At 40.1% G+C, this 1,153,433-nt stretch overlaps 9 protein-coding genes, 1 long non-coding RNA gene and 2 pseudogenes across 16 annotated transcripts; 2 read left to right on the top strand and 10 right to left on the bottom strand.

Moving 5' to 3' along the window:
• Window positions 1-45,122: 45,122 nt before the first annotated feature.
• Mbip (MAP3K12 binding inhibitory protein 1) lies at window positions 45,123-58,602 on the bottom strand. Of its 3 annotated transcripts, none has more exons than XM_057782878.1 (9): window positions 58,417-58,602; window positions 54,809-54,928; window positions 52,872-53,090; window positions 52,687-52,783; window positions 50,283-50,348; window positions 49,918-50,070; window positions 48,387-48,484; window positions 46,996-47,034; window positions 45,123-45,740 (listed from the first exon to the last, which is right to left on the bottom strand). In XM_057782878.1, the coding sequence occupies exons 1-9, from the start codon at window positions 58,543-58,545 to the stop codon at window positions 45,633-45,635; spliced, it is 1,029 nt and encodes a 342-aa protein (XP_057638861.1). In that variant the 5' UTR covers window positions 58,546-58,602; the 3' UTR covers window positions 45,123-45,632. The 3 variants fall into 3 exon arrangements, with proteins under 3 accessions (XP_057638861.1, XP_057638862.1, XP_057638864.1); XM_057782879.1 differs by having other exon boundaries at window positions 45,123-45,737; XM_057782881.1 differs by lacking the exon at window positions 48,387-48,484.
• A 145,223-nt stretch (window positions 58,603-203,825) lies between these two features.
• On the bottom strand, window positions 203,826-221,603 carry LOC130882785 (uncharacterized). 2 transcript variants are annotated; one of them, XR_009057848.1, is made up of 5 exons: window positions 220,924-221,603; window positions 208,667-208,926; window positions 206,000-206,029; window positions 204,118-204,238; window positions 203,826-204,034 (listed from the first exon to the last, which is right to left on the bottom strand). It is a non-coding gene; the product is annotated as an uncharacterized LOC130882785 (long non-coding RNA). The 2 variants fall into 2 exon arrangements; XR_009057847.1 differs by lacking the exon at window positions 206,000-206,029.
• Window positions 221,604-224,040: 2,437 nt separating this feature from the next.
• Nkx2-1 (NK2 homeobox 1) lies at window positions 224,041-228,737 on the bottom strand. 4 transcript variants are annotated; one of them, XM_057782097.1, is made up of 3 exons: window positions 228,382-228,737; window positions 226,784-227,169; window positions 224,041-225,894 (listed from the first exon to the last, which is right to left on the bottom strand). In XM_057782097.1, exons 2-3 carry the CDS (start codon window positions 227,154-227,156, stop codon window positions 225,149-225,151), a joined length of 1,119 nt encoding a protein of 372 aa, XP_057638080.1. In that variant the 5' UTR covers window positions 227,157-227,169; window positions 228,382-228,737; the 3' UTR covers window positions 224,041-225,148. The 4 variants fall into 4 exon arrangements, with proteins under 4 accessions (XP_057638080.1, XP_057638081.1, XP_057638079.1 ...); XM_057782098.1 differs by lacking the exon at window positions 228,382-228,737 and adding an exon at window positions 228,120-228,167; XM_057782096.1 differs by lacking the exon at window positions 228,382-228,737 and adding an exon at window positions 227,878-228,101.
• Window positions 228,738-278,677: 49,940 nt separating this feature from the next.
• Nkx2-8 (NK2 homeobox 8) lies at window positions 278,678-279,956 on the bottom strand. The gene is made up of 3 exons (XM_057783410.1): window positions 279,815-279,956; window positions 279,729-279,734; window positions 278,678-279,234 (listed from the first exon to the last, which is right to left on the bottom strand). The coding sequence occupies exons 1-3, from the start codon at window positions 279,954-279,956 to the stop codon at window positions 278,678-278,680; spliced, it is 705 nt and encodes a 234-aa protein (XP_057639393.1).
• A 74,825-nt stretch (window positions 279,957-354,781) lies between these two features.
• Window positions 354,782-372,056, top strand: Pax9 (paired box 9). Its single transcript, XM_057782178.1, has 4 exons — window positions 354,782-354,953; window positions 358,548-359,381; window positions 362,103-362,245; window positions 371,802-372,056. The coding sequence occupies exons 1-4, from the start codon at window positions 354,782-354,784 to the stop codon at window positions 372,054-372,056; spliced, it is 1,404 nt and encodes a 467-aa protein (XP_057638161.1).
• Window positions 372,057-377,572: 5,516 nt separating this feature from the next.
• Slc25a21 (solute carrier family 25 member 21) lies at window positions 377,573-865,357 on the bottom strand. The gene is made up of 10 exons (XM_057782797.1): window positions 865,322-865,357; window positions 577,487-577,535; window positions 509,049-509,132; window positions 427,374-427,440; window positions 421,589-421,648; window positions 417,540-417,647; window positions 402,438-402,602; window positions 381,815-381,996; window positions 380,914-380,966; window positions 377,573-377,634 (listed from the first exon to the last, which is right to left on the bottom strand). The coding sequence occupies exons 2-10, from the start codon at window positions 577,513-577,515 to the stop codon at window positions 377,573-377,575; spliced, it is 810 nt and encodes a 269-aa protein (XP_057638780.1). The 5' UTR covers window positions 577,516-577,535; window positions 865,322-865,357.
• Window positions 463,202-464,259, bottom strand: LOC130882566 (S-formylglutathione hydrolase-like). Its single transcript, XM_057782795.1, has one exon. The coding sequence runs from the start codon at window positions 464,191-464,193 to the stop codon at window positions 463,345-463,347; it is 849 nt and encodes a 282-aa protein (XP_057638778.1). The 5' UTR covers window positions 464,194-464,259; the 3' UTR covers window positions 463,202-463,344.
• Window positions 849,774-869,728, bottom strand: LOC130882283 (motile sperm domain-containing protein 3-like; annotated as a pseudogene).
• On the top strand, window positions 869,538-1,103,310 carry Mipol1 (mirror-image polydactyly 1). Its single transcript, XM_057782609.1, has 11 exons — window positions 869,538-869,620; window positions 929,617-929,821; window positions 931,264-931,396; window positions 932,602-932,707; window positions 949,132-949,261; window positions 955,256-955,289; window positions 955,549-955,719; window positions 986,302-986,409; window positions 1,028,452-1,028,546; window positions 1,070,686-1,070,916; window positions 1,102,640-1,103,310. Exons 2-11 carry the CDS (start codon window positions 929,688-929,690, stop codon window positions 1,102,704-1,102,706), a joined length of 1,209 nt encoding a protein of 402 aa, XP_057638592.1. The 5' UTR covers window positions 869,538-869,620; window positions 929,617-929,687; the 3' UTR covers window positions 1,102,707-1,103,310.
• LOC130882479 (40S ribosomal protein S19-like) lies at window positions 1,011,216-1,011,704 on the bottom strand. Its single transcript, XM_057782610.1, has one exon. The coding sequence runs from the start codon at window positions 1,011,684-1,011,686 to the stop codon at window positions 1,011,249-1,011,251; it is 438 nt and encodes a 145-aa protein (XP_057638593.1). The 5' UTR covers window positions 1,011,687-1,011,704; the 3' UTR covers window positions 1,011,216-1,011,248.
• An 18,674-nt stretch (window positions 1,103,311-1,121,984) lies between the features above and the next one.
• Window positions 1,121,985-1,123,197, bottom strand: LOC130882282 (TAR DNA-binding protein 43-like; annotated as a pseudogene).
• A 20,570-nt stretch (window positions 1,123,198-1,143,767) lies between these two features.
• Window positions 1,143,768-1,148,426, bottom strand: Foxa1 (forkhead box A1). Its single transcript, XM_057782882.1, has 2 exons — window positions 1,148,027-1,148,426; window positions 1,143,768-1,145,749 (listed from the first exon to the last, which is right to left on the bottom strand). The coding sequence occupies exons 1-2, from the start codon at window positions 1,148,096-1,148,098 to the stop codon at window positions 1,144,418-1,144,420; spliced, it is 1,404 nt and encodes a 467-aa protein (XP_057638865.1). The 5' UTR covers window positions 1,148,099-1,148,426; the 3' UTR covers window positions 1,143,768-1,144,417.
• Window positions 1,148,427-1,153,433: the final 5,007 nt, after the last annotated feature.

The following is a 1,153,433-nucleotide window of genomic DNA, read 5'->3' as shown; positions in this document are numbered from 1 at the left end:
CCTTCAGGTTCAAGGCAGGAGGAAGGGCAGGGAGACTGCACTAACATGTCGAACAGAAAGTCTTTCCGGGTTAAGAAAGAAAGCACCCGAGGGTTGGAGATTTAGCTCAATGGTAGAGCTGTTGCCTAGCAAGTACAAGACCCTGGGTTCGGTCCTCAGCTTTGGAGGGTGGGGGCGGAGAGAAAAAAGAAAGCTCAGAGCCGGGCGGTGGTGGCGCACTTTAATCCCAGCACTCGGGAGGCAGAGGCAGGCGAATCTCTGTGAGTTCGAGGCCAGCCTGGTCTACAAGAGCTAGTTCCAGGAGAGAAACCCTGTCTCGAAAATCCAAAAGAAAAAAAAAAAAAAGAAATCTCAGAGCAGTTGTGGTATGAGCCAGCCAAAAGTATTGGGCATGGGAATTTGAAAGAGCAAAGTTTTAACTCTTTCCCCTCCTCAAAGTTTCCTTAGTCTTGGAATTCATAAAAACAATTCCTCCGACATGCTGGCAATAAGCTATTAGTTTTAGTCAGTTCAAGATGCTCTTCCCTGTCTTTAGGAGAATTGAGAGCGGATAATCAGAGTATTGGGTGTGTAAGACATTAGAGATGGAATTGCTCAGTCTGTAAACACTTGCACCCTTTTTCTCAGATGAGCATGAGAGGAGTGTGAAGCTAGCCTGCAAAATTCACATATGATGAGATTGAGAGCTCCCATCTAGAGGTTAGATGAGAAGGAGAACGATGGTCATAAGTTAGGGTACGCAGACGATGCTCAAGGATGTCTAACAATGAGTAGACACAGCACAGCAAGTCCAAGACAAGCCACTTATATTAAGTTTGATCCTACTATCTGGTTTAAAGATAAGAGGTTCCTTTAAAAATAAAAGACAGACTGTTCACAACATTTTTGTATGTTAAGAGTTTCTTTTATTTCATTGTAGATTTAATTACCCAATCCCCACCTTTCTTTAGAGTGGATGTTACATAAGAGATTTTGCCTTATTCCTTTATCTAGGAAGTACGAGCTATTTTATATACTACTTACATCCTTGAAACATATTTTTTTTTATTTCTTTTTGGTTTTTTGAGACAGGGTTTCTCTGTGGTTTTGGAGCCTGTCCTGGAACTAGCTCTTGTAGACCAGGCTGGTCTCGAACTCACAGAGATCCACCTGACTCTGCCTCCCAAGTGCTGGGATTAAAGGCGTGCGCCACCACCGCCCGGCTATCCTTGAAACATATTTACATGAATTTTTAAAATATGTAACAAGCTTTTTGAGATGAACAGTGCTAGGAATAACTATTGGTTCTAATGGTGTATTTTGTACACAATGGTTGAACTTGAAAAACAGGGAAAAAAAGCTTTCAAAAGATTAAGATCTGTAATAGGCAGCCCTTAGCTGATGACCCTGCTAGCTAACTGGCCAGGAGTCTATTGTTGTATTTTCTTAAGTAAAATGAATCTCAAAAATAAAAACTAAATTAGTTTAATTTAGAAATGAACTAAACGTAGTGGCAAAATTTGTTTGACCTGCAGGCTTTGAATGCGTAAGCATCAGTCTCTTGTCGCAGGTCACCCTCACCTTCTCTGCAGTATTCAATTCCTTCTGGCTCAATCCTCTTTTCTACCATTTTCCCATTATTTCTTACAGATTACCTCTGTTGGGTGACTGGATTATTCCTAACATATCTGTTACGAGATGTTTCAGCTAACATGCTTCCTAACATTTATGAGCTGCCTCTCTGCTTGAGATACACACTTTATTACATCTATCTTCATATTTCCCAATGAAAATGTCTCCTATGATTTCATACGTGAATGTATTTCTTTCCTAACTATAAAAACAGAAGCTATCTTCCCCTTTCTTCAGCAGTCCTACTGAAAATATATTAGCAAACATGCATGCCTTTCTGTTTACCTAAATGTGTATAAGTGAAAACACAGATTTGCTATTATTTCCAAAGTATTTTCCAACTTGGTTGGGTCTTCACTAGCATGTGAAAAAATCTGCATCATACATTTTTCTCATTTTTCCTTCACATATAGAAATCCCACAACGATTATGACTTATAAGGGCTTTAGAAGAACAATAAACTAATGTTCTCTTTAAAACACATTCCCATTTGTTCATGCTCAGAATTCTCAGAATAGGAGCATTATAAAAGGAAACAAAACAGGAACACTGACCAGAGAAGTTAAAAGATGTGTCCAGAGTTGAATGCCCTTGAGAGGACAACATAAGAACTTTGGAGAAGCTATTCTTCATGGGTGGACATAGAGAACGAGGTAAATATCTTTCAGTGGTTTGAAGCTGGGGATTGATTGTTTAATGGTCTTTTAAAATCGTGTTTTCAAATGTAAGTCCCCCTACCAGCAACCCCGACTGCTTCCCAAGCTAAGCACATCCTTTTTGAAGATAACCAAACCCCACTGCTGCCCTCAGCAACTTCCTGACTTGCTCGTGAGACCAGCACAAAGCCTGGTGAATCCGGGGAGGTCCTTCTGGGGAGGGTCACCTTGGGGGCACCCTGGACATGGTAGATGGGTGGAAGTGGAAAGTAGAAAGGAGCAAGGAAACCTCTGTAGCAGATGGAGTCCAATCACCAGATGAAGACTTAAGAACAAGATGCCTATGACTTGGTGTTAAACTCACCAGTACTCATTTCACTGCAGGGCAGTCATTGTTCGCCTGTCCCTCGTCACCCCTAACTCTGAGCTCCTCTGCCAGAGTCCACCAGTCAGGCACTAATGTGTGTTCCCCACTTCTTCTTGGACCTAGAATTCTGACTTTCTTTTTTCTGTTCAATGAATAATCCCAGGAGAGAAAAAAAAATTTCTCAGGTTTTCTTAGCTGTGTATGAAGTGCTAGGAAATCAGGATAGACAAATAAGACTTTTGGGAGGACTCCTCAAGGAAAAGGTCTTACCCTTTTCTTCCTTTACATCCATCTTTCAATCTGCTGTCTTGGATAAAGATGTAGCTGATATTTCATTAACAATCTTATACCATGAGATGTCATGGGGAGGGTAAAAGTCAAAATAGAAGAGAAAGAGAGGTTCTGGGATTCCTGGTAGTTTTTTAGAACCTCACCCCCTAAACTTCTTAACTGTGATCTTATTTTAGGGGAGAGAGTGCATATTAGTGCGTTTAAGCCAAATAGTGGTTTCTGTTACACTTCATACCTTGGTAGGCCCAGCAGCTAGCTAGCATGGTGCTTAAATTGATAATTGCTTAAAAATCCACATTAAAATTTTTATTTAATTGCTTATTCCAAAATGAATTAAAGATGTGGCCTGAACCAACTAGCTGCAAAAATGTATTATATTACTTGTATTATATTAATGTGATTATACTACTTCTAAGGAAGAGCCCACAGGCCAAATTAGGAAGAAAAAAGTAAGAACAAATGGATGGACATGGTCTCAAGATTCAAGATCACAGAAACTGCACAAGAAATGTAAAGGCAAATGCCATTCCTTTCCTAAGAAAGAAAATATGACAACATAATTTAAAAATTATTTTTAAATACGGATAACTGCAAGGAGTCTTTTTCCATAACACCATCTCCCAAATAATGACACGGAGACATCTTATTAATGATGAAAGCTTGGCCTATTGCTTAGGCTTGTTCCTAACTAGTTCTTATAACTTAAATTAACCCATTTATATTAATCTACCTCCTACCATGTGGTGTTACTTCTCTTCCATCTTGCACCTCCTGCTTCTCCAAGTTTCCTGCATGCCTCAATTCTTCCTCCTCTTCCTTTTTTTTCCCCAGAAATCTTGCCTATACCTCTTGCCGAGTTATTGGTTTTTCTGCTTTTGATTATACAAATCATAGCAATGCATTTTCACAGAGTGTACAAATATCCCATAACACGTAATGAAATCAAAATGTAGGGGCTGCAGAGATGGCTCAGTCATTAAGAGCACTTGCTGATCTTGTAGAGGACCTGGGCCCAATTCCCAGCACCCACATGGTGGTTCATAGCCATCTACCTGAAATTCAAATTCCAGGGGATCCAATGCTTCTTCTGGCCTCCAAAGGATCAGGCCTGAATGCAGTGCACAGACATACAGGCAGACAAAACATACAGACATAAAATAAAAATAAATAAATCTTTTAAGACATTAAGAAGTGAAAAAGATAAGTAACTAGCTGACTCAAAGGATGAATTATTAGAGCATTTAAAGAAAAAAAATCAAATTCAAAGTGGTAGTTGAGAATTCATCCATATGGAAGAATGGAAAAGTTGAGCTGCATCGTTGGGTTGTTTGTATTTGAAACAGTAAAAATAACTAGCAAGAGTATAATAAAATGTAAATGAGATCAGAGAATCACATGGTAAATAAATTGTGATAATTGTGACTGAACACTGGCTTAGTGGTTCTTCATTGCTAGGTACAGTTCTCAACACTTTCCAAGATGAAAGTATGGGACCACATTACACCTGATGAGGTAGTTACTGCATTATGCCCCCTTTTCGGATGTGGAACTGAAACCCAGAGAGTTCGTATACTCATGCAAAATTGCCCAGTAAATGGAAGACCAACATTTCAAGTGTTCGTTCTAAAGTGTACTTCAGAGTTAATGTAATGCAGTGCACAGTACACTGGCAGGCCAGCTTCTAGGTTTCTTTAAATTCGGAGTTTGAAAATTGTAGAGGAAGGAAAGGAATTCAAAAAAACTATCTGGAGAAAGTTGAAAAGAAAATTAATTGGATGAAAACAGAAAATAGAGAGGAAAAAGCCAAGAGCTGCATTAAACTTTGAGAAACTACAATGAATTTCAATGCGAATCAGATGAAAGAAAGAACTGGTGTGTTAGAGAAAAAGAAGGGAGTTTGTTTTACTAGTTATTTATTTAGTAGTGTTGAGGATTAACCTTGGATCCTGTGGGTGCTAGGCAAGAGCTCTTCTCCTGAGCTGTCTCCTCGTCCCTCTCTCTGCTGTTTTTTTAAAGTTCAGAGACAAGCTCTCACTACACAGATTGGCCTTGCACTCGCTCTGTAGCCCAGGCCGTATTAATATTTTGATTTTCTTGCCTCGGCCTCTTGAGCAGCTTGGCTCACACGAAAGCACCACCAGGTCATGTCCAACAAGACATTCTCTCTCTGGTCTTGATAGCCCTTAAAGGGGGAAGATGAACCAAGATGCAAAACTTAGCTCTACAGAGTTTGCAGATCATTGGCATCGATTCCTCAGCGCGCATGCGTCTGAGAATGACTCCACGTAGTTCACACAACTATTGTAAAGGTCCTGTTTACTGTCCTCTCTCGTCTCAGCCTCCAACCGCCTACTCCACTGACATTGCTCCTTAAAGTTCCACCCCTCACTCTGCCCTTCCTGAGCTCCAAAATCCTTACCTGTCCCGCACACCACTCCATTGAAGATATGTCCCACTGTGTGGTCTATTAGTTATCCATAAGCACACGCACGGCCTTAGATAAACTACAAGCTTCCTTGGCAGGAGCCAGTCAGGACGGGGCGCATGCTTGGAACGGAAGATGTGCTGAACGGAAAAACGACCACCCGACAAGCCACATACAGTATTCTGGCGGCAAAGTGTGACCCGGAGACGACAACACGGTTTTGCAATTCTTGAGACTGGGCAGTATGGTATACTGTGATGGTATACAGGTGTGGATGCTGCTAACCGGGAACGATAGTGGACGGGGAAGGCAGAGCAAGGTGCCCAGAAAGTTGTCAGGGGTGTTGCCAAATCATTTCTTTAGAAGAGCCATCTGCTGACCTTATCCTCTAAGGTTAGAGCAGGCCTTGCTGATTCTTCGACCCTTGTCCTTGGAAGGGGAAAGGAAAACATCCCCAGGATAGCATTTAAAATAGGAAAGAGGGGCAGATTGAGCCTGGCTAGCCTGGCTTCCTTAAGGTTATGTAGTAGATTTTTGGGGCCTTAGTGCTTTGGCTGTGACTTCTGTTTGCCCCAAGGTCAGGTCAGCTTTGAGTGCAGCTTACAGATTAAACTTTTTGGACCTTCCGAAAGCCCGAGCTTTAACTGGTTTCAAGAACACAGGCCCAAACCTGCATATTATTTTCTTTGGCTTTAGGGGGGATGGGGGACTTCTCTGAAACCCCAGGTTCAAAAGACAGTAGCTGGAATTTATGCTGAAGTGGAGTAACAGGCTCCAGGGCTGAGCTGCGTCCTAATGCAGGTGAAAAGCAGGTATTGATTACTTAAAGAAAGTTAAAATAAAAGCAGTTTCTCTCCCCCATTTCGGCACATTGCAGCTTTTGGCCTATCCACTCACAGCTAAAAAAGCATTCTTTCCTGATAATCAGGCTTCAGCTGTCTGAATTTCAGGCCGAGCCTCTCCTCCTGAGCTCTGCTGAAGGGCTGCTTTAATTAACCATTATACCACAGATGTTATTGATTTTTTTTTTTTTCAAATCTGGTTGAAACATCATTGTGCTGGATCATGGCCAAAACCAAGGCCTGAATTTGTGTGTGCGCGCTGCCTTACTCTTTCTGCATACCTTATTAGTCTCCGTGTCTGCTAAGTGCAATCCTTAGTATTAACTCAGAAAATATAGAATTGATTTTTTTCGCCCAGCGGCCCTGATCTAAGGGCTCGTAATTTGAAATCTGAAAACCTGGGTCTGAGGAAGTCTTTCTGCGGTGACTCTACACTTCCTTGAAGTAAGCTTTTTATTCTTTAATTTAAAAAAGAAATCTCCCTTTGCCTCTCAAATAGACGTCTGGGGGTTTCACAGGAACCTGGCTCTTTCTTTGCCTCTGAACTTTTTCAGGAAAGGCCCCCAGTGTCCTAATTTTCATCTGTCCAACATATTTGACCAGCAATATCAATGGTAGAAAAATTTGAAATTCAAGCCTCTTAAAGCTTTCTCTGTTTTGGAAGAAAAATCGAAAGGCCTTGAACAGAGTTGTGGGAGCAGGACATCAGACAAACAGGGCATCTGCATTCCTCTCGCCACCCACCTTCCCGTGATGAGCAACTCAAGGACCAAACAATCACGGTCGACTCCCCTCCGTTCTGATAAGGCCCCTGTGAGTTTAGCGATACCTTCTTTAAATGTAATTTGAAGCTTTTAAAACACTGTAATGGCGGCCCTTGACCTTTAAGACTCACGTGGAGAAAGAGATGGTGAAAAATGTTTATTTACTCTGAATTAGCGTTAAACTCCCGTTCTCCCCGAACCAGCAGTCCTTTTATAGTATGGAACTCACGCATGTCACCCCCATTCTTCCGACAGGAACCAGACAGGCCCACTTGAGCTGGAGAAACAATGGCCTGTGGCGGGTCCTATGCCTCAGTGAGAAACAACAATGCAGGCCTCTTGACGGATTCTGGCGTCGCGAGTGGGAGCTTGCAGCTCGCCATGTCTGCTGAGCAGAAGTTGGAAGAAGAAAAGATCATCTTGTAAACAATTAATTAATGTTTGTCATGAATTATCATTTTTACTTCCTTCTCGAGAGGCTCAAAGGGAATAAAAAGGCATTTTTGCAGGTGGTGGCATTCAAACTAAGGGCAATCAAAGGTTTGAGAGCCGAGGCACAGCACTCCGAGTCTCTAAGGGTGAATGGTGCTAGGATTAGAGCGCAGCGGGGGGTTGAGGGCTTCAGGTGTGAAGCTTAACGTTTGTGATCAGCAAAAAAAGTCTCGAATTTATCTAAACTGCTCTTCTGCTAACAGTACTTCTAGCACATAAATGTTCTGAAACTGACAAGTGTTCTCATTGCTCTTCTAATGCAAACATGATCTGCATTTGAAAGATGCACCCCTTTGCCTAATTTAGAATGTGTATCACAAAGAGCGCTAGAAGATGACCCCACGAAGAGATACAAAACACCCTCTCTCTCTCTCTCTCTCTCTCTCTCTCTCTCTCTCTCTCTCTCTCTCTCTCCTCCCTCCCTCCCTCCCTCCCCCCCTCCTCCCTCCCTCCCTCCCTCCCTCCCTCCCTCCCTCCCTCCCTCCCTCTCTCTCTCTCTCTCTCTCTCTCTCTCTCTCTCTCTCTCTCTCTCTCTTCTCTGCATGCTGCATGCATATGCACACATGCAAACTGTCTCCTTCTTGCATGGATCTCCTTTGAAGCACCTAGCAAGGATCTGGTGTGACTGATTCTTTTTTTCTTCCTTTCTAGATTTCTAAACCCTCCAATTAGGTGACTCTTGCCCATGAGGTCTAAATCTTCCATTTTTTTTCATTTAATATGGTTAATTGCCTAGAATTTGTTATCCTAACTTTGAATTTGACTAACTTTTTCCTGTCCACTTTCTATCGGTAGCAGTATGTTGAAAGGTATCTGACTCATTCAAAAATTTAAAATATATACCATGCCTAAGATGTTAAGATTTCCTAAAGAACTCTGAGCAATGTATGCGACTGCCTAGAACTACTGATGTAGACAGGTACTGCCAGCGCCTTTAAGGTTGCTACAGCCCACAGAAACACATCTTGTCCCAATGCCTTTAAGGTTGCTACAGCCCACAGAAACACATCTTGTCCCAATGCCTTTAAGGTTGCTACAGTCCACAGAAACACATCTTGTCCCAATGCCTTTAAGGTTGCTACAGTCCACAGAAACACATCTTGTCCCAATGCCTTTAAGGTTGCTACAGTCCACAGAAACACATCTTGTCCTTTCCAGCTCCCTCTTCAGAATTTACTACTGAGCTCTACTCCTTTTATCTCTGTATTATCAACCAACATCATCCTCTTCCTGAACCCCCAAAAGAAAAAAAATATGACGTAAAATATTGATGAGATATCACTTAATGAAATAAATCAAAATCTGATAGGAATGCATGAATCTGAGACTCAAGTTAATTTTTAATTGAACCCTCCAGAGTTCTTTTGCTCTCCTGTTGTGCCCACCCATTTTCTTTTCTGCATTCTCTCTCCCGTATATTATCCGCTGATCGTCAGCCTAATGTATTCCAGGTCTTAGGGCCTGGAAGCCCCAAGGAATCCAAAATAACGAAAGTAAATGTAGGCACACGTTTGTCCCCTCTTGCTTCATGTTCTGTGATGACAAAGCCGAGTGCCACTCTGAGGTTTGTGCTTTCCATTCTAGACCATGTCGTGGGGATTTCTCTTGAATCCAGATGTGCAATGCAAACCTGTGGGCTTTGGAAAGATCTTCCAGGAATTACCTGGGCTTAGGTAGAAGGGGCCAAACTAGAGTATTGTCAGGACAAAGACCTGAAAGGAGATTTAGAAAGTGTAGAAGAGAAAGGAGACTGTATGGAAAGAAAGCCAGCAGAGCCTCTGAGACAGAATGAGGCACACTGCAGGTCTCACAGGGAGTCTCTGTTAACTTCCAAGACTAGGTGAAAGGACTTCCCGTGAAAGTAAATTTCTTTCTTTCTTTCTTAAATGGGTCTTCAAGTCTAAGGTCTTACTCATTTAGTCCTTTCCTTTTTATTTTGTACAGCTGTCAAAATGCCAGGAAAAAACCTAATGCCAACTGCTGTAGGGAGAGAGGGGGAAGAGAGGGATGGAGAAAGGAGAAGGTAGCAGTGGTTGGAATTCAAATGACAAGGAATAACTCTTGACATCTAGCACTCAGGGGAGCGCCTAAGGCTAGTGACGAGGTTTGTTTCTAAGTCCTGGGTGGCTCCCCAGGTCGCACTGTCCCCCACAACTGCTAATCTCCCCACCCTGCTGAGGACCCTTGCTCTTCAATGACTTTGCCCACAGTGTGAGGATCAAGATGCAGAGAGGGAAGGGAAGTCCACTGTTCTTCCAGGCCTGCTGGCTGCCGCATTCCACTGCCCCTGGCTGTGACTCAGGCAGGGCTTTAGGCAGCTGGGAGGGCATCCGGTAGAGAACCAGGGAGGGGGAGCTGAAATGGCTCCCCAAACCTTAAAATTTGAGTCTGTGTGCCTCTTATTGATATTGAATCAGCTTGCCTAGATGTGAAAAAGAAAAATATTTTTGCATAGGATGAATATTTAAGAAAGAACATTTTTTCTTAAAGTAAATATCAATTCGCCATCCATAAAAAAATATAAGCAAGAAAAGTATCAGAGCTGTATGCCTCTCCTAGCAGGAAAGGAATATAGCTTTCCTATTCTCTTTGCAATGTATACAGTCAGATACCGCCCATGCCCCCACACCCTCACCACATCTATATAGCCGCTGGTTGCACTGGCCGGAGCAACACAGAACAGTTTCCAGCATTGCTCCGAATAGCTCTTTTCCCGCCTGTAGCAGGGAACCAGGGATTTGAGAATAACGCCTTCCTATAAGCTGCTAATGAATGCTCCCCCCAACCGGCCGAGAAGGAGTCGATGATGAAAGAATTAAGAACTGTTACCACTTGACTGGCTCTCCTGGTTAGATCTGTCTTTTCCAATGGGATTGACCTTTCTAGGACTTTTGCCTGCGTGAGAGGTCCCACCCCGTCACTATTTTAAGGGGATCTGTGAAAGGCTCCTTGTTTTGTGTCCCTCCCCCACCCCCATTAGGCCACCACTGTGTGCTAGTGCTTGAAATTAATCAAGGGCCCCTTCTAGGAAAGGGATTCCTCTTTGAGAGAAACGGAACTGGACACTTTGCCGCCTTCTCGCGCACATCTCTCTTTGCCCCGCCAGCCTCTGTTTCCCAAAGCTCCCTAGACAAAGCCTGGCGACTCTGGGGAAGCTGCGAGGAGCCCAGGCCGGCTCTTGCCAGACAGCTGCTGTTTGAACCCAGTTCTGACCGTAAAATCAAAAGTGGGTCCGAGGGAAGCGGTAAACACGGTGCAATGAGCCTTTCGAAGGCAGCTGATGCCTCATTTGGGGTGACATGTTGTGGCTGATGAGTGTGGATGATGTGGGGTTTTCGATAAGTGCCTCATCAGTATCCTCATCATGTTCGTATTGCTCCGCCGCGGCGTGTGCCCTGACTTGATTGTAATTGCCCGAATCTGCTCCCGCTGCTCAGGCGCGCACAGTAATATGCAATAAAACAGCAAGGAGTGAATGTTAACCGTCTGAGTTCTGACACGGTGGCTCTGTGGTTCAAGATCTCCATTAAGGACTGGGGAAAGGGGGGGTCGGGGGGCTGTAAGAAAAGAAGGCATCAGAAATTTCCCAGGGCCCGCTTGTGTGATCAAAGGGAAAGAAGAGAAATTAGGCGCCATTTAGTCTTAGACGCTCACAGGTAGACACTAACAGGTAGTTTGCTGGCATATACTTGTAATTAATTTTTTCCCATCCCCAGGTGTCCCTGTTTGGCTCATTAGCTGTAACAGTGGGCATGGCTGTCACCTCTTTTCAGATGTACATGATGGTCACTTTCTGCAGGGTTAGCCTAGCGCCTAGCGCCCAGAGTCTGCAGAAGGTTGTTCCGGGTACAGTTGCTAAGGGGTAGATTTTCAGACCACTCGGAGGCAAAGCTCAGAAACATTAACCAAATGACCACCGCCTACCCGCTCCCTTCACCTTCAGTAGCGCCCAGGGTGGCCTGCTGTCTCTCCTTTGTTCTATCATGTTCACACGTGTAGGGAAACCTCAGTGGTAAGCTTTGATATCCAACCTGCTAGTGTGGGGGAGTCAGCTCTAGAGGAGGGACGTGGTCCCTGGACTGTCACGGTGGCAACAGAACCTTTCTGGGAAAGGGGCCTGTCAGGTGGGCACGCCTTTCCTTTCTCAGGCAGGTTACTTTAAATGAGAGAGGAAGGGAAGGCTGGAGTCTGTCTTGAAAGAAATGAGATCATTTTCTTTATTAAAAAATTAATATTATATTGTGTGTATGTGTGTGAGAGAGTGTGAGTGTAGGGAATTGTATCTGAATTCAGGCCTTCAATTTTGGCAGCAAGCACCAAGCCATCTCCACAGCCCCAGTGACATCATTTTTTTTTTTTAAATCAAATTACACTTTGTAACTGGGTTCCACTCTAGGTCTTATGATAAATATAAACACTTGACAATGTACATAATTTCTGCATTATAAACTAGTTTTCTTGGTCGTAACCACCCCCATACCTTTAAAGCCTGGAATGATTCATAAATTGTTTATCTTTTGTAGGTAAAAGCTACTACTCAATGTATTGTCTACTTAGAAATATACTTAAAGCATCTCACCTAAAATATCATTATTCTTTTCAGTTTCCTGTTAGCTGAGTTTGGGGGAAGATGGCAGTCATAATTTCATAATGAACTTTTAATTACATAAACAAGCTCTGCCAGTGTTTCTTTTTTTTCTTTTCTTTCTTTCTTTCTTTCTTTCTTTCTTTCTTTCTTTCTTTTTTTTAAAGAAAATAGGGTTTGCTGAGGGGTGTCCCTTTTTTTTTTCCCCTTCCCATTTTATAGTAGTGTCTTTTCAGGACCTTACAAATGCCATTTCTTTAGACTGTGGGTTTTCTCCTTCTCTGAAGAAAAAAAAAAGCTGCACATTTGAAGCTAATGAATTCAGCCTCCACGCCTCTGTGGAAGCTCCTATACAGAGGGGGTTTCATTAACTGTTTGAATGTATCAGGAACTACTTAAGAGAGACAATTCCTGCCTGTGTGGATGATTAATGGAACAATCCCTAGAAAGACCACCTCCACAGTAACTACCTGGCCTTTGCCTAATAAGCCCTCTGATTAACTTCCCCCTACCCTCACCCGTATTTCACACCAGTAGCCCAGAGCTGCTTTTCCTGCAAGTAATGGTTTCAGCCCACTAGGTTCTGCCCAAGTCTTTGGTAACCTTCAACTTGAGCATGAGAAGAGAATGAACTTAGCCCTGTTAGCCTTGTTTGCCAGTGTCTATGTGGGAGACAGCCATTGTCATCCCAACGATAAGCCTTGCTTTGAAGATAATGGACCTATCCGTGTCTTGTTATTCCTTAAGATTTAGCCCCGCGTTTTTAGATCAAGTCCTCACTCAGAGTCGTCTATTTTGCCATGTAACATCCCTTCCGACAAAGTCTTGCCATTTTCTTTCTGCCTTAACCAGATGTACAGTGCTAATGGGTGGCACTTTGCACAGCTGGTGCTTTTGATCCGGGGATCGGTGTGTTTCAGAGGTGGGTCAGTCCTGGACAGAGCGCTGGCTCTTCCAGTCACATTGACACTCTTCCAAAGTCACCACATTAGTACATGACCCCAGGTAACTTTAGCAATAAAGCATTTTAATCTCTTAAAAACAGGTGTATTGCTGGGCGGTGGTGGCACATGCCTTTAATCTCAACACTCGGGAGGCAGAGGCAGGCAGATCTCTGTGAGTTTGAGGCCAACCTGGTTTACAAGAGCTAGCCTAGTTCCAGGGAAGGCACCAAAGCTACACTGAGAAACTCTGTCTTGAAAAAAAACAAAAAACAAAAATGAAACAAAACAAAACAAAACAAAAACAGGCATATTATAGGCTGGGCTGATGTGGGTGTGTCTTTTATCTATCTGTTGCTTTTATTGGTCAATTAATAAAGAAAACTGCTTGGCCTGATAGGGCAGAATTTAGATAGGTGGAGTAGACCAAACCGAATGCTGGAAAGAAGGGAAGTGAGGCAATTGCCATGCCTCTCCTCTCTGGGTCAGATGCTATGGAGCCAGCCACCAGGTCAGACATGCTGAATCTTTCCCAGTAAGCCACCACCTCATGGTGCTACACAGATTATTAGAAATGGGTGTGAGAGTTAGCCAATACGAGGCTAGGACTAATGGGCCAGGCAGTGTTTAAATGAATACAGTTTGTGTGTTGTTGTTTCGGTTGTAAAGCTAACCATGCGGGAGCCAGGCAGGATGAAAAGCAGGTCTGCAGCTCTGTCTACACTGGGCAGTGGTGGTGCACGCCTCTAATCCCAGCACTTGGGAGGCAGAGGCAGGTGTATCTCTGTGAGTTTGAGGCCAGCCGGGTCTACAGAGTGAGCTCTAGAACAGCTAGGGCTGTTACACAGAGAAACCCTATCTCAGAATAAAATAAAATAAGATAAAACAGGCATATTAAATGTATGCAACCTAGAGCAGTTTTTGCAAAGCAGGAAGAGCGACTGTACCAGAGAAACGAAGATGTATAAACCGCCTGTGCTGGAAGGGTGAGTGCTCTAAATCAGCGTGCTGCAGGGGAACATTCTGGAAGGGACAAGAAAATGCAACCAGGACAGCAATAAATTCCATCTAAGTAAATGATGGTAGGATTTTTTTTCTCCAGAAATTTATTATTAAGAATGTGCAAACAAATGATTTCTTTATATTGGTGTGTGTATAAGATTTCTAAGTTTCTGTTCTTAACTAAAATCATTCATTTTTATATTGGTCCAAAGAAGTAGTAAATCAAAAAGAAAAGGAAAGTTAGTAGAACTTTCTAGGTGTACATATGTGTGTTTAGGTTCCCATCCTTCAAGGATTGAATCTATACCCTCATCTAAAGTGTGTGCTTACCGTAAGTACTGCACCTATACCCCCATCTAAAGTGTGTGCTTACCGTAAGTATTGCACCTATACACCCATCTAAACTGTGTGCTTACTGTAAGTACTGCACCTATACACCCATCTAAAGTGTGCTTACCGTAAATACTGCACCTATACACCCATCTAAAGTGTGTGCTTACTGTAAGTACTGCACCTATACCCCATCTAAAGTGTGTGCTTACCGTAAGTACTGAACCTATACACCCATCTAAAGTGTGTGCTTACCGTAAGTACTGCACCTATACACCCATCTAAAGGATGGGCTCAGGGTAAGTCTGAAGTCAAGGGTTAATGGAATGGGGCCCTACAAAGAGTGTTCTACGGTAGCAATTAAGAAAAGGTGAAAGGAGAAAGTAAATTCTGAAATGCAAGAAGCTTTTGTTACATGGCAGGTTTAATCAGCAAGAACACATAAGTCAGCTTTTAGATAGAGCAGCAACCTGATTGGATCCAGGCTCAAAAGATTCAGCTGTGGATTCTGTACAAGTTGAAGGATACTCAAATCCTGCCGCATCAACAATTCATTTTAAAGAGGAAAAAAATACAAACAAAATTAACCCTGGGATAGCATTACAACATTAGTAGGGTTGCCGTGGGAACCAGAGAAATGCTTGGCCTAAGGACTACAACCTGGCCTTACCTGGAGGGATGGCCATACATAGGGCCCCACATTATCTGCTGACTTGTAGTGTCTTCTCTCCATGGAATCTTTGCAAATGCTGTGTACTGATAGTACAAGAAACTAGGTCCACTTGCTTGTGTATCTATGCTAAGTGAAGAATTGTTGGTACCCTGTAATGTAGTTCCTTGTCCAGGTAGTATAAACAGGGCTGGGAATCATTTGGTGATCCCATGTAGTTGTCCAGGTCCTGAACCTTTTTCCATATGATGCATTTTAGGGAAACAAATGGCTAGGTACCCTACAAAACCTCAGCGTTGACTCCAAGCTGCCAAGGGGACTGGAGTTTGGTAAGTTCACATGGCCTTGAGTTAAACCAGCATGAGCCAAGGAAGCATTCCCTGAAGAACCAAATTTCAAATGTGAGTTTGTTTGAGGAAATGTTTGAAGACAAGCATATCTCCCCCAAATGAGTTACCTATTCTGATAAAAACTCTAATCTCCCTGGCAGCTGGATATATCTTTAGGCCAGAAATAAAAATATTCTCAAGTTAGAACCACAGCCCTGAGATTTTGATAAGCAATTGGACTTATTATTAGTGACCGTATTCTATTCCATGGTCATGCGAAAGGAGCTTAGTAATTAATGGTCGATTTCCAGTCTGGGGTCTGTTGGCATTAGGGTCAGGGAGAGTGTACTGAAGACAAGGAAAATGGTGGCAGCAGAGAAATAAGCCTGGGTGCTGGTGTGGACAAATAAGACATCCCCATCTTTCCTAAACTTGGGACAAAAGAGATAAGCAAAGACCTGAGTTTCATGTCCCCCCTCCACCACTTTGCCAATAACGAGACCTTTAAAAGAAAAGAAACACACAGAATAAACTAGAAGTGTGTCTCAAGATGGACAAAGGAAATGCAAAATTAAACTCTCGATGTGAAAGAGAAGGCACAATGGAGCCTTCTAGATGAGATACCTTTGGAGAAAATTTCAATTTCACTGTCTCTTTTCTTTCTTGCTTGATTTTTTTTTCCCTCACAGATGTGCTCCGTGGAAAGCCTGAAAGCCTTTTCTTTATTATTTCTTTTTTTTCTTTCTCTTTTTGCTATGTGGGATACATTCACTTCTTTAAAAATGTCCCTTCGCATGTTGTTGAGACAGGTCCCTGTTCTCTCATTTAGTTTCTGATGACTGGCTGCCGTCGGCAATGCTTACATCCAATCCTCTCTTGTTTGTTCAGTTTCTTATCTTCTTCATCTCTCCTTTTTCTTCATTTCCTCCTTATCTCTTATTAACTGTTATGTTCGGGTATCTTGTGGTTTCCATAAAATGTCTTTTCCCCTTTTTTAAAAAAAACGTGTCTAACTTAAACTTTTGGACAGAAACTCAAGCTTCTATGACTTTACATAACTAAGCTAACGGGCTCAGTCTTGTTAGCAAGCTGGCAGTTTATGTTCATTTACTACCTGATGGAGGAAGGTCATTGGTTAATTAATAAAGAAACTGCTTGGCCTGATAGGTTAGAACATAGGTGGGTGGAGTAAACAGAACAGATTGCTGGGAGGAAGAGGAAGTGAGCTCAGACGCCATGCCTTTCCTCTCCAGGGCAGACATGCTGAATCTTTCCCGGTAAGCCACACAGATTATTAGAGATGGGTTAATCAAAATATGAGAATTAGCCAGTTAGAGGCTAGAGCTAGTGGGCCAAGTAGTGTTTAAATGAATACAATGTGTGTGTTGTTATTTTGGGGCATAAGCTAGCCAGGCGGACGGGAGCCAGGGTGGCAGGAACGCAGCCCGTAGCTCCCCACTACAACTACCCATGTTGTGATCCTGCCTATGTATTGAAAATGTTTGTAAATGACAAAAAAAAAATGTGTTTTCATCTGAGCATTGAATGACATCACCCATAGCATTACATTGTATAGAACTGCAAAACTTCTGGCTTTTCAAAGTCTGTAGCTCTGGATTGGGACATGACTTGCACATGACATGGTGTCTTTTGTCACCATTCCATGTGATTTTTTTTATTGAAGAGAGGTTTATCCCACCCAGGGGAATCAGGTCATGAAATCAGAGCTCTTTAGAGAGAGAAACATGGATGGGACAAACTCAAATTTGTTATATATAATTTTTCTAGATTTATTTATTTTGTGTACGAGTGTTTCCATCTGCATGTATTTATGTATACAATGTATCTGCCGTGGGGATCAGAAGAGGGTGTCTGATCCCCTGGAACTGGGGTTCTAGGTAGTTGTGAACCTGTGTGTGGGTGCTTAAGAGTGGTGTTCAGGTCCTCTGCCAGGGCAGCCAGTGCTCGTAACAGCTGAGCCATCTGCCTAGCTCGAAACAACAAAATATAAAGTTGGCAGATGACAGCCATAGCCGGAGTTTCCAGGTGCATGGCAATCTTGTGTAAGTACATTCATCGTTCTCCCCGGAAAAACCCTGGGTTGTTTCATTTGTGATGCCCGCTTTGTTCCTGAACGCGTGCTTTCTGTGATACCCACCCCCGCAACGTGTGCTTGTGTTTGATGCCATGGTACGTTCTGACACTGAGAAAACAACTGGATGATCTTGAGAACTAGGCGTGTTTGTAGATGTAGAAGAGGCAAAGTTTTCTTTAATGATATGAGTTCAAAGAAGTGGAGTTTAGTGTGTTTATTTGCCAGAGTAGGGGGCGGGGATCCTTCCTTTATATCTACCTGGAAAGGGAGGGAGGGAGGGAGGGAGGGAGGGAGGGAGGGAGGGAGGGAGGGAGGAAGGAAGGAAGGAAGGAAGGAAGGAAGGAAGGAAGGAAGGAAGGAAGGAAGGAGAGAGAGAGAAAAACAAGTGCATTGACTCGCCAGGCTTGTGTGTGTTCTACACAGAGCAAATCTCCAAACTTTTTTTATACTATTACAAAACTGTAGGTAGGGCCAAGGATTCAAAACATTTATTCATGCACCACAGAAAACTTTTTATCACTTTTAATGTCAAGTGCATGTTCTTAAAGACACGTGAGACAGGGCCTCAGCAAACGCCCTTTCTGCAGCACGGTGACTCTTTCCCAGCGAGTCCCTCTGATTTCGGTGATTCTTCCTTTACAGATGTCACCTGCACGATCAACTTTCATTTTCATCAGAAGGGCTTAACATTTTCATCTGCGCTGTGTTTAGGGGAGAGATCTTTGCATGAGTGATTGCAGAGCCTGTGGACCTCAAATACAGTTTTCCTCTTATTCACTAATGTCGAGATGTGGAACTGGAAAATAATGCGTCTAGGATTGCTGAGGGTATCAAATTCTTTTAATAGTCAACAGTCATTTTCTCTAACTGCCTTATGTCTCTCGGTGTCAGTCTAATAATTATACGCTATCAATTTTGTGTCATTTCCTCCGGGATTCCCTGTCTACTATGCAGCACTTTTAACTGTTTCTCTTTACCCAACAGACCGTCTAATTGCTGTATCAAAGGTTTACTTGAACCCATTTTAAATATTATACGTTTGGCCATAAAATCATGCATCTGCAGTTGAGTATGCATTTATATCAAACTTACAGCTTTAAATTTCACTCAAGACCAAAGCTTCATATTTAGTGTGGGTTTTGAATGCAGATTTACTATAAAATAAGTGAATACTAATGCCAGGTTATTTTGGAAAGTGTTCTTTTATGCATTTAATACAATCACAAAATGGCTGCCCACAGGTGGTCTTTTCAGAGGGTTAAGCCACAATGCTCAGAACAAAAAAGACACTAGAATCTAATGTTCTTCAGAATTTAAAAAGCTGTTCACTTGCTTTTGTTAATTTTCAGATTTAGCCAGGTCCATTATTGTCGAGCTCCCAATGCAGGACATTCTTTTGTGACATTTTGCCCTAGATAGACACTGACCGAGGCTGACTCTCCAGCTCGCTGTTTTGTCGCGCAAGCAGAAACTAGTTGCGAACAATGAGAAGCATTCTTGGCGCTTAAATGGCTAAGGAATAGACCAGTTTAGACGTGGGGCAGCTCTGGCACATTCTGGGTTAACAAAAGTGTGTTTGACAAAAGATGAATTTCTTTCCCTATATTTCCCCCAAAAGTAAGTATTTAATTATGCCTTAACACATTTTTCTCTTCTTTTTTTTTCTTTTTTTTTTTTGCCTAGAGGATTACATGCCCTAGTGACAAGCTCATTCACTTCCTGAGGTTATCATGTGACTTTAAAGACCATACCATTGAAAGCCTGCTACAAAACAGACTATTCTTTTACCAAATGATTATTCACTTAAGAGAAAAGGGTAAAGATCTATATGTGTTTTCATTGCAGGGCTAACATGACACATAGTGCTAGCTTTTTGTAAGATGAAATTGTTTACGAAGCTTACGGGAAAACTGAAAAGAGGCAATGGCTTCTTTCTAAGCTCAGGGATGGATCAGGATATATTACATATAGGAGGAAACTGTTTCAAAGGCACGTGATTCAAAAATAGAAGAAAATAAGACGACTTTTACATTAAAATATATGACTGAGAGCACCACTTAGAGCAAGTGGTGGAACTTCCCAACCATCACTGTAAGCACGAGTCTGTGCATCTGAGCCTTTATAAATGCTAACGTGCCGAAAGCATGGACCCATAGGTCTTTGTGAGAGGGGGGATAAACAATATTTTATGAAATGTATAGATTGAAGTAATGTCTATAAAATAAGTTTCTACTTGCTTTCAATACATGAATAGAGAAGTTAAAATAACTGGAGTGGGTTTTGTCTAGGGGCTATTACAGAAAGAAAACACTGATTTAGGTGTTTTATATAACACTGTAGTTTGGGAGATGTCCTGAGATGTTCCCGATTTGGTTATATCACTGTGGCCATCGGTACCAACAGCATAGCTCACAGGACAGCAACATTCAGGGTGAGGAATGGAGCCACTGGAAACTCTGGTCTTCACAATCATCAAGAGGAAAATAGGGTACATTATATATGTGGCGAGGATTTCTAAACCTCCTGCTGTTATTTTAAGTGTATCTTTGTGCCCATTGTCAATAAATGGATGTTTTACAAGTAGGCCTTTCAGTTTGTAAGACACAGAGTTTTTCAGGACAGGGCTCTCCATACATGCTTTCCTCATGATTTTTATTCGACTGCCAGTGAACTTTTGCCCTTTAAGGATTCCAAAGTTTTCTAGTCTAGAGAACTTCAGTTGAAATTACTTAAAATGTACTTTCTTTTAAAAGTTTACATGTTTCTCTATGAAAAATTGGTTTTCTCCTGCTGTGATAAAACACATGACCAAAGATATAAAAAAAGAGAGTTTAACTTGGCTTACAATTCCAGAAGGAGTAGAGTCCATCATGGCCAGTAGGTATGGCAGGAAACCATGACATGAAGCCGAGAGAGAAAACGGGAAGAAGGATGAGGCTATACAATTTCAAAGTGCACCCCCCCACACACACTGAATTACTTCCTGGGGCAAGGCTACATCACCTAAACCTTCCCAAACAATGCCACCCTCTAGAAACCAAGTATTTAAATACCTGAACCTATGGGAAGCATTCCTCATTCAAACCACCAAATGGAGGTTTTACTCAGATCCAAAAACGAAAATAATATTGATGATATTCTAACAAATCTCTGCCAAAATGATCTTTAGCAAATGCCTGATGTGCCTTTTCCCTCGATTGTTGAAGTGTGTCACCTATGAGCTGGGCTCATTTGTACAGGCATCTCCAGTGTCTTTGTGACATCATAGGCTAAATTGTTCCTTAGCACTTTGAGACTAATATTAAAACACCCTTCCAGCTTTTATGAAGCATTTGAATTGATCCTGATTTGGGAGAAACACTTCTACTTAGCTACTGACAGCACATAAAGAGTTATTTACTGCTATCTACCTAATAAGTAGTAAACCTCTTGCCTATGCGAATCATACATCTAAACATACAACAAAACATTAATTTGTATAGCAAATGCCCAGGAAAGGAATCTTAAAAATGCTTTACAGATATTGTGGGATCCCCATGATGTTGTGATCTCAAATAAGACTACAGAGCATGAGACCCAACACACGCACGACTAAAAGAGACTGTCCATTGGAAAGCATCTGAGACAATGCTAGTAGAGAAGTATCTGAGTGGATTATGTCTTTCTGGATCATCAAATTTATATATATTTATTTTTAACAGATGATTGCGCTTTTTGTTATCTAGTTTAAAAGTAGGAGAGGTAAAAGTCTGCATCACAAAACTTAATATCAAGTAGTACTGAAAATGTCTATCCTTTTATTATCCTCTTGGAGAGCTCGCATTGTATTGTGGAACTAGAAAATGAAGCCGTAATTAATTTCAGCAGCTAGTCCAGCCACACGGACAGAAGCAATTCACCTGCACTTATGAAACAAATTGGTAGTGAGAATCTATTTTGCTGCTGAAACCAAATAGATTTTTCATGATATTGTTATGCTAAGTTGAACATCACACCTTTTGTGTTCTCTCCATTTGGCCTTGAATAAACATTAGTACAATAATAATCTAAATGGTTTGCAAGTGGTCATGAGCAGTTGCCCATCTGCTTCGGACAAAATTATACAAATCAATTACATGGACATAAAAGACAAAAAATGTGGACGAATCAGCAGCATAAATAAAATGGATCAACCCTTACGCTTTTTTCACCATATATCATCCTTCCTAACCAAAGATGAGTAAATTAGACTCATTAACCTTGAAAAATTATATAATTTATGCACAATAGGTTTGAAACAATACTTTGTCTCTGAGTTCTGATGAATATTTTGTCAATGGCACTGTATAGCTTAATTGGAAGTTGACAAAGGGGATTATTTGAAAATTGTTTGTTCTTTCCTAGGGAAACTGTTTCCTGAAATTGGCTGATATTTGTTGCCACTCTAGAACTCTAAATGAAAACTCTAATTACTCCATCATGTTTAGACGGAAGTGAATGTACATTAAATTTTATGAAATTAGCACCGAATCTGTGTACAAAGGTTTGACTTGAGAGAAACCAAAGAAGCCAGGTGGTGGTGGCTCATGCCTTTAATCCTAGCACTTGAGAGGCAGAGGCAGATGGATCTCTGTGAGTTCGAGGCCAGCCTGGGCTACAAGAGTTAGTTCCAGGACAGCCAGGGCTACAAAGAAACTGTCTAAAAAAAATCTAAAAAAGAAGTCTAAAAAAGAAAGAAAGAAAGAAAGAAAGACAGACAGACAGACAGAAAGACAATGAAAAGAAAGACTGTTCACTGGACTTTTGGCCATAAAGTCTCATAAAACTATCACTATCCTCAAAAATCCACCAATCAGAGTTTGGGGTGAGGGTGGATCTGAGACATTAAGAAGAAGATTGGGGGTGAATTTGATCAAAATACATTTATAAAATTCCCAAGGAATTAATAAAAAAGTTATTTGAGACAGGGTTTCTCTGTGCAATAGCTCTGGCTGTCCTGGAATTTGCTTTGTAGACCAGGCTGGCGTAGAACTCACAGAAATCCTCCTGCCTCTGCCTCCTAAGTGGTGGGATTAAAGTCATGAGCCACCAAACCAGTCTGAATAAAAACATTTTTAAGATATCAACAAATAACATTTTCATTTGGGGAAAAGGGATTAGCTTATCCATTCTGCAAATCTACCATTGAAAATGACCACTGAGAAGTGATTTTTCTCTCCACTTGCGTCTTTTATCACTATTATTTCTTGTTTCCTGATACCTTTAGTACTTTCTCCTTGCTCGATGCTCCATTGAGAGAAATGCTCTTTCTTATTCTTCCAATACTTCTGTCTCCCCAACTCGCTTCTGAGAGTGAGATGGGAGACTGAGAAGATGGGTTAGCTGGTAAGAGTACTTGCTGAGCAATCACGAGGATCAGAGTTTGGGCATCGGCACACATATAACAAGCTGGGCATCCTGTACACATCTGTTATCCCAGTTCGGAAGGCAGTAAAGAGAGAAGGGTCACTGAGGCTTGCTGGCTTCCAGCCTAGTTAAGAGAACATGAGTCCCAGGCTCAGAGAAAGACCCTACCTCAAAGGAATATTCAGAGTGATGAAGGAGGACAATTGGCATCCTCTTCTGATGTCCACATGCACACACAGTGTGTGGCCACACATACGTGTGAGCATACACACAGACACACACAGAGATTTAATCAAATAAGTCTGAAGGTGAGATGCAATATAAACGTGTGATATTCTGAGCCTTAAGTTTGTAGTCTGTTCTGATGATGTCTGGGCAATCTTTATAATTTGTTCTTGCTGCCTTTCTCTGTGTGTGTTCTTTCTTACAGCACCTGCACACATCTTGATTCCTTAATCACTCGGGGTTGTTGCTTGCGATTGTTGTATTTTTGAAAGCTCTTCATGCGTCAGGATTAATCCAGAGGACTTAAGTTTGGCACTGGGGGAGTTAAAACACTTGAGGAGTAGTGTAAATTCTTAATTAATACAGAAAGAAGAATCACTTATAATTTATTTCAAAATATCCAGTGCTGATCCAAATAATATTTTGGAGTAAATGGGTGTGTGGTGAACAGTCTTCCATGGTTCCTCATTCACAGATTCTCCCTGCTGGTGTGAGGGCTGTTCAGAACAGCACTTCACTTTTTGGTTTATTTATTAAGATCCTGCACTCAACTCTAAGAAATTAGCCTCCTAGAGCTGAATCACTTCCTCCACTGCAAAGAAGAAACCTGTTACTATAGCGAGGAAGAAACGCTTGCATACATTCCTGAAGCAGACAATAGGGAAAAGATCCAATAGCTTTATTGTCTAGTCCATCCCGAGTGTGAAACAGGGCAGCTGGGGGTTTGAGGAATGCGCACTGACTGTCTAACAGGGTGAGCTCGTGACATCCCATTCCATTCGACAAGGGGTATACCTAGATGGGAACATGATTTTTTTTTTTTTTTGGAGAGCTTTTAAACTCAGAGTTCTTTAGTAATTTAAAAATGGAACGACTTAAAGAAAGGTGGTTTTTACCCCCATAGGACATTCTGAACGGTAATAGCATAACCGCAACAGAAGAAACACCAGGAAAGTGCCAGTCGGGACCTGGGTCTGGTACGCAAAATCACCTGCTACAAGTCAGTCAGTGCCTTCGTTATCAGCAAAGTGCTCTCTGAGGCAGTGTTGCCTCTCCTGTTTCCACTAAGTCTGCTCGTTTGCGAGGTTAGTATTTCCAGATAACTAATACCAAATAGACTTTGAGTCTCTCAGAAGAAAAACTATTTTTCACTGACAGCTACCTTGACTAAGATGTAGCTCAATGGCAGAGGACTTGTCTAGCATTGTAGAGCCCTGTGCTCTAACAGCAACTCGAAAATAATGACACCTCAGGACAAAGCTGCCTAACTTACAACTAAGCTGCCTACCTGAGCAGAGCCTTATGCAAATCTCCAAGAGGGCACACAGTTACTCGGTGCTGGTCGTGCCGGTTCCCACTCGTCCTCTCTCTTCTTCTCCTTGCTATCATAATATATAGGGAAGCACAAAAATACCCCTTCATTTTTGGAAGGTTAAAGCTCGCCTTCAGCTCACAATCCGCAAACATAACGCACAGAAAGAGAAATGTGACCTTCACTAGTACTTTGCTTAACTAAGGGACTATTTGACAGGGAAAATTTTGGCTGACAAGTATTAGTTTAGGGAAGATCCCAAGTACTACTGCTCATATATTCAACAATTATATAAGGAACATTGAGCACTGACTGTATACACAACACTGGGGTATATCAGGCATGTAGCCCCCAGCCTCTTTATTGAGATTCATATACTTCCTGCCTTCTGGGCCTCCTTGTTGAGACAGCCTGTTGGTTAGAGAAAAACCCAGAGTTTCTGGAGTTTCTGTCTCATGTCAAGAGCCATGATATGGGACAGAAAGAAATATGAGTTTAGAAAACATCTTTGCTCTTCTTCATATCTATCATACCTTTCATTGAATATATATGTCTATATGATTAATATTTAAGTTTTTCACAATGAACAATGAGTTTTTCCTGCAGTGACATTTGAAGTTTCCAGGAAGAAGATGGGGCCCCACAACAACAACTCCACCTGGTTGATATGATGTCATGATACTGATAGCGCTACTACAAGACCTGTTTTGGGTACCAGCTGCACAAGATAGTTCCAACTTGGTTAGCTGAAATGGTGCACATCTTGTACAACATCCTGGCCAGACCTGCACAAAATACTCAGAGACTATTTGCAATTTTAAAAGACATTGATCTTGAAATTTAACCATCGTTTTACTTTCACAGGATCCCCCAGAAAGAACGTTGCCCCCATGACAGCTGGAAGTAATTCTAGAGGACGACGTCCCCTCTCCCAGTAAGGTTTGCCCTTGGGTTTGGGGACATCATTTAGGGGTTGATTATAATTAGTATACAGTTGTGGGTTGGGGAGGAATTTTATAAGCTCAGGGATCATTTGAAAAAAAAAGAGGGATAATTGGATGATAGGATAATAGATTGGTACTTGTTGGTACTTGTGAGTTATTGTTTTGAGACAAATATATTGGTATCGATTCTTATATATTGATACAAAGTTAAATTAAATTGACTATTGTATGCATGCATGCTTCTACCTCTGTTTAAAATATTTTTTATGTATTGATATATACATTGTATTGATATTGTATATTTACCATATTGCAGTGTACATTTCTACCTCTGATTAAGATACTTATATATTGTTTGTGTATTGACATATATTTATCATATTGCAATGTATATTTGTACATTGTTTATATTTGGAGGTCATTGTCCTCATTTATTGCACAGTTGTTCATTGTCTTAGTCTTTAAGTTAGATAGGTATTGAGAATTATATAGATCCATAGTCATCTAAGTTTGTCATTTATAATTAGACTAATCAGGATCTTTAGATACATAGAGATTATATTCAGTATAGATAGATAATCTTCAACCTTTTTAAAGAGCTGCAGAAAATGGCCTTTAATCTAACTCAGAGTTTCGTGGTAGTGAGACGCAATTGCTCCTGGCAACACTGATCTATTCCCGAGAGAATGTTGAGCACCAAAGACACTCCACCTGGAGCCTTTCTTTTTGGCAGAATTGGCCTTTGGGCAAAGAAACGCCCATGCCTCAACCACTGACAGAGATAAAGAGTATCCGTACATGGATAAAACAGGACTATCTTATTCCTGCCAAGACAGGGTAAGATAGTTTTGAAAAGTTTCTTGCCTTTGAAAATGGTATGTCAGTTATGTTAGGCCTTAGCCAAAGTTGGTTGCTTCAACGCTGCAAACGTGACCTTGGGTGATTGCCCAGGTAGCTAGTTGTCTCTGTGATTTGTTGCATAACATTATTTCCCTTCTCAGATCTTCGATGGGGTTGATGACTTGGCCAAGTTATTTATTATACAAGACTTAAGCTAGTTAGAATAGAATATTTGTACTTATTGTATATAATTTCATAGTAGGTTTAGAACTCTCTTACTTAAACAAAAGGGGGAGGTGTTGCGGGAGCTCCTTCCGCTCCTTCAGCCAATAGCCACTGAGATACCAGCCCACTGGGGCATGGTCTCTCTCCCTTTAAAAAACAACCACTTCCCTCTGCTCTCACTCTGGCTTCCGGCTCCTCTTCCGGTGACTAGGCTCCCTTCCTGATTGAGCAGAGGGCTGTTGTCTGGGACAGTGATCTGTAAGTTTTTCCTTTTTAAATAAATAGCTTCTCTATTGGTCATAATTCCAAACTGGTGTGGGATTGTTTGTGACTTATGTCTTCACACTGTAAATGTATTTTTCTCTCCATGTAGAGGCAAGGATACTGACCTGAGAGATGACAAAGTCGGGCAAAGTCATCCTGCCTTTAGAGCTCCTCCCCCTTAGGTCTGAAGGCTGTTCTCTGCAAACAGGGATAACACAGATACCGTAACCTCTTTGCTTATTGTAGGCACACATCTGACGAGGAAATGCACAAGAATTCCACCAGAGCTTGTATGCAAAACTATTAGTTCCACCCTTGTCTTTTATTGTTGGGAGCAGTGAGACCCCAGATCCTGAATTTCTTGTAATCCCCTGATCTCAGTGCCTACAGCTGCTCTGAGCATGAGACCTTCAGGAGTTCCTGATGGCAGGAGAGTGGTTTCTGGTGGGTTTGGCTGGGGCATGGCTATCTCTATATAATCTGCCCCTGAACACAATAAAGGGGGCATTCTTGGGGAATTCAAGGATGACCCGTGTTGCTGTCTCTCTGTCTGTGTGTGTCTGTATATTTTAACCTCCAGCCCTCTTGCCCGAAGCTCGTGAACTGGGTGCCAGAGCACGGAGCACAGACACGGGGACGTGGTGCGCGGCATTTTATTCCTATTTTCTATTTTTTAAAATCATTTATCCATTATAAAAATTCGGAATTAGCCAGGTGGTGGTGGTGCATGCCTTTAATCTTAGCACTCGAGGGCTGGAGAGATGGCTCAGAGGTTAAGAGCACTGACTGCTCTTCCAGAGGTCCTGAGTTCAATTCCCAGCAACCACATGATGGCTCACAACCATCTGTAATGAGATCTGGCGCCCTCTTCTGGTGTGTGGGAAGCAGAATGTTGTACACATAATAAATAAATTAAAAAAAAATCTTAGCACTCGAAAGGCAGACACAGGCAGATCCCTGTGAGTTTGAGGTCAGCCTGGTCTAGTTTCAGGACAGCTAGGACTTTAGATAGAGAAACCCTGTCTGGAAAAACAAAACAAAACAAAAAACCTCAGAATTAAATAAAATTTTACATTTTCAGCCTAGCTACTCTTAAAACTGCATTTAAGTAGATTACGAGAAGGCATTCATTGCAGTTTCTTCAAAAGGATCTTTTTTTTTTTCTGAAACTCTCTGACACTTGGCGGTTAAAGGTTAAGATCCTTTCTGTCATAACCACTTCCTAATTAAATTCATGTACCAAAGCATCTCCATCAGTTAGTTCCCTGTAAGAGTAAGCAGGAGAAAAATATACAAGTGCTCCTATTTCCCCAGATATTTTTCTATACAACTTTCTAACTCTTGAAAACAGTAGAAAAGATATATTCTGAGTAAGGAGACTCCTTAACCACAAGCTAAATCTTGCTTTTGTGCTGGAAACGCTGTGAGGGAGATAGGTAATAAACATGGCGTGGAGGTCAGCTGAGCTCTGTAGATGGTGCCTGACTGGCCTCTGACTCCATCCCCCACCGTCTTGGGGAGCTGAGTTTCACTCCCTTGAAAAAGGACTGACTGTCCCAGATGGGCTTATTGTAACATGTCCATGTGAGTCAGGAGGGTCAAGGAAGATTGGGGGTGGGGAAGTACGCTCATTTATGCAATTAGGGGGAGCCCTTTCCTTGCTGAATAAATGCTTTCGAGATGCAGGTTTCTGGGAGAGTATCACCCACATTCCTGTAAGTATCTATGATGGTTTGAACAGGTATGGCCCCCATAGACTCGTGTGTTTGAATGTTTGGGCCATAAGGAGTGACACTATTAGCAGCTGTGGCCTTGTTGGAGGGAGTGTGCCACTGTGGGGGGGAGGGGTGGGCTTTGGGGTCTCATATGCTCAAGTTATGCCCAGTGTGGAATACAGTTGCTTCCAGCAGGGAAATAGGGTCTTACCCATGGTCCTATGTGAGAGACCATGGTAATTAAAGAATATTCAACACTGGAATTGCTGGAATTGGAAAAAACATTTAAACAAGCTATGAGAGATTCCTCACATCTGGCTTGTGAGTAAGCTGTAGGATGTGGAGGCCTACATCAGTACATGTAGTGTGGGAGCCGAGAAACTGAACAATATAAACACACATGGGTCCTTATGACATAAGCTGCTTTGGTGTAGAAGGTCCTTCTGTTTATGTGTTGCTTTCATTGGTTAATGAATAAAGAAGCTGCCTTGGCCCTTTGATAGGTCAGAACTTAGGTAGGCAGAGAAGACAGAACTGAATTCTGGGAGGAAGAAAGCAGAGTAGGAGAGAAGCCACGGATCTTCCACCTGAGATGGATGCCAGTTAGAATCTCCAGTAAACCACTGCCATGTGGCAATACACAGATTAATGGAAATGGGTTAAACTAATATGTAAGAGTTAGCCAATAAGAAGCTAGAGCTAATGGCCAAGCAGTGTTTTAATGAATACAACTTTTGTGTGATTATTTTGGGGCTAAGCTAGTCAGGCAGCTGGGACGAACAGCAGGCCTCTCCTTGCAGCACTGCTTAACTTGAAGTAGGTCAAGAGGAGTTGGTTTGTGATGCACTGGCTCATATGAGCCGTTAGAGATGCTTAGTCCTCACCAGTGCAGGTCACCATATATATGAGGGACTGTAGTGCAATAGAGGAAGGACAGGTTCTACTGAGAGAGTGAGGTCTTGGGGAAGCGGTATGTGGTACCCGGATTACAGGGCCTGAGAAGATTTAACAAGGAACTGGATCCTTTAAGGACCTCGAGACTGCTGTGGAGCATTTGCAACTTTGCTGAGTCTTCGGTGGGACAGGGTGTTGTTTATTAGGCTTTGAAGGACCTAAGCGGCATAGACCAGCATGCAAAGAGTATCTGGAAGGAGGGAGAGCAACCTGAAGGAAATGAGAGAGAGGCAAAGCAGAGTAAGGAGGTCTGTCTGGGTTACTGAAAAACAAATGTGGCAAATACATGTGGCAAAAAAAAAACATGACAAGAAGCCCAATTCTATGCTAGGGAACTTCTGGAAGGCTTTAAAGCCCGAGGATCAGGCATCCCTGATGAAACAATTTAGGCACAGAAAATCAAGGTATCCCAGGGTGGGCAGTTCCCTCCGTCTAAGCAGAGCATTCTTCTCTCCTGTTAGAGTATGTTAGGGGCAGAGATGGTTTGCCTAGTCTGGGCCTCCCACAGCAGCCAGGTACAAAGAGGCCACAGTAGCAGTGATAGCCCCAGTGCCTGCCCAGAGCCTCTGACCTAGGGAGCTGGCCTGAGAGCAGCGCAGCAGGGAGGAGAAGTGCCTCGTGTCTCCCTTAGCCCTGGGCAAAGCTAAGCAGCACAGGACAGTCCTGCCATGCTCATCAGGGGTGGGGAAATACAAAGAGGCATATAAAAGAGCTCTGGAGTGTTGAAAGTGGAGAAGCTCAGAGAGAGAGAGAGAATGACCGGAGGGTTGGGGAAAGCTAAGGTAGTGTCTTCTATCTGTGCGACTGTATCCAACATGGGCCACGGAGGAAACAGTTGACACTAATGGACAAAATCTTCCAGTGCTGTTAGACGCTGCTTCTATTAGACATTAGCATCTCCTTAGTTGTGACCTTGTACAATCATCAGTCACGTGGCTTGAAGCAGATGACAACAGACTTTCAAAGTGCTTCATCAAGATTATGGCCCCAGTTCCACCCTTCTTTACGAGACGACGAGGGAACTTTGGGCTTGGGGACTTTGCATCATTGCTCTGCCCTGCCCATCCTTGGTATAACTGTTTTGCTATGTATCTGTATAAACTGAGCGTTTGGGCACCAGATGTATAAACTGAGGACATGACCACTCCAAGGGCTGGTTGAGGGGAAGGTTTTATTGTAGATAGGAGGGAGAAAACAGTCAGAGGCATCTGGAAGAGTCCAGAGCAGGGAGAGAAAGGAATAGACTGACTGGACCTGGGCCATGAGAGGGGAGTGGGAGTGGCTACAGAGTGGGACAGAAAGAGTACAAAGGAGACGAGAGAGAGAGAGAGAGAGAGACAGAGAGAGAGAGAGACAAAGAGACAGAGAGAGAGACAGAGAGAGAGACAGAGAGACAGACAGAGAGAGAGAGACAGAGAGAGAGACAGAGAGACAGAGAGAGAGACAGAGAGAGAGGGAGACAGAGAGAGACAGAGACAGAGACAGAGAGAGAGAGGGAGAGAGAGACAGAGAGAGACAGAGACAGAGAGACAGAGAGAGACAGAGAGAGAGGGAGAGAGAGACAGAGACAGAGAGACAGAGAGGGAGACAGAGAAGAGAGACAGAGAAGAGAGAGAGACAGAGAGAGACAGAAAGAGACAGAGAGAGACAGAGAGAGACAGAGACAGAGAGAGAGACAGAGACAGAGAGAGACAGAGAGACAGAGAGAGACAGAGAGAGACAGAGACAGAGAGAGAGACAGAGAGAGACAGAGAGAGACAGAGAGAGACAGAGAGAGACAGAGACAGAGAGAGACAGAGAGAGACAGAGACAGAGAGAGAGACAGAGACAGAGACAGAGACAGAGAGACAGAGACAGAGAGAGACAGAGCCAGAGACAGAGAGAGAGAGAGACAGAGAAAACGAGGGCCAAGAGAGAGGGGATCAAGAGAGGATGAGAAAAGACAGAGATTATAGTAGGGTTATAAGAGAATGAGAAGCTGGGGGTGGGGAAACCCGTGAACTGGGGAAGTTTAGGGTAGGGAACACTGTGAAGGTAGCCACAGGTATCTGTGACCCTGTGGAAACCCAGAGGCCAGCATGTGCTCCGGTATGTTTAGACACCACAAATAGCCACTTGTCCCCACTTTCTTTTGGACCTGACAATATGGATAGCATAACTCTAACCTATGAGTGTTTTGCAGACTTCGAGGTATGTGAGTATATCTATAGAAGCAAGCATTGGGAAGTTAACTCACAACGGGAGCAAAGGCCAGCTGTTAGTGTGAGAATTCTTGAGAGCTTTATGGTTGGGTAAGGCACAAGTGATACCTGCCAAGGGAACTGGGGAAAGTTTGCAAAAGTCTGGGTCTCTAAACATTAAAAAGTACTTAAAAGTTTAAAAACAGATGCTTCTAAAAGCCATAAGGTGCATACTTTGGAATTTCAGAGCTAGGTGTAGGTAACCTTCTTAGGAGTTGTTAGCCAGAGCCCTAGAGGTGCCTAAAACAGTGAAGGCCGTTGCCACTTTCTGGGTTGCATTCCAGAACTGAATGGTAAGACATTATTGTTGAAGAGGTCACATGCTTGGCTTCTGGATTTGGAGAAATAAAGACAGGACTCCGCCAGCCCTAATGTCCCCTCCATGCAGGCTAGCTCCTATAGTACAAGAAGCTGCTACTGAGCACTTCGGGGAGAAGTAAGAAGCACGCTGTGGATCCTGTTTCAGAATGGAACCTTTTTCAGAATCGATCCTGTTTCAGCACGGAACCTGTTTCAGAATCGATCCTATTTCAGAATGGAACCTTTTTCAGAATCGATCCTGTTTCAGCACGGAAGTGCCAGGTCAGATGTGCCAGGCAGTGACTTGAGTGGTTACGGATAGAACCGACTGTCCTCTGACCCGACATAAGGACCACCTCACAGAGGCCATTCCCATCTGGATGGGGGAACATAGACAAAAGCATGTTACCATAGGCTCTGGATTTGAGTTCACAGTCAGTTTACCACTGCACTCCATGTCTGGAGGGACAGTCCAGCTTCACCCCTTGCGAAAGGATTATCTCAGTTGGACTTTTGAGTGTTTCCATCCCCTCATGGAGCAGTGGAGAGGTCCCTCGGTGAGTGTCCTCACCACATGTTGTATGTAACTCTGCCCTAATCATATATGACCTAACAGAAGGGATAGGGATGTGGAGGTGAGGCAGTGGGGGTGTCTCCATCTAAACAGTTATAGGGAAGGCCTCATCCCTGCTGGGCTGGGTAAAGACTTTTTGGGTGCAGGTGCAGCCTTTGGTGGGTAAGGCAGCAGGGGTACCCACACCCCTAGGGCCTTAAGAGGAGGGGGTAGAGTTTGTCTTTCCCTGAAAAAGAATTTTCACAATAGTAGAGTGTACAGCAATTCCCAGTAGGAGAAGACAAGAGGGAAATTTGGAAAAAGACTATTTCTTCATATCTAAGGTCCCTAAATTCAGGGAGCAGAAAGCTGGGCTGACAATGGAGAAGCTAAACTTTTAAAGACAGCATCACACTTGAATTTGTTTAGTAGTGAAATTCCAAGTTTTAGGCTTTATAAACGGGCTTTTACGGCATCAAATAATCGGAGACATGACACATGTACTTTCTGTTAATCTTGTCTCATTATGGAGAATTAGCATGTTATGATGGCAACAGTATAAATAAAATTAGCTGTTTAACACAGATCTTAATTTCCCATTTATACCAATCTTTATATATCAATGAGCCATCATCTGGTTGGTGGTTGACTTTTTTTTTTTTTTCAAGCTGAAAATACAGAACATTTGGGGTCTGGAGAGATGGCTCAGTGGTCAAGAGTATTGACTGCTGTTCAGAGGACCTGAGTTTCCTCATACCAGTTCACATCTGTAACCTCCAGGGCTAAGAATTCAAGGTCTTCTTATAGCCTCCACGGGCACTGCGTATGTATGGTGCACAGACATGTATCCAGGCAAAACACACACATCAAACTGAAACACTAAAAGACGGTGCTGTGGGACAATGGTTTTACTCTGTAAAGATTTGTTTCTTGTACTTATTTAATAAAATGCTGATTGGCCAGTAGCCAGGCAGGAAGTATAGGTGGGGTGACCAGACAAAAAGTAGAGGCGGGGCAATGAGAACAGGAGAATTCTGGGAAGAGAAAGATTCAGTCTGCAGTCGTCACCCAGATGCAGAGGAAGCAAGATGAGAATGCCTTGTTGATAAAAGGTACCAAGCCACGTGGCTAACACAGACAAAAATTATGGGCTAATATAAGTTATAAGAGTTAATTAGAAGCCTGAGCTAATAGGGCAATCAGTTTTTGATTAATGTAGACCTCTTGTGTGTTTCTTTGGGACTGAATGACTGCGGGACTGGGCAGGACAGAAATCTGGGCCAACAAGATGGAAAACTTTGGACAACTCCAAACTTTCAATGAGCCAAGTTTAACTGTATAAATAGACCTCTACCTTGTTGGTCATTGGTCTACAAAAGCACATGGTGAAATTGTGGGGAGGATGTTGAAGAAAAAGACTAAAGGGGACATTGCTTTTCCCGCTGTTCTAGACTGTTTTATCTGGATGTGATCCCTGAAAGTGAGAAATCCATGTCGCCACATGAAGTAGCCTAAATGTGAGAGCAGAAACACGGGGAGAAATCAGGTCCTCACGTGACAGTGTTGCTGAACCATAGCTAGTGAAATAATCAACATGGGTTTCTCCTTATTTACAAACTTCATTGTTTAGACCAGTTCAGTAGTAATAGAAGATATATAAAACCTAATAATGTTTAGCTTTTCTCAATATTTTCATTTCTGTGTTCTCTTTGAACATGTTATCCATGCTTCTGGGAGCATGAGTAATAAAAACCAAGAGACAGATATTGGGTTTAACCTAAGGATCAGAAAAGCAAAGCAGTCAAGCCACTAGAGAGCTCTTACTCCTATAAAATCTTCAGACTGAAAGACTGAGTTCCTGTCTCATCTTGGCTTATATTCCTCTCTAGTGCTGGGATTAAAGGCATGTACCACCACTGCAGAGCCTCTGTGGCTAACTAATGTGGCTACTGGGAATAAATGTGTGTGCCACTACTACCTGGCCTGTATGGCTGACTAGTGTGACTGTTTTGCAATTCTGATTTTCAGGAAAGCTTTTTTTTTTAAATTAAAATACAAATGAAATATCACTACATTTTATAGATTAGTTTGGATTAAATGGCCATGCTATTTGATGAACTATCATCTCTTCTGATTAAGAGGTGTCTCTTATTCAAATAATATCTTTATCAATTTGATGGTATCCATAGCTTTTCTTTTTCTGTGGAAATAAAAGCAAAACTCTTCAAACATAACACATGTCCTGGTTTCCATTCTGAGGTCAGTACATTTTTAAAATATATCAGCTGATTTAATTCTGCAGTTTTTTTCTTCTATCCAGTGTCTCTTGCAGCTATTGCTACTTTCTCCATAGCACTTAGAAAATTCAAAGTTAATAAAGCATTATGTAATCTATTTCTGGGGATATTTATCATTTTTTCTGTTTATCTAATACATCCTTTAGAATTTGATCTTTCTATGACTGCCTGCCCTGTTGGGTTGTATGATATACCTATAATATGCTTTATATTATAGTAAGCAAGAAATTGTTTCATTGTCTTAGAGACATATTCTGGAGCATTGTCTGTCTGATGTGGGATTCCCCTCTGTATGCTGTGAATACCACTGGTTAATAAAGAAGCTGCTTTGGCCCTGTTGCAGTGCAAAATAGGGCAAGGTAGGAATTATAAGCATATAGAGGAGGAAAGAGTAGGTAGAGTCAAAGAGAAGTCATGTAGCCACCACAGGAAACAAATGCCAGATGCCAGAACCTTATCAGTAGGCCACAACCATGTGGTGATACACAAATTAATTTAAGATATAAGAGCTAGCTAGCAATATGCCTGATTGGCTGAGTGGTGTTTTAATTAATATAGTTTCTGTGTGATTATTCCAGGTCTGGGCAGTTGGGAATGAACAGTCTACATCTGTCTTTATTCATACAGGCATACCCATTATGGCCATAACTTCTGGTAAATGTGTTATTGCCAAAGTAGCCTTTCCTGAACTAAAAGCAGTTACCCATTGAAAACCTAAATAGGTATCAACGGTGTAGTGTATATATTTTAGTTTTCAAAATTCTACAAAATGGAATATGTCCATCTGCCAGATTTAATTCCTTTGAGTACCCTTTGGATTACTTCTTGCAGGATGTGGAATTTGGTTATATAAAGAACAAGTAGGACATTTCCTTATAACTTCCTTAGCTTGTTGCCATGTGATGGAAAACTTCTTTTAAACTTTTGCTATTGACATGATGCTTTTTTATGAAATTCTGAGGCTTTTAGTATATTTCCAATTAATAATTGATCGATTTTTGCATTACCTTGTGCTAGATAACCTGGAAGACTCATATAGGATCAGATGTGTGTTATGTATATGGGATGATTCCTTTTCCTTTTTGTATCTTGTAACTGAGTATATAATAAAGTCAGTTCTGTATCATCTGTTATAAATTCAGTAGTTTAAATATGCAAAACAACCCTTTCTGCATATTGTAAATCAGTAACTATGTTAGAGGTTCTTTAAAATCCCTTAGTACCATGAAAATAGCATATAATTGTAACTTTTGGACAGAATCATAGGGGCTTTGATCCACTCTATTTAAATTTTCTGATTTGTTACCTGCCTTTCTTGATTTATTTGCATCAGTATAGAATGTAGGGGCTCCAGTTATTGGTGTGTGTGTGGAAGGATCCAGTTAGTTCCCTTTACAAGTTGAATTCTCTTACTTTTGGGATAGTTGTTGCTAATCTCTCCCAAAAATTTACTACAAGCTCTTTACCAGGGTTTACTTTCTTCCCATAATTTAACAATTTTACCATTATGAAAAGATACTACAATTTCTGCTGGGTCTATTACTGCTAATTGATGAAGCCTCAATTTTCTTTTCATAATTAACTCAGAGACCTTTTTCACATAAGTTTTAAATTTTCTACTCAGTTTATGTGGTAAAAAGATCCATTCTAATATAATATTTTCTCTCTGCATTAAAATTAATATAGGAAAACGTTTAGAGGGTAATATGATCAAAATGCTATTAAGATTTGGATCCACACAATCCATATGTGTCTTCTGTAATTTCTCTTCAAAGTCAATTCTCTCTCAGCTTCAGCTGGTAATTCCCCGGGACTATTTAAGTCCTTGTCTATCTATCAAAGATTTTGTTTAAATTAATCAGGTCATTAGGACCTATCCCAATATTGCACCATAGATGGAAAATGTCTCCTACCAATCTTTGAAAGTCATTAAGATTCTGCACTGATCTCTCCTAATTTGTGCCTTTTAGGGTCTAATTTTTTAGTCTAAATAATTATAGAATCTCCTCTGTATTTTTTTTCAGGAGAAATTTGTAATCTCTAACAAGGGAAAATTCTCTTCTTCAGATATTCTTTTTAAAGTATCTACATTTGAATTAGATAGTAAAATGACATCCATGTAGTGGTAAACTATAGATTAGGAAAATAGCTTAAGTATCATTTCCAATGGCTGACTTACAAAATATTTGCACGGGGTGGGGCTATTTAACATTCCTGTGGGAGAATCTTCCATTGATAATTCTTAGCAGGCTGATAATTATTATAAGTAGGCACTGTAAAGGCAATTTTTTCTTTGTCTTTTTCTTGTAAAGGTATAGTGAAGAAACAATCTTTTAAATCATTAACTGTAAGAGGCCATAGAGAAGACAGAAAAATGCCAGACTGTGGAGAGCCCATTGGCTGAATCACCTTATTAACAACTCTTAGATTTGTTACCATTCTCCATTTTCCAACAAATTTAACAACATTTTAACATTTTAACAACAAATGCAGGAGAATTCCAAAGACTGGTTGATTCTTCAATATGCTGAGCATCTAATTGTTGTTCCTTTATGCTGTTCTAAAGCCTGAAGTTTCTCTATTGTTAAAGTCTATTGCTTAATCCATAAATGTTTGTTTGTCAACCATTTTAAAGGTAGGGGTGTTGGTACCTTTGGAAGATCAGCAGCTGTTGTGCCCTGTTCTTATATAACCTGAATGGTCAGTGACTATTCTTTACAATACTTTGTAATATTTTTCCCAGAAACATAGGCTATTTTTTGGTTTGTTTCAAAGATTGGGGGAATGTCGAGTATTCCACTGTTGTAACACATCATGTCCTTACAAATCTATTGCTATGTTAGCCACATATGGTTTTAATAATCCTCTCTGTTTTCTTGGCCTTATACATTCAACCCATCTTGTGCTCTGCTTTACCTGAGATAAAGTTCTGATCCCTAAAAACTGAACATTTATGTCCTGAAGAGGCCAATTTGGATGCCAGATTCTGATAAAATTATTGTTATTTCTGCACCCGTGTCTACCAGACCTTCAATGACAATGTCATTTATTCATATTTTTAACTTTGGTCTTTGTTCACTCCTGCTCAGAATTCTCCTGTTCTCACTACATCATTTCTACTTCCTGCCTGGTTTTTCCACCTATATTTCCTGCCTGGCCAATCAGCATTTATTTAAAATATGATTGACAGAATACAGACAATTCTCCTGCACCACTAGACAGTTGCCAAAATATTCACTTTATGGTTTCTTCTGAATTTTTTTTCTCTCTTCTATAGCTGTTCTATTACCCAGAGCAGTATGGTTTCTTACAATAGGCATTAGGTTTTTTAATTGCTCTGGGAAGGAGTTTCCTCTATGATGACAGGAAACAATTGAACTGGACTTGGCATAGGGGCCTGCAAGAGGCCCTCTGTGAAGTTTCCCAAAGGCAAAGGATTACCTTGAATATTCCTTGTTGATCTATAGTCATTGGTCCAATGCCTGTCTTTGCCACACCTTCTGCATAATCCAGAAGAGAGGGGTGCTCCGAGTGTATTATTCTTAGGGAAAAACAAAAAAAACAAAAACACTGTTTCTAGCAACATTCTGTCTACAATCCCTCTTAAGGTGTTTGTCACAATTATAACACTTGACATTTTGATTTTTCCTCAAACCTCTGGAAATCACTTCCCCCATCCATATATCATCATAGTCATGAGATTCAATATTAATTGTATCTCGAATCCATTCCTCCAAAGGTGCTGACCTTGCCTTTAACAGCCTAATTATCCTTTTGCATTATGCATTAGCATTTTTTAAAGTCAGAGAATCAATTATTATTTGTCTAGCTTCTGAATTTGGTATTATTCTATTTACTGCTGAAGTCAGTCTTTGTAAGAAATCTGTAAAGATTTCTTTTGGGCCCTGTATGACTTCAGCAAGTGATTCAATCTTCCTTTCTACTTCCTCAGTTCTGTCCCAAGTGTTCAAAGTTGCTGTATGGCATAAAGCCGGGATGTGACCATCATAGTGCGTTTGCCTTTCTACAGTAGCATAATTTCCTTCTCCAAGAATTGATCTTGGGAGATTTCCACACCTCTAGCTTTACTCATTGTGCAATAGTCTTAGCCTCTTCTCTGAACCAGATACTCCATTGTAAGAAGTAAACCAGGCTCTAAAACAGCTTTAACCAACTCTATCCAGTTGTTAGGGATAGTTCTATTGCAAACTAACCATGAGTTTAATATTTGCTTCACAAAAGGTGAATGCATGCCTCTTGTGACTATTGCTTCCTTGAATCTCCTTGGATCTAACATTGACACAGGACGCTCAGCTCCTACTCTATCATTTGGCAACTCCTGTAAGGTTACTGGTTATATTAAGGTTGGTTGGTTGTAGACCTTAGGCTGTTCCTCTCTATTCTTATAATGCAATGGTGACATTGGTTCTCCATTAAATTTCTCTGTATGGATTTGAATAACTTTGTGATCTGTTTTATTAGGTTTTTCTAAGGCCTGTATCTTAGCACTCAGATTAACCAACATTTTAGTAATAAGACAAAAAATGATAACGCTGGTGTTTACAGCTGACATCATATAAATCCCATATAAATTAGATATCCTCTCATTTAATCATTCCATTTTCAAACTGTCTAGCTTATCATCACACAGAATCCCAAATGGCTTTTCCCATTTTTTTAATGTGGGGAAAACTCTCTTTTAACTAATTCCTCCCTTTAAGAATTCCCAATTGTCTTACCAACTCTACTGACAATGCTGATGAACATGTGGGGCTTCTTGCTGCCACGTGGAACAGTAAAAGCCTGGCTGGATTTCAAGGCAGTTACTTAGTTTGGCAGTAGCCCAAGAAGGGGGTTCAGGGAGGCAGCAACCCATGGTGGAGAGAGAGCCAGCCAACTAAACACTGCACAGGGGATTGCTCAGAAAAAGCACATGGGGAAGAGAGCTGCCTGAAGGCAGAACCAGCCAGGCTGGGATGGGTGAGACGTGTGGCATTTGGAGCCCAGGTGCTTCTGGAGTTTGGGTGGCCAGCTAGAGACTGTTTCAGAGAGGCTACAACAGGAAAATACCCAACTTACTTAGAAGCTTGGGAAGAAAAGAAAAGAAAAGAAAGCCTAGCTGGGTAGGCCTGAGCCTGTGTAGGTGGCTAAAAAGCCATAGGCAAACGGTTTTTCGTGAAATCATATCCATGGTGGGCGTCAACTGTAGCACAAATAATAAACCCCAGAGACAGATACTGAGGTTGAACCAAAAGATTAGAAAAACAAAGCAGCCAAACCACTAGAGTTCCTACCTCTATGAAATTCTTCAGACTGAGAGAGCGAACTGCTGTCTCATCCTGCTTTATATTCTTCTCTAGTGCTGGGATTAAAGGTGTGTGCCACACCGCCTGGTCTCTGTGGCTAACTACTGTGGCTGCTGGGATTAAAGGTGTGTGCCACGACTGTGGTGTGTAGGGCTGACTAGTGTGGCTGTTTTGTGGCTGTTCTGATCTTCAGGCAAGCTTTATTTATTAAATACAAATGAAATTGCACTACACCTGGGCCTTTTCTAAAAGGTTCCAAAAGTTCTCTAAAAGGAAGCATCTGGGGCTGCTGTCAGGGATGTAAGAGACAGACACGAGTGTAGGCTCACAATGGGACATTTCACCTGCTGTCTATCAGTGTATCGTAGTCTCCCTTACCTGAAGTTTTGCTGTGACTTCAGTTTGCTGACACTCAGTCACTGTCCCAAAATGTCACGTAGAAAATTCTGGAAGTGAGTCATTGCGAAGTTTGCAGTAGCAAGATGAAATCTTGGTTTCATAGACTCCATGTGTGACACCTTTGCTCAGTTTACCCACATTCTGCACACCTCCCTCTAGACACCGCTGGGGAGGCCTTCTGGGTTTCAGCCTTCCTGCTGTGTGCTGGTGTTCCGCTGACACCTGAGAGCCTCATTCACACCTATCACCTCATCAACCTGTCATGTAGGCACAGGAAAGGTGACGGCCGTGCAGTAAGATATTCCGAGAAAGAGACCATATTCTCATAGCTTTTCTTAAAAAGAAATGTACATGCATGAGTGCTTTGCCTGCATGCATCTCTGTGCACCATTCAGGCCTAACTTTTAATTCCTCCTTTCCAGATTTTTCTTTGTAAAAGCAAACAATGATCAGAGACTAGACCTTTCAAGCATCATTTTTTTCCACTGCGGACTTATCAGCTGCCATGATAATTCCTCTACCGCTCATCTTTCTACTGAAAGTAAGACCAGGGCTCTGAGAGGAAGGGAAAAATCAGTGGGCAACATCTGTTTTTTAACTGGCTGCCCTGTGAAGCCTGGAGCTTTCCTTTAGCAGCACAGAAACTTTCAATTCCCAAGCTTTAAGGCCTACATGCTGAAATCAAGGGAGACATCTAGGAAACAGAGCCTGACTCTACTTTTCTGTCTGTCACTTGTGGGTCCCTTTATCTGTAACCAAGAACTTGTTATCCCACATCTGTTTTAAAATTACATTCTAATAAATCTCAGGGGTAGCTCGTTCTCCAAGACTGGAAGGAAGCTAAGTGCTTGAAAAGCTCCAAACTCCATGCACACACAAACCAGGAGCACAAGGCGCCACATAAAATGCTCACATAGCTTGTATGGGGTCCTGGTACAATCTTGGATGAAGGGGGGATGGGGAATCTCTATTTATATTTGACTTCTTTTGTCATTTTATTTAAGATAAAGTCTCATGTAGCCCTGGCTGGCGCAATGCAAATGCAGCAGTCAGTAGTACTTATTAAATGTGGTTGGTTTAAGATCTATTGTCTGATATAATTCTTCCTGTGCTTTTCTGTATATTTGAAGTATTTCCTATTTCAATGGATTTCAAGTTTCACACTTCTAGAATGGCAAAAATTAACTTTTTTCCTTTGTTTGGCAGAGCAAAATCCTATCAATAATCAAGTTCCCAATTCCAGATGGCTTGGAAAAAAACCATTTCCTACACACGGTCCTTCCTGGAAAGACCATTTAACTCCAGACCTGCTTACCAAAAGCTGTGAGTTTAAGAACATTTGAAGCATTTTGTCCTATAAGGAGGGATGGGTTAGTTTTTAAGTGTCCCTATTCATATTTGAGACTTTATTTAATCTGCATGGCCTCCTCCACCGCTAACCTGCTCCTGCAGGTGGTCCACAGGATACAGCCGATACTTGGTTGGAATGTCACTATCACCAAGAAGGCAGCTAGGTCACAGTAGGGCTCACTCTTGTACATCCTGTGGATTCAAACATAGTGTGCTGACGTCTATCTGCCACATTAGCATCTTAGCCTCCTGATGCCCTAAGCCCATCTATCTGCTCTGCCTACCTACCCTGGATTCTTTGGCTCCCCAACAACATGCTGTCCACTGGCCTTTGGCTTCCTGTCACGTAGTGAGAACTGTATCTGTGAGGTCTCCAGAGTCACTTATTTTACCTAGAAATATGCAATTATGTTTCTTCATCTGCTGACTGCTCTTTTCCTTTTACGGCACAGTAAAGCTCCCTTTTACACACAGAAAGCAGTTTGCCAGACACTTTAAATGCTTTCTTTAAAAGAAGTAGAAGTATGTAGATGGGTGCATTTTGCAATCTGAGAATTTTTCTCTCTTTTTTTTTTTTAAATTCATTCCTCCCAACTAAAGCTTCCTGGAGGAAGGGTGTTCAGGGGAGCAATTTCATACATATTTAAATTTCTTGGAATCACTTTTTAAAACCTATGAAAGTTATTTGCTTATATACATAGATATAATTTTAACTTTGGAACTACTTAAGAATTTAATGTTAAGCATATGAATGTTACAGAAATATTCAGATTTTCAAAATAGTTAGCTGTCAACATATCAGAAAAAATAAATATCATTTACCATCTAGTTCTAATGAATCTTAAGATTTAAATAAAGTAAATGTATTTAAAGCCATTTTCTGAGCAACTTATAGAAGCAGTGAGTTTTAAAATCCTTATTAGAAACCACTAAAAGCTCAGACATAGTAAACACAATTTTTCTTATTTTCTTGGGTTTTAAAGTGTCCATACTTGACATGAGTAATGAAGGTTAGCTAATAACTACGTGCTAATCACGTGCCACAGCAAAGGTGAAGCAAATCCATTTCAGGAAACTGAGTCGGGAGAGAGACCATCTTTAGAGCCCCTCTGAATTTACTTGATTGCATCCACAGTCATGAAAGTCCTGTTTTCTTTTAGAACTTATCATTCTACTTAAAACCACAACAACACCTTAAATGTATTCCTTGAAAGCTGTGGGTGCTGTGGGTGTGGGTGTATGCGGGAGCGAGGAGGAAGATGGTCTGTCCAGACTCAGTCTCTCTTGAACCATGCTGCACTTTGGGCTGTGTGAAAATGGGAAGATGTTACAATAGTCATCATTCATTATTCTGGTGCATTATCCTTTATTTCATTTTTAGTCTTAGCATAGTTGAGAATAACTGTTGATTAATTCCTGTGATTTAAAAAACATCAAAATGTTTCAAAAAGATGTAGGAAAAAATAAAGCATTAATTTTTCAAAATAGATCTCTCAAGAGTCCAAAGAACCTATACTGAAATAAATCCTTGTCCTTTTCTTAAGGATATCCAACTTAAGATATAAGTAATGAACTTATGTCAGTTCTTTTAAAACAAAATTTTAGACTTTTTTTTGTGTGTGTTTTAGGCATGTTTGCTGTAAGTACACATGTGTACCACCTTTGTCTGGTGCCCGCAGAGTTCTGAAGAGGGTATCAGATGACCCGGAACTGCCGTTACATGAAGCTGTGAACCAAACCCCGTTCTCTGTGACAGCAAGAGCTTTTAACCACTGCGCCAGCTGTCCAGTTCCCAAATATCAGCTTCCTTAGCTGTGACTCCTACCAAACATGTTGATGGGCTGAGAGATGCTGTCTTTATGATCATAAAATATTTTCAGTTAATGTACACTTGAGAATTTTTTCTCAGTAAACTGAAAATTTTAAAAGGCCAATCACACGATTATCAGTGTAGAACACAGGCCAGGGGGTTCCAGCCCATTTTCTTTGTGGCAACAACCTTCATTTATTCCCTAAAGGCCTGGTCACATGTAGCAATTTTTGTGTTTGGAGATCCTATTAAGCAAGACATCATTATCCTGGGGTAGACACACACACACACCCCACACACAAAGATCTCCCCCCCCTCCAGCTATTACAAGAGAAAGAACACTGGAGACCAAGTGTTCTCAGTCATAACTTCAAAGCACCCACAGAGGCCAAGTCTGCAGCAGGATCTACTTCCAGAGAGCAGATGCTTCCTACACAAGTGTTTCTTATGAGCCCACTCAAGACCTTGGGCGTCTCAAGGTCCAAAAGATTCTGGTTTGTAAATATTCAGCTGCAACAAGAAGTTAGGGAAGTGCAGCCCATTAGGAAACACTAGAAAGAGTGTAACCTGGGCTTGACTAGGAAGGTGTTTTGCTGTCCCTGGAAGCAAGTCTTTTTCTAACCATTTACCATACTCTCTTCTTCTAAGGACAACACCATTGGGAAGAAACAGATGGGACGAGGAACGGTGTCAAGTAAGAAAAAGCCCTCAAGGAATGGTCATTAGGTAGCTTGGATTAATCTTCCTCCCTAAACTCCTGGTATCACTTTTCAGTGAGCGATGCACTCAAGAAAGGACAAAGGTTGACAGTCTACTAGCCTAGAATAGTTATTGCCAGGACCTTATACTGGACGAGTTTATCTACACTAGCGGACACAGCATGGGACTAAGCCCTGGCTTTTTCAGCAGGTTCCAGACGCAGCAGTAAGCAGTGGTCCTCAGAGTTGGGATGACACTATGTACTAGAGCTAGTCAAAGACAATTAGAAGAGGTTGAGGTTGTAAAGACAGAGCTATTGTCTCAGCTCACCTGGGGAAGTAAAAGTGGACAGGCTATTTTATAACTCTTCAGGCAGAGGGGGCTGGAAAGAGCAGCCAGTAGTGAGAATATCCCGACTGCATGAATGATCTAAGTAGTAAAGGAAAAGCAAAGAGGGAGAGCAGAAAACAGCGAGTTAGGGAACAGAACAGTCAGGGCAATGAGCCAGACTGACCGCTGGAGACATTCTGAATCCACAATGTTAGCTATGCTTCCCCCAGTTAAGCTCCACACTCCTGAGTCTTTTCTAACCTCTCTTCCTTTACAAGTGATCTGAGGTGCATTTCTGATTCTTGTGTCCAAACGGTTCTCAAACAGCTACATGCAGCTGTATCTTTCACATGCTGTTTCCAGCCGTGGTAATGAAACCTCTCTGTGACGGCCTTCTTGCTGTCCAAGGAGGGATGCCTGTTAGACGCTAAGGTTTACTAGGCCACTCCTTCAGGACAGACCAGCATGGTCATGCAGTCTTCACAGTTGTCAGTCAAGTAGGTTCTCCTGTCATCCCCCTTTAGAGAGTAGCAAAGCAGGGCACAGAGATTAACTCGCTCAAGGCCACACAGTCAATAGTGATAAAGCTGATCGATTCTTTATTTATAATACAAAAGACATATAAAAATTATATACATGCATTTGTCAGGGTTTTTGTCAGTAAATTTTTGATAATCGCCCACTATGTACAAAATACTAATATAAACTAAGAAAATAACCATCCAATATTATAAATACAAACTAAGAAATTGGTTATTCAATGTTACAAATATAAAGTCCTTTTAAATACAACTATCAAAATAATAATCTCTGGTGGACCACCAAAAGTTCTTCCAAATTAAGTTTTTCAATATCCAAGATGCCTCCTTTAAAACAGAAGGAAATAGATTCGAACAGCGCGATCTTCAAGGTTCACATCATCTCCAAACACTGGAACACCTGATTATTTGCTGCAAGCCAGACTCATGTTAAAATAAACCTTGACCTCACAGAGAAGTTTATATTCATAAACACAGTGCAAATCATTAAAGACATGTAAGCTGCACGCACATGTATCCTGAAGGAAGGCGTGATGAGGCAGTTTTCACGGAAGGTGGTGAGCTGCCATGGACTCTGCTTCTCTTGATTTTCTGAGCAGGGATCGTTTGAGGGCACTAATTTTCTCGTCCAGCTCAGCCAGTGAATAGTTCTGCTGGAAACAAGACGAACACACTTAAGTTTCCTCATGCAGACAGAGTGCTAAGTGAACCATACACACCTGACTATTCAGCAGCATATTAGTGCGTGGTGACTGTAAGACTGGCAGTTCTGTATGGCGACTGTGCCATAATTTAAAGGCACAGACTAATACGGTTTCTATTTCTTCTGGGCTGTAACCATTTGCCTGACATGTGTGAGGCCCTGGATCCCATTCCGGCAACACAGAACAAATGCATATATGAACACAGTGCCATGCTGCCCTGCTTCTTCCCTAATGACAAAGCACTCGTGGAGTTTTTATGCTTTGAAAGACTGAAAAAAAAATTATAAATACAAAACAAATCCCCCGTGAAAAATAAACAGTGAAGAATTAGCTTAAAATACCCAGAACTTTCCTCCTGAGGGACTAACTACATCTGGGAAACAAAGGCTGCTCTAAGAACGAACTCAAAAATTTACAATAAATATGTAACAAGCTAATCTGAGGAATAGGGGGTAGTGAGACAGGGCCTCACTATGTAGTACAGGCTGGCCTTGAACTTCTGACCCTTCACCATCCTCCTGAGTGCTACAATTTAAAGTTTCCCCAATGTTACATCATTAAGGCTACCAAAATCATACTATTATTTCAAACTGAACTAATAAGGTACTTGGCAGAGAACTAAGCTGCAATAGCCTTTGTGTGAGGAGTCAGGAGTGTGTGTCTGTGCATACACGTGCCTGTGGAGGCCAGAGACTAACAAAGGGGTCCTCTTCAACTGTTCCCCACCTCACTTTCTGAGACAGGGTCTCTCACTGAAGTAAGCACACACCTCCCAGTGCTGAGGGAACAGACCTACAACACTATGCCTGCTTTGGATGCAGGTGCTAGGGGCTGGAACTCAGGCCTCTTGAATGTGCTATAAGTACTTTGCCCACTAAACTATGTCCCTGGTCATGAAATCACCCTCTTTTTGATTTAGATAATGCTAATTAGTAGTGCCCACAATAGGGAAAGTGGGAAGAGACTGGAGTTATTAGGGCATTTAAGTGTTTTCTAACCTAAATATTCTTCAATTAAAAACAAGCAAAGATTTTCATATTGAGTTAGCCTGTTTGAGTCATTCTACCTTCTTAAAGTAAAACTATTTCCCTAATTCAACCTAAAGTCTGCCAAAGTATGGCCTAAATGCAGCCAGAGTGGATACTTTCATTACTAAGATAGAAAGCTCATCAATCTATTCCAGAAGGAAGACACAGTAACTTACTTGAGGGGGTTGGACTTTTCTTCTTTTTCCAGAGAAGTTCTAGTTTAAAAGTAACAAAATAATCATTATTTAGAAAATTTCACCATTACTTCCTTTATAGAAGACCGAATTACACAAACAGCCTCTGGGAACCCAAAGCAGAGCTCCAAACTTCCCAAGCATTGTCTACAAAGTTACGGGGGCAGAGGAGGGCGCTGTTACTGTGCAACAGTGTAACAGGAAGCTCCTCTGCAAAGACCCCTAACCATTCCTTCCCAGCCGTTCACAAGTCCGGGAAACTAGGAAAGAGGTGCTCTTGGAATTTTCTACTTGGATTCTTTTTAAAGAATCTTCCCATTCTGGGAAACTGACCACGGGAAGCAACAGTGGATAGAGGCAAAGGGAATTTGGTATACTGCACTAAACACACACACACACACACACACATGCTTGCAAACAGACATCTTTGACCACTGAAAGTACTGTGACTGAGACAACAGCTCCTTATCCACTGTGTGACTCAGTGTCTACCTTACCCCAATGCTCTTGCTTAGAAGCTGACATGCACACGGCCCAACTGTAGCTAATGAGAAAGGATGGGGAACAAGGAGGAATTTTCTGCAAACTTCTCTTATGAGAAACAAAGAACAGTCCCTGTGGGCCACTAATGTATGTGGATAAAACACCTAACGTTTATAGCAGCCTTGCCATCTACCAAAGGAAGAAGCCAACACCAGACAGAGCTAAGAGGAGCAGGAACTCAAGTATTTCTCAACCATGACTGCCACAAGATCAGCCCTGAGGTCTGTGTCTCACTGTTTTATAATTTCCATACTGCTTGAGTTGGTTTGGATTCATATTTCTTACAGATGGGCTAAAGAGATAGCACAGTGGTGGAACACTTGCCCTGCATGATCCAATTCTTTTTATACTTTTGTCTTAGTTCATAACATCAGAAACCACTGTGTGGAAATTTGAAAAGGAACATTCTGGCAAAAATTCCTTGGCTGCTACCAAAGGGGTCAGTCAGGGAACCATGGCTGACTTTGTGTCATGAAGTCAACCTAACAGTCGAGCAGTGACTTTTTCTACAAATATTCAACAAATTAAAAAAACAAAAAAACAAAACAAAAAAAAACCAGCCACAGATGCCACCAAATTATAGAAACTTCAATGCTATATCCAGAGGCTTTTTATCTTTTCCAGGCAGGGATTTACTGAAAGCATTTAGCAGGGAAGTGACTTATGAAAACAGTATTTGCAAAGATTTATGATAGTTTAGCAATACGACATCAACCAAGAATGAAGAGACGGTGTCATGTTAGTTTAACATGATCAATTGAGTGTACTGATACATAACAAAGATTATAAACCAAAATAAGACTTTGTTTTTAAAAGACATCAGTACTTACTACAGATTGAAAGTATTCAGGAGAGATGCCCTCCAGCTCAAGGATTTTATCTTCAAGCTTCTTAATTCTCTGATAAATGTCTCTTGGTACTGGACCACCTAAATTCATGAGGGAAAAATGCCAAAATCTTAATGAATAATTCTGTTTTATCATTTTTATACTTAAAATACCATGTATACATAAGAACAAAAACACTTAAACTTAGGAAAAAGCAGAGAGGAAAGAAAATACACTGAAATCCTGAACTCGTAGTTTCGCCCTGAGTTGCAATTTCACTGAGTTCTGTGAGACAAATTATAGACTCTGCTTTCTAGATATTGCTTATGCGCCTTACAATGCTACAAGTGTTTTACAAAATTCATTTTATGAGCTGCTGAAAATAGTGTTTCTAATAGGTGTTGGTAGTTCCTTAGAAGGTAGTCACTCAGCAGTGACAAGATGACAATTCCACGTGATGCTGTGTTTATCCTATCATTTTCTGCAACTTCTACCTTGAGAAGCAATGAGAGGGGTTTTCCCATAATTCTCCACTGTACTTCTTTTGGAGGAGGGCATGGTGTATTGAAGATACTTAGACGTCAAGTTCATTATTATATTCAGATTCTTTCTGCTCCTTCAGACATCACCACTGAGACCTGCTTGGTCTAAACCCCAGTCTCTCTGGTAAGTAACTGCGTCTGCTATGCGTTTGAGAGTTACAGAGAACTATTATAGAATTTTTAGCCAGGTAGAAACAAGATGAGATACAAGCTTGAAAAACTGCAATTTGGCCACGGGGTGAAAAATAACCTAGAGGAGGGAGTTTAGTTGACAAACAAACTTTTTGTCTGTCTCTTGTCACCCCAGGACAGAGATTACAGGCGCTTCATCTACAGCAGTAGCTGTGCAGAGGGAAGCAGAAACATGTAGGAACATTTAGGAGGAGAATCATGAGCATGGTAACTAACAGGGAAGACTGTGTTTGCTTCCCCTCTGTCACGCACTCTGACATCCTGGGCAAGTTGCTTGAGCTCTCTGAACTTCAGTCTGCTGCCTTTCCCGCAGGAACAGCACACACTTCCACAGAGTACTGTGGCACAGGCAGACACTTTCACGGAGAGTGTTGTTCAATAAATATGGGTTCATTTTTCCCCTGTGCTTATTCATTTATGTTTATTGTCGGGAGTGCACCGAGGACCAGGGCCACATTTATCTATCTGTTGTACCTGGCAGGGTGGCTAAGAACAATAGAAGTGGTCAAAGAAGTTCTGAAGTTGGCCTCAGCAATGCATTACATTCACTTCCTCTTGGAACTTCAGTAACCGAGGCTGACAGTCTATTCAGAATTTGTTTCCCAGTTTAGAAAGTGGAAAGTGCAGGGAGAAAAAGCAGGAAAACAGACCTTTATAGATTCCTCACCAGTAGCAACTGTTTCATGCACCTAGACTGAGGGCTTTACAAGGAATGTTCAAGGAAAATTCGGAAGCTAAATGAATCTAATTTCCTTAAGACTTGAAAGTCACATTACAGAATGCCACCGAACTCTGCTCACCCGTCTGCAGCCGCAGGTGAGCCTCAATGTTCTGGAGCCGCTCTTCCACAGCCTGATTACCACAGTCTCGAAGCGTGCCTGGAAGCTTGTGACCTGACCCCTGAATTCCTTCTGGTCTGGTCTGTGGTCCATATGTATTCACAACTCTAGAAACTAAGTTAAGAAACTTTTAGGTCCATGTGAATTTATGTTTCAAAAACAGAAATTCTCTCTCCCTAACAGTATATTTTTTTTCCCATAACGGTCACCTAATCAAAAGCTCAGAAAGGAAGAAAGGCGATGCTTTTGTTTTAGAATAAAGTTTAGATAGAAAAAGTATTTCTATTCCACATTGTTATGAAGCTCCACGAACTTCTGCTACTTACCCTTCACGTGACTTTTAAATCCAGGATAAGGAGTAAAGACGGCATCAGTTCTTGCACAACTATTTTCTAGGGAGAATTTGGATGAATTTAGTTCAAATATATTCTTAATTACAAACCGTATGAAATTATGATAAACTTCTAATAATTCATATTTTACTCAAGAAAGAATTTAAAATAAAAATAATATAACGGCATTACTATCACATACAGACTAGTTTGGGTGATCTTTATCCTCTGAAGTGAATCACGTGATATTTTTATGTAATGTTCATATTCATATATAGAAAAACCATTAACATTAAATGTCATAACTTCTGATAGCTATTACTAAGTTCCATTGACCTTTGGAGAAAAAAAAACACATATTCTAGAGCACCATATTCTAACTCCATTATAGAAACAGAAACAAATTTACCAAATTATCTTTAAAAACTTTCAGCATTTTTGTTATTACCAAATTAGTGAACATCTTACAGAGGGATGGACTGATTGGATATTTTATACTTCTTTTTTAATCTTCAGATAAAAAAAGGACACTGAAGTCTCAAGTACAATACACATAGAAACCTCAAGTACAGCACACACTTCATCTCTGCTCCGAGATTTCCAATCTTTATTTGAAAATTCCTAGTCAGAAGGCATCACATCTCTTAATCTTACTTTTAAAAAGCTGTAATTTTAGAAAAGACATCTAAAATTTCCCCAATATTTTTACCAAAGTGAAACCTGTAATTTCTTTAATTAACAAATAACTTATATGGAAAGAAATTAGAGATACATTAACAAAATACATACTATTAAATATTAGCATAATTGTAATCTATAAACACACTATATAATACAATAATATGCTAATATTTGAAGTAACAGTAAAATTATACATTGGCAGTAAATTTTGTTAAATTCCCATCATTATTTTATAAAAAATGGGTACAAAATGATTTAAGAGTCTTATGTTATTCCATGAAATCTGATTTTTAAAAATAATATTTTTCTTAGATAGATCAACTGAAAGGTCTTTAAAATACACTAACACATGAAAATATATTTTTCTAAGCTTAAGTTTAACACATCTGTGATAAGACAAAACTAAACAAAACTGAAAACCCACTTAATATTTTATATTTAAAGACTAAACAGACTCATTTTTTTTCCCCTTGGAAACACCTCAATATATATATAAGGGGTTACACTTCTCTATTCTTTCTGTTCTTTCATTGGTCTGAGGGTATTTAAAAAAAAAAGAGCTATGATCCATCCCAGGGCTAGAGTCCAAATGCAGAGCCATCAGCGAGAAGTGCAGCCTGGTGTGGGGACAGTGAATGAGTGCTAGTCACTCTTACAGCAATTCTTGCTAGCACTGTTTGGAGCCAGGGAGGGATTGAATGGGCCACGGAGTCCTGCTGAGCATTTCAATTCTTGTCAATTTCTATCCCCTGATGGTTTATAATAATAGAGTTAGCAGGAAGCACAGAGGAATAACATTAGTGACACATGCACTTGCTCCCTCAACAAACCCTTTCTCTTGAGGTGCTGGACTGGCGCACCTGAGATTTTGCCACTGTTATACCTGTTCTAAAATGCTAAATCTAGAGAGCCACAAAAGCCAACAGTGAAAAAGTTAAGTTTAGAACCCAAAGCGAGCTTACATTATTATGTTAAGAGCATCCTGTATCAATGTGATTATGAATCATTTCCAGGTTCCACTGACAATTCCATGCTTATAATCATTAGAAAGAGATAGTAAAGGCAATAAGAAAAAATGTGGTCCAATTACAAACTCTCCTAAGATCACAAGGAAAACTGACTATGAACTATGGCAGTGCCACAGTGTATGGTGATCTGCAGGCACACTGCTAGACCTGAAACACACTGCAGCAGCATATGAAGAGGGAAAGGAGACTGAGGAAAACCAGCAAAGGTCTGCACAACAAAAAAGGAAAAACACCTAAAACTCCAGTCTTCATGGCAAGCTGGAGAGATGCATGATGAGACTCAGGAGTAAAGGGAAAACTGCCCCCTCTTGAGGAATGCTACCAGCTTTACTACATTCACTGAATTAACATAATTCCACAGGTACATTTACAGATCTGAATGTCATATTGCTCTGTACTTCCTGACAGCGAGTCTGAACACCGCCACCCAACATTCACCTTCACTTTCAGCTTCTCCCACTCGCGTTAGACATCTGTCTCTGCAGTTTACCTCCACTTGACTTTTGTGTAACCAAAATGAAAATCACCTTGACGACACTGCCCATTACTAAATAAAACTCTATTGCCTTAATTACCAACTAAAAACTTGTAAAACTGAATTTTGTTCTTAATGTTATTCATGTTTAAGACAAAATATTACAGCACTTGTCAAAATACTTAAAATCCTCTAAAAATAAACTTCTAGTTACCTTGATTACAATCAATAACATTGCAAAATTCCCTGACGTTGTTTTCATTGATTTCAGCTTGTTTTCTTTCAATAAATGCAGATATTCTCCTGTCAATCTACAAACAACAAATATTTTAACAATCAAAACACAACAGAACTCTTAAAAGTAATGTCTCCGCCCCACCCTGCACCACCCAAACTTACTTCTGCTTTCCCAGCCTTTATCTGAACTACTTCTGGATCAAAATGGATTTGTGTCTTTTTCACATCCAAATCACAATCTCTGAGCTTTCCTTCATCCTGTAGGTCCCCAGTGGGATGTTTAGCATTTAGTTCACTCTTGGTCTCCGTTTCTGTCTGTCTGAGCTCTTCAACAGCAGTTGAATTCTCTTTAATTAAAGACTGAAGTTTTGCTAAAAAAGGCTAGAAAGAACACAGTGACATCTGCTCAGGTTCAAACTACTCTAAATTTGTGATATATTTATATAAATGGGTACTGAGTAAATGACTATTACCAGTTATTAAATATAAAAAGCTGGCAGACAGGGATAAACAGGTCTGACTATACACGTATTTGCTGCTTTCTATTACTATCGCCCTTATCGTTTGCTGTACAAGTGCTTAAAAAAAAAAAAAAGAAACAGAAAGAAAACCTGAGGAAATTTAAATCTTTCTTTGAGGAAATCATTCTGTCACTCATCTTTTATTTTGTGCCAAATCAAAGCCTTTAGTCTCTGGCCTGGATGCCTCTTAATTAACATGTCACTCAGCACTAGGCTTAGCGTTCTCTCCTTAGCAGGAGAGCAGTGCTCTCTCTCACTCAGCGATGCCCTGCATTATCACAGGATCTGGAGATTCTCCACTTCAAAGTGCAGTTGGCCAAAATGAATGAGAGCATGGATATGAAGTATGTAGGTGTTACACTAAGTGAACAGTCAGCCTTTTTCTGACATAGCGAGATATCTTATTGGGTCACGAAATGAAATTTTACAAAAGAAGATGAACAATGGGAGAAGAAAGAAAAAATGAAACAAAACAAACAAAACGCGCTACAAAGACCCCTAGCTGGGAACAGCTCATTCTGACTAGAGTGGGTTTAAAATGGTTCTTCATAATGGAAATTCACTTCTGTTCTTCTAGCCATCCCCACCCCAACATGGTCCACATTTGAGTTCTACAGCTCACTGCCTGCCCTTTAAACAAACTGTTAGCTGTTATTTATTTTTTATCATGAAACACAGTTAAACATTCTCAAAAAGTCAATGAATGCAAGGTTGAAAATTAACACATTATTCCTAAACAATATCCCGATCATCTTTTCATACAATTTTGCTTCCATTGTCTGCTACACCAAACACTCTTCTGAAACCTCATGACATCTTAAACACAGCAAAGTGACCGGAAAAATGGTTCTGCTCATCCTTGGTGCTTCACACTTCACTCTGACTCAAGAGAACCTGCAACTCCATCAATTACACTTGCAGAGATGTTCAACAACAACCAGCAAGGCCACAACACTGTTCATGTCTTAAACTGAAATATTAAAAAATGTAACAATACCACTATAAATAATTCAATATTGACTTCCAATATCAAGGGTAAATTATTTCAAATTACTAAGAGGAAATAGTGACTGGCTACTCACTAAGATGAAACATTAATGTCACAGAAATTACTTTCTTTTTAAAAACTCTGCTGAAACTGTTTAATTGCAATAGACACTCCAGGATGTGTCATGCTGGGATAATGCCACTTCTTGAACCACTGAAAGCACTCCATGAGCCTCCAAACTCACCCAAGGCATGGAATCATTATCATAGCATGACTCACACCTGCCGTGTCTTATTGCTTAATTATAACCCACCATAGATGAACTGTATTGAATTTTCAGCAAAGCCTAGAATTGAATAGAACTGCATTTATTCAATTTCATACCCACATTGGCCTATTGGGCTTATATCCTATAACTATCACGATCACTGGTGAAATGGACAGACCTAGACTCAATACAGATTTACGTAACCTTCATTAATAGCGCTGTTAAGAGTGTGGAGGTAGCACTGGCAAATACTGCAGCTAATTTAACTGTAATTAATTTCTATTTTCAATACCCCAGTAAATATTTCTAATATGAAATTTACCTGTAAATACAGAACGTGCTGCTCAAGTGCAGTAAGAACCAATGCAGGCTGGGACGCTGAGAGGCTCTGCAGCCTGTTCCAATCGATTGTAATTTTCACCACATCATCTCTGAGGTTAAGCTTCAAAGGGGCAAACCAGCAACATCACAAAAATTACACGATTAAGCTGTATATCTGGGATTATCACAAAAATAAGATTTCTATGGAGTAATGCATGCCTATTTGCTTGAAGTTACTAAGTTTCAGTGACATAATAAATACTTTACCTAGCTGCCATTTTAAAAATCAAAGGGTGCAGCTCTGAAACAAATGAATAAAAACACGTGCTATTATTCTAATTCTGTTTCTATGTGTGTGTCATGGGGCCATCTTCAAGGGGAAGCCACCCACAAAAGATAAAAAGATGAACCCTTTTTTGATACTTGGGTATCTAAAATACCTTTGGAAGATGTCCAAAAACAGGTCTGCCCTAGCTGGACTCCTACTAATTCCAGCTAAGCATTCAAGAGAGGAAGCACAACCGCTTTACACAAGGTCCAGAAAGTGCACTCACTCTCTTTGTTCCACACCACACAAACACATGCCTAAAATATCCATGACTTCAAAGTCTTTTCACTTTTGTTGTTTTCAAATTTAACCAACTCAAGAAAAAAAAAAACAACTTAAAACTCAAGTAATTATTCAAATAAAAATCAAAGTGTTAGTTATGAAATTGTTCAGCTGAAAAACAAGTGCTTTTCCACTGCAGTACAACAAATGACCAGAACTGGATGTCCAATGTGTTTCCAAAGGATTTTCTAGTAAAATGTAAGTCTCATTACATGAAAATTTCTCATCAGCTAGTGATTTATTAGAACAAAACTATATCCAGAAAACTACCAAGAACCTGAATATAAAATTAATATCCCCAAATCAGTTAAAACTTTAGAGAAGCTTCCATCTGTAGTCACTTGACTTAGTATGAGGGAATCCCTATAAACTTTCTAAGGAGATGTATCACAGCACTGTATAAGGACAGACTCCATAGTGGAAGCAAATTAATTGTATCTTATTTTGCAAGAATAACTTATGGAAAATTAGCCATATTTTCCAAAGTAAAGACAAAAGTTTCATGAGTTCAAATGTAAATATAATGAGATGTATAATATAGGAATAAAAAAACAAAACAAATCACTGTCATATTAACAATATGAAACCAAAGAAATCTCAGGTTCCCAAGCTAAGCACTCTACCGTATAACAGATATAGACACTTAATGCTCAGACCAGAAGCATTAGAAGTCCCATACTTGGCAGACATAAGGAAATATGAAATTTTACATAGGCTATACTGGCAAAGATAAGCTTATAACTAAGTTAGATTTGACGTTAAGATTAATTAGTAAGACTAGTACATTCATTAATGTGCATGAAAGTAATCCATCAGCATATGTTAACAGTCCTCCAAGAGATCTATAGTTGATGATGGCAAATGTAGAAGGTTTGGGAAAAAAGCAGGCAAAGCTTAAACCAGAGCAAGGCATCACATTCTCTAGAGAAAGGAAGTGTAGAAAAGCATCTTAATGGTTGGATCATATTCTCATAGCAGTTCAGCAGAATTATGTAAGTCTTCAAAGGAAACTCAAGATACTTAGTCTTTTATGGAAACCAAACAATAATGTCATTAATTTAAAAATGACCCCCAAATACATCCAATTATTCATTCAGCAAATTCCTCATTAACAATATGAACTCTATGCATTTTTACCTCATAACTCTTGGAACAGCAACCAGACATTCAAAAATTTCTATTAATACACTATTAACATAGATTAATCAATTATGTAAGTTCAGTATAAACATTACTATTTAAAAAAACCTAAACTAACAAATCTTTAGCTTGATAACATGGGCCAAAGAAAGGAAAGAAAAAGGTTAATATTCCTATGTTTTACATTTGGAGGAAAGAAATACTTTTTTAACAATTCAGTTTTATACTTTCAATTGAAAAGTACTAATAATTCAATGATACTTCAGATGAACTTAGGCATATTACAATTTACATCTTAAAAATCCTTTTAATTTGTTGCAAAAGGACAAACTCCCCATAGGCAACTTACACGTGTATGGCTTAAATCATACATCTCAAAGTACATGATATTATTAAAATAGCACTTAATTGATTTTTAAAAAAATCTTATCTTTGACACTTGTACAAAAGCCCCTTTATTATGTTACGAAAACCTCACTTTCTCTAAACACTTTTTGGCAGGTGGCATAAGTTAAGATTAATCATTACTCCACTTGAACCATTAAATAAATTCATTAAAATTTTGAAAAATTAAATACACAAATAATTTAGATATTCAAATCTTTTATCAATGTACATTATTTTTACAACTTCTAAACATAATGAACGAGAATATTTTTTATTTTTTCTCATCTTGACAGTAGAATATGAATGAATAAGTCTTGAAGTTACAAATTCATGCCAAAAAAAGTTCTTTGACTTTTGAACTTTTAAAGATCTGGGATATTACCACTGATATGTTAATAGGGAAAGTGCTTAAGACTTTGAAACTTTTTTTTTTGGTAAAGTATTAAGCAATTGAGTTTAAAAGTTTTAATGTTTAGAAGACCACTACTATTGCCTCATAACACCAAACTGAATGTACAGCTCAAAGTAGTTTGCCAGTTAAAATAAACGTACTAATATTTTAAAATGTTTATCAAACTAATTTTTACAAGATTAATTCTTCATCCATCTAAGGGTTTTAAAATAATTCTCAGAAATCAGGCTAACGCCCTCCTGTCATAGGTCCCACTGCTCTGGACACAAACGTGCGCTGTTCCATTTCATACACTAGATCAGCCCCCAGACAAACCAGAAAACATGTCTGACAAAATATTTCTAAAAGCGGGCAATCATACTTTTGCTCCTTAGTAAAAAAATTAGCTTCATTATATCATAAACGAGTTTATCTAACAAAGTGAAAGTACCTACCTTTTAAAATCGAATTTTACTATGACATTTTTGTAAGAGCGATTGGCTAATAAATAGTTACACGACAGTGGTAATGAAGTTAGAATCGGTCATACATAACTCATCCAAAAATTTACACTAAAATTTAGGCACACTGCAAGTTATATTTTAAAAATTCTTATACACCACCCTGCCCGTTTCAAAGAGTAACAGATGCAAAAAATTATAAGAGAAACAAAACCCAGAGTAAAACACCCCCTCAAGAGTGCAGATGGCACTAGGAAAAGTTTCAGGCCATACTAACCAGTGAATTTCTGCAGTAAATACACGGGGGGCAGAAGGACCGTCAGCGCCAGGGGCCCCCTCAACCCTCATCATCTCTATGCACTGATTTTCTGCAAGCGTTCGGCGCCAGCACCCAGGTTTTCTCCAGACCTTGGTACTCACGCTCGGTCACCGCGTGTGCAGCTGGCCTCTCCCCGGCCCCAGGCCGCTGGGCCCCGGTTCCTCCCGGTCACGGCAGCCGCGGGCGGCCTCAGCATCCCAGCTGCAGGCACCGGGCCAGAGGACTCCGCGGCCCCCGCCTCCGAGAGAACTAGGGGGAGAGGACCGGGATGCTCCCCACCGCCCGCCGCACCTCCACTTACCTGTCCCGTCAGGGTGTGCAGGGAACGAAAGAGTTCGCAGAGCACCTCGCGGGTGAGGAGGGGGCTGGAGCTTCGCTCCGGAGTCCTCTCGCTGCCGCTAGAGGAACTCGGCTCCGCAGCAGCAGCCATGACACCTTCACGGGAGCCCCCAACCGCGGCGGCGAGCGCTCGCCCCCGCCCCTCCCTCGCGGGCTTCGTCGCATTGAGATGACGTAAAACTACAGCGTCTCCCTTCGCTCTGAGGGTAGGCCCCACCCTCTCCGTGTGACAGACACCCACGGGGACCAATCAAGAGCAAGATCGCCGCGCTCGGAGAGAATGTGGAGGGCTGACTATTGCGAGGCGGGACCCTCTGGTGATGTTTCTCGAGGGTCGCTGTGGCTTAGAAGTCTAGCTTAGCTCTTAGATGCTCCGTGTGAATGATGGCATATTGAGTTCCGCTATTAAAATTTAGGATGTTAACATGGCGACGTGGAGATGTCTTGGGAAAGAGTGGGTCAGCGATGGAGCGGGAACTGATAGGACATTTTCATCCCTACCGGGTGTTTGACACAAAGAATGTAAGAAAAATAAAAGGGCTTCATTATGCCTCATTTTCCTACCAGGAAACGACATAGATGACCACATCTGCAAAACAGTTTGTTTCTAACTCGCAACAGTTGCTCAGTGCGATAACTGGACCCTCAGTCCTAAAATGGTTTCAGTATAAATCCAATAGAAATGTAAACCAACTAATTTCATGTAACCACACTATTTCAAGTTAAGGTAGAAAACTAAATCGATACTCGTCAGGTATTACTAGATAGCTTTATTATAACCGAAAAGGTTATAATTTTATAAGGGAGAGTGCTATTAAAATTTTATAACAAGCTTAAGAGACAAAGAACACGCCTTTAATCTCAGCATTCTGGTGGCAGAGGCAGGCAGATCTCTGAGTTCAAGGCCAGCCTGGTCTACTGTCGTGTTCCAGGACAGTCAGGGCTACAAAGAGAAATCCTGTCACCAAAACAAAGAAGCAAACAAAACAAAAGCAATAAAAACATTAAAACCCTCATTCTGATAGTTCAGTACATTAAACATACAGAAAGTAGAGGTATAGACTTAACGTGTATTCTGTAGTTTGGGAACAGGCTGAGTGGACGAAGAAATATGGAACCGAGAAACACGGAGATAAGGACAGGAAAAAATCAAAGAACTCCTTTGATCTGTCTAACGAGTCTCTTACTCAGTTATTTCTAAAGATTTCTGGTATCATCAGACTTAACAGAATCTTGAGAAAGCTTGCCTGTTTCCTCGCTAGCAGTAAGATGTAACACACCTGATAGCACTCTTTGGTGATGGAGCCTGTGTGAGATGCGAACCCAAATCAAGCAAGCCTCTTAGTCAAGTCCCTTGTCCTTATAACTAAAAGAAATTCACAAATTTGTTGCACAGTTAGCAACATTTTTGTCTCTTATTCTCTTGTTAATGGGGGATAACTGTAATGTGGAATCTAAGAGTCCTTGCTCTGTGCCAAGTAATGAACTTCAGATTTTTTTTTCAATAAGGAACATTTTTATTACCATTTGGGAATGATTAAGGTGCTGTTCATTCTTTTCTTTGTCCTGACTGATTTTGAAATCCAATTTTTTAATTTCACAATTTTTATTTTTAATTGTGTGTGCCCAAGGAGGCAGAAGTATGGGATGTGAATTGCCCTGCATTGGGGCTGGGAATCGACCTCCAGTCCTCTGTAAGAACAACACTGGTCTCTCTCTCTCTCTCTCTCTCTCTCTCTCTCTCTCTCTCTCTCTCTCTCTCTCTCTCTCTCTCTCCCAAACTCCAAATCTTACTTGATTTCTTTTTATTGTTGTTCGGTTGTTTTTGTTTTTGAATTCAGGGTTTCTCTATGTAGCCCTAACTTTCAGAGATTCACCTGAGCTGGGTGGTGGTGACTCACCTGCCTCTGCCTCCCAAGTGCTGGTAATTAAAGTGTGCACCACCACTCCCAGGTTCTTGCTTGATTTCTTGAACCCCTAATATAAGGAGAACTAATGGTCATTTGATGTATCTATCAATTCTCTACTAATTCTGTTATTTGAAACCCAGACCTGCACTTGCACTTTATCATTGCTTACTTAGATCACTCTTAGAATTTATTTCCTCCAAGCGCTATGCCTTCTGTCATGACATCTTCTATTCCTTCCTGACGCCCACTGAGCTCATTTCAGACATTTTCCTTCTTTTGTGATAAAAGCTTCTATTTTAAGTAGAAGGCTTTATAGGACAAAAAGATGTTGATTCCCTGGGCTAACTGCAGGCAGGAATGTATAGATACCAATGTATAGCAAACGTATAATAAATATGGAAATTTAGAAAGGGAATAATTTGCCCTTTATAGAAAACTAATTACAGTTTATGAAGTGGGATCTGGAAAATGGACTGCTCAGCAGAAATGCTTCATAGTGTTGATGTTGGCAATAGCAGCGGAGTTTAGAGTACTGTCCTGCAGGCTTTTGCCAAGAAGCAATTGAGAGGATAGAATTAGAAGTGGAATCTAGGCTATCTCCCTTATCAACAAAAATGCCTCTTATAATGAGCTTTAAAGGCATGGCTGACTCTATCATAATCCATTACCCAGAAAAAATGCTCAAGCTATCATGTCTTTAAAAATATGTGATAATACAACTTTTTTTTTCTAATGCAGAAAATTAAATAAGATATTTGTTGCTTCTGACTTTACATCACCTGCGGGTCAGGACTAAGTTTCTTAGAAAGACGTGTGTCAGGTTTCTCTCACTACTGAACTGTTCCATATTGTTACAGTTTTGGCATAGAGTAGATGCTCAATACAGTCATCCCTCCTGTCTGAGGCAGGTATACAGCAAGGCTTCCAGTGGACGCCTGGAAGAGCGATCAGCACCAAACAAACCTATTTATATTACATTTAATTGCTGCCGTCGATCTCAGCAATCTCAGCACATAGAGACTCTATTCTTGCCTTTACTGAGAACGTCCATCCTTTCACTTAGAGGAAGTGTTGTCACAGCTTTGGTTTGACAAATCCAGATTGCTAGTATCGCTAGTATCATTTTGGTCATGGTATGTGACTGTTAAATTGCCATGGTACTGTGCTACCATGGCAACTCTGATAAATGAGATAGCTGAAAGTGAATAATGGGCAAATAACATATATGTCAAGTGTACACCGGACAAAGGGATCCTTCGCGCATCAGATAGAACAAACATATAGCACTGGATTATATAAACTTCATCACATTACTTGGCCTTGCCTGCAACTTTTAAGTGTGACATGCTTATTTCTGAAGTAGTGTTTGTATATTCAGATCGTAATTTGCCGAAAGTAAGTGAAACCGTGGAAAACAAAGCTATCAGTAAAAGCAGAACTACTGTATATACTCACTGAGTGCAACTCATGTGCCTACAATGGACTTGTATAATGGGGAAAAGAGAAGGTAATCTCTTGGAGGAAAACTGTAGCAGATAGTAAGAATGCTATTCAGCAGTTTCTTTTAAAATTCGTGTTGCTATTTATTTTCTTTGGGGACAGAAAACTCGAAGTGTTCAACTTTTCCTTAAATGAATAAATCTAGATAACCTTCTATGATGGCTAGTCTTATGTCAAGTTCACACACAAATCAGAGTTATCTGAAAGGAGGAAACCTTAACTGAGATAATGCCTCCATAAGATCAGGCTGTAGCAGGCAGGCCTGTACAGCATTTTCTTAATTATTCATTGATGAGGGATGTACCCAGCCCATTGTAGGTAGTGCCATCCCTGGACTGGTGGTCCTGGGTTCTATAAGAAAGCAGACTGAACAAGCCATGGGGAGCAAGCCAGTAAGCAGCACCCTTCATGGATACTGCATCAATTCCTGCATCCAGGTTCGTGCCCTGCCTGAGTCCCTGTCCACTTTGATGTGGAAGCATAAGCCAAATAAACCCTTTCCTCCTTAACTTGCATTGTGGTCATGGTGTTTCATGACAGCAATAGAAACCTAACTAGGATACTTCCATCACCATTCTTATTAAAATATATGTTCCCATCCCAAGAGGAAGGATTGGCGATATAGCGAGGAAAGACTGGACCAAATTGAGACTGAAACCCAGCAGGGTAGATGGCAAAATCCATAGCTCCTGTAGCTGCAAGTCCACTATCCCAGGCTCCAGTTTGAAAGGGCGCAGATGGCCCTGCTTCTCCAGCTTTGTTGTCTGTGTTAGAAACAGCCATAATCTTGGTGTCACACACGTGTCGCCCAACCATGCAATTCTTTTTGTAAAAAGGGTCCACCAAGGTCCAAACTGGGCTGGCAAGACACATTCGGTCAAGTTGATGTCTGTCTTTTACCCTTGACACAGATAGTGACTGCATCTTATCCATTGATGAGTGCTGGACTTCTCAAGTTGACACTAGTGGCTAATTGGTGCAAAGGGGAAGATTTAAGTTCAGTAAATGTGAGTAAATTTGATGGGATGACAAACTCTGATAGGAAAACAAACAACAAAAACAAAAATCAAAACCAACTTCAAAAGAAAAAAGCAAATAAAATTGTTTCTCACATCTACAACATCTGTCTCTTTTTTGGGCCGGTACAGCTCCCTGTGTGCATCTGTCCTCGGCAGATGTCTCACAGTTCCGGCATCTCCAGCATCCTGGGGTCTCCACTGCAGCCCAGGCTTCACCTTCATGGTTTCACACAGCGGGCCCTCAGAGCCTTCATGTTAGGAACACACTGCCTGACGTCAGTGGCTCTCTGACCCATGGAGAAAGAGTCCACTCACCCCACTTTTGCAACTTCCATGCTTCCCAAACCGGTACCACGTGGATGGCACTGCCAAGTTTGATTGCCAACCTGGGATGCTTCCTTACCCCCTGGGATCACATCTGTAGCAGAGTATATATCCTGTTTAGGAGCATAAAACCCATGGCTTTCACAAACTGGAATTTTAAATTGGGTAGGGTCTTGATCCGAGGACATTTGTTTTGTTTTGTTTTTTTCCAATGTACCTTTTCCCATGCTTAAAAGGTGGCTTTTCTTTAATGGTGCTAGTTTTAATGACTGCAGCCTCTTCTTTAGCACAAGACTCTGCTGCTATGGAAAAGCAAACTAGGACACAGACACACACAAACACACACATATATACAATTCAATAAATATTGTGAATAAAAATTTCTTTTGAAAAAGAATCTGTGTCTGACTGAGAACAAAAGACTCCTGGAAGTAGTTTCTAGTCTGCAGAGACTGGTGAACTGTTTGGAATTTCAGTGCTGTGCGGAGAGTAGAATTTGTGGATCCGAAGCTAATTATTTTATGTTGGATTAGTTACAGCCTCTGGAACAGCCTTTCCTCGCCCCACCCTGTATCTGAACCTTGTGATAATAATAATAATAATAATAAACCTCCTAGAAGCCATTAACTTAGCAGAACACTAGCTTCTGCCAATCCAAGAGCTAAGAATGTCTTCAGGTAACATCTTAGGCCTATAGAAAAGTTTATCGTCCTCTGTGGTGTACCCACCAATGTAGTTTAAAGCAGCCTTGATTTATGAGTTTTTCTCTCTCTAGAAGTATAAAATCCCAGTGAAACTGCTTTCACACTGGAACTGGGAATTTGGGGTAACCTGAATCTGTGTTCCCAGCCCATGGCCACTCAAAATGACTCAGAACAAAATAGCTCTTCTTCCCTATAAGATGAGAGCTGTGGTATTTTTTTTTTACATTGACAGAATAATACACTACATTAACAGAATAAAAGACAAAAATCATATGAACCGCTCAATAGACACAGAAAAAAATAAAATGCATTGTTCTTTTCTGATTAAAGAAACTGAACAAATTAGGTCTGAAAGGGAACTGATAAAGTAATTAAAGGAAGTTACAGAATACTAAAGCAGCATTCAAAGCCAGTAGCATTTTATACAGCTGTAATGAGGACATTGAGAAAAAATTAAAAAAAAAAAATCCCATTCACAATAGCCACAGACAAAAGTTAGAAAGAAATAAATTTACCAAGGATATGAGAGACATCTGCAAAACAAGAAAAAAATCAGTAATGATCTAAGAAATTGAAGAAGACATACATTGACATAGAAAGGCCTTTGTAGCACAATTAATAAAAACCCAGAGACAGAGATTGGGTTTCAGTCTGAAGATCAGAAAAGCAAAGCAGCCAAGCCATTAGAGACTTCTTACCTCACCAAAGCTCAGACAAACAAAGGGGCGATCCTTTCCTCACCATGACGGAGACTGCAATGCTGTCCACCAAACCTCAGACTGCAAAGAGCTCTTGTCTCCTCCTGCCTTATATGCCTCTCTCTGCCCAGTCCTGTCACTTCTGTCTTCACCTCCCTAGTGCTGGTATTAAAGATGGGTGCTCATGGGTGCTGGAATTACCTTAGTGTGAGTTCTATTTTTCTTTATAGACAGACTCAATCTCGTGTAGCCCAGGGTGACCTTGAGTCCTGGATTAAAGGTGTGTTCCACCACTCCACGGCCTCTGGTGGCTTAACTCTGCACTCTGATCTTCAGACAAGCTTTATTCATTAAAACACAAATAAAATATTACTATAGACCTTCATGAGTAAAAATATTAACAGCTGCTAGGGTGGCCAGATTAATGCCACTATTGGGGTCCCTTCATAGCTACCAGATGAAATAAACAAAAAATCAGGTTTCCCTGATTTGGATTCTTGGTCTTTTTAACAAAGGAATTTAAGAATGAAGTCAAACAGAAGCTCAAGAACAATTTCATTAGTGTTTAAAGAAAACCTCCCAGAGCTGGCAAGTTATAAACCTCAGAAGCTGCCTGGAGGAGGAGAACCGAGGAGAAAAAGGAAACCATCAAGCTGTTTAAGCAGGTGTGGGTCTTAGACATAGCAGACAAGCAGACACATGGCAGGGACAGAAGCATTGGAGAAAAGAAGTCCCAGGTGTTGGGGGACACCAAGGTTTTAAAGAAAGCAAGTCCATCAAAGAGAGAGAAGGAAAGAAGTGGTGCTTACCTGAACAATTCTGAGTAACTCAGAAAAGCAGCAGACCTAGGAATGCGTGCCCATGGCCTCCCGAACTACTGCACTAAGGGAGCACATTCTGGGGAGGAAACGTACAATATCTCGTCCTAGTTCTTTATATGACTTAAGGTCAGCTAAGTGTGGGTGGTCCCTTGCAAAACTGATTGAGCTGGCCCAGTTGTCATGTTAAGTCTTCCTTTAGGCCAGAGAGCCTATTGGCTTGATCAGAAGGCTTTAAAAAAATTTTTTTAATTGTCACTATAACACTATTCAATGCTGTCTTTACATTCAACACAAATCCTATGAAAATACCAGAACTAGGAAAAAAAAAACCAGTCTTAAAGTCAATATAGTCACATAGGGACCCCAGAGAAACAAAGCAATAGTAAACAAGAGCAAACCTGGAGACATCACAATACTTGATTTCAAGTTAGACCACAGATTGATGACAGATAAAACACTCTGGTATTAGCATTCCTCTATATCAATAGAACAGATTAGAGATCCCAGAGCCAACCCGTCACATCCATAGTCAACTAATTCTTGATGACGGTACCCAAAACGTAAGAACAGCCTATTCAACAAATGGTGCTGAAGCGGGTATATCCATATGAAGAAAACTGAAATTTGATGAATATCTTTCATCCTACGCAAAAATCAACGCAAAATAGATCAAAGACATAAATGTAAGACCACTGTAAATCTATTCAAAGAAAACATCAGGGAAATATTTCAAAACATTGGTATAGGCAATATTTTTTTTTTAGCTGTGCCAAAAGCACAAGAAAACACAAACAAAAATAGATAAATGGTATTGAAAGCTAAAGTTCTGTCCAACAAAGGAAACTACAATGGAGTAAAGAGAACAGAGAAAATATCTGCCAGCTATTCATCTGAAAACGATGACTTTCCAAAATAAAAAAAGGAATGGAAAATAGTTAAGAAAAAAATCAAATAATTAAAACATGGTTATGTATGTCTCAGGAGGCAGAGGCATTCAGATTGTGAGTTCAAGGCCAACCTGGTCTACAAAGTGAGTTTCAGGATAGTCAAGGCTACACAGAGAAACCCTTTCTTTAAAAAAAAAAAGAACAACAACGACAAAATAAAAATAAAAATGGCCAAATGATTTGAATAGATTCTCCTATAAAGAATAAATGCAAAAGACCAATAGGTTTATGAAAAGTCTCAATATTATTAGTCATCGGGGAAACAAACACTGAGCCTACAGTGATGCTGACAGTGTTTGCCTGAGGTGGAAGGATCATTTGTGCTCATGAGTTTGAGGCCAGCCAATATAATGAAATCTTGTCTCAAAAAACAAAACAAACAATGCATCACTGTATCATTTTATCTTAGTTAGAATAGCTGTTATCAAAAATTAAAAACTGACAAATGCTGAAAAGATGTGAAGAAAAAGGAGTTGTTATACACTGGAGATGATAATGCAATTTCATCAAAGCTGTTATGGAGGACATCATAAGGGTTGCTTTAAAGAAAACCCTACAGATAGATCTTCTGTATATATAATCCAGCTATTGCACTTAGCACAGATACTCAAAGGAAGTCACATCAACATAACAAAGAGATACCTGTGAACCCATGTTGATTGTGGTACTTATCAGTGGATACATGAATAATGAAGCCTGATATATTTATTATATATATATGCAATGGAATATTATTCATCATTCAGAAATGTATGGAAATGAAGGACATCGTGTTAAATAAGTCAAACACAAAAAGTATGTACTGTGTGTTCTCTTAGGTTGAAGTTTACAAAGTCAGACTGTTTGGAATGGTGAGTGCTAATAGCTGGGAAGGATGGGGAGACATAGTGAAGGGGGCTTAAATCTGAGTGTACTGAAATACTACACTGAGCCTCATCAATATGTACATATTAATTACTTAGTGTTAATATTAATGCATTTTAGTAAAAAACACAATATTTTAAAATTGAGCTTTAACTATATACAACTGAATGAAGGCCACTTTTTACATGCAGAAGGTATAGCTAAGTGGGGAAGCCTGAACTCAGTATGTATGAGACCTGGAGGATCAATTCCCAGCAATCCTTTCTCTCATACACTAGCTATCTCTCAAAAGAGACAGAAGATGTTAATAGTGGGATGGTAAGGACATACTGTGCAAACACAGAGAAAACTCAAAGTAAAATAGTTCTTTTAACATCAGATGGTGTAGGTGTAAGACTATTGAGTGATATTAAAGAGATAATTCACCAAGGAGAGTAACAATATTAAATATTTGTACATTAATATTCTAGCTTAAAAATACTTGAAGCAAAACCTAAAAGACGTGCAGGGAGAACTATACAGTTTTATAATTATATTTACTGTTTGTTTTTTGTTTATTTGTTTGTTTACATGTATACAGTGTTCAACCTGAATGTGCCCCTGCACGCCAGAAGAGGGCACCAAATCTCATTACAGATGGTTGTGAGCCACCATGTGGTTACTGGGAATTGAACTCAGGACCTCTGAAAGGGCAACCCATGCTCTTAACTGATGAGCCATCTCTCCAGAACCTAGTTACTGTTTTTAAGACCCTTTCTTAATAAATAGCTTAAAAAAAATGTAAACTGCCAATTGTAGGAGGTAATAAACCAACTGAAAGACCTCAAATTCTAAGAACAAAAACCCTTTTGAAGACTTTTATTCTTTCATTCAATTCTTGTGTTTATTTGCCTCATTTACTTCAATGAGTGCTTACTTTATATACAAATGTTTTTCTTTGAAAAATCATGAGAATCAAGTTTTATTAATCCAATATCACTTTTCTCATTTATTCCTTTTTTAATTTTAGGGGTAGTGGGGGGCGTCTTTATTTCTAATTCATCTTCATAATTCATATTCTCAAAAACCAATCTGAGAAAGATAAAGTTGACTTGAACAAAATGAATTATCACTCATATACTTAGCTACGATCTAAACATAAGCATGACGGTTTCCCCACATTGGTATGTAAATTTAATGTAATAAAACTATCAACACAGTTTTTTTTTTCTGAAATTTTACAAAGTCAATTTTAAATATGGCTGCAATCCAGAGAATAAGAAAATCTATGATAACTAATGACTACTTTAGTTTTCGTCTTTTATAATAAATTACCTGTTTGAAAAAGGTGAGACATGAAATCACTTTTGTCTGTTTGAGGGATGGTGTCTCATGTCATTCAGTCTGACTTCAAACTTGTTTTGTAGACAGGGATGTTCTTGAACTCCTGATCCTCCTGCCTCTGCTTCCTGAGTGCTGGGATTATACATAGGCACCGCTCTGTCAGACAAGACATGCATTTCCTATGAGCCGTATGCCCATCTTTCCTGCTGCTGCTAATTCACTGTGTAGATCCCTGTTTCATCTGGTGGCCCTGCTTTACACAGTGTCTGAACTCTGACCTTTCTTCTACAGTACCTACCATTTTCTTAGTTGTTCCTTTTTTGAAAGATTATCTTGCTTTTAAGCTTTTTTTTTTCATATAGTTACTGAACAAAGAAGTTCTTGCTACACTTTTACATTTCAGTGCTTCAATGATGTGCCTCCATTGTCTTTCCTCTCTGTGTGTATGTGGGTTCCCAAGCAGGGCTGCTCTTAATGTCGTTTTTACACTAGTTTCCATTAGCTCTCTTGTGCTCTGCAAGCACTATGTTTTGAATTTTTCCTAAAGTTCACTTGATAGAACTTAATTGCATTGCAACGTTGTTAAGAGGAGGGATTTTACAGAGGTGAGCTTGATTTATGCCCTATGGACGGATTCCTGCTCTTTGTTGAGGGTAGTGGCACACACATTCCATCCTAGTTGTTTGTTCATCTGTAGGAGATGAAGTTTTTGCTATGTAGCTCAGACTGACCTTGAAATCCATAGCTCAAGTTGCCTTCAAACTAGAGACCCCCCTGCCCCTGCCTCCCTCATACTGGGGTTCCAGGCATGCACCACCAAGGCTGATTTCGTGTTTATTTTTATGTCTGTTTTTATCTGGGCACCAAGAGCTTTCTTCAGTTTTATCTCCAGCTTAATTCCTTCTCCATCTGTATTTTGTTTTTATTACCCATCTTCTGAGTTTCTTTTTTAAAAAATCCTCAATGCACTTCTCCTTTATGGGCTAGATGACTGGTTATTTTGTAACTACTTTTCTGTTTAATCACCTTCTGCCTTGGCTTGTTTGTTGATTTTCTCCTTTACTTCTTTGAAACATCAAGTATTCATTTAAAAGCCATATTCACTCTATTAACTTTAGTTAGCCTGAAGTAAATTCCTCTACTTATTAAGTGCACTTCTTTCATGTGTGCTGCTGATCTAATTTTTTGAATATTAAATCATTTCTGGTTATGAAGGTATCACAATCAGAGCCCAACTCCCTTCCCGCCCCCTCCACCTCACACACCCAAAGAATTATGGGAACTCAAGGTCTCTCTTTTTAGATTTAGCAAAGTCTTCCATTGTTGAAGGTGGTTACATTGTCTCAGCCTTTGGACATGAGAATTGAGTCCCAGTGACTTTTACAGTTAGGTGGGTGCTTATCCCCGAATTTGATCTCTGATATGCATGCAGAGTGGTGTGCACCATATCCAGGCCACACTGCTAAAATTTCCCCCATGGTTCTCTCTTGCTCTTTCTCTTCTTTATCTGCTAACCAACTACAGAGAATCCAGGCCAGAGCTCTGAGCTATATAGAATTCTGGAACTCTCAGATTAGAAGTTTCTCTTTTGGAAGCCATAACTGTAATAGATGGAAACAAGGAAAGCCACAAGCCTGAATATAAAATAAAGACACATCTTTATTTCTGCCAACATTTATCTAAAATTTAGAATTCAGATCTTTGAGAGATTAAGTATTCAAAAGCACCAATATATGGCAATTTCTTACAGCACATTTAGGGAATGAATATATTAACCACATTTTTAAAGTTTATTGTTCCAGGGTCATTCTTCTGTGAGTACAGCTGGCCCTTGTGATTGTGGTTCCAAGTTACTGGCTTCAATCAACACAGACCAAAAGTATTTAGGAAAACCAACTACACCTGTGCTGAATATATTTATATTCCCCTCTTGTCATTTTTCTTCAACAATACCACGTAGCCACTGTGTGGCTAGGATTTACATTGCATGAGGTATTATAGTTAACCTGGAGATTATTTCAAGTATATGAGAGATTTGTGTTGGTTACTGTGTTGTGCTGTTTTATGTAAGGGGCTTGAATACAGAGTTTGGTACCAGGGTGGTCCTGGAACTCTCACTGGACACTGAGGCATAACTATGGATCCCTTGGTGTTTTGGTTCCCCTTCACTGGTTTTCCTAGTTTATGTCACTAGTTCAGCCATTACCAGCAGTGTAATTTTTGGGTGAGTGATCTCTATTCTTGTTTATAAGCTGTACAATGAGAATAACAACAGTCCTGTCTTATATAGTTGCTACAAGGAATGAATGTTTTAGTATACATAAAATCCTTAAATAGGATCATGGCATACAATATGCGTTCAATAAGGTTTGTGTTTATTACTTCTAATTTATTATTATTATGCCATTCAGCCCATAATGCTTTAAATACTTGCATAAAAATCACCAATAAATCAATAACTTCTTTCCCCTCTTGATTAGCTTTAAGATATGTGTGACTAATCATAATTAGGGTTAAAATTGAATAATTTTCTGTTGGAAGAGTGAAATACATTAGCAACTAGAATAATAATTACGAATACTCAGTGGCAAGAGTTACAAGATGAAGTAGTTCCTGATGAGGTTGTTTCATGGGATTAATAATATTTCTAAGTTAGATAACTAAAACAATATTTTAAAGATTTATTTGTTTTTATTCTTTTTTATGTGTATGAGTGTTTTGCCTGCATGTGTTTGTGCACCACATGTGTGCCTGGTTCCCTTGGAGGCCAGAAGAAGGTGTGGGGTTCCCTGGAGCTGGAACTCCAGGTGGCTATTGAGCCCCCAGATGGGAATGCTGAGAACTAACCCTGGATCCTCTACAATAAGAGCGGGTGCTCTTAGCCACAGAGCAATTCCTCCGGCTCTAAAACAGTGTTTCAAATGAGGTTAAACATGTATATGGACTCTGAGGAGAAACATCTAGAACAAAGGAAAACAAACAGAACCTGCTAGGCCAGACACTGTCCGTCTTCTTTTAGTTACTATTGTAACCACCTGAGACAATGAACTCATAAAGAAGAAAGGTTCATTTTTGGTCCCCAGTAGTAGAAGTTTCTGTCCATGATAGGTTGGCCACATTGCTTTGGGCTTATAGCAAGATAGCATATCATAGTCAGGGCATGGGGCAGAGCAAAACAGTTCATCTCATGGTTTGGAAATAAAATAAAAGGAGGAAGGAGCAGGAGGTCTATTGACACCTTCAGGGTTATGTCCTCAAGGACCTAAAGATCTCTAGAGGTCCTTACCTCCATCCTCTTCAATGCTATGTGTGATGGTTTGATGGGAAATACATCCACAGTCCATGTGTGTGATGCCTGCCCCCCACAGGTGGTGGCACTGTTGAGATGGTTATGGGACCTTTAGCGGTTACAGCCTTGTTGAGGGCAGTCTATCATTGAGGGTAGATTGATAGCCTGGCTCCCTTCTTGTTTTCTCTCTCCACTTCCTATATGCAGATGAAATGTAATCTCTTCTTCCTGACTCTGCCATGCCAGCCTCAAGCTCCACCCCTTTCCTGTCATGAGTGGCTAAGCCCCTGGAACTGTAGGCCTTCTTCTCCTCTAAGCTGCTTAAAAAACAAACAAACAAACAAACAAACAAACATTTATTTTGAGATTTTTGCTTTACAAGAAACCGTCTCACTGTATAGCCCTGGCTAGACTGGAACTTGGTATACACTGATCAACTCACAGGGGTCTCCCTGCCTTTGCCTCCCCAGTGCTGGGTGGGATGAAAGGTGTATACTACCATGCCTGCTCTGAGTGGCTTCTGGTCACATTATTTACTATAGCAACAGAAAAGTAGCCAACAGAGTGCTGCTCCGAGGAACAAGCCTTCCACTTATGGGTTTGGCAGACATCAAAGGCCCAAAGTATAGCAGCTATTGACATCTACCTCTGCCTATGCGACATCTCTTCATCATATATGATTATATGGAGAAATATTGTTATTCTGTCCAAACTGCTTCCCTCTTTCCTTCACCTCATTCTTCTGAAGCTATTGGCTAAGCACTAGGCTGTATGTGCAGGCTCGTGCATAGAGACAACACGGCCAATGTGGTAGTTCACCCCTGGCCAAATGCGCTTATAGATTTACACCTTTATTATACCCAGGCTGTAAGTTCCACTCCAGGTCTGGTACTTCTCTTCCTTTTCCCCCAGGTCTCTAGCTGGTTTCTGATATGAACCAATGTCAACTCAAAGTGAAGTTGTGCTAACTTTTCCTGCCGTCATGTGAGCAACTCCACATGATAGGATGCCAGCAAAGAATTAACAAAGTGCAACTTGGTGAACCATTGCGTTTACTGGGCTCACTTCCAGGGCATAGGTGGGGGCTTACTTACAGAGGTGTGCGCGTGAAACCAATACAGCTGCATTGTCACAGCTTCCCACTCTATCATAGACAGTGACCTTACGGAAGCTGCATCTCGAAGTCCCCACTTCCGGTAACTCTTCACTTCCTAGGTCCTCTAGCATCTTCCAAGGTCACCTGTACTTGCAAGAGGACCAAATAAAGTAATAGCTGGGCTCCCAGATGAGATCCTGTCACCCTCCCCTCCTCCACTTACTAGGTAACATCAATAGTTTGTTACCATTAGCGTACACACATACCTAGCTACCTTTGTATTGTTCTACTCAGTTAGTTGCCATGGCTACCTTGCCAAGATATTCTTTATTCCAAGATGGCAATCATGTTATACTTGCAGGAAAGAAAGTCATACAGTGGAGCTTGGGTCCCAGTTGCCATGTGTCTTAATCTAACACAGCACTGATCACAGAGTTATCTTCTCTGTTTAGGTACATCATATTAGCCTTCTTTTTTGAATGTAGCCTAAAAACACAGGCTAATTTATCTTTTATCCACACTCTGCCTCCCTGATTCCTGCAGCTCCCATTGGTGCTTGTCTGTGGGACAGAACATTGGCACCGAGGATCTGACTAAGCAATTAAGAGTGCATAAGTTGATTTTTCTCTAAATGGGTAGGTTATCTCTGATTTACTTTTGCATATTTGAGCCTGCAGATTATTTAAATGCATACAGTTTAATTTTTACATTTTATGCACATCCTTTTCGTGGCATGAAAATAAATCCATGTTTTAACAGAGGAATTTGAGAAAACCTTATGATGAAATGACAACTAGAAGCTGATTTTCTAGAGCACCGCTTAAGCCCTTGGATTGCTTTCTGGACATCAACCATCGTTTGTAAGTGAAGACATATTAGCGTCTGTGTTCTGGTCATGCCATCAGCGTCTTTGCTTTCTCAGCTTAACTCAGACATGCAGCCTCCAGCATTTTTGTTAGCTTACCATTGCTACAAGGGGATTTGGATTTTCTTTCCTGGGTTCTAAGGAGGGGCAGCTGTGATGCTTCCCTTTCCACTGTTACCAGGGAAATGGGATGTGAGATCCAAAGCAGATTATGAGCAATGGACATGTCCTCAATGACCTCCAAGCCTGCTAATGTCAACCTAACCACTGTCGATGCAAAATCAACAACTCTTTCCTCAAAGGGGATAAGAGATAGCTTATTCTGGAGCCAAATATGATTGACCATGTCCCAGGGACGCAAACTCAGGTTACCTCACATTCTGCGTTTCAATGAGGCAACTACTTCATCATTTTTATAGTACCAGAACAAAGAAATTCATAAGTCAGGACACATTTCAATTATGTTGGCAGAAGCACCAAGCAACCGGAAAGAGGGAAATCAGCTATAGGCTTTACATGCTATCTGACCACATTCTTAGCTTCTTGGTTGGTAGAAGCTAGTGGTCTGTTCGTAGATTCCAAATGATTTACTTAATAGTCACAGAGACATTAGGTCACACACAGAAGTTGGTAGTCAATGGCTATTAGGTAGACAAAATACATCCCAAGATGATTTGTAACTAAGCCCTGAGCCTGTAACATTCCAAACGCTCCCCCATCATTCATGTTCCAATCACCTGATGTTCTAGAAGGTGAGTCTTCTTTACAGGAAATTTTGTCCACACTTCCTTTACAACAATGCCATTTCAACCTGATCTTCAAGCACCCTTCTATATGTACATTATCTCAAGTTATATCTGCAAGTACAATCTCACCACATCCCTTAGGGTCCCTTCAGGTTCACTGCCTCTTGGCTTTGTTGCTGTGACCTGATGCCTCTCATGTTCCAATCATCTTGCCATACTTTAAACTATCTTCAAGACCACATACAAAGTAAGCTTCCCTGGGTACCAAGTGCCTTATTATCGATAGTTTTCATTGTTTTCATATAAGATGAAGAGACAAGACAGAATATAAATAACCATGTTGCATTTAGTGATCTATTTTGTTCTTGGTTTGTTTCGTTTCTAAACATTCTGTATTTGAACGTCTTCAAAGAAGCAGTTGGTGGCATTTAAGGATTTTAGAATTAGAATCCTTAATCTTGAAATAACTTCACATGAAACGTTGGGAATTTTCTTAGCCTCTCATAAGGTTATCTTGGATGGAACAATGGGGCCTGTCTCATAGAGACATTGCAAAGATTAAGATATATTTTGTTCAGTTTTAAAGGAGATACTTATTTCAGACTTCTTATTTTGAATCTTTTTAGTATTCTTGTCTTCTCAAATTGTTACATGCCGGTTTTGGCCATTTTACTTAAGTTATTTGACTGTTTGCTTTGATCCTCATTCATATCCCCATCTCTAGCTCTCTTATTTGCTGACGTCTCTTACTTTCAGGAGCAAGGGAAGGCACCCACGATTGATGCTCTGCTTTCATCTTCCAGTTGGTTTTCTCTTCTATCTTAAATGCTATCTAGAGACAGATTTTACAGCACCCTGAAGATCAGAGTGTCTTTTGGTAAATCTTCTGGTTAATTAGTTGAAGTTTTCTTTAATATTTCAAAATTGCTTAAGAGAAAGCTAAGCATACTTCCTACGTTAAGTTCCAGTTTGTTAAGGAAATCAGCCAGCTCTCTCCTCAGCTGTATACTGAGTTCTTGCTGGTAAAAACTCAGCACAGTGTTCCAGGAGCTTAAACGGTTCTCTGTGCAGTTGGCTGCTGTCATTCATAGTGTCCTTTTCATATAGAGTTCTCCTCTTCAACATTCATTTTTGCTATTTGAACTTTCAGTAGAAAAATTATAAATCAGTGAGATCTAGCCATGTATGGTAATGCATGTTTTCAACCCCAGCATTCAAGAGAGGCAGAGGGAGGTGGATCTTCGTAAATTCAGAGTCAGACAGCTCTACAGAGTGAGTTCTAGGCCATTCAGGGCTGCAATGCAACCTCATCATAAAAGAAAAGAAAAAAGAAAGATAGGAAGGAAGGAAGGAAGGAAGGAAGGAAGGAAGGAAGGAAGAAAAATGTCATGATGCTGTTTGTCATAGAATACTATGTTTTATTTATTCTTTTTTTGAGTTTGGATATAGTTTATTCAGTAAAAGAGAAGGAAAGGGAAAAGGGAGAGAGAGAGAGGACAGACAGAGACAGAGAGTACTGTGTTTTATTATCTCCAAAATGAAACAAAATAGTTAATAAAGTTATGAAAGCAATGGAAAATATGGTTAAATTTTAAAGGAAACATTTAACTTTGAAAAAAATACTAAGAATTATATTCTGTAAGTACATATTTATACCAAGATAAGAAAAACATATCTTTCATTTCTTCCTCAGGAAACATAATGAGAAGGAGGCAAAGTGTGATTATAAGGTGTCTGTCTTTAACATGGATGGGAGATGGAAGGAAATTTTTGGTATGTTTTTAAGAGACGCGAAAATAGCATATTCTCAAAAGCAATAGGATAAGCTGCATAAAGAAAACTCCTTTGAATTCCATGCTTACTTTTAGTATTTGGTAAATATAATCTTATAATTCATTCCTATGAGACTATGCCTTGATGCAAGGCCTTGAATTTGAATCCCAGAACCTCAAGGGAGAGAGAGATTGAGACAGATACAGAGCTGTAGAGAGTGGGAGAGAGCGAGAATATGAATATGATTATAAATATGAATGATCAAGAATGACAGAACTGAGCAAGTTTGGCTGTAGAATGAACCCAGTATCGGGTGGGGGGAGTTTTAAACATTAAGAGATGCAGAATATCTTTCTATTTATGATTGTTTAAAAGCTAGAAATGTCTGATGTAGCTGTTGAAGTATCTTTCGAGACAAAGAGAAAGTGCTTTTTTCAGTGGGGAAAAGGGGAGAATAGCAAACTCTTTATAGACTGTTCACTTCTACACATGAATAGCTCATAGGGGAGAAAAACAAAAGGAACTTCATGCAAGAGTTAACTATGGTTGCTTTAGAGTGATCTTTTCCTATGTGGGTCTCTGTATTTAAATTTTTTTTATCATGATTAGTAATTGCCTCAATAATGAAAGAAATAGAAAAAAGTCAATGGTTTAATGTTAGCTGCATAATTTTCAAATTAATCTAAACAATGTGAAAGAAATATTGTAACATATACTGAAATGGTAGGGTAAATTATTGTGATTACCAATAACTGAAAGATAACAATTCATCCTTTGAATTCTTACATGAAAAGCTCACTTTTCAGTCAATTTTATCTCATTTATTTATTGTTAATACAAATCAGATTCTAAAACACTTGGAAAATCTCCATGAATCTGATCAACTAAATCATCGGCTTTGTTGTTGTCAGGGGCTGTTTCAAAGGTGAAAATAAAATCCCCTAAGCTAGTTTTACCTCCTTATATCCAAGCAAAAGCATCATCTTCCTATAAATAAATAATAAGTAAATAAAGAAAAAAGGATTGAATTTTTATGCTGATTTTTCTCTAAAAGGTGAATTTGTTAAACCATAGAGAAAGAAAATATTAAAATTTACACGAACAAATGTATGCCTATTAAGCAACACATTAACTGCAAGTGATTTCGTATGTAAATTACCTATAATTTGAATGCAATTTTCTAAATTTTTTTAATGTGAGTAGTTCCAAAAGTTCTTTGGTGTTTAATAACACGAGCTATTATTAAGAGAGTTGCTAAATTGCAGATGTTTTGTGCAGTGCCTGACCCTTTCAACACACTGCCTACGAAAATGTTACTCAGAATGGAAGCGAGTTCTTGGGCCCCCCAGGACCCCTCCTCCTCCTCCATTGATTATGTGTCTGATGATGACAGCCTACGGGGATTTAACTGCTAATGTGTCAGCTACCTCTACCCGTGGATGTATAGAAGCTACTCACACAAGAGTTTGAGTGCTTCGGGGGTGAGCTCAGCCCTGTTCTAGGAATGTTAGAGTTCCTGTGTCAGTCAGCATTCTTCATTATAACAGAATACTTGGCAAGTAATACGTGAAGAAGAGGCTCATTCTGTTCAGTTTTTAGAGACTCACCTGTGTGGATCCAGCATGCTTGGAATGCTGCAGAAGCCATGTCTTTGGCCCCACCACATCATGGAGGGTAAGGATGTGTGCTCGAGAGTGTACATGGCTAAACAAAAAGTCAAAGAGAGAGGCCAGGATCCCCAAATCCTCTGCAAGGCAGCATGCTATGACACCTCACCTGTTAAAGGAAAGGTCTCATGGCCTTCTGCTAGCACCATCCTGGGAACCAGTGAGCCCACAGGGCACACAGGAAGTATAGCAGTCCACAAATGAAAGGGACACATATGTTTGAAGTGCTTCTGAGTTTATAGTCTCTCAAACGCTAGTTTCCTGAGGACTACGCAATCTCATTTTCCTCACCCACCCGACTTTCTCAGAGAGAAAAGGAAAAATAGCTGGACGCAGCCACCTATTCACTTAAAGTAGGCTCCATTTACAGTCAGGAAACATCAGGTGCCAGGGAATTGGCTAAAATAAAAGATACTAAATACTGACACAATGAGTTTTAATACTGTGATGTATTTAATCATATCATTTTTGAATACGGTATACCATTTTACTATATTTTCTTCTGAACATTACAAATATGCAGACAAGACAAATTTGATTCTACAATGGCAACATGAATGAAAATGGTTGCCAAGTCAGTAGATACTGTTAATTAATTCTGTATGTTTAATGCCCCCTAAAGGGGTATCATTTATCTTAAATTACAGGATACATGGAATGAGATTTTCAAAATCTCACAACAGAAAAGCAAATGCCATTCCCTCATAATTAATTTTGCAATATATTGAATTGAGATTTTTTATGATGTCATTTAGAGGAGTTTATCACAAAAGTACATACCTAAAGACATTCTGATGCAAATAAAGGAATTTTAAAACAAATTTACTAATATCACCTCTATTTCAAGTTGCACAGGAATGCCATCTGAGAAATGAATAGTTCGGAATAGGAGAACTTATTTTCTTATAGGTTAATAACCTGAGGTAAGTGTCATCTAACACCAGGTTATTTGCCTCTAGCAAAATGTGAACCTTTACTCTGTTTATTTAACCCCTCTTCACACCGAGGCAAGCCCACCTTCAGTCACATCTTACTACTATGCTTCTCTGATCCTTTGCCTACGCCACAGTGGATTTTGTTGCAACCGTATCCATGGAGAGATTCAGACGGTCATGCATATACCCTAGCCTGCTACAAAATCAATCAATCCATTTGCCTGCTGCTGGGCTCTCATTGCTGCTTGACCACCCAGGTATTGATCTCCCGTTTATCCCCCAGCACACGTTCCTGTCGCAGGTGTTCCACAGCCCTCTCTGTTCACACACGTAATTCACGACCTACCCTTTCCTTTCTCACCAGATAATAACTGTCCCCCTTTACTGAGAAATTCCCAAATAACTCGTCTGTGCTTTCTCATTTTCCCTTCTCTCTTCTCTGAAGTAACAAACTATCAACTACGTGGCAGGCAATGGTGTATTAAAAGTGCTGTAGTGGATTGGCCTTTGTACCCACCACATCCGTAGCTCCCAATACCAAATTTTCACTATTGCTTAAGGCCAGGTTTGCTGCTTCTCACACTAGGCTCTCTTGAGGGTGTTAGCACTGTTTATGCGACTCCTATGTTTCCTAACCTGTCTTCTCCCATGCAGTGGCATGGATTTTCATAGTCAGAGCTCAGTAAATGCTAGTTGAAGGAGCACTGGTAAATGGATTATCAAGTTACAGTTGGAAAACAAGTCATCTGTTTTTGATTTCTTTTTTCATTGTTTATTTGTTTTGGGGGGAGAGGATGGAACAGTATATACGTGGAAACTAGTGGGCAGCTTGCAGAAGTCAGTTCTTTCTATGGTGTGGATTCCGGATATTAAATTTGGGTGGTTGGGTTTGGCACCAAGCGCCTATTCCTGATAAGTCATCTCGCTAGCCCTAAAGTCATCTTTTAAAAATACGTTTTCTATAGTTATAGTAAAATGATTTTAAAATCTATTCCTATTTATAATTTACCATATGAACAAATAAAGCTACCAGAAATCTGGCTGGCCCTATCTTTTAGGGAGCAAAATATCTACTGACATTTTGAAATGGTGACGGTGATTTAGCCTTTGTTCCCTCCTACAGTGAGAAGAATTAGTATCTTAGTGTCATATATGTTATGAAGGCTTCAGTTTCTCTAGTGACGCTTCACAGGAATTACAAGGGATCTCTGAAAGGCTGGCTTCTTAGCTGATTCAAGAGCAGATTGCTTAAGACTATAATGAGGACTTCTGGTTTGCTTCCATCTTGGCCCGTTAATTCTCATTTTGTCAGTTTCTCAGCTTACACTGGAATTGCTCTACTCTGAGACAGTTTCCCGTTTCAGCTCAGAATGAAGAGGTTCTTGGATAAAGGACTTGCGGAAATCAGGTACAACAATAAAGTCACGGATGGTTCTTGGAATTTGTTAAAATGAATGCTACATGTAAGTGCAATTTAAGTGCGGGGTCTTAGCCATGTAAGATCATTATCATAAAGTAATCATCATGATTAAAAAATTCTAATTGAATCATTATTCTTTCCAAAGACTGGAATTCTAAGAATACTTCTCAGAAGCTCTCAAACTTAATATGGAGCAGGAAATATTGCAGAGTCCTCAAGAGTGAGAAATTGAAAAAAAAAAAACCCAGTTGTACCATTTTTCATTATGCTGTTCAATCATCTCATTATTCATAACTACACGGTGCTTGTATGTGCTGAAGATATAGGCATAAGGGTGCACGCCTGTCAGCATATTGATATATAAAAAGAAGGAAAGTAAAAATAAAGTAAGCATACTCAGTAACTGGGAGTCCGTGACTGAAACTTTAGAAACATGTTCTTTTTTTTATTAAACAAACACAAGAAAACCATTTCTCTCTCCCCACCTCCACCCCATAGCTAGGTAAAGGCAACCCTTAAATAGATTAGTAAAGTCAAACCTATGGTTTCTTACATGGATTCCCTGGATATATCAACTGAAAAAGTAGGGCTGAAATAAGCATACAATTCTGCAACTGTACCTTCAATGATGTGAGTCTCATATTAAATCTGATATCAACTTATCAGTTGAAAAATCCATCTCTAAATTTTTGATGGTTCAGATTTTAGTGAAGTCTGTAATAAGTATAAAATTGTAAAATACAGCATGAATTAGAAAAGAAGCAATGGATACTACAGAAGGGGGTGGAGATGTTTAACAATTCAGCAACACGATGACTGGAAGGCCTCTCAAGCTTCGTTTTCCACCTAACAGGCTAGCACAGCAGTTCTCAACCTGTGGGCCACGACCCCTTGGGGGCTGAATGACCCTTTCACAGGGTCACCTAAGACCAGTGGTAAACACAGATATTTACATTATGATTCATATCAGTAGCAAAATTACAGTTATAAAGTATTAATGAAAATAATTTTATGGCTAATGGGATCACCGCGGCATGAAAAGCTGCTTTAAAGGGTCACAGCATTAGGAAGTAAATGCTCTAGTAAATGAAAGGTCCCATCATTAGAATGGGGTCATTTACAAAGATGCTTAAGTTCTTGCCCCTTCCTCTGGTTTTGGTCTTCTCCTGTATTTGCATACTACAACCTATCTTGACATCAGTAGGCTATGTTATCAGTCAGGTTAGAGTTTGCTACACTACAATAATAAAACTTAGTTCCTTCCAACAAGATGAAGTCAGTTTTGTTTCTTCCTCTTCTTGGCCATCACAAGCAGATTGGGTGTCTGTTCTCCATTACTCTCAGTTAAAGACCCTGGCTGAGGAGGGGTCTCTACCTTTATTTTTTTACAATCGCCACAGCAAGGGAAAAAGGAGATGATCAGTAGCACTGGGGCTATCAGAATTTCTCCTCCAACATGCTATTCATTACTTCTGATTATGTTAGTTATATCAACCTTCTGACCATGATAATGGGAGTCAAGAAGGGCAATCATATGCCTAGGAAGGAGAAAATCCAGAGATTGTGCAATATGCATAACCGTCCAGAAAAGAAAAATGGTAACTCTTCTAATTTTTTTGTTCCAGCCTGATTTGAGTGGTGATGTCTTCCTTTTCTGATGGTAGTACTACATAAAGGTGATAGATTGGTAGATAGACCATGTCTTTCATGGTAGCAATCAGGAGGCTGAAGCAGGAGGATCATGTCTTAGAGCTTAGCATAGGCTGATGGTAAGGCTGTTGTTTACTGGTAGGATTGGAAGAGTATCAGGGAACACTGAAAGAGACTTACTTACTTGTTGGATTAGAAGAGGATCAAGGAACATTAAAAGAGATTTACCTTCGTGTTGGATTAGAAGAGTATCAAGGAACATTGAAATAATCTGATTTACTGCTTATTCTTTAATTTTTGGATTCATAGTTTGTTGTTTTTTCCACCAACAGGGTTATATTTTGGTGTAGCACATAGCCCTAGATTCCATAAAACAATTATCAACCATCAGATCAATCAGGTACATGATGATAGGACACATAGTGAAGTCATGGGGAAAAATCAAATTAAGTGAAAGATCAATGCAAAATAGAATGGGAAAAATTATTTTCTTGGGGATGACATACTATTGGATAGACATGAAATGTTAAATTCAGAAAGAAAGGGAGAAGAAGGAAGGACAGACAGAATGAAAGAAGGAAGGAGTATTTCTAGTAAGAACTGTAGTAACTAGGAGTCAATGAGAATGAACAAAAAAGGAGCAGGGATCAGCTAGAATTGCTAGAGCAAAGGGTGAAATGAAAATTGAAGTTGTACATGGTTGCAATATATTTGACTACACTGTGTAAAGTTTTGTCACTCTGACTGGTTTAATAAAGAGCTGAATGGCCAATAATTAAGCACAGGGGATGCTGGGAACAGGAAGAGCAAAGTTGCCAGAAGAGACAGAGGAAGCAGGTCATGTAGGAGATGAGGTAACAATCCGTGGGCCAAGGCAGCATATAAATTAATAGAAATGGATTTATTTAAGTTTTAAGAGCTAGTTAGAAACAAGCCTAAGCTATTAGCTCAGCTGTCATAATTAATAAGAAGTCTCTGTCATTTTTTTGTGAGCTGGTAGCCCAAAGAAAATTCTAAATACATATAGCACCCAAGATCCTGGTGTGTATTTCTACATAAGGCCCGAGAAAGCTTTAAAAAGACTCAAAACACACAACAATGAAGACAAACGTGGCTTCCTAGTTCCACAGTCTCTGATGCAGGCTACAGTACAGAGATACATTTCCCAGCTGCTGCCAAGCCATGAGCCAAGCTGCGCAGTGGTTTAAGGTTTCACTCACATTGACAGAAAAGGTTACAGATAAGCAGTAAAGCAGGTTCCAATGGAAAAAAAGCTCTAAAGACATTACAGTGTATTTAACAATGTCTATAGGCTCAAGAAAAAAAGGAAAAGGGTATAGACATTCATAACAAATAAATAAATAGCTTAAAGATAATAGAGTAACATTTTTAAAGAAAAAGAAAAAGAAAAAATAAAAAAGAATAAGCCACATTGAGATGAGAAATACACAGGGAGTCTGGATGTTATTGTGTTGTCTTTGAATTTTTTGATTGCTAATAAACAAATGATAGCTTCTGAGAGATATTGGATAATGGAAACTGCTAATTAAACCAACCTATATATTTTTAAAATGTCTTAACTTCAAAATGGATGTCAAAAATATGTTGCATTGAAGAAGATGTTATGCCTTTGTTTCCACAGAAAATGTAAGGCTATGGATTTGTTCAAGGTTAAAGAGGATCAGGTTGGATAGGGGGAGACCTCCTGAAAATCCTGGCTACAGGCATAAAGAAATAAACCTAGAAAAACTACAGAACAGGGGATGTATATATTACCTGCTCAAATATAAAACAAAAAAATCATAGGACTATAAAGGATTAAATGATAAGTGTATATAAATAAATACGTAAATAAAGCTCATGTGTTAAAGGTTTGTGTGAGAGGAGAGTGGATTATGGAGATGTTAGCTTCGTCAGTGGATTGGTAGATGGGTTAAATCCATCCATGAATTCATAGCTCACCTGGATTCCCTCCCTCCCGCTTGTCTGCTGTGATGTGAGTCACTTTGCACCATCATGTGCTCCTCTTCGCGATAATCTGGCTAACACTAGGCCTGAACGTAGTAAGGCTGAGCAATCATCGACTGAGACCTCTGTAACCCTGAGGCAGAGCAAATCTTTCCTCCTAGGTTGCTTTGCTTGAGGCTAGGGAGACAGCTTGGCAGTCAACAGCAGGGACTGCTCCTGCAGAGGGCTCCAATTCAATTCCTAGCACCAAGTCAGGCAGCTTACAATTGTTGGTAGCTCTAGCTTCTGGGGATTGGGGATTTATAGGTCAGGGATACCCTTGGACACCCACAGTCACATGCACGCACCTACACACAGCCACACAATTTTAAAAATGATAAGTCGTTTTTCCTGAATGTTTTATCACACAAAGAAATGAACTAACACAAGTGTGTAACACCCAGGCATGCTGGTAGCAATGGCAAGGATCTATACAGGCGATCACTCAATGGTCTCAAATTAAATTTTAAGAAAAGGTTTAATATATGCATATTTGTAATGTTTATAAAATTACCAGATCCTAGATACTACGTATTTATTGACTCGAGTTAACCTCATAACTTTATTTTATTAAGAAAGCCAATAAAAGAAAGAAAATAAAGTTTAAGTTAGTGAATATAGTGTTATATTATTAAAGTGGTTATGAATCTTGATTGGTTTTATTCCACTTAGCCAGGTTCTCTCTTCCTCTAAAGGCAAAGAAAGCTTTCAGTGATGCCTACTTTTCAAAACTGTTTGTGGTGAGCGCTGTACGACTCCTTAGTGCTCGACAACAGACATCGCTTATTCTCAACGGTAGCTGAAAGCCGGTGTTAAACCATAGCCCCGATTTAAACCACTGGATTGATTTTGTTGTCTACCGACAGATTTGTAGCACTTACTCTTTTATATTAAAAGTTATGGTTCTGAGGGTGTTGAGCCTTAAATCTAAGCTCGTTAAAGATTCTATCACTTCCCATGTGGTAGCAATAGTCACTTCTTCATACTTTATCAACAGTGTGGGCTCTTTAATAATATGGTAATTAAATGAATGTGGAAAAATGAGATAATTCATAGTTCACATATTCCACAATTTTAGGATGATAGCATTAAATTTTAATCTGATAATTCCATAAGGACAAAAATCAGGAAGCTTGCCTTAATGGTGTGTGTGTGTGTGTGTGTGGTATTAATATATTTGGGTAATGAGCCTTTAGATTAGTAAGTATTGGAGGACTTTTTTTCACCACAGATGTATCTGTGTGTGCGGAAAATGTCTTAGTCCGAGCAGTAATGAAGACATGAGGAGCGGTCATTACTTTCCTGACGCTTCTGTGGGGGTTCCCCACAGGTTGTCCCAGAAGAATCATGCAGACACCACCAATTTCTCACTCCTGAGCATAGGTCTTGGGATGGAGAGTATATGTGCATGTGTATGCACACTAAGAGTGGTCCAGACTCTCAGGATGTGCGCGTTGAAAACAACTGGGAAAGCGATAGGGTAAACTCTTGTGAGTTGGTTTGACTAGGTGTTTATTTCAGTCTAGCGTATGATGGTCTTTGGGAAATGCACTTGGCAGCTCACTGAGAAAAATACAAATTTTATGATTGGACAAGGCTGCAGCTATGCCACACAAATGACAAATTTGCCTCGTGAGGAGCTGCAGAGAAAGGGAGCAGGGAAAGACCCGCGACTTAATTTCTAGGTTTTATGCTCTGTTGCGCTATGATTTCTGGTTGCAACTCCAGTTTCCTTTTTCCTCTTTCTGCTTGCAGGCCCACAGCTCCGAAGACGGACGTTTGGCAAGCCATAATAGGCTGCTCCTTTCCCAGGTAGCTCCTGCTTGTTCCTTTATCTGTGAATAGGAAATGGCTTAAAGGCACCTGTGTGATGAAGGTCCCGTGCAGCTGCCTGACTAGTGAATGCCTGATTATGTGTTAACATGCTTTGTCAGATATTGGCAGAATCTGTTCTCTTCTTTTGCCTTTTCAGCAAGGGCACCATTGACAGCCTGGCTACCCATTTATAGAAATGTTGTCCATCAAACTGTGAGGAAGGACAATAGTGTTTTTCTGTGGCCAGTGACTGTGGGAAACTTTTCTTTGGCTATTCAGGCAATTTTTGTAGCTTGCTCTGAAGAGGAGAGACTGATGAGTGCAAGAAGTACAATTAAGCAAAGCCAGACTCAATTGAAGGCTGTAGTGTAGTCTGCTGTTCTCAGTTTTTTTTTTTTTTTTTTTTTTTTTTTAGAGGGGGGAAAAAAACCCTATGGGTTTTTCACGTTGCTGTGTGGCATTCAGCAGGGGGCTATTACAATCCTAAATTTTTTTTCTAGACCACCTAATTCTAAGTTAAAATTAAATGTAATGAGAGCCACTTGGAGCTCTGAATATTTTAAAGCATAATTCCCACAGAAGGGATTCGACCTAAACTGCAGTGAACATCAGTTGGCTAATTATAGCTGCATTTTATATTACAGCAGGTGTCAGATGCAGCCATCTCCATAAAGTCCACATAATACTCGGCAAAATAACAAAGACTTTTCTTTGAATGTGGGTACTAATTTCTGCTAGGTGTCATATGAGCCTTGATACTTCTTATTGGCATTAACAAGAGCACTGCCGCGCTCAGAAATGCTTTTTGCTTGGGATGAATTGATACTGTAAAGCACTTACCAGGCAGACTTGGCAGATGTCAGTAGTTAATACTAGTGCTGCAGAGGTTGGAATATAATGCGAAGAGTCTTATGTAAATACTCTTAGATGATGGGCTGGCTTTGAGAAGGCGCCCGAGCACTGCACCAACTCACTTAATGACAGCTAAACAGATAGCAGTGGGGTATCTGCATTTACCTCGGCTTCTGCTTTATTGAAAGTCCTCCAGAAGTGAAGGGCAGATGGTAAGGCAATAAACTAGGTGAACAAAATACCCGGGATGGGGATAAGGGCTTGTTATATTCACAGAGATTTCCTTGAACTCGTGTGAGTGATTCGAATGGCGGAAATGATAGCGAGTGCAGAAGCATGCCTGGAGATAAGGGCTCCTTGTCTTATTAAAGAAAAAAAAGGAGAAGAATTTAACTTAGAAAACATGCCTCCGTTGAAATACAACTGGATAATGGGGTAGGCAAGTGGATGTCACTTTAAATCACAACAATTGTTCCATACTGCTGCATTCTTCCAGGACAACGACAGTTTATGCAGTTCATTGTAGTTATATTGGATCATTGCGGACGAGATCAAAGTGAAGAATTTATTAAAGCACTATCTTATAAACTAGCATCCCTAAACCAATAAAGGGACTTCTTGAGTACATCCCACTGTGAGATCCACACTGGGGTTTGGGGTTTTGCTTTTAAATCTGTTTCCAAGTTAGCAAAATAATAGCACCGTATCCTTAGTTTTGATCTTTAGAAGCAGTGTTGGATTCTCATGTTGGCAGATTATAATTTATGTGCATCTCAGAGCAAACTCTGCAGAATGCTGGCAGCAATTAGCTCCAACATGGAGAAGCTTAACATGGATTCTCTGAGAACTTGTGGGAAGGAGGCACTGGTGGTTTTTGTTTATTTGTTTGTTTTGTTTTTCCCTGAGACAGGGTTTCTCTGTGTAGCCCTGGCTGACCTGCAACCCACTCCGTAGATCAGGCTGGCTTTGAACTCAGAGATCTGCCTGCCTCTGCCTCCCAAGTGCTGGGTTTAAAGGTGGGCACCACCACCGCCCGGCTGGAATCAGGCACTGTTAACCCAGCAGGTGGTTAGTGCCTGTCCCCAGAACGCTGACAATCTAGTCAAAACAAAATCCCTTTAGTCATGAAAGAAATCTTTGTTGAACACTTCTTTCCATCTTTGTTTTGGTTAGATATGACTATGATTCTTAAATTTTGTAAGATAAAATTATAAAATCTTGTGGAGAATCAGGGAAAAACTATCTAGCACATTCTCTTAGTGACAACACTCAAATATCTGAAATGATTCTATTATGGATAGTGATTTTTATTTATCTTTTCTTTCATAAATGTAATATTTTTAACAGAAAATTTAGTAAACATTGAACACCAGAGAAAGAAACTAATCTATATTTTTACTATGTAGGCTCAGAATACATTATTTATACTTTGGGGTAGGTCTTGTTTGTTCTTGCTCTATCAGGATGTATTCATGCATTTTAAATACTGAGAGTTATTATCTATAATCATCTTTTGAAACAAACCTTATGATGCATTTAGAATATTTTTTAAAAACACATTCCTTCTTAATATAACTTACATATATTTCATAATTTTCATAATCATAAATGTCACAATATTCCATTACAAGGAAATATACATGGACACTTTATGACACACTTTATGGCTCTCTATTCCTGTACACTTATTGCGCTTTCAGTTTTTGCTACTGTAAACCATGTTTAATGAACATGTTACAGCTAAGAACATGTATACTTCTTATCACATGTAGCCCATGTATTACCATTCCTACATCAAAAGGCAAGTGCAATTTTATTAAAGCTACAAATTTTTAATTATTTTTATTGGGGGAAGGTATGCACACACACCAGCATGGGAGCGAGAGGGTAACTGGCAGAAGAGGGTTTTCCCTTCTGCCACATGGGTGGGCTCCAAGGGTTGACCCTTATTGGTGGCAAACACCTTAATCCACTAACCAGCTCACAGCCCTAACCTATAGACTCTCAATACAATTTCCAGGAAGTATTGTAATTCTCTATTGCTTTTATTTGGAAGTGAGATTTAGTTTTAAATACTAAATTGTGAATAAGCACAGTCTCTCAGACTGACCGTGAAATTGTCAGTTTTCAAATGATCAGTAAACAGGTGGGTTTTGTTGCCGTGCAATTTTTGAGTTTAAATAGGATTTATGCAGTGAAATTCAGATATGTGGTACCTGACAGCACAGTGTGCCAAGAGGGTCACTAGGAGATGGTGCTAGGTGAGCACACACACAACATATGTGCACCGCAATGGGGACCTCACAATCTTTAGAAGCTAAAGGCAAACTTGTACCCCGCAGGAAATCTTACTGTGTTTCGTTATTTTCGTTATATTGTTCAGCAAAAACATCTACCTGCTGTTTAGGAAGCAGCACCATTTCTGCCTTCACTGGCTGCTGTAAGCAGAAAATAAGGAAGGAACAGAAAACAGTAAGAAACACCATCTTCACTTGCATTCCTTTCTCGTGACCAGAGATTGCTGCACACACCCTGTACTTCTTTGCCTCTAATCAAGTAGCTATTCATAAACAAAGAATATAAAAAGTACTGGGAAAAAAATCCTTTCAGATTTTAATTATTTCTTTTCTAAGACTGAATTTCTTTAAACATCAATTTGTATGTTGGGATTTTCTTTAAGCACTCAGGTCTCTCAGCAACTAAAATCCCAGGCCAGGAAGCTCCATTGATCTTACTGAGCCAACAAAATCACTTGACAGCCAGCAGAATCTGTATGCTGAAACATTTATAATACCTGCCATATAGTCCTGTAGAATTTCTGTAAGGATCAAGGGTAGGTCATAGGAAATAGTACAATGTTAGAGAACTGTGTCTCATGTTAGAGTCCCTCATCTCATCATCAGAGCTTCTAATAGCTTTGATTCCAAAAACCCCTGGTCCATAACTTTTTAATATGCTTCCCCCAATCCAAGATTCCTTAATCTTTCCCAAGACAATACAAGAAGACTCATAAGAAATAGAAAGGGACAAAGCCCACAATTTCTTTATTTTTGTTGGTTGAAAAACAGAAATATTTTGCTTTAATAGAAAAAAGTAGCATGCTGTGATGGGTTTTAACTCTTTTCTAGGGTGGACTTTATACCCATAGTTGTTAGACCTGAAGTGGAAGAAACTAGCTGATTTTCTTCGATCTTACATCTAACCCTCGAAGAGATGGAGACATTCCTGTGTCAGAATCCTTTTTAAGTATCTTGTCCTAGCTAGGTGGTGGTGGCACATACTTTTATTCCCAGAACTCTGGAGGCAGAGGCAGGCAGATCTCTTTGAGTTCGAGGCCAGCCTGGTCTACAGAGTGAATTCCAGGACAGCCAGAGCTACACAGAAAAACCTCGTTCTTGGGGGCGGGGGGGAAGTAACTTGTCCTATTGGAATTTTGCATTCTATTGTTTAATACAGTTATTAAATCATGTGTTTCTTTATATAATAGACACAAATTGAAACGGTTGCTTGGATTTGACAACCTATCTACAGCAGCCTATCTTTGCTACCTGTCTCCCTGATTCTCGAGCAAGGCCAGTTTCTAGTGTTACAACTAAATAATCTAATCACACTCTTTTCTTATGCACTATATAGAATTGGGGCTGAGTTGCTTTCGTACAAACTTTGTGCTAATAAACATTCTAACTTTCTGATTGTGTGTCCTCAGAGGAAGCACTAGAGTTCAAAGTGAAAAATTAGTCATGGGAACCTCTTCCCAGAGCTCTTGGCTGGGAACCAGAAAGCAATAGTAACAGAGATCACACAAGACAGCTTGTGAAGCATTTTAATTTTACCTTATTAACTGTCCATACTTTTAAGGGATTTTCATTGCATTTATTTAGGGGTAGTATGTGCACACTGATGTCAAGAGACAGCCTACATGAATCTGCTCTCTCCTTCCGCCATGTAGATTCCAGAGACTGAACTAGGTCCTCAGGCTTGGCGGCAGGTGCTTTTGCCTGCTGAGCCACCTCACCAGACCTGTAAATTATACTTAGTTCTCATGTTAGTTTGTTCCATTATCCTTTTTATAACCATTTTACTGGTGTTTTCCTATAGACAAAGGACAGTAGTAAGTGCGGTCAAGGAGTAGATGGAATAGCTTCCTCATTCTCAAGAGACACACATGGCTTGGAGCATCACGTAGCAAACATTATTTATCAAGATATTGTTCCAGGTGCTTTAGCCATTGATTCCGTTCACCGTCACCAGAACTTGTGATATAAATAAGAATCATTCTTGCCTCATCTTCTAAGTGGAGAGACTAACCTTCCCCACTGTTCCAGAACTGAGGGCATGGATGGATCTGGGGTTAGAAGTCGAGCTGTGTAATCACAGGGTTTAAGCCCTGACCATCTGCTCAGTTGCTTCTGCTAGCACTAAAGTCCCAACTTTTTAAACAGTCACTCTTGAAGGCAGTCATCATTCATATTGCATTCTTTGTATAGTAAGATTCAGATCCTTGAGACTGTATAGAACCAATCTGCAGTTCTTGTTTGTATATGGACAGACAGCCACACCTTGGAAATAAGTAACTAGTATTCATGTGTTTTCACAAAGCTTCCCACTAGCAGGGTGCAGGGTCTTCCTTATGGCTTTGTAACACCCAACCATGCTTTTCTGGCTCACTTAAAGAATACTCCTTAAATATAAAAAAAATGTGTGTGTATATATGCACATATATTGCAAATGTTTTTGTGTGTAGTACAGAACATATTTCAAATTGTTCTTAGTCCCACCATATACTTGTATCCACTGATAGTATTTATTTTATCATCCAGTTTATGGCATAAACATGTATTTTCATGTTAGGTAGAAAAGTATTTCACAGAATGTGAGAATGTCAGCTTTAATACACTGTCTTCCCTAATTTAGATTCAGAGGTGTGCTTTTCAGTATGTGACTGGTTTTCTGGTAATTTGTGCTGAGATTGGTTGGTGCCCCACCTGGTTGTTCCACCAAGAATTGCACACTCATTGTGTATGGCTGGCTTCTCTGCCACAGTGAACTTAGAGAACACTGCTGAATACCTACCTATGAGCAGGGAAAGAAAGCCAGTGTGTATCTGGGACACATAAATCAAAATCCTCTGCTTCAGAACATGATTTTCATATCAGAAAATTTGCCTGATTTCTGAAGATTTTTAAAAGATTTCACTATTAAAATATAAGCACTTTGGAATCTTAATAACCACATCTAATACTCATCAGCATCATCAGCACATTAACCGGAGTTAGTTGAATTGGTAATCTGAAAATCAAGTGTCCAAAGCAAGAGAAAAGAGAAGGAAGGGAAGTCTAGTCAAGTGGTCTGGGTTTCGTTCCCACCTCTGTAATGTCCTGCCTGTATTTAGCATCTTCATAGCTCACTTTTCACACTGGGAAAATAGAAGAAATTACTACTAATTGATTTGCTAATTATTATATTAACGATTAGCTCTAATTATTATATTAACAAAAGAGCTCCGAATGAATTAATAAATAAAAGAGCCAAGATTATTGCCGCAGTAAAAATTTTAAGACCTACTATGTACTTCATTCCTTAAGATATTAAGGATTCAAAAGTAAATACAAGATATATAATTTTATGATTATAGTATAATTGCATGATTTCCTTTTCAATCTCATGGCCTTTTACCCCCTAATTGTTGCCACACACATGCACAAACATATGCGCATGTGTATGTTCATGTGTACCGAATGTATTTTGCAGATCTCTGGCCAATAACTAAGTAATACATATAGACGACCAAGAACAGTAATGGATGTTGTGGGAGGGGAGAGTTGGTATTTGTCTCTTGCTAGGAGGGTAAAGGAGGAAGCTTAGTTTTAAAAATATCTGATATGCGTGCTCAAAGAGCACGCTACTAGTGGTTATATCAATTTTGGAGGCAGCACATTCTCCTCATCCAGGAATGTGTGGTCAGGGAGACCTAGGTAGAATTTTGATCTTAACTCTGTACAGCTTGGTCACCCTTGGAAGCTTAATTAATCTGCATGAGAAACAATTTCCTTATCTGTAATATAAAGCATTTCTCCTCTGTACAAATGTATCTCCTATGAAATTATGGACATATTTAATAGATATTGTATTTAAAAATATCAGATGACTACTAGATATTATGTGTTGAGAAGCTAGTGTATTGGTCCATGTCATATAATTTGGTATAAAACTAATATTGTAATAAGTATGCAAGAGTTAATATTAAATTTTTCCACTTTTTTCTTTGCTATTATTCTCTCTGTCCAGATCTATACTTCAATGGCTCAACCACATTTTATTTATGACTTCAAATTGTTCATGCTTATGACCTACCTCCATCTTATTTTATAACTGATTTCTGCCATATATTTGGTTTCTGCATAAAATTGTGAACTATGGTCGGGGCGTGACTTTGAGAATCCCAGCAGTCTAGATCTTTGCAATAAAAAGTGTTCAAAGTCATAACACAAACATAGAGAATAAAAGAAAAATACTCTTGAATAATCATGTGAAGGAGAAACAAATCATGCCAAGACTGTTGGAAATAGGGCATAAGCTCCGCCAACACTAAGGATTAAGAGGAGTGAGCCTTGCTAATACCAAGGGCAAGGAGATTCCAAACTGAGAAAATAAGTGGTGGGAATTTAGGAAAGGCTGAAATTATGACTAGTGCAGATGATGTCTGACACAAAGAAACTCTGAAGTGCATGTTCAGACTTGACTGTATTTATGCAAACTGTATATTGACTTCTGGGACTGGGAAGCTGGCCCATGCTTGTAGTCCTAGCCCAGGGAGCCAGAGTCAGAGGTCTGAAGATTGCTCACAAATTTCGGGCTAGTCTGGTTTGCATAATGAGTTCTGGGTCAGATAAGGCCGCATAGAGAGACTTGTCTCAAAATAGTCAATTACCGTCTGGCATCATAGAATGAAGCACTCTGGGAAAACAGGCCAAGATTTTAAAAGTAAAATGAAAAAAAAAAAAAAAACACCCAAAGAAACAGTCAAAACCTCAGGAACTGGTCCTAGATGAAAATGGCCAAATTAAGTAAGGACCTGGTTTTCATGGTTTTTTTTTCTTTTTGCATAGCCATTGATATATATATATATATATATATATATATATATATATATATATATATATGCATGTTTGCAGGATAAGCCCTTCTGTCTAATTCACTGAGGTAGAGTCTCCATTCTAGTCAAGAACACGTGGCTCTCTCTTTCTTCCGACCCCACCTGAAGGCTTTCTCTGGCGAGAAGGGTGCTTCTGAGCACCTGTCACAGACTCAAAAGTCTTGGATCAGTGGTTTGGTGCTGTGGGACAATGCTTTTACCCTGTAAAGATTCGTTTCTTGTACTTGTTTAATAAAATACTGATTGGCCAATAGCCAGGCAGGAAGTAGATGCAGGGCAATGAGAACAGGAGAATTCTGGGAAGAGAAAAGCTCAGTCTGCAGTTGTCACCCAGACACGGGGGAAGCTAGACACAGAGGAAACAAGATGAGAATGCCTTGCTAATGAGAGGTACCAAGCCATGTGGCTAACACAGACAAAAATTATGGGCGAATGTAAGTTATAAGAGTTAATAAGAAGCCTGAGCTAATAGGCCAACCAATTTATAATGAATGTAGGCCTCTGTGTGTTTCTTTGGGATTGAATGTCTGTGGGACCCGGGCAGGACAGAAACCTCAGTCAACAGGTTGGGAGTGGGGACTCTTCCCCTTAGTCCCATTTATGGGGGTTTATGTAGGCTGTACCTTGGTGTGGAACCCTGAAAGCCCTTTCTCTTCTTTCCTGAGATAGAGTGATTCCATGTAAGAGAAGTGAGCTAAGAAGCCTTGAGACTACAGGATTGTAGCAACTTAGTCACAGAAAAACATGCTGAACCACTAACTGAAATCTTCTTGGTGTCTTCGTCAAGTTATTTGCAACGTTATTCCAATACTGAATCTTTGTATTTGCAAATTTTTGAGGCAGGGTTTGACTATGTAGGTCTGCCTGGTCTGGATCTCTCCATGTAGACTAGGCTGGCCTCCAACTTACAGAGATACACTGACCTCTGCCTCCCTAGTGCTGGGATTAAAGGTGGGCACCACCATACCTGGCTTATTTTTAACCATTGTCTTTAATAGTGTCTCCATGCATTTATTTTAAAATCTAGTACTATCCAGACCTCTAATTTTAGGACTTGAGTATCTTGGTATATATCAGTCAAATTCTGTAAACAGGAAAGAGTCCATATTAGATCCAATAGAATTATTGAGGCTGATATTGCCATAGACCTGGTTATATGTAATCCAAAAAGTTGAATTTCCAGGTGTCTCATGGGAATTTAACTTTTTTTTATTAATTCCAGCTGAGAATTAATTCCAGCTGGTGCCCTGGGTTAGATTCTCTCCACTGACCACTGATCATAGCTCTGACTATGGTGAATCTTTGAGCAACTTCAGACATGGAGAGCATCCATTTCACATTTCAAAAGAAAAAAGAAAAAAGTTTTCTTCCTTTTGTTTTGTCTTGTTTTGCCCCAGAACCTTCATAAAGACATAGGAATTTATATACTGGGCCCACTTGCAAGGACAGTCTATAAACGGGAGGATTAATGCCCTCACCATATCATCACCAAGTCAATAAGAGCAGCAGACAGGTTCTCCAGTCTTTTGCCTTTTGGTGGGCAGTTCTGGGGTAGTCTGTATGCTTCCCAAAAGTCCCCTGAGGCACAGCCAGTTTTCCAACCTTTGCCCAGAAGTCACCTTGACAATAGACTTCTGTTCCCTCACACTACTCCTTTCTCCTGACTCTGAGAATCATCTCTCAGGTAAACTGTGTGTAGCCGAGTTCTCTGAGGCTTGGGACAAAACTAAGACAGAAGCATTTCCCAGAAACTAGGGAAAGCATAGTGCTCCTCACAAAACCAATATATATCTGAACATGGCAGGGGAGAGTAGAAAGCAAAAGAGGAGGGTGGGTGGGCACAATGCCCTAGTTTTGCTGCTTGTGCTATGTTGCCAAGTGGTCCATTGGCATCAGGGATTCACCAGTGCCACATGCTGGAAACTACCCAGACCACATGTCCAGTTGCTTGCCCTTGTTTTCACTGAAAGGCTGTTTCTGAGACTTTTACATGGCTGAGGAGGAAAGAGCTGCTGTTCTCAAAGCTTTGCTCTTAAGATTCGCTAGGTGATGTTTGCCTATCTCTGAAACTTGACTTTCACTTCTGGAAAGAAGGACCTAAAATAAAAGTCATTTCATTTAGTGAGCAAAAGAAGTTTATACATTGTGAAGACATCTTTTGAAATATCAGAGCTGGTGTAATTCATAGTATATTCAGTAAATTCATTGAGAGCAGGGATAAAATCATTTGAGTTTAATTTATTAGCTGTGTAACTTTAAGCAAATTGCTCTTTATGTCTTAGTCTCTTTATCTTGTCTTAGTTACTTTTCTATTGCTATGAAAAGACACCATGACCAATGAAACTTATAAACTTATTAAAGAAACCATTTAATTTGGGAGTTGCTTATAGTTTGGAGGGTGGGTCCATGACCATCATGGTGGGGAAGTGTGGAGGCAGGTAGGCAGACATGGCACTGGAGAAGTAGCTGAGAGTTTATCTATTATCTGCACGTTGGGGAGGGAGGGAGAGAGAGGGAGAAAGAGAGAGAGGTGCTGGGCCTAGTGTGGGCTCTTGAAACCTCAAGGCACATCCCCAATGACACACCTTCCCCAACAAGACCACAACTCCTAGTCCTTCCCAAAGCAATCCATCAACTCAGGACCAAGTATTCAAATATATGAAGCTATGGAGGCTATTTTCATTCAACTCACGGTATACACCATGGGGTTAATGCTAATATTTACTCCGGAGGAGTAATATTTATTCTTGAGAGACTAAAATGAGATAATACATATGAAGGCTTAAAAGGCATCAGATAAAAAGTGAACCCAAAGAAAAACATATAAGCATCCCCCTGAATATTAACCTTCATCAGGTGATAAAAGAAGACAGAGACAGAGACCAACATTGGAGCACTGGACCAAAGTCTCACGATCCAAAGGAGGAGCAGAAGGAGAGAGAGCACGAGCAAGGAACTCAGGACCGCGAGGGGTGCCCCCACACACTGAGGCAATGGGGATGTTCTATCGGGAACTCACCAAGGCCAGCTGGCCGGGGTCTGAAAAAGCATGGGACAAAACCAGTCTCGCTGAACATAACAGACAATGAGGACTACTGAGAACTGAAGAACAATGGCAATGGATTCTTGATCCTATTGCACGTAATGGCTTTGTGGGAGCCCAGGTAGTTTGGATGCTCACCTTAATAGACCTGGATGGAGGTGGGTGGTCCTTGGACCTCCCACAGGGCAGAGAAACCTGCTTGCTCTTTGGGCTGAGGAGGGAGGAATACTTGATTGGGGGAGGGGGGGAATGGGAGGTGGTGGCAGGGAAGAGGCAGAAATCTTTAATAATTAAATAAATTAATTAATAAAAAAATATATTTTATTTTAAAAAAAGTAGTTAATAAATGGTATTACTATTGTTAAATATTATACATAATTAAACAAATTACTTAATGTCTAAAATAGGCAAAGGTCTGTGCCTGAAATAATGCTGTATCAATTTGGATTAAATTGTAAGAAGCTTTAGTTATTTGCCCTGGAGAATGTACCTGTGACCTTAACCACAAATAATACCAAACGGCATGGTAAAGTCAGCTGGCAAAGGACTGGAGTTGAACAGAGCAGGCGTTAAAGGGGGCCATGTGTGTTGATGTACAAAGAGGAGGACTGGGCATTTCATTCAGCAAGGGACACAACAATCAATGTGCAGACCCAGGAATATCATGGAATTTAAGGCTAGACAATGAGGCAATGTGTCGGGTCCCTACTGTGATGAGTTTAAGATGGCAGGCCTTGGGGGTCATATCTGCCTCTAGAGAGCAAGAGGGAGGGAGCCATGGAAGACTTTTGATCACAGCGGTATGATCTGAACTTTAGGAAAGTTAATCTGATGGCAGTCAGGCAAGAGAAGAGGCCAGGTGGTGGTGGCACATGCCTTTAATCCCAGCACCCGGGAGGCAGAGGCAGGCAGATCTCTGTGAGTTCGAGGCCACCCTGGTCTACAAGAGCTAGTTCCAGGACAGCTAGAACTGTTTGTTACACAGGAAAACCATGTCTCGAAAAACCAAAAATGGGGAGGGGGGTTTAAATATTGAGAGACTGGGTGGAAGAAATATACAGTGCTAACCAAACTAGGTTAGTAGGATGAGAAAAGTCAAGGTAGCTGAAAGGATCTTATTGAACAATTAAGAGGATGGTATACTTCGTATCCTCTTCTCACAGACAAGAAATGACCCGTGGCTCACCTCCACACACAGCACCAACATGCAATAACCAGGGTCTCAAACACAAGTGCACAGAACATTCATACTTATGGCGTACCTTTCTTATGTATGTACCATACTTATGGCGTGGGGCTCCCTAAAAGACTAATTAATGCTTCATCACTCTGGAATCTTTTGAAGGTAACACTAGCAATATTAGAAAATGAATCAGTAATAGGAGGTGGCAAGAATACAGGTTTTGAGAATCAGCCCTTGTCTATACAACTGGATTGATCTTGCAAACATCACTGAGGGTGCTATAAGTATTCTTATTTTGCAGATAAGAAGATAAAGACTCAAAAATGAGAATTTTCTAACTCTTAAAAAAAAATCCTAATCTTTCCAGTCTCACCTCAAATGTCATCTCCTCTGTAAAAAAATTTTAGAATCTGAAAGCAATCTGAGCTCCCCAAAGACCTGGCGATACTCTTTCATGGTGGTAGGACTTGGATTGTGGCCATCTGTGTACATATTGCCTCATTATTAAATGAAGCTTCTGTAACACAGAAGCTATTGAACTCATATTGGTATTCTTACAGAGTTAGTCCCAGGGCATGATGTATACGAGGCTCAAAAAATGTTTGTTGGGTTGATTGGGGAGTTAACTAATAATCTCCAGTAGACTATAGGTGTGTTTATTTGCATGTGTAATTGGCGAGTTTCCCCCTGGATCCTTTGAAGAGTGTGTTGATGCCTCTGAAGTTCTGATGCATTCAATTAAATGTGTTATCATTTTTGGATTTCTTGTAGCAAACAGCAGGTTACATATTACAATGTATTCATTGTTCGGTCAACAAAAGACCTATGCATCTGTTTAAGAATTCAGTGAACAAAGACAGCAAAGATGAGAAATAACAGCAGTGCACACTATTAGCCAATTCTTGCCACCCTAAAATTGATGTTTTCAGATATTCCCTGTTCTATTTTGTATTCTTTACTCCGACACTTTTGGTCAGAAGGAATTCCTTCTTTGATAAGTCTACAAGGTTCCTTTTCCCTATTGCTTTTACTGTAAAAATTTGCTGGTTCTCTGAACTGTGGTTTTATTTATTTATTGAGAGGGCCAGTTTTAACTGAAGAGCTATTTCTGAAGGCAAACAGATAGCTACATCCTCCTGCAGCGAGGCCACCATAAGGCTCCAGACTCATAGACCTCTGCCGGGGTCTCACAGACTGCCCACTGCCAAAATTTGATAGACAGAGCTGGTTTCCTGGGAGGCAGGATGGTATTAGGGCACCATTTCTCACAGTGCTTGTCATAAAGGCTCGCCTTGGGTGCTTGTAATTTTTCCCCTGAGTCTTACCCTAGAATCTACTTCCAAAAAGCTGCAGCAGGGGGATCAGCCATCTTAACTTACCAACACCTCAGACAATAATGACCAGAAGACTTGGAACTCTCACGCAGAGGCTTGAAGTAGCCTCCGTCAGCTTTCATTTATGTGCCGTGTGAGTCTTAGACAAGCTGCAATCCCTTTCTAATTAAATTTCCTCAACTGCCAATGGAGACGATTATAGTAACTACCCGTTTTTTTTTTTTTTTTTTTTTTTCTGATTTGGGGGAAGGGTAAGGTAAATGAACATGGTTCTGGAGCACAGTAAATATTCAATAAACAACAGCTGTCATGTGAACACGCCCCCTGTTCTGTCAGTACTTACGCTTCTAGACCATGTTGGGTAGCCCTTGTGGCTTACCCAGCATATCCTTTCTGCTGAATTAGGAGAGATGTTTGGAGGATTCCCTAAGACCGTTGTGTTTTCAAACTCAAGAAGGCCTGGGGGGCTTATAATACAGTACTCTGGTGCCATTTGCTCCTTTTTGATCTATTTTCTTGTTTCCGGCTAACTCTTTCTGCCCCTGTGTGCTCCAGTTTGCCTTCCCATCTTCCTGAAGCGGGACACTGGATGGTATCTATTACAGATGGGGACCCAGAAAATGTTCAGATCTCCCTTTCCCTTCATGAAGTCATAGGGCTTACCCATCAAGCCTACGTGCCACAGGGGTCTGTCTTTCCACCAAAGTGGAGTTCCATGGTTGGTAGATCTGCATTTTGAAGTTCAATATGTTTTCCTCACTACCACGAACCTAGAAGTTAATCTTATTACATTTTTTTCTATTTGTCTAGTTCTCTGTGTACTTAAAAGAATCTAAATCAGTACTATTTTTATTAACTTTTGTATTTTTGAAAGTCATAGATTTCCATTTTCCATTGACTTATGGGGGAAGTCCACATAATAAATGCACAGAAGTAGAGAGGTGATGCTGCCCGTGGATACAATGGGGTTTTGTATCAGCAAAATTCTTCTGGTCCTGTGATGTATCTCCTCAATTTCTTCTCATTTTAAAATCAATCTAAATGCACAATTACTCTTTGTCCTCAGTATTTCTCCAATTTTCAAAACCACTTCTTTTGTGTGTGTGAACTCGTCAAGCAAAACTTTAACAAACATCTCCTGGAAATTTAGAGTACAGAATTTTGGAGCGTTCATTTGCTTTTCTTGGCATTCACTTCCTTAAAGAAGTCAAAAAATTATCGAAGCATGACTTTCATTTCAGAGACTGCATTGGCTATCCTTAATCAAGCTGTGCTTTTCTCGGTGCTCCCCATTTAATCTCCTAAAATACTTCCTAAGACTTTGCCCCCCACAATGGAATCAAAACTAAATGGTCTGTAATTTCCTCAAGTGTTCCCAGATCCTGTTGTAAATAATGACATTGTGCTGGCCACTTTCCAGTCTGAATAAAGTGACCTTGTAAAAACGTCTGCTCACTCTTCTATAATGTCCTTTTCTGCTTTCTGTAGGGCTCTTGGCTACAGCTTGGCAAACAATGCCTATTCCAAGAAAACCATTCTTCACCCTAGTTGTGCTATTTCCTTCATATAGGCACCACTGGATCCAGAGCTAAAGGACTTCTGCTGAAAAGTTAATTAATATTTTGAAATAAGGAATTATAGGTGCACTGTGGTAGAAGGCCAGACTGGATGACCTATGAATATTTGAATTGACAGAAAGAAAATCTATTGTGGTTTCGCAAAGTCTAAGAAAGTATTGAACTTCCATTCAACCATTAGATAGCTTTTATTGTAATCATGCTCAATACTTTTTCTTCTTTCTTTTTTTTTAAAGAAAAGAAACCATTTCCTACTTTGTAACACAAAAACATTTTAAATTAGTTATCCCAAGCTGGCAGTTAGAAAAGGAACATTTCACCCTGTTGGTAAAGATAGATGTTCTATTCTTTCTCAGCAATTATGTTGTATTCAAATAAGAAACGTGTGATATCCCGGTTGACATGGTACCTTCCCCCATTCCCTCCAACCCCCCAGAAAGAATTAGGATGTCTGGTAAGACCTAGAAAAGGCAGTTCAACCCACCGAAGGGACAGGGTACTTCTCACATGAAAACAGAATGAAAATACAGAAACCTATTAGCGTGAAATAACAAAAGCTGAAAAGGGAGAAATAACTAGGCTCTCCGAGTCCCTGGCTACGTGGGACCACCAGCTAGACAAGCTAATTAAAACTAGGAACTCTCATTCTTTTTCCATGGCCTACATACAAGTTTTATAAGTTATATGTTAGCACTGCAGCTAGGCTAAAGTAGGTTGGGTGGTGATTTTCATCTTGATGGTAATGCCTTTTTTGTTCTTTAAGAAAAGAAGCAAATGGTAGCAAATCTATAGCCGTATTTTGAACTTCAGAAATCAAATGGTTAAAGACATTTTAAAGGATCATCAAACTAGAAAATAGACTGTTAATTTTATTTCCCTTCCTAGAGTAAGGAAAGAACTACATTTGGGGGCTGTTTGGTTCTGATTCTGAGCAAAGCAATTGCTTCTGCTTAAGCTTTTGTGACGATAAACGTCACATGCACTTACAGGGGCCGGTGTGTATTCATTTACTTCCCCTTGGTATTGTTCATCTCTATGGAATACCTACAACACAGTACACGCCATTGTAGGGGCTGACAGCAAGGTCCTACTTAATTAACTAATTAGATGACTCATCCTAAATCTAAATTAACATTATTAGGTCTTTCATAATGATTGTTGAAGCACGGAAATTAATTTTCTTCCTAGCTATGACCATCATTCGCTGTGAGCGCAGTATTAAGAGATAATGCCACACACAGTAGGAAATCTCTATGGGCAGAAAATGAACATGGTCATCCTTGCTCACCAATTAGGAAACCTATTGTGTGGCAAAAACATCGTTTCTGCGCTGTAATACGATCAAATAACCATTAATTACCCTTGCTAGTGAGAATTACCTTCTTTGTTGGAGGAGTAGCACATTCCATAGTCTAATTCAGAAATGTCAGGCAAAACCCACAACAAAAACATCAATTTCTAAAAATAATACATGCGATCCAAATCATATTAACCTGGAACGCTACGTGTCGAGTTAAATTAGCATAAGCTTTGTTAAAGAACCTGAATAAAACAGCTTACCTCTTAGCCTTTAGAGGTATTGATTAAATAGGTCACTGTCACCTGCCTACAAATATAAATATAATCAAAGTATATAATCAAAATATAATCTCTAGAAAACCGAATTTAAAAAAACAAAACAAAACAGTAAGTACCCAATCCAGGTTCAAGGTAAATGAAAACGTGTTTACTGACCCATGCAGAGATGTGCAATAAAGGTTAAACAAGTCTCTGGATGCAATTTTGACATCTGGTGTAAGATTGTGTGTGCACATGATCACACATATGTGTGTATATGTCCATATGTGCAAATACACAACTGCCTTCAGACAGAGTCCGGGGGCTTTCCTGAGATTCTCAAGGGGATCTGTGATGGACACCCTCTCCTCCACATGCACTGCCTTCAGAGGCTTGTAAAAGTAGTGACTCTGGGATGGGTAATTTCACTGTTCAGCAGCCGAGCATGAACACGAGTCTGTTCATGAGCTGTGGAAGCCTCAGTGGACAGAAGTGCAGTGTGCCAGTCAGGAGGAGAGGCCCTGCGTCAGGTTATCAATAAACTGTGGGTTCTGTGGCTCATTGTCCTCACCCCTAGGATAGTCCCTAAAAGTTGTGTGTGTGTGTGTGTGTGTGTGTGTGTGTGTGTGCTGTGTTCTCAAGATGATCCAAATACTGGAAGCCATAAAATATTTTTTTTAAAAAAAAACCCTAATAAATTAGACTACTCAAAAATTAAATCATTGAGTTGTTATAGTGGTATTTTAAGATAATCCATCTTAGCTGGAAAGATGTGCTACAGAGAAAGGTAAGTTCATGTATGTATTGGTAATGATAAGTATTCAAACACAACAATTTATTAAAGTATTCTGTATATTTCTGTGTATGTTTTGAATTCCCTGAGTCTCCGCCCCTCCCCCAGTGTTGTCACATCCGGTATCCATTCTGGACCCCTCTTCCAGTCTCCCAGTCACCCTACCTGTGAGCAACCATCCTCACCCCTCCCTCTGGAGAGGGCACCTTCAGGCTCCTTTGGAGTGTCCTTTGCAAACTTAGCTAACATCACAGAGGGACCTGCTGACGTTCTCCACACAGTTGTGTCCAAAGGACTACTTCCATTTCCTGAGGAAATATGCAGCAACCATATAATCTCCTCATTGGCGAGAAGTGTGTCACCCTTGTGGCAAGTCCAATTGTCACGATGATCATTCAGCTTATAAAACTCCATCAAGGAGAGGGTGTGTCTCTTAGTCTGTGTTTGCCCTAGATAGAAAGGGCCCCACTACCATCAACCCCTGCTCAATATACTTAGTTTTTTCTATTATAACTGCTATCAGCTTTCCTTCCAAAAGAAAGTATTTGAGATAGTTGAAATGGTTGTTAGCTCCCATGGGGTAGGTCTTTTAATATCCCTTTTAATTGTAGCTACCTTTCCAAAGACAGCAAAATGAAAACCTTTCCAGTTCATGGAGTCACAAATTGAAATTTTTCTTTCCAATATTTAGATATGATTTGTCTTTGGGGAGTGGGATTGTGGAAGAGAATCACCCTATAAGCCCCCAGGACCATGTGACAAAGCACAAAATCCCTGAGTAAAAACTAAACTTCTGTGAGTTTTCTGAAGAATCGTTTTATATAAAAAAATGTTTTTAATTGAAAGAGAATTGCATCATTTCCTCCAGCTCTTCCCAGCTACCCTTCCTTAAACTCCTCCCATGTGCCCTACTCTCAAGTTGAAACCCTCTTTTTGATTATATCATCTATATCCATATGTGTATGCACAAATATACATAATATACATAAATACAACCTTCTGAGTCCAGGTTTGTTGGCGTGTGTGTGTGTGTGTGTGTGTGTGTGTGTGTGTCTGTGTGGTTTCAAGGCTATCCACGCTGCACTGGATAACCAATAAGGGGGGACTCATCCAAGAACCCTAGAGAAAGCCCGTGTGTATCTTTGAATGACCTCAGCAACCATATTCCGCTGAAATGGCAGACAAGACGAACTTCCTTAATGTTGTTCAGGGAACCAGAAACTGAAGCTGTAATCTGGTTGAAGAGCATGCGAAATCACATGGTGTTCCAGTGATACCCACAACGCACCCCACACCTCCTTCAAGTTGACTTTCAAAGGGAATACCCAAGGGTATCTGAGCATGTGCAAGGCCACAGATTTGTGCTGCCCTCTGCTGGCAAGAAGCCTGACTGCAGTTCTTTCCAAGGGTATACCCGGGAGAAACTGACTACTTCCTGGCCCCCTTCCCAGCATCATCAAAGAGAAATAACTCCTCTAGACGTACAAGCTGAGTTCTGCCTGGGGCTGAAGTGAGAATGAATTGGAGGAAATAAAGGGCTGAAGAAGCTGAAAGATCACCAACCAGGGAAATGTCACTATTAAAAATCCAGTATAGCCCCCAGGGTTCAATGGTCTATTTGCTTTGTGGGAGAAAATTTTCATTTGAACTCTTCTGACAGTTGAGTTACTTAATATTGAATGCATTCTGTGATGTATTCGGAAAATGCATTTCGCTAATGTTTCCCTAATTCATGGGGGCTGCTGGTTTACCAGTCACCACGATCCTTAATCAGTGGAGTTGTATAGCTTGTAGATAGTCTGTAAAAAGTGCTTAATAAAAATCATTTAATTCTAAATTACATGAGTGCACTTAGCCCTAAAGATATTAAAACTGATTGTTTGATGTATTGCCATGAGTAGGTAGAAATTCAAAAATAAAAGCTTCCTGCACTTACATCGAAGAGCAGCAAGCTCATAGCCACTTGGTACGAGCACGTGCGTCAGTGTCATGAACCTGGGCTATGATAAACTAACCCATTTTGGGCTTTTAAACTGTAAATATAAAGTACTTGAATTTGATCAGTGATGAGATACGTAAGTGAGTTTCTCTCAGAAGAGTACTGTGTGCGACCTGATAGCCTGTTAAAAGCCTGTGGAGGTCACCTGGCCCTTATTTGTGGACTTCAGTGAGGGTGGTAGTGGGGCCAGCTGCTGATGTTTGACAAGGCTAATAATAGTCTAGACGGTAACTGGAGGCCGAGCTGGTGCGAGCAAAGAGGGAAGAGCCGGTCTTCTCGCTGTGTTTTACTCTTTGCTCTCCATTTGTTCCTTACAATACCAAGCCATGCCAATAAAGGGACTTTAGTTGTTCTTGCTTAGGGATCAAAATACATTTTGGAGGGTTGTGTCTTTCAAGAGAACATCAATAATGTTCGTGTTTTAATGAGATAGCATGAATGATCTTCAGCTACAAGCAGAGGCCCCTGTGACTGTCTTTTCTCAGACTGTCATAGATCTCTGTCCCTTTTCCTTCAGGATCCTCACCTCAGCTCAGAAACTCTCTGTTTGCTTGAAGTCTAAGCGCTTGCCTGGCAAAGGAGAAGAGTTTTGTCTCTCCCTCCATGTTAGCGATGCTTTCTGCTTGACTTTTTAAGATATCTAGAAAGTTGAAACATTTGAAGTTTTTAATAAAAAATGCACACATCAGGGCAGTGATAACTACTCTATGGAGAACCATGTAAAACTGATTATCTTGCTGTGGATGCAGGTCCCATGGAAGGGAATCTATTCAATTAGGTCATCTGAGGCATAAGCAAGACTCCAGCGACTGTCTCCCACTCCTGTCCTGGCTTTTGGGACCTTACTCCTCACTGGATCACCTTGTCCAGCCCTAATACACGGGGAGGTGCTTAGTCTTACTGTAACTTGATACACCATGTTTTATTGATACTCATGGAAGACCTGCCCTTTCCTAAACAGAAGCAGAGGAGGAGTGGATTGGGATAGGGAAGAGGGGATGGGAGGAGAGGAGGGACGGGAAACTGCAGCTGGAATGTAAAATAAATGAATGAATAAATTTATTTAAGAATAAACAAAGAAACGAAAAGCCCTTAGCAAAGAAGATGCTGTCTTCCTAGACTCCAGGACCTAGAGCATATTCTTTAGCTGTTTTAATTCAATTGGAAAACACACACTCTTTGCAATTGTAAAAAAAGACACTGCATACTGTCTGCCATCGGTTTCTTTGGCAGCAGACTCTAGATTGGGCATTGCGTGCAGGAGTTAACTGGGATGCTTGCTTTGGGAAAGGATAGCGTATCCCTATCCTTGCAAGATCCAACAGAGAACATGATCCACTTGAACTGGAGCTCATCAATCCTATGGGGAGTTCTGGGTCTAGAATGATCTTTCAGAACTGTCCCCAATAGAGTTAAAGATGGAAGGTTTTGTATCCCAGTCTCAAGTGGTCATTGAATGGAGTCTGTGTAACGGAAGGAACACAACCTTGGGTGAGACTGTTCACTTTGACTAGGGAAATTTCCAGGGAAGAAATTTAACCGTCAGCAGATAACACTCCCAAGAGCCAGGGAGAATGGGTGCGCAAGCCCTGGAGGAAGGCGCCGGTTGGTGCAACCCGGGTGCTTTCTGGGACTGCTGCTTCTCACAGTCAGTTCCTTCCATGCCGAAGCAGGCTCCCAGGATTCTGGTTAGCACTGACTTCTTTTTTCTATACTCATGAAAGAAAAGAAAATAGGAGCCAGTGCTAGCTCCCTCTGCTGAATCTGGTCTCAAGGGCCACAGGTTGATAGTCGTTTTCCTCCTTCATTGCCCATTCTAGATTCCCTCCGTCCTTGCTAGCAGCCCTGCTGATCTAGGTCCTTAAACCTGCACTTTCATCCCCAAGGGCTATGAACCCCTTCAGCAGTAGTCACCATGCTGCTCTTAGACTGTGACAGATGCGCGTGTGCTTTTTCAGTCATAAATCAGGCAGTGGGTGCAAAAACACACCATGAAACTACATCCTTTTGTCTTCTGCAATTCTCCTCAAGGTATGGTCATTAACATGGGGGTGGAGAAACAGGTTCAGGGTCTTCCACTGATCTTGCTTTTGACAGTTGCCATCGTGAGGTCTCTACATCATCATCACTGTCGTACAATTAGCAGCTCTGTAATAAGCGCCCTGCCTGAGCCACAGATCACAGAAGACAGCCATTGCTGGGCTGCTCAGCAGGAATGGCTTGCAGTAGCACACTCTTTTTTACTTTAATAAACAGAGCTCTGGGCAAGTCTCCCTATTACACATTGCCTATTGGTAGCGTATTTTCATTTTATGTTATGTATTCATGATGGCATGTTCATTCACCTGTTTTGCATGTGTTCCTCCCTGTTCATCAAGGATTTCACTTTTAACCAGGGTTCTTACTTTTTCCAACCTCCCTGCATCATGTCTCCTGGGGTCCATGCTGGGAATTAAGTTTTATGTCTCAGGTTAATCTTCCTATATTGAAAAACTCTCCTTTATCCAGCCTTACATTCTGTCCCTTTGTCCTGACTCTTTGGGTCCTGGGCTACTATCTTGGCTTCTAACAATACATTTGATTCTGTCCCAAAGATGCTTAATATATATTCCATTTTCCTTATAGACTGTGCATTTCTCTGGGCTGGGTCATGTGGTAGCTTGATCCTAAACTTTGGTCTAGTTCCCAGAAAGGGAGGTATAGGTAGATCCGCAGCAGGGCTTCTGTGATCCAGCAAGCAGAGGCTGTCAGCATCTTCAGTGAGGGGCAAGAGGCACAGTCGTTAGCAAAAGGCTCATGGCCTCCTTTCTGTGGGCCTAGACATTTCAACCTAATCTGCTTTCAACATTCTTGTGAGCAGAAACCCATAGGACCCCATCTCAAGTGTCAGAACCCCACTTCCAATAAACCTTTGGTATTGTTGTAGGAAACAGTGGTGTTGAGAAGTTCTCTTTCTTTGAACTCTTCCACCCCTAAAAATGAGTCCAGATTGGTTCCCAACGTTTTTGGACTGCTAGGAAACCAGAATGACATATGGCCAAAGGAACCCACGGACTTTCACATTGTCTTTAGTTAGTGATGAGTTATCTCTTCACTTTTCATTCTCTTTTAAATGTATTAATAACATCCAACAACTAGTCAACCAGTTCCATAGTCTTTATATGTTGTTCTTTTCCTTTGCCTCTCAAATACCTGAGATTCTTAGGTTCATTCTTAGTTTCTACTATCTCAGGTCAGGGTTCCTGGGAAATAGACTCTGATACAGAAAGTTGCTATGCTTCCTGGGGAGATAGATGATAGATAGATGATAGATAGATAGATAGATAGATAGATAGATGATAGATAGATAGATGATAGATAGATAGATAGATAGGTAGATAGATAGATGATAGATAGATAGATGGTAGATAGATAGATAGATAGATAGATAGATAGATAGATAGATAGATAGATAGGGGATAAATGGAGAGAGAGAAGAGAGAGAGAGAGAGAGAGAGAGAGAGAGAGAGAGAGAGAGAGAGAGGATAGATCGATAGAAATAGATCAATCCTGGGGGAAATTATAGGTAGAGTTTATGGCTATTGACCCAATGAGGATGCAATGGAAGTGGGACTGGGTAAAATTAGGTGCTGCACTGTGAAGTGATTGCTGCACAAACCCCAGACAAACCCCATGAAATGCTGGTGCTACAAGCCATTCTCAAACTGAGGTGAGGAGCAGGATTTTGTTGTTGTTGTTGTTGTTTTAAGATCCAAACTCTGATCATTTATTTGTTGCTTTTAAAGACTCTTAATTCTGGCTGACCTCAGCTTCAGAAGTAGAAGCTCTCAGCACAGACAGCCTACATTTTGGCAGTCTGCTCCTGGCGTTTTACTTTGGCTTCCTTTCTTCTCTCAGCCAAAAGTTTGGCACATTCTGCAGCCTTCTCGTCATTTTTCTTGGTATGTTGTTTCTTTGGAGCAATATTATCATGGTTTGTATTGCAGGACACATGGAGTAACAATGCTCTCGGATGCTTTGGCCCTGGGCTTCCTACCTTCTTTGTTTAAGGATTTCTGGCAACATATTGCCTAACATCATTTTCTTTAGAGAGAGAATGAAAAGCTTCCAGATTACTCACTAGCTCTCTTGGGTTCCAAACCACCAAGGTACAGTGGTACCTGTCAGTACAGAATTATTCCCCCCCCCTCAATAACTAAGTTGAGAACACTTGGATTGTCATGTACAGTGCAGCTGAGAACACGTGTGCTTCCTCTTTCTTGTCCTCATTGCTCTGTAATGAGAACACCCTTTACTCAACAACAAGTGCACTCTGGCAGGAATCAAGTCACCTCACTTCATGGGAAAGCCTTGTTTGTGTTCCCACCCCTGAACCAGACCCCACAGCCCTTCCATTCTTCACTCAACATAGTATCACAGGTAGCATCAGCAGCTACATCTGTGACCATGTGATGCCCATAGAAAGTATGATGTGTGCACTCATTGTCCACGTCAGTGAACCTGAAAGTTGGTGACCAGGAAGGAGACATTCAGCCTCATCTTGTATGTTCAACCTCCTAGGAGTTGCCACAGAGAAGTAGGGACAGGTTTTTTAAATCATTGTTTTAGATGTAAACTAAAAACCAAAGAGCCCTAATCCAAGACTCTTCAGCAATATTTTCGATATCTTGAACTTCCTAATTGCTTACTGAAGGCAAAGGCTGTCTTCTGGGCTCTTTAGAATATTTATCATCCTATGTAACCTGTCCCAACTTAATCCCATAATTTCCTTTCTCCTTGTAATCAAAGTATCTCTGTATATTGTCAATATCTCCTATGGGTATTTTGTCTCCACCTGAGAGTATTCCAAGTTGAGGGCATGCCACAAGAAAAAATACTTGGTGTACCTCTGGTGATTTAAATGAGAATGATACCCCATTGGTTCATATGCTTGAACATTTGATCTGCCGTTGGTGAAACTGTTTGGGGAGGATTAGGAGGTGTGGTCATGTCAGAGGAGGAGTGTCACTAGGGTCAGATTTGAAGTCTCAGATGACCCATGCCACTGTCAGTTGCTACTCTGATTGTCAACATGCCTGCTCCTTGCTGCTGTACTGCTCTGCCTTGTTGGGATCTAGTCCTCAGAAACTCTAAGCCCAGTCAAATGCTTTCTTTTATAAGTTGTCCTGGTCATAGTGTTTTCTCACTATACTATGCTATAAAATAACTAATACAGCACCCTTAGTATCTCAGGAAGCTGGATAAACAGAGCCTGACTCCTGAAGGAGAATCTGGCAGTATACCGCAGTAGCCATTATGTGCTTTATGAGAGGTAAAGACAGGTAGGTATAAGGAAAAAAAATGCATCCTTATATCTAATTCTAATATGTGCAGCTTTATGCTTTAATATTTAAATTTTCAAATGATTTAAAATTGATTTTGAGTGTGATGTGAGTTAAGGTGTGCTCTTAATTTCACTATTTAAAAAATGACAGTTGTCTAATGATTTTAATTGAAATAGTTCATCATTTCCTTGTCCTTTTGAAACCTCTCTTAATGTGTCATGGTTTTCAACATGCTTGTGATTCTATCTTTGACTTTCTTATTCTGCTTTGAAGGTTTAGAGAGCCTTTTCTTCTTTCCTGATAAGACACACTCCTTAAAAATTGCTATTGATAAGATGCAAGCTTTAGAAAGACTTACTATTGATAAGACACAAGCCCTAGAAAGGTTTGTTATTGAGAAGATACAAGTTTTAGAAAGACTTCCTGCTGATAAGACACAAGCCTTTGAAAGATCTACTAATGAAAATAAGAAAAATACCCAGAGACAGTGGAATTTCAGGCAGAACCTACCACACAACTGCATTATGAAACCGAAGAGAAGCAACCCAAGCTTATTAGAAAACCAATCTTAATTTATTCAGTTACATACAAGAATGACCACCAATTCAGGATTTCAATGGGCAACTGCTTAAAAGGCTGATTCTGTAATCACACATTTGTTAAAAGTTATGGTCCATTTTGGGAATGCCTGTACAAATTAAGACTGACAATGCTCCAGTAAATGCTCTCTAGTAAAATAGAACAGTTTTTGCCTGTTATAACATAAATCATATTACAGGTATACTATACAATCTTACAGGGTAAGCAGTTATAGAAAGATCTAACCACACTTTAAAAGATATGCTTAATAAACAGAAAGGAGTAATAAAGAGCCACAGAGATAGAGTACGCAATGCCTTATTAACATTAATTTTTTGAATGCTAATGAGAAAGGAGGAACAGCTGCAGAGAGACATTGAATCATAGGAAAAACAATCACAGAACTAAATTAGCCTGTATACTTTAAGAATGTGTTGACCTCAGAATGGAAACCGGGATATGTATTATGTTGGGGAAGAGGTTTTGCTTTTGCTGCCACAGGAGAAGCTATGAATACTATCAAAATTGATAAAGATTAGATTTAAACAGGGAAGACCTCTTAATTAGGAGAGGTGATAGTTCGTCAAATAACATGGCTATTTAATCTGCCAAAAAGAGAAACCCCCCCAAAGTTAAGGTTGGGGCAGGTTGTATTTCCAGGAGAATAAAAGCTTCCAATTAAGGAATATAAAGACCAATGGACAAATGAGACATCTGAAGAAAAAAGATGAATTATCTAGAGAAAATGCCCCAAGAAAAAGGGCAAATTGGCCTAAAAGTATTGCACATTTCCAATAGGATAAAATTTCATAAATCTTCCCAAATGTTTGTCTCTACTGTTAATAGACATATAAGGCAAATTGTCTTTTTGTAGTCCCAATTCAACTAAAAATTAAAGTTGACTTTGGAGTTGAAATGTGACTCTCTCCTTCTCTAAACCCAAGCATGCTTGTTAAAGGAAACAAAAAATCTTTGTTTCATGTCAGAAGAACTACCTGGTATGAAACAGAAGAAAAAACAAATTTTGGGACTATTCTGTTGTCACTAATCTCATATACCTTTAGTTGTTTTGATTCTTTAACACTTTTCTTAAGGTATAGATATTATCTCAAAATCTATAAGATATATACACACACACATATATACATACATATTTAAACCTCTAATGACATTAATTGTCATATAGAGTGCTGATTCTAGAAATAGGCTTCATCTAGCTTCTGTATGTGATTCTGGGCTTGAGTCTGCAGCACACAACTAGGAGCTACATTTGTGTACTCTGGATGTATTTAGAAGTGTGGTCCCTTAACCTCTCCAATATCTGCTGCATAAGACATTTAAAATGTTTAAGTTTCTCACAGTGAACCATGACCATTTCTAACAGTGACCTTTAAAGTCTCCAAAGGGTGCTGTGGCCCCACAACAATGAATCCACCTGGATTGTGGTAATGCCACTAGCTGACAAACACCAACCAAAGTTAAACTACAAACTGCTCAGGACAACTTCAAAGCAGTTAGCTAAGATGATCCAGCCTCATAGGTTACTCTAGTCAGTACTTCAGATAAGCCTTCCACTCTCCCATCACACTGAGACTGGACAACAGTTAGCTCTCCCAGAACTTGATCTTTATCTCAGTTATTATAGGGTCCCTGAAAGATATGATTGCCCCCTACAGTAGGAAATAATTTTAAGGATATGACATCCACATTCCCAAGGGGGGGGGTGAGTAGTTTTTGGTCATTTGGTGAATGTTTGCCATCATTTAGGGAGTTTGGTCATAAGTCATTATTGGTCATGGTCAATAAGGAAACTAAACAAAGAAAATTAGATTCAGGGATTTCATTCTGAAAATAAAAAGGGGAATTTGGAAATATTTTCTGTTATCTTCAGATGGGAGTAAGACTACTGTAAATTGCCCATAAAGGGCCTAGGATGATGGTTCAATTAGTGAAGGTTTGCCACTCAAGCTTGAGGGCTTGGGTTTGGATCCTTAGTACCCATAGGATAAAGGGGTAGATTATTAAACCTACTTTCAAACTATAAAAGCAACAACTAGTCTCAATGTTTTATATTGGTTTGGATTTCTGTATATTGATACAAATTTAAGATTATTTTTGTTAAACTGTATTATATGTTCCTATTCCTTGTTTAAACTATTCTACCTACACAACTCATTAAATTCTAGTCCTTTTGAGCTACTTAGGATAATAAATAAATCATAGGTTAATAGTCATCTGTAACAATCAAAATTATAGTCATGTTAGTTATGTTTTCAAGGTCTACCAGAGACATATTTTAAATAGATAGATGGCCTTCAAGCACTTCAGAGACCTACAGAATATGGCATTGTAATATTTTAATAACATAAGGCTTTTCATGACAGTAAGACACATCTGTTCCTGGCAGCACCAGTTTATGTCAAAAGAGAATATCAGGCATTGAAGAACCTCTATATGGAATTTGCTTTCATTTGTGGCAAAGTTAGCCACTGGGCAAAGAAACTGCCCTTGCCTCAACTGCTGATGATATGTTCTCCAAATTTGATAAGCCAGACACAAAAGAAGGCAACTGCCAAACTTTGCCAAGACAAGGTAGGACAGCTCTTCCTGCATCACAGGAAAGTCTGTCAAATATTTCAGGCCCATAGGTCAAAGATGGATACTCCATTGTTGCAGAAGAACCCTGGGGTACCTGTCCAGACAGCTAGATGTCTCTGTTGTTTCTTAGTTTTGGAAAGTTCTTGCTCTGCACTTCCTATTTACTCAGGTAACAGTACATTCTCCTTGCATATCTTATGGGGTTAAAGATAGATCGTTATAGTTACAGTTTTCCTTAGTTATGATAGAAAGTGATTAGGTACAAAACTTTGAACTCACCACGATAAGCTAGAAAATAGAGTGTTTTCTATGAATTTGCCAAAACTAATAGATTGAACATTGTGCATGTATTTATTACTTGATAATTTTTTTTATTATATACTCTTTTACTTTGTTAGAGTTAAAATCTTTCATTTTATTTAGACAAAAAGGGGAAAATGTTGCAGAAGAATTGTTCGTATAACCATTCCAATAAAACCACCTTTAATCAAAGAACCAAGTCATCAATTGACTGACCAGAATTAGCCATAGAGCTCTTAGAGGACTGAGGAGAGGTCTGCTAGAGAGTACAAGAAGAGAGAAGAGGGAATTTCTGGGGGATTTCAAGGACTGATGGTTTGGGGAAAATGTGGAGAGAGAGTTAGCCAATCCATTCTCCCCTATCCTTGGATTTATCAAGTCTTCATCTCAATTTCTGACTCCTGAATATTTATTATACTGGCACAATTTAGATATTCATTATACTTCCTGCTTGAAAGTCAGCATCAAATACATTTACCAGTGTCTTTCCCAGGGCTTCCATAGCACTCTCCCTATTGTTCTGTGTGCAGTCTCTGCCAGAACTCATTTTGGGCTCCTGCTGGGGAAATGTGTTTATCTCCTGGACTGGAAACTCTCAGGGCATAGACTCTCAGATGGGATTCATTTCAGTGCATCAGGCCCAGGGGCTAAGAGAATCAGTGAGTATATGCTATTCACTCTAGACCATCTCTGTCGAATCATGGGGTAATATGAGCCACTAAATTGTCAAGTAGCTACATTCAAAAGAGTAAAGAGCAACAAGCGGAACCGGTTTTTTAAAGCCCAATCTATTAAGAATATGATCACTTTAATAAATGTTCACACAGGCAAGTGTTGATATTATTTACACTGTCTTTCATATTGCGTTTTCAGAATTGAACTGTGTATTTTATACTGCACAGCACATCTCAAAGCAGACTAGACACATCTCAGGTGATGAGTAGCCATATTGGGCAGTGTATTCTAGGTTAAAAGGGATGTGGTTGAGGAACACGTAAACACCTTTGTCTATGAAAACAATCACTGAGGGCATGCCCATGGTTCATACTTGGTGGTCATATGTTATTGCAGTGGTTTCCACCTTCGTCTGCAGCACAAAGCTTTAAGGGCAGGCCTGAGTATGATTTGAGAACAGCCAACAGAAAGCAGTGGAATTATGAACAGTTAACAAACCAGCTTCTCAACGAGGATTGAGATACACAAATAAGCAGCCTCTCTGGGGAACATAAAAGGCATTAGGTAAGAGCTACATTCTTTGGTGTGCAAAGCCACACCTTCAATGCCATCATCTCTGAGGTTCTACGCACCAAAAGAGAAAGCCACAGAAATGTAAATACAGTCCATTTGCAGATGCCAAGGTAGAGGTAGCTCCAGGTATCCACACCCTCTAGGGATACCATTCCATCTGAGGGAGGAGATAAAAGGAAATTTCTTAAGCAGGAAACCATTCCAATAGCTAAGCTGTTTATCTTGTTCAAACCTGTTGGCTCCATCTAACTCGGACTGAAGTGAGTGTTTGTTGGGCCCAACCTTTACTCCGTTTGGGTCAGAACAAAAAAAAAGAAGAAAGAAAGAAAGAAAGAAAGAAAGAAAGAAAGAAAGAAAGAAAGAAAGAAAGAAATCTCCATCTTTCAGTCCCAAATTACAGTGACTTCAACTGAGAAACCTAGTGCCAATTGGCACTGAACATAAGGTGGGACTGTGAGTCAACTTGGCACTCTTAGCCTGGCACCCTCTTGGTGGGCACTATCCCAAAGCTGCCTGCCATGCTCCTTCTCCTCTGGAAAAACAGGCCCTGCTTGCAATGAAAACAAGTCAGGGACCCAAATTAGCATCAGAACCAAATGGTCTCCTGGGAAACTAATGACAATTATTCCAGTTTTAAAACATTTTCTTTGCAACCCAGACAGTGAAGCTATGTCTTTCACAAGGACAAAAGCCTTGTGCCAAAGAACTCCATCTCCTATAAAGAAACGTCATTGACCAAAGACTATGGAATAGCTGAAGGATTCTATTTGAGGCTTTCAGGACTACTCTATGTATTTTCTTATTCTTTACTCCTGTATAATCTCTCCCCATTCATTCATCACTAGATTTTTTTTTTCTGACAAAAGTGGAACATTTCTCATTAGTTTCTTTTTACAATAGTCCTTCCTGCAAAAAGCTGGAGTCCTTAGAATGCAAGCGGCTTGAAGATAGGTCAGGGAGCATTGCTCTTCTCAGGTGGAGGATATTCAGGCCAGAGCTCTTCTACCATCAAATCCTCCCTTCTGGAAATCATCTGAAATAAAATCAATTTGCATTCTGGTGGTAATAGCATACAGTGGTGGAGCGACCCATAGTTTACAAAATGCCTTCACGTTTCCACAATTCAACTTTTCAACAGTTGGAGTGGGAGCAATAGGTCTTGTCTTTATGTAATATTTCTCCACACAACTGGTCAATTGGTGAGAGCCTTCCTTATTCCTGGCCTTAAGGAATGTGTTGGGAAACTGTCACCAAGACACAGCACCTTCTGGAAGGAGCTGAGTCCTAAGGGAGTAAATAGGAAACAATGAGAACTCATAGAAACTGATAGAAGTACCAGCATGCTATAAGAACATGGAAGGGGCCTTCAGTGCAGTATTTGAGTATTGAGTAAATCCTTAGTCTGAAGACATTAAGCTCCTTGGTGACAGAATTCCTGGTATCCTAGAAATTCAATAAGAAATGTGTAGGTAGAGAAGCCTCAAGTGACTCTAAGTCACACTGAGAGACAGCATCTTATCTGAAGGCTGTAATTATGATGTATATAAAATAGACACTCATTGTTTATAGGCCCAGACAATATGATTCTAAAGGATGTGAACAGTGATGACCCTAGGTAGATCTCCAACAGGCTCATTTTTTTCATGAAATATTAGAATCCATGTGCTTTCCAACCGAGTATTAGACTTTAGTATAGAACTACTTCTAAATGTAAGCATGGCTTAAAACATTTTAATAATACTTTTTTCTCTTTTTTTGATATTTTTCAGAATATATTGGTAGTCTTCCCTGTCCCTTTTTACCCTTGTTTTATAACCACAAAAGAGTGTGTATATTCAAGGCAACAATAGGATGTCCAAGCGGAGTCACAGTGAGTGTCTAGCTTCAAGGGTGTAGCAGAAGCCAGGGGCCTTGAATCAGACCAATGACTCATTGCAGTGAACACTTGAAAGTAAAGATGTGTGAGTTAAAGTGTGTACTGTGTGACTCACTGTGTCACACTACAGCTTCTACACAGAGACTTTGGTTTGCATGTTTGTTTGTTTAGGGGTTTTGTTTTTTAGTTTTTCAGTTTTTCTTTTAAATTTTATTTTATTTGGGTGGGGAAGGTTGCAAAAACAGAGGACGGACATGAAGGGATGGGGAGATGAATGGAATCAGGATGCATGATGTGAAATCCACAAATAATGAATAAAAAATACTCTAAGAAAGGGTACGTGTACTAACCATTTATTATCATATGACATACAATTTAAAAATTTTTGTAATCAATGCCCCCCAGGGACTATTAGAAGTTTTAGATATTTGATTCCAAGGTTTTAAGTTGTTTTCTATGTCATCTTCAGACAGGAGTAAGACTGCTGTAAATCACCCGTAAAGGGCCTAGGACGATGGCTCAATTAGTACAGGTTTGCCACTCAAGCTTGAGAGCTTGGGTTTGGATACCTCATATCCAAGCAAAAAGTCACGTGTAGCAAGTCACTCCTCAATCTAGTGATGAGAAAATGACGTTCGAAATATCTTTCCATGTCTGTAAAAATAGAGCATCCTTTTAAATGCAGTCATGGGCATGCAATGTATAAATGGGCTATAAACTATTTTTGAAACCCTTAATAATTCTGGGCGGTTTCTATAAATTTTCAGTCTTGTGAACAATATGGTAAAGTCTTTATTCTGAATAACACTGGTTTGCGTATTTCTAGAAATTTCCAGGAGTTGCCAGCAGATTCTTTGCAGATTCCCAATGGCATCAAGGCTTCGACATTTAAAGACTGAAAGTGCTTTTGGGTGGTAATGAAGCTTGCCAGTCAGTGGTGGCAGCGGAAATGTTTTTGAGTAGCTACTGTGTGGCAGTCAAGTGCCGGACGCTTGTGTCACCTCACGACTCCTGGAAATGCAGACAAGAGCCGGCAACTTGTTCTCTTTTACTATGAGCGATGAGTGTATTGAGACGCAGGGAAGCCATGCTCCTCTTCCAAAGGCACAGAGCTGGCAAATGGCAGAGCCACGCTGGGCCTTTTGAATTCTTTATAGTTCAATGGGCTTCTTAGTCAAATAAAGGCATGTTTGCGGTTCTTGGCTAGAACTCCCAACTATTGAGCCAGGCCGCATGGTACAAACTTTTCATCCCAGCTACTTGGGAGGCTGAGGCAGGAGAATCACGAGGTCAAGGTCTGTCTGTGTTATAGATTGAGTTCATCCCTGCCTCGGCAACTTAGTGAGGTCCTGTTTCGAAGGAAATGGGAAAATGGAGCTGAGGCTGTAGCCTGGTGGAAACCAGAGGAAAGAGGGCTTACCTGGCATGTGAGAAACTCTAAACCCAATCTCCAGTGTCTCAAAAAGCAAACAAAGATCTTCCAACAGTCTCTAAAGAAAACTTGAAAATGTTTTGATGAGTTTAGAAAATGCCAAAATAAACCAGTAATTTTCAAAACATATATCAAGGACAGACTTCACCTGAAATATATAAACTTCACTGTTCTAAATGTCTCATTGTCTTAGTCAACTCATTCCTTTATTCACACTGAACAATAATGCTATCTTAAAATGGTGTACCCCCAAATACATATATTTGTTTATTCTGAAGTTTTCTTTCGTCTCTGGGTTTGCAGCAATTCTGTTAATGGCACAGTAGAGAAGCAAGTTTATTAGAAAGTCAGTTTGGCTTCAAACATCACTGTACTTGTGTAGAGCTAATTTCTTATTCAAGACACTCTTCCTTTCCTACTCATGAACTGTCTCTTTCTTTTTAGTCTTTTTCTGGAAAACTTACTTGTTGTAGAGTATTTTTTCCTAGGACTTCTCTCTGGGGAGCAGAATCCTATAGAAATAAACTATTTGTGCAGACATCGTGAGGTGAAATGGGGGGCGGAATAGAAAATGATCGTGCCTTGACCACTTCCATTTTGATTGTGAAACTAATGCTTCCCACAAGCTGCCTACTCCCGTGGAATGTGTTTGTCTGTGGTTTCTCCTGTGTTTCCCTGGGTGCTCCTACAGCACTGTTTGTGTGTCCCCATCATATCACTTGTCACTTTGTCCCTCATTAGGCTAAGAGTAGACCATGCCTCTGTGTTAGCTCCCGAGTTTACAGCATGGCATCCAGCTGTTGAATGACAAGCCTCGGAAACATTCCTTCCATTACAGCTCCTACTTGATGCACCTTTGCTAGAGAAAAAAGCATTAAATGAACACCCAACCTCCAAAGGCAATCTGACTTAGGGATGAGCGTGCAGCCATACCATGAGAAATGAGCGTCAGGAGATTTTATGGAATGTTCCCCATATGCAGTTCCACCTTTCCCAATATTAACCCAGAGCCCAATTGTCTTTACACTTGTCCATGAAAGATTTATTTGCAGAGCAAGCATTAATGAACAGCCATGACTTCTCTGAGGAATTTGGAGGATCTGTTTCCCAATGTGTTTTTCCCCTGTATATGCTTCCCTTCGCCTGTCTCCTCTCTCTAGTAGACAAAACACTTTCATCCTGCCCAAGCCTTTTTCCCTAGACTTGCATCGCCACACCCATCAGAGATCTCACTAGACACATGCCTTTAGCGGTGCGTGAATATGTTGAAACAATATGCTTTCTCTATTACATCGTCCTTTGCAGTTGTTAGTTCTTGCATTGGATTTTTTTTTCAAACACCTTCAAGCAATCTAATGTAAGCAGAAGCCATGCCTCTCTTCAAGGCATACCATGCTTAGAGTTACACTCTCCAGTTCAAGAAGGAGTCAGTCATTTCTTGCTAGTGATGGTCATCTCATGGGCCAAGCAGGAGCCTCCTTTCTATTTGACTTTGGTCATTCCATGTTGTGTTCTAGTTTGCTTCCTAGTATGTGATGAAGCACTGACAAAAAAAAAAAATCTGAAGGGGAGGAAAGGTTTATTTCAACTTATATGTCCAGTGGCTTTCTGTCACTGAGGAAAGTCAAGGTAGGAACGCAAGCAGAAACCATGGAGGAATGTCGTTTACTGGTGTGGTTGCTAGCCATGGTCAGCTACCTTTCTTATCCAGCCTAGGTCTAACTGCTTAGGGGATGGTGCTGCCCACAGTGGATTGGACCCTCACACATAGATCATCAGTCAAAACAATCTGTAACAGATAGGCCCACAGGCCCATCTGATTGAGGGAATTCAATTGAGGGCCCCTTTCCCGGGCGACTCTAGGTTGCAGCAGAGTGATGATAATACCTAGTCAGGACACAGTGACTCAAGAGAGGGGCAGCTTTCTCATGCAGGACAGTAGGCCACCATTCCAGCTCCTATTAATCTATATAAGGTATCTCCTTTCTGATCTTCAGAAAAATCTTATTAACCTAATAATTAGAGGAGAACTGAAACTACTCATCTGTTACTTCATGTCTTCACTAAAACTTTTAACATTACCTCACTTAATCTCTAAGGCAACCCCATCATCATCCTCCTCCTCCTCCTCATCATCGTTTCCATTTTACAGATTAAAAAATAGGTTAAGAGAAATGCAACAGTATACTTAACAGTATTAATTTATCTAGAGCTTGCCCACAGCTGTGATCACAGAGCATGGAAACCCTAGTCTTTCTGTTCTTAAATTTTTTTTAGTTGGCACATAGAAGTTGCGTGTAGTAATTGTTCACATGTTTTGAACTCTGTACATATTGTGGGAAGCCTGAATCTGTCAGAATTAACATATGCATTACCTCATAGATTTTTTTGTGATGAGACTACTTAAATAAAATCCCTTTGAGATTTTCCAGGAATATTGCACGTTATTATTCTCCGTGTTATAGATCAGCTCTCTTGAACTTATTTCTTTGGTCTAACTAAAATTTTAGGTCCTTGCTCAATGTCAAAGGGGGATGTCAAACATCATATTTTCAGCCTTATTTTAGAAATTTGGGAGTGGCTGAGTGCTATAGAAATAACGGGTGTGGAAAGCTAGTACCAAGAGTTAGAAACAATATCTAATGGTGGAGTGAGTCAGGTTGTTCTAGATTAACGTTGCACAGGAGACTGGCATTACCTGGCTGGGTCCTTTCATTCCTGGAGTCTAAATCTGAGACAGTGAAATATCTCATCACCACACTGCATTTTAATGCCTACTTTATAATGTATGGATGGAAATATGAAATAAATTTTATAAATCTATATCAGGTTATATGCAGTTTATTTGGCAAGGAAGACAAAAGAGAAACCAAGTTCCAGTTCAGTTAGCATTAGAGATCCCAGGAGCTTTGAACCTGGGATTCCCCTTCAGAGCTTTCTAAAATGAGAGGAGAGGGTGAGCACTAACTTCTGCATAGAATGATCACCGATCACTGATAGAGGCTGCCATGGGAGCGGTGTATGTCTGTGTCCAGCAGCTCTTCTGGGAGGAGGACAATTCCTGAAGAGGATCTCAGCTATGGTTCCTCAGCAGGCAACATCCCTGAGAGCTAAGGGAAGGAGTCCTGGGTCCTAAAGGAGATCGGAGCAATTCACAAAAGCATAGTTTAAACATCAGTATGGTTACCATACAGATGAACTAGGGACTGGAAGCAGCATCCAGTTAACCCAGAGCACACAGCAGTGTAGAATTAGAGCCGTGGCCTTCATGGAGATGTTTGGGAAGTTCTCAGAGCCATAATTGTCTATGTATGCTTACTTTCTGCCTCTGAAGCTGCCAGGTCATTGAGCAAAAGAAGCCAGATTTAAATCCTATCTATTCGAAGACTTCAGGGACAGGGCCTTTTGGGGCCAATTCAAAAGGAGCATCCTTGGTGCAGCCCCCCATAGCCTTTTCCATTTCTGTCTATCCCATGAGCAGGTGGCCACTACCTGTGGCTGATAATTACAGGCTTTATGTATGCTGGCCCTGAAAGGATCTTGTCTGTGGTCCGGGCTGACAGGGAAGCATGTGACATATGTTTGACCCCATACAAGGAGGGAAATTCTCCTTTTGTAATGGGCCATAGGGTTTTCAAGGCTGCTATCCGTGGAAAATGCTTCCCATGTTCAAGGGCCAAAGGCCACACACACAATCTTTTAAGAGCCTGTCAGCACCAAGCCCATTCACTGAAAGCCTTAGCTGTGCCCTGCAATTGGCAGGTAAAGTCCTATTATGTGGCCCCTCTTTATAAAAGGCAACATTTCTATAGCAACCATCCCTGAAAATGTTTAATATTATGCCTTTAAATTTCAATAATATGATGATAAAGAAAATGTTTCTGCGTGTGCACTGTGTGGGCACAAATAGAGATTGTGATCTCTGGCGAGACCTTTCCTTTTGAGGAACGGAGTGAGGCACACATTCTGACAATGCCCAAGTGAATGACACAAAAGTCCTGGACAGGAAGCTTACAAAAACCTCCGCGCGGAAGCTGCAAGAACAATTGGAACAAAGAAATGGCCTCGACGGGTGCAATTATGTCTCCCATCTCACATCATTCCCATTCCACCGCTAACTACTCAACCAGTGCTTGCTTAATTATGAAAGGTGTTGAATGAGATTGTATCATTGTATTAGTATTATTAGAATGCTTTATTTAAGAGTAGGATGCTAAATTACGTCGAAGTGGGCACACAGAGTGTGTCCCCACTCTGACTGCCATTCACCTGTTCTCTCTCTTTTCCAAAATGAGTGCTTGAGAACATGATGAGAAATCGCACCTTATTTGTACAGCCACAAGAATATTGGTAGATTTAAGACAAATTTGTGAAATTGTAGAATCAGAAGATGCCTTGGGCTTACCGCGATAGCCCATCTTCAGCAACTGAAGAAAGAAAGGTTGGATTGGTCGTAGTCCAACATTCAGGACAACAAGCTAGTTCCTCCTGGCAGTCTTTTGTCCACTGGCAAAAACATGCCTGCTTACTAAATATCATGTGTTTGTGTTGCTAGAAATCTTTTATTGAATAAGAGAAAAGGGAAGCCTAGAAGCCTCTTGACTAGACCAGGTTTGCTATTGTTTTTCTGTTCCAGGGAAAACTTGATTTGAGACAGTGTGGACCCCACCTCGACCTGAACTTCAGACACAGGCGATGGGTTAGCCTTGACTCTGAGGAAGGGGCTTGTTAATACATGATCATACAGTCTGGGAGTTCCAGCGTTTCGAGCCCTGTTCTTGGAGTCCTTGCAGAATTTTGAGAGTGGTCACAGCAGCGGAACTGGAGAGACTTCTGACATTCCTAGCTGATTCCAACATGTTTGTGAATTCTAGTGTCTCCTTTGGGTTATATTCATCAACAATGGCTGCTATTGACAAAGTGACAATGTGGGCACATACTTCTACCAAGACTATCCCATACTTCTTTATTATACCCTGCTAAGGCTAGCTCTTCAGGTCTGGCTTTATATATCCCAATATCCTGCATCAGGGGAAATGACAGTGGTGGGGATAGAAGCCTCTTGTAGGACAAACCTCCCATCTTTGAGGTGCTTTTTCATTTTTTAGAGGGAGGCTTATATTATGCAGGCTTGTTACTGTGTTGCCTGTTATTGCATCAGTCCTCGGCTCAAATGATCTTCACTCCTTTCCTAGGAGCTAGGATTACAGGCACGTACCAGTCCCCATTTTGAAAATGTAGCATTGTGAGTGTTATTAAGACCTTCAAAATAAGTGCTAAACTTAAGAGCACAATTCCAGGAGCAAAGCACTTGATAAGGTCTTGGACTTAGTCCATAGCACCACATACAGCACAAAATCCAGTTTAGGAAATGCATATGAGCATGAGGACTAGGCGGGGCCTCTGCCTCTCCTTATTATCAAGGATTTTGCTATGTTCTGTTTTGTGTCTCTCTTCCTTTCTTGCTTGCTTCAGCGTTTCTGATATATGAAAAATGGGTCCCTGGGAGGGCCTTGTGACTCGCAATTATAAACTCTAGCCTGGACTCTTTCATACATACCCAATCAAGTATAGGGATGGGATCTTGATATTGGGATTTACACTAGTTTCTGAGTAGAACTGGAGAAAAAGAAAAAAGAAAAAAAAAACCTCATGAGGTGACTTTACAAATTGAAATGCACTGTTTCACAGTTCTGGGGATTAGAAATGTAAAACCAAGGTGTTGACAAGGTTGGTCCCATCTGAAAACTGCAAGGGAAAGATGGCTGCCTGCCTCTCTCTTAGCTTCTGGAGTTTGCTGGCAATCTTTGGCATCCCTTCGCCTATAGCTGCATCATTCCAGGCTCTGGGTTTATCCTCATGTGCACTCTCCTTGCACAAGTGTCTGTCTCTGTACTCAAATTTCCCTTGTTGTAATGACAGAGTCATTTTGATTGTCCTTCCCTCCTTTAATAGCTCGTTTATGTTTGAGCGTATGCTAAAACTCTATTTTCAAATTAGGTCACATTTATTGGTTATTTATTGGAATTAAGGTTAGGACTCCAACATCTCAAAAGGAACTCTTTTTACCCATATTGGGGCTTCACCTATGAATCCAGTGAAAACAGCAGGGGCTGTTGGACTGACAGGAAAAGCCTTAATCTCTGCCTCCCTCGGCCCCCACCAAGTATTTCCTCTTTTTCTAGACCTGCCCAGCCATATCAGGGAACAGCTTCCTTTGGAGTTAGGATCAGGATCCTAAGACCTTAGGTAGAGGAAAGCATCCTTGTCAATACTGAGACTTAGGGCCAATGCCGTATTCCGTGACTGGGTCCCGATTCTCCTAGTACTGTGTTTTCCTTGGATTCTGACTCCTGGTGGTGCAGAGGAATTACTAGATTTACACAAGAGACAGTATAACAAAGACAGTATAACAAAGACTTAAGTAATACCTAGGCATTATAGCTGGACTCTCCGTTCTCAAATTTCTTAGTTACATGGTGGTGGCAACATAAGCTTTGTCCTATTCTTTCCTCTGCAAACTCATTACCTCTAATGCTTACAAAAATGAAAATGAAAAATAATTCCTGCAAAGCAGCTAGCATAGCACCTGGGGCTCAGGAAACATTCACTGAGGTTGGCTGATGTTAGTTAACACGGGTGGGGAAAACATGACAGCCGGTGTCAGAGCAGAGCGGGGTCCCCAGTACTGGCAATGACAGAAATAAGTCACTGTGGAACACACATCTACAGAGAGGATGAAAGGAAACCAGATGTCAGGACTCAGTAAGAAAGGAGCAGATCGAGGGCAGCAGGATCCCAGCCCACAGAGGTAGCCAAGTCAACAGCCCAGGTAGACCATTTAGGACTCCTTGCTTATTTCCTCCCTGGAAACACTATGATCAAAATCTTATTCTGAACAACTTTAAGTCTCAGCAGGCATACATGGAGGAAGACCAATAATATGTGTGTGTGTGTGTATGTGTATTTATGAATGTGTGTGACTGTGTTCTGTATATTGTGGCATATTCAGAAGCTACCAGGAAATTCTTTGCCCCATTGCCCTGCTACCTGAAGTAGCATCCTATATTCTGTACATAGGTTCGGGACAACTTTAGGGACGTGCTCAAACTTTGGGCTTTCTCTCCACTCAAGTCTGTGACTTTCGTCCAGCATAGCTGCCAGCCCGGCAGCTGCTGCCAAGGTAGATATTTTCCTTGCAAAACTCTCTGTTTGGTTGTAACTGTTTGGCTATTGCCCCAGGGCAAAGGAACAGCTCAACAAATGAGTTTAAACTATTCCCTTTTCAAATATTAGGTTAAGGCTATCTAAAGTTTGATCAAGATATGGCAGATAAGAAATCACTGCCCCTCCTAAAAATTTAGGTTATGACTCAAGTGCTCTTTCAAGAAGCGTTTCTGAATGTTGACTGTACGCATTGTCCCAGTGCCAAGCAACCACAGCCCAGCTACATCTCGTCAGCCTTTTATGACAAGAGATGCAGGCTGGTGAAACATTTGGTCATTCAGAAAAGCGCTAACCCTCTCCTGATCCTGCTACTTCCTTAAGGGCCACCCTGGCTCCCTCTTTCTGGGGTACCACCCTAGCTCCCCTTTCCTTCTTCTCCACTTGTTAAGAAGCTTGTTCCTGCTTGCTGTTTCCATTGCCTCGGGACCCACAGTTACCAGAGGTTATAGAACCTTAACTCCTTGCATTCTCGCTACTCAGTTAGCTCTGCTCTCGGGAGACTGCCATCACCTGTGGCGTCTCCAAATTGACCAAATGCGTTCAATGTTTAGTCTTCCCAGTTTCTCTGCAACACTGAATGCCTACAAAACTCTCTTCTTCCCTAGGACTCTGAACTTCTGTGGGCTTCCTGTGTTCCAATGGCTCTTCCACTGGGTCCTGACTTAACTAGATTTTTCCTTTTCTTACTAAATTTCTGTTGAAATAAACATGTCCTCTTGCTCTTGTAGTTGCTGCCTCTGCTATTGTTTTCTTTTCCTCCTCTTCTCTTTCCTCCTCCTCCCCCTGTCTATTTTTATCTCTTTCTTCTATCTCTCCACCTCTCTCCATTGAATAACATAATAAGGCCCTCAGACCCAAAACAGTTGAGAGCCCAGGTTATCCAAGACCAAGTATATTTAGCTATGAGACTTGGCAGAATCTTCTATCAGTAAATGAGACTGGATGTTGATTCAAACCCAGAACAGGAGGAACCAATATCAGTGTAGCACCTGGACATGATGGATGCAGCATAGGTTGGGTACCAGTGCTTTGACTGTGAGATAAAAAAGGAATACAATATAGTCAGTCTGCTAGTTTGCTTGAAGCTGATTTCTGGTGGTTGTACATATCAGCCTTTACAGTGTGTTCTAGTCTTAGCAAAGGAATTTGCTATTTTTTTTTTACTTTTCCATATTCTTATACTGGATATAATATATTGCATATCCACTAAATTGTCTCTATTTTTACTGGTCAGTGAAGACATTGTAGCTTTTTCATGATTATACTTCCAATATCTGCATAAGTGTTTGGCTCATAGAAGGAGCCAAGTAAATATTTGTGTCCTGAGACATATGAATTTCCCTTATAATGTGCCCTAAGCAAAGAGTTTCTGGTCAAGAACATTTGAGAAATAGTGCCTACTAAGAACCTTCTCTTTGGAAAGCTGTAAAGACATTAGCATATACTAAAAGTTCCAGAAACCCTTTGAGTAAAGAAACTTTTGTTTAATAATCAACTCTTTTGAAAATAGTACCTCTTTGCATTGCAGGAGATTGTGTGAATATATTTTGTTCCCCAAATGTTCATGTACTAGAAGCTTAGTCCTGGATGTGGGGGTCAGTGGTGAGATTGTGGAGCTTGAGGGAGGGAATATTGAGAGTAGATTTACACAGGGATAGAAATGGGGGAACTGGGAAGAGGAACGGCAGTGAGCTGATCAAAACTGAGATTACAACCTATGGAAGCACACAGCTTTATAAGTGAATTAAAAAGTATATTTTAAAAAAAAGTTTGGATAGACATAAATAAAAAAACTCATAAATCAAAAAAGTGGCAGATATGGGTTACCTCCCTACTAGTAACTGGTCAAGGAGGTCCCAGACAACTCCCAAACAACATAAATTATCTCTGTTGTTCTTGGTCCCTGAACAGAAATCCCATGGTAAGACACTATTGCTGAAAACACAACACACTCCGGTTGCAGTACATAGAGAAACCAAGCAGGAACCGACATGAGAACTTCTTCCCTCTGGCTGGACTTCAGAGTGCCTGAAGGTGCTAGGCAGACCCGGAAGCAGAAAAGCATCAATGACATCATCGAACTCTGAATCCTGCATGGCACAAAGCCAGCTTACCAGACACATGTTCTAGTTGGGCTTCTGCTGCTGTGACGAAAGCTCTGACCAAAACCAACTTGGAGACTAAAGTGTTCATTTGCCTTAAAGGTTCCAGTCCATCATCAGCAGAGCCAGAGAAGGAGCTTAAGGCAGGAACCTGGAGGCAAGAACTGAACCAGAGGCGTGGAGGAGTCCAGATTACTGGCTTGCTCCCAGGCACACAGGACTCAGAGATGGTATTGCCCTCAGGGGCTGGATCCTCCTACATTAATTACCAAAGAAAAAGCCCCCCCAGGAGTGCCCACAGACTAATCCAGTGGAGGCAGTTTCCCTATTGAGGGCCCCTCTACCCAGGTGTGCCAGGTTGACAATGAGGCTATGACATCCTCTAGGTAAACTGTTTTTGGGACTGGAGAGATGGCCGTTAAAGGCTCACAACCAAAACTATAAGAAAACATTTCTGTTTCTGAACACCGTGAGATTTCTAAAAATATTCTCTGATTTTATTTAGCGTGTCTTTAGGATCCACAAAGACAAAGCGTCATGGGCTGAGGAGATGACTCTGTTGGTTAAGCACTTGCTATGCAAAGTGGCATTCACTTGTAATCCTTTCTGCCCCAGGAGAGGCAAGACAGGCATTTCTCTGAGGCTCACTGGCCGAGCATACTAACCTAGTCAGCAAACTCAGGCCAATGAGAGACCCTGTCTCAAGAAAATACAGTGGATATCACCTAAGCAACCACACTTGCGGATGACCTCTGTCCTCCACATGTACACACCCCCACGCACAAACGCATGCTTGCACACACAAGTGAATAGGCAGATAGACACAAACTAAAATCAATAGATAAAGCATCACATAAAAATAATCAGAGAAGTGAGTTTAAAGCATTTTACATTTCATCTTGGAGTTCATTATATTTTTGGCAGCAAATTTATCTTGCTAATTATGTTTTACTTATGTTGAAATTAATCTTAATTGGTGTTTCCTGTGAACACACTGAGTAGGAAGCGGGAAAACCCGCCTGAGATTAAAAATTGACCTTGAATAATCCAAAATTCTCCTTGCATGCCCGTGATGCCACCTAGCCCTGATGCTCTAAGGTCCAAATTCAGATCTCTTCTCAGAACTTCTATGGAACTAGTCAGTGCCTCCCATCCCACTCTTGGGAAGCTCACCTACTTGCTGATGCTCGCTTGGGTTGTGAACTTCTTATCTTTGTAGACATTTCCCCCTGCTCCTTCTCCCAGATGTTCCTAGCCTCAGTAATTAGATCTACTTCCCAAACAACTGCCCAAGTCAAACATCTAGAAGTCACTATAGATTAGTGATTCTCAACCTCCCTAATACAGTTCTTCATGTTGTGGCGATCCCCCAACCGTAAAATTATTTTATTGTTATTTTAAACTGTAATTTTGCCACTGTTATGAATCATAATGTAAACATCTGAAATGCAGGGTATCTTATATGGGACCCCAGTGAAAGGGTTGTTTGACCCTCAAAGGAGTTGCAGCCCAAAGGTTGAGAAACACTGCTCTAGTTCATTTTTACCACCTTTCTTGAGACTAAAATCAGACTTCTTTGGGGTGACATTGAAGGGCTCCACGTTAGGTCTGTTTCCCAGAGAAGACCCCATGGCCAGTAAGGTCACACGTCTTCCTTTTGCAGAATGGGTGGTTTCATTTCTTATCTCGCTCACTATGTGCTGGAAAAAAAAAAAAAAAAAACAAAAACCCTGCACATCATGACAACCAGAAACCACACAAGATCCTTGAAGATCCTGAGGTCACTTCATAAAGGATGGACCTGGATGTGGTGGCGTTATTAACTGTCTGATACTAGGTAAGTCACATGCCAAGCAATCTCCTCTCCTCCTCTCTGAAGCACATTTTTTTTTTAAAAAAATAGAATTTGTCAGAAGTTGTCACTGCTAATGGGCAGTAAGGTGAAAGGGCAGATCTTTATCCAGGTTTTTGCAGATAATGTAGATTCCTTCTGCCGTGACTCCACCTAGTCCATGGCGGTACTGAGAGTGAAGCTTGCTTTCCCTGAGGCACAGAGAGATCTGGGAACTGAGTCTCTGATAAGCAGAGAGTGACTTCATGGGTGGGGTTAGATGTCATCTGATCTGCTTCCAAAGAGTCCCCACTCCCAATGCACAGGCACCTTTATTTGTACCATCCCAGTTCTACCGATTCCAGTCCCCGTAGAATCAGACAAGTTCTTCTGGAGCATCTTTCTTTATCTGTAAAATGATAGCTTTCTGTTACTTCAGCAAACATTTGAGATAATGTATGGAGAGAAAAATGTCTATTTCGGTTCATTGTTTTGAATGGACTTGTTAATTTGGATGGAACACTCACAGTTGGGAGCACACAGCAGAACAAAACTGTTCACTTCTGGGCTAAGGCATGAAAGAAAAGAAAAAGAAAGGGCCCAGGCTCCTACAAACCCCTTCAGGGAACATCCCCAATGACCCAAAGATGTTCTACTAGTATCACGTTGTGAAGAGTCTACCATTTCCCAGCTGCACCAAGCTGAGGACATCTTTGACATAAAGGCCTTGTAAGGAACTGTCCAACTTGAAACTATAGGGTTCCAGTATCTTTTCTATCAGAGTACTGCTCAGTGACTTATTAGCTGCCTGCTACTGGGTCAGTCCCTTGTCATAGCCAAGGACGTTTTCCGTAATTCTAAGATTGGGTCAATAAAATCCACCTCACAAAGAGGAACTAATAATTAAAATGGATACTCCATGTAGAAAAGACCTTACAAACTGATCATTGCCATATATATTTTTAAGGTGATCATTCTTGTGTTGTTTTTCTAAACATTATCAGGGTCATGGAAGATATTTCTATTGCTTTATGTAGCTAGACAACTAGGCATATTCTTTAGTACTATCTTAAAGTCTTTTCAACTCTTACAATTCGTATCATTCAAACCTTAAACTTCCTTTTGCTCTATTTTGAGACTAAAGAATTACTCGAGAGATTGCCGTCAAACAAGGAATTGCTCTACTTCTAAAACCCACTGACCATTTGCTTTGGATTGCAACATTTTGAAATCCTTTCCTAGGCTATAAATCAGTACTCTTTTCCTGCTCATTGCACTGTTGCAGTTTAATATTAATAATAGCCTTAAAGCCTCTATATGGCTGTGGAGCAATCTTTCTGAGATTGTTTATTGTATGATTTCCATTAGCAGCCATTAATAGTTCTTTTCAATTCCTTTGGAGACTCTGAAAGTCCCTGAAACCTGGAGATCCGTGGATTTTCCCCTTCCTACCATCTGATCTCACTGATATTTTGCAAATGATTCTAGAATTACTCTACTGCTGTGGTCCTAGCCCAGACTCCCAGATCTTCCATATGTGTGCTTGGAGCCAACTCTCACATCCTCCTAACTTGGTCTGTCCTGAAGATAAAGTGAACACATTTGAACACAGGCAGTGCCTATGCTTTCTAAGTGAAGGGGGATGATTGTTTAAGTCTCTCAAGAAAACTCTAGTTCTAAATTATGATGAACGTTACAAGGAAACAAGTGAAGGGTGGAAACAGAGAGTCAGATGGAAGTCATGCTGTCGTTAGGAGGTGATGGGGAAAGATATCTCTGAGAACTCAACTTTCATAGTAAGACTTTAAAATTATGGCAATGAGCCAAAGAACAGAAAAAGAAAATCAATCCTGGCAGATTGACAGGACTGAGGAAAACAGGGTGTGTGTCTAAGAGGAGATCAACATAGCTGCAGTGTTCTCCATGTCTAAGAGTAGGATCGGCACCCACCCCTACCCCAGACACACAGAATGCATGGGAAATAAGAATGTCCCCCCTCCCTACAGATGGATGTCTTTTTACAGTATAATTAAGTCACCTAAGGGTCTTCATGATGTACCATTGTTCATAAAGATGGAACGGTCTTAATTTGATTTAGAGAAACATTGACATTTAGGTTCTCATTGACTGCCCTAGCCTCATCTCATCCCATTGTCTCCCCCAAACTGGCCTTCTGGTTCCCTGAATGTACCATGCATCCATGTGTCTAGCATTTACATCCTCTGTCTGCTGAGACATCCTTTTGCCCTTACCTAATTGATTCTTCCTCACCTGTGAAGCCTCAGCTGAAACTTCTGTTTCTCTGACAAAACTTTCAAAGTATGTATGTGAAATTTGCAAGTTGTTCACACAAACCTCAAGGTACTTTTATATAATTTCAGCCATGTCTTTACTTAAGATCTCTACAAAGGAAGTTCCTGGTGCCTTATCATGACTACTGGGGTGGTCAACATACTTGTCAACTGTTCTTTGGCCAAGAATCTCAAACTACTCTATGACAGGCTCATGATTTAAAACCCCTTTCAGCATATGAATGGACTACACTGTACATTGCCATTACAATGATCAGAATGGAATCTGTATCTAAGCTCTTAATCCATGGTGGTTACAGACTTACTAATAAAATAAACTTCTTAAGTAGACCCAAAGAAAGAATAATAGCCTGACTAGAGTGCCTATTTTAGTCAAGTCAATTTCAAAACAATAGAAGGAAGATAGATTCATTTTCTGATACCAGATTTCTAAACTAAGAAAGAAAAAGAGTTTTGACATTCACCGTTTATATAATGTGGGTACTGGCAATTAAACCTTGGGCTTGCTGAGCATATGCTCAGCCTCTAAGCTACATCCCCAGCTCTTGACTTTCGCCTTTGACAGACCTTCTGCAGTCAGAATCTGAAGGATGGATAAATAGACTTAATATATTTACAATCTTTCTAGAGGCCAAGCAAGACGACTCAGTGGACTACTGAGTTAGATCCCTGAAACCCATTATGGAAGGAGAGAACTGAATCCTGAAAGTTGTCCTCCAGATTTTGCATGTGCCTACATTCACACGCATACCCCCCCCCACAAACCTCACACACACACACACACCATACACACATACATATACACACCATACACATATTCATATAACAATAGATAAAACTCAGCTAGACTAACATATAATGCTTTTTATTAATTTCCTTTCACTAGACCTTGTATGTAACCAGGCACACTTTATAGAAATTGATTTTCATTGGCTAGTTTCTGGGGCCACTAGCAGTGGAATCAGTAACCCTAGTACATGAACTGGTTTTTTGGAGCCCATTCCCTAGGGAGGGTTACCTTGCTCAGCCTAGATACAGCAGGGACCGCCTTGGTCCTGCCTCAAGTGATGTGATAGACTTTGTTGACTCCCCATGGGAGGCCTCATCCTCTCTGAGGAGAGGATGGGTGTGGAGGAAAGGTGAGGAAGCAGGAGGAGGAGAGGGAGAGGGAACTGGGATTGGCAAGACTGCAGGAACTTGAAGCATCTACTCATATTAATATCCACAGCCAAGAGCAGGGAACAATGAATACACGCAAGCATGCTAGTGCTCCGTGTATTTTCTCCACTACCTAGGGAATGGTGCCACCCAGAGGGGGCAAAGCTTCCTACCTCTTTGTAATGACCATAGTCTCTCACAGTCCAACCTAAAAGATTCCTCACTGAGACTCCCTCCCAGGAAGTCTGAGATTGTATCTAGATGACAAAAACTAACCATCACCTTCTTCCAGTTTACTAGTTCGAGCTGTCTGCTGTGAACAGGATATCAAAGTCACCCAGGGAAGGATTGGAGTCAGGGTTTATGAAAAAGTCTGAAAGTACAAAAAGCTGTTGAAACCCTTTGCTAAAAATCAATGAAGCTTGAATCTTTCATCTCCAAATTCAGAAGCGTGACAGCACCAACAAACCCATCCTGGTCTGAGGCCCACTTAATTAAGGAGCCTATGGCAGACATAAAGAAACACCTTTTCTTTCTGTCTCCAAATGTGAGGGTTGCATTTGGCTGAGTAAATAGAGGAGCTGGTGAGAGATCTTGGATATTGAGTCAGTGGATGAGAACCTCCTAGGAAATGAGACCCACAGAGTCGGAGAGGCAGAACTCCGCTACTGGCTGCTTTCCGGCCGCTGCTTCCAGTTGGTGTACTTAGTCTCAGTCTCTTTGGCAGTGGAGCAGTGGGCTCTCCATTCTCTTAGTTCCTAGTTACATCTAACACCCTTCACAAAGCTAAAAATGGTATGACTTGGGTCTCCAGTGTCTGGTACTGTATGCTGGAAAGGTTCTCAGCTCTAGTTGGGCATCCTAATCTGTGGGGGAGCTTTTAAAAAAAGGAGATCAGTTCCTTGCCAGAAAATCAGAAACTCTAAAGAGTGTGAATTTGTATTTTTATGCCATCCTTTTAGATCTCCCAGACGATGTTGGCACACCATTAGAGCTGAGTTGTGAGCCATTGGTGTAGATGGTAAAGCTAAGGTAATTTCCCAATGAAAGGTACACACAGATACACACACACTTCTAGAATAACTAGTCAGGGTTACTTAGGGTTTTTTGTTTTTGTTTTTTTTTTTTTTCAGATGGAAGTGTCTTCAGATATTCTAGGAATATTGGGCCTTCAGAATCTCTAAATTCTTCAATGCATAATAATATTCACTTTCAGGGTTTTTAAATCTTAGCATCCCTTCAATATCATACCATTCAAATATTATAACATTCTCTTTTTTGATTATTATATTTTAGTTTATTTCGTGTGTGAGTATCTGTGTACATTTTGTGGAAATCAGTTTTCTCATCCACCATGTGAGTCTTGAACTCAGATTATCAGGCTTGCTGGCAGGCACCATTACCCTACTGAGCCATCTTCCCACCCCTGTCACCATGACATTCTACAAAGACAGGATCCTAACCATGGCTGAGTCTTCATTCTTCTCCTTGTTCCTCTTTGAAGACAAACCTTCATTTACATTCTATCCTCCACCCAGCAGTATTCTCTGGAATCCATATTCTTGTTGGCTCCTCTTCCTAGAAATGAAGAAGCCAAGCTTCTGCCCAGAAGCAGCAGTGGAGGACCTCCTGAATTTCCAGAGGTGGTTGCCATAGAATCACAAAACACAATTGCGAAGCCTGGTTCAATTAGTGGTACCCTCTTTGTAGACTAAGTTTCTTGGAGTAGTTAGTTGGGGTGGGGGAACCCACATTACAAACAGAAAATATTGAGAAGACTTGCAGTCTGCCACCCAAGGGGCAATGCTGTTCACTTTTGGATTATTTATTGAACATTTTCCAATGCATTAGGCTCCTTAGGGCACAGAGCTGTGTTCACAAGATAAAGTACACAGATAAGACTCAGAGATAGGGTAGGGATAAAAATATTCTTCAAGGAAATGGTGATCTGCTGTGCAAAGGTTAAGAGCCTTAGGAGAACATTTCACATTCTAGCTTTTAAGTGAGTTGAAAGCCCAATCCCTGAAAGAAATGCATCTTGAGAGAGTAAGCAGCGAGGAGTGGGCGGCTCTTGTGAGAGCATGTTTTCGGGAGGGAGAGGCTGTTTATTCAACAGCCAACTTAGCATCTTACATGGAACGGAAGCCGGGAGATGCTGCTTGGATAGAAATTTATTTCAGTACAGTCACTCTCTGATTTGGAAAAGATTCTCAGAATCCAGGGTGAAAACATCCCAGAAGTCCCAGAGCTCACTCTGTAGAGATGGATAAGCATCTTAAGAGGCGCTGGACGCTGTTTTCCCCTCTTTTCTTGACCGTGACTCCATAACAACCTTAAAGAAACGAAAAGTCTTGGGGGAGTGTGGTTTAGAAGCCTCTAAATAAGAACTCATTTTTTTTTTTATATGGACACAAAGAGTGGAATTTAAAGGCTGCGGGAATCAAGCCAAGTGCTTTTGGGAAATTCAGAGACTCCTGCTGTTATGGCTCCTCTCCACCGTTCCCCAGGTCCTGGCCTGTGAGGTATCACAACCCTGTTAATCTGTGGCTCAGTTTAAACTAGGTCTGAACCTATTTGGCCTAAATTCTTATGTAAATTATGTGCTTTTATTTCATAGTAGTTTTCCTTTTTCTAGGGTATAAATAATGCAAAATGATATATATATCTTGATAAACTTTGATATAACTTTGGTCACTTTTCCATCACCAAAGTACAAATCCACCCATCACTTCCTCCTGTTGGTTTACATGTGTGGTTGTGTGTGTGTAGAACATTCAAAATATGATCTATTGATTTAATGTTCATAAGTCCATTCTGTTCACTATAAGTATAGAGCTATAATTTATTTATCTTGCATAGCAGAGGTCTTAACAACTTTGATGAGTTACTTAATCTCACTAAGCCACTGCATGTTTTGAGTGGGCAGAACATTCATATTGTATATCTAGACAGTGTATGAAAAAATATTTCAAGTGTGGTTAGGCGCTTAGTGTAAGTTAGTACCTTCTCCCAGGCAGGTTCGTAGATACTTAAACACAAAGGGTGCAGAGTCATGTCATAGTAGTGATGCTCTCTAGTCCTTCCTATGTAACAGCTTCTGTGTTGGCGTTTTCTATATGTGACCAATTTAATCTTCAGAGCAACCCCACGCTGTAGATAATCTTCTTATATTTCCTTTTACAAAGAGAGATTCTGAGCATAGGTAGGTATACAAATGTAGTTTAATGCCACAAATACTATACATATATATCATATATATATAGGTATAAGAATATATGTATACATCATCCATTGCATGCTTGCTATATGCCAATTCCTTCATGCATTATTTTAATCTTCACGACAACACTCTGTTATCAGAACCGTAGAAGGTAAATTAACTTGTCCACAGCCACATACTTAGTAGCGGTGTTAATATTTGTAGTAGCTTGTGGGCCTGCCCTGTAGCATGGATTCTCGGGCATTTTCTTCACACACTAGTTACTAAACTCCTGATAACACTTCTTCACCTCCAGGTCATCTTTATCCACTAACCCTGAGGTCATCTGTAGATGTCAGTTGTTTCATACTTTCTCAACTGTGGCCTCCCGGGCCACTTCTCTATGTTCACAAAAGACATCTCAGCATTTCCCTTTGCTGGGGAGAGCCTCTCCAAGTGGGCCACAGTCACAAGCCTCTTTAAACATCTGACCTCTGCCCTTCCATCGCTCTTTCCTACAGCACCACAGTGGGTCAAATCATCTCCCCTGTCCATAAACAACTCCACTTGCGCAGGAGCAATGCCTATTAAAATAGCGTTAGAGACCCCCTGTCGGGGAGCTCTAATAGACTCTGCCAGGGACATGACCATCACATCCATCTGTGTCCTCTTACCAGGGTCAGCCTCGCAGAAACAGGCTCAATAATAGCTTCAGACAAAAGCTGGGGATGATATGGAGCTGACTTTAAAGGGAGAAGCCTTTCTCATGGGGCCATCGCCTTCTTCACTGGCAGGAACAGGGCAGACAGAGGAGTAAACCTGAGATGTTTTACCCCCTTTTTTCAGAACTGATTCATATCTTGATGCTTCCTCAGGACTCCTTTCTACCCCAGCTAAGCTTTTACTCTGGACGTTGAAGCTAAAGGGTTCATCGCCAAGCATAAAGCTTGCCCCGTTCATAACCAAGTGTACGGCAGGAAATCCATTATTGCTGTCTGTCATTGAAGCAAGGCAGCCAGGGAAAGCTGAGCAGCACCAGCCGCATGGCTCACCCTCAGTTTCATCCTGTGTGTCACTGGACCAACCAGAAGCCATATTGCCCAAAGGGTTTTAAATATAGAACAACTTATTTATCCCCGAGTTTTTTTTTTTTTTTAAGATGATTTGGTTTCAGCCTCAAGTGATAAATGGTGATAAAATAGAGTCACTGCCACATCTCCATTTCCAGGGGACACATAGGCGTCCTATAAGGGCGTTTTCCACATGCATCCAGTTGCTTTCTGATGCAGTGTTTGCAGCTTTAGTTGTCTTGTGTCAAAGTTTACACTCCTGCTGCAAAGCATCTCTTCAACTTTAACAGCATCAGGGAAATCACCCCCGTGTATGGCCTCACTGGTAATATGGCTTTTAAAATATTTAAGCCCTTCTCCTTTATACCCTTGTCATTAACTGGTAAATTACTAATTTATTTCCTATTAGAATTTATATAGTTTGCAGCAATTAAGAAGAAAGACATAATTGCTGACGAACCCAGGGCACTATTTAAATCACTTCCTTGTTGACAACATATTTCTCTTTCCTCAAACTGAATGTCACTGAAATCTGATTTGTGCAGAACCCTTGTGGACGAGCGCGCTGCACCTGTCACCTGGGCGCTAGCACTCTGCTAAGGATCAATTTACATAACCTCATTTAATGGTTCATAAATCATACCCATTAAGCCCAGCTAACAGGAACCAAGGGTTCTAATTTATGCTGCCTTTCATAGCAGAAAATTGGGAGGCTGGAGCCTGTGGATAAAGAACCCAGGTCTTGCCTTTGATTGTTGATTGTGATGGTAAATGTATGGATGATGAGAACAGATTTTCACTTTATTGATTTCCTGCCAGAGCACAGCATGCTTTATTGTGAAAGGCGTCTTTTGGCAGCAATGCTGAAAGTGCCAGTTGTTTAGGAGGCCTTTGCCAAGATGAAGTCTAAGACAATACCGAGTGGTAAATACAAAAATAATATCAAGCTGAAATGCTATTCTTTAAAAGGAAAGGGAAAAAGAAAGTACCTCCAACCTTTCGGGAAATCAGTAACCTTTCTCCTCCACAGCCCCTCCCCTCCAAAGCCCAGGAAGCCAAGAATCTACAAGAAGCTTGAAAGAACTGAGACAACGTTTCCAGTCCCTGCCCCAAGTCACTTGCTGATGGTGGCTCATGCAAAATGAGGCAGATGTCTAGAACCCTTCAGATAATGATATTTCAGCCAGCTTGCTCTGCCGGGCCAAGTCTGTAGCCTCTACTCGTTCGTCTCCCTTCTGCCACGCTTGGCTTTCTGGTTGAAAACCTGCAAACACCACTTTTCTTTCTATTTCATTTTTCCCCTTTAGGTCAAGATATTGTATCCAACTCTATATAGTTTTCTGCAAAATGCAATATATAAAAGGTCATCTTCTCACAAGTGCTTGGGCCAGATTTCAAAATAGCAAAAGTGGTCCTAAGATCATTTTCCAGATGAAAAACATCTCTTAAGCATGGCTGAGGCATATTGATTCCCTTCTCCCATCTCAGCACCGCCCTGTAATGGACAATGTAGATCCTCATTTTAGGTTGTTCTCAGAATCCTGCTTAAACATGGTGATTTTTTCCAATAAAATATAGTGCCTCTCCCTCCCCCTCCATCTGTCTCCCCACGGCAGGCTTTTCAGAAACACTTCAACTTTTACTCCAGATGTAGATGCAGCCATGGATGGATTCTCAAGAATATGGACTCCTCCTCTCTGTATCTTTGAATTCTAAGCCTGCATTGTAGATTACTGGTTAGAGTCAGGTAAGAGACTCCTAACAAGCCTGTAATTCCTCTCTCCCCACTTCCTTCCTCCTGGTCTCCCCTTTCTCCCATCCTTCCCCTGCTTCCCTTCCCCTCCTCTTCCCCCCACCCCTCACTCATTGACCATTACTTCAACTTGCTTTTCCATCCAACATGAAATGTTCCCTGTGTTGTTACTTGTCTTCTTCCTGAGGGAAAATCAGCACCGATTTTCGCTGTGGATGAGTGTGTCTACATTAGTTGACTAGTGTAAAGGGACATTTGGGGTTTCAGTGAATCCGGAATACCTTCCCTTCCCTCTCCTGGTAACAGAACCCTCCTTTCCCCAAGGAAACTCATTCTTCACAAAGAAGAGGAAGTCCCTGTTCTTCAACTCTATCTAAACAAGAGGCCCATAATTAAGGCTTGATTAGTAAGAGAGTAGCCATGTCCCTAATCCCAGTGATTGGTTCAGGACTGAACGCCGGATAAGACATTCAGAATTGTCTAGAATTCTGTCAATAAGGACCAGTTCTACTCTAAAGTTGTTAATATATGTGTGCCGGATCTAAGAAGTTGAGAGAACATGACAGATCTTCAATAATGGCTTTTGAGTCACTGGCCCATAGCATAAAGCCCTGACTTCTCTGCTATAGGAATCCATTGGTACCTACTCCTTCTTTTTCACTAAGGTAGTTGGAATTGGGCTTTCATCACTAGAAATAATGAAACTTCAAAATCTTGTCCAGAGGCTCTCAGTGCACAAAGAGTGTATAAATGTGGAAAATTAAACATTTTATGGGAGAAGCAAGATGTTCTAATATTGTGGGATGTTTGTATATTGTGTGAAAATGTATTGCTGTGATAGGTGTAATAAAAAGCTGAGTGGCTGGTAGCTAGGCAAGAGGTGTGGGTGGAACTTCTGCGCAGAGAGAGAGGAAGTAGGAGAGGAATCTAGGCACATGTCAGATGCCAGTGAGACATGTCATTCTCAGACATAGAGAATGAAAGAAAGGTAAGAAGCCATAAGGCAAAACGTAGATCAACCTAAGTGAGTTAATTTAAGTTATAGGAGCTTGCAGAACAAGCGTAAGCTAGGGTCGAGTTTCATAATTAACAATAATTATGTAGTGTGGTTATTTGGGAACTGGAGGTACAGAGAAAAATTCGTTATATTCCAACAGTCCAGTTCTGACACCATTACTCATTCTTTGTGGATAACAGATATGCCATTTTAAAAATGAAAAGACGACACTGATGGATGTGCAGGACCCTTCCCAGATCTGAAGCTAGTCACTTGTTTGTCCACTCGCTCATTTGGCCAGTACTTACTGAGCGCCCATTGGCTGACACTGTTGCTAGGTATTGACAGGGAAGTGAGCAAAGTAGAAAATCATTCCTGCCCTCATAGGACTTCCATACTAGTAAAAGGGACAGATACAACTGTTGACAATGGATCTAAGCTTTGTAGCCTAAACAATTGAGAGGTTAGAACTGTCCATCACAGCATGAGCATCCCTCATGGGTAGCGAAGGAGCAGGTTTGGGTGAGGAGACTGGGAACTTCGTTCTGGGTGTGTCGCATGTGAGATGTCTAACAGTTACAGGAGTAGTGGTGCTGACGAGTCAACGGCCAGCCGTAAAGTTATTATCTACTCCAGTAGCTTTACAAAGGGTAACATTCTGTGCCAATATAATTGTTTTTTATTTTATACCTATGAATGCAGTAAGGTCCGTTACTGGCACATCTGGCTATTACAGATATCTGGGTTCATCGCCTATATGCCCATGAATCAATGCAGATAAAACTTAGGTGGCAGTTTTTCATTTACCACGCTTGTCTACTAAGTAATAATTTTTTCTTTAAAATATTTCTTGCCCATCTATTTTAGGTCTCAGTCTAATAGGGAAAGCAAAGCAAAGACTGTATTTAAGAAGTCAAGCTATGTAGTAGGGATCTGGTGAGATGGGCTGTAGCTTAGGGGTGCTCTTCAACGTCAAGAGTCTTGATAAGCGCTAGCGAGACAAGAGTGAACCAAAGAGTTTCTCATCTAAGGAGCTCATATTTAGTGGCTGCATGGGAAGAAATCACTACAGCAGTAACAAAAATATGCATTGGGAGAAGTGAGGAAGGAGACATTGACATGATCCTGACACAGTGGAAAAGACGTATAGAGAATGAACTTTCGTGTCATAGCAATTTTAGGAAAATGTCAAACTATTTTGTTTCAAAATTATTTGTAAAGCCCCCAATACCAGGTATTAGCACCTAATATTAATTATCTATGCAAAAACACCTGAGAAGCACCTCAGACTAGGTACTAGGTGCTAATACTTATGTCAAAATATGCAACACTTGTAATATCAAATAAATACCATCCCTCACATCAGCACCAATGTTATTTTCTTAACGTTGCTTTGCTTTGATCATAGGAAGTGCATTCTTCCTCCCTAGGGAAAGATTTTGAGTCAGGTGATCTAGTGGAAATGGAGAGATTAGAGAACAATGGCATCTGTTGGGGCTTGGTTTGGGTTTTGTTCTTTACCACGAACTTACACAAACTACTGTGTTTCAGAATTGGAAAGGCGCTCCAGACGAACACAGCCCATGAATCAGAACACTGATGGAGCAGTACTCGCCGATGACTGTGGACAAGGATAGGTGAGAAAACTCTGAGTATTGCAATTCTGCGGATGTCGAAAGCACATCGAAGAATTATTTTTTTTTTTTTTTTTCTTTTTTTTTTATTAATTAATTAATTTAATTATTAAAGATTTCTGCCTCTTCCCCGCCACCACCTCCCATTCCCTCCCCCTCCCCCAATCAAGTCTTCCTTCCTCCTCAGCCCAAAGAGCAAGCAGGTTTCTCTGCCCTGTGGGAGGTCCAAGGACCACCCACGTCCATCCAGGTCTATTAAGGTGAGCATCCAAACTACCTGGGCTCCCACAAAGCCATTACATGCAATAGGATCAAGAACCCATTGCCATTGTTCTTCAGTTCTCAGTAGTCCTCATTGTCCATTATGTTCAGCGAGACCGGTTTTGTCCCATGCTTTTTCAGTCCCCGGCCAGCTGGCCTTGGTGAGTTCCCGATAGATCATCCCCATTGCCTCAGTGTGTGGGTGCACCCCTCGCCGTCCTGAGTTCCTTGCTCGTGCTCACTCTCCTTCTGCTCCTCCTTTGGATCGTGAGACTTCAGTCCAGTGCTCCAATGTTGGTCTCTGTCTCTGTCTTCTTTCATCGCCTGATGAAGGTTAATATTCAGGGGGATGCTTATATGTTTTTCTTTGGGTTCACCTTCTTATTTAGCTTCTCTAGAGTCACGAATTATAGTCTCAATGTCCTTTATTTATGGCTAGAAACCAAATATGAGTGAGTACATCCCATGTTCCTCTTTTTGGGTCTGGCTTACCTCACTCAGGATAGTGTTTTCAATTTCCATCCATTTGTATGCAAAATTCAAGAAGTCATTGTTTTTTACTGCTGAGTAGTACTCTAATATGTATATATTCCATACTTTCTTCATCCATTCTTCCATTGAAGGACATCTAGGTTGTTTCCAGGTTCTGGCAATTGCAACCACTTTGGAAAGCAGTGTGGCGGTTTCTCAGGAAAGTCGGGTTCAACCTACCTCTTGACCCAGCAATACCACTATTGGGAATATACCCAAGAGATGCCCAAACATACAACAAAAGTATATGCTCAACTATGTTCATAGCAGCATTGTTTGTAATCGAAGAATTATTTTAAAAAAATGAGCTGACAAGGAATGTTGAGCTTTTCTATATACTATTACTTGAGCCATTCACCTTATTCTATTTTTTTCAAACCATTGAAAATTTAAAATGCTATAAATACTCTTCAGTATGGGATTGCAATTGGGTATGTAATAGAATATGTGTAGTTTGCTATCTGCCAATTGAAGAAGTCATTTCAATATACCGATGCGTAGAAATCACGTGACTATATTTTAGTGATGTGTATGAAAATGCACATATGTATTCAGGAAGAATATAGGCGACCATAGATAAACATTCTAATAGTAGTTGCTGCAAGGTGACGTAGTGCAGCTACTCTGTCCTAAGAAGTGTCTGTATTGTACAGAACGAGAATGTGGTGCTGGGGTACCACCTACCACTTTTTATGAGTTAGGGATTGCAATGCAGCCACTCTTCTGGGAACAGGAATTCCTGGAAAGAAGCTGTGTCTGCAAAGACTGGTTACAAGTGCAGCGATGTGGAGAGGTTGCAGTGCTGCGGGTTCAGAGGCTTGCTACACTTTGTCTTGGGCTAGCTTTAGCCATGCCCCCCCACATTTCTTGGCCGACTCTGTCACTTTGAACATCCTGTAGATCATAGGTGGAAAACGGTTGGGAATTTTATTAACTTATCAGACAGATAGCTTCCACCAACTCCACAGTCAAGGATGGATTTCATCAGATGGCATCTGGGGCTCTTGGGTGAGATTTCCCTGTCTTGCTGTGACCGCCTCTCTGTTGTTTCAAATGCCTTGATTTATGGCTTTCTTTGTTCTCCTTCTATGGAACTACTTCCTCATTAGAGCATGAAACCCGCAGTAAACTAATCCTGTGTCTTCTTGATCACTCATATTTGGCTCCAGAATTAACTATCTCTGACTCCCTTTGAGGTGAGAGCTGTTTTTTGCATTAACACTTCACACCAGTATCATAACTGACTTTCAGACAGCACAGATTTTTAACAAAAAAAACCCTGATATTTTCTCTTTTATGGATTCTCCAACTACCGTACCTGTCTTGTATCTGGGATATGTCTTGTGGCCATCTTGGGTCTGGCAACAAGCCTTTTTCTGTGAGAACAGAACCAATGGCTGGAGTTCCAAAAGTAATTCAATTTGTAAAACCTGAGGAAGACATTTCAAAACTATAAGTCATAGCTATCAAGACCCTTCTAGAATGTGCCTTTCCATACACCTGATTAAATACATCCTTGTGGTGGGGGAAGAGAGGGGGGCAAGAACTGACAGAGGCAAAGGAAGCAAAGACTCATTAATGAAAATTGTAATCGAACAACCTGGGAAATAGAATTCCTTTTTCGTGTGTTCTTAAATCATATAAACCTGTGCAACCATGAGTTGATAAGAGAGACTTTGTTATATCCGCTGATAGAACTGCTAAAAACTTTTGTTTAGGAGGTTTGTAATAATAAGAATGAAGTTCCCTCTCTCTCTGCAGTGAGAAGATTATTTTCAAATTTACACTTAATAATGGTCCTCTTTATTCATGACCTTCTTTTTCTTCTCTGATGAATCTGGAGAATATAGTTGCGGCTCCTGAGTCAAGTGGCCCAAAAGCACCTGTAGCCTGAGGAGCTGGGTGGGTTTCCCACACCTCATCCTTTCTCTCGTGGTTTTCACTTATAGCATTAGCACTGTGTTTATCCTGTCAAATAAATAACATTCTATGTCGGCGCCGGTATTATTTTATTAATGTTGATTTTCTTTGATCATGGAAAATGCATTCTTCCTCTTTAGGGAAAGATCCTGGGTCAGCTGACCTAGTGCAAGTGGAGAGGTTGGAGAACAATGGTGTCTGTGTTTCTTCTTTTAAATCGAAGTAGCCCTGGTGTCATTTAGCAACTGGATTATATGAAAAATCCCAACACAGCATAGCTCTTCTATTGAAATTAGATTGATTTCTTTAGAGACCATCTGATCTCAACAGCGGTCTGAAAAAAAGAATCCTCTGGACCTCGAAGGAAACTAAAATTAATGGCTTTTTAAAAAATCTAAGCTCTTGGTTTTTCCAAGAATGAAGACATTCTTTTTCTCAGTAATTTGCATCTAGAAACAAAAGTGAAAATGTGCGTGTCTGTACATACAAGAGTCCTGGTGCTGCCCTCTTATACTAAACTTTTTGATTTCTCTGTTTATAAAGGGAATTACCATATTTTCCAACACACTGAAATTATCTTTGAAACAATTCACCATAAACTGAAGGTTCTCTTCCTGCACGTTTTTTTTTTTTTTTAATGAAGTGCATACTTCTTCTTCTTTTTTTTTTTTTTAAAAAAAAAGGGAGTTATCAGCCTAGGCACAGGGTGGGGGGTGGGGGAGGATTGGTCCTTCCTCAACAAGGTGATGGGACAGACTTAGTTGACTTCGGGGGGGGGGGTGTCTTACCCTCTCTAAAGAGAAGATGGGGTGAAGAGGGAGAGCAGGAGGAAAGGATGAAGGGGGAGCTAGGATTGGTCTGTAAATAATAAATAAATAAATATTTTTAAAAACTAAATATTCCAAGAAAGGAAAATAAAAGGAACATTAAATTAAAATGTCATGCAATATCAAGAGCACAATTATGGATGCATCATAGGACTTAAAATTTTTTGTTTATGTGTATGAGTGTTTTTCTGGATTTGTGGGATAGTCTTTCTGTATACAATGAATATGTGTTGCTCTCATTGGTTGATAAATAAAGCTGCTTTGGCCTATGGCAAGACAGGATAGAGGAGACAGGAAATCCAAGCAGACATACAGGAGAAGAAGGGGAGAGGTTGAGAGATTCCAGCCAGCCTCTGAAGAAGCAATGCATGTCAAAAATGAGGTAACAAGACATGAACCATGTGACAAAACATGGATAAAAAATGGGTTAATTTAAATATAAGCACTAGCTAAAAATAGGCCTGAGCTATTGCTCAAGCCTATATAAGTTAAAAAAATAAGGAGTTACAGAGTATATGCTTATAATGTACAGAAACTCATCAGATATCCTTTCAAATCTACAGCAGGGTCTAACCTGCAATGTATATATCCTCTTCATGGAACGACTTGAAGGCCACCTATGGAACACTGAGTCATTTGCTACAAAGAATGATTATTTATGGTGATGATTGCAGTTCTGAAAAGGGTTGTTACTGTTAGCTTGGTTTTTTTATTTTTTAGTAGCCTTCTTTAAAAACTTTAGAGCAATTCAAGTTAAAACTTGAAAACTTCTTATAATTTTAATTTTTCAGAACTCCTGTATTTGTGTGACATGTTTCCCAGACATGTTGCATGTTGCATTTTGCCACACCTGTGTAATCATTTTCTTCCACTTTGAATGCTATGGTTTTCCTTTTTGAAAACTCCAAGTGAAACTCTAAGTCATTTTTTTGTTACTGTTTTATTAAGTTGGGATCGTCCTAAAAAGTACTGATATATCTATCAATCATTTCTGGTACAAAATAAAATGCAGTTGTAAGCATTAAAATAAATATTTCATGCATATAATCTCAAAACAAGCGGCGCATATCTCCTACTTTAGGAAATGGAATTAGCAGATGCTTCTGTATCTCCTTGACTTTTTCTAAGGGTCACTCCTTGTTTACAGGTGACGTATGTGGGTGGGTAAGCCTCATCCCACACCTTCCACTGTTGCAAAAAGAGTTGTCCTATGTCAGCAGATTTCCACAGTAAGGCCCTGCACTCTGAGATGCTAGCACTAAAGAACCACACTCCCCCAGCATGTCCCAGACAGACTCTGTACACTACTAACTAGCAGCTCCCTCCACCTGCACTTTCCCATTGTTCAGGACAGGAATTTCAGATCACCTTGATGAATGACCTATTTTCTTATGGTAGCTTTGGGTCTAAAATAAAGTTAAATTAAGTTTTTTAAAGCCCAATGAACAAACAAAAAATTCTGGATTTGGAAAGCTGGTGATGTAGCTCAGCTGTTAGAGTACTTGCCTATCGTTCACCAAGTCCTGGGGTTGATCCCCAGCGTTTCTTAAAGCTAGGCATGCTGGTGCCTCCCTTAATGCTAGCACTTGTGAGGTGGAGTCAAGAGGATCAGACGATCCAGGTCATCCTCAACTGCACAGCCAGTGTGATGCCAGCCTGGACCACATAAGACACTGTTTGAGAAAAAAAGAAAGAAAATCCTGAAGTTGATGACTTCCCCATATTTCTTTGTTCTCTGTAACTTTCCAAAAAGATCCAGCCAACTTGAAGATATGTATCAAAATCTACAAGGGAGGGTAGGGGGAAGGAGCTCATGTCTCTTGATGTAACAGTTCTTCTTCTGAGATGCTGTTCTAGGAAATAATAGAAAATCTGTGAAAAGATTAATTTAGAAGGATGATGGCCGCAGTATTGTTTATAATAACATAAGGAATGTGAGCGTAATCCATCTCAGCTCTATGAGATTGTTTAAAGCTTGAACTTACTTGAGATGGAACTTCTCAACAATCCCTTTAGAAGTTACAAGATTTGCAAAACCACTCATAGTGTAGTTAGTAAAAACCATGAAGACCGTGGAAGAAAGAGGAAGTCTCTGTGCCCATCCGCATGCTTTCCTGTGAGCCAGAAACTGTTCTAAACCGTGAAACTCCTAATGACTTAAAATAGATTATGCGAAATAAAAATAAGTAAGTACTATGTCAGTATGTTTTAGACAATCCCCAGTCATAAAACTAAAGGCTGTGCTTTTCCTTTCAGTGCAATAGTGTTGATATTCTTCTTCGGGTTTTCCTAGAATTTCCAAGTGATGCCCCCTTAAACGAGAAGGAGTGAGAAACATAGGGTTACCGGAAGAAGCCCTGGTAAGGAAGAACTACTTTTCTTTGTACTGATTTGAAAATATCGCCAGTGTGCACTGTTAAGGAAGAAAATCAAAGTACATAGCACACAGTATACTAATTTTGATTTAGTAGTGGAGGGAAAAACCAAAAAATATACATACATAATACATACATACGTGCTTACATTTGCTCAAAGAAAATTTGTAAACATACACAAGAAATTTGTAAGAAAGCAGAGCGCATGTTAGTAGTGCATGCTTCCTGTGATCTCAGTACTCTGCAAATAGAGACAGGAGGTCTTGGCTAGCCAAAACTAAGGATGTCTGAAAGCCCTATGGAAACCTACTAGTTAGTAAGTTCATTTCAAGATACAACCTTTTAAAAAAAAAATTACCCTGTATGGATGAACAATGTCACTCCCAGAACAAATGGGCAATAAAATAAAAGTCACAATACAAGGCATGGAATACAATTATTAGTCGGGAAGGCCTCAGAGCTCTCCAGAAACAACATGGTTTCTGCCATTACCCTTGGTTACCCACCATATCTTCACATTAAGACTCCATTGACTTTGGCTGCAAAACATAGAGAACCCTATCTCAAACCAACAAGGAGACACCCACCCTGATAGCTTGCTTTCATGGAGCTGGAGAATTCTCCGCAGCCCTCTGGGAAATAAAAGACAGCAACGGTTTTGCCCAGTGCTGGACCCTGCAGGCTGCAATACCAGTCTGCCACTAAAGATGTGCCCAGTGGTAATAGATGCATGGTTGTTATGGGTTAACTTACTGCTGTTTTCTGATTGGATTTGAGGCCTGCTCCATGGGAGGGGATTTCTTGCCTGGTAGTGTCACCCTGGTCAAAAATCCATGGCTAGGGAGGTCACAGGCCTTAGGGTAGAACCTTCAATTGTTGTTTTATTGAATGATCACGCTGTCAAGTACTGCCTAAATGTTCACGCTTATACTCACAGACCTGGAATGATCTCAGCCTTGATCAGGGAAGTTTCTTTTTGCAGTGTCGGCAGCCAATGGGAGATGTGCTGAGAGACCAGGTGTCAGTCCTAAACAAGAACTATATCAGTACCCCTCCCACCCCTACCAAAGCTTAAAGAACATAAAGGAAGAGGAGTAGGAAGACCTAGAGAATATGGTGGAATATTGTGGAATGCCCTTTTCTGGCCATGGCACGGCTATCACACTCAAGAACCTAATCAGCTATGATTACCTGCGCAAGACCTGTACCAGATCAAGATAACCAAATTCTAGCATAGATGGCATAGGTCATCCGTAGGCTTGACCCCTTCAGAGAAGCCATTGGCAGCTGATAGATTCTAGGAGGGGGAAATCAATCTTTTTCGAGGATGTGGCTACTGTTGGGGTTCCCATGCTATAGTGGGTGGCACATATGGGCAGCACCAATTAAACTTGTGGGTTAGACGTGGGTAATTAAGAAGGGGACATGTTTGGTAGGTTGGAGGGAGTTGGGGAGGAAGTAGGGGGAGTATATATGAATGCATTTAATAGTATATATAGATATATTAAATTCTTGAGAATAAAGAAAGTTTTAAAAATAAAGTAAGAGAGAAAAGAAATAAAACAGAGGGAAAGAAAAGAAATTACACACTTACTAAAAAGGGAGACAGGCTGCCAACTGTTGGTGGTGCACGCCTTTAATCCCAGCACTCAGGAGGCAGAGGCAGACAAATCTCTGTGTTCAAGACCAGCCTGGTCTATAGAGCAAGTTTCAGGATGGCCAGGGCTTCATAGAGAAATCTTATCTCGGAAAAACAAAAGAAAAAGGGGGTGGGATGGAGAGGGGGAGTCTGTGAGGTGGCTCATCGGAAACAGGTGTTTGCCAGGTCTGACAACCTAAGTTTCATTTTCAGAACCTACGTGGCAGAGAAAGGAACTGATGTCCTCAGGCTACCCTCTGACTTCTACATCAGTGCACTATGACATGCCCGTGTCTTTCTCCCCTCAAATAAGTAAATATAAAAAGAACAATTTTTTGAAAAGAGCAGATAGGAAACAGTGGACAGAGATAAAACTATGAGCTAGGAACAAGAAGGTGATTGTCATAAAGTTATATAATAGTGGTAAATGGAAAAATATTATTTTGTACCATTAATATGTGACACTTAAAGTCTTCTCAATTGATACATTTTATACCAGCTTTTGCTTTTTAGTTACATAACTGCATTATTTCCTAAGAATAAACAAAATTCTTCCAAAAGTCAGGCATGGTGTCTTGTCTCTAGGATTTCAGCCCTCACAAGAACTGCAAGTTCGAAGGCCACTTGAGATATATAGTAAGACTCTGTCTTTAAAAATAATAATAATAATAATAATAATCTGCAAAGTACTACAGGAAAAATAAGGAAATCATTTCTCTGAGGTTAATGACTGTGTGTGTGTGTATGTATGTGTGTGTGCGTGTGTGTGTGTGTGCATGTGTGTAACAGCCACTGGGCACAGGAGGTAGAATAATATGCATCAACGTAGCCAGCTTATTTTATCACAGGATGAAGCAACTGTCAGAGAGCTCTTTTGATGGGCAGGACCCGCCCACTTAGAACTCAAACCTATTTTGTATCTCATCAGATTCTGATTTTTATTTCCAGCCAGATATTTGGTCCCTGGGCTGCAGTATAGTGGATACAGAAGATGTCAGCTCCAGGGGTGCAAGTTAGCGACCTACAGCTCTGAGGTGCCTAGAACTATGTATAGTAAAGCTCTTAACGCTGGTCCCTGCTCAATTAAGTGGCCAAGACCTATAGCTTCCCTATAACTTGTCACGACTGCTGACATGCTTTCTTTGTTTATAGGCACGGATGGATGGAGACATGTGATGCGTATACCTATACATCTGAGTGTGATACTCATACAGACGCTATCAACCCTTGGCTACCACAAATAGGATTAGCCAGCTGCCAAGGCAGTCAGTAAAAGGGTCACACCTGAATACAGAGATTTTGGAATATGTGCACGTACAAAAGAAAAAGAAGCAGTGTACAGAGAAAGGAGAAGAAAGGGACCAACTGTGTGACCAAAATAATCTAGTAAGGGTTCTGCTCCCCTTTAATTGGCCTGGATGTGGAAACTCAAATAAGGAGCCATAAAATGTTAATGTATTTGAAGATTGTTTGAAACAGACTAGTGATTTGCTTCATTTTATAAATAAGGAAGCAGCACATAAAACAAGCATTTGGCCTGTGAGGAAACTGAATTGACAGTCTGTTTCTTTAAAATCATTACTGACTTCTCCTCAGTACTAAAAAGAGTTATGGATAGGAGGCTTCTACATTGGTTCATTTATTATGTTGAAAAAAAATTGCCAAACACTGTGGAAATGGTTTTATTTACTTCCAGATTCTTTTTTTTTTTTTTAAAAATCTAATGATGACTCAAGCCAGTAATGACTATTTTCTGTTTTCCGTTTCCATAAGTAATTGACCATTAATTACAATATCAATAGGCAGTGGTGAGGCAAGCAGACCCATGCGAGGGTTACGTTTCATTTGTGACTGTTTTGTATATATCATAAATCTGTAATATTGAGCTATTGTCACCCATGATGAATTATTGTAAGCATGTCAGCACATGGTGGAAGTCAAGTACATTCAAATACTACTCAGTCGGAATTGAATTTGGCATGATAGTCTCATAAAAGGGGGCTCAATTGAGAGTTTCCACTTGCCTGCTCTAAACTTGTCACTTGTAGGTGCTAAAGAGCTTGTTGTGTTGGTTTAATTAGTCAACAAATCGGTCCTTACTTGATTGCGTGGTCGTATCACATATGTTAACACTTCAGCGTTTGATGGATACTAACAAGTGACAAGAGTCTCTTGGTCTGTGGACTTTAAAGAAGAGAAGCTCTTCTATATTATTTCATTTGGCCCTGCCAATATTTATTAGATCATGCAGCCTGCAGGCTGCCAGTTAAAGAAAGACAACACAAACATCTTTCAGGGTTCTGCTCATCTGTATCCTAAGGAAGGGTCACGGAACAATCGATAGGAGAAGAGCCTAAGACGAGTGTTTTCCTCCACCGCTTACAAATTCATTATTTGATACAGTTTGCTACGGACCTCCTTTGAGCTTTTTTCACTTAAAGATAATTTATGACAAGAACAGAGAGGTTCTTGAAAACGCTATAGCAACTGAAGCTGAATGATACCACTCTGATGTGAGACGCACAGCCACCAGAGTCTGGTAAATAGGAAGTTTGCATTTCTATGAAGAGCTCTGTTAGCTAAGTATTCACTCATGGAGGATAAAATACTCATAATAATTGTCAGGGGGAGACGAAAGGAAAAATATCCAGCCATCAGAATGATTATTCCCAGGAGAGGGGGTAGGAGAGGAAAAGTTGGTACCCTGAAAGTTTTCCAAAGGACCAGCTATTCATTTTTTTCTAGAGTGGAACAACAAAGGGGCAGCGCTTACTTTGAAGGGCAAGTTCCATTTGTTCTGTCACTATTCGCTCATGGCTTTTATCTGTGCATTAGCAAGAATCAGGTCTCCACACCATGGGCAAGTGCTGGGGAAACATAGCCACTGCAGCCATCAGATAGATCTTGGCTAGGGCATGGCTTTGCAAAGGCATTTGAGTGGCTCCTGGCAATTCAAAAATTGTCAGTGTTGATTTGATTAGTGTATATTACAGGACCTAAAATTATGAGTCAAGAGTTTTTCCTTGAGACTCCCCAGTAGGAGCTTTTTCAAGTCCAATTTAATTTATTTATCTTCCTTAGGAAACTGCCTGAAAAATAAAAGATGTTCTTCTTGGTCTCATAAAGCATGGAACTTGCCATCCCTACCCTCGGAAGAAGGTGTTCTAGGGATTTAGCAATGTTCTATTACACAGAGGTCTCCATAATATCAGTAGGAGATCAATTTTTTTTTCTTCTTAATGATGATGTGGTGAACTCCCAGAGACTAACCTAAGTATACACTTACCAACAAACTGATAAGTGTCTTGCAGATGTGACAAACAGTCATGGGGCACACATAGATAGTTGAGATCACTGTGTCTTTTTATAAAAATTCTTTACAGACACAGTCAGGAGAACAGAAAAAGCAATAGGTTAAATTTAGAAAGAAACAAAGTTTCTTCAGATAGGTACAGCATCGTTTTATGTGTCGTTCCCTATTTGACTAAGTCCTGAGACTAGAGCATCATGGACTCCAAGACAAAGCTAGTTTTCTGTTTGTTTCTTTGGTTGGTTAATTGGTTTGGTTTGGTTTTTCTCTCAACCCCGAGACAGCGAGAAGGAGGGATGCATGCCTCCCTTCACTTCACCTCAGGTTTTCCTTTGCCTAACCTCGAAACTAAACCGCCTTCAGAAAGTGATTAAACATCCTCGCTTCCTCTTCTTAACCCCTCCCATGACCACAAATGCTTTTCATTACAGTTACAAATCTGCACTTAGAACCAGCCAATTGGGGGGAGGAGGCCTTCAGTGAATGCTCATTGATTAATTGATTTGCAGACTATGTTACATCATGAGTGTTAGGAGAAACAATAGCCACAAAATATAATTTGACAGAGTGACAGTGTTAACAGTGAGAGGTTAAAGAGGGCAAAGTAGGGTGCAGGGGGCGGGGCAGCACAGATTTATGTGAAGAATGTGGGAGCTTTGGAAAAACAGGGTCTTCTGAGGTGTAGGAGATGGGAAACGGGTTGATTGGCCTGCCAAAGATATGGGTATCCTCAATGCAAGAATTTTCCTGCACTGAGCTCTAAAGAAAAGAAGAAGAAAGGCAAGGGATACAGAGAATAAAAAGCCATTTGATGTGAGGTGAAGAGGAAGGATTAGGGGGAGGGGAACGGAGAAAAGCTGTTACAAGGGAAAGCAAAGGAAGGAAGGGACTCCGGCTCCTGTGTGACTTCATTTAAGGCTGGAACTCCTAGTGTTCCCAAGGCTTTGCTGTGACCACAATGCTGTAAAGAGCATCCCTGGACAGGCGACAGCTTTGAGGACGTTTGAAAATTACTGGGGGGAAGTGAACACATCAAATTTCTTACTTTTTAAAAATAACTCTGTGATATCGCTGTTTTGTGTAATCAAACTCTGTTGCTTTTGCAGTTAGAAAGAAACAATTCAAAAAAATGGAAGAAATTCTTGAAACGGTAGCTATCCTGGAAGAGTATCCAGCTATGAGTTTTATATACAAAACTAGTTGTGGCTATCAACTTCTGTTTCTCAGCCAGCTTAGGAACGTTGTCTCCAGTCTCAAAAATGGTTTAATCTTTTCAAGCACACCTGCTTTCTGGAGTTCACCTTCTCTGCAGTCTGTTCTTTGCTGAATGCCTCCAGCTAGGACAAAACCATCCGACCATTTTCCCCCAATCTAGTTTTTTTTTTAAACTTTATTTTGATTACTTTTCTAATCCCATACCTCCACAGGATGGCAAAGTGTTCTCCACAGTGAAGTAGGCTGATAAAAAGCAGATCCCTTGGGGGCCAAAGAGAAGGAAGTGGCTTTAGGGGGCACAGGAACTTACTAGGGTGGCAATCTGTGTGCTTACATGGCCATTCATCAAAACTCAGCCTTCTTGGCTGAAATATCCTCAACATAGATATGTCTCAGTAAAATGATTTAAATAACCTTCATAATAAAATGAACTAGAACTTTATAATAAGATGAACTACAACTTTTTTGCTGTTGATGACCATCTGGAATATTTCAAAATACTTAAAATCTTTTTAATTAAAAAAAATCCTAAAACTGAAGCCAAGTAATGTATGTGTAAGGTTTGAAGAGCTGGAAGAGCTGTAAATACCAAAATGCCAATTTTTATCTATTTGAAGCGAGCATAAAAAGAAGAAAAACATTTGAAAAGAATGCCTTTCAATAACTCCTTAACATTTTTCTTTCAATTTATGAGAGACAGGGGAAGGGAACCCTCATCCCGCTATTGATATTTTGATTAAAACAAATATCCATCCATTCATTAAAAGTTTCTCTCATATAAAGGAATTCAATTTTTTTTTTGATTGGTGTTAGACTCACAGACAGACAGAAATAAGCTGCCATTCTTCCATTTGATAGCCAGCCGCTGCCAGTTGTAGCCAAGGCAGTCATGCTGTTAAATTAGGTCTAATGAAGGAGTAATTGCTTTAGATATAGTGAACCATTTGAAAGAAAACAAGGATTCTAATTGATTTGCAATTTGTTTGGCACGTTGCATTGTCTGCGGCTATTGATTAGTCTTCTGGATTTCACACTGCATGTGTTTCCCTTTATTAAGGGAATAACAGGTTACTGATTACTTTCTTTCTGGGTTTAATGTAGCGGTTAATGTCTACTTTGTTCTTGTGTCATGTCACAGGCGAGGAAGGAATAATAGGCAAGTGGGTGGCCCTTTGCTAAGCAACTTCCCTGCCGCTCTGAGCTGTGTGCTCCTAGACGCGCTGAAAAGCCGATCGAGAAAAGGGGTTAGAATAGCCGAACTCACAAGTTAAGGTTTGAGTCAGGCTAGATCCAGCTCCAAACTTGGCTTTCCCTCCCAGTCAAAGCAGAGAGCGGAGCGCGAAGCCACCGGCGGTAGATTTGTTCTTGGGCTGTTTGAGCGTGTGTAGGCAGGGTATGCGTCTACACCCATTGTTTCGCTTAATGGGTGTGCATACTAAATGTGCGCCTGAGAAGGAATATTCGAGGTGGGGGCTTTGTGGCCCGTTTAACCCTTTGGAAAGTGACATTTTGTTGGCACCTGGGAAGCACTTGTTGCTGAGGTGTCGATATGACCATCAAAATGGCTCTTGTGTTTATACCAACTGCAGGGGAGGGAGAAAAAGTTCTCAGGGCTGCAGTCATTTCATTGCCCTCAAAGCACAGCGGGAATTATTAGCTTACCCCGGCGTGCCCCTTTGTTTTCCTAGGGCTTTGCTCCTCCAGCAGATACTCATTTGAGGCGAATCCACTGCTTTCTGAAATGTGTTTTGCAATGGTGCACAGAACAGGCACTCACTTAGCGGATCTAATCCTTTCACAGCTCAGCTTGTTAATGTAGCAAACTGCTGAAAATGGGAAATGGATTCTTTAATGAGACCAGTCCTTTCGTGGCTTTATTCCCCAGGTCCACCCCCAGGCATTCATTCAACTCCCTCCCCTCCACTCACCCTCCCAAGCCAAGACTAGGCACCCCCACTTCCCACCCAGCAAGCAGCCCATTTTCCAGCAGTCAATCCCCCATCTCTAGGCCCCTTGCCTCCCTCACCTCCTTCCCAAAGCCCTTGGAAACTCACACACAACAAAGGGGGGTGAGCAGTAAAACTCCCTTTCTCTGAGCGCAGAGACTGCATCCAATACACAGGTTTGCTGAACTACCTGCATATTTATATAGTTTTTATTTTCTTTCACATGGCTTTTGCGCTGTGCTATATTTCATAATGGTGTTGACTGCCAATGATTCAAAAATGGTGAAACAACGCAAAGTTAACTTGAGTTCTGCTCTAATTCCTTACCCTGCCCCTGCCCCCTCTGCAATTGTGTTTACTTCCACAGGCCTTCCCAAAGGTTTCAGATTCTCTGGGGAAAAAAAAAATCTAAGCAAGTAAAATTTAGGTTAAGTTATAAAGAGTAGCTTAAAGTCATAACAGGTCAGCCTTTTGTTTTCTGGATTAATTTAGGAAAGAAGACAAAGCCCAGTTTGTGTCCATTTTGTTTGGAAATGGCTCTAAAAAGTAAATTATATGTCACAAGATTAAGTCTTCTTTGGTTCAAGCTCTTTGTGTGTGTGTGCATATGTACATATGCAAACAATATGCACACACACGCATGTACGTACATGCACACATGTAGGTATACAAACAATGGAATCCTCTCACAACATGAACACTGTACACTTTTGCTGTTGTTGTTGTTGTTGCTATTATTATTATTGTTGGTTCTGGGTTTCAAAAACAGGATATTGTGCAAGCTTAATACATGTTTTTCACTCCTGAGCCAAATACCTAGCCCTCGGAATATTATCAAATACAGAAATAAAATGGTAAGGATTGCAAAGAAATCTGTTATACTGAAATAAAGTTAGCAAAATATTTTTAAAATTATGTGTTATTTATTTAGATGGCAAGATCTATGGCTGGGGGTAACAATTCCTGTCATTTGTTTTATTTGATTTTCTTAAGACAGGGTCTTCCTATGTAAACCAGACTGGCCTCAGGCTCATAGAGATCTGCCTGTCTTTCCTCCCTGGGATTAAAAGTGTGACCACCACGCCCAGTGAAGTCCTGTGAATTTTTAAGGAATTTTAAGTGATTAAATGTTGGTTATTTATTGGATCTCTGGTGCATCATTATTTTAAATCTTGACTTTCTCTGGATGTTATCACCCCAGGTACTGATAGTGTCTCCATTACCTGCATCCATGATTGAAAGAGGCTATGAAAACTTTGGAACAATTTTTACCACCCAAATGCAGAGAACTCCTAAGTTCTGTGCACAAGCATTCAGGCCAATTCCTCCTGCTCTAGCCATTATTCCAAGCCTGCACCTTGGCACAGCACTTGGCACTGTATTCCTAGCAAAAGGGAGAGTAAGAGAACTGAGCCCTAGGGTGCTTAGCTGGTGGTGCCTGTGCCTGACCTCAGTACTGAACCCTCACTGTCCTGAGAACTGTGAGCAGAAACATCCTGATGTCTCCCCTTCATCAAAGCCCGGACCTGGGGAGGGAAGAAATCTTGGAAAGAGCAAAGGAGAACACTCAGCAAACTGTCATTCTTTGCACCGTAAGAATCTGGTTACAAGATATGGACAATTTAATGAAGATAATGGTGAGATGGGAAAATATCAAAATAGCCAAAGCAAGATATACTTTGTGGCTCTCATTTAGTTAACTAGGCTCACCAGACAACAAATGAGAAGACAAATATTGCATGCTACATACTTAAGCAAAAAACTTATTTCTTGTTTATCTAAAACCCAGATTTAGCTAGTTCTATATTTTGTCTAGAAAGCCTAAACTAATATATGATACAAGACAAATAAATTCAAATATAGGCTATAATTAAGGGACAGGACAAAAATTTATTTTAGTGGTGAAATAATTTTAACTAAACTCAGAAATAACAAATCAAAATAAAAATGATTCATTTTAAAAGCAAGGGAGATTTTGATGCTCGAATGAGAGTAAGGGCGAGAATATGAGGAAGAGGAAGGGCATAGCTAGAGGCAGAGGAAAGAGCAATGGGCACAAACACAAAGCTGTCCTGACTAATTGTAGGGCAAGGCAGCTCCCGACAGAACCTAACTCTCACAGTCCCCTCTTGGTCAAATGCTCCCATTCTGCCTCCTGGGATGGGTGAAGTCAGTGTCACTTGCATTCTGCTGAAGTATCACAAGAAATGGAGGAAGCAGGGCTCCTGGAGACTGAGCCATTTGCTGAAGCTGGTAGGCCTGGAAGCTGCAGAGCTGAGATTCAAATCACAGAGCTGACACACTGGCCACATAGCTCATTACCTCTGTAATAAAGAATACTACCCATGCAATTATCCACTCAATGGCTGTCCTGTTTACCACACAGAGTTGGAACTGTTGGGAAATAGTCTCGAGAATTGTCGAATGAGGTGAGGACTGGGGAGACGGCTCAGTGGGTTAAGGCACTTGCCGCCAAGCCTGATGCTTGGAGTTTGATCCCAGAAGTACACATGGTAGAAGGAAAACTGACTCCCACAAATTGTTCTCTGACTTCGACAGGCTCTCTGTGTTTGTGTAAACACACACATGTAAATTAAGTTTGCAAATTAATGTAAAAGCTTTTTAAAAGAATTGACATGAAATTTAAACACTTCTGTGCAGCAAAGAAAGGAGTCACCAGATTGAAGACAAGCCCACAGGGTGGGCAAAGGTCTTGGTCAACTACATATCCTAGGGGAGATTAACATCTAGAATATATATAAAGAACTACAAAAATTAAGCACCCAAACTTGAAACTAATCCATCAATAAATGGGCTTATAAATGGAATAGACAGTTCTCAAAAGAAGAAAATGATCAAGCAATAAATTGTTGAGAAAGCGCTCAACATCCTTAATCATTACCAGAGATGCAAATTAAAACTGTCATGGGACTGATCCATCTCACCCTATCACAATGGCTACCACGAAGAAAGCAAACAACGAATCTTGGAAAAGAGGTATCCTATTGACTGTTGGGTAGAGTATACACTGTTGTAGCCACTGTGTAAACCAGTGCGGAGCTTCCTCTAATTTTAAAGTAATGCTGTCAAATGAGCCAACTGTTCCACTCTTGAGCACATAAGGTCAGCACACCGTAGAGGTACTTGCACATACATGCTTATTGCTGCACTATTCGCAATAGCCGAGAAATGGGATAAGCTTAGATGATAATTAATTGATGAATGGATAATGAATATGTGAAATTTTATTCAGCTGTAAAGAAATATGAAATCGGGGTGGTGAGATGGCTTAGCAGTTAAGGCCACTGGTTGCTCTTCCAGAGGACCTGAGTTCTATTCCCAGTGTGCACACAGAGGCTCATAACCATCTATAGTGGGATCTGATGCCCTCTTCTGTCTGATGCCTGTTTATGTAATGCAAATAGAGCATTCATATAAAAATCCATAAATAAATATTTTTAAAAATAAATATGAAATCATGATATTTGCAGGAAAATGAATGGAAGTGGAGATCACTGTATTATGAAAATAATCCAGACTCAAGTACCACAATTTCTTGTATCTATGTTTAGAATATGTGTGTGCAAGTGCTTGTTTGTGTGTGTGTGTGTGTGTGAGAGAGAGAGAGAAAGAGAGAGAGAGAGAGAGAGAGAGAGAGAAAGAGAGGAAACTAGAAATGGGATCATTAGAGGAGATGAGGACATATTAAGGGAAAGAGAAGAGAATAATGGAATACAAGTGATAAAAAACAGAGAGGGGCCGACTTCAGGAAGGGGTAGGGGAGGGAGAGGGAGGGGAGAACTAGACAGAAGAAAGCAGAGGACATTGGGGGAGAGGACAGTCAAGAGAAATGGATGAGAAGAAAGCATCATGAAATATTGTACACAAATTCCATAATAAACCCATTACTAAACATTACTGAAATAATTAACCCTTCCCCTCCCAAAGAAGCTGTCATGGCCAGTGGGTCTGGCCTGTGTTTCAAAACCTCTGGATTCTGTTCTCCTTGTGGATCTTCCCCTTGTCCATGAGAGAGCAATAAAATTAATCAGCTAGGGAGCCCATCTCCTGGGAAAGGAAAGGTAAGCTCAACCTAGTTCTTTATTAACAACGCCAAGCAAAGCCCCAGCATGGCCCAGCCTGTAATTTAGCCCTGGGTCCTGTGAGTTTGGATTCAGAGTTTTAAAACTGAGGAGAGTGAGTCCACTCTTAGCAGCTGTAGACCTTGATACTCTGCAACATCCCACATCTTCCTTGCCGGGACTGACTGCCTCCCAGAGATGGCTGGAGTATTATGTTCAAGGAAAAGATGCTTGAGAGTCAGGTATCTTTATTAGGATTATTCTCATCATTATTACTATTATTATTATTGTTATTATTATTATTATTTTGCTGCTTATGCCCCAAAGCCCAGAAGCAACGACAACCCCCAAATGTACTTGGGATTCTCTCTGTGAAAGACAGGAGGTGAGGATGCTGAGTTCGTCCGGGCAGAGCCCTGCTGCCTTCCAGAGGATGCACACCTGTGTCACAGGCACCAGGAGAAACAGAGTCTTTAGAGCAGACCCAACCTGCGGATTTCAGGATCCCATGCTGCTACTCAGATAGTCTCCCCCTTCGTAGAGGACTTTGCTCTTATTCTATCATAAGTGCTATCAATATGTTATTTATATTTTGAACCCCATTGAAAAGAGGATTATAGCAGGGCATTTAATTTTAGTTAAGAAAATATAGAAATTGCTCCCACGTATGAGAAGCAGTGCTCTGAAATGAAAGGAAATAGTTCACGTCTGGCTGTCACAGCAGTGGCCCTGGTAAGTACTTCTAAATTGCTCCACTTCGCTATTGTCTGAGGTCCTTGATAAGCATTCTGCAGTTTCAAGCTCTATCTCTTTCTCATCATTAGAAAGCTCATTAGTTAGTCAGCATAGTGGTACTTCCTTTATAGTTCGCAGACTCAGATTATAACCTTGTGTCCTATAAATGGTGCCACTCATTAAATCATCCACAACACTGGTATGGAGACGTTTAATGGCTAGGTTTAAAACTGGAGTTCTACATTTAGAAATATTAAAAAAATAAGAAATAAAAAAACAACCCTCAGTGCCTGGGATTATAGGCATGGACCAAGAATTCTGAAGCTCTACCTGAGCAGTTTTACACTAGAAGAAATCCATCAGTCGCCACAGAATGGTGATTCACGGTGCAAGTAGGAACCAGTGACATCACTAATAATGATAATCATGAAATGGTAAATCACAGTGCAAGTAGGGACCAATGACATCACTGATAATGATAATCACAGAATGGTGACTCACAGTGCAGGTATAAATTAACGACATCACTGATAATCACAGAATGGTAAATCACAGTGCAAGTAGCAACCAATGGCATTTCAGGTACTGATTTTTATGCAGAAAATCTCAAGATGCAAGGACTGAGAGTATTCTACAAGTTTGTAACTATTGCTTGTTTTTACATACTCTTTTTTAGAGCAATAACCTTATATGGTCAAATATCTATGTCTGTGTACATGTGTGTGTGTGTCTGCATGTGTGTGTGTGCATGTGTATGTGTGCATGTGTGTGTGTGCATGTGTGTGTGCGTGTGTGTGTGTGCACATACAGAGGCTCCAGGAGTGGATTCCAGGTGTCTGCCCTATCACTCTAGTTTTTGAAGACAAGGTGTGTCACTGAACCCAGGTCTTACTGATTTGGTAGGACTAACAGGCCATCAAGCCCTAGGGATCCTCCTGCCTCCACTTCTCCTTCTCTGAAATGACAGGCATGCTGTGCCTGACTTTCCCATGGGTCCTGGGGATACGAACTCAGGTCCTTATGCTTGGGCAGCAAACAGTTTATTGACTGAGCTATCCCTCCAGACCCTCAAATATTTTTAATTTAATTAATTAAGTTTTATAACTTAATGTACTTTGTTCCTCATAAATATTGTTTGGTTATAATATTTCCCAGGGGGATGGTAAGCAAGGTGGATAGGGCAAAGAGCTACTTGGTTCAGCAACACAACAACTGCTCTGGCCTTGACCTGTAACCTCTGATCTCTAATTCTGTCTTCTCTCATTTTTATACACATCATTATCTTGTGCTTATTCAAAAACACTTTTTCCTGGGGGAAGGGGCTATGGCATTAAGGTAATGGCAAAGTTCTGGATATCTTGTGTTGACTTTATCCATTATGAAAGGAAAATAGCAGTGTCCTTGGAAAAGTAAAAATACAAAAATAAAACAAAGAAAAACCCATTGTTCTGAATAGAACCAAGGAACAAACTCACTACTTCTGACACATGTTCTAAATAGAAATTGAGGGAACTAAGTTCCTATGAAACCTGAGACTCATCAAATAAACAACAGTTAAGACAGCAAGCCTGATGGATGAATGGATGGATGGATGGATGCATGGATGGATGGATGGATGGCTCAATGGATGGATGGATAGATGGATGGACAGATTGCCTGAGACAAGGTCTCATACACACAAGACTGGTCTCAGACTCACTGTTATCAAGGATGGCCTTGAACTTGAACTTCTGGTCATCTTGCCTCCACCTCCCTAGTGCTGAGACTACAGGAGCTCAGGCCTTTTTCTGGTTTATGTGATGCTGGGCTCAAACCCAGTGCTTCATGCATAAAAGGCAGGAATCTTACCAACTGAGCTAGACTCCTAGTCAGACCCTTGACTGTGGATGGTGTCCTCATTTTTATCCATCCACTGACCCCTGCCTATGAAAATCTTCTACAGTGCTCTTTGTTATGAGGGGTTGCATGGCTCCATGTCTCATAAAGAAATACATGTTTCCCTATTCCCAAAATGATGCCAACATTTTTCTCTTCTCACTTTCCTATCCTTCCGGCCACACAGCTCCAACATCCTCCCTGTCGCTCCCACCTGATGAGAATGTGTAGCCAAAAGGGACCAGTTTCAGAGTACAACTTAGCAATTCCCTTTTCTATCCCAAGACGTATGCCTGTATCTTGGCACCCAATCTGCAAATTAAAAATAAAACAGAAACCTAGAACACTGGTCATAGAGAGGAAACATGGCCAGCTCTCAGAACACATTCTGCATGTGTGTTTTCATGTATGTGCACATGCATGTGTATGCAGGTACCCATGACACGTGGCCTGCACACATATTGACTCTTTAATAAAGTTAAATTTTTTTCTTCTCTCTCTCTCTCTCTCTCTCTCTCTCTCTCTCTCTCTCTTTCTCTCTCTCTCAAGAAGGGGCTCTCTGTGTAGACCTGGCTGTCCTGGAACTCACTTTGTAGATCAGCCTGGCATTGAACTCATGCCTCTACCTCCAAAGTGCTGGAATTAAAGGCATGCAGGACTACACTGGTTTAAAGTTCAATTTTTTGTTGGCTATTATGCTTTTTGAAAGTTCTCTCGGTCCATTGCTGGTTGTATTTTAAATATCTAAGCAGAGTTCACTACAACAGCGGTCAAACAGCTCAGTGCTATAAAGTACCTAACATTTCTGTGTTTATAAAACAAGGCAACATTTAACACTTTTCTCTCCTTGCCATTTGGCAAGGAGCATTGAGACTATGCCATGTCATTTTCTTTAAGCTCAGTAGCTCATGGCTCTCAGGGTATTTGCTATCAGCACCCCTTCTGGGATAGGGAAGGAGCTAGAGAGAAGGCTCAGCAGTTAAGAGCACTGCCTGCTCTTCCAAAGGTCCTGAGTTCAATTCCCAGCAACCACATGGTGGCTCAAAACCATCTGTGGTGAGATCTGGTGCCCTCTTGAGGAAGAGACCTGGTCAGTCGTCCTCATCAACTTTGACCATAAAACTCAATATGGACAAGTTCAACAGAACCCCCATATACGAGCATGGCCATGCATGCTTCCACATTGCCAAGGCAGACATTTCAAACTTGCTTTTCAGACACTAGGTTCTCGGGCTACACTGGAACTTTTTGCATCATTTGCTGTTGCAGTGGACAGAAGCCCACATCACCATTTGCTCTGAACTGGTGTGCTACAGCCTGGCTCTATTATAAAGCACAGCCTACAGGCCTTCAGCTCTCAGTCCAGCCAAGCCTGCACTCTAAAAGGTTCGTTCTCATCAGGAAGGAGAGAGGCCCCCTAGATTCCAGGGCCTGGGAGACACACAATGAAGGGTACTTAGCCATGACTCTGAGTCATGAGATCCCAGCAATGTGATCTCAGCAAAGGCATAGGGGAGCCATGAGAGTAAAAATCTCTATAGAAACCATACACGTTCGTGGCTCCACCCTAACTCTCACCCACTATTTTAATATTTCAGTTCTCTGACCTCAAATGTGCAACAACTCAAGGACGCACACAAAGCTTGCTGTGTGCGTGGTTCTTTTTAAATTCAGTTTGTTTAGTAGGCAGATAATGGCCTTCCAAAATGTCCATATTCTAGTCCCTAGAATGAGTCACTGTGTAACCTTCCACAGCCAAAGACACGGTGCAAATATGATTCAATTAAAGATTCAATCCAAGCAGACCTGATAGAATCACATGGGTCTTTGAAACTGACCAGTCATTCAAGGCAAGAGGAAGCATGCTACAGAAAAAGTGGGAGAGATAAAATGGCATTGACCTTGAAGGCCCACAAGCCAAGGACTGTGGGTAGCCTCCTAAGGTCTAGAAACAGACAAGCCTCAACAGCTCAAATGACACCTTGGTTTTACCCAGGGGTCCTACTTTAGACTCTGGTCTCCATAATTGTAGGATAAATTGTCTGTACTGCTTATGCCATGAACTGTGATAGTTTGTAACCACCACAGTAAGCTAACAGATTTTGGTGGAGCAGTTGGCTAAATCTGTTGCCACAATTTATCTCCCTTGAGTACTTTAAGAGATTTCATTACATTTCTTTCTCCTGTGGGTTTTCTGGAAACAAATTACCCCTTTGCCTTTTAATCATCCCCACCCTTTTATTCCCTTTCATGTGTAGGCTGGGGCCCTATTCTATGCACTCAAAGCCCCCAGCAATGTAATCTCAGCATATAGCTCCTCACAAGAACAGTCTGCACGGATGGTACATTTTTCTCTGTCAGCAAGTAGGGTGGAGGGGCCTTGGCAGGGGCAGTGAATGCATTTACCAAAGACACTCTAGGGAAGAAGAATGAAAAGAACATGTTTTGACCAGCTTGACTGTGGCACTTCATCTTTGGAGTTGTTCCCTAGAGTCTAAATTGCTACTGACTGGGCAGTTTTCCTTCTAAAAGCTTCATGATGCCGAAGTGTGCTGTCCTGGGGGGAAGGCCCTTGGGGCGAAGACAATAACTATAAAAGAATCATAGTTCTCACCCCAACTGCTCCCCTTTCCAACAATGAAAAGTTCAGAAAAACAACCAAATGTGTGCCTCAGAAAAATGCCTAGTCAAGCAGATGCTTCGATTCTGCCTGTTGAACATTTGGGTTGCCCAACGCAAATGTTAAAGCTGTGTTCAAACCAGAAAAAATAAAAAATAATAAGCTGTCAGAGTAATTACTAAGAACATGCAAGGATTATACAAAGTAAACTGCAGCCTGCAAAAAAGAGAATTGCATGTTAGCTAATTGTTAATTTTAGCAATCGCAACGGCTAATTACCACAGCACACATTGGCGATTAGCTTGGTGCCCCCGCACCTGCTTTCTCCAATGAACAGATTTCTTCATCGCTAGCACGGGAGCAAAATGTGTAATTATTGGCCATCATTGGGGCGATTTTTCAGTGATTCTTTTGTGCAGTCTGAATAAAGCATAATGACATATTTTATTAGAGGGCAAATAGCTGTTTGTTAATGGAAATGATTTGAAATCCAAAAAAACTAGAAGCTAGGAGCATGTTTTCAGTATCAGCGTGAATTCAAATGTATTTTCTTTTAACTCTTTATAAAAGGAGCATAGAAATCAAATCTAAACTGAGTATAATATATTTAATGATATGTGCAAACACGGCATTGATTAATTACCTCAATGCTTTCAGTGGTATACCGTTTATTTTGTTTCAGTCATGTGTTAAATTTTAGTATTTCATATTTAAATTCTTATTTCTTGGTCCGCGAGTCTTGGCGAAGCTGGCCTGCGTCACACGTCACACCTCATTTGCTGAAGAACCCTCTTTTTATTGGTACATGCAGCACTTGCAACGGAGGAAAAAAAATAGCCTTGCCTTCCTGCCTTCGCTGCTTCCAGAGTTGAGCACACCAGGGCTTCCCTGAAGAGAAAAGCATGAATTAGGTTATCAACACCCAACCGTCAGCCATGGGGTGTACATTGTACATTGTAAATAAGGTGCCCTGAGGATAAGACTAGAACTCTTACAGGCTTGGAAATGATATTCTTTTCCCTTTCATGACAAAATTAATAGATCGCTGCTACAGGAGCCTATCAAAGAATAAAAGCAATGCCTGTCTGCATCTCAGGGCATAGAAATGAACAAACGTGAGTGTGTGTGTGTGTGTGATTTTATCTGGCTGGAGCACAGGCACTCTGCTTGCCAATGATGCAGCCTAGGAAACGGAGGAGCTTTTCCTTTCAACTCTGTCCCTGACCAGGTTTCTCTGCCTCCATTTTCTTCCCTAGGGCACTGTATATTTTCATAATAGAATGTACTTTGGCACTCTCAGATTTAAAACAATTGAGAATGGATTAATGAGTAATCCAAAGGGCTGGAGCAACAGTTCAATGGTAGCGCCCTTGCCTAGCACATTCAATGCCTTGGGTTCAATTCCTATCACACCAAAAGAACAACACTCAATCAACAGGTACCCATTGTTTGGCGCTGTGGTGATGGGGGACTTGGAGAATGGGTTTCCTTCTACCCAAACTTATACCTTCTTTATATTTCTAACTGAATACCCTGTGCTGAGTTCTTCTGAAACCAGTCTCAAGCAAACATGCCTCTTGTCCTCTGAGAAAAGATGAAAGGGCCTCCGTGCTGGAGCCTTGTGTTTGCTGGGCTCTCATCCCTCCTTCTACCCTGGAATAGGTTGTTATGAAAGTTGTGTATTTTCAAAGGTCGTTGAAAGGCAGCCACCTCTGGGAGTCAAGAACTTCTCCTAATTGCCGGGAACGTTGTTTTATTGCATTGTTTACAAACAGGGGGCAGTTGCCTTGAAAGGGCACTTCTCCGCTTACTGCAGGCTTCCCCAGTATTTTAAGATGTAGATAAGTTCAGTATTCAGGTTCACTGTTTGACCCATTAAACTGGTATTGAGGTATAATTTGTGTGTTTTCCCAGTACCCTTGCACATAGAATGGGGTTCATTTCCACACGTTTGAATAAATTTATCCAGTTCAGTGAACCTGTTGTGAAGCTCAGCAAAACTCAGTAGGTGGCTTTAAAGTCCTGTAATTAGCCCATTACAGAAAATCTGTACTTTAGATTTTTACACATTGGTTAATAAGCATAACATGCTTCATATATAAATAACATTACATTAAATGATGCAATACAAAGGAATTAAAGGCCAATGGAGTTTTTTTTTTTTTTAAAGATACTTGAAAGAGACCTCAAATTAGCATGTTTAATTCCAACTCAGTGCACAGGGAAAGCCTCTTGCTCTTACTGTACTGGTCCACACCAGCTCAGGGCAAGGGCGGGGACTGTGCCCAAGGTGCTCAGATGACTCCCTACGGGCCTACCTACCCGGTCTCTGGCCATCCGGCCTGAGCTGGACTTGCCATCACCTCACTTCCATCCGGATTTGAACACAGACAAGGAAAGGAGCTGACAAGATGAGAGACAGATGAAAGACTTGAGCCTGCTGTGACTCCTGGGATGACGTGTGCTTGAACCCTCCTTCCTGACCCACCAAGTGGACTGGGCTGCCAGGATCGTCTTCCTCTCTGCCATCCTCACTCCAGTCTGTCCGGCAATCACTTCAGGATGGATTGTGATGCGAACATCAAGTACATGAGAACTTGCCTTTTGAGCTTTAAACATTTTATTATAATGCAATTAGACTCTTAAACAACTCTACGTAATGTTGCCTCCCTCTGGCCTGTTTGATGACGTGTTTCCTATCTCTCCATGACGTGAAGCTATCTTTCCAATAAAATGATTCCCAAGTCCCATGTAATGAGACAGTTAAGAATGCACGCCAAAGTGAACGTGGAAAAGCCCAGGAGGTCTCAACCCTATACAAAGAAAACTATAGGCAACTGAGCAAAGCTGGGAGTGGTCTGTGGTCCTCCCCAGGGAAGAGCACACCAATCGTTTGACCAGTGCCAAATGGTCAGTCCTGAAAACATACATACAAGTAATATTATATAGACTGGCAGGCTATTTAGAAATGTGTATGTATAAAAATATAAATATATAAGCATGCAATAACAATTAGTAGAAAAGAAGGCCATGCATTTGAAGGAGAAGGGAAATTTGAGAGAGAGGAAAGGGAGGGGAGAAATATTATAATAACAAATCTTAAAAAATACGTGTTCTTTTATTTTAACTATGTCTATGTGCAATTACGTTTATAGGGCACAGGGTTGAAATAGTTAGGTGTGTTTGCATTTTGAAATGATTAACGTGTCTTGTCACCTCATATGTTTATTTTTTGTGGTAGAAACATCTACATGCTAATCTTGAAGTGAATTTGACATACACAGTATATTAGTTAGAGATGCCATGTTGTACAGCCACTGATATTTATTCCTCATGTCCTAACTGAAATTCTAAACCCTGATGGGCAGCTCCACGTGTACCATTTCTTTTTCCTCTGCCCCTCCAGCCCCAGGCGGCCATCATTCTACTCCCCGCTCTGCCATCTGAATAAACTCATAAAATATTTTAAGGCATTTTTGCTCGTCTGTTTACTTTTCTTAGACACCTTATATAGATTTCCTTCTGAATAGAGTTTGTCCAGTTCTTAATACTTACAAGCTTGTTTTCATAATTTAAAATTTTAATCCCCAAGAAAACTAAATGATCAGCCTTAGTCTATGACGCTGTTAGGTCATTATTTCTTAGTCGTTTTCTTAATTTTCCCCTACTTTGAGCGTGTTTAGTGTTTTTAGCCAACATTTCAAGTCTACTGTAGGGTTTGCTTGTGAGTGCTATGATAATGTAGGAATCACAATTGAAGTCTTAGTCTTTGCTTCATCACACAGATCCCTCCGAGCCTCCTCATTTCTTTTATACATCTCTCAACACGTTTGTCCTTTAATTTCAAATCTTTTGGTGCCTAGCGACCAGGGAAAACTATCTAAACTTCTTTTTGGAAAGTGAGAAATGAGCATTTTATCTCCAGCCACTTCTAATTTCTGTCATTTTCTAATTTTTTTCAAATTATAGTCTGTGATTAATATTCTTTGAGTCATTGCTCGGTGGCATGGTGGACTTAACTTTTGTCTCTGGCAATTAAAAAAATTTAAATTCAGCATTACACGTGGGATAAGATTGTTCCATTTGCATCAGAACTTTTCCCCATCTTTCTGAACGGCATTTATAATTTCATCCTTAATCCTCTTACATTCTTTTACCAATACTTCAAAAGGTATATTGGTTTTCATTTTATGTGTCTCATAATTTGTATCCCAAATCTCTGCATCTGTGCTGAATCTTTCAAATGACTTCATATTTAATAGGATGAATGTCAGAACTGGGGGTCCTAACCTTAAAGCTTTAGTTACTACTTTTAAAAATCCTTTCTTGAATATTAAATTCATACTCTAAAGACTAAAGCATTTTGTGACCTATAACATTAACGATTGAGTATTCTCAAAAGGACATTTTAAGGACCAAGAAAAGACCAAGTAAAAACATTAACAAACCTACTAAAATATTATAGCCAATATATTTTATTACGCAGTTTATAAATAGAAAATTAATCCATTATGGTATTAATGGTAAAGCATTCCTTGCTAAGTAAATCAGTGCCACTCAGAAAACTGGATTCAGGTGATTATTTTTAAGTCATTTAGAGTCAAATAAAACATAATCCCCCACTGAGTACACAGGACTCCTGTCCTTGGGAGCTCGTAAGTCAGAGGAAGGTATTAATGGAGGAATCACCATTGGCAAGTTGATGCCAGGAGAGCAAGTCTTGGGGGAACTGACCTCATGAGGAAGACAAAGCCTAGGGATAGAAAGCAAACCCAGGCCCAGACACAACACATACACAGGGAGTCTTCTGCTTCTGTAAGACACATGATGACTCTTTGAGCACTCCTTCACAGACAGCCTGTCTGGCTGCTGCACCGAGCCCTCAGTGCCCAGGCAGACTCTGCCTAGGAAGGCCTGCTGGGGAATGTTCATGGGGGACATATTGGAGAACCATTCAGGAATACCCACAGTCCTGCCTCAGTTTCCCTAGAAGTGTTGACTGATTATAGGAACCTTCTGGCATTATTAACCATGGCCAGCTCTCCTAAACAAGTAGCCCTGAGGAGAAATGATATTGATAGGTTCTACAGAACCTTAACTCCAAAGGCTGTGAGTTTTTGAAATGTTTCCATACCTCCAGGGTTATCTTATAGTTTGTTTCTTTGGGGAGAGACATGAGACTTTTTTGAGTGTTTTCTAAAATACTCCAAACCTATAAAGATCACCATTGTCAGGAATAAGATCTGAGCATGTGTATTTTAACAACTTCCCTGATTATTTTGTACCCTGAATTCAAGAACCATTAGTGATAATGCAAAATCAATAAGACTTGAAGGTAACATGTAACTGGCACCCCAGCTGGTGTTTGACTGGATTCCTCAGAGCACTGTTAGCTTTTGCCATCTTCCATACACTGGCAGTTTTGTGTAAGGGTAGAGACATTACTGTTCATTTCTTCCCTCCACAAATCCTAATGCTCAAGTTCACTCCAGAAGTCACATTCGGAACTGTAATGGGTCAGCAGGGACTCACTTTGCACGTATCTGTTTGGGGTATACTAGACCTCAGGAAACCACAATCTTAGGTGGGCTCAGGTCATCTCGTTCATGCCTGGGCCCATCTCCCAGACACAAGCCCACTTCCTACTCCTCTATTTGTGTGCTCTCCCTCGGGGGAAGAGAAGTTGCAGGGTCTTCATCTTTCTTCATTGTAGAAGCATTACCCATCACAGTCCAGCTTCCTTCGGTTCTCTAATGCGCTTTTCACACAGCTAATGCCAAACGGAATTAAGTAGACGGGATTTTGAAAAGAGAATAGTTTGTTGGTCACCTCACATCTTGGTTTCTTTCCATAAGTCATTCTCATAAAGCTGTAGAAACATCCGCTCATTTGAAATATTATACAGAAGGTTCATGGGCGAGCGGGATGAGAAGTCTGTGACACCGAAGCTCGGAAGACTGAGATTCAGAACAGATTCTGATTGAAATAGACCTTCCCATTATCTTTTGATAGCAGTCGAGGAGCTTGCGGCCCTCACCTCATGCATGGCAGTTGTCACCTGCCTGTCGAGGACTGTCATAGGGACCGAAAGAGATGATGCTGAAGAAGGTCTCGCTGCAGATCTTGTGATAAGACTCTCAAGAATGTTAGTTAGATTTTACCATTTTGAAAAGTAAACCAGCTTTATCTGCTAGATGACAAGAAGGTAAATAAAAGAGTTGAGGCGATACTTGTTATGGTTTATGAGCTCATGATGAGACAGGGACCCATGAGAAGCTCCAAGATATCACCTGATAGCAGCACTAACATTTTTGCTCAATGAGGAGGAATTGGTGTTAGAACCTGGTCATGTCTCGAGGAATAAGGTGTAACAGAAACATGTTAGCCCAGCTTCTTTAGAGGAATAGAACTGGTAGAATGAACACACACACACATACATATATGTATAAATGAGTGTGTGTGTGTGTGTGTGTGTGTATGTGTGTATGTGTAGGAAATTTACTAGAGTGGCTTACAGGCTGTGTTCTGGCTGGTCCAACAAGGGTTGTCTCCTGTCAGAAAAGCCAACAACCTGCTATCTGTTCAGTCCACAAGGCAGAATGTCTCAGCTGGTTTTCAGTATAAGTTTGAATCCTGAAGAAGTGGGCTCTGAAACCAGCAGAGGAATAACACAGCATCAGGATAGATGATCTTGCCATTGAGGGTGAGGGCAAGCAGGCAAAAAGCAAAAGCGTCCTTCCATGTCCTTGGATACTCATGGCCACCAGAAGGTGTGGCACAGATTTAGGGTGGGTCTTCCTGCCTCAAAACATCTGATCAAGAAAAATCCCTCACAAGCATGCCCAGATGTTTTGGGTTTTGGTAATTCCAGACAGCCATAGCGGGAAGCTGGGTTGTAGAGTTGTGGGTCACTTGAAGTTTTCAGACTTCAAACAAGGTGAAAAGTGAGGCTCAAGAGTGCATCAGGAAAAACTTAACCAAATATTCAAATTGATGCTATGGTTATTCAATACTTGGGATGGTTAATGTCTAAAATATTAATAGAAGGAGACAATCAAGTGTATAAACTGTTCCAAAACAGCTCAAGGCCTGGAATATTAATTCAAATGGGGAGATCACCTGAGACTTCTCTACCCACCTCTGTAGCATTCATTCTCAAATGATATCTTTCCAAGAAAGTGTCACAGAGAGAGGGAGGGAGGAAGGGGAGGATGGAGAGAGGGAGGGAGAGAGAGAGAAGGAAGAAGGGAGGGAGGGAGGGAGGGAGGGAAGAAGGGGAGAATGGAGAGAGGAGTTACCATTGTCCCCATTAGGACAAGGAGGTGGAAAGCTCAGAAGTCGGCAGACTGTTTTCTATCTTGGAAAGACACAATCCTCAGTGATAAATATACTCAAGTTGTTTGATAAGTGTTTATTAAATAGTCATGCTAATACTGCCCCATGTAAGAGAAGACAGCGTTCCATAACCTCCCATTAAGCGGAGACTGAAGTGAGAGATTCCACTTCCTGATTGCATCTAGGTGGACTCCCACTTCGGTGTGCACATGTGTATGAAGTCCTAAAAGTTGCCTGTAATAAGGAAACCTAAGAGGACACTAGAAAAGCTGGATGTTCCAGAGAATAGAATGTTTACTCCCTTAGTTCTTCACTTTACATAATAGATCAATATGAAATCTGATGCGATTTTTTTAGCAAAGATGATTTTTTTAATTGTTTATTTATTTATTAAAGATTTCTGCCTTCTCCCCGCCACCACCTCCCATTTCCCTCCCCCTCCCCCATCAAGTCCCCCTCCCTCATCAAGCCGAAGAGTAATCCAGGTTCCCTGCCCTGTGGGAAGTCCAAGGACCACACACCTCCATCCAGGTCTAGTAAGGTGAGCATCCAAACTGCCTAGGCTCCCACAAAGCCAGTACGTGCAGTAGGATCAAAAACCCATTGCCATTGTTCTTGAGTTCTCAGTAGTCAGATGATTTTAATGAATAAATTTTACCAATTTATTCACTCATTGTCTTAGTTGGGGGTCTCTATTTCTGCAATAAAACAACTTGGGAAGGAAAGGGTTTCTATCATTTTCCGGTTTGTAGTCCATTTTCCAGGGAAATCAGGACAGGAACTCAGGGAAGAAAGATGGAGGCAGGAGATACAGAAGTCAGGGAGGGGTGCTGCTCCCTAACTTCTCCTGCTGGAATGTTCGGTTTGCTTTCCTGTTGCACCAGGACCATCACCTCAAGGGTGATACAACCCGCCTTGAACTGGACTTTCCCACATCAATCCTTAATTAAGAAAATGAACCACGGACTTGCCCACAATCCAGCCTAGAGGGGCCATTTTCTCAATTGAGGCTCCTTCTACCAAAATGACTCTTGCTTCTGGCAAGTTGACATTAAGATGATCAACACACTCATTAAGTGGATAAAATTGATTTATTCAGGAAGTGTCTATTATGTGCTTGAAATGTGTAAGGCACCAGAATCATCCAAACTTAGATCCTACTCACAAGAAGCCTACAAACAGTAATATAAGATATACAAACATCAGGAAGAAGCAAAGCAAATTATTCTTCTGACTTAGAAGAAGGATAGATTCCTTCCAACCAAGAGAGCAGAAAAAAAACCTTCATGGAGAGGGGGGCATTTGGCACAGACCTTGAAAGAAGAAACAGCCTTGGACAGAGATGGGAGGCAGAAGTCTTCCCGAGAGACCAACACTGAGGAAGGTGGTGGATCAGAGGAAGCTCAGAGCCCGTATCATCGCGCACCTGACAAAGATGAGGCATGTGATCGTCTATAGGCCTTTGAGCACGACCCCGGTGCATCAGCAAGGGCATCCTCAACGCCCGCCCTGCAGTCACGGGTGCATCCTGAACGTAGACAGCCATTTCTAGTGTTCTCTATGCGGTGTGTGTGTGTGGGGGGGGGATCAGAGCGGGGCACATGACATGACAGGGCACACTAGGAGTTTGTGCAGTTCTCAAGCAAAAATCCAGCCACATATGCAAACGACACCCGCAGTTTTCTGCCTCCCAGAGATCTTGCCCTGGGATTTTGCCTATGCTGCGCTGCCTTGAAGACAGAAGAAACTGTGAAAGCAAGATGGAGGCGGGCAAGGACAGAGAGGGAAGGTGGAATGAACTCTAATTTGAGTAAACTACATGAAGCTCCACTGAGAGTTCTCTTGGGACAGAAAAGAAAGGTTTTTGTTGTGAAATAGACACTCAGAACAAGAATCATCGCCCACACAGGTTTTCTACTCCATTTTTGAAGTGAGAAGATTGCACATTGGTGAGTATTCCAGATGAGAATATTGTGGCAGATTCGTGACAATGACAAGCAGCTCACAACGTTGCTGGGAACTATCGCTGCACCGGTAACAGAACATTGCTGCTCTGTCACCTCTTTTACATAAACTATCCTTGGAGCTGTCTGCCAATCAGAATGTGATGAAGATTTGTTACGTAATTACAATGACCTGAAAGAGTACTGTGAAGAGAATTATCTAAGATATTGCACCTGGGGCATCATTTACCAATGCAACTATTTAGAGGGTCCTTACAAGCCTCCAACAAAGACTTTGAAGATAGTCGGCCTGTAGTCCCCTGCACTGACCAACTCTGGGACATTTCAGGAGAACTATTTCAGAAAGGAATTATTATTAATAGAAATGAAAATGTTATAACTCATATTCTTTCATTGCCTATATGTAATTTAAAAATATTTATTTTATTTTATGTGAATGGGTGTTTTGCCTTTATCTATATTAGTGCACCGTGTGTGTGCAGTTCCCTCAGAGGCCAGAGGAGTTGGATCTCATCAAACTGGAGTTACAGACATGGTTGGAAGCCATCTGGGTGCTGGGAATCAAAAGCCAGTTACCTGGAAAAGCAGTCGATGATCTTAACAGTTAGCAATCTCTCCTGCCCCCTCAGCTATAGAGTTTTTAAAATTAACTTTGCTCTTGCCCTCCTAGATCTACTCTAAGCCATCTTGAATACTAAAGCTAAATTATTGTGCTTTGCTCTTTACTCCATTGAGAGAAAAAGCACGAGGAACCAGGATGGGACAGGAAATATGCTTGATTCTTTCTGGCCGGTGACTATGCAATTTGCTAAATATGTTGAGCAGACAAAGCTATTGATGTAATGGCCCAGCACGGAGCCCGGGCCCTGTGGTGAAGCCTTATTTGTGAAGCAGGGGAGGACTGACATTGCTGGCTCTGCGAGAACATCACTACTGAAATGACTAATTGGGGGTAATTCCGTTTCACAGCAGCACAGGTCGTGAAACGGAACGACGAGCCACATTATTTGAGACAGGTACCTTCATTACAGCATTTGGCAGAGGAATTCTTGGCATGACTCAATAGGAGAAAGAAAAGGAGTCTGAATGAAATAGGTGTAGACACACAGGCCTTAGGTAAAATGAAAATTCTGTTGAACTTCTTTAATTGTGGGTAGAAATAATCCCAAACGCACAATTTTAAAAACCAAAAAGAAAATTCTTGAGACAGAAAAATCTCAAGATATCTACATACAGATATATGTGTAATTAAGAGATAAAAGTAGCTGGGCAGTGGTGGTGCACGGCTTTAATCTCTGGAGGCAGGGGCAGGTGAATCTCTCTGAGTTCAAGGCCAGTCCAGTCTACAGAGTGAGTTCCAGGACAGTCAGAGCTACACAGAAACCCTGTCTCAGGAAAAAAAAAATATACATACATATATATATATATATATATATATATATATATATATATATATATATATATATATGTAAGCAATGGGCTAAATAGATGTTTCAGTGGTAAAGAGCATGGGCTCATCTTCCAAAAGACAGGCTCAGTTCCCAGCACACACACAATGGCTTATCACATCTGCAACTCCAGTTCTAGGGGATCCCACACCTTCTTCTGGCTTCTATAGGCATCAGGCATACATGACATGGTGCACAGACATACATGCAGTCAAAACACCTGTTACATAAAATAATAATAATCGTTTTGAGATGTGTATGTACAATGTGTAAAGAAATAGAATAAAGGACTTTAGGATTTGTTTATTTTTCAGTTAGGGGTGGGGCATATGCATGTGAGGGCAAGTACCCATGGAGGTTAAGAGGTGTCAGAATCCCCCAGGAGCTGAAGTTACAGACAATTGTGAATTGTGAGCTGCCTGGCATGCATGCTGGAAACTGAACTCGGGTCCTCTGCAAGAGCAGAATACACTCTTAACCACTGAGCCATCTGGACATTCCCCAAAAGGACTTCACCATGTGGAAAGAGAAGAAACTGGCCAAAGAAACCCACAAGAGATAGGCTAGAATGGTGTCATCTGCTGGGAGAACTAGGTAGGTCATGGTAGTCAAAGGATAAAAGAGCCATTTTTAAAATTGAATAATCTTGAAATGACCGTATATTGTTTAGAAACATTTTTAAATGAAAAGGTAACACTTTAAGATATTTGCCAAATGTTCTTAATATTTTTCCTGTTTATTATCTTATTCATGTGGTGCTTGTCTCAGTATGGCCTTTGGAAGTCGTTGGATTACGAATAAATGGATAAACAAATAAATCCGTAAGCCTGTGAGGAAGCTTCTGGGGGGCTGGGCTACGGAGAGTTTTAAAAAGTATTTCTTCACTCTGACTTTTTCCCCCCATCTCTTTTTTTTTTTTTTTTTGTATTCCACATTCTAAACCTCATGGAATCTCTCTGCAGATTTCATAATTTCAGTTTTACCCAGCTCATCCACCTTATAATTATGAATATATGGACATAATTAACTGAATCACTTGGAGAGAGAGGAAAAAATGCCCTACTTAAGGCTAATTAGATGAATCATGAATGCCTGGAAGGATGCATTTCAATAAGGTGAAAAACTTCAGATAAAAATTTAATGAAGTTTTCAGTGCATTTGACCACGGAGAACATCGATAAGCATTCACTCCACATAGATTATTACATTGTATTGATTTGGGATCCCGAACGCTAAATACTGCCACTGTTTCCACAGCAGACCTGATTGCACTTCCATGTCACATTCATAAAAAACATGGTGCACTAATTGGGAGTCTCCCACCATCTGCACACTTGCTTCTAGGAGCACAAGAAATGATCAATGGGAAGCAGGGTCAATCCAGGCAGCCTGTGAGTGAAATTAAAATAATAAAATGTCTAAACATTTAGCTGCAAATAGGAAATCTTTCTCCCCACCCACCCCCTATTCTGTAGCATAAAGATAAGGCGCAATTATTCATATACCTCAAGTAATTTGCAGGCTCCATACAAAATCTCATTTAAAATAAGAAATTGCTATTTCTGCACATTTATTCTACCAAATGCCAGCTAATTGCTGCAATGGCCATTATAAAGAATAATTTTCGCTTAGTGAAAAAAAAAAAGGAATGAAGAGAACATTTTCTGGTTTTGTTCCACGGCGAAGGCTCTATTCAGTGCATCCTGAATGCACAGCGTTTTGCTGCTGCATTTACTATGCTGAGAGGTCAAGTATTACACAGCATCTTGTATTACGCTTTGCATGCTAAGTATTTCACTTCACAAATTGACCCTCCGGTGTACTTACTACATAATGCTTTAAAAACCCAGCTAAAACGCAGGACAATTAGCAATACTTTCACTCCCCGTTAACAATGGGAACACCAATGTAGGTGATTGCATTTACAGTGTAGCTTTCTTCACCAAACATTTTTGACACATTAAGGTACTTCGGAACTGTGCAGTACCAGTCCTCTCTTGTGAATGGCTTTCCAGCGTTTGCAGAGAGAAACAGTTACTGTATGTTAGCGCTTAATTGAAAAGAATTCAGCCACGGCCCATGAAGCACCAATTAGGGTGATATTATATCATAAAAAGCTGTAATATCCATTTTCAGACTTGTGCATTAGCCAATACAAAGTAGGACACAATTAAAAAGGTATACAGTTTAAACTCTTGAAACTGTTACATTTAATTAGGAGTTCAGTATGAGGGCGAAAAGTGGGTGAGTGGGGGGCTGTGGCAGAGAAAAGGAAGTTCTCTTTAGGGCTGGGAAACCAGCGGGCACTAGCAGCCTACAAGGACCACGGAAGTTGTTCATTCTTTCAACTACCTGTACCTAGAGTAGGCGGGAGACATTCGCTTTGCCTGGGGACTGGTTTCTGAGGTCGGATGAGTATTCATGCTAGTCACGAACTGCTGCTTTCCAGTAATTCTGGAGCCTCCTGACGAGAGAGGACCGTGGACCAGGGAGGATGGAGCTTGGTATCCGTGTTCCCTAGCCCACACAGTTCAAACACAATTAGAAGGGAGTTAACTGTGCCGCTTCTTACAAAGACAGACACAGATAATTGTGAAATAAAATGGACAGGGCCAGATCTACGGTATGAGTGTCTTTGCAGGCTTGGCTCTGAACGTCATATTTAAATACTGGAACCTGCATGAAATCCCACTTTGAGGTGACAGCCGGCAGGTAATTATGAGTAAAACAACATTATCAAAGTTCTCCTGCATAGCGTGTTTGCCTGGCTGGAGAGCTTCTCCTTCTAAATCCCGCTAATATCCGTCTCAATCTGCTTTAATATGTTCACAAGTTGGGGCTTATTTTGAATCCCACTGGGTGAATGAGGACAGCACACTTTGAATTTGCATACTATACACATTTCTTTCATTTGTAAAAGGTTCTGGTATTTTTTTTTTTTTTAAAAAGAAAACTAGCCCAGAATAAGAGAAAAGCTTTCTCTACTACTAGAATCAAAATGGGAAAAGGAGATCATTTCTATTTATAGATCTATGACAATGATCTTTACTATATTTGAAGAAAAGTTATCTTAATTTATCACTGATGATGCAGTTTTCTAAAAGCATAAAATAAAGTGGAAAAAGTGCAGGTGGGAAGTCTTCATTTCTGACTCGAGAAGCGTTTTCTTCAAAGGTCCTCTTTTTCAATCTAACTTTCTTGACCTCTAAAACATCAGCAAACAGGAAGAGACAGCTCGGTGGAGACCGAGTGTGCCCCATTCTCAAGCCTTTCCTCAAGGCCAGGCCATTCATATGACACGTTGCTGCTCCAGCTCTGTCTCATTCCCCCTTGCCTCCCGGGCCCTGGATTAAATTAGGACGTTAATAAAATAGAGATGAAGATTGAGCATGGCTGTGTGCCTGTAATCCCAGCACTTGAGAGCTTGAGGTAGCTGGATTGTAGGTTCCAGGATAGCCTGCCTCAAAAAATAAGCAAAATAGCATCAATGACCCAAAATAGCGGTAAGGTACCATGCAAATCTGAAGTTAGATTACATTACAAAGGTTGCCTCGCTAGTTTGACATGCAACAAGAGTCATGTTTTTATTGGAAAACCCTGCCTTTGAAAACTAGGTCAGTTAGGCCCCATTCTACTAAACCCTAAGGTGCTAGGAGAATGAAGGTGTTTTGCTGCTGGAAGGTTACAGCTAATACATGCCCGCCTACTGGGGCGTGGCCTCATGGACTATTTACCCTGATGCAGAAGTCTGGGGGGGGGGTCTTCCTTCCTCTCTCTGTTTGCTCCTGGTCCCCATTTTGGCTGTTCGCTCTGATTTTGGATCTGATCTTCGTCCATCGTTCAAGCCGAACATCCTGACCTTGTAAGTCTACCCCTTAAAAAACATCTATCTGTTTTCTTAGTTCTGAGCTAGTGTGAGATTCCTTTTCTGCTAAGCTTCCGATCATTTCCTCCTTCAGTGTTTTAACTTTTCAAGAAATCAAAGTCAAAATGATGAATGAAATTAAGTAAGAGGAATTTCCAGAGGCATAAAGGTAAATGGTTTTCGGTGAGGCTCCAGCAAGTGCCTGGATATTCTACACTGAGCTATCTAGATCCTAGACATGGCTGCCCAACCCCTTTTCTGTTATGGTCTCCATCCTGAATGATCAAGATGGAGGAGGTCCTGGTTGCAGGTTTTAATAAGAACTGGGAGCTTGTTGTCTTAAGATTCTTCCTAGGAGACAAGAGAATTTTGCAAATGTTTTCTTGAATTCTTTTTTTTTTTTTCTGGCTAAAGATATTTCTGGAATCCTTACCCTATGAGGGGGCTGAGAGAATTAATTAGTCTGTGTGGTCTGTAACTGATTTGATGATGAAAATTGCTGCTGAGGTATCAAAGATCTATTTTTATTGTTTTCTGCAGGAAGAGAATTGTCTTTTCCTCCACAAGCTGATTCTCTAACAAAGATACCACGTGGCCTAGCCTTGGTGCTCCTCCACCACAGTGCTTTATCATTCTTGCATCTAGAGTTCATGATACCCTATTGCTGAAGGAGTAGTAAAGCTTTCACTCACTATGGAAACGTATGTATTCTTATGCAGCCTTAGACCAATGGAAAATGTACTTAGGCCTGTAAACCAGGCCTAAATAAGGGATGGATGGTGGAGGCCTGGTAGTACTTTGGTGATCTCCCTATGCAGTCACAGCTCCAGAGATTTGGCTCATGGGGAAATGGAGTTTAGAGTGGTAGAATTTTAAGTTTTTCAAGAGAAGCCAGAAGCAAGTGTAAGCACGAAAGACTCCCTGATTTTTCTAATGCTGTGATCAAAGCGAAACACAACTGTGGCCCAGGTTTGGCCACAGATCATCATCCTGGGACTGGTGAGACTGATCAGTAGGTAAAGACACCCGTCACCAAGTTTGACCACCCAAGTTTGAGCCTAGGAGAGCCAGTTTCCAAGCACACATATACCACGGCACTCACATGTGAACAGACAGACAAGCCTACACACACGCATTCACATACACCCCCCCCACACACTAAAATACAATTTTCAAAAATATTTATGCCCAGAAGGTGATGCACACCTTTAATGCCAGCCCTTGGGAAGCAGAGGCTAAAGAATCATGAGTTTGAAGCTGGCCTTGGCTACACAGCACACCCCTCCCCAAATCCCTTTCCTTGTTTTTTTGGGCTCTCCTCAGTGTGAAATGATTGCATTTTTTTTTTTTTTACAAGCATTGATACTTTTAAATATAGTACAGTGTCCTGATGAGCAGGCAGGGTAGATATATCTTCTAGAAGCCCTGTCTTCTCAGTCACATAAAATGAAACTATATAACGAGAAGTATTCTCTATCTTAGGAGGTGTCACTTCACTACAGTGACTCACTAATGTTTTAGTGACCTTGGCTAGCAGAATCCTGACTCTGGCCCTTGTTTGTACCTGAATTATGTGCCTCAAGTCTCCCAATAGTCAATGAGCTAGATGATACCAATGTCACAAATCATCCCACAACTTCTGTGACTTAACACCCGCAGTTAACACAAATATGAGTTATTGGGGTAGCTCTGCTGAGCGTTAGCACTAACCAAAGCCCACAGAAGTAGCTGCCCACAAGGGGCTTCTGCCATTCTTAACACAGGAAAAAGGAAGTTGGTCACACACTGGCTCCTTGCATACTTCCATCCCCATACTTCTGTTTCACTCAAGCAACTTAACCTCAAAAACTTGGCAAAATCATTTTTTGAAAAAAAAAAAAAAGCTAGGAAGGACACCCTCTAGACAAACATCAGAAGATATCCCAAAGATTCTAATATCCAATCAGGCATCTGCAGAAGAGTGGATATCAAATCAATTGAAGCAGGATGTAGAACCAGAAATACACACCAGTATCTGTGAGAATTTAACATGTGATAAAGATGAGAGTTCAATTCAGTGGGTGATAATAGGGAACTTGGTTTGTTGGTGGTACCTCTTTTTCAGTGCCGGAGATGAAACACAGGGCCTGTGTATTCTAAACAAGCTCTCTACCACTAAGCTACATTGGCAGCCTTGTGCATATAAAAGGATAGAAAATCAAGTTAAGTGTATATGCCAAAATAACTTCAGGGGCTTAACATACAGAAACAAAGTAATTGGCTCAGTGGTAGATGATGCCCTCAGTAAGTGTCAGGCTCTGGAAAGACATGCATCTATGTCTATACTAGTTTAGACATATGTCTATGCTATTTAGTAGTAGACATATAGACATCCTTCAAAAGTGTGAGGAAGAGGAACTCTGTAATTTAGTCAATAAACCTAGAAGGTATAAAGCATATAATACACATATGTATTACAGTATGCATGCTTCAAATAACTAAGACAGGAGAAATTGAGAAAAGTGATAACAAATCAACATATGAGTTCTTTCAAAATATAAACAACACACACACACACAATTTATTCAATTAGGGGCAAAATCAGAAGCCCTAAAAATTTGTGAGAAGACATTTAAACTCACTAGCCAATTGCTCAGAAAATATGGTACCAATGAGGTTTAAGTAACTCAGCCAAACACCATTGGGACAGAGGAAGGATGTCTTCATTTTTACTGATTGAAACAACAATTTTACAGTCCTTTTTGGAAAAGAACTAGAAATATTTATTAAAAATTAAAAATTCACATGCTTTTGACTTAGAACACACACATTTGGAATCTACTTACAAAAATAAAAACCCCACAAAGATACTTACCCAAGGTCAACCACAGCATTGTTTAATATGTCAGAAAACTGAAAACTAAGTCATGGTACACATACCGTGGGAGAAATAGAAAACAAAGCAGCCTTACAGCACTTACTTTGAGGAGGTGCTTATTCTTCTGAAGTATTTGGTAGCAAAAACAAAAAGAAATGAAAAGATAGTATATTTGTATAATAATAATCTCCAAAAACTTCTGCATAGGGGTGTATGTGTGTGCATACTTATCCAGAAGTAGGTGTAGATGGATTGAACAGTCTCACAAAGACATGTTTGCTAATGGGCGTAGAAGAAGCAAGAAAGGAGATAAGGATGAGACATAAAAAGGGAAGGAGAAAAATAAGCTATACAAAGAAATGAGACATCAGTGGAAATATTTATATAGTGTGCATGTGTATAAATACTTCCTAAATATAATAAGATGTAAACCTGTGTATTTAAAAAGAAATGAAACCACTGCAAACTGGTGTTGACCGTGACCTAGGCTTTGTTCTCAGTCATTTTCCACGAATGGGCCGCGACTCCCTTGCTAAACCTCTCTCATTTACATTATAGTTCATAAAAGTAGCAAAATTACTGTTATGAAGTAGCAATGAAAATAATTTTATGGTTAGTGATCACCACAACGTGAGGAACGGTATTCAAAGGTCTCAGTGTTGATAAGGTTGAGAACCACTGCTCTAGATTAAAAGTACCAACACATGGTACCTGGATCATACTCAAGCGCAATAAAAATGTATGGTTTTAATGAATGAATACATAAAATGAGGAAAAGGAGCTCAATTATCTCATATGCTCCACAGTATTTGAGACTCTAGATGCAAGCGGCTTTGATTTTTAAAATTTGGAGATAATTCTGTCCCTCTGCTCAAATATCATGTAGTAGATTCAGTGCCTAAGTGAAAAGGGTGTGTGTGTGTGTGTGTGTGTGCATGTGCACTGGAGAAACAGCTCAGAGGTTAAGAGCACTGGCTGTTCTTCCAGAGGACTAGGGTTCAGTTCCCAGCAACCGCATGGTGGCTCACAACCATCTGTAGTTCCAGTTTCAGGGGACCCAGTGCCCTCTTCTGGCCTCCAACAACAATGCATACATGTGGTGCACAGACATAAATGCAAGCAAAATACCAATATGCATAAAATAAAATAAGTAATTTATAAAAAGAAAGAAAAACGAACCTCTTAGCCTTAGTCCTGCATATAAGCCTTAGTCGTTGCCCCCTTTGCCTGTCTAGCACCCCCATAGTGTCCACTACACCATTGAAACTAGTAATCTTTAAATAAGCCAGACGACTACTTCCTTTCAAAAAACAAATACAAAGTTTAATTCTTGACCATTCCTTCCTATCCTACTTTAATATTGCAACTTCATCCTGCCAGAATAAAACCCTTCTCTTTGTTTTCTGCTAATAGATCTCCTGTACATCCTTCTCCCATCATAATCTTTCCGAAGCCAGATTATCTTAATTCACTCGTCTCTTCTTAGAGTGAAATTGACATGCTTTTATGTGCTTGCGTGGTTTTATTTCAACAAAATAACTCTTGGAAATACAAAATGTTGTAAGTGCTGATTTTTCAGCCACAAGACATAGGAATTTTAATTGAATGAAAGAGGATTGACCTTTCTGATGACATGTCCGTACTTTATTCACAGTATTATAAGGGAATGTGTGAACTAGAAGGTGGCATCATCGCATACTATCAATGAAACAAAGAGCTCATCTCAGTGGCGAGGGTGAAGACACAGTTGGTGACCTAAGGCAAGGCTATGCGTACCAAAGAGCGGGGCGATGCTATTGATCCGAAACTGGCATGGTGACAGATTGCTGCGCGATTCTCCCTCTTCCCAATTAAGGTGTCTCTCTTGAACTGATTGAAAGCTGTTTGATAAGTATACTTTCTTCAAGATGGTTGTACTCAGCTGGGGGTCTTTTTATTAAACTGAAATTTCATCATTAGCTGTGACTGGCACCAGCTGCTGTATAAATTCCATGTTGATATGGATCTCCAATGGTATTCCAAATATTGCAGGTGAATCTCTGACTCCAAATCCTTAATCATGGTGTATGAATAATTAGCATCTGATAAGCGCAGAGTTGAAAGGACTCTCATTAGAAGACACGGTACTGGAGACACAAATCCACTGCAGCTCCTCGAACACTGAACCAAACAGGACTCAAAAAATAATTTTTTTTCTAAATCTCTCCAATTCCTGTTTTTTTCCCTACACTTGATTATAATAGGAAAGTGAGGTCATGGATCAAACTCATGAGTAAGAGTAAAACAAAAGGTCATTCACCACTGTGGAAGTCAGATCGTGACAAAATTCAGAAACAGCTAGGCAGGAGAGGAAGGCAGAAGGTTTCTGAGATAGGTTAGGAATTGTGCGTGGTGGGGGTGCTAGTGTGTTTAATGACATAGTTTATCAGGTAGAAAAATCTCTCAAGATCCCCATTGCTCAAGGTTTTGAATGCACACAACTTAAAGTGATTTGAACTGTTCTATTCTATTTCTTGTTTTATTGCAAGGCTAAAAATCCCTTCAGAAGTCAAGACATTTGTTGAAAGACACTGCCACTTAAGGTTACAGTTCACCATGTCTGGAAAGCTCTCTGTGCTTGGCACAAAATGGAGGACTCCCTTCCCTTAGTAGGAGTTTTATATTCTCTGGATGAGCTTATTTGGAACCTGTCCCTGAGCTTGGTAGAGCTTGGGCTTCTTATTAACTAGCTCTTACATCTTAAATCAACCCATTTCTATTATTCTATGGATTGCCACAAGGCTCATGGTTTACCGGTAAGATTCCAGCATCTTCTTAGGCAGCTACTTGGCATCTCTCTGACTCCACCTTCTTTTCTCCTCTATCTCTGCTTGGAATTCCCTCCTTACTCTATTCTGCACTGCCATGGGCCAAAACAGATTCTTTATTAACCAATGTTTAAAAAAAATATACATTCACAATATACAGAGGGGAATCACCATGTATATAATAAGAACCAGAAAGTTTCCTTACAAATACTGTGGGATTTAGAAAAACTCTCACTTATGTTCAATGTATGCCAAGTAGAAATTTTCTTAACTGTATTTGTGTCTCAGAAAATGTATCTTAAACTAAACTTAAATTGAAACAATTAAATGTATTGAAACAAATCACGCTGTAAAGGATAAAAAAGACAGAGTTTGTTTTCTAAGTCTCGATTTCTTCATCTGTAAAGTGCAGAGAGCACTTTGCTAAGTTCCTGGGGTACTTCAAGCCCTCCACCAGTGCATATACGGCAAATAGTATGCTTATCGAACTGAGTGTTTGTTTTCCAGTTCTGAAAAACAAATGATCACTTCCTAGTGGTTTAACACAACCTTTACTACCTCATAGTCTTCATAAGGTCAGGGTGTGGCCCAGACAAGGCTTCTGCTTCAGGCAGAAGTTGGAGGCCATGTGTCTTTGTCTCTCCAACTGTTCTCATTTGCAGGTTTGACTGGCAGAATCATTTTTTTTTTCCAAAATAGCTCAGGATCTTTGCAGAATTCATGTTCTGTGGCTCTAAGAGCAGGGACCCAGTCGTTCTACCAGGGGATAGCTGAGTCTGCTGAGCTGCTCACTGCGAGCACTTCCATGGCGTTCTTGCTTACCAAGGCAGCAAGCCAGTCTGGCAGAAAGACTCTTCCATTGGGTAACACAATCACAGGTGGACCCTGCCACCTTTATCCTATGCAGGCCTGACAACCCGAGTTCCAAGTTTGTGCCCTGGAGCCCACATAAGGATGGAAAGAGAGAACAAACTCCACAGAGCTGTCCTCTGACCCCCACGTGCTGACCAGGGCATGTCACCCTCATACATACAGCATGTACATGCACACACACATACACATAAATAATAAATATTATAGACTAAATACAATCTAATATATATAAAATAGGTCAAAAGTCTTACAAAAATTAAGCACTGATCCATAGTTTTTGCTAGCTAATTCCTGTGAGTAATTAAACAGTAAAATAAGTTACATTAGGGCTATTCACTAAACACCTGGCATAGCTCACCCTGGGCAGAGAGGTGTTTGATGATAATTAACTCTCAGTCAGTGTCGGGGGAGCTGTAATCAATAACTTCCATTGCCAGATAGCCAGAAGATGTCTCCTGAGATCACAGGATCAGGGCAAAATGAAGTTAACGGGGGGGGGAGGGGGGGAAGCTGCCTGGAATTCTTTCAGGTTGACTTGTACTGGTCCAGGGGTGGAAGGCAGCAAAACAGAGACAGATGGCCATACTCAGGAAGGACAGGAAACTGGGCACTGAGGTGGACGTTCTGCCCAAGAATGAAGTCCACACTCTATTTTCTTAAAAAGAAATATTCTTGTAGCAGCTGCTCCTTTTGTAGCAGAGGGCGAACCTCACCTCCGATATCCCCGGTCCACCTTCATCCTCCACCCCACACAAAGATGATGGCAGGGTTCTGTTCTTCCCCCTGCGTCCAGCCTGTGCAGGATAGACCGAAGATTAGTTTGTGTCAGCGGCAGAAATGGAAAGGTTAAGAAGTAAAACATTTGCTGCTGCCATTAAAGTTATCTTTCCCTTCAGTGGGAATAAAACAGACAGAGATGGAGATACTGCTGGATTCTAGATGGGCTTTCTTATGGGGTTGGAGAGAGTAGACCCCTGGGAGGCAGCTGCAGCGTGGAGAGATAGCTGGAGACTTGGAGACTCGGTGGGTGCTGCGTACCAACAGGTGACAGGTAGGTTTCCAAGAGGTCTGTCATGGACGGAGCCTGTTGGTTCACAACACAACTCCAAGCTTACTGGCTATGAGAGACTCAGTAAGTTCTTCAAACCAGCGTGGGTCACCACCCACCACCCTCTATGATGAAGGGCAAGGCTAGTCTGGGACCCGAGGCAGGACTAGGGGACAGGAAGGAGTCTTAGCAAAGGTAAGTAAGTCCCTCTCTGAGGAGTGGATGGGGGGCAGGGGTATGGTGGGGAAAGGTGAAGGGAGTGGGAGTGGGGAGGGCGTAGAATAAATAAATAAAACAAAATTTTTCTTAAAAAAAAAAAAGGTACCTCACTGAGAGCTGCCCCTTGCTCCAACGATCTGGAAGAGAGAAGAAATACAACACAGGCCTTCACGAGCATGAACAGACCACAGTTTGCTCACTACATTTGGTCTCAGTAAAGACTACAAGTCCTGCTTGGTCCCCACTAGTCTGCCCCCCTTCTATGCCTGTATGAAAATATACTATGGTCTTCAGCCTTTCAGCGTAGTTACCCAGGTGGTTCGTCCACGGGGTAGATTGAATAATCCTCGTCTGTATTTCATGAATCCTCAACATGGATGCCTTCCTTGGACTAAATTTTGAAGCACAGAAATTTGATCTGTTGCTCAGTTAACATATAAATACAATAAACAGTCACCAGGTCGGTGTTTTCAGGAAAAAAGAGACAATATTAATAAACTATAAAAAGTCAGTGAAATTCATTTTAGCCCATTCTTTTCATTATATTATCAATGGGACTTGAAAAGTTAATCTGTTGGTGGGAAAAAAATAGCAAGTACCACATCACAACTTCTAATACTTAATGAGAAACTCGCTTCCTTATTTCTCTTTAAAATGTTTACAATGATCCCATTGTTACAAAGTGAGTATAGCAAAACAACCACCAAGGAGAACAAAGAAGCGCAAACACCAAGTGCCTGGATACAGAAAAATGGTCCCATAAAATGTGCAGTACCAATAAAGTGGAGCATATAGGCATTATCAAAAAAATGATGGTTACAGCCTTGCATGGTGGTGCACACCTTTAATCTCAGCACTTGGAATGCAGAGACAGGAGGATTTCTGTGAGTTTGACATAGCATACAAGTTCCAGGAAATAGCAAGTCTACAATAGCAAGTTTCAGGGCAGCCAGGACCACACGGAGAGACTCTGTCTCAAGCAAAACAAAAAGTTAATGAGGGCGCAAAGGTAGCACAGTGGTTAAGCACTTGCCGTTCTTGCTGAGGATCCAGGGTCAGTTCCTGGTACCTGCGTCAGGCTGCTCACAAATGCCTGCAAATCCAGTTCCAGGAATTACGACACTCTCGTCCAGTGTTCAAAGACACCTGTGGGGTTAAGAGCACTGACTTCTCTTCCAGATGACCCACGTTCAATTATTAGGACCCACGTGGCAGCTCACAACTGTCTGTCACTCCAGTTCCAGGGAATCTGACACACTCACCCAGACATGCATGCAAGCAAAACACCAATATACATTAAATAGAAATGCTTTTTTTTTTTTTTTTTTTTGGATTTTCGAGACAGGGTTTCTCTGTAGCTTTGGGTTCCTGTCCTGGAACTAGCTCTTATAGACCAGGCTGGCCTCGAACTCACAGAGATCCGCCTGCCTCTGCCTCCTGAGTGCTGGGATTAAAGGCGTGTGCAACCACCGCACAGTTTAGAAATACATTTTTTTAAAAAACTAAGAAGATTCTATTCTGAGATAAACTTTCAGAAGATAATCTTTTGTTCCAATTATTTTTAATTTATATTTACTCTATTATTTTATGTGCATGAGTGTTTTCCTATGTATGTCTGTACACTATGTGTGTGCCTGGTGCCCAAGAAGGTCAAAGGAAAACAACACATGCCCTGGGAATGGAGTTACAGAAAGTGTTAAGATATCACCTGGGTGCTGGAATTGATCCCAGATCCTCTGCAAGAGCAAAAGGTGCTTATAACCACTGAGCAACTCTCCAGCCTTTTCTTTGCACCAGTTTAAAGAATATAAATTATTCTGCAAATATAAATTATGGCTCTAGTGTGTACCAAAAAGATGACCCCAGACTTCAATTTTTGGATATAAACTTAGAGAAAACATCTTAGCCTTGTACCGTTTATACTTAATTTTTATTGAAATAGAAATTCATTTAATATTCAACTAGTCATTAAAAGTTATTTGTTCAGTTGTATTTAGTACATCCATAATATTGTGTAGCTACCATCTCTCTCTAGTTCCCAAATGGTTTCATTACTCTTAGAAGAATGCTCTGTGACCTTTAAGTAATCACTCCCTATTCCTTCTCCTCATCACCTGGAAACCCCAAACCTGTTTTAAGTTCAAACGGAGCATATTAGACATGTAGATGGCATGGGAACTGTATTCTTTAGTGTAAACTACCGGTCCAGCTCCAGTTGAATGAGTGAGCATTTAATATCCTTGGAGCTCTGATCTATAATCACTTCTTAATCTTCCTTTCCCCCATTCCCCAGGTCACACTGCAAGCTCAAATTGGAGCTGTTCGTCACTGGGTATGCTGCATGTGTTACAGTGAATGGCATGTAATGTACTCCATATTTGTGAAATTCATTTAGAATTAATTCATCCAAGTAATCTAGCTAAGAGCATACAACTCATAAATTATGAGTCACAATCCAAGTTTCAATTTACCCCTTCAATTTACAAGAGCTTGTTTGGGACGTACGGCACTGTTTAATCTTGCTAACAACCCTATGTGATAAAGGCTTTTATTAGATCATAAAATTGGGGTGGGGAGTGGAGAAGATTAAATGCAATCCAAGTTAACACAAGATGCGGTCTCGGAGTCCAGTAGTCATTTAGGCAAAGTATTGAAAAATGCCATCATTTTGTTGCATTAGTTATAACTGTTAGGAAGAGGAGGCAGAAGAGTGTGAGACCAGAGAGTGTGGAAGAAAACGAGAGGCCGAGAAGTCAAGGCCTCTGCATCAATCTGAGCAAAGCTAACTGAAGCTGCAGGGACTGAAGCAGCTTGCACAGGTCCTGCCGTGGTCTGCACCAGGTCCTCAGTGTGTGCCTGATAGCTCCTATGTTTAGTATTTTTATGGAATTCCTGAGTGTGCATACGAGTGCATCTCTGATTCTTATGCCTCCTCTTGGGCTCCTTTCCGTCTGTTGGTTTATCTTGTGCAACTTTGATGTGGTGGTTTTTGTTTTACATTACTATATTTTATTTTATTATATTTTTAAGTAAATAAAGGTGAGTCTTTCCTATGAAAATATTTCTAAAATATGTGGAATTGGCTAGTCATAATGGAATACACCTGCAGTTTCACTTCAAAGTTGAGGGCAGGAGGATCAGGAATTCAAGGTTATCCTCATTTGTGTAGAGTTTGAGGTCACAAACTCGTTAGTTTGAACTACGAGAGACCCTGTCTTAAACAAGTGAATGAATGGGTAAAATAAATGCAGTTGAGTTTGTTTTCAATACCTTTATTTTCTCAGTAACAATAATCGCTCGTGTATAGTTCTCATGAATTGAGTAGGTAGTATACAGAGACCAGCAAGATGTCTCAGTGAGTAAGAGCTCTTGCTATCAAACCTGATTACCTAAGTTTGATGCCCTAGTTCCACAAGATATGAGGAAAGCTGTAGTCCTATATGATAGAAGAAGAGAATGAACTCCAGTAAGTTATCTTCTGAGCTCCCAAATACACAATCACGCACACACACTAAATAAATAGAAATAGAAAAAAACTGTAAACTCTCTCTTGGGGATTGTATATGCAGCTCAATAGCAGAGCATTTTCTTAGTTGGATGAGGCCAGAAATTCAATTCCTAGCATTTCAGGATATAATAACAGATACATAAATAAATTACCTGTAATTCTTTCGTCTTGACCACGATCTCCTTTGTCATCATTAACAACCACTACTAACATCTAGATAGGACTTGAAGTTTATAAATTATTTCAACATGTACTTTCTTGCTGTATAGATATTGTAATATCCCTGTTTGTTTGGTTCTTTGTTTGTTTGGTTGTTTTTTTGAGGCATGGTTTCTCTGTGTAGCCTTGGCTGTCCCAGAACTCACTCTGTAGACCAGGCTGGCCTCAGACTCACAAAGATCTGCCTGCCTCTGCTTCCCCGAGTGCTGGAAATTAATATGTGTGCCACCTACCCGCCCCCCAGCAACATCCCCGTTTCATATCCCCGTTTCATTGAAAAGAAAACCAGGGGCTGGAGAGATGGCTCAGAGGTTAAGAGCACTGCCTGCTCTACCAAAGGTCCTGAGTTCAATTCCCAGCAACCACATGGTGGCTCACAACCATCTGTAATGGGGTCTGGTGCCCTCTTCTGGCCAGCAGGCACACAGACAGAATATTGTATACATAATAAATAAGTTTAGAAAAAAAAAAAGAAAGAAAGAAAACCAGGCATCATGAAGGCTAAATGATCTGTGTGGGATCTCACAGTTAGTTAAATTAACTCACTCTCAAATCTGCCAGTTCTACATATTTTATTTTTTAGTCTACCATGTTGATATTTCATTTCTTTGGTTGCTGCATACCTTTAATACTATCAGCTAGCCCAACTTAGAAAATATTAAATCAAACCTTTGAGCAGACACCTTCACCAAAGCTCCAAAAGACCAATCCATAAGTGTAAACTCAAGAGTGAGAAGAGCTCTCTTAACCTATTTCACACTGTGTGCTCTTTGAGAAGCGGCACCAAACGTTCAGAACATGCTTTCAAAGAATTAATATTAGCATTCAAATTCAAGGAGACAGAGCAAGAAAGACAAAGAAAAATGTCTTCTTAGCACTACAACTAGTGACATGGCAGCTTCTTTCCATTTGCTAACATTCAAATTTTTATTTGAAAACATGAACAAAATTCTCAAGAGGAAGCAAGCATAAGTAGACGGGAGTGGAGGAATGTATTACCTTCTATTTTGTTAACTCTGACTAAGTATCCAATGCTGGGTACTTTATAAAGAGAAGAGGTTTATTTAGCTCATCGTTCTAGAGACTGCAGCGCCTAATGAGCACCTCTGCAGTCAGCTCCCATCTTAGAGGGATGCTCATGAGGGCAATAAGATGTTCTAAGGGAAGACGAAACACGTCATCTTGCAAGGAAGCTCATTACGCTCAGGAAGTAAATAATTCAAAGGCTCCAGGAAACCCCTAAAAGTGACCAGATTCACCGGATTCCTCCCTCCACCAAACACATATCTGCTGAGAGACACCCTCGGAGAAGCTGGGATGTCTGGAAGAAGAGAGTCCAGCTAAGCTGGACGGACGAGGTTCAGACCAATTGACCTCCCCATGAATAACTCTTTCCAGCCTCCAATCTCACAACTGTCTGAGATTGTGCAGCATCCTCCAGGATTCCATCCTTCAGTCATGCTGGGGTAGACTTTGGTGATGCAGCCATCTTTGAGTTATTTCTGCTCCTGTAAGTAAGCCCAATAAAACACCCTGGTTCACCAACTGGACTTTGATGATATCCTTACGTTGGCCTGTATCTTCCCTCTCTGGGAGGGAGTAGAGGCTTGCTCACTTCTCCCCATGGTCGCTCACACCATGGGCCTAGTTTCAGTTCAGCTCCAGTGAGGTCACTTTGGAAGTCAATCCAAAAATACCAAGACCACTTCTAGGGAAAGGAGGTGACATCCCAAGATAGGAAATTACAGAGCAATTTAGTAACTCAGAGGTCAGCCTTGCTCTTACAATAACCCACTCTCACTAGAACTAACCCAGGATCCATAAGAACTGTCATAATCCCATTCAAGGACAACGCCTTCAATGATCTAACACCCTCTCATGAGGTCCTGCTTCTTAAAGACCCACCACCTCTCCCAGGGAAGGCTAGGCTTCCAACACATGATCCTTGAGAATCAAACTACAAGCAAAACACAGCAAGCAGTATATAGGTCAGATCACCATGCCTGACTGAAGTTTGGATTTGGGGGTTTTCAATCTTCCAGGCATTATCCTTTGAAGAGTGAGAACATATATGCTCAAGAGAGTGTATGCATGATTGAGAGACCTCAAGCTAAGCTATGGAAGTCAGGGAAGGAGACACATAGGGACTCTGAGAACCCTTAGGGTAGAGTGGCCATGTCTAGAAAAAAATAATAGTACAAGGTATTCAATGATAGTTGATTTTCTAATAACCACTTTTTTGGGGGGGGGTATAGCATGTTGTATTCAAAGACTGTAATATAATTTTATATGAAAAATATTCATTGTTGATCTGAAATTAAACTAAACGAGGCAATCTTGTACTTTGGCCAATCACCCTAAGCATAGTCCTGTGTCAAGCTCCAGGGATACTTATTAGGCGATAAAAACTAGAACGGAGCTACCGTGAACAGGTCTGAGTTAAGTCCTTGGGTGCACCCATACATCTTTTTAACATGTTTCATCATCTGCTTGAGCCTTTTGTCTTTGATTGAAAGTCGCTGTAAACTATGCTTGAACACCACAGCGTTAATCATAAGCCTCTTGAAGTATTTTCATATTGTGTATAATAAATGCCCATATACTTAGGATTTAAATAAGAACTACTTACCACAATATTTAGTTAAAATTACAAAGTGAGTACAAATTAAGCCATCATTTTGTTAAGGTTTACGTTATAAGTCTGATTTAATTTCCTCATGTTTTTCTATGTGTGTTTGTATAACTGTTGTGTCAAGACTTTCACTGATAAAGTATTTCAAATTAGCTGCGAGAAGAAATGCATTCAAGGAGTTACAACTGATGTGCGTTGGGACTAAACACCTACAATCAGAGTTGTTTCTCACCTGAGTCCCTCTTACTGATGTTATGTAACAAATGGTCCTGATTGCTGGCAATAACTCACTTAATAGGCTCGCATTTGCAGGGTACGCTCATAAAAATAAAATAATGAACCGCTAGCTTTCCTGAAAAGAAAACAACACGAGATGTGAGCCTCAGAAGCTGTATGGCTGTTTTATTCCATCTGAAACCCTCCTAGCCCTGGGAAACAAGTGTTCATGAGAGGTGGTGGTGAAACGGGGTGGAGCGAGGAACAAGGAAAGACAGGAGCCACCATCTCTCTGGTCGCCGACCTCCAGACCTCCAGCCATTTGACCCCAGTGTCCTAGGACACCAAGCCTGTCTGTTAGGTATAGTGTTGGGGCAGGGGAGGATGACTGAAGGCAGCCAAAGGGACAGGGTAGTAGCCGTGAGGAGACACAATGCAGAGGTAGACAGGGACCTGAAGTTTTCTTCATTTATGCCCTTGGGTGACTTGTGCGAGGATTTTAAAATGTCACATTCATTTGACAAAATCGTCCGCCATCGTGAAATCATCTGCATCTTTTTCTCATGTTTTTCAATTCTCTACTATCTTCTTGTAAAACATCCTAGTTTCAGTTCATGGAAGAGTCCAAAGAATTCTCCAGATTCAATTTCATCCCAACATCTCTCCCCCAATCACCTTAATGTGACGTTCTGGGAAATGTGTGGAGCACATTGTTACTAAAGAACAGCAGCATCTTGGTGCTTAAGGCAGCTAATTCTTCTTTGCAACTCAGCACGAAGCACAAGGCTTTTATCTAAAGCTTGAAGAAGAGAACCTTCACATTGGTCATCATGGGAGCTTCCGCGGGTTGGTTCAAGGCATGGGCATCATGCCCTGTTGACCAAGTTCACGTGGGAAACCTCAGGGAGCCGCTTAGAATGTCCTTGTCAACAGGCTGAAGGCTGAGCTCTCCTCCTAACACTGTCCTCCTGTCTTAACATGTGCCCTGCGCATGAGAAATCACAGTTTTGAGAAGTTCGTATAGCATCTTTCCCCAGATTTGCCCACAAGAGACAGTGGGTTTACAGATAGGTAACAAAACCCAGGGCTAGTCTGTCTTCATCTCAGCGCTTCCTCATCCAGGAAAATTCTTTACCCCATGTTAATGTAGCCAAGTACCTCCAAACGCCTCAGGAAACAGTCTGTGAAGGAGAGATTTGGTTTTAAAATTTAAAAGTATTTTATAGGATTTTTTTTTTTATAGATAACATTCAAGTGGTTGAAAAACTAAAATGGCCCACCCCTCCCTGAGGATTCATAAGCAACTAACCGTTTCTAGGAGGGAGAAGGCTTCTAAGGCCTTACCTGAAAGATTCACAAAGCAGTTGCTGGTTTCTGAACCAGGCAGGGGAGACAATTTCTTCAATGGTGAAGTTGTTCGTGTTCCCTTCACCCATGCTCCTGTTAGCAATCTGAATGAAACATATGGGGGTTGGGGAAGAGAAGAGGGGGTACAGGCTAGCTAAGGCAGAGAAAGGCAGTCCGTAGAAATGGGAGAGGGGACGAAAGAGATTGAATATAGCAAACATGCAAACACATTAGTGAAATGCCTTAATGAAACCCATATATTATGTGTAGTTAGTATATAATAATAAAAATGTGTACTTATAAGAAGAGGAAAAGAATAAAAATAACACAAAGATATAGAGGTTGAGAAGTTATATTTAACCCCTGACACTAATGTCCACTATAGGCTACCTCTTCCATGTTTTGGGGGGAGCATGAGGCAGGGTCTTCCAATGATTTTATATCTAGTCACGTGCCATTTAATGATAGAGATTATTTCTGAGAAATGTATCACTAAGCAATTTTGCCGCTGAGTGAACCACATAAAGTGTACTTGCTCAGGCTAACTTGACAAGTCCCCTTGATGCAGGCAGAAAATGAGATGAACCTGAAAGCCACTTCTGGCATGAAACGGAATCCTGTTTTACAGCACACTCTTTCTTACTAAGAAGAAAAGAGTCGAACATAGCAAATACATAATCATTATCATTGATATGCAGGACTAAACACTGTATAGCTATACAGCTGGTAGCACAGTAGGTCATTGGCCCCAACGTGATTACAAGCGTGTGAACTACAATGCTATGATGGAGGCCACTAGGCTGTAGGAAGTTTCCAAGTCCATGGTGATCTGTGGGACTGCCACCATATCTTTCTATATACACCCATCATAACCTTCAGCACATGCCTATATATACGAAGAGGCATTAATGCATATTATTTCACAGGCTTTTCTACAACCATAATTATATATGTTCCATTGTTTGCTTTGCTCTTTTTGTTTTGGTTTTGTTTCGAGACGGGGTTTCTCTGTCTCGAAACCCTGTCTTAGCTGTCCTGGAACTCGCTCTGCAGACCAGACTGGTGTCAAATCACAGGGTTTGACGTGCCTCGGACTCTGAATGCTGGGATGAAAGGTGTGTGCCACCGCAACCAGATTCATTGTTTGTTTTATCATGTGAAATTTATCCTGGGTCACTCAATGTTATTCCATAGAGAGTATCTCCTAATTGACGGATTGTCCTTGTCAATAATCAGAAGGTCCCTCAACTCTTACTATACATACAATGCTGTACTGAGCAATTTGCCTTTTGTTCATACACAGGTATAACTGTAGACAACTTCCAGAGTTGAGAAGTCATAGAATTTTAATTTGAATATTTTTGACACTAAAGAGTAGCCTACATTTGGTTATTTGGTTACTGCTGTCTGTCTCCTTGTGATTATATAAACTTCTAGAATAGTGGTTCTCAGCCTTCCTATGGCTGCGACCCTGTAATACAGTTCCTCATGTTGTGGTGACCCCAACAATAAACTTATTTTTGTTGCTACTTCATAACTGTAATTTTGCTAGTTATGAATGCTAATGTAAATATCTGTGTTTTCTGAGGGTCTTAGGCGAACCCTGTGAAAGGGTCGTTTGACTCCCCAAAGGGGTAGTGACCCACAGTTCCCATATGCTTAGCATGTTAATGCTGAATACAAACTAGATGTCCTACTGTAAATAAAAATTTGATAACACTGGCATAATAACCCTTAAACTTAGGGACTGAGTTCAGGTGCAGACTGAGGCATTTCTGAGTTTGTACTTCAAGATGAAAATGGGACTGATAAAGATAAAAGTACCGAATAAGGAGTGGCGGTTTCAAGGATAAGGCCGACTCTTCAATCCAGGGGCTGGGTCAATAACAGGTGAGTCTCCAGGTTAATTACATAGAGGCTGAATGACAAAGTGGAGCAGAAGCCCAGAGAGTTCCTTCCTGATGAAGCCATGGAGACTGAGAATAGCACAGACTTAGAATTCAAGGCAAGAAATGGGGAAAGGCAAGTGTCCTCTTAAAGTACAGCCTGTACAGAGATAGACAAAGGAGAAAGGAAAGAGGAGGGGGCAGGCAGCGTGGTTCTAGTGGGGCTTCTCACACAGATGCTCATGGGAGTCCCTGTTTTGCTCTGCAGCTCCCACATTTAGGGAAGCGGCTAGTGACTGCCCAGGCAAGACAGACCTAGCTGCTACGCCCCACCCCACCCTGCAGCTCTTGAGGTTCAGCCTTAGCAAGGAGATGCTGCTGAATGCTTCTCTTTTCACAAGGTCATCATTAGTCGTCACAGAAGCAAATGAACTATGGTTAGCCAACTTGGAAAAAATAGAAAGACAGACAGAAGCAACTCTCAGCTCATCTCTTGCTAAAATCCTTCAGACACTGCCAGAGAAAGGTGAATTGGTACAACTTCTTTGGTTGTATCAATAAGGTAGTGATAACATTTAAAAACTGCAAACGTGTTTTTATCTAGGGATTCTGCTTCGAGGAATTAATTCTATTGGCACACTTAGAAAAGTGCACATAATGTACATGTTTACTGAAGCCTCATTTTGAGAGGCAGAAATGAAACAAAAATAACTTCCCATCAATATGTTAATGGCTTTTTTTATTCATAATGCTGTCTTATATAACATCCTCCACAGCTGTTGGAAGAATGAGGTAAACCTCATTGTATAGAATGGGGAGCAATGGTCAACAGCATTGCTAGGTGAATAAAAGTCAATCACTAGGCCAGGCAATGGTGGTATGTATCTTTAATCCCAGCACTTGGGGAGGCAAAGGCAGGTGAATCTTTGTGAGTTTGAAGCCAACCTGGTCTACAAAGCGAGTTCCAGGACAGCCAGGGCTGTTACTCAGAGAAACCCTGTCTCAAAAAAACAAAACAACAACAAAAACAAAAGTCAATCAACTTGAAACAGCCAGTGTAGTGTACAATTTTGTATTTAAAAGAAAACATGCTATATTTGAATAAAAATGTCTGTTAAAAATATGAGAGCCTGAACCGGGCGGTGGTGGCGCACGCCTTTAATCCCAGCACTCAGGAGGCAGAGGCAGGCGGATCTCTGTGAGTTCGAGACCAGCCTGGTCTACAAGAGCTAGTTCCAGGACAGGCTCCAAAACCACAGAAAAACCCTGTCTCGAAAAACCAAAAAAAAAAAAAAAAAAAAAAAAGAGAGAGAGCCTGATGGTCACCGTTGAGGAGTGGGACCGAGGGAACAGGGCAACAGCTGGGACAGTTCTTTCAGGTGCTTTTTAATTTTTTTTTTGCAGTTGCAAAGTTTACTTACACGGGCTATCATTCCTTGAGTTCCTTTGGTGTCTAAGTTATGTGGTGTTTGTGATCATGTTTGACTGAAAATAATCATCACTTCCAAAACTCTGTTTAACAGGAGTTCATTATGGCTGGGTAAACAGCTATGGTTGACCTTACCTGAGTTTCACAGAACTGACTTCAACTTTGTGTGTATATTGTCATGGCCTGGCACATGCAGAAAACTTAGTAAAATGTCATGTGGTTACAAGACTCAACGTGTTGAGTCTTCACACTCTTTACCAGAGCGTGTAACTTTAGTACCACACCTGAGTTCCCATATACTTTTAGTTGTTATTTACCGGGGCATATCCTTTTTTGTTTGTGTTTTTGTTTTGGTGTTTTGGTTTGTTTTGGTTTGTATTTTCGAGACAGGGTTTCTCTGTCTTGCTCTGGCTGTCCTCAAACTCAAAGAGACTCACCTGCCTCTTACCTCCTGAGTGCTGGGATTAAAGAAAGGTGTGTGCCACCCTACCCAACCCATGAGGGAACATCTTTTAAGAATAAGTTTTAGTTCCTCTGTTGTTTCCTGAAAAGTCTCCAGAGCAATGTACTTAATGGAAGAAATGTGTCATATTTTGCAAGGTCAGGGAGACGTGACCAAGAAAAGACAACCCGCCTTATTCAAATACCTGCTTTGCTAAAGAAGAGAATGCCCCAGAAAGACTGATTCTGAGGTAGACATTCTTGTCCTGATAATCAGAGCCATTCAGTTCATCTCTGTCCTGTATCTTGAAGATAGCCTGAGACAAAGTTGGGGGGGGGGAGATAAAAAGAGAGGATGGAGAGGGAAAGGGGAAAAGAGAGAGAGGGGAGATGAGAAAATGGCAAGGCAAGAAAAACCACTTGGCCAGTACAATGGACAATAGACTCAGCATATGTTCTCTAGGGGGCAAGACTTTAATACAAATCCTCAAATGGAGCAGAATATTGCTTGGGACATCAAGTACAGGTTACCTACCTGTTGCTATGATGATGATGATGTCTTTGACTATATTTTAATAAAAATTTCAAAGGTGAAGAATTTACTTCCTGCAGAATAAAAATCATAGTGGAGAGCGCAGCATTTATTTAATTGCCTTGGTGGATTATGACTTTTCCACGTGGATGAATATTTTGTGCTGATAAAGGCAGAGATGCCTGCATTTCTTTTATAGAAAGCTAGTGTCTGCATTAAAAGATAACTGATTAAAAGTGGTGTACACTTTTAATCCCAGCACTTGGAAGGCAGAGGCAGGTGTATCTATGAGTTCGAGGCCAGCCTCATACTGGTCGACAGAGTGAATTCTAGCACAGTCAGGGCTACACAGAGAAATCCTGTTTCAAAAAAGAAAAACAAACAGACAAAAAGACATAGGCATATCAAGCAAATAACAATTTCTTTCACTGTAGTTATAGCCAGGCCTAGCTTATGGATGTAAACCTAGCCTACAATTCATAAATTACCTTAAATGTTTCACAGTGAGCTTGGGAGATCATTGCTGCAACCTTAGAGAGTTTCTACTTTATAACCGAATGTTCATGCGAAGGGGGCTAAGAGATCAGCAAATCAAGAAGAACAGGAACTAAAGCAAAACAAAGAAACACAGTAAAAAACCTAGTTTCTCTAGTTCATTTAATATCCAAATATTCATGATCTGCAGTTTAAAGAAAAAAAAACAAAACAAAAAGAAATGCAGTTTTCAAAGAAAAGTTGATTCTTCTAAATGAATAAGTTGTAAGCTTGCTTGGCCATTCAATTTCAAATGTATGTGTTGGTGAGAATTTGAGTTTGAAAACACTCTCCCCCAGTATTTAGATTTGAATTCTTAGAAATAAATGACCTTAAGCCCTACCAGAGAGTCCAGAGGCACACTGGCACTGACAGTTGGAATCGTGTAGGGGTGAGAATACATATTTTACTTTACTCTCTTCTCCAGGAAGCTTGCACATATATATATGAAACCAAGCCCACAGCATTGAGGAAGCTCCTCAGATTTATTTTAGTGCAGACTGTTTTCTTCTTTGAACCACTAATCAACTTTATTAGGCGCCATTTCTACGGCTCAAATCTATTTGTCCCAGAGTCTTAGCATCCTCCTCTCCTCTCATCAGAGTCCTGGTTGGGCTCCCTAGTGTGAGTCATTTATCCAGTGGCTTGCCTGATTATTCACATGTTTTTGAGATTTGTGAAATGTGGCAGATAAACAGGTTTATGCTGTGTGCAACTTGGAGGGCAGCCAATGCCTGCCTGTCTATACAGCGTGTTTACTCTCCTTCCCCGAGTCTCTCTCCCATACAGAGACGCCGTATTTCAAGACTAAAATCAGTGTAGAATGCAATCCAGTAATGTCACTGCAGAAAGCAGCAGGTGCCCATCCACTCATTTGCAGTGATTCTTGCAGTGAAGAAAGTGAATCAATGATTCACCCAACAAAGAAACGTTGCAGCGAACGTGTGGGAAGAAAATCAAATGCAGGGAAAGTAACACTTTCCTCGAGAGGTGTGCCCTGATTTTCAACAGCAAAACCCTCTCGGGAGAAAATTGGGAATGTTTTCAAAGTGTTCTTGCTGCACCTCGGAAAGCAACGGCACGCTCCCTCTCTCCCTGCGTCTGCTGTTTTATTGCTTTTGTGTTGTACTTCTAAAATAAATATCAATAAATCATTGCAGTTAGATACCCTAATATAGACAGAAATGTACTCGACTCCCTACAGTCACTACAATTGGAGGGGACTCTGATTAGGGCGCTTTACTTAATTAAGTGATATCGTCTAAAGAGAGTTCTTCCCTCCATTTTCTGTTTAACAGTCTTGTAAAACACCAACAGAGGAAATTCATTCTGTTGTTTGCTTTCCTTATTGTAAACGGTTTCTTCTCATTCATATTTTACAGATGTGGTGTTAATGAAATGGCTAATAAGCCAAAGACTGCTACTCAGCTGCAGCCTTGCTGCGCTCAGTCCAGGCTACACAGACGAGAATACATTTTCTCTTCTGTTCCAGAAGTGTTTTTTTGTTTTTTTTTGGCAGCATGTGTAAACTGCAATTAAATTGATTTAAAATAAAAATTTCCAAAATAACCAGACTCCATCTAGTTTATCTGTGTAGTTCAGCAGAGACCTTTAAAATCTCTTTCTTTTGGAAAACAGAAAAAAAAATGGGCAAAGAATGAGCAACCCTTATGCATTGGATGTTATTTGTAAAGCACTTTGTCTTTACTGAAAGACGTCATTAAATTTGGATTGCCAATACAAATATGATTATATATGTTTTCTAAATAAAATGTTGTTATGTTGCAACTGAACTCATCCATTTATTGTTTGTTTACCTAAAGCTCAAACTGCATGTTTTATTCATAGATGTCTGGGAGAAAAAAATTTTGCTTAATAATCACACCAAGCATATTTAACAAAAGCGATTCTCCTTTTATTGGTGAGCAGGTTTAAGCAGAATGATTTCATTTTTTTCCCCATTTTGTTAATTCAGACTCGCAGGATCCTTGGCATGGAGCTTTTGTTTCTCTCCCTGCTGCCTTTTATACCTTTAATGTATGCATGCCTATCCACTGATGGGAAAATATCATCTCCTGAAACTCCTCCTTGTTCCTTCTTGGCCATTCTCTCTGTGGATTTCTCATCTTGCTTAGTGCTCGCAAGTTAATTTTGCCAACTTGCTTTATGTACAAGATAGACCAACTGAGGGCCAGTGAGGAATGCCTGGTCCTGTTGAGGGCTTTGAATTTCCTTTCAGGGGAGAAAATTTGGATCCTAAGTACACTTATTTACTTGTCCCTTTAAAATAATACACAGTTATGCTTCTAAAGAGATTAAAAAGTGTGTCAGATACAGTAGTGAAGAAAGTGAACATTTACCAGTGCGGTGGTATTGCTTTTAATACTGAGTTGTTTTAATAAAAATGTTTGCAACTTTAGCTAACTAACAATGGCTTTGCACATCAACCAGTGTTATTAAGAGCAGTGTTCAACGTCAAAACTTTGTTAAAATGAATTCGACTAGCTAGCCACAGACGAACTTCACCTTAATAACAATATGCAGCCAAAAACTTTGCTGATCTGTAAAATCTGAATGCGTATAGGTCTCAAGATATACGACTAAATATTAATGAATTACATGCAAGGGCTTTTAAAACTAATTGCTGAAGTATTTAAATAATATTCTGCGATTTTGCTAAGAATCTGCATTGTTTAATATTCATTCCATATGGGTTGGTTATTTACCAATCAAACAACAGTAATCATAACAACATAGTTGCTAATTCGTCTGATTAGAAGCTTTTGTTTTCGTGGATTACCATCTACACAGGACCACTGCCTGAAGACAATCGAAAAAGTATATAATTTTTCCTAATTCCCTAAGTTAAGAAAGCCAAAGAAATACAATAAAGTAATGTGCTCCTGGACTTGTGAGTCCCAGAAGTTCTTTGTAATAGCTTTACTATTTTTCCAAGGGGGGCATTATACTAAAGATCAGTGTCACATGAGTTCTAAAGTCATGAAACTTTGGGGTCTTTCTAATATTGTCTTCTGGATCATTTTTTATGGCTCAGTTAACCTACCATCTGTGAAGCAAACATCTTTTTAATCTCTGCGGTAAAACGGTGCTCTTATCCTGCTGCGAAGTGTAGGACATTCCTGCCCTTGAGAAAAATTTTGGCGGCAGAATCCCATAAAGTCAATCTGATAGAGATTTTAATCCACCCACCCCCACGTTTGTTTACCTCTTTAAAATTATTTTTAAACCAATGCACTGCCCCCACCCCAGGACTGGAAGCTGAATAAGAACTGTGTCTAATGAATACCACTGAGGTTAGAGTCGTCACTGGGTCATTATCTGGCCGAAGAATGCCAGCCCTGTTTCAGCCGAACCAATTATTTTTATCAAATGACTTTTCTACTTAAATTGTTTGCTTTAAGAAATGCTGATTTTTGGAGATAAGCAGAGGTTTTGTAATGCACATTTTAGATCACAATTACCCCAATTTCTACAAACCAGTGTGGGCAACAGAGCAGACTTCGGGCTGATGCTGAGAGAAACTGCTGCCTGGGGAAGCAGCTAACTCCAGTCTGTCCTGAAAGACAAGTGCGGAGCCTTGAGTCAGACACAAGAGCTGCTCTGTCTGCATCAGGACAAGGAAATCATGTCCCAACATACCTTTTGATTATTGTTCGTGAAATGATTATCCAAACTAACGTATTTGTCCTGAGGCTGGTGGTTTGAAGGGGGCTTTGCTAAGGGTCACAGTTGCACCCTCTTGCCGAGCTGGAAGGGAAGTCTGCAGAGAGGAGAAAGAAACAGTTTAGTGCTAAGGAGGGGCTGGGTCTCAAAACTCGTTTTCTTTCTGCAAGGATATGAGTTTTCTAAGAAGGGAATATTTAGCAAAGGACTTTTCTTTTCCTTATTTATTTTTTGAGAGGGGGTTGTCGAAGACGAGGGAAAAAGCCACATCTTGTATGAATGAAGTAGGAGGAGACAATGTGCAGACCAGAAAAAGTAAACAAAAGCTGGACAGCTTAACTTTCCTCCACAGTGTTTCCCTCCGCCAGGAGATGGCTGCAGAGTCTGAGGGGCAGCTCATTTGCAATGACAAACTCTGCTTTCTCCACCCTGGAGACTGGACCATGGACTCCTAACTAAGACATCCCACTTTCGCAACAGCACCAGTTTTGTGGCTAGTTTTGCCTCCAAAAGAGGGATCTGCTAGCCCTTCACAAATTAGCTTTTTAAGGGGGGCAAAACTTGATAACAAACTATTGTTCAAACGTGAATATTTTTTCACAGGTCAATATCCTGCCTTTCATATTGTATGGCTAACAACAACAAACCACTAGATTTTTTTTTAATGTAAGCTACAGAAATTTAAATACTGCTTACAACAAACACACTGTAAACTTCTCAAAAATAGGATAAAAGCAGTGTTCTTCCCTAGTATTGTTTCTCCTGCTGATAAGAAATCAACCTGAAGCTAAAGGTTTTCTGAGTAGAAACAAGCACTGACTGAGTTGTGAAAGCAGGGTAGCGCTGAGCCCTGTCTGTTCCCTTAAGAGACACAGTGTCGAGATGCAGCCCACTTAGTTCAGTGCTGTGCTAATATGAGAAGAGATGTACTGTGGTTATTTGCAACATATTGATCATTCATAATATCCCTGAATTCAGTGGCTCAGGAAAGGCTCAGTTCTTTCTCCCAACGACAATAGTCATACAAAAAGTATATAAGAATTCAAATTCATGTTCTAATCTTTAATTTCTAAAATCAGTATTTTTCTCTTGCTCAAATGCATATAAAATGAAAACAAAAATCTGAGTCGGGTTATCCTAAAAGCACACATAAAACAACATTTGAGAATTTGTCTTTCAAGATCTTGTTTTCGAAACAGCTACCTAAAAAGAACCAAAAGGAAGAGGGACTAAAATGTGTCACAGAGTGTAATGAGTCAAATATTTCCTTCCCTTCCCCTTTGCAACCCAACTGTGGGAAATGAGGACCACGGAGATCAGATGCTGCACTGATGTGAAAGGTGTTGCAAAACGTCCTGTTGATTGGTTCTAATTAACTGTGATGCTCTTGTGTTCTCAGTTTTAGCCGGGACACACTACACAATGCCTTTTATTTGGCTTTCAATGGATTTTTACTTAATAACAGCTGATTGCTATATCTGCAGCCCTTGGGTTTTTTTTTTTATTTCCTTGGACTTTTTTTTTTCATTTTGAAAGATATGTTTGAAGATATTTCTACACCATAAAAAGAAATAAATGTTAACAATATTCATGTGGTCTTTCACATGCCTTTTGCATATTTACATTTGGTGACTACCCTCCCAAGACACATTTCAATTTCTCTTTAAAAGTTGTGTATCTGGTCAATGTTGTAAGCAAGAAGTTCTGGAAGACAAATGTGAACTGGCAGTTAGTTTTCTTTTACTTTTTAATCAGACTGCTAAACAGAGCAGAGCCAAAACATGGAACTTGCAAGAATTCCTTGAAATGGGAAGGATTCCAGGATTTTAAAATATTAAATGAAATTCTTTGCACTCACCTTTCTCCGATGACTTAAGCTGAAACAGCCCTGATGGAGAGAAGTCATGAATTTTCATCAACTTCACACATGTCATACAGTTAAAAACATTTTGATTTGCCCTGGGACCCCTGCATGTCTCTGGAACATACTAATGGCTCTGCTGCAATGTTTTGGAGGTACAACCCCCCACAAAGCTCCAGGAGCACAGGGAGATACTTGGCTAAAGTAAACAGCCTTTAAGTGGGAGGGGAAAAAGCATTAAGTAACAGGAAGTTCCCAAAGAAATACACAAGTTAAAAGAAGGAGCTATTATTAGAAGCAGCACACTCTCGGTCATTTTAAGGACTACAATTTTATACAATACTACTCTTCCTGAGACGATGCAATTATTTGACCTGAATCAAACAGAATCATTTTGGACAGGAAAATCCATAGCCGAAATATTGGAGCTTAAATTGTCCATTTAGCTGAGCAGACCTAGAAAGTGATTAAACAGTGCTCCTCTTTTTGTTCATCTGAAGATGCAGTGTGATTCCTGTGAGCATTAAGTCCACTGCTTCAAAACAGCCAGCATCCTCACCACTGCCTGGAAGAAGGCTAAGTGAAGTTAAGCGTGAAGCAAACGAAATTGTACCTAATGACACCCTGAGTGAGGGGCTGTCTCTGAAACGCTTCTATCCCTCAAAAAAAATTTTTTTTTTTTAGTTTTAAATAAGTAAATAAAAATTACTAAGACGAAGTAAGAAGTAAACATTAGGAGCCATCAGGGAGTAGAAAGTGGGGAGCCCCAGAGTCCTTTGCGCCGTGCTCTCCACCTTACAAAGGGGGACAGGATAGGTGTCAGGGGGAGATACAGCAACGTTCCTAAAGTCTTTCAAAGACTGAAACATGAGTTGGGTTGGCAAGCCAGTTGGCTTCTGGTAGCATTCTTCCTACAGACATCCAGTCTTCCACTAAAGCAATGGGAACGTCCACTCAGCTAGCTGCCTGTGAATCCTATAAGGGCAACAACACATGCATTTAAAAGGTAGGCGTGGGTCCCACCAAGTTAGCAACTGCTGCACAGTGTGAGCAGTCATTTTCTTCAAAAGATATTTCTTTAGAAAATATCTTTATCCTTCTGTGATTGCCATGCTTCTCGGGCATAGGTCTATTTAATGAAGTGAGTTTCTCTTTGGCATCTGACACTGCACCAGCAGCTGGGGAAACCACTGTCACACACTGGTTCCGACTTTCAACCTGCATTCTTTATTCTTTGGACAGCTTTGCCTTCCTAGAATGTACTTCTATATTCAGATCTTCGCAATGGCTTTATGGTTGGGTACACAGGGTAGAATATTAACTTTTGCGGCTAGTATTCTAAAATCCTAAGATCTTTAACTTTTAGCCCACTCCTCTGTTTTGTTTCCAACATTATCTTTATTATTCAGGCTGAGTTATACAAAACAGGTATGATTCTCTGACAATGGCTGACTTCCCCATCCCCTCTGGACCTTGGTACATTCTGTTTCCTCTACCTAGAAGACCTTTTACCTCCTTTAGGAGTGAGCTTGAATATCGCCTTTCCTCCTGCTGCCAATTCCAGACACATCTTCCCCTGAGGTACTACTGGTTACACAGACTTTGCATGACTCCTTCTTGCACCGAACTGTAATTATTTGTCTAAAAAAATTATCTTCTCTCACACAATGTCTTTGAGATCAAAGATGTACCTTTTCCTCCATGGCTAATACTTTGCCTGGGGTGAGCATTCAATGAATATTTGCTGACTGACTGAATGAATCAATAGACTACCGTGTTTTCTTGTCTCAGCATCTTTGTCTTGGGATGATATCTCTAGTTTTTCCATTATAATCTCTAAACTGGATGTATGTTGACAACAGGACATCTGAAACAACTTGGTTTGAGCTTCTATCAACCATTTCTCCCAAGTCAAATTTTTCATTCATTCTCTCATGGTAGCAAATTGACTTTGATATCAGGTTGAAAATATCGACTCCTTCCTTCATGTGGATGGAGAGTGATTCTTGAGTTAAAAAAGAGTCCCTTGTTGTTCTAGACATTGGTAAAGAGATTTCCTTTATTTTTTTTAAAATTATTTGTTTGGTTTTAGACAGGGCTTTGAATTCATTATGTAGCTGAGGTAGACCTTGAACTCCCAACCCTCCTTTCTCAGCCTCCCAAATGCCAAGACTACAGAAACGCACCACCATTTCCATTTCTTACTAGGAAGACAACTTGAAAGACCACTTGAAATCCATGAAGCCTGGAAACACACATGTAGATATAAACATCACCTTCACACTGTGACTCTTTCCAGTCTTGCCCATCCTGATGAGTAAGAACTGCCTAGATACAAATGTCTGCTATGAGAGATTGCCCAGAGAATCTGAGGATGTCCTTAGTACATAAACACATTTTCCACTTGAAATGATGCTCTCATATTCATCAATAAATGGTGACATGAAATGATACCCCCATATCCACCCTTCAAAACTATAATAATCTTGAGTCAGGCCCTCAGGTAAATAAAGAGACCCACCAGTAGCCCACTGGGCTAAGAGAAGGCAGGGTATCTCAAGCTTGAGATCATTTGTATACTCAGGATCCCACCCACCACCCCCATTCACTCCACTGACTCTGTTGTACCCCCAAAGTACATATTAAAATGTGGGCAGTACTCACTTAAGGATGGAGGTTCGGAACACAGTTCAATGGTCACTGGGCCAGCTTCCTACAAAGAGTCCTAGGTGAGATTGTGATTAACAATTAACACTAGTTTTTTAATTCTTTTCTGGTCCACAAGGCCATGCCAATCAGTTTCCAAATCTATCACCTAAGGAGGAATTGTGTTTGTGAGTTAAAGTCCATCATCAGTTCAGAAGAAGATCCTTCTTCAGGATGGCAAAGTCTTTGGTGATGGATGTTCTGTAGTTGGTTTACATCTGAAATGCAATAAAAGATTAATCTTTTTAAAGTTGTTTCTTCTTTAAATTTATTTTGTGCTGCATCTGAGATTTCACGCTTGTTTCCACCAAAATAGCATCACAACATATAGTCATAATTTGAATAGGAAAACACTACTATTCTTTCTTAGCAATTGGCAAGGAATGAACCTTTTTTCTTGTCAATTATTTGTTTGTTATCAAAAACACCTAGAATTTTATTTGTTTCATTATCATTAAAAGATATCATAGGCAAGTATAGTGATTCATGCCTTTAGTCCCAGCAGAGGCAGAGGCAGGAGGATCTCTGTGAGTTTGAGGTGCTCTTGGCCTACATAGTGAGCTCCAGGACAGCCAGAACTGAATAGTGAGACTGTCTCAAAGGAAAAAGAAGAGGAGGAAGGTGGAAGAGGAAGAAGATATCAGTAAGAATTGCAAGGCAAATAGTGAGGCTATTTCACAAGTTCAGTTAGAAGAGTGTTTGTTCAGAAAACACTATGTACAGGTCCACTATACAAAGTATACACAGCAGGCACATAACAAAGAGAAAATCTGGCTGTTTTATCACTGTGAAGTTATAGACATAGAATGTGACCGCCTAAGCCACACAGGCTTAGAGTTTCCTGCTTGCCTTCTGTTCTCTGTCATCTTGAAAGAAAACCTTGCCTGGCAGAAAGGGTTAAGTCAAGCTGGAGAATGTTCTTGAGCAAAAATTTCAACTTTATAACTTAGAAAGCAAGGAAAAAATGTCTTCAACTTGGGTGGGGGCCATTTGAAAGTTCCTCACAAAGGTACAAAGGGACTTGAGCCTCAGCCCCACTAAGACTCTAAAATGAATTCATTGTATTAAAATGACTCTTGGAGCAAGAGCCAGTAATGATTTGTATTATCAGCTAATAAAATGGGGTTAGGCATATTTGTTCAATAAAAGTCCCCTTTATTCACTTTTACAGACATTCTTCTTTCTGCTTAATGAACATGGAAGACCGTTCATCATTCAGTATTGTTTAACTTAAAAAGCACAAATCTGTCATCTGGTTTTAAAATATTTTCCTCCATTGGTAATGTAGATGACTAGTGTCTATCTCTGTTCTTTAAGAATATACTAATACGATAATATAATTTTAGAAAATTAAATTTGGAGTTTTTTTACATTTTACATCCAGAGACCCCTTAGAATATTAGAAAATATCCTTTATAGAGGAAGTTTTGCTAGCTCTCCTGAATGCTTACACGTCAATGGATTGTACCTTTCTTTTCTGTTCACAACTGTTACAAGCCCTCTCATCCAGGCAAGTTCCCTGAAAATTTTTCAGTGAAGCCCAGGGCATTTTCTTGGTACCTACTAGCAAGTTATGGCTTTACCCTTGGTGATCATAGCTAATTTTAGGTCCCCAAACTGCTTCTAAAAGGAGACTATGAGGAAGGGGGTCTATGCTCCCAACCAAGAGGACCCTCTCAGCCTTATTTCACCCACAGACCTCCTCCTTCATGCCGGAGCCTCACATACAGAACACTGATATTTGAGAGAAATGTAGTTTGATTTTACAATGCCCCTAGCGTGCCAAATAGTTGCATGTTCAGCCTGAGGTAGGAAGAAAACTTTTGCTCTAATCCCTATTTTCACATTTCTCTGAAAGTTCAGAGCCTAGTCTCTAATGGATTTAGTAAGGGTGGGGGGAAACCTTTATTAAAGCAAATGCTATAGTCAGAAATTTGTTCAACTGACACGAAATAGCACTACTCCAAATTTCATTGACAGCACTTGATTTTCTCTGCAGTCCTCACCACTGTCTCGCGAGGGGGATTCCTGGGTTTTGCCCTTAGTAATAAGGATCCGACTTTTGTGGTACTTTTCAAAACTGAGGCTGTCTAATAGGACACAGCTTACTTTCTCAAGGAACTGTTTGAGAATTTCCTTATCTAAGTCTCTTCTTGTCTTTCTCCTTCTGACTCTTTCCAGGAATTCCCCCCAGGGGTCTGTTCCAAATCTAAGGTGGAAATGTGGAAAGGGGGGCAACGGTGAACCTGCAAACCGCACTGAAATTCCTGGTACGTTCTAGATGCTACTTCAGGATTACAGGAGTGATTCACTCCTCTTTCTGTCTCCTGGCAGCTAAATGGGACTATTGGAGAGCTGCCAGAAGGGTAGGTAGCCAACCTGCTTGCCCTTGATTGTGCCTGCCAGCTTTTTAATAACAGAAGTAGGGTCAAGTAAGCGAAATCACAAACCGAGGAGAGTATTCTGAGAATGCAGAGGCAGTTAATGTCCTTCCAAACCTCAGATGGCTGGCAACCCTTGGCAGAGTAATCTATGATTTGTGGCACCTGACCCTTTCACTGTGGCTGTTATCTCTGCATTCACTAGAAACATATTTACAGAATCTCTCCATTAGCAAAGATGCCTTGTGTGTGATTACCCAATTGTCATGGTCACACTAGGGTTTTGATACAGATCCTATTCACAAATGAAAGGGTGCACTAAACTACACACAGAATGGGGTAGGGCTAGGATCCTCACTCAGTAGTCCATCAAGACTTCTCTTGGGAGTTCTCAGAGAGCTTATTGCTCAAGTCTTGCCCCCTTCATCTCTTCCCCACTGTATTTTGTCCCCTACATTCAAGCTCAGAAAAGAATTTTTCTAGGTTGTTGTTTGGGTGCTTAAAAATTAATGGTGTTCATAGTAACTAGGAATAACAAGTATCTTAAAGATATGGCCTATTTTATACATATCTGAGAAAGCATTGTTTTCCTCAACCAGTTAATACTGCTCTAGACTTAGTACTTGGTACTTAGTATCAGTAAAATTCTTTGTCCTCACTTAAAGGAATTCACTCACAATTACAGACAGCTTGCAGGCTGTCTTTCTTCCTTTTGGTGGACTCAAAAACAAAGGAAAAATTAAAATTTCCACCCTGGATCAAATGATTGTGTAAGAACTATTTAAAAGTTAGAGTGTGGCTTTGCAGGCGCCAAGGTCCTCTTTCGGATGGCATTGAAGCCCTCGCTGTGGGAAGTCCTCCACCTGTTTAAGTTCTGTTTTGGCTGTCTTTAGTATTAGCTGGAAAGGTAATTTGGGGAAGAGAATCAAATGAATTAAGAACAGTAAGTCATGAATCAAAATGAAAGAAACAGTAACTCCTTGCTATGTCCCAAATTAAAAAAAAAAAAAAGACCCCAGCAGATCAAAGTGACAGTAGATTAAACAATGAAGGTAACACACTCTCCACAGATCCCTGTTTCTGCTGACTTGACAACTACAGGCTGCTCCCCGGAGCTGCCTATGGACTAAATGGCCGAGATTTGGAAGGGTTGTGTGACCAGCCCAACCTGGTTGGAGACACCACCCAGATAGGCCTGACTTTGGACCTCTGGAACCTGGCGATCAGAACCAAGAGCTCCCACACCCCCATAGTGCTCAGTTCTGAAGGGTCACTGACTTTAGGGAAGCGGAGTTACAGACACCAGCCTGGCCGGTACCAGCACAGAAGAGGACCTGGCTAAGAGAAGATCGCTGCTCATCTCTCTGCGCGGGTCATCTCTGCATAGTAGGGACTTAGGCCCTAAACTATGTCCAAATCCCAACAAGAGAGGATGCTCCCCTGGGGCGGAGGGAGGGGGCTGCGGGGTTAGCCAGACGGCAGTATCCCACCAGGCTCCCGGATAGTGAGAACCGGGTCTCCACGGTTCGATGCAACACGGACCTTGCCCTGATCCACCGTAAGAGGACGGACGCGATGCCAGGTGGGTGCACACTGCCCGGAACCTAGGCAGGCAGCAGGGCTAGCACTGGCGGGGAAGCTCCAAGTGGAGCCGGGTGTAAGCGCCCTGGTGAGGACTCCCCCTCCTTGCATCCCGCACCCCCTCCCCCGTGCTCTCCGGGCAAGGGCGCCTCTCTCTGCTGGGAGCCTCTCGATACCGTCCGTCGCGACCCGAATTCAACCCCCAGGAAGATGATCACAGAGAAGGAGAGCAACAGGAGAAGAATAATTTAAATGGGGGAGGGGACTGGCAAGAGGGCCAGGAAGAAAGCTCACAAGAAAATCCCCTTCGCCACCAGAACCGTTTCTAAGAAGTCCTGAGGTTTTATTCCTGAAGATTTCACTTTAAAAGCTGAAAAAAAAAATTATTCCACTGCTTTTAATTGAAGTAAACAAAGTGCAACAAATCCTAACTCAAATATGATTGCCGTGAGATTAGGGTCTAATTGCTTAGGGTTCAGGTGGAATCTGCAGGCTAAATCCTACAGGGCCAATCTGAATTTCTCAATCCTTCTGTCAAAAGGAGAGCGCTGAGAGCCCACACGCTTCCTAACAAGTCATTTTTAACAGTTACAAGCTTCGCACAAAGACCACACAGGGCGTCTAAGAGATGCAAATCTAATCCCTGGTCGTTCTACAGGCCTTCAACAAAGATGTGCTAAACCCTAATAGAAAAGAAATCAGTTCTCTGTCACCCGTCCCTGGTAAAATCTATTAGAGAATGGACCGAGCGGCATCTACAGCAGTTGCTGCAAAGGTTAAGGACAACTACAAATAAGAGAGACCCAAGTTTTGTTTTCCGTGTGAAATATCGGGAGACGCTAACCCCAAATGAGTGACAGGATTCGATCCGTGGCTTCGCATTCATTTGTACGCTAGAAAATAAATAAATAAACACACACACATTAAGACTTTCGAAGACTCCGTTTCTAAATTTAGGAACGATGAAACAAATTCCTCGGAAATCTTTGCCTCCAAAATTATCAGAGAATAAGGACCGAGGAAGCAAGGGCGAGCCGCGAGTTGAGGAAGGACTCAGGCGTCAGCCTCGGAGCCCGGGTCTTCTACGGAAAAAGCCTGACGGTGGAGCGGCCCCAGCCGGTGCTCCGGACACGCACAACTTCTGGTCTGTTGAGCTGAGCAACGGACGGCTAGCAGCCTGGACCGCCTCCCTCCATCCCAGACCTGCGGGCAGCGCCGCGGTCCCTCCGGGAGACCTCACCCTGCTGGCCCAGCTGGTGCACAGCGAGTCTGTGCTTCACAGCCGCCCAAGCGTCTCAAATTGGGCACTTCGGCCGGTCACCACCCAAATGAGGCCCTTATTCAGGCTGGCAGTGTCATGCTGGGGTATTTAAAAGGTTGTGGTGCAGCTAAAATGCTTCACAGCGTGTGTGACCCTTAAAATAGAAAGAGTCCGGGTGCCCCGGTGCTGCAGAGATGCCCCCTAAGGGAGCCAAAGCGGGGTGGGGACTTCCTTGTAGCTGCATAGAGCCGCTCCAGTAGGCCGGAGCAGTCTCTGGGCTCCGAGGCTATGAGCGTCCGGCAGATACAGCTACCCTAGCCAATTGTTTCTGTTGGTGCTGGTTGGTTAGCTGTGTTTCGTTTGTTTGTTTGCTTGCTTGCTTGCTCTGTTTCGTTTTTAAGAGGGCCGGCCTTTGCCAAAAACACAGGCCCAGAGAATCGAGGTCTTCCTTTCATCCTTGGAAGCTTAGGACTCCAGAGTGGGGACAATGAGCTGGGATCCTGTTCCTAGGCACCTGCATCACCCTGATGACCCCGCCTAGCCAAGCTTGCAGGGACTACGGGGGTTCTAGTCAGTTCAAAAGCGAGTCTCCCAACTTGGGAAGGCTGTAGTGGGAAAGTTTTGTCTGCTTCCATGGAAGTTTCCGGAATCCATTTTCTTTTCTTTCATTCTTTCTTTAACTTAATTTTTTTTTTTAAGAAAGAAACTGCTTTCTCTCCCCACAACTGTATCTTTTGCTTCCAGTTCCCCTCGAATTTGTACTTCTTCGGGGCACAGAGCCCAGAGTTGCCAAGTGGGAATAAAAAGATGAACTAGAGAAGGTGGGCTTGGGACTGAAACCAGGGGCTCTTTAATTTGTCCTGGCAAGGTGCCTCCCATTCCTGAGCCCTGGCAGTATCTTGTAGAATTGCCCCTTCCCTCCAAGACTATTCCAGACAGATGTGCCCCTCCTCCACTTGGGGGGGGGGCTATGCTGACACAGCAAGATGTAGGTAGGAGCCCTGTCCCCCCCCCCCCGTGCCCTCCCTTACTGGCATTAATTGAATTTCTTTAGAGAGAGGGTTCTCTTCCCTTCCTCTGTCACGCTTCTATCATGGCCCCTGACAGGCAGACCCTGGCCATTCTTTTGGTCTTCCTACTCCCCAAATGGCCTCCCATGAAGACCTCACTGGCTTTTATTCTTTACAGTTTAGCCATCCACTTTATCTGCTTTTCGTTTTAGTACTGGCATTAAGAAAATGACACTGAATTGCCTACAAAATAAGACAGCGGCTCTGAATCTGGAATTGGATAAGAAAGCAGGGAAAACAGGCATTGAACTGGAGAGATAGAAAATAAGGGGAAGAAAGGGGGAACAAACGAACTGATGATAAAGTCGCTTCAGGCTATGAATACAAGAATTAAGATGCCCCTGCAGGTGGTCCTTGGGACTTAGCAGAAGGCGACCAAGGAGGCCTCCTGGGGAAGGCAGACCAAGGTTTCCTCTCCTGGGGTCTACATCTAAAGACTTGGTCTAGAAATCCTGATCCTGGTACCTTTGGCCCAACAGAGTATGAAGGGATAATCACTAATCAGCCTCCGCTTGTGGAGCTGCAGCTGTTTGCTGTAACCTTGTGAGGGTATTAGGAAGCTGTCCTGAGAGTCCCCCTGGCTCTCTGTACTTCTAGAAAACAGTGTTCCTAAGTCTTACTAAGACTCACCCAGCAAAGCCCAGTCTCCAACCGGCCCCAGGTTCATACTCACCTCCTCCCAGCTGTAGGCTCTTTGTTCCCCCCCACAACACCCCAAAGTTTGCAGAATTGGGGAGTCTGAACCCTTTCTGCTGAGCAGGGCTTTCTTCTACCCCATCCCTCCTCTCAAGGTGGATGGTTCCCCTAGAGGACCATAGCTTATTCTCAGGATAGGTTCTAGGAAGAAAACAGAGAGAGCTTTGGGGATGAGGATGCTGTGTTTAGATCTTTGTGGTGCCTGTTAAAGAGAATACTGGGGTGATTTTTTTAATTTTGATTTTAGGGTAACTTTGCAGAAGATTGAGAAAAACTGGGAGCCGAAACCCTCCCCCATCCCTAATCTGTCAATTAGTTCTCCAGAGGTCCTCCCAGGGAGGAGACAATTTACCAAGAATTCTAAAACTATACTTGCTTGGGAGACACGAATCCAAGGTTCACAAATTATTCCCCATTTGAGATAAAAAATGAAGGACACAAGAGACACATTTCATTATTAGAGTTGCAGTCTACTGGAAAGTGAGGCATTGGTAACTGAAAAGCCACTGAATAGTTTTTTTTTTTCCTCCTCTGCCCCCATCAAACAGCCGTGACTTGCTTTGGTTTTCTTCTATTTTGCTTTTTTAATTTTTAGTGGTTTATTTATTTTTATTTTATGTGCATTGGTATTTTGCCTGTATCTATGTCTGTGTGAGGGTGTTGGATCTCCTGAAACTGGAGTGGCAGACAGTTGTGAGTTGCCATGTGGGTGCTGGGAATTAAACCTGGGGTCCTCTGGAAAGGCAATTAGTGTTCTTAACTGCTGAGCCATCTCTCCAGCCCCCCTGGTTTGAGTTTTTTTTAAAGTGTTATTGTTGTTATTGTTGTTGTTATGGTGTTGTTGTTGTTGTGGTGGTGGTTGCTGTTGTTGCTTCATCCTTCCAAGTAAACTCTTGCGTTAGTATCCTGACCTAATGAACTAATATTCATAAGCTCTGGGGTTGAGAATTAATCAGAGCTTCTGCTCTTGAGCATGCCAGGGCTACGTGTGTGGTTTCCAGGAGGTTTAAGGTGCAGTCGGCAGGTGGGGCGCAACAAAAATTGTTTCTTCTGAAAACTCACAACCGGGATGGAGAGTCACCCGCTGGGCATGGGCAGGGTAGTGGGCAACATGAGCTGGATGGAAGTCGGGAAAGAGAAGCTAGACAAGGCTGCTGCTGCTGCATGAACTTGGGTGGGCAGGAGTTGGAGGGAGAGTGGAATGGGGGGGTGCCAGCAGGAAGTCAGAGGCTGCAGGCAGCTGCTTGTCTTGGTTTTGAAGGAGAGACCATAAAACAGCTCCCAGATTTCAAGAGGCTCAATGAAAGGGCTCCGTACTTTTCATTGAGACCCCTGACAACCAATTTGGAGCCACCAGGCCGCAGAGGGCCCCCATGTCTTGAGCTGTGGAATTGCAAGAGGGGTCCCAGTGCTTTCTTTCAGCCCCTGCACCTCTGCCCCAAGCCTCGGGGTAGTTAGCATCCTTCATAAAAGACAGGGATGCAGGGCTCAAGTGCATGAACTTCTAGGCAACACCTTTTTATTTTATTTTATTTTTTTTCATGACTAGTAAGCAGCACAGAGGAACACAATTAACATGGCATCTTTTAGGCGGTTTCCCCTTTCCTGATCCTAGAGTGTCTGATTTTAAGCATATAAGTTATATATCCGGCAGAGCTATTCCATTCATGGTACGCTGGGACTAAGGACACACAGGTGATTCTCTGGGACTAGAGACACACAAGATGTACAGGTCTAAGGCTAGAAGAAAATATTTAGTGCTTGCCTCCAGATTCTGTCACCCATCATCTGCTCTTAATGCGTTCAGTATCTTTCAGCGTGTCCAGCTCTTATGATTGTAAATGGCCCTGTTTTCAAATGGAAATAAGACTTGCAAACTGATTGTGTGTGTTGAATCAGAATCACTCACTAGATCCTCTTGTTTAAAATGTATTGAAGAAAGGCTGATGGCTGCAGGCCTCCGTAACCAGCGCCCTCCTTTCTCGGGAAGATCTATCTGTTTTGCAACTTCTTGCCATCTGAACACGTTGCAGCCAGATAATTACATGACCATTGTGTGATGGGCTAAAGCTCACACACCATACCAGGTGCTCCTCCCAGTCATCTCCAGACCAGCCCAACCACCATTAACCCTTAAACCGCATACACCCAACCCAGCACTGGGGAGTCATCACATTTTGACCCACTGCACCTTGCCCCTCTCAGAAGTCACAACGAGGGAAGGAAGCCCACGTTTTCAGAAGACACAGGTGTTCTTACCTTTCCTCTGCTCCCCTTCTTTCCAGCTCCCTCTCCTCTTTTTCCATTTTGCCAGAAGGCAAAACCAAATACCAATAAGTTCCCAACTTTCAGAGTCACACAACCGGAAGAATCTGAATCCTAAGCCGTGGCAAGATTTTTTTTTAACAACTAACTTTGTGTTGCTAGGGCATTTCCATTGTTAGAAAGGGTTCCTACTGAAAGGTTAATGTTTACAGTGTTTGGATACGACCCCGAATCTCAGTGTTTTCTTCTTTCTCCCCATCTAGTGCTACATGTTAGGCTATTGCGGAATGAGCTGCTGTTTGTCAAGTATTTCCAACATATTTTTTCCATTTAGCTTTAGTATGAGGGAGATAGACTCTAGGGTTCTCCAGGAAGACCCAAGCGTTGCCTGTTCTGTCAAATGTGAGTATACTACAATGCAGCACTTTCAAAATTGACTGCACCCATACTAGCCCCAGCATGGTAGCCAGGGAGCAGCAACTGAGGGAAAAGTAATGCTGCAGACTGATAGCAGTGCTAACCAGCCCTAACTTCTGGCTGGCTGTCCAGAGTTAGGGATGTTTGCACGCTTTTGATTCAGGGTCGCAATTGTGAGGCACAAAGTCATGGGATGGAATAAGCTGCCCTATTCAGCCCTCCTACCTCCTATATTCCCCACACAGGCCTGCGGACCTCGAGGCACCAAGGAGTAGCCAGGTCTGGAGAAACAATTAATCTCCTGAAGCCGCCTGTCTCTGCAAGCCTGTTTAGAAACAGCTCTCACAGAAACAGCCATGGGACTCTAACTTTCTGGGCTAGGCAGGAGAGTCAGTTCAGTAAATATGTCTGGATCTCCTGAATTAGGGCACAATAAGCCAGCAGCTCAGAGGGACCTTCCCTGGATCATTAAGGGATGCCTCAGGTTTACACTCTGTGCACACATTATGCAGCATATATACTAGGGAGGTTAGGTAAGTCAGTAGCATGCAGCCCAAAAAAACATGTTTCTCTAGCACTTTGGAAACCTCAAGCAACATTGTTAGGAGTTAGAAACTGAAGGAAGGTGGTGCTTCTGGGTGATTTCCTACAGAATCATTTCAGTACACAGTAGGTTGCGGGGGGGGGGGGAGGGCCCCCAAGTATTGCTTCTCATTATATGGGGGATAATCTCTCACACTTTGGAAATAAATTTCAACAGCAATCATGGGAAGGCCTAGAAATACTATCTTACCACTCCACCAACAGCCTTTGCCACTGTAAGAGAGAGGCAGCTATCAAAGACAAGATTTCCTAGATTGTGGGAGGCAAGGCTAGGGCAGACTTTGCCAACAGCAAGCAGACAGTCTCTCTCTTGGTTTCGCTAGCTGGATGGTAGTATTCTTACCAGCTCATCTTTGAGTAGACATTGCCAGCCCAGTAAGAGAATACAACTTTTATTGTAGATTGCCACAAGATGTCTTGTACACAGATATGTCTCACACAACTTGAAAACAAACGGTGATACCTCTCCATGCAAAAGTCATCTTTTAGAGTTTTACATCACAAGAAAAATATATAAGGACATTTTTATTTATCTTTAAGGGAAATTCAATTTCATTTGATTTCTTAATTGAGGTAATAAATTCATTAAACTTTCTTTAATGCAAGTAATATGTTCTGTAACACCCAGTTCTATAGTTGAATTTTTCTCTTAGAAAATCTTTTGAAAAGGTACATAAAATCAACACATGTGTGGAAGATATATGCATATATGTCTATGTATACATACATAAGCATCTGTACACACATCTGTACTTACACACAGAGTAGCTAGAACAGATATGACTCCTTCTGCTGGAGGAAAGAGCTCACTTGCTAAGTTCTAGCATTGACAATATTTGTGTTTAGGTTTGTATTTATCTTTCAGGCTTGACCCAGCAGTGACGAACTTAGACTGAAATGTCCTACTAACAACCAAAAGAAATTAAATACGAAAATGTACTGAAATCGTATCTAAAATTCTTCAAGAAGTCTTAACAAGGATGAGAATATAATTTCTAGGAAGCAGAAATAAAACGGTAACTTATCAAAAAGAGAGAAGATCGGGAGCGCACTTAGATATAGATATCCTTCAAGCCGGCATTAGGTCACTGTGGAAAAGAAATACAGACACCGTTTCAACTACCCTTTCAGATGAGGCAAAGGCTGTGCTGTCTCACTGAGCCAGCTCTTCCTCCATTCCATCAAGACACCAGCAAAGAAAGTTCAGAAATGCAAATATGTGGGGTGAGGGTGAGGGTCCATGCAATCTTTGACCCACCCCTTCAATAAAATACACACTTTACTTTCAACCATACCAATTTCTTGAGACATCGGGGTGGCTGCAAAGAGGCCACACCTTCCGACAGCCACTCACTTCAAGAGGCACCAGAAAACTTTTTGTTGAGGTAGGTTTTCATACTGGGTTGCCACCGAAGGTGAGCTGAAGCCCCAGGAACACAACCGTACAGTGAAGCACACACCAGTCAGTAAGATAGAGAGGGCTGGGTGAAGGTGATTTCAGGCATTTCGGAACAGGCTCAGCAAGAAAAAAGTCCCCAATCCTTTCCAATACCCATAGGCCACTTTGTTTTGGAAACAAGCTAGCAAACAGCGGCGGAAGAATCATGTTATCTCAGATCCACATTTCCCAATGGGCTTCCTATTCACCACTAATAAAACTGTCTGCTCACCCAGCTTCACACTAATAACTGGGGAGGGATGGTGAGGAGGCGGGGAAGCAACGCCCAGAGAGACTGGAGACTTCGGATCGGGATTCAAGGCGGGCGTCCCCCAACTCACTCGTTTATAGAAATGAATGTCTGCCTGGCTTACTTAAGCTCGGGAAAGGGGTCAGCCTATATCAGCACGGTTCACACAGATTGTGGATTTCTTTTTCCTTCCCTTATCTTAAATTGACCTGCTTTTAAGATAAAGACATAATAGAGAAAGCATTGACCTTACCTGGTCCCTAATGAGTTGGAAGTCAGAAACCTCTTTCTCATTTTCTCTTATCTGGGATCGCCTGAGAAGAGATTCACGCAGCCGCTCCAGAGCGCTCACCGCCGCCCAGACTCCCGGCAGCGTGAAGGGCGTGCGGCCTCTTAAAGTCTGCGAATCTTCCTGGCCTTTTAAAACCAAAGACTATGAAGCCACATCCAAGAATCGTCACTGGAACTCCCAGGTCCAGACTCATTTAAAAGCTCTTGGAAGACTCCCAAGCAAGTCTTTCCCTATAAAAGGCCAAGTCCTGAGCAGTGGCAGGAAGCGCTGTCTCCTCGAGGCCCTGATCGCCCGAAGAAGTGGACGCTGTCTTGATGCTAGCTAAATGGACCCGGATCCAGCTTACCTTGTTCTCGCCGGTCCCAAGCTATTTCCACCGTGTTGCCCCCTACCCATAGTATATGCCCGTGAGCTGGGACATTTCTGTCCCCCTGGCCATGAGGACCCCAATTGTATCCAATGCCACAGCATTCCAGAATCCCTTCCTCCTTTACTCAGGGCATCTCTGTCCTGTTGTTTTCTCTTCTTCTCTGAGCCCAGCACAGTCCACTGCCCGCCAGCTGAGAGAACTGCTTCCCCTACTCCTCGGCGGCGGCCCCACAGCTCGGGGTTCCCAGGCTGGGGCGGGGGTGGGGAGCCGCTTTGGGATGCTAAACATCAAACAAGCCAAGCCTGGGGTTTCAGGCCCCGACGCCACTAGAGCGGCTCTCCAGGGCTCTCGAGAAAGTCCTCGTGTTTACATGGCAGGGTTGGGGTGGGGTGGGGGAGAGGAGCAATGCTGAGGATGCTGTCTGCAAAATACCCCCACTGCCTGAATCATCAAGGCCTGGAATTGGGTAAGGTACTTGTCAGGGGATAGTTTCTAGGACAGTCGTCCTATAGGCTCACTGGTGAAGTTTTTCGTCTTCTAACATCTCAGTGCCAGGGGCATCTCCGGAATACTTATTTCTTCTCCTGGGAGGCCAGAACCGACTTGAGCCTGAGTTATTGAAAGCCTAAAATAAACGAGTGCCCCTTCCAGATGCTGACCGGCTAGCAGGTTTGTGGGAGTAGGGTGTCCCCAAGCTGTGGGGAGCTCTCACCTTGAACCCGGCACCTAGTTTACTAAAGAGACGCATCAGTCTGCCTCCCCAGATTGCGTCAGCAGCTGCTACAAGTCCCCTAGGCAGGAGTTGGAGGAATCAGAGAGATTGATGATAAGAAAGGGCCAAAGCCCTATTTGTTGGGTCTCATTCCCAGCCCCCTCTGAATTCACCTATTCCAGGAACAAGTAAACAGGCTTCTAACTAAGCCGACTGGAGAAGAATGTATTTGTTAGATACTCCAACTAGCATAAAGAAGATAAGACAGAGAGTGCTACAGTAGGCTCCAGTTGTTACTCTGCTAGAATGTAGGCAGGCAGGGCAGTGTGGTGTCCGAAGCCGGCTAGGCTCTGCCTGGCCCTATGCTGGCCAGTGGAACTGGTTGAGTTAAAATCATCCCCCCATGCCCCCACTTAGGAGCAGAACAGCAGCTGCCAACACCTGCCTTTCCTGGACAGTCACCGCTGCTGCCCTTGTCCCGGAATCTCAGATGCCTATCCGAACAGAAATGATTAGACTTTCCTGGTTTTGTTTTTGCAATATTTAAAGTCTGCTGAGAGGACCCTCTCCCCATGTAGACTCTCAGCAGATTCAACCAATTATTTTTTCAGAATATCAGATATCAAGAAGCCATATTCCAGTAGCCAGGATTAGTTTTCTAAGAAAGAAAGCTACTCCTAGCTCCCATTCCTAAGGCACTGTAAAACAGAAATCCCCTAGACATCAGTGAGAAAGACTGCTGGATTCAAGTTTATACTATTATTTTTCTAAAACCAAGATCCTGGGAGAAGGATGGAGGGGAGAACCAGGAAAAGTTGTTAGAGGCTATGACAGGGAGAAGAGGAAGAAAGGAGGGAAGAAGGGAGGCGAGAAAGGGGGGGGAGTAGTTGAACACCTGAGTAAAAAAAAAAATGAACAGAACACGTGCCAAAAGTCAACCAGTCACCACCACAACCCGTTGCAAGCACCAGGGGCACCCAGGGCTGGGTAGGGTTGCCTATGGACAGCTCATGGACTGCCTTGTCTGCACAGGTTTGTCAGGGGTAACTCATAAAAAAACAACAGTTCATCCAAAGAGCTGTAGTTTCTGTCCGGAACCACTCTTTTACCACTATCGCCCACATCTGTCACAACCTGACTTGTTTCTCTGAGCACACTATCTGATAAAGGAAAGAAGAAAACAATCATAGTGGGGGGGGGGAGTTTAAGATTATCTTGGTTCTGTTTGGGGGGAAATGATAAAAAGTTAGGGGTAGGAGAGGGATTCGTTGCTGCAAAGGTTCAAGACCCCAGATGTTGAAAGCACTGAGATACAAGAGTGAAATGGCAGGTCCCAATGTCCTACTAGACGGATCCCTAAATTGGCCACCAAGTCCACACCGCCATAAGACAGAGGATCCACCGCCATGGGATGGGGAGAGTGTAGCGGGGAGGGATCCTGTTTTAGACTGTCCAAATTAACCCAGAACCACTTCACCCTTGGAAACAGGCACCACACAGATTCTAAGTGTGAGACTGGGTGAGAGCTACAACTACAGGTTTGGCATTCAAATGTACAGAAGTAATTCATTCACTAAGAATGATAACTCCTTCAGGCTTCTTTCAAATAACTAACCTGGTCCACTATTTTAAAAATTAGGTCAGATGTGTAAGACCAGCTTCTGAGGCTCTTAAAAACAGAAGGTTGACTCTTAAAAAAAAAAAGCCATTGTTTTTTTTTCCTCCTTTTCTCCCTCTACCCCCCGCCCTTCTACAGGGCTAGTTTACTTTGCATTCTCTCTAACAGTCCCAAGACTGCTCAGGATTTTATTCCACTGAAGTTCAAAGCTGAACAAAATCCCCTCTTTGGTGGGATAGAAACTCCGGAATTGGCTTTCTTACCTGGGTCAGAATCCCTGAGCTCAAACCCAATAATTGGGATCCCATCATGCTTAGTGGTGAGCCTCTACCCCCATCCCCAGTCCATGCACAGCCAAATCAAAACCAAACAAAAAGAAAGGGTTTTAATCAGAAAAGGCGTCTTTTTAATTCATATAATTTATTAGAAGCTTCTTAGGAACTATATTTAAGCCAAATATCTACATAAGTTACAACAGAAAAAAACTGATGCTGCAAGTACCAAACTGCCAAATAATATACACAGGTTTGTCAATGCCCTTTTTAAAAAAGTGAGGGGCTGGGGACCGGGACTGGGTTTCTTTTTACAACATAATGTACAGATTACTAAAAACTAGGCATTTAGTCCAACTTTTGACAGCATTTTACAGCTACATGTTCACATCAAACCTAAAACAATTTCTGAGGGACCAGCCTGGCCTGGACTGAACCTATAGGGCCAGAGGGCGGCCAGGGAGGGGGCACTTCCTTTGTGTCAGGTACAAGTGGGTTATGCAGAAGAATCTTTCCCCTAGCCAGCTCCTGTCCATTTTCTTCCTTCTGGGGGAAAAATTCTGGTATTTACAAACAAGTCCGCTTTGTTGGCAGAGTGCATCCAGAGGGAAGTTTGCCGTCTTTAGAGTCCAGGGCCGTGGTAGCATAGAGCAGGCTCCAAAACTGTGCCATGCCCAAGCTTGGGAACCCATTTGAACCACCAGAAAGACTTCTCGTGTTTGTTCTACGTCCTTCTCTGTTTAAAAAATCCGTATGGGGTTGAGTTTGCTTGGGTGTTTCTATTTTCTTTTTATGTTAAAAAATAAGCCACAAGTTTTAGGTAGAAAAAAGAAAAGGAAGGAGGGAGGAGGGAGGAAGAGTAGGAGAGGAGAAAGAGGAAAAGAAGAAAAGGAGGAAGGAGGAGAAGACGAATGAGAAGGAAGAAGATGAAGAAGATGAAGAGAAGAAAGAAGAAAGGAAGAAGAAGAAGAAGAAAGGAAGAAGAAGAAGAAGAAGAAGAAGAAGAAGAAGAAGAAGAAGAAGAAGAAGAAGAAGAAGAAGAAGAAGAAGAAGAAGGCGTCCAGCAGTTTGGTCTTTGTGTACTTTTTCCTTGGTCTAAACACAAACAGGTTCTTAAGAAAAGTCGAAGCACGTGGAGCATTGGGCGAAAGGTGGTCTGCGGCGGGCAGAGGTGAAGGTGTGAGGCCGCGCGGGGCTCTGGCGGGTCCCACGTCTCACCAGGTCCGACCGTAAAGCAAGGTAGAGCAGGACATGGCGCCATAGTCCGAGCTCGAGGAGTTCAGATGGGATAGGCTGGAGACCTGGCCCTGCAACGCTGCGGGGCTGGCTGCATGGTGCGCCAGGTCCGGGGACTGGCCTGCGCTGCCCGGCTGGTGGCCTGGGTGTGCGCCTAGACCCGCGCCACCGCTGCCCACCGAGATGGCCGCGGCAGCCGCCTGAGCCGCCTGTGCCTGCTGCTGAGCTTGCTGCTGCGCGTGGCCTTGCAGGCTGGCAGCGCCCGGCGCAGAGGCTCCTGCTTGGCAGGGTTTGCCGTCTTTGACTAGAACCGGCACGGCCACCCGGCGCGGCGACTGCTGCTGAGCTTGCTGCTGTTGTGGGCAACCCGCGCCCCCTCCGCCTCCGCCTCCGCCGCCGCTGTCCTGCTGCAGTTGCTGCTGCGCTGCCTTGTCCTTGGCCTGGCGCTTCATCTTGTAGCGATGGTTCTGGAACCAGATCTTGACCTGCGTGGGTGTCAGGTGGATCATGCTGGCCAGGTGCTCGCGCTCCGGAGCTGACAGGTACTTTTGTTGCTTGAAGCGTCGCTCGAGCTCGTACACCTGCGCCTGGGAGAAGAGCACCCGGCGCTTCCGGCGGGGCGCGCTAGGCAGCGGGGCCATGTTCTTGCTCACGTCCCCCAGCGAGCCCAGGCCGCCCATGCCGCTCATATTCATGCCGCTCGCCGGACCCATGAAGCGGGAGACTGTAAGCGACAAACGCACAGCGTCGGCTGGGGCCGGGGCCGGGCCAAGCCTGCTTTCCTTGCTCTTGGCCCGCCGGCCCCAACCTTCGATGGCATCCTCACCTTGGCCCATCTAGCTGGGGAGAGGCTAGTGCCTTCCCCGGGCCGGGCCGTCGAAGAGCTTAAGGGTTTCAAGCCTAACTACTCTTCGTCGGTGTTAGTGTCTCTTTAGAACCAGAATGTACAGTGGGGGGGGGGAAGGTTGCTTCTGCTCCTTTCGTGCCCAAGCCGGGTGGGAAGCCCGGGGTGGGGGGCGCAGAGAGCTGGGAACGGGCGGTAGACCCCAACTTCAGGGGGGTAGCAAAAGGGAGTTTTCCCTTTCTAAAGCCCCAGCTTCCAGACGCTTGGCCTCAAGTCTTCTCTCTCGTGAGCTCTGGGTGAGGACACCTGCTCGCTCAGCCCATTTAGCTGAGCTGTGCGCCCTCCCAACCCGCCCAGAGACTTCTAGAAAGCTAGGCAACCAGGCTGGCACTGGGATGCATCCCAGCAGTGCGGCCTCTCTCTTGACCGGGCCAGCTTTCCTCCAACTCGGCTGACCCGAGCTCTCAGCTCAGGGTGGGCCTCCCACGGCACCCTAAAGTCTTCCGCGCCAAGTCAATAGTTGCCACTTGCGGTTGCTGAGTGCCAGCACCTGTCCGCAGGACCCCAGCTCTACCAGAAACCTCTTTTGAAACCCTAGCCCAGCGGGGGGAAGAAGGTCCAGCTCCCGCACCCCACTCCTAGACGATGCTGCCCGGCTGCCCACCCCGATGCCTAGCATAACCGGCGGCGAATGCCGCATCTCGCGGGCCGCAGTGACCGCGCCTCCTGTGCTCAGCCCGCGGCCCCGCGGCGGGGCGGCCTCACTTACTGGCCGGGAAGCGCGGGTCTGGGTTGGCGCCGTACCATCCGGGGCCCGAAGCGCTGTTCCGCATGGTGTCCTGGTAAGGAGGCAGCTCGCTCATGTTGCCCAGGTTGCCGTTGCAGTAGCCCCCAACAGCGGAGTGCGAGAGCTGGGGCACCCCCGCCGCCGTCATGTGGTAGGCGGCTGTGACGGTGCCGTGGTGCCCCACGGCGTGCTGCTGCATGGCCGCGGCCGGTGGGGCCGCCTGGCCCTGTCTGTAAGCTGCGAGCGGAGCCCCGAGGCCGCCGCTCTCCATGCCCACTTTCTTGTAGCTTTCCTCCAGGGGACTCAAGATGTCAGACACTGAGAACGGAGTCGTGTGCTTTGGACTCATCGACATGATTCGGCGTCGGCTGGAGGAGGAAGGAAGAGGAGGAAAAAAAAGGGAGAGGGGGAAGGCGAAGCCTCGCTACTTTTTTTTTTCTCCCTTTGCCAAATATTCTGGTGTTACCTTAACGCCGATCTTGTTGGATGTACACGTAACGGAGTGGACCGAGTCCGCCTTAATTGGCTTGAGTGGAGGCTCGGGGGCTGCCTCGCGTTTGTTTTAGCCCGGCGCCAGGTTTTAGGCAGCCACCAGAGGCGGGGCATAAGCGCTAAAGCAACAAGACAATAGAAGCCTACATCTTGCCCGAGATAATTAGCTTACATGCTGATGACAAGGTAAACACCTTTAAGCTTCACTTGTCAGGATTTTTATGTCTCAAAGAGAGAAAGGAGAGAGAGAGAGAGAGAGAGAGAGAGAGAGAGAGAGAGAGAGAGACCCAAAGCATTACTTCCCCCCCTTGGACCCCCCACCCCCATTTTTGTGGGGTGCCTGTGGCGCGCGAAGAAAAGGCGGGGGAGGGAAAGGAGGAGGGAACCGAGAGCGGGAGGGCCAGAGGTGGGGTAGAGAGTAACCTAAGAGGAGGGATGGAAAGGAGGAAGGAAGGTGAATGCTGCTTTGCAACCAACTTGAGGAGTTACAAAGTGGAACCCGTGGTCCAGTTCGGTCGGGGTTCCCGGGTCAGGGGCTGTTCTTTGGGGGAGAGGAAGCTGAGGTACGGGGAGCGGGGTTTCACCTGAGCCTGACGGGGCTGCTCCTCCCTCCCGCTGCGGCCTCCCAGCCCCGCGCCTTCCCACCGCCTCCGGACCACATCGGGCTTCACGGCGCTGAGCCCCAGTCACCACCAAAAGAGTGTGCGAGTCTGGGGGGGGGGGATGAACCCGGGGCTGCACTGTTGGTCTATAAGTCTGTCAGTCTGTCCGCCTCTTCTGCCGCTGTCAGAGGGACACCTCTGCTCCCCGCCCCCTTTCCCCTTACCCGAGAGAATCCCAGCGGGCGGAGGGGGAGCTGAGTAAGGGAACGACTGCCTCCGGGAGGCTGTCACCGATCCCCGCGCCCCCCCCCAAGCTCCTGGCTTCTTAGCGGACCAGCCCCCCAGCCCACCCCACCCCACCGCTCCCTTTCTCCACCCCTTTTGCCGGCCCAGGCAAGAACACCGCTGGCCTTCTGAGCTGGGAGGACAAGGGTGCTGGCATTAACGTGAGAGTCCACCACTGAAGTTGTCCCATCTCGAACAAACCTGGTGCCCCTGACCCTTGCCCATGGCCTGGATACTCCGGCTTCTGAGGCTGGTGCTGACTTTTCGAGACCATGACAGTCCCAGCACTCCAGCCCAGATCTCCGTTGCGTTCCCTTCTGGTGCTTCAGGGAGAGCCCGGGCAGGGAGCCGAGCGAGTGCCCGCGGGTCCGTTGTGGAGTGGAACTGAGTCTGAACCCGGGTGGAACTCACTGTCCGGGAGGAGGCGAATATCTCGACGCCCGCATCCCAGCGGGCGGGAGGCTGGGCTGAGGCTCGCCTCCTCCCGGAGCTCAGCCATGCAAAAGTGCACTCGCTTCCCCAGGAATAACCAAATATCTTTGTCTAAAGTGGCGGCGTAAATGGCCGGTCGCTTTGTGGCCACGCTGGATATTAGTAGATGAGGATCATTCTGCTTCAATTGGGCGCCTCTCATCCGGCTAGCAAGAAACTGCTTAGGAGGAAGTGGGTTTCCTGTCTGAGCGTTCCCAGGCTTCAAGTGTGAGCCCCGCGCCTTGAGGGTCCTTGGGCGCCTGGCAAGGGGGAGCTGTGGGCTGTGCTCCCTAGCGGGGCCGGGGGCGTCAGCCTCATTGCTGTTACCAGGCTCGGATCAGCAGCTGAGTGGGCTACCCAGCCAAGCCCTGCGTGACACGGATTTGGAAACCACCTCCGATTTTCTCCTTGGAAATTAAGCGTTTTCGTTGTTGTTTGTTTTTGTTTTTGCTTTGCTTGTCTGCTGTTTGAGCTTCCTTGGCGTGCTAGAGGCTGGGAGGGCGGAGCGCTTCCTGGCCCGGCAGGTGCCTCCTAGACACTTCGGCGGCCAGTCAAGGAGGCTTCTTGATTTTGGTTTTTGTTTTCACATTTTCTTTCCCCTCCTTGTAGTGAGGGAGTTCCCAATAATGAAGAAGCAGTTTTGAACTACTTAATTCAGCGTAGGCTCCTTTTCATTAATAGCAATTATAGTATGGAAAGTTGTTTTATTTGCTTTTTAAGATCTTAACCCTCTCCTTGAAGAGAGCTCTCTAGTCCCTCAGCACAAAGCCAACGACTCTACTAACATTAGCTTTCCTCACCACCTACCTCCGTCGCGAAGGTTCTGAGCACCCGCGGGCCTCCCATCTGGGCCAGCATTTTTCCGAACGGCCCCCACGGTGGCTTTGGAGCAGACAACCCTGACTTTAAGCGGGCAGGTGCTCTGTGTCTTGTGTAGCTAAAGGCAAGTGGAAAGCTGAGCTCTGGGCTCTCCTTTCTCAGGGACTTCTCTGGGGGGCGCTCTCAATATGAGCTCAGACCCCTTGACAGTACTTTGGTCTAAGGTGTCTAGAGTGCAGGGAGGGGAGGCTATGCCCGGTTCAAGTGAACCGCGGGAGGAAAGCAGACCTTGTCTCAAGGCATGACCCAGCCCTGCCAGTGTTAGGAAAGAGGTCTAAGTAGAAAATCATTGGCAGCCTGTGTCCCTTTATCTCCTCTATTTTTATAATTGTTGGTCGTCATAAGAAGCACCAAGTGTAGTGTCTCTCTCCGTTTCAATGCCACTTACAGAAGGAGATCATTCACAAAAGGTTATTTTTATTTATTTATTTATTTTAGAGTTAAGCTAAATCGGGCGCTTCAAAACACGCCCAAAGCTTTGAGGGAAAAAAAAAAATTAAGCGCGCACTGCCAAGGTCGATATTTCAGCTTCTGCAGGTATTATCAAATCTCTTGCGTTTTTAGGGGCCTGCCAGATTGGAGTGAAAGGTTTGTTTCCCTCTTCCACAGTCTCTAGGTCACACAGCCTAGGCCTTCAGGAACACCAGCTGGTGACTAGTTAGGGAAAGTGTGAAGAGCTTGGGTTTAGCTCTACCACCACTGGGGACCCCATTTCCAACTAGACAGCAAGGGGTGGGAGTTGGAGCTGGAGGGGTGAAGGGATCTGGCAGCCGCTCTGGCTTTACCCTTGGGGGGAGGGGAACTGGGCTGAGCTCCAACCTTCCCAAGCTTGCACCACCAGTTCCTATCAGGACACCTCTCCCTCTCTCTCTCTCTCTCTCTCTCTCTCTCTCTCTCTCTCTCTCTCCCTCTCTCAGGGGGTGGGTGGGTAAGATGGGGTTCTGCAGCATCCTGTGGCCCAAACCTCACGATCCTGGTCTCTTCCTAAATACCCACCTCTCTGCATTATTTTCCCTAAGCACTGGCACCGATAAGAGCAAAACTGAATACACAGGAGCCTCATGGCACAAAAAGGCCCCGTATTTATTTCTGAGCTCGTCTCTGCAAAAGGCCTTGGGAGTCTCTCCCTCCAGTCCCAACATCTCTTTCTGAGGAAAAAGCATGCTGCCTCTCTGACTCATCTTGAGTAGGGCCCATGTAGGTTAAACCAGAGGGTTTCCCCTGTAGCTGTGGATTAATATCCACAAATCTAGTCTTCTTCCCATGACCTCTTCTGCACTGTAACTAACGTGCTGTCAGTGGGCTGAGCCCAGTGACTGGTAGTACATAGGCCAGCCCTCGTGAAGCTTTCCTTGGTTCAGCCTCAAAGGACCACGTTAATCCCACTGGTTAGAAATCAAAGAGCTGTGGAGGCTCAAGCCCGGGCTCAACCCCAGAGGAGCAGAGGAGCCTCTAGTCTTTGTAGCAGCGTGGCAGAGAGAAACTCCCTTCTTTTCCTCCACTATCTTTGAAAGACCTGGAGGGAGTGCTAACTGGGCAAGTTACGTGAAAATCTCAAATTTTGGAGCATGGCAAGCTAGGACATAAGGGAGATGATTCCCAAACCAGAACCACGGACACCTAGGTACTCCTCAGCTTGCTTGTTTCCTACTCACGAAGCCCTTCACATCTCCCTAGGGCACTAAGTCTGCTCCTTCTAACATTACACAGTTCCAGGTCTCATTGCCATTTATGATTCATTTCACAGCTACTCGTTGGAACCCATGCTATATCAGATGCTAGATGGGCTAAGTCAGAATATTCAGCTCCTGAGGGTCTATATATGCCCCTCCCCACCTGATGTTTCCATATTAGCACTAAAGCATTCCAGAAATGAACAGTCACTCTGTAACAGACCCTGAGAAAGAGGGGATCCCAGGAAAGTTTTGTACCCCCGTTTAGTTAACATTTCTCTTACCTTTCAGAGCAGAAGGAGCCCTTGAATACAGCTCAGAAACCTGGGAGTTTGTGACCTAGTTTTACCACTTTCAGGATGTGTGATGGAGCAAATCCCTTCACACACACACACACACACACACACACACACACGAGAGAGAGAGAGAGAGAGAGAGAGAGAGAGAGAGAGAGAGAGAGGAAGCCTGCCTCATATAACTGCCTACTTTGCTGTGTCAGCAACTTAAATCGTCCATAATGAGGTGATGTGACAGTTTGATCATCTTTAAAGTCCTCAGCACACAGAAATTATTTTGATTTAGTGTTTTGGACTTAAAGAAACTTGGGGACCAAGCCTCTGGTGCTATGTAAAAAAAACCAACATTCAATATTCTGATGTCCACCGCAGGTGTAAGATCTCTGCTGTTCTGGGCTGTGCTGTGTGGTGCTGGGCTCTGCTGTGCTGTGTCGTGTGGTGTTGTGCTGTGCTGTGTTGTGTGGTGTTGGGCTGTGCTGTGTCATGTGGTGTTGTGCTGTGCTGTGTTGTGTGGTGTTGGGCTGTGTTGGGTTGTGCTGTGTTGTGTGGTGTTGGGCTGTGCTGTGTTGTGTGGTGTTGGGCTGTGCTGTATGGTGTTGGGCTGTGCTGTGTTGTGTGGTGCTGCCTGCTGTGCTGTGCAGGGTTGAACTGGGCTGAGCTGGCCTGGGCTCAAGAGAACTCAAAGGACCTGGGCGATGTCTTAGAGGTTAAGAGCACTTGCGGAGGACCTGGATTCTGTTGCCAGCACTCACATTATGGCTCATAACCGTCTATAATTCCCTTTCCAAAGGATCTGGTGTCATTTTCTGGCCTCTGCAGGCACCAGGTGTATACATACATACATGCAGGAAACACACATGATTTTTTTTTTTTGAGTGAGGAGGAGGCAAGCTGGCTTGGGAACAACAGAAACGGGGTTGGGGATGGGTGGCGGTTACTACTCTCCAACCCAGAGATCCAAGGAGTGCCTTCCAAATACGACATCTGTCATCTGGTCTCTGAAAAGTTTAACCAGGATCTCTCCTGTGCTTTCTCTAGCTTTGAAAGATTCCTTGGGGTCCTCATAAGGTAAGGTGATCGTCAGGGCAGCTTTGGAGTATTCCAACGAAGAGATCCTTCTGCTGCCCAGCTTGATTTTCTAGAACCACTGAGATATTTTTCTTAAGTCGTGACTTATGGGGATAGACTGCAGGAAGGGGAGGGTCATCGTGTAGGCTGCTGCTCCTTCCTCTCCTGTGAGTCGCTCTTGTGAAGACTAGGTTCTGCCAGAAGAGGACCCCAGTCTTCGATGGGGGAAGAGGGGCTCTTCGCTTGCTCTTCCCTCTGATCAAGCCCTCTTAGAGGTTATGGTCTTGAAATCTTTACCCAAGTTGTAACCAAAACCTTCACTCTCTCCAAAGTTCCAGGGACGCCCCCTGGCGGGACAGGGTTTGAGACAGGAGTGAATCTCGAGAGTAGGTTACAAAGCCAAGTGAAATGGGAACCGAGCGCTAAAACGTCCTTTGAAAAGAGGGGACACAGACGTGGCAGACCGGATGCTCACTTGATGCAGCGAGCAGGCAGCGCCAGGCGCACTCTGAGCTTGCTGAGAGCCGCCCTCGTCTCTGTACCCATTTTTCTTCTGAGTGGACGGTGGGGAATGGGAACGTCAGCCAGTGAGCACTACTCCAAAGAATGCTTCAGACACTGCAGTCCTCCGACCTACCTGCTGAGCTGTAGGAAGGAAAGCTCTGGGAAGGGGAAACAGATAAGATCTCCTGAGTAAATTGGAAGAGGGAGGGGAGAGAGAGGTGAAGGGGAGCGGGGAGGAGAACGTACGGGAAAGAATGGTCGAGTTGGGGGAGGGAGAGAGGGAGAGAGCAAGAAAAGAGATTATCTTGATCGAGGCAGCCATTATGGGGTTAGGGAGAAACCTGGTGCTAGGGAAACTCCCAGGAATCCACAAGGATGACCCCAGCTAAGACTCCTAGCAATAGTGGAGACGGTGCCTTAACTGTCCTTCCCCTGTAATCAGATTGGTGACCACCCTAATTGTCATCATAGACCCTTCATTCTGTAAGTGATGGAAGCAGATGCAGAGATCCACAGCTAAGCACTGGGCTGAACCCCTGGAGTCCAGTCGAAGAGAGGGAGGAGAGATTATATGAGCAAAGTGGTCAAGATCATGATGGGGAAACCCACAGAGACACCTGGTCCGAGCTAATGGGAGCTCACTGGCTCTGGACTGATAGGGGGGGGGGGACGGGGGGGGACGGGACGACACGGACCTGCATAGGAACTAACTAGGCCCTCTGAATGTGGGTGACAGTTCTGTGGCTTGGGCAGTCTGTGGGGCCACTGGCAGTGGATTGAGATTTATCCCCAGTGCATCAACTAGTTTTTGGTATCTTTGGAGGGATAGCTTGCTCAGCCTAGATACAGGGGGGAGAGTCTTGCTTCAACTTGATATACCAGACTTTGTAGACTCCCCATGGGAGATCTTACCCTTTCTGAGGAGTGGAATGGAGCTTGGGTGTGGGGAAGATGGAAGGGGAGCAGGAGGAGGGGAGGGAGGGGGAACTGTGGTTGGTATGTAAAATTAAAAAAGTTTAAGTAAAAAACTGTAAAAGAATAATTTAGAGGCAGCGAATGCTACAAAGGTTCTCGGAAGGGCGCAGTCGCTTTGCTCCGGACCTGGTCACCCTCATTTAGCTTTTATGCTGTGTATTCTATTTCTATTATTTGGTGCTGGGGTTGGAACTGTGGGCCTCTTGCATGCTAGGAGAGCGCTTTGCACCTGAGCTACATTCCAGCACCTCTCATTCAGCTCTAAGTGATCGAAGCTCCTTCTTTCTGCCTTCTATCACCTATCATATTTGTGTTGCCTATAGTATGTTTGCATTATTTCCTAGGAAGTTGCTTCAAGTCCTGTGACAGTCCGGTTCTCGTTTCCAGTGTCTTTCTCTTCTATGACATTTGTCTTTTCTCGCTCCTCCTTTCCATACCTTGTCCCCAGGAAAAGTTTCTGATGGCTAGGGTAATGTCGGGGGGGGAGGGGGGGCCTCTTTGATAATCTCCGCCTGACATTCTGATTCCTCTCGCAGGCTGAGGCGATTCGCGTCGCCCTCTGGTGGTCATGAGTAGAAGTGCAACTCTACGGTGTCGCTGGGGAAAGCTCTGCTACTAATTGGGTAAACCTGGTAAGTTGGACGAGACTGGTAGTAATTAATCTACCAGGCAGTCTTTGAACTTAACTATTCATCATAATACTCATTCGTTCAACATGTCAGGATTTTTATAGGTCTCCTCATAGTTTGTGGTTGACTTAGAATTACCATGGCACCTACTTGAAAGAGTCCTTGTATAAATTAGGACTGTAGAAGCCACAGCAATATCTAAACTCCTCATCTAATTAGACTTTAACTTGTAATTGTGTTACAGGAATTGAATTCGCTCTTCAAGTCTGAGGGCAAGTGGACATGAGTTTGGTGGTGAAGTGGTTTTTCCTTTCTGCACTTCTGAAGCCTGGAGAAATGAGAGGTACTTGCTGGGTGGCCTGACAGTAGGGGTTCTGCTGTGTGTCTAGGAAGTAATAGAAAAGCTTCCAAAGTTCTGGGGTTCAGAAGCTTTCTGGAACTATCTTCACTGAAGACCCAGACCACCTACCCAGGAGCGGCACTACACACAGACCTGTCCACAGGCTAATCCCATGGACTAAGGAAATTTTAAGATAGTTATGTCATGCAGGCTGGAACACAGTTATTACTGCTCGAGTTTAACCAGTTAACACTGAAACCCAGGAGCAAGAAGTAACACAGAAATACATTTAAAGGGGGGGGGTAGTTGGCGTAGGAAAAGAACAGATTTTAGGTGGACAGAGTAGAGAATGTGACAGTCGTGGTTGAACAATGAAAGGAAAACCACACATTTTGCACTGGGGCAGTAGTGAGGTCACGCCTACCAGGTGAGGTCTCCAGGATATAAACACACAAAGCCACTGGAGAAACTTGTGCTTAAAGAAGAGAGCTCTGTGGTGTGCTAGAAAAGGGCCCTTTTGGAAAATGGTTCCCTAGTTTGAGGCACAGGTGAATGCACTCAGAGGTCATTGCAGCAGTGGGAAAGGGGCCTGGTTTCTTCTCAGGCTGGTAACAGAACTCAGCACCATTTGCAAACATAATGAATGCGCGGGGCTCAAGACCACAGAGGCTGGCCGGGTTCCAGAGGGGGAAAGGCTGCTGAGGCCAGATAATGTATGCAGGCAGCTCCCTGGAATTGGGCTGGGAGGGATCCCTAAGTTGTGATGGAGCCTCCATGTCAGAGAAGCCAGGGCTGTGCACATCAAGGAAGCTGGAGGCATTGCAGAGAACTGTCCCAAAAGAGGCTACACGCAGGCTGTAAACCAAAAGGCATATGGGTAGGTTTGCCCAGCCCTATAGGAATTTACATCATGCTACTAGCCCATACCCTAGATGCTGGCCATCAAGCAATAGGATGTTTGTCTTGTTGGGGTTCCCTTTTGCTTTGTTTTGGTCTTCTATTCCTATGCCTGTGTTTCTCTCTTTTGGAAAGAAATGTCTACTTTGTGCCTTTGTATATTGAAAGTATGTAACTTAATAGAAACATTTTACAGGGGCTTACAAGTAAGGATTTACTTTGAACCTATGTAGAGACTTTGGTCTTTCAAAGTCACCACTCCATCATAGCTCCTTTTTTTTTGTCTCTTGACATTTCAGAATCCAATGTTGAACTCCTGTCGTGTATATTTATCCCCATGGCTCATAAATCATCACCTATTTCTGAAAGTTCTGAAATTCGCATTTTTAACCAACCTCTCTCTCTCATACTCCTGAATTACCTTCTAATCTGTTTTATCTTGTATATGCCCCTTACGCTTGACATATTCCAGTATAAACTTATGAAGGCTGTCTCATGATTTTTTTTTTTGTTTCTGCTCTTTTTTTTTTTTTTGGTTTTTCGAGACAGGGTTTCTCTGTGGCTTTGGAGCCTGTCCTGGAACTAGCTCTTGTAGACCAGGCTGGTCTCGAACTCACAGAGATCCGCCTGCCTCTGCCTCCCGAGTGCTGGGATTAAAGGCGTGCGCCACCACCGCCCGGCTTTTGTTTCTGCTCTTAATGTAGTAACATCATGAGTATATCCCTATAGTCTTTGCTCCAACTACCTGACTCCTCCAATAAACTCTCCTAATAGTCAGTTTAAGCTACTGTAACTAAAGGTCAGACTGGGTGACTTACACAACTGAAATGTTTTTTTTAGAAATTTATCTATATATTATTGCATATGTATATATTATATGTATATGTATAGGTTTTGCTTGCGTGTCTATATGTGCACCACATGTGCGCAGTGGCCAAAGAGGAAGAAGTCATGCATTCTAGAACTGGAGTTCAATTACATATGATTGATTGTAAATCCCCTGGGACTGGAGTGACAGATGGGTGTGAGCTGTTACGTGGGTTCTGGGGACAGAACCCAGGTCCACTAGCAGAATAGCTCATGCTCTTAGTGGGTGAACCATTGCTACAACTCTGAGAGACATACATTTTTATAAGACCATGACTTTATTTTGATAGGGTTCCATGCTTGTGACTTGACTTCATTTTACTTCCTGCTGCAATTTGAAAGTGTCCCTTCTAAAATCCAAATATCATCAATATGTTAGGATTAAGAGACGGTGCCTTTAAGAGCCTATGTGGCTATGATGGCTTCTTCCTGATTAATGGTTTTTAGCCTCTCAAAAAACAGACTTCATGCGTCACCTGGCAGCTTGTCCCTGCTCTCTTCTGCCGTGTTAATCCATAGCATTCCTCTCTTCCAGAGGATGCAGCAAGGTCTCCATCATATTTGGTCTGTTAGATCTTAGACTTTATGTCTCCCCTAGAACTGAGAGAAATAATTTGTGTTTTTTAAAAATAATCATCTCCATGTATGCAGTTATAGTAGCATATAGATTAACGCACTCCCTAAAGGTCTTGTTTCTAAACACAGTAGCTCCAGGTTAGGACTGCAGCATACACATTTTAGTGGTACACAGCTCAGCTCACAGCAGCTCCCTAGCCAGACAGCCCTCCTCCTCTTCATTCTCTGTCTCCATCTCTCCTAAATCCAGCCCCGGATCTTTATAAGTACTTCTCTCCTCCCACTCTCTTGGCCATGGCCACCCGTCCCTAGCTGCCTCATTGTTGGCTCTAGCCATTGGGCTAACCTAGATTTACTCTAGCTTACCCCACGACCCTTTCCACAGTCCACAGTGCAAACCATGACCCCAAACAAACCCCCACCTCCATCTTGCCTGTTTCCAACCTGTTCTGCAACTACGCTAAGCTGTTCACATTTTGTCCCATTTTGTGCAGTTTTACTGGAATATATTGATGCACATTAAGCTGCCTTCACCTTCTGTATAAGAGTTAAGTTTTGACCTTTGTGTATATCAATGAAAATATGACCACAAGTAAGATAATGACTATCTAATACCCAGAACTCTGTATGCCCCCTCATAATTCCTATACCCTGTTCTTCTGCATACAGATCCCTAACACTGGGTGATTAATGCTGTGTCCTTGGTCACTGTATATTACAGTGTGTAGCTTTTTAGACTTTTCCATAAGTTAAATCAAACCAACTATTTTGTTTTTTATTAACTTCTTATAATTACTGAGGTTCAGCAATACTTTTGGATTCCAATTTTGATGCTTAAAGAGCCTTTCTTTCTTCATTTTTCATGAATACCATACCAGTTTATATTTAAATTTTATTTTATGCATGTGGGTGTTTTGCCTGTATGTTTTTTTCTGTGTACCTTGTGCATGCTAGTTGCATGTAGAGGTCAGAAGAGAATGTCAGGTGTCTTGGAACAGGAGTTTCAGATAGCTGTGAACTGCCACATGAATGCTGAGAACTGAACCTGGGTCCTCCAGAAGAGAAGCTAGTGCTTGTCACTGTTGAGCCATCTCTCTAGGGCCAGCATTCCAGTTTTAGAGCTATACCAAAATGTGTTTGCTCGTTTCCGAGTGGGAGGTAAGGTAACTCACCTGAGATGATAGTGGTTTTCTGCGGCTGCAGTAAGAAATTACATCCAACTCGAAGCGCTAGAACGGAATTCAGCTTCTCCCAGTTCCGGGAGCCAGAAGTCTGAAGAGACTGTGTCAGCAGGCTGACAGGCTCCTCGCAGGTGCTGTGCTGTTTGTTCCCTTTGCTGGCCCTTCTTGCTTTCTACAGCCTCTGGCTTGTGACTGCATTTCTTCAATCTGCCTCCCGATTTTACATGATCTCTTCCATGTGTTTCTGTGATTGTCTCTTACAAAGATGCTTTTGGTGGTATTGAGAGGGCCCACTGGAAATTAGAGAGATCTCAACTCAAGATCCTTCCTCTTCTCGGTAAAAGTCCTTTTTCTAACCACTCTTTTTCCGGGGCTACCCCCCAACCCCCTCCGCTTTGTGGACGGGGCAGGAGGGCTCTCTCTCTCTCTCTCTCTCTCTCTGGTTTTTCTTTTTCTTTTTTTTTTTTTTTTTTTTGTTTTTTGAGACAGGGTTTCTCTGTGGCTTTGGATCTCTCTCTGGTTTTTCGAGACAGGGTTTTTCTGTAGCTTTGGATCCTGTCCTGGAACTAGCTCTTGTAGACCAGGCTGGCCTCAAACTCCCAGAGATCCACCCGTCTCTGCCTCCCGAGTGTTGGGATTAAAGGCGTGCGCCACCACTGCCCGGCATTTTCTAACTACTCCTAAGACAACATGTATAGGTTCTGGTGATTGGCTTGGATCTTTTTGTTTGTTTTTTCGAGACAGTGTTTCTCTGTAGCTTTGGACCTAGCTCTGTACACCAGGCTGGCCTTGAATACACAGAGATCTGCCTGTCTCTGGTTCCCGAATGCTGGGTTTAAAGGTGTGTACCACCACCTCCTGACTGATAGGATCTTTCTTGAGGTCACAAGTGACCCCACTAAGGAACCTTTTCCCTAGTCTTCCTTTTCCTCCTTCAAGACAGAATCTCACTAAGTAGCCATTGCTGTCTTCAAACCTGAGATCCTCCCACCCTCCTCTGTAGGGTTGCAGGTGTGTGTAATCACATGAGGTTTTCATCTCTTCTGTACAGGCAGCAGGTGGTACAACTTTCCCTCTGAGCACAGCTTTAGCTGCATCCCACATTTTTTTTTTTTTTTTTTGGTTTTTCGAGACAGGGTTTCTCTGTGGCTTTGGAGCCTGTCCTGGAACTAGCTCTGTAGACCAGGCTGGTCTCGAACTCACAGAGATCCGCCTGCCTCTGCCTCCCAAGTGCCGGGATTAAAGGCGTGCGCCACCACTGCCCGGCCCATCCCACATATTTTTAAATGTTGTCTTTCTCTACCAGTTTCAAAAAATAAATTAAAAAGAACTTTAGTCTTGAGAAATGTCTTTCTTTTTTGTTTGTTTGTTTGTTTTTTGAGACAGGGTTTCTCTGTAACTTTGGAGAGAAATGTCTTTCAAAACTGTCTCTCATTCTGTAAGTCTGCACAAAAATTGATACTCAGAACACTTGGAGTGTTCAGAAGGTACTTGAGCAAACAAATGAGCACATGGATGAATGAATGAATGAATGAATGCGTAAATGAATTAATCCACAATCATTCAGTATAGGATAACTTGGAGGGGAGGGGGGAGGGGGAATTGATCAAAGCACATTGCATACATTTATTAAGCTCTTAAGCAATAAATAAAAATATTAAAAAACAATTACCTTGAAAAGTCTTTATGCTTTAGACTTCTAATATTCCCGTTGTTACAAAACTAAAAATCCCTGGGACCGTTTCCATTTTTTTCACAACATAATACTTTATTTGGGAATTTCACATCACACACAAACCTATCATATTCACTTCTGAGTCATCCCAGGCCCATCCCCCACCTTAGTGGCCTCTCCTACAAATAGAAGGAGGAGGAGGAGGAGGAGACGGAGAAGGAGGAGGAGGAGAGGAAGAAGAAGAAGAAGAAGAAGAAGAAGAAGAAGAAGAAGAAGAAGAAGAAGAAGAAGAAGAAGAAGAAGAAGAAGAAGAAGACGACGACGACAACAACAAAATGATTTCAATTTCTGTTGCCCATATACTCCCAGTGGGCATTCCCTTAAAGAACACTGAGTCCTACACCTCACCGGAAGTCGTCAGCTGTGAAAGCTGCACTTCAGCACAATTTTTAAGAGTTGTCTTTAATGGCTTTTTGTCTAGACTGTTACTCTCTTGGGGCATTGGGTGGGATGGTATTGGTTATCACAGAAACCTTCTACATCCTTCTTTCTCTACTGTGCATCTTGCTGTCTTTGATATCACTGCTCCTTACGCTCAGTGGGAGCGTGAATCATGGATTTCCACATAGTTTCGGGCAACAGCACAGCCCATAGACATCCAATGGTCTCTGATATTAGCATGTTCCATGGACCTCAACTTGGTCTCTGGTGGCAGTGCAGACCACAGACATCAACATGACCTTCTGCCGCAGCACAGCCCCTGGACACCATCATGGTGCTTAGTGGCTGCACAGGCCAAGGACATCATAATGACTTCAGTTGGCTTCACAGGTCACTCACATCAACATGGCCCCCTACAGTAGCATGGCCCACAGACATCCGGTGGCAGCAAAACCATGGACCCACGGACATCCACATGAGGGAGGGGGAAATTGGAAGGAAGGAAAAGAAAGAAAGAAAGAAAGAAAGGAAGAAAGGAAAGAAGGAAGGAATAGAAAAAGAAAAGAAAAGAAAAAAAAGAAAGAAAGAAGGAAAGAAAGGCAAACCTTTTCATATTCTGTAACAGACTGAGCTATATGCTGGCCTTGAACATGGGTGTTCCTTTCTTAGTTTCCAGATACTGGGATTCAGTTACTCTGATGTCTCTTTGGCATAAGTTATATTATTTAGCCTCCTTAATTTATAAACATCTGTGGACTTTCCAGATCATTAGTTTGATTTTATTGTGACCAGAATATTTTTTTTTTTTTTTTTTTTGTCTGATGGGCATCTTCAAAGTTACAGAGATTCAGTCCATGTCCCAGAATACAGCTTATCTTGGTAACTGTGTCCATACATCTGAACAGCACATTTATGCGTCTGTGGTGGAGCGGAGCGTTCTATAACTGTCATTTGGGTCAACTTGCTTCGTAGTGTTATTCAAGACTCTCAGACACTCGCTGTAATTCTGCCCACTTGTTTCATCGGGTATTGAGAGAGATGTAGAAATCTTCAGCTGTAATTGTGAGTTTCTCTGTTCTCGTAGTTCCAACCACATTTGCTTTATCTAATTTGTACTTCTTTCATGAGTTTTATAAACATTTAGGATTGCCAGGGCCTCTTGAATTCAGGGTTGTATTGCTATGCAATGATCTTGCTTTTGTCTCTGCTGGTATTCCACTTTCCGAAGTCTTTTTTAAAAATAGAAATATAGATTTGCTTTTATTAGTAAAGTGGATATCTATCTTCCTCCTTCTATTTTTAGACCATTCATGTATAATCAGCATGGATTCTTATGAGTAGCATATAGCTGAATATTGTTTTTATTTATTTATTTTGTCTCCTTGACAATCTTCTCTTGTATATCTGTAATTGGAATGCTTTGACCAGTTTCGTTTATGTGACAAGGCTTATTGATTTGTGCGTTCAGAGGGGGAGGATGGGTACTTAACCTAGGGCTTTGAATGTGCTAGGCAAGGGCTCTACCACTGGACAACACCCTCAGCACTGATATTGTTGGGTTGAAATCTGTCATCTTGCTGTCAGTATTCTGTCTGAGACATTGGATATTTTCTCTTCTCTTTTCTTTTCACCTTCATGTAGATCGAGTGTTTCCTGCAGTTCTCTTTAATGCCTGTTAAAAATCTTAGCCCAATATGGTGGCAACATACAATTTATATATTCTTTCGTAAGTATACATTTATAAGTCTTCATGTCCTTGATTCGATCTCGAAATTAGTGTTATCTTAACAAAATATACAGCTGAGAGTGATGGTGTGTGACTATAATCTCAGTATTTGGGCCTTAGGCAGGAAGACGGCAAGTTGTAGGCCAACTTGGGCTACATGATTAAGACCCTATATCCAAAATAAATAAAAAACTCTGTGTGTGTGTGTGTGTGTGTGTGTGTGTGTGTGTGATGGAGCTTGGCACCTAATCTCAAATCTTTATTTTATTAATTTTTATTTATTCATTGAGAATTTCTAATATATATACAATTATTTTGATCATATCCATCCCTGTCTCTCCCCTCCCACTCCCTCTTCCCACCAGAAACATCTCCTTGCAACTTTCATATTCTCCTTTGGTTTTTGAGACAGAGTAACCCTCAGTAGCCATGTCCCACCTCCAATTAGCTATGCAGACCAGGTTGTCCTTTAAATCATAGAACTCTGCCAGCCTCTGCCTCCAAAGTGCCAGGATTAAAGGTGTGCACCACTTCTTAAAAATTCATAACCTACTGAGTCCAATTGGTGCTGGTCATACGCACACAGGTGTGGGGACATCCACTAACATGGCAACCCACCTACGGCTCAGCTCCAAAGACAACTGACTCTCCCTTCCAAGCAGCCAGCAGCTTCTTCACGTGGGTGGGGGAGTAAGCAGGAGTGAAACATTTTGTTCAAGGCAGATGGGATGGTGATGACATCTTTTAGGTTTTGCATGTCTAAAAAAATGTTTTTATTTCATCTTTAGTTTTTGAAGACCTGTTCATTCGGTATAGGGCTATAGGTGACAGTATTGTCTTCCTCTCAGTACTTTAAAGCTTGTTCCATTGTATTCTGAGTTCCACTGTCTCCAGGGATGTGTAAAATCAGGGAGCATTGTTAGAAATTCGCTCTTGTCTCCACAAACTCTATCTAGACTTTAATATAGAAAGTTTATTTTATTATTTTATTTCTCTCTCTCTCTCTCTCTCTGTGTGTGTGTGTGTGTGTGTGTGTCTGTCCGTCTGTCAGTCTGTCTGCCTGTCTTTGGAAATGTGCTACTACATCTGGCTTTTTACATGGATTCAAGCAATCAGCGTGAGATCACATGGGCTCCAGCTATCAATGTGAGATCACCAGGCATCTTTACTCAGTTAGCATCTTTACTCATGGGCCATCTCCCCAACACCTTTGTTTTGTGTTTCTAGACAATTTCTCACATCACTGCCAACCTCAAACTCTTCTGTCTCAAGCTAGTGAGTACTAAGACTACAAATCCACATCACCATGCCTGACTGGAAAGTTTGTTTCTAAATATTAAAAGGGGTGTGTGTGTGTGTGTGTGTGTGTGTGTGTGTGTGTGTGAATGCTGACCACAGAAGCCAGGAGAGGGCATTGAATCTTCTGAAATTAGAACTGTAGGCTGTTATGAGTACCTGGATGCAGTGCTGGGAACCAAACTCAGGTTCTCTGCAAAACCAGAACATGAGAACATGCTCTGAACCGCTGAGTTACTCATCACTGCCCCATTTTTCTCAGATTTTATAGATGAAACTAAGACTCAGAAAATTTAAGTAGATTGATGAATATTGCATAGCTAATAAGTATCAGAGCAAGTTTTTATTGTGAACATGAATTCTAAAATACAAGTCATAACCTAGTCAAAGAGGGACTTTAAAGAACTCTCAGCTGTTTAAACATAAAGCAAAGAGTACAAGCCCACAAACAATAATCCCAGAGAACCTAGACAGCAACGAGGACCCTAAGAGAGACTTACATAGATCTAATCTACATAGGAAGTAGAAAAAGACAAGATCTCCTGAATAAATTGAGAGCATGGGAACCTTGGGAGATGGTTGAAGGAGAGAAGCAGTGAGGAGAGCAGAGAAAAATGTAGAGCTCAATAAAAATCAATTAAAAAAAGAACTCTCAGCTGAGTATGGCTTGTAATCCCTGAAGTCTGGAAAAAGAAACAGGAAGGTTGATAGCCTTAATTATATAGGAAGATCATGTCTTAAAAACAAAACCAAACAAGCAAAGAGCAACCTCTACGTAGCCACCACTCATTTCTTTGAACATTAGAGTTATTTGACAGAGAGAGAATTTGAAATCCACTCACTATCCAGAGACTTTCTTTGTATTACTCCCAATTATTTTGACCCAGTTGCTAAACTTTAATGTGTATAAAAATTACTCTATCAAGCTGGGCGGTGGTGGCTAATGCCTTTAATCCCAGTACTCAGGAGATTAATCCCAGTACTCACAGGCAGATCCCTGTGAGTTCGAGGCCAGCCTGGTCTACAAGAACTAGTTCCAGACAGGCTTCTTATTTATTTATTTATTTATTTATTTATTTATTTATTTATTTATTTATTTATTTATTTATTTATACAGTATCCTGCCTGTAGGCCAGAAGAGGGCATCAGATCTCACTATAGGTGGTCGTGAGCCACCATGTGGTTGCTGGGAATTGAACTCAGGACCTCTGGAAGAGCAGTCAGCGTTCTTAACCACTGTGCCATCTCTCCAGCCCAAAACCCTGTCTTGAAAAAACAAAAAAAAAAAAATTACTCTATCAAATTAAATACAAGTATTTGCTTTCATTTAAAGGAGTCATTGGGGTGTTTTTGTTGCTGGATTTCTACCTGAAGCTTTATCACGTCTAAAGCCAAGGTACTATGGGATAGCACTACTATTTCCTCTTTGTTACAACGTTTGCCTGAGTTTCAACTAACAATTTCTAGTCACTTAGTGGAGAGAGCAGTGAAGAAACACACAGTGTGGGGAACATTGCCCCAGGCTTATAGGACTTTCTCCCAGTTTTACAGACGTGTGACTAATGTACCTGAAGGGCTTAGCATCTTCTTTGGAGAAAGGAAAATAATGTCTCGGAAGACACAGTTAAACAAAGAAGTTTGTCTAAGACAGCTGCTCTCAAGCTTCGGAGTGCACGAGAAGCACCCAAAGACACTTGTTTTGAGTGTGTGTTTCTGAGTGGGTGCTCTGATTACAGTTATAGAAAGTACCTGTTTCCAGCTAGGCCCTTCCAAGATAATAGTTACATAGCCCTAGGAAACACACACGCACACACAATTGTTGGAAGGTGCCAGAAAGTTGCAAAAAGCAGGCATAACATTAAGTGGAAGTAATAACTAGGTGACAATTACCTCCACACACTGCCCCATGGGTGGGACAGAGCATAGGACAAATATGGAAGATAAGCCAAAAAGGCCCAGTGCATTTATGTGAAATATCAAATGCTAAAGTTGGAGGGAAAAAAAACTATCTAAAATCCTAGAATAGATGAATCCAGACATCCTAAAATATATTACTTATAATGGGTATGTTGTAATAAAAATCACTAGGGGTACAAAACATTTGAAGTAATTCCCAACAAAATGCACTTAATCAAAATATACCTCAAGATGACCAAGGTTTGGAAATAGCAGAAACTAGTCTCTCCTCTTCTTTTTTTTCTTCCTTCTGATTGCCTCCCCTTCACATACATTTATATCCAAAGCCAAAATATTTCAACAGTACGGAGCAAATAGGGCAATAGAGTAAATAGAACTTGTTTTAAAAATCAAATGGAAGTTTGGGAACTGGAGAGCTGTGGCATCTTACATGGAAAAGATAAATCGCTGTATGAGATGAAGAGAAAATTGAAACAGCAAAAGAGACAGCTTGAAAACCGATCAATAGAAAGCATCCAATCTGAGAAGCAGCATGAGAAAGAATAAAACAGACAACAAGCTGCAGTAGCATGTGGGACATCAAATACATGACCAGAAGCATATGGCAGGCATTCGGTTTTATGTTCTCTTATTATTAGGCACCCAGAAGTGAATTTTCCACTTACAATTTGCCTTCAGTACTCAGTCAAGATTGTTACTGTTGTTGGCATAAATATCTTAAATACTACTCTTAAATAAAGCTAATTCTTAGCCCAAGAATCATTGTGGAACTGGGTGGTGGTGGCATACACCTTTAATCCCTGCACTCACGAGGCAGAGACAGATGGATCTCTGTGAGTTCAAGACCAGCCTGGTCTACAGAGCAAGTTCCAGAGTTCCAGTATAGCCAGGGCTACACAGAGAAACAAACAAACAAACAAACAAAAGATTCATTATAGCATACAAGATATTTGATCTTGACAAGGTGTGGTGGTGGACAATTGTAACTGCATCACTTGAGAGACTGGAGTAGGAGAATTGCAGATCCTAGGTTAGCTCGAGATACCTACAGGGACTCTTGTCGCCAAACACATGCAACCACCAAGCACACACACACACATACATACACACACACACACATACATACACACACACACACACACACACACACACACACACACGGCGAACCAACATTTTCAACTCTATTGAGACTGGAGACTATCGGACAGAAGCTAAACAAGTTCCATTAGGGATTTGCCTGACCACTAGGCATGGTCCTGGAGTTTCTCTCCTGCATTAACAGAATACTCAACACTTAACTGAGCTCATGGGTCCCTTCTTTGTTGTTGCTAATATGCTTGAATGCAAGGGTTTTTCTCAGTGTCTGTTCTTATATTCACCTTTTTTAAAAAAAAAAATATTTATTTATTTATTTATGTATACAATATTCTGTCTGTGTGTATGCCTGCAGGCCAGAAGAGGGCACCAGACCCCATTACAGATGGTTGTGAGCCACCATGTGGTTGCTGGGAATTGAACTCAGGACCTTTGGAAGAGCAGGCAATGCTCTTAACCTCTGAGCCATCTCTCCAGCCCTTATATTCACCTTTTCACTTCTGATTTTGTTAATTTTGATATTTTCTCTGTCTTTTAGGTTGTTTGGATAAGGGTTTGTCTATTTTGTTGATTTTCTCAAAGAACCAACTCTTCGTTTCATTTATCTTTTTTTTTAAGATTTTTTCCATTTATTGAAAATAGATTCTTTTCTCATATAATATATGCTGATTACAGTGTCCCCACCTCTACTTCTCCCAGTTTCTCCTCACCTCTCCACATCCACAACCTTTCTTTCTGTCTTTTATCAGAAAAGGACAGGCTTCTAAGAGATAACAACCAAACATGACAAAGAGATTTGTTATATTTCTCAGATTCTCAACATCTGCAGAACAAAAGAAAATGTAAAGTACAAAATTTCATGAGCAATCCTTTCCACCACAATTTCTGAAACAGAAGTTCTAACGATGAGACATTTTTATGGCAAAATTAAATTAATGGGCAGACTTAAGAGTTGGGGAAATTGGCAAGTCGGGGAAAAATGATGTCTAAGTACTCAAAACTTGGACTGACAGCTACATCACCCTATTTATATTCTGTAACTTATTTTTGCGTTTCCTATAAATTATAACATTTTATATTCATGGTTTAGAATCTCTCACTACATCTGCTAGGCATGCATGATAACATAACATTGACCTATACCCCTATGTTTTAAAGCTTTTGAAAATAATAATCATAATAATCTGATCTTATCTATACTGTCCTTTTGATCAAACCTAAAATCCTAACTGATTCCTATAATGTTTGTCTTACTAGTCCCTCAGATAAAATATTTTTTTTTTTGGTTTCATTATCCATTCCTTACATCATTGCCATTCAATTCTTTTAATATTTTGGACAGATTTTGAAAATGCAGCCTAGGCTGGATACTATCTTGTACAGTTGAAATTTCATCTGTGAATCTGTCCTGTGTCTCTGTTCAGAATAGTGGTTGGCAGTTACCTCCATCAAGCTATTCTCAAGACAGTTTTTTAAGTCTGACCTTAATTATTAATATTAATAATCAGGCACAGTGGGAACTGATTTTGAGCATAATTATTTATCTTTTGTATTGTTTTCTTTGTTTGTACTTTATTGATTTCAGCTCTGAGTTTGATTATTTCCTGGCATCTACTCCTCGGGGGTAAGTCTGCTTTTTGTTCTAAAACTTTCAGGTGTGATGTTAAGGCACTAGTACGAGGATTTCTCCACATTCTTTATGCGGGCACTTAGTGCTGTAAACTTTCTTTTTAGGACAGCTTTTCTAGTATTCCATAAGTTTGGGTACATTGTTCTTTCTTTTTCATTGAATTCTAGGAAGTCTTTGATTTCTTCCTTGACTCAGTGATGATTCAGTTGAGCATTATTCAATTCCCATGAGTTTGTGGGCTTTCTGCCATTAGTGTTGTTGTTAAATTCTAACTTTAAGCCATAGTGAGCCAATAAGGTACAGGGGGTTATTCCAATTTTTTTTTTTTGTATCTGTTGAGATTTGCTTTGTTACTGAGTATGCGGTCAAGTTTAGAGAAGGTTCCTTGAAGTTCAGAGAAGGTGTATTCTTTTGTGTTTTGGGTGCAATGTTCTATAGATGTTCACTTGAGTCATAACATTTTAGTTTTTTATTTCTCTGTTATTTTTCTGTCAGTCAGACCTGTCCAGTGGGGGAGAGTGAGATGTTGAATTCTCCCACTATTAGTGTGTGGGGTTTGATGTGTGATTTAAGCTCTAGTAATGCTTCTTTTACAAATGTGGGTGCCCTTGTCTTTGTGGCATAGATATTCAGAATTGAGACTTCATTTTGATGAATTTTCCCTAAGATGTGTATGAAATGTTCTTCTTCATCTTTTTTGATTAATTTTGGTTTGAAGTCTATTTTGTTATATATTAGGATAGCTACACCTATAGCTACACCTTGTTTCTTATGTACATTTGATTGGAAAATCTTTCTCAACTTATTGCTATGAGGTAATGTCTGTCTTTGATGTTGAGGTGTTTCTTGTATGCAGCAGAAAAATGGGTCCTGTTTTTGTATCCATTCTGTTAGTCTGTATCTTTTTATAGTCAATTTGAGTTCATTGATATTAAGAGATATCAATGACCAGCGATTGTTAATTCCTGTTATATTTGGTTTTGCTCGGTGATAGTGTTTATGTGCTTTGCTTCTTTGGAGTTTGCTGGTGTTATCTGTGGTCTATGTTTTTTTTGTGTGTGTGTGGCTAACTTCCACATGGTGCAGCAGGGACCATTGTGAACTCTTGGGGAGACTTTGTGTGTTTGCCTGCAGTTCCCATGGAGGCCAGAAGATGGTGTTGGATACTCTGGAACAGGAGTCACCAGCCTGGGTCCTCTGAAAGAGGACATATAAGAATATCTGTCCTAGCAAAGTTGTAGGAGACTTATTCTGTGGCTAACTTAATTTCACTGCTAAGGTATGACATCTTTGCAATCTGTGCTGAACGCAAGCTGAACAACACAGGTTCTTTACTAGATCTTATTAGAATGAAATGACTACCTACTAAAAAAAAAATTCCTAGTGAATTTTTCAAGCCAAGAACTAAAGTTACTATAGTCATATTTATATAATTCTCAAACAGATAAATTTGGATTTGGGTTTTAATTATTTTCCTCCCAGAAAATACCTGGAGAAAATGGTTACAAAAGCCCAATAGCTAAATGCATTGTGGTTAACCATTATTTCTAGCTCATTTGGATAAATTCATGTGCCAAAAAGTAAAGACATTAAAGAAAAAAAAACCCTATGAGAAATAAGGTAACTAAAAAATTACCTTATGAAACACTAATATTCTCAAACTTTGAGATGAAATAGCAGGAAGAAAAGTGAGTCATTATCATATGGAAATTTTTAAATCAAAATTTAACAATAAACATAGAATATAAAGGTATAAATAAAATAGATAATAAATAGGTAGGCTAAAAATGTGGTAAATAAATAGATGACAGAAAGTGGGTAGACAGATGGGTGATAGGTCAATTGAGATATATACTCCAAATATCAAATTGTTTACATTACATACATCACATGTTTATTCCTTTATCTGGAGCTTTCAGCATTTCTGTATCTTTCTCTTGCACCCTATTATTCTGGCTAACTGAAATTTGTAGTAGCCTCAAAGTCAGCTCAAGATACCCCAAGACCAGGTTCTCAGCACAAAAGAGATTTATTTGCCCCAGAAAGACAAAGGACAGAGAATAAGAGACCAAGGGAGGGGGTAAAGGAAGAGGGGGAGGGGAAGGGAACAAGGAAGGGGGAGAAAGGGGCAAAGGAGAGGAGGAAGGGGTGTTTGTCTCAGAGGGACAAAGAACTGCCTCTGGATAGAGAGGACACAGACACAGCCCATAGGAAAAAAACATTTTATAAAGGTAAAGGGGGAAACCCTGTGTGAGGATGGGACATTTAATTTTAATTGGGCATGTTAATTAGATGAACCAATGGGGGTTTTTGATTGCTAGACTTCAATACTTTGGTAGTTGGACCTCAGTAGTCGGGCTCAGGAGGAGGAAGGGGCCAAATAAGGGAATAGATCTTATTGCTAGCTTTAGAATTGTAGTCTAACAGTTTTTAGCAAGGTAGAGAGAATGGGAGAGAAGGGCAAGGAGAGAAGAGCCATGCTTGCCATGCTTAGTTGGCTAGAGTCCCTTCAAAATTTATGATATAGAGTACATATATTATACACACAGCACTGTATAAAGCAGGGCTTTTACATCAATTGAAAATCTGGTCTAAAAGTTTCTGTACGGTTATTAATTTCACTTTGTATTAGAGTTTGAGGTTCCTAGTATGACCCATTGAGGAAATAAGACATGTAAAAAGTGCAGGAGAGAAAGGGCAAGTTGGCCAATATAGCAGCATGAACTGAAATTTGTGTCATTTCCACTAAGTCTTGATGGCATTGGTATCCTGCAGGAGAAACTGGTATCCTCAGTCATGGAGCTAAACACATCTCTCCTGGGAGCTAAAGAAGCTGAAGACAATTCAGAAGACAGATCCAGCAAACCAGGGTGAGCCGGAGGTGACTGACAATGTGTATGCGACTTTTAAAAGTGGCTAGAGCTTCATTTTTGCCACTTAAATCTCCTACAAGGATGTCTGTGTGGCTGACTCAAAATGCAAACATAAAGGAGAGAGGATTCTGGAAATTGAGTTCAGCATAGCCAGTTGAAACAAAGCCATCAGAAAAATGGTTGTTTCCATGGAACCCACTTGGGTTCCATTTCACCAGCGCAAATAAACATTTATTAAAAGGAATGGCCCTTGGAAAGCTCTAAGAACAGGGTAGTCAAGTGGCAGGGCCCTGAGACCCATAGAGCTGCAGTGGTATCAAGGAGACTTAGCAAAACCCTTGCATTTCACATGAAGAACTGGCCAAAGAAGAACAGAAAGCTCTCGGCTTCCAATACAGTAGCTTCATTAGTCACAGAGAAGTTACAATGGAGGAGGGGCTGCTCTTCCCAAAACTCTCAGGATACTGTATCCTTCTCTTGCATCCTGGCATTCTGGCTAACTGAAATTTATACTGACTGCAATTGGATCGAAATAGAAAGTCTAACCCAGGTGACAGTGAGGGAAACATGTACACTAACAGTGTTTGTGAGGGGAACCAGACCTGTACCTTCTGGGGCAATCCACAGAAAGAGGGAAAACTAACGGGATAGTGAAGGATGCCGGAAATGCAAAATGGAAAGTCAAGATAGTAAAGAAGAACAGACACTGGAAAAAGACTCCATACAAGGGTGGTGTATTAGTTTAGGGGGATAAAAAGAAAATGTTAAACCTTCTCTGAAATAGTAGGAGACAGGTGGAAAGGGAGGTTATTGAGAGGCAGATATGTTAATGTTGGGCAGTGTTGTGGAATATTCCTTTACACTGTGTGAAGATAAGCCACTGTGATTGGCTTTGTAAAAAGCTAAATGGCCAATAATAGCTTGGCAGGATTGCTGGGGCAGAGAGAATGCTAGGAAGCCAGACAGACATGGACCTAGTCAGATACACAAAGTGGGATAGAGAAAAAAGCCATGTGGTAGAACATAGATTAACAAAAAATATGGGTTAACTTAAGTTATAAGAGCTAGTTAGGAACAAGCCTAAATTATTGGATAAGCTTTCTTAATTAATAAAAAGTCTCTGTGTGGTTTTTTGGGAGTTGGCAGGCAGGAGAGAAAATCTCCCCCACATAACACATGGAACATGGAGTCAGCCATGTAGGCTTAGATAGGGTAGGATTCAGTTAAGAATAGATGTCTCTGAATGCACTTCTGTTGGGTTACCTAATCACAGTTAGCCTTGATATATGTGCACATAAAATGGGAATAATAGCATCCTGTTGAGAGAGAACAATGGGATAATATGTGTGAGACTTCCCAGCTCCTCCCAGTACTATAACAGTGATTCTGTGAAGTATTGGTTTCCCTTTTCCCCTTTATCCAGGCTTAAACTTTGATGCTAAGGTAAGGGGACCAGTACCTCCAAGGGCATGAGAGACCTTTCAAAAGAGGAAGCCATTACTGAGTGACTTCAACCCTCACCCTCAAGGCGTGCAGCCCACTAGCATGACTAGTCTTCAGCATCACCTTTGTAGGGAACGTGACTCACAACTTCCTCAACCTGGTTGCTATGCCTAACTCTCCTTAATAAGGAACAAAAGCAACACCAGGCTAGTCTCATGACCCAAATAAAGTCACTTAGTTTTGTGTGTGTGTGTGTGTGTGTAAATGTATTCGTGCATAATTGTGTAGGCAAGTGAGCATGCCATGCCATGCAAGTGAAGGCCAGAGGACAAGTTTGTGGAGGCTGATCCCCTCCTCTGTCTTTATCTGGGTTCCAGTGATTAAACTCAAGTTGTCAGGCTTGTGAAGCAATCCCCTTTACCATCTGAGCCATCTTCTAAGCCCCATTTAATCTTCTCACAGACAGTTAAGTGCGATCCTTGTAGTGCAGAGTTACGTTGTTATCAAAGCGTATCCATGTAAAACCTCCACCAGAAAGATGACTTAGTGCGGTTTTGTTACTTCCTAAACTCTCCCATGAGTGTGTGTGACTGCGTGTGTGTTAGTGGTGTATGCATGAAGATACACACACCCAGACCTGATGTTAATGTCTGTTGTCTTCCTCTATGGTTTTCCATCTTGTTATTTTGAGACAGGGTTTCTTGCTGATCCTGGAACTTGTCATTTTGGCTGGACTGAGTGGATATCTGTCCCCCATGATTTGCCTGTTCCTACTGTATCCTCCCAATTCTGTGATTACAGACATACATGGCTGTGCCTGGCCTTTTATATGTGTACTGAGGATGTGAACTCAAGTCTCCTTGTTTGAGTAAATGCACTTTATCCACTGACTATCTCCTCAGTCCAGTGATTATCCTTTCTTTTCCTTCCTATCCCCCTAGGAACCACAAGTCTATCTTGATAGTTACCTTGCATTTTCTGGAATCATAGAAACAGAACTGTACAGTACATACCCTTTGAATACAATGACCTTCACTTAGTATAAGCATTTGACTTCGTCAGTGTCAATGCATACATCAGTAGTCAATTCCTTTCAATTGCTGAAGAGTATTTCACTGTGTGAAAATACCTGAGTTTGTTTATATGCATCTGAAGTATATTTGGGTTATTTAAAGATTTTTTTATAATTACCAATAAAGTTCTGCCTGGTGTGGTGGCTCATACCTTTAATTCTATCACTTAGAGACAGAAGCAGGCGGATCTCTGAGTTCGAGATCAGCCTGGTTTCTATAGTAAGTTCTAGGCTAGCCAGTTCAACACAATAGAATCTTGTTTCTAGTAAAAGGTTCTTATATATGTGCATGTGCACATGCACATTTTTATGTAAACATTGTGTTCATTTCATTTGGAACACTGATGTCTGTAGGCATTGACTTGCATGTGGGATCATATACCAAGATCATAGACTGTGGACTTCTGTGCACAGTGTCAACAGTGCCTGGCATCCCACTTGCTGCCAGCCTTGCCAGCAAGTCTAACTCTGCAGTGGGAACAATAAAACAGAGAAAAGTATCTAAAAGCAGTAACATTGATGTAGTTAAAATGTGCTTTCAGAACTATAAAAATGCTATGGAATTTATATAAAAATATAGAGCTATTTTCCAGGTAAGGACTTGGGTAAACAGGTTTTGGAAGCCTTGAACTCCCAGACAATATGAGTTGCTTTCCTATAGTCACAGATAGACCCGTATATTGGCAATCGATTTCTGTGGTTTTTCTTATTTGAACAATTACACTTACTCACAATGTTGAAAGGAATGAGCAGAAGACAAAATCCTCTATACCACAAAATTCAATTACTTTTAGCAATTTAGATTTTTTAAAAGTCTTTTAGCCTTAAGTATGTTTTCTTTGGTAATAAGTATAGTTTATGTAATTATTATACATTTCCTTGCATTTCATATTAAATTATAAGCATATTACACATTATTCTATTTTAAAAACAAAATTACCTAACAGTTCCTGTTTGGATTATTCTATAATCATTCCCTCATTTCTTTGTTATAATCAATATTGTAATAGTCATGTCCATGAGTATAATTTTTATCATTATCCCTTTATAACATAATTTAGAATTGAGAGTACTGGACTGAAATAATTCAGACTTTTACAGATCTGAATGAGTCACTGCAAAATCCTTTATCATTTTAGATTCCTCCTAACAGGCGTACCTTAATAGCTTGGCAATTACTGCATGTTATTTCAAAAATCTTTCAATGTAAAAGGTTAAATGGAACTTTCTTTTTTATTTTTAATCTGAGCAGCGGCATTTATCTCTCTGTCCTAATTGCAGGTGTGGTGACTCATGCTCCTGCTGCATGCTTTCCCCACTGTGACAGACATGCTCCTGATGCATGCTTTCCCCACTGTGGTAGACTGTGCTCCTGAACTGTGAGCCAAAGGAACTCCTTTTGTCTTTACGTTGCTTTTGGCAGGTATTTTTTTCACAGCAAGGGTAACAATAACCAATAAAAAAATATGAGAGAACTTTTTGTTTGTTTATTGGGACAGTGTTTCACTCTGTAGCTCTGGTTGTCCTGGAACTCATTCTGTAGACTAGGCTGACGTCAAACTCAAAGAGATATATCTTCCTCTACCTTCCTAATGCTGGAATTAAAGGCGTGTGCCACCATGTCTGGCATGAGAGCCCTTTATAACAACAACAACAACAACAAAATGTTCAGTGAGCCCCAAACAATTGTTACCATATGTCAGTGGCCACATCAGAAAAACAGCAAGTGGCACTTGAACTTCAGGAGTTTGGCCCACAAGAGTACAAGGCAACAATGGGTGAATCTTGGATAGGCAAAGCCCCGAGGGCTTTGGCTGTAGAATGTCTCTTGCTACTGCTGTGCCTTCACATGTTTACCACTGCTATTTTCTCTGGTATCTGGCTTGGTGCGAATGGGTGTGGGGGAAATCCCCACTGGCCTTAATGTGGTGTGATTGTCTCAAGGAAATATCCTGTTCTACTGGGCATTTTAGCCTACTGATTATTATGAAGATGATTTTATCTTAAACTGTGCTGTTTAACTGAAGCAATGATGTTATGCAATAATAGTGTTATTTTAAATAGAATTTTGATGAGTAAGGGTTTTTGACAAATATAATAAGGGATTGTGATAGAGGTGAGTTTAGAGATAGAATCAATATAGGTAAAGGTGGGAAGTGTTGCCCCTGCCCGAAAGAGTGCGGGCTGCAGAGGATAGAAAATAGGAACACGGAAGTGTCACAAAGCTAGGACTTATGAGTTTCTCTTGAGAAGCCAGATAGACTGTGGTTTGGGCTAATAAATAAGGGAAACAACCAAGTCCCAGGACTTAGCTCAACTTCTTCTTACTATTGGGAAACTAGAAAACAAAGAATTGGATAGCTCGTTAAGATAATTGGACAGAAGTCTAAAATACTAAAGTAAAATTAGTAGCCTGCTTTTCTAGCAATTATAAAAACTGCTGCCCATGTAAACAGTTATGGCTGAAAGGCTCCTGATCTATGAGAAGTCAAAAAGATGAATGCTTAACTGTGTATGGATTCTTGAGAATAATTTGTTTTTCATCTGTAATACGTAAGATGTTTAATTATGTAAGAGAAATAGGAACCAAGTTGGGTTTTTCACTTTTATTCATTGTAATCATTCACATAGAATGTAGCCACACTGTAATTTTTATGTTGCTTGAAAGATTCTGCTGGGGTGTAAGCTGCAAGAGAAAGAATAAAGAATGGACAGAAGACATCAGCAAGTCGTGAGAAGGAAGTCATCAGAAAAGACACAGGAGGGAAACATCAGGGCAGAAGAACAGAATAGAAAAAGGATAGAGTAGAATAAGCAACAGAAAGAATAGTGAAAGGAAGTGAAGCTTTTATCCCTCAGTAAAGGAGTCTGTGTGGTTTTCAAACAAACTCTGCACCTGGGCCCCTGTCTCTCTGACCTCCAGGAGGTCGAACTCTCTGTAACCACACAACTGTGATTTCCCTGAGTCTGATGCCAATTTGAATGAATCTCTTCTTTATTCCTGGGCTACTTACGAAAGGACTGAGACAAATCCTATTCTATCTTAATAAATCAGGTAGAAAGTACATGGGCACTTGACTGTGTCCATGACTTAACTTAAAATTCTGAGTTTTCTATTTAGGGTTTATTGCATTATTTCCTGAGTGATAAGAGTTCTGTGACATATATTCTAGGGCCCTCATCTCAGCTCGACTCAGTAGAGTTTGTTACTGGGTTCAGTTTTGGAGTTATAAACTCTGCTGGTTTGAGTGAATGACAATCTTTCTTCAAGTCATATTCATAAATCCAGAAGTTTATTTTATTCATTGATTTTACTTACATTTTTTATAATAACATTTAAGTTAATTAATGTACATGCGACTTGTTTTTGATTTAATTACAGAGCCAAAATAACACCTATAATTATAAATGTAACAGGTAGTCTGTTCTCTACCCAGTCAGCCTCTCCCCCATAATCGCCTATGAGCCTTCTCGTTCAGCTATTGAGCCAGTACTGACAAAGTATCAAAACATCAACTCCTAAGAGACCGGGCTTTTGTGCCCAGCCCACCCCTTGCTCCTCATTCATGTCAGTGTTAGTGTGATGCCATTTAACACAGATCAGGAAATTTCATAAAAATCAGCCTTTTGGGAAGAACCTTTGATCAAAGATGGACAAAATCTCAGCACTCCAGGGGTTGTCTGGAAATGAGAGTGATAAAACATGTTTCCTTTTGTCACGAGTTAAATCTCCAAGGTCCATTTTATGCCCTAGAGAAAGAGATCCTCCTGTCTGAGAACAGAACAAACAAAGATAAAAAGGCAACAGCCCCATCATTGATAAGACTGGTCTCAGTTCTATACTGTGCAACGAGAAAGTGCCAGAACAGAACATCTATTCATGCCCGTTTTCTCAGACTCAGTCTGCAGATGTAACTTTTCAAGGTTTTCCCCTTTTCTAAAGTATAGGGTATGATACACACACACACACACATGCACACACACACGCATACACTGCATCTATGATATAAATAATTTTACTACACTTGTAAGGGCTTGGGCAAGTTATTTAACTTCTATGAGATTCAGTTTCTTCCTGCTCTTCCCATAGACCTTAAAGCCCATAGTATTAACTGAATGACTGTGTAGCGCAATGAAGCTCCTGATGCACAGGAGTAAGGATGGCAACTGAGAACCCATCTACGTGCAACCTTCCACCATGGCCTGTTTTCAAACTCTCCAATTCCATCAGCAAGACGAATATGTACTAAAGTTGTGGGTGTTGGACACACCTTATTCCTGAGGACACCGGGAGCTCTAGTTTTGCTGACCTTGGCAGCCCTATTTGGCTAGCTTTTTTCTCTAGCCATGCTATATTTTCAATGTGCCTGACAAAGTTAATGTACTAAAAACAGTGTGGAGAGGTGGAACCTTCTGTAGATGCTTGGATGACGCCCTTATGGATGGAGCACTGCCACTGTCTCTCAGAGTGGGCTTGGGGGCTTGTTAGCTATCACAGATTAGTATCGAATGAAAGGATGAGTTTGGCACCTTTGTGCTCACCTCTCTCTCTCTCTCTCTCTCTCTCTCTCTCTCTCTCTCTCTCTCTGCATTGCTCACTCTTGATCTCTTTTCTGTCCTACATGAGATCAATTGCATGATATGAAGACCCTAACTAGATATGAACCTTCTTACCTTGGTAATAAAAAAATCTCTTTTTCTTACAATTATTCAGTCTTAGGTATTATGTGAAAACATCACAAATTAACTAAGACATTCTGCTTGGATTTTTTTCATGAATTTTTTTCTCATACACAGAGACTTACAATTTACTAGGAATATTATTATGCTAAAGAAATTAAGAAAGAGCCGGGCGATGGTGGCTCACGCCTTTAATCCCAGCACTCGGGAGGCAGAGGCAGGTGGATCTCTGTGAGTTCGAGACCAGCCTGGTCTACAAGAGCTAGTTCCAGGACAGGCTCCAAAGGCACAGAGAAACCCTGTCTCGAAAAACCAAAAAAAAAAAAAAAAAAAAAAAAAGAAATTAAGAAAGAGTCCATAAAACTATCCAATTTAATAATCATCATCATTGTGTTTTTTATGTACTGTCAAAACAAAACTTTTAATATTATTGGTTCCAAAGTGACCATGTGAACTTTAAAATCCTCCCTAGAAGAGTTTTAGAAGTGACCAAAAGGAAGAAAAGTGAGAAACGAAGAAGGATGTTGGACTTGAACATGTGTGACAACTGACTACTTAAACCACTGCATTGATCTTTAATGTACACACCTTTTCTCATTACAAATACATAATTCAGTAGCCTTGGTATATTTTTAGTGCTGTGCAGTTAGCTATCATAACAGACCAATTTTTAGAACATCTATATCATTTCAAACAAAAACAAAAACAAACCACAAAAACCCAAATATCCATTAGAGTTTAATCTCCATTTCCAACTCTCAGACCTAATCAAGTGTTAATTTAATTTTTCTCTATAAATCTTGGCACTTCATAAAAATTGAATTATGCAATATGTGGGTTTTATTTCATCACATGGATGGCCATCCAAACAAAAAAGATATTTCGATGTTCAATTATAGGTACACAGCATAGGATATATGAAATGTAGTTCTTTGGGGGAAACAAATACAATTTACTTTGCTTGTATTTACTTAATCTATGATAGTATAAAAAATCGGGGGTCTGGGTATTTCTGAACTTAAAACAACACTGAAGCCAGTGTGTTTGCTTGTGTCTTTATGCATCCTGAAGACAAATTGTCCAGGGTCCTTAACTACTCCAGAATTGTTCTGCTATATTATAAATCCAAGCCCTGGCAACCAGCAAAGATTCCCAAACCAACCATATATAGGATTTTCTTACTCCAGAGAAAACAAGTAGCACACGGCAGAGTCAGGACACCAAGTGAGAAGCACTGAGAAGTGCTCCCTAGAGCTGGTGATGGCGTGAGGCTGGCACAGGGTCCTGCTCACCAGCACAGACTTCAAGAGCTTGCCACCAGCATGGACTCACAGCCCCTGCTCAGGGCTCCACATTTAGAATTTGGTGTTCTGAAGCCTTGTCTTAACATCACATTTTAAAGTATTTGTTTGTTTATTTATTTATTTAATGTATATGAGTGGTTTGCTTGCATGTATGTCTGGGCAATACCTGGTGCCAATGGAGGCCATAAGACGATGTGAGAGTCCCCTGTGTATGTGATGAACATCGTTTCTGTGTCATTATTCAGGTAGGGGTAGCTGGGAAATGAACAAGCAGTCTCCGCCTACAGTAAGAGGGCCTTGGATTGCGTGGAACCTCTCAATTTCAGTGTTTTTCTTTTAATGTATAGATTGTATAATTTGAATCCTTTATATAGACAGTGTAATAAATCCGTGCAATAAAGATACAGACAACCATGCTAAGTCAATGAAAAGTATATGAGTCTTTTATTAGCCAGTGATCAGGAGCAGGCTCTTCTCTCCAAGTATCTTGGCTCACCTTACTAGACCTGCATGGAGGTGGGTGGTCCTTGAACTTCCCACAGGGCAGGGAACCCAGATTACTCTTAGGGATGATGAGGGAGGGGGACTTGATGGGGGAGGGGGAGGGAAATGGGAGGTGGTGGCAGGGAGAAGGCAGAAATCTTTAATAAATAAAAAAAAAAAGGCAAAAACACTGAGTATGGAGGTGCACATCTTTAATTCCAGCACTGGGAGCACAGAGAGAGGCAGAGTTCCAGGCCAGCCTGGTCTGCACAGTGAGTCCCAGGACAGGCAGGCCTATATGTAGAGACCCTGTCTTAAAAACAGCAATAGCAGTAATAATAATAACAATAATAAATAAAGGCAAAACTCACAATAACGCCAATGTCAGATGAGGGTCAGGGTAACCTTGCTACATTTGTTTTGACAGAGCATAGTGGTTATTTGAGACACCTGACGATTAGGCTTGACTTCAGTTATTTTAGTTGAAGTTTGCATAAACGTTAATTAGTTTGGTAATACATGGTCCGGATCATGAAAATCCTCAACTGTGTTGTCAAGGCAGATGTGATTGTTTCGGACAACAAGGCTGAGAAGTGTCTATGCAGTCCAAATGGAGTCAGGACAAGGTAGCACTATCTTAGTTGCTTCAACGGGACATAAGGTGACTAGTGCAAACTCCATCTCTTCCAGAAAGATGTAGATATATGATGGATAGTGATTTCTCATATCAAGAAGAAAATTAAACCATCTTATTTAAAGAGCATGGAACTAGGGGCATAGCTGAATGGGTAGAGTGCTTGCCTAGCATACGCGATCCCTGACCCCTAATAAAATCTGGTGTGCTAGCATTACACCTGGAATCTCAGCCCTTCCAGGGCCTGAGAAGGAGGACTGCAAACTCATGATCAGCCAGAACTACAAACGAAATCTTTCTCTCTCTCAAAATAAAATTCAAAGGACTGGGAATGTAGCTCCTGAGATCCCAGCTAGAGAAAAAACAGGAGCCCTCACACTCCCTAGAGAGTGCGTGTGTAAGGACTGTGTTTTGAACAATTGTGGTTTTGATAGTAAAAGAAAGCAATGAGTTATGTGGGAGGTGACTGTCAGAAATACAAATTCATCAGCAAGAGTCACTTAAGGTTGCTCTTAGGGATGACGAGGGAGGGGGACTTGATCGGGAGAGGGGGAGGGAAATGGGAGGCAGTGGCGGGGAGAAGGCAGAAATCTTTAATAAATAATAATAATAAAAAAAGAGTCACTTAAGGGAACACAATGTACGAGCAGTAAGAGGGCCGCATCTCATTGCTTTAACTCAGCACAAGAATTCAAAGGTACTGTAAATTCAGAGAGGCAACTGTATAAACAAACAGCTTTGGCACACTTTCTAGCTGGATGACCAAACAGCCTATGACCTGAATTCAGCAGAGACTTCAGTCAGCCTACACTCTCATTTCTTAGTTTGGTAGGACACGTGCGGAGACTATCTCCAGACCCGAAGAATGATCCATTTATCTGTCTTGAGAATTCCTGTATTCTACTGTTCATGTGAAGATCAAAATGCAACAATTTTTAGTCAGTTGTTCTTTCCCGTGTCCTGCTAATAGCCCGGGAAGAACTTGGTATCACCCAAAGACCGCCAACCAGAACAGCTAGTCTTGACATTCTTCAGCACTTCATCCCTTGTTATATAGAGAATTTTCACGGCACATCCTAAGTGGTGTCAGCGTTAAAATATGTAAGCAATTTAGAGAAGACTGTGTCTTTAAAATCAGTCACTCACCTTTTCTAAGCTGTACTCTGTGTCTTGTAGGTGACACTCCCATCCACCAGAGGTCTCTAGCTCACTGATAACTGATTCTCTTCTACAGAATATGTTAAATCTGTGCCATCCCATAGCATAGCCACTGCCTACATTTTATTGAAATCAAATGAAATAAAATTTCAGTCCCTCAATTGCCTGTTGCCTTACTACATTTTAAGCGCTCAGTAGCCTCATGTGGCTACTGGACCCCACGCTGGACAGTACACACATTTACTACTTCTATCCCGGCAAAAAGAGAGTGTGCTTCGCTGAGGGCTGTGCACTTAAGTCATAGATGTGGAAATAGATCGGGAGCACAGTGTTAGGAAAGAAAACTGGGTCCCTAGCATTGTGTTCGAGTCACCCATTTATCTGCACGGTATCCTGGTCAGGAGATGCAAATGGTCTCCACGTTGTATCCAACTTACTAAGTCTCAGAATCAGCATGTTGTGTTATTTTGTTCCAATAACTCATAGCTATCATCCTTTTTGAGACAAGGTCCCAGTGTATAGTTCTCACTGGCCTGGAAATTGCTATGTAGGCGAGGCTGACCTCGAACTCTCAGAGTTCTACTTGCCTCTGCTTTGCACGTGCTGGAATCAAAGGCATGGGCCACCAAACCTAGTCCTCCTCTTAATTTATTGAGAGAACCAAGAGTGGAAAATTTTCAAGAATGAAAATGTAGCCAAAAGAGAAAAAGGTGCTAAAAGGTCTTGATATTGTGCTCAGCTGTGCTCCTGAGCAGGATGGTAGCTGGAGAAAGTTGCTAAATTCTCTGGGCCTGAACCTCCTTCTGGGTAAAATAAGTGTGGGTCCAGATGTCCTCTAAGACCTAAGATGCTGAGACCCGAACCCCAAGTGCAGAGACATAGTGCAAACCCCTCACTAGCAAAACCTACGTAATAGGTTCCTGCGCACCTGGATCACTACAGCAGTGCCTGCCGAACGTCAGGTGAACTTCAAAGTCACAGGAAACCTCAGCTTCAGAGAGGCTGTGGTGGAACAGAAAAGTTTAATTCTTTAGAAGGCCATGTTAGAAGACAATGGCTAGTTTTAATGTAAACATAATTTTCTATTTTATTTGGTTGGGCCCTTTAAGGATGATACCAACCTTATTCTAAATTGTTAATGAGCAACAGCTAGTTGCTTCCTTCAATTAGAATATTTCAAACAGCACCATGACTTCATTTCAAGCTTTGTGGCTATGAAAATACAAATAATCGCTTCTCCCTGTAAGACGCCCTTCCTCGACAGGGACGCCACTCTTCTTACCTCTGTTCTAGAACGCAAAAATTGAAGAACTGGAACTTTTAAACTATTATTATTAAAGAAAAAGAGGCTAAGTTTTTTTCATATGGCTGCCTTTCTCAAATTCTAGATAAGAATTTTGTGAGCCTGGAGTTTCTCTTGCAGGCAGGCTTCAATTTTCAGCCAGTGGCCAGGCCACCATCTCTTTCAGAGCTTACTGTTATTCGTAGTGAGCTGGATATGTGAGAAATCAGTCAGGACTGAGCTTCAGAAGGGAAGTGTGGAGGGAGGGAAGCAGATGAAAATGCACACTGTGGTCAGAGGTGTCAGTTGTTGTCCCAGGTGCTTTGTTAGCAGGAGGGGGAAAAAACTTTATACAACCCCACCTGAATTCTTTCAACCACAATGATGCCAAGAAAATACACGCTAATTATGAGCAGGAACATTATCTATTAATATGTTAATGAAGCAGGTTTGCTAATGGTGAGAGACCTGAATTTTAATAAAATTTTAAGAGCTTCTTGATTACGTGTTTGTTAGTCGATCTGATCATTTAAAATTATCTCTAGGTGGCTTTACGTGGAATAAGACCTACATTAGAACTGTATTCTAAACAGGCCTTAATGAAGCAGGTGAGGGAACCATCTGTGACATAAACACTGGCAGCCAGAAATTCACTTCTAAAGACATGGAAACTAGTTAGCAGGAAACATGTTATCATACCTGCCAGTAACGGCTTTCAATGTCAGTAATTTATTTATGCATTGGCTTGCTAATTTTTCAAACATATTTGCTTATGAAAATAATGTTCGATTGAATTAATGGATACTGTCTTTCAATATTGGAAGGGTTGTTTTTCATTAAAAAAAAATCCCTCTAGTGTCCTGTTTGACAACATCCCATATATAAGTAAGAGCTCTTTTATCTCAAACAATCCTAGACATCTTTTGAGAATGAGAAGGAGTCACGAGATATCCAAGTCAACCAGAGTTGCTGTGGGGGACTTCAAAGGTGTGGCTCTGAATAGCTGAAATCGCGTTCTGTTTTCTCCAAGATGCTCTTGGCATCAAAGAACCTAGTAATCCCCATCTGCATTTCTAGGAGGCAGGGGTGGGGAGGGGGAGCACTTGGCAACCTTTTTCATTTTGCATATATAGAATCACAGGCTGTGACTGGTGGAGGAGCCTAGACTGCCACCCTGAAGGTCCTGGAGAGCAGAACTCTGATGTGAGCCGTATGTATCCATGTGAGCCCAGGCAGTGCAGGGGTGGGTGGGTCTGGAAGCCTGTGTGCCAGAGCTTTCCTGTGATCTGACCGCGGCTAAGGTCTCTGTCTGCTGTGTTCGGCGTGAACGGGTTACGACTGGGTTCAGTGAAGAAAGTGACATTACCCTTAGAAACAATGAAACAATGATGATCGCAAACGCAGGGGACGTCACACGCCCACACCAACATAAGCCAAGAATAAAATGAAGGAAGTAGCTCGGATAAAAGGAGGAAGAGCGGGGCCTCTATTCCTGGTCCAAAAGTCTAGAGAGATGAGATCACAACTGGAAGTCACTTTTGAAGAAGGAACCGGGTCGAGAAATCACGTACTGACTTCCTTCCTGGAGGTAGCCATCCATATTCGTCAGATTTCTTTATTTCCCAGGCTATTCATCGGATCGGCTCAAAATAACCTAATACTTAATAATCTTTAGATAGCTAATGATTGTTTAAATGTTGGTAGCGTATCTTATTGGGATTTTTCACACCCTCATCACCACTCCACCCCCTTTTCCTAAGAAACAACTTCAGGCAACTGGTCAGTTAAAGGGATTCTAATTGGGCCTCAGGTGAGTTTCTTTGATAGCATGCTGCCCTCTAGAGGTTGAAGCAAACAGCGGCGCAGAAGTCAAGGAGGGACGGAGTGCTGTCCAGGACGTCTGATTTTTCATCAACAGTCTTCATCAAACTGCATTTTGGCGCTAGAAAAAAAATCAAAGGAGACCCTGGATACCACCTCCAGTGCTTCAAAATAAAATAAATGACACATTAAAAAAGATAAATAAAGATCTGCCACAGGGAAGAGAGTGAGAAAAATGTACATACATTTAAAAGCCTACTAGTTAGGACAACCTCTTCACCTTCTCTAATTAGTACAACTTGCATGTACCACCATGTTTAACTCTCGGCTCACTTCTATGATCTTAAAAGCCACGGGAAAAGACTGCAAAGCCTTTGCCTGAACCCAGTTTTCCTTGTTTCAGAACTGGTTTCCTAGAGTTTTCTCTAGGAAAAGGGATTGGCTAGCACTTAGCACTTAAGTGACTGTTTGTGTCCTTCTGTTCATATACAATAGTCATGATTAGTTTTTAATTTTGGTAAAAGAAAGGGTTTATGGACCTAAAAGAATGACAACCATAAATCTTGCCATTGACAACACATTTACCTAAACCCTCAATTAGGTTAACGTAGTCAAGACAGAAGTTCAAACATGAAAAGTGTGTATTGCCACATAGGCAATGGGCCAGGAAGAAAGTCAAATCCTAAAATCTGTGGGTGAAAGACACAGTGTTACAAGACCAAGCACTGGAGACATGTGGCATTCAAAGTGAACTGACGACCCTGGGCAGTAAAGTGCTCCCTACACAAGGACCTGAGTTCAGATCCCAGTAGCCAATACAAGCCAGGGAGTTGGCCACCTGTGTAATCCCAGTGGTGGGGCAGGATGATCTCAGAGGCTTCGTAGCCAGATCTACGGCTCAGGGTTCACTGAGAGACCCTGTCTCAAAATCTACCGTGGAGAGTGATATACCTGCTCCACGCCGACCTTTGTTCTTCACAAGCACACACACACACACACACGCACGCACGCACGCACATGCACACGCACACGCACGGGCATGTACTCATGCATACACCACACACACACTCAAGTGAGACGACGATCTCTTGCCTTCTCATGCTGCCTGCACAAGAGGCCCTTTGAGAGTCCTGGGCCCTTCACACAGGGCATGCGCCGCCTGGTGGGTGCTCAGCTGAGACACGCCCCTTTTCACAGCATCCTCATCCCCATCTCATGCTCCTTGAACTATATGGAAACCAAACTGTCAGGGTGGGCGGTCAAGCCCCTTTGTTGCTACAGATGCTGTGTTAATGGGGAGAAGGGAGGGTGGGAGGTCACGGACCAGAGAATCCTCAGAGTTATAAACCATGGCCACCGGTACTTTACATGTACGATGCCCCACAGGTAATGTCACAGGTATCTGTGACACAGATAGTCTCACAGAATCTTAGATGTGAGAGGAACTTTGCAAACTTCTTTTGTAATCTGTTGAAGATGCAGAAACCCTTGCCTTGCCTATATTACATTACTGGAATCTGCCCTTGTCTTGACATCCATCCAGGCTCCCTCAGGCAGGTGTTGGAGATTTGAGGGCAGATAATTACAGTTCTATGAGATTTCCCTAAATTCTGTTTTCATTAGGGAAGAACACTATGCCCACCCTCCTCTCAGTACTGACCGTGTCCCCCACCCCCCACACACATTGTTCCTAATACATCCCTAGAGGGCGGGCATGCCAGTGGGACAATTTTGGGGATAATCTAGTGTTATTACTAGTGAATTTCATTATTTCTGAAATGTCTTCTGGTCATTAAAAATTAAAAAAAAACCCACAGTACTGAGAAAGCTGTAAAAAAAAAGAGAAATTTTTAGAAGTGTGGGATCTCCTTCTTATATAAAAGGAACCACAAGAAGGGGCTAAAAATCTGCCATTTTTAGCCAGACTTGCCTGGGAGACTGACAGTAGCTGGTGAATAGGAAACTGCCTTTAAATAAACATGATATAAAGTGACCTGGTGGTGTGTGCTTATGTATAAAAGAGAGCTGGGGAAAGGAAGAGAGAAAGAGACAGGAAAAGCAAAGCTTGTCTCAGTTACCACGATCACATCACCACTTTTCCTGATGGAAATATCTCCTAATATACCCTGCTGCAATTTTAGGCCAATTTTCTGGACCAGTACTCCATCACAATGTGCTGAAGGGTTTGGGATATGACTCAGTTGGTAAAGCATTTGCATGGCAAGCATAAGAGCCTGGATTTGGATTCCCATAATTCATATAAAAATGCCAGGCGGGATGGTACATACCTGCACTCCCAGGGACGGAAAGTGAGAGACAGAGACAAGTGCATCCTTCTAGGCGCATGGTCAGCTAGCCTGGCTTCTGTAATAGAGATCTGGGCTGAAGAGAGATTCTTTCTCAAACAGAAAGTGGAGGGCACCTGAAGAGTGACACCTGCATAGATTGTACACACACATGCACACAGACACACGCAGGCAGGCACACACACCCACATTAATACATACATGCACACAGGCACACACACATACATGCAGGCAAAACACACTGCACACAGGTACACACACAGGCACACACACATGCACGCAGGCACACACACATGCTCACAGGCACACACTCACACACACATGCACAGAGACACACACACATGCATGTAGGTACACACACTCACACACACATGCACACAGACACACACAGACACAAACGTGCATGCAGGTACACACACACACTCACACATGCACACAGATATACACACAGACACACACACGTGCATGCAGGTACATACACACACTCACACACACATGCACACAGACACACACACAGACACACACACGTGCATGCAGGTACACGCACCATGACCAGGATCCCACACAAAGTGCACTGTAAGTCCATAGGACCTCCAACTCCCACCCCGTCTCCTTCCCTTGCAGATGTTTGAGGAACTTCCTTTTCTGCACCAATGTTTCTTTAGCCATTGGAGATTCCTTTCTCAACTCCTGTGTAATACATTTCATCCTTTTTCTCTGGAAAAGAAGAGAATCAGCTGAAAATAAAAAGAGAACTGTGTAAGTGTTCTTTGCAACACATTAGAAGTTCTGCTGCTCCTTGACAGCGCTGGGTCTCTCGTGACTGGTTTCCTCTCAGACACAGTCATCCATCTTTACTGTAAGACCACTGGAGAGTGAGAGCATCGCGAGCGCCAATGGCTGGATTGACTTGTCTGGGCAAAACGAGCGAAAGAGCCAGAGCGAACTTTTCGAGATGACGTTTCCCGTGAAAATGCAGTGTTTCCTTTCTTGCCCTGGAGAACAGTTTGTCTCTCCTTCGAGGTGAAGAGGGAGTCTGTTCACCTCCCCAAGTCCACCCTCGCTGTGGTGTCACATCCCCAGGTCCACTCACTCCAGCCATGCCAGCCAGAGAGTGTCAGTCGGGAGTGAAGCAATTCTGAAAGTTGGATCATAAAACTAGACAGAGACCAATTAAAATGTGTATTATAAATTAAAATATATGCTGATGGACCATCCATTTTTAAAAACAATACATGCATAGTTTATAATACAAAGGTGGAAATAAAATCATCAGTGAAATGCATATAAAAATACAATAAGATAGTAAGTACTTCTTATCCCTAGGATGACTGCACAAGATAACAAGTGATGGTCAGAAAGGAAAAAACAGAACTTGTGTTCACTGTTGGTAAGAGTGGTAGCTGGTAGACATGACTTCCAGTGTGAAGTGCCTCAAAACCTTAATACACAGCTGAAGAAAATGAAGCCGCAAGCCAGGCACGGTAGCACACATCTGCAATCCCAGCATTGGAGAGTTAGAATCAGGTAGATGCAAAGTTTGAGAAAAACCACAGTAAAAAAATCTTGCAAGTTCTGGATAGCCTAGGATAAGAGTGAGGTCATATCTTGAGAGACAAAGGCATGGAAAGACTATGAGATACCTGAACCTTAATGATCATTGGTAGCATTATTCAAAATAGACAAAAATATTCAAGCAACTATACTGGAGAGTTTAATATAAAAATATGAACGAATTCTTAGCTGGGTGGTGGTGGTGCACATCTTTAATCCCAGCACTCAGGAGGTAGAGACAAGTGGATCTCTATGAGTTCGAGGCCAGCCTGATCTATAGAGAGAGTTCCAGAACAGCCAAGATTACACAAAGAAACACTATCTCAAGGGGTAAAAAAAAGAATTCTTCTCAAGTTAGGCTGTAAACTCCAAGTAATTGCGACCCAAACCCTTAAATGGACAAGGTGATAAACTAATTGGGGATGGTACTTTGTAAGCAGAGCATCCAGGGTACAATTCTAGAAAACAAAGTTTTATGATTTTCACTTCCCGATTCTGTATCTTTCTGTAAAGCCAAAGCAGCCAGAAAAGTGTGATTTGGTGGAAGTACAGGCAGTCATGCCAATCACAGGAGCAGAGCAAGGCTCTAGTAATACATCTACATGGATACACAGTTCATGTTTAACAAAAGCACAGGATATCAAAGTGGGGTCGTTTTTAACAAAGGGATGCTCTCCATGGCAACAGCTGGGAACACAAAGGATAGCAAGACATGCTGATATGGTAACTGGGTTTGTCAAGAGAAAGAAATTAATCTCAAGTCTTGTTTCCCAACAAAAATTAATTGAATGAATTATAGACCTAAATATAAGATATAAACATATAAAGCTTCCAGAAAAAAAGCTCTTTATGACCCTGGGTTAATAAAGATTTCTTAGCATACAAGAAGCTCAAATAAAAAAGGGGGTTATCAATCCAGTGGACTTCATCAAAATTAAAATTTCATGTTATTTGAAAGATGTCACAAAGAAAATAAAAATCAAGTGACTGAGGGAAGTAATTGCAAAACTCGCATCTCGTAGAAGAGAGGGCTTCTGAGCAGAATATATAAAGCACTATTCATCGGATCATAAAAAAGGGAACTGCTTTTCAGTGGGCAAAGGATCAGAAGAGTCGTTACACTCCGTGACATTAACTTTTAAGTGAATGTAAACTAATTGCTTTATCAGGAACCTCTGCACCCCACAAGCATGACTGAAAAGTTTAGAGTTTGCAACCTCATTGCTCCTGGGGGTGTGAATCAGTTAAGTCCACTGTTCTAGCTTTCATCTGTCTTTGAGGATAGCAGAAGTGCCCGGCATGGTGCATGTGCCTCAGGAGAGGGCAAGGTCTTCCTCGGCCACATAATGGGTTTGAGGGTGGCCTAGACAACCTGGGACCCTACTGCATCAAGAGAGGGGTGGGGAGAACTTCGGGGTGACTGAGAAAAGAGCTTAGAAGTTTCTTTTACTTTTTTACTCTATGTGACATGTGTGCAGTGTCTGGAGAGGTCTAACAGAGTGTCAGATCCTTTGGAACTTGAGTTAGTGGTCACAAATCTACAGTGAGACTAGTCAATGTAATTGCCTATTTTTCTCCAGTTATGCACCACTGCCTGAGGCCAGGGACAGAGAGACGGGAAAGCTAAATTTAATTGGTGTTTTAATGCGATAGTAATCCCAAAGGAGTAGGGAGTGTGATAAGGTCAAGGGTATAGACAGGGAAGTTCAAACAATTTGTTGTGGAACTTGAGTTGGGTAAGAAGGAAAGTGGAGGTATCAGAGGTCTGGGGAACAATTAAAGGCAGGAGAACCAGTGAGTTGGAACAAAGGATGTGGGGGATGTTCTTCAGCCAGCAATCCATATTTAAGAGCATTTCCTAGAGATCCGTAGGTGGAGGCAGACACCACCGCAAAGAATATCATTTAAATATTCAATAGAACAGATATATTGTATCGTCCATAATAAACTTCACCAGAGGAGGCTTGGTGAAACAAATCATGGCTCTAAATTAAAAAGCAGACTTTGGGTTTGTGTGTCGCACGCTGCATAATATGTGAACATATTGGATTTGTCTCAGAACTAGACTGGCAAGCTCACATTTCTCAGTATTTCACATTATTGTTATTTGCCCTTGAATTGTCCTAATTCTCGTATTCTAAACTTTTAAGAATAAGTTTAAAATAATACAGTTTTATTCTAGGCAGGACTTCTTCAATATATGTTAAATGTGTGTGCATTTGCCTGTATGTGTGCATGTATGTGTACGTGTGTGTGTGTGTGTGTGTGTATGTGTGAGATCTTATGCTCTTATGCACAGTACAGTGTAGGTACAGGGGGCAGAAGACAGCTCACAGGAGTCTGTCTTTACTTTCTACCATGTGAAACCCAGGGAACAAACTCAGACTGTCAGGCTTGAAAAGCACCCACAAAGCATCCCTCTGCCTCCCCTTCTCTTTTTGATAAATAGACACCCTAATAAGCATAGGTTAATATTTTATTGTGATTTTGATTTGCATTTCTCTGATGCTAGTAATGTTGAGTACCTTTTCACGCAGTGGTTGAACATCTGTGTTTGCTTTGGAATGGCAATTCAAATCCTTTTGTTATATGGGTTTATTGTTGTTATTGTATTACTGTTGCTCAGCTATTGAGATGTATGAGCTTCTCACATATCTAGGATAGCACACACACACACCCCTTATGCTTCCTTCTATTCTGTAAGTTGTCTTTGCATTTTGTTGATGGCCTCCTTTACTGTACAAATGATTTCCTCAGCTGGGAATGAGACATCTTAAATGAGGCCAGTCATGTAGTTGGTGTGGGGTTGTATGAGAACAGAGTGCTTTCACAGAATAAAGCAGCTCCTGTAGCCTCCACCGCCTCCAAGTAGTTGCTGAGGAGATGGGATGATGGGGTACTCTTCCTTCCTCAGAGTCCAGAGACCTGTGTCCCAGCAACTTTCCTGTTCTCACTCTGCGGTCTACAAACCAAGTGGCTGCAGCACCCTGTGATGGCAATTATGGAAAGAAGTTAAAGCGGCATCAACTGCAGCTTACCCCCCACCGGAGATCTTTAAAGTAACAGAAAACATTCTAGGCTCAGTTTCAAATTCATCATATGCTAAGACTTCAGGGCTGTGGGTTTTCGGCTGTGTAACCTTCAGAAATGCAATTGTTTCACACCTATTGCGTCTCCCCAGAAACCGTGAAGTCTCCTTCAAACTCTTGCCAAGGAGGAGCAAGCAGCTGCTTCTCTCTACATTCTTGTCCTTAGGCTCCTGGTTTGGTTTTTACCTTGTTAAGGACAGAGACAACCCCAGCACATGACTCTTGAGCCTACAGAGAAGAGCAAACTGAGAAATAAAAGGGAACCCTTCTTTCCAAGTCACCATGGCCCCAGTCTTTTCTCTTGGTGATTGTAGTTTACAGTGAGACAGATGAGATCTCCCCTCTACACTTCAGCACCTTACTTGAGTCTCTGATTCATGTACCATCAATGAGAAACCAAATGCCATTGTTAGAGACTCCCAGACTTAGGAACACAGCCTGTGTGTACATTTCTGTGCTCCCTGTCTTAACGTAGGTTAAAAACACTCCCAAAGTCTCCATACCCATTCACAATGCATCATATTCATTTCTAAAATGTATTATTAAGTTGAAATCGTCCTGTTGCTAGGCATATATAAATTATCTGTGAATATATTTACTTTTTTTTTTTTAATCAACAGGTTCAACGAAGAGGTGAAAGGTATTTGTAGTTTCTTCTGGAAAAAAATCTAGGATATTTATTATGTTTTGTTAATACTCTCTGCCATACACAGCCCCAAATTAATAAGATGATAGGTCTTATTTAATTTTTCACTCATATGTGAAGAATAAGAAAAGCTATATTACCTGTTACTTAAATATGGAGTGTTCCTGGCAGGGAACTAACTGGCAGTGTGTTATATTCAGACAGTTCTCTGAGTCTATCTCCATGATTAGGCAGTAAAACAGTTCCCTCCAAAAGCAGCAGGTTCTTTGCTCACCGTCTCATTTTTTTCTCATCTTTTCATGTCTCATATTCTACATCTGAATTTTGTTGTATCTGTGTGGATGCTTATGTGATTGCATCAGATCCCGAGAGCTTAGGGTGATTTGGGGTTGCCTCTGGTAGAGACTTTACCTCCCAAGAGGTCATTTAAACCTAAGCTGATGACTTCTTTAGAGCTGGAGGAATTGCTGCTTAATGCACTGTCCTTCAGCAAGGCTGCGGAGGAGGACGCAGCAGAAAGACGGCATCTTAGGTGAGAGTCAAGGGCCCTTTGAATGGATTTTCTTGGCACTTTGTCACAGTTTAATTTGCAAACAGCCTACATTCTTCTTCCTAGAAAATTCTTCCAAATATTCTATCCAATCCCCAGGCTAGAGAAAGAGGAACAGAAGAAAGAAGAAAAAGAAGAAGAAGAATGGCAGGGAGAGAGAGAGCCCAATTCAGAGCTTTCAGCTGAAGAAAAGCATCTGAAAACCTGTTACTCATAGAGGACCACCCAGTCAGAATACAGGAGGAAGTTAAGCATGACCAGTCCCTCAGATGTCCCTTCGGCCACACCCTACCCACTGAAGTGTTGTGGGGCTGCAGCAGCTTTTGAAATTACACAACCTCGAAAAAGACCTACAGGGTTTTTGGTGGTGGTGGTCCATAAGGCAGGTTATTAATGAGAAGACTGCTTTCTACTTCTAATTTGTAATGATTTCTTTTCCTGAATAAGCATATGTACTGGACATATACTGAAAAACCCGAGAACCCTTAAACTTGAACGTGCAGATTGGAGCTGGGATAGAAAGAGCGTATGCATGTTCAGTGGTCTCCCTGTAAGACCAAATCATCGCTACATAGTTTAGCATCGAAGGGACCATTGTTCAGTTCTCCAGTGAATTTACAGACTGAGCAATAGGTGTGGTAAGAGGAAAGGAGAATGTTAAATACCTTTTGGTTCTTGTGCACGTGCCCAGTGGGATCAAAGGGGGGAGGGGGTGAACAATTACAGAACTGGAATTCTGAAAACAATCAAGGAGGCATTCAGAAGTCTCTACCTCCAGAATGGCTTGGAATACAAGTAGTCCTGCGGGATGCAGTTTCTCGGGCAGATTCTGAAGGCTAAACGAGATAGTCACATCTGCAGAAATTGCTGTGCCTGGAGGTAGTAGCCCTATTTCCTCTAAAAGCAACTTTGACTGCTTGTTATTCATACCCACTGCCAACTTGCATATGCTGGTTTGCTAAAACATCCGTGGCAGACAGACAGTTAACAAAATATTCAATCTACAAGTCTATAGCCACGTGTTTGTGTATCTTATTCACAAGGCAAAATGTTTTAGTGTGTGTGTGTGTGTGTGTGTTTGCATGTGTGGAGAGAAAGAGAGACACACTCACAAAGAGGGGCTAGGAAGAGAGACAGAAAGGCTAATGAATTGTATCAGCTAAAGAAAAAGAATCACAAACATTAAAAGTCCATTGTTAAAAGGGAAGGTGTAGGTTAACCTGGACTCAAATAACTTCCTTCTAACCCTTCAGCAGCACATTACCTAAGATACTAAAGTGCTAAATTGGCCAGACAAGAGATGTGCTGAGATGTAAGATCTCCTGAACAACAAGGAGAGAAAATTGAAGTGAAAATTGCAATCTCCACCAGGAAGAGATTTAAGTGAGATGAAGTGAAAATGTTTACAGTGGAACGACAGCGAGGAAACGTGAAGAGGATGATATTTAATAATAAAGATTAAATTGGAGACCTAGAAAAGGGCTAAGAAAGTCAGAGACACACAGCTCCACAGGGATCCTGCATGGGGGTTGGGAACCACTGAAGGAGAAGGAGGCTTCTCCGAGTCAGCAACAACTCCACTGAACACTGAGTATACAATTGGTGTCAAGGCAGCAGCAACAGATGTTTTGCTGGAAGAAGAATGGTGCAATGATAGTCACGGTAAGAAGAATGGTGGAATGATACTGTGACCTGCACAAGAGCTGTGTGTCACTGACAGCGAGACAAGAATGAACACTGACAGGCCCAGGGGAAACACAGAGACTGGAGGTTTGGAAGATGGGGTTGGGTGGGCACAAAACAGAGAGGCAGAAAGATGCTGAAGAATATATCTTTAGCTGGGGGGGGGCACACAACTTTAGTCCCAGTACTTGGGAGACAAAGATAGGCGAATTTCTGAGTTCTAGGTCAATCTAGCCTATAGAGCGAGTTCCAGGACAGTCAGGGCTACACAGAGAAATACTGTCTCGAAAAACCAAAGAAAGAAAGAAAAAATGAAAGGAAGGAAGGAAGGAAGAACACGTGTTTAAGAAAACACCTGTGAGAAAGGTAAACTAGACTGTTGAATGAAAATCATAAAACAACTCCCTTTTGTATTATTTTAGTAAAAAAATTTAATAAAAGGTGTGAAAAAAGAAAATCATAAAACAAAAAAGATTGAGACTGCAAACTAATTACTATCACGTGATTAAAAGTGCAATATCTAGAGGCAAGGGCTGGGGAGATGCTTCAACCTTTAAAGCTGCTTGTTATGGATGAGTGATTACGGGGAGATTCCTGGGGTTTCTTGTCACCAAATCTAGTTGAATCAGGGAGTCCCATGTTCAGTGAGAGACTCTATCTCATAAAGCTAGGTAGAAACAATTGAAGATGACACTCAACATCAACCCCTGGCCTCTGCACACACAAACACTGAACATCCTCATACCTACATGTACACATTTATATAATACACACACACTCCCCAAGATCTAAAGGTCTCAGCCTACCGCTTACCCCTAGACTAACTACTTTGACCTTAAGATTCCACATTTGGAAGTGGGGCTGGCAGTATTATCTCTTGAGGATTGAATGTGTTATATGCAAAAAACCTTGGTCTATCCACTGGCATACAAGGGATAATAATATGTGTTAGCAAGTTGCTGGACTTCAAGCAGCTTCTAGAGTGACCCTGGTGCTTCCAGCTTGCTCTTGCAGTCTGTTCATATGTATGGCAGCTCCATGATATATACAAGGTGACAATTGTCCTCTGAAGGGAAGCTTGGAGGGTGGCTAAATATGAGTTAAGCTAAAGACAATAGTAGAGCCTTTCAGGTTTGTAATTACTTTGTGCTGGTGTCTTATCTATAACACAACGTTTTGCCCCTTCCTCAACCTGGTCTGTGTTAGTGTGTGCGTGCATGTGTGTGTGTGTGTGTGTCTAAGGTTTCTGTGAGATTAGCTGTGAATGTACCTGGAAACACAGCAAGTTTCCCTACAGGTTCTCTGGGTGTAAATCTGCCTAGCGATGGCGGTGGTGAGTGGCAGGATTGAAACACTTAGCTCTGGAGAGGGAGCCCCTGACTGTTTTCACAGCTGTTGGCAGACACAGGACTCCAATTTGGCTTTTGTCGGAACCGAGGAGGATTGACCTTTTGGGTCACAAGGGAAACTGGACAGTTTGCCATCTTATAGTAGATACGGACAGCATAACATAGATGCTAACCTGAGTTTCTACAATGAGTCGGTGTGATGAGAGTGTATTTTGCGCTTTCCCCATGAGGTCTTTTATTTCTAAAGGAAGGCCTTTCCAGTCACCAGTAAAAGAATGCAGAGCTAAAACTAACCGTGTGTGCCTTAGCTGCTGACACCACTGTCCCCTTCCAGCTCAGAGCACAATTGGCTCACACTGGGAGCATCCTGCTGTGACCCTAACCATCTTGCTGTGACTCTAATTTGGCTCATCCTGTAGGACCATGATGAATTTGGTTGTAAATACACTTTCCCCCAAAACCTCCCTGGTTAAACAGTCTCCCCACAGACACAACCACATTGTTCTGGAGACCTCACGTTTATAGGCCCTCTCCACTTCACACATTCGGCTCAGCAGGGGGCGTTTTCTTCTTAACTTTCTCCTGAGGACATTAAGGAGCTTGTCCTAGGCACCAACTAGTGAACCAAAGCCATTGATTTTTTTCCTCCACCAATTCATGAAGGAAGAGCATAGAAGAGCCGAGTGCACAGCCAGCTGACCACAGCTACCAATCCCAACTCAGACCATCCTCAGAAATCCCTTCATCTTTTCCTTTCACATCTGCTCTGCCAACTCTAGCAGGGAAGCTCCTGCTAGGTCCCAATGTATGTCTTACAATGTTGGGGCTCTTTCCCTACTAATCATTTGTTAGAAAGGGGTTTTATGATACAAATTTGATAATCTCCCACGCACATTGGCAATGCTCTAATTGAAGTTGTAAGCCCATAAAATTCGAGCCCTTTGTCTTCCTGAAGGCCACAAGGTTTAAAAAGATGCTATTGTCTGGCCTAACACCCACTACATTGTTTCCAGAAACTGATTAAACAGAGATCTGAATTGAGACAGTGCGGATTTTGTCTAGGTCCTTTTTAGGCCTGACAATGCCTTTTTCAACATCCAACACAAAAGAAGGTTTAAGGATGGAGATTCTTCTAAGATAGCCGCATCCATATGGAAGACAAGGTGGCAGGCAGCTGAGACCCAAACATACTGTCCACCCCCCATCCCAGGTGACAACATTCTCTCTTCCTCCTCTTCCTTTTTGGACAAGAAAGCTAGCACCCCTAACAAGCCCAATGCCTGTTCTTTAGACCTCAACAGGGTCCTCGTCCATGTTCCTGGGGGACGGCTCTTTCTGAAGTGGGTACCCAGAAATAAGGTCACTGCTGCTTGCTGCTTCCGGGAAAGCGACTCCCTGCGCTGGAGGCCCCTCCCTCTTTAACTCTCAGGCTAAGAGCAGGTGCAAACCGAGGATTTGGAAAAGAGGTGATCCCTCAGTGTGGGCACTGCTGAGGGACTCCTACCAGCCGACGCCCCCAACATGAGATTGCTAAATCTCCCATGCCTTCCTCTTTTCCCAGGGTCGCTCGGAAGCAGCGCCCAGCACCAGTCAGGGCGTTGATTTTTATTTCTTCACTACTCTTCCTATCCTGTCCCATCACTGCCAGGTGTCATTTGGTTGAGAAGGCAAGAAATGACAGCACATTGAAGACCATGAGCTTGACTGTAGGTTCCAAGTTGGTGCTCCACAGTCCCCATGCTCCCTTATCCTGCTGGGCTAGAAAGAGCGGTGAGCATGGAACCCTGCCTAGAGGGCGGGATTCACATTGAACTGGAGCCTAAAGAATCACCAGCTTCTCTCTTGGGCAGAGATGCCACTCCCCAGATTTGTCTCAGACCAAGTCCATTTCCTTTCCTTCCCAAAGCCTTATTGGAATTTCAGTCTGACATACAACATAGCGGTGGTGAACCTCAGGGTAAAGGGCTAGGAGCCCGCGGGTTCTCCCAACCCCAGTCAAGGAAAACCAATCCCCATTCCTTTTAGTGGCAGGAGCGCCAGGGACCCAAACCACCACATTCCATTCTAGCACCCACAAATCAAGGGGAAAATACTCTATTTCTTTTAAAAAATAACTTGCTTCATACAAATCGCTATTTAAAAATATACAAATAAGGCTCAAGAAACAAAATCTAGTTTTGGAGTTCACGGTGCGAGAACAACAGTGATTCTTGGCGAACAACAGTGAGTCTTGGCGAAAGTCTGCTGTGTGTGTGTGTGTGTGTGTGTGTGTGTGTGTGTGTTTGCGACTGCTCATTGGGACCTGCCAGGGATCCAGGACTCAGGAAGAGCTTGCTCCCTCAAGGCCAATCTGCTCACTTTCAGGCATTGGCTGTAGCTTTACTGAGACCTGCTGAACAGCAGTGTCCCAAGTCCAGGGTGACTCCAGTCAGTCTCACCAGTTCCAGGAGACCAGAGTTGGGGGTGCTAAGTGCTGGTAGGCAGGGAAGAGGCCCAGCGCCGAGCCTGGCCCGAAGGCAGCATAGCCAGGCATTGAGCATGCGGTGGCCTGGTGTGCGCTGCACTTGTCCTGGGCCACCGCAGCGGTCCCCGCACCCCTGCCGCTGCAGGGTGGCCCGTCGTGCACTAGTACCGGCACCATCACGCGGTGCAGTAGGCTGGGAGCGGCGTGCGGATCAGCTAGTGCTGCCAGATCCGACGACTCTGTGGCCCCTGGCGCTCGCCCACGCTTCAGCTTGTAGCGATGGTTCTGGAACCAGATCTTGACCTGCGTGGGCGTGAGGCGCAGGAGTCGAGCCAGCTGTTCTCGCTCCGGCGCCGACAGGTAGCGCTGCTGTCGGAAGCGTCGCTCCAATTCCAAGGTCTGGGCCTTGGAGAACAGAACCCTCCGTTTCCTCCTCTTCTCCGTGTCAGAGCCTGGAGATGCCTGCCGGAAGGAAGCCAGCTGCGACGGCTCTGCAAGGCTTGTCTCCAGGCCGCTCTCATCTGAGGCTAGGAACCACAAAACAGACACGGCTTGGTACCTCCCACCCGCGACTCCAGCTGGAGCCCCAGCTCCCTTGCACGGGGATTTGAGAGCATTTCTTTTTGCTGGGTTCACATCTGGGTACCCACATCTCCTACTCCTACGACCTCACCCATACTACAAATAGTAATTACCAAGCCTGAGACGATGTCCCAGAGAAACCACCTTGGGGTCCTTCTAAACAACTGCAACGGTAGCCGAGTTGGCAGACCAATTTCCCATAAGCCGGGTTATCAACTCTGGGCACCTCTGTTTTCCCAAGGTTTGCAAAACCCTGGGACACAGAGGAAGGTGCATTAAATATTCTGACCCTTAGGAATCTCCAGACACCAGACACCCCATCTCCACAGCAGTCTAGGTGCAGGGCTATACTCTCAGGATGCACGGATGCACTACCTGGCGGTTTGAGGACCACAGAGCCCCCTGCTTGTTCTAAGGCTAAAGAAACTTGACTCTGGGCTGGGATCTCCATTCCGGGTCCCTGAACCGGCCAGAGGCTTAGTTGGGTTCTCCCTCCGTCCCCCACCACAGTCCTGGCTCACTCACAGTGGCTGTGCTCCGACTCCAGCCAGGCAGCGGCTTGAGAAACGCACGTCTGAGGTTCGCTCCTCACCCGGGGTTGCGCGTCCTGCTCCGGTAAATTCAGGAGGCTGCGCACCGTGAAGCCGAGGCGTCCTGAGGTGGCCATGGCCCGGAAGGAGAAGAAAGCGGGGGACAGGGCAGGCTAGGAACCCAGGGGCAGCTGGGGACGCAGCTCCTACGGGTGGAAGTGAGAGACGCTCGCCATGCGCTGGCTTCAGAGATGCCAGCGCCTCTACGGAGGAATCCCTGTTTATATAAACGGCTCTCACCACTCGGTGGGCTTTGAAAGACGAAGTCCGGGTGTCCAGGGTGTTAAGTACCTGAATGAGTGCTGAAGCCGGGACAAGTCCGGAAGGTGCCATCTCCGCCCCCGTCCCGCCCCGCCCGCCCCCGCCCCTTTGCGCGGGTTACGTCCCAGAGGCCGCAGGAAGCAGCCCTTGGCATTAGCGATTGTCTGATTAGACCAAAGTAGGGGCAGATAATGGGGATTGTTACCAGTGAATAACATCTTGGGTGGCGAACAGTGACCATGGTCCTCGCGACTGAGCCCCAACTTCCTCCTCTTCCCGAGTTGACGTGGGGCCTGGTCCGGGTGATAACGCTGGAAATGGGAGACGACTTATTATTCTTTGTTTGTTTTATTCCGGAGCTTGTTAGCTGGAATGGAAAGTTATTTACAACACTTCTGAGCTCACACGCTCCCCCCATCCCTTTGGTAGCACCCCTTAGAGAGCTGAGGCTAGCCTGTGGTCTGGTCTTTCTAGCTATCTTGCGCAAGGTTTTATAGCTCATAGGAGTCTCCTCACACATCTCACGGTGCCCCCCACACCGTCGGAAAGGGCTGGGAGCCTGCGGGAGCACCCAGGACCTATGCTTGTCTCTCCAGGCCAAAAAACAGACAGCAAAAATCCAGGCCGCGCTGTTTCAGCCTGTTCCGCGAATCTAGAACTAGGTCCATTCGAGGACCCACGAGTAGTAGTGTTTCCTAGGGTGGCCTACTGTAAACTTTCAGGCTTCCTTGGCATCGCCACTCTGACATCGTCTCTGCATCTCAGCCCCATGTCCTCCAAGTCAGTTGCACTTTCCGAGCTAGCAGCATATGTAGGGGAAGTGTGAGCAGCAAGTGTAACAGACCACAGCACAGCTGCCAGATCTGGCATCAGAATGGGTGGATAGGCAGAATTAGCACCAGGACTGCCCAAAACAAAATGTGCCCAGGTTCCTCCCAGATCCTCTAGTCTCTAAGCTGCACGGAGAAAATGATCCACGTGAAAGGCACGTGGAGCTGCCAAGAACTGGCCCATTTTGTTGGCCCCTGGCCTTGCTCTGGCTTAAGTCTATCGCTCAGTTGCGGTCTCAGAGGCTTCTTTCCCTCCAGATAGTGCTTTGGGTATCTAGTTTCTAAATTTTAGGGATGAGAGATGCTTACAGCCACAAATCTGACTCTGCTGGGGCTGAATTCGAACCTGACAGGACACGGTGCCCTGGGCTCCACCCAGCCTGTCCGCCCTCCCCAGAGCAGTCCTACCAAGCGTGCCTGAGGTTCCCCTGGGCTGCGAGGCGCGCTGGGTGGTCGGGTGGAGGCTAGCCCACTACAGGCCAACTGCTAGGCCTCAAACAAAGGGGAAAATGGAGCTGGGACACCCGGACCTGTTGGAAGCATTTGTTCCAGCAAAGATTTTGCATTTGTTCAGTCCAGAATAATGTGTGATTGACGGCTGCTCACAATGCGCTTTAGCTCTCCTGGATAAATCGGAGCTTGTCCGCTGTTGTCATGGTTTTCAATGGGATTCAATGGGATTGGGAGATCGATCGACTCTGCTGGCCGTCTTTCTACGGCCCTGGCAATAGATTTATTAGTTATATCTTTTTAAATAAGATTAAATTGAAATGACTGGGCTGACCCCTCTGCAGTCAATACCCAAGCAGGAGCCAGAGATTGGCAGGAGGCGGTCGAGTCCTAGAGAACCGTTGGTATAGATTCCAAGATTCCCCTGAACTTGGAGGTTATGCCAGGTGAGGCCACGCAGGACTGGGACCGGTGTGCATCCTACCTCTAGCTACCTATTGTCTCTCTTGTCTCTCTTGAGATTCTCTCCCTCTCTTCCTTCACCCTTTCACCGTCTCCTCCTCCCTCCCAAAATGAATAGATTTGGTAATTTCCGACACTATCCATTTTAGAATCTCACTCCCTTGCAGTTTCACAGCGTTGGTCCATCCATGCGGTGGTGTATCGCCAGTGGATTCTGATTCCACCTTCTACAGGACTTCCTAGGAGTGGGTGTGTCGGCCTTCAAGTTTGTGAAGGACCCCCAGAGGCCTGGGGCAGGGCATTTAACAATTTTAGGAAGAAGCCAGCGAGGAAAAGTCCAAGCGTCTTCCTTGGAATGGCTGACCTCCTTAGCCTTTTAATCTATTTAACATCCTAAGACCACACTGATGTGCAGAAATAAGCAGAGGACACTCTTCAGCTCTGGAGAGCTCTTTGCCATCAAATATTTGCTTTTACTCTTAGCGTATGGCTCCCAAGCAGAAGAGCTGCATCCCCTCTGCATCAGTTGTGTTCCGAGAGAGCTTGGATTGGGGGTGAGCTTCTTATATCACTCCTCAGTTCATATTCCTTGGCCTGAAAGCAGTGTTTCCGGGGTCTTGCGTGCATGTGTTTGTCCTGGGAACCCCACACCTCTTGGTCACACAAAGCTCAGTCATCATTCTGAAACATGTCCTGAACCCTTCTTCCCAGCCAGAGTCAGCACCCAAGGACCCCCAAGGAGGTTGTTCCGTGTAAACTATGCTGTCTGAAAAAATGGAGAAGAAACAGTCCTTAGTGCAAGGGGTTCTCTTCACCACCTCTTCACCCCAGAGACCCAAAGACTTGAGAGTACGAAACTGTTTGGATACCGGGCCAGCAGGAGAGAAGTGGAGATAGCCGTGACTTTTTGCACAGTGGAGATGCGTGTGTATGTATCCCTGCCCAACCCTGTACACAAGGAATAGGTTAACATCTCTCTAAAGGGGCATTCTTGCCCAATTTTCAAATGTTTATTAGTGTTTCAGTCTGCAATGCAGCATAGTTTGTTAGTATTATTATTTAATTGGTGGGGGTGCGGGGAGGATTTGTTTCCCTGCAGTTGGGTCCAGGCCATCCCAATTGGAGTAAGTTTGAAATTTGGGGGTGGTGCAGTCTGATATGGGGACTGTATTTAAGCCATCCTCACCGGTCGTCCTTCCAAGTCTTACCCAGAGGTTCTCATCACCGCTTGATGCTTAAGAACTTCAGACTAGGAAGTGCCACAGTAAAACCAGTGTGTCCTGAGCTTCTGGGGGACATTGTGTCTATAGTTCACATTCTGTTTTTAAACCCTTCTGATTTTTTGCTGTTTCTCAGATTTTTGCAACTCTATACAGTGCTGGAGACAGGCAATACTGCAGAGACCTCTTGATAGATGGAGAGCCCTTTTCTACCAGGGCATTTTTCCTCATAGCAAGTGCTCCCCCCTCTTCCTCGGGAGTCTGGTTAAAATAGCAGAAGGAAAATAAAAATGGGTCTTTGGCACCTCCAAGAAGTGTCAGAGGGCAATCTCGGTCAGTTGTTAGACAGAAAGGAAAGGACGTTAAGAATCAGATCTCTACTTTTCATTCTGAAAGCTAGTTGCCGTGAAAAACCAAACATCTCTCTTTTAATGACTAATAATCAATTACTTGGTGATGTACCCAGCCTGGCTTCAATTCTTTCCTGGCTGTGATACACACACAGGAAGAAAAGGGGCAGCAGCTACTTATAGGCTGGGAATTTGGTCCTTCTTTAAAACTGGCTTTTGCAGCGAGTGACAAGATCTGAGCCACTCTACATTAAATCTCTTAAAATAAGACTTCTTCATCGATGTTGCTGTTGTTTCTGGTCTCAGGAAATTTTATTTTTTATGTTCAATTAGTGTATTAAGCAGACAATGTGTGTGTGTATCTGTGTGTGTGTGTGTGTGTGTGTATGTGTGTGTGTGTATGGGGTAAAATGATTCCATGAATTTAAAACTACATTTAATTAAACACCCCTAGACTCTATTTCCTAAAAAATCAACAAGTAGCTTTGGATTTTAAAGACTCATTTTATTTATTTATTTATTGCTTATTTAATCTTTCTCATGCCTTCCAGTGCTATAAAAACATCAATGCTGACATGGTTTGTAAGTTGTCAGAATCAAAATAACTACATAACATAGAGAAGCAACACAGCAAGTGTTGTCTAGTTCTAAAATTCTTATTTTCGTTTCATTTTTGTTGTTGTTGTTAAAGGTACGTTGTTAAAGACATACATATAATTTGCCTGGCATAAATATGATTGTAAACTAGAGAGGTTTTTTGTTTTTTGTTTTTTTTACTGAGTTTTACATAATAAAATCTAAGGCCCGGATAGGCCTTAGATCACACTCGGTGTTATGTACAGACTGTGTAGTGTTATTGTGGCTGACTCCAGGACTACGTTTTATCACTAGGACCTTGCACGGTCTAACTTACCGTGCGTGCTGGAAAAGCACTTCCATTGAAGCCATTTAAGAAAAGAAAAGAAAAACCTACTCATACAATATAAAAACATTATAACGAGGCTCTTAAAAATAGCTTTACCTTGTTTTGAGATCAACTTCAAAACTTTCCTGTACAGAATTAAAGTGAGATATCATTTCTTCTTATTGGCAACAGTTTAAACTACACACCAAACCAGTCATTTTAGATAAGGGCTTCTTGATATTTGTTAAGGCAAATTCTCAAGGACTAAAGATTTAAATATTCGGTTTTGACAGCATCCATAAGAATGTCACTCCAGGTTTCGAACACTGGAGACTGTCCCACTGTGTCTCACAGCTGCATTTTATCTCGAGTCAGGGTAGATTATCCGGAAGAACTGGAGTTTTAAGGAGAGCCATGAAGATGAACAGACAGCCCCAGAACTGAAGAAGAAATTACTTGAAGGATAAAGAAGACCTAAAGAAAAGAGGGCCTCTTTAATGGACAGTATTTGAAAAAATGAGCTATAAGCTTAAATGGGAGTAAATATTCACTTAAAGCTACAGGCTCATCTGATGAACTCAGAGGGAAAAAGTGTGAATGGAATATTCCAGATGATCGCGGTCACCCCCCCCAACCCAGTTTTTATGTTTCTAAATATCAACTCCAGTAGATAAAGTTTGGTTTTCAAACTCTCTCAAGTTGTGCTATTTAGTTGACTCTTAAATTGGCCATTGGGAAAAAAAAAATCTTTTTCTTCACCCAAGGGGAGATGGAAAAGTGTCCAACAGGAGCCCAAAATGACAGCCTGGAGAAATGTCCTGAAACAAAATTAAAAAAAAAAAAATTAAAAAAGCGCTCTCTCTCTCTCTCTCTCTCTCTCTCTCTCTCTCTTTCTCTCTCTCTCTCTCTCTCTCTGCCCTGTGACTCTGGGAACCCCTTGCCCGGCGAAGGTGGCTGCCTTTGTGTTCTTGATTAAATGGGTGTTTACACTGCAGTCACACAGCACACAAAGGAAACAACACAAAATAAAAATGTCCTCCGTGTTCTGTTTTTCAATCATTGTGTGAAGGAGGCTCTTGGCCTTTATCAGTGTCAGTGAAAAGTTGCTCGTTGGAAGAGACATTCCGCTCACCCTGCTTCTGTGCACGGGGAGCTTGCCATGGAAACTAGAAACTGCCTCCGGACCCCACAGGCAAATACATCAACGGCAAGGCAGCACACTGGACATGGTAGGCTTAGCTTTACCAAGACAGCAGTGAAGAAAGGGGTTTAGAACTTCTTGAGAAATGCATTGTGTCTGTTGGCCTTTTCTTGAACAAATAAATAAATAAATAAAATTTAAAAATAAAATACAACAAAAACAAACAAAAATCTCACCATCAATAACAACAAAACCAACCCAAGACAACTGTAAACTGGATTTATTCCAGTTACTCAGAAATTACTTGAGCTAATCATATTCTCCCAAATCTTAAAATATATGGACTATGAGTTTACATAATTTTTATGTTGGGAAAAACAGTAGTTCTTACAGATGCCTTTTTTAAAATGACAGTTAATTATCTCTAAGATAATAAATTTATCATTTATACATATTTGTATTCCCTGAATTGATTAATGCTTTAATTGAGTTTAACAACATAAAAATCCCGGAATTCCCTATCCCGCTCATGTTTCTGGTGTAGCAGCTCCCTCCTTATATACAACTGGTTATCCTTAAAATATCACACTTGGAACCTGAGGAAATGAGAAAGCCCTCAAGATTTTCATATTTTTTTTTCTATTTCATCTTCTTGCCAAGCTCTCATTTAACTTAAAACCAATGCCAGGTTTCTCCCCCAGGGTTTCCTCATTCTCCTTTCAGGTCTTCTCTGTCATGGTCCACATGAACTGAGGGCAATAAGATCAGTGACGGACACGTCCACCCTTGAGCAGCATGTCTCGATTGCTCATTTGCACCACCAGCTCATCTCCCTGTGGCGGTGTGCTCACAGTGGACTGGGTAGTCCTAAGTGAGTACAGCATCAACACACACACATTCTGGCTCTGTAATCCACACGCAACTGCTCTGTTGGTCGATGGAAATGGGTGTGTGTTTGCGTGATTTGCATTATAGTTGCTTCTTTGGTTTTGTTGCTTGAAAATAAAATCAAACGCTTATTTTTTTAAAATGCGAACACCACAAAGAAGGCAACAGTGTGATTACACAGAGAAAAGAAGGGCTAGCAAACTCACCGATTGCCCTGAAAGTGATGCTCAGCTATGCAGATGTCATCAGAAGGTGCAGACAAGGTCTCTCGGTAGGGTTACCCTATTACATTCTGTTTAAACAGAGTACTTTCTCTTGCTGAAAAGCAGCTGTCTCTCATCTCAACCATTTCTAATTTCTGGGGTTAGTGTTCCTGTCAGAGCTCAGGCAACTTAGAGAGTGAAGGAGACAAAGAATACGAATGTAGTATATTTTTGCTTTAGGGTCAGATAGTTTATTTGGTGACTGATATTTAAATACTTTGAAAATCTGTGTTTCTATAACTACTCCCTTTCAATCCTGGTGTCATTAATGAGGACTTTTTGAGCCACAGAAAAGTGTGAGTCAGAGATTGTTTCCGGGTGTGTTGTGCTTGGCTGAACTACTTAGGCATAGTGCAGAGTGATTATGAAAAATCAAACATTTCTTTTAATAAATTTACCCTCTACCCTGGATGGCTGTTCCCGTTAAGCCAGAGGACTGACTCAAAACAATTTTAGAAAGAGAAAATAAAAATACAATGTGAGTTTAAAGTTAAGCATTCTGTCTCTTTGCAGTATAAAATGATCTTACATCATTGAACCTTGCAGAACTCCAGGAGTTACACAGTATTGTCAGAAAGCCCTTCTTGTAAAATCTGCCCTTCTGGTTTCTTCTTTAATGATAAAATAAACACTACTTTGATTCCAGGAATTCAATCATTTATTTTCTAGACCAATAATAAAAACACTCAATTTTCTCTTTCCAAGATTCGGGGTTTTTGTTTTGTTTTGTTTTGCTTGTTATTGAGTTTTTTCCCCTATTATTCAAATCCTGTTCTCCCCATCAGTTGACTGATCACAAGGACATCTCTAAGGGCAGCCTGGGATGGGGAGTGGCACCTGCTAGGGCTAATGTGCATAATCAACGTGAGGTAGTTTTGCGAACGGAGGTGCAGGTGACTGAAGGAGAGTGAGCACTGCCTATAGTAGTCTGGTGATCTTGAAAAGCAAGACTGGCCTGGCCTTCCCAGTTGGAAGATAGGAAAGGAAAGACAGTGCAGAATCAGGTTGGACATTTATGGACCACAATACTCACCAGGAAGCAAAGAGATGCCTTTGTGGTTTTGTTCAGATATCAGCTTAGGGGTCTGGGGCCTGCGTATTTTAAAAGTCGATGTAGGACACAGCAGCTAATATCTAGGGATTCTGTTGCAGTTTTGTTAGCATCTCAGTGACTAGCAAGTGATTTCATGTGATTTAAGTTGTATTTGTCTCCAAACAGCTTAGTCCCTTCCAATGCTAATTGGGTGGCACAGAAGCCCCTTTAGAAGGTGCAGTTTTGAAAGGTTAAATCTCTTTAGCAATGAACATAGATTGAAAACCAGTTAAAAGCCCCTGAGAACAAATGAGTCTTAAATCGGGCATGAAACAAAGGGAAGGTGGGGCCCATCCCCTAATGTCAATAGGCAGAAAGCCACACGTGCACAATGGGTTTGGGAGCGACCACCCAAGGTGATTTCAGTCAATTCTGGAGGCTGACAGAGACCTGGAGCCTGCGACTTGGCTAGGCCAGCCACCCAGAGTCCTACCAGGATGGATAGGAAATTGTCTCATCCCATGCTACATTGTATCCACAAACATTTTTTTCCTTCCAAGCACAACAAAAATATCAATAGGTCTGCTTGCTGGCTGCTGTGGCCAGCTGTCACATTCTTGGAGAATCCAAAGCCTATTAATGAGACTGATGAACACTAACTAGACTAGAGTCAATTGAATTGCACAAATATACAACCCCTGTGTCCTCACCACAAGGCTGCCACCCACATAGCTTTATTGTCCTTAGCATACAAGCCTCTCTTGATGCAGAGCTTTTAATTGTAATCTACAAATATATAGTATGTAACTCATGAGCACCAGGCATTGAGCTAGCACTAAGACCCACCTTGTCAAGCATAAGGAATAGCGCACACTAGGCTATCGGAGTTTGCTTTTCAATACCCGCCACATTTTGGAATCACGTGGACGGACTAGATCTAGGTTTACTATCTGGGCCACGCAATGCTGCCTGCCACAAGTTGCACAATTGCTTTCCACCGGTTTCTCTACCTCTGAGCTAGAAGTAACAATTCCCACAATTTCTTTACACCAGCTTCTCTACATCTAAACTAGAAGTGACAGTTCACACAGGTGCTCCGATCGTCACTGAGGTATTAAGGTGCCAGGCACAGTGCTTCCCCACATTTGTAAGCACTCTTTTCATTATAGCAATTATTGCTATTACACTAATGGCTTTGGAGAAGTGGGATAGATGATGAGAAATTGAGGTTTACACTCATATTGTCCTAGGTTAAGTTTAGGTTCATCAGTCGCAGAACTGAAAAGAACTTTAGCTTAGCCTCTCCTTTCCAGAAGAAAAACACCACACACACACACACTGCGGGGGTGTGGGGGGGAGACAGACAGAGAGAGATGGGGGAAGAACGAGGCAGGGAGAAACACACACACACAGTGGGGGGAAGGGAGACAGACAGACAGACATAGAGAGGGATAGAGGGAGAATGGGACAGAGAGGGGGGGGAATGACTTGAATGTGGGTGATTTGGCCAATATCTCAAGAGCCAAATTGAGAGTTCAGATTTCCTTAACTTATGACTCTTTGTACTTAAGCAACTCCTACACTGTGAGTCCAGAAGTGTTTTTCTTCTCCTAAAAGAATAAGAGAAAGAAATGTTACCTCTGGAAAAGACTTCCCAAACCTAGAAATGTCGCCCACACCCTCCGTCTTCAGGCGCTCAGCTCTAGGCCCCCTTGCTCCTCATTCAGCCAGCTGAGAACTCCACAGGTTCTTTTACCCCACACTTATGCAAGGGGAAGGACCGGAGCTCTGATGTTTTCATTTTTACGTACCTCTGCAGCTACGTCACGTTTCCCTCCCAGCATCTCTGTGTTTCAGGATGTGTGCTGCCAAGTCCTCTCCCTTTCACACATATGGAACTGTATGCAAGAACAGACTCAGGTGAATTAGAAATAACTGTGCTTGTCTAGAAAGGAACATAAGCAGATCGCTGCTGATTGCTTTAGAAAAGCAAAGGGAACTACAGTAAGGTTAAAGGGGTTCTGGGGGAAGGAACATCTTTTCCCACTAAGGACAATTAAGAATCAGAGGCTGGTGCTGCTCACACCACTTTTCCTGGAAGACATGCAAATGAGCTGGGAAGAGGAATTTTTTTTTTCTTTCTTCCCCTGTGCCTCTCCTCCAGAGTCTGGAGTGTCAGCTGCTAGACTGCCCTTAAAACCCAGACACACATACTACCCTACTCTTACTGTCCAAAGCGTTTTCCTTTTAGCTGCTCCTTGAATATTTCAAACGTGTTCATTCCCCTTCCTTACTAGATTGTAAGTCTCTTCAGACCCCTGCCCTGCACATCTCTTTAAGTCTACCCCCAAATAGTTGTTCTCTATTTTTTGAGAGGGGGTCTCTAGTACAAAAATTAGCCACTGACTGTAAGACCAATGGATTATGTTAGATGCTGAAACATTGCTTCATAAAGAATCATAGTAGGTTGTTGCTCATTGGGTGGGAATAGGAGTGACTTCATTTCCCACCCAACAGAAACAGTATAAAACCACTTCCTGCTTGAGGTGTGGACTGCCACAGGCAAGATTAGAGAGAGAGCACCCGTGCCTCTCAGAGCCAGACCAATGGGGTTTTGCCATTTGTACTCAAAAGTTCTCACCCCTTGAACTGAGCAAGACACAATAGATGATAACAGCTGATTCAGAATAGTTAACAGTCTAGGGTATAAATATGTAAACATGGGTAAGTATGTATTTAGACAATTTAAAAGTGTGTCTCATTTACCCAATTATAAACAGCTGTCTGAGAGCAATTACGATTTATCATGTAAATGCTTATTTGCATAATTCAAAATATGAATATTATTTGCTTGATAAAGACTGTAAATAAATGGCGAACTTTCTCATGCTTAGAGTTTTATGTTGTTTCTAGGGAACAGAAAGAGGAGCATTTTGTTGAAAATGATAGCTAATTTTAGCAATTCTAGAAGGTCTAAATAATCACTAATTTAATGGGAAAGGGACAAAAGTTTTAAAATAAGGGTAGCTGACTGAGAAGTAGCAGAACAGGTCACATTCCTCTGTTAGTGCCCTCAGGAAATTTCCTATACAAGGATGGTGAATTGCCTTACAGTTATTTGCACTGAGTGTAAGTCTTTAACAATAAAATTTTTTAGGATAATAAGAAATTATTTTTTATTCTGTAACTTGATAGACAGTTTCCCAATAATATCTCATTCTTAGAAAGAGTGATTACTGAGTAAGTTTATTTCTAAACTTACTGAGGAACATTTTTCTTTAAAACATACAACTATTTAGGCCATAATGGTGGCACACCCTTAATTCTAGCATTTTGGAGGCAGAGACAGGTGAATCTTTGTAAGTTTTTGGGCCAGATTGGTCTACATAGCTAGCTTCAGACCAGTCAGAATATATAATTATTCTACTTTTAGGAAAGCAAGTAATAAAATATGAACATCAAAATTTAGTGGTTTTAGGGGTCGAGGAGATGCTTCAGCAGTAAGAGTTTGCCTGATATCCTAAATTGGATCTCTGCAGCCCGAACTTATGTAAAAAGCTGGATGCATCCCAGAATTCCTGTGAGGACATAGAAAGAGGATCAGCTGGAAACTTTGGGCCAGCTAGCCTCAGGAACAAGAGAGAGCTGCCTCAACAGGTGAAAGGTAAAGACCTACTCCTGAAAGTTGATGTCCACACACACTTGCACCCTACCAATAAACTGACAAACAAAATAAAAAAAGATAAATATAAATAAATAAACAAATAAATAAATAGTTTTAAAGTTTTCAGTGGCTTTCAACAACACAAATTGATTCTCTTACAGCTCTGGGGGTGAGAAGTGTGGGATCAAGTTGTGGGCGGGGCCAGGCTTAGTGATGATCACCTTTAATCCCAGCTCGCTGGAAGCAGAGGCAGGTGGATTTCTGAGCTTTTTGAAACCAGTCTGGTCTATACAATGTATTTCTGGTCTGTTGTGGCTACGTAATGAAGCCTTATCCCAGAAATATGAGCATGGCTTTGCATCCATTACAGCCTGTAGGAAAAACATCTTTTCTGACCCTTCCCTATTCTAGTTCTTGCTGGCAATTCTTGGTGTTCTTTATCATGTAGTTGCATTTTATGCTTCCGGTCTCTGTCTTCATTGCCCCATGTCCTCCTTCCATCTACAGCTGTCCCCTCCTCCCTCCTCCTCTTCTCTTCACAGTGCTGAGAGACACCATGTAGCTGCCGAAGGAGACAGATGCTGGAACTTTACCAGGTAAACCACAGCCTTGTGATGATACACAGGTGAATAGAAATGGGTTAATTTAAGATGTAAGAGTTAGTTAATAAGAATCCTAAGCTAATAGGCCAAGCAGTGTTTTAATTAATATAGTTTCTGTGTGATTATTTCGGGTCTGGGCAGCCAGGAAACGAACGAGCAGTCTCTGCCTACAAAACCCAGGGCCTTATGCATTCTAGGTAAATTCTCCTTTATTTCTTCTGTCTTTCCTTTCATTCTTTCTTCATTTCCTTCCTTGTGAGTGTGTGTATGTACACAAGAGTGTTGCGATATGGAGACTATAGGACAACTTTCAGTAGTCAGTCTCCTATCGTGTGCATTTAAGAGCTTTCACCACTGAACTACATCCCCAGCCCCAGTTCTTTCCTCTTCTTGGGAAAATCAGTCATTTTACTTAGTACTCTAATTCAGTGAGACTTCACCTTAACTAACTACAGCTACAAAGACAGCATTAGCCTGCTTTCTGTTAGTATGAGAGGCTGAGACAATTTATAAAGAAAGTAAATGTCTCTTGGCTCACTGTTTTGGAAGCCTCTTTCTATAGTCAGTTGACTTCATTGCTTTCAGGATGGAGGCAAGGCAACTGAGTAGATAACTTTACATCATGGCTTGAAGAAAAAGAGAGAGAGAAAAGAAGAATGGACTGAGCTGTCACTATGTTTTTTCAAAGACAAGCCTCGAATGAATTGACCTCTCTACCCCGGCTTTATCTCACATTATTTATTGGATGGTGTATTTGTTACTTTTCTATTGCTGTGCATTTATTTTTATTTATTTATTTATTTATTTATTCATTTATTTATTCATTATTTATTTTGGTTGGTTGGTTTTCTTTTGCCTTCTTGTTCTGGATGGCCAGAGTCGATAATGGTGGAGAAGGCCTCTCACTCTGGCAGGAGCAGGAAGAGGGAGATAATGCTTTATCTGCATACAGAAAGCAGAGAGAAACAGGAAGCAGGGCAAGGCTACATTCACAAAGCCCAGTCCCAGTGACATACTTCCTCCAGAAAACCGTATCTGCTACAAATTCCATAGCCTCCCTCCACAGCACCACCATCCTGGGACCAAGAGTTCAAATTCATGAGCCCGTGAGGTACATTAAGAAATGCCCACTAGGACTGGAGAGATGGCTCAGAGGTTAAGAGCACTGGCTGCTCTTCCAGAGGTCCTGAGTTCAATTCCCAGTACATGGTGGCTCACAACCATCTGTACTGAGATCTGGCGCCCTCCTTTGGCGTGTGGGCATATATGTAGGCAGAATGTTGTATACATAATAAATAAATGAATAAATAAATCTTTAAAAAAAAAGAAAGAAAAGAAATGACCACTAGACACAGAGTATGTAAGACAAGCAGGAAGAGAGGTAAAAGCCATGAGCCAAATGACAGCACATAGATTAGTATAAATGGCTTAATTTAAGTTACAAGAGCTAACGGGAGCCAGGAGGTGGTGGCACGTGCCTTTAATTCCAGAACTTCGGAGGCAGAGGCAGGTGGATCTCTGTGAGTTCAAGGCCAGCCTGGTTGATAAAAGCTAGTTCCAGGACATCTAGGGCTATAACACAGAAAAACCCTGTCGAAAGAAAGAAAGAAAGAAAGAAAGAAAGAAAGAAAGAAAGAAGGAAGGAAGGAAGGAAGGAAGGAAGGAAGGAAGGAAGGAAGGAAGGAAGGAAGGAAGGAAGGAAGAAAAGAAAAGAAATACCTAGTGGGACAAGCCTAAGCTATAGGCATAGCTTTCATAATTAACAAAAAGTCTCTGTGTCATAATCTGGGGGCTGGTGGTCCAAGAAAGCCTTCTACACAACTCTTTTTGGCAGATGTCTTAGAGCTCTGGCATCTCCAACATCTTAGGGTCTCCCTCCATCACATTCAGGTTTCACCTGTCTAGATTGACACAGTGGCCTTCCAGGGCCTCCTCATTGGCACCCCAACTCTGTCACACATTGCTTAGCCTAAGTGGCTTTCTGAAATCATGAGGAGAGATCTACAACCATCTAAATCTTGTCTTGCCTCCAAATCCAATACCACATGGAAAGTTTGACTGTCAGGTCCCTTAGATCACATTGACAGCAGCTCTCTGCAGTGCCTCTCTAGGACATGAACACCTCGGCTCTTTTCCTTTACTAATTGGAGCTTTAGCTGGGTGGGTTTTTGTCCTGAAGGAAGCTTTTCTATGTTTTCAAAGCAGAGTAGGGGGATTTTCTTTCCTTTTTAAAATGGTTTTTATTGGGCTATACAATTTTTTCCACTCCCCTTCCTTCCTCCCCCTCCCCTTCTACTCTCTCCCATGCCCCCATGCTCCAAATTTACTCAGGAGATCTTGTCTTTTTCTCCTTCCTATGTAGATCCATATATGTCTCTCTTAGGGTCCTCTTTGTTGTCTAGGTTTTCTGGAGTTGTGTACTCTAGGTTGTTTTTTTTATTTTCTTTATGTCTAGAAGCCACTTATGAGTAAGTATATATTTTATATGTCTTTTGGGAATCTAGGTTACCACACTCAATATGTTTTTTTCTCAATTCATCCATTTGCATGCAAAATTCAAGATGTTTTTTTAGTGCTGTATAGTAGTCCATTGTATAAATGTACCACTTTTTTTTTTATCCATTCTTCAGTTGAGGGGCATTTAGGTTGTTTCCAGGTTCTGGCTATTGCAAATAATGGTGCTATGAACATAATTGAGCACACATCCTTGAGATAAGATTGAGCATTCTTTGGGGATATACCTAACAGCGGTATTCCTGGGTCTTGAGGTAAATTGATTCCTAATTTTCTGAAAAATTGCCATACTGATTTCCAAAGTAGCTATATAAATTTTTACTCACACCAGCAATGTAGAAGTGTTCCCCTTGCCCCAGTCCACTCCAGCATAAGTTGTTATCAGTGTTTTTGATCTTGGCCATTCTGACAGATGAAAGATGGAATCTCAGAGTTGTTTTAATTTGCATTTTTCTGATGGCTAAGGATGTTGAGCATTTCCTTAAGTATCTTTCAGCCATTTGAGATTTATCTGTTGAAAGTTCTCTGTTTAGGTCTGTACCCCGTTTTTAAAATTGGGTTATTTTTTCTATTGATGTCAAGTTTCTTGAGTTCTCTGTATATTTTGGAGATCAGTTCTCTGTCTGATGTGGGGTTGGTGAAGATCTTTGTCTCATAGTTGGGGGATTTTCATAGCGCTAATCTCAACAATCACAGCATCTTTTTTTAGCACACACCTTGACTGCAACATTCACCTTCCCAGTATTCCTTTCCTTGCCCAGATGTTCATTTTCTATTTCTTTTTCATTGCAGACCTATATAAAACAATCAGCAACTACCATTCCACAGACCAGTGCAATCCTGTCTTGAACTAATTTGATCATTACTTTTTAATTCATCCTCACATAAGTTCTCAGGACATGGCCAGAAAATGCTCAGAGTCTTTGCTTAAACATCATACAAATGGTCTCTAGCATAGGCTTAGAGTCCTCATTTTCCCTGAAACTTTATGAGCTAGGTCTTCATTGTCTGTATTACCCTCAGCTCTCCTGTCTTCCAGGCTTCTACTAGGATAGACCTTCAATATCTGTTTTCAGCATTCAACCACATTTTTAGTCTAAAGTTCCAAAGTCTTCCATATTCTCCACAAAACACATGATCAGTTTTTTTTTTTTTTTTTTTTTTTGTTTTTAGAGCAGCGTCCCCACTCTTCTGGTCTCAGTGTCTGTTAGCTGCTTTTCTGCTGCTGAGATATGATGTAAATGACATCATCGAATTCAACCTGCAGAAGAAAGAATTTATGTAGGTATATATTTCCAGAGGGCTAGAGTCCATCATGGTGGGAAACCATGGCATGCCAGCAGGAGCAGGAAGCTGAGAGATCACATGTTACCTGCGTATAGGGAGCAGAGTAAGAGAAGAGTAAACAGGAAGAGACTATGAGCCTTCAAATCCCCCCTCCTTGCCCCATACATCCCCCAGGAAGGCTGCATCTATTAAAGGTTCCATAACCCTCCAAACAGTACCACCAACTGGGGACCAAGTGTTCAGATTACAATAATTGCCTTTCTCCCAAGAGTAATGTGCATATTATATGACTTTAACATTATAGAGAGAATATCATATTTTCTAAAAAAAATAGAGAATTCATGGCATATACTATATAATTCATATGTATTACATAATTATATGGCATAGTCTATGAATATGTATTATGCTTCTACTATGTGAAAGTATCATGGCAAGAACTCTATTAACCAGACTGTGCATTTAACCAGAATGCCTTATTATTCTACTATTTTTCATATGCCAGGTTTCAAGATCTTTCCTTGATCAGTGCTTCACAAGGAGCTTCTTGTTATCTTTGTAACACTGATTGTGGAAGAATTTTCCAAGTGGACCTGATGTCTCTCTGCAGCTCTTTATTGCATTCCAGGACTAGCAGGTGCCTCTTTTAGGCCATTCTTTTCATGCGTCTGCAAAGGAATGACTTTATACCAAGTGTTTAAGATTATTTATTCACTACTATTATTTCACATGAGTACATGGCGTGTGTGTGGGAGCCGTGTGCATTGGCACAGCACGTATGAGGTCAAAAGACAACTTTGTGTGACTGGTTCTCTCTACCTTTACACGGGTTCTAAGGGTTGAACTTGGGTTTCAGGCTTTTATAAGAATAGTCTTTATCCCCTTAGCCATCTCAATGGTTTTACACCAAGGATTTTGATAGACACTTTATAAGACGTTTTATAGATGAGAAGGACTGAAACTCTACAGGACTTGTGGAAAGCCAATGGAAAAACCAACCGTCTGGTGGCTGGCTCCATGCTCTCACTTCCTGGTTTTCTAATAGTCTCAGTCTGGTCCAGGAATGCTTTCTGTGTGTGTGTGTGTGTGTGTGTGTGTGTGATGCTTCAGCTCTGCTGGTTTGACATCTTGTTCCATCTCTGCTAAGTGTCTTCTTGCCTGGGGAAAGAATATCAGTTAAGAACTTGGAGACTTGTATTGATCAGGAGGGTGCAGACGGGGTCCTTTCCTAAGAGACCTTTGTAGATGGGATCCCCCAGAAAACCAGGGCAAAAAAATATCAGGGCACCATAGTGGCTCTAAGAAGAGAATGCAAATACCAGAGGCTGAGTACAGACCCCAAACCAGCCACAGACTTTTCCGAAAAGCAAGGTAGGGAGGTGCCTGCCCCGCACCCGGAGGTGTTCACTGATACTGACCCAGGAGGAAAGAAGTACTTCATTCAGTGCTTAACTGCAGCTGTCGGAGCCTCTACCTGCTCTTCCCTCTCTGCAAGAAGGTTTTGCATCTCTGCCTGCCTCGTGCTGCTTCTCTGCTTTCTTTTCATTGTGCCTCTTCCTCCAGTTTTTAAGAACAGTGAAGTGGTTGTCATTTCTGCCTTCTGTGTGTGTCTTGTCAACACAGCCAGACAGCAGATCTGTTGAGGAAAAGGCCTTCTCCTCACGCTGACTTCCCATCTCCAGCAGTGCCCATATCTAAAATGATACCCATTCAGTCCTCGGCACTCAGGGCAGGCCATGCCTAATTAACATAAATAAGTGGAAAATTCCGACTGCTGGGCTGGGTCAGTTTTCTTACTTTATCGCATTTGTTGGTTTGGGGTGTGTGTATGTGTGTAGGTCAGAGAATAATTCAATCAGTCAACAAATTGATCAATTAACCAATATAACAAGTGTGGTTTGTTTCGCTCATTTTTACTCATTCCCAACATCTCACCTCTCCCTGAAAGCTCCCTTACCTTTTATAATTTCTATTGCAAGACTCATTTGTTATGAAATGCCTAAAGAACTGTTTTGGGGTCAATTCCAGTGTTAAGGGAAATGTACCAAATTAGTATTTAATGCTATTTTGTGAAATTCCTGATTATTTTTCTTTCCTCCTGGTTCCCTCCCTGCATCCACTTTTCCCCCATGCACGTGTGTGTTCTAGCTATCGAAAATAAAATCTGGATGGAAATCAGGCTTCTGTGGTTCTGAATAATCTGTGGTGAAAGCAAACACACTTCAATGCTTTGTTTTATGGCTACATTTTCTTCTTTCAATCAGAAAAAAAAATGAGCATTTTATGGCATGTACCAGTGAAGAAGTCAATAGATCTTGAAGGTGAAGAGTAATGTACACACTGTTATAACAAGGAACTTCATTGGCACTTACACTATCCCAAGTCTTCACTGATCCATGGTAAAACAAAACAAAACAAAAACCAAAAAAAAACAAAAAAACAAAAAACAGACAAACAAAAAAACCCAACAACAACAACAACAAATCAATTCTAAACACCAGTTAGTTCCACAATAAAATCACAAATATGCCCCAGGCTTTGACCTGTGTGTCTGCTGGCCTGTGGATTAGACACGTCCCTAATTGCAGCACCAACACAGCAAATGAGAGGCTTTCACAGTGTGCTGCTCGCAGTGTGTATTTTACTGTGCCTGTTCTGGGGATCTGAGATGAGGACGTTCCTAGTCTCAAGTTTGCCTTTGTACATGGTGGGGTGAGGGGGTGTCGAGGAGCAGAGCACCAGGTTCGGCTGACACCAGATCCGACGAGAGCAGCCTGGTCTCCAGAGGCACAGGCAGCTGCTGAGTGGTAGGGACTCCTGCTATGTCCCCAGAGTATGCAGATGTAACCGAGAAGACATTGATCTACACAGAGGGTTGCCTTGGTGCTAGCTGCAATACTCGGCTGGGTTATGTAGACCTTGAAACACCCACTTAACTTTACATTAAATTCCTAGAAAAATACTTTGAATGCAACCTACTTCACACACACACACACACACACACACTACACACTCTAAACAAACAAATGTAATAAAATAAGAAGACTCACCCAGCTCATCAACACTTTTACAATAACACAAGTGGTTAGGAAGCTGCTTGGTTTCTTAAGAAGTTCAAAGATGTCAGATCTCACGATCGGTCACCATCATCACCATCATCACGATCATCACCATCAGTCGTAGCAGCGGCGACAGCACCATCATAGGGCATGGTAGGAGCCACGGTCAGTTCAACCCATAAAGATCCTTACAGCACACTTACCTGAAAATCTCTAAGTCTGTTTGGAGTTCTAGGGTTAACTGTCTAGAGGGAAGAGGCTGAACCCATAATCTCCTCAAATTCCTTCCAGCTCTGAGAAAATTCCCACTCGAAAGCAAACAAACTCAGCCTCAATCTTGGGCACACAGCCTTAAATAACAGAACCCTTTCCATTTAACTTTAGGTCAATAACCAAAGAAAGATGTCTTCTTGTTCTCTGGAATTGTTAATGGTCAACACTCATACCCTAAGAACAATTCATTTAATAATATTAATCTTTTTACTTAGGAGTAAATGTATCAGTTGTATTTAAAAAAGAAAAATACTCCCCCAGGGCTGAGATTTAGTGGCTAAAAGCACTTGCTGCCAAGCTTAACAACCTAAATTAGTTCCCGAGACACATACAGGTGAAGGAGGTAACCTCCCACAAGCTGTCCTATGTCCTACAAACACACACACAGACACGTGCACATAGGTCTGCATGCATGCTAAATAAATGTAATAAAAAAGACCTCTAGTCAAAAACAAACAAACACACAAGCCAAAATTAAAAAAAAAAAAAAGCCTGAGAATTTCTACCTAGTAAGGGTTATTTTACTAGAAGTAAATTTTTGTCAAACTGATTTTGTCCAATAACAGTCAATCTATTAAATTTTATCTCCTTTTTCTTTTAAGTTCAAACAAATCCGTGGGAAGACAGCCATGCATCTGCAGCTGCCATCCCAACTTCCCCATCTAGGTTCATGTCCTGTTAACTAGTTGGTAGAAGTCAGCCTGGATGCTGTTCCCTGCCTCCCCATCCCTGCCTCTCTGCTTCAGTCTGTCTTTGCCCCTCCCACATACCAGCTATGTCCAGGGAAGGCAAATTTGTCTCTGGAGACATACTCCTTTTTTCTCAGGGCAGAGGGGCTGGGAGATAAGGGGGAACGCCAGAGAAGTGGAACAGCTAGCTACGCTGCTTAGCTTGTATCACTTGTTCTCATCTAATTATAATGGGTACCCTCTTTTTCCCTTGAGTGCTCTGATTGGGCAAATCTATAAGATAATATAAATAATAAATTAGCCACCCATTCAGGGAAATGTATTTATTTCCACATAAAGTTAGAAAGCTATATTTAGTAATCATAGCTTTGACTTATCTATAGATGAGACAGCAAAATGAGTCTCTCATCAGCTTGCTATGAGGAGTAGGAAGGAAATGATCGAAATCCAGCTAAAGGTGCTCCAGGAGGTGTTTCTGCATACATCAGCCCTTTGGTCATCCCAAGACCAGTCCTTTGGGTGTTTGAGGAAAGGTCATAACCTTTGGGCAGAGCCCTAGTGGGGATGATGATTCGAGCTAGGCTGAGTCTTGTCAACACTCAATGGATAGAAATGAGACAGAGGTTTGGGGAGAACACCCTAAAGTATCACAAAGCCTGTTGGTAAGTATGGGAATAGGTTGGCATTAAGTTCTTGCAATCTAACAAAATATACCAAAGACCTAGGAATGCCAATATGTTTTGACCCACTTTCCCGCTCAAAACTTTTTCCTCAAGGAAAACACAGAACTACGTAAAATAAATGCATAGATTTAATTGCAGCTTACTTAAGAGAATGGGGAAATGGGAGCAAGCTAAAATATCCAGGGTTAGACCTTGCTGGAAATACCAGCTACCATCAAGTTAACAACTAGAGACAGCTATTTATGTCATGTTTATGAAGAATTTATAATGACTCAGTAGAAGCTTAAAATAGCATGGTAAACAAACAATATCCCAGGATATAAAATTCTAGAAACAACACAATTTGGATAGTTTGTAAAAGAATGAATGAATGAAAACTAGATGGCCGTATATTAAAATGTCAAATGTGATCATCTCTAGTGATATTGCCTAAGCTTTTCTTTGTGAGTTTCTCTACTTTCCAGGTTTTATACATTGAAAACATATTACTTTAATGTTTAGGGGAAATTATTTCAATAATATTATATGAGCTATAACATGCTATAAACTAATAAAGTTGAAAAGTATAATTTCTTAATTAAATGAAAAATGTACCCTTTTGTAAACTATAAGTGAAGTTAAATACATATCATTAAAAAGAATTATAGGTAGAAACTGAATGGCTTCATCAGGGAGAAAGTAGCTTATCAAGTGTCAGAAATATTGTTATATTTTGTCTGTAATTATGCAGCCAAGAGCCATTTAACCCCTTTTTGGCTGTTTCCTTTTTTCATGATCTTCAAGCTTCCTCCTGACTTCTAATCGTTGGTGTAGCCCTTCTTTGTCTCCACTGCATAAAAATCCACTTCTGTGGGTAAGCGGGGTTCCCAGTGTGCATTCGGGAAAACCTTCGCATCAGCAGAAGTTACTGCGAGGCATCAGAGAGAACAAATGACGTGAGTATGACAGAAAAAGAATGGTGGGGCAGAGCGGGGCACTGGGAGGAGGGCAGATGGGTGGAGAGGAAGAGTCATGTTCTGACAGGATCAGCGAGCCACATGCAGGCAGTCGGTGGTCAGGGGTTGATTGATCAATGATGAGAGGCTGGTTGGCAACTCACCAAAGGAAGAGCAGGGGATGACCTTTCACCCCCAGACTCCTGGCAAAAATTCCTCTCCGAGACTCCATCTTAGCTGCCTGTGGTGTCAGATGAATGACCGAAGACAAGGTTCCCCTCAGGACCTGGCGGAAGAGAATGTTTTTGACTTGTGGTTATAAAACTAGTGAAAGACATGATTTTAAACCACCACCAAGAGCAAAAATGAAGTTTGGGGCCAGCATGTGAAAGAAGACAAGAGAGGAGAATCATGAATTAAAAGATCCCAGTGTCCTAGTCTTGGCTTTGCTGAGGGCTTGCTGGGTGGCCTGAAGCCATGCACCCCTTTGAGCTTCATTCTCCTCCCAGGGAAATGGAGAAAACCCTTCCTATTCCCATCTCAAACAGAGAGGGCACGAAGCAACACAGGTGCCACAGGAAACCGGGTGCCAAACCCACAGTCTGCTTCTCCCACCTTCTGGGCCCAGCTGAACCTAGTGATGGGGTTGGTGTGGAGAGGCGAGTGGGGGAAACAGAGACAAAGAAAGAGAGAGGTCGACATTCTCTTGTATACCCCCAAAATACAGATGTTGAGCTATGACAACCCCGTAATCCCCCCTAAATGCCACACTCTCTAAAGATTGTGAGTCAAGCGGTTGAATTACGAGGAAAACCAATGACTCTTTAGAATACCCAGATTGTTTTATCCTGTGGAAACAGGAACACGAATCTCCTCAGCCTTCATTTAGCCATTACTCACCGGTGTGCTTCACTCTGCCAGAAAAGGCTTCCTGCTTAGTGTTTTAAATACTGAAGTGTAGCGATACTTGTTTAATGTCCAGGGCAGAGGCTGTCTCCTGCTCTCCTTCTATTTGTAGAAGGACTAAAGAGAGGCTCGACTTCATGCTTTACTTAAATCCCCGGGCATCCTTCCTGTCTCTCCTAGCACTTACGTTTAGCTGTGTCTGTTTGTAAACTCCGCCTGACACGAGAGCCATTAGGCAATCACATTATGGGAGATAGTTGCGGAGGGGGATTTCTATCTATAGATGTAATGAATCTAATCCCAAAGGCTCGGAATTCTCAGTAATTCTGTGCCAGGTTACTCTCCATGGTCACTGATGGCTTGAAGACCTCTGTCAGTCACTCATGGGAGGTGGCGAGTGCTCAAGTATTGATGATGGTCAGGCCCCTTTAATCCAACCCTTTGTCAGGAGGCCTCCTTCCTTAGAGCCAAGCATAGATGAATCTCAAAGAGAAGATTTCCATAAAACTGGTTTCAAAGGAACTTCACTTTTAGGTGTGCACTGCTCACCGCCTCATAGAAAACAGTTCTAGAGAGACTTCCCGCTGCTGGTATTTGGCTGAGGGGAGTGGAGTCTCAGGAGAGGTTTAGGAGTTTAAATTCCATATTCAGCTACGCTTATATACAGTGCCTCTTGTCTGAGTGAAAAGGAGTAGGCTGTGTTGACCTCATGATTACTTTTCAAAGACCTTTTGTTTTTGCCTGTTTGGTTGTTGTTGCTGTTTCGAGACAGGGTTACTCTGTGTTGTCCTGGCTGTCCTGGAACTCACAGACCTTCCTGCTTCTTCCTCCAGAGTTGGGATTAAAGGCATGTACCACCACCACCTGGAATGAAGGAAGATCTTATATTTTAAGAATAATGATGTGTTTAATTCTTTTAGAATTTAATTCAATGTGTTTTGGTGATACTTATCTTCTTTCTTCAATTCCTTCTAGATCCTTTTCCCTCTCTCTCTCTCTCTCTCTCTCTCTCTCTCTCTCTCTCTCTCTGTGTGTGTGTGTATATATATATATATATATATATATATATACATATTAAACTCATCAAAGTAGAGTTTGTATTGATCAACAACTCCTGGGCACGAGGCCTGCTCTGGACAAAGCAGGTGTCACAACATTGAAGAAAATGACTTTCCTCCTCCCAGGAGTGAGCACATATCAATATTGCTCAGCTAGTGCTGAGGTTATGTACACACACACACACACACACACACACACACACACACAGTGGGACTCTGTCTGTCTCAAGCTTGTTCAAGTCTTGTGCACGCCACCCCCATTTCTGTCTGTTCATATGTGCACGTGATCTGTGGGTCCAGCAAACACTGCGTTCTGGAGCTGTCTATCACCCGTCCCTTTATGATCTCTCCCATCCATCTTCTCCATGGACCCCTGAGCCTGGAAAGAAGGCATGTGATGCGGACATCTCATTTAGGGTTTGTACTCTGAAGTCTTCTAAAATTTACTTCTGTCAGCATGACGGGAATAATGGGTGTTGTTGTGGCATCTCCATATATGTATATGTATAGTGCATGTTTAAAAATCATCTTTACCCTCTACATATCCTGACATAGTCCTCGGAGGCTCTCACAGATTCCCTTCTTCCTGTCCTTTCTCGACTTGGATTTCCCTCTTGAAAATCCTTTCTCTTCCTATGTCACCAAATCAGAAACGAAATGTGTGATATGCCACCCTCTATATTTCCCAACCTACAACTCCCTTTTCTTCCTTTCGGATTGGCCCCTTGTGTCGTTTAAAGCTAATACCGGGGATATGCAGTGCATGGTTGGTATAGGGCCGCCCCCTGCAACACATGGTGATGGGGGTGGAGGGGCGGGGAGTAGAGTCATACAATGTGACTGCCTGGGGAGAGAGGGGAAGAGACAGAAATGGACTCAGGAAAATGATAGGCAGCAGCCTAAAAATCAATGGAAATACTCTTCTCCCCAGATATGACCCTGCCAAACATACGCGACATGCCCGAGAGCAAACCCTGTTAAATAACAGTCATTGTCAGAGAATTGTAATGAAAATAATTATAGCATATGAGCAGCGGGCATCAAGCTCTGGTCATTAGCCTAGCTAAGGGAAAGTGATTTTAGTCCACAAAAGTCTAAAGGAACCTCAGCTGAAGGATCAGGTGTCTTTGTGGGCTCATGCGAAAGCAAACAGAGGTCCTTTGTCGCCACCTAGAGTCCAAAGCCTGGAAGTATTGGCTGAGAATAATCTGGCTCGGTGTAGAAATTCCCCTGTCCAAGTTTAATTAAGGCACATTAAAAACACCAGTCTCAGGCTGAACCGGGCCAATCAGTTCTTTTTCACTGGGCATGAGTACGTGTTTGAACTCAAATGTTCATAATGACTGAATGGTTTCAGGGTGGGAAAACATCGGTTGTCTCTAAACCTTGACTAAACGCGAGAAAGCACATGAAAAAAATGTTCGCCGAGACTCGAGAAAGCACCGAAAAGAATGTTCGCGGAGTGGGTGGGAAGATCTGAACCACCATCCGTCTGACGACCTTGGAAAATCATTTCAGCCCACAAAGTCTCCTCCTCTCATTTATAAGACTAGAGGACCGAACTAATTTGACATCAGTTTTCTAGGCCTTAAAATTACGTGTTTCTTAAAATAATTCACACTATTTAAATCTATACAGTAAGCAAACACACGCACACACACACACACACACACACACACACACACTTGGCAGAGTATGCAATAAATATTGGTAGCCTGCATTTGCGAATGTGGATTTCTTATTCAAGAACCTGGTTCTTTGCTGCCCCCTAGAGCCCATTCTGTAACCTGCAAGAATACCTTGTGAAAAACCGTCCCAAACGGGGAAATTTTCTTTTGGAGAACTTAGCTTCTCCCTGAAATTCTAGGGGCATTTCTTTTTCTTTCCTTCTCTTTTTTGAAAAATATTATTCATTCTTTCCAGCTTGGTTTTATACATATCTTCCGACACAATTCAAATCGAGTCAATTTTTTTCTTCCAGTGCCCTTCTCCCCTATCCCCACTCCATCTCTTCCAGGTCATGGCTTTGCCTGTTGGAAGTTTAAACCCCTCTGTGTGTTTGGCAGACAGGGCGACCTTTATGGAAAATTCTCCTCTCCGTCATGCGTCTTCTCTGGGGGTGGTTATCTTCTCCCAGAATCAGAGTTTATAAAATACAATCTCAGCTGCTTTTCTTGTGTCCCAAGAAATGTGTGCACCAGCCTCGCACCGCAAGAGCTGCCGAAAGGATGCTCCACAGTCCCAGGTGTTTATTGAAGGATCATTTCTGCAGGTTCGTTGAGTTAGAATCAATCTTACGCTATCTCAGTTCTAAAGTCGGTGTTTTTTTCTTTTAAATAATTTTATTGAGCTACGATTATATGTATTTATGAAGAACAGTGTGATCATTTGATACATACAATTCGTAATGCTCAAATCAGGGTTATTAGCATTTTTTTAGTTAGGCCAATCTTCTATCTTTTAACTATTTTGAGACATACAATAAAAAGTTACAAATGATAGTCACCCTACTGCCCTAGCAGACATTAGCATGGCTTACTATATATGACACCTCTTATCCAACCGGTCTCAATGTTCCATCAACCCCCCCACCGCCACCTTGGGCCTCTAGTAGTGACTATTCTACTCTTTGCCTCTGTGGAAATAACTTTAATCTTTTCCCCATGTGTGAACAGTTGATCTTCATCTCTTTGGGCCTTAACTTTTTCACTTAACATGATGTGTTCCAAGTCCATCCGTATCACCACAATTGAGAAGGTTTCTCTCTTTCCTTCTCCTTGCTCTCCCCCCCCTTTTCTCCTTCGTGCAGAGTATTTTTTTTGGTCAGTAACGCCAGCCTGGAAATAATGACGTGGAGACTTATTAATTACGACAGCTTGGCCTTGTTCCTAATTAGTTCTTATAACTTAAATTAACCCATACTTTTAAATCTATATACTTCCACATGGCTCATTACCTCGTTTCCATATTGGCCATCTTGCTTCCTCCACATCTAGCTGGGGATGCTGCCTCTCTTCTTCCTCAACTTCTCTCCCTGCCCAGAAGTCTCACTAGACTCTCCTGCCTAGCTAGTGGCCACTTAACTTTTTATTGCACCAACCCCAGCAACGTATCTTTACACAGTACACATATACACCACAACATTTCTCCCTTTTGTCTGAATAAAAACGAAAGTTTTTACTCTAACGTAGCAAAACTACACACAATAAGGTCAATTATCAGGTAAGAATTACATTTTCAATGTCCAGTCCATTTGCATTTGGCATATTCAGAGAAAATGCTCTATTACACACCCTATCTTGATGAATCTAAGGTTTTAAATCTAAACTGTTTTCTGCTATAGCTTGTACTACTATCTTAAAAATAACTTTTTAGACCTTAAAACATTTTCTTAGATAAAGAACATAAGCTTTTAAGTCTCTCAACCTTATAAACTTTACACCTCTTTAATTTAGTAGCAAGAAAAATTATAAATACAAATATCTGGTCTTCAACACATGAAAAACCCGAGAAGAACATTATCTGAGTAAACAGGAAGGGCAGAGCAAGCAGCTTCCAACACTACAGAAATGACAGAAGCGGCTGGCTGCCTGGACAGTTACCCAAGTTTCTTCCACAATGTTGGGTCATCTATCTTTGGCCCACAAGTCTAAAATATCTGACAGACTTTCATGTGAAGCAGGACCTTCTGAAACTGAGAATCTTCTGTAAAGCAAAGGACACAGTCAATAACACAAAAAGGCAGCCTACTAAATGGGAAAGCATCTCTTTGGATGTATACCTTGCTCAGCCTAGATATAGTAGGGAGGACTTTGAACCTTCCACAAAGCAATGTGCCTTACCCTCTCTGAGGATAAGATGGAGGTGGGGTGGGAGGGCATGTGGAGGGAATGGGAAGAGGGAATGGAGTGGGAACTTTAATTGGTATTTAAAAAAAAAACTAATATTTTTTTTTTTTTTAAAGAGCTGGTCTGGGCCTACTATATAGCTTGTAGCCTCCTCTCTACAATGTGGTCTCTCTATCAAACAGTGCCATCTCCTATGTTGTGATATAGCCAAAATGGTCTCCACCAGACGGGGGCTAAATAGACGGGAACACCCAATCTTGTCCTTTCAGACTCCAAAACTGTGTGTTAAATAAACTTTTTATACACATTTTTTTTTAAAAAAATGACACTAGGACAAAAAAATTGGGACAAATGGTGAAGTCCTGGAAGAGCTAGCTGTACTGTTTCTTGTGTATTCTCTTTGTGATGGGAAAGTATAGGAATTGGTTGAAGTCTTTGCCGGATAGTCCGTGAGGTTGAACCAACTCAGCTAGCAACTTTGAAGTTGATCTGGATGCAGATTTTTGAGGAAACTGCACCAGAGGGATCCTGAGAGGCTGGATCTTGTGCATGCTAGGCAAATATTGTTAGCACTGAGCTTCGCCCTCATCACCCAGAGTTTTACTTTTATGGTAGAGCTGAATTTTAATCTATCTGTTGTCCTGGTTCACCTAGAGTTTTACTTTTATGGTAGAATTGAATTTTAACCTATCTGTTGTCCTGGTTGGTAAGCAACACAGAAAAGATGGTTTAGAGAAAAGTAGAGCACTACCTTCACCAGTTGTATTTTGTTAACACTGGCAAAATCTCCTTTAAGGTGAAAATATTACACTTTGGTTAGATTAGTGGTTCATTGTAAATTCTAATACCTTGTCAGTGTCTTAAGATTCTCAGAGGTCAGACTATGGTTCTTTCAGGGGGTGCTGCTCCCGAGGAGCTCCAAGACTCTTCCTACCTGATCTGTAGTCCATTTGGGGTTCACACCTCAGGATGGTCTGAAGTCAGGTATACTGGGGACTCTACACTCTCTAGGCTCTAGGGCATCAGGAAATGAATGACGCATTAGAGATGGATTTGTGGGGCTACAAATCTTCCTCATTCTTTGTAGTCATAAGAACTTTAAGGGGCTGGAGAGGTGGCTCAGCAGTTAAGAGCACTCATTGCTCTTGCAGAGGATGGGTTTCCATTCCCAGCATCCACCTGATGACTCAAGCAATCACCCATAACTCCAGTGTCAGGGACTCCAATGCCTTCTTCTGACCTCTTTGAGCACTGCATACATGTGGCAGTGCACATAAATACACTCATACACATAAGATAAATAGTATAAAAGTTTTTTAGTAGTCAGTGGTTAATTATGATATCATTAGTGTTGTTTTGTTTCTTTTAACTGTAAGATATTTGGCCATGTGTGTGGTTTTTTTTTTCTATTCACCACATAGAAACAGCAACTGGGTTAAGATAACAATATAGCATGTTCCTTCTTTTTTTTTAGCCAAGGCACAGCACCTTTAACCCCTGTGAAACAGAGGACAGGAGAAGACCTAGTCTGGTCTCAAGGACTGTCTTTCAATGTCGGTCATATGTTCTGTAAAGCCCCAGGGCCACCCTATAACCTTGAGTCCTGCCTCCTTCTTCCCGACATGGTCAAAGGTCATCTTTCTTGCTACCCATCCAGATCACACAGACTTGCACAGGGCAGACTGAAGGAGTCATCAGAGCACAATAGTCCAGAGTAGCTTCTACCACACAGAAGGAAAGCGTAGAATTGGTGCGTGCCATTCTGCAATAGGCCCTGGAAACTTCTTCCACGTATAATGAATGTAGGTTCATAACAGAGTCAAGAAAGGAGGCAGAGGGAGAGACAACTGTTAGTCATCATCACCCTAGCTGGCTTTTTTTCCCAAATGCTCAGGCAGTCAAATTTCTCATATCTCTCAAATTTTCACAAACAATACAACCTCCCAAATTTATATTTAGCCATGTATTGAATTTTTTACTTTCTTCTAAAAATTATTTTTGCCCTAAAATCCCCCTTTAGGTGGTGTGCAGCTCCTTTTATCAGAATGGTCTCACCGGGGCTGTCAGCTCTCTTGGTCCCTTCGTCACTTATCTGTAACAATGGACTCTCTGATACCTACACATGTTATTCAAAATCTGGGTGTCACTAAACAGATTCAGTGGGTATAAAAGAGAAAACAGAGGGCACATAAAGTTGGAAGGGAAAGTTGTAGGGTTTCGGGGAGGACCTGAAGTGGGGGAGAGAATGAGGGTGGACTTGATTAAAACACATTATATACATGTGTAAATATTAAATAAAATATTTTCAATATACAATATGGCTGTGTCGGGTTTCCTTTGTTAATTTTCCTTTACCCATCTATCCCAGGGCGTGTAATGTACTACTGCATAGTTCACAGTTGTCAGCATTACTAAATGGCTTCCTAATACGCCTAGCATACATGAGGCCCGGGGTGTGATCTTGATCACCACAAAAGAATACAGAAAACCAAACATTCAAAAGTAAAGCACAGAGATGCTGTTGTAGTGGTCATGTTTGTATCCCATGTAAAACCACCCAGGAGGGTGAGACAGGGAATTGTAAATCTCAGCCCAATTTGGACTATATAACAGGATCCTGCCCACCAAATGATCAAGTAAGCAAATATTCCAGTGAGGGAAAAATGAAAGTCTCTGCGTGGTTCCCGATTACAGTGCCTTTTCTTCAGTGGAGAATATGGATCCTTTGGGACCAATTGCCAAAGGGGAGCTGACCTGGCAGGTGTCTCCTCTGGCTAAATTTGCCTTCCCTACTTTCCTTTCAGCTCCGAGTCTACTTCTCTGTCGGTCTCTTTACCTCTCTGGGTAGCCTTCTTGGGCTGATCCCCTTTCAACATGACCCAGTCCAGTTCTTCCCAAAAAGTTTTATGTTCACTAAGAGTGACTTGCTAGCTAGATGTCCCCAGAAGAAAAGATCAACTACTCTAAGCTGAAGTCATTGTCCCTGGTAATGTGTTATGGGTTTCATGTGGCTCCCATCCAACAATTCCCTACCAATAGTCAAATCACTTCAATATCTGAGCATATGATCTGCAACTAATGCATCTTGAAGTGTTTGACCAGAATCTACTCTGCTTCAAATTAGAAATCATGTATATATTTTATTGAGATTTCCTCAGTGCCTAGGGTATATGATGGCTAACATATGCTCTGAAATCCTTCCATGCCGAAATCATTGTGGCCTTATGTTATAGCTTAGAAATATGGGCCCTAGAGATCTTTTCCTTGGTGTGTCAGAGGTCCCAGGAGTGTTTCTTGGGAGTTTCTCTGGTCTTGCCCACAGTATGCCATTTTTTCCTACCTCCACGTAGTAATGGGTTTTGGTTGCAGGTCTTAATCCTGTACCTTAGCCCAGATTGTCTTTTATCTTAGTTAAAAACTCAAAATATTCACATTCAAATTCCTGCTGGAAATCACCATTTTGAACTCTTTGTTCGCCAACACTTGTCAAAGGCCATTTTCAGAGAGTAGTTATAGAGAGTCTGGCCTGAAAGGACAGAGACATTGCTATAAGACATTTTCAAGCTTTTCCTTAGATTGCACCAGGCCATATGATTTGGCAGTGATGTGGATATATGTGTTGGCCTACCCTGAAGGGTTTTATCAAACCTGCTGTTCAGTTTATCAAGGGAGGGGTATTTGGGAAGCCATTACTTCATGGTTGCTTCCTCTAGATGAGGTCTCTGGGGGTAAAGGGGAAAGCAGTCTTCTCCTCAGGACTCAGCTTGCTCGGACCAGTGAAGAGCTAAGTTGTAAATCTCAGTGTGGCTTCTTCACACCAACTACCAGCACTTTAGAATTTGCATGTTTAGGTATCAATACTGCTATTTTCTACCTGTTTTTTTCTCATGGTTTCCAACCTCCGTTTATTTTCAGCTTTTATTTATATTTATTTTTATGAGTTATTCTAAGTCCTTTGTAGAACAAGGTTGGTTATAAACAAAATCGAATTGCCATCTCAACTCCAGTTTCCCCCTCTTCTTTAACCACACACCTCACTGGGTTTCCTCAACCACTCTTTATTAAGACTCACTGGACAATTAATGAGAATGATGGGGTAATATCATTGGCTAAAATATCCTCTATGCTGAATCAGCATTTTATTAAAATACAATTGACAGGGTACAGACCATTGTCCCACAACAAAGAACTATATTGAATAGATATGGAGAGAGTGGACAACTTTGACTTGTTCCTGATTTCAGTAAAATCACTTTGAGTTTCTCTCCATTTAGTTTGATGTTGGCTTGCTGTATATTGCCTTTATCATGTTTAGGTATGTTCCTTGTACCCCTGCTCTCTCCAAGACCTTTATCATGAAGGAATGTTGTATTTTGTCAAAGGCTTTTCAGCATCTATGAGATGATCCTGTGGGGTTTTTTTTTTTTTTCAGTTTGTTTATATGGTGGATTACGCTGACAGATTTTCGTATGTTGAACCATTCCTGCATCTCTGGGATGAAGCTGACTTGATCATGGTGGATGATTTTTCTGATGTGTTCTTCAATTTGGTTTGACAATATTTTATTGAGTATTTTTGCATCAATGTTCATGAGTGAGACTGGTCTGTAATTCTCTTTTTCAGTAATGTCTTTCTGTGGTTTGGGTATCTGGGTAATTGTTTGGCAATGTTTCTTCTGTTTCTACTGTGTGGAACAATTAGAGGAGTATCGGTATTAGTTCTTGTTTGAAAATCTTGTAGTATTCTGAGCTGAAACCATTTGGTCTTGGGCTTTTTTTTGTTTGTTTGTTTGTTTTGTTTTGTTTTGTTTTGTTTGGGAGACTTGATGACTGCTTTTATTTCTTTAGCAGTTATAGGTGGTGTAGGAGGTTCTTCTGTTTATGTGTTGCTTTCATTAGTTAATCAATAAAGAAACTGCTTAGCCTGATAGGGCAGAACTTAGATAGGTGGAGAAGACAGAACTGAATTCTGAAAGGAAGAAAACAGAGTCAGAGAGCCGCCATGGCGCTGCCAGGTCAGACATACTGAATCTTTCCCAGCAAGCCACGACCTCATGGTAGTATACAGATTAATAGAAATGGGTTAAATCAAGATGTGAGAGTTAGCCAATAAGAGACTAGAGATAATGGGCCAGGCAGTGATTTAATTAGTACAGTTTCTGTGTGGTTCTTTCGGGTGTAAGCTAGCTGGGCAACCGGGACAAACAAAGGGCCACCCTCCTTGTGTAACATATAGGTCTATTTAATTTGCTTATCTGTTTTTTTTTTTTTTTTTTTTTTTTTTTTTTTTTTTTTTAGTTTTGGTAAGTGACACTTATCCAGAAAATTGTCAATTTCCTTTAAGTTTTCCAATTTTGTGGAGTATAGGTTTTCAAAATATGACCTGCTGATTCTCTGGATTTCCTCCTTGTCTATTGTTATGTCCCCATTTTTGTTTCTGATTTTTTTTTTAAATTTGGGTATTCTCTCTCTGCCTTTTGGTAAGTTTGAATAAAGGTTTGTCTATTTTGTTGATTTTCTCCAAGAACCAACACTTTGTCTCATTGATTCTTTGTATTGTTTTCTTTGTTTCTATTTTTTTATTTCAACTCTCAATTTGATTATTTCCTGCCATCTAGTCCTCCTGGGTAAGTTTGCTTCTTTTTGTTCTAGAATTTTCAGGTGTTATGTTAATTTACTAGTGTGGGATTTTTCTAGCTTATTTATGTAGGCATTTAGTGCTATGAACTTTCTTTTTAACACTGCTTTCATTGTGTCCCATAAATTTGGGTATGTTGTGTAGTCATTTTCATTGAATTTTAGGAAGTCTTTAATTTCTTCCTTTATTTCTTTCTTGACCCATTGATGATTCAGGTGAGCATTGTTTAATTTCCATGTGTTTGTGGCCTTTCTGAAATTAGTGTTGCTGTTGAATTCTAATTTTAAGCCATGGTGATCTGATAAGTTACATGGGGTTATTTCATTTTTTTGGATCTGTTGAGGTTTGTTTTGTTACCTAATATGTGGTCAATTTTTGGGAAGGTTACATGAGATGCTGAGAAGAAGGTATATTTTATGTTTGGAGGGAATATTCTATAGATGTCTGTTAAGTCCATTTGAATTATAACATCTGTTAGTTCCCTTATTTCTCTGTTAATTTTCTGTCTGACAAACCTGTCCAGTGGTGGGAATGGGAGTGTTGAAGTCTCCCACTATCAGTGTGTGGGGTTTAATGTGTGATTTAAGCTTTAGAAGTGTTTCTTTTACATTTGAGGGTATACTTGTATTTGGGGCATAGATGTTCAACATTGAGATTTCCTCTTGATGGATTTTTCCTGTGATTAATATGAAATGTCCTTCTTTGTTTCTTTTGATTGATTTTAGTTTGAAGTCTATTTTGTGAGATATTAGCATAGCTACACCAGCTTGTTTCTTAGGTTCATTTGATTGGAAATTTTTCCCCAACCCTTTACTCTGAGGCAATCTGTCTTTGAGGTTGAGGTGTCTTTCTTGTATGCAGGAGAAGGATGGATTCTGTTTTTGTATCCAATCTGTTATCCTGTGTCTTTTTATAGGTAAGTTGAATCCACTTATATTAATGGATATTAATGACCAGTGATTGCTAGCTCCTATTATTTTAGTTTTCATTGCGATGATGTCATTGTGTGTGTTTTTCCCTTCTTTGGAATTTGCTACTGTGAGATCATCTTTTGTCTGTTTTTGTGGATGTAGCAAACTTCCTTGGGTTGGAGTTTTTCTTCTAGCAGGGTTGGGTTTGTGGGTAGGTACTGATTAAATCTGGTTCTGTCATGGAATATCTTGTTTTGTCTGTCTAGGATAATTTAAAGTTTTGCTGAGTATAGTAGTCTGGGCTGGCATCTGTGGTCTCTTAATGTCTGCATAACACTTGACCAGGACCTTCTGGCTTTCATTGTTTCCATTGAGAAGTCAGGTGTAATTCTGATAGGTCTGCTGCCTTTTTTTTTTTTTTTTTTGCAGCTCTTAATATTTTTTCTTTATTCTGTATGTTTAGTGTTTTGAATAGTATGTAGCAATGGGACTTTTTTTGATCCAGTCTATTTGATGTTCTGTAAGCTTCTTCTGTCTTCATATGCATATCTTTCTTTAGTTTGGGAAGGTTTTCTTCTATGATTTTGTTGAATATATTTTCTGTGCTTTTGAATTGAACTTCTTTTTCTTCTATCCTTATTATTCTTGGGTTTGATCTTTTAATAGTATCCAATACTTTTTGGATAATTTGTGTTAAGCTTTTGTTAGCAGAGGTTGCTTGCTTGGAGCTGCTCCTGTTCTCTGGAAATGGATTACATATGATCTAGTTGTTGAACAAAGTTGTTGACCTCAAACAACCCAGGCTATTGCCAAAGCTATTGATTGCTCTCCACAAACTAATAGTGAGGCCCTATTGCTGAAAACAACACCCACACAACTCATTGAGCATGGAAAATTTGAGCTGTTGCCTAACTAGAACTCTCATTCCTAATGACTAGTTTTCACTGTATAGGAACCTGCTCTACATGATACCAAAGGAGAAAGGAAAACACAATGCTATACCACTACAAATTCTTTGGTCTACAGTGCCGATCTGCCTATAAGATGCCTAGTGCAATAGCAGCACCAACCTTGTAGGATTAACTAACCGTTATCTGATAGGCTTTAAGACCCACCTCAGAAGATGCAGCCCATCCTCAACACTGCTCAGGTAGCCCAGAATCTTAGAGTAGATAGTCCAGAGATCTAGGGAAAACTCAAACACTACTTTTGTTAAAGGAATGTAGCAATAAATTGATTCCTAACAATATTCTGTTATACTCATAGATCAGTCTTAACTCAGCCACCATTAGTGAAGCTTCCTCCTGCAGTAAACGGGAACAAACCAGAGATGATCAGCTGGTCAATAAGCCAAGGGTGAAAGACCTCAGAACACTCATTCTTAAATGGGATCTGTCCATCAAACCCCTCCCATCAAGAACCAGGGAACCCTGCAGAAGAAGAAGCAGAAAGGATCTAAGAGCCAAAGAGGATAGAGGACACCAAGGAAACAAGACCCTCGAAACACAGCAAGATGGACACATATGTGAACTCACAGAGACTGCAGCAGTGTGCACAGGCCCAGAGTGTTCCAGCACTGAGAGAAAAGTGGACACAAGCCCTGATACCTAACCCAGATGCTATCTCCAATTGATAACTGAAGACAAAAGAAAAGTTACTTCTCTCCAAAGGAGTCTCACTGGGTACAAAGCACACTTAAGGCCAGACCCCATACACAGGAATAGATGACAAACACAAAATAAACTCAATAGCATTTTTGTAGGTTCTTTGTCTAATAATGCTTTGTTTGGTCCTTTTTACTTCTTTCCTCCTTATAGGCCCTTTGTGTATTTATTATGGTTTCTGGGTTTAGGTTTTATGGGATTTCTGTGCATGAGAATGTGTGTGTCCCTGTATCTATATGTATTTCTTGTAGATTTTCTTTGGCTCTTTTCCTTCTCCTTGTGTTTTGTCCTGTTCTAGTTTTCTTAGTTTTTATTTTATCAAATTTTATTTTTTCCATGCTTGTAATCTAATGAAAGAGAGAAAGAAAGGGTGTGGATTTGGGTGGGGAAGTGGGGAGGATCTGCAAGTAGTTAGGGGGAAAGAAAACCCAATATGCTGAGTGAAAAAAAAATGTTTATCTGTCCCTTTGCACCCAATGTTTACCACGTGACCTTCCAAATTCTTTTGAGTCTTATAGTGTTCCCTTTTCTAGGGTGTAAAAATTAAATTACAAGTGTGTAGTCTTTCGTGCCTGCCCTCTTTCATTTACCACAATGTTTTTGGGATCCATCTGTTTTACATATATCCAATAGCGCCTTCATTTCTATTGCTGAATAATAAATATTCGCCGTTTAATTCACATAGGTGAATGCTTATTCACTTGCCAGTTGGTAATGCTTATTTTGTGACTCATAGACTTTTGTGTTCCCAGGAATATGATTATTGGGTTGTATGGCAACTGGAAGCTTAACATTAAAAGAAATGACTCAATTGTTTGCTAAAATGGCTACCATTTCGTATCTCCACCAGAAACAGATGTGATAGCTACTTTTACTAGAGTTTTGTATGTGCTAATAATGGTCAGCTGTTTAAATTTTAACTCTTTCTAGAAGGTATGCTGTTGTCCTCTTCTCTAATTTGTTGCTGCTGTTTAATCCCATGGCTGTCCTAATCAGCCACTGCAAGGCCACTGCTGTCAGCTGCAGTTAGGTCGCTAGGGCCACAGCCGAAGGGAATTCGGTTCCCTCAGGCACCTACTCTTTCAAAACTGAGAAGGGAGATTAACTAAACCTCTGTCCCTCTGAAGAACTCATGATTCAAGGTTTGATGTGGAATTCTGCTCTTCAGAGAGGCTAAATAACAAGTAGCTCACCTCCTTTCCCTCTTGAGTCTCGCCAGAAGCCCTCCTGCTTCTCCTTGCCATTCCTTAAAAACCCTTCTCCACCTGGCTTTTCTCTACCACTTCCTGTCAGCTAGTTACTTCAATCACCTGACTGCAGGGGAATTTTATTTACTCAAACACGTCTTTGCATCCTTAAACAAATGTTCCAGAGCATAAACAGAAGTAACACACCTTAAAATAGTATTCCACAACAGTGTACAGTAGTGTTTTGTTGTGATTTTTGATGCACATTTCCATAGGAACAGACTATCTGGGCACTTTATTGTGCATTCATCTGCCATTGATGTCTTCTCACTTGTATTCCTTTCTGCGGGAAAGCCATTGAACACTTCCAGTTTGGCGTGTGGTTTGTTACTTTTGACTTGAAAATGTTTCTTTTGATTGGTGACACAAATCCTTTAACATGAGGCATCAGCCCTGGATTATCTTTTCAGTAGGGTTTACAATTAACCCTCCCAGTTTTTGGTTTTCCTTAATAGTGTGGCTTTTAAAGGAGAATTTTCTGCTTTCATGAAGTTGTTACTACAAAGTGTTTGTTCTTTAATGTGTATATCATCCACGTTCAAGTTCAAGTTTGCATAGTTGGAGGTATATTTTCCTTCTGGTACCACTTGTCAAAGAGGCCATCTTTAACCAGGCATGGAGACCACATTGGGATTCCATCATAGAGGAAGCTGTGGCAAGAGTATCATATGTCTAAAACTTAAGATATATATATATATATATATTTATACATATTAACATATATATATATATATATATACATATGTTTCTTTTGACAGGATCTTAATACATAGCCCTAGCTAGCCTGGAATTAGTTCACTGTGCAGATCAGGTTATCTTGAAGACACAGAGATCAGCCTGCCTCGGGTTAAGGCTTGAGCCACCATGCCCGGCTCATCTTTTTCAGTTACCTGTGTTTCTCTCTAATGAATTATTTAAGCTTCATGAGTTTTTCCTTTAACTCACAAATTTTCTTACAGCAATGCTATACTTTTAAAAATACTTTTAAAAAAAGTATTGTAACTTTATATTATTCTTAAATTCAGGTAATAAGAAGACTGCCTGTTTAGTATTCTTTATTAGTTTTGTTTTATATATCTGTAATTTGAATTTCCATACAAATTTCAGAATTTGCTTGTATGATATTTTTTAAGAATGAGTTCTGGTTTGAAAAATACATATATTTCTTTTTCTCTCTCCCTGAACCATGTGTGTGTGTGTGAGAGAGAGAGACCATGTGCACATGCATGTGTGTTATGAACATGTGTATGTGTGTGTGTGCATGTGCAGAGTTCATTGGACGATTTGTAGAGACTGATTGTCTTCCCCCACATGGAGCCCTGGGACTGAGCTGAGGTTGTCAGGCTGGGCAGCAGGTGCTTTCGCCCTCTGTGTTCTCTTGCAGGCCCTTCCCCGTCTGTTCTGAAGAAGAATGCCTTCTAGGCTTCTATTAGAACTTGCTGAAACTATACATCAATTTAGGAAAAAAAATCTTATTTTCTTTTTTCTTAAATTTAGTGTATATTTAAGCAAAAGAAAATCAAAGATTTTAAAAAAAAGAATTACATACATATTTACCAGCTCTCTGAACTACACTAGGGCCTGAGATTTCCCAAAACTGATATCCTACAAATATTTAGACTTCTGATTGATAAACACGGTATATAATTTTATTTACATAGATCTCTGATTTTTTTACTCTATGTGTATATAGATGCAGCTACTTATTTTGTTAAATTTATCTCTGAGAATTTGATTTTATGTCATAAATGTTATTTTGTATTATAATTGCCTATTGTTCATTGATTGCAAAGTTTGTTTTTATTTCAGATTTTATATCCTATCACCTTGTTATTTTATTGAAAATAATTTTTCAAACAATATATTCTGATCATAGTTTTCTCTTCCTCATCTCCTCCCAGATTCTCTCCACCTCTGACTCCATGTCTTCTTTCCCTTTCTCTTTAGAAAACAAACAGGCAAATAAAACAAACAAACCAACAAAATTAAAGAGGAAAAGAAAAAAGGCACAAGAAACACATACACATGCACACACAAAAAATAAAAACACAAAATCAGAAACCATAACAGAAACAAAAGATCAGTAAGGGTTGGGAGGTGGCGGCGCATGCCTTTAATTTCAACACTTGGGAGGCGGAGGCAGGAGGTTTCTGTGAGTTCAAGGTCAGCCTGGTCTACAAAGAGAGTTTCAGGAAAGTCAGGGCTGTTGCACAGAGAAACCTTGTCTCAAAAACAAACAAACAAACAAACAAAAAGATCATTAAGGTAAAAAAGTGTCCAATGAAGTAAAATGAGACCAAAAAAAAAGGCTCCAAAAAATACCATTGAATTTGCTTTGTGCTGGGCATGGGGCCTACCCTTCAGTACACCCAGTGAGACTCAATTGCAGAAAATTAATTTTCCTTTGCAAGTGACTGTCAATTGGAAAGAGTTTTTGGTTGTGCATGGGCATTCCCACTCCCCATTCTCAGCAATGGAACTCACATGAGTCGGATCTGTGTAGGCCCTGTGCATGCTGCCACAGACTCTGTGAGTTCATATGTGCCTCAGTCCTGTTGTGTTTGAAAGACAATGTCCTTGGTGTCATCTGTCCCCCATAGCTCATCCTGTCTCTTCCATTTCATTCCCTGAACTCTGAGTGGAAGGTTTGATGAAGACGCCCCATTTAGGACCAAGTATTTCAATCTCTCTCACTCTCAACACATTGTCCATTGGTCTATCTCTATCTAACTAACAGTTCCCATCCATTTCAGGGGACAGATTTTCCCATGATGACTGAACAAGACTCTGATCTACGGATGTAGCAGAGTGATTAGAAGAATTCATTGTTACTTGGGCACCCAGGCAGCATTGGGGATGGGTTCCATCTCATGGAATAGGCTTTAAATCTAATCACATAGTACTTGGTTACTTCCACATCTTTTGGGCCTCTGTTGCCCCAGTGTTACCAGGTCATCACTGTAGATTGAAGGATTTGTAGCTGGATTGGTGGTTACTTTTCACCTCTGGTGGCATGCAGAATGCCTTCCAGTGTATGAACAGTGGTCAGTAGGGGGTTAAAGGCTCTAGCTAGGCAACAGCTTAAATTCTCCATGCTTAATGCACATGTTAGTGTTGTCTTTAGCAATGGGGCATTATCATCAGTTTGCGGGGAGCAACTAATAGACTTGGCAATAGCCTGGGTTGTTTAGGGGTTTTCACGGAGCCACTTTGGCTAACAATTCAATTAGATGTAACCCATTCCTGGAACTAGAGGTTTAACTTGGGGCAAGAGATGACTGTTTGGGGCTTTGTCTTTGCATTATTTGTGACCTCATTTAGATATTTATATGTATTTTAAGAAGCTTCTACTGTATCTGGTTCCCACATGACTTCTTACAAGGCCCCCAGTGTTAGCTGTCCAACCCAGTAATCACTCCCTTACACCCCCCATTCACTACCCCATCCATTTAATCATCCCATTCCAGTCTCCCCCTGTCTCTCCATAACTATACATTCTACTTCCCCTTCCTTGGAACAACCGTCCCCCCTCTGCCAAGTCTCTTACTCTGTACCTGACCTCTGTGGCTATAGGAATTGTAGCAAGCCTATCGAAGGTTTAAAAGCTAACATTCACGTATAAGAATACATACCATATATGTTTGTGTCTGCGTTACCTCACACAGGATGAGTTTTACTAGCTCCATCTGTTTACCTGTGAATCTCAAGATTTTATTATGTTGATAGCTGAATTTTTGATTTTGTCATTGTATCACATTTTCTTTATCTAGTCATCTGATGATGGGTATCTAGGCTGTTTCCAATTTCCCAGCTGTTATGAATAGAGAAGCAATGAATACAGATGAACAGGTATCTATGTAGCGGAGTATGGAGTCGCTTGAGTATATGCACAAGAGTCGTACAGCTGGATCTTGAGGCAGACATTCTCAGCTTCCCAAGGGACTGCCACACTGATTTCCACAGTGGCAGTACAAGTTTACAGCTCCATCAGCAATGGATGAGTTTGAAATGAACCTGAAAGAGTGCAAGGCTGGAGTACACATGAGGGTTTAGAAAGAAAAATAGAAAGAGATGGGGATTATGTAATTATTTTATAATTTCAAAAAAATATTTTAAAGAATAATAAATTAAACACAATCTATTTCTTATAGACTCCATCGATCTGTTTTTGGTGTCATCCCAAAACTTACCAGAGGCTAGGCTACTTATAGGTAGCAGAGAAGGCCTTGAGCAAATATGTATCGTTGACAAGAGACTAGCCATGAGAAGGATCCAATGCCTCAGACCCATGAGAATAGCAGAGCCTTCCTCTGGTCCAAGTTCAAATTTAGCAGTGTATGAAAATACAAATGTTTATGAATGATTGATTAGTATACGAAAAACTGACAACTTCTGCTTCCTGTTTGGAATGTTATAGCTTGAGACTGCTTGCCCACAGAGATCTCCTACTGAGACCAGCTAACCCCATGCTATACATAAGAAATGCGCTGAGATTCTGTGTTGCTGGAGTAGCTGGTGCCGTTCCACCAGAGTGAACACAGCCCAATCCATTCCAGTTTCTCTGTGCGTGTGCATGTGTGTCTGTTCTTTCTTCATTCCCTCACTGCCCCAGGCAGGGTACCAGGACCAAACCATGCAGAAACTACTGATAGCTATCAAAGATGACTGGGGAGGACTGAAGATTGAAGAAAAGGATTGTGGCTTCACACTCTTTCTCCCCCATCCTCTAGTCAACCCTAGAGGAAGGCCATATACTTGTAACTTTGTCTCTGGAGATTTACTGATTTACTGGGAATCACACAGGACCCAAGCTGAAATTCCTGTGGGAGGAAAGTGTGTTTCCAAAGAAGGCTTTTCCCTGGTTTGATAAGGGGGAAAGCAGAGGTGAGAGTTGGGTTGTATCCTTTCAAGGTGCTTCACTGGGCCACATCTTACTCTCTGAGTCACCCATATCAGCCAGTATAAGCCTTGGACTAAGGCTGTGGAAAGAATATTTGTCTGCAAATCAAAGGCTTTCTTGTACAGTCCTTTTTTAATTCATCATTCCTTTATTCATTTTACATGCCAATCACAGATTCCCCTTCTCCTCTTAGCCCTCTTTCCACCCCCTCTCCAGTTCATTCCTCCTCTGTCTCCTTCAGGTGGAGTAAGGCCTCCCATGGGAATCAACAAAACAGGGCACATCGAGGTGATGCAGGACCAAGCTCCTCCCCCTTCATCAAGACTGAACAAAGTATCCTACCATAGGAAAATAGGCTCCAAAGAGTCAGCTCATGAATTAGGGACAGGCCCTGATCCCACCACCAGGAACCCCACAAAAGACCAAGCCACACAACTGTCATCCAGATGTAGAGGGCCCATGTCAGTCGCTTGCCGGCTCCCCAGCTATCGGTCCAGAGTCTGCAAGCTCCCACAAGCGCAGGTTAGTTGTCTCTGTGGGTCTCCCTGTCATGATCCCGACCCCCTCCCACTCATACTCACCCTCCACCCTCAATGGACTCTCAGAGCTCAGCACAGTGTCTGGCCATGGGTCTCCACATCTACCTCTATCAGGCACTGGACGAAGACTTCACCATGACATTAGGACAGTCCTGATGTGGCTCTCGTTCAGTCCAGAGAAGGTGTGTCCTGAAGGAAGCAAGGGTCCCTGGGGAAAGTAGAGGCTGATTCTTGTAGAACTCTGTTTCCGTACCAAGCGAAGAGAAGTGGGAAGGTCTGGATGGTTACTGGAATCTATCTGAGCATGTAGGTCTTTGTTCTCAGTGTGGGAGATCACACAAAGAACCTGGGACATGGTGAACAAGCATTCCACAACTGAACTACATCCTCAGCTCTGAAAAGGGTCTCTTGCGTGGAGTCCAGGACATAAATACTGTCACCACCCCTCCAGTCCCTCCTTCATTTACCTAATCCAAATGTGTACCGAGTTAACCTAATCCAAATGTGTACTGCGTTTACCTAACCCAAATGTGTACTGCATTTACCTAACCCAAATGTGTACTGTGTTTACTTAACCCAAATGTGTACTGAGTTTACTTAACCCAAATGTGTACTGTGTTTACCTAATCCAAATGTGTACTGTGTTTACTTAACCCAAATGTGTACTGAGGTTACCTAATTCAAATGTGTACTGCATTTACCTAACCCAAAAGGAAGCCAAAGGACTCAGAGCAGGTTGGTGTGGTCCACATAGGTGAACTCCCCCTGGGCCCAGGATGTGGTAGGTGAGTGTGGGGACAAAGTGAAGACATCTACTGAGTAGCTGTGTGCCTCGGAACCTTTCTCACACTTCAAAAAGACAAATGCAGCTCCCTATGCTCATCTTAGTATGTATTCCTCCAAGGGAAAAGTTCTGTGTTTTTCATGGAGACTGTCTTTGGAATCTGGCTAACTAGAAAGAGGAGGAAGTCAGGCTTTGCCCTCAGGAACCAAACAAGCCTCTGGCAAAGGCTGACTGGCAGCCCCCCAGCTCATCCCCTTGAACATCCACTGGTAGCCAGAAGAAACGAAAACAGGCAGAAGTCAGGAAAGTTCCAAGCTGCTTTTACTAAAAATAAAACAAATCGCCATTTCATCCAGGATGCCCAGCCATTAATTAGCTGCAGCGCTTTTGTAGGAAGAGAGGCCCTGGGCTGCAGATTATGAATACTAAAACTGATCCCTCTCCAAAGTGGCAATTAGGGGTTTTACCCAATCATAATAAACCTTGGTCTTCCTTTCCTAAGTCGGTGCCTCATCTCGCTGCCAGAGCAAACCCATCAGCTCATTCCTGGTTTCCTTCTCCAAACAGAAGTAGCCAGGACACTCCACAGATCCAGGTTCCCCGCCCCAACTGCTCTCTTCGGGCTCCTGTGGCACCCAAGCCCCTTAACAGTATTGACTTGGGCACAGAAGTCCCCAGCTGCTTTTCGGACTCTGGCCTCAGCCCAGGATGCCTGTGACTCAGGCTTTGTAATCACAGCAAGGAAGTTTCATAGGGAGAAAAGCAAGAATTTATACTTTTCCTTCATGAGTTTTATCAAACTGACAATTCTACATGTAATAGCGACAACCACTTTTATCCCATGTCCCCACTGTCTCCTTCCCTTCGTCCTCTAAAAATATCCTGGTACTGTCTACTTGGCACACTCTGTCCCTTCCAACTTGGGCACGGTGTGGGGCACAAGCACCGAGGCTATAAAAACTCAGAAGAAGTTCTGGCAGGGACCAACAGGGCAAGCATGTAAGCGGTGAAAGGGACAGAGTGGAAGCAGTGGAGGATTGAAACCTACGGCTCCAACGAAAAGGCAAAGGGCCGAACTCACCTCAATCCCATCTACCACTACCAGGTAAGAACATAGGTTCAGTGCAACTCGATCTAACCATTTTTAAAGTCAACTCCTAAATTTGGATTTTTGTGTAAAATATTTTTGTATGCCAATGGCCCAAACCAGGACTTTGCACGCAAGTACTATACCACCACCAAGCTAAAGCACCAGATCTGTACAAACCAGATCCTGAGTTATTAGGAAGCCAAACAAAACAGCCTATGTACCACTTGTGGTCCCAGCTTACTAGTTTGTGACCATGGGTGAGGTGGCATACACTGGAAGAGGGACAAGAACGATGGAGCTGGGGTGACAGGGTCAAGAGCCAGGTCCTAAATTGAGAGGGTGAGGGAATTAGCAGCTTGCAAACGCGAGGGCAATTTGACAATAGTGGAAATCATGAGGGGGCATTCGAAAGGTGTTTGCCTCTTAGCCCTAGTTCCACTCCAGGTCATGAGCCACTTGGAGTTTGGTGGGGAAGAGAGAGAGAGAGAGAGAGAGAGAGAGAGAGAGAGAGAGAGAGAGAGAGAGAGAGAACGATTATTGTGCTGGGGGGAGACAGATCTGAAGAGGTGAGGGCAGTGAGAAACTGGAGGACATATATGTCCTGCTTGCCACCCATAGTCACTGTGATGTGATGTCTGGGCCTGGGGCTGCTGACAAGGGCCATGTCTTAATCTGCGGCCCTGATGCTGCCATGGGGGTTTGTGTTGATGTCTGTGACTCCTAATACCACTGAGGGTCCTGGGGATGCCCAGAGTGTGGGCCACCACCTGTGACCATGTCGGTGCCCGAGGGATGTGCCCCAACAAAGACATGCTGATCTAAGAGGCCTATGCTATCACTGGAGACCAGGAAGCCTATGCTGTGACAGTGGTGATGTCTGGACCTGGACTGCTGCTGGGTACCACGTCTGGGTCCATGGCCTTGCTGTGATTGGAGCTCTAGATCAATGTCTGTTGCTCCTGTTGCTATCAAGGGCTATGCAGAGGCCTGCAGTCTGGCTTAAACCCAAGGCCATGTTGGTCTTTGAAAGTGGAACTGCCACTGGGGTCATACAGATCTGGGTGGCCTGTGCTGCCACCTGAGGACCTAGTGTCATCTGAACCCGAACTATGGGGGAGGGCCATGTTTGGGTCCATGCCCACTGTAGCCAGGGTCTGTGTTGATGCCATGGTTCTTGTTACCATCAAAGGCAGAGCGGATGCCTGGGGTCTGAATTGCTATCTGGGGACATGTTTGCCTTGGAGAGTCACACTGTTAATGAGGCCATGCTTATCTAGGAGATCTGCAATTGAACTAGGGCCACATCACATCTGGGCCCAGGTTGTTGCTAAGAACCATACCTGGGACCATGGTCCTACCACAGCCTGGGTCTGTGTTGATGTCTGTGTCCTCTGTTACTGACGAAAGCAGTGAGGATAGGGCTGCACAGAGCCAGCCCCGCCCCTCACGAGCTGCAGCACTCTGGAGAGCGAGCCCTCCTGGTCAGCACAGTAGAACTGTCCCTATGGGTGGGGGTGATGGGGGTGAGCTGGCCATGAAGATGTAAAAGTGGGAGAGCTAGCCCCACTGTCCGTCACAGAGTGGCGTGGGTGAGGGGGAGATAGCCCCTCAACACCTACTGCAGGTGGGAAAAGCTGGTCCCAGGGTCACGAAAGTAGGAGGGATACCACCCCCTCTCCTACCCCTCTCCACCACTGCAGGTAGGAGAGCTGGCCCTGAGGTCATGAGAGTGGAAGAATGGGCACTGCCCCTTAGCAGCAGCAGCAGCGCTCGGGAGAGTCAGCCCTGCACCTCAGCTGGGTGGTGCATTAGAGCTGACCCTGTTGGCAGAGGCATGGGTGAGCTGGTCCTGCCGGCGTCAGAGCAGGAGAGCTGCTCCTGCCCCCTCCCGTGTATGTCATGTGGTGGCAAGGGTGAGGAAAATATGCCCCCCACTCACTCCTTGCCACCTGCAGCAGGCAGGAGATCCATCTTTAAGGGCTCGAGAACAGAAAAATTGGCCCGACCCCCTTACCAAGTGCAGCAAATGGGAGAATGGAAGAATGGGCCCTGTACCTCGCCTGGACAAAGCAGTAGAACTGGCTCTGGTGGTTTGAGTGTGGGTGAGCCAGACCTGAGGAGAACTATAGCCCCGCTGCTTGCCTCCTGCCACATTGAATGAGCTAGCCGAGGCAGTGCTGGAGAGCTTTCCCTGGTGGTGACAATGAGGGAGAGCTGGCAGGGTGACCAACGCAGCTCGCACCCACCCAGGCCCAGGACCGGGGCTGTGAATTGTCCCATCCCAACATCCATCTCACCTGTAAACTGCTGGGGCACAGGAAGCGGCCAGTCCTGTAGATCCAAACCTGCAGAGTCTCCATGACACAAGACAACAGGATATCCAAGAGGAGTCCCGATGAGGGCCCAGTACAATAGCGTAGCCGAAGCTAGGCGCCTTGAACCAGACCAGACTCATTGCAATAAACACTTAGAAGTAACGATGTATGTATGAACTAAAGGGTAAACTGTGTGACTCACTGGGCCACACTACAGCTTCCACGTTGAGATATTTTAGTCTTATGTTTTGGTTTTACTTTTAAACCTCGTTTTGTTTTGGGGGTGGTGAGGTTGCAAGGGCAGAGGGCAGAAGCAAGGGGATGGGGAGATGAGGGGGATCAGGATACATGATGTGACATTCACAAAGAATCAATAAAAAGTAAAAAAAAAAAAAAGAGAAAAAGAAAAGAAAAAAGAGAAAGAATGGGCTTCTCCAAGCTGACGAGATCTGTCTCAGTCTGTCTCAGTGTATGTACTGCGCTTGCAGAGGACTGGGATTCAGTTCCAAGCACCCATGGCAGGTGGCTCACAATCACCTGTAATTCCTGCTCCAGAGACCCAATGTGGGCACCCGCACTCACAGGCACATACCACCCCACACATACACATATGCTTAGTTAAAAATAAAATAAATCTTTGGAAAACAGAGAATGGGGTTCTTATTGGAATGCTGTCAGGGGAGACTATAGAGACGAGCCCTCGCAGGTCCTCCTTGGTGGGCAGACAGGGCATGTTGGAATTGAGCCCAGAGCATGTTGAGGTGTGTGACTGCTTGGCTTCCCGATGGATGGCTCACGTGGGTGATTATTTGATGGATTAGCCACTACAGCTAAAAGATGAAGTTGTACACCATTTCTTTTCTATTTATTTATTTATTTGTTTATTTATTATGTGTACAACATTCCTTCCATGTATGCTTGCATGCCAGAAGAGGGCATCAGACCTCATTACAGATGGCTGTGAGCCACCATGTGGTTGCTGGGAATTGAACTCAGGACCTTTGGAAGAGCAGTCAGTGCTCCTAACCTCTGAGCCAGCCCCTACACCATTTCTTAAAGGTATTCTCTGTGTTAGACCTGACCCTTTGCTCACTGAAATTTAGTATAATGTCGTTCCAATTTCCCCTGGATCACCTGATAGAATCAGGATATAGTAAGTGGAATAGGAAAAAGCTGAGAAGTCCAAGCTAACAGTGATACACTAGGCTGCTTCTGAGTCTATGGCCCACCTCCAGCAACTGTAAGAGCCCAAGAAAGACATTGTCCGCTTAGCTTCTGGCCAGCTATTCCTGAGGTCACTCAGGGGGTTGGGCTTTAATCCCCTTTCAACCTACACAGTACAGTAGCTATCTAAGATGTGGGAAAACTACCTTGAAATTCAGTTTACATTTAAAAAAATAAACAAAGGTTATTCCATTAATTTCTGATTGTCAGAAATCCTGAGGTCATTTAGCAATGACTGATAAAGTCAATAAGACAGTCAGGCCGGTAAACACCTCAGAGTATAGCTGAAGGAGGAGCCATTTCCACACTGACTTTCCTGACTGTTGCGGGACCTCAAGTCCTTGTGTGCGATTAATGAAATACGTCATTCCTTTTCATTGTCTCTGTATTCAGGCAGCTGTGAACCTCTTCGCAGGGGTACCGGGAGTCCAACTCAAGTCCTCTACAAAAGCAGTTTGCACTCTTAATTGCTGAGTCAGCTTTCCAGTCTCCATTGTTCTGGAACTTTCAATTAGCCAAGGCTGCCTGGCCAGAGCACCCTAAGAATCTGCCTGACTGTAGGCACCTTAGGCTTAGGGTCTATGGCCTATTTTCTGTAATACAGATAACATTCTAGAATAAGGGCGCCTGTGAGTGGCAGGATGTTTGAGCATTCAGTGATACATATATTCTGTATCTAGCAACTCTAAAATTTCCACTTACGAAAAAAAAAAAAACCTATGCTCTGGACATTGGTTGAGATAATATATACTGCATTAAAAATCAGATCCCAGCTGGGTGGTGGTGGTGCACACCTTTAATCCCAGCCTTGGGAGGCAGAGGCAGGCAGATCTCAATGAGTCAGAGGACAGCCTGCTCTATAAAGCTAGTTCCAAGACAGCCAGGGCAACACAGAGAAACCCTGTCACATAACTAAATAATCAACTAAGTAAAAAATTACTAACTAAAGAGATATCAGATCCCTTCACAAATGACTAGTTAACAGCAGCTGTAGGAAATCTCCAAGCTTTGTTCCATAGACTTGAAAATCAGACAAAATAAAGTCTTCCCTTCTTTTGCATTTAAAACTTCAGATTCACTCCAGCAAACCAGTAGCAGAAGTAGATGGATTCCTGTGAGTTCAAGGCCAGCCTGGTCTAAAGAGTGAGCTCCAGGATAGCCTGAGTTACAACAAAGATCCTGTCTCAAAAAGCCAAATAATGATAATTATGATTATGATAATAATAATAATGCATAAAATAACAAAGTTACAATGAGGACCTATTAGAATGAGGTTGTCTTTGAAACGTCCAACTGGAACTAGAGGTAGTTAGCATCAGATGAATGTTCAAAGGTTGACAGGGTCACCTATGAGTTGTTCTTGAAGAACATGCTTTCGTCTTGCAAACAAACTGGACTTTGGTCCATTCTGAGGGAGGCCACACCGAGAAAGGGACTGTGTGCTTAGATTTTCTCACTGGCATTGGAGGCTGCAGTTTCTCTGGTTGAAGATGGCCTGCAGACACCGCTCCTGCACAGTGCATCTTGCTGAGCAGAGTTAAGAGCCTTACGGCTTGCCTGAGGGCGGTGTTAGTTGCATTCCACAATGAATGAACATATGATACATGGAATAATTGTTCATTTCCATGTGCTGTGAAAAGGGGTTCAGGAGGATAAAGCCACCTCTCTCTCTCTCTCTCTCTCTCTCTCTCTGAACTTCTTTCCCCCTGAGAAGCTGCAGAATTTTGACCCACTTCACATCTGCCTCCTGCCTCTGGTTTTGGAATCTGCAGATTGATGGCTTGTTTGCCTGTTAGCATGAAAGGCTTGCTCTGGGTCTGTGCTTGTTAGTAAAGAACCAACAAGCAATGCGGTCCAAAGGTAATCACAGAACGGAATCACTTCCAGATGGCCAACCCCACTCCTGATGGTGAAAGCAGACTTTGCAATTGCAGTGGGCCAGGTACTCAATGGCTCCCACCCAACCTTATTAGCGTTTTGAGCATGCACATGTGTTCCTGTCCTCTTTCTCTCTCACTTCCTCTCCCTCTTTTCTCTTCTTCTGTCACCTCTTGCTTTTCTTAGCTTGGATCAGTTTCAGTCAGGAGAAGTAAAACCAAAACTGTATAAAACACAGTCTCAATTCTCCCACGAGTATCGGAGTTTCTGTTATCGGGGTCTATTAGATGATGATAGTTCTGTTAAGGTGGCAGCCACCAAGGACAGAATTAATTCTTTCTTCCAGCTACATGCTCGTGGATTTCACAGAGCTGATCTCAGACAAGCGCTGCCAAAAAGAACACTTTTCTCGGGAAAGCTTATAAAGCCGTGCCAGAGGGACCGTCCCCGAGAAATGAAGAGAAGGGTTCCTGTCCATATCATGCTCGATGAGAATGGCCATAGAAATGAGGTCAGCTGAACAGGACAGAAACCCACACTGCTAGGTTATGTGGGCCCTGCAATGGCATACAAGATGGCTACATGCTGAGGTGTGCCAGCCTTTCCCACAGGGTGTTTGAGAAAAGGATACAGAAAGGAAGAAAGCTAAGCAAAGGACACACAGCCCTGGAAAATAGAGTTCTTGAAGCACGGTTTCAAGGGCTGAGGAAGAAAGGGGCCAGGAAGATTTTCAAAGAATTCACTGTGGACACACTGATTTTTCTCTCCTCCAGTGGTGACTGTCATGGAATTAAACTTCATTCATCATCTCAGCTTAATTCTACAAGTACCTCAGTGGCAGAACGTTTTCATTCTCTCCCTGGTCGTCTCCTTCACCAGGCTCCTGTGGGCATTCATGAAGACGGGCATCTGGGGCACCTGGGTGACCTGACTACATGTAAATAGATAAAGCACAGTGCGACACTCACATTCAGTTAACAGAGGCTCTCATTTAAAAATGTTCTCATTGATTTGGCTTGTGTGCTGTTAGTATACTTATCGAGTTGTTATTTCCATTGTGGATAGTTTATTATATTTTAGCCTTACACAAGTATTTCTTCTCTGGAAAAATAGCATATAGTTTTTTTCCTATGCACCCATTTATTCCCAGATGTTTATAACCACAAGGTCCAAGAACTCTGTAAAACTTAGGAAAACAGCACATTGCAAATATCTACCCACAACCCATAAAAGAATGTGCATAATAAAAATGCTACCACGTGCCATGCCAATCCTTCCTGCAACACAAATCCTCTGTTTCAAAGAACCTCCTCAAAGGTGCAGTGGGGATAGATACTCACATCCTGTATTTTCCTGTCACAGAGGCCCAAGTTCAAGATAAAACTGAGAAGATCCATGTATTAACAGCTTTTTTTTCTATTTTCTTATTTGGTTAAAAAATATATACATTATTTTATATCAGCCTTTCAGACACTCACCTGCGTTATAGCTCGCACCAGACAAATAGCAAGTAGTTCATTCATAACTTGGTTCCTGGAGGGCAGAGAGGTATCCAAAACACAGATCAGCAAAGTGCTTAACCAGTCAGAACCATGTGTGTAGGCTCCATCTACCTCTGAGACTAGAAATAGATGAAGGAGAAACGGCAACGGTAGGAACTCATCTGAGGTGACTCACACGAGAGGAAAGTCCATAGGTGAACGTCTACAAGCTGCAACAGTTACCTAGCTAGGCACGCGAACACTCAGGAAGGTAAGAAAGATAAAGGAACTGGATCTACGTTATGGAGTAAAAACAGGAACACAAAAATTTGGAATATGAACAAATTGTATGGTAGAAACCAAAAGAATTTGTAATAAAAATCTGGGATTGTTAGACTTTTTAATCTTAATAACCATAGGGTCTTAGGTTATTCATAACTTAGGTCTAGTTTCTTTATCTATGAAATTGAGACAGTTATTCTTGATTTGATTGCTCACTGAAGAGATCAAATGATCTAAGAGGATTTGCAAGTTATAAAGTCCTGGGCATGCCTGCCCTTACAGTGCATGGAGTTGTGTAAAGAGTCAGACAGCTGATGAAAAGAAAACACCCTGGGACCTAGTCTCACTTTTATTTATGCCTAACACATGCTTGAATAATGACTTCCATCTTGTTTGCTTGTCTGTTAAATGGAGATTACAGTGTTTGTCTTCTATGGTTGTTGCACGATCAAATGAACGGCTATACACAGGAGATCTGTAAAGCCCGAGGTGCTGCTCGAGCTCAAGGCTTTGCCACACTTTGGTGAAGCATAACACATGCTCATTTATTCACTCATTCATCCCGCAGATATTCTGTGAGCATCAAGCTGTGCCAGGCTCCGCCAAGCGCTAAGACTTTTGCAGGAAGACAGACCCAAGCTTATCACTGTTGAAAGTACAATAAACCTAACTAACAAAGTTTTCACAAAACAAATTAGACACACTTTTGGAAACCACATTCCGTTATACTTCTTCTTTCACGTATCCCAAAAGGTAAGAAAATTTAGTGTAAAGGTAGCTAGATGATAAATCATAGATGATTCAATATTAGATCATAGGGGTATCACTCAAAGATATGCGTCTTTGTTGGTGTTTTCCACCAATAAGATATTTCTAATACAGGCTCTATCTTCTTCAGGGGTTGTTTCTTACAATGTCAGATAGGTACATTTGCTCTAAATTTAGTGGACTAAAAGACTACTGTAGTAGTCAATATTACAGTTGATGCTATATCTTCAGTAAGTCAAAGGCTTAAAGGAAAGAGGGGAAAGAACATTAAGACACACGAGAGAAGCAGCCACCAAATGATCTGTGTATTTTGCATTAAACATTGATTTCTGAAAGATACTTTTTAGATAATCATGGGAATTCACAACACTGCCTGAATTTTGGAAGATACCAAGAAAATTTTGGTTAGGTATCATAGCAATGTGACTTCATAACGCATGGCTCATAATTTTAACATCTGTAAGAATAAAATGATAACATCTCAGACTGCTTCAAGATAAACCAAAGAGTAAAAAAAATGGTAAATTATAAAACAAAAGAAAAAATTTGAAATCCTCAATCAAAGTATGAACCTATAGGTGTATGATGGAGGAGGGTCATCTTTCTATCTGTTGCTTTCATTGGTTAATTAATAAAAAAACTGCTTGGCCTCTGATAGGGTAGAAAATTAGGTAGGCGGAGTAGACAGAACAGAATTCTGGGAGAAAGAAGCCGAGTCAGTGAGTCGCCATGATTCTCCCACTCCAGACAGATGCAGGTTAAGGTCTTTCCTGGTAAGTCAGCTCATGGTGCTACACAGAATATTAGAAATGGGTTAAATCAATATGTAAGAGCTAGCCAATAAGAGGTTATAACTAATGGGCCAAGCAGTGTTTAAAAGAATACAGTTTCCATGTAATTATTTCGGGGTATAAAGATAGCCATGCGGGCGGCCAGGTGCCAGGAACTTAGCCCGCCGCTCTTATTACAACAGGTGTATGTTAGAGTCTCATCTTAAACAAAATGTAGCCAAAATTTTCCTCTGATACACAAAATAATTTATAAATTTTTTTTGGAGAGGAAGCAGTTTTTCTATTACATGTATTCTTTTAGCATGAAGAAAGAACATAGTAACATGAGTGCAGGGAGGAAATTTTCGTGAATGGTTCTTTAATGATGAATCTCATTAAGTTCATGGATGCTGTGCTTGAATGGGATGATTCTGGGTGCTGTGGAACAGTGGTGGCACACGCCTTTAATCCCAGCACTTGGGAGGCAGAGGCAGGCGGATTTTTGTGAACTCAATGCCAGCCTGGTTTACAAAAGTGAGTTCCAGGACAGCCAGGGCTGTTACACAGAGAAACCTTGTCTCCAAAAGCAAAACAAACAAAGAAACAAAAAAACATCTGGGTGCTGAAGGTGACACATGGTGTCTTTCGTGTGGCTGCAAAGTTAAGGTTGTGGGGATGGGTAAAGAAATTCAAACACTCAAAGACTCCACAAATGAATGAGTTGGTGTCTTCTGGGCTGCACCAGAGCAGGAGAAATAGTCTCCTAAACTGATAGATTATTTGCACTTCACTAATTGCTGCTATGCAAACCACATGTGCTATTCCTTTGTGATGTTTGTTAAATGAGCCTCATAGCTACCCATGCTTCATCCTCTTAGGACATTTATGAAGTACTTTTTCAGACCTGTCTGTGAGTGAAGTGCTGAGTAGGATTAATGACACCAGCTCAAAATCAATGCCCACAATGCAAACTTTGTTTGATAGGATAAAGCCAAGCTGCTTTCGAAATGCCCCAGTCTTCTGTTTCTATGGCTCTGGAGATCTGGAGATTCAAATGGTGAGCAGAGTAGGAACATCCCAGGCGCTGTAACCGCCCCATAAACATCTTCCCAGCAAAGCAGAGCTTCTCCCTCTGGACTTGAGGCGCTTGCTTTGAAGTCACAAGCAGAAAGGAGCTGTGCACGTGGAAGAGTCAGTCAGCTCACTGCCGTTATCATCGACTGTTGCTTCGGAGACTTTTAAGCGATCCTGGATTTATCACATTTTTCTTATAGCAAATTTTAGTTTCATCTGAAGCCTCGATCAATGAACTGTTTTGTCTTTGTAGTTGACCTGCTGCAGTAGTTCCCATATCTCTGTGCCAAGAAGCCCTTTTGGAATCAGATCAAATTGGGTGATGTGACATTTATAGTTTCAGAGATTAGAACACCTGGATCAAGGCCCAGAATTTACCAGGTCTCTTGGGGGAGCCTGTAGTACAAAAGCAAACTGGCCCTCGTTGAAGAATCCAATTCAGAGGCAGGCTTTTGCTACTGTCCCCACAGGAGGTCTATCTCAGCTAGGGCAGACCCCAGCACTGCACATTGTAAGTGCTCAGGTAACACTTTGTATTCTTTTTTGTTTATTTTTGCTTTTTAAAAAATATTTATTTTATGTGCATTGACAGTTTTGCCTGCATATATAGTTGTCACATGGGTGCTGGTAATTGAACCTGGGTCCTCTGTGGAAGAGGAATTGGTGCTTGTAACCACTAAGCCATCTCTCCAGTCTCAATAATTTGTATTCTTAATTGCTGATGAACTCAAGAGATGTTACTGCACGTGTAAAGTTTTGACATTGATGGAGGAGAAAAATAGTGATAGAACCAGCTGGAAGCCTCCATTTATGTTGCTATTTATGCCTTTGCTTTCTATCTGCACAAACACACCTACACACACATAGTACATGCTTCAGAAACAAGTATATGCTTGGCCCACAAACACACTTTCACATACATGCTTCAGAAACAAGTATATGCTTGGCCCACAAACACACCTACACACACATAGTGCATGCTTCATATGCTTGGCCCACAAACACACTTTCACATACATGCTTCAGAAACAAGTATATATATGGCCCACAAACACACCTACACACACAGTACATGCTTCAGAAACAAGTATATGCTTGGCCCACAAACACACTTGCACATACATGCTTTAAAAACAAGTATATACTCGGCCCACAAACACACCTACACACACACATTTCTTATTTTCTCTATAATTGCAAGAGAAACTATGCTTACCATTTTTTGAAGATTTGTTTTATTTGATATGTAGTTATGTTGTCTGCGTGTATATCTGCATATCAAGTATGTTCAGTGACAGTGGAGGCCAGAAGAGGGCATCAGAGCCCCTGGAATTGGATTTGCAGTGATGAGCTGCCCGGAGAGTGCTGGGAATTGAACCTGAATCTTCCGGAAAAGCACCCAGTTCTCTTAACTACTGAGCCATCTCCCCAGCCCCAAACTATGCTTATTGCAAAAGAAAAAAATAGTAAACACAAGCATTTCCTTACCTCATGGTATAGCCAGTGTTAAGATTTGGCCATAAGATCTTGCAAATAAGCAGGGCGGTGGTGGCACACGCCTTTAATCCCAGCACGCAGGAGGCAGAGGCAGGCGGATCTCTGGGAGTTCGAGGCCAGCTTGGTCTACAATAGCTAGTCCAGGACAGGCACCAAAGCTACAGAGAAACCCTGTCTCGAAAAACCAAAAAAAAAAAAAAAAAAAAAAAATCTTGCAAATAATTCTGTGTGATTCTGTGTATGCTGTTTTATATCTGTCATGTGCCAATGCCTGACATTTCTACAAACGTATACCCACTGTCTTGATCTGTGTGGTTTGGGTCTGGAAAGCTGACTGGGGTGATGTGGAAAGGACAGATATTGAAGAAATGATGGCCTCCTGGATACAGAAAAGCTGTGCTCAAGTGGGCTGTGCACACGCTGATGGAGATGCACCAATCACAGCAGCAACTCAGAACCTCAAAATGTTTATTATGCACATTTCAAGGAGAGGGACTGGCTAGGCTTTGCAGGACTGCTCTGTAGGGGAGCAATCTCAGGCTGCTCTCATCCTGCAGAAGAAAGCTGTTGTTGCGAGTTCTTGTAGAAATGGTCAACCACTCCATCTTGGTCGGTGTCCTATCACTATGGAGAGACACCAGGACCACTGCCAGTCTTATAAAAAGAAGTCTTTCATTGGGGCTTACCTACAGTTTCAAAGGTTTACTCCATCATCATAGTGGGAAGGTTGGTGGCATCTAGACAGACATGTTGCTGGAGAGTTCTGTTTCTGGATCCATAGGCAACAGGAAGCGAGAGAGACGCATTGGACCTGACTTGGGTTTTTGAAATTTCAAAGTCCACCCCCACTTCCTTCAACAAGGTAACACTTCCTAATCTTTTCAAATAGGGCCACTCCGCAGTATTTAAATACATGAACCTATGGGTGACATTGTTACTCAAACCACCACAGCTGCCCCAGTTGGACAGAGGAAATCTCTGCCTTTCAGAACCTGACTAGAGAGAGTTTTTGCTAATTCCCATGCTCCTGAGGTCTCGATCCTTGATAGAGCCTTCTCAGGTCAGACAATATACATTCACTCTGGACTTTCAAAGTTCCCTTTGAATTTATTTCTTTTTTAAATTAGTTTTCAAATCATTATCAATTTAAAAAAACAAACAAAGAAGTCAAAACTTCTTGTATCTCATATTCTGTCTATCTTGACTTTTTGTTGTTGTTGTTGGGTTACTTCAAATGGAATATTTTCTTACTGCATTCATGCATACAAACATGTCGGGTCATTATGTGTCTTGAGTGCCTCTTTTAGTCCTCATAATTAATTGAAATTTGACTAGGTAAAGACAAATAACCTCAAAATAGTTTCCCCTCATAGCTTAGAATTCACTATTGGCTGCCTTCTGGAGCTTCACGATGCTATTACCAGTCTGCTCTACCAGCATCCTTGGGGCCAGGAAGACTTCCCTCTGGCTAGAGGACTTCAATGGCTCTGCCTTCCCACATGAGCTGCTGAGAAGGCTTAGATTTATCTAAATGCTGCATTGCCTTTCTTGGCTCCCAGCTCCTCATCTGCATCCTTCCCAGAGAGATTTCCAATGTTCTTTGGAAGTCAGAAGTCACCTCAACTTTCTCTATTTCTAACTAGGAAAAGCCTCATCCACCTCAGCTGTCCTGAACATAGCTCTTTAAGCCCTGGGTTAAAGAACTGGGTTAAAATCCAGAGTGTTCTGGGGACTTCCTAGAAAGGTTAGCCTTTGCCTCTGTTGTTGGGGGCTACTGTCAATTCTGTAAGTTCTCCGTTTACCAGGTGGATTTTCTACAGTGCAGGCTTTAATTTCCAAGATTTGTCTGTCTTTATATTCTAGTTTTCATGCTGCTTTTGTGAAAAGGCATAAAACCCCCTAAAAATTCGCTTTGTAGACTCTATTTCCTCTGCCCTGAGTTTGAATTCCTTCTTCCTTTGTCACCATCTAACCCTCTTGGAAATCAATGCAAGCTCCACGTGGGGGAGGGGAGGACAGGAGGAACACGGCACAGGTGAGACATTCTACAGCTTTTTCTGTAGCCATATGATGGCTAGCTTCTCTGGACACTGTGTAAGTAAAATCATATACTTGAATGTGAAAACTCGGACATTCTAGGACATTCCAGGTTTTAAGAAAACAGAGTTCCCCCAACGGGTTTCCCTGCCCTCCATCAGTAATTTTCTCTTAGTAATACGGAGGTTACATAGATTACCTGGCTGATTCAGGGTAGTTTGTCAGACAAGTTGGAACTTTCTCGAATACACACACCAACCTTTTTTAGGTAGGCTCAGATGTCATCTACGCAACCCGTGCTCATAATTTCTCAGCCTCACCAGGACAGACGGCATATGGATGTCTGAGGTAAAGACACCACATTCACGTCTTGGATTATAACAACGCGTAAAAATTAAGATGGCGTTTAACGCCTTGTGTGCTATTGCTGGCAAATCACTGATTGAAACCTTAAGGCATCCTCTCACAGAAAATGGGACTATTCTGAAAGGCATGTGAGGCATATGAAGTGGTCTCTCGTGCTAATAGCGTGAGCAACACATGTGCAAACACACTTCCCTCTGACCCCTAAGTATTTCCAACACCAGAGACTAGGAGGCGATGCTCTCTTATACAGCCCTTTCTCAGGTATTTGCAAAGGAAATAAAGAACAAGTGTATATGTGTGACTCTTGGAAATCATTGCAAGCTCCACGTGGGGGAGGGGAGGACAGGAGGAACACGGCACAGGCGAGAAATTCTACAGCCTTCTGTGTAGCCATATGATGGCTAGCTTCTCTGAACACTGTGTAAGTAAAATCATATACTTGAACGTAAAAACACAGACATTCTAGGACATTCAAGTTTATAAGAAAATATAGATAAAAATGAAAATAGGTATTCTAGGTAGGTTTCATTTATTTATGCTTGCTTGTTTGTCTGTTTTGGGGGGTTTTGTTTGTTTGTTTGTTTTTAGAGAAAGGGTTTTTCTGTGTAGGCTATCTGTCCTGGAACTCACTCTGTAGACCAGGCTGGCCTTGAACTCAGAGATCCGCCTCCTCTGCGTGCACCTCCGCCACCACAATCAGCCATCAACATTTAAAGGATGTATTGATTAAATCCATGAGTAATTTTAAGCATTCTCATGTTCCGGGTGGATCTTCTTTTTCAGTAAGATAATTTACTGTTTCTACCCAGGAATTATGTTACTCGGAGCTCTGGTTTAGAACCTTATGTTTCTGTCACTTAATGGGGGGAAGGAAGAGTTTGATTTGGGATTTTTTTTTTAACAGGATCTCTCTCTCTACAGTCCAGGGTGGCCTGAAATTGACTATTGTAGCCAAGCTGGTTTTTAAACTCATGGCAATCAATCCACCAACCTCAGCCTCCCAAATGGTGGGATCAAAAGTGTGAGTCACTGTACTTAGCTCTAAATATTCTTTCTTAAAATCTACCTATTTGAGGAAGAAGAGAATGTTCAACCTCCTCCTTGAAAAATCAGATTGCATAGTGAATCTATTAATTATCTTAATGAACCTCAGTATTTTCTGCCTTATGAGTGACAACATGTTTTATCAGCACACACAACTCTTCCAAATTCATGTGTGTTATCGTGACTTTCCCATACATGTATAAATCATGCATCAATACTCTGTCCCCATCTCCTCCCCTCCTCCCTTCTCTTGCCCGCTCTCCTTCCCAGCCCAAGGGTCCATCTTCTACTCTTACACAATCACTTTTTAAGAGTCTTCTGCACGAGAGGAAATACGTGGCAGCCTCACTATGTCTGACTGACTTCACTCAACGAGATGCCCCCTGGTTCCATGCACTTCTGCAAATGACAGGATTGCAGTCCCCTTTCTGGCTAAGATCAAATAATATCCGGTCCACACTTTCTTACATTCCTCTTACATCCCTGTATGTCGGGTGTTCAACAGTTCACATGGAATTAGAATTCCATCCAAGAGCCAGTAAGGTCGTCTCATTTCAGTAGTAAAGACTCTTTCTGGAAGAAACAACTCTAAGGACATTAAAAGTTCCTTGTCAAACAGGTGAGCAAAAGGTTGGAATTAAAAATCTGAATCATATATCCACATTTATATCAATGTTTCTAATTAATAGTCAAATCAATTGGCTTTCATGTAACCCACCTCTACCCTTTTGCAGCTGAGTCTCTGATATGTCCTTTACAGCCCTGTTTGTTGATTCATTCCTACCACAAAAATTTGACTGCCTTTCATCAGGAAAACACTAAGGTTACTGAGTAACACAGGGGCTGGCTGTCTCAGGAGCTTGGCATCTACCAGGGAAGCATAGCAAATGGCATAGGAAGAACCTGGCTCCTTTTATCTCTAGGTTATAATTTGATGAAACCTTGCTGTATCCCTTGGGCTCTACATAGGATGAGATGTCCTCAGATATCTGAGGAGAGCAACGCCATACTATAAGTTCTGATCTCTCCAAACAAATTCCAGCTCATTAAGCATTCTTGCTCTCTAGGTTGGGATCCTTCACTCTGTGACTCCTCTTTGTACCTGTCATCCTCTCAATGGAGGAATGAGACTTATTTCCACTCTAGTGGAGGACAATAATTGCCATTATTGTTGAACCCCCTTTCTATAAGCATGAGGAAAGGGGATAACATTCCAGGCTTGTGAATCTGCATCAGCTGTAAGCCTTTTATCTATGCTACCACCCCAGGCAGGATTTTCATTCGCTGATACATTTATTTTGTATCTGAGTGTAGAATTTTACATCTATTCCTATGTTATAATGTTCTTTGTGGCCAACTATCCTGGCCTACTAGAGTATTTTTGTGCATTAAAATTATAACTATATGAATATAATAATTATCACATTCATATATAAATATATCATTATTATATTACAACTATATCAATATTGTAATATAATTATATTAATATTAATAGTATATAAATATAATTTTAAAATATTACTTCAATTTTCCAATTATTTTTTATCCATCATCATCATTATTAATTTGCTTATTTGTTTTACACGGTGTCTCCCATGTAGATTAGGGTGACCTTGAACTTGTGACAGCCTTCACACCTCTGCCTCTTGAGTGCTGGAGTTATAGGCTTGTACCACCAAGCTCAGCTCCCTTTTTCAGTTTTTTTTTTTATTTTTATTTTATCACGGTTTTCATGAATTGTGAAAGTGTGTCAATGGCTCCCATCAACCTAAGATATCTTTGGTAATCTCTTGCAGTGTAGAGTATTTTGTGTCTAAACCCATCATCTTTAAAAATTTTTAAATTTATTTATTAATTTATTAATGCATATGTGTTTTGTCAACATGTCTGTCTGTGAACCATGTGCATGGTTGGTGCCCAAAGAGGTCAGAAAAGGGTGTGGGGGTTCCCTGGTACTGGAGGTTTAGATGGTTGTGAACTGTCCTGTGGGTTCTGGAAATTGAACCTGGGTCCTCTAGGAGGGCAGCCAGTGCTCTTAGCTGCTGATTCAGTACTCTAGCCTCCAATATTACTATCTTATTGTGACTGTGTTTTGACACTTCCCAATGCTCACTCAGCTCTGAATGTTCTCAGGGCAATGGCTTACCTATCTTTGTATCTCTGGTGCTAAGCCTAGATCCTAAGGCACAGACTATGCTATAAATAAATAAATAAATAAATAAATAAATAAATAAATAAATAAACTGTTCCACTACATCACCCAGACTAAATTATGCCTAAGACTACCATTAAAAAAATTGTCAAATGTTCTATAACGTATGGGTAAATTATACCAGCTCTGTTCCCTCCCTCCCTTCCACTTTGGGTGAGTCTCTGTGATTCATAATCTCCAGACGCAGACTATTGAAATTCACCAAGTTTAGTAAAAGAAAGGATGCATGCAAATGTGCTCTAGTAGGCTGCAAAATGTGCAGACAGGATAGAAGGATTTCCTCATTCTAGCAGCCTTATCGAAAAAGGAAATTAAATTTATTGACCTTGCAAGAGCTTGTGGTTTGTGGCTTCCCCGAGGCAGGAAGTGAGGTCTCTGAGAAAGTGGCAGAGAAAGGTTATAGGGATAATGCCTGGAGCCAAACAGGCCACAGCCTCCAGCTTCTGTGGGAGGGCGCAGGAGAACTGAAAACTGTGATTCAGGGCTCTCCCTCCTGATGGCTCTTCAGCCAACAAAAGATTTATACCGTGTAAATGAGGACATTGTTCTGCAAGCAGAAGGAAGAAAAGCAGAGGGATTAGCAGAGAGTCACAATTGACTGGTCATGAATGTGCACAATGTTTGTTCTGCCTGCCACTATTTATGCACATTTTCTTGTATTTTTTTTTTTGTGTGTGTGTGAGGGGGAGTTGTATGCACACATGGCTGTGTACCACATGCAGGCAGTGCCTGGGAGGCCAGAAGAGGGAGCTGGATCCCCTGGAAATGGACTTAGGGATGATTGTCAGCCTCCCTATAGGTACTGAGAATGGAACCTGGGTCCTCTGCAAAAACAAGTGCTCTTCTTATTCAGGACACTGTCTCTCCAGTCCCTTTTGATGCTGGGAGGAAAAAAGCACACTGTGTATGCTGAGTCAGCCAAGTAGCAGCTAGTTCTGCCAACACTTGCTTCAAGAACTTTAAAGGTAGGTTTGGGTTCTGTTGGAGAACCACTTCCCTTGTGTCCCTGGCTTCCCTCTCCTTGACTTGCAAAGAGGATACTATTGTTTGTGACATTTGAGGACAGAATAGTAGAGGAGATAGCTAACCCTAAATGGAACTCCAAGTTGAAGGCAATAACTTTAATTTTATTACATTTGTTCATCTGTTCATCTCTCTATCTATATCTATCTATCTATCTATCTATCTATCTATCTATCTATCTATCTATCTATCTATCTGTGTGTGTTGTGTGTCGTGTGTGTGCCCCACAATTTGTGGGGGCTTCTCCCCTTCCACTATTTGGTTCCAGGAATTGAATTCAGGCCATCAGGCTTGATGCCTGGGCTTTGCCTACAGAGCTATCTCACCAGCTCCATGAAGGGCAATACCATATCAGCCACCTGACCCAGCTTGTTTGCGAAACCATACTTTTGTTCTTTGCCACTGTATTCTCCAGCACCCACACAGTGCCTGACACACATCAGGGTCTTCATAAAAGTATATGAACGTGTCTTTCTGCACTAATGAAAATGGGTATTTGGACCAGAGTTTTAAGCAGGCAGTCAGTTCCTTCTCTTTTTAACACATACCCCAAAGAGTCAGCTTATAAAGGGGGAGGGGAGTATTTTGTTTGCAGTTCTCCAAGGTCAACCAGCAGCAGATCTTAGTGAAGATGTCACGGTGGAGTACAGCTGTTCACCTAACAGCTAGAAAGTAAAAGAGGGTGAAGGAGGAAGACCAGGGTCTTAGAATTCTCTTCAAGGGCATCCATTCTTTCAAAGACCAGGACTTCCCAAAGCCCCGCCTCTCAAAGTTCCCACTGTTTCTCACCACTGAGAAGCTGCAGACTATACCTCCAGCACTCAGGCCTTGGGGAGTCATTTAGGATTCAAACTATAGGGGCCAGCAAGGCCTTCTCAGGTCAGGATAGAATGAAAGAATAATTTTAGCAAGAGCATAACCCGGACAAATGGACAGGAGCTAGCTCTTGCGTTCCACCTGGTGAGTGTACCTTTCCAGTCAGCTTCAGCAGATTTTAGTAACATTGGCTTGCTTATGGCCACCAGTTGTACTTAGGAAGAAATCAACTCCCATTCCGCTATTGTTCCATCCAGAAGAACAGTAATTTTTTTTTTTTTTTTTTTTTTTTTGGTTTTCCGAGACAGGGTTTCTCTGTAGCTTTGGTGCCCGTCCCGGAACTAGGTCTTCTAGATCAGGCTGGCCTCGAACTCCCAGAGATCCGCCTGCCTCTGCCTCCCGAGTGCTGGGATTAAAGGAGTGCACCACCACCACCCGGCAAGAATAGTAACCTTAAAGAGAAGCTCAACTCCTCAAAATGAGGCAACGTGGAAGCCGGGGAGGGAGGGCAACATTAGGAATGTGATGTCTGTGAGCAGAGTACGCGGGATAAACAGTAGTAGGCACTTAATCTTTCCGTGTGTCTGGGAAACTAGAGAGTTTGGTCCCCATCCCCCAATCCGTTTATTATTTAGAACATATTATTCCGAACATTGTACTAAGAAATAACAAGCCGTTTTCGCCCAAACAAACAGAGAAATCTTTCTCCTTCCCAAGCTGTGGAGACTGGGTGCCTCTCTGAGGAGGAAGCTGCCTCTATTCCAGGAACCTACCTTGGTGCACGGAGTGTGGGGGGAGTGAGCCATTCCCTTTTGTGAAGCCTTGAGAGAGAGAAGAGAATCCTGAAATTCCAGACAGTTCTTTTCTACTCCTTCATCCCTCCCAGTGTGCATTAGAGCCTGGGGCTTTGGTGGGTATGGCACCCGGGTCTGGGCGCTTTCTCTCATTCTCGACCTTCCCTTTGGTGTAGTTACCCGAGGTGATTAACTCTTAGTAAAGATGCTAAGGCTACCTGGAAGCTGAGGTGGAACAGGTTTCCTCGGGAGATGGCGCCACAGCCCGCTCTCTCTGCTAACCACTCGCAGCTCAAAGCCCAGAGCCGGGCCGGGATTCCAGCCAAGCAGCTTTGCCCGCCTCGTAGAGGCTGACGAGTGTCCGAAGCGATCTCGGAATCTTCTGAGGACAGGTCACTCTGGTGGTCCTCCACCCTGCACCTGCGCGTCCTCAGCCGCTCGTGTCCCAGGCGCCATCTGTTGGGCGCTGCTACTCTTGATATTGCCGATTCCAAGGTTCGGGAGGGACTGAGTGGTGACCTGAGGGGTAATTGCTTAGTTCCCACGGCCTGTCCTGAGCGGTCACCGAATTAAAGGACTGTCAGGGTGGAAGTGTTAAGGCGTGGGAGGTCTGAGGACATCCCTCCTGTCGCAGCACCGATCCAGGAGCACAGGGCCGAGAGAGGTTCTGATCCTCCCGGAGCTACAGGTGAGTCTTAGGGACCCTACCCTGGGCCCCAGGTCCGAGGACTCAGAAGGGGACGCTCAGTGGCCGCCTTTTTCAGAGTGCAGAAGTTTGGAAGGATCAAATTCAGGTCCAGAGGTAGAGGAGCTTCCAGCAGTCCGGGAGGGGGCGGTATTCACCACGCTCTTCAGAAGAGCAAATGCAAAGTGGGGGTAGCTAGGGATAGCGTTTGGATGCGGAAAGAAAGTTCTGAAGCAGAGGTCCTTCCAATATGGGGAAGGCTGATCTGCAGCGAGGGGTTCCCTTACTCAAACCCCAAGATGGCACAAGTGCATACCCGCCTATCTCCAGCTTCCTCTCCTCCTCTGAACACACACACACACACACACACACACACACACACACACACACACACGTACATCTCTGAAGGATACTCTCAATTCCTTAACATCATCCGTTATTCTCGATTCTTTCCTTCCATGGTGATTTGACGACAGGTAACAAACATCCATCGCTGGCTCTGGGCTTCTGACTGGAACCTGATGCTGAGGCTTTGTTCTGTGGAATCCCTATAGATTCGACCCTGACAAGTCTTTCTCAGGTGTTAGGAAGCAACTTGACAAACCAGGGCCCAAGCTAACATTCCACAGCTCCTTACCAAGGCCGTGCTCCCTGGCCTCCACCTCCTTTGGGTAAATTCAAGTGAGGAAGCAATGGGAGGCCTCCAAAACTGTTAAGGTTCTCTGATGTCTTGAAGAGCCCCAAAGGCTGTAGCTTGTCTTTGAGACCATTATCATCCTTAAGTACACGATAATTTACAGACCTCATGTATATGACTCCCCATTCAAATCCAGGTTTCCATAATAAACTATCAGCTTCCCCAAAGACTGCCATTAATTTTACTAAAATGACCCCATTTTGAAAAGTAGGCTTTGATGGCTCACACCTGTAATCCCAGTACTGGGAAGAGCAGGTGAAAGTTCAGGAGCTCTGGCAGCCCCCTACCCCATACATGGTGAGGTTAACCAGGGTTAGATGGCAAGACCCTTTCTCAAACAACCAGAAAAGTCAGTTAAAGTCTAACTTTATCAATCTCGTTATCTATTTTTGAAAAATTGCTTGTATACAACTATTTAAGCATGGTTAAATAATTTCCACAAACTTCCTGCATTGCCAACCTGATCTCATGAAGACAGCAGACCTGAAGACTTTTCAACCTTCAATAAAAAAAGAAGAGGACTTTATGGCTGGGGTGAAAAGGAGCTGGTGAGCTAAGCCAATGGGGCTGTCTGCCTTTACTATGTGCAAAAGCATTCAGACACATGGCGACCCTTTCGCAATAAAACTTTATTGATGATCGTTTGAAAGTTATAGCAACTCCAAGGTTATAAAACTTGCCATAAAATACCAAGCAGTCATTAGTTTACCTGACCTCATTTCAATATAAGCTTCCACAAAACATTTTATTTTGTTCCTTCCTATAAGTGGAGAAAGGCTCTCGAGGAGGCTAAACACAGCAGCCTTTGAGAACCCAAGATCTGCAATTTGACATCCTGACCTTCATGTCTACAAATAAACATTGAGATTTACATTCTAGTCTTCTCAGCAAATATGACTATGGGGATGCTAAGGACAGCTATGTTTCAGGTCCAACCATCCATTTGTGGAACATGGCCCAACTTCAAATTTAGATGAGTGTTGTTTCTCTTTGGAAGATCTGTGCACCATCTTTAAGAGTTGGTAAGGCCATTTGTGTTGTAAGTCTAAGGAGCAAATGGCCACATGTTGTCTTGTGACCTGAAGACTGAGTTGTTTAAAAATATAATTGGAGCATAGAGGAACTGAGAGATCAATGAACCAACTTCCACCCTCAATCATGAGTGGAGAATAAGGCAACTGCCCTGGCTGAGATGAACTCTTTGGACTCCACTGTAGAAAAAAATGCAAACTTATATACCAAAAAACCTGCAGGAGAGAAGCTAAACTTGTCAATTTGTTCCACTCACTGCAAGTGTGGACCTAAGCCACAGATCAGAGACCCTGCCAGAGAACACCCATAGCTTCTCATAGTCTTCTTTGGTCTGTTCTTGTTCTGTGAATGCTACATGAAAACTAGGCCAATTTACCTGCTTTGGGGGCAAAGGGAGGGGTGAACAAGTACAGATGGTAAGGCTGACCTTGTGCTAGCTCTGTGGTAATTTCTCTCGAACATGGAAAGGTCTGGATACACTTTTCATGGGTTGTTTAAAACATAAGCTTCAAGATAGAGCCAAGCCTATATGCATTTATAGTGGTTTAGGAATCTAAATTAAAAGAGAACTGCTTTATGACCTCACTGGAACTCATCTTGATAATGTTATGCTTAGTTTCCTGGTGCGCCTTAAAATATTTTTGGGGATTTCATGGAATTTTAACCAGAAAAGAACAACTTAAAAAGTCAAAACTTGGTGCAAAATTATACTTTCTTCCACTGAATGGTGTGTGTGCTTGTGGTTGGCAGAGGAAGCTAGCATCTCCACAGACAGGGAGAGAGGCAGCTCAGGAAAGAGGGATATATAGGAGGAAAGCTTGTAAAGAGCAAACATTTCTGGTGTCCAGTCCCCCCCCCTCCAAAGTTGGTAGGTACTTTTAAGTTGTCATGTTATAACCCATGTGCACAAGAGTTTCCTTGCATCAAGAAAATGCTATTGTGTTTCTTCAGGTCACCATCAACTTCCAGGAGTGGGGGCCGGGCGGTGGTGGCGCACGCCTTTAATCCCAGCACTCGGGAGGCAGAGGCAGGCGGATCTGTGAGTTCGAGGCCAGCCTGGTCTACAGAGCTAGTTCCAGGACAGGCTCCAAAGCTACAGAGAAACCCTGTCTCGAAAAACCAAAAAAAAAAAAAAAAAAAAAAAAAAAAAAAAAAAAAACCTTCCAGGAGTGGGGGGGGAGGAAGGCTGTGGACCTATAGCCTCAGGACTGAGTAAGGTATCTTTGTCAAGCTTAGAAACAAACCAGAAATTGGAGCTGTTGCTCAGTGATAGAGCTCTTGACTACTATGTGTGAGAGCATACATTTGATCTCTACACTGAAAAAAAAGTGCAGGCATTTTAAACTCAGGCCTTTGGAATTGGGGACATTTTGGAAAGGCTCTCACAGTGGGCAAACATCTGGGATAAGAAGACCAATTGCCCTTATAGCTGAGATGATTACATTTATTTATTGAGATCCATATGAATGCATAAACTTATTGGCAATAAGACATCCTTTAGTGATAGCAGAGAAGATTTGTGGTGGGGATGATGTAAGGGAGAAAAGGAGAAAAGCTCTTTTTTTTTTTAGGTTGTTAAAGAAAATAGATCTCTTTTCCTCCATCAGCATCCTTCTCAAGGAAGGCCATCCAGACTCCCCACACTAATGTTTTACCATGGTCATATGACTAGGTCACTAGATACCTCTAGGCAATTCTGTGTGAGCATTTTATTTTCAGGGGTTGACTTCAGGAAGGATGCAGTTGGAGTCACTTTCCTGATTGTCCCTTTGACCGGATTCTATCACTTAAGTGGACCCCTAAAGCGCTTTTCAGCTTTAAGAAGACTGTAAAGGAAAGCGAGGCACACTTTTCATCCGCTTATATTCTGTTCTGCTCAAAAGCTTTTTAAAAATGTTCATAACATCCTGTTTCTTCAAGTGTTCTCATTTGCTTTTCTGGATGACTAGTTAACTAAGGTTTAAGTAAATGATGAGGGTATGTCTCCGGATGCTTTACAATACATTTGTTTGTATTTTTTTTGGCCAGCTGGGTGATAGAGTTATGAAATTTCAGATTGTATCTCGGGTTCTGGTGACACGTGCAGACTGCATAACTTTGCCCTCACGCTTTATTGAAACTAGAAACTTTCCCAGAAGAGGGAAAGTGCGGGTTTTAAGTAGTGTCATCCACGTGTGTGTATTGCTCATGACTTCTATAGAATTCAACGTTATTAAATCTTTTTTTTGCCCTAGGGGTATATTTTCCTCAATGAGACTAATTTGGTCTAATAGAAATAATGCGGTCTCCTATGCACCTAATACCTTTATCCCCCAAACATTCATGTGCCTTGGCGGTTCCATGATGAAACACATTGATCATACGGTATGGCCAGAAGCCATGGCTCATCTTACAGGGAAACTACAAGGTTAACCCTGTGTTTTCTGTCCTTTCTCTCTTCTGACTTCCTTTCTGTCATCGAAGGAATGCCAAGCCTTAAGATGATTTTGTTTCCCAGCTAAATGTTACAAGTCAGTCTGATTCTAAAAGGCAGCTTCTTAACTACACTTGAATTGGAAGATGAGGCCAGGAGAGATTGATTTTGGAGGTCATAATCTTTAAATAATTTGGCTACACTGGAATTTCCAGAACTTTAATAAATAGCACGTCTCTCTCTACTAGAGCCTCTCCTATTGGGGAAACTGTGGATGGCAAAATGTTCTAAAACAACAACAACAACAAAAAAAAAAATCGAGAAACTGAAAAAACAAAAAAACCCCAAAACCGTATCTACTTACGTCAGTTCCCACTTGAGGACTTCATTTGTGTTAGAGTTGAGGAAATGAGTAGGACTGATTTTGAACGACCAAACTCTTTGTCTTTAGTGTCTGAGCTATCTGGGAAGTCAGCGAGCTTTTTTTTAATTGACTTTTTTTTTGTGAATTACAAGCTAATTTGCTCTCCTTAGCTTTAAACCTCTTAGCCAATACCTACCATGTGATTTTTTTTAAATCTAGCAAGCAGCGCTAAAATCTGCTGGTTTGATGCATTTACACTGCAAAAGCAACCTGCCCAGTCTAGTTGGCTGAGATGCCTTCCTTTTCAGAAGAGCAGCGGCAGTGGTAGCAGTCCTGGTTGCTGGAGTGGCTTGCTTAGAAAGACTTGTTAATTAAGCCAGGGTGATTTAACCCAACTAACAGAATCTTGATTTTTCTATTTCCTGATTTTCAGGGGGTTTACATCTTTAGCCTTAAACTGGCATTATGAACGATTTTTTTTTCCAGCATCCAGTAATGGGATCATTATTTCTCCCCCTAGTGAAAGGCTGTCTCTAAGAACAGAACCATGTGTTGGGGCAGAAGGCAATCCCAAAGGAACTGGATAGGAATCGCTCTGGCAGTAAAAACAGCTAAGGGAATTTGTGTTGTCAGCTCGCCAGAACATCAGATTCACACCTCCAGTCCTGCAAGAGGTGCTAGGGGGCTTTTAAAAAAGTCCTCTGTAGCTGCGACCTTGGCTTTCTAGCCCACGAAACAGTGGCTCACCCTTTAGCCATTGCCTTGGACTGCTGTCTTGATCCTGCAAGAAACAGAACTAGTCTTTTCCCAGTCCTCAGATCCTCTCAGAGAATCTCTGTCCAGATTGACAGTACCGGTACAGCTACAGTCTATGCTGGACACTGCGTTTTGGGTGCTAATCTCAAGTCAACAGAACCCCATCCCCTCAACCATTAAACCGTCTTCTAGACTGAATATAGAGCACACTAGAAACCACACAGCAGCACTCTGTTATCTCCTGTAAGGCAGACTTTAATAAGAATTAGGACAAAATACAAAGTGTTGCTACTATTGTCTATCAGCCCCTTTCCTAAATTCTCCCCTCAAGAAATCACCTTTTGTGTTACTTTTTGTGTTCTGTGCCCATCCTTTTCCCTTTTTAAATTGAATGCTTTGTCAAAAGGCTGCATGACTAAGATACGCCCTTAAACGCCCATGTATCTGTTTTAAAATGTACAGGTAGTTTTGCTAGATGTGTAAATTGTTTCACTATGTGAATAATCTTTTTAAAAGAAACAATTCTGCATCTGTGCAAAGGACAAAAGTCAACATTATTCTTTGGTTTTCAACTAAAATAGAATTTAGGCAAACTGGGCTCCTGATAGAATGCTTCTTGCCCAGCATGCATGAGGCCCCGAGTTCGAAGCTTAGCACTGCAAGAAAATAAAAAGATGTGAGTTAATTTATACTAACTTTATTACATTTTGTTGTTGAAAAGGCAAGTCATGTAAAGTCGGCGATCTCCCCCAACTCCACCCTTAAAAACAACCGTACCTGGTGTGGAAATTCGTTTACTCTGCAATGATATTATACTGTATTGTCCACATCTTAGTTTAGCAAAGGAAGAATTAGACGCATGGCGGGATGTTTTGTGTATTTTCCTGAAGCTTCCGTGTTTCTGTTGAAAACTGCTTGGTGTGTGTGTCCTTAGGCTATTTCCCCAGAGACCCCCTTTCGGTAGAAGAGGGGTGGGTTTACCGCTTCCTACTCGTTCAGACTTGCAGCCTGTCTCCACGGAGGAGCCTGCTTGGGGAAACAAGGTCAGCTTCTTAGCAGGCACCGACCGCTTGGATGGAATTTTTAGACAGGCATTGGCAGAGTAAGAAAGGTTTTCTCTGGTTTTTTAGAAGGGAGTTTCTTGAAGCAGTCTGCGCGTCCTACCTGCGCCTGCGCAATCTCCAGAGAGGGTCAAGGATAGGAAGAAAAGAAGACTTGGTAGCTTACTGGAACCTGGCTGGAGAAGTTTCAGGAGAGTCGACTGCATTTGAAATGCTGCTTCCAGCCTCCAGAGCTCTGGTCACCTATGCCAAGATGCGGGCTGTGACACCCCAGTCTGGAATGGAATTTCAGTTGAAAACACCAGCTTGAAATTTCCATAGTTCAGCCGTCTGGGAAGTGACTTTGCACATCCCCTCCCCCCACAAAACAAAAACAAACAAAAACAAAACGAATTCATCTTGGTCCAAAGATAAAGCAAGTCTTCCAAGCCAGTAAAGATCCAAATCTAAACTTTCTCTTCCCTTGGTTGCCATTTCTCTCAGAGCTCATTAGAGTCATTTTGTCATTAAACGTGAAACAATCCCTGTCTTAGCTGTCTTCAGGGAAATGTAAGCAGGGAAGGACCTGACCTGGCTTCCCGACGCATCTTCAGGGAAGAAAAGTGGCTACTGCAGAGGCTCTCTAGCTACCTCACCTTGTGCACTTTGGGGTCACTTGGATTCACCAACTGAGTTGATAACCTGTTTTAATTTTATTGTTCTAGGCACCTTTTGGTTTTGTTCCCACTGTAGTGATCTTTAAAGGAAACACACACAGGGATATGCCAGCACAAAACCCCAGAAAAGCCAAGGTGATTGTTTCCCTGCTTAAGTTGACAAGCTGAGAGCAAACCAAGAGTCATGCCTGTCCTGGCAGTTACAAAGCAAACTGAGCTGAAAGAGCAAAAAATTTCTTCTGGTCCATCCTTTGGCCAGGAGGCTGGGCGTGGCTGGAGGGTGACTCCCTTCTTTGCCTCCCTGCTCAGCTTACTTGGTACTAGGAAGGGCCAAGAGCTGGGGTCCAAGTTCGGTTTTCCACTCTCTTCTGGTCAACAGCAACCTATTCAGCTGGCTTTCTGTTCATGCTGAGGTGTCCTGGGAAGCAGGTCCTCTTTGACAGACTATATGTGTTGGACTTAGGAGAGGTTCTCTTTTCTAAGATGTGGGGGAGGCTGGGGAGTGTCCAATTTTCTTGTGGACACTTGCAGTAGGGAGTCTTCTCTGGGGGCCTTTAGTGCCAAGCTATTCCCAAAGGATGGGGAAATGGGAAGAGCAAGAATACTAGGGGCCTATTGGGCTTCTGACTTAACTCCCGCTTGATGCGCATTGCGACCTCCTTTAGAAGTCTTAGATGTTCACCTTTAACCGCCCCCTCCCTGCGTTTCACCTGTTGTAAAGTGGAGACAGGAGCATCGCCAGCCGCCAGCCGCCTAGGAAGGTTATTGTGTTTGACTTCCTTGGCTCTCACTAAATAGCGGGATGAACTAGCAAAGAATGGGTCCACCATTCCCCACCTTCCTGTAGCGGGGGAACTTCTTTTTAGTCTCTAGCCACGAGGCAAAGACAACAACAAATCCATGATCCAGAGGGGTCCCTGAAGGAGGTGAAAGAAAGATCATGCAAGGAAGGAGGTGTGGGAGGTAAGTGTTTCCATTAACACGAAAAGAGCAGTGCTTGGGATTTAACGCTTTGGCGCGTGATGAAGCCTAGTGTGTTATTTGGAATCCAGCAAAAAGTTAAGACTATAGGGTGAAATGAAGCCTTCGGATTTTCAAACGCCCTTCCCAGACTTGTTCGAGCGGATCCATAACCCCGCGCCTGTAGGTGGCGCTGCAATGAGGTGCCTGGTTGAAGAGAACGCCGTCTGAAGACTGAAAGACATTAAAGGGGGGAGGGGGGAATCTAAGAAAATTTCCATAGCTACCTTTCTACCTCTCCACTCCCGCCTGCTACCTTTATTTCGGGGGAATAACGGGGACAACACTGCAGGACCAAACGCTTTGGTGCTTCACGGAGGGCTGCTGCTGACAGCCCAGGGAGTGCTGGACCTAGAGGTCCAACCTCTAGATTCAGTGTCTAGGTGCGAGGCAGCATCCTGTCACCAACTGTGACTGATTCCCAGATCGCGGCATCAACGAATATGCTAGTGATTCTTCTTGCAGCCTGATTCAGAACCTTCAAATACCATACATAAATCGGGTCTAAAGCGCTTTGGCCCTAGCTGAGCAGTTCGCATCCAACCAAAGGGCTTAGGACTGCAACCGGGCCCCAAGGAGAGGAAGCTCGCTCTCCAGATCCCGCAGCCTATGAGCAATCCCGGATCACCCAATAACGCTGTGTGAAGCATAACCCTACCACCGTAACCCGCACCTCACTCCCGGGTTTAGCAAGTACTGTCCAGAAACCAGGACTAGAGGCGCGGCCTGATTCTCCCTTATCTTTTACAGAAAGCTCTAGGCCATCTCATTGCACTAGCACACGCGCCCGAAGGGAGATTCGCAAACAACTGAGCTAAAGAACCCGCATTTTTGCTCCCTCCCATCCTCGCTACCCCCTCCCAGCCACGAGCTGCAACTTTCAGCGTCGGAAGCTCAAGGTCATCGAGTGACTGTGGTCCTGCCGCTGCAGTAAATCGTTACTAAAATTGCAACCGTGGCAAAGCGAGGTCCCCTTCTGACAGCTACTGGGTCAGCCTGCTTCCCCCCCCCCACACACACACCTTCCCAGCCGCTATCCCTCTGTAGAGACCTGATTCATGGTTACACTTTCTGTCCCTCAGCCACGAGTTTTACTCCTTGAACAAAATACTTCCCTTTCATTTGAGGCTTTAATAAACAAACGCAATGGTACCGCAGGAGTCTCAGAGCCGTCCTTCTGAAAGCAATTCTACTGTTGAAAACTGAAAAATGGGTGTAATTTGCGTTCAGAAAGTGACGTTAGGGTCACAGCAATTTCCCGGGCCGTTATTTATTTTTACTTTAAAGTCTTTAGGGAAGATTTGCTTATATACTCGGAAATCTTCCAGTACGAGAACCCCAGCAATCCCGCTCTCCTTCAACGAGGGAGGGGGGCTGGAGGTGGAGAACAATTACTGAGTGACGCTAATATGGGGAAACTGAAAAGAAATGTCGATTGTTTTTATTGTAATAGAAGGAGTGAGCAAACAGAAAAACCAACCCCGGCTGATCGGAAACAGGCAGGCGGAGAATGAAAAGTGGGTTTCAGGCCGCAACAGGCCCCTCCCTCCCCTGGCCTGGGAAAGAGAGAGCCGGCGCTGAGCGCTCGCTGGACCCTACAGCCTCCAGCACGGGCTCCTCGCGACTGTCCAGTCCTGGCACACCCGGAGCATCTTCCCAGCTCTTGCACTCCCTTCTACAGCCTTACCTGCCACAGAAGAGGAAAGGGTCTCGGTGTGCTGGTTCGTCTGGCCAAAGCAAGGCGGAACAGCCAGGAAGCAAAGCTCCGAGAGTCCTGGGGCTCCGCTTGGGGTCCCCTGTAGCTCCTGGTTGCGCTGGGTCCCTGGGTCGTCAGCAGCGTCGCCCGCGAGCCAAGGCCAACAGGTCAGTGTGTGCGCGCCCCTCCCTCGCTGTCCTTCTACCCCAGGTCTGGCTGAGGACCTCTGCAGGCTGGCCCTGTCCCCAGACTTTAGTGGTTGTTTCCTTTAGCTGCCGCTGCCACCCGAGTCTCGGGACACAAATTTGTTGGGCTAGCCTCCTCGGGTAGACGTGGCCTGGCTGTGGGAGTGGGCCGCGCCGCTTGCCCCGACATTTGCCAGGAAGCTCAGTGGGTGAAGGCGCCCAGATACGAAGGAGCCTAATTGCTTTTTCTAAGTCAAGCGCAATGCAATGCCGTACTCACCCTGCGCCCGCGTGCTGTAGAGGAACTGGACTCGAGGTCCAGCCTTTGCCTTAAAGTTTCCTCCGAGCTCACTGCCTCTGAAATTCCACGTCCCGTCCCGGCGCTCGACTCCGGCTGCCTCTGGGGGCTCCCAATGATCCTCAGCAGGGCAAAGTGGCTTGGGCCTTGCTGGGTCCATTTTGCTCCTAGCAGGGTACAAGCTGCGGAGTTCGGTTCCTAAGTACTCTCCCCAACCTCCCGCGTTCATGGCTACTGAGACAGAGAAAGACTCCCTTCCCTTCCGCCGTCACCACGGACCTGCACGCGCACAGAAACTGTCCTTAAGTACTGGCTGAGATCAAATGATGGTTCCCAGAGTTGCTCTCAGCCAGGAGTGCCGCGATGCGTTGTACACGGCCTTGGGAAGAGCTGGACTCCTCAGTCTGCGCGGCCTTGGGAAGAACTGGATTCCTCTTTCTGCGCATCTCTCAGACTTCGCTATTGCCACAGGTGGCGGTCCGTGACACTGGGACCCCTGACAGATTTATAATGACTTTAGCGTCTAGCCGGGATCGTTGGGGGGCAGGGTTGAGTTCACCAGAGGAAGAGAAGCCCTAGGGCTAACGCTGCAGGCCTAGCTGCTCCTGCGTCTCTGGGTTTGACTTCCACAGGCGGCTGCCCAGTGCCGAGTGTGTAGGATTCTAGACTAACTTCTTCCTTCACACCCTCTGGTCCTCCAGCTTCCAGTCTCCTACTGAGTAAATATTTACCCAGAGAAGGGGTCGCCCCAGAGGAGGCCTTAGCGCCTAGGGAAAGGCTTTTAGCTTCTCTCTGGCCTGTGCCAGATGCAGGCCTTTCTGGCTATGTTTTGGTTTTGGTCTTAAATTTCTCCTTTTAGTAGAAATTCTCCCGATTCCTGTATGACCTCTTGGATCCAGACTTCAGTAACCAGGGACTCTGGCCCTCAGTGATCCTTGCACTTTCTTGAAATCCTGCATCCCCTTGTACACTAAGGCTCACTGGTACTAAGTATCTTCCCCCCTCTCCTTCCCACTGTGCCTTCCTTCCCCCCCCCCCCCCCCTCTCTCTCTCTCTCTCTCTCTCTCTCTCTTCCTCCTCCTCCTCCTCCTCCTCCTCCTCCTCCTCCTCCTCCTCCTCCCCACTTTTGCTACACCTCCAGGGATCACGGGCTCCTTGGTGTCCAGGGCACTCGGTGCCCACGGGAAGGAAGGTTCAGCGCTGGCCACTTCTTGGAGATGACGTGTCTCTTCTCTGTTCCTGCATCTCCAGTTCCTAAAGTCCCTAAGCCCCGAGTTTGTTTTGTCATGGGTGCTGAGTGTCCAAGATTGACTCATTCTGTGCTCTCCAGAATGCTGTTAGGAGGACCTGAGGGACACTGAGGTGAGGACTTATGTCCAGTAAAATGCTACCTGCGCATGCCCAGGGTAGGCACAGCAGCTAAGACTGTGACCCATCAACTGCCAGACCCAGCAGACAGAAAGCCTAGAGATGCCTGTGGACCTGTGTAAGAGTGAGGGAGATGTGTGACAGCTAAAGGGTTTGCAGTGACGAGAATGCTGTGTATTAAATCCCCAAGGCAGAAGGCTAGACACACAGGTCTCTCGCTCACTCTGGGTTAATGAAGTTAGTTAGAGACTCAGGCTGGACACGATGTCCCGACATACCACTTCAGAAGAGTGTGAAATCCTCAATGGGTGCCCCGAAGGGCAAAGAGCACACCTCTACTTGCACGGGTTTGCATGGGAACAAAGGTTCCTCATCCAGGTCACAACATAATCTTCCCTCTGCACAAGTCTCAGGCAAAGTTATGATCTTCACTCAGTTCCAGTGTCACAAGACATTTATACAACAGCACTGAGGGGGTGCTGCTTCTGAAGTCTGGCTCCCCGAGGCTCTCCCTGTTACACAGCATCAGACTGTGCTACACAGAAGCATTGAGCAGGGAGACAAGGGTAAATCCACAAAGTCAAACTGTGCAAAGACTTTAAACATTTGAAACTGACTAACAAAAGCTAGGAGCCATGTTCAAGTATTTCTGTTTGTGACATCTTTCAAGATTCCTGACATGGTACAAGACATTTAAAGTAATCTTTCAAACCCTTCACATCTCAGTAATTTGAATTCAGAGCACATGCTCACACATCACAGAAGCAGGCACCTGGAGATCAGCGTTTGCTTCCAAGACAGGCTAGATTTCCTGGGTCCTCGTCAGTGGGGGCCACCGGATATCTCTGTGCAGACCCGAACCCTCGGGAGAAGGGGAGCATCATCCTACATCCTGTGTGTACAAGGGGGCCAGGTGTGATAGAGACCCAGTGTTATCGTCCCCTTTCCTGTGTAAGACAAATCCCCCGACCTTTCGAAGAGCATCTCTTCCTTATTTTATTTCACTCTGCACATTCTTGGCTTCAGGAATTTCTTTACCCCAAATCGTTCTATCTTCTATGGACTTCGGGTGAATGAAAGTGAAAATCCACAGCTAGGCAGAACTGTAGAATCTCTGGTCGCTAAAATGAAGTCACGGGGAATTACATACAGACGCTATTACACATATGTGGCCTCGATGTCCACCTTCTTGGGGGAAAAATTTTTTTTCAAGGTGGCTCACTGGTATTGAGAACCCTGACACATTTTAACATCCAGGACCCTGCGTTCTGGGTGAGTGAGGCGGGAGTGTGGGGGTGGATGGCCTCTGTCACCAGCGCTCCAGGTATCAACCCTCCTTCCCGCACTGAGGTCTTGCGGCTCTCTTTAGTCTGGAGTTTTAGAATTCTCCACGCAGCACTAGGTCCCTGCCAGCACCCTCCTTGGTTTAGCCTCTCACTGCGGGTCTAGCCTTCTCAGGCAGGATACGAGAAGAGGTCTCCATGTCTTTAACCTCTCAAGCTTCTCTCCTATGGTCTCTCCGTCTCTTCGATCGATCCTGATTGGACTGAATTTGTGGGCAAGATTCTTTCTGACAGTCCCCAAAGGTCAGCATCGCAGGTAGTTCTCAGACATCCTCGCGTCTCGGAGTTCCCTTAACTGTCGTGCCCACTTGCTTGCTACCGTAGAGTCCTAACCTCCAATTTCAATTCTGAGAAGGCCATGCCTTCTCCAAGAGGTGTCTTCGGCCCCTACCCGCTTAAAGTCACCCAAATTGAGACCAAAGCTCCCATTTGCTTATTCAGCGTTTTTACCAGCTTGATTTTGCATTCTGTTTGTGGCGCCCCTGGGGGAAGATGTCAAACACTCATATTCATTGTATTTAGTCACCCAGGTGCGGAGCCGGCCTGAAATAGACAGCGGAAGGAGTTTCCCGGACTGAGCTGTCACTCACCGATCTGCACCAATTACCACGCAGATTGCCCGCGGGCCCACCTCTTTTGGGGTGTGTCACAAGTGAGTGATAGACTGAGCCGCCCGGTCCTGCTCAGCCCAGCCCACGTTGCTGCTTAGATTGAAATGCAGAACTCAAGCCTCTTTCTGCCCGGCACAGACTTCCTTTTACTCTTTCCTTTGGCACTCTCGTCGCCTCCTCCTGGGAAGAAGCCGAGACTCCCGCGGTTTGGAGCAGCGACAGGTCGGCCTAGTGAGAGCAAGAGAAAAGTTTCTTTCTGGGAGTGCGGAACTGGGGCCGGGTTGGTGTACTGCTCGGAGCAATGGGTGAGTGGCGGCCGGGGACGCTGTCAGAACCGAGGAGGGAGGGAGAGAGCAGGCGAGGGCGAGAGGGAGGGAGCTGGGGCGCACTCTATTGACTCAGACCGCGTCCCTAAGAGCTGTACGAACACGCCAAGGGTCAGCGGCAACAGGGGAGCAGTGGGAACTCCCGCTACCGGGTGGCAGTTGATGCCATTTTCTGATCTTAAGAGAAGAGGGCCGTGGCAGGGGCGAGTACCGAGCTCCAGTGCCAACCCAAGTTTTTTTTGCACACGTGTTTACACGTGCAAACAAAACAGGACAAAAACAAAACAACCTCTTAACTTTCCCTGGATTCTGTCTAACTGCGCTGGGGGAAGAGGGTAAAGCGGTGGAGGGAAACAGGGGCCGAGCGTTTTGGTGCCAAGCAGGCAAGGAGGGGCGTGCTGGCGCATCAGTACCGATCTCCCCGCCTGCTTCGGAGAGTTTTAGGTGTTCCGCTGCCCCAGCTCTCTCTACTTGTTTATAGCTGGAATGCTCCAAGTAGGAAGGAGGTCTGGCCGTAGCTTATTTGGGGCCGTTTGTCCCAGGCCGGAACCGGCTGGTTTCGGGGCAGCACCATTCCAATCAGGAGGGTTTTATAGCCCTGTCCCCGGACGCTCATTGACGCCGAGTGGCAGGCGACTGTCCCAAGCAGCGGGTGCGCGTTGTTGCGCGCTCTATGCTCCTTTTGCAGAGCCAGCCTTCGGAGAGGTGAACCAACTGGGAGGAGTGTTCGTGAACGGAAGGCCGCTGCCCAACGCCATTCGGCTTCGCATCGTGGAATTAGCCCAACTGGGCATCCGACCTTGTGACATCAGCCGCCAGCTACGGGTCTCGCACGGCTGCGTCAGCAAGATCCTGGCGCGCTACAACGAGACGGGCTCGATTTTACCCGGAGCCATCGGGGGCAGCAAACCCCGGGTCACCACTCCCACTGTGGTGAAACACATCCGGACTTACAAGCAGAGAGACCCGGGCATCTTCGCTTGGGAGATCCGGGACCGCCTGCTGGCGGACGGCGTGTGCGACAAGTACAACGTGCCCTCGGTGAGTTCCATCAGCCGGATTCTGCGCAACAAGATCGGCAACTTGGCCCAGCAGGCTCATTACGACACGTACAAGCAGCACCAGCCTGCGCCTCAGCCCGCGCTACCCTACAACCACATCTACTCGTATCCCAGTCCCATCGCGGCGGCCGCTGCTAAGGTGCCTACACCACCCGGGGTGCCGGCCATCCCCGGTTCAGTGGCCATGCCGCGCACCTGGCCCTCTTCTCACTCTGTCACCGACATCCTGGGCATCCGCTCCATCACCGACCAAGGTAAGGGGCTCAGAGGCGGGTTACTGAGCAGAATGGGTTCCTGCACGCTGTCGGGAACCCCAGACCTCGGCCTTTAGCGAGTGTCTGTCCCACCACCTGTGGGTTTTTCTTTTGGAAACCCAAGGAGTCTTCCCAGGGGGTGTCCTGATCTCATTAACTTGAAACTCTTGCCCCTCCGTTTCCTTGCCACACACACAGTCTGCAGCCTCATCTCAAACTACCAGACCCATAACATCCCCCCTTCCCCAACACATGGTTCGCATTTTCCACCCTCCCCCGCCTCTCGCACACTCGCGGCCTCAGCCCGGCTAGTCTGCTTGGAGAGCGCAGCCGGTGACTTGGGGAGCAGTGGGGGAGGCTCTAGCCGGCTAGGGCCTGCGGGCTGCAGATGCTACTGCCGGTAACTTGCTTGCCGATCAGACGCAGCAGCTAAGAGTCCCGCACGCTGTGGAAATTGTATTATTATTCTCGGATTCTGGCAATCAGGCCAAATTTGCTCAGGCAGGAAGTTCAAATGTCACCTAATTGGTTTCATTCTTATGCTTCATTTTCCTCGGAAACCGAGGTCCAAGTTCTCTCTCTCTCTCTCTTCTCTCTCTCTCTCTCTCTCTCTCTCTCTCTCTCTCTCTCTCCCTCCCTCCCTCCCTCCCTCCCTCCCTCCCTCCCTCCCTTCCTCCCTCCCTCCCTCTCTGCAGTTACAGTGACAATTGCTTGTCGGTTCGCTGTTGTCCTTTCTGCTGCTGTTGTCTCTGGGTGTCGCTCCCCGCCGGGCTGCCAGGCTCCCGTTTACCTGACAGTCCTCGGGTACTGGGAAATGCTAGTGGCGGTTGGACTCCTCGCGCAGGTTTTCAGCCTGAACCTTGCGCTGTCCTGAGTGTCTTTTCTGCCTGCTCAGAAAGATCCCCGGCACTCTGCAACCAAAGACCCGGCTTCCCCGGGAGGCTTGGGTTTGTTTTGTTTTATTGTGCTGCTAAAAATAAAATGTAAAAGACTTTAGCTTCGTTCTTGGTGTAGGGAGAAAAAGAAACTTAAAATGTTTTATTCGTTCAATTTAATGCCTATTTTTTTAGTGTAAGGTTTAAGACAGGCAGAGGAAAAATTAAGGAAAGAGGAAAATATTTCCTGTAATAATTTCTTGCTTTCTGAGTTTCCACCGCATTGGCACAATCACCTTTTAAAGTAACGAAAGCAGTGCGTGGTTTCTCCTCTTCTTGTTTTCTGACTGGGAATTGACCAGAGTTATTTGGAACTCGCTGGAACCTTAGTTGGAGATGTTGTCCTTGATTTATAGAATAAACTGACCTCACTGACATTTAAAGGAAGCCCCTGTTCGTGGGAACGTGTGCGATCAGCAGAAATGGGGGCTCACAGGGGGATCTCAGTTTCTTAAGATAATTTCAGGCTTGTGCCCACCGACTGCCTTTTGTCTGGGAAGGCAAAGGCCAACAGGCCTGAACCAGCCATGGCTTCCTGCTGCAAAGAATGAGAATACAACCTTTTTCTTTGGAGGGGGAGGCATAGTGAAACTGGGCAGATTCTTCTCTGGGGAGTCCTGCAAGGCAGACCAAATGTCAGGTAGGAAAGTATAGGATAATAGAAGGGAGTGGTGGTTCCTTGTAGACATTGCTGTCTATTTATGATGTCACTTTTAAACAACCAGGTTTCTGATAAACGTGTGCTTTTCTCCAAATGAGCACGCTTTGAAGAACCTGTATCAGACAGAAGTGTCTAAAATCAAGTTTAAACAACACCATCAAATACACAGGGCCAAGAAACAAATGTCCTTTTCTTCAATATGCATAACTGAAGATATTATGGCAATCACCTTACTATTTCTTTTTTTATGATTATATATCCTTTTAGAACAGAAAGATAGGCACATGGCTTTAGCCCTTTTCTTGACAGTGAGTTCTACTTTCATTCTCTTAATGATTTATTTCATCTTCTCTTTCTAATACTTAAAAAAACCCTTCTTTATAGTTGACCACTGACATTCACGGTACTTCCAGACTTAATTTTAAAACTACGCATATAAACTTACGAATTTAGCAGGCAGAGATTGTCGGGAAGTCCCATATACACACACGATGTGGAAATCTTTGAGTGTATGTTTTGCATGTGCATTGTGGGCATCGTTCAGTTATTTGTTTGCAAAGGACTTTGCAGCTCTTTTGTTCTGTCTTATTGACATAACTATCAGATCTCCACAGTGCAGTGAGCATTTTTCAGGCTGTCTCTGAGCAAGACACACTTAAACCAATACACCTCTATTCCTCATCTGTCAACCCCACCACCACCACCATAAGCGTCAGTCAGATCTTTGCCACTCTCCTTCAGTAAGGACAGAGGTGACGAACAAATATCCAACTTCACAGGTTTGGGTTCTTTCTTCCATTTGGAAAAATTCTCGTTCGATCCTTCCCCAGAGAGATCAAGAAGGGAGAAAGGAAATCTAACGCTGGTTTTAAACAAAACAAAATTCTGTCTGGCGTGGGTGAAACTTAATTCAGAGGCCTACTTCCAGGTCATTAAAGCTTCTCCAGGCCCTAAGCTGAAAAGCGAGGTGTCTACGCTTGGGCCCAGCGCCGGTAGGAGGCCTAGAGCAGGGGAGCTGACCCAAGGTCTCAGCCCCAGAGCCTTGTGGTTAGGGATTCAGGTCTTGTCTCAGGAGGGGGCGCACGGGTTGAGGCCGAGCCTGACAACTCTCTTCCACCTTCCTAGGAGTGAGCGACAGCTCCCCCTACCACAGCCCCAAGGTGGAGGAGTGGAGCAGCCTGGGCCGCAACAACTTCCCGGCCGCGGCCCCGCACGCAGTGAATGGACTGGAGAAGGGGGCCTTGGAGCAGGAGGCCAAGTACGGGCAGGTGAGGAGGAGAGGGCTTGGCCAGGCGGGCCTCCTGGTGCCGGGGACTGGGAGATGGGGGGGGAGGCAGAGTCTTTCTGAACCTCGACGCGGGGTTTTTTAAAACCCAAGCTGGCTACCCACGGGTGCCAGGAGTTGGATCCCGGGTTGACTAAGTCCGGGCGGAAGGCTGAGTAAAAGCCTGACCTCCCGCTGCACGTGTGACCCCCTAACCCTTCCACCACACCCAGAAGTCACAGTTAACCCAAGGCCGAGCTTCGGAATGGCCGGTTTTGGGGTTCAGAGCAGCGCCCCGCTAGCGGGATGCAGCCGGGACACCCGCAAGCCAGAGTCGCAGGACTTGTAGGAGGCAGCGGGGCCCTGTGCAAGACAGTTCCCCTTGCCTTGTCCGGCGGTAATGGAAGAGGGGCAACCAGATAAACGTAATAAAGTTACCATTTCCCGATTAAAGGTCACATCATAATTTCCCAAGGGAGGTTAGTGAGAAAACCTCAAATTATACGGACTGGCTGTGGACCGTTTAATTTTCCTTTCCCTCCCCCTGGCCCTCCCTCTACTCTCTGAAGGAAAATTTAAAACACTAGTGTTTCTTTTTATCTCCCCCCTCCACCCCGCCTTGAGAAGAAGTAAGCAGCCGCCACACTTTTGTGTGAGTCCAAATTCGTCAGTATGCTAGAATGAAGAGTTCAAAACTCAAAGGCGGACTTAAGGCAGTTTAAGGCATTTACAGAGTAGACCCCACCTCCAAAGCGACAAAGTACCTAGTCTTATCTTAAAGCCTTAAAAAGTTATTTCTCGTTAAAACCAGTTAGAATATTTATTGGAACGTATTATTCTTACCCGTCGGGGGACATCTTAACTATCATTTTCTCTAACAAAGTACATTTCTATTTCCTAGACCCTCTCAAGTGTCAGATGCATTAATAGCTAGTTATTCCCTGGCAAATAGGACTAAAAACAGCAAGGGAAGAAAGGTACTCTTATCAGTCTGCTTCCCCTGTAGAGAATGCCCATGAGGTAACATCAGCAAACTCACCATTTTCTTTCGCAAAGACCTGCCTGGAACAATGAGCTCAAAGAGGCCACGGGGTGGTAAGCAATGGTTAGAAGCCTGGTGCTTTGGTACGCTTTGGTACGGCTTCTTCTTAAGCAAGCTGTTGACCCACTTAGAGCCTCGGTTTCTTCGTTTTCAAAATAAGGAAATAATAATCCCAAAGTCAAAAGAGTCAGCAGAGTCAACAGGTTTGGCTCTTAGAAAACATTCTTTAACCTCTGTAGTTATAAATGGCAATTAGAGAGTGACTTTAAAAACAAGTGATATTCATATGCATTGTTTAGAAAATCCATAGTAAGAAACATTCCACCAAGCATTTGTGACAAACAATAGTTCAAATACACAAAGCAAGCATTTAACAGGAGCTCACTGCCTTCTGCTGCTATTGCTCTTTGGAATCACACTGTGAAGTCTAGAGTTCAGAATAAGCTCCAGTTCCCACAGGCAGTCAAGGAACACCCTTCACCAAAAAAGCAGTTTCCTCACCCAGAAACCTCCAGAGCCCTTTTCATTTCCCCCTCCCTTGAATGATGTGTCTGCCAGTGAAGCGTGTTTAGAAATGGCTAATTTATAATATGCTTTAAAACTAAACTGGCAGTTTATTTAAAATAAATAGCATTTCAAGTAATTTGTTGTTTCCCCAAAACTCTCTTACAAAGAATTTTAAATTACTAAATTATGTTCTATAAAAACAAAGACTTTAAGGATAAGGTAGCCAGATAAATGCTGTTTTAAATGTTGTAATACTAAGAGAGCAGAACCACAAATAAAAGGCTATTTCTGTCAAATTTATATTTGAAGAGCTCTTAATTGAAATGCTATCCCATACTGCCGTGTAGGCAGGTAATTCAAATGATCTACAATCACGACACAGAAAGAGTTTCTCAGCACAGCATAAATCTGTGCATAATCAATTATGATGAGGATGGAAGACGGGGTAAGGAGGCAAACAGTTCACCTTAGACATTGATTATAACAGAAACTCCTAAAAATTAATATGAGTAGGAATTGTGTATGTGTGTATTTCTCTTGCAATATTCAAAAATTAACTTTAATTTTACAAGTCTCGCTCTGCCTACAAAGTATTGTCAGCATATTCTGATAAAAATGATAACTCAGGTTCCAGTTGCACTCCTGGCCAACAAAACTTGAAAGTTCTTGACAAAGGAAAACTGAAAAAAAAGAATTGGCTGTAATTCATCTGGGCATTTGAAGTTGTAATTAATTGTTGTGCTATTTTTAAATCTAGTTTTCTTTTGGGGAGCTGGGGGCGAGGGGAAAGGGGGAACTCAGATTCAGAGCTCAGAGCATGTTTTCTTGGACTACACCTGCAAAATGACCCTAGAACAAGTTGGCAACTGAGCACGGATCCTATTGCTTACTATAATCTGGAGTTTCTAGCTTTAGCTCAAACTCCAAAGATGCCTGATTCCTAGGAATTAGAACTGTGTACACCATGTTTCAAAATTAGTTTAGAATATCCAAATTTATCTTACACATTAACGTTGTACTGTAATTCATATCGGGATTCCATTCAGAAGTCTTTGTTGACTAGGGTAGAAGAGTTTTTATGTTAGATTTTTGAACTACATTTTTCAACTCTATTGGGCAGGAAATCCTTACGCTCATCTACTTGTGAAGGGAAACAATGTTTTCTTGTTCTTCCTATTTGAATTTCTTATGTTGAAGGCACAAAATCTCGACTTAATGTGATCAAGTGAAAAAAAATGAAATAGATGAACAGAGGTGTTGACTATATTTGTCTTTTTACATGGGATTTGGTAAATTAATAATTGATTTTATTTACACAATTCATAAATAAATGCACTGTTTTTGAAAAGTTTTCTCCAAATAGGCATATTTCCTCACAACAAACCGCTCACCTGCTATTGGTTCCCAGTATCTTCATTTTGAGGTTGAGTATGTAAATGGAGCCAGTAAATTTAATATAACACTCATTAGCAATTGTGATGTCAGAAATAGAGACTAGTCTATAAATACTTGCACTAAAAATATTCAGAATTAAATGAGTTGTGAAGACAGCTGAATTTAAAGATGCAGCTTAATCTAAAATTCTTGTAAAGTATTTATTTGTGCATCATTTTAAGTGATGTCAGGATCATCTTGTATATAATTTCCTAGTGAAGTATTTTAAAAACTTTGTTTGATAATTAAAAAACTGAACCCATTTTCCTGAACATAGTATTTTCATAAAGATAGATACGAAGTTACCCTGAATTTTCTTCACAGTAAATAAAATGCTAACTTTTGTTAAATTAATTTATAATTTTATAGAGAATGAAATTTTAGGCAAATTTCAGTAGTCCTTGAAATCCATTCTGTTTTTGACATACATGGTCTAATTTGATTAATTTTCAACCAATAGTATTTTAAAACAAACTTAATAATAATTATATATATATAATTATATATATATATGTAAAATGTGTCATGTGAAATAGCAACACAAGATAATTTAAAAGACTGTAAAATCCAGATCCCTAGATGAAAGGATTCTGGATTTTTTTATTATCTTATGTTATCTGAGGTGATGAACATGCTAAATGATTTGATCATTGTACAATGAATACATGTACTGAAGCATCACACTGTACCTGACAATTCTATATAAATATTGTCGTATGCCAATTGGGTACAAAACAAAATTAAATCAGTGTAAGGCTATATCAGTTTTGATAACATTTTAGAAACATAAAATTTAGAAACGATTAAATACCATACTAGCTTCCCACTACCTCGTGACATTTGGACCTGCAGTAGGGTAACTAAAAGTAATTCTCTGCGATGAGTGTTGAGCCATGTTCATGACATGGTTTGTTTTACTAGGTCATTACATAATAAAGAACAAAAGAACAGTAGTTAGAGAGATAATCTCAGAGAAATAATTTATCAAAAATATCTGCTTATTCTCAGATGTGAAATTGCTTTTTGTCCATGAAACTGATATTGTAAATATATGTGAAGCATGATTGTTTTTATGGCCAAATATATTTTATCATAAAGCCAGAGAGAACTGGTGTTACTAGAAAGGAAAGGCCAAGTGGATTGGAGGAGTGGCTGACAGACAGACAGACCGTGGACAGTTAGACTGGTATTTGCATTTTCTTTAAGAAAGAAACTGTTGAGTAGACCATTTCCAGAATTTGAAAAAAAAAGTCTTTAACTTCTAATTTCCAGACAGTTGTCAGTTGTCATACCAGCTTTCCTTTCTTCTTCTTCTTCTTCTTCTTCTTCTTCTTCTTCTTCTTCTTCTTCTTCTTCTTCTTCTTCTTCTTCTTCTTCTTCTTCTTCTTCTTCTTCTTCTTCTCCCTCTCTCTCTCTCTCTCTCTCTCTCTCTCTCTCTCTCTCTCTCTCTCTCTCTTTCATGGTCACAAGTGTTTGGATACTAATGCATTTCCATTTTCTTAGAGTGGGAGGAATGCAAGGAACAACCATAAATCAAATAGTGAAATGGCTTGTTGGAACTTTTATTTACTTTTGCCAACAACTTTATTCATTTGACTTGCTTGAAGTAAATACTTGTTCTCCAATAAAGAGTGGGTGTGGGGGTTAGCTTTGTTTTGTTCTTAAAATAAGAGAATCACATCTTTGTGTTCACAAGTCTTCAGTAAAGTTGTTTATGAAATGGCCCTGATCTGTCCCATTTTGTGAGGATACAAAGTGGTTAGGGCAGGTCCTTGTCCTCCAACAGCCTACCAACACAGCCATGTGACCATCTAACTCAAACTCTATTACAACATCAGTATTCCTCTAGAAGATCTCTTCTAGCGTTCATGAGATAAACGCTGTCTTTTTTCCTGAGACAACTCAGCAAAAGAAACTAACTCCGCTGGGCATGCGATTTGTCTGTTTTACTTCGCATCAGTAAATCTCATTTCCAAAATGAAGTAGAAGGCCGCTGGCTGTGAGGAAGACAGGTACAGCTTTCTTCCAGAGAAAATTCTTATTGCTTTCTTGGAAGATCTGTGTGAGAAGGGGGTTAAAGGGCTGGAGTCTTATTTATGAAATATTTAGGCAAAGTAATTTTCAGAAATGAGATTTCTATTGCATTCCTATTGCAGGGTTTCATTTGGAAAATTTGTTTACTTTTCCCTTGAGATTCCATATGTTGGTTGATTTATAAATCATATTTACAATCCAATTAAACAGTGTAATTTAGCATGTTTGCTCCTACTATATTTATGGTGTACATTTGCTAGTCTGCACTCAGCCTAACGAGCTTTTCAGATTAATTACATGCCCTTCACTGCGAACATTGAGCAGATTTGGGGCGTTGAAATTTGCTCCTTTACTGGAAAGCATAAACAACCCGGTGCTACCTGTGGCTACTTTCCTTTGCTGTGGAAAATTTTACCCTTTCAGTGAGTTCTTCATAAATAGTGATCACTTTACCCAGTAGAGATTTATTACTTTTGCTAATGTCATGTTTCAAAATGAATAGTGAGAAAATGGATATTTATTGAGTCACTGGAATGAATGAACAAAGAAGGAGGCTGGGGGCAGGGGCATTTTGAAGCACATTTGTTTTTCCTTGATTATTTTCCCCCTCTCCAGTCCAATTTTGAAATCTGAACTCCCAACAGCAGAATGAAACATTAAGACAAAACTCTGCTCTTGTCCTGCTCAAGTCATAGGCATGAGGAAAAGCCGTCAAGAGTTAGTATTCTAAGGCTGAGAATTTCACCCCTTTAAGTGACCAGGTGCCTCTCTTTGTACAAGATGAAGCTACCTCTCTCATCTTGCTGCTCCCTCTTGGGTTTTTCTACAACACAGAGGGGATTGCACTCGTAAACTGACAGCCAGTAAATACCATGGTGTTTTGTGAACCTTGAAATATTCAGTATTACCACAGATGATAACAAGGCAAGTTTGGTATTTTAGGTATGAGAAGTTGGGTAGACATGGAAAATTTAATAGGCTATGTTATATTTGAATGACGATAGTTATAGAATAAATGCAGCACACGAAAGTAAGCTTAAAGCCCAATGTTTTGCCTCCCCACGAAGGGAGCGTTATCTAAGGTGAGAGTCTGAGCCAGTCTTTCTGTGGGTCATATTTAGGGGTTGGGTAATAAGTGGGCCCATGCAAGGAGATTTCAGACACAACAACAGAACAGCTTATACTGCATCAAGAATAAGGGTGTATATAGTAAATTCCTCCACCAGCATCCGGCCAAAAGGACAGGTAGGAAAAGTTTATCAGAGATGGAAAACAGAATTCAACAACAGATATTTTCTCCCAGATAGATCATTATTTTACCATGCATATTAAGTCTTTTGATATTAGGCACTTCAAAAATGTAGAGTCAAGTTTTCTATTATTTTAAAACTAATTTTAACACTTTCCTTTTGTGCTGGAGATCGAGCCCAGGGTAATATGTATGCTGAGCTAAGAATGTATTCTGCCACTGAGCTATACTACCAGACCTTAATATTCCTATTTTGTTTTTCTGGTTATACATTGGTATTAGTAGTATTAAACACTAATTAATAGTAGGCAGGGACCAAACACAGATGTGAACACTATTTCCTAATTCTACTGGAATGATTACATTCCAAACTAATTTTTAATGCATCTTGGGGAAAATAAAAGTATAAAATAATGAATAAAAGCAATAATCTCTGGAATGCTAGGCTATGCCCCATCTTCCCCTGCAACTTGATGCCTGCATAGATTTCCATTACCCAAGAGCTCTAAAGCAAGTTCTTTTGAGACATAATTAATTATTCTTTAAAAAGGGGACATAAAGTTTTTTTTTTTCATAAGGAGATGAAAGAATCTTTTGCTGTGGTTTGAGGTTGCATTACACCAACTGCCTTGTGACTGTCTAGGAAAACCACACAGAAGACCTGCAGCATCAGGCAGGAGTGATGGGCTTTAAATGCGTGCCCATTTTTCAACTTTCTAAAGAGCCTTGCGCATAAAAAGAAGATAGGCCAGGCGGTGGTGGCCCATGCTGTTAATCTCAGGACTCTGAAGGAAGACAGAGGCAGGTGGATCTCTGTGAGTTCAAGGCCAGCCTAGTCTACAAAGTGAGTTCCAGGACAGCCAGAGCTAAACCTTGTTTCTAAACCACCTCTTCCTCCTCCTCCAAACAAACAAATAAAAATAAGAGATTTTCAGTTTTATTAAACAACAATATGAAGTCACATCTTTGTTAATTGTTCTGAGTTTTTCTTTCCCCATCATTTGAGGAGCCCTTTGAAATACATTTTAATTTCATCTGGGTATCATGGCATATACCTGTGCTATCTGGTTGGAAGGCTAAGGTAAGAAGGACATGAGTTTGGGGCCAGTCTGGGTACATGGTGAGACCCTGTTTAAAAACAAAAACAAAAGCTGGGCATAGTGGTACACACATTTAATCCTAGCATTGGGAGGCAGGTGAGTCACTGTGGGCTTAAGGCAAAACTGGTCTACACAGTGAGTTCCAGGACAATCAGAGATACATAGTGCATCCTGTCTCAAAAAACAGAAAAAACACGAAACTAAAAAACAAAAATAAACAAACAAAAAACCCAAGCAAACAAAATATCCCAAAACTTAAAACAAAGCTTTAAAATTCCAATTGAATTACTATATATATATATATTATAGTATATATATACATATATATATATATAATCTTATAATTGTGATAAGTTGAACAGTTTATAAATGAGCTATTGTTTTTTGTTTTTGTTTTTAGAGACAGAATTTCTCTCTGTAACTCTAGCTGTTCTGGAACCTGATCTGTAGACCAGGCTGGCCTTGAACTCAGAGAGATCTACCTGCCTCTGCCTCCTGAGTGCTGGGATTCAAGGCGTGTACTACCACCACCTACCTGAGCTATTGTTTATTAAGCCTTACAATTTTCTAAAATATTTGGCTATTTCTAGGTGCCTAGGACATAGGAGGTACTCAAGGATCCTTTCTCTTCTCTTCCATTTTTAAAAGAATACACAACGACAAAAAGAATAATATAGGATATGCGTTCTAATAGACCAAATATTTAAGATGAGGTTTTGTCAGAAGTCTGTGGGTAATGCTAAAGCACATCTATATATATTCTACAATATGTGTGTGTATGTATGTTTAGATATTCCTTTTATACTCAGAAAATAGACTTAGATACCACTGTTATATTCTCATAGATGTGGAAGTAAAAATGATGACCAGATGAGTTAATTCAGAAAACAATTTTTGGAACTGAATGAGAAGGAATACAGTTTATTGGTGGATGGCATACTTAATATATACAAAGTTCTGGGCTCAATCTGAGTACACAAAAGAAAGCACCATTTCTGTCCTAACTTAATTGGACAAAGCATCTAATATGTGTCTGATTTACTGAACTCTAGGGACTAAATCTTGTTTTCTAATACAGTCCCAGTATTTACATTACCTTTTCAGTAGGAAACATGTTGACACATTAGTTCAGTCATGTCATTTCCAGGAAACAAGATTTAGTCTTTATCTTTACAGAGTAGAAACTGAGAGGAAAAAATGAACCACTTGAAGGGTGGGGAGTACTCACGCCAGAGAGGGATTAGAAATCAGGGTGTTTTTGGTGTTGTTAGTAGTAACGATACCAACAATGATTTATTAGATGCCAAGAAAGCACTGGTTTCTAGACAAGCTTGCTGCCAGAGCCGTTCCATTTTGTTTGAAAACAAAGATTTCACATTAAATTCATTTAAAGGGATTTATCCATATGGCTTTTAAAACAAACAAATAAAAACCCAAACTTTGCAAATGCAAAATTTCCAATTTCAAAACTACACATACTCAATTCATATTTGTGGAGAAAATTTCTTTTCTGATAAAACTGTGAAAAATATATTCCCAAACTTCATTAAGAAAACACACAAACTCCAAACCAAAACAACAGTAAGAAAACCAACATCAAAAACCCTTACAGGAAAAGTCCCAGTTTTACGTGTCCTTTATCCAAGTGGCATTTTCAACATGGAATCTTAAAATATGGCCCATGTTTTATTTAATCGAGGGTTTGCTCATTTTGAGTTTCTAACCCAGCAGCCCGCACCTTGTGCCCTTCAGTCCTGGAAATGAAAGCTAATGAAACAGGCCTGGCACAGTGCTTTAACAAAGGAGCTGAAGGAAACCCAAGTGCCAGGAAGGTTGACAAAGGCCATGGAGAGCTGCATAATCAGGGTTGACTCTTTCTTGCCCCGCCTTGCCTTCGTAGACTTTCAAATCACAAAAGTAAGAACTGAATTTTCTGGCTGTAGCTTCCTCAAAAAAAGTTTGCAGAAAGAACAGTATCTTGCTTTTCAGCACTGTGTTTGTTTAAGGAGCCAGACTGGATACTTTTAGGTCAAAGAAAGGTTAAAAGGAAGTCTAGGGGAAAAAAAAAGACAGGCCAGAAGTAGAACCGGGATACTGTGAACTCAGTCCGAGTTTCTAGTCTGTGTCTGAGGACTGGAGAGATGTGGAATACTGTAATATGATTGTCTTTCGTTTCTTCTGTCTTTCCTTGCAGGCACCAAATGGCCTCCCAGCTGTGAGCAGTTTTGTATCAGCATCCAGCATGGCTCCTTACCCTACTCCAGCTCAAGTGTCCCCTTACATGACCTACAGCGCTGCTCCTTCAGGTTATGTGGCTGGACATGGGTGGCAACATGCCGGCAGCACCCCTCTGACCCCCCACAACTGTGACATTCCCGCATCGCTGGCTTTCAAGGGAATGCAGGCAGCCAGAGAAGGTAGCCACTCTGTGGCGGCTTCTGCACTCTGATGGGAACTTCTATTTCCAGCCGCTTCACTTTGGTCTCCTCTCTCAGCAAATCAACCCCCTCTTCACACCCCACCCTCCAGTGGTCCGGCCCTCCTGCCTCGAGAGCTGGTTTTATGGATTCATAATCTCTGTGCTGATGACACTTAGATATTTCTTGTCGTAACTTCTTTCTTTTTTGCAGGAAACCTGGTGTGACTTTAGGATTTAAAAACAAAAGCAACTCTAAAGATCGAATGAGACATTTTTGTTTCCCGCCCATTGTGTTAGCAAAGTGAAGAAACCTGTACCCCTCAAAGGGCTTATGGGACTTTACAGACATACCTGTCTTTGGTAAAACCACACATGTATATTTATTCTAAATCAACCTGAACTTTTGAAACGTGCAATTGTTGAGATTTTGCAAAATCAATAAATAAAGGAAAACAGACGTAGAAAAAAATAAGCTATGTGATACCCTTTAATCAAATAATGTGACCAGATAATCCTTAATTCACCATTAGGAAACCAATCAATAACTCACTTGTGTGATCTTTCGCTTATTTTTAAGAGATGACGTATTTTGTTGAAAAATATGTATAGATCCCAAGCAATATTGGAAAATTTCCTCCTTCCATTGGTGTTTTGACTTGGTTCCTAATACAATAGTGTTTATATTCCTATTAGCTTGTAAATATGGACTGTGTTGGTGCACTGTGTCTTCACTGCACGGGCTACTCCTCCTCCAACACCACCGCCTCTATTTTCCTCTACTTTTTCTCTTTTTCGCAAAGGTGACTTTCTGGCAGTGTATTTTCTCTATTTGGTGGTGGGTCACTCGGGCTCTTGGACCTGTACTTGCCCCCAAATTGTGCGTGTGCAGTGAAGGCTTCAGCATCTCACGAAGGATACTTTCTTTCTACAGCAGAGGACTCCAAACACAGACAAAGCAAGCCACTTTCCTATTTGTATCCCAGTCAAACACACATGCAAGCATAGCACGACGAGAGGCTGGAATGGACCTGTACCACACGGCTCTGAGGGAAGTCACCTAGACACAAGTCTAATGTGAAGTGTTTTCTGCAGAGACACTTAAAATGAACTTTATGTGATGAAAGAAAAAAAAAAACACTGTGAAATGGAATTGTACTGTTATTGTTGGCTTACCTGTGTGTTCAGCAATCTCAGCCCCAAATTATCTTGTAACTTAAAAGGAAATGGAGAATTCTACTTTAATGAATGTAACAATGGCTTTCTGTGAAGTTTACATTGTGTACCGAAGCATGCTTCACACACAGGTCAATAGGTGTTGGCACAAGAAATACAAATGCTATTTAATTTTTAGCAAATTCCCGTTATTCATTTATAGAATTACAGAACAGAGATTAACTGCTAAACATTTCTAGACCGGTTTGATTTTCAGTTTCATGTCATGAATAGACTTGCAGGATCTGCATATGTGCGTGTGCCCCCATGATTATATGGTTTATTTTAGAATAATTCATTTTCTTGGACAAGATTCCACAGTTTGCACTCCTTCTGCTTAGAAGGTTTCTCTTGCTTGGAAAAATTGGGTTAAAAGTAACTTTTAGGACATTGGCACAGTTCATCTGTTGAGATATTAATGTTCTGCAAGGCATCTTGGTATTAATGTCATTCAATAACTGAACAGATACCTTCCCAGATGTGGGCGTTAAAGATGCCAGCTTGTTGGCAGATTTGGTTTCTTTGCATTTGTGCTGTGCACAGCTGACATGCTGTGCAGGTTTCTCTGCCTCTCCTAAAGCTCGGATGGCTAGATCAGCTCGTTTTTGAGTCCCTAGGATATAAACCGTAAGCAGATTTTTGACACAGAGTTATGTTCAAGGAACTGCTTTTTTTTTTTTTTTTCAAACAGCAGATGTCTCATAGAGAGCTTCGTACTGCATTTCTTTCTAAAGCAACCGGCATTCACAGCTACAAACAGGATTATAACTTCAGGAGAAGAAAAGCAGAAGGAGCTGATGAACTCTCAGGGCCATAGCATCCCTTTGATCTTGTAAAACTCCCCGTTGACGTCTGGAGTTTCCAGTGTGGTGAGAACACAGGCCATACCAGAATGGCACAAAGATTCAATCCAATGTTTTGGTGGAGACTTGCAAAACATGCAGTTGAGGAACTTGCCATCCAGAAAAACTGACTTAAGGTACAGAATTATTCTTTATCTAATGTTTTTAGGTAGCTCTTAGGAGTGTTGAAAAATATCAATTGTTTGTATGGAAATACAACTAATAATGTTATTTTCCTTATCTAAATTAAGAAAGCTTATTGTTATTTATATTTTTTCTGTTTTTGTATTTTAAGAAATTAATATTAATAGTGTCAAAGTTTTCTTTTCCACTTTCTTCTCTTCCCAGGTTTTTTATTAATTGCAGTAAATCCACATGGAGCAATTTTTAAGACAACAGAAAGCCTAAACAGAGTTAGCTACTCATAGCCACTTAGGATTTGAAGCCACTTTAAAAACTGAGAACAGGAAAACAGTGGAGCCAGGACTGCTTGGCCTTTAGAGCTGTTACTGTTGGCCAGTGTTAGTGCCCCCTCCCTGACTCTCCCAGGGTAGGCTTCTGATTGGCATGAGCACTCTTCATGATCCCCTTTCCATCCGGTGCTGTGCCTTGAATCCTTGAGTCCTCTCTCACAGGGTGCCCATAGGTAGCACCTTCAAGGACGGAAAGCAATCACACGACACAAACACATTCTGCTCCTGGCTTTCTATTTCTAATGACCCACATGTTGAATATTGGACTAAAATACAAATGAGGAAAAACAAAAGCATGCTGGAAAAGATGTGCAAGAGAAGGCTATGTATGTATATACAGTATGTCAAAAGCCTTTTATTTTTATACTTCAAATGCTCTAAATTAATAAATACAAATAATTACCATGTCATTTTTACTGTTTATTTTCAAAATGTTTTGGTGAGAATCCCCCAGAGTAGAAACACCCCACAGTGGTAGTTAAGAACAGGTGTCATCTAAAACATGCTGACATCTTTCCGTTCTTGACTTTAGCTACTGAAGTAGTCTCATTTGAGGCTGCAGACTTAAAAATCAGCTCTGGGTAGATAAAGACCAAAAAGCTGTATTTTTTTGACTGCATGTTAGTGCACGAGCGCTTGGAAATGCTAAGAATTATTTTCATTTTGAAAGATTTTCCCTTTATCATAGACATTTTAATCTCCTAGACTGTTGATATTATACTTAAAGATGCCACTTACATCCAGGAATCTGGAGAACAGTTTTATTTCCCTACATCCTTAAGGATGGCATAGGTAAGGGCTCAGGACAGAGGTGTTTGGAGGCAAATACAGGAAACAGAGAAGGGCCCAAGGAGTGCATCCAGTTTGTGACTTAACAAAACTATTTCAGTAATAAGACTTGTCTTCACAATGACTTATGTAAAGGGAATCAGTTTAATATAACACCGTGTATTCTATTTGTAATAAAAGACTTCAAATAGCATGATTTAAAAATAACCCAGTTAAACCACCATGTGAAATACAAAATAGGCTTAGAAACCAGACCCTAACTGTGTATTATTACTAAAGAAAACTGGTAGACTCACATTTTTACACAGCACTCACAAAATTAAACATTCTCAAAAGGCTGTTTTGGTGTATTTAAATTTTTTCTTTTTTCTCTTTTAAAATATGATTTATGAAAAAATAGTCCTTATAAAAAACTTTTAAAGTTTGGCTTATAACTCAGTCTTTCTTTGAATAATTCTCAGGGAATTAGCCACAGAACAATTTATTTTTAAGAATTTAAGTATTTTTTTAGGTTTTATTATTATTATTATTAAAAATTTTCACCTCCTCCCCTCCTCCCATTTCCCTCCCCTCCCCCCACTTCCCCTCCCCCTCCCTCTCCAGTCCAAAGAGCAGTCAGGGTTCCCTGCCCTGTGGGAAATCCATGGTCCTCTCCCCTCCATCCAGGTCTAGGAAGGTGAGCATCCAACAGACTAGGCTCCCACAAAGCCAGTACATGCAGTAGGATCAAAAACCCATTGCCATTGTTTTTGGCTTCTCAGTCTGCCCTCATTGTCTGCCATGTTCAGAGAGTCCGGTTTGATCACATGCTCCATCAGTCCCATTTCAGCTGGCCTTGGTGAGATCCCATTAGATCAGCCCCACCGTCTCAGTGGGTGGGTGCACCCCTCGCGGTCCTGACTTCCTTGCTCATGTTCTTCCTCCTTCTGTTCCTCATTTGGACCTTGGGAGCTGTCCAGTGCTCCAATGTGGGTCTCTGTCTCTATATCCATCCATCGCCAGATGAAGGTTCTATGGTGATATGCAAGATATTCATCAGAATGGCTATAGGATAGGGCCATTTCAGGCTCCCTCTCCTCAGCTGCCCAAGGAACTAGCTGGGGACATCTCCTTGGACACCTGGGAACTCCTCTAGAGTCAAGTCTCTTGCCAACCCTAAAATGGCTCCCTTAATTAAGATATGTACTCCCCTGCTCCCATATCCACCCTTCCTCCATCCCAATCCTCCCATTCTCCCAAGCTCTCCCCATCCTCCCCTTCTCACTTTTCTCTCCCCATCTCCCCTTACCCCCAGCCTACCCCCACTCCCAAGTCCCCGATTTTTGCCTGGCAATTTTGTCTACTTCCAATATCCAGGAGGATAACTATATGTTTTTCTTTGGGTTCACCTTATTTAGCTTCTCTAGGATCACGAATTATAGGCTCAATGTCCTTTATTTATGGCTAGAATCCACTTATGAGTGAATACATACCATATTCATCTTTTTGGGTCTGGGTTACCTCACTCAGGATAGTGTTTTCTATTTCCATCCATTTTCATGCAGAATTCAAGATGTCATTGTTTTTTACCGCTGAGTAGTACTCTAATATGTATATATTCCACACTTTCTTTATCCATTCTTCCATTGAGGGGCATCTAGGTTGTTTCCAGGTTCTGGCTATTATAATATTGCTGCTATGAATATCGCTGAACAAATGCTTTGGTAGTATGATAGGGCATCTCTTGGGTATATTCCCAAGAGTGGTATTGCTGGATCCTGAGGTAGGTTGATCCCGAATTTCCTGAGAAACCGCCACACTGATTTCCAAAATGGTTGCACAAGTTTGCATTCCCACCAGCAATGGATGAGTGTTTCCCTTACTCCTCATCCTCTCCAGCAAAGGCTATCATTGGTGTTTTTGATTTTAGCCATTCTGAAGAATTTAAGTATTTATAGACTTCTCAGAAAGATTATTAAATGAGTTTTTATTGTGAAGCAGTGTGAGTCGTATAGCTTTTATGAACTGTATCTGATCTGGACCCCACTCCTACCTAACTTACACACTCCTGTTCCTGTTCTTCTCACAGTGGGTCTATGGCCCAAAGTGCCTTGTCAGTCTGTCTAAAACTCTAAACTATCAGAATAGGTTGTCTTCCATCTTCACTGTACATCTAGCTTAGGTGGCTGTCTTCTCTTCATGGGACCGCAGATCACATGTCCGTTGTTAAGGGGAAAATTTTCTTAGCACATCACCAGTTTTCCTGTAGCCATGCATAGGTGTGTTCATACACCAACAACATCACTGCGCCACCTAGGAGAGAGAAAAGCTGCATCTCATCAGAGTTCTGAGAAAAGGCATCGACACTGCTCCCTGCTTCCACTCCATGCCACAGAGGCTCAGGAGGCCTTATCAGACTGGGGCTTTTGGAATCATCAGATCTGGAGCTCTGTGGCACAGATAGAAAACAACAACTGTGGAAAATTCTCAGAGTAAAATCAAGACCATCTTGTGTTTCCAAACGCATTTTTCCCCCTATGAGTTTCTGCGACTTTCATCATTTCTCATCAGATTCTTTTTCAGGCACTTTCAGCTTTAAAAAAAGTAAATAAATAAAGACATATTTAGTCATATAAAGGCATGTGACTTTTCTGCGAACAGAAAACTTTCAGATTCTTACATCTAGCCAAAAGATTTCTCGTATTTTAGACATAATTGGCATTGTCTTAGTTCCATTTAAGAAAGAATTCTACAAGGCTGTGCTTTGACAGGCACGTCTGACTCTTAAACTGAACTGTGCTGTTTGGAAAATACTTTCTGAATATCTAAAACACTACTTTGCAAAACTTAACAAAAGCAAGTTGGGAGCTAAGCATCATCGCACTTCTCAGCCTCAGATGGGTGCAGATGTGAACTTGAACATTTGGAAGTAGAGCTGGGTGGCACAGGACCGCCCTTTGTCTTAGATGAGAATGTTGTGTAACTGGTTGGGAAGTGGTTGCTGTCAAAGACATCAACAGGAATACAACTCAGGGAAATAAGCACAGAGCTTGCTGGACACCTGCACTCTGGGGCAAGCATTTGCCTAGCTAACACTACCTGATGTCGTGAATAGGATGTGTTTTGTGACTTAGAATGGCCTATGTGAAAAAAAAAGTTACAAAACCCAAATGTGGACAAAAACTCAGAGTATGACTTAGAACAGGCTTGGCTGCATGGGTGGAAGGTTGATCTCTTGGAAAGAAAAGGAACTTGATTTGGATCTTAGCTATTTTGCACAAACTGCCATATGATTTAAAAAAAAACCTACAGGCTGCACATGTTTGTGTAACTATAAACCAAAGATAATTATCTGCCTGTAATTTTCATTTTTAACCCATGGAGATACTCTATTAAAGTCCTGTCAGCTGGTAAAACTCTCCTTGAATTTCAAAAATGCAAACAAATGAACAAACAAGAAACCCTATGGAGGGTTGTTGTTGTGTGTGTGTATGTGTCTGTCTGTCTGTGTTATCTGTGTGTGTGCATGCTCACTGAATTTACTTTTACTAACTGTTCACAATGTAAAACATGTTCATGCATGCTCTCCACCCGCCCCCAAGACAGGGAAGAGAGAGAGAGAGAGAGAGAGAGAGAGAGAGAGAGAGAGAGAGAGAGAGAGAGAGACACTACCTTGATTTTCAGCCTAGTGAGATCTAGAGGAGAAATCTGGGACATTGTTAGCCACATCGAGCTACTAAAACATGAACAAAAATAAGATGAAATGGTTCTCTAGAATGAAGGATGAAAATTCCGGGTGCCCCGCTTGCTTTCTTTCCTTCATCTCTTCCCTCCCTCCATTCCCTCCAATCCTCTTCCTTCCCTCCTTCCTCACTTGTGATGCTCCATCAGCGATCTACCTCCAGTCCCCACTCGATGTATCTTAAGTTTAATTTTTGAATTTTATTTTAGAAAGCCCCACACCATTCCATAGGTGTGCCTGCCTCCATGCCAGGGGAGGGTTGCAGTCAGAGGGTTGCTTACTGGGTTTCTTCTCTCCTTCCACCATGCAGGCCCTGGGGGAAGCCACTCAGGTCGCCAGCGTTAGTGGGAAGCATCTTTACCCACTGAGCCATCTCTCTGGCCCCCATTTTCTTTTATGCTATTTTCTTTTCTCCTTTAAATATGCTTGGCCTTAACTCAAAACCCCACCTTTCTCCTCTAAAGTCCTCCCTTTGATGTTCCTAGGACTCAACATTTGAAATGAAGTAGAAGCCAGGTGTTTCCACTAGGTTACTGGTTCTTCACAGTTTGCTTTAGGCTGGGCAGTAACACAACAACCCTTTCCATCACACTTAACACCACAGCAACTAAACCTAACCTAACACAACCTAAAAACCTACGCAAACATTTGAAAGCCTCTAACAGAACTTGGGTCCAGATTATTTAAGAGTTTTGGTTCAAGGTTCCAGGGGATTATTACCATGTTAGCTACATTTTCCCTGGTTACTCTTTTCATCCCTACTCTTTGAGAAAACTGGCCTGGGCTGGACCTGTTATTTTCACTGGTGTTAGGTCTGTTCTTAAGTCTTTAGAGTTTGGTGAAGGAAAGGTACAGAGACGCACAGCCCTGCCAATGTTTTTTATTTCTTAGTTGGTTTTGACATGTGGGCCAGTGATTGACGGGAGGCAGGTCTAGATGGCAGCTATGAAGAAAAAGCTATGCTCAGGTGCCCACAGAGGTTGGGGTAGGAGATGGAGATTCAAATGTAAACACATGTGTGGGAATACAGGAGGACTCGGGTGTTAAAATGGGGGAACAGCAAAGGGAGGAGAGAATGTTCCAGAGAAGACAACCAGCCTGTCTAAGGAGGGGCACGAGATCTGGTTAAAAAAAAATGTCTGTGCGGTCTAGAACATATGTTCATACTTAATCATAGGGTGCCTCGTAATTCAGGGCTATCTGCCCAGGCGGCTGAGTCTCCAGCAGCTATTTTCTTATCTGTTTACAGAGAGGCAGCTGACTCTCCGTGTGGGAATGTCGGGCTTCTCTCTCTCTCTCTCTCTCTCTCTCTCTCTCTCTCTCTCTCTTCTTTTCTTTTTGTGGTCTCCTATCCCCAAGCCATACCAAACTGATGGGTTCTGGGACAAGTGAGCGCTTCACTCCACAGAAGTGATGGGGAGTGAGGTTCAGGGAACTCTTGATGCTCAGGGAAGCAAGCCCTCTTCCTTTCATCTTTTGGAAATGAAGGGGAGGCAGACACAAGATTGAGTCTGGAGCCCAAGGGAGAATTTTAGCAGATGGCTTTCTCTGTGAAATCCTCCACTCAGCCTGAAGCCACTGTGTATGACTTGGAGCTCACTCAGGCTTGGGTGGCTGTGGATCTTTTCCCACTGACAGGGCGATGATGCTCATTGGCCTCCAGCAAAGCCATAAATAGTATTTTTAAACAAAGGTAGAGTGCTTCGAATGGATGCTTTCTGTAGCTTGAACTAATAACTTTGTGTCCTAACATTTCCCCCTCCCCCAGTGTAGTAAACTTCATAGGCAACAAAAGCAGAGATGCCAGAACGGTAAAGAGGGGAGGACCTAAGTAGTCAGAGCATCATTACCTGGTCCAAGTCTCATCACCTTGGGAACCAGGCCTTTGTATAAGGCTAGAATCCTGTAACAGAAGAGAGAGAAGGGTGCAACATTCTTACTCTGGACATAGGTAGTAAGACCCCAGCTTCATTGAGAGCTTCCCTCAGCATTTGCAAAGAAACTACTTGAACTGACACTCACCCCCAACCTGACAGTATCTGGCTTGGTATTTGCTGCAGCTAACTAGATGAAGGGAAAGTAAATCAGTTCTTTATTACAGGCTGTGCTGGTCCTAGCCAATCAGAAACATGCCTTTCATCAATGAGATGCTTCTTGCTTTCAAAACAGCCATGTATATGGGCAAAAACGACGTTTGTAATTGAATTTAAAAGACTGCAGGCCCAGTCTTCACTTAGGAAATACGATGCAGTTTAGGTGGAAATAATAAAGTATCACTTGTTTACTTGAAAAACTAAAACTTAGAAAAAAGATTTAAAAAGTCAAATATTTAAAAATTTAAATATCCAGATTTTCAGAATGCTAATATTAGATCTTTTAAAAGTACAGAGTTAGACGATATTTTGATTAGCTTTTCAGGCAGAAGACAAGTATCCTGCCTGCATGCCAATAAGACATACAACATACAATAACATGATGCACGTTGACGGGTCAAGAGTTCATCTGAGCATTCTCAGGCAAACTTTTAGAGTTTTGTATAGCCATGCCTCTCGGCACGATCATGGTAGTGGGAAGACACTGTGCTAACAACATCTCATTCCTGTGTGGCCTTGCAAGGTTTGCCATAGATTCCACAGACCGACTTAGACATAAGGCCAGCCTAGGAAGGCCCACTGGCTCTCATCAAAACAGACGAGACCCGTCTCAACAATCCTTGAGCCTTGCGCATTTATTGAAGGAACTATCTGTTACCCTTCTTCCCGGTAGACTGTCGCCATTGTTTTAAAGCAGTTTCTGTACTTGATCTCTCCAGGAACCGGCTGGGGCCCTTGGATCCTACTCTTGGCAACATCAAAGGGGATGTTAAAGACAGAGCCCATTGTCCCCGAGAGAAAACCAATCCCAAATTTTCTCAAAAACTCCAAGGTTGGATCCTAAAAGAAAAGAACAAAACAACAGAAGGGGAAGTGGAAGCTCCTAAATTGGTTAAACACTGTAGAGCACAAGTCCACGGAGCAGACCATCGTCCTCCCGGCACCATCACCCTCCCGGCACCCCCCTGTTATTCCAGCCGAGCACATTAGGATTTCCTACGCTGGAACTTGTTTTCTTGACAATCCCATTGGCTATGTTTTTACACATGGTCTAAATTGCTGAAGTACACATTTCCTCACACAGGATTTATAAACACAGTTCATAAAGAAAGACTGGTATGGCATATGGGGATGATTTGTATAATTGGGCTTCACAATGTACTTAGTATTACTGTATCAAAACAGGAGAAATCCAAGCACACTATTAGCTAATTGGCCAGAATATTTTACAAATGACAGCAACTTCCACCATGAAGCCTACTAAAACGCTCATGTGTGTGGACCCCAAATGTTAAATTAAATCAAGGCTACTCTCGGTCTGCTGCTATTCCCCTCCAGGTTTTTTGCATTTATTTTCACGTGTAGCTTGATCCACTGTACTGAGAAGTGCTAGCTTCCTGTTATTAACAAACCGACTTGGGGCGGCTGCAAAACAGCCTGTGACATTCTGTGCATTAGAAACAGTAGTAAGTCACTGGGCTAATTGGCTCAAGAATTTACAACTCATTGTTCCCAAAGCTTACTCTTCCTTCATGGAACAGAAGGAAAGGAGAGAAGGATGGGGAAGAGATGGAGGGAGGAGAGAAGGAGTGAGGAGGGGACAGAACTCTCTCTCTCTCTCTCTTTTCATGTGAATGTAGGCCCGTCACATTGGTCTGACTTGACTTTCCAATCCTCCTAGCTCTCCTTTCTGACATCAAAGTATTTAATTAGGTCTTATGTGGGAGTCACTTTCCTCGGGTCTATTTCTGTGCCCAGAGAGCTTGCAGTAAGCTTTGTTATAATGAATTTGCTGGGAAGTTCTCATTATGTTTGCAGCCTCAGTGTTCGCCTGAAAAGAAGCCATATCATGTAGTAGGAGCAACTAACCCTGATGACCTCCCCACGTCACCTTCCTCTGACTCTTTTCATCAATATTTCAGAGACATTGACATCCAGAGACAACATGAGCTTGTGTGATTACACTTTTTAAAAACCTACAAGAACCAGCGTGCATTTGTCTATGTGCGTAATTGGCTAAGAAAAAGAGGGGTAGGGTGGAACAAATACATTCTTATATTGAGGTCCCAGTACTACATGATTCTAGCTACCATGGAAGAAGGAAACTCCTGGAGGCCCCTAAATTCTCCACTAAACCAGAGTCACGATCACTGAAACTCCTAAGAGGTTAAATATAAAAAGCACGAGCAAGGGATTTGGTAATAATTTTTGGATCGGGGCCATACAGGTGCCAGGGAGGTTTAAAGGGATTTAAAAATCAACGGGGTGTTTCTAGAGGAGAAACAATGCGCTGACTGCAGAATGATTGAGGTGTGTTTCAATAATTCCCCATCCTTCGTTTTTCTCTTTTACAAGGAGAGAAAAATGCCTTCATGCTGCCCTTCTGCGTTACTGCACAGAAGCAGGACCTGGGCTCCAGAGGGGGCAAATTTAGCACCTGCTCAAGTTGTCTGACCGGGGGCAAGTCATTGAACCCCTTAGAGCACAGTGTACAGAGGGTAGATTTCAACATCTACATCTTCTGTGCACTGTATTATTTTCTTAGAAGGGATGGTAGATGTAAAAGTCTTCCCAGCGCTGTATAAGACTGGCAGAAAATGGAGGGTGTTAGGATGAACCAACCAACTTTCCTTCCTGTCTTCCTTCCTTTCTTTCTTTTATTCTTTCATATTATACATTTGTTTGTGTACACGTGTGCCCACTCTGGCAAGTATGTGGAGGTCAGAGGACAATTTTCAAGAGTTAGTTCTTTCCTACCACGTGGGCTCTAGGAACGGAGCTCGGGGGGCAAGTGTTTGGGCACAAGTGTTCTCCCCCTGAACCATCATGGCAGCTCCAGGAACCATGTTTTCTGAAGACACAAAACATCCTGTAAAAAGATGCTCCCATAGTGTACCTGTGACATTGCTGAAATCCGTGTTTTTCCTCTATTCCGGGTGATGGCAAAAACGACAATCTTTATGCACAGCTGGCTGGGAAGGCCAAGGAACCTTGTTAAACATCCAGACTTTTCCTATCTTCTCATCTGTTTGCCAAGGATTGGTGTTGTATTGGAAGGTTATCTAAGACACCAGTGAAACTCTCTGTGCTTGAGACACTGTGGGAGTCTAAGACCACGGAAACCTCCAGGTCTGTAGTGTGTGCATTGGCACGAGTACATGTCAAACCCATGTTTTTGTATTTTCCCCAGCATAATAATAAGACCCACAGGAGCTCGTAAGTACAGTTGTCAAGTCTGGGTCCCACTTCAGACCCCTCTCTGTTTCTCAGATAAGCTTCCTTCCTCTTTGGAAAGAAGACTGAAAATGGTTATTATGTGGGGCTGGTGCAATGGCTCAGCAGGCAAAGGCTCTTGTACACACACAAACCTGACAACTTGGGTTTGAACTCTGGATGTCACGAGGTGTAGGGAGAGGGCTGACTCCTGGGGGTTGTTCTCTGACCTTCACATGCATGCACCCTCATAAATAAATATGAAAGTTATTAAAACCATGATGAAAACTAGTGATTTGGGGGCTCTTCATAGGCAAAATGGAGGGTCAGTCACTATCTTTGTGGGCACGAATGTTCTTCTGCTGTGGCCGAAAGACTATCCCTCATCAACTGGCTTCTGAATCCATGACTATTCTGTTCCTTTGACTTCATGACCTGCTTTGTTCTGGATCTGCTGTGGGACAATGGTCTGTACCCTGTCGATGGTATTTTAAATAAATGCTGATTGGCCAGTAGCCAGGCAGGAAGTATAGACGGGGTAACTAGGCAGGAAGTAGAGGCATGGCAATGAGAATTCTGGGAAGAGGGAGTTTCAGTCTGCAGTTATCACCCAGACACAGAGCAAGCAAGATGTGACTGCCTCCATGAAAAAAGGTACCAAGCCACGTGGCTAACACAGACAACAGTTATGTGCTAATATAAGTTATAAGAGTTAATAGGAAACCTTAGCTACTAATCGAATCAGTTTATGATTAATGTAGACCTCTGTGTGATTTCTTGGGACTTAATGACTTTGGGACTTAATGACTGCGAGAACCGAGCAGGACAGAAACCTCAGTCAGCAGGGATCCAGGCTAGGGCTGGTGGGCCACAGCCAGCCCTCTCATCTTGCCTCTGATGAATTCACTAAACTACCATGCACAAGAGCCTTCCGGATATATTCATCAGGAAGTTTTCTTTTCTATTCTCAAGACTCTGTCTTGTTCACAGCCATCACGCTTACCCACTTCATGTGCTGTTCGTTTTTGCACATCTCTGTCTTCCTCACCAGACTGTGAGCCCAAAAAGCATGCATAGAAACATGCATCACACTTCTTTGCATTGTCTGTCTCCTACGGCGGTATTGTGGCATACGCCTGTGCATGTACACAAAATGAATAAGGCCGTGTAATTAAAGAAGTATGAGGATTGTTGCAACTAGAACTCTAAAGAAACACAAGAGAAAAGGAGGAAGGGGAGAGGGAGAGAGAGAGAGAGGAACAAGTAGAATAAATGAGTCTGCATGGAGACAGGAAGCCCTGCTTGTGTTGTGGTTGTGGCCAGAGATCCACAAAAAGGCCATCCATCACATCCCAACCCTCCTTTGCATTCTGGTAAATTCTTTGTGGCTAGATTAAAGCACTTCCCTCCAAAGATTTTCTTAGGGCTATGGACACTGCCTACCCAGGGTTTTGGATGGTGTAGATAAAAATCTCCAGTACAACACTGCTGAGCCTATACAAACCACTGCAATCACAAACTCCTTGTAGTATCAAGACCTCAGAGGGTTGGGGCAAGGACAGTGATGATGAAATAGACTAAAGTTCAATCTCAGTCTTTGGATATGGAGATCCCTGTAAAATAGTTGTAAGGTAGGGCAAGTTTGCATTATATTTTGGAGTTACCTATCAGGCAAGTAGAGGCATCCTGGGGAAGACAGCCAATCATCACGTACTGTGATCACATTAAAGTGGGCTGTGAGCAGAGAAAACCATGAGGCAAGGAAAGGGAAGTTACTCCTGGAAGTTACTCCTGGAATTTGCCTACTGAAATCCCGTGACACAGCCTCTAGGTTTTGCCTCTGAAAAGCGTGGCCACTGAGAAGTCCATGAAGGCACAACGATACTACCAACCACCGTGTTTTAGATGAAAGGCTAGCCCCTTACTCTCTTACCGCTTGGATTTTCAGTTTCTACCTTTCCATTAGTTCTTTTGAAAAACTGGAGGCAGATGAAGCTGTTAAGATACAGTGTGGCAGGCATTGGGATAAGTGTGTTCTATATATTTGAGCCTCATTCCTGAGCCAGCAAGGGGTCTGAGTCTTGTCGAAGGTTCCTGAATTTCCTAAATGGATATAAATTTGAATGAGCTCAAAGTACCCAAAGGGTTCTTTCACTGAGAATTGAAAAATTCAATGTATTGATCCTTGAGACTGTCTTGGCCTTGCTAGCAATATTAGAGATACATGTGCGTGTACTTGTGTATCAGCATGTATCTAAGTAAGTCAGCATCCAAGAACATCACTTCTCAGACAAGATAAAAACTGAAGTTGAAGAAAGTAAAATTACAATATTGTGAGACTATTGGTAAATTCACAGTGCTACCTGCTTAAATCAAATACTCAGGAGAGCATCTAGATTATGTACACAAATACTCATGTGGGTGAAAAACTACCATTATTAAATTTAAGTTTCTTTTTTTGTTTCTCTGTTTTGATTTTTAGGATTTTGTTTGTTTTCTTTTTTTTTTTTGAGAGAGAGAGGAGAGAAGAGAAATTGGAGAGAACTTGAAGTTGTGTGGGTAGAGATGTGGGGGAGGATCTGGGAGGAATGAGGAGAAGGGAAATAATGTTGTCAAAATATAGCATATAAAATGTTTTGAATAAAAACATGTCTAACAGGCTTCCATGATTCATCACAAATTCGGAATTAGGAAACTTCCCCTGTACTTTTTGTTCGTTTGTTGGTTTTTTGTTTTTTTGTTTTTTTTTTGAGACAAGGTTTCTCTGTGTAGTCCTGGCTGTTCTGAAACTCACTCTGTAGGCCAGGTTGGACTCAATTAGAGACCTGTCTGCCTCTGCCTCAGGTGCTAGGATTAAAGGCCTGGGCCACCACTGCCTGTCACTTTCCCTGTACATTACAAAAATTCCTCACCCACAAACCCAAATCATTTTATTATTAATTTTTTTTTTTTTTTTGGTTTTACTAGACAGGGTTTCTCTGTAGCTTTGGAGCCTGTCCTGGAACTAGTTCTGCAGACCAGGCTGGCCTTGAACTCACAGAGATCCACCTGTCTCTGCCTCCCAAGTGCTGGGATTAAAGGCATGTGCCACCACCTCTCGACTATTATCAAATCTTTAGTCAATTGCTAGTTGCTTTCATTATTCTGACAATTTGCCACAATTTAAAAATCATCATGACAATAGTCTTTTTTCCTCATATTTAAAATAAGTCCTTTATAATATTTACTTATAAGAAGTATTATGTATTCTTCTACAGGTTTTTCTCACAAGTGTAGCATGCTGCACTGGGAGTGAGCATCTTGAAGATAAACAAGTATTACCTGTGTTAACCTTGCTCTTTCACAGCTAGCACGGCTGCAACATTAGAGAAAGGGATTCTTTTCTGCGGTGCTGGAACACAAGCCAGTGCTTCCTGAATGCTAAACAAGCGCTCTGAGCTGAATCCCCACCTTCACAGGCTACTTTTGGCATTTAATTTGCTTGTAAACACTTTAGGGGCTGAAGTTAGCCTTCCATTTCAGAGACAGTGTATGACCTGTCAGAGACACACAGCTAAACAGTCAGTATCTGTATTGAGAATTAACGCCAAGATCTTTACAAGAATCCATGAGAGTTTCTGGGGTGAGTGCAGAGCTGAAGGGGTGTCTGCCAGCTGACATTGAAATCAGTAAGTCTCTGATGAAACAGCTGACATTAGAGTCTCCATGACTTGGGAGACACTGATAAGTGCTTCCAAGGCGTTGGCAGCTGTGGTGTTCTACAACCTCTGAAGGTTCACAAAAGGAGTCAATGGAACTAAATCAAAGCAGTTAGTGATTACATATTTGTCATTAACATAACCATCTAATTCACACTGTGTAGTCAACAGCTAAAGGCGCATCAGCAGCATAAGACAACAGCACTGGAGTATTTAATATGCACAGAAGTAAAGTACCCTCGATGACAAGAGTCACCCCTCACCCTTTTACCTTCTCTGCCATGGGCTCTGATGTCCCATGCAGTAACTGGCCAGCTGGCTGCTTGCTTGATAAACAGGGAATGGCTGCCCATCTCACAGACCTTTGTGATTAGGTTCTGGCGGCTTTAAGAAGACATTCCACACAGAGTTCTGCCAGAAGGAGGGGTTCAGGAAAATGAGAGAGCACGAATTTTTTACTATTGAGGATTGGGGGTGGTGAGGGAGATAGCAGGAAGTCTGCTGCTGTGCAAAAAGTGAAGTTGAGCAAGGTATAGCAACGCGGTTTTTCATTTAAGGGACTCGGGACATCAGTCCTGAAATCTTGTCTGGAATCTTCTCACCTATGTCAGCTCATGCTATGTTTTCTCCACTCCTCACAGCTGTCCCACTTAACCTCTCTTGGTAACATATCAAGCAAAGCAGTCCTATGAGAAGTCACATGACTTCCGAGTATCACAAAGCTCTTCTTTGAAGAACTTAATTTTCTATTCAGTTTATGGCTTGCTAACTGGAAGCAATAACTGAAGGATGCTCTCATGCAGGCTTTCATTCTTTGAGGCTGGAGTAAACATACATTTCTTTCTCTTTTTTATGGTTTATCGAGACAGGGTTTCTCTGAGTTGCCTTGGCTGTCCTGGAACTAGCTCTTGTAGACCAGGCTAACCTTGAACTCACAGAGATCTGTCTACCTCTGCCTCCCAGTGCTGGGATTAAAGGCGTGCGCCACCACTTCCTGGCTGTAAACACAAATTTCTTAATTTAGTCAATTGCGCATGTTTAAGAGGAAGGCTTGATATAATCTGAAGTTGTTGATTTCCGTGAAATCACACATATGCTCTCATATCTTGATGAAAGGCAACATAGATTTCTTCCCCTCATTTTTCAGTTCATTAGCACGTTGTGTGCCACTCTGTTGTAATATGAAGCGGCGGGGCTGCATCCCCGGCACCTGGCTGTCCGCATGGCTTATGCCCCAAAATAATTACATGGAAACTGACAAAAATCCTGTTAGGAGGTATGGGCTCTCTCTTTTGAAGTTGTTGGTCAGTCAGGCTCCGTGGGAACACATCACACATTATTACCATTGTTCTTGGTTGCTCTCCAAAACTTGGCTGTAGGACCCTACTGCTGAAGAGACCTATGATCTAATTTAATCTAATTGAACTTACTTGGATCCCATAAACGAAAAGGGAGTGGCACTATTACAGGTGTGGCCTTGTTGGAGGAAGTGTGTTACTGTGGGTATGTGCTTTGAAGTCTCCTTTGCTCAAGCTACTCAGTTCACTTCCTGTTGTCTGTGGGTCAAGATGTAGAACCCTCAGCTCCTTCTCCAGCACCATGTCTGCCTGCACATCACCATGTTGCACTGTGATAATAATGGACTAAACCTCTGAAAATGTAAGCCACCCCAATTAAATGTTTTCTTTATATGAGGAACTATGGCTGTGATGTCTCTTCACAGCAATATAAACCTTAAGACCACACACTTGAGTCACAGGATATGGAGAAATCAAGATTGTACTGACCCAGATATTTCATCCCTATCGAATAACTTTCAGGATGTCAGGAGGTTCCACTGCACAACGTTACTGGAGAAAACTAATCAACAGCTTTAACTATTTACAAACCCTTCAAGCTACAATAACAACTGGCCTAGCAAGATATGTCAACATGTGGAAGTGGCATGAATGTTATGGACTTAATGAAACATTTTATAATTGGATTTAGAACCAACTGTCAAGATGCAACTCATGCCTGGGACCATTAACTGGGAAAACAAACAAAAAAAACCCCAAATCAAAACAAACAAACAAAAACATGACCATGTAAGTTAGAGGCCCTAGCAGAGAACCTAATACTATTATTCTGTGAAAGTAATAAACTTCTCCAAAAATTCCTCCTTATACCTATACATAGGTGCATCATTCAGACTTTACCAGAGGAGATGTTTTGAAAAGTAAGTGTTTACTACAAAGACCCACAACTGGTCATTGTGTGGAGAAGAAGAGATTATGACGTGTTAAGGTCTGAATGGTACATTTCTATCATATCCCCTCCCATCAAGGCTCAGGAGTGATTGTGAAAGAAGAGACAGAAAGATGATAAGAACCAGAGGCAGTGGATGACTTCAGCAAAACATATATACTGGACACGACAGTGCCATTACATATACAAACTCATAATGGTTATGACTACATGCTTGCACAAGACCTACATGGGGCAAGCCAACTAAAATTCCAGCATGGTGGAATTCTACCCCTATTGCGGAGCTAGTGTCAACTGATTGCTTCCAGAAGAGGGAGAGTTAGATTTTGTCAGGGATGTAGCTTCTGAAAGGCTACAGAGATGGTATATACCCATGAACACACAGGCAGCAATAACTGGACTCAGTGAGTTTTAAGAAATTATTCTTAACTCTCACCAAAGAAACTTCCCTTTGCAGCGGATGGAGACCATTACAGAAAATCACAACTGGTCAGAAAGCAGTGACTGTGGCTTCCCAGCCTCAATGGATACACCTCAAATATGACCTCAGGCTCAAGGAATGCCATGGAGGAGAGGCCAGAAAGATTTTAAGAACCAGGGGGCTAGGAAGTCTGCTGTAAGATTGTGCCTTCCAGAAATGGCAGGGAAGCTACACTCATGATCCCTCAACAATGTGTCTGGCTAAATAAGATCTGAAAAATGATAACGCCAATAGACACGCCAATGTTGAAGGGTGAAATCTCACAGAGTCCCATGACTAGACAAAGAACTATAGGCAATGTGTAACTTCTGAAAAGGCAGAATTAATCTTTCTCCAGGATGAATCCCTAATAGGTTATCTAATACCAAATAGTAGATCCTGAAATCATAGACACACACCAGCAACACTAAACAGATTCAATGGGTTATTATTTAATATATTTATGCCCATATAGATGTAACAGTATTAATAAAAGAAAAAGACAATCAACTTGCAAGGGAGTGAGGGGAGACATAGGAGAGGTTAGAGGCGGGATGATCTAGTAGGGGTTGGAGGGAGGGAGGAAAGGGAGGGGGAAAGAGATGTAATTGTATTTGAACAAAATTTAAAGAGAAAAAGGAGCACATGAAGTTTGGAGAAAAAAGCAGTGAGGGGGACAGGGGAGGAATTTGTGGGGAGCAAAGGAAGTCGAATTTGATTAAAAAAAGATATCATATACATGTACAAAAAATTCAAAATGAAAATAAAAAGGAAAGATATATGTTCAGGTCATATGCATTCAGAGTTGGTCATCTCAAAATTACAACAGTGTCTAACTCTGACACAGGCAACTTGGATACACCTTACAATAGGAAGAGAAGGACCAGACAGAGGACTCCACTGTTGGGAAGGTAGTTGAGAAATTACAAATATAATCTAAAGAAAGAAGACCCAAGGACTGGTGTACCCATACATTTGAAGAGGTATACAGAAAAATGGCTAATGGTATGAGCGTGGGCCTTTGATTGTCTGGATTCAAGTCTAATAGAAGTTTGTAGAAATGACACCAGACTCTTTGGGTGAGTTTTCTTTGGAAGCTTCTCAGGGAAAGGGATATGCCATGTCACATTTATCTTGGTGTATACCAGGCCTGGCACATCATAGACGGTCAATCAGTGCTTTAGCTCTCCCCTATGAAGACAGTAAACAAAGGACCATGGGCGCAGAAGCAAATCACAAGGGGGTACAGATACACACTGGCTAAGCACCTGGTCACCACAAGGCAAATAGCAGCTCTGCATTGCCTCCCCGCAGCTGGCCATGGTGACCATGAAAATGATGTGGTGTGTTGAAATCACAGCTGTCTCCTGGTAACTGAATGAGGGGCAAGCAGACTGTGTGAGTGAATTGGATTTCTTTCTTTTTCTAGAAGGATCTGTATTGTAGATATGTTTCATCCTCATGGGTTGAAGTCAACCAGGAGTAGCTTGTGCTCCACACACTTTTTCCTTCTTTTCCGCTGTGGCTCTCTTTTGTTGTTTTTGTCCACGGGCTTTGACAAAGGCATTTTTCCTCAGTGAAGGTATCTGCTATGGAAGCTTAATTAAAAAAATTCAGTTGTTTCCACTTGACAGATATCACAAGAATCTATTAGAGTGTTTGTTTTCTCTTCATGTGAGATAATTTGGGGGAAATGCTAGCTCCCTACTCCACAAAAGGTCACTAAACTAAAATGAGATGGTTTAATTGATAAGCATTCTTTAAGGAATGTGGAGTATTCCCAAGATTCTATCCTTGCAGGGCTCCGGCTTTTGGAATGAAATCAAAGTCTTGTTAAGAACTCTGCGTCTAAATGTAGCCATTCAGAAAATAGCCATGAAAATTCCTTCCCCCTGCTAAGCTATCTGCTCTTTAAAGTATTCTGAAATGTAAAATAATTTTCAAGGCCTTAGCCACTTAGCTCAAATCATAAAATGTACAAAATGTCAAAAATGATTTATGATTTAAGCATAACAGTTATCACTCGATTGTTTCATGTAAGTTTTATATACAATATGTTACTTGTAATTATGTGTTACCCATACATTTACATGGTTAGATAATACCTTCTGAGAGCCAATTAAGTCTTTGGGTATTATCATACAAAATAGAGGTTCAGTGTTTATACTTGGAAGCCAGTTGGGTTTTTATGTTTTGGCATGCTTTGTCTGCTCATTGCCTCAATGTAAACATTGGCTCCTAAGAAAACTAGCCAACCAGAAGGCCCAAAACAAAATTCTAAAGGTTGTTGTCAAGGCAGGGGCCAGACTGAGATGCTTGGATAGGCAGATGATCAAGTAGAAATCCCTGAGTTGAGCTAGGCGGTGGTGAAGCACACTTTGGACCCTAGAGCTAGAGGGAGATGGATCTCTGTGAGTTGGAGGCCAGCCTTGTCTATAGAGCAAGTTCCAGGACAGTGAGGGTGGTTACACAGAGAAATCCCATCTCAAAAGACCTGAAGTCTTTGAATTGATTCTTTCCTTGAGATCTCACCTCTATGCTTTTTTGTACATGTGAATTTCCCATACTCAGTTAGATAGCAAGTTTGATATATCCTGTAATCAAAGCATTTAAGAGGAGTAACCTATCTTAAACCTACATCTCTAAAAATGTTTCAGTCCAGTTAACTTTAGCAGTTCCCACCCCCTAATTCTCTACATACCATCTGCCCTCAAATCTTAGCCCCTCCCAGGACCCTGAGTGGCCTTCTGCTTTAGAGCTCTTGTGCAGTGTTTACTCAGTGGAGCGTGCTCTTCCTCTTCATCTCAGTCTGGCTCATCTTCATCTTCAACTCAAGTTTGCACATTGGTTGTTTTCTTTTTCTTTTCTCTCTTTTCTTTCTCTCCTTTCTTCCCCCTTCCTTCCTTCTTTCTCTTTCTTTTTTTCTTTCTTTCTTTCTTTCTTTCTTTCTTTCTTTCTTTCTTTCTTCTTTCTTTCTTTCTTCTTTCGACTCTGGAAAATATTTTATTGAATTTTGCAAAAAGTAGTACCAGACTGTTAGGCCTATCTACAAGTTCTTGACAGTAAGAATTCACTAGTACAAGGGGATCAGACAAGACAGTGTGGGTGGATGGTGGGAATCAATGCATGCCAAGGAGGTGATCAGCATGAGGATCTTCAGGTGATAGGCCTGAAGAACAGGGATTTGTTCATGAAAAATTCCACCATCTTTGCTAACAAAGATGAATATTTCGGCAGTGTGGTCTTGTGTCTAGAGGATGTGTAGTTCATTCATCATGTTCTAGAGCAAGATTTAATTCCATCAGAGCTATGTGTTTGTGTGTCACTCAAGTAACTTATAGTGGTGAAGAGGAAACTAGAAGAGAAGGAAGAACACCCTGAGCAAGTTTAATCTTTGGCCATATTCAAAGCAACAGCATATTGCTTATTATCATATTTCATAACCACAGAGTCATACCCAGCTGGCATTCTCCTTAAGCGCACACTGTTTCTTAAGTAAGGACTCCCTGTCTCTGCGCCCTAGTCCACCGTGGGCTGAGATGGGAGTCCTCCTCAGCTTCCACCACGGGCTGAGATCGGAGTTCTGGTCAGCTTCCACCACAGGCTGAGATCGGAGTCCTTGTCAACTTCCACAGCTTTGCAGCTGGCTTCATCGCACTTGGCACAACTGAAGGTTCGGCTCCTCCTAGGATAACTGGTTTCCTGCCATTTTCTTCCAGGAAACTATAAAGCCCACTAGGCCATTGGAGGTGCTCAGAGAGATGATGACGGGCGCATGGCCGATGGCGCCACTAACACTTGTGGAAGGCGCAAACAGAATGGATTCACTGAGGATCTACCTTACTTGTACTTCGTTTTCATCCACTTGGGTGGTGCCTGACTGGAAAACTTTTGCCTGACGTTTATTTAAGAAAGTGTCTGAATCCCTGCCCCTTCCTCTGCCTTTTCCTTCCCCTTTCCCCCAGTACATACACTCCAGGGAGTCTGTGAAAACTGCCAATGAAAGATACTCTTTTACCACAAAATCTTGTCACATACCCTGGAATTTCAGAGAAACTATGCATTTGTAGTCTCCCCCAAGTGGTTCATTGAAAGGAGGGCTGTTCTTAGTGAAACTTAAAGCCTCCCACCTTTCCCATTGGTAAGATTGATGATCAAGTGAGACAGAATCAGAGAAAGAAACTGTCATAAATCAAACCCCACTATGACCTAATTCTATTGAGATTCTTCCTTTCAAAATACAAACAGCTCAGTCTAAGTTTTCCACTCGAACCCAAATGTGTATTTCCCATCCAGCTCAGTGTACACCTCAGGGAAGGAAGGGGTCCTCAATCATGCAGCCAAAGACACTGTACAGTTCTATTGATAAACTGAAGGATGTCGGGCATTACCTTATAGGCTTTCTATAGGGTTTACAAAACAAAGCAGATGTAAAAACCAAGAAAAGAGTGTTTGCTTCCCTGGAAGGTAGTCTTCTATGACTATTATCTTGGAAGAAAACAAAATGTGCTTGACTTAATGCTTCCCCTAGTTAAATGACTATGGGGACCGGCCTAAATGGTTTATTAAGCAAGAAATATTGAATAGATGAAAAATTGTTCTCTCAAACTCACATATGTGATTTATCATGATAGAATTTAACACAAAAACTCTATTGTTCTTGGCATAACACCTGAAAACATCCTTAGTTGGAATGTCAACTAAAAGCATAGTTAATATTTCTGACAGCTGTTATTTTTAATGGTGATATCTACTATTATTTTACTTATGGAATGTATGAAAAGAAGTAAATATAGAGATAGAAAACAAAATTATTAGAGGCATGGAGTACTTTAATCTTACGATTCTAATTTGTGTGTCAACATAAAAAATAGTAGACTCTGAAGATCCCCAATGTGGAATGGGAATGGAAGATTTTTTTTTTTTTGCAATGAAAACTTACTCCTGTAGATGTTTGAAAAACATGTCAGTATTTAAGTTAATTAATATTTTCTTCTACAGGGCTTTACTATGAGAAGTGATGGCCTCTTCCTGGGGAGGAAGATAATTCTTCATGCTGGCATTTTGTTTCATTTCTGAATGATGTGAATGAATGCCCCATTAACTGCCTCTGTGGTCAGTTAATATTCAAAGCAGCCTTCTCTCTGTTGTAGGTATTCACTGTACAACACTAATGTTCCTCCTAAAGACAAACCTGACGGAACATAGCACAGGGCATCATGTCAAACTGGCAATGCCCTGTCTTTCGGGTTATGTATGTCTGTAGTTCTGTGTCTGGGGACTACAGAGTATGGATACGAACAAGGAGGACCAGGTTTCAGGTCCAAACGAAGAAGAATTTAGTTGTATTATCTGGACATTCTGGATACTTTACTTGCTCAAAATTTTTAGAACAACTTAAAAACTGTTACAACTGCTTTTAAAAATTTGATTTTTGGCCTGTTGCTGATGGCACATGCCTTTAGTCCCAGCACTCAGGAGGCAGAGGCAGGCAGATCTTTATGAGTCCGAGACCAGCCTGGTCTAAAGAAGCAAAAATTTGATTTTTAAAGTGTGTGTGTGTGTGTATGTGTGTGTGTGTATTCAGGGTTATGCAAGTACTCATGGAGGCCAGTGGTGACTGATCCCCTGAGACCTGGAGTTAACAGGTGGTTGTGAGTTGCCTTACATTGATGCTGGGAACTAAAGTGGGAAGAGCAGGAAGTAATATTAACCACTGAGCCAGCTTCCTAGCCTGTAAATGTTAAAAACCATTTTTAAGAGCTAATTTATGTTTAACAAAACATAAAGTAAAATGCAGAGTTAGGAGTTAGGGCATGGCAGATATAGTACAATTATAATCAGATTAATTATGTCAGCAATCTTCACCTTTGAGCCCAAATTTCCCACTTTGTTTCCTTAGCAGAAAATGAGTTACCATGATGAGAATCAGGTAAATATATAATAAAGTCTATAAAAGTGTTTTTAACAGTAAAATGGAGTTAAAAGTCAGAATAATGATATTTGAAAAGTGTATGTACCAGAGACCACCAATCTGAAGAGCTAGTTAAACAGTCTATGGCTTGGATGTCTGACCCGAATTAACTGGGTTTAGTGTCTCAAATTCCTACTTTGCCTCTGCAGACATACTTTAAAATTGATTAAAATGTTCCAAAGTGACTTGGGCAATCTGTTTTATATGTTTCTATTAAAATTTTATTGATTTATTCCTATTATAAAATTAATACGTACTAAATGTAAAAGCATTCAACAGTTCAGGGGAGTGTATAGTAAGAACTTCCTCCTCAGAACCACTTATTTCCCCATACTCAATGCGCTCTCTCTCTCTCTCTCTCTCTCTCACACACACACACACACACACACACATGTGCATGTGCACACGCCTCTCGATTTTTACTCCCAGACCTAATCATTACGAACTGTTTCTTGCAAAAGCAAATCCTTTGAAGATGGAAAAATTCTGCAAGGCATTAGAGATTAAAAAAAAAATTAAAGAAAAATCTAGAAATATCTCATGCCAGTCAGAGTTGATGAAATCTCAAATTCCTTTGGAACAAGAGATTGACCAATTGCTGGCTGAGGGAATTGAAACAATAACCCTGTAAACAAACTGTCCAGAGCGAACGGCAAGAGACAGCCTACAGCAAAGATGGGCTAATGCCTTCAAGGAGCACCACCTCTTCATCGCAGTTTATAGCCACTCGATGACGTTCCTCAACATGTTTTAATGATTATCATACCTTCCCCTTCACAAAGGATTGATTTATTATGGTTTAAATTTAAAGAACACTGGTTTCCCAGTTTTGAGTCAGGCTTAGATTACAGAGCACATAAAATCAATGACTTTGTTCTAGGCAAGGAAAACACAGTGTTCATTTAAGTGCAAAAAGAAGAGTCCTAGGGAAAAGTTGCTCACATAATTCTACATGCTAACCGCTCTCACCGCAGCCCATACCACCTCTGCTTCCCGTCGCCGTCATCGGCACTACCACACTTAACACTTTAATGCCATCTTAACATTGATAAATGACTTTGTAGATTGCTTATTTTAACTCTCAAAACAACTTTATCCAGTAGAAAGAGCAACCATAGCTTTTCAATTTGTAGATGAAAATGTCTGCAGCTCAGAGCAGTGAAGCAATTGCCTCGAGGTCGTTGAAGGAATGGATCCTCTGCTCCTGTGGAGGTTAATGGTGATACCCGGTTGTGTATCTCTGTTTCAGACCCCTCATGCCCCAGAGCCTAAGTTCAGCCAATGGCCTCCATGTCTGCATTCTGTAGCAAATGCAGTTAAACTCAGTTTCCTGACTGAGCCTATGATTTCTTCTATCAGTTGGTTTCTTTCTTGGTGTGTTTTTCCCAGTGAAGAGCATCATCACCCTTACAGCTGCCTAACCAAAAATCTCAGTGTCAATTTTATCGGCTCAACATGTGATCTCAACATACACGTATAGTCTATCGCTACATCCTGGGGAGTCCTAAGACTGCTCCTCACCCTGCCTGCTTTGCCTTGTCTTCACCGTGAGCTCTGCAGCTCCAGACACTACAGTTTCACACTGAAATAGTTTCCATGAATGCACTCTGCCTTTCTCTCACCATTACCGCTCCATTAATTTTCACACCTGAACCAAAGTGGTCAGGTAATTCTGCTCAAAATGCTCTTGTTGACAACCTAGCTAGTCAGGTTTGGATGCCTCTTCCTCATTAGAATAGATTTTACAATTAAAAAGTTAGTTTTTGATAATTTCATATAGATTTTTCTCTCTCCCGGCTCCTCCCAGATCTTTCCCAAACCCAATTTCTTTACCATTTTCTTCATTAAAATTTTTTTCATACAATATTTGGATCATGTTTTTTTCTTCCCCCAACTCCTCCCAGATTTTCTTTGCCTTTCTACCTACACAATTTTATTTTCTATTTCCTTCTGTCTTCCCGTTCTCAAAAAAAAAAAAAAACTCACAAAAATGAAATACAAAATAAGAACAAAAGAGAACAAAGTAAAACAAAAAGTTCATAGAAACCCCAAACCTTGAGTTCCTTTTGTATTGGTCAGCTACTCACTCTTAACACACACGTGTGCGCACACACACATACACACACACTAAAAAGCCACTATAAACATGGATTCCATCTGTGTTTGCTAATGCCGCCTAAGTAGGAGGCCTGTCTTGGAGTGGGGTTGATATGTCCAGTAATATATATATGTCTCATTTTGTAGTTCAGGCTAGCCTTGAACTCACTATGTAGCTCCGTTTGGTATTTTTGCAATCTCTCTGCTCAGTTTCCCAAGTGCTGGAATTTTAGATGTGAGCCACCTACCAGGAAATATTTGCTTTTAAAAATAATTATAAACTGCCTTTCAGCAGCTTCCTTATCATATGCTACCTGGGGTGGTTGTGAGAGAGTGAAGTGCACAGCTTTGGGTTTTCAGCTTGATAGGTAAGAATCATAACACAACTTAAAACGTCAGTTCCAATTCTGTTCAGGAGGTGGAAGCAGGAGGATAGTGAGTTTAAAGCTAGCCTGGCCTTGGTGGTAGGTTCAAGGCCAGAGGGGGGCTAGATAGTAAGATTGTCCTTCAAAAAAAAAAAAAACCTAAAGAACAAAATACCTCTCTAAAAGATTTTCTTAGAGATATTTTTATTTTATGTTCATGAGTGTTGTGGCTGTCCTTGTGTGCACCACACACTTGCCCACAGATGGAGTTACAGATGGTTGTGAGCTGCTATGCGGGTGCTGGGAATTGAACCTGGGTCCTCTGCAACAGCAACAAGTGTCCTTAACCTCTGAGCCATTTTACCAGCCCGTATCTTTTGTTTAAAGAGCTGGGAGAGAACTTAATATTCCTTAGGGTCCTGGCTAATACATTAAGTCCTTGTTTATTAGTCTAGTCTCAAGAAACTTTTTTGTTAAACACCTATTGACATTTCACCAACCAGATTTCCAAAAAAACAGATGGCTGTTGAATCTAGGGAGACATGGGGAGAGCAGCTCACACCACATCCTTCTCTGCTGCCCTCGGGAGCTTTGTCTGCACAGCAGTAGCTCGCCTGCACTGCTGACGTCATTAAGATTTTGGTTATTGCCAAAATGCCTGCTCTGGCAGTCTACCGAGGCAGCCTGGGGAAACTTATCTCGGCAGTGTGAAAATCTCCGTTTTCAGAAGCATTTCCAAAACCAAACATCTCACCTTCTGAATATAAAGACCCTATTGTGGTATTTTCTTTTTCTTGGGGTACTGTTTGGTTAATGTGAGACTCGCTCTAGCTCTAAGTCTTTTGACCGTAAGCATTCTCCCAGCTTCCTATACACTAACATTAATTAAGATAGTGACTCTCCCCAAATGCCAAGGTGTCCCTGAAGTGCGCAGTGAGAGGAAACACGTTTTCCAGCCATTTCTTCCTTCGCTCATGTGATCCATTAACAGAGATTTTTCTGAGGGCCTGCTCTGCACCAGGCACTGTTTGGATCTCTGAGGACACAACAGTGAAAAAAAAAAAAAATCAGGAAAAGGCCCGTCCTTACGAGCTTCCATTTTCATATGTGTTTTATCAGTGGGAGTGGGAGATGACAGCAGCGCAGACCTTGGCGTGCTGGAGGGAGAAATGTTAGAAAAACCCATTATTTTTAGACAATGGTGATTTATTACATGCTAAAAACTGAGATGGGATTTGTTTTTAGAGTAGCAGCCCAAATTTAGAAAAATGGAACCTGAGAGTTTATAAAGCATTTCTCATACATGATTGAAAGTATTATTAACTAATGACTGTCAGCACATTGCCCATCTAAATACAATAAAACATTATTTCAATATGCCTGTTCAGTGGCCTTCTTTTCGTGGCTTCTTGAGAGCCCCTTTGAGAACAGGGCACACTTTACTGAGCACTGGGCATATAGAGAAAAACACTTGACATTTGGGTTGTGAGCTTAGGCTTTAATGATTGAGCCATATCTTCAACTCAAAAGAAGTACTTCGTTAAAGTGTTTATTGAAATAAAACATTGTAATCATACTAGTAACAAAGTTGGTTTGCAAACAGGCAAGAAAACTGTCTCCTTCCATTGTTTTAGAATTGTGTGATCTTTTAAGAAAATAAAGAAACTTCCAGGTTTCTGATCTTTTTTAGTTATGCAGAACATAACTGTAATAACAACTGTAGAGTGCCTAACTCTAGAATAAAGTTTGAGTGTGTAGATATTTATTTATCTTGCCTTAAAAATTTATCTCAGGCTGGATTTTAAGTAGTGATAATGCTCCTGCCTCAGTTTCCAGAGTGATGAGATTACAGGCATGAGCCACAACTTGTGGATTTTTTAATTATTTTTGATAATTGTTTGCATATCGTCTTAGGGTTGCTATAGCTGTGAAGAGAAGCCATGACCAAGCTACTTCTTGTAAAGGAAATCATTTAATTGAGGTGGCTTACAGTTCAGAGGTTTAGTCCATTATCATCATGGCAGGACATGGTGGTATGCCAGCAGACATGGTACTAGAGAAGGAGCCGAGAGTCCTACATCTTGAGCCACATGCGATAGGAAGTGAACTGGGCTTGGTGTAGCTTGAGCATAGAAGACCTCAAACCTTCCCTTCCCCCAGTGACACACTTCTTCCAACAAGGTCACACCTCCTTCAACAAGACCACACCTCCTAACAATGCCACTCCCTTTGGGGATCATTTTCTTTCAAACCACCACATGTATAGTATGTACTGGGATTATATTCACCATTACCCTCTCTCATCTCCTCCATCTCCAACTGTTCCCCTTCCATTTAAAATATCTAGTGACATGTGACTACATGCACATCTTATTGATCTTCCTGAATTTCTTTCTTAAATATAAATGAATCCATTTTACTTTAATGACATACATTAAAATACAGTTAAAATATAATAAGATACATCTCTTCTTAGTTAGTCTAAATGATTTACATAATTAATGTATGTAGTTTCTGGCTGTCTCAAATTTTTGGAGAAATAAACACTTCTCTAGTGTTATATGAGTTGCATTTTTTTAAAAAAAAAAGTCTAAAACACACAGAATTGTCATCATGAATGTCAAGGTTCATGGAGGGCAAACACTGTGGCGTATGAGTCACAAGTACACCATAGGCTAGTTTCGTATTGTATGAGTTGGGAGACTATGGGATTCTGTAAGTTATCACTGAAAGGTGATCACAATCAGCATTGTTATATTACAACAAGAGCAAATGACTCCAGAAGAGCGGGTTTATCCCTCACCTAAATCAAGCTAAGTGATTTCGTAAGTAACAATTCCCAATTTGAAATATAGCCTGATGGGTATGAAACAGAACAACTCCACCCTTTTGAGAAAGTTATGTGAGTGTTGCAGAAATGAAATGATAGCACAGTTTGCAGAAATTTCTGCTAGGGCTGAATAGAAAGCTTCCATATCTAAATGAGACTTTCTTCACGGAGAGAACCTCATCTAGACTTGGGTTCAGGTTCAGCTTTACTGCTGATCTCCATAAACCTCAGTTTCTGGTTTTGAAAGGGAAATAACAACACTCAATACATAGTCTGACAGGGCCAAACAGATAATGGATGTGAATTTGGGGGACAGGACGAACACTCTAGAGTTGAAGCTAGCTAAGAACATCAGTAGGCTTTCCACCCAACAGATCGTAAATGCTTATATAGTTACCGTACTGGCAGGAATAATGTCTTTGACGTTGTGGTAGAAGCCAAAATAAACCATGTTGAAAATTCCATGACGTCCCAGAGTTGCCGTAAGTCCTTTGTTGAGGCCCTGGATCCCCAAGCCTTCCTTCTTAATGATTTGCCTTGCATAAGCAAAAGTGGATAGTTGCTGGTGAGAGAGAAGCCAAGCAAGAGACATCATCGTTGGGACCATGGAACACAGCAAATTACTACACCAACTTCCTTTCATGTCAGAATTACGAGGAACTGTTTCCGCAAACATGAAAAATCATGTTTATATCTGTGCTTAAAAATTAGAACTCTCTTCCCCACCCTGAAAAACCCCAGAACTTTATGCATAGCAACAGTCTTTATAAGGAATTGTTGACAAAGGAAAAAAATTCCTTTTGTGCAGTTAGTAAAACTAATGTCATGCAATAATTACCATCACTTCTAACATGTAAATGATTGTATCCAGTTCCAGATTACCTGCTCTAAAGGAGGGATTACCATATAGATACGTTACTAATCCATAACTTCATGTCATCCTAAAGGAATTTATACTTGGCTTCCCAGTTCAGAATGTTTATTTTATACATTGTTTGCTTTTTTCTGAGCTAATATTAAAATTAGTCTCAAATCCATTGCCTCAGCGACTTTTTAACCCATGCTAGTTTACAAACCAATCACGGATAACCAGCTATTGATAATACGTCTCTTCACATCGGTGGGTAATCAGTGTGTGTGTATCACTTGCTGAGATGCCTCAGCGGCACTGGGAGAAACAGGTTATCTTTAATCTTTCCCTCCACTCCGATTATTAAGGAGGTTGAAACACCTCACCTGCTGGAATCCAAAGCTGTTGCCCTTGAAAGATGCTAAACAGGGCACTCTGGTTTCCTCCGAGGTTTACAACTCATTATGCAGCGACAACCATTCCCTTGAGTTTTTAAGTGTCTGAGCGATTGTTTCCTCTCTGGAGGTACTCCACAAAGGACATCCCCCACTTTTCCTCTTAGCTTTTGACTTTTCCCTCCTGAGGCAAGCATTGACATAACATCTGCGTGGTGCTCTGCTGGAGGAGGCTGCTCGGTGGCCACAGCAGTGTGCCACACTTTCGACTCCACGTGTTCTCTTATCATTTGCAATAGAAACCATGTCAGCAGCTGAACAGAAAGGAAGAAAACCAACCAAGGCCTTTTGCTCAACTGGTAATTTATGCCATGTGATTACACAACAAAATTTAATGTGCTTATTTATATAGTAAATGCTCTAGTTTTTGCTAATAAAAATTTCAAAAATTCCAACTAGCCACAGTTCTATAATTAGCTTTATCTTTATCTTTTTCACCTAGGAGGATTAATTATACGTCACCCTAAGCAAGCCCTTCGTTGTACTGTGAAAATACCATGTGAGGCTGTACCTTGAAGCAAGGAAATACATCCTGCAAGGAAGCCCAGAGAGCTCTCTTGAGATTAGGTAACATCTAGTCTGTGCTCAACAGTGTGGGACATTTGTATGTGTGCTTTGGTGTGCCAACTAACACTCAAGTCATTCTAGTTCTCAAAAGGGATGAGAAACAGTCTACCTTGAACTCACAGATATCCACCTGCCTCTGCCTCCCAAGCACTGGGATTAAAGGTGTGTGCCCCTACTCTCAGCTTCAGCGGATATTTTTGCTCCCAAAAGGGTCTGGACAGGTTTTACTGTTTTAAAACCATAGTTTGCTAAATCATTGAGATGACTAAGTTTAAATATTAATTTGGATAGTATTATTTCCCCTCATCTTGAAAACATATCAGTAAAATATTCAAACGGTGTTTGTTGACTGAGCAGGCCATAAGATTTACTTGTATGGGTTCTGGGTGAAATATAGCTCATAGATTTTGAACTCATACTTTTCTGAGTTTGAATGGTAACTGTTAATGATTAAGTACATCAGAGGGTGACAGACTAATTAGAAACAGGAACCTAGAGTCAGACAGCTCCAGGTTTGAGCCTCAGCAACAACACTGACCAGTTTTGCTAAGTGTTTAACCCTCTCTGATTTATCTCCAGTTCACTTACTTGTACACAAGGATAACAATAGAATCCTTCTTATAGCATCGCTGTTATGGTTACTAAGTAGGCGGACTTAGTCCAGTGTAAGGCACTCACTGTATGTTTGCTTTTTATAATAACAGCAATTACTACTGGCAATAATAAGAAGTTATGATAATAAAATAATGGGTATAAATTTCTTGATAGTTGAAGCAGTGACAATGAATTGGCAGCTTTCACAGAGGACTTGGTTCAGTTTCTAGCAGCCACAGGGCACAGACATACCTACAGGCAAAGCACTCACACCCAGAAAATGGAAAGGCTTGAAGCTGGTTGGAGGGGAAGGAAGGACATGCTTCTTCCAACACCTTCTGGCTGTTCTTCCTTTTTCCAGGTTCCTGGATTCTGATGAAATCCTCTGAAAATGCACTCAGGATGTGAGACTACAGATGCACGCACTTCCTCCAAGGCCCAACCTCATGCAGGGCTTGGCTAAAGACCCCTTTAGGCAGAGCACATCCTTCAGGGCCCTCTCTCCTTTCCACAGCAGCAGATCCTGGCCTGGTGCTGGTCCCCTTGTCAGGGACTCAGTTGGTAGGCCCATGGGAAGGAAGGACTGTTGGGAGTGGAGGCTGGGAATGAGAAAGCACAAGAGCTGAACCTTTGCCGTGTGTGTGTGTGTGTGTGTGTGTGTGTGTGTGTGTTCCCAGGCACCAGAGATCACAGAGTAGGTGGTAAACTCAGAGCTTAAACAGGGACATTTGAACCTTCGACTCAGTTCTGCCATTCTAATGTGTTAGATTTTTTCTGTCACCAACCCTGTGGGGGTGCAGGTACCCTTACACTATCAGTATTTTAGTGGGAGGAGTGAGAGAATTAGTCTAGTTAAACAGTGTTCCTAAGGTTAAATGCATCTAAGTGTTTCCCCCTCCACACTCACTCTAATCTAGTTCCTACCACAGGTAGTAGATACATAACCGTATATAAGTGCTTTTTTTGTTTTTGGAAAGTTTGGAGTTCTGGATAAAAAATGATCAGGATTCCAGTCCCTACAAACATTAGACTATGATAGACTACGATTTTGCTTCATTCAGGGATCGTGTGTCACACACATGTAAGCAAATACTCAATTAGAAAGGCAAAACATGACTTCCACTGGCATGCTTAAATAGTAAAATGCAGAATCATTTTGACTAGATCTCTGTAAACACAGGAGATTTTACTAAGCTTATTTGATTACTGGGCTTCCCTTTCCAAATAAAATGGTGAGTGATTAGCATCGTCAGCCAAATGATTCCAACACTGTCCACCCCAGCCTCAGGTCAATTTCCTTGGGAAATCTAGATTCAGTCCAATTTTCATATTTAGTTACTGACTGTGGCCCAACAGCATCCTAACTCTCCTAGATGCACCTTCCCCTGACAGCTTCAGAGCTGTGTGGGTTGGGATGCTGGGACGTAGGACATGTTGTGGGATGGAGGTGATATTGATGGGCAATGAGGGAAGAGCAAGCGGGTTGGGATGCTGGGACGTAGGACATGTTGTGGGATGGAGGTGATATTGATGGGCAATGAGGGAAGAGCAAGCGGGTTGGGAAGCTGGGATGTAGGACATGATGTGGGATGGAGGCGATATCAATGGGCAAGTCTGTCTTGAGTGCTGCAACGTCAGAGGTGAGCACCTGGCTCAGTCTGCCTTAACTTTGATTTCAGTGACTGTCAAATGCTAAGAGTGAAAATTCCATGCTCTTCCATACATATGTTGAAGACCTATAGCTCCAATTGACCACACCAAAGATCTAGCATAGTGCTTTGCTCTTACTATAGAAATGAGCAATAATATTTTGTTTTAGCTTGTATTTGGAGATATATGCTTATAACTTGTGTACATATCATCAAACAGTTCCACAAATGCTATGGACCTATGAAATAAAATTATCATCAAAAAGTCCTTAAGAGGATTAATAATAATAAAAAAAGAAGAACTCCAGTGAGAGGAACTAAATCACAGAAAAATATTGCAGAGTCTCACTTTTGTTTTTAAAGAGAAGCTAGTATTGGGGTATATCTTGCCACTCAGGGGCCACATCCCCAGAAGAAAACCGTTGCTCTCTCCCTCAGTTTTCAATAGCCAATAGCTCCTTAGATTGCAGCAGGACTTCATGAACCTCTTTCCTACCCATGTAAGCAACAAAAGCAAAAATGTCAAACACACAGAGATGGAGAAGCAAACCATATTTACCAGGACAGGGGACAGGGACTGGAAGTGGGAAGATGTAGGTCTAAGAACAACAGATGAATAATCCTAAAGATTCAAGGTTCAGTATTAAGACCATCATTAAGGAGGCTGTACTTTGGGGGGAAGTTTATTAAATAAGTAGATTTTAGTTGCTCTTGTTACACAAAAAGTAACTATGTAAGATGATACGTTGATTTGCTTCAGTAATTAGTTTATTTTATTTAAGGTTTATTTTTATTTATGTGTATGTGTTCCCCCAACCCTGGAGTGTGTATGTGCACATCTGTGTGGGTGCCCACAGAGGCCAGAAGAGGGCATCGGGTACCCTGGAGCTGGAGTCATATGTAATTGTAAGCTACCCAATGTGGGTGCTTAGCAACTGAGCACTGGCCCTCTGGAAGAGCCATCTCTCCTGCTCTGGAACCATTTTATTATAAGGATCCCTAAACATTTTTTAGAAACATCAAATATATACCATGAAGTTTATTTAAATAATAAAATTTAAAAGTTCAAAGACTACACACAAGAGAGAAAAGACTCTTTTGCCTAAATCATGCTTCAAGGTAGCACCGGGGCACCGATCCCTTACTCTTCAAGAGCCCAGTACTACCAACAAATCACAAAGATCCTGTATGGCAGCCTGCACTATTTTTCCTGGAGCTGTTCCATCTAACAACTGTCCAGAGTTGGCTCTGATCAGCTTGCAAGATCCCAGAGGTTTTAGGCATTGTTCCCTGGATAAATAGCTATCAGAATGCGGCCAGTGGTACAGGCATGAGGGATATCTTGATTCCTCCATCTCTAAGGCCAAGGAAGAGCTCTAAGCACACTGTCAAAAGGTGGCACACCTGTGATCGTTAACCTGTTACAGATGGCAAGACAAACGGTGCTGCCTTTTAATGCTGAGGGGAGAGGGCTGTCACTCTGTAGCATCATGTGGCGGGGAAGAAAATGTGGTGAGGTTTGTCCAGTGGACTGAGGCTCTAGATGGACCTTGGGAGGAAGACCGCTTTGCTAAAGGGAAAGCCAGTTGCCACATCTAGGTAGGTAGACAGTCATCTACCCTTTTCATTACCCAAAGCAGGTTTTTTTTTTTTTTTTTTTTTTTTTTTGGTGCCTGTCCTGGAACTAGCTCTTGTAGACCAGGCTGGCCTCTAACTCCCAGAGATCCGCCTGCCTCTACCTCCCGAGTGCTCCCAAAGCAGGTTTTGAAGAATTTTCATAAAAAGGAAAGGAAAGCTTCCTTTCACAAAAGAATAAAATGTGGATTTGGGCTTAATAGGACCCAGTTACTTTAGTTTGGCTATTTTGTTAGTTTACTACTATTGTTTATTTTAGTAGGGCATGCCTATGAGCAAAAAAGATACCTCCAATATAACGACAGTCTGTCTTGAGTTCTTATTAGTCTCTCTCTTTTTTCTTAGGTTTATTTATATTTTATTATATATATTATATATTTACTTATATTTTATTTTATATGTATGACTATTTTGCCTACATGTATGTATCTATGTGTACTACATGCATGCCTGGTCATGAAGAGGACACTAGGTATCATGAAACTGGAGGTAAGGATGGTCATGAGCTACCATGTAGGTACTGGGAACTGAACTCAGGTCCTTTGCAAGAATAGCCCATGCTCCTAGCCACGGTTCATCTCTCCAGCCCTGAAATAGTCTCTTTAAGCACTTTGTACCTGGAGGACAATCTGACATCACAACCCCTCCCAGATGCTGATCTATATTGACACCAAGCTGCTGTCCCATAATCACTCATAAGGGACGGTGGGGGACACTATCCACGCCTGCACTGTTGGCAGAGAGAGAAGGAAGACGACAGTGCTGGGGCCACAGAGACCACTGCTGGAAGGAGGCTGGCAAAAGGAAGGAGCCCTGGCTTCACCAAAGCTTCAGAAATGCTCTCTTTGGATTTTCCTTTGTGCTTCTTGATTATCCAGGCTTCTTTGTTCCAACAGAAGAACAAGGTGGGCTACACAGGGATGCTCATGTCAATGGCCAATTCCTTAGGATTACTAACATGAGGGGTCTTATTATTTTACCTGTTTACGAAACTGAAACCTCAGCTTTACAGAGACACTGGAAGGATCTGAAATATCCGACAAGTACAGTGGAAGAGTTTACATGACGACCTGCAGGGTGAGATCAGAGAGAAGGGGTGGGAGAAGCCAGCACTTCTCCTCCTCTGTTTCTCTGTTACTTGATTGATGAAAGCAATGTGTAATGCCTTAGTGGTTTATAACCACACACAACACATTTTCAATACAAATAAAAGGGAAAACCATGTAAGTTGACTTGCAGTGTCCGGCACATAGATGTTCTATGAATGGGAGCTATTATCATTACTTCAAAGTCTTGGGTCTGAAAGCAAAAACCTAGGAGGGCTCCTGGCACAGCCGTGTGGAAGACTAAAGTCTATTTTCTGTGATTGATAATAGAGAGGCAACTTGGCTGCTCGTTTCGGCTTCAGTGAAAGACAGCTATAGGAACAAATTCGCAGGCACCGTTCTCTGCTCTGCTTGTAAGTGTCATGGACTGAGAGGAACAACGTGAGCACTGAGTAGCACTCGGTAGAAGAAGCTGAACTTGACACAACATTGCGAATGCTGGCAATGCCCCTGTCACTGAGTTCTCACACTTTGTCAACATAGTCACACACTCATTCTACATGTCACCCAGCTGGTCACAAAACACACCTACTTACGTTGACCCCAATGTTATTAAGTGACCTAATTGACCTCTGGTAGATCACTAAGCTTCTAGAATAAGGTGTGTAGAACTATATTTAGTGGTATTCTCAAAGCCACAAGCAAATCCTGAACTAATTTTTAAAAAGTTCTATCTTTAAAGATTCACCATCAATTACCCATTTGCTATCTGTTCATCAAGCCTCAAAATTCTAATTACAGAGCAAGCAGGTAGAAGCCTAGGCCCTTCTTGGATCAGACAGATTTAAAGAGTAAATAGAAGTAAGGCAGGCCTTTTCAATTTTCTAAAGGTTCAGCTTAATATTTGGGGGTGAGAATGATTATGCTCATGTGTTATGTAGACAAAAATGACAGAGGAAAAGAAAAACCTGTGTCCCAGCCACACATCAGAAGCAAAGCCTATAGACCTCAAGGGAAGGAAAATAACGCTCTAGCCAAAGAAGAACTTTGAAGTAGATTTCAAAGCAGAGAGGAAAACTGGGAAACAATTCATACAGGATTTTGCTCCTGGGGAGAAAGTCACATTTTCCGGGCTAGCAGAGAGCATGCCAAACATCCTTCACTTCAGCCCAAGTGATAGGAGGCTTCTGGTTCTTAGAGCTGCCCAGATAGAAACCAGCGCATCCAGGGAGAGGACAGAAAGGGCCATCAGGGACAAGCCACAGAGGCATACTTCTGGCGACTCCAGAGAAGCAAGCCACCTCCAACTCAGAAATCCGTGGGCAAGCTTAGTTCTAAGCCAAAGAGATTACAGATGAGGCGAACTCTTCACTCGGGTTTAGTTTGAAGGACAAGGGGAAATTTGGGTCTGTCTCGATTTTATCTGAACATGTTTTCATTCCCGCTGAACCAAACCGGAGCATGACAAAGCGCTGCTTACTCTACTCCCAACAGAAAGTCGAGCATATTTAAATTACAGACCAGTTTTCTTGCTGCAAATTTTAAGATGCTGGCCAAGGTTCTGGTGCTGTAATCGGCGGAAGTACGGCAGGGATTATAGTCTTTAAACGATATGGTGGTGATTAAGGGCCCAAAGGGAGACAAGCACACCTATTGAAATGTTTTCTCCACAAATTCTAAGGATGGGAAGGCTGTATTAGGAACCAAAGTAACCACAATTTCCTTTACATTTCTGGAATAGTTCATGGTTAAGCCGGCTGGGAAGACACATTTTGTGGGGAACATACTTTTGACTGGCTAAAGAATCTGCTAGACCACAGAGAACACAACCGGGGCTCTTGGAATCAGCTCAGTGCCTGCCCTGCCTGAGAGGGTCAGATGGGGATTAGCGCTAGGGGCCCCAGCACTGTGGCTCCTCTCACTGACCTGCCAGCATCACTAAAAAGGGAGGTTTTGCTTTCTCTCACTCAACCTGTCCTTGGACCTCAGCAAGGGGGCCTTTGCTCTGGACCCCGCGCTTCAGAGGGTCTGGTTCCTGCTCTTTGTTAGTGACTCCCCGCACCATGGCCAGAGGGCCGTCAATCCACATCCCACTCCCTTTCCTAGACCGCCTTTCCTGCCTTTCCTGCGGCAGGGACTCTGACAGTCCTTATGCCATGTCTTTAACACTCTACCCCGGCTTACAAGAAGCTAAGTGTAGTAGTAAATGGAGTGTAGACTGCTGTTTTCTTAGGCTCCCGTCCACTGCAGCCCCGAGTCCCTCACAGCTGTGGGAACTTCTTGGAAAATTTCTTCTTTCAAAGATCACGTTGATTCACCACCTCAGGCTGAGGAAATAAGAAAATTTAAAATAACCTGCGTTGGATTCCATGGCAGCTCACATCCCAGACGTGAGGGCAGCGAGGAGCGTAGACCGGATGCCTGAGAAGTTCACAGAGTTGGCAGGACAAGAGCTATCTGGCTGCAGAATGAACCTCCACGGGGAAACCCATTCTGCTTTTCTTAGAGGTGCTGAGCCAACCAGTCATTCTACATGTAGCCATGCATGCATTGCTCTGCCACAACGATTGCTGAGTGACTGGAAATGACCCCAGCTTTCTGTGAACCCATTGTCTGAAGTGCAGAGACTCCATGAAGGGGCCCTGCGTGTTTATACCAGCCAACTATTGTAGAAGAAGAATATTGTTGTAGAATATTATTTCAAGGTGTGTTACTTCTGTTTATGCTCTGGAACATTTGTTTAGTGATGCAAAGAAGTGTTTGTTGAAATAAAATTCACCTCTCAGTCAGGAGGTTGCGTCAGCAACTAGCTGACCGGAAGTGATAGGGAGGAGCCAGTTGGGGAAAGTTGGGGAAGGGCTTTTTTTTTTTTTTTGCGAGTAGAAGCACAGTTAAATATTTATTCTATGTGTGTCCACAGACGCTTTTAAGGAAGGGTGAGGAGAAGCAGAAGGGCTTCTTGGGAGACTTGAGGAAGTAAGCTAGGTGCTTGCTATTCAGCCTCTCCCAGAGCAGAATTCCACCTCAGTCTTTGAATCTTGAATTCTTGAGAGGGACAGAGTTTTCGATAAGGAGTCAGTGCCTGAGGGAACAGAATTTCCACAGGCCAAGACTCTTGTGGGGCTGAGCTGCTGGGCAGAGTTGCAGTTGCTGACTAGGATAGCCTTAGCTTAAAAGGTGGCAAGAATTAAAAAAGAAAATAACAGAATACCTTGTGGCAGAACTCCTCTTGAAGTGGCCTCAAATGTTTCCAATTTCAGCTCTAATTTCTGCTGCAATTCACAGCCAACAGATTGCTTGTTACTACTCATTACGATATTGGACCTGCACTGTAATTTAATCCTGTAAGCAGCTTAAGAGCTGGCTGCTCTTGCTGGGGTAAAGCTTTAGGTTCACCAATCCTCTTCTTTCCCATTCCCCACCTTCCCAAACTTTGTTAATGACTCCGCTACTCTCTAATTTCTATGGGTTCAACTGTTTCTAGAGTTCACATATGAGTGAGATCATATGACACTTGCCTTCCTGTGTCTAACTTATTTCACTTAACATAATGTTACCACAAAGGAGGAGATTTTCTTGTGGTTGAATAGTATTCCACTTTGCACATGTGTGGCTTGTATTTATTTCTTCACCATTTAATGGTGCAATCAACACTTAGGTTGATTACATATCCTGATTATTATGAAAAAATGCAATTGATATGGGAGTGAGGATTTGGCATACTAATTTCATATCTTTTTCTTCCTCCTCTCCCTCCCTCCCTCCTTCCCTCCCTCCTTTCCTTCCTTCCTTCCTTCCTTCCTTCCTTCCTTCCTTCCTTCCTTCCTTCCTTCCTTTTCTTCTCTTGATAGGTCCTCAATATGCAGCCATGGCTGGCCAAGAAATTGCTACCAGACCAGATTGGCCTTGAACTCAAGGAGATTCACCATCTGCCCATATCACCAAGTGGCAGCTGAGGGTGGGGCCAGATCGCCTACAGTCACATTCTCAGGGTTGGTTTGCCAGGTGAAATAGGTTAGCTCTGCTGCCCAGGCACTGTTTTTAATTTTTAAAAGAAACTTTCATGCTACAGTTAGAAGGAGTGAATTCTAGTGTACTGTTGAATCATAGGAGGTCTACGGTGAACAAAATTGTACTTAATATTTCAAAGCTTTTAAATGTTCTTATAGTAATAAATGATAAATATAAGAGATTGTGGATGGGCTATGTTAGATGGTGTGGTGATTGTGTAATAATCATCCCATCCTGATTATTATATGATGTATATACATACCTATATATACATACATAGAGAAACATTGTAGACCTAAATCAGTACAATTATATGTCTGATATAAACAAAGTAAAACGAGAATTCAGTCTGGATGAATGTGATATTTGAGAATGATGTAAAATGGACAGGAAGAAGACTGGCCAACATTAAGTAAGATGTTTTGCTCTGGTGACTGGAGGTGCTGCTCAGTATTTCATATATCACACACATTTAATAATACACATTCAAAACTGAGCCTCACTACACCATCTACATAGGAAATATGAGGGGACCAGATAGTTAATTATCTAGAAATCTCTCCAAAGTTGGGCTTCTAACCTCTACATAGAAATGCCTTGCTATGCAGGGCGGTGGTGGTGCATGCCTTTAATCCCAGCACTGGGAGGCAGAGGCAGGTGGATCTCTGTGAGTTCGAGGCCAGCCTGGTCTAGTTCCAGCTAGTTCCAGGACAGGAACCAAAAGCTACGGAGAAAGGAGAAATCCTGTCTCGAAAATCCAAAACACACACACACACACAAAAAAAAAAAAAAAAAAAAAAAGAAAAAAAGAAAAAAGAAAAAGAAATGCCTTGCTACAAGGCAGAGGGACTGACCATCACAGCATTGCCAGTAAGGGATCTGCAGGACTATGTTCAAGGCCACCCAGTTAGGAAAGAGTGCAAAGCATGCTGGGAGCTTTAATCTGTGTCTCCCAAATCAGGGACCAGCTTTGCCTTTTCTGTATCTGGCTTCCTGTTCTAGACAGCTCTGATTATATACATTCTGAAATAATTTGCTCACCAGGGTTAAACTTTGTTAAAAAATTCGGTCAGTTTCTTGAGTTCTTTATATATTTTGGAGATCAGACCTTTGTCTGATGAGGGCTTGGTGAAGATCTTCTCCCATTCAGTAGGATGCCTTGTTGTCTTAAAGACAATGTCCTTTGCTTTACAGAAGCGTCTCAGTTTCAGGAGGTCCCATTTATTCCCTGTTGCTCCTGTTGTCTGTCTCTGCCTGATTTTTGGAGATTAGGATATAAAGGTCTGAGCCATTTCTCCAGGACCATACCTGCTTGCCTGCTTGACTGCATGCCTGATGGCTGCCATGATGATAACGGACTAACCCTCTGTGGTGGTTTGAATAGGTATGGCCCCCATAGACTCCTGTGTTTGAATTCTTGGCCCACAGGGAATGGCACCATTAGGAGGTGTGGCCTTTTTGGAGTAGGTATGACCTTGTTGGAGGAAGTGTGTCACTGTGGAGTTGGTCTTTGAGGTCTCATATGCTCAAACTATGCCCATTGTGGGACACAGTCTCCTTCTGCTTCCTGTGGATCAAGTTATAGAACTCTCAGCCACTTCCCCAGCCATGTCTGCCTGCATGCTACCATGTCCTGCCATAATGATAATGGACTAAACCTCTGAAACTGTAAGCCAGCCCTGATGAGATATTTTAATTTATAAGAGTTGTCATGGTCATGGTGTCCTCTCATAGCAGTAGAAACCCTAAGATATCCTCTGAACTTATAAGCAAGTCCCCAATGAAATGCTTTTTTCCTCTAAGTTCCCTTGATCATAGCATCGCTTCAAAGCAACAGGACAAAGACACATTTTATTAAACTTTTATTTGCATCTGTATGTGCTATGATTTATGTCTGCATATGTGTGTGTGTGTGTGTGTGTGTGAATGTGCAGCCATGTGTGTGGATATACATGTGTTACAGGCCATGTGTAGAGGTCAGAGGATAAGCTCAGGTGTCACCCCGCATCTTCCACCTTGTTTGACAGGATTTCTGTTGCCCCTGCTTCACATGCCAGGCTACCCACGGCCTCTGCAGCCCACCTCATCATCACGTGCTGGGGCTACACATGTGTGACCAATGTCTGGTCCGACCTGGGTTTTGGGGATCTGAATTCAGGTCCTCACACTTGTGTGGCAATAGCTTTACCCACTGAGTCATCTCTTGGGTCTTAGTATCAGATTTTTACAGTGAACACGTGTCACAGATTAGTCTAAACATAGAATATACAACGCCAAGGGTAAACCCTATTGTAAGTCACAGACTTTGGGTGGTGATGTTTCAATATAGGTTCATCGGCTGTAATAAATGAATTATTCTGCTGGGTAATGTTGACAATAAGGAAGGTACACTGACAGAGAGGTGTCCCCCCGAATCTAAAATTCTAAAATTGATCTAAAAAGATAAATTCCTGATATACTTTGGACATATTGGGCTAAGTAAAATGTGTTATTAAATTAAATTTGCCTGATTCTCTTGACTCTTTTCATCTAGCTACTGGGGAAGCGGCTGGAGTTGTATTTCTATTGAGCTAGCACTGCCTGCCCTAGAGTCCGAATTACTTTATTAGTTTTACACACATTATATACAGAAAGATAGGCTTTTTGTGGTATTTTATAAAAAGAATTTATCATTTGTATACCAGATAGCTATAAAATTATTAGTTACAGAAAATTATACTTTATTATTTTTTAAAACAAAATGCGTTTTTGTTTTTCTTTCCCCATCTGCTCCGTGCCCTGTGTTCTCCCAGTCTCAGTAGCCTTCTTTGCAGCTTCGTGTCACATAGACCTTCTCCTTCCTCTCTTGTGGTCTCCCATCCAGTCTCAAGACTGTAGCAGTATTTACAAGTGCTAAACTTTAAGATTTCTGCATACATGGGACTTTTGTCTTTCTGAGACTGGGTCGCCTCACTTCACATGGTAATCTCTACATCCCTTCATTTGACTGAAAATCTCATAACTTTGACTCCAAGCAAGCTTCCTCCATCCCTCAGTTAAAAAAATGACTGAAATATATAAACAGTTCATACAGACTGCACTTGTGCTAAAGGAACTGGAGCGTGTTCACATGCAGCAAGACTTTGTGTTGCCTGGGCATGGTGTTTATCATGCCCTAGCAAAGCACTGGCATATGAAACGTGAGTTCTTCCTTGGGCTCTCCTCGGGAGCAGGAGAGACGTAAAGAACATCAGGAATAAACACAGCACTGTGACCACTCCTTGTTTTTATTCTAGTGAGTGTTCCTTGGTGTTTTGTCCCATTCTTGTTCCTGTAGTCGCATGTTGCCTGAACTAAGACCTGCAGCTAAAGACCTGTTTGTTCCTTGGCTCCCCACTGCTGCTCTGAGACCAGCTTCCCCGTGGCAAAATCAGGCACTGAGTAGTGATCTCCAAAATTTCTTCTTGCTGGTGGCTTTCCTGCTCTAAGAAACTAATTTTTCCTGGGAAGCTTTCATGGGAGCTGTTTTAAATGAAGCTTGATGGGAGCGTCTGAAAACCTCCTCTCTTCTGTTCCTACTCCTCACCTTCAATTCTCTTAAGCTAGAAAGACTGGGTAACAGAACATAAACAAACATCTAGCATATACAGAGATTTTCAGTTGTTTCTGATGTTCGAAACCTTTTTGCAACTGAAAAAAAACAAAAACAAAAACAAAAAAACCCAAAACCCACCTCTTTGAATCAGGTTGACTTCACCTGAGCAGATACCGTCTGTTTCAACAGTCCCACGCTTCCCCAGTCTTCCCAACTCCAGGTCTTGGCAGTGACAGGTGAGTAGGGCCCCCTTTCTCCCAATCCCCTGCCCAAGAAACTGTCAGGCAACTCATAGGCAATATCAGCAGACAGGAAGTGGGCCGGGGAATGAGGGGATCTCCACCCATTACCAGCTGCTTGAGTAGTAGGCAGGAGGATCCAGGTCAGCAGATACTCAAGACAAATTTACACCACATGCTACCCATGTTTTATAGATTTAAAACGCTAGGAAGGAAGCTGGAATGCCATTCCCCTTGTTTTCTCCAGGCCTTGTGTTTGGAATCCAAAAGAATACAGCAGAACAGTTGGATTTGGCAGTGGAAAGGGAATTAGTAGGCAAGTGGAAGGAAGTGAAGGCAGAACCAAGGGAAGCTATCTTTGTGGAGTATTGTGTATCAGTGGTTAGACGTCATGACCCATCGTTCTCCAAGAGGTGATGTGTACACAGGCATTGTAATTTGTTCATTCATATATAACACAAAGACAGCTTGGACAGATTACAGAAACTTTTGGGGAGAGTGATGGGTGGAGTGGGGAAAGGAATGAGGTAAAAAATGACTTCATCTTTCTAAAAGTACAACAATCCCATCACCTCAGTGGTTCTGCTACGGCTTCTTTTCATGTGATGTGGAAGAGAAAGTTTTGGGGGAAAACCAGCAAGTCACTGTAAGTTTCATTAGCAGTCTAAAATAAAAATGTATACTCCTATTTATCCTCTATATTTTTATGCAATTTTAACATTTTTGTGGAAGATAGTTGACTTTTTCTTATTCTGCTTTTTAAAGAATATTTGCTATGACTTTATAAGTGTATGAGGTTTGGGTTCATAATTTATGTATGGTATATACACATATAAGTTTTTATATTCTCTTAGTAGTAGGAAAATGCCAAATGGTTACCTCTGTGAATGTGTTCCGATTGACCTGCAAATCGACTTTCACCACCTCAAAAGGGTTGATCACAATGGCTTCTGTTACTCCAGTTCCAAGTCCAGCAATGGCAAATGTCTAGAAAAATAAGTCAACCAACGCTTTAAAACAACTGATCGTGCATGTTGGGTTAAACATTCTACTCATTATGCAATGCAGCCGAAGTTAAGACAAGAAAGAAGGAACCCCGCTAAGTGCACCATATACCGTTACTAAGTGCACCATATACCGTTACTAAGCAGCTTGAACTCTCGATTAGATGCTGACAATTCATGGAGAAGAAATTACAGAAGCCACAAACCACATCCCAATGTTTTCAAAATAAAACTTCAAAGCCCCATCAACAATGATGTCTCCCTTTAACAAAAGGGGAGGGTGTTTGACTGGTTAAAGGTGGATCCTAAAACACCTTCATGTATATAATGGAAGAGTTTAACTTGTAAAGGAAGAGCTCCATTTTAAAATGTCTACTTCAGTGCATTTATTGAATAGAACCACAAATAAAATGCTTATATAAGGTCACTTTCCAGGCACATAACTGGAAACATTCAATTGCATAGTCTTGTTCTTAGAACCACTGCCTAAGATTATTAACAAACAAAATTATTTTCATTCATTCTGTATTTTATTTTGTTTCTGTTCCCAATGCTGAGGATTGCAGCCTGGACCTTTTGTGTGGTAGGCAGAGCTCCACCACTGTGTCATATCCCAGCTGTCTTCTGTTTCTGACAGAGTGATTACTCTATTTTTTGTATCTAAAAGCTGAGTAATCAACCCTGTGATCAGAAATGACTGGTTGTTCTGATGAGCTCCTCTGAAATCTAGAACATTTGTCAAAGGATGAGATTGCATATCAGATTCTCTTTGTCGATGGGTTGAGTCTCAGCAATAGAAAACTAATTTCAGCCCTTGAGAGGCAGAGGAGATCTCTCTGAGTTTGAGGCCAGACTGGTTCTACATAGTGAGTTTCAGGGCAACTGGGACTACATAGAGAAACCCTGTCTTAAAAAAAGAAAAAAAGAATTTTAGCAATAGGAAGTAATATTTTTCTTCTACATAGAATCTGAAGGGTCCCTAGAAAAATGTACATTAGCAATAAGCCAGCAATAATAAGAGGACATGCATGTATACACACATGCACAGCAGAAAAGCAAAAACCTTACCGTCCAAAATCCCTTGTTGCTGAACTAGTTCTAGGGAAGACAATCTTCTATTTACTTCATCCTTTCCTTTCCATTTCTGTGACAAGGCCTTTATAGCCCAGGTTGGCCTTGAACTCTCACAGGGATCTGCCTGCCTCAGCCTTCCAAGTATTGAATTATAAGCATGTACCATTGTCCTTATTTAGTGTCTCTAATCATTTTAAAATAAGAGACAGAGAGAGAGATGGGAGTAAGAAATGTTCTGTATCCTTAAAGTAGAGGTGGGGTTGATTGAGGGCCAGGGGTATGGGGTGGTTGAAATGCAGCCCATACTCCACCTGCCAAGTGAGAGCCACAGAGAGACAGTGGTCAGGAGAGAGAGGGGACCAGCTCTCACCCAGGCTCCATCTGTGCTGCTGGGGCTGTGTGCTCATCACAGGATGATAAGGGATAAGCCAGTTCCCTCAACTGTAAAATGGAGACAGCAACATCTAGTTTTTCTACAGAGGTCAAAGTAATTCATGGATGTTCTTTTAAATCACTTCCCAAACACGACTGCTCTGGTTTCCCACGAAGAAGAGGAAGAACGGAGTTGCACACAGATCTGGGAGAGGAGGCTTACTCACGGTGCTTTCTGTTTATCCTACTTCATTACAGTTTTAAACATAATTTGTATAGGGTAACTGACCAAATATTTTCTCATTTATCTCAGACTTCCATCATGGACGCCAGTAAGTTGGGGGGGGGGGATAGCCATTTCCAAAGCCTTCTGACTGAGAAAGCTAAAATCCAGATGTTAGGGTTTTATTACTCGCTCTATGCAACCTTCCAAGTCCTTCACTTTTTTGTCTCTCTATAAAGCTCAGCTACATCTGCTGTCAGAACCAGTGTTCAGCAGTCTCTTGTCAAAAGAATTGATCAGATATCAGCAGATCACGTTACTTAGTCGGTTGCGGAGACACGCTTTGCTGTCGGGTTTCCAGTCTCCCAAGCTTTCATGTGGGCACCAGGGCATATTTAATGGCTAAATGCCTCACTGCATCCAAAAAGCAAAGGGAGTAAGTGAGTTCAAGAAAAGAAGGGGGCCGTATATGGTTTGCATGAGTTCGTTTATAGTGGATTGAATGCCAGATACTTTTCCATTTCAAATCTTGAGTCAAAAGATCTGCACTGTCTCACATGGTACCTGTGCACAGCTCTGAAACAACCAACGAGTCCTTCAGAGGCCATATTTTATTTACTCCTACTAGGAAGTCTTTAATCTTCTTTTTAAAAAGGTGTTTCCAAAGGAAGATACTATGGAAAAGTCTCTCTCTCTCTCATACATACACACACACACACACACACACAGAGAGAGAGAGAGAGAGAGAGAGAGAGAGAGAGAGAGAGAGAGAGAGAGAGAGAAAGAAAGAAAGAGAGAGAGAGGGGGATTTGAGGTAGGGTCTCACCATGTAGCTCCAATGTTCTGGAACTTACTATGTAGACTAGTTTGGTCTTGCACTCACAGAGATCCATTTTCCTGCCTCTGCCTCATGAATGCCAGGATTCAAGGCATGCACCACCACCACTTTAGGCAAGAATCTCTCGTACCTGAGATTCCTGTCACGACGTCTCCTTTATGGGAGGACATGTCTCACAGCCGCCCTGTTAGATCAGGAGGTTAGATTGGAAGTTCTATCTAAAGAGGGCCCTTCTAGAAAGTGGGCATGTGAGAATTCTGAGGGTAAAAATACCTCTTTGACAATCTGTTAGTTACAGTAAACATTCTGGAAGAAACTTTTACAAGGAAAGGTCCTTGACACACGATGTCCTAATTTATAAAATTTTCTTTATTTTTGCCTTTATGATGGTGCAAAACTGAAACCCACTTCACACTTTGCACTTTGATCTTTTCCCAGGCCAGCAGTGCCGGAAGAGCTCATGACGCTGGGTAGAACATACCACAGCTCTCAGCGGGTTGTCCCTCCAGGAAAGTAAGCAACCCATTCTTTATAGCTTATCCTGATGCTTACCTGTGATGCTCAGTGGCCTGGATGTGCCCAATGCATTTATTTATTTATTTATTTATTTATTTATTTATTTATTTATTTAGGTTTTATAATTAAAGAGCTGAAGGCAAGAGTATTGATTTTCCAGTAGAATTTTGAGGCTTTAGCAGCCAAATAGGGATTTTCCGAGAGGCTAGAAGGTACTGCCAGGCAGAGAGCAAAGATGCACGGTGCCCGTTTCCTTCTGCAGACTGGAGGAGGGAGGTTTGTGCAGTTGCTGCCTTTGGGGCTCTCCGTGCACACATATTGTCAGTATAATTTAACTTGCTTTATGAAGGGGAGCAAAGTCACCACAGCGGGAGGAATGACACAGGGCAATGACCAGTCACCAAGTGAGCTGTGTGACACACCTGAGCTGTGTCATTGTAGGATCACTGTTCTCCCCAGCTGAGTTGTTTACAGCCACTCCAGTAAAAGGCCCTTCAGTCTGCCTCTGACTGCCTGAGCAGCAGCCGGGGAACTGACCCATTAGGAAATAATCTCAGGCATATTGACTTTTGCATAAATAGATACACACAGTGTGTCTGTAAACAAATGCAGGCTTTGGTTTGTTTCCAAAGGTGAATGTAGTCTTTATTTTATATTCTTGACCATATCTCATAGAGGCCTTTCCAGACACATCATTATTATCATAAATTCTTCACTGAGAGCAATAAAATAGCCAGATTGTGAGTTATTATGAAGATGGCTTTCAACAAGTAGCTGAACGTTGAATAACTCAAATTCATATTTTAGTAGCTGGGCTTTGGGAATCAAAAGGGGTTTTGTTTCTGGATTTTGCTTTATGAAATAACATACACACTTAAGCATAATAAATCTTCTCACTTACCAGCCCTGGTGGTAGTGACACATATCCCAGCAGTTTCTTGTACTGCTCAAAGGTGGAAAACTGAAACAGAACCAAACCTGGAGAGTTATAACAATTTCCTCAGCAAACTCTCTAATTGGCTAAAAGTCCTTCAGTAAATCATGATAGTAATCAGCTTCTAAACATGATGAGCCATCTAACACAGCTTTTAATCCTGTCTGGGGCTGTTGCTGTGAGATGCCATTTTAACATTCCCATTTTTCAAATGTAGTTATAATAACTTACAGAAAATCTGATGGAATCCCTTATAGCAGTAAATGAACCATACGACTTCCATTTGCCATGACCATTTTCAGTTTCCCCAGACATCAATAGACTTCTTTCTAATGGCAGTGATTCAAAATTATAGGCTCAGAGACCCGAAATCCTTGGTCTTCTATGTTTTTACTACGAACCACTTCCCAAGAAAATGCCCCATTTTCTTACACAGTTGTAGAACACATCCACCTCTTAGCCTCGCGTGAACACTGCTTGTTCTTTTGATAGCTCCATGGCTTTTAAACATTGTGATTGCAAAGATGCCTTGATAAACCAGGGAAGGGCCCATCAAGTATATCTGGTCCACCCTCTTGCCCCAGGGAAACACTGTTCTCGGTCTTATTCACTCCTTTAGGCTCTGAAGATGACGACGGCAGTGAAGAACAGGGACCAAAAACGATGCTGCTGCCACCTTCAGAGGACTCTACTGAGTTGGGCAGACACATTTTTCTTCTGGCAAAATAAAAATAATTCTTTCATATAATATATTTCTTTTTTTTTGTTCCCTGTATTCTGTATTTTGAAAAACAACTCAGCTTGGGCAGGGTATTTTGTTTTTGAGCACTGAACTGGGTTAATGCCAGGACCAATGATAATAGGTCGTACTCTTAACACCTGCAGTGTCTGATTCTCAAGAACCAAGAAATGGGATGGTAAATCATGCTATAATGAAACAAAGCAAGGTAAAGAAAAAAAAAGAGTTTTGGGGAGTAGTTACACTCCATTGTTAGGAAAAGGTGGTTTCTTGTGTACATGGCCCTGAAGTCTTTGAGTAACCCAAGAATCATTTATCAACAGATTGACTCTTCTTATTCTTTTAAAGAACTAGATCATTGCCATGATATTTTAGATGGAGTATTGATATAGAGTTTTCTAGAACAAGAATTTGTTCCTTCAATTACTAAATAGTTATTAGATTCCTCCCCTTCTAGGCACTCAGAATACAGCAAACACAGTCAACACCCTGCTTTCCCACCCCCACATAGTAGGGACCATTGCTGTTTTGATGAGAGACACATTAGAAACCCTAGGGGTCACTCCAGAGTTTGGAATGACTAAATAAACTGGAAGTCTGAGGCATTTTTTTTGTTTGTTTCTTTGAGACAAAGATTCATTACGTGACCCACTCTAGCCTACAACTCACTATTGTAATCATTGTTTTACTTCCTAAGCCTTTAGGTGTTGAGACTCTAAGGGTGAGCTATCTGCTTGGCTCTAATGTTAGGCTTTAAAGAACATTTACTTCCTTTTTATGATTGTCACCACTGTCATTGTGTTTAGACAGTCACTTTGCCAGGATTTTGAAGTGAGCAGTATACATCTGAAGCCTGGCTATTTCACTCATCATGGAAGCAAGCATGGGAGCCTTGCTTCAACCATCTAATAGTTAACTGCAACAACCTTACCTATTAGAATTGCCATGAAATAATGTAATTTAAGTAGGATTCCCTGACACAAGACTTCGGGAAGTTTTTTTCCATTTCTTATCCTATGTTAACAGAGGAACCACTGATGCCTAAGTCATGGAAATCTACTGTGGTTTAGGAACATGCAACTTTATCACACATGACAATTTTGTCAGACAAGAGGCTAGGGTATGGACGGTAGCCATACCTCAGTAGCAGCGAGCTTTCCTATCATACACAATGCCCTGTGTTCAATCTCTGGTTTAAAAAAGGGAGGGCGAGGTTCATGTACTCATGAACCACATCACATTAGAGTCATTATATTGAGTTCCTGTCCCATGCACCACTTTGGGAACAATTCTCTATGCTGGCGTTGTGTCCTGAATGCCTTGGAAGGTGATGGGCCTCATAGAAGTCTCTACTACTTTAGTAATTTACTGTGTGAGATGCATTCATTCAATGTTTGTCTTTTTCCCTATCTGGTTTTCTGTCATTTTAGGGATTAAAGACACAACTGGGATGTGAAGGAAGAAGTCTAAGGACATGGACTCAGTCCACAACTCTATCAACTCTTGTTGACAGAGGTTTATGTCCCACCTGGTCCTGCAACTTTTCAGTCCCAAAGGAACACACAGAGGCCTACATTAATTATAAACTGGTTGGCCTATTAACTCAGGCTTCTTATTTACTAATTCTTACATCTTACATTAACCCATTATTCTTGTCTGTGTTAGCCACGTGGCTTGGTACGTTTCATCAGCGAGGCATTCTCATCTTGCTTCCTCTCTGTCTGGGTGACAACTGCAGACTGACCTTTCTTCTTCCCAGAATTCTCCTGTTCTCATTACCCTGCCTCTGCTTCCTGTCTGGTTGCCCCGCCTCTACTTCCTGCCTGGCTACTGGCCAATCAGCATTTTATTAAAAATAATACAAGTGACAGGATAAAAGGCCATTGTCCCACAGCAAACACTCATGAGGATTTTCAAGCATACACCTTGGGACAATTCTAGTCTATTCAGTTTCCTGTCTCCAGTTTTCTTTTTTTGTTTTTAGACCATGTCCATTAAACACCCCACTGAGAAATTTAACATCCTTGATGTTCTGTTTTGGGACATAATTGAGCTGTATGAGAGCATGAGCCATTCGAATCTTGTCTCTAAAAAATGGGAACTGAGAAGTGCCCCTACAGCACTCATCTCTGCTCTTATGGCACAGTCCCTCTGAGCACTCTTCTCATGCCCTTTGAAAGTGGAGCTTTCTGGATAGACTGACAAGCACAGGGGTGGTTCCTAGCCCTGTGTGCTATCAAGCTCTGATTCTCCAGTTCTCTGGAGTTGTTATTTCCTGTGAGGTAGACATTCTCTCATTGGCTCAAACTGCTGAATTCTTGAAGGGTTTCTCTGAAAACCTCTCTGCCTCTTTGTTTCTCTCCTGTCAGCACCAGTAGCCTTACTATTCCTAGAGTCTGAGATTCTTTACCCAATGATTCTTCTGGGTTCTGCCTTTATTTCTCCTCCTTACTTAGGGCCCAGAAACCCTCTCAAGTCAGTACACTCACAGGGTTCATCTTGGTTGATTCCCTCTCCCAGATGTTACTTTCCTTCATTGTGTGATGTCAGGATCTCTAAACAAACTGCTGTTTCTTATAGGTTGTTTATTGTTACTGCTCATGGTGTTGCTCATGTAGAATAGTTAATCTGGTCATTATTCCATCTCAATCAGAAGAGGGAGTCTTAGCCTTCAAGATACTTTGAATAGTGAATGTGGGAATTTGAGAACTGGAATAGATTATCTCCAAATATAAACTTTTTTCCCATAAATTTGTTTCTGTTTCATTGACTCATTTAAACATCAACTATATGTAGAGGCCACAGGAAGTGTAGGTACACAACAGTGCACAGGCAGACTGCACATGCTTATAACATAGCCTCCCATGAGTTTGGTCAGGGTAAAGAGTCTGGAAAATCTGACTATAGAATACAATTGCATTCTGGCTTTGGGAGGATGAATAGCAGACTCTGAATCCCAGAACATGCTGCCTGCCATCTCTCAGTATCTCTGCCTAAGTCTTCATTTCTGTTCATTGATTGCAGTTTGATTCTATCTTAATTTTGGAAACAGAAATATCATTTATTTACAAGTGTTATTTTAATTATAAATCTAATTTCAAACAATAAAATACAGACAAACCTAAAACTGCCTGTTTATGATTATGGTAGCAATTGTAACTAAAGTGTCCATCCCAAGGAAGACATATATACATGGTGTATGCTGAGTCCATGTACACAAGTGTGTGTGTGCACACACACATACACAGAGGAATTCCTGAATATTTTGTTCAGAGGTAAATTTCAATGACACACAATGGGATAGTTTATGAGGTATGAAATCATTACAATCAGATGGTTGCTTCCCTCCCAAATCCTTAGGTAAATATCTATAAAATGAATGTTTTCATAAATTGTGTTGAAAAACTAGTGTTATCCATCTGGCAAAGATACACTTAACTACAAGTTCTACTTAAAAAGCAAACATACTTTCCATATGTCTCAATAATTTTAAGGTAAAATCTACTTGCAACAAGATGTCTGGGACACATCCACCATATCCAGTTGCCCAGCAGTTCATCTGTTAACCATTGTTCTGGCACGGAAGCGCTGCTTTATTTTATTTTTTTAGAGACTAACTCGGTTTTGGAAAGCTCAAGTTTTTTTTTTCCTTCTTTTTTTTGCAAAGGATTGTTTAAGATTGATAAAACTTAATCCTCCTAAAGTGTAAACTGTCTCCAACATATAGCACTGAGGGAAATGACTGCAGGAAGAAGCCTAATTACAATTTACTTTATTTATACGTGGAAAACACTGAACAAATGAATATATTATTCCAGGGAGACAAAGTGACTTTCCTTTTGAACAGGAACTCTGTTCTGTTTGTTTACTTGGGCAATCTTTTATCAAGTGAAGCCGTTTCATAATTCAATTCAGCCCTTTTGTGTACTTTGGTGAACTTTTTCCAGATCCTCCACTGAGATTCAGATCCTTATAATGAAATTTGTATTGAAGCAATAATATGAAAGCACAGAAACTACAGCCACAAAGAAGAGAAAGTATGTTTTCAAGCGTTCGTTTCTGAACTTGAGACCTGAACTCAATTCTATTACATTACTATTTGACATAATGCAAAAGCTTGATGTTTGTGTATATATATGTATACATATGTATACATATATATATATGTTGGTTATTTCATCATGTTTTAAAACCCAGTCATCCTCTTCATTTACTCAGTAACAGCATGTAAGCTGCTCCTTCTTGCCTTTCAGGAATATCAGGGATAGAAATTGAGGATGTGAAAAAGCTTTATGCCATTAAAATAAATGGCATAAAGTTATAAAGGAAGTCTTTATGACTATGTTTATGTTATTTTTATAGAAAGACAAAGCCATATTGGGTGATGTCAGCAATGGTGGTTGGGGGAGGGCCATGCCAGTTAGGAGCAATTAGGACTTTAGCCTGAAAGAACACATGGGAAACAGTGTGGGGGTCATCTTTTATCCTTCGAGGGTCTGGCACACATTCATGGTCACACAATCACACCAGGAAGTTGTACGTTAACCTCCAGAGCTGTATGTTAAAGAGACAGAAACACCAGAAGAGAATTTTAGCAGAAGATATTAAAGGGAGAAATAAAGTCTTGTTAAAAAAATATGTAAGAATCATAAAGTATTATATTTCAAGAAACAGAAATGACTTCAGAAGTGGTTTTCTACTTCTTTTTCTTTAATACTCATTGCTCCAAAGGAACATTTCTGAGGCCCAAGTGATTTTGTGATTTAATTATTTGAGTTTCAGATAATGCTCTGTGAACATGTGTGTGGGTGTGTAAGTAATTTTCTCATTAGAAAGAAGCAACTTGGCCTTAAAAAACAGCTCCAAACAAACAAATACGCATATTAGAGAGACTGACCACGTCTAATTATAACCAAGATTGATATGCTACAATTTCTGCATTAAAGCTTTTAGTGCTTTACATTAAGTGATATTAGTGGTGTGCACACTTGGTGGTAAAGCATAGAGCCTTACCTTGACTGCACATTTTGGTGTTTCAGCTAAAATGGGTGGTAGAATTCCTTTGTAAAAGCCAAAAAGCCTATTAGAGAAAGAAAATATTTTTATATGAATGAGGAAATTGACATCAGATAATTTTTCTTTTGTTTATGAATAAAGAAAATGACTATCTAATCTAGCACACCAATTATGAAATTTGAGATTCTAGAGTGAAGGTGAGAACCCAGTGTCTGTCACAGTTATTTGTCTATCTGTGTCATCACAGAAGATGGCTCAGTGATTCTGAGTCTGGAACCCTGTAAGCAAACTGAGAAACGTGGCCACAAGCTCCACCTCATAGTTAAGCTTGACTCTTTTCAGTCTTAGAGATTTTTATTTTCTATGTGTTGTAGATCACTTCAAGTTATCTAAGGTCTTTTATTTCCTCAATTTTGGTAACAAAATGAGATTAGGGTTATACTCAAATGTAGCAGACTGAACCTTTTTGGAGTCAGCAAGGCTAAATATAATCTTTAACTCTGGCTTTATTAGTTAGTTCTGAGTTTGTGAACTTATCCATCCTGAGTTAGTTATGTATATTTTGAACTTCTTTAGTGGAAGAGGAAGAAGTTTGAGGTGGACCAGGATTAAGTTATGTAGACTGACAGAGGAAAAGTTGGAGTCCTTTCATGTCAACACTGAGGATACTGTGGGAACAAGAATAAATTTTGCCTGAGTGTCAAATGCTTCTGGTTAATTAAAACTCACCATTTTTCATAGTTTTTAAGACTCAAAAATTTAAACTCTACTACTAAGAAACTTAATGCACATGCCATTTCTCCCTTTCCACCTTCCCAGTATAGAAGTAGAATATTTTGTTAGATTTTCTGAAGTAATCCATCTTCTTGATAACTCCATAAAGGCTACAAAGAAAGGAAGACTCAATATGTCTCTGGTTTAGGATGTTCTGATTAATACCAAGGTTCACTCCAACTTCCTCATATTGATTCTGTTTTTCTTTATGTTTCTAGAACAAAAAGTTAAGAGCTTACTTCAGTTGACCTTGTGTTACCCGCCCAAACACAGTGACCTCCTGCTTTTACCAATTCATTGGCTTAAATGGCAAACTTAAGGAGGGAACAAAGGCGCATGTTACATTTCTCAATTGTTAGTGCCTTCAGGTTGGATTGCTTTGTGGGATCTTACCTTAGAGTCCTTTTTGAGCATAGAATAAAATCTTGTTAAGTATGATTCCTGATAGAGGTTTACTTTGCCCACTGGTTTTGATGCAATAGAGAATATGAGTATCATGATTGGAAATAAAGAAAACTCAATTTGAAGAAGTACAAGAATTTGCAAATTGCCAAATCCTATTTCATTCCTATTTTCTCTACTGATGCCTACAATTTTCACATCAACCCCTCCCACCACAACACACCTGTAAAACTTAAATACTTTTCTAATCATTTAAATTTCATTGAGGTAAATTGCTTTTCACTCTTCAGTACATGGGTACGGGCTTGGTCTTCCCATAGATACATGCGGTTTTTGTGACTGGAAGCTCTATAGCTATAATTAAAGCAGTTACTAGTGTTGTTTTCTTTCTGTAAAGATCTTTTCATATCTGAAAATTTTGGGGGAGATATGAGGGTGAAATTAAGAGGAACACATAAGCAATGTTCTAAAAATGGAATATCCAGGGTAATGGTGGATTTGATGCCCTTTATTGCAGTAGCAGAGAACAGTTAGAAAGAAAAGATGCTAACCTAGGCAACGATCTTAGGCAGGAACACAATGAACATTATGGCTCTCTGGAAAGGCAGGCATGTGGGGAAGATGCTGGAGTTCTGTTTCCGGGTGAAGGAACTGGTACCAAGAGGCAGAAGCAACAAGGAAAGCCAGCTTTCAGCCAGATGGATTTTATTAAAAGCACTTCCAAAAGGGAAAATGCAATAGAATGGCTTTTTCTGAAAAGTGGTGAGCTCTACTTTGACATTTGGTCAAACAACCTGGATGTCTACTCGTCCTGGACGCCAGAGGTGAGATGGCAATGGGTGGGATTGGCGATTCTTAAAGTTAGTCTTTCCCAATCATCAGATTCTGTAATCCCAAGAAAAGAACAAGGGAACACGTGAAACTTTGCCTTTCTTTAGACTTTTTTTGTCTCAAGTATAGCATGACTTCTCTGGAAGAGGATTGTCTCGTAAGTAACACAAGGACTTCATTTCTTAATGGAAGAAAATATTAAAAAGAGGTGTAAGGCAGGAGGGAACGGAGAGGCATCTGGGAGTAACATAAGGGTTTAATCTGCAAAGAGCCGGGAGGTCCAGAGCCCTCTGCTTCATGTTGGCGATGCTTCATTGGTGTGCCCTCCTTTCCCCCTCTCTGTTCAGCTCCTTTTATGTACAGTCACCTTACCCCACATCCTGAGCTTTAGAACAGCATATGGGAGTTTTAACTGGAAGTTCTAAAGGATTCTGGGCATCTTTGGGTGGTAGATGGAGCTTTAGAATCACCCATTTTCCTGCATTATTTTCACAGAACAGCCTTGCTCTTTTTTTTTCTTTCTTTTTTTTTTCTTTTTTTTTTTTTCGAGACAGGGTTTCTCCGTAGCTTTTGGTTCCTGTCCTGGAACTAGCTCTTTTAGACCAGGCAGGCCTCGAACTCACAGAGATCCGCCTGCCTCTGCCTCCCGAGTGCTGGGATTAAAGGCGTGCGCCACCACCGCCTGGCACAGAATAGCCTTGCAACAGAGGTCAGATACCGACAGTCATGCCAACTGCTTCTGAAACAACTGGGAGGCAGAGGCAGGGCTTGGTCAGACACCTTGTTCAAATGGACTCATCATATTCTTATTCTTCAATGCGACTCAACTAGACCTGTTTGGGTTTTTTCTTCAGGATACAGGAATTGGTACTGAGAATCACAGTCTTGTTCGTTGTGCTTAAAGCTCTAAACTATAAAACCAATATGCCAACAGCAGTCATGTTTCTGTCATTTGGAGGAGGTCAATCTGCTGTGACAAAAGAGGAAAGAAAAAAAAGGAAACCCCTACTCAGGGAGACCGGAAGCAAGAAAGGGCAGACAATCTGGCGCTGAGTATGTGACTTCACCACCAGAATTTCTTTAAACTCAGTTACATGTAGACCACTTTTTGAATATTTACCTGTGATTTTAATTCTCTGTGATGCACCATAGCATCTCCAGTAAAATTTTACCTAAATACAATTGAGCTATGTTGACTACTTAAAGCCCAGCTACTGGATCCAGAAAGTATGTCTTAAGGTCCCAATGCCCAACATGGCTTTTTCAGGCTTTCTATGCCGTATCCTATGAGGAAAAACTAAAACTATAAATTAGTTAATTAATTAAAATCTGTCAAGATTTCCCTGGGGACATTAGGAAGAGTTGCATACAAAATGTGGGAAGGAGAATGTAAGGAAGTCCCAAGCTGGTGCTGTCTGCTGCCTTTCTGGCTTCATTTGGTAGCTAGTTGAAGTTTCCTTTTGCAAAACAGGATGCACAGATGTAAAAACTTCAAGAGAGAATGACTTATTGTGTGAATGGCACTTTTCTACCCTGTCTAGAACTACGTGCACTGAGTTTAGTTTGGCGTTTCAGAACAAAATCAGGGAAGTAAAGAGATTGGTAACACCCATGTTAACAATGTCCATATCATTTACCTCCTGAGAGGCAGATAGCTCGCTGCCTTCAGCCTACACGATGAATGTGTGGCGAGTGGTGCTGCACTGTTTATGGAGCCTTGCCAACAGCTCCTCCCCTGGCAAGACAGTCAATGGGCCACTGTGCTTTTAATATTGAACTTGCACCAAGTCAAATAGAAAAATCTTTGGATGAGGCTTAAGGGTCACTATAGGACTACTTCTAAAAGTGTGCTATCAACTTTGGGGCTGGAGAGAGGGCTCAGTGGTAAAGAACTTGTTGCTGCTCTTGTAGGGGACCAGAATTTAGTTCCCAGCACCATGTTAGGAAGCTCACAGCCACCTGTGACTTCAGCTCCAAGGGCTTTGATGCTCTCTTCTGGCCAGACTGGGTGCTTGGATTCATGTGCACATACCATCATGCCGACAACCCACTCCCAGCCCTATAACCCTCCACATTTATACAATTAACTTTTTAAAATTTAGACATGTATCCCCTTCCCTACGTTCCATATTCTCGCCCACAACTCTGGCAACTTTGTCAGATACACTGAACCTGAAAGAAGAGAAGGTGGGGAATAACCTTGAATATATTGGCACAGGAGACAACTTTCTGTACAGAACATTAATTATGGCACCTCATGAAACTGAAAAGCTTCAGTAAGGCAAAGGATAAAATAGCCCACCATAGAATGAGAAAAAAATTCTCACCAACCTCACATCTGACAGAAGGCCAATTGCCAAAATATATAAAGAACTCAAGAAACTAGATAGACATCACCAAACCAAACAATCCAATTAAAAATGGGGTATAGATCTAAACAGAGAATTCTCATCAGAGGAATCTCAAATGGTTGATAAACACTTAAAAAATATTCAACATCCTTAGTCATCAGGGAAATGCAAATCAAAGTGACTCTGAGATTTCATTTTACACATGTCGACATGGATAAGATCAAAACCACAAGTGACAACTCATGCTGGTGAGGATATAGAGCAAGGGGGACACTCCTCTATTGCTGGTGGGAGTGAAAACTTATACAACCACTTTGGAAACAAATGTGGTTTCTCAGAAAATTGGGAATTGACCTACCTCAAGACCAAGCTATATCACTCCTGTATATATACCCAAAGGACACTCTACCATATCACAAGGACATTTATTCAACTATGTTCATAACAGCTTTATTTGTAGTAGCCAGAAACTGGAAACAACCTAGAGGTCCATCAACTGAAGAATGGCTAAAGAAAATGTGGTACATTTACACAATGGAGTATTACTCAGCTTTTTAAAAACAATGGCATGAGGAAATTTGAAGGCAAATGAATGGAACTAGGAAAGATCATCCTGAGTGAGGTAACCCAGACCCAGAAAGACAAACATGGAATGTACTCACTTATAGATAGATATTATCTGTAAGAGATAACAATGTTACAATCCACAGACCCAAAGAATCTAAGTTACAAGGCTCAAGGTGTGGGCAGGACCTGAATCTCACTGTGAAAGGGAAATAGAATAAGTATCATAGGTGGATGCAGGTGTGTGTCTTTATGGGCGGTGCTCATGGGAACAGAAGTATCAGGTGGTGGGGAGGATGAAGGGAGAGAGTACCGGGAAAGAACTGGAAACGGGGCATCTCTGGGATGAGTTAGAGATAGTGCAATGGAAACTCGCAGGAATCTATAAGGGTGACCTCGGCTGAGACTCCTAGAAATGGCTGATAAGGAGCCTGAACTGGCCATCTCCTGTAACCAGACAAGGCTTCTACTGGAGGGACTGGAACCCCAACCCTGGCACATAACCTTGGTCCTATCCTACACTTTGCCCTGCCTACAAGATGTGCTGGGGGAAAGGTGGTACAAACATTATAGGAGTGGCCAACCAATGACTGGTCAGCCTGAGGTCCACACCATGAGAGGGAGCCCACCCCCGAGGCTGCCAGGATGGCTAGAACCCAGAGGCTGGACCACCCAGAGATCTAGGTTAGAACTAAACAGGACTGGCAATAAAACACCAATGAAATGATTCCTGATGAAATACTCATAGATTGGTGCCTAGCCCAATTGTCAGCAGAGAGGCTTCACCTAGCCATCTGATGGAAACAGGTACAGAGACCCACAGCCAACTACTAGGCAGAGCTCAGGGAATCCTGTGGAAGATGGGGATGGAGGATTATGGGGGCCAGAGAGGTCAAGGATACCACAAGAAAAATCAACTAACTTGGCCTCAGAGAGACTGAACTGCCAACCAGAGAACCTGGATGGGACTGACTTAGGTCCTCTGCACATGTGTTATGCCGTGTAGCTTGGTCTTCTTGTGGGACTCCTAACAGAGGGAGCAGTGGCTGACGCTGACTCTTTTGCTGGCTTTTGGGACCCTATTCCTCATATTGGATCATCTCATCCAGTCTCAATAGGAGTGGAGGTGCCTAGTCTTACTGCATCTTGATATGCCATGGTTGACTGATAAACTGGGAGGCTTGTCCTTTTCTGAAGAGAAAAAAGGAGGAGTGGATTGGCGGGGGTTGATAGTGGAACTTGCAGGGAGGGACTGGGAGGAGAGAAGAGGGAGGGAGGGGAAACTGTGATCAGGCTGGAAAAATGAATTAATTAATTTAATAAAATGTAGACAAATGTATTATAAACTATATGGCATCCCTCACACTTTGTTCCTCATGCTACTTCTAATAGGTGTCAGTCCGACTTATCTTATGTAAGAAAATATGAGCTTGGATTCATAATGGCATTTCATTAAGATTGTTATCAGTAAAATGCTAAAAATTAGTTGAATATTTCCTATGCACTAGCTACTCTGTAAAAAGTAAATGCATGCATGGGCTGGGGAATGACTCAGTGGGTTGGAGTGCTTGATGTCCATGAACTTGAACTTGAATCCCCAACACTAGCGACATGTGCCTGTAACCCCAGAACCATGAGGGAGGAGCAGAGGGGAGGCTTGCTGAGGTTACAGGCACATGCCTCACTCCATATCCAGGGAGAGCCTGTATCAAGGGAACAAGCCTGAGAGTGAAAGAGCAGAATATCCCATGGCTTCCATCATGTACACCGGTGCTCACACACCACATGCACGCGTCACACACTGAAAAATACACCCAGGTATTTGTGTATATATTGCTATCTTTCAATTTCACAACAGTCTTTTAATTTTTTCTGAAAAATTTCAAACTTTAACTTCTTTTTAAGAAAATTTGTTTTATTTTTATGGCTATTTTGTCTGCATCTATTACATCTGTGAACCACATCTGTGCATAGTGCCCGAGGAGGCCAGAAGAGGGCATCAGATTCCCTGGGACTAGAGTGACAGACAGCAGTGAGCCACTACATGAGTACTGGGAATCAAACACAGGTCTTCTGGAAGATTAGTCAGTACTGCTACCCTCGTGGTAATTCTTCAGTTCTTCACTTCTTCAAACTATAATTCTTAAGCAATAATAAAGTTTTCAGAGAAAGTGACTAAGAGTCATTGCAAAAGAAATGGGTTAGGCTATTTCTTTCTGAGAACCCATGATGCATTACAGCTTTATACCCTATTAGCACGGCTGCCTGTGAGAGATCCTGAGCCCACAGTGGAGCATGGGATTACTAGAAGACCAAAGTCATGGTAACATGAGGATGGCATAACAGGTCCCCAAGGCCATTAGCTTATGGTGCTTAGTATGATACATACGAAATGAGAGCTGTCATTTGAAAACCTGGTGCACACAGGGCTACAAAATTGGGTCACATTTGTTTTTAATCGTACAATCAAAACAGGCCTTGTAGTACTTATGTACATCTATAAAGTGAAGATCAAAAACTAAATTGCACATGTTCTTCTCAAAGACACAGCTCACAATAGCTTATTTAAAACACGTTTGTGCCAAAACCATGAAGTAATTCTACCCCACATTTCTTCTTATCTTCATTTTGAAGGCACAGCACAATAGAACATATGGGTGGCTAAAAGGTCACCAAACAACCAATGAGTGGCACAAGTCACATGGAAGCTGGAGGCATGGAATTCTTAGCTTGTGTGTAGTTTGGTGGTTCATATATAGCAAAGTAAACCTTCAAGGACACCTTCCTGTTGTCGCTCATTGTGAGGGACAGTTGTAGCTTACCCTGTTTTAAAACCTAAATCTTAGGCATCAAGAGACTCAAGTCTCCAGATCGGCTTCATGTGTCTTATAACATGATTTCCATTTGGGTAAATGGAAAAGCACCCACCTGTTCTAAGTTAGCTACTGAAAACTGGAGACTGGGGAATAGCGAGTAGAAAGGGCAGGGTGTAACATTCTCAAAATCTGACTCAGGTGGAGAAACTAAGGAATGGAAAAAAAAAAAAACCATGTATCTCTCTACCCCTCCTTTTCTATGCCTGAGTCACCACCTCATGGGTTTCACTGTTGTTTTTTAAATACAGTATGTAAAAAGACTTGTTGGAAAATTATGTGTTCTATAGCATTGGACTCCTTAACAATCAGGCTAAGAAACTCCCCCAGTTGCTTTCTGCAGGTTTTGTATTAGGAACGACAGTGGGGATTATTTCCTTCTTTGCGGCTTCAAAAGAGAAAGAAAGGCAGCACAACTGCCTTGTCCCTGACCTTCCGGGGAGACAAACCACATTTATCAGAAAGGTTGTTATCAAACTCAACTGATAAGTTCATTAGAAAGCAACCACTAAGCAAGGAAATAGTGAATAAAATACATTCCAGTTCCAGGGCTGGGAGATGGCTGAATCCACAGAATGCTTGCACTGTTAGCATGAGGACCAGAGTTTGGATCCCCAGCACCCACAAGGAAGTTTGTGATTCCAGCTCTCTAGAAGAAACAGGCAGATTCCTGGAACTTGGTGGCTAGTCAGCCTAGCTGACGGAGTTCCAGGTTCAGTGAATGGTGAGAAGCCTGGGGACGTTAGTAGAGCGCCGGCATGCACAAAGTCCTGGGTTTGATCCCCATGAGGGCTTATTAATATGCATAAATGTGGTTTTGATTCATAGCACTCTGTGAACTGGGTGTGGAGGCACGATCTGTATTCACAGCCCTGGAGAAGTGGAGGCAGGAGGATCACAAATGTAAGATCACAGTGAGGTCCAGGACTACACGAAAACTGTCTCAACTCCTACCTCTTCCCTACTGAAAATGGTGGAGTGTGGCTGAGGAGGCATGAATGTACATGAATGCACACACATTCACAGGGGTACACACACACACACACACACACACACACACTTCCCCCGAAAAGAGGAAAGGACCAGTGTGCAAATCCCTTACCTGTGAAAAGAGACTTACTCTGGCATTCTTAGAGAGAAAATGTTTTTAAGATTCAGATGTGGCCAGATTCATAAGCCAAGCTCAGCAATAGTTACATGGGGAAAGGCCAGCACACAGATACACAGTTACACTCTGAGACTGAAACTCAAATACAGATTTACAAATTATTTCCAAGGAGAAAAGTCATTCTCCAAGCCACCTGCAACGCGCACGGTATGAGCGGGACACTTCCACCTGGAGCCTACTTCTTTGCCAAAAACCTGGCAGTCAAGAAGCATCCAAGGCTGCAGTAATACTCGCCAGCGAAGCAAGAAGCAGGGGAAATGACACCAGATCCCCAGTTGGGGAAATTGGAAAGCATTAACACATCTGTATACCTCACAGAGTAAAATCACTACATTTTATTTTATTTCAGCAGTCAGGACCTAAATGAACATCACCATTCAGTTCTGTTCTGGGCAGCTATCCAAGCCCATCTTTGGTACAGTTGATTTTGAAGCCGTCCAGTCAATCATATCTTGACAATTTGTTCTTCTTTCAGGCTTCAGGCATCCTTCTGATTTCCATTTCTGGTTTGGAACGCTTGAGTCATCTCTTTTGGCAACATGACCAACCCAAATCAGTCATTTTCTCCAAATTATATTGAAATAGGGATCTTGCACTAGTTTGTTGTTTTCATGCTAGTTCTTCCCTTCACATCATTTTCCTTTGAAAAAAAATCTCCTAATACAAAGCTGATTGAAGGCACACAATGCCCTCGTTCTTCTACTGTTGAACCGGGTTTCTTACTCACATGTAGTGGCTGTGCCCATCCAGTCCTGGGCTGTGAGTGCAAGGCTTCCAATCTTGGATGGATAGGGTATCTCAGGGCAGAATTTTGGCCTGACATTATATGTGAAGGTGTTATTTCGACATCATTTGCACACCACAGGTCTCAGGAGTTCACAGAACGGAAATGAAAAAAAGGAGGCTTTACTATTTGAGGCTGTGCTGTTTGAATGACCTAGACTCTGCGACCTAAAGTTAGAAAAACTGGAGGGGCAGTCGAGGCCATTTTCATGTAGTCAATAGGCTGGGAAATGGTGCATCTTTCAAAGGGAAGGAAATCACTCTGAAAGCTTAAGTAAAGTGGATTCTTCACTTAAAAAAAAAAAAAACAAACTTCAATGTAGACCAATAAAAACTTTTAGCTAAAATCTAACACTCCCTTTGAGAAAACTAGTTTTTCCTTTGCCAGCAGGTATCAGTTGCAGATAGTTTCTTGTTAGGGATGGGGGCCTGTGTCCACTTCCCTCTCTGTGCTGGACCTGGCTGACTTGAACCTGTGCAGACCCTGTGTGTGCACCCACAGTTTCTGTGAGTTCATATGAGCTTCAGTCCTGTTGTACCCCAGAGACACTGTTTCCTTGATGTCACCTGTCACTGCTGGCTCTCACAATCTCTCTGCTTCCTCTTCTGCATGGACCCCTGGCACTTGAGGGGAGGAGAATTTTGATGGAGACACCCCATTTAGGAACAAGGGCTCCAAGAGTGCTCACTCTGCACATTGTCCTGTTTTGGGTCTCATAGACAATAGTTTTTATTGATTCGTTACTGAGACTTAATTGACCCACGTTTCTGCATATTGTCCTTGGATCTATTTATAGATTTAAACCATATCACTTTCATTACAGGAGATACAGAAGAGTTCTTGCAAGTTTTTATGAACACACATTTGAAGTTGAATCTTTAGTATGAATTTACTACAATAGTTAAACATTTAATGTGTCTAAACTCCATTAAATGTGTCTAAAATAAATTATAGCCTCTCTTTTCTAAAGCACAAAAAGGTATGTTTGGTGGTCTGTATTGTAGGAGGTGAGTCTATGGCTCCATTCCTTGGAAAGCTGCAGAGTACTCCACTCACTAGCATGCTGCTCAATTCAGCCCAAGGAAGAAAGCATTCAAGTCCAGAACTCTGAAGGAAAATGCTACGGAGAGAAAAGTGAAAAAGGCAATGGGAAGCAACCAAAGTGGTAAATAATATCGGTAAAATACAGATGCTAACTGCCTTCCGCTGATCTATAAATAACTTACAACCAACCACACAATAAACACAGTGACAGAAACCTGCTTTACTCATAAAGAACACGTTTCTCTTTGGAAATAAGAATCAGTCTTTACCTTCTATAAGGCACTGATGAAAAAAATGGAACTGAAAGGCAAAGCAAAGCAAAACAAAAATCCAGGGAAGATATGTTGGTCCTGGAGTAAAAAATTCTTCATCAGTTAGCTTTCCATTATCCCACTGATATGTAACTCCACAGAGGGAATTCCTCGTTCCGTTCAGAAAACACCATGTTCATACTTAACTTGTGTCTCGTGTATTTAATTTTCCCCTTCCTGTTCATGAAATAATTAGAATTAATCCATCCATTCATGTAATATGTTTTGTTCCAAGCACCAGGCTAATGACCTATTTCTAGAATTACATATTAATGCAGCAGTTCCAATGTCCTATATCAACAGACACTTTCATTTTCTACAGGAAGACAAATATGGCAGAAAAAACTCAATTTGCATACACTATTTGGTGAATATGTAATCTTAAATATTTTTTTAATTTCTTTATTTATTATGTATACAACATTCTCCCTCCATGTATGCCCACATGCCAGAGGAGGGCGCCAGATCTCATTACAGATGGTTGTGAGCCACCATGTGGTTGCTGGGAATTGAACTCTGGACCTCTGGAAGAGCAGCCAGTGCTCTTAACCTCTGAGCCATCTCTCCAGCCCCCTGCTATCTTAAATATTATGTCATAGATATAACATTTAGAGACATTCAGTTGGTTTTTAAAGGCTAAATGCATATATGTAGTCATATGCAATCCAGACACACACACTTACACATGTCTATCTATCTATCTATCTATCTATCTATCTATCTATCTATCTATCTAGATTCACCCGCATGACTTAGATCTATATCAATAATGACTTGTATAATTTTAACTGCATAGAATACACATTATATATTTAAATAATTGCTTTATTTAGTTTAAGTTATAATACGCTTAAGAGACAATGAATTATCAATCTCTAATAATCCCAAATTATTAATTTATAATCTTAATATCATTCAAGATTACTTTTCAACAAGTAACCTTGGCAATAAGTAACAAGAGGCAATGTGATTTTGGGCTCGGAAGCTACACAATTTAGCCATCAGTTTGGCTCAATCACACACTAGCTGTTTATTCACCATGGTAAGAAAAGTTGGTACAACAAGGTGAACAAACTAATTCTCAAACATCATTGTTAGAATAGAGGCACCCTCTGTATCTGCCCTCTAGAAATGACTCAGTAGCTTGATCTAATGGCCTGACCCAGCCACAGGGAAAGTAACTAATATGAATTCTCTAGCCAGTACCTTATAAAGAAAATATATCCCATTGGTGCTAGGGGTGGTGGTTGAGGATAACTAATTATTGAAAACCTCTTCCCTCTTGGATGTCTTTGATTTCGTTAGATTAGAAAGAGGAAACTGCTAGTATTGAGATGGGTAAACAGAAACGAAACACATGTGGCAGCAAAGTAGAAGAGAGAACTGTTGGGAAGGGAAGGAAACCAGCAAGGGGGGAGCAAGACAATCAGGGATGCATTGAAAGAGGACAAGAATCAGAACAAAGTGTGATGACATATGTTAAAATGTTGCAACGAAAACACTACTTTCTCTATAAATTTAAGGATAATAGAAATAAATCTAAAAACACAAAAATGGAAATTATAATTGAAGATGCTTTTCAATTTATACCTATTGAAATAGATATATTCAAATCAATAAATAACCAAGAGAAACTGAATAATAATGATAATTGAAAATCCATTCCCTGTTCTGCCCCGTGTGCTACAGCACAGGCCCTAATAAAGCTTTGCTGGAATGGTTTTATTAACCCTGTCCTCCCCCGCAAAAGAAACCTGTTTTATCTGCAGGGCCATATTTGACTGAAGAAGAAAGTTCCAGAATTCACAGATGTCCCTCACAAATGGAATCTTACCCTAAATTTGTATCTAAAAATTTTGTACCCTAAGTCCAAGGAAATCACACACCCTGCATGGAATTCTGCAGCATGTGATTAATACACATTTAAATCTTGTGTGCACCAAGAGCATTGTGCTCTTTGCTTCCAAAGTACAGGTCATATCTGGAAGCTCATAAACTCTTTGTAGTCCTCAATTATCGTATTGTTTTCCAAAGTTAATTTCTTGAGGTGCCCCCTGGTGGCACCAGAGTCAAACAGGACTTGACAATAATCATAATGCAAACTAGCTGTTGGACCAGGAACATTTTTGTTTAGTTTTGCTTTTTGAGACAGGGTTTCACTGTGTTGTGTAGCCCTGGCTGTCCGGGAACTCTGTGGACGAGGCTGGCCTCAAACTCATAGAGATCCACCTGCCTCTGCCTCGTGAGTGCTGGGATTGAATGTGTGTTCCACCACACCCAACGAGGAACTTTTAATCATTACAGATTATGGTTTGATTTAGTCATCTTTCAATTCATTAATAGTCTGCAAAGAAAAGTATTGTGACATCTTGGACTTTTATTGTAATTAAAAGTATTGAAGGGAAAGTAAAAAAAAATGACAGCAACAATTGAAAAATACTTCACAATTGTTATTCCATTCAAGGCTTACACAAATTACCATAGTAGCATCTCTGTTTTCAGGAAAGGACAAATTAAAACATTGAACAGTTAGGAAATGGTGCTGTGGGGATAAGAGCACAGTGCCACTGTCTCCTACGCCTAGCTCATGGACACGTCCTGGGGAGCATCACTCTACCCCTCTGACTCCCATGGCTCCTCCCTTGTCTTTCAAGATTGGGTGAAGGTATCTGGTTAGTTTCTAGGAGGAGCTAAAACATTGGGCTTTGACTGGAGGAACAGCTGAGCCAGGGCTACTAATCCCTGTTTGTGATAGTCTCCTATACCAGTGTTTAGGTGCTTGGGTTCTCACCAGCTGACTACAGCAACGTTAATGGTTGGCCACCTAGTCTTGTGAATTTCACAAGCCACGGTCCAGATAAACACACTCTCTAGGGTTTGGAGTACCAAGTCTTCCAGGTTACTTTGACAAAGGGTTTACTTTACACCTCATTATTGTAATGAATGGAGTTTAACTATTTTTCTGCCTAACTCCTTCAATGTCCTAGATAACCACTGGCTGGATAAATTGAGTAGATCTTACACACTTGGAAAGCAATGCCAAATCACTTCCATTGGGTCCTTTGACCTTAACTATCACCCATGTCATACACCTGCAGTTGCCCATCTACTTAGCCGTCTCGTGGTTACTGCATAATTAACATGTCCACACTAAATTACAGAGTTCTCTCTCCACAAACTTGTTCCACCTAAGGCATTCTCCAGACCAAGCAGTGGTAACTCCACCTTTACAATTACTCAGTGTTAGAGGTTTTGAACTCGCTTTTCTTTTGTTCACTGTTATTGCCCTAATCTAAGTCATGACCATACCCAACTCAAATGAGTGTAGCAGGTCTTCAAGTCATGACCGTACCTGACCCGAATGAGTGTAACAGGTCTTCATTGGTCTCCTCGTAGTCTATTATCAAGGCAGTTCCAGAATGGCTTTATCACAATGGGAATAAAAAAAAAAAACATGGATCATATGACTCCCCTGCTTTCTGTTCTTCTCCCCTCTCTTCAGATAAAACCCAAATTCATGCAAGATGCCAAGCTCTCTCTCCTTGCCTGTTCCATCATCTGTCTTTCTTCTAACATGGGAGTTCTTTCTGTCCTCACTCTCTCCAGCTTCACTCATTTCCTTCCTGCTCCCTGGATCCGGGGCACACTCACCCCAGAGTCTTTCCACAGGCTTCATCTTGTCTGGGTCCTCCACCGCACACATCTGCGTGGCCCATTGTTTGTTTTTCTTCTCATCTTTGCACACATGCTTGCTTTTCAGTGAGACTTGATCTCAACTCTCCCCTCGTCCAGCAGCTCCAGGAGGTACCTTTTTGTTCTAGCAGTGTTATTTCTCTTTATAGGACTTATTTCTTCAAACATGTAACCAGTTTGCCTGACTGATTTACTCTCTGTTACTCCCATAAGGATGTCAGCTACACAAGGACAGAACAGGGCTTTATGTCTGTGTTATTTAATGATGTCTCCCCAGGGTCAAACATAGCACCTGGCATATAGCCGCCAGCCAGCAAATATTTGTTGAAAAAAGAAAAAAGGTTAGCCACATTACACCTGCCCTGTGTGATGGCTCCTGCCTACGATTCCAGCAGTAAGTAGAGAAGTGGAGGATAACCTGGGTTACATAGTAATTTCAGTTCTACCTTAGTCTGGGCTAAGTAACAAAAAATATGTCACAAGTAAACAAACAAGCAAGGCTTGTACTCTACTGATTTACACTGAGGGTATGTGTGCAAAAATTAGATGGGACATTTTTTATTATCTGAAAATTGGATGTTTTTGTTTTTCCCCCAAATGTCCATTCTTTCTGGCTTCTCTGGAGCCTTGTAGATGTCACAAAATGGCTATTAATAAAGAAGAAAGTTTTTGGCATTTGATGTGATACATAAGAGTAGACTTAAAGAAGTGGCAACCAAGGAAAGCAAACCTACATGTGTTTCTCTGTCCCATCAGCAACTATGCTGTTGTCCTAAGAGCTACTGCTACCTTCACCTTCCCTGGTACTCTGCACCCCCCTCATGGTAACAGCAAAACAAATTCCAGTATTCATTCCTTTGAGCTCTGTCAATGGTGACCCTCTCTGTCCCTAGTATATTTGACATAATTCTTGCACATATTTTCCTGGCTGGCAATCATATGAGATATGAATTTGTGACTACCAGCCAGTGAACCTTGAGGGGACTTTTTAGAGAAGTTTTTCCTTTGTTAAAACTATCTATACTGTTGGGCTTCACCTCTTGAGATTTTGATCAGTAAATCTGAGAGAGGTTTGGGAATACCACCCCAAACTCTGGTGAAAAGGCCCACAAACTATCTATGCAAAAGCTGAAATACAACAGGGCTGCCTTACCCAGGTATCTATCTGCAGGCAACCCTCCCAGAGCGTTGTAAGGTTGTCCTTACTTCCCTTGCTGGAATATTTACACATTTAGGGAAAGCTGACTTCTCATGGCCGGTCTGCTCTTGCTTGTGCTATGGCCGTTTCTGGTCTGAGGCTACAAGGATCCTGCCAGCTACCTTCACTCAACATGGTAGCCTATTGCAATCCCCAGCACTGGCTGCCAGGGGGCTTTGTTGCTCTGAGGCCTACCTCTTGGTTTCCTTTTCTGTTCCTTTAGGAACAATACCAAGACATGAGACATATCAACCCCATCTTGCCTTCATGTTTTCAAACAAGATTAATGTTTGAAATGTCTATCAGGACAGGCAGGAATCTCAGTTGGCATAATGCATGCTCTCTGTTTAAACAACACAGTCCCAAATTTGAAATGAGTCTGCTTTCCTCACATTCCGACGAGAGTCTAATGCCTGGCACAGCACATACGGCAGGGAGTCGCACTGCTCTCCAGCTAGCAGGCCCACGCCGGTGTGAGGTGAAGACTAGGGAAACCCTCAGCCGTGCTTTATGGGATGAACCGACAAGGGGTTAGACTTCTGCATGGTGCTCTGAAGGTCACTGATGCGCACCATCAATCCTGAACAGGGAGTGGCAGCAGATTTAGCTTCCAAATTGAATATTTAGATGAACACTGAGGATTTTGAGTTACACACAGGCCTTGATCCACACTTCCCACCAAAGCCTCTATCACCTGCACACAGACCTTGACCCACACTTCCCACCAAAGCCTCTATCACCATTTTGTCCTTATTGCTTCCACATCAGTTTGTATCTTTCATACATCTCCTTGTCACTAGCTTCACTATTTATTGAGTACCGACCACATGGGAGTCTATGTTATCAACAGTACATTTATCTTTTTCATTGAAGTAGTGAACATGCTTAAGTTTTATCAATTGTCAAGTCTATAGGCTAGAAAGAACTAGCCCCAACATCTTATTAATCTAGATAATTTATTAGTAAGTCAAGAAAGCCAGGTATATTTCCCTCTTACTTTCCATAGAAGACCAACTGACAGGTGTCATTTACTGATCTCAGACCAACTGACTGCCTTATGACTGACTTGGAGCTTGAATTTTTGTCTGAGTCATTCATGAATTCTGTCATTAACAAACAGTTGAGTATCTGTCATGTGACTGATAGGGCTCAATGGATTAGGTTTAAGATGTGAACAAGTCAGACATATTTTTTCCATGCCCACTGAGGGGCTGGGGAGTGAAGTGCTTGGAACAGAGATTAATTTGGGGAAGTCGGAAATGTTCTGAGATGGACAGGGTGATGGTTGTGCAACAATACGCATGCCTTTTAATAACACTGCAACACACACTTAAAATAGCTAAAATGACAAGCTATATTAGGCATATGTTAATATAATTTTTAAAATGACACCAAAAAGTAGAAGTTAGAAGGAAAATAAGCCAGAGAATTTTATTTTGTCTAAATTCTTCAAAAACCGTGGGCCCAATCAGTCCCCCAATAGTGAAGAATTGAATAAATTTGCTACCTGACTTTTTTAAAGAAAAATATCTAGAAACCACAAGTTCAATGACTCTCTGTTCGTAGAAGAAATTGCAACACGTCTGCCAAGAAGAATCTAGTCAGTGCCAACCCTGAAAACACATTTCTGCTCTAAAAGTTAGCAGCATGCAAACGGACATCTCTGTGAGCGTCACAAGAGCACAGACACCCACGTGGTGTCTTCCTTCATCCCTGTCGGTGCCCTGCGACTGTGGCACGCAACACAGTCATGCGATAGGGCACCTGCTGATGTACCCAGTTGTTACCACGTGAATGTAAAATGTCTCCTGCTAGGCCTCTGAGCCTCAGCAAGGGTTGATGCTTGGGAAAGTTGTGGGACCTTTAGGAGACGCCACCTAGCCGGAGGACGTGGGTCACAGGCGATTGGAAGTCGGAGGTTTACAGCCCAGGCCTGCATTCTGTCAGATCCTCAATTCCTGATCCTCTCAGATGTGAGGAAGCTGCCTCACGCTGCTGCTGGCAAATCTTCCTTGCCGTGATGTAATGCACCTTCCGGTCATGTGCCAAAGTAAACTCCTCTTCCCTTCAGTTTGTTTCTTGGCAGGTATTTGGTCACACAACGAACTAAGACATCAGCGAAGGCCCCGGAGGTTTGCTTCTCCCTTCCCCTGGAAGGCAAATCCCTTGTAGCAAGCCTGGCATCTCCAACCAGGAAGGCAAATAGGAACCTGGAACACAGGGCTGAAAGTGGATTTCCTTCATGGCCAAGCCAAGCACTTCAAACTGTCCAGCCAGATGTTTCTCTATACGATCCTGGCAGCCATGTCCTGGGGAAGAGCCAGAATTTGGCCTAATTTCTACACTGCAAAGCTTGATGGAATGCTGGGGTAGTGCCATCCTATAATAAAAGGGGTGGGCCCTCTGATCAGCACGCCGTTCCCATTTGGGCTGGGAGTCTCTCCAAGGGTGGGTGGGCTTGAGTATAAGCGGGTGTGTTCATCCAATCCGTGCCAGGGCCTGGGTGGAGGAGGGAAGAGGGCTGAGAAAAGGTGGACGGAGGGGAAACCTTCTGCGTGATTGGGAGCTGGTGCCAGATGGGGCTGGCAGGCGTGTTCTGCAGCCTCCCTCTTCCCGTGTGTGGCCACCAGGGGATTGCCTGGCCAGGCAGACGGCTTCACATCTCTCAACTAAATCAAAGCTACATAATTGGAGATGCAGATCGAGAAACATGACGTGGTTCGCAAGACTCCCCGGAGGATTTGGAGTCTGTAATCCAGTGAGAGGCTTTAATGAGACCTGAGCTTGCCTTCTCATCTGTGAGAGAGGCTCACACTCCAGCTGGGCTCAAGGATGCAGAAAAAGGTTCCCCCCCACACAGTGTGGGCAATCTTTGTTGATTTCTTGCCTCTCATTTCTCTTGGCTCTCTTTTGCTTTCTCCCCAAAGAGATAACTTTGTTTTGAAGCTCGGGCCATTTCTGATTTTGTGATTGAGGTGTTAGGGCAAATAAGTGAAGGATGGGAAAACATTAACCTCATGCATTTTCTAAAAACAAACCTAAACATTTCTAAATCTCTTAGCACAAAAGCAATGCACATTGAAAATGAAATTCCAACAAAAAATAAGGATAGAAATGAGTAGGGATGAGAAGCAGAAGCACGAACTGAGTAGTTTTCTGATGCCCACCATACATAGTTCAAAATCATTCTGTGATAAAGGAACAATCTTTCCTTGCTTCCAATAGTCATGGATCAATATTTTCATAAATCACAATACAAAAGAGTAGTTAGAATAAGTACAAAAGGTATTCAAAGACATTTAAGAGCAAAATCAATTTTTACAAAGTCCTAACCTCAGCAGGTGACACACGTCATGGCAGCAATAGACAGCTCCAGCATTTCAAACACTTCCAATTCCTGTAAGCCATTGTGAGCATCATTTTTGCCTTGAGGTTACAAAAATTATGCATTGATCAAAGATATAGAATTAAAAAATATATATAAGTCATAAGGAGAACGGACTCTACTTCCTGCCTACTAACCTTTGCATTTTTGATTTTAGTATTTTGGACATCTTTCATATTAGTCCTTAAAAGATCTCCCTAATCTTTTCTTACATGTTTTTTAAAAAATTGATTATGCATATGTGTGTGTGTGGACACGAATGTAAGAGCCTTGGGAGGCTGGAGTGAACCTCGGATCCTCTGTAGCTGGAGTTAAGGCAGTTGTGAGCTGGGGTGTGGGTTTTGGGAACTGATCTGAGGTTCTCTGCAAGTGCAGTAAGTGCTTTTATCGGTAGAGTTGGCTCTTTAGCCTCAAGCTGATTCATTCTTGTGGGCTTCTGGAACTTCCTGGTGTAAAGGCCCCACATAATAAAATACAAAGCAAAACAAAACAAGAAAACTAGCCTGAACATTTACAGACACACAGTTGGTTTCTAGATTTTGTTTATAGTCAAAATTTGAAAGCACACATATGCACACGTGCCCACACACAGACACACACACACACCCCAGTGCTGGAGAAGAACTATTGAGTGCTAAGCTATGCTTTCTCAACACACTCCCATATATACCTTTTGATATACAAGTTGCTGGTAGCACTCTCTGGAATTTCTGGTTTTTGTGCTAAAGCCAACTCTTCTGTAGCCTAAAGGTTCTTGTTGGTCTCTGTGAGAGTCACATCAGGGCTGAGACAACTGATACAACATTGGTTAGCACACACAGGACAAGGCACGCCCTCCATAGGAGGGGGGAGGTGGATCCCATGCGGACAGGCTTTCTCATCAAGGGGCAGAGAAGTGTACTCATAAGGAGCGCCTGAATCCAGAGATCCAAAATCACACTCTGGCCTCTTGGGATGCACAGATTTTTATGCAGGCACCTCAGACTTTACCCCTAAAATCCTGAATGAATTTGCTCCCACTTAAGCCCCATTTCTTCTCTCTCGGGGTGTTCTTGCTGAAGAATTAAATTTGGGGCTGTGTAGGCTTACTTGTGGGAGTTTCCACTGTGGCTAGACCTTCATGTGGCCCTTGTGGCAGCAGCTAGCTGTGTGTTGGTAAAGCCATATTCCACTCCCAGGCAGGCAGGTCTAGTCTAGAACCTGAGCATTTGGCCCTGGCAGTCTTGCTCTGGGCACAGGGCACGACCCAGAAGAGGGGTGTAGCATTCCTGATGTTCATTCATATTTCAGATGTCTCCAGCACAGCCCAGTATGTCAGGTCTCTGGCATGTACAGAGCACCGGGGAAGATTTTGTGCTGAAGGTAAAATTGCCTAAGCAGGAAGACAAGTTTTCCTCTCTACTGGGCCGGTCAGGTTTAGACCACGAACTTCATCTACTTGGGTTTGGTTAGGCAGACTCGAGGAGGAGGGCAGTGATAAGTTCCTGGGCATTTTTAACAGAGAATAGAAATGCTACGGTTCCCAGAGGCTGACAAGGATTCGGGCACCTCCCTGTGAGAACCAGAGGCACACAGAGAGCCCGCGAAGAGACCAGACTGACTCTGCTGAAATTCGCTTCCATCAAGAATGCACAAATCCCATCAAAGGTTGGAGTGTGAATTAGGGGTTTGTGCCAGCAACCAGAGATGCATTTTTTTTCCATTCTTTTTTTCCCCTCACACTCAGTCTGGGCTCTGAGAGGCCAGCCTGTGTCCCAGCCATCACCTGCTCTGGGAGAGGTCTTAAGTTGACATTTCCTCGGTGACTGCCAGCCCCCAACGCAGAACTCCTGCACTGCAAAAAGCCCTTTGAATGCAAACCTGCCTCGGCAGGCCCGCTTTACATGTCCCTGGAGAAATGTTTTCCTTTTTGTCTGAATGTGCTCTTTTGAGTGGGCACCTTTCCTAGTCTCAGCCTCTTTTGTTTTCAGGCACTTTTCTCCTGAGTCTGGGGACAGCAACCTTCAACACTACACAGTTTCTTTTTCAAAAAGCAGAGAGACGTTTTCCTTGTAAGCGCCTCCATTTCAAAGTTCTTCTAAGGGGAACTTTATACTGACATTGAAATTCTGTTTCTTGACTTCAAGTTCTCGGTCGTAAAGACCACCCAGCAGAGAAAGTGCTATGTGCTTGTTTGCTGTTGGGACAACGTTGGTTATAGGGAAGACCAGGATGCATGCCCTCTTAAAGCTCTTTGGCCTGAGGTGACCTCACCTGTGTTTTTCAGAAAGGATGACTGCATCTTAGAAGGAGAAATGGCAAGACCACAGAATCGCTCACAGAACACACATAGAAGGCTCTTTATTGTGTGATTTCAGTCACCTCCGGATGACAGTGACAGACGCAATTAGAAAAGTTAACTCCTATATCCAGGGCAGTCGTTTTATTGTGATGTCAAGAAATAAGTCAGGGCTGGGCAGTGGTGGCACATGCCTTTAATCCCAGCACTTGGGGAGGCAGATCTCTGTGAGTTTGAGGCCAGCCTGGTCGACAGAGCTAGTTCCAGGATAGACTCCAAAGCTACACAGAGAAACCTTATCTTGAAAAACCAAAATCAATTAGTCAATCAGTATTTCTCTCATGTGTGTCTTTTTCCACTGGATACAGAGAAAAGAATCTGCCTATTTCTTGGCTGATCGCTGAGGACCACACTAGAAGGGCAGTGGGGATAACCTTACTTGTGATATGGACTTGGATACTGCTTTGCTCTGCAAAACCACCCATTGCGGCAAAGTCACATCAAAGCACCTGTATCAGGAAGAACTAAATTACTAAGTAATTACCATGTGGCTGATTTCTTTACTGTGAAAAACAGTAAAAGGAAAGAAAGGAAGAAAGAAAGATAGGAAGGAAGGAAGGAAAAAAGGGAAGAAGGAAGGAAGAAGGAAGGACAGATGGATGCTGAACAGTTTTATGTCAATTTGAAACAAACCGACAGGAGGGTACCTCATTTGAGAAAATGCCTCAAGATCCAGCTGTAGGTCATTTTCTTAATTAGTGATTGATGGGGAGGATTCAGTCCATTGTGGATAGTGCTACCCCTGGGCTGGTGATCCTGGGTTCTGTAAGAATGCAGGCTGAGCAAGCCATGAGGAGCAAGCCAGTAAGCAGCACCCTTCCATGGCCTCTGCATCAGCCCCTGCCTCCAGGTTTCTGCCCTGCTTGAGTTCCTGTCCTGAATTCCTTTGATGATGGACTGTGATATGAAGTGTGAGCCAGATAAACCCTTTTCCTCCCTAAACTGCTTTTTGGTCATGGTGTTTTGTCACAGTTAGTAGAAACCCAAACTAAAACAGGAAGGAAGGTCTTACAGATTAAATTCTTTGGGGGAAATGCACAATAGACTTCTTTTCATTGTCTTAATAGGCAAGGAGTAGCTTGATATCTACAAGGGAAGTCTCTCAGATTTAGTGGAAATGAAGAAACGAACACTGGTCTAAGCACAGTTCTCTGCCTGTCCTGAAGAAGGGGCTGCTGATGTGGGATTCCCCTCTGTATGCTGTGAATACGATTGGTTAATTAATGAAGAAAACTGCTTTGGACCTATAGCAGGGCAGAACTTAGCTTGGCAGGGAAAACTAAACTGAATGCTGGGAGAAAGAAGGGCAGAGTCAAGAGAAGTCACGTAGTCCCTGTCGGAGACAGATGCCAGATGGAACTTTAGTCTAGGTAAGCCACAGACACATGGCGATACACAGATTAATAGAAATGGGTTGAATTAAGATGCAAGAGTTAACCAATAAGAAGCCAGAGCTAATGGTCCAAGCAGTGATTTAAATAAGATTTATTTAAATTTATTTTCTGTGTGATTATTTCAGGTCTGAGCTGCTGAGCAGGCGGGAACCAGCAGGCGGCCTCCTTACAACAGGCTGCTCACTCCACACAGGCTCCTGGAGAGTTTGCTGAAACACCCAAGACTTGTCTGTTGTCAAGTGAGCGGCTTCGTCAGAGGTATCTGGGAGCAGAAAGCTACCTCACACATGATTCTTCAGAAACCATTTCCCCTCTCATCTAATGCTATCCCTTATCTATCTACGGATAAACAAAGAACTAAAGGGAAATTGGCCGGGGCTGAAATTTGCCCACAAGATTTTTTTTTAGGCCGGGCGGTGGTGGCGCACGCCTTTAATCCCAGCACTTGGGAGGCAGAGGTAGGCGGATCTCTGTGAGTTCGAGACCAGCCTGGTCTACAAGAGCTAGTTCCAGGACAGGCTCCAAGGCCACAGAGAAACCCTGTCTCGAAAAAAAAAAAAAAAAAAAAAAAAAAGATTTTTTTTGAAAGACAAGAACACATCATCACTACAGAGGATACTACATAAGACAAATCTGAACAGCATAGAATCTAGGCCCGAGGTAATGAGGAGAGCCAGAAATTCCTATGTACTTGCAGAAGCCAAAGTGGCAATTGTCATTAAATCAGAGATTATTAGCAGTGTGAGCCCACAAATTCCTACATGGTTATAGCTTCTTTACCTTCATCAGATCTTCAGTGATACTTTCATTCAGCTCCACAGTGTCCAATTACCATGCTGAGGACTGGTGGGACCATATATTGCTTAAGAACAATTGAGGGTAAAGTCAGTATCAATGAACTAATATAAACGAGTTCTTATGGTAAAGTCAGTATGAAGTGAGTTGCCTTGACCAGCAGTTGTCTGATTGCTGGTTCCTTGGTACGTATGGCGTTGTCTGCATGTAGGCTGATTTGTGAGATCTATTCTCTTGGGAAATGCTTCCACGGGAAGCAAGAAACTTCCTGTAGCCCTTCAAATGATTATCATGAGAAGAAATGAAGAGAAAAACAATGTATGGTGTAGAAGGATGCAATGAAGTCTTATTAGAAGGATGAATTAAAGTATCAACTATGGTATATTTTCTGGTTGCTTGATTAGCAGTGTTGAGAGGGAAGACAGAGAGAAAGAGAGAGAGAGAGAGAGAGAGAGAGAGAGAGAGAGAGAGGGAGGGAGGAGGTTGGCTTCTCTTGTCACTGTTTTTCACCCTTGCCAAATCATTTGGAAGATCCTTAGAGACTGTGGAGGTTGTTCCTTGAAGACCAACTGATGTCTAGACGGGGTTAAAAGCTTTTCTTTAATTACAGCCTCAGAGATGTTCCTCTTCTCTTTCATCTGTGCCTTTGAGGGGCTCAGTCCTTGCCCTTGCCATCACCATCTGAAAGGCTATACAGGCTGCTTCACCATTCAGTTTGTGCATCCAAACAGAAGCCTTAAGTGTTTTCCCCTTGCTTAGGTTGGCACAGCGAACCAGGGGGTGTGACTTTGCTCCTCTCAGTCTCTATTTGTTCTCTTGAGCACGTAGCACATTAGTGTCCTGCTTGGTGCCAGATATGTCCTTTATGACAGCATTCACTTCAGGCGACTTCCTTGAGGGGGTTGCACCCCTGATCCTCTCCCTCAAAAGATGCAAAGCAAAAGAAATTGGTCCACTCTTTCTTGATAAAGTTGGCTTACTTCATCTCACTCCGGAGCACAGACTGCTAAGTGTACTCCTCGGCGATTCGCAGCAATTACTGCAAGTTGGTTAATCTCCACAAATTTTCACAGGGGACTTTAGAGTGCTTTGCGTAGCTACAGTAACAACCCGGTGATATTGACTGACTTCTCAGAGGCCACACAGCAAGTTGGAGAAGAGCCAGCTCATGAATCATCATCCCAGCTCCTGATTTTAGGATGTATTTGCATAAAAGTAACTTAAGAATTAATGTGGACTAGGCTTGTACTAATGAAAGAAAGACATATAAAAATGTAGACTAGTATAGCAGTTAGAGAAGTTTTAATCAAATTATCCAATCATAGAAAGAAAGACTTCCGGGCTTTAATGAGTTCTTGTTACTGGGGACTGGCTATTTCATGCTGTATAGGAATATCTAGGCTTAATGTTCGCGTGTTCTTTTTCTCCTCCATGCTTCCAGATCTCAACTAGGATATAGATAAGAGTGGAGACAGTGTGGTGCCCTCCTACTCAGATTGGCGCCTTTGCAAGGGCCAGGCTAGGAGAGAGGTTGGGCAGTGGGGCAGGTGAGGCCTGGTCACCTCTCACAGAGCCAAGTGCTCTTTCGCTGTGCTGCTGACACAACAGACCCGTCACTCCTGTCACGGGAACAATGATCGTACCAATGACAATTCATATCAGAGTGTAGCTCTTTTAAATCCGGAGACACAAAGTTAGTTGTCTCATGCTAACTGTTCCTCCCAGGTCTCACAGTCATCCCGGGGCCGTTTCTTATTCTGAAAGCTCAGCCACAGTGCCGGGAGCAGGTGCCTGAGTGCTCCCTTCTGGAGACAGTACTCCAGCCCCTGTGGAGACTCTGGGTCCAGGGAATGGCAGCTGCTCTGAGAGCCACCCAAAGTTCACATCAGTGTCATGGGCTTTGAATGCTGTGTTTAGCACCACAGTCATGGAGCATTCTGAAAGCTCCCTTTTCCTTGAATATTGCAGAGTGATATGAATTTGAAAATATAAACTACCCTCAATTCAAGCATAATGGGGATGCTACAGTTTTGCACCTTGGGTGACCCCAAAGACCCACGTATTGAAGGTTGTGGTCCTCGTCTGCTTCTTTGGCTGTCTGTGGCTGCAAAACCTTTAAGAAGGGGGACCTAGGTGGAGGAAGTTTGGTCACTGGAAGAGAGCTCTGGAAGGACATGGGAACCCCTGCTTCTCCCTTTGTCACTTCTCAGTAGCCCTGAGATAAACAGCCCATCCCCCATACCACAAACTCAAAAAGGTCATTGGCTTGCACCTTTGAAACCATGAGACAAAATGAATGTTTTGTTTCCCCTCCCTCATTTTTAAAAGCACTATTCACCTGAAGTATTTTATCCCAGACACAGTTCCAGCTAAGCTTTGAATCTAGAACTGGATCTTAGTTCAGCCCAGCTCTGCTTCTTAGCACCCATGTTACCTTAAACATGGGGTTATCTAAGCTTTCACTTAAGAAAAAAATCTGCTAGTGGGATGATATGCAATGGTTGTCTCCGGCTTGTGATGGGGATTAATTCAGACAATGTTCATAAAGAACTTACATCTGTGTCTGGTCCCCAGTAAGCCCTTCATAACTGTTGGTACTCTGCTAGGTCTATAGTACAAAACAGACCGTAAGAATACACCATTATCTTGAGTTAATCCAGCATTCTTATTCAGACAGTTTAGCGAAGATAAACTCACTGCCTCAATTATACAAACCCTGGTGTTTATATGGCACGTGAGGTTACAAATACTGTAAGGTGAACATTACATCATAGTTATCCGCTGGTTGCTTACCCTGAATATAGCCATAGAGTGAGGCTCAGACTTTTAACACTGTTGTTTTAAAGACAAGTAAGACAAGCTAACAAAAGCACACACAGACTCCAAAATGACACGTGAAAAATGGATATGCTGACTCTGTTGTGGGACTTAGTTATTATTACAGAGGCCCAGATGTGGACTTTTCTGTGGGACAACTTAGGGAGTGTCACGTTTGGTAGTGTCACGTTCGGGACAGGGCTTCACTGTGTAACAGCCCTGGCTGTCCTGGAACTAGTTGTTGTAGACCAGGTTGACCTCGAACTCACAGAGATCCGCCTGTCTCTGCCTCCCAAGTGCTGGAGTGCTCCCATGTACCACCACTGCCCGGCACATTCATTTTTTTCATTCATCCAGGAATTTTCTCCTTTATTTAACAAATATTTACTGAGTGCTGCCCTGCTGAGCCTGGATGGTGCTGGAGATATTGGTGTTGACCTCCTCTACCACTGAGGCTAAAAACAGAAAGAACACTGGGTTGTGTTCATGAGACATTATTTCTGGGTCTGGAGAGATGGTTCACAAGGTAAGACCAATGGCTGCTTTTCAAGAGGACTCGGGTTATATTTCTAATACCCACATGCATGGCAACTCACAACCATCTGTGGGTGACTGGACACCCTCTTCTGTCCTCCATGGGCACCAGGATACAGGTGGTGTACAGACATACACAAGGGAAAACACCCATATATGCATGAATACATACATATATATATCATATTAATAAATCAAATGAATAAACTTTTAAAATTAAAAAACAATTCTTGATGTATGACTGTGAATATTGGTGGCAGAGAGAAGGGGGCACTTGGACTTCCATTTCTGCAGTAGGGTCCCTGCTTGACTAAAAGTGGTGCTCACATAGGAATCAAACACACCGGAGCACATTCAGAAGATCAGAGAAAGCAAACACCACGCCCTTTGCTACAGACACAGTAGCCTCCAAAGATAAAATTTATCTGCAGACAGGAACCAGACAGGAACATTCGCTTACTCAGAGATAAGGCCCTGGCTCTGGGGTAGGGCTACCTTTCACTGAGATTTCTCCTCCAACCTGGCCTGCTATAGAAATTGCATCCTGGGAAGGTCAGCCATGATTTATTAACTGAAACAGTTCAGGGGGTAGGGATGGGTGGTGAGTTAATCTAAGAAAAGTGATTTTTATATGTATTTTCTGAGAGAGAGAGATGTTGCTTGGGGCAAAGTTGTGATTAAAAAAAAGGATTCTATACTCATTCTCAACACACACACACACACACACACGCACGCACGCACGCACGCACGCAGGCAGGCAGGCAGGCAGGCAGGCAGGCAGGCAGGCAGGCAGGCAGGGGGGCCTTAATGCTCACCACATCTCTGATGGATTCAGATAGCCAATGGCTCAGACACATTTCACAAGTAGGGATGTCAACAAGCACAGCTTCAGGGAGAGGAGATGGTGCCTGAAGATTCTTTTAATACGGAGCACCCGGGCTAGGACCAGTGCCGAGGTTTCCCGCCTATCTTTAGGAGTTGCAGCTGTCACTCTACACACATCTGAGTGAGAAGGAAGAATAGGGAGGCTTCAGCGTTGCTGCGTGTTTTGCCTTTTAAATGAGAACTTTGCGAGGACTAGTTAAGAGGAAGGTTGGCTGTTACCCCTTCTTTACCAATCTGGGTGGACTCTGATTAGCTGGACTACTTATCGGGAGAAATAAAACTGGACCAATATCCCAGCCCTGTGCAATTAGAAACTTCTGCTCCTGGCCTTTTGAAAAGCTTATTCTTGGTGTTCTGAACTGCCATGTTTTTGTTTTTTTTTAAAAAAAAACAAACAAGCAAGTAAACAAACAAACAAAATACCAACCAACCAAAGAAATAAATCCTAATATCCCAAACCAGGGTATGCTGAGGCTGCCACGCTCTGAGAAGCTTTGGGGCACAGGAGGAGTGTCTGGAGGGTGAGACCCCATGCAAACAGAGTGCAATGCCAAGGATCATCAAAGTACAGATGTGCAGAAAAGGCAACTATGTGTGACGTCACTTGGCTTTAGCTGCCTCAGCAGCTCACGTGGCGCTCAGAGACAGTGCCCATCCAAGTTTTTCCAGAGTTCCTCACCCACAAAGGGCTGAACAAAACGACAGGGCTGTCTGGAAGATTTAGTGTTCTGGGATAACGTGTCACACAGTAAAAGACAACCAGAACCAGCGGTCTGAAGGAGGACAAGCACCAGCGATTTCGTGGACAAGTGCCAGAGGGCAGATGGGAGCATAGCTTAGAGCTGTTTGCGTCTATTCTGCTGTGGCTCGGGGAAATTCAGATTGTACTAGAATAGAAGAGACAACAACATCAACCAAACCCGAAAAGAGAGTAGTTGTTTTCCTCCCGAGTCCTCCTGGGTGTCCTTTTCCGCTGCTACTCCTAACACTCGTGTTTAGTGTCTAAGCAGATCGCCCTTGAACTGTTCCCACCTCTCACTAGGTCATTATTTATTTGCTTCCGTAAAGATGGCGATACACATTTGCTGTTGGTTCTTCCTCTCCACTGCCGTGCAGATGTATTTTGGAGACAGAATCTGCCTTCTTGTAGCTGAAATGTCAGCAGGTCTCAAATCAAATCCTTTCTCACACAGAGCTAATTCCTTCATCTTTCTTTCCAACCTCGGCTAGTGATCATTAGCCCTCGGGCCTCTTGAATTGCCAAGTCATTCTTTTCTGAAATATCTTTCAAGAATATGCCTATGTCACTTCTCAGTTCCTATCTAGACTTCTGCAGTAGCTTGTAGTTGGCTGCCCCACCTCATTCCCAGCTATGATCGAGCCAGTGTTTGTCTTGCTGTGCAGTGAACTTTAAAAATCAACTAAAGATGAAGCAACAGAATAGAATAAAAATGAATAGTAAATATCAGTATCTTGCAGATTGGAGAGGTATTATGCTTTAAATTTTTTGTTGCCATTAAAATATACATTCTTAAATATGCTTGTACCAGGTTCTACTTGAAAATGTATTTCCTGCAGTTTGAAGGAAGAAAGGTGATAGGCAAATTGGTGAGCCAGTGGTTCAGTTCTGGTCATATGACTGCCCTGTTCAAATGTCTCCAAGGCTCCCGAGGACTTCCTACCTCTTTTCTACAAGCTCCAACCCTGAGCAGGGCATTTTATGTTTTCTGAATCAGTCCATGACTTCTGGTTCCTGGGATCTGAGTTAACATGTTCACATGATTTGTCTGGTTTTCCCACAAATCCACATTTTAGTGTTGAAGAGGTCACATGACATAGTGGAAATAGTCAAGTCCTGTAGTCATGCTCCCCAGAGTCTGACTGGAGGGGCTGCCATTTACTCTCTAGACAGACTGAAAGATCTAGAGACAGAAGTTCCTTGTCCCTAAGAAGGCGACCCTGAAAGGCTGACATGGAGATTATTCGAGGTCATGCTTATTATTATTATGACCAATATGTGGCACCAAGAAATATTTTAATATTTTACTCAGGTCATCTTGTCAGCATTTTCAAAACAATACTATGTCGTAATATTTATGTTCATAACTGTATAGCTACAGTTTATATTGCTCTAAGCATAAATAATTGCAGCATAATAACAGGCATATTGAAGACACTCAACTCTTTTGTCATTTTGAGTTAAATTTTCTATTTATGTATGGTAATTCTTGTGTTGGCTAACCTTTTGGGGGGCTTCCTATTCCTAGATCAGGGATTATTTTCAATGCTATCTGGTGCTTTCCATGAAATTTAGAAAAATGAACTTCATAAAAAGTAAATGCTGTCCAGCAGGGAGTTTGTCTTGGTGAGTCCTGCACACACCCATTACACCGAGTCTCGACATTTTATTTCCTCTCAATTCTGACCCCCTCGGGATGACCAAATGTCTATCACTTCAGGTAGAAATACAGAAAATTCTCTTCAGTCCTATTTGCCCAAGAGAGAGGTGAGAGAGATCCAGTCCCTAAATTCTTTGGTATTTTGAAAAAGTCAGCACAAAATTCAGAAGGACGTCTGCGAAACTCCTTATTTTGAACAGAATGGAGCCTTCAAACCTTGAAAAGTCAGAGTGAGTCAAACGCACTGAAGATCAAATGTGTAAATCCCAGGACTGCACTTACGCACTTCTTGTAGTGAATGCTCTTTTCCTCCTAATCCATTATGCTAATACATATGCCACATTTTATGAGGCCAAGGTGAAAACTAATCAGACTCTATTGTAACTAAGCCTGTTTAGCTGACACATGACACCTAAACGGATTTCTAGCTCAGCAAATCAAGGCTGATGGTATCTGCCGGGAGGTGATGAATAATGAGCTAATCACAAAGGATTGTCTCACTAAGGAGGTGGCAAAACACGCTTTGGATCTGCGGTTTTAACCCTTTTACACTGGACATCTGGCGCTGCAGACTCTGCCGTGACCGGGCTCTTTTAAAGCTGACTCACATCTGGGCCGAGCCCACGGCGTTGTTGCACTGAATTCTGCAGTGTGGAAAAACATGCACCGACCTGAAAACCTCTCCTGAAGGAACCTGCGGCACTCCAGTCGGTGCCTCACAGTTCTGTGGCCCTGGAGTAGCAAGAGAGAGATGCACCGCTCATCACTGTCACCACTGGAACAGCCAAAGGAATGTGGTGGGCAGCAACTGGGCCAATTTACAGCTTTAAAGTAACCAAGAGAAAAGCCAGCTCACGAAATTGACAATGACTTAGGCTTGACTCCCAATTAGGTTATATTTGATTATTAAAGCTTGTTTTAAACTGATTTTAATGACCCATTTTTTTTTTTCCACAGTGGAACTGCATGTCTTTCTCGTTCTGACCCTACTGCCTCTTCGGCCTTTTCTCATTGTTCCCTTAGAAACCGAGCAACATCCATAATTTGTTCAGGCTGGGGCAAACTGCTACAGATTATTTTCAGCTGAGTGGAAGATCTGGGTTCAAATATTTTGTCACTCTGAGAAGGTTAACTGCTTCAAACCTTAGCTTGCATCTATTAAATGAGATAGTAATGGAAGCTCGGGGTTGTTTGGAATATAAAATAGTGCATGAGTCAAGGTAGTGAGTGTGTGACTCTCGCGGAGTGCCTAGAAACAGGGGGCTGCTTTAATCATTCCTCCAAGGTGAAAGATTCTCAGCGTGAGACTGCTGCTATATTTCCTTCACAAAGCAATATGGTGTAGGTTCTTGCTTTTGTTGCATGAAGGGAATGTAGCTGGTACTGTTTTGCTGGGGAAGCTGAGAAAGCACAAACTTCTTGGACAGTAGAACTCTTTTGTAGAGTAGGCTCGCCGTTCTTTCTCTCTTCTCTGTGTATCTCTGTCTCTCTCTCTCTGGTCATTTTAGTTTAGCCTTCTGCTGAGTTATTCCAGACATGTCTATGTTTCTATTCCATTCCCAGCAGGGGCTATTGTTTCTTCTCTCTGGGATGGGTTCATTCTCCCTCCTCGCTCCCCAGCATTCTCACAGTCTTCTCTGAAGGAGCTTTCGGTGACTTTTCAAAAATTTCTGTTTTAAGGATCTTACACATTTTGAAGTTTCTTTTCAGAATTTCAGAACTTTTATTCAACTAACATTTGATAAAGGTCTTCAAGTTTGAAACAGAGCTAAAGTCCTAAAAATCTCATGAAGAAGGCATTCTCCATGTTGTTTTGTTTCTGTATTTTCTGAACTCCAAGGATGGCAGCTTAGCATTGTATTGCCCATGCTTACACTTTTCTTCTAATAGTGTTAGTTAGGATGCTTGAACTTTCCTTAGCCACAAATTATTTTTAAAATGCCTACATTTATCTTTTTCTACAAGAAAGGATTGTATGACAAGAAAAGCAACGACAACCCCGAGAATACGGAAGTCCTTGCACGGTGTTTATGTCTTTAATTAAGACTTCTTACTCCTTAGACCTCTTTGGGGCAGCCATTATTTGCTTCTTTGTAGACTCTATTAAAGAGTTTTGTGGGGAAAAAAAAGAAACTAACTTGTCATATTGAGCCAGAGCCCTTTGTGCTCTTGAAGGCAGTGGCCATCCATCTTTACAGAACTGTCTGGACTCTGTTTTCAACCCAGTCAGCGGGGTCCAGTATGGACAGAGATGGCTGACAAGGTTCCCCGCTTGGTTTCTATGTGCTTCAGAAAGCGCTATGTTGTTGTACACATAGCATTTGTTGATTGTGATTTCTGGTGATTTCTATAAAATATTAGGTATCAGACTCTCGGTGAGGCATATAATCCTCTAATAGATCTGATTTATGTCTCTAACTTAGGTTACCTTTACTGGGAACACCCTAGCTTTGGAGGTTGCCTGTGTTTCATTTTGCCATATCTAATTAGAGCTATGCACATAGCCAGTCTTGTAATTTGTTGGCCATATTCTATTACTCATGTAGCCATCTTGATTTTCTGTCTGTCTGTTTTGTCTGACTTTTACACGGATGTCCACCTTATGCCTGAGTGCATGGTTAGTCCACTTTTCTTTCTTATCAAGTAGACCTGAACACAAAGACTCTATCTGGGGATCAGCCCTTAGAGCTGTGCAGACTCCGCGGTAACTGACACGGCAGCATTCCACTGTGCGGAGCATCAAGTGAAGATGTAGGCTTTCAGAGCCATTCAAGAGGAGGCTTACGTTTGTTATCTAACAGTTCATCTGGTCTGTGGCATGACTACTCCATTTAAATATTTAATGTGTTTTTATTTAAAAAAATTAATGCCTAATTCTCTTCATTTTCTAACCTGGGCATTAGTCAAGCACCGCAAATGTCTTACAGAAATGCAAATATTACACAGGCAAAATAAAAAAGTAAATCACCGATTCAATCTTATTTTTTACAATTGTCATTTTTGGACGAGAGCCAAGAATTGATGTTTTGATGGCGCTGATGAATGCAGAGCACACCTCCCTCCATTGTTACTGGAACAAAGATCACTTGCTTTGAATGGCTCGAGATATGTAAACACAGCTGGCCCAATAGCCTGAGTGGCATTGAAGCACAGAGCTGGAGGAGATGGGTTTAAGGGTAACCCAGGGACGCACACACTTTTGTGTAAAAGAATCCCAGAGCCCAGACTGTATCTATTCCGATTGTGAAGGCAAACTTCAGGCCTCCTGAGAAGGTCATCTCTTATTTACAAGTAGCGTGCTCTGTGTAGCATTAGAATTATGGATGAATTACTGAATTCCCAGCTAACAAAAATCTCAAAAACTTTAGGGGCACTTATGTAAAGTTAGCAGGTTTTAATCTCACCAAATAAGAAACAATAAAACCTCAAACCGCTGACTGCTATCTGTTGTTTCATGAAAATATATTTGACACAACATACATTAACAAATAATAGACTTTTAAGTAGATTATGAGCCTTGCAAAACCCGTTTTCTTATTTTGGCACATACCACAAGAACATATTGTCACACACAGTGTGGTTTTTGGGCCACTGGCTTCTCCCTGGTTTGATCTATGCTGATGGACGAGCAGCAAAAGTCTGAGCTCAGAGCAGCTTGTGGGTGCAGGGTCTCCTTCAGGGTCAGGCAACAGGAAAGCTTGGCAGAATCTAAGACTCTTTCCTAGTATGGGCTGCGTTAGGACTGTGGTGGCATGATGCATACCTCATGAGCCTGGTGGGGCTCTTAGAGGACAGTCACACACGGAGAGCCCTCGTGAGAACGGAGGGGACTCTTGTCTGAGGCTCAGAGGACATATTTCAATTGTATCAAAGCCAGAAAAATCTTCTAGTCCTTCAAAACCACATCCAGAGCTTCCGAAGTACAAATCTGGAAAGTCTTGCTGTTTGCAAAGGATAAATCCAAAAACATGAAAAACTAAATCTCCAAATCCTCGCCTATGGAGGAATTCATCTAGTCTTCTGGATTTTCCAATAATTTTTGCTGAGACACACATATTGTATGGTACATCATTTCCCCAAACCAAGCAAATGTCATTAAAAGTTTTACGTTTAATCTTTCATATAGGACCTGTTTCATTTTTCGTAGACACCAAATTTTAATCACTTAAGAAATGCTGTCTTTCAGGAGAAGAGAACAACACAACAACAACAACACAACAAAACAACAACAACAACAACAACAAAAGCCTGAGTGGCGAGGGAGGCTGCATGGCTGCAAGGCTTGCACTAGTTCTTCAGTCACTCACTAGGTTCAAAGTACATATGATTCGAATTTGAACCTCAGCAAAACTGCCAATTAACACATCACAAACCTTCATGGTCGATTGCAAATATTCAAAACCTAGAGTGTTAAATCTGCAAATACCAAGAGTCTCCTGCATAGCTCTCTGGCAGTTCGGTGTTACATAATTTGGGGTGAGAAATCCAGGTTGCTGTTGGGAATGGAAACCATCATAAACTGCATCTTCCTTTGTTGCAGGGGAAAAGCAAAGAAAAACCCACTTAAAACTAGGACAGCGATTGTCTCTGTGAATCGCTGCCTTCACTGTGCATAGTGAGAAAATGATACCGTGAACTAAGAAACTGTAATTGCCAAACATGTTCAGGAGAAAAAGCAGGTTAAAAAGCCTTTTCTTGCTGAGGTGCTCTGCTAAGAAAAGATATTTTATGTTTACCAGCACACTAAGAAGAATTTCACATCCACCGGCATTCTTGAGGGATTTTGTGTTCTTTCAAAATAAACTTTGAATACTTTGCCTGGTTGTATGTATGATGACAGATTTTGGGATTAAAAAAAAATCAGTCACTGGGTAGCTAAACAAGGGTAATGTTTGTATCTTCTTAGCTGAGTGATATGTTAGTCTTAGCAGACAGTGCTGGGGTAGGAAGCTCGCTGTGTAAAGTATCCGCATCACCAAGGTCCGGTCAGAGAGCATTTGTCTGGGAAGAACGCTAAAGGGTAAGCAATCGGCGAATCAGAGAAAGACTCTGTGATGGACCCACGCTCTAAGCTTGGCTCAGTCTTAGATTCCGGCGATCTCAGAGGGAACGTGTTAGAAAGTCTTAAAATTAAAGTAACGTGCAATTATTGAATATTTCTTTTAGATAATTTATAAATGAAAATATATTTATTTATTATTTTGTCCCAAAGAGATAAGATTTTTTTAAAAAATTAAGAACAACGGTGATTGACAAAATAATATATATTTTTTTTTTTTTTTTTTTTGAAAGTTTGATATCTTTATTCAGAAAAGTGATTCAACTGCAGGAGGATGATCTTTTGAGAGGAAACCCCAAATCTTTTACTGAGCAATTCCGTGTAGTCCAAGGTTTATAATCCCTATGAGATTCTTCCACCTGAAGCTTTTCATGCGTTCAGGTATTTTGCATGATGCCTGATGTGGTCGGTGATGAAGGTTGCAATGAAGTAGTAGCTATGATCATAACCCTCCTGTAGCCTATAAACAACAGGGATTTTCTTTTCTGTGCAGGCAGCTATGAAGTTATCAGGGAGTAACTGCCCATTTGTAAGAAACTCGTCATCTTTTCCTTGATCAATTAATATGTCAATCTGGGAACCTGAAGAGGACTTCACGAGACAGGTTGCATCGTACGCCTTCCATTTACTTTCATCTGGTCCCAAATATCCATTAAAAACTTTTTTGCCCCAAGGACAGAGCACTGGGTTGCAAATTGGAGCAAATGCTGACACAGATTTGTATTTTCCAGGATTTTTCAAAGCACAAATCAGAGCTCCGTGGCCTCCCATGGAGTGACCAAAAATAGACATCCTCTGTGGGTCCACTGGGAAATTGGCATTTATGAGTTGTGGAAGCTCCTCGGTTACGTAAGAGTACATTCTGTAATTTGTTTTCCAGGGGTCTTCAGTGGCATTCACGTAGAAGCCTGCACCAGTGCCGAAGTCCCAGCTGTCATCTTCTCCTTTGATGTTGCAGCCACGAGGACTGGTATCTGGAGCAATGACGACAAGGCCGTGTTCTGAGGCAGCTTGCTGAAAGCCAGACTTGGTTATGAAATTTTGTTCTGTGCAAGTTAAACCAGACAGCCAGTAGAGTGCAGGACACTTGGCACTCTCTGCCTGTGGAGGCAGGTAGACAGCAAGTCTCATTTTACATTTCAGCTCAACACTGTCATGTTCAGAGACCTTCTGGAGCCCCCCGAAGCACCTGTTGCTAGAAATCTGCCTCAGTGCCATTCTCCTCCTGTTAAGTTGCTACTTGTTCTTTCTGTCCGTACCAAAGGGCAGTGGATCTCGGGGAGAGACCGCCAATAATATATATTTTTATAGAAACATTAAAACTGTATTCCTTCACAGTTTTCTGATTCGTGTGTTGACAGAAGAACAATGCCACAGATAGAAAACACAAGTCTTCCAGAGCCCAGGGACATGCTTTCATTAGTCCTAGGGATAACCCCTGACACAACATTCTATTGTCGATGTGTGGCAGATAAGGGGACTGAGAGAAGCTGAAGAACTTACCTAGCAACTTTTTTTGTGGTCCCAAGGCAAAGTTTTCACCATCATATCACAAACATAGTGCCCCTACCCCACCCTCACCACAGTGGAGAAAGACAGAAGTGTGGTGGGGTTCAAAGATGTTCATTGGCTTCGTCAATAAATCGGGGCAAGTTCAGGGCCTCTATGGGGGGCATTTGTGGATATTCTGGGTTAGCAGGTCTGCCTCCAAACCTCACAGCGGCCAGCTCCAGTGGCGTCCTCCCTCCTCCCCTTACAGAGGGAACTCTAGGCAGGTGTTCTATGTGTTCCTTAAGCAGCCTGTCACTTTTGACCATTTATTGTAGTGATTTGTGTTCTTCTCGTAATGCTCTCTATTAGTCTCCAAGTTTCTGTACATAAAAAGATTTGGTTGTTTAATTTAGCAAGTGCTTTATATATAGAAAGAACTCAACATGTGTACATTCTAAAGATATAATTAATTACTCTCTAGGTGTACATGATCTTGATTCCTCTGATCATATCGTAGGTTTCTATCAATCGCCTCAGATTATATATTAACAAACATTGCTCTTTCTCAAGCACTACTTGAGACACTACTTAAGAAGCAGACAAAGTGAGGAAGAGGATGGTGAGTTAGCTCCAGGGATCTTAGTAGTAACTATTCTAGGTTGCAAAATTGTAGGATAGACAGAAGATTCTATACTCATATTACTAATTAATGTTGTTTATTTTAAAGTCAAATTTTAGACAAAAACCCAACAGTTGAAATAAGAATTCAGGTCACCTTCAGGCCTTTGAGGCTGCTAACCACTTTTCCTTTGTGACACATGTTGGGTTGTGGTAACTGTCACCTCATGGTATCTCACAAACTACTGCAAAATAAAAGATGCTGACGTTTCTAGAAATAACCATCATCTAAACTATCTTAATGAAGCTATATCATTTTAAATTTACTCCAGTGGGATTCATGTGCAATATTATTTTGTTTTTGTAGTGTAAGAGCTTTAATAAATATAACAACAGGGCTGGAGAGATGGCTCAGAGGTTAAGAGCACGGCTGCTCTTCCGGAGGTCCTGAGTTCAATTCCCAGCAACCACATGGTGGCTCACAACCATCTGTAATGAGATCTGGTGCTCTCTTCTGGCTTGCAGGCATACATGGAGGCTGAACACTGTGTACATAATAAATCAATAAATCTTTAAAAAAATAAATAAATACAACAACAGCTATCAGGTATATCGATCTTATTATTCACACAAGAGTTACATATATTCATTGTACAATAGCTTATTTCCAGAAAACTGTTTGAACAGAAATTGATTCTTATAGAATTAATAAAAACCAGGATGCTCAGTTTGGCGATAGTTCAGGAATCAACAGTAGAAAAAGGGGAAGAGGAGTGGATACTCAGGCTATGATTAAATTTGGCTACTTAAATAGATTCATCACTGGACTGTCATATAGAACCATTTAAAACAGCCAGGGATGTAAAGTCTGTTCAGCAATCTTGAAAACATGCTTTTACAGCTAATTTACATGCCAAGTATATAAGTTAAAAACAGTGGAATTTGCTTATGGGAAGAGAGATTGGTTTTGGTGTTGGGCTGCCCAGAGGAGGAGAACGTCTCTACTGCAAGAAGAGACGGTTGCTGGAAGAGCTATGAGAGCAGAGTTGGAAGGCAGGATGTCATGAAACCCTGACTCCCAATACATAGCTCAGGGTGGTGGTGGGTCACACCTTTAACCCTAGCACTCAGGAGGCTGAGGCAGGCGGATCTCTGTGAGTTCAAGGACAGCCAGGGCTGTTACACAGAGGAAACGCTTTCTTGGAAAAAAACCCAAAAACCAAAAAACAAAACTAAAACCAAAACAACAACAACAAAAAGACGGAGATCCTTTTCTTTCTTACATTTTTTGTTTTTGTTGTCTGTGTTTATGTAAACCTTTAGTCTTTCAAGATTCACCTCAAGTGACAAACATTCCTGACTCGTTCTTCTCCCTACTGGTTGTGACACTGTGGTGGTTTAGATGAGAATTATCGTCTATAGGCTCTCATAATTGAAAACTTGGTTCTTGCTTGGTGGCACTGTTTGGGGAGTTGATGGGGAGGTGCAGCCTTAATGGAGGAAGTTCACTCTCTCTGCTTCACACTGGTGCTTGAACATCTGCTCTCTCCAGTTCCTGCTCTGGTCACTGCTACCACGCCTCCTGCACTGCTGTGGGCCCTCCCTCTGGAAATGGGAGTCACAAATCAACTCATCCTTCTATGAATTGTTTTTGGTGGTGTTATTTTATCCCAGCAACATAATAGTAATAAATACAGTCTCTAAAGTGTTTTTATAAATTAATGCAAATTGATTGCACAGATTATTTGGTCTAATGTGATGTTTTCATATATACAAATATCATGCTTAGTGTTCATTCCCCCATAAGACTTTCATATTCCACAAATGAACAATTACGAAGTGACTGTTTTCTCCTGTTCTCAAGCGGGAGGGAGGGCTGTCACTCTGCTTTCTCCTGGTGTTTGTGGCGACGGTGACTTCTCCGCAGGCTATCCACACTTCATGGAGCAGTATCAGCTGTTTTTGTAACAGTGTCCCCCACCACATGCCTCTATCCAACAGTCATGGTGAATATTTCTATGATAGATTAAATTTCGTTACCACCACCCCAGTTTAGCAACCCATGCCCAGGGCTTAGACACTGTATCGCTTAGAACAGAGATACCTGGAGGAAGAAAGGCTACTGTTGCATATTCCTGCCCTGTTCTGCCCTTTCACCCTCATCTGGATTAGCTCCTCTCTTCTCTTCCACTTATCCAGCACTACTGGAACTTCTTGTCAGCTTCTCTTTTCTCTTATTTTTGCATATTCTCCTATTCTTTTTATGGCATAAACCCCAACCTATCAATTCTTTAAAAATTTTTAATGTAGACCACTTATAAATTTAATTTCTATAATTAAAAAATCATTCATACAGATCTGTATTGTAGGTTGAGCATATTCATTCTGTATCCCCTCTCTTCTTTTTCTCCTCACCACTTCCTCCTCTTACATGTCCCCTTTGTTCTCCTAGACAATTTCTCTTCTACTTTCATTTTATATAGAGATATATGATTTTATGTGACTACATAAACTCTAGGGATGATGAGTGAGAGAAAACACATGTGATCTGTCCTTCTGAAACTACCTTAGTTCACTTACTATGACTATCTCCAGTTGCAGCCACTTTCCTGAAAATGACATAATGTAAACATTTAATTGTGACCATATCTGTTCCTCTGTTGTCGGACATCTAGGTTGGTTCCATAACCGCGGCTACAACTAGCACGACAATAAACATGGCTGTGAAGGTGTCTCTATGATATGTCCGCTCGGACTCTTTAGGTAACAGCCGATAGTGGAATAGCTGGGTCACAAGGAAGATTGAGTTTTAGTTTAGTTTGTTTGTTTGTTACATCCACTCTGTCTTCCACAGTGGCTAGACTAGTGAGGATTGCCACCAGCAGTGTATAAATGCCCTTTTTGTCTAGATCCAATGTAGAATTTGTTCTTGTTTTCTTAGTGGCTGAAATTCTGGCTGGGGTAAGACAGCATCTCAGTGTGGTTTTGATTTGCATCTTTCTGGCGGCTGGTGTGGTTGAAGAGTCTTTGACATTCTTATTGGCTATTTGGACTTCACCCTTGCAAACTGCTCATTTATTGATTGGGTTGTGTTGTTTGATCTGTGTTGATTAGCATTTTGAGTTCTTTGTAGTCTAGGCATTAACCCTTTATCAGATACAGTTGATAAAGATTTGCCCCCATTCTGCAGATTTTCTCTTCATGTCACTCTTTCCTTTGCTGTACAGAGCCTTTTAGTTTTCTGAGGGCCTATTTGCCAATTGTTGGCATTATTTCCTGAGTGACTAGAATCCTACTCATAAAAATCCCTTCCATGCTTGCATCTTGAAGTGTTTTCCCTATTTATTTCCTCTAAAAATTTTAGAGTTTAAGGTTTTTTGGTAAGGCATTTGATGGATTTATAGTGGATGTTTTTGTGGAAGGTGACAGATAGGCATCTAGCTCCATTCTTCTCTGCGTTAGATATCCTGTTTCCCAACACCGTTTGTCAAAAAGGCTGTCTTTTTGTTATTGTTGTTGTTAACCCTCAATGTTCTTTTTTGGCATCTTGTCCAAAATGAGTTGCCAATAGCTCTGTGGGTTTATATCTGGATCTTCTGTTTGGTCTGCTTACATACCTATTTTTTGCCAGAAACATCTGCTTTTTGTTACTATGACTCTTTATAACTTAAAATCGAGTATGGTGTTGCCTCTAGCATTTTTTTTTCATTTTGCTCAGGATTGTTTTGTCTATCCAATTGTTATTTTCTATTTCTGAGAAGAACAGCACAGTGATTTTGATGGGGACTGCTTGAAATCTGTAAGTTGCTTTTGATAGAAGAAATAACTTCATAATCCCACTCCTTTGAACCCACAAGTATGTCATGTTTCCCACCAACTGAGTTCTTTGCTCTAAAACCACTGGGAACAACAACATGACCCAGAGAGCTGTGCACCATCACGTGCACCAGCCGGAAGTTCAGGGACTCCTGAGGTCTTTAATGATGTTCCACTTTTATCTCACCCATTCTTAAAGGTGCCGTTTGTAAACTTCATGCCAGTTTTCTAAAATTGTCTCTTTACTCTGAGCTGATAATCTTGGCTTCTGTTTCACAGAGTAAATACAGGTTATCGGGGAAGGTATCTTTTACCATCAGGACTCCTTATCTCTGAAATCTGTTGACTGTCACATATCCTGTTGCCGAGCATTGAAGACCTCTCCCCTGTAAGAGTACACTTCTCTCTACCAGCGTTTTCAGGCCAGGTTCACCTAAACCCTGACTTAGTCTCCTTTCAATGTGGAACTAAACTGGCTGGTGAATAATGGTGCCACAGTGTCTGGGCCCTAACTCCTAATATCTGTGAGTTAGACCTTAGTTGAAAATAGTGTCTTTACACGTAAGTTATAGTTCAGTTAAAGTGTTCAAGGTGGGGTCATCCTGAATCATAGTGAGTCCTAAACACAACATGGTGCTTTCAAATATAAATGTGAAAAGTGTTCACTTTCCTGACTTCAATTACTCAGTGGCTCTCTAGGACTTTTGGCATTAGCATTTTATGAATTATTTTATCTTATTTTTTGTTTTTCTTCTCTCCCTTGATTTCCTCTTACCCCTCATATTTTTCACATATTGGGAACATATCAGATCTCATTATTATTCACAACATAACATAGTCTCTCATCTACCAGAACATGCTCCTCTTCTTGATTACTGTTTCTATTATTGGTAGAAACTCAATTCAGAGGTCCCCCTTACCATTGGGAACAGCTTAAAGGTAAACACTGCTAGATTTACATTTCTACCTGCTTCTCCTCCTAATGAAAATTATGGACCCCGCCCCTGCTAGCAAGGTGATTGGCTGGTTCTCCCCTACACTTTCCCAACACACACATGTGTACGTACACACACATACAAACAGAAGACTTAGAGAGGTCTATACTTCATGAACATTGAGCTTGACACTGTTCTGCTAGGGCTGCATACCTAACCCCTATGTTCCAACCCTGGTGACTGTAACTGCAAAGCTGGTCTATGTCTTAAGGTTGGTGAGGACAAAGCCATTCACCAAATCTCAGTTCTGGTGGGAGATTGATCTGGACTGAGGAAATAAGAGAGACTGTAGAGGAGGGGAAAGGATATTCAAAGCAGAAAGATGAGTCAAGACATGGTGATAGCAACGCAGTGCAATCAAGGTTATCTAACTCAGAGACACATGAGTTCATTGGAAGGATGAATAAAAATGTGGGGGAGTTTTTAATCTGAATTGAGTTAAAATTCAACAAGAAGCTCAGCTTGTACACACTTCTGGACAAGGGAAATGGCAATGGAATGGCGAAAAGGAAAAGAAATGGTGATGTCTCTCATGTGGACCCAAGGAAGGAGGGAGAGGGCCTTGGGGAATGAGAGGGTGAAGGGAGACAGAGAAGAAGACTGTGAAGAAGAAAGGGGAAGATGAACAAAGAAGATGAAGGGAGGAAGATGAAGTGGGAGAAAGAATATAGAGAAGGAAGGAGGAGGAGGAAGGGGAGGAGTAGGGAAGGAATAGGAAGAGGGGAGGAGGGAGGATCATTATCACAAGCAATGACTGGCTAAACGGCTGAGGTAATAATAGCATGAAAGTTCAGGGAGTAGCTAGAAAAATGTCCCAAAATAAGAATGAGGATTCAAGGAGGGGTGGACACAGTGATTACTTTTGGAAAGAGCTTAGGAGATGGGAAGAACAACGAGCCAGAAGTAAAACCATTGGTGCTATCCTCTGTATCAGAATGGTATATTGGGTCAAGTCAGTTGATACCTTTACCTCTTATGTGCTAAACTAGAATCCAATGTATGTAATTCAATATTCTTCCTACAAAATATGCAGTTCCACCAAATTCTAGGAGCGAAATAAATATAGGAGTGATGTCTCCAAAATATATGTCGAAATGTTCACATTGGAAACATCCCAGGAAACAGCATAAAATATACCACGAATGCAATTGCATTTTTTAACCCTGTTTGCATTTTACTGACTAAAGAATTTTCAACACAGCCAACATTAATAATACATCTTTTGGCTTTGCTAGACTCTACTTCATTTTCTCATGTAGTCGTACCCAGGGATTCTGATCTCGGCACCATCTAAAGGTACATGTTTGCATCTAATATACTTTCACAGAAAAGTCAAACACATGCCTAAACATGATATAACATAACCAATACATTGTGAAATGATTTCTATGATCAAGCTAATTAAAGTATCCATCTTTGCATATAGTTATTGTGTGTGTGAGTGTGAAGACCTAAACTCTACACTCTTAGGGAATCCTAAGTGTATGACATAAGATCTCTAATTACAGTTTAAATGCTGTGTGTGAAGTCTTTAGAACTTGCTCATGTTATAACAGGAATTTAATCCATTTGACCAAAATTTCTCAAGCTCCCTTACATGCCTACCTCTCAAGACTATTGCTGAATCCCTTGCTTTTTATGGACTTTGTACACACTATGTGTAAGTAAGTAACTGTTATTTTGAGTTATACATGTTCCTCTAAGCAAAATGTTCTCTAGGTTCATTGGTGTTCTCACAGATGGTAGAAGTTTCTTCTTTTGTTTTTAGGATTTTCGTTTGCATTTTCATTACTGCTATGACAGAGTACCTGGCAAAAACACTTATCTGGCTCGCAGTTTGCAAATGTGGTCCATGACATGCAGAAGACACCACAGAAGCTAGAGCAGCTTCAGCCCTGACAGCAAGAGCAACAGGCAGCTGGTCACTGCTTCTGTGGTCAGGAAGTGCGAGGGGAACTCCTTCAGCCAATAGCCTTTAAGATACTGGGCCACTTTGGGCGTGGTCTCATGTACTATAAACACAGACATAAAAGTGCTTGCTGACCTCTTCTCTGCTAGATTAGGTTCCAGGTCCCAGTGCATGCAGAGGACTGCTGATCGCTACTCTTTCTGTGAGCTTATCCCTAAATAAATTAACCTTTGTTATACTCTACGCTGGGCTATTGCGGAACTCTTTTATAAGCCAACAAGGAAGCTTGATTTCTCCCTTTTATTCAGTCTGGGACCTCAGTCCATAGGATGGTGCTCTGGGCATTGAGGGTGGGTCTTAACTCTAACCAGATCACAAAGGTATATTACCATGGTAATTCTAAATTCAGTTAATGAAGATTAACCAGCAACGCTAGATAATTTTCCACATGTATACATATGCATGTATATAAGTCACACATAAATACATAAACTTTGGCTGTTGTTAAGGGCTATCACAAAGAACATGAGAATGTAGACATCTTTCTGGTGCCAAATTCCATCTTTTGGATATGTACCTGAAGGGCAAATTGGTGGATCACATGGGAGCTCATCTTAAGTTTTCTGAGGAGCGCTCGTCTTGGTTTCCATAATGGTTACATCACTCGGATTCCACCAACAACGAAGAGGTTTCCCTTTCTCCACATCCTCACAACACCTCCCACGTTCGGTTCTTTGATTACAACCATCCTAACAGGTATAAGGTGACATCGTGGTCTCATTTGCTTTTCCTGAGGATCACCGAGATCGAAGATCTGTTGGTCTCTTTGTGCCTTTTTTTCTTTTGAAAATATCTGTTGCAATCCTTTGCCTTTTGTGATACTAAATTATGTAAAGTTCATGTATTTTTAAAACACCAATTTCTTTTTGGATATATAATTTTTAAATTCCTTAGGTTGCTTTTCCATGTAAGGTTTTTTCTTCGCTGTATAGAAATCTCTTAATTTGACGTAGTCTCACTGTTTTTGTTTTGTTGTCTGTGCCCCCAAATTAATTGCTCAAACAAGGAGATTCCTCCATATTTTCTTTCAGGAGTTTTACAACTTCAGTTTTAAGTTAAGTCCTTTGTGTCAGATAGTTTTATGTCAACTTGAAAAGAAACCTCAGCTAAGGAACTGCCTGCTTAAGATAGGGTTATAGAAAAGTGTGTAGGGCATTTCTTAATCAGTGATTGATGGGGGAGGGCCCTGCCCATTGTAGGTGGTGCTAGCCCTGGGCAGGTGGTCCTGGGTTCTTTAAGAAAGCTGGCAAGCCATGAAAGCAGCACTCCTCAGTGGCTTCTGCAAGAGCTCCTGCCTCCAAGTTCCTACCCTGCTTTAGTTCCTGTCGGATTTCCTTTGATGAACTGCTATGTTATCAATACTGGGCCCTCCCTGGGACTCCTCTTGGATATTCTATGTTATCTTGTGTCACGGAGATCCTGTAGCTTTGGATCTGTAGGTCCGGCCCCTTCACCTGTTCTAGCAGTTCATAGATGAGGTGGGTGTTGGGGTGGGCTACCTTGTAATCCTGGTTCTAGGTCTGGGTAGCAGCTGGGTTGATCAGCCTGCCAGCTTTCCCTCATCACCATCAGTGCCAGCTCTCCAGCACTGCCCCAGGTAGCTCACCTAATGTAGCAGAAGCAAAGAGCGGGGCCAGTACTTCTGCTCTCACATGCTCTGGTGGGCATCTGCACTCACACCACTGGGGCCAGCTACACTGTTTTGCCCTGGCGAGGTGCAGGGCCTGTTCTCAGAATTGCTGCACTTGGGGAGGGGCAGGACCAGCTCTTTCACCTGCCACAGCTGGCAAGGGATGAGGGGAGAAAGGGCACTTTTTCCCTCACCCGTGCCACCACATGGCAGATGGAGGGGTGGGGTCTCCCTCTCGCATGCTCCCCAGGCCAGTTTACCTGCACCTTTGTCAATAGAGTCAGCTCTATTGTGCTGCTCTTCTGAGTGCTGCTAGTGTGTGTGTGTGTGGGTGTGTGTGTGGGTGGGTGGTGAGGGGGTGGGCAGGAGATGCAGTACCAATTTTCCCACTCTCATGACTTCATGGCCAGCTCACTTATCTGCCACAGGTGTTGAGGGGTAAGAGAAGGGGAGGTCATGCCCACTTCATCACATGGCAGATGAGAAGTGAGGCAAGATCTCTCATGCATGTCTCAGGTGCCCGAACACCTCTGTCAATGGGATCAGCACTACTGTGATGTCTGGGCAAGGTGCAGGACCTACTTTCCCAAGGGCTGCATCTGGTGAGGGGCAGGATCAGCGATCACCAGCCTCCAGTAGGTGAGGGGGTAAGAGGGGAGGAGCATGGGGGGCATCTTTCCCTCACCCACACCACCATAAGACAGACCATGGGGTTAGCTCTCCACTCTCCTGTCTTCAGGGCTGGCTTGCAGGCATCCCCACCACAGCGACAGTTCTTCTGTGCTACCCTGGGGTGGTGCAGGATCCACTCTCCTGAGTGCAGCAGTTGATGAGGTAGTGGCAAAATTTCCTTATGCCTCTATAGTATACTGACCCATATCCCTATTGGAGTCATATAGCTGAAGCATACAACCATTACATTTGCATATCTTGATCAACCTCTGCATTGATTTCCACAGTGACTACACGAGTTCACATTTCCACCAACAGTGCATTAAGTTAATTTTCTCCACATCCTCACCATTTAAAAAAAAAGTCATAGCCACTCTGACAGGGGCAGGATGGAATTCAGTGTAGTTTGATTTGTATTTTCCTGATGAGCATTAAACAGTTTTCTTTTTTCAAGTGTCAACTGGCCATTTGTAGTTTATCTTTTGAGACATGACCATTCATTTTGTTGTTGTTGTTTATTTCTTTTTGCTGTCTATTTTTTATACTTGCTTAAATATTCTAGATATTTCCCCCGTGTTACATACAACTGCAGAAGGCTCTTCTCCCACTCACCTGGGATGATCTCTCACCTCTGTTGTGCAGTCAAGTCTTCATTTCATGAAATCCTTTCTGTTAAATTTAGGAATTACTTCCTGAGTAACTGGAAATATATTCAGGAAGTCCTTCCAGAGCTGTCTTGGAATTCCCTCCCACCCTGTGACTTTCTTTATCAGTTTCAAGTGTTACATTAATATCTTTGTGTTTATTTCTGTGCAGGGGGAGAGGACAGGTTCTAGATTCATTCTTCTGCACATGGATATTTAGTTTCCCAGCACTACTTGTTGAAGAGGCTACATTTTCAACATATATTTTGACACTTTTGTAAGAAACAAAATAGGTGCCCATAGGTGTGTGGGTTTATTTCTGGGTCCTCTGTTCTATTCAATTAATCTGTTTATTTTTGTGTCAGTAACACACTGTTCTTAATACTACAGCTCCATAGCATAACTTGAAACGGAATACCTCTAGTCTTCTTACTCAGGATCACTCAGGACTTTTTGTGCTCCTGTGTTAAATTTAGATTTTTACCCCTATTTTTGGTAAGACAAGTGATGTGGGATTCCCCTCTGTATGGCATGGTTACCATTAATGAATAAAGAAACTGCTTTGGACCTATAGCAGGGCAGAACTTACCTATGCATGGAAAACTAGATTGAATGCTGGGAGAAAGAAGGAGGAGTGAGGAAGAAGCCATGTAGTCCCACTGGAGACAGATGTCAGAACTTTACCCGGTAAGTCATTGCCACATGGCAATACACAGATTACTAGAAATGGGTTAAATTAGTATGTAAGAGCTGGCCAATAAGAAACTAGAGCTAAAGGGAAAAGCAGTGATTTAAATAATATGGTTTCTGTGTTGATTATTTTGGTTCTGGTTGGCTGGGATGAACAAGCAGCCTTCCTTACAACAAACTGGTGCCAACATGGTTGACTAAATCCATGGTAAACCTAAGAAAACTTGGAAAGGAATTCTAGACACTAAAAAACAAAATTTAATCACATTTTTTTTTTGAATGGGCTTTTCTTGCTGGCAGCATGCTGCAGCTCCTTTAAGAAAGGTTTTCCTGATTCAGTAGTAGCAGAAAAAATGCTGCACCATTTTGAAATGCTGGCTTACTGGGCCATGCTGCCAGTGGGAACTCTGACTCTTTCTGGAAGTCTGGCTATGGAGCATTTAAGTGGGGTTTGTGAACAGAGTGTTATAACTTGCTTAATGGCAACAGAGACTGACTAAAAATGGGGCTGTGTGCATCATTCCCAGAGGCAGCAAACAGCTCCACCATGTCGGGCTGGGCGAGGCAAGCAGGCAGTGCCACATTTCCCCTGGCAATGGCTCCACTTAAGCTCATAAGAAGCATTTAACATTTTAAGAAGGAGTCCTGGTCAGAAAATCATTATAAATATACAATAAAGACAAATCCAGATGGAAAAGACCTCTAAATGGGTCACAGTGTTGGATAAATGTACATAGGAGAGAGAATAAAAAGAGTATAGATAGTTGGAAAAGAAGTAAATTGTTTAAAAATATAAAACAAACTCTTTAAAGAGACAGAATACAGAGAACCATAGATAAAATGAGTAAAGAAAAATAAGTCATGTAAAGATGGAGAATACACAGAGTCTAGATTATGTATATTATTGAGTTTTCTTTGAATTTTTTGACTGTGAATGAGCAAACTATAAATAGACATTTCATTGTATGGACTGCTAAGCTAAACCAACATATATATCTTAAAAATATCTTGATTTCAAAATGTGGATCTAAGGATATGTTGCTTTGGAAAAAAGGTTCTTCTTTTGTTTCCACAGATGATGAGAACCTGTGGATTAATTCCAGACTAATATTGTTTGATGCACCAAGATCCCCTGAAAGCTCACTGTGAACACCCTCAAATATTACTTTGCCTAACAAAAATCAGGAAGAAGTTTGGAGAGAATTATGCCAATATTCTCACATATTGTTTATAAATGTTGTTTACATTTAAAGGGAGATTTGCTATAGATATTTACATTGATATGTATAAACAAGTGGCCTTCCTCCAACAGACTAGAGATAATTTGATTTCTTTTCTATTTTAAATTCCATTTATTTCTCTTGTTCTATTGTGCTGGCTAAGACTAGAGCACTCTATTAATGAAAGTAGGTGGTAAAAGAGTGGAGAGCCTAGGTGCACACATCATGCTCTTGATCTCAGAGGAAGTGCTTACAATTCCCCCCATTTAGTGCAATGCTGGATATATGTTTTTCATGCATAGACTTTATTATGTTGAGGTATGTTCCTGCTAGTCCTCATCTTTTCAGAACTTTTACCATGAAGGGATGTTGAACTTTGTCCAAAGCCTTCTTTGTATCTTCTTGAGATTATCATGTGGTTTCTGTCTGTCTATATGATATATTATCTTTATTAATTTGTGTGTGTACTGAACCATCCTTGCATTCCATAAATAAAAACAACATGATCTGTTCTTGAATTTAGTTTGTAAAGTCATTCAAAAGTGTATTGTTCAGTTTCCAAGTATAAAGTCAACTTGGCCATGGTGTATGAGATTTTTTAATTTGCTGTTGGATTCAGTTTGTAAGTATCTTATGGAAATTTTCCACATCTATGTTCTTTGGAGATTGTTCTATAATTTTCTTTTTTACTATGTCCTTAACTGCTTTGGTATCAGAGTAACTTTAGTTCCATAGAATGAATTTAGTAACACTCCTTCCCTTTATATTTTATGGAATAATTTGGGGAGAATTGTTGTCAGTTCACCATTAAATGCCTGGTAGAACTCAACAGTAAATCTGTCTGGTCATGGCTTATTGTACTTTATAGACTTTATTACTGCTCCAATGTTATTGCTTGTTATAGTTCTGCTTAAGTTGTTTATATTCCCTATCCTGGTTTAATAGGTTATATGTATCTAAAGATTTGTCCATGTCTTCTAGATTTTTCTACTTTATTGGAATATAGGGCCTTAAAATATCTTCATGTGATGCTATGAATTTCATTGCTATCAGTTGTAATGTCTGCCTTTTAACATCTTATTATTTTAATTTTGAGAAGGATTGCACTGAATGTGACAATCACTTTGAATACAACCCAACAATAGTAAAGGGTCCAACTGTGAGAAGAGAATGTGCCAGTTTGTTTCAGTTTTTTATACTGTAGGTCTTTATCACTGTAAACTTACTGGTCTTGTGCTTATTATGGTTTCTGACTTTGAGGTGTTATTTATTTATTTATTTATCTATCTATTTATTTTTTGGTGAAGTCTTCCTTTAGCTGATCAGATGACAGACTCAATCTTTGTAGGTCAAATGCCAATAACCACATCTGTAGTGAGTTCATAAGTGTGACAGCCATGCCGTGTTCAGAAAACACAGTTTTTCAGTCCTTCACAACCTCTTGCGCTAACATTTTTTCTAACTGCTTTCCAATGCTCCCTGAGCCTTGGCACTGGGAATAATGTAGAAGCCTTGTTTATGGACATATAATCAACAGTCATTCTCTACATCACTACTTGTGAGTCTGTGAAAACAACTGTCTACTGAAAAAGAAGGCAGTGAATATTGCTAATCTAGGCACATAAAGATATATATATTTAAAAGATAGTTTGAACTAGACTGGAATGGAGGTGGGTGGTCCTGGGACTTCCCACAGGGCAGGGAACCCTGATTGCTCTTCGGGCTGACGATGGAGGGGGACTTGATTGGGGGAGGGGGAGGGAAATGGGAGGTGGTGGTGGGGAGGAGGCAGAAATCTTTAATAAATAAATTAATTAATTAAAAAAATAAAAGACAGTTTGACTTCTTGTCCATTTACCAAAATAATAATAGTAGTTTCTTCCCTGAAGTTTCTGACTTCTTTAACCACAGTTTTTGACAAGGTTTACATGACTAGTTATTAGTTCCTTCCTATAGAGAAAGTCTGAAAGTGGATGGTTATCCACACAATAGTCATCCCACATTGCACCAGCGGGTAGGGTTTTCCATGCTATTCTTGTAGCTTGTGGGGTGCACAGCTGGGTAAGACCACTGACGACTCTTCTCTTCCAGCAACTTGCATAGTATCTAAAAAATCTCACTTCCCTTTGAAATTTTGTCAATCTCTAGGTGGTAGTTTGCAGATCCCATAACCTTTATTATTGTTTTCCCTTTTACTTTGAATATTTTTAAATAGCCTGACTTTGAACTTGTATATTCTATTGCTTGATAAAGTCTGCAGATGAAACTGTACATTGAATTTTCATTGCATTTATTATATTCACCAGTTCCATAATTTCTGTTGAAATTCATATGTATGGATAGTTTACTTGATAATATTGAATTGTTTAATGTGCAGGACAGTTTAATGTCAATTTCACACAAGTTGAAGTCATCTTAGAGGAGAAAACCTCAATTAAGAAAATGCCTCCATAAGATAGGTCTTATGCAAGCCTGTAGGACATTTTCTTAATTAGTGATTGATGAGGGGGGCAAGTCATTGTAGATGATGTCATCCCTGGGCTGATGGCCCTGGGTGCTGTAAGAAAGCAGTCTGAGCAAGCTATGTTGAGCAATCTAGTAAGCAACACTTCTCCATAGCCTCTGTTTCTGCTACTGGCTCCAGGTTCCTGTTCTGCTTGAATTTCTGTCCTGATTTCCTTTGATGATGAATTATGATGTAGAAATGTAAGCTGAATAACCCTTTCTTCCCAAAGTTTCTTGGTGTTTCATCACAGCAACAGAAACCCTAATTAAGACATTTACTATAGTCATTTGTAGCTTTATTGGTCTGTTAAAAATAATTATTTCAAATTAATTGCCAGATAATATGCTCCCATTTCTCTGGAATCAGTTACTGGGAAACCATTGTTTTTGTTGATGGTATTATGTTTCTTTGTTTTTCTTTCTTCCATTTTTAAAGCATCTCTATTGTGGTCTTTGGATTTTAAGCATTCATTTTCTTCAGTTTTCACTGAGTGAGTGAAGAAGGAAGAAGCCTTCACTAGGGACCCACATTCTCCATACCTGCCCTCACTGGCGTCTCTTGCTCGGATCAATTCTTAGGGTTGGATGCCTTCTCTTCACTTTGCAAAGCCAAACTAGGCAATGAAAATCATGTGCTAGAGTCGTGCTTTGAAACAACAGTTTGTGCGCCTTCATCCTGTCTGGTATAAGCTAAGCTAGATGACTACATCTGCTTTAGAGCCACCTGAAAAAGAACAACTAATATTCCTTACCTACAGTTGTGGGTGGGCCAGATTTGTTGAAGGAACCAGCCATGAGGGTGGGGAAGAGTGGCACACAGAGTGTTTGGGGAAAGCAATGGGCCAGTTGTAGAAGCGCTGAGAGGCACAACATCCTCCCTAAGTGGCTCATGGGCACACCTCCTGGCGGAGTCCCCGAAGCAGCTAATGGTAGCCATTTATTAGTTTCAAGTAGGTTTCTTGTGAGTGCCAAGTTCCCATCTTTCTCTAGGCACTCATCCATGTGGACATCATTTTCCTGGGTGCGGCAAGAGAGAGGTGAGTCCCCTGGGTACACCCTACAGGGCTTGGGGAGATGCTTCTTAGTTACTGCTCTCTTGGTTTCTCCTAGTGGAGAAACTGTGAGCTGAGAAGGGTCTCTGGGCACTAGAGGTGTACTATCTGAGTGGGAGGAGCAATACAGGTAGTGAAAACTATTCTTATCCTTGTCAGAGCATTTAGATTTGGGTCCCCACCCCCCACAGCAGTGTGTTGGAACTTCCTTGTTGTGAATAAACACACTCGTCTGTGAGTGGTTATCAAGCCCAGTTCACCAGGGGAGACATCTATGCTTACTGATGTTATTCTCCCACACCAAGTACAAATTAATGCAAATCACGTTCAGTCCTCAGTCAACAACTTTTAAGAGAAATGAATCAAAATACGAAAGAAAATTCAAGAGCTCATAGTTTTGCACATTGTTTTGGTTAAAGGTTTCCTCATAACTAACGAAATGGCTATCTAGATTGTTAGGGAGTTTGTGGATACAGTTATCCGTTTTAAGCATAGGGCCCAGGCACCATACTTGAGTTCCTAACAGAAGATTGATGTTTATATTAAGGTGGCTTGTAGCATTTTTGAGCACAGAATTCCATAAACACATTCGATCTCCACTGACTCCTAGCACAAAAAATAGTGTTTTAAATCAGGCTTGTTAAGCAGGAAGTTTAATAGTTTCTGATAGAAATAAATATACCCGGGCAGCCTACAGGATTTGCATACCGCCAGAATGTTGACCCTGGTTATTTTTATTCCTGAGGTTGCAGAAATTTGCAAGTTCATTCTTCTCTGACATTGACTCAGTGTAAGAGACCTCGGAGCTCCCCTAGGAAGCACACTTTCCAGAGCTAACCTGACCACCTTGTTTTTCCAGGCTGTCCTTGAACTCAGAATCCCATTGCCTCAGATTCTTAACTGCTGGGATTACTATGACCAGTGCCCTGACATCTTAAAGATCAACCATAATCTTTTTCAGTGAGAGCGATGAAGGCTAAAAGACATCATTAGAAGCAGTAACCTCAGGTACGCCCAGCATGAAGCATACATAGCCACTCTTGCTCGGAATGGACTCTCATGCTAAGTCCAATCAGCTGATGTCTAGTAGTAAAAGCAAGAGTACAAGAACACAGATTGGAGTCACTTGGCTTCCTGTTCCCCTTCCCTCTATCAGAGGGAAAAAGAGGTGGGGTTGGGAATGCAGGGAACTCAGTGTGTGCAAGGAACTTGTCGCCTATTTCATGAGTCCACTACATGATCTCCAGTTTACAGATGAGAAAATCAGAGACTTCTGAGTTACACACACACACACACACACACACACACACACACACAGTAGGCAGTTTGTCTTTACAAATAAAGTAGTTACGTAGGCTGTAGAGAGGTGCAACACCACAATAGCTGCCAAGAAAACTGATTTCAGATGCTCTATGAAATGTCCTATGTCCTCACTATTCCAGACTCCCATATTATAAGGTAGGTTAATTGGTTATTTCAATAATTCTTTTCCTCAAGAGCTATCAGGAAGGGTCATAGTCAGGGAAAGGTTGTCCAACAGATTCTAGATGCGTTTTTCTTTCATTGTGGGGAATGAAAGGTATCTCAGGAACAGACCAGTGAGATTCGCTTGTGACCTGACCATTCCTTCCAGACATCGCACTGAACACTCAACCACTGAGCACAGGAAAGCACATACTCTTGTGCTGATTTGCCTTTTCCCATGGAATTCTGATTCTGCTTGGGTTTTTATATTGGACAAGAAAACACAACCAAGCCAGCCCTACTTGCAAGCAAACAAAAAATGCCTGTTAGAACATAACATGCATTTAATAGTTCGTCACACCCCTCTCCCAGTCGCCCAGAGAGTAACTTGCCTGTGAAGGGAAAATGTATCTGGTTCCCCTCACCAACTCAGAGGTATGGCAAGAGGATTATTGAGACAATAGCCACAAAGCTGTTGGAGCTTCTTACCAAAAGGCACTGCTGGAGTACAAATGACTACTAGAATGCCCTTGTCACGTGGTTTAAAGCTACAGCATGTAGAGCAGTTTATGTAGTAGATCAGTGTGTCAGGATCCTGAACAGCTGAACTTCTACCCGAGTCGGCTGTCTCTGCACCCTAGCTCCTACAGGGAAGCATTCCTTTGACGGAAGCACATTCTGGGGGCCAGGTGGAGTCACCCTGCACGAAGAATAATGAGTGTTGCAAGAACAGACACGTAGAGGTAACACCTGCGGAAAATGGATTTCTGAGCTCTCGTTTCTATAATACATGTTTCTATTACACAGTCCTACCGCGGTGAGGCTGGGGTGGGGGACAAGTCTCGCAAGCCTTTCTTAAGTGCTTAGTATGTGGCTCATGTGACCCGAGACCCGCTGGAAACAGATACTGGAATTTTGCTTTGATGAGCGAGGCATTTTGGTCACAAAAGAACGTGGTGCCTCTGGACACGATTTCTGGGGGATGAGTGTGACATTTCTTGTCATTTAAGAGCCTGGCCATGGGTTTGCTTCTTGGAAGGCACCCTGGTGAACAGGAGAGAGATTGGGCTCTGGAATCAGACATGCCTGGGTTTATTTATTAGCTGTGGGACCTCAGGCACCTCGGTTTCCACCTATAAAATGGGGACAATAAAACCTACCTCAAAGGTTGTTGTCAAGAACGCATAATGTAACGTGTATAAAGGACCCAGCACCAGAATAGGTCTCGTTAAAGGTTATTCCTGTTCCCCGCTGTTTGGCACGTTTCAAGCCTCTATATTGTTCTTCAAATACAATATATATGCTGGCCTTTTTTTTTTTTTTTTTTTTTTTTTTAAGCTTACGTTTGAATACTTGAATTTAAACACTGGGCAAGTCAGAGGTAGTGATCTTCTTCAGAAGCCACACACTAAAATCATATCCTGTAATATTGCTGTAGTAAGGTCAGGTTCATTCAGAATCAACCGCCTGTTAAAACAGCTCCATACGACGGTTAATCAAGACTTGTCACAACCTCACCCCAGCTCCTTCCTAACTTTGTCTGAATGTCTAGGAATATCATTTGCAGGTTGAGTTTAAGTTCATCAATAGCTTAATTTTTACAACAATCTCGTGATACAAGTCCCTCTCCTGGGTCCTGAGATGATTCAGTCTCGCTCGCAGATTAGGTCCTGAACTTGCATTAGATGCTCCTGAAACTTTAAAAACGTTTTAAAGGCCCATCTAGAAATGGAGAAAAAAAAATGGCATAAAGATGGGGGTTGGGAAATGTTGAAAGACTTTGGCACATAGCCCTGCACCCCAGGTTCCAGCCTCCTTACAGGAAATGTTCCAGGCAATGCTGAGGCCTTGGTAGAAGCCCACGGGCCTTCACAGCAATTAGCGCTGATGGAAGGAGGCCCCTCGCCTCTTGGCAATTATGAGCCCATGGTAGTAAAATAAACACACACACAGCCACTGTCCTCCAGAAGATTTTTTTCTTGCTTGAGGGTTTCGGAAGCAACCCCGAGAGCCCTGGAAATGAAAGTCACGGTATCGGTGGGGCAAGGACCAGGAAGGTGCTCCTTGGCCTTTATTCAAGGCCCCGAAGGAACTGTATTTCCACAAAATCTGAGGTACCTGCTTTTGGGTACCTGACTAATTGGCAGGAGCAGTGGATAAAAAGGAAGAGAAATCGAGGCTATTATAACAGTCAGCAAAATAGACTTTGAGCTATATTCTGCTTGGGACACCCTGACAGGCAGTGGGGAGGGCTGTGGGTGTTAGGAGCCAGCATTTATTCAAGTCCTGGCTGAACTCATTTATCATCTCACCTCAGGACAGTCACTATTTCTTTACCCCTGAAACACAATGGCATTTTGAAAAAGAACAACAAACAGAATGTGAAAACTCCAATGATTTTAAAGCATATATAAGTATGCTAGCTCTACAGTTCAGTGTTTGGATGCTTTGAAACATGGTCAACATTGTTAAAGGAGCTCAAAAATTAATGCAGAAATTGACATTCAGTTAGGAAAAGATGCAAGTATATGTGTAAGCCAGCCTTGTAGAGAGTATACGATTCCAGGCAATTGTACGAACACATCAACAAAACAAATGTAAATGTGTACAAAATAGTACTAGGGATCATATCATTTTCTAAAAAACTTTCCTACTGAAATACAACAAAGAGTCCTTAAAATTATTCTTTCTTCCTGGGACGGCAGAAACAAATCCAGCAGCACAAGAGTAACTAATACGGGGAATTACTTAAGAATCATGTTTTTTTTTTTTTTTTTTAACACCTCGGTAGCCTGTTTGATTTCTGTTCACGTGAGGGCAAAGGGCTTCAGGGAACAGTTCTTGCAAGCCGGCCTGTTTTAATCAGAACACAGAGCACACGGTGAGAAGCACACTAGAGACACTGCAAGAGTAATTTGTTTGATGTGGACTCTAGGCTACTACAAACATTAACCTAAAGCACATTGCAGTCTGCATTTTGAAATAAAAAGCCAAGCATTTCAGGAATACTTTGCATTTATTTCTCAAGACATGGAAGAAATAAAGCAGCTGCTCTTATAAGCCTGGGCATATTTATAGCATTGCTTTGTTTTCTTAAGGCATAACAGCACCCATCCATCACTTCGGAGTAACAAAGCAGTAACCTGATAGATGACAAATATTAGGAGCTTAATGGCTGATGTCCATTACCGATGGGTCCCTCTGACTTGCTGGAGGAGACGGCACTGAAGGATTAGCGAGCAAGCAGTGCACCTGAAACAACTTGCTCTCCACAGCCTGTCAATCCAGGCTCTGATGAAGGGCATTACCTGAAGCTCTCGTCTGACGCTGCGAACGGCTACCGCTGCCCACAGTTCTCCACAAAGACTGATCTACTGTCCAGCCAACACAGGTGCCTGGGATGCTGACTCTCGCAGCTCATCCCTTTACGGATCTCCGGAGCCCAAGTACCAGGCTGCCTTGAACTATAGATGAGCACAATGATCGGGACCCGCACCCCAAATCTGTTTGTCCTGATGAAAGTCTTTTGTAAAATTGTAAAATAATTAGCATTTATCCGCATCCTTTCGCAGCTAATTGAGGAATGTACCCCTATTTAAAATCCTAGTGGGGGTCTCTCGGTTCCGTTGATACTGAAGGGACATTCTCTGGGGCCACTTACCTGTCTCCTTTTCGGAGAGGACCTCATAGCCAAGAGAACTAAACCTGCCTTGCTGGTTTGGCCCTCTAAGAAAAGCCAGTCATACTTTGTCTCTAGCGGTTCTGCTGACCTGGAAAATATCACCTTTCCAGCAGCTGGAGGGTGGGGTGAGTATGGCTTAATGGATTGTCAAATTAATAAATTCTAGGTGAAACTAGAAACTTTGGAGACATGATTTTGTTCATTTTTGTTGTCTGCATCAAATATCTACAGATTTCCCCAAAAATAACTACCTTGGGTTTTTGTTGTTGTTAATATATTTTATTTCAATGATGTATTAATATTTTACTGAATGTTGACATTGTCCACTTAGTTCATTTATAGTACAATACAAATAAATATCCAATTTATAAGAGAAGTTAAAATGCTGATTTTACGACAGAAATCAGGAAACTCTAAAGGTAGCTGTCTGACTTGGAGCTGATCCTATTAACTGTTGTTATTGTGACGATTTCTTACAAACAAAAGTAATGCAGTGAGTAATAGGAGTCACTGTTGTTTCAAGTCTGCCACAGAAAATCTGGTTTTCCTTCAAATGTTTCATAGCTGTGGCTTTTTTCTTTTCTGAGAGAACAAAAGCAGATATCTTCAGGGGAAAACGGACATGGATCAAAGTGAGAAAGAGCCTGACATTTCTTTTCCAGAAATGGCAGTTAATGTATTTAAAGCGGCAATTATGGTTTCATTTCCACAACACTTTTTTTTTTTTAAATTTCAATTCTTTCAACCTCCTCGAGGAAAACAGACGGCATCTCCCGCATCCCACAGCCAGCATTCAACACAAACACATGTGCAGGCAGGTAAGGGTAAAAGGAAAACACACAAAATGAGACTATGAGAGCAGAAAAGCTTTTCCCACGTCGAATTCCCCTGCCCCCACTTAGAGAGCGAATTTAGATGCTATCAAGAGTCGCACCCCAGCTAAGGGACAGCTGGGAAAGAGAAATGCTTTGCCTAAAGCTTTTCTGGAGTGCGGTGACCTTCCTGTTTCAGTCCATTTTCAGAGACAGAACAACAATTATCACTAGCCCAAAGATAATGTCCAAACCAAATAAGCCAACACCATCAAGAGCTCAAATCTGGGCAAAGACCCCAATAACTTCAATTCTAGTTCTGAAGGTGGGTGCCTCATGTCCCACCGAAGTCTGTAAGTTTTCCACATCTGTCCTTGGGCCTTCCAAGTGTTGACACACCTGCTCTTGCTGGGCCACACGTGCAACGGCGAGTTTGCTCTGCTTCCTCACACAAGAATACTCGCGGCTGTAACATCAGACGCAGAGCAGGACAGTCAAAACGCTTTCTGTTCTGCCCGTAGCTCAATCATTTTTATAGTTTACTCAGTTATGGATGGTAGAGAACTTTTGTTCTCCAAAAGGCTTGTGACACTTTTGAGTCTAAATTACTTCTCTGTTTTTGAAAAAAAAAAAAAGTCCATGGAAGAATCAGATCTTCATAATCTGGTTTAAGACGTACATACGCTTGTGTGCTGATGATTGCCCTGCGTTTCAGAAACTAAACCTGCAAACCAGGAAGGGCCGAGCTGGTATGAAATCGCACAAGTTGTGGCATCAGTGTGCACCAAGGGGGTGTGTAGTCCACCTCCTCAGCATCCTCCAGTGTACTCATGCACACATCAGTTTTCATTTACTAGTAAAATTTAAACATAATGCAGCAAGAACATTCAAAGATCTATTCCTCTTTTTCCTATCTTATCATTCACAGTAAATCTCAAGTAACCAGGGAGCATAGCAAAGAGCTACAGACTTTCAAATTCATTTATACCTAAATAGCATGGCTCGTGCAATGGAACTATAGTATATTTATAGAAGGATTTCCTTTTTTTTCAGAATTGAATCTAAAAGCTTTTTAGAGAAAAATTATGCAGCAGTTGCTAACTAGGAGGCAAATAGTATCCTTTCAAAGTAAATTATTCAATTTAGACTATATCTATATATCTATACACACACACACACACACACCTTTCTTTAAGCTTTACTTTACACAGCTACATCGCTTTTCTCGCTGAAGCCTTCTGCCCTTCACAATAACAACCTCACCCATCAGTTATTTACTTTTTCCATCCAAACAAACAAAAAAACCCCACCTTGTCTGCTTTTAAAACAAAGACAGTCTCTGGCAAATCTCAATGAGAAATTGAAGTTTTAGTTATTATCATCTGTGAACAAAATCTGGCTTAGTAATAGTTCTTAGCTCAACTGGCAGCCATTTAAAACAGTGTGTGTGTATGTGTGCGCGCGCGTGTGTGTGTGTGTGCGCACTGTGCGCGTGTGTATGTTGACAATCACATTTTAAACTGATTCTTTCCAGATGAAAAGATACTTTTTCAAACAATGTAATAAAAGTGTAAACTCAGCTGTTTCACAGACATAAAAGTGATTTATATCACATGCACTATGCTCATGCAGCTTTTCTCTCCACACAATGGAAGTTTTATTTTAAGGAAAAGTTAATAATTAACAGCTAGGAAAATCCCACAATGCAAAGAAGCCAGCTATAGGGGATTAGCAACCTCTCTTTGCTCTCCACAAAACATTGGCCAATAAACCTGACGAGAAAACTATGGCATATTTGAAAACTAAAGAGTCAACATGGGGATGGTCCGTAGCCTCAGTGGGGGTGGGGCAGAGAAGCAACTGGAAGGAGGCCCTGGAGGCCTGTGGGAGCTGCAGTCTGTCTTGGTCTGAGGGCTCCTTTGCTGTCTTCAGCTTGTGGAAGCTCACTGAGCTGCATAGTCCTGTCTTAATGCTAATGCTTTAATAAAAAGCAATCACATTTCATCTTTTTCTTTTCCAGCAGCAGAATAAAAATCTTCTAATGTGACTAGGTAAGTATTCTCAGTTAATAAAATACTCTGAGGTATAGCTGACCAGCAGCTACCTTCTAAGGAGCAAAGGACTGAAGGCCCTACAGCTGTGTCAGCATTTTAGTCCTGCAGAGGGCAATGGAAGTGGAACGTTCTCCACTTAGGAGAGAGACATGCAAGGCAGGGAAGTTACACGTTTGTAATCTCCATCCGCACACGTTCCTGCTGAAGAGCTTCTGAGAGGCCTGTCAAATCCATGTTTCTAGCAGTATTTTCCGAGTGCTGAGAGTCTGTACCTCCACGTCTGCAGTCCCCATTGTTTCCTGTTAAGGGGAGGCAGATCACATGGGAACTTGAAACCTGCTATCCCCCATCAAACTGCTGGCCTAGTATTATATAAATAGAAAAACCAGTTTGTAGCTAGTCAGTTTGTTAATAAGCCATGAAATGTCCTGAGTGTCGGAAGTGATGGGCACATAATGCTATCCAACTAACAGGTCCCTGGACATTCTAGAATTGGAACATGAAGTGACAACCTAGATGCACTTAGCACCTAGATGCACTTAGCACTTCCGAATTGTTGCATTTCTTCTGTGGATTTGGGCCTTTCAAGCTATGGTTTAACTGAGGTCAAAGTACTCACTGCTGTTTTCTACATATTTTGTCCTTCACCGAAATGCTTCTTTCTGCCTCTTTCTTCCTGAGGCTTGCTTTCCTCTAGGCCCCCCACTTTCCGAAATGGCAGCTTACAGAGAGTGCCATTACTTCTGTCAGCTAATCCAGGTGACACAAGAATATCACCTTGGCGCAGCGAGAGGCCTGCAGTGTGATGGTGGAGCAGGCACAGGTGGGCGCTACAGATTCCTGTACAACCGGAAATCCCCAAGTGGGCTATTTGTTGAAGGAAAATACAGATAGGATGTAGATGGGAGGGAAAAGAAGACACAGAGAGACAAGCTGCTTTTGTTTGTGGCAATGGCACTAAGCAGAAAATCTGAAACAGGGTAAATGGGGGGTTCGCATGATGAGGAGTAAGGAAGTATGGATGAGGAAGCTCAGCACTCTTCTGTACCTCTGCCTCACGAGGAATGGAAGCCTCCCATGATGCTTCACTTACACCGTGCACCCCTCCCCCAAACACCACCAGCTCTCCAACAGAAACAGCACGATTGTCTCATACACTGTGTACTATTTGCAGTGAGAGTCGAGAAAGACAAGCCTAAGTGGATGATGAGCCCCACGTTAATGGAGCAAATGTTCTAAAGTTACTTGTGTACATCCCCAGGGTCAAATTGAATCCTTAGAAACCCACGTGCGGTTTCCATGGAAACACCTATAAACACCAGGCAAGAGGGAATAGCTGCAGTCAGTCTTGTCCTCCTTATTGACACATGGCCTTTATTCTCTTCTGTCTTCATCTTTCAAATGGCAAGTTTTGGCTTGGTCCTATGTATACAGTAGAATTTCATCTGCTGGTACATAACTTTAAGAGACACAGAGTTAAAATGTTCATTGTAAAGATCCATAAAGAAATAGAAAAAAAATGGCAAGAGGCAGCAAATAAAAACAGTTTATGAAACACATTTAGCTTATGGAGCTATGAAAAGGATAGACTTGAAAATAGAATATGATATAAACCCAAAGGAAAGTAAATAGTTAATAGGGATGAGGTCCTCAACCAGTAAACATTAAGGCAAACGTCTCTGTGTGTACATGGGTGTGGTGTCTTGTGGTATGTGTAAAGTCTATAAAATACAATGTAGCCAATGACCTCATATAGTCAAGGACATGCATGGAACATTAGTAGATGAGTAGAAATGAGTAAGAAAGTGTTTCCTAGTTAGTGAATTTGCTTTTGTATTTCTCTACAGGGGTACTTTTATTTCTTTAAAACAACAAAAGAGAAAAAAACCCTTATTTCATAATAAAGCTTAATAAATAAAATGACATGAGTCTTTTAATGAGTGTTCAACCTTACTATATCTCCCGCTTTCCCCAGATTAAAACAAGATTAGAAAATATAATTGTAATGAATCAAAAATTTAGTTAAAGAGTGGTTTAATGACAGTGTTAAGAAGATATTAGAAAAATATGAGTCTTGTCTAAAAAATAAAAATTAAAATGAAAAGTTTGCTATGTGAGTCATTCAGTATATATGTGAAATTGACGTAAAATCAATAATATAATAATTATAAGCTTCAAATTTTACTTCAATGTGAATTTATGGATCTGCTTCATTTGTTTTCGTCATACACTGTGCTTTTATTATTTGGAGCCAATAATAGGGACTAGGGAATCCTAGTGAAAAATTTGTTTATTATGATTCTGTCAATTATAGGGAACTGAGAAATTTTCTAGTTCATTCTAATAAGACTACAGTTACTACAGTAACGTGAGAGATGTAGTTTTAAAAGATTTTAAACTGCTCTTTTTAAATAAAGATTTGGGAAAAAAATTTAAAAACAAAAATCATCATGTACTTTTCAAGCCTGTGGAGTGGTACATGGCTTTCACAGAATTAAGCTTGTTTCTGAGATCAGAAGAGTTCTACACAGTGACCCATAGAGTCAGTTTTAAATCACAATTCGAGTAGAACGTGCTCAGGGCACAGCCCTCTCGCACTACCAGATTTAACTACGAAACCCATCTTCATGAGGTGAGAGTGTTATGTCCACGTCAGTTCTTATCGCTCAGCAAATTCTAACAAAACTCTGGACATCTTACAGAAATTGTAAACTAAAATGGCAATCACTTCTGCTTGTTTGGTTTTAAAGGCAGGATGGGTCTGTAAGCCTCCAAGATTTCTAAACGCAGGAGCTCCAACTGACGAAATGTATTTCTGAAGCTGGCACCAGTGTGGACCTGGGATGGACTGCGGAGCTGTGCAGTGGCCGCTTGTGTCGCTCACATCCCTTCGAAGACTATCAGTCCTTGTTGCCAGGACGACTGGCAGCAGCTGACAGTTTGCTCAGCTGACTGTCACCTGTCACCAACCCGAAGGAGGAACCTGGAGTCAAACTCTCAGAGAGGGGCTGAGAACCATGCCAGTACCGTGAGCTGTGTCTGAAAGTAACAATCAACTCACACAGATTGGGAGGGGGGGGCTAGGGCGTGAAGGGGGATTCAGAACTCTGTTGGTGCTGCACTGTAAGGTCCACGGTGTTGCAGGCACAGGGAGTGTAATAAAATGCCGTCTGCATAAGAGGTAAGATGCAGCCCCTCATTTATGAAGAGGCGGACAGCAGAATGGAGATCAGTGGGTCCACAAGCTTCTGAGCCAGCTAGCTTCCAAGAACCAATAAACTGATGTTACAGGAACAAAACAGGAATCCGTGTAGTCCTTAACCGCCATCTAACTCGTAATCCCTTCTTGTCAAGGCATACGGTACTCTAAAATGTAGCAGTCATTACTACCATACCACGATGCCGAAAAAGACACAGGAATAAGTTTCATCTACTAAAAAGTGTACCACTTGTCCTATTGACTAAATAAAAACATTGTATGTCATTTTCTTTATTTTAAAGACCCAAATCTAGAATTAAACAGCATTAGTAAATTTACATAATATATTTTAATTGAACAGATAGTTGTCAAACTACATTTGTAATTGAGACCATTTATCGTGTTCCAAGGACAACAGCCTTGGAGACATAGAGGCTGGACCCTGGAGTAGCTCACTGTCCCCTTGAAGTGAAGAGCTTCTTTGCTTGAGGTACCCAGCTGGTACAAAGCATCCTAGAAACACTATGATACAGCCATTTCAAGATCCTAACATATTTAGATTCTCCTCAGTTTGTTCACGTGCAGACAAACGGCAACCTGCCTATGGCCACGGGGCTGTTAATCCAGATCAGTGATGCAGTGGAAAACTGCAGGGCCTGAGTCCCGAGCCTTCGGGTCTCAGCTTTGCCACGGGGTAGACAGGAAGCTGTCAGGCTCCTTACTCGGCAACACACACTTGCCGGCTCCGCTGGGAAGCCTGCTTTCTATCTCAAGCGCTGCAGCCATTCCTTGTGACCCTTATTGTCTAACGTTTTTCCTCTCCGATTTTACTTGATGGTAAACAGCATCAGGGAAGGGACTGAGAGAGGGGTCTGGGGAAGGAGACGTAATTGCAGGCCTCAGTCTTGTGAGGATGTACTGGATGAATATGTACTTTTCAGTTTTTATAAGAAAGATGAAGGCAAGAGAGCTTAGTGGCGATTACAACAAATAGAATGAAGGTGAGCATCCCCAACATACAATGTGCTAATTCCCCTTTTAATCTAATTGATCATCTTTTACAGCAAACCAGCAAAGCGTCTGAATTCTCTCAAATGGTTCATTAAAATTAAAACAACACTCTAGCATTAATACTAGACTGTAGACAAAACAGAATTCATACTTTTACACAGCTCTAAACAAATTTTGGAACAGCTTCAAACAATCAGGCTGTCTACTCCCAAGATGAACACAACATAAAAAACGACAAGTCAAAACAGCAACAAGAAGGTCGAGGTTCTTTTTCTATGCAGGTAACATAAACCAGTGTCAGGGAAGCTGCTGAGCCCTGTGGCAACACTGTTCTCTGGAGGGAGTGCCTGGTCCAGGCAGCTCCTCAGTGAGTCTCTGAAATGTCCCATCTCTCTCTCTCCCCCTCACAATTTATTCGCATCAGGACCCCTTTTGTAACATGATTCGTGGAGCACGGTAGAAGAGGAAAGTGGTGGGTGAACGAAGGGAAGAGAATTAGGGGAATTAGCGCAGCATTTTGGGTGTAATAGATCACAAACCTTCTTTGGAAAGTCTGGATGGTCGGCAAAGGTTTGTTCTCTTCGGTAGTTCTGCCTAATCCTCAGTCCAAACATTTGCCCCAATAAACATTAGATTATTTTTATGTTAGCTATAAAGCTGTCAGTCCTCAATAAACAGACACACTCCTGGTGGCTTTCCCTTCGCTGTCAAAGAATTGTCAAAATGTATACCGACTCTTAAGTTAAAGCAAACACAGACAGAGCGACGTGGAAGTAGAATCGCACAGCAGAGAGGAATGGGAAGCTGTTGAAATTCTAAATAAATGGTGGTCTCGGTAGTAAGTGGTGATTACAGGTTCCATGACACGCAGGAGAAGGTAGCCAGCATGTTGTTAGCACCCTGGTGTTGCCGTGCTGGAATGCTGCGACCTGTCCTCCTCAGGTGAGCCAGACCCTGACTTTAGTTCCTCTCAATTAAGTTTTATGTCTGACGTCTCTGTCCATTTGTTGAAGGACGAGAAACAAGTTCAATGAAAGGGACACTTTGAAGATTTTTTGTTCCCACAGGAGCAGTTTATTTCTGTCTGGGAAGTCCCTTCATAGTTTCGGTGGGATGTTTTTTTTTTTTTCTCCCTATAGTCTGGAATGGTAAACGAAGGTACTAAAAACGTGTTTTCTCCCTATAGTCTGGAATGGTACACCAAGGTACTAAAAACGTGTTTTCCAAGGACCGAAGCTCCCACTTTTAGAGCTCTCTTCAGAAATCTTCTTTTAGAAAGTTGGTAGGTTTTCTTTTATTTCCTGGAACTAAAACAGTTATTTGTGGTGAGCCATCATGTTATTGCAGAGTCCAGCATTTTGCTTCTCTCCTTGGTGTGCGACCCAGGAGAGGACAGGGTCTATGCGGGCTGCTTCTCTTTGCTTGTCGGGTATTCTTACAAGGCCGGGAAGGAAATGTAGAAAACACTGAACAGCCACAGCTGTCTGCTTTTAGCTGGAATTAAGTTGTTTTTCCTTTTATTTTCCTATACCCTCAGGCTTTGTAAACATTAAGTTGGATATTACACAGAAAAATAAAGAATACTTAATAATGTGACTGTCAAATATCACAAAAGAGCTGTCCACTGTTCATTTTAATTATTTGTAGGAAACAAACGACTTGTTCAGAGACAGACAAGGGAGAATGAGAGAGAGGGAGGAAAGGCGGGGGCGGGGGGGGAGAAAGAGAAAGAGAGAGAGAGAGAGAGAGAGAGAGAGAGAGAGAGAATGTTTCACATTTAGAAGATCCAAGGAAAGATAAGATGAAAATAGGAGGCAGGTGACTTAGGAGTGTAACGTGGGTGAACAAAGAGTTTGTAAAAAAAAAAGAGCTGAAGGCAAAAATATTGAAAATCCTAAGGTCAGATGAATATGCCCTTTGTTCTCATAACAAATTTCCCTGCCAAGGCTGAAAGCAAATGGATTTCCCCAAGGAATGCCCCATCCCTGGAGATGGCGGCCATCAAAAACATTCTAAGAAGGTGTAGGAAAAAGATTAAGCACTGAAGACAGGTGACGGGGCAGAGGAAGGAGAAAGGACAGGGTGTAGGAAAGGTAAAATGTCAGCATCCTGAGAAGGAGATCCACAAACACGAGAGGAGGAAGTGGAGACTGTCAAATTTAAACCAATGGAGTGTATCCAGTGGCCCTGAGCAATTTAAGTTTTAAGGAGAAAGACAGGACAGTCTGTTCACCATGGTAGTGTTTTTTCATGTGTCAGACATGCATAACCAAGCCCATGCCAAAACATATTCAGTAGTGTCCTCATCACCCTGAAGGAGCAGTTTAAAAAAATGAAACGGTCACATTGTAAGAAGTGGTAAGCACCCTAGATGATGTTGCTGAGAAACTTGGATTTTTCAAATTTCCACCAAATTTTTATGAATGAGAACCAATTACCTAGTCAAAAATTACTACTTACTTACTTTAAAAAGTGTGTCTTTAAAAACAATAACAGCAAAGATCTAGATCCAGATCACCTGAGTTCAAACTTTGCAAACAAAGAGGAATTACACAAGTTACTTAATGCTCGGCTTTGATGGACTTACCAATAGAATGGAAGGAATTCCAGTTCCTCCACAGTAAGAATATTGCTATGGCAACATGAATTAGTGTATACAACGCACCTAGCAGGTATCTGGTACTTGGCAAGCTAATAATATTGTTTTAGTATCTTGAAAGTATTACTTGTAAAACATTATCACAAGAGCATATGAATTATTATTACTCCTGTAAGTGTATATCAACTAAGTGCAATATTGCTTAGTTTCTACATACTATATGTTGTCTGGTACTATGATATACAGTGTCTTGTCTGTTATTCAAGATCCTAAATATGATTAGCAAACTGAATATGATGATATACCATGTGTCCTGAACACTTGCTGATTGAATATTTATTTTGCATTATAATGTTTTCAAGAATTCCATTAGGAACTTTTGTTTTTGACCTATTTTAGTTTTTTACAGTTTTCAAATAACTATGGGAAATTCACACCTTTGCTCCCTGTGTTCTCGAACACATTTCTTACAGCCTTTGAAAAAAGTGTCCGCGACACAACAGAATTATATGACTTGGCCATGCCACTCATACTTACATTCCCCAAAGAACTGAAAGCAGGGGCTGGGCAGCTCACTACACACATGACAGAAAAAGTAACATTTACAATAGCCCAAAGAAGGAAACAACACGCATGCACATCAACATTGGATGTGAACAGACAGGCAAAATGCAGCATATACTTGTGACAAGACATTCAGCCTTAAAAAGGAAGGGACTTCTGTCCCGTGCTACCAGAAAGACGAGCCTTGAGCACCCTGTGCCAAGTGAGATACATCAGCTAATCAGAAAGGACAGGTGCTTCCCGAGTCCACAGATATAAACGGTAGAGTCAACGTAAAGTAGAGGTTGACAGGGATGGTGAGAAGGGACGAATGAGGAATTATTGTTTAATGGATACAGTTTCAGTTTGGCAAAATGAAAGGGTCCAGAGACAGCTACACATCTGGGAAAATACTTCTTGCCACCAAACTATATGTTCTGAACATGCCTAAAATGATAACATTTATGCTACATATAGTTTAGCCCAATAAAAATAACAATAAGAAGTCCCTGCCTGGGGGTTGGGGACTTATTTCAGCTGATAATGTACTTCCCTTAAAAACATGAGGACCCATGTTTAATCCCAAACCCCACAGAGCAAAGTGGTAGCCTGTGCTTACCACCCCAGAGCAGGGGAGGCAGAAACAGGAGGATCCCTGGCTCATTGGCCAGCCTAGCTACACGGTGAATTCCAGAGCAGAGAGCAACCTTGTTTTAAAAACAAGGCGGATGATGTCCAGTAACCAACACCCAAGGGTTTTACACACCCACCCCCCCACACACACACACCACACAAGTTCCTGGCAGATGATTCCAAAATCGAATATTTCATTGTCTACCTTTTATATTTTACCTTTTCTCCCATGTACATTGAAAGAAAAAGCACAACATCTGTGAGCAGGACACACGGTAAAGAGAATGACGGTGAAGGCAGGAAGTGGAAAGCAATGGACGTGGACTATGTTGCACTGCACTGGGACCTTTGTACTTGGGCTTTGGATTTGCTGCTGGGATCCTCCAATCACAGAGTGTTACTTGCCAAAGCTGGATCCCACGACTTAGAAAACTATATACCCAAAGCCAGGCTCTCGTCTTCAAATACCTGCATGACATTAAATAACAATACTGTCTTCCTAAGACAGTTGTAAGTTTTCATGGCAATTTATCATGGTTTTAATGACATCATGAAAGTCATGACATATTCTTGATATTTGTATTTATTTGATCCTATTGTATATATGAATATGACCAGACTGTATATGTATAATTATATAAATTTGGTAGTCATTTCAATTACACACACACACACACATATATATATATCTCACCTAATTTGGGTTTACTGAATTTAATTAAAATGATTACTGAATTTGTATAATTATATACACTATATATATCACTGAACTTATGCAATCATAATTATATAATGCACACACACATTTCCACTGAAAAATTTTATAAGAGAATAGATGCAGGAAATTATTTCCACTTTGAATAATGACAGAAGGCATCAGAGAGGGATAAAAGAAATGTGGCATTAATGTCTTTTTCTTTTTCTTCTTCTTCCTTTTTTATGAGAAAGGATTTCTTTGTGTATCCTTGGCTATGTTGGAACTTTCTTGAACTCAGTGATCTGCCTGTCTCTACCTCTCAAATACTGGGATTAAAGATGTGTGCCATCATGCCTACCTGGCATTAATTTTTAATGTATTTCTATCAAAAGACTTTTTTTTATAGTCCATAAAGTCTTACTTTTAAAGAACATTTAAATTAATTTATTATGTGTCTATGTGTGTGTGCTATGCTGTGTATTTGGAAGTAAGAGGACAACTTGTTTAAGCCAAATGTTTCTCTCCTAACATGTGGGCCTCAGGGAACAAACTCAGGAAATTAGATTTGGCAGCAAGTGCCTCACCTGAAGAGCAATCTCGTTAGTGCGGAGGTCCTACTCTTAAAGGGACAACCACCTTTATTAAGGTGGAATGCTATGTACATGTTCTTGACAACGTGGGTAATGTGTTCTTCACTCCTCAAACAGTCCTCTACCCAAACTAAGTCTATGGTTTATGTTTCTATGTTTTGATGATGCATTAACATCTTAGTTCCTGAGGGACCTCATGTAGAAAAAGTCTCTTCCCAACCCCCTTCTCTTAAAGCATAAGTGGCAGTTCATTCTGGAGCCATATTTGAATGACTATGCCCAGGAACACAGATTTAGGTTGTCCAAATTCTATGTTCCAATGTAGAAGCAGTTTCATGAAGTTTTATCAGTTTACAGACAATAGAAAGTCATCTGTCAAAGTAAGTTTCTGTTCTGATTCCATCCTTATTTTAGGCATAGCAATTAGCTGTACACTTTACTGTTTGTGCGGTGTGATGCCTCATATGACATCTTTTCTTCAAGATTCCTAACAAAAAAGATCTTCTAGAGCTCCAAGCTTGGACCTTCTCATATCTCCCCTTAGATAAAGCATGTTGAGATTTCCGATCACTCAATGGTGGAGTTTATTCCCTTTAAAGCATGAAAAGACTTCAGAAACTGAAACATTGACTGTCATGAGCCATTTGAATTAAGGGCTTGAAATCTCAAAGGATTAAATGAAGTAGGATAGAAAGATAGGTATTAAAGGAGTATGGGGGAAAGGCAACTGCTGGCTGAGAATCAAGAATGCCATCCCTCTTGCCTTGTTTTCATAGTGCTGGATGGTTCCATGTACACTACCAGAGGAGTAAAATAACCATCAGATTCAGCCAAATGTGAACCCTTGCAAGCTACACTAATAACTGGTTTGACAAGACATGAACACTGGTGTAATAATGGCAAGAATGTTATTGGTGTAACCAAAAACTTTCTGATTACATCTAAGGCTCACTCCATTATGTGGAATCTATCCCAGGCACTGTTAGTGAGGTCAACAACATGAAGGTAGTTGATAACAATCCCTAGGAGATAGCTCCATAGTATTATTCTGCTAAATTAACATAATATTAAAACAACTCCTTGTAACTTATAGTAATACCTATAAATGTATTACTATACTATAGTATGTATCTCTCAACCTTCTTCAGAGAATCTTCTTGCAGTGGATGGAGGTTAGCACAGAGACCTTCAATTAGTCACTGTGCAGAGAAAAAGAAACCATGGAGTGCTTAATTCTATATGGTTGGCACATATCACAGCTCTCTACCTTAAGGCTCAGGGATCATTTTGCAAAAGGAGGCAGAAAGATTTTAAGAGCCACAAGTGGTGGATAACTTCAAAGAAGCAATGTTTTCCAGACACAACAGGACAGTTTATGGCAGTTGTGACAACATGCAAAAGAAGTGTGCAAGCTCACGCTATAATGTCCAGCATGGATGGTGGAAGTGCACATAGAACATCATCACTAGCACATGGTGACTGACAGACTGACTCTGCTCCAGGTTTAAATGACGTTGAGTGCAGTCTTATGATGCTTTTGACCCTCTTCTGGCTCTATTCATCCAAATACCTTAAATTAAATGGCCTACCTCATATTTTATGAAGTTTTATGGTCATCATTCAATATTAGAACTGAGTTAGGTAAAAACACCAAATCATAGATCCGTGTTGTTCATGTGGGAAGACCTACAGTTGGTGACACTGTGAAATGATTATTCTAAATGATCATGTACCTTCATCTCTGGAATGATAGTATTGCCTTTCAGAATACATTGAGCCCACTTTTATTTGTTCTTTTCTTTCCTTATCTAAAAATTTTTAAAATGTTTCTTATGGGGATAATCTCAATATCCAATCTGTTTTGTAGTTCTTAAGCTTTCCACCGAAGTTTCCTTGTGACTGGAACCCTTCCTGTAACTGGTCCCATCTGTTTCCTACCTCCCCAACATGCTATTCAGCCAGTTGATGAGATATGCAAATGCTTTACATCCATATATGGAAAAGAGGCCATCTGAAGTTTTGCTTCTCTTATTACTAAAATAATTCTCAAGTTACTAACAGAACAGGCAGAATAATAGAGCAAGAAAATATATCACTACTGAAGGAATAGTGCCTGAGTCTCCCCCTTCCTCAAGCTACAAATCACCTAGAAGACACGCGGAAAAAGTATAACTAGTGTGATAAAATTATCCCCAAACTGTGTGGCCTTAGTGTTGCAGAGAAAATAGTCGCCCTGTTATTCTCTGTATGTAAAATTTGATGCAAGGTATTCTCTATAATAAAAGAACTGGACCCAGGAAGAACAATGCTTTTAGCCTCTTTTCTTCCTTATTCTCATCTGAAGGTGGATTCGGTTTTAGTGAAGGCATTTTTTTTTTTATTTTGCCCCAAATGACAACATTTCTAGCCTATTAAAAACTTAGAATAATTTCAGAAATGAGCCTGAATACATTTTCAGTGGGATTTCTTCTCAGGCTCTGAATCAAGATTCCAACCTTCTGGAAAGAAGACAGCTTCCCCCTGATATCTGGCCCTCCCTTCCTTGCTGTCAGCACCAAGCACCGAGACAGGCTGTGCCCGGTGTCTTAATCAGTCCTTGCTGACGGGCTGACATCACTGCAGGCGTTTTCACTTATCTTGTGGCAACAGTTAAATCCTTGCCAAGGACCAGTTGGTTAAGTCAGAAAGCACTGTCGGTGTGAGGCTGGAGGTATTCGGGTTAACTGTCAGCTTACGACCTGCAGCGATGACAGCCGGAAGGTCTAGGAGCTGACATCAGACCTTTGATTAAGATAAAAGGAAGCAGATCTCTGGGCCATGGAAGGCTGGAACTGTGTCCACTGGACTGGGAAAATTCTGCATCTGCTCTCTGACTGTTGAGGCTGGGGAGGGACCACTCCACTTTACCATCCAGAGCAGCTGACACCAACAGGTATTAGGTAGCTGGCAAGAGGACAGATAATATAATAGAAAGCAGTGGCACTTTTTTTCCTTAAATTGAAATGTCATTGAATTTTCTTCTTGCCCTTTATCCCTTTATCCCTTTATTTAAAACACTGAATTGCCAACTAATCAAAGCTTTAAGCTGTTAACCATACAACCTTTTGGTAAAAAGAGATTACAGTTGGCCATCTATATGTATAAATTTTGCATCTAGGGTTTTGATACACTATAGACCTAAAATCTAAAACCTTTGTGTGCTGGAGAGTTTTATGCCAACGTGACACAAGCTAGAGTTATCTAAGAGATAGAACCTCAATTGAGAAAATGGCTCCATAAGATTCAGCTGTAGGCAAGCATGAATGGCATTTTCTTAATTAGTGATTGATGGGGGAGAGCCCTGCCAATTGTAGATGGTGTCATCCTTGGGCTGGTAGTCCTGGCTTCCATAAGAAATCAGGCTGAGCAAGCCATAAAGAGCAAGCCAGTAAGCAGCACCCCTCTATGGCTTCTGCTGCAGCTCTTGCTTCCAGGTTCTTGCCCTGTTTGAATTCCTTTCCTGATTTCCTTCACTGATGGGCTATGATATGGCAGTGTAAGCCAAACAAACCCTTTCCTCCCTAACTTACTTTTGGTCATGGTGTTTCAGCACAACAATAATGACCTTAACTAAGACACTCTGTGATTGTATTCATCAAGTTTGGCTTTCCTTTTGTCATTTTCTCTTAAATTATATAGTATAATAACCATGTAAACCACAGTTACATTGTATTCAGTATTATAGTCATCAAAAGGTGACTCAAGATATCCAAAAGGATAGGCATAAGATGAGCAAATACTTACGGGACTAGAAAACTGAAATCATTATTCCCACCTGTCTACCTGTGATGTCTCATGAGTATCAGGGGCAGTAATGCACATGGACACATTTCACAAACAGTAGAGGCCAGACCACATTTGTAAATATAGCAAATACCATAGGGATTCCAAATCACCTAGAAGGTATGTGAAAAGCACAGCCAGTGTCGTAAGACTATTCCAGAGCTGCATAAGCTCAGCAGCGACAGTAGAGTACCAGCTCCTTTATCCTATGTGTGTTAATCCCCATGTAGGAAAACTTCTGACATCTCTAATTATCCTGGAGTCAATCACCCGAAGACATCAAAGGGGGCAGATAATAACACTCACCTGTGGATGATGTGGATGCAGCATTATCATTCTTCAGTGGTCTGTGTTCCTTTGACAAATTGTTCATATTTTAGTACATCATACTAAGAAGCATGCATTTTATCAAAGGAACACAGATCATCTAAGAATAATAATGCATCCATACCACCTACAGTTGGGCATCTCTTGTCTTCCTTTCCAAAACTGAAGACTCAGAAGACTACCATAGCTTCCATCTACTGATGCCATATTCTGGACCTTTGCCCATCATGTCTAAGACTTGCTGGATAAAGTTACTATGGCTTGTTCTCTAAATTAGACCTGCATCTATAAATAAAAAAGACTGCAATTGGGCAAACCAGACCTGCAAACAAAGACATCCATGACACTAACATATACTGGAGATTAGTGCTGAGGACTGCCATGCAGAACCCATCTGAGTGAGGCGCAGTTCTACAGTCTGGTAGGAGTGAGAAACTACAGAACTGGAAAACCATCGATTCCATCCCAGCTTGGTGATGCTGAATGGATGAGCTGATTTCTATTACGAGGAAAAACCAACAGCAACACCTACTGGGTCTTGGGAAGCTCCAATCTATTAGGTGGTAAAGATACTGATTACCAAAGTAACTATAATTCACAGCTCTGGCAAGGGTTGTCTTTACCCTTGCCTGTGTAACTCCAGTGGTTCCCCTCTCTTCATATGAGCCGAGGGGAAGTCTCTAGGCCTTTTCTGCAGGATTAGATTTATCTATTTTTCCAGCTGGCCACGTTAAGTCCAGCAAACCACTTTGTTATAAAGAAGATTCACTGAAGGTCTTTGAGTGAGCCCACTGATTAAAAGTAAAACGTTCGAATCTTAGCAAGTTGTTGATTTAGACTGGTAGAATCCTTCTTCCTTTGTCTGTGTCACAAGCCACTCACTCCCCTTCTTAATGAAAACAAGAAGGGGTGATTATACCTCCTGGGGCTGTGCCATTTCTGCCGTCTGAAAGGCACTTAAATGACTGGCACATTATCTCACACATCTGGAGTTTACCAAATTAGCCAATTATGCTGGAGCTCATAAAATGAGGCCTTAAATGTCATTTAACTAGAAAATATTATAATCACCAAGTGGTCTGATTGTAAGATGATACTTGGTGCAACATCCGTGGTTACAGAAAACAAATCGCAAAGCAAAACACAGTTCAAACGCTCTCCCCAACGCAACCACATATTTTCTACAGCAAGACTGTCTGAAGAATACCATGTTTCAGAAGGCACCAGCAATCAACATGTTTCTCATTTGAAACTGAGTTTAATCTGAGCTAGTTGTTTCCTAGTTACTGGCCTTAAGCATACCAATGCCCAAAAATTATCGTCATAAGAGAGCCGAGGATCATACAGGATGAGAGCAGACCCAAAACCACGAACTTGTGCACTTGGCTGCAAGGAATGTGGTATGATTGGATTAAGTCTTGAGTTGCCAGGGGCTTGAGGTGCTTCCTCAGAATCACCAAGATTTGGTTGACTGGACACACATCAGTTGCTGGGGGCTTTTATATTCACTGAAAGATGGGACAAAGACTGATTTAAATTGCTGTGTGATTTGAAAGAAAAATACCAAAAATTATATAATAGCTATTTCAAAATTGTAGCTTTATGGCTACTATTTCCACATTGTCTGTTTTTTTCTAATCAATATATAATAAAATGCAGTCTTTTAGTGAAAGGTAACACAGTAGAATAAAACCATAGTTATGGCACTAATACTCACAGGACCTTGAATACATCATTGAACTTCTCTGAACTTCAGTCACTCCCCACAAAATTCAGAAGATGTGTCGTGCTGAGAATAACACACGAGAAAGCCTAGGACGCTGTGTAGAGCACTGATAAAAACACAAGTTGCCACACGTCTTCTTTTCCCTGTATAATCAGCATGATTTAAGTTCTGTGAAACGCCTTTTTTCTCTTTATTTCAGGAGGAGTAGACACTGGAGCAACGGAGCGGGAACAGGAGTGGGGGTGAGCAGACGATCCTGGGCCTACTAACATAATTTTCCCATTCCACTCTTTTGGTAAAACTCAATCCTCCTTTTTCCTCTCCTATGTCCTTCTGCAGGGGTCAGTGCAGCTGAGGTGTAAGGATGGCTTCTCCTCCCGGAAGAACCACCTTTTTGACTATGGTGCACTGTTTTTGCCATGTGAGCAGTCTTTCTTAAGAGAATGACGAGTACAAAGCAGACTGAGAAACGTTCATAAAATGCCCTGAGTCCAAGGAAACAGAGGCCTGATGTACGAACACATGTAGACAGGGATGCCAGGGAGGCCTGAGGTATGAGCACATGTAGACAGGGTGTCAGGGAGGCCTGATGCACAGACACATGTGGACAGGGTGCCAGGTACAGCTTGTCAGGTGAGTTTGCACATGAAACCTGCTGACTTTAGAGCCCCCAACCAAACTGACTGTGCCATTGTCATCTTTCATGATTACTTTATTTCACAGTGCATAGGCTGTTTGGTTAGTTTACTTCTGTCAGGGCGGAGAGAGAGGAGGAATTATGAGGGTGATGGAGGTGTTCTAGTTACAGGGACAAATCTCCTTCTTACATTCATGTTATGAGTTCCTCTCTCTATATTCTCTTCAGTGAATGCAAATTAGGAGAATTACAAAGCATGGAGACTTCTGTTGAGAATCTGTAAAGGTTTAAAAAAAATTTAAATTAAGCCATGTCTTTAACAAGGAAGAAAATGGAACGAGCAGAAGGGGTGGAAGCTGTGGTGGTTGAGCAATTGTCTTCTTGACAATACGGTGAATTCTGAACACAGAGGTGGGGATCGCATGGCTAAGAGTGGTAATGAGGACACTTCATACTCTTACAGTGGGGAAGTGGGTGTGTGCGGAGAGACTAGAAACGTTAACAGATTTGTAGTGTCTTTGAGCTAGAGATACCACGAGCAAATGAACCAGTCTCTCCTTTTAGAGCTCATACAGGCCTATATGCACCTGAAACCAGCCCCAAGAGCATGGTGCACTAGAAACCAAGTAAGGAAATACAGAAGGCTGGGAAAAAATCAACAGCATGTATTAAGAAGTTTTTATCATTCTTTTATGCATTTCTGTTGTTGTTGTTGTCCTTTGTTTAGCTTCCTTCAAACGCTCTTATTGGGTGTCAAAATCTGCATGCAGCCTTTTTAAAACAAAAAAGGCTTCTATTTCTAAGAGCTGGCTCTCTGATCTTTGAGTGACAGAATGTCTGAACTGCAGGCACTGCAGAAAGTCAATTTGCTGTAGAAGCAATTATATGTGAAGCGTAGGAAAAGGACAACTTCGCTGCACAAGGACCACACACACTGCGTGTTTGCCGTATTATTTGATATCAAAGCAGAGACATCAGCTTTCCCTAAAACATAAATGAAATAAAGTGCCTGGCGAAAGATCACCACATCTAATTCAGAGATATCCATTTTAGTTCAGAGAGCTTGCTAATGCCAGCAGGACTGTTTGACTGGAAAGGACATCTTGTTGACTATGTAATATACTATGACTTCTTTAATTTCGTGTATCTACTGAGCAGAACGAGCATGATTTATACTCCTTATCATAAATACAAGTACGCTGGCGGTGTCTGATGCTCCATTATCACATCGTCAGAGAGTGTGGACCACAGTATGACTCATCTGCTTGATTTACAGCAGTCTAGTGTAGCTACGGGGACTTTGAAACTGCATGGTTAATGTACTTATACTGTCTCTACTCAGACCAAACATCGCACTGGGCAGGCAAAGCTAAATGAGTAATGGACATTTTGAGGATGGAACACGAAAGACAACAACACAGGGGCTGTTTTATGCAGCATGTACATGGGGACAGAAGGGAAATAATTGAGCATACGCTGGAGAGAAAGTGTGCAGGCGTGGTGAAATGCGAAGTCACTTTTGAATGAAGAGAGTTTCTTAGGTGGATTAGGTGATGGGGCACTCCAGGAAGTTAACTTGCAGAAGTTCTAAGAGTGAGAGGGTCAAAAGCCCTCATGCTGCTGGCTTTTCCCATGGCAATCTGTGTATGAGAAACGAGCCTGAAGAAGAGGAACGCAGGCCAGCAAGGGCTCTGTGCGCTGTAACAGGAATTGGAAGTTTATGCCACAGGGCATGTTTTTACCTAGTCTCCAAATACTTGGCTGATAAAATTATTTAAAAAGTATGATACTGGCACAGATAAAATAATTAGATCAGCATGATGCCTGTCTAGAGATGGACAATGTAATGAAACAATGGGATATGAAAAAAAAAGTGTAGAAAGCTGAGATGGGGATCGCGTAGGAGTTTGTTAGCTAGAGTGTCGCATCTCCAGTTAGTGAATGAAGGGCAGATTTTCAGGTGATATTTGGACAACTGTCTAATTATTTAAAAGTGAAATTTAATGTTTATACACAATATTATGGAAAATTTCTGGGTAAACTTAAAATGTCAATGTAAAATATCAGAAAAAAAGCTTATTATCTTGGCGTTCAGAATGTGTTTTTTGCTTTGGTTCGTATTTTTTTAGTATGATAGTGTTACATAGCTCAAAGGAAAATGAGATATTCCCACAAAATCATGACCTGGAACACCCCAAACTCCAGAATGATTCACATATTAGCAGTCGTAAGACAAAATCCAAATTAAGAAAAACGTCTTTAACATATGTAACAAAGAATTTATGTTTATAATATAATCTGTACTAACCTCCTACAAATCAATGATAGTTAAAAAAAAAAAAGGACTAACCCAAGAGAAATGGGTAAAGGGTACAAACAGCTAATTAATGAAAGAAATGGCCCCTAGTATGTTCAGGGCCAGTAACATGTAATACAATGTCATTTCTGACTTATTGGAAGGTAAACAGGAGATGCACATTAATGACAGAGTCCCCAGGTAATAATTCAAAAGTAATAAATCATCTTAGGAGGGTGAGGAGAAATAAAAATTCTTAAATATTAAGGGCACAAAGTCAATACATACAAAGTAATTTCTTAATATCTATAAAATAAAATGTACATAACATTTGGTCTTAAAGTTTCGCAGATATATAAAATATGTAAACATATAAGTGCGTCTTAAAGCTTCGCAGATTTATAAAATATGTAAACATATAAGTGTGTATGCTGTTTATAATAGTGAAAATCTTGGGGAAAATCCCACAAAGATCACTAAAGAGGTTCATTTTACAAACTGTAGCATACAGATAAATACATTATTATGTTGGCATGGCAAGATATCCATGACAGAGTTCTCACTGCAATAATGACCAAGCAGAATGGCATTCCCAGTATCACCTGACACATAACACAGTGAGATCAATTATTAGCTGTCTGGTCTTTTGGCTTAAGTAGGTCCTTGCCATAACACTGCTAACCTCTTGAAATTTTAGTTCCTTTCTCTGTACAACTGGGAGGGAACGTATCACACAGAGTTACCTGGGGAGTTCTGAGTATATATAGTAATACTATTAAAATTTGGGCTGATGAAAAGACACTTGTCAGCAGTTCTGACAACCCAGGCTCAGTCCCTGGAAGCTACATGGCAGAAAAAGGGATCCAGCGTCCACAAGTTGTCACGTGACACCTACGCAATCGCTGTGGTTTGTGGGCACATGGATGTGCACACACAACAAAACAGATTTCATCCTGACACACAATGACTCACATCAGGAAAACAACTGACGTCCAACGCTGCTGAGGACAAGGTGAAATGGGGACCCTGAATCACTGCTGGTGCAGCTGCTCTGGAAAGCAGTGTGGAGAGCTCCCAAAAAGCTAAACCTAGATCTACCACATGGCACAGCTATCATACTTGTTGGCATATTCCCAAGGAGGACCTAACATCCCACCACACAGATACTTGCTTGGCTGTATTTGTTGCTGCTCTGTTTGCAATAGCTGTGAGCTTGGAAATGCAAATGCGGTACAGATACAAAAATGCAATACTATGCAACTATAAGAGAAAAACGAAACAATGAAACTTGCAGGCAAATGGATGGAACTGGAAGAAAGTATTTTGAGTCAGGTGTCCCAGACCTAGAAATACAAATACTTCATATTTTTCTAGTATTTGTAGTTCCTAGTTCCAGCATTTTCTTTTTTTGGGGTTCTGCGTCTTTATCTTACCCTCAACACCTGAGACTCTCTCTTCCACATCTTGTAGTCTCTTTGGAGTGTCTTACCTCTGAGGTTTGTGTTTGAATTCCTAAACTTTTCAATTGCAGTTTTATTTCCGTTTGGGTTTTCTTTAAGTGGTTCTATTTCTTTAATTCTGCCTTCATGTCTTGCTTTCATTGTTTTATTTAACTGTTTATATTTTCACAGACTTCATTAATAGATTTATTTGTGTCTTCCATAAAGTCCCTGAACATTTCCATAATTTCTATTTTGAAGTCCTTGGCGCTTGCTTCAGCTAAATTGCATTTCTGAGGGCCTACTGCAATAAGGTTACTGGTTTTAGGAGGAGGCTTATTGTCTTGGATGTTCATGTTGGTTTTTGTGCTGGGAGGTAGGCATCTGAAGTTATGACATTTGAGATGTTTCTTGGTGTCAACATTTGGGCTTATCTTTGTTGGGTAGGTGTTCTGTTCTTTGGTTACTCATGCCCTCTCTGGAATCTAGGCAAGTGTGGTGGCTTTGGAATCCCTTGTAGAGAATGTTTCTATAGGTTTGATAATGATAGAAGGGATTGCAGATGAACTAGGAAGAGAAACTGAGAGGGGTCACCAGGAAGAGCCATGGAGGCTGGGATCTGCATCAAGAGACAGAGACTCCTAAGAACAGAGACAGAGTGGAAGAAGGGACTCCTGCAAGCTGACTGCTGCAGGACTCTGGAGAGATGGCAACGGAGTATAGGAAGGATAGTGACAATCATGTACCCAAGTCCCAGTACAGGACAGTCACAGAGGGGTCCCTGGTAGAAAGTGTGTCTGGGGTGGGCAGCTGACTCTAAGGACTAGAGGTGGGATCAAGGGGAAGTCTGAGAAGGTCATGATTATAGATTCTCAAACCTCTATGTAAACAAGGAATCAATCTGTATATTAGATTTAAGTCCCAAAGTAAATATAACTATTATGTTTGGATAATACAGTTAAGAAAACTTCATGGCCTTAGTATCATAAGCTATCAATTGCCCTAAGTCATCAGTTTGGCTATTAATTTTCTCTGGAGTAGTTTCCACTATATACATATTCAGTTTACATTCAGATTAAGAAAAATATAACAAAATAGGAAGACACACTTTTAAGAGTGTTTTCTCCAGTAAGACTAGGATTGCAAAGTAAACTATTGAAAAACAAGAAAATTTGTCAAGTAGAAATACTTTAGAACAACCATATCAATATGCAGTCCACGCAGGAAAGACATTACATACCCCTCTGTTCGGAAGATCATCCGAAAGCTGTCTCCTAAGCTTTTATAACTGTGTGGGTCCATTTCAGCTCTCTGAACTTGGATCCTAGAAAAAATATCAAGCAACAACAGAAAAAAAAGTACATTAAAAACTTGGTCAAAAGGCTTTTCTTGTTTTTAAATGTTTTAGACATGTAGCTTTCCAGGAGTAAATTAAAATATTCTTACCATTACTATGGATTTCAATGTTTTGTTGTTCTTATCTAACTTTTACCTCATTTCTGTATTACCTTAGTACTGACCCTTTGTTCTTCATTCGAGCCCATATTTCTATTTTTCAATCAGACAAATACATCCTCAGGTGTTTAGGGGTGTGTGTGTGTGTGTGTGTGACAAGCATGCGCAGATGCCATGCAGTGTTTTAATACTTCAGAAATCTGAAGATGTATATGAAAGAAGCACACATTTAAAATTCTAATTAATGTACTCAATAGGCATTTCATAAAATGATTTAAAAGCACAGAGGAACTAACATGGGACAAATTAGACTCCGAGGGTAAACTTGGAACTGATTGTGCTACAATTTACCATCACAACTCCAGCATGGGCCAAGGTCTTTGCAGAGGTGCAGGCTCTGCACAGCTGCTGCTCAGTCTTTACCGAGTGCCCCGTCTCCCAAAGCCTTACTCTTTCCTATTCTGTTTCCTTGGAATAATCACTTATCTTTCACTGTAGCCCACCATATGTAGACGCCTCCACTGTGACAATTCAGCTTTTCTTTGTTTGCCCTGGGGTTTATTTCTAAAGATGTGTTAATAAATATTCATTTCTATCACATGCCATTTTTAATCCAACCTCTGGTTTGTCTAGTCTGTTTATCCTTCAGTTTTTGGCTCTTTATCTTAAATTCTGATTTAAGGTCATTCTTCCTTTTCTGCTTCTTGCCATAATTTCACCTGTTTCATTTTTTCCCTCGTAGGTGCTTTTGAGAATTACCTCTGATATTATATAGTTTTGAATATTTTTCATATCTTTATCATTATGATATTCACACTTATTTTTTAGAGATAATGCTCTTTATAGTCCTCATCCCTGGGGGATTCTGATCAAAATCCAGCCTCACCACAGACCAGAGAGAATGTATCACTTGGTTGAACCCATTGGGCAACTGAAGCGAAGCTGAAATTACACTGGATTTTGTAAAATGAAAAGTTGATAATTTGGAGGATCGGCACAGCATCTGTCTGGATGTGTCAGCTGACTCTTCCAAAACAGTTCCTGACACAAACCAATGTTGGCAGAGTTGGTGAAGGCTTCTGTCCCACCCGGTCTCATGGTTGTTCAGTCCCAAAGAAACACTCAGAGGCCTATTAATTATAAACTGGTTTGCTGATTAGATTAGGCTTTCTTATTAACTAACTCTTACATCTTATATTAACCCATAATTCTTTTCTGTGTTAGCCATGTGGCTTGGTACCTTTTATCAACAAGGCATTCTCATCTTGCTTCCTTTGTATCTGGGTGCTAACTGCAGACTGAGCTTTTCTTCTTTCCAGAATTTTCCTGTTCTGGTGGCCCTGCCTATACTCCTTTTTGGGCTACTGGTCAATCAGCATTTTACTAAACTAATACAAGTGACAAATCTTTACAGGGTACAAGACCATTATCTCATAGCAAACAAATCCCTAAACTAATGTTCAGTAGCTGACTGGGTAGTATAGAGGGGGACCGTGGAGTGAAGAACAATTAAGAAGGCAGAAGGAACCTCCATGTGAGGGCTTGGTGCCAGAAAGCAGAGCAGCAGGCGTGTAATTAAAGGTGTGCAAATTCAGGGCAGTCTTTTTCCTCTTTAATTCATTTTTTGTTGCTATTTCAAAATGTTCTACTACTCGTCTTTGACACAGCAAGCCATATTTCACAACACTGCGCTGGGTATTGTTCAACTTTAAATGCTATATTCGGCTTAGTGCGGGGCTTTCAGTCACAGTCACAGCTGCACTGGCCCAATTAATTTAGAAGATTAGTTTCTGAACAAGAGCTTCACTCTTAAATTTAAATTGTGCAGGGCTGTGCAGATGGCTCAGTCTGTGAACCCTTGGGTGTAAAATCATAAGAACCTCACCTCCAGCCCCCAGGGCCCATGTGAAAAAGCCAGGTATGGCAGTGCACACTGAGATTTATAGCACCAGAGAGGTAGAGATGGGGATTCCTGTGGCTCATTGGCTAACCAGTCTCTCCCACTTGGTGAGCCCAAGCCTGGTAAGAAACCCAGCCTCCAAAATCCAAGGTGGATTGTACTTGAGGAATGACATCCAAGGTTTTCATGTGTGCATGCATACACAGGGACATACACTCATGTGCACGCACACATTCACACGTACATGCACACACTCACACACACATGCACGTATGAAAACTAAATATGCTGAACTTTTCAGAAGAGTATATACTGGGACAGCTAGCTTGCTCAGTCTGTTTTAGATGCAGAGGTGTGTCTGTGTTTATGTACCACAGGCTTGAAGGGCTCGGTAACAGGTCTGTCTAGAATAAGAGCAAGGCGTGATGGTTTGGGTATTTCTGGACTATAGTTTGTACAGGAGATAACTTTTTGTTTTAAGATAATTTAACACTACACAGAAAGCAATGCAATCGGAGAGCTATTATGGGTTTGTAGAACAAATAACCAAGTAACATCAAAAGCAATTTCTAAAATATGATTTTGGTTTAGTCCAAATAACCATCACCATCTCTGCATTTGCACCTTTGTCGCCTGTCTCCATTGCTGGCTATGAACCATTTTCTTATGTTTAGTTGAGAAATCAAAAACTTTTCTATTGTAATTGTTAAATCAAATTATTTAAAACACTTTCATATATCATAAAAGAATTAAATATACATAGATATTTCTCGTGACATCTGTAATAATCTTTCATTAAATACTTTTACATCAGTCAAATTCTTTTGTCGATGCTTTTCTTCTAAATTGTCAAGTGTTTTCTTAATGTATACCATATGACATTGGGTGTTACAGGTTTCACAATGATTCAGCACATTATGGCCAATTTTAAGACACATGAGAAAGAAATGTGAGAAAACAAAATTGAAAATGTAAGAGTCTTTGCCAACCCCAAACACCTGAAATGTTAAGTAGCACGGGCATTGTGTTCAGGGATGCGGTGGGATTACTGCTCTCTGTGAAGGCTCAGGAAGAGATTCACAGAGGGAAAGGGGGTTTGAGCTGGTCCTCATGAGACTCAAAAGGCAAACAGAGCCAACTAGTGGAAAGCAGTCAGGTGGGGAAAGGAGCAAGGGCCCTTGAGGGAAAGCTGTGCTTCCTAATAGAGAAATGAGGAAAGCATTCGTCCACATTAGCAGCTTCCTTGGGTTTCCTTCCGGAAGAAGCTACAACACTCTGCAAGCACATGCCGCTTCGTTTGCTCAGGATGGGTGCAGACGTAATCAGGCTTACTGGAGGGTACCCAGGTGAGAAGGACCAAAGCCCAGCAGAGGATATTTATCTTTTCTCGACTCTGTGCAGTTCAGCTCTCTGGGTGGCCATATTACAGATGTGTGACCTTGCTTCCTGGCAGTACTGTGAGTCAGCAGATGGACCAATGCAAGCACATTCAAATTCTAGTCAATGTTAACCTCTCTTTAACTGCTGAGGTTAAGAAACTCCAGCTTTCTCTAAGATGTTGACAAATTCAGACAGAGGCGGGATCGCACAAATGTGCATAACCAATGTGGCTATTAGAAGTATAGGCACTTTATTCCCTAGGTGCAATGCCTTTTATTTTCCAGAATAGAAAAGAGAGTTGCAATCAACTTTACACTTACATAAATGTGAGCTATTGAACAGTGTTATGCCATGTGCACCCCACTTCTTGGGATGCATGTTCTTCATTGTAGAAATGTGTGGGTTAGGTGAAGCACACATGTACAGAGAGGTTGTCAATACAAATCATAATGTCTAGGAAGGGCATTTTGGAATGTCAGCTGCCAGTCAGTGAATTTTATTAATACTACTATCCTGACGCAGGAGATGACCTTCCTGTGGAGCAATTGTTGGTAACAAAAATAGTAATTTGTGAAAGAGGAAAACAAGGAAAGGATCTCTTTGGGAAAAAAAACCCTGTGATTGAACTCCACTAGTTCTCATCCCATTTTATAACAGGTACTTCAGAGTGGTCAGTGGGATGACCAGGAGCTATCCATGCAGCAGCTGATCGTCTGATGGATGGTGCTCCATTCATGGCGGGCAGGAGACACAAAGGTCCATGTACCGCATGAGCAATACAGAGGCGAGGAGGGCACAGTGAGCAGCAAGACTCGGAGCATTTTCTATGACATGAAGGCAGTCAGAGGCCCAACCATGGAAGGCAGAGAGCAGCGTCCCTTCCGCTGAGCCTCTCACAGATGGCGTCCCCGTGCTTGGCACAAGAATGTATGCACTATTTAGCTACCTTACACTGTACTCTGACTGGAGAGTTATCAGTTCCTCTAAGGAGGCTGTTTTAAGTTGATATAATTACAGTGGATTTTGGTCAGTCTTGTAGAAACAGCTATTTCCTTCCTCCTTTCTGCCTTACCTCACCATTTTCCAAGCTGCGTTCTCTACGCTGAGGGAGACAGTTTCCTAGTCATGTAATACAACTTCTTTCGCGCCTCTGAAGAACTGCAAGGGTTCGAGCCCTGCTTCCCTGCATGTTCTGACCAGATGTCGGGCACTGCATAGCTCTCAGGTGTTACACATTGTCCAGTTTGTTTCTTGGGCAGCAACCATTCTTCCTATTAAATGAAGTTACTCATATGGGGATTTCAGTTGTGACCAAATTACTGTTATAAAGACAATAGAGAGGCCCAACTTTTTCTTCTCGACGCACTCAGCCATAGGGCCTGCCAGTGCAGGATGGCATGCATTTAGCAATGGGGGTAACTGGCCCTGCCATTTCCTCCACTAGGAACACCAAGCAAGTCACTGTGGTGGCCACCAGGGCCAGAAAGGGCCTCTCTGTGTTCACACACAAATGAACCTAATGCATGGCAGTGCCTTTGTTTCCACAGACTCAACTGTTCTTTTCAGGAATCAGCAGCAGTTCCCACTGACATAAATGCATGCTCAGCGAGACCCATTTTAAACTTGCGTATGTGGTGAGGGTGAGACGCGGTGTTTCAGCTTCCAAGAACACTTCTGAGACATGGCCGTAAGAAAGATGTCTGTGAGAAGTGGGGTGGCTTTGCTGCCTTAAAAGACTAATGCGGAGTTATTTTAAAATGTCAAAATTTGTGCAACAAAATGTCAGACGTGTTCAGTGTCTTATTTCCACAGGATTAAAGGCGGTAGGATGTGCACATTATATATTATATCTTTGTGTGATTATGCGGCACTAACAGCAAAGGCTTGGACTGGCATGGGGGATGGAATTATTTTCGAGCATACGTGTACATTTGTGCAGTGCACTCTGTTTCAAATTTTTATTTATTTTGTTTTTTTTATGTTTAACATTTTAAAATTACGTGTGTGTGCCTGTTTATGTCTCTGTGTGTGTCTGTGTGTATGTGCCTGTCTATGTGCCTGTGTATCACTCTCTATTTGTGTGTGTGTTTACATGTGCGTGTGTTCATGCGGAGGTCAGAGGACAGCTTGCAGGAAACTCTGGTCTCTTCTCTTCTGTGTGGTTCCTGGGGATTAAACTTGGATCTCCAGGCTTGGGGATGACACCCCGAGCCACTTCGTTAGTGAACAGACTGCTTTTCAGTGAGGTTCTTAGGTAAGCATTGCGGGAGGGAGCCGAGGGAATGTGGGGGCAAAGGCTGTGAGTCATCTCACTGTGCGGTTGCCAAAGCCGGTTGACTTGTGTGATAAGTGGAGTTAATTTCTGCTGTCGCCTCCCTGAGATCATCTAGTGTCGCAGTTTCTGCGCTCTCTTCCATTGACTTTCCTCCGACTCAGCCCTCAGAAACCATTTACATCAAACTCTTCTCTTTATCATCACTTCTACTTGCATGTGTCGTCTGTCTGTCAAAGCTTGTCCTCTATTAAAGGGATTTTAGCTACCAAGGAGGAGATGGCAAGGTTTGGTTTCATTCAGGGTGGGGATGCAGGGATTCTGGGCACCAAAGCGCTCGGCGGCAGCCCGTTCCCCTTCAGTGGCACTGTATGCCACCACAGCGCATTAGCCCGTACAGTAATTGCACCTTTGTGTCAGAGCAGGCGAGGCACGCTGGAGACATGGACTAGGCAGCCCCAGTTACAATTCCAGTGATGCGTAAGAGGGTCCCAGTCTGCCTTTCTCCTCGGTGGTACAACAGAACAGCAGGCAGCAGGTCAATCGAATTTTGGAGGAAGAGTAACAGTTAGATTTAAGTTTTGATTTTCTTAGTCACAAGAGAGAAGGGACATCCCATGCTACTGTATAAATCCTCTCCGTTTCTCAGGAGTACGACGCTGCTAATAGAGGCTTTGGCCTGGTAAGCGGTGATGAACCTAATGGAACTCCCTGCAGAGATCTTAGTGAATGCGCCATGAACAAAGATTATTAGTAATTACCAGAATATTACATGTGCTCCTTAATAAACACTTAAGAAGCCCACTAATGAATCAAAGATTAGCAGACCAAAGGGTTTGTAATTACAGAACACATTAAAAGGATAACTGTGGGAAGATTAAATAAAGATTTTAAGTCACTGTAATTAGTCGATCTTCCTGAAGTAAGATGTTGCCCCTACTGAGTCTGTTTACTTTCTTGCTCATCGGACGAACACAGTCAAAGTTGGATCAAACAGGCAAAGGCATGTCAGAGGTTTTGAAACTGATTTATATACACCCAGCTCATGAGCTTTGGGGAAAGGCCCTCCAAAGCACAGAGTCAGACAGTTTCCCATCACATGTACTGAATCCCTCTGCTGTACAAAAGCACCTGCTGATGGCAGAAATGCACTCTTCCCATGGACAGAGGTACTCTAGAGACGCACACCGACCATTTTTGCGCGAAAGTCATGTAGGTGGTGAGGTGCTCACAAAGATTTAAAGGAAAAGGATAGTTCTTCTAGTTTTTAAATTACATTTAGTTATTGATTTTGTGTGCACATGTGCACAGGTACCATGGCATGTGGGGCACCTTTGAGTCTTCTTTCCTAAGCCCCGGGGAAAGATATCCTCCAAACCCTCATCTATGTCCATACCTTACTTTCTAGTTGTAAGTCACTAGTGAGGGTCATTGTGAACATCTTTTAAAAAAAACTTTAGGATAAATACAATAATATTACATATAACTTTGCCTCGGAAACTGCTAAGGTTTAAGAGTCTTCAAACCATGTAGGAGGGACATGGATTGTGGCTTTAAAACTAACAGAGATTTCCCATCTGTGGAGCGGTCAGGGATAAGAGTTTTGGGGAAACAAGGATGAATGATACACAAATTCTGGCCTCCGGCATAGAAGGAACATTAGGGAACAGAGCTGAGATGCTAGGAGTTGGCTCCCAAACAGCACAGAATATGTGTGCCCATTGGAGAGTCCAGGAACTTGGCTCATCCGGGATCTTGGCATTGCATGTGCCCTCTGGCCAGCTTTTGGTCTCAGCCTGGCATCAGTAATGGCAGCAGCTCTACCAGGATGGTGGCATTTGACCCTGGCTGAGCAGTGATTGACAACCGGGGCTCAAAAGCTATGATTGCACACATTTGGCTACGCATTAAATCATTCTAAAACTTCAAGGAAAGAAAATTTCCTTATTATTGCTTAGCCATTTTCTTCTTTTACATCTGGCAAAACAATATACCCGTCTAAATTCCACATGTCTTTACTAGATGCAGGTGCACTGAGCTATGCTTTGGGTTAGCATTTATGAAATTGTGAGTAAGACCAATACATTTCTCTGTTATTATAAAACAGTTTATAATTTGAAGAAATATGCAGCCTGGAGCACTTGTTGGCCTAGATAATTGCTACAGATAAGATGATGACATCTTGGCAAAGCCACAAAAGAAAGGAAACGCCTCTGTGTCTTGTCATTTTGAACATGTTTTTAAACAGAGCTTCAAAAACTTATCTCTCTGAAATATCAGATCAGCCCCAATAGCCTCATTATATTTTAAGTAATTCTCTGTGATCCTAGATATGTCTTAACTACAGCTCTTCTCAGGAGCCAGGGACAGTGACAGGCTGATGTTTCGTGGCTGTGCATTTTATAATTTATACTTAATGGTATCTTAAGTATCCTATAAATGGCTCATCACTTGCCAACCACACATTTTGCTACAATAAACATCTGCCCAGTGTCTCAGCGCGGTGAGGCACAACTCTTTTTGTCATTCCTTGCATCATTATAAGGCATTTCTAATATTTAGATCCTATGGAAAATTTAATATTGCCAAATGAATTGTGATCAAGTTCATTGTACCAGCTGGAGCCAGTTCTTCCCGTTGTTTACGTAGCTTGGCCGGTAGTAACTAAGTGTACTGACAATCTAATTCTAAAACTTATTTTAATGACTGCATGCTAGTTAACAAGTCAGAAGCAAAGGATCGCTGGAGATTACAGCTTAATCTAATAACGCTAAACCACAAGTAATAAAATAGACTAATTAACATGGCTGTATAATTAAAGTGCTCGAGGCATGAACTGGTCTCAATTAAACAAAGGCATGACTACCATGACTTTCAATTATTTTGTTTTGTAAGACATATGTCCCATCGAAACAACAACAATAAAATTCCAACACAAAATCGAAACAAAATTATGCTTAAAATCAGGTTGCAGTATGACCACTCTGAATGTACATACATACATATCCACACAATTAATCAAACCTCATATTTAATACCAACAAATGATTTCACAGAGATGCGCTCCCCTCAGCTTTCTTCTTAGTCTAGCCATTGCAGTTGCTCCTTAGCATTCAACCAACTCATACTTGGAGAATGAGGGAAGGACAGATTGAAGATCAGGAAAAAAATTTACTCACAAGGTAACGAGGACAAAGGAGGTCGCATTAGCTTCAGCCATCAATTATTAAAGTGATCATACTCAACACATTTCATAGTTCCCCAGGTTCCAAACATAACTATCTAATACCCACCCCACCAAAGCTATCATATCCCTTCTATTTTACCTCTCCTACCTCCCTCCTCCTCTCGCACCTCCCTCCTGGTCCGCACACTATTGTCTAGCGTCACCACTACCACCTTGTACTTGACAGAGAACTGCCGTCCTTAGGTGTTGAGTTCGGCTTGTTATTCAGGACGAGGCTGAAGCTTTTGGTTTCCAGCTGCCATAAAAGTTTTCCAGAACAGAATTAAAATGTGGTCAAATCTGCCGGAACCCCTCACTGGCTCTGGGAACTGAGCCATTTTGTGGAAAGTAATTACTCACCAGAGACTCGGCAAGGGAAAATGTCCGAGTATGCAGAGCCTGGAGACCTGGGAGATTGCTGCATTTTATTTTAATGGCTCAAGTGTGCCCATGGTAGGGTTTATTTGGCGTTGATAAGAAAGCTCATCGGGGAAGAAGGATTAAAGAGCAAGTGCCTTCTTTGTATCACGAGCAGGGACGCTGGAAAGAAACTCATGGAGTAGAGACGCTAATGTTGGCGATTCAGGAAGAAAACGTGCTTATCATGGAGGAGGAAGTTTTATTTTATTTTATTTCATTTCAGTTTTACCAAGGTTGACCTTGTAAGTCACTAAGATTTGAATACCTTGTGATCGTTTTTGAATGCGGGGAATATTCAAGGCACACTATAGGTGGACAGGACCATCAGGACAGGTGTCCTCAGCTTTGAGGACATTTTAGGTGGACAGGACCATCGGGACAGATATCCTTCTCAGCTCGGAGGACATTTTAAATTGCATTTTCTCACCTCAGGGTGTCCTTTATTTAATTTCAGTTTTCTTATAGTGTGTGGTTATAATCACTTAAAAAATAAGACAGAATTACTAACTTGGACCTAAAATATCAGACTGGAGGAGCAGGGTCCTCTGGGAGAAGCAGGGTCCTCTGGGAGAAGCGGGTTACTCTAGGCTCTCTCACTTGAAATAGGAACTCATCCCCAAGTCAGTGAGGGACCAGCACAACTGTTCCTCTCGACCCAAGCATTTCACTACTGAATAATGAAAGGATAATGTCACGCACATGTCACTCACCCACAGGACAGTAAGACTTACATCTGGAATACTTTTTAAAAAAATCAGTTTTCTATTAACTAGTGTGGGACCTCAGCCTCCCAAGACACTGTTCATTTATTCTGCTTCCTCGCGCGCCAGGGCGTGAAACTAAGCGGAGGAAGAGCTTGTCACAGAGAGCTGGGAAGTACGGCCGTCATCGTGGAGAGGTTTAAATGAAGTTACGAGACATGTGTGATCCTTCCAGCTGAGTGGATCAGTATTGACCAGGCAACGTAACAAATCTGCCTATCTACTTCTATCGAATATGGTTATTTATTCCTGAGTCTATGGGTCCCTAGTGTGTGCCTGGGGAACACTGTCAAGTTCAGTAGCAAGTACTGAAGTCTTCCTCACCTCTCATCCACTTCCCTCTCCTCCTCTCCCCTCTCCTTTCTTGAACGCTTTATCTCACTCAGTATTTCCTTTTCTCACTTAAATTGTTCTCATAATGAGTATTCCATTATGTCACGAACCTGTGCTCACCACAGCCCCAGTGAAAAGGGTGAAATTTTATCACTTTAAAATAACGTGTTAAAAATCACTTTAAAATGTCTTAGAACTCCAGCGACTCAGGAGATGCATGAACTAACTTCACTCAGGAGCAGGCCTAAACTGTTCAAATAACATGACAGGAAACTATGCTTCACTAGTTAAACAGATGCTTAATGAGAGGGCACTCACAGTTTGGCAGTGTTACAGGTAGGCACTTTGGCAAGCAAGGAAACACTGTAAGGCCGTTTAAGTCATTTGATTTTTTATAAAACACAGATCTGACTGTAGCTAGCAACTTTTACATAATTTTACATCTTACAACATAATTACATTTAAAAACAACTCTGAATTCAAATTAAAATCTAGAGGATTGGGCATCACGGACAGACCAACTTCTTAACTACTAAATACTGAATGTAAGATAATACGTTAGAAATTAGAAATGGGACCCAAAGGAGAAGACTATAATGAAGACATGGGGGTGAAGCATCTCTTGCAGATTTCTGGTGGGTTGACTTCTTGTGTCCATCAAAGCTCTCATCTCACCCAGTGCACTAATAAGCATAAAGTCATATGGGAGACAGTAGGAGTTTCATCTCTCCCTTTACAAGTAAGACCTTACTGCCGAGCACTAGCCAACAAACAGTATTCCTGAATAGTGAAGCTTATGCACAGCTCAAGCAAAGTAAAATTCACCAGGTGTCATGATGAACAGGGCAACTGAGTGTTAAACTTGGCTCAAGTAAATCATTGGCCTCAAAGGAAAAGTGCACTCCCCCAGGGGCAAATACATGACATGAAGGCGTTACTAATAGGCAAGCTACCCTTGCTAGTGACATCTTTGCTTGCCTTGCCCGTAGCACAAAGACAAGGGACCCAACTATCATTCTCAGGTCAACTGGGGCTGTTTTGTTGTTTTTTGGTTTGGTTTTACTTATTGTTTCTGAGCAAACTCTTGCTCCACAGGCCAGGTTGGTCTCAAATTGTTGATCCTCCTGCCTCAGCCTCCTGAGAGCCAGGATTACAGGTATGTGTGACCACATCCTGCTGGTATAGGGGGTGTCTTTTGAGTGAGGGGCCACTTAACTGTGCTGACACAGTGTTGCTCGCCCGCCATCTTGGCTGAGCTTCAGCAGACCACCCCTCACACTAATGGCCTCCTAGTGCTTCTCTGATCCTCTGTTTACTGTGTAGAGATTTCTCTATCCTCCTATTGAGAGGCAAGGAGGTCTCCCATACTAGCATATCTGCCTCTAAGCTGTGTCTTTCTTACTCTCTGCCTCACCCACTCCTTAACTCCTGTGTTCCTCTCCTATGCTTTCTTCCACCACTTGAAATCAGAAATGGGCCAAGGACCAGAGAACACAATTTGGTCACGGAGCTTAGTGAGGGTCTAAGAGGGGGGCATCCTATGAGCCCGGCCCCATGACCATTACTGTCTGATCTTTTGGATGTTCAGAGATCATTATTGCAAGTGATTGGTTCTTTGTTCTGGATCAGAGGTACATGACCTCCGACTATGTTTGAACTTAGCCTGACAGTGAGTTGTGTGTGACCAAAGGAGGGAAAGCCAGCCGCCTCATACTCCTTTGGTGTTTGCTGCCCACAGGCTCTGGTGGGTACACACAGATAATGCACCTCACGGTGATGCCATCTCTCGTCCCTCTGGAAAGAAGGCCCACGATTTCCAACTCTGATCCCTTCGGGACCTCTCCACTCCAAGGACTTCATATAGTGTTCTGTGGCTCCTTGAAGGTGAACGAGAGCTAATTCTGATCTAGTTTAGATGGATGGAGCAGACAAAGCTGACACAGCACCTCAAACACGCCAAAGCAGTTCCTGCCTCACTGCTCTCATGCTGTGCTGTGGGGTTCTGCTCCAGTTTGTTTCTTCAGATAAAAAGCCTGTTCTCGTGTATGTGTGTGTGTGTGTGTGTGTGTGTGCGTGCGTGTGTGTATGTGTGTGTGTGTGTGTGCGCGTGCGTGTATGTCTATGTGTTTCCACTTCCACTTCTGCATTCTGGACTATGTGGTGTCTGTTATTTAGATTCTCGAAGATGTGTGTTTAGACTGACAATTTGAGGAAAATGGGACAATGTCTGTCAAAACCCCTTTCTTTTCAGAATGCAGACGGAGTCTCTGTGGCTTCCTGCTGCTCCTGGTGGCACTGTACTAGCTATTTTGGATGGAGGGGAAGAAGACAGAACAAGAGAATAAAAGCAGAAAAAAGAACGACCACAAAGGATGCTGCTTCACAGCCAGGAGAGAGAGATGCTTCTAGAACTGGGAGGCCCGTGTATGTCCCAAGAGCCGAGTCCTGGCAAGAGCCATGGGGCAGCTGCGGCCCCACACTCTGAAATCTCGTTTTCACAAATCTTGATGTAATTTATAGGGCAGTTGGCAGGGGTTCTCTTTCATTTTCATTTTCTTGCACACAATTTTAAATTAAAGCACAGGAATAGCATAGTGCATTCAATAGTGAAGCCAATGTCTCCACGCTCTATATGATGTCCTGAGAACTTTCTGCATGAAGACTGGTCCGAAGACACATGGTTAGGAGAAGTACTGCTTATGTTGTGCCAGGTGTGGCTAACCACTAAAAGTATTGAAACCCTAAGGAAACAGCATGTTTTATAGGACAAAAGTATACATGTTTCTGTCAACTCAAAATAAATGTAAGGGCTGGAAAGATGGCCCATATAGTGAACTCCTGCCATAAATTCTGATGACCTGAGTTCGGATCTTCAGGTCTCACATACAAACCCAGTACCGGTAACAACACCAGTGAAACCTGTAACAACACCAGTAGAAACCTGTACCTGTAACAACACCAGTAGAAAACTGTACCTGTAACAACACCAGTGAAACCTGTACCTGTAATGCCACCAGTGGAACCTGTACCTGTAACAACACCAGTGGAAACCTGTATCTGTAACGGCAGTGCTGCGGTGGTGGTTATGGATGTAGAACCATCATCAGGTCACTGATGCTCATTGCCCTGCCCTAACCAACTTGAGGGTCAGTGGGAGGCAATGCATCAAAAATCAAGGTATAGAACAATGTAGGAAGGAGTCTCAAATTGACATCTTGACTTCACATGCTTTTGTACACTTGCTCATGTGCACTGCCTGTATCTATGGGCACACTCACACATTACCACACCTGCAACCAAACCACTGCCTCCACAAAATAATAATAATTTAAAAAGCAAATATAAACAAAAAATCATGCAGCTTATTAAAGTTGATATTTGAGGTATTTGAGACATAGAATTGGTAATAACACATTTTTAGGATTCAAATAAGATATTGAAAGATATTCTAAATCTCAAACTTTAAACCTCCTAGAAGTTTGAAAAGATAAGGAGATAGCTTGTGATATTGGGCCTTCTGTCCCTTATCAAGGGCTTTGATTGCCAGAACCAACATGTCTCTGACATGGGGAAGAAATGGCTGCTAGAGAGGGTGTGACAGGAAGATGTAGTGAGGTTGTCTCTGGGACTAGAATATGGAATTACACCAGCATCTATGGTAGAATTACTCCGCTGCTTGACATCCTCATCCCCTTGGGTTTGTAATGATATTTTATTTGTATTTTAATAAATAAAGCTTGCCTGAAGATCAAATTGCAAACTAAACCACTAGTAGCCAGGGTGGTGGTTCACACCTTTAATCCCAGCACTCGGGAGACAGAGGCCGATGCATCTCTGTGTGAGTTCAAGGCTACCCTGGACTACACAAGATCAATCCAGAAACAGATCCAGGTGGTGGTGGTCCACACACTTTAATCCCAGTATTTGAGGTTATTCCTAGGGTTTCCTTACTCCTTGCTTCTAGTGTTGCACTTAATTCAGATGTCTCTGTTCAAATGATCCAAATTTGAGAGTGTCATCTCTTTCGTGTTGGTTACTGCAAGGTCCTGTCATTGCCAACACTTCAGAATTTTGTCTTTGTAAGCTCTCTGACATGGAATTGCTTAGGGAAGTGGTTCTCAATCTGTGAGCTGTGGCCTTTTGGAGGTCACATATCAGATATCCTGTATATCAGATATCTACAAACTGGACTAGATGGGGAAAGAAGGAAAACAAACAAAAAAACAGGAATCTCAGAGTTGGGTGGGAGGGACAGGGTGCAACATGCTCAGAATATTCTCAAAGAATGAGTAATAGAGACATTGCAGACAAGGTTATGTAAATATACAGGTACAGTTTATGCTAAGGGCTTTCTTTCCACCTAATATTAGATCTTAGTGTTCTAGGAAGGTTTATTTTTCTCAAAAACGGGGGAATGAGAAAGAGCTCTATTCTCCCCTAAGGGGAAAACATAGATGAAAGGGGTACATCTGTTCAGTACAGTTTTAAAGCTTCTTGCTTTATATGAGCCACCATAAGACCTACGCGCCAGTCACATTTTTAAAGTTTTTTTTTTATTATTTTTAGTGTGTGTATGTGTGTGTGTGCACGTGCATATCTGTACATGCATGTGTGTGTGCATGTGAACACGAGTGCAGGTGCTGTTAGAAGCTGGATGTGTTGCATCTCTCTGGTCTGTTGTTGAAAGATGCCTCACGTGTTCTGGGAATGGAACTCAGGTGGTGTAGAATGTGTTGCTTTCATTGGTTGAACAAAGAAGCTGCCTTGGCCTTTTGATAGGGCAGCCCTTAGGTGGGTGGAGTAGATAGAACAGAATACTGGGAAGAAGAGAAGCGTGGTAGATGCCATGATTCTCCAGCCTGGGACTGATGCTGGTTAGAATCTTTCCGGGTAAGCCACGACCTCGTGGTGACATACAGATTATTAGAAATGGGTTGAATCAAGATGTGAGAGTTAGCCAATAAGAGGCAAGAACTAATGGGCCAAGCAGTAATTTAATTAATACAATTTCTGTGTGATTATTTCAGGTATAAACTAGGTGGGCGGCAGGGAGCCGGACGTGATGCAGCCCGCTCCTCCATACTACAGATTGGTGCCCAATGTGGTCGGCTAACTCCACGTAAAACCTGAGAGGGCTTTAAAAGGAATTCTAGACATAAATACAGAGTTTAACACAGCCTTTTGCTGTTTGCTGGTGGGGTGCAGCAGAGAAATTTCCCCGACTCAGCAATAGCAGCAGGAAAAAAGCTGCACCATTTTAAAACACGGCTTCCTGGGCTGTGCCGCCTGTGCAAACTCCAGCTATGGAGCATTTGTGGGCCTGGATGTTTGTGTGCTCAGTTGGGGTCAGGAACAAAGTACTCTGAGACCATGCCAATGGCTTGGCGCTCCCCGCCTGGGCAGGTGGCGGGATCAGGTCTACTTAAGCATGCACAAGCAGGAGACCATGTCTGATTCCGGCTGCCATACACAGAGATGTTTCCAGGCTGTGCAGTGCTCTGCATGGCAGATATGGCTGTAACTCAGATAAAGAGTTTATGTGCCACACGCTAAGTCTCAGAGTTAAAGTGCTGAGTCTGGCTCTTACCTGGCGGCTCTAGAGCTAGCAGAAATGGTACGTCCACCATTTTGAAATTGGAGAGAGGTGGAGCCAACATCCAGAGCAGCTGCAACAAAGATGCTTAACATTTTAAAAGCACTTCAAGGCAGTAGAGAATTAAAGACAATGCAATAGGACAGATTCAGACATAAAAGGCCTCTAAATGGGTCATACTGTTAGATAAAGCTGTAGGCTTGGGAGAGAGAAAAAGAAGGGTATAGAAAGTCAAAGTTAATGCTTTACAAAAAAGAATAAAGTCTTTAAAGAGACAGAGTACAGTTAATGATAGATTAAAAGGAGTAAAAAAATAAGCCACATAAAAATGGAAAATTCACAGAGAGATGGGATTCTGTGTATTATTGCATTTTCTTTAAAGTTTTTGACTGTAAAGGAGCTAAGTACAGAAAGACATTTCATTATGTGGTCTGCTTAGCTAATACAGCATGTATATTAAAAAGATATCTTGACTTCAAAATTTGGGTCTAAGGATATAATGCTTTGGAAAAGAGGTTCTTCTTTTGTTTTCACAGAAGATGAGAACCTGTGAATTGCTTCCAGACCAATAATATGGTTTCATGGACCCATCCTCCTGAAAGGTTGCCATAAACACCCTCAAAAAATTACTTCACTCAACTGCCTACTGAGATGAACCTAGCAGACAGGTTATACCATGAAAGACCTGACTAACAGCACCCCTATACAGCAGGGAGAAGTTTGGAGAGAAAAAAACTGCACCCATATTCCCAAATATTGTTTATAAATGTTCTTTTACATTTAAAGGGGGATATGATATAGATATGAATAATTTGCATTGGGATAAATTTTGCTTTATTGATATAAATTTAATGTCAATCTTGTTATATGTATTTCTGATCTTGATTAAAGTATTGTGATTGTGTAGTTTATTTAAAAATGTAATGTATAATTAGGAAATATAGGTTGTTAATGGATAATCATTGATAATAGTCAAGCTTGTAGTCATGTTAGTTAGATTTTCTAGATATATAGAGATATATTTCAGTTAGATAGGCATTCTTCATATCTTTCAAAGACTAGAGAATATGGCATTTAATGTTTTAATAATTTAGGACTTTTCATGACAATGAGACATGTCTGCTCCTGGCAGCACCAAGCTACTTCAAGAGGAAGATGAACACTGAAGAGGCTCCTTATGGAGCTGGTTAGCCATTTGGGCAAGAAACTGCTCTTGCCTGGACTGTTGCATAAACTGGACATGAAGAACCTACAGAGAGAGAACTGCTGAACTTGCCTAAAGGTGAGATGGTCCTTCAGGATTCCTGCTTCATGAAAGAGTCTGCGGGGCATTCTGCTGGATACAAAAGAAAGTGACTGAACTGTCTTTAAAATTTCCTGCTTCATGAAAATGTCTGCTGGATACTATGGGCCTGAAGGCCGAAGATGGATGTCCCAACAGTATAGAAGAATTCTGGTTGACTGTGCAGGCAGTAATGTCTCTGTCAATTCTAGAGTTTTGGGAGTTGCTTACTTCTTGTTTATTTAGGTAATATTATATCCTTCTGGAGTCTTTGATGGAGTTGAAGAATAGATAGATATTTATGGTTTTCCTTTGTTATGATAAAAGATAAAATAGATCTAAATATTATAATTGTAATTCTTGCTTGATACCTGTTACATGTAATTTTACTATGTCAAAGCCTTCCTTTTTGTTTAAACAGAAAAGGAGAAATGGTGTAGGATGTGTTGCTTTCATTGGTTGAATAAAGAGACTGCCCTTGGTCTTTTGATAGGGCAAAACTTAGATAGGCGGGGAAAAGGGAACTGAATGCTGGGAGAAAGGCGGCAGGCAAGGAGAGCTGCCATGGAGCCGCCAGAGTCAGACATGCTAAATCTTTCCTGGTAAGCCACAACCTCGTGGTGACATACAGATTATTAGAAATGGGTTGAATCAAGATGTGAGAGTTAGCCAATAAGAGGCTAGATATAATGGGTCCGGGCAGCAATTTAATTAATACAACTTCTGTGTGATTATTTTGGGGGTAGAGCTAGCCGGGCTGCTAGGAGCCGGGTGGCCAGGATGAAAAGCAGGCCCGCTCTCCCTCCTACTACACTCAGGTCCTCTGCGTACAGCAGTATGTGCTCTTAATCCCTGAGCTACCTCTTCCAACCCATACTTATTTTTTGCAATATAACCGTTTCCTTTCTACCTACAGAGGAATGCTACACTATACATCTCTCCTCAATGTGCCACACCCTCAACTTGGGATATATTCAAAGCTTAGGATTTCAGGATGAGATTCAAATTGAGAATGCTTATCTACTTCTAAAAGTCTTAGCTAATCAAATGATTTTACCTGTCCCCTTTATCCAACATCCCAACCAAATTTACCACACTCATGCACTGCTAAAATAAAAACATAAAGACCAGCCAGCAGAAAAAAAGATTTTATTTATGCAGGTTTCTAGGTGATTCTTAGAAAGTTGTTTATCTTTGTTTTGTCATTTTTCTCTAAAAATGACAGTATATAAGAAGACATTAAAATACATTAGAGTTTTGAATAAAACTCACAAAAACCTAAAGACTCTGCTGGCCAAAATAGGAGCCACTAAGCTGATGTGACCATCAAGCAGTTCACAAGTGGTTAGAGCAACTGAGAAAATAAATTGAATTCATTTTATTGAATTAATTTAGATTAAAATTTAAGAACTAAAGACAGGCAGACTATTTTCCAATTGAATATGATTTCATTGTTTTGTAGGAACTACCTCTTGCTTTTATTGTAGTTTACTAGATGTGGTAGTAAGTATATTTTAAATCTAGGTACTTGTCATTTGTTGTATTAATTGCATGTCTAGATCAATTTTTGAAATTGCATGAAATTATTACTTTAAAGGCCCTAGAGCTATTCGTGAATACATATAGCCTTATCAGTAGGTGTGGAGACATCCTAGTTCATAGAATAGGTATGTTGGGGAAACATCAAAATCCTATCCCGAATTTCAAAATTCAGTTCTTTTCACAGAAACTTGATGTTACTAATTGTATATCCTCACTCCTTGAGTTGTTTATATAGGTTTGAAATAAAAAAAAAAGGTTCTACAATGAGATAATTTTATGAGGCCAGCTTTGAGCTGAAATGCCCCCTTTGGTGTTCCTCAAGCAAATCTTTCTGAGATGCTTCAACTTTAACATGAAGGTATTGTGCCTCTGAGGCTGGCAAGATGTTTCCCGAGAAAATCCAAATGTAATCTACTAAATTAGATTCCCAATCAAATTAGGAAAATTGAAATGACTCTTAAATATACAACATTCTTTGCCTTCCAGCCATTTGAGCTACACTGGAAGATGGCAGTGCAGGCTGATCCAAGTTCAAATCTGAGATCAATACACAGATATGGTCAAGTCATTCCATGCTCATGTCTTTGTTCGCTTGATAAAAATGTATAGACTTTTCCACAAACATAAGGGATAATTGACACAGTCTTAAAGAAAATTAAATCCTTCCCAGGAACACGAGGATAGCCCCTTTCTGTGGGTCTCTTGAAAGCAGCTGCGGTGTTCAGGAGAGAGACAGACAGTGACTGTGACTCGCCAGAATGCCATGACACACAGAGATGGTACTTTCTTCTAAGTCAAGCTAGTGATTCTATAAAGCGAGTCACAACAGTGATTAGATGTCTTCCAATATGGATTGTATGCCTCTTTGTTTTTCTTCAGACAGGACAAGAGTGTTTGGGTCATGTGGATCATGGCAGCACTGCTATGTCTGGAATTTTCTTATAAGTATTCTTATTGCTTTGAGGCTCATGGGCCTGGCTAAAGCATCAGGGACAATCCCATTTGCACTTTTATAGTTGTAGGGGGATTTTCAAGAGGGAAAACCATTTCCGTAATATTCTGTATTAACTTAATGGAGCCATTGTACAATTATTATACCTTTCATGCTTTTCTGGAGACTGACAATTTGGAAGTAATCTTTTTAAAAAAAAATTGTAAATGAATGTTAACATTAAGACATTCTTGGGCACTCAAAAGAACCTACTTTGTGACAAATTTTTACTGTTTGTTTGCAGCTTTATGCCTTTTTAAGATTATTTTTTTTTAAAAGCATGGGATAAAACCGGACTCTCTGAACATGGCGGACAATGAGAGCTGATGAGAGGCCAAGGACAATGGCACGGGGTTTTGATCCTACTTCATGTTCTGGCTTTGTGGGAGCCTAGACAGTTTGGATGTTCACCTTCCTAGACCTGGATGGAGTGGGGAGGACCTTGGACTTTCCACAGGGAAGGGAACCCTGACTGCTCTTTGAACTGGAGAGGGAGGGGGAGAGAAGTGGGGGAAGGGGGAGAGGGGCTGGAGGAGGGGGAGGGAAATGGGAGGCAGGGAGGAGGGGGAAAATTTTTTTTCAATAAAAAAAATTACTTTTTTAAACACTATAAATGACTGTTTCTATCCTTGCGAAAACCATTACTTCAAAGGGATGTCTTATGACACTCTTTACAATGTCTAAACAAATATCAGAAAAGAAAGTGGAGTCTACCTCTTATTTTGTGTGTGATTAAACAATAAAGAGTATTTTATGAGGGTCTATTTTCAATTTCTAAAGTAAATGTTCATTTATTCGTGCTTGAATAATTTTGCTTTGCTTCAAATTGGAAAATAAACCAATTTCACTAAAAAAACTTTTGTATATGTTTATTAAAGTTAATTTTTCAGCCCATTTATGAGGTGTGTAACAAATCAGGTACCAGGACTTGAAGAAAGAAAATTTAAGCAATTTTAAAAATCAGGCAATGAGAAGGCAATGAGAAGGAAATTCAGAGTAGACCTATAGACCCACTAAAATAGTTATATAATACAACTATTTTATATATATAATAAATAAACACCTACAAGAGATAATATATACAAATCAAACTGATGGCCTGGAGGATGAATGAGATAAGGTTGGGGATTTATGTGAAGGGTTTGACTTGCAGAGGCAGGAAGGTGGTTCTGGCACGGTGTGTAGGGTCCTTCACAGATAGATGGTTGTGACTGGTAATAGAAAAGACTACAGTGGAGAATCATTTACAGGAGATACATAGGTATCAGTGAGGACTGACAAGCCTCTCTAAGTGCTATATTTCTTCTTTGAAAGCTTAGGAGGAACATCCTAGATCCTTAGAAAACAGGCACATGTACAATAAAAACAAAGTTCCTAAGAATCAGGCAGGGAAGAGAGTAAAGTATTAAATAGTTTATATTTAATTATATTTATTTATATTTACTTAGGAGATTTATGTTTACATAGGAGAGGGCATTGGCTTCCATCAAAACTGGCTCTAGAGATGGAAAACTCGCGCCAGACCAGTCTCATTTTCTCACAGTAGCAGGGACGGCTAGTGAGAGCCAACCAAGAGGAAACAAAACAAACCAAAGTTAAAACGGGTCAGGCATGAAAGAACAAAAATCAGGAATGCAAATTGGATAAAGAATTGGGCAAGATAAGGGTCCATGTTGGTACAACTTCCTTTAAAGGACAAGCTTTGCATCCGAAACAAACCTTTTACAATTGTGAGAGGGCAGAAACAGAATATGACTGCCATGAAATGAGCATTTGCTGAACCAAAACAGAAAATCAGATATATTTTCTGAATCTGGGAGAGTCTCAATTTTCTGGGGATAACTAGAAATGAGGAAGTCAACTAGTCCCCACAGAGGAGGGTTTTGCCCATTTATCTCATACTCATCTTTCTTTTTTCCATGTGTAAATATGTGTATGGGTGTTTTGTCTGCAGTACGCCTATGCACCATGTGTGTGCAGTGCCCTTGGGACCATTGAGGACGCCGGATACCCTGGAACTAGAATTGCAGTAGGTTATGAGCCTTCATGTGGGCACTGGAATCAAACCACCGGTCTGGAAGGGCAGCCATTACTCTGAGCCCCCTCTCTCCAGCTCTCGACACTCATCTTTTAAAGTACTGTGGGAGAAGGTATGGATTAATCTGCAATGGGGTCGTATAGAGAGCTAATGGCAACCTAAAATGCAGTAACCATAAATGATGTGATACAACCATGAACACAACATAGAGAAACATTACTTACTACTCTAAAGTACAGGTAAGTACATTGTAACCCTCTCTCTCTGTCTCTCTGTCTCTCTGTCTCTCTCTCTCTCTCTCTCTCTCTCGTGTGTGTGTGTGTGTGTGTGTGTGTGTGTGTGTGGTGGGAAGGATACATTTGAAACAGGCAAGATTTGGCTGATTTCCCAGATTTTTATCTTTCCTCAGGATTGTGTTCTGGGTTGCTATCAAAATAGGAAAAGCTCTGGATTCAGACAGACTTATTTCAAAACCCGACAACATTACCTACCCACTATATGATCTTGGACAAGAAATGCAAACCTTCCTGTTTCTTTATCTGGAGAAGTGGTACTTGGCCATTTGCAGTGGGGATTGAATAAGACCCTGTGTTTAGAATGCTGGGTGTCTTTATTTCTCAGTAAACATTAGCTCTTTTCCATCCTGATTTCAACCTTTTCCTCCTTTTCCCTCCACGACAACTCAAAGAACTTAGAAGGAAAGGTAAGATGGGGCTAAGAACAAAGCCCTGCCTTGTGAAGCAGGAAAAGGAACAGCCACACTTCCTCCTACTCTTAAGCCCCTGCTAAAGGTCTCTCACTCTACAAAAACCTATTCACACTCATTTGGCATTCTCATGGCATTTCACAGGTTTGTGTTTGTGTGTGTGTGTGTGTGTGTATGTCAAATGTCAATTAGCTGTACCAAATAACCTCCTTCACAAGAGGCACCTAAAAAATGTTTTTAACCGCGCACATCGGGTAAAACACAGCACAAATGTGATCGTTTTACTAATGCTTGAACGATAGCCATTCCAACACATTGGCTTACAACTGTAAACTTGAACTGGAAGAAATGAGGCCTCCATTCTTAAAGATTTGTTCAGTTTTCTTAAGTAAACAAAACCCAATTTCCTAGCATGCTCTATAACATCTCGATAACAATTTAGCACCTACACACAAAGAAAGAGTCAGGGATTATAAAATCACTTAAAATGTATTTATTTCTAGACTGAGCAGCCATAAGTCTTTGAGGATTAATTTCATGCTGAGGGTTAAATTTCCTTTCATGATAGGCTAACCATTGCCCGGGGCTTCGAAGATAATGAACCTGCCAAGGGATTAGCGAGGAAACACTTGTGTTATTATAAAGTAGGTACACTTCCCTTTCTGACCAAGTTCATCCTACGGGACATTAACAAATTATTCCTTCCCTCTGTCCACATTTCAATATGATGTGAGCCAGCAAGTGACCCCAAACCAATAGGACAGGAGATAAGATCTCCTCAGTGCTTGAGTGTCTATTAAACTTGTCTGCAAGAGCTAGACCTCCCGCTGGGAAACATAAGGCATTTTATCTCTACAGGGCCCCTGCCTCCCTACACAAAGCTTTCCAAGGTCATAAAGACTAACTGGACACAAAGCCCAGAGGTAGGAAAGTTTTAACACAAACAGTAAGTGTGGAAAAGACATTTTTAAACGCCAGCTTATAAGGATGAAAACATCTCCTAAATTATTTGGTAAAATATATTGTAATGTGTTCAGAGAGATTTCTGACGTTCATAAATCATAAAATCAGCAGATATTTTCTTAAATAATGGGGATGTTCATAGATGTCAAATTTTGTGCTTTCCTCCACATTATTTCTCTGAAGCTCAACTGCGTTAGCTTGAGTTTGCTAAGGAGCCTGTTCCTTCTGTGAGGCTGGCCCTCATGCCTTTGAAGGGCACTAACTACGGTCTGTTCTGCTATGTAGATGTCTTAGTTCTACTACTTGGCTATACTTTCTGTGGGCAAGAAGTTCACGTTATCTTACCTTTGAGTAGCTCTACTGTCTTCCCAGACTGGGTGCCCAGTGACTATTTCCCAAAGGGACGCCAAGCAATTTCTACATTTTACTACAGTTTTCTACCGCTGTGGAATGAACAGAGTGGAAGAATCTAAGGACCATGCAGGATGTGTGCTTCCCGTGATGCAGGAAGTTAGAACTTAAGAATATTCAGTATAAATTAAGAATACTCTTATTAAGAACCTGCTCTGCACAGAATGGGCTGTTTCCAAAGCAAGAGCTGCTACGCCTCTAATTGGCTACTAAACAGCAGCTGGGGCAACGTGCAACAGTTAGGGCTTCATTGGTATTTGTTACAACCCAAGCTGATGCAAAAGTACAATCTCCTAGCAAAATAATTTTCTTACTGTATAGAACAGTACACCTCTGTGAAAAATTCTCTTTTGAAGAAGTAGATAATGCCTCTATAATTTTACTTTCTTGTCAGTATGAAGATTGTTGAATTGGGCCCATAATAATGTTATTGCATTTCATGCATATTTTTTGACTGACAGTCTGGAGCTCTCAGGTACAAATGTGTTGGATGTTACCATGAAATATTGTGCAGTGAAGATGCCTGCATCTTTGACTAAGATTTCCGGGCTTTCCAAGATGGAAGCACTTTATATATCTGTGTTGGAGAAGAAAGCTTTGGTAGAATGGTGGATCTGGATAGCACAAAAAAATGGATATAGGTAGTAAATGTAGCCTTCTTGATCAAGAGAGATATGAAATAATGATAAAAAATTATATAAACTATATATTTGCTTTAAAAATGTGAAGATGACTGTTTTTGTTAGAAATATTTTACTGGTTATTTGAGAATTTCATGCAACAGGCTTTGGTCATATTCACTTTCTCCGAACTTTTCCCAGACCCACCCTCTTTCCTTCCCACACAGCTCAGTGTTCAATTGTTCTGCCTAACTATTTAGAAGTGTGGCCTTCACTGGAGTGTGGGCAACTCCCCAGGGGCTGTGCCTTTAGAGAAAACCCACTCTCCCTCTTCCAGCAGCTGTTAGTAGCCTGTAGCTCCTGAGCTAGGTGTGGGACTTCCTGCCTAGCTCCGTCTCCAAGCTAGGATTAGATCTGGTTTGGGATTGAGCAGGTTTTGTGTATGGTGTCACAGCAATGAGTAGCCACCCTGCTGTGTCCAGAAGACACTGTTCATTGCATCTTTCCTTCTTTCTCCTTCCTTCTTCCTTCCTTCTTCCTTTTTTTCCTTCCTTCCTTCCTTCCTTCCTTCCTTCCTTCCTTCCTTCCTTCCTTCCTTCCTTCCTTCCTTCCTTCCTTCCTTCCTTTCTTCTTCTACAGCCCATGAATTTAAGCTCCAATCAGAAAGTAGCAATCATGCCACAATTGTACCAGTGTGCATGTCTTGACAGACCAACCAGTCATTATTGTGGCTCATAGGGCTCCCATCTGATTATTTTTGTCCTCTGGTAGCATGCATAGAGTCTTTCAGCTAAAAGCTAGTCACCATTGCATGAAAAACTGCAAGTAATTAATGGCTTCTAAGAAAGGGATGTGCCCACTGATAGGTTATCTAATCCTGGGTGGTCAGCTCTAAACACTATTATTATAACAATAATAATTACAGAAGAGGTTAGAATTTTGGGAGGGGAGCACAAGGATATTGGCAGAGTTAGAGGGGATGAGGTAGGGTGACAATTAGAGAGAGTAATCAAATATGAAATTTAAAAACTTAAAATTGTAAAACAATAAAATATATTTAAATTTTTTTAATTGAGAAAAAATTCACACAATATTCTCAATCATTGTTTCACTTCCCCTAACTCCTCCCAGATTCTCCCCAGCTCCCTGACACCCTACACCAAGTGTTGCAATTTAGAAAATTACTTTCTAGAAAAGATGCTCTGTGATGGAGCTCAGGTGGAGAGTTTTATTTTTTATTGGGGGAAAGTGAATAGGAAAGGGAGAGACGGGAGACTGGCCTCTGGGGCACGAGTAGTAGGAGAGAAGAGAGGAGAGAGAGAGAGAGAGAGGGAGGGAGAGAGAGAGAGAGAGGCTGGGAGGTGGGCAGAGCTCTTAAAAGAGAATGTGGTGAATGTGCAAAGGTGGTGCTCTTAGTGGCTACAGCTGAGGATGTATACCCCAAAGTCGGGCCAGTACAGATGCTTGAATACAACACCAAGCCCTTTCTTTTTTTCTATTTTTAGAAAACTAACAAGCAAACAAAAGACCTCAATGAAACAACAACAAAGACCAAAAAAAAAAACCCAAGAAACTCAAACACATGTACACACACACACACACACATAGACACACACACACACAAACCCCTCCACAGAAATATAAAATTAGGAAACTATAATATATAAACAACAGATTAGTAAGACAAAAAATACCTAATCAAAGCAAAATGAGACGAAAAGTCTACAAAAATACCATTGAGCTCATTTTGTGTTGGCCAACTACAGCTGGACATGAGGCCTACCCTGAAGGGTAGTTAATACATTCAGTGGCACTACACAGAAGAAAACCAACATTTCCTTTGTAAGTGGGTGTCAACTGCAGAGAGCTTATTGATTAGCCATGGGAGGTCATGTCTACTCCTCCTTCTTAGCACTGGGACCCTGTCTCACTTTGTCCTGTGCAGGCCCTTCTGAGTAGAAGTCAGCAGAAACTCATCTTTCCATCTCAAGAGAGGTTTTAATTAGTTAAGTACACTAACCAGTAACTAGGCTCTTACTGAAATTTCAAGTTGCTACAATGTTTGTATCATTACCTTATTCAACACTCCACTTCAGGTGGAGTGGGCATTCTAATCTGCCAAAAAGCGCTCACTTGAACGAAGCTCTTTAATCTACATAATTACTGTAAATACCATGTTTAGGGGATTTTCACTTGGTGTTTCTTTTAAAGTACTCACTGGAAGTTTATCCAAGATCACTTGCTCATAATTATTTACCATTTTCCATATGAAGGTTATTAGCCTTAATTAAAATGTATTTACAGTTAAACATGAAGGGGCTCTTGTTGAAATTATATTGACAAATTGCATTACAAAGCCTCATAGTGCTAGCACACTTAACTCGTCTCTCAAACCAAAATCCAGAAACAAGTAACATTTGCATTAATATCAATGGAGGCACTCTTAAGATATCTAACACAAGAAGGGCATTGCTTCTAGAGTACACAGACCCGGAAACAAAAGGAACCTTACTGTGGACTTCACTTTGACCAGTAAATCATTTTCATAACTATAAACGGACAACAGGGGACTAAATTACCTTTTCTGTAGCTCAGTTTTGTAAAAGTCCACCCTCTAGCACTAAATGACACCTTTGGCTTCAAAAAGTTAACCTCATCGATGTGAAAATGATTTTTCCATTTGCAATTAAATCCAGCCAAGTATTGACGAATACAAATGGGAGAAGGGTTCCCAACAGGGGATAACATGCATTCTCTGGAGATGCAGGAAGATCTCTGTGGCTTCTGGAAGATGCTTGAAAGCCAGTGACAGAGAGGAGGAAGCATCTGCAACCCCAGTTCTACAGCAGCAGAAAGGCGGGCTTCCAGAAGGAAATAGGCCTCACAGAAGAAACTCCACAAGGATGTTGACAGGTTTCATGGTCATGTCTCCCAAGAGATGTGAACTTAATCAGGAATTAAAGAACAGTGGGTATTTTGGTACACATTCAATTATAGTAGATTTTATACAGAAAATTAATATTTTCCCTTCCTCAACTCCTGTCAGATCCTCCAATTTAAGTTATCTTTCTAAAAAACAAAACAAAACAAACCGACCAGGCAGTGGTGGTGCACGCCTTTAATCCCAGCACTCAGAAGGCAGAGTAAGGCGGATCTCTGTGAGTTTGAAGCCAGCTTGGTCTACAGAATGAGTTCCAGGACAGGCTCCAAAGCTACAGAGAAACCATGTCTTGAAAAACCCAAAAAGAAAAAAAAAAAAAAAACAAACAAACAAGCCACAAACTAAAGAAAGCATGGAGTCCATTTTGTGTTGGCCCCTACTCCTGAGCATGAGGCCTTCCCTGGGATGGGGCGGACACCTCCAATGTCACCTCACTCAAGAAGATGGATTTTCCCTGTCACTCCAGCTATTGACTGCAAATTGTCTCTAGGTTAGGCATGGGATTTTATGTCCACTTTCCTGTCTCCAAAACACAGAATGTTTTAGTGTACCAAATTATCTCTGTTAAGTTATTAACAAGATTATCACCAAGGTAAGCCTGAGATAGTCAAACCTTTCAGTGTGACTGGAGAAGGGACCTAATTTTCTGATCATTGTTTACACAGATTTTCCCTTTCAACAACATCCAGATTTGTCATTCTGTTTCAGTTTCCACCAGCACAGGACATATGCTAATTTATAGCTACCTTTAATAAATGACTCCAACCTCTCTTCTCGCTCATGCTTGCTTTCTCCTGATACCTTCAGCTGTTCTCTTGCCCCAATCCCACCAGAGCCGGATGCGCGGGGAGTCAGTGTCCCCCAGAATCCAGCCCATCTCACCAGCCCCTTCCAGCTTCTGCTCTTCTCTAAGCAGACCAGGTTCTAGGTCAGTGGATCGTGGCTGTTACCTTACTCCACCCCGTCCCGCTCTTCCTTGCTGCTTTATCTGTGCTATTTCTTTCCATTGGAAATTTCTCTACTGAGAACTTTGATCGAAATCTGCCAAGCCAGAACACTTGTATGAGAATTTGGTCCTTTTTTTCTCTGAGGTCCATTTAGATTAGCACCAAATTCTCTTCTCCATATATTTTCTTTCCACATATTTTGACTCCTTAACCTGAGTTGTAAGCCCCTGGGGTGTGGGGTACCATGGAGAGACATATTTTCTACTCCTTTTCACTCAGAGTCCACACGCAATGAACACATGACTTGATACACTAGCTGATGATGGCACATGGGTTACTAGTTCTGAGGACAATGCTACAGTCTACATTTTTTTTTTTTTTGCAAAAATGATTATAGGATCCTCCTTGGCTCCCCTTAAGAAGGCTGTCATGCTTGGGAACTGTTACATTTGTTCTTTCTGCCTTGCTTCTGTTTCCTTTTGGAAAACTGGATAGACTGGCAGAGTCCTTGTATCCACTTCACATCATGAAGTGACATTACCTAAAAAGGATTAAAATCACAGAGGAGAGGAAAACCAGAACCGGAAGGTTAGGTCTCAGGGGTGCTGTAGGTCTGAGTGTTGCAATTAGGCCACTTGTTCTTCCCGTCTGCCTGGCTAGCTTAGACCCGAAATAATCACACAGAAATTGTATTAATTAGATCACTGCTTGGCCCATTAGCTCTAGCTTCTTATTAGCTAACTGTTATGTTAATTTAATCCATTTTTGTTAATCTGTATATCGCCACATGGCTGTGGCTAACCCAGTAAAATTCTCAACGTCTGTCTCAGGAGGCTCCATGGCTTCTCTCTGACTCTGCTCTTCTTTTTCCCAGCATTCAGCTCTATCCCTACCTACCTAAGTTCTGCCCTGATATAGGTCCAAAGCAGTTTCTTTATTCATTAATGGTAATCACAGCACACAGAGGGGACTCTTACATCATTTGAGCATTTGGATTATTTTAGAAGGAAGGGATCCTGATTATTTCCAGCTATGCACATTCTTAACTTATGTCAGTACAAATAAGGAGGCTTGAGTAGTGGATAGCATAAAAGAGAGAGGGATCATCAGCTCTTAGTATAAACAAGGAAAGGTTAACGTGGGACAAATCTAGAAACCAGGTCAAAGAACAGGGCAAATTCCACTTAGAACACCCATCGCATTGCTACAGATGGGAGGCCTGTACCTGGGGAGGTTGGAGGACATGGGATTAGGAGGTGAATACCTGGACTCCCTAGTCTTAGTCTCAGAGGAGGCTGGTCCCAGAAAAGTAAGCAGGAAGAAACTGCCAGGAGATTTTCATAGTATCATGTGGGCTGGAACCTGGTTTAACATCGTGCAGATATTACCAGTTTAAAATCATAGTAAGTATAGTAGCACATGATTGAAAATCTGTAGCTCACCCAAGGAAGGCAAGGCTCACCAATAACTCACTACATATATCACTAGCAGCAGAAGCAGCTATCCCTGAGCTATATATATATATATATATATATATATATATATATATATATATATAGTCATTAAAATAGTCCTACAAAGGGTAAATTGTTGGTGGAGGCTGCTCATTTGTTTCCCAGCCACCCAAAATAATTACTCAGAAACTACATTAATTACAACACTGCTCGGCCTATTAGCTTATGCATATTTCTAGCTCACTCTTACATATTAAAGCAACCCATCTCTATTAATCTGTGCATTACTATGAGAGTGTGGCCTACCAGCAAGTTTCCAACATCTGTCTCCTGTGACTAGCTACATGGCATCTCTCTGATTCTGCCTTTTTTCTCTCAGCATTCAGTTTACTTTTCTACCTCTATTCTGCCCTATCATAGGCCAAAGAAGCTTCTTTATTCATTAACCAATAAAAGTAACACATATACATAAGGACTTCCACACCAGTAAATGTTGTATCTCATATGTAAAATTTACCTAGTCACTAATTTTAAATATTTTCCTACATAGTACTTTCTCTCTATCTCTGTATGTGTATATGTGTATGTATGTATTTGAGTGTGTCTGTCTGTCTGACTGTCTATATATATATATATATATATATATATATATAAACAGATTTTTGACCAATTACATGGTGTTATGACATTCCATGTGCTATAGAGATGAATAACTTGCATTGGTATGGATCTTGTCAATTTTGTTATATGTATCTGTATTTATGACCTTGATTAAGGTATTATGTTTGTGTAGTTGATTTAAAATGTAATGCATAATTAAGAAATGTAGGTTAATAGATAGTCATCTATAATAGTCAAGATTGTAGTCATGCTAGTTAGGTTTTCTAGATATACAGAGATATGTTTCAGTTAGAAGGGTATTCTTCAAATCTTTCAGAGACCTTCAGAATATTGGCATTTAAAATGTTTTAATAACTTAGGGCTTTTCATCACAATGAGACATGTCTGCTCCTGGCAGCACCAATTACTTTGAGAGGAAGATGGGCATTGAAGAGGCTCCTTAGCCATTGGGTAAGAAACTTCTCTTGCCTGGACTGCTTAACTAGACTTGCAGAATCCACAGAGAAATAACTGCTAAATTTGCCTAAAGGTGAGATGGTCCTTTGGGGTTCCTGCTTCATGAAAGAGTCTGTGAGACATTCTTCAGGACACAGAAGAAAGTGACTGATGAACTGCCAATATAGGCAGACCTGTCTTTGAAGTTTCCTTCAGTAGGCTGAAGATGGATGCCCCAGTGGTACAGAGGAACTTTGGGTGACTCTTCAGGCAGCGAGATGTCTCTGTCATTTCTAGAATTTTGGGAGTTGCTTACAATGCACTTCCTGTTTACTTAGGTAATATTATATCCTTCTGGAGTCTTTGATGGAGTTGAAGAATAGATAGTTTTTATTATAGTTTTCCTTAGTTATAATAAAAGATAAAGTAGATATAAATATTATAACTGGAATTCTTGCTTGATACCTGTTATATGTAATTTTACTATGTTAAAGTTATAACCTTCTTTTTTATTTAAATAGAAAAGGGGAGGTGATGTGGGAGTCCCCACTGTGTGCTGTGATTGCCATTAATGAATAAAGAAACTGCCTTGGCCTGATGATAGGGAAACACTTAGGTAGGTGGGGAAGATGGAGCTGAATGTTGGGAGAAGGAAGGTGGAGGAAGAGATGCCATGGATCCGTGACCTGAGACAGATGTGCTGAAACTTTGCTGGTAGGCCACGATCTCATGGTGATATACAGATTAATAGAAATGGGTTAAATTAATATGTAAGAGTTAGCCAATAAGAAGATAGAGCTAATGGGCCAAGCAGTGATTTAATTAATTAAGTTTCTGTGTGGTTATTTTGGTTCTGTGTGACCAGGACAAACAAGCAGCTCCTCCCTACATCCATGCCGAAATGTTTAACGTACTTCTTTTAAGAACCAAAACATCTTCCAAAATAACCAGATGCCATAATTTCATTCTTGAAATTTATAAGGAATTGGGACTACACCTGCCTATGGGTGTAAGGACAAATGTTTAGGAAATAGTTAGGGACTGTTTGATTTAAGTAGGGTGGTGTTTTTAGGTTCTCTTCCAATATCCATAACTTCACTGGCTGTGAGTTGGTTTCCAGTACCAGGCATGTTTTCTCTCTTGTTAATTGGGACTTAAGTTCAATTAGGGAGCTGTTGGTTACTGCCAAAGTATACGTGCCACTACTACCAAGGTATATGTGCCACTACTGTAGGGTAAGCATGGTCATCATTCCATGCTTGTCACTGATGTAATTCAAAGGCATCATAGCTGAGTAGGCTGAGGTTGCTCCCGTCTTTGGAGGCTTGCATGGTGGCTTCTGGTACCAGGAAAGCTAGTTCTCATGGAGAAGGCACTCAGGGAGGGCACTGACCTTTTTGAAAAAAAGTGCCTGACAGCTTGGTTTTGACTGAATGGTTCTTTGCCATTTTTCAGGTTCTTTATAAAAATTTCTTTCTAAAAAATGCTACTAGGTGATATTGTGACTTCCTCAGCATGTCACATTGGCAGACAAACAGTGTCAGTTGGTCCTTAATGGGCGAAGAAACAGATTTTGATGATTTCTAATACTAATGCAGTCAGCGTGTTAATCCAGCACGGTCCTCGGCACGCATTTTTAAAGTCATATCTGAAGAACATATCCTATTCAATTTACAATTCTCCTAGAGTAGAGTAATAGGAGGAAATTGTCGGGAGTTTGTTACTGTTCCTGGGAACACTGGCTCATGTCATCTGCTGGCTCAGGACAAGTGAGTCAAAGCAAAGCCAGCAGTGTGGGAGGGAGGAGACCGCAAACCAGATCCTGTTAAGCTCTGCTACTTACAGAGGTGTGAGGAAGAGACAAAGACAAACGAGACACAGGACTCCTGGGCGCTCAGTCATCTCCATCTTATTTTATCTAATGCGGAAGGGAGGTAAAATGCTGGCCGAGCAGTCAGATGTAAGCCGGAGAGGAACTCAGGAGACCCTCAATGCCCCGTGCCCCGACAGCCTTTGTTACTCCAGGAGAGTTGAGACTGGCTGTGAACCACGCAAATGAGAGGTTTCCAGGTGAATGGGAAGCATCAACACCATTTGAAAATCTGGACAAAGGGTGGCAGTCAAGTCAGAAGAAACTTCACGCATCTCAGGAATAAAGTTTAATGATGCTGGTCATGTTAAACCATAAACCTGAGACTGGCCAAGGGTTACTGGTTCCTTTAACTGAACTTTCCCATCGCTGGAACACAGCAAGGGCTTTGGAGCTGCATGGGGAGCCACACAATACATGAAATGTAATATTCCCCGCGCCCGGATGCAAAGGGGGCGTTTGTGGAGAGGGCAGTGTGCATTTCTCATAAGCTGATGTTTTTATTAGGGGATGGCATGCTTTACGCTGCATTTCATTAATTATCTGCCAAAGGAACGGTCTTTTGATACTGTGTCAGAGCTGACCTGCTGCAATCAAGGGAAGATATAAAACTGGACTTTCAAACATTTCTCTGTCTTTTTAGGGACGTACACAGGCAATGCAAACTGACGACTTAGCTAAAACCAACCTCGGAAAAAGTTCACATTTCTGAATATATAGCGTGGATGTGCTTTATATCACGTCTAAAATGACTGCTATAATTGCTGAGAACAGTAATGTAAGAGTAGCTAGATTTCTGAAGCAATAGAAATTATTTTCGGAGTATATGAAAACATCAAACGGAAAATTTTCCACATTTTTTACAGTAATATCCTTGACATCCACTTAAAATTGAAATAGAGGTGATACTGCAGTGACATAGGACTCAGATATGCCATAAGTCAAACCATACTGAAGACATTCTTGCCTACGCAAGAAGAATGAAACATGCTAAAGCAAGTATGAGGCAATGGGAAATGAAAAATACAAAGTAATTTCCCACATTGAGAAAATTATTAAACCAAGCTTTTTAGATAAAAAAAAATCTATCAAAGAATATAATCTACTTGATAGCCAAGTTATCACAACTCTTCTGCCAAAAAATACCACTGGTGAATGGTTTCTGCCTATTATAAAATAATAGGTGTCAGTTTAGACATCCTCTTGAAAAGCAAGGCTGGGAACTTAGCATAAATATGAACTTGGAGATTTATGGGACAGGATATTATGATCATACTTGGGCACCCCCCAGTTCTTCAGAGATCGTAATTTCTGCCTCTGTTTATTATCCGGTTTATGGTTGGAATATAACAGATGATTCATTTTTAATGTGATAAATGTTTTGGGGGTTTGTTTGAGGGAAATAAAAGTTTATAGTTCAGTCCTGGACATGGGTTGTAAACTGGAGAGTGAGGCGATATATTTTTAAACCATGGTGATGGGGCTGTTTACTTGGTCCTCTGTCCATGACTCCAGAGAAGGAGGAGTGATAATGTTCACTTCAAATCCCCCAACTCACACTTTTCTCCCTTTCAACTCAGTGAATTTTCTGAACCTTAAATTTTCTTAAGGTGTAAAGTATATACTTGCTAAGTATATAAAACATCAGGTAAGAAGATGTAAACAAAACAAACTACCTCATACCAATAAGAATCATAGCCTGAAACAAGAATAAAGCTTAGGAATGCTAACAGTCTCCATATTTAGAAGATCTCTCATGTGAGAGTATTTTAATTCCCACATTTAATCTACCCATGTGCACATTTGACAAATGATTTTGAGCATATAAAATATCAGATGGAGGTGCAGTAGTGCTGATAGACAAACCCACAGCCAACAAAGCTCACATGTGGAGGAAGGAAATGAATCCTTGACAATGGAAAACACATAGGTATGTCATTTTCAAAGTTCCTAAATTCATTTTTTTTAAAAAAATCACAATTTTCTTGTAAACTTGTAGCAAACACATGGCAAAACTTTACCTGAAAAGATTTCCTTGCTCTACCAAGTGTGAGTGTGTGCAGTCATTGCGTTTGGCTACAGGACACTGCCACAGACCCTGTTAGGGATTTACTTTGTAATGTGTGTACAGGATAAATGACTACAATATACTTCAATAAAACCGGAATGTTTCTGAATTCTAAAAAAGGTGCTTCTTAAGCGTTTCGATTAAGGAATTTAGTATGGTAGACCATCATATCTGGAAGCAAATGAGCAAACAAATAAGAGGATATTCATAATTTTCTTTTTCAGATAAAGATAATTTTTATGCATAGGGTGTGCATATGTGTGTGCACGTGTGTAAATACACACATTAAGACTAGATGTGAACCTCATGTGTCATTCCTCAGGAGACATTCCCCTTGATTTTTGATAGGGTCTCCCACTGGGACCTGGGGTTGCTGATTATGCTAGGCTGTCTCGTCTCTCCACTCCCCAGCTCTGGAATAAGAAGGACATGTCATCATACCTGGCTTTTATTACATAGGTTCGAGGAACTGAACACAGGTCCTCTTGCTTATATGGTGAGTAACTTACTAAGTTATTTTCCCTAGTCCATCCATATTTTTATCAAAATACTCAGTTGCTAGACAATTTATATATTTTTCAATGGCTTAAACCTAAAATCCTGAAAGTCATTGGTTTGAGTGTTGATATTAACTCTATCTAGTAACAGGCAAAAATGAGACACTGTGGCGTGCAGTGTGATCAGGAAGGGTGTTGACTGACAAGTTGTCTGTCAACTAGGCACAGCTAGAATTATCTGAGAGGAGGGAACCTTAATTGAGAAATTTCCCCTAAAAGATTGGGTCATAGGCAATCTATAGGGTAGTTATTTTAAATTAATGATTGATAGGGGGGCTCCAGCCTATTGTGGGCACAGTCACAACTGGGCAGGTGGTCCTGGGTTCTATAAGGAAGCAGGCTGAGCAAGCCATGAGGAATAAGCCAGTTTGCAACTCTCCTTCATGGCCTCTCCATCGGCTCCTGCCTCCAGGTTCCTGTACAGTTTCAATTCCTGCCTTGGCTTCCCTTAGTGAATGGTGTCTCAGGATATGGAAGCCAAACAAAGCCTTTCCTTCACATGTTGCTTTTGGTCCTGGCGTTTCATCACAGCAATAATGACCCTAACTAAGGCAGCTGTCATACACTGAAGAAATGCCACAATCACATTATTCTGCGGTCGGACACCAGCTTCAGCAAAAACACTACTTACCAGGGTGGGGCATGGGGATTAGAAAAGTTAGTAAAGGATATGAAGACACAAATGAAAATAATAAAACAGAAAACATAAGATAGTACCAGGAGGGAGTTCCAGTGAATACTAAAAACTGCCCACATTTAATTTCCATTTGCTTAAAATACCGAACCTGTAGTGGGGAGCTGCAGGCTGCGTTCCTGCCACCCCAGCTCCTGGCTGCCTGGCTAGCTTATGCCCCAAAATAACAACACACAAACTGTATTCTTTTAAACACTGCCTGACCCACTAGCTCTAGCCTCTTACGGGCTAATTCTCATATTTTGCCTAACCATTCTTAGTAATCTGTGTAGCACCAGTCTTACTGGGAAAGATTCAGCATGTCTGACCTGGCAGCTTGCTTCATCACGTCTGCCTGGGGGAGGGGAGCATGGCGTCTAAGCTCACTTCCTCTTCCTCCCAGCATTCCATTCTGTTTACTCCATCCACCTATGTTCTAACCTATGAGGGCCAAGCAGTTTCTTTATTATTTAACCAACGACCTTCCTCCATCATTTCCCCTTTTTCTGTTTAAACAACAAAAAAAAGGAAGGCTTTATAGCAAAATTACATATAACAAAACAGTTATCAAGTAAGAATTACAGTTACAATATTTACATCTATTTTATCTTTATCATAACTAAGGAAAACTATAACTATCTATCTATTCTTCAACTCCATCAAAGACTCCAGAAAGATACAATATTACCTAAGCAAACAAGAAATAAACAACTTCCAAACTCTAGAAATGACAGAGACTTCTCGCTGCCTGGACAGTCACCCAAAGTTTCTCTGTACCGTTGGGGCATCCATCTTTGGCCTTCAGTCCCATAGTTTCCAGCAGACATTTCCATGAAGCAGGAAATTTCAAAGGCAGTCAGTCACTATCTGCTGTGTCCTGAAGAATGTCTCGCAGACTCCTTCATGAATCAGGAACCCTGAAAGATCATCTCACCTTAGGCAAGTTCAGCAGTCCTCTCTCTGTGGGTTCTTTGTGTCCAGTTTATGCAACAGTCCAGGCAAGAGCAGTTTCTTACCCAAATGGCTATCAAACTCCATAAGGATCCTCTTCGATGCCCATCTTCTTGAAGTTCATTGGTGCTGCCAGGAGCAGAGTGTCTCATTATCATGAAAAGTCCTAAGTTATTAAACATTAAATGGCATATTCCGTAATCTTTGAAAGATATGAAGAATGTCTATCTAAAATATATCTATGTACATCTAGTGACTACAAACTTGACTATTATAGATGATTATCTATTAACAACCTATATACATTACATTTTTACATGAACTACACAATCACAATACCTTAATCAAGATCAGAAATACATCTACATATAACAAAATTGAACTTAAATTTATATCAATAAAGTCAAATCCATACTGATGCAAATTATTAATATCTATAGCATATCCCCCTTTAAATGTAAAAGAACACTTATAAACAGTATTTGGGAATATGAGCACAGTTATTTCTCTCCAAACTGCTTCCTGCTGAATGGGGACACTGTTATTCAGGTCTTTTATGGGATAACCTGTCTGCTACGTTCATCTCAGTCGGTAGTTGAGTGAAGTGATTTTTTGAAGGTGTTCACAGCAACCCTTCAGGAGGGCGTGGTCCATCATACCATATTGGAATAGAAGAAATCCACAGGATCTCATCCTCTGTAAAAACAAAAGAAGAAACTCCTTTCCAAAGCATCATGTCCTTAGATCCAAATTTTAAAGTCAAGGTATTTTCAAAATATCTATGTTGGATTAGTTCAGTAGCATTTATAAACAAATATCTTTTAGCATCTGTTGCTCCTTCCTCAGCATTCAAACAATTCAAACAGAGCATAATAGCATACAGTATCAAAATTCTCTGTGTATTTTCCATCTTTGTGCGCTTTGTTTTAACCTCTATTTTGTTTATTTTTACTTTCATTTTTTGCTTTTTGAGACAGGTTCTCTGTATCTTTGAGCTGGAATAACTCTGTAGACCAAGCTGTCCTTGACCACTCAGAGATTCACCTGTCTCTGCCTCCCAGGCATTGGGATTAAAGGCGTGTGCTACCACACCTTGAAGTCACAGAGGTCAATCTCCCTCTGCCTTGCAAGTGTTGGGATTAAAGGTGTGTACTACCACACCCAACTACTCTCTTTCTTCCTTACTTTAACTTTTAGCTTGCATATATTTTTAACATACTGTAAATCATTTGAACATTTTCTTTGACTTTGGATCTTTCTTTTACTGTATATCTCTGTTTTTCTGACCACACGAGCCTTTAAATTACTGAGCAATATGGGTAGGTTTAAAGCTGTGGCTTTGTCAGCTAGATCCAGCCCATTCCTTAGCTTTCTGCCATTCCAGCCTTGTGGCTGAAGTACCCGCCAGAGCCCTGTTCATCTCCATAACTCTACAATGTTTCAAGGTCCTTGCCAGCAAGCAAGCTGCAACAGTATTAAGCAACACTCAAAAGCTCCGTAGTCAGAACCGCCTGCTTGAAAGTCAGAGTTTGCCCTAGCAGTAGGGACCAGAACCAGCATTTTAAAACAGCACAACTTTTTTCCTGCTATGACTGAAAACAAACAAGCATTCAGTCAGCTTTTATCAATACCATGTAAGTGTTTCATGGCAGGACCTCTTAAGAGAGCTGCAAGTTTCTGCAGCTAAAGCTGAATCAGGAAGCCTCTCTTAGATGAGAGCGCTTGCTTGCCTCTAGCAAGCAGAGCAGACCCAAGAAATTGCTGCCCCACGTTGGGCGACATTCTGTAGTGGGGAGCTGCGGGCTGCGTTCCTGCCACCCCAGCTCTTGGCTGCCTGGCTAGCTTATGCCCCAAAATAACAACACACAAACTGTATTCTTTTAAACACTGCCTGGCCCACTAGCTCTAGCCTCTTACGGGCTAATTTTCATATTTTGCCTAACCCATTTTTAGTAATCTGTGTAGCACCAGTCTTACTGAGAAAGATTCAGCATGTCTGACCTGGCGGCTTGCTTCATCGCCTCTGCCCGGGAGAGGGGAGCATGGCGTCTAAGCTCACTTCCTCTTCCTCCCAGCATTCTGTTCTGTTTACTCCACCCACCTATGTTCTAAACTATGAGGGCCAAGCAGTTTCTTTATTATTTAACCAATGACCTTCCTACATCACGAACCCCAAAAGGTAGGAAGAAGATTAAAAAGAAAAAACTGCATTAACATGATACAAGGAAATGGACATAGCAGTTGAATGCTGCAGACTATATCCTTTGTTAAGCATTCCGTTGCTAGAACATGACAAGTCATGCTCACACCCTAGACCAAAAATTCTGTAGGAAAACCACTCCTTAGGTAGAATCTATTGTTATCTCCCTAAAGAAGTAGGAATTTAGTAGGATCCTTAGACTTTTGTTTGGGGTAGAAACATATCTACTTCTCTAATCCTGAAATACAAGGTCTGGCTATTAGCCACACCTGTTGACAATCACCTTGAGAGAGTAGAACTTCTGGTCTCAATCTAGGTTGAACCTTTGTTTAAGGTAGAAACAGATAATAACTTTGAAGGAACAGAAGTAAGTTCCAACTCTCTGACCTTTGGTTGAGATAGAATGGACCCACATTTTTGGGCCTCCACATTCTGCCTGGGAAAACTGAACGGGAAAGATAGGGAGTGTTGAGCAATGAAGAGGCATTTGCAGTGGCAGTGACAGTCAGGGAGGATGCTTTTATGAGGGGGTTTCTGTTTTCAAAAGCCTTCCAAATCTGAGGAGAGGGTGTCACACTTGGGGAGAAGGTGAAGCAGTGGCTGTGGCAGTAGCAGAAGGTGTGGAAAACAATGTGGGAAAGAATGGCATCTTAAGAAGACCAAGGGTGCCCTCGCAAGGGGACTCTCCGGCACCTGAGGAATTGAAATAGTCACTATTCTGCTTTTGAAAAGGCATTGTTCCGGGAAGACACCCTGGAAACAGTGGGAGGTCAGCATTGGACGTAGATTAGTTGCAGTAGGTAGACCCCAGGGACAGAATGATGAAGGCTGAACTGAGGCAAAATCAGCAGGGAGGGGAGGGCACACTCAGGAGAAATAAATACTGTGGTGATGTGAATTGGGCAAGAAGGAAGAATTGGGGTATTCAAAGCGGCAGACTGGGTAGAGGGAAGCATCACAGACAGAGACACTTGAAGGTGCTGCTACAAAGCACACGCCCCATTCCAGATGTTCTCTAAGTTCCTGCTCTAGCTCAAAATGTCAGCGATATTCTGTTTGACACAACTGTGGACCCAATTCATATGGCACAACGAGAATGATTTTTTTTTCTTGTACTTGGGGACTTTCCAATGGACGAGAAAAGGATTACACATTAAGTACATTCTCCATACCGTCAAGGCCCAGATTTGTTTCCAGTGTCATAAATCATCATAATTAACAACCTTTCAACTCAATGGATCCCAAAGCACTTTCCAAATTATGCAACTTTGGAGGTGAATTGCCTCAGCTGTCCAACAGCTGTCAGCAGCAGTCTGCAAGGGGGACAGAGCAAGAGAGAGGATGCAGAATCTCCACGGAGCTCCTTGTAGCCTATGGGTTTGTGGAATGCAATTCCTCAAAATGGAACTTGGCTAGGAGGAGAGTCCCAACCCCTCTTGGTAGAAGTGCAGCAAAGCCATTCTTATCCCTAAATGGTCAACAGATTGCACAATGTTTTTATGAACAGAACCAATAGCAGTCCAACACCTTGGAAAATAGGCTGTGTATTTCAAACTGCACTGTTTATTTTGGTAATCACTTCTGTAATAGCCAGTTCGGAGATGGTAGTTTAAGGCAGAACATTATTTCTTTATCACATATTAGTGGATTAATAAACCATGAAACAGAAGTGAGTCAGATTGTCTAGAGTTTCACAAACCTTCTATACTAACATTCATTTGGGGAGGGTTAGGTTTGGGCATTTTGAAGGATCATTTTTATGATTGAATAAAATCTGACTTTTTAATCTCTCTGTTAGTGCTGGGCCCATTTGATTCACAGTAAATTCTCTTCAAAAATCTATGAATTCTGTGTTTGCAAAGTTAAAAGGTGTACATGGGGACTGTGTAGAACTCCTAAAGTATTCAAAGTTTTATGATAAATATAAACGTGGTATCTTTTTCAAGTGTGTGTGTGTGTGTGTGTGTGTGTGATGTATGCAAGTGCACATGGAAGCCAGAAGGGCTCAGATTCCCTAGAACTGGAATTACAGATAGTAAGTTGTGAACTTCCCAACTCAGGTCCACTGGAAGAGCAGCAGACTCTCTTAATTTTTGATCCCTTTCTTCAGGCACCAAAAGTGATATCTCGCTATGCATAAGATAATATTAAAATAATCATAAAATATAAAATGTGGCCAGTTGGATTTGCTGTGGACTGGTTGAAGAACATCCCTGGATGGCCTCACGCTGCTTCTCTCTGCCTATCTTCATTTGCTCTCTCTGCATCTGGTGTGGAGGGAACATTAGGGAGTCGTTCTGTGGAGTGCTGCCAGGATAAGTCCTTTCCTTCAGGAAGCACTGGGATGACATGTTTGTGAAGTGACACACAGGTTCAACAGATCTGATAGTGAGGGGTACCAATGACGGGGGTGATTTCACATTTGTATTTCAAAATAAGCAGAAACTGTCACTGCTGGTCTAAGAAGAAGAAATTCAAGATCACCACACTAACAGAGGACATAGTTGTTTTACTGACATTTCTGCGAAGGGAAATGGAAGACCTTAAAAGATAAACATCTCTGGGATGTTCTTTATGAACTCCTCAGTAGATGAAGTAAGACAGGAGCTGTGAGTCTAGAACTTCAGCCTGTGCTGGGATTTTGAGCAGTCAACCCAGATCTCTGAGGACCTTGGAATCAGGGTGCAGAGCTGCTCCCGGCCCAAACCAGGACCAGGCCATGGCAGATGCTTTGGATCTGACAACCTGCCATGTTAATTTCTCATAGCCTGGATCTGGAATTTTTATTTTAAAGACAAAATTCCATGCCTAGTCAGCCCTTGAGCCCACTATGTAGTCGAGGCTAGTCTCGAACTCCTGTTCCTCCTGTCTCTACCTCCCAAGCTCTGGGATGTCAGGAAAGCAATACCACACGCCGTCTAAGATTTAGACGTTAAAAGGCAATATTATTTTATTTACTCCTAGTTTCTCACCAGTGTATAAGCTAGTTCATTAGTCCACTCAGTTCACATCTTTATTTTTATACAGTTATATGCCAGCGTCTGGGAGCAAGTCAATAGGAAATGTCTCCTATAACCACATCACCTCCAGTCTGGTGTGGAGGGAGGTGAGCAAGCTCTCAGTCACTGGTGTATGAAGAACTACAGGAGGGAAATGGGGGCCGTTAGGAGCAGGTAGGAGGAGACCTGCAAGAAAGGATCATGTGTTTTAAAGGCAAGCCTGCAGAAGGATAAGTCAGCTCAGCGGTGGGGGAGGAGTTGAAATGAGAAGACCAGGGTGTTCCAGGCAGAGATGCCAGCAGGAACAATGGCAAGGTGAAAACAGGAGAGGGGCTCAGGGTTCAGGGAGGATGGCAGCAGGGGAGGGCGAAGGAAGCACAGAGCACATTGGGGCCAAATGGTTACTGCTCTGTCAGGAGGCTGAGGAGCTTGAGCTGTGTTCAAACAGGCCCCGTACCCGAGAAAGAAAACAGGATATGTGTGCGTGCTTCCAATCATATCAATGTGTATTTGCAGGGAATTTATAGACTGCTGCTAGTAACTGGCTTTTGACAGAAACTGCATGGCACTTGACGCTTTCCACAGTTTGAGACACAGGGATGCTACCCGATTGGATGACACTACTTTGAAGATGACAAAAATAGAGACCAGGTAAATAGTTAACCAAGTCACAAGGTTAGTAAGGGTTAGGATCTTTAATCAAACCCAGACCAGTCTTGCTCCGAGCTTTCACCATACTTCAAGAGGAAGTACAAGGAGAGATTCTTGTCACCGCCCTTCTCGAGGAAAAGGGAGTTCATTTCAGCAAGCTACTTAATTAGATCTGACTGCCCTTCTCACAGGGGTACATGTAATCTTTATGGAAAACTGACTAATAGTCAATTGCTTGCAGTAACATGTTAATTTCTCCATTGCCTGTATCCTCTACAGGCAGCTAACAAAGCTAACAGGGCACAAACAGAATATTTTAGTCCCTGAATAGATTTTTAGCACCACTCAGCCAAAAAAGCAGAACAGGCAGGCAGCATCTCTTTAGAAAGCAGTTTAGGTCTTGATTGTGTCCCATAGGACTCTGTCACCCCAAATACAAGTACAAAATTAATGCGTAATACAGAGAACATACACAGAGGCCACGGCAGGTGACAGAGCGCCCTGGTTTCCGCTTATTCTCCTCCTCTGCTACACATCATAGTCGTGGAAATGGCGATTAAAGGTAAGCTATGGATCTCTTTCCATAAGATAGGATTTGAGGTTTAAAGGACAGCGAATGCTCTGTGCGGAGAATTGTTCGGTATCTCTGGCTAAAAGGGAATATTCTTATTATGAACACGCTTTGTTTGCAGGAGTCATTAATAGTTTTAATAAACTTGGTCTTTACTATGCACAGAATAAAGGATGTAAGATTACCTGGGAGCCATATGCGTCACATGATTTGTTAGGGCCCAATCACACCTAATTTCGGTGGCTGAAGGGAAAGAGGCAAGCAATTAAGGGGAGCTTGGCCAGCTTCTGTTCAACCAAGGACGGAAGCCTGCACAGCTGGGGACAATTCTAAGCAAATTGATCAGAATTCCTTTACCTTAACTAGAGTCTGGCTAACAAGTTGATACCCATGAGCTTCTATAATCATGGAGCAGGTATTTGAGAACCCAGGAAGGAGAGTCACATTGCATGTCTCAAGAGCTCCCTAGATCATTTTAAGGAGAGGGAACACCTGTTAGTGTGGGGTGAGGCAGAACAATTTTTATGAATAATGTAATTTGCCGGGCAACGAAATATTTTATAAGTTAGGAGAATTAAACATTTGAATGAGGTTGCTTATTAAATAAATTGATAAACTATTCAAAAATGGGAAGTAGACAATCTTTGGCATCATTTCTCCTAATGGTATCATGTCTGCTTACCTAACGCTGTGTCTTCTGTGTTTGTTTTGTTTTTCCTTTGTTTCAGTGTTTGCTCACCAGATGAGAAGTCAGGAGTCTTCCGGGACCCCATGTGGTGCTGCTTTACAAATGCCAGAGTTGCTTATCCATCTGTTAGGCTAGTGGCTCCATCCCAAAGCATCTCTTCCTGGGATAACTCAGCTACTTTTAAGAATGTTCATCAACAATGAGTAGGGTACTTTGGAAGGATACCAAGCATATTAAACATTTTGAAGAGTAAATGAAACGCTGTTATATATTTTAAATAATAAGCTAGGTCTATCCCCCATCCAACCCCACCAACATCACAATTATTTTTGTGGCTGTAAAGCCCAAAGTACTGGGAAAACCCGCATTGTTGATACAACTGAACAGGCTATGTCTTTCATTCATTCCATGGAGTAAGAAAGACCACTCCCCATCCTCCCTCAGTGCAAAAGCCCTCACACAGAAAACAGCAAAGTCCAATCAGTGTCTACATCTCAGCATCAGTGAGTTCATTTGCTTTTGCAGATCTACATATTTTCTTACATATACCGTTGCTATTTAGGAAAAGAAACTGCAACAATCAGGCACACCTGTGTCGTGTCCTGCGCTCTGTTCACACTTCATGTTGTGTCTTAAAGTGACAGGGTATTAAAGTGCCGGTGTAATTCCTGCGCATTTTGCAATAGCTGAAGCTGTAATTGCAGTTCCTGGTATTGTGTAGTCAAACTCAGCTTCTTTACAACTCCCCGAATGCACATATCTCGTGAAATACACAGTTTTCACAAAATTATGAAAGTTAAAAAATTAAAGTATATTTTTCCATAAAATTATAAATTCACATGGTCTTCTTTTGTGTATGCTTAGGGTACGGCTGCAGTATCATTTGAGGTCTGCCATCATGCATTTGGTACAATACATGACATTTTGGATTTTAAAAAATCATTATGATAATATTTCCAAGACAAACACATGGCTAACCACATTCAGGTTTAAATATATATATTAAAAAACCATACAGGAAACACTCCTAAAATTTTACATGGAAACCAAATATATTGAATTTGAATATAATGAATATCATAAACATGAAATGGGATCAAATTGTTTCCATACACTGAACTAGGAAAATCGTAAATCTGCTAGAACATATACCCCTAGTAATAAATTGTTACTTTCCTATTGCAAAACAATAGCCGTGCTTGGGAAGCACTTGTTCCATAAGGCTTCTCTCAGCCACCAAAACAGAGCATTCCTAAGGGCTGACAATAAAACCAAAATGATGCATGTTCCGGGGGGGAAAGTAAGATAATCAAATTGTTCATTTGGAACCTTTAATAATAAAGTGAGAATCATATCTACTGGACTGTGTTTCCCTTAATATCTCCCTATGACAGTCTCAAAGTTACAAATTCCAAGAGGTTGCCTGAGTGAGTGTTGTGCTCAGCTAAGGCATCTTCTAAGTAGTTGTTGGGACACTGTTAGCACAGCCCACGCTTCCATTCATCACCGTCTTACCAACACTCGGAGCTTGCTAACGTGGTGCCTTTGAAGATAGGCTGCATTCCTTTGGGTCAGGATGTTCATTTCCAGCATCTTTTTGTCAAGGGCTCAGCAGTTTCACGACCACCTGGGGTCCCTTGCTTGGGTCTTGCTCCCAGCTCAGCTATCAGCATTCAGCTCCTGTTGGTTCCTGCTTACCACTCAAGCTGGAAGCCCTTTCCTCTGCCCACGTAGACACATAAGCATACACACACACACTACTCGACAGTTGGTTATGAAGAGAACTGTGCTGCAATGGCTGTATTTGTTCTAACATGGCTAGTATTGGCTCTGTTAGGTGACAAATGCCACAGCTCTGTAATGACCTCCGGGACTTTTATCAGCCAACACCCTATTGATTTGGAGTCTTAGATATCCCCCAAGACCCTCCAACAAACACTGTTGAATTATGCATCTAGACTGTTGTTCCACTGCAATAGAAAGCACAGCCCACATAGCTGGTTATTCATACAAAAATATATAGGGTGAAAACGTTTTAGACTATAAGCCCCAGTATATGTTTAAATGTTGATTCCAGCTCAGGCCTGACCATTAATAGACTGATATGCTGTGTACAGGCAGTAAAACTGGGGATCATTCTTCCACTCATTCACTACCTCCACGATATCAGGCATTCAGTGCTAGACACTAGCAGCATAGATGTGAAGGCAGTGTGATCTCACATTGTAACAGTCATCACAAGACTCTAACACTCGGATGCACATTGTATGCATTATGGGCACATAATCACACAGAGTTTTATCTAGCATCAGAAAGGAATGGCTTATCCCCTAAAGACGGAGAAGAGGATCCGAAGACGTGGCTACAGTTGAGCTGGTCCTCCAGGGACAAGAGAACTGCCCCCAGGAAGATCTCCCTAGCAAGAATGGGTGTAGCCTATATAAATGCTATGAAGTAATGGTTGATTGGCTGGGGTTAAATTTTGACTCTCTTTTCTTGAACTGTTTAAGTTTGGACTTCTTCATGTATAAGATGGAGCCATAGTGTTCTCTACCCATGAGCTTCTTGGTTAGATTAACACAGACCACACAGCAAAGAATGGATGGAAGCAGTAGACACCTAGCGAGTTGGTGTCTATTTGATACTGTTCATTATGATTATCACTGCTATATATATTTCCAGGTTGTATTTGGGAAATAATTAAAGGTATTCTGAATAAAATGTAAAATGCAGAGCCAGTGGATATATGGTGAATTCTGGAGAAAGGCAGAATGGAACACAAAAGGACTTAGATGTCATTCTTAGGAGTAGGGAATTGATTTTATTAAGAAAAGGGAGTCATGTATTATTATATAGTCCAGACAAGTACATGTTAAGAGACCTATATTGGAAATGGCACTTCCTGGGTTTTGTGTTTTCCTGGGGGTGGGAGGAGCATTTTCTATCCTTCGAACCATCACTGGCATCATGGTGGTGGTAGTTTCCCTTAGGGCCAGCCAACAAAGGGGTACACTCTGTACAGAATTTTAAAAATGTATTTGTTTACTTAGGACATGTGTGGGGGAACATGCACATGTAGAGGTCAGAGGATAGACAGCTCGTGGGAACCAATTGTCCTTTCATCCTGTGGTCTCAGGACAGTGAACTCGGGCCATCACTTGGCATCAAGTGCCCTTACCCTCTAAGCCATCTCCCAGGCCCTGTTCAGAATTTTAAAAAGTATTGACTCCTATTTATATTACCACACTTTAATAATTTTTAATAATATCAGTTATGCAATATGATCTTTACTGGACTAGCCACCCCTTTGGTATTCCATGGCTCAGCAGATTGCTTTGTGAAGTCTGAGGATTAACAGGCACCCAGAAGCACGTTGCTTTGCTAGCACTACCTGACTCTTAGGCAGGGGTCAACTGAGGACTGGGGAGTGAGCTCCATGGGCAAACAGCCAAATATAAAGTTTGAGTGGGGCTAAAGAGTGGGGAAAGTTTGGGACACTTCTTAAGGAAAAATAGATCAAAGAAAAATGCATGGCTAGCTATAACTTATGAAGAAGAGCCGAAATGAAATTGGTTGTCAAGAAGAAGGTATATATGGATATAGAAATTCAAAATGGAAGAAAGGAGGTTTACACAATATACCTGCTAATTGGTGGATCAAGGGCTGTTCAGAATTGCAAATTATTGGCCTGCAAATCCCCAGCAGGCAGCCTGAAACCTGTGGGGTGGATACCAGCAATCTGGGTTGTAACCACTCCTCCAGGTTACTGGAGATCACAGGTGTCTTTATCTATGGAGCGATTCTCTGACCACCATGTCCTGAGTCATAGCTGATGCCCTGCTGGGATTCATGGCATTCATCATATAGTATTTATGTCTTATTTAGGTCCGTGGATTAATTCCTCTGCTTAACTCGATAATTCTGAACAGGAGGAGAGGGTTCTTTGTGTCCTGTACTTGGCAATGCCCAGAGGTGGTTTGGGCTGCTATGTTGGTATGACTGGCATCTAGTAAGGACAGCAGTAGACACTGGTGAAGCATTCCACACCGCCCAAGATGAATCCTGAAACAAAGGACTGCCCATCCTGAAGTATCAATAGGGCCAGGATTGAGGAAACCTGGCTAGCCTCAGAGAGGCAGCTTCTTCAGGATCTCCATTAAGCTGGGTGGAGGGGAAGCAGGGAGGACAAATCCACACCGATCTGCTGTCTTTGAACACAAATCCGCACTAGTGTGACAAGGAATGTTTACTGATTGGTGACTACCTCTGTTTACTGTTGGTCCGAAGAGGAAGTAAGAGCTTTATGACCCTAAGCAGGAACTGCTGGCTTTGTTTGCTCTCCCTCTCCAGCCTGTCTCTCTGCAGCCTGTTTCTAGCCTGACTTCAGCCTTTTGGTTCTGAAGCCTTCCGGCCAGTCCTGATCTGGATCTTAGCTTTAAGTCCTGGCTTCTCAGACATGGTGTGGAAGGGTAGGTGTAAGGGGAAGTGTGTGTGTGTGTGTGTGTGTGAATGTGTGTGAGTGTGAGCATGCATGAGCATGTGTGTCTGTCTCTGTGTGTGTGTACATATGTACTGCTGGTTCTCTCAGCTGGAGCTAGGGCGACAATCTTTCTGCAATGCTAAGGTAATCAGGAGTGCTGGATGTATCTTCCAACCACTGTGCATCTGGCACATGGGTGAGTGCCGTGTGGGGGTGTCTGTAGCCCACACTGGTACAAAACTGCTCCAGTGCAAGTAACTACACAAGTCTAGTAAGTGGGTGGATTTTCCTAGAACTCACAAGGTTTGCTTATGGGATAGAGGGACGTGATCCCACACAGAGGCAGAAAGAACAAACTAAGGCCACAACTAGCAGATATTTGGCTCACTGTCTGTTAATGTCATGTGGGGAAGCTTGACTACCATGATTAGCAAGGAAGCGCACTCTCAGTGCAAAGACTCCCAAGACTTGCAGTTCCTACCAACAACTCTCGGCACCTCTTTACACGATGACTTTCTGGCCATCACCTTTCTCTGGGGATCTTTTCACCTTTGCCACTGTTTGGGGACTGTGGAACATGACCCCTAGCCAAATGGACTGCAGGCTTGCTTTTATTTCTAAGGGAGTTCTTCATAAAGTCTTCCACATGCTGCAACTTAGGCCTGGGGTCTGGCTCTGCTTGGTTTTGGTCTCTAGCACTTCCCATCAAACGCGAGGGAGCTGAACAATATGGCAGAGAGCTAAGTGGGGACAGGACCATGCTGGAGCTGCTTCCTAAAACTCAGGCAGGGAGCAAGTCAGTAGCCCTGAGATGGAAACACCTTTGAGGCAGCACCATGGGAGTCTATTTAAACAGGTGACCTTGCGGAGAGAGGCTCCAGGTCCCATTACCAACTGCCGGCTGGCAGGCAGATTTGTTTTTATGAGCTCTCAAGGCACACACTGTGGGCCAGGCAAAGATATGGAGGGACTTATTGAGACCTCATTCTTTTTTCATAAAATGGAAGGAAAAGAAAACAAAGAAAAGGCTTTTTGAGAATTATCACCCTCTCAGTAAATGACCAGTGAGCATCATCCAATTAATGTTTTCAGTTTACTTTATCTAAGGGGGGAAGAAGCAGAATACCAGAGATTTCTTTCAACAGTTGGGCTTCCCAGGGAACGGTGGAAGGGGAAAACAGCTGCTTGTATAGAAAGCAGTTTAAGGGTCAAATACTGCGCTGCTCGGTGCCGCTGACATCACTTAACTCTCCCCAGGAGAGGGGCACTGGCGTCATTCTCTGGGCTGGCCAGAGGCAGGCTGAAGGCGGGTCCACAGCGGCCCCATCTTGTTTCTCCTGGAGACCTACCGGGTCAGAAACTGCTGGGGAACATTGCAACTAAGATTCTAAATCTTTGTTTGTATTGGCTTGGGAGGGAATTTTTTTCACCATTTATGAAAACACAATGTAGCCAGAAAGCTACAATGTGAATGTGAGTGTCAAGCTTTGTATAGTCATAGGTTAATCGTTAGTCATTTGTGGCTGACGGGGAGGGTTATAATTTGACACCTGGCAAAAATCAAGCCGATTTCAGAGAAGTTAAGAGCTGGGAAATGAGATGGAAAAACATCCTCCATTTCCCTAGGAGGTCCCATGAAACAGCGTTTAGCAAAACCTTTCTCTCTCCCTAGAAATCAATTCCTAGTAGATCAGACTGCACTGTCTCCTCATCGCTAACTGCCGGACAACCCCATTCCCACCCTAAGAGCCTTGTAAGAACCTGGCAAAGAATGCAAAAGTGATCTCCCGGGATTTGTAGGAAAGAGATAAATAATGCCTCAACTTGATGTTTAAGCAAGGGGACCACCAAAACTTTTCCATGTCAGTTCTGAAAATACTTTTTGAGGCATCGGAGAGTCCTGGGGGAGAAAAGCTTCAGGATGACAGATCCTTAATTCTGAAGTCCCCCGTAAGACTCCAGAGTCTCTTCTCTTCACTCTCTATAACCGCTTTCTTTTGTGTTGTGAGATCAAAATATTGAACTCTGGGTTTGTATTTTGCGAACTCTGACCTCTCACAGGTGTTCTGGCTCATTTCCTGAGAGTTATGTTTGATTTGGGAATGCTCCCCTCTCTTCTCCCAGTCCCTTGCTACAGCTTGAAACCTGGAACACCCGCACACAAGACCCCAGCTATCTTCCTGTGCTGAGCAGCAAGCACTCCAGTGTGCTCTCTCGGAACTTGGCAGGCATCAGGACGGGGCAGTTTTCTTACACTCTGGGAAATTAAAACAGAAAGCACCGGTTCTTTGCCAATTCTGAAACCTGACGACAAATTTGAAGGTCATTTTTTTTTCCGTATTTAACTAAATAATTTTCCCATTTCAGTGCTAAAGTAAAGTCAAATAATTTACTTAAGTTTTCAATATATATCAAGAAAACAGAAACATTTTAGGACCAGATATCAGCAAAATCCCCAAGCTTGTTCCTAGGTTCCTGATCTGAAGTAGAAATCAAGCTTCGTCTCAATATGAACAGTAGAAAGCATAACTTTGTCAGCTCATGTATTATTTGCTTCAAATCAGACTGGTGCCCTGCTTGACCCTACTGTACTAATTCTGTTTATTTTTCAAAAACAAAAGGCTAACACATTCAGATTCACAGAGACTTCTATATCTTTTAATTTGGTTTGAAACATCTACTGAGAGGTCTAAAATCGTTATCAGGGACACAACAAGCCCATTCCTTCAGACAGTATCCATTAAAAATAGTGAACAAAAACTAGGTTCAACATTTCCTTCAGGAATGTCCAGGCTAGCTTCACCAAGCCTGCTTATTTCTGAATCATGCCTATCAGGACAGCAAGGCAGAGTAGCAATCAGGCAATAAGACAATGCAGTAGAGGGCCCTCTCCCTAACGTAGGGATGGGAGCCAGCTCCTGTGTTGATAGGATAAGGCATGATTGAATCTCAGCATAGTGGACAGGACTGATAGACACTCAGGTACAGACAAATATTTTTTGCCATGAGGATTAGCAAAGAACCAGCTGGCACAGAGTCCCCAACACAGTGAATATGTAAACACATGTCTAACTCTGTACAAAATACAACTTATGTCACATAGAGTGATCAGAATGTATAGTCAGAGAAGTAGTAATAAAATCTGTAATTTGACCATGTTGAAGATTTGCTCACAATTAGAACAAAATATAGACGGGGGGGGGGTATTTCTGCTGCTTTGTGCTCATTTCATCATCATCACCATCACAAGTATGTCTCGTACTTGAGTCACAGGACATGGAGTCGGTACTGACATAGAAGCTTTGTTCCTACTGGTTAGCTGACATGGTGTCAGAAGATTCTACTTACACCACTGGGGAGAAAAGTACTGAACAATCTTACCAGCTGCAGACCTCTGTGTTATAACAATTGGTGGCCTGAAGTGAGTGTTACAGGAGTAACCAGCCACTTTCTGATTGGACTTAAAGGCTGCACCACAGATGGAACTCATGCTTGGTAAGCTAACTAGGTAAATAAGACCTGAGGGCTAACCTAATACTGTTGTTGTTGTTGTTGTGATGATGATGGTAATGACGATGATATTCTGCTAAATGAACATAAGATTAAACAGCTCCCCAAGTTCTTATCTTTATGCTATGGGTAAGTGCATCTCTTGTCCCTCACCAGGGAAGCTTTTTCATAGTAGGTAGTGATTAATACAGAGACCACAGATGCTCAATGTGCAGAAACAAGAGTCTGGGAAATGCTCAGGTCTAAATGGGTCATCCATATCACATGCTTCCCTCAAGGCTCAGGGAACATCTTGTGTGAGAAGACTGTAAGACCTGTGTAGGGGACACTCAGTGAGATGTTATTTGCTGGACAGGGCTGTGGTATACACGAATTCAGGGAAGCAGGAACTGCATGCACAAGAACTGCACAAGACCAAATCAGCACAGATCCCTCCGTGGATGGGTGAGGGGATATTGACAAACTAAGGCTGCCACGGAAAGAGGAGTAACTTTTCTTCAGATGTGACACTCGAGAGGTCACTGGGCTCTAGTAGATGACACTGCACACATAAGTGGAGCCCGAACATTTAGAGAGAGAGAGAGACAGAGAGAGAGAGAGCAAGAGAAAGAGCACATAAAGTTGGGAGGAGAAGGTGGTATGGAGGATAATGAAGGAATTAGATAGAAGACAATGGGTGTGGATTTGATAAAAATACATTATATGCATTAATTAAATTCTCCATAAGAAATATTAAAGAAGACGGAATCGTATTTGGTTACCATGACTGGGTAACAAACTAAATACATGCGGCTTTTAAATGCATGTGACTGTGATGCCTACACACTCTCCCTCCCTCACAATCCCTCTGAGCTTTATATCCAGGGAAAGGAGCTGGGGTCTAGATATAAAGATGGTCATAGGCCCTGCTTTGGGGAAACATGGGGTTTGCCACTTTATTAGCTAGGACTGGTCCAAAGCATAGGACAGATGCACTAGCTTGGGACATGGGGGAGATTCCTGGAGCAAACACTGGGAAACTGTTTATACACTCCCATGTATACAGCAATTTAACAATATATGTTGTAATAAGAGCGGCAGGGCTGTGTCCCCGGCACCCAGCCGCCCGCATGGCTAGCTTATGCCCCGAAATAATTACACGGAAACTGTATTCTTTTAATCACTGTCTGGCCCATTAGTTCCAGCCTGTTATTGGCTAGCTCTTACATATTGATCTAACCCATTTTTAATATTTTGTGTAGTACGAGTTGGCTTACCAGGGAAGATCTTAACCTGCGTCTGTCTGGAGTAGGAGAATCATGGCGACTCCTTGACTCGGCTTCTTTCTCCCAGCATTCTGTTCTGTTTACTCCACCCACCTAAGGGCTGGCCTATAAATGGGCCAAGGCAGTTTCTTTATTAAATGAAAGTAACTCCTCCATCAAATATAAGTAAATGTAAATTTACATGAGCACAGGTGTTCACATGTTTGCTTTAGGATTAGTAGAAAAATGACATAATTAACAGAGGGAAGAAGATTCAAAATGCGTTACAGGACAGGGAATTAGAAGGAATGAATTTGAGCAAGGGATGATGTATGTCTGCTTGAGAATGTCAGAGAATCACATCTGACTGAAGGATCAATGCGATGTAAATTTCTTTAAATTATGGAGAATATTTACTATTACATAATGTTGGACATTATAACATATGACAATGATTATGAATTACTTTTAAATGTATACTTTCCAATATTCCAGACATTTAAAAATGACTTTTAAATTAGGATATGTGATCAGCATACTAGAATGGACAGAATGGACTCATATAAAGTGGTCAAAAAATCAGAAGAGGCAGAAAAGACACTGGCAAAAAACATGAACAAAACATAGGAGACAAATAGAAAAGTGTAAGACTTTATTGACACTGGTCCAGCTAATAGCAGTGTTGACCTTACAATTCACTATTTTAAAATCACTAACCAAAGGAGAGCTGTAGTCAAGGAAACACGGAATTAAGTTTGATGATGTATTGTCTATGGAGGTGAGCTTAGATATTATTACACATATAACATGGAAGGACAGACTTCCACAACTCTTGATCTCAGTCTGGAGTCTCACAGCACTGACTTCTCCCCTGAGCCCTTCTTTTTATACAGACATCACTGAAATACACCCCCAGACAATTGGAGAAATCACTGTCTACTGCAGGATCTCCAGAAGGCCTGCGTCCTCACATGTACTTTTAAAGACTATAATATGGTCACTGGGTCTCGCTGACTGGGTCCAGAGTACATGGGAGGAATGCCCTAGGACATGAGCTCAAAGATTCATCTAGTAGCTCCAGTTACTACTTCTGGACTTGCTCTTGCAGTAAAATAATGCCTGCTAACCAGTTTTTCCTTGAACGAATATGCGTTTGCTGAATGCTGTCTGGGGGACCATCCCGTTGTGGCAGCAAAGACCAGCATTTGGTGGAGAAAGCCTGGCAGCAGAAGCAGGAGGCTTTCTGTCCCCATTTGTCTCGGGAAGCAAAGAGGTCACGTCATCTTTAAACAGTGAAAGCATAGCTTGGAAAACACACCATACTGTGTTGGAAGCAACTTCCAAGGATTTGGGGGAATACTCTCAGTTTCTAGTGAGGAATCAAATCCTAGAGCTGTGTCCTTGACCCACTTAGATGGAGCCCAGAGTATGACGAAGAAACCCTGATTTCCTGTGCTCAGTGCACGACCTTTTCATACGGCCTTCTCTGAGCCTATGGATAGCCCCTAATGGAAAGTATGCATAACCTGTCTTTCCTTGGGTGAAGATGCATCAGAATTCTAACCAAATGTCAGGATAATACTCTACTTCATACATAAAATGCATAGATTATTTAAAATTTCAAGACTTTATTTTAATATTTAGCAATATGTAATTACATCTAATAGGAAGTTAGCTACAATAAGCTAAACTGAATAATATGTTTAACTTCAGGTTTACTTTCACAATAGTGAGATATGTAACCTATTAGATACCAAAGTTTCACTAGAGAAAATATTCAGTAACTCACAAATGGGAAAAAATTCTCCTGTAGGAACTTGGCCCAGTATATGCAAGTTATATCCAGATCTATTTGTCATCGTCTTACGAACTTGTTTATGTCAAAACTAAATCTCAGCTGTACCCTACTACAAACCGAAAGCAATACAGGCTATTGATCTACCCAACAAAATGCTCTGGGCATCAGTCAGTTTTCAAGGAAGTCAAACACTTCATAACTTTTTTGGTTCAAGCTCATGATTAACATACTATATTATTAGCATCATACAAATAAAAATTTGATTATAATCCTTTAGAATGTTTATTCTCGCTTTACACAAAGAAAAGCAATCCCCTACGATATCCACACCAACCCTCCTTTTCAGCTGGACTAGAATTCCCAGAGCTCCTTGGGCTTTACTCCCTTTAGACATGCCACTGAAGTGCAGCTTTCCTGGGGGCATGGTAGAGGGCAGGTTGCTAGCAGCTGGAGCCTTCTCAGCTCAGGAGCCTCTCTCTATGCTGTCGGGTCTTCTCATACAACAGGAGGAACTTAGGTATGTATCCCAAGCTTTTTTTCATGCCATATATTTTTTTCTCTTTTGAGATAGTCTTAGGTAGTCAGGCTGGCCTGAAACTCACAGCGCACTCTCAGGCTGGCCTTGAACTCATCTCCCTAGCTCTACTTCCTGGGTGTTGCGAACACTGGCAGTCACCAACTTGCCTGGAAAACACATGATTTTTTCTGTCATAATATTGAGAAAATAACTAATACTTCTATTTACTTTTTAAAATAGCTAGGTACATATAGTCGTGAGGAAAGAGGGATGAGAAAAAATCGCACACAGCAGATGCAGCTCCCTCTCCTTCCTACTTCCTGCCCTACCTTTCCTGTCTGGACTTCTCCCTCTTCCTTCCCCTTTCACATCACATATTCTGCTGCCCTCCCCACAACCCTTTCAAAGACCCCTCTTCTGTTTCACGGTGCCACAGGAAAAGAACGTCCTTGTCCTTTTAGGGCAGGCACCTGCTCCTCGTAGAGCGGCCACTACAGAGAAGGTGTCCCTGATAAGAGAGCTTTGTTTTTACTGAGTGACAGATTCGTTTTGAAACTGACCTAGATGACTTTGAAGTTGAGCAAAGAAAAGAGGGACGAAGCACCTAGAACACACATCTGCTGGAGATAGACACACGCTCCTAAGGCCAATTAGGTGAAGCATAATAGCCACTGTGATATTAACGGACTTAGTTTAAAAATCAACTAAATCCAAACTAATGAAATTACTTTACAAATATTAGGCAACAGATCATTAAAAAATATCATAATTTCCTAAGAAATGATTAAAAATAATTCCAGTGGCTAGATAAAGGGTTGATTGATAGGTAGATGATAAATAATAGATTTAGAAGTATTTTTAGGATTATAAAGTGAGTCAGTTACAGTGTTAAATTGGAAACTGATTTGATTTTGTTTTTAAGCAAGAATTTTCTCCCTAATAATAAGACTGAAAAGCGGTTTTAGCCCATAGTTACGGGAGGTCTTCAGAACCCACAATGCATCAGTCTTTTGATGTCCACTTTGTCCTCCTCATCAGTCCTTGTCCACTGGAGAAAAGACCACATTGTTCAGAAGTAGCAGATGCCAACACATCTGGAGCCCTCCATGTGGACAGGGCAGCTAACTACACCACCCAGCCTACTTCTTCAAGTTTATATGCTCAGCAGGGCCCTAAAGTGAGGGAAGCAAAGGGCCACGACTTCCTTTTGTGGCTCTTTCTGAGCTCTCTGGAGTTTGGAGACAGCCCATGCTATCCTAAGGAGAGGAAGAATGCCGTCAAAGAGAAAATCCCAGGCATCATTTTAATGACATCTCTTTATGGTCTATCAACCCCAAATCAATTGCCTTGCTCCAGGGAGATATACAAACTGAGAGTGTAGACATGTAGTATTTTGTAACAATGTGTAAAATAAGATTTTATATATATATATCATATATATATGATCACTCTTAGGATATATCATTCACTGTAAAAAATGTGATATATTTTAAAGTTTTCATGAATTCATAGATAAAGATGATTTGAAATAAAGCTTTTGGTTGGAGGCAAATGATATTTCTGGGGTGGTCTGTATACTTGTAGATATAAGTGAGTGATGTGTGATATGTGTATGTGTGAAGTACATATGTGTGTAGGTGCTTATGACGGTGCGTGCGTGCATGTGTGTGTGTGTGAGCGTGCGTGCCTGTGGCATGCACGTGAAAGCACAAAGTTGACATTGTTCTGTTTTCCTTGATCTCAATTTACTTAATTGAGACAGGGTTTCTTTTTGAAACCAGTGCTCAGCAATTCCAGATTCTCTAGTTAGCTGTCTTGCCTGGGAACCTCCCTATGCTTCCCGAGTTCTAGGATTACAGGGAACTACCAAACCTGTCCAGCTTTAACATGGGTTCTGGAGAGTTGAACTCAAGAACTCATGCTGTAACAAGAACTTTGTTCACTGAACCCTCTCCCTAGTGCACACATGGTATGTTAAAGCGTATATTTACTTAACATGCATTTATAGTAGACTTGTTATGCACCAAGCAAGGCAAACTGGTCCATTTATCCAAGTGCATTTTCCATCTTCTGCACCTTTTAAATTTTGACTATTAACAAATATTTATTGATGGCATAGTTGCAGGACTCCACACAATCCAATATGTTTTTGCTCTGCCTCGAGAAATAGAAAAGGCATTTTGGCTAAATAAAACCAGTCCCAGAGAAATTACATGTATTAGCTACCCTTGTTTGAGGCAAAACACCTGAAAGAAACCATTAAAATAAGGAAAGTTGGATTTTGGTTCATGGTTTCAGAGATCATAGCCCATTGGCCCTGGCACTTTGGGGTCAAGGCAAGGTTGTCACCATGAAAGGGGGGTACGTAGTAAAGCAAAGCTCAATTCAGAGTGGCCAAGTTAACAGGGCTGGGGAAGAGTAGGGGCCATAAGCTACTTTGCAAAGGGACACCCCCAAAGATCTTTCTCCATCAAGGCCCCTCCAAATAGCACTGCTAGCTTCTGTGGGACATTTGAGGTCCAAACCACAGTGTCCTCCTATGGTCATCCAGCTTCTAAACCCAAGCCATAGTGACAGCTGCGGTCAGCACTTCAGACCATTATGCAGTCTGTGAGCTGACCTAACTACATTTACAGATTCTCAATAAAAATATAGTTTATCCAGAAGTGGATCTACTCCCTGTCGCACTTCCGACACACAGTTCCCAAGGTTTGAAAGAAGCCACAATAGTGGTCTAACCTCAAACGTCTCTCTGCAGTGAGAAGGCAGCCACAACAATGGCCTAGCTTTGAATGCACACTCCATGTTTTATATCCCTGGCCAGACACTAACACATGACAATCACCTCCCCAGCAGCTTGTTTATACTTTAGGCGGTGGTGGTTCCACTGGATAATCAACCCATACTAAACAACCCCACTGCTCTTATTTTAAAAGGATTCCTTGACAGAAAAAGAAAAGAACGTGTTTGAAGGAAAATGCCTTCCTCCTTCCCACCCCGCTGTTGTGTTGACCCCAGTGGCTATGCAGCAGCCCCCCTTACAACCTCTCAAATGCTTACTTAACGTCCTTTCTGCTTTCCCCTCCCCTCTGGCAGATGGGGCTGTGGATACTCCCAGGCTCTGGCTCCTCATCCCCTGCTGCATCCTCACAAAGCCGCCTCTCAGCACTGCCCATCCTCAAATTTCCTTTTTAATAAAGTCTGTGACGGGCTCCTGTCCCTAAATCATCTCATCCACCAGGGTCATTTACCTTCCTTTCGGGGCAACTGCTCTTCTATCCCCTGGTGCTGGGCTTTGCTGCTGGGACCCCACTCAGTAGGACGGAATGCATAATTTGTGGCCCTAGACACATATATTTCCATATCATCTCACAAGCCATGGAACCAGGTCTGCAATGTGAGCTTTTTCTCTTCTTCCACTTTTGCTCCCTTAACGACAGCATGCGCATACATGAAATGGATGAGAGCACAGATGAAGGAGAGGGTTAACTGTGGAAAAGGCTTCTTCACAGCACTCTGGACAGAACTGTCTATAGGGTACTCGGCAGTTGTCTCCAAAGGCTGACCTAGCAGCCAGTCTGGCCTCAGTGTGTAAGAACCAGCCAGGAGACTAGGGAACATAAATATTGGTGCACTTCCCTCCTAGCGTACTGAGTGAGTGTGTTTGGGGCTTAGGAGAAGCCACAGATACTGCAAATTCATCCTCCACTGCTTGAGTAAGAGCCCCACAAGCACATATAGAACAGCACATGGCTGCCAAATTTTCACCCCACATGAGTCTTTTGAATTGATGCAGTGATTGAGAGAATTATGAGAAGTACGAGCTCTGATGGGAGGAAGAATGAAGGCCAAACGTCAGCCTGCCCATTCTCTGGCTGCCTCTAACTACACGTCTATCAGGAGATGTGAGATTGCGTCTTCTCTCCTCTCCTTCTCAGGCCCCATCAGAACAATCTAGTTCTTAGACAACAGATCCTTGATCAGTCTCCACTAAAGTGGGGACATTTACTTAGTTCATTTTATTTACCTCCAATTCAAAACAAAATGTAGAAATTATGAAGAATGGCTTAGAATGAAGAATGAAGAAAGAAGAAGAGGAAGAGGAAGAAGAGGAGGAGGAGAAGGAGGAGGAGGAGAAGGAAGAATCTCAAGCAATTCTTTCTTCTTGAGGTCCAATCATTTATTTCCCTCTCTAGGAATAAGAACAAAACAAAGAGATGGAAACCACAACCTCCTTGCACTATGATGCCCACAAATTCTTGCAGCTTTTGAATGGTGCTCTTTTATTTTTTTAGATACAAATAATTCTGGCTAGTTGTTTGTTAACTTGATACAAACTAAAGTCACTCTAGAAGAAGGACCTATGATTGAGAGACCCTTTCTGCCATACTGGCCTGTCTGTGAGCACTTTCTTAGTTGCTAATGCTGTGGGAGGACCCAGGCCTTTGTAAGCAGTGCTATCCCTAGGCGGGTGGGTCTAAGATGTATAAGAGAGGTAAATGAGCAAGCCAGAAGTGAGCCAGTAAGCTGCCTTCCCCATTGTCTTAAGTTCAGTTCTTTCCTCCAAGATCTTGCCTTGAGTTTCGATGCTGGCTTTCCAGACGACAGACTTTAATTTGTAAGCCAAATAAACCCATTCCTCTCCAGGTCGTTTTTATTCATGGTGTTTATCACATCAATAGGAAGCAAACTAAGGCACAAACCTACAAATACATACGCAGTCCTCCCCCATGCCACCTTGGACTTTGTTTAGTTGCCCATTGTCAACCTATTCTAAGAGAGTGTGTTCCTATGAAGGAATCATAGGGCTTCCTATTCCCCTGATTGTACCTAATTCCACAACATGCTTTAGATACCCTATGCTGATGAACTGATATTGTGATGTGAACCTCAGTGTAAAATGGGTACCAGATTTAATGACTTGGAGTAGAAAAGGAGTGGAAAACATTTCATTAGTAATTTTTCTATTGATACGTTATTAAAGCAGTGGCCATTTTTGCTTTCTTCAAGTGTGGCTCTTAGAAAATTTAGAGTCACACATGAGTCCTATGGTTTAGTCCCACCATCTTACGCTGTTCCAGGTGAACCCAGCATCTTGTCTCCCATGGCAGGGTTTGTTGCTTGTGCACCTTTAGCACCTCCAATCTCTCTCTTGACATAGTCAATCTACTTCTCATTATACACCCAAAGGAAAACTCCTCACCTCATTTTAACATTGTAATGTCTGCAACTCTACCACAGGCTCAAAATGTTCCTAACCACCATGCTGTTCCCTCTTTTATTTCAATAGATTTTTTTACTTCCTTCTTCTTCCATGAAATCTGACATTTTTCAACAAAGACAATACATCTGCCTATTATTAACCTTCTAAACATTCCAGGTTGGTCACATAGTTGGTGGTTTTATTTCTGATTATTAATGAGCACGATTTTATTCTTTCATTCAACAGCATTCACTGGACACCTCCTGGAGGTCAGGTGCTGTGACAGTCTTTGGGGATACGTAATAATGTCAGCACCCAGCCCTAAGATGATGTGTGGAATGACATCAGTAGGAACATATGCACTAAACCAATGCTCGCCTGCCCCCAGACCCAGGAGGATTCTCTGCTTGCAAACACCTTCTGTGGAAGGATTTAAATGCAGTGCTCATATAACACACACTTTCCGGCTTGGAACTTGAAACCACTTGACTCCGTATTAAACATTTCCCCCTCTCCTATACATTGTATATTGCCTTATGTTTCCCTGGCTACCCCCAAAACTTCATTTGTCTTCATATAGTCCCTTTCTTTGTTAACCTAGGATTAAACACTATGGGCTTCCCTTGAGCAGAATAAGCTGCTTTCCATATAAAGGAAGTACTACAATGCCTGACTACCTCTCCATGAAAGAGTTATTAAGCATCATCTTTTTAGACATGAGTTTTGGTTCAACATGCTGTATTGGAAAAGCATGTTTGTTTTTAGCTTTCTTCAGAGCTTCCTAAAATGAATCTGTGCGGCCCTTGTACATGTGCATGCGGTGCAGGCTCCGTGTTTGTTGTCAGTCAGGCTCATTGTATCTGACTGACCCTGCTTCCTTAGAGACACCCACCACCTGTGGCTCTTACAATTTTCCTGCCTCCTCTTCCATGTAGATCCCTGAGCCTTGAGGGGTAGAGTTTGATGAAAACAGTCACATTTGAGGGTGAATGCCCTAACATCTCTCTCTGCACATTGTTCTGTGAGGTTCTCTGTGTTAATTGACACCTCTGTGAGACTAAGCTTCCCTGATGAAGGTTGAGCAATACCTTTTATTGTTATGTTCCTTTATCAGATTAATAGTAATAGATTCTCCCTGAGGGACTATGGCCTATCTAGGCTCAGGTTATTACTCATTTTAGCAGCGTCAGGTATGGGCTCCAACTCAAGGAGTGCCCTAAGTCCAAACAAAAAGCAATTGGTTACACCCATAATGTCTGCGTCATGATTGCAAAGGGTATCTTGCAAATGCAGGTTGCTGATGTAGGTCGCAGGATTTATAGCTGGGTGATATTGGTGATTAATTTTTTCCTTTGGAAGCATGCAAAGGAATTTCTAGCACTAGGAATATTAGTCAGTAGGGGTGAAGCTTTTAGTTGTACACCAGTTTGATTTCTCCATGTTTAATGACATAGCTGTATCTTCAAAAATAGGGTCTTATCATTTAATCTGCACAGGTTCAAAACATACAAAGTCCTAGCAAGGAGAAGGAGAAGTGGACACACAGCCGCACCTCTAAACAATAAAGTATTTATACTTGATACCTTCTGAGAAAGGAAAAAAATCATTTTTTTTTCCAGTGGAGTGCCACTGGGTTTATCAACCAAACTCAAGGGCAGGCCCCCTGCTCAGGAGTCATTGGTCAACACAAAACAGATTTCGTGTTTTTGTGTGAAGGTTTTGTTTTGGTAATTTTGGTTATTTGTTTGATTTCCTTGAGAGAGAGAGAGAGAGAGAGAGAGAGAGAGAGAGAGAGAATGAAGTTGAATGGGGAGGGGGTGGGAACTCCTTAGAGGAGTCGTAGTGGAAATAATTCAATCAATCAAATATATTGTAGGAAGAAAACTTGTGAATAAAAAAAAAAAGCATGCGGAAGTGACAGCCATATTCTGGTTCTATTTGTTCAGATCTATTTCTTATTTTTGCCTTGTTCCTGTTAAAATATGGAAGAATTTATCCCTGTTAAGCTTCTGTACTCCCAGTATGCCATGAGTCAACAAGAAGGTTCAGTGGCAGGTGGGGAAAGAAGAAAGAAACCAAAGGTCCAGCCCCACCCCTCCCCCTGCCTCCAGCCCCACTCCTGTTTGCCTCGCACAGAGGATCTATTGGTGGCTGTTTCTCTTCTGAGGCTCCATCTCCACTAGACAGGTCAGCCACAGTTGTAATTTCCACCTTGATGACCAGGGTGACTGTACCACCTCCTCCCTTTGTCTAGCCAATCTGGGGTTGTGGCTCTACCTGCTAATCTCTGGGTTGCCTCACAGATCCTACTGGATCCTACACAGGTCTAGAATCTGAGTAACTAATTCCTTGCATTAAAACCCCTTTGTTTTGGATGCTCAGAGTGGGCGTCTTCCTCTGGTTGGGCTCTGACTAATGTCGTTAGGAGAAGAATTATAAATGAGTGCAAACCCTTAAGGACAAATAAGGTAGAGCCGGAAATAGCTGTAGCTGAGCAACACATTTTGTACAACAGAAATGGATGGAGGAAATAGATGGAGGAGGTATTAGCAGAACAAAGGCCACACCCAAGGTACCTGAGCAGGGAGACACCAGCAAAGGGCCTTGGGAGCACTTTGGAAAATCAGAAACCATGGATGGTATTAAATGGGACTGGGAAAAAAATGAGTTTTTCTTGGAAGTGTATATATGTCTCCTTGCTCACCTCACTGAGCACCTTGTTGTGCATCGATGTGCAGCTATATAATTCCAATCACCACTTTCATTGGAAGTGACGGTCCCCCTACACACCCCGTCTGTCTGTCTGTCTATCTGAGTCTCTCCTTAATTTAAGGATAAGAATCATATGGAATTTGGAGCCTCCCCCAGTTCAGTATAAACTGCACCATACCTAATTATATATCGGCAGAGACCTTATTTCCAAAGATCACCTTTTGAGATTCCTTGAAGGACACAGACGGAAACATTATTGAAGCAGATGCAATTGGGAGAAGCATAATGTTTGGAAATGTGCGAATGGATTTTCAAAGAAGCAGCTAAAAGACAAAGGTGTTTTTACATCTGGAAAGGGATGTGAAAGTGTATATGCTTCTTTGTATGAGGCTGGGAATGGACAGCAATACCTGCAGCATATTAGCCCCCAGGTCCTCCCCCATCAAAGGGGAGGACCATACTTCTACTGGTTGGCTAGGTGTGACCAAATGAGTAGTTCTAAACCAGAAGTCTCAGTGGATACAGCATGACACTATTGAGTTCTGCACTTTCTGCCACATGGAGGGGAAAGCACACGGAAGCAGAATCTGTCAGCCTGAATGACTTCAGTGAGCACTGTGTGCTATTAGTGAGTCCTTCATGAATGGAGTTAATGTCCTTAAAACAGTGACTCTGAGGTGGTATCTTGCTTTTTTCACCGTGTGAGCACCCAGTGAGAAGGTCTGTGAATGAGGAAAGAGGCCTTCACCAGATACCACACTATACCTGTAGGGAGAAGAAATTTGTAGAAGCCAATTCCCATAACTGAAAGATTTCTTTCAATGACAAGGACCCAGTTTGTGGCATTTAATTACAGCAGCATACACAGACTGTGGTATCGAGTCACGTTAGACATGAGGGGGGAGGAGAAAGGTTTCTTTGCTTGAATCTCCAGAAATCCAGGCTTGCTACAACCTAATCTATCTTGACCAACATAAGAGAGTATCATTTGAATTTTATACAGTGCACATTTACTGTTTTGATGAATCAAAAAGTGAATGAGACATACTTCAGAAATAATACATGAAACCCCTAGGCACTGGCTATTTCAGCACTGCTTTGGAATGGTGTGTCCTTGGGCAGTGAACTCTGGGTTGCTACAGGTACTGGAGACAAGTGTGCATGTGCAAGCCCACACTGTTGTTTCCAGGCTTTTGCCACTTTCCTTTGGTATTAAAGCTTGAAGTGTGGTACGCTGAATTAATCTTGAACTGAGGGTATAGCTTGCTTCACAATTGTCTTGTGTGCTGGAAAAAGCTAAAATAAACAGGTTGGCTTCATGAAGTCTAGTCTTTTCTCTTTGACTTCTACTTGTGTCTAATCCTTTCCTGGTGTAGGAGGGCCTTCTTTTTATGTGTTGTTTGTATTGGTTAGTGAATAAAGAAACTGCCTTGCCCTAGTTGATAGGGCAGAACTTAGGTAGGCAGGGAAGACAGAACTGAATGCTGGGAGAACGAAGACTGAGTCAGGAAGAAGCTGTGTAGCCCTGCCAGAGACATACATGCCAAAACGTTGCTGGTAAGCCATAGCCACATGGCAATATACAGATTAGTGGAGATGGGTTAGTTTAGGATATTAGAGGTTGCTAGAAATACGCTTAAGCTATTGGCCAAATGGTATTGCAAATAATATAGTTTCTGTGTGGTTATTTCAGGTCTGAGCAGCTAGGAACAAACAAGCGGCCTCCCTACAACAATGAATGCGTGGCCTTATCTTATACTTGTCTCCCTAGCTCTTATAACTTAAATCAACCTGTTTCTCTTCTACGTTTTGGCTTGACGCTTTTTACCTTTCTTTTATTCTGTATGTCCTACTTTTCCTGCTTCTGCTTCTTCTGTGTCTGTCTGTCTGTCTGGTGGCCACTGACTGGCCCCAGGCATCTCCTTCTTTTTCCTCCTCATTCTCTCTTCTCTTCCTCCTTCTACTTAGTCTCTCTGCCTACTAGCCCTGCCTATCCCTCTACTGCCTCGTTATTGGCCATTTAGATTTTTATTAGACCAATCAGGTGCCTTAGGCAGGCAAGGGCAAACAACAACACATCTTTACATTATTAAACAAATAAGCATAAACAAAAGCAACACACCTTTACATAGTTAAAGTAATATTTGGCAGCATAAACAAATGTAGCACACCTTTACATAGTAAAAGTAATATTTCACAACAGGTATATGACCAATCCCAATTAATGAATATTATTTTCATGGAGGTGTTGATATATAGCAAAGAATATAAAGGTTATAGTTTATTTGTATATATACACGTATACATATATACTTGTATATATGTATATAGTTACTTGTATATATGTATTTCAAGCAATGCAAAATTTAAATCCCATCTAAGGAAATGAGATGGCTTTTAAAGTTGCTGTTGATGAGATTCTTCATAGGGCCTCAGATTGGGAGACTCATGAAAGTGTGGTTAGCCTGGAACCTGCGTGCTAGATACTAAATATACACTTATTGAGAAGATGAACAAGGACTGTGGGAATGCCTGAGTGATTCTAATTTTAGCAACATGCGTTATTTAAATTGTTCTTATTTTTCCTTTAAACTTATTCAAACATTAAAATATTATGCTTTATAAAAAAAGAAAATATATTCCTCAGTAAGACTAACAGTAATATTCTGGCTTTTCATAGACTGTCAGAACAAACTAAGGACAGTAGAGTTTGCCTTCTCTTCCTGGAACTCTTAAGGAAATTGTCTAGAGGTCAATGTCTAGCATTTGAGTTTTAAAAAATGTGATTTTCTTCTTTTGTTTTATTTTAATGAGTTGGAGCTGTTGAACATTTGTGTTCTGCTGTAATTCAAATGTTGGCACTGCAACCAACAATGTGGTGATATTTGAAAGTGCACAATGAGAGGTGATAGGTTCACATGCAGTTGTAAGTGTTGAATCCACCTTGATAGAATTAGTGACTTTACAAGAAAATTAAGAGACTACAGAGCTTCTCTGAGAAGGAATACCACATCTGCAATCCAAGAAAAGGGCTTGCAATAAGAACGGAGCAAATCCCAACCTTGATTTTGAGCTTTTTAGCTTCCAAGACTGTAAGAAATAAATGTCTTTTGGTTAAGCTGTGGTATTTTACTATGCCAGCTTTGGGGTTCAGTCACAGTCACAGCTTATTGTCCATCTATAAATGTGTTGTTATTTGTATGTAAAGTCATTTTCCTTTGCTTTCATCAACTACCTACTAATTCTCCAGGGGCTGGCAAGATGGCTCGGTGGGGGAGGGTACCTGCCACTAAGGCGATGACCTGACTTTGATTCTTGGATCTCGCATAGAGGAAAGAGAACCCAGTCCCATAAATTGTCCTCCGAGTTCCACAAGTGAGTCATGGCATGCACCTGATATACACACACATGCACACGCACACACACACACACATGCACAGACACATGCACACACACACACATACGCACACATGCACAAGCACACATACACACACATGCACACGCACACAAACATACACGTATAAAGTTAAGAAAATTTGAATTCAGACGACCCTTTAGGTAAAATAAATACAATGGCCAAACTCATCAAGCAGTTTCTGACCGAGGGATCAATGATTTGTTAAATTACAGAATTAGTATCGCAATACTTGCTAATAGTATCCAACATAAGCTGGTGCTCTTAAGTTTTATATAGTGCAAGTATATGCAAATATTCACTATACACTAAAAACTTCTAACTTCAAAAAATAAAGATGGATAATTTAGCCATAGATTAAACTTTTTAAGATGTGCTCTAATTTTCCCCAGGGAAGAAGAGCTTACTAGTTGGCTATCCAATACCAAATGGTCATTCTAAAAACATACACACAAGAAACATTACACAGTTCAAGAAAGTTGTATTTATGCATTCAGGAAAAACACACACACACACACACGATTGAAGAAAAAGTCCATGAATTTGAAAGTTACCATGATGGAGTAGTGCATAGGGGAGTTTGGAGGGGGCAAGTGAGGGGGAAATGATAAAATTATAAATTATATTATGAGCTCGAAAAATAGAAAGAAAACATTTTAAAGAAAAGATCCACCTCCCCAAAATGCTCTACAATGATCATATTAAACCTCACAGCCTTATTATTCTTTGATTTTGCTGTTTTACTTTGCTTTCATTCTTGATGGATAGATTTGACACATTGTTCTAGGTTTTCTCCTTCCTTATAAACAGAAGTATCTTCATGGAAAGGAGGCATTTGCACTGGCAAAGTGTTATAGGAATAAAGTCTTTAACCGTCATTTAAAAAGCTCACCTGAAATGAAAATTCTGACTACTAGGTAGCAATTTGTTATGTGCCATGCCAAATGAAAAGCTGTTGTCATAATTCACTAGATAATGTTTAGTTTTTACACCAATTTCATAAATTTACCTCATGTACCAGTACACCACAAATCATACCTTCCACTTGCCGAGTGACAGCGGTAAACACTGCACGCCTTCAGACGACCTCTCTCCTAAGATGCTTCTCACTGTTCACACTTTATATGTCAAATGGTACTTTCTTTGAAAAGCAAATTTAAATGCCATAATAGGGAGAAGCTACCGGCCTGGGACAAGTTCTAGCATTTAGTGTTCTGACAGATCTTAACTTGGACATCAGCCAAGGTCAATAAAACTTGTTCATGCAGAACCAACCTTACCTGGTTTTCACCACGTCGAGAGGTTGCATCAGGCAAATTTCTATAAGACCTGAAAGATGATAAAGAAAATGGCAATGAATTCATGGATACCCATTGATTCCCCAAATTTACAATTAAAATAAAGAATTTAGATGGAAGGGGAGTGGATCTGGAGGAGGGGAGGTGGCAGGGGGCTAGAAGGAGGAAGAGAAAACTGCATGAGATGAAATGTATGGGAGAAGAATCTGTTTTCAATAAATAATAATAATAATAATAATAAAGAATTTAAAACTTTTAAAGAACAGCTAGTAGTAGAAGTAGCCCACTACCCAATAATTATATTTCAGAGAGAGAAAGATGTGACTGAGTGTTCTCTTCTAACCCTAGTAGCGAGGTGAAGAGAAAAAAAAAAAACACAGTCAGATTAAATTACAACTAATTAAACAGAATTTCTGTATCCCACCCCAGCTTCAAATCAGGGTAAGTAGAAGGGAGAGAAGGGAGGAGTTTAAGTTCTTCCACTGGCATGGCTAAACTGCCTTGTGCTGGACATTCACAATCTAGCAATTTTCTCAGAAGAGAAAGCTTTTTATTCTATTTATTAATTTCTCCCTGCAGTTTCATCTATAAGAAGCTATGTCTTCTCCTAGTGGCTAATGGTTACAATCATGGGCTTTTAACAATCATGGCTTACCAAAGAAGAGAAAGAACAGGAAGCAAGGTCATCAGGGTGGCAAGGCACAGTAATGAAACTTCTGGGCTAAGCCTTTATTTTTATTAGTAAAGTTGAATTAGACAGGAAACTCCTGGTGCATCTTGTAATTTTCCCACACAACTATCCTTGCTTGAAAATTCACATTTATCTGGAAGAGTGAGGTAACCAGAATTCTTTTTCTGGTTCCTCTAAGGAACAGTTATTTATCCTTAGGGGTTATATGTTTCCTATTCATAAATGGAAGGATTAAATGGTCTGCGAAAAATTCAAGATTTAAAACTCTGGGTTTTCTTGCTCCTGCATTCAACTCATGCAGGTATGTATACATCCATACAACTTATAGTTCAAATTTAAGGTTTGTTAGTTAAGATAAAGCCATAACCTCATAAATAAAACCGACTCTGGAAACTCAATCAGAGAGCATAGTTAACTGGGTGGTGGTGCACACCTTTAATCCCAGCACTCAATAGGCAGAGGCAGGTGGATCTCTGTGAGTTCGAGGTCAGCCTGGTCTACAAAGCGAGTTCTAGGATAGGCAAGGTGGTAATAAAAACTCTGTCTCAAAAAAAATCAAAAACCAAAAACAAACAAATGAAACAAAACCAACACTATTACCAAGCACAATCATAGTCATCAGTCAAGTGAGGTTCTATGAAGAAGACACTCGGAATTGCTTACCACAGCAAGTGCACAATTCTTCTCTCACTCTCTTGACATTAGAGGAAAAGAAAAAAAAATGCTAAACACAAAACAGCACCATATGGCATATCACTCAAAAGTTTACTAAAAGAACCAACAACCCCAACCACTAATTAGAATTAATATCAGAACTGGAAAAATCAGTTTACATGAATGTAAAACCATTTTCTTATTTGCAAAATTGTTCTACTTTCCTGCAGCTCATATCTTATAATTTTGTAGTTAAGCTATTTTCTAATCTGCAGATTTCATCAAACTTTTATGTATTTATCCAGCAATTTCACATTGGTCTCCCCATGTGTGTCCAGCATCGAGGATAGAGCCCAGCAAAGAGAACAGACACTTAAGGGCACTAATGATACACATGGCACTGAGGTGACAGAAGCTCCTCATGGAAAGGCTCCCAACATGACCTGGGTTTGAGTAAAGTGTGGAAAAGATACTTGAGGTAAAAGCTAGCATGGGCGCACGGGCATGAGGAATAGAGAGGATAGCTACTATTTACAAACACACACAGACAAACACACACATGCGCACACGGAGAAGAAGGCAAAATTACTTAAGACTTATGGCAGCATGGAGTTGAAGGTGATATGAAGTTGGCAAGAGATGAGCTGAAGTGTGTAGATTACAGTCAGGATCACTTCTAAGCATCCATTCTTCATCCCATAGGCTATGAGGAGGCAGTAATCAGACTTAAAACTACCCTTTTGGATGTGCCTATTATGTCGTCTCCAATGTATTCCATGTTCACTGAAGACATGCCAACAGATTTTTAAGAGGAGTGATAGTAACCCAAGGCTATGTGCTGTTATTTATGTAACCATGTGTACTTTTAATCTTGTTGCTACCAATCACATATTCATAGGCCAGCAAGGAACACTGATGTCCATCCATTTTTCCCTTCGGTTGTCAGTTTTCCAGCAAAGCACCAGTTGTCATCAAAGCATAGACATCATGGTGTTCTATCTCTAGGTATGTGAGGTGGTTCATCTCAACGTCAGTTTTACTGGATTTAGAATTACCATAGAAATGTGGGTTTGGTTGTGTCTGTGAAAGTGTTTCCTGAAAGGTCAGACTAAGGAGGGAAAACTCATTTATAATTTGGACATCGCTGTTCTATAGGCTGGGATCCAGGATCTCACACAAAGAAGAATGTGAGCTGAGCATCAGCGTTTACTTTTCTGTTTAGACTGTGGATGCAGTGTGATCAGCTGTTCATTCTCCTACCACCATGAGCTCAGCAAGATCACCTGCATCCCTTCTTAAACTAAAGGCAAAACCAGCTCTACCTTCCTAGTCTTGTAAGGTATTTTGACAAGGTATTTTGTAAAGTATTTGGGAAATATTATAGCTCATACGAGTCAAGAAACTACCTACCAGTTTGTGACTTGGACAACAGAAAAAAATGTGACTTAAAATGCCAAATGTAACATAGTTGGTCCATAATATCAGTTTGGTTATTATTTTTATTCTTAATCCAAACAAGTGATTATAGATTTCAAATTAATAACAACATATATTTTAATTAGAGAAAGTGAACATTAGAAATAATATGGAGACTTATAACTGTTAACAGAATTCACAGTTAATCTAGGTTCCCTAGAGCAGGAGGGATGCTGACTTTCCTTCACCAAGTAGCTAGAAATTATGAGGATATGAGGGTAGCCATAAAAATAGGATAAGATGATGTGAAATGATCTCAGAGTAGTGAATTCCACCAAAGACTTCTTGATAATTATATTACTTAGTATAAAGTTACAAAGTAATGAAGCTAGTAAACACAGGGTTTAATAGTTCCTCTTAAAAACTGAAATTTTAACATAAGATAGGGTAACTCAAATGGCAGGTTCCACTGAATCTATCCTAATAGCCAATTAAAAACATGTTGATCTCAAGAAAATTTTGTTTTCTTCTCATCAATCTGACATTTATTAGACACAGCAGTCACAGATAAATACAAATCAAACTGTTTCTTCTCTCCATTGATATAAAAACTGCACTGCCAACCAAGTCCAGAAACTCTCCCTGGGGAAAGCTTGAGCAGCCCAACATCTGAATGAAGAATGCAAAAGCATCCACACAAGCCCAGATAAGACATTCGGACCATTCCTTTCTCAGCAGACGCCTTTTCTAGTGCTTTTAAAATTTATATTTAGTATTTAATCTTGACACTAGAACAACAGTCACTTTAGGAATAAAATGTCTTCAAATTGTGCTGATTTCAACAAAGTTTTCAATTATTTGAATTTCCAACTAAAAATTAAGAGAAGCAATCTGGCTTGACAGCACACCTCTTTAATCCTAACATTCAGGATCTCAGTTCGAGGCCAGTCTATGTAGGGCTACATAGTGATACATAGTGAAACATAGCACTGTATAGCGCTACATAGTGAGGACAACATAGTGCTGCATAGCACTACATAGTGAAACACAGTACTGCATAGCGCTACATAGTGAGTACACCATAGTACTGGATAGCGCTACATAGTGAGTACAACATAGTATAGTGTTGCATAGCGCTACATAGAGCTACATAGAACTACATAGTACAACATGCACTACATAGTGCTACATGGTGTTACATAGTGCAACATATTGCTACACAGTGCAACATAGTGATACATAGTGCTAGAGAATCTTTCTTGAAAAAAGAAATGAAGTAAAAGAACACAGATAAACATAAAAACATTCATTTCTAATTGTAACTGTATGTAAGAATCCTAAAAAATGATTTATCACAACAAGAAAACAGTACTGGCTATTAGATGTCAGGAGGCAATAATTCTTTTTGCAGCCTAGACACAAAAACTTAAAACCAATGCAAATCCACATTGTAAAATTAGTTCATTATAACTGTTTTCAATATTCTGGCAGACCCTCAACACCTTATTGGATATGACTACTTCTCTATGATTTAAATGGCATTCCAGTGTGTCCGCAAAGATGTAGGCCTACCCTTTGTCCTAGTTAGCTTTCTGTTCCTCTGATAGTACACTGACTGGAAGCAACTTTGGAAAAGAACGTGTTTATTTAGCTTATAGGTTAAAGTTCATCATTGAAGGAAGCCAAGACAGGAACTCGAGGCAGGAAACTGAATGTAGGAACTGAAGCAGAGACTGTGGAGAAATGCTGCTTACTGGCTTGCTCCAGTTAGTTTCTCAGCTACCTTCTACAGTCCAGGACCACCTGCCTATGAGGGGTGCGTACCCATACTATGCTGAGCTCCTCTCCATCAAATGACAGTAAAGAAAATGCCCCCTGGTCATACCTACAAATAAATTTTTCAGTTGCTGTGCTCTCTTTCCAGATGTGTCGAATTGGAAAGCAAGATCAGCCCTCACATCTCTGAATCTGTAACTTGTATTCCCTACGATCAACATTGCCTTCTTTGAATTTGCTCAATTATTGGCTTTCACCTGAGCCACTGTTACTGGGAATGGGTTAACATCCTGCTGTAAATGCTTCTTCCAGCCTTCATCTTTTCTGAGAATCTCCTGGCCCATTTGGCCACGGCCCCTCAGTGAACGTTTGCTATACTCCCCTTTCTTATAACCTAACTAAGCCTGTTCTCCATACTAACACAACAGTCACACAGTGATTAATCTTGGTTGGTGACAGAACAGTTTCTCTATGTTCAGGTCTTTGGCTTTTTCTTTTTAAATGCAGAATAATTTCTTCCTTTAAGAACACAAAAACTTTGAGAGGCCACTTACATCAAGCTCTCAATTTGAGCAAATGTTTTCTCAGATATCCTGAGGACAAAACTTCTTGTTCCCTGGTATTCATTCCCACTTCTCAGTCACTCAGAATAAATGAATGAATGAACGAAGGAATGAATGAGGCATTTCCCAGTTTCCCTTGCTGCTAGGCATCACCATGTGACTAAGCTTAGGCCAATAAGATGTAAGTAAAAGTGGTTTGAGCAACATCTGGGACAGATGTCTTGAAGGCAGACCTCCCATCGCTCTTCTCATGGTCCTTCATTCCTCATGTAGAATATACACATGGGGCAGAGGCAGCCATCTTGTACAAGAATCCTTCAGTAAAGAAAAAAAACAAACCCAAAAGTTCTTCCTGACATTTTGGAGTCCTCATTTTATACCTCCTTGTTTGTTTTAGAGGAAAAAAATTTTCTTTAAAATGAAGATGAGATGTGGTAGGTCTACTTCTGTCTGACACAGGAGACTCTTGATGAATCTGCAGTATTCTGAACTTGTACGACATTGCTGTCATCTGCATTCTTGCTGATGGCTATCAGCAGGTAGAGGATACATCTGTCTTCTTTATCTCCATCCTCATCACTTTGTACAATGGCAGGCACTCAGTAAGCTCAATAAATATTTGTTGAATAAATAAATTAATACTGATTCGGGTCTGGACATATGTTATTATGTTTGTAAATCTTCAAGATAAACAGACTGGCAGCCCTTTATTATGTATTTATTTCATTAGCTTGAGCATCATACAAATAAGAAGATAAAGATGAGGAAATTGTTGTAAAATTGTATGAAGTACAGGAATACCTCAATAGAGAATTACAAAAGAGATCACATATCCAGATGCTCAGTTGCTATTTAAATGTAAGTAGGAAACAGGACAATCAGTGTCCAGTAAACCGACAAGTGACTGTTGAGAGCTGTGTGCGTAAAACATAGTCTACACGGTGCTTAAGCCCAGTCTGATACAGAAACAAGGGTGACCTTCAAAGGTCCACATGGAAGTGACATATTGAGGAAGACAACATGCATACAGCCATGTGTCAGTGATCGATGTTGCTACTTATAAATAGTTCTAGGTTCTGCATCAATTGCAGTCTTTTATGGCTTCTTTACTTCAAATTGTTGACTCCTGTCAAAGATGTATGTTATAGCAATTGTAAACCTAGTAATAGAAAATATAAACAAAGCTTTAACAATTTTAACTACTCTGCGGTATGTATACTCTTTGCATTTGGGATGTTCTGTGAAAGGGTGTGTGTGTGTATATCACCAAGAAATTCTTACTGTTTTTACTCATTTTTCCAAGAACTACACTTAGATACCTTATGTATCAGTGATTTGGTTTTTCCTCAGAGCTAGAAGTAGGAAGCCATATTCAGGTCATCACTCCCCAGAGAGGAACAGACTACTGTTGCATTCTAGGAAATTGTAAGTGTATGCACCACAGAGCAGATGACTCATTTTTAACTCCTCCCTTTACAACCTGGCCACAGGAGGAAGGGGTCAATGAGCAAGTGTGTCACTAAATTGATACACATTGTGAGTATGTCACCATATATTTTCTTGGCTCATTTGTCCACTTGTTGTGCTCCCTATCTAGGACACTGAAATGATACTGAACTTAACATGGGTGCACAAACGTCTCTTAGGAATGGACTTCAACTGAGATGCACACTTGTATGTATAAGTTTACGATGCTTTGGTAATTATATTTTAGCTTTCTGAGGACTATCTTAATTGTTTTCCATAATGACTGTAATTAGTCTGATAAGGAGTTTACTTGGAGTATTTGTTGCTTTTCCTTCTTATAGTGACCATTCTAACTTTGGTGAGATAACACATCCTATTGTGGTTGTAATTAGACTTTTCTAGTGATTAATGATGTTAAACATATTTTTCATAATCTGTTTATTTTCATTTAAGAAATTTTTGCTCAGGTATTTTGACCATTTTCTAAGTAGAGTATTTGTTTGATTGCCATTAAGTTTAGTTCCTTCCATTTTTTGTATGTTATTCCCTTGTTAAATGTAGAGTTTTCAAATACTCTTTTTCCAGTATACAAGCTGTCTTATCAAACTATTATCTGTTCCCTTGTTTCATAGAAACTTTATGATTTATCATGCTCCTATTTACATATATTGTTATCTATCAATTTTTGTTTTTCTTAAAAGTGCTTTTGAGCTCTGTCTAAGAATTGTTTGCCTAGATCAGAGTGAGTGACTGTTTTATTTTGGTGATTTTTATAATTATAGGTCCTTATACGTCATAGTTTAATCTTTAGTTCAGTTGATTTTTTTCTTTTCTTTGTATATGATGAGATAGGGATCCAATTTCATTCTTCTGTGTGTGCTATTCAGTTGTCCAAACACCATGTACAGGAGAGATGCGTACATCTATGTGTGCTCTTGGCACCTCCTTATTAATGTAGGGGTTTACTTCTGGGTTCCTAAGTCTATTTCACTGATCTCGTTTTATGCTTGCACCATAGTGTTTTAGTTACCTCAGATTCAGAATAGCCTTTGAAGTCAGTGTGTTTGTCAGAGTTCTCCAAGGGAACAAAACTGATGAGATGACTGTGTGTGTGTGTGTGTGTGTGTGTGTGTGTGTGATGTATATTCATATACAGCTTACATGAATGAGATTCATTAGATTGGCTTATAGGCTGCAGGCCAGTCAGTCTAACAATGGTCGTCTCACACTGGAGATCCTGAGACTCCCTTAGCTACTCTGTCTATAAGGCTGGCTGCCTCAGCAGTCCCCATACAGTGCTGAAGAATCAGAGGTTTCCTGAAAGCTGTTATCTTCAGGCTATGTCAGAAGCCTTCTGTGACTCTAACGTTGGCAAAGGAATGCCACGGCAACAGGAGAGATGCACTTGCCAGGAAGACTGAGGATAACAAAGATTCCTTCCATGTCCTTTTATCTGGGCTGTCACCAGAAGGCGTGGCCGAGATTCAGAGTGGGACTTTCTGTTTCAAATGATCTGATGAAGAAAATCCCTACCAGGCGTGCCCAGTAGCTCATGTTTTCATCGATTCCAGATGTGGTCAAGCACACCAAGGTTAGCCATCATGGGTAATAATTTGCTTCTAACTTCATTCTTTTTATTTCAGATTTCCTTGGTTATCTGGGGTCTTTTATAATTCCAGATAAATTTTAGGCTCTTTTTCTATTTATCTATAACGTGCCATTAGTAGGGATAGGACAGAATGTATGGATCAGTTTGGGAGGTATGTGATCTTACAGAAAAACTGCTGCTAATAGATGCTGAATTCATGCCTTTGTTAAAAAGTAAAATGAATTATTGCCAAGAAAACCTTGGTAGCTAACACTTCCTGAAGCCGAAAATGTCTCACTAGCTGTGTGAACTGTGGAACAGTGCAGAGATCGGGCAGTCAGGGGACCCTGGATACCAAGTCCACGGTAAACCTCTGCTTTCTGTCATTCCAAAAATATCTAGAACAGTCCCTTCTTTGGTATTTTAAAACTGAATTCAAGACCTCACTTTTGTTTTCTGATAGTCATACAATCTTAATCATTTATCTAATTGTTTTTGTGTTACATTTTTAAATCTTAAAGAATTAAACAATTTTAACTTCTAAAGAGAATTGTGGAGGAATGGCTTCATACTGTGCAAATTCAAACATGGAACAGCTCCAGACAGAGCTAGTATTTTTTTTTCATCTACTCCATTAGTCAAGCAAATCATTACAGCATCCTTTTTGATAGCCTGCCCAGAAAATGTGGTAGCCCTACTGGATTATAAGCCATGTGAGCCTCATAAAGGGAAATCAAATATATTATGCTCTCCCCAGGAATAGCGAAGGTGCTCGAGAGTTGTGGTACAATAACAGCACATCCCGCGCACTGAACTGGCCAACAAGGCAAGGCATTTGGCAGCTTTGAAAGATTTTATTGAGAGTCATGTGTTTGGACAAACTACATCTTGCCTTGGAAACTGTGAAGCGAAGGCTTTCATATAGATTTTCTAGGAACATGTCTTTTGTTTTTTTTTTTTTTTAAAGAAACTAACACCAAGCAGTTGCTGTCAGCACGCTTGCAGGGAAAGCAATAGCTGCCATATTGTGCACTCTGTACTATGACAGTTTAGTCTCCCTGCTGTAAGAATGCATGGAGATGTATTTCAGAGTTAAAGACATATGAATACATTAACTTCTAGGAATTAGGATAGCATGGAAGGAATGAAGAACACTTTATAAGTAAGTGAAACTTTTCCCCCCAGATTTCATTTTAAAGGTAAAAGCAGATGGAAAAGTATTAAACTAATGACAATGTCTCTTACTAACCTAGTCTTTATGTTAATTATATTGTGCTCAATTTCAGCTCAACACAATGTGTTTAAAATGACTGGCTGGCGTTTTAGCAGAAGATATCTGCACTTCCTTCCCCCTTGCTCCCCTCCCACAAAATGTAACTCTGTGTAACACTTCAAAGATGTTCTGTGTGCAATTAGACACAGGATCCATCACCAGGTGTGTTATTCCTTTTTGCAAGCCTAAAAGCTTTACACGTTACAATTAGCAATGCAAGAGGAAAAAAAAAAAAACAAGCTGTGGATTATCTGGCAGATGGCAAAACATCTTTCCAGAAGTGGACAAAAAAAAAAAAAAGTCTTTAAAGAGAAGTGAATACTAGAAAGTAGAGAAGCTGCTTGCTTTACATATTATAAAATAAACACATGTAAAACCTTTAATCACTTCATACATATATGGCCTATGTAATAAATATGTGTTAATTCAAAAAAAGTTCATGTTGTACTTTTTATGTCCAAGTTGACAAAGTTTCTCAAAATCCAGATACGTGGTTAAAAGAGGCTTTGGGACTGTGGATGGGAAGTAGAGGGCCACTCACAGAGTGAGCATCAGGTCTACAGTCAGGCCCACACGAGGCTGGCCCAGTTCTGGGGACTTTTCTGCTCTTCTTTCAACCAGAACAATAAGCGTATTTCTAGGAACCCACAGTTCGAGAAGAGAAGAGCTACAGGGAGACCTTGTATTGTTGCTGAAGTGTTCAAGTCAGCAGCTCCTTTCTCTCATGCAGGGAGCTTGAAATTGACACCAGAAAAGTATTTGTATTTTTGCACAAATTTTATACATTTTGAAAGAAATGAGCATACAATTTGTGCTACAAATCAAGGCATTCGTTTGCATGCAATCCAGAGAACTGATTATCAAACATATCCCAGCACGCCCCTGCCAAAAGTCCATGTTTGTACCCAGCCTGTGTCCACATAGTCTTAAAATGATACACAGTGAGAGACAATTGCTTTTTTCTAAATTTCCAATCATTCTTTATTATTCATGACTTGTACATGTTCTCATAGGTGCCAAAAAGGTCTATCTAAAATTTATACTCTTTCTTCACCATAATTTACTAAAAAATATTGTGGTTTTACATAAAAAAATTAGTTTCTTATGAAGATTCAACCCTGCAGTCCACTAACCACACCTACAATTTCTTTGCTACTCCATTGTGCAGATGTTTCTGGTATTTTGATCACGTAAAGACACAAATGACAGCAAGTCTTCCCTTTTTCAAATAAATAATTTCCTTTCCTTGCTAAAGTATGAGACCCTTACAGGAAAGGAAAGCCAGCTAACTTCTGGTTGCAGAATCTTGCTAAGATAATTCAGTTCGTAGGTCTCGGGCAGTTAACACTTTCTGTAAGTCACTGATTGGAATGAATCTTTATGTGTCCTATCAGTCAGCTCCCAAATAATGACATGAAGGCTTCTTATTAATTATGAAAGCTTAGACTTGCTTATATCTAGCTCTTATAACTTAAATTAAACCATTTATATGAATCTACATTCTATCACATGGCGTTACCTCTCTTCCATCTTGCACCTCCTTCTTCCTCTCCATGTCTCCTGGCTTCTCCTATGCTCCTCTTTTATCTCCTCCTTCATTTTCTCTCTGCACAGAAGTACTGCCTAGACCTCCTGCCTAGCTGTCGACTGTTCAGCTTTTAATAACGACAATTACACACGATCTTCACATGGTGTACAAATATCCCACAGCAACTGATACTGATTGCCATTAAAGAGGAAGCAGACTCCAGGTGCAATGATTTTTCTTCATCCCAAGTAGCATGACTACTTGTGGTCATTTTCGCCTTGATAGAACAACGATTTCTGGTTTTGAAACATTTACTCCCATGCCCTTTCCCCAGGGTTGAGCCAAGATTTCCTCCATTTCATCAATCACACTTATCTTTAGGTGTTAACTCTTAACTTTGTATTTGCTGAATGAGCTGGAACCATAGCTACACAACTTACTTTTGAGCTGTTATTTCAAACCAGCCTCCATGCCAAGCTCCCATGATGCCTGACTTACTAAGTTATTCCTGGTTATTTTTAAAGCCACATTCCTATCAAGGTCTAACTTGTGGGGGACAGAAAAGAGAAAGCTGGTTCTGTTTTAGGGACTTCTTCCACCTAAATGTGTACAATTATACAGTATTAATAGTCATACTATATCAATTAATTTAGCTAATTTCTATTCCATATAACCAACTGATAAAGATGAAACTATTATTTACACAACTGCCAACTGAGTAGCATTATCTGATATTAAATTATAGAACTAAAATCTATACAATACATTTTATAACACAATTATTAGGGGCAATAACATTGACTATATTACCACTGATAAAAATATTGTCTAAAGAGAAATCAGTGCTTGATTCTTACTTAATTTATCAAATCCCTAGCTTATTAGGAAATACTTGCATCTGTGCTCTCAATCTAACAAACAGGGTGGGATGTTTCTTTGCCACTGTACAGAAAATGCCATTGATGACCTGGAAGGTTATGGAGAAAGTCTGTGTTTAGGAGGGTTTTTTTTTTTTCAGTATATTTTGAGTTTCTACTTTGCACGTGATTCATCTAGAAGTTGTTTCTACTTGCTTCTCTTTTATTGAGGAACTAGGAAGAAAGTCATCAATTACGAGTGAGGATAAGAATCCGGGCAGACTGTATGAAATAGCTGTCCATGGGAGGGATGAAGGGGCTATGGCAGGAGAATGGGACATTATCACCTGACCACCAGGGTCTAAATATCTGTGATTAGTTTCTTCACCAGAAAAGTTTAGTCATGTGCGTATAGACACAAGCAGGGTAAAATTGAAACATCCTTTGCCAAAAGGATGCAAAGAAGAGAAAGGGCAAAAGAAGAAATGCATTCTGGGCAATGCTTTAAATGGCCGACCACTGAACTTGACCTGAAAGTGGGCATGAGAACAAGACACCAGAGCAGTAATTGACATCTAGGTAGTGGGAGGGAGAGATGGAAAGAGCTGGAGTTATTGTTAACATGGCTTGCATATAATGATTTTATTATTATACAGCAATGCTCTCTTGGTTTTCAAAATTTATATGTAGCCATGCCTTAACTGGGTGTGATTGGTTAACAGAGCTTCCCCATCAGATATTTTTCAAGAAACAAAACAAAACAAAAAACCTTCAAATGTTCCAGCACTCCCACTACTGAGTACATATCCAAAGGAAATGAAATAGACAACAAGCCCTGGCAACTTGATATGCCGTGCTTTACTGATATGCCGTGCTTTATTGATATGCCGTGCTTTACTGATATGCCGTGCTTTATTGATATGCCGTGTTTTATTGATATGCCGTGCTTTACTGATATGCCGTGCTTTATTGGCATCCGGGGGAAACAGAAAGGAGTGGATGGGAGAGGCACAGGGAAGGTGAGGACTGGAGGAAAGGGGAACTGTGGTCGGAATATAAAATATATGAAAAAGGGAAAAGGTATCAACATCAACCTAAGTATCCAGCGTTGGGTGAATGAATAAAGGATCTTGTTCTAGTGTGATTTCTATCATGATAAACACCATGACCAAAAGCACCTTCAGAAGGAAAGGGTTTTCATCTAGCAGTCTGTAGTCCATCGTGAAGGGAAGTGAGGGCGGAACTCAAGGCAGGAACCTAGAGCAGGAGCTGAAGCAGTGGTTGTGAAGGACTGCTGCTCATGGCTTGTTCTGTTTGCTTTCTTTAGACAGCCCAGGACCACCTGTCCACAAATGGCACAGCCCGCAGTGATCTGGGTTCTTCCAGATCAAAGGCATAGCAAGAAAATGCATCATAGACTTGCCTACAGACTGACCAAGGTCATTTTCTCAGTTGAGATTCCCTCTTCCCAGATGACCCTGGTTTGTGTCAAGAAGGCAGCATAATGTGACTGTTTTACAAAACAAACAAACAAACAAAAAAACAAAAGCAAAAGCAAACCCCTTTCTTTCAATGTGGGTCTAAAATACTGGCAAAAGTACAATAATGTAATGATGTAAATCAATAACATAAGCTATTGTTAATAAATATTACATACTATACATATTTGTACACAACATACTTTTATACAATGGATAGTGTTTGTTGCAATGGTTTCACCATCCCAAGTACAACCACAAACATGTAATCCTTGCTTTGCACTATGACATCAAGACCAATTTGTATTGTTGATCAAGATATCATTGCACAGAGCTAGGCTACCCATAACAAAATATTCAGCTATTAAGAATCTCTCCACATTTGATAATATGGATGAAACTGGAAAACATGGCTAAGTGAAACAGACAAGTGCTGTGAGAGTTGAATTTCATGGTTTAATGACTATAGTTAAAGATGTATTTAACTCTTGAAAAGTACCAAGAGGGTAGACGGAAAGTGTGAACATGAAAACATTGAGTGAGATAATACAAATACCCAATAATTAGACTTAGTGATTCCAAGTATGTGTACATACTTCAAAATATCATACTACACATGACAAATATACACAGGTTTATCACAAAAATGTAAAACTCTGGAACAAACATCTCAAAACACATCTTAATAATTAATTAAATTAAGACAAGTTATAAATAATTTGCATATAAAATGAATTTTCACATTTTCTTGAATGTAAACATAACAGCACTGTTTTAATTTCAACTCATCATTTGAGTACAGAGGGGGCTACCCTTCCCTCCTCCAATGTAAAAGGAATTGTGTATCCACAAATCCAGGGCTAGAAGGATGCAAGGGTTCACTAAAGCCACACCTGTAACCACTCTGTCCTTGGAACGGGCTTAAGAGCTCAAGAATGTAGTTGAAGACAGAATATTAAAACTGTCTGTGAAGGATCTGTGATTCAGGTTGTGCAATAACATAATCAAAGCCAACAATGAGTCTGAAAGGACATTATCAGAAAACAAAAAAAATCTTGTTTCTTAGGCTGCAGCTTAATTTATTCAATATTTGGTCCACGGAACTTGAGACTCTGAAAAGTGCTACCTATTTTCAATGACATTTCCCAGAATGAGCACAGACTGCTTTACTGCTGAGAGCTGTAAAGAGCTTGTCTGATAAACATTGCTTTCCTGATCATTCAGGTAGTCAATTCCAGCAAAAATCCTCTGTCAAGGCTCTTAGTGTTTGAGACAAAATTCTACACGAATTAGTTAAAATACAAAAGAGGAATCTGCTGATTTATAATTGAAGTGATGAAAAAGGCAAGGATGCCTGGCTTGAAGACTTCCTCAGTACCTCAGTACTTCCGTGACCTGCTTGCCTCAGCTTGCTACACAGTTCCGTCTGAAACAGAGCTTCCCACCTAGCAGAGGAGAACACCCAGTCCCCATCCTGTCTTCTCTAAGAGACAAGAGGCAAGGGGGCATATATTCTTCTGGCTCCAACAGAAAATGCTCCTGAAGATCTCTAAATGGCTCACTTTAGTCATGTGACTCTCTGGCTATTCACAATGGCCAGCCCATTGGAAGGGAACATCTGACTGGAAGACCTCTGGTCACACTGTGTCTCTGGATGGATGACAATAGAGAAGTTTAGGGCTCTAAAGTCCTTATAAAACTTACTTTAAAAAATCTGAAAAATCAAGAGATTGTGTTTATGTTACTTGTATGCTCTTCTTCACCTTCATAGACTATGTAAGATTTCACCCTAATTAACTTCTAACAATCCAAGGAAACGATTGGGCAGTAATGTTGCACTATTTCTTAAAAATCACTTTCGTGCTGGGACTCTTGTCAATAGTTTGGTTATTTTGTGTTCCTGCGAGTTTAGCAAGCTGGAAAGGAAAGCAAATTATTCAACTTTTAAATTCACATGTACTTCATAAGATGATACATGCTAACTTATGAATAAGGCCAGCTCACCTACACTTATAATTCTTAAAGGACCGTATCAGGAAAGGTGTACAGAGACCGGGAGCACACAAACCCTGCCAAGGGTTTGCAGAATAATTCTGGGAGCCATTGCAATGGGGCATTGCAACTATTAAACTGGAAACCGCTTCCTGGAGGGCAGGCCCAGGTAACCGGCTGCATGTAACAATCCACAGTGCAATTTGGCATAGCATTTTGCATAAAAGTGTATCCCAAACCACTTTACAGAAGTTAAATTTCCATTCTCCAGCCAATATATGCTATACATTACAGAACATCTGTGTGCAAACAGTGCCTCATGGAAAAAAAATCCAAGGCATGAGGTCATAAGATGAAAATCCAATGGTGAATGTAAGAGACAGGAGCACTGGACAGGGAGAAGGAAAAAGGAAAATGATAACAGAACAGTGATACAGAGATTTAGAAATGGATCGTCCATGAGTTAGAGGAACGTCCGTCACTTTGCCCTGAAAAAAGTTGAAAGTGAGACAATTATTCTAAATGACCCAAAGGAGTGGAAGAAGAAATTGAATAAATAGAAACAAGTATGAGGTAAAGACTGACAAACCCTCCAAGTAGCCGTCAAGTTAGATCAGAAGACAGACCCACTGTCTTGTGCAATAAAGGCAATAAAACACCATATTTCAAGTCTTCTCTTGCTAAGCCATGTCATTCATGGCTTTCCTGGCCTAGATGGTGTTCAGTTACCGTGATAAAACCCTGACCAAAAGCAAGCTGGGGAGGAAAGGGTTCATTTGGCTAACAGGCCCATTATCCGGAAAAGCCGTGACAGGAGCTCAAGGTAGGAACTGAAACAGAGACCATGGTAATGCTCCTTACTGGCTTTCCCCCTCTGCTTCTGCTCATGACCTTTGACCCGGGATCACCTGCCCAGGGGTAGAACTGCTCACAGTGGGCTATACAATCCATCATTTAGCAATCAATACAATGCCCATAGATATACCCACAGGCAAATCTGATGAAGCCAATTCCTCAGCTAAGGGTCTTCCTTCACAGGTGTGTCAAGTTAACAACCAAGATTAGTGACTACATTGCTGAAGAAGTAAGAAATGAAAATAACTTTAATCACTATGTCTAGAAAACGGTATACAGATATAGGCTTTTTAATGATTTATTTACTTTAATTTTGTATGTATGTGACTCCCTGTATGTATGTGTACCATGTGAATGCCTGGTACCAGGAGAGGCCAGAAAAGGGCGTCAGACCACTAGGAACTGGAGGTATGGGCATTTGTGAGCCTTCTGAAGTAGGTCCAGAAAACCAGAGCACTGGGCCATCTCTCCAGGCCCCAGTGTGTTCTTTTTAACATGAATTTGTAGTCAGTATTGAAAATAAGAACATTGCATATGAAAGCAATCAGATTTCCATTTTCGTTTTTTTTTTTTTTTTTTTTTTTTTTTTTTTTTTTTAAAGGCTGACTATCTGGCTTTTTTATCTTCTAGAACAATGCTTGAATGAAGCTAAGCACCGGGACCTGTCATCTCCTCACTCAGATATGGCAATCTGCAAACAGTTGGAATAAAACTTCCAGCAATGAGGACAACTGTCTACATTTTCCACAGACATTGCTTTTCCTTTCAGTGAATTCTTTTCCTTCAAAAAGAGCATCCTCTAGGAGAAAGAAATGGCAAGATCCCTGCCATGATTCCAAGGTCCAGAAAAGAAACCGCTGATGTGACAAGGCCAGGGTCATAAGCTGGGAAGTGCCAGCTGTGATTCGCAGTTGAGCATGGACAGGTCGGTGTGCTCATAGTAAGAAATGGAGTGCTTCCATAGCGTTTGGGCGAAGCTAAACGAGCGAACTACTTTTAAAAGGCCTCTTATCTTTGTCTTGAGCATCAATATCACTTTCAAGGATAAGAAAATCATGAACTACAAAATGGTGTTTATTTCTTTTAAATTTCAAGGGTTACAGTGGATGCGGGAAGCCCAAGTCTTCCCTGGCGTTTATGAGGATGAGCTGTGACGTATGGTGGCGAGTGAGGACGGCCTGCCGAGTTCCTGAACTGCTTCCATTGAAATCAATATTCTTTCCTGGTACTAAGGGCCTCCAGTCCATGCACAGCTCTCCAGAGAATACATCAAAAGACAAATACGGCGCAGGGAACCCCGTTTGGACGCTGTTGTAATGGGTTAGCATCCAACGTCTTTCTAAAGCCTCACTCTGCTTTCTGAAGCCTGCGGTACCACTGCATGGAAAAAGACTTTGTCAACGGCACAGACCTATGAAAGACTTGAGAGTTTACATAGTAATTACCACCTAAAACCCACGCTCCTTCATGCACTGTACAAGGCTCAGTGCACGCTCTGTGGAAAAACAGAGGCCAGACACTCCAACAGGAGAACCTGCAGGACGTTTCTCTAAACATAATTGGAGGGGCCATTTGGGTTAGAGCAAAGTCGCTCTATAAATCTGCCACTCGTAGAGGGCCAGCGTCGTCCATGCATATTGAACCAATCTTCCTCCTGTGAAACTGTGTAAGCTAGATTCGGTGCCACCGTAGTAAAATGCTCCTCAATAAACGGTTTTCACGAGAAGTTTGCCCACTCATGTGTCCCAAGGCTGTTGTAATCTTCATTGTTGAAGCTGATCTAGCAGCAGGGACATTATTCTATTTCTTGACATGTTTAAAATTCTCTAATGAATAAAGCCAACAGCTCATGGTTGCTTCGACTGTCACTTGATTACCCCGCAGGGATTTTTCCTTTCCTTCTTTCTTTTCTTTCTTCTTCTGTTTTTTTTTTTTTTCTTGTCTTTAAAATCAGCCCCCTAGTTTGTTTTTAACTACCTTGAGCACAGAGGTCTGAGGGGAAAACAGATCAAAGATCAGCTTGCAACATAAAAAGCAGCTGCAGCTAATTACAGGCAAATGAAGGACATCTGACCAGCGTCTTTACGAGCCGCCTTGTCACACATTCAGCAGTCTATAATATCGGTGACCTTGTCCCTTGGTCCTGAACTGTCACCAAAGCTGAGAACTGGATATGTCTCAAGTTATATACTATAGAGGAATGACGACAAGGGAAGACTGGCCAGGGCGTGGCTTGGGAAAGAGGAATGATATGGAGGAGGACATGCTCAGAGTACAGTTGGCTGAGATGCTAGAGAGGGACTCTGTTTCTATTAGAGATCAGAGTCTCTTCAGACTGAACAGAAACTGCTTCATTACGGAGAGATAAAGGTAAATTTTAATATATACTTTGTTATGACTTGAAAGAACATGAACTAAGAACACTTTTGCACATCCATATGATTTTATAAAAATTGTTTCTACTTTTAAGAACTTATTCATATCTAAATTACTAGTAGAAAAATAATATTTTCTAATTATAATTGCAAAATACAATTATTTCTTAAAACTAAAAAATCCAATATATATTGGATTTTTTTATATTTAAAGTAATATATAGAAAGAAAGAAAGAAAGAAAGGAAGGAAGAAAGAAAAAAGGTTCTTCAAAACCCTTAGCTGAGAGTGTCCAATCAGAGGCTCTATTAAAATCAGGAGAAAAACTTTGGCAGTGTGACACTGTTTGCAGATGGTCAAGATGACTGATTGTCATGTACAGAAGAGGAATTAAAGATCTGCATTCAGACAAATCTTTTGGGCCCTGTCAGCACCAGTAAAATGTCTGTCAAGGTCTGCACTGGCCCTTAAAAACGAACCTGCAGAATGTGTAAGAGAGAAGCCCCCATCCTCCAGAATCCCCACTGTGAGTGGACAGCTCCTGCCCTGGTTGACAGCTCACTGGCTAAAGACTCGGAGCCACTCATACACCATGCTGTTTCCCGCTTTCTCTTGGGTGGAGACTGGGCATTATGAAGAACATTCCTACTTCCCAGCGTTGTGTAAGGTAAGTAATGCCGTGGGTGCTTCGAAGTATTGCCTATTATCAGTGCTAACGGAGATACCGTAGAGGGCACTAAAATCAACTGGAACATATTTTTGAGGTTTTATTGTGTACTCAGAGGTACAACTTATAAACAGATCAATTTCAATAAAAATTTGAAAGCTAGTTCACCTTACAGCTCAAACTCTGTCCAAGTTATGCAAGTCAGCTGCTAAAGTCTAAAGAAAGTACAAAATAAAAAACATGATTTTTGGCATGTCTCTTTTTTTTTTTTTTTTTTTAAACAAAACAAAGTTATCAGTTTGAGCTAGCACAAAGTTAGCGCCGCCTTGGCCATCTGTAAGGTATGACCATTGTTTCAAACATTCTCGGGCCCTAGGAGATTGCGTTTAGTCTGGTGTATGATTTTGTGTGCTCTAAAGTGGCAAGCTTTTGCCTCCAGTAAGAATGAAGCATCAGATGGAACCAGTAGTGAACACAGGCACAAGTCTGTCCGGATGATTTTTTCTTAGAGATTGCTGTACTTGGATATTTTTTTGTCCCCCAAAATTCAAATTGACATTCAATCACTGTTGTAATATTATTAGGTGGTGGGGTCTTTGAAGAGCTGATGGAGGTGGTGGAACAGAAGGGTTCATATGAGAAATGAGGCAGGAAGGACTGAACGTGTGGTGGAGACAGTGGATGCTGGTGCTGCACACTGGAAAACAGGCTGGGGAGGGAAGGACAAACTGGGCCATGGGCACAGTGAGGCTGAGGGACTGCTGGGTGTTAAATGGCACAATCTATATCTAAGAGACCTGTGCACGTGGTGATCAGTCATACCCTAGGAGGGGTGATGCTATCTGCAAAGGAGAGGCAAAGATGGCCCAAGAGAGAACACCAAGGAATAGCAATGTCTCAATATGATTTGCCTTTCTTTTTTGCATTTATAGCAAGGCTTATTACTCTACAACATTTGTCCAACTTTTAATTAAAAGCTGCCAATTTGTGGAGTCAGCATCGCACAGCTCACACTCAGCAAGCAAACCTTTGAGATCCTCTCCCCTACTTTCCTATCCGGTTTTTAATATACATTGACATCCAGAAAGTATCAGGCCAAATTCATTTTTCTCCATGTAGAACTCAATCAGAAAAAAAATGACATGAAAAAGAAAAACAAATAATGCTAGTTAAGTATGTTTTAAAATAAATTAATAAAAACACATTTATTTTAAAAATCTTTGACTGTTACTCTCTTCTTAAATTCTCAAGCAGTCTTCAAGTGCCATATCTATATCTGTAAACCATCAGCGGGGCAGTAACCATTCATTATATCACCAGGCGAAGAAGCATACAAGGTCTCCTAGATCAATTTACCTAGGAGACCATCTCAGATGCAATTTGGGAATTGCTGTAGCTGATTTTTCTGAATCAGCAGATTTTGCTGTGTGAGCTTGAATGCTGGGAGGGGGTGCTTCACTGTATAACTTGTGGTTGTGAGATATCCATGCCTGTAAGTCCAGCTGTCAATTAGCTGCTTATTTCTGATTGCTCCATTCTCTTCTTTGGAAGAGCAGACACAATGGGTTGACTGAAATATTACTTCAGTCTAAAATTAGGAGGCAATAAAACTAGAGAAATAACCCAGGATTTTTAAAGAAATGCAACAGACATTTCTCTATAAAGCATGATAGACTGTACACTGGGAAATTCACTTTTAACAGCCCCTACTGTGTAGTATCTATGGAGTATTAAAATATAGATGGCCTTTATCATCACACTGAGAAGTCTGGATTTTACAGGCATGAAAGAGGAAGGTCCAGATGCAGGGGATGCTGTCCGGGGTAGTAGGCAGAGGCCGCCATCCATATAGTCAGGCACCACATTGTCCGCAGAGTGTTTTGAGCCCAATAAGGAGACTTTACAAGATTAACTTTGTAAGAAAAGATTGTTGCTTGCCATTGGGAAGAAGGGGTGGGAATGGAGAGGAACATGATGAGGCAGGAAGATCTTCAGAAGTCTACATGGGATTGGAGGAACAATCCTGAGATTGCTCCCTGGGCACACTGGAAAGACATATGTCTTTATTTAGTGGGATGGTGTGTGTGTGTGTGTGTGTGTGTGTGTGTGTGCGTGTGTATGTGTGCACGTGCGTGTGCGTGCTATGGGACACTCATGAAGATCAAGTCAGCTCTCTGCTTCCATCATGTGGATTCTAGGGATGAAAAGGTCATCAGGCTTGGCAGCAAGCACCCTTGAGCAGACATTCTTTTTTTTTAATCCCAAAGGGCATCTATACAAATATTAATCATTTTTACCTCCGTTTGTGTCCCTTCTTAGACTGCCACGAGGGGCTAAGTAAGCACTGGTTGGTGGCTTATTTTGGAATTACAGTCATCTCTTCATTGAGCAGCCTGTCACGAAGCTAATGATCTGTAAACTTTGTAAGTGAACCAGGAAAAGGACTTTAAACTAATTCCTTTTAAATTAATTTTTTGACAGTTTCATATGTGTATGAAGTAAGTTCTGGTCACACTCTCCTTTGTATCAGAGGTGCTTCCATTGTGATTTTAAGTTCTGATTTTTCTGTTCTAAATGAATGATACCTATTCCCCAGTGTGTGTTTTGTATCCCATTGGAGTGCAGTGGAAGTTTTAGCTGTTTTTTTTTTTTTTTTTGATGGCCAAAGGAAAGAAAAAAAATCCTGCAATGTTATTTTTCTAAGAATTGTCATTTCATAAATTGCCAAGAGACAATGATACACTGTAGGTAAACTGTTTATATTATTCCCACAATTACTATTACCAGTAATGATCCTGTTCCTGTGATTGTAACTAGTATTATCTCTGCTACTAAATCTAGCTGGCTTTATTATAAGCCTTTATGCACCAGAAGCTGTTGCATGTATCTCACATACATAATTCATTTTCTTGTTGATGACCGAGTAATATTCCCAGCAAGCCTCTGAAGAAAGCACCAATGTTTTCCCATGTTTCAAGGAGACTGAGCCACAAGAAGGAAGATTAATTGGCCCAAACTCACAAGGCTCCTCCAGAGAAGGGTTGGAATCCCATCTTGACAGTCTCCAGTCAACTACATCTCTCAATAATCCTGTTCTGGTAGAGTACCTTGCTGCATCTAGTGAGCGGCTTATTTGGACAAGCTGACCACAGCGTCTGTAATGTTAGCAGAGGCTTGATAAGTCACTGTCCCAGGGGTGTCTGTTCTCAGGAGCGCACTTCTTTGGGGAAGCCAGCTGCCATGTGTGAAAAAGCCTCAGCCCCGTGCAGTGGCTTCATGGAGGATTACTGAGGCACCCCAGTGATGGGCAGTTGCCAGGGTCATTGCAACCCAGCCACTAAGTGCAGCTGCATGAAACACCCCAAAGGATTCCAGAAAAAGAACTGACCAAATGAGCCCAGGGAAAACCAGAGCCAGTGGAAACAAGACAAACGAAGCAAAATAAAAGCCGCCAGCAGTTTCTTTCCGGAGTCCTGCTTTGAACCATTTAGTGCGCCAAGCTGACAGTGCTGCCATAAAATAAGCATAAGTCATTTGTTATATATTTATAGCTGTTTGCCAGTACTGTCTTAAACCTATACAATAGCCTCTCGCAGGATGCATGCATGTATTTTCTACTATGAATGTCTATGTCAAATCTAAAATCTCTCTTAAGAATTCAAACTTTGATAAGGAAAATGTGGTACATTTACACAATGGCGTACTATGTAGCAGAAAACAATAATGACATCTTAAAATTTGAGGGCAAATAGATGGATCTAGAAAACATCAGATTGAGTGAGGTAATACAAACCCAGAAGACAAATATCACATGTACTCACTCATAAGTGGCTTTTAGACATAAAGCAAAGAAAAAAAAAAACAGCCTACAATTTACAATTCCAGAGAACCTAGAAAACAAAGGGGACCCTAAAAGAGACATACATGGATCTAATCTATATAAGAAGTAGAAAAAGACAAGATCTCCTGAGTAAATTTGGAGAAAGGGTAGAAGGGGAGGGGAGAGGAAGGGAAGGGAGTAGAGAAAACCACATAGCCCAATAAAAACAATAAAAAATAAAAAACATTCAAACTTTACCTGGTATTTGAAAATTCCTTTCCATTTCCCCTGAGAACCCATTGCTAGAAAGGACTAGATCTGTTTCACTTTCCTAAAGACTGACAAAGCTGTACACTCACTCACTCATCCAACAAATGGCTAACATGTCTTGTACAACCATTCATGTTAAAATAATCACACTGCACAATCTACACTGGATGTGGCAAGATGTCTGAGGCCACAGACGACGGACTCTAAGCTAGCCTAGCTGGGTACCAGCTGCACCCCTCATACAATGCTTCATGTTAACGTCCAATTTTTCACTCACTTTTCTGCCTCCACTTCTCTCCCACCCACACTGGAATATGAGTGCACTGGAAATAGAAATACATTATATGTGTTGTCATAGCATGTTAGTTTAAGGATAAATTCCCGAGCCTCCTCCCCAACCTTTCTGCTTCCTCTCCCCAGAAATCCACCTGACTTGCTCTTCTCCTCAGCACAGGCTGAGAAAATCGGGTCCTTCTATTCACAGACAATAGTAGAGCACCTGGGTTTTCATGATTTTGAAATTTCATTTTTCTACTTCCATTAAAAACTTTTAAACTTATACAACATGGGCTAAAAGATCAGATGATTTTTCAAAAGAAACATTCTCAATACAAAAACTAACACATATGTCTGCATATTGTTTACATGATTAAAATTAAAAATGTATTTTGATGAAGTGGAATGCCTTGAGGTAAAAGGAGGAATAGTGACACAAGAACTGAGTTGTGATGGAGAAGAATGTATTTCTGGAGATGTTAACCACATTTCAACATTAATATCAGAAGACACACAGGCTATACCTGAACAAAAAAAATATCTATAGCCTATAAAACAAACATCATGAAAAAGCTCTTTTTATGGATCATTTAATTTTCATTAGAATGAATTAAACACAAATATTAAGTACTGATCACCTTAAACATCAAGTTAAATATTTATGTTTGAATAGAAATTACCACATGAATATATCTCCTATAGACATAAAAATTCAAAAGCTATTAAGTTGAGACATATTGAATTATCACAGTCATGTAAGGCTTCTTCTTCCTAGTCTAGGATCTATCAAAAGATTTTGAGAAATATTTGAAATTCACAGCGCGTGATGATGAGAGCTCTTACTAAGTCCTATTATGATAGCCATGTAACACAATTGCTATTATATAAAGATTTTTCTCCACACATTGCTTTTCTAATTCAGGTTTACCTAACAGCTAAATGAAATCAGCAGAAGTTGAGCAAGAACAAATTAGTATGAGCTTTCTAAAACTCAGGAAGACATCAAGGAACTCTTTCGGCTCAGAATGAATATGTGTTTAATTTCCATCCAGATTCACTTATACCTGACTGGTTTTAATCACCATAATGAAAATTAATAAATGATTTGTCATGGCTTTAGCAGACAGTATAGTCTCCATCTGGTCCACTTAGGGCTTGGGAAACATTTTCCAGCACCGCCCAGTGACAGAAGTCCCGGGGAGGTAAGCGCCCACAGCTGAAAGGCAGCGTTTGGTCGCCAATGGAAGCTCCAGACAGGATGATTAATGTAAACATGGTTTTTGCCTCTGCTGCCCAGCAATATTACATAAAGCAGTGCTGTTTGGGGAGATCTTTGTATTTTAATTTCCGTGAGTACATAGGGTAACGCATTTTTTTCTTCATCTGGTTTGATTTTTGATATTTAAGATCAACGTCCATGTCTCGTTTATTTTTTCTTTGCATTGGAAAAAGAACATAAAGTGACAACACATAATCAGGGCTAATTGGTGTTTTTCAGGGGAAAAAAAACACCTTTCATGATGAGCCAAGTACAAACATTTTACAAATAGAATATCTTGCACTAAACAGTCATGTCAGGAAAAAAAAAAAAACTAGTTGTGTTACAGGCATGGAAGTCCTTGCTAGTTTCAGGTTTAATCACAGCAAGTGGTTTCAATTTATATTTCCTTAAAATTTGGCGATTACACAAAGCAACTACTTTAAAGGACGAACGATTGTCTTCTCCCTGAAGGAAAGAGACTGAAAGTTGACTTCAGACTGAAAGGAATAATAGAAACAAGGCATTTTAAATAAAAATAAATATAGGGAAAGGGTAAACCATCCAGGACCAGCTTGTTAGTTTCTCTGGAAAAACAAAAGCTCACTATTTTTTCTCTCAAAATGATCAGAATAATGCAAGCTAACTATTCCTCTCTAAAATATCATCAGATATCTCTAAAAGATTACCAGACATGTAGGGTCCTCTTGCTGCACTTTTGGTAAGGTCTGCACTGTCAGAACGGCGATGACAGCGGCGCGGTTTTGTGTTATTTTAGCCGTCACTAGCCTTCCCGGGATTTTCACCACTCCCGCTTGCTGGCAGTATATCATGGCACAGTTTCAACAGAATTCTGGTACGAGCTGTGAGCTAACTGGGAAATGTCAACATGTAAAGCCATGTCTAGAATTAACATGTCTTTAACAAGGGCATACTCCCACATTCTCTCCTAAGTACAGCAGAACACAGCACAAAGGGTGGGGTGGGGTGGGGTGGGAGTTAGACCAGCAGATGCTGGAGACGCTTCTGCTAACGAAAGGGGAGATAATCACACAAAACCCACCAAGTATATTTCACTACAGAGCCAGGAAACGATACTGTTTGTGTTTCAAGGAATAAGTTCCTTTAATTAAGAATCATGTGGCCCTATGAGGAAAGCTGTCCCTCCCAAGTAAAAGACTCAGACCCTTCAGTTTCTTGTGACACATGCCATGTCCCTTCCTTTGGTGGAACATCTGATTTTCATTGACCAGCTATGGGTGCTCCTGCTGTGATATCTGTCCGAGAGGTGGCATCAGTCATTAACTTTGGCTCTGATTGGTTCCATAGCCCCTAATGACAAGAGGTCAGCCCTGTGTCTCAAGATGGCTTCTCTCAGCACTGCCCCACCTCTGATCTCGAGAAATGACCAATAACTGCATGAAAAGTCAGCGAAGGCCTAGAAGGTCGTGACCTCGTGTAACCTAATCAGCATCTCTAAATAATTTGTCAGAATTGGGCTGACCAGGGGCCACAGGCTGGAGAGCCATTGTTTTCTGCACACCCCAAGCTGTTCTCAGGTCAGAACTGGACTCATGAGGATTTCCACAGAAAAACTGGAAAGGCAAAAGGAAGGTGTAAAACTTTGGCACCATTTGAGAAAATAAAAGAGTGAAGGGTAGCTTTCTAATAAAGACAAAACAGCAGGAGCTGTTGATGAAAACTATTTTAGCAATATAAGAAAAACTCACAGAGAAAGGAGATCTGGACTGTCTTCAAAACGATGACTTCTGCAAAGAAATACTATTTAACATCTGTATCCTGAGGCTAATAAAGCGACATGGAAAAGAGCTCAGGCGTCGTTTCTTGAGGATACCACTTCTCCTTTGGGCTATTTAGCTATTGTCCTCTCAAAATGGGTTTGATTTTATTTCTCAGCATCAGGGAAAATAAGCACAAATATTCCTCATCCTTTATTTTATTTCATTTATTTATTTCAAGGTTGTTGGTACTGTTCTAGCATAAAACAAATGCTATACAATGTATTTCCAGCATTGTTTTGATTGCGCTTCATTCAGACTCACCACTTAGCAGCTGTGGATAATGTAAATAAGATGCGAGGCTCTGTTGCAATACTTTAAAGGAAGCGCTCTAATTGCACCCCATGATAGGGCAATATGTAAAAATAACAAACTCAAGAGAGACAGACAAACTCTTTGGGTTCCCTCTAATATGCGGACCCTAGGCTCAGGTATTAGACTAGCGTAGGTGACATGGGGTGCCTGTAGAGTCCAAAAAGCTAGAAAGGGGCCATTAGAGGAAAAGAGAGGCAAGAGGCCTAAGGAGAGGAGGCAGCAGGACAAGGATGACATGAAAAGTAAAGGGTGGGGGATGCTGATGAGTGGGGAAAGTTTATGGGGATGGAGGTAGGAGTAGAACGTGCTGCAGAGAAAGGGTAACTAAAAGTAGGAATGAATGAACAGGCCTGATGGGGACCCAACAGTTTGTAGGGCTATGAAAATATTTTTTATGTTTGAATGGCGGCACTCTACATAGCTGGATGATGCTCCTCCAAGGAGACATAGGTTATTAAATAAAAACCCCAGAACCAGGTATGGAAAACTTCTCCATAAATTGTTGATTAGGGCAACCTCAGAGGCTCTAAGACATTAAGGCCATTGCCAGTGCTTTTAGCTGTTCATAAGAACTAGATCACAAAATCTGCTGCTAACAACACTAGGCACCAGGGTTGCAGGACAGAGAAATCAAGCTGCAACCACCTTCGAAGTTTCTTCCCTGCTGGCTAGCTTCATAGTGTCAGGATATGCTTGCTCTGCAAGCTTCTGTGGCATTCCTAATAAGTTATGGGCAATGAGCTACTACACTAACAACTGATAACAAGATACGCCACTGGTGCCGCCATGGCCTGACTACTAATGGGGATATCAATCACTTTCTGACTGGGTTTGAGGCCTGTTCCACATTTAGAAACTCGAGCCTGGTACTATAAATATAAAACTGATCAAAAGCTGGTATCTCTAGAGGTCCTAGGTTTTAGGGACAAGCCTACTACTGTTATTTTTCTAAGTGGGCACAATATCAGAACTGCCTTAGAAATATTTATATTTATACCCATAGATTAGTGTTGCTCTCAGCCTTCCTCAGAAAAACACCCAACTACTCAATGGGCAGTGGTTAATTCAACATGCTAACGCCACTCAGAAGGCTAAGATTAAGCTAATATGGAGTCATCAGTCCTAGAGAACATCCATATCGCCTCCTCCAAGACTCATACAAAAAGGGACAGAAAGAATGGAAGGGCTAGACACTGGGACAGGTGCTGTAAAGTGTCTTCAGGACTTGCATGACACAGCCATTGCACTCATGAACTACCTGCAGCTCTGACTACCATCATGAAACCTGTACGGAGTTGGGCTCATGACTATCTATTTCATCTTGGCTGAAGGAGAGACTCATGAGCCCTCAGTCCTCACTTAGGAACTATGGGTAGTTAATAGCTGTAGAGGGAGAGGTGTCATTTTTTCACTTTGCCCCTGTCTCAGTAAATAAGTGTCACTCATGCTCAGGTAAACCACTATGATACCACAGCCCTCACACAAACAATCATGAAAAATCATGATGGGTGAGGTGCTGTAGGATTTCCTACTACCAGTAGCCTTTAAGTTACTCGCCCACTTGGGCGTGGTCTCTTATACTATAAATGCCAATGTAACATGTGCATCCAACCTCTCTTCTGGCTGAGGGATTTAGTTGCTGTTCCCTGTTTGAGCAGAGGACTGTAATCTGTGAGTCTACCCCTAAATAAATAACCCTTTATTATACTCAATTCTGAGCTAGTGTGGGATTTCTTTTAAGCATCTGTCTTCATTTGGCACCCCACATGGATCCAAACTCCAAACCTACCGGGTAGACTGGCTTAAAGATCTAACCGGCATAACCCAGAAAGTGTCTCACCCCTGCCCACTTGGCTTGCTTTTATCTACTATGCAGGTTTTTTTTGTTTGTTTTTTTGTTTGTTTGTTTGTTTGTAAAACCCCTGCACAGCGAAGCTAACTGTGAGCTGCAACATGGAAATTTCCCAAGCTTGCACAACCGCCCACTGCCGTGTTCCCTGCTGTGTGGTGACTTGCTCAGCTTCCAGTTTGTACCCTGGCTTCTGAGTTCTGGGTGTCTTGCTCCATATATGTAATTGATTTAATTGCTTTTAATTTGTCAGGCAAAGCATATTTCTCAGTATTTAACCAGCACCAAGGCGGGAAAAGCAAAGTGGCTCAGGACTGTTTGTGGTACCAGGTTGTGATGCTAGCCATGACTCTGCAACCACGACAACTGCTGGACAATAAAGATTATTACACCAGACCTCATACCAGGTAAATATTTTATTAATTAATAAATAAATAAACTTGAAAGTTTTATAATTATATACAATATTACCATAGAGAATTTTAGAAACTTTTTTGCTAATACTATAGATTGTATTCTACAAGGCTTATATGGTTATTGTGATACATCCATTTATTGGATATTGGGACTCAGTTTTTTTCTTCATATATATCCTTAAGAAAATGGTTTGATAACAGAGCCAAGAATAAGGCACTTTTAGGAATGATACAGTCTTTACAGACTAGTAATGAACAGCTAGGTGACATGATTAATATCACCTAAAATCAAAAGTTATCTGAAAAATTAATACATTGAAAAGGGTAATATTAATTTGACAGAAAAAAATAGAATCCATGCTAAAGGTTACTGAGATGTTATCTGAAAGAATTCATACTGTTGAATTTGACAATCAAAATTTGTTAAAAAGTTATGTTATGTTAGCAGATAGAGTATCCTTCCAGGGTGGCAATCTGCATGCTATTCAAATAATGTCCAAGGATGAGGTCTTATCTTTAAAGAAAAAACTTCAGCCCTTGGAATCACATGTGCAGAATGAGAACCAGAGGCTAGGTACCCCAATGAAATCACTAGAAATATATACAGGCCAGTAGATTCAAGTTTTACAAAATAAAGTAGTAAAACAATTTGAAACAATTGAGGAAAATATTGGAGCTGATGAGCAGGGAAAGAAGGCACAAGGACAAGATTTAACATTGCCATTAGCTGTCAGAGATGACTTATCTAGAATTTTAGCTTCCTACCCTGTAATCTACTCAGACAAAGCATCAAGTTCTAAAGGCCCAAAAGCATCCAAAGATGGTAGATGGATACCTATAGGAATTAATGATCTAAAAAAAAATTAAACAAGGTGTTGTAACTTATGGCTTGCATTCTACATTTATTAAGGAGATGGTAAAGACATGGGCTTCAAGCATTAAAGCCACACCACATGACTAGCTTCAGTTAGTTTCAGCTGTCCAGGAAGATGGCCTCAACTGATGTTTAAATGTTATTTCAGGAAAGAGGCTAAAATTTTAGAACAACAGGGAAAAGCAAAAGAACTTGAGAAATCCCATGATCAAATTCTTGGTGAGGGCACTTATGCTGACGCATAGGTTCAAGCTCTTTACAATGAATAAATCTTGTCCCTATGCCACAAAGCAGCCTTAAATGCTTAGGACAGGATTCAAGAATGAGGAAGATGAATTTAATCATATATCAGGATTAAACAGGGCCAGAGAGAACACTTTAGTGACTTTTTACAAAGATTAACTAAGGCTATACAAATAGGAATAACAGACCCAGATGCTAGATGAGTACTTATTGAATCCCTGAGTTTTGAAAATGTCAACTTAGATGTAAAAAGATACTAGGGCCTTTAAAGGTTAGATCAGCACCAATGGATGAATGGATCCTGCTTACAATGAACTTTGAGACATTTGACCATAATACTGAATCTTGAGTAGGAGAAGCAATTACCAAAGGAATGAGGAGACATCAAAATGTTTTGATTGTAGTAGAATAGGACATTTGAGAAGGGATTGTAAACAAGGAATTTTTAGGAATAATATCTCCTCTGGGATGGGCAAGAATAGAAGGACTCAGCCTTCAGGTATATGTAGAAGGCGTGACAAAGGCCAACATTGGACCAAATGAATGTAGGTCAACAAAAGACAGACAAAGCAACTTGATACCATCAATAAACTCCTTGGTCAGGGGGCTCTCGCAGGCCCCCAAGCCAAAAGTGGTCTAATCATTCCCAGTCACTGTGGAGGACATATCTCACCAGAAAAATTTAAAAATCCATAGCCTTCTGTAAAAGACCATACTATTCTGGATGATGGAATAAACATGGAAGATAAATCAAAAATTCCAATAGGAAATAGGAAATGTAGATTTTGGCAGACTTCTATAAATGATCAAATACCAAAGCTAAGAGTACGTATAAATGGTATTGTAATTGTGGGTTTGATAGACATAGGTGCAGACATGATTATTATTACTCCAAAATCTTGGCATCCAAATTGGCCTCTTCAAGAGGTGGATGTTCAATTCCTAGTAATTGGAATCCTATCTCAAGTGTAATAAACCAAAAGATGGGTTGAATGCATAGGACCAGAGGATAGAGAGGAAGGCTGTGACCATATGTGCCTAATATTGTAGTAAATTTATGGATTGTGACATGTTATAGCAATGTAATACCCAGATTAACATTCCTGTAGTCCCAGAAACTCATAATTCTGGAAAAGATATTATAAAGTACTATATACAAAGGTCATAAGCCATTTAGGTTGTACAAGAACACAAACCAACTAGCAAAGCTTTAGTGGTACCAACAACCCTACTTTTCAAAAGGTTAACTGAGAAATCAATATGGGTTAAACAGTGGCTGTTAACATAAGACAAACTGCAGGCTTTAGAACAGTTGGTATAGGAGCAACTAGATGCTGACCATATTCAAGACTCAACTAGCACTTGGAATTCTCCTGTATTTGTTGTTAAAAAGAAATCTGGTAAATGGATAATGGTGACAGATCTAAGAGCTGTCAATAAGGTAATTCAACCTATGGGCCCTCTACAATCTGGAATTCCTCTGTCTTCTCTATTGCCAAAAAGATTGCCTCTTATAGTTATCGATTTAAAAAATTGTTTCTTCACCATACCTGTACAAGAAAAGGATAGAGAAAATTTGCCTTCACAGTGCCTACTTATAATAATTCTAAACCTACTAGGAGATGCCAGTGGACCGTCCTTCCACAGGGAATGCTCAATAGCCCCACACTATGCTAATACTTTGTAAATCATCCATTAGAAATAATACATAAAATATTTCCTAAATCTATAATTTACCATTACATGGATGATATTTTACTATCTGTTTAAAACATAGATACTTTAGAAAGAATGTTTGAAAAAGCAAAGAAAGATTTTCCAAAATGGGGATTACAAATTGCTCCTGAAAACATACAGAGAGGAGAGTCTGTCAATTACCTAGGTTATAAAATAGGTTTACAGAAAATTAGAACACAAAAGGCACAAATTAGGAGAGACTGACTGCAGACTCTAAATGACTTTCAAAGATTGTTAGGAGACATTTCCAGTCTACCACCAGCTGTTGGGATAACACCCGATCTAATAATTCATTTAAACAAAATCTTAGAGGGTAACAAAGACTTAAACAGCCCCAGAGAAGCTGAAGTTGAAAAGGAATTGATTGTTGTTAAAGGAAAATTACAAGAGGCACATGTGGATAGGGTGAATCCAAATCTTAATTGCATTTTAGTCATATTGCCTTCCAAAATTTCCCCAATAGGAATTTTAATGCAAAGGGAAGATGTTATTTTAGAATAAATATTTTTACCACATAAACCAAGTAAAATGTTAAAAACGTATGTGGAAAAAGTCTCTGAATTAATTATAAAAGGAAAATTGAGACTATCAACTAGCAGATACAGATCCAGCAGAGATTTTAGTGCTTTTTACTACTGATGAAATTAAAAACTATGGGAAGACAATGAACCTTGGCAAAGAGCTTGTGCTAATTTTTTTAGGAGAGATTAATAGCAATTCTCCCCAAAGTGATAGAATTAACCTCATAGAGAGAACTACTTGAATTCTTCCCCGCATTGTACAGTACACACCAATAACTGGAGTCCGTACATTCTATACTGATGCAAATAAATCAGGAAAGGCAGGTTATAAATCAGAGATTTAAGTAAGGTGGAACAAAAATCCTTATAATTCTATCCAGATGGCAGAATTATATGCTATTCTCATGGTGCTAAGGGATTTTTAAGAACCTCTTAATATAGTTACTGATTCACAGGTATACCACACAATCAAGCAGTTATAGAAAGATCAAATCAAACTATAAATGATAAGTTAAACAAAGAGAAAGGGATGGAAAATGTCCCCAGAAATAGATTACATAATGCTTTATTGACCTTGAATTTTCTTAACACTAATGAGAAAGGAACAACAGCCGAAGAGAGACATTGGAAAATAGAAAAGTCTTCTGAATTAAGTCATCCAGCGTATTTCAAGAATGTGTTGACCTCACAATGGAAACCAGAAGATGTGCTACATTGGGGAAGGGGTTTTGCTCTTGTTTCAACAGGAGAAGAAAAGTTATGGATACCATTGAAATTAATAAGGATTTGGTTTTAAAAAGAGAAATCTCTTGAGAAAGAGAAATGAAGGCTCATCCACAGAGGTGACAACCAATCAGGTGGTAAGGAAACCTCATGAGGGTTGGGGAGGGGTTCTGTTCTTGTCTTTGCAGGAAAATACTCATCTTTAAAAAGTCAACAGACCCTGGACATCTAGATGCCTAAAGAGGAAAAGATAATTATCCAGATAGGATCAACAAAGAGAAGTATCACTTGTGAGGACATGTCATCTGGAGGGTAAGAATCTCTGAATACTAAATAGAATTATAGTCATGATTCACTTAAAAATCAAAGCTGGCATTGGAGTTGGACAATAGCTCTGTCCTTCTCTAAATCCAACCATGTTGTTAAAAGAAAATTTCAGAGATTCTGTCTCATATTAGGAGTCATCTGGTATGGGACAGAAAGAAGAAAGAATTTAGAAAAACATTTTACTTTTCTTTATACCTATTTTTTGTCTTTATTGTACCTTTTATTTAATATATATCAGTATAAATAATGTTTAAGTTTTCCACAATTCTTCAATCACTTCAAAGAGCTATAGAATATAGCGTTTAAGTAGTTTAGGGTTCTGTTGCTGTGAGACACGATTGCTCCTTGCAGGACTGATCTATTCCCGAGAGAATGTTGAGCACCAAAGACACTCCACTTGGAGCTTGTTTTCTTCTTGGCAAAACATGGCTTTTGCCCATGCATTGGCCACTGACAAAATGCACGATGTCCAGACAGGACAAGCAGGATACAAGAAAAAAGACTGTCAAATCTTGCCAAGATAAGGCAAGAGAGTTTTGAAAACTTTCCTGCCTCTAAAAATTGTCTGTCAGTTACTCTAGGCCTCAGCCAAAGTTGGTTGCTCTAACATTGCAAATGAGACTTTGGGTGATTGCCCACGTAGCCAGTTGTCTCTGTCATTTGTTGCACATTTTGGAAGTTGCTTGATTGCACTTCCTGCTTACTCAAGTAATATTATTTCCCTTCTCGGGTCTTCAATGGTGTTGAAGACTAAATAGTTGTAGTTACTTTCCTCTCATGACTTGGCCAAGTTATTTATAATACAAGACATAAACGCCTTAGGATAGGATAATTATTGAACATGCTTCTTGCTTGATATTGTTTATGCTGCTGTGATTCTAATTTTTATACATGATATTTGTTCTTATTGTATATAATTTTGCATTAGGCTTAGAACTTTCTTATTTAAACAAAAGCAGGAGGTGTTGTAGGAACTCCTACTTCCAGTAACCTTTAAGTTACCCACCCACTTGGGCATGGCCTCTTATGCTATAAATGCTGATGTAAAGCATGCGTCCAGTCTCTCTTCCGGCTGACGGATTCACTTGCTTTTCCCCCTTTGAGCAGAGTACTGTAATCTGTGAGTCTAGCCATAAATAAATAACCCTCTATTATACTCAGTTCTGAGCTAGTGTGGAATTTCTTTTAAGCATCCATCTTTAGGTGAGGGGCTTATAAGATAGAAGAAGCAGGTTGGTGAAAGAAAAAGGAGATGAAGGATAATGAAAGGTGAAAGGAACCAAATTGTTTGTGTGTGTGTGTGTGTGAATGAGAGAGTCAAAGAATTTTTAAATTATATAAATGTAAAGCCCAATTAATTTTGAAAGAATTGACGCAGCCTCTGACAGGAAAAAAGAACACACTCATTAAGGTTACCCACTTCCCACTGTCCTTGGTACTTTCACTTCTAGATCTGTATATGTATTTCAGATCTCCATAAGCCATAAACCAAGCTTTGAAATTGTCTCCCAGGTAGCTCTGCCCATCTATTCCACAGTATTTCTTCCCCACCTCTTCCTAACTCTGCTTATAATCTTTAACATTTTCAGCCTCTGCTCAAACATCCTACACACAACCAGAAACCTAGGCTTCATCCGAGATGCCCATACTCTTTGTATTCAGGATCTCTGAGTCAAAATGCCCAGTTCTTTGACTTTTCATTTCTACTGTCTACATCAAATGTGAGGCTTTGTTATGTTTTGTCTGGATTGTAACAGTATCTTCCTTTTGGGCTCTTTTTGTGTCCAGTTCTTTCCCTCTCCACAAATGCATTTTCTCTCTGTTCTACTTCCTCAGTGTCTGCTAAGCACCAATAAGATAAAGATCCACCTAAACCACATTTAGTTCTTCACCTCCACCCAACCCTGTCCTTTTTAGCTCCCTCAGGGGGACTCATGTTTTCTAGACTTAGGAATGGTACACTGAGGTTCCTGTCTGATCCTGGCCACCAGGGGTGGATGTCCTATGCTGCTTGTCTGCCTTTCAAACGCCATCTGGGCACTGGTTCACATCTGCACGCTTCTCACAAAACTGTGAGCTCCTCAGCAATGGAAGATGTGTGACCATATTTCTGTCTCCAGTGTCCAACACAACGCATAGTACAGAGGGAGAAGTTTAATAACGCCAAACAGGTAACTAAACAAAGAAGTATGTTTCAGTTCTTACAGTCAAGGCTCCATAAGAAGGGCAGAAAATACAAAGCCAAGTCAGTTCTTCATCAATCATTATTAAAATATCACTTGTCAAGAATTAACAGAAATGTTTAAAAGTATTTATAGATACAGTGGAGGTTTCAGGAGGTGTAGGTTTTAGAATTTTAAAAGATTATTACTATTTTTTCAAATGGCGTGTGTTTGCATGCCTCGGTGCCCTGCAGAGTCCTGAAGAGAGCGTCAGGTCCCCTGGAACTCTGCCCAGCATGGGAGCTGGGGACTGAGCTCCGGTCCTCTGGAAGTGCAGTAAGCATTATTAACTGCCGAGCCACCCCACTAGCCCCTGGATTGCATTTTAAATTACAGCCCAACCAAGAGATGTGGAATATTACCATCTGAAAGGCTGAAGTGGGTACAGTGTGCCTACTACTTTTTGCCATCTCAGACCCTAAGAGTTTCCAGAGTATAGGTATGTGACTTTGTATTACTTTTGTATGTGTATGAATAAATAATTAACAGTGTTCAAAGCACTTGGCCTTGGGGAAGAGATAAAGACCACTTATAGGACTCTGGGTTGCAGACATATGCTCTCTACAAAGGAATATAAAATGGAAAGTCCCATACGTTTCTTAGTTCAGGCCAGCTTGCCTATGCCATAAGATTTACTATAGAGATTGAACTGGAAGCGTTGCCGAAAGAGCGAAACATCAGTCCAGCAGATGTTCGGCATACTTTGGGCTCCAGATGTCAACAAACAGTCCTGCTCCAGTCCGACCCCTCAGTCACCCACCCCGGAGCCATGTGCTTCCACAGTGATCAAGGCACACTTTGCAGGATGCCCTGGCTTCCCTCATCACACCAAAATTAAAGTGATATTTGTCACACTTCCCCAGTCTCCTAAATAACTTACTGAAAAGCTATCGTCCTTGAGTTGATTTAAATCCTTTCTGAGCAACAAAATTTACTACACACTCCTGACCTAAATCTCGGGAACTGGCTGGACTTGAGACAGGGCTGTTTCCCAAACTGCATGATGAGAAAGGCCATCCTGAAGGGACTTAACAGGATTTCACCAAGGACAAGAATAACTGTGTGAATCTGTAGCCATTTTTAGAAATCACCATTTTGATACAAATAAATGTCAGGCTCCTCATTGCAGATGACTAGAAGCCAATACAACCATAAAAATGGGAAAAATGCAGAGACTGTAACTTTGTCACACATCTTTATTACCTTTAAAAATAACTAATGAAAAACATTCACGAAAAACCCAAAAGGGAGGAAAAAGAGAGAAGCCATAAAAGGAAAAGCCCAAAAGATCCTTTTAAGTATAAGACACATAAATTTTTCTTTCTCTCTCTCTTTTTTAAACAACTCTCCTCTGTGGAAGAAAAAAGATTTTATGTGATCGGTCTAAAAAATAGTAATGAATACTGAGGGAAACAGACAGTAAAAGATTGAGTCCAAGAGGAGACAAAGCTGAGACATCACAGTTTTACACTGCTTTTGAAAATATTAAATCCATGATAAAGACAAGTTTTCGTTTACAGCATCTCCAATGCAACATTTTATCCAAATCCTTCTCAAACAACAGTTCCTTGAGGAATACATGGGAACAATTAGCTGTATACTTTAATCTACAACACAGTTAAGATGAAACAGTTTTTGCTATATTTAAAACCAGGGTATTCTCATAAGATCTCTTTGTTCAATCTGAACATAATTAATATGCAGACTTATGTTTATGGATTAAAACTCCTAGGCCACCTTTAGGTGAGCTAGATCAATTCTAAGTACATTTTAACTGTTTTGAGAACACCTGCTTAAAGATATAGCAAGCTGTCCTTGAAATAAAGCATCATCCTAGAATATAAAACAATTGTTTTTTCTCCTGAAAAATTTTAAATCTTAATATTTAGTATAAGGAATATATATGTATGTATATATGTATATTCTATAGTTGTGTCTAGATATATTGCTGTATGAATATCTATGCCTAACTAAGTGAAGGAAGAAACAGAAAATTATCATCCCTAAAACTTGAAATCCAAGACATCTATCTAAATGTCCACCAGTCTACCTATCTACCTACCTAAAATATAAAACAATTGCTTTATCTCCTAAAAAATTTAAAATCTTAATATTTAGTATAAGGAATATATATATATATGTATGTATGTATATATGTATATTCTATAGTTGTGTCTAGATATATTGCTGTATGAATATCTATGCCCAACTAAGTGAAGGAAGACACAGAAAATTATCATCCCTAAAACTTGAAATCCAAGACATCTATCTAAATGTCCACCTGTCTACCTATCTACCTACCTAAAGTGGGAGGTGATGTATGCTGTAAATATGTTTTATTGCCATTGGTTAATAAAGAAGCTGTTTTCAGTCAGTGGCTTGGCAGAGTAGAGCCGTGCTGAACGAGAGTAGGTGGAGTCAAGGAGAAGCCATGTACCGTCATAGGAAACAGACGCTTTGCCAGAGCCCACTGAAACCTTGCCGGTAAGCCACAGCCACGTGGCAATACACAGATTAATAGAAATGGGTTAATTTAAGATATAAATAGAGTTAGCCAGAAATATGCTTAAGCTATTGACCTAACAAAATTGCAATTAATAAAGATTTCTGTGTGATTGTTTTGGAAGTCTGGGCAGCCGAGAAACAAACAAGCAGCTCTCCCAACACCTACCTGTCTATGTGTGATCTAAAGCCCTGCAATATCCAAGGGGTACATTTGTTTATTATTAAGGAAGCTAAAAAGCAGAGAGTAGGAATATATTCGATTGAATCAAAATTATATACTCTCTTGATTTGCAATCAAAGTGTTTTCTGCTGAAGACCACAGACCACATCATTATGTCACATACCTAAAGACATAAAGACAAATAACAATAGAGAATCAAAGTCGAAATATTGCCAGTGGACTGCATTCTGTCGGTAAGACCACACTTCCATGGAAGCTCTTATTTTGTCCACATGTCCTGAAGATATTTTGTTTTGTTAGTTACCCAAGCTTTTCTTTTCTGATTGCTAATTTCATCTCTGGAAATCAATCAGATAAACACAAGCAAAGAAGATATAGCTGAAAAAGCAAGTTCTGAAGTTTTGCTCTACTAAGAAAGGGGGCCTGTTAGCATTTCTTCCAGATAGGATGTTGATTTTTTCTAATTTCATTTACACAAGGACAAAATGTTCTCTTAAACAATATGCTCCCCCCCACTACAAAATAGATGAGTTAAAATAATTCTTGGTATCAGTTACCATTTACTTTTATAGAAAATTATAAAACATAATCCCTTTGAAATGCTCATACACAGGTGGCCCAAATGTGGTCATATTTTTATATGGATTCAAACTACTTTAACTGTGTTTATATTTACACAATTTTCCAATTACAGAAAGTTAAATCTTCTTTCTAATTAGGGCAACCATCCTAACAGAATCTTTAAACAAGTTCATGTAACATTTTAAAATGAAAGTTGTTTTCTGTCCATACAACATATTATGATTATGATTTCCCCTCCCCCAACTCCTCCCAGATCCTCTCTACTTCCCCACCCACCCAAATCCACATCCTTTTTCCCTCATTAGACTATACATAGGCATCTAAAAAATAACAACAAAATAAGGCAAATAAAAAACAATAAACAAAAACAGAACAAACCAAACAGAACAACAAAACCAAGAAAAAGACAAAGAAAAAAAGTACAAGAAACCATACAGACACAGAGACACACACATTATCACACACACACACACACACACACACACACAGACACACAGAAACACCTATAGGGTTACAAAGAAAAAGGCCAGACAAAGCTTTGTAAGACAAAACCCTCTAAACTTACCAATGAGTTCCTTTTGTGTTGGTAACTACTGATGGACATGGAGCCTGCCCTTAAGAAATTGATGCAAATGCTGTCTCAGAGGATCACACATTTGAGAAGGTCCATATATCATAAAATATTAAACTTGGACTGAGTATAGGTGTAGCTCAGGAGGTACATTATTTGCCTGGCACGCACAGGGCCCCGAGTCAGAGCCCCAGCAACACATAAACTAGGCACAGTGGCACTTGTCTATAATTCCAGCACTCAGGAGGTGGAGGCTCAAATATAAGAAGTTTAAGGGTTTCTCAGTTCAGCAGTGAATTTGAGACCAGTTGAAGTTACATGAGACCTTGTTTCAAAAATATTAAAAATAAAATCAGTTTTAAAACTGGGCTATTCCCAAGCACAAACCTCATGCCACATGTCCTTTTAGACATGTCCCTAGAGAAATGCCATCAAAGCATCAAGACAAAGGTATATTATACAGTGAAGACCACCTTGAGCGAAATATCTCAGTATTCTTTCTACTATTCTTACAGTTTAGGTTATACAGAATAGAGCAATGGACAGAGGCTATAAAAATAGAAAAGGAGATGCTCAACTAATTTCATTAAAATGTCTTGGCATTTATGGCAACAAATCAAAAAAATCTAAAGATAACTAGAGTTAATGTGTTCATCATTATTTATTCAATAAGTATAGGTGACATACTATGTACAACGAAAAGATATTAATGACTATAGATTTAGGATTCACATTCTGTCTTATGGGAACGTGAACTAGCTTTCAGTTGTTCTCTAAAGCAACTTACAGATTTTTAGAACTGATTGTTCCTAAAACTCAAATCTTCCTATGAAGTTGTCCATTAACCTCTTCTCAAATACAAGTCAGAAGCTGTCACCCAATGGACCATGCCCCAATGAAAGTGAATTGACCCTGTTGCCATATTACTTCAGAAGTTATTTTCTGTATAAGAGCCAAAGATATTAATATCTACAGTTTTTTTCTTCACTTATTTTCCACTGAAGAATAGAATATTTCATTTGCTTGTCCAGAGTATATTTGTTGAGTCATTTCTACATTGAAGATATCTTGAGGCTTACAAATGCAAAAGCAAACAGAAAAATATAGTGTGTTATAAAAAGATTCATTAATAGTTAAGTTTTAAGCCGGGCGGTGGTGGCGCACGCCTTTAATCCCAGCACTTGGGAGGCAGAGGCAGGCGGATCTCTGTGAGTTCGAGACCAGCCTGGTCTATAAGAGCTAGTTCCAGGACAGGCTCCAAAACCAGAGAAACCCTGTCTCGAAAAACCAAAAAAAAAAAAAAAAAAACTTTAAAAAAAAATAGTTAAGTTTTAACTATTAATAAATGAAAATGTAAAAGGCAACATGGGTTAAGGGGATCATATAAAGGATCACAATGGAAAGGCTTGCAGAGTAAGTTGTTAAAAACTATAGTCATTAAAAAAATGATCCATCATCAAGTTACCATGGTGCAATAGAGGCACACACATTGTGGGAGAAACCAAGTACTGATTGAGTGGTTTAAGGCCTTCTCCCTGACGAGGAACTCATGACTAACTGATTGCGTGGTGAAGAACCTGAGACTAGATAAGCTATGGACCTATGGGGAAAACCAAATACTATTATCCTGCTAAAGGAACATAGAAATAAAAATTTAGGAGAGTCAATGGGATGAAAGACACCAGGGAAATACTGTCTTCCAGACACAACAGGACTGGTGCACATATGAACTCACAGAGACCATGGGTGCACACACAGGTCTGCACAGGTCTAAGTCAGATGGTCCCAGAACTGAGAGAGGAAGTGAACACAAGCCCCATCCCTAACCCGGAAGCAACTTCAATTGATGACCATTCACAAGGGAAAAATTAGTTTTCTCCCACGCAGTCTTACCAGGTATACAAAACACACTTAAGGGCAGGCCTCACACCAAGCAGTAGATGCAATACACAAAACAATGGAGTTTAGGGAGATCTTTTTTATTCATAATTCTTTGTTTGGGCGTGTTTTACCTTACTTGCCTTCTACTTTTTTATTATGGTTTCTGATTTTGTGTTTTTATGGGGTTTTGTGGGGGTAGGTGTCTGTGTGTCTGAGAGAATACACATTTTATGTGCTTTTTCTATTTTTTCTGTTTTGTTTTATTTTAGTGTGTTTGTTTACTTGTTTTCTATTGTCTTCTTTGTTTCCTAGGGAGGGAAAGAAGGCATGAAGTTGGAGGGCTAGATTGGTGGGAGAGGTCTGGGAGCAAATAAGAGATAACTGTGATCAGAATAAACTGCCCGAAAATTATGTTCAATAAAACAATAATAATAGTAATAAAAGCATAATGCAGCATTGTTACAGTGTCTAAAATCTATCATACAGACTCTTGTGACTTTCTGTGGTTATGCTGATGAAGAGGAGTTGGGGAAGAAGGCTCTTTCCAGGAAAATAGTGCTAAGACAATTGGATATATGAGGGGAGAATGAGTCTAACCACTATATCACATTATACAAAAAAGTCAAGTCAGGATGGATTATACAACTAAATAACAACAGCAAAACAATGAAATGTTGTTGGTTGTTTTTTACTCTTTACTCTTTTGGGGGCTCCACCACCCAGCTCCCAGATATATCACACACCGAGTCTTATTCTTGCTTATGAATACCCAGCTTGGCTTATTTTTAACCAGCTTTTCTTAATTTGCATTATCCCATCTACCTTTTGCCTCTGGGCTTTTTTCTTTTCTTACTTCTGTGTATCTTACTTTCACTCTTACTCCATGGCTGGTTGTGTGACTAGGTGGCTGGCCCTTAGCATCCTCCTTTCCTTGTTCTCTTGTTCCTTTCATTTATTCTTTCTGCCTGCCAGCCCCACCTATCCTTTCTCCTGTCTAGCTATTGGCTATTCAGCTCTTTATTAGACCAATCAGGTGTTTTAGACAGGCAAAGTAACACCACTTCACAGAGATAAACAAATGCAACATAAAAGAATGCAGCACATTTTTGCCTCATTAAAACAAATGTCCCACAGGATAAATGAATGTAACACATCTTAAAATAATATTCTACACAATAAAGTTTTCTAGAAAAACTATAGAAGACTATCACTAGGATCTTTATTAGGTCACAGAGAGCACTATGCAAACAAATTAAAGAAAGCAGAGCAAAATATCACACATCTGAACTAGCACTCAGGAGACCAAGACAGTAGTAGATTGTGAGTTAAAGGCCAACCTGGACTGCATAGGAAGTTCCAGGCAATCTTGAGCTATAGAAGAGTGTATAAGAGTGTTGAGAACTATATCACTTATAAGACTTCTAAACTAGGGTTTTAGATGTGGACTAGATTAATTTGCTTTGTAATACTCTACTGTAATGAACAGGAATGGACCACATTTATTAGAGATGCCAGAAGAGTCATTCCTTTGTAGTGATTTGAAACTAGAAAAACAGCTACTATAGAAAAATAACCAACAATAAAATAGTTGAAAACAAGCTTGGAAAGAACCCAAGATGGCCCATAAGTATTTTACATATGAAGTAAATTACCATTTCTCTGCAGGATAGAAAATATTTAACACTCAGCGAAGAAACACAGCAGTCTATGAAAGCTACAATGATGCTTGAAAAAACCCCACCTCCATTCAAGAGAAAAACCAACCCACAAACACAGACTTGGAAATGACAGGGATGATAAAACTAACTGTCCAGGACATTGGAACAGCTACTGTAACTATGACAAAGGTTTAACAGAGAAGTACAAATCACATGAAATAAAAACCAAAAGGAAAATATAAAAAACAAACCTAAAACTGAACTGAACTAGACAAAGAAATTCATGCAGAGTGTGTGTGAGAGAGAAAGAGAGTGCAGACTCCTAGAGAGAAAATAACACTCCTATTACTATAGTGACAAAGAAAACTGTTAAATGTACTGCCAGTAAAAAGCACACAGACAATAACAATGAAGACAGCATGCACAGCCCAAAGGTATAACTGAGGGGAAAAGAGATGACTCAGGTAACTGCACCAAGACTGAAGACCCAACCTGATCTCCAGAACCCACAGTGTGCTAGGAGAGAAATGAGGGTATAGTTGCTTGATGCTTTAGGTATTGAAGAGGTATCTTCTCTGTTTATTCTTTATGTTAAAGCAGCCTTTTGTGTTCTTCCCCCTCCCCTTTTGGATTGAGATCTATAAGCATATGGGAGATAAATGCAGGCAGATTCAGTATTCACTGGATTGCCCTCCCGGATACTCTGTGTCTCTGTCTTTTTCTTCTGTATCTCTGTTCCTCTGTCTAACATTTCTAATCCACATGCCTCTATCCTGGAACATGTAAAATCCATCGAGGGTGTACCCTGACAAATACAGCTTCCAGGAAAAGACAAACTGTGTTAATAACTGCAGTGACCTTTATAAAACTTTCTGCACAATAACAGAATATGCTAAATTCTTGTGAATATGCTAAATAACTGGCCTTAGCCTCTTTGCCTCTTTCATGATGCTACATGTGGTAGCACATACCTCTAACTCCAGCTGCTGTAGGTGCTGATGCAAGAGGATTGAATGTTTAAGGCCTGCTTGCTCTACTTAATGACACCCTTCTTCAAAACAAAGCATTTTAAGGGTGTTGAAGGTGTAGATCAGTAGTAGGGCATTTGTTGAATAAATTCAAAACCCTGGGATTCAATCTCCAGTACTAAGAAAAAAATAAAACAGGTGATAGATAGATAGATAGATAGATAGATAGATAGATAGAGAATAAATAAATAAGCAAATAAATAAAGAAGAATTGCAATTTCAAAATCAATAGGCACATACATATCTGGGAAAATCTCTACATCAGAAAGTTAAGAACACAGACAAAAATAACTCATTATTAAGAAAACATCATAACAAATCAGAAAATATTTTTAGTTGAATGAAAATGAAAACAGAAGATACCAAAGTTTGAGCTTAGGATGTATGATATTTAGACAGGACACACACGCACACACACACACACACACACACACACACACATTAAGTATAGTAGAAAAAAAGGTACATGCAAACAAAGGTACATTTGAGGACAATCACCAGAAGAATACCCTAAGAAGAGGAAAAAGAAATAAGAGAGGAGGGCGGGATTTTAAACAATGAATTCAAAATCTAGCTAGAGCCGCATGTCTTGAGAAGCCTGATAACAAAACTGAGCGTCCAGGTCAAAGAGGACTGTGAAGGGCATTGTGGGTGATAGACGTGCACCGCACTTGGTGTGTGGGAGAGATCTGGGTGAGGAGAAACGATGCGGATGTGGAAGACGATCTTCAGACCTCTAGCTCAGACAATCACTGGGCGTTAATCACATAGGCAGACGTAGAATAAGTCATTATATAATACCTTAGTTTCCGAATGCTGTATCCATGACTTTCAGCTACATTTGTACAGGAGAGGGTATCAGAACTCATATCACCTGAAGTTACAACCACCACATTCTTTTAGGGAATATCTCGTTTCATTTTGTCCAAATAGGGGTATTTCCTAGGTGATACTGATAACACTCAAAATAAAAATTCAAAGTATTGAATGCATCAAACTTTATTTTAGTCATTTGAATTAATTAGTTAATTAGAAGATTCAGTGAGTCTGTAGATGACTCAACAAAAGACAACCTAAAACCTATTTTCTATCATTTATTTTCTCTTCCAAAGGTCACTTCCATGAAAAGTATTCCAAAGATTGAGAGGTGGAGGGACCCAAGGACTTCTCTCCTGTCCTGATCTAGGAAGCACTAAGGATATTGGTATGGCTACAGCAGATCGCATGGGAATCTTAAACGAGAATACTATGGATTTGAAAATTCTGCCTGTGCCCCTATTTATCTGTTGCCATTTCTGGTGTTATATCTAACTTAGAAATTAAGAAATAGGGGAATCTGTTACCCTGGAAAGTGAACCCATTGCTTCTACAGTGCTCTCACTTAACCTGAGCAGAGAAACAGGTACCACCATCAACTTAAATCTGCTGTGTACCTGCTCCTACAGAGTCAACACTTAAATCTGGCTGTGTACCTGCTTCTACAGAGTCAACCCTGAACGCCTCTCCTACCATGTCTGAATGCACAAGCCAACAGTCTCAGGAATTGAGTGAGGATGTGCAGATACTTGGAAGAATAAAATCTCCCCATTTCTCTACTGAGTATAAATTAACCTTTATCAGAAGTACTTGGGGCCCAGTCTACAGATGCAGAAATGGCAGCCAGGGCTATAAAACAATGATTTCTTAGTAACATCTTAGAAGCCTAGAACTCATGTTTGCTTCCTAGAATATTTCATCTTTACACAGCAATGTTCTCTCTACCGGCTCCCAGGACTGTCTGGCTCTAAGGCTAACACTGAGTTGATACCTTAATCTTTAAAACAATTCAAAATAACCCACTTGTCCCAGAAATGGTCACGGCATAAGAATTTATAATTTTCACATGTGGAAAATTAACAGGTCCTCCAAAGAGGACTAATGTACTGAGGAATGATGTCAGAGACATTAAATGCGACAGTTTTGTTTCTAAATAAAATGTGGTTAATTTGATTACTATTTGTTTTGTTTTGTGCCAAATTTCAATCAATTTTTATGGCAGGATTAAGCTTGTAAGTAGAGTGTTTTTGTTTTGGGTTTTAAATAATGGAAGTACTTTCCCAAACTTTACTATGGCGAACTAATGGGAGGTTAATGCTGTACTGTATGGATCTATGGCTATCCTCAGATGTGGTATCCACAATGCATGCACATTCAGGTCTGGGGCAGAATAAGTAGGTATGTGTATGGTAGACTCTCATTAATTCAAACAGTTTAGATTGTGATTTTTATTTGGCATCCTGCTGTGGAACCCAGTCGAGAATACTGAATTGCTCAGCTAAACGTTTTCAAATCCGTGACTCTCCATCTGGTTGTTCAATCAGAATAAAATCCCTGCAAAGAAAACTCCTCTTCCCAAAGTGCACCCCGTTTTCTTGGCTAAAAATCACTGTGGAGAAATGTGAACAGTTCTCTTTGTTGTTCAGGGAGTTTATTTGCAGAGGAGGGAAAAACCCAACATTGTAACTATCAACAGCCTTAGAGGTAGCTGGAGAAAGAATTCCCTCATTCTGCATAACAGCAAGCTTGTTGGAAATCCCTGCCCACAGAAACACTGCACGTATTATTATACTCGGGAGCATTGTTTTAAAATTTCAAGGCACCATGAAACGATGGCAAATGATTTCTGGATACAATGAACAAACATGTAATATCATTCTGTTATAAAAAAATGCAATGCACTAGCAATTGAACTCATATAGCAAAAGGTCTCCATAAGAAATAAACTGGAAAAAAACTCTGAATAAGAAATCATATGCTACTAGAAAAGACTCAGGAGGTTCCGCTGTGCATGGCACCCAGGGAACAGTAAAATGGTAAGCACTGCGAATGAATAGTGGAACATCCCACGCACAGAAAAAGACCTCAGCAGCACAGATTCTGTCTTAAGTAGATATTAATAGAGCCTTTCACATAAATCTATAAGCAAGATTAATACGGTTTAAATCTGGTTTTATTGCCTTAGATCACAGGCTATCCATGACTTGGAGAGAATGGGGAAAGTAAATGTCATAATTATTTTTCCTTCTTAAAATATCTGTTTCCAATCAGAGAACAGTAATTTTTTAAAGGAGCTCATGTGTGTGGTTATAGGAAAGTGACAGGTATTACATGGAGTATAAGGAGCAGGTGAGGCTATAATGTTGAATCAAATAAACACAATATAGATAGTTCAAAAAGTTGGGTAACTTAGATTTTTTTTAAAATACTCCTGCGGTTGTCTTTCTATTCATTAATATGCACAAGGATATTTAAGGGGAAATGGTGAATGCTTCATTGATAAAGTGAAAGCAGTTATGGCAAGAGGTTGGAATACAGACTGTAAATGGCCACAAATTCATTCTTTCTCTGTCTCTACAACCATTCTTCCTTGAATGCCCAAATCAATCATTGTACACTCTTTGTTGATGACCATTTTTATCAATAGACTACAATATCATGAATTTCAGCAAGGTGTTAGAAGGAAGCTTGCTGCTTCCACTTGACTCCTCAGAATATTCATCTCCACGGGAAGCCAATTTTAATGTAAGAAACCCAATAGCCACGTGAAGAGGCCAGTCTGAGAGAAAACCACCCAACCTCCAATGCCAGGCACTGATGTGAGTTGGAGTCACCCCGAATGAAAACTGCCTTATTGAGCCTATCAACCCCTAAATCAGGAAATGGTAACAAATTTATGTGTGTGCTGAGTAACACTGAAGTCAACATTAGTCATCTCTTCAGAAAATAACACTGTTATGTTGCTGATGCTTTTGTAACAAGTAAAATTTTAGAATAATACACAGTAAGAGCTTAAAGAATGCTTAATGCCTGCATAAACCACTAAAATCAATAAACTGAGAGTCTTATTCAACTCTCCATTTTCACTCCTCTAGTCAATGACCACATCCTCCTGCCCACCCTCTTAATACTGTTTGATTCCAGTCACTGTTCTTCAACCACACAGCCACCGTCTCATTCTGAACTTCAACACTGTTCTGCACCAGACAAGCAGTGTTCGCTCCTTCACCTCAGGCCCTACCCCAGCACCTCAAGACCCCTGCTCTATTGTCTGTGACTCAAGCCCGCATCTGTTCTTCACACCACGGACCATTCTGTTTGCCAAAATTCAAGCATCCCACATGTCTATATCAAAATTTCAATGATTCTCAATAACTACTATAATGAGGTTCAGATTCTGCATTCTAGCATCGAGGGCCTTCATTGACTGACATCCTCAAACCTCTCACGTCTCATCGTTTACCATATGCCTCCCACATGTCCATCTAACTGCACCAAATGTTCTGCAAAGAAACTCCTGAGACACGCTGGGAGCTGGCTGCCTCAGCATTGCTCACCCAAACACTTTTCCCTTAGCTCACAACACTCCTTCCCCTTCTTCTCCATTTAGCTCACTTGTATTCGTTCTTCAAGACTCAGCTTAAAGGTATCCCTTCCGGGAAGGCCTTCCAGGTCTGTTTAACTTTGACAGACTCATATATTTTTCTTCTTCAGAGTTTAGTCACTTGCATTACTTTTCTTTCTACACCCATTTAAAATTTAGAGAAAGGTTAAGACCATACCTGACACATACATATTAGACCCCCAGTAAGTTTTCCTCAAAGAAGGTAAGCATTTGCATTTATGCAATGAACAATCATGAATGTACTTTCTTACAATAAGTAGGAAATTGTTTCTCTCAATACTGCTATAAATTCAAATTAGAGGTGAACAAGAAGCTTGTCATAGATGCTCACTCTGATCTGAACCTTGGGAAGGAGGAGAAGAGCTTTCCTGCTAGGTAGATTAGGGACGGTGCTAGCAAAAGTCTTGCAAATGTGCAGAGATGAGAGAGACTTTGATATGGATCAGATGCATGAGTAGATAAAAGTGGCTATTTAGAGTGTGAAGACAGTGTGCTAGGTATGGAGGAATAGTGTGAGGAAGACACTACACGTCATTCTCTGGACAGTGAGAAACCATGAAAAGGGTTTAAAGAGAAGGAAGCATGGACATTCCATGTCAGAGAGTTGAAGTGTGGAGAAGTGACTACAGGGGACAGAGGGTGGCAATGAGAAGTCCCATATAGCAATGCAGGTAGATTCAAGATCAAAGAGTCATTTAAAGCTTCTGCATCTCAATCTTTGTATTGTATACAAAATTCTTTTGTATAAATAAGAAGAAAAGATAGGCCTCCTAGGCAATTTAATAAAGTGATTCTAAAGTGGATTTGTCTGGATGGTAATTTCTGTCTCTTAAGAGACTGATGAAATACAATCTCAATTACCTCATCTCCTAAGAAAACATTTTTTAAAAGAAAAAGACTTAGAATGATTTCAAATGGCCCTTTCAACTCCAAGAACCAGGTCAGTGGCTGAGGCTCATCAGGTACCGAGGGATTATGATGGGCACGGGCTGTCTCATGATAAGCACTTCCTGATCAGCTAGGCAGTACTTCTTCTTCTCTTTTTTTTTTTTGACTCAATTGTTTTCTGTCCTTTGTCACATTTTTTCCAATGTACCTACTATGTACCAGAGATTACATTAGATACAGGTGAAGCAAACGTAAATAAGACAACTCCCTTTTATGTTATCTTTAAAATTTGTAAACCATATATAGGCCCCAATACATCATCTTATAACACAATATTTATCATGTACATGATCCTGCTCTAGGAACCATGCCAGGCTATCCCATTAAACTCGATGGACCTGAGAATATTAAAACTATACACTGTGTAATGTATTTATAGTGTATAGCAAGGCAACAAGGTCCCCCGAGAAAGAAAAGCAAGAAAACTTGTCATGAGTGTGCCTGGAACACACAGACCATTTGCAAGCTCCCTACTTTGTGATTCCATATCTTTGACTATAAAATGGAGATAATCCATCCACTTCTAATATTCCTTACATGTTAGCACGAGAACTAAATAAGAAAAAAACATATTAATTACTTTCAGCCCTTAAAATTCACCAGATAAATATTAGGTATTGTTTGGTAGTGCCATATAAAATCATATTAAGTCTAAAGCCTACTGGAATTATTCTGATAGAAATTCAAGTCCCAAGATGAAAGAAAGTAAGCTGAATAATTAAAACAAGTCACACCCTATCATAATATACTTAGAAACACTGGAAGTGAAAACACAGTACAGAAGGATGGGTTCTCGCCCAGGATACAGTTTATAAGAAGCTGGGTTTCTGTCTGCAAGGCTGAATTAAGTGCAAAGGGAAAGGCAACGTGGCCAGTCTCAACTTTCTACCCTACTTATATACCAATCTGTCTGTCTGTCTATCTATCTATCTATCTATCTATCTATCTATCTATCTATCTATCTATCTATCTATCTATCTCTGTCTATCTATCTATCTATCTATCTATCTATCTATCTATCTATCTATCTATCTCTCTATCACCTATCATCTGTCTATTTATTGAGACAGGTTATCACTATGTAGCCCACACTGGTCCCAAAGTCATCTTCTTGTCTCAGTTCACAGAGTGCCAGTACAACGGACCCCATGCTTAGTTTGAAAATGAGTCTGCATTTGGCTACAGTTTTCAGAGGGAATCTTTTAGGCGGTAGGAATCAGGCCTCTTCTAAAGCTTATGCTATCAGACTTGTACTGGTCAATCAGGGCACTTCTGCCCCCAGTTTATCTGATGCATACCAGTTTCAACAGCAAAACCATTTGCTAACCTCCTCTGCCATTTTCAAAAATTGTTGTCCAGTGCCAGGGCTTTGCAAGTGACAACAAATGCTATACCAAATGGCCCATGTGCCAAGCCTCCATTTGCTGAGCTTGAGAAGCCAGTTAGGATGGAGTTCATTTATCTGTGTTCAGAAACACTTGTTCAATCTGCCCCTGATTAGTGAGGGTGATTCTTTTGCTGCCTCGGGGCTATAGAAAAGAAGATGAAAGAAAACAGAGAGAAATTCTCTTATTATCATTCTCCTTTTAGTTCTCCAAAGAGAGAATGAATATTAGAGACACATAGACTTTCTCTGAGGGGAGACCTCAGCACAGTAAGGACCCCATATGGCAGGAGGTCAGAGGTAGATCTTCAGGAAAGACCCATCCCCGACTGCCAACTGGCTTTTAGTCAGTGTAATCAAGGAAAAATATTTGTTTAAAAAACATGTAAAGTTTTAACTTGATTTTGTATGTGTGCAAGTGTGTATGTTTGTGTGTCTGTTGACATGTGTGGACATTAGTGAGTCTAAGTACAAATACATGTGTGGAGGTCAGGAGTCAACATTGGTTGCCTTCCTCAATTCTTCTCCATCTCCTCCACCACCCTATCATCATCATCATCATCATCACCACCACCACCACCATTATCATTTACTTTTGTGGTTCTGAGCCTTATAAATGACAAGCAGGTGCTATATTATAATATAGCATGCAGTGTTCAAAAAAGGGCAACAGATCCTCTGTAACTGGAGTTAGATGCCATGTGGGTGCTGGGAACAGAACCAAAGTCCTCCACAAGAGCACTGAAATTCACATCTTCAAGTTTAGCACAGCTCTTTACTGCCTGGGCCATCTTCCAGCACCTTTAACTAGTTTTTTTTTTTTTTTTTTTTTTTTTTTTTTTTGTCCCAAAATAATGTTTGTATAATCCATAATGAATTAAGCCCAAGTTGTTTAAAATATGGCAGGGCCTAGCTAGAGAAGATAGATCATGAGGAACACATCCTTGGAGGCCGTAACTTGACCAGGCCCCTTCCTCTCAGCGCTACCCCTCTGTTTGGCATCCACCAAAAGGGGAAGAACCTCCTAGAGGATGCCTGCCTTCCTTTCAGCCCAGAGAACCAACACAGACAAGGACTGTGGACTAAAACCTCTGGATCTATAAGCAAAATAAATGTTTTCTTTAAGTTTACTTGGACAGCAAACATGATGCACATTATTAGGAACCTTTTAGGGCCTGACTGAGGAACACAGCTGGCTCTGAAGCACAGCAGGTCTAATTTTGTAAAGCTGCATGAATCTCTTTGCAAAGGCTGGTCTGCGTCACTGAAGATCTGAGTCACGAGCAACCCCACAAGCTCTATAAGTGTCACCGCGCTCTCAGCAGTCCGAGGTTTTAAGTTACTTTGCATCAAATTCTTTCTTACACCTAATCTATATTTTTTTTATCTTGGGATATTAAAAAAAAAAAAACTAAAAGTACGTCGTCTCTTGGAAATTAACTCTTCTTTTTTATTGAAGCTACAAATCACTAGCTACTAGCTGGTGACGAAATTAATATCCCAGTTCCTATGCCATTTCCACTTAACTTCCAATTCCTCAGAACTTATAGAGTGAAAAGGTGGCAGGAGTCTGCTTTGAGTTTATAAAACACAGTTTCTAAAATTTCCACTCTTGCTCTCTAACTAGATTTAACATATATGCAGATACGAACAGTACAGAGCTTAAAGCTTTTATGTGCCTGGGGTCGTCATATTCCCAAGCTTCATTCAGGGTACATTAACATTTATTAAGCACTTCCTACACTTTCCAGGTACTGTCTTAAAGGAGGGAAGGGAAGGGAAAGAAATGAAGAGCTAACACACTGCTACACCCTGCAGCTCCTGGTCCTCCTCAGGAGGGCTGTAAGCCGACCACGGGCAGTCTCGGTGGTACTGTTAGCATCCCACGAATGGAAAAGACTGCAGTGTAGACTCTGCCAGTCTCTCTTCAGTTAGTCTGAAGTTCATATTTTACCGTTGCTACTTCTAAATCTCTGGACTGCTGCAGCTTTCAAAAGGCCACACAATATCCAGCATGCCCTCACAGACAATCTCCTATGAGATAATTTGAGTTACAACTAAATTTCCTTATCATCTACTCTTTCCAGACTCTGAATGCTGTGCCTGTCTGCCTGAACAACAACCAGACTCTGAATGCTGTGCCTGTCTGCCTGAGCAACAACCAGACTCTGAATGCTGTGCCTGTCTGCCTGAACAACAACCAGACTCTGAATGCTGTGCCTGTCTACCTGAGCAACAGCCAGACTCTGATGTTGCGCCTGTCTACCTGAGCATTGAAAACTCAGTGTAATATTTTTTAGAAGCAAAGAGCCCCACATTAGAAACTGCCCAGTGCCTACACAAATCATGATTATTAGTGGAATAAACACCATTATTTCACAACTGTCATTCTTGTAACACCCAGCCTATTAGTTTAACCAGTTCTACAGTAACCATACTTGAAACATCACTTACAAATCTAGCAAAAGACCCTGGAGGCCAGTTTATCACTTCCAAGTATGATCACAATGGTTGCTGCATCTACCTAATCCTGTGTGTTCACATATTTCTCTCATTCATCTCTACAATTTTTAATTTCAAGGATGGATAAAATAAAAGATAATTAAAGCTTTCTTCCCAAAGGACAAATGTGGATTTTTCATTATTAAAAGAGACCCCATGTGTAGTCCTAAACGCTGAAAGAGTAAAATACAGATGGTTTTAATGTCAACGAATAAATGATTTGCTTCTAAATGATGGAATGTCTGTCGCTAACTTAAACAGTGCTTCCTTTGGCTCCTGGTTCAGGATTTTATCTATCCACACTATCACTTTTGAAAACCTGGGGCCAACAATTATGGAAGCTGAGCGAGCCCCGTCAAGGGAAATCAATCGTAGCCAAGCTGAAGGAGCTCACATCTGTGTTTCTTCCAAGCTGAATCACAAACAGTCCACACCCACCATGATCCCTCTTCAAATAGCTTCTTCATTTACCTGTGTGGCACTTCCTGCAGGTAAGGAAAGGGCTTGACTGGATGAGCTATTATCTCATTAGGGCTTGTGAGGAAACTGAACCCACTGGAATGCTTTTCACAGTGATCTCCCAGCCCCCTGCGCATCCTCTCTCCATCTGCAGTACCCTCACCACCACTGGGGCTGTTTGCCTTTGCTCAGTTTCCTTGTTGACCAAGACAGCCAGATAAGCCCTTTAGAGGATCATTAACACCCGCATCAGCTTTCAAAGCCACTGACCACTTTTCCGTGGTTGGCGACTGATGGGAATGGCCACTGTGTAAATCAAGAACTGAATCACAGACCAGAACCTCTTTGAGCAGATGCAACTCCCCCAAAGGCTCTCTGGGAAGCAATTTTTTTAGGATTTCATGTGTAGTCCTGTTCAAACCATTTGTGACTTGTGAAGTAAACTCTATTCTCATTGGTCGGTTGGGAGATCAAGAACAGGTATGCACAGTAGATTTGGGTTTTGTTCTTAAATGAACTTTGTTTTCCACTTCCCCTTGTTAGAATACCAAGAAGAAAGATCATGCAAGCCTTTAATCCCAGCACTCGGGAGGCAGAGGCAGGCGGATCTCTGTGAGTTCGAGATCAGCCTGGTCTACAGAGCTAGTTCCAGGACAGGCTCCAAAGCCACAGAGAAACCCTGTCTCGAAAAAAACCAAAAAAACAAACAAACAAACAAAAAACCAAAAAAAAAAAAAAAGAAAGATCATGTGATTTATGAATCTGATATCCCAGAGATTTCTACATTTTTCACGGAGAAGTATCCCAGCAAATGCCTGCGCAGAGGAGAGCAAAGCCTTCCCTGTACCTTGCTATGGCTCACTTCTAGAACTGTGGCTGCAGACACATGAGCCCAGCCAGAGCTCCCTTGATGCTGTAAGATGTTCTAACAAGGAGAGATGCTTTCAGAGCTGGAGACAAAGCAAAATTAAGGCTGGGAGAGGGGCTTGCTAAGTATTTGCTTCACTCTGGGGCCCTGCTAAGTTTTCTTTGGCTGGTTGATTGAAAGTCTGTTCCTTGACAAAACCCTGTGATTGTGCTGTAGCAATGGCTGTGTGTAAGTCAGAGGGATGCTGCATCTTCATCCTTCCTCACTGTCTCCTGCTCTAGGAGCTAAAAGAGAGCTCCCAAGAGTGGCTGAAGGGGATAGTGTATGGCTGGGCAGACTCCTCAGGAAAACACAGTGGTCTCTTGCTGCCTCCGCTTAAGTGTGTGAGCATTCACTCATCTAAAGCTCCTGAGTGCCTTCATGATCTTCACAAGGGAAGAAATAGGATGGTTGAAGGCAGTCAACAAGGCGAGTCATGTCAACATGATTGTGGATTGTGAAGGAAACTCGAAAAAAAGGACTGAATGGAGAAGAGGGGCAGAGACAGGCAGAGCAGTGTGGATAGACTGGTGTGTCTGCCAGTGGGAAACATGCCAGAGAACACATGGAGAGCCAGAAGAACAAGCCAGGCAGAACATCCACAATGTTTGAGCCATAGGGCAAGAAGGGCGTACAAATACACCAAAGCCCAAGGCCCAGAGAAAAGGGGGTTTGCTGTTGGTTCACATTTCTATTGTCTGAAAGATTCCCTGAGAATAACAGGTAAACAGTGGGAAAAACTAAGCAATAACCTTGCATTGGTTAACTAAATGTGTTTTTACTCTACAGCAACCTGTTCTTTCAACATGTCCTTCAGAGAGGATTGCTAGTGTTTTCTTATGAGTACTCAACATGTTCAGCATCACACACACACACACACACACACACACACACACACGTCCTCAGGAAAACGCTACAGCATGGCTTGAGAGGTGTTTGTCTTTACCAGTGTTTTAGCTTATTTTCTCAGACACACCCTGGTGACAGCATGCTTTAAGCCGTAGACAGACACGGAGAATGGAATCCCTTCTTGCCTTCCTATTCCTTGAGAAGTCTTCCCACAGCAACGCCGACTTTAAATGTAAGCAGATCCATGTAGGGCAGCAAAGCCGCTCTGCTGGGAACAGAGCAACCAGCGCCCCAGGCATTAGCCAGGATCCCACAGGAATCTCCTGGTGGAGCGCTCTCATTTGGCACAGTTTCCTTGCTGCAGGATGACAGAGCTCCTCAGAAGGCAAGGTCCACCTTGACTGTGTCCTGCGCAAAACATTGCTGAGCCCCTGGAGCCTCAGCCAACTCGTAGGCCCTGGGTTCTGCTGTGACCCGTTCAGATGTTTGTATCCCGTTCAGCTCAGCCTCCACACGGAATCACACGGGCTTGCTTCTGCCCGCTTGATTGGTTTTGTATTTCCAATACATAGTAACAAACAATCAATTGGGTCAGTGCACAGACAGGTCCCATTTGATCACCAAGATCACATCTGGCTATTTTACTCATTTAATCACCAAACAGAATCAACTGCAAAGAATTTGGGTTCATTGCATAAACTTCCAAACAAAATCTGACAAAAACCAGTCGGTGGAAGGTGTGTACATGTCCGTACATATGATGACTAAAACATACATTTACAAAACAACGGCTTTGGAGTCTTTCTTTCGTGATATGGGATGGGATCCCTTGGCAAGCTCTAGTTCACTGTTCTCACTTTGTATTTCTGAAAGGTTTTGTGTAAGCCGAACTGTTTTATATACATTAATATAATGCATTATTTGATTTATGAATGTTTGTAACCAATAAGAATCTCTCAAACACGGCCCGGGAATTTCATGGAACAGCTTTGCTTAAAAGTGAGGTTTTTTCTTACAAATTCTGTGTTTCTCTTCTAATCTGCAACAATTTTTAGTAAACCTAAATTTGTGGTCAGAGTCATTCACAGAAAAACAGAAGAAAGTCATGTTCGCCTATTTTTAAGAAGTAAGGAGATGGCAGCTTATTTTCTTCCTAATCAAAAAGCTTGGAAGCCGAGGGACGAAATGTAAACAGGGCTGTTCCATCGTGCATACTTGCTTTGTGAGGGGCTTGGCTGGCGTGTGACGGAGTATGTTCACATGCGCTCCTTGGGCAGACGGCATTCTTCTCAAAGGCCTCTGTCAGGTAAGCGTGATTTATGCTCCTTTTCCTCTTACCCAGAGTCACCTGGCTGTCTACCTAAATCTGTCAGACGTGCTGTCTTCAGGTTACCTTTGTCAGTCTCCCAGAACCCAGGCTCGGCTCCCCCATCACCTTTGCTACACCTTGTGGTCCCATACGAAGAAAGCCTTTTTTTTTTTTTACACCAAAAAGACTAATTGCTTATTTGAGGGGAGGAATTATTTGATATATATTAAGAATAGAATCCAACTTACATTTTATTAAGCTCATAAAAATGGATTTGGAGGGCATGGAAAACTTTTTTAAAAAATCAGCTCCATTAAAAACAGTGAGAAAGAGGAACGATGACTGATCAGGGACTTTGCACAATTCCAGTCCCCGAGGAGCATGGACATCTAGTTTTTAGCTATTGCAAATGTCCCACACCCTTTCTAACAAGACCTTCTTTACTAGTCATTGTACACACAGCATAACCAAAGTCAATTCTACGACAATCACCTTGGCTCTGTGCAAATGTACTTTCTCCCTGACATAGTCTATGGAATGGGAATCAGCATGCGATTTTAAAATGTGTCCTCCAAAGCACTTACCGTGATGGTTTCATAAACATACCAGTGTATGGCCAAATTTGAAACCTGTTATTGGCAACAGTTTTGAATTAATACATTAAATCATAATTTTTCACATGTCTAAACTAGTTTAGAGTTGAAAAAAGAACCAAAATGTGTTTCAAACAACTGACTGTTTTTTTCATTGTTTACTCCTAAATTAAAAAGAATGAAACTACAAGGTCCTACTGACATTTTCCCTAAGATTAAAAAAGTTACTAACTTGGAGTGTAGGTTGAGATTTTTTTTAAAGATGGTAGATTTATAAACCAAACCTCCTAAAACCAAGGACCCATGGTGAAAATGACAATGTTTTAATTTTAAAGGCATGACTAGTGTCCCTTTACAGATGCCAAAATCAAACAGAAAACAGTGATGTTCCCTGCACTTTAAAATTGCCATACAGAGTTAATAGCCTGGCTATTTTTCTTTTAAGAAAATAAGTTGCAAAGTTTCAAGTTGATTACACAACATCTTACCATGCAACATATCAGAACCGATGAATTTAATCACTCTGTGGTCTGGGTTGAATTCAACACTGAGATCTTTTTATTGAACACAACAACAAAGAATTTCAAACTTACAGATGCCCATCTTTGAAGTCGGATAGAGCCCTGGCCATATCATGATTGTCTGATACTGGAAAAGGACAAAGTACAGAGTACAGTATCCACCCGGGATTTGGGCTGATCTGAGAAACTCAAGCAAAGGGCTGCGAAGGAATTGCAGATATAGAATCACTGGAGAGGTCATTTGATCTTGCTTCTGAGACGGAGTTTAAGGATCTCTGTTTCAGATTAAACAGCACTTCACCCCGTTCCTTTTCCTCCTTACGCATAGATACTTCTGCAGAACCAAAGAAACAAATGAGTCTGAAGTAACAGAATGATGCAACCGCAACGTGGCCCTTAGCACAGAGCCCAGAAAGTTCCTCAGAGAACTAATAATCCAAGCTTTCCCGAGAATACTGACAGGCAGTAATGTCAAACCCCTGGAAGACATACAAAGGTCTTCTCTGCAGAGCACACAGCTGGGGAGAGCCGCCAACTACCCCATAATATCCCATAAGCAGAGGAAAGACACACACTCTCTCAATTTTAGAAATTTATTCATTGCATTATTTTAAATACACACTTTAAGAAGTCCACATCTTACGACTTTCCTTGTTTGCAAATTACGCAAAATTGTGCTGAGAAAATATCAACTATGTATTTGACATTAAAAACATAAATACTGCAGTAACAGTACTGACTTTTGAAAATATCAAAGAAACTCCGTTATAGAAATTCCAATAATGTTCATGTAATTTTGATATAAATCCTCAATCACTGGTTCTAGCATTTAGATAAATGATTTTATTTTATGCTTAATGCTTTGAATGTGTTTTCTAGCAAGAATTTCGTTGTTTAGTTAGTGCATGAATTTTTAGACTGTTTTTTTCTTATGTTCTTTAGAATATATAAAATTAAATAATTTTTTGTTCATAGAATATATTTTTGTTCATATAAATATAATTACTTTTGTTTATAGAATAATTTCACTCTATTCTTCAATAGTAAAAATATCAACTACTAACATTGAAAATCTCCCACTTATTTCAAGAAACTCATGAAAATCGGGAACCCTTTGAGAAAAGTATTTAATGCATATTTTTAGAGGTTGCTTCCTACCTGAATGCTATACTAAGTGAAGTTTTGTCTGAGAAATGTTGGGAATCTCTCCAAAATTAAACAAAAGTATATCTAGATGGAACAAGACAATGTACATCAAGTTTTGTGCACAACACCAAGAGAGAAATGACTCTACCAACTTAAGAAATAGCCCCACAATAACAAAACTGAGAAAAATCTTGCCCTTGATGCTTTGGAGTTATTTTAGCATCACTTTCGATTTATGTACGCCACCCAGGTATTTAATTGTGAATTTTCTAAAGTGTGATTCATCCTTTTATGATCAGCACTAAAGTTACAAAAGTTGAATGAGATGGGAAATTTGCTTTGTGTGACTAGAATTCAATGGGACAGCGCCCGTTTTTATGATTTTATATGAAATTTCAGCAATAAAAATTCTCCTGGGAATAGTTTTGATTAAATACAGTAAAAATTCCAGGAACAAAGTAAACAAACATAAATACACTGTAGATGCAGGTAGGAGTTCCTAGGGAAGCTGGAGGAGGAAAAACTGTCCTGAGCAGGACAGGAGCAGGAAGCAGAGCCGTGCTGGCACCTAGTGGACGGAGACAGTACTACAGTTGTTCTCTTTTGCCCAGGGGCTTGTTGTGGAAAATGTTTTAATTACTTTAATCTAGGCTTTTTATCACACATAGTTGAATGGGGGGCAATAAAAAAGTATTTGGAGTGGTTCATTTTAGTTATGCAATAAAATGTTATAATTTTAATTTTCAGCAAGGACAGAAAGAAAACTTGGAAGGGTGGAAGTATTGGAGAGGAATATAATAACCAACTGCGAAGAAAATGTCATAATAAATATAAGGATCATGTATCTTCTTTTTCCTTGACATGTTTTGACAAACAGGAACACACTAGTTTCTTTTCAATCAAGCAAAAAAATATGAAATGAAATGACATTTGTATCCCGTCATAAATCACACACGACTAAACTTGGAGTTTTAAAATGACCAAATATTACATGCAGAAGTATCGTCACTTTTCCTTCAAGACATGCTAAGTAGGAGGAAAAACTTAAACCCGAGGCCCACACCCACCTGCCCCTCATCCTTTGGGACTGGGGAAGGGACGGTTCTATGGAAAACTTTCTCCTCCGAGGTGGAGAATGAACTCACTAATGCGAGAAAAGACATCTGCCGTAGAGATGTAAATCAGTGCATCTCATCAAATCAAACCACGCTACGGTCCCCTTTAACTGAGAACATCTATGGTTTCCTGAAGAGGTTTTAATCTATGGATATTAGCCCCCAAAGTTTTCTAAGTTCTAATCTATACCCAGAACTATTAGCATTCTTAGGATGGGTGATAGTTATTTTATGGAGACACAGGAGGGTCAAGTCATACTGCAACTTGCATTGTGATAATTTAGGAGTCAAGTTTCCACAACCAATTATTGACTTCGATCACTAAACGGTAGGTGTTTCACTATCGGTTCTAGATTTTCTTAGTTCGACAAGCACTTACCGCTTTAGACACTGCTTGCTTAACTTTGGACTCATACATGAGAAAGTTTTGGAGGTACATTCTTTCCTGGGGATAAGCTTTCCCTCGTTGTCTTTAATTACAGTCCTACCCACGGCATTAACCTGAGACCTCACACCGGCTTGCTCATTAGAGTTATCCCATACACCCAGGAGGTGTAGCGCTTCAATAACAAATGGACTTTACATCATTGGGTTTATTTAATAGCATATTTAAAATATCTAGAATTTTCTTTCAGAACATACAAAGTATTCTAAACACCGTGATATCAGAGGGCTGGCTCTGCTCCTCAGGTCCCCTCTCCACCTCAAAATTTAAGAACCTATTACTGACTGTAAATTTGGCTAGGGTGAGTGCCAGACAACTGGCACATCTGCCCAGATCCCACCCATTTGACTCTGAGCAGCTGTGCAGTACCCGACTTGAGAGTACCACCAAGTCTAGGCACAGAGGCTTCCTGAGAGCTGCCAACAGGACATGAGATTTATACTTCCCAGCCATGCTATCCAGTGAACACAAGCCTCGCTCTCAAAAAGCAGGCCAAGAAACCTAGTCCCCTCTTTCCTTCTAGCAAGGATGATGGATTGAGTGGACAATTATTATAAAAGACTTTACATCAAAGATGAAATTATCACTACTACATCTGTGAGAAAATAAATACAGCAGAAAGAAAGAAAAAGGGCTGATCCTAACTCAAATGGGAATGAAGGGTTTCCTTCAAAGGATGAGCTAACTACCAGACCCATTCCAGGTTCATCACAGAGCCATGGCCCCTTGTCCACCACTATCATGGCTCTGGTAACCTTCCTTTCTGAAGAGTGGCCAGAGTTAAGTGGCGAGCCAGTTGCTCAGATGATATTCTAAAATGTGTCCACATGTGGGCTCCAACCCAGGCTCCGATCTGACTCCGAAGGCCAGCTATGGAAGAAGGGAGCGCAGCTTCCCCTACGTAGCTCCCAAGTGTCTGGACCTCTGAAGGCCTTTTTTATGAGGACCCTTTGCATATGGTAACAAGACTTTCTTACATCACAAGGCAGGCAGACTGAGGAGACAGACAGGAAAGGATAGCGTCACTTCCCTACTTACTATGTGCAAAGGACATTTACAAAAGTTTCTAAGGCCACAGACATCACATATGGCATCTTTAGCAAAGATAACTTCTTTGTTTCTGTCCCCACCCCCAAGGCCACACCATCTCTTCTCCTTTGATCCCATGCAGTGAGCAGTTCTTCAGAAGGCACAGACCTCAGGCTGGGCACCATGAACTTAACTCCCTGCCTATAGCTGATTCTCCCACCATTTTACAGTTGTGTGAGCCCATTCTAATTTCCAAATGGAACATGTTTAATCATAAAAGTCCAGCCAAGCGCCCCTGGATACTGAGAGCATGCTAAGCCAAGCATCCCTGGATACTGAGAGCATGCTAAGCCCGGTTTGTTTCTCCATTTCTCTAGCGCTGCTCTCTTACTTGTGTAGAGAACACCTCATTAGTTTCATCTGCCGATAAAAACAAAACATGGAATGCATGTGACCCCTGCATGTTGATTTCTGAAACATTCCAATGTCATCGCATGTGCACCTGAGGTAAGCACTCTAGTATTGCTTTGCCAACGAAGGACTTGGGATGATCAAAAGTTCAAGACAGACAAGGCTTTCCCCTGACCCAAACTCACATCTTTATTATTTAACATTTACCAACAATATGTAATTCTATGTGTAGATAGGAGCAGCAGTTAATCCTGCAAAGTTTTACCTTTTGCGTATTTAAATCTGGCAAGGACATTAATGCTCACCCCCGCCAGCTCTATAAATACAGCTGCCTGCCTGCTATAATCAGATTCAAGAGAAAGATCTGCTGCATTCTGGGAGGTGAAGCTTTTCTCCCATAAATCATCATTCCAGGCACGTCATCATAATTCTCAGCTCGCCAATTAGCTAAAATCCAAGTAACGAGTCTGTTCTGCTCAACGAGTGTCCAACCTGGCAATGCCACGAGAGATGGCCACCCCGCACTTCAGCACGAAATACAACTTGGGCATTTCGTGTAAGAGAATTATTGATTCAAACAAACCTGTGCTCAGACCAGATTTTCATATTCTTCTGTGCATTCATTTGGCACAAATTTCCATTTTTCTCCCTCTGTCTTGCAAGGGTTCGACTTTGGGAACTATTCCTCTTTAGCCATAACTTTCCTAAAGCTCTGAGAACTTGGTTCAGCCCATGTGCTGCCGCCCCCCTCAGTCCACCCCAATGTGACGGCAAAGGTTCTAAGTCACTTAGTGCTTTTGGCTCTACAGCTTTGACTACAGGCTTTGGAGTCGGCTGTAAGTGACAATGAGATGCACAGAAGAAGGAGGAAGAGAGACCAACTGCATCTACCATGCCACCCCACCATTCATCTGCGCGCCAAGGAACAACAAGCAAGCATTCTTGTCGCAGGGTTTCACTGGAAATGGGGCAGAACTTGTGTATTTTAACAGTAGGGCCCACTAGGGCATTTGTTTTGCTTTTAAAAAGAAAGCCAGAGAAGCTTCATAATTTTAACTAAAGGGCCTTTCAGCCTCGAAGACAAAAGGCGCACTTCTGCTTCACACCTGAGGCCGAGCCTGGGGTGTGTACAGGTGGGTGGAGGGGGCTGGACTCACAGATGGTTTGTCTCTGGCCAGCCTGAAGCAGCTGAGTTCTTTCCAGAGCTGCAATCATTTTTTATCCAGCAAATAAAGTCTAGTTTCTTGCCCCTTGAACACAGTGGTGGTCCTCGGCTATGATTTACCATGTGTGCGCTAAAATTCATGCTCACACTGTTGTAAAAGGTTCTCCTTATATACAGACGCACACCTCTGATGATATGTTATAAAAGGTTCTCCTTATTTACAGACACACACCTCTGATGATATGTTATAAAAGGTTCTCTTTATATACAGACACACACCTCTGATGATATGTTATAAAAGGTTCTCCTTATATACAGACACACACCTCTGATGATATTTACAGCCTGATTTACTTTTGTGTCATCAAACCCAGAGAGTTTGGGTCAGATGCGCACACTTTCTCTCTCCAATGTGATGCTCAGAGTACAGTAAGCAATACATTGAGCATGTATAGCAAAAGCAGTGTGGGTTCTATTAGCTTAGAAACCTGATATTCATTTTTCTCCCGCGTAGCGACCATTTTTAAGGACTTAAAATCATTGCACCCAAAACACATCGAAGGCATTTCTCTATTCTGAGCAATATGTATATGGAAATAAATAACAAAATCTTCTCGAGATGTTTGAACATAGCAATCCAGAAGTCCTAATTCCTATGTATATAATCACAACTTCAAATCTACAGTACTAGGCGTTAACTCCAAACACAACTAGGAGCAGTGTTAAATGTGCAACACTCCTCAGGCACAGGGTGTGTAGAAAAGTCAGAAGCTGCATCCCAATCACCTGGGATAATAAAATGATTTCAATAGCGAGTACAAGATTTATACATGTTCCTTATATGTGGAGATGGCCATGAGTTTAGATGCTAAGTTCAGATAGAAGTGCTTTTACTTAGCTTATTGCCCCCAGCAGGGATGAGTTACAAATCTAGCCTGGTAGTTTAACATAACTGAAAAGTTTAAAGAAAACTATTCTGTAGTGACAAGCAAATGGGAATGAAACATGTAACAAAGAATCATCTAGAAAAGAAGTCTGTGTGAAGACAATGGACAGCTAAGGATCTAGGAAAATATCCCAAGATAATCAACATGGGAAAGATGAATAAAGTCCCTACAGGGGGTCATCTCATTACAGAGAGTTGGACTGTCCAGTTCCCCAGGTCTAACGCTAAACTGCTACTACGCCAACCACTAGCCACAAGGGTCAATGATTGTCTAAAACGTGTCTTGGAGTGTGGCTAGTCGGAATTGTGATGTGCTCTGGGAAATAACTTTCAAAGACCCAATACTAAAGACAAATTGCAAAACACCTCATTCATATTTTAGTTGATTACATGTTGTGTTCAAATTTTTAATTGATTCTGGGAAGTGAAACTGTGATCACTTTTGTCTGTTTATACTTTTCAAAGTGGTGACGCGAAAGTTAAACTGGGGAATGCAGCAAATCTGTGTTCTATTTCTACAGACAAACTTGGCCTGGAGACAGCCCAAACTGTCACAATTACTGAGTGTGAACTTACAAAGCATGTTGTCCGCACATTTGACAGACAAGGAAAACAAGGCTTAGCTAGACTGGGTGGTGGGCTCTGCACTGGCTCCTAACCAGTTGTGGGTTCTCTGAGAGGCTAGCGTCTGATTGTAAACCCGGGTTTTCTTCCTTGGGCATGCCATAAAGGAGAAATGATACTGTATCTCAAAACCCACACTCCAGGCACTTTTCTTTCAGGCAATGTCGTCTTTTGACAGGAAGGACCTTGCAAGTTGACTTACAGTCACCTAGTCAGTCACTTTCTTCATCCCTTGGCCTTGGTGATGATACCCCAGACATGCTGTCTACATTCTGTGAAAATTATCTGTATCTCAGTGAAGGATTTAAAACCCTGTGGTTATTTAGAAATTGAACAAGATTGTTATCTGATGATTCTTACATGTCCCCTGATGGATAAACGGATAAAGGCAAAGTGTTATATATCTACAACAGGATATTATTTAGCCATAAAATAACAAAATCCCATCATTTGTGCCAACATGGACAGAACTGAAGATTGCTTGTGCTGATGCCCAAACCAATGTAGGATGAGCTTTAAAGTCATCCTTAAACACGGTAGAGACGAGGGCCTTTCTGCACACTGCAGTCTTTCTCAGGAAGGCTCTGTCCTCCCATTTTCCCCGTCTCCAATTCCTTGTCAGGACCTGACCTTGCACACACCAAAAGGGCTTCTCTCTTCTACACTATATCTACAAGGCAAAGCTTCTCTTCTAGAAGGCAGGGTTTAATTTTTATTGTTATTACCAAGATATCGAGTTTTGTTTATAAACAAAAGTCTACATATTTATGTATATGGCAATGTCTATGCACAGAGCCCTATTTTCTGGTGGTCTGGAGTTAAGTCGAGACCCTAAGTGGGAAGAATAAAAGCCAGCTAACCCTCGCCTTCTCTGATTCAGTGTTCAGTGTGGGTTTGGACAAACTGTCTGAGGGGAAATAGACAACTGTGGATTTCTATTTTTTAAAGGGAGGGGTATCTGGCCCTATTTGCCTTCAATGTGGAGAAAGAAACTGGATTAAACACAGTTAAACAGCTTTTTGTCTTCAGAAATACATCTCAGAAATTTTGACATGCTAATGTACAGTGCGACTCTGCAGTGTGCAGAGCTCTCCAGGTCTATTTAAACCATATAAACTTCATTATCAAGGAATATCTGGAGAGACGATATCCTCAGAACACACTTGCAGAAACCTTAAACCATGAAAATTCATTGTCAAAAATGACCAATTATTTTATTTAGCTAATTATCCAACAAACTAAGTGACTAAGGACTGCACTGTACCCTCCTCTATCAGCTCATCTTTATTGAATCTCACCCCATCAATATGATTATATTCAGAGATAGTATCTATAAAGAAATAATTAAGGTTAAGTGAGGTCATAGCACAGGACTCTGACCTGATAAAATTGACATCTTTATAAAATGAGGAAGAAATGCCTCAGGTCTTTCTCTTTCCAGTTGACAGCACAAGAACTTTGAGATCTGTGAGTCAAAAAGAGACTCCACTCAAATACACTCTGCCAGAACCTTAATCATTGGAATCCCCAGTTCCAAACCCATGAGAATAGAGGTTCTCAGTCTCTGATTTGGTTCCAGCAGCTCTGGCAAACTCATTGCTATTACTCCCATGTTTCAGATGATAGCAATGACCAGAAGACACAGTCCTGGGTCACAGGTAATTTACCTTTTAGATCAAGGGCACGTTGGAAGCACATACCAACCATCTAGTGCTACACTAATCAATTTCTTGAATTAGGGACAGCAGTTCCTTGCTTTACATCCTAACTACAGAGCCTCAGCTTTGTTACCGAGGACACTACAAGCGGTTTGTGAATCCTTACCTGAACACCGAGCCAACTGGATTTCTTGCTTCACTTTCATAATCTAGATTCAGTTGGAAACCTAGAAAGCCAAGTCTGAGTACCCTCACCCTTGTCATGGAGTTTGGGACTGCTCCAACCATGCAGCAGTTCCTTTCCCTGCTCCCCTTTAACTGCCCTGCAGAAGCCCACATGTCCTTCATTTGTCAGCACTGTTTGTGGCGGCCACACTCTGAGTTCTTTCTGCTCAATCCGTCTCCAGGGGAAATGAAGCCAACTGAAGCCAACACCATCAGCCTCACCCTACTGAGGAAGTCTTCTCAATCTACATCCAACAAGTGGCCTTGGTGACTAGGCCACATGCTAGGCCACTATGGCTCAGGGCTCAGTCCTTCAAACTCACTGAAGAAGAGCAAGCATTTGACTTGTCCCTGCCATTACTAAACCCCCAAACAACAACAAAGCCAGCAACCCAAAGTGTAACAGTTACATACACCAAGTGCTAATTATAATTCTACTTGTGAAGCAGATTTAGACAATATAAGCCCTTAAAATTGAATGTGAATATTGGACAACTACGTAACAACTTGCAGAATTCAGACCTTGCTGATTGGTTACATCATTTAAGAATGCTGCCCGCATGCTTTGTCTTAAACACAAACCCCCCTTGCCTCCTGTTTTCATAAACTGAGATTTTCACACATTTTAATCACACTCACCCCGCCCACCCCTCCCCCAATGCACCCTAGATCTACCTACCCCTTCTCCACCTATCCAACTTAATGTCCTCTTTTTCTTAATTGGGTCCCAATCTGTGCTGTTCATGTGCTCTTAAGTGTGGAGTCATGCGGGGGAGTGTGGTCAAGCCACCAGGATCCACATCCTTAAGGATAACAAACCCTCCATCTCCCAGCAGCTGTCACTTGCCGTTAGCTCTTCACTGGTGCTGGAACCTGTCACCTTGTCCCTCTGTGCTGGGGTTTCATCTGGCTACAGCTTGCATAGACTTCCTTTATGATCCAGCACCCAGAGCTGGTCTATTGCCCTAGCCATGTGGCTGGGGCAGAGAGAAGAAACACAGTGCTTTCTCTTTGCACAGATCTGTCCACTCGACAAAATAATTTTATTTAAATATTTGTGAAAGGAAGAGGTTTTTTGACAAAGAATTATTTTGTAAAACACAAGCAATTTAAATATTTAAACACTTAAACCATTTATTTGCTAGAGTAATCTAGTGTAGACCTTGGTAGCAATCTTTAAAACACCATACACATGCTGTGAGACTGTTTCTTCATCTTCAAAATGATGGAAATGATTATTTAACCTACAAAATGCCCCTAAAGCCGGGCAGTGGTGGCGTATGCCTTTAATCCCAGCACTCGGGAGGCAGAGGCAGGCAGATCTCTGGGAGTTCGAGGCCAGCCTGGTCTACAAGAGCTAGTTCCGGGATGGGCACCAAAGCTACAGAGAAACCCTGTCTCGAAAAACAAAACAAAAGGCCCCTAAATACCACAACTGAATAAAATGTTTTTCCTTGTAACTTAAACTGTAACCCTATCTTTAAACTCCATTCTCTACTATATTTTTGGAATTCTACATTTTAGGTAAATCAGTATACACTATGAAAATAGGCTACCTTTACTTAAATTTTAATGATCACAAAACCTCCCAGCTAAGTTGTGAATGTTTTATGTAAATAACAAAAAAAGTAAAACTGAAACAATGTCAATTGCCTGTGACTGTTTTCTACTTGAAAGAAAGATAAAGCTAGGAATCAGGGAGAAGCGAGGCTAGGGTTAATACAGACAAAATATGTGAGTTTGTACAAAAATAGTTAGATGTGTATATCTTGCCAGAGTGGAGAGGAGGAGACGCTGGCAAAGAAATACACCATTAGGAAGAATAAATTTCAAGAGCTCTCTTAGGTAAAGTGGTGTCCCAGCTAATGACAATGTTACATTTTAAAAATATGTAGAGAGTGGATACGCTTAACAGAAAAATTATAACTGAGATAAGCTATTTATTAATTATCTAGAACTGAACATTCCAACACACACACACATACTCAAACATGCTGAGGCAGTTATTGGAACATTCTGCGTAATTTTCTCTCTTTTATTGTTCATGCATTTACAAAGAGGATAAAAGGAATGCTTGCAAAAACACCTACTAGACACTGATTTTGATCCTTATTGTAATGTCTGCGTGAACACCTGACATCCTTCTCCTGTAGAATAATTCTTTTGTACTCTGTGAAGATTTGTCACTTGGATTGGATTAATAAAAAGCTGACTGACTGGTAGCTAAACAAGAAGTATAGGTGGGACAGACAGAGACAGAGGACTCTGGGAAAGAGGGCAGAGACAAAGGAGTTGTGAGCTAGACACAGAAGAAGCAGCATGAAGTTCATAGATGAAGTAAATGAGCCCTGGGGCAGCATACAAATTAATAGAAATTGGTTAATTTAAGTTGTAAGAGCTAGTTCATAATAAGGTTGAGCTATTGGCTAAGTATATATAATCAATATAAGCCTCAGTATGGTTTCTTGGGAGTGGCTAGTGGGAAAGAAACGTCTGCCAACATCCATCAACTCTATTATATTTTTATGTTGCTTTTCTCTTTAAGAAGATAAGCTGCCTGGATATACAATGTTTCCATAGTTGTCAGGACTGTCGAAGTAGGTGAACATAAGCACAGGCTACCTCAAACAATATTTCCATGTTACTTAACTTCCCAATTTCACAGACTAAGAAACTTTGTGAAAATAACATTTTATTTTAAAAAAATCTATATTCTCACATTACTTTGTGAAAGATGAGTTTTAATAGCATAGGTGTAGAAAGGGCAGAGTTTTAATTACACTTTTCTGAACTGAAGTTAAAATTATCTTTATGAAAATAGTCTTTATGTTTCTTACTTTTCCCAGTGAAAACCTAGTTTCGATAGTCATAGAACTAAGAAGTAGCATTTGGGTGCCACTGGCTTACACCATAACACCCTTCCATAGTCTTATTCCATCAAGGTTGATTTCTGTTCTCCTTACCAATTTTTCTCATGTTTGTCCTATTACAGCAGCAATCACCAATATTCCTTTGTGCATGCCCTTTCTAGGTAAAGATAAGACTCACCATAGCTTCTGGCTTTGCCATTTAACATAAGAGATCCTGAAACATGTATGAATGAGTGGAGAAAACAAAGGGAAGAGAGAATGAGTCAATGGAACCAAACACACAAAGTATACTTTACACCAATTTTGTATTTTTTCCCAAGCCTGATGTTTACTTTCAAAGGGAGTATGTTATTTGGTTAAGAGCTCGATCTTGATCTTCCCTTATGGAAACACACACAAGCACACACACACCAGAATTCAGAGAGTCTGATACAGAATTTTGGGTTATCCAAAGATTTCAACAGCTAAGGCCATGTTCTAGAATTCTACGATAGATAGATAGATAGATAGATAGATAGATAGATAGATAGATAGATAGATAGATAGGATGGAAATGTATTGTACAGTAGACTCCTGAAATGCTTTCATTTTTGCTCACGCTTCAGGTAGTACTAAATTATTAGCAGGGTCACTTGGAACAGTTTAAAATGGATCATAGCAGGGAGCTGGGGAGAAGGCTCAACCAGTCAAGTGTTTGCCTTGCAAGCACTAAGGTTTAACTAAGTTTGGTTCTCAGCATCCAGGCAAGTGAGGACATGTTTGTGTAATCTCAGCGCTGAGGGGGCAGAGACAGGTGAATCAATCCCTGCGATTCACTGGCCTGAGGCCAATGGAGCCTAATTACTGAGCTCCAGTGAGATAAAAGACCCTGTCCACAAGAGGTGATGGCATTACTGAGGATACCTAAAGTTGTCCTCTGCCCTCCACAAGTGCACACACAAGCACATGTTCCAACTAATACAGACACAGACACACACACACGAGAGAGAGAGAGAGAGAGAGAGAGAGAGAGAGAGAGAGAGAGAGAGAGAGAGAGAGAGAGAGAGAGAAAACAACTGTATTCTCCCTGTCTTCCTGTCAGTTCTTAGCAGTGCAGACAATGAAGGAGGAACTGGCCCATGTGGGTAAAGGAAGGGAGCATCTATTGTTTGTTCTTTCTAAAGGCTCTTGTATTCTTGTATTTGCATAGCTCTTATATTTGGCTATGGTTTCTGTGGATACGTTTCCCAGAAGTGGATCTCTTTCTAATTTTGATCACTCTGTTATCAAATGAAGATGTTTGTGCAAATAAATAGCAGAAGAGAATAGTCAAGAGAAAGCAGAAGAAACATAGGTAAAAGCAAATTGCCAACCAAAAAAGTTCAGACCTAAGTGTGTGCCACAGTTTCAGAGAGCCCTGGCAGTCAGGGAGACAACTATTGGGAAGAGTAAGCCACATAATTATGATAAAACAACAACAACAGGCGCACAGCAATAGTAAATACAAGATCTTTCTTTTTATCCAGTCCTGAAGAGTAAAGTGTTAAGGAAAGGGACAATACCTCCTGTAGCCCATGTTGTCATGTTTCAAGTATGAAGAAAGTGACAATCAAAACATCTCTCCAACGTCTGGGTATTTCCAGAACATTGAAATCTGGGTACTCATCTGTCATCAGGCCGTGGCTACTCAGTGCTCTTTGGTTCCTTCACTGATGGTGTGGAATTTGATTTTTATCAGTTTGTTATTCTACTTGTGCCTGCCCTTATCTAAGCTTTTGAGGTATCAGGTGCCTGTATCGTTGTCTGTATCTAAATGCTGCTTTGTTTATTAAAGTTTGAATGTCAGAAAATATTTCATTAATGACAACAAGATGTTCTATAAGTAATCACTAATCAACAACATGTTTGAGTCTCAAGATGTTTCTTAATCACCAGCTTTTGAATTTTATATAAATATGGTAGGACTGGGAGGGGACTATTTTGGAAATATCAACCTGGAGTAAATAGTAAGTGCTGAATCTGAACTTTACTGTTATTTCTGGCAGTGAAACTGGAATGAAAAATGTGTTAAACTTGAGTCATAATCTTAAGGTGTCTAAAAGTCAGAAAAAGTAGAATACCGGAAAAATGAGCAGAGGGCAAAACAGATTCTGAATGTCTACACGTGCCTGCGCCACACTGAAAAACGTGAATTACTGCACAGCAAAGATGTGACAAAAACAATAGACAAAATCTTTTTAGGGTGTTGCTTCTTCAAGACAGGGTTTCGCTATGTAGCCCAGGCTGTTCTGGAACTTGTTCTATAGACCAGGCTGATCTCAAACTCATAGAGATCCACCTGCCTTTGCCTCCTGAGTGCTGGGATTAAAGGCGTGCTCCACCACCGCCCAACGAGACAAAAATCTTTGAAACAATTTACTTTAAAACATGAGCAAGTAGCTCATGACAGAAACTAAGTTTGGCTCGAAATCCTCTGCATAACTGTCTTTTCAGCATAAGAGCATATAATTTGAGTACAGGTTGACCATTCCTGATGAAAAATCCAATATATAAAATTCTCCAAAATATATAACATTTGAACACCAACATAATTCCACAAGTGAAAATTTATATCAGTCTCATGGGATGATTAAAATTCAAAACGCAGTCACGCTAAAAATGCCTATAAAATCACCTACAGGATATGTGCATGAGATGCAGACAAAACAACAAAATTTGTGCTTGGAATCGAGTTGCATCACAATACAGATTATCATATATTTGCAAAGTTTAAAACTAATATATATCATTAAAATGATATAAATTAAAATGATATATTACAAAGTAATATATATCATTTAAAGGTAATCTAATATCACATATTCCGAAATTTAAAAGTAATCTGAAACATGCAATAGTTCGGGTCCCATATATTTCAGATGAGGAATATGCAACCTTTACTTTGTTTAGTATTGGTTGAAAAAAGAAAGTAGAAATGTATCACTGGAAATTGTCAAACTAAAAGAAAAATGTATTTTAAAACATGGTTCAGTCTTGACAACATATGCACACATACATCAAAACCGAACTCAGAAGGCTCTATGGGTATCTAGATACCTAAATATATTTGTGCGTACACATACATATATATTTATATAACAAATATAATAAAAATATCAGCTTGAGAGTGGGAGAGAATGACAGGGTCTTGAGGGAAGGTAATGGGGAAGAGCTGGACAGAGGAAAGGGGGGAAGTGATATAATTCTAATTCAGTTAAAGGCATCAAAAATATCACTCACCTTTTGTACATTTAAATCTTTTATGGTTAAGAAATAAGTTTAGATAAGTGTTTAATACGTGCTTTAGTAGAAATGTGCCAGATTTTCTGTGGAGAAAGAAAGTGGTATCTGATTTTCCAGCTCTCTGCTAGGCATTATCACAAGAAACAGTTTAGCTTTTGTCAATACCATTACGATTTAGTTGTCCTCTATGCTGTGTTGTTTTTTTTAATTTATTTATTTATTTCTTTATTAAAGATTTCTGCCTCCTCCCCGACACCGCCTCCCATTTCCCTCCCCCTCCCCCAATCAAGTCCCCCTCCCTTGTCAGCCCTAAGAGCAATCAGGGTTGCCTACCCTGTGGGAAGTCCAAGGACCACCCACCTCCATCCAGGTCTAGTAAGGTGAGCATCCAAACTGCCTAGGCTCCCACCAAGCCAGTACGTGCAGTAGGATCAAAAACCCATTGCCATTGTTCTTGAGTTCTCAGTAGTCCTCATTATCCGCTATGTTCAGCGAGTCTGGTTTTATCCCATGCTTTTTCAGACCCAGGCCAGCTGGCCTTGGTGAGTTCCCGATAGAACATCCCCATTGTCTCAGTGTGTGGGTGCACCCCTCGCGGTCCTGAGTTCCTTGATGTGCTCTCTCTCCTTCTGCTCCTGAATATTAACCTTCATCAGGCAATGAAAGGATACAGAGACAGAGACCCACATTGGAGCACCGGACTGAAATCTCAAGGTCCAAATCAGGAGCAGAAGGAGAGAGAGCATGAGCAAGGTCCTCTACGCTGTGTTAGGGAACAGGATTCGAACGTGAACAAAGCGTGACTGTGTGGAAGCAGATGTCACCCTGGCCCAGAACCCAGCTCTTCACACAGTCCCTCCTACACTGCCCCTGTCTGCAGCCAAGAGGGCCTGACTGGTGCACCATCTCCAGTAAACATGATTCTGACCTGCCGTGTGTCTTCTGCCTCATTTTCCTGCTCCAGCCTCCTCAACAGGGATTTTCTTCTTCTCTTCGGGCCTCATCTACTATCTCTTTCTTCCAATCTCTTGACAGAGCACTTCCGTTGGGACACTTCTGGCCAAGGGTGTTTTTGTAAAAGACTTTCTGTTTTTCTTTACTGCCTACAGGCTAAGGCCTGAAATCTTTAGTTGTCCTCTCAGGTCTTCACTGATCTGGTCCTAACTTAGATTCTATTATTTTATCTTCCTTAAAAAGCTTTAAATTAGTATTATTTTATTTTAATTGGTGAAACGATATATATTTATCATGTAAGACATACTGTCCTGAAATAATTCAAGAAAGTGATTATTCAGCATGGAGACTATAGTAAGTGATAATTCCTTGTTCTTCAAAAACTGCTACAGAGCAGAAGTTAAGTGGTCTCCTGAAAAAGGGACCTGAGGTGGCATGTCGGTGACTGAGCTTGACGGATGCCTCCACTGTCTCTGGAGTCACTTGTCATTCCCTTCTCTTCTTTCATGTCCTTCATCTTCTCTGCACACACACAGCTTAATTTTCTCCTGGTCTCTGCAATTCCAGGTCCCCTTTAAAGAAGTGACCCACCACCTCTAGGACGTAGGACCAGAGGTCCACATTAAAATTAGTGGTATCTTCTCTCTACCCGCCTGCAGTATGAGGTTTGTAAGGCTCGGAAATTCTCTACTTTATGTTCATCCGAATATCGTGTACCTGCTTTATTGATCGTATTGTTTTCTAAACCATCTGGAAGTACTTTGAGATATCTTTGTATCCTTTTGAAAATTTGACGAAGTGCAGATATTTAGTGAGTACTTATCAAGTAAATGAATGAATGACAACATAAACGAATGAGCAAACCATCAAAAGCTACTAAAGGAGCACACCATCGAATTAACTTGAAAGGTACAATCACTCCAAAGTTTGCCCATCATGACTCAAAACATTAGAGTAACTAGGCACAATGGCTTATATCACGAGGGAAATGTTATGCTTCTAACTACTTGGAAAAATGCCAAAGGGATTACTTTTGTATACTGATAATTTTCCACACTTAGTAACAAAGTGAAATTGTCTCTGGGGTGTCGATACTAAAACCTTCCCTCATTTTTCAACGTAGCTTTCTTTCTGTGTACACTGGGAAGGACGCAATGGGGACAAGTCTCTGCTACGATTCAGCTGGCATGGCTGACTTAGTGTGTTCTTACGTTTCTGATTTTGTGATTTTTTTTATCTACAGCCATTCTCACCATTAATCATAGGCAGCTTAACTGTAGACACATTGGAGATGACAAACCAAGATTAAAGATGTATGATAAATGTGGCTTTAAAAACCATTCTCTGGTTAATTTTTCATATTTATCCATCAAAAGTAGCACCTCTGGTAATGAATACTTAGCTCTAACTTCTTTCCCTTTAAGACAGTAATCCATCTTGTGGGATGATATCTGTGAAACAGCTTAAGAACTGTTGCGTATATGGGAGTGGGAGACAGAAAACAGTTTACACAAAAGGAAAAAAGAAAGTAGAGAATGTTCAAATTTCAGCTTGGTCCTAGGCTTCGGTGCTGGTCAATAAACTTGGTACCAGATATAAACAAAACATTCCATTCAACATTATGTCAACCTTTGGCACAAAGGTCATCCATCACTGTACATTAATGTTCTGAGCACCTGTAAAATCTGATGTGCATTCTTTCAGGCCATTTTTTTTTTTTCCACTTGGTGTCTGTCAGAGATACCCCCCACTCTATGTACATTATTTATGTTGGGGGTTGCTTTCTAAATGTCACCCAAATGAATTAGCATCACGCTGAGCCTCGGAGTTAAGAGATCGCCATGCTCATTTATGTGTTTTCTCTCCCCGAATACTGACACATTTATATCCTTTCCCCGTCTGCTCTGGCTTTGGCAGAGATGCGTAGTACAAGCAGTTTATTTTACTATGACACGGTGACAAAATAGAACTTTATTTATGTGGAGCTGGTTAAAAATGCCCTGGCCAAAAAATATGACACCAGTTAAGGAAATCTAATAAAACCTCTTGTAGAAATGGTGTAAAGTATAGAGTTTTATTTGGAACTTAATGAGGTTGGGAATGCACACTGTACCTTACTGTGTCACCAAACAGCACCAGGCCAGGGTTGCTCACATTTTTATTCTTCAAACCAGCCCAACCTCTGTTTATTTAATCAACCACCCTCAGCTTTCCAGCATTCACTCATTAATTCATCCACTTAGTCTATTAAAACAGAATATCACATATCTACTTTCTGTAGATGAGAGGGCTTCCGTTCATGGCGTAGATGCATGGAACCATTTTAACCAGTACCTACGAGTTTGTGTAAAGGATTCCAGGCAAATTAGCTCACAAATTACAGGACAGCTAAAATTCTAACCCCTAGCTCGTCTTTTTGTGTACATAAAGATGTTTTTTTTTTTACACGTAAAGCCCAATATAATTTTTTTCATCTAGTTTGTACTAGTTTTCCACAGTGCCACACTAAAAGTGCCAGGTGAAGGCTAAAGTACCGCTGTCTGCCCCCACCCCGAGGCATTCTGATTCTCCTCTTTGCATTGGCTATCACAGAAACCCCGCGAGGCACGAGAAAATCCAGCTCACACTTTAGAGACACAAAGAGCTTTCCATAGTCATCCTTCCCCTCACCTCCTTCCTCCTCTCACTTCCTGTTTACTCCTGGACCAAGATGCTGCTATCAGAGATACAGAGGTCTAGGTAGATGCATTCCCTAGGCAGAACCTGGAGAGTAAAAAGGTGCCCTGCTGAGCTTCAACTTGCTGATGCTAGAGAGCCTGGTCCACGGCTGGAATCTTGACTTTGAGCCATGGCCCACTCATTAACTATTAACATTCTGCGTAATGTTGTGTAAAGAAATCCACCTCTTTGGATTTTAGCATCCTCATGTGGATTGCGAGTGGTGTGGAGTTCCACAAATATTCCGTAGCTACCTCCTGCTCGACAGTTCTATCACCTAAGAACACCTTTCCCCCCAAAACACCATGGCATCTCTTTTCAGCTACAGTCAAAACGACACAAACATTTCCAGTCTGAGACGTGAATTTCATTGCCTAAACAAAATTTAGTTCTTACTAGAATCTCAAGTGCAACTCCTGGTGTAAATGTTACAGTGAAACAGCAATATTTCTACTGCGGGGGAGGGGTAGAATATACCTCTTAAATGATTTACCTTTCAATGTAATTTATCACCTGACCTCACCACCTAACCTGACCCCCACAAAAAAAGAAAGAAAAGTGAAAAAAAAAGACCCTAACCAGTATAGGCTTTTAGTCATATGTTTAAATCTGTTTTAATTTAATTTAATAGAATTTGCTTATTAACATTGCTCATTTATAGAGTTTTGCTTATATTTCATTGTTAGGTGTATATTTCTCTCCTTAAAAACTAAAGGTGAAAATCTAATCTTTTTGGAGATGGAAAATTAAAGTGACACTAACTTGAACCTATGTAACACTCTACGTTGGGATTCCAAAGGAGGACGAGGAAGTGGAGGGGTTGGGCCCAATAGAGGAGGAAGCAATGAGTCAGCTGCCGTCAATAAGCATGTCACGCAAGAAGGGTGCCTTTGAGGGAAATTCAGGGCAGCAACACCTGTTGGAAACAAGGGGCTTTGGATTCATGTTACATCCCCTTGGCTGTCTCAACTAATAGTTAAAGGAAGTATGTGGCCTCCCTAAAACCTATCTGGCAACAGTATGGGCTTCGAGATAAAGGGAAGGCTGATGGAGTTAATTGCTTTGGCATCTAGGGCCTAGGTCCTCTGTATCTAAATGGATTCACCACAAACAGGAAAGTCTCCTCTCTACAGTGCAGCTATCTCTATAAACACTCCCATTTCTACCTTCCTAAACTGGTGGAGATGGAGGGAAGACATTCTACCCACTTTTACAGGCTAAGAAATAAGCTCTCTAAACCACAGCATGCACTACCTTTTTGCCCCTGGTTCTTAGGACCTAGGACTCTTAGTAAATGTGTGCTCCTCATTGAGCCAGGAAACAAGTGCTCTACAGGAAAAAGATGTGTAATGAGTCTTTCTCTGTGTCACCAGCCAGCTCCCAAATAACCACATGGGAAACTTGTTAATTATGAAAGCTTGGCCTTATCTTAGTTTACAGTTATAAGCTTACAGTTATAAACTTATGGTTAATTTAGTCAATAACTTAAACTAACCCATTTCCATTAATCTACATGCTGCCACATGGCTCATAGCCTTTACCTCCCCTCCTATATGTCCTGATTCCTCTATGTCCAGCTGGCAACTGTTCTCTTCTTCCCAGAATTCTCTCTGCCCAGAAGTCTTGCCTATCTCTCCTGCATAGCTATTGGCCATTTAGCTTTTTACTACACTAAACACAGCTGTCCACCTTCACACGGTATGCAAATATCCCACAGCAAAGACGAAAAAAGGAATTGGTTTTGCAATATTTTCCTTCAACTTACGTCCCAAATCTTTGAATTTCTTGAATCTAGATTCATAGATTAGACCATGATTCCTGCTGAATCTCATGATTACATGAAAGATGACAACTGTTCCAGTGTTTAGAAATAATATATTCAGGGTTGGGGCAGTTTAATGGCAAAAGGAATTTGCCACACAAGTTTAAGGAGCAGAGTTCAGTTCTCTAGATCCCATGTAAAGCCAGGTATGGTGGTGTGCATCTGCGTCTCCAGGTCCTTTATGGTGATTGTACTGCAGAGACAGGACAAACGCTGGAAGCAGGCAAGTCAGCTAGCCTAACAGACATAGCAGTAAATATCACAGCAGGTGGAAACAGATCAACATACATGGTCATTCTCTGATCTCTCTCTCTCTCTCTCTCTCTCTCTCTCTCTCTCTCTCTCTCTCACACACACACACACACACACACATACACATCATACACATATAAAAAGTAATATAAACAGTAACCAGGAAGTATTCTAAATGTCTGTCTTTTCTGAATCATTAAGATGAGAAAATAACAGCACACTGGAGGAAAAACCATTGAACCCATTGGAATGGGATGGAGTCCTTTTGCTACAAGCTGATTAGATGCTTGGTAGCAGATCACTTACGTTTTCTGGTTCTTAGATTTCTCACCAGTTTAATAATGACAGTACACTGTTCCTGCTGGATGGTTGAAATGAGGTGGGTATGAATCTACAAAGACTGTGTTGGACAGGTCCATGGATGTATACTTTCTGTTTTCTTGGTTTAGAAGAGAAAATTTTAACCCAACAATTTATTATAAAACATGTCTCTTTATTTAACCACAGCCTAGCTTCACAGCTAATTTTGTCATTCTTATTTTTAGTCTTGGGAATGTTATTCCTATCCAACTGAAATGTTTTCATTTCATTACATTGAACACTCAACCACATGTAACCATGGGTTTGGGATTGAGAAATTTATTCAGAATTTCTAGGATAATTGGGAGAATAACCAGTATTGAATAGTTCTGCTTTCCTAAAACTGAAAGCAGCATTTCTCTATTTGAGGCTAACAGTGAGGGGTAAAAAGGAAAGAGATAGATATGGAAAGAATAGCAAAAAAACTAATATTTTTAAAATTATAGCAATAGTTCTACCTAATTTGCTATGCATCTCAAATGCCTTTTAAGTATAAATTTCCTTCTTTTTTTATTTTTGAGACATGGTCTCATGTAGGCCAGGCTAGCCTGGAATTTGTCATTGTAGGCAAGGCTGGCCTTGAACTGATGCTCCTCCTGCCTCAGCCTTCCAAGAGCAGAGATAGCTTGTTATCCCCCACACCCAGCTCAACCTCCTGCTTCATCCTGCAGTCCAGTCTCTGGTGTCTGCCTTTCATCTTCTCTTCCAGTTCTTCCTTCATGCCCCATGCTCCATCCCCAGTCCTATTCCTTCCTTCCAATCTCAGAGTCAGTCTCTAAAGGTAGCCTCCCTGTTATTCCCCAAGTTCCTATCTGCAATTTACAGTATGAGACATGTAAAGTTGTGCACTGCAGCTATGCGCATAGCCTTGTTTAGCAAGCTGCACCAAACACAGTTGAAGCCAAAATAAGCACGACCGTCCAGGAGAACACCTATCTAAACAGGCATAAAGCTGGTCTCCAGGCACCCCAGGCATGGAGCCATGGTAATTAGATACAACTCTTGCTTTTCACCCATCATCATGAAAAGAAAGCTCATACAGAGTATAACATAGCAACCTAATTGCTCATGTGGAATTCCGATAAATTCTCACATAGAATGCTCTCAGTAGGTGCTGTAGCTTTCGCAAGCCTTTCTTGGATGTTTTCTATAAAGGACACTCAAGAAACACTTCTCTGCATTGTTCTGATATTTTTCTGGAAAAGAAAAAAAACAATGGCCTTAACTAAACGAGTTTTGGAGGTTCTTGTAAAGGGGCATGGTCCCTAGACTGACAGGCCTTTTTTGATACAGGTTTCATATTGGCTCCATTACAATCCTGGGCTTCATTCTTATCCTATACACTCTGGAACATCACCCTTTCTACCATCCAAGCTTCACTGCTGGTAATAGAAAGCTGTCCAGCTGGCACTCAAAGTGATGGTCACTGTTGGGGAAGATAAAAGTAAATGTATGTCCTTCCATAGTTAGGAAACAGTGCGCTCCAGCCTTTGCCCGTGAATACCAGAAATAGAGGGACACATCCCTCCCTCATGTAGCAGAGAAAAGATGTATTCCCCAAACACTGACTCTGATTCTTGGGTACGCTGGAAGCTAGTGTACTTAGAAGAGCTATCTAAAGAACTTATGTGGTCCTTCTCAACAACTTCCCCTAGAAACAATGCTGGAAGGAGAATGAGAGCCTCATGGCAATAGTAAGCCTTGCCACTTCTTAGAAATATAACATGGCCTCAGATTGAATTCTTCTCAAGATGCTATCTGGGACAAAACTGTAGTGGCTCCAAAGGTGGCCACTGCTCTCACTTTCCCCGACGACTCATTCTTGTTCTCTTCTGCCAAACCATGGTCCTCACATATAAACTGCCCATCATTGTTAGCACCCGTTCCAGACTATTCTCCAGCACAATCTTATAAAAACACAAGCAAATAGCGTCACAGTTAACTCAGCTACTAGAGAAACTAGAAATAACTAGAAAAAGCTACTGTGTTTTATCCAGAAGGTAAAGTAGAAATTACCTGATAACTTGATCTATGATAATAAAAAAAAAAATCACATAATCCACTAGCCTGTCTTATCTCCTGGAAATGATAATTAGACATATCAAACACAATGTACCTTTAATAATTTATACTTGTAATACCATGCTAATGATCATTTAATGATTCTAGAATTGGAAGCAAAAGTAACAGATATATTGTTCTGAATTAGCAAGAAATTTCCTTTTAGTAGTTCAGTAGAGTCATTATTATGAATAGAAATAACTTTAGATTTTTGGCAAGGAAGTGATTGTGAGACCTGAGTTGGAAGCATTAAGGTCGTATTTTATTATGACTTTTTTTTTTCTGGAGTCATTAAAGAGGTTGTTCCAGAAATATTTTCCCCTTTCTTTTGGTTACAGAACAGTCCTCTTTTCCACAAACGCTTAGTCCATAACCCCCCATGGTATATTAAAGAGGTTAAAGAAATGGTAAGTGAAAAGGCCATTAAGTTTATTCTATTTTTAAAATACCCCCTTTCCTGTTCTATTCCCTAAAGCCATGCAAACTAGCTGCCCAGATCACGTGAACAGAGGGTATAAACGGCCTTCGCCAGGCTAGGGTGACTCTGGGCAGCATGTCAGCAAGGAAGGTATTTATGGTTGACAGAGGAATGAGAAAATTTATGTTTTAAAACAATAGATTGTTTATGTAGGGACAATAACAGTTCTATCTTCTTTTATCGTAAAGATACAAAACCATGCATGGGTTTGGGATCCACATCCATAACCAGAGAAGCCATTCTACCTGGTCCTGTAAACTTGGTAGAAAACTGGGTTTAAAGCCTCCCTGCTGGAAAAGTAGCTTTCGTGACCTTTAACCTGGTTCCTCTGCAGCCCCATAAGGAATGATAAGAAAAGTGCTGCATTCCTCCCCAGAGGGAAGTTGCTAACCAAAGCAGACACACCTGCAGACACTTGCTGGGAATAGTTTTCTTGTCTGCTAGGTAGATGCTCTCAGTGTCTTCTCCACCTCTCCTTTGAGTCCTTATAGAACTGTACTTTTGCTGGGTTTGAAATGGCTATTTGGTGCCTTCCTTTTCAATCATATATATATATATTTCATCATATATATATAATTCATCATATATATAATTCATCATATATATATATATATATATATATAATTCATCCTAACTTGTGAACTGATGGTTTATTTATAAACAAGAACATTGAGTGCAAATCAAGGCAGATAAAATTCTTGGCAGCAATTCTACACAGTGGGCTAAGCATTTTTCTCTGTCTCTGCTAATTTGCTCAGTAAACCCTTTCATTAGGGACTGTAGACTTAGATTCCTCATGGATGTTCACAAAGATTAATTCAGTGTGGTGTGCACGACTGCTCTCTGTTGAGAGCCATCATGGAGTGTCTTCTTCAAGTGCTAATCTCAAGGGTGAAAGAATCAAGCCCTGGAATCAGAAGAGGCTTTGTCGCCACGTTAGAACCACTCACAGACTTTGAATAAGTTGGCTATATCCATGGGAAGCAGTTTCCTCACTTATAAGACAGGAAGAATAACTCTGGGAATAACATACTAATGGGGGTTGAGCTCTAATAATCCTCTTGTGAGAGACACAGTAACCTTGCTGTGCTCCGTCAACACTCAACAGGGATGCGTTCAGGCATTGAGCAAAGTGATTATAAATACTGGTAGAATTGGTACCTGTGTATAATCACATAATTCAGTTAGTGTAATCTCTTGAAATTATAATTTAGTCGCATTCTTCAAAACTATAGACTATCCAACATGTACATACCTATTTGGCTTTATTAAATCAGAATTATAGACATGCTTGTGATGGGGGAATGCAACCATTTTTTTTCAATCCACTTCATCTTCTTTCTTATTTTATCACTTCAAATTTTCTTAGTATGTTTTCCTAAATTCTCTAAAGAGTGGTTTTCCTTCAGCTTCAACTTTGTCTTTCAGTTTTCTAATCCCTGTGCAGTTCTGAAAGCTTGTGGTAACTTAAAGGCAATTGCAAAGGTCATGAGCCCACTGCCTTCCAAATATGTTAGTTTGATTTTGCCCCCAATTTTTCTTAGCTTAGCTTCCCCCTTAGCATCTCCAGGAATGATTAAACTGAGGAGAAATTAAACATTATCCTTTTAAATGCTGATCCAGAAATACAGCTATATTTTGGCCAAAGGGTATCCTATTTTATATTATACATACCATGACTTTATAAAGTAACAGTTTAGAATTCCACACTTGCTATATAGAAACATACGCACACACGCGTGTGAGCACATGTGTGTGCACACACACCCCCTTCACATTCCACTAAATTTGATCTTAGGATTTTGTTTTGTTTTAATATGATCACTTGCTTTTCATAGTTTAACTTTGCTTAAAATTTCTCTGCATTTTAAAATTTACTAAATGTGTCCATGTGACTCTGTGTGGGCACATGTGACACTGGGGAGTTGGCTGTCTCTTTTTATCGTGTGGTCCTGAAGATTGAACTAAGGATGTCAGGGTTGGCAGTAATCACCTTTACCCACTGAGCCATCTTACTGGCTCCAAGTTAATTTATACATTACTCTTACAAATTTTCTTTTATTCTTTTTATTTCGTAATTAACTTTATTATAGAAAGCTATAATAAAAACCACACACCAAAATTAACCAGACACAAATCTCATGTCAACAAACTTCTAAAAGTTACAAGCATTCTGAATTGCTTGAGTCTTCTGTTGAATTTTACACCTTCTCTATCAAATACATTTTCATGCACTTACACAGAACCTGAAACTAAAGCTCCATGACAGAGTTATGATGAGAAAAGTAATTGGATTTGCATCTTCATTCATAACTCATGTTCATTACCTGTATCAGTCATTCCTTATCTCCTAATCATTTTATTTATATATATTATTGGATAGGTTCCTCATATGGGGGAGACATAGCTTTTTTCTTTCTGACACTGTTTTATGTCACTAATAACATATATTCTAAGTCCATCCATTTTTCTGCAAGGTTTGTGATTTAATTTTTCTTTAGATCTGAATAGTATTACACACACACACACACACACACACACACATTTCCTTATCCATTCATCTGTTTATAAACATATAGGTTGATTCCAGTTCTTTGCTATAAAGAGTAGGGCAGCAAAAAGAGCAAAATAAAAATTATATAAAAAAATATGTTCTTAATTTTAACAAAAGGTACAGGTCGCATGAAGTATTGGGATTTACAGAATTTTTTTATAATCCCTAGCATCTAATTTTAATTCTTAAAGAGGCTCATTTGTTTTCAACATATAAGTACAAGTGTCTACAAGTACATAGACACACACATACATGCACATACACATGCAGGTACACATGAAGAGGAACAATTTGAGAAAAGTAATTCCAAATAATGTACTTGAACAATAGTATCACAAAGCATTAATATATATAATATATACTATATATATATTACACATATATACATATATAAAAACATACATATATTATATATATGTAATTTGTTTTATTGAGGTAGGGTTTCTTTGTGTAGCCTTGGCCATCCTAGAACTCACTCTGTAGCCCAGGCTAGTTTCAAACTCATGGAGATCTTTCCTGCCTCTGCCCCTCAAGTGCTGGGATTAAAGGTGTGAGCCATTTTATGGGTGTTGGTGTTTGATCTTCGTGTGTACATCTGTGTGCTCCACATGGATGCAGTGCTCACAGAAGCCAGAAGAGAGTAGGATCCCCGGGAACTGGGATTGCAGATGGTTGTGAGCGGCCATGTGCTGCTGGGAATTGAACCCGCGCCCTCCGCAGCAGCAGTCAGCGCTCCTAACCACTGAGCCATCTCTCCAGACCTAATACTTTTTTTTTTTTAAATAAAGAAGGCACCAAAGGTTGAAATACAACTGTAGTATTTCTATTTGTTCCTATTACAAATAAAAGTAGAATATTCTGGGTCAAGGTTAATAATTTTTAGAGACAAATATTTTCTTTCTGGGTTCAATAGCTTCATTCACACCCAAATAAAATTTTGTTAAATTATGATCTTGAGATTAAAAGTCATAATCATATTCTGTAAAATATTACTAGCCATTAGATAACAACTTGTGGCTAGGCCTCAGGTTTGGGATAAGAACTACACCAAGTTTAAGTAAGGGGACGCTTGCAGACTAAGAGTCAAGCATCCCTTGCTTGGGGTCACAGCTATGATCATGACCAACAGCAGACAGGATTTTGAAGGTGGCTTCTCTTCCCCTGTGTTTTTCTGACTTAACTAGTACCCCTCGAAGAAATATTTGAAGAAAAAGAGAAAGAAAAGTGTGTGTGTCTCAGGCAGGTTTGCTCTTCAATACAGTGGTTTATTGTGTCATGGACAGCCCATCAGCTAGTGCAGAGAGAAAGGACCTCCAAGAAACATGGAGACAAATGAAATTACTAAACTCCTGAGTTATTCAAAGGACTCGTCTGAGGGTTGTTTTTTTTTTTTTTATTTTGTTTTGTTTTTAAATTTATTCAACTCAGATACCTCAAACGAAAACTTTCATATGTCCTGGAGTGGATTTGGCATCTCCTGGATGAATGTATTCCTGAAGTGGGTATCACCTTGCTCCTACTGCCCTCACTGGCTCACAGGAAATGTCTACATATCTCCCTCTGCGTGTACACCATTCTTATGCCTCACCATTCACAACTGTTGCTCCCCCAGCATTGTAGGTGACTAACAACTGCCATTTTTTTGTACAGAAAAGTTTCTTAAACTAGGCTGTTTAAAATTAGCACCCAAGAGCCGCAGGATTCTGCAGATGAAATTCTGGGAAGCAGATGATTCTGCAGGGAGCCTTGGGGCATAGATTTTGGGAGGACTAGGGCCTTATCTCTTGACTACCAACTCCTTTCCTGACATCTCCTTCATCAGCCCCTGTGGGATTCTGAAATACCTTTGTAAAAAAAAAAAAAAACCTTTGAATGAGACAGCAAGAAGAAACTCAATCTAGGGATCCCACGGTCAGTGAAAAACCTCAATTAGACAGCAAAAAGACATTTTTTGTGATTTGAATTTCTATTTCTCCGAATAATTAACTCTGTAGTTCAATCTTAATATATCTGCCTCTATCCCAGATTTTTCTCCCTCCGTGGTCGATTGACTGGAGAGTAAAGTCAAGGCATTACAGTCCCTGCCGCAGACCTGGTCCTCCAGAGTCGGAAAGCAGCAGGCATGTCTTCATATGTGCCATTCTCTCGCACTCCCACAAACGAACCCTTTCTTTTCCGGTCTTTATGTCATGTCTCTTTTACGTTATAAGTCCTAGTAGGGTTTATTGTCTATGTAAATTTTGTCTCTACATGTAGCAAGGGACTATTTAAATACAAGCTAGTAATGTTACCTGGTAAGCATTGCTAAATGGGGTCAGTAAGAAAGAGGTGTATTTGAAATATCATCTTGAAAACTCAGAGGTGTTTTGTTTGTTTTGCATCTCTTAATTCTGCATAGCCTTCCCCCACCTATTAGGGAGGGGCTGCTAGGCAGATGAAGTCCCGTTGTCAAGCAGACAAATCTGCCTCACTCTTGAAAGATGCCTCCTGCTATTATTGCATCACAATGTATATGAAATAGATGTAATAACAAGTTTCTGCTTTCCCAATGCTGTGCCAACTACGTGTCCACTCTAACTAGCAATAACAGCTAGGCACTGAGTGGTGGGTACTAGAGACATTAAAAATAAGGCCCAGCAGTCACTGTCCCTTCCCTTATGGAGTCTGCAACAGGGACAGGAGGGTAGACACGGTGTATTGGTGTGTGTGCATAGACGTGTGTGCAAATAACAATTTTCAATAACAGATCATTGAAATGGCGTCCCTTGAATGATCTCCAAGCAAGCAGGACAAAGTAAGGGACGTTGAGAGCTCTGAGAATGGGAAGCACAGCAGTCAGAGAAAGGCATGCTTAGCCACGCTTCTGTGATTGTGCTCAAAGGAAGAAGTGTGGCAAAAACCAGAATCAGGGGCAGACCAGAAAGGAATATTCTTAACGTGAGGAAACGTGAAATGTTCCTGAAGGGGGGAAGAAAAAGTGGAGCAAAGTCTAAAGCTACTTCTCTTATTAGTCCACATGCATTGGGATTCTTTTCCTTCCTAGTCAGGGAGCAGAGCTAAGCCCCTATGCTGAGGGTGGGAGGTCCTGTTGATTGACAGGTATTCACTGGTGAGTCACAGTCGGTCATTCCTGACAATTCCAGGTTATTATTACATGTAGTGGAGCAGTGAATTCAATGGCTGGAAAAGGAATGGAGAGAGCCTGAGAAAGAAGGTTAGGCGCACCGAGAAAAGTCACCTCCATGAAACAGGAAATCTTTTCTCTTGTCAGAGCGTCATCCATCAGGCTGGGGGAAACGGCGGGGACATAACCTACTACTTCTTAATAGGCTTCTGCACAGAGAGTGGCTTTGAAGCAGCAGCTGCCCACAGTAAATTTCACTGACCCTGAGAGCCTTTCTTCGAGTTTTCCAACTGTTTTGTCTCCTGAGCCTCAGCTCAGTGTTGGGTCCAAGTCACAGCACCTGACTAAACTAAGGAGACTGCCCGATGAGAACGGAAAGTGTTCCGTGATGTTGTCTTTTCTGAGCTACCCCAACAGTGAGACATGATGCCATTCCATCTGGCCATAAAATGTATTCTTTCCCAGGGAGAAGAGGCTCAGCGAGGGATTTGTATTTTAAGGTCTAGTGTTTTACTGTACACATATCAAAGAACATAGAGTGAACCAGAGTCCAATTCCTACATAATGCGGTCAAGGAGCCAGGTCTTCTCAATAAAGCAGAATTAACAAGTCAGAATAAGACCCTAGGCCTTTAGAGGTCACCTAAGCTTTAATTTCTTTTTAACCATGAATTTTCAGAGGCATAAAAACCAAAGACTGGTGTTAGAAATGAGCAGAGTGGAAACTTGGAAAACACACTTGAAGATTTGGGTTTCAACCTTTCACAACAATTCCAATTAAGTTAGAAAATATAATGCTTATGTGCCAAGTCAACACAAATTATTCAAATAAATAAAGAGGTTGCATTTGATACCTATGGTTGATGATCCAGACCCTCTGCTTGTTAGGATGTGGGTGAATTCTTTCTAAGAACAGGGAAGACTACCTTTTCTTAGAGCCTATGTAGGCTACAGAACTTCTTGAAATGAGGCTAAAACTCCAAACCTCAGTCTACCTGGCATGTGGCTGTCTGAACTCATGCTGTGAGTTTTTATTTCTCTTGAGAGGAGTATTAGGGAAAGCACCAAACTCCAAAACTCTCTTTTGTATTTTGATTCTTCTGCTCCAAGCAGAGCAGGGAAGGAGAATTCTGGAGATCCAAGCTTTCCTACCTGAAGTGTGTTAGGACCTTGGGGAAAGTCTTCAGAGTCTATTGTCTCTATTAGGCTTTTTTTTTTCTAGTTTCTTTTTTTTTAATTAATTAATTTATTTAATTATTAAAGATTTCTGCCTCTTCCCCGCCACCACCTCCCATTCCCTCCCCCTCCCCCAATCAAGTCTTCCTTCCTCCTCAGTCCAAAGAGCAAGCAGGTTTCTCTGCCCTGTGGGAGGTCCAAGGACCACCCACCTCCATCCAGGTCTATTAAGGTGAGCATCCAAACTACCTGGGCTCCCACAAAGCCATTACGTGCAATAGGATCAAGAACCCATTGCCATTGTTCTTCAGTTCTCAGTAGTCCTCATTGTCCATTATGTTCAGCGAGACCGGTTTTGTCCCATGCTTTTTCAGTCCCCGGCCAGCTGGCCTTGGTGAGTTCCAGATAGAACATCCCCATTGTCTCTATTAGTCTTGAACAGAGATTGAAATAAACTCTTATCAAACTGTCAAGATTAAGTATTAACTTAATGGATTCATCTTCCTGGATTCTGCTCACTTTCTTTAGCCAGGAAACTTCCAGGAGGGGAAAAAAAATATGATGTCTCAACGACTATTACGAAGAGAAGTTCTTAGAATATAGCTGACATTGGGATTATAATCATCACCACACCGCTTATCACAGAGATCACACGCTGGGCACTTTTCATGCCTTCTTTCCTTGGCTCCTTAGGTCTAAGACAGCATGGCCAGAATAGGTGCTCAGGTTGAATCAGGAGTGGTTGAACACACCATTAGTCCCAGCACTTTGGGAACTAGAGGCAGGCAGTTTATAGAGAGTTTCAGATCGGCCAGGACCACATACTAAGACCCAGTTAAGAAAAAAATAAGAAAAAGAAACATTGGTTTATGGAATCATAAATCTTGAAGGAATATGAGCCACAAATAATAATTTTCTAGTATATGTACAAAATAGTCACCAGGCTGAGGTTATGCCATGCATGCATATACCTTTACACCAACTTCAAAGTGAAGGAAACCTCCAATTAATTTTATATTTTAATTGCTAGTATAATAAAACCAACTAATTATGAACTAATTATATACCAATAACAAGAAGAAATTAAGCCAATAATTACCAGTAATAACTGAAGAATAGCATTACTAATTAGTACTTTAATCTCAAAGGTTGAGTCAAAGAAAGAATAAATAATAAGCCAGTTTAGGCAAAGAAGAAAAACAGAAGGACTCAGCACTAACTTCTACGACTCGGGATGGTATTTATTCCAGGTCTATATAGCTGAGCCATTTGAAGTGGCTGGGTTCGCTTCAGCCATCAACTACTTTCAGTTTTTATAACCCAACCCAGTCTTTTCTTTTAAGTATCTTCCTGCTTATTTGGAAGAAAAGGTAATAAGTTCTTAACTTTTAGAAATATTATGAATGTTTAGTTCCTTGAAGTTATCTTAAAAGAAATTCTGGAGTTGAGGATACAGCTCAGTAAGTAGAGAATCTTCCTAGATTTTAAAGGTAATAGGTTCAATTCCCAGTACTAACCCCCTTAAAAGAAATTCTTAAAATGCCCAGTATCTTTGTATTTTTAAACTCTTCATTTACATATCATTTGAATATTCAGATATCCATGCATTGAATGTATTCTATTGGTTCCTGTTAAAAGGTGTCAAAGACCTTGTAGCAGAGGAGATAAATACATAGGCAAATGAAGCTCTTCAAGACTGCTTTGTGTAAGCACGCGCGTGTGTGCGTGTGTGCGTGCGTGTGTGTGTGTGTGTGTGTGTGTGTGTGTATGTGTGTGTGTTTGACAGGATTTCTTAATATAGCACAGGCTGGTCTTCCCGCTTTGGCATCCCAGGGCTAAGGTTTCAGGCATGTGGCAATATAGTCAACTGAGATTTTTACAGCTCAAGTAAAATGAAGCTCCTGACCTGATACAAACTGATGAGCTTTCTGAGTGCCTTCTGCATCCCCCACTCCTCGATTAGCACAGCAGGGGCAACAGCAGGCTTCTGAGCGACCGATGTCTGTGTTCTTGATCAAAGTATCAGTCTTACTTGAAGATGGGAGAATTATGAGTCTCATACTATCACAAAGTAATGAAATACTGTTTGTGATTATTGTATTATAAAAAAAGGCAAAAGCTGGGTGTGGTTAAGTTAGAATTCCAGAAGCTAGACAATATTGAGTTTAGAGCCAGCCTGAATTACATGTAAGACCACATCTCCAAAAATAATAAGAATATACTTGCACACACAGATGGGGATATTGGAGATTAATTTTAATTATGTGTTTTTAACTAGAACACACATATATTTATTTATCAAGCAGTAAGCATGTATAAATATACTAGTAAAATAGAGAATATAAAAGTAATTAAAATACTGGTCCTAACCATCATGGATATTAAATTCTATTCAGAAAGGAAAAAGTGAATATGACAAATTACAAGGTAAGGCATTTATTGACAGACCAGAGAAGAGGGCAAAGACAGTGAAAACTGACCAGAGGGCACATTTGTAGAGAGACAAGGTAGCATAATCAAAGGTGACTTTAGAGAGAAGATGTATTTGAGCATGCTCAAAACAGTCAGCAAGAGAGGAAAAGTCAGAGAGTTCAGAGCAAACAACATGGGGGAGGGGACCAGGGACACCCAATAAAATTAGAGAAGTCCAAAAAACGCCAGGAAGATGCAGTTACAGAGACTAGCACGCAGGAAGAGAATGGAAGATCCACTGGCATGAAAATAAAGAGCCAAATTCATTCTTCAGGCAATAAAGAGGCACTAAATGTTTGGCAACATAAATTTAAATAACTATTAAAGCTATATTTTCGGAAGAAAACTCCAGAAGCCATGTGTAAAATAGATTGAGAGTAGGAGAACAGAGACCTGGGTGGGAAGTGAGGTGGGATGCGGTCACGGTGGGAGACAGAATATAGTTTCGGGAACATGAGGGGACAGAAAAGTGGTGAAAGGTGCCTTGAACGTGGAACTCTTGAGTGTGTGTGACACAGCACAGGCTGACTCATGAAATGTGGCAACCAGGTAAATATAGAACAAAAAGATGCATTCAGCAAGGAAAATGCCGAAGTGTCAGGAGAAGATGACTAAGTAGTTCAGTGAGGAAGGAATGGGAATGGGAGAGTTCACTGCCCTTGAGGGGCACGTGAGGAGAGGTGCTCAAGAGTGAGGGGATCGCTGGGCGGTGGTGGCGCACGCCTTTAATCCCAGCACTCGGGAGGCAGAGGCAGGCGGATCTCTGTGAGTTCGAGACCAGCCTGATCTACAAGAGCTAGTTCCAGGACAGGCTCCAAAACCACAGAGAAACCCTGTCTCGAAAAACCAAAAAAAAAAAAAAAAAAAAAAAAAAAAAAAAAAAAAAAAGAAGAGTGAGAGGATCAATCCCATTCAGGAGAAGGCAAGAGCCCATTTTGAAGCCAATCTTCTAAAGCTGAAAACAAATTGATTATCAATTTATGGATTCAGAACACATTAAATCAGGATAAAGAAAAGTTTTTATTGGGAAAATTCAACTTAAAGGACCAGGAATTATATTATAAATTCAGATTAAATTCATTTGTAAAAGAAAACTTAAGGATTAAAGAAGAGAAACAGAAAAGACAGATGTGATTTGAGATCACAGGAAAAGGAAGAAAAGAAGGAAAGGTGGCCGGGAGACTACTGGGGCAGAAGGAAAAGTTAGACAAATTTAATTTTCAAAGCATAATTTTACAAGAATATAGCCAACTATGCTACACGAAGGAAGACAATAGTTAAAAATGGGTCAGTCCGTTTGTGAGGGTCTGGCATAATGGCTCAGCAGGAAAGGCGCTTGTTGGCAACCCTGGCAACCTGAGCTCAATCTACATGCCGAAGAAGAGAGCCAACTCCTATAAATCGTCCTCTGACTTCCAGACATGTGCTGTGTCACGTATGTGTTCATGCATGTGCATGCATACACACACACACTTTTAAATGTTTTTTTAAAAAAAGACTATTTGAAGAACTCTATAAATTTTAGTTTCTAAATTTTCATAGAAGAAACATTAATAAGAATTCTGTAGTAAGACGATTTTGCAGACTCCAAAAGAAATGATTGGAAATGAAATAAAGGGATATTGGGATGGGCTCCTTAGAAGAATGGGAGGAGATCTGGTTTTCCAGTGTTACATAAGCTAATCACAGTCTTGAAAGGTTACTGATCTTGACGATCCTAAGTCCTAGAATGACTGCGATGCTAACAGACATGCTTTAGCACTGTTTCCACACATTCGGCAGCTGCCTCTTCTTGTCAGAAATGTGAGTCACCCCTGCTCTTAATATCCCCTCCACTCCTCGGCATATACAGAGACCTTTGTTTTGACAAATCTTGCCGATCTGAGACCTCACCTTAAAAGAGTAGCATTCATTTAGCCAGGCCTGGGGCACACACGGTGATCCCTGCACATGGGAGGTAAAGGCGCGGGATCAGGAATTCAAAATGACACTCAGTCAAATAGTAAGGTCTAAGTTTAAGGCCAGTCCGGTATGTATGAGAACTTATCTCAAAAACAAATAAACAAACAAGAAACACCCTCAAACCAAAACACAAACAAACAAAAAAAAATCACACAGTAATCTTATGTATTTCAATTTACCTAGAAATTTCAGGGGATTGACAAATAATCTGAACGCTTGTATTTTCTGAGCTACCAAACATGTTGCTGTAAAAAAATATTCTAAAACAATGGACTGATCTGATGGATAATTTGTAAAGAAAACACATAGTTACCAATAGCTAAAACTTGGCCGTCTGATGTAACTAAGGATGCGCACAGACTAGTGGGTATGAGTGCCTGCCTCCTATGTCAACTCTCCACAGATACAGACTGAAGGAGGCAGAGCTCTGAGGCCAGACTAAGCAAGCTGGGAATACATAGAAAAGGTCAAGACATTCTAATGGATGCCTTAGTATATCCTGGTTTGTCTAGAAAAGTTTAAGAAAATCACAAATTTTTATTTTGTAAAGAAGTATAGACAAAAATTACAAATATTTAATTATTTCTATGCCTTGATGCATACATATTCAATATTACAAGTATGAAGCTAGGATTATTTATTAGTCTGAAAATCTATTATATATGTTGAATAAAACAAAATAAACCCAATATCTGGGTAGATTTATCAACAGAGAGCTTGAATATATAACACAAAACACCACAAAAGACTGGGCACATAGTCAGAAGCTAAAGCAGGAGGGTCATATCTTTGAATTCAATGTAGCCTAAATATTGAGACCCTTCCTCCCTTCCTCCCCCCTCTCTCTTTCTCTCTCTCTCTCTCTCTCTCTCTCTCTCTCTCTCACACACACACACACACACACACACAAACAAGCACACAAATAAATAGAAGAAAAAAAAATAAAAGTCACAACAAAGCCTAAACCAATGAAAACAGCAAGAGGTTGTGTAATAAAAGCCAATAAACTGTGCACCCAGAGTTAGAAGGAAGAGATCATACAAGTGCTAACATTTCAACTTAGAAGAGAACAAGGTGGGTCCTGACTCCTTGACCTAGAACTATACAACCATGGTGGTGATGGTGATGATGAAATGATGGTGACAACTGCCATTTTTAAAGCATTTGCAGGGACACAATCTCATTTAATCCTAAGAAGAAAATCTTTTAATTACCTTCATTTCCTAAATGAGGAAACTAAAGGCTCCTGGAACACCTAGCAGGATATACAAGATGAAATAGAAGAAGGAACAACAAAAGTTTGACTAATGAAACCAAAGCAGAAATATCTACAAAAGAAATGTGCTGGAGAATGTTGATGCACAGCAGATAATTAAAGTTACATAACACTAAAATAGCTATTGAAATTCAATACGAACCAATGGAAAATATAAGAAAGACATCTTTTTTCTTCCAAGGCTAGCCTCTATTTAGATCAATAAGGAAGGATTTTGTGTGTTTATGTGTATTTGAATTGTTTATGCAGATGACCATTGCTCAAGGAGTACAGATGTATATTCACTAAGTTTTACAAGCTCAAAAGTTAAAGTGTAATATTAAGATAGTCATCTTCGGCTGAGAAGCATTGGAAGAACCTTGATGGCTCAACCATTTCTCAGGTCATCCATGATACATGGATGATATTCAATGTCCAAATAAATCTCTGGTTACTTAGATTTACATGCTACTCTCTCCTTGGTAGCACTAATGGTAGCGCCAGACCCACAAATGGAAGACACGGTGAGGAAAACAGTTGCTAATGCAGGGGCTTTAGCAACATTCACAAGAGGAAGAATCAAAGTTCATGACATCCCACAAAAGCAGAGTCACAGGAAGACACAAACTAGGAATGAAAGTTGCAGGGCAAACATCTGTAAGCAGGCTACTGTCGGGGAGGCCAACTGAACTCTCAGGCAGTTCCTTGCCAGGCAGGCAATGTAAACCAACACCTCAGCCTTGGGAATTTTTGTTCCAGATCAAAAGGACAACAGCAATGCCATCTGCTGTTTGCTTAGAAAAATGGTAAGAGCAGATGTTTCCATGTGCTGACCTGCCATCCCTTGACTAAGAGGCCACTTGAAAAATAATCATGAAATAGCCCAGGAGAAACATCTGCACAGTGTACAGCAGACCACCAATCGCGCAGTGTAGGAGAGGAGAGAGGTGCAGTGACTGCGAGCCGGTCCCACCACGCGGTGCGAGGCCTTCACATGTGCAAGTCATATGAGCACATGCAAAGTCAAGAGCAGAACAAGAGCAGTCCCTGTGGACCTGAGTAATTTCAGTGGACAAATCCTAAACTATTTCAAGTATTTCAAAAGGCTCGGCGCTTCTCTTTGTTGTTCCCTATGATATCATTTCACTTTTGTTTAGCCCATATTTTAGGAATCGCTGAAATCAAGTGATTAGCGACCCCAAAAGAACAATCTGTATTTTGTATACGGAAGAAAAGGCAAAGGCAAAATGCCGGTGGAGTATGAGTCCAGGACCTGGTGAATGGATTTGGTCTCCTCTTCCTATTTTCCTAGCTCCAAGAGGCCCTTAGCCCCAGGGTGATGCTGATGCAACGCAGGGCTCCTGGGAAGACTGAGTCACTTCACTCGCAGGAAGGCAGAAAAGAGGCCTCAGAAGAAAGGAAGCATCATTTAGGATTTGCACCCCACGAACACTTCCCTTTCTTCTGTGGCCACACCTGCAGCCACCCTGTGCAAGATCATCCTCTTGCTTTGACAGCAGCCTCACAAAGCAAAGCCCTAGTCAGCCTCCCCTGCCTCTCCACAGGCAGCAAGCTCTCACCCCCCCTTCCCAACAGCTAGTCATCACCTCAGCCAGAGCATGCCCTCTCCATGCACACACGCAGAACGAGATATTCACAGGACCTTTCTTCTTCTAACAAGTGACACTCATCTATTTGAGAATTGATTTTCAAGTTTTCAAGGCATTCATATTTCTTTCCCAACTTCATTTCATTACTGACACCATTCTCTTTTCATTTATTTTTCCTACCAACCATTTTATTGTAGATTCGGTCATTACTTTTGGTTGAGGCTTTGGTGTTGTGCTTTAGAGGGGCAGAAGTCGGGTCTTTCAGAAACAAAAACAAAACCGCTTCCTCTTCTGAGGGAGACATGCTCTGTCACTGCCTAGGAGGGCTGTCTCTCATTCTGCTTGACAGATCCAGAAGCTGATAGCAAAAGCTCCAGTATTTGATAAAATTGATAAGGATTCCTGATGTAATTAGAAAAAGCGCAGGAGAGAAAGACACCATGCGACAGAATTCAGGTGGAGGGGATTTATTCCTTGGGGGAAAGTGAATGGGAAAAGGGGGAAGGGGAGAGAGGAGACAGCTTCTGGGGACAGAAGAGAAAAGAGGAGAGGAGGGAAAGAGAGAGACAGATGAACAGACAGAGACAGAGAGAAAAAGGGAGGGGTGGGAGTTGGACAGGGCCCTTTTAAAAGGGAACATAATGAATGTGTACAGGTGGTGCTCTTAGTGGCTACAGCTGAGGACGTGTACCCCAAGGTAGGACCAGTACCTTGAAGACTAGCAATTTGAGGAGAGGTTTTGCTACCAACGCCTGCTCTATTACAAAACCACCAGAAACCAGCTCTGGAACAGGGCCCAGGTTATCTTCCAAAATCCTGAGGAACAAGTGCAAGGACTGGTGATGTTTTCTTTTTTTTTTCTTACAGCAAGAGAGAGTTAGGAGGAAAATGTCACAACATAATGACTTTTAATTGTAATGTAAATGGGCACTTGTAGGAAAGTTGGTTTTCTTGTATCTTTTTCAGCTATAAAATAGTATAGAGCTATTATTTCTATCACCCATCATCTCTTAGAGAATATCAGAATTTATGTATCACTTAATAGTTAAAACACAAAGATTTTACTCCTTTAACATCGTGGGTTATTAAATTTATAATTTTATTTATTATTACTATGTGTATATACAATGGGGATTTGGTCCTTTCTTTCACCATGGGTTGCAGGTTGGATATCATGTCACCAGGCTTACATGCAAGTGCTTTTGAGCTGCTGAGCATAGTTGGCCATTCACTGCAATTTCTTTTAAAGCAAAACTCTTATTAGCTCCTCCTTTGGCATGTTTGAAATTTTGCCTTTAATTATGCCCTCAGAGGTTTTCCCACCTCTCTACCAGGTGCCGTTTTCTGTGTGTACATGCCTCTGGTACTATGTGTGTGTCCACATATGTGTGCACACATGTGTGTGTGTGTACATGTGTACATATACGTGTCTGGTATATATGCACACACGTGTGAGCATGTTTATGAAGCCAGAGGAAACCTTGGATGTCTTTCTTGGTACTCACCTTCTTTTAAGACAGGTCTCTTGCTGGTCTAGAACGTATCTATCAGGTTAGGCTGGCCATCCAAGCCCCAGTGATCCATCATCTTTACCTCCCTGTGCTCGGATTACAAGCATTTACCTCCACACCTGAGTGTTTATGTTTCCACGTGAGTTCTAGGGGATGGGACTCGGGTCTCTACATGTTTGCAAGGCAAGCACTTTGTCAAGTAAGCTATCCCTCTGTCAGTCTTTATCATCCTCCCCCCCACCCCTGCAACGACACATTCCTCAGTGGTACACAAACGTTTTCCTTTGAGTGTCTGAAGTTTTGAAATATTGATTGACATCTTGGGGCAACCACTGGCAATAACAAGATTAAGCTGGACAGAATTTGGTTAAAAAAAATCAAGATATTACTATAAAGTAAAACTCAAGATATTACTAGAAAGTATTGCGTAAATGATTGCTTGGTTTCTTATGTGACATAAACTAATTCTGAAAGAATATCTATTCAAACAATTCTAACATACTGATTTTGATGGTTAAGGTTGAGATATCCATTTAATTCCTATATTATGATGACACTTATTAGTCAAAGTAGAATACAACATCTAACATAGTACAAACCGGAAACTATAATGCCTACATACAGCGAGTATGCTCTGCACGTACTTGATTTAGGAGTTTTGCACATTGCACACCATTTTCCAGTTAGACTTGGCTCTCTCCATCCAGACTGAAGTGCCCCTTCTGGGAAGACGCAGAAGATCCTGGTGCCTACGCCATTCACTGACAGTAAATTGGGCGTATAACCAGGACTATTGTTTGGTTAGGTTGCTATAGTCACTTCTACCTACCAGCTAATTTTAGTCTTAAGCTAACAATACACTCTAACAGGTTAGACAGCAGTATGCTGGTGTTTGCCAAACACAACTGTTTGCTAAGTACCTGGTCCTTTCAAGGCACTCAAAGCAGAATACAAGGTCTTCACCTTCCAGTTTACATTATTACATTGGAAAAGAAGTTCATCAAAAATAACAGTACATTAATATAGAATAATAGAAGACTATAAAGGTAGCTAAAGAACAAGCTGAGATAACATGTCCTAAACGTTTCATACTTTATCCAAAAAACTTTTAGTTAACTAAAGAAAGAACAGGTCGCACGAGTCAGATCCTCCAGACCCCATTTTTCAGCTTTTATGTGTAAATTAAATGCAATGCTCTCATCTACGTCCTACTTTCTGTTGAGACAGAAATACCCTGCTTAGGACAAAGGGTCCGTAGAGCTGTAACAGCAAATTGAGACCAGAAAGACTCAAAGTGGAGTTAAAACACATTCCTTAGTCTGCTACCAGAAGCTAATTCTCAATTAAACCAAAAATTTCCTACAGAAAGAGTACAAAATCTTGGAGGGCTGTGACGGGGTATCCTCTGAGTGTATCCTCTGATCTAGAGAAGCCCCAAGCTCAAGGACATGTTTGGTGGCTTGTGGGATGTGACTATACAAGAAGGATGGGTTGTTCAAGATCATTCACTAAGACATTGGCAGGGACTCCACACAGATAACCAATGAACTAAGTATTTGGTTCACTCACTCCTCCACAAGCTTAATGTTGTATTGCCTGAATTTATTGCTTGAAAGGTCACTGATCTGAGTGTTTGTCCAGAGGTTACGTATAAACATTGCTTCTAATGGTCGCCCCACTGATCTCATGATAACAGTGATCCCACACAATCAAGTATCGAGGATGTCTATCATTGTAAACATGAAGGGATATTCTTCTTTCAGGTAACAACACGATTTCAGCACCAAACTTAACTTCACAAACGATTTTATAACCTTTAAGCTCATTTTTTAAAGAATTTACAGCAAGCAGAAGCTCCTTCAATACAGCATAACAGAAAGTATGAGTCGCTGAAGAAATAAAGTCATTCAGTGGTGTCAGTCTCGCTCTGAACACTCCTTAAGGAATGAGCCACGACAGACAAAAAAAAGCACGATATTACTCAATATTATTCAACCATCACAACATAGTAGTCTTATTTTTATCGGGCTTATAAACATGAAACAAAGAGAGTCTAAAATAAACACAGGGATGCTTTAATAACAGAATTCCTTAATCAAGAAAGAGTCCTATCTAAAGTAGATTACTTTTTAAAAATTAGCTTCCACGGATACACATAACAAAATAATATGCCCGTTATGAGAAGAGGACGTGTACCTGCTTGGACTATTTTCATTTCTAAGCCTATATTTTAAGAATATATTCTTTGGTTTTTTGTCCTCAAAACTAGCCAACAAAATGTCTAATTGCTAACATATAATATGAAGAGTAATGTTTCAAAAATTTCATATTTTGTCAAACATTAACAATACTTAGGCTTAGATACCAATACAGGTTTTTTGTTTCTTTTTTTTTTTTTTTTTTTTTCAAGACAGGGTGGCTTTGGAGCCTGTCCTGGAACTAGCTCTATAGACCAGGCCAGTCTCGAACTCACAGAGATCTGCCTGCCTCTGCCTCCTGAGTGCTGGGATTAAAGGTGTGCGCCACCATCGCCCGGCCCAATACAGGTTTTTAAATAAATGCTTTTGTTCTTTTTTTTGTTTTTTTTTTTTTTTTTTTTTTTTTTTTTTTTTTTTTTTTTTTTGTTTTTTCGAGACAGGGTTTCTCTGTGGTTTTGGAGCCTGTCCTGGAACTAGCTCTTATAGACCAGGCTGGTCTCGAACTCACAGAGATCCGCCTGCCTCTGCCTCCTGAGTGCTGGGATTAAAGGCGTGTGCCACCACCGCCCGGCAATGCTTTTGTTCTTTATACTAGTTTTGAATATAAGACCCTGGAACATGGTGTGAACGCCTTCCCAATGGTGTGTGCTAATGAAAGAATTCAGAGTGGATATCCATAATGATGAAGTCATTTCTTTCCAACTTCAAATTAGATATGGGAGGGTGAACCAAGTTGGGCTACCATAATTCTAATGAGCTTATCTCACAAATACTTGTGGGTGCTTGTCATATGCTAGATATTGGTATAATTACTGATATTAAGTAGTAAAACTTAGAAAAAAATACCCCTTCTCCTTCCAGGTTTATATTGTTCCACCTTTCTGGTCCCATTTTCTACAGTAATACAGTCCAGGGACTCCAAAGCAGCTGGAACCAGGACACCTCATCACTGGCCTTTAGCTGCCTCCACAAGGCTATGAGACAGTGTGGTAAAGAGAATTACAATGACATTGTCACCGTGTGAAGCTGCTAAAGATGGCGTCTAAAAGGTCAATCCGAAGAGGAAGTAAGAAAGCATATACTCAAAGCAGAGGGGACTGTCACAAATTCTATTAGGATTTCATTCTTCACTGGTTCTCAACAGAGCTGTCCAAGAATTTTAAATAGGTGCCTGGGGAAGTGAGCGTTCTATTCAAACATGGCTGAAAGTCTTTTAAGTCTGAAGAACCATGCTCTCATTTGTGGAAATTGTCTCATTGACTTATAGGTCTAGCTGAAGTGTGGTGAAAGGGTGCCAGTTCTTGGTACATATAAATACCTGTCCTTCCTGGCTGCTCCGTTGCTGAGAAAAAACACGGACCAACTTACAGTCCTGGTACAACTTACAGTTAATTGTTTGCCTGCCACGTATCTACCTACTCATCCATCCTTAAGCTCACCAGGGTACCTGAAATCCCCTACATCACAAACGTACTGGCTTCTTCCATTTACGTCTAGGGAAGCCTCATTGCATTACCCTGACTATATCCACACCTTTGCTCCTTTATGTAACCAATGTCCTGACCCTGATGAACTTACACCTGGCTGGCAGCTAGGCTGAACCGGATGAATTCATATTTAATTGGACTTAATCTGTGAGAATCCTGAAACCCTCTAGTGTAGCTGCTTTCCAATAGAGGGGATTTGTATTTCCTTCTGCCAAGAATGCAACTCACTACCTGTGCAATCCCGTATTGGGTCCACACGGAGGAGCCGGGTTAATCCAGGTTCTTAGTTGGCAAGCTCCTGTTACAGCAGGTCTCAGTCTAAATCTTCCACCCTCGGTACTTACTGCTGAGGTCAGTTCTTTGGGGTTCTGTGGAAAGATTACTTTTAGGGTGCGGTCTTCTTTGTTTTTGTCTATCTTGTATGCTCTGGGATTGTTTCTTTATTTCTTTGTTTTCACCCTGCCAGACGTCCTCTGACTGCTTGCAATCCCAGGAATTCCGTGTTGTTCATGCTTCTCATTTATTCTGATCCAGATGTTAGGTGTGTGCAGCTCTGTGGCAGAGTGTTGCCTAGTGTGTGTGAGGTCGTGCATTAGATCTTCCGCACTTCACAACACACGATTTACCCATGTTCTATGGTACTAGGCACTCATTCTTCGGTGTCACTAACCCATCATATTTTGACTTTTTATCTATATGCTTCTCTGTATTTTTTTTCTTTTCTTACTTTACCAAACTATCAATGAATGCCCTTGAATCATAAGAATTTCTGCTGCAGGCTAGTTACAGTTTCAAAGTATGAATAGATTAAAAAAAATGTGAACCTGGAGAAATTAATAGCTAGCACTTATGATTTTGTTCTTAACAGAAAGGATTATATTTAACAATTTTGTGACAAGATTAGGTCATTTTGTATAATAAAGATTAAAGGGATATTAACATTCCTTTGGCATAGTACCCTAATTTGACACATGGGAAAGAAATCTCAAATACCAGGATGGGTTTTTGCCAAAGTAAATGGAATTTTGATGGGTTAGCTTCCATTTATTTAGAGTTGAGTCCTTAAACTTACCACCCTAATTTGTACTTGTATAATCTTTTTATCTAATCAACCAGTAAAATTTTTGTAAAAATATTCTGAAGTTTTCCACGTATGAAAATAATTTATGATCATTTGGGGGAAAATTAAGCATAAAAGAAAAAATGTTATAATGCTGTGATCTGTACATACATGACTACTGTTAACAGATTCTTTTTAATCTTACAGCCTTTATTTTCATTGCTGAGATCACACCGTATAGTTTTGTATCTTTTTTCACACAATGTATCATTAGTATTTCTTCACCTCATTAAAAACTCTTCATCAGCATTATTTTAATGCTGCATAATATTTAATCATATGGATGTACTTACAAGGACTGAACTATTCACCTTAACTAAATAAGTCATTTCTATTTCTTCCTGCTTTAGATCATAATCTAAAGCGTATTTCTGTTTATCAGTGTTAGCCCACGTGATGTTTCCTGAGGGGAGTCCTAGCAGCAGACTGACTTGGGTAAAGGAGGTGAATGTAATCAAAGCTTTTGATATATGTCCCCAGGTTTCTTCTCAACAGAAAAGCAGGATAAGTTTATACTCCATCTAGCTGGGTAAGAGAGTTGTTTCTTCAAGTCCTTATTGCAGTTTTCATACGGGTCTGGACATTTTCTGAATATGGTCATACACTTTTTAAGTGTGTATTGATGAATGACAGAGCAAACATCTGGCAAGAGTCTCATAATATTCTGTCCCCTTGTGCCCACTCTTGGGCTGTAAATACACTCTGCAATATTCACACAATTATAAAATCAATAGGTGTGTTCCATTCTTGCTCTAATGAGGACGACAAACGCCATTGGGACTCACTTAAGATGCCAGATACTTCTTCATCATCTAACTAATCCTTTCTATAAAGAATTAGGTAAAACAAGGCAGGGTGCTTTACCAGACATTGGCACACAGACCCTCCTACCAGTCAGCTACGTGCCAATCTAATGCAGTGGATATTTGCAGGTTTGCAATTGGAAGCACGAACACAAATGGGCGTCAAAGTGCCAGCTGAGGATAGAATATGCGGGGGGCGGGGGTAAGATACGCAGGGGTAGGATTGCGGGGGTAGGATATGCGGCGGTATGTATGCAGGACCTGGAACCCAAATGGATGGATTTCATTAGGTCTATTTCATTGTTGTTCTATTGGTTAGTTTGGACTGCTCTGCCCAGGAACACAGGGAAGTTTACAATGAGTAAACTATCCACTGCAGAGGACTTCATTTCTGGCTCTACATCTGCTGTCTAAAATTTCTGACGGCCCGTGCAGACCTATGGAATCAGCATCTCTGCTGTATGGGCTCAAGTATCTGGAGTTTTTTTTAAAGCTCCCAGCCAGTATTGATTCATGGCCAAAGTTGAGGTTTAATGGATAACTTGGTTCATAGATTTTTTTTGTAATGTAAGAGCTGGAATTGGTCATCTAAATCTGTAATTAAACACTCTGACCCTAGATATTTGCAAGTAAAGAAATACCAATTTCAACGGAAAGAATTTCAATTACTTGCTAAATATCACATGGCTTGCTAATAACAGGATGAACATTTGTGTTGCACATTGCCAGAATGTCTTCTAAAAGCTTAGAAGGCAAGAGAAAGCTGTCTCAGAATATAAAAGCAACATTTAAAGCGATCACTGCCCTTCAAGGAGTCTTTGTGGATTTATCTTTAAAGAGGCCATATTTCATACTGTATCTCTTTGCAGGCTGAGAAGACAGGGTCTTAGTTCTTGCTGAGTGGAGGGTGAAGAGGGCTTGGAGTTCGCTCTCCCACGGGAAGGCAAATGGGTGCTGCTGGGGAGTCGGCTGCTTCTTTTACAGTGCCCTGAGTCTGTCTCGCTGTTCAGGTTTACTAAACTGTCAAAAAGTCAAGGTGCGGATGGCTTGAAAGAAAAAAATTCTCTTAGGGCAGCAAATGCTCACCTTTAAAGAACAACTTTATTATTCCTATCAACTTTGTGAGGATTCTCTCATCTTTGTCTCTGAGCTCTAAGAACCAGAGCCTGGGAGTCAGATATGAAAATTGCTTAGGTATACAATCGAGAGGTAGGTGATGTTGAAGATCTTGGGTAGGAAATGGACTTCATCAAACCATGAGTAGCATTGAAGTTTGATGATGAACAGCTTCTTACTGAACTTTTAAAATCACGTTATTTATGAACTCTTAATTATGGCACAGTACTAACTTTATAAGAAGCTTGGAGGAAAAAAAAAACCTCATGATACAAACATCTCTGATTTATGTTTATATATTTGGGACCTCACTGAGAAGCAGCACATCCTAAAATATCACAACCGACACGTTCTGAACATCAGTACTGATTCTAGAGCCCGTGGTATCTGAAGTTACAGCCCCTTCTCTGTTTCTCTTGGGTTGAATTTAGGGCCAACTTTTTGTAATTGAGTCTCTATTGGGACAAGTTAAGAAATGAGAATTTAACTTTCAATAAATGTGGGGATGGAGAGCAGGCAGGAGAGAGTGACCCTGGGGAAAGTACCACCATTGGTGTTTATCCTAAACCTCCTGCAGACAGGGCTCCCTGGCAGCATGCCATGTTGCTGTCACACATTAGAGCTATCAGAGGAGTAGTTTCTAGAGAAAGGGTGTTACCCTGAATGTTGAGCCCCCTATAAAAAAGGGCACTAGAAAAAGACAAGCATTTTCTGTCCTTCAAGGAGTGCTCAATGCCTGAGTCTTGACACAAGACTGTCACCTGCCACTTGAGATTCCAGACTGGAAAGGACGACTCGTCACAGTCTAGGCGCAAACATGAACAATGACTGCAAACTTTTAGCAGCGGTTTCCAAGAAGCCGCAGCTCACCAAGGCCCCTAGCCCTCCCTGCCCCCAGCAGCTCTTCTCCCAGCATTTCTCCAAGTAGATCTTAATTAGCCGTCTTCTCCAGAAGGAAAAATTAATTCAGGTGCAGACACTAATTGAGAGTCTGAAATCCTTCTCAGTTCAACCTACTGTGGCTGCTTTTAAAGACAGACAAAAAAATTAATAATTCCATATGAGGAAATGAAGTGCTTATAAATTATCCCTAAAAGAAACTTTCGCTGCCATGACTATTACACAAAATACAAATTATTGACCCCATTTTGAGAATGTAACGTCAGCCCTGCCCCAGGCTCTTTAATTTTATGGTCAGTGGACTTGGAGTTCTTGCTTCTATGTGCTGGAAAACACATCAGTGCATGACATGCTAGCAAACATTTCACAGTTGCTCCTTAAGATGGTCTCCTGTAAAAGTTAAATATGTCTGGAGCCTGTTTTATGTTAAGGTCCTAATAATGTAAATAGTGAAATGGAGAATTTTTCAGTCATTAGCACTGAGAGAGTCACACACACACACACACACACACACACACACACAATGGCTTCACCTAGGTAGAAGCAGATGAGAGCTGCTTTTTGTACAGAACTGTGGACCAGGGTGAGGCTGCAGAGTAGCACCCAGCAGGCTCTAACAACTGCTAACAAGGACCAGCTCATCTTGGTTTTGGTCCCTCCAGCTGCATAATGAATGGCTTTATATTCTGCCAGCTAAAGCAGAGTAAAAATGACTTGCTTATATGGTAGGAGACGGACAGGCAAAGGTGAACTCTTTCTATCAATTGACTTCAAAAGCCCTGGGTTTGCTCTTAGGAATAATCATCACTCAATAGTCAAAATAGCGACTCAGACTTTTTGAGCTGCACAAACGTCTTACAAGTGTTTCTTTGTAAATTTCCCATCAAAGTCTAGGGAGGAGGTGGTGGTTATTCCCATTTTATGAATAAGAAACAGATTTGAAAAGTTTAAGTACATTTTCTAATATCATACAGCTAGTAGCAGAGCCCACACTTTAAACCAGCCTTACTTGCTCCCTAAGTCCATGCTTTTACCCATTAGATATTACAGGCAAGTTAAGAGGTTGTTTTTTTTTGTTTTTGTTTTTTTTTTTTTTTTTAGCCTTTACATCTTCATCTCCTAAAGGGTGACATAGAGGTTCCTATCACTGGCTTCTCAATCTCTGGTTTAGCAAGAAACACCAAAACAACATTAAGGATTTACTGTCCATATGTGTGAGAGTCTGTGCAACCTTGCTGCTGGTGGGCCATGAAGTAGCTTCAGTAACTAGATCAAATCCAAGAATTCAATGGCCTATGGGTGGAGCTATATACTCATTAAAAGTTTAAATGAATAAAATCCCTACACGGACAGGTCAGAGAGGTCATATTAGGACCTCCAGCCCCAGGATATTGAGAGTAGCACTGTTCCTAGGATACTCACTCAAGAAAGGAGCTTTTTAACATCTGGCTCAGGTCCTGAGTCAGCAGAGACCCACTCCAGGTATGCTAGGGAGGAACTATTAACCATGTAAGCTAACCCCCAATAAATTTTCTGATTATTTGTTAGCATGCAGGTGGCTTGGAGAAGACTGCAACTCTAGAATGTTAGGTTTTTTTTTTTTTTTTTTTTTTTTTTTGCACTATGGGAAAATTATGACTTTCTTTCCCCAGGAACTTGCATTGTGGTAGATTAAGGCAGTAATTTGTTACAGGCATTGATAGGGGCTATGTTATCAACGTTAGAATCATCAAGAAATTCTATCAGAAGACACAATGTTTAAGTATAGGTCTAATTACAGCAATCATTTCTTTTTTCTTTCCTTTGCACAGATCCACTTAATCCCATCTCTTAGTGTGGGCACAAGCTGACAGTTGCATGACAAGGAATGTTTCCCTTTGTAAAAAACCCACTTCCTTTCTGTGTAGTTTTAGCCTAATTGAAATGTTTCCTATTAAGCTCAATCAAGGCAGCAATTATCTAATTACTCACTTATGCTTTTCCAGTCAAAATCTTGCCTAAGCTGGTATAGTGGAATGAGAAAGAACATATTTATTATTGCTTTTACATTTTCCTGTTTGGCTTTAGACAATAATCATAAACATGTACTTCCAGTTCACCAGAACATAGCTAATTAATACTGCTATTTTCTATAAAATTGTATTACTGCAAGCTATAGCCCAATGCCAAATGCACTGTAAGCCTTGTGGTTACGCTGCATGAACGGTGTCACTGGAGAAGGGTAATAAGGAGAGAAGCTCGGGAAAACAAATCACAAACATAGGTTCAATCATCTCAAAGCCGCAAGTTTTATGGCTTTAAAAATAAAAAAGTGAATCGCTTAGATTTAATTGAGAAAATAATTTCATAGCATTGCTTTAAAAGAAACATGTATCCTGCATGTCTGGGTTTTCTCTTGATAGACATCCCTTAGGTCTCAAGATGATCACAACCAGTCAACAACACAGGTGGTCCACACTTTTAAGGTATAAATTAGAGGCATATATCATTAAAACCAGCATTAATTTTAGAGTTAGTGACCCTATGAGGTCACTCCTGATTAACTCCATTTTGATTGAGGTTGCACCAAAGCAAAACAGACAAATTGGGTTTGAGGGATTGCCATGTTCATTTCCAGACAATACCTTTTATTATTGTTTTCATCCTAAATAGTAACTAATGTGGAACAAATACAGTCCTCTGTGTGTAAAAGCCCCAGAAATCTTTGCTTCATGGCAAATTTATAAGGAGGGAAAGGAACACTTTCTTCAGTCCCCGGATGTGGCTGACAATCCTTTACCTACATTTACTGTATTAGAAGAACATTGCAAGAACCAAGACTGCAAGGAGAGCGTTCCACTTCCTGGAAGGAGATGAGGATCTCTATGTCCATGAGTGTTTATTTCAGTACACACAGTTCTGAGTGAGCCGTTCACAGCATCCACAACTCCAGGAACAGCAGGTGATCTACAAGGATGCTTTTTCTCCTGACTTGAATGAGTGATGATTCATTGATAAATTAGTAAAAAGTTCATAAAACCCTAAGTAGTTAGCTGTTGTGATTGGAAACTATGTGTTTCCCCTAGGGAGTTGTGTTATCTGCTTCACAGTGTGGAAAGAGGACTTAAAGAGAAAATACTGCGGCTTGAAGATGGTCGCAGATGGAGAACAGACTCTTCTGTTATTCCCATCAGGACAGAAGAGCATAACTAAAGGCAGAGAAAGAGATAGAAACTGATTTCTTTGTGAGAATAAAGAGAATACATAACCAGCCACTTCCTTTCCCCTGGTTCTTATTCAGGACTTCAATAAAATGACCATTAAATGGATTTTAATTCATAGTCACTGTGGAAAATAAAAGAATGAGACTCAACATTGTATGTAGATGGATGCTTCTCTGTTCTTTCTGGGCATCTTTATCACAAAATCTATTTTGTAATAGGAATGGAGGGAGTCTGAGGGATTGGGTGACTGACAACAAGCACAGAAACAGCTGCTCGCCAGTGTGCATCTGCCCTTAGCTCACGCTAACTCCTGGGATCTACAAAAGTCGGGCCCATTGACTCGGTACCACCTTAGAACTTCAGCCCTGTGGACCTCTTGTTCAGTCCCCAGCAGTAAACAAAAGAAAGTAAGCGTGGCCTTTGTGTTCAACATTATTAGGTTCTTGAAATTTTCAAGATGAGTTACCATTGCCTTTATAGCCCCCTCTTTTCTCTAGTTCTCGTGTTTCTATCCTTCCTCTGCAGCAATAATTTAATAGAGCTAATTATGTCTTTAGAAATAGTTAAATAAGCAAATGAACGAAGCTCTCTTTCCGTTTTCCCAATGCCGGGTCAAGTGGCTCCTGAAGTGTGTCTGAAATGATACCGTTTCACGTCTGGCTTGAGTCTTCTGTTGGGATTGTTTTTATGATGCTCTGTTATATTCACCAAGTGCGTTAAAGAATGCTGTTTTATCCAATTTAATATAACATCTGAAAAACCTTAGGACTGTAGAAATTTAACACTAGTGAAAGCATCTCACAATTCCTCTTTAATAATGGTGGGTTCTCCACACATATTTATCTTAAGTTTTCTAATTATGAATTATTTTTCTATTTGTACAATTTTAATATCAGCTTGGTTTGTTAGTTATTTTGTTTTTAGTACCTATAGTTTTACTGCTTCTTTTGGAGTTTTTATAATACTTTGTCTTTTACATTGAAAACATGAGTAATAACTTTTATTCTAAAACACAAATTAATTACTGATACTTTTAAATGTCTAACTGAAGGTTATGATGGGCTGTCCATGATAAACAAAGGCATTAGCTTTCATCATTCTATTAAAATTTTACAAACTAAAGCAAGTCAACACAAAGAGCATCCACTGTGGAACTCCCTCAGTTAAGAGCTAATCACCTGAAATGGCCAAAGTTTAACACACAAGTCCCATGGCCTAAATCCTATAAAATTATAACCCTACATATTGGAATTGCCTAGAAGCCTTATAAAGAACACCAACTAGGGGCTGCAGAGATGCTGCAGTGGTTAAGAACACTCACTACTCTTGCAGAGAACCAGAGTTTGGTTCTCGGAACCCACACTGGGTACCTCCAGTTCCAGGGGATCTGACACTCTCTTCTGACCTTCATAGGCTCATGCACGCACGCACACACACACACACACACACACACACACACACACAACTTTAAAAAGAAAAAGACCACTAATTGGTCCCTGCCTAATATACTGATTTTTTTTTTTTTTTTTTTTTTTTTGGATTTTTCGAGACAGGGTTTCTCCATAGCTTTTGGTTCCTGTCCTGGAACTAGCTCTTGTCGACCAGGCTGGCCTCGAACTCACAGAGATCCGCCTGCCTCTGCCTCCCGAGTGCTGGGATTAAAGGCGTGCGCCACCACAGCCTGGCCCAATATACTGATTTAAGTGGTATATGGAGCACTTAGTTACAGACTTCTTAACAAACTCCTCTGTTGATTCCAGTGTAAACCCTAACTCAAAATGCACTACATTTGAATGAAAAGAGACAAATGCAACATATATACAAGTAGCGAATTAACAGTTATTCTTTATTGTGTCCTACCATTAATTTGAAGTAAAACAGAATGTTTTGCTCATCAATTCATCCATTCTCCCATTTATTTATCATTTATATAATTACTCCTGCTACAGATGTTACAAAATACCACATTTTTTTTCATTACCTAGCTGGTCTCAAAACCAATACTCTCTTACAGAAATAATGTCAGGACCCCAAATTAGCTCCTAATATAACCCTGATGCCTCCTTGGAGCATCAACGCTGACATCAGGAACAAATCACTGTGCTTTACCTCTTCCAGAGTCCCATACACTTTTATACTTATCCTTATTAACTGAAGCTGGTTATCTGTGCAGTTTCCAAGTCCTTTGCTCATATTTTGGAGCATAAAGGAGATACTAGGTTTGAGAAGCAGTTTAAGGTTTTAAACCAAGCTTACTGGGCATAAAAACATACAGTGAGAATTAGAGCTGTGATTATCATCTTTTAGCCCAAATAAATTTGCCAAGGAGAAACTCACAAATACACTTTTACTTTGGCTTTGAAGAAAAGGAGTTGAAAGCAGCTCAAAGGCTATTGACAAGAAAAAAAAAATGAAAACTTGTTTTTGCTTCTGTTTGCAATTGGAAGTGCAATTACTTGGGGGTAAGACAGTGTTTCCAAACTTGGCAATTTGAATATCAACGCAAAGTTTTGTAGCCATTAGCAACCTATCTGGGCCTCAGTAAATTGGACTGTGTGTACTCTGAGGACCATTTCAAAAATATGATGTTTTGAATTCATTCAAAACACATGCCTTGTCAGATTCATGGGTTTTAACATAATTATCATGTGTTTTTCTTCTCAGTGTATTCTCTCTCAAAGTGAATACCTTTTTATCCTTCTCCAAAGGAAACTACTTGCTTGAGTTCTATCACTGGGATTTGTCAAAGCATTATGGGTAAAATTAAAAAAAAACTCAAATTAAAAATGTAGTTGTTAATAAATGTGTAAATACAGTCCAGGTCTTCATAGTCGGGAATAAGGTCTAGATAGATATTTGAGTTTGACTAGTCAACTCATTTCCTGTGTGAGATTGCCTAGAGTGGTCCAATTTTCTTTACTATATGATAATATTGCTGGGAAATATTTAAAAAAGGTAAACCATGCAAGCCAGGAGGTACAAGCTAGCCATGCAGCATTGAGTTTCTGCCCTGGCTTCCCTCATGATGGACTGTAAATGGGTAAGCCAAATTAACCCCTTTCACCCAAGTTGCTTTGTTGTGGTATTTTATCACAGCAATAGAAATCTACCAAAGACAACAATCGAACCAAAGTTCTACTTTCCCACCCATATAAAGAGAATGCTATCTATGCAGAGAGCTGTTTGGAAAACTAGACATAATCCAGGTTGTAAGGTATTGAGAACAACATTTGGTAGCGAGGAAGCAGCAAACCAAATGTAGGTTTTATTTTAGGTTTGGTTTTAGAAACAGTATGATTTGAATCCTAGGTTACCACAACTATATTGGTTTCCCCGTTTGTAGGAAGAATATAATATTTATATTATGAACTCTGCTAATAAAAAGAAATTACAATACACAAAGTGAATTTAAATAAATTGGATAAAAGTAAAATTCAAGCTTTTCTAAGTGGACAGTTTGAGACAAAAATTGATGGTTTATCTTTTCTAGAAGTATATTAAAGTAAACTAATAATATCTAATTGTATAGTAAAAATATAGATACATAGAAGTTGTCAAAGTTAATGCTTTATCCCTGGATTCTATAATTATTAACATGCTGCTATTAGAATAAATTAATTTAAGTGACAATGAAATTTTCTACTGTAACATTAGGACTAATAAGTATTTAACACTGTAAACATTCTAAAATAGTTTTTTCTTAGAATCACATTTCCTGAGAGTCCTACAACCAAAAAAAAAAAACCTTGATACCAACAGTAAATATGGGTTTGAAATTGCTAAGCCTCACTCACTGTCAGGTGCTAGGCCACTAGTTGCAGGGATGTGTAATTAACTACTAAAGTAACTTCCAGGGCTGGGCACGCTGCTCAGTGGGAGACATTGGCCTGGCACATGCAAGTCTGCAAGTCTGCAGGTTCTACCTCCCCCAAATCAACACTGAATAGTTATTTTGTGCCCAACAGAAGACTTAAAGTCATAGGCCTATATTGTTCTCAGGGTTCATGCCCTCCATGAAAGAGACAGAAATGTGGGATCATTTAAAATACTTACTAGTTCTTTTCCCATTAGTGTCCCTGCCACCAAGTGACATCCAGGACCAGCTAGACTTTCCTCAGGCCTTTAACTTCACAGCTCCATGATCTACTTACTATCTAACAAATCTTTTGTCTCCAGCAGCTTTTGGACTCACTACATCTCCTGTGACATATTGTGGGACATTGGGCTGTTGGGAAATTAATAGGACCATAATTTGAAACATGAGTTTTTCCTCTCTAGAGAGAACTTTATCAGCTTACATTTTCTCCCTCTCTTCACTCCTACCAAAGAACAATAACAGAATATCAAAGCTGTTTCTGCTATGTGTCTTCAAACAGGAATAGACGGAGAAAAATGAAACGAGGGGAAAAATAGTCAAAGTGAGGAGCAATTAATCCAAAAGGAAAGAGGGAAGCCTTAAAGTTTCACGTCGTCTTACCAATTTGCATCTGACTTCAGTAAGGGAACAGAAAGGAATAAGCGGGAAGTGACAGTGCAAAGCGCAGTAGGGAAGCAGGCAGTGCCCTGAACCGCAGGACAATTTGTTCTCAGAACTAGAACCGAAGCAAAGTCAGTGACGGATTATGTTGTGGGAACCCTGATGATAAACACATTCGGGATGAAAGGAGGAGCCCCTCCCCAGCACTGTGGATACAAAAATTGAAAACAGGATGATGTAATTCAGAAAAATAGAACTATCCTAGATTCAGCTCCTGCAGAGTGCCAGGCACTGGGGGCAGCCTGCACCTTGCATGGCTACAGGCTCTGGGGCAGGGAGGAGGCAATTTCATGTGAGTGGTCCAGAAAGCAAAGAGGGGGAGGAAAAGAGAAAAGGTGGAGGGGAACATCCTGTAGATGGGGATGCTTCATGCTTAGATGTGGATAACAAGTGCCCATTATGCAGTTGGAGAGGGAAACTGAGTGTGGTGATACATTTACTACACTGGGTAACAATAAACATGGCTTCAGAATATGGTGTGATGAGAATAAAGACTTGACGGATGAAAAACAGAGAGCAGGGCTGAAAATGGCACTAGTGATACTATTATAACATGTTCCCACTCAACCTCACCTCTATTTTTAATAGAAATACTAATGACGCCTAAAACGACCACAGAAATGCCTGTTATTATTGCCATTAACTGAAGAGAAATCTAGAGGACAGAGGATGTTCTGCTTCATCCAGTATCCATGTTGGATCACTTTTTCTGGATTTCTCTCCAAGATGTCTATCCAACCATTTTCTAAATTATGATTCCTGTAACATTAATTCTGCAGAACAACGGCAAGTTTCTATCTGATGATGTTAGTCTTACATTAGATCTTTGATTCATTTTTTTTTTTACAGGGAGAAATTAGACATTTCTACATGTGGCTATCTTGTTTTTCCCAGAATGGTACTTCCTATGCTACCCCATGAAGGTTTTAGTCACCTTTGCTGAAAACTAGGCGACTAGCAGTGTGGACTGATTTCTGAGTCCTCTGTTCTAGTCCACTGATCGACAGGTTTTATTTTCCTTTACGTGTTCATACTCCATTGATGGGATTCTAGGCTGGTTCTCTCCCTGGCTATAGAGAACAGCACAGCCACACAGGAGGATCTGTAAAGTCTCTGTTGCATGCTGACTTACTCTCTTGAGCATCTCACCAGGAGTGGTACAGCTGGACCGTGCCGGTGTGCTGCTTTTGTTTTCTGAGGAAGCATAGTCATTGCCTTAGCAGCTGTACCACTTCCCCTTCCACCAGCAGCCAATAGGGCTGGCTTATCTTTCCTAGTTTGCTTACTAACCTTTGTTGTCTTTTGTCTCCTTGAGATAGCCATTCTGGATGGAGTGAGGCGGAATCTCAAAACAGTTCATTTGCATTTCCGAGATAGCTAGGGAAACTGAATACTTTTTCAAGTATCTATTCGGGTTTGGTGAGTGACCCTGTCTCAAAACAAGACGTGGAGGGAAATTCAGAATGATACCAGGTAACAACTCAGAGCTACACACACACATGCACATGCATACCCACATATGTTTGCTTGTGACCATTTGTTTGTGTTTGTAAGAACTATCTGTTCAATTCATCGATCCACTTATTGGTTAGAAGAGTTCAGCTCTTGTGAGGAGGGAATCAGTAAAAGACGACGGGGTAGGAGGGAAGGACAGCTGGGGAGGGAGGAAAAAAATGTATGTTGGCATATGCAAGGAAATATCATAAGTAAGCCCATTAATTTCATGTACTAACTTTTAATAATTAATTTAAATATGTAAAAATAATGCATTAGCGGAGATAATGGAAAAGTCTGTTTCAAAGTTTAAGAAGTAGATGACTTGAAAGTTCACAAAGAAAATGAGCCAATGACAATAAATTGATCATGCGCTATTTATAATGTATATTCATTTTCAATTAAATGTCTTCTTCCACTCAAACATAAACTTTATAAGAGTAGAGATTTTTTTTGCAATTATTTCCCTGATTAATTCCAAATGTCTAGAACAATGCCTGACACACAAAGGTCAAAAAGCTGTGAATGGATAAAAATCCCATTTAACAGATGAGGAAACTGGTGCCCAGAGAAGTTCAGTAACTTTCTTAATGGGTCACACTCCACGTCATGACTGAGGCCTGACTGACCGCTGTGGCTCTGAGGAACCGTGTTCTGTCTTCTGTCCTCTGGTTGAAGTGACACCTGTCTTTGTTAGAATACTTTCAGTTTTGTGATAGCTCTCTGGAATGTATTTTCTTTCCCCATTCTTATTCTTCCCTCTTTCTTCATTTCTTTCATCTTCTTCCTTCAAATGTCCTGTTAAACTCCTCCGCATCCATTGTATGTAAACTCCTCCACATCCATTGTATGTAAACTCCGCATCCATTGTATGTAAACTCCTCCGCATCCATTGTATGTAAACTCCTCCACATCCATGTGTATGTAAACTCCTCCGCATCCATTGTATGTAAACTACTCCACATCCATTGTATTTAAACTCCTCCGCATCCATTGTATGTAAACTACTCCACATCCATTGTATGTAAACTCCGCATCCATTGTATGTAAACTCCTCCACATCCATGTGTATGTAAACTCCTCCGCATCCATTGTATGTAAACTCCTCCACATCCATGTGTATGTGTGTTGAGCACTATTATTGACACTGGAGATGCAGATTTAAGTATGACTTGCTGTCTACTCCCCAAGAACAGTACTGGATAAGGGGACAGCAGACATATTCACAGGTAAGTTCATGCCTTAGCTTTCATTTAAGGAAATGGAAGTCATCTCATTCCTCATTTTCCTCTTTCCAGTGAAGGGTATGGAATTTTTGCTCAGGGCTTGACAGATGGCTCAATGGATAAATCACTCGCTGTTCAAGCTTGAGGACCAGACTGGAGATTCCCCAGAATCTATCTAGCAGATAGGCAAGCATGGCAGTGGTCTTCAATCCCAGCACTCAGGATACAGAAACAGAGGATCCCTGGAGCAAGCTGGGTAACTGGACTAACTGAACTGGTGATCCGTGGGTTTAGTTAGAGACCCTATCTCAATAAAAGAAGTGGAGGGAAATTCAAAAGGATACCAAGTACCAACTTCAGAACCAGACATACAATGTGCATGCATACCCACACATGTGTGCTTACAAACATGGATACACAAACACATGTATGCAACACTCATATACACAAAGAAGGAAAAGGAAATTTTTACCCAAGTTATTACCTAAATGTAATCTTATCTCAACTGACACAAACCATATAAATGCCATATTTTGTAAATTTTTTCCTCTAAGTCATTTCTGGCTCTTTGGGAAGCAAATGTTGTATAAACAACAAAAAATTCAAAGGATTATAAATTTTATTGTCCATTAAGCAAATATCTATATTTATGATGTTCAAATCCTAACACAGAGCATGATGAGGGACCAAAAGTGAAATGGCCTGTTCATGGCCTGACAGATGTCACTGCACCGAGGACCCCGCGCAGGAAGCACAGTAAGGACCGTGTAGAGGACAAACTCAATCCCGGTTGGAGGGAAAGGGGTTAAGACACAGAGAGCTCAGCTTCAGGGCCTTCATGTTCAACTGCTTCTTGTTCCATGCTCTCAGGCTGGTGTGTACGGGCAGCTGTTAGACACGGCCCAGCAAAATGAGCACCTTGGGGGTAGGAAGGATGTTTAATCAGATCATAGCAAAGAGCACTTTTGCAGAAGATCCAGGTTTAGAGCCCAGTACTCTTGCGAGGTGGCTCACAACCACTTGTAAACACAGTGCCGGGGGATCTGACCCGCTTATCTGATCTTAGCCAGTATGATACTCACATGCTCAACCCATACCTAGAGACACACCCTTAAAAATAAAACCTAAATAGACACCCACTTTCTAGATTATTTCATTCATTAATAACATGCCATCTCCAACTACTATAAATCTCCTGACTGGCAAACACCCAGGTAAACTGTTTCCTTGCTTTGTGTGACATGCCAACCAATGCCAGTTTAGAGAATCTACCCACCAAGCTTTAATAATCTGACCTCCAGGAATCGCGCTGCAAATTCTCTTCGAATACATATTTTCTTTGACTATGATTAGCTCATTGGTGCCACATGTTCTGTGGGGAATTACAACAACATTTTCAAAATGGCACAATAATGAATGAGGCATTTGATGGTAAAACAAGTCAACAGGTAGTTTTTCATTTTCCAGTAACAACCTGTAACCACCCACCAGATTCTATTTTAGAACTTTGGTGCTTATGGAAAAACTGTTGACTGACAACTATTATTTATAAAAGAGCCTATAAAGAGTATTAAAGATGTCAAGAATGTTTTATCTGCTAACTTAAAACCTGTCTCAGACAGAAATAAAACTGGTGACAGAGTCAGCACCTGCCTTTCATGTTGGTGAAGCGTTTGGGCGCACCTGGACCAAGGCTGTGTGTTAAGTTTGTGAAAATCCATAATTCATGGGGCCAACAGAAAGGCCACTAGACAGGAAGATGGATGGACTGAACATTTTCTGTGCCACCAAACAGCTAATGACCAGGTAAACACCTCCGAGCAAAACAAAATCCAGATTTGTTCCAGTCATCCTCCGGCTACCTCCTGAGCCTAGTGCGAGCAGGCGTGAGGCTTCTCAGGCCTTAGCCTGTAGTACAGGCGCAAGCTGTGGTGCCTTTGCAAGGTTGCAGCTTACCTCCCACCGCTTACAGCTAGCTTACTCAGAAGCACCTGAACACAGACATGCAAACGCACACACACATGCTTGCACGCACGCACGTAGGCATGCATGCACGCATGCGACATGATAGAAAAATTCTGGAGAAAGCAAGTGAAAGAAGCCAGTCCTCAGGATCAACTCACTTTGATATTTATCCTCGAGAAACTCAGGCAGAACTTTAAATTTAACCTTCTTTTTTGAGGGACTGTTGATCCCTCTGTGTTAGGCACTGTAACATCTTGTTTAGGAACCTTGTCAGTGTTAAATAGCCACAATTGAATAGTAAGTAAATGATGTGCAAATTTTTAAAGAAGTTATTTGTGCAATATAGGAAATATAAAGGAAGTATCTGGTAAATGGAGTGTATTAAGCTAGTTATCATACATGTTGGTTTTAAAACAGTGTATTTATGGATTAAATTTGTTACATGTATATTTTACAATTTTTATTCTCTTACAATTCAATGTGTTGTATTCCTTTCATTTATGTACATGTACAGCACTATGTAACTCAAAGTTAAGGTTTTTTTCAAAGCTGTACATTCAAGCCAGTGCACGTGGAATTAAAGCATACTATACACTAATGAAAAGAACTATGAAGTCCAGCATTAACTGCCTGGCTTCACCTACAGAGAAAATGCACTGCCGTCGTACCTCCATTACGGCTTCATCTTGTTGTTTGAACTTCTTTCTTCCTCAAAATTAAGTTCATTATGGTTTGTTGAGTAAATAACAAAATAGCTCTCTGAAGAATAATTTGCTAGATTCCAATAGATTAATGTTGTTCCTGGGTCTAGTCCACCAGTTATCCCAGGTTTGAATAGGAAACCAGGACTAGAGCCTGGAGACATGCTTAGAGGTTTGTAGCATGTGTTGCTCTTACAGAGGACTCGGGTTCAGGTTCAGGTCCCAGAACCCACAGCCAGGGACAACGACCGCTCCTGGGGCGTCAACGTCCTCTTAAGACTGCGGTTCCCAACCTGGAGATCCAAGGACTCTTTCACAGAGATCACTTAAGACCTTTGGAAAACATGGATATTTACATTACAATTCATACCAGTAGCAAAATTACGCTTAGGAAGTAGCAACAAAAATAATTTTACTGATGGGGAATCACTATGACGTGAGGAACTTTATTAAAGGGGTGCAGCATTAGAAAGGCTGAGAGCCACTCTTCTGATTGCCATGGGCACTTGAATGCATGAGCTACAGCACATGCGCGCACACACAAATAAGTTTTTAGGAAAAAGACTGATACCAATATATGAAATAAAATAGAAATGGTTTATATAAAAATGTTTCCTTATAAATATGGAAATGTTTCCTTATGTAATATGTAAGTGAATTGTAGCTTTTCCCATTGTGCCATTTATAGCAAACAGTGGTCATTTGTCTTTTCCCAAACTTTCCATAATATTGTCAAATATTCAATAAAAATGTTATAATTAGTTTCACCAATTTATTTTGATGAAAATAGCCCTGTGTTCCCTTCCTTATCTCATATTAAGTTCATATTAAAGTAACATACATATATATCAAACAGATGTATCCATATAGTTACTGGACAGTTCACTAAAACAAGGCTGCTATGAAAACCTGTGTCCAGCTTGTAAAAAGCAGGAGTAGGTAGACGGCGCTGGGCAGCATTAACCATCCAAGTGCTTGCTGCACTAACTGAATGAAAAAAGAAAGAAAGAAACCGCGCCTGGAGATCTTCCCTTTGCCTGTGATGATTAATTAGTAGCTGATTTTCTAGAATGCTGCTCCAGAATGCCAAATACCTTGATTTCTCTAATTCCTATTACCCCCAACATTTTGCTGTTTCTAAAGTCCAGGTCGTCGTACAAAGAACATGTCCATGTTATCACGGTCCCCCTTTTATAAGACAACCGATGTCAGGTCTAGAAAAAAAAAACTGACTTTGAGACTAGAGGAAAAGATGGTGGAGACAAAGAAACACGCACTGAAGAAATAATGAGGTGAGATGTCAAATTGACATCATGAATTATCTGTTACAGTGTGTTCTCTTATGAGATGACAGCTTGTTATTCTAAGACCTGGCCCTGAGTTAGACTGGCCAGACTAAATGCTGCATTTTTAGAAACTGATCATGCAAAAGCCTTGGCTAAACGTTCTATCTGGTGGCTTGGGATTTATTTTGGCATTGAAAAGCGAGAAGTGTCAGGCAATTCAGCATGTCTTTCCCAGTTATTTCTCTAGATAAGAGGGTGGAGGGAAGCTTATTCATCAGCCTTCATTTTATTAGCACAGTTCAAGGGAAGAAATAATCAAGAGGATACAAAGGTACACACTTATTCACCTTTAACAAAACTGTGGTATGTGGCATATTCAAACATACATCAAGTTCCATTTGGAGTATCTGCCATTGGGATTCTGCATTCATTTCTGCAGATTGTAAATAATTTGCTATTGTAATTGTTACTTAAATTCCAAATATGAGTTTTACTCACTATCTTCATAAAACTTAGGAGACCAAAGGGCTTTCTCAGAGTACCTAAATCTGGCTATTGAAAGAGAGACAATGCAGTGAGTTTGCTAGGTTTCTATTGGCTCTAAATATCCCTTACAAGTATTCTTTGTGTCTCAAGTATTCATTTTGTGAGTTTACTGAATAGAATAATGGACATTTGTCTTACCTACCTCTATCTGAAGTTGTGTGGGAAATATACAAAGTAAATACAGATATAGTCTCTTGACACTGCTTTGTGTACCCACAACCTGATTAAGAGGGGGCCCTCGCTATTACAGCAGGAAAGTGTAGCCCACAGTCACCCACCACAACTGGAACCACATATGTAGAGAGGCACCTCCCTGACACTGATTTATTGTTTTTAGAAAGGATCTTACTATGTAACCCGGGATGGCCTCTTCAACACAAGACCCTCCTGTCCCAGCTCTCCACTGTTAGATTACAGAGTTGTATACCACCACACCCAGGCTGGAATTGACTTTTAAACTACACCTTAAAAAGATCTACCACAACTACCTAATTCACCATTTAGAACAGTACTCCAAAAATGTAATCATTGGTATCAGGTTGGGCCGTCCTTACAAGGAGATGTGATGCTCACCCCTAACCAGGACAGGATGCTGGTGGTGTGGGGGGGGAAACCCTTTAAGTGTTTTTTCCACTTAGGCTGTATCCTTTAAAGTTTTTGTCTCAGTTATGCAACCAAGTTGCATAAAAGATCACATGCATCAACGTGATCTTATATCAAGTATAATTTACTGCTTTAACGCAGCCTCTGTTTTGTGTGAGTAAAGAAATTCCAGCAAACAACTGTAAAAGGCCTGAGAGAATAACCGCCTGTAGAAGGAATCATGGAACTAAAGCATTCAGTAAGAAGCCAGGATTCCAGAGAAGATAAACACACAATGGTGCCAACAGGAAGCCTTTCTTCTTTAACCCTTTCCCTCCTTTAGCCTTTCTGCTGGCCAGCTACCCAGAGGCCATCCATGTACTTCAACAACAGGTTTAATAGAGTTCATTGGAAGCAACAAATTGGAAATGCAGATAGCTTTGTTTTGTAAGAAAAATCTTAATGTAGGATGATCAGGAAAGAAAGAGAGAGTGGTTGTTTCCTGTGGTTGTTTCCCCACGTTTTGCCATTGTTGGTGACATCTTGAATTAATGTGTAGTGTTTAAATGTAACGAAAAGTCCTCTGACTCTGCTGCTCTCCAAAAAGCCTATTCTTTTTATATAAAAAGTAACATCCTAACCACAGAGAGCTTGATCATAGTATAGATGAATGGGTATCTTGACATTACTTAGTGGTCCAGTTGACACAGGTATTTTTGTGTTCACAGTACTGGATTAGACAGGCAAAATCCTCTATTAATCCTTATTACTGATAATTAGAGAGAATCCCAGAAATATAACCTTGCAAGTTTTAATAAATTAAGAAATTTTGACAAAAACATGGAAAATGCTTCTAGAACTCAAATACTTGTCTCGTCTATGTAAAATAAGCATGGTATGAATGGTGAAGAGAAAACCCACACTCAAACATAAGGTCTAAATTTTACTGTGTTGTTTGCTATCTGTGGTGTTGGGCCTACTCTCTCTTGTATCCGCAATTTCCTTATCTGAAGAAACAGGGGAAACTAAAGTCTCTACATGATGGGGTTTTGAGGATATTTAAAAAGATGAAAAAAGTAAAATTAAATAGGATAGTACTTGAAACACTATATTTAATAAAAATTTTACAAAAAACAATTTTCCACTGCAGTTGTTTTCTATAACCAAATGATTTTAACCTTCACATGTATGTATGTATGAAGAAACTAGTAGTTTTTTGTGATATGACCACTACTTAAAATCTGCATTAGTTAGATGTAAGGGCTCTTTTATTTCCTATTGCCAATATAAAATGATTTGAAATTCACTTATATATTTGTTGAGGACCTACTATCTTCCTCAACAGGTTTGTAATCTGAGAGTAATAAAAATGCAAATTATCCCACCCCTGTGACTGTGAAGACCAGGCAGCTGGTAGTTCATTGCTGAAAGCAGGAGATGAGGAGAGCCTTAGGAACAGGCCACACTTGGAATGCTTTGCTCCTAAAGCAAGTCTAACAGCTGGGTGGCGGGGACACATGTCTTTAATCCCAGCACTAGGGAGGTGGAGACAGAAGTGATATATCTGGGCAGATAGAGGAATATAAGATGGGAGGAGACGGGAGCACAGCGCAGTCTGAGGTAGCAGTCTGAGCGGCAGTCTATCTGAGGTTGCAGTCTAGGCAGTAAATCTGAGGATGCAATCTGAGGACTTGGAGAGACAGGATCACCCCTTCAGTCTGAGGTAAAAGGTCTCTCTAGTAGCTGACTGCACTGCTTCTCTGAACCTTCAGCTTTCATCCCCTAATATCTGACTCTGGGTTTTTATTATTAAGACCAATTAGAATTCGTTCTTCAACTACCGGTGTATACTTTCATGCAACTTAGGGGAAGAAGGTTTTCTTTGGATTACAGCTTCAGAGGAGACACTGCATATCATATCAGGGACGGTACAGCTGACTAGAAGAATATGGGGCTGCTGGTCACACTGCATCAGCATTCAAGAGCAGAGAACCTACAGGAAGCAGGGCCAGACAGGCAATAAAACCTCAAAAGCCACCCCCACCCAGTAGTAGCATTCTTTGAGCAAGGGTCCAACTACTAAAAGTTCCATGACCTTCGCAAACAGTACCACAATCTGTAGAGTAAGTCTTCAAACACAAGAGCCCAAAGGGGACATTTCACATTCAATAATCTTACTATTTAAGAAATGATGGAAACCTCTGCCCCTACCACCTTTAGAATGAGCTAATTAGGAATTATAAACTGAACTATACATCCTAGTAAAAACATGCCCATCAACAGTATAAACTATACACACAAAATGGCATAATAACTGTCAATTACCACAGAAAAGTTGACACTAGTTTCAAGCTGTCATCAGAGAGAAATTTAGTACTCTTCAGAGTCCTGATAAATTTTAATCCAATCCCAATTGTTGTCATTTCACAATTCTATTATTTAATGCATATATCGTTTTTAGGGCAGTAAATTGTATGACAGCAAGATTTCCCAACTTCAGAAGCAGTTATTTGGTTTAAAGAACTCAATTTTCATAATAGATTCTCCTCGGGACTTTCAGTGTAAAACACACAAAGAATCCATAAAGCTAGTCTGTGTTTAACTTACCATCCCCACTGTCGGAACGACAAAGCTGACTGATCATAAATAGCCTCCGGAGCTTGCCACTGTGCTTTGGGTACATGCCAACCTGGCTGAACCAGTGTGAACTTAGAACCCTGAGATCACAATATCAGACTCCTTGTGTGGTGTGTTTGGGGGGTGGTATAGTAGTACGATCTCAGAGTCTAGTCAAAGAACAGTTAAATTGCTTTTCAATTCAAGTGTGTGTATATGTGTGGGAAAAACCAGGATTTATCCCACAGACTATGAGAGGCGGGAGTAGTTTTAACTCTATATATCTGCATTGGCTTTACAGATAAAGATCAAACCAATGGCATTTTAGAAAACTGCTTGCAGCTAATCCCCAGTGGCCGTACTCTACGTTTCCTTTATTAACAGAACAGGGTGCACATGGCTGTGGGTAATCTCTTACTGAGTTTGCTATGAATGCTGAAGCAATCTACAAAATATAGCTGTTTTGTAAAATAGACGAGATGCTCCAAGAGGAAAACATCTCATCTGGCTTTCTTTAGAATAATTTGCAAAGCTTATTGAGCTTTGAGGTTTTCAAAAATTCTTGCTAATAATAAACAAACATACTCAACCGAGGAGACAGATCAACAAATAAAGCATTTGCACCATAAGAATAGGGAGTTAAGATTCCCAGAGCATACATAAAATCCAGGCCGGACAGGCAAACTTGGGCTCAGTGGAAGATTTTACCCCAAAAAGCAAAGTGGAAAGTGACCCAGGAAGACATCCATGTTAGTTTCAGGTCTCTGCATGCATATACATGCATGTGCATCCATAGATACATGTACATAAACACACACCATATATACATTTATACATACATACACACAAAAAATATAGACACTGAGCTCTAAAGTACATATACAAAATTCCCAATACCATTTCACTAAGGTGGAAAATACAAGGTTTTCAATTTTGCAAAATGTTTGCCCTCTCCTTTCACCATGTCATACAGTAACAAATAAATACACAGTAATTGGGCCTCAATTTATTTTATTCAGTTTCCTATTACCTTCTTTTCTTTTTATTTCTTATTTTCTTTACCTTAAGTACCTGATTTTTTTCTTTTCTTAACTTTATTTCTAGAGTACTTTCTTGACTAATTTTAACTCAAAACAAAAACAAAGTAGAATGGCATTCCACACTAAGTATCAAGGAAAGAAAAGTAAAATAACAAAGAGAGGCGGTTTCCCGTTCACACAGACTCTTACACAAGTGGATGAAGTGTAGTGTTGCACGCCTTTAACCCCAGCACTCGGGAGGCAGGGGCAGGCAGACCTCTGTGAGTTCGAGGCCAGCCTGGGCTACAGAGTGAGTTCCAGGACAGGCAAGGGTACAGTGAGACTCTGCCTCAAAAAAGGGGGTGTGGAGTGGAGCTCAGTATTGGGAAAACTGACACTATAATTGCAGTTACTTATAAAAACTCTCTTACCTTTTGCTGTAGAAATTGTAAGTTTTAATCTAAACTATATAAATATGTGTGAAACTCTGATGACATACCAATAGCCAGACACTGAAATTGTTGATGAAATTAAGAGTGGAAGGATCAGAGAGATGACTCCCTGATGAAGAGCACTTGTTATTCCAGAGGACCTGACACCTATGACCTCTGGGGACCTGCATTACAATGTATGTAAATGGAGACTGTGCTTTTGTTTCCAGGCCACCCAGACCCAGATAATCACACAACAACTACATTAATTACAACACTGTTTGGCCAACAGCTCAGGCATATCCGTGGCTAGCTCTTACATCTTAAATTAATATCTTTCTGTTATTTTATATTTTACCACAAGGCTCATACCTCACATCTTGCTTCTTGGGTGGCTACATGGTGTCTGCCTGACTCCACCTTCTTTTCCCTGCATTCAGTTTAGTTTTCCTGCCTAGCTATATTCTGCCCTTCCATAGGACAAAGCAGCTTCCTTATTAACCAATGGTAATAAAACATATTCATAGCATACAGAGGGGAATCCCATATTAGATGTGCACACACACACATACAGACACAAAGAGCAACACATAATCAAAAACAATAAAAATAAATCTTAAAAAATAGTAGAACTATACAAACATAATAATTTTTAAAAGGCAATCAAACAAGTCTATATTATAAACATGGAAAAATACTGATCACAGTCTTAAGAAATGAGAAATAGTGGAATGATGTTTACAAGGTGACTTTTAATTTCCTGCAAATACATATGTGAGTATATATTTTCAGACCAATTATTTGGGGGTCAACACACAAATTTCTACTGAGGAACAACTATCTCAAACTCACTATCTCCAGAAATGAATTACTGATCTTTCCCCCAAGAGTATCCCTTTCTCGCTTAAGAACACTTCTGTCCACTCACTGCTCACTCCAGAAACTGGGACAGTAAATCTGCTAGATAGCTTAATTATATGATTAATGCCACAGGGTGTGAATACTTCGGAATATCATACTTTGTCCCATAAATATAAGTGATTTTAGTTGTCATCATGCTCACTTTGGGGGAGAATGCCTAGGGACGGCTCTTTCTGTCATTACCTCCTCCCATCATACCTGTCTGCTTCTTAAAATCTCCATTATCATCGCCATTGTCCAAGACCCTATCTTTTTTTTATTTTTGCAACTTTCTATATTCAAATTCTTGTTAAATTTCTGATTAAGATCTCATCCCTCTCTGCATCTTAAGATTTCACCTTCCTCTTACGATTTGAAAGGATCTGCAGTTCTTTAAGGTCCCTTACTATCTACAGAATCTTAACACTAACAGTCCCTACAGCCAATGGCATTATTTTTCTAACAGCAACAATAATACTGTAAAATGTCTTCCAATTCAGGTTTCATAAGAACCATTTAAGAGCCGGGCGGTGGTGGCGCACGCCTTTAATCCCAGCACTCGGGAGGCAGAGGCAGGAAGATCTCTGTGAGTTCGAGGCCAGCCTGGTCTACAAGAGCTAGTTCCAGGACAGAAACCAACCATTTAAGAGGCAATGATTAGAGATACTCCAGGTATCTAATATTTTAAAGTAAGTTTCCCCAGTCTTTCATGAGACAGAACCCTAACACTGATTGGGTTAAATGGTCAATGACTACCTAGGCCGCCACTCTAGTTTTTCACTATAACCTCAAGCTACTGTTTTCTGCATTTCTATGCTTTATTCAAGTGGCCTCTTCTCAGCTACTAAAACACACACACTGTTTCTTACCTCTGTGTTGGACATGCTCTCTGGGAATCTTTCCTAGGTTTCCAGTCTATATTCCATTGTCACTTTCCAGGGAGGATTTGATTGACCAGCAGCAGCCCACTCCTCTCTTTTCTTTCTTATTGTAGTCTCTTAGTTCTTTCATATAGCTCTTTAGATAATTAAATCATCAACTTCTTACCTGTCTTTCTAATGCTCTAGATGTGATGATATGTGCAACACATGGAATAAAGGAATTGCTAAAGGAATCTCTGGGTCATGTTTGAGGAGTTAGAGAAACACCATAGAAAATGACATTAAGGTCTAAAGTAAGGGAATGCAGGAATGAGGTAATAAGGAAAATAATTCTAGTTTACGAGAAAACTGGTGAAGCTGGACCAGATCAGATGGTAAACTTCAGAACACCTGAGAGGTACTATCACCTCAGAAGGGAAGCGAGGGAAGAGTAGGCGCAAGAGGTAGGAGACACTGGGGTTCAAAAGGTAAGGAAGGGCAGATTATGTATGACTGTTGCTGTTTCTGGTTTTGTTGTTTTGTTTTTTCCTTAAATACTGTCAACCACAGCATGTTTAGAAGACTGGGAACAGAAGACTAGATATGATATACTAATGGATGGAGTTAGAGGAGAAAAGACTATAGAAATCTGCAGTTCCAACTCTTCGCATTACTAAACATTTGCAAAACAAGTCTAAAACACAAAAGAAAAATAAGAATAATTTTAACTGAAGTTGACTATATAGAAAAAAGAGTATGTAAACATGTAGTGTGACTTCACATACATTTAGAAGTTAAACTTTGGGAGTGCGGAGTCAGGGGAGTAGACCTAGGGTTTTGCACATGTCAATCAAATGTTCTACCCTGTTCTATTACCTTCATGAAACAAACAAAAAGGTTACTTAAAAATTGTATTGTGGGGAATATTGTGTAATTTTCCAAAGAATCTAATGTTAACATTGGGCTGGATAAAAGTCATTGTGGTCAGCTTATAACAGAAGGGCAGAGCCATTTCATTTAAACAATAAAAGAAAAAACTGATTATAATCTGTTCATCACAGTGGACTTCCCACAGTAACATTTAAGATTTATAGAAAAACAAAAACTTTCAAGATTCTAATATATAAACAAAAGACACTAAACTGAAAAGCTTCAAAAGTATTTGTAATAATTAATAAACGAAGCTTAGTATTTCTTATTTGGAGATGCATCCATAATCTGAAGGGGAAACCTAGTCAATACAAAAAAATTACTTTTTTAAAGTTATAGCATTTAGATATGACCTGATTTGACCCCAAATTCCAATGGACATGCTGTTACAAAGTAATCAGAAATACACAGTGTACTTGTTCAATTTGTTTGTACTATGTAAAATTGATTTTTTTTCTTTAATACTAAAATTTGGTCCATCTGTTGGGAAAACAGAAAATGTTCTAAATATATACAAAGAGTGGAAATGCTTCATTCCCCTGGCTGTATCCTGTGGTATACGCATTTTCATCAGTGTGTTTGTCTTGCAGACAAAATGAATATCAGATGGTGGTTCTGAAAAAGGGCAGACCTAACATGAGGTGATTAGTTTCAAAAACAGATTTTTATTCTTGATAAATTATTACCAAATACAATCATCTGTTGATTGAGGATATAAAACAGATTGGTCATACTACAACCCACAGGTTAAATGAAAAACGGAAATAATAAGTTTATTTAACATGGTCTTGCATTAAGTTCCCAGCAGTGCAAATCTAAGGCAAATAATTAGATTTCCAATTTAAAGATATACATTTGTTAAGCCAGACGTTTCCTGAGGTCATCTACTTTCTGTTGGCCAGTCCCACTGCACTGGCAAAGCACTGAGGGCATTTTCGCTCAGAAGTTTGTATTAGTATGCCTTGTACATTACCCTAATCAAGCCAGCACTGTAGTTTGACTCAGGGATTATACAGAAAGGTCAAAAGACTGATAGGATGACTCTGGGCTGCAAATCAGGGTCTGAAACAGTGCCATATAGATGTAAGACTATAGCCTATGGAAAGGTCTTGGGGATGGGGTGGCAGATATTCTGATAGACAACTGGTAAGCCAACTAAACAAAAAACCTTGTACTAAGCAAATGGGACAACAATCAACCACTACAATTTAATCTCTTAAATAGCTGGACTTTTTTTTTTCTCAAGGTGACCACTTACTTCTAATGGTAAAAGATAACAATTCAAAATATGATGCTCTGACCAACAGATGTCTTAGTTTTAGAGGGCACGCTCCCTTTCCCTCCTCTTCTGTTTCTTAGGTAATTTACAGCTGTGCTATGTAATGTCTCTCAGGGGAGCAAAGAATCCCATTACAAATGATTCATCTGTGCAGACTTCAGCTCTGTAAATCAACAATCTAATCTCTCTAAAAGATTTTCAATCCCTTCTTGGGCTAGACCGGTACAACTTGCAAATTGGTGGGAGCAGAAGAAAGGGAGAAAGAGAGTTTGGAACCACAACAGGTTCCAGGAAAAGAGCTTATGACAGTTTGTGTGGTCCCTCAATAACCACTGTGCTCCGATAGAGAAAAATGGGATGTCCATAAATAGTAGGACTAGGAAAATGTAACATAAAGATGATTTCTTTTGCTAGGAGAACATTCCCAAGAAATTGTCACAGGTCCTGAAGATTGCATTAGAAATACCTGAGCTACACTAATGTCTCTTGGCTATTGACTTGTAAATGGACTAGAACACCTTAGAAAATGGTTAGGTCAGGTATTAGAGAGATAATTCAGTTAGTAAAAAAGTGCTTGCTGAACAAGTGTGGGATGTGAGTCTAACCATCAGCACCCTCCCTTAACAGCAGGCATGCAGTGTGAACTTGCAATCCCAGGACCGAGGAGACAGTGATGTAAATAGAGCCGTGGGTCCTGGTGGACAGTCAGCTAGCCTCCCCTAGTCAGTGAGCACCAGACCTTGTCTCAAAAATCAAGGCCAATGGCTCTCGAGAATGACACCGAAGATTAATCTCTGACCTCCACACGGATGCGACCACACCCCCATAAACATGTGCATGTGTGCACACATGCATTTACACATGTACACATGCATGTATGAATGCACTACAAGATTATTAAGTTGTAGAATGATCATACACATTTAGGAGGGCATCATTTCTAAATAAATCTTTGAAGTTTAAACATCATGTATGAAATTTTTTCCTACAGAGTTTTACATACATTTGTTACTCAAAAGAGTAAAAGTTCTCTACCAAATCATTGGTGAAGAAAAATAAATTTCGGATATCCCTAGTATATTTTTTATACTGCAGATCACACTTAAATAAAAGGTTAATAATTATAATGAGCATAATTTTATAAAGCTTGCTTTGCAATAAGAATCATTTCATACATTTTTGTCTCTCTTTTTTTTTTTTTGGAGGTGAAGAATTTTGGACAAAGGATAACATGACTCTTGGGCAAAGTCTGTTTGAAGGAGCATCATACATTTTATAACCTCACTGATCACATTGGGAAATAGGTTCTTGTGTTTCCATGATAAAGAATCCAAAATAATATGTTCAAGTTGAAGCAACTGCTACCGAGACCAGTGACAACAACCCTATATCCCATATCAAATGGTTTCTGGGGGTCAGTTCCACATGAGACCCAGTCAGCTATGTTGACAAGCTTGTCACTAGTGCCAATTTATGCCATGTCTATCGCATCAACACTGTGGCAAACTTTGTTCCAGTTGGCCGTAAGCCAGCACTCCATTCTCTCACCTTTCCTGTCAAAGGATCTTTACCTTCTCCTCTTGACATTTCCATGGGGGGCACCCCACTTTCTCCCTGTACCTCACTGTGCTTATGTTCAATTATTTCGAAGCCTTGTCTAATCTCGCCTCCATATCTCTTTCATGTGCTTTTTAAATTTTCACTTCTACCAGCATCATCTCAGCATCTCATCATTTCAATCCCAGACTACAGTTTTTTGTTTTCATTTTGTATAACATATTTGCTTTTGAGTTTTCTCCAGATCTTCTGCCTATGCAAACATTTCTGATTAATCCTCCTATGATGTTACTCTAATCATGAGCTCATGAAGTCTGGAATCTGAGATGTTTACCCTTCCTCAGATCTGTAGTCTCAGGAAGGAATCTTCATCTATGCTCAAGTATTCTGAAAACTAACACTGTCATTTATAATGCGACGAATTAATGGAAACCCTGGAAGAAATACTTCAGTTTAGCACACTTAAGGAAAACCCCGGGAACTACTGATCAACATATTGCTTTCGCTTTAAAATACCAGCATGCAATCACTAAACCAAAGGAGGTCTTGGAAGATGATTCATAGGACCTCATGTTGCAGGGATGACCTCCAAATTAAGATAACTTCCTAGATGGGCCATTTATCTTATGCACTGGGCCACCATATTAACCTTTAAACCCTGCTCTATGTGTAGACTAAAACACCTCCACGACAATTTTGCTCCTCTGGTAAAAGCTGAAGTTACTTTATTAACAATTTTTTGTTGAAATTGGTTTTCTGGAAAGGAGTCCTACTATCTCTATTGAAGTTTTCCAAAAGTCAATGTTTCCCTAGTAGACATTATATAGGGGCTACTCTGTGTTGCCAGAAAATGTCAGACTGAACTTGTTTTAATGAGAGAAAAAGCCTTTAGGGCACAATCGGGCACCCTTTGGCTGCTTTGAGAATGGTCTGTTTGTTTTACATTGGTGCTCCATTGCTAAAGTTCAAGAGGGACTTTAAAAAACTGTGTTGAAAAGATCCAATTACCTTGCACCTTTGGTCAAGAGTTCAGAGTTACTTCCTCTGTTAGAAAGAACACCAGCTTACCTTAGCAATAGCTAAGAAATTTAAAACAAAGGGATTCTCTTTTCCTCATCTAGAATTTACCAGTAACTTAATTTTCTTCTAAAACAACTTTTGCCTCTGTAGCAAAGAGCCTCAATGTCTTACTATCCAACACTTACAGTCTCAAATGTGAACAAAACGCTCAACTTTAGAAGCACCTTTCAAACCCTCCTTATTCCTGCTGACACTTATTCCAAGCTAGACCTCCTTGACTTTGGACACTGTAATGTTGTATGCATTCTCACTGAATAGTGGTCCCCCAAAAATAATTTAGCACAACTACTGAACTAAAGTGGTTAGATGCATTTGTTTCTTTTCTGTCAACTTACTCTATGAATTCCTAAGAGACACAGAACAATGATTTGCTGACCTCTGAATATTAAAATGCTGTATAGTGCTTAACATACACTAGGAGTTCCATAAATTGATTTCCTAAATTGACTTGGACTGACAAATTGCAATCAGGTCATGTTAATTGCTGGCTAAGGTCAGGCCCCCATAAACTGAGGACAGTGGTGAAATGAAGTAATTATCCAGGTCATTGAGGACAGAAAGTGCTAATTTGGGCAAAATGAGTAAGCAAAATTTTGCCTAACTGAACCAATCCATCATTTCAGTGCGATGCATAACTTTGTGTATGGAAAGGTGACCTCTGTGGGGCACCGTAGAGTAGACTCTCCTGGGCTTTTAATTTCAACAGTCAGCTGTTTTGTGGCCATGCTACACACATCACACACTTCTGATGCTAAAGACAGAAATTATATCTAAATCCTCACCAGTTGTCTGATAGCGATGTCGCTGGGTCCACATAGGTCAGCTGAGTGCAGTATGTTGATAACTTAAACATTTAAAAGACCGCATCCCTCTAAAGCAGTGAGTCTGGCATCGTCATACAGCTCATCTGAACAACTGAGCTCAACACTGTTTCTTTAACTCTGGATGGTCCTCTAGCTGAGGAATAAAGGAGATCTTTCAACTTGTTTACCCTTGGAGATGAAGACAAATCATTACTGAACATTAAAAATTATCAAAAGGCAAACTTGATTTTTTTAATTAAGCCAACAGCTATATTATATTATTCTATACTGTATATTTGTTAACACAGTTTATGTTCTGGACCATTTGTACTTGGTCTAATCATAAAAATCAAATTACTCAAAACCGTCAATGCTACAGGTTTTTGATTTTCATGTTTGACTTTTTAACACTTGCCACTTGGTAAACCAACAATTGTCTCATACGTGCACACGCGTGTGTGTATGAATGTGTGTGTGAGTGTGTGTGAGTACGTGTGTGTGTGTGTGTATGAGTGTGTATGTGTTTGAGGGGGGTGTGTAGTTTCTGAACTGATGAAAAGTATTTTATTGTTTCATGAGCGAGCACAGCATTTTTTCAATTTACAAGTTAGCATTAAGCTGGGCGGTGGTGGTGCACGTCTTTAATCCCAGCACTCGGGAGGCAGAAGCAGGCGGATCTCTGGGAGTTCGAGGCCAGCCTGGTCTACAAGAGCTAGTTCCGGGACAGGCACCAAAAGCTACAGAGAAACCCTATCTCAAAAAACCAAACAAACAAACAAACAAACAAAAAAACCAAAAAAAACGAAAAACAAAACAAACAAAAAAACAAGTTAGCATTAATTGAAAGTAACTGAAAAATACTACATTGGATATTTTTACTGTATTCAAAATTAATAGTCATACAGGACCATTCTACACTCTCAAGGCTTAAAGCAAAGACAAGTACCATTTAAAAATTAATAGCAGCCAAAAATTGTTCAAGAAAAACTTAAATTTAGATAGAATTGGAACTTTCTTCTATTGTATAGGCTAGAGAGATGGAAAAGAACCTGAGAACTAAGTTTGAGCCTTGACTTATCAATCATCAGCTATACAAGAACGAGCAACCCAACTTAACTTCCCATGACTTGTGTCTAAAATAGTAGTAATAGTTCCAGATGAATCCATTGCCTGCAGTTATTTCAAGATCAGGCAACACATATGAAAGTACTTCCGAAACTATGGCGCAGTATACGCCTGTGGGTAAGGGAGAGTGCTGATGATCTGATGGTGACCATTGGAGACAACGTTAATATTCGGCAGCTAGTAAATGTGGTCATCATGGTTACAAATCAGTTTTTGTTCGGATTTTGCCACCTGTGAAGCTGAAATGTTTGTTTTGATACCAAATGAAAAACTTAGTTTATAATGAAAATATGAAAAGACATATATAATACACAGCTGTGCTAGTGAAAGACCGCAGTTCACATTCCTCAACATTACTCCTTTTCTCTTCAGATTTCCTCTTCACTCTTGAAGGACAAAGTTGTTATCAAATGTCAATCATATTTTATTAAATTGACTGTGAAAAGGGTGAACTGTAGACAAGGTTGTTTTAGCCGTAGGCTTCCTTGATTTGCTTGCTGCAGATGCAATTTCAACATCTACTGTTTATACATCTTAAAAAAAAATAAGACAGAAGGAAAAAAAGGAAATAATTAAAGAATCTAGTACATAAACTCAAATTGGTGTATAAAATGAGGTGGCAACTTTCAGACCTTGAAGCAAAGGGATAAATCTTAGACAAGGTGTCCAGCTATTACAACTTACTGTTGGGTTAGGAGCTAATCCACACGTCATCCAGTAAATCCACTATGGTTAAGATAATAGGAAAATATCTAGAGGACAGTTGCTTTCTTTTCACAGGCTAGACTTCATAAGTAAAGAAATGACCTTCAGCCAGCTTTTTCCCTGTGGATGGATACATACAGCGTGAAGCTTCAGTTTTAAGCTACAGATGAATATCTACTATGACAAAGCAAGTATTTGTTTTGTTTTTCTACATACCATTAGTTCTCTATTCTCTATTTCCTATAAAACTTTTCTCCAAACATATTACAAGTTGGTAAAAAGGTAGTGACATCAATGTACTTGAGTTAGGAGAAATCAATTATTCTTTAGAAAAGTATTAATGAAGAGTCTTAGCCACATTGCTAATTTCATAAGTATATCTATTAGCAGTCACAGGACTTCAAAAATATTTTGTTATTTTACAAATCAGGTTCCAGAAGAATCTCTTTACCCACAACAATTTTACATATTTAGATTTATCTACATATTTTTTTCCTTGTGGTACTAAGCATTCGATCCAGATTTTTTTTTGAAAACTAGCCACAATCTTATCTAAGTTTTACCATTATTTTTGCATTTGTAGAAAATATGAAATTAGATCATCTAAATAGTCTATGTCCTACACAAAGCACTATCAAAAGTTTTGTGAGTTACTATTGTATGTGATATTACGTTGTCAAATAAGGGGTATAGTTTCATACTCAAAAAGCTTTGGGAAATAATAAATTAAACTTTCTTAAGTAACTTTTTCTTCTCTAAATCTCTGAGTTAAAATATATTATCATGTTGGATTATCATATATTGTGAGACCCAAAGAACTGTTTATAAAGTTTAATCAACCACGAAGCCCTTGCTTGGGAAGCTGTAAAAATCTGGAAGAGATGTAGTCAACAAAAATATACTGTAGGGTTTGCGAAGACTTTCTAACACAATTGTACATCCCTTACAAACAAGGCTATGTCCTGAGGCCTGCGCAATGGTGCTCTGCCACTGAGCATCACAGTCTCCTGAACAAATGGCACAGCTGTAGTCTCACTCTGCAGTAGGATCTTGCTGCAGGCAGGAATACTGCCCTGTGTGGCAGGTGACTACAGCTGCCCCGGTGTGGCTTATGCCATTTATGTTATTGTATATGGCCAGAGAGAACTTATTTTCTTGCTGGCTTTATTTAATGATTACATACAATTTCTTTGAGTAAAGAGAAGAAAAAATTTGATCAGTCCCATCAAATCCGAGAAATTTTTAGCCAAATGACAGCAGTCTTACAAAAATTTTTAAGCTGCCTTTCTACACCACCACAAGTCCAAAAGAAGGGAGCAGGAAAACTGCATTTATGGAATTACAAGAACCATATAATAAAGCACTGAATTAGTATATCTTCATTTCTTCATGTTCTACACAGACTTGATTCACAGTTTAAATAAAGACACAATATATCATGTAAGACAATTTTTTAAAAGTCATGATTTGATCTCTAATAAATATATATGTAGCTATCAGTAACTGAAACATAAATTTCTTACTTGCATCTCTGACATTCCTGTGCCCAGTTCTCAAGATGGCTGAGCAATGACATGGTGTTTATAATCAACTGTTATTGGATGGCTCTTTCTGCCTCAGTAGGAGCCCAACTCTGTTGTCAACCCCAAAAGACTATCTGGGGCCTACCATGGTCAGGGATTTTTGTTTTGTTTTGTTTGTTTGCTCTTTTGTTTTAACAGGGCGCTGAGCAGGGCCCAGATTTTATCTCTCTGTAGGAAGCTCCCCTTTCTCTGAGCTTTAGTGGAGCCTCCTGCAGACTTACAGTAGCTTCAGAGTGTGTGCAGCGGCTGTGGCAGCTCAACCATGCAATTTTATAGCAGGCAGCAAACAAGGCAGAGAATTCAGGGTTAAAAACTCAAGTGGAGTCCTGTCTTCTGCAGTAATGAAAGCTGACTAAAAGAGTAAATCAAATGGATCTCCTAACAAAATGAAAACAGCTGTTTGGCCTGGGCTGGTCTCTGATTTAGGTTAAGTAATTATTGCTCTAGTGTGGTTCAAGGTTGTTCTGTATTGGTGAAATAAGATATCACATGAAAATCATCCAACTTTTAATTTACTGTAGCATCAGAAATTCCACTGTATAAAAAAATTCAAGAAACGTAATCTTCTAAAAACTTTACCTATAAATGTTTTCAAATACCAATTGATTAAATCTTCCAAGACATAATTACACAATACATAATTACATTATAGTAAGAACCTCTAGTATTTATGTTGATAAAACATTTTAATATTTTAGCTTTAAAATAAGTTTTCAAAATTTTACTAAAATGATATATCCTAATTTCCAAATAACTGTAAAGATAGTTTTTATGTAGAGACGTTTTTATGAAGAGCTACAGAAGCACAGCTACCTCTTAAACCCCCAGAGAACTCTCCTCTAGTGGCAAAAGCCATTGAGGAAGCCTTGGCATGCCAGTGATGGTTAAGAAGAAAAACAATTATTAATCAAGAAGAGAGAAAAGATATTCTCAAGGAAGAGATTTCTATGATTTTCAATATTCAGAATAAAATAGGTGACACATCCAGAAGACTGGACAGGGGCTCGGCTGCTAAGAGCTCACACAACTCTTGCAAAGGACCCTAATTCAGCTCCCAGCATCCACACGAAGTGACTCACTTGCGCCTGTAACTCAAGCTCCGTGGGAATCCCTACATTCCACAAGCACCTGTACTCATGTGCACGCACGCGCACACACACACATTAATAATAACAAATATTTAAAAAATGATCCAAAGGATGGAGATGTTGTTAAATGGTAGAACACTTACCTATTATTATGTGCAAACTGTAGGTTCAGTCACTAGCAACAAATACACACACACACACCTGCTCTCACACATGGTGCTCCAGTAAATTACTTGTTAAAAGATATCTCTATATATTTTCTGATGCAGCATGCCAAAGACTGGATATCTTGTTCTCGTCTGACTGTTGACAGCACTTTGTAGCCACCGAATGACTGCTTACACGTATACACACGGGCTAGAAAGCTCAGTGAAAGCACACTTGCCCAACATGCTGACCAGCACCCAAGTAAATGAATATAAGCAGTAAAATTTGCTGATTTTCAAAACACTGGGAAAATGTTACATTACAGAACATTTCCTCAATAGTCAGATCTTAAGTGTATTTTAATCCATTTGTGTACTACTTAACTTGGTTCCCAAGGGGAGACAGAAAATATTACATCATAAGATGAATATTCTGAGAGCAGGACATAAGTGGTTGAAAGCTAAGGGGAAGTCTCAGGTGTTCTTCTGGTAGTTACTATTGCTGAACACAAAGCACAGCATACCTACCTTTCCAATGGGATCTGGGTTTGCTGCATTTCTAAGTCTATATAATATGTATCACTAGTTCTTGACAATTAGTTCAACTAGTGCTTTCCAGCACACCACAGTATCAAACAGTAGAGTTGTATGTTTATATCTCCAAAATGTTATGTATCTTTCTTTCGTATCAGCAGTTCCTAAATGGAAGAACATATGCTTGGACTTCTTATTTAGAAATTGTAGAACTACATAGACATATATAATTTATTTAAGAAAAAACATAACAATATTTAAAAGGAAGGTTTGATTTTTTTTTCCTTTCTAATGGTTAAGACTAATAACTAAGATCCTTAAAAATGATAGGGTGCATGAAGCCAGTCTGAATTCTTGATGTCTGCAGTCCAAGGAGTAAAGAGAAGAATGCTTCAACCACTGCACAGCCAGTGTCTTCCTTTCAAGAGACTGCAAACCTGTGTGCAGTTCCTACTGAGTAAGTCTTTGTGAACAGGTAAATATCATTAATGCAAACATAAGGAAAACTGGACCATTTCAAGCAGCACCCAAAATTACAAGGTCAGTCTCTGGCCATGTTCTGGGGAAGTTTCCCCGGTATCTATAATCAGGACAACAGGGGTCCCTGTGCTTAAAGGACGGCTTTCTGCAGTGAAACCCCGAATTTCCTGGCTCCGAAACACTTCTTTGAGACCCTATTTCTCTCTAGCTCACTTTTTGAATGATCGTTTAGCTGCTGTAACTTCATGGGTTCCACACTGAGGACAAATATTTTCTAAATTTGCATTTTTTCTATTGTTGTGTCGCATACATATACTCCCTTTATTCTGAGCTAACCACCTAAGATTCTATAGTCTATTACTTTTCTCACCTTCTTTCTTGACATAATCCTGGGATAAGCCTAATTGTGTAAGAAATCAACATACGTGATTAGAATTTTTTGTTTTGTTTTGTTTTTGGTTTGGGAATTATCTTCCTGTTCTTATGTTCAGCTTCCAAGAAGACAGCTTCTGTGGAAAGGGAGAAAACTGACACCCATAGTGACTGTTGTAATAAAGACCTCCTGCCACCAGCGGGTGCTCACTGGGCAATGCTCCTATGACCAATGGCACCACTACCTGATTAGCTTCAGGTAACTGGATTATTTTATTTTTCTAGAGAGGTGGCAAAGGATCCTTAAACTCCAGTAATTTAACACAGTAGCCTGGCATGCTCAAACACTTCAGCATGGTTGCCTGAGGTTAGGAATCCATTTCAACTTGGTTTTGAAACAGTTATCGAACCAAATAACTCTTTATTAGGAGGCAAAATCCCACCACAAAGGTGCTGTCCTATTTCCCTTGTTTCATACACACAATCACTTTTTCTCCAAAAAAAAGAGAAGGATTTAGAAACTCCCAAAACTAAAATACTTTACCCTCCCTGTCCTCCTCAGGACCCTATAAAGGAGCCACTTCCCCACAACCCCAAGCTTCTTGAGGAAGCAAGCTTTACTGCATATGGCTATTGCAGGACTGCATGGCATCTGTGTAGAGACAGAAGATGAAATTAGATAGATGATACACACAGAGAACCTGACGAACGCTTCCACTTGAAAGCTGAGACGAGCTTATTCCAGCCACTCGGTTTACAGTCTTGCATTCAACCATTTCAAAGCATATTTTCCAAACATTTTTTATTTTCCTCTTATTCCTTTTTTAAAATGTCTTTTTGGTGGTTAAAGGAACAAAGTAACTTCTTAGTTCAAATTTTTGCTAAATATTATTTTCGTGTCAGGTTTTGTAATTTAGGACATAAAGTAGGTAAATGATAGAGTCCTGAATCCCAGTCATAGCAGGGAACGTAGGAAGCTCTTCAGACATTTATTAGACTAATTTACAGATTATTTTGGGTCGACAGCCATATCATAGTTTGGACCTGGAATGTCACCTAAAGGTCTATATGGTAAAGACTTGGTCTTCAGTCATAGCAGTATCAGAAGCTAGTGGTACTTCAGAAGGTAGAACCTAAGAAGTTAGATCATGAAGTCACAGTTTTTTAAAAGAACTTCACGACCCCTGTTCCTTTTTCTAATTTTTGTTTTGTTTTGTTTTCAGGATCTCATAAAATAAACATCATTGCTGTGCCACAGTTCCCTCTGCCAACCATGGCTCTGCCTTGTTAGAAACCAAGTGCTAAACGAACTGAATATGGTCTGAATCCTGAGTAGTGTGAACCTTTCCCCTTTCTAAGCTGTCTCATGCGTTTTGTCACAGCATAGAAACTTAAGGCAGAAGACATGTGAAACAGTATCTCAGTGTTCATACTCTAGGAATAGTGGCAACCATACAAAAACTAAGGTCATTATGATATTAAATTCATCTGTGAGTTTAACCTATCAAAATATTTTATAGTAAAATATTCTTTCCTACTCTCAAATGGCAAGATACTTGAGTTAGGGAGGAAAGGAAACTATATTTTCAATAACATTACTTTATTCAACATATAATATAATATTATATTAAGGCCCTGAAAGAAATATGGTGTGGGAGAATGGTTTGTATTCTGTTGATTATATTTTAAATAAATGCAGATTGGCCAGTAGCCAGGCAGGAAGTATAGGTGGGATAACCAGACAAGAAATAGAGGCGGGTCAGGGAGAACAGGAGAATTCTGCAAGGAGGAAGCCCATTCCTCTGCAGTCCTTGTCCAGCCACAGAAGAAGTAAGATGTGACTGCCTGACTGAAAAAGGTACTGAGCCATGTGGCTAACACAGATAAGAAATATGGGATAATATATGTTATAAGAGTTAATAGGAAGCCTGAGCTAATAGGCCAATCAGTTTATAACTAATGTAGACCTCTGTGTGATTTCTTTGGGACTTAACGACTGCAGGAACTGGGCAGGACAGAAACCCCGACAACAGAAATAGGACTTACTCAAGGGTAACGTAGCTGAGTATGAGTATGGCTCTTCCTTCTTCTGTGACCATGAATGGTTTTACAAAAAAAATCATATCTTAAAAGTAATCTACGTGTAGAGGGAGCTGCAGGCAGGCCTGCTTTTCATCCCACCCAGCTCCCGGCCGCTGGCTAACTTTACCCAAAATAATTACACGGAAACTGTATTCATATAAACACTGCCTGGCCCATTATATCTAGCCTCTTCTTGGCTAACTCTCATATCTTGCTTAACCCATTTCTAATAATCTGTGTAGCACCACGAGGTGGTGTCTTACCGGGAAAGATTTAGCATGTCTGACCTGGCTGCTGGCTTCTTCGCGCCTGACCCAGAGAGGAGAGGCATGGTGATCGCCTCACTTCCTCCCACATTCTGTTCTGTCTATTCCACCCACCTAAGGGCTGGCCTATCAAATGGGCCAAGGCAGTTTCTTTATTAACCAATGAAAGTAACTCCTCCATCATCTACGTAACATTTCATCTGTAAGAAATAAAGATGTAACTCTATTTTTTTAAAAAAATCCAAGTCATAAGATTAAATATTTTCAACCCTTTGCAGTTCTTCAGCAATATCAAATCTGGTGACAAAGATTTCTCCTGTCCACTCTACATTCCTCTTCCCATTGCTGCCGCTTGTCCTCCTTGCCTTCCCCTTGTAGCTATCAGTGTTTTATATCTGAAGAAATTAAAGTACTACAGAAAATATAACATTTAAATTACATATACTATTTTTATGTTACAAGATACTCTGAGTTCCTGGAATAAGTACTAGACTGTAATTAAATATAGATCTATCTACTGTTTTAGAATATTCTAGAAAAAGAAAAAGATCAGGGAAGTAAATGAGTTAATATTGACAGTTACAGCTACAATTATAATTTAGCTATTCTTATAAAATTATAATTGTGATAAATATAAGGTTTGTTGCACTTTTTGTGAATATTTGAGTATTAACATTATTAAAATAATGAGTTTATTTTTAAGAAACAATATACATATTGTGTTTTGAAAGACTGAAATAGGTCCTACATGAAGAAACCATTCTAATCAATATCAGACGTTAAAAAAAGGGAAAATAAGCTGATGTCTACTATCTTTTTAAAAATGTGTTATTTTAACATCTACTAGGCATTTTAAGTATTTTGGGTGTGCAGTTAATTGATGTTATAGTATAGTATATTATACTAGGTATAGTACAGTATTGTATGATAGATATCCAGAATTTTTTCATCATGTAAAATGGAAATTCTATCATGACACATCAACAGTCTATTTCCTCCTTCAGCCCCAGGCAACAACCATTCTACCTTTTTTCTATAAATTTTACTGTATAAGATCTCCTGAGTACATTGGGAATGTAGGGTCATGGAAAAGAGTAAAAGGGGAGAAGGGGAAGGGAGGGGAGCAGAGAAAAATATATAGCTCAATAAAAACAATACAAATATTTACTGTATAAGTAGAATTATACAGTATCTGTTTTGTGTGATTGTGATTGGTTTATTTCACTTAGCATAATATTGATGTGGGAGGTCCTTCTGTCTATGTGTTGCTTTTATGGGTTAATGAATAATGAAACTGCCTTGGCCGCCCTGTTGATAGGGCAGAACTTGGGTAGGCAGGGAAAACTAAACTGAATGCTGGGAAAAAGAAGGCAAAGTCAGAGAGAAGCCCCACCAGAGACAGACACCGAACCTTGCTGGTAAGCCACAGCCATATGGGACTATACAGATTAATGAAGATGGGTTAAATTAAGATGTAAGTGTTAGCCAATGAAAAGCTAGAGCTAATGGGCCAAGCAGTGATTTAATAAATACAGTTTCTGTGTGATTATTTTGGGACTGAGCAGCCGGGAACGAACAAGTGACCTCCTCCAACATAATATCCTCTAAATCCAACCACTATTGGAGCTTGTGAGAGAATTTTTCCATTTATAAGGATTTATACAGTCTAAGCACATATAAAACTTTTAAACCCTACTTATCTGTTGAACATTTGAGTTTTATTCACTTAAAAATCTTTATTTTCTAAATAAGCTAAAATAAATAAGGAAGAAGAATGAATGTTTAAACATGGGCATGAAGTCTGTCTACAAGCTATTCTCAACTTGTCATATAATACTACACACTGAGATGATGGGGCTACAGTAAATTTGCTTCTTATTGACTTTTGTTTTCAAACTCTCGCTTTTCTTATTTTCTGATCATTTTTGGTGGAACTATCCAGAGTATGTTGATGGCTATTGATACTCTAATCCCTTTAGTACAGAAATATGAATGTGATATTATAGTTCAAGTGAGAAGTTTCCATGGATGGATGGGAACTAAAGGAATTCTGATTTTTTTTAGATTTTACAAAATTAATTATAAAATTATTTTTAATTCCAAACCTAGAAAAGAAACTTGATGTTGCAGGTATTCCATGGTTTTCCTTGGTGATAGATTTGATAAACCACTTAATTTCTAAGACACTGAGTACTTGTATTCCATTTAACAACTTAGAAGAACCCCACAAATGGCATGCTGATATCCTGAAGGGATAATTCAGTATTTATTAGAAGAATGAATCTACTGTATAGGGTGATGTTCTTCAGTTGACTATAATCCATCTGCCTGACTCTACAAAATAAAATCTGTCCCAAATCCTTTGACTTTCTAGAATATGAAGGAGTCATTGCCATCCTGTCTAGAGATGCTTTTGCACTCTGTATTTTCTTTTGCCTCTTGTTCACTTTCTCATTTCCCTCTCCCACTCCAAGGGGCCATGGATCCCCTGGGCTCTTTAAATTTCTGGCTTCCATTATGTGAAGTGATTAATGGTGGTGGGCCTGGTACATATTGAGGTCAGCGCATTGAGCATCCTGTATGTCATCGACAAATACACCAGTGTGCATCCACCGGCTCCCTTTTCTCCTCCACAGTCATAATTTATTCATCCCAGAGTACACTCCGCCATCTGCTATTTATTTTGTTTGCTTTAAGCATTATTTCCCTTGATTTGCTAAATCAGGACACAGGTGAAAAGCAGTAACAAGCAAAAGGGGGGCTGTTGTCAGACGCAAGAGGAGCGAGTTGAGCTCCCCATGAGAAGAACATCTGGCTCCACAGAGTAGGTCTAACTGCATTATCAAATAGTTTGGCCCCTACCTAATAGGAACATTTGGGCCAGACCCAATCCAAACTAGCTAAGGCTAGACCCCTGCGGTGAGGCGTGAAAGCTGGGGAATTTTAAGCATCTTTAATAGAAGCCCTATAATAAACTGATGCTCTGAATCTTTGCAAGAGCCTGTCTAAGACTGAGGCTATAAATTTTAAATTTGGCTAAGTGGCTCATAAAGAAACACCCACCTGATTTCAGACATGCATTTTTGGCAGTAGGAATGCTAGCTAAATTAGCTATGGTCTTATTTTTAGCTGCTTTCTTTCTCTGCCTAAAATACAATGATTCTATCTGTGTAGCTGTTTTACAATTTGCCCTCCGCTACTGCTCCTTACACTGTCTTCTGAACTTGGAATCTGCTTCTTTGCAGTGTCAAAAACATTGGATTAAGGATTTTTGCTTTTATTTATGACTGAGATTATGACCCATTTTTTTGTGAGTGATCATAATAAGGTCGCTTATTAAAATACACTTGTTTACCTGTGTTCCAGTAAATAGTAACCCCAATATTGCAGCAAGAAAAAGTATAAAGCCACTTTCTCTGCAAGAAGAGTTGAAGTGTCTCTTATTTGGGGAGGTCTAGTGTTGATGTGAGGAACTTGGGTCAAACTGGTATTTGACCTTTGGCAGGAGGCTGCCCTGAGTCTCATATTCTCAACAAACTGGGCCCAAGACAATAGTGTGCTTTATAGCCCAGAGCAGATCAGTGTGTTTCTCCAAGGAAGACCTCAAGCTGAAAAGCCAACATGCTTGACAACCACCGTCAAGGTACCAAGGGCCTAAGCACTAGACATTGGAAAACAAATGGGGGAAAGCACACACGGCTACATCTGGAATCCTAATGGGCCGCCGACGATTCCCAGCTCAAGGAAGAATTACCCGTGTTATTTTATCATCCCTTGCGCTAACTTTGCTGTTTATGTACAGCAATAAATGATTTTTTAAAAACATATTTGGGTCATTATGTCATATACCACCAGCAAGTAAGGTTGTTTTATTGTGCTTGGAGTCAAAATACACTGCTCTACCCAGATGTACGGGAAGTTTAAAACCTCTTGTCCTTCTGCCTTCATTCCTCTTGGACAAATGAGTTAAGTTTTTAAAAGGGAAATTGAGAATTTTTATGACTTCTATTCCCACCTCACCAGTAAAATTTGCACCAGTATTTTTCTACCCAGAAAAGGTGCTGGCCAATGATAACAATAAATACTAATGCAGAAAGCCAAACAGCTTCCAAGCAACAGGAAATGCCAGAGGTCTCTTTTTTCTTTTTGCGAGCAAGTTGGATTCTTCTGCCCAGACTATAGTATAATCCAAAATTAACTGCAGATCAAGAACACAAAGTGAGATCCAGAAGGCCAGCCAGTTCTTCTCATATATGTTGAATTCTCCCTTCTTTAAGTGTCAAAATTCACCTGCTCTGTCAAAGTCTTCATCACACATGCCCATAGTCGACCAACAAGATGCATCATTTCTCTGAGCTTGAAAGCATCCTAAAATGCTGAAGGCTTGGTTATACCCTAGGACTAATACATGCAATTGCTGTGCATACCTGCCCATTCCTACACTTGGAGGAAACTTGGTCTAGCTCAATAGGCTAAATGATCTCCTGCTCCATTCTCAATAAAGGGAACCATTTTACAAGAGTAAAGAATAAAGTCAAGGGTTTGTATATCGAGGGAGAAGGGAGGCTGAGAAAGCAGATGTTCAGGTGTGGGTCCTCACTGACCTACCTTCCCAGAGAATCAGTCCTTGTGTGCTCAGTTTCTGAACCAGGGGACACAGGCTTTCCTGTTACTTAGCTTGCCCTGTCACTGGTTTAACAGGTGGCCTGGAAAGAAGACTTAGGAAATGTTTTCTTCTCTCCATAGATGAGCATCAAATCATTTTACAATGTGCTCTGGTGTACACATTATGACAAGCTTGAAGGCTAGAGACAGAATTCAGGAAAGCACAGGAGACAGCCGCAGTTGGTGAGCAAGAGGTGGAGTGGTGAGGTGAGGAGCTGCTTCAGGGTTCTTGTTGAAATAGAATCCATTTTGAATTTTCCCATATTTCTCTAAGAGATGAGAGAGTCATTTTGCCTTTCTTTACTTCATATTTATTTATTTACTTATTTATGGAGACAATGGGTATCTCACTTTGTAGTTCGGGTTGGTTTTAAACTCAAGGAAATCCTGTCTCAGCCTGCCCAGTATAGGGTTATAGGAGTGAGCCACCAACTGGCTTCACATTGCTTTGCAGCAACACTTTTCCAACTGCCCTCCTTTGGCAGAATCTTTGATGTTTTGCTACTAATGACCAGTTGTTTTGAAAAGCAGTTAACTTCAGTGGGTTTCCCCATCATAATCTTGACCCCTTTCTGCTCGTATTATCGTTCCTCCCTTTCTGCCACTGGACTCCGGGAGCTCATCTTAGCTGTGGATCTCCGTTCCTGCTTCCATCAGTTACTGGATGAAGGTTTTATGATGACAATTAAGATAGTCATCAATTTTATTATAGGTGAAGGCCAGTCCAGGTACCCTCTCCACTACTGTTTAGATTCTTAGCTCGTGTCATCCTTGTGAATTCCTGGGAATTTCTCTGGTTCCAGGTTTGCTAACCCCACTCCCTCTATCAAGATATCTCTTTCCTTGCTCTCCCTCTGTCTTTCCCCCATCTTGGCCATCCTCTTCCCTTATGTTCTCCCCCTCTTCTCTCCTTCCACTACCTTTTTTCCCCTCTCCTCTTCCCCCCACCCCGCACTCCCACTTTACTCAGGAGATTTTGTCTATTTGCTCTTCCCAGGGGGATCCATGGGTCCCCTTGTTTCCTGGTTTCTCTGGGGGTTGTGGACTATAGGCTGTTTATCCTTTGCTTTATGTCTAATATCCCCTTATAAGTGAGTACATACTGTGCTTGTCGTTCTTGGTCTGGGTCTGGGTTAATGGGAAATCACTTACTCTGAACTGACAGCTAGGGAACCTGCACAGGACAGAACTAGGCCTGCTGAGTGTAGGTGACAGTTGTGTGGCTTGGGCAGTCTGTGGGGCCACTGGTCATGAAACCAGTAATTATCCCTAGTGAATGAATTGACTTTTTGGAGCCCATTCCGTATGGAGGGATACCTTGCTCAGTTCAGATACAGGGAGGACAGGCTTGGTCCTGCCTTAAGTGACATTACAGACTTTGTTGATTCCCCAAATCCATCTGAGGAATGAATGGAGAGTGAGGTAGGGGAAAGATGGGGGAAGTAGGAGGAGAGGGAGAGGGAACTGAGGTTGGTGCGTAAAATAAAAGATTTTTTTTTAAAGCAGTTAATTTCATTGTAAATTTCATCAGGCTCCTCTCCATGGGCCAACTGTAATTTCTTCATCCTGGATGGCGCCATTATTTGACAACACCCCTGCCAAAGCTCCATCCTTATTCCCTCTACTCTCTGCCCCCCCCACCCATGCTTCTTTCGTTTGCACGTCAGTCATATGTATTCTCCATTCCGTCTCGTTGCACGACAACTGTTTGCTTTAGCAATGTCTTTGCTGTTCCTCTTTGCCTTGCGGATGTTCAGATCTTTCCTTCCCAGGAATCTTTCTACTTAACATTTTACCAGTATCTGATTCTTGGCACATTTTGTCTTTTAGGAACATTTAAAATCTTCTGTTTGTGTCTCTATATTTCCCCCCATCCAGAAGTTATCGCAGATCATCGGTGTCAAAGAATGGACATCTTCCTTCAAAATACAACCAGAATAAGCCTTGAAACCAACCTCACATGGCTCCCTGTAGTCAAAATACTTCAGAACTCTCATCTGCACATGGTTGGGAAAGATGGCTTAAAAATATTTCTGTATTCTGTAACTATTTTTCCACCGATGACATTCTTTTGTTCTTTTGTTCTTTCATTTGAATAATGTTTTGTTTTTGTTTAAATTTCTTGTGGGTTTGGAATTGCCTGATTCTCAGTTCAGTGTTCACTATATTTCATTAGAATGATCAACAGGGCTGCCCGGCACACGTCTGAAGTTGCTTTCTACCTGCTGTGTTCTTTGGTCTGAGTAAGCTAATGTATATAAATGCTCTATGTTGTTTTGTATTCTCAGCCAGGCATATTAGTGACATCCTTGGGCTCAAAGTTTCTGAAGTGATGTACAGTGCATACTCACCTCCCATTTGCCAGTACAAAAATGAGGAAAAACAGAGAGGGCAAGAGAACACCTGAAAATGTGTCTTTTCAAGTCTTCTCCTCTACCATGTTTGTGAGAGTTCGCTCCTATTTACCAAAGTCGAGTATGTGCTTTAATAATTTCTTACTCCCCAATAAATATAGGCATGTGGCATTATATACATTTTACTGAAATTAATTACTTCAAATATACCCACTCTTTTAAAAGTTTTCAATTTTAGCAGCTTAGAAAATGGCTCCATCGGGGATTTGCAAGGCTGTCACAAGAACTTGAACACAATTTCAAGAACCCACATGAAAAGTCAACTGTAGTGGCACTTCTTGTAACCCTAGTGCTGGGAAGTGGGGACAGGTAGATCTCTGGGGCCCAGTTGTCACCCTGGTTAGTCTCAGGTCCCAGAGAGAGAGCCCGTCTCAAGAAATAAGATGAAAGGCAACTTGAGGAATGATGGCTGCGTTTGACCTTTAACCTCAACAAGTACCTAGATGTTCTCATGTACCCATTTATACATGTCCACCTACACACAGAGAAGGAGCTTTCCATTTAAATTCTCACTTTCTGCTATGACATTAGTCTCTCTCTCATGGAAGGAGAGTTTAGGGTACAGTCATGAGGTCAGAATGTTGGGTATAAGGAGTGAATAGAGAGTTCTCTATGGCTCTAATAGCATTAATTCTAGTGTTACAAATCACAAAGTGAAATTGTTTTAGTTGCTCTGTGGGGTAATTTTCTTAGTAGTAGGCTTGCCACGTGTTTTCCTTCATACACAGAATCCTGATCCCAGATTCACAGATAGCAGGGGTCCTACTATCTTGAAGTGACTGTCACACACATGCCCCATCATCCTCACCCGTGAGCAAAGGATATGCCCTGACAAAGCACCCTTTTCATTTTTTCTAGAATACAATAGATGTGGCACAAAGCACAGTTTTAATTACTTCCTGTTCCACTCCACCCCCTCTCCCATTTGACCCTGACAGTGCCTCAGGAACAGGGAAAGCTCATCATCAAGATTCAAGAGAGGAACAAAGATAATAATGTGGATGGCTGGGATCATCAATACAAATCATAGGGAGGGAGGTCAGTGTCCAAGAAGAGAAGAAGAAATGTATACCAGCAAATGATCCCGGTCTCTTTACTTGACTTAACAAGATGGCAATCTCAAAACATTTTAAAGGCATCTCCTGGCAGAGTCACTCCTCTGTCCTTAACACATAAGATAAGTGTTATCTTATCTGAAGTATAACTGACATGTAACAAGCTGGATATATTTAACCACAGATATATTGCTAATTTATTTTCATTAAACCACTGCTATATCATTATTCTAATAAATTTATCTCCCTCACAAGTATCCTCAACCTTCTTTGCTGTCCTTCCTTCTGATCTATGTCACAGTACATTTTTATTTTCTTGACTCTTACACAATTAGAATTTACAGTATATTTTTAAACTTTTTTTTTCATGAGATCCATCTGTGTTGTTGCATGTTCCACTACTAGTTCTGCTTCTATGACTAGCTAGTCTTCTGAGGAAGGATGTGTCTATCTGAGGCCCTTTACTGAACCTCACTTATGTAGTAATTACTGTACAGGATGCTAGAATACAGAGTTGCTAAAAGTTTGCCCTCAAGGAGCTTATCTGGTATCTAATAGAAAGATATTTGTAATAAATAGCTATATGATTATGATTATTGTGGTTTGTATTTGACATATTTCTTATATGCTCAAATATTTGAGCATTCGTTCACTTGTAGATGAGTCTGTTTGAACCTTCAAGAGGAAGTTGGTCACTGTGGGAGGGCCTTGAGGTCTGTTGAAGAAGGCCGTTTGTTGGTTCTGGCTGCTCAGCCCCAAAATAATAACAAGCAGAAACTATATTAATTAAATTACTGCTTGGTCTATTAGCTCTAACTTCTTATCAGCTAACTCTGACATATTAATTTAACACATTTCTATTAATCTGTGTATTGCCATGTGGCAGTGGCTTACCAAGTAAAGTTCTGGCATCAGTCTCTGGTGAAGCTACATGACTTCTCTCTCACTCTGCCCATCTTTCTCCCAGCATTCAGTTTAGTTTTACCCACCTACATAAGTTCTGCCCTATCAACAGGCCCAAAGCAGCTTCTTTATTAACCAATGGTCTTCACAGCATACAGAGACGAATCCCACATCAGAGATCTTATGGCCTAGCCGTACTTTCTGTCTACTTTCTACTTCCCAATTAATTTCTATTATTTTTTAAAATTCCAATCTCTATTACTCTGATACAATTTCTTCTACTACTGCAGACACAATGTGATCTTGTAACTTATGTCCCTCCTGCCAGCCATTCTCCATTGTAGTCTCACCTTGGAATCCCCTTGACTTGTAAGTCAAACAAAACTATCTAACTTCAGATGCTTCTTGTCAAGTATTTGGTCACAATAACAAGAAAACTGACTAATGCAATGATAAACTTTAATTTGTAATGTAAGGAATTATAGGAAATTAAAAACCTTATCAAAACTGTATCATATTCAAGGTTCTGGAAGGCTTCTTGGAGAAGCTTATGCTTGAGGTGGGTTTGAGAAATTACAGGGTGAGGTCAAAGAGCTCATTATTGGCTCAGAATAAATGCCCTAGTATGTGGGAGGTAAATTCGTTGTGAAGGACCTTCCATGTTGGTTAAGAAGCCTAAATTATATTTTAATTTTTTTAGATTTATTTATGAGTATCTGCCCTGAATGTATGTATTATGTATGTATATGCTGAAAGAATAAAATTTATAGTCTGTTTTTCTATGGCAAGTAGAGGTTACCCCAGGCTGCATCATGCGGAGATTAGAGAGGATGAAAGTTACAGGGAAGCCTTTCCCTAAGAAAAATCACTTCAATCTTATCTTCTTAGCTTGATTTAGTTAAGAAAAACAAAAACAAAAAACCAAAAGCAGGATTTCTGTAGAAGGGAGAAATGCTGTAGTCATATTATAATCTCAGAAATAAAGAAAAATACAATAAAGGGAACAATTAATGAAACAAGATTCCTATATTTGATGCTCAATAACTACTAGGAAGCATTGCATGAGCTGGCTTTTTGAAGCCCATTCACTGTAGAAGGTAACCTTGCTCACTCTCCATACAGCAGGGAGGGACTTGTCCTGCGTCAACCTGCTTGTTATTCCTCCCATGAAAGGCCTTGCCCTTCCTAAGGAGTTGATGCGGGACTGGGTGTGGGTATGGTGAGGTGGGAAAGGGGAGGGAGGGAGAACTGTGGTTGGTATGTAAAATGAAAAACAAACTTTTAAATAATTTTTAAAAAATAATGAAAGTGGGTGGGGGAAGATATAGTGTTCATTTAAGTATTTAAGTTCAAAGTTAAGGTGTTAAGAAAAATACAGAAATAAGATGGCTGAACATATGGAGTTATATCACACAGGCCTTTGAAGATGAAGAAAGACTTTTCCTCATATTTATACATTTGCAATAGGAAGAAGACTGATAATGAAGTAGAGAAAATGGCTTCAAATGCAGCTGTCAGAGTTGTTGCCTTAATGGGAAGATTAGTTCAATTAATATATATTTATTTGTGTTCCTTAATTTATAGATTCTTGAAATAAGACAGGAAGGGGGTGCCTTTAACTTAGAGTCAGTGCTTCAACAGAGAGGGATCTCAAATACAATCCAGTTCTTTGCAAACAGAGGATGCAGTGACTCTGGGTCTATAATTAGAGTCTGTGAAATTGATCTACATGAACCATTAAACTATCATAAATGATGTGGGACAGGACATGATTTAGATTTATTAATAATATATAGATTTGACCTATAGAAATTAATAGGTAGAAGTATCAGTTTTCTGAAAGAAATATGGAAAGGGGGGGAAGTGATTCCCATTTCAAACCTAGTAATGATACTCCATTAGAACTCATGGAAGTTCAGAGTGAGATTACATACATTGGAAATAAACATGGAAGTCCAATAGTGAGGTTACAGACTGTTGATGGAGAAAGGGTCCCTTTGTTTGTCCCAGCCACCCGGCTAGGTTACACCCAAAATGACCACACAGAAACTGTATTAGTTAAATCAGTGCCTGGCCTATTATCTCTAGCCTCTTATCGGCTAACTCTCACATCTTGATTCAACCCATTTCTATTTATCTGTATGTCACCACGAGGTCGTGGCTTACCAGGAAAGATTCAGCCTGTCTGACCTGGCAGCTCCATGGTGGCTCTCCGACTCTGCTTTATTCCTCCCAGAAATCAGTTCTGTCTCCCACCTACCTAAGTTCTGCCCTATCACCAGGCCCAAAGCAGTTTCTTTATTAAGCAATGAAAGCAACACAAATACAGAAGAGCCTCCTACACCAACAGACATTGAAATAAAGTAGTGAGGTTACACACATGGGAAATAAACAGTCAGCCAGAACAAGCATCTACTTCCTTATTTTTATGCATCATTGGAAATTTGACAGGTGACAGACTGGATACAGTTTTTGCTTGAGCGATTAGCAGTCCCCTTTCTGTTAACAGCAGGCCCCATGAAACTAGAAAAGTCTTCCTGAGCTATAATATGAAATGTAAAGACTCTACATAGTGTTCTAGCTTCAGACGTGATTAAGATGAAGCAGAAGCCTGAAGAAGTCAGGAAGATGTCGTGAATCCACCTTTTTCTTCTCTTCTTTCCTTTCCTTTTCTTTCTTTTTTTCTTTCACCAAACCAAGTTAAGAGGCTAAGATCGAACTGATTTCTCTGAGGAAAAGGCTTCCTTGTAACTTTCGTCCTCTGTAATCTCCCCCACAATGCAGCCAGGGGTAACCTTTACTTGCCTTAGAAAAACAGACTGTAAATTTGATCCTCCCAGATTGTTGTTATGTTTTTAGAGCTGGCGAGCAAACATGGTGTAGAATGTGAAGCTTTTTGCTTCCACTGCCTCATAGCTATCTGGAAGCTGAGTTGAGGATATAGGAAACTGTCTATTCTGATTTCCAAAAACAGCAAAATTATTAAGTTATGTGGAGAAGGAAAGTTTTTATATTTGATATCATATCATTGTTTCCAAAACACTCTCCATTTCTTCTAAGCGGAGAGCTCTACCAATAAAATAAAAATAATAAACTTAATTTACCAAACTATGTCTAACAATTTGCAAAGAAGTTTCTTAGACTAAAGTTTCATTTTTTAAAAAAAATAAATAAATAACAACAATGTAGGTTAGGGTCCTGCGGCATTTTCTGATACTTATTAAAATATTGGTTATATAGGTATTAAAATTTAAGACTCAAAATTCTTTAAAAGCAGATGATTAATTATAAGAGGAAATATTTTTCGCCATACAAGATTAATAAAAATACTAATATTTTCAATAAACTTTATTTTTGTGAGTATATGTATGTGCGAGTGCATGTAGGCTCTAACTGCTCTGCTTTTCCACAGAGCTCCAAGGACCATCCTGCGTGTGCTCTCCCAGCACTGGGGGATACAAGCACATATGACTATTTAGGTGCTGGAGACTTGAACTCGTGTTCTTATGTTTGCTCAGCAATCACACTTCTGCACAGTCATATTGCCAGCCCATCTGCAAACTTAATATTCTTATAAAAATGTGGTTTAAACCATTATTATAACCAAGAAATATGTGAATTTTTATAAAATATGCTATGCTGCTCTTGCTATCATTTCCTCTTCTGCATATTTTCTCCTAAGATGACAGAACACATAATCTATAACGTCTAGTTAGGTCTTTTTTACAATATATTAAACTCCTTTTGTTTCACTATAAAAATTCAAATTTGATGATTTCAGAACTGACAACATCACCCCATCAACCAAACACTGCTCTTTTAATTCATTATTTCAGGAAAATTTAGGAACTAGCTTCTAATGGCTTGGAATCTGGAGCAATATCAATACCTCCGCACATCTAGTCAGGTACAACTTGCTTTCTGCTTTCCCAGCAATGTTCCCTCTTAATATGCATCCATCTGCCATTTTCACCTCCTTAACAGCATCCACTTCCTCCACTGTCTTCCTAGAGCATTTATTATGCAAATTCCCTGCTAATCTCTTCTCTGACAGAGCCCTTTTTCCAGAGCTCTCTTCTCTTCCACACAAGCATCCTAAAGGCAAAAGGTGGCATTTTGTACTCCATCTACAGCAGGACCAAAAAAAAACAAAGGAAAGAAAGAAAGAAAGAAAATCTCCAGCAAAGTAGGCACGTAAGTAAATAAAGCAATATATCAAAGTTCACAAAGAAACATCAAACAATAATTGAAATTGATTTTCCAATTTTGTTATCCTTTAATTCTTAATGTGTTGATCTCTTGCTTTTAAAATAGCCTGATAACTTTAGTTTACCAATGCATAAAAAGGAAAACTGTTATGCTTGGTAGAGCATACCTGTAACTTTAGCACTTTAGAAGGGGGCTAAACCTTCTATAGGCCAACCTGGGCTACACAGTAACTTGCAGACAAACTTGGGCTATATAGGAACAGTCTGTCTGGAAAGAGAAAGGAGACAGAGACACAATTAAATTAAAAAGAATTAATTAGAATTGAATTAAAAAGAAAAGAACAAGAAAACAAAAATATTTATTTCTCTTATTTAAATACAAACATCATAATTCTTCTGCTGAAAACCAACAACAGAATTCTGTTTTGAACTAAAAGTATACTTATCTAGAAATAGAAATTTCGCTGCCAGAATATATCTAGAACTAACATTAATTTTTAACATTACATCAAAAATTTTGCCTCAATATTTGTAGACTCTGTGACAGCTTTGAGTAAAGTGGTTAATTTTTAGTTAATTATTAATTTTAATTTCATACTTGAATTTTGATGTATAGTAGTGGGCTTTCCAAGGAAAGGGGCGTGCCATGAGTCACAGAAAACTGAGAAAGAAGACTGCATGCTCCAGGGTGGGGGGGAGAAAAGGCAAAGTTTGAGGCTGCATAATGAAAAAGACCTTTATACAGCCTCTGTCTTAAGAAGTGATGTCTGAGAGGTTTGGTTTTTAGATTAGGGGAAACCCTCAAACCCTAAACGTTAGGGTATTTAATCGCTGTTCATTTCCTCCTGGGCAAAATGAAAGAAATTCTTTTGATTGGCATTTCTCAAACCTTATTCCAACTGAAAAGCCTTGCCTTTTACTATAGAGGTGACCAACATGTCTAAGATACTCTTCAGTTTCCATTGGTGAGACGCAGAGAAAGAGGGGCCGCGGTGTTCCATGCTCCCTTTGCCCCGAAAAGCACCACAACTAAATGGTCCAGGCAGAGACACCTTAGAGCATCTGGAGGAAAGGCTTTTTTGCTAAGAAGGCCCCATGCTTTCAAACAAAGTCATATGACTCTAACATTTACCAACACTTTCTGCATCTACAGTTACCTTGAGAAGAACAGGTTAACATGTGAAAACTAGATGCTGCAATCCGGGAGGCACAGGGTTAAGTGACTACAGACAGTAACAAAGAAAAGACTCTGGGAATCATTATTACAGAACCGATGGATTCTATAATTTTCCTATAACTATTTTCTTTAAAGGTCATTGTTTTTCATTATTTAGGTGAGTCTGTGTATAGTTGGATAAAAAGTTATACTACTGGAGAAAACAAGACCTTCAATGCAACCTCAGTCCTGGAGAGTGGGAAGTGTGTTTTATGGAGAAAAAGTTGCATGAACTCAGCTGCAAGAAAGCCCGAGACAGTCAGAGACTGAAAGTAATGAGCTGAATTCCCCAAAGTCTCAAGCAGTTTCCACCCCAGGGTAACAAAAACAAGAACTCATGTTTGTTTGTTTTGGAGTCTCCATTTGGACCTGGAAGGTCAGCCTGTGAACAGCCAAGCCATTGTTCACCGTCATCCATCCTGACCGCTGTCCAGCACCTGACTAGGCATTAGAAAGCCTGGATTCTCTATCTCCACCTCTGATCAGCTCACACTGTGGTGGTTGAAGATTCACTACTTCTCTAGGGTATCTGAGAAATGATCTTCGCCTCCGGACAACAGAGCACTTCCGGGGACTGTGCCTCCAGAGTTCTATGGCGCACTTAGAAATACACTAAGACTGCTCAAGATGCTTTTGTTGTTGTTGTTGTTGTTTTATTTTGTTTTGTTTTTGGTACTGGATATCACAATATCACACAGGTTGGTCACAGAGTCATGGGTTCAAACCATCCCTTCTGAGAAGCTAGGACTGCAGGTATATATCACTGAACAGACATGCTTTTAGTTTCAATACTTAGAGACAACAATTACTGTCTTACTAAGGGATTATTTCTGCCAGGACCTATTCTATCTATTAATTAGATGAATTAATTTTTATAATCACAGAGATCTTATTAGAGAAGTACACTATCTTTTTCATTACAAATGAAAGGACAAAACCACAAACAAGCAACTTGCCCCAAGCTGCAGAGCTGAGGGGGTAAGAGAACTAGCGCTCATACCCCGCTGCAATGCTACCTTCCCATGCTGCTTTCCACATCAATTGCCATATGGGATGCAGGTATGGAGACAGAAAAAGAGCTGAATAGCTTAAAAATGACATTTAAAACTGAATTTTCTACTTCTTGGTATATATGTATTTAGAATAAAAAGGATTTAAATGGGTTAAATACTAATTTCTATGTTTATCTTTAATAATTGCACTTCTGGTCAATTCCTAAACTTTTTGTAGTAACATTTGGTGATGAATACCAAATGCCAACAAGATGACAGCCTGTAAACTCAGGTCTATTTAAGAGCGTTCTCTGATGATGGTTTCACGATATCAATATTGGATTGATTTCTGAAAGCTCATAAGCATTCGTGACTGTTCTCTGCTTTTACTGCACACCCCAACACTGATTAGTTATTCTATCATTAGGCTGTACAGCATAAAGAGTCCAGGTCCCAGTGGAAAGAAGAAAGCAATTAAAGCACCGTGGGTTGCGGAAGCAGCTGTTAGTGTTGAACTGCCTCTGCTGCGTGTACAGCCTCTGGTTTCTACTCTAAAATTCCTCTGGGTCTGCCCTAAACAGGAGGTGGACAGGACAATGGTATCCAGAAGATGTGGCCTTACCGTGGAGTTTGTTCTAAGACAATCCACCACGAAAGCCTCGCAGTGGCACTGATTACAAAGAGATCTCTCATTCAAGAGCTGCGTGATAACTTCCCTAGCATCTCTCTGCTGAGACTTCAGAAGCTTTGGAAAGCCTCAAATGAGTCAGAGTTTGAGAGACACTGGAGCTAAGGAAATGCACACTGTTGTGGTTGCATTAACACCAAACCTATCTGGAAATCTATTCTCAAGAGTTTTAAGAGAACTGCAGACTGGAGGAAACAAGGTCTCGATGTCAAATCCAGAGCCTTGGAACATGCTAATAAAATAATCTTTCCAGCGTGAGGGGGACGAGTCCGCAATGTACATTTTGTGTGTTAACATGGGCATTTACCAATGCAACAACTGTGAGCTGGAACAGAGCTGGAAATGTGGGAGCAATAAGAGAAACGTGACCTAAAGTGGCAATGTAGCAGAGAGCAGAGCACGGTCCATTGCCGGAACTTTGCTAAAAGGCAAATGCAGACGGCTCCAGGTCTCACCAAACCCAGATGGCAATGCAAAGTAAACGAGCGAAGGCTGAGTAATTATTTATCAAACAGCAGAATCATTCCAGGAACAGAAAAATATGAAACATAACAAGAACTATTAAATCAATCCCAGCAGAGTTTTGAAATGGAGCAGTAAAGAAGTTCGCATTGGTTAAAAATCCAAATGCAATATTGGAGCTTTTGATTTGGTTTGCTCTTAAAAAACAATGGCGCACGATTGATATCCAAAAGTGGCGATGGAGGCAAAACTTTCCTGATTTCATGCAAAGTACAAGAGTCTTTCAGAGCCAGACTACAAATGATCCTTATCAGATTAGATTGGGTAAAACAGTACCAACAAATTAGTAGCACAGAGCTACAGGTGATGAGTTAATAACAGTATTTAAAGAAACATACGTTCATTTAGTCTAGTCTAATTTAGGGAGAATAAAGATATGAAAATCACCATAATTACCTAATGAATGAAGTGTCTTTATATTTTAGACAAGAAAAATTCTTTAGGGGGCTGGAGAGATGGCTCAGTGGTTAAGAGCATTGCCTGCTCTTCCAAAGGTCCTGAGTTCAATTCCCGGCAACCACATGGTGGCTCACAACCATCTGTAATGAGGTCTGGTGCCCTCTTCTGGCCTGCAGACATACACGCAGACAGAATATTGTATACATAATAAATAAATAAATAAATATAAAAAAAAAAGAAAAAGAAAAATTCTTTAAAAACAAAACAAAAAACTCTGTGCAGACCCATTCAGAAAAAAAATGCTTCCAATGGTTATATTTGTATACTTATTTTGACTTTGAAAGCATGACCACACTACTCCTATTCCTCCCTCAATATAATATCTGAGAAAAAGCCAAGGAAAAATTTCTGGAAAAATGTCGTCTCCTGAGAATCCAAGGGTACAGTAACACATTAACGTTTTGTAAGATTAAGGTAAGCCATATGAATGCTTATTTCTCCCAGAGGTTAAGTCATTTATCACATCCTAACAACCACTTTCTAGTAGCATATACACAGAAAACTACTGTTTCACCAACGGGGCTGTGCCTCTCAATCAACTCCTGCCTACGGCCATCTCCGTGAGTGGAGGAAGAAAGAGGCCATCCTGAATCCCTACATCTTGGCTTTGTGGGGTGAAAACATGTACCTCTGCACCACTGGAATCAATCCGTTAGTCATCAGCCTGAACTGCAGCTATTCACTATGACAGGCCTACGGCCGCCAACAGCTCAGGGAGAGTTGTGTCACCACCATTTGGAGAGGGGCCCAAAGTTATTCTGATGCTAAAGGAAAGCACTCTTCTGGACGCTCACTTTCTACTCCTCATCTGCGTGAAGCGAGTGGACACAGTCTTGGTTCTTGAGGGCATCAAGGGAGCTAATATATGTGAACAGTCAAACTCATATATAGTGAATCTTGGCAAAGGCTTTGGATCCGGTCTCTGAGAACAATAATTAGAGCAGTGGGAACCAGTTTTACTAAAGCAGGCTTCACTCCTAATGAGGTCCCACTGCATAATCATGAACTAGTTTTTCCCTTCCCTGACTTGCGTATGGGGAATTGTTTCCAATTCTACAGAACCACTTCTTCGCCCATAAGGTTAGGGTTAAGGCTACTTTACTTTGAATTTTCACAGAAGATTGGGAAGAAATCAAGGCTAAGAACTTCTAAGGAACATAATCCAGAAATCCCAATGCTTTAGTATGTAGTGACTGGAAAAGAAAATCGTGACCAAAAAAGACTTTGACCCATTGCAGCTGAACAGCAACCAAGGAAGTATTAAAGAATAATTTAAAACTACACACTGATGTGTATATGCAGAATTTTAACAAAAGCCATACAAGTCCCACTTTTGAGTCATATATATAATTTCTAATTTTCTAGTGCCCACATTTATAAAAGAAACAAGACATAAAATTTACTTTAATAATAATTTTTTAACTAAATCTAACATAGTATATTATTTTACCAATCTATAAGATTTATGAATGAAGCATTTTATTAATTTTTACTTTAAAACTAGATGTGCTTTCTGCATTTAGAGTACAACTCAGTTTGGATTTGAGTGAGCAAAAATCTCAGTGCTTAATAATCAGATGCAGCTACTAACTGGAGCATAGTTATAGAACCAATGAGTAGGAATAGACTGCAGCAAATACATGAAGCTGTAAACATTAAAATACTACACGCAATTCTTTAGGCATCTTAGCACCATGCGTTGTCATATAAAGCAACAAGGCAATGACAATTTCTACAAACCACTGAGCGAGATTGTTGTCTATAGTGTGAACTTTGTTCAAAGTGATTTGTAATTGTGTAAACATGATGTAACATAAGATTTTCACATCCACCTACTGTGTGTGTTGTGTTCATTCATACACATAAGCATGTTAATGCACAATTACTATATACTACTTCACAATGCAGATCCTTTTTCAGAGACATATCGTTAGGTGAGTGATTCTATCTTCACACGAACAACATAATATACATATATTATATATCATATAATATCCATCATATACACACAAATACATATCACACATATATTTATATATATGTGTGTGTGTGTGCTGCATATTTTACATCATATATATTAGCCAGGTATGGTGGCACATGTTTTAGTTCTAACACTCAGGAGGCAGAGGCAGGTGAATATGAGTTTGAGCCCAGCCTGATCTACATGAGAGCTCCAGGGCAGCCAGGGCTACATAGAGAGACCCTGTCTCAGAAAAAACAAAAAACAAAAAACAAAAAAACACTTCTCTCTCTCTCTCTCTCTCTCTCTCTCTCTCTCTCTCTCTCTCTCTCTCTCTCTCTCTCTCACACACACACACACACAGAGTTACAAGCTACAACTCTCCTCAGCAGTATAATCTCCAGGAATGTGGTTGCACATGTGATCTGTTATTGACAGAAACATCGTTACAGAACACACAATGATCTATATCAATGTGTGTATATGAATTGCACATACAGCATTTTACATCAAACACACTATGTATCAGTAAAAAGCAACATCAATTTTCACACAAATTCATACATCTTTTATCTGTCATGTACATATTAAGTAACTCAACAGGTCAACCCATGTAATTGTTTAGCTATGCATCATATAGATCTACACAGTTTTTGGCACTGAATGAATACTCCTTCCCAAAAATGGCAACTGGGATTGAAAGCAAGTATTTTTCTCTAATTCATCAGCCATACTTGATGAACATCTGTATTTGAAGACCCTGAAATAAGCAAGCCGTTCATACTGCTGAACCTGAGAGGACCAGAATCCCATGGGGATAATTGCTATACCGAGGATCACCTGATAGGGGCTTTGGACTTTGTCCAGTAAACACTATCAAACCCCTGTGACCCAGGAAGGGGAGAAACTGTGGATAGACATGCGTTCTCCTTCTAGTTGTGTGATCCGCTGCCCATTGCTGACTAGAGGAAGTAAAGGGGAAGCTCAAGGGAGAACAAAGGAAGTACAGCTGCTAGCCCCACCCCCACTGCACAGGCCTGCTGGGGTGAATAGAGGGTGAATCTGTATAGTCCCAGCACATTGCAGGGCACACAGCGTTTGAGGGAGGCACCATAGTATTCAAGCCTGGCTCTTAAATTCAACCTTTGCATGAACTAAACAAAAACATTGTTGCTGCTATGTTCAAAAGATAAGTTATGTGCATAATAAATTTCTTTTTTAACCAAAATCTTTTTATCATACAAAAAATTTTAATTTTATTTTCCCCCTCCCCCAGCTCTTTCCAGATCCTCCTCACCTTCCAAAAATAAGACAAAAAAAAAAGAACAAACAAACAAACAAACAAAAAAAACCAAAAAACCAGCCAAAACAAAACATCCACAAAAAAGACCACTGAATTCATTTTGTCTTGATCACCTAGTCCTGTGCATGGCATTAATATACACAGTAGAGACTCCACCGGAGAAAACTGACTCCCTTTGCCAGCCAGTCCATTGCAACTGCCCTCTGGGTTAAGGCTGGAACCCCACATCTACTCCCTCCTCCCAGTTCTGGAACCCTGTCTGGCTATAACTCATGCAGGTCCTATACACGCTGCCCCAGTCTCTGTGAGCTCCCATGCGGTTCTGCTAAAATGATCAAAGTTGAATCCACAGCATTCTAGTGCAGTTCTGGATAGAGCATCTAAAGCTTCTAAATTAAGAACTAAAGAAGTGTGGTTCAGGAATGGTTTTGATTGCATCATCACAAATTGATATTGAGAAAACAGAAGACATTAAAAGTTGACAGAATAAACTTTAGACCACTGGTTCCAATGAGGCTCTGTGTCAGGCCACCTGAAGAGCATTTCTGAAAACCAGACTCTTGGATCTACCGAATTCCACTCTGTTGGCTTTAGTTCTTAAGGGGGAGGTAGGCTTTCCCTTTCAAACTTTCCATATTTTGGATCTTTTAAGGGAATTTTTGTTAGTGCATGTTTAACTTTTGCCACTTTAAGTTACATATCTAAGTGAAACACTTTATTCAAATTTCTAAAACCAATCAGCAAAACTATAAAAGTATCTTCTTAACGTTTATGAATTTGTCTTTTTACAGTCTGCGTTGACGGATCCATTAGGGATAATTACATGGAATAAGCTGCACGCCAAGAGATGTGACTATTTTGTGTTGAAACAGTCTTAAGAATATTCTTAGCATCCAGCAAAAGTAGATGACATTTTAGTGGAGATAAAATTAAATTACCAAGTTTGTCAGTAGCTGTTGTAATACATAATCCTCTAAGTAATAAATAAATAAATAAATAAATAAATAAATAAATAAAATGAACATTTGCCACTTTCATCAGAGCAGCTAAGCTTTATCAGGCTCAGGTACTGCTGATACTCCCTTAGAGAAGAAGGGACAGGAAGGTCACTGGACCCTCCCCTGACATCCAGGCCACTCCTTCTAAATCTTGCAGAAACTTGTATGTAAATCGGTACTAACTGCACATGGCCCTGTGGTCTCTGGCAGTGCTATAGTATATAAGCTGGGGAAGGCTAACCAAAAGGGGACTCTATCTATGCAGGTGTGGGAAAGTTGTCATCATGCAAGGGTGAAACTTCTCAGTGTCCTGACTGCTTTGGAACCACCCACACTGCTGTGAATATCCCCTAACTCATGCTCTGTCAGCAAGCTCAATAAACTCTTTGGGCAGACTTCAGAGGAACCGAAATTTGGTTTGTTGATGGGGACTTATAAGGAAGTGTTTGCATCTCCCCAGAGAAGGAATTCTCACAACAGTGATGGCCTCTCTCCTATGAAAATGAAGTGGCACATTCATAATATCCAAGAAAAGGAAAGCCAAGCATTCTGCAGTCTAGAGTAACTCTGACGTGACAAGCACAGGATGCTGTTTTTGACACCTAAAAATTTAGAAACTCTTATTCCCATGTGTTCCTCCAGAGGAGACTCCTAGAAGACACGTCAAGAAATCAGATGACTAGAAAGGAGGACATCAACTGCTAATACCAAGTGTGAGTTTAAAAGGTAATGTGGCTGTGTTAAACAGCATGCCATGGCTATATCTATATTTCTATATATTCTGTCAATGTGTTTATTGTACAACTACTTTTATTGAGAATATGGGTAAACTATTTCATATTGGCCTTAAAATGGTGTGTCTTGGGGCCTGGGAAGATGGCTCAATGGGAAACAAGCTTGCTATGCAAGCAGGAATGCATGGGTTCAGATCTCCAACATTATCATATAAAGCTGGGTGTGGCAGTATTCACCTGTATATCAGTACTGGAAAGTGGAGACAGGGCAATCCCAGGGGCTGCTGGCCAGTTAGGCTAGCCAGTTGGTGAGTTCTGGGTTCCACGAGAGGCTCTGTCTTAAATAGGCAAAGATGAGAATATCAGTTAAAGTAAGGGCTACAGACGATTGAAGCACACCACTATATTCAGACATACAACTTGGTAATAATATTTTTAGATCACCATAAGGTAAGTGTGATGAAGTATAGATTCACACAAATTCTTTGATATTGAGACATGAAGCCTATTTCTATTTCTCCTTGATATGAGTTAGTTTATCATCTGAGGAACAAAATGCAAAGACAGGTAGGATCTTCCGTGTGTGGTGCACACAGAATAAGGTTTTCCTAGAAGATGCTAGGAAAGCACTCTGTCACTGGGCTACTCTCAAAGTTTGATACACAACATTCCAAGCAGTCTCCAAAATCATTTTTCTTGAAAAAATTTTTTTTTCTGGGAGGCCTGAGCTGCTCTTCTTAGGTAGTTCGCATTGACAGTCCCAGCTGAGAATTTCTCAAATCCATGCACAACTGAATACCAACCAGCAAGTGACCACAACTGACACTGCGTGGAGCACAAGAATTCCCCAACTGAGCCCTTCTTAACGCACAAAACCATATCATGTAATAAAATGTTTCCTTGCCGCAAGCCACTGGATTTAAATTTATTGTACATAAAAAGAGAACAGGAAGAAAAATTTGTGCCTGGAAATAATGTTCATTAGTAACAAAATCCTAAAGTGCATTGCATTGGCTCTAATGTAGGTGGTAGGCAGATGCTGGAAGATCATCAAGGAGATGAAGAAGGACAGCCAAGTGGCTCTGGCTCCAGCCTGAACTCTGATGACACCTGAGGAAGTGTCTGCTTCACGTTCTTCTATCACGCCTCTTCAGTGCCTTCCCCTTTACAAAAGACGATACCCTCTGAAACCATGAACCAAAATATAGCCTTCAAAGTTGTTTCTGTCAAGTGTTTTGGTCACAGCAAAAGAAAAGTAACCAACAAAGATATCAATCCCGAGTGAACTTACTGTCATGACAAACATGGCCGTGCGTCGTCGCAGGCCTTTGGAACTGGCAAGAAGACGAGGAGCAGCTCGAAGGAGACTGTGTGTAGCCACAACATCACTAGCCTTTCCCCCCTGCGAAATGGTGGAATATTTTTCCTTTATCCTGAATTTTAGCAAGATATTTAGACTCAATGCCTTGCCAAAAAAGGCAGTCTAAGAACCTCCCAGAACCTCTTCATATTTGGAAACCTAGTGGCACCTTCCTGTGCATCTTAAAACATCCTTCCAGGTGGCCTGAGCTGCCATCTATGGAAGTCCAATTGCTCTGAGATTTCTATGCTCCAAAGCGCTGAAGGCTTTCTAGGAGACAGTCCTAACTGAGCCCAGTCTCTCCACACACAGGAGATGGAGATGTGAATCTGCAATGCAAATTGAGAACAGAAATCTCCATGTCAGTTTGTGCTTTAAAGGATTATGTAAAGGCTGGAGAGAAGAAACTGAAGTTTTGTAAATTTGGTAGACTAATATACCGAATGCTATTTATCCCTAGAAAGATACAATCACACACATTTCCATATTCCTCATGTCTATGATTCAACTCACCCTTTCCCACCAGGTCTGCGTGTGATGTACCCAGCAGTTTTCCTCCTTGCACTCCGGCCACCCTGCTGTGTGCTGACCTCCAGCTATACACAGGCTCGGAGTCTGCAGCCAAGTCAACATCGAAGGATAATTTATTTTCACACGCGAAGGACAAGCACTCATCCATGTCCATCACACCTTTCCAAACCATCAGGCTTTTCTTTCTTCCTTACAAACTTCCGAAAATCTTTCTCTGGACATGGTACTGACTGCAGCCTAGATCCAACGAGACTAAAATCCTTCATAATCTTCTCATTCCCTTCCCTGGGAACATTAAATAAATTGGCACGCACTGAGAATCGGAGCTTGTTCTTTAAACACCCTCATAAAAGAAAGTTAAAGACCATTTTACATAAGGTTTAACGAGTTTGAATTATTTTTATTTGCAATTTAATGCAAAACCTCTTCCTTTGCATTTCCAGTGTTTCAGAAAGCATGTAGTACCATTTTCTTCATTGGCTTTAGACGTCCAAATGTGTATGCATGGCTACAATCAACTCTTTAGTCACAGCTGCTTTTTAGCTTTTACACTACTGAAATTCCTTGTATTCTTTCATTTCATTTTTTTGGAAATAATTTTGTTTGCCTTTTATCCATGGTATAATGACAGGTAGAACTGAAAACAATGTTCCAGGCAGGTCTTTAATTTCTTATCACTTACATAATATTTTCCTCAACAAATTAATTATGGGATGAATCTAAATTGGAATATTTAGAAGCTGAACTACCAAAATATATATTTCTATAATTGGAGGATTTTCACCATTTCCCTAATTGCCTTTTCATATACTCATTCAAATATTAACTGAATCAAAAAATTGTGTGAAACTCTCTCAGTTAAATCAACAGGCATTCCTCAAGATTAAGATAAAATACAGGATTGCTGTATTTTATTTATAAACTATAAAATAAAAATATAATTTCTAATAAAATTATTTAAGCAATAATTTTATAAAAATATATTTCATAAATATACTTTATGATATATAAAATTTTATAAATATAAAAATATTTTATAGAAAATAAAAAATATAAAAGTTTACAGCCTTGGCTATTTTTGCTTAATATTTATGTATAATTGAAAGTTAACCAATCTTATGCTCACTTTCTCTCTATTGATGAACTATATATAGCATGTTGTCACTGAGTGTTAGTATGTATGTGTGATGCATATGTATGCACAGATGCATATACATATGTGTGTGCATTTCTGTGGGGTCCAGAAGTTAATTTCAAAATCCATCCTTAATCATACTTCAATCATATGTTTTGAGACAGCATTCTTCAGTGAACCTAGATTCACATATTTGGCTAGATGTAAGGATCCCCCTGTCCAGTTAAGAGCACTACTTTCTCTTCTGAGTTCAATTCCCAGCAACCACTTGGTGGCTCACAACCATCTGTAATGAAATCTGGTGCCCTCTTGAGGAAGAGACCTGGTCAGTCATCCTCATCAGCTTAGACCATGAAACCCAATATGGTCAAGTTCAACAGAACCGCCTTATACGGGCTGCCCGTGCACGCTTCAGCACTGCCAGGACACACATTTCATTTTTTTCATTTCCTCATACCTACACAAGTATTTTACCAACCCGCCTATTTCCTCAGTCCTCACTGCTACTGCTTTTAGGTTAATATGTGGTTTACATTCTAGCAAAAGTTTTATTTTGGCAAAATATTTTATTCCTAAAGTTTTAGGTCTATTTTATAAGTACATGCTTCCTTTTGGCATTCTGGGTACATCTTCCAATTCAGGAATATCTGCATATTTAGGTATTAGTAAATTAATAACTTCAACCCCAATGCCCAATCTGGTTACATAGATGAACCTTTAGTCTAAACCTCAAAGTGTTCAGAATGGTTTGCAATTTTACCATTGGTATATCAACACCTTGTGATCACATTCACACATCTGTCAAGTTATGTTCATGAAGTTCAATACTTAACAATTTATCAAATTAAAGATGTCAGTCTATTCATTCAGGATTTTCAAAATTCCACTAACTTGAAAAATGAATGAAGCACATTAATGGCAAATTATTCTCTACACTTAGTAAAATGTGCATACAATTCAATAAATTCTATTGAAATAAGTTCAGAAAATAGTTATTAGTCATAAAATATTGTCCATTATACCTAAACACACCCTCAGTGTGTCTATTGACTTAAAGAATGTCTTCACTCTTTAGGTAGACTTTTGGCTGTTAAAGATATATACATTTGTGTGTGTGTTTGTGTATATATATATGTATGTATGTATACATTTGTAACTGTATATAAAACTATTAGACCAAGATATCTCCAGTGGAAATCTTTATTTGACCACCAGTTGTAGTGATATGAAACAGTAAGAGCATTCCCATCTTTCTTTCTGGGCCTTGATCTGACAGGATAAGGCAATCAAATGTTTTATAAATGTTAGTTTCCTCATGGTTTTAATGGTCTTGGATGTAAGATGGAGAAGCTGCATCAGGTGGAACTAAGGCCTCCTTCAGCTTTAGGAAACATGGATTTTGTTTCACCTAATTCAATCTAGAAAGACACTGCCTGTATGCTTTGTTACGATATCTAAAACTGTACGTTGATTCTTATCCCCTCACATGTCAGGACTGAAAATTTTAGAAGGGGCTGGAACCTGTGGTGAGACTCTGCTGAAGCTGACAGTGGGTCCAAGACGCCAAGCATTTTTCATTCTGAGGAACTGTACAAGTTTGCACTGGTCAGCTGGACATGATGACACGTCTTTAACCCCAGCACTAGGGAAGCAGAGGTAGGCAGTTTTCAGTGAATTCAAAGCCAGCCCTGCCTACACATGATGACTTCCAGGATAACTAAGAATACATAGAGCGATACTATCTCAAAAACAAAAATAAAATAAAACAAGTCCTGCATTAGTATTGAACTACTCTTTAAAGTCTTGCTTGTCTATAAAGTCCTGGGCCAGGTGAACATGGATGCTCATTGAATTGGGTAGCTCCATCTCATTCCCTCAAGTTTCATCCCCTAATAAAGAATATCTCTATACAAGACCATCTATGAGCGCTCCAAGTAGGATAACTTTGATTTCTAGCTATTATTTTAAGTTGAATGTATCCACATTGAATGCATCTCACATTTACCATAATTATTTGAGCATATTTTCATATATCAAATTGTGAGCTCCTTCAGAATGAGCTTCATAATTCATGTTTGCATATAAGCAACTACCACAAAGAAGATATTGAAACAATGGTTAGAGCCAACAACATTTGGTATTTGTAATTTGGTAAATGCTTAAAAATAAGTACCGTGGGACTGGAGTGATAGCTTAGTGGTTAAGAGCACTGGTAGCTCTTCCAGAAGACCTGGGTTTAGTTCCCAGCACCCACATGGCAGTTCACTACATATGATTACAATTCCAGAAAACTCAACACTTTCTGGCCTCCATGGTAGCAGGCACACATGTGTTAGTTACACAGACATAAAGGCAAAGTCAGACACATAAAACAAAACTATCATATTTTCACCCTTACAAAAGACCTTATAAATACATATTATACTTATAATTACCAATTTATACATGAAGAAACTGTCATGGGTGGGATAACTTATCAAATGTAATATTCAAGTACACAGTGGGAGAGCAAAACAGCAAATGTAAAGCAAAATGAAATGTAGCTCTGGAGTCTGCAGTACTGGCTATTATGCTTATTATACTACTTGTTTTCCTGGTTTATTAGCTTTTATTATTATGTCTATTAGTGTTATGCTGTGATAATGTTCTCTCTCTGTTACTATACCAGATCACTGCCCCTTCTTTCTAAGGGCAATGTTTCCAAACAGGGCCTTTAGATCATACAGAGTTATATGAAATAGAAGTCAGTTTTTAAAATATAGCTTTAATTCATTTGGGAAGGGTTAGAGGAAACAAACAGTATGGAAAAGACAAAGAGTACATTTTTTGTTATTTACCAACCAAGAAAAAAAATGCTCAAAAAGGCACATTTTGGGCATCAATTTTTTTTTAACAGATTTGTTTAGATATGACAATCAGGTTCTCTGTGAAAAGCACCTGCTCTCTGTGGTAGCATCTTTCAAATGTTGCCACCTGAGGGTATAGTCATGAGCTGGCCTAGGATGGCCAGGTAAAAACTCTGGAGGTGTGGGACACAGTACAAACCAGAGGTGTGTCAAGCAGCAGTCAGAACCCCGGAGGAGTGAGTAACCAGCAAGTTCCTCTCCAGGAAGATCTAAACAGCAGTCTCAAGTTCAAGTGCTGCTAATGAGATCCAGCAGTGAGCAAACAAGATTAGAAGGCATTGTGCCAGGGAAATAATTTAGCTAAAAGAGATACTTTACTTTTCTCTTTTTACACAATGAACTAAGTATTTGTGCTCTCTCAAATTCACATGTTAAAACAATAACCTACAGCAAAAGGGAAGTGGTGAGAGCTGACTTAGCTCACAAGAGTAGAGTCTTCATGATTAGGACACCTCAGAAAGCACGCACATCTTCTCTCTGGAAAGCACCCTTCATTAGAACACAGCCATGCTGGCACCCTGACCTCAGACCTCCAATCTCTAGACCTGGAAGATCTGCACTTCTCTTAAACACTGCAGCATATGGCATTTTGTTATAGCATCTTGAGCTGGCTGGGGTATTTCTCTTAACAGTAATTATAATAATGAGACAGAGCAGGGTAGAGACTATGCTGAAGTGAGATAGAAACTGAAATACCTACATAGCCATTGGTTGCCAAACATTTTAACATTTCATCGGGAAGCCAGAAATTTGATCTAATGTGAAATTTTCCTGTTTTCAAAATACTGCAGTTGACTTCTTTCACAAAACCCCACGAAAATAAAGCCTAAATATGCCAAATGAAACATAACTCAAAGTCAGATTTGGCTCATAGGCCCCATCAGCAGCTTTGGACTAGAGACTCTAAGCTCTCCAGCATCAGAAAATGGGAGATGCCACACAGGAGACATCTGTATTACATCCCCATCTGTAAGGTGGGAACCAGGGCAGAACTGTGTTTTCTGGTCACGACATGACCACTGCACTCATGAAATCTCAGAATCCGTGCTTGCCTGCACAAGGTCAACCCAGTTGGCATTTTGGCATAGCACAGGGAGAGAGGCTCCCTAACAGAAGAGTTGCTGGTAGTTGCTTGTTTCTGATGAGAGAGAGAGAGAGAGAGAGAGAGAGAGAGAGAGAGAGAGAGAGAGAGAGAGAGAGAGTTAGTTTTCTTTGGGAGTGTGGCCCTTGATAGGTCCTACCATGTTCCAGTACTTGGCCGTACATCAATACATGCAAAGATGGGCCGCACAATTTGAACTCAGTAATTTATTTGAAAAAAAAATGGGATATGAAGTTGGGAGAGAAATGCAGCAGGCCTGGGAGGAGTAAAAAGAAGTAGGGGGTGAATGTAATGATCAAAATACATTGTATGCATTTATAAGCTTCTCAAAAATTAATGTTATATTAAAAATGGGATGCAACTACATGGGCACGCATGTTTAGCTGTTGTCAGAAGCAAAAACAGAGTGTAGAATTTAGGAATCTAGACAAGGTAGAGAGAAGAAAATCCGCCTTAGAGGTAGAAGCAAAAGAGAGAACCCCAAAGCCAAAAGTTTCAATGGGTTATGATTATGGAATGAGAAACCCAAACCACACAGAGGAGCCTGAGCCAGGAGACTGATTTTTTTTTTCTAGTAAAGCTGTCCTTGCAACTTCTTGCTATCAACTGAAGCTGGTTGATACAACGACAGTTCCCACAAGGAAGTTAATGGAGGCAGGTAGAAAACTCTTCCCCGATAGGTGTGCTCTGATCCAGGTTAGGACAGGGACAGTCTCGCTGAGATTCCAGAGAGATTTTAGGGAAAGGGTCCCTGAACTTTCCTTTCTAAATAGGAGCACACTTCAGAGACTAGGAGGTTAAGCCCTCCTATATTTCAGAGTCTGCCTTGCCTGCCAAGGCTCAAGCATTCCACGAATAAAGCACACTTTGCTAGGATACCCACTGGTCCCAAGGAACAACATTCAGGCTGATTCCTCAAATGTCAGTTTGCACAATCTGCTCTCTTTCTTGTGGACCACCCAGTCTCCTTATAATGACTCTACATTGTCCCATTTATTTTCTTCATGGCAGCGGAGGCCCCAATTTCCTTAGCTAAATTTCATTCTTTCCCTCATGCATCTGTTGATTTATTTGTAATCCCCCAGCTCTGTACTAGTCAGCTCAGGACGATTTCTTTTCTCTTCTCCAATCAACTGAGAAAATAAAGTAGGCTTGATAAACTCTGACTTTTCAACCCTATTTAGAAAAAAAAAACAAAAGGGAAAAATAAATTGATAGGGAAAGGGAATCAAGTTCAAAGAGACCAGAAAGAAAAGGAAACAAAGAAAGATATACCCCACGTAGGTAGTTCTTTTCTGTCCTTTCACTGAGTGTTGTGAAAGAAACGGACAAGAAAACAATCTTAATGAATTTACCCTATCATTTGGTACAGCTCATGTTATTGCATTATTGTAATGAGAAACACATCAGAATATGTCTAGACACATGACATACTCCTGGTGGAGAGTTCCCTGCACTTCAAAAAAATTGTGGTTCAATTTCCTTCTGGGAAATGCTCCAATGGCAACATTTTAGGTTCTTGAAAGGCTCTTAGGAATGACTGCCTAAGGGGAGGCCACCTCCAAAAGTAGACTTAACACACCAGAGAACTGTAAGGGCTGGCAAAGATTTCCATGGGAAAATGGTCAAAGCAACAAGTCCCCCCTGTAGACACCCCACATAGTCTAACGCATGGATAGGCTCTGCTATGTGCAGAGTAGCTGTAACTGTCTAAATAAAACACTGAACGGGACCTGTAAACAGAAAAGAGGTAATAAAATACTTTGTTTTGGTGATTCTTTCATTTTTTAAAACTGCATATGGATTAAACAAATCCAATTGGTATAACTTTCACCAATGTGTTGATTTGAACCAAACCTATAGCCATTGGAATCAGGAAAGGGAAGCAATACCACATCCCACAGTGCTTTACCTATTACAGGGTAGATGCTGTTGTGACTGTGTTCTCAGAGAAGAATAAAGAGAAGGGCAAGTCATCCTAACCCATGTCATTGTTCTCAGATGGTCATTCTGCCTCTGCCATTCACAGACTTCAATTCTAAAATGACCAAAGCTGGCAAAAATGCAACACCCAACTGTTTACAGAGCAAAGACAGAAAAACAAAGCAAAATGACCCTCTGTTCTACCCTACTCCTAGAATATCCTGAGATTTTATCAGTAGAGAGACAGGAAGAGTTGAAGATTTGAGGGGTATTCAGATGGCTTGCCTTGTGTATGCAATGGGTCAACAAGTAAATTTTTGCATACATAGCCAGTACCATAACTAGATCTTTAGCCTGCCAGGGAGAACTGAAGATGAACACTGAGAATATCATTTAAGAAGTCAACAATCAAGATTTGAAAGAGGAATTACCCTCAGGAAATAATTAGGAAACACAATATTAAATGCAAAATGTTGACGTTTCAGATGAACTATGGGAGTCTAGTCGATGGACTAGAGTCATAACTTCCTCAACAGAGAGAGAATGTCAGTTGTCTTTCCTCCATAAGTAAACACATAATGAAATGAGACAGCATTAAAGCCAAGGTACTGTGAAGATAGGGCATGGGACAGCTCATTACTATAGGATTCTGAAGTTTTATTTTATTATTTTTTTTATTTATTTTTATTTTTTTAATTCTTTTTTAATTAATATTTCCACCTGCTCCCCGTTTCCCATGTCCCTCCCCTCCTCCCAAATATTGCCCCTTCCCCCCACTCCCCTCCCCCTATCCCCACTCCTCTTCTCCACCCCCCACACCATTCCCCCTCCCTTTCGAGTTTTAAGCTTAACTGAAAACTGTTGGGAAGCGGTAGCTAGCTGAATCCAGTTAGGAGGACCTAAGTTCCTAACAGTTAGAGTGGGACTGGTAGAAATAAAAATCTCTTTGCAGAGAACGTAGGTCTTGACGTCAGAGCTAACCCAAAAGCAGCAGCTTGCGTGTTGCTATGCTCAAAGCACACACCACCCACCACCACCTCCACCTCCACATAATCCTCAGATGTGAAAAACAGAATGAAAACCAAAGACATTGCCTGAAACTACAGCTACTTGTGTTGCTGAATATCACTGTGAAAGTCACCTTGAAATGTCAACATGACTGGACTGAGAAACTTGTGGAGAAGGACCATAGCCTTCCAGCTGGGGGTGTCTGTGAGCTTAGAGACAATCCATGAGTCTCTGCCTGGGGAGAGCGCCCTCCCTTCAGCGTGGGCAGGCACCATCTTATTGGCTAGAGACGTGGACAGGACAAAAAAAATCTAGATAGGACAACAGCATCACCTCCTCCTTCCTTCCCTTTCTATTTCTTTGAGTCTCTTAGAGATTAAAAGCCCAGAAATTCTTGATTCCAGATCTTGCAACATAGATGCCTTAGATTTAGAGGCTTTAGGCCTTTATGTAAAAGTTACACCATGAGTTTTGTTGTGTCTGAGTCTCTCAGAGTCAGACTGAGCCATGCAGCTGGGCATCTCAGGGTCCCCAAATGCAGACACCAGTCATTGGCCTCTTCATTCCCCATACACAGGTGAGATAGCTCTTCTTCTGATGAGTTTTATGGGTGTGTTTTATTTGCATGTTCCTCTGTGAACCACATACACACAGCGCCCACAGAGGCCAGAAAAGGGAATTGAAGCTCCTTTCTCAGGCAGTTGTGAGTCACCATGTAGGTGCTGAGAACCAAACAGGCCCTCTGTAATATCAGCTAGTGCTCTTAACCACCAAGCCATCTCTCCAGCTCCTACTTATTCTAATAAATCCTATGTCTAAAATGGGAAGATTTCCTTTTGGTTCTGACACTCAGAGAATTCCAAGTAAGATAGTCACCACCTGTACCTGTTCTAATTCTGGAATTTGCTCAGTGCTGCCTTCTCTGGTTCATTTCTAGCCAGTAAGTAGTTAAATTCCAACCCTGCCAAACCTACTACTATTTGGTGACAAAAAAAACCCAGATTATATCCCTTCAGGATTAAAATAATTCTGCTACAATTGCTAATACCATGACCAACCGTTTTAGGGTTATTGTGTTCGATGAAACACCACGACCAAAAACAAGTTTGAGAGGAAAAGGTCTATTTTATTTACACTTCCACATTATAGCTCATCACTGAAGAACTCAGGAAAGAAACTCAAGTAGGAGACAGGAACTGATGCAGAGACCATGGAGGAGTACTGCTTACTGGTTTGTTCCACATGGCTTGTACAACCTGCTTTCTTATAAAACGCAGAACCAGTAGCCCATGGGTGGTACCATCCACAATAGGCTGCCCCCCATCATTCACAAAGAAAGTGCCCAATAGTGTGGCCAATAGCCAGACCTTATGGAGGCATTTTCTCAATTGAGGGTCCCTCCTCTCTGATGACTTTAGCTTGTGTCAAGATAACATAAATCTGGCCAGGACACAAACATCTCACTCAGTGAATTAAACCACATGTGTTTCCTAGTTTTTATATTTTGCTAATCATCCTATTTCTTAGCCATCTCAGTTTCAAGTTTACAAAGAAACTGCTTTCTATGAATAATTACTAGATATTTATATGATGGACTAAGCAAGGATACATAAAAATAAGATACACAAACTCCCACAGAGCACAGTCCATTAGAGAGTGAGATTTGACTTTACTCTTTTATTGGTTTGATACACATGTATTGTGTCTATTACATATCACCTACTGTTTTAGGTCGTTAGGGAACAGAAAATATGAAACACTGTACCAATTCTAAAGCAATTTGTTACCTTACCTACTTTGAAAACAGAGGAAAACAAAACCAACCATATACCACATACACATATGGACCAGCTAGAACAAGAAATACTCTATTGTCTTTTAGAGTGATTCTTTTCCAAGAACACCTAATGAAAGGGGTGATGCCTGAACACATATTTGAGAGGTAGAAAAAGATTTAAGAAGTAGAAAAAGTCAAGAACACTGACTGTAGATATTTCTCTTAGAGAAAAGGAGTGAGCCTAGGCCACTGAGAAGACCCTTCCCACTTAAAACAACATGAGGTAACATATAAGAAAATATTTTTAGACCTATTGGAAAGTTGACAAAAGTATGGAGTAACCATACACAACTAACTGAAGCAGAACTCAGGGAAGTAAACAGATCTGGAGATACAGTTGTCCTGGAACGCGTGTCATGCGAGTAACTTGGGGAGGGGGAGGAGACTTTTTACAGCAGGGGAAACAGAAATCAAAGTTCTGGTCTAACAAGGTGGAAAAGAAACAGAAGGGTTTCCCTATAGCCAACTCTTTCTTCAAAAGGCCATACAGCAAGTTCGTTCCATTATATCTCCAATCCCACGGGGAGTCTAAGGAAAGCTGTCTACTGAGGGAAGTGTTAGAGATAAAAGCCTGGGAGAAGCCGTGACTAGAAAGTGACCCTTGAGCAAACCTTCACAGAATTTACATCACTGAGAAAAAAAAAAAAAGAATTGAACAGCTATGCTTTAGAATTGAAAAGTAAAACTAATTTGAAAATGGTTTGGGCAATAATTCTGGTAACACATATATCAGACGACATTACTGAATAATAAATCAAATTGAATATGATTCTAAAAAGAAGGATATCATATGGTCATAAAGTGTTACAACCTAGAGAGGAGGAATAATGACACATTGGAGAAATACTATAATCTATATGATTGCTCAAAATTACTATAAACATATCCAGGTATGATGTACTATGAAACTTCATATGAAGAATGGATCCAACATCAGACTCTCAGGAATTTTCTGTTTAAAAGGCAAGGGGCCAGGGGCTATTATTTTTCAAAATGTAAATGTCATAAAAGATAAAAAGCAAGTCTTGGACAGTGTTCCAGATTTGAAGAAGTTTGAAATGCATGAAATACTGGGTAGCTTATTTAAGCATGTGATACTGGAGGGAAATGAGATGTGACTGACGGCATGAGGTAGATGACCACAAACACAGCATATGATGATGTGTGTCAGTAGGTGAATGCAAGCCTTCTAGAGACATGTTTAAGGTGTTTAGTTTTACCATGCAGAAGTGTATTGAGATTGATAACTACATTATATATTTCCATAGTTATATGAAATACTTTCACTCTCCAGAAATAGATGTTGAAAGTCATGAGTAAAGGGCATATATATGTGTATATATGTGCACACATATACAACAACTGATTCATTTAAAAGGTTACATGCTTATACTCATATCCATATAAACATATATAATTATGTAATTATACATATAGAAAAAGAATAAATTGATAAAACAAATGGAATAAAATATTGGTAAAAGGTTGATCTGGTAAAAAGGTTCAGAAATATTCATTGCATTGTTTATATTTTAAGAGGAGGGAACAGTCGGTCAGGACCAGGAATAATGGAAGAACTGACTGGCAGTTTAGAGTTTAATATGAAAAAAGACACTGATTGCAAATTTGTGAACCACAGTGAAACTTGAAATAAAGTAGCCAAACATCAACTTTTCATCTACAACCTTATGATAAAAGCACATTTTAACAAATGAAGGTGGGAAGGCAGGTGAAGGAAAGAAGGACAAATTACTTCTTAAACACCATGGATTTGACAGAATCGCATCACCTCACACACACACAAATACAACCTTATTATAAACATGTTCTTGGAAAAATACAGAGACGTTCCAGCATCAGACACCGAGTAAGGAACCTTGGAGCAGAAGCACAGTGAACCCAGAAGGACAGACAGAGATGTAGGAAGGAGTAAGAAGCAATGCTAGAGCCACATAGATGAGAAGAACGTGAGAAAGAAAGGAGGTAGGGAGGAGTGTGAGCTTTTCAGACCACCAGTCTCTCAACCTGGCCAGACAAAAAAACCTATCCATAACAGATAGATGGATGGATAGATAGATAGATAGATAGATAGATAGATAGGTAGGTAGGTAGGTAGGTAGATAGATAGATAGATAGATAGATAGATAGATAGATAGATAGATAGATAGATAGATAGAGTGAGCGAGCTATGAATGAGTTAGGTAGAGTTATTTGTTTGTGAATGTATTACAGATTTTATAACACATACACATAAAATAAAAATTTCCAAGATGTCATTAAAAACTAAATGTAACTAACATCTGAGTCTTCTCTCCACACTCTCAGTGATTGTATTGTAACAGTGCATGACCCAAATCTGGTGTGCCATTTGTTTTTGTAGTAAAGTTAGAACACAACTTTCTGGGATAACTATAACTGCTTTCATGCCACAGCAGAGATGAGTCACCATAGCAAAGATGGGGCACTGGTACTGCGTACAGCATCTAGTAGCTAGTCCTTTACACAGAAAATTGTTAGTCCTTGGACTTGAACACAGACTTAGCACAGGAGAGTAAAGGGCTTCCATATCACCATGTTAGTACACAGATGTGCAAACAGAGGGTGCTTTGGAAAGATTGTAGGCAGGGAAGATGTCACTCGGGCAGTGAGAGAGGTAAGGAGAATAGAGAGAAACCTGAGGAGATGCATACTAAGATCCTGTGTGTGTGTGTGTGTGTGTGTGTGTGTGTGTGAGAGAGAGAGAGAGAGAGAGAGAGAGAGAGAGAGAGAGAGAGAGCAGGAAAAGTGCTTTCCTCTATAACACCCCTCCCCTTTTCTATAAACAGGAGTGCTAACTCACATGGAGCTCTTTCAAATTAATGAACAACAAAGTGTTTCATATTCTAGAAACACAACAATAATTCATGATGTGATAATTTTAATTGAAAATATTCATGAAATCAATCTCTTAAAAAGTTTTTTGTGTTTTTTCTGCCTTAGCTTTGACTATTCTTTCATATTAAGACTATAGTTTTTGCCATTGTACCACATAGCTATATCAAAATCATTTCCTATCTAAATTTCAATGTGATTTAATTGTTAATCAATTTAAACCTATGTTAGGTTTAAAAATGCTTCCAGATGCCGGTAATTAAGTATAATTTCTTGTCCTGTTTAGCTACAAAAATTGAAGGATGTACAGTTCAGATACTGATGTATTATTATTGTCTTACATGTACACCTCATGTATGATACATCCAGAAGGTCATAGGTAATATGACAGAAAACGACCTGAAATCAAATCTCATCTTTCCTTCTAGTTCTTGAGACTTAAAAAATATTATGAACTAGCTGAAGAAATTATTTGTTTAAAAGTTAAGGTCATCGTTTTAACTACATATGATATAAAAACATATGAGGATATTAATTCATTCTTTTCATATTTGACATTATAGTTTTCGAGAGCACATATCTGGAACCACAAAATATAGACAAATAGATTGGACGTGCTTTACTGCAGGGCATTAGACAGGAAGGCAGCGGCTGTGGCTGCAGCAGACCACTCCTCCAGCTTTCTAGTTCTCTCTCCCTCGTGTTTATACAAATACGTGTTTATGAATACACGTGCATATGTCCTTTCAAAACATGCCAACACACTGGGGAAAGAAAAACTCTTATTATCATCCATGCAGATAGGAGGTGAGAAGCAGGACCACACGCTTCCTCGCAGCACGGCTGCAGGCTGTTGGGCTTGAAATTAGTTTCAGCCTTCTCAGTTGAAAACAGAAGTAAATCATGCAAGGAACTAATTCATACTGGGAGACACAACAAAGAATACCAATAAAATTTATTTGTTAAAATAAAAGAATTACTACAAAAAATATTTCTACCACATTTCCAGTTTTGTTTTAAATAAAAGAATAGAGGCCCTTTTCCAGGAACATTTTAAAAGGATATAACTTAAAGGAAACTTTTATTTCTGTTTCTGTTTTTTATATATATTACTGGGTCCCATTTATTACACATTAATTTGCAGACAAAAACTTGGTCATCTGTATTAAAAAAAAAAAGTTTGACACAAGCAACATGGTGTTCTATGGAAGAAAGGGCTGTACAATCCTTAGTCCTGACTGCATTCAACACATTGCTCAATGCTCTGCCGATAACAAAGATCAGATGCCCCTGGTCCACTGGGAAGGTTTCTTCTCCACGGCGGCTCTGCACAGCAGTGCCGTGGAAATCACAGGCAGTTGTTTTCCTCTGGAATCTGAGCAATTCAATGGATTCGGTTTTTCCACATTTTAGCAATTGCCTTACTGGCCTAATCAGACTCTAATATATTTCTTACCCATGCTCATTCACCTTCTTTTGATGGGCACATCAAGGGACATATGATGGAAGATTAGGGCTGACCTCCTTCAAGTGTGTGGAATACCCCAAGATGTCATTGTCTCCTCAATCTGCTATCCATGAGCTTATCTACACTTTTAATAAATCTCTTTATGTTTTCAATCTGTGCCACATCCTGGGATAATGCATTCCACAAGTTCCTATTCATTGTAGGCCTCATTTAGGCTTCTGAGAGTGCCCCGAGTCCTGGTATATCCGGATTTAATAAATAAGAAAGCATAGTTTCCATAATTTTATAGATTTTATTCATATCCCCTTTCTTAGCCTTCTTCCTTTATAAGTACAGCTCTCCTCTTTTTATACTACACTCAGAAAAAAATCTTTAATAAAGAAATTCACCAAATTCAGCTAATTAATCAGGATAGAAGCCTGTTTTCCTGCTCATGCTAGCTGACTTTCTCCGGACTCTCACTTTAATCATGTCTCCACTGAGGGTTGCTTACCAGAACTGTACATCATGTTCCTGTACAGGGCATAATGAGTATAAAGAGAGATTGTTTATTCTAAAACAATTTCTAAGCAGGCCTGGAAATGATTAAGATACTTGAGGAATCACTACATACAGCAAAATCAAGAAGGGCTTTGGGTGAAATTGTGCTTGTCAATATAGACAGAGTACAGAGGTGAGAAGCAGGCTGCTCTGGCAGGTTCATCTCCTCTTAATCCTGGGCTGTCTTCCTCGTGGGACAAGCTGCCACATCAGCTTTTCTAGGGTACAACTTCCTCATATGAGGCCTAAAATGGGTTCCTTTGGAAGCAGAATAACTTGGGGAATCAAAATAACCTTGTAAGACAAGTGAAAGTCCAGTGACAGGAGAAAGATACGAGGGTATCTGTCCATCTGTGCTCACATTGAGCCACATTCCAGAGTGATTACCCAGTTATAAAAGCTCCAATAGATCTTCAAGGATGTAAATCCCCTGGAAAGTTAACTCAGAAGGTTTCTTGGCAACTGTAGAATCAAAGCAAAGATGTTTACATGGTATAGATGAAAATGGAAAAGCATGCTAAATTAATCCTACTGAAGAATACAATACATCAGAGTTATTACCAAAAAGCCAGGCCCATCAGACACAATATTTCAGGGACCTTGGAAATCCTGGGTAAACAGTTATTAGTTATTAATTTTCTATTCTTTTTCTACTATAAACTTGATAGAGACAGTATCTTTGTCCATGTCTTTATAGAGGACAAGATAAATGCTTGGCTCACTTGCAGCTGTTTTTAGGTTTCCTTATCCATTAATGAGTTCACAGATGAAACAGCCCTGATCCAGAATGAAACTCCAGAATGTTTTACTTAACATTGTATTTCTGGTAACATTACAAATTAGGTCTAGCTAAAGAATAATGTGTGTGTGTGTGTGTGTGTATGTGTGTGTGTGTACATGCACAGAATGCAAATAGGAGGTTTCAACATTCTCAATTATGTTCTAGTTCTAGAGATACATTATGGTTACTCAAGGCAGACTAGAGAAATACAAGAACTTGAGTTCATAAATGCCTTTTCAGAGTTCATTTTTTTCAACTAATTTTTATTTCTTCAGCTATAAAAGTCCATCAACCACCAAGTGCCCCATTGTTTTAAATGTATCACTAAAAAAGAAAAATATACTATTGATTACTTTTAAGGCTGCTAAAATTGGTAAACACAACCTGACTTCAGAGACGTTAAAACATTATGTAATTTGAAGACTGAAATGAAATGCTTTCATTCTTCGAATGTTTTCCATAAATCTTGGGAGCCAGTGTTTCCAGGTATCCTTGACATGGTTTGTATGTATCTTTATCTCCCCTCCTCGCCAAAGGCAGCTTCTAATCTTAATGTCAGGTAGCATATCACTTTCCAGTCCAGAGTTGGGGATGTACAGGGTCTTATGTGAACTAAGGCCTCTGGTGTAACACAAACCAGAGAGGAATAATCTTAAGAACCTCAGTTCTTGCAAGGGATGAGTACAAGAGGGTAGCCTCTTGGGGGAGGGATGAGAAGGAGCAGAATCAATGGCACAGACTCCAGGAGTCAGGTACAAAGCGAAACCTGACTCCTTATTTAAGGGTATAGACAGGCTTCTTATAGCCCCTAAAGCAGCACTATCTGGAGTGCTGTGTTCTGTCTGTCTGTCTGTCTGTCTGTCTGTCTGTCTCATTGGACCAGGTCATCATGACATCAGAGTTCTAAGCAGACTTCTGGTTGGCTCATAGGTAAATTACTAATGCTCATGCTTAACTCCCCTCTCCCCCGTGCTGGCTGTTAGCCTCCCCCTATGCTCAGTGACAGCACTTCCAGCACAAAGTTAGGAGAGCTCTAAAAAGCTTTAGAAGAACATTCTAGTTAGAAATAGTCCTGTCACTCATTCGCTTTGGAGGGATACCTTGCTCAGCCTAGATATAGTGGGGAGGGCCTTGGTCCTGCCTCAAAGCAATGTGCTAGACTTTGTTGACTCCCCATGGGAAGCCTTACCCTCTCTGAGGAGTGAATGGGGGTGGGATGGGGGAAAGGTGAAGAGAATGGAAGGAGGGGAGGGAGTGGGAACTGGGGTTGATATGAAAAATTAGATAGTTTTTTAAAAATAAACACACAATAACAACAAAAGAAAATAATCCTGTCAGCCACACATGGAGGTTTGAGTTAGCCAGATACCATCACATACGTCATTTTTAAATGCCCAAAGGAATGATTGGCATTAATAATTAAAGATACTGATACCTATGTGACCACTTGGTCCTTGGACAAAGGGTGACTCATGGTTGCTCCCCAGAATCATGATTACAGCCTACTCAGGTTCTTTCTTCCTGCCATTCCTGATGCCAAGAGGCTCTCTTGTCTTCGTCCAGGTTAATTTCTCTGCTACAGGCACTTTGGCATCAGTTTAAGAAAAAGTGCTCATTTGCCATTTTTGGGCAAAAGCAAGGCTGGTTTCCTGTGAGTCCATTGCTCCTTGATTGACCACAGAAATTTAACAATTTCTCCAGATTTCCTGTATTCTTCAAACAAATCTTCAGTGTATAAGTAAAAACCTACCTTTCTTCCACAGGGAGGAAAAATCAATTTTTGCATATATGATATTACTCCCCGTAGACATTTCTAGCAATAGGTCCAGAAATCACCCCATTGGTCCACTCTGGAGCCAGACTCTACCTTCTTAGGAATGGTACTCATCTTTGCCCGATTCAGTTGGGTGGTGCTTAGATTGAAAAATAGGGGGAAAAATAGTTTTTATTCATACACACAACTACACAGAAAGAGAAGAGCGTTTTCATCTCCTTTTGGTGCATGCCGACAATAAAATAATCCACACAGAAAGAGAAAAACTGTTTTGTTCTACCACAAGAGGGCTACTTCTAATGCTTTAGACTCTTCTAGAGTTGAAGCTGTTGTCTGCGTTTCACAATGGGAAACATCCCATTACCGCATGAAAACGGGACAGGACAGTTCTGAAGGCGCTGGAAATACGTAGCTCAGTATACTATACATTCTTCATTTGTCCTCAGAGCCCACTTGGCCACCTTTTCAGCCTGCCTTCCATCTCAGGCCTTCCTCTGTTCTTTATGTCACCGATACTTTGCTGTGTCATTTCTGTTTACAGTTGACATCCTTGCCCGTGAGCCTCTCACACACTGAGCTGTCTAAATGAAGCTCTATGAGCTCATGTTGTCCAGTTTCACGCTGATCCACTTGACCATGTTTTCATTTTCCTCAAGAATGGGCTCACTGAAAGCAGTCAGCCTGTGGCTTCCAACGCCATTCTTCAGGTTGACTTCCGCAGAATGCTACACTGAGCAATAAGGACTACATGCTTCCCACTTTTCCTCCAGTACATACACTAGCAGTGTTGGATTCTCTGCAAAGATCTCAGCAGAAGAACTTATCATAAAAACTGTGTTCACTGTCCAATCACTATCACCAAGTTCAATTTCTTTGGCAGCTGAGACATTGAGTTTTTCCAGCTGTGCCTTGAGGCCTGAGTTCATCTCTAACTTAAGTAGCACCTGGCACATGCCAACTCAACCTTTTTGGCTCCTCACTGTTTGCTTCCGTGTTCCTAGCACTCAAGGTGAATATAGCTTTGGCCTTATAGAGCACAGGCCTAGAAAGAGGTGTACCTCTTCCTTGCTAACTGTACCATTTGTCTTCTGTCTTCCAGTGTGGTTCAGCCACAGGACTCATGCACAAGATTATAAAGGCAAAGGGAAATGAAAGATTTGTTATTTATTTCTCCACTATTCAATTCTCCAACTATGGTTCTGAGCTTAGTGTCTGTCACTAAGGCTGCATCTCCTAGAAGGTGGGCTGCTCCTCCCACTTTAGTAATAACCAAGGGTGGTACTGGGTGCATATTGCAGACGCGGGATGCTCTATGCTCTTTGGTTGTTTTCTAATTCTGCTCAGTTTCTACCGTAATTCTTTTTCACCTTTGCTTTTCAGTGTGCCTTCCATCACATCTTTCCACCAATATGACCTTATACCTCACTCCTCTGAATATTTCCTTTTTCTTACTATGGTTTATTTTTCTAATGGTAGTTGGCCATATGTTCCCCTTTCTCTGTGTGTTTTCACTGTTTTGGTGTTTTGTAAGCTATTTCAAATGCTGCTGTAATGAAGTTGGGGCATCAAATTGCATTATTTTTCTCCTTTTAAATTTTATTCACCTTTGAGATTTTATACTACTATATCCAAACAAAATTTTACTTAATTTTAAATGATTATAGTGATGTTTGTAGAATATTGCATTAAGCTAAGAAGTACTTGCTAAACACCAAACTGTTAACAGCATGACAAATTATGGGAGGGGGCTCACAGAGGACACTAACTTTTCTTAAAGTATAGGGTTCACATTTTTTACATACATTTTCATTTATGTACACAGAAAAGACATATTTTTTAAAGAGAAAATAAAGAGATGACATCTTAGATTACCTTTGTTTTCCCATGTCCACATGGTGTTTGAATGAATGTACAGATTTAAGATATATAGGGTGGTAATTTGATTATTGAGTCATATGTGACCCAGCTGAATGAATGTAATAACAGACAGATGATAGGTTATGTTGTTGAAATGAACTGATTTCCCTTGTTCCATATTTTAGCAGCCAGTCATTTCCACAGTTGGTTCCAACCCTGTAATGATCCTCAGCAGGGATGCAGTTGTGAGCCTGGGATGCTCTCTCCCAGCTGGAAGACATTCAGCGACTCCACACGATGGGGCTACTAGGGCAGGGAAAGATGGGCACCTGCCCCGAAGTTAAACTCATGCTGCTCCGAGCTAGCAAACACCTTGTTCTGGCAATAAAACTTCCCACGAGCTTCTCAGGCAGTAAATTTTAGAATTCAAACTAAAGAAATATAGATCCTTTGAAATAGCATTTATATCTAGAGACCACATTGTAAGACATCCTGAAATTTGATGTCTCTTAAGGAACAAAAAATAGGAAAAGGTATAGCCAACTAGCCTTATTTTTAAACTTGTTAGCTGTTTTCTGTAGAATAAACTACAAAGACTAATAAAGGGAGCTCTTTCTTTTTCAGGGAACATACTCTTCATGAAATATAAAATTAAGTGTAAAGTGTGAGAATAATGAAATATTGGTCTTGCATCAGCCTGTTTAACATTAGGCTCCAATGATCTAATCATGACCTGATAAGTGACTCCGACACTGTAAGCTCTTTCAGGACTGCGGCATTGTATTTTCCAGCAGATATAGGTGCTCCTTTCATATACTGAGCTATCATTGAGGCTCTAACTTAAGCATGCATTGATAGTTTTCTTTTTAGAAAAGATGCTATCAGCAAAACAAACAGAGGACTTCATATTGCTCCAAAGTTTATTTATAATGCTTTAAAAAATTCAATGGAAACAAAAAAATAATGTCTTGATTTTCAAAACTTTACAACATCTGTTTTTACTTACTTTCCGGCGTTATAAACTTCTCCGGGTTTTAACAAAATTTCTTTGCTTTCTCTTTGCCCATTCCTTTACTTGAATATCTTTACAGTAAGTTATACACTGAGAAACAATCTATAATCACATGAAAATGTCTACAGCATATAAGAAATAAATTCTGGATCATGTGACCTAGAACACGGAAGGTACTTCACAAGACAGATGAGATGTAGGAGCAGATCCCTGCGTAACAACGCTCACACTCTTCTTTCATTCTTAAGCTGACACTGGACTGTTGAAGTGTAAACCTTAGATACTATAAAGTATTTCCCAATTAGTAAAAGGAATGTGCACAGATGAGTAAGCTCATAAACTTTGTCTAAATCCAAATAAAAGTACTGATGTAATAATCAGTAAATCCCCAGGTTGTGATGAAAAAAGATGGAGTATTACAATCTGCTCGTAATACTATCCTCCGTATTAACCCATACCACAGGGCTTTGTTTTTTTCCTTTCTAGATCAAAAGACTTAAATACAAATACATTTTAGGGTCTTGTTAATTTTCAAAATAAAGATATTTTCCTGTACTTAGTTAAGAGTTGCCTATAAAACATCAACATCCAATTACTTTTTAGGACACAGTTCTGTCATTTCTTGACCTTTCATGTACAAAAGCCCTGCATTTATTTCACTGAAATGCTGCCTTACGAACATTAGAACCATTCTTCTGTTATGTTTCCTGACTTCTTAAACTTTGAAATCTCTGTTAAGTTTCTTGTCGACAGAGCCAGTGGGGCAAGAAGAAAGATGAGACTCTGATCGTCATTCAGACCCAAGTTTATTCAGGACTCTCTTCGACATTTTGAGATGCTTTACATTTTTCTTGGTGGCTTCTTGTGAGGTTCATTTAAAGCCTGTGGATTATTTGTGGCTAATACACAAAAGACGGGAAAGGAAAAGTCGGGAGAAAACGGTCTTCGTGGAGCACACGCCTGAGGTTTCACTGCTGGGTTAGCTGGCATTCTTTCCTTCACTCCCCAGTTAGGCTGACCTCAAAATTCTTGATAGCCAGGACTTCTAAAAGAATGTAAACCACATTATCTCCCCAGAGGGAAAACAGAAACAAAGTGGATGATATGCCTGGATAAGGAAGGTTCCACTGTTTCAGAAGGCCTGTGAGCGCCACTGCAATCACATCAAAAATCAAGATTTTGTGGGTACAGGCCCGTCCACAAGAAACAGAGGGTGCTTTGCCATTTGGTTGGAGGTCCTTTTCACGCAGTTAAAGAAGAACATGTTTTGGTGTTTTGGTTTCTGCCACACACCTGTGAGCTCAAGAGGGGAGGGAGACTTTAGATCCCTATCTCCAAAGGAGTTTACAAAAGGAGAAAGACACTGGAAGTTAGAGGCACAAGGAGGGAAAGCAGGGTTCTTTCTGGGCAATTCCGATTCTTGGTAACATTCCCTTTCATGATTGCTTTGATTGTACACTGGATTTTAAAAATTCCCAGGGATTATTTGGCACCTTAATTTTCCTTATTTTTTATTATTCTCATTGCAATCTTTAAAATTTTTTTAAACATAATTCTTTACTGATTCTCTGGGAATTCCACATCATGCACCTCTATCCTGCTCACCTTCTAAACCCTCCATATCCACTCTTCACCTCTGCAGCATGCCCCCCAAATTAATTAAAAACAGCAGCAACAACAAAACACTTCAATCTTTCTTCTTTCCATCACCTCTTTAGTCATTCTAGTTGTACTAGAAGATTCAGTGTATCCAGTTAGCCCCACCCACAAAACGTCCATTGCCTTGAGCATTGGTCTGATTCAAGGCCTCTGGTCTTCACTGTCATTGCGGTCTCTGTTCACCAAAACTCTTCTCACAAAGCCTACTGCTGCCCTAGTCTTGGAGATCCTGAGGCCATCATTCCACAGGACCAGTCTCTTCATGCACTCCAGCAGGTCACACATGCGGTAGATGTTACACTGGGCCAACCCTCTGTGTGGGTCTGGGTGGTAGCTGATTTGATCAGTCTGGACCACTGGGACTGCCCCTTCAGGCAAGAGGCAGACCTAGCTCTCCTAGGCCCATGCCCGTGGTAAGGGAAAGGGCCATCTCTCCTGAGTGCAGAGATGGGGAAGAGAGGGCAGCACTCCCAGTGGGGAGCTAGGCCATTTCTCCTGATGCAGTGTTCTGCAAGGTTCAGGGCCAGCTATCCCAGGACCAGTGAGGGGTGGGGCCAGGTCAGCAAGGCCCTCAGATTTCAACAGGCCTGGTTCCTATGACCCCCTGTGGTAATATAGGCCATGGGCATCATCACAGACCCCAGCTGCAACAGGAACATGGACCCAGATATGTCCTCAGCAGCATCTCGGGCCTGATACCACCATGGCCCCGGTGGCAGCACAGACCACCCAGATCAGTATGGCCCAGGTGGCAGCAAGACACTGGGACACCAATATGGTCTAAGGTGGCTGTCCAGACCCTGGACATCTGCTTGGCCCCCAGTGGCAACAGGAGCCATGGACATCCACCCAGATCCTGACTATTGCTGGGCCACCATCCCAGACATGGCCCATGGCAACAACCCCCACCCAGAGGACACCAGAGCCCCATGTGGCAGCACAGCCCTCAGACACCAACAAAATGATATAGTCATGGCCCCAGGTCATTCTGGTCATCATGGCGATGGCAGCAGAGTAGCCCTCAAACACCAACATGGCTTCAGGAGTTGGCCCATACCAACTCAGCCACAAGATTTGGAATTGGTGAGACAACTTGAGGTCGAAGGAAAATGGAAATCTACTCTACTCTGGAGAGGCCACTATCAGGCTCACAAGTCTCGTTTACACACACAACACACACACACATGTGCGCAGGCACACACACACACATTCACACCCACACGCAATCTAAATGTGCTTCCATCTAATACTATGTTAAGTAGTCACTTCCAAGAAGTTCCTTCAAAAATCGATGCTCCCATGAGGCTTAGCCCTTCTGCCTCTACGAGCTTACAGAGCTTCATCAGCACCCACACCTGGTTGGTCTCCTTCCCTTGGCTTCAGTTTTCCTCCCCTATCTGACAAGTTCTAGAACTCTTTGTCTGTCTAATGAACAATACTTTCTTAGCAGCTAAAGACCCAAAATGCATCTTGTTCAGAGCTAAACTTTGTTCTTCATCCCTGTCTTTCTCCCAACTCCAAGCTTTCTCCCTGAGCTCCTTAACTGTTCTATCCACGTGACTGAAATAATTAATCCCAAATCACTTTGATTCCTCTGCCCTGTCTAACCAGGGATGACTCCTGCCAGTCTTCTTCCTCAGCATCGCTTTCATGTGTGTTTGTCTCGGTTACCGCTTGCTCCCTAATTCATGGCTATTTCTGACAAATTTTACTGAAATAGCACCTTGACCAGTCTCATTGTCACCACCTTTCTCCCATTCGATCAATTTTCCTTCCTTCCATTAGAGCTATCCTTACTGGAGTGATCCTCAACTATTAGCCATGTGGCAGTCCACCTTCAACCTTCAGTAATTTTTTCCTCATCCTTATAGTAAATGTCAAACTCTGACTGTAACATAAAAGAGTCCCTGTTTAACTGTGCTGCTTCCCCAGAGCAGCGGTTGTGAGTTCCCATCCATCCACACTTCTTTCGGCCCTCAGAGAATATCAAATACGTGACCAGAACTTTCTGTTCTCATTGCCTATCTTCAATGCAATGATCCATTTCATAGTGATATAAATACTTTTCATCCTTCTCTAGGATTCCTGTATTGAAACCTATTCACTAAGGAGATGGCATTGTGTGTATAGGGGGGCACCCAGGAGCTGCTTATGTCAGAGAGGGAAAGCCCTCATGAATGGGATTAGTGACTTTAATTAAGACCCCAGAGAACTATCTAGCCCATTCCACCAAGTGAAGATAAATGAAAAAGGAACCAGCTAAGAGTCAGGAAACATGCAATCTTTATCCAACGCCAAGTCTGCCAGTGCCATAGTCTTCAACTTCCTTGTCTCTTAAGTAGAGAAAAAACTTCTTGTTTTATATAACCTATCCAGTCTATAGCATTTCCTTATAGCAGCCAGAGAAGAGAGAGAGAGCCAGGAGAGGGGGGGGGAGAGACTCATATGTTTCTTTACCTTAAAGTCGATCAAGTCCCCAGGTGGTCTTGCAGTTTAGTGTTTTCAAACATCTACACTGTTGTAACTATGTAGTGTTTCCTGCTGTTTGCTGCTTCCTTAGGGGTAAGGACCATGTTAATCTTATTGACCTCTATTCCACCTGGGGTTAGTATTTAATAACTACTAATTAAACAAGTGAATGTGTTTGTTAATCATTCCTTTCTTCACCAACACAATAGGTCACATATCTTTTGTATAATTAATGGATGAATCACTCACCACAGAGGAACTTTGAGCTAACCCAGAAACTGAGTATGGGCACACCTAACCATTTCAACAAATTTATGAGCCTCATCAATCCTCAATCATGTAAATTAACAAGAAGGTATTAATGTCAATTTCTACGTTCAATAAAAAACTTGGCTTTGAGGGTATAGCTAAAAGACTGGGCAATAGTATTATTATCCACTGTCTCTGTCTGTTTCTCTACGGCCCTATGTCTGAGTTTCAGATATGTAGGGGATAATAAAAATGCTGCGGAACTCTAAGGATATTTGCCATTTCTGGACTCTCACTCTGAAGGGGTTTCTTACGCTTGACACTGACAAGGCTGCCAATTGAAAGCTTTTATCAACTCATGATTTGGAAACATGGGAAAATGTTTTCAAATGGCCTCTCATAACTCACTCAGTCCTTGATGGCCCCTCTGCTATTCAGTGTGATGACAGGGAGGATCTCTTGAAATGGTCATAGCTATCAGAAGATACAATCATACTGAAAATCCACAGAAGATGACTCGGCTGTGATAAAAACTAAGTCTCATATAACCCAAACAAGATCGTACCACCTGTGGCTGGTTCATTGTGTAACTAGCATTCCATCCCTTTACCGTGTGGTGGTTAGTTCTGGCAACTTGGGACAACGCAGATTAGCCTGGGAGGAAAGTCTCAGTGAGGGACTGGATGGATCAGTTTTGTCTATGGGGAGACAGTATTGATTGTTAGTTGATGTGGGCTCCACCATTCTCTAAGCGGGAGATCCTGTACATAGAGCAAGCTGAGCTCAACAACCATGCAAGTGATCCTTTCTCTCTGCCCTGACTGTGTGTGAGGTGACAAGCTGCTTAAAGGTCCTGCACTTTTCATTTCCCCACAATGATGGACTGCACCTGGAAGTGTAAGTTAAAATAAATCCCTGCTCCTTAAAGATGCTTTTTTTTTTTTTTTTTTTTTTTTTTTTGCCAGTGTTTTTCTAAATCACAGTAACGGAAATGAAACTAGAGCATGATTTCACTCCTTGTTTCTGTCGCATCTCTAAACAGCCCGTGTCTCCTGAGACTACATCGAGTTTCTCATGGTCTAATTTATGCTTAAAGTCCACTAGTATCAAGGGAGAGATATGTTATTAAGTCAAAAAGCATCACAAGTAGATTCGTTTTATGAATATTCATTTTAAGTGATAAAATACACTAATAATTAGTAATTACAACATTGTCAGTGTTTAATTCCACTCCAGCAACTGAAGCTTATATTGCTACATAGAAAAGAAGAGTCATGGAATGAATTAGATCCACCGTGAATAAACAAAGGCTTGGGAAGAATTATCACATTCAATTACGACACCAGAGTCTCTCCAGTACATAGGATGTCTTAATAACATGCTAGGAAACCACAAAATGTGGCTCTGCCGTGTTTCTGGACCACCACACACAGATGGCCTCTTGTTCACTGTGATTTGACTCACGGTTGTTCATCTTCATGGGGATGCAAATGTAATGCAACCGCAGCAGAAACTAGCCTTTGAATTTGACATCTCAATTTACTCCCAGTTAGCATATTAGCTTTCAACCCTGGGAAGCAGCAATGAGCTCCCAAACCCAGGCAGCCACCCTATCACACAGCTAGGAACTGGTATAGGTGCCATGGTGCAAAGCTAGCTTACTAGGTTAGGTATATTTGCTTGTATTTTTATTTAGGGTATTTCCAACTTGCTATGAGCATCGGAAAGCATCAATAGTAAAAAAAGCCATGTCATTTCCAAGAAGAGTAGTGAAAAAGGAAGGGGGGTTTGTTTAGATACAGAGATCAGAAACTTGGTTTCACGTATTTCTACCTTTGTCTTTCTAAAACATCAGTTATCAGAAATTAAAATAGAGTGGTTCTAGTCGCATTGAATTAATTAGTTCACACTAACCTCCTAGTAGAATAGCAGCCATTTGAAAAAGCTAGTTCCCTGCCCCATCTTCAAATACCGACTTGAGCATGTGGGAAAGAGAACAAAATAAAAATCAATTACATCTGATACAATCCAACCTCATTCTATAGGCATTTCCTTACTGTAGTTTAGTCCATTATTACTTCTGCGAAAATGGTCAGATATTTTTCATTAAAGTGTTGACTTATTAATGATAAGAGGCATTTTGTACACTTGTATTCAACACAGATACAATGCACAACAGTGAACAAAATAAAACTAAATTTAAAGTACATATCTACACATTTATTCTAGTTGAACATTGCATTAGTATTATCATCTTTTGTTTTGTTTTGATTTTTCGGGACAGGGTTTCTTTGAGTACCTTTGGAGCCTGTCTTGGAACTGACTTTGCAGACCAGACTGGCCTTGAACTCACAGAGATCCACCTGCCTCTGCTTCCTGAATGCTGGGATTAAAGGTATGTGCCACTATCACCTGGCAGTATTATTATCTTGACTGCACAGTGAAACATTAGGAAGAATGGAATGTAAATAATTCAACTACAAGCTTAAATCTATCATGACTTGCTTAATAAATCCAAATTTTCACAATAAAGAAACAGAATTTTATTGTATTTTTCACCATGTTGAACATCCACATATATGGTGCATCCTGATATTAAACCAAGCATCATAGGATGGGAATTACTCCTTTATATGTGTATAAAACTATTAATCATTTATTCACCAAGCACTGAGTCTATTATTTGCTAGGAATCCATGTGCCTTTCTAGACTATGTCGTTGTAGCCACATATTTCCAGATCTGATTGACATTACAATATCTGAAACACGTTCATGGTTTTATTAACTATAGTTATATTTTCAAATGATAAGAAGAATAATACATATACAATGTTTATAATAATGTCAGGCACATCTAAAATTATTTTACCTTATATCTCTTTACATTCATGTGTGTGTGTGTGTGTGTGTGTGTGTATAAAACATGTATACACAAACAAACACACACATACCCACATAAGCCACACACATGCATGGCGAGAGTTTGTATTATAGTTTATGAAATGAAGAAAAGATCAAATCTAAAAAATTATACAAATAACACAATAGTAATAGAGGCAAACAATTATCTAATAAAAATTATATAAAAACTGTCTCTTTTTGAAACCACCAAGGCAAATATTAATATTTTGGGAATGTAGTTAATCACACGTAACTGAAACTGTGGAAAGCAAAGCTGTGAATAAAGGAGGAATGGCTGTGTTTAGCTTGTCTAAAGTTACACAGTTAGTAACCAAGCAAACACAAAATCAAGCCAACTCTGACAGCAAGTTCATTCTCTGAACTCTAAGCCAGTGCTACCCAAGTCAGTCCTTCATAGACTGGTAGTTTTAAACACTTTTTTTATCTCATCATTGCCATTGAAATTGAAAAATTTGAAGAGAAAAAGAATTGCCAATACACAGAACATGAAAATACCTGCAAGCTGTACACCTAGTAACTTTAGAACTCAGTAATAAAAGGAGAAATAATATGAAAGTTATTAAAGAAAATACACATATATACATATACATAAATATATATACACACGCATATATATGATCAATAAGAAAACAAAAAACAGGATTAACATCATCAATAAAATACGAATCATTCACAAATCTGTGAAACCCTAATTTTTTATAAAGAAGCGAAAAATATACAAAGGAAAAAATAACATATTCAACAAATTGTGTTAGTCTAACTGGATGTTCGCATGTAGAAAAATGCAAATAGATTCATATCTATCACCTTGTACAAAACTGAAGTCCAAATGGATTGAAGACTTCAATATAAAACCAGATAACCCGAACCTGATAGAAGAGAAAGTGGGGAATACCCTTGAATTCATTGGCACAGGAGACAACTTCCTGAACAGAACACCAATTGTGCAGGCACTAAGATAAAAACAAACAAACAAACAAACAAACAAACCTAAAACTAATAAATGGGACCTCAGAAAACTTAAAAGTTTCTGTAAGGCAAAGGACACCACTAATAGGACAAAATTACAGCCTACAGAATGGGAAAAGATTTTACCAACTCCACAACTGATAGAGGGCTAAGATTCAAAATATATAAAGAACTCAAGAAACTAGACATCAACTACATAATCCAGTTGAAAAATGGGTTACAGATCTAAGCAGAAAGTTCTCAACAGACGAATATCAAATGGCCAAGAAACACTTAAAGAAATGTCCACCATGCTTAGCCATCAGGCAAAAGCAAATCGAAATGACTTTGAGATTCCATCTTAAACCTGTTAGAAAGGTTAAGATCAAAATCACAAGTGACAGCTCATACTGGCAAGGATGTGGAGCAAGGGAACAGTCCTCCACTACTGGTATAAGTGCAAAGTTGTACAGTCACTTTACAATCAATATGGTATTTTCTCAGGAAATTGATCCACCTCAAGACCCAGCTGTACCTGTCTTAGGCACACACCCAAAGGACACACCCTATCACAAGTACACTTACTTGCTCGACTATGCTTATAGCAGATTTAGTCACAATAGCGATGAACAGGAAACAACTTAGATGCCCCTCAAATGAAGAATGGATAAAGAAAATGTAGTACATTTACACAATGGAGTATTACTCACCTGTTAAAAAGGAATCCACAGGATGATCCCAGCTAAGATTCCTAGCAATAGAGGAGAGGGTGCCTGAACTGCCCTTCCCTTTGTAATCAGATTGGTGAATACCCCAACTGTCATCATAGAGCCTCCATCCAGTAATTGATAGGACCAGCTGCAGAGATCCACAACCAAGCACAAGACCAACCTCAGGGAATTCAGTAGAAGAGAGGGAGGAGGAAATATGAGCAAGGGAGGTCAAGATCATGAAGGGGAAATCTACAGAGACAGCTGAATCAAGTTCATGGGAACTCATGAACTCTAGATCAACAGCTGTGGAGCCTCCAAGGGACTGAACTAGGCCCTCTGCATGTGGGAGATAGCTGTGTAGATTGGTCTATTTGATGAGACCCCAGAAGTAGGACCAAGGTCTATCCCTGGTGCATGAGCCCATTCCCTGTGGTGGTATGCCATGCTCAGTTTTAATGCAGGGAGGAGGGCTTGGTACTTCCACAAATTAATAGGCCAGGCTTTGTTGACTTCCCATGGGAGCCCTTAGCCTCTGGGAGGAGTGAATGGAGGTAGGCTGGGGGAGGAAGGGAAAACAGTGGTTAAAATGTAAAATAAAATTTAAAAAAATTAAAAATCATTTAATAAAAACAAAATAAAAAACTAATGTAATTTGCAGGGAGCTACAAAAAAAATTATTCAGAGTGAGGTAATCCTGATCCAGAAAGACAAACATGGTATGTACTCACTTATAAGTGGATATTAGCTGCACGGTAAAAAATAATAATGCTACGGTCCACAGACCCAGAGAGGCTTAGCAACAAGTAAGGCTTAATAGGTGCTGCAATGATCACCCTGGGAAGGAGAAATAGAATAGATTTTACTGGTGGACTGGGAGTGAGTGGGGTTGGGAACAGGAAGGATCAGTGGGAAAGGGAGGGAGGAAACACTGGGAGAAAGAGTTGGAACTGGGGGGGGGGGCATTTGGGGACAAGTTAGAAACTTAATGTAATGGAAACTGCATGGAATTCATGACAGTAACCCTAGTAAAGAGTCTACTAATGGGGGGCCTAGACCCTGAACCAGTCATCTTCTGTAACCAGGCAAGGCTTCAAGTGGAGGGATAGGGACACCAACCCAGCCACAAAACCTTTGACCTACAGTTTGTCCTGCCTGGAGAGTGTTCTGAGACGGGAGTCTAGCAGGGTCATCATCAAAGAAACCAGAGAGATTCATCCAGGAAAAACTGTATTCAGGATGTAGTATAAGAGAGAAGGATAAAAATAAAAAAGAAAATGCAAACCCAAATCACAATGCACTATCACTTCATTCACATCAGGATAAACAGAATTTAAAAAGTTGTATAATAACCATTGGCCAGGATACAGAGAAGTTTGACTGTCATATCCTGCCGTGTGAAATATACAATGTGGCAAGCACTTTGGAAGGAAGCCTGGAACTTTCTGAAGGATTAAACACAAAGCTGTCACATTATCCAGTCATTCCATTCTTAGGTTTATACCCCAAAAGATGAACAAATGTCCATACAAAAGCTTTACACATGAGTGTTCATGGTAGCACAAACTGGAAAACAAAAAGCAGCTGTCCATAACTTAGTGGATGGATAAGTAAAATACAGTATTTTAATGTAATGAAAGATTGTTGAGCAAGAACAAGAAAATATACTGAAGGAGGTAACTCAGACCCAGAGAGATAATTATCTTTATATGTACATCCTAGCAGCAAACCTTTGGATATAAGGTTATAACATGAAGTAACTGCAGATACCGGGAAAGGATCATGATGAGAGGAAGAGCTCCAGAGAAGGAAATAACAGAACACACAGGCACTGGGAAGGGGAAAATAAGGAAAACAGTGGGGAAAGGGACTTACTTACCTGGGAGTGAGGGTGACACAGAAAGAAAGAGAGAGCAATAAAAAGCCTTAAGGACGTTTGAAAATCCACAGGAAAATAGACGTTTACTTGCGATTACATGTGTGTGTGTGTGTGTGTGTGTGTGTGTGTGTGTGTACACAAATATTGTTCTATATCATTGAGGTAATAATACTCCCACCAAAGTCATATGATATTTAACAAAATCCCCAATACCAGGCATGAGAAACTTTCTTTTGAACTGTTGGTCGGGGGGGGGGGGTGTCCAATGACCTTCAAAAAATATAGGCTATTTGGTGAGAGCAAGAATCGAAGAGGAACCTCCTGCTGCCATTCCTCTAAACCAGACTGTAGCTGCATTCTAATTAGTTATCCTCATATACATATAGACAACAGTAGCTCCCACCGCTCACCAAAGAAACTTCTTTTTGCAGCATTTGGGGACCAGGTGGGTCACAATTCAGAGAACAAGTGACTGTGGTGTCCAGCCCCAACCGATCCATATGTGGCACAGCCCCTATTCCTACAGCTCAGGGACAGAACAAGATAGGAAGAGATTCTAAGAGCCAGAGGATCGGGGCATCTGCTGTGAGAGTGTCTTCTCTATGTGACAGGAAGGTGTGCCCTTGAAATCTAAAGAATGCAGTTGCCTAAAAACAAACAAATAAGTGACCTGAAAATCGACAACAAATCAACATGCCATCATTGATACAATAATCTCACAAGGAACCACCCTCAAATGAAAAGGGAAGAGAGAATAGTAAATAACATTCTTTGTACAATTTCTTTCCCAACATCTGGTATCTGTACAGCTTTCTCAATGGGTTTTCCTACTGTTGACACAGATAGCACACTGCAGAGAGAAACAGAGAGTTGTCTTAATTCTAAACCAATAATTGACAGGTAGTAGAGCGAAGATTTAAAACACACACACACACACACACACACAAAAAAAAAAAAAAAAAAAAAAACAAGAAAACACCTCCAGCTTCCTAGTCCCCGCAAAGAGAATATAGGTTTAAGTTTCTGTGATGTTGAAACTCTTTAACTTGACTAAACAGTGCACCCTTCCTCTATTTTCTTCTCTTCTTTTCATTATCTCCCCAGTCTCTTCTATATGCTTCATTGTAAAAATTTCCAAATAAACCACATTCCAAAAACTTTTCCTCTTTAGGTCCTCATTTTTTTTTATTTTTTAAAAAATGGAAATCATTTTCTACACATCAGCTAAGGTAAGCTGTTTTAATACAAATTGAATTACATATTTCCCTATTTTAAGTTTTACAGTGGTATCTCCTTGTTTGTAAGAAAAATCCTCCTTGTAAGTAATTGCCTCCAATTCCACAGCAAGACAAGACAGTTCCAATATTGACCTTAATGCAATAGACTGGTGACGTGGAATTCCTCTCTGTATACTGTGAATATCATTGGTTAATAAGGAATTTGCTTTGGGCCTATTGCAGCACAGAATAGGGCAAGATGGGAATTCCAGACAAATAGAGGAGGAGGAGAAAGTAGGCAGAGTCAAGGAGAAGCCATGTAGCCACAAGAGGAGAAAGATGTCCATGCACAGGTACCAGTAAACCACGAGCCTTTTGGTAAAATATAAAATAATATAAATGGGTTAATTCAAGACATAAGAGCTAATTAGAAATACACTTAAGCTATTGGCCAAACAGTATTGTAATTAATATAGTTTTCTGTGTGTTTATTTCAGATCTAGGTGGCTAGGAAACAAACAAGCAGCCTCCACCAACAGAATGGCACCCAAATGTTGAGGGCTAATGCCCACCACCCACTTCGGGTCCAGGTGCTGGTGTGCCCTTTCAGGGTTGGAAGGAAAGTAGCTGAGACCATGCCTCTCCACCTAGGCAGATGGCAGGATTGAGTCTGCTAGGTGTGCACAGGCAAGAGAGCATGGCAGATTCCTGCCACCATACACAGAGATATTTCTAGGCCATGCGTTTTATACTCACATAAAAAAGTTTTATAGGCTGCACAGTGCTACTCAGAGTTGAGGTAGTGAGGATGGCTCCCACCTGGCAGTCTCAAAGGCAATGAACAGACCTCCATCATGTTGGAGCAGCCTTAGTCCTATCCACGTCATTTAGCATTTTAAGAATCTGTCTTGGTCAGAAAATTATTACAGAAATGCAACAAAGACAAATTCAGGTGGAAAAGATCTCTAAATATGCCACAGTGTTGTATAAACGTATGTAGGCTTGACACAGAGAGAGAGACAGAGACAGAGAGACAGAGACAGAGAGAGAATAATATAGACAGTTATAAAAAAGTAAATGGCTTTTTAAAAAATAAAGTCTTTAAAGAGACAGAGTGCAGACAGTCATAGATTAAAGGAATAAAGAAAAATAAGTCATGTAAAGATGGAAAATACATAGAGAATCTGGATTATATATATTATTGTGTTTTCTTTAAATTTTTTGATTGTGAATGAGTCAAGTACAGAGAGACATTTCATTGATAGGCTGCTAAGCTAAACAAATATATATATATATATATTTTTTTTTAAAGGTATTTTGACTTCAAATTTCTAGTCTAGGGATATAGTTGCTTTGGAAAAGAGGTTCTGCTTTTGTTTCCACAGAGAATGAGAACCTGTGGATTCCTTCCAGATTAATGTGGCTTGATGGAACAAGATCCCCTGAAAGGTCTCCATAAACCCCTAAAATTACTCCACCCAACCAAAGCAAGAAGCAGTTTTGAGAGAACTATGCCCAAATTCCCAAATATTGTTTATAAATGTTTATTTATATTTACTATAGAGATAAATACTTTGCATTGGTATGGATCTTGGTTTATTGATACAAATTTAAGGTCAATTTTTGTTATATGTATTTCTGCTCTTGTTTAAGGTATTGTGTTTGTGCAGCTCACTTAAAAATGTAATGTATAATTAATAAATATAGGTTAATAGATAGTCATCTGTAATAGTCAAGTTTGTGGTCATGTTAGCTAGGTTTTCTAGATATACAGAGATATATTTCAGATGGATAGATATTCTTCCAATCTTGCAAAAACTAACATAATACGGCATTTAAAATTTTTTAAGGAATTAGAACTTTTCATGACAATGAGATACATCTGCTCCTGATAGCACCAATCTACTTCAAGAGGATGGTGGGAATTGAAGAGGCTCCTCGTGGAGTTTGTTAGCCATTTGGCAAGAAACTGCTCTTGCCTGGACTGTTTGATGCTATGCTATATGAACTAGACATAGAGGATCCACAGAAAAATGACTGCTGAAGTTGCCTAAACAAAGTGAGACAGTCCCTCAGGATTCATGAGAGAATTGCCAAACATTTTCTGGGACACAGAAGAAAGCAACTGATGAACTTTGCCTGTACAAGGCATAAGAGATCTTCAAATTTCCTGCTTCATGGAAAAGTCTGCCTGATACTATGGGCATGTAGGCTGAAGATGGATATTGCAATGATATAGAAGAACTTTGGGGGACTGTTCAGATAGCAAAATGTCTCTGTCAGTTCTAGAGTTTTGGAAGTTGCTTACAATGTACTTCCTATTAACTTAGGTAATATATCTTTCTGGGGTCTTTGATGGACAGGTTGAAGAATAGATAGTTATAATTTTCCTTAGTTATGATAAAAGATAAAGTATATATAAATATCGTAAGTATAATTCTTGCTTGATAACTGTTTTGTTGTTTGTAATCTTGCTATGTTAAAGTTAAAACATTCCTTTTTATTTAGAAAGAAAAAGGGAGGTGATATGGGATTTCTCTCTGTATGTTATGAATACCATTAGTTAATAAAGAATCTACTTTGGGCTTATTGTAGCACAGAATAGGGAAAGGTGGGAATTCCAAGAAGATAGAGGAGGAGAGAGTAGGCAGAGTTGAAGAGAAGCCATGTAGCTGCCAGAGGAGAAAGACACCCATGCACAGGAAACCACAAACCTCGTGGTAAAATATAAAACATTAAAAATGGGTTAATTTAAGATGCAAGAGCCAGCTAGAAATATTGCTTAAGCTACTGGACAAACAGTATTTCAATTAATATAGTTTTCTGTGTGTTTATTTCAGGTCTGCACAGCCAGGAAATGAACGAGCTGCCTCCACCAACAGACTGGGCCAAACATCTTCATTATATCTATCACATTTCCACATAGGATGACTCCTCTACCCAAAGTTCACACCCTCATCTCTATATGCATGGATCCTTTATATGCATTTTACTCTCAATTCCTACACCACCTTTCTGTGCTATCTTCTTACCTGGTATTCTAGGAGAACATCATATACATTGAGATATATAACCATTTATTGGCTATGACCTTCCTATATGCATTCATGCATATAAATTAATATAGCAATGTCTGGTTATGAGATTCTTCTCCTACTTTGTCATGCTACTTACTAAATCTGTAATTATTTAAAACAAATTAATAAAGGTATAAATAAGAAAAAAGATGTTTTATTTTTTATACAGTATCTGGAGTTTTGTTCCTAATGTTTTTATGGCAATGTGAGGAGTGCATAGGTATCAGAGTACTTCCCATAAGGACATTGCATTCTGCTAGAAACTGCAAAGATGTTAGAATAATCAAACCCACTTTTTCTAGAAGCATGAATCCAAAACCAAATGTATATAGGGCCCTTTATACCTTCTCATTATCTTCAATAAGCTTTATAAGCTACAATTAACTCAACTTTACAAGGTCTCTCCTTTAAAGTTAGCAAAACAAAACCCCACATGGATTTTCTACAGTTAATGAAGCCTAGATTATCCCAAAGTCATTATTCAAATGTGGTGATAAAAACCAGCCTTTTTTATTGAACCTAAATACTACTGGGTTCTAAAGCAAAATTCAAAATACTTTTGAAAACTTGAAAGATGCTAGAACTACTTCTTGAAGTGTAGTTGTTTTTAATTATTGATGCCTTTTAACCTTTTCAAAATAATAGTTTTTAAGCAAGGAATAGCTCTGTTATGGTATAGCCAGTAACAGAACTGTTGAGTAAATGGTAATATTGCCATAAGTCAATCATATACCTCCCACATAGTATGAACTTGACCACATAATTATTCGGCAACTCTCATTAGTTATATACTAAAATATGAAATTAAGATAACCCAAGTGCTGGGTTTAAATGCATGCACCACCACCGCCCAACATATTATTCTTACTTCAAAACTCAAGTCGTCTTCCTTAGTTATATACTAAAATATGAAGTTAAGATAAAAGATGTGATGCATGAATATATTTATATTAACATAACACTTATGCTATAAAAAGGATTCTTACATAATGACATCATCTTAGATACTTTTACATTATCATGACAAAATGCCATGGCCAAAGAAACTTATAATATAAAGCATTTAATTTGGTGCTCTTGGTTTCACAGGATTAGAGTTCATGACCATCACAACAGGGTGATATGGGATTCCCCTCTCTATGTTGTGAATACCACTGGTTAATAAAGAATATGCTTTAGGTCTATTGCAGCACAGAATAGGGCAAGGCAGGAATTCCAAGCAGATAGAAGAGGAGAGAGTAGGTGGAGTCAAGGAGAAGCCATGTAGCTGCCACAGGAGACAGATGCTGGATGCAGGATGAAACCTTACTGGTGGGCCACACCCACGTGGTGATACACATATTAATAGAAATATGCTAGAGTCATTAACCTAGCAGTGTTGTAATTAATATAGTTTCTGTGTAATTATTTCCAGTCTGGACAGCTGGGAATGAATGAGCAGCTTCTCTCTACAACAAGGAGTACAGAAAAAGACAGGCAGGCATGACACTAGAGCAATATCTGAGAGCTTACAATTGATCCACAAACAAAAGGCATAGATAGTTAACTGGAATGATACGGACATTTTAAAATTCAAAGCCCATCCCCTGTGACAAACCTCCTCCAACAAGACCACACCTCCTAGCCTTCACAAAAAAGTGTTCTACCAAGTATTCAAATATGGGCCTGTGGGGGCTATTCTCATTTAAACCACCACAGTCATATTCTCTTGAAAACCATTCCAAAGTATTTTGAATAGTACATCCAGTGATTTTAAGTGTTTGCATATGAATCCTCAACTATTTAACCAAACTAAAGCTGTATTGAGCAACCTTGAAAATAAATGATCAATTTCTATATTCTAATCTCCAGTTTGGGGTCATTTAGTGATATCAAATCTGTCACTCACTAGTTGTGTGACATTAGCCAAGTTTTCATCCTCTCTATACTTCAGTATTCTTCACCTTTAAAATGCAGTCACTTGGTTCCCACACGAGGTAATTTTGATGGTAACCTAGGCAAAGGTCCTAGAACAGTAGCTGTTACATAGTACAGTATTAAAAAGTACTAGTAATTATGTTCAAAGGAAAATAATTTGAAATTGAAGTCTTGGTTAGCAATATTATGACTATTAAAAATTTTTATATGCAAATATACTCTCTAACATAAATCAGAAAAAAGCCTATTCTGGTTGAGGCTAAGGAGACATAGTAATGTTTTCCTTAAGGGGAAATTTTTTCATAAGCCTTATTGTGTGTTGTGTGTGTGTGTGTGTGTGTGTGTGCATGTATGTGAAACCTAGAGAGAGAAAGGCCCATGGCCCTTCTGTATGTTTAGGTTAGATTCTTAAACAGTCACACATTTCTTCCTCAAACTTTTAAAATACTCTTGATGACTGCCAGCTTTTAAAATAAAATAAGTTTTGATCTATGAATTCATTCTTTAACTGAGGAAAAACTTTGAATACATTATTAATTGAGTATCCTGGACCAAATAAAAAGTCAATTACTTTTTTTCCTATTATCTGAATGAAATATAAATGCATAAATTTCATCACTATTCTTAAAAGATTTTCTTCAGTGGCAAAAAAGTAAAACATTTTTCTGCTAACTCAAGCTTATTTAGAGAATAAAGAACTCTTGAATTTTACTGTGGCCTGAAACTATTTCAGTTTTATTTTGTCTTTCTTTTGTGAAAATTACTTCAGTGACCCAGGACCATTCTGTAGAAACAACATATAACATCACTTCAAAGACACACTTAACAGTTCTACAAATTATAACCCCACATAGCAATCATTTTCACAAAAATATGCCTCTTTTTGTTTTCTTCTTCTTCATTCACTCTAAATGTTTCCTTTCTCATCTATCCTAAGCTGGAAGGAAGTGAGGAATGAGACTGTCCAAGATATACATCTTAAAGGAAAAGACTTGGCAGGTGATAATCATCTCATCTGCTTGCTTCAATTCAAAAAAGAGACAGCCAAGAGTGAACCTGTAATCTTGGGACAAATGCTCCCCAACCATATTTGCTTTATGTAAAAGTATATCTGGTGTAGGAAGTCCTTCTGTTTATGTGTTGCTTTCATTGGTTAATCAATAAAGAAACTGTTTGGCCTGATAGGGCAGGACTTAGGTAGGTGGAGAAGACAGAACTGAATTCTGAGAGGAAGGAAGCAGAGTCAGGGAGAGACAGGAGAGAGCCACCATGGAGATGCCAAGTCAGACATGCTAAATCTTTCCCGGTAAGCCACGACCTCGTTGTGATATACAGATTATTAGAAATGGGTTAAATCAAGATGTGAGAGTTAGCCAATAAGAGGCTAGAGATAATGGGCCAGGCAGTGATTTAATTAATACAGTTTCTGTGTGGTTATTTCGGGTATAAGCTAGCCAGGCAGCCAGGACAAACAAAGGGCCCCCATGATCCTTGTAACGCATATCCTTTTCTATGGTGGTTTAATTTTTGGTAGAGATTAGCTTACTAGTATTCAAAGAAACAAATACATTGCCACCTAATGTCTCTGTAGACAGTGGCTAAAAGGTACTTCATCCGAATCAGAAAACACACTTCATTCCATCGATGTATATATGAAAGAAAATCTTGTTTTGCTTTTTGTTTTTCTATGCACTATTTTAGGGTTTCCAAAAGAAAAAATTAAGTAGCACTTTTAACATTGTGTCAGCAGTACTTAGATGATTTTTAAATCATAAAATTTAAAATACAGTTGGGGAGCAGGTGAAATAGTTCAGTGGGTAGAAGCACATACTATGTAAGCCTGGTAACCTGAGTCTGGAGTTCCATCCACAGATCCCACACTGGAAAGAGAAAAATGATTCCTAAAAGTTGTCCTCCTGTCTCTTATGCACAAGCCTTGACTCACCCCCCCCCACACACACACACATGATCATCACCGTCATCTGTAAAAATACAGTCAAGAACTGGAGCAATAGCTCATCAGCTAAGACTATAACCTGCTCTTACAAATGATTTCTTTCAGTTCTCAGCATCTATATCAAATAGTTCACAGCCTTTTATAATTCCAACTCCAGGGACATTTGATGCCTTTGATGTCCAAGAGAACCTGCACTTATATGCACCTACACCCTCCAACACATATAATTGAAAATAATAAAACAAATGCTTAAAAATACAATTGAGAACCTTACATTAGTTATTTATATGAAATGTTCAAATATATGAATATATGTATATATTAGGTCATATCTTTATATTAGATGATCTTTCACTTTCCTAATTATTTTCTTATATTGTTTTAATATGCCACAATATATATAAGCCCTAATTTTAAGTAACTTAATTTTAAAATATTTTTATAATTGTTATTTTTTTGTAGGATTCACAGTTAAAGAAATTAGGAACAAGGTGACTAATGGGATAACGTTAATTAGTAGGTCATTTTATATTTATAGTTGGTTAGCTAAGGGACTGGATAACTAAGGGACTTTTAAATTTTTTTTAATACTTACAAGTTCTTACTATGAATATTTATTTTGCTGAAATTTTTTTCTGTCAGGCTAAGTCTCCAAGTGGGGAATGGGTTCCTGCCAGCACTCTGAAATCAGTTGTTCAAAAATCTTAATTATACATAAACAAAGAGTAGATGGAAGCAGTGCAGAGTTCTAATGAGTTACTATAACTAAACTCAAGCAAAATCAAAGCCAGAAAGCACAGCTCTGACAGTCATCCGTCAAACTAAAGGTCTCATTAATAAATACCAATTAGAGGGCATATGTCCACAAAAGTGGCATATAGAGCATAAGTCATAAGATCATTTCCTCCCAAGAAAATTAGTGATCAAGAAAACACCCAGACAGTACAAAAGACCAGCCCACCCAATAGTAAGGCTTGCTCTGGACCAAAATTCGAACGGGCGTTATTCATTCATTCTTGCCCCGGCCTCTACCCCCTCTGTGGTGTGTGTGCGTCTCTCTGTCTGTCTCTCTGTATCTCTTTGTCTCTTCCCTACTTAGAAGTTCAGAACCACACAAAATTTTGTTTGGGGTTATCCAAATTCCTTCACAATTTGTATAGAAGTCTAACATAACTTTTTAAAAGCCATGACATGCCCATAATGTATACAGGGTCTCTGACTTCCGCTCTAAGCGAGGCTTTTTCCTAACTTAATCATACTCAAATTTCACCCCTTTTAAAGATCCTGATTCAAAAATGTTCACTCATTCTCCACAGTCCACAAATTTATACCATCTCTTCCTGTGGTATTTTATGTGCATAAATTAAAAAAGAATGTCTTCCAAAGAGGATTTTTTAAAAAGGGGGAAAAGTCATAAACTTTCTAAATTTAGTTCTTTTATTTAACTCAGTACATTAGTTCACATAACATATATATGTATTTCTGCAGGCTTATAAAAGAATCCATTCCTACTTCTTTAGTTGCACAGAAGTGCTGGATCAACTCAGAAGCTTCATCCTACATTTAGGATTATATCACTATGAAATCTAGCACATAGGAAAATAAGTCAAGGAAAATTCTTCACAAATACACCCCAATGGTGCGTTGGCTCTTACTGCGCAGTTCACACATATATGAACCCCCATGTGTCGCTTCTGTCGCAATTGACCTGACAAGGTGTGGAGCTAATCCTCAGACAAATGCCCTTGTGCTGTTTGATATCAGGGAAGGGAAGGAAGATTTCACACGAGGTGTAGACATGCAGCTTTTCTGTCCAGAAGCCAAGGGCTCAATTTGATACACACCACTAGTTATTTAAGGAAGTAGGGGGAGCGCTTTCAAAATGAAAAGTTATATCCTTCCATGATGACAGAGATAATTAATGATGTAAATGAAAACATTCATGTTTGATATTTTTATGCAAATGAGTTAGACTAGTCTGCATTAGCCCAAGTTGATGTCTTATCTAATTGCCTTTTAAAGTGACACCTTCCATCACACATGCAGGCCTTTGCTAAATTCATTTATTTCCATCTTTCCTGAAATGATGATGAATGGTCTGAGCTCCATTCAATTATTTAAAATGTGCAAAGAAACAGAAACAATGAAACTGGTCAAGGCCTCTACATTCTTATGAACAATTTGGGCTAATTAACATCAACTTCTCCCCCATTCATCATATCCCTTTAGAAATATAAACAAACTGTCAGCTTTAACCTAACAAACAGGTCACTGAGCTACTTAACACAAATTATTCTTACATGAAAAGCTCCTTCTCAGGCAAGATTCTCCTTTAGGGCATCTGGGGAGCTGAGCTATTAAAATTGAAGACATATGTTGCAGTCGAACTTGGCTCCCAGATTGTAGAGATGGCTCGTGTGACAATTCTCAGTCAGCAACCTTGCTGCTGGCGACAGGCAACACAGCCCCAGGATTTGGGGCAACGGAAGTCAGAGGGAATGCAGCTCACAGAGAGAGCCTTGCACACTGAAGACACCTTCCCACAAAACTTGATGCAGCCCAAGGCTTTGTTTGGGTTGGTTTGGATGAGACAAGGAACAGGAAGGTAAAAATGTGAATGTGGTCTGTGACAAGACTGTGGATTTAACATGTTAATTTTCCATTTTGCCCTGTGAGGCCGGTTGTTACTTGGCTCTGAATATTTAGCTGAAGGCTGCAAATCTTGTCCTTCCCTTTCAGAATAACTGAAAAAGATGGGATTATCAGGGTCCCATTGGGAAGTAACAACTTCTCAATTGATTGGGTGTGTTCATTTGGATTACTTAAAACCTCCAAAATCTTACCTTTCAACTAAAGGATCAAAATAACTTGATTACTACTTTATCCTAGAATGCTATGTTTCAATCCTTGCCTTGACATTGAACCAAGGTATTATTTTCTCTGCTGTATATATGCCATCACGCAGATAGTTAATTCTCACACTTTTCAATAGTTTTGGTCACTCTAAAGTCACCATGGACACTGAATTATCCCTTACTGAACTCACTACTCAGAAGCAATAGAAAGTGAAATTGCTCTGGGACAAGGTCAAAGCATTTTTATTAACCAATCAAAGCACAATCTTATTTTATGTGTTCCTCTGTAAAGAACCATATTTATTATAAATTGTTGATTCTTTAACCCTGGAAATACAACCATCTGCAGTACTACAATGTGTCTTGGATTGAAACTTATTTAAAACATGTATTTTATTGTAATTGTACATCATAGTCTTGCATTTTAACAAACTAGATAGCACTTCAGTGTTATACTTGGAGATCACTTTAAGTAGTGAAAACAAGCACCAAGTAAAGCACAGCAATGAACAGACCTTTGAAAGGAGACTTTTTCCAGCTCAAAAGTTGAAACAAGAAAGCCATACACTATCCTGTTTGACAACAGATGACTCAAAGTTTCACTGCTCTGCACACTGTAAACAGCCAGGAACCATCCCAAGTCATGATTTGGACATTGCATGGTGGCCATGAGGTACATTAAGAGCCTTGAAATCTATACATGTCAATGTCAACTGCACGTACATTCGCTGATATGTTCTTCTTTCACATTCCCTAATGAAGTAGTTGAGTGCTCTCTCTGAATGGGAACCAAAGCCTTCATGAGCTAATTGATAAAGTATATGGCCACAGACTTACCTGCTACATTCTGCAAGTGGATACAAACTTTAAAATCAATTAGCGTATGCCAGTCCCTTGGTCACAGTGATTCCTTCAAAGACAAGGACAAGGCTCAGTCTTGAGAAGATGACATCAGAGATATTTTTTTTAAACACTTCAGATAAAATAGTCCTACAATAGCCATGGACCCTGAAGACCCAGCCTCAGAATAAAGCACTGAGAACACCAAAAAAAGAGAATGAAAAGAAACCAGACCCTGTTCAACCTCTTTTTTATTTTTAATTAAATAACTAATAAATTGTCTTAATTGTTTAAAGTTTGTTTTGTTTTTCTTCTACCCAAGAAATCTCACCTACTGGTATCTTCCCTGCTTCTAACACAAGCAAATGCATATATGCATGCGGTAAAGCACACGTATATGCACACACACATAGGAGGGGAGATAAGCTTGATGAATTATCTTTTGTTCATCTTATACTTTATTTTCCGGCACAATAATTTGTACATAGTAGCCAATGATAGACACATTGACCTCGTTTAGCAGAACAGGGAACAATTTCTCAGGTGGACTAGTAAGCCATGTACCACAGAAATCACAGACTAATTTACCAAGAAGACTTCTGTCACATCACTGCACACTCGTGAACACAAAGTTCTCATCACAGTTATCTTATGAAGAACCTTGCCATAACTTCCTTAATTTACTTGTCATAATTTCCTTAATTAAGAAGTTTCTTACTTTACATTATAAAATCTGTATCACAAAAGACTAAATTCTTACTATGGCCAATCACGAACTGTTTTATCAAAGAAAATTACAAAGTCAATATGCTTACATCTCACATTTACCTCCAAAAGTAGAATAATGGGAGTTTTTTTTTTTTTTTTTTTTTTTTTTTTTTTTTTTTTTTTTTTTTTAGAAATCTCTAACTCTTTTCTTCTCTGGATTAGAGAACTTAGTAGAACTTAATATTATTCAAGCTTCGTTTGTAAATGAACATCAACAAGCCAGCTTCTCAAAGCTGTTGCCCAGTCTTCCCTTGCTCTGTGAGTGGTTATAGTAGCCATTTCTATTTGTGCAAGCAGGACTGCATTATAATAAATTGGAACCACAATCGCCTAACCTCAGAACAGCTGACTCCCACAGATGGCCAACTGCTTTGGTAATTATCCCATTGCAGACAAAATCCATTCCGTATAAGAAAGAGGTCCTTCAGAGACCCAATTTGGATCAACCGTCTGAGCTCTTAAGGTCCAAATGAGGAGCAGAAGGAGGGAGAACATGAGCAAGGAAATCAGGACCACGAGGGGTGCACCCACCCACTGTGACAGTGGAACTGATCTATTGGGAGCTCTCCAAGGCCAGCTGGACTGGGACTGAATAAGCATGGATTGAAACTGGACTCTCTGAACAAGGCGGACAATGAAGGCTGATGAGAAGCCAAGGACAATGGCACTAGGTTTCGATCCTAATACATGAACTGGCTTTGTGGGAGCGTAGCCTGTTTGGATGCTCACCTTCCTGGACCTAGATAGAAGTGGGAGGACCTTGGTCTTCATGTAGAGCAGGGAATTTGGACTGCTCTTCAGTATCGAGAGGGAGGGGGAGTGGACTAGGGGGAGGAGAAGTGGAGTGGGGATAGGGGGAGGGGAGCGGGGGGAGGGGGCAATATGTGGGAGGAGGGGGAGGGAAATGGGAAACGGGGAGCAGTTGGAAATTTTAAGTAAAAAAGAATAAAAAAAAAAAAAAGAAAGAGGTCCTTTTCAAAATAGCCATGCCTACTATTTAGAAGATAAATGGGTGAGAGAACTCACAGGTAGGAATGGTAGGGAGGAATAGGTGGAATAATGGTGAGTTGAAAAAAAAAAACCTACGGTTTCCTTAACAAACAAGAGATTTACTATGAATTTCTCTTCTTCCAAGGTAATGGAATTCTATCCATTTTCCCTACAAAATAAATGTATTTTTTATGTGCAACTATGAGAAGACCATGAAGACTCCAAATATGAGGTAACAGTGAGGAAACAAAAGCATCAATCACCCCGTTCTGATCACTACACACTGTGTACTTGTATTGAAATATCACACCATTACCAATAATCTGTGCAATTATTACATATCAATCAAAAATTCATGCTTAAGGAGATGGAAATGAGGTATCAATTCACCTCACTAAACATTTTAAATAAACCAAATCATCTGGAATGAACTCATTTTTATCATTGTAGTCTGTCATAAAGCTTTTGGAAATGTTTGTGATACTCTGGTAGGCTTGAAGATTCCACTTGAGCCCATAAAAATGGCATAAAAGGATCATGCATGTCTGAATGTGCATTTCCATCTCAGTTATTTTTCTATGACTGTGACATGTCATTAGCTTCATACTAAAATGACTCTACACTGAAAACATTCCTATATCATTGCAACAAGTTAGTGGTGCAACTTACATTTTAAAGATTTCTGAAACAAAGGTAGGCCACATTTTCTAAGTAGCTGTGCTCAGATCAGTTTCTCTGCTCACCAGATGAAGCTAGCACAGTAACAAAAGAAAAAAATAGCCAACTGTGAAAACACAAGTCTGAAATCCCAAAACTGAAAACAGAATAATCTCAAGTTTAGAGATTGCCTAGTCTAGCATTATACACTAAAATTGAAAATAAATACATCTCATTACTACCCAGCTAACATGATTTCTTAGTACAAAAGAAATCAAAACATTTGATAGTGACCAGTTTGATAAGAATAGAAACATACATAAACATTCTAGTACTTCATACTAGAGGCAAAATTTAGAGGGGAATTTGGAAACATTTATCAGGATTTCAGAACAAATATGTTTGATCCATAAATCTCCCTTGTATAAATCATTATACAAATAAATAAATAGATACACATGTGCACAAACATGTTCGGTTACAGGCATGTCTACAGTTCCGTATACATAAGCACATGTACATCTAGATGAATATACCTCATTACAGGATGATCATTGCAACGTGCTTGGTGCTGTAGTTTGTATCTAAAATGTTTCTTAAGGTTCATGTGTTAAATAGCCTCCAACACTATTAGGAGGTGGTAACCACTTTGAGATGAAGCTTAATGGGAGGTTTTAGGACATTGGGGTCACATTAGTGTGTCCTAGAAGAGGATTCTAGAACCATGATTTCTGTTTCGTACATCTAGATGAATATACCTCATTACAGGATGATCATTGCAACGTGCTTGGTGCTGTAGTTTGTATCTAAAATGTTTCTCAAGGTTCATGTGTTAAATAGCCTCCAACACTATTAGGAGGTGGTAACCACTTTGAGATGAAGCATAATGGGAGGTTTTAGGACATTGGGATCACATTAGTGTGTCCTAGAAAAGGATCTAGAACCATGATTTCTGTTTCTTTCACTACCTGCTGGACAATCTTGTTCTTCCATAAAGTTCCACAAAATAGGCTGCTTCACTCTATGTCCAAAGCAACAGGGCCAAGTTTTCATGTACTGGAATCACAGACACCCAAACTAGAACCGAATGTTAGCTTTTCCATTCTAAATCCTGATTGCTTTTAAGCAGCACTACGGACGTAGACAATTGTGGTCAACAGGTGCTGGCAGAAACCCTGTCGCTGTCCCGCTCTACTCGGGATGCACCCCTCCTTGGTCAAGGAAAGTTTTATCCTTAATTATGGAATTCTTCATGAGGGCAGTTTCTTGTAAAAGCTGTGCTACCACCTCACAAGGGGATTGCTAGATAGGTCAATTAATTTTGTTTTTGTTTTGTTTTGTTTTGAAATAGGATCTCACCTTGTAGCCCTGGCTGTCCTGAAACTCACTATGTACAGCAAGCTGGTCTTGAACTCGCAGAGATCCACCTGACTCTGCCCCCAAGTGCTGATGTTAAAGGCTTGTGCCACAAGACTGGCCTCAACCTCCCTTAACTGCAGTTTTCCTACATGCTTACAAAATAAGATATTTCAATTTTTCCTTTCCAAGTACATTTTTGTTACAAAAGATGTTTAGTTTTCCAAGATATCTCTTTTAGCAGGAGAGTTCCTCTGAACTGTACAATTTACAGGAAAAGGATGACTTTTTTATTCATGATTTCACATAGTTGATTTAATGGGTTTCAAATATTTTTAAACCTGTGTAGGTCACATGATTTGTAATCATGTGGACCTCTCAAAGTTAGTCGAAAGAATCCTATATCCTTTCCCTGTTGTAATAAGAGTGGCGGGCTGCATTCCTGGTGCCCGGCCGCCCGCACGGCTTTACCCAAATTAATTACACGGAAACTGTATTTTTTTGAACACTGCCTAGTCCATTAGTTTTAGCCTCTTATTGGCTAGCTCTTACATATTGATCTAACCCATTTCTAATATTCTGTATAGCACCACGAGCTGGCTTACCAGGAAAGATTTTAACCTGCATCTGTGTCCAGTGGGAGAATCATGGCGACTCACTGACTCGGCTTCTTTCTTCCAGCATTCTGTTCTGTTTATTCCACCCACCTAAGGGTTGGCCTATCAAATGGGCCTAGGCAGTTTTTTTATTAATTAACCAATGAAAGCAACAGATTAATACAAGACCCACCTCCATCATTTCCCTGCTCCTCTTCCTCCTTACCTTCCCACAGGGAGTCATTTCTTAGCCTTTCCTGTGTGTCTACCTAAAATGCCCCTGGGGTGACCATACTAATCATGGAGGGCCATTTGTAGATTTTCCCCCTTAACATTTAGGCCATTCATTGCTAGAAGGAAGTTTAAACCGCAGGCTTCCGAGTGATTTACACTGAATACATCACAATCCTCAGCTAGAACAGCCACTTGTCTCAATAACCCTCCAGAGTTTTCTTAAGAGCTCTTACACTCGGTCTCCATTTAGTAGCCAAAGATGAAATTTGAACTCCGGATGGGTGGATCTTGCTCTCTTCTCATTCCTCATTCATTGTAGACTTGCCAAGACATTCCCCTCCATGGAAAATCCTCCTGGTAAACTACTTGTTCTTAATCAGGTACCAGAGTTAGTTCCCATTTACTGTTCACCAGACACGCCAGGCTCTGCACTAGAAGCTTCATGTGCTCTTTAGCCTTCACAGCAAATGAGGTAAAAAGCCCTACATTTTCAGATTCAGAGCCAAAAGCTCTGATCACATGAGCCCTAAAAACTTCGGCCTTGCCAGCTACAAATCCTGCACTGCACTATTTAATGCTGTAACTCGACTCCCATAGGTGCCGGCCTAGCGGACAAGCCATCCTGCCCCATGGCATCCCGGTAATCTATCTTCCGCCTCCTCTCTGGAAGATTCTCTCCTTCCTGTTCCCCATATCCTTTGTCACACCTCCCATATCAAACATAGCCAGACCTTTCATGCCTCTTTTGACTCTGAGCCCTTAAGTCCATATGTCATAGTCTTTATCTTCCTAGAATCCATGATGCTCAGACACTTGTCAAATCAAACTGGTCTTGCATCGGGTTGAGATGGAAATGTCTTTAATTGGTGCCTTTTTTCTCATTTCTGGCACTGAGGATACGGTGGGTCAATAAGCAGATTCCCACTTTCTTTCTTCCTTATTTTTGCAGAGCCTGCTTGCCTGACTGTGTGGGCACACAAACACTTAGCCATAAAGTCACCGTGGAAGTCAGACCACGGCTGCAGAACATCATGAGCACCCGGGCTAAGGTTACCACTGAAAAGCACTTACCATCTATCACAATGTAATGAGTACAAAGAGGAAACATTTGTGTGCAAACAAGTACTATGATTTCCATGGTGTAAAACCAGTTCAATAACAGGACATGTGTTGAATAGAGTTTTAGTCATACGGTGGATCTGAAATGAGGGTTTGCAAGGATTTTAAAGTAAAATTAAAGTACAATGATAAATGTTTTAAAACAGATTACAGAATCACATACATAAGCAGAATACAGTTGCAGTTATACAAACGCCCACATGTTTGGAGAAACCCAACAGAAAGAAGAGACAGGACTGTGCATAAATGAATTATGAGTGATTTTTATTTCCTCATTTATAATATGCACAGCATTTATTTTTGTTAACTTTATTAAAGCTATTATGTCATTATTATTACTTCATATTTCAAATTCTTGTCTATAAAATAAATACTAAGAATTTCAACTTTATAATGATGTTTTTATAATGCATGCATTACGATGATAAAATAATTGCTTACAATAGGAAGTTAAAGTAATATTTAAATTTACTCACAAGTTAATAACATAAGCATGCTCTGAAGATGCTTTATAAGTCCATTTTATCATTGTGCAGAAATGTAGCTATAAAAGTCTACATAGTATATAGCCTACTATACATCTGGGTGACAAGCTATTGACAACTGCTTCTGGACTACACACATGTACTACATGTTACTGTATTAAATACTGCTGGCAGTTTTAACACAGTTGTGAGTGGACACATATCTAAACACATGTAAGGAACTTGGAATATAGATTTTTGCCTTTCATTCATTAGAAACAGGTTCAATCTTAAGTGTTCTGAATAAAATAAATATATCTTCACATATAAAAGCTACAAAAACATAGTATAAAAGTTAAAATCGGCACCCTTGTATAATGCACTGACCATGGACAGCTGTTGCAGGCCTGCACATTTCTCCGAGCTCTCAGTGAACGAGTGATGCATAACTAACTGTGAACTTTATAACACTATATTTCAGCTGCATAAAATCAATACTGAAATGCTTTTGCCCTTTTGTAATAAATAAACCTTATGCTTTTATGTGGTGCTTATCATGTCTTAATCTCTTAACTCGTGATTCATTTTTAATGATACTTAGCTTAAAACAAGCCAATGTACAAAAATAGTTCCTGTTTTTATATCTCGATTCTATAAAATGACATCTCTTACTTTTCTCAGAGCACACACTCCACCACTGGGTTGCATCTCTAGTCCCACATTTTTCTATTTTAATTTTTATTTTCCCACATCTTAAACTTTTCTTTAATAAGGCATAATAGCACACACACCATCCTCGGCTTGCACAAGGTCAAGGTTATCAATATTAATGTCCTCCATCCCAATACCTCTATTTTTTGTCCTACTAGGAGGTCTTTAGGGGCAATAACATGCATCATCTCCTATAATAAATATGTTTTCTGAAATACTTCCTCTAGGACCCAACTAAGGCTATTCTAGAGTTTTTAAAAACAAAATGTAAGGAATCTGTAAACTAAAAATGTAGCATAGTAAATACCTAAATCAGTTATATAGTTGTACATTATCAAATATTATATAGTATACATAATTGTACATACTGTTGAATTTCTGAGCTGAAGCACAGTAAGTTTATTTATGTCAGCATTGCCATGATCGTAGTGACACATTGCTCAGCTATGATGCGACATAAGAATTTCTCAGTGCCATTCTGGTTCCATGCCACCACTGTTATTTGTACCCTGCAATTGGCCAAAATATTATGAGACTTATAGTTATGCTAAATTGTTAAAAAATTGATGTTTATTATGTGTGGATTATAGTACCCAGTATAGAAAACTTTTTAAAAAATTAACATAAACAGCACATAGCTCTTTCTTCTGGGACTTTTCCTCTTTCCCTGAGGAACTTTTCTCTTTTATCTCCTGGAGTTAAAAAAAAATAGAGTAAAAAGGGTGGTAAGTTTCAGGTGCTATATGAAACAAGTAATACTGGAAGTAACAGATGGTTTATCCTACCCCAAAATGCTGGTTTAAAAAAAGAAAGAGAAAAGGGCAAGGGAGGAAGGGAGGGAGGGAGGGAGGGAGGGAGGGAGGAAGGAAGGAAGGAAGGAGAAAGAAGACATGCATATCTCTTCCCAAAGGGGAATGGATTTGAAAAGATTACACTAAATTATGTGCAGCTGAAACTTTTGATTCTTGCCTTCTAACCTGGTCCTGGTCCCTGAACTGACTGATGGACTCTAAAGACCACAGGAGCTTCTATAAGGGATTTAGACAAAATTCTAAGCACGGTCTGGATTTGGTTTCAGAATAAAAATTGTCACCACAGAGCACCACTAAGTTTCTAGCTCTGTAAAAAAAAAAAAAAAAAAAAAAAAAAAAAAAAAAAAAAAAAATTGCTGCTTCATCTAATGGCTTGAGTAGGCAGGATCATGTTCTATGTTTATGAAGAAATGCACCATTCCAGCATCACAGAGGCTCACAGGACTCGGGCTCTTTTATTATTCTTTTTTTGGGGGGTTGGGGTTAGAGACAGGATTTGGAGCCTGTTCTGGAACTACCTCTTGTAGACCAGGCTGGCCTCGAACTCACAGAGATCTGCCCTGCTTCTGCCTCCCGAGTGCTGGGTTTAAATGCATGTGCCACCACCACCCAACGTATTATTCTTACTTCAAAACTCAAGTGGTCTTCCTTAACTTTCTACATAACCAACCAGGCTCTTCATGCTAATTTGATTGTCCCAAAGCCCTAAATATGACAATTTATTTAGGTGACAGGCAAGTATCCACTGACAGCCTTCATATCAAAGTCTACTTTACAAGTTGTTGAGATGAGCTAGGTATCCAATATGATCCATATTTTGATAATTATATTGATTTAATTAAATAGCAAAGACTTATTATTAAGAGGATATAAATATATTACTTTCCACTGAATAATTGTCTTAGCTTCTAAAACAAAAGAAAAATGAGGACTACAATCCGAGATGTTTAGTGATTATACATGGATGTCCAAAGATAGATGCATCTCCCATAACCTTCAACAATAAATCATTACCAAGCTCTTGCTATTTTCCAGGACACTCTCAAGACTGTTAGCACCCACTTGGATTCTTTACAAGGCAAGCCAGAACTAATCCTAATCCAAACTATTTCATTTTATCAATTTATTTTTTTTCATTTTTAAAGGTATTTTATTTGTTGTTCGGCAATTTTCATACAATGTGTTTTGATCATATTCATCTCTTGTCCCCCAACTCTTCCAAGCTCACTACTCCCTTCCCTACCCAACCAACTTTGTATCCTTTCCTTTTTTAACCCATCAAGATGTGTGCTGCCCATTAAATGTGGCTTCCTGTTGGAGTGAGTGTGATTACACGCTTCGAGAAAATGCACCCTCCTCCCCGCAGTTAACTGTTGGCAATAACAGCTTCGTTACAGGTGGGAATACATACGCAAGCCTCGTCTTCATGGCTAGGCTTTTGGCTGGATTGAGGATGCCACAGCTTTTGTGTATGCTGTTACAACTGCTGTGAGTCCGTGTGTGCAGCTGCCCTATGATGTCGAGAGCACAGTGTGTCATTTACTATTTCAGGCTCTTACAGTCTCTCTGTCTCCCTTCCCACACTAATTTTCTGAGCTTGGGAGAATACAGTGCAGTATCTGTATTACATTTTAAGGTGAGCATTCTGCAGTCACTTAGAAGGTGGATGGTACACATCAGATAGCAGTGCATTTCAGAATCATTACATGGAACATCTCTGTGACCAGTGTAGACTATCATAGAGGACCAATTCCTCCAATTAAAAATAGACACAAAGGGGCTTCTGAAATAGTTGAATTCTACTATCAGAATAGTAACACATTTATTTTGCTAGAAATGTTGACATTTAAAATTTAAATAGCCGGGGCTGGAGAGATGGCTCAGAGGTTAAGAGCACTGACTGCTCTTCCAGAGGTCCTGAGTTCAATTCCCAGCAAACCACATGGTGGCTCACAACCATCTGCAATGGGGTCTGGTGCCCTCTTCTGGCCTGCAGGCATATGCACAGACAGAATATTGTATACATAATAAATAAATATTTAAAAAAAATTTAAATAGCCACTGTTTAGTTAGGCCATTTTCCTTTCAAAGACACTTGATGAGGAACATTATGTTCTGAATATCTTTGTGCAACGAATGGTAGCAAGAGTTTGAGATCCATGGAGGGTGACTAAGATTCAAGGGTAGTGTCCTTTATAACAGCACCATTTTAAAAACGGACCTACAGGAGCGGGTACGCTTGTCATTTCCACTATTTGAGGATGCAACAAGAATATGCCATGTATCAGCAAGCCTGACTAGTCCCTAAACCCACTGGAGCATGACCTGCAGCCTTCTAAACCTCTAGGAATTATAAGCAATAAATATCTGTTGTTCACAAATTACCAAATCTAAGGGATTTGCTAGAGTGGCTCTGAGTCAACTATGACAGGGAAATAAAACAAGTGTAAAATTAAAGCAATGAATAATTTAGCAAAATTTGTTTTGGTTTTCCAAAAACTATTTCCATAACAAATATTTTAATTTTAATAAAAATAATACAAGAATGGCTGTTTCCATGGCTCATAGCACAAACTTAACTCACATCAACACACTGAACCATGGTGGGAGATTTTCATGCACTATGTAATAAAACATGCACAGAAAACAATTAAGGAAAGTATTTAGCACATGCAAATACAAGCACACACACACCAACCACTTACAAATAAGAACATTAAGATTTAGAGGAACTATTATCTTTCTCAAGATCACACAGATTAGAGATTATCAAGGGGATGGCAGCACTGGAGCCCTTGCTGTATCTCTCTCAACCATTTTATTTTGGTAACCATGAGTCCAAGGTCAGTGTATGTAAAGACCCGCAGTCAAGAAGTTGAGATGTACACAGAGAGAGAAGAGCCAATAGCCATAGAAAGTCAAACATTTTCCTACTTTAAGAAATAAAATACCCTGAATAAAGAAAAAGGAAGGAAGGAATGAAGGAGTAAAGAAAGAAAGAGTGCTTTTTGAATACAGAGTTCTTTAAATTTTTTCTATATTAAAAAGTAATAATTGTAGTCAGTATTTATATTTAGTTGACCAAATACATATGATACATACTAAACACTAGACACTATTCCCCACACATTGTTCACTCAACACCTCTATAATGAATTATCATCATCATGCCTAAATCACTGGGAAATGAAAGCTAGCAAGGTTAAATCACTGGACCAAGAGCTTGCAATTAAGCAACAAACCCCTGGGACAACAAGAAAACCCAGAATGAAGCAAAGGAACCAGAAAGGAAGGAACCCTTGTCACATAAGCCATAAAGTGCCCGATTTGTAGCATTGCCTTCCATTTCTTGCTCCAGTGAGATCTCACCTCTTAGTCAATAGAATGAAAGCCAAAGATACATCAAACCACAATTCGTAAATGCAGTCTAGGCCTTTTGAAATCCATTTTCTCTTTACCTGTCACAGAGAATGTCGAGAAGGCAAATAGTTCCACGCGGTGAGGTCAACTGTGTGCTGGTTTTGGCTCTACTTCTCACTAACAGCCCAACAGCAAGTGAGCCACTTGGTTCTTATATGTCTGGGTTTTGTCATGGTCATGGAGACATCTCAGAGTGGGAAATAATGGAATAGGTTGGATATATTTTGGGGGTCTCTGCATTTTTCTTTTACATTGTAAAACTGTCAAATAGTTGACCACTTTTTCCTGTGGGTAACCAAAGGATGTTATGAAGAAACAATCTTAAATACCATTTAATGAGGAATAAGTACAAAACTATGTTTCTCTGAGATGTGACATTATTAATAACATTTGAGATTTCATGCCATAGCAAAATCATAGCTTAAATATATATAATAAAAGTGAAATATTGCATTATTATTAAGACTAATTTATGGTTAGTCTTTATAACATCATAGAATTCTCGCTCCAGGACTTCTGATTTTACATTGACCTGTGCTTTCTATGAAAACCATGTTCATACCTGTGAAAAAAATATCTAATTGTGGTAAAGCAATAGTTTGTGAATGCTATGTCAGACTTTCTAATCATACTCTTGGAATAAAGCAGCTCATTTCCTCTGAATTTCTGTGACTTGTGTTTTATGCTGGGAGGTTTCAATGGTTTGCACAAGCATGAGCTAGCCAGAAAACTAGTCCCTTGAGCTCTTGCCTTATTATTAAATGCAAAACAAGATACTAAAATGATGGCAACTCTGCTATTTACCAAAATTACCTAATAAGCTTACAGAAAGTAGGTGGGTGAGCATCACTCCATTCTACAGCACTAAGCACATCTACCTCAAACAGAATAAATAGACAAGCTCTTCCAAGGTATGTTCATAGTCTCTGATTTCACAGAAGGAAAATTGGGATGACAGACATGAGGTTATAATAAAGATACAGTGTAGCTCTTACCTCTGAGGACTGAAGGGAACAGAAGAGAGAGTGATAATGTAAATTTTCATCTATTTCTCTCCAGGTCATCCTCCCCTTGACCCCAAATCAACTCTACCCACATAACATGTAACACAATCGTGGTTCAGTTATTTGAGGGATTTTGCCATATTGTGAACAATTCTTATCAGTTAAATCCATAGCAATGTTTTTTTTTATGGAGGCAGTTACTTCCAGACAACTGTAATATACTAATGATTAAACACAGTAGTCATAATTAAGGAACAGTAGCTTGGACCATCAGTTATGTATTATTTGGTTTCAACAAAGACTGTCAACTATTGAAAGAATTTGTTTGGCTTCTTCTATGCCAAACCACTATATAGTTCCAAAAAGGAAAACACACACACAATTAGTTTTTAAACAATGGGTTCACTAATAGAAGGATTTTGTCAAAAAATTTAATATACGTTTTAGTGGGAAGAAAATCTAACCCAAGAATAAGATGTAGATTTTTTTAAACTTTTGAAATAGTCACATCTGTTCCCTAAAATTTAGTGTTGGCTTCAATTGAAAGATTTTAAACTTTTCATAGGATGAGAATCACTTCCTGAACAAAACTTGTTAATGAAATAAGCCTGAGAAAATGATGTAGTGACTATGATCTAGCTGGAACAAGAACAGAGAATCAAACATCAGCAGCCACCCTTCCTCATCCACCTCCCAATCCTGCCCGGCATCTATACTTCCTTCTTCCAGACTGTAAGCCACCCTGATTCACAACATTCAAGGTCATTTCCAACAGTCCAGGTAGAAAAGCAATTCAGAGAGAATCAGTTCAATAGAGATATTAATTGCCAATGACTTCCTGAGGCTCAGCTAAGGAATGGGGTAAAAGAGGGAGAAAGTGAAGTCCTTATCTCAATACTATTACATTCTGCTTACTAGAACTTGGTTCTAGAAAATGTCCGTTATTTTACTATTATCCACATTGAAAGCCAAAGAATCAAACAAATAACAGAATAGATTTATTATAAAAAATGTATTATTTCTAATCAATACTGGTTTATTTTCCTCCAAAGAGACCCAAATATGATTGGGGTATGCATAAAAATTCCAAGCACACCAGCCATAGCGGCCTTTAATCACAGCACTTGGGAGGCAAAGGCAGGCAGATCTCATTGATTTTGAGGCCAGTCTGGTCTACACAGAGTTCCTGGACAATCAGAGATCCATAGAGAGACTCTGTTCAAACAAACAACTTCTTTTTTTTTTTTTTTTGGTTTTTCGAGACAGGGTTTCTCTGTGGTTTTGGAGCCTGTCCTGGAACTAGCTCTTGTAGACCAGGCTGGTCTCGAACTCACAGAGATCCGCCTGCCTCTGCCTCCCGAGTGCTGGGATTAAAGGCGTGCGCCACCACCGCCCGGCCAAACAAACAACTTCTAAGCAAACCAAGAAAGACTAGAGAAGGATTGATAAAAGGAAAAGAAACAAAGGAAAATCAGACATTTGGCAGTGTCCTAACAGAGTCCATCAACTGTCTTCAGATAGTTATCTTTTTTCCCTCCCTTCCTCCATTTCTTTCTTCTGTCTTTTCAGCAGTAACATGGTCTTCCTTGCATCTCACTTTTAGCTATATACATAAATACCTATCCCTCAAACTAAACTTCCAAAGACTTTTGTTATTTAATATGTGGTCTCCTGAAAAAGCTCCAGCCAATAGGATATGAAAGGTGGTGGTGCAATTCATTTCCAGTCATAGCATTATTAAGAAAAATGTTTTCTTTCCACTTTGAAGCTCGTGCTGGAATGAAGATATAAGGATATAATTCAACTTTTATTATGCAACTGAGAATCATATTCTAAGGAAGGCAGATAATATTAGAAGTAATATAGACTCCTTAAGTTATGGCAGAAACTCCTAAATGCCTTCTTCCTTTTCTGACTCACTACATTTTAGGGTCTCTTTGGAACAAAAGCTTAGATTACACCCTAACAAATATAAGTACATTTTTCTTTCTTCCTAATTAATTACTTAAAAATGTAAAGTAAAAGGAACAGATACAAAGGGACAGTGGCCATTAAGGGTCTCTGTCTTTTTGTTACAACGGTTAAAATCCTAGGGGAGTCTTAACTCTAGGTCAGGTTTTAGAATGTCAGGTCATACTAAGAAAGCTTTGTAAAGTGATTTCGAGGTTTTCTGTGGAGATTTCAGTAGGTCAGATTTCAAAGGTCCAAAGAAATTTTAGCAGGAATCTGAAATCATGCACTACGGTTGCACAGTACTAGGGGTACCCCCGGGTTTCCTACTACGTGCAGCTAAAATTACCTTTCCATAATGGCAAATAGCTCTACCTGGATATTTTATTTAGTGGTTGAATATGGCATGGAATTTATTAAACAGTAACTACAACTATGCTCTTTATTCTTTAATCTCATGCCTTAGTATAATAAATTAGAGAGGGAGAGAATTGATTATAAAGACTATGTACACCCTGCTGGTGAGCACAGGCCCTGCACACACAGCCTATGTAAGTGTGCACAAACAACTATATTTTATCGTTGAACTTTATTTCCTCAGAAGCTTTCTTTAGTAATTTGGAGAATATCACATGAAGTTATTAAATTAAAAACTTATGCCTTGAAATGGCCAGTCTTTGTTGTCAACTTGACTAGACTAGGAGACACAGGTCTGGATATATCTGTGAAGGCATTCCCAGAGAGGATTAACTACCTGAGAAGGGAATGCCCACCCTAAATGTGGGAAGCACCATCCATGGCCTGGGTCCCTGGCCAGAATAAAAAGAATAAAAATAAGAAAACCAGTAGGTACCAGCATTTATTTCTTTCTATTTCTTGAGTACTAACACAATAAAACCACCCACCTCCCACTCTCACTACCATGCCCCCCCACACCATGAGGGGACTGTATCCCCTTAGACTGGGAACCAAAATTACTATAAGTCCAATATTGAAAAGGATATACATATTTTCATAAGATATTTAGAGAGCCATTAATGGCACAGAAAAAAATTAGGTAAAGACTGTGATGTAGAAAAAAGTGTATAATATTGACATTCCATTTTTCTTCGGGCCTTTGCTTTCCTCCTGTGTGCCATAATAAAACAAAGAGTCACAATCAATGTGTGATGACAAATGGTCTTGGGGCTGGGTTTGCCTTCTTCTAAGTATATTGGCATTTGTAAGCTGGAAAAGATACATGCAATCAACCACCCTTAGACAGAAGTAGAATGACTATTCTGGCAAAGCGTTTAAACCACATTAAGCCCTAATTTGAAATGATGTTTGAAATAAAACAATGTAACTAGGACCAACTTATTTGCAAAGCGACTAAAATCTGAACTTACTAGACATAGTCAAGAGATGGAAACAATTAAATATGTTTGTTTTCTAAATAGACCAAGCATATTAGATGCTTTAAAGATAAAAAAAATTTAGTTTTACTAGACTTTATCATTTGTTGCTGTCCAAATTCTTAAATCATTTTCTTTAATGGCCCTCTGAGGTTGTTCTAATAAAACATGCTATTTTTAAGAGTGAATAAACAATTGGCTTAATTTCACATTTTCAATACTTCATGATGTCTTATTCACATTTTCACCGTATAGAAGTCAGAGTCAACTTAACCAAAGCTCCAATTATGGGGAATGTATTGCTGGATTTCATTCTTTTTCGAAATAAGAATTTTAGTGCTTTCTTCCTTTATACAAATCAAGTTCCTATGGTATGCTTAAGAAAGTTAGGTAAAGTTACATCATTTGTGTCATCTAAATACTACAGGCACTTTAGCAGAACACTGTAATTGTTCCGGCTCAGAGGAAACTGGATGGTGAGGCTGTTATCCAGAACAACATCCTGCTCCAAATGTGGGATGGACAGATACCAGCATATCATCAAGCCTTTGGCTAATACATGTTCTCTGACCACTCAATCAAGGAGAGTGTCTTTAAGACCAAGTGTCCTAGACTTGCTGGCGTCTTTTCCCTGGGGCTATATCCAGACAAGCCTGGCTAAGAGAGGTGACTCTCTATACACCATAATGAAGCCCAGGTCTCGGAGGACAGTCTTGCCAAGGTCCCACTGGAGTTTGCCAAGAATTGATGCTACAAAGTATTGAAAACAGGACAGGCCCTTGTCAGTTTTCCACATTGCCAGTTTCTAGAGGAGAATGATGAACATTTGAGTGAATCAAATGAATCAAAAGGCAAGAAAATGGAGTTTGCTTTCCTATCAGATCACCCATCAACAGGGAAAGTAGGTGAGACCTCCTCTACCTCTAAATGGAAACTACAGGAAAGACTGATAGACTAGAAAAGAAACGAGAAAACTTGCCAATTTTTCAGTAGCATGGCTGAAAAATATAGGGCCTCTCCTCCGGGTTTATTTACCTGATGCAGAAACTAACAGACTCAAGGGCACAGCATATTCTTCACAGTGGTTAGCTCCCCCTAGAAGCTCACTAGGGTTAGGGGAGGCCCTGACTTTGCTATCTTCCTATGTAAGCTGCAGAAAAGGAAGGATTAAGGAGATTACTCAGATGACAGCATTGAGTCAACAGGTCTAGAAAATATTAAGACAGCTAAAGCAAAGCTAAAAAATAAAGTTTAATGGCTTGCTTCATCCTACCCTAGCATAAAAGTTTCACACATGGCAAGACTACAGTATTTTAACCGAACTGAAAACCAATGAATGCTTCGGTTACTGTGACTGTAATAACAATTCAGCACTTCAGCCAAAGTCTTTAAAGATTGCAAGTGTTTCTTCCACTTTAAAAGTGCAATGAAAAGTTGCATGTCAATAACCCGTGCATTAAAAGAAATATTAAGAGAAGTTCACATTGCTGATTTCATTGCAGAAAACAGAACTTGTACAGGAGAACACATAAAGGATAAGAAAATTTGAAGATGGAGTAGAGATGGCTCAGTGGTTAAGAGTGCATGCTGATTGACCAGAGGACATAAATCCAGCCTTCATCACCCACATCATGGTTCACAACTCCAGCTCCAGAGGATCCAACATCTGCTGGCTTTCACAGACACCTGCATCCATGTACACATACACAAACATATATCCGTAATTGTCTTAAGAAAAAAAAGAAAATCTAAGGTTTGTCAAAGAGGAGGTGGGCTGGAGATGCAGCTTAGCTAATAGATCACCCATCTGGTGTACATGAGGCCATGAACTCAATCCAAAGTTGAGATACATGCATACATGAAGGAGAGAGAGAGAGAGAGAGAGAGAGAGAGAGCACCTAAATACTACCAAACAAGGACATAATCAGCAAACATTATAGACTACATGCTACATATAAGATAGCATGCTTCAATTATTATAGCATATGATAGAAACTTCCCCCTCTGGCTTTCACCTGTTTCTTAAGGTAAGCTTGTTACTGGCTGCCTACACCTAAATCATGGGCACAGAATCCAGTTTTAATTAATCTACTAATGGTTGGAGTTTTGAGAAAGTAAGAGACCTCTGACAATGTCTATAGAGTCACTTTACACACCTCCTGCAACATTTCAGATGCACTCTTACCAGAAAACGTGTGTTGTTCCTTCTAACTTCAAAACTATATTTTAAGGTCTTGGACATTCTGTTGGAAGCCTTTGCTCATCAGACCTCTCCAAACTAAGCATAACATATCCTTTTAATAAAAAAATAATAGCTATGTTCTCATTTTCAAAGTTTGTGATTAAAACCTGCAGTCAAAGAGTCCAGCTGAGAAGAAATTTCCTTTTGGTTAAAAAAAATAATGTCATTAAGTTTATCGAAACAATATGAAATGAAGATGTTGCTGTTTGGCCCTTCCCTTGCACTGGAAAGCCAACAGAACTGCTGGCTTAGTTCAGTTCATAAATTATTTGCCACATAAGATTTCAACAATAGTTTTAAACATATAAAAGTTGAGGTACAGAAGAAGATCCTACTGTCTATGATAATCAAATCAAACAATTGCACATCCTTTTGTGTCTTATTTAATTGCACAGACTTAAAGGAAAACCTCATAATCTCACATGTGAAAATATTCCTTTTGTGTGTTTTAAGCATGGCAGGGACAGCTGTGTCAAACATAACTTGCAGAACTGGGTGCTGTTCCAACTGCCATCCCAATCCTTTGACAGGGCAGCTTAACTTGCTAATCTCGGTTTATGCTTTTAAAAACGACTCACCCAGACTTGGTAGCAAACATGCTAAGTGTTCTATTTCCCCACAGTTCTATTTCCCCTTGAAATTGTACTGCTCAATCACTTTTTAATATTGACAAAGAGCATTGATGATCATTTTATTTTTCAACACACAGTTAAAAGATACACGAATCACCTTTTTTTGTTTGTTTATTTTTTTAAGTTGGGGATGCAGGCAGAATAGTAGGAGTGAAGAGAAAGGAAGTAAAACTCTCCTTTCATCTAAACAGTTGCTCGAGCATCAGCCTGGAACAGTCTCCTTCTTGGCAGTAGCCCGGTGCTCTCCCTCCCTCAAAGGGAAGAAAACTTGAACAGTGTATTCCGAGAGCACCAAGGCATTCACATATGATGTGGATCAGTAAAGTGTTTATTATACTGGGAATGCAAAGCTAATTCTTCCTGTCAAAGCCTTAGAAAAATACTCACATCATAAACATACTTGTGCGTTTTAGAGCTGGCCTCATTTTATTTTAGAAGTTGCTTTCTGCATGTCCCTTAAGCAGGCTTTCTTAGATGTCCACAAATGAGAATAAGTAATTTAATAGTATTCTTGCAGAACATATTTAATAAAAGATACATTAGAGCACTCTCTCATTCTCTATTGTAGGATACAAAGGGGGTGGAAGAGAGTTGAAAATGAAATCCCAGGAGATGCACTGAGCTTAACACAAATGATACTTCTCTCTACCAAGAATTTTAAGTTCCTTCAAATAGTGGTGGATCAGAGTGGAGGCTCAATACTGCCATCTCCTTATGAAATACAGAAATACAAGAATCAGCAACTAAATGATTCGTTTTATATATTTGTCATTTTGGAAGATCAGGCCAGCCACTAAAGATAGTGTACATAAGGTTTATTGAAATATATTTTTAAACTATAGCATGACTAATTTGTGTGTGTCCCACCCTAAAGGGGAAATACAAAGATTACCAGTTTATACTAAAATGCTCTTATTTTTGTTCTTATTTAATTACATTTCAGTGCTGGGGTGACTACTAAGGCATTACACAAAGAAAGCTTTAACTTTAGGCAAAGCAAAGCATTAATCTGTATTTTAAGGCTGCTCTATTCATTCTCTGACTCTAGGAGTCTCCTTAACTTATAATTGATTTCCAAAAATCATGAAAAACCATTTTTTAATTTAACACTTTCAGCTCTACTAAAATACAAATCTCTCCCACAAAGACAAATTTGGACAGCATGATCAACCATTAGACCATAGTTTACTTTTGTTTTTGCAGGTACAGTGACAACAAGTTCCTGCGCAGTGCCAGTTTATGTCTATTGTCTCAGCATAATTATTAAAAAATCCCTTTTCAGTCACAAAATATGTGGTTATCCTTGTTTAGTCTTAATTCCCTTCATAAGAGTAAGATTTGGAAGAAGAGAAGAGACCATTGTGTCAAACAGAGGTCACCACCAAAGTGAGGATGATGGGAAGTAGGAACCAGATTGAGGCTGAGCGAGAAAGTGGCTCATGAGGAATTGCACTTAGGTTTTATGACTGGGGTAAGAGTTGATGAAGACAATGGGTAAACTCAGTTGTGTCAACATCACAATGTGTACTACACAAGCCTACATGGCCCATAGGTCCACTGTTTGATATAGACACTCAATACAATTTAAAAAAAACATGATAAACATGGGCTGTATGGGGCTGTTGGTGGTATAGAATGTCACAGTTTATTATATTAAACATTTTTAAGTAGAAGCAGTAAATTTAAAAATAACAATAGAGTCATATATGGTAATACAGGCCTATAACCCCAGCCTTAGGGAGGTTGAATGGTGAGGATCATGAATTTGAGGTCACCCTGGGCTACGCAGTAATTTCCAGGCTAGTCCAGGATACAAGACAAGACTGTCTTGAAAAAAAAAAAACCAAAAAATCCAAAACCAACAATAAAATGCATAAAAAGTAAATACATAAGCTAGAAACAGTTATTTTCAAGTATTATTCACTTTACCTAACTGTATGTGCTATATAGATTTATACTTACTCTGCTGACTGTAACATCTTAAGTGTGTGACTCTGAGAGGAACTTTATAGAACTTAAAAGGCAGAGGAGGAAAAGGTAAAATAGACATTTGGAGCAGAAGTATACTAAACTAGCACGTTTATTTTTTCACCTTGTCTTTGAGTGATATAATTCTGCCAAAGAACAGAGACACTAATTTATAATTGCTCATCCCAAACAACAGCCATTCTCCTATTCAAAACAAAGAGGAATGCACAGAGAACCAGGCTGAGAGAATCAGAGGCCCAGGTGAGGTGCTGCTCTATTCCAGAGTAGGATTTGTGGGGTTTACCCTGTCTCTGAACAGTGTGTCTCCTTTTGAGAAACCTTTGAGCAAACCCCGAGAAAACAACACTCTTATGATAGCTGCTGGAGAGGTCACTCATTGCCAAAATAGCCTCTTTGCTCTGGTGATACACCGAAAGCCACGCCTTATAGGCTTAGAGTCAAGGAAGGGGAAGAAGCGGTGGGTAACCACTCTTGCCAAAGACATAAATATAAGGGAGCCAGTGCTCTGACTGCTCTGACACTAGTGACAGGGAGAATCAGCACTTAGATATACAGAAAATAGAAAATAAGAAACATGTCTGGGAATCTATCAAGACATCTCATATAAATCCTAAGAATTATATTAAAGTTTAACCACAGAGCATAATATAATGTTTCACAGTTTTTAAATTTAATAATTCAAAACTTAAGTTTTTCTTAAGGTTTGAAATGAAATCAAGCTTAGAGGAAGCTTCCTTTTTCCACTAATAACTGGTAATCTTTATATGAAAGTTACTGAAGCAAATTACCTCCTCAACCCACCACCTCCAAGTTTAATGAGATTGCTATAAACAATTTGGGTTTAGGCTTTCTAATGAAAAACATATATTTACATGAAATTGATGTCACTCAAAATTGTCTTAGAAAGGTATTATAAACTTTGTTTCAAAGGGGGGGATTATGTATGTTGTAAAATGACCATGGGGCTGACTTTGTGCTCTGCATCCCTGCCTTTATTTCTCTGCAGCACCAGTGGCAACTTTTGGTCCTTCCTGCGTCAGAAAAAAAGAAGGAATAATAAGCATGAAGCCAACCTCTGCAAGTCAGAAGGTGGGTGAGAGACCACTGCATCACACTGCCCCACCTGCTCCTTGAATAGAAACACACCCCAGACCGAGGTCTCTCCGCTGTCTATAAAGCACCGTTAGCAGGCACACTGTTCAGTTATGTGGAAATAGATGCTCAAAGGAAAGCATGAAGTTGTGGGAGTTTTCCTTGTCCCCTCTTCTTGGCACTTATAAATTAAAAATGTCTTCCCATCAAAAGGCCCAGCAATGGAAGAACATTACACGGGGGTATCTTCATATAAAACAACCTTAAAGAACAAAAACATTCTGACTAGTATAAGCATTGTCGTGTATACCCTCCATCACTTCGTTTAGAAAACAAAACGAAGAAGGGCTATGTAAGTGCCAGGAAGGCCCCTCACTTAAATGAGGACAGTCTGAAGCTAATAAATGGACCAAATAAACATTTCTTTGCAAAACATTTTATGGGCAAGGCCTTTTAACCTTAAGTGACCCAAGGAAATGCCTAAAGGGCAAACCAATAGTGACCATGCACCCTTTATAAGTGATTTTCAACCTTCTTAAAAATTCCACAGTAGTTATGCTGGTCAAAAAGCATAACAACCCACATATTCTTATATGTAGCTTGAATCTGTTGAAAAGAGAAGCCCATCTTTTATAATATTCTTTCTTTCGGTGATATCACGATGGGGAATGGATTTTCCTCTATTATAGATTGTGTGGGCACAGCTCAATTAATTTAGTGTTCATGACCTCATGACAGGATGCCAATGCAAATGTGATGAGGGAAATATTAGTTGAGGGCCACATACAAGTCAACAATATACGGGTATAAATGAGCAATTTTCTATAACCAAACAGTGCTGACTTTATCAAACGCCATGGGAAATACGTAACAGAGGTGACTCTTTCCTTATCAGCCACCTCAGCTTAAGTGCTAATTCTTTCTTCTTTCAAGGACCATCACAAAGCCACACCCTTCACCAAGTGTCTCCTTAGCCAAAGAAGAGAAGGAAGGAAACTTCCTGACCCCTAGTACAGCAACCATTCTTTCCTCTTATTCTCATGCTTTTCTTTCTTGAGAAACCAATCATTTTGCTTATTCTCAGAACAATGAAGATTCTCTGTTGGGTTTTCAAAACCCTGAGAGTCTCTCACGGATGAAAGATCACTCTTTTTTTCCATGTCTAATTCCTCTAATTGATAATAAGTCCTTCCTTATGTTAGACCATTTTGTAACTCTTACCTACAGGTCCTAATCATGCATTCTAGTGTTATGCCAAGGTCTAATCTATTTCTCATGTTATAATTCTTTAATATGTTCAAGTTCCCACTAAATATCCTCCCCAAGAATGACTTCCAGGCCTTTTTGAGCCTTTTAATGTATCTTCCATTCCACTGATATCCTCTCTAAAATCTTACCATCAGAAACACAAAAGCAAGCTACAAGGGGATCAATGTGAGGTCTATACAAATACAAGAAAATAGCAAAGCACCACGGGGCACATAGGGAAGGATAATTGTCTGGTTTGTGATGTCAACATTTAGTCACCAATACAACCATTGAGCAAATTTGCACCAAGGTCTATAGAAGGCCCTCATATCTGTGGTTCGCTGTTTCCCAAGATGTTCACTGAAGAACAAACAAAGCTAACATTAGCAAACATTTCTAGAGCATACAGCAATATCATGTATCACTCATGTGCTTTTCTGTACTGTCTTATCCCATATTCACAACAGTCTTTTGAGACACAAATTATCATTGCATCATTTTATAGGTTATAAAACTGGAATGTAAAGGGTTTGCCAAAGGCCAGAACTCTACCCTGGCCCATCTGCTAGGTAAGTTAAGGCTTCAAATTTTATACTATATAATCTACTTATTAAAATAACATGATACTTGGATGTAGAAGCAAATGCATCTCTGTGAATTGGAGGTCAACCTGTTCTATATAGACAGTTACAGGTCAACCAAAGCTAGATATGAGACCCTGTCTCAAAAAGAAATAAATAATATATAGATAGATGATAGAAAATGATAAATATATAAGATAATAGAACAACTTTAAAAGTCTTTTTAATTATACCTGATTGATCAGCTATACATCTATCAAGACATATTTCTGAAGTAGATTTTCCTATTTAACTTGTCTTATTGTTGTTTTGAGACAGGGTCTCACTTTGTAGCCCAGGCTAGCAAAGAAATCACAACATAGCCCAGGTTAGCCTCCTATGTATTGTGAACCTCCTGTCTTAGTCTTCTGAGTGATAGAACTACAGAAATGAGCTACTGTGGGGAACAGAGCAAACCCTGAGCAAAGTCCTGAGTGAATGTGTATTGTTGATATGGGCATAACACAGCCATGTCAAGGACTCCAGTGCCTCATCCCTTTTCTAGTGGCAAAGTCTTTCCTGGTGAGGGTCAGGTGGACAGCAAAACTTTCCTCTGGGTTTCAAGTGAGAGGGGTTAGCAGTGCATTCAAAAACCAACAGCTGAGGCTCCCGCCCTGGGTTTACAGTCTAGGAACACTCAGAGACCTCCTGCTGCATCTAGCTAACCCTTCTCCCTGGGTTGTGTACAACAAATATCGAAGTTCTAGGTTGTGACCCTACTAGGTGCTGCTTCATCAGGGTGTGCGCACCCCACCTGTACTTCGTGTATACGTGTCTGTGTGTCTGCCCCTTCTTCATTCCCTCCCACCCCTAGCTGCATGGGACATGGTTCATACCTAAATTTTCTTATTTGGGTAAACAAACTACCTAAACCTGGTCTAGACTGCTGAGAGGAATGGAGCTTGATTGTAGCATATTCCTTCTTTTTTTTTTTTTTTAATTCTAAAGAAAACAATGACAGATACCATGAGCCAACAAGTATCAAGTGCTAGGTAGACCATCACAATATAATTGAGTACTCGGTCAAGGTGCTGCTTACTTGGTGAGTTGCACACATTAGTCACATCTTTACAAGAGGGACGAAAGTACAACCTAGTACACAATTACAGCAGCTTCATAATGCAGCCAGGGAGATAAAGCACATATCACAGGGTGAGGACTGCACTACATGAGTCCTATGCAGTTTACATAACACAAGGAAAAAGCTAAGCCTATTTGTATATATGGGGAACACTTCATCAGAAGATCTACATCCTTCTCCCCTTTGCCATATATTTTTTTAACCAAATATTTTGATAAAATATGTTTTACCAACTTTTTTAACCCAATAATTCAGAAGGCATTTCCCACAAATGTCAGCCATCAAAGTATCGCTAATTTCAAAATGGCCTAAATTCCTCCTTTGAAAGTTAATTTGTTGTGCTTCCCTGGCAAGATACAGGACCTGTTCTCCCTAGTGTTGCAGCTAGTGGGGTCAGAGATAGTTCTCCCATTCCTATAATCACAGGAACAGCTCTCTGTTAGCACAGGTGTGGGTGAACCAGCCCCAAGTTGTGAGCATGAGAGCTGCTCCATTTCTCACCTGTCATGTGGAGGCATGGGTGAGGAATAGAAGCACCCCCCCCCCATCAATGTCTGGGACAGGTAGGAAAGCTGGCCCAGCAGTTCTAAGAGTGGGAGAGTTATCCCTGATTCCCACCAGCTGCATCACCTGGGAGACCAGGCCCTGCACCCTGTGAGGGCAACCACAACAGACTCAACCCTGTTAGCAGAGGTATGAGTAAGGAAACCCTGAAATTATGAGCATGGAACAGCTGTCCACATTTCCCATCTGGCATACCAACCCTACAGCTGTCCATGCCCAGACCCAGGGTTATGACTTGGCCTGCCCCAACATTCACCCCATCTATGATCTGCTGGAGCATGTGAAGGGACCTGACCTGCAGACACAAAGCTGCATGATCTCCACAACACAGAACGCCAAGAGTAAGTCCAGGAAGAGACCTAGTGGGGGCTCAGCAGAAGTGTAGTGGAGACCATGAGCATCAAACCAGACCAATGACTCTTTGCAATGAACACTTGGAAGTAGAGATATAGATCAATTAGTATATGGTGTGATCTGTTGGGCTTAAATTTTTCTCATTTTATTTCCATTTGTTTTTTTGAATTTTGTTTTATACAGGGGGTGTAGGGCAGAGGGTAATGTGAAGGGATTGGGATTGAATAAAATCAAGATAAACAGAATAAATAAATAATAAATAATTTTTATAAAGTCCCATTGTGTGTGTGTGTGTGTATAGACATATATACTCAGTAACCAATTTGTTACTATGTCTTCTTGTTTAAAACCTACCATTGGATAGACACATACTTCTCTAGATAATAATTCTGGGATTAAAGCATGTGCTGTGAATCTCTAAGTATTCTATTTATGGGTATGAGGTAATATGGGATTCTCCTCTGTATGCTGTGAATATCATTGGTTAGTAAGGAAGCTGTTTTGGGCCTGTGATAGGGCAGAATAGAGCTATGCAGAGAAGACTGAACTGAATGCTGGGAGGAAGAAGGCAGAGTCAGAGAGATGCCATGTAACTGCCAGAGGGGGAAGACGTGAACTGCCAGCTGGAACCTTGCTGGTAGGCTATGAGGCTCGTGATAAAATATAAAATAACAGAAATGAGTTAACCAAAGATATAAGAGCTAGCTAACAATATGCTTAAGCTATTGGCCAAACAGTATTGCAAATAATATAGTTTCTGTGTGTTTATTAGGGGATGGGGCAGGACAGAAATCTCTTCCAATAGATTTCTGTGCAGTTATTTCGGGAGTCTGGGTGTCCATGAAACAAACAAGCAGCCTACAACTACAATGAGAAAATTATTCTTGTATTATTATTTGTGAAAAGAATGTTAAAAATGTAAGTTGGTTGTTTTCTAAAGCATTTTAGTAACTAAAAACTTCAGCACTTAGAAAAAGAAAATATAAAGATCATTGCTAAATGTTCCAAGTTATTTCTTGGGGTAATTTAATCCCCAAGGTCAGGAAGTAGAGTAGCAACACTGAAGTGGAGCCAGGTTACTTGTCTGTCTAATTCCTCAGTTTCACTCAGCAACAACTAAACGAAAACGGGAACCTATCTATAGCTGATAAGAAAGGAATATTCAAGCAACGAATAACTTTCCCTGTTGTAAAGCATGGCAAACTGTTACCTATGCTACTGCCTGATGAGAGATTCTCTCTACCTAAACTCCTCAATTTTACTATTTAACACTAATAAAGTGGAAAAGGCCACAATATAGTCCAATGGGGGGAGGTGTGACTCAGTAAAGAATACTTCACTTAAAAATCAGATTAAAGCAGGAATACATACCTTTAATGTCCTTTAATACAAGGTAGTTATCTGTGAGCTCAAACCCAGTCTGGTCTACACAACGAGCTCCAAGCTGGTCAGATTGACACAATGAGATCCTATCATCCAAGTAACACTTTGGAAGATCTGAAAGGATTGTTAAGAGCCAAAGGACCAGGAGCTCTGTTTTCCCTGTGTGACAGGGAAGCTGCTCTCATGAAATCTCAATAATAATGCACTCAACGCATTTATAAAAATCTCAGTTAGATAGCTGTCTAAACATGACCTGAACAATGGCAATACCAGTTGATATGCCAATGTGGATCGGGGCAAGCTCATGGTACCCCACATCTAAATAAAGAGCTACAGGCAATCCATGACTGCTGAGAAAGAGAGACTCATTCCTTTCTAGGGATGAAACTCCTAACTGGCTATCCAGTAACAAGTGGGCATCCCTAAAAATATATGCTTGGCTGTGTGTGTGTGGGGAGGGGTGTAAGACAATAATCATGAAAGAAAAAAAGGTTATGAATTTGAGGAAGAGAAAAGGAACAAAGAAGGAATTGAAGGGAGGAGAAACAGAGAAAAATAATGTAAATACCGTACTCATATAAGTTTCTAAAATAATAAATTCTAAAAATTTAATTTACAAAGTAGCTTTATACTTATAATGTAAAATGACAGAAACATGATTATATTATATTATAATATAAAATTATATACAAGTGTATGTAATAATTCTACAAACATATTTATAAACATACAATCTAAAAACTATAAGAAATATACCAAAATAATCATCATTATCACTGAATAGTAGAAAATAACCAATTTTAATTTTCTTAATTATGGTTCTATATTTTCCAAATTAAGCTAAAGTGGTTTTAAAATAATATTCTCTTTAAATTATTTCCTTTTTTATTTTTCCTGCAGAGAGCAGAGATCTAGGACCTTGGATGGTAAATTAATGTTCTACTTCATATCTCCAGGCCTAAAGACTTCTGTCCAGAGTCCTGTGACTGCAGGCCTGTGACAGATGCCTCAAGTTACATCACAGAGTACATTGGCCACTAGGTAGATTTTCCCTATGAACTAGTTACCAGGACAGAGCCAAAAACCTGATACATGGTTATGTATAGTCCTGATACATGGCTATGCTATAACGCTCTCCTTCCTGACCTCGAAAATCTGATTTCCAAGCTGAAAGTATCAGGAAGACCTTCTGTAACCAGAAATGCCATGTATGTGCTTGCATAGGGAAAGCAGTGCCTGGGATCTAAATGGTTGCCGTTCAGCTGGAAGAGTCTGGAAATAGGCAGATGCTGGGCTACGAAAATCTCTGGCACTGAATATTCTCCACGTGCCCTTGGCCACTTACAACTTAGAGCACCGGTTTCCACGTGTATAAAATTAGAGAATGAAATCATTGACTAAGCACTGCGCTGACAAGAACACAGCTACCGTCTATGAATGTGTGGATAATAGAAAGCCACATATCCATCGAAATACCATTTTGGTTCAACGTTAGTTAAATTGTTTTCATACAATATATTTTGATCGTGGTTTCCCCTCCCCCAGCTCGTCCTCGATCCTCCACAGCTCCCTACCCACACAACTTCATGTTCTGTTCTTCCCCAGTTTCTCTTTAGGGCAGTATTCTTCAAAGCCCAAACCCCCAGTCTCAAGCCTCTGGTGTGCTACTACTTAAGAGTGTGTTTTCTGAAGAACTTTTTTACCTCCTTAGACTATTGTAAAACAAAGCAGAAAAGCATGGTCGCTAGGTCCTGTGGTTCTGGATTCAAATAAAGATTTAAAGAAAACAAAGGGAAATAGGGAAAATGAATTAAAACAAAAGTGAATCCCCCAAATTCTATATTTTCGCAGTTGGTTGGATTTTATTCAGTTGTGTTATTTGGTATCTTAATAATTGACGGTAACTTCCAGTTGATGGTAGTACTGCAAATGATTTTTTTTTTTTAAGAAAAAGTAATTATGTTTAGGTTAAGAAGCAGAAAACCAGTTAGTCCAGTCGTAACTATTATTTTCATATAATAATTAACTCAAAGACCTATTAGTATTTTCTGGAAACTAGAAAAGGCTAAAATGTTATGCTACAAGTTATGATTCATACTGTTCTGCTTGAGTAGGGATACATTGCTGTGACTAAAACATCTGCCCAAAACAGCCTAAGGGATTGAGATCCATCTGGGTCACAGTTTAAGAGCAATTTCAGCTCAGAATGGCAATGAGTTTTCCTCTGCCAGTGGGAGCAGGAGGAGGGGCAGTTTGCCCTGGAACCAGCCAGGAAACAGAGGCCAGAACCAGGGGAGGTAATAATCTTCAAAGGTCAGTCTCTAGTGACCTACTTCCACCAGCCAGGCCACACCACCTAAACACACAACCTTTATAGTACTGCAGGCTAGGAACCCACACTCAAAACATGAGCCCGCAGGTATATTCCAGATCCAAACTACTAAAGTGGGCTAAGACCAGCATTCTCCTGTGGATGACTACAATGGCCAGAAACCCTTCGTTTCCATTTCAAATGACTCCAAGTCTGTGTACCAATTAAATATGACTTTATAGTCTAATACAGTGCAGAAGAGTTAACTGGGATATACAGTGTTAGTTAGTTTAAGGCTGCCCAATGCCATGCCCAGATTTCACTGTATTGTGCATGTATTAAAAGAAACTACAAAAATGTAGCAATTCAAAACATTCCATTTCTCACACAAATTAGAAGTGATAATATTTTCCAATTATGGCTGGGAAACTGAATGACCATAATTTTCAAAGATATGGATCATATATGGCCTCAAAGTTTTACATCACATCTCCTTTTTACCCTATACACGACATAGGTTAAAGAGCTCAAGCTGGTGAGATGGTTCAGAGAATAGAGGTGCTTGCCATTAACCCTGATGACCAGAGTTTGATCCCACACAGATGGAGAAAACCAAGTCTCCCAGCTGTCTTCTCATCTCTACCTGCAGGCTGTGGTACACACATGTAGATGCAAGCACACGTGCAAAAGTACATGCACACACACAAACACGAAAATTTTTAAGTAGACTCTTGTTCTTTACTTATTCATTGTTGTAGGCGGACAGAGTTCTTGAATGTGCTACATGGGGCAGCGGGCTGGAAAGTGACGAGGATATTGCCTACCTGATCTTTTATTTTAATCCCAAATCAGGGCATTGCTCCACTATGGCCTGGTCGGGAGCTTTTCTCACTGTGACACATGTATACCACAAGCAGGAATTAACACGCACCAGGATGAGCATTAGTTGTTCTAACTGTTACACACTGGCAACCCACTAACATGAAGCTAACAACACACCATACGGAACCACCAGTCAAGTCGGGCAATGCTGGTGCTTTACCAGAGCCACTGACACAGAATTTGATCATTTTCAGTGTTAAGGAAAAAAATTCTTTTGTAATTTATCTAATTATACATAAACCATTTACCCTTCATTTTGTTTATGATACCAGATTACAATTGCTACTGTGCATTTCACACTATATTGTTGTGGGGAGCTGTGGGCTGCGTTCCTGCCGCCCCAGTTCCTGGTAGCCTGGCTAGCTTAAGCCCCAAAATAACAACACACAAACTGTATTCTTTTAAACACTGCTTGGCCCATTAGCTCTAGCCCTTATTGGCTAATTCTCATATCCTGATCAACCCATTTCTAATAATCTGTGTAGCACCAGTCTTACCGGGAAAGATTCAGCATGTCTGACCTGGCAGCTTGCTTCATCGTGTCTGCCCGGGAGAGGGGAGCATGGCATCTGAGCTTACTTCCTCTTCCTCCCAGCATTCTGTTCTGTTTACTCCACCCACCTATGTTCTAACATATGAGGGCCAAGCAGTTTCTTTTTTAATTAACCAATGACCTTCCTCCATCATTTCCCCTTTTTCTGTTTAAACAACAAAAAAAAAGGAAGGCTTTAACTTTAACATAGCAAAATTACATATAACAAAACAGTTATCAAGTAAAAATTACAGTTACCTTATTTATATATACTTTATCTTTTATCATAACTAAGGAAAACAACTATAACTATCTATCTATTCTTCAACTCCATCAAAGACTCCAGAAGGATATAATATTACCTAAGTAGATGAGAAGTAAGAAAACTCTAGAAATGACAGAGACATCTTGCTGCCTGGACAGTCACCCAAAGTTCCTCTGTACCGTTGGGGCATCCATCTTCGGCCTACAGGTCCATAGTTTCCAGTAGACATTTCAATGAAGTAGGAAATTTCAAAGGCAGTTCAGTCACGATCTACTGTGTCCTGCAGAATGTCTTGCAGACTCTTTCATGAATCAGGAACCCTGAAAGATCATCTCACCTTTAGGCAAGTTCAATAGTCCTCTCTCTGCGGGCTCTCTGTGTCCAGTTTATACAATAGTCCAGGCAAGAGCAGTTTCTTGCCCAAATGGCTATCAGAATCCATGAGGTGCCTCTTCGATGCCCATCTTCTTCTTGAAGTAGATTGGTGCTGCCAGGAGCAGACGTTTCTCATTGTCAGAAAAACCCTAAGTTATTAAAACACTTAAAATGCCATATTTTATAATCTTTGAAAGATATGAAGAATGCCTATCTAAAATATATCTATGTACATCTAGAAAATCTAACTAACATGACTACGAGCTTGACTATTATTGATAATTATCCATTAGCAACCTATATACATTACATTTTTAAATGAAATACACAATCACAATACCTTAATCAATACATATACATATAACAAAATTGACCTTAAATTAATATCAGTAAACCAAGATTCATATCAATGCAAATTATTCACATCTATATCATCTCCCCCTTTAAAATGTAAAAGAACATTTATAAACAATATTTGGGAACGTGGGCGCAGTTTTTTTCTCTCCAAACTGCTTCCTGCTGAATGCGGGCGCTGTTATTCAGGTCTTTTATGGGATAACCTGTCTGCTAGGTTCATCTCAGTCGGCAGTTGAGCAAAGTAAGTTTTTGAGGGTGTTCACAGCAACCTTTCAGGAGGGCGTGGTCTATCATACCATATTGGGATAAAAGCAATCCACAGTGTCTCATCCTCTGTGAAAACAAAAGAAGAAACTCTTTCCAGAGTATCATATCCTTAGATCCAAATTCTGAAGTCAAGGTATTTTGAAAATATCTATCTTGGATTAGTTCAGCAGCATTTATAAACAAATATCTTTTAGCATCTGTTGCTCCTTCCTCAGCATTCAAACAATTCAGAGAGAGCATAATAGCATACAGTATCAAGATTCTCTGTGTATTTTCCATCTCTGTGCAGCTTTATTTTAACTCTATTTTGTTTATTTTTACTTTTTGAGACAGGTTTTCTGTATATCTTTGTCCTGGAATAATTCTGTAGACCAGACTGTCCTTGAACTCTCAGAAATCCTTCTGTCTCTGCCTTCCAGGCATTGGGATTAAAGGTGTGTGCTACCACACCTTGAAGTCACAGAGGTCAATCTCCCTCTGCCTCCCAAGTGTTGGGATTAAAGGTGTGTACTACCACACCCAACTACTTTCTTTCTTCCTTTTTTTCACTTTTAAGAACTTTAACTTTTAGCCTGCATATATTTTTAAACACACTGTAAATCATTTAAAAGTTTTCTTTGTTTTTGATGCTCTCTTTATTGTATCTCTCTCGCTGTTTTTCTGACCACATGAGTCTTTAATTTACCAAGCAATATAGGTAGGATTAAAGCCGTGGCTTTGCCGGCTAGATCGAGCCCATTCCTTAGCTTTCCAGCTTCATGGCGGAGGTACTGGCTGTAGCCACGGTTTTGCCACAACTCTATGGCGTTTCAAGGTCCCTGCCAGCAAGCAAGCTGCAACACTAGTCCACAGACAACACTTAATTCCTCTCTCTGTATCCAGCCCTTCTGCCTCAAAGAGTCAGAGTTTGCCCTGGCAGGACAGACCAGAACACCAGCATTTTAAAACAGCACAACTTTTTTCCTGCTACGGCTGAAAACAAACAAGCATGCAGCCAGCTTTTATCAATACCATTTAAGTGTTTCATGGCAGGACCTCTTAATGAGCTGCAGGGTTCTGCAGCTAAAGCTGAGTTAGGAAGCCTCTCTTAGATGAGAGTGCTTGCTTGCCTCTAGCAAGCAGAGCAGACCCAAGAAATTGCTACTACCAAGAAAACATGCTTTACTCTCTTCTTTCCCAAGCTTTCTCAGGCTTTCTGTGGATTCAGTTGTCCACACGTTGGGGGCCATTCTATTGGGGGGGGGGCTGCGGGCTGCGTTCCTGCTGCCCCAGCTCCTGGTAGCCTGGCTAGCTTAAGCCCCGAAATAACAACACACAAACTGTATTCTTTTAAATACTGCTTGGCCCATTAGCTCTAGCCCTTACTGGCTAATTCTCAAATCCCGATCAACCCATTTCTAATAATCTGTGTAGCACCAGTCTTACCGGGAAAGATTCAGCATGTCTGACCTGGCGGCTTGCTTCATCGTGTCTGCCCGGGAGAGGGGAGCATGGCATCTGAGCTCACTTCCTCTTCCTCTCAGCATTCTGTTCTGTTTACTCCGCCCACTTATGTTCTAACCTATGAGGGCCAAGCAGTTTCTTTTTTAATTAACCAATGACCTTCCTCCATCACTATACTTTTTGAAATATTGAAAGTAATTTATAACAAGAAAGACTATACAAGTATATTTTATGTTTTTGTAAAAATTATATACCAAATACAATGTGTCATAGAAATAACAATGTCACACTGATTTATACATGATTATGTTCAATTACACAAAATAATCCCTAGTCCTAATGTAAATATTCTAATCAATATGGTCTATCATTCTGAACTTTAAGCACAAAGGCATAATCTAAGTGGCACTGTGCAGTACAGTGGCTACTTGCCACATGTGATGACTTAAGTTCATTAAAATGAGATAAAAAGACAATTTTATTTTGTGAATTCATTTGGCCACATTTCAAGTATTCTCCAGTGACATGTGGCTAGTGTATTGGAATATACAGCATTTACATGAATGATTTATGAATATACAGCATTTCCATGCAGAATGATTTATTGGAAGGTGCTAGTTTAGAAGAGTAAGATGCAGAGAATCACTTCTTGCATTTAAAGAAACTCTCAACACCTCACCCAATCCTGACCTCATAACACTCACCAAATGACATCACTACCCCACAGTCCCATAAACCCCACTTTCTTGGATTTACATCTAGAACTGCACTGGCACTTTATTCCACACAGTGGCAGGTCAGCCCCTTGTCTGAAGAGACTATTGTCCTAACCTCTCTGTTGTCTACTTTCTTTGTCTAGATCGGAACATGAAAAGCTTGTTACTCCCTGATGTGGGAGTCCCCGCTATATGCTGTGAATATGTTTCATTATTGTTGGCTAATAAAGAAGCTGTCTTAGCCTATGGCAGGGCAGAATATAGTCAGGCAGGAAGAGACATAGAAAGAGTAGGCAGAGTAAAAGAGACACCATGTAGCTGCTGAAGGGAAAAAAAACACCCAGGAACCTTACCAGTAGGCCACAGCCTAGTGGTGATACACATATTAATAGAAATGAGTTAATTTGAGTTAATTTAAGATGTAAGACTTAGTTAATAAGAAACTTGAGCTAATAGGTCAAATTAGGTAATTAATATAGTTTCTGTGTGATTATTTGGGTCTGGGCTGCTGGAAAACCAGCGAGAAGTCTCCATTTACAACTCCCCTTCAGGAATGATCCCAGATAACCACTGTTCCCTTTGAGATTGTTCCTAAGTAACTGTGACATGCCTTTCACACCAGCAGCATTCTCTACTTTGGGAAAAAAAATAAGTCTCAAGATAATAAAAAGATTAATGTGGAATAAAGGAAAGCTATGAATTTCTCCAGATCCCATATTCATTCATCAATACATAAAACATTGCTTTGAATAATTTTAAAGTAGAAAATTAAATAAAAATAGTTCATCAGCAGGTAAATAGTCATCAAAATACATTTTGCATCTTTTAAATGTATCGTATGGGGCTAGGTATATGAGGTACACCTTTAATACAAGCTTTGTGAGTTCAAGGTCACCGTGTTCTACAAAGTAAGTTTCAGGCTAGTCGGGATTATATAGTAAGACCTTATCTCAGAAAAATATTATATTACAAAGTCTCAAAGTTCTTATAATCTGATCCTCTTTTAAAATTATCTTACTTAGTATATATGTATTTGTATTTATCTTGTTGCATAACAATTATTGTGTTACTAGTTTGCCTGAAATAAAATCTAAATCTGTTTAAGATTTGTTTTAGTAATTTTCTTAAGGTCAACATCTTTGGCATTGTTTAATAACTATTAAAAGGCTTTTAAGATAAAATAAAAACTCAATACCAATCATAGTCCTACAAAAACTAAAAAGAAAGAAAATCTGAGACCTATTATTAAAGTAGTCCAGGTTCTTTATGCACCAGACTGAGAGCAATGGGCAATGAGACATTATGACACACTTCTTTAGAGACAGATAACATGCATGCCCTGTGTTAACAGTCAAGTTCTATCTTGACTGGTTTTTAACTTTTTAAATTATAATAAGTATAAACAACATGCAGGTACTTAAAAGTAAAAGTATGGATACAAGCAATAAAGCGCATTACATGGATATAAATATGACAAAACTTTTATATGAACAAAAATAAAAGGAAATTATCTTCAAGAATATGTAGCAATTTGCATGTACTACATGGTTGTCAGAAATAAAGCCTTTAAAGGGAACTTACAGTCAAGCAAGATTTGGTGGTTTCTCATTAAGCCCCCGGCAGTTGTATTCCATAAAATTAAGTGATTTACGGTGCACATACTCTAGAGGCAGTCCCCTGTGTGATTAGATGAGGCAACAATGCAATGTGGATGTGAATTCTAAACAGATGAGGAAAATAACCATATTAAAAGAGATGGTGGCTTTGGCCAATTGTAAAAAGCTTCTTCTAATGGGCAAGCAAAAAATCAAAATACACTTCATTGAAAAAGTTAAAAGGATGCACCACTGAAAACAAAAAGGCAAAGTTAAGTTCCCTACTGCTATGGAGGAAGAAGGCCATGATAGGAGGAAGAGACAAGGAGGGTGTCTAGTCTACTGATGTTACTGTTTCTTAACTAGAGTGGTAGCAACACAATTTAGTACACTCTGAACAACTTAGCAATCTCTACACTTGTAATTTGTGCTAATTTATGTGTGCATGTTAGACTTATTTTTTCCGTATAAAGTAGTTAAATGCCCTGTCACTCAACAAACAGAATAATAGAGAATCATTTCATAATTTGTGATTTTTATGAAAAAAGCAAGAAAACAGGAATTTGACATTAGGGTGTGTCATTGGGTCAGACACATGTTGTTGTAATTTTTTTTAAATGAGGCTCCTTTGTAAACATTCTGATATGGCATTAAGCCAAGATTGTTGCTGCAGACCAAGAAAGATGTTTTATGTTTGGCTATGTAAAACTAATTCAGTTGTCAGTCAGCAGTTATATGAAACAAATCATCAGAGATGCATGTAACTGTTAGCATCTGCAGTATTCTGCCTGCACTGAGGTAAAAATGACTCCTAGCCCTTGTCTAGATCATCCACACTAACATAAATTCTCAAAGACGTGATTGACTGTCTAACTACAGGGACTGGGTAGTAGTTAAAGTCAGTGGTCCAAACCTTCCCTGCTCAGTGGAATTACCTGCAGAAATTGAAAGCTCCAACACTTGAGATTCAGATGGAATTAGTGTCAGACATAACCTGGTACTTGAGATGTCTTTCCTAACTCTCCAGATGATTCTAATGAACAGTCGAGGATGAAAAACACTGTTTAGACTAGAACCTAGGATGGCAGTCTTTCACAAAGCTTTTTTAGAGGAGGGGGAGAAAGTAAAGAAGGAAAATATGGGAGTGAATAGAAACTCTGAGATTCAGGAAGAATCAGCATGCCAGGTTATAGGTTTAAGGTCATCTTGTAGGATCAGATTAGCCCTGCAAAGTCTCGGGAATTTTCGATCCGAATGAAAACTCACTTAATTTGCTTGAGGACCTTTACTTAGACTTAGAAAACTGAGTCATTTATCCTGATAGTAGTTACCTATTTCAATGATTAGCTCACTTGTTCTTCTTTAATTTCTGGTGGGTTTTTTGGCTCACTTCCACAATGTTTTAAAGATAGAAGAGTTAATTATTTTTGATATCCTAAAAGATGAAGACAGCAAGAATATTATCTTGCTAGTAAAGAACTCAGAAACATGATAAAGCAGTTAGGAAAATGGTGAACTAGCATTTTTATCTTCAATACATAAAAATAATTGACTACTCTACCAAAGACACACTTTTTACATTGAAGCTTGGGCTTCACAACAAGCCCATGAACTTCTGTTTTCATTAATTCCCCAAACACACTTGTTATGTTACCTGTTAGAGAATGGAGGAACTGGGACTTGGAGCCATGCAGTCTGGTTCTGCATTAACAACCAACAGGAAAGTTGGAAAAGGACAAATGGATAAGTTAAGATCATAGCAGAATTGTTTGTCATAGCCAGAACCTGGAAACAGCCTAAATGCCCCTCAACCAAAGAATGAATAAGGAAAATGTGGTATATTTACACAATGGAGTACTACACAGCAGAAAAAAATAACATCTTGAATTTTACAGGCAAATGGATGGAGCTAGAAAACATCATTTTGAGTGAGGTAACCAAGACCCAGAAAGACAATTGTCACATGCACTCACTCATAAGTGGTTTTTAAACATAAAAATAAAGAAAATCAGCCCACGAATCACAATTCCAGAGAACCTAGACAACAATGAGGACCCTAAAAGAGATATACATGGATCTAATCTACATGGGTAGTAGAAAAAGACAAGATCTCCTGAGTAAATTGGAAGCATGGGGACCTTGGCAGAAGGTTGAATGGGAGGGGAGAGGCAGGGAGGGGAGCAGAGAAGAATGTAGAGTTCAATAAAAATTAAAAAAAAAAAAAACAGGAAAAAATTAAAGGTAGAGAAACCTTAAATTGCCACCTCCTTTTGTCCTTACAGTTTAGGAAGGTCCCAATATGTTCTAGTTTCTCCAACTGTAATTCACACACACACACACACACACACACACACACACACACACACAGAATCAGGCTTTCAAATATTTTTTAAGGAGGTCTATCTAATGGGGATGCTTTGAGTGTTGTAGGAAGGGAACACAGGGACAGATGTCTTAGGAGATAGCCATATGGTGTTATGGCAAATGACTTTAAGGGCAGACTAAGAAAGTTCATCACCTCTGTAACAGGTGCCAGAAAATGGGAACATTTATTATCTCTAGCAGGAATTTTGTAATGAGACGTTTAATTTTCTCAGGTAAGATAATGTTTCATAACATCTTCAGGGGATCCCAACACACACACACACACACACACACACCAACATAGACGGCCTTACCCCAACACATACAAACATGTAACACACATACCCCAGTGCAAAGACACACAAATATTCCCCATCATGATGAACAACATCAGAATTCTATAGCACCCAAGGTCTGCGAGGCTCTTTCTCCATCAACTACCCAAATCTAATCAACTACCAAACCTATGTGATACTTTCATTTATTCGCTTGCTTTCCAAACCAGTGGTCTTTCTCTTTGGCACAGGCACTTTCCTTCTAAGGAATAAAAACCCCACCTTCCTTCAGGTCCTTACTTACACCCAACATAGTGCTTTACTTCCTCAGAAAAAAAATCCTGTCTTCCTCGTTTGGACCTCAAATTACCAATGGGATTCTCCAAGCCCCAGAACCTCCATATCCTGTGTTGCCTTCTTGTGCAATGCTCAGGATATTTCTCCACACATGCACACTTTGTTAGACCCCACACACGAGACTATGACTTACGAAGTTCAACAACAAATGTTGTTATCTTGTCAAAATAATAATAATAATAATAATAATAATAATAATAATAATAATAATAAAACCTCTATGTGGTGGCTTGAAAAAAATATGACCCCTGAAGGGAGTGACACTATTAGGAGGTATGGTTTTATTGGAGTAAGTGTGGCCTTGTTGGAGGAAGTGTGTCACTATGTGGTTGGATTTTGAGCTTAAGCTACACTCAGGGTGGCATACAGCTGCTTCTGCTGCCTGCAGATGAAGATGTAAAACTCTCCTTTCCTTCTCCAGCACCATGTCTGCCCATATGTTCATCACACTACCTGCCAGGACAGTAATAGATTAAACCTCTGAACTGTAAGCCAGCCCTAATTAAATGTTTTTCTTTATAAGAGTTTTCACCGTCAATAGAAACCCTAACACACTCTATGAGATAGAATCATTATGGTCAGAAATAGGCTGACCCTAAAGACTAGGGATAGTTTCAGTGAGAGACACACACAACAGAACAAGGCAGGAATAACCAATATTTTATACTTCTAGGTGATAATGCTTAAAAAATAACAAAGTAATTAAGAATAAGTCTCTATAATCATCACACCAAACTTAAATTTATGTGGAAACACGTGTGAAAAACAGTTCAAGTAATTCTAGAATTTTGAGCGGCCTTGGATAAAATAATGACCCTAAAGACCCTAACAGCAGAGTTGTGGTCACAAGCAAGCATGGTGACAGAACTCTCCTCCTTGTAGAGCACTGACCGTGTCATTACATTTTGTGTTCTCAACTTGAAAATCGTATTTCAGAAAGATTCTTTTTAAATCTACAAACGGGGAGTTTACAGATAAATTTCCTTTAAAGGGAGCCTCAAAGTCAAGCTTGATGTTCTCCATTGTCTCTATAATTTCTGCCCTTTCTGGATCACCTTCACTACACATATAAGCCTTCTTTAAGTGTGAATCCTATAGGACCCACATCGTTGGTCAGACAAGTATCAATACTTCTTTTTCTTCACACAATGTAACAACTTGTCAAATAGTGAAGATGGTATATTCTTACAATTTTGGGTGAGGTTTTTGAATCCAGACTATTCAGTTTGAAGGCTGTCACTGACCACATTGCGAAATCACTTAACTTCCTCATTTTCTGTATTTGTAAAATTAACAATTATCATTATTTATTGTTAACTAATCATTAACAAGTCCCTCAAAATCTGGCTTGCTCTAATCTTACAATGGCATCTGAATGAATGTTAACTGCTATGATCATACTATAATGCCCATAGTTCTTTTCCATTCACATGATAGTTCAGTGACTGATGGATCTTGAATATCTGCATTAATGCCATCTATCTATATATGTTCCTTAGTTATTAGTAGGGACGGAAGGATACACCTCTTAACAAAAATTATTCTACTTTGGTTTTGAGACAGTTTCACTATGTAAATATCCCAAGTGGGCTTAGAACTCATTAAGCAAAGCAGACAACTCCCTCCACATAGCTAATCCTCTAGTCCTAGATTTGAGAACACTAGGGTTATGGACATGCCCCCTCCAATACCCAGCTTAATCAGAGATTTTGAATGATGTCTAACACAGAATTCGGTCCTACTACAAGTATCTTAGAAACAAACCAACCTTGGGAAAACTAGAGAAACACTACAGTCTTCTGAGCACCTTCACCAGTTCTTTTCCATGCTATGTCTGCTACTTTCTTTTAAAATAACTCATTCTCAAACATCAATTATAATGATTTTACCAAAGTGTGCATTCATCTCACCTTGAAATTCATCAGGAATAAGTAGGTTGTGAAAGACATGAATCTGAATGGCCTTTCAGACCTGTGCAAGACTATGAACAGAGGAAGAGATAAACAGTAGATATGTATCCAGAGCTGAACTTTGTCAATACAGAGAACTATTATCCTTCTCCTAATATCAAATATTTTCATATTCTAAATACCAGAGATATTAGAGTTAAGTTCATTTAACAATATTTTCAGAACTCAGCAATCACTAATTCCTTAGATATCTGCCTGGGAGTTGAAACCCTGCACACAAATGTCCACAGCACCTTTATCCATCATTGATAAAACTTAAAGAAGCAGCCAGATGGCCTTCAACAGGTGAACAAATAATCCAGTGGCTGTATGTCCTTCATGACAAAATGTCATTCAAACACAAAAAGACATTAACTAGTGATTTATGACAAGGCTTTAAATGCAAACTGCTTAATGATAAGCCTACATCCTGATAGGATTTATACTATATCGAATTATTAAAAAGGCAAAACTATCAGGAAGAGTAGGAAGTGTGGCAGAGACTTATAGGGAGGGTGGCTATAGGGGAGTGAGGGAAATGGGAGACTGCCCGGGAAAGAGGAAACAGAAAACACATTGTACGTGTATAAAATTGTGAAGGAACAAAATTACTAATAAAAAATATGAAGATTTTTCAATGTAAATCAACTTTTAAAAATAAACATTCCCACAGAAATGCCATTTTCCCTCTATAGTTGATGATAAAAGTAACAATTTGCTAATACTTACATAGCTCTTTCTTAAACACACTTGCTCATACACTGAGCAATCGTTTATAGTTTATCTAGTTCATTCCATCCAATTGCCTATACATTCTAATAGCACCATCTGCTAATTTCTCTTCCTTAAAATGTTAAAACAATTCATTAGTTCCTTTGAAAAAGACTTTGGCATATACTACCTACAAGTTCTACATTCATTTTCACACAGAAAAAAATAATTTTGAAAAAATTCTATTACAGTGTTCATATTTATATACCACCAAACAGTCTTCAACAGAATTTTTTTATAAACTGTGTTGCAATTTTACCAGTGTTCTTTAGTTCAGTATAAATGATATGGTAAATTTGCATTCAAATTCTTGGAACTTTTCAAATCTGTTTCCCATTTAGCTGGCCAGCCAAAAACAATATTTTCATTTGTAAGCAGCTGTTTCATAATCAGTTCTTTTGTACTACGTGGAATTCCATAAAAGATAAAAATTTTATTGGAAATATAGGAATTGCATTAGCCCGCTGAAAATCATTGATTAGATTGTGTATTTTGCCATAGAGTTTAGCTTACAAGGAGAGATTTTAAGGAAAATTTAATCTTGTGTCCAAATAAAACAGTACTTTAAACATGAGGTCATCTAAACATCTGTCTTCAATAGATCACTGAGGATTTAAATCAAAAGTCTGCTAAACATGTACAATCATTTTGAAAATAAATAACAGGACAAATTTTGTCTTGATTATGATTATCATGCATTTTAAAAAGGAAACATTTATTGTAATAAGAAAAGTCTGAACTAATTTAAACTTTATTGACATCAAGCTAAAATAGTTTCAGACAAGAGTAAGAGGTATTTCATTTACTTGATGCTTGATAATATGTCTTAACTTTTCAACAGTACCTGGTGAAATTTTACTGATAAAGATTAATTTAACTACATATTTCCAATCATAAAATATCTAAGGAAAAAATTCAAAACATAGAAATTTTTACATAATAACTTTCTAAGGAACAGTGGACTTTCAAAAATAATTGAAGAAGCCCTATCTATTGATTCCTTGCTTTATGCTTCAAATGAAAATAATATGGCTAATCACAAAAGACAATTAAGACACTAAATTTACTCCAAGGATTTACAATCAGCAAAGGCAGATGGTTCTAAATAAAATTAACTATATCTTACTGTAAAATTTAATATATATATACTATAGTAATAATATACTATTATACATATGTAAATATATACATATTAAGTATGAGTTTCCGATTCTGCAATGGGATTATTTATAAATCAGCTAAATATTTGAGGTAAATTAGTTTTAAAAGTAAACCAAACAGGAGCTGGAAAGTTGTCTCAGAGGTTAAGAGCACTGGCTACTTTTCCAGAGGACCAGGTTTAATTTCCAGAACTCACATGGCAGCTCACTGTCATATAACTGTATGGAACTCCAGTAAAGGAGATCCAGCATTCTCTTCTGCCTTCTGCGGGCACCAGGCATGAAATCGGTACACATACATATATGAGTGAAATGCTCATATACGTAAAATAATAAAATACTTTTAATTTTAAAACAAACCAAACAGCTAATTGTTGAAAAGGTTTCTACCAATGGGTATCCCCGTTATGGTCTTGACCTCTTTGCTCCTCCCAGTCTTTGACTGGACTTTGAGAGCTCAGCCCAGTGCTCCATTGTGGATCTCTGTCTCTGCTTTCATCATCAATTGCTGGATGAAGGTTTTATGGTGACATTTAAGATAGTCACCAATCTGACTACAGGGCAAGGCCAGTTCAGGCATCCTCTCCACTATTGCTTAGGGTCTTAGCTGGGGTCATTTATATGAACCCCTGGGAATCTCTCTTGCTAGCCCCATAATGGCTCCCTCAATCAAGGTATTTTTTTTCTTTGATCTCCATCTCTGTCCTTCCCCCATCTTGACTGTCCCATTCTCTCAAATTCTACTCCCCTCTTCCCTTCTCCCCTATTCCTCTCCTTCTGCCCTCTCTTCTCTCCCCACCCTCATGCTCCAATTTTCTTAGATCTTGTGTATTTCCCCTTCCCAGGGGGATCTATATATGATTCTCTTAGGGGTCTCCTTGTTACTTAGCTTCTCTGGGGTTGTGAACTATAGGCTCATTATTGTTTGTTTTACAGCTAGTATCCACTTATGAGTGGGTACATACCATGCTCATCTTTCTGGGTCTGGGTTCCCTCACTCAGGATGTTTTTTTTTTTTTACTAGTTCCATCCATTTGCATGCAAATTTCAAGATATCATTTCTTTTTTACCACTGAATAGTAGTCCACTGTATAAATGTACCACATCTTCTTTATCCATTTTTCAGTTGAGGCACATCTAGGTTGTTTCCAGGTTCTGGCTGAGCTAATGAGAACTCACCAACTCTGGCCAGACAGGGAAGGATCCAGCACAGGAACAAACTAGGCCCTCTGAATGTGGGTGACAGTTTTAAGACTGGGGCAGACTCTGAGGCCACTGGCAGTGGGACCAAGATTTATCCCTACTGCTTGTATTGGCTTTTTTTAACACATTCCCTTTGAATGGATACTTGCTCAGTCTAGATTTAATAGGGAAGGCCTTGGTCCTTCCTCAAAGCAATGTACCTTACCCTGAGGAGTGGGTGGGGTGGGGTGGGGGGATCATGGAGGGAATGGGAAGAGGAGAGGTAGTAGAAACTGGGATTGGTGTGTAAAATAAAAAAAATAATTTTTTGTTTTTATTTTATTAAATAAAATAGAAGAAAAGGTAGTGAATATAAACAGTTAAAAAGCTAAAGAAATTGAAATTTAAACATCATCTAAATGAAATATGGTGAATAATCAGCAGACAATCCCTCTTCAAAGGACATCACCACCTAGATTCACCTTGCTTTTAGTGGGCTATCACAAAAATAACCTTAAACAGTGACAGCAACGGCCTTCTGAACCACATCATTGTCCCTTTTTCCTCTCCTACTTATATCATAGCATTGCTAGCTTTGGCCATTGGCAACTTCAAATCACATATTCTGCCTTGGTTTACACAAGTAGTAAGCTTGCTAGTGCACTTAGAGCACCATGTATAGAACTCCTTAATGCAAGGACTGTCAGTTACCTTGGATAAGCATAACCAGAACCTAATTCGACACATTAGCACAAATTCCTGATTTCATCAAAGGAACATCTGTGTAAGCCCCAAACATTTTCACTCTGCTTCTGCTGAGCTGTCTTCTATGAAACGACTTTAGTTTCCCCATCTTCCAAAGGACGCTTATCTTTGACCTTCACCCTCCCTGTGCTGTTCAGAGTGAGAGCAGAGGCAAAGAAGTACCAATTAAACCAGACAGAGTAAACAGTTGTAATGATTATGATGATTGACAGCAATATGCTCAGTTCAAAACTGGACATCCAGAAAAGCAAATGTGAAGTGGTTAGAGTAAATGTTTATTTTAAAACTCTTGAATAATTTTAAAAGTGAAGTTACTAACGTGCCTAGTAAAACACTGCAATAAATTAAAACACAGTGGGATGCTCTTGAAGATTCACTTAAAGAAACTGGAAACTGCCGAGATGTAGTGTTTCATACCTGTAGTCTCAGCACTGAGGACCACTATGACTCTGAGACTAAGTCTAGACTTCTTATCCTAAGCCAGTGTGGATGCAAAATGAGACCCTGTCTCAAGAGAACATGGAAGAAAAACAAGAACTGGCTGCTTAGTAGCACATTCAGTTGCTCCAAAGACATCTCAAATATGCACTTCTTGCATTTTCTAAATCCTAACCACTTTTTTAATCAAAATAGAAACATTAGTAAATTTTTCATTCGCATTTTTTTCTGAGCATATTAATATGGCATAGGCCTCATCCTCAAATGCAGTATTGCTTAGCTTCGGCTGAACACTGGAATCAGATGGAGCAGTTTAAAAACAAAAAACAAACAAACAAACAAATAAAAATGGTGAGAACTTAAATCAATCCTTGGAGAAAAATTGAGCTAGTCTGGGGTGTGCTCATGGCATTAGTATCTTTTAAAGTTCCCTAACTGATTCTCAAGTGTCCAAACTAAGAACATTTTTGGACAGAATCTTGTCAGAAAGACTAAGCATTTATTGCTTGTGTGGCCCCTTGGCCAAATGTTGGGGTATATATAATGCATGCATTATCTGATTTAACTTAACAGCAACCTCTGAAGAAATAGTCTGCTATTATTTTCTGAATAAAGACATGAAGATTAGAAAAACTCAAAAATTTGCCTAAGGTTTCACTGGTGTTAATGGGACAGGGTACAACCCATGGAACATTGTCCCATTCCAGTGTGGTGACATTATCACCAGCACCCTCGAAGTATAAACAGCCAGGAAGTAGAACTTTAAGATGACAAGTGTTTGTGAATAGAAGAGACAAAAGAATTATTTCCAGGGGAGTTGGAGAGATGGCTCAGAAGTTAGGAGCACTGGCTACTCTTCCAGAGAACCTGGGTTCAATTCCCAGCACCCACATGGCAGCTCAGAAGTGTCTGTAACTTCAGTTCCAGGGGAGCCAACACCCTCACATAGACATAAATGTAAGCAAAGCACAAATGTACATAAAAAGAAATAAGTTGAAAGAATTACCTCCAAGGATCTAAAACTACCACAGTAAACCCGATATTAGAAATGTCAGGGGTCGGGGGTCTTTTCAGTTTAAATGTCAGAATAAATTGTAAAGTTTCTCATAACAGTGGTATCTAAGGCAAAGAACAAATCCCAAGCAGTGTCTAAGACTACTGCATACCTCCCAGTTGTCATGGACACGAAGGAACAATGAAATCATTATTTGACTATTATTATTGTAGTTGCTAGTCAGCATATGATTGCATCTGTGAACTGCATTTTCTGTGTTCCCTGTGAATCAGGGGATCCGTCCCTCCTGGTAGTGACAGAACAGCCACAAACAAAACAGTCCATCTCAGGGGAAAGCCATCTTTATCTGTCAGTGTTAGTCCTATGAGAAACAGAGCTGCAGGCAGCTGAAAAAACAGTGTGACTGTTTTAAGTTTACAGGTGGCTTATAATGGAAAGTTTTACACACTCAGATTCCTTTGCAAGTTAAAAAAAGTTTGGACAGAATGAGTGTGTGTGTGTGTGTGTGTGTGTGTGTGTGTGTGTAGGGGGAAGTTGGCAGTATTTTCATGCAGTGCTTCTAACCAGCTTCCAAAAGCAAAATATCAAATTTTAGCGAAGCTTGGTGAACTGAGCACATGCCTTATGGCCAACAGGCTCAGCTAACTGTTACCACCCTTTCCACATAGCACACCCCACATGGTCAAAATGAGAACAGCCACCAGACTTGTTAGCACAAGGCCTGGCCTATACCAAACACTCAAGAATGTTTTCTGAATGAATTCAGAGATATTCGGGGGTATTAATTTTAAAAAGACTTGAAAATCAGCTTAGAAACACAGAAACAATGTAATGTTGGCATGCAAATAACAGGAACTCTGCTTGAAGCCCAGACAGAAAATACTTTAATGCATCTACCTATGTGTTGAATGTGTGTACATGAGGAAGGCGGGGAGTAGTGTGTGCACACGTGTGCTGTTCATATGGGAGAAGGCTGGATGAATGCGGGAGATGGGTTTGATAATTTCATGAGCATTCGCTTTGGGGGTGGAATCGAAGACACCTGTTGTACTTTTTCCAGCATTTGAGGTGATGAAGGAGACAGGCCCAGTTTATTCTATATTTGGCTCAAAATATCTTTTCCCTGATTTTTCTACCATAACTTAAATTTTACCTAAGAGAAAGTCATAGCTTTATTTTTAAAAAAGAGACTATAAAAAATTGATTTGATATAAATATTTGACATATTATCCATCTAAAACAATGTACAATTAATGAAATGTATCAATTTATAAAACAATATTGAGGATTTTAAAGGTTGGATTAGCAGAGGTAGGAAAAATGGCTCCGTAGGAAAGGGGATTTGCCGCTCTTGCAGAGTACCTGGGTTTGGTCCCCACCAACCAAAGGTGACTCACAATTATCTGTAACTACAATTTTAGGGGATCCAACCCCTCTTCCAACCTCCACAGGCACTAGGTAATCATGTGGTGCACATACATAAATGTGGGCAAAACATTAATACACATAAAATACAACAAATCTGTGGAAACAAATGCGAGTTAGACTAGGGGCCTACGCACTCAGTCATTTTACAGGAGAGCAGAGTTGAATTCTCAGAATTCTCAGAACCCAAGTAAAGGTAAGAGAAATATGACTCCGCTATGTGTTCTGATATACACACGTATGCCATGGTATATATGCCATGGCACTTGTGTTCATTCTTACACACACTCACACACACACTAATAACAATAAAAACATTTTTCACTGTTACAGAAGTCATTGATGAGAGTCAGGCAGCCTTTAAAAAATTAGAAAAGGCTTGTGAGACGTGTGGGACCAACCCTGAGAGCACTGAATCTTAGGGTTGAAGGACCAAACCAAAGACAAACACCGCTAAGAAAATGAAAGCTATCAAATTACAACTTGAATAATATTACTAGGGCTAGAGGAAACAAAGACTCTATAAATAAGAAGCTGCCATCTGAGTAATCTTTTTTACTCAGGGGATACAGGAATAATTGACTTTAAGAAAGGGATGGTATGGGGCTAGAGAGATGACTCAGTGGTTAAGAACACTGACTGCTCTTCCAGAAGACCCAGGTTCAGTTCCCAGCAACCACACAGCCGTTCACAGCTATCTCTAACTCAGTTCCAGGGGACCCAACATCAACGTACATAAAATAAAAAATAAATTAATTAAATATTTTTTTTTAAAAAAAAGGAAGAGGGAGATAGTATGTAAAAAGAGAAAAATTGTTTTAATAAATAACTTATAAAAAGGAAAGAGGGCAAGGTACTTATTCATCACCTTCATTAATAATTATTGAGAAAATGCATTCAGAATGATATTAAATAATTTTAACACCTAAAAAGGTATTATAAATAATAAAAATAATAGAATATCTACAAACACAAATTCCCTTCCTTGTTAAAACAAAATGGTCTTGGGAGAGGGACCCTAAATATTTAATAGAGTAACTAAGGCAATATGAACTAGTATTTTATCCCCATAAGTACATGTATCCATCATGTGTTGGTCTAAAGTAAAATTTAAAAGAACTTCTCTTTTTGACCCACTGTGGGACTTAGAAGTCTCCAGAAGCAACATAGATTCCGTTGGGAAAATAAAAAGAACACTTTGGTGGGAAAAAAGATAATGTCAATGGTGTCCAACTTTGAGAAGAAAACAAAAGTTTGAGTTCAGTGAAATCAGGTTAAATTTCTAGACACTAAACAGAAAAATACATTTTATATAGTAAATTCAGAACCACAGTTTGTGTATAGGCACACATGCATATAAAGCTCTCATTGTAAAAATTTAAAAGTGATGTTAAAAGACACCTAGATACTTGTAGGTTAGCAAACAGTCCTAAGAGCTTGACACATGTGGATTCTAGAGTTCTGTCAGTAACCGTGACACCTGTGGAGTCCAGGGTCCTGCCAGCAACCGTGACACCTGTGGAGTCCAGGGTCCTGCCAGCAACCGTGACACCTGTGGAGTCCAGGGTCCTGCCAGCAACCGTGACACCTGTGGAGTCCAGGGTCCTGCCAGCAACCATATACAAAGACTGCATTGCCTCTCTGCTTTATGGAGGAGGTACCGAAGTGACAAGTGCACAGCGACTGCAGTTACTGTGGTAGGGCCTCAGAATCCGTATCACTGTCTTTCCACCATTCTCCTTGAGAAGCAAAGTTCACTACGGCATGGATTCTTATGGATAAGATACTTTCTTTCTTCTATGTGGATATCAATTGTTCTGGTTTCATTGCTTAGCCCCTACAAGATTCTCAATTATGTAATTTTAAGAAAAATGATATAATTCTATTTTTTTTTTTTTTGGTTTTTTTGAGACAGGGTTTCTCTGTGGTTTTGGAGTCTGTCCTGGAACTAGCTCTTGTAGACCAGGCTGGTCTCGAACTCACAGAGATCCGCCTGTCTCTGCCTCCCGAGTGCTGGGATTAAAGGCGTGCGCCACCACCGCCCGGCATGATATAATTCTAAGGCAAGGATAAGATACTAAAGATTAAGTAGATGTTTTGTGTAGAGAAGACACTTCATGGTAGCAAGAGAATAGAGGCAGAGTACAGTCCCATCAACAGACAAATATGTAATGAAATGCAGAGTACATATTAACAATGAATTTTATTCAACTGTAAAGAAAAATTATAAAATCCGTTAGAAAATAGATAAGTGGTTCTAGAAAATATTAAATTAAGAGAAAAGAACCCACACCCAGATAGGAAAACACTGCAGGATCTCTCTTACATGGGGATCCTATCTCCAAATGTGTGTGTGTGTGTGTGTGTGTGTGTGTGTGTGTGTGTGTGTTGGGGAGAGGGGTGGAAGAGTCAAGTAACCAGAGAGAGACCACAAGAGGGAAGAGGACACGCTGAAATGGTGGTAGCATAGAAGACCTGACACAAAAGTGTAAGAGAAGCTACTTGGGATTGAAGGGCACAAAGAGAGGTGGGGTGGGGCCAATGAAGAAGAGAGGAGGACCGTAAAATAGATCCCTGGTGAAAAAAATTATAATGAAACATAATAATTTACACAATAATTAAAAGTAAATATTAAAACGAAGGTGAAAACCATAGGCAAGGACTTTCTGAAAAGCGCGCCAGCTGGCAGTCATGCTTTTAGCCCACACAACTGCAGTGACAAAGGAGTCACTTGATGTCTAGGCATAATTAGGAGAATTGTCAAAAGTGTCCATTTATGAGCCCCTCTAACAGCCACCTCCCATTTATAAAGCCCCACTGCCTCTACTTGGTACCCTCTTGCTCCTGGCTGCTGGCTCCTTCCCAGCTCATTGCCAAGAAGCCACTGGATAATGCCATTTATGAGCAAATTTATCTCATTGGTGCCATATCAAGCTAGCTTTAGAAGGGCAAAGAAATCTACACTTAGGATTAGGAATACTAAGTGCTACAGGGCTAAAAGCTCCAATTAGTGGTATTTCACTTCTAGTACAGGTCTGCCAAAGTGGACGAATTGACACAGCACGTTCTAGAAAAGCATCCTGATATCAACCTACTCCCCTAAAGCAACACATTCCTGTAAGAATGCCTATATATTTAAGGCACCATAACACACACACACATACACACACACACACACACACACACACCTCTGTTCCTTTTATAAATAGTAACTCTTTTCAAGGAATTACCTCTTGGTTTCACTAGTTATTTCTATTGCTCTTTGTCAGCATTTCTTCGATTTCTGCCCTGGTCTTTATTATTTCTTTACATCTATTGATTCAGGTTTTTGCTTTGTTGATCCAGGGCTTACTATAGAGCCCTAGCTGATGTGGAACTTGCTATGTAGACCAGACTGACCTCAAACGCACAGAGATCTTCCTGTGCTGGGATTAAAGGTATGCACCACTCCACCTGGGAATGTGTGATTTCTAAAGACTCAACCTGCCCATAAAATGGTTCTACAGAGCCAGGTGCAAGTCTTTAGCTATCAGGAGGGAAGAGAATGGCTTGAACTCAGTGTAACCAAGATACAAGAACCATTTCTTTAAAAAAGGACTTTACAAAACTGTACAATCAATTCCTTAATTATGTAAGTAATAAAATGCAGAAAACCGGGTTTATAAAAGAAAGTATTTTGTTGTATATTTGCACACAGAAGACTAAGTACTCTATTAATGGTATATCAGATATTCTGCTGAAGAAGTTGCTCTCAACCTGTGAGTTGTGATCCTTAGAGGTTGCATATCAGATATCCTGCATATTAGATATTTACATTACTATTTATCAGAGTAGCAAAATTACAGTTATAAAGTAGCAAAAAAATAATTTTATGGTTGGGGTCACTGAGGAATTTTATAAAACATCACAGCATTAGGAAGGTTGGAAGTGCTATGTTAGAGAGAGTAAATCATGATGGCTAACACGGAGCCACTCTCATTTAGACATACCCTAGGTCCAAAACCAAAAGTTTTCAGAGTTGGACAATGTCCCTCCATTAGTAAAATAGGATGCTGTGAAGGAGCTCTGAGTAGTTGGCCACCAGAAGTCACTTCATCTACTGCTGTCATATGCATTCTGGACAGAGAAGGATGCATAAGCAAAGTACGTCTCAGTGGGACTTTACTGCTCTATGGAAAGCACTGTATTAATTGAGTGGCTGCTATAGTCCAACCACTTGCTGTCCTGAACACACAAAATGTAGAAAATATGATCTCTACCTAACAAGCAATCTCTCTGTACAGGATGTTTACAATGCAGGCTTTAGAATAAACCACAGGAAAAACAGAAAACCAAAACTAATGCAGTGGTAAAGTGCAAGCTTACAGAGTGGACACAACATTGTACATTATGTAAGCATGGCCATGGACACATTTTAAGTATGTATGTATGATATTAGATTATTGCTATTGACAGGACAGATGGACCTTCTACCTACAGAAGAGATAAACCCAACAAGAATCCCATAGATATTAAAAACATTTTTTAACTGAGATACCAAGATGTTTACTTTTTTCTTCATTGTCTTGTCTTTCTCTATGTTTAGGTTCTAATCCCAAGCAACATCTGCAGATGCTTATGGGCAAATGTGGGGAAAGCATGCTACTCCCTAAGGAAAGCTGACAACAGACTTAAAACTTCGGTGTTGATTTCTTATCACAGCTAAAATTTGCTTCATAAAAAGAGAAATACAGTAAAAAACAAAATCACTAACCAGTCTATTCTACTTCTTATACTGAGCACTTCCTACAATTACCCTCTATTGCAACTATCCTAAAATTCCTTACCTGCATCCATGTCTCACTAAGAAAAGATGAAAAAGTTTTATTTCATAGTTATTAAACTAAAAGCATTTTTTGAATCCATAAGAAAGTTGCACTGCCATCATGTGGTTAAAAGTGTGTTTACAGAAACTAAGCTTCAGCATTTCTTACTAACAAACCAAATCTACAACCCAGTATGGATCAATCTAGATTTTTTGTATTTGAAATTTGTATTTAAGTACAATATATTACTCATACTTCTCTCCAATTTCTTGTATTAAATGACACTGCACTAAAATATAAACAACATTCTCAATATCTGATTCAGATACAAAAATAAACCAGCTATGTACTTGGTATGCCTGCTCTTGATGACAAAAGTTTTTAATTTTACTATTACCATAATACACACTCCAGCCATAATAATCCTGGAGAACCAACCAGATTACAGAATCCAGCAGTTCCTATACATAATGTATAACATCTTAAAAACAACAAATATGATATTTATCCAAATTTATCAGCAATCTTTGTTTGATCCACGACTCTAAACCCCAAAGAAAGACGACCATAAAAATAAACAGTATAACAAAAAGAAATAGTTTCCTCCATCTCTCTCTATTACTACATCTAACCTATTTTTCCAAATGTGACTGAAAATCATAGTTAAAAGAAAATTTTAAATTCTAAACTATGGATCTCTTTACTTTTCAATTATAGAATCTTCTAGATTTCCTCGAGGAATCTGTTCCAAATGTAATGGAGTCTGTATAGGAAGTTAAAACAGCTCTAGAGCTAAGTCTACCTAGTTTCTTAAGCAATTTATCTAAGTTATAGGAAGACAGCGCCATCTATAGGTCTGTATAAATAGAGAAGGCTCAGTTTAGGTTTCTGTTGGGGATGCCACTGGGATACACTATCCCTAATAGGAAGCTCTGAAATAACCCTGTCCACCTTCAAGTCTCTGGGGATAATATTAACTTATTTCAAAGTGCTTTAGTATTTCTCTATAACAATTTTCCAAAATAGCAATAAAAGCATCAACAAAAAAAAAGAAGCAACACTCATCGCTTTTCTATAATTGTTTCCATTTTTGTGGTCTATAAATATTGGTAACTAATGAAGAAATATTAGCATGCTGGTAGGCATTTTCCTTCCCCTAATGTATTCACCTTATAGAACTCTTAGTGGGCATAATTTCCCTGTAGATGTCATCTAATTCTGTTAAATCATAGAAAAAGAAGACACATGCTCACATTACGGAACTGCAGTTTTTATATGTACCAGGCTAAATCCACTTGCACGTCTAACCCAAACTAGCTACTCCTTCGGAAGACAATGTTGAAGATACATCCACTTCAAAGCTTAAAATACCTTCCTTTTCTATAGCTAAGCTCCACCATGCTCTGTGGCAATGTTCTGGCATCAGTGCGTCACTCATGTCTATTACTGGGTTAGATATGGGTTCCACTCACAGATGGTAACTAAAGCTGGGATATTCTTAACCAAGCATATGTGAAGGATAACAGAAAAGAGATGCCTGCTAAAGTTGAAATCCGTGCTGTGCAAGAAGAATCTCACACTTGAGCTAGGTCTGATATTTAAAGATCCTGTGAAGAGGAGAAATGGTCAGCTACATCACCCCCAGGCTCTGATTGGTCACCAATACTCAACTTCCCAAAGCAAATCTGGATTCTTAACCCAGTAAGCAAAAGGCAATGGTAAACATGGGCTGCCTACATTATTTCCCAGTCTGCCCCAGAAAATGTAGAGTCGTTGCTGAGAATGCATGTTTTGAAAATGAAAATAAAAACAGTGGGAGAAGGGAGAGAACGTAGAATTTAGGTTTTATTCTTTGTCACTAATCTTCAATAAGCAACTTAATTTCTCTGAGATTTACTTTCCTCATCTTTAAGAAATCACAAATTAATATAGGTGATTTAAGCAGAGTAAAATACTTTGAACACAGTAAACCATAAATATTAGCATTCAAGAAGATTTGTCTTAGTTCTTATTGATCTTATCATGCTAATTGATGATGATAACTACAAAACATGTACCCAACCTAAGTAAACATGCAAGAAAATCCACTTATAATTACTTCTTTGGTTGACAAAAAGAGTGAGTGTGACTGAAATCAAAACAGTAATGAGTGCAACTATACAACAAAGAGAAAACAGCCTCTGAAGGTCTTGGAATTTCAAAATATGTTCCAGACTGTCTTTGCGAATTACTAGAGCCCAGCTGAGTATCAATCACGTGTTACCTCTACTGTGTTCATTAGCAATGTGACTCTGAAAAACTACAGCCTGGATGAGAGTAGCTGATCAGCTCCTAAACCTAGCTGTTGAGCCCTGAACAGATGTTAGCCTCAGGGAAGGAAGAGACAATTTTCCTTAAGGATGTGGCCTTAAAGAAAATATATTATGACCAGTTCCCATGAGTATATTGTCAACACAAATTGGACTCAGTGGGTTATTCTTTTAAAGATGTATTTATTATGTATATAGTGTTCGGCCTGTATGTATCCCTGTAGGCCAGAAGAGGGCACCAGATTTCATTCCAGATAGTCATGAGCCACCAATGGTTGCTAGGAATTGAACTCAGGACCTCTGGAAGAGCAACCAGTGCTCTTAACCTCTGAGTCATCTCTCCAGCCCATGGTGGGTTATTTTTAAAAAGAATATGGGAGATGGGAGTGGGCAGGAAGTGGAGGGTGGTCTGGGAAGAGTCCTGGAGAGAAAGAAAGGTGGGGTATTCAAAATACATTGTATGCATGTATAAAATTCTCAAAGAGCTAATATTAGACTTTGAAAAAATAAAAGAAATGTGTCTCTTCATGGAACAAAGAAGTTGCAGATACAGACCTGGGAGTCACTGCAAACAGTTACACGTCAGTCAGAGGGCAGACGACATTTGTCAGGGAGATAATAGGCAAACGTGTGGCTAGTCAGCAAAGGAGGCCGGAAAAGATGCAAAGGCTGTGCGTAGTAGCAAAAACCGACTCTCTAGAGACAGAGCCCACAGCACTGCTGCAAACTCAAGACCAGCCTGGTGCATAGAGAGAAGCTGGGCAGCCACAGCCACAGATTGACTCTGCCAAATGAATGAATGAACAAAAAGGAAGAAGGCTGCAAATAAACATCAAGAAAACCTCAAGAAGAAAAAGTAAAAAATATGTAAAATTCTACCGGTGTGAGATAAATCTGAGAATGAAAAATGGCAGGTACATTTTTCAGCAAAAATGGATTCACCAGTTATAGTAAGTTGAAATCAAATGAGAAAACTTTCAGAGAGGTTGACAATGGGAGAAAAAAAGACCACAGATTGAAATATGAGTTTGAAAAACACAATATAAAGGAAGTTATGAGTCTAGCTGCATCCCTAATCAAGACACACCTAGGGGCTGGGGAGTTGGCTCAGTGAGCAAAGTGCTGAGCAAGCATGAAGGCATGAAACAGAATTTTTAATATGTGATTAACTGTAACCACATTGGTGGAAGGGCAAGGAAAGGCTGAACTAGTGGCCTGTTTCTAAAACATTAGGGAAAGTGGTTTTATGTCAACTGAATAACGTACCCATAGTGACAGCAGCAAAACTTTTAAAATATTCACCAGAATAAAATGAGAAATTTTTTGAAATGTAGTTATGCAACTCCTGTTTTGTTCTTTAATTCACATTCTTGAAGACAAGATTTTTTTCTTAAAGAGAGACAAGACTACATTTTAATTAACACATACCCTTTAAAGGTATTTTATAATTAATTCGAGCAATAGAGTTGCTTCCTCCTCTGTGGTTAAAATAAAGGTGATTTTCCCCTCCCTAATTATCCAGATAATGGGTTCCAGCCTCCCTTTGATGTACCACAAGGGCTCACCTGTTTCACTACAACCTGCTATTTATTATCAAACAATTACAGTTCCTCAAATCCTGAATTTCCAAAGGTGTCATTTATCCAAATCATATGTGTGCCCCTTTTGCACTCATTCTGAGAAAGAAATTTCCTTGATCAAAAATTTAACCTTGATTACCCCCTGGAGTATTGGCTCCTTTATTCCCAACTACAAATTAGAATTCAGAAGGCTTCTAGTGCATGTGCCATTAATGCATCACCTTTAACTGTATTTAAACCATTATGACAGGGCAAAAAGGAGAAAATATTTTGGAAATGAAGCATTTAAGGTATGGAAGAGCCAGAATTTTTAAAATTAAGATTTTAAGTTATTCTATATCTTTTAACCATTTTGGTTGAAAGTCTTTGCAGTCTCTTCCTTTTAGAATCAGAAATAAATTTATATGCTCTCAGAATGAATCTCTTAGGAACCTGTCCATGAATTCCAGAAGGGTCTTGTTGGAGAAGGCTGCTTGTTTAGTTTCCAGCTGCTCAGCAGCTCCAAAATAATCACACAGAAACTGTATTAATTAAATCACTGCTTGGCCCATTAGCTCTAGCTTCTTATTGACTACTTCTTACATCTTAATTTATCCCATCTCCATTAATCTGTGTATCCCCAGGAGGCTGTGGTTTACCTGCTAAAGTTCCATCCAGAGTCTGTCTCTGGGCGGGGGGGGGGGCTTCTGCCTGACTCCACCTCCTTTCTCCCAGCATTCAGTTTAGTTTTTCCTGCCTAGCTCTATTCTACTCTATCATGGGCTCAAGACAGTTTCTTTATTCATTAATGTAATCACAGCATACATAGGAAAATCCCACATCAGGGTCTGATACTTCACTCTCATTTGCTGAAAGTCATTCATGAAATTATAGTTCTCAAAGTACTCAAGCTATGTTTAACAGAAAATTAGAAAACTATCTCCCCCAGAATAATATGATCAAAAAATTAATTTCAGTCAGAGCAATGGCTTCCAGGAAGATGGACAAAGTGGAATACAGAAATCGATGAAGACATTGGTTGCGTGCCTACACATCATAAAGGACCAGGATGAGGCTGAGGATAAGTAGGAGTGGACACAACTGTTGGAGAATCCGTGTCATCAGAGTACAGAGACCCTGTACAAGGGAATAGGTTCTAGGGTGGCACTGTGGGTAGGACTGGAAGACATGAAAAGAGTAAGTTTCTGAGAGACTGCAAAAGGGCCCTAGATTTGTCAACATGAAAGGGATTCAGTATGTACAAAGTCTAGTGGTAAATGTACAAGTAAACCTGGCAAGCCCTAATAATAGAAAGATGTCCCAGGAAACCAGAGCAACTTCAGCAGAACCCTCTTGACTTTGGGCGCAAAAGCTTCATGAGCATTTGGGGTAAATAAGCATGAGTGGACTTGGAAGGATCATACAAAAAGCAAACAAACAAACAAACAAAAACAGAAAACCTCTTGGGCTTTCAGAATGCGTAGATGGGGAAAAAGCTAGTGATTAAGAAAAAGGAGGCAAAGCTAGAGCGATGACTCAGCAGTTGAAAGAACATATTGTTCTTGCAGAGGACCTGAGCTCAAGCTCCAGAATCCCCTTTGGGCAAACCCCAGGCCTCTGACCTCAGAGGGCACAGGCAATCATGCATTCATGTGCACATGCCCACACACAAAACACACACTTATACATAACTAAAAACAATAATAACATAAATCTTTATTTAGAAGAGGAGGAGGCAGGCTGTCTGAAGAGAATCAATCATCCTAGATTCAAGTAAGAGCTGTCCACACGAATGACAGTGAAACCTCCTAGAACCTGCTGATGTGAAAATGGAGTTTGGAAGATAAGGATTCCAGTGTGTGGAATTTGGCCATTGTTGTTGTTGATGTGCTTTCTGGTAATCATGGGTAGCTTTTTAAGCAACAGGAAAAGAATAAGAAGGAAGAGGAGAAAAGGAGGAGGAGAAGAAAGAGAAGGAAGAAAATAGAAGAGGAGGAGGAGAAAAAGAAAAAGGAAGAAAAAAAGAAGAGAGAAAAGTAAAGCACTGCGTCAAGATGCTCAGATGTTGATTGAATGTGGCTACTTCCTCCTTTTTCCAGAGCCCCTTTTCCGTCCAAAATTGGCCCAGCTGCATATGGAGGCCCTGGATGGATTGGCATTAAAATAACTAGATTTTATTTTGAATAAAAGTGCAACTTGTTCCCTCTAGATAAGTATAACATTTTTAGTGAACACGTTAAAGAACTGTATTTGTAAATAAAGAGTTTTTAAGAAATATAAAACACCAGGAGCTACAGAGAGTAAAAGAGAGTAGTCACGATTGCCCTAACTCCTGAAAATGTCTAGCAATCCCTCCTCTATCCCTAATTAAAAATGGTTGTACGATTGTATAACCAGAGGCATGCTACTTATTCTCTGTGTCCTTCTTCCAGGAATAGGGATTATGATGTTGTCTGCCTTGTGGAAATGTGAGATGATTAAAGATATTAATTCCTAGTCAGGCAGTAGTGGTGCACACCTTTAATCCCAGAACTCGGAAGGCAGAGGTAGGAGAATCTCAGTGAGTTTGAGGCCAGCCTGGTCTACAGAGGAGTTCCAGGACAGGCACCAAAGTTACACAGTTTCAAAAAGTGACTAGCATATAGCACTCAATACACATGTGCTGGCTAATGTATGTTGACTTGACATAGGTTAGAGTCATCTGAGAGGAGGGAGCCTCAGCTGAGAAAATGCCTCCATAAGATTGGACTGTAGGCAAGCCTTCTTAATTAGTGATGGATGGAAGAGTGAGTGGTGCTGATGTGGGAAGTCCTTCTGTAATATGTGTTGCTTTTATTGGTTAATAAAGAAGCTACTTCCAGCCAATGGCTTAACAGAGTATAGCCAGGCTGGAAGAGATAAATAGAGAGAGTAGGCAGAGTCAAGGAGAAGCCATGTAGCCCCTCCAAAGACTGTTGCTGGATGGAACTTTACCTGGTAAGCCAGAGCCATGTGACAATATACAGATTAATAGAAATGGGTTAACCAAAGATATATGAGCTAGCTAGCAATATGCTTAAGTGATTGGCCAAGCAGTGATTTAAATAAATATAGTTTCTATGTGATTATTTTGGGTCTAAGCAGCCAGGAACAAATAAGCAGCCTCCCACAACATGATGCAATCCCTAAGCTGGTGGTCCTTGGTTCTGTAAGAAAATAGGCTGAGCAAGCCATGGGGATTAAGCCAGTAAGCAACATTCCTCTATGGCCTCAGCATCAACTCCTGCATTCAGGTTCCTACCCTGTTTCAGTTCCTGTCCTGACTTCCTTCAGCAACAGACTATGGATATGGAAGTGTAAGCTAAATAAAACCTTTTCAAATTGCTTTTGGCCATGGTGTTCCATCACAGTAAAAGACTAAGACAAAGCATTAACCTAGAACTGACTGGCATTTCACATCCAATAGACTGGCATTTAATACTCAATGGACACTAGCTAGTTTAATATTTGCATTAAATAAGTCAATAAGAATGTTAAAGGAGAAAAACACTTGCAAAATATTTATGGGGAAAACATTCTCAAGGCAGACGTTGGTAGATATTTAACATTTCAACAGAGAAAATGATAGAAACAAGTACCAGGCATTGGAAATAAAGGTACAGGCAGCTTATTTAGCAGAAACCAAAAGAGATGCCTATATGAAAGACAGAGAATATGCCTGAAAGCTAAGGTGAGGTAGGGTGAGGGCACATTATAAGAGCTACAGAATTCATTCTCTTGCCACCTCTGTGCCCACTCTGATCCGCAGTGAAGGCCAAAAGCATTTTACTTGCCTCTATCTGCCACACAGCTCGAGCCCTCCCACTCTCTGGAGTACTTTTGCTCAAAGATCTAACACAGTGCATTTAAAGCCACCAACCTGAAGCCTACCTAAAATGTCGACTCTGGTGTATTCACACTTGGGAGAAGCCAGAAGACCAACATTTTAAGCAAATATCCAGGTGCCACTGTATCTCTTGTTTATTGTTTGCTTTTTAAGATAGAGTCTCACTATATAAACCATGCTGGCCTGTAACTCAACAGAGTGTGGCCTGCCTCTGCTTCCCAAGCACTGGGATTAAAGGTGAGGTCACCATACCCAGCTGACATCGTATTTCTTGCTATTCCTCCACAAGCAGCACTTTGAGTAACGAGGATGACTTAACCTCTTCTTTCCCCATTCTGCAGTGCTGTTCTCATCATTGAGTTCTAGGTCTCTCTCTCTCTCTCTCTCTCTCTCTCTCTCTCTCTCACACACACACACACACACACACGCCTGAACATTATGCTATTATTTAAAGCTAAGAACATAGATTTAAAGAATAGTTTGGATGAAAACAACTTACTTGTGGGAAAGGCACAAAGTGACTGAGAAAGATGTGAAGGTCAGGCATGCCTCCAGGGCACCCACTGGCTGAGGAAGTCACTAGCTGGAAGGCTGGAAAGTAGTCAGAGTCCTCTGGAGGAGAGACTGTGTTTGTGGTCTCTGGAGGGAAACTAGCCTGGAGGCCTTCTAAGGAAGGGTTAGACTTGGAGAGAAGTAGGAGGAAGGCTGTATAGTTGGTGCCAGGAAAGAGAACTCTGCGGAACACATCTTAGGAGTTCCCTTGATGAGGATATCTGGCAGCCCAAATGTCCTGGTGTTGAGACAGGAAAGTCTTTGACAGGTCAAGAAGAAAGACCATATGCATAGGACAGAAAGCCTGAGAGCACAGATTATTCCATACAAATTATGATGTAGGCTGAAAAGATGAAGTTCAGAGTACATGCTATTCTTGTACAGGACCAGAGTTCAGATCTAAGCTCCCATGTAGGGCAGCTCACAGTTACCTGTAACTCAAGATCCAGAAAATCAAAGCCCTCTTCTGGCTTCTGCAGGCACACACACATTTGTGCATACACGCACACATGCATACACAAAAAGATTAATTTTTAAAACAATCCAGTGCCTATTGACTTGCTTGAACACAACCTTTATCACATAAGACAAAGTTACTACTGATAGCAGCATCTAGACATCTACAAGATCTAGCTGTAACTATAAGCCCTAAACTAGGCTTTAGACACATGCTAAGAAGCTGCTAACCATCAATACCTTTAGTCTTTAAATGCAAACATCACAAGCCATCACATGATAAAAGAGAGATATAATGTAAGATACACGTATTTCCCCTTTCATGGTGTGTCTAGTTTTTCTTTTTTTCCTCTTAAGTTCCCCAAGTCACACCTACCACCACCATCCAATAGTGATGGGTTATTTAGTTATTTGGTAGAGGCGGGTTCCTATCAACACTGGATAATTTTGAGTCTATTCCTATTTTGAACTAAAAATAATTGCCCACCCCCACTCCAGAAAGGTCATCCAAGAGCATGAATACTTGGAAGAATATTGTATCAACTGGTTAATTCTCATTTACATTAATGAGGATATAGGTGGCATTGATACATCTGTGCCAAATGCTTATCCAAGAATTTCAGCATAAATAGGATTAGAGTCTAATCAACTTTTCAACATTGAGTGTGACTGTGCCTAATACATACTGTGATTACAAACCAACAGCGATGCTTGTAAGTCACTGGGCATAGCTTAGGAGGCTAGCCAACTTCATTTTCCCTGTGGTCTATCTGAGTGTTCTTTGCTCAGGATCACAGAGTTAGAATCACTCATATGTATATGTATATGTGTATATATATATATATATATATATATATATATATATATATATATATGAAACAAAGGCTTCATTTCATAATTATAACATCTTAAAGTATGCAGTCTCTAAGTGACATATCTGTATGCTTAGGGTATCCCTGAGATGCAGGCAGTTCATGAAATGTAACTAGTCATAATTTGAAGCAGTCCATTTTTTTTTAAAGTTCAAACTTACTTAAAAATAAATGATACCAGTCAAAGTTATGTATTGGACATCTTCAGCTCAATTTTAGTATTTACCATTGTTATTACAATAAAATTAAAAGAATAGCTATATTTATAAAAATTGTTATGGTCTAATTATGGTAATTAAATTATATATTTAAAATGCATCATGGTATATGAGAGCAAATTTTCAACCAACTTATTTTAAAATATCTTCAAAATGTGTGCACATAATGTGAGCAACTTCCTCCAGCTGCATTTGACAGTATTTATTCCCAAGACAGGTTTTAACAGATCTTTTTGTAAAGCTTCTCCCTACCTCATAGCTCTCCAGAAATTAAAGTGAGTCCATGACATCAAAAGTGTATAAATATGTTAGCATGTACGTTTAATTTTAGTATACCTATGTATGGCATATACACAGCCCCAAGAAGTACAGTATACAGTAGGAATCCCCGGGAAGAGAGGCAAGGTTTATGTTAAGATCCTCTCTAGCTTGGAGCTTGGAAGAAAATTGCTAAGAAACTTAAGACCGAACTGGATTCCTTTTCAAGTAAAACAACTGAAGGAAGAAGAAAAGGAGGGGAGTAGGAAGTTTCCTCAAAGTCCCAGCAAGTTTCAGGGACTGGCGACTCCCTTCACGCTGTGGGAACAGAGAAAAGCAGGAACCTGCAAGCGGGCGGCTAGCGGGGGCTGCACCCGAAAAGAGGACTGGGCCGCTCTCCTCCTCAGCTCTCTGCCACCTGAGTGGAAGACTTAGGGGCCGCGCACGAAACTCCGTTGGAAGGCCAGCCAGTCTTAGGGTCGTTGTGGGGGTGCGGCGGGGGAGCGGCTAGCGCGCTAGGAGCCGGCCGCCTTACCTGCAGAGGCTCCGGCCACGACCTGCCGGGAAGCATCGCGCAGTAAGCTGACGTTGGAGGCCGACATCTTCGCGGCTGGGGGACCGGGTGGCCGAGGCGCCCGAGCGAGCTCCTCTGAAGGCGGCTGGCGATGGAGACCGGGCCCCGTCGGTCCTCGCTCGGGCTGCGCGGCCGAGGTCCAGCTAAAGAGGGCGGCGGTTCGGGCACAGGCTCGCAGCGAGGTCGCTGAACCTGCTCCCCGCTGCCCGTGGCTGCCCTTTCATGGGCGCTGGAGGGGGGGGGACACTGGCAACGGGAGGGGAGGGGTAGGAGTCCACGCTTGGGCTCCTAGCTAGGGGCTCAGGAACTTGTCTATCAAGACCTCCGTCAGAGTTCGTCTATCTGGCCCGGCTGCCTGAGATAACTAACTGTGAAGCAGCAGCTGGCGACCCTTGCCCTCTTAGCAGCCTAGAATGCAGTACAGTTCCAAAGAAGGGATAATGAATAAATAAGTTAATTATCCAGAAATTAAAGGCCGCAGCAAACTAAGAGGGGATTCCGACTTAAGAAGTGCTAACATAGTAACTTTGCCAAGAAAGTGGCTTTGGACATTTATCTCATGCCTATTATGACTTACTGAAAGTCATAATAAAGGCCTTGCTATTCAAGTGTTCTGTAGCCAGTTCACAGGTTCACCAGACGGTAAGTACATAAGCAGTCTGTCAGAAAGCTGGGTGCTTTGGGATTAGGACCTAGAAACCTGCATTTTAAGTAGTTCTCTGAAGTTACACATTAAGGCAGACCTGAAAGAGGGACATTATTAATAACCTAGTTTTTTCTTTTTACAAAATGTGTAATTACTCATCTTAGTCCCTTAGAATAACTGATAAAACTATCAGTTAATACCTGTTAGTAAAAACCACAAGTTGCCAACTGCAACATAAGAGAGACAGGGGCTTCTGACATTGTAGAATGTTGTGCTCACCACACCCTGACAGGGAGGAGCTGGTAAGAACTGAGAGACGATGGGCGCCCTGTTATTATTCCCAAAGCATAGCATTTAATAGTAAATGTATGCTTCAGATTTGACTCAAATTGTGGTAGTGGTCTAATTCTCACCTTTGGGGTTGACAATGGCTCAGTCATAAAGTGCTTGTCATTCATTGTCAGCCTGAGGATCCAAGTCCAGATCCCCAGCACACATAGTCTGGGTCTGTAATCCTAGCACTGGGAGACTGAGGCGGGTGGATCCCTGGAGCTGGCTAGCTGATGGTCTAGCCAAATTGGTAAGTTCCAGGTTCTGTTAGAGACTCTGTCTCAAAAGATAAAAATTGGAAACCGTTGACTATACCTAACTGTAACCTCTGGCCATCACACACTCCTGTTACACGTATGTACCTGTTCTCTCTCTCTCTCACACACACACACACACAACACATGTACATATAACAAAAGCATTTGTTCAACTATGTTCATAGCAGCATTATTTGTAATAGCGAGAACCTGGAAGCATCCTAGGTGTCCTTCAATGGAAGAATGGATGAAGAAAGTGTGGAATATATACACATTAGAGTACTACTCTGCGGTAAAAAACAATGACTTCTCGAATTTTGCATGCAAATGGATGGAAATAGAAAATACTATCCTGAGTGAGGTAACCCAGACCCAAAAAGAAGATCATGGGATGCACTCACTCATAATTGGTTTCTAGCCATGGATAGGGGGCCACTGAGTCATATAAAGTTTAGAATGGCAAAACTAGTAACATTTGTTTGACCTACTGTTTCAGATTCCTCCAACAATTCATCACATTGACATTATTTTAAATAACGTTTAAATGTACTAAGACTCAGAGTCAAGCTGCTGAAGTATCAAGCTTATCTTCTGAAGTTATTTATTTGCCTGATCTTGGTTGAAAATTGCAGAATTAACCATTTTCTGCCACCACTACCACCTCAGCACTGTTGAAAACTACATTATGACAATGAATCATCTTTCTTTTTAAACTTCAAACATTTTATGCTAATATCACAATATAAGCCAAAATCAATACCACATGGAGACTTTTACATAGTACCAAGCTTGGCTGCTAGCTTGAGACACAGCATTTGCATCCTCTAGCCACAGCTTTTGTGTGCCGAACCTGAAGGTACTTCCCAAAATAGTTCACCTCAATAGTTCTGTTCTCTTAGTAATCACAAGGGATTCATCATTCCCAGCTAACCACCACCAATCGTCCCAGCAACGGGTTCGTTTCTATAGATTTCTTTTTCATTTATTTTATTCAACTTGGAAAATGAGTATAAATCCCAGGGTGTTTGTTGAGGAGGAGGCTGGCAACTGATGGAAATGGGTGAGAAGGGGCAGGGTGCAAACATCACAGTGTTTGCTTCAGGTCCCTGCCTTAGAAAGAGAGGGTGGGTGGGATAGGTTTAGCTGAGAGCTCAGGTCTGGTGGAACACCATGGTGAGGAGGCCTAGGATGTAAGCCACCACCAGCTTCTGTCCCAGGGACACATGCAGAATTGGGGACAGCTGGCTGCCAAGTTCTTCCTTCAGTGGCAGTAGCAGGAAGGTCACAAAGATGATACCTGCCAGCAAAGAGCATGATGGGGCTAGTGCCCAGTTACCATGTGGGGGGGGAGCATTCTTCTATGGGTGTCTGCCTGGCATTGGTCCTGTCCACACAGGAGGCCCTGGGCTGATATTGGCTGAGAATGTGCCTGAAGCTCTAGGGTGTACGCTGCGGTCCCAAGAACAGACGTGATGTCTTTTTGTCCATCCACACATCTCTCAGCCCCCTCCTCGGATAGCTCAATGCAAAATCAGTCCTGGATGTCATAGAGGCTGGGGATCAGACCATGTGCCTTATCATAGTGTCAATGCAAGACGGAGGCCTCGCGCACTCTTCTGAACTGAACACCACATATTTAACAGGTGTTGTACAGAACATGGAAATGAAGTGCAGTCGGTTGCAGAGGGTCAGCAGCTGCTGGGGTCCACTCCTTTGCTCTGCCCCAATACTAGGTTTGGGGGAAAGATGGGTCCTGACGGAGGAGGGGAGTCCTGGGTCCCCCACCTAGGGTCTCTGAACCCACAAACTTCCGGTCCTGGGGTGCCCCACAGTGAATGCAGGCTCTGGGAAGTCAGACATCTGAGGACTGAGTTCAAGGGGCAAGAGGACTTGTAGAATAGGACTTGTGGTCAGTTTCCTCTAGTCAACTTGTGGCTAGGATAAGGGCGTCATCTTCCAGAGAGTTTCACTTCTAGAGATGCTTAATCCAAAGCATCCCGTGGATGGAGGCCCTGATAGAATCTCCACTTCCCTCTGAAACTTCATGGGCCAGGTCACCCTAATTTCCACTTCTCTTAACATTTGTACTTTCTAGGCTCCCGTAAGAGTCCATGAAGCTCTGTGGACTTGAAGGCTTTATCTATCCAAAATTGTCACAATCTCTGCAGAAAGAAATATGATCAGGTTTTTTACAATACCCCTTGTTCCTGTCTCCCTTTTCTGTTCTAGTTTGGTTTCTGTTGCTGTAATAAACACCATGATCCCAAGCAACTTTGGAAATAACAGGTTAATTTCATCATACACTTTCCATCATCAGGGAAACATAGTGCGGGCACCCTGAGGCATAAACAAAACACAGACCACAGAAGAGCATTGCTTACTGACTTGCTTCTCTGACTTGATAAGCTACCTTTCTTTTACAGCCCAGGACTACTTTCCCAGAGTCAGTACCACCCACAGTTCGGTAAGAGCTCTCATATTAATTGTTAATCAAGAAGATGCCCACACACATTCTCACAGACAATTTGATGGGAGCAATTTGGTTGTGGATGCTTCCTCCCAGATGACTCAAGTTTGTGTCAAGTTGACAAAACAAAAAAACTAACTAGGATACCAGGTAACCAAAATAATTCAGAAAAGAATAAAGAAAATTTAACAGAGTCTAAGGGTCCTTCCTATTCAGTACCATCAAGAATGATTCGTCAAAGAACTTATAAGAATATATAGTAAACAACCTTCCTCAAGACCCAGTAACACCATTTTGGGGTATATATCCAAGAAATGCTCAATCGTGCCACAAGGACATGTGTTCAACTATGTTCATAGAAGCATTGTTTGTCATAGCCAGAACCTGGAAACAACCTAAATGCCCCTGAACCGAAGAATGGATAAGGAAAATGTGGTACATTGACAAAATGGAGTACTACACAGCAGAAAAAAATAATGACTGCTTGAATTTTGCAGGAAAATGGATGGAGTTAGAAAACATCATTTTGAGTGAGAAAGACAATTTATCACATGTACTCACTCACAAGTGGTTTTTAAACATAAAGCAAAGAAAACCAGCCCAGAAATCACAATCCCAGAGAACCTATACAACAATGAGGACCCTAAGAGAGACATACATAGATCTAATCTACATGGGAAGTAGAAAAAGACAAGATCTCCCAAGTAAATTGGGAGCATGGGGACCTTGGGGGAGGTTTGAAGGGGAAGGGAGAAGCAGGGAGGGGAGCAGAGAAAAAATGTAGAGCTCAATAAAAATCAATTTAAAATATACAAAAAGAAATATATAGTAAAAGAAGGATACTTTAATAAAAAATGGCCAAAATTTTCTTGAATTTAGTGATAGACATTAACCTGCTCACAGACTGAATTGGGCTGCCCATTTACATTTTATAGTCTTAACACAATGTGACTGTTTTGAGAAGGGTGTTTTAAAAGATAAAGTCAAGAAAAACAACAAGGACCCAGCACTCAAAAGGTTTGGTACATTTGTAATAGGCACTAGATTCTTCTCTTTCTCTCTTCCTCTCCCTTTCTTATTCCTTAATTTCCTTTTCCTCTCGTCTCCCCTCTCCCCTTTCCCATCTCTTTTTTCCTTGTCTGTGAGAAAAGCCAAGAGAACACATAATGAAAAGGGTGACTTTGGTAAACCAAGAAGAGAGGCCTCACTAAAAAACCAACCCTGCTGACACCTTTCTTCATTACCGATAGCCTCTATGTGTAAGACAATTGAACAAATATGCTACTTTACACAGTGAAAGCCTCCCTGCTAAAGTAACACTTGTGCAAAAGCTTGAACAATATGAAAAAGCCAAAACATGGTGGTGTCTAAGGGGAAAGAACACATGATAAGACGGAATGCTTGGGATACTCAAAGAGATGTCAAGAAACCCAGTGCAATAAGATGAGAATGAATGAGAATGGCATTAGGAGCAAAGTAACAATGAAGACCAATCATTGTGATCATTGAAGTAGGACTTTGGTTTTTATTTTTAGGAGTCACAAGGAGCCATGACACAGTTTAGAGCTGGTTTGATATCACCTGAAAGCTATCATGGAAGGATCATAATGTCTACTTTACCATCATACTTGATTCAGTTTATAGGCAACATAGCAGCCGAGACCACCAGTTTTATAATGCCAGATATATGCACTATGCCATGCAACTCATCCCTTAAATAGATTGGTAGTTTGCGTTTAACATCTCAATTCCTTCACATAGCAATCTCATCTGTAAATAAGAAACTGTTTAAAAAGAAATTAAGTTCTTTCCTTGGTCTTGCACTCTAGAATTCCAAAAACTTAAGTAGATTTCACTATTATATTTGCTCCTTAATTAAAGTAGCAATTCTCAATCAGGGCTGGTTTTGCCCATTAGGCTCTATTAGATAATATCTGGAGCCATTTTTTGACATTATAAATGAGGAGAGAGTTTATAGCAATCTATAACTCTTGGCATCTACTGGATAGAGGCCAGGGATGCTTATAACTGTCTAAAAACCTTCAGCAAATAATTATCTGCTAACAACACTTTTGATGAGAAATCCTGAACCAGAGAACAAAAAATTTGCATGCGTACTATTCATTTTGTTGTTTTTCTGATTTCACATCTTATAGGGTTCCAGGTCTACTGATAATTATTATATGAGACTATCTATTATATGAGACTATCTATTATAAGAGACTATCTATTATATGAGACTATCTATTATATGAGACTATCTATTATATGAGACTATCTATTATATGAGACTATCTATTATATGAGACTATCTATTATATGAGACTATCTATTATATGAGACTATCTATTATATGAGACTATCTATTATATGAGACTATCTATTATTATATGAGACTATCTATTATATGAGACTATCATCTATTATATGAGACTATCTATTATTATATGAGACTGTCTATTATATGAGACTGTCTATTATATGAGACTGTCTATTATATGAGACTATCTATTATATGAGACTGTCTATTATATGAGACTGTCTATTATATGAGACTGTCTATTATATGAGACTATCTATTATATGAGACTGTCTATTATATGAGACTGTCTATTATATGAGACTATCTATTATATGAGACTGTCTATTATATGAGACTATCTATTATATGAGACTATCTATTATATGAGACTATCTATTATATGAGACTATCTATTATATGAGACTATCTATTATATGAGACTATCTATTATATGAGACTATCTATTATTATATGAGACTATCTATTATATGAGACTATCTATTATTATATGAGACTATCTATTATATGAGACTATCTATTATATGAGACTATCTATTATATGAGACTATCTATTATATGAGACTATCTATTATATGAGACTATCTATTATATGAGACTATCTATTATATGAGACTATCTATTATATGAGACTATCTATTATATGAGACTATCTATTATATGAGACTATCTATTATATGAGACTATCTATTATATGAGACTATCTATTCTGAAGAATGTTGTGCCTTGATGACTTTTTGGTAAACAAAACACTGTTGAAAAACCAAACCAAATCAACCAAACAAACGAAATCTTATTGCCAAGAAGAGTATGGATGCACAATGAAACCTTTCTGGAAACACCCTCATTGATAATCATTTCGGTTAAGTTCAGTCCTAGGTATTTTGGAGTTTTGAGACTCTCATTGTAGCTTTGGCTGGAAACTCATTATATAGAATAGGCTAGCCATGAACTCATAGAGATCTTCTGCTTGCATCTGCTTCTATCTCTGTATCTGCCTAAAAGAGTTTTTTTGGCAAAAGGATATCCTGGTGATCTGAGAGCCAAGAAATTACACAAAATCACAGCACACAACACAAAAGAGATTTATTGAGGGACAGGAGGAAGGCTCTCTATGAGTGGGGATAGAAAAAAGAAAGAAACCAGGCCATGAGGGTTTGGGCTTTATAGGAGGTATGGAACATGTGAATAGGGAAAATACAAGACCATAGTGAGTGTGGAAACCTGTCACATTGGCTGTTTATGATGAGGGAACTCTGACACTGAGTCTGCTGAAGGCAGGGTGAGGGTAGGGAAGCATCTGGCTCTGGAATAAGAGTGGTTCTCAGTTTACCAACTCTGACTGCTAGGATTAAATGTGCATCCTACCATGCCTGGCACGTCTAGTGTTCCATTAGAACCTCCTAATTACCCCTGCACAATCTGGAAAGCCCCATTCCTCCCCTATTCATCTCTCTCTCCAAACTCCACTCACTCAGAGAGTCTCTTAATAAAGAAAAGGTGCCAAAAAGCACAGTTCTGCCTTCTTTCTTGACAGTTATTGCAATGTACTCTATTGCTACCAGTAGAGCAAACCCCAGGTCAAGCTTATGACCATACTTGGGTATAAATCCAACTTCTTCCAGACATGTCATCACTCCTTGCCTGTAACCTAGAAAGTTTCCCTCTTTTAGTCTGGAGGTGCAACTTCTCCAGCCTCAATCTCTGGGACTGAAGAACTCACCTGGGAGTTATTTTGCTCAAATAAACCTGTTGTTTATCAGATCTGCTTGATCTGGCTTACTGCATTGGTATTTTTAAGGCGGTTGTGAAGTGTGATTATCTTCCTGATTTCTTTCTTCAGTATGGTCACTTTGATATATAGAAAGTCTTATGCTAATGATTTTTTTGTATCTTGATTCTTTTATAATCAGGTACTTGGCTAAAACTATTTATTAGATCTACAAGTTTTCTGATGGAGTTTAAAGGCCTTTTAAGTATAGGACTATAAACCCTCATACTACTCTTAAGGCTATAAGAGTCATTTCTAGCTCCTACAAAAAAAAAAAAAACCTCAAATATCAGGCCACAAAATCACAAAATCCCACCATTCCCTGAGCTTAAAATCCTACCAATCCCTTACCTTAAAATCTTACTAGTCCCTGGCCTTGTTCCAAGATCAGACTATAAACCCCACTCCTACCAGCCCACCCCCAAGAAACCCTGTATAAGGTCTGCCTCCTGTTCAGTTCTTTGTTGTTTCTCTTCCAGAGACACTCACCGTCTTATGTCCTTCCTATTAATCTGTTGTCAGAGGTTTGTTGTGCAGTGTGGCTGGGGCATCCCATGGATCCTGACTGCCAGGATACCTTTCCCCTCACAGCCTCAACACTTAGAACTTGCAAATTGTGATGATGTAGTTTCTTATGGCTTCTACCTCCTTTAATTGCTTCTCTTGCCTTATTCCAAGACTTCAAACACCATATTGAATAAGAGGGAGGAAGAGGACTGCCTCTCTCATCATTGATTTTAGAAAAGAAAATGATTTAACTTTTCCCATTTAGTATAATGTAGGTCACATATTTGTCATATTTAGCCCTTATATTAAAGTATGTTCCTTTCATTCCTAGTCTCTTCAGAGCTTTATCATGAAGAGAAGTATAACTTTGTCAAAGGCCTTTTCTGCATTTATTGAGATGACTTTTGCAAATTCTATGTGTTGGATTCCTTTTAGGCATTGCCTGCAAAGTGAATGCGATGACCATTAATTATTAAGTAGTTTATTGTCTTGCAAAGTTCTCCATAAATTTTGAAAGGTAATTTTGTGGGTCGTATTAATTGTGGAATGTATTTACTCACAGAGCTTGAAATACATCTTTGTATGCTTTCCTAGTTTCTGAAGTTTCTGCTGAGATGTCTGATGCTTACAAGTTAGCATTTCCTTTCACAGCATTTAGCATTATTTATATGCCTTAGCATTTTAGCTATACTATATAATAGAGATGTAATAGAGAGGTTATTTTGGTCATGCCTACATGGGATTCTAAATATCTCTTGGGCTTTGCCTTAGTTACTTTCCTATTACCCTGACAAAATACCATGACCGAGGCAACTTAGAGTTTATTGGGCGAATTACAGTTTCAGAGGGTGAGTCTCAGGACAGAGACCATGACAGCAGGCAGGCAGACATGGTACTGGAATAGTAACTCAAAGCTTACATCTTTTTTCCTTTTTATTGAAAAGAAATTATTTTCTCACATAATATATTCCTCTTACTACTTATCCTCTCTCTATTCCTACCAGTTCCTCCCCACCTCCTCTTTAATCCAAATCCATTCCTTTTTTCTTTCATCAGAAAAAAACAGGATTCTAAGAAATAATAAAATATAACAAAAAAATATAATAAGTGAAGACAGAAACTATCACATTGAAATTGGACAAGACAAACCAAAAGAAGAGAAAAAAGCCCAAAGGAAGGTACAAGAATAAGAAATCCACTCATGTGGGGGCCCACAAAAGTGGGTTCACTCCACTTTGACTGAAGGTCAGAGAGCCTAGTCTATTCTTGCTTTTTCAATGTTTTTGAGAAGTCTGACTTAAGGAGCGGCTACAAGCAAGATATCCTGATTTAGGGTGTGGTTATTTGGTGTTTTGGATATTCAGATGGCCCATAGATGTGTATCTGCTCCATCTTGACTAAAGGTCAGAGAATTCAAGCCTATTCATGCTCCTTCAAGGATAACACAGGAGGTTTGACTCAGGGAGTAACTGCCTACAGGATACTTGGTCTAAGGTATAGTCACTGCATTTCCTCTGCCTAAAACATCAGAATACTTAACTCGGGAAACAGTGCCTTGAAACAACTGATTGTTATATGTTTGCCTTTGTGTCATGTTAAAGCAGTCTTTTGCCTTCTTCCCCCTTTTTGGGATGGGGTGTATAAGCATATGGAAAATAAACATGGGTGTATTAGGATTCAGTATTCACTGGGCTACCGTCCTGGTTCTATTCTATGTCTCTGTATTTTGTTCATATCTCTGTTTCTCTTGTCTAGCATTTCTAATCCACATGCCCCACCCTGGAACGTACAAACCCACCGAGGCTGGACTCCAACAGATGTCACCCTAACAGGTGGCTACGACAGACTCATTCACACACTCAGGAATCCCATATGAACACTAAACTGGAAGCCATAATATATACAGGGCCTGGTGCAGACTTGTGCATTTGGCTGCTTCAGTCTCTGCGGGTTCATATAAACTTTGGAGAGCTTACGTCTTGAGAAACAACCATGAGGTAGCAAAGTCTTACTGGGAAGGTCTGGCTTCACTCTCTGTCTTTGTTTCCCAATCATGAATGTGATGTGCCGCCACATCCTCCCACGGCCATGGAGTCATGAACTAACTACCATGTCTTTACGGCCATGGTGGAAAGTATACCTTGCAAACTGCTAACCACAACAGGTCCCACTGCTTGTAAGCAGCTTTGTCAGGCATTCATTATGTTACTAGGAAAAGTAAGGACTCTGTCCAGGAGTCCTCAAAGTCTGTGGTCATGGTTGGTGGTTTGTCTTTTCTACCTTCCTTCCCTTCCTTCCTTCTTTATTTTCTTTCCTTCTTTACATCAAAATGTAATATTTTCTAAAGTCACTGATCATTTTAAAAGTAGGCTTTTGAGAGCCGGTAGTTGGTAACACATGCCTTCAATCCCAGCAGTCTGGAAGCAGAGGCAGGTAGATCTCTGTTTCTTTCTCTTTCTTTCTTTCTTTCTTTCTTTCTTTCTTTCTTTCTTTCTTTCTTCTTTCTTTCTTTCTTTCTTTCCTTTCTTTCTTTCTTTCTTTCTTTCTTTCTTTTTGTGTGTGTGTGTTTTGTTTTTAAGAAAAGGTAGGCTTTTGAATTCAAGCATTTTAACTATTTCAGCATGTTTGGATTCAGTAACGAGGAGTTATCGTTATGGTCAGGAAGACTCATCTCAGCTTGATTTTCACTTATTTTCATGTTTCTGTGTTATGATTTGTTCATATATTGGGCTCTGCATTTATTTGATGAGCAGCCCATTTTTGAAGACCCAAATCTCCAGAAGTTTTCAGAGAGGAAAAAAGAAGCTGTTATAACAACAGCACACCAGACCAGACTAGAACAAACCAGACCAGAGAGAGAGACAATTAAAATTATTGGAAACTACTGACACCAAAACCCAGCAGGAACAGGGAGAGAAAACTCAGGAGAAGGAAAAAGAAAAGTTGATTGTACAGTAAAGAAAATGCACGAAAAATTAAACATTTATAAAACAGAATAAACTATAAACACAAAGCTTTAAGAGAAAGTAAAAGTAATGCAAAACACATAGCAAAAAGATAAAAGCAAACCCAGGAGCATAACAAATAAAAATAATTTTTAGAATGGCAAAGGAGTGGAACAGCTCTTTCCTTCGAGTCTGCCTGGTGGAGCAGATGACAGTAAAAGATGGGGTCTCTTCCCTTCTTCCCTTTCAGGATAGAGCTCAGTCCAGAGCAGTCAGGGCTGCTACAGTTCTGGAACTTTCCTTTTCTGCATTCAAACCTTCACTTTGCATCCCCTGGGTTGGGCAGTTTCTCACTTGCTCCAGAGAATGCTTTGGGTTGGTTCACGTCCAGGACCAGGGATATATCTCAAGTGCCCTGGAGACTAGAAAAAGCAAAGAGTGCTGAACTCCAACCTGGAAAAACACTCTTTGCTTTTATTTCCTACTCTTCATTAAACGGCCTAGAAGAGAGTTGAGGTGTTCGAGCTAAGTACCTGGACTAGCTTCAGAATCCTTAGTCCTGCTGGCAGTTAACCCATGAGGCAGAGGGGCCCATGACTATAGATTCTAGGCTCTCATAACGTTATCCTCAGGTGAACAGAGTTTGCTTCCTACTATAGACGGACAGGCACCATTCACATTTCCATCCCTAAAGTCTTGCTGCCTGAACTCAGCATATCCCCTTCTCACTTAGAGGCTCTGGCTGTAACTAGACTCTCTGACTTTTAACTGTTTGGTATTGTCAGACTTACAGTGTAGTTCAGTCTCAAACAAGACACCTCCTTTCATGTTAGTGTCTATGTAAAGGCTATTGAAATAAGGGAGCGATAAAATGTGCTTTGCCTCCAAAGTTGACCAGTCATACCAAATTTTCCAACTGGGTTTGATGCTTGTGGGAATTGCAAGCATATCCTAGTCTCTTTTGGTCAGGGCCTAGCCCTAACATTTGGTCAAGACTGATGTGTTTCTTTCCCTGCTGAGAAGCCAGAGGTGGATCACGTGATGTTGACCCCCATCAATGCATATCATTTGATTTCTCTGCTTTTCAGCCACTTTATCATCTTTTCTAAAAATTCTGATATTCTTCCAATCTCTCTATCATGGATCACATCAACCCCTTTCTGTCCTGAGCCTCTTTCATGCATACAGAGGCAGCTCTTTATCATTTTACCTTCAAAGGCTTTTTGTAAGTTTTTGTCAGCTCTTTCATTTGTCTCCTTTAAATGTAAAAGTTTATCTTTCTCTTTAAACTAGAGTTTTACAAATTACATTTTATTTATTTGTTTTTCCCACACCCACACACGCTACAATGTGCAAGTGAAGGTCGGAGGACAATTTGCTGGAGTCGGTTCTCCCCTTCTACCACTTGGGTGCAGGGGATCAAACTTAGGTGATGTGCTGGCAAATTATATGTCAACTTGACATAAGTTATAGTCACTGGAAAGGAAAGGACCTCAACTGAAAAATGCCTCCAAAACATCAGGTTGCAAGGCATTTTCTTAATTAGTGATTGATGGGGGAGGGCAGCCCATGGTGGTGTTATTCCTGGGCTGGTGATCCTGGGTTCTTTGAGAAAGCAGGCTGAGCAGCCATGAGGAGCAAGCCAGTAAGCAGCACCTTTCCATGGCCTCCTGCCTCCAGGTTCCTGCCTCCAGGTTCCTGACCTGTTTGAGTTACTGTCCTGACTTCCTGTCCACTGAAGGACTATGATGTGGAAGTATAAGCCAAATAAATCCTTTCCTCCCAACTTGTTTCATCAAAGTAATAGAAATCCTAAATAAGACTAGTGGTCAGGATGGTGACAGGTGCCTCTCCATTCTCCATACATTATCTCCCTTACCCAGGCTTACTTCCCTACATAATCAGCAAGTGCTGAAGAACCCGGTCCTGACTTTCTTCTTTGTTACTTATCAGACATTCCTTTGGCTATCTAATTCCATGGTTTCAGTTATAATTCATATACTGCTTGACGCTCCTTACCTCCGATCACTGAACCCATCCTGCACCTATGCCTGTTTACATTCTCAATCTCACTACCACCCTGACTTGAACTAAGACCAGATTCCATATTCTAAGGTTCTGTCCCTGACTCCAACATTCTTGTCATCCTTCAGTGTATTTCACTCTTCAAATCATCCTGACTTACATCTCCAAGTCTGTTTCAAAGTCAGAACACTCTTCTCTCTTCCAAGTTCTCCCAATATGTGTGTTTACAGTCAACAAATTTATATTTTTAATATTTTAATTAATATTGTCTCTGACTTTTACCTTTACTATGCTGCCCTAAGTAAAACATGCTTTCCCCAGAAAACCCTGTAGGCAGAGGCTGCTTGTTCATTTCCTGGCCACCAGGACCCAAAATAATCAAACAGAAAGTATATTAATTGCAATACTGTTTGGCCAATAGCTTAAACATATTTCTAACTAGCTCTTATATCTTAAATTAACCCATTTCTACTATTTTATATTTTACCATGAGGTTTGTGGTTTACCAGCAAGGTTCTGGCTGGTGGCTCCTGTCTTTCTCCTCTGGCGGCTATATGACATCTTCCTTATTCTGCCTACTCTCTCTATACATCTCTGTTTGGATTTCTCTCCTGGCTTTACTCTACCAAGCCATTGGCCGAAAGGCAGCTTTTTAAAACCAATGACAATAAAGCATACTCACAGCATACAGAGGGGAATCTTAAACCAAGACTCTTGTTTCCTTACAATCTTCTGGAGTGATAACTATCTATCTCCCATATTATTAAACTCCATTCTCACTTCAAAACCATAACCATTTCTTTTAATTGGCTTTTCAATAAACCTTTTAATTGGCAATTTTTGTATGTTTATCATATATATGTGGTATTAATATATATATAGATTGCAGAATGGCTAAATTGAACTACTTAGCACATTTATTACTGCACATACTTTTAGCATTTTTACTTTAAAAATATATTCCTTTAGAAATATAAAAAACATAAAATTCACTGTTATTAACTAACTTTACCATTTTGGATGAAAATCTATTAAACATGTTCTTCCCGTTTAACTGAAATTTTAGCATGCTATAGCATCATAAGTTTGGGCAGGAAAAAGAGAATCCTGGGGCAGATATCACTAATTTTATTACTTATAATGCAATCAGCATCTGGGCTTGAGAGTGTCATAATTTTCATTTTCCCTGCCTCAGATTCCATGGCGACACTGGAGATACAAGCCCAAGCAAATGTCGCATCCATAACGGAGTTTGTCAGAACTGAGGTTCCAAACATAATAGGGGGCACGTCTGTAACTTCACAACCTTTACCCCAGAGGAAGTTATTTTTGTCATTGTATCACCAAGAAACCTAGCTATCCTCCACACTAGAGTGAGACACGATATTTGCCTTCTGATGCTATTGACTATACCATGAGAAGGAGGAGGAGGCCCAAAACAGCTTTTTTATTAAACAATGGTATTCACAGCACACAGGGGAATCCCACATCCTCCCACAAGATATTTAAACTGCCCCCAGAAAACAGACATATAGTTTTTTTTGTCTCTCTTCCCTGTCTACTCTCTGGAGGGTCAGAAAATCATTCTGAAACATTTTATCCATTAAGCGTGGGCTTTTTCTAAATGGTGTGATTTGGATTGCTGCATCAGTGGAGAGGTTTATTGGGGTGCAGAAATTTTTCAATTAGTTCTTTTGAAGCTTGTCTAGTTCTGGATTTTTTTTTTTTTTTTTTTGAGACAAGGTTTCTCTGAAGCTTGGGAGTCTGTCCTTGTAGACCAGACTGGCCTCAAACTTACAGAGATCTGCCTTATTCTGCCTCCTGAGAGCTTGGATTAAAGACATGCACCACTGCACCTGGATAGAATTTTTTTTTTTTGATATCTACATTTTTGTTTGCTCCCTTCCCTTCCATCCCTCTTCCCGCCTACACTCTAACATGACCCCCATGTTCCCAATTTACTCAGGAGATCTTGGCTTTTTCTCCTTTCTATGTAGTAGTTCTAGAATATTTAGACCAGGATTTTTTTTATTACAGTTTTAATCTCATTGCTGGCTATACATATGCTTAGATTATTTGTTTTGGTAGCCCTCCACTTGGACATTCACCAGCCAACTGATGAGGCTAATTTTGAAACAAAGGACAGAGTACTTACTCTGCATTTCAAGCAAGAAATTGTCACCCACAATAAAACTGGAGTTCTGTTAATAGGCAAAACCAGGCACAATGTCTGTTGCTTAGAAAATCTACTGTGTATTGTTTCATCTCTATTCTACCATCACCTAATTTATTTCCCACATCTTTACAATGATTTTCTATCAGGAGAATTTATGGAAATAAATGTCAACAACCATTGCTATGTTGCCAAGTCCAAAGATTACTTCTCTGATATCATTTGGTTAAATTTCTCAGTGATAATTGAAAGCAGAAGCCACTCCCTTTCTTTCAGCATTATATTCTTCTAGTTGCTACAATACTATGCTTTTCTGGACTTCTTTCTACTTAATAATCTAATCCTTGTTTTCTCTCTTGGTCCTCTCCTTATAGGAAGTCTTTAAGGAGACTGGAAACCTATAGGGATTGTGTCTATGCTCTATTCTTTTGTTTATAAGTGTTTTCTTTTCAAGTGACCCCACCTAAGCCCCGAGTTAAAACTAATATCCAACACTATGACTTTACCAATTTTGGTTCCAGAAGGAAACACCTAATTACTTTCTGAGCCCCAGGATTAAACAACTGATTATATGTATTAATTTTCTTACTTGCATATAATTAAAGGTAAAAAATCTATTGAACTGGATTGTTTGGATAATCTTTTTGTACACTGTGAGAAAATGTGTCTCTGTTTTAACTGACTTGCCTAAAGCACCTTCTGATTGGTTTAATAAAGAGCTAAACAGTCAATAGACAGACAGGAGAGGGTAGGCAGGACTTCAGGACAGAGATAGTAATTCTAGGAAAGAATCTGAGGTGGGAGAGATTCACCAGCTAGATGCAGAGGAAGTTGGATGTGTGGTACTGAGGAGAGGCAATGAACTATGTGGCAGAATGTAATGAATATAAATGCATTAATTTAAGTTTCAAGAGGTAGTTGGGAACAAATCTAAGCTAAGGCCAAACTTTCATAATTAATAAAAAGTTTCCATGTCATTATTCTGGAGCTGTCAGTTCAATGAAAGCTTAGCTATACTTGGCATAACTTTTTAGAGAAACTTCTCAGACCCCTTTCTTTCCTTATGACTGTTTCTGAAATGACATCATAACCCACACAATGGTTCTTTTCAAAAACACAGGAATTATCTCTGATTAGAAGGGATCTTCTAATTTCTTCACATCTGGCCAGTAGCACATACTGTGAATTTTACCTTTAAAATGCATCCTAGTCTGGCCGACTTCTATCTCTATTGTCATCATATTAGTTGAGGCATAGTATAGTTTGCTTGATATCCTGGAGAAACTTTTAGATTATTCTTCACTCATTATTCACCAGTTTCCTAATAACATAAATTAGACGATTACAATTTCCTGTTAAAAAGTCTGCAGTGGTTTTCAGTTGCATTAAGAACAAATTAAAAACTATAGCATTTCAAGGCTCTGTTTGCTAAAAAGTCTCAATGTTTTGTCTTATTTTAACCCTCTCTGTTCTGGTCCCAATACAGTGACATTTATGATTTTGCCCTTGTCAAGCTTGATCTCTGCCTCTTGAAATTTACACTTGTGAAATAGAACACTCATCAATGAGATGCTTAAATGCAAGTCATTGGCAACAAATACTTTTGAAAGTGGGAAACAATTATTTTTTGGTTGGGAGGGATAATTATTAACTGTGGATGAAGAGAAAAACATTCTACAGCAATTTCTGAAGGCAGCATGACAGTTTCTTACAAAATGAAATATACTCAAATAACTCAGCAATTTTGTCCCTCTTTAGCTACTCATGTTAATCGAATCCTCATTTCCATATACTGCAGACAGATGTCTATAGCAGTTTTATTCATAATTGTCCAAACCTGGGTGTAGCTGACGTGTCTTTCAGTAGGTGGGTAGAAAAACAAATTGTTTTATACCATAAAACAAAACATGATTATAAAAATAAGAAATAAGCTAACAAACCGTGAAAATAGATAAAGTATCCCAGGTGTGGTGGTACATTCCTGTAATCTAGGAACTTGGGAGCTTGATGCAGTAAGATCAAGAGTTCACGGACATGTTTAACAATACTGCAAGTTATAAGGCATTTGGGATACATGAGACCCTGTCTAAAAGACCAAAAGGAAAAAAAATGGAAAATTAATGTTTCCACAGAATTATAGACAAATATTGCTTACTGAAGAACTAGTCTAAAAAGGCTATCCCTTTGAGAAAAGGCAAAAATTAAGGTGGTGATGAAGATCAGTAGTTTTCAGAGGTGAGTTTTAGAAGAAGGGAGAGAAGTGAAGCACTGGGAAACTTTGGGGGAATGAAACTATTCTAATATTGTAATAGTGGGCACATGATACGGTACATTACAGATGCCATGGAACTGCACTATGAACAGCATAGAACACATAACTTATGTAAACTATGGACTTGAGTTGACGTGTCTTAGGTTCTATTGCTGTGACTAGACACCGTGACCACGGCAACTCTTATACAAAGAAAGCATTTAATTGGAGCTTGCTTACAGTTTCAGTGGTTTAGTTCATCATCCTCATGGCAGGGAGGAGCGTGGCAGCATGCAGGCAGACATCATAGTTGAGAGTCCTACATCTGGATCTGTAGGAAGCAGGAAGAGACAGACTGGGTCTGGCTTGAACTTTTGAAATTAACTGATCCCAGTGATAACTTCCTCCAACAAGGTCATATGCCCTAAACCCTTTCAAGCAGCATAACTTCCTTATGATCAAGCATGCAAATATATGAACCTATAGGGGCATTCCTTTTCAAACCACTATATCAGTTATTTTTATTAATTATAACAAATACATCATAGTAATGAAAGATCTTAATAATATGGGAAACTTAAGGAAAGAACTCTGTGCAATCTGTTCAAGTTTCTGTAAGATTAAAATTGCTTTAAAAAGCCTAGAGCCCAGCATGGTGGTACATGCCTATACACTTACCACCTGGAAGGCTGAGACAGAAGAAAAATGGTTTAAGTCCAGTCTGGACTACACAGTGAGAGCTTGTCTTAAAGTAAAAAGTCTGCTGCAAAGAGAGGCTTCTTTGATGAGGAATTAAATCTATACTTGCCTGTGGGTAGAAGGATAAGTATTTAGAATTTACTTAGGATTCATGCTGGTTCAATGAAGAGGAAGTACAAGGTTCACCTCTTAGAACCAAGGCCTGACTAGCCCTGGGAAGCTAGGTAGGTTTCTAGTACCATGCATAATGCCCCTTCTGGTGTGTAATGCACATGAGATTTGCGGTGGATCAGTGGTTACATACTCTTCTGACATGTGTGAAGACCCAGGCTAGATCCTCAACTCTGAAAACAAAGGATTCAAAAATGAATCATGATTCTTTAGAAAAGTGATTTGTAAAAGGGGTATGTTTCATGATGTATTGGAAAGTCATGAAATTCAATGTGGACATTTTAATAGTAGCTATTATACTGTGGGGCAATGGTTTGTACCCTGTCAATTGTATTTTAATAAAACTCTGATTGGTCAGTAGCCAGGCAAGAAGTATAGGCAGGAGAACCAGGCAGGAAGTAGAGGCAGGGTGACGAGAACAGGAGAATTCTGGGAAGAGGAGTCTGTAGTCCTGATCCAGCCACAGAGCAAGCAAGATGTGACTGCCTCACTGAAAAAGGTACCAAACCACGTGGCTATCACATATAAGAATAATGGGACTAATATAAGATATAAGAGTTAATAAGAAGCCTGAGCTAATGGACCAATCAGTTTATAGTTAATGTAGACCTCCGTGTGATTTCTTTGGGACTTAACCACTGTAGGAACTGGGCAGGACAGAAACCTCAGTCAACACTATTATCTTTATTTTACTATCATATCTTTAGTTTCATTCCAATCCAGAAAATACCACTGCATATGAACTGAGTATCTTCCCCAGGGAATTCACTCATCACACTTGGCTAGGGTTTGAACATGAAATGCCCCCTCTATTTGCTCAAATACTTGAACATTTTGTTTTGTTAAAGTCCTGGCAGAAATGGAGATATTCCAAAGAGATACTTTTGCTCCTCCTTTTGGCTATCAGACTACTGAGGCAATGAAGCCTAAGAATTTGCAATTTTCCCAGAAGTCTCATACAAGACAAAGGCTAAAACCATTGTACCAGCTAGAGGGAGATCTTGTTTCCTGGAAAGCCATTTCACAGTTTTGGCAACTTGACAGTCCACCTTGCAGAAGAGTTTGAAGTTGAAAGACAGACCACACTTTAGATAGGACTGCTTAGTTATACATACCTGTTGCCCTCTAGTTAGGGCCCTGAACTTAGACTTGGGGTATGGGAGAGGTCATTGGATGTCTATGTTCCTCTTCCCATTCTGTCCACATTGAATATATTTTTTTCTGCCTTTCATTATTAATTGTCTAATTGGCCTCTTAATGCTAGGTGGCTGAACCTGACTTGTTAGGGATGCCTAGTCTCTGACCTTGACTTTTCCAGTTGGATGCTTTATTTTGGAGGTTGTGGAACTTCTGGTAAATGAACCTTTGCGAGAGGAAATGGGTCACTGGCAATGGGTTGCATAGCCCAGCCCTATTTTCCATTTGTTCTCTGCTTCTTGACTGTGGATGCAGTGTGACCAGCTATGTAACCATCGTGTCATTATGACTCCATCACCAAGATGGACAGTATCTCTTCTTAGTCTGTAAGCTTTGTCTAAGTGGTACTGACTTGCAGGCATGAAAGATGCGAGAGTGAAGGGGATTGTGGGTTTGTGCTAAGGTTCCAGGAAGCTGAGGCCAGGCAACATGTAGCAGAGCAAGATTCCGTGAAGAGGTCCTGATAGGCTGTTGTTGGAGGAAGGCTGCTTGTTGGTTCCTGACTGCTCAGCCCCGAAATAATCACATAGAAACCATACTATTTGCAGTACTGTTTGGCCAATAGCTTAAGCATATTTCTGTCCTATACTAACCCATTTCTAATAATCTGTGTATCACCACATGGCTGTGACAGATGTCTGTCTGGAGAAGGGCTACATGCTTCTCCCTAACTCTGCCTCCTTTCTCCCTTTCAGTTTAGTTTTCTCTGCCTAGCTCTGTTCCCCTATAGCTCTGCTATAGGCCCAAAGCAGTTCCTTTATTAACCAATGGTATTCACAGAATAAAGAGGAGAATCGCACATCAGGCTGTGGCATGGAGTTGGGTAGATGATATTAGAGATGCCAGAACTGTGGGAGATCCACTGAGAAAAGCTGTAGACCTGGAAGGAAGCCAGCCCATGACAGAGGCCACACGAGTTAAAGGCAGTAGAGCTTGGGTTCAGAGGGTTGTGCAAGGCTGTTGGGGCCCAAACAGTTTTAGCCATGGAACGTGGAGCTTCAAGAAACTCTATTGTGCTGAATTTTAGTGTTGCTTTGATGTGACTTTTCCCTTGCTAACTTGTTTTCTTTGGAACACAATTGTCTACTGGAACACAATTTGAGTTTTCAGTTTACAGGGGCTCATGATTAAGAAGTTTGTTCCACCTCTCTCTTTTGGAAACTGTGTTTTGCTATGTATCCCAGACTATCCTAAAATTTATGATCATTCTTCAAGGGTTTAGGATTACAGAGGTGCACCACTATAACCCTATTTTTAATGGCATTTTATGTGCATAAAAATATGATTCAGCCCTGTAATATAAAGCATTAAATAAAATTAAAAACGCATTTTTAAGGCTGAATCCGTCACAAGTCACTTCAGAGTACCAATAATTGGTTACATGAATAAACTTTTAAAAATATTATACTCTATTTACTCCAAATAATTTAATCCAGTTCGTTCGTCCTTTTCCACAAACTTCACCTCTTTTGGCCCTTCCTAGTAAGTTCCTTTCACTGTCTTTGCCCACTAACTTTGGTGGTCCTCACCACTTATGTTAGTTCTCTGCTGGGGACATAAACACTACTATTAGTGATAACATTATTATCCTAGCATCCAGAAGAGTATTTTGCACGTAGTACGCACTCAGCAAATACTCAGAGAATACTAGGTAATGTAATTAAAGTGACTTTTAAACTCAATACTAAACTGCCAGTGTTAAGTCCCAGCAACCTGGCCAAGGTGGAGGCAGGAGTTCTGCATCAGACTGGGCAGCAGAGAGGCCACTTCTCTCCGTCTTTCTCAGAGGAAATACTTGAATCATTACCAGTTACATCAGTTCAGATAAAATTCCAAGTTACCTTTTTAACTCCGCAATAAAGCAACATCCTTGGCATTCAGGTTTTTCTTTGAAATTCAGAGACCGAACATTTGGTGAATGCACATGGTCTAGAACACTCTCTCTCTAGTCCTGAAGTAAAAACTGCCACCAGCTTTAAAGTTTTTCTGAAACGTTCTTTGGCCAGCATCAAGGTCTCACTTCGGCTCACTTTGCAGCGCCCTTCCTCCGGTGCGCGCGCAAACCTAAACCCACGAAAGGAAACCACAGTTCTGCTCAGTGAAGCTCGCCCACGTGAGACTGAGACCACGCACCCCACGTTTCTCCTCCTCTAGCCAGACCAGAGTTTGTCTGGACAGCAGTCCGCTACTCCCCAACGGGCGACCTCGGCCGCCTTCCTCTCCAGCACTTCGCCTCACTCCCTGCGTCCCCAGGCTCGCCGGAAGCCCCGCCCCGAGGTCGCCAGCGGGCTCGCGCATGCCCGGTGCGCGCAACCTCGCGGCGCGCTCCCCCTCTCTGCCCCGCCTCTTTTGGTCGTTCGGGGGCGCGCGTAGCGGGCGCGCGGAGATTGGCTGCTTCGGTGGCGGCGCCTCAGGCCTGAGAGACTGCGCGAGCGAGCCGAGTGGGCGCGGAGGGTTCTCGCGGCTCCTTAGGTAACGGCGTGGACCGGGAGAGCTGGGAGAGGGAGGGCAGATCGTGGTGGGCTGCAGCCGGCTCCCCACTTCCGGCCGCAGCCCCTGGAGATGCGAGGAGGTGTGCATGGGATTGGCCCGGAGCGTGTCGGCCACCCTCGAGGGCCGGTGTCGCGGGGTTCTCAGGTGACACACTGCTCTTTCTCGTCAGGTTTCGGCACGGGCTTGCAAAAGTTAAAGAGACTGAGCATTGATCAAAAGTGTGGGTTGTTTTTCCTCTAAGTCTTGGCGAGGTTGGGTTTCAGCCCTGGCTGGACCGCGGATCCACTGTGTCCTTGCGGGACACTTGAGCACTTTAGAGTTCTCACCCTGGAAAGTGCAAGCCAAACTCCAGGGTCGCTCAACACGCGCGGAGCCCGCTGCAGTAAGAGCGCATGGATGCCGACTCCGCGTTCACAACATCCAGGATTTTCGAGACAGGGTTTCTCTGTAGCTTTTGGTTCCTGTCCTGGAACTAGCTCTTGTAGACCAGGCTGGCCTCGAACTCACAGGGATGCGCCTGCCTCTGCCTCCCGAGTGCTGGGATTAAAGGCGTGCGCCACCACCGCCCGGCCAGGAGGCGACTTTTCTGGCTGGAGTACCTCCCAGTGGTACTTACTGGTGAAGTTCTTGAAGCTCCATGAAAGGAGCTAAACTACCAGATAGCAGTACAGACTAGGGTGGTCTAAACAAACACCTTTCCCCGAGAACAGGCCTTTGGGTGGGCTCCTTCAAGCATTTTATGCGAGTTAATTCCCAGTGGTCGTGGACAGAGTTAAGGGAGGACAACTTTAACCTACTAATCACGAGTTACTCACTTTACACAGTCCAAAATGACAGTTATGTAATCATTACATAGGCTGTCACTATATATATATATATATATATATATATATATATATATATATATATATATATTACCTTTGTCAGTTTGCCAGGAATTACCTCCATCAGATTGTCCTTTGGGCATGTCTTTGGACATTTTCCTGAATTTGATTTGGGTGCGCTCAGATCACTGTGGGTGGTATCACCACTGGTCAGATGGTCCTCAGGTGTATAAGAAAGCAAGCCAAGTAAGTCATTGTCTGCTTCAGTTCCTGCTTTCCGGTTCTAGCTTCGAGCAACTTTGGTAGCTTCCCTGGGTGATGGAAGCCCTCCTCCTGCCCCGCATGTTGCTTTTAGTCTTGGTATTTATCAAAACAGTGGAAACCAAACCTATATAACACTATGCCAGTAAAACTAATTGAGGTTTACTTTTTATAAGTGAGATAATATGAATTGTTTCATTAAAGTAATGATGGCAAAACAAATATGAATAGGTGATAGACACATTTTTTTTTCTTCAAAGACGCAGAGTATGAAATACAAATCTTTGTGTGGTAACTTTCAAGTATTTAAGTCATGCGTACAACTCACCGCACTTCATCACATATACTCTTTTATCTAGTATAAGATCAAGAAAGAGCACAATAAGGGATGGAGCAATGGATTGGCGGTTAGGAGCGCAGGACCCGGCTTGATTCCCGGCATCTACATGGTGCACACAACCTTCTTTAACTCTAGTCCCGGGAAATCTATGCCTCCTTCTGCCCTCTTAGAATGCTTATGTGCACTTCGGTGCCAAGGCATACATGTAGACAAAATATCAACATACATAAAAGGTTACATTTTTTTAAAAACGGTCCAAATCAGGAGCAGAAGGAGAGAGAGCACAAGCAAGGAACTCAGGACCGCAAGGGGTGCACCCACACACTGAGGCAATGGGGATGTTCTATCGGGAACTCACCAAGGCCAGCTGGACTGGGTCTGAAAAAGCATGGGATAAAACCGGACTCGCTTAACATAGCGGACAATGAGGACTACTGAGAAGTCAAGAACAATGGCACTGGGTTTTGATCCTACTGCACGTACTGGCTTTGTGGGAGCCTAGGCTGTTTGGATGCTCACCTTCCTAGACCTGGATGGAGGGGGGAGGTCCTTGGACTTCCCACAGGGCAGGGAACCCTGATTGCTCTTTAGGCTGATGAGGGAGGAGGACTTGATTGGGGGAGGGGGAGGGAAATGGGAGGTGGTGGCGGGGAGGAGGCAGAAATCTTTAATAATTAAATAAATTAATTAAAAAAACAGCATAATAGTATTTGCATTACAGAAAACCTTGCTTGTACCAATAGTAATCATTGGATTTGAGTATACTTGCATAGGAATTCAAGGGACTGGAGCCATTACAGCGTAAGGGCCTCCTGGTTAATCATTTTGGCTGAGTACCTGGACTGAATTTGTGCTGTGGGCTGAAGTTCGCCAGCCCCTGCTGTATTTAAACAATGGCTGCTCAGGACTGCTCCAGCTTTCCCTGCCTATTATCTCAGTTAACATTTACAGCAGACAGGTTCTACTTTTAGGTGTTTTTTTAAGAAGTGAATTTAATATGTATTAAATTTAAGATGTATTAGAAGTATATTGAGACATTTAGGGGTAGTCTAGTAATGTGATACTGATTCTTCTTTGATTATTAAGTAAACACAAATTTAAAATAGGCCACACCTTCTGACACAATAACGGTTTATGTAAGTACTTTTAAAATAAATTCTAATGAAATAATCTGTTTGGCAGCAATAAGTAGCAAATGTGCTATTTATTAAATTTATTAAATTCAGAAAAATTAGTGAAAGAAATAGCTCTTCACGAGAGTTTAAATAACAGAACTACATTGTAATCTCTCACTTTAAATCCTTTTTAAAAAACAAACAAACAAACAATTCAGGATCTCCTGTCCTTTAGGCTGTCCTCAAACTAGTTAAGTAGTTGAGGATGTCTTAGGTTTTGATTCTCCCGTTTCTGACTCTGGCGCGCTGTCTGCTGATGTCAGAGATGTGCACTACCATGCCTGGAGTCTTTGGTTGTTGTCCTTATTGTCATCATTAGTTGTTCTGGCTGACCCTGAACTCTCGGCTTCCAGACATCTATCTTCCTGCCTTAGCCCACCAAGTAGCTGATAGGATAGCTATGGGCCACTGCACTTAACTTGTTTACTTTAATATGTTTGGGAATAGTTAATTTTATGTCCTGAAGTATTAAATTTAATCGTAACTATAATACCCAGTTTTGTTTTGGGTTATTAGTTTTTGTTGTTTTGTTTTTGAAGTCTCTAATCTGGCAGCATAAAGTTTTATTTTAAAGGGGTAGCTGGTTTGGTGCTTCATGAAATGGTTGAATAATGGGACAGATTTTCCATAGAACTAACTGTTTTTGGTAGTTGGTTAGAGAAACCCTGGTTCTGATATTGCTAAAATTGAAAGTATTGTTCTTTTTAATTTTATTCTATTTTGAATATATACAAGTAGGCGGTATATTCTTATAAATTTGCAGTTTTGCATTAGATGAGCTGTATATACACATTGAGATTGCTTTCATTATGCTTGGATTTATATATTTTAGAAATAACTGGACTATAACACTGTTCATTTTACTGCAGCCTATAATCTTGAATTTTATTGTTTCTTCTTGAAACATGTCAATATCTCTTCTTTTAATTTTTTGACAGTCTATATTTAGTTTTGGATGTCTTAGAAGTTGCTACGTAGACCAGGCTGGCCTTGAACTCAGAGAGATCCTCCTGCTTCTGCCTCCCGAGTGCTGGTAGTAAAGACATGCTCCACTGCACAGGGCTTCTTTGTAGTTTTATCTTAAGGATTTTGCTAATACATTTTTAATGATAATAATAACTTTAAAAAACTTTTATGAAATGTAATGCATATAAAGATCAAAATGTAAAACATATAGACATTTTTGAATAAATGAATAATCATTATAACTTGTTATCAGTTTGTATATGGTTGTTTACAAAGCATGTCTGTGCATGTGATATGGATTCATCAATGGATGGACTGTTTTATCTGTTTCTTATTAAGGCTGTTGCTCAATTCTCTTTCATTAAAATTTTCTTTCATTAATTACTTGTATATGTATGAATCTCTTTTAGTAGTGATAATCGCTGACAATTTGCTATATGTTAAAGCTCCATTTGTAATAACAGAGTCTCTTTCTCCCTGGACACACACACACAAACACACACACACACACACAGAGAGAGAGAGAGGTACATATATATTTTTTGAGGTTCTGCTATTCAAAATATGCAGGTTTATGGTTAATCTATTTTCCTGTAAGTGAGGCATCCTCTTTTATCAGTGACTCAGTTCATTTTTTTTAAAACCCTTTCACTTTGAAATAGTGTATTTGTTGAGAAGTCGAAGAAAAAAGTATATGCTATCTCTGACTTGTTTTTTCACCTTAAGATTTTTTTGGCTTTGGGGTGATTTAGCACAAATAATAAAAAAAACCCAGAGACAAATATTGGGGTTCAAGCAAAATAGCCAACCTCTAGAAAGACCTCCTGCCTCTGTCAAACCTTCAGACTGAATGGCGAGATCCTGCCTCCATGAATCCTCAGACTCCACACTACACTGTGTTCCTGTCCCTTCCCTTTATGTTCCTCTCTCCGCCCAGCCATATTGCTCCTGTCTCCACCTCCCTAGTGCTGGAATTAAAGTTGTGTGACTCCCAAACACTGGGATTAAAGGTATGAACCACCATCACCTGGGTCTGTTTCTGGATTGATCCTGTGTAGCCCAGAATAGCTTTGAACACACAGAGGTCCATCTGCCTCTATCTCCCCAAATCCTGGGATTAAAGTTGACGCCAGACAGTGACACCACTGCCTGGCCTTGGGTGACTTAGCTTTGCATTCTGATCTTCAAGCAAGCTTTATTTATTAAAATACAAATAAAATATCCTTACAAGGTGGTGAGGAACTGATAGCTATTCAGTAGAAGTGATATCTCAAATCTGTAATCTCAGTCTTTATCCAGGCTAGGGGTAGACATGGTAAGATACTGTTATTCCTGTCACTGGGCAGTGCCAGCAAGCTGCAGTTCTTAGGCGGTGTCAGGAGACTGACAACTGGTGGTCTTTGGTACACTGTGTTAAGCTGAAATTTGGTGGCTTAGGTGTATATAGTACATTTTTGATGTATTTATCAGGATTTAGCCCATCAGAAGTCAAAGAACATCTTTCTAGAATTCTGTATTCCATGTATAATACTTTTAATGTTAAAATAATACACAATGATTATAATGTACAGATACAGTCTACTTCACTAAATAGCTCAGTGTTATATAAATTCGTACATACATCATCTCCCTATTTATATTTTTTAGTGTACTTCATGTACTCTGCGAGTTTGGAAGTTATAATACTTCGGCATTCTTTTACTGCTTACTGGAAACTACTATAACTTTCTTTAGCTGTCCCTTACATGGGCAGTGGTATATGCTTGTACTCTTAATTTTTTAATGTTTTAAACAGCACTGCAGTTTCTCAGACATATGCATGTACCTTTTGTGAGAGGTTAGATTTTTACAAAAAGAATTGTGAACTCAAAAAGCTTGTGTATTTAAAGCTTGAATCCACATTTGGGGGCATTCTTATTTTTTTTTCTAAGTGGCATCCTTTTTTAATTATATAAATATTTAGTTTAAACTTTTTTAGGCAAACACCTGTCAAACAAACCTTCACTGAAAACAAGTTGTGTTGTGTTCTGTCCCCCCCCCCCCCCTTTTTTTTTTCTGAGCTCGTAACTAAAACAAGAGAAACCTTAGCACTGGCATTTGTGAAAGTCCTGGAAGTTTTCAAAGAGAACATCAAACCGGGCTATCAAAATAACCAGAAAACTGAATGTGTTAGTGTCCGTCTTCTCGCTAGCACTACCGCTACTGAAATACAGCATTTCAGTCACTCCACAGAGTTGAAGGACAAGACCCCAAACCTATAGCAGAAAGTCAGGGATCTGGAGAGTGGAGGATGGGTGACAGTGTCCTTTGCTTTACAGAAGCTTCTCAGTCTCAGGAGGTCCCATTTATTCAATGATGCCCTTAATGTCTGTGCTGCTGGGGTTGTACGTAGGAAGTGGTCTCCTGTGCCCATGTGTTGTAGAGTACTTCCCACTTTCTCTTCTATCAGGTTCAGTGTGTTCAGACTGATATTGAGGTCTTTAATCCATTTGGACTTGAGTTTTGTGCATGGTGATAGATATGGATCTATTTTCATTCTTCTACAGATTGATACCCAGTTTTGCCAGCACAATTTGTTGAAGATGCTTTCTTTTTTCCATTGTATACTTTTAGCTCCTTTATCGAAAATCAGGTGTTCTATTCGATTCCATTGGTCGACTTCTCTGTTTTTATGCCAATACCAAGTTGTTTTCAATGCTGTAGCTCTGTAATAGAGTTTGAAGTCAGGGATGGTAATGCCTCCAGACGATCCTTTATTGTATAAGATTGTTTTGGCTATCGTGGGTTTTTTGTTTTTCCATATAAAGTTGATTATTGTCTTCTCAAGGTCTATGAAGAATTTTGGTAGGATTTTGATGGGGATTGCATTGAATCTATAGATTATAATTCGTGATCCTAGAGAAGCTAAATAAGAAGGTGAGCCCAAAGAAAAACATATAGTCATCCTCCTGGATATTAACCTTCATCAGGCGATGAAAGGAGACAGAGACAGAGTCCAACATTGGAGCACCGGACTGAAACCCCAAGGTCCAAATCAGGAGCAGAAAGAGAGAGAGCACGAGCAAGGAACTCAGGACCGCGAGGGGTGCACCCACACACTGAGACAATGGGGATGTTCTATCGGGAACTCACCAAGGCCCGCTGGACTGGTTCTGAAAAAGCATGGGATAAAACTGGACTCGCTGAACATAGCGGACAATGAGGACTACTGAGAAGTCAAGAACAATGGCACTGGGTTTTGATCCTACTGCATGTACTGGCTTTGTGGGAGCCTGGGCTGTTTGGATGCTCACCTTACTAGACCTGGAAGGAAGTGGGAGATCCTTGAACTTCCCACAGGGCAGGGAACCCTGACTGCTCTTTGGGCTGATGAGAGAGGGGGAGCTGATTGGCGGAGGGGGAGGGAAATGGGAGGCGGTGGCAGGGAGGAGACAGAAATCATAAATAAATAAATAAATAAATAAATAAATAAATAAATAAATAAATAAGACAATGATATTCACCCCCCCCCCCCAAAAAAAAGAATGGCAACTGCATGGCAGGCCAGAGGGCCAGCAGCTTAGATCAGAAAGTCTCCCAAGACATCCAGGCAGTTAAGGTTATTTGAGAGATTTTATAATCCCTGAACTCCATATTTTTTTTGTTAGACTTTTCACATTATGATTTTGATTTGTCAGTATATACAGACTCTTCTGGGTTTCTGTCTTTTTATTGATCTAGTACTGATTTTAAAGGAGAGGTTTTTTTTTTGTCTCCATTATATAAAGTGTGAAGTAAAAATTTTATTTTTAATCATATTTTAATAATAACACAGCAACTTTATCATAATTTTATTTGATAAAGTTTATTACCTGAGATTAATATTACAAACTATTAAGTGAAAATCTTAAAATATAATTCATGTGTTAAAATAACTTAAAATAGTTATTAAAACTTATATATAAATACAAAAATTATAATAAATATACTATTTTCCTCTTTCCTTTGTCCTTCCAAACAATCCCATACCCACAACTCCACTTTCAATTTATGGCCTCTTTTTCTTTCTGTCTCTCTCCTCTCTTTTTCCTTCTTTCTATCTTTCTATCTCTCTCTCTCTCTCTCTCTCTCTCTCTCTCTCTCTCTCTTTCTCTCTCTTTCACACATACACACACACACACACACAACTAAGTAAATACATACAACCTATTCAGTATGTATAATCTTACTTGTGTGTGTATGTGCCCATTTGGTATTGGATAGCCAATGGTGTGCTTGTCCCTGGGGATACTAATTCCCCACTCTCAGCATTCCTTCATTTCCTGTATCTTTGTTCAGTGTTGAATTCTCTTGATGCCCTCTCACCCCGTCTGGGTTAGCATGCCTACTGCTGTCGTCCTTGTTCTGGTCGGGAGAGACTTGATAGGTGTAGGACATTTCCAGGAGACCCAGTCTCACTGCAAACTCCCTGTTTTTCTAGTTCTTAAATCTTTTCTCCCCCATTTCCCCAGTGTTCCCTGAGCCTTAGGGACAGGAGTATTGTAGATGTGTCTGTTGAGTCTGAGCTCAACAACTCTGTGCTTTGATTGGTGGTGGTTTTCTGTACCGGTGTGTGTTGCTAAGAGAGGTTTCCTTCATGAAGGGTGAGAACTATACTTCTCTGTGGGTAGGACATGTTTAGAGTGCGCTCAGGTTATGTTGGTTTAATAAAGTGGAGGTTATAGAATAACCTTTATTATAGTATACAATTCTGATTAATCTTGTTCTCTTTATATTTTGCCGTACCCAATTTTTTAGAGTACTCTGGATTGAACTTGCTTAATTTTAATTAAAGTTCGCTATAACTTAGTATGTATAGTAAGCCACAATATATATGATGTTCAGTACTACTTGTGGTTCAAGATCCACTTGGGCCTTGCTTACCTCTCTCAGATAAAAGGAGACCTACATCCTGTTATTGTCTTCAGGGGGACATTTGGGATTCAAACCATGACAATATTAAAAAGCCAACTGGACATTAAAGTAGCTAGAAATTTTTATTTGGTAGCTAAAATGGTGTCTCAGTTATATAATCTAAATTAAAATTTAAATTTCTTTTAATGATTTTCTTCTGACTGACTCTAAAGCAACATGTCTTAAAACTGATTAGTATTTTAATACTTATATTGTCTTCAAATTTTAATGTAAATTGAAGCTATTTCCTTAATTTATGTCAAACAGCTTATTGCCAGCATGGGAGCTGTGTTATAGCTTACAACATTTCAAAGCAGAACATTTTATTCACTGGCATGAGCTGGCACAGTGGGCAGGATTATTGTAATTCATTTGGGTAAATGAATTGAAACCTTGGAAGTTAATGTACAAAAATATTCTGTCAGTTTTTACAGTTCTTTAATGATAAAATCTGGGTTTAGAATTTCAGCATCATAATTTCTATTGTCTTTATTCCATTCTAATTATTAATTTTGATCTTCTTTTCAGTTAAAGTCCATGTATTATCTTTAAAGGACTGTGTTTTGTTTGCTACCCATTTAGAATTATGGTCTCATTTAAAATTATCCCATCATGCTAATTACTAATTACTTGGGTTTGCAAACTCTTGGTCCATATGCAGATGTATCTTAAACCGTGGAGAAATTAATTTTTTAATTGAAGTTTTTGAATAGATTTTCTCCTAAAATGTATTATAATTTTAAGAATTATTTTAGGAAAGTCAAGAGAATGTGCCGGATAACTATTAGTGACTAAAAAGTTAGGCTACTCTTTAGCATATATCATATAAATTTTTAGTGGTGTCTTTGAAAGTCACCAGAAGATGTTTGTAGACGTGCTCAGAATGGAAAACTAAACTATTGCCACCCAGTGGCCTATGAAACAAACACTAAGTAAATGTTTGGAAAAATCATACAATATTCTGCCCAAAATAAGTATTTGGAGAAACTGTGTGTGTGTGTGTGTGTGTGTGTCTGTAAAATAAAAGTGTAAGAGACAGTAAATTTCTAAAATCATTATTTTGTTAGTGAATGTAATAGGTGACCCCCCCCTTTCTATTTTCCTTTTGGTGTATTCTAGACTATTTTCTAGATGAGATAGTCATGTGGAAAGTGCCTAAAATTTATATTTCTGTTAGTTTTTCTTTCATCAGTCATAGTTACAAAGTTGCAAATTTAGCATCATTTTACTTTGTCATCTGACTTTTGATCATCTTTCTTTTAGTGATTAAAATAAATACATGGTTATATTTTCATTATAAAGAAGATGATCTTTTAGCCTTTAAATCCTCTGTATGACTTTCTGAAGATTATTAATATAAGTAGTTTATTAAAGTGTATGCTGTTGCTTTTAAGCTTGTAAAAATGCCAGTAATTAGTAAAGGTCTGTGTTATAACACCTTCCCTTCCCAGCTTCTGCCTGCTCCCCTACACTCGTTGTTATTGCCTTTCTGTTGAGTCTGAATTCCTTTTCAAGTTTCCGCATGATGTTGCGAAGACATCTGTCAAGTGCTTGAGAGTTCCTACAGCTACATCTTTCACACCTGATTCATCTGTCTCCGGAGAGCGTAGCTGTCGGTTTGGAGGATTCTCCTGGTTCACAGACACTGTTTTGCTGCTGTGCTTCCCTCTGCTTCTGCACAGTAGATGCTGTATCCACACAGGCATTAATATCTCTGCTGTTGTCTTCTAGGCTTTGCCAAATTTTGGTAGAAAGGGTTCTGTTTGTAGATCTGGGCCTTCTGTCTTAACCACATTTAATTTATTCAGTTTAATTTTCTGGATTGTCTAACCTTTTGATAATGAGACACAATGTCATTGTCATCAGCAAAGTTCATGCTCAAAAACAGAACATAATAGTTTTTTTTAAAAAAGCCCAAAGTATTTCATATAGTATCAAGTTTCACAGTTTTCTATTGACTCCTATGGGTCCAGGTTCAATATACCTGTAAGTATTATTCTTTTGGAAGTTAGATACAGCTAAATGTTCTTCATTGTTTGAAAGTCTCGTGATTATAGATGTTGGTTGTGTCTAATGGGTATAAGAAAAAAATTGCCTTTTTTTTTTTTTTTTTTTTTTTAGAAGAAGTTGCTAGTACTTGTCTTGGAGATTTTTTTTTTTTTTTCGAGACAGGGTTTCTCTGTGGCTTTGGAGCCTGTCCTGGAACTAGCTCTGTAGACCAGGCTGGTCTCGAACTCACAGAGATCCGCCTGCCTCTGCCTCCCGAGTGCTGGGATTAAAGGCGTGCGCCACCACCGCCCGGCTTTGTCTTGGAGATTTTACTGATTTGTGAAACCTACAATTTTATTTTTGATTCCCTAAAACAGGAAAAGTTATTTGATAAAAGCAACTGGCTTAAAAAATGACAAACCAACCAGGTAGTGGTGCACACATTTAATCTCAGCACTCTGGAGGCAGAGTAGGTGGATCTCTGGGTTCAAGGCCAGTCTGGTCTATAGAGTGAGTTCCAGTAGAGCAAAATTCAAAAAAAAAAAAAAAAAGGATAAACCGATATCTGAATACTCATTTTATGATTACATAGGAATTATTTTAAAATTTGTTCTAGGCGTAAAAGAAATTTTGGCTGTGAGCCTAACCTTAAAAAAATAAATTAATTAAAATAAATTAAATTAAAATAATAAAGAATTTTTTTTTCAACTAACACACAGCTTGTGGGTCATTTAAAATTTGTTATCTACGAGAAGCTGAAAGTGTCTTTGAGTACACCGGGTAGTGTGATCTATACAACTTACAAGGCCTGTGCTTCAGTTTTCTCTTATTGTGACATCTGTAACAAAGATCCAAAAATTACTGGCTTAAAACAACACAAATTTGCTATCTTTGAATCGGGGGAGTGTAGCACGATTAATAAAAACCCATAGTTAGAAATTGGGGATCAACCTGAAGGTCAGAAAAGCAAAACGGCCAGCCACTGGCTTTTACCTCTACCTCACTCTGAAATGGTGATCCTGCCTCCAGGAATCCTCAGAATGAGACTGTCTGAGAGCTGCCTTCATGTGTCTTAAATTCCTCTCTAGTGCTGGGATTAAAGGCACGTACCACTACCGCCTGGTTTCTATGGAAACTAGTGTGGCTACTGGGATTAAAGGTGTGTGCAACCACTGCCTGGTCTGTAAGGCTGACCAGTGGGGCTGTTTTACTCTTTGAACTTCAGGCAAGCTTTCCTAAAATACAAATGAAATACCACTATGTGGGTGTGTGCGTCAGAATTCTGAATTAGTTGCCCCAAGACTAAAATGAAGGCGTTGGTAGCACTTGGTTGTTTTTTCAGATAACTTAAATATGTCTTCTTGCCTGTACCCCCGTACCTGTTTCTTAGAGAATACTGGATAATCAAATGAAATGGTCTGTTTCTTCCAAAGTAGTTTTCGTTTAACATAGTCTCTTCTATTCAGTTCTTTGAAGTTTTTTTTTGTTTTTGTTTTTTTAAGTATAGTTAATTATTTCATCTAATCAGTACTAGAGCAGAACAAAGACATAATTGTAAAACTCGTCTGCTCCTGTATAGTGTATGCACATGTGCTCACGTGTGCCACAGTTCACACAGTGGCTGAAGATTAGTCCCTATATTTGAAGACACCATGTACTTCAGATGCAAGACCCTAAGTATCTGAGCTGAATCTGACTTTGGAGTCTTCTCCCTGAGGACTAGCCTTAACATTACTGGAAGGTAGGGAAGCAACCGATATTCCTACCCATCTATGATGCCAATGAACCACAGCAATGACCAGCATGGCACCATAACCCAAAGGGTACAGTGGTGTCACTCATATCTTGATGGTAACCATCAACTCTCTACTTGGGCTTAAGGTCTTCCCAACAGGAGCAAAAACATGCCTGGTACTGGGAGCCTAGTTGTCTGTCTACCTGGGTATAGTGAGCAAACAGATTTTGGGGGAGAACATACTGCCAACAGTTTACTAAATTAGCATAATACCTAATTTCATTCTAAATATTTATCCTTATATCCACAGATAAGTATAAATCTCACCTCTCATTAAAGAAATTTCTCTTTGCAACAGACAGATCATTACGGGAAAACAGAACTAGTCAAAATGCAGAGAACAAGTGATCTTAGGCTTCCCAGCCTCATTTATAAACATCTACAACACAACTTTAGTACCCAAGGGTCAGGAAACATCACATAAGGGGGTGAAAAGATCTAAGAGTCATATAACCAGGAAGCCACTGTGAGATTGTGTCTCCTAGAAATAGCAGAGAAGCTTCACCTCAACAATATGGCTGTCCAAACAAGACATGAATTATAAGACTAATAGGCATGCTAGGAAGGTGGAAATCTCATGGATTCCCATCCATAGACACAGAGCTACAGGCAACTAAGGAATGCTGAGAGCAAGAATAATAGTCTTCTTCAGGGATGAGCCCACTAATTGGTTAGCCAATGCTTAGTGTTCAGTTCTGGAATTATATGCATACAAATAACACTGAAGGTCTGAAATGCGTACATATGCATATGTATACACATATATTTGCTATTGGGAGCAAGTGGGTACAGGTGAGGTACTGGAGGGAGGAAAGAGAAGGAGAAAATAATGTAATTGTATTTGAACCTAAAAAAAACTTTATGTATTATTTCATCAGTTTAGTCAGATATCTTCTTTATTCGTGGATGGCTCATCTGTCTAAACTTCCAGGTTTCAGTGTTAAGCTAACGAGTTAGTTACCTTTTACTTTGAGTAGTTCTTCTTGAAAGGCAATAAAATTATTCCTTATGATATAGTCTGTTTATTCTCATTATTGTTTGTTGTTTTTCTTATTATTCAGCTTAGTTTCTAATTTTCCTCCTCATGTATGCCTTGAATTGGCTGCACTGCTTATCTATGTGATGGGCAGTTCAGCTATTTGCTGACATCTCTGATTTTTTTTTAACATAAGGTATGTTTTATTTTCACCAGTCATACATTTTTCTAGAATATTCCAGGGCAAACTGGTTTCATTTAGCAGTTCAATTAGTCAGGAGTCCCCCTTCAGAGACCCATGTGCTGGTGGCATTGGCTCGAAGTGCCCAGATTCACAAAGCACTCTTTGGCCGAATCTTGCAGGCAGCTCTTCTTCCCCATGATGAAGGGATCTTGGAAATGCCCTGCTGGGGTGCAATGGGGTAGGGAGAGTCCTCTAGTCTAGGCTGTTAAGACATTTCACTCTACTTATCCTGCTTAGTGGTCTCTTTGGTTAGCAGGATGTTCCTCTTTTATGTCTTAGTTTTCTTCAGATTGGCCTTATGGAAGCTTGTGATTTCCCCCATGACCATCTTGTCTGCCATTTTCTTACAACCTGTGGAATCTCTTCCCATCCCAAGTTCAAGATGCTCTGCCACTTGCGTTGCTGATGCAAGAGACTGGCACCTCTGATTTTGTTTATTCCTAGCAAAAGTTACATGATTTGATAGAGAAATAATTGTAATACTGGCAGTTGTTTCAGTGGTATGCACATGTAGTTCCAAGCACTCAGGAGGCAGTTTTAGAAAGATTGTGAGTTTAAGGCCACGTGAATTATAATAAATTATTTAGTCTCAAAATGCTAAAACAAAACAAAACTACTTAGTGATGGAGTAACACTCATAAATAGTATTGGTTAGCTGCATAGGTTGGAGTTATAAACACTTCCTTTATGGGTCTGGGGTCATTCAGAGATTCACCAGTCTGGCTATAAATCATTCTAAACAAAGAAGAAGCCGTTTTTCAGAAACTGGCGCAAAGTCTAAGAGAAGGGCAGTACTTCCAAATGTAGCTCACAGCCACAAATGCTATAGATTTATAAAGGCAAAGAACATAAAGTTAGTTTACATTCTGTTTACCTGCAAGCAGGTTACATTCTTTATTGCAAAGTCTTGGAAATCTCTACCAAAACAAGCTTTGTTTACAGAAGCAGAAACAGTGGTTAACCTTATGACTCATTATGTTACATAAACAACAGTTTTGCTAAAATTGTACAAAACCAGGCAATTACAAAGACAGTCCTTAACATTTGGAAGTCCAATTTTGTTTTATAGTTCTCTCAAACATGATAATTGTAAACTTTTAAACATAAACTTAGTCATCACACTTGAGAATTTCCTGAGCGTGTGTGTAGCAAGTTGGGCGCTATCCGGTACCCTGTGCAACTGAAAACAGGTTTGTAAAGACGTAAAATCACTATAAGGCAAGTAGTTAGATCTAAGTAGTAAATATTAAAGTAGTAGTTCATACAGTGATCAATAGGTGTCACTGTTTCCCATGAAAATTTAAATTAAGGACTTTGCTTCATTGTTTGAGTATGCCTCTTATGCACAATTTGGGAACTATAGGTCAGAGCCAGTAAGTTTGTCTGTTTCTCTGTCTTTGCATCTCTCCATCTCTGTCTCTGTTTCTCTCTGTCTCTGTCTTTCTCTGCCCCTCTGTCTCTGCTTCACTTTGTGTTTATCTATGCTATAGTTAGAAGACAGTTCATTGATTCTGGGTAAAATCCCATTCTCATTTCATATATGTATTAGAAAAAAGCATAAAACCCATTTTAATTAGACAGTTCAGTGACATTAACTGCTATTTCTCATCATCCCAATTGTAACGACTCCCTATTTTTCTGAGTCCTTACTAACATCTATTCTACAAATGTCTATAGCTATATTTTCTTTTTAAAGTATCTCATAAAGCAACTCACAGTATATTGGCTTGTAGTGTGATTTTACATTCTCACCAGCAGCACCTAAGTTTTCATTTTTCTCCCCATCCTTACAAAGGCTTGTTTTTTTTCAGTACTTTTATTGTGTCGGTCATCATGCATGCATGAATAATGTCTCATAGTTTTGATTTGTCTTTCCCTAGTAGCTGCTGATGTGAACATCTTTTTAATGGGCCTTCTATCTCGCCAAGCATATATCTTCATCGCAGAAAGATCTGTCCCAGTCATTTCTGTTAGTATTTTGTTGTTGAAGGTGATAGTGGTGTATTTTGAGAATTTTCAGGTTATTTTGGCAAACCATTCCTGATATTTGTTCATTTATTTTATGTTTACCCAGTGTTTTTCTAGACAGTTCCTTAAACACCAGGGAGCCTTACAGTCTTTGAGGGCTGTGTCTGTGGTGGAGCACTCTTTCAGATTTCAGCTAGGTCATCAGCCTGCAGTGAAAGCTTAAGGATGTCTCCTGCCCAACTGAACGTGCTTTTTGTCTGGACTGCGTGGCTTTCTAAAATCCCGGTGCACACGCTATGTTACCCATGTGTTATTTGCCACAGTCTCCTCAAATTTCTCTGCGCATGGCCTATCGTCCATCTCCACCTCTAACCTTTTGCCCTGGACCCTATCATGTAGGATCAGTGTTTGATGCTTTTCCTACCTGAGTTCTGTGTTGTACAAAACAGAAAGGAGTTCTGTGCACTAGTACTCCTAGAGCAGGCTAGCATAGCTATGTACAGCAATGTATACATCAGCTTAGCTTTGCTTCCTACTGTTACATGTAAATAGTTACTTCAAGAGCAGTGCCACCATTGCACAGAGAGAACATGGGAGAAGAATCAGTGGGGAAATGCAGTAAAACTTTCTTACTATTTTTCATGTATTTTGCTTATAATCTTCCTCCTCCCCAACTCCTCCCAGATAGCTCCCACATCCCTACCCACCCAATATCATGCTTTCTTGTGCACTCACCCTCGGGTAAAAGCAAACACCCCAAAATACTAACCAAACAAAAAAGTTTGTGTGTGTGTGTATGTGTGTGCATGCATGCGCGCGCGTGTGTGTGAACGCACACACAGACACACACACACGAGGAAAACAACAGCAACCACAAGAAATACTATGAGTCCATTTAGTGTTGTTCAACTACTCTTGGGGTTGGGTCTTTCCCTGGAGTGTTGTGGATTTACCCATTGACACACCAATGAAGAAAAGTGGTTTTCCCTTTCCCAGCAGGTATCAATTACAAATAGATTTTTAGTTAGGGCTGAGGCTTTGTGCCCACATCCCCTTCTCCCTGCTGGGAGTTTTTCCTGGTTTGAACCAGTGCAAGTCTTGTATATGCTGTCACAGATTCTGCAAGTTTATATGTGAATTATTCCTGTTGTGTCTGAAAGATGCTGTTTCCTTGGAGTTCTCCACCACCCCTAGCTCCAAGAATCTTTCTGCCTCCTCTTGTTAATTATTTCCAAAGCCTTGAGAAAAGGGGTTTGATGATCACATTTATGGCTGAATGTTCCACAGCTTTAGCACAGTGTCCAGTCGGTAGGTCTCTGTGTTAATTACTACAGTAGGAAGCTTCTCTGATGGGAGTTGAGTGATGCTCTGATATATGTATGGACATAGCAATTATGAGTCATTATGATTGTTGTGTTTAGTGGAATAATAGTAGTGAGTTTTTTTATGACCTAGCTAGTCTCAGGTCCTCGGCCACTGTAGAAGTTTCAGGAATGGATTCCATCTCATGGAGTGTGCCTTAAATCTAATTTTTAAAGTGGCTAGTTAATCCCATAACATTTGTGCTACTGTTGTACCAACACATCTTGTTTTATGGTCTCTCTTGTGTTTTATGTACGGAAGCTGTTTTGTCATCCATAGCAGTATGTTTTTTCCTTTCCTTTTTAAAATGTATTTTATAAAACAATCTTTTCTCATTTTATATACCAATCCCAGTTCAATTTCCCTCCCTGTAATTCCATGCCTGCTCTATGCGCCACACACTGCAGTATGGTTCATGAGTCGGGCAAGGGCGTGGAGACAGAAACACGCACAGACAGCCAAAAATGTTCTCTTTATTGTGTTCCAGAACAGCTTATATAGGGTCTCCTTGACTAATGGCCATGCCTTAACTCTCAGCTGCAAGCCCACCAGAAACCACTCCTTTGCCATCAGGAACTCCTGAGGGTCTCGTGCTCAGAGCAGCTGCAAGACAAGTTTTTGCTCAGAGCAGCTGCAAGCATAGGAAAACAAATTGTTAACTCCGGCAGGCAGGGGGTCACAGGAAATTCATGGTCAGGGGTTCACAGTCCCCAACACCTCCCCTCCTCCCAATCTACCCACCTTCCACCCACACTACCCCCCCATCCACTCCTCAGAGAGGGTAAGGCTTCCTATGGAGCAAACTCTGGGACATTCCTTTGAGGCAGGACCCAGGTCCCTCCCCCTATATCTGTGCTGATTAAGGCATCCCTCCAAAGAGAATGGACTCAATAAAAGACTAGTTCAAGCACTGGAGATAAGTTCTGGGTCCACTGTCAGTGGCCCCACAGACTCCCCGAGCCACACAACTGTCACTCACATTCAGAGGACCTAGTTTGGACCTATGCAGGTCCCCCTGCTGTCAGTCCAGAGTCTGTGAGCTCCCACTGACTCAGGTCAACTGTTTCTGTTGGTATTCTCCATCATGGTCTTGATTCTTTTACTCATATTATCAATCCTCTCTCTCTTTGACTGGATTTGGGAGCTCAGCCCAGTATTTTGCTGTGGATCTCTGCATCTGCTTCTATCGGTTGCTGGATGAAGTTTCTATGTTGACAATTAAGGTAGTCATCAATCTGATTACAGGGGAGGCCAATTCAGGTACTTTCTCCACTATTGCTTAGGGTTCTAGCTGAGACCATCCTTGTAGATTCCTGGGAATTTCCCAAGTGCCATGTTGTTTCTTGCTAGCCCTATAAGGGCTCCCTCAATCAAGATATCTCTTTCCTTGTTTTCCCTCTCTGTCCTTTCCCCATATCGACCATCTTGTTCCCTCATGTTCTCCTCTTCCTCTTTCCTTCTGCCCTCCCTCTGATGCTCCCAATTTTCTCAGGAGTTCTTGTCTATTTTCCCTTCTCAGGGGGATCCATATATGTCTCTTTTAGGGTTCTCCTTGTTACCTAGCTTCTCTAGGGTTGTGGACTGTAAGTTGATCATCCTTTGTTTTATGTCTAATATCCACTTATGAGTGAGTACATACCATTTTGGTCTTTCTGTGTCTGGGTTACCTCACTCGGGATTTTTTTCCTAGTTCTGTTCATTTGCCTGCAAATTTCAAGATGTCATTATTTTTTACCACTGAATTATATAAATTTTTACCACTCCATTATATAAATGTACCAAATTTTCTTTTTTCATTCTTAAGTTGAGTGGTGTCTGGGTTGTTTCCAGGTTCTGACTATTACAAATAATGCTGCTATAAACACAGTTGAGCAAATGTTCTTGTGGTATTAGTGTGTATCTTTTGGGTATATGCCCAAGACTGGTATTGCTGGGTCTTGAGGTATATTGATTCCCAATTTTCTGAGAAACTACTGTACTGATTTCCAAAGTGGCTATACATGTTTGCACTCATTTTATGTGTTCTTGGATTTGATTTGCAAGTATGTCATTGAGAACTTTGCATCTATATTATATATTATATATTAGTCTATAATTTATTTTTTGTTGAATCTGTGTGGTTTCAGAATCAGGTTAGTAGTGCCTTGTAAAAGACCTAGGAAAATGTTCCTCCATTTTCTTCTTTGTGGAATGATTTGAGAAGCATTGGCATTGGCTCTTTAAAGTCTGGTAGAATTCTGTGCTGAATCCATCTGGCTCCCCCCCACACACCCCCTTGAAAGTTTTATTTACTGCTTCTATTTCTTTAGGGGCTATGGATTTGTTTAAATTGATTATTTCATCTTGTTTTAACTCTGGAAGGTTGTATATATCAAGAAATTAATCCACTTCTTACAGGTTTTCCAGTTTGGTAGAATACAGATTTTCAATATGATCTTATTATTTTCTGAATTTCTTCAGTGTTTGTTGTAATGTCCCCTTCACATCTCTCATATTATTAATTTACATCTTCTCTCCATCTTTTGGTTGATTGTGCTAATGATTTGTAAAATATTGTTGTTTATCAAAGAATCAACTCTTCCTTTCAATGATTCTGTGTTTTTGTTTGTATTTCATTGATTTCAGCCCTTAGTTTATTTTTACCACCTGCTTTAATGGGGTATTATTTATTCTTATTTTACTAGAGCTTTCAAGTGTGTCATTAAGTTCTTAGTATAAGATTTTCAGTCTTTTGATGTAGGCACTTAGTGCTATGAATTTCCTTTTTAGAACTACGTTTATTATGTCCCATATGTTTGGATACGTTGTGTTTTGTTTCTATTCAAATTAAAAGTTTTTAATTTCAGTGAATTTGTTGAGACTTGCTTTGTGTTCTAATATGTGGTCAATTTGGGGGAAATTTCCATGCACTGCTGAAAAGAAACTGTATTTTTAGTGTTCAGGTAGGAAGTTAGATCTCGTTGGTTTATGACATTACATAACAATTCTGTTTCATATTTGTCTGGATGACTTATCTATTGGGTATGCTTGGGCATCCAAATAACTTCCAATTAAAGTGTTAGAGTCAATATATAATTTTAGCTATAGTGGTGTTTCTGTTTTGAGCTTGCATGCCCTCCTGTTTGGTGCTCAAATGTTTAGAACTGCAGTATTGTCTTGATAGATTTTTTCCTCTCAATGATATGTATTGCCTGTCTCTATTTCTTCTGATTAGTATTGGTTTTGAGTATGTTTTGTCAGATATTAAAACAGCTATGACTGCTTGCTTTTCAGCTCCATTTGTTTGGAATAATTTTTCCCATCCTTTCCCCCTAAGGTAATATCTATTTTTGATGTGTAGGTGCATTTCTTAGATGCAGTGGGATAGATCCTTTTTAAAATCCAGCCTGTTAGTATTTGTCTTTTTATTGGGATTTGAACCCACTAATATGGTATTATTAACGAGCAGAATTTATTAACTCCTGTTATTTTGTTGTTAGTAGTGTGGGTCTCTTTAATTCCCTCTTTCTGATGAACCAGTTTAGTTTTATTTTTGGTCCTTTTGTCTTCTTGGCTGTATGGAATGTATCACTGGACTAAGGTTTTCATTCTTTGGTGGACAGATATTTTCTATTTTTATCATGGACAGTTTTTCATTCTCCATCAACTGTGCCTGATAGTTTTGCTGAATATAGTTTTCTGGGCTAGCATCTATGTTCTCAGAGTTCTTTGAATCCAGGTCCTTCTGGCTTTTAGAGTCTCCTTTGAAAAGTCAGGTGTTATTCTAATGGACCTGCCTTTGTATGTGACTTTTTCTTTTTCCCTTAAAGCTTTTAAAAACACTGTCTTCGTTGTTCTGTACATTTGGTGTTTTAAGTACTATGTGCTGTGAAAAGTCTCTTTTCTGATTCTGTCTATTTGATATTCTGTATGTCTCTTGCACCTTAATAAGCATCTTTTTCTTTAAATTGGGGAAATTTTCTTCTGTGATTTTGTTGAAAATATTTTCAGTGCCTTTTTTTTCTTCCTTGAAGCCTATTATTCATAGTTTTGGCCTTTCATGGTACCTCAGAATTCCTGGATTTTTTAAGATTAACATTTTCCTTGGCTGAGCTATTCGTGTTTACTATCTTGTCTTGGACACTTAAGATTCTTCCCTGTGTTTTAATTCATCTATTCATGATGCTTACCTTTGAGTTTTTTAAATCTGGCATCCTAAGTTTTTCTCCTCCAGTTTTATTTTAGTTTCAGTTTATTTGTTTGTTTTTGTGATTCTATTTCTTTGTTAAATTCTTTTATGTTTTGAATTGTTTTCATGATTTCATCTGTTTGTGTTTTCACAGACGTCATAAGGGATATACTCATATTACCTTTAGGGTTCTTGAACATATTCATAATTGCTGTTTTGAAGTCCTTGTCTTGAATTTCAGCTAAGCATCTTTTCTCAGGGCCCATTACAGTGGGGCTGCTGGATTCTGGTGGGAGCATATTGCTTGATTATTCGTGTTAGTGTTGCTGCACTGGGATCTGGGCAGCTGGCATTATGGTTTTGAAGGATTTCTTACATATCTGGTCTTGTCTTTGTTAGGTGAATTTTCTTTCCATTCTTTGGTTGCTATTGCCTACTCTGGATCCTGTCCAATGTGACCGCTGTGGGGGTCCATGAATCCCTGCAAGTGTGGTGGCTCTGAGGTCTCTGAGTCCAAGTCTAGTCTAGGTTCTTTGGTTGCCTGGTAAAGATGAGTTCTGTGGGTTGTTTTTTCTCACAGCAGATGAGATAAGATGAGCTCTAAGGAAAGGCTGAGGGAGTGGCATGTAAGAACTAGGTGTACTTGGGGTCTGCACCAAGACAGCAAGTTCTTTCTCACCATTATAATGATAATTTTTCTTAATTGTTTTGATTGCTAAAAACCTTTGGGTATATGCCCAGGACTCAACAAAGTCAGTTCATTGTAAAAAAAAAAATCATTATTATATTTATTTATTTTATTTATGAGTGTACACACATCTACTACTTGTGGGAGTCAATTCTCTCCACCTTGTGAGTACCAGGGGTTGAATTTGAGTTATCAGCCTTGAGAGCAAGTGCCTTAACCTGTTAAGCAATCTCACAAGGTCCCCACAGCCCCTTTAAACTACTACTCTGGGATAATTTTCTAGTTCACTATTTTGCTGTCAGTCAGTAATATTTGTCCTGTGTATTTGCATATTCCATATCATTTGCCTGTCTTTGCATTAATTGAGAAGACTAGTGCTCTTATTTCATTAGCTCAAATGAGTAATTTGAAGAATATAAATTGGCCATTTTTCTCAGCACCTTAGTTTTCCACTGAGCCAACAACTATATATATGTGTGTGTGTGTGTGTGTGTGTGTGTATGTATATATATATATATATGTATATATATAATTTTTAAACTAAATTGTCTATTTTTTATTACTTAGTTTTCTAAGACCTTTGTGCCAGATTTTACCCAAATGGTCCACTCTCGAGTGTTCAGATTTCCTCCAAAGGCTCATTGTACAGATCAACTCTTAATAATATCACCCACCACATTTTTACTGATTTGTAAGCTGTACATGACTAATTTTCAAATGTATTACTGTACTCAAGGTAGGCAAGGACATGCTGGTAGTTACTGATAAAAGATTGGCTCTCTGGCAAAAGGGAATAAAAAGACCCTATTTATAACCTTCAGATCCGGTTTTATGTAAATACCCTATCCATGACTGATTGCTAAAGACATGGCACCTCTTATCTTTGAGTTTGTAAGGCCATAGTAGCTTTTGGCAACTGACTTAAATACTATAGTTAGGGAACTCTTATTGTTACAACAAGTGGTCTGTTGTGGTTTGTGGGTGAGTCACGGGAATCATATCATGTAGTAGTCTGTATTGGAAGTCCTGTGGCCTCTCCCTTTGTCTCTGTCTGTATTTCTCCCTTCCTTCCTCTTTCTCTCTCCCTTTCTCTCCCTCTCTTTTTCTCGCTCACCCTCTTCACCCTGATATTTACCTCAGTCAGCAGAGTACTGGATTTACAGCCATGTGAACCACCACAACTGTTAAGGAACCGGGGTGTAACTAGCAATATTTTTAAGGTAGTGAATTGGTCTTTATTTGGGCAAACTTCTGCACTTTTCCTTCTAGCGCATATCTGTATAAGTCATGTCTGTCAAGTGCATATAAGTCTGTTTTTCTTATTGTAGCGAAACGCCTGAAGATGGGTACTTAACAAGAAAAATGGTTCACTTAGCTCACATTTTTGGAGGCTGGTATTCCAGACAGCATTGTGCTAGTTCTGCATAGGATCCTCCTGGCTGTATGAAGGATCATTGTGAATCAGGAAGCCAAAGAGATGAGAGGAGTCAGACTTGTTCTTTCAATAGTTCATGCCAGGAATTAAGCATTCTAAGGTATATTCCTAATGACCTAAAAAACTCCCACTGGGTGCTGCCTCTTAAAGGTTCCATTGCCTTTCACATCATTACAATGGGGACTGAACTTCCAGCAAATCAGCCGTTGGGGGCAAAGCACATCCAATCCATAATAATGGCCTTATTTGAATGATTGACAGATCCAGGAAATGGTAAAATTTTCTGAACTCAGAATTGCTTGGTGACATTTGATGATAGCTACCGTCTCTGACTAGGCCCAGGATGGACTTGCTTACAGTCTTAAAAAGTAATGTACTGGCATTTACATTAGGCAAACTTCGAAATCTCTGCTGCTGTCTTTTTGAGAATTTGCTGAAGTAGTCATTGGTTTCCACCCATCTTCATTATCGCATCAGCAGAAAGATTCTTTTTTGTTTGAATATTGAGGTCATGATGTCCTAGTCTCAGGGATCTAGAGGCACTGCCTAAGAGTGATCCTTTTAAAACTCTGTTGATTATTGTGCCTGTGGCTCGATTCAAATTCAGATTTCTTTATTCAGTCTTAAAGAATAGGCTAAGTAATAGTAATAGAATACCTTTAGTAAAAAGACAGAGCATTGCCAAACCCAGAGAGTTCTACCAGCTCTTGATCATTCTGTAAAGGCAGAATCAGTAAGGAATACCAAGTTAATATATAAAGATCCTGCATGTCCCTGGTGTCTCAAGCTTAAATAATTCACAAATCTTACCAGGCCTTAATTTATAGTGAGACTTATAACCAACTTTTTATATTATCTGGGTGCTGCAATTTGCATTTGCTGTTCCATTCACAAAGGCCCATGGCACTGCTGGAAGGTGGCAGAACCATTTTAGAGGTGGGACCCCATGAGGGCACACTATTGAAATTTAGAGAATAATGCAGAGTTTATTTGGTATTTAAGTGGAGTTACACTACATAGCTAGAGTTCTTTTTTTTTGTTTTGTTTTTTTTGTTTTGTTTTGTTTTGTTTTGTTTTTTTCGAGACAGGGTTTCTCTGTGGTTTTGGAGCCTGTCCTGGAACTAGCTCTTGTAGACCAGGCTGGCCTCGAACTCCCAGAGATCCGCCTGCCTCTGCCTCCCGAGTGCTGGGATTAAAGGCGTGCGCCACCATCGCCCGGCCATAGCTAGAGTTCTTATTCCTTGGAGTTGTCATAAGCCAGACAATAAAAGCCATTCTGATGAAATTTCAGGTGGAAATGAAGACCATGTTTTAGAAAATTGAATAATATCTATCTTTATCATCAGAAAAAATGTGGTAGGGTACTTTGCTGATGACTGTGAGGCCCTGGGCTTGATCCCCAGCACCACATACAACAAAACACAAAATCAGCTCAGTGGACTTGCCTTTATACTTTGTGGAGTGCAAAACTTAAGAGCTATGAGCTGGAATATCTGGTGGAGGAAACATTTGAACAGGAGAGCATTGAGATGATTGATTATATGACTGCAGGGGAAAGTGACTCAAACATGCAATTTATGATTAAAGAAGAATCCAATTGGGGAGCATCCGCAACCAGGGATTAGGGTGCCTTTTTGTGAGTTCTTTGTCTCCTTGATTACAAAATATAAGAAAAAATGTACTCAGAAGCAAGCTCAAGGACTATTTTATTAGACTTTGAGAGACAATCCACGGGGCCGGCAAGTGTAAATCTTAGGAGGAGGTAGTTGGAAAAGAGGTAGAGAGAGTCACCTTTTGAATTAGGGTCCAAGCAAACAGGCTGTGAGGTAATGGAGGTTGGTAAGCAGCTGCCTGGGAACGAGAAAGAGGACTATCCAGAGAGTTGAGGCAAGCATGCTCAAGTTTTGATCTGTATCAGAAGAGATAAAGGGGGAAGGAAGGAATATGCCTTTAATAGGTTGTAATCTAGGTTTATCAGAAACCCCTGTGAACAACTTGCTCCAATTGCCACTGCTTTCTCTTGAATAAGGAGTCAAAGAGAATACTACTAGACTCAGGACCTGACCTTTGACAGTGCCTCATTTCTCCCAGGTAAAAGATTTTGGGTTTAGTTATTTCATAACTGCTGTGAGGAATTACTGTGATGAACAACTGAATATATTATGTTATATATATGTACACATTTATATGTATGTTTATAAATGTATTAATTATACTTACATTATCAACTTCTTGGAGACAGGGCCTTACTTGGTAGCCTGGAATATAGTAGAACTTACTGACCTTAAACATGGCGGTTCTGCATCAGCTTCCTGAATGAGTCAACTACATCTGGCTTTTATAAACATTGCAATAAGTTATAGAATTTACTTAATTTTGTTGCCCACATTTGTTGTTGGTTTTTGTATAAGTTTAATAACTATTACTTGGTAAAAGGGGTTGAAATTTTGAAGCAGAATTGTATAGTCCTACCTTAGTTGGTGTTTCTATTGCTGAGAAGAGACACCGTGACCGTGACAACTCTTATAAAGGGAAGCATTTAACTGGGGTGACTTGCTGACAGTTTCAGAGGTTCAGTCCATTATCATCACGATGGGTCATGGCCATGTGCAGGCAGACATGTGTTGGTTACATCTTGATCAGAAGGCAACAGGAAGTTGACTGAGATACTGGAAAGTATCCTGAGCTTAGGAAACCTCAGCTCACCCCACAGTGACACACTTCCTCCAACAAGGCCAAGTCATACCCACTCCAACAAAGCCACACCTCCTAAAAGTGCTGCTCCCTATGAGATTATTGGGACAAGACAAGTTACATTCAAACTACCCCTAGTTCCTATCACTATTTGTATTTATTATTCCTTTCTAAAAGCCCTCAACTGTCTTAATTAAAAATTGTTGTACATAAGAAATATGACTCTTCTATAAAAAGGAACCATCTATGATGGTGATGTCCTTTAGAATAAAATAGGGACTATTTTAGGTTCATAAAGTTATGAGTTGAGCAGATGATAAACTTGATGACTTGCACTATATGTAATTAAGGTGCTCCCCCAAAGTGTAGCATGTGGCCTCTGAGTACTAATGAGTGTGGAGGTGTGCATAAGAATGGCTCCATAGGCTCATATGTTTGAATGCTTAGTCACCGAGGAGTGGCACTATTTGAGAAAGATCAGATGTGACCTTATTGGAAGTATGTCCCCAGGGGTAGGCTTTGAGATTTAAAACATCCATGCCAGGCACAGTCCCTTGGCTTTTGGATCAGGATGTAGCTCTTAGCTACATCTCCAGCACTAAGCCTGCCTGCCACCATAACCCTACCATGATGATAATAGACTAAACCTCTGAAATTGTAAGCCACCTCCAGTTAAATCATTTCCTTTTTAATAGTTGCCATGGTCATGATCTCTTCACGGCAGTGGCACAGTGGCTAAGACAGTGAGGTCGATGCTTGCTAAAGGTGACAGAGTGCTTATCCTATTCCTCATATGCACTAAACTACAGATAACAACTTTGTCATTTCTTAGTTGTTAAATCTAAAGTAGGGAGTCATCCCAAGATGATTAAGAAAAGTACATACATTCAGCTACAAACATTTTCTTCCAGTTCTTACTTGCTTAAAAGAAATTTGTAGTCTTTCCCCAATGTTGTATGTTGTGGAATCCTGTGGGGTAGGTATTTATATAGTATAGTGTATTAGATATTGTAGCATAAAACATATAAAATATTCTAACATAAAAGGAAATACTCAAAAGTGACAGAAGAGAATGTTCACTTTTAGTTCTGAAAAGTATGTATTCTTTTTAAATTTTTAAACTCTCTCTCTCTCTCTCTCTCTCTCTCTCTCTCTCTCCCTTTGTAATCAAAGATTGCAAACTTCACCAGAATTCTTTTATGCATCTTCAGCATTCATCCTTTATGGCCAGGTTTGCTAAGCTTGTTTTATTATTCACATCTTCACAGTTTTTTTTTCCTGCTCATTTCTCTCCTTATTTTCTTTCTGCTCAAGAAAAATAATACTGATAAATCCATCAGGAAGCATATAGTATTTGTTTTATTTCGAAGTAGTTTCAATACTTATAACAGGATAAAGTTTCTTTCCTTCCTTCCTTCCTTCCTTCCTTCCTTCCTTCCTTCCTTCCTTCTTTCCTTCGTTTCTTCCTTTTTTTTGTTTTTTTTTGGGGGGGGTGGGGGATAGGGTTTCTTAGTGTAACAGCCCTAGCTGTCCTGGAATTTGCTCTGTAGATCAGGCTGACCTTGAACTCACAGATATCCACCTTCTCTTACTTCCCAACTACCTGGATTAAAGGTATTCACCATTTTCATCCAGCTTATTTTCTGGTTTCCTATTTGTAGTTTTGTAAGTGATTTTATTACAAAACTCAAAATGGAAAGTTATTACTACAAGAAAGTATTTTGTAGGAATTATTATATTTCATAAATTTACAATCATATAAATGAAATTGTCCTAAAAGATGTAACATTCTTTTTAAAAAATGAAAGACATTTCTACAAGAGGAAGATGTCTTGGAGGGAGAACATGAGCAAGGAAGTCAAGACCGCGAAGGGGGCACCCACCCACTGAGACGGTGGGGCTGATCTATTAGGAGATCACCAAGGCCAGCTGGACTGGGACTGAAAATGCATGGGATAAAACCAGACTCTATGAATATGGTGGACAATGAGGGCTGCTGAGAAGCCAAGGACAATGGCACTGAGTTTTGACCCTACTGCATGTACTGGCTTTGTTTGAGCCTAGCCGGTTTGGATGCTCACCTTCCTAGACCTGGATGGAGCGGGGAGGACCTTAGACTGCCCACAGGGCAGGGAACCCTGACTGCTCTTTGGACTGGAGAGGAAGGGGGAGGGGAGTGGGGTGTGAGGAGTGGGGGGAGGGGGAGGGAAAAGGGAGGCGGGGAGGAGGTGGAAATTTTTAATAAAAAAATTTAATAAAAAAATAACAAAGTAGCAATATATTGCCAGGTAGTGGTGGTGCATTAGGGAGGCAGAGAGACACTGATCTTGTTTTCGAGGCCAGACTGGTCTACATAGCAAATTCCAAGATAAGTTCCAAAACTACAGAGAAACCCTTTCTCAAAAACAAACAAACAAAAAAAAACACAAAAAGTATATATTAATACATTCAATATTTTGTCTGGACTATGCTACAATTGTGTTACTTAATTTTGTAAGTAATATTTTAAATTTAGTTAATTTTCCAATTTGAGATAATTTTTTAAAAAATAATTCTTTTTAAAAAGCAATTTTGATTGAATGTGTATATGTACATCCTAAGATTTGGTTTGAAAAAGAGATACCATAGAACATGTATTAGTGGTTAAATTTCCTTGCTTTTTCAAGGAAAATTTCATAGTTTGATTTCTTATTTATATTTTTCTTTGTAATAATGAATTTTTTATATTACCTACGGAATAACTATTATAAGATCCTATACATACTTTTTCATTAATGGAAAGGTTTATTAGTTTACGTTGACTCCAAAACTTACTTGAGATTTGTAGTTCCTCAGAAGAATGAATGGTATTGACTGTGACCTTGCTGATACTGGAAAAGAAATTCAAGCTATCATCCAGTCACTTAGTTTAGGACATTTAAAACTTGTTTCTAGTAATTGTATTTTACAACTTAGATGCTGTCCGTAGCTTTACAATTTATAGAATAAAATGCCTAGTTTACATACACCGTTGCTTGTTGGAAATAAGTTGGTTCTATAGTCTTAGGGAATTGCCTAGCTAAACAGTATGAGTTATGGGACTGTTATTAATTGTTCAAAACTCTGTTTAGCTGTTGGTATTAGTTAGCACTGTACCTCTTCTTGTATATGTGCCTCTATTAATGTCTTTCTTTGTTAGTGTGCATAGCTAAACTTTAAACTATGGAATATTATTAAATAATTTTTTTCAATTAGAGAAAAATCTATTGTTATGATATGGAATCAGTTGGATATTTATATGATTAGTTTTTTTATTTTTTAGAAGGATTTCTCTGGTAGCTGTTTTATTTGATTTCAAGTGGCTGTGCTTAAAAAATTGTCATTAGAGATTGATTTGACCTGCTCTAGTGCTTTCTATCTCAGCTATGCCAAGAACTTCAATTAGTTGTGTGCCATTGTAAGCTTTTGTGCGCAGGAGTGTGCTATTGCATCAGAACTTGGCACCCACATGAATCTTAAGAAAACAGGCTGTTTGTTCCCGGGAGAAGATATTCTATAAGCTGACTCTGTTTTTATAGTCTGTTCTGTGCTAGATTAAGTGATTTAATTTAGTTTGGCTTGGAGCAAAACGTTTCAGGATATTTTATAAAATCCTGGTATATGATTAGCCCTCTGAAAATAATACTAGTTTTAGCTTTGCTGTTGTTTTTAAACCATTGGGCTGTGCCATGTCTTGTATTCTCAAGTGGTGTTTGCAATTTCATTGAAGGCTGCTACACCGTTCAAAATAGTGTATGCTCTTTTTTTTTTTTTTTGCAAATTTTGGAAACGTAGAAAAATAATACTCACTTTTTTCTGAATTTGATGACCTTTCATGACTATTTGGGTAGTTCAGAGAGCAAGAGGGTGGTAGAGGAATGAATGAATAGTCAATGAATGCATGGAATTGATTTAGTGTAAGGAAGGAATTGTCGCATGCCTTATGACGGCTGACAAGTCACAAGATCTGCAGTCCTGGCAAGTATGGAGAGCCTCTCTGCAGGCCTCAGAACCATGAGCCTCGATGGCGGTGGTCTGAGTTGGAAGCCTAGTGGTCTGGAGCTCAAACAAAACTGGCATTTGAATCTGAAGGCTGTTCCAGAGAAGGTAGTCGGGCAGTCTTCTCTGTACAGTCAGCCTTTTTGTTCAGCAGCTCTTCCACCGATTGGCTGCATGGTGCGCTCTCATTAGGGAAGACAGTTAATTTTCCCAAGTCTGTTGATTTCAAGCGTTGGGCTTATCCAGATAGACCTTATGGGCACAGGTAAATTATTGCTTGGTCAAGAAGCTGACCCAGCCAAGTTGACAGATATATTCTCTATTAAAATAACTTTAGTGATAGGAAATAGTCTTTTTAAAAAAGAAAATTGTTATGACTAAAGTAATATACCAAAGAGAAATGATCTGTTTCAGAAAAATGCTCATAATGTAAAATAATTTATTTTTCATTATAAATTTTAAAACCGCAGATTCCTGAGTTATGAGACTATTACCAGTGGTTCCTAGTTGAACTAAGAAATGTGATTTTAAGAAATGGTTATGCCAGATGTGCTGACACAGCCTTTAAAATGAGCTCGTGAGCCCAGTGCTCAGGAGCCTAAGTCAAAAGGTTACTGAGTTTGAGGCCACCATGCTCTCCATAGAGTTCAAGGACAGCGTGGCTGATAAAAACCAAGTGTGTAGCTCAACGACCTGTACTTGGCTAGTATGTGCGAGGGTTATTCCCCAGGACTGAAATACAGTTTGTTCAGTACAGGTTTGCAAGAAACCCTTGCCATATCTATTAATTTTTTAAAGCTTTTTCATATACTTGATCCAAGCAAATAAATAACTGCAACAAAATATAATTATAAAAGGTTAGTGAGAGAGTCATTAAAGATGCTTCTTTTCTGTTTATGCTTGCCCCTTCAGGTGGAATGTGATGCCTCAGTGGTGTCCAGTTAAATCACGAAGTTACTTATAAATATTTAAATATTTTTAGATTAAAACAATTTAGACACACACTAAAACAACATTATAGTTAAAGATATGAAATCAGGTAAACATTTCTTTTTCTGATTGTCACCATCTTTCCTTCTAACTCTAAGATCTTTTCTGCGGACAGTTCACTAGAAATAATTTCATGTGTGTTCCTGTTTAAGAAAAACACTGTTTATTTAAGCATGTTTAGATATAAATATAATTAAATTTTTTACTGTTTTTAATGTACCCACACAGTTTTTGTATTGTTTTGACAAAGAATATATTTCTATGGAAAATGTGCATTATTTTTTATCTGTCAGAACAGTGTCTAGTTCATAGTATATAACTGTTTAATATTTGTTAAACGAATCTTCCATGCGTTTTATGTATACCTCTTGTGTTTGTGGTATAAACCTTATAGGTTTAGCATGTTATACGTGGATCATATTTTCTTTGGCCAGTTCTTTACTGATGGACTTTAATTCACTCCAGCTCTACCTGTCTTCTGTCCCCCCGCCATCTGTCCATCACATCCCTGGCACTTGATTAACATCTTCCAAAGAAACAGAGATGTGGAATATCAGAGGCCCGTTTCTCTGTATCTTCCTTGGATAAAGTTGTTGAGATATATCAGAAACAAAGAAATAAAATCTAACTAAATTAGGTTTATGAAGACAGCAATGTAGTTAATGTGATCTAAATTTAGATAAGAAACCTAGGCAACTTCTTTCTGAAGTGATGACTTCCTAGTCATGCCTGAATGATGAAAAAAGCTGCAGAGGTCTAGGGGAGAGTCTTGGCAGAGGGAATAGCAAGTACAGATGCATCAAGGCAAGATTTATCCAGGCGTGTATGAGGAACACAAGTCCAGGATGACTGAAGGATCAGCATTTGCCCTTAGAACCTCCTCTTGCTCTTCTTACTCCGAGGACCTCTAGTTGCTGTTGTGTGTAAGTAGGCAGTTGGCTGAAAGAAATTCTTTTGGGAAAAGAATGCACCAGGGTTTATGAATATTTGAGGGATTTTTCTACAGTAAGATGAAAAGTTAGTTAGACCATATGTTTATATTGTATTTATGTTACATCATGTGACCACATAATTGACTCTTGGATATATGGTGCTTCCTTTTGTCCATTTAATGAAACTGTTTACATGAAGAAACTGTCAACATTCCTAAATTTGAAAAACACAAAATTTGAAGTTTGTCACTGATACATTGTAGTATTTCAAATGATTCTTAGTTTGACAAAAATTTAGCATATGTAAACTCATGATTCAGTTAGGAGGAGATCATTTTGTTCAACGAACCAAAGCCAGAAAACAACAACAACAAAAGACAAACAAACAAAAAACCTTTGTGAAAATGTAGTTTTTATAAAGAAACCTTGACTGCTCTTTGGACTGCAGAGGGAGGGGGAAAGGAGTGCGGGGGAGGGGGAGAGGAGTGGGAGGGAAATGGGAGGCTGAGAGGAGGCGGAAATTTTTTTTTCAATTAAAAAAAAGAAATAATCTTTCTTTATAAAAACTACATTTTCACACCTGAAATGGCCGTATCCTATAGCCATACTGATGAATATCTTGCATATCACCATAGAACCTTCATCTGGCGATGGATGGAGATAGAGACAGAGACCCACATTGGAGCACCAGAATGAGCTCCCGAGGTCCCAATGAGGAGCAGAAGGAGGGAGAACATGAGCAAGGAAGTCAGAACCGTGACCCACCCACTGAGAAAGATTATTTCTTATTTAAAATAAGTTTTAAAAACCTTAAAGGGCCTGGAGAAATGGCTCAGGGGTTAAGAGAACTGGATGCTTCTCCAGAGGACCTGGGTTCAATTCCCAGCACCTATATGATGGCTAGTAGCCTTCTGAGATTTCAGTCTCAGGGATCTGACACCCTTTTCTGGCTTAGTAGGCACTGAGGCATGCATAGGTGATACATGCAAACAAAACATCTTTATATATAGTTTTTTAATTCCTGGGTGCTATAACACTGGAGAATGAATTCCCACTTAAAAAAAATTCTCTCTAAAAATATTAATTTTAAAGGTCAAATGTTAGAATTATTATCTTTTAGATAAATCTGAAATTTCAGAGTAGACTATGAATAAATTTTATTTCATGAAGTGTTTTAATGCTGAGTAAACAAAGAGAGGTAAAACCATATTTGAGAGCATAGACATGTTTGTTTAAATTTTTCTATCTACATTTTTTGATAAGTATACGTAACTGTATCACACATTGAGATTCCCATGTACTTATAGAGAAAAGGAGTTGTGGAGTTTGCTTAATTTTTATTTTTTTTTTATTCTTTATAGCAAAGCTTATTCCTTGGAGAATTAAAAGTAACTTGGAGGAATAAGGTTAAGGATTAAGGATGGAGAAAATTTTAACGAAGAAGTCTAATGTTATAATATGTTCATTTTATTAGTTTTTCAGAAACAAGGTATTCTAGCACAACTTACAATTTTGCCTTGAAGTGAATTTTATTTTGTTTATTGATGTAAATTTATTTCCTGTAAATTACTAATAAGTAAGCAATTAACTTGTCTTGTTAACATTTTTATTAGCAAGCTGCATTTATCTTAGTGCATATTCTAATATCATTTAGTTATTTTTAATATGTATTTTTCTGAAAGTAAGTTGTTAATATGAAGTTACTAGTGATAATAGTCAATATTTTACTATTCTTAATCCTTTTCTTAAAAAAGATAGAAGGGTAAAATATGTTACATGTTTATAGAAATACATCCCTGTTACAAAATATAGATACATTAATTGTTTGGACCGTTAAAACATCTAATTTTTGATTAAGAATATGCAAATGTGCCATTAAATCTGCTTTTTAAGATTTTTCCAGTTTAATGTCTGAATCCAAATTCATAAAGAGTTGGAAAAATGAGATGTCTGAGCTATAGGATTCACAGGGATTTCATATGAAGCCTATTTAATCAGGATAACACAGTTATTAATATTCATAATGTCAGCTGGAACACAAATGACAGACTATGAGGCCTAAAAATTTTACTTGGTGAATTTATTAAAAGTAGCTTAAAAAATTAATGGAATTTAAGTAAAGTTGGTGAATATGAAAATCGTGTTAACAGAAAAAAAATCTGTTAGAACTTTCTTTAAGATCATTTTGCATTGATGTCTTTTGACAGATTTCATTGGTACTTAAAGAAGATAGATGCATGAATGGTCATTTAAGAGGATTTAAACACATTGGCACATTAATTTTTACATGAATAATAAGTACTTTCCAAAAGCAATTAACTTACAGTGTACAAGATATGAATTGAAAAATAAGACTCTGACATCAAGGTCAAAGAAAATGTGCTGTACATTTTAAACTTCATGACAGGACTTTTTAATATTTTGATTTAATTTATAGTTTACATAAGAAATTATTTTGAATATGATTTTAATGCATTTGAGAGCAAATTAAAGAGCATTGGTTTAGATTTTTTTTCTTTCTCAAAGGGTGATGGTGTAGTAGTAAACATTATGAGTTTGCATTTATTGAAGACAAACATTTGTGATAATTGAAGAATTTTATTAGAGAACATGTTCAGCACTGCAGAAAGGCTAAGGGATACATGTTAGGGTTTGTGTTATAAATTGATGTTTTTAACACCGACATTGACTATAGCATCTTTAAAATACAAGTAAGCTTCCTAAATGTGTGACAACAAAGATCGTCTGAGTAGGACCTAAGTAGTTTCTCCTTCATTTAAACTAAGAAAGCAAAATATTAGGAGTTCTGTAAATAAGACCAGGAGTTATTTTCTGTAGTGCTCCTATTCTTTATTTTTCAAATTATTATTGAGCTGGATAAATTTATCTGTAGTTAGGAGCTCTCTTCCAGGGAATCCGAGTTTGGGTCCCGGTATACTCACGGGGCATCTAACAACTGCCTGCAACTCCAGCTCTCAAACATCAGCCGCCCTCTTTTGGCCTCTGCAGGCATGCACACACACACACACACACACACAAACACACACACACACACACACAAGTACACATATTTTAAAAAGTCTTAAAACGACAATTATACCAGCCATTATGTTTTATTATTAAACTTAAAAACAAATTTAGGCCATTATATAAAGTCCTAATACGTTTATGTCAGTTTAAATTTTTCACACAAACCTTGCTGCTTCTGAAAGCATAGCTTAGTTGTGATGTTTACAACCTGCGTTGACAATCCAGATGGGAGTAAGAAGATTCATTTACAGTCAGTCAGTGCTATACAAGCATGATTTAGTTTCATTGAAAGTTTAGAAATTGCTCAGTTCATTTTGTTTCTCTGACTCAAAAATTTTTACTTAGAAAATAATTAATTATATCGGTTCTACAAATTACTATACTATAATACATTTATCTGGGCTTGTGGGATACATTATAATGCCAAGTTAATATGCCCTTTATTTATTGTCTAGAGACTTTTAAAGTTTAAGGTTTTCAAGTGGAAATCTTTGGCTCCCAGAAATTCACGAATCTACCCAGGAGAGGGCAGCATTTTACTACATCAGGCTTATTAAAAAAATTGCCCTGCTTAGGCTGTCAATGTTTCTTGTAATTACTCCCAGTATATTTGTTGCTTGCTTATGAATTAACTTGCATTTATGGAACTAAATCATTCCAATCATTTAATTACACCTGAGGAGCTGAACTATAATTGCCTGCTTCCAACTAGGATCTGATATGGCTTGAGCAGTATTAATTTGGTGTTTACTTTTCTGAGTGCTAAAAGCATTAAAATGATTGTGCAATGGGATTACATTTTACTAATTGCTGGCATTCATTAGCTGGGTAAATGATGAGGAAGAGTGACTGTATATTGCAGAGGGATAAAATTATGGTTTTAAATAGTATATTACTAAGCACATTAAGGCCTGTAAGACATGCTTTAAAATACTCCAGAGGTTATTAAAGACTGTATTTTCTACATGTCTTGCTATATGAATCTCTTATTAAAATACTGCAATTATTATTAACCTTTTTGGGCAATATGTAGGGAAATAGCTTCATTGACTAGAACATATTTCTTTGATATTAATAACTTCCTATATTTTCAGTTAATCCAAAAGTAAATGAGGAACTTAGAAAAAGATTGCCAACTCCAGATCAACATATTTAGAGAAAATTGGAAAAGAAGAAGCTTCCTACAGCTTTATTTGAGTACTTTTTAAAGAACACAGAGTTCTAGCTGTGAGGTCTATCTAATTTCATCTTCTTTCAAAAGAAAGGCTGAAGAAAGGAAAATAGGAAGAAAGGAAATAAAAACTGTATTACTTTTATCATATTTATTATAATAAATGCAAAAGAAAAGTTCCAATGATTTCATAAGTTAACGATTAAAAAATAATAGCAATCTTAAATTGCCTTTCCAGGTGTTGAGTGTTTTATATGAATATATATGTAATAAATTCAATCAATAAATTTGAAATTTTAGATAAAAAAGTTCAAAGCATGAATAGTAAAGTTTTAAATACACGAGGTTGTCATTGAAGATATAAGTCAAATAAATTATATATTTTGTAACCCAAGAATATAGAACGTGTAAAAGTTTAAAACTGTATTTATGAAAATATATCTGTGAAGAAATAACATTTTTCTGAGAAAAAGACCTAACCTCACCTGTTGAAAGGCGGTTAATTTTCCTACTATAGATGTTTTAGAAAGCTATTTATTTTATAAATCCGTTAAATAAAGGTAAGATTTAGGTATTTTTTGATATATTGTTTTAAGTTTATTTATCTAGAGCTGGCTTTATTTTAGCTTCAATCTTGGATCCAAAAGCAGAGACAGTGCCAGAGCAAACAAGAACAGAAGTGCACATGAAGGGCTGGTCAGAAGGTGGGGACGCTAGATATTAATATCAAGCGCTTTGTGTGGTGGCAGTTCAAGACACTAAATGAAGTGTATTTGTCCCAACAAATATGTTGGCCTAAAACAACAAGTACATACACTCTCGTGGATGCATGTGTTTGCACACACACACAGAAGACTCACACAAAGAGATCTGTTGTGAAAGAGACACAAAGAAAGACTTTAAGACATATATGCATCCCCCAAAGGAGTCATACATGGTTACAGAGAAAGAGGAACACACAGAAAAGGTTTTTTGAAGAGGAGAGAAAAAAGATACAAATAAAAAGGAAAATGGACACAGAAAAGGATGAGGGAGACTGGGGCAATGATTGACTGAGCTAGACATACAGAGGCACAGTTGAAAAAGAGAGAAAAGGACATACTTGAAGAAAACCTAAAAGATCTAGATATACACGAGGAGATACTCATAAAGAAACACACATAGTGACTTGAAGAAAAGGAGAGATACGAGATTTGGAGAAGCACACATTATGAAGACAAAACTATACAGTGAACAAGGAAAGAAACACAAAACAGAAAAGCATAGAAACTAGCAGAGGCAAAAGACATCCAGAGTGGAAGGCTTGGGATGCGGAGACAAAGATGCACATGGGGACAGAGGAGAAGAACACATCAAGAGAGAAACATGAAGAACAGACTGAGACACAGAAACATACCAACAATAAGACACATCCACAGACACTCAGGGGGACAGTCAGAACTGCAAAGATAGCAATGTGCAGAGATGTACAGATGCGTGAAGATTGACTCTCGGACAGACAGACAGACACGGGGAGACACAGAGAGGAAGCATAGATATGCAGAAACAGTGACACAGAAACAGAATGACAGTCTAAACCTTATGGCAGGCTGATAAATGCTGAGGGGAAAGGAATATGCAGGAGGCTTAAGATGTATGCTAGTAAAATTCAAAAAAATTGAAATTCTTAGGAAGTAAATACTTTTGAACATGACTTGGTACTTATAGTTTAAGACTTAAATATTTTTTATCCATCTATTTTATTTCATTTCACTTTTATTATCTAAAATAGAGTACTTACTAAAAGGCTTCAGTCTTTTCTTTAGTTTGGGGTCCTTTTCTTTTAAAGAAAGTCTTTATAAAGTATGTGCTCTAAAGAGGAAGGCCGAAAGCTGTTCTGAGCGACAGTCTGATCACTGAGTAAATTACTGCATACAGTTTTGAAGTATAGAAAGGTACTGTGCTTTATGTATATTTTTCTTTGTTTGATTTTGATTTTCATAGTTACAACTTTCTATTTACACTGCCATTAGTGGTTTACCTTCTCGCTTGAGACTCTGGGTTGCTTTTGATGAGTTTATGATTCAGATAGTGGATTGAGTTTGTGTTAAAGTGATAGTATACATTGTATTTGTATATGGTTTATTGTAACGATAGCAGTTTTGTGCCTGTACTGTTTGCATTTACTATTGATCTTTCTTTTTAAGTTTATGATAAGAATTTTTCATGTGAACTGGAAAGAGTTTGTTGTGGCTATTTTCTTCTCTTATTCAAGTAAACAAGCAAACATTCTTATTTTGAATAGCTAAAAAGGCACTCCATTCAACTGAGGTACAAAATGAAATAAGAAGGCAAATAATGATGTGCCTCCTATTTATACTCTCTAGTCTTAGGTCACGTAGTTGTGAAAAACATCTTATTCACATTTTAAGGGAATCACTTTTAATAAAGCTGAAGAGATAGACGCAGTAGAGGAAACACTTGCCAGGTGTAGCCAAACAGCAAGGGGCTCCTGATGCCTGGGCTGCCTTTGAAAAGGAAAGCTTTAGGACCAAAAACATAGGTGCCAGATAGCTCGTAGGAGTCATGTGCTGTGAGAGAACTGGCTAAAACATTAATAAGAAAATGTGCATCGTGTAGGAGCTTTTGACAATAGAATACAAACAAACCGTTATTTATATGAGAATGGGAGTGAGCATTAAGAGCCAACCAGGTAAATGCAGCATCTTGTCAGTATCACTTCAGCAGTGAGCTCTCACATGTCATCTTCATCTTAGAGCTCTATCTCACACAGACATTACAGCCCATTCTTGTGATTAGTATCCTATTAAATCTTATTTTACCTTTATAAAAAAAAAGTGGCCTAATTAAAACATGTAGCCATGGCTTCGCATTGTCTTGAATTCCACAAGGAATACCCAAATTGCCTTTCTTTTCTGTATTTCTTTTTAAATACAATTTTAATAAAAAAAATGTGTCACTTTCCTCCTCCTATTTCCTCTATCCAACCCCTCAAATTTATGGTCCCCTTTTCTCTGTTATTGTTGCATATATACACATACATATGCACAAGTATGAACATCAATACAATCTTTTACTGAATTTCTTCTACAAATATTGCTGAAACACTTTAAATCCTAGAGTTTATCAAATAAATAATGTAGCAAACATGAGCATTTCCTTTGTGTTTTGTCATTATACACATTTTAGAAAATGTGAACCCAACATAGATGGGATTGGTGGTGAAGGCATCTGAAAGCGTCAAGTTTTCTTAAATAATTTAAATGCAGCATTGAATGCCTGAATGAACAGAACTTCAGTTGCTAGAAGCAGCCTAGCCACATGAGCACTGCGCAGTCTCTGGCCTCTTAAAGATGTTTTACCTTCTATAAAATCTTTCTGTTTCTCAGGATTCTTTTTTGTGTTTTTTTAAGAAGTAAGACAGAATATCATGAAGAACGTAAACATGTATTTTAACAGATAGTTTTATGGTTGGTTGTTTAAGTCTTTTTTAATCAATTACACGTAGCCCTTCATATCTGTGGATTATATAGCCAAGAGTTTAACCAGCTGGATGGATAAAATTTGAGGAAAACTTGTGTCTGGACTGAACCGGTGCAGAATTTTTTCATATTATTTTCTAAAGAGTACTGTGGTGTGACTGTATAGCATTATACATTACAGTCAGTCCATAAGGGATTTAAAGTATTGGAAAGACTTGTCTGTAGGCTATGCGCAGATTCTATGCTGCTCTGTTTAAAGGACTTGAGGACTTTATGTGCAGGTTTTGGTATCAGTGGGGCATCATAGTACCAATATCTACATACTTATTTGACTGTATTGAAGTTATAAGACTCATGTGTATAATAATTTGAAATGGTATTATAAATTCCTAAGTATTTCTTACACTAATTTGGATGGTTTAAACACAGAAGTATTATCTAGGCGTTTTATACTTCACAACAACTTTTTGGAAACTGTTTATGTATTATATATGGGTGGGTATGTTTGCCATAGTATGCACACTTACTTAGTATTGGTTAAAAAAAAAAAAACAGCTGAGTAGCAGTTACCTTCAGAAAATTGTGAAACTTATTTAAATTTAGAACCTTTAGGGGTCAGTGTTCCCTAAGAAAGGTTAAAAAAGGCTACAGTGAATATCAGAAATGTGTTAAAACTCCTATCTTTTAAGTATATTTTACTAATTGAAAGTTAAAAAATGGTATGAATCACCTAGCTTGAGGAATCTTTACATAAAATCTATACTCTGTTTAGACTGTGGAACTTTCTCCTTTTTAATAAAAAACCCTTTAGTTTAATGATTTTTTTTCAATATTATGCTTGGTTTTAATATTTTAGGGAATCACATTTAGTATGCAATTTATACAAAGAGGAGCCATTTTTTCTTCGAAATTTCCTTAGTCCAATCCTACATGGGCTACAGAGCTTTAAACTATTTTCCTTTAAGCTTTGGTGTATTTTAAAATGAGTGTGATTCTGCATCAGGAGTCTTTGGACTTATGTAACATCGTGCAACCCACACCCAAACTATTTAAGCAAATAGAAATCTATATATTACACTTGATTGTAATCTGTATAAGTAAATTTAATTAAAGCTCAGCAATTGTCTTTGTTATATTAAAATTAGACCAGAAAATATCTTATGCAGCTCTGGTTCTTGTTTTTTTTTTTTTTAATAAACAAGATAAATAGGTCCAGTTTTTATAAAATTGTCATGGTGATGCACACCTATAATCCCATCACTTGAGATTATGGCAAGATAATCAAGAGTTCAAGACTGTGCTTAGCTATATAATGGGCTTAGTATAGCATGGGCTACATGAAACCTTGTCTTAAACAAATAAGTTAATAAATAAAACATGACAGAAGATGACTTTAAGTGTTATGTTACCTTCTTATTGAAGCACAGCTGCTTATTTGTGCCTGGCACTTTGAGTGTGTACTACCCTCTGTCTCTTGTTATTGGTTAATTCATGTTACTCTTTGGAAGAGTGTGTGTGAGTGTGTGCATGTGCGCGTGCATCTTGAGAGTGCTTTTCATCTTTTGAGAAGTTTCTTCTTTGGTAATGGAATTCAACTTTGATTTATTAACATTTTGTAAGTAGACAACTAAAGAAGCATGATAGAAAGCCACCTGTGATGCGTTTAGATGACATTGATCATTATGAATAGAATATTACTTTTGTGAACTAGTTTATTGTGTTAAGGTAGGGAGGAAGAAAACAGTGGCTTAGAGGAGACAGCTCCTTCCACTGGCAAGATAGCTAGGAGGAAAGAATTATGATTCCCTGGACATTATGATTAGGTACTTCTTTACACAGAAAGTTTTAACATCTGTAAATAGCTAACCATTCTGTGACAAATTGTAGGAAAGAATTCCCATTTAATAAAGGGTTTTCTAGTAAGCTTCCTAAGTAAATAATCTAACTAGTAATTAGTTGTTTTCTTATTCAAGTCTTTTCTTGTTGTCTGTGTTTGAAAGAAGGTAATTGTACTGTGAAATCCAATGCATTTTATTAATTTCAATAAAAAGGTATGATAGAAATACTATAAATTTTGGAGCTATATAAGCAGAAATTCAGTACTGTAAGTCTTATTTGCCATGTACCTAGACTTGGATGCAAGTTTTATAATGCTTACATTTTGTGTGGGGAATTGGAGACAATTTTTCATTGCTATTAGGTATATCGGATTTGCTGTACAGAAAAGCACTGCTATAATTTTCAAAACATAAAGTGAGGTTATTCAATGTGTGCTTTACATATATGCTATGTATATGACAAATATCATTTTAGCTAAAGTGATAAAAGAGTGGCTAAAGATGTTAGAAACAAAAGATTGCTGACATTTTATGTAGCATTTAAATAAATTGTGATATGATTCCTCCTTGCTGTGACCAATCAATGTGTTAGAAGTTCAAGAAAGAGTATTGGAAAATATTAAGACAATATTTTATATGGTTATTAGTTGAATACTTTTAATATTTGTATTTAATGTTCAGGATGTCATTAGAAACTTGATTTTTAAACGGGAGTATATAGAATACAGAATCAATAATGCTCACCTAGGGTAAAATCCAATTTTATATTTATTAAAATGCTGGTTGTAATAAAAGCCTTTAGACAAGTGCCATTGACATACAGGCTTAAAGCCTATTTATTTCCACAAGTATGAATTTAAGATTGTATTTTATAATTTTATGCATACCCTAGAGGAGTTGAATAAAGAACAAGGCTGAAATGTGATTAAATTTACTATTTAGCTCCACAGGACTTGGCTTAACAGTGTGCTAGTAGTTTCTACACATGATCATCTAGAATATCAGATGGAGAGGAGGTAAGATTCCTACCGGTGGCCAGAAAGGATAGGCTGTTCCTGAGGAGATGTGGACTCTTCCTTCAGAACAATGATGTAGGATGTGCTCCTTTCCTTAAAAAAATAATTTATTTTAATATGTTTAATAAGATTTTGTGTCTCTTTATTTTTAAAGTTTAGTTTGAATGATTCTGTTATTACTTGTGCCTCAGCAAAAGGATGGAATTCTGTACTAAAATATTTCATAAACTAACTTATATATTTAGTTGGTTATGGCATTTAATATGAACTGTTCCCACAGTCATCATATTTGATATGAATGTGTCACATAGTTGAGTTTCTAGTAGGTTCTTTCAAAATATTTCTTGGCAGTTGTTTTTAATAGCTTTCATTTTTTTTAGAGCACACCAAAATAGAATGTCACAGTGTTCTCCTCTACCCCTCCCCCCCCGTTCCCTTCTATACACAACCCCTTTCACTACAAGCATTCTGACCACTGTGGAGCGTTGTTTATAATCCATGAACGTAGCCATAAATTCTCAGTGAGGGGAAATTTTGAGAGAATAAGAATGTCTGTCTTCCTCTCTCAAATCTCCTTGTTCCTCAAAACCATACAATTCTTCATATGACACTCTTAGTATACTCTTGGTCTCTCAGCTTATAATCATCATCATCAAGAAGAAAGATGAAGATGCTAATATCTTTTCACAGGATCTCCTTTTCCACATTTCTATTCATTGTTACAGTGTTCTTCTTGGAGAACTTAATGCTTTTCTTTTTAATGTTTTATTTTTATTCTTGATTATTTCTTACACTTTAGTTCTTTCCCTTCCCTAACTTCTCCAAGATCCTTCCCCACTGCTCACCAACCTAACTTTTTATTCTTTATCTCTAAAACAAAAACAAAACACACAGATATTTCCCCCTCTCACTCCTCCCCCTCTTTCTGTCTCTCTTTCTCTCTCCTGTTTTAAAATGTGGATGATCTCCCAAGTTTAATTGTGGGCCATGAAAATATTGCTTGAGCTTGTAAAAAGATTTTGCTTCATTTTTTTAAACAATATTTTGTCTTCTTCAATAAAAAATCCTTGTTTATTTCTGGCTATTTCATTTCATTTCAGAATATTCTCACACTCCTTATTTACAACACAAGTCTTCATATCTTATTCTTAAATTCTTAATTTTTAATAAATTAGAATTTCTGGGTTTTGCAATACCTGTTCTTAAAATTGTTAATATTTAAGAATTCTGGATGTGTACTGGCATTTTGTTGGTCATGGAAATTAGTGTGCACTATATAAACTGATACTAAGGTAAGATACTGAGTTATTCTTGTTGAATATATAGAATGGACATGGTAGGACCGACTTTCTGGGTTGATTTCATGGTAGATTGCAATTGGTTAGCAAAGCTGTAGGTATATCTACCCTCAGATTGGTCATACATAAATATCTAGTTGTCGAAAAAGAGTGTTTTGGAAGAGTTACTCAAATATTCCAACATTTGATGCCTTGGTTTCTTATCATGTAGGACATTCTTTTGGGGAGAATTTCGGATACTATTTTTCAGTCTGTTTTGTTTTTCTTGGATAATATGAAAAAGCTTAAATGAGCCAGGCCTCAAATTGTTGAAAATGGTAAAGTAGATTAATTTTGTTTTCAGGGATTGAATTAAACATGTTCTAAGATGGCTGATTGTACTCATTCATGCTCAGTAAGTGTGCAGCCTTGTCTTTAGTGTCCAGTGGGACCTAAAATTAGTCTGTAGCTTTTAGATAAAATTGATAACACTTCGCCAGATCATAGGTTTTATTGATAAGATAAAATGTGAAAAGAAGAATAATTATTAAAGAATCATATTTTGGCTTTCATATTTAGATTTTGGATTGTTTTATTTTTCAAATATAATCTTTCAGTACTTGAGAATTAGTATAGTAATGACTAAAAATGAAAACAGTCATTTCATATTGATAAAATGTTTGCTGCCTAAAAAGTTATGTGTAACTTTTGTGACTTGATATTTTTAAAAGTGCAAATTAGGTCGTCTTTTAATTGTCACTGTTAATATGATGTGTTCTGAAATTATCAACTTATTAGACTAACATAATTAGCAGAATTCATTGCTTTGAATATTGTTAGTATAGCAAAATAAACAAGATAAGCATAAAATAGGTATTTTCTTTTTAATTAATTTTCTCACCTGCCCTAATAGTACTTTTAGAAGTTGTAGATTTGTGTCACTTTCTCAAATATTAGGGTAATTAGAATTAATTTCTTATAATATAACATGTATTAATGGAAAAAGTTTTGATAAGAAAGACAGAATAAATACATAATCCTTAAGGTTTCATGCTTTTGTTAAGATTTTGAGTTGGGAAAAATTATTCTGTATTTTTCCCAGATTAATGAAAATATAAATAATTGTACTTAAGAATCAATTTTAAATAGATTATTTTAAAAGTTTCTTTAAAACCAAGTGTTGCAAAATTTGGAAACACCAAGTATTTTTATTCAGTTGTTTTTAATAGTTGAAAGATAGAAAAATAAATCTGTAATTAGATCCTTCATTTGTGTTTTATAATCAACTGATATGGAGTTTAAGATAACGACCTGGATATATTAGCCCAGGTAATAAGAACAAAACCCCACCCCCAGCCCACAGAAGATCATTTAAGTAGTCCTTGGTCTACTGAAATTTTAAGAGGTGAGCAACAGGAGCTTAGTATGCATTTTTAGTAGGCCATTTGCTTTCTAAGATGGTCTATATTGGCCTTTTATTACCTTTTTTTGTAGTTTCTGCTCCTCCCACAAGTCATTTGAAATGAACACATTATCAAAAAACAAATTTACTTTTCTGAGTCTCAGGTTTTTCTTTCTTCTTCTTCTTCTTTTTTTTTTTTTTTTTTTTGTCTTTTATCTCAAGGTCTCAAGGATTTAATGCTTTTAAATGTTTAAAGTGCCAACTACAACCATGGCTGAGGATGCTTTTCTCATAATTACCTAGGTTGTAGTGCAGGAGTCAGAATTATTAATGAAAAAGCTCTTCTACCTTTTTAGTTTTATGATTTTGTTTTTGTTTTTCTTACCAAGTATGGCAAATTTGAATAAAATACATAATTTTCATAGGAAGTTATGTAATAATGCCATATAGAGTATAATGATTTCCTAAAAACCTTGTATTTAAAGTAACCTGAATTACAATGAGAGATAAACAGAATATTTACCCATCCCTTATGAGCTGCTGCTGATATGTAAATTTATTCTTCTACTTTGCACAAATATACTTTTGAGCTACTGCTTAAACACTTTCAGGTCCTTAGTCAAACAGTTTTAATGATGCCTCCAGTATTATGAAAGTGTGACATTTGATGAATGTCTCATATAGTTTTGATATCTGGGTACATGTCAACAAAAAAATTGAGCATTAGTTTGTCATGCAACACCTAGATAATTTATAATTTTACTGTTTATATCCATCTTGACATTTTTTATCTGCCAAAGGCAGGTTTCATTTGGAATCTTAATCTGAGATTTATTTGGTGGATCTGGAAATCATCGCCAGGGTTCCCACAGGAAATGGTCCATCTACCAACAGATTAAATGGCAGTCCTGCAGTTGTTAGGGGAGCTGCGCATTTAACACACATGCATACTCATTCACTCAGCACTGTGGAGAAAAATTAAAGTAGTAACCCAGGTTTAGGAACAATGTAGCTAAAAAGTCCCATATTTGCTGAATGACAAAGGGTTATATAGCAGCATTTCATTTTATTATTCGTGCTTGAATTTCTTGTTTGCTTTGTTGAGTCGGCTGGCGAATACTAATAAACGCCTGCAACAATCCAGACGAGAGATGCCTGGCAACAAAGCTACGCGGTGGACCTCCCTGATCTTCTCCAGTTCACAACCTGACCTTTGGAAAAATTGCCTGGGCTAAGCTGCAGAATTTGGGTGTAATGGTTATTGTTAACTCCAGCTTTAGGATTTATTAATTTGTGTGATCAAGACTTACCTATACTTCAAAGTTTCAAAAGACCAAACACAATCATCCATCCATTAGAACTAACATTTTATGTCAGTGATTCTCGATTAGTATCTGAGTAGTGGTTCTTCTATTTTATTTTCTTATTCCAAAGATATTCTTAAACAAAATGAAAGGGACATAGAAAGAAAATCTATTTTTTTCTGTATATTTTTTAGAGCTTTTGTCTCTATAAATAGTATCAAAATTTGAATTTATAATAGCTGTGCATTTATCTTAAGACAAAATGTATGATTGTTAAGCCTAGTTTATGTGCTGAGTTAAAATTTACTGAGTTCATCATGTTTCTAGTTACATTTTATAGATTATTCTTTGAAAAATTGGGAAATCTGAAAATATTTAAAATGCATTATGAATTCCGTATAGCTCATGACAAGGAAAGTAAAAGAATAAAAATTTACTGTTATATTAATTAATCTAATTCTGAGATAGTTTTAATAGTTAATTCAATTTAAAGAATACTTTGTATTTTAAATAGGGTGATATGAGCTTTATAAAGCTTTTATTTCTGATAATTTATTTTAAACTTTAGGAGATTGATTGCATTATTTTACTGTGTCCTTTCTCTATATCAGATAAAAGACATCAAAACTGAAATTTTTAAATTTTAGGATAGAATTTTATGAATATTTATATATTTTAAATAGCTTTTGCATATAAATCTGAAATTTTCTTTATAGACTAAATATTGTTGTATTTCTGACTATTTAAGTTTGATAATAGAAAGTTTATAAAAAGCTCGTGTAAGATTAACATTTTAACTTGCTCTAATATAGCTAAAAAAAGGAAATTCCAGTAAAGTAATTTCTATGAATATCCAGGGGGTGATTTGAATCCAAATCATTGGATTGTCATGATCAGAGATAAATAACTTCGGCACTTCTTTTTGATGTGTTTACTTATCCAGACACATCCCTGCACAGAGCTCAAGGGGCACATTTGCTCTGATACTAATTCTGCTTTGCAAGTGTATTGCATACTAGAATATTGGTATTGGTGTTTTGAAGGTTTGGGGTGGGAGTTTACAGACCTTTCTAAAAGCTTTTAGAATCATATAGCTCTATCTAGGCTCTAAAGGGAGTTGTGCTATAAATGTCATATAAAAATGTAAGATATCTCAAAATGATTTTATATTGAATATTGAAGCAGTGTTTCAATGTCACTATTACTTGTTACTTATTTTTGTTTAGTGATTACTGAACATTTTAAATGGTATGAATATCTTTGGATAGTTTTGGTCTCAACAGAACTCATCACTTAGACTATACTCATTCTGCCACCAGTCTTTGGTGTATCTCTTTACAACTGTTACTCTGTTATCTGTCTCCCTTAATATTTGATATTTCCCCTGAAAACAGATACACTTCTTAAATTTACCTTTAAATTTTATTTAACATCTGGTACCAGCTCAGTGCTTAGTAGGTTTTATTTACTTTTTTCTTTTATTTTTTCTCTTTTCTGCTTCCTTTTTTTTTTTTTTTTTTTTTTTTTTTTTTTTTTTTTTTTGTCTCTCTGTGTAGCCCAGGGTAACCTTCATACCCACTCTTTCTCTTTCCTTGGGTAGGACTTCTGAGAGTTCTGCCAAGCAAGCATTCTGTGACTGATTCCATCCATAGCCCTTGTTTTGACTTGGAGTCCAGGCTGGTCTCACATTTACAGCCAACCCACTCCACAATCTAGAGTGTTGTGATTACCAGTGTATGTTAGCTACCATATTCAACAAGTATACATTTTTACTGCTTAGTTGGTGTTTATGTAGCTTTCAGATGGTTTTATATGTCATTATTTTCTTTCACTGATTCATTTCAATAATATAAAAATCTTGGAGGTGGACACAGATGAGATCATAAATTTTAGAGAACACATCTATGTAATTCTTTTTCTGTGATGTATTTAACCACAACACGTTTATTATTAACTTTAATATTGAAATATAGACAAAAGATTACTGAATAATTTCATTTTTGCTGTATATGGGAGCAACCTAAACATTATTTGGAAGCTTCCATAAAGGGCATTAAGTGCAAAGAAATTTTTGAAAATTTTATAATTTTTTATGTCATGGCTTTTGAAACCCAAACTCAGAATCAATACTAGCATTTAGTACCCATGTATAGAGTCAAAGAGAGTATATAGTACCCACATATAAAGTCAATGTGAGTATATAGTACCACATATAAAGTCAGAGTAAGCTACAGTACCCACATAATAAAGTCAGTGTGAGAACACAGTACCAATATGTAAAGTCATTGTGAGCATATGGTACCCATGTATAAAGTCAATGTGAGCAAACAGTACCCATGTATAAACTCAACATAGCATACAGTACCCATGTATAAAGTCAGCGTGAGCATACAGTACCCAATATGAAGTTATTGTGAGCATACAGTACCCAATATGAAGTTATTGTGAGCATACAGTACCCAATATGAAGTCATTGTGAGCATACAGTACCCAATATGAAGTCATTGTGATCATACAGTACCCAATATGAAGTCATTGTGAGCATACAGTACCCAATATGAAGTCATTGTGAGCATACAGTACCCAATATGAAGACAGTGTAAGCGTAGAGTACCTTCGAATGAAGTCATTGTGAGCATACAGTACCCAATATGAAGTCAGTGTGAGCATACAGTACCCACGTATGAAGTCTGTGTGAGCAGACACTACCCACATATGAAGTCTGTGTGAACATACAATACATATTTATAAAGTCAATGTGAGAACATGGTACCCATGTATTAAATCATTGTGAGCATATGGTACCCACATTTGTAGTCATTGTGTGAACATACAATACTAACGTATTAAGTTAGTATGAATACATGGTACCCATGTATAAAGTCATTGTGAGCATACAGTATCCACTTATGAAGTCAGCAGAAGCATAATGTCATTGTAAGCATAAAGTCAGGGGAAATTTGGAAGCAAAAATACAGAAGGCAACTGTTAACATCAGCTTAAAGGTATTAATTAACATTTATTGAGTATGTGTTCTATGATAATACTTTTCCAAGAGACTTTTAAATTTAAATATTTTACTGATCTTAAGTGCCCTTTGAGGGAATATGAATTTGTGTTTTACTGGAGGGAAATTAATTAAGGTTAAATAATTTGCTAATAGCCATGTGTGGTGCTCCATTCCTGTAATCCTCACAATGGGAAAGGCATGGCAACAGGGTCACGAATTCAAGGTCATCCTGGGTGTACTTTATTCATTCGTTCATTCATTCATATTGTGTGTGTACATGTATGTGGGTTTGCTCATCTGTAAGTGAGTGTGGATGCTAGAGGTTGATGTTGGTATATTTTTCTATTGATCTCTGTCTTATTTTTTGAAACAGGGTCTCTCATGAACCTAAAGCTTTCCATTTTGGCCTGGCTGGCTGGTCAGTGAGTTCTCAGGATCCTCCTGTCTTTACCTGGCAGATACTGGGGATCCAATCATGTGCCATCATGCCCAGCATTTACATGGGCTCTGGGGGTTTGAACACAGGTTGTCATGCTTATACAGCAAGAACTTTATTGACTTATCTGTCTTCCCAGCCACCAGCCTAACCTATACAGTAACAACCAATAAGTTAATAAATAACAGTATTTGTTACAGATCATACAGTAGGTCATGCATGGTGTTAGAATTCAAAATCTGCAGTCTGTTTTCAGAGTTGTTTCCCCAGTTAAGTCTCTGCTTGGAAAGTCACAATCCATCAGTGTATGGTAGTTGTACTACTTAAGAAAATAAGGTATTCTCTTGAACACCTCATATTAAGTGGAATTAATGTGATATTTCTGATGTGTTTTTTCTCTTTTTCTCTTGTGTGTGTCAGGGGAACACATATAGTAAACATCTATGTGGATTTTAGTCCTCCACTCCTGAAGAAAAGGAGACGGAGAGATGGAAATACATACTGACTGAAATAAGTGATTTGTACAGATAGACAGACATATCCATGCGGACACATACATGCATACTTTCACATTGCTTAAAAGTGTCAGGTGCCATTAGGAGCCTCTAGTTGATATTCTTCTTCTGGTATTTTGAAACTAATGCTCATTCTTAAAGACTATTTAAAATGTGGACCACTGGTAAGTCGTTTATTACATCTACATTATAATCTAATAGCAAAAAATGGAGATAGTTTAGGAATAAAACAATAAACAACAGAGTTTATTTTTACATTTGTAGAATCAGTTGGTAAATGTAATTATTTCTGCCTCCTCGGTTCCACTCAGAGGAGAATTTAAAGAAGTGCTTATAAATGGCTAGCAAGGGTCAGAAGCAGAATAACAACATGTTCACTAGTTAACTAGTTAATTTTAGGTATGAAATTTCCTAAACTGTACTTTATATAGACTGAGTGGATTATACGTAGGAATGTATATGTATATACATATATATTTTAATGCAATAACAACAAAAGAGATCATGAATTTGAAAGACATCAAGGAGAATTCTAGGGGAGGGTTTGAAGGGAAGAAAGGGAAGGGAGAAGTGATATAATTATTTTATAATCTCAAAAACAAAAGGAGATATTTAAAAATTAGATAGTGATTCATTTATTCTAATGTATTTGCCAATATTCCTTTTATATGCTTGTCTTTTTCTGTTCTTGAGCTCTCAGGTGACTAGGTCATTGCTATTCTTAGTAAACTGGTAGGATCTCTAGGGATGATTCTAGTTCAACCACTCTGAGGAAACAGCTCTGTAAACAATATTGACCCCCCCAGGGGACCATCAAATCCATTTACACAGATACCAGTTGTCACAAACTATTTGCAAAGCCAGACAGAACAGACTTTCCCAGCTTCTGTGAATCCCTATTTGATTCTAGTCACCTCATCGCTTCTGTCATGAAATAATTCTTAGTTTGAGCTGTGAGTTTTGATTTCATAGGAAACATCAGATATACATTTTTTTTGTAATTTTATGGAGAAATGAGCCAACCCAAAGAGGATCTCAGAGCTTTCTTTTCTAGATAAGGAAATGGTATCATAATTTGAATCAAGTGTTTAAATACATCGGCACTAAGCCTGTTGACAATGCTGATATCTCCATATTTTTCAATCGTGAAAATCATCTCTTGCAATGATACCCAAGTCCACTAGAAAGAGATGAGGTCTTCAAAGCTTATATTGTAGCTAGCCTTCTAATAAGTATTGATTTGAAAAGGTCAGCATCAATTCCACTCATGTTGTTCAGATGCATAACTTCTTTTGGCAATAGCTATGCATGGCATTTTAGAGTACCACCTTTTAATAGCTATCCAGAATATTTCAAATAGTTGCATGATAAGTTAGCACAACAGTGATAACATTAGATAGTAATGACAAAATTTCAAAGACATATTTGAAATGGTAGGTATATATGTCATATAAAACTGTGTCTGCAGAAGAGCATGATAATAGTTATAAGTATTTTCCTTTTTGCTTAAAGTTGAATAAAGAAATCAAGACTTTGTAGACTTATGAGTTATGAGAAGAGGTTATTATCTAATCCCATATGGATAGATGAATTTAAATAATATTAAATCAGTTAGCCATAATGGCAGAAGAGTTAACAATGGCATTGGTTAAACACTAATATGGATTACTAAAGAGAGCTTCTATATTAAATATGGGAGAGAGGGCGAGAAAGAATTTCAATAGAAGACTTTTAGTTTCCAGTTTCATCTGCTCAGAGATAAGAGTTGGTTTAGAGTGGACATCTGTCTTTTGTTTAATATTTGTCTTTCTAACAGACTGATTACTGTGCAGAATCATCCCACAACTTCACTTCTATAGCATTTTATTGGCTTTCGTGTTCATGTTTCTACATAGTTCTTTCAGAATTGATTGGTAATACAAGTTCGGCTTAAGTTTTTAACAGCTTCATTCCACTATTGTCTTAAAACCCCCTTCTCAGATTGAGTCTGTGTGCTAGTCTATTCTCATTTGGAGAGGCACTAAGTCGGAAATTTTATTTATTGTAGCATTTGGATAAGATAGATAAAATTCGGAAAAATGCAAGGGGTTAGATTAGTACTTTAATTGTACCCAGAAGCCAAAGTGCATACTGCAATGTACTCTAAAATCTTTCAGGAAAGAAAACATGCATGAGCATGACAGATCAGAAGTAGGCCGAAGGAGAGGGAGGGGAGGAGAGGTTGTAGACAAAGTTAACAGGACGACTTTCTGTGTTTGTTTGTTAACTATTTTACACACGCATTAGTTTCAAAATAAATAGGAAAAGACTTTTTACCAATTATCAGTTTTGTGTTTTGTTTGTTTCTTTGTTTCTAATCTTTCTGTCTACTTTAGCATATTCTGTAGCCACTGAAGAGATTTACATTTGTTTCCTATTTCTTCTCTTCACTTCTTACAATTCCTGGATGACTTTGGTGCCTTCAAAAGTGACATTTCCAGCATCCTTCGTCCTGATTACCATTTCTCAAATTGCATCCCTTTTTTCTAGATGAGACATATCTTGGTCTCTGTACTAACCTGTCACTCATTTTAGAAGCTTTTCATTCCAACATTATACAAGAAATACCTGTTTTGCTAAAATTCTTACCCATTGGAGGCTTGCCAATTAAAGAATAGTTCCTCCTCTCTAATGTGCTGGGATTACAGGCATGGCATGTGCCACCACATCTGGCTTCTAGTTCTGTGTTCCTGTCTGTCTGTCTGTCTGTCTGTCTGTCTGTCTTTCTGTCTCTGTCTCTGTCTGTCTCTCTGTCTCTCTCTCTCTTTCTCTTTCTCTTGTTGGAAGGTCTTGATGGTCAGAGGTTCCTGTCTATAATAGCCTGTCAGCTCTCTCCAAAGCTTGCCAACATTTGGGACACCCTCCCCAGTGAGACTTCCTGCTCTCTACCTGCCCTTATCTGGAGAATGTCTCTAGACTGGGAGGACTGACCTTATCTGAAGACTGTTTCTAAGCCTGGAGGCCTGATTTATCTCTAGCATGACCCTTGGCACAGTTTCCTGCTAGTTTTCTCCTGCTGCACTTATGGTAACTAAGACTTGTACTAGGAGCTTTGCTATTAGATCCACTTCCATTAACCCAGCCTTATGATAGGAGCGTGTCACTTAATTTAGGGTTTGTCCCCAGGCTCCCCAATCCTATATATTTCCTATACTCTGGAATAAAGTTGAGTTGATTCACTGAAGTCATCTCCCGAGGGCTCTTTCAGTTGTATCCACAGCCGTCTGAACCCTGTTCCTGCTTCAACTCACTCTCTGCTTGCGGATGACAATGTAAGAAAGAAGGAGAACCACGTTCTATAGATAGAGAGATCTTTCTCTCTATCTGTATAGATATATCTATACTTATCTATGGATACCTATCTATTGTTATATAGAAATTATAATACAGGCACATCATTTTCCCTTTTCCTTCCTTCAAACCCTATCATGTACCCCCTTGCTTTCTTGTTATATGTGTATGTATATATGCATATATGTAAGTATGTGTGTTCCTAGATATATAAATGAAAACTACTCATTCTGTATAACATTACATGTATGTATATGTTTATACAACTGACCATTTGGTTTTGGTTAACCCAATTGTTGTGATCGTCCTACTCTCTATATTCCTTAGTTGCCTCTGTGTAGGATGGAGGCTTCCTAGGCTTTTCCTGCCCTCTTCAGCAGGTCTTTTGTCATCTTTGTTCAGCTCATAGGAGACTTGATTGGTGTCACTTCTGACATTTTTAGGAGATATAACTTCACAGTAAACTCCCAGTTGCTCTGGCTCTTAACATATTTTTGCTCCTTCTTCCACAATGATCCCTGAAAACTGATTTTCTTTAGGTGTTTTATTCTTACCATCTGTCAGCTTTTTCATTGCCAAACTAATCATTTGTCATTACATTTATTTGCCCAATCTTTCTTTTTTTCATTTTCGGGGCTAATACCTTTGTAAAGTCTTCCTAGAGCTAAATCCTGAGTATGCATATATCTTAATATAATCATTTGTACATCCCTTGCTTGGTCCTTGTTACATTCAAATTTTCAAATCATTATGTCAGTTTCTCATCATAACTGTACTAGAGCCCTTCATAGAAGTGGCTCTTCTCTCCTTCTCTTTGTTTCCCTAGTGCACTGCGACAGAGTATATTGCACTCTGTGGTTCCCACAAATAGTATCAAAATATGATAGAATTCAAAAGATCACATTTTCCATATAATAGTTAAATACTTATATAGGATAATGTAGGAAAGAACATTCAAAGGACTTTCCAATATTTAGCATTAATTTGATGAACTAGTATTTGCCAAACTGATTTTTTTAAAAAAATAAAATAAAATGCAGGCAGGTAGGTGGAAGATTTTTATAAATCAGCCTTGTTTACTCTGAAGTAAAATTAAATTCTCAGTAAAAGTGTATAGATAGTTTGATTTGCAGAGCAGACTCCAAATGTCAGACGAACAATTCAAATTAGGAATCTAAAAGGTTTTATGACTGAACAAAATTAGAAAAAGAGCTAAACTACACAGTATGGGTTCCATATATATACTGTTTCAAATATTAACTTTTGAGAGTGTTTTTTGGAGAGAGAGGGGTATTGTTAGTACATAATCTCACTCTGGAGCCCAGGCTTACCTGAAATTCACTGTCTATCATACCTCCTGCCATAGTCTCTAAACTATTAACATTTTAAAATTAAAACCAACAAGTCTTAGAACGGGGGTTGGATGGTTGCTCTTCCAGAGTACCAGGGTTCAATTCCCAGCACCAACATGGTGGCTCACGACTGCAACTTCTGTTTTAGTAGGTCTGCCACCCTCTTCTGACTTTCATGGGCATACAAGTGATGCACAGATATACATACAAGTAAAACACACACACAATAAAATAATTTTTAAAGAATTAAAAAGAAGTGTCAGAAATCTATGCATTTATTTTACTATTGTTCCAAATATCATAACGACTAAGATCTGGGAGGAAACCAAATGCACTCTTGTGTGGAAGCCTCTATATCTCCTCTAGAAGTTTGGAATGGAGGATGGTCACAGTGAAATGATGGTGATCTATGAAGATTTCAAGGGGTCTTATAATTTGATAGGTTAAATCAGTAGAAAAGTTTTAACTGTCATGGCAAATAGCAAAAAGCTATCAGAAGTAGGTTTAAAAAAACAATGAAGCATCTACAACAAAAACAGAACTTTAGGAATAAAACTTTGGATGGAGAAAGCTGCTAAATTAGACCAAGAAATATATACGTAGATAACTGAACCAAGTTGTAAATAGTGCGATAATTACTTTTAATGGGCCAGAACTTAAGAATCTAACACATTTGATGTGTTCTGTCATAGGAATCTGAGGGCCTTTGTAACCTCAGACTCCTGGATTATCCTGCCCCTTTTACAGAGTCTTTGTTCCTTATAAACAGCAGAACAGCATAGACTCTAAAGTTATTTTTCTTAAACTTAACAATTATAATTTTATTCCTGTTCTTGCTGTATCCCAAACATTTTTTGCAGTGTAAAATAGCTTATCCAATTATTAGTTTTTCTTTTTATTTTTTAATACACTCTTTTCTCATTTTACACACAATCCCAGTTCCCTCTCCCGTCCTCTTGCTCCTCCCACTTTCCACTCCCCTTGCCCCCCCCATCCACTCTTCAGAGAGGGTAAGCCTTCCCATGGGGAGTCAATAAAGTCTGACACATCACTTTGAGGCAGAACCAAGGCCCTCCCCTTTATATCTAGGTTTATCAAGACATCCCTTCAAAGAGAATGGGTTCCAAAAAGCCAATTCAAGCACTGGCGATAAATCCCGGTTCCACTGCCAATGGCACCACAGACTGCCCCAGCCACACAAATGTCACCCACATTCAGAGGGCCTAGTTCGGTCCTATGCAGGTTTCCCCACTGTCAGTCAGGAGTCAGCGAGCTCCTACTAGCTCAGGTCAGCTGTTTCTGTGGTTGGCCCCACAAACAAGAACACCCACATATGTAAAAGAAACATTTCTAAAGCTTAAATCGCACACCAAACCCCACATTACTAATAGTAGGGGACTTCAACATGCCACTGTCACCAATGGACAGGTCTGCCAGACAGTAACTTAACAAAGAAGTAAGAGAACTAATAGATGTCATGACTCAAATGGACTTAACAGACATTTATAGAACATTTCACTCAAACACAAAACACAAAAGAATATACCTTCTTCTCAGCAGCTCATGAAACCTTCTCTAAAATTGATCACATACTTGACTACAAAGCAAGCCTCAACAAATACAAAAAAAAAAAATGGAACAGCCCCCTGTATCTTAATGGATCACCATGCATTAAAATTACAATTCAACAACAACACTAATTGCAGAAAGCCTACATCTCATGGAAATTGAACGATGCTCATTTGAGTCACTCTTGGGTCAAGGAAGAAATAAAGAAAGAAATTAGAGACTTCCTAGAATGAAATGAAAATGAATGCACAACATACCCAAACCTATGGGACACTAAGAAAGCAGTGCTAAGAAGCATAAAGAAAGTGGAGAAATCTGACACAAGTGACTTAACAGTACGTCTAAAAGCTCTGGAACAAGAAGGCACAGACTCACCCAGGAGAAGTAGAAGATAGGAAATAATCAAAATGAGGGCTGAATCAATAAAATAGAAACAAAGAAAACAATTCAAAGAATCAATAAAACAAAGAGCTGGTTCTTTGAGAAAATCAACAAGAAAGACAAATCCTTATCCAAGCCAACCAAAAGGCAGAGAGAGAACATCCAAATTAACAAAATCAGAAATGAAAAGGGAGACATAACAACAGACACCAGAGTTATAATGAAATGACTTTGAATGCAGTTTTTATTACTTGTATAATTATTTTAGTAACTGTAACTACTTTTTATTTGAGTTACATATTCATGATGTACTACAGATAGAATGTCTCTTTAGCACCCCTGAAATGCTCCCTCTTAGAGGTTGAGGATGCCATTCTTATGCCAGGTATTGTAGGAAAGCAGAATTGTGAGTGAGCATGTAAAACAAACCATGGAAGAGTTTTCATGGGGACCTCGGGGGAGGGTTGAAGGGCAGGGGAGAGGCAGGGAGGGCAGCAGAGAAGAATGTAGAGCTCAATAAAAATAAAAAAGAACAAAAATGTCAGGATAATATGTTGAAACGTCATGATTATTTCGTAGTATGCAGTTATGATACAACATTTCTCTCTTACAATTCTTTTCCTCAAAAAAGAGAAATCAAAATAATTTACTAAAATTAGGTGATTTGTGATGTACCAATATGAAATATTTGGGCTCGAAGTTTTTATTGCCTACAGTTAATACAAACAAAAAAATCGAATGAAGTTTTGTGAGTTACTTTCTTTTTGTATACTAATTTCCTTTTATTTTAACATCACTTTTGTGCCTCAAAAGGATTTTGTGTTGGCAGGTTTCATAGTGTATCCCCAAGAATATTTTTTTAAGGCTGAAGAATTATTTCTTCTGGAGTTAATGAAGTACATGTTACAACCAATAGTTGTACCTATAAATCTTAGGAATAACAGTTGATTTTGTATATATGATTTCCTCTGAAACTTTACTATGCCATTTAATATAGTTTATTTCCTTAAATATTGCTTAGTGGATGCAATTTAAATAATTTTGTTATACAATTAAGCATACGAAGTTGATCAACTGTCCTTGTGGTATGATTGCTTATCCTTTGGGTATATGCCCAAAATGACATAGATGGTTCTTGAGGTAGATTGATTTCCAAGTCTCTAAGAAAGTGATTTCCAGTGGGTGCCTTAGAAGTATACACTCCCACCAGCAATGGAGAAGTGTACCCCTTACTCCATATCCTCTCCAACATAAACTGTCATCAGTGTTCTTGATCTTAGCCATTATGACAGGTGTAAAATAGTATCTCAGAGTTGTTTGGAATTACATTTCTCTGATGACTAAGGATGTTGAGCACTTCTTCAAGAGTCTTTCAGCTATTTGAGTTTCTTCTATTGAAAATTCTCAGTTTAGATCTGCAACCCATTTTTTTGGTGAATTTATTTATTTATTTATTTATTTATTTTTCACATATTTAAAATTTATTTTTACTTAAAAATTTCCACCTCCTCTCATTTCCCTCCCCTTTTCTTCATCCCCCTCCCCCTCCCTCTCCAGTCCAAAGTCAGGGTTCCCTGCCCTGTGGAAAGTCCAAGGTCCTCCCCTCTCCATCCAGGTCTAGGAAGGTGAGCATCCATATAGACTAGGCTCCCACAAAGCCAGTATATGCAGTAGGATCAAAACTCAGTGCCATTGTCCTTGGCTTCTCTGTCAGCCCTCCTTGTCAGCCACATTCAGAGAGTCCAGTTTGATCACGTGCTCCATCAGTCCCAGTCCAGCTTGCTTTGGTGAGCTCCCATTAGATCACTCCCACCATCTCAGTGAGTAGGCGCGAGTTTGGTATTTTGATGTTTAACTTCTTGAGTTGTTTATATATTTTGGAGAGCAGCCATCTGTCAGATATGGGGTTGGTGAGGGTCTTTTCCCACTCTGTGTATTGACTGCCATTTTGTCTTAGTACAGAAGCTTTTCAGTTTCAGGAGGTCCAATTTATTAATTGTCCTTCTCAGTGTCTGTGCTGCTGGTGTTATGTTCAGGAAGTAGGCTTCTGTGCCTGAGCTCACTGGAGCTCATGGGTGCTGGACCAACAGTTAGGGAGCCTGCATGGAAGTGACAGGCTCTCTCCATACTTGTGTGACAATCATGTAACTTGGTCTTTTAGTAAGGCTTCGAACAGTGAGAGTGGGACCTCTCCCTGACGCTTAGCTGGCTTTTGGTAACCTGTTCCCCATGTTAGATTACTTCAAGGTAAGGGGAGGAGCTTGGTCCTGCCCTAGTTTGATATGCCATGCTTTATATGCAAGCCCATAGAAGGTCTGCTACTTTCTGAATGGGCATGGAGGAGGAGAGGATGGGAAGGGAGGGAGGTGGGAAGGGGGAAGGGATAGGAAGAGAGGAAGGAGGGGAAAGTGGTTGGTATGTAAAGTAAATGAAAAAGCATGCTATTTAAATAAAATTAAAAAGGAAAAAGCTAAAACAGTATACAAAATATATTTTATAATATATGTATATGATGACATTAATGTTAAAAGTATTCTTACATCCATTTTAATATGATGATGTTACTGAATAAATAATATTCATTGGTATGCCAGGAATTTAGTTGTCAGTGATATTTTATTTACATTATATAGGCAGGAAAGTGTTGTGTTAAATAACATGTACAATATTATACACGTATTAAGGCTATAATTTTCCCCAGGCATTCCGAACCGCAGTTCCATTTTACGGTATTGATTCATTATAGTCATATTCTTATTGTTTGCTACTTTGAGAATAGCATGTTTAAAATCAGTGGCTGTCACAGCAACTGTAGTCATTTAGGCAATGTAAAACAACAGGAGCTGATCCCAGTCCCAGAGACTACAATTCAGTTAACACAGGCATGGCCTGCTCTGCCAACGTCTCAGTGCGTAGCCTGTTTTGTAAGCTATTACTCTAAACAGCTTCTGTTCAGGGAATTGAAAACATGCCTGCAGACACTTAATCAGCTTCAGCAGAGTAAGACTAGTAGCCGTGGTCAAAGCTGTGAGAGTGTTTATTAGTTCAACATGTTTCCTGTCTGGCTATGTCCTTTTATGTGTCATACACTTTGGTTTTTGTGCAGACATAGCCATTTGCCTTACACAAGAGGCTTCAGTGGGAAGTGAGAGTGCTTCAGTAGATAAGCAGCTGACTATGAATTCTGAGCAAAACATGCATGAATTAGGCAATGAAGTCACATCTGAGGACCTTGAACCACCAGCGAGGAACTCCAGGAATATACATGCCATGGAATCTTATCCAGATGAAAGGCCATTTACAAAGTGCAGGTGCGTGTTGATTTCAGTGTTTAATCTAATTGGTAAGAGTTGGAACAACATTTCTTTAATATGTTGTCCCTCTTCTTCATTTCCGCGTGAGATAAATTTAATGTGTCAGTGACTTACAAACAAATTTAGGACCCTACAAGGGCTTTCTGTTTCTACCACGATATTGATATAATGTGTCTAGAGAGCTGAGAGCAACAGCACAAGACAAGTTTAAAGACAGCAATGAAGTTTGGTTCTTCCGCAGTATTATTTCTGTGGCTCTTCCTTCTGAGTATAAGGATATTTGTGAAACTGATAGGAGATATTGTTCACCAAAGCTCAAATCTGTTCAAAGATGTTTTTTGCATCACTCTCTGTTCTTTGGTATAATCTGAACACTTTTAGAGTTAGCTTGTACTCTGTCTACCTTTGGCCTTTCTTATAAATTTACATTCTGCAGCTTTAAATCATCCACTGTGAAGAAATTTGAATCTCTGATGCCTGTGTTTGTTATGAATGGGATTATGCTCCTTTGATAATTGGTCATGTGCAGTAAAGATAGCACTAGATTTGAACATGGCACCATAATTATGTTTTCATTTTTCTAGAGCACTGTTTTAAACGTTTTTTGTGGGGTTGCTGTTCTGTTCGAAATTACTCAGTAAGATATATTCGTTGATATCAATACACAGTAAAATCAATAACTGTATTGGTGTTCTCCCTTCGTGTCAGATTCCTACTTAGATACAATTGGGTGTATATTTTTAAGGTATAGAGGCAAGAATGATGAAATAATGGGTATAATTCATTATGAGAGCATGGTAATAGCCCTTCACTCACTGACTGTCCCAGAACTCCGTGCCAAAGACTGGCTTAGGTGACTTTTAACACCTATCAGAGTTTACATATTAATACCATAACACCAGAAAACAATCCATCTAGGTCTCCTCTCTTCTTTATACTACCTGCTTTCAGGTATCATTATCAACTGTCTTGTAGAATATATTTACTGTGAAGTCTTTGGAGAATAGGTATTAATTTTAATGTCTTCTTTCATTTTAATTAAAATTAATTTTAATTTACTAATTAAAATATTGATATGTTATTCTTTTAATAAAATTGAGAAAATGGTTGTTTCCATTTTCAGGAAAGCAAAAAATATAAGTTGATCCTAAGCAGAACCACAAATCAAAACATTTGTAGCTTCTAAAACCTGAACTCTTTTGTCAAGTATACTTTATCAGATTCTCTTTGGGATCATTATGTGCTACCCAGAAACTAAATTTTCTCCACTGAGAAACTGGTATATCTGTAAGTTGACGTATTTATTGTTTTATAACCCTCATACTTTTAACTACATAAAAAAGTTTAAACTTAAACTTTACATATTTATTGTTAATAAGAAATTAATGCCATTTGTGAAATCCTATATATTAATCATTAATAATGTTCTTTTATTGTAGTATTATGGAATGTGGAAAGAGTGATATGAATTACGAATCTGAGATTTCTCAAGCTATCCCAGACTTAAATGAAGAGACATCGGTAGCATATCTTCAAAAAGAATTGGAAATTCTCAGAACAAGCAATAAAAAGGTATAGAAATATAAAAAGTCTTAATTGCTACAAAAAATGTCTTCGCTGTTGACTATTTCAGTTTTCCCTGTTGTTCATTATTACTCAACTTTATTTTGTGTTTTAATGCCTCAACAGTAGGTTTGTGTTGTCTTGCCATCCAAGTTGGTTCAGTTAAGTGACTGGCTATGAAAATAAGGTTTTTTTTTTTTTGGTCTGTAACACCATTCATTTTCCATAAAACTCTGGTAATTTATGTTGCTACAAAGCAAATATTCAAATTTCACTGTAGTAAAATTTTACTTCAACGTTATATGAGTTACGTTATCAGCTATTTTCATGCTACTTTGTTAATTTTTCTTCATTTTTCTTAGTATCTACACATTCTTTCACTTCAGTGATATATGTAACCAAATGTCAAAGCTGCAAATGATGCTGTATGTTTTGTAACTTATTATACTATTGCATGCATTCAACTCAACGTACATGACATGTTTTGTTTCCTCTGGTTCTTCCTCAACTTACCTCTGGCCTGCAAAAATTTTATTAACTAATATTCAGTGTCTATGGATTCTCTTAAAAATTCTGTATAGTTTTCTGATTTTAATATTTTCATTTTTTGACCTAATCAGACTGAAGCATGAATCTTGTTTCTGAAGGAAAACAACACAGAAGACAAAAGTCATCTGCGTGAGGTGTTTTCTGCAGTTTGATTTAGAACTTATTACATGCAAACTTTTAGTCAGGTGACAGTGCCAATTAAATGAAATATGATGAGATAGTACTCCCAGTCAGGTTTGTATCAGATATTGAGATTATTGACTCAATTGATTTTTTTCAAAATATTGGGCTTACTAAGAGAAGCATAAACCTGCTGCTAGTAATTTAAGGATTGGTAGAGCCATTTAGAATCCTTTGCTTTAAGACAAAGGAATGAATGAAGCAGCTTCTGCAGTAGGTATTTTTAGTGATAATTGGTGTTCTGTTTTATGTCTATATGCACACCTACAAATGTGTAGATTAAAATTTTTCCATTTTTTATATTATTTGAGGTAGTATATTAATGAGTATATGGCAACCTTAATGTTTTCCCCTCACAGTCAGTGTATTTAAGTAATTAAATATAATATTATATAAGGATTTAAGAGCAACAAAATCTTACTTTGAAATGAATTATGTATAGAAGGCGTTTATCAGATAAGAATAATCTTTTAAATTTGTTTTAGCTTCAAGAAAAATTGACTAAAGAAGATAAAGAAAAGAGAAAATTAGAGCTTAAGTTGGAACTCCAGGAGAAAGCCGCCGAGGCTGAAATCGCTGAGAGGACAGCAGGTAGGAGATGGGTGCTGTGTGGAGCTGGAGGTGGCTGGAGAAAGTGTGCTGCTGGATTCTAGCTCATTGCCTTGTTTGCCAAGGGAGGGGAAGCTTTTTTCCCTTTTGGCTGCTTAGAAAATAGGTGGCTTTAACATCCTGGTACTGGTATTAGCGAGGGCTTTACCTGTATTCACACTGATTTGGGCATTAAATGCATTGTTAACACCATGTCAATCCAATCACAAAAAGGTTGTTTGTTTTGTTGGAAGGGCCTGAACAAACAAGGGGAAATAATGACTACCAGTGCCTCTACCTTTCAACCAGCAGTTCAAATACCACTTATTGTTTTAGCTCTTGGAGAGGAAATACTTCTCCTTTGTATTAGATAGATAGCACTATATTCATTACCAATGGAAACCTACCTTTGATTTTTTTTTTAAAAAAACCTGTTTTATACATCTAGTAGGTTAACATCTGATGATGTAGATGATGACAGAGATAATGTTTTCCCTGAGATTAAAGTGAAAGGTTGCCACATTTTAATGTTGTACAGAACTGCCTTAGGTTTTGGAAACTGTCTTACTCATGCACAGGTCTTTGCATGGAGAAAATTTTAAGGCATATTTACATGTTAGAGATATGTCACTGGATTCTGAAGTCAGTGATCTCCATCTGTGTAGTCATCGTAGCTTTTTCTTCTTGCACTATTTTTCTGTGTTAAGAAAAGTGAAATTTGTAAAATGATACATAAGCATTTAGAAGTATTTTATAGATTACTTGTTCAACAATTGTATATTTTATGAAACTATTTGGTGATTAATTTCAGGTTATAATTATGTTTTATAAACTACTTAACTTGTTTACATATATAAAAGAATTGTGGAATTTTAGGTCAGAGAGATGATTAATATGTTTATTTTCAAAATATTAATGTGGGTGATAATTATAAATAAATATTCCTGTGACAATATAATTAATATTAACACAAATAATCTATATGAATACTGGGTGGCAACTTTTCTATTAATGACAAACAACTATAAGCTTTTTGTTTCTTTTTGATAGGGAGATGTAAGAATATATTTTAAGGAAAATTAATACATTAAGATGAATAATATAAGCAAAAATTTAGAACAATTGGGAAGTTCCTAAATTTTTATAAAAATCATATATGTATACACTAATTACTAGGACAGTACTATAAGATTTATTTTGAAATATATGCATCTTAACTTTCTAAATGTACTACAGAAATAGTTAAATATTTTGGGGGCTATAATGAATAGTAATGATTTAATGCAACTAAGTAGCCTACCTCTTAAAGAGACTCATTGAGCAGTAAAATATACTATTTAATTTTTGAATAATACAGTTCAGTATGTAGTTCAAATTTTTATGTATTGATATATTTAAGAATTTTTGATTGAACAATTTGAATAATACATACAAAATGGAAGGAATTCAATTGTTCTAATTAGTGATGTTTTCTTTCATTAATAAAAGAATATTGTTTTAGCCTATGTGAGGTGTTTTAAATCTCTTATTTGCAACTAGCTGATGAAAATACCTGGATTAAATAGTTTCCCTGAAACATAACAATGGACTCAAGAGACTAAAACGAACAGGGAAAACCTTTCATTGATTTGAAACTCTAAAAACTTCTATTCCTAGTTTATTCTTGAAATTTTCATCATTTCTAAATAGATACAAAGTTTTAATAAACCCATATTCTATCTCATATGTGTGAAGAGCATTCCAAAGCAAAACACTAGGAAATAAAGCAATTACATCAGCAGAGTAATAGAAAGAGAAGCAATGCAGGACTTTGATTATATGTTAGCGATGCTTTGTATCTTGTAACATAAAAGAACTAATAATACAGGTAAGTGCGGATGCTTGTTTTTATTACTGTACTTCACATTTTATTTTAATATGTGTATTTGGTGAAGTATAAGATAAGTATACATGTATCGTATCTATTATAATGTTTGTGAGCAAATTATTAATGTTTACAAAACAGCTTCCATAAAAAGGTAAATACTGGATGAACACCAAACTAAATGCTGAAAATAACAAATATGATGCAAAAACATTTATAGGTTTAAAATTTTTAATACGTGGCAAATAATCTTCCTACTAGACATTTTCTTGTATATAGGATATAAAAATTTATAAGAATGCTTTATTGTGTTTGTTCTGATTAAAAAAATATTATAAAATCTAATGATGGAATTATTACATGAATTTGATACATGTAACACAATAATAATAAATTTTAGCACTATTTGATAACATGCAAGTCTTTTATATCCCAAAATTAAGTTAAAGAAGTAGTAAGAAAATAGAATTTACAACAATATTGTGCTAAGGGGCTGGAGAGATGGCTCAGAGGTTAAGAGCACTGGCTGCTCTTCCAATAGGTCCTGAGTTCAACTCCCAGCAACCACATGGTGGCTCACAACCATCTGTAATGAAACCCTGTCTCGAAAAACCAAAAAAAAAAAATATTGTGCTAAAAGAAGCAATCTTTATGCATATATATTGAATGAAATTTGTTGGTCTTTTAATGAAGCTGAGTTGGGATTTCCCAGGACCTAGTAAAAAATCAGATGGATCATGGCCCGGAACACTAGTGCTGGCGAGGGGGAGAGAAGTCCCCGGAACCCGCTGCTATAGCTAGTCTTGTGAAACCATTCAGCTGCAGGTTTGGTGAGTGGCCTGTCTTTAAAAGATAAGACCTAGAGCAATGATGGAAAACACCTGACAGAGCTGCTGGCATTTACCTACCCACACCCCATTAATGATCCACTGTGGATACACTTTAAGGGAAAAACCCTGAAAATTATGTTAGAAAATTTGGAGACAAGGCATTAGATTTAAGAAAAATTGCTGTTGATAAGTATATATGTCATAGATTTTTACTAAATTGTAAATCCAAAATTAGAGAAGTAGAAAAAGTTTAGGTTTGTCTAACTATGGAAAGCCTTCATGTATATTGTTATATAGCTTCCTTTGTTTCGCTGTTCATTTTTACACAATATGAAGATTATCATTCTAAATGTTCTCATGAGCATTTGAAGCCTGGTTCTGTCCACTGTCACAAGAAATCTCGGATGCTTTGTCCTTATTTGTCTCTCCTATTTAGGAGCGTCATTATCATCACAGTCACTGATACTTTCCTAGATTCTAAAATGCTTTTAGGAACAATGCAAATTTCATTACAAATCAAAGAGCTGTATCTTGAGGCTTCATTATGAACTAGGTAATGATGGTACATCAGAAAAAGAGTAAAAAATTTGAACTGTTAATCATTTCTTTCTGACTTGCAAGCACTTTTAAATCATAATACTTCATTCACGTATTGGTTATGGTTAAGTGTTCAGACTTCGGGGTCATACTTTTTTTCCAATGTTTTTCTCACATGTATAATGACAGTCTCACTCAGCATTGGTTAAAATCTGTTGTTAGGTGACTTTTAGTTTTAGACTGATGCTTGTGAAGTGCTTTGCTCATAGAAGGTCTCAGTAAATGACACTACGTTGTTTTCTGGAGCTCTCCATCAAGTAGACACCATGCAAGTGCTCATAACAGGTAATGGCTCTGTGTTTATACTTAGTCTGTTTTATAAAGAGTTATATTTATTTTAAATATTATTAATTATTTAATTTGACTTCCATAGCTTTTCATTCCCCCTAATTTTCAGACTTAAACGTTTAAAGCCTGAAAAAGTTTGGTACTATCTAGAAGAAACTAGGTTTGACCCCTCACCAGCTGCAACACTAGAGAGCAAGGTGCTGTACCTTGCCTGGATGGTACTTTAGAGCCAAACCTGTGTGTGGAGGTGTGGAAGAGGCAGCCCCGCATTCGTGGGTCAGGGAGAGCTGGCCCCACTACTCATTTGCAATGCAGTGGAGTGGATGGGAGAGAGATGCCCTCACCCCCACTCAGACGCATATCAGTGCCTCAGGCAGGTGGAAGAGCTGGCCCTGAGGTCATAAAAGTAGGAGGACTGTCACTACCCCTCATCAGCTGTAGCACTCAGAATGACCCTTACACTTCACCTGGGCAGCGCAGTAGAGCTGGCCCTGAAAGTACAGGTGTGGAAGAATGGACCTTGAGGATGTGAAAGCAGGAGAAATGGCCATGCCCCATGCTCATTGCTGCAAGGGGTCAACTAGCCAAGGTCATGCTCGAAAGTTCACCCTGGTGGTAAAGACAGTAGATTTGGCAAGCTGTCAAATCCTGCAACTAACTACCCAGGCCCAGAACCAGGGTTATGTGTTGGCCCACCCCAACATCCACTCCATCTGTGATCTGCTTCAGCATGGGAGGGGGTGGGGGTCCTGCAGATCCAGCCGCTGCAGGATCTCCACAACACAGTGCAGCAACAGGATGTCCAAAAAGAGTTCCAGTGTTAATGGTATAGTAGAGACCAGGGGCTTCCCCGACCTATGATCCTTTGGGATGAACACCTGCATGGAAAAACTATAAATAAAGGAGTTTATTATGTAACTCACTGTGTCACACTACAGCTTCCATGATGAGAATTTCCCTTTCTTCCTGATTTTTTCCTATTTTCTCTTAAATTTTATTTAGTTTTATTGGTGCTATGGTGGGGGATATGTGTGGAATCAGGGGGCATGATGTAAAAGGCACAAAGAATAAATAAAAAGAAAGTTTTAAAAAAGAATCTATGTTTGGTGTTATGGAATTGTTATTGTAGTATTTGGGAGGATCCCAGTTCAAAACTAGCCTGAGCTATATATATATATATTTCCTCAGGGGAAAAATAAGTGACCTTTACAAGTAAAGAAAATAAAGGAGAAACGTGTAGTAATGAGGTTTTACTTAGCTTTAGAGAAGTCTCTCCATATGTTAAGAAATGTTTGTTTTATTGTTCCTATTAAGGACTTTTTATTCATTTTGACTTATTTAAATTACACATATTTAATATTACTTGAAGACGTCATTGCCAAACCTGTGTATTTTAGAGGAAAAGTAGCTGAAATATTAAATATTTACACTTTTAAAGTATCTTTTTTCAACTAAAATGAGGTGGCTGAACTCTAAACATTTTAAAGATTGTTTTAAGTCAGCTGAGGGAATAGTAAGACATAATGTTCTGTTCCCTGATTGCATCTGCTAATTTCTTTTATGCCAGTGATGTCTTTTTAACTTTCAAAAATATGTTGCTCACTTAAATATTTTCTCTATTCTAGAATTTTAGTGGTGTTTCCTGGTGCTTATTGTCTCTTTTGTATTATTATTATTATTATACAGATACTGTGAAAATTTTATATAACAGTATTTTTCAGTACTCATTTATAATTTTTAAAATATATTTCTTTGAAGCCTTGTTTTTTTATTTCTTAAAAGCTCACATTAGAGCCTCTGCTTTATGTGTTAGTTATTTTTCTTTCTTGAATGTCATCCATTAAAGATTAGCTGTGGAAGGTTGAAGCATGGAGAGATTATGAATGACAGAACAACTCCTGTAGAATAATAATCAGTTTTTGGTATTTAATGCTGTTTGACTTTTGCAGACACATTTCTTATTAACCTTTGGTACAAAGAGAAATCCAGGTTCCTGATATCTCATGGAGAAGATGAATTTGAGATCCTCTTCCAATTAAACTGAAATAAAGACAATATTGGATTTTAGCCAAATGATCTCCTTAGTTTTTAAGCCTCATGGTTATAAGTCTCTCTGTCTATCTGTGCATCTGTCTGTTTATCTATCTATCTATCTATCTATCTATCTATCTATCTATCTATCTATCTATCTAATCTATCTATATTACTGTATTTTAACATATAATATAATGGGTGTATGTCATAGCTTCCTTGTATTGACAGTGCAGTCCCTTTCCTTACAGTACCTTTTCTCTTTAAATACAGATTCTTTTCTAACCAGCTCATTTACATTATTGAATATATAAAGATAGTTCATTTTTACTACAGTACAAAATTTAAATTTGCTTTTCTGAAGAGCATAGAAGTTTTGTTGTGATTATTAAGAGGATGAAAACATAGTCCTTGAATCTTACAACCCCAGTTTTTCTATTCAGTGACAATATAAATGCTTAAAATATAAATTATATAGCCACATACGTGAAGACTCCCAACTTGATAATGTGAAAAAATAAAAGTTATGTCACATAAAATACTCACCTTTTCCCCTGGAACTCACATAAAGGTGGAAAGAGAAAAGCAACTCCACACAAGACTTTCTTGAACTTCCACACACACCCTGTGAAACAAACATACCTTACATACACACAAGCATAATGGGCACACACAATAATAATAAATATTTTTTAATTTCTAAAATCTTGAAATATCAAATCCAGACATAGAAAGTTGTAATATTCTGTTCTGCAGAAGCGGTTGTGGCAGTGACGCCAGCATTGTGATGCTGCTGAGAGAAGCATCAGGCAGCCTGGAGTGGGGCTTGCTCACTCGTTTCTGGCCTGAGGCAGTCATTATTTTAAAGTGTTTGACAAAGAGTTTATGCTAAGGAAGGTAAATTATGTGTGTAAACACATCTTATATCCACAGTTAGGAATGTTCCCGTGGTCCTCTCTTGACACTGTTGTCTATTTGCAAGGACACCATTTGGCATTACTGTGTCTCCAAAAGTTGCTGACCCTCCTGTGAAGCTGGAGATTTGTTTGTAATGGCCTAGCTTTCACGAGATATTTTCTACATAGCACGTGTTACTTGTGATTTGGGGATGCTGATTGTCTTCGGTGGCATCATTGTGAGAAATTCTGCTCATTTCTCTCTCTTTAAGTCAGCCTGTTCAATTTTTAAAATTAATTTTTTAAAAGAATCTTTTCTCATTTTATATACCTATCCCAGTTCCCACTCCCTCCCCTCCTCCCGCTCCCCCACCTTCCTCCTCCCCACCTCCATCTACTTCTCAGAGATAGTAAATCTTCCCATGGGAAGTCAAAAAAGTCTCACACTTCTTTTCTGAAAGTAGGTAACAGTTGTGTACTTTGGGCAATCTGTGGGGTCACTGACAGTGGGACCAGGATTTATCCCTAGTGCTTGAGCTAGCTTTTTGGAGTCTGTTTCTTTTGAATACCTATCTCAGCCAGGGGGTAGGGCCTTGGTCCTGCCTCAGCCTATCCTATTTAAATAGCCGCCACACAGACATTATGAGCAGATACTTCTTTCTGAGAAATATCAATCTTTCAAATTAGGTTACTTAGAGAATCATGATTCAATGTTTAAACTAGAATATTTTTCAATACACTGTCTCTTTCCTACTATGTCTTAAATGCAGCTTTAAAATGTAGAATATGGGTTTGTCAATAGACTTGGGTCTGCTAAGAAAATATGTACCCTGCTTTGACTCAATAAACTCATGCTTAGTATGGTTCAGCTTCTTCATATTTACTCTTGCCCATATTAGAAAACAATTAGCTTACTAAACAAATTTGAGTATTTGATAGTGGTGGGGTGAGGGTGATCCTCTCTGAATCTTCCTCATTTGAGTAAGAATTATAGGGTATTTGATAACCATGTTTAAAAATGGAGATATCCAAATATTATTGTAAACACCCAATGATTTGTTTTACCTACAATATAAGTATTTTACTTGGTTGGCTTACATAGTAGCTAATAATATTTGTTAATGTAATTTAACTGCTGTGAACCTTTACTGAACAAATATTGAAATTTATTCAAGTCAAAGAAAGAATCTCTAATGACTTTTGTTAAAGCTTCTATTTAATAGTTAAGGAGAAAAGTTTGTATGACATACGAGATGCAATTAACAGTAGATTTTACATTTAATAAAAAGAAAGAAGCATGCGTATTTGCTTTATTCATTCCATCATAATTTGCATTAGAGCTGTGGGTGTTTAATGAGCAAATTCCAACTAAAATGCTATATTGATTTTCTAGTGAACTTTGTAATAGTCATCTACCTTGGAAAAGCTCAGTGTTTACAATTAAGTTTTCTTTACTAAAAATATTTGAGAGTTGCATATTGATCCTTTAAAAGTACAGGATTCTAGAAGGAATTGGGTGATTTATAAACTCCCAAATTTACATATTACCTAAAAGATGTTTTTAAATGTCTATTCAATAATGCCTTAATTTTGAATACATTTTTATTAATTATATTACAAGATTTAATTTCTAAAAATTCTATTTGTATGAGTGTTTGCCTCCATTTATTTTTGTGCACTGTGTGTGTGGTTGGCCTCTCAGAGACCAGACGAGAGCACCAAATCCCCTGGAACTCATCCTGAATCACCTGATGTGGATACTGGGAACCAAACCTTGGTTCTCTGAAAGAACAGAAAATGATTTTAAGTGATGTGCCATCTCTCTAGTCCTATAACCAGATTTTGAATGTGGCATATGTGTGTGTTTGGAGCATTTTAAATATAGCATTCAATTATCCATGTGTTAATCTTCAAATACACATATGGATACTTGGATCTTAAGTAGTCTTATAAAATTAAAACTATTTAATCATATAGGATCAAATAAGCATTTTAGCTTGAATCATAGAGATGAGTAGACATTCTTTTTTTATCAGGTACTAACATCTTACGTAAAATGAAGTGAAACATGCCGTATATGAGCTGTCTTGTGTTGTTGACTTGTATAGGGAAACATGAGTTCTAATCCACCTTGAGCTATATACAAATATCCTGTCTAAAAAAATAATTTAAATTTCACAACAAATCTGCTCACATTTTATTTATATAAATAGGGAATTTTCAGTAGGAAATCTGTTGGCATTTAAAATGTAATCAGTATTTTATGTTGTATACTAAAAATATTCCACAGTTTTTAAGATGATATGATATATGTGTGCTAATTTGTAATTTCATCACTATTTTACATCCTGTCTGGCTTGCATATTTATTACATGTAGTTTATAATGGAAAATGAGAATAGCATGATGCTTTGCGAGAACTGTGTCATCATGGTATATTGCCTGCAATAAACTATGGATAAATTTTCTTTTTGCCTTTCTTATTTTGCTTGCTACTATAAAATATTGAAAAAGAGGAATTTTGAATTTATTATATATAAATTTTCAAAATTACAGTTAAATTTTTTAGGTTTGCTTGTTTTATGTGTATGACTCTTTTTGTCTAAACAAATATATATGTATCATATGCATGCCTGGTGCCCACAGAAGTCACAAGTAGGCATTGAATTCCCTGGAAACGGAGGTTTGGATGATTGGGAACAAAACCCAGGTTGGCTGCAAGAGCAACAAGTGCTCTTAACTCCTAAGCAGACTTTTCCACACCCAAATCACATTTTAATTGTTTGGAACTAAGTCATATTATGAGTATGTGTGTTAAGTGTCTTGACAGTAGTGGAATTAAAATATTATTTGTTTAGGATCCTCTTGACTTGTTTATTTGATCAAGAGCTCTTTGTCTAATTTAGACAAGTGATGTTATTTTTGTCTTTTTATATACAGACTCTATGACTAAAATAATTTCAGATATTTATAAAACCAATATAGCTGAACTTTTGGAAAGTGATAATAAACAAGATGTATCTTGTCATATACCACGCCACTTCTATACCATATAAGACAGTGTTTTTCTAAGCAATTAAGAGTTGTGGTTGTGGGAAGACAGTTGTTTAGTGGAAGAAGGGAAAGTAAATATTTTAGGGCACTGCCTCTTGAATAGAAGTTTCTGTCTCAGTGGGTGGGTGCACCCCTCGCGGTTCTGACTTCCTTGCTCATGTTCTCCCTCTTTCTGCTCCTCATTTGGATGCTCACCCTCCTAGACCTAGATGGAGGGGGGAGGACCTTGGACTTTCCACAGTGCAGGGAACCCTGTCTGCTCTTCGGACTGGAGAGGAGGGGGAAAGGAGTGGGGGGGAGGGGGAGAGGAGTGGGAGGAGCTGGAGGGAAATGGGAGGCTGGGAGGAGGCAGAAATTTTTTTTTTCTTTTTCAATAAAAAAAAAAGAAGAAGAAGAAGTTTCTGTCACAGTTGATGATGACTTCATTCATGGTAGAAGAATAGTATAGATAAGGCCAGCTATCTAACAGGAGGAAACAGAGGAGCTTAAATGATGATGTGAGAGCACTCTCTAACTCAGTGATTCTCAACCTTCCTCGTGCTGTGTCCATTTCATTCAGATCCTCATATTCTAGTGATCCTCCAACCGTAAAATTTTTGTTGTTATTTCATAACTGTAATTTTGCTACTGTTACGAATTGTAATGTAAATACCTGATAGCCAGGATATCTGATATACAACCCCTATGAAAGGGTCATCCAACCCCCAAAGGGGCTGTGACCCATACGTGGAGAACTGCTGCTGACACATGTGTTAATTATTGTGATATGGTCTGCAGGCACTGCTTTAAATTTTTCACATGGCTTTTTACATGTTATTTTACGTTTTTTTCAGGCAAAATATTTCTGATTTCTGTCATGACATTTTCCTTGATACATAGGGAAATAACAACAGCTGATTTAATATCTGAATTTTAAGGTTAGTTGTCATTCTTTAGATTTTACTTTATACTATATTTGTCTAAAGGTGTGTGTGTGCGCATGCACCACATGTGTTCAGGTGTCATTAGGGCCAGAAAAGTGTATTGATTCCCTAGAGTTGGATTAATGGCAGCTCTGAGCTGCCCACCATGAATGTTGAGAACCTGTGGTGACTAATCTTGATTGGTTGCCAACTTGACCACATCAACTAAAACTCATGCAGCTGTGGACACCAATGAGGGATTTTTCTTCATTGGATCATTTGAGATGTGGAGGTCCACCTTAAATCTGGGCCACACCTTCTGGTAGCAGCATATATAATATGCCAGCAAGGAGTGCCTGCTCCTGGGGCATTCCTTGCTAATATTAAAGCTAGTATTAAAGGATTCCAGCTTATTCTGAAGACCAGCTGAGACATCTAGTCTTATGTACTGAAGATATATCATATACTAGGACTTTCCATTGGGAGACAACCATTATTGGACTATTTAGACTATACCCTGTAATACATTCTAATAAAATACAACACACACACACACACACACACACACTATAAATTCTGTTCCTCTAGAGAACCCAGATAAGTACGTTATTGTAACCGGAAGTTGTTCTACAGCAGCAGAAGTATAAGGATGAATTTTTAAAGTAGCTCTCTGGAACAGACTTCTAATTTGCAGACACCTACAATTAGGAAGCCTGTCCTAGACTCTGAGAGAGCACCGACATCACATGGTGTGAAGTAGTTAACAAACTTACAGAGACAAATGCATTAGATTATCCTGATTCACCTATTGTGAGAAGGGAGTAATTTAGTGACCATATACAGAAAAGCTTAGACTATTTGTGGGAAATAATAGTACTGGCTGGTGACTCATGGACTCTGCATAAAATGACAGGAAAAGAATGATGTCTGTGATAAAATTAGCCAACTTCTAGCATCTCAGGATACAGTGACAAAGGAAAAGAATGAACTTGATGATGAAATTGATGAGATGAGATGAGAGTTAACAATCTGAAGTTCTCTAAGTGTGTCCTGGAAGAGAATCCTTTCTTTGGCAGCCATAGAGCTTAAACTGCAGAAAATGAAACCAAGGCCCTCTTCATAAGGTTGTTTAAATTACAATGAAAATCTAACTTCTAGTCTCAGAATCCCAGAGGAACTAGACAACAACGAGGACCTAGGAGACATACATGGATAGTAGGAAAAGACAAGATCTCCTGAGTAAATTGGGAGCATGGTGACCTTGGGAGAGGGTTCAAGGGGAGGGGAGAGGCAGGGAGGGGAGCAGAGAAAAATGTAGAGGTCAACAAAAATCAATAAAAAGAGTGGTAAAAGTTAAAGGCCCTAATTGTTACAGAATGGGATCCTATAATTTGGAATGGAGATGTGTAGGAAGACTCTCCTGAGGCTGAGACTTTGAACCCTCAGATTCCTCTCCACCCTTAGCAGGGGATGCACTTTCCCACCCCCTGTAGTACCACTCTTTCTGCCTTTGCCTGAGGAAATTAATCTTTCATTGCCTGCATAACTGGCAGTGACTTTCCCTGAAGGAAATACCAGGCAGGATAATCCTCAAGGTTTAGCAGTGGTTGGCTATACACCATACCCAGAGTGAAGACAGAGGGAGGGAGAAAGTGTAGTCCATGATAAAGTGTGGCATACCACCAAAAAGCTTGTGAGTTTACTAATTCATTCAATCAGTATTTTGGGGAATATGTGTGGGAATGGATTTTAAAGATGCATAATAATTGTAAAAGGAGCACTAAATTGGACCAGTATATGTTTATTGATATGGCCCCACAGAGTGACGGTACTAGGTTTAATGAGAACATATGTATGATTTAAAAACTGTGTCAAAAATTTATCTGCTTGGTTAGAAGCATTTGTTAAAAGGGTCTACTGAAAAGGAGGAGGAGATGACAGCCATGTCTGCTTAGTGTTGGTGAAGGGATTTTAAGGCTCAGGGAAATTGCAATGCTAGAGTGGATACACAATGCAAAACCTAGTTTTCTACATTCAGAACACCCAAAAAACATGCCCTTCACTATCTTATAAGATGAAAAGTGGTAAGAGGAGCACCAGCACGTTTGTAGAACCTTGTTCTTCCCCTTGTGTCAGATCTTAGGGTTGTAGATATTGCTCCTCTGCTGAATGATATAAATACAGTGGATCTCATTGAGCCCAGAGTAGCAGGTGCCAGGTGGCTGAACTGAATCACCAAAGACATGTTTATAAATGCTTCTTAATATTTAAAGGGCGATATGCTATAGAGATTTGCATTAGTATGGATCTTGGTTTGTTGATACTAATTTAAGGTCAATTTTGTTATGTGGCATAGTTACAATGACTATCACCCCTAGTTAGGAAAGTTTCTGCTTTCTGTTCCATGAACTGAAATTATGCTAGCCTAGAAATTTTGGTTCCATAAGGAAGAGTGTTTATGCCAGGAACCATAAAAAGCCTTCCATTGAACTGGAAATTCAGACTTCTTCATAATCACTTTGGGCTTCTTATGCCTTTAAACTAACAGGTTAAGAAGAGAATAATAGTGTTTGGTAGAGTGATTTGATAGGGAGAAATTAGATCACTTCTCCACATTGGAGGTAAGAATATTGTGTCTGGAGTACAGAAGATCATTTTGGGTGTCTCTTGTTGCTACTCTGCCCTGGGATTATAAAGTCAGTGGGAATCTTACAACAAATAACCCCATCGAGCCATGTTGACAAACAGCTTTTGGATTGAAGGTATGGGTCTCTCCTCTAAGAAAAGTTCCAAGACCTACTAAGGTGTTTGCTGAGGGTAGAAGTAATACAAAATTGGTAGTAGAGGATGGTAGTTCTAATTATCAGCTATTCCATGTCACCAGTAGCATAAATGAGTATTAAAATTGAAATGAGTGTTTCTGTCATGTGAATGTGCTATGAATAGTTATATACATATAAAGCAGATAATTGTGTTTTCTTCCTCTGTGTTTTTATCTAGTAATGGAACATCAAACGAGACATCAGTGATTATTTTTAAATTATAAGATACTGGAGAATGTTCCTCAAGGGAATTTGACCCCTAGTCTAAAGTTCATAATGCATTTAAAGTTGTACATGGGAGAGTTATGTCATGTTAGGTGTAATTAATTATTGTTTTCTTTGGAAATTAAAGATGATCTAGGGAATATGAGTGGGTGTCATATTGACAAAGGGTGGACTTGTGATGGCTAATTCTGCCTTTCAACTTGAATATATATGGATTTAACTTCAACCCAAGCAGCTAGACACACATGTGAGGGATTTTTCTTCCTTGTATCATTTGAAGTGGGAAGACCCAACCTATAAGTCTGGGTCATTTGAGATCTGAAGACCTATCCTAAATCAGAGCCACACCTTTTGTGGCAGCTTGTCTAACGGGACAAAGGACAAAGGAAGCTCTTTGCTTTGGTGTGCTTACATCACTCTTCTGGGCAAGTTCATCTGTCCTGATGTTGAGCCATTCCATGCTGATATAAGAGCATACTTCTTTTGGATTTAAACTTATACTGAAGACCAGCTAAGACATCCCAGCCTTGTGGCCTGAACAACTGTTGGTTACTTGGAATTTTATCAGGAGGCAGTCTGATTTTTAATATATTAAATTGCTTTCCATGAAAACCCCATCAATGTTCAAGCTTTTGTTTTCAGTCACAAAACTCTTTAATGAAACTCAGGAATATTCTGTTATTTTCACTCTAATATTTCCCATTTCTGTTGTTTTTTTCTTCATTGCTTATGCTTACCTCTTTTTATCATTCTTTCATCTAAAGATTTTCTTTCTCATTTCCTTTTAGTTGCATTTATTGACTTATATTCATCCCTTCAAATTAGGATTGTTTTTCACTTCAACCTCATTAATGGGGGTCATGTTTAGACAGCCACATTGGTGAGATGTTGGGGGGTACAGCTTCTGGCACTACTAGGAGATACGAACTCACAGTGTTCCTCTGGCTTTTGCAGTCTTTCTGTTTCTCTTCTCGGGATGTTCTCTGAACCTTAGGTGAAGGAGTTATTTTGTAGTTATATCAGTTAAGACTGAGACTCACAACTTTTCATTTTGATTGGTTGTAGTTTTCTGTATTGGTCTCTGTCTGTTACAGAGAAGGTGTTTTTTCCCCATTCTTTTTTAAAAATTTATTTATTTATTACAAATTTCCACCTCCTCCCCTCCTCCCATTTCCCTCCCCCTCCCCCCACTCCCCCTCCCTCTCTAGTACTAAAAGAAGTCAGGGTGCCCTGCCCTGTGGGAAGTACAAGGCCCTCCCCACTTCATCCAGGTTTAGGAAGGGTGAGCATCCAAACAGACTAAGCTTCCAAAAAGCCAGTACATGCAGTAGAATCAAAACCCAGTGCCATTATCATTGGCTTCTCAGTCAGCCCTCATTGTCAGCCACATTCAGAGAGTCCGGTCTGATCACATGCTTGTTCATCTCAGTCCAGCTGGCCTTGGTGAGCTCCCATTAGATCAGTTCCACTGTGCTGAGAAGTGAGGACTACGCTGATCTGTGGGTGTAAGGACAAGTCTTTGAAATGTAGTTAGGGGTTATGCTAGTTTAGTTACATGGTAGTTGTTTGTCCTCAGGATGCTTCTTTACCACCACTTTTAAGTAAGCCAATAGCTGTCTTGAACAGTTCTATTCATTTATAACAGCCATGGCTAGAGCCTACTATTTTATGAAGGGCATTTTATATATTTTCTAAGTTTACATTATGGTTTGACTAAATAAAATTTAGGACAGCTCTCTAGGTATTTGAGGCATATTGCTTAACATTTTGTAATATTTTAAGGTTTTCAGGGTATTAAAAATTATACTTAAGAAAAGTCAGTTTCACATAATATCAGAGTTCTCAACAGAATAAGAGATGCCATTCGAAATGTTATCTGCTCCAAAGATGCTTCCTGTTCTGTGTGAATATACAGTGTGAGCTCACAATTGCACTCATTGAACTGCTGTTCTGTTGGGCATCTGCATACATGGGAGAGTTGCTTTAGTTTGTAACCTGCTGTTTTATTTCTGTTTGTCTGCCTCTCTTAGTTAATTCAAGTGCCAGATGGCATTTCTTTTTTTGTAATTGATTTTTATTGAGCTCTACTTTTTCCTCTGCTCCCCTCCCTGCCTCTCCCCTCCCCTTGAACCCTCTCCCAAGGTCCCTATGTTCCCAATTTACTCAGGAGATCTTGTCTTTTTCTACTTCCCATGTAGATTAGATCTATGCATGTCCATTCCTGTTTGTTTTGGTGGACATTTGGGTGATTTTTAAGTTTTGTTGCTACAGAGGATAGCACAGTCAGTATTTTTGTGTGTTTTCTTTTGCACTTATGTGTATGAATGTCTTTTTATAATATAGCAGTTATTTTCGAGATTACAGTAGGAACATGCTTGATTTTAATAATGTTGTTAACTTGTTGCTCATTGCTATTGATACACATGTATAATTCCAGTATTTATGAGTCTCATTTTTTAAACAAACTCATTTTTAAAGGTATGCTGTTTAATTTTTTCTCCTTTTATACATGCCAGATATCTTCATTATGCAATAATTATTAAAAATGCTTCCTCAAGTCATTAATTGGTAGTAGTTGAATTAGATGAATAATCTTTAAAATAGTAGGTTTTTTTTGCATTTATTTACTCATTTCTTCTTTATTTTCTTGGGTTGGAGAGATGACTCAGCGGTTAAGAGCATTGCGTGCTGTTCCCAGCAACTGCATGGTGGCTCACAACCATCTGTAGTGAGATCTGGTGCCCTCTTTGAGGAAGAGACCTGGTCAGTTGTTCTCATCAACTTAGACCATGAAGTCCAGTATGGACAAGTTCAACAGATCCACAGTATATGGGCTGCCCATACATGCTTCAGCATTGCCAGGGCATAAATTTTATTTCCTTTATTTCTTAACTGATTTTGAGTTTTCTTGTTTTGTAGCTTTGGTCGAAGAAGTGTATTTTGCACAGCGAGAACGTGATGAAGCTATTATGTGCAGACTGCAGCTAGCCCTTGAGGAGAGAGATGAAGCAGTCGCACGTGTGAAGCATATGGAAATGTCACTGAAAATGTGCGTATACATTTAAAATTGTGTGTGATATAAACATTATAAATGTATGGATTTGTGTTATGGTTACATAGTCACATGTATTACTGATTGTTGTTATTACATTAAGACAATTCATATCCCTATGATAGTTCTCTAAAATTTAGGCAAGCTTGTGGTTTGCCTGATGAGGGTGATAATCAAATTTTTAGAAAGAAAATGAAAATCCATGCTCTCAGTATAGTTACTTCTTCAGAGTCCTGTTGTCACTGTTCTTTCCCAACTTTCCCATGTGATTCTTCTCATTACCTCCATTCATTTCAGGGTTTTTTAGTTTGTTTTTTAATATATTGGTTTTTTTACTGTGTGTGCACTAATGTTAGGGATGGGAGCCCATGTCTATGTCCCTCTCTCAGTACTGGAGCCCCATCTGACTTGAACCTGTACATGGCAGGCTTTGTACATGTTGCTACAGTCTCTATGAGTTCACATATGTGTCTTTCCTGTCATGTCTTGACATCATTAGCAGTGTTTAAAGTCTTATTGATTCAGTACAATTGACTCTAAGAGGCTGAATTTTGGTAACACAGTTGATTCTATTTGGTAAAGAAGACCATATTTAGAAATTCTAGAAGTACTATTCAGTTTTTATATATAATCTAATTTCTTATTATTTTAAGAATACTTGTTAATTTATTTATTTGTGTTGAGGTGGGAAAGCTAGTAGAAGGTGTGGAGTAGGTCTGGATTTGTGCATGCTACCACACCTGTGTGGTGGTCAGAAGACAACTGTCAGGAATTGATTCTCCCTTTCCACTACATAGGTCCTAGGGATCATACATTTATGGCTGTAATATTCTTTGGATCTTAAATGTCTCCTCCCAAAGACTCATATGTTAAAGGATTGATTTCCATCCCATGGCAGCACTGGGAGGTGATGAAGCCTTCCAGAGCTGTGCATTATTAGAAGGCTGAGCCACCAAAGGGAATATTGAAGCCCCAGTTTCTTCCTCTCTCTGTCTTTGATTCTTTGTCATCACTAGATCCACAGTTTCCATCGCAGCATGCTCCTTGTTGCTGTGGACTGCCTCCCTAAAACTCAAAAGCAGTAGAGCCATATAACCTTGGTCTGAAATTATGGCTAAGACAAACCTGAGCCTCTTTTAGATTGATTGTCTCTAGTCACAGTGTCAGAAAGCTTAATAACAGCCTGAATGATATTCTTTATTCTTTTAGCTGCTAGTAGATACCTCAATTACTATGTATTTTAGCTATTGTGAATAATTATACACAAGGAATGTAGTTATCTTTGACATATTGATTTTGTTTTCTTTGTGTATATACTCAGAACTAGATAGGTGGTTCATATAGTACGATTCTTTTAGATTCTTCACTATTTTCCTCTATAAATGATATGTGTTCCTACCAGTATTGTATGAGCCCACAGTTTTCTGCATTATCACTTGCAGTTGTTTTACATTTATGATTGTGACGAGCTATCTCATTGAGGTTTTCATTTGTATTCTCCATTGGCCAGTAATGTTTAGTTGTTTTTTGTCTACTTAGTCACCATCTAACCAATAACCTATTGTGTTTTTCAACTCCTTTGCTTTTTGTTCATGATTCTTACAATAAATCTAGCTAAAAATAGACACCAATGACTATGTTATAGCCTAGGGGTTATACTATCTTGATATTTTCTTCATCTAATAATTAGTCCCATAATTTCAAATTCATCTTTGCTTAGCTTTTCAAGACCTGCTCAGACATAATTCTTTGCCCAATGATAACACAAATGGCATATAGTCTAGTTACCAGCAGAATCCCGTTCTAGCCTGAAAGCTTACAAGCTAGGCTTTTACTGCATGCATTTCTCTCAGTGATGTGTTTTTTATATTTCTACCAGAATCACCCATTAATAATACTTATAATTCTTGAGTCACTATAGTTTATATCTTCAAACTCTTGCATATTCTTCCCACAAATTATCCAGAAGCACAAGAACCTCATGTTAAGTTCATCACAGTGACAAGCCTACTTCTCTGTACCAGATTTCCACTGATATGTGTGTTTCTTTGACTATAATACCCAATGGAGTCATCTTAAGAGAAAAAGAGATTATTTTGGCCAGGAGTTCAGTAGGCTTCAGGACTTGATGATAAAGGGGAGGCATGGTGGAGTGGTTCAGTCCATGGAAGTAGGAGCATTTGGCAGTGTCAGTCTCTTTGCTGCAGACCAGGCCTCAGAAAGTATAAGGAATGGGGCTAGCATACAGCCTTTCAAGTTTTGTCCCTAAGGCTCTACTTGAGCCTATATACCCCCCCCACTACAGGTTCCACAGCCACTGCAAACCGTATGGGGAACAAACACTCAAAATATGAGCCTTTGGGAAACATTTCTGTTTTGAATCATGGCAATATGTGATTCATTTTTAGTTTTTCAGAAGTTATAAGAAACATGATTTCTTTTTGTTATTAATCTATATATTATTTTTGTTGGTGTTCTGTATATTGGCACTCACTTATTCCATTAACATTGAGTGCAAAGCCTATTCTTGCACTGGGATTGTCTTCGTACTTCAGTCAAACAAATATATATATTTGTCTACTTCTTCGCCAGTGTTATATAGCCTTAATTTCTGAATCTTTTTATGCCTTAAAACCACATATTGCTCCAACTTTTCTCCTTATTACATAATCATGCAGTTATTCTAGTACCTTTACCTCCCTAGATATATTTTAAAATCATTTTGTTTATATCTACAGAATGTTTTACTGGACTCAAATGTTTTTATTTGTATTTTTTGGATGGCAAACTCTTTATTATTTGAGGCCATTGTTCTGTTTCTTACTATTGAACTAACTTTCAGGAAAGAAAATGATAATTTTGATGGATCAACGGGAAACTCAAGAAATGTGACATTTCATGCATGGGTTTTCACTTAGATTGCAAACTTGTCAGTCAGAATTTGCATGGTAAAGGAAATCAATTGAAACCTGAGCCCATGAACATTTACCTCAGCAGAATTCTTAACTAATTATCATGATGATGTTAAGTTAGACTGTAGTAAGCATTATTATGAGTTTACAAATGGTTAAGATTCTCTTGTCTACTTGCAAGCCCTATATTTTATATAATATCATTACTTTAAATCTTTTATTAAACCAGGCATTTTTGTTGTTTTATACATGCTTCTAGTAAACTTTATCAATCTAAGATCATTTTATATAAAACTGAAGGCGTTATATATTTTGTGTAGTTGTTTTATATTATTTCTTTTGAAAAGATAGAATATCTAATTTTGGTGCAACAGTAAATGGTACAGTGCATGGTTTACCTGTTGAAAACCTCAGTATAATTTTCTGAGAATAATTTTGTTCATTTCTTACTTCAAGATAATTGATTGATCAAGCAAGATAATTGATGACCCAGTCCAGAAAATTATATGAAATATACTGACTTCCATCTTCAATGTATTAACATTAAAAATCTGGTTTCACTTTTTAATACTCTATTTCAGGGAGAAATAATAATTATGTTATACAGCCAACCCGTCACCTATTTCTATAAATAAACTTTTATTGAAACCTAGCCATGCCCGTCCTCTTTCCCGTTGTCTATGTTTTAGCACTACAAAGGCAAGGTTGGGGAGGTAAGACAGAGAGAAGAAGCTGATCCAAATATAGTTAGTGCCTGCCTCTTTAAAAAGTTACTGATTCCTGTTCTATTTAATTTTATTGAGATGATTGTTATGACATCATTTGATGTTTGTGATAAACATATGCCCAAGACTTTGTAACCAAAGGAGAAATAAGAGCAAGTCTTTTCTCTTTATTATAAGCTTATGTTATGCATGCATATATACAAATTTTTAAATATCAAGTTTTTCTTAGTTAATTATAAGTAATAACAATAGTATAATAGTAGTAAAAATAATAAACAGGATTGAGAATAAAAAGAAAAGGGACTGGCTTTGCTCACTACCTCTCGGCATGTGAAATCTAGCACATAAGGCTGACTAAAAACAGTTCAGGTTTATTTACTAGCTAATTAAAAGTCATTACATATTATTTTAAAACTGATCACACAGATACTTTAAAGTTTGAGAGATAAGTTCCCATGTCTGATAATTATTAAGCCTTTTATAACAAATCAATTTTAACTTAAAAATTGTTAATTACTAGCTGTGGATTTTAATACTAGACTAAATTCAGTTAACTGTTTCTAAATTATGAAGAATTTTCATTTAAAATATTTAAACTCATTATCTTCCTGTCCTTAAAGTAATAATTTTTCATATTGCCATACTCCAAAATAACTTATAAGTATTATAGGGAAATCCCACAAATATTGTGTTCTGTTGATTATCCCAGCTATACAAATTAGATAACATTCCTGTATTATTATTTTTATTTGGTAGAAACTAAAGCTGCAAGATTATTACCATACCTATCAAAATCTTTTAAAGATTACCAGAAGTCTACCAATCTAGATGTTTGGCTACCATCTATCCTCTCACATTTTAATTTTATGTTTAATAATTATTAAAATTATAAGTATTCATACCGATTTTTCTGGATATAATGATCAGCTTTTAGTTTGGTTTTATCTGAAAAACTTTAATACCAAGATATTTTAAAATACGTGACTCCATTTAAAATTTATTAGCTAACTGTAAGTGAAGATAAATGCTACCAACATTCAAGTACTCTTGCTGTGAAAGAATTCTGATTTTCTGCTATGCTTTTGAAGTGAGTACAAAACAATTGGCTACTTTGAAATTATTGTCGAATAAACTTTTATAAGTCAGATGTCTGAACATGTAATTTATTTTAGAGAAACTCTATAAAAGACAAGAATATTTGCTCTTCTGGAGATGTGAATAAAAGCAACTACTAGATGCTCGTGAGCCACAGTTGTATATAATCCGTGTCTCTAGCTCTTACCGTTGTGTCAGTATGTATTGTATGCCCCTGTGTACACACAGCGTTTTCTGCTTATGCTTTTTTCTATTAAATTGCTCCGTTTAAAAGCAGCTACTTTTCCAATGATTATAGTGCTATTTACCCAGTTGTGACATTTGGAACAATTCTGTAGCATATTTATCAATTGCTTCTAATAATTTTTAGTACCATCCTTTTTGTGGTAAATCCCAAAAGTGCAGATATGGAGAGGGCTTCAGAAGACAGGAAACTGGTTGGTAAACCTTTAGTACAATTTAAAAATAATCCCAGTTCTTTTTAAATCTGTCATTTACTAATATCCATCACAGAACCATTGCCTAAATTCTGTTTTCCAAAATATATCGCTTAGACTGTCTTTTCTATTAGTGCATTTATTCCGTTCATCCGTATTAATAAGCATTTCAGTAAACGTGATAATTCTTATCAGAAAATGCATTGATGAAGAGGAAAATTGTCTTTCTCTTTCAATTGAATGACTCCATAAAACATGAAAACAGAAAAAAAACCCCACTTATCTAAAGTATGGTTCAATTTTGGTCTGCTTGTATATTCGGTGTGTTTGTATACTAGGTGCTGCAATAGATTTTCGGGTTTAATTTAGTGCAATTATTTGTCATTGCTTTTGTGGGACCTTAGTTAAACTTTGTAATAAAAATGCTTGCTTTGTTTTTTACTTTTGGCAGCTTCCAAAAAAAAAAGAAAGGAAATAGTTTCTGATCAGATTTGAAAGAACAGGAATAAATATCATGATGAGAAAGAGTGCTTCTGTCACTGGGGAACTTTCTTCATCTAAACACATATGAACAATTGATCCTTGTAGTCATATATAGCAGTAAACATTAATAACTTAACAGTCTGAAGTCAGAGCAGAAGATAGAGAGCATTATTGGAAGACGGAGTCGAGCAGTGCCACTTTAATATGTTCAGTGTCATGGCTGACTCTAAAGACTAGTCGAATGAAATTACTCGAGGTTCTAAAGATTTAAAAAGCGAACTCATTTTGCTGCACTAAGGAAATGCTACTGATCAGGCTTTCTGTGTCCCTTTTTTCTAGGCTAGAAAATATTAACCCTGAAGAAAATGACATGGTAAGCCATTCTCTGAGGAGATTTCTTGATGTCAGTCTTATATCTTAGAGGCTTAAGTTCAATTGAGTGGGTTTCAAGAACTAAGATGTGGGAAAAAGAAGAATTGACACACTAATAATGTACATCTTTGCTGCAATATGAAAATTCAATAACTTCACTCAGTCAATTTACAATTCACATGTGCCTATTAATTAAAACCCTATATTAAATAAAATATATTAAAACCTCATGTCTGACTAACATATAATGGTGTTGGTAGACATTACAGGAATTACTGAGCAGAATAAACAATGCAGACACTGGGATAGCTATTGAGAAGAATGGAGCTCTAATTGTGGATAGAATCTACAAGACCAAGGAGTGTAAAAGGAGAATAACTGCAGAAGAAATGAAGGCAGCGATAGAAGAGCGGGACGCGGCTTTGTCTCAGGTAACTGCTGTGCCCATAGGAGCATACATGTGCCATCTTGCCTCTCTTAACTTCCCAAAACAGTGAATTTTGCTCAGATCTTCTTTATTTCCCTTTTACAATCTTTTGTTATATAAAGAAATATGTTTCCTTGTAATGTAACACACACACACACACACATACACACACACACTACTTTTTTGTATTTGGTATTAATTCACACTAGTGTGGAGTATATAATCAATCAAATATTAAAATATTTAAATTTCTGTACTGCTTTTATGAATATGCATCCTACAATTTAGTAAATAATTTCTTAGTAAAATAATGTTCTATAAAATGTTAACTTGCAATAAAATATACTTGCATTCATTAATCACTTCTATATTACATTTCTTACTTGCATTGCAGTTTTGTAAGTGTTAAGACTGTTTTTGTTTCTTTTCTGGGTTGCTTTTGTTGTTGTTTTTAGTTTTTATTCCCAGAATCTGTGTTGATACATTTTGGATCAAAAAAAAAAAATAGGCATTAATTCAACTCAGATTTTTCCTCTGAGATTACTGGGTCTATCACAGTCCTCTTACTGGGTTTCAAGTTCTCCTCCTCCACAGTGAGACCACTGGGCCTGCGGGCTAATTCCTCCTTAGTATACTTTGGTTTTGTCCTCCTGTCCTTCCCAAGCACAACTATGAAGTCATGCACAAGACGACAATGCTCATATACGCTGTGGCTGCAGTTGACACATATGCTTTGTGACATTTTCAGAATCAATTTCACTGGTTCTTTCTTCCTTCTCCTGCCAGCATACCAGCTATTATTTCCTCTGCCTACTATGTGCTGTGTACTTTTTATGCCATTTACCTTGTGGTCATATCCTCTTCTTCATTGTTAACGATTCTCTAATTCAAATATCATCTACATTTATGGCCTCCAACTGTCTTAGCTCATTTACTGTGGAATTTTGATTCCATCAAGTTCTCAACTTCACTAGTACCTGTTTCAATGGATCTTGCCTACTCTTTTTTAAGTCTCAGATTCGCCATGTTTGCTTCTTACCTTACCTATCTTAACTTCTTTTGCTCATCATAATTATCACCAACTTTCATATGACTTCAGTTCTCTTTTATCAACTAATTTTGTTATTTAACCCTTTCACACATGTGTATAATGTATTCTGTTTACTGTCACCCTCACCTGCTCCCATCTCCCTCCAGTCCCTGTTTACACCATTTGCTACCAGTTACTTTCCTAAATTCACATTGTGTGTGTGCGTGTGTGTGAAAGAGACAGACAAAGAGAGGCCAGGATAGCGAGAGGAAGAGAGAGGAGAGAGAGAGAAAGAGAGAGAGAGAGAGAGAGAGAGAGATACTTAGTTTGACTATCTGTGATGCAAATAATTAGAACTACCAATTGGAATGTGGTGATGAGGTCATAATATTCTCTTTCTCTTAATCTATCAATAGTTAGTAGTTCATCAGAGAAGGGTAGGGCTTCCTGCTTCCTCTTTTCCCATATGTGGTTGTAAAAAAAACCATTCTTGTTCAAACTAGTGCAGTCATCCACATCTGCTGTGGGTTTCTGATCAGAGCAGCTGTGTCTTACCAAGTAGATATTTCACAGACCTTCTTGGGGTCTGACTCTTAAGATCTTTGTTTTTCACGTTCCACAGTGTGCTCTGAGCCTCATCGAGATGGCGTAGTAACTTGTTTAGAATTGAGCACTAACCTACCACTTTCTCAGCTCCTTGTGCTTTGTAGTGACATATTGGGAAATAGCTTACATTTGTGAGTTCGAAGTCAGCCTGGTCTACAGAGGGAGATCTAGGACAGCAAGGAGTGTTACACAGAGAATCCCTGTCTCAAAAACAAAAACAAAAACCAAGGGGTGGGAGGAGAACTACAAAATTACAGCATTTTAATTGATTGATATCTAAGATCCAGTCTAAGTGAAGATTAATATCTTGAAAATAATTTTTATTTTCAGTTATAAAACTTTGAGTTTTACAAGACTATTCAGGAAATTATGTGTTCCTCACAGTTCTTTCCTACCTCCTCTTCCATTTGGATCCATCCTCTCTGTCTCATGAGAAAACAAACAGACATGTAAGAGATAATAACAAAATAATATGATATAATAAAATAAAAGGAAACACTTCAGAATAGGACAAAACAAACAGAAGAAGAAGCATCCAAGAAAAGGCACAAGAACAGATAAATGCTGAGACCTGCTTGTTGTAGAAAGCTGCTTGCTCATTCCAGCCACTCAGACCTGAGATAACTACACAGAAACCGTATTAATTAAACCACTACTTGGCCTATTACTCTAGTTTCTTATTGGCTAGCTCTCACATCTTAATTTAACTCATTTCTATTAATCTGTGTATTGCCACGTGGCTGTGGCTTACGAGGTAAAACTTAGTCTGGCCTCTAGCTCTGGTGGGGCTACTTGGCTTCTCATGACTCTGCCTTCTTTCTCCCAACATTCAGCTCAGTTTTCCCCGCCTAATTCTACTCTGCCTTATTAGTAGGCCAAGGCATTTTCTTTATTCATTAACCAATAAAAGCACCACATAGACAGAAGGACCTCCCACACCTCCCACTCATTCATGCACACTCAAGAATCCCATAAGAACACAAAACTGGGATCCAAAATGTATATAAGCAATAGACCTGTGAGATAAAAAATAAAATAAAAAATTTTAAAGATAAAATTAAGAAGCAAAAGAAAGAAAGAGTCTCCCGAGTGAGACTTCCTTGGGCAAAACTAAATTTTTATTTGCAAGTAGTTAGCGATTGGAGATTGCTTCTGGGTTAGCGATGGGGACATGTGTCTACTTCTCTTCAGCTTTAGGACTTCATCTTGTGTAGACCCATGCAGGCCCTGTGTATTCTGCCTCGTTCTCTGTGAATTTATATGTGTGTCAGTCCTGTTACCTTTAGAAGGGTTTTTTTTTTCCATAGTGTCCTCCATCTTCTATGGCCTTTAAGACTTTTTCCCTTCCACTTCCAAATAGTTCTCTGAAGCCTGAGGGCATGAATTTAGTGGAGATACCTTCTTAGAACTGTGTGTTTAAGGTCACTTACTCTCTGCATATTGTCTAAGTGTGGGTCTTTGTTTTCATTTCCATCTACTGCAGGAAGATTCTCTGATGACGCCTGAACAGGGCAATGATCTATGACTATGTGTAGTCATTAGGAGTCATCTTATTGCTGTTCCTTTAGTAAAAGGTAATATTTGGTTTTCCTTTAGGTCCCAGGGCTACCTAGTCTCATATTTTTGCTCACCAGTGCAATGTCAGGAATGGGTCCAGTCTCATTGAGTGGGGCTCCAGTCAAATAAGATATTGATTGGTTACTCCCACAAACTTTGTGCCAGCATATCTTGAAGCAGGACACCATTGTAAATCAGAGAGTTTGTAGCTGGGTTGGGGTTTTACATTTCTCCTTTGGTATTGTTCAGAGTACCTTCTGGTACCCAAAACACTAGCCCGACTATACTTTGGGTATGCACCAGCTTGACTCATCCATGTTCCACGAATTGTGTAGGTACTGTCTTCATCAGTAGGGTCTTACTGTCTGTCTGTGGAGAGCAGCCAGCCTTGGTAACAGTCTCAGTTATTTGGGGATTCCTATTAGATCCCGACAACTATCAATTAGATGTAACCCATTCCCAATACTGGAAACATCATTTGATGGCAAGAGATTTCCAACTGAGGCTTTTGTCTCCCCCATTATTTAGCAATTTCATTTAGATCATTTTCATATATGTGTAATATTTTAGTAAGTTTCTACTCTACTAGGTTTCCATACTACCCCTCAAATGACCTTAATTTTAGGTGACTCTCCCTGTATTTCCTCCATCATTCTCTTCCCTCACTGTCCCCACTTGACCTTTTATTCTAGTCCCCTTCATCTAGTCCATCCATAACTATTCTATCCCCCCATTCCCTTACTCTATATCTACCCTCTGTGGTTCTATGTATTGTAGCTTTGATTCAACAGCTAATATCCACATATAAGTGAATACCATATTTGTCTTTCTGGGTGTGAGTTACTTCTCCCAAGATGATTTTTTTTCTTTAGTTCCCTCCATTACCTAAGACTTTCATGATATCATTTTTTAATACTTAGTCATATTCCATTGTGTAAATGTACCTCATTTTCTTTATCCTTTCATCTGTTGAGGGACATCTAGGTTGTTTCCAATTCTTGGCTATTATGAATATAACAACAATGCACATGTTTAAACAAGTATCCCTGTGGTAGGATGAAGCATTTTGGGGTATGTGTGCAAGAGTCGTATAGCTGGATCTTAAGGTAGATTGATTCCCATCTTCCTGAGGAACACTGATTTTCCTTGTGATAATACAAGTCTGCAGTCTGACCAGTAGTGGTTGATTGTTTCCTTTACATCCTCACCAACTTATGCTGTCACTTTTAAAGTTAATCTTAGCCATGTAGATGGGTGCAAGTTGAAACATCAAAGTAGTTGGGCAATACAAACTGACTTCATGGAGGGGCCAGGGAATCTCAAAATTTGGTAGGTAAGAAGTAAGCATTCAGGATGGTATGTGTGAGAAGTTGGAGAGTTTAATATAATCAAAATGTCTAGCGTGAAATTCTCAAAGAATTAATAAAAATGCTATTAATGAAAAGAAGAAAGCACCATGAATACAGTAGCTCCAATCCACACCATGCAGACTTCACCAGTTTTTATCAATGTCCTCTTGTTGCTGCAGGATCTGTCCTTGTCATCGGATTGCATTTATTGTTTCTGCCCAGTCTCCTCTGCTCTGTGATGCACTCCTGATCTTTCCGCTATCTGAGAGGTTTATATGTGTGTTCTATAAAATATCTCTACATTTTTTACATCTTTATCATGATTAGGTTAGATTTTGAGTTTTGGAAAAAAATACCAAATTAATAACACTTTGCTTTTAAAGCTTTTAAAATAATTATACATTTTCCAAACATACTGCTTCTGCATAGTTCTAGGAAAATTTTAATATCCTTCTTATAAATACTAAAAATTATCATATTCAGTGATAATTAGATACATTTGCTAATTTATATTTCCAATCAAAGTTAGTTATTTATACTGTACTTTTATTTATAAGAAAAATTTCCCATATCTCTTTGATCTCAAACTGAGTACAGAAAAACTTTCATTCTTTGAAAGAATAAATTATTTATAATTAGCATTTTATTTGATCAACAAGACATCTTACACACAAACCCTTCATTCTTTCCTCTTTCTCATGTGGTCAGTCATTGCTTGTATGTTAAATAAATTGCAGAAATACCTGGAGTTAAAAGATAGAGGTGAAACTTGCATTTCTCCAGATGACTTATTGAACCTTTCACTTCATGCTCTAGTTCGTTTCCTGTTGCTGTAACAAAATGTGTGAGGCTGGGTACTTAATAAAGAGAGTTCTGTTTAACATACAGTTCTTGTAGACTGCAAATTCAAAGTTGGATGGCCTCATCTTTTGTGTAATATAAGTGCGTTGTAGAAGAGATCACATGGTAAGACAGTCAGTTTGCGAGATTCCTGTGTTAGCTTTACCCTTTCTAAACCAACTAACTGCCTATCACAGAAGTTACTGCGTGTATCACAGAGCTAGGTATGTTCATCTCTTCCAAATAGGTCTTGAAGTGAGCTAACAACCTTTCATTTGGCTTCATCTCTCAGAAGTTATTCCCTCCCTAACATTGCCACACTGGAGACTAAAGTTCCTTTAGAAGACACATTTGGCCCATAACTAAACCATCAAACCAAAATAATAAGGCATTCAGGTGGTTAAGTAGAAGAATTTTCACAGAATCAAATGCTTTAGAATGTTGTAGGGCCCTGGAGAAAAACTAAAATTACTAAACTAAGGAGTCTAATTTTCAGTTTAGTCCTTTACCTTTTTTCTCTGTATGCCTAGCCATTGGTACTAGTATATGTTTCAAGATTTCACAGATAAATTATTTTATGTTTTCAAATATCCATTATAATGATGATTTCATTAGTAGTATGCTAGGAGACACAGTTGGGTCCATGCTAGCTATCCATAAGCAATAACAGGATCATAGGATCTGATGGGGACTTTTAGCTTTAGTAGCAGGGACTCAATTTTTTCCTTGGGGATCTAGAAAAATTAGGTTAGTTTTAGGTTAGTCTCAGATGGTGCCTAAACAAGGCATTGATCTTTGAGTATAACAGAATGGCATTAGGAGTTATTTTATTGATACTTGGCTTTTGGGTTTGTTTTTTTGTTTTGTTTTGTTTTTTGTAACATAAAAATGGTATTTGGTTTTTCCCTGTTTCTAGGTTATCTAGTCTCTGAAATATTTCTAAATAATTTAATGTCATATTTGTATTGACTATAATAATGCCTTTTTTGTAATTCAGTGGCCTCATTTTGCCTAGGCTAAAACAAATACTACAGATTACATCTTCTTTGTGCCTAGAGTCGAGAGATACAGAAGGCAAAAAGAAACTAGGGGTAATCATCAGGATAATTAAAGACATCAGCTAAGCAGTTCATAACCAGATTTCTGTATCTCTATAAGCCACAAGCCCGTACAAAACACCAAGCTTCAGCCTAGCAAATCCAACACAGAAATGAAATCAAAACTCTAGGGAGACATTTGATCAACAGGAAAGCACACTGACCTGCTGTTTTATAAATCTGTTTTGACTTGAAGCATAGTTATCCCTGTCACTGGAGCATTCTTTCTCTGACCAGTCTTCCTTCAACCCTCTATTGTAAGACACTATTTAAATATTTTGTCCATGGATACTTCCATGAAGCAATATTGATGACCGTCCTTCCTTCCTGCACTTTACTTTACATCCTGTTACAGCACTTACCACAATGTTTTATTAGTTTTTCTTTATGGCTCTCGTATTTTCTACTATGGATATTGAAACTGTTTTGTGTATTCTGTTTTTGATAGTCCTATGATATTATTGGTACTAAACATATATATTTACTAAATTGTTGAACTTATTAGCTTTATTTGACTGATGAATTAATGTACAGTTTTTTATCTGTTTCAAAGTGTAATAAATAAAAATGATGAAGTATTTTCCATCTGTTCATGTTCTACTGACTGACGATTATATGCCTTGTGCTGGATTTAGGCAATAATCCCATGGTCATAATCATCGAAAGATAAATGTTTCTGTCTCTTGTAGAACTTATAATTTTGTAATGGAATATTGGAAATGAGTAAACAAATAAAAGTATTTTCAGTTAGTGGTGTAATTAAAACAAAAGTAATGGAGAAGACTGTGGTTTATACCAGGCTTTCTTTTGGACTACTACCCAGCTCCCAAATCATGGCAGTGACTTGTGTTAACTTTGAATGTGCATCCTAGCTTAAGATCATTTCTGGCTAGCTCTTTTAACTTAAATTAATCCATTTCTCTTTGCCCTTTGCCTCAGGGCTTTTTTCCTTTCTTCCTCCTGTAGTAGTACTTTTACTACTTCTTGTGCCTGGCTGACTGGCAGCTGCCTGGCTGGCCCTGGGCTTGTCCTTCTCTTTCTCCTTGTCTTCTTCTTTTTTCTTTTCTTATCCCTTATTTATTCTTTCTTCCCACCAACCGCACCTATTCTTTCTCTACTTAGCTATTGGACGTTCAACTCTTTATTAGACTAATCAGTGACTTAAGCAGGCAAGGTGAAACAAATGCAACACATCTTTATATAAATAACACGCATCCTTACATCGTTAAGCAAGTAGAGCACAAACAAATGCAACACATCTTTACCTAGTTAAAATAATATTCCACGGCAGTGGTTGGTGGTAGAATTAATGGGGTGATCAAAGCGGGACTCTGTTAAGGTAAAAAGATGAACTAAAACTTGAAAAGAAAAGGATTTGGCCATGTAAAGAACTGTAGAGATAACATTCCTTCAGAAAGGAAGTAATCAACATTACCCTGTGAAGAAAAAGCTAATATGTTTATGCTGTTGATGAAAATACCAAATTCGTATTCAAGTGAAATATTATAAGAGGATTTTATTGGCGGGTCATGAGGTAACCACAGATCTGAACTGTGCTGTAAGTTGGCCTTCATTAGCGGGAGAACCAGCATGTAAGCTAGAAGGTATTAACAGGAGAAAAAGCATCAGACTAGTCTCATGAAAGATAACACTAATGTCTTGCTTAGAGGAACAAGATCGAGAGAAGGGAACCCGTTTGGGAAAGATTTTGAAAACAATATGATTAGAACTTTGAAGATAGTTTGGTTTTGAGCAATAGAGAACAGAAGGACATGGCTGACCTCCATTATTTGGGCTCAAATACTGATGACATTTGTGTTGTGGTGAAAGATGTTTTGGGGGAGGATAAAAATATTTAGTAAGGGAAAGTAATATTGATAAAATTGATAAAAATAAGCACCAAGGACTTGGCTATTGAGTCATCAGCATATAGTGGATTAGATCTGTGACACTACAAAAATCTAGAGGAAGAACAGAGCCCATGACCAACATCTGTAGCATGTGCTAGCAGTTGGCAGAGTAGGAGCATAGACACAGAATGCCAACTGAAGTAAGCTAAAGAGAGTGTCAGGGAAACTCAAGAAAGTGGAACAAGATGGTTGTTTTCGTGTAAGGCATAGAAGGGTAAAGCAGGAAAAAGAGAGAATCAGCCATGTGAGTGATGTTGAAGGTTTCTATAAGATTTAGTTCAAGACACAGGCAAATAGTGTAGTTCAATAGGAAAATGGAAAATGAGGGGAAATGCAGTGGAGATGCACAGTGCTTTCCCTCCCTATAATAGATGAGGAAGATTACTGTTGAGTAGAAAGGTTTATGTAATGTCTTAGGAGAGTATTTACTTTCTAATGAGAGATAGGAGAAAGGGGAAGTGAGCAGAGATGTTTTAAGGGAGAGAATTGCAGTACTGCGTGTTGGTATAAACGTAGATGGAAAATAGACATAGAAAAAAAAATGAAGAGTTTTGACTGTTAGGAATCAAGGAAGTTACTTTGATTGTAACTAAAGTACAAAAAAAAAAACTGTGCTGGCAAGTTCATAATTTTAGTAGACAATTGAGGTGTCTATCCTTTTCTTAGTGATAATGTTAGATTAATTAATTGAGATTTATAAAGTCAATAGGGAATAGTTTTCTTGGTATGTAATGAACATAATACAAAAACGGAGGTTTTCTAGGCAAAGCTAAATGCCCACTTGAGAATTACAGAAATGAATTTGTTTTGTAAAATTAGGTATTGTCTGATTTCCTTTCTCAGCATTTGCATCTCTATTGTGCAGCTTCTGTAGATAATTACAAGAAGCCATAGACATAATGGGGAAGAGCCAGTTCTTATTGCCATGAGCCATCAGAGTCTTTCTTGTGAAAAGAGGAAAGGGAATGGCAAGTATAAATGAAGGCAACTAGTGAGAGAGACTTTTCCTGAAAGTAAGATCCTAATGATTAAAATTGGTGAATCTGTGTTTGATAATTCTTAGTTTATCAATTGGCTTAAAGTGCTACAGTGTCGGGCTGTAATAATCTAGAGAAAACATTAGAAATAATGTCAGTGAGGTTGGGGAGACGGCTCAGTGAGTGAAGTGCTGGCTGTATGGCCTGAAGACTTTGGTTTGGATCCCCAGTACCCATGGTTTTTGTTGTTCTTGTTTTTGCTTTTTAAAAGCCAGATGGGGTCACAGCTCTCAGGAACTCACGTGTTGTGGGGCATAGGCAGACACATCCTGGGACTCTGGCCAGCCACTCTAGCCAAAACAGTGAATTTCAGGGTCAGTGGAGACCCTGCCTCAAAAATGTTAGGTAGTAAAGCATCTATCTCTGTCTTCTCATACAGGTAATGCACCCACATGTGCATATGCTCACACAAGCATGCAGCACCTATGCAGGTAATGCACCCACATGTGCATATGCTCACACATGCATGCAGCACCTATGCAGATAATGCACCCACATGTACACATACTCTTATGTGCATGCATTACATGCATGTATATAATGTAGAAGAAGCCAATATATTCCAAAGTTGTTCTTGTGTAAGGTTATATAGATTTATAGAAGAATAAGTCCTGAATGTTATCACATAGCTAGCAAGGCAGATAGAGAAGTAACAAAGTGAACATATCTAGGGGAAATATATAAATAATTTAAAATTTGCAAATACTTTTCTCTTTATATAACAAGAACAGAAATCTAAACCTGAGAAGTTAATATAATGACACATATTTTAAGTTTCAAAGCTCTATACTAAAACAGTCATTGGCCAATTATGAATTTCTCACTTGGTATTTTGTGTGATCTAAGGTCACAGACGGGTTGAAATTATGTAGCACAGCCTAATCCACTTAAATAGCAAATCCACAATCTTGGACAGTGATATCAAAGTTAATTTCTTTTTAGCAAAGAAAATAATCAGATAACTGAGTATTAAAAGCTCTCTTTTGTCTTCATTTTCTGTTCCTTATAATTAATGTAACGCATAATTATAAAGGATGCAATTAATGATGTGCTAAATAATCAGAAAGTCATACTGGAAAGAAAACAAATTAAAATATTTAAAACTTCACAGAAAATAGGAAAGGAAACATTAAACATTCTTCATTATAGTGATCGTAAAAATTCTTACTATTTTTTCATTATTATTTTGTTAATTTGTTTTCCTATATATCATACAGTAAATTTTTCTGTCTCTTTTCTGTTTTTCTTGCCAACATATGTTACCATTTTATCAATTATAATTACTTTTAATTTTCCTTCATATAAATATTCTATTGTTAAATAGAAACTTTTAAAAAGTATAACTAAGTGGAGAAAGTACAGATAAACACAAAGGAGAAAAATCCCAATAAACTCATTCCCTTAGAAATAATCACATGCATATGCTTTGCAGTACATATTGAACAACTGCTTTCTATCATTGCTTTTCAACTAGATTTTATAATTTGTACATAGCATAATTTCATAATGTGAGTGTTAGGATTTGATCAACTGACCTGTCCCTGGGAGACTAGCCATAGTCTTTCTGCTTTGACAAACTGGAAAAAATTGTAGCTAAAATATTACCTGTGTCTATATTTCTATCCTTAGGGAAAATACCTAGGAGTGAAAATAATGAATCATTGAATATAATTTGAAATTCATTTAGATTTGTTATTTTCATTTTTAAGAATATTTTTAATGTAAGAGTGTTTTACACACATGCTTATCTGTTTATCATGTGTGTGGATGGTGCCTGAAGAGGCCAGGAGAGGGCATAAGAGTCCCTAAACTTGAAGTACAGTGGTTGTGACCCATGTGTGTGTGCTGACAACTTCTCTACTAGAGCAAGTACTCCTTTTTTTCAAGACAGAGTGTTTCTGTAGCTTTGTGACCTGTCCTGGAACTAGCTCTTGTAGACCAGGCTGGCCTCAAATTTACAGAGATCCGCCTGCCTCTGCCTCCAGAGTGCTGGGATTAAAGGCATGGGCCACCATCACCTGGCTAAGAGCAAGTGTTCTTCATCAGAACCATCATCCACCATGATCAAATCGGCTTCATCCTAGAGATGCTGGGATGGTTCAACATACGAAAATATGTCAACATAATCCACCATATAAACAAACCGAAAAAAAATATGATCATCTCATTAGATGCCAAATAACTTTTGACAAAATACAGCATCCCTTCATGATAAAGGTCCTGGAGAGAGCAGGGATACAAGGAACATACCTAAACATAATAAAGGCAATATAGAGCAAGCCAACAGCCAACATCAAACTAAATGGAGAGAAACTCCAGTGATCCCACTGAAATCAGGAACAAGACAAGGTTGTCCACTCTCTCCATATCTATTCAATATAGTTCTTGAGGTCCTAGCTAGAGCAATAAAATACCAAAAGAAGATCAAGGAAATACAAATCAGAAAAGAAGAAGCCAAACTCTCAGTATTTGCTGATGATATGATAGTTTACATAAGCAACCCCAAAAAAATCTAACAAGGAACTTCTACAACGCAGAAACACTTTCAGTAATGTAGTGGGATACAAGATTAACTCAAAAAAAGAAATCAGTAGCCCTCCTCTATACACAGGATAAAAGGCCTGACAAAGAAATCAGAGAAGCATCACCCTTTACAATAACCACAAATAGCATAAAATATCTTGGAGTAACTCTAATCAAACAAGTAGAAGACTTGCATGACAAAAACTTTAAATCTTTGAAGAAAGAAATTGAAGAAGACACCAGAAAGTGGAAAGATCTCCCATGTTTTGGGGTAGGTAGAATTAACCTAGTAAAAATGGCAATCCTACCAAAAACTATCTACAGATTCAACACAATGCCCATCAAAAATACAGCAAAATTCTTCACAGACCTCGAAAGAATGGTACTCAACTTCATATGGAAAAGCAAAATACCAAGTATAGCCAAAACAATTCTGTACAATAAAAGAACTTCTGGATGCATCACAATCCCCGACTTCAAACTCTACTACAGAGCTACTGAAAATAGCCTGGTATTGGCATGAAAACAGACAGGAGGACCAATGGAACTGAATAAAAGACCCAAAAATCCACACAGCTTTGAATACCAGATTTTTGACAAGCAAAAAAATGTCAGATGGAAAAAAGAAAGCATATTTAACAAATGGTGCTGGCATAACGATATCAACATGTAGAAGAATGAAAATAGATCCATATCGATCACCATGCACTGTCACCGCCCCCCTCGTCCAGCAAGGATGACGCGACCACCGGAGCTCTTCTCACTGCAGTTTTATTCAGGACCTTTTGACAATTGTAAAATCTCTCTCTCTCTCTCTTTTCCTCTCTCCTTCTCTCTCTCTTTTCCCTCTCTCTCCCTCTATCTCTTTTCCTCTCTCCCCTTTTCTCCTCTCTTTCTTTTCCTCTTTCCTTTTCTCCTCTCTGGGCAAACCTCTCCCAGCCCTTAAGTAGGCCTGGGCTGCCAACCTCAGATTGCCAGGTGGGCACTGCCCATAGGTCCACGCATATGCAAGCAGCTGACAGTCATTGCATGATAATAGCATAAGTCAGGCCTAGTTGATATTAGTTATCACAGAGAGCACTCGCTTTCGGGATCGCGGAGGGCGGGAGCCAGCACCATCAGGTGCGACTCCACGCAGCTCTCTACATTGCCATCAGGTGTGGCTTCATGCAGCTCGCTACAATGCACAAAACTCAAGCCCAAATGGATCAAAAACCTCAACATAAAGCCAGCCACACTGAACCTCATAGAAGAGAAAGTGAAAAGTACACTTGAACACATTGGCACAGGAGACCACTTCAAAAATATAACCCCAGCAGCACAGACACTGAGAGAAACAATAAATGGGACCTCATGAAACTGAAAAGCTTCTGTAAGGCAAAGGACATAGTCAAGAAGACAAAACGACAGCCTACAGAATGGGAAATGGTCTTCACAAACCCCGCATCACACAGAGGTCTGATTTCCAAAATATACAGAGAACTCAAGAAGAATAAATGATCATCAAAATCATCAAAACAACTAATCCAATAAAAAAAAAAGTGGAGTACAGACCTAAACAGAGAGCTGTCAATAGAGGAATCTAAAATGGCTGACAAACACTTAAGGAAATATTCCACATCCTCAGTCATCATAGAAATGCAAATCAAAATGACTCTGAGATTCCATCTTACACCTGTAAGAATGGCCAAGATCAAAAACGCTGATGACAACTTATGCTGGAGAGGTTGTGGGGGAAAGGGAATTCTTCTGTATTGCTGGTGGGAATGCAAGCTGGTAGAGCCTCTTTGGATGTCAGTGTGGCAATTTCTCAGAAAATTAGGAAACAACCTTCCTCAAGACCACTTTTGGGTATATATCCAAAGGATGCTCAATCATGCCATTAAGGACATGTGTTCAACTACGTTCATGGCAGCATTGTTTGTCGTATCCAGAACCTGGAGACAACCTAAATGCCCCTTGACCAAAGAATGAATAAGGAAAATGTGGTACATTTACACAGTGAAGTACTATGTAGCGGGAAAAAAAAACCTGACATCATTACCTCGCCTCAGTACAAGTCCAATTTCCTCCATGTCTGGCTGGTGAATCTCTCCTTTCAAATTCTTTCCCAGAATTCCTGTCTCTGCCTATCTTCTTCCTGCCCAGCTATTGGCTTCTCAGCTCTTCATTAAACCATTCAGAAGGTACCTTTTGTCAGTGAGGTAAAAGAGAGACACATTTTACAAAAAGATTATTCTAACACAAATGTTATCACAGAGACTGGTGGCATGCTCAGTGCCTGCACAGATCTGTACCAGGTTCTCTGAGTGTGTGTGTGTGTGTGTGTGTGTGTGTGTGTGTGTGTGTGTCATGGCTTCTAGCTTAGTGTTTTTTATATGGAATTCCTCAGTGTGCAAATGTGTGGATTTTTAATTCTTATGCCCATTTTGGAATATTTTCTTATGTTTGTTTGTTTTGTTCAACTACAATGTGTTAGCTTTTGTTTGGTCTTACTATATTTTATTTTGTTTTTATTCTTAAGAAGCCCTTCCTTTTAAAACAAGAAAGAAAAGGAATAGATCTGGATGGGAGGGGATGTGGAGACAAACTAGGAGGAGAAAAGGAAGGGGAGACCATGGATAGGATATATTATGTGAGAAAAATATCTATTTTCAATAAAAGGAAAAAATGGAACCATACACAAAGGGGAGTAGAGAGATAGGAGTCTCTGGTAGGAATTAAAGGGAGGAGGGATTGAAGTAAGATATGATCAAAATATATTAAATGAAATGGGAGAAGTAGGGAGGGGAGCAGAGAAAAATGTAAAACTCAATAAAAATAAAAAAATTCTCAAATAATTAATAAAATATTTATTTAAAAAAGCAAAACTAAAAAGGAATGCCCTGCTACAGTCTTTTATAGGTGTTGTAACATTCATCAGTACTTCATCTTCTTCATGTTGTTCCTTTTTTGATTTTTTATGTATTTAGTGGTTATTTTTTGATTATTTACATATTTAATGGTTGTCTGAATTATTTCCTTTTTGAACCTGTAGATATTTTTATACACATAGGACATAAGTTTCATTTTTCTTGGTGTCTACTAAATTTAACTCATTCTCCTCAGCTAACCATAATAGACATAATGTACTCAAAGGAGATGATCCACTGGGGAGTATAGGTTTAGGTTTAGTAAGCAATCCCAAATATTTTTCCAAATGTAGTGTACCAGTTTGTTAACAGTTGGTATCATTATCTATCTTATTTCTGCATTCAGATGGGTATTTAATCATATTTCCTTATGGCTTTAAATAGTATATTTCTTGTAACTAATGATATTGAATAATTTTTCACATATACGTTTGTCATTTGATATCTTTTAGTCTGCTGGAGGTGTCTGCCCACTACTGAATTGCGCAGTTTGTCTTTATTACATTTTTCTTTTAATGCTACTTTAATAGCAACATTTAATTTTATCACTTTTCCTTTTCTGACCAGTGCATTCTGTGCCTGGCTAAGAAAGCCTTCCAGAACAGGTCCTGTTCTGAGCACAACAGAGGAAGAGCAACCTGGCAGACTGCATGGAATGTGGATGTGAACTATGAACTTATGTTGAGCACATTTGGTACTAAAAGTGACTAAATACTGTAGAATCTTTAGTATAAACTACTTTGGCTTGAAAGTATCTTTTTTGCAAAGATGGGATTTTGAAAAGGAAAACAACTGAAGTTTATAATGGGAATGTGAGGAAACTATTTGATAGCTTTTATAAACCCATTGACAAATTTCAATTGTATGGGTATTTGTTCAGTATCTCTATTGTTATGAGGAAATTTTCATTTAATATCTTAATGTAGTATATAGATGCGTATTACATTTTACCTTTAAGAAATAAATAGCTAATTAAAATATATCATCTGCTTCTACAAATAACCCAGGAGGAATGCTAATCTGTCAAGCAGTGTACTTGTCTTCAGTCCTTAGAGTGAGATGCTTCCGCATAAACCTTGCATTCACAAGGCCTCCTTTTCAAAATGACTCTGTGGCTATGCTTGTACATTTGCATACAGGTTTGTTTGATTAATTGCTACTTGACTCATCTATCATAATGCTAAGCTCTGGGATCACAAAAGATCAGACTCCCAAAACCTCTTCCTAGAATTAATTTAAATATTTAATGTCAAAATCTTGAAAAGATTCAAAGGAAAATGGTTTCTTTTGTTACTAGTAGCCGGTTTCAGTATTATGATCACTTGAAAAAGCCAAAGTTGCATAGTAATTCATTATTATTATCCAGGTATACTAAAATTCTGGCAGTACTAGTAAAAGTAAATAAAAATCTGCAATAATCTGTGCGTTTAAAATGTATTCCTTCTAAATTTTTGATAAGTATATAACTCATAAATCTATGATGTAATTTGAGTTTTTTGAATGAACACTGAAAAAGTCTTATTTAGTATTTGCTTCTTTTTTTTACAATGTTGGTTTTAGACAACATTTATACTCAAAAATAAAACACATAATTGTTAAATAGACAATTTGATGTTTATACTCATATTGCTGCATCCCTATGAGTATCTAAAACAATCTATGTTTTAATATTCTAAGAGGTTTATATTATTTATATCCCTTTCTGTTATCCCTCCTCAATCCAAAGAGCTTCTCTTCTCTGATTTGTTTAAACTAAAGATTTGCTTTTTATTTATAGAACTTTATATACACAGAATGATTCAATGTTACCAAGTTATTTGTGTATTCATTTATTTTTTCCATAAGTTTACACATTTTTATTACTAGGTAACATTGTTCATTGTTGTTTAATATTAAATTTGTGTTCAATGTTTTATAAATGCTCATTTGAATTATTGCTGTTGTTAATCTGCTTCTATCAGTTGCTGGATGTAGGTTCTATGTTGACAATTAAGGTAGTCATCAATATGATTATAGGTGAAAGCCAGTTCAGGTACCCTCTCTACTATTGCTTAGAGTCTTAGCTGGGATCATCCTTGTGGATTCCTGAGAATTTCCATAGAGACAGGTTTCTCACTAACCCCATAATGACTCCTTCAATTAAGATCTTTTTCCTTGTTCTCCCTCTCTGTCCTTCCTCATCTCAACCATCCCATTCCCTCATGTTCTCCTCCCTGCTCTGCTTCTCCCTTCCCCTTCCATTCTCCCTCCCTCCACCATGCTTCCAATTTACTCAGGAGATCTTATCTATTTCTCCTTTCCAGGGAGAGTCATATATGTCTTTCTTAGGGTTCTTCTTGTTACCTAACTTCTCGGGGGTCATGGACTATATAGGCTGGTTATCCTTTGCTAATAATAATAATAATAGTAAGTGGATATCTAATATCCACTTATGAGTGAGTACATGCATTATTTGTCTTTCTGGGTCTGGGTTACTGCCCTCAGAATGGTTTTACCTAGTTCTATCCATTTGCCTGAAAATTTTATGTAGATGGAGACTACTCTTTCGTTCCTGGCTGCCCACACCTGAATAATCACACAGAAACTGTATTAATTACAACACTGCTTAGCCAATAGCTTAAACATATCTCTGGCTAACTCTTTTTTTGTTTTGTTTTGTTTTGTTTTGTTTTTCGAGACAGGCTTTCTCTGTAGCTTTGGTGCCCGTCCCGGAACTAGCTCTTGTAGACCAGGCTGGCCTTGAACTCCCAGAGATCCGCCTGTCTCTGCCTCCCGAGTGCTGGGATTAAAGGCGTGCGCCAACACCGCCCGGCTTCTGGCTAGCTCTTATATATTAAATTAGTCCATTTTTATTATTCTGTATCACCACAAGGCTGTGGCCTGGATAAGTTTTGGGTGTGTCCTCTGACTCTCTCTATATCCCTTCCAACCTGGCTATATTCTGCCCTGCCATATGCCAAAGCAGTTTTATTCATCAACCAATAAAAGCAATACATAAACAGAAGCACTTACCACATGAATTTCAAGATGTCATTGTTTTTTACTGCTGTGTAGTACTCCATTGTATAACTGTAGCACATTTTCCTTATCCATTCTTTGATTGAGGGGCATTTAGGTAGTTTTCAGGTTCTGGCTATTATGAATAATGCTTCTGTGAACATAGTTGAGCAAATGTCCTTGTGATATTTCTGTATTTTTTATTTTATGCATATGGGTATTTTGCCTGTATGTATGTCTGTATACCGTATGCATGTTCCCTCAGAGTCCACAATAGGGCATCAGCTCCCCTGGGCTTTCTCTTACAGATATTTGTGAGTTGCCATCTTGGTCCTGGGAATTGAACTTCGGTCTTCTAAAAGATCATTTATTGTTCTTACTACTGAGCCGTCTGCCCAAAACAGAGTTATTACTTTTTATTTTGGTTTTTTTTTTGTTGTTGTTGTCTTTTAATGATCAAATATAACTTAATTGTATGTCCTTTGTGAGAATTACTTACTAAAAGATTCCAAATATATTTTCTTCTATGAAGAATTTAATTATTATTTTTATGATTTGTTTTGAATCTGTGTGAGAGATGAATATCTAGTTCTAGCATCATTGATTAAAAGTTTTTTTTTCTTATGAAATGACTCTTGGAATTATATCTGTGTCTGTTTCAGAACATGTTTTACTCTAAGAATTCTTTGTTTATACTTAGGTCAATATTACACTGCCTTGATAATTGTAAATTTTGTAGTCAGGCATTTCAACACTTTCAACTTCACTTATTAAAGCTTGAGTTATTTATTCTATTTGCATTTCTGATAAATATTATGATTTTCAATTTTATAAATTTTTGGTAAGGTCTTGATTGAGATTCTTTTGAATCAATTGGTAATGAATATCAAAAGAGGCTGATAAAAAAATGTGAAAGCCCAGTAAGTTCCTAGAGCTTCATTGTCATGCGTAATTTGGTGTATAGTGAGTTCCTTGATCAGAAGCAATGTTTGCAGATATCATGGTTGTAAATAAATTACTCTAGGAGCTGCCAAGAATTCTGTTTCCCAGCAGTATTGTGTTCAGGAAAAGCCAATACATATCCATAGGAAATGTCCTACTAATAACACAATATACTGGTTCCCCTAAATAACCTGCCATTATTTTCTCATTTGACCATCTATAAGAACATATATTTTAATGTTTTATTTATTCTTTAAGAAATTTTTTCAATATATTTTGATCATTTTTATTTTTGTTACCAGACCCCCCCTCCTCTTTCTGCCAATAAAAATTTATATTCTGAGAGAGAAAAATAGAGAGAGAGAGAGAGAGAGAGAGAGAGAGAGAGAGAGAGTTAAATGTCTAGTGTTTGTGTTGGCTAAGCACAGAACCTTTCCTGTGTTGTAGTTAATGTATCTAGTGTCACTCTCCGAAAACATTGATTTTTTCATCCCCCCAGCAGCTGTCAATTGCAATTAGCTTCTTAGGTAGGGACAGGTCTTTATATCTACTTCCTTTACTCATTTCTGGAACTTTTTTCTGGCTTGAAATTGTGCAGGTCCTGTACATTCTGTCAGTCTCTGAATTCATAAATGCAAATGCCCTGCTATGTCTGGAAAATTCTGTTTCCTTGAAATCATCTACCACATCCAAAATCTCCCCTCTTCTACATGATCCATGAGCCGTGAGTGTAAAAGTGTTATTGACATCCTGTGTAGAGCTGTTCTTGTTAAATCTCTCATACTCTGCGTAAGTTGTGGATCTCTGTGTTAATTACTGTCTACTGCAAGAAGCTTCTCTGATGAAGAATGTCTAATTCACTTAGACATGAGTATGGACATATATCGTTAGAAGTTGCTTTATTTCTGTGTTCATTTAGCAAAATAATAGTAATAAGCTTCCCACAGGGCCTCTGACCTCTCTAGCTAGCCACATGGGTTCCATCTCATTGACCAGGCCTTAAATCTAATCAAAACATGTTTGCTTAGTCACGTAACATTTATTCTATCTAATGAAGCAGGTCTTAAATCCAGTCTTTAAAAGTTATTGGTTTCTCTATAACATGTGTGCCACTATTGCATGATGGAGGTGGTTCTTGTATTTTATCTGTTGCTTTTATTGGTTAACTAATAAAGAAAACTGCCTTAGCCCATTTGATAGGCCAAACCTTAGGTGGGTGGAGTAAACAGAAGAGAATGCTGGGAGAAAGAAGCCGAGTCAGTGAGTCGCCATGATTCGCCCACTCCAGACAGACGCAGGTTAAGATCTTTCCTGGTAAGCCAGCTCATGGTACTACACAGAATATTAGAAATGGGTTAGATCAATATGTAAGAGCTAGCCAATAAGAGGCTGAAACTAATGGGCCAGGCAGTGATTAAAAGAATACAGTTTCCGTGTAATTATTTCGGGGCATAAGTAAGCCATGCGGGCGGCCGGGTGGCGGGGACGCAGCCCCGCCGCTCATATTACAACAATTGCACATATGGACATATCTTTCAGACAGGTCATTATTGTGGCTCACAGGGTTCAGAGGTGAATGAGATTGAGCATTTATTTTTTCCTGCAGTATAGAGTATAACAGTTTCAATCTCTATGAATGTGAGCCAATAGTCTTCAGTTTGAGAACCAAATAAGTCTTAATCCTTGAAGTGAACAAAACATCTATGGAGTTTCAAGTAGAAATCTAGTTAAACATGAATGGATTATGAAGCAGGAAAAAATGTAGATCAAGCCAGAAGTGATATGTTTTGAATTTTCTTTTTTTTTTTTTGAATTTTCAAAATGTGTTCCTGCTCTCCTTGATTATACAAAGCTGATGCAACCGAACCATGATAAGGAACTGTCAGTGATAATTGGTACAAGTGGACATGGCATCAATAATAGAAATTTCAAAATATTTTGAATATATATAAGGATGTATGTGCTCATGGAGAATAAGTTTTATGGAAAAACGATGTCTGGGGAATTATGCTCCAAGAAGGCTCTTTTTTTTTTTTTTCTCAGAACCTAAGGCTTGTGGTGTTTTAACCCTATGAATTTTTAAGTGTTGACTATCAGTCTGCCAGAGTGTATTGACTTTTTTCTATTGATGTTTATCTTAGGGTTTGTATTGGTGTTTAGAGACCCCATGACCATGGCAACTCATATAAAGGAAAACATTTATTTTTGGGTGGCTTACAGTTTCAGAGAGTGAGTCCATGATGTTCATGGCAAGAAACATGGCGTCATGCCAGCAGACTTGATGCTCAAGAAGGAGCTGAGAGTTCTACATCTTGATTGCCAGAAAACAAAAGGAAACTGTCACATTAGGCCTAGCCTGAGCATATGAGACCTCCAAGCCTACCTTTGCAGTGGCATGCTTCCTCCAACAAGGCTACATCTCCCAATAGTGCCACTATGTATGGGTCTAGCTTTCAAATTCATGAATGAGTCTGTGGGGGCTATTCCTGTTCAGACTACCACATTGTTGTAATTATTTTTTGACAGTTTCATATAGTTATTTTGATCATGTTTTCCACTCATGCACCCACTCCTTGAAAACCCATCTCCACCTTTTCACCTGCCTAACTTCACATTTATATTTATCCCCACTTAAAACTAGCTGAGTTCAGTTTGTTTCTGCCAACTACCAATTATTCCTGGGTGTGGGGCCTGCCCTTGAAAATGGCCAACATACCAGGGGTCACACCATTGAAGATAACTGTCTCGTCTTCCAGCACTTATCAAATGCCAGTAGTGCTTTAGCTATGTGTGGGACTTCGTGCCCACCTTCCCTGTCCGTGTTGGAATTTATATAACTAATAAACTGTACATTGAAATTAAGCTTAATTTGATGCTTGGATTGCCATTACCTTTTTGTTTGAGGAGTGCTAGTGGCTATTCTCACAGAGAATGACTTTTATATAATATTCAACTGATTGCTTCTCAGGCTCTTACAAAAAAGATTTTAGTTTTTCTCCCATTGTAATCTTAGAACTTAGAGTGGCTTCTGTTAGGATTTAACAATGTTTGGGCAACAGATTTTGCAAAAAGAGAATTAAGAATGAGCACGTAAGTAATTGACAGTTCTATGGAGATTACAACATTTATAATGGCAAATAAACAAAGTTTGCAAACCAAGAGGAAGCCTCAGTGGTTCCAGGAATGCAATAACTGAAAAAGAGCTTAATAAAGAATTCAACTGCAGCTAACATCCAGTGAGCACTAATACTGAACTCAGCTCGTGGTTTACAATAGTACACGAAGCATCACTGTCCATCCGTGCATCAACTGCCAACTTTGCATTTAGGTTGGTCTATGTTTATTTGTGGATTTTTAAAATGCATTTATGTTTACTTAAGAAGCAACTCATTACAATGGTATTATTTACTGAATTTTGTTTTCCTGCCCATCAGCTAACTGCAAAGTTCAGGTATGCAAGGTTATAACCACATAAAAGGAATCAGAATACCACATCCTTCTAGTTGCACTAACCAGAGAAGTAAAGTGAATGTCTTAGAAATAAATGTCTTTGCAGCCTGGAAGAGATTACAGAAAATGAATGAGCTTCATCAAACCTCATTTATGTGATAATTTTATAATTATCTTTATTTTAATCATTTCAGTTATAAAATATTGTTCTTCATTTTAATTACTTTCTGATTATTCATATTAAAATACAGAAATGTAATATTTTTCTGATATAATTGCTATCAAAATGAAAAAATCAGAACAGTCCTAGAATTTTTGCCGTTATTGAACTTATGAGGATGTATTATTAAGAAATTTCTACTTTTAGTCCAACTCTTGTAATTACAATCTCAAGTCCATTTAGACATCAAACATTTTAAAAGAAATATCCTAAGCATCTCTAAACTAGGAAATACCACCTCAGTATTTCTAAATCTTATATAAAAATGAGATTCAGGGGCTGGAGAGATGGCTCAGTGGTTAAGAGCATTGCCTGCTCTTCCAAAGGTCCTGAGTTCAATTCCCGGCAACCACATGGTAGCTCACAACCATCTGTAATGAGGTCTGGTGCCCTCTTCTGGCCTGCAGACATACACACAGACAGAATATTGTATACATAATAAATAAATAAATAAATAAATATTTAAAAAAAATGAGATTCATTGTGACATTTTCATATGTATATATAAAAAAACATACTTTGGTGATGTTTATTTCCTGTACACATTCTTTTTTTGAACTTTTTAATTTGTTTCTTAAGCTATCTTTTCTCCTTTTTATTTACTTTTCATTGATTTTATTGAGCTATACACTTTTCTCTGCTCCCCCCTTTTTATCCCCTTCAACCGTCTCCATGGTCTCCATGCTCCCAATTTACTAAGGAGATCTGGTCTTTTTCTACTTCTCATGCAGATTAGATCGATGTATGTCTCTCTTAGGGTCCTAATTGTTTTCTAGGTTCTCTGGGATTGTTATCTGTAGGCTGGTTTTCCTTGTTTTGTGTTTAAAAACCACTTATGAGTGAGTATATATGATAATTGTATTTCTGGGTCTGGGTTACCTCACTCAATATGGTGTTTTCTAGCTCGATCCATTTGCTTGCAAATTTCAAGATGTCATTATTTTTTCTCCATTGTGTAAATGTACCACATTTTCCTTATCCATTCTTTGGTCAAGGGGCATTTAGTTGTTTCCAGGTTCTGGATACAACAAACAATGCGCCTATGAACATAGTTGAGCATATGCTCTTGTGGTACGATTAAGCATCATTTGGATATATACCCAAAAGTGGTGTTACTGGGTCTTGAGGAAAGTTGTATTCTAATTTTCTGCGAAATCATCACATATACATCCAAAGGGGCTGTAACAGCTTGCACTCCTACCAGCAATGCAGGAGTGTTCCCTTTACCCCACAACCTCTCCAGTATAAGTTGTCATCAGTGTTTTTGATCTTGGCCATTCTTACAGGTGTAAGATGGAATCTCAGAGTCATTTTGATTTGCATTTCTCTGATGACTGAGGATGTTGAACATTTTCTTTAGTGTCTTTCTGCCATTTTAGATTCCTCTGTTGAGAGTTCTCTGTTTAGGTCTGTACTCCATTTTTTCATTGGATTATTTGTTCTTTTGATGACCAATTTCTTGAGTTATTGTATATTTTGGAAATCAGACCTCCATTCTGTAGGTTGTCGTTTTGTCTTGTTGACCCTGTCCTTTGCATTACAGAAGCTTTTTAGTTTCAGGATTTCTCATTTATTAATTGTTGCTCTCAGTGTCTGCTTTACTTGGTTTGTATTTATGAAGTGGTCTCCTGTGCCAATGTATTCAAATGTACTTCCCACTTTCTCTTCTGAAGTTCAGTGTGGCTAGTTTTGTGTTGAGGTCTTTGATCCATTTGAACTGTGTTTTGTGCATGGTGATAGAAATGGATCTATTTTCATTCTTCTAAATGTTGATGTCCAATTATGCCAACACCATTTGTTAAATATGCTTTCTTTTTTCCATCTGACTTTTTTTGCTTGTCAAAAATCAGGTGTTCATAGGTATGTGGATTAATATTCTGGTCCTCGATTCAGTTCCATTAGTCCTCCTGTCTGTTTTTATGCCAATACCAGGTTATTTTCAATACTGTAGCTCTGTGGTAGAGTTTGAAGTCAGGGATTGTGATGCTTCTAGAAGTTCTTTTATTATACAGGATAGTTTTGGCTATCCTTGGTATTTTGCTTTTCCATATGAAGTTGAGTACCATTCTTTCGAGGTCTGTGAAGAATTTTGCTGGGATTTTGATGGGCATTGCATTGAATCTGTAAATTGCTTTTGGCAAGATTGCCATTTTTACTATGTTAATTCTACCTACCCAAGAGCATGGGAGATCTTTCCACTTTCTGGTGTCTTCTTCAGTTTCTTTCTTCAAAGATTTAAAGTTTTTCTCATACAAGTCTTCTACTTGTTTGGTTAGAGTTATCTGAGATATTTTATGCTATTTGTGGCTATTGTGAAGGGTGATGTTTCTCTGACTTCATTCTCAGCCCATTTATCATCTTTGTAAAGGAGAGTTACTGATTTTTTTGAGTTAATCTTGTATCCTACTACATTACTGAAAGTGTTTATGAGCTGTAGAAGTTCCTTGGTAGAATTTTTGGGGTTGCTTATGTAAACTATCATATCATCAGCAAATAGTGAGTGTTTGACTTCTTTTCTAATTTGTATCCCCTTGATCTTCTTTTGTTTTCTTATTGCTCTAGCTAGGACCTCAAGAACTACATTGAATAGATATGATGAGAGTGGACAACCTACTTTTATTCCTGATTTCAGTGGGATTGCTGTGAGTTTCTCTCCATTTAGTTTGATGTTGGCAATTGGCTTGGTGTTTATTGCCTTTATTATGTTTAGGTATGTTCCTTGTATCCCTGCTCTCTCCAAGACCTTTATCATGAAGGGATGTTGTATTTTGTCAAAAGATTTTTCAGCATCTAAGGAAATGAAAATATGGTTTTCATTTTTTAGTTTGTTTATATGGTTGATTACATTGGCCTTTTTTTGATTGTTGAACCATGCCTGTATCTCTAGGATAAAGCCAACTTGATCATGGTGGATGATGGTTTTGATGTGTTCTTGGGTTTGATTTGCCAGTATTTTATTCAGTATTTTTACATCAGTACTCATGAGTGAAATTGGTCTGTAATTCTCTTTCCTAGCAATGTCTTTAAATGGTTTGGGTATCAGGGTAACTGTATCCTCATAAAAAGAGTTTGGCAGAGTTCCTTCTGTTTTTATTGTGTGGAACAATTTGAGGAGTATTGATATTAGTTCTTTGAAAATCTTGTTGAATTCTGAGATGAAACCATCTGGTCCTGCGCTTTTCTTGCTTGGGAGACTTTTGATGACTGTTTCTATTTCTTTACCAGTTATAGATCTATTTAATTTGTTTATCTGGTCTTGATTTAATTTTGGTGAATGTTATTTACCCAGAAAGTTGTCTATTTTCTTTAAGTTTTCAAATTTTGTGGAGTACAGGTTTTCGAAATATGACCTGATAATTATCAGATTTCCTCTGTGTCTGTTGTTATGTCCCCCTTTTCATTTCTTATTTTGTTAATTTGGATAGTCTCTCACTGACCCTCAGTAATTTAAACATCCAGCGATTCTTTGTAACTTTAAAGCCACTGCTTTGCTACTGCCACTGATCAGGTGCAAAGCTCTGGTGTGTCCTCTGCAGTTGATGCAGGCAACTAATCCCGCCCTGCTTGTGATAAAGAGCACAGCAGAAAGTACCATCAAGAAGAGGCTTTCACAGCCAGGGATGGCACACAGGCCTGCAGCTCTGCCAGTCACAGCCTGTGTCCATGTAGTTCCTCTACCATCAGTCATGTCCCAGTCATAAGCCTCACATTTGCCCCAATCACAGGTCATTGCTGAGTCATCCAGGAAGTGCATACTCTTTGCCTGAGTGAAAGTAGCTGCAAGATGGAGTCAGTCATCAAAAGGTCATTAAAGCTTGTCATGATTAAAGACTCCAAAGGCTGATGCAAGCTTTCTGGAGCAGCTATGACTGTAACAAGGCTTCCTGAAAAAGAAGTAATGGCTTCAGCATCAGCCATGGTTAGTGATCTTCTTAGCTGACATGCAGATGTTGGTGTAGAGAAATTCTGTGCAAATTCATTTTTTTCTTACTCTTATAACTTTAGTTATTTCACATGAACATTGATCTAAAAATACTGGTTCAGAAAAATGATAGGAAATTTGACTTTGGCCTAGATGGAGAAAATTAAGCTGAAAAGTTAAAGGGATCATCCTGTATTATACAATAATAGAGGCTTCGTGTTGCATAACTCTTAGGAAATGAATCCACAAACTGAGACATTATCACATAAATCTGCTCTGATGGACCGAACTGAATAAGAACATAAGAAAACACGAATGAAAACTATGATCATTAACATTTTCAAGTAAGTGAATACAAGGAAAGCTGCTGAAGACAGAAACAAGGGTCTCAGTTAACGATGGTCATTTTCAGTCCATACACACGTGCTTTTAAAACTATGAAAGAGGGCTACTGATATGGCCCAGAGGGCAAAGATGATGGAGGTGGGTCATCTTTCTATCTGTTGTTTCATTGGTTAAGTAATAAAGAAACTGCCTTGGCCCATTTATAGGCCAGCCCTTAGGTGGGTGGAGTAAACAGACAGAATTCTGGGAGAAAGAAGCCGAGTGAGGAGTCGCCATGATTCTCCCACTCCAGACAGACGCAGGTTAAGATCTTTCCTGGTAAGCCAGCTCGTGGTACTACACAGAATATTAGAAATGGGTTAGATCAATATGTAAGAGCTAGCCAATAAGAGACTGGAACTAATGGGCCAGGCAGTGATTAAAAGCATACAGTTTCCGTGTAATTATTTCGGGGCATAAGCTAGCCATGTGGGCGGCCGGGTGCCAGGAACGTAGCCCCGCCGCTCTTAATACAACACAAAGGCACCATAGCCAAGGCTTGATGTTCTGATTTCTGCTCCTGGTACTCACATCGTGGAAGGAAAAATCAGCTCCTGTATATTGTCCTCTGACTTCAGTATATATGCACACATTATAGACACACACACACACATCAAATAAGTGTTCTTAAAATATGACTAGTACAAGTTTAATTAGAAGAAGGCAATGTCCTAAGTTGATAACTGTGTTAGAAGTCTTTTTTTTTTTTTTTTTTTTTTTTTTGGTTATTCGAGACAGGGTTTCTCTGTGGTTTGGAGCTCTGTAGACCAGGCTGGTCTCGAACTCACAGAGATTCACCTGCCTCTGCCTCCCGAGTGCTGGGATTAAAGGCGTGCGCCACCACCGCCCGGCATGTGTTAGAAGTCTTAAGACAGTGTGTGTGACTGTATGTGTGCATGTGTGTTCATGTATGTGCATATGTGTGTGTGTGTGTGTTTAGTGCTGCATATCAAAATCAGGGCCCGGCACATCGTAGGTGAACACTCTATCACATGTCCAGGTAAAACGATAAGATGTTAAAAAGAAAATACCTCTAAATTCACAATATTCTCCAGAACTGCAGAACACCAAAGTTAAATATAACCAAGAGTTATATTGTTGGTTAGAACAGCCCCTGAGAAAGATGAATCAGCATACAAAAGGGATTAGTATTCTATCAGAGTGGCTTCACATTGCCACAGAGCTCTCTTATTTACATGAGGTTGGCAGCGACACAACACTTCTTTACTGAAGAATACAGGGACAAATAATAAGGTTTCTAGAGGAAGAACTATCTTCATAAACAGAATTTTGAAAGTTGTACTTCTGAAAAAGAATTTGAATCCAGGGAAGAAATGCAAATGGTTTGATGGGGCATATCTACTAACCCCTTTTGAAGAATTCTTTTCTATAAACTGTTTCAGAGAAATGAACAAGTTCCTTTTTTAATGAATGAAGTTTAGCTTTGGAAACAGCACTAGAAAGCACAACCCAAATACATCTACCACATAGTAACTTACCAGAAATCTGAGATAAATTACAAACCAAATTAAATGTACACATACATTTACACAATGGGCATAACCAGTATATGTGATGATCAGGTAGACCTCATAATGGCAAGGATTGTCTACTATTAGAAAACTGAAATAATCTATCAGATTAACACAATTGGTTCAAAGACAATGAAACCTGACAGAATTTTACAGAGGAGGAGAACCTTTTGGCAAGCTAGGAATAAAAGATAATGTCCCTAATATGACTAGTGTATCTACCATCAAAATACCTGATCTTAACTGTATGTTAAAGCATTTCTTTTACATTCAGCACAAGAGGGCCAAAAGTGCAGTGCACATTAGTTTCTGTCAGCTTGACACAAACTAGAGTCACCTAGGAAAAGCAAAACTCAACTCAGGAATGTTCTCCTTACTTTCCAATATTCCCTTGATGCTTCTCCCTTTGTTTTTTCTATTATTTTCTTTTTTTATTCAGTTTCAACCTAAGAATATACCCAAAATAAACCCAAAGTGGGAATACTCTGTTCCATGAAAAAAAAATTTAATTCTACAGCTGAAATTATTTACTTTGCCTTTGGACTTCCATAGATCATTTAGTCTTTAACTTTTTGATACTTAATAATTTCTTTATAAAATTATTGAAAATTGAAAGATAATAGTTGAAAAAAGCTGTGTTGCTATTTATGCAATTTATTCTCATGTCATAATTTTTATTTTCACCATGAGACAAGAACTTTCTTCTTGTTAACTGAAAAAAAGAACAAAAATAGGTAAACTGTAGTGGTAATCATGTGTTCCCTCCAAATAATAATGAAAGGAAATGTGTCCCAGAGTTTTTACATAATTCTTAAAATGTGGTAAGTGAATGAGGTTGTCACGTAACACACCGTTGAATGAATATACAGCGTAAGAGAACTACCACTTAACCAGTGGGCAGCACATCATATGTTCAGAATATGTTACCTCTGTGTGTTTGTACGATGTGCATATGTGTATATTTACATGCTCCTTTGTGTGAACAGAGGCTTACACATGCCATGGCATGCATGTGGAGCGGTAAGGATAACGTCCGTATCAGTTCTTACTTTATTTGAGACAAGCACTCTGGCCCATATCTCATGGAGTTTCTCCCATCACCGCCTCCCATCGTGCCGTAGAGCACTGGGACTGTAGACATAGTACCACATCTGACTTTTTAGTTTGTTCTAGTGATGGAAACTCGGACCCTCATTTATGCAACAAGTACGTTTCCTTCTAAATCATTACCTCAATCCCCCAGAATTTATCTTCACAAAGCTGTCAGATAATTTAACTTAGTATGAACTTGAAATGTCTTTATTTTTGTGGTTATTTTATTTAATTGGTAAATGTGCTAAGAATATTGTACATGTATGAGCTGTGTACAGTCAATTTTATATGTGTATATCAACATCATGTAATCTAAATCAACACTGAATGTCTGTTAAGCCTTTTTTATTTTCAAAAGATTGTATATTACCCCAAGGAGGTCCTGATACAGATGATACATTGTAGTTGGGGCCAGAGTAAGAAGTACGGATTTGGATTATAGGTACATTTTGGTTGTACTATGAAAATGAATCTTTTTCTATTCATTATGGCAAGTTCCATTTGTCAAGTAGTCTTAAGAGGTGTTGTTCAGATCTTAAATCAGTATGCCCATTTATTGGTTATTTCTCAAATATACTATTTTTAAAGTAGATAAAATGAGGAGTAACTTTTAATTTCTTTTCAGAACCATGGGTTTTACAGTTTATTGCTTTAAGTAGTGTCCCATTATAACTTCATATCGCCTTAATTTGCACCATATCTTTTTATAGTCTGTATAATTATTATGTAAAATGATTTAATTAGCTAAAAACTGGTTTGTTTCTTTAGGCATTTTTATTTAGAGAAGATTAATATAAGTTGATCATAGACTACATTATTATAGTTTATTACAAATTCGATATGATTTTAGATGCTTGCTTTTTATTCAACAGTGAGTTTTTAACTAGAGCTATTTGACCAGGAAATAAAATTATTTGAAATAGTTTGATCCTAATTTTATGAAACTAAATGTTTTCAATATAATATTTATAATAAGACTAATTAAAAATTATAACTGAATTACCAAAGTTCTATAAATAGTGGTTATATTGTTTGTATTTAACATTATTTATACCTTCCATTTTTGTTGCAAAAGAAATCCTTGTCTCTGAGAGAATACAGTGGTGTTATTTACATTAATTCATATGGCTTGGTTAAAAAAAAAATGCTAACTCCTTTACTTAATGGGATTCTTCCCTTGTGGCAGTGCAAACGGTTGCACCAGGAGCTTCATCGTCTGAAAGAGCAGAAGCAGACTTCAGCAAACAACACGAGACACCCGACTGCTGAAAACAATCAGGAACGTGCTCTGAAGGTAAATGGCCATCTCTTCTTGCAGGCAAATTAAGGTTGTAAGCCCTCGGTGCCAGCTTTCTGTGCTGCATACATCAGTTGTGTACATTTCAGCAATAGTGAGCCGCGCTGTTTGCCAACAACCCCTTCTTTAAACACAGACACAGCACCCTTCTGTTATGGTATTATTTTATTTCATGTATGTGTACAGGAAAAAATTTCTGAATTTTGAGTGGTCATATATTAATAACTTCTGGTGTATATATTTTATTTATATTTTTATGTTATTACCTTTTATACTTAAATGACAAATCATCAGCCTTTTCTTTGTAGCAATATTTGTTACACAATCTTAAATGTGTTGTAGTATTTGTCACCCAGAGAGCTAACACTGCTTGAAGGACATGTGAATTTGTTTGGAAATTGAAGGAATACTTAAATTGTTAAAACAAAAGAAAGAAAAGAAAGATGGTGTATTCAACTAGAACTTGAAACATGTGACGTGTGCATTTTATGGCATGTTCTATCTCAGTGCAATACAGATACAGTAATCGTGAAGGAGAAAAAACATTCTGAGTCTTACTGTTTGAATGGGGGTTGTCCTCATGACTTCCCATTCTACTTTTTTCCCTTTCTGTTATTGTTTTTGAGGGGAGGGGTTCAAGACGGGGTTTTTCTGTAGTCCTGGTTGTCCTGAAACTCACTCTGTAGAATAGGCTGGCCTTGAACTAGGAGATCCAACTGCCTCTGCCTCCTGAGTACTGGAATTAAAGCTATGCACCTCCATGCCCTTCCATTAACTTTTAAGTTACTTTAGTTTTTAGTAAAGTGTCTATGAAACACTCATAGTCTCTGCCCCTCAAGATGTTTACATGTTCATTATCAAGTTTAGTCTGTGAGAAACAAAAATCATGTGTTTATTATACAACAAGAGATTTTCTAGACTTGTGCTATTGTTAGTCCCATTAAATTCATCTGTTGCATCTGTTAAATAAAGCTGCCTTTAAGTCCTGGAAAAGAGAAGGGGAAGAGTCAGTTCATCAATTTAGCCTTTGTAAAAGCTCTGTATATGTTGAAATTCTTAAAAATGTCTGCCATGCATAATGCTGAGTTTTAGTCTATTTTTAAATATTTCATCACAGAAAACAAGTTTAGTATAAAACTATGTTCACTTATAATACATCTCCTTATTCCTTTTTTAAAAGATTTATTTAGTTTCATTTTATGTGTATTAGTGTTTGCTTGCATGTGTGTATGTATATACCTAGTGCCTTTGGAGGACAAAAGAGCACTTGCTATCACTGGAGCAAGAGTGACAGAGTTGAGAACCTCAGTGTGCCTGCTAGGAACCAAACCCAGGCAGGTCCTCTGTGAGAACAAGTGCTCTTAACCACTGAGCCATCTCTCTGGCCCACATTTATTTATTCATCCTAAATCATAGTTTTAAAATTAGTTTTAATAATAGTTGTTTGGAGAAATCTTACTCTTCATTGGTAATTTTTTTCTGGTTGTCATTCAAGTTATGAAGGACACGTTTGATATAAAATTATCAGCCCATTTATATGGACTATAGAATATTAACTGATTAAACATTAATTTTGTAGCTAAATGGACATTAAGAACATTTTAAAAAGAGTGATTGTCTTTAGAAATATTTAATCTCAGCAATATTTCTGATATTACATGTCCTATCATCAATCTTGATAAATATAAACTTAAATAAGGTAAAAAATTGAAATTTTTGTTTCTTTTTTGACTCAGTTATACTGAAAATATGTTTGGTTAAAAAAATCAGAGTTAGTGATCATATATTATATAGAACTCTGTGAAGTGGTAATGATGGCGAAGCTGCAATCAATATACAAGGAAACACTTTAAGGTATTTTATTATTATTATTATTCAAATAAGCATGCCTGTTTTTCCTAATATCCAGAAAATTCTTTCTAGATTATTTTTATGGTGGATAACATCAGATTTTTTGTGAATTTTAATAGGCTTTCTTTTTTATACCAACAGATTTTAAATATTATTTTATTAATTTTTAGCAAATTTTATACAATGTATTTTGATCATAGTCACTCTACCCCAACTTCTCTAGATCCACTACCACCTCCCTACTCAACCAAATTAATGTTCTGTCTCTCTTCTCTCTCTTTTTCTCCCTCTCCCTCTCCTCGCTATTGAGTCTAGTTTGTGTTACTCAACTATTATTGGTGTGGTGTCCTGCCCTTGAATATACCACAGTTCACACCATTAAAGAAAACTGACTCTCCCTCTCTCAGAAGCTATCAGGTACCAATAACTTCTCAATCAGGAGTCAGCCTTCATACCTATTGCCCTACTTTGTGCTGGGATTTTGTCTGGTTTGAACTTATACAGGTCACAGTCTCTGTGAGTTCAGATATGCAAACCTGTTATGTACAAAGCACTATTTCCTTGAAATCATCTACAACCTCTGGCTCTTATAATCTTAATACTTTCTCTTTTACCAATATTTCTATGACTTGAAGAATGGAGTGCACATCACAGACATAAATGGGACAGTTGCACTCCAAAGTCTCTTAGGCATTGACCAGTTCTGTGTCTCTGTAGTAATTGTATCTACTACAAGGAGAAGCTTCTCTATTGACAGTTGAGAGACATGCTGATCTATGGCTACAGTGATAGGTCATTAAGGATCTTTTAAATATTATATTTGCTTAGCAGAACAGCAGTAGTTGGTTCTCTCTTAGGGCCTAGGTATATCTAGCCCTGGTTCTTGGCCTCATGAACAGTGCTGGGTATGGGTTCCATTCCATGAAGATGGCCCTAAATTGAGCCAGAAAGTGGTTGGTTAAACCCATAACATGTGTGCTGCTGTTACAACAGTGGGCATATCATTGTAGTTCAAAAGGGTTTAGAACTGGGTGGATGTGATGATTGCTCTTCTCTGATACTATTCATAGCACCTTCCAGCATTATGGAAGCTAAATGCTAGTAGGGATGAAGTTTTGAGGTCAGCACACACTCGATTTCTCCGTGTTTATGATTCAAATGAGTGATATCCTCAGCAATAGGGTCTCATTGTCAAGCTCTGCATGGAGGATAACCAAGAACCATGGCAGTAGCCTGTAATTTTAGGGCACTTATGGGGTACCATTGGCAACATGTCAAATGAAGGTAACCCATTTCTGATACTGTGGGTTTTATATGGTAGTATGTGATATCTAGTTGGGGTTATTTCCTCCCATTACAAAGTAACTACATTTAAACTCTTTTTATATGTGGATATATTTTAGGAAGTTTCCAAATAGTGGGTTTCCATATGGATTTTTTTCTTGACAGCACCTGGAACCTTCTCCAAAATATTATAGAACATAAATCATATCTCAATGAATAAAAAATTCCTTGTGTTCTGTCCAACCACAATTGAATAAAACTAGAAATTAACATCAGAGAAATTATATAAACCACAAGAAAAATTGAGAATAAAAAATACATTTTGAATAACAGTGGCCATTCAAAAAAATCACAGAGGAAAACTAAAATTTCTTAAAGGCAAATGATAATGAAAGCACAACCTATCAGAACATGTGGAAAACAGCCAAAGAAATCTTACGAAGAAAATTTATAACAATAAGTGCTCATGTCAAAAAACCTAAAGTGGTATACCTCAAGGTTCTCAAAACACAACAAGCGGCCATTCCCAGTCACAGTAGATGGGGTGGGATAAAGCTCAGAGAAGAAGCTAATGAAGTAGAGATTAAAAAGAACAGTACACAAAACTAACCAAACAAAGAGTTGGACCTTTTCTGGAGGCATTAGCATAACCAAACATAAATTATACTGCAGAGCTATAGTAATAAAGACAGCCTGGTGGTACTGACATAAAAATAGATAGGTAGACCATTGGAATAAAGGACCCAAAAGTAAAATGGTAAAGCTATGCCAATTTAGTTTTTGCCAAGGAGGCAAAAACATACATTGGAGAACAGCCTGTTAAACAGATCATCCTAGCAAATCATACTGGATATCTTTATGCAGAAGAATGAATTAAATTCATATCTTTAAACTTGTACAAAATTTGTTTCCAAATGAATTAAAGATCTTAATTTAAAGCTTGAAATGTTGAAACATCTAGAAGAAAATGTGGGGAAATTTCTTTGAGTCATTGTAATAAGTAAGAAATGTCTTTGTGCACATCAGTAACACAGAGCCAAGCCCCCAGTATCAGCTGATGGGACTACATGGAAATGAAAAGTCAGCACAGCCCATCAGCAGAGCAATGGACAGTTCGCAGAATGAGAGAAAATCTTTGCCAGTCACACTGTAGACAAGAGAATAATATCCAGAGATTACAAAGAACGGCAGAAGTTAAATACCAAGGAAATAAAACTGCCAGTCAGCAAATGGACTAACAAATCTAATAGACGTTTTTAAAAAAGAAACACAAATGGCCATTAAGTACTTAAGAGTGTTCAGTGTCCCTAACCATCAAGGAAATGCAGATTTGCTCGAGTCTGAGACACCACCTTATCCCAGCATGAATAGCTGTCATCAAAAAATATGACAGCAAACCTTGGACTGATGTTTGGGGGACGAAAATGAATGCAAATAGAAATCATTTTGGAGATTCCTTGAAAGACTGAAATCAGAACTATCACCTAGCAATTTCACTCCTTGACATACGCGCAGAGCACGCCTTATCCTTGATGCTTGCACCTCACGTTTATTGTTGCAGGTATATAAAATGAAATACTATTCAGTTCTTTGAAATATGAAGTCATAAAATTGTGAAGGAAAATGAATGGAATTAAAAAGTATAATATTAAGTGAGGTCATAGTCTCAGAAAGAAAAAATACCACATGTTCTCCCTAATATTCAGCTCCTAACCTGTATTTTCTATATCTACATTGGGTAAGCAAATGTGGGACATGTAGAAACAAAGAGGGTGGATATTAGATGATGAAATATGAAATCCAGATAATAGTTACATGAATCATAGAAAGATATAAGACTAATTGTTCTTGTTTTTTCTTGTGTATATGTTTATTTTGTTATATTGTTTTTGTTATGGTTTCCCCTCCCTCAAATTCTTCCAAATCCTTCCCTGCCCATTCAAATCCACACCATTTTTGTCTCTTCTTAGAAAACAAACAGGCGTCTAAAGAATAATAATAAAAATAAAATAAGATAGAACAAAACAAACAAGTAGGTATAGTACAAATTAAACAAACAGAAAATTAAAAGCCAAAGAAAAAGCACAAGAAACACATATGCACAGAGAGACATGCATGTTTGCACACATAGGAATCCTATTAAAACACAAAACCAGAAGCCATAATGTATATGCAAAGGACTTATAAGGTAAAATTTGTTAATTAATTAATTCCCTAACTAGACATTACGTCTGAAAACCCCCAAAGATGTTATTGAGTTCATTTTGTGTTGTCCATCTATTGCTTGGCATGGGGTCTACCCTTAAAACTGGTTTGTATCTCCAGTGAAACTCTGTTGGAAAAAATAGTTTTTCGTTTGTGAGTGGTTATCAATGAGTTTAACTGAATGTCATTAGGAGCATTTTATTGCTACGTTCATTTAGCAGAACAATAATATTTGATCTTCTGCTAGGTTCCTGGCGTATCTAGTCTCAGGTTCTAGGTTACCTGAGAAGTGGTGGTCCTGGGTACATCTTATGGAGTGGGCCTTAAACCAAATCAGATATTGGTTGGTTACTTCCACAAGCTTTGTTCCACTATTGCACTAGTGCATCTTGCAATGTAGATCAAAGGATTTGTGTATGGGTTGGTGTTTATCTATTTCCTGTGGTAGCATACAGAGTACCTTCCAGTACCATGGACTCTAGTCTAGGGTGAAGCCTATAGGTAGTACTAGCTTGACTTCTCTATATTCAGTGATTAGTATAAGTGCTATCTTCAGTTACAGGGTCTTACCGTCAGTTTGTGGAGAGCTACCAATAACCTTGACAATAGCCTGAGTTTTCTGGGGGTTCATATAGGGGCCCTTTGACCAAAAACTCATATTTATGTAACCCATTTGTGCTGATGAAAGATGTTCAGTTGGGTCTCATCTCCCCATTATTTGGTGATTTTATTTAGATTGCCTTCATATATGTATCTATTTTATGAAGCTTCTACTGTATTAGATTTTCATACAACGTCTCAAATAGTCCTTAGTTTTAGCTGTTTCTTTCAGTTTCCCTCCTTCACCCTCTTCTTCCCTTTCCCTCCATATTGATCTTCCCATTCCAGTGCCCCCACCCTGTCCATCCAAAACTGCACACAACTGTCTATGGTATTCCCCATCCTAGGGAGATCCATCCCTACTGACTAGTTTCTTATTCTATACGTAATCTGTAATTATAGAGATTGTAGCTTGCTTATTGGCGAATTAAAAGTTAACCTCCACGTATAAGTGAATGCGTACTATACTTGTTTTTCTGGGGTCAGTGTTATCGCACTCAGGGTGACCTTTTTACATCTCTATCTATTAGCCTGAAAATTTTGTGATTTCATTTCTTTTTAAACAGCTGAGAACTGCTCCATTTTTAAGTGTACCACATTTTCTTTATCCATTCTTCCACTGATGAACATCTAGGCTATTTCTAATTTCTGGCTATTATGAATAGAGCAACAGTGAACATGACTGCGCAAGTATTTCTCTAGTAGGATGAAGCGTCCTTTGGGCATATACCCAACACTGGTTTGCTGGATCTTGAGATAGATCAGTCTATAGCCAGCTTCTCAAGGAACTGCCACACTGATTTCTGTTGTGGCTGTACAGTTTTGCACTCCTATCAACAATGGATGAATGTTCCCATTACTGCACATCCTTGTTCGCCTTACCTGTCTTGTTTTATTGACCTTTTGCCACTCTGGCTTAGTTTAACTTAAAATCTCAAAGTATTTTCGATTTGCATTACCCTGATGACTAAGGATATTGAACATTTCTTTGTTTCTCAGCCATTTGTATTTTCTTTTTTAAGAATTAAAATGTCCATCTTTGTGGTCCTGCCACAGCTGGAGTCTGTGGCCCGTGTTCCCACCAAAGTCCACATGGAAAACCAGGTTCTTGGTTGCTACCTATAGCCACATTGGGAACTGAGGGACATACTACGAGTGGGTCCATGCTAATCTGAGTAATCAACACTGCCACCTGTGACCATGGTGTTGTCCAAGCCCAAGCTGCTGCCAAGGGCCATGTCTGGGTCTCTGGCCCTACCAAAGCCAGGGTCTTCATTGATGTCTGTGAAGTCACCTAACGCTGTGCAGATGACTAAGGTATGGGCCAACACTGAGACTATGTTGATGCCCGATGGTCATTCTGCCATCAGAGCCATACAGATCCTGATCAGGATGGACTACGGTGCTACACCTGTTACCATGGTGGCATCTGGGCCCTAGCTGTAGCCCAGGGCCATATCTGAGTCTGTGGCCCTACCACAGCCAGGGACTGTGCTGATGTTCATGGCTCCCATTACCATCAAAGGCCAGAAAGATGCCTGGAATCTGGGCTGACAACTGAGGTCATGTTTTTGTTTAGGGGTCATGCTGCTGCCAGGGCCATGCAGATTGGGGTGACCTGTGACCTGTGCTGCTTACCCAGGACCATATTAAAGAGCTGTGACCAGGAGCCATGTCTGGGTCTGTGGCCCTCTGGCAGCTAGTGTCTGTGTTACTCCTGATAACATTGAAAGTCAAGTGCTTGCCAGTGGTCTGGCCACCACCTGGGACAATGTTTGAGTCTGGACCATGCAGCTTCCAGGCTCATGCCAATCCGAGAGGCCTGCACTGCTTCCCAGGACCATGGTGACTTATGGGCCCAAGCTGCTGGCCATGTCAGTTTCTGTAGTCCTGCCACAACTGGGATCCTTGTTGATGTCCACTGCCTACCACAAAGGCCCATGTGAACCATGTGTTCAAGTATAAGGGCCATACTGAGCTGTCCCTGCCACTCATTGACTAGGGGAGAGCCACCCCCTACTCACCAGAGAGCTGACATCACTCCTCAACAGCCCTGGGATAAGGGACCCCAATGACCCCTGCATAGGAAACCTTGCCTGCCTCAAACCCCTCCACCCTCCCACCCCATCCCAGCACTTGTGAAAGCTAATCCCACCCCTTATCATTGGTGTGGGAGAGCTGACTCCACCCCTCACCTAAGGAGAGTGGTCCCAGTGGCCTGTTGAGAACAACCTAACCGCCACCCAGACACACGTCCCGGTCTTTGAGTGGGCACGCCCCAACATCTACCCCATCTATGACCTGCTGGTACACGTGCAGGGACTGGTCCTGTAGAACGACAGCTGCAAGACCTGGATGATTTAGGGCAATGGCAGGATATCCAGGAGGAGTTTAGGTGAGTATCCAGTACTGATGGTGTACCAGAAGCCAGAGGACTTGAACCTGACCAACAATACATGACATCATGAACATTTCCAAGGAAAGCTGTCTGAACAAAAGGGTCTACACATCCAATTCCAATGCCAAGGCAAAATGAAGAGGTGATGGGGAGTCAGGAAAGATGGAGGAGTGAAGTGGGTTTTGTTTGTTTGATTTCTTTGGTTTTTGTTTTTAATTAATCTTATTTGCATTTTTAAATTTTATGTTATTTTTATTATTTTATCTTTAATGTTCCTTGTGGGGGGCACTACATGGAGAGACTGGGGAGTGGGTGGGATTGGACTATATAAAAATTATGTTACGAATAAAAAGGAACGCCGGGCGGTGGTGGCGCACGCCTTTCATCCCAGCACTCGGGAGGCAGAGGCAGGCGGATCTCTGTGAGTTCGAGGCCAGTCTGGTCTACAAGAGCTAGTTCCGGGACAGGCTCCAAAACCACAGAGAAACCCTGTCTCAAAAAACCAAAAATAAAAAAAGAATAAAAAAGAAAAGAATAAAAAAGAATTCTCTGCTTAAATCTGTGCCTCGTTTTTTTAATTGAGTTGTTTTCTTGCCATCCCATTTTTGTTTATTTTTTTCCTTTGTTCTTAGATACCCTCCACAGAATGTGTAAGTTTTTGTGGATAATATACATAAGAATATAATTGATAGTGAAGGTACAATCCAATGTGAAACTCCATAACCCCAGAGTGTATATTCTAACTGTATAGAACTTAACTGAGATAAATAGACTTAGGGTTTGGCTCATCTCTCTGGGTAGTGTTTTATTATTTCAAAGCTTTTAATAATAATGTTTTAATTTAAAAGAAAAATGTTTGCTGGAAAATGAATGTAACTGAAAATCACAGTAAGCAAGATAAGGCAGAGTCATAAAGACAAGTGGTGCGTATATCCTCCCATTTTGTTTATGTGCAGTGGATGTATATATGTTGCATGTGTAGTTCACAGTCATGTGGAGATGAAAGTGCACATATGTGCATGCAAAGATCACACACTTATATCCCATGGCTCCCTCCATCACTCTGTACCATATATATTAGGCAGAGATTCTCACCAGAAGCCAGAGGTCCCCAATTCTGTTAGTATCACTAGCTAGATGCCAAATCTTTACTTCCCAAGTGCAGAGAATACAGGCTTCTTAGACTCACCTGACATTTACGTGGGTCCATACTCCAGTTCTCACACTTTACCCCCGAGTCACTCCCCAGTACTTCCCTCATTCTTTAATCCTAGATTTCATAACGATATACCACAGACATGCACATGCACACAAGACTTGCGGCATAACAGTAGGAGGAGAAGGATGGGGAGGGAAGATAGGTGTGGGGTGAGTACAGTTAAACACATGCTACACTTGAAAGAAACTCTCCAAAGGCCAACACTATGCACACTGTATAGATGAATTTTTTTATAAACCAGACTGAAGGCGCAAGTCATAAACAATCCCACACCAGTTTGGAATTGTGATTAATAGGGTGGTATTTATTTAAAAGGGAATAAACTTACAGATCACCGTCCCAGACAACAGCCCTCTGCGCAAGCAATTAGGAAGAAGGCGCAGGAACAGGAGCAGGAAGTAAAGAGAGAGAGGAGGGAAGTAGCCGCTTTTTTTAAAGGGAAAGATACCACGCCCCAATGGGCTGGTATCTCAGCGGCTATTGGCTGGAGGAGCGGAAGGACCTCCCACAACACCAGACAGTTAGAAAAGATGTGTGGACAAAGGAAAGTGTGTTAGCTTGCTTTGTATTGCTGTGATAAATACTATGAATAATAAAATCATCTCAAAATATACTCAAGGCAGGAACCTAGAAGCAGTAACTGAAGCACAGTCCATGTGGCAATACTACTAGCTTGCCTCCACAGCTTACTTCTTTTCCTTTTTCCATAACCCAAGGAACCTTCTCAGAGGTGCTTCTCTACCCATGGTGGATTGCACCTTCCAGTGTCAATCAAGAATCAAGAAAATTCCTCCACAGATTTGCCTACAGTCCAATTTGGTGAAGATAATTATTTAAAAATTGAAAATTATTTTAAAAAGTGAGATACTAAGTCCAGCCCACATCAGAGGGAAGGTGACTGCATGGGACATAAATACGAGGAAGCAAGGATCTTTGGTGGGGGGTGGGGGCGGTCAGGTAAGAGACTGCCTTTCCTTTCAATAATATGCCAAAATAAAATCCTTACTTGAAGTTTTTATTGGCCACTATACTACATTCCTCGCTCCAAACCAGTTATCATGCCTATCCTAAATATGCCCATCTGTAGCTATATCTAAAATACCATCCTTTTATCTTAACAGTAACCATTTCCAAAATATTTAGCGTTAGTCCTGGCCTCATTCCTTCTCTCACCTTCTACTTAGCATCTGCAAACTAGTTCTTGTACTCTCATCCACATCAAGGTCTCAGTTATCCTTACCATTTCCATGGCGACTGATTGTCACCTGTGCCTCAATTATTGGCAAACTCTCTTAACCTGTATCTGTCATTTTCTTCTTCTGTTCTCTGCACGGCCTTCATGATGAGTATGTCAGACTGTAAGTTAGATGATATTACACTTTTGTTATCATACTTCACTTTAGACACTGGACACATGTGACCCTCCTGGAACATACCAGCATGTTTGCACCTCAGAGCCTCATACTTTCTGCTTTCACTTTTAAGGAGAGTTCTCCATACATAAAATTTGCTTGTGCCCTTTTCATATCTTTTTTTATTTTAATTAAAATTTCCACCTGCTTCAGGAACAGCACAGCCTTCTATGACCAACCTGCTTTGTGTTGCAACCTGTTCATACCCTGTCAACACTTTCTTTGTTACCTTCCTTCTTTTTCTGTGACATGCTTGCCGATATATAAAATGTGAGTGTATATACATATATATGTGTGTGTGTGTAGATATATTCTATATATAATACATATATATGTATCACTTATTACTATGATACTCTGTTTTCCTAATAGTGAATACTCCATGATGTCAAGAACTTTTTTGTTTGTTTGGTTTGGTTTTTCGAGGCAGGGTTTCTCTGTGTAGCTTTGGAGCCTGGTCTATAACTTGCTCTGTAGACCAGGCTGGCCTTGAACTCACAGAGATCCACCTGCCTCTGACTTCTGAGTGCTGGGATTAAAGGGGTGTGCCACCACTTCCTGGCAATGGACTTTTGTTTAACTTTGTTTGCTTCTGAGTTTATCAATAGTATTTATTTGACACTCAGGAATCAAAGATATTGACCAACTGCCATATGTGCCTGAACATATCAAATGAATTTTGTTAGCATATAGTCACAACTGAATAAAGTATCAAAGTGGGAGTATGGGAGTAGTACACCTGTCAAATGCTACAGCTGTGTCAAGAAGATAAAAATGTCTGTATGATGTGGCAAGAAAGTGCCCATTAGCGTTGTCATTGTAATTTGTGTTCAGGGGGATAGTGGAAGCTTTGACAAAGCTTAAAAAGCAGAAAATTGTGGATAAATTTTGTAGTTCTGTTTGGTAATTTTATAGATTTAGAGTATAATATGAATGTTATACGGGAAAATTATTTTATTTTTATAATGCAAAATATAAGCCAGCCTCTCAAGAAGAAGAGGCAGGCAGATCTCTGTGAAGTTGAAGCCAGCCTAACCTAAGAAATGACATAAAGAAATCCTATTTCAAAAAACAGAAACAAAGTAAGCAAAAAAAAAAAATGCAGCGTGTAATAGATCTTTTATATCACCTCTTCAAACTCATTTCCCCACCCTCCCGTCTATTAGAATAGTATGCTTAGCCCAAAGCTAGCCAGTGATGTTGACCACCTTTATGGCCTGGTTTGGAAAAGATGGATAGGCCAGATTCTTGCTGCAATAATTTATAATTGGAAAACTAATAGGGAACCAAATACTCACAAAATAGGTGTAAATGGAGACTTAACTTTTCTTCTACAGGCCACACAGACCCTAATAATCTCAAAAAACTATATTAATATAACACTATTTGGCCAATAGCTCAGCATATTCCTAGCAAGCTCTTATATCTTTAATTAAACCATTTCTATTAATCTGTGTGTTGCACAAGGCTGTGTGTGGCTTACCAGTAATGTTCTGGTGTCTTTCTCCTTTAGCAATGACAGGGTGTCTGCTTGATTTTGCCTACTCTTTCTGTATATCTTTGTTCAGATTTCCTTTCTGACTTTATTCTGCCCCACCATAGGCCAAAGTAGCTTCTTTATTAACCAATGCTAATAAAACATTCACAACATACAGAGGGGAATCCCAATTTATCTCATCTTTTCTGTATAAATAAAAAGGAAGGTTTTAGCTTTAACATAGTAAAATTGCATATAACAAACCACATATCAAGCGAGAATTACATTTATAATACTTAGTGTATTATTATCTGCAATAATTAGAGAAAATATTTGATCATCTATCTTTGTGAGTCTAAAGTTTCATATTTAATTTATCTTTGATCATAACTAAGGAAAACTATAACTATAGTTATCTGTCTTCAACTCTATCAAAGATCCCAGAAGAATATAATATTACCTAAATAAACAGGAAGTGCATTATAAGAAACCTCGAGAGTTCTAGAATTGACAGAGAAATCTTGCTACCCTGGACAGTCACCCAAAGTTCTTTTGAAGTGTTGGGGCATCCATCTTCAGCCTAGAGGTCCATAGTGTTTGGCAGACATTGTCATGAAGTAGAAAATTTGAAAGACTATTTTGTCTAGATTCGCAGTTTGTCAGTCACTGTCTTCTGTGTCCTGAAGAATGTTTGGCAGACTCTTTCATGAAGCAGGGACCCTGAAGGATCTTCTCACCTTCTTTAAGCAAGTTCAGCAGTCATTTTTCTGTCGTCCCTGCATGTCCAGTTTATACAACATGCTCTCAAGCAGTCCAGACAAGAGCAGTTCTTTCCCAAATGGTTAGCCTTGTCACAATCGAGGCAAGTTCCATAATGAGTTTCTTCAATGCCGATCAATCTTTCTGAAGTATTTGGTGCTGCCAGAAGCAGACATGTCTCACTGTCGAGAAAAATCTAAGTTCTTAAATGCCATATTCTGTAGGTCTTTGAGGTGTTCTATCTATCTAGCTGAAACATATCTCTGTATATCTAGAAAATCTAATTAACATGACTACAAGTTTGACTTTTATTTTGCTAACTACTAATCTGTAATGTTTAATTATACATTTTATTTTTAAGTGAACTGTATAAACATAACAGCATAATACCTTAAATAAGAGTAGTTATATATACAATATAACAAAATTGACCTTAAATTTGTATCAACAAACCAAAGTCCATACCAATGTAAAGTATTCATTTCTATCTTATATCCCCCTTTAAATGAAAACAAACATTTATAAACAACCATTTTGGAAATTTGGGCATTGTTTTCTTCAAACTGCTTCCTGCTGTTTGTTGGGTGATGTATTTTCATGGTTCATGGAAACCTTTTGATGGGTCTGGTTCCATTAAGCCACATTTGCCTGGAAGAAATCCACAGGTTCTCATCTTTTGTAGAAGCAAAAGCAGACTCTCTTTTCCAAAGTAATATATCTTTAGACTCAAATTTTGACGTAAAGATACCTTTAAAATATATATGTTGGTTTAACTTAGCAGCCCGTATAATGAAATGCCTCTCCATACTTAACTCATTTACAGTCAAAACATTCAAAGAAAACAATAATATACATTATCTAGACTCTTTGTGTATTTTCCATCTTTACGTGGAGTTTTTTACTCTATTTTTAATATTTATTTTGTTATCTTTACTTTTTTGATCTATGATTTTCTTTACTCTTTCTTCTCTCTCTCTTAAGCCCATGTGCATATATCCAACACTGTGACTCATTCAGAGGTCTTTTATATCTGAATCTGTCTTATTGAGTATCTGTAATCATTGTCTGGCCAGGAGAGTGTTTTTTTTTCTTTTTAAATGCTAAGCCCACCGGTGTGGTTAAGATTAATAATTCTGCTTTACCTATTGGCTCCACCCAGTCCAACATGGTAGATGTGTGGTCACTGCTTCTGCAAGCCATGCTCACCACCCCAACTCCAGAGATGCAGCAGGTTTATGTTGCCATTAAGCAATTTGTAACTTGCTGTTCACAAACCCAATAAGTGTTCCGTAGCCGTACCTCCCAAAAGAATCAGAGCTGTTCATACATGCAGCACAAACCAAGAAGCCTTCTTTTACAGAAGCCATGCCTCTGCTTGTATCCAGCAAACAGAGCCTACCTGAAAAAAAATGAAGCTCCAATTGACTCCTGTTTTTGTGGGTCTAGAAACCCACAAAAAAGCTTTTTTTAAAGCTTTCTTGGGCTTTATGTGGATGTATGTTGCTGAATGTTGGGCATCATTTTGTAAACAGAGTCTTCACTTTCTTTTTCTGGACACCCAGACCCGAATAATCACAAAAAACTACATTAGTACAACATTGTTTGGCCATTGGCTCAGGCATATTCCTAGCTAGGTCTTATAAATCTTAAGTAACCCATTTCTATTAATCTTTGTATTGCCATGAAGCTGTGTCTTTCTGGTAAGGTGTCTTTCTTCTTTGGCAGCTACATGATATGTGCTTGACCATGCCTACTCTCTGTATATATCTCTGTTCTAATTTTCCTCCTGGCTTATTCTGCCCTGCCATAGCCCAAAGAGCTTGTTTATTAACTGATGGTAATAAAATGTATTTAAAGCATAGAAAGGGAAATCCCACATCAAGTAGACTTTGGTCATGTACAGTGTAACAGGCCTGAGCCATATGAAGTTATTGAACAGAGAGAAAAGAAGAGAGAAAGGAGGATGTCTTCAAGGAAACAGTCTTCCAGACACACTAGGACTGATGCACATATGAACTCACAGAGACTGTGGCAGCAGGCAAGCCGTCTACACAGATTCAAGCCAGATGAAGGACTGAGCCTGGAAAGTGGACACTGAGTCAACTTAACCAAGAAATTATCTGCAATTGATACCTGATGACAAAGGGGGAAATAGCTGTTTTCATGGAAGTCTTACTGGGTGTATCATCCACATTCTTGGCCAACACAAAACGAACTCCTTGATATTTTCTGGGCTTGTTTCAGTTTGCTCTGTTTTGGCATGTTTTGTTCTAATTGCTCTTTTGCTTGTTTGTTTTGATTTTTATTTTGTGTTTTTGTGGGTTTGTGTGTGTGTGTGTATTGTATTTCTTGCCACATTTTTTTCTTTTGTGTTTGATTTTTTGATAGAGAAGAAGAATATAAAATTGGATGAGTAGGGAACTAAAGCAGATTTTGGAGAAGTTGGGGGAGGAGAGAGACATAACCAAATTATATTTTATCAAAGCAATATTCATTGAAAATGATAATAAAGAAAAGAGAAAAGCATCAAAATACATGAAAAATAGTTTTATCTTTGCAAGGGAGGTGGAAATCTTCTCTGGTTCTGGTTCCTAACATCATTCTGTTTCATGTCCAACTTTATATTTCATGGAATAGTTTCTTTCTCATTACAAGTAATACTCTCAGCTGGACCAGGTTCACAGACTCTGCATACTCTGTGGGAAATGTTACAGTGGCGCTTACTGTGAGTTCTCTGAGGTGAATAACTGTTTTGAAGGTTAGCTCCATGGATTGCAGCACCAGGTACAGCCAAATCATTAAAAGCCTTTGTAGATCCAACCATGAGGTGCAGCTAAAACAACTGAACTGTAGCCTCCACCACAAAATTAACCCTGTGTGGAAACCTTCTGTGTTTGTACAAATGCAGTACTTGTTTAATTGCAGATATTTTTAATTGCTCTTAACTGACCAATAATTTTTTTCTAGTTTGAATTTCATAGTATTTTTTTGTTGAATTTAATGTTTTGTTTTGATAAGTAATGGTAGAAATATAAAATTTACATTGTAAGTTTCCCTAAAGAAACGGTTATATATTTTATAAAATAGCAATACTTTATCAGGAATGAAGGCATACATGTGCAGTAGAAAGGGAATATCGATCACACCAGGCCTCTGTGTTCCATGAATTGGCTTTGGGTAGGGTCTGGAACCCTTATTCAGTTTTTGTATTGCCTGGTCTTTGATCTTGGCATTCCCCCTATATCTTCTAAGCCTGTTTCTCTACCTCCTGTGCCCATCTCATGCTACCTGTGTGTGTTCAGGTCTCTGTCTTTGGCCAAACTGTTCATAGAAGACATTAAGTGCTGACATAAAAGACATAGAATATGTGATGAGTTCTTCTTTGTCTGTTGTGACTAATACTTCTGTTTCCTCCTCTTTTCTGGATCTATGGACTTTTGGAATCACAGTAACAGAGATGTAGACTAGTAGATTCCTGTGATGTTCTGCTGGAGACAATGCCCTGGTCACTGGGAAAGTAATTCCTAGTAGAGTCCAGTTTATGGTTGTTACTTCATAAGTAGACCTCACTTTGCGGGTACTCTCCAGAAGCATGGCTTACAGTCATCATCTATTCTCATAATAATAGGCCTGAGCCTGACCCAAAGCCCCTGGAATGGCAATACTTAACTCTGATTGAGAAAATGTGTCCACTATAGACTGTGTTTGAAACGTGCAGGAGGGGAAATTATTGTCCCAACTTTCTTTTAGAGTGATGAGATTTGTTTAAAAAAATATACCAACAATATATTAATTTTTGACCTGATTTCTGTATATAACAATATTAGTATTTACTAACATTATTCACTTTGTGGGTTTTTTTTTTTTTTTTTTGATGTTCTCATAGTATTTTAGAACAAAGGTGGATGAAAATGTTGAAGCTGATCAAATGGGTTTTTCCTCTCTGGCAGTTTTAGTTGTTTGCAGCAACCAAATTTCACACAAAGTTGTGCTCCAATGACTGGGGACAGTGATTTATTATATTATCTCTTGTGCTTTATGCATGATGATGTTTTGAAAACTACAGTGCAGAGTTTCAATGATTGTCTAAAACACAATGAAATTAATTTGATGGATTTAAAAATGTTATATCTTATTTCCAACTAAAAATATATTTTAAAAGTCTCAGATTGTTAAATATATTTAAGATATCTTACCTAAATAAAAATGTTCTAATTTGAGACTAATATAGAATTCTTTATTAGGCATTATATAAAAATTTTCAATGAAAGTAAATGCATTTACTAGTGAAATTTTTCCATAACAAACACTCTTTATTCTTTGAGTATGTTGACGTGAAAGTTAATTTGCTGATGAAGTGTATCTGCAGAACTTTAGTGTGTACACTTAATTTGAAAAAAATCTAACATTCATAATTGACATACTAGAGTATGCCAACTAGCACAAAATGACTTTATTGTGTTGTTCAGTGTTGGTTAGTTTTTCTGTTATGTTGATGCATTAAAACAGATATTAAATTTTATCATTAATTCAGTGCCTGGTCTCTCATCAAATCCCCTTAATTACAAAGTGACTCCAAGGATTAGACAGCATGGATTTTAATTTTAACTGAAACAAAAACGGCGTCTTGGAGAATCACTCTTGTCTACTGACTCATACAGATTTTTTTTAAGATCCAATAATTTTTGCTTATCTTTACATTTTGATACAAAAATATGTTGCTAACATTTTTGTTCTTTGGTTCCTACTAACTATATTATTAGACGATATTTCAAAATCCTTTAAAAATTCTGATAAATTGCAGCTTTGGGGAGTTTAAGGAACTTGTAGCTTTGCTTTCCATTTTGAGCTTTGAATCTTACATAACTACCCTTGGATCTGTGACATCTAGGATCCCTTATTTCTACTTCCATAATAATTTCGCAGTCATACACCATAGTTTTATATTTGCTGGAAGTGTTTCTAGAATAACTGCACTGTTCCCTGTGCTGTTTGAGGCTGATGATTGTTTAGATAAACCTTCACTTCCTTTTAGTACTTTCTGTTTTTATGTCTACAATTGTTTTGATGTTTTACTCCCAAGAGGTGTTAGACATTCTGCCTTCTTTCTACAAACAACCATTTAATAGGATATTGTTACATATTATTTAGTTTCAACATTGCTGTAACTGCATTTTACTAAATTAGGAGGCTAACAAATTTAATTATCAAAGTGATACAGAAAAGTGTATTTGTGCACTGTATTTTTGCTCTGTTGCTGGATGGTCAGATTTTAGCCCTGAGATGCCTCTTTGTGAATCTACATCCAAGGGTTTCCAGTCTACCTTGTTTTATTTACTATTTTGAGTTTTATCTGGACCCATAAATTTTTAGGTTGCTCTTTATTTTTTGAAAAATAAAAAAATAATAGTTACAACCCCAGAATATTTTAAGGTAGATTATTTTTTACTGATAATTTCTGTTCTTTTAATTTCACTTTCACCTTTTGAGAGATTGTTAAAACGTAAAAAATAGCAATCCTCCAGCTTAGCAAATGTTGTGTATCTTCTATTTCTGTGAGTTTTGTTTTTAAATGACATCCCCTTTGTTGGTCTTAAGCTGGATTTTTATATGCTGAAAGATATTTAGCTCATCATGCAGAGGAAAAAATAAATTGCCTAGAAACGGATTGTTTACGTAATATTAGATGGTAATATAAACCAACAAAAGCAAGGAAATTAACTTCTAAGGCTGACACACTGCCCTTCCCTTGCTCCTTTGTGCCTGAAGGTATCATGTGTGTGTTATAATACCAACGTACAGTGTACTCCATTAAGACCAGTCAAACTTAATTCTAAATTTCTTGACATTAATATTATTTGTCTGTTAATGCTATACATGGTGGATCCAAACAAGATTGTAAAAGTTTATTTGATTTCAGATCTCATTTATTGTTGGTTGCTCTCAGAAGCCACGTATCATGCAGCTCAGATATCAGTTTTTCACACCTTTAAAAATAACAAAATTTTAAAAATGAATAAAATTTTCCAAAAATTTAGACACTGATTGAATTCCTACCTTTTTTTCATTTTTTTGGTTTTATTCCTGTTTTTTTTTCCTTTTTTCTCTCCTAGAATCTTGTAGTATTGAGAAATTCCTGTCTTGTTAAGAATAATCAAGTACATTAGTATTATAAGGGTGTAGAACAATTCTGATACAAATTGCAAAAGAGAATTATTTGTGAAATTTTGAGGTTCATTCTTAACCTCCAAAAATAACCTGCAAGATTAATTTGGGAAATGATAAATACTCAGAGAGTCTCTTCACAGAATCTGTTTCTATGAAAGAATTCATTCTGCTTTAGTTTCTATATTTGTTAGCTAGGTGGTAGCTCATTGATTGCCCATGAATTCTATGCCGGCCTTTTGGCAGCTTCTATAAAATTACAATGATTAGGCTGACATTTCCATGTTAGAAAGTGGATGCTGTCTGAGATTGCGAGCTCCTTCCTTGTTCTGTAGTAAGTTGAGCATTGCTTTATCTTCTGTTTTCTGTTTTTTTTTTTTTTTCATAAGTAATCATTTGTCTTCCAATTTTAGGTATACATAGAACATAGTTTTCTCGGATAATACCAAGTTCAGTTGAAGCTCTGAATTTTTTTTAAGGGCCTTAATATTACTGATTTGTGTGCTGACCCTCACAAAGAAAAACATCAGATACTTTCTGTATAAATTATGACACCATAAGCAATCCAAATCTCATTCAAAATTTTTGCTCATAGTAACTAAAGAAATGGTTATAAAACATGGTGGAAAGTTGGAGAATAGCAATAATTCTTTAAGAATTTTTATTTCATATAATTAATATTTAATTGGTTACATTTAAAACTACAGAATAGAGTGATCTATTTACTAGAGATTTGTGAAACAATACTTTAAGCTCTTACTTATTCTGAGGTGTTGAAAGGTGAAACATTTGACATTTTCTTTTCGGGCACTGCTTTAAAAACACAGAGGGCGGGACAGAGGCGTTGCCACATCAGCGTTCAGGGTGTTTGCGGTTGTCCGGGACAGCAGCTCCAGTTTAAAACACCTGTGTTTACTTTCCAGCTTTTCCGACTCTGCCTTAAAGTGGCCTGAGAAAGGCGCAGGCATTCGTGTTGGCTCCGTTTTCATAGCACAGCACTTTTTTCTTGCTGTGACAGAATTTAGCGCCTTTCGTGTTTTATACATTTTATCTGCGTAGTTACATAAGCACGTAAGAGCTTCATATAATCTATGTAGAAGAGCCTTTTGGGTTTTAAATGTCTTCTCAACCATTTGCCTTTTGTTCACTGACTACGTCAAGTTGGGGAAGCCCTGTTCACTTCTTCCATGTGCTAACGTTTTCTTTAAGGAGTGAAAGAAGTGTGCTGAAAAATTCACTTTTTTTGTAGGGAGAAATGAAAGAATATTACATGAACCAAGTATGATATAACATTTATTTTTATAAATTTTCAAGACTTTCTAGGGATTTCTGTTTTCTATTATATGTTGACAAGTTTTTAATAGTATTTTGAAAAAACTGTTTTATAAATCTACTAATGTAATTTTCCTTTTTGTCTTTCTAAGATCTTGAAAAGTACTTGGTGCTTTAACTATCTCTAGTTTGGCCAATGTTTGCTAATTTTAGACATGTGATTTTGAAGTAAATATTTTGCATTTTCTTTTGTCAATTACATGACATCTTTGTTATATAAATCTTTACTGGCCTCACATTCTTGGCTATGATATTTCGTTTGCATAAACATGTCCTTTTCTGCCTTATTTCTAAACGCAGATCCTTGTTACAGTGAACAAAGCATGCAGTCTGTGATGCATGGCTGGTGCACTTCTGACTGCAGTAGAAGCCTTAGCCCTGGCATTGGAGCTGGAAAGCCTGATTCATGTTTAAATGATTTTGTCTTTTGACAATAAATTGATCTTTACTTCTCCATATTCATGTTGATTTTCCCCAATCTTTTTTGCATTGAAACTATCTTAAATAACCAGTGCAAAAGTTATGTGTTCTCTCTGCACCAGAGAGAGACAGAAACAGAGAAAGACAGACAGGGAGACAAGAGGTTTGTATATAGCTTCAGGAAATTTGTTCTCTCCCCCAGCCTAGTCATAAACCCCAGGTTTAGAAGTTCTGAGTCACCATTTCTTTAGAGCACTGTTAATTCCTTAGACAATAGTTTAGAGGTTATTAATGTGTTAGATCAGAGAAATCAGCGAGTCAAATACTGAATTGATTAAGGGCTTAGTACAAATCACCATGTTAGGTATTAAATGATAATGCAAAGCAATAATTGACTTTATTAACATTAAAGATAATATTTTATTTTGTTTATTATAAAAGGTTACCCTATAAGTTATTTGAGCATTTTGTCCTCAGACACACAACCTCCCCTTACTGTTCCTGACTTCAACTAATCCCTTTTGCTTCCCAGACAGCTGTAATTTGAACTTTGCGTCATGAAGACAAATAGTATTTCAACAATATAGTCCATATTCCATGATGTGTGTGTGCGTATGTATATTGTGTATTTACTCTCATCTCAGTATCTCAAGTGGATCTGAAAAACAAATTAGTTATTTCGTTTTTTTCTAGTCACATGCAATTAACAAAATAGCTAATATGTTTTTAAAGCAAATTTTATTAATGTAATTGTATAACTGCTGAAAAATAGTATTTCATTTAAAAATTAAATAATTTGTTGTAGGTGTCAGTGTGGTGAGGAATACTCGGGTGCAGATGGTACAGTACAAGACCTGTAGAATGCAATAGTGCGCATGATGAGAAAATGAAATCCGAGTGGAAGTAACAATTAAAATTGTTTCTGAAATATCAAAGAACCTAGTAAAATGAAATGCAAAGGATTTTAAGCATAGAAAAATAATAAATTACTTTACCTGAATAAATTATGTAAGAAGTAACAAATACAACAAGAATTTGTATAAGTATTCTATAATGTGGACCAGTACTGTTTTGAACTGTTGAAGCACCAGGAACAAAAAAGTGCTTGGGCTGGTGAGATGTCTGGGAAGGTTAAGTACCTAGCCACCAACCCTGACCGGCACCCTGAAGTTGACAGTCAGACCCCACATGGTGGAAAGAAAAGACTGACTCCTATGAATTGTACTCTGGTGGCTCCGTGTGCACCGTGACGTGTGTTCATACATACATACACCACTATATAAATAAAATTTAATAGAAATGTTCTTAAAAGAACAAAATTGCTTAAAGTATTCCATATGAGGAAGTAAGGGAGAGAAAAATCATTGTAAAACTGCTAACTTGCTCATTTCCAGAAACTGAGATTGCTCCCCATGGTAAGGAACCTGATGCCATGTTTCCACGGGGTGTGTCAACTCTGTCCTAGTGATGATTTCCCCGGGGCACTGCTGTGGAGTAGGCGTGTTACATAAGAGCTGTAATTTCCCAAGGAAACGAGTAATATGTATATCTGCCTGAAATACTCCTAACTTCCCTGTTTATCAAGGTGCTTCTGTGTGCACATGCATCCCCTTGGCTTCCAACTGAGGCTGTCAGTCATGTATTTAGCGCACAGATTTTATGTAACGTGTTTTGTGTCTGTTTGTGTGTATACTTGTATGTACAAGTGTGTTCGTCGGCATGTCTGTCTTCCAAGGCAGTTATCTATATCAAATATCTGCTTCTATTGTTCTCTCTCTCTCTCTCTTTTTATTTTTTGAGATAGGGTCTCTCAGTGAGCCTGGATTGCTCCAAAATTGGTTACATTTAGATTAGTTTGCTAGTGAACCCCAGAGACCAACTTGTCCCTGTCTCCCCATTACTGATATTTACAGACTCAAGCCACCATACCCAGATGTTATATGGGTTCTGGATATATGAACTCAGCTACTCCTGTTTTTATTAGTTTTTAAAAATATATTGATACTTTTTTTGTAAAATTTTTGTAAGAATTGTTTCTATCTAGAGCCAGAAATACTCTATATTGGATAATTAGTCCTTCATGGGTTTGGTTACTACGATCTCATCCAAATACAGACTGAGAATGTAGTTAGACCTTTTGCATTTTTCTGAATATGCACAGAGTTTTAAATCTTGTTATTTCCTAAACAATATCATCTAACTGCTTACAAAGATTTTACAGTGTTTTGAATATTACTAATAATTTAGAGGTGATTTGAAATATAAGAAAGATGTGTATATGTTATATGCAAATACTATACTATTTCATGTAAAACTCTCGGGCTTTGTGGTACTCACAGAGGTTTTATAACTGAACCCACAGGATGACTGATTTCTTGTTTGTTTGATTTTATTTCAGTCTGCTTTATTTAAGTACAGTTAACATGTAATAAATTATAAATATACGGAGTATATACCTCAGTGCACTTTGACAGGTAAGTGCCACCCTAATAAAGACATCCTTTCTACCAGCCCCACAAGCTCTTTAGTGCTGCTTTGCAGTTTGTCTGTGCCTTCACCCCTAACACTGAACAATCACTGGCTTGTTTTTGTGTGTGTCTGTCTGTCTGTGTGTGTGTCTGTGTGTGTGATTATGAATAAATTTACACATCTCTAAAATATTCTATAATTGGTATCATGTCCTGTGTAACCAGCATCTTTTGGTATAATTTAAGATTCATCCATGCTGTATATGTAGTGGTTGTTGTCTTTAACTTCAGAAGAGTTCTACTTAGGACTCCAGATGTTTTCTTCTGTTCCTGGGTACCATGGGCTTTCCTCTATGTATTGACATTACCTCCCATATTATGTGGGAAGTTGAAGTATATAGGACTTTCACGCTTCTCACTTTAATCAGGAGGGAAAGGCTAACTTACTCATCAAAATTAAAAGGGAAATTCCGGGAGAAGGTGTTGCTAATTCGGATGAGACAGATAAAAGGTCATGTGCTTGCTCGCTTTTCTTTAATGGTTGGGGATAGACACAAGAATGAAATATAGGGACAGGCTATGATCAACCAAGCTCAACCTTTAAAGTTAGGTTGTGACTGAGGCAAAGAGGGTTTCTAGAGAATTTCAGAACATCCTTTAACTAGAAGAACCAGAAGGGGAAGCTGGAGGAGACAAAATAAAAAAGTTCCTATGGGGTTTCTTCTTTATCTGGCTGTAAACTATACACTGGCATAGTGTTTGATGGAATTGTTTTTCTATCCACTTTCAGTTTGTAGAGATGATCCCAAATGTATATGCATGTATTTAACCAGTGTATGTATGTATGTGATATATGAAATACATACATCCATGGCTAAATAACGTGATTTGTATGACATCTGGATTCATATTTTGATGTTCACAGTTTGATATCCGAAGTCCTTGACATTCTCTGCCTCTACCCTGTCTTCTGAGCTCCGTGTTTGATTCCGGACAGTCTTTTTGTCACAGTAAAAATCTTGCTTCTTAAAGGTAAATCTCTTAAATTATAAATAATCAACTTTCTGGAAAATAAATAAGACATGTGAAAATAAACTATGTTTCACTGAAAATTTCACAAGGGTGTTAGAATTTGGATTTGGTATAACATACTTGTGGAATTCAGCTAAAACAGCATATGAAGGGAAAGATGTATTCTTTTTTTTTTTTATGAATGAGGCAATTTATTAACCCAGCATCCTTTGTTCTAATGCTTCTTGTTGGCAGCTGCCACCTGTCCGGCAGTCCTGTCCAGATCTCTCTGTCCCTGAGGTGTTAGCTTGCGGCCCCCATCTTGGTCCTTTTCCACCATTTTCAGTCCCTCCAGGGCTTGGAGAATGCGGCGGGCCACACTCTTGGAGCCTCTGCTGAAGTGGCTGGGCCTGACACCGTTTCTCTGCCGTCCTCCATAGATCTTGGTCATGGAGCCAACCCCGGCACCACCACGCAGGTACAGGTGCCGTGCTGTAGAGGCAGCTCGTGTGTAGAACCAGTTCTCATCATAGGGGGCAAGCTCTTTATGTTTGGCCAGCTTGACTGTGTCCACCCATTCGGGGACTTTCAGCTTCCCGGACTTTTTGAGGAAGGCTGCCAGAGCTCTGACGAACTCCTGCTGGTTAACGTCTTTTACAGTAACTCCAGGCATCGTGCGGCCTCCGCGCTCCTAGCCAGGGGAAAGGCGGAAAGATGTATTCTTAAAAAAATTTAAGTACTGAGCCGGGCGGTGGTGGCGCACGCCTTTAATCCCAGCACTCGGAGGCAGAGGCAGGCGGATCTTTGTGAGTTCGAGGCCATCCTGGTCTACAAGAGCTAGTTCCAGGACAGGAATCAAAAGCTACGGAGAAACCCTGTCTCGAAAAATACAAAAAAAAAAAAAAAAAAACTCCAAAAACACAGGCTAATAAATTTAGGCTGGGCGGTGGAGGCGCACGCCTTTAATCCCAGCACTTGAGAGGCAGAGACAGGTGAATCTCTGTGAGTTCGAGACCAGCCTGGTCTACAAAAGCTAGTTCCAGGACAGGCTCCAAAGCCACAGAGAAACCCTGTCTCGAAAAACCAAAAAAAAAAAAAAAAAAAAAAATACTGAAAGAGCAAAAGACCAGAGGTCAGTGACCCAGCATTTTCCCTCAAGACGCTAGAGTAATGACCTTGTAGTTAGAGATCTGCAAAAAAAGCATTCCAGGGAGGGTAAAGAAAGCAAACATTGAAATAAAGATGTACAGACTGTGTTGAACAAACTGAAATACAGCATGGCTCAAACATAGTAAAAGAAAGGAAACAGGTATTAGGTCTAAAAGATAATTGATATTTTTTCATAGAATCTGTCACAATGATAAAGAACTTGATTTTTATAAGTGTTAAGTAAGTTATGGTTTAGATTGCTCTAAACAATTTAAATGTGGCATTTGAGAGTAACCCACCAGTCCTCATTCATCCCTGAGAAATTGTTGGCAAATAATGATTGTTAGGGGGTGGAGGTGTCATTTTCTTCAGCGGTGTAGCCACTGATAGTTGCCTGTGCTCTAGCAAATAACCTCTCAGCCACTATTGGGCAAGAAGCTAAATACAGTAGGTCTAATACAGAAAGACGACATCGAAGCCATAGGGGGTTTATTGAGAAGGCTTCCAGCCAAAGAGGGAGAGATGAGGGAAAAAATTGTGGGGGGGTATACATGACTAAAATTCATTACATAAATGTCTAAAACTTGAAGACAGACTTTTTCTTTGGGATTGTCAGCTCCCCAATAATGACACGGAGACTTATTATTAATTATGAAAGCTCAGCCTATAGCTTAGGCTTGTCCCGCTAGCTCTTACAACTTAAATTAACCCATTTCTATTCATCTACGTATTGTCATGTGACTCATGGCTTTTACCTCTCCCCCCTGCATGTCTTGCTGTCTCTCTGTGTCTGGCTGTTGACTCTACCTTTTCTCTTCCCAGAGCTCTCTCTGTCAGAAGTCCCTTCTATATCTCCAGCCTATTGGCTATTTAACTTTTTATTAAATCAATAACAGTGACGCATCTTCACACAGTATAAAGAAATATTCCACAAAAGAAATTGTCAATAAAAATGTAAATCACTGGCTATTATGTGTAATAGAAGTGCATAGAGATAAGAATTGAAGTAGTAATGATTACTGGGAGGTTATATTTTTGGCAAGAGATGATATTGGTTTATAATAGCAGAAAGTAGGTGAGACATAGGTGGGGCTCAGGTTTCTTATTAACAGAAAAGTTATTTATGGGTGTGCATGTTTGCTTTGTGTGTGTGTGTGTGTGTGTGTGTGTGTGTGTGTGTGAATATGGTAGCAATGCTGATAGAATGTTGAGAAGTTTTTGAGGGAAGAGGGAATAATGAATGAATGTTTTATCTTAAGCTTAGAAAACAGTAGTAATTGAGTTGGGGACATTTAGAAAAAGTGTAATGGAACTAACTTTTTCAGAATGTTAGTGAAAACATTAGACTTGTAAGTCATCATATCATGGTAAGAGTTAGGTATACAAGTTTGGATTTTCAGAGATGAAGCCAAGCCAGAGAGATAACATTTCTGTGTGCATATCTACAGATGAGCCATAAGTCCATATTATTTAACAAAATATAGATGAAGAAGAGGACCAAAGCATGTGTCATTCCAGCATTGGTAGAGGGCATGAAAGGCCTCATCACAAGAGAGGTAGCAAAGAACCCAGGAAAACAGTATATCTCCAAAACAAGGGTCAAAGGAAGACAAAAATTTTTATTTGGGGCTGGCCTCATCTGGTAAAGGTGCCTAATGCAAAATCTTACTTACTGAGTTCAATTCCAAGAACCACATGGTGGAAGGAAAGAACTGACTTTTACCATTTGTTCGACGACTTCCATAAGCATGCCCACCCCAAGTATATACACACACTTACATGCCAACCCAATGTAAACAAGATGCAGTAATTGAAACTCCCTTCCCAGATGACAGTAGGTGATGTCAAGTTGGAAATTAAAGCAAACCATAATGACCATGCCAGGCGTATAAGAAGTCTACTTACCTCCATTTCTACAAAGTAAAAGACCTTAGTCTTTAGTAGTAGGTAATTTTTGTATGTGTGTTCCTGGAAACTGAAAAATAACCATAAACCTCCATTATTGAAACCTCAATATTACATATAAACAAATCGCACCACTTTCTAAATACTATGTACAGAGTATATGAGACATTAAATAGGTGAGAACTTTTAACTCTGTTCAGTGAGAAATTTATAGGCTGAATAGAAACTGGTAAACCTTACAATTGTATTGTCTTCCAAAATTCCAAATAAATTAGAACATTCTAGTATAGATTTGGAGAAGGTATCAACAGTTTTGGAGGCTTTTCTCATTTTGATTTGTCATTTCTACTAATTTATTAAAACCTCCAAAGTTAACAGTAATAGCATTTGTAGTCTCAATTTTTGAAAGCAAGTAATTACTATATAGAGGGAACGTTTTTGTTGCTATAAGTTGACCTGCAACTTGAGAGACTATAGACAGCATAATTATTATTAGGTGTGAAAATAATCAGCTCTATGCTGCTAAAGGTCAACATATCTCTTAACGAAGTTTCCTTTTGTTATCCAAAAAGACATTTCAGTTGCAATCTCTAAGTAAATATATTTTAACTTTACTCAAGGAAAACCTAATTCAATTGCTGGTATTATAGGTACACTTTTGGGAGCTGCCCCCACCACAAAATAAAAGAAAGAAAAAAGATTGATTTTGAGAAACTTGCCAATCTCATTGCAGACTGTGAGAGCAATTCTCCATTTGTACTTTCATGTCACCTTATAGTATGCACTATCCAGAGTTATTTTCTGCAGACTGTGTGAGATATTCTGCTTTGCTTATTTGTCTTTATAAGTCTGAGTTGGCTGTGTCCTGCATTTATCCTTCATTTTGGATATGATTGAATTTTGTGATTGCCATCATTCTGATGATCTGGATTCTTAGAAAGCATAGTTGTATCTACAGTGTTAACAGAGAAGGTCAAAAACAGATTGCTAATTTGCAGTTCCCTTAAGGTGACTATTAGGAGGGATGCTACAATGAGTGCTTTGTTGTTTTGAGTTACAAACTGATTGCTAATGGGGATCATTGTGGTTGGTTCTCAGGGAAAATAGATACACTCCATAAAGTGGATAATCTCTGTCATCAGACAATAAAACTAGTGTTTCTAAACTCTGTTTTGGGTCATTACACAGATTTATGCTTCTGGATGCACCCATTGTCAACATTGGAACATTTTCCATCCTTTAGTAGAGTTTCCAAGAATGTCAATGTCCTAGATTGCTTTTTACTGTCATCTTGTAAATGACTAGAGTCATCTGAGTACAGAATCCTCAATTAAGGAACAACCCGGATTTACCTGGCTTGTAGGCACATCTGTGGGGAGATGTCTTGTTAATTGAGAGAGAAGGGCCCAGCACTATGTGAGCAGAACCATTCCCTGAGCAGGTGGTCTTGGGCTGTATAAGAAAGCTAACTGAGTATGAGCTACAAGCAAGCCATCAGCATTCCTCCATCTCTTGTGCTTAAAGGTTTTACAGTTTACAGTTCCTGCTCGATGGACTATATACCCTGAAAGGACCAGCTAAATAAATCCTTTCTCCCCAGGTCATTTTTGGTTAGAGTGTTTTGTCATGGTAACCGAAACTAAACTGTAACAGTTCTTCGCCCTGTAAACAACTCTGATATTATAGTATAGGCTATTGAAAAATCCACAGAGATTATTTCTCCTGAAGCAAAAATTAAGTAAACTCTAAAGATTTTAACCTGAAGATGTATGATTTGGTAATTGGAATTGGACAACAGAAATGTAATCATTTTAATAATTTCAGTGGATTAATTATAAAAGCATAGGAAGACAGGAAATACTGGAGGATGTTAATGCATTCTGTGAATGCAATGAAGAAGATCGGGACTTCTCTGAACAACAGTAGTAGTAATAAATAAACAACAGTTAGAAGCTTGAGAGTACATAGGAAGAGATGACTTAGCACGATTAATGAAGGAAATGTTTAAGGTACTTTCAAGTTCTAACACTGGGTAATGGGGAAAACGACATTACTTACAAAGGCAGTGACATTAAGACATGGATTTGATTAATGAGGACGAGTGAGTTTGTGTGGAAAATGCTACCTTTCCAGAGTCGGCAAGATGCGTGGTTGGTATTTGAAAATACAAAGACTGAAACTGATTGGCATGGGTAGTCAAAGCTCAATGGTCATATTGTGGTTCCAGTGCTAATTCCCTGTGGAGTCTGTGTGGCGGTCTAAAAGGAGGTGTATTTGTTATAGAAGTAAAACAAATACAACTTTTAAAAGTCGGGATAATAGAGAAGGAAGCATCAGCGTGGAGCTTAGCTTTCCCTGATTGTGTGAGCTCTACTGGGTCCTGTTTGATCTTGAGAAGCTTTCCTATGCAGTTAATGATCCTGCCATAGTGGAAGCACTAATCTGCACAGTGAGGAAACTATGTGCTGTTTGATTTTTATCATCACTACTAGATAAGCTTGTTCACAGCTATGCTAAGGGAACCGGTGCATCTGATACAAATAGGCCCAAGAAGTGTAAATTAAGAGAATATCTGTTTCATGGAGAAAAGTGGTGATTGGTTAAAAGAAGGAAAAATGCAGAAAGTGAAGCATAGAAAAAAAAGGTGTGAGACTTAGAAATGAGAAGGTTGTGAGTCTGTCATTGAGCAAGTTGGGAAAGTCATGCTGAGCATTGGGATGTATGTTATGAATGAGAACAGACAGATGATCATCTCAGGGTAGTAAAGCGTGCTGTAAAATTCTTATGCTGAAAAGCATTGAAATTGTTATGCAAAGCACTTAAGGATAATTGGCTACTGTTCTGGGTTAGACCTGATCATTTTTTGATTTTCAGAAAAGGAAGCCTTTAGAGGATTGTGGCTCAGCCAGATGTTCGCTACATATGTATTGATGTCCATGTTTTGTAGAAACGAAAGGGCATATACTTCCCGGGTGATTTTAAACAGGAGTGAATTTAGGAGCTGTGGCTTCAGAATGGATTTCGCTTCTGCTTTCTCTGCTCAAGTCACCTGGAATATGATGAGAGGGCTGCCCTCTACTCCAGGAGAAGCTGATCATGGTTGGAGTGGCGGCTTGATGAGTCTGTTCATTCCACAAACTACAAGAGCATGGCCGGCTGCTCTGGCACGTGGCTTCTGCTGCAGTATTGTAGGCAATAGGAAGAAAGTGTTGGCTGTCCAATGTCAGAACAGAAAACAGCTAGCTATTCTGCCAGCTACTGTGCTAAAAACTTAGGTCTTTACTTAGACCTGAGAAAGAGTAGAATAATAGACATTTTTAAGCAAAATTAATAGTTAGCTTTTCTAGTTATGTATTTTAATAGCTTGTACATATTAGGTGGTTCCCTGTCATTACAGAAACTTATTATTACGTATTGTCCTGCAAAGTTACTTTTATAGAAATGAATAACTTTTTATATGTCCACTTCTCTCTACTTTGTAATTACATAAGCATTACAATTTAATGTTAGGAGTCACAATTATATAGAATGTATTGAAAGTTTTATATAATGGTTTTTATAGCAGACACCTATATAACCCAATTGGCAACCTAAATAATATCGCTTTAGAAAGTTTGCCTTTGCTCACTTTATTACAGCCACTTGTGCTGGAATGATTTATTTACATGATATTTAAAGTTTCTGTCCCTATTAATCACCCTGATGCCCAACTGACTCACTCAGGACTGATCATCAGCAGACCTTTCTATTTAATTCTGAAAAAACAAGCTGCTTGTGATGACCCAAGAGAGCCACAAGGAAGGTTTGTGAAAGAAGGGTATTCAGCTCACTCTAATCCTTGTTTTTCAGAAGGGCAGTATCTTTAAGTGTTCTCTAATTAGTGAATAGATATGATTGTGAGTTATTGTTGACACCTTCATAGGACTGAGATGGTTTGCCTGGCTTCTTTACATCCTTGTTTTACATTCTAATAAGTGGGGCTTTAATAGAAACATCTAAAATGCAAGAAGTAGAAAATGTAGTTTTGAAGTATGTAATCATTGTGATGCTATTGGTGTGATTTATTGGGATGATGTTTCTTTTAATATTACAATTAGAAACCTGAAGATTACATGACATAGGCAATGTCTACAAAACTAAAGTGTGTCTCTTTATTTCTTGCTTGCTTGTTTGTTTTGCTGATCGCATTGTATACATGAAATGTTTACTGCTCTGAGATAAAATCTCCAGTTTGGTAAAATTGCTTCTACCAGTCACCTAGGAAATATAAGCCAGAGAACAACACACTGTTATTTAGGCATACCAAGAGGAAATATATTGCTTCAGCGAACTGAATATAAAATATGATGGTGAAAACACCTGGAAATCAAAGAGAACAGATTTTAGCTATGCTTCTCTTTTTCAAAGAACTTAAGTGCTTAGCTCTTATTGTTAGTACTAGAGAAGTAAGTTGGCAGTGACATTTGAAATATGATAAATAAAAGCCTACAGAATGTCTGCTTCTACTTTTAGCACTTGTCTGATTCCTTCTGCAGAAATTGCATAATGGAAGCTACCGTGGCGTTAATGCAACTCCAATATACCAACCTTTCTTATTGTAATAAATGTATTATCTAGTACTGTGTAATGATAAATCCATGGTTATTGAAACTGCAAAAGTTATTGAAAGAAAGGGATGGGAGCTTTTTGCTGTTATCACCTGTATTATTAATTGGAGATAATTACTGAAGAGCAGCTGGCTGTTGGTTTTAGGGAGCATCAATTGTTCTTCTCACCCAGCTGTTAACTAATAAGGATCGTCAACACATCTGTTTCAACAGCTGGTAATTAACAAAAGCCTAATTGCTGCCTCTTTTAACATCCAATCTGTGAAAAAGAAGTGATGTAGAAGAATATTATTTACTTGGTGCTTTGCACTTTCTAAGACCAGTTTCCCTTTCTTCTCTTCTCCTTACATTTTTTTTTCTTACTTTGAACACCACTGCCTTTGTATGAAGCATTGAATGGCGGGAGCACACAATATGGTAATCCAGAGCTTAACTTTTCCAGATCTTTGTTGGTGTTTCTTATTGCAACATTTCTTTGCTAACTTAGAAGATAAAATGGATCAAAAGCATTTTGAGTAGTTCCATACAACAGTTAAAATCCGCAGCAGCGTGCCCTGGGCTGTGCTGCTGTGTGAGCATCCAAAAGGGGACAGGGAAAGACAGAGAATTCTTTTCTGCCTTCACATGCACAGCTCCAAAGCAATTTCCATACCGAGATGCTGAATTTCTCTTTAAATTATTGCATATTCCGATTAGCATGGAGTGAGCTGTAGCGAGTCCTCTCTCCTCTTTAAGATGCCCTCTCCTAAAAACTTTATCTTACTTATTTTAATACCTTTATGTCAACTTGAAGTTTTTACAAAAACCTGTTAGTGCATTTATACTTGAAGTTTTTACAAAATCCTAGTAATACATTTATGAAACCTTGCTTCACCTGCTATTTTAAAAATCTGAGTTGGATTTTTTTAAGTTATATTTAGGTCAGAAAACTTTGGGGATTTCTTTTTCTTTACAGTGAGTAAATAGAAAATTTGTAGGCTTGGACTTAGCACCTGAATAGAGCTATTTTGCAAAAAAAGGATTATAAATTCATGCTTGTTACTTTATGCTTTAGTACTCTTAGTTGTGTTCTGGTTTAGTGCAATATATATTTAATATAACATTGGCAATAGAGCTTTATATTTATGCTTTTATAATTTTTATTAATTATATATCAAGAAATTTCAATAGCCATTTTGTATTTAATTGTAGCACACACCCATACATAAAACTGTCTGGATAATATGAGGTCCATATTTATTAGAGATCACACAATCACAGAATCAGGTTGATTTTCCCCTTAATACTTTTATGAATTTAAGAATGTTCTGGTGAGTTACATGGCAGTGATTATGAATCTTATTTAATTTAGGAATCTGAAAAGTCCTGAACTAAGGTGATAGTAATGTTCGGCTGGTTACCCTTGCTTCTCTCGCTTTTTCAGTTGGCAATATTTCTATGCAGGCTGTTCAGTAATTGATGTTGAAAAGTATAAAAGAAATTCTACCCAAGTGCTTGCTGTGGACTGAATTGCAGATTGCATAATTTCAAATTTTTTTCCTGGCAAGACTATTTTAGTTCAGCAGGTGTTCAGGTGATGAAGTGTACAATAGATGTAATGCAAAAACATACACGATCCTGAACAAATAAACAAAATTATACTGGTTAAAAGTCTAACTAAACAGAAAGGTACTGCATGTAGAGAAATGTTTATGACTGAAATGTAGAAGAGAATATATTGTCATTTGTGGAAATGTTTGCTTCTTGAGTTTAAATAAGACTTTAATTTTCTCTGTGTGCTCATGTTCTTAGGTGGCTCCACAGAGCTTAGAGAGAGGAATGTATTCTGACATGAGAGAAGACAATAGGCTTTGTTAGGAACCTACATGCCAAGCCTTCGCTCTACCACTGAGCTACACTCCCAACCTAGGAACCCACACTCTGGCTGATACTTTTTTTTTTAAACACTACATCTCTTCTTTAGGAAAGTAACCTCACGAATAGGTGCTGTGGCTCGAACAAAATTCATTTATTTAATAGATATTCACTGAGGATCATTGTCAGAACACAGACTAATAATGGAGTCATGTGAGAATTCTGAGTGCTTGTGAGTAAACTCCAATAAAACAGGGCAAATGTCTTGTGACCTCTATTTCTTCAAAAACACAATGTTTTTTTTTGTTTGTTTGTTTGTTTTTAGTGTGCTTTTGTGCCCCTCCCAGATGTGGTGGATTGGAGTTCACTTTAGACTGTTCATTACAACTGACTACTGTTATTTGTTTATATGCTCCTATGGGAGAATGTGGTTTTTGTCACGTGTGGTTTGTCCTTGTTATTGTATACTTAGGTGACTCTTCTTAACCCTGGGAGTATAAATTGTGTGATGCTCTGAATAAAGTTGGCTTTGCATGAGACTTCAGTCTGCCTCACTTTTAGTGCCCACTCTCCCAGTTTCTTGCCACCTACTAGAGAGGTAAACAGACTGTAGTAGCACTTGATTACCATGTTCCAGATTTCTACATATCAAATATTATAAAATGATAACTAGATTATATGTGAAACCTGTGAATTTTTGGCAATCTTGTACATGCCAATAAGAATAACTTTCAGAAGAATAACGAAGAACTCTCAGGGACCAAACATGTAACTGATGCCTAATTATCAACAAACATAAGGCCGAATTAGTATTTCATGAAATAGTATTCATTAGATCTAAAACATGCAAGGTGGAGATATATATCTCACAGGATGATTTAAGATGCACATAAATGGTTAAACACAAATCTTTTAAAATTTCTTATAGCTTAAAAAATTTCTTAACACCAAAAATTAAAAGGCAAACTACACATTTGACAAGTGAATAATATCTGAAATATATAAGAAACTCCAATTGAGAACACAACCTGGTAGGAAAGTAGGCAATGGGCATTTTGGAGTGGAGATGAGCATCAGCAGTAGATGTCCAACATCGCTGGTGATCAGATATGTGCTGAGAAGAGCAGTTACCCATAACGCAGATGACGGGCACTAAGGATGTGTAGAAAAAGTACTTTGAACCCTGATGGTAGGGCTGTAAATTAGCATAACTGATGCAAATAACAAGGCAGAGGTTCTCATAATTTAAAAACAAACTACCACATGATCTCACAGTCTTACTTCTGGATGTATAACCAAAGGGAATGAAATCATGATATCAGAGGCATCTGCCTCCCACACTAATTGTGGTATTTCTCACAATTGCCAAGGCATGAAAACACATGTAATGTCTATCAGCCAATGAGTGAATAAAGAAAAAGTGAGATATATATATATATATATATATATATATATATATATATATATATAAATTGATTGTTGTCAGCCATAAGTTTCTATCATCTCTGAAGACACGGATGGAAGTAGAGTGGGCTAATGTTAAGTGAATTAAGTAGCTGAAAAACATAAATGCATTATAATCTTGTGCTAGTATTCCAATTTCTTTATGTAAGCTTATTAATATAATTCATTTATGATCACTAACATCATACTTTTAATTATTCATTGTTAAAATTATGATTGTATCATTTCCCCCTTCCTTTCAAACCCTCCTATATACACCTTCTTGCGCTCATTCAAATTCATGACCTCATTTTCATTATTTATTGTTATATACATATATGTGTATGTATATTTATTCCTAAATATACAAATATAACCTGCTTATTCTGTATATTGTTACTTGTATCTATGGTTTCAAGGCTTACCATTTGGTATTGATGACAATTGGTGTGGGCTTCCCTGTATATGACTTTCTCTCCATTCTCAGCATTCCTTAGTTGCCTGCAGTTCTTTCTATGGGTTTAAAGACTCTTGGTTTCTCCCCTATCCCATTTGGTATGTCCATTACTATCATCCTTTCTATAGGGTTGAGGCCTCATGGTTTTCCCCATCCCATTTGGCATGTCCATTGCTGTCATCCTTTCTATAGGGTTGAGGCCTCATGGTCTTTCCCCTCCCCTTTGGTATGTCTATTGCTGTCATCTTGTTCAGTTCACATGTGAGTTCACATGTAGGCAGTCACATTGGTGAGACTTCATGTGTACAGCTTCTGCCATTTCTAGGAAACTGTCTCACAGAATACCCCCTGATCTCTGGTTCTTTTTTTTATTTTATTTTTTTATTTTTTATTGAAAAAAAATTTTCCACCTTCTCCCAGCCTCGCATTTCCCTCCCCCTCCTCCCATTCCTCTCCCCTACCCCCACTCCTTTCCCCCTCCCTCTCCAGTCTGACCTAGATGTCCTTCAATGGAAGAATGGATGAAGAAAGTGTGGAATATATACACATTAGAGTACTACTCAGCGGTAAAAAACAATGACTTCTTGAATTTTGCATGCAAATGGATGGAAATAGAAAACACTATCCTGAAGGTGTTCCAGACCCAAAAAGATGAACATGGGATGTACTCACTCATAATTGGTTCCTAGCCATTAATAAAGGACATTGAGTCTATAATTTGTGATCCTAAAGAAGCTAAATAAGAAGGTGAACCCAAAGAAAAACATATAGTTATCCTCCTGGATATGAACCTTCATCTGGCGATGGATGGAGATAGAGACAGAGACCCACATTGGAGCACCGGAATGAGCTCCCAAGGTCCCAGTGATCTCTGGTTCTTAAACTTTTTTCAGCCCTTCTTCCACCATGTTCCCTGAGCGTTAGGCACAAGTGTTCTTCTTTTGTAGAGATTTACACGAGCTCTGCCATTAAACATCTGATTTGTAAAGGGCCAAATTTTGCGTGGTGTTTAGAGCACAGTGGTTAAGGGGAAAAGGACTTTGGAACCTAGAGTACTGAATTCAAATTTTTGTTCTGCCACTTAGTAGCCAGCTGATATTTTGTAAGTTACATAGAAATCTTCTCATTTGTAAAATGGAAATATTAGTTACCACGGTGGTGCATTAAGAGAAATAAGTAAATGACTCCATAGAACATTGTTTGCTTGCAGTATTTTTATTTTGTTATGGATGTGTATAAAATTATAACATAATATGATTTGGGAAACCTGGATGTCTTTCTATATCCTTTTCATTACTAAAATATGCACACAGTTAATAATATTATTTTCTCTTATTTTTCTCCCTTCCAAAATAATTGACATAACATTTATCCCTTCAGAAAATCATTCAGTTTTGTACCATGTCAAATTCAATAATGTCTTATACTTTAAGTCTTTTATAAACTGTATGATATTGAGTCCTGTGCCCTGCACAGAAACTGTATAGCCAAGAAAGAAGATAGAGAAGCATGTGCCTGAGAAAGCAAAGCTATCTTTTTTTCTTTAAAGTTATTAATATATTTCACATAGTTAATAAATGGTGTCTTGCCCCATAATGGTTTTCTTGGTAGAGATACTTAAGATCATAAGAAAACCAACAAACAGCTTCACAGAGACTCATCATTTGGTCTGAGTCAAAGACGTTAAGCTTATAAGATGGAACGATACTGAAAATTTAATTTATTTTCTTCTCCTGTTTGGTAGGTATTTACTACATCCTCAATTCCTAAGTCACCAGGCTGGTGATTTGGCTTTTTTCCTACTATTTATTCAACAATAACTCATTAAAGCATTTTCTATATGCTGAGTGCTATTTTATGTATTTCATTGGTTTTATTATATTTTACTAGTATCATCTCCTTGAGAATGGATCTTCACTTACCCACTTTGTAGGTGAATACAAACATGAAGTACTAGGTTGCCTGATGAGACAGGTTGCAAGGAGGGAGCCAGGATGCCTGCCAAGTCCCTGGTTCCACAGACCTTGTGAGGTTGCACTTCTAGTATACTCTAAGTTTTCTATCTCAGTTCTCTGACTTGTGCTTCCAGCTCAAGAATCAACTTCAATTATTGCTATTATACTTTCTGTTTCCACAACAATCGCCTATTTCCTCTAATGTCAGACCTCATAGGTTATTGAACAGTGCATATGCTCTCTTTGAATGAAGGACTCAGTTGTATCCATTTTGGTAAATCAAAGGGTATGACATGAGGCTAAAATATAACCACAAAAAATGCTCTCAGTTACACAATGTAGCAAGCAAACAAATTCTGTTTCTAAGAGGAAGCTGTAAAGGAAATCTCACTTCTATCCTCTCAATAATGACTTTTAATTTTCAGACTGTTTTTGCCAGGGTTTTAGTTACGTGTTCTCTACTAAATTCTTAATCTGCTTGCAAGTTTGAGAACTAAAATCTAAGATGACTATAGTCATTGTTTAAACAGTCCTCTATACCGATCTTTAAAAACCAACAAGAAGATGTCTTTAGATATGTTATACCAGAGATTAATATATTTGTGGTTATTCTGTGAAAATGATTATTTTAAAAATTAACATACTCTTAAATTATGTCATATTAAAATGTGGTCTTATAATGTAAAGTAAACAATGGTTTATGAATATTTGTATTCTAGTTTCAGCTTTCTTTCTAATTAGCTGTGAAACCTTGGACAGGTTCCAAATGTTTGCAATAGCAACAATTTCCTTATCATGAGAACAGAGGACTATGTTACCTCTAAGATGCATCCCAAATCTGCATCCTGACTCAATTTAATTTGTACATCATGCTCCTTTATTTAACAGATAGCATGAAGACAATCAACCAACTCTGCTCTGTCATAAAAAGAGGCTTGCTTTAATGATCTTGGTGATACCAAAGGAAGGCTGAACTATTTCAGACTATAACTATTAAAAACACATTGAAGACAAACATAAAAAGATTTTAAAGTAAGATAAAGTTTGTTATTCACAATAGGAACAGTAAATATTGTTCTGTTCAGTGAGCGGTAATAATTCTGCCTTTGTCTGCCATTCTCGCTTACCAGAAAAAACTTACTAAAACAGTGTATTTCTTTTCTAATATAGTAGATGGCTGCCCTACTTCAACCACAGTACTCAAAATAGGTATATACATTAGCACTAGGCAATCAGTCTTTATTATTGTTATTTCAAGTATCATAAAAGGACACAGAATGCAGAAAACACATTATGCTTAATTTTGTTGTCAGCAATTCTGTTACCTAATGATGATTTGATTCATAGTTTCACCTGGACATAATGGAGATTATCCTATAGGTTGTTTGAAAGGATAGACTCTAGTAATATCTCCCAAGCACTTGGTGGCATCTTATCACATAACAGGAATTCCACAGGTAACATCCTTCCAAAATGGAGCCCTTAAGATTCTTTCAGTGAAATCACCAAGTTTTGTGATTCTTCATAAAATATGTAAATATACACACCATAGAACTCAGAAACTCTGATTCAATGAAATTACTAAAAAATGAAAATGACATATATACAGATATTTATAACAATTGTATTAATGACTTCTCAGTATAGCATTGTTTACTGATTACACAGGAATGAACTACTAGAATATGCAATAATATAGATTAATATCCAAATATATTAAGTAAAATAAGCTTGAATTAGTGACTGTATTTTTTTTTACATCATCTAAAGAAGGCAAAGATATAGACAGGCTAAGTATAAAGTGTGTAGGAGGAGGGCCCACTTTTTAATCTCGGTTTCCCGGCTAGCTTAGCCCAGAAATAACCACACAGAAATTGTATTCATTAAAACATTGCTTGGCCCATTAGCTCTAACTTCTTATTGGTTAACTCTTACATCAATTTAGCCCATTTCTATTAATCTGTATATTGCCATGTGACTGTGGCTTACCGGGTAAAATTTCCAGTGTCTGTCTTCTGTGGCTTCGTAGATTCTTCAAACTCTGCCTCCTTTCTCCCAGCATGCTATTTAGTTTTCCCCACCTACATAAGTTCTGCCCTATCAACAAGCCAAGGCAGTTTCTTTATTCATTAACCAATGAAAGCAACACATAGACAGAAGGACCTCCCACACTCAAGGAGACGAGTGACTGTTGGTGTGCAATGGAGATAATGGGAATGCTGTATGTCTTGTGTGATGCTTGTCACATGACCAAATATATTGATCAGAATTTACAGAAGCAACCAGATGTGGTGGCTCATGCCTGTAGTAGCAGCATTGAAAGCTGATGAGCAGATTGCCTCAAGTTCAAGACCTGGGCTGCACTATGTTCCAGAAAAACCTGACCTAGATTTCTTACTCTACCTCATAACATTACAGATAACAGGTTTGAAATCATGGGTTTAACTTTCTGGAAATTACAACTCCATGAGCCTAATTGTTAAAAATCTGTATGTATACTTACTTGATGTCATATATATGTTTCACTTTCATGAAACTTTATCTAAAATAAGTCTATGAGTAGAAATATAAAAATACAAATGGTAAAACGTGTCGATAAGGATATAACTACAGTAAAGTAAAAAAAACATTTTAACATGAAAATGAGAGTTGATTTTGAATGTTTTTTTCCTAGTTTGCAGGGATATCTCATCTATAGTTACAGAATTCAGAAGATTAAAACAATCATTCAAACTTCTTAAATTTAATTACAGAATAAGTCTATTAAATTCCTTAGCCCAGAAAGAAAACAAACTAATATCTTGTGCCTAAACTTACATGCAAATATCCAGTCTGCTGCATGCCTTTATAATTTTCCATTATTAAAGTAGAAAAGTTGCATTATCTAGTGTTCATTTTCATTACTCTAATTAATTTTTTCATAATTGGGATTTTATTATTTTTCTTATTTATTGCATTTTTATGCAAGAAACTAATCCCACTGAAATCATATTCATTCAACAAAATGTGGAGACTTCAGACTTTAAATTACTTTTAATTAATGACTGTGGTTTTCAAGTTTTGAAACAATTACATGTTCACTGTCAAATACTATTTAAACTGAAAGACAGTATTTTCATGCAAATTAAGCTTTGAAAAAATAATACTAAAACTTGACTTTCTAGTACCATAGTTTTAAAGTAATGCTAAACTCTTTTTCGACATTTCTTAAAACTTGTGGAAATGATGGTGGGAGCCTGGAAAATTATTTTAAAATTACAACGTCGAGCACTACCAAAATAAAAATGAAGGTAAAAAATCAGTGCAAAAAGCTAAACACAATAAAGTTTATTCCATGAAAGACTGATGGGTCTGTAAAAGGTATAGAAAAGTTTACCTTGTTCCAAACATCACACAATATATACGAATGTGAAAATGCCACAGTTCCCATTAAGATGTAGACTGATTATTCCTTATTGGTTAAAATTAACTCAGTGTAAAGTTTTGTAGACGAAATTGCCTGTGCTTTAAGATGATATCCTCAAGCAAAATATCTCTAGCAACGGAAGTTGCCATCAATCTACTTTTTAGGGAAAAAAATCTCTTGCAGAAAAGGAATTGAAAGGGTTAACTTATATCTGTAAGAATCAGGTCATAGTTTTGTGTATCAAAGATGGCTTGACAACATACTTAGGATTTCCTGAGTTTTATTGTTAATAAAGTTAAAAGAAAATCTAGTGAGAGCAGGCAGTGGAGCCCCATTAAATCTGTATCTGAAATGCCCATTGTGCTTATCTCTACTCAGACACTTTTCTGAACCCGTGTTCCACATTCTGAATTCTGTGCATAAAGTTAAACATTGCAGAGGGGCATATCTGATACTACAGATGAAGTAAGGTTGGAGGTAGGGACTAGCAAAGTTCATACACTTGAGAAGCTCTGCCTTTAGTATTTCTATTACTAATGTTTGGACTCTTGTGTGAAGAATTGTGGCAGCTAAAATGTGGCTAGATTTTAAACTAACAAAAAGGTTTAGCTCATATTCATCCTTTATCCTGTGTTTTAACACGCCCAAACTAATATTTGCAGGAAAAATTGCTATCGATGCAGCAAGCCAAAGAAACTGCTGTTGAGCAGTACAAAAGGCTGGAAGAAGAAATACAGACCTTACGAGTTTACTACAGGTAAAACATCTCATACTTCAGTTCACGTAATATTGCTTGAGAAACCCCTGTATTGATATTGTAATTGTGGCTGAAGAAATTTCTCAATGAAATTAGACTCTGAAGATTTAAAGCATTTTATAGTATTTAAATTACCTAGAATATTGTTTTTTACCTTTTATTCCTACTTTTGGTTAACATTTAAGTTTATACCATTAAATTCATATAACTCATTAAATAGTCAGTTGTCTAAGTGAAGCCTGGATAATTGAGGTATTTGTTCATCTAAATGCTATATACATGTGTGTGGATAGATAGATAGATAGATAGATAGATAGATAGATAGATAGATAGATAGATAGATAGATAGACTGACAGACACATACATGTGTGTGTGTGTATAATGCATGTATATAACATGAACTTTCACCTTTAACAATATGCCATGAGAAATTTCCATGGATATATCACTAAAAATACGTAACACAATCATTTCATTTCTATTCTTTTTTGTTTTTGTTTTTTCTTTTTTTTTGGTTTTTTGAGACAGGGTTTTTCTGTAGCTTTGGAACCTGTCCTGAAACTACCTTTTTACCTCTTGTAGCCCAGGCTGGCCTTGAACTCACAGAGATCTGCCTGCCTCTGCCTCCCAAGTGCTGGGATTAAAGGTGTGAGCCACCACCACCTGGCCATTTCATTCCTATTCTAGAATAGTTATAAAAAGTGCAAACTATATAAATGCTGTATAATAAGGATTAATAATTGTTTTGCAATACTTCTGTTTCAGGTTTCTGTGGGGTGTGTGAGATAAGTATTTTGGGTTAAATATAAAAAAATGCTATATAATAAGGATTAATAATTGTTTTGCAATACTTCTGTTTCAGGTTTCTGTGGGGTGTGTGAGATAAGTATTTTGGGTTAAATATAAAATGTTAGATTTCCATGGTGGGCAATGGTAAAAGAAATTGTTTGATATATGGATGTTTTTGGTTCTTAAACAGTAAATCTTAAACTACCTTAAGTCTGAAGTGTGAAAATCCATTGAGGCTATGGGTTAAACTTCAATGGGATTTTTTCTCAAACTAGCATTGTTAAGTGCCTAAAATATAATGAAATCAAAATAAGTTTATTGGATTGCAATTATAAAAATATATCATGATATATGTATATGCTTCATTATTAATGTATTAAATAGCAGCAAACCTAGCAGTGCATATAATAATAATTGCAATTCTTACTAATGATGATTATGGATGCTATGTGGGTGATAATTGCAAGTGCTAGGGACTAAAACACCAAGCATTACTGTCAGCACAGCTGCCTTAAGTACCGTGTTTATTACCTGCACTGGCAGTTCAAGAAAACAAAATACTAATGTCTTCCCACTAACAAACAAACAAAAACACTAAGAAACCCTGCTTTGGGGAATTGTCGATGACATCTTCAGTGTTGATTATTTTTAGCCCCCAAAACGAGGCTAAAAGTCCATAACTTCTAAATGTGACCTTATTTGAAATTGGGTCACTATAGAGGGGAACTAGTCAAAATGTGGTCATTTGGGTACGTTTTAATCCCCCATGGCAGGCGTTTTTATAGGAAAGGGGAAACTTGTACACTGAGTCAGGTAGACACTGAGGAAATACATTGTGAAGATACACAGGCAGAAGTCAGCTATGCAGCAGGAAAGCTGCGACAGACTGCCACCAGAATGCAAAGCCAAGTTTGCCTGGGAAGAGTCACAGCCCACCTGACACCTGATTTCAGTCTCTTGTGTCCATAACTGCCCAGCTTATAGTTCTTTGTTCAGCACCCATAGAAAACTACCGCCACATGTGTTTGGGTGTTTAATTTGCTTTTCCAATTGTAGCCAGTGTTGTGGGAGAGTATACAGGTAAACAAACACCAATGGTAACAGAAAACATCTTGCTCTCCCGTTCTTTTCCTTTGTTTGTTTGTTTTAATAGCACAATGGATATTATAGCGCTTGTATGGTTTTTGTACTATTCTTAGTTGTAGCTATCATTAGAATCGCTTGATTTAGTTAGTCAATAAAATATCCTGGTTTAGTTTCCAGTACCCACACTGAGCAACTCACAACTGCCTAGAATTTTAGTTCCAATGAATATGTCATCCTCTTCTGACCTCCAGGGTCACCAGCACAAGTGTGTAAGAGCATATGTGCAGATGCACACACACACATACAGAAAGTAAAAAGGAAAAAATCAGTTTTTAAAGAAATCTTCTGAGAATTTACTAAATCTGAGAGTTACATAACATCTCCTAAACAGGTTACTGCATTAAAGATACATTTTCCACGTGCCTTCTCATTGCTACCTTTTGCAACAGACACACTCTAGTCTTTCATAAGCAAACTTCACCTTTCTGTTTTCTGCTAGGCTTTGAAAGAGGTGGGATTTAGAGTGCGTGCAGAACAGGAAGATGCCCGGACAGTGATCGTAGGTGTGAAAGAGAAAAAACAGCTAGGAATAACAGTGGATAAATATAATAATCACAGTACATTGTGTGTAAATGAGAAACCATCAAAAATAAAGAAGGGACTAACCAGTTAATCAGGACTCAGCTATTAGTATATACCACGAGCTTGTATGGTTATTGCTAACTAATTAGAAATATATTATAATCAATGTTCTTGTATATCAGTACAAAAGGCAAAAATTGAAATGACTCTATATTACAAGTTTACAGGACAAAAATGATGGGAAATAAGGAGTTAGGGGGAGGGGGGAGGAATGGTCAAGAAACCATAAATCAACAGCAGATCACAACGTATGTATCAGTGTGCTTACTATAAGATCAAAACATAAAAAGATCTAATAATAGACAAATGGGGTTCTATTTAGTGGTTCACATCTATAATCCCCACCCTTGGGAGACTGAGACAAGAAGAGTGCCATGAGATCAAGGCCATCTTGGAGTACAGCGTAACAGCCTACATAATACCCTTTTCTTAAAAATAAAACAAATAAATAGGGACCAGTGAATAGAGCCTGAATTCAATCCTCAGAGTCCATATCCTGGAAGGAGAGAACCAGATCTCACAAGCTGTCCTCTGATCTCCAAACACACACTGTGAAATGCACAGGCACACGTGCACGTTCATGTGAAAAAAGAAAAAAAGAAAAGCCAAAAGAGAGTTTATATCAGAAGTATCAAAAGAAGAAACATATCCAATTATCATTCACAGAAAAATTATATAGGGAAGTTCATGTGAGAAGATTCATGTGGCTATCAAAATACAAGAGATACCAAGAACCTTCATGAAATGCTAATAAGAATGCAAAATGGTGTAGCTGCTATAGAAAACAGTGTGGCAATTCTCTAAAGTCAAATATAGAATCACTGTATGATCAGTAGTTCTACCCTTCAGTATACACAAAAGAGATGAAAAGGAGGATTCTAGTAGGTACTGTTACAACAGTGTGCACAGCAGTGTGTTCTCTCAATAGACACAGTCCATGTGACCATCAACAGACAAATGAAGGAACAGGATATGGCAGCACTTATCTTTCTATGTAGACTAGGATGTTTTCCAACTTTGAAGTGACATGCAATTTTGATATATTCCATGTAACATGCATAAACCTTAAAAATCATTATTCTAAGTAAAACAACAACAACAAAACCAGCTTGCCAGGAGAGATGGTACACACCTATAATCCCAGCACTTGCCAGGAGAGATGGTACACATCTATAATCCCAGCACTTGGCAGGAGAGATGGTACACACCTATAATCCCAGCACTTGCCAGGAGAGATGGTACACATCTATAATCCCAGCACTTGGCAGGAGAGATGGTACACACCTATAATCCCAGAACTTGCCAGGAGAGATGGTACACACCTATAATCCCAGCACTTGGCAGGCAAAGGCAGCAAGATTCAAGGTTATCTTCAGCTGTCGTGAGACAAATATTGTATTATGCTTTGTATATAAGATAACTAAAAATAGGTATTTTATATAAATAGAAATTAGGATGGGACTTCTAAAAGTATCACTATACTAAGGAGGAAAAGCTGTCAAATGATAAGCATGCTGGGAAACCAGAAATATGGCGACTTTAGACTCAAGATCAGAGTGAGGATCTCCATGATGTCTTCTGTTTACTTAAAGTGCCAATGCCACAGCCAGCCCCTGAACAGTCCATCAAGATAGCTCAGCGCATGGATGACAGGAGAACACAGGACCGGTGACCTCTCCACACCGATGATGCATCCCAGAAAGCTCTGACAATGCCAGGATGTCCGATGAAGTGCTAACAACTTTATCCTCTTGGTGAAGTTGTCTCCATGGGAACACTGAGTAGTATCCAGAGAGGCCCTGCAGACATGTTCGGCGTTTTCTCTTTACAAAAAGGTGTGGACCACCTGCTGACAGCTGAGTATAGGAACAATGTGTTAAAACTTGTGCATGACCAACTCACTGTTCTGGAGCTTGATACTTCAGGCTCTGTCTAGAGACCACATCCCTGATGGGTTAAGGTGAGGGGAAAGCTCTGCACAGGGACTGCAGAGGAAACTGCAGGACCTGGAGCTGGAGTAGATGAAGCCAGCCTAGAAGATGGAGTGCATGAACAGGGACTGCAGTGGCAGCAGTGGACCTCAAGGTAGCCCTGGTAGAGACTCTACATTATGCCTTCTAAGAAAATTATTCTGGAATAATTCATCTAATTATATTATTCTCACTGAGCCTCCATTATACAGCTATTTTTACTGTTTTAAATACCAATCTTCATGCTTCTCAGTGTCACAATTATGTGTGTGTATGATAATTTTCCTACTAGTACTATATATTACAGCAAGCCTTCTGTACTTATGTGTCAATTAATAAAAACTCAAATTTAACGCTAGATTGAAAACTTCTTCAAAATAAGTTTCTTTTGCACAGTAGTTTTCTGTGCTATATATATAAAACAGTTAAACTATAAATTTAAGAATTAAATTATTGAATATGCCGTGAACCTAGTTCATTGTCAAGATTTTTATAAAGATGTAAGACCCATTAATGAAATGAGTATCATCAACCACCAAAATTTCCTTTTTTTCCCGAACTTATAGTGCTTAGATTTGAAAAACACCATCCAAAACTCTTATTTATTTTGAATCTTTCTTGAAATTGGAATGTTAATATGTCTTAGAAAATAAGATTGTTCAGTGTTCAGTATAACACTATTTTCTAAAAGACTAATTAGAATCATTTCCTAGAATTTCACGTTGTTGGAAATATATAAAGTGTGTTGACAAAATAAAAGCTAGTGATCTAATGGCATGAGAAGCGTAGAATGGTGCGGCTAAGCAAGTTTGCCAATGTCCTGCAGAGAAATGAGAAAGACCACACTTGTAAGAGGAAAGAGACTTGCTGAAAGGAAGTCCTTCAAGCAGCTCTGGGAGCTGTGAAACCTGCAGGGAAGCCAAGGGTGAATCCGGGAGAGAGCTCATGCTGCAGCTGTGAATCCCAAGAGCCCTATTTTCTTCTTCCCCAGGGATTTCTGCTTCCTCAGAAAGGTCTGATCGGAAAAGACTTACTCACACCATATAAAGGAACCTGTTTTACTGAGTCTCCTGATTTTAATAGTAGTCACTTCTTTTCTTTTTCTTTTTCTTTTTTTTTTTTTTTTTTTTTTTTGATTTTTCGAGACAGGGTTTCTCTGTAGCTTTGGTGCCTGTCCCAGAACTAGCTCTTGTAGACCAGGCTGGCCTCGAGCTCCCAGAGATCCGCCTGTCTCTGCCTCCCGAGTGCTTGGATAAAAGGCTTGCTCCACCACCGCCCGGCTAGTAGTCATTTCTGAAGCACAGCAGTAACTAGATTTGGCATTGACCAAAGAGCTGGGTGTTTTGTTGTTGTTGTTGTTTTATTAATTTATTTATTTAATTATTAAAGATTTCTGTCTCTTCCCCGCCACCACCTCCCATTCCCCCCCCCATCAAGTCTTCCTCCCTCCTCAGCCCAAAGAGCAAGCAGGTTTCCCTGCCCTGTGGGAAGTCCAAGGACCACCCACCTCCATCCAGGTCTATTAAGGTGAGCATCCAAACTCCCTAGGCTCCCACAAAGCCATTACGTGCAATAGGATCAAGAACCCATTGCCATTGTTCTTCAGTTCTCAGTAGTCCTCATTGTCCGTTATGTTCAGCGATACCGGTTTTGTCCCATGCTTTTTCAGACCCCGGCCAGCTGGCCTTGGTGAGTTCCCGATAGAACATCCCCAATGCCTCAGTGTGTGGGTGCACCCCTCGCGGTCCTGAGTTCCTTGCTCGTGCTCTCCCTCCTTCTGCTCCTCCTTTGGATCGTGAGACTTCAGTCCAGTGCTCCAATGTTGGTCTCTGTCTCTGTCTTCTTTCATCGCCTGATGAAGGTTAATATTCAGGAGGATGCTTATATGTATTTCTTTGGGTTCACCTTCTTATTTAGCTTCTCTAGAATCACGAATTATAGTCTCAATGTCCTTTATTTATGGCTAGAAACCAAATATGAGTGAGTACATCCCATGTTCAAGAGCTGGGTGTTTTATGAGCTGGGTAAACCACCTGGAAGCCACTGGTGATTCGATGAAAATATCCAGTGGCAGGAGTGGACTGCCTCCCTGCAAGTTCTTGGTCAAGAAGCTTCTAGAAGTCCCTAAAGTAGTACAGTCAATGCCCACTGCTGTTGGCTATCACCAGAACTCGATGATAAAACCTTATTGCTAAAGATACAGGAAAAAAAGGAGCTTTTGTACTGCTCGCTAGCCTTTATAATGCCAGAAGGTTCTGCTGAGGTATAAATGCCTTAACAGTATTATGTAGCTGTATGCAGCAATACCAACTAGGCACAATGTACCCACTCCTGCAAGCCTATTACGGGTGTGACCAACTACTTCACTTTTAGATTTGGTGCCCATACAGGAAGGAATTTACATCTGAAATAAACCCAACCAAAAATTCATGGCTGGGACGTCACAGACCCTAGTCATGACTCTGCTGCTGTTGCTTTGATAAATTGACGTGATGTGTTCATCAAATCACCTTTCTGAATAACAATAATTATAAATTCCAGGACCCAGACATAACTCCACATACCAATGGACCCCTGAGTTTTTAAGAAGAAGCCACAATACATATTGTAGAAAAACACACACACACACAATCTTCAATAAATAGTCCTAGCTGAACTGGATGACTACATGTGGAAGAATGAAAATTAATGCATACCTACCACCATGCACAAAGCTCAAGTCCACGTGTATTAAGAACCTCAGCACAATACAAGATATCCTGAATCTGATGGAAGAGAAGTGGGAAATATGCTTGAATTCATTGGCACAGGAAAATACATACTTTGATTTCTAAATAATCATATGTGTTATATTTCAGAACAAACCCTTCATATTGCTTTCCCTTACTTAGCATTCCAAAACAATATATCTATGATGAGTGTGCCCATTTGGTGTGTGAAAATAATATATATTTTTAAAAATTGCTACCTGCTCAATGGTGGTGGTGCATGCCCTTAATCCCAGCACCTGGGATGCAGAAGCAGGTGAGTTCAAAGCCAGCCTGGTATACAGAGTGAGTTTCAGGACAACCAGGGCTACACAGAGAAACCATGTCTGGAAAAAAACTAATAATAATAATAATATGAAAATTTTGATCCTATGAGCATAAACTATGACCAGAAATGACAATGAAAACATGCAATTCCTATTTGCTTGGGAAACTTTACTTAGTACAGTGAGAGTTTTAGGATATGTGAAATATAAATATTACATTTATTTTTTTATTTCTAGAACATGTGTATACTAAGTGTACTAAAATGTTTATTAATTAGTTAAAATATTTGACAAGTGGAACTGGTAGTTAATCATTGGACTTGTTAAAGAACATTTTGATTATTAATTTCAAAAGCAAAGAGTCACAGTGTTAGCACACAGTACAAGATATAATAAACTGACATTTTAAAGCTATCCTTGATGTGCATAAACTTTTTAATACCACTGCTATCATAAAGAACTAAGTCAATATTGACTAAGGATTCAGATGATGGTCCAGTAACACCAGGCAGGACTAGCAGTGCTGCCAGACTGCATTGTTGTTTTGCCACGGGGCACATTGAGATGGGTGGGCTCCCAGAAGAGTGGTGGTTTACTTGCAGTTAGATATTTAAACGTGTGACTGTTCCAGGCTCAGTTACTGATGAAGTAGATTTTTTTCTCTTTGTATCATAAAGTACTTGGTCTACAGAGCTAACAATGGTGGTAGCAACAGTTCATTAGTCAAATTGATATAATTATTTTCCCATAATTACAAAAAAACACATCATGTTAAGTCAGATAAATTTAAAGTTATTTTTCTCCACTTAAAATTCCAGACCTAATTTCCCTCTCTGCTTCCATATCCTTTGTGTATAAGAGGGCGACTGATTTTTTGGAGTTGATCTTGTATCCTGCCACATTACTAAAGGTGTTTATCAGCTGTAGGAGTTCTTTGGTGGAGTTTTTGGGGTCGCTTATGTACACTATCATATCATCTGCAAATAATGAAAGTTTAACTTCTTCCTTTCCAATTTGAATCCCCTTTATCCCCTTATGTTGTCTTATTGCTATTGCTAAAACTTCAAGAACTATGCTCTTGGGACTGGAGAGGGAGAAGAGGAGTGGGGGGAGGGGGAGAGGGGCGGGAGGAGGAGGAGGGAAATGGGAGGCGAGGAGGAAGTGGGAAAATTTTTTTTTCAATAAAAAAAAAATTCCAGACCTAAGATATGAAAGTTTTGAGTTTCCCGTGTCTTAACGTACTGTCATGATCTTAAGCTGTAGATGGTTTATGTTATGTCTTCTTCCTCTTGTGTTTATAAGGATTCATGATTGGTGTATCTACTAATAAAATACCAGTCACTTTTTCAAATACTTTTTAAAATTGCCAGGTTCTGACTGAAATAAAAAATATAGAATATCCAATTGCTCTGTAAAACAGGAAGTATAAGCATTTATAAATTTAGATTTATTAGATAGTATTCTGAATAATTTACTTTAATTCATAAAATGCCTAGTCGTCCTCTCATTTGATTAGGTTAGCTATTTTGAACAAAACTTTTTCCTAAACCCTCAATTGTATGAGACAGGGTAAAACACTGATGTGTTCTGGGAAGCTGCACACTGATAACCCGCGATAACCTGACATGGAGAGGGCCTTGCAGTCGGCTGCTTTAATTTGGTGTTTGCTCATTTTTCCATTGGTTAAAAAAATTGTTTTGCATTCGTTCTTTTCATATGGTATAATGTTTTAATTCAGCACTAGCACTACAGTAAGACAGATGGTGTATGTTCTTTCTAGACAATGACCTTTGACAAGTAATTAACCTCTCAAAGCCTCAATTTCCTGACATATAAAATAAGAATTCTAGTTCTCCTTCCTCATTGTAAAGAATAATCAAATGAAGCGGTGCATCTGCCATACCTGGATGGCCGACACAGAAAGAGGCACTATGATCATAATCCTGACATCAAATTTAGATTGCCCTTGTTAACTTTGCCTTGAAAACCTGCGAATCTACCGATGGAGAGCTGTTTGTGTTTTGTTCTGTTTGCTCTTTTACTATTTTCTATTATGAATGTAATATTATGACAGGAGTGTAGAATTATTGAATCTTTGGAGACAAATTTTTACTGGAATTAATATTTTAGTTTTTTTTTTTCCTCATTGTAAGTCACTTTAAGATCCATGAGTCTGGAGGGTAAAATGCTTGCTCACAAGTGTAAGAACCTGATTTTAGAACCTCAGAACCCATCTGAAAAAGCAAGATGCTTTGTTGTGCAGCATCTGTAATCCCAGCACTGGGCTACAGATAGATCTCAGGAACTTGATGGCCAGCCATCCTGGCAAACACAGAGTTCAGATTCAGCCGGAAATCATACCTCAAAACTAAAGTGCAGGATGACAGAAAAAGACACAAACATTAACCTTCACACGTGTCCACATAAGTGAGGACACTTCTGCACACGCATGCACACACACACACACACACACACACACACACAAGCACATTTCATGGGTTGAAAAGGTACAAGGATATCACAGGAATAGAAAAGAAGAGAGAAAATCATCGAAAACAATTTTTTAACTGTCATAATGTAGCAGATGCTTTCTAGGCTATTTAGAATAAGTAAATTAGATCCTCAGAGTGAGCATTTTTATTTCTTTGGTTGGTTGGTTGGTTTGGGTTTTTTGAGACAGGTTTCTCTTTGTTTCCCTGACTGTCCTGGAACTTGCTGTGTAGACCAGGCTGGCCTCGAACTTAAAGAGATCCACCTGGCTCTTCCTCCTGAGTGCTGGGATTAAAGGCATGTGCTAAGCTTGAAAATCTTCACACTTCCACATTTTATTTCTCTTTTCTTATTTATTTATTTTTATTTTATTTTATTTGTTTTTTTCTGGGCACTTTCTTTGTGTAGCCCTGTCTGTCCTGGAACTCTGTCTGCAGAACAGACTGACCTCAAACTTTAAGATCTGCTTGTCTCTGCCTCCCAAGTGCATTAAAGGCCTGTGTCACCACTCCAGTCAGAATGAGCAATTTTTAAAGCAAAAATATACAGATTTGATCAAAATGGTACCCTTAACTCAGATTTAGCCTTTTCTGATTCATAGTTTATTTTCATGAGTTCTTTTTTCACACAGGAATATCTTAATACTCAGAAACCTGTTGAAAAATGTCTGCCTACACTAATTTTTATTCTTTTTAGTCTATCAAAAGATTTTCATGGGTTTCACCATTGACATTTCCAATTCCGACTATTCTGTATCTTATAATTTAATTTGGTACAAGAATTATCTGGTGTTATCCCTTCTGCATCCTTGTGAGATATCATCCCTTTTACAGATGGGAAAACAGAATCACAGAGAGGTGAAGTCGTATATATTAGGTCACACCAGGGCCAAGATAAAAATGTAACTATTCTGAACATTCAGTTCCTACTAGACAGCATCTCCTATCGTACCTCCTTCTTAATATTCCTGAAGAAAAACTGATAATTCATCACTGTCTTTCTGATTTGGCTCTGCTTGATATCTTTATTGCACAAAACATATCACTAAGACCCTGGAGAACTTGACCTGCTTTGGAGTTTAGCCGTCTTTGTCTGTGTTCAACTAAACTGTACAATTTATAACCGCAGTCGGTGTCTGGATTTATAAATAGACTTCCCCTGAATATTCTTTTGAGAACTTTTAAGCTCTAGCGTTATATCATGTGTCAGGCTACAAAAAGGAAATGCTCAGCCTGACAGTAATTTTATCTACACACTCATAATACTTTATTTTTATTAGTAGGATATAGTATTACTTTGTTGTTTTATCAGTGTTCTAGCACAATTGCTAGCAAAACAGTAACCATATTAAGAAGTAATCATTAACCAAATAGCCCATTGGTTATGAATGATTTATTAAGGGTTGAGGATTCTAGGAGCCCATGGACAATTGGGTATCCTAGGACAGATTGCAATCGCTGTTCTCAAGAAAGACAGAATTATGCAGAAAAATGTGCATTCAAAACTAGAAACTAATACTGTGCTGTTAAGTGATGTTATTGGACATTCTCAAGTCACAGAGGGGAGAGATCATTTACGCTGGAACAGAGGAAGTTTCATGGCATGTCTGGGAATTAAGACATGACTAAGTAAGATTCTAAGAGAGGACATTATGTTCTGGAAGCAGCGTTTAAGCAAAAGTGCTGAGGTTGTAATGAGCATATTGTATCACATCGTGCAGTTAAGAGGAATTCTCAGAAATTTTAATGCCGACTACACTTTTTAAGCCTGTACTTCCTTGGATGCTTTGGGAACATGGGATAATTTGCTTAAGTCTTTACAATAAAGTTATACCCAAATTTTTCTGAAATTTATAAAAGTGGGGTTTTTTTTAAAAGTAAATGAAATTTTTGAACAACTTGAGAATTTCTGGGTGTACAATCCAAAAGTCCAGTGCTTGTCTACCATGCTCACAGCCCTGGCTTCCATTCTCAGCTCAACAACAATAGCAAACTGCTCTTCATGAAGAATTTTGAGTGCATTCTAAAGCAGGAAGAATGAAGCTCACACCGACTCATTTCCTCCCCTGAAGCCATCAACCTGCACACAGTTCTGTTCCATCCACGCTTTCATACACAGACCTCTGCCCTCTTGAATTATTTAAAAGTTAATTTTATATATTATGCAGTGTCATTTATAATTGTTTGTAGGAAGAATTTCCTAGTATTTTAAAGTTTCCATTGCTAATTCTTTTTGGTACATCCTCATGGTATAGCTAACAACTGACTGAAATTTTCAAGTTATCTTCTTTAATCCTCCATATCATTAAGGGGGATGAAGTAGTAACCTTATACATACATGCAGATTCAAAATGTGTAGTCAGACTTTAATTTGGACCGCCAGCTCCCAAATAACAACACAGACTTACTTTTAATTTTGAAAGTTCAGCCTTAGCTTAGGCTTGTCCTGCTAGCTCGTATAACTTAAATTAACCCATTTATTTTAGCTCCCTTTTATCAAATGGCTCATTACCTCATCTCCCCATACTTTCTATGCTGCTTCCTCAGCATCTGGCTGGTAACTCCACCTTCTTCTCAGAGTCCTTTCTCTGCCTTGAAGTCTGCCTATATCTCTTGCCTAGCTATTGTCCATCAGCTTTTTAACTACACCAATCACAACAATACATTTTTACACAGTGTGCAAATATCCTACAACATAAATTATTTCAGAACTTGTATCATTCATTCCATCTTCATATGCTCCTTTTTATTAACTCATAAGGTATTTATTATTAATAATATGATATTGAAAATAGATATGATATTAAAATGGGCATCTGAAAGTAAAATAATATAAATATTATTTATTTATATTAATAATATAATTATTAATTATATTGACATAATTATTGTTAATATAATATAATTATCAATATAATTAATAATAAATATATTTGTGCAAAGGATGTATTTCCTAATTTTCTTAATCTAAGGAATACTTACTTTTAAGTTATAATAGAAAATGAGAAAAAGTAACCACATATATAACTTAAATAGAACAAATAGTAAAACTTACGTTGTCCTCTTAGTAGATGTAGGAAAAGGATTTAATAAACTGTGTGCACAGACAAACAGCAAAACCACTCAGCAGACTAGGATTCTATCTGACCCAGGCCTGAGTGTGTAGAAACATCTGTGAAAACCACAGTTACCATCACACTTGAGAGCTGTGAGTGTTTTCCTTTTACAACACCACACAAGACAAGGATTTCCTCCCTTGCTACATATATACTAGAGGTCATAGTCAGGGCATGTGAGGAACAAAAACCCATTAAAGTTTTGGTGATTGGGAAAAACCTAAAATCCTCAGTGTTCACGGATGGCACAATAATAAGTAGAAACCCTACTAAACTAAAATAAACTCGTCAAACTCATTTTTAAAAAGCATAAAACAGTGTAGAAATCATCTGTAATTTCTAAAACAGCATTTATTTATCATCAAACATATTTCAAAATTAGAAACCAGTGGAATATTTGTATTTGTTTTTTTTTTTTAAAAAAAACTGTATTTGTGAATACCAAGATGCTACATAGTTAAGATGGTAGGACCTACTAGACTCCCAGAAACTTTTAGAAAACTGAAGCTAATAATAAAATAATCCTAAATTGAAAAGATTTAAGAAGGCAAAGTGGTTTTTTATTTCTTTTCTTTTTAGAGATTCTGATTTTAAAGATGGTCTTTAAAAAGACAAAGCAGAAAAAGTTCTCCATCTTGCATTCAGAACTCACTACAGAGATACAGAAATCTCATTTATCAAAGCAGTGTGCTAATGGCATGAGGACTGACATCTAGGTCAGTGGAATAAAGTCTATGTAGAGCTGAGAAATAAGCCCATAACTGGCATTAAAAGACAAAAATGGTTTGCTGGAATTTATAGTTCTTCCTTTAAGAGCTGTCTGTTCAAGTCATAGACCATTTTATCCTGTGCTTTCTCAGTGCTGTGACAAAATGCCTAGCAACTTCCGGGAGAAAGAATATATTTTGTTCGCAGTTAGAAGATATCATCTATCCTGGCAGGGAAGTCATGGCAGCCGGACCTTGGGGTCATCTTGTGTCTGCAGTCAGGAAGGCAGAGAGCAATGAATGCTAGCTTCCTCCTGTTTCATGCAGTCCACCACCCAAACTCAGGGGATAATGCAACCTACTTTTAGGGTGGGTCTTTCCACTTCAGTGACCTAATCAAGATAATCCTTCACCTGCCTGGCCAAAGGCTTATTTTGTAGATCCTTCAAGTTGATAGTCTATACTAACCCTCACAATGATTCAATGTAATATCCAATAAGTGTTTGAAAAAGTGGCCAACATCCTTAGTCATCAAGGAAGTGAAAGTTAAAACTACATTGAAATTTTTCCTCACTCTAGTCAGAATGGCTATCAACAAGAAAATAGATAACAACAAATGCTGACAAGGATGTAGAAGGGGGTTCCTCATATGGTGTGGGAATGTAAACTGTGGGAGCCAGTATTGAATAGAGTTGCTCACTAAAACTAAAAGTAGTACCCCTATTTATGGCCTTGCAATACTCAATCCTATATATTAGGGTGTTATATATTCAGAGAATTCTAGGTCCGCATACTACAGAGATGCCTGCACATCAGCATCTATGTAAAGCCGTACTGTTCACAATAGGGATCAGTCTAGGGGTCCATCAACAGATGAACAGGTATAGAAAATGTGGTATACATACGCAGTTGAATTTTATTCCGCTGAAAAGTCACTGAATGAAATAGCAATTGCAGAAGATGGATAGAACTAGAGAATATTATATTCAGTGAAATAAGTCATACTCAAAAAGACAAATTCCATGTGCTTTTCTTAACTACAGAAACTACATGTAAATTAGAATTACATGTATACATGTGTGTGTAAAACCTGAAAGTAGAAAGAACATTATAAGAGAGAGGTCTAAAGGGGAAAGAATGGGGAACAAGAGAGGGTGATGGAATATATGTCATAAAGGGAAAGACACAATTTGAGGGAGGAAACCTAGCGAGTAATTGTGGGAGAGCAAGGATAGGTGAACGCTGTGGAGTTGGAGGTCAATTAAGGATAAAATATATCTATATGAAAATTTCCCAATGAAATCTATTTATTCATATATTCAAAACCATATTTATAGAAGAGAACCCCTAAGTAACAGCATTTGCTAAAGAGGTTGAACCCAGGAAGTACTCCACAAAGAAACTCCAGTCCCAGATGTTACAGTGAGTTTTGTCAACCACTTCAAGAAGATTAAAAACAGTTGTAATGTTTTCAGAAAATAGAATAGGGAATATTTTACAAATCAGTTGGTGAAATAACTTTGAAAAACATTCAAGAGCATAACAAAGACAAAAACTACAAGCTGAAACCTCTCAGGAATATGAGCTCTAAAACTTTCCACCCGGACTAGAAAGCAAATCCAACAATAGGTAAAACTGATAGAGCAGAAAGGCAGTGCTTTAACATTTGAAAATAAGTGTAATTCACGCTGTTAATGGAGCAAGGAGAGAGAAGAGGATGCTGAAAAAGCACTGCATCCTCTTGGATGGAGATAATCCAAAACCTGTCTAGTTGCCTGGTAAAACTGATTTTAAAAAAATATCTAGAAGGAAAGTCGCAGCTGTCATCATTAATGTTAAAGTCTAACTGACTTTTAATAAGAGTGAGAAAAGGGTGTTGATAGACAACTCACCACTTTTCTGTTTGGTAAGAAATTATAGTTTCTTGAAATGAAAATGGGAGAGAAATTCACTTTTACTCATAAACAGTACAATTGCATTAGACAATGATGAGCTCTTTTTTAAGAGTTCTAGAATAAGTTTATTCAGATCAAAAAATGAAAGCTGACTATATTTTTATCTGCTAGCAATAGACAAAGATGAATTTTAATATTTAGTTTTTAAGCCTCAAAGCAAAGCAAAAGAAAAGACAAAAAAATTAAATAAAATTCCATGTTAATGACTTAACACTGTACCCTGAAAAATACAGAAAGGTTTTAGCAGCAATTATGATGGGTCTATAAGAATAAACAAAATACAGACAAAAGGAAGATCCTATGTGGCCAAGATGGCCATTCTGCACAAATGGAACGAAGAAGCGCCTTTCATCAATAGCCTCGACTCCACATAATTCAGGCAAAAAACTACATCCTTTTTAATTATAGAAATATAGGCTAATGATACAATTTATATGAAAATGCCAATGACTGCCAAAGAACTATCGAAGCTATTTGATAAAGGAAACAGTAGGGAAAGTTAACTACAGGTTCCAAGATATAGTCTGTAGACCCAGGCATCAGTCAAGACACTGGAGTTGGTAAAGACCAATATTCATGTTATTGAAACGGGATTTGGTAACACTTTCACCAAAAGGACAGTGCAATTTTTATTAAAAAGTCTAATATTTAAGAAATAGTAGGGGGCTGGAGAGATGGCTCAGTGGTTAAGAGATTGCCTGCTCTTCCAAAGGTCCTGAGTTCAATTCCCGGCAACCACATGGTGGCTCACAACCATCTGTAAAGAGGTCTGGTGCCCTCTTCTGGCCTGCAGACATGCACACAGACAGAATATGGTATACATAATAAATAAATAAATATTTTAAAAAAAAGAAATAGTAATAGAGCAATTGGATAATTATATATAAAGAAATAACCTTAGTCCTGGCTTCACGGATCTGTCAGGTAAACATCTTTGATTAGAACTTTTCATTTCTGAACCTAATATAGTATCTGTCTGAAAATGCATGTTTAATAGCTATTTGTGTACTGAATAGTTGGCTACCCTCTCTCCCAGTTTCTGATTATTAACTCAGTGAGGGAAACTTCTCGCAGTTTGATATAACTGAAAATTACGTCTTAGCTCTTAAACGGTGCTAGGTAGACATGTCCCCTCGTTTCACCGTAAGTCCATTAGCTCTTCTCACCACCGCTTCCTAATGCACCCTCCTGGTGCTGCAATGCTAAACCATTTCACAAATATGGCTCTGTGCTGCTGTATGTATTACAAGCTAAAGGGGTAAGAACATGGAATACTTAAATAGAGCAAGCAGAGGCAGTCACTGGTCCGAGGCTATGGAAGATTCAATTTGTTGGTGTTACTGGTTTGCATATTACTCCCACTGATAGCTAGTGTCAACATTATTTATTTGTTTATTCTAACACTTTAATTCCAGGGTGCTCTCTGTTTTCTAAGAAAAATAGATATAATGTGACTTTATTTTGCTCAAAGAACTTAAAGAACATTGGTAACTTTCTTTTCAACAGATGTTAGCTAGAGATTGGTGTTTATAGCTGAAGTACAGAGGTCAGATGACTACTTGACCATTGAGAGAGCCAACCAAGATTTCAACACATGTTCAAGATTTTGATGGCTGATTTCATAAAATAATCCTTCGTGGAGAGTTCCGTCCTTTTGAATTCCTCTCTTATGGTGGAGAAAACAGAGCAGCCATCAAAACAAAGCATTTCTCTCCAAACATTGAAAAACAGCACCTGAGAGAAAACCCCAGTTAGGCCTCAGATGTCCCTAACTCTCATGCCTGCTGTCTTCGTTCAAAGGGCCAGGCTCTATACTGTTAGCATTAACAGCTTCCACTCTATCCCTGAGTGTTTTCAGTAGCTCAGAAATCCTTAAGTGAAAGTAATGTTGTCATCTGTTATCCTATGACCTTTTAATATCAGTAGTGGGTTCACAAACAGTGATGAGAGGGGAAGAGCTCACAACGTCCTTAGAATCCTTCAAATCATACTAAAAGAAAACAAAATATGGACTCAATACTGTACTTGGTTTTCTGTGTGTATGAAGACTTAGCATTTGTAAATGAGTACATAATGCATTTGCATTCCAGTTTGTCTCTGTGTTTATGTCCTGGAGACATTTATTTTTATGTTTTTTTGAAGATAACTTTGAATTCTTCAGTCAGTTTTTAATCATAGGCATTCTTAAGAGCAGTCTTAATAAACAGTTTCTGGCTTATGCCAAAGAAGGAGGCAATAGCAGCAAGATCACATTCTTCCTCCTGTCACCCATGGGGTGTCTTTCACATTCCATGTGTGGGACTTGATCAGACAGGTTGCTGAGATTTTGCTATGTTAAAGACATTCTAAAAATTGATAGCTTCTTCATTTTTTACATTAATTTCCCTATTTATACGTTATGCCATAGATTACACTGGTAAAAATTGAAGAAATGCTTTGGCTTTTGAAAATCTGCAAGCCATTGACAGAATACTGGAAAGGGATACAGGCACCCAGACTGTTTCCGAACGTTGTAATTCTCAGTCTAAACACTGGTGAAATGCAGACCTGTGGAGAATGCACATGCAAGTCACCTCTGTGATATGAAATCTAAGGAACAGCACTCTTAAGACTGTCTCACAGGGTAGAATTCTAGAGTTACAGGGGTCTTCCTTTGGATTGAATTTATCAGCCTCCTGCCAAACAGAATGTTCTCTGGAACAAGACAAAAAGATTTTTGACACACCATCAAGTACTGGAAGTCAATCCTTTATTTGTCTTTGCCTCTCTACAGCCATGACCTTCTTATACAACACTGCCTAAAAATGCTAATTATATTTCTGTGACTGGATCTCACTATTATTTCAGCTTTCCCATCCTCTGTTCTAGCTGTGGTCTGCACAATCCTGCCTGTTTTGTGTCCTTGCAACATTTATCACCCTTGATACCTCTTCTCTTCTGTGTTGATGTCACCATTTCCAGGATTCTGTGTCTTCTTTTCTGCTTTCTTCCTTAAGTAACTTCTAGAGCTTCTGAATATATAATTCAGATTTGAATATTATATCCTTTCACAACTTTTAAGATATATTACTCTTCTTTTTTTTTCTGCTGATTCTACACTGAACTGATTCTAAAATGATTCAAATCAATTTACCTGTGTAGACTTTTTCTCATGGACGATATTAAATTTATTTCACCTTGGTGTTCTGAAATCTCTTAAGATGTCTGGGAATATATTTCTTTCATTTATTGTGATCTGCTCTTAAAGATTATTTCGACTTGAAGATTCTCTCCTTTCATCCCTGAACAATATTCCTTAAGATTATTTGTAAGCCCCACCCCACTTCTTTTACCCTTGATGTTTCTTTCTGGTTTCCTAATTGCCAGAGGTTGTACCTCAGAGACAGATTAATATTTTTTCTTAATATTTTAAAAATCCTTACATTTCTGGTGTATGCACTTAAAAATCTCTTCAACTTTATTTCAAGTCCATTTTTATCATTATATTTGAAATATTATGTGCAGCATGAATAATGTGTATTCTTTCTTTTATCTTAGTAATTGTTATTTTTTATTCTCTTAAATTGTTCTTTATTTTGTAGCTTTTTTTATAGCATCTGATTTTATATAACTAACGTAATGTTTTCCCTATCTTTATAAGTCTACTAATTTTTATTATCCTTAACCCTGCTTCTCTTATACTTAATATATACATTTTCCATCCTAAATGACTTTAATACATTTATAACACTTAATATGAATGTGAATGTATGACAGTGTCTGAACTTCAGAAGCTTTTTAGCCTGATATTTTTACTCTGTCCAACTTGTAAATTACCTAAGAATTCATTGTGCTGCCTAATAGAAGTATCCACAAGCTAATTAAGCTCCAAATAGAGAAATACAATGTGTTTCTTTTATTCAAATTATTCTAATTATTCTAGTTATTCAAATTATTCTAGTCCTCTCTGTCCCCAGAAGTGCCACCTAATCTCATCCTGCTTAGCTGTTGGCCATTCAGTTCTTTATTAAAACATTCACAGGACACATCATCACATAGTGTAAAGGAATATTCTGCAACATTTTTCCCTTTTTGTCTAAATAAAAGAGAAGGTTTTAACTCTGATTATAAACAATAAAGAAAATTCAGGTAAGAATATCATTTACAATGTTCAGTCGATTTGTATTTAGCAAATTCAGAGAAGGTACTGTATTATCTATCCTATCTTAGTGAGTTCAAAGCTTTTATACCTAAGTCACTTTATATCATGATCTGTATTACCATCCTAAAACATATCTTTTTAGACCTTAAAACATCTTCTTAGATAAACAACTTAAGCTTTAATGTTTTTTAACCTTATAAACATTACATCACTTATGTAAATTTCTTTTCTGAATTTGATAACAAGGAAAACTGTAAAACTATGACAATTTTATCCTCAACCTCATTAGAGATGTGAGAAGGCTATGGTATTACCTGGTTAAACAGGAAGTGCACAGTAAACAATTTCCAAAACTAAAAAGCAACAAAGACATCTGGCTCTCTGAACAGTCATCCCAGTGTTCTTATGTAATGTTGGGGCATTCATCTTCTGCCTATGGGCCTAGAATATCTGACAGACTTTTCTATGAAGCAGAAGTTTTAAAGAATTGTAATACCTTGCCTTGGCAAAGTTTGGAAATTGTCTTCTTTTATGTCCTGCTTGTTCACTTTGGATGGCATACTGTCAGCAGTTTAGGCAAGAGCAGTTTCTTTTTCCAGTGTCTAACTTTGCCACAAATAAAAGCAAATTATATATTTTTTGATGCCTGTCATCCTCTTTTAAGATAAATTGCTGCCAGGATCACATGTATATTAATATCATGAAAGCCTTATTTTATTAAAACATTTTAAATGCCTTATTCTATAGGTCTTTGAAGTGTTTGAAGGACATCCATTTAAAATAGATGTTTGAACTTGAACACTTACCTAACATGACTATAAGTTTGATTGTTATAGATGACTAACTACTAACCTCTCTTTTTTATTATCCTAAGTTAATCTGTTTTTTTTTATTATCCTAAATAGCTTTCAAAGACTAAAATTTTACATTTCATTTTTAAATGAGCTACATAGGTACAATAGCTTAAATAAGGTTAGAAACATATATACAGTATAACAAAAATAACCTTAAATTTATAACAATATGTAAAAATTTATTCGGATTTAAAATATTTGGGACTAGTAGTTATTCAAAGGTAAACTCAACAATACAACCTTTTATCCCATCAATTCTATACTATACCCTCTTTTCCCCTTTAGAATGAGAGCCCTGAATCTAATCTTTGTTCAGCTTTTTTCCTGACCATAACTGACAACAGCTTGTAACAACGCCCCTCCCCCCAAATGGTGATAAGCATTCATAATCCATTGAATAACCAAAACCACCCACCCTAAGTTTTGGGAATATGGGCACCATGTTCTCTAGACTGCTTCCTGTTGTCTGAGGGTGATGGAACCCTTGGGTACCCTGAGAAAATTTGGTTAATGGTCAAGTACTGGGAAAGCTAGCTGTATTATTGTATTATTATTATCCTATGTGTGATGGGAAAGTATAGGACTTATCTGAAGCCTTGAATGGTGAGAGCTGTGAGGCTGGGCCATGTCAGCTAGTAGCTCTGATGTTGTTCTGGATACAGAATTTTGAGGAAACTACAGCAGAGGCAATCTGAGAGGTTGGATCACCTAGGCTACTTGTCTTTATTGATGTCTGGTTCTTTCTTCTGAAAACACATAAACTTTTAAAGGTAACACCCTCATTAACATAAGTATGGAATATGTTATGTATACAAGTCAGTTAAAGATGATTTTTTTGTTTTAGGTTTGAGCAGATAAAAGGCATCTGTTAACTGTACAAGTTTCATTAGACTGTATAACCAAATCTTGAGCTATGCCATATGAAAGGGTGGAACACTTTAAGTCATGAGGACTCTATAGGCAACAAGATTTATCATGTCTCATCCAATCTCAGAGATGCCCTCATGTAAAGGGATCAGCACATATATCACCTGTCCTGTAACTTCTTGGGTTTCTTTTTTCATGTCTGCAGCCAAGACTTTCAGGAGCTCTGCCCAAATCAAATCTGACCTTAATTAATTTTAAAGAGAACCATAGCATTTTGTTTCCTGTAGGAAGTTAAGATATTCTTAAAATATATAGGATGGTTTAATATAGCAGTTTCTATAATCCAATATCTCTCAGTAGCCATTGTCTTTTGTATATTAGCATTTAGAAAATTCAAAGTCAACAGAGCACCATACGTCAGCCACCAAGCAACTCTAGCTTAGCACATGGCACTGGCGTGTGTTGCTGGCAGTTGGTTCCAGCCCACAGGCAGGGGCAGGAGCCCTACTTCTCTATGCTGCTGAGCACTGGCCTATTGCTGGTTGTTTTTTGAACTCTTTTTGCTCTTTTACTCTTTGTTCCTTTTGGGAGCCCAACACTCAGCTCCCAAATAAATACATATGGAAACTTATTTCTTATAAATTCCTGGCCTTAGCTTGGCTTGTTTCTAGCCAGCTTTTCTTAATGTAAATTATCCCATCTATGTTTTTCCTCTGGGATTTTATATTTCTCTATTTCTGTATAGCCTTTCTTTCTTTCTTTATTTATTTATTTCTCCATTGCTGCTTGTATAGCTGTGTTGCTGGCCCCTTTTTTCCTTGCTCCTTGATCTTCTCCTCCCAGATTTCTCCTTCTGTTTATTCTGCCTGCCTGCCAGTACTGCCTATCCTTTCTCCTCAGTATTGACTGTTCAGCTCTTTATTATATCATCAGGTGTTTTCAACAGGCAAAGTAACACAGCCTCACAGTGTTAAATAAATACAACATAAAAGAATGCAATACGTCTTTGTATCATTAAACAATCAAATGTAACACATCTTAAAATAATATTCTACAACAGTGGCCCACTTGAGAGACTGCAGGACTAAGAATCCACATCTGGCTCCTTGTCCAGAACTTTTCATAGCTTTCTCTGGCTTGATGTTTGAATATTCCAGCCCCATATTGGGTGCCACATATAATAAGTCTTTCTCTCTCCTGCCAGGCAGCTCCCAAATAATGACATGGCAACTCCATATTATTTATGAAAGGTTGACCTTACTTAGGCTTGTCTCAACTAGCTCTTATAACCTAAATTAACCCATAATTTTTATCTATGTTCTGCCATGTGGTGTTACCACTCTTCCATCTTGCACCTTCTATATCCTCTCCATTTCTGGTTGGTGACTCCACCTTCTTTTATGCCAGAGTCCTCTCTGTCCCTGGAAGTCCAACCTAACCTCTTCCTGCCTAGGTATCGATCATTTGGCTCTTTATTAAACCAAGCACAGTGACATTTTCACTGTGTAAAGGAATATTCTTCAACATTCCACTCCCTTATGAGCAGTAAATTAACCTCCCCTGGGGGCATTTCTGTCATGATTAAACAGTGAACTTTGCTCTATAGGTTCTGATTCATATTCATGAAAATTAATTTGACTGTAGTTCATAGTAGTCATGGAATTGAATAAAACAAAACATACATGGTAGAAAAGTAATTATTGATACTCAGAGATGTTGAAAAGCAAAGCATGACTTTTATATGACAAAGGATTGTTTTTCTGGGAGAGACTGTACAAAATAAATGTTCAACCGATTTGTATTTCTCAAAATATCTTAAGCAAGTTGTCCAGAACCCTGAGGGTCTTTTGTCTTTTCTCTTTGCTTACTGTTTCACATTAAAAACAAGATTAAACCAGGCATGGTGGCACATGCCTTTAATCCCAACACTCAAAATCAGGTGAATGTCTATGAGTTCGAGGCCAGCCTAGCCTACAAAGTGAGTTCCAGGGCAGCTGGGGCTACACAAAGAAACGCTGTCTTGAAAACACAAAACAGAAAAATGAGATGAAGAGAGAGAGGTATGATCACTCAGCAATCTCTCTTTTCATTACAGCTGGAATAACAAAATATGAAATCTGGAACTAAGCCAAGTTATAATTATCTAAAAATGATTTTGAGTGTAGATTTACTTTTATTAAACTTTAATTTGGTAGAAAGGCATGTATTGCTGAAATAAACGTGAGTAGCAAGTGAAAGCTTCATGAAAGGTGACCATATCAAGTATTCTCCACGTGAAGTGTCTTGCCAGCTTCTGAGTAAAGCTTTGACTTGATTTGAAGCTTTTGTGAGTAATAGATTTTAGTGCAAGTTGCTACAGTTCTTTCTGAATAACATAGGTCAGGAAGAGTTCATCTGTAGGTGTGGCAGCTGTACTGCTTTGGAGGACTGTCTTTAATAGACCTACTTCATTAATTGTCATGAATTTTTTTTAATAACAAAACCAGTTCATCAGGTTTAACCAGCTAAAAACTGTTCTTATAGTTGTTATCTTTATTGTCAAAAAGAATATTGTGAAAATAAGGAATTACTGCCCATGTTTTAACTCTTGACTAAACATAGAAAGGCACTATCCATGAACAATAACTTAGGGGCATCTTATCAAGTTGACATAGAGTGTTTCAGTTGTGCAATTCCATTAACTCTGAAGCCCTATGCTTTGGTTTCAGTGTCTTCCAGTTAGGAGTAATGCCAGCGCTGTCTGCTAGGTGCTCTCAGTTAATGTGATTAATGTCAAGCAGCAGGATGTTCATTCTTTCTTCCGTAAGCCTTAGTCCTTGGGTTTTAGGTTAAATGGCCTTCTCTGCGCTTGCCACTCAGAAAGAGGCAGTGGTATTTTAAGAAGCTGCAATAATGAGTTGGAAAATAAATGTTAGCATGTGCATTCTATTTACTAATGAAAGACAATTACCATCTGATGATCTTTAATATGAAATCGTGCATGCAATTTTAAAACTGTATTTTTCAAATTTAAGAATTCCCAAAACCTTTCTTAGACATATGATTGTATTGTGTTGTCTATGTTCTTTGTCTCTAATGTATAAAAGTGATAAGCAGTTGCCTCTGGTTAGGCGATTAGTGGCCTGAATTGTCTTAATATAAATGGTTTAAAGTTAAGAAAAAAGGCACTTGGTGGATTTCTCTAGATTCCACAATTAATCAAATCTCTTAATGACTACTTTTAAAGATTACTATAGTCCAAGGCCCTCCCCCCTCCATCCAGGCCTAGGAAGCTGTGCATCCAAACAGACTAGTACATGCAGTTGAGACAAATTCCAGTGCCATTATCATTGACTTCTTAGTAAGCCCTCATTGTCAGCCACATTCAGAGAGTCCGGTTTGGTCACATGCTTGTTCAGTCCCAGTCAGCTGGATTTGGTGAGCTCCCATTAGTTCAGGCACACTGTCTCAGTGAGTGGACCAACCCCTCGCGGTCCTGACTTCCTTGCTCGTCTTCTCCCTCCTTCTGCTCTTCAACTGGACCTTGGGAGCTCAGTCCAGTACTCTGATGTGGGTCTCTGTCTCTATCTCCATCCATTGCCCGATGAAGGTTCTATGGTGATATTCAAGATAACTATCAGTGTGACTATGCGACAAGGCCAGTTCAGGCACCCTCTCCTCTACTGCCCAAGGACCTACCTGGGGACATCCCCGTGGACATCTGGGAACTCCTCTAGAGCCAAATCTCTTGCCAACCCTAAATTGGCTCCCTTAATTAAGATATCTTCATCCCTGCTCCCATATCCGCCCTTCCTCCATCTCAACCATCCCATTCCCCCAAGCTCTCCCCAATCCTCCCCTTCTCCCTTCTCTCTCCCCCTCTCCCCTTCCCCCCACCCTACCCCTACTCATATGCTCCCAACTTTTGCCTGGCGATCTTGTCTGCTTCCAATTTCCAGGAAAATCTATATATGTTTTTCTTTAGTTTCACCTTATTAATTAGCTTCTCTAGGATCACGAACTATAGGCTCAATGTCCTTTGTTTATAGCTAGAATCCCCTAATGAGTAAGTACATACCATATTCATATTTTTGGGTCTGGGTTATCTCACTCAGGATAGTGTTTTCTTTATTCTTAAGTTCTGCAAGAGTATCCATATTCCTCTATTCCATTCTGTCAGTAACTACAGCACATAGCTCAGTATCTAGCACTGATAGTTTAAAAAGTATGCGATAGACACTCCCTGAATGAATGAGAATGCAGTGTCCCCAGCCAGACCTATCATTTCCTTCATTGACTTCCCAGCAACTCAAAGGTGAGATTTTTTTCTTGGCGTCAGAGATATGAGGGCATCTGTTTCTAATACATCTTTCTCTTGGCTACTTGTAAGTATCTACACCAGTCGTTCGCAACCTATTAATGCTGCGACCCTTTTAATACAGTCCCTCATGATGTGGTGACCTCCCCGCAACACAAAATTATTTTGTTGCTGCTTCATAACTGTAATTTGCTACTGCTGTGAATCACAATGTAAAATCTGATATGCAGCCACCAAAGGGGTTGAGACCCACAGGTTGAGAACCACTGACCTGAAGTACCCTAGAACTAGCAATAGGTTTCTTGTACCTCCATGACAATGTGTGTGCCCTACTCTAGTCTGAATACCCTTTTTCCTTATTTGATGAATTGTTACTTTTCACCCTCAGCCAGGACATCATATATTCAGTGAAGTCCTCCCACTCAGTCTGGGGTAGGTGCTCCTACTGTGTACACCTGTGGATTTCTGTACTTGTCTTATGCAGTTTCTGAAGCCAGTTTCTGAGAGGAAACATAGTAAACTAAAGGGGGTTTACAGCCCAAATCACCTATAGCACCATTCTGTATTTTCCAGTTTCAGAACTCAACTTGGTGATAAAATACCCTAATGCCGTCTGTCTTTGTCTTTGCGCATATGTGCAATTGTGACTCATAGCCTGAAAAAAAACATTTGTAATTTCCTGTTAAAGTGTTCATCTATTTCACTGGCAGTATACTCAGTTCATATTTTTCCATTTACATGGTTAATTGGTTGCCTGTGCAACCTGATCATATTTTGAATTTATTCCAGCTGGCTTTCATGGCTATTTTAGGTTGAGGCCCTGGACATGTACCTGTTGGCCTGCCTGTAGTTCTTAGTGGAACTTCATCAACAATTGAGAAGTAAAGAAACACATTTATATTTTAAAATTCAGAGATTAAAAATCAATGTATATATGACTTTAAGAGACACAGCCAGAAATATGAGATGTAAAGTATTTGTATTATATTCCTTTTTTCCAAACGTTCATTTTTTTCAGGTCAGCAATGTACAAATTGAAATTCATTTTAAGACTTGTGCATAATTCTTTATTTTATTAAAGTATACAGTACTATTAAATAATCCTTTGGTCAAGTCTTAGGGAAAATTCACAGCACTTGAAGTTTTGAAGACATCTTTAACTTTATGCATTGTGGATAGTATGGAATTATTTTTTTGTGAACAAAGACTCCTTGTTTATTTCCCAGCCACTCAGACCCAAACAATTACATGGAAACGATATTAATTACAAAGCTGTTTGGCCAATAGCTTAGGCGTGTTCCTAGTTAGCTCCTACATCTTAAATTAACCCATTTCTATTAAAACCTCCTGGAAAGTTTCTATCGTCTTTTTCCTTTGGCAGCTACATGATGTCTCCTGGATTCTGCCTACTCTCTCTTTTTATCTCAGTGGAGATTTCTTGCCTGGCTTTACTCTGCTAAGCCATTGGGTGAAACAACTTTATCATCAACCAATAAAAGCAACACATACAGAAGGACATCCCACATCAATCTCTCTTCTATACACTATCCATATATAGATAAATACCTTCCTCTCGGCCACCTGAGAGGCAGTAAAATAAACAGTTCAGTCAGGATTGTTAAGTCTGATGTTGCCACCTCAAATTCAGCACATTTGTGATATTTTTCACAACCTGTTTATTCTAACATGTTTTCTTTAAGTTTAGTCCTTTTTAATTTTCTAAATTCATCTATTTTATATTAGTGTTTTGCCTGCTTGTATGTTTGTGCACCACGAGCATGCCTGGTGCTAGTGGAGGTCAGCCAAGGGCATCAGATCCCCTGTAACTGGAGTTGTGAGTTATTATGAACCACCATGTGGGTGCTGGGTGTCGAACTCATGTCCTTTGCAAGAATAGCAGGTGCTGAGCTTTATCTCTACTCTTTGATGTAGGTTATAGTTTGAAAGGTTGTTAATTCAATATAATGCTTTGAGTTTCCAGTTCTTATTCAATACTTAGGAAGATAATTTTTGGACTTTCTGTCATTAGACTATTAAAATTCAGGTCAGTATTTGGTAATTGTATTAAACGTCCTTTAAAATCTGAAATGAGTATAAGTTTAAAGAATTTAGCCACATTTCTAAAAAATAGCTAGTCAATTGCCAAGTAGTCTAAAAATATTTAAATTGATAAAATTTCTTCTTATTTCCAAAATTAAACTTCCATTTTTTTTTCTGCAGAATCAACAAGTAGAGTTATTAAAATAATGGGGCACAAAATTTGGAGGCTAATTGAAAATATAAATGTGTAAAACACAGCCTTTTCCATAGTGAATAAAAAAACCTAATGACTCCCAACTTTACAGAGTATGTTGCAGTTCTATAGCGACAGCAATTGTATAACATTTCCTTATGAGAGCAGCTATACAGTAGGTTTTTAACAAGCCTAGTGCGGTGTTCAGTAAAGTGAAAGGGCTGGACTGTTTTATCCTTTTGAGTTGGCAGTCTGCCAAGAAGAGAAGTTGGGTGCTTTTCTTTCCCTCTTCTGCTTTTGTGGTAGAGTTGTATATAATTTAAATGAACATCCTTTTATACTAATTCTCATGTGGTCTTTTTCTGAGCAAGATACTAAAAATACAATCATCCAAATGCTTTTACACCTACACACTATATTGCTGAACCAATTATTTATGGAAGGGAAGGGAAGATAAAGTTGCTTTTAAGAGTCCTTTAACATATCAGTTTGATAACTAGCAAAACACCTTTACAGCCATTAAATATTTACCAAGACTTGGCTTTAGGCAAGGGGGCAGTTTAGTGCACCGCATTTGACTCTCTGCAATGCCATTGATTAGCTATCAGAAGGACAGAGTTAATAAGTAACTTTAAGTATTACAGAGTGCTCTGCATTCTTGTCAAACCTTTTCTCTGAAGACGACCTAAAAAAAAAAAAAAAAAAAAAAAGGCAGTTACTGCCAGCATTCCCCCCACCAATGATTGCACAAGCACAGCTCTGAAGGAAAGAGAGGCCAGGCAAATCAGTTGAGCGGTGCTTAAGCAATGCTTCCTAGTGACTGTTGTCATTGCTGCTGGACTTTAGAACTGAACATGTTTACATTTAATTAGAAAGGACACACAGTTTACAGCACAGTAGCTATCAATATCGGATCAGAATTGATTTCCGCTTTCTCTCCAGTGATTGCTTCCTTCAAGCTAATTAAAAAAGGCATATAACCAAATGACTCACATAAATTTTAAAGCAAAGTAAACAGTATTCCTTGGAGAGCCAAACAAACGTAAATGGCATTCATCCTGATTATTAGCTAAATTTTTTAAAAGAATTCTGATGCTTATAAACGTGTTGTAAGTCTTGTTTTAGTGTTATCAGACTGGTTATATGCAAGTGTTTCCCTTTGAAGAAACCTCAGTGAATTGCTTTGCCTGATACCTCAGCTCTAAATGAAACAATAGCCTTAGTTTTATCTTTATAATCCCTAAAACATGGAGATAAGTCAGTCTGCAAGAAGCTTGGGCTCACTTTGTCAGGTTCTCAGTTTCCACGTGTTACACAGAAAAATACATTGAAATCACCATTAAAAAATTTTCTTTTCAGTAAGGGGCATAGACCACATGTGTCATTTGCTAAAGTTAGAGGCCCTCCAGGTATGAGTGACTAGCAGTTTCTTTGTAATTACCATGGGTAAATTTATGTATTAAAAAAATACTATACAAGATTTTTTTTGTTCTCTGATCTACTGGAAAGAGACTGGATTTCAGTTTCACTAACTAATATTTTGCTGATTATGTAAACTTCTGTGACAATATTACACAGTCAGAGAAGCGAAGGAAAATGGGAGAAAAATAGAGGCTTCCTCCAGGAGAATCATGTCTTAGCCTCCTTTCTTCCTCATCTGTGAGGTCTGCCATGCATTCCACATGTCCCCTGGAAGGCTATCAGCACACAAGAAAATATAGTATGGTTCAGATTGAACACAGCCCTTAAGAAATGTGGTGTAACTAATTTTCAGGTATGTAGTAAGCATTCTGCCAAGCATTACAGATAAAATGGTAAAACTTCTGATGTAGCTCAATGGCGGAGTGTGTACTTAGCATTATGGAGGCTCTGGGTGCAAGTCCTAGCATCCCCAAAATCTACCTAAGAGATTAGATTTTTACCTGTTTTAGTTGCTATTATGCTTTATACTTGTGTGTGTGATTGTTCAATAAATATCCAGTGAATAACCCCTTCAAAAATTATTTCAAAACAAGCAAATATACGCTGAGCCACAGGCGGGCTTCCAGTAGCACTTGTTCTCAACACGGCAGGTAAACTTCTGAAATCAGGCAATGATGTTGCATTAGTGAGTCCCCTCAGAGTCTTCCAAGGTAGACTAACTCTTAAAAGGTTTGCAATGCTTACTTTTTTCAATTTCATTTAATTTTTTAAAATCCTATGCCCTTAGAGCTCACAGAGCAACCAACCTGTAATCCACATTGGATACTGAATATAAACATAGTTGAGCATTTTGTTGTATGATAGGGCATTTCTTGGGTATATTCCCAAGAGTGGTATTGCTGGGTCCAGGGGTAGGTTGATCCCGAATTTCCTGAGAAACCGCCACACTGCTTTCCAGAGTGGTTGCACAAGTTTGCATTCCCACCAGCAATGGATGAGAGTGCCCCTTTCTCCACAACCTCTCCAGCAGAGGCTATCATTGGTGTGTTTTATTTTAGCCATTCTGACAGGTATAAGACGGTATCTTAAAGTTGTCTTGATTTGCATTTTCCTGATCGCTAAGGAAGTTGAGCATGACCTTAAATGTCTTTTGGCCATTCGAACTTCTGTTGAGAATTCTCTGTTCAGCTCAGTGCCCCATTTTTTAATTGGGTTGATTAGCCCTTTACGGTCTACTTTCTTGAGTTCTTTATATATTTTGGAGATCAGACCTTTGGGCTTAGATACTTCACAAAGATTCTCATCAGCCATTAACACAGAGAAATAAAGAACTGTGTGATCTGAGGTAAAGAATCAGGAATCACTTATCTCACAGATATTGACTGAAAAACATTTTTTGGTAATAGATTAATATCAAGTGATTAAAAGGGGGAACAATAGTTTTTGAAGATTTTTTTTTTTTCTGATTCATACTCTCTATTCAGTTTGAAACCACATGAGAAAGTCACTTAGCCGTCCCCCTGATGTGGTGCTGGGATCAAAATTGTGGATCCCTGATAAAACAGTAGGCACTTTGAACCACTGAGCTATCTCTTTGGCCCTTAATGTATCTCTCTTGTGGAAACTCATATATGAGGTGAGATGGGGAGAAACGTGTAGGCAGGATTGGGCCAGCGTTCTAAGGAAATTGAACAATATACATCCTGATTGAATTGTTATGAGTAAATAGTGGCATGATAAGAACTGCACTGAGGAGCGATACACAGTACACTGAGGAGATATACACTACTTTCTTCACTTCAGAAAACTCATTCAAGGAAAAGAGCAAGAAGACCTTTACAGAAATTCACTAACAAAAGTAATACTAGCATTCTATGTAAGGGTAGCAGCAATCAGAATGGGATGAAATTGAAGATGAAGGAGGGATGTAAGTGCAAATCAGCGTAATTGATTTGATAGTAACTTGAGAGATATGTATTAATGATGATGCATCGGTTTGAAGTCTGATAGACAGGAAGTATGGCTGCACCATAGGAAATGACAGGAAGATAAAGCTCCTTTGGGAAGGGTATAAAATGAGATCATGAGTTCACATCCAGACATCATGTGGTAGTTAGTTATTTACAGAATTGTAATTTGACAATATCTTCAAGGTGTTTGTGCAGATCTGGTGCTCAATGCAGCCATCTGTGGCAGAGAGGAGTTTGCTGTGTTAGAGATGATTAACTGGAAGAGTTGAGAATGAACTGATATGAGAGAGATGGGTGAAAGAGAAGGCACCAGCAGTCTAGGCAAAGGCTAAGTAAAGGAGGAGAAGCACTCTCAAGGAGACAGAGGAGCTTTGGGAAAGTAAACAGAAACCAGCATGAATTGAATTACAAAGCAGGTCAGGAAGGCGGTTCCAGAAAGAACTGGCTTCAGATAGGTAAGATAGAGACAGCTTGGAGAGGGTCTTGATGTTTAGCAAATTCAGTAACACCTTGAGCACAAAAACAGATTGCAGCCCCTTGAAATGAAATTGATGTGAAGGCAGCAACCAGAGAGCTAATAAGACTTCCTAATTAGGTCCTAAAGCTAAATAAGGCTTTCTAACTATTTCTTAAAGCTAAATAAGACCCCCTAACTAAATAAATAGTTAGGTCCTAAAGCTAAATAAGACCCCCTAACTAGGTTCTCTTATGCCAAATTGTAATATCTAGAAAAGTTAGTAAATCTGAATACTGATATGTAACAACAAAAATTTTCATAGATATTCTGGTTCAGATAACTAAAAATGAGTTTCTGAACTTTATTCTATGTTTTAGATTTGGACTCTAGCGTGGTCCCATCTCATCCAGCTAAGATTCTAAAACTGACCCGTTCAAAAGAGCAAGCTAAAGCTTACTTATTAGAGAGAGGCATGTTGTCCTTTAAGTAGTGGGAACATTGTTAGCCCTATAAAAGTCCCCATAACCAGGGCAGAATCTTAAAGCAGATCTCAGTAGCTTCCCTTTGAAATCTTTCAGTAAACATGTCATTTTTCTAACCCAAAGACCAAATTTCTTACATAATTTATCTGTAGCCACATTTCAACGCGGTCTTCACACTGGCCTAACAGGGCTTCATTTAGTTCATCAGTATTCTTCCTTTTAAACTTTTGCATATAGGTCACTACTTTTCTTTTCTCATGAGTTTTGGTAAATTGTGCTTTCATTTTTACTATGTTTCAGTTTTTCTCTCTTGGCCCATATGCACTTAGAGTTTTGTTGTCTGACTTCCAAATATTTTTCCAGCCCTGTTTATATATTAATTTTTAGTTTAATCCCATAAAAGCATAGGAGCATATTTTATGACTTCTGATCTTTTAATTTTATCAAGGTATGTTTTATGGTCCATATAGTACACTATATCTTAGCAAGTGTTTCACTTAAGTTTGAGAAGAATGCATAATCTTCTGTTGCTAAAATTATTCTATAAATGCCAACTCTGTATCGGTAAGTGATGTCTTGAATGACTTGACAGTATGTGAAATAAGCTGGAGACAAACAGATAATACAGTGTACTCTCATTTACATGTGAAATCTTACCATCTGAATTCAGAAGCAGAAGATAGAATGATGATTACCCTGGATGTGACATTTCAGATGGATAATCTGGATTAATGAATTCTGAATATAGTTTAAATAATGTGATAAGTACAGTTTAAAACACTGCATTAGATACTTGATATTTCCAGAGATAGGAGATCTCATTTTTCTCAAGTAAAGTAATTGAATGGTAAATATGTATATATATATATTTAGAGAAATTCCTTACTTCTTCAGAGTTGCCACTTTTACATATGGTGTGTGTCCTTGTTCCTAGTAAACTCTTCTCTTTTCATATCTGCAAGATTGGTGGTGACAGTCACCACTGTATCTTGCATTGATGATAGTCATCTTTAGGCTGTCTTTTTGTGCTTCTGCTATTTCCTTCCACGTTGCTTTGCATTTGTTTTATTGTTTAAGGTTCTTGCAGAGGAAGGTTAGAGTGCTAAGTTAGCACATTTCACATTTCCTAATGTGTGCATTTAGTGTAGTAACTTTTACTCTCAGCGCTGTTTCAGCTTTGTCCACAAATTTTGGTCTCCTGCACTCTTATTACCATTAACTTCGGTGTGTCCTTTAATTTTCCTTGGAAATTCCTGTTTCATTCAGATTTTATTTGAACATGTATTGTTGAGTTTCTAGGTAATTTAGTGACTTTCCTGTTAACTTATAAAGCCTAGAGGATAGGCAGGAAATATAGTTCAGAGGTGAAGAGTACTGAGTGCTCTTGCAGAGGACTCCAGTTCAAATCCCAGCATCTACATGGAAGCCCACAACCATCAGCATCCAGTGCCAGAGAACAAATGCCCTCTTCTGGTCTCTGCAGACCCTGCATGTATGTAAATCACGTATGTGCAGGCAGAACACCCATACACATAAAATAAAAATAAAGGAAAGATCAAAATAATAAATAAAGAGAACTTAGAGTAACATTAACCTTCTGTTGCTAATGTCTGGGTTTTTTTTTCCATTTTTATTGGAGAATAAATCATATATGGCTTTAATTCTTTTGAATTTTTGACATTTGTTTTGTGGTCTTATTTAAGATTATTTAAGGACATTGCCTATTATGGTGTATGTTCTGGAAACAATGGAAAATAATGTGTGAATTGCTGCTGTGTGTATCTGTGAGTAGTTTCTATATTCTGGTGTTCAATGATGCTGAGTTATTCTGTACCATTTGGTTATCTAGTAGAGAGTATTAATTGTCTTACATTATAACATAAAAATATTCTCTCCGAGGTAATTTTAACTTATTTCTTTAGTTAAGTCAGCTGTGCCAAAGAGGAAGCAACAGTGACATCACCAGACTGCCGTGTTTACGCATGAAATCTCTGGGTCCATGCTGAAGAGATGTTCTTCCCTCTGAAGCTTGTTCAGAATTAAAGCCTGGTGAAATACAAACTAATTTCCCCCAAAATTATGTAAAATAAGCTATTGTTTTTTGAAAGGACCTTGGTGAATTAATTAATGCAACTAGCCAGAGCATAAAGGCAAACACTCCCCACAAGTCAGTGCATACTCTTGGTTTGCATACTTTGCTTAGGTTCTATTTACTCTGTAAAACAAGCCAAGCCTGCCTCTCTTGCTCTCTTTTTTTAAAGAATGACTTAAGGATGTTATCAGTAGCTGAGTAAAAGTTGGGGAAACTGGTTTTCTTCTCTCAATTCATGAAAAACCTGTGGCAACAAGAAATTGTTTTCAACGGTGTTTACAAAATATCTTAGTATTGCATAATGTGTTGAAAATGTCAACTAGATGTAAATCGTATAAAAATTTCACAGATAAGAATGTCTTTTCTTGGCCAGGGCTTGTGCTAAGAATTTTTACCCTTAAAGATCCTTTGAACTCAAGAGTTTTCTCATGTTTTGTTAATATTCAGAGAGAAAGGTATTTTCCCAGGGTTCCGCAGTAGAAGGTAAGACTGAAATGTAACCTTTATCTTCTGTGCTGCACAAGCCAGCCTCTCTCGTCTGTGGCACATTCCGCATTCTGAAGTCATAGACTGCATAGCTGTTATCAGGAGCTGTTCTGTACTATTCAGCAGCATCTCTGGCCTTTTCCCACTAAATGACTCTTCCATGGCTATGCTTTTACAATTAAAAATGTCTTTGAACACTGAAAAATTACTTCAAGGGATAAAAAAAAAAATTACTCCAAGTCAAGAAGTACTTACTGCACCGAGGAGGTGGTTCAGTGGGTAAAGTACTAGCTGTGCATGCTCAAGGGCCTGAGTTGAGTTCTCAGCGCCCTGCAGAGCCACTTGCCGTAGCACACCGGTGCTCCTCAGCAGCCTGAGAAATAGAGCCATAAAGACCAGCTGACCTCTCTTACACATTGGTGGAAAGTGACAACAGTCATTTGAAGTTGTCCTCTGACTGCCACACTCATACCAAGGCATCCGTACAAATGAACACATATCCGTGCCATACATACATACTATGCATGCACTCACACAAAGATTTAAGTAAAAGAACTACTCATCTATATTACCTTAGCTCTAAATTATAAACCCAGACTATCCAATAAACAGTGTATATAGATCACGCTCTTTATTAAGCATCGCTACAAGATAAATGAAGCCTAAGCTGAAGAGTTAAGTGCTTGTAGGGCAGCGAGTGAAATGTCCTCCTTAGGACTTGAATAATGCACCATAAGGAAAGTAGCATCAAATGTGGTGTAAATGAAAAAAAAATGTAAATCAAGTACCTCAGCCTAACCCGTGTGTGGCATTACAGTCGACAGTTTGACAAGCAGTTGAGGAGAACTTATACTACATGAAAACGCATGCTGTTTTGTGTTCAGCGGCCTGATAGTATTAAATGCGTTAAGCTAAAACAGTACAGAGTCGCGGTCCAGGAAAATCACAGGACTTTGGACGGAGTCAACCAGGAAATATCTGAAAAGGGAAAAAGCACTGCAGAAAGGAAGTCAGGCCAGGCCTGTTAAGATTCAGTGGCAGAGAACCTTGGCGGATCTGGCCAAGGTATGCTGCAAAGATCACGCCACACAGCAGAGCTCACTCAACAGGTTTATTGGGAGAAGGAGGGTAGGCAGAGGCTGCCTCGGAGCAAGGGTGGAAGGGGAAATAGGGCGCGAAGAGACAGCTCTAGCTTTTTACAAGAGCAGTGCATGCACATAGTGAGAATACGCGACTTGTGCTAACAGTAGCAATGTGTTTTATTTTGGTGACTGATGGCCATGTAGCCCTGCTGCTGCTAGGTTGCTGAAGGTGGGCTATGGAGTGGGGTTTTCCCCCGAGTGTAGTAGCACATGACTATAATCCCAGGCCTGAGAGGACCGCAAGTTCAAAGACAACCTCGAGTGTATAGCAAATTCTAGGCCAGCCTAAAGCACAGCAAGATTCTCTGGGGAAAAAAAAATACATACCACTTATTGGAGAAGTGCCCACTGAGGGACTTTTCTATCGTGATCCTCCACTGTGTTTAATGTAGTAGTTGGGAGATAATTCAAAGTCTTGTGAATTAAAATGTCATAATGTGAAATAGTACTGTGTTACTCTTCTCATTGCTATGACAGGACACCCGAGAGAAGCCATGCAGGAGGAAATGAGTGTATTTTGGCTGCCCACATTCAAGAAGATCTACTTAAATTAAATTTTCCTGGAAATACCTTTTCAGACACGCCCAGAAATTTGTCTTCTATATAATTCTAAATCTTGATAATTCGACAGTTGAGATTAACTATTAAAGTTACTTAGTAATTTTTAAACTTTCTTTTTATTTATTCTTTGTGTCTTTCACATCATGCATCTTGGTCCCATTCATTTCCTATCCCCGTGTATCCGCCCTCTGCCCTTGCACCCCTCCCAGAATAAAATTTAAGAGAAAAATTAAAATTAAAAAAAGGGCACAGGTCTCGTCATGGATGCAGTGGTGTGACACAGAGAGTCACACTACACCCTTCTGTCCAGACATCTTTCCTTGCAAGTGTTCACTGTTCAAGTCCTCTGGCTTCTGCTACACTATTGGTGCTGGGCCCTCACTAGGACTCCTCTTGGAGATCCTGTTGCTGCCCTGTGTTGTGGAAAGCCTGCAGTTTGGGGGATCCCTGCTCCCTTCATATACTCCTGCAGATCACAGTGGGTGTTGGGGTGAACCAACACATAACCCTGGTTCTAGACTTGGGTCCTCGCAGGGCTGGTCACTCTGCCAACTCTCTTGCCCTCACCACCAGGATTAGTTCTGCATTGCTCTGGTGAGTTCGCCCTTTGCAGCAATGAGCAAGAGGGGACAGTTTTCCTGCTTCCATATCCTCAGGGTTGAATCTCCACACTTACACCTTCAGGACCAGCTCTGCTGTGTTGCTCGGGCAGGGAGTAGGGGCCACTCTGGAGTGCAGCAGCAGATGGGGAGCAAGGACAGCTCTCTGGCTCTTATGACCCCAGGGAAAGCTCTCCTACCTGCCTCAGGCTTTGGTGGACAAGAATGGAGGGACAACATGCCTCTCCTGTCTTTGCCACCACATGACAGTAATGGGGACAATTCTTCCATGCTTACAATATCGGGGCTGATTCATGAACAGCCCCACCAACAGGATTGGATCTGTTGGGCTGCCCAGGTGAGGTGCAGGGCCTGTTCTCCTGAGTGTTGCAGCTGGTAGTGGGCAGGGGCTGCTCCCCCTCAGGACCAGCTCTCTCACTTAGTAATGTTTGAAAATCTCATTTTCTATACTTAAGAACATTGAATCGCTAGGCGGTGGTGGCACACCTCTTTAATCCCAGCACTCAGGAGGCAGAGGCAGGTAGATCTCTGTGAGTTAGAGGCCAACCTGGTCTACAAGAGCTAGTTCCAGGACAGGCTCCAAAGCTACAGAAAAACACTGTCTTGAAAAACCAAAGAAGAAAGAAGAAGAAGAAGAAGAAGAAGAAGAAGAAGAAGAAGAAGAAGAAGAAGAAGAAGAAGAAGAAGAAGAAGAAGAAGAAGAAGAAGAAGAAGATTGAATCACTAAGGTTCTATAATTTCAAAACTGAAACATAACTTGAAAATTTGTTTATTGTATTTCATTGCCTTTGTAGCAAACAGGAAGAATTAGAATCCTGTGAGACATTGGTTATGTGCCTTGAATATCTGTGAGTGATTCAACAAGTCTTCTGCTTGTCTATCATTTCTTTCCACTGTAACTCATGTAACTTAATTTATTTCCATGCCGTTTAAGGGTCATTAAGTTGTAAAGCTTCTGCTGTGCTGAAAATAGCACCTGAAAATAAATAACTTTTGAAAGAAATTAGACTCAACAGGATTCCCTGAAGAAAGCTAGGTAGTGGGGTTGTAATGTCCCTGTTGGGTAGAGCACTGTGAGACAAAGGGGCACTACAGATGTTTATAAACACCCAGATGCTGAAAACATATTCCCTTTACTTTACTTATTATTCTTCCTATTTTAGGTTCATATAGGAAAATTTTCTTTGAAGTATAAACATTTAATTTTTTAAGTTCTTAATAAATATGTACTTCTCATAAAATAAAGTAGAACTTAAAATTAACATTTACCTAAAATTGACCATACAATTAATAACAGAATATAAGTATATTGTCAATGGGAAGTAAATTACAAAATAAGAGAAAAAATACATTACAGTAAGTTATAAAAAATACAAGAATAGGATTATGAGACACACTAGTGGAGAAAACATCAAAATTTAAATTTTAGTTTCCCCCTATGGCCTATGACCTCTGTGTCTGCCATGGGCTTTTGAATGAGTTTACAATACCAATGCCAGGTGTAGATTCCCTCTTGTGGAGTGGGTCTTTAATCTAAATAGATAGCGGTTGGTTACCCTCAGATATCCCTGCCACTATTGCACAAATGGGCACCTCCTGCCTGCAAGTTGGTATTGTAGTTCTTAGGGATCACAGCTAAGTAGGTAAATTGATGCTTCCCTTTCTTCTTCCCCAGCTGACCTCATAGCCCCTTCCTGCACTGTAACAGCTGGCTGGCAGAGAAGGGCTTCAAGCTTAATTCTACCTTTATTTTTCTATTTCATACAACTAGGGTAGGTGGTATATTCAGCTATTGGGTCTTACCGTCTTGTCATAGTGGACAACCAAAAAACATGGCAAGAGTTTGTTTTGCTAGGTGGCCTCCCCTGACCAAGTCCTCATAAGGAAATGAAACGTACCTGGCGCTGAGTTCTTTGTTTAATAACCCACAGCTTTTGGAGGAGCTCTTATAAGCCATTCCCCAACATTTTGTTTGTTTGTTTTTATATATGTATTTTAGGTTGATTATAAGATAGTAGCTTCCATATAGCTTTTTTTTTCTTAATATCGCCTTTTTTCTTTACTTATTCCCTAGTGTTTCCTATCCTGCCAGTTTCTTAAATTCTCCATTCCCAGGATTGCACCTCTCTACTTTCATATCACCTTTGTTTTAGTAACCCTTCTCCCTTAAAATATCCCTCTCCCCACAGCTTCTTTCTAGACTTCTGAGCTCTACAGGAACTCCACGCTGAAGACACAACATCAGGGATTCGAATGCAGGGGCACCAACAGCATGTGATTTCTGTGCCTGGGTCCGCTCACGTGGTGTAACTTTAACAGCTTCCTCTGTTTTCCGGCCAATTCCATCTATTGTGTACATGTTCCACCTTTTTTATTATCCACTCACCAGTTGATGAACACCTAGACTGATCCATTTCCTGTTAATATGAATACAGTAGCCATAAATATGGATGAGCTAGTATTTCAATAGTAGGATATAAATGTCTTTGGATATATTACCAGAAGAGGAATAAATGTGTGGTAGTTCTGTTTTTAGCTTTTTGAGGAATTTCATAGATTTTTATATTGGCTACACAAGTTTGTCCTATAGTAACAGTGAATTTAATTCTGTTTTTTAGCTTAACTGACATAGAATCAAGCCTCCTTCTAAACTGTGTGTGTGTGTGTGTGTGTGTGTGTTTAGGCACATAGATAACTACAATCTTAGTCAGAGAAACCTCATTCCAGTGAACTGTGGAGATTACAGACTTAGGGCACACAAGTAAAAGAAGAAGCGACAGTTGAATGTTCAGCCCTAAACAAGGCATTTAATATCATCCCCTCCTAGGTTCTGGGGATATTGCAGAAGAGGAGGTAGAAAGAATGTAAAGGCCAGAGAATAAGGGGAAGGGTTCCAAAAACAACACTGTATTGCCACATGCCAAATTCTAAACACAGCCATTATAATAACAACCACTCAACAACTGCAGATGACTTCACTGGATCTGCACTAGAATGGGTGATGGCCACTCATTTCTGAACTGCCAGCCTCACAGAGAGGGATAGCCTTTGCCTTTGGTTGTGTGCCCACTCGTGACCCCACCACGTGGCTGTGATTAAACTAAGAGGGTTAGGAAACACAACCAAATTCAAAGCCTTGCATCTGGGACAGAGACAGGAAGGGGAAAATGAGGTTCATACAAGTAGCAGGAAGATAAGACACGGCTTGCAAGAGAGTCATCAGAACACTTTCCATGCTTGTATGAAATTGTCAAAGAACTAACAATTCAAAACCATTAAGTTTGGAGAGTCTTGATATTTTGCCAGGGGAAGCAATATCTAGACTGAAACCTCCCTGCTGAGTAGGAGTTTCATGGAGGGAAAGCAGTTCAGAGCACATGAGATGCCTTTGCATGATATTAGTGATATCATTTTTAAAAGAGCACTGTAGCTACTGCTTCTCCTTAACAACATTGGTGGAATGTGGGTATTTGTCAGGCAATTTGAGTGGGTGACCTTTTTGAGCTAGGATGTAAAGTCACATACCCATCTACGCATCACTCTAATTTTACACGGGATAACCAACTGACCAGCGTTTAGCAACAGTCTCTACTGTTAGGGATTAACTCAAATCCTGAAATGATTCTTTTTGATATGCGAACTATCTTTGTTTCTACGTGATACCTATCCCACAGTGAGGCGACTATAAAGGCTTATCTGTAACTTGAAAAGAAGAAATTTATAATCACTTTCATCTGAACAATTTTAGATGAAGCGTCAGATCCGGGCTAGGCCAGTACTGAGGTTCTCCATCTAGCGTTTTGCAGCTTTACGAATTATATTGCTTTCATTCATATTATCAACTTGTATCATATAGCTCAATGGTTGTACTTCCTACACTTCAGTCGACATTTCCTTTGTATGCATATACCAGAATGATTTTATTTAATAAAAAAAGAACATCTCCTATGTGGATTTTAAATTTCCCTTATTAAATATTTATATTTTCAAAATGTCTTTATTTAATTGAGTGAGGTGCTTGGTGCCATTTCAAAATAACCTCAGGTGGTGGGTGTAATGACATATCAAGGATCTGACCTTTAGCATTTTAGGATTCTATTTGTCTGCATTTTCTTCTGCATTCATTTAGTCTTAATTTATATGCTCTTCCTCCATATCGCTTAATGAGTAGATGTATTTATTATAAGAATCATTAACCATAAAAATATATATCTGAATGCATACCATCTGACTGCTGATTTTACCTCATTCATATTTCCACTGCGCGTCTGTATAAGGCTGACGGATATTTGCACAAACCTCATTCATTCTCATTAAGGGCTTCGATAGGCCCTGGGTCTCCTAAACTGGTGTCCATTCTCTTCTCACGTCTTTGCAGTCAGCTTATTATATTTTTATTTACCTAGAGATACTTTATTTTCTAGTTCTGTGCTATTCCTTTAAAAAGAAAATTGAATGTAATATTTACACTGACATAATTAAATTAACATTTTACAGCATCTTTCTGTGTGCTCTGATATCACAGATAACCAGTTGTCTGCATAGCTCTTGGCAAGTAACAGAGTTACAGAACAATGATCAATTATAATAATATGTTATAAAAAACCTATTTAGGTATTTTTATATTGGTTTTTAGAAGTGGGGATTCCAAATGAATATTTTTTATTAAAGAAATTATTGAACAGTCAGCCTAGATATTTATAATTGTAATTTTATGTTTTCTCAGTTTACACAAATCATTATCTCAAGAAGAGAACCTGAAGGATCAGTTTAACCATGCCCTTAGTATTTATGAAGAAGCCTTGAAAAACAGAGAGAGCGTTGTTTCCATCACTCAACAGCAGAATGAAGAACTGGCCACCCAACTTGAGCAGGCTCTGACTCAGCAAGCAAGCATGGAATTACAGCTTCAGTGTGCTCTCGAGGTCTCCCAAGCAGCCAATGAAAAAGTTCAGAAGTAAGTAAATAAAAGCATGAAACATTTTAAAAAAATCAAAGCAAAACAACTTTCCTTTGGAAACCAAACAATATCTAGTTTTTGTTTGTAATACTAATGCTTTTAAGAAAAAGTGAACAAAATGAACTTTTTAGTTTACATATCACATCATTTTTGATATCAAAAAAATTGTTTTCTTGAGACTTACTATTACTATAATATTGGGAAAAATTGTTTATAATAAGTGGCCTTGACCAATTAAGGAGACCATGGTGCTTCAACCATTGCACACCCCACATTGAGAGGCAATGGTATTCGCAGACAGACATGTTGCCACGGGCTGTACTCACTGAGCCTCTCTGTCATGTTCCTGGAGTTGAGATCTTCTGGGACTTTGGTCGCTGAGGCCTCTCACTGCACTGAACCCAGTACAGAGAAATTAGTTTTCCTGTGTTGTTCTTTAAAAGTATTCAGTGCAGCCTTCAGAGTGCATAATTATATTTGTTTATTTTGATGGTTCTTTGCATTTTTATTAAAATTTAACCAAAGCTGCATAATCAACTGGTCCTTATGACGGTGCATAGAATGCTAACACTTCCCCAAGCAAAGACGTCCGTTATTAATTTATGGAACTTGAATCTTGTAGCAGCAGCACTTTCTGAGGAAGCTTTATGGACTAGGGCTTGTCAACCCATCCTTTTGTATAGTGGACAGCATCACATCCTCACTCACAAATTTAGTCATCTCTCGTTGCCGGCACAGCTTTTTCCCTTCATCTTGTTTGTTTCTTTATTTTCAATATTAAATCATATGCACAAGTAACAAGGCTTGTTACTTCCTTTAACTTCCTAGTTGAAATAAGTGGTCTCAACGATTTCCCCAGCATCTCTGAAACTATATTTAAATTGATAATCCAAACTCAAGTGAATCTGGGCAAAGCCATTCTGGAATGGTTTAGGGTTCCACACTTTAATCTTTGCTGACAGTGTGTCTTGAACCTTTTGATTAAGTCCTGTGCATTTTCTGTTTAACAATTAGATTCAAATTCAATAAGTCATTATATATCTAGTTATTTTCAAGTACATTTATAAGCTAATAATGTTGTGATATATAGATGGTTAATATATATTTTATTGTAAATCACAATCAGTAACTTGGACATTAGGATATGATTTACTTCTGTCTGTACAGTCTACAGAGAATTATAAATTTAAATTTTTTTAATGTGTAAGCACTTCTTTGCTATATGACTAAAATTCCCTAAAACAATGGTTTCTTGAGATCAGTTAGGTTTCAAAAAATGTTGGAAATGTCAATTAAAAAAAAAATCTCACCAGCTAACATATTTTTTTTTAAAAAAAGATTTTTTTTTTGAATACCAGAAAGTGGTAAGATCATCATTGTTAGCTCATGTTATTAAACTGGGTAGTTGTAACTACTGGACAAAATTATGTCATTTTTATTTTATACATTAACCACAAACACGCAAAACCTTTATAATGGAATTGAGGATCATTTTAACATGATTTAACACTACAACATGACATTTATAAGAGCTAAACATTAAAATTACTTCTCAAACCTTTTATTCTGATTTCCAACAAGACCTATTTGAAGTATTATGAGGATTTCTTTTACATATTCTGCTTATTTTCATAGCTACAAATTAGGCAGTTTGTATCTTCATCATGGTTGCTTGGACATCGGTCTGTGCATTCTAGGGGGGGTTAGGAAGGTTATCCCCTGAAAAGACCACAAATAGAACTAATTTTTCACTGAGGCAAATTCTTTGAAAATATGTAAATACATTTTACAGTATAAAATTTGAACAAAAAAAGGTCTTTTTTTCTGTTCACAACCAAATTTCTTGAGTATATGATCAATAACCATCGTTCATTTTTCAATACCTATATGTGCTTCTGGTGTTCATTACATTCTTGGCAACTGGCTAAAACTGTTCTCTTTAAGATTAAAAGTAATTTTCTAATTCCAAAGCCCACGGCACATATTTACCATATTCTTATTATAAACTGATGCACAATCATGATAAAAATAAAGATGTACACTCATGATTAGCAATAGAAAATAGCAATTTCAACACTTACACTTTGGATTTAAAATGTGTAAGTATGTACTTGGAGTTTATTGTGAAGCGTCACGCTGATATTCACAGTGACATGCCTTCTTCAGCAGTGTTGTAGGAACTAGATGGAATGAGACGTGCAGAGCTGTTAAGCATTCCTGTTCTGTATTCCCTTCTCATGTTGTCCCCTCTCTACTGCACTGCCTATCCATTCCTCAGAACGGTTCTGCCTTTTCAAGACTAGATGCCTTTGCAAATGTTGATCTCTCTACGTGGAGCCCTTTGCCTTCCCTGCCAGCCTCAAGAATATTGTGCATCGTATGAGAGTCAGTGTAGCGCTGAGCGTAGGAAAAAGTGGGCTCAGTGTTAAATCAGGTAGTTCTGAATTTCGATCCCTGATCCCTACTAATTGCTTAAGAGATTTACTTACTCCATAAGGAAAAGTTTCTAGATCAGGTTAAAAATAATACTGGTTTCATATAATGCCTTCTTATGAAGAAAAATTGTATAATTTATTATACAATTATAATATAAAGGCCTAGTGCAGTGCCAGAATATTATAAAATGTTGTATTATTAATAACAGCATATCCATTAATATAAGACCAATTCTACCACATCTTCTCCACAAAGTTGTCTTTATTTCCTAGAAATAAAAATGTATTCTCTGTTTTTCCATAGTATTTAGGGTTCTTTTTAATGTATTAGGAAATCTTCTGGTCTACAATATGCCCAAGTATAGTTATTGAACTCTATATTTATATGCTTTTGTTTCTTTCCTACTGGACTATATATTGCTTGGTCGTATAAGTTCTTAGGGCATATAAGTCCTAAAATTCTACATGATACTTCTTACCTATTGAATGTCAAATGAATGTTAGGAAAACTTGTGTTTAAAACTTTGAGCTAGAAAAAAAAAAAAACATTCTGAGTGAGGTAACACAGACCTAGAAAGATGACCATGGTATGTACTCACTCGTAAGTGGACACTAGATATAAAGCAAAGGATAACGAGCCTATAGTCCATGACCTTAGAGAAGCTAAGTAACAAGATTAACCTTAAGAATAACATATATAGATCCACCTGGGAAGGGGAAATAGACAAGATCGCCTGACAAAATTGTGAGCATGGGGTGGGGGAGAAGGGAGGGTGGAACCAGAGGAGGAGGGGAGAAGGGGAGGGGAGAAGGAGAACTTGAGGGAACAGGATAGTACAGATGGAGGGACAGAGATGAGAGCAAGAAAAAAGATATTTTGATTGAGGGAGCTATTATGGGGTTAGCAAGAAACTTGGCAATAGAGAAATTCCCTGGAATCCACAAGGCTCACCCCAGCTAAGACATTAAGCAATAGAGGAGAGGGTACCCAAACTGGGCTTTCCCTGAAGTCAGGTTGATGAATATCTTAAATGTCACCATAGAACCTTCATCCAGAAACTGATGGAAACAGATGCAGAGACCCCAGCAGAGCACTGGGCCGAGCTCCCAAAGTCCAGTTAAAGAGCGGGAGAAGTGAGAATATGAGCAAAGAGGTCAAGACCATGATGGGGACATGCACTGAAACAGTCTACCTGAGCTAATGGGAGCTCACTAACTTCAAGCGGATAGGGAAGGAACCAGCATAGGACCAGACTAGACCCTCTAAATGTGGGGGACAGTTGTATGGCTGGGGCAGACTGCAGGGTCACTGGCAGTGGCACCAGGATTTATCCCTACTGCTTGTACTGGCTTTTTGGGAACCCATTCTCTTTGGGTGTATACCTTGCTCAGCCTAGATATAATAAGGAGGTTTTTGGTCCTTTCTCAAAGCAGTGTGCCTTACCCTCTCTGAGGAGTGGATGAGGTGAGGGAGGGAAGATAGAGGGAGTGGGAGGAGAGAAGGGAGTGGGAACTGGGATTGGTATGGAAAATGAAAGAACATAGTTTTCTTTTTAAAAAAATTAAATAAAAAATTCTGCCATCACAATGAAGTGCTCGAAAACACAAATAAGACAATGTTATTCATTCTTCAGCCGAGGGACCTTTAGGTTGTTTCCAGGTTCTGGCTAAGGAAAGTGTGGTACATTTACACAATGGAGTACTACACAGCAGAGAAAAATAACAACATCTTGAAATTTGCAGGCAAATGGATAGAGCTTGAAAATATCATATTGAGTGAGGTAACCCAAACCCAGAAAGACAATTATCAAATGTACCTATTCATAATTGGTTTTTAAACATAAAGCAAAGAAAACCAGCCTACAAATCATAACCCCAGAGAACCTAGACAACAATGAGGACCCTAAGAGAAACATACATGGATTTGATCTACATAGGAAGTAGTAAAAGAACAAGATCTCCAGAGTAAATTGGGGGCATGGGGAACTTGGGAGAGAGTTGAAGGGGAGGGGAGAGGCAGGAAGGGGAGCAGAGAAAAATGTAGAGCTCAATAAAATCAATAAAAATAATGTTACTTTGACAAAAAGATATTATTATTTCCCTATTAATCTCTCAAGTATCCTTCACTCCCTACAAGGTAAAGCACAAACAACTTAACATGACATATGAAGCCGAAGGTAGGCCTTCCCTCGTTGTTCTAATACTCTTCCTGTGACAGGTGTTTTTAAGATTTCTCTTTCATGCTGGAGAGATGGCTCAGTGGTTAAGAACATTTTGTCTTGCAGAAGGACCGTAGTTCATTTGCCAGCATGCTCACAAGAGCTTTCAACTACCTGTAACTCTGTCCCAAGAGACCCAGAACACTCTTCTGACCTCTGCAGCAGCAGGTACATGCATGGTGCATAGACACATGCAGGCAAAATGCTCAACACACATAAGATAAATGAATCTTAAAAGAGGGTTTTTTCTATTTAATCATTATATTCATGATTCTTTTATAGTTTATTTGTTTTAATTGAGCTATACATTTTTGGTCTCTTTCCTTCCTTCCTCACCCTCCCTCCTGCCCCCCATGCTCCCAAATTAGTCAGGATATCTTGTCTTTTTTTCCTTCCTAGGCCGATCCACATATTTCTCTCTTACGGTTTTCTTTGTTGTCTAGATTCTCTGAGGTTGTGGACTGTAACCTGATTATCCTTTACTTTATGTCTAAAAGCCACTTATGAGTGAGTGCATATTGTATGTCTTTCTGGGTCTGGGCTACCTCAAATAGGCTGTTTTTTCTAGTTCCTGCAAATTTCAGGGTGTCATTGTTTTTTACCACTGAGTAGTAATTCATTATAAAAATGAACACATTTTCCTTATTCATTCTTTAGTTGGGGGCATATAGGTTGTTTCCAGGTTCTGGTTATGAATAATGCTGCTATGAACATGGTTGAGCAAATGTCCTTGTGGTATGATTGAGCATCCTTTGAATATATACCCAAAAGTGGTATTGCTGGGTCTTGTGGTAGATTGATTTCCAATTTTCTGAGAAATTGCCATACTGATTTCCAAAGTGGCTGTACAAGTTTGCACTCCCACCAGCAATGGGGGAGTGTTCCTCTTACTTCACGTCCTATCCAGCATAAATTGTCATCGTGTATAAGATGGAATCTCAGAGTTGTTTTGATTTGCATTTCACTGATGGCTAAGGATATTGAGCATTTTTTTTTTAGTGTCTTTTTGGCAATTTGAGATTTCTCTGTTGAGAGTTCTCTGTTTAAGTCTATACCCCATTTTTTATTGGATTATTTGTTCTTTTGATGTCTAGATTTTTGAGTTTTTTGTGGATTTTGGAGATTAGCCCTCTGTCCAATGTGGGGTTGATGAAGATCCTTTCCCATTCTGTAGACTGTTATTTTGTCTTGTTGATTGTGTCCTTTGATTTACAGAAGCTTCTCAATCTCAGGATGTCCCATTTATTAATTGTTGCTCTCAGTGTCTGTGCTACTGGAGTTGTATTTAGGAAGTGGTCTCCTGTGCCTATGTGCTAAAGGCTGCTTCCCACTTTTTCTTCTATGAGATTCAGTGTGGTTGGTTTTATGTTGAGGTCTTTGATCCATTAGTCCTTGAAGCTCTATCTAGAACAATAAGACAAAAAAAAAGATCAAGAGGATACAAATTGGAAAAGAAGAAGTCAAACTTTATATATTAACTGATGTTATTATAGTATACATAATTGACCTTAAAAATACCACCAGGGAGTCCTACAACTGATAAACGCCTTCAGTAATATGTCAGGATACAAGATTAAACCAAAAAATTCAGTAGCCCTTCAATATACAGATGATAAACAGGCTGAGAAAGAAATCAGAGAAACATCACCCCTTACAATAGCTACAAATAATATTAAAATATCTTGGGGTAAGTGTAAATGGAGACTGCTTGTTTGTTTTCGAACTGCCCAGACCTGAATAATAATACAGAAACTACATTAATTACAACACTGTGTGGCCAATAGCTTAGACTTCTTATTAACTAACTCTTACATCTTAAATTAACCCATTTCTATTAATATATGTATTATCACGAGACTGTGGCCTACTGGAAAGGTTCCACTGGCATCTTTCTTCTTTGACAGCTATCTGGCATATCTTTGACTCCCCCTACTCTCCCTATACATCTCTTTTCGAATTTCACACTTTGCTAAGTCATTGGCCAAAACAGCTTTATTCGTTATCCAATAAAAAGCAACACATATACAGAAGGGCATACCACATCAGGTAACTCTAACCAAACAGGTGAAAGACCTGTATGACAAGAACGTTAAATCTTTGAAGAAGACAGAAGACTAAGAAAATGAAAAGATCTCACATGCTCTTGGATAGGTAGGATTAACATAGTAAAATGGCAATCTTACTAAAGTCAACCTATAGATTCAATGCAATATCCATCAAAATATCAACAAAATTCATCACAGGTCACAGACCTCAAAAGAACGGTACTCTCAACTTCATATGGAAAAGAAAAAAAAAAAACCCAAAACCTAGGATACCCAAAACAATCCTCTAAAATAAAGGAACTTATGGAGGCATAACAATTCCTGACTTCAAACTCTATTATAGAGCTACAGTAATGAAAACAGCTTGGTATTGACATAAAAAACGGGCAGGTTTACCAATGGAATCGAATTGAAGGGTCAGAGATCATCCCACACAACTACAAACACCTGATTTTTGACAAAGAATCTAAAATTATAAAATGGAAAAAAGAAAGCATCTTCAACAAATGGTGCTGGCATAACTGGATATTGACATGTAGAAGAATGCAAATAGATCCATGGCTATTGCCATGCACAAAGCTCAAGTCCAAATATTCACCATTCTTAATCTGTGCATGTATTAGCAACCTTTAGTCATTCAGTGTTATAGTAATTTTGAATGTTTGTTGCACTCTACTCTCCCTGAAATTTCCCAAGACACAGACACCATTTTCGTATCCCATCTCCAAACTCTTGCCCAGATGCTCCTGTAAGATAGGCATTCCACAGTGCTCACCAACAGGAAGGCCTAACAGTTAACTAGAAAAAACAATGAAACAAAGTCGATTGAGCTCAGGAGCATGTGGAGCAGTTTCATGTGTACTCTGATTGATTTAGACCCTAGATTAGAATCTTCTCCCAGCCCGGTGCATTTCTAGAAAAGGGAGGCCTTTGTTGTTGATCCTCCACAACTCCCCAAGGAACTGGGACTTGATTACCAGATTATAATTCCTGTGCTAACCAGCCATTTCTATCAAGTTTAATTACATTTAAGACCTAACACCATCATTGATAGTGAAGTAAGGTCATCTAATATTGTTAAGTTTAAAATTTTAATTTTATATTTTATTTTTTTTTCAGCTATAAAATGTTTGATATTTTCTGAAATTTTTAAAGTTTAAAAATTTCTGGAAAGAAAAGTTGTATAAAATTACCATATTTAATATGACTTAGAAATACTTATAAAAATTAATGAATGCTAAACCTCTTTGTTCAAAAATAGTTCTTGACCCAGTTGTCATAAGATTTAAAATTTCAAAGGCAAGTAGATGGTTCAGTGCTTAAGAGCATTTTGCTGCTCATCCAGAGGACCAGAGTTCAGACCCAGCACCCATGTTAGGCAGCTCACAGCCACCTGTGACTCTAGCAACATGAGATCTGACACTCTCTTCTAAACTTCACACACAGAGACATACACACATACACATACATAAATACAAATTTATTTTAAATATAAAATTTCAGTAATGAGAGGCCATTTCTTTGGGTGAAGCCTGCTATGTTCCTTTGAAATTTTGCTGAATATATGTACTTCTATTTTTAAATGTGTCCCAGATTTGATGAATACCACATAATGATTTAGCCTTTAGATTGTTTCTGATAAGTAGGTGGTGCAGAGAGGAGGTTTGTAGAGGTATAGGGAACTAAACAGCAGGTGAAGAACACAGGAACTTTGTGATGAAAAGATCTTTTAATAGTTTTCCTAAGGACGATGTCTAATCTCTGTTTACTAAAGAGAAAATAGACATACCATTCTAAAAGATTCCTTTACGCTCGCGAGGATTTGAGATGCAGTGATGCTGTGTACAACACTTTATTTTCTGACTGTAGACATATGCTTCTTGTAGCCCAAAGCAAAATTGCCAAAGGTATTAATAAAATAAAATTTGTCCTATTTAGCCTACCTAAACTGTATGCACTTAAGCGTGATGACAATCATGATAAGGTGAAACAGCCTCTCAGAGTTCTGAATTTTTACATTTAAATAATTTTTGTCATAGATCGTCTGTCCTGTAAGCCAGATTTACAGCACTGCAATTCAGATTCCCTCGTGGGCTGTAACTGTTTGACGAATAAGTCAGGCAAATGGATGTTAGATGTTTTTAAACACTTAAACGTATTTTCTAGAAAGTTAGCTTTTCAGAACTTTCTGTTCGTTCTTTTCTTCAAAAAAAAAGAATCCGTTGCTTAAAATTTACATAATTTCTTCTCATTTAAAATTTTATAGGGTTATCAAAGTATCAAAGATTAGAATAAAATATTTCATTTGATAGATTTTTAAAGTTGTCTTTGAAAACACCATACAGCCTTTCTTGAGTGATATTGACAGGAAAAAGAAAAGAAACCATGCAAAGCTAACAAAGTCTTTCCTGCCCCTTAGCCAAATACTGATTTCTATGAAGAAGTTGATGTTACAAAGGAATTGTGAATTCTCAGCCTGGTTTCCCTGCTGATGAGTAAGAGCTGTGTGCAGTTCTCTTCAAAGTGTCAGGGGAGTCACCATAGTGTCACACAAGAGTTCTTAGCATTGAGCAAACATGCTTTCCACAAACTCGGTGGCCTAATCTGTTTGCAGGTTGAATTATAAAGCGGGATAGATGGCTCTGGTGCTGGGAAGGGGAGCCGAGCATTTCCACAGTTTCTTGATTTAAAACGAAAACCAGAAAAGGCCTACTATTTTCATCAGAAGACTTCACTACACGTTTCTGTTTTGCTACTTGCTCAAGAATCTGATTTGACCGTAGGGAGAAATAGTTACATAAAAATATTCTTAAGTAACTTAATGTGAAAAGTCTCTGAGAACATTTTTTTTTTTAATTCCATGGTCTCTTCAACACAGTGTTTCCTTGTCAAATTTACCTGTGATATTTTTCATATAAATTCTTGGTGGACTATTTTAATTCCATGGCAGCATTATGAATGCTCACGAATTGAATCAAAGGCTGAATTTTACAAATTCTCAACTCATCATACGGTGTAAATTAGTATTTAAAATAATGTTTAAAGTTGCCTTTGAGGCATCAGCACAAAAAATAGCCTAGAAGATGTTGGCTTTAAAGTAGCTCATCAAATGTGTTTAGTGTGTTCACTGTTTGACATTTAGAACTTTTCTGGAAAGAACACACGGCAGTGATCGTCTTTCCAAATGCTCACCCAGATCAGCACCTTCTATATCTGTACCCCATTAGATTCGTCTTTCTGTCATTCACATGTGGAAAATGAACTCAGATGAGTCCTAAGACACTGCGAGATGCTGAAGAGCATCCAGATACACTGTCTCTTGTCTCAGACACATGATGCAGTCTTGTACATTGTGAGAGTCTGTGTTTGTGAAGTTTAAGCCTGTTCTTAAATTACCTGAGTACATATTCAACTTACCAAACCTATCAATCTTGTTCTCTGTAAAGCAAGTATATGTTTTATTAAAATTACCAATTCCAGTATATATTTATCTACTCGAGTGCCTTCCTCACTCCAATACTCAATGTAAGTTTCTTTAGATCTACTTTCATTGTGTGCAGAAATATACACAGTTCTCTACAGATGTTTAATTGAATTCATTTATTTTGTAAACTGACAAGTCCGTCCACAGCTTAGTCTTTGGGGAAATCCCTGACTTTACCATGAAGAAGAAACATAATTTTAATTCTCTGGCTCTGTCATTTATACTATGCTAGGATTAATGGGGGCTTACTAGGATTGGCTCCTAACCCAGAATTAGAGTCCAGTGGAAAAGAAAGCAAGAAAGGAGCTCAAAGAATCCAAGACCCTGTACTGTCTCGCCTAAGACAGACCCTAATAGGTAGCCCTCAGAAGGAGTGGAAACAGAAAGGAAAGCAGGAGCTAAAAAGCTAAATTGCGGCGCTGCTTCTGACATTTGATCTGCTTCCTCATTTCAGAAGCTGTGTTCTAGTGGTATGCAGAAATGTCTATTATAATTGAGCTAATATTCATTTCTGCAAGCTAAAATAGATAGACATGTTTTAGGAAAGCACAATAGAAAGGAATAAAAGAAAAAAGATCAAAAGTCTGAAAGATGAGACATCTACAATGCACTCCTTCCTTCCTTCCTTCCTTCCTTTCTTTTCATTAATCCTAGTACCACAATAATTTAAAAAGTCAGAGATAAGACTTGCACCTAGGGCAGTTACAAAATCTACTTAAATAATCACGTACATTTTGACTAGAAATTGATAGGCGGAAAACTAGAACAGGAGTTTTTATGTGACTTTTGCTTTAACGCATACATGTGAATGTAAGTTCTACCTAGCATCATTTTCTTTAATTCTGCTCTTATATGCAGTCAGGACCTTCCTACTGTTTAACTTTAAATGGGATGCACTACTTCTGCATGGTTCTATAAAATTACAAATCTTACTTGAGCATGGTTTAGTAACTGATAGAAATAAAATGTATAAAGTGTTTTAAGTTTTCTAGAAAAAGATTGCTTGATGAAGTTAATCACTGGTAAAGGGAATGAAGCTGTTTAGAAATTTGACCTTAATTTTACATCATTCCTGTTTGAATGGTGCTGTATTATATTTAATATGCTTGATATAATGGATCATTATACTTATATTTCCTATAACTCTCAGAACTTCCACTTCCTTTGCTTTAAGCACATAATTTATATATACTGTATATTAGTAGAATAGAGAATGCATGAAACTTTACATAAGTCAGCGTGTACTCTTTGATAAAGCCACATTGAAACTCTGATACCTAAACAATCATTTAAAATTTCCACATGAACTCAGTTGAACCCACAGGTAAGTTTCACTTTCATTCCAATTCCAACATTCAGTAGTTGACCACTGCTTCCTTTTGGGACAGAAATAGTCCCAATAAATCATAGAAAGAAAAAAGGCTTTGCTTGCTTCAGTGTAACTTAGATGGTGAAGTCATGGGCACATTATATACCCAAACTTCAATCTTGATGCTTTACATTCAAAAAGAAAAGAACTCTAACAGTACTATATAGAATGCCAGCTGAATTTTATTTTTTCCTTTCTTACATTATTCTACATTTTTGACCACCAAGGCATCTCTCCAACCCCAATTATTATATATTAAACTCAACAGAGGCAGATTTCCCATCTATTCTGAACTTAAGTAAAGTATAATGAATAATTTTTTATATTGCTTTATCAAATATTTCTGTATAACAGCTGACTGGAAATAAAATTTTAAGATTCAAAGAACTGCACAGAACTTAATAATATTTCATAACTTAATAATTTAATTTTTTGGTAGTTATACAAACTAGTAACATTTTATAGAACATTGTGATGTTTTACTTTCTCATTTGAAGTTTTCTGAAAGTGTGCATAAGCATATGTGATTTCTCTTTACATTATCTTTATAAGATATATGAGAATAATATAACATTTAATTTTTCAGCACACTTCCTTAAGTTAATCTTCTTTCTAAACTGAGTTATATGTTTTCACATTCACCTTCCAAGTTCTCTATTCCTGACTCTCAGAGACCTAATCTTTCCCAGAGTGATGGGAGAGGCGCAGTTCAAGAACAAGAATGAATCTGAATAATCACACCACAGTGTGAGGTGACCCTAAGACAGAGAACTGACCAGATACACATATGGGTTTTAGGGAGACTTTCTGGTGCTCTTTTTTTTTAACACAGCTGTGAGAAGAATGTGGCTAAGACCCAATAGTCATTCTTGAGTAGAACTGGCAAGGGAAACCATGAGGAGAAGAGAATTTAACACATGGGCGTAAGAGAGTACGGTTTCATTGATGCGATCTGAGGGGAATGCCTAATGACTGCAGGAATCAAACTTGGCAATGAAAACACAAAGCTCTTTTCACTGATTCAAAGGCAGCCTCTAAAGCTGCAGATGGTTATCTCCAACCGTGGCTATTCAGCGTGCGGTTTTATAAAATGGCACTTTGGTGAATACTAATAGATCAAAACAAAGATCTAATAACGTAAAGATGCGGTGTTAAGTTTTAGATGAGTATACAGGTCAGTGTCTTAAAAAAGAGTACCTATTACATGTGGGTCGAATGTTTTTATTTTTCAAGTTCAAAAATAAATGTCATCTTTAACATATGGATTTGTGTAGTGTTGAGTAGTTTGCATTATGAAAATGAGACGAAATTGAGACTTATATTTATGCACATTGATCTCATGACTTCCACTTATGGATTCCGTTTACAATGCTGACTAAAGTCATCTGTTAATATTTTTAGGAAACACTTGGTAGATGGATATGTTGCCATTTGACAGGGATGAAGCAGTACTGTTAAAACAGTAGGTTAAACGGTTTTATACACGAATAGAACTTTGTCTTACATTTTCAGGTAATATAAAAGAGACGTCGTTTAGTACAGAAGAGGCCTTAAAACACTGACCCAGTCTTGAAATTGTATTTTTGCTTGTTTTCACTTGATATTATAAAACCTTAGAAATTGAGCATTTTTATATACGAGAATTTATCATATTTAAAAAACGTGTTACTTGCATTATATAATAGAGTCTCACTTTAAATTAAAATATGACCTATTTTTGTCAGGCATAGCTTTCTTACTAGATTTGATAGTTTATCATGTTCTTAAACTAAACCCAAACAATGAAGATATATCTAAAATAAGCTGAAGATAAAAAATATTTTTCTTATTTCTTCTATTTGTGAATTAGTTATAACTGTCTATATCACTAAATCTTTTATAGCAAGTTACAGGATTATGTGATAAACTCGAGCTGCAAGTTAAAGGGAATGCAGCATCACATCTACTAGAAACCTCAGTGGACTCGCAGACACTGACTTGCTCTAGGGCATGCTGTGGAACACAGATAACACTGTTATCGCTCAGTGTTCTCATCTGGAAAATGGAGCTACTGAGTTGCTTGCTGTGCTTGTAAGCATAGCTGTAAGAGTTAGATATCCATATTCCTAGAAGTTTAATGAGGAAAACTGTGTTCTATAAATATAAGCCATTGAATGGCTTCAAATCATAATATAGATGCTAAATTTCAAGGTGATCTTTGGATCCATAAATCGTAATAATATAATAATGTCTTAGCCTTTCAAGAAGGAGATTGTTTTTAAGCATACATCTTAGAAACTGAAAGTTAAAAGTTATGTACATTTTTATATATTACTTGTGGGAATGCAAAACAGAAACCCAAAGAGGAGGATTTGACCGCAGGCAACATGTACACTTGTCCTTTGAGGAAAACTAGGTCCAGGGCTCTATCATGAATATATGCCTCTATAAATATGAAATAACTCAAAAATTACTACCATTAATAGCAAGTGAAAACAACCCAAATCGTAGAATAGCTAAGTAAACTATAATATATTCTCCTAGGAGAACACCATGCAACTATTAAAAGAATAAGAAGGGTGTCTATAAGCTGAGCTTGAGTAGTGTCCAGGACATGTTGCTAACTTAAAAAACCAAATTGCTTACACTGGAATAATGAGAACAGGAGGGTTAACCAGAAACCAATGAAAATATTGCCTCTCGTTTTAATGTTAGAACCATATCAGTGTTGTACATACTCAGAAACTAAATCACATCTGTAAGGAAAAAAGTCAGACCTAAAAATAAATTAAAAGTGATAAACATATGTAACTATATTATCAAACTAATAAGATTCTTGTAAAGAGAAGGTAATTAGCTGAGGTATTTTTTATTCTTAATTTTTAGTATTTTGCATGTGCACATGATGAGGATGAACACAGATGTCATGGCACATATATGGATATTAGAGAACAAATTTATGGATTCGCTATCCTTCCACCTTTATGTGGGTATTGGATGTCAAACTCAGGTCACCATGTATTGGCAGCAAATACCTCTTTCTGAGTCATCACCCCATCTTCAGTCATCATACTCTGCATATCCTCAAGGTTCAAAGGAAATGAAAACAATCATATATTTTACACTCCTGTTCATAGTTGGTACTAACATTTTGAAACATTTTTATATTTTGAATTGATCAAGTAAGCAGTAAATAATAGTATCATTATTAGGTAGCAAGGTTTTAACTGTAAAAATAAGTAGCATTAAGAAAAAGATACTTCAACATTACATTTGAGTCAGAGCTATCAATAAGAACTCATGATTTAAAATATTTTTCTAAGCTCTATACACTAAGATCCTTTACAAGCATAGATGGATGTAGCCCAAATTTTAGTTCCTTTCTTTCCTCCCACTTTGTCTTTTTTTTCTTCTTCACTAAATCTTGGAGGGTTTCACGTCATGCACACCAATTCTGTTAACTTCCAAATTCCCCGATATTCCCCAATCCCTGTTGCATCCCCCTATAAAAGACAACAAAACAAAAAAAGCAAACAAGCAAATAAAAACAAGAGCAAAAATAAAAACAAAATCAAAACAAAAAACAACTCAAAAAAGAAAAAAATAAAAACACACCCGAAACAGCAAAATCCCTGCTTCTCCTCTCTCCTGCCCTCCATCACCTCTTTTCCTGTCCTAGTGTCGTTGGAGGCTTCAGTGTGTCATTTAGTGTTCCCTTTTTTCTTTTTAGTTTGATTGGCAACTATTCATTGCAGTGAGTCATTGGACTAGTTCAAGGCCTCTGGATTTTGGTATACCATTCTCACTGGATCTTCACTAGAGCTCTTCTGTGGTACCTGTATCTTGAAGATCTTGTGGGTATCATTATGCAAGACCAGTTCCTTTATTAGCTCCAGCAGTACCTAGATGGGATATATGCTAGTGTGGGTCAGCCCAAGTCGCAGTTGTGGGCCTGGGTGTTAGCCAAGCAGGTCAGGTCAAGCTACTGGGGCCACCCTCCTTGGGTGCAGTATCTGCATACTCTCAGGGTAGTTCATCCTTGCCTGTGGTGCAGATTTTTATAACAATTTCCCAATAAAAGAAATTGAGACTATGAGTGAGTATGATTATCTTTTGTGCTTGAAGTCAAATTATGCTTCATTTATATATGCTTTGGTATTGAGGACACAATCTTGGCAGATTTGGAACAATTTTAGTTTTGGAGAAGGAACTATAGTCATGTTGAACTCTTATATTTTACAGCCTATGAAGACACTGAGAAAAAGATAGTTACTAAAAGGGAAAATCCTTTTGTACAGAAAAATATCAGTCATTAATTGGAGATAGGATGCAGAATTAGAAAAAGCACCCTATGGTAACCTTCAGTAAGATTAATTCAAGAGCCAGGTAATTAGTAAGAAGTTACTTCGGAGTGTATTAGCACAGGTCTACAGTTCAGAGCTTGGAAAGCTGAGGCAGGTCTCATAGTGAGACAATATGCTAGGAGGGGTAATTTGTAAAATTTTTGGTGACCTTATTGTGTGGTTTTTTGAATGTGAACATTGTAGATGATAATGTCATTTTGCAAAGTTGAACAGTTAGACATATCTTTAAGGTAAATTTTTTATGTTTATTATGGAGGTTTAAATTAATTTTGATTTTTAAAAATATTTTATTAAAATGTCTTGTTTAGCAAGAAGTGGTTTGCATCTCTTTACATCTTAAGATGAGCTCACCATCTCATTCGCTTTAGCATAGCTCTAGCCCTAAGAAGTTCCAGCCCTACAGAAGCAGCAGCACAGCTGTTGGAGGAAATAGACCTAATTCATCAGTAAGCAATAACTTACTGAGTTATCCCACCTTATTGTGATTTCTGGTGAATGGTGTTGCATGTTATTGCATACAGCGGAACAGGTCTGATGGATCAGTGGTTCTTCCGGGCCTTAAAAATTGGACAAGAGGAGCTGGAGAGATGGCTCAGTGGTTAAGAGCACTGCTTGCTCTTCCAAAGGTCCTGAGTTCAATTCCCAGCAACCACATGGTGGCTTATAACCATCTGTAAGGAGGTCTGGTGCCCTCTTCTGGCCTGCAGACATGCACACAGACAGAATATTGTATACATAATAAATAAATATTAAAAAAAATTAAAAAAAAATTGGACAAGACTTTCTCATGCTTGCTGTACGGAAAAGTTACTACTGTCTATGTACCAATTTTGTTTATCAACTATTGCGTTATCTTCATTGTAATCATCTTTTAGACTGTATATAAATCAAAAACATATATGTCATTGCAAGGGTTTTAATTGCATTCTAGACCCTAAATGTTCATTTCAATTTGAGGATGTATGGTTTTATGAATCAAAGTTAAATCCGGCAGAGAAAATGTCTGTCACCATGCCAGCTTAATAAGTTGAATATTACTTTACTTTGTAGGCCTGTGGCTTAGTCTGAAATTTGAAGTTGCATTGATATATTATCTCTACTAGTCTCCCAAAGGATGTTGCTAGTCTTTTGAATTAAACTTGAATAAGGTTGATTTGTATTCCCTGTTAATCAAAATTTGAAATGTTGACATTAGAAAATTTCATTCAGTGCTAATTATATATGACTTTTATGAAAGTTAGGAAGGAAAGAATCCTACATTTTAAAGTTTGGTATCAGTATAAAGCCCTCTGAAAACAATGGTGAGGAGCTTAATAAGCCATCTTAATAAGATACCTTAATAAAACTAACCAGTTGCTCCAGCTTGCTGCATTTCACCTGACACTATGAAAGTCAGTGTTTTGCCTCCTCCACCATTAATTGAAACTTTTCTGGCTTTAAAATGATCAAAAACCTTAGCAGTATTTCACCAACATTCCTCAGCTACCCTGACTTCTGAATCTCTTTAATAGCAGTATATGACTCTCTAGGTAGTATTTCAAGCACCTCTTTGCCTCAGCATATGAAAAGATGATAATTTACATTGATTGCTTTGGAACATTTTAAATACAGTTGCTAATAGTCACTAGATCTATGAGGTTGTTGTCTTCAGGTATGTAGGAGAAACTAAATCGTTGTATTTTACAGGAGTATATTGCTTGTCTTAGCATGGAAATAAAGTAGTGGAAAGTTTAGTTGTGCTGTGGAGAGCTGCTTATGACATGGCATTTGGATTTTAACATTTGAATTTTAAAATGAATTCGTTTTCTGCCTTTGTTTGCTAACAAATTGCTATTGTGAGTCCTTTGGTTCTTATTACAATGTATGTAAACTAAGTAAATATGAATATTTTGACCTAATAATACAACTTGCTGATTTAGTGAATTTAAACAAATTTATTCCCTCGTTAGGTTGTACTCGGCGTTGGTGTACTTCATGCTTCCTCTGTGTGAGCACCCAATGTTACATTAATGAGAATAATGACTAGAGAGTGGGCTCCTCAGAGAAGAGCACTTGTCCTCTCCCTGTATTCCCTCCCTCAGTGCCACTCCCCTCCCCACCTGATCCTGTTCCTGTGTCCATGTCCTGCCCCCCAGTCCACCAATAAGATCTCTTTCCACCTCCAAGAGAGATCCATTTGTCCCTCTGCTTCCTTCCTCTGTATCTAGCTTCTGGGGGCCTATGGACTGTAGCTTAGTTAACATGTTGAGTGAGGTGACCCAGACCCAGAAAGATAAATATGGTATGTACTTGCTTATATGTGGATATTAGTCATTAAGTAAGCGATAGCCAAGTTTTAGCGCATTTTTAGTAATTTATTTTTATTCTTTGAGAATTTCGTGCAGCATGTTTTGTGTTCACTCCTACTCCTCCCAGACCCTCTCCCTCTGCTATTAATCCCTTCACTTTGTTTCCTCCTTTTTTCCTGTTTTCCTTTCTTTTCTTCTTTTTTTAAGAGGCTATCTTAGAGCAGATGCCCTGGAACTCTAGCTCTAAACAGTCTTGCCACCCTCATCCTTTGTGGTCCCCAAGTCTTAGGTGTAGGGACTGTTGTAACTGGGGACAGAAATGCCACTCCCCATTGTTCTCTGAATTTTCACCAGTTATGGCTTCTGTCTTAATCTCTGCTGCAAATAGGGTCTTCTTTGATGAGGGGTGAGAGGCATACTTTCCTATGTGTTTAAGGATGCAGATAGAAACTGTATTGACTAGGAAAGTGGTAACAGTGGGTTTTCCTGTAGGTTCTATGAGTAGTTGACTAGGTTTACAGTACCAAACATGATTTCATTTCTTCCTGTTGAGCAGGCCTTACATCCAGTTGGGTGACCATTGGTTAACCCCAAAATATAAAGGACACTGTCTTAGTTAGGGTTTCTGTTGCTATGAAGAGACACCATGACCACAACAATTATAAGAAAAACATTTAATTGGGATTGCTTGCTTACAGTTCAGAGATTCAGGCCTTTATCATCATGGTGACACTTAGCTGCATGCAGGCAGACATGGTGCTGGAGAAGTAGCTGAGAGTCCTATATCTTGCAAGCAAAGGAAGTGGTCTGAATCACTGGGCATGGCTTAAGCATGTATGAGACCTCAAAGCCTGCCTTCATAGTGACGCACTTCCTCCAACAAGACTAAGACCATACCTCCCTCTAGCGCCACTCCCATTTGGAGCCATTCTCTTTCAAACCAACACATTTCACTCCCTGGCCCCTTAAGGCTTGTAGCCATATCATAATACAAAAATGCATTCAGTCCAACTTCAAAAGCCCACCTATCCTTTAATAGTCTCAAATTTATTCAAATGTTTAAAGTTCAAAATCTCTTCTGAGCTTTATACAATCTCTTAACTAAAATCCCCAATGAAATCAAAATTAAAAACAGATCATATACTTCCAACATATAATGGCACATGATATATACATTACCATTTCCAAATGTATGGAAGGGAGCATAGTAAGGAAATACTGGACCAAAGCAAGACCCAAAACCAGCTTGGCAAACTCCAAACTCTGCATCTCCATGTCTGATGTCAAAATGCTCTTCAGATCTTCACCTCCTTTCAGCTTTGTTGACTGCAACACACTTCTTCCTCCTGGGCTGATTCAATACCCTGTTCTTCTCAGCAGGTTTTCCAAAACTCTGGCATCTCCAACATCTTGGAGGTCTCCAAGGCAGTCCAGGCTTCACCTTCACAGCTTCATGAAATGGTTCTTTAGGCTTTCATGCAAGGACATCCCTGATATGTGCCTGGCCTCAGCACCTTTTCTTAATTGGTCCTTGACGCTAAAGTCAGAACCACGTGGTTGAAGCTGCCAGGTTCTGCTGCTTGCTGGGACTGGAACATGGCCCCCATATTCAATTGTGTCTTCACCAGTTTTCTGTTTTCCATGCTTTCCTTCACTGCCTGTTCTTGACTGTCCTGGAACTTGCTCAGTAGACCAGGCTGGCCTCAGACTCAGAGATCTGCCAGCCTCTGCCTTCTGAATGCTAAGATTAAAGGTGGCTCTATGCTTTTCTTTATTCCGTTTTCACAAGTTGGAAACTTAGCTGGGTGGGATCTTGCCCTGCACCACTCCCTTTATTCCATTTCTTAATTCGTTTATCTCCTTGAACACAGGATTTAGCTCCATTCCACTTCCTGGTGCCTCTGTACTCTTTTTTATGTTTCTTAATTTACCCTGTTCAGCTTGCTCCTTTTCATTATAAATCTTCACTAGAGTCACCACTAATAATCACACAACAGAGTCTATACTAGGCTGTTTTGGGGTTTTCTCTGCCAATGGAATTAATTCAGAATTCTTCACTTTATTCTCAGGCAGAATCTTTGGATAAGAGCAAAACACAACCAGTTTCTTCACCAAAATATCACATGAAATATCTCTAGGTAATATACTATAAAATTCTTCTTCTCTGGAATCTCTTGATTTAAATAACTCTTAGCACCACTGTATTCCTTGCTACCACCAATATATCCCATTAAGCAGTGCTTAAAGCATTCCATTGTTTTCCTATCCCAAAGTACCAAAGTCTAAAAGCCTCCAAACAAAACCATGGTCAGGCCTACCACAGCAATACTCCACTTCTGGTACCAACTTCTGTCTCAGTTAGGGTTTCTGTTGCTGTGAAGACACACCATGACCATGGCAGCTCATAAGGAAAATATTTAATTGGAGTGACTGGCTTACAGTTCAGCGTTCCATCCATTAGCATCATGGTGGGACTTGGTGGCACACAGGTAGATATGGTGCTGGGGAAAGCTGAGTGTCCTGCGTCTTACAGTTCATTTTCTTTCAAACCACCACATTTACTTCCTGGTTCCCAAAGACTTGTAGCCATGTTGTAATGAAAAAATGAATTCAGTCCACCATGTACAAAGTATACAATTATAAAACCTAATAATTTTTTTACTAGAATTATGAGTCCAATTGACTTTCTTTAAGACAACATTCTGGCTGGGCAGTGGTGACTCATGTCTTTAATCCCAGCACTCAGGAGGGAAAGGCAGGCAGTTCGAGGCCACCCTGGTTTACTGAGTGAGTTCCAGGACAGTCAGGACTGTTACACGGGAAAACACTGTCTTGAAAAACTAAAAAAAAAAGAAAAAAAAAGACAACATTGTAATCTTGACCTGAAATTTTCTACCACTTGCTATTGTAGGATGCCAGCATCAGAGCTCACTTTTCCAGTTTATCAAGTATGCTCAGTACATTCTATGACGTAAACATCAGTAATCCCTTGTTGTACTGTGCAAGTTTCCATATCTATAGGCAGTTATAGGTGAACACTTGAACAGTTATATGTGGACACTTGAATCCATAAAGATGTGTTGTGGTTGTGTTGACTCTGGAATTAGGTGATAGCTGACAGCGTACTTAGGGGGTTAGTGCATTCTCAGCTTACTGAAGGCCATAAACTCATTCCTAGCACTAAAGTTAAATATCTTCATATATAGGCCATTTGTAGATGAGAAAGAAAGTTCTATGAATAATTTGGGATTTTTAAATTTACTACTAACTATAAATGATTCTGAAAATGAACAGCCATGCCCAAACAAATTTTATATTTTTGAGGATAGATCAATGGGATATATTCTAAGAAAGCAAAGTCTTAAGCGTCAAAAGCTAAATATTATGAAATTGCTCTTTGTAAAATTCATGAAAGCAACTTATCTAAGAGAATGCACATTCCCCAAGCTTTCATCCCTATTTAGTAAATTGTTAAACCTTCCAATTCTGTAGGTTAAAATTCATTTCACTATAATATGCATTGCATCTCTTTAAAAATAAGATTTGACAATTTTATGGGATTTTGGGGGGGTTTTCCTGACAATTTTGTTTTTTTGTTTTTTTTTCTTTTTTTTTTATTCTTTTTTAATTAAAATTTCCACCTGCTCCCCGTTTCCCATTTCCCTCCCCTCCTCCCAAATATTGCCCCCTCCCCCCACTTCCCTCCCCCTATCCCCACTCCTCTTCTCCTCCCCCCACTCCATTCCCCCTCCCTCTCGATACTGAAGAGCAGTCCAAATTCCCTGCCCTGCGGGAAGACCAAGGTCCTTCTATCTACGTCCAGAAAGGTGAGCGTCCAAACAGGCTAAGCTCCCACAAAACCAGTTCATGGACAATTTTGTTTTTTATGTGAATTGCCTTTTCACATTTTTCTTTTGAATTGTGAATCAATTGTTATTGATTTGTTAGAACTCTTTATTAGGGAATAATTTTATTATATATCTATAAGCATTTCCTCTTTAAAATATTTTTAAAATTATGTATATAGGTATAGTGGGGAGAGTATGTACGCATGAGTGAAGGTGCCCACAGAGGCCAAAGAGGGCATCAAATACCCTGGAGCTGTAACCATTGTCAGCTGTGAGCTGCCCTACCTGGCTGTAGGGAACTGAACTTGGGTCGTGCTCTACAGCTGTAAGGCTTGTTTGTTGAACTGAAGTAATTTAGGGAAACTGAGACTGAATGTTGCTTAGTTAAGATGTATATTTATTACTTAGTATTGCTTTTAAAAATAATTAGGCTATTTTGTAAACATGAGCTATGTGTACTTCCTTCTTTACCAAATCACTTTTATTAATTAGAAGTCAATCAGATAACTGTTCTCATACTTTAATGCCAATTCAGATTGGTTTCTCTTAGCAAATAAGCTGTTTAGTCATAGTTCTTCAGCTGTGTGTTGTCTCTTCCAAAGCAAATATCCTGAATGGATAAAATAAACAGGATCAAGACATAGTGAAAGAGCTGAGCCCTTCGATGCCAGGTTTGGCTGGTTGGGTGTGTCAGGTGCAGGGTGGTACCTGAGGAGCAGCCTGCCTGTAAAAGGCAGTCTGTCTCAGAGCAAAGAGGTTTTTGATTGTTGTAAATGCTCAGTCAGGAATGTTGTGGGGCCTTAATTATTATTTTAAAAACAGTGATCAGTTCTTCCATTTTTGTACCTTATATCCCTCAATTTATTTTTCTGCTAAATGTCTCTTTAGAAATAAAAAAATGTAAAACCTACACAATACATGTCTACAAGATTTAAGTCTTGTAGACAGAGTTACTTTGAATGGGACTTTGAAGCCTCATTCTCTCTGTCAGGAAGGTAATAACCCAGACTTATGAAGAGTTCAGTAAGGATATGAAGAGAGAAAAGGAGCTGCGTTTCTCTTTTCCATGCTCCCTTGTCTGTATTTGTAATTATAGCTTGTATTTATCTTGACTGACAGAAATAGTAAATACTTGGAAGGGGTGTTTTAATTTCTTATTTGTTAGGGGGTTTCATTAGTTTGGACTTTGGTCTTTTGTTTTTTCAGTGCCATGTATCAAATCCAGTGCCTTTTGACTCTGGACAAGCACTCTGCCACTGAACTATACCTCCACACACCCATTAATTGTCTTATTGATAATTTTTTTAATTAAAACATTCAAATTAATAAAGCAATAAGTGTTAAATTTAGAAACACTTAAAAGAACTAAGCAGCTTGACTTTTTTATAAAATATTTTATATAATACATACAACTTTATAAACCAATTATGACTTAACATATAATGGCATGTCTATGAAAATGGTATTTTAACCAGTATATACAACTTAACTGGACAATAGAGTGAATTTTTATTTAATAAATGGACAATTTCTCATATTGGCTCTGATTATGAAATAAATTATACTTTCTATGATAAAATGACCTTATAAAATCTATAATAGATGTACATTAGTATTCACAAGTTTTTTGGGTTTACTTATTATATGGTACAAGTACTGAGGAAACGTTCAAACTATCTATACATTTACTACCTACATATATGTGTATATATGTATGTATATATGCACATATCTTGCTGGTTAGTAAGCCTAGCTTAGACATATATACATACATGACCAGAAACTCATGAAGGTAGTAAATATAGAATATGTGATCTAAGAGATGCCCTAAAATCTTTGCATCGAAGGTGAGTGCTTAGAATGGAGTTAGTAATTTGCTTCATGGAAATTCATTGTTAATATTTCTGATCAGTTAATATGAATTATTTAAATCTTTCCATAAATGAAAATAGCATTGCAGATACTACTCATTTGGAAACATTGGCCTGAAGGGGGACAATCATGAATAAGATGACTCCATTCTTACATACTTACCCTACTTTTTCTCCTCCCTGGTTTATATTAACAGTGAATATGAAAGGGTTTTGTTCATCTTACCACTTGCTACATGAACTTTAAAACACTTTTATCACGGTTTAGAAAGATACATTATTTTAGTGAAAACCATGTAACAGCACAACAGGAACAATAAGGTTGGAGTTGACTTTTAGCTTTGTTATGTAATTACCAAGCATAAAGACAGTTCACTGTAAGTCATGTCCTGGGCTGTGGCGATGACTCACTCAGTGATGTGCTGACTGTGCAGGCATCCACACTTGAGTTCCTGTCCCCACTACCCACCTGGTGGCTCACTTCTGTAACTCCAGATCGTGGGGCAAGACAGAGACAGAGAGATCCCAAAGACTTGCTGGTTAGCAAGCCTAACTTAGAGAGTAAGATCTAGGTTCAGTGAGTGATCCCATAGAAAGAAATACAGGGGCTAGAGAGATGGCACCATGGTTAACAGCACTTGTTGCTCTGTTAAGAAGCTGGGTTCAGTTCCCAGAATACACATGGCAGTGCACAGTCTGCTTCAGAGAACCCAGTACCCTCTTCTGACTCCATAGGCCTGAGCACTCAAGTGGTGTACGTACCTACATACATGCACTCGTGAAAAACACCCATACACATAAAATTTTTGTCTTTGATCCTAGCCTCTATTGACTGAGCCATCTCTCCAGCCCAATACATATAAAATTTAAAAATAAAGGAATAAAATTTAAAATAAAAAACAAGATAATGATAGAGGAAAGCAACCAGTGTCAACCTTTGGCCTTCACAAGTGAACTCATGGGTACACCTGCATGCATGTGTACATACATACAAATCATGCCTCGTGCCGTCATTGTATTAAATTTGGTGAGCTATGTTAAAAGTATGACATACTTCCTTGGCTTACAGTTTATGACATCAATACTTACGAGATTTTTTTTTCTACATATTTCTACATTGAACATGGTGTACCAAATATTTGAAGAAATCATAGGTTGAAATCAGTGAGTTGAAGAGAATCTGGAATCTGTCAACATGTGATACTGATGCTGTATCTTCCACCTCATTCATTCATTACTTCATAGGGTACGCTGGTGCCAAGTGTCTTTTTGTGTTTTCAATATAGATAACAGGAGAATAAAGGCTTCAAGGAGAGCAGATGTACCTAATAGAGTGGATGGAGTGTGAATTAGTGGAAAGGAAGGGAAAGAAGCTAATACAGAGGAGAGCAGGTACATGAATAAAGTTGGGTCTAAGTCTGAACATAACCTAAGAAAAGTCCAGAGATTCCTATGGAATGACAAGACTTGGCTGGATACCCAAGTTTTCAGAGTATGCAAATGCACTGGGTTTCTTGTGATTGGAGGCAGAACCATTGTACAGTTCTTTAATGACTGTAATTATAATTGTATGTGATCATAGGATCGAGGAACATCAGCCTATTCTTTTATTAGAAAATTATCTAAACAGGTTGGTGTTAGCAGTAAAAGTACCAGCTAAGAAGTGATTGTAGCAATACAGTATAAGAAGATAGATGGTGTTCTGCCGTGGACTGGAAGTAGTAAGAATGAAAGAGATTGATATTAGAAACACTGCAGAGGAAATACGACTTAGTGACCAAAAAGATGTGCAGGGTAAAGAAATCAGGGTTTTAAGATTCTCTCCCTAAAGGATAGGAAGAACACCGTGCCATTAATAGAATGTCTTTAGTTCAGTGCGAAGATCTAATTTCATTTTCTTTCTGTGTAACCCTAACTTATAAACTTATGAGAAAAAATATTAAGTTTGAGAACAGTACTGCCAGGTGGCAGATATAAAATTCATCAAAATTGGCTTCCAGATACTGAACAGCCAAAGAAGGGAAAGGCTTCAACAGATTCTTCTCAGGGAATAATGGAAATACCCATGAGAGTTTGTCTGGAATGATAGCAATTTAGATTATATAACCCCACTTCCCACATAATTACACTCTCCATGGAGTTTAGTGCAAAAGTCAGAATGGCCAAACTTATTCTGAATCATAAAGCTTATGCTTGAGAGCTGCATCTCAAGCCATTCAAAGACAGGCCAGATGTCAAGGCTGGCACGTGCGGTATCATTCTTCAAAAGGCAATATGTAACTCCTCTGCTGGGCAAACAGCACATCAGCCCCTAGCTGATGTCATTCACATTGGGAGAAATTGTCTGAGCCAGGCTGCAGTGTGAATATTTAAAAGTTTAGAAACAGACAGCTAATAGCAGGAAATTTACTAATTATTCTGTCTCAAAGGGATAGGGCACAAGTGGGCTGTTAGCAGAGATTTATAGCCACTGTTCATTGATTCTGTCTAGGTGACTCACTCAAGACATTTCTTCATCATTTAGGAAACAAAATGCATACCTGAAGAGGCAGACATTCTAAGCCTGAACTAACCTAAGGGAAAAAAAAATAAGTTACAGTGTTTGTGTGTTATGCTTTATAAAGTATTAGAAAATATCTAAGGATTTCTATCAAGAAGCAAATTGAAAGCATCCTTTTTATACCTAGTTTAAAATTATTCTTGTTAACATAAATGAGTATTTTTTACCAGGTATGGTAGTGTACACTCTGAATACTAGCATAAATAGTAAGACCTTGTCTCAAAAAACCAAAAGAATAATAGCAATAGTTTGCATTGCTTTTATGAAGTGTTCTTCCTCCAGAGACTGGAGAGATGGCTCAAAGGTTAAGAATGTAAACTGTTAATGTGGAGGTCTTGAGTTACCACCTTGTCAGAGAACTCACCACCACATCTACCTCTAAGTCCAGGTCCAAGGGAATCCTTTGCCTCCAGTCTCCATAGGCATTGCATTTATATGCACATAATTAAAAGTAACTTTTAAACATGCCCTCTAACATTTTGTAAATTCCAGTGATTATACATATACGAGGCTTTATTATACTTTTTGTCAATATGGAGGAAGTTTCTAGAATATAAAGATCCATATGTATTGTTACTGGTACCAGTGATCTAAGTCCCAAAGAAGTCAAAAGGAAAAAAATACCATCTATTTGAATAAATCTCCCACTGACTGAATGTGAGCATTAGTATATTTCACAGTTAAGTTCCTCATTCTCCCAAAGTTTAGTAAATAGTGTCTTAGCTTGAAAGAGTTAATACATCCTGATGCCACTAACTGCCAAAGAATAAAGGTACTGAGAGTAAAGCTCATTAATCCTTAATACCAATGCTTTAATGCATAAAAGAAAGATGTATGTGATTTAATTTCAAGTCACCTATGGTGCTCAAAAAGTATTAGCAGTGAAGTGAATGGATATTAAAGAATAGAAATTACATTTACAAGTGGCATATAAAAATCAGAAATCGGGAGGAAAATGAACTAAGAAAACTCAGAAATGCTGGTGTTTATATGGTGCCACAATTCCTTCTTTATAAAGCACACACGTGTGCACGCACACACACAAAATGTGTAGTGTGCTTGGGATACCCACTATTTTGAGATAAATGAAACTGTAAAGTTGATCTGTTTTCAGCACACACAGTATAAACCTTTGTAACATTTTCTTTTTATGTGGATGGCAACAGTCCTAGTGAAAAGGTATATGCTGTATTAAGTGTGCACCTTAACATTTCAGAACAATCTACCTTGTTTTGGTTGTTCTGCTTAACTAAATTTCAATGTTTTAGAAAAATGGATCCCTCCATATAAAAAGTTTAGGACTTAACTGAATATTTCAGTCTAGTGACATGGGCTTATAAGCTTCCATAAAGGATCAGTGTCTGTAAATATTTCCGACTATAATGAATAAGCGTTTTCTTCATTCTATTTACTGTATGCTTCTCTTGAAGGGTGAGTTCTGCATGGAATGAAATAATCACCATTTTTAACTAAAATGTTTTGAGTATAATGAAGCTGTGGGTTGTTTTTTTTTAAAATAAAACACAAGTAATCAACAAATAGTCCATTTCAGACCAAAAAAGCTTTTCAGCTAGAGAAACAGCTCAGTGGGTAAAGGGCTTGCCACACAAGAGTGTGAGGATCAGAGTTAATATCCCAGTGCCCACAGAAATGGCAAAGTGGCTGACTAGTTAGACTACCAGACTCTGAGAGCTCTGTGTTCCAGAGAGAGACCTTGGCTCAATGTATACAGCGATTGAGGAAGCATTTGCTAGATAACACCCTCTATCCTCCACATGTATGTGCACACACATGCTCACACACAGGCAAACACACACACACACACATACACACACTTATACACCTGCACATATATTTTAAAAAGAATTAAAGGTTTTCTTTCTGCTGTCAGTTGTAACTTACGCAGATGTCTATATGGGTCAACCCAGAAGCTGGAATGCAGGGGCAAAACACAAAAGCTAGGATAAGGAAAGAGAAAAGGGAACACAATCAGCATCCTTCTTCAAAAAGCAACAGTGGCATATATTGTTTCAGTTGTTAGTAATGTAAAAAACTTTAGTGATTAGTTTAAATGATTGCTGGTTTGCTTCTCCTACTGTCTTATGCTTGCCTGGTTTTTTTTTTTTTTTTTAACTCCAATCTCTTAAAAGAATGCTTCTTCCTCGTTCTCTTCCTCATCTACTCTCTTTGTCTCTGAATAAATCTGGAATTAAACAGAGCTGGTTTGTAGCATCTGTACATCATTGTTTTAGCATTAGCTACCTTCTTCCGGACACCAAAAAACCCACCTTGGTTTAGCTCTTGGGGTAAAGCGTCACCTACCTGCCTTCCTGCCAACCTGTGTTCTTTTGAATGACTGTTCTGCCACTTGATGGCATTCTTCCAAGGCTTTGACTGCTTAAAATATTTACTGCATGTCTTCGCCTTGAGTAATTGACTTTGTTCTTTGTGTGTTGCTCAGACGTGACAGTTGGGACAGTTGGGATGGAGGAGGAGTGGATATGGGAGGAGGAGTGGATATGGGAGCTGGCAAGTATATATCTTAATTAAGGGAACCATTTTAGGCTTGGCAAGAGACTTGACTCTAGAGATATTCCCAGGTGTCCAAGGAGATGTCCCTAGCTACTTCCTTGGGCAGCTGACAAGAGGGAGCCTGAAATGGCCCTATCCTATTGCCATACTGATGAATATCTTGCATATCACCATAGAACCTTCATCTGGCGATGGATGGAGATAGAGACAGAGACCCACATTGGAGCACTGGACTGAGTTCCCAAGGTCCCAATGAGGAGCAGAAGGAGGGAGAACATGAGCAAGGAAGTCAGTACCACCAGGGATGCACCCACCCACTTAGACGTTGGGGCTAAAAGTAGTTTTTTTTCCAAGACAGTGACTTTGAGGTTATTCTATAGCAGTAAATAACATACAGAAGTAATCGCTGTAGCTGAACATCACCACGAGTGTGCCTATAATCCCAGTAGCCAGGAAGATTGAGAGTCTGAGGCTATACTAGGTCTCATCATGAGTTCAACGTATAAAGTGTCCCACTCCAGGAAACATATATATTCGTGCACAAAAATTGTATGTGTCCAGAATAGAGGCTTGGCTGGAGTATTAATGGGTAAATGCTTTGCCTATAAGTGCCATTTAAGCCAGTTATGGAAATGACTGCGTTAAATAGGAATAATGTGCAGTTCTAGGAAGACGGAAGTTGCAGTTTCTTTTTGTAGTGTTTGAACTGTATGATTATATATGGCTGAATATTTTTAAAACATGAGACATGATAATTAACATTCAGAGAAGAGTCAATAATGTGATCCATCTATTCACTTAAATGAAGCCATTTGAAGACAACTTTTAGACTAGAAAAAGTGAAACATGGCAAAGACTTGAGAATTCTCCAATATTTTGACAATACTTTATATAGGAAATCAATCAGGTGATTTGATACAGGCAGGGAAGTTGTAAGGAGGCAGCTGTTTTCCCAATTTCATGGCCACGCCATTAGTATTCAGCTCCATAAATTTTACTACTTTTTGTCTTCTTGTTTCTTCCTCATTCTCTTTGATTTTCAACCCACTTTTGCATATACCTCCACTTCTGCCTTTTTCACTTCCAAATTTCCTCTGGCCTCTCAAATGTGAATACTCTGACTTCTCATTTGATATCCAATTAGTATGTGTCCTTTTGTGAGCGTATGTATATGTGGTCTTTCTATGACCATGTCTTTATAAATATGTACATGGGTACATTTTATATGAGTTTGTGTTATCCAAAGCCATGTGTTCCAGTTAGGCTCAAGCTGGGCAGAAATTCCCCTTCACACTTCCACTCTCAATGTGCAGAGCTAATGGGGAAATAAAATTATACTTGTATAACAGCCAGTGTCTTCTACAGAACTGTAGTCTCTAACCTCATAGAGATGGTTGTCACCACAGTCCTGTTACATTGACATAATCATCGCCCCCACTTATTCTATTAAGCCCTCATTGCTCATTTCCAGAATTTTCTTTCTGTTTTCATCAGTAATCCATGGGGAAAACTGAATCTAGCTGCCATTATTTCTGACAATTATCTTCCTCCACACCTACAAAATTGTCTACAGCTGTTTCCGCCTCTACTCTTTCCTGTTAGTCCCCAAGGAAAACTTGTCTAGTCATTTTTTCCAGAGATTATCCTGCAAATCCTGTGGTGACACCATCCTTTGATATCTTATTTTCAAAAGTATTGTCTTTCTTGCTATTTTTTTTAATCTTTCCATGATCTCCTTTTCTGTGATCCATAGATATATTCACGTCTTCTATTTAAGTCTCCCGCAGTGGCTACAGCCCTTATTCCCTTGCTGGGTGAGCTTTCCTGTAACAGCCTGTCTTTGCTTTTCAGTTTTTTAATATTCTGGTTATGCTTCATCCTGCTTGGACAGCCGTTAAAAACTGTACCAAAATGGTTGGCATTTCCTCTGTCAACTAAATATTCACCTTTCACTTCAATCCCATTTGTATGTGTGTGTTTGTGTGTTGTTGTTTTGTTTGTGTTGTTGTTTGGCTACAGGGTCTTGCTATGTAGCAGCGTTGACTGTTCTAAAACTTCCTATGTCGACCAGGCTTACCTCGAACTCATCGAGATTCACCCGCCTCTGCCTCCCAAGTGCTGAGACTAAAGGCGTGCGCCACCACCATGCTGGACTACTTCAACTTTCTTTAACTCGTCACCTCACCCCATTAATTACTCCCTGCTTGAAGTCCTCACACTGTTCTCTGACAGCAAGTCTTCTTTGGTCCATCTTTTACTTCTCTGACTTCTTTCGCGAATTCTTTTCAAATGTTTTATTTTATGTGATGCCTTCATCTTGGTTTATCCCCTTTCAACCCCTGTTTTTTGTATTTCTTCCTCTATTTCAGTGATTCTCAACCTTTCTAATGTGACTCTTTAATACAAATCCTCATGTTGTCTTTACATAGTAGATAATTCATTCACAAATTTTATGCAAGTAGATAAGTGTATTCAGATGGGTGTTCCTTATCTTTTGTGTAACACGTAACTCACACAACCAAGGATCTGCATTAAAATTCGTGCTGTACTGTGTTTAACCTCAAATTCTTGACACTCTGTGTGTTTCTCACAGCAATGCTTGTTTCTTAACATGACTACCAGAACAGCTAGGTCACAGGCACATACTGTTCTTTGCAGCCAGAATATTCTTGATAATAATTACACTTTTCTTTTTTTTTCTTTCTCTTTCCCTTGCCTCTCCTTAGGTTAGAAAGACTGGTGGATGTCCTGAGGAAGAAGGTTGGAACAGGGGCCCTGAGGACAGTGATCTGACTGAAAAACACCCAGTCTGGGGCAAGCAATCACATCTGGTGGCCAGGCTGCTTCATTCAACACTGTGCAAACACTAAAAGCCTTAACTTAGCAAACAGTTGTTAGAAGTGGGACACTCCAACCACATTCCAAGCTGAGATAAAATCAAATCACAAATGTTTAACCACTTTGCTGCTGACTTCAGTTATTTATCCAAATATATTAACTACAGGCTTTTACCAATTATAACACTGCAGCTTCTTTTTGTAGCTATTTTATATTTGTGCCTTTAATGTAATTCTTTTTTGCCGGTGTACTATAAAAATGTGTGAAGTTGGTCAGGATTGTACCCTCACATATGGCCCTTTCTGAATCAAAGTGCAGCAAAGTCAATATTGTCTAAGCCTTAATCCACTGTGTTAGGTCAAAACTTCAAATAAATGCATTTTCAGTATAGAGTATATTTCTTAACTGATGGGAGAAGTTCAGACATGAGAGAATGTACCCTACCTTCAATGTACGTATGCAGCTTTTGTTCTTAATATTGAATGATATTAATGATATAGATGCCATGAATAAAGTGTATTATTTGCTTTAATAGTAAATTAAGATGACAATCGCCAAGGTATGGTTTTTGTTTTTAATTTATGCTGTTTTCAATTAAAAAGTTATTAATATGTGTTTATGCATACATATTATTGGTATTTTTTAATGTTGAGTATTAGCATATGCCAGTCAGCATGTCTATCCTAAAAGGCAAGAAGACATCAAACCTTCTAGCACTCTTACTATTCGTCAGATTATGATTTTTGATGAGTGGAAGAAAACCTAATATAAAATACACAAAAAATATAGTGTCCAAATATGAGGACTTGGAAAAAAGCATTATTGCAATTTGGTTCAAGTTATCCACTTTTGAATTTAATACATAAAATAATGAAAGCATAGTAGCCACTTCTCATCATAGATGTTATGAATATTTATGGAGAATATTGTCAGTTTTACAGATTGGATAGCTGAAAGGCCATACCTGGAATAGGATGAAATGACCAAAAAATATTGTTATTGAAAATTTTATAGCCAAAAACTTTTCTAAGTTCCTAATTTATCTATAAGAGTGAGCGAAATTATTTATCATTACCTATTTTCAGGATAAATATATTCAGAATAATGGGCTATACTATTGTTTCATATATCATTGGGAAATATCCATTTTATTTATATTTGAACATTGTAGAATATTTAAGGCCATTTGTCATAGATGAAGTATGAATCCGGATACTAACCACAATTTCTTCCTTACTAAATCTGTAAAATTAAGCTAATGGGTAATTAGAATCATCTCACTCATTCAAATTTGAAATTCACTCATGTTACATGTTCTTAGTGGTTTTTAAACTATGAGAATTAGAAGATAAATAATAACAGCCATTATAAAAAAGCTAACTGTGTCTGTCTCTGCCATGGAAGAGCATCATAGCCTCTGATAGAGCAATGACTACTTAGACACGGAAGCTAGTGCTTTAGTTGCTTCCTTGGGCTCTGTGTGAAGGCACAGCATCTTGAAAGTTACCCAGGGGATGCAGGTAAGTAAAGAAAACATCCATTCCTGACTGCTTCTGGTCTTGAGAAATAGACACTTTCCTTAAGTTATTACTCTGAAGTTTTAGAATACACAGGCTGAAACAAAAACATTTACAACTTCCAGACGTCACTCGGAGCAATCAGTTCCTGGACAGTTTATACACGGCGAGGTATTACACAATGAAACTCATAGAACGATTCCAACACCCACTATTTTTCAGTACAGGTATCCCAAACATTGAAAACCAGCCCAATCAACTTTTGTCTTGATTTCTCACACTCGAAAATGCCCAGGAACGGTCTTCCAAGCCATTACTGTTCGGTGTGAAGGAGTAACCACTGAAAGCCACGTTGCCACTTGCTGGAAAGCAGCGCGACCATTGAGAACTGCACTCTGCACAGTATGTCTGCAGACCTGCTGCAAGCATGACCAAGTCTGTTCCTGCAGTAGCATGAGAGCTAGCTCCCTTCTTAAAAGCTAAACAAGTCTTTAAAGACCAATTACTGTTGGTTGTGACACTTGATCCGCAAAATCATCATTTCACATCTTTTTTTAAATTCTGCCAACAGCCACATGTTAATTATATACAGCTTCTAATATTGTTTTTATTTTTATGGTGATTGTTATTACATGATTATATGAGGAAATAAGTGAAGAGCCTCCTGGAACTTTCCAAGGACTGAGGTCTTAGAACTAACCCTCATTAAATTATAGGTTTCTCAGCAAAAACACAGTAAATAATTTTATTTTTCATTTTATCAATTATTTATTAATTCTTTGTTAATTTCCTACAGTGTATTTTAATTCCCAGAAAGCGTGTGGTGGCTCACACCATGAAGAATGAGATCTGATGTCCTCTTCTATCGTGCAGGCCTACATGCAGACAGAATATTGTATACATGATAAATAAATAAACCTTTTCTTAGAAAATTGTTTTCTGACCTTCACATATTTACTGTCACATGTGCATATTACTTATGTGCAAAATGAATGTGATTTCAAAAGTATATTCTATAAATTAATCAGTTAAATAGGGCAGCAATTAGAGATGGTGAATTGAAAGATGCATTTTTAACTTCTATAATCTTTGCTACTATTGTTCCATTTCCTCTTGACACATATGCACAAGTTCTTTAGTAATCTAAAAGGTATGTACATCTCTTTTTGTGTAGTGCAACATGAACTACATACACAAATACCTTGACATTAGTGTCATCTTTGCATGGACTTTGCCCTACTTAAACATAGGCAGGAGTTATTCTGAACTGCTTTTAACTTAGTCTGTTGCCAAACACCGAACACTGCATTGTTGCAAAATGGTGGAGTGTATTTCTACGCACACTAAGCTTCCTTCAGCACATAATTGATAAAAACAGTTATAGGCAAAGTAATGGATACAAGCAACACCAAGCATTACAACGATATCAATGATTAATATATACTAACTTTGATTTTGATAAATAAGCCATTATGCTTAAGGTAATTAAAATAGTAAAAGTACTTCATGAAATAAGTATATTAAACATCTATTTTGTGCATTTTATTACCCAAGTAAACTGAAGAATCTTCTTATTGGGTCCCTTACTAATAAAGTTTTTATTTCACAAACACACACTCACACACACAAACAGGTTTTTAAAATGTAACTTTAATGTGAAAAGGACGGCATAGAAATCCACTTCTTGAAGTTTCCACCTTTAAATGGTGATTACACATAAGGCATATGATGAAATAATTGTGAACATCTGTCACAATTATTTTATGATATGCCTTATGGGTAAAACCCAAGAAACCGTTTGAATGATACATTGATTTTTCACAGAAAAATAGCGTGTTCTTGGTAACTCATTTATAGCTAACCTCTTTATTCGCATATTGCATGCATAAACACAAATGCACACAAAAGTACATTTGCCTCTTTAAAACTGATCTGGTAAGTCGGTTGTTAGGCTCCAGCGAGTTCAGCATTTTGAGCATGCTTTATTGGAAGTGCATGTGGTTTCTGGGGTTTTTAAACAAATACATGAAATGGTTGAAAGATTTATATTGCCCATGCTTAGCTAAATATGTCATCTCCAGAAAAGGTGTGATTTATTTTGGCACTGTTCTAAAACTCAAATATTTTAAACATTTGTTGAGTTGGAGCTTGCACATTTGAACTAGTAGCATACGTTCCAAACTAGCATCTCAAGTTACCAAACGTTCTGTAATCCTTTTACTGAAATAGCCCTTACTGAAAAGCTTTTCTCTTTCACTGTGTTCTTTAGCATGAGTTTAAATTTATAAAGGTTGGGGTTGTTTTTAATGTAAGTCTTCATAAATAGAGTTTGACAATGATAAATGTGTATTTTTAAGAATCATTAAAATGATTTTTACTAATGAGAATCCTTTGCAAAAGCCATAATACACTTGCTCTTGATTCTGTTGTTTCTAATATGTTTTCAGAGTATGCTGGTGCTTTGGAAGCCGCCAGTTTCATTATCCAGTTATTAACAAGGACTATTTTAATGCACCAACTCAAGTATGTAAAACTTGTGTTTACTTTTTATTCACATAAAATCTCATATCTCAAATCCTACATGTTTCAATACAGTTCCTACATGTTGATCTTAATCAAATTTGTAAGTGTACAGTCCTGAAGACATTGTACTAGATGTACGTTATGAAATATATTGCAGGGAAGATCAAGTTGCTATCAAACTATTTATTATTTCCTTAATAAAGATAAAAATTGACATGAACAAACATGTCATGTACAAGTCTCTCAAAAGTATTTGGATCTAATCCGGGCAGTGGTAGCACATACCTTTAATCCCAGCACTCGAAAAGCAGAGGCAGGTGGATCTCTCTGAGTTTGAGGCCAGCCTGGTCTACAAGAGCTAGTTCTAGGACAGGCTCCAAAGCTACAGACAAACCCTGTTGCTAAAAACACAAAAACAACAACAAAAAACTAAACAAAAGTATTTGGACCTGAACTAATGTTCGTCCCTACTCAGAGAGTCTCTCTACAGCTGGTGCATTGACTGGGCCACCATGGTACCTGAGATCCCACGGCAAGCTTCTTCCACCAGGCGGTGATGCCCAGTAACTCTTCTGTGGGCCAACAGTTATGCTCTTGAATTGCTCTTATCAAGTGTCTTGTTTGATTCTTTGGCAAAATCTGGTCAGTGTATATGAGTTTTAATGCATTTTTTCTTAAAAACTTATTTTTTTCTAGATGACCCCAGCTAAGACTTCTAGCAATAGTGGACACATAGCCTGACGTCACTAGGAAAATAATAATGGGTTTTGAGAGACGGCTCTGTAGGTAATGTGTAAACATGAGGACTTGAGTTCAGAAGTCTGTCCCAGAGTGCATCTGGAGTGACGTGGACACAGGAAGATACTTCGCTGCTCACTGTCCAGTCACACAGTCTAATCAAAACAGTGAGCTATAGGTTCGATGAAAGACCTTGACTCAAAACTAGTTTTTAAAGGTAGAGAAATGAATGATTCAGACAATTTAATGTTAGCCTCTGGCCTTCCCATATGCCTCCAAGGGTGAGTACACATGCAAGTGCACATGCATATACAAACAAGACATGGGGGTAGGAGGGGAAAGAACATATCAAACAAACAAAAAAACAAATTCCAGTGAGGGTGTCCATTGCTGATGGATGATGGGAATGTAAAGTAGTCCAGCCATTGTGGATGTCAGTATGGGGATTTCTCCAAATGTGTCTTCCATGTGACCCAGCTATACCACTTCTGGTCATTTACCCAAGGACTCCAAGTCAACATTTCACAGACGCTTGCACGTCAGTGTTTATTGCAGCACTATTCATAATGACTGAGCTATGAAAAAAACACTGGATAGGGAATAGATAAGGGAAATGGGGCATATATACCCAGTGGAGTCTTTAAGCCGTAAAGAATGAAGAGAAGCCATTTGACAGGACCTGGCTGCAGCTGGAGATGACGGTGACGACGGTGCAGAGAATATTCTCAACATGCAGTGCATACCTGTACAAAAACATTAACAGTACATTAATTAACTAAAAAGATTTTCTGGGCATAATGACTCAGGCCTGTAAATCTCAGCATTCAAGAAGCTGAGGCAGGAGAATTCTAGTTCAAAGACAGCTCTCTCTTCTCATACCCTGTCTCAGGAAAAGTTGGTAATAACAATTAATAATAATGCAGAAACAGTGCTTCTGCTGTGCAGGAGTGTTGACTCATGATCAAACAGCAATAAAGAGATTGTGTAATTTGCCTGTGTCATAAACTTAGGCCACACACACATCCCAGGCTTGGGGTGGACAGTAGGAGTCTGGAATAAAGATTCTATAAAGTAGTATAGTCTAAACTGTGATATGATTACCTTTAAAAAGTAAGGTTGTCTCACCAAGGCCTTGTTGCTACATTTACTTCTCATGCATATACAATGGCAATATTGTATCCATTATTTCTACCTGGACCATTCTTTTTCTTTTATCTATGGGTATAGCAAAATGTCATTAGGAGTCATTTTATTGCTATGTTCTTCTAGAAGAATGACAGTATTTGGTTTTCTCCTATGCCCATGGCCTCTCCAGTCTCAGGTCCTTGACCACCTGAGCAGTGTCATGCATGGGGACGAATTATTTTTAAGACTTGCCTTGAAAATCAAGAACAGAAATGTTTCATGTTGGCCTCATACTTACTGCCCCCGGGGCACTTTGCTTATTTCCACTCCCAGTTGTTGCCAGTTTTTGTCATGTCACCAACTTCAGTGCTGTCCTCTCAGCTTCCTTGTGTCCACAATGTTTCCTTTGCTGCCTGCTGTCCACAAAGACACAAACCACTAGAAACAGTTTTAGGGTGAAGAGGCATGCTTAGTCCTCCCCGTGCATCTCAGTCGTGGAAACATCTCCAGATTCTCTCATTCTCTAGTTTAAAAATATCTTTTATTTCCCTAATTCTGCCTTCTGCTACGAAGCCATCTGTGGAATCCTTAATTTCAGATTGTAAACTTTCCCAATCTATGGGCCTATTGGTTTCCCCCTTTGCCTATCGTTTTTTTTTAATTTAATAGTTGTAGTGATTTTAAAATCCAAGTGGGGGCCAGAATAAAGGCTCAGTGGGTAGGGGAATTTGTCACCAAGCATATGTGTGTGAATACATATATAAAAATGTACTTAATAAATATAAATCCAAATGTATAAACTCAAATATCTGAATTACCTATAAGTCTATTTTCTATTGTCTGTTTTTCCTCTTGGCATACATATTAATTTTTGATTCAGTGTCAGACATCCTGAATCTCTAGACGACTTGTCCTTCTTCTAGAGAGGGCTTATCCTTTCCTGAGCAGACTGAGCAGAAACCAATCATCCGAAACCAGACAGGCATGGCACTAGTTTGGGATTGGGTTGCAGTCTGAATAAAGTTCTCTCACTTTTGGTTTTTCTCTTTGTTGTTGTATACTGGGGCTTTGTGTTATGACAGCCATATCTTTATCTTGGTTAAGACTCCTCTAGCTAATCCCATTTTAGCTCCGTAAATCTCCCACTTAGGAATTCTGATAAATATAGTTTTATTTGGGTTTCTAGGAAGAGTGTAGGCAACCATCTTAAGGTCTAGAACATTCCAAAGGTCCTACTGGCTTTCCTGTGCTATGTAGCGGGTATCCACCAAGCTACACAGAACTGCCACTGAGCTCCAGGACAGTGGCCACAGGTCATCAGTTTGTCGGGCACACCTTTACTCCCCCACAAAATCTTAGTCCCTGAAGTTGTCTCTGCCTCGGCTCCTCTCTGATACTCCAAAGCAAATACTCTTTAGTTTAACCAGCTTTTCAAGTTGCTCTTGGCAGGGAGTATGAATCTATCACAGACTATTCTGATTGGAGGCATAAATCCAATGAGTCTATAATTTGTGTTGCTATAATTTCTTTTTCTGGAGGTTACAGTCTGTTAATTCCCAAGTCCACTTGGTAATTTTTTTGTTTATCTCATTTTTTATCCTTTTTGTCCTCCTATGTTTTAAAGCATGTATTCAATACTTGTTTCCTCATCATTTGAATATTCAAACACTCAGCTCTGGTTTTGTTATGACTCCTACCTACAGTTACTTCTCCTGTGGACTGCAGTGTTTGGTGACTCTTTAATGTGAGCTTGAACTTGTACGATTCTCTCTGTTTTGTGTGAAGAGCTGAGTAACTGCAGGTTCCTGCCTGGACACTTGAAGACATGTATAATAAGGCTGGGATCACTTATTAAGCTTGATTTGAAATTTATTGGATAATTTAGATGATACTAATTTTTTGAAAAGCCACATGGAGGCTAATTTATGATTATAAAATTTGTAGGGCAATTATTCTTTTGTTTCCATTCGTAGCTTGGATTCTAGATTTTTCTCCTTGGGCAGGTCCCAGGATCTGTCTCCTGGGCCCTGATAACAAAAACTCAACTTTACCCTATTAACAACTACTCCTTGGGCTTCACTTACCACTCAGGGTTCATGTTTCTTAGGATGATGGCTTTAAATGTTCTTTAAGATTACGTTATTGGTGGATTTGAAAAGATGGCTTTTGTTTTCTGTCCAATATTTTTAGTTTACTGTAGGAGGAACTAAGTAAATCATAATGGAGAACAATAGTCTGGCTCAAATGTGTGTGTGTGTGTGTGTGTGTGTAGAGAGAGAGAGAGAGACAGAGAGACAGAGAGGGAGGAGAGTTATGCTGGTAATGCCCTGACTTTAGTATCATTGGAATACGTGAGCAAAATGAGCAATAATTACTGACCTTCCAAGAACAATAACTGTAGCTCTGGCTCCACCAATAATTGCAAACAGTTTTTCATTAAAAAGAGAGAGTGATTGAATAGTCCAAATTAGCCCTGGCAAGAAAAATAACAGCTGCCTAAAATGAAATGTTTGTGTTATGAGCCATGTGCCACTTTGGTTTATCTGTAGCCAAAAGCTTCGAAATCCTTATTCAATTAGCCATGTTGCTGGGGAGGGCCTGGTTGCCCTGAACAAGAGCAGCCTGGGGATGGGCTAGAAGTATCCCTGACATGCAAGTTCAGACCTTGCAGCTCTGTTTTTGTTTGAACTTTCTTCTCTGGTGTAGCTAGGGATCCGGCGTGGAATTTAAACACTTGTGTGGTAACTCCGTGCCTTCAGCCATTGTGTTGTTAAGCTCCAGCTAACGAACTTTAACACCGGCTCTAGTCAGGCAAGACTTAGAAACCAGCAGCTATCAACAGTTCTGGTTTTACAGCTAAAACTATACGGGTTATCTGTCTTTATGGCATCTAGATGTTCTTGCCTGCCCAGTCTAGCCACCCTATAAAAAGTCTTCAAAATCCATATGAAAATAGATTTACCAAGATATATCTTTAAAAAAAAATACCTAAGGAAGTGAGTTTTATTCCAAAACTTCAGCTACTCTAGTAGAAGTTTCAAAGTGTATGCCTGTTTTAAAGTTAGAGACTCGGATAAAATGCAGAAACCAAAATTACATAATATTTGAAAGGTGAGACCCAAGAGGGGCACAGGCATGTCTCATGTGGCACTTTACTTCCCCGCCAATGTTTTCAGTTGCTTAGGGATCCTCTTGACCGTATCACAAAGAATGTCGCAGATCCATGTGGATTCTGCACACACGGGAGTGCTAAGAACAAACTCTGTGCTGAAATCTCTGAGGCTTTATTTTACTTACAAACCTATTTTGAATCTAAAATCTGAATGACTGAAAAAGGAAAGACAGTTTCTTCTGTAATTCATAATGGAGTTCTAAAGACAAGGCTGAGAAATCCAAATATGCCTGGAGAGTTTCAATAATAGTTTGGCCTCAAACACGTCAGTGCTTCTGCTTTGAAGAATTGTACTTTAGTGAAGTGTGTGCTAATTACTCATCATCGCTTAGGGCCATATTACATCATAGCTTTGTCACTTTGCAAAAAATAAGATGGTTTTGCATCTTAAACGTGGTCATCTCATGAAGAATAGTCATGAAGGACAGGAATATATAATCTTGTTTGCCAATAGAGCTGTCTGGGAAAGCCTTAAGGTCAGAAGTTGCCTTTCATTTAAAGCTCCAAGAATAATGATTTTATTCCTGCTCTTATAGAAACTGCACAAACATATATTATAGGCTGAAAGCTTAAATATCACCGATACTATTGTCTAAATTTTAAGAAAATTGTCTGTGTCTGTTACATAGTGTTTTCTTGCATGTCAGTTGTCCAGGTCATCTATAGAATGGTTTTGCTGTGTTTATTTTTGTGTGGATGGCAAGAAAATTAATCAAAGTTAGAGCCTGTGTTCCAAGCACATACTTCCAGTGAGTTCCTGTCCTGTGCTTTTATTAGTTAATTCATTTACCATTTTTTAACCTATACTCAATTAAATCCACCTTCATTTGTTTAAATCTGATTCATTCTTCAAGAACACTTATTTACCACCTCCTAAAAGAAGCATTTCCTAATTACCCATCCCACAACCAAGTCACTCTACTCTGTGAGCCTGGTGGCACTGTCTGCAGCTCTCTATTAAGGTGGTTATTAAGTTTTCTCTCTCTTCGGTATTCATGTGCTATCTCCCGTTAGAAGGCAAGCTTCTGGGGGTCAGAGCTTCACTCTTGTTCATTTCTTAGTCAGGTAAATACTTGATGGAAAATCATTCTTCTTCGACAGCAAAGCCTAAATTTTCAAAATGTGTTAGTTTTTGAAACATTTGCATGCTATGTCTCTAAAAACACATTAAAATATTAAAATTAAATATCTTTGTCTACATTTATGTTAAAATAGATTTATCACATCAGCTTGTCTGCCTGAAGCCTGTCATTTTCTGTGACTTCTTCAATTTCAAGGAAAAGATTACTGAAAGATTTTGTTGCTGCTAATGCTGCTATTGTTTAGGGCTTTTGTTTTGCTGGTTTGTTTTAAGTCAGGATTTCTTGTGTAGTCGTTAAACTGTGGTCCCAACAATCAGAGCTTGAAACTCTCTGATGAAGTGAAGCCATAGTTTCCTTTTGCTGACTCTAAAAGTTCTTACAAAGTTTCCACACTACTGAGCAGTCCCTTTACATTGTCACTACAGGAGAACAGTCCTTAAATAGCTTTCCAGAACCAAGTACATCCAAATGCAAGCAATAGCTGGTGAATAAAATCCAAATAACAGTCAGTGTGGTATCCTTAGCTGCTTTCCTGTGTTGCGTGTGCTTTCAATTCCAAAGTCACTCAGTTCCCTAAAACAAAACTACCTAAGGTTTTTGAGAATGTGGATTGGGTTTGTATAATTTCTTAGGCTTCTAGCTGTGTATTATTCCTTTCAACCCTGAGCTACATTTGCTGATATTTATGAATATTGCTCCACAAGCTATGACTCCAAAGATGTATATTTATTTATTAATTTCATGCCTTTACTTAGTCTCCACCAGTTGTCACCATAGAAATGTTGAAGATCCGCAGACACAGGGTGCGTGCCTGTTCTGCAGAAGCAGGTCCGTTGTGTCGCAGGCTTTCTGAAATACTGAAGCATAGATGATTACTTTGTATGGCTTTGACATCAGCACACTGAAAGCCTTAAGTTGTTTTTAAAGTATTTTCTTCCCATAAATATGTCCTAACCGTATCTAACTAAATATACTTCTCAGTATAGTGTGTGCTCTGAAGTTGTTTTTACTGTGTACATTGCAAAGTTAGCCACCTTGATTGTGACTGACTGCCTGCCAAGTGATTCATTTCAGGGGTGCTCTGTTTGTAATTTTCTAGGAAATGTTGCTTCTTTACTCACCGAGGAAGAGAAACCAGAAATGCCGGCATTGTTTACCATGTGAAAAATTAAAATGTTCTTTACAAAGAGTGTCCACATGCTGGTACGTGGCCAAGTGAATCATATTTGTCTTAAAGTAGTAAAAAGGTTAGGACACTAACTATATTCATTCTCAATTTGGAGTTCATCAGACAAGAGAGAGCTATTGATATAGCTTTTGTCTTAAACATTGAACATTCTCTTAGCTAATAATTTTTTACTTAGAATTATCGCTTCGATTACAGATTCTCCTATCTCTTGGGAAACACATATGTAAAACATATAGTCTTCTTTTACAATTTTCACATTTGGATAAAATAAGACCATACAAAAATTGGATTATGCGCCATCGGCAGACATTTTCAGAGCAAGGAAAAGGGCATCCATTCCTACTGTCTACTTTGTCAGCCACACTGTCTTCCTGTCTCCTGTTAAGAGCTGAAATCTGTGCCATTGTTGTTAATGTGCTGACAGATTTTATCATAAGCCTTGCTGTTGTAAATTTTCTTCGAACCAAAAATTTACCATGTTGCCTGCTCACAAATGACTTTTACTGTATGTGATCCAGAAAAGGAAATAAATCCAATACGCTATTTTAAATGATAGGAGTGGACAGTTTAACCCCCGTTCAGTGCTACACATCATGTTTAGGAGAAATTCTCTTTCCCTGTGCTGAAGGTCTTTAAGCTATTACTGGAAACATATGTAAAACTTTTTTTGTGGCTAGGGAAAAGATACCAAAGAAAACATTGTGTGATTTACGCGTTCTCAGTAAATTTTGTAATGAAAATATTTTTTTAAAATTCAGATGTAACACCTCAAAATGTGATTGACTTTAAAGGTCTGGAGCAAACCCTGTGTACAGGTTGCTCCTCAGAGAACATGCTGGTGAGACTTTATGGTGTTTTTGAGCTGTCATAACTATCAGAACATTTTTAAAACATGATCCCGACCATTTCTATTCCTGGGAGTCTACAGACCAACACTTTTCCCTCTCTAGGACATCTTCAGTGACCACAAGCATTAATATTTACGTATAAATGCCTTTGTACACAGGCTCAACAACAGCACGTTAGAGACGACAAAAGGAGTTTGTCACTCAGTTCTTTAACCTGGAATAAATCAAATCAACAAATATTTATTGAATGTCTACCATGTGCACATAACCCTGAGCTGGGCAGCTTTTAAAAGCCACCCAACTTTTTAAATTGACAAATCAAAGCATTATCTTTGTCAAGCAGAAGCCACTTTCATGTCCTTCGTGTGACAGTGTGTATGAAGACGACAAAGAAGAGAAGGTAAATTTACAGTGTGAAAACAGGAGAAAGAATACCAGCAATGGACTGTATCATGTAATTATATATGTATGTATATATGTATGCATGTGTATATGCAAGACTATATCATGTATGCACACATCTGTACATATGCACATCTATCCACACAGAAAACAATGAGTGTATGAGAGAAATGGCTTGTGCTATGATGACATAAGAATAGATACTAACATTTTAATGTATTTATATATTAATAATAATATATAATAATAATATTTGAATCCAAAGCTTCGCTTTAAAAAAAATAGGCTTTACAGTTTGATTACTGTTAAGCCCTATGATGCCAACCATCAAACCAAATTATTATTATTATATTATAGAACGGATATTCAACCTAGAGGCTGCTGTTGTGCAGACTAGTTCCCCTAAAGTTTATTGTGGGACAATCCCATCAACAATAGATTTCTAATCATAGACTTGACTTGTACATAGTTACCATGGAAAGTTACCAAAGAAGCCTTAATAAGATTGCATCAATAGTAAGAAAAGCTGCCGCAAAGTTGACATTAAAGATTGTTGTTGAGGTGAGAAACTAAATAAAAAGCACCAGTAAGAGGCAAATGTCGAGACCTTCCTGCATTTTATTTTGTTAATTCTCATAAAGAAAACAGTGTCTATGATTTGTGTCATGTAATTGGATATATTGTCTTAGAGATATTAAGTGAAGACTGACAGTAATTTCCACATTTGTCAAATGGTATTAATTCTGGACGTTTTAAACAGAAGGTGTGTATATGGGTTGGCTGTAGACAATATTACCATAGAGGTTTTGATGGGGGATATCTTGTGTCAACTTAAAAACTATTTATAGAAGGGACTTACTTGCAAGGAGACAATTTTTTGCCTTCTGCTGGTAGTCTTACACTAAGTTCTAATGACAATCAAAACAGACTCTAAATAACCTTAATAATTATTAATTCCTCCATAATTAGATGGGGGAAATGTCGCTGCAGTTCTTACATTTTTACATCTGCTTTATGAACTTTTTAATATTGAGGTTACCTTGAAGTACATTTCTTCTCTCGTAATTGTTCTCTTCAAGTAGCCAAATAGCCTTCTTAAACACGGTAAGCACTTTCGTAGGTGACAGCTTTGCACTCTTTTGGTATCTTTTATTTATTTTCCTGATATATTGTAAGTAATGCCTTTGGATATATTTTAAATAAAGTTTCACATTGTGAAATCTACTGCCTATATTCATGAAGAAATATATGTTCTTTCTAATTTTCACTTCATTGTGTCCCCCCACATTTGCCCCAAGTTCTTTAAAACTGGGACCCTCTTACCTAGGACCTAGCCTGGATTCACCTGCCCCCTTGTGGTGTTTTTATCCAAAAAGTTAATTAATTTTTGAAACTTGATGTGATGAGCCGAGAGCCTGCATTCTTATTGTTTGGCACTCAGAGTCAGCAAAGTTCTCTTTGGTTAGTCGGTGGCTAACGTAACAAGACGAAGGTGGCCATTGAAGCTTTTTTTTAACCCAGATCCCAAGAAGGGATTGGGCACCCTAAGGAATAAGTGCTATGGAATAACCTGAAGTAGATTAGTTGTCGCTAGAATCTTTGTTAGTGATCTGAAGATTGAAAACTAAAAAGGTATTTCAGGAGTTTTTTTTAAAAAGTGCAACCTAAAGCCAAGTTTATTCTATGTTGATATCTTCTCTTTTTTTTTCATGAGTGAAGAAGATATCATTCTATTTTATTTAAATTTTCTAAGTCTCCTGTCAAATATGAGCTTATAAAAAGTAAGTTAAATACTACATAATATACAATCACATATGCTTGATGCAATATGTTATTTGACTTTTTTCTTCAGCTGCTGAAAGACTAATTGTGACCCCTTCAATTGAAGTTGTCGGATTTTATAGATGGAAAAAAGATGTGTGTTTTTAATGAGTGAATTTACCTTGTTACAAACACAGAGTCATTTTTTCTAAATGAAAGACTTAAAAATTATGCCTCTGGTTAATAGAAAATAATGTAATGAAAAGAAAAGGAAAAGGAAGGTACTATTTACATACACAGACAATTTGTGAGAAGACAATAAATTAATAAGTTATTGTTAGCAGCAAAGCCCCCAAATAAAATTCTAAAGATTTCTATTTCTGTTAACAGTGGAGTATTTCTGACAGAAAAGAATTTTCTTTTTTCTACACTAGTACATGTCCCCCTCAGGCCTCTACTCATACTGGACTGGATGCCACTAGAGAGGGACACTGGCTTCCTGTCATCTCACCTGAGATCTGGAAGAAAGAGTATGAAGGCTTCTACACAACCTCATGTGGGCCCCACATCCAGTATCCACCACCGCTTTTCAGTTTCTCTTAAATTTATAACAGTTGACCTACTAACCGGTTCCCAGAAACAGGTTCAGATTTTGGCAGGCTTACCCAACCTCTTTGTCCTTCCAAAGTACATAAACGCTAAACTGTGCTCACGGTGAGAGAGAAGCTTTCCAACAAAGGCTAAAACCCAAGTGGCTTTCTGCTCCCCAGCAGCTTGTGGTCATCCTTCCCTAAGGAATAGTTTGTCAGTGCGCCCTTGGCACAATTTCTTCAGCCGGATTAAGCACAGGTGACTGAGAGTCTGCCTTATCTTCACAAGGCATTAGTCACTCTATAAAAGTTGAATTTATTATGAAATGCCTTGTTTGTGTTAGCATATATCGTCTCTGGGAAGGTGGAGACAAAGGCATGTCCTTTAAGGCTGCACAAGGGGAAAACACATCCTCTGGAATTTAACCTTAATTTGAACCAAGATCTGTGAAAGAAAAGCACTTGGGTGTATTGTTCCCGTGCTCCACCCTTCTCCCCCCTTATCTAAATGCAGCTACTTTTGCTTTGTGGTTTTTTTTTTTTTAAACTCTCCCAATTCCAAACCTCACTGCTTCTCTGAGTTTAAAATTTATCCTGAAAAGACACTAAGATAATTGTGAAAATTATCTTTTAAAAGTGAGTCATTTTATGTGATATTGATTCTGATATTCTTGAAGTTGCACAAATACTTGAACACTTTATTCATCGTTGCTGTTCATTTTGTTAGTTTAAGGTACACTCTGAAGGCTGTTTGAGGAGTGGGGCATACAGCTCAACGGCATAGTTTTTCCTAGCATTCACATGCCCTCGGTTTGATCCTCAGCACACTAAAAGAGGAGAGGAGGAAAAGAATTTAAGAATGTCCTTATTTGCCCCAAATTTATTTTTCTGAAAATCTTTTCCAAGACACTGGAAAATATTGTAATATATGCGATACTCATACTTTGCTAGAAGGAGAGAAAAATTACATGTTAAAATTATATTAGAAGTCACAGAGTCTTTTTAATAGTGAAAAGCAGAGTGAGATACAATTTGGACGGCCAGCTGTTGAGTCCTCTCTGTTTGCCAAGTCTTTACACTCCTTCCCATGCCTCTGGCATCGCAGATACCACGACCGTTCTCCAAATGAAAAGCCGCACCTCTGCTGTTACCCCATAGTTGTTTTCAAACGGTAAGGAAACTATTTCGGTTTCAACAAATACTGCTTAGGTTAATGATTAGTTTCTTTAACATTACTAACATCTACCACTAAGCCTGAAAGCATCCAAATGATTTTCCTTTCTTAACTTTTGTTACACTAAAGAAAAATCACAAACCAAATTCTAATGTAAGTTTAGACAGTCATTTATTCTAAAAAAAAAAAATGACTTTAAGTATGTATGTGGTATGTCCCTGTCAAAATAGCTATCTTCAATATTATTAATAAGAAATTTTCTTAGTAAAAAAAATTGAGCAAAACATCTATAAAATCCTTTGACCAGATACCTTATTATCTTACTGTCTCATCATGTATTTCATTTAAATAGTAAGCCTGAAATTAGTTTGATAGTCATTTTTTTTTCATTTGGAATGGAGGGAAAGTTAAAAATACAAAATGTGTGTCTAGTATATTTAGAAAATGTGTAATGACCAAGCAATACCAAATCAGAGTTATCATTGTTCCTCACCCAAGACCACCACCAGCTCAGCTCCAACCAATTTCTTTTTAAAATCAGTCTAAGAATATCTAACAATGACAGCTCATAGTTAGATAGATCGTACAAGATCAGGGCAAAGAACGGCAGCAAATAGCATCCGTGTACACAGCTAACAATCTCAGAAACCACCATTTTCTGAAACACTTGGAACCCACTGGGGATCTCTCCTTCCAGGTTCTCCTGTAAAGTCCAGCAGGAGCTTATTTCGTGTGCCCAGCCCGTCAGCTTCAGTTCATGGTTCCACACTTCAAATCAGTAGCATAAGAACACACACCATATAGCATTCACAGCAGTCGCCAGGGGTTGGCAGGGGCAGGGGGTGCAAGAATCATTTCATTTAACACATTCAGCTAAAGTGGGTTTTCTAAGAACAAAACTCAAAATCTTCCAACGGATGTGGCTCTCCTTCGATGCAAAAAAACACTGGTGCGTTGTTTGCTGTCACTGCTTTCTGCATTCTCTCTCACGAAAGCCACAGGACCGAGTGACAAACTCATCCCACCAAATATGTATTGGTTAGATGTTTGTCACTTAAACATGTAGATAGACATTTTGTACCACCAAGTTTCTGCATGCACTCTCTCCTTTGCTTGTTCCTGCTAGTCTTTCAGGCCTTGGCACCACCATCAATCCTACAGCAGACTTCAAAAGTTCAAACAGACTTCTCCTTCCATATCAGGGCTTTGTCTTCATAGCATTGCTGTGACTCCATTAAATAAAGGGCAGTGGATAACAGAACCAACTAACCAGGACTCAGGTGCTCACAGAGACTGGAGCGACAATCCTGGAGTCTGTATGAATCTCCCCTAGGTCCTTTACATATATGTTATAGTCGTGTAGCCTGGTGTTCTTGTGGAACTCCTAACAGCCAGAGTAGGAGCGGCCTCTGACTCTTTTGCCTGCTTTTGAGACCTTTTCTTCCTTCTGCCTTGTCTCGTCCAGCCTTGATGTGAGGACATGTGCCTAGTCTTATTGTATCTTGTTACGCCATGTTTGGTTGATATACCCTGAAGCCTGCAGAAGAAGAGTGGGTTTGGGGAAGAGGGGAGGAGGGAGCTGGGATGTCACAAGGATGCCACCATCGAATGCACAGCCTATGCTGTGTGAAGATGAGTAGACGGAAATTGTCTGCAACAATATTCACAGCACTACTTTCTTTTTTACTTTATTTTTTATTTATTTTCAAAATAATCTTATTTTACATACCAATCCCAGTTCCCTCTCCCTCCCATCCTCCCATTCCCTCTACTTTCTTCTCCCATCCCACCCCTCATTCACTCATCAGAGAGGATGAGGCTTCCCTCCCATGGGGAGTCAACAAAGTCTGTCTCACCACATGAGGTGGGACCAAGGCCTTTCCTGCTGTATTGAGACTGAGCAAGGTATCCCGCCATAGGTAATGGGCTCCAAAGAGTCAGTTCTTGCACCAGGGATAAATATTGGTTCCACCACTAATGGCCCCACAAACTGCCCAAGCCACACAACTGTCACTCACATTCAGAGGATAACCAGCCTATAGTTCACAACCCCAGAGAAGACAGAAAACAAGTAGAACCCTAAGAGAGATGCATATGGATCCCTCAGAAAGGGGAAGTAGACAAGACCTCCTTAGTAAATTGACCGTGTTGGGGGAGGGGGAGGGTGGTAGGGAAGCAGGGACAGGAGAAGGGGAACAGGGAGAAGAACAGGAGGGATCAGAAGGTCAAGTTGGGTGAAAGACTGAACCTGTATGGGATTAGCAAAAAATCAGGTACTAAGGAAATTCCCAGGAAGCCACAAGGATGACCTCAGATAAGAATCTAAGCAATAGTAGAGAGGGTACCTTAATTCCCTTCTGTAATCAGATGATGACTACCGTAATTGTCATAAAACCTTCATCCAGTAACTGATGAAGCAGATGGAGAGATTCACAGTGTAGCACTGGGGTAAACTCCTGGAGTCCAGTCATAGAGAGGGAGGATTGATATTATGAGCAAAGGGTCAAGACCATGATGGAGAAACCCACAGAAACAGCTGATCCAAGCAAGTGGGGGAGCTCACTGACCCAGGGCTGACAGCTGAGGAACCTGCGTAAGTACAGCACTACTTTCAGTGACGCGTTTCTTCCGCAAACATTTGCAATGAGATGGACTGCAGGAATTAAATGAAGTCTTCATATTGTACTTTAGTATATGAAGGAAGACATGAATTAAACAAAACTAAAAGAATCAAACACCATGACACCTTTATCTCCCAAAAGGAAAGGTTCTGAAGGGGAAAATTCTTAGAATGGGGTTCAAATTAAACTAAGAGAAAAGAATCCACCAGTTCTAATTAATGGTTCCTAATTTAAACCTGCAAAGAATTCGCAAGTCCGATGATAGAGCATCGAGGGGAAACGGGGTTAGTTACAGTGTTGGTTATTTTTCCAGGCAGGCAAGGAGCAGTTTGCTTCCAGTTACTCAATCTTTTCATCCCCTATGGAACAAAACTTGCTTTAGCTTTTCCTCATTTTCTTAAGAAAAATGTCAAAAATGCTTCTAAATCTGCTCCACACTAAAGGAACAAATTAGAAAATTTTTAGCCCATATGTATCTTACAACATACTCATCATAGGCTTAGAAAAATGCAGTTCTCACAATTTCTAAGCAACCAAAACCCACTGTCTACATTCGCCCAGGCAGAGGATTTACAATCTATGCTTGAGTCAAAACTCCACCAAAACCACTGCCTGATCCTGCATTTGGTGCTGATCCCAACCAAGAGGGGCATTAGAATTGCAAAAGCTGTAGGAGTTTGGCTCCCTCAGCAAGCTGGATCTGGTTCTGACTGGTTCTTCTAGCAGGCTAAAATGCCCACCATACCCCAACTACTCTGCAGCGGCTGCAGCCATCATTGCTGGATTGATGATAAAGGTTCCAAAGTTCATTCCTCCACCCATAACACCTTGGTTATTTCCCAAGCCAGCTCCACCCCTTCTAATGTTACCTGATTTCCCAAAGCCTCCTGGATTACCACCCAATCTTCCACTTCTTTCTGTCTATTGCTATTGTGCTTAGCTTCAGCATTGGGTATCTGCACATTGATTCCTTTAACGATCAAATCCTCTCCACAAAGAGGCTGGGCAACCCTATCATTTGTAAACACAGCCAAAGCAAAAGCCCTGGACGGCTTGGAAATAACACCAGACATCTACAACTTCCCGGTGCTGATGGAAGAACTGCTGAAGCTTTTGGACCACGCATCTTTTGAACAATGCCCAACAAAAAACTTTCTGCCTCTCAAGGGCTCATCTGGGCTTTGCTTAGAATCAGATAGATGTCCTTGGTGACATTGCTTTACATTTTATAAACTGAACAAAGTCAAACCCTTCCAGTTTTGTTTTGTTTTGTTTTGTTTTGTTTTGGATTTTCGAGACAGGGTTAAGATCTCTCTAGACCTGCACCACAGGCCTGTCTCCAAAGCATTGACACCGTCTGTAAGATCCTGTTTGGTTGTTATCCATGGAGATCTGACACTATTAAATTGGATGTTTTCTGGACTGTTCATTCTACTTTCACGGCTGAAGAAACACCTTTCTCCTCCATTTCCCCTGTATTATCTTCTGGATAGTTTACCAGATAGACCAGATTTCCCCAGCCAACATCAGGGGATGCAGACTTTCTTCCACTCCTCAGGTACAGAGACACTGGATCCCTGGAGTGCAGACCATGTGCCCTGGGAACTGGGCTGCACCTGAGGACAGCAATACTGGTCCTTGCTTTTTGATGATTTCCAATGGACTCATCATTTCTTCCTCTGTTGCCTGGATACGTTCAGACATCTCTGCTTAGTTCTCTGCTGCTAGAAAACACAATGAGGAAACTGAGGCAGCAAGGAATTAGAGATTGGTCAAGCTGCTGCTTTGTGCCCACCCCAATTAACTCTTTATATGCCGACCATTGAAGATATCTCTGCTACTTGTCAGTACTTGATTATATACTGACATTGCTATTTAAATTCATAATATAGAGCAGGCTTCTTCATGGAAATTATATAGTCACGTGGAACAATAAGTTAACAGTTTGAATACTTTTACCTCTTAGACTCTTAATCTGGTTTCCAAGTTTGCATGGCCTTGGGTATGTATTTATTACAAACTTCCTTAAAAGAGAATGCCTTTATACTTTTTATTGCCTCGCTGCTCAACAATCTTTCTAAGAATAATTTCAGATGACTGTCTTTACAGCGTATGTAGATGCTTATCTACATTACATCAGCCAGTAATGTTTTGATGATAAATGGTATTAAAAGCATTGTGTGATAATACAGCTGTCAGAATAAGCCAGCTATGGTGTAACACATCTATAACCACAGCTTTAGTGGCAAAAGCAAGAGGATTATTCGTTCAAGGGCAGCCTGGGCTACTTAGCGAGTAAAGGGCTAGGGAAGTATCTCTACAGTAGAGTGCTTGGATAGCATGTATGAGGTCCTGAGTTAGAAAGGTAAGGGCGAAAAGACAAATGTCAAACAAAGCTTCAGGAAAGAGGAGGAAGTATGAACTTTGTAGACGTGAGAAGCAAACAGTTTGACAGTTGCTGAGATAGAGAAATAAATGGGACAGGAAGAGCCAAAGGTGATTCCTAATACTACAAGCATCACCTTAATAAATGCTACAGTGTTTGCAAAATGGTAGTTATGGAACAGGCAAATAAAAGCTAGGACCTGGAGTATAGGGTGTAGAGTTCTGTGACAGAGCAATCTCTGCATGCACAGAGTCCCGAGTCCAATCATAGCACCACAGAAAAAGAAATAAAAGTGCATTTGAGTGTGCTCAGAAAAGTGCAGACAAGTTGTCCTTACCTGTTGACATCCCCAGGATATAAAAATGTGCAAAGCAGTTAGAATATGCCAGACTACTTACTGATCATGAGGGGGTATTACTAGATAAAGCCTCGTTAGGTAGAACTGCAAACAAAAATATTTGTATGAGCTATTTATTTTGATTGCTACTTATATGTTTCTTAACTTGCGAGGAGTCATATAAAATAACAAAGTCAAACATAGTGATTCACTAATAAAATTACAGTCTGATAGAATCATAAAAAGTTTTGGGCTGGACATAGTGGTGGCTCACAGCTTTAATCCCAGCACTCAGGAGGCAGAGACAGGCAGAGTTAGAGCCAGCCTGGTCTACACAGTGAGTTCTGGGATAGCCAGGGCTACATAAGGTGACCTTGTCTTGAAAAAGACCCCTTTTCCCAAAAAGAAGTTGGTTGCTGAACTATGGTGATGAAAGAAGCTGAAAGATAAGAAAACCAACTGTAAGGTGTCCAAGACTTAACCAATACATCAATCATTTAATAGTTACAAAATAATTCATGCACAGTATAAGGAAAAATGATGTTCCTGGAGGAAATTTTTATTCTGTTCATATTTTGAACAGATTTTGTATTTGTTACATTAAATTTTTTTTCAAGACAGGGTTTCTCTTTAGCTTTGGAACCTCCTGGAACTAGCTCTTGTGTAGACCAGGATGGCCTTGAACTCACAGAGATCCTCCTGCCTCGGCCTCCTGAGTGCTGGAATTAAAGGCGTGCGCCACCACCACCGCCCGCCTACATTTAGAAATTTTTTATGTCTTGTACAAGTATATCTTGCAGAGAGGATTAAAAGAAAGAGATAATAGGGGAACTGTCTTAGCTACTTCTATTATTGGCAAAACACTGTGACCAAGACAGTCTATAAAAGAACTTATTTAATTGGGTTTATGGTTTCAGACGGTTAAAGTCCATGGTGGCAGAGCAAAGGCAAGGTGGCAGGAAAGGCTGAAAATTGCATCTTGATCAAAGAGTAGGAAGCAGAGAGAAAGCACTAGGTATTATATGAGTCTTCGGAAACTTCAAAGCCCACCCCCAGTGACTCATCTCCTCCAACAAGGCCACACCTCCTAATCCACCAACTGGGGACCAAGTATTCAAATACATTAGCCTATGGTGGCCATCCTCATTCAGATACCACAGGCATATTTCCGATGGATAATAATTAAGTCAGTTGCATACCTGATGCTAGCTATACAAAGTTAAATAGGACAGTGTCTCACCTCATGCCATCTAATCCTGAAAGAGTAATAGCCGTAGATAGCTATCATGCAGTGGGGTGGGCGCTATAATAGTCACAGGTTCAGAGAGTCTTAGCCGAGCAAGTGAAATGGGATCTTACAGTACCTCTCAGCTTCAGGAAGGCTTCCCCGAGGAGATGGTGTGCAAGCTGAGTTCCTGTAGGGTTTTAATTAAGGAGACCTTGGTAACTTTCATCAGAATGATTTCTGCTGAAACACAAGACAAAATCCAGATGTAGTGAGCCAAGAGGTGAATGTAGAAATTGAGACAGTAGATAGAGACAATTTTCCCCAGGAAATTACTTTCAAACCGTTCTGAGAAGATTTAATAATGAATTTTATATTACATATTACAATTACACACCGATGGTAGCAATGCTCCTTCTTTTTCTCCTGGGTGTTGGTGAATAATTGCTTTCCATTTACACAATGTCAATGACACGGATCTTTTCAGAATGATCTTATCCTTGAAAGAAAGCATGTATCTGCACCTTTGCATTACACACGTCTCTCTTTCTCACTTGTTCTTTGCTCCTTTTCACATCTTGGACTTTCACGGTCTCTGTTACCAAGCACCCCCTTGTACCTGGTGGTTCTGCTATAGTTTCCTCCTAGAAATGATCCACAAAACCCCAGTGACTTCAGTTTCCAATCCTTGCTGTGCGTGTGGCCTTTAAACACAGAATCCTGTGGCACACCGCTTCTCCATTTTCTCCTCTCCCAGGAGACATAGGAAAAGTCTCACACTAACTAACGAACATCCACATCTTCTCTAATCTTCCAGTGACATCTTACTATTTGCCAGCAATCTTCATCTTAAAATGTCTCTCTGGCCAGGAAAATGGCTCAGTGCTGCTGGGCCCGGATAACTTGGTGAAATCCCTGGAACCCACATGGTGGAAGGAGAGAATAGAGTCCTGATGTCCATGCATGCACTGTGGCGTGTGCACAATCACACAGTTACATACAACATAGAAGCACAGAATGAACTGACGCCCAGCTCACCTTAGAACATTCCGTTTGTTCACTTTCAGCAACGATCCACCATAGCCACCCCAGCTCTCCAACCTCACTGGCAGCAGCTTTGATACTGTATCGAAATAGGGTCATTGCCCACCTATTTTTCAACTACTGTAGTAGTTTGACTCAAATGCATACTTAATCTAACTTTTTCCTTTCCGTGAGACCCCCCTCCTTTTTTGCCTTTTATCAAAGATAGATTTCTTTTTTCTCATTTAATATCTCCTGATTACAGTTTCCCCTTCCCTCTACTCCTCCCAGGTCCTTCTTGCCTCCCCTTCTATACAGATTCACTCCCTTTCCATCTCTCTCTAGAGGACTAATGGGGCTTCCATGGAAAAGAATATAATAGGATCCAACAAAAAATATCACATTGGAATTGGACAGGACTAAAGAAAAAAAAAACAAAAGAAAGAGTCCAAAAGAAGGCAGAAGAGACCCATTCATTTAAACACTCAGGACTCTCATAAAAACACTAAACTGGAAGCCATATATGTGCACAAGACCCGGTACAGACCTGAGCAGCCCTGTGCAGACCTGTGCAACCCTGTGCAGCCCTTTGTATGCTGCCTCAGTCTCCCTGAGTTCAAATGAGCTTTGGAGATCCTCCATTTTAACATTGTCTAATCCAAACTCTAGACTTTAACTGTGCAGTGATCTGCATTACACATGTGATGTTTACATGCATGATGATATTAATATGTGGTGTTCTGCCCTTTAGGTAACACTGATATACTAGATTAAATAGTACCAAGATGTTAAACTACTCTAGAGGAACAATATATTACCAGATGGTCTTTAATGAATAACTAACCAAAGTTTACATAAAAATAAAATTCTGTCATAACCGTGACCTCAAATATATGCAAATACATAAAATATGGATTTTTTTTAAAAGTGCACTGTAAACTTGAATACATAGTAATTAAGAGGACCTCATAGAAATAGCCGAGACTTGCTGACTTGAGTATAGAACATGAAGCTGTGTTTTGCTTCTGAAGATAACATATTTGCAGAGTCCGCGTGACTCAGCCTCTGAGAACTGCTGTGAAACCCAGACACGACACAGAGTAGAATACAAAGCCTGGAGTGTCTGGAACAGGGAGTTCCCGAGAGGCCGAAGATACACCGGGGTGAGTTGGCTGTGATCTTCCACCGGGCGCATTTGCTGATTCAAGGATTGAGATGTGTACCATTCCTTAGTTTGTAGCAATCTCTAGCCTGGAACTACTGAAAATGGAGTTCGGATTAAATCCAGCAACTATAACAGGAGACGGAAACACCAAAAAGTATTATAGAGGGTATTTGCTGTGCCATTTTCTTTCTAGAACACTGAGTGGTCTCTGAGAGGTTAAAATGCCTCACAAAGCTCAGAAAAACAAACACTGAGAAAGAAAAGGCTAAGAAAGTAGTTGCTATTCCCACGGAACAAAGGAGATGGAAAGTTTCATCAAAGAGAAACACATCATTTTTATTTAGTCTTAGAATAGCTATGCTCAGTGAGGAAGCTAAATTAATGATAACTAGGCCAGCCTTAACTGCAAGGTGAGTGTCTCAAACTCATCCACAGCAAATTTAAATCTCTTTAGACAATGCCACCTACAATCACTACTTGTTTTCCACAGTCAACGTTTTCCATTCAATTAAAAATACCTAAGAATGTCAAGAAATAAATTTCTTCACTAAAAGTCAAGATAAAATTAAAAGAGAAATAGAAATAAATAGATGCAGATATAGATATTTTAGTTATCAGATTCAGACTTTTTTTGGAAACCTTAGACTCAAAAATGGAAAAAAAAATGGCCAAGGCCTGAGGACATAACTCAGTAGGTAGAGTACTTGTGTACGGTGCACGAGGCCCTGGGATGGATCCAGAGCATGGCATAAAGGGGCATAATGGTGCACACTGCAGTGCCAGCACTTGGGAGACAGCAGGAGGACTGGGAGGACTGGGAGCTCAGAGTCATTCTCAGCTATATAGAGAATTTGAGGCCAGCCAGTGATCTCAGAGATCCCTGCCTCAAAAATATGTGTCTCTCAGGGATAGAGAGCCGAACCGGCAGCTACATGCACAGCTCGTGCAGAAGACCCGAGTGCAGTTGCTAGCACCCACTTTCGGTGTCACAGCTGGACATCTGCATGTAACTCCAGCTCCAGGAGATCTCATACGTCTGGCCTAATCTCAGCATTTGGCAAGTGGAAACAAAAGGACCCTGAGTCTGAAGCCAGCTTGAGCCTGTTTCAGACAACAACGACGAGAATACCTACCGAGACTTCAGTAGATAGTTTTGTTGAAGTATGAGCGGCGGGGCTGCGTCCCCAGCACTGGCCGCCCGCATGGCTTACTTATGCCCCGAAATAATTACATGGAAACTGTATTCTTTTAAATACTGCTTGGCCCATTAGTTCCAGCCTCTTATTGGCTAGCTCTTACATATTGATCTAACCCATTTCTAATATTCTGAGTAGTACCACGAGCTGGCTTACCAGGAAAGATCTTAACCTGTGTCTGTCTGGAGTGGGAGAATCATGGCGACTCACTCACTCGGCTTCTTTCTCCCAGCATTCTGTCTGTTTACTCCACCCACCTAAGGGCTGGCCTATAAATGGGCCAAGGCAGTTTCTTTATTAAATGAAAGTAACTCCTCCATCATAGTTTTAGTAGCAGATGAGAACCAGTTAAAAAACGAGAGAGGCCACTGGTGCCAGTCAATCAAAGAGAAAAAAGAGAATGGAAAAATCTAGGAAACATCAAATATGTGTGGGGCGTGCTATAAGGTTTATTGTGTGCATGGCTGGAGTCTGAATTCAGAGAAGTCTGAGCTAGCCTCTGCATGTGGAGTGATACTACCTAGGAAATCCCTCAAACCATTAAATACATGACACCGATCCAAGAAACTGGAAAGCACAGAACATATCCTAGCAAAACAGCTCCAACACACATGAGTTTCACAGCTCATAGACTTTTGGGAGGGACAGCAGGTCACTTGTATCCTGGACCTTGCTCTGAAGAGAAGGAGGGACTGTCTGCCACTCAAGGAGAGATGTGTAGCACCTGCCTCAGACTGAGATGCCAACCAGAATGCTGACGACCCCTGTCCTGTTCCCCACCAGGAAGTTTTCCTCTAGCACCTGGTAACATCCCTTACTGCTGGGGGAGGAGCAAGACCATGCAAACCAACTTCCTGCTCTGTTGTCCTGGAGAACCTGCTAGAATCTGAGGAAAAGGTCCTTCAGCATTCCAGACCTCACACTAAGCACATAGTGGCAGTCCAGACCACACTGGAGGAATTTCAAGTGTGTTGTGCCCTGAAAATTACTACTGCAACAATCAAAAGCCATTCACCTCAAATACTCACTAAATTGACTAAGATTCCAAACTAAGAGCCTGACAGAAAGAAGGGAATTCGTATCTGGTCTATTTACCTCGGGCTTTAATTTTCACTGTATATAACATGTGTTATTGAATGTTTTAAGAGATGGGAACATATTAAACGAAAAAAATCCATGCAAAAAAAAAATAGTCAACAGAACTGGATCCAGAGATGACTAAAACATTATAAGTTCCATTAACTTGAATAAGAGGGAAAAAACTCAAGTAAGACTTAAATACAAAATAGTAAGACTATCAGCTGACTTATCAAAACAAAAATAGCATGTTTTAAGTTCTATGAATAAAAAGACACCAACCGCCTGGAATTTAATATCCAGGGCTCCATTGGAATCATGATAATACAAGGAGGAATGAGCTACGGTTGGGAAAAAAAGAATGAGATAAGACAAGTAAGGGTGACCTTGTCAAAAAATATAATGCATGAAATAAAAGGAACATTTTGCTCAAAACAGACATATTCATTGCAATTAAAAGTCGATTGGTAGAAGCCAGGTGTGGCGGTGTACACCTTTAATCCCAGCCCTGGAGATAGAGAAGCAGGTAGATCTCTGTGCATTTGAGGGCAACCTGGTCTACAGAGAAAGATGTAGGATAACCAGAGCAGTTACACAATGAAACCCTGTCTCGAAAAAACAAAACTCAACGAAGAAGAAGAAGAAGAAGAAGAAGAAGAAGAAGAAGAAGAAGAAGAAGAAGAAGAAGAAGAAGAAGAAGAAGAAGAAGAAGAAGAAGAAGAAGAAGAAGAAAAGTCACCTGGTGGGATCAAAAGAAATAGTTCAGTAACTTGAGAGAAATGCCCATTCAAATGCTTGCTTGGTGTTGAGATGTCCACTATTTCCCAAAGGAACTGCCCAATCTTTGGCTTCATCTGGATTGCATCCTATGATCCACTGATTTCCACCCTTTGCACCTCATTCTGCCCTCTGTAAATGTGAAAAGGCTGTCCCTCGGGTATGCCTAAAGTAACTATGTGATCCTCCTTGAACAGGAATGTTCCTTCTGTGACAGACATTCCCAGACTCTTCTTCAGCAGTCAAGGTTTCGTTCCCACCCATACCTAGACTCTTCTAAGCATACCTCACTGTGTGTTTCTCAAACAAGTCCTGTGATCTGGTAGGGACGTACACATTCTCATCTTAGGCTACAGCATAGGAGGGCGTTTTTCTTTCTTGTGGAGGGGATTCCTGCTGTTTACTCACATATTACTATGGAAACTTCAGTCTTGGAAGCCTAGGTCTTGCTTGTATTCACTGAAAGCTTTTGTTTTGAATATTAGCCTCGAAATGATATGCCAGTTCTGATGAGAGTTGACCAAAAAAAGAGCTGGAAGCGCTTTTAATAGTGAACAGTGGGGTGGCCAGAAACTGTGTTTCAAATAGCAATTAAGGTGAGGCTGTAGGTGGAGTAGTGGGAAATGTTGACAAGGACACACTGATCAATTGCAGATAGATGAGGGGTGACTCAATGGTGAAAATGATTTTCAATTTCTGAATGACTAAGAGAATATAATAAATAAAAATTAGGAAGTGCGCCTAGTTATTGAAAAATGCTTTTAAGTATGTGGGTTAGCCCACAAATACTATGCAGACAAGTATAAAAATAAATCGGGGGTTCTTATTTTGAAAAAAAAATGAGTATAGACTATCAGTTAGCTCTGTGGTGGCACAAGCTATGAAACAAAGGAGCGAAGACCTTGCCAGTGTCCCCTAGCATGGATACACTGACAGTTGAGTGTGTTGGTTTAATTGCTTGTTGAAAGTAAGAGAGACCACACACCAAGAAAGCTGGGCATTTCCACTTAAGGGTGTCCATACAGGACCGAGGTTTGCGGTCGGTGACTGGTTGAAAGTTCAGAACATAAACTTGGAGTTGGAAGCTTTTGGGATGCAGCAGTTGGGTATCTTCATAGACCTTAACTTGGGAACAAAAAGTTGAAAATAAAGCTAAAACTATAGATTGCAAAGAATTAGGAGTTGTTAATTTGGGGTGGTGGAATGTTTACTATTTTGTGGTTTCCCCGGGTACCTTATTCTTACCTGGGATTAGACCAAAGATTACAAAGTGTTCTTTTTTTTTTTTTTTTTTTTTTTTTTGTCTGAGTCTTCTGTGCTTACAGAGTGGCCTCATCCAGTACTGGTGTTTGGAAAAATCATTTGTTGGATGAGTTGTCCCTGGAGAGGAGACAGGACTCCTCTATCTAGATCTAATGGAGTCTGTATTGGTATAGAAGTAGAAATAGCCAACTCAAAACAGGGAAACTGGAGGGACAGACCACAGGTGGAATCATTTTTCTTATCAATGAAGTTAAAAACGTGATCCTCTCCCGAGGTTAGTGTCAGCCAAGACATTGTTTGGTGGCTCCAAAAAAGACATTGTCTTCTACTAAGTCACCCATTGTGATATATTAAAAAGTGTATCATGAATTTGCCAAGGATTCAGGCCCATGCATCCTTTTAGTCTCTGAAAAATGGAATACGTCACCATCCTTTGATGAGTGGTACAAACAAATCTTTTACTTGGAATATTGGGCTGGGTTAAATAGTACTTAATACCAATAATTTTTGACCTTTATTTTGGCTTTGGAAGTGCATCTCTCAGAGGAGAAAAATATTGCCATTTCCAAAACTAAATAGGCCATCAGCAAGGAACCATCACCATGCATAAGACAGAATCCTTCCATAGCCAGAGCAAAGGCAATCAACAGTCCCATCTGCCATCAGAGGAAAAGTGGGCTCCCCCATCCTCTGGAATTCTGTTTACAAGTGTCTAAATTGCTAGATACTTGGCTCATTCCTGGCATTAGGTGTGACGAAGAGACAACTCACTCAGCTGCAGCATGTCAGCAGCAGCAGATTCTGTGCATGCCATAGCCCATGCTCTTGGAGCATCAAAAGGAGATGAAGCCTGATTAACCATTTTGAAATCTATCGGATGAGGAGAAGTCCTTACAAAACAACTTTTATACGCTTTAATTAAAAACGTGTTCCGGCAGCTCAGAGCTGAATGGGCTTCAGGGGGAGCAGGGCTGAGCTGGTTGCTATGACGACACCAAATCTTTTCACGCCAGGCCCTTCCTCAACACACTGACTAGCTATCCCCCACTGCTAATTTGTTTCTGTGCTATCTTTCACTCCATGGGTCTGTCCCCTGGCCTGGGAGGTTGCAGGAGGCTACATGCCTTCTGATGGCTTTGCTGTGGGACTTCGCCCTTGCTTGGAGCCTCCTGTTCTTGACCCTCACCCTTTTCTATGCTCTGTTCCTTTTAAAAACAGGTTACTCCTGAGCTTAAGAATACTTTATTATTTCCATCACAGTACAGCAATCACTGTTTACTGCCCCTCGTTACAAATCCAATTTACTAAATCATGAGTGTACCTGAAAAGAATGATACGGAGTTCAACAGCTTTTACGTTTCCAGCCACTGGCTGCCCATATCTTGAGGGATGCTTTGCTCATACGTTAAAGTAAAGTTGTGCTTTCTCTTTCTTTAAAAGATTTTTTTATGTGTTTTAGCGTTTGCCTGTATGTTTATTTGTGCACCACGCGGGTGCTGGGAACCAAACTTTGGTCTTCTGCAAGAACAAGTGCTCTTTTCTCCTGAGCCTTCTTTAGCTCCAAGTTGTCTTACTCTTAAAATTTCAGCTTATCCCACAAACAGCACCATCTGTGAAGCCAGAGACGGTGACACACATCTATAGTCCCGGTACTTGTATGTCTGGGGGGGGGGGGGCAATTCTGAGTTTGAGGACAGTCTGAGATATATAGTGAAAAACTGTAAGTAAACAAATACTTAAAAGTCTATGTAGAACACAAATGCTAGTGGGTGGAAGAGTGGGGTTGCCTTCCTTTATTTTAGCAGGCTTCAAAATTGTGCTTGGCATACAGGAAGTTCGGCAGTTCTTCACAGTCCTAGTTACAAGGTAGAATTAAGAACTGGGTAGGACAGGCCCCTCTTAGGACTCAGCAGCTAACTCGAGGAAGCTAACATCTTTTTTTTTTTTTTTTTCAGTTTTTTCGAGACAGGGTCTCTCTGTAGCTTTGGTTCCTGCCCTGGAACTAGCTCTTGTAGACCAGGCTGGCCTCGAACTCCCAGAGATCCGTCTGCTGGGATTAAAGGCGTGCGCCCAGTGGAAGCTACCGTCTTTACATTCTAATATATTTTTCTACAGCTTCTAAATGTTACTCTTTGAGTCATCAGAGGTCTCGCAACCTTTCACTTTGGTTGTAATTCCAATTTAATCTCCCACCTATTCTGTTCTCTATGACGAAGTGGTGAGCGGAGTGTAATGGAGATCATTTCTCAGTATTCCTAATTTCCTCTACAGCTTAGTCTATTGTTGTTATGACTCTAACTACCGCTGAGAATTGTTTGTTAGAGGAAACAGGCATTGCTTCTCTACTTGCCTGACTTAGCGGAGATGTTGCAACTCAAGAGTCAGGTGTTGCCTTAGAAGTCAACAACAGAGTTGACTTCCTGGTCTGCTGTGGCTCATTGGTTGCTGCTCCACCGAGAAGTGACTCTTCCCAGCCGTCAGGGGCCTGAAGTCCAGTTCTGAGTCTGGGACTCTAGGTCATAGTACACCTTTTCAACTCCAGTTTCCATATATACAAGTCTTGTCACCCTTGAGAACTAAAGAACTGCCTTGCATTTACTGTGTAAAACGATGTCTGAGAGGCCCGTGTATATCTGAGCTATAGTAACACATACTGTGAAATGTGTCCCGCACAAAAGGCCATATTTCTTCTAAGGGAATCATTGCTCTGAGTAACTTCTGCATGTATTTCTTATAAAATAAGAAGATGCTACAAGAGAGAGGGGAGGGAGGAAGGGAGGGAGGGGGAGGGAAAGAAGGAAGGAAGGAAAGAAGGAAGGAAGGAAAGAAGGAAGGAAGGAAATAAGAAAGAGAAAGGAAGGAAGGACAGACATTCAATGGCTGATCAGCTGGTATTCCTTTAAAGGGAAATAGGCTGAATGACCTAACTTTGGGTGGTTTATCTCAATACAAGGGGCTGAATCTCTTACTGATTGCTATTTGAAGGAATTTGAAATTTAACCTCATTTTTCTCCTGTCAGTATAAAGAATTGGAAACCAATGTTTGTCTACATCATGGGTGTCTACACCTGGATCAATCTTAGGTGGGTACTATAGACAGTGCATTTAAAATTGCCTGCATAAATAGCTGGAGACAAGCTTTCGGGACCTGAGACAAGTTTGAGACAATAAAAATAAACATTCAGAAGAGTGCATGCGGAACGTCAGCCAATTTCACTTTACTATGGAGGAAGGGTGGGAATCAGTTGGCAAAAATGTTCTGCACCATAAATACAGCGCTGCTTAATCACACCCATAGAGTCAGGAAGCCCGAGTTATCCATCCTTACCGGTCAGATCTGGTTTGCAAACATTCTGAGGAAATCACCTCAAAGGATGAGTGAACTGAAGACAGAATGACTTTTTTTTTTCTTCTTTCTGCTACTGTATCTCTAGCTCCATAATTGGATGATGTTTCCAGGCTCCAGTGTGCTTTGGGGCTGCACTTTCCATACTACTAAATTCTCGTCTTTACTGAAATGTTTCTTCTATCGTCTCTCTGCCTAATCCTGTTCCATGGCCAAAGGCATCTACATAGAAATTGGAATATCTTTTGTTTAGTAATTCTTCCAGCCTGCGCCGGCTGGCTCACCTGAAGTCACATAATCCTGCATGTGTGCCAGGGCCCTAGACAAATTGTTTATACGAGGAAACCACAGGGCTGTCCTGTTGCTTCTGTGGAGGGAGCGCAGCAGTCTCCCACGTGTGTGCAAAGTATATGCCAGGATTCAAGGCAAAGATTAAACCTTCACTTTCTGTTGCAAGGACAATTTATTAAAGGTGACTGAAGGAGTCATTTGCACTACATGCAAATGGACCTGTCACCAAGATTTAAACCTAGCTTTAATAAGTTAATAAAAAAAGGAGGGTAAGTGTCCAGAAGTCACTTTTTCTTCATAACCTCTAATATCTGGAGTTTAGAACTCAGGTAGAAAAGCGGACTTAAGCCAGGTGTACAGTGCATGCTTGTAATCCATGCCCTAAAGGCTGAATCAGAAGGCTCATGGGCTGGAGAAAGAATTTTCCATATACTTCTTCATTAAATGCACAGAATATCGTCAAGGTAGATGCTTTGCATGGTTTTGAGGTAAATGAAAAGCATAAGGACTTCACTCCCCAAGAGGAAAATGTTTTAGCGTGCTCTATTGGAACAAAAAGAAAAGAAAGGAGAAACTGGCTTCTTTTAAATTTTATCTACAATAATAAAATTCTTTTTTCTCCTCTTCTCCAAGTGCTTAGACCTAAAAATTGAAGGGTAGTGTGACGTCCACTAAAATAAATGTGCCAGTTTCTCCACGTGGAAACGGTTTAAATAACAAAAGCTCCGTGTCTCCTGATGAGACTAAAACCTGGCTGGAAAATCTAACACTTTTCTAAGTTTACCCAAGCCGGCAGGTCTGTGTTTACTGCTTCCTTGGGGTGGGTACCCCTGAAGATGTAAGGGGTCTCCTGAATCATCCTCAATACAGCTACTCGCTGTGGTTTGCTTGAAGGTTGGAGTAGCCATGATTAATTGGTGAGAAATGACCCATTTGCACCACAAAGTAGTGTTGCTTTAAAAAAAAAAAAAAAAAAACGAGCACAAGCACCTTACATCCCGTTTTGAATTGTTCTTTATCTAACCGAATTAAAAATCCGATGTATACTTTCCCCAACTGGGAGAATGGGCTCCTGATGGAAGTTCAGTCATGGCCACACCTCATATATTAGACTTGAATCTAACCAAACTATGTAGATATCTTTGATAAGAATTCAAAGTCAGTCTGTCTCTGTGTCTCTCGGCCTCTCTGTCTGCCCCCCCCCCCCTCTCTCTCTCTCTCTCTCTCTCTCTCTCTCTCTCTCTCTCTCTCTCTCACACACACACACACACACACATGCACACGCGCGCGCACACATTCACACACACACCGGGCCAGGCATTGGTGATGCCTGTTTTAACTTCAAAAAAGCAAACCAGTAGTGGAGAGGGCTGAAGGGGGCAGGGACCCCAGGAGAACCTTGGAGGAGTAGCGGGCACCTGCTCGGGTTGTGGGCAGTGTCCCAGGGAGACAGTGCCTGCAGAATGCCCAGACTTTTCCAGTGTACTGCGGGACACGGTATTCTGCCACCCCGCCCAGGAGCCTGGGCGTCCTTTCCTGGCTGGCTAGCTTGAAAACCAATGGGGAGATCCTTAGCAGTGGTCCAGGAGGGTTGGCTGTATGCTCAGAGCTCTGGAGTGGAGGGGCGCGGCAGGGACCACGGGATCTGGGTGCTAGGAGCCAGGCCACTGGGCGGCTCCCTGCCCGGGGCGCCCCGGATGCCTGGAGCTGACTAGTGGCCTCTGGAGGCCTAGAAAGAACAGAGTAAACACAGCGCTGCGGGGCCCGCCCCACCTCTGCCCGCTCTGGGTGCTGCGGCTTCACTGAGCCCCCGACCCCGCCCCGGGGTACCGCAGCCTGGACTGTCGGGCTGGGACCGCGCTCAGTGCGGGTCCCTCGGAGCGCCTGGCTGTCCCGCCCCGCCTGGTAGGGCCCCTCGGGCGGGCTAGAGCTCTGCTTTGCTCTTTTCGTTGGCCAAGCACAATTGTGTTATTGGAGATAATGAATTCAATCCCCATCAAAGGGCATTAGGCTTGCCCCGGCCCTGGAGTTGCTGGTGCCTTTTTTTTTTTTTTTTAAACTAGAAATGAAAGGCTGAGGAGAAGAAGAAAAAAAATCTCTGGGGGAGCCTTTCCCCTGATCGCTGCTTTTGAAGTGAAGGGGCCCGGGCATTGTTGTTCACCTCGCGGCCCATAAGGCTGAAGAAAGCCCGGGCTTTTGATGGGCTGAGAACCGCCTCGGCAATGAGCGCCACGTCGGGCTGCTCGGCCTGCGGGCAGCATATGTCTCAGGGCACCCGGGCACCGTCTGGCGGGCTGGCGAGAACGTGGAAGGAGGCTCGGTCCTGAGGACCTGGGGCTGCACCCAAGGCCTGCACCCAGAGGCAAGGACCCTGGGGCCTGTTCAGGGCTGGGTCCTCCTACAGATTTAGTGGGTTGGCAGAGGAGTTCCGAGGGCTGGTAACTTTTAGGGGCCAAGCCCACCCTTCCTTCGGGAAAATAGGGGTCTCAGTGAGGGCCGCAGGCCCGGCTGATTGGAGTCATTCTTTCTGAACCCTGAGTCCCAGTCTGAATGCGTAGGTGTGCGCTCAAAATGGGACAGTTGAGGGTTTTCCACGAGGGACAGCGGATGCATGCCCTCCACGCGGCGGTGTTCCTGGCAGACAATTGCCCCAGGGGCGCACTGGCTGCAAAATTCTCACGCATCCAGGGCACTGGGTCACCTTTTGTAAAAACTTGTTGCGGTCATTTATTTTCTTTGCCCCAAAGAGAACTTGCCCCACCTGGATCCATGCGTTCTCCCTTTCACCCTAGGCCTCCTCTGAACAACTCTTTGGTGGCAGAGTAGGTCACGGTAACCCTGCCGCTCCTTTCAGGGCCCACTCCATCGCGGACCTCCTCCCTCTACCCGAAGGATCCGGGTTATCCGCCCCATTAATATATTAGCCAGGCATAACACAAAGGAAGCGCGTGTCGGCAGAAGGCCTTGTGACTCTAGGGAGAGGCCGGGAAACCTGGACAATGCCCTGCCCACTTCACCGCTCTGTGCTGACCCAACCAGTGGATCGGCTTCCACCTGGGGAAAGCTTAGGACGACGCGGCGGGAGCTGGGGCTCAGCTTTGCCCAGTGGGTGTGGGGTTGGAGTTTTTAGCTGCCTCCTAGGAATGAAGCTCAAAGTCCCAGGTGGAACCCAGAGCTAGACTAACGTTCCCCCAAACGTCCCAGACACCTAGTCAATGCAGAGAAAATGAGTGTTGGGGAGCGCAGAAGATACCAGACATCTATTTCCTTCCTCGTTCGAAAAGGACTCTTAAAATTACATCTAAAAACGAAACAAACCTCCACAGAGATCCTTACATTTTTCTCATTAAATTGATGTTTAAAAAACAACTCCTTGGTGTCAGAGAAACGGAAGGAAAGAAGAAAAAGAAAACCTTAGCTTGAGGACGTGATAGGACAAGCAACTTCAGAGGAGGGGAGAAACAGCCGAGGAGGATTCCAGTCAATTCATTGTTCCCTATTTCCCCCGCATTGCCTTGCAGTGGAGGGGAGAATTTCCAGGTGGTTTCTCTTAGCTTCAGGGGCGAGGAGAAAGTGGAAGGCAACCTCACCAGTAGAACTTTGAATCAGGTTTCTCCCCGGCGTCCCTGGTCGGGTTCTGAACCGGATTTCAACAGACTAACATCTCACCTGGATTCTAAAGTCCAGAATACAATCTTCTCCTTCCCAGATTTTAAGGGACGGTAGGGTTATCCTGTCTCTAAATTCCAAGCTGACTAGAGTGTTAGCGAACTCCAAAGTGTCCTGGGGCGGCTCCTATGAGCCTCGGATGGGGGATGGGGGCTGCAGAAGGAAAGTGAGCCTTAGGTGTGTTAGAATCGCGGCCAAAGTGATTGGAGATGTGGGGACGAAGGTGAGGGGAAAAAAGCTAGTATATGAACGAATGCCCCCCCCCACGGGTTTTTAAGTGTTTGGAGTGGGAAAGTGGGAAAGCGTGTGTTTTACAGGTGACAACTGAACTTCTTAGGTATTCTCGGTCCCACAATGCTTCCTAACTGGGCTGGAGAATAGGGGGCGGGGGTGAGGGTTACCATCCCAGCTGTGCAAAGTTCAATGAATGGAGCTGGCCTGGGAGGCAAAATGAGAAACTCCAGTGGGACCATTATGTCCCAGACTCAACTATTTGGAAGGAAAAGATTGAAAGAAATCTGTTGTCAAATGTATTTAAACACACGAAATAATAACCTTAGGTAGAAATAAAACTTAGCAACGTGACTCCTTTTAAAAGCCCCTCTCTCCACAGTAGATTGGTTCTAAGGATGTTGTGAGCTCTGCTATGGCATTTTGCGCCTACATTCTTAGTCTCATGAGACTCTTTTGAGGTTTAATTACTCTTTCAATTCGGGTAATTTTTATACCTAAATTTAAGCATATTTTGATTACCTTTTTAGGTCAGGGTGGCTTATAATAATCTCTTTGTGCACCCAATTATCTGGAATCAAGAGGCCATTCTCTTAGCTGCATTTAGTTGCAAAACACAGCCACAATTCAGTTAATTTTAAAGACAATTTAAAAACTTTATTAAATACATACTACATAATTTAAGCAATTTTATTTTTCAATGAGTTTTCCCCTCTTGACATATTGAAGTGTCACATTAAAATACATTATAGCTAAATGTTCTATGATATTACTGCTAAATCAACAGAAAACCAATTGATCTTGAGGAAAGGTTAATTAATTTGGGCTACAGGTCTCCTACTTTCATCTGCAATGAAAAGAATTTCTATTGATCACGGCAGGTTTCTTTTTTTGTAAAGAAACTTAATAAGCATTTTCATGGAACGGAGATCAATATTTTAAATGACAAAACAACAGAATTTTATAATTTTAACATTCTTAGAATGCTCTCCTGTAGTGGCTCATTCAAAACGGTAAACTCAAGGAAAAAATGCTTAGCAGTTTCGATAAAATCCGCCTTCTGAAAAAAGAAAGCTTAAGTTAAGAACTTCACTAGCATGCGTTTGTTTCGCTTATTATTTCCCGTTCGTCTATTCTGCAGGGCGGAGAGCCACGAAGGGACAACAGAAACTGAATTTTATCTTTGAGATTTAAGGTGGTCTCAGCCGATCTCCCTGAAATCGGCTTGAACTGCCGTCTGCTTGGGAACGCTTCAGAGTTCTTTAGCTTTCCTAAATAGGCCTTCTTTATTTATCTTGTGCTCTTTTTGTTTTGTTTTTTGATTCGCGTTTTTAAAGGTTTCAGAGTTGAGCTTCCAAACACAAGGTGGAAAGTAATCATTGGCGTTGTGCGCTCTCTCCCCAAACGCTTTTCTGTGTGACTGTTTGCTCCGCGGCGTGGTAGAGGGATCAGAGGGCCCCTGGAGCTTTCCACTTGGGTCAGTTGGAAGCTTTTTCCCTCTTTGCTGCCCCCCGCTTCCGGCCCCTCCCCCACCCCGAGCAAAATTCCTAAAATCTCATCTCTGGGAGTGGACTGCACCCTGTGCGTCCCCTTTCTGGCCAAGGGAGCATCGGTGAAGAAATCAGGGACCCGGGGACCAAAGCCAGACGGAGGCGGAGGTGGAGGCTGCCGGGGTCTCACTTGCAGGCGGTGCTCTCTGGAGGGTCCCTGCGCGCCCTTGGAAACACAGATGTTTTCTTCCTGGCCCCGGCGCTGCACCCTGGTCCGCGATCCGGCGTTTGTGTGTCCGGGTTTCCGAGGAAGGGATTACGCAGCGGGAGCGGCTCGGCCAGCCTGGCCGCGGGGTGGGCCAGAGACCAGGCGCCCGGCCTCCTTTGTTGACTTTTAGGTCTGTGGCTCAACAGAAGATTTATTCGCTAGGAGGGGAAAATGCCCAAACAATGAAGAACTAACTGCATTTGTCACCTCGGGATACTTGCGCGGTTCGCTCTGCCCCCTCTTCCCCAGCAACCATCTGTCCTGGGCCCCCAGCCGGCGTGCGTCTCGAGGCGCGCGTCGTCCCGAGGTGGCAGAGAGCATAGTCGCAGAACCGGGCGAGAAACCCACGGGACCCGAGCATGGCCCGCAGGAGCCTGTGAGCTAAGCCAGAGCTGCGGCTCTCGCTTCCCGCATCCCCCGTCACTGAAGAGGCCTGGACCACAGGCACCCGGTTCCCACAAATCCAAAAAACTCTGTGCGGAGAGTAAAGGAGCAAGAACTAAGGCCGACACAAAGCTGGAGGAGGAAGGGTCTGCACAAAAATCAAACCTCCTTTCAGGGCCGCATGAGAAATGCACAGGCCGAAGATGACACATTTATTTTACATGAGAGTTTGAATGTGCCCGCGTTTGTTTACCCGTTATATGTGTAACTGTTGAGATCGAAAGCCCTTTCGTCGTTGGGGTATGCTTGTTGATCCTTTAGAGGACTTCGAATTAAGTTTTGAAATTACCCACGCCAGCAATTTCTCTTCCCTCCTCCTTTCATTACTGGCAGAAAGCAGAGCAGGGATTTCTGGATTTTTCTCAAGTGCTATGCGGCACCCCTTCTCTCATCTAGGGAGGTAATTACGCGATAATTAAGCGACCGGCACGGCTCTTTTTATCTTGTCTGTGCTGTGGAGTGCTGCGATCAAAGTAAAGACTGCCCAAGTTCAAGCCCTGGAGAGGATGGAGTTCACACACAAGGGCTCTGGCAGGCCAGCCTCGACTCGGGCTGGTGCTGCTGTTATTGTTGGTGTCAATCCGAACAAGCCTTACAAAGAAATAGGTGGACTGGAAAGTGAGCCTACTATCAAAGGAGATTAATGATTTTGTGATCTCAAGCAACTATGGGGGTGTGAAGTTGCATTTCAAAGCTTCTTACAAGGCAAACAAATCATCAGGTTTAAGTTCTTAGAAACAATATTTTAAAAATATCTTCACAAAACACAAAACAGCAGCTACCCTGAAATACTCACAAAGCTTCCCCTGCAGGAATGAATTAACTGCCCTCCTCCCCACCCTCCAAACCGACCATGATAGGCTAAGTTTTGTTTCTCCTTTAATAGGAGGGTTCAGAGTCTCTGGTAGATAACTTAATTTTAACAGCCACAGCTGCTATTTTCTTCTCATTCAAAAACTCCTCGAATTAGAAAAAAAATAGAGAATTAATAACTTAATTTCAAACGAGAAAAAAAAAACACCCTAAAAAGAGACATTGAAGGCTTAAAAAACCCATGTCCCACCCCCATATAAAAACTGAAGGAAACACTACTGAGAATAAGAAATTTTAAAAATATCAGTTCTTGGAATAAAGTAGGAATAAAGTAAATAAAGTAGATAAAGTAGGTTGTCTGCCTACTTTAATTGAACTTCTTTCACTACATTTTACTAGTTACACATTAGCTTAAGCTGTAGAGGAAACCATTTTATTTATATTAAATACAAGAATCTGAAAAATATCCTATTCAGAAGATCTATTTTGGATTTAAAGATCTATTTTGGATTTTAAGTGAAGGAAAATGACAGAAATTCTTTGTTGTTAACATCTGATTTATTTAAATTCCTTAACTGCAAATGATCGGGAACATATTCCACAGATTAAAATCTTGTATTATTTTTGTTACTTAAATCAAAATATCTTCATTACAATCACATTGATAAAAATTAACATTTTTAAATTTGTAATTTTAACCATCATTTAAAGCAATCTCAGCTGTAAAGGAACAGGAGAAAACATGCAATAAATTAACATTGAGGAGGCAAAGAGGAATCAGAGTGAGTGAAACCCGCTTGTCTGAGACTAACACCACGTCCAGCTGTGGAAAGTGCGTAACACTGGTTGAAAGGAGCATGTGACGGCAAGAACTAAAATGGCCACAACGGGGACTTTGAAACGTTGGACACGATTTTGCTATGTGTCTCTTATAACTTCTCTCTCCTCAATAATATACTTCCTTTTTTTTCCCTGCGGGGTATCCTTTAAATGGTATACATACACAAAAGCTAATTTTATACATGTGACCTCAGAATGAGATGATCATGGCACTCTGCAGAGCACGGAGCAGAGTTAGGAGGGAATTGGTTCTGGGGGGGGGGGGTCATGTATGGGTAGAGAAGACAAACGAGTGGGGAGGGGATCCTTGTAACTTGGTCAGGCAATTTTTGAAAATGTTGCACGTCTATTACCTACGTATTACCTTTACATGTTATGCAAAAGTGGACGAGGTCTTCGCATGTGAGCGTGACTAAGTCCACAGACAATATATATATATGTGTGTATTTCATTTAAAGGCATCCACTATCTGAATGCATCGGAAATGTAAGCTGAAAACAAATGGCTCTCACGTATGTAGCCTGTTTATACCTTACCGAGGCATCATGGCAGTACTGCCATTCAGTACTCTCAAGAGCCCTTACTGTCTATTCGTTTCTTTACTGAGTTAAGAGTATTGCCACAGACCTGTAAACTCTTGTGATGGGCCTAGGTAAGGAGGGGGCAGCAACAACAACAAACAAACAACAAAAAAGCACAAACAAATAGTTTACAGACTTGACCATTTTCTTTTTTAAATAAGCCCTGCACAGACTAGGAGGTGCCCACAGGGGAAAGACTGAACGGGACGAGGGCAAGGAAGGAGGAAGATTTTCTTTATATACATTTATGGATCATTATTAAACTTCGCAGGAAAAAAATGTTGATATGGAGTCGGTTGTATTTGTAATAATACACACAACAAGTGTTGAATACAATAATAAAAGTAACAGTCCTTTGCACTGGGGAAAATTGTGCATGAAAAATAAAAAGAGTTGGGATTTTTGTTATGTGGTTGGTTTGGTGTTGTGTGGTTTCGTTTGCTGTTGGTTTTTCTCTCCTGCTACCAGGTTGGTCATGCAGACAAACCCCCAGTCCTGGGAGCTAGGAAGTATTTAGCACGGGTCTGGAATACACACCTTGGTAGTAGGCCGGCTCCAGTGCTGAGGGCTCGATGGGGCTCCTTGCGGACACTGAGGCGCTGCCAAGGGGCAGACTGGCGGGCAAGGTTGCACCATAGGGAGAGTACTGCAGGGCCTGCTCATACGCCTTGAAGTCCAGCTTGTGCTGCTGCTCGGAGGAGGACATGAGGTTGTTGATGGAGAAAGGGTGATTAAAGGAGTAGTGGGGGTCCCCTTTCAGGTGCAGCTGCGATTCGTGGGGTGCCAGGCCGTGCGCCGGGTGAGACGGGGGTACAGATGCCAGCGCCCCTGGCCCGGAGCTTATGGGGGGCGCCGAGGAAGAGGCTGGGGACTTCAACTCCGAAGCGCCCCCTGTCGCCGTGGCCCCGCTGTGGTCCAGAGTCTGGGGGCTGGCTGCGGGCCCGGGGGCCGGCGCGCCCTCTAGCTGACCAGCCTTTCCGTGCACACCCCGGTGAAGGGGCGACTCGGCGGGGTTACCTGCGCCGGAGGGGTCCTTACGGCTTTCCGGGCCACCCTTGGAGCCGCCGCCCCCGCTCCCGCCTCCGGCCCCCGGCTGCTTCTCACACTTGAAGCGCTTTTGACGGCGCAAATAGCAGCCGTTCTCGAACATGTTGCCGGAGTCCGGGTGCAGCGTCCAGTAGGAGCCCTTGCCCGGCTTGTCCGGGGACCGTGCCACCTTGACAAAACAGTCGTTGAAAGACAGCGAGTGGCGGATGGAGTTCTGCCAGCGCTGCTGGTTTTGACGGTAATAGGGGAAGAGGTCCATGATCCACTGGTAGATCTCACTCAGCGTGAGCATCTTGCTGGGCGCCTGCTGGATGGCCATGGTGATCAGCGAGATGTAGGAGTAGGGCGGCTTGGCGTGCGGGTAGCTGCGCTTGAACGTCTTGGCGTCGCCACCGCCCCCGGCGCGGCTTCGGCCTAGGTTGGACGGCGCGTACGCCATGGGGCTCATGCACGGGTTCATGGCGGCCGCATAGGGGCCCAGGCCGTTCATAGAGGCCGCGGGCTGCGCGCCCATGGAGCCCATGCCTCCTGGGCTCAGCGCTGCACCCATGGCCGTGACGCCTGCCGCTGTCATGCTGTTCATGGCGCCTGCAGAGCCCCCGGGCATGCCGGCCACAGCACCGGGACTCAAGCCGGCTCCTAGGCCCGGGTTGGCGTAGGACATGTTGAAGGAAGCCGGTGTCATGTTGCCGCTCGTGGTCATGGTGTTCATGGTCATGTAGGTGTTCATGGAGTTCATGGAGCCCAGGCCGGAGTTCATGTTGCTGACGGGGACAGAGGAGTAGGCCTGGAGCGGAGACAGCGAGTGGAAGAGGCCCCGAAGGGCGGGGTTAGTAGTGCGCTCTGGCCAGCAGCGAGCCCCAGGGCGAGCGAACGGCGTTTCTGCAAAGCTCAGGAACTCCCCAGCCAGGACAAACTGTTGGGCGCCCTTCCCTGGCCAAGCAAAGATGGCTTACACGGCAGGGGGGACATCCTAGCGCTGCAGGCAGGAAAGATTAGCGTTCACAGAAAATATGTCCCCGGGAAGATGCATAATCGCCTTACATGCCTGGATCAGGGGCCGGTTTCTATGGGTCCCCCTTCGTTTTCATCCACGGCAGGCTGTACCCATGTAGCCACCCCAGACCAGCCTGGACAAACTGCCTTTGGGCCAAATCCATTTTGAAACACCGAAAAGAGAATTTGTCTGAGCTTCTGCTTCTCCACTTCACCCCTAAGGTGATATAGGTTCCACACAGGCCTGCTGGGTGATCAGCTTGGCACCAGTTAGGCTACCACCCTGCTGAGGTCTGGCAGGCGCCTCTGGCCGCAGAGCAGTAGACATTGTGTTGGCTGCTGTTAAACTCTCACCCATAGAGTCAATCGCCTACGTCCCGGTAAGATCCCCCATCTCAATTACTCATCTCCCCGAAACTGGCTTTGTCTTAAGAGTTGGTGCCAAAAGATGGCTTTCTGTTATTATATTTATAAGTAATGCTTTCCACCTACTTGTCACAATGACAATATTTTAAAAGAAGAAAACACACCAGCTAAATAAAATTCCGAGAAAAAAATTAAATTAAAAATAAGGTGTGCAACAGAACAAAACGGAGTGTACATTTATCTCAACGTGACTACACACACAGCTCTGAAAGCTATTAACAAACCCTGCGTTAATTCTGTTACCTGTTTGCAGTCATCTGACAACTGAAAAAATGGTAACACAATTACACACACACACACACAATAACTGATAGCTGCTCCTCCTACCAGTCGGGCCTTTGGAACTACATGAGTAGTTTGAAATAATTTAAAATTCCCAAGCCAAACTCTACTTACTTTCTCTCAGTGTTATTCTGTTTCCTAATTCTCGGCTTTGAGATGTAAGAAAGCTCTTTCCGTAGGGATCTGATCTTCTCTGGTGGGCCAAGACGACTGTGTCAAAATTAAACCTCTGAAAGTGGCCTGAGCCCCTATTACAATTACCAGCAGCAGAATCCTCACCCTTAGCAATCCAGAGAATAGCTAGGTGGTTAGGAAATACAGAGCCCCGACATATAACTGCTTATCTGGTAATCTAACTGACAATATTGATGTCCTTAAATGTGTGTTCATCAGCAAATGTAACCCCATCTGAAAACATAAGAGATGGATAGACCTAAATATGAAGACCCAAAAAGGTATGCTTCCCAAATAAACACAGAGACGAATGAATCAATTGACATGAAGTATTTTCAGATTCTGTACTTTTCTGTACAGATCTTAAAGTAGTTTTTACTTTGGGGTTTATTTTTTAGCCCTCTCCACAAGATCGCACGAGGCTTTCTCAAGAAGAGCTTTCTTTCAATAACGGTGATTAAACTTTTGAAGGAAATCGGCAGCTGTTTCTAGAAAAGTACTTTTAATAGGTAGCGACCATGCCTGTACCTGATTTTCCTTGCAATGCTTTTATGCACAATGTAAAATAAACCCCGTGAACATGCCACCAAGGGGACAATGAAGAGAAACAGGTTCTTGGCCCTGAGTTCTGGAAAATTATTCGGTTCGCACTAGCGCCACCCAGCGGTTCTAGAGAGAAGCGGTCACACTTTTCTACAAACTGGGCTTTTGAAGAGTAAGTTTTATAAAATTTTAAAATCCTTCATTATGAGGAAATCCAACTTCCGCGGCAGATCATTTTTATCCAAAGGCTTTGGCGAATTAAGTGACGGGACCGAGAGGCCGCCCAGTGAACGAACACCAACTCTCCGAGTTGCTTTTAACTCCCGGCCAGAGCCCGCCGGCCACCCCGCGGCTCCCGGGGCCAGGTTCCTGCTCCCGCTCTCCGCAGGGCAAAGGCAAGTGCTGGCCGGAGCGGGTGTTTTCAAAGCCCAGAGTTTCCTAAAACTCTCTGCTCGCTTCAAGCGCCAGGACCCAGCAGGCAGCGGGCTGGCAGAGAAGCCGAGCGGGGGCCACAGTGGGAGCGGCGCCTCGGGCGAGCCGCCCCCAGCCCGCTCGCCCGCCCCAGTCCCCGCAGGCGCCCACCTCGCCGGGGTCTCCCCGGACACCGACTCTAGAGACGCCCCGCCGCCTCCCCGCCTCTCACCTCCTGCGTGTCCGCGTAGTAGCTGTTCCAGTCGCTGCTCTCATGCCCTTCCATCTTCACAGTCCCTAACATCCTGGAGTCACCCTGCCCGGCACAACCATCCAACCCTGTGCGGAGCGACGGGCGGGTGCGCTGTGCGCGGCAGCGGGGGAGGGGCGCGGGGCCGCGGCGGTCACCAGAGCGCTCGAGGGCCCAGCGCCACCCCAGCGAAGAGGAAGCCGGTCGCTGCGGGGCGCGGCGTGCGCGGCGGAGGCGGTGGCGGTGGCACGGCGGGAGGGGGCAGCGCCGGGGACGGGAGGCGGCCGCGCAGCGCGGCGCCCGGCAGCGCCTCCGCGGGAAGTGAGCGGGCGGCCTGTGCGAAGCGAGTGCTGTTGAGCTGATGTGGATCTTACGTCGCTGGAGTGCCCACCTCCTCGTCCTCTCCCCATTTGTCCGCCGCACAAAGACGCTCGCACCTACAAAGCCCGAGGTGCACCTGCGAGGCGGCCGCCCGCCAGTCCAGCCGCCGCGCCTCCCGCCCCGCCGCGCCAGCGCCGCACGCCCCCCGCGCCCCTCCCGCCAGCCCCCTCCCCCCCAAACCTGGCCCTCACTTTGTTTACAAAGCAGTGTAATTGGTTTAAACCCCGAGGCTAGGGAAAGAGGAAAATGGGGCGGGTGTGTGTGTGACCCCCTTTGGAAAAGGAAAAAAAGAAAAATAGGCGGTGCCTTGGAGGACAGGCCAGAGCTTTAGACCAGAGCACTGCTGTGGGAGAAGGACCGGGGTGGTGGCGTCAGAGCCCCAGCGTAGGGACCGTGCTCGCTGAATGATCCCGAGTTCCCTCCCGGAGGCGCTCACTACCTTATGGACCTGTCTGCTACTGGTTCTTGGTCCCTCGTCTCCTTTGCTCCTCCACCCCGATTCTAGGATTCTAGACCCAAAGTTCTACCCTGGGAGACCACCCCCACTTCCCGGACTTCGGGCTTGTAAAGGGGAAAAGCCCCACTTTTGCCTCGTCACTAGAAACCCAGTCATCTGAGTCAGTCGAGCAGGTGACATTAGGCCGACCTGGGCTCCTGGCTAGCAGAACGGAGGCGCTGCCACGAAACTCGTACCTGCGGCTAAGAGCAGGTGAGTCACAGCACCGTTTTATATTTTTATGACATAACTTTTTTTTCTTTCCGCCTCAGTCCACTCCACTCCCCTTGTCATCTGCAGCGATCAGAAAGAGGAAGAAACGGAGAGCAGATGTTTGTGTGATAGGGCCTGCCTCTCTCTCTGCCGGGCTCCTCCTCCAACCCCCCTTCTGCAGCCTCCGGGACCGAGCTGGAGGCGACCGTCTGGTTTCTGATAGAGAAAGGTCAGTGGGAGGGGACTTCTCCCTAAACACCGGCGCAAACTGGGAGCACAAGGGCTTGGGTGCTGGAACGCGTCTGCCAAGCTAAAGGAGGTGCCAGCCTGAGTCAGCCCACAGTAGTACCCGGTCTCTAACCTGGAGGAGAGGGGCTAGGATATATCAGGCTTTCAAAAGATCCCGGACGACTATGGGAAATTCTCCCCCACTCAAAGTTCTTGCCTCCTTCCAGTTCTTCCTAAGTAGTGGCTTGTCCTCTTGTCATGCGGAAAGAGGCTAATCAAAGAGAATCGGCTGGGTAGACAGAGTTTGTGATAGGTTCAGAGAAGGTACCTACTTCGGAGTGACTGACGACATGTGTCTGTGAACATGTCTAACTACCGAGTGCGTTTCTAAGTGAATGTTACCGGTGGCCCTGCGTGTGTTGCGCCAGGCTGTAGATTTATGACATTTCCTTTAGAAGAGCTATAAAGTAAACGCTAAAGTGACCAAGATATTAAAATATTCTTGTTTTGCCAAGTTTTTTTTAAAGGCCATTAATCTCATTTGAAGGAATGCGTTTTTACTTGTCTTCCAAATAGATACCCCCCCCCATCACCCCGTGCTTTGTTCTTTTAAATCTTTCTTCCTTGAAATCTGGCAAGAGAATCACGTTAAATCCTTGAACCAAACAAACCTTTTAAATCAGCAGGGGAGCAGAGAAGGTGAAGATGTGTAGTTAAGGAAATAAGAAAGATAAAAGCATTGAATTACAATTCCTTTTCTGAACAAAAAGTGTGTGTGTGTGTGTGTGTGTGTACATCACGTTGTAAGCAAAGGAATGAGAGTGCAATCACATCTACCTAGAACTCAGCAGAGCAGACAACCCTCTCCTCCTGTAGCCTGCTCTTGTGACTAGAAGTCACTCCCCCTCAGTTGTGTAAATGTACCTGTGGGTGTGTGCCAGAAGTTAATTCTTTTGTGCAAAGTTCCCACCAACAGCAGGATCCGTTTCATTTGTAAAACACACGGATGCTTAGCTTCCTCAGTCTGGTCCTGGGGACTTTCAGGGCCGGGAAGCTTCCTTGTTCCTTCACGTCTGATTTTCTGATGCCCTTCTTGGCTCTTCTACAACACCTAGCATGACTTGGACATTTCCTGTGGGAAGTAACAACTTAGTAATAGCTTTATATAGTGCATCAAAAGCAGATGACTTGGGGGGTGGCCTGTCATGTGGAAGGGGGTTGATTAAAATATCACAGGTTCGTTCAGTCTGTTTCCTAAATCTACTAGGCCCCCCCTTTTCAAGTTTACCTAAAAGGAGAAAGGGGCCATTCATAGCGTGAAACCACAGTGAAATTTCTCACAAGCGTCTTCAGAATCTGGCGGGTTTAAAGCCTGGATCCTGGCGTTCTAGGGTCGGTGGCCCAATTCCTGCAAACAGCTGCCTCCTGTATGTATAGTCTCCCAACACCGCTGGGCTAGACTGGATTGAACTGGAGAAGGCGGTAGGCGGCCAGGATTCAGTTTACCGTCTGAAGCCTGAAGCCTGAAGGAAAAGCCATAGTTGGATGACTTCTCTGCCTTTAGTCTTGGACTTTCCGGACTCCTAACAAATTCAGTCAGTGAAGTTTTAGTGTACCAAGCGGCCAGTTTCCCTCAGGTTTAAAAGTGAAACAGTCTTTGATACCTGCCCCCCCCCCCCCACACACACACTTATGGGGAGGGTGAGAGAGAGAGTGGAGGGAAGCTGACTTGTCTTCTCTTCAGTTGCTGGCATTCGGATTCCGAGTCCAAGCCTCCCAAACCTTGCTTATTCCTAACATCTTCCACACGTGGGCCCTTACGCCATAGCAAAACTGGGCAATTAAACCTGCCTTTAGCTCTGGGCAACGGAGCGAACTCACAAGAAATGAGCTGGAGGTGGTGGCGCACGCCTTTAATCCCAGCACTCGGGAGGCAGAGGCAGGCGGATCTCTGTGAGTTCGAGACCAGCCTGGTCTACAAGAGCTAGTTCCAGGACAGGCTCCAAAACCACAGAGAAACCCTGTCTCGAAAAACCAAAAAAAAAAAAAAAAAAAAAAAGAAATGAGCTGGAGGGACTGACTCTTCTGCGATGCCCCAAGCAGGAACTTGCCAGAGCGAGGACCATAGGCCACAGACTAAGGTGCCCCAGGTAGCCCAAAGCAGTAAATTGAGGAAGCCAGGGCAGCCAGGAAGGTGGCCTTCCTTGTTACTTCAGTCTGTTTAAGCCCTTGGGGCCTGCTCAATGACAAGGTCCCCTGACCAACTTGTCTGCTTTAGCCTACCCTTCCCAGATTGACCTGGCCTTTCCTACAGCTATTTGTGGGACAGAAGGACACAGAGGATATGGGACGAAAGGAGAAAAGACCATAGGACCCTGTCTCGGGACCAGCTGGTGCCTTTGATGCTCCAGTGTGGCTGAACTGAGAGGTTGGTGGAGTATAGGACCTTCAGCGGGGACCTCCTCTGTGGTGCTACCGCTGAAGTCTCTTGAGGACTCCCCTTCTGGGTCTCTCCAGTCTGCCCCGTTTTCCGCTGGTCCTACCTCTTCTCAGGACTATCGCCAGGTCAAGGCCGAGGTGGCCTTCACCAAGCTCGGTGCCGGTGCGGTGCCCTGTGGTCCGAGTTCCTCCGCGGGCCCCACCCTCCCACCAGATAAGAATCTTAAGTCCTTCTCCTGTCCGTGTGTGTGTGTGTGTGTGGGGGGGGGGATTAGCTTCGAAGTCTAATTCTAAAGGCCAGTGGTCTTTAACTGGGTTCAAAGTCGACTTTGACCCAGCAGGCTACACTGGAAGCATCCCTTGGTACTTGTTTGTGCTTTGCCCTGAGGGTTTGAGGTGCTCATGGCTGGGGAGGTCGCCTGGTGCCTTCAGCAGCCAGCCCTGGTCTCCCGTGGCCAGGCAGCCCTGGCCAGCGGTCTTCACTACTACCCAAACCAGGGTAAGCTCAGGGCAAGCATTTGGGCGTCCTGTTCTATCACTGCTTCTCCCCCCCCCCCTTTTTCTGCTCCCACGCGTTCCTTTTTACTCTTTCTTCTGCCATTAAATCCTCATTAAGGAATCAGTTCACGGCGAGCTAGACGTCCAATCTCCAGTCGGTGGGAGTCCTGGGGCCAATCGACAGGCCTTGTCTGACCAGTGCTATAACCAGATCCTTTACTGCTCTGGGCTGCAAACCTGTCCAGGTGTACCTTTGCGCTACACGTACGCATATTCAGGACCTTCGCTTATTTTGCTGAAAATAAAAACAGGCATTGAGTTCGTCGGTTCTCTTGCTCCTTGAGTTGCCGCCAGGTTTCAGAAAGTCCCCAGAGTCCGTGATCCAGGCTTGTCCGCAGCCGGATGTCTAAGCCGGAGCTGTTCCCCACCTGGCCTCGCCCGCCGGCGACAAAACCGTCACTCTGGCCGTGAGAGAGCTTCGCCTTGCCAAGATCAACTCACATTTTCATGTATTCAAATGAGAAATGTTGGGAAGGAACACTTGCCTCTCGGGGCAATCCACAGCCTTGGAAGGAAAAGTTAAGTGTCCCACAGTCCTTGGGAAAATGTTACCTCCATCCCTCCAGGAGCTTTCCTGGTTCCTTTCCGGAACCTCCCCTCCCGCACCCTTCCCACTGCGGGCACACTTGAATCCCCACCGACCTGTTGCGATACTCCTCGTGAAAGTTAGCTACTCCTCTTTCATACCCATCAGCTGAGTTAGTTGGAAGATCTGTTCAGTCCCAGTCAGTCCCTTCTTCTTAAGCCAGCCCCTCTGGTGAGGGGTGGGTGGGGCACACTGGTCTTGGGTGTTTCTCTAACTTAAAAAAAAAAAAAAAAAAGAGAGGCTTCTAAAGGAAGGATGGGGAGTGCTTGTTTCACATAAATAGTTAAAGTCAAGTTTTTCCATGTGATGCCTCTGAAGTCTGAGAACGAACTGAAGGAGGAAGGGTCGGCGTATCCTATTGTGTACCACAGACGGGGGTGGGGGTGGGGTGGGGGGGTGGGGGGTGGAGAGCTTTGAGATACCAACGTTTCCCACCTGTGCCCAGGTGCTCAAGAACTTGGGGGAGGTTTGGTTCAGGCTTGACCCTT

Source organism: Chionomys nivalis, chromosome 10 (genome assembly GCF_950005125.1).
Source record: "Chionomys nivalis chromosome 10, mChiNiv1.1, whole genome shotgun sequence".
Lineage (NCBI taxonomy): Eukaryota > Metazoa > Chordata > Mammalia > Rodentia > Cricetidae > Chionomys > Chionomys nivalis.
The sequence above is the reverse complement of the archived record's forward strand: the minus strand, read 5'-3'. Positions and strand labels throughout refer to the sequence as shown.

Bases quoted from the DNA above. Each gene is read 5' to 3' on its own strand.
- Mbip (XM_057782878.1), bottom strand. From the start codon at position 58,545: ATGGCTGCTGCTGCGGAGCCGAGTTCCTCTAGCGGCAGCGAGAGGACT. The intron at 54,929-58,416 runs GTAAGTGGAGGT...GCCCCTTTGAAG, and splicing joins TGCACACCCTGACGGGACAG to CTTAACCTCAGAGATGATGT. The intron at 47,035-48,386 runs GTAAGTACTGAT...CTTTTAAACTAG, and splicing joins CTGAATACTTTCAATCTGTA to AACTTCTCTGGAAAAAGAAG.
- Nkx2-1 (XM_057782095.1), bottom strand. From the start codon at position 227,407: ATGCCCCGCCTCTGGTGGCTGCCTAAAACCTGGCGCCGGGCTAAAACA. The intron at 227,170-227,267 runs GTAACACCAGAA...TTCCTCCTCCAG, and splicing joins CCAACAAGATCGGCGTTAAG to CCGACGCCGAATCATGTCGA. The intron at 225,895-226,783 runs GTAAGTGAGGCC...TGTCGCTTACAG, and splicing joins AGACCCGCGCTTCCCGGCCA to TCTCCCGCTTCATGGGTCCG.
- Nkx2-8 (XM_057783410.1), bottom strand. From the start codon at position 279,956: ATGGCCACCTCAGGACGCCTCGGCTTCACGGTGCGCAGCCTCCTGAAT.
- Pax9 (XM_057782178.1), top strand. From the start codon at position 354,782: ATGCGTTGTACACGGCCTTGGGAAGAGCTGGACTCCTCAGTCTGCGCG. The intron at 359,382-362,102 runs GTAAGGGGCTCA...CCACCTTCCTAG, and splicing joins CCGCTCCATCACCGACCAAG to GAGTGAGCGACAGCTCCCCC. The intron at 362,246-371,801 runs GTGAGGAGGAGA...CTTTCCTTGCAG, and splicing joins AGGAGGCCAAGTACGGGCAG to GCACCAAATGGCCTCCCAGC.
- LOC130882566 (XM_057782795.1), bottom strand. From the start codon at position 464,193: ATGGCACTGAGGCAGATTTCTAGCAACAGGTGCTTCGGGGGGCTCCAG.
- Slc25a21 (XM_057782797.1), bottom strand. From the start codon at position 577,515: ATGCAACCTCTCGACGTGGTGAAAACCAG. The intron at 509,133-577,486 runs GTAAGGTTGGTT...TATTTTTTCTAG, and splicing joins CTCGACGTGGTGAAAACCAG to GATCCAAGTTCAGAGAGCTG. The intron at 421,649-427,373 runs GTAAGGCTCTAT...GTTCTGTTTCAG, and splicing joins CACCAAAATGTGCAGTCAAG to TTTTCCACCTTTGAGCAGTA.
- Mipol1 (XM_057782609.1), top strand. From the start codon at position 929,688: ATGAATTCTGAGCAAAACATGCATGAATTAGGCAATGAAGTCACATCT. The intron at 932,708-949,131 runs GTAGGAGATGGG...CTTGTTTTGTAG, and splicing joins AATCGCTGAGAGGACAGCAG to CTTTGGTCGAAGAAGTGTAT. The intron at 955,290-955,548 runs GTAAGCCATTCT...TGGTGTTGGTAG, and splicing joins ACCCTGAAGAAAATGACATG to ACATTACAGGAATTACTGAG.
- LOC130882479 (XM_057782610.1), bottom strand. From the start codon at position 1,011,686: ATGCCTGGAGTTACTGTAAAAGACGTTAACCAGCAGGAGTTCGTCAGA.
- Foxa1 (XM_057782882.1), bottom strand. From the start codon at position 1,148,098: ATGTTAGGGACTGTGAAGATGGAAGGGCATGAGAGCAGCGACTGGAAC. The intron at 1,145,750-1,148,026 runs GTGAGAGGCGGG...TCTCCGCTCCAG, and splicing joins ACTACGCGGACACGCAGGAG to GCCTACTCCTCTGTCCCCGT.